Source organism: Phymastichus coffea, unplaced genomic scaffold (assembly GCF_024137745.1).
Source record: "Phymastichus coffea isolate CEN01 unplaced genomic scaffold, Cenicafe_Pcof_1.1 PCOF00006, whole genome shotgun sequence".
Taxonomy (NCBI): Eukaryota; Metazoa; Arthropoda; class Insecta; order Hymenoptera; family Eulophidae; genus Phymastichus; species Phymastichus coffea.
In genome coordinates this window covers 4,029,119-5,152,810 of record NW_026706817.1, presented here as the reverse complement: position 1 = coordinate 5,152,810, position 1,123,692 = coordinate 4,029,119, and the positions used below count along the sequence as shown (strand labels likewise).

The following is a 1,123,692-nucleotide window of genomic DNA, read 5'->3' as shown; positions in this document are numbered from 1 at the left end:
GAGTGGTATGTGAACTAACATTACAAACTAATTTCTAAATACTTACATACTAATAATTATAAAAATAAAAAATTAAAATACTGAGCGTTTTTTTTTTTACATCTATAGTTATTTATCTTTAGTAAATTTGTGTAATTAATTAATAAATTGTGATCTTTATGCAGTTATAGGTTTTTTTTTTTAAGTTTTGTGTTTTTATTTCATATGTATATATAATCACGTGCTAACATTTAGTTTTCATTTACTTCCTGTTTGCGCTATAATTCTATAAGACAATAAAATTTCTCAATCTCTATCACTAACTGACCAATCAGACTCAATAGAGGCTTTACCCTGAAACCATTCTCTTTCTTAACAAGACAACGATAATATTTACTATTTATTTTGATTGAATATAATTGAGACAAACGTTAATACAAATCAACAATTTTAAAAGAGAGAGATAGCTGCCAATGAATTAGCAGCATTTTTTTTACATCATTTCGGCATTAAAGCTGATTAACTTATTTGTAGGTTATGCGTGAAGGTGCGCGAGTGTTCCCCACCGCCTTCATCGTCTAGGTTATTATTTCCAATACATATTAGGAAGTGATGAAATATAAATGGCATTATTAGTATTCATATAAACACACAATTTCTGAATATTTTTAGTTTCTGTTATATTAAGATGTAAATATGTTCCAGTAACTTTCTTGAAACAATGTAATTCATCACCTATTAAATTATCATTATCGACTTGAAGCATCCTGTATATTGTATACTCTTTTTCATCTTGAAAATTGATGATAAAATGCTCGATTTCTATGTAATTTCCATTTTTCAAAACTGCATGTGAATTGTCTGATCTAAATAACTTTTTTTTAGAAGACATAAATAAGCACCTATCTTTCACCATTTTTCTAAAAGCTCTTACTTGCTCTTTGGGAAGTTGGAACAGCTCAATAATTTTGTCGTCAACTGCTGTTCTTCCAAAATATCTGTATGCAAATTTAACAGTATTTTCAACAAATCCATTATCTAAGTATTTGACATACTGTATACATGGGGAATCGTCTTTAGCTTCCACGTGTTTTTGCAATATCCTAATGCTTTCTTTAAAATACAGATGACGGCACACTTGACTCAAAACACCTTTAGCAGCATAAATTGTCTGTTTAATTTTTCCATTACCTGATTCGAATACGTAACCGCTATGTACATATAATGGACCCCAGTCAGCAACACTCTGTGCTAAGTGTAACAGTTGGTGAACGTTATATGTCATCGCATTGCGTCCATAAAGAAGTTCCGTTTGGAAAACAAATTGTTTTAAAAGGGAATCTGCTCTTTTTAACTCTGTTACGGTTATTTCGGTTTGTAACAATATATAATATGCCTCTACAAAAATAAACCAATGGTTCATATATCGTTCAAACTCTGGAAAATCTTCTGATATTAATTTTAATATTGGCGCACTATAAAATAGAATCCAGTTTAACCATTCAGCTGCTTTCCAAAACGCTCGATCACTTAAACTACGTGATAACCGTATTAGTTGTGTAGGCACTTTGAAGTTGGATATAAGTTGATTGATTCTCTTTATTTCACTCTTGGGTACAGTATAGGGCTCATTAGATGAAGCAAACCAATAATTGCAAAATTGATTACCTACACCCCGATCAACGCAGTGCATTGGGCATGGAACGAAACCATAAATTATATTAAAGCTATTCAAAAGCAACAAAGGAGTTGCATTTTTTACACCATAAATTGGAGCGTTTGCTTCAACGGATCTCCGTATGAGCTGTAATGTGTCATCTGCGGTTCGTCTTTCAGGATGTTCGTCAAGTATAATATATTTCATTGAATATCCAGTATTATGACGAACAGACGCACCTGGATGCAAACACCAACTACATCCAAAGTAACCATTAAATTGAACAAAACCTTGCATGGGTGCACGAGCAACAGTATCGACGCAGCAGCATAATACATACGAATGAATATTTTTCGTTTCATTTCTCAATTTGCATGGTATTCCATTTTCTGAAAGTTCATTCATTTTTTCCACAAAAGGTCGTAAGAAATAAGTCATGTTTGGTTTATCACGTCCAAACCACAATGCACAAACAATGGTTTTTTCAGATCGAACATGTAATGGAAGTTCATTAATAAGAATTTGTATTGGCCAAATAGAACATTTCGAACTTTTAAAAGTTGACGACCCATCACTATTTAACGTAAGAGTAATATAATTTTCTTTACGGTCATCAGGCAACGATACCAGGAACTGTTTATATCTTTGACCATCGAAAAAATCCTTAAAATTAACACTCACTTCTTTATTTCGTCGAGATACGACATCAATGTAGAAGTCTTCATTGGATTCGATAAGATCTTGGATTTCGCTTACTACATCAAGTATTACAAAATAATCCCTAAAGAGAGGATCTTTCAAGTTTACATTCATATCACAAACTTCGCAAAACATTAAACGTTGTCCTTTTTTAAATATTCCTAGATAAACCTTGCACACTGGGCATACAGCGTGATACTCCCTACCTTTTTCAGGATTAAATAACATATCGAGTTGATAACGATTATCTGGGAACACCTTTTTATCCACAAACATATTTAGCATTTTAAATAAATCTACCATTCCTGTCGTTGGAATATGATATTTGTTGCAATATTTCATAACAGCTAATATCATTTCTATTCGACTAACACCTATCGGTAAGTGCAAAGGCTCGTTGTAGTCTTCATCATTAATAATTTCATCTAATCTCTCAAATCTATTTTCAACCGTTTCATTATCATTGATTGCTAAGTTATTGAAATTATTAAAATCTTCATCGTCGCTACTATCCGTCAAACAATCCCCCATATCTTGTACAATGTCAAAAAAGTCCTAAAAGAAGCAAAAAGTAATCATTAATAATTTATCACAAAAAATATTTTTAGAATTAGTAGAAAAATATAGATAATGTTCATTAATATTGTCAAAAAAAGTCAGAAGTTGCTTATCCAAGGCTTTTTCAACTGGTAATTTTAGACTTAGTTAAAATATTATTTTTATGCATTTTTATTACCAACGTATAATAATAATATGTTAAATTTCATATATAAAGGGATATAATTAAATAGCAAGTTCTGAAACTGCCATTTTCGTTGTATGTCCATTTCCTACATTATCAATCTATTTAGTAAATTCATCCAATGAGAGTTGAATTTGCTGAAATAAAATACATTTTTTGGTTCTACATAGCAAAAAAAGACTTTCTACATTGGTCCTAAGATTTCAAATTCCTCCTAACAAAACTCCATTTCATTTTCATGAAAATCGGTGAGATCGACCTCTTAAGCCCCATATCTATAGTCCAATCTCTCGGAAACATCGATTATATCGTAAAAAAAAAACAATTTTTCAGAAAGAATATGGGTGAAAAATTGTTTTTTTACACTGCATTTTGCAATAGTAAAAAAGTTTTTTTTTATGGGCACCATCGGAAAGAGCAGATTTTAACATTTCAGAATATGACCATCTCAATTTTTTTTTATGTTTTTAACGTCAATTACAAGCTCTCAAAGACAGGTGTACCGCGAGTGGAGTTCTAGGCCGAAACGGGGTTAAATTAAATTTAGCAATATTACCTCCCTCAGTGTAGAATATTCAATTTATAGTTTTTATCATAAAGATTAAGTAACGTAATTTTCATGATTCTAATCTCATTTGTGAGAATGAACTATCGATTCATCTGTCGAAAATTTATTTGGTTAAATACAACTTAAAGACAGTAAAATATTATTTTTCGTTATTATGAAAAAAAATAGTTAGACTGAATAAAAAAAAGTGACATAAATTTTGAGTCGAACTCCAAATATTAAGTTTGAATCTATCAGTGATTTATTTGCGTCTCTGTTTTCGATTATTAAATACAGTGTATAATTATTTTCGGGCTTTTCCCTACGAGATTTTTATGCCTTAGTTGATAAAAAAAATACAAATACAATTGATTGTTGTAATTGGTGCTCTACCAACCGCTGCTGTATGGATATATATATATATATATATATATATATATATATATATATATGTGTGTGTGTGTGTGTGTGTGTGTGTGTGTGTGTGGAAAAATTATTTCTGTTCACCACGTCCCTTACAAGTATATTGAATAACATCTACATTTGCTATAGTTTAAGAATCTATCATTAGTTGGTAAAAGTACTTAACTTTAAACTAATACATATTTACCAAAAACTTGAAGTACGACAAGGTTTAGATTGAAATATTTTCCATTAATCAATGCCTTTTTTTAAGGTGGCTTATTTTCATGCCCGTCTTTGACAACACAGCTGTATCAGCACAAATACAATTGATTGCTGTGATTGGCGCTCGACCAACCACTGCTGTATGGCTATATATATGAATTTTTTACATGAGAATAATATCTTTAAAGGATGGCCTTGCACTCAAGGAATGCCCATGATCAAGTTATGAAAAGCATTATATATATATATATATATATATATCCTCAAAATGAGTCCTTCATGGCCAAAATTAAGCTGCTAAAAAATTGGACATTTTCTAAAATTTTAAACATTTTAACAATTTTAAATAAATTTTGAACCGTTGAACTGATATGAAATTGTCCATGTAAATGAATAAATAAATAAATAAGTGTCAAGAAAATTCCAATGTGAAAAAAAAAAATCAAGTGATATTCTTTTATAGAGCCATCATGGTGCATCTAATAAGTGACTGTTCACTCTAAGAAAATATTATCATCAATTGCAAACTTACATTATTTTGTACATTGATTCCATCTCTATTTATATGACAGTGATGGTTTATATCTGAATACGCACAGGATTGATCGTTGACATCTGAATGGGTTTGAGATTGATTAACATCTAAATGTATGTGAGATTGATTGAAACCTAAAAAAAATAATTAATTTTAATATTTTTCAATTATTTTGAATATGATTTCAAGGAATTATCTAATCATTATTTATCCAATATTATTTACAAAGTTTTAATACTTTTTTATGGCATGTCTAACTGAATAATTTTGAATTAAATTGATTCAAACGTAGTTCAATAGTTTTCAAAAAATTAAAAAGTCAATGTGTCAATGAAGTCAATGTGATTTTATTATACGTATACTTTTCAATATTTTCAATTATCCAAGTAAAAAGTATATGTAGCTATGAAAAAAATAGAAATCAGTGATAACTTGATTTTATTACCTTCTGAATTGGATAAGACGTCCACATTGAAACCTGATTGTTCATTATTATCTGTAAATGATAGTTGATCAGACTGCCTCAATCTTAAAAATAAACTATCAGTATCATTATCTGAACTGCATGAATGAGCTGTTATATCTGAATGAGAATTGGAGTGAAGCATATTAATTAAAAAAGTTTCTTGACTTCCTGTCATAGATATAGTATCCATATTACTAGAAGAACTATCTATATCCATCTTTGACACTATGTCTAAGAAATTGTTCACAATAAATTCTATAAATTTATTGAATAAAGTAAATGTAGAATCATACAGCCATTATAACCCACCTTTCTGAATTGTTATTGCTATAGTATTCCAATAAAACAATGCAACTGCACAAGAGTGCACAGCTGTTTATAAATGTATTATTATAAATATACCTATATTCACATTCACACTTAATTAAAAAAGGAAATGCTTCTACAATAACTCAACGGATTTTTATTGTTATCAGATTGCTCCCTCGAATCAAGACAGCCTCATGGCAAGCATTTTGTGCACGTTGCACATGCGCACTTAAGTATTAGCTAAGCAACAGTAGGTACAAATGTAGATCAGCGCCACCCGGCTTTATATCCGTTGAATCTGCGACCAGTGTCCAGTTGGCAGTTAACCAGTCCTTTGTCTTTGTTAATTCAATCAAACATGGCTGTTCTTACTTTGTTCTTCTGCCATTTATAATATTACTATTTCAGTATTATTAATCAGGATTACGTATTGATCTTAAAACTTTTTGTATTAATTTTTATCAGCAGTATTCGAGTGTGTCGTTCATTAATTTCAAATTTATTTGGGAGAAATTAGTTGTTTACTTTAGATATAATAAGCATTGCAACCTTTTTCAAGCAACCATGAAGCCTGGTTATTATGCCAAAATTAAATATATAGACGACCACATTCAAGGAGTACTCCCAGTAACACAAATATTGGAAATGCAATCAAACCCCGAAAATGTTCAGTTTGACAAAGATGGCATATATACAGTTATGTGGCAAGATGATAAAATTCCAAAAGCCATTGAAGTGGGAATCCAAATTGCTGACATAAAATGTAAGTAGCTTTTGTATCAATAATTTTATAGTAAAATAAAAATAAATAAAAAAATATACCATGAAAAAATTTGACAATTAAGGGGCCAATTAATCAGCCAGTGTTAAAAATAAAAATTGTAAATATTGCACTAAAATTAAATGAAAGGCAGTATACTATGTACAGCTAAGCAAAATCAAATGACAGCTGTATGAAATTGAGCAAAATTCAGCTGTATGAAAAATCAAATGACACTAAATTAAATTTGATGAATGCTTCCTATTCTTTTTTGCATATTAGTCCACCTGAGCGTAATACTTTGAACAAGAAAACAATTCTATTCTATTAAAAAAAATCATCTACAGCTTATTTTTCACTATTCAAACATATATTTATTTGTAATAAATTTTTCCTTCAACTTATGACACATTTCTTAATTTTGCTGCACTTTGATAGATCCATTAAACATATTCTGGAGTTTGTGATCAAATTTCAGCTCAATCATTTATATGTATTATAATAAGTCACTTTAATATTTAGTTTTCTTGAAAAATATACCATTTCTGAACATTCAGATGACTTGGGATTTCAGAAATTTTAATTCTTCTAAAAGATATGTTTGGTATTTTCAGTCATTATAATTACTAAAAATGATGCTTTAATTCTCTGTTGAACTATTTGCTTCAACTGTATTTGCGACCATCTTTATAATTTTTTATTAGGAGCATCAACCTGTAAACGAAACAAAATATCCACAAAGTAACTAGTTAGTTTTTGTTTTCTTGATAATATATACATACATCTGTGTACAATAAAATCTCAACTGCTTGCATTGCTACTGCCTAGCAGAAGAATGTATATGTAAGAAGCATATATGTAAGTCACCGGTCTGCAGTGCAGTGGCCATTTTATTATTTGAAAACATTAGACTACATACAGCCTGGGAAAAATCTAATGACTAAGTTAATTTTGATAAATGCTTCCTACTCCTTTTTGATATAATCAGTCCACTTAAGCGTAATACTTTAATAAAAAAAGAAATTTATTCTATTCAAAAAATTCATCTGCAGCCTACTTAAATCAATTTTTTTCTTCCAATAAATTGTATTGAATTAATTTTTTTCAAAACTAATTCAATAAAATAATCCAACTAATGTAATTCATGAAAACTGTCAATGTCCACTCTCGTAGTAATAAATATTTATTTATATTGTTATTATGAAAATATAATATAAATTTGTTGGTATCATACTTCATTTTCAGGGTTGAAAACTTAAGACGATTTAAAGGAGTTTGAAAAAAAGAGGTGTTTTTAGTGTCCTTAACCAGTCTATTATAGACAGATATTATGACTCTGAAGATAAAGATTCATGTGACAGTAACAATGATAATGAAAATGGTATAAACCAAAATAATACTCCACCAAAATTAAATGTAAAAAAAAAAGTGAAGAAAGATACGAAAGAGCAAGAATTGAATGTACGAAAAAAGGTGAACTTTCATATCTAATAATTTAATGTATTCGTTAGAAATTTATTATTATTATTGATATGATTATAATGATCATGATTATTATTATTTATTATTATTAAATTATTTAAATAGTCTACAATATTTTTCTGCTATCTATTTCTTGGCCAGCCTAGAGGCCTCATACTAGTTAGTTTTCCCCAGTAACCTTAACCTTAAGGGTGTCCAATCTCAAAGGACTTCAATCTCAGTAACCGTACTTCTATCCGCAACCTGAGGATGCACTACGTAGTGGTGATAGGAATCCACCGAGTAGTTCATAAATCTATTAATGTTTTTATTTTTCATTATTATTAATATCTATCAATTATGAACACTATTGTTATTTAGTTTATAAAATTATTATGAACTATTAATTATAATAAAATAAAATAACAAAAATAAAAATAATGTTGCTTTTGTAAAATAGTATAATGAACTAAATTCAATTTGTAGATATACGACAAAGAGCTTCAAGATAACCTTTTAAAAATTAAAGAACAACAATTTACCAATGCACCAACTTTGTTAATAAGCAATGAAAAAATAGATCATACAGTTAAAAAGAAACACAGTGCTGTACAAGGGAATTCATATGATTTCAACGTAGGAACTAAAGATTCAAAAAAAAATAGCTTCGAAAATACAATTCGAAACTTGAGAAAAGAAAATGTAGATTTACAAATACAGCAAATAAAATTACAAAATACAATTGATCTACTTAACCAGCGCTTAGAAACCTACAGAATCATTAATGAAAGGTTGCAGATAAAAAATTTGCATTTAGAAGAAACATTGAAATTAATTGATGAAACAAAAACAAAAAACTATGAACAAAAACCATATGAGGTAATAGTATTTCTGATTCGTAATAAATTTTACTAATATTATTTTGAATAATTCTTTCATTTAAAAATCACAGACTTTTAAATGAAAATAACAATTTACTTAAACAATTGTTTTTTATATTTCCAAATAGTCCCCTCCCAATTCGATACATTTATTCCAGCGGTATTCAATCTTTTTTAACCCTTCCAAAAAGTAACTTTTGTCGAACTCCTCAAAATACTCATTTGTGGCAGCCATAATTTCTTCATTCGATGAAAATCTGTTACCACCATGCTAAGTTTTCATGTTTGGAAACAGAAAATAATCAAACGGTGCTAAATCTGGAGGCGGGTGAGGAAAAAATTCATACCGTAATTCTAATAATTTGGCTATTGCAATAGCGCTCATGGGAGCTGGTGGAAGAGCCCTTGTATTCATACCACTATACAACGAAATTCAGTAAACCACTTGTGAACCATTTCATGTGATGGAGCAGAGTTCTTATAATATTTTTTAAGCTTTTCTTCAATTTCCTTAATTATTTTTCCACGCAGAAAATAATGTTTAATAAGCACTCAAAATTCGCTTTTTCCCATGCTTGTGTAAAAACAATGAAACACTAAATTCAAAAGACTATTAAACAATGAAATTTCAATTATAAGTATGTATAATTGAATCTCTCTATAAAATACTCAAATATAAGTATTTTATATATATATATATATATATATATATATATATATATGAAATACTAACTGGGTTTCCCCCGTGTTCGCTTCGCTCGGCAGCCTACCTATTTTTGTTTTTGTATCATACTTATAATTGAAATTTCATTTACCAGTTTGTGCACTCAGTTTCTCTTCCAGGATAACTAATTACCCACCCACCCCCACTTCCCCTATAATGCTTACATTATTTGTTCAATTGATAATGATCTTTTTTAATAATTTTTCAAGATTGACATGACGGCAATAAGCAACACGTCGACTCCGACAAAAATGTTGCATATTGACATTACAAAGAAAAATAAAGATCCTGAATATGCTAAGTCGAATGTAGATGATTATTGTGCAGCTTCACACGACAATAATATAAAAATATCCTCAAATGATGAATCTGAAGTTGTCGATGAATTTAATGATTCACAATTAGATGACTCAATTGATCTTGCATCGATGAAAAAGCCACATCTGGAAGTGAAACGTAATAACAATATATTATGTATTAATTCATAGATAAATTGTCATTAATCGTTTTTAAAAAGTTGTAAACATGTTCTCCAACCTATAAATTTCTAGCAACTATTATACTCGATTTACTTCAAGTTGTCATTAAATAGCATAAATTTTTATTGTTCTTCATATTACTATCCAGGCTAGAACTGCTTGAAATATTATATACTTGTGCTGACGTTTTTTTCAATTCTTAAAGCACTTAAAAAAATTTTTTTTTGTAATTTTCTTGTATAATATTTTGAAATAAACTTTTTTAGGAAAATTAGATTTCAAAGATGAAAAGTCTCTGATACCAGAAAAAAGATCAAAAGATAGGAGTATATCAACATCCATAGAGAATGAAGAAACTCGCGATTCGGGTATTTCAGATTATACAAATTTTGATTTTCACCAAGCAGACGTAAGTAACTCTTCTGAATGTAAGACTGAGCTGTCCAACCGAGAAATTGCTATGTTCACACGAAATTTATTGAAAAAAAAAACAGAAACCAAAAAAGATCTCTCATCAACATACTAGCGAAAAATCTAATGATGATGATGAGAATAGTCAGATCAGTATTCCCGATGAAATGTCAACATGTTTTTCCAACTTTGGCCACAAAGAAAACATTACCAATAATGATGGAGTTACGGTTAGTATACACTATATAACTTGTCGTTGATTGCATTCTAAAAAGTATTTTTGAAGTCTCTGCAGCCTAGTTGCATGCAAGTTTTATCTTTCTTGATCATAATATTGCAAAAAGAAATGCTAAAAGTATTACTTTTATTTTCAGACAACGTACATATTTTTGAATGAAAGTTTCAAAATATTATACGACGATTGGAAAAATTTCCTTAGTGTAAAAGATGCCAGTAAATTTACGAAGCACATTCTTAGAGCAATGAACACAAAAGATAATGGATCTTACGTAGAGGAGCTGAGCAGAAGATGCATAGCTGCAGACAAACCTTCATTCACGCCAAGAGGAGTGAATCGAAGGATTCCAATCACGCCGTTAGAACACATGACAATAGATAGTAAGAGCATCAGATTATTATTAAGGTATGGAATTGAGTTGTCTTTTCTGTTTTAACTGTTAATTTTTTGTGTTACAGAATGTTTATCTTATTTTTGTCAAAAGAAACTGAAACTTAATAAAGAAGCGACAAAGAAGGTAACAGCGAAGAAAAATAGCTTCATAACTGAAGACATCAACACATGTATAAAAAAAATGAAAAAGTTAAATGAATCATAATTATTCTAAGTAATACTTTCTTATGTACTGATCTTACTAAACTTCTTCATTTCCTTCGTTACTTCCTCCCTTTACTAAACTTAACACTCTTCCGGTCATGGATTTTGTTCGAACTTCTCCTACGGCCTTCATTTGTATAGAAATATAATAACTTCGAAGGATTCTGTTCATGGGCTATTAAATAATTAAAAAAAATTGTTTCGAAACGAAAAAAGGCTACAGACCACGCCTGAGCAAAATCCATGCCCAGAAGATCTGGTTACCGCTTGTTAGTTTACACGTACAAAGAATCATTATGTAAGTAAATTATAACTGTATTTATAAATGTAAATTATAAATGTAAGTAAATTATAACTGGTTTTCATTCAATCCATTTCCCTTATATTAACTAATTCTAAACTACCGGAGTTTTCTAGAAGAAACAATTGGATTTAGCAAAAAAACCACTTGAATTTTCCATAAAAACCACCTGGATTTGCCGATAAAAATCCACGTGGATTTACCGAAAAACTCAATTGGATCTGTGAACATTCCGCTTGGATTTGCCTAGAAATCCACCTGGAATTGTTAACAAAATCCACCTACATTTACCAAGAAATCCACCTGGATTTTCCGAGAAATCCACCTGGATTTGCCGAGAAATCCACCTGGATTTGCGGAGAATCCACCTGGATTTGCCGAGAAATCCACCTGGATTTGCGGAAAATCCACCTGCATTTTGCGGAGAAATCCACCTGCATTTGAGGAGAAATCCACCTTGATTTGCGGAGAATCCACCTGGATTTGCCGAGAAATCCACCTGGATTTGCGGAGAATCCACCTGGATTTGCCGAGAAATCCACCTGGATTTGCGGAAAATCCACCTGCATTTTGCGGAGAAATCCACCTGCATTTGAGGAGAAATCCACCTTGATTTGCGGAGAATCCACCTGGATTTACCGTGAAATCCACCTGGGTTTGCCGTGAAATCCACCTGGATTTGCCGAGAAACCCACCTGGATTTGCGGAGAATCCACCTGGATTTGCCGTGAAATCCACCTGGATTTGTCGAGAAATCCATCTGGATTTGCCGAGAAATCCATCTGGATTTGTCGAGAAATCCACCTGGATTTGTCGAGAAATCCACCTGGATTTGCCGAGAAATCCACCTGGATTTGCGGAGAATCCACCTGGGTTTGCCGTGAAATCCACCTGGATTTGTCGAGAAATCCATCTGGATTTGCCGAGAAATCCACCTGGATTTGTCGAGAAATCCATCTGGATTCCAGCTGGATATCCATCCTGGAAATCCAGGTCAAATCCATATGGAATCCATATCAATCCAGCTGGAAATCCAGCTGGATTTCCATATGGAAATCCAGCATGGATTTCCAGCTGGATTTTTTCAATAGGGTTCCTACTACGTCTATTTTGATTGATTTTAAAAGTGATGTATTGCCCAAAGAAATAGTGATATTTCATGTCATTGCCAAAGTATTTCCATATGTTAGGAAAACTCTACAGTGCCTCAATTGTTTTAAGTTTGGCCATATGGCTAAAAACTGCCGTGGTAAAACTAAATGCTCTATATGTGGTGAATTTCAGCCCATTGGTTCTCCCTGCATAGGCAAGATGCTGTAATTGCAAAGAGTCGCATAAATCCATTGACAAAAGTTATAGAATTTACAAAATGAATACTATAGTTAATGAAAAAATGGCATTCGAAAATGTATCATCTTTTGAAGCAAAATAGTTAGTATTTGGTTCAGGTAAAGCACCGTTGAATACTATTGAATCATTTCCCAATAGGAAAAGTAATACTCAACACAAGTTAAATAAGACAACTGGCGTGTCTTATACGCAGAAGACCAATTCTACTCCTCCTATTCTCAACCATCAGTATTTGCCTAGTCAGGGTATATCTACAAATTCTAAGACCAATATGGAAAAGAACAATCAAGAAAATGAGAAGAAAGAAAAAGAGAAGAAAGAAAAAGAGAAGAAAGAAAAAGAGAAGAAAGAAAAAGAGAAGAAAGAAAAAGAGAAGAAAGAAAATAAGGCTCCCTCCTGTTAGTCTACATAACCAACTGGGAAGCCCAAGAACTACACCAGGATCCCGTTGAGTCAGCAAGAAAGTGTCACTCAGAAACTGTTGGAGAGATTTGCGAATGAAAATAGTGGTAAAGTTAGAATAAATACTAAAGGTTCAGGCAACGCTACTGCAAATAAGCATAAGGCTAATGCTAAATAGATCCTATTTAAATTTTATTGTATTTATTGCTTTTAGTAATTGGTTTTAATTCTATTAATTGGTTTTAATTCAGTATGTATAATTTTTACCAAAATTTAAATATTTTACAATGGAATTGCCGTACCGTTACGAAAAAGCTATGTTTACATAATGCAGCTTTTAAATATGATATTATCATTTTGGTCGAAACTTGGTTGAATAAAAAAAATCTTAAAGGATTTAACGTGATAAGATTCGATAGATTATCAGAAGGTGGTGGCCTAGCTATCTGCCTAAAAAAGAACTTAATCTTTGAGGTGTGCAATGTTGGTTATTCAGGAAATATTCTTGAGACAGGCTCAGCAGCTGTCAAACTAGAATCAGGTAACTTGCTAATTACATCTTGCTATAGACCTCATAGGGTTAACGACTCTAATGAAAATTTGAATCAAGATGAGTGGATTAACTTCTTAGATTCAAACTTAAACTTTGATGCAAAATATTCTCTAATTGCTGGAGATTTGAATGCTCATCATCTCCTTTCTGGGGCATCAATACTGATTATCTTAATGGAAATATTATTGTTGATAATCTAGATTTTGATAAGGTTATGATATTAAATGACAAAAGTCACACTCATTTCACTTTGAATTATTCTGGCTATTCAGAGTCTTGTATTGATTTAACTTTTTGCTCCCCAGAATTGTTCGCTAAGTGCAATTGTCAAGTTCTTGATGATAGTTGGAGTAGTGATCATTATCCAATTTCGATTGAATTTAACATGAAACCTCTTTACATACACAGGGTTAATTACACAGGCCAACAAAATTTGACAAAGGTTCAGAACCAGAGACCAGACATAATATATTCGAAGGATTTTGATGCGCTGAATCCAAATCCGAGCTCAGAATTGCGCCAGCACGTCAGGATTTTGAGATATCCTAAACTAAAAGTGCGAAAATCACGTATTTTGGCTATATTCGGTACTTTATAACATTGCGAATAAATTTTTTCATGCAAAACTGACAAAGGCATCTGAAAGAGCAACTCTTGACTTGCAAAATGCACTACCGATTTTTGTTTTTATGTCTTTTGGTAATGTAGATATCGTCGTTTGAAATTTAACACCTATGAATTTGTTTATACTGCGACACACCAGAACAAGTGACCAGACATAGTACACCCGAAGGATTTTGGTGCGCTGAATCCAAATCCGAGCTCAGAATTGCGCTAGAACGTCAGGATTTTGAGATATCCAAACCTAAAAGTGCGAAAATCAAGTTTTTTTGGCTATATACGGTACCTTATAACATTGCGAATAATTTTTTTCGTGCAAAATTGACAACGGCATCTAAAAAGCAATTCTTATCGTACAAAAGCACTAACAATCTTTAGTTTATGTCTTATTTTATCGTCAATTGAAATGTACTACTTATCAATTGGTTTATACGGCAACGCAATGAATTTCGACTATTATAACTCAAATCCCTGATCTTGGAGCATTGTAACCTGCGGGGCAATAAACCTTGCCCACTTAACCCTAAATCCCTTAACCCCCGATCCCTGTGACCTTCGATGCAATAATCCCCGTCCCCTTAACCCCAAATATTTTAACCCAAGAAGGTTATAACAATCGCGGCAATAAAACCTGCCAACTTAACCTCGAATTTCTTCACCTCCGAATCCTGTAACCTGCGATACTATAGCCCTAGATTCCTTGTGACGCAAATTACTGGGCTCAGGCATTAAGGGATTTACGTAACGGCATCGAGGGTTGTAATATCACAGGTTTCAAGCCTACAGGGTTAACGGATTTAAGGTTAAGGGGCAGTTAAAGGTTAAGGGGTCGAGGGTTTTTGGGTTAACGGATTTAGGGTTATGGCCACGTAGATTATAGTCTTCTAGAATATCTCGGAATACTGACGTGCTGGCGCAATTCTAAGCTGGGATTTGGATTTAGCGCATCGAAATTCTTCGGGTGCGTTATGTATAGTTTTTGGTTCTGAAGTTTGTCGGCCTGTGACAGACAGACAAATATTAGAATTAAAAATTTAAATAATTTGTTTAAATAAATTTAAATGTACAAATCTGACATCAAACTCGTGACTAGTAACCCCCAAAACCATGGAAATGTGGTGCAGCTTGCAAAAATATTCTATTATACAGGAATTTGTTTAAAGAAATTTTTTAAATAAAATACATTTTGCAAATCTGATATCAGATTCATAACTAGAGACCTCAAAAATCAGCAAAAGTACGTGCAACTTGCAAAAACATTGAGTCTTGCAACATTTATTTAAATAAATTGTTTAAATAAATTTAAATTCACAAATCTGACATCAAACTCGTAATCAGTGAGCCCTAAAACCATGGAAATGAGGTGCAACTTGCAAAAATATTCAATTTTCAGAAATTTGTTCAAACAAGTGGCTTAAATAAAACACATTTTGTAAATCTGATATCAGATTCATAACCAGCGATCTCAAAATTCAGCAAAAGTATGTGCTGTGACGGTAAACGTCAAATTAGCGCTGATTATTTAACTTAATTGCTGCCTGCGAGGGCAGCACCTGCCGGGGGGGACGAAATTCGTAACTAAGGAATTCGGCACGCGAGCAGACGGAACGCGCGCGATTGAATTCGAACCAGTGAAGCATTGACCATTGTTGTGTCCGCCCACTTTTCGTTATCGCCACCGCCGATTCACGTGTCCTTGACATCTACACGCATCAAAACAGCTGCAGCCATTTATCCAGGATTGTAGCCGCCAGGGTGCCATCCAGCTACGAGTTTGAGGCCAGGACGAGTGTGTGTGTGAGGTTTCGCCATCGAGGGCGAAACCATAACGTGCGCGAACTCGCGACTCGCGAAATAGACAATTGAAACTGTTCTGCGTCACACTATAGGATAAATCGGGAAATTTTGCTCAAAATAAAATATCTCGCGAACGAATAAAGATGCGCCGGGCGGCATTTGAAACATGAAAAGATGTTGAATAAGGGAAAAATAGTCCGAATTCCGGGAATTGTTTATAGGACCTTCAATTTCAAGGTCAAAGTTTCAATTTTTGAATTTTTGAGCACTTTTCTTCAAAATGCGTCTAGTTACGGAAATATTTTTTGACAAGTAATATTTTTTTGCAAAAGTAGACCAAAAAACAAAAAAAATGAGAGGTCGCGCGTCAATAAAGATTAAAAATTCGCGGAGATATAGGCTTTTGAAAACATGATGTTTTATTGAACTTTCAGGCAAAAAATTTATAGATATATATAAAGTTTGCAGAGCTGAATTTGCACAGCTTTTTACTATGTTTTTTAGATCAGTACCCATATAAAACACTACGTTACCATTTGCGGGTACTGTTTATATTGAGGATGGTTAGGAAGGTTACTGTAATGAGGCTCATTTATAGAATATTATGCCTGCTTTCTAGACTAATGAACAGGCCTTTCCTGAGGGTACTTCTCTTAGTGCGGATCGGTTCATGTGTACATTTTCGTACATTTATATATATATATTTACGATCCAACTGTAATATCGTTGCAAACATATTTTCATTTATTACTAATAGAATTTGAAAAATCAAAACACCAATCCGTATACGAAGGTTACACTGTTTATAAATAATTATATACAATTACTGCTGAAACAAATCATTAATGAATCTAAAGAAAATATTTACCTAAATTTCGTTTTGATCAGTTCGTAGGATCCTGGCATTTAGTTTTAATGTTAGATATACAGACAAAAATTGATACATGCAAATTAGATTTTGATAATCAGATTATTGGCACGATATTCAATTTAAGAATCGCAAATCTAATTTCTATAATAATTTATCACTCATCACTTAGCTCGTTTTCTTCTATATCACTTGGCCCATCGATTTCCATTTCATCAGATACTGACTGAAGAAGACTGAAAAGTCACATTTTATTATTTTTTATGATGGAAGTCACGGGCATAAAATATTTAGTTATGATACCTACTTTTCTTGTATATATTTTTCAACTTCGACTGCAGTGGATTGTTTACGCAAAAGTGCTATTCTTTTCTTTATGCCTATTAATGATATTAAATTATCACTCATCTCAATAGCCCTATTATATAGATCTTTTATACGATTCAGTCGCGAACTTTGACGACAATGATCATTTTTATTCGATCTATAATATTTATGCGATGATTCTAAGCCATCTTCAGCAAAGTATGCGATAGGAAGAGGAAAATTTTCAGCAATTTGGCAACCATGTATCAGAAGCTTATGTGTAGTTGGGTTCATCTTAGCCCATTTGTATAAGGTATAATATAGTTTATAAGTATCCCAACAAAATGCTCTCATTTTTCGTAAATTTAATAGTTTTTTGCACCTGAATGCTGCAAGAATGATGGCAATATTTGTAACTAATTCTTTATCAAGCTCTAACGCTTCTGCAAAAGCTGATGGATTTCTAAAACAAGTTCTAGCTAAATTTCCGGTGTTAGTTGTCCCTGTACCTTGCAATAATATGAATTGACACGAAACAGAAATTATTTGTATTCTGTATATACACGCAATTTGAAAAAAAAAACTATATATCCTTTCAGGGTAATATTTGATACCCAAAGATTTTTTTACCATTCATGTAATCTTAGGTACTTCCTTATTTTACTGTTACAAATTAATTTTTCATGTTTACATATGTAAATACAAATAATCGTATAATAAAATCTAGTTTTTAAAATACAATGATATTGCGTAAGAAATATTTAAATAAAATACCTGGTTTGTCTTCCTTTGTTCATGTCAAAATTGATGTTTCCTAATGTGAGGTTCAAATTCAAACAGTGATCATTGCTTTCTAAGAAATAATCGTTAGATCTTTTCATTTCAGAGCCGAAAACAATAAAACAATAACAAAAATAAATCATAAGCAGTTGAAAAAGATAGGATATATATATATGTGTGTGTGTGTACGCAAATGTACATGTGTACCGATCCGTACTAAGGGAAGTACCCTCAGGAAAGGCCTGCTCATTAGTTGACTCTAGAAAGCAGGCGTAATATTCTATAAATGAGCCTCATTACAGTAACCTTCCTAGCCATCCTCAATATAAACAGTACCCGCAAATGGTAACGTAGTGTTTTATATGGGTACTGATTTAAAAAACATAGTAAAAAGCTGTGCAAATTCAGCTCTGCAAACTTTATATATATCTATAAATTTTTTGCCTGAAAGTTCAATAAAACATCATGTTTTCAAAAGCCTATATCTCCGCGAATTTTTAATCTTTATTGACGCGCGACCTCTCATTTTTTTTGTTTTTTGGTCTACTTTTGCAAAAAAATATTATTTGTCAAAAAATATTTCCGTAACTAGACGCATTTTGAAGAAAAGTGCTCAAACATTCAAAAATTGAAACTTTGACCTTGAAATTGAAGGTCCTATAAACAATTCCCGGAATTCGGACTATTTTTCCCTTATTCAACATCTTTTCATGTTTCAAATGCCGCCCGGCGCATCTTTTTATCTTTATTCATTCGCGAAATATTTTATTTTGAGCAAAATTTCCCGATTTATCCTATAGTGCGTCGTGCGAGTTACTTGAGTTTTCTCCGATCGCCTGCAAATATAAGGTAAGCTGGCCAGCTTAATTTCGCGATCGCGATTGCATGATTGATAACTAATTTCCGATATCCGAAGCGTGCGTGTAACGGCTCTAACCACAAAGAGCAGCGAGCGTCCCGGCAATACGTGTTGCCGACGAGCGAGCGTCATTGTAAACAAACGCGCGGGCCGACCTTCTGTAGATTATGAGGGATAATAAAAGATCTAATTCGTATTACTAACAAGTGCTTTTCGATTCACTTATACCTCATAGCTTCCACTCACTTTCTTTAGATAAGAGAACTTACTGGTTGACTGACGCACGTTTCCACATGCTCCCCGATTTACGTACTAAGCATAATTAACTCCGCGCGACCTTTCAGTGTAATTACGCGAATAAAATAATTAAACGGTTTTACCCCGTTACAGTGCAACTTGCAAAAACATTGAGTCTTGCAACATTTGTTTAAATAAATTGTTTAAATAAATCTAAATTCACAAATCTGACATCAAACTCGTAATCAATGACCCCTAAAACCATGGAAATGAGGTGCGATTTGCAAAAATATTCAATTGTGCAAAAATTTGTTTAAACAAATTGCTTGAATAAAATAAGTTTTGAAAATCTCATATCCGATACGATCAGTGGAATTAAAAAGCGTGAAATCTTTCATTCGTTTTTGAAATTCTGTAGATAGATGATGTAGAATATTACGTAACTTGAAATGTATGATTGTATGCTGAAGCTGAGATAGGTGAAAGCTGAGATAACTGATTTTGTGACATGCTAATCCTTCCGTGTTAGAGATTACGTTTGAGTGGCGGACTAACGGTTGAATTTCCTGTAAATGCTATTATCTTATTTTCTTCTACTTTATTTATTATAAGAATATTTATCATAAGAACATTTTTTATCCTCTTTGTTAATTATTATAAGAAAAATGAGTTCCAGAAGCCCTTATGCAAGAAAAATTGATATATTTTGTTATGTTTGTGGGAAGTTTGATACAACTTCTTATCGACGATCGATTAATGATTCGATCAAAACTCTATATATGAAATGTTATAAGGTTCCGATCGACAATTTAGATAAGACATGAGTACCATCTTCAATTTGTAATTCTTGCAGACTTGCTATGTTGAAGTGGGATGATAATAGCAGCAATATGACTGTTATTGAACCGACCATCTGGCGTGAGCCCAAGGACCATGAAACTGATTGTTACTTCTGCTTATGTAATACAACGGGTTTCAATAAACAAAATTCAAATAAAATCATCTACCCTGCGGTAGCGAGTGTAACACCAGCCAAAGTAGGAAAAGTAAGTAAACCCGGAAAAGAAGTTGGTTCAGCAAAAGTTGAACCGATGGATATTGATACAACTGAAGATGTCTCTTTTGAAGATAGTTCTGATGACGAGAGTCCTAAGCTTTTTGACCAAAGTTCGTTAGATGATTTTATTCGAGACCTCAATCTTCCAAAGGATAAAGCTGAACTCTGTGCTTCAAGACCCCAAAAAGGAAGCTATTATTACCTGGAACAAAAGTGTCAATTTACAGAAACCGAGAAGAGGTGTTCATAAAGTACTTTACAATGGAGGATGTGATGGTGTACTGTTGTTACGTCTCGTGCATCAACTACGAATAGCTAATGAATGAGACGTTCCAATATGTTGACTAGTGGTCGGATATGTCTCACTTATAATAAATATATGTGGAAATGTAAGTCTGATAATTGTACTACCTTGATAATCGTAGCCTTTAATTGTTGATAAAATGTAGCAGGCTCTAACTGCATGTTGGATTGTATGAATGTAGCAGGCTCTACCTGCTTGTTGAATTGAATAGAATAGGTTGTTGAATAATACTTGCACGATATTACTTTGTAACAATCGCGAGTTTATTAAGTAAAATGATCACCAATTGTCGGACCGGTGTGTACGGAGTTGAGTCTTACAGGTACTTATTGACTGACTGACTGACTACTGATCAACTGCTGAGAGTAATTTGTTCATTGCTTTTTATATCTTTTATAGTTCTTTTCAGGTCAGTATTTCGATATTGTGTGACATTTTGTTTTCGCTGATTATAAATTCTTTCGTTTTGGTGACTTAGTTTCGGAGTGTGTTTCGACAGCTTTTTGCTGTCGTGTGAATAGCTTAGCAGTTTTGAATGTGCATATGTTACAAAAAGGATGCGTCGTAAGGCTTAATTTCGGAGAGTCATTTACCTCGCGTTTAATTAGCTTTTTGCTGACGTGCGAATAGTTTAGTAGCTTTGAATTTCGCAAATGTTCATTTTATAAAAAGGATGCGTCGTAAGACGTAACACCCCAGGGCCTAAGATATTGCAATGTTTGCATAAAAATACTTCTGAAATTCAAAGCTACTAGCGGTTTATACAGAAATTTTTGCGGTGTGTGCATTTATTTAGTATATGAGGAGCGCGGTTGCTCGACATTGTACAGTTCAATTTTTACAATGTTTGGATTTCCAAGGAAGCGTCATTCGATGGTCTGCGTAAGTATTTTACAAATTGATTTCTTATTCATTGTTATTATTATCATTATATTTCTTTATTCTAGTTTGCGGATTGGCAGTATTCCCGTGCGGCAAAGAAAGCCAGACGGGAGTGCTTGCCTTTACCAGTCGCGCCTAAGCCCGGGACCCGAAAATATGTGAGAATAGATGTAAGTGTTTTACAATGTATGTTTGTATATTGGTATATTGATATGTCTGATTAATTTGTTTCCTATTTGCTTGTTAGTTTCAGAGATGGAAGTTAGTGCGTACTCTGAGGCATTGCGATCGAGTGACGCAGACGGCCTTCTTCTTGGGGGAGTACGGTCCAGATGAAGATACTTGGAATCTTCGCGAATTATTTTTTTATGATTTGTTAGTGTATTGTAATGGTTTTCGTCGAGTATGTGTGGAGGTTTTTAGTGAGTTTTACAATGTAATCATAGGTCCAAGTGTAGACCATCGATATAATTGTAATTGTATATGAGTGTAATTATATTTGTAAACATAATTGTAATTTTGTAAAAATATATTTTTCTTTTGTTTTTTAGATAAGGAATTTGTTTTTAATTTAGATTCCTAAAGCGAATATCTCGCTTCCCTCCCCGCTTAAAATGTGGTCACATTTGAGGAGTGTCATGTTTGTATTAGTTTAATTCTAGTGAAAACAAATGTTTATTTGTAGTTGAAAGAGTGGTTTGATTGTTGAAGGTAAAAGGTGGTCTGTTTGGTAGAGGAGGTGGCGTTATGCATCTAGGTGTTGAGATAGGTATTGTGGGGATAATCTTGATTTTTTGCAGTTCTATGTGTTTTTCTTTGTCGTTGTCTGTTCTGTTTTTGCTTGGTTTCTCGAGTTTGATGAGGAGGTGTGTAATAGAGCTGAAGATGGCTCCGAGTAGGTGGAGCGACCAGCCGTAGATTGCGTGTAGTGCGTATCCTCTAATTATTGTATCTATTATTAATTTTATTGTGTTTATTAAGATCAATGTCATAATTATAACTGAAGAGATTGATCCGCAAGTGATCATTTTGTTTATGATCATATTCCAGGTGCTGACTGCAATGTTTTTTATGGTATTTTCTGAGAAGATGCTTCCACTCGTTGTCACGTCTTCCGTTATTTCTCTTGCTATGTCATTGAGTATTGATGTTCTCTTCATAGGGAACATTATTTGTTGTTGTAGTTCGTCTAGTTCGTCTTGAGAGTATACTCCACTTGTTGCTAATGAATTTATTGATTTGAAGTTCCATCCTATTTTTGTATTAGGTCTGAGTGTGTTTGGTGCTGCGCATGGTTGAGGTTTGGGTGTGAGTCTTATCCATTCTTCTTCGAGTTTGTAGTACGTTGGGACGAGTGCGTTACAGTTTATCTGTTCCCCTTTCTTTTTGAGGATGTGTGTTTTTGGTGTCAGGAACCATGTTTCGTTTCCAGAGGTTACTGGGAGTTCGTTGTAACATTCTTCTAATTTAATTATTTTTACTGTCTTTGGTACACATTTTATTAAGTGTACTGCTTCTCCTGCAACTCTTGCGATGTATTCTGGTTTTTTCATGATGACGTATGCAAATTCGTCAGGGGAGAGGGTGGCAATGGATAGGGCATTTTGTATTACCTTTCTTTCAACTTCGCATCTTTCTGTTATTAAATTCAAGTATAGTTAGTTCAATTGACTCCTTAAATGTTTTTCTACGTATACAAATTTTGAATTGACATATGTAAATAGGTCTAGGTTTACGGTGCTTCTTGTGCTTACTAAGTCATTTTCTAGTTGGTATGCGTTTATGTTATTGTCTTTTTCTACGATGAATAGTTTCGGGTGTTCCGTTCTTACAAGTTCTCTGTTGCAGCGTTGTATTTTGTTTCTGGCGCTTAGAGCAAATGTTATTTCACTAGAATTTAATGCGTAAATTATTTCGTGATCGTAGTCACTAGAATATTTCGTTGCTATGCCTTTAAATAGTACATCGAATTCGTTTTTGAAGAATTCTTCTCCTGGTAAAATATCCCAGAAGGTATAGCCTGCTTCCATGTCTAACATGTTTTGTCAGAGAACTTGCATACGGTCCCTGTGTTTAGTCTTAATTTATCGTTATCTAAGTTTACTTTAGCTCTACTTTGTATTAGTGTTATTTTGGTAAAGCCATGAACAAATACCTTATTCCATGATCCGAAGCTATCAGCGTAGGCTGCTCCATAGCAGGAGTTTCCTTCTGCGCTACCCGCGAAATCGATACTTTTTGAAGTAGTTGCGTTTATTTTTAGATTAACAATTTTATGAATATTGTCATATACGAAAGTTCCCGTTTCATGGATAAATTTACATTGTTCATGACTTATTTCGTAAATGTATTCCTGTTCTCCAGTTGGTGTGGGTATTAAGTGCCCGAATATTCCACATGTGGAGACAGTTCTATGTATTTCTATTTTACATTGTAGTACGGAAATTTCGCGGAATTGCGCGGTTTGTATTAATTCTATATATACATTTGATTTATTTACGGGAGTGTTGTGAAAGTCGCATTCTCCCGTGTCTACTAAGGAGTACGTCGTGATGTTTGGCGTTGTTGTCCCGCAGTCGTATCCAATGATGGCTGATGTTGTTTTGATAATTGTAATTATTATTAAGAATTGTTGATACATATTGAAATGGTCCTAGAACATAAATTATTGTTAGATTTTTTCCTTGTGCATAATTAATTTATTTGCATGGACTGTATTTGCTTTTCCACCTTTATTTATGATAACATTATTTTTGTCTGTAACCTTTAAGATTTCAAATGGTCCCAGGTTTTGATTCTTTTCTCATTTTCCTGGTTTAGGTTCTTTAATGAGCCACACTTGATCTCCTATTTTGAAATTGCAAGGGTTTATGTGGCGATCATAATATTTTTTTGATTTTTCTTTTGCTATTATGAGGTTTTCCCGCGCTAAGCATGCAATATCCTGCATGTTTTGTATAAGTGTGGATAGATAATTATTAAATGTTGGCAATTTTTCTGAAGTTTTTAACGGTTCACTAGATGGTAATCGTGGTGGATAAGCAAAGACCAGTTCATGCGGAGTAAATCTATGTGCGCTGTGAACGCTTGTATTGTAATGAAATTGGGCTAATTCTAATAAATTGTCCCATTCGATTTTTTTACTAGAAAAATTTTTTAAATATTCACAAAGAGGGTGATGTGCTCTTTCTAGGGAGCCGTTTGATTGTGGTGAAAATGCGGTGGTTTCTATTTTTGCAAATTTAAATCTACGAGCAATGGCTTTTAAAATTTTACTTGTAAAGTTTGCTCCTCTGTCGGTGAGGACTACTTTTGGTGAACTGAAAATACATATAAATCTTTTAATTAGGGCATCTGCAATTGTTTCTGCAGTTTGATCACTGAGTGGAACAACTATTATGAATTTTGAGAGTAGGTCTTGTATAGAAAGAATGTATTTGTTTTGATTATTAGTAACGTTTAGAGGTCCTACTATGTCCATTGCGATTTTGTAGAAAGTTTTTATGGGAGTATCCGTTATTATCATTGGTTGTCTAGTTTTTATTCTTTTTAGTTTGTTTCTTTGACAAATTTCATAATTTTTAATACGGTTCTCTATATCAGTTTTCAGATTTTCCCAATAGTATTTGTTCTTTATTCGATTCCATGTTCTGTTGATTCCCGAATGTCCTCCTAGTGCGCTTGAGTGATAATGTTCGAATATATTGTCTCGGTCTGTGAGTTTTACGTAGTCGATGTAATTTAGGCAAATGATAATTTTAGTTTTAGAAGATTCGAATGTTGTTGCTAGAATGTTTTCTATTTCGGTCCAGTGTATGTTTTTTAATTGTAGGTCTTTTGAGATGCTGAATGTTTTTATTTTCTTGCGAATTATTAATGTTCTTAATAATTTGAAGAGACTTTTGAGATTCTCCTTTATCCTCATAGCGGACTGTCTTATGTCAAGACAGGCTATGAAGATGTTTTTTGTTCTTGACTGTATTATTTCAATTTCCTGGGGTTGTAGATTTCTGTCTGGTTGTATCTGTTTGATTTTTATTAGTCTTTCTGTTGCGTTATCTAATGATTGATGTTTGTTGTCGATAAAATGTATAATGTTGTCTTTTCTTGATTCGATGGGTTTTTTCATAAATCGAATGTTATGTTGTTTCTGTGTTGTATTTTCGTCATTTTCCATATGTACTTGTGTTTGTGTCGTATTTTTATTTCTATTTCCTTTTTCTTTGTCTTGTTTTCTTATTATTTTGATTTGTTCCTCTTGTTTTTCTTGTTCATTTGTTACTATTTCTTTTGATTCTTGTTTTGCTTTTTGTGCTCTGGTAACTGCGTTTATTTTTATATCTTCTATCGGATTTCGTGATAGTGCATCGGCATTTGTATTTATTTTACCAGGTTTGTAGATAATGTCATAATCATAATCTGCCAGTTTTAGTCTCCATCTTTGTACTCTTGAATTGTTGTCTGATGATTTGAAGGATAACAATGGTTTGTGATCACTAACAACAGTAAATTTGTTTCCATATATATAATTCTTAAATGTTTTTATTGCGAATACTATGCCAAGTGCTTCTTTTTCGTATGTATGGTATTTTTTTTCTGCTGATTTTAAGATTCTTGATGCGAATGCTATTGGTCTGTCCTCGCCGATCTCTCCTTGAGAGAGTACACAACCCAGCGCGTAGTTTGAAGCGTCTGTTGTAATGATGAATGGTTTTTCCATATCTGGGTATTGAAGAACCGGAGTTGTGCATAGGGCGTTTTTTAATTTTTCAAAAGCTTCTTGTCTTTCTTCAGTCCAAATAAATGGTTGTTCTTTTTGCAGTAAATCTATGATAGGTTTTGCTATTTGTGAGAAGTGTCCAATAAAGCGTCTGTAATAGCTTGTTAGGCCTAAAAATTCTCTGATATTTTTGATAGTTTTCGGGATAGGAAATTTCTTTATTGCTTCTATTTTCTTTGGGTCTGTTTTGATAGCTTCTTCACTTATAATGTGGCCTAAGAATTCTACTTCCTTTTGGACAAATTTGCATTTACTCGTTTCAATTTTTAATCCTGCTGTTCTTAATTTTTCTGCTATGAGTTTGAATCTTTCATTATGTTCTTCAACCGTATTTGCAACGATAATTATATCATCGATGTACAGGTAGCAGAACCCTTTTTCCAATAGGTCTCCGAATACTTTTGTTAGTGCTCTTTGGAAGACTCTAGGTGAGTTTCTTAGTCCGAAAGGTAATACTTTGAATTCAAAACGTCCCAAGCCAGGGATACTAAATGCCGTTTTATGTATATCTGACTCTTTCATTTTTAGTTGATGAAATCCGGAAACCATATCGATGGTGGTAAAAACTTTGTTTTTTTCTATGCAGTCGAAAATTTCCAATATATTGGGTATAAGATATGGATCTGGAATAGTTTTTGCATTCAATTTTCGATAATCTATCACCATTCTCCATTTTTTCTTTCCGTCTTTTGTTAATCCCTTTTTGGCACAATCCATACTGGCGCGTTAAATGCACTTGTTGAGGGTCTAATTAAGTTATTTGTAATTAGCTTCTTTGTCTCATTACATGCGATTTGCTTGAGTGTATATGGCAGAGGAAATTGTTTAACATATACTGGTTTATCATCAGTTAAATTAATTTCGTGTTCTTCTATGTTGCATTGGCCAAGTTTATCTCCTTCTAACCAGCATATGTCTTCAAATGACAGTATTAAATTTTTTGTATTCTTTTTTTTCGTTGAGTCAGGTGTTCTAAATTTATTGTATCTATCAGTTGCTTTCGTTGTATTGTTATTTCATGTTCTTGTGTCTCTTTTTGTGTAATTTCGTTGTGCGTAGTTGTAAATATATGTGTCGGTTTTAAATTAGTTTCTTTAGGTGTGAATTTTTCATTGATGTTTTTGAAGTTATTTTCTATATCATTTATAATGTGAAGGTTCGTCATTTTGTCATATTTTCTGTCGATCTCTCCTGCAACGTTATCTCTCAATGTGTCGCAAAAATTTGAATAATCATTAATAGTATAGTTCTCCTTGGTTTCATTGGATTCGTCTTCCAGGGCTTTATTAATATTTCCAATAAATTGTGTCAAGCTTGAGTTATAGTTAGGTTGAGATATTTTTGTTTCTGGATTCCCATATATTTGATCATTCGTACTATTTTTCGTTTCTTTTTGTATGTCGCTTATTATATTTAAGATTTGAATTACATCTTTATGTATTGATACTTCTTTGCTGTGTGTAATCGTATTTGTTTCGATATCATTGTTGCTTACTATGTATCTTTTATCAAATGCTATGGGTTTCCATGTGTCATGATGTTCATTAATTTCTTTTGAGGATTGTACTGTAAATGTGTTTGTTTGATTTCTGCTAGTGATTTCTTTTAATGGCACTTTTTGATTATTTATTTCCAAGTATCCTCTGTCTAATCTTAATTTGTGTTTGGATAAGGCATTTATTCCTATTATTCCATCGTAAGGAATAGAGAAGTTATCTGGTGCTACATGGAAATCAAATGGTTCATCTGCAATATACATTTGTGTTGAACCTATTGTTCTTATTGCGTCTTCTGTGATTCCTGATATAGATACTTGTTCATTTCTATTTAACTACTTTTGTGGAATGCTGCTATTTTTGATAATATTTAGTTGTGCTCCACTGTCTACTAGTAGTTGCAGTTTATTATTCGAATTTGGTTCGACTATTTCTATGTACTTGAGCAGGTTTTTTAGTTTGATAATGTATATTTTGGTACAGTCATTTGTAATTTGTTGGTTAATATCAGTACTATTTTTAGCTATATCTGTCTGTAGCATGGTACTTTCTATTTCCTTTATATTTTCTTTGAATTTGCTGTATGTATCTATGTGATGTTTTGTTTGTGTTGGGAGAGTGAGTGTTTTGTCGTGGAACGTTTTTATTGTCTGCTCATTCTTTAGGCGTTCCTTCCCAAAGGAGCTCCAGAGTTTTCCGAGTTTGTCCCATGTTTGCGACATTGTTCTGTTGTATGACCGACACCTTTACAGATTCTGCAAAATATTCTTTCTTCTTGTAATCTTTTAATTTTTTCACAGTTATCTATGTTATGTCCAGTTTCGTTGCAACCTTCGCATGTGATTGAAATATTTTGAGGTGGATAATTTTTTAGTGCTTGTAGTTTCCTACATTCACTTGCTATGTGACCTATATTTTTGCAATAAGCGCAGAATTTTTTTCTTTGATCATTGTTAAAATTGTTTCTGTAGCCGTTGTTGTGGTTTCTATTGTAGGTGTTATAGTTTTGCTGATTTTGCTGAGGGTTTGCAGATTGTTGTGTATTCGCGATTTTTCTGCAGAACTTTGCTGTGTGACCTAATTGATCACATAATCGGCATTTGTAACTTGATTTATTTCTTTGTTCTGTGAAATATATTCGCGCTTCTTCACAATCTTGTTCTTCGTGTCCCTGTTCTTGGCATAGGGTGCATATTCTATAAGGTGATCTATTTTTACCTGTTGTGCAAAATTTGATAGAGTGAATTTTTTTATTGCATTTTTTACAAAAGACCTCAGGGCATTCTTGCGTTGAATGACTTCCTTCGTCACAAATATCGCATTTGTTTACCTTTTGTGTGATCTTATTTTTACACTTAATGGCTTCATGTCCTGTTTCTCCACATTTCCAGCATTTTATGTAGTCGGCAATGTAGGGGCATTGACCTACCTCATGTCCTAATTCTTGACAGTATTGGCAATGGATATTTCTTCGTTTATTCAGTGGGCAAGCGCTTATTGAGTGTCCTTTTTGGCTGCAGTATTTGCATATCAAATTGATTTTGTCTAATGAATTTTTACAATTATTAGAAAAGTGATCTGATCCTTTACAATAGACGCATGCTCCAGAATGGCAAAATAGCGCTTCATGTTGGGGGTGATGGCAAATTTGACATATCATGATTTTTTTTGGTAATTCAGTTCTATAATAATCATTGTATTCGGCATATGTGTTATTAATTGTTACATTGTCTGTTGCTTTTCTAATATTTATGTCATTTTCAATTTCTATGGCTTTTTTGGACATTTCTTGTAATGTTGTCTCGTTGCCCAGTTCGTATTTTATTTCCGTTCGCATTCCTTTTTTAAAATATTTTGCTGCGTTCGCATCTAATTTTTCGTAGAAATTCTTCCTGGCTATTTCATTTGTTTCTTGTATTCTATATATATCTTATACTTCTAATACTAATTGACATAATCTATTTGTGTATTGGATAACTGATTCTGTAGTTCCTTGTGTTATTTTGCGTATCCTAGCACGCAGTTCGTGTATGTCTTCTTGAATTGGGTATAGACTTCGTATTGCTGTAATTAATTCGTCTATTGTTTCTACACAGCTGTTTCCTAAAGCTTCTTCTGCCTCTCCCTTCATTCTCACTTTCAATAATTCTACTACATTGTGTTCATCTTGGTCATCTACTAAATTTTTTATTCGTCGTAGTCTTCTGATGTACTTTGCGGGTGGCATATTTTTGCCATCGAAGTCCGGAACATAATTTACCAATTCTTTGAGTGATAATTTGATTGGGTGTGAAGTTGCCATGTTTATTGGGTTTGTTGCTGGACTTGTGATACGTTGGTTTCCTTGAATTTGTCTTTGAATTTGCTGAGTGTTTCTTTCACTCTCCTTTTCGTTTATGTATTGTGTTTTGTTTATTTTTCTAATGTCTTTTTTTGAATCTTCGATGTTCTGTTGTTGGTTAATAGGTTCGTCAGAGTTTTTTGGTAATGCGTATTTTTTGTAGACAGATTCTTCGTTTGTGTTTATGCTGAATAATATACGAGGTGTGTTGAAAAAATAACGAGAATTTTTGTTTTATGAAAAAAATATTTATTTATTCATCTACATTAATGTTGTCGCCTTCAAAGTAGTCCCCTTCGGATACAATACACTTATGCCAACGCTTTTTCCAATCCTCGAAACACTTTTGAAACTCGATCTTTGTAATAGCTTTTAGCTCTTTCAGCGATTCGCTTTTAATGTCATCTATGCTTGTAAAACGACGGCCTTTTAATGTTCTCTTTATTTTTGGAAATAGAAAAAAGTCACATGGAGCCATATCTAGCGAATATGGAGGCTGAGGCATCGTTACAGTTTCGTTTTTGGCCAAAAATTCACGAACAAGCAATGAAGTGTGAGCAGGCGCATTATCGTGGTGCAAAAGCCATGAATTGTTTTGCCACAAATCCGGGCGTTTTTTTCGGATTGCTTCACGCAAACGACGTTGAACTTGTAGGTAGTACTGCTTATTGATTGTTTGACCTTGTGGCAAGAATTCATAATGCACTATGCCATTAAAATCGAAGAACACAGTGAGCATAACCTTCACATTCGACCGCACTTGTCGAGCCTTTTTCGGTCTTGGCGATCCAGAATGCCTCCACTGGGACGATTGAGCCTTAGTTTCGACATCATATCCGTAAACCCATGTTTCGTCACCTATTATAACACGTTTTAGTAGTTCTGCATCGTTTCTGACTTCATTTAGCGACTCCTGAGCAACTTCCATTCGCCGCTGTTTTTGTTCGAAATTCAACAATTTTGGAACGAATTCTGCTGCCACACGTTTCATACCCAAAACATTCGAAAAAATTTGATGGCATGAGCCAACTGATATGCCAACATCATCAGCGACTTCTCTGATTGTGATTCGGCGATCGTTCATAACCATTTCTTTCACTTTTTTCACGTTTTCATCGGTTGTTGATGTGCTTGGGCGTCCGGGTCGTTCGTCATCTTCAACGTTTTCGTGGCCATCTTGGAAACGCTTATACCACTCATAAATCCTTGCTTTACTCATAGCAGACTCACTATATGCCTTTGTTAACATTTGACAAACTTTACTACACTTTATTTCATTTTTTACACAAAATTTAATACAAATTCTTTGATCCATTTTTTTTCACAAACGAAAATCGCCGAGCTCGAAAAACACGTCTAACGTTAGCGGCTGCCACTTAAAAAGTAAGCAATGAATATTGCTGAAAATTTTATCGTACTTCAGGAGCATGTGTACCAACATAATAAAAAAAAATTTTATACAAGCGGACTCTCCAAACCCGCGAAATTTAAAAATTCTCGTTACTTTTTGAACACACCTCGTATCTTTTGGTGTCCCTAATATTAGGCTTTGTTCACCTAAAAATCCTCCAATGTCTGAATATCTATCGCGTTTTTCTGAGTCAAATGTGTCAAACGTCTGGTCTAATAGTGAATATTTGTCTGAATCAGTGTAGTCGGTTTTATTTGTTTGTTTTTCTGTTAAATCAACTAATTGGTCAACTGTTGGTATGATTTTCTTTATTGCTCCTGTGTTTTTCTCTTTTCTTACGATTTCTTCTTGGGTCTTGGTCTTAATCGGCGATCTTTGTAGCTTGTTACTCTTTTTGAAAGCTATCTCATCCAGTCCTTTTTCTAAAAGGTCTTCTAATTTTGGATTCTTGTCGATTTGTGATCGCGTAAGTTTCCTAATTATGGATGATGTGTCCTTCGTTGTGCTGGACTTCTTGCTCATTTATCGCACTTTCGTAATAAACGGAATGAACAAAGGTAATTCGACAAAATCAAAATAGAGTGAAGCAGGGAAAATATATAAAATAAGAAAAATTATTGTTAACAAAAAATTATGATAGAAGTATATGGAAACACAATTGCTTATTGAGATGGCAAAAATAAAAGGGGAAAAAGAAAAGAAAAAAGGAAATTCTATCTACGTATGGTATTTGACCTACTAGCTGAAAATTATTTCTCGGTCACTTATTTCTGCTGTTGTCTTAGTTTCACAATTTTACAAAATTGCAATTTTTGAAATTCCGTCGCTATGAAAGAAAGTGACGTGTGCTGTTTACTTCTGTAATACAACACCTACTCGTATATCCGCGGTTTTTGAACTCTCTCTTTTCCGTTTGATGCGTTAATTCATTAATAAGAACTAAGTTTTAATATGTATCAAAATAATTTTCTTTATCTCAATCGAATGTATTTTTCGTACCGGAACCAATTGTTACGTCAGGATACCTGGCTCTCACCCAGGAGGCTCGGGTTCGATTCCCGGTACCGGAACCAATTGTTACGTCTCGTGCATCAACTACGAATAGCTAATGAATGAGTCGTTCCAATATGTTGACTAGTGATCGGATATGTCTCACTTATAATAAATATATGTGGAAATGTATGTCTGATAATTGTACTACCTTGATAATCGTAGCCTTTAATTGTTGATAAAATGTAGCAGGCTCTAACTGCTTGTTGGATTGTATGAATGTAGCAGGCTCTAACTGCTTGTTGAATTGAATAGGATAGGTTGTTGAATAATACTTGCACGATATTACTTTGTAACAATTGCGAGTTTATTAAGTAAAATGATCACCAATTGTCGGACCGGTGTGTACGGAGTTGAGTCTTATAGGTACTTATTGACTGACTGACGGACTACTGATCAACTGCTGAGAGTAATTTGTTCATTGCTTTTTATATCTTTTATAGTTCTTTTCAGGTCAGTATTTCGATATTGTGTGACATTTTGTTTCCGCTTATTATAAATTCTAGCGTTTTGGTGACTTAGTTTCGGAGTGTGTTTCGACAGCTTTTTGCTGTCGTGTGAATAGCTTAGCAGTTTTGAATGTGCATATGTTACAAAAAGGATGCGTCGTAAGGCTTAATTTCGGAGAGTCATTTACCTCGCGTTTAATTAGCTTTTTGCTGACGTGCGAATAGTTTAGTAGCTTTGAATTTCGCAAATGTTCATTTTATAAAAAGGATGCGTCGTAAGACGTAACACTGTAATAACATCGAAGAATTGGTTAACTTGTATATGCAAGATTTGTACAAGCCAGAAATCTGGCGTCTCTTCATTGATTCTACCACACAAAGTCTCAAAGCTGTGTTACTACACAACGGAAATAAGTATGCGGCACTTCCTGTAGGTCACTCAACTGCACTGAAAGAATCATACAATAGTTTTCAATTTCTACTGGAAAAAATAAATTACAAGACTCACAATTGGCTTGTTTGTGGTGACTTTAAGATGATAATTCTTATAGTTGGCTTGCAAATTTCCGTGTTTCCTCTGCCTTTGGGACAGCCGTGCAAGAGATAAGCATTGGGTAACAAAAAAATGGCCCACAATGGAATGGAAAATAGGTTCTCATAATGTCGCCTACGTAGGTCTTGTTGATAGAGAGAGAGTATTACTGCCACCACTTCACATCAAATTAGGTTTAATGAAACAGTTTGTGAAAGCCTTGAATAAAGAAGGTAAATGTTTCAATCATTTGAAAGCCACATTTCCGAAATTGAGTGATGCAAAAATTAAGGAAGGCATTTTAGTTGGGCCTGATATACGAAAACTCATGAAAGATGATACATTTATCGAAACCATGACTCTCGTTGAAAAGAATGCTTGGTTGAGCTTCAAAGATGTTACAGAAAAATTTTTAGGCAATAATCGAGACCCGCAGTTTGAAACTATTGTGTCCAACATGTTACAGGATTTCCGAAAATGGGTTGTCTAATGAGCCTTAAAATACACTTCCTTCATTCTCATTTGGACTATTTCCCAGAAAATCTTGAAGCATATAGTGAGGAGATGGGTGAACGATTTCACCAAGACTTTAAACAAAAGGAAAAACACTACCAAGGAAGGTGGAATGAAAAAATGATGGCCGACTACTGCTGGTGATTGAAAAGGGATGATAATAACCCTACTAGTCACAAACGTAAATCTCTTCAACGATCGTTTGAAATGAAGCCCCAACGTTTTCACAAAAAGAAAGCATAACATCACAGAATTGGCGGTTATAGGTTGAAGAATATACATTCTAAAGATTGTCAGCTTCTTAGTGTAACCTCTCTAACTACATTGGAGCTTAGGTTGAAATGCTATGGATTACAGTCCACTTAAATTAATTTGTACTGTGCTTGACCCTCACTGTTCACTGCATTTAGTTTAACCTGTTGTGAGTTTAGCGCTCGCAGATCATAGCGAACGTAAGTTCACTTGTAGTGGTCTAGAGCTCGAAGGTTACTGCACATATAGGTTATACTGTCGTGGATTCTAGTTTGCAAGTTATATCGTACTCAATATACCTGTTGCGAATTATAGCGCGCTTAAATTAACCTGTAGCAGGTTATAGCGAATTTAGGTTAACTTGCCGTGATTTTGAGCTTGCAGGTTATAGCGCACTTGAGTCAACTAGCCGCGTATTATAACGCACTTAGCTTAACCTCTCGCGGATCATAGAGCGCTTAGGTTAACTTGTCGTAGTTTTGAGCTTGCAGGTTATAGTTATGAACTTAAGTTAATCTGTCGCTGGTTTTAGAGTTATAGGATTTTCAGTGCATTTAGATCATAACCATCTGCCTTAGCCTGCCCTAAATTTATAGCTGCCATTTTAGAGTGCATCTAATAAATTCAGCTAGATTCGCCGTAAATTAGTACAATGGTAGACCTTTATATGCCAGTGTAAGTTTTTCCTACTACTGAAGATTGCAAAAAAAAATCAAGATTTTTCATATTCCAGTATAAATCAATTGATGAATGGTACATTTCAATTGACGGTATCTCTGTTGGAAAAAGACATAAAAAAATCGATAATGCATTTTATCGGCTAAGAGTTGCTCTTTCAGATGCCGTTGTCAGTTTTGCATGAAAAAATTTATTCACAATGTTATAAGGTACCGAATATAGCCAAAAAAACGTGATTTTCGCACTTTTAGGTTAGGATATCTCAAAATCCTGACGTTCTGGCGCAATTCTGAGCTCGGATTTGGATTCAGCGCACTAAAATCCTTCGGGTGTACCATGTCTGGTCTCTGGTTCTGAAACCTTGTTGGCCTGTGTTATAGATGTAATTTGAAAAAACTGAACTGGGATATCTTTAAATAAACTTACATATAATCAATCGTATTTTAATAGTATAGCATTTAACAACCAAGATGTAATCTCTAGATACAAAGTTTTTATTGAATTTTTGAACGAGGCATTTCTTGATGCCCTTCCACAAAAACAGAAACGTGATAACGATTCAAAAGTGTTTCTTAATGTTAACAATAGTAAAAATAAATCCAAATGTATTTGGTGGAATGATTCTTGCAATAAGATAGTCAGATGTAGAAAAGCAGCTCTTAAATCTATCAAATGTTGTTTTACTATGCAAAGGTTCATTGAAGTTAAAAGGTTAGGTGCTTCTAGTACCAAAACTTTAAGAAATGAAAAGCAAAAATCATTCATTTCATTTTGTAAAAGTGTTAATCCTAAAACAAAATTCCAAGACTTCTGGAGAAAACGACAATTTATAATAATAGTTTTAAAGAGCCTTGTGATACTTCTGGTAACTCGAAAACTGAACGAAATATGTGTAGTTCTATCGATGAATTAAGTTCGCCAAAGAAAATTAGTACTAATGCTTTAAATAATCTAGAAAATCTTAATGATCCAGATAATAAATGTGAGGAATTTGACCTTTTAAACAGCCCGTTCTCATTTGATGAACTACGATGTGTTCTGAATAATGTCAAGGCTAAATCTACTCCAGGCTTAGTCAAAATTAGCTATGAGATCATTATTAATCTTCCAGAATTTTATCAAAGAGTCTTATTGGATATATATAATGATATTTATGAGTGTCAAAATTTTCCACAAGACTGGAGTGACTATTTAGTTATTTTTATTCCTAAAGGAAACTCTTACAAAGTTAGACCCATATCGTTGGCCTCGAATATTTTGAAAATTATGGAAAAACTTGTTAAAAAAAGACTCCAATGGTGGACAGAAAAATTTGATATTTTGTCCCCGCCTCAATTTAGTTTTAGGAAGAACGAATCATGCATTGATAATTTAAGCATTTTAACGAGCGATATTCAAAGGAATTTTTTCACCAAAAATTCAGTTTCTGCCCTTTTCTTAGATATCAAAGGTGCTGCTTACAATGCTTACAATGATGTTATTCCTGAAATTTTGATTGACGATCTTATTGAATTGAAGTTACCTAAAAAAATGATTAGCGTTATTAAAAATGTTATTTTTGAACGCTAAGTAACGTTTTATATATTCACAAAAATTATTGAAAAAATTGTCAATAAGGGTCTTCCACAAGGGAGTGTGCTTAGCCCACTTCTGTATGCGATTTATACGAGAATGATCTACCGAATTGTATGCGACATTTTGTCTATTCTAGAATTTGCGGACGATATAGTCATTTATAATAATAACAAAATTAGCCCTATTGAGCAGTTATCTACACTAGAAGTTGGGTATAACAAAATTTCAACTTTGCTAAAATCCAGAGGATTAGAATTTGACTTTCGACAACTCAATGAAGCATATTGATAAGTCTACCTTTATCATTATAGATAATCACAGAATTATTCTCTCTGAAGAAGTTAAGTTCTTAGGATTAACGTTAGATCATCGCCTTAATTGGAATTTACACACCAAGAAATTAGCTAATAGCTGTTTATTCAAATTGAAAGTTCTCAGCTTTTTACGATCTACCTGGTGGGGCGCTAATCTGAGGTCTTTATTGTTGTTGTACATAGCGTTAATTACATCTAAGATTGAATATGGAGGTTTTATTATATCACCATGCAATGACAAATATATTTTAAGATTACAAAAAATCCAGAATTCGGCCATAAGAATTGCGATGGGCTACAGAACCAGTACTCCAATCAATGTTTTGATTGCTGAATCCAAAATTCCGTATTTACAATGCATATTTAAGCTGAACTGTCTTAAATATATTCTTAAATGTATGGCCTATAATCAGTATCAAATTATAAATAATCTAGAGGAGATTATTCAGTTAAATGATTATTTTATTTCTGCGAATATGTTTTCTAGCTCCCTTATGGCTGAATGCTATGAAAAAGTTTGGTTCCTCAAAGATTCTTTGATCAGTTCAAATAAGCATATCAAATATCTCAAAGATTTTAACTATCTCTTGTACACGCCTTCAATTTTGTTAGATGAGGGTAAGAAAATTAATAGCTGTAAATCTCCTAATGATCAGTTTAACACTTTATTTCCTGAAAACTCTGATTGTACATTTGTGTTTACTGACGGATCCAAAATTACAGAAAACAGTAAGACATGTGTTGGCTGTGTTGCTTGGAGCAAATGTCAAGATCTATGCTTTGAATATGGAATTTGGATTCAGCATCAATTTTTACAGCTGAATGTACATCTCTCTTATTGGTTGTAGAAAAAATTATTAATAAAGACTCCGGCAACTATATCATTTTTTCAGACTCAGAAAGTGTTCTTAGAGCTTTAATGTCGTATTCATGTGATTCAGTTTTAATCGTTAATCTTAGATGTAAATTAGCACAAGTGAGCGATAAAAATATTCTAATAAAATTGGCATGGGTTCCTGCTCACGTGGGTATCCATGGCAATGAAGTTGTTGAACTTAAAGCTAAAGCTGCAGCCAAAAGTGGCCACCTAATCAATGAACCGGTTCCAATGTCTGATTTTTTAAACATTCCTAAAAATATATGCAAAGAAGAGAATGAAAATATAATAATGAGCTTAAGTTCCTCAAAAGGTTCTTTTTTCTTTGAAAACTTTTATACAGCTGACAGTAAACCTTGGTTCTTTGATCTAGGTCTGCCAAGCAAAGCATTAGTTTCCATTAACAGGATTAGATCTAACCACATTTCCCTAAACTTGAGTCTATTTAGAAAGAACATTGTATTAAGTAGCTTGTGTCAATGTGGTCAGTCTGATGATTCCATTGAACACATTTTTTGGGAATGTGCCTTATATAATAAACAAAGAACTGTTCTTCTTAAAGAGATTAGACGTATACATAAATACGGACCCTTCTCCATAATATCTTTTTTATCAGAAAAAATCTTGATTTGATTCAATGTATTGCGCAATTCATTGTTAGTATTAAATGTAAAATATAAGATAAGTTAAGATATATCCTTTGTACAATATAGTATAAGTTGAACTTCGCGCCTTCTTTAAGGCTTACTTTCATGTATATTTCATATAAGCCAATAAAATCACCATTCTAATCTAGGGTATGCGATGGACAACATTCCGAGATGGGCGAGACGATATCGACGGAGTACAAAAGTTTGTCTGACTGAGTTTTTCCTTACAAGTTCAAGTGAATTTAATTTAATCTTTTGATCGATCGTTCGTTTTAACCTCGCTGTCTATTAAAATTGTGATTTAAGAAAAAGCAAAGCAAGTTATTAGCGCCAATTTCTCGCATACCCCCGGCTCTGCCAGGCAGATGGCATTTCAAGATGGACGGCAACGAGACTGTTGAAAATGCCATTCAAGAAGAGGTCAATGCCTCTATGGATTGGGAAAAGTCCCTCTCGTTGAAAAGATCGCGCCAACCAGATGATGGTGACGACTTAAATAAATCTTCCGCTAATAGTACCAAAAAAATACCTGGTGGAAATGGAAACATTTTTCTTGACGCCTTGCGAAATAAGTCAAACGGCAACAGTGTGCCTGCGCATCCGCTTTCGCCTTTGCCTTTGTCTGCGACTCCAACGACAGGTTACTCTGATTCGTTTAAAGGCCCATTTCATGTTTGGGTTAAGTACAATGCACCTTCAGATAAACCTTTTGACATTTATAAATTTGGCAAAGTTGTTGATCATGATGAATATAAATCCATCATTGTAGTAAAAAGAGATGGCAGATCTAAAGGCCTAATTATTTTTCGTAACAGAGATGAAGCCAATAAATCGTTAACATATAGTAATTTTAGTAACCACAGTCTTACTGCTTCTATCCCCAGTTTAAAAAAAATACGCAAAGGTGTCCTCAAAGATGTTTCGATTGACCATGACGTTGAAGATCTCAAGAGCGCAATGAAATGTGGAAACAAAGTAATTGAAGTTACTCGTTTGAACGCAAGGAACAGACAACCTAGGTCTGAAAGCGATCAGTGGATTCCTACTACATCGGTTCTGGTCAGCTTCGAGGCTGACATGTTGCTTGCTGAAATTACCATCCACCACGTTGTTACAAAAGTAACTCCCTACGTAAGGAAAGTCATGCAATGTCTGAATTGCTTCAAGTTTGGCCATATAGCCAAAACCTGCCGTGGCAAGAAACGTTGCTCCATATGCGGTGAACTTAATCACCCAGATGAATACTGCCAGGGTATTTATCCTAGATGTGCCAATTGCAAAGAATCACATAAGACTATCAGCAGAGAATGCAGGATTTCCAAGTTGCATACCATTGTCAACGAAAAAATGGTTTACGAAAACTTGAGGCTAAACAATTAGCTTTTGGCAGACCTGAAGCTCCTATAAACACAAAGAAATCTTTTCCGATACTCTCCAAAAATTTAAGAATAATTTCTAACAAGTCTTTTGCTCATACTTTGAAAAACTCTAGCACCCAAGTTTCTACTGTAAAGGATCCAAGGGAACTGCATGGAATGACGCCAATGATAACAACTCAAAGCAAAAACAAAGAATTCTTGTCAGCCAAAAACACCAACCCTCAACATCAGGAGTTTGACCTTCCAAACAGCGAAAAAGAGGCACAGCATTATCAACAACTACAGCAGCAACAGCAACCTTACCAACAACAGCTTCAGCAACAACAACAACTACAATGCCAACAATTTTATCAGCATCAACAACCGTAACCACAAGAACAAGTACAAATACAATTGTAGCAGCAACTGCAGCAGCAGCAGCAACGTCAACAACACCAGCTTAAACAACGACAACCGTCACCGGCCAAAGTGACGGATGAACTGTTCAACAGGTTTAAGATTGGTAACAACAAAAACGGCAAAAATAGTAATAAGAATGTTGCCGATTCTAAAGCAACTAAATCTCTTGTAACAGCCAAATCTAGGTCTTCTAGGAAAACTAATTAGGATAATTTTTAATTTATCATTATATTTATTTATTAACATTATGGATCGTACACACTCTCAATTAAAAATTCTACAGTTGGATTGCCGTAGTGTCAGCAATAAACTTAATTTTCATAACGAAGCACATAATTATGACATAATTATCTTAATCGAAACATAGTTAAACGAAAACAAATCTTTTAACATAAAAAATTTTAATATAGTTAGGTTTGATAGACAATCGGGTGAAGGTGGCGGTATAGCCATATGTTTAAGAGGTAACCTATTTTATGATGTTTATAACGGGGTTTTGACCCAGCTCGGGTCGCTCGTTATATAAATTACGAGGGGATTAAAACAGCTCGGTGTGGGCCTCGTAATAGGCTGCGCAAAGCCTAGCCCAGCAGCAACAGGAACGTTGTGGTGAAGCGTCTGTTACCTTGGCCCGCGGAGATCGTCGTGTAGTCCTATGGGCGCTTTGGAACAATCACGAAATTCAGGTGCGAAAGCCGGACGGAACGAGATTGTTTACGATAGGTAAAAGGAAGCGCAAAAGAAGAAAACAGATATACGAGTAACATCGAGTTTACTACGGAGAGTAATACAAAATTAATACGCAGCGTAAGCGGGAGAGAGAGTGGCGAAAAGCTAGCGAGAGAGACACGTATTCGAAAAGGTACTTACATTAATGTCTCGGCGTTAGCCCTGCAGGCGATATCCTCAGCCTCGCACGTGGCTCGCGATGACGCGCAGTGTACAGCTCGGGTGCAATCAAAAGGCGGGTGGCCTTAAAGGCTCGCACGCGTGGTCGCAGGAACTAGCCCGCCAAAGGCACTAGGGGCAATCTCGGCACCGGTATCTTACACCGAGCAGACACTCGCGTATTCGCAGACAACCGAAAAGTCAGTCACAAAAGGTTAGTCACGGAAAGTCGGACAACAAAAGATCGCGAGCACGTGTATAGCCGCTTGTCACACGTCCACGTGCTTCGAAGTCGCCGGTACAAGAGCGAGTCCTTATCGCGGGGCTTTGTCCTGCCCCACTCTCTTACTCGCGCGCGTCGCGCCGGCCTCCCGAATTCTCTCTCCCTAGCTCGCCCTCTATTAGCGCTCTCTATGACTTACCTTTAGCTGCCATACAAGTGAGATAATTATAAGATAATTATATATATAGGAATAATTATAATTATGTATGGGGAGAGAGAGACATAACGAGGGTCTGGCCGCTCGTTATATGCTCCTTCCCCAGAGCTGGGTAGCAGGGCATACCAGGTCGAAAAACCTGTCTCTCTCCACCAAGCAAGGAAAATTAATTGATAAAGAAAAATCAAGACATCGTAGTGGTAAAAAAATATGTTTTATTTACTTATTTATACACTAGAAGCTCTAGGTGGAATGTAGCTTACCGCGACTCTCTCTACTCGCGCGGATCGCAAATCTAATAATAACGCGTGATAAAAGAAAACGAGAAGAGAAAACAAAAAAAAACATGGGCGTCAATGCCTGATTCTTCGGGGGAAAACCTCGAGGGTGAGGTCGCGAGGATAGTCGTAGCGCTTAGGTTTAGACCTAGTGCCCGGATACACCTCGTCTGTCGCCGTCGTCCGCGTGGGTGACCGACGACTCTTCTCGATCTCGAAGGAAGGCTTCCCTGCGTTGACGCGTTTCGACCGTGCTATACAAGTACGGCTGCTGTCCGCCGCTCCTCCAAAGCTCGTGCCTCGACCAATTCGGGCAGTCGGAGGTTCGAGGTACTCCCGTGAGGCCGTAAGTGGAGCAAGCCCGCTTGCCGAAGAGGTCGGGACGGGGACCGGCCCAGCGGTTGCACGGCTCGTCTCCTGCAGCTCCTTGCAGGGCAAAGTAGCCTGGCGTGCGGCGCGTCCGGTCGTTCGGGATGGCCTGGTTGAATGCTCGACGGGAGTGGGACGTCGGTGGGTCGCCCAAGGCTGCGAGCTGCCGTTTCACCGTCTCGAGGTGCTCTTGGGCTCGACGTTGCTCCTCTCGTAAGCGTTGTCGCGTCTCCTCGCACTGTTTGCGAGCCTCGCGTTCCTTCCGCCATTCGGAGATCGTCTCCTGGAGGTAGGCCTTGAGTTCTATGGCCTCCTGCAGCCTGGTCGCGTAGGTTCCCGCGATAGCGAGACCGCGGGACCCATGACGGTCGATGAAGGCGAGTCCGTCTCGGTAGGCCTTCTCCTCCTCCTTTTCCACGGCTAGCCGCGCATTTCTGCAGGCGGTGAAATAAGCCTGGAGGATCTTCCACTCCTCTTCGAGGGAGATGGCGCTTTCGTCGTCGGGGCCGGGTCTACCTTGGTCTTGAGGCTCGTAGCGACGTCGCATTCCTCGGGGCCGTAGCCGCGCTGCCGCAGGATGGCCTCCAAGCGCTCGGCGGCCGCCAGGGCAGAGCAAGGAGACTCGTTGGCGTGCTTCAGGCTGCGGTCCGGTGAATCCTCGCCTTTACGGCCTGCATTGCCCTCTGGCCGTCTCGGGCTGCGTAGCATCCTCTGGGGGAAGTCTAGGGTAGTTTCCGCGGAACTTGCGCCGCTGTCATCATCTGACGAGGCCCGCGACTCGTTAGCGGGGTCGTCCCCTACTGCATTGGAGTAGGCCAGGGCTGGAGCTGGAGAAGCGTCCCTTCGCGTCGACGGCGCAGCGTTTCGGCGCGATGCTATAGCTACGGCCGCCGTGAGTGCTTCATGCAGCACTTCTTCCATCCACTTGGCGAGGGGAGCTATTTCGGCGTTGGTCAGCATCCTCTATAGGGCGAAGCATACGTAATGTTAGGCAAGAAAACGAACTCAATTAGCTGCATCAAGCGATAGCGCCTACTAGGGAAGCGGGAAGCTTTGAAGCAATAACAGAGTTTTATTAGCATAGAAGGTGAGATAAGCAGAAAGAAAATGAGGAAACAAGCAAAGTCATAGGGTGTTAGTTCCTGGAACGCAAGCGCCGAGGGGATACGTCGACGGGAGCATGCATTTTCTGCTTGCGAGGACGACCTCTTCTCCTTGGGGCGGTCGATATTTCGCCTTGCGTAAGGTCCTGTCGTGGGCTTGCTGAGGCCTCTGGCCCTATAACTTTTGTGACCGAAACGTCGTCGTTCGAGGTATCGCGCTCGTCGCTTTCTTGCGTGCGATCGGGCGAGAAAATTCCTTTCAACGACATCGTCTCGTCGTTTTCGTTTCCTTCAAGGAGAGGACTGTCTGCTGCATCATCCCAGTGCCCCGGGCTCCGTCGAAACACGGGCGCAAGTCGCAAACGGCGACTTTACCAACGTCACAACCTTCTTCGTTCTGGAGTTGGTATGAGTTGGGAACGATGAACGGGCCCGCGTACTTCGGGCTGAGTTTCGCGGTCGTCTGGTTGGCGGCGGAGGACAGCACACGATTCTTCGCCCAGACTCTATCACCGACGTTATACTTGACGTCGCGATGCTTAGCGTTATAGTACATCTCCTGTCTATCTTGGGCTCCTCGCGAGTGTTGCAGTGCAACGGCTCGGAAGTCGTCAAGCTTGTTAATTCGAGCGTGCCAGTCGGTGACCGCGGCCGTCTCGAGGTTCCGAGCCACGGCGCGTTCTTCCTCTTGTTTCTTCGAGTTTGGCAGCTCGGGATGACTTCCGTAATTTAGAAAAGCGGGGCTCGTGCGCACCGCTTCGTGTATTGCCGTGTTGTAGGCAAACGCGAACTCTGCTATGTGCGCATCCCACGTCGAGTGCTTTTCCTCGATAAACGCTCGAATCATGGTTTTGATTGTGCGATTTACGCGTTCGGTCGGGTTGTTCTTAGGCGAGTACGGAGCGCATGTCGGGTGTATCACGCCGAACGAGTCCAAAAAGTCGTCGACAACTTTATTCTTGAACGGAGTGCCGTTGTCAGACAAGAACTTTTTAGGGATCCCGAAACGCAGAAACACACGTTCTTTCAGTTGGCATCGGATGATTTTCCCAGTAATCTTACGGAGAGGGACACATTCGATCCAGCGAGTGAAGAGATCGAGAAAGACGAGCAAGTGCTCGTAGCCCTGCGTGGATCGCGGGAAAGGGCCAATGGTATCGCCGGACACAATTTTCCACGGTCGCGTGACGAGGTGTCGTCCCATCAATCCTGCTGGTGTGACTTGTAAGGCTTTGACCTGCTGGCAGATTTGGCAATTCTTAACATAGTATCCTACGTCGTGATGCATTTTCGGCCAATAATAGCGGAGGCTCGCGCGCTTGTGGGTTTTGTAGCGGCCAAGATGCCCTGCCGTCGGCTCCTCGTGGCATTCGGATAAGACTCGTGCCCGGTCTTCCTTTGGGATAACGAGCTTCCAAGCGTCGTCATCGGTCCCGAAGAGGTCGTCGACGACGGAGTCAGGCTTATAAATATATAACCGGCCGCCTAAAACCTTCCAATAGGGGTTATCCGTGGGCCGCTCGAGGACCTCCTGCATCCTCTTGCGGTACCACGGGTCGTTTATGCTTTCGTCGAGTGTCAACGAAGCGGTAGCCGCGAGCTCGTCTTCGTCGGCCTCAAACATGCGTGAAAGCGCGTCAGGCACGACGTTGTCCTTACCCCTGCGATGTATAATATCGAAATCGTACGATTGCAACGCGAGGGACCAGCGACCAAGCTTACCGTTTGGGTGTTTCAGATTACTGAGCCATTTAAGGCTCTGGTGGTCGGTTACAACTGTAAAGTGATACCCCTCCACGTAGGGTCGGAACTTTTCGGTCGACCATACGACAGCGAGGCACTCACGCTGGGTAACCGACAAGCGGCGTTCGCAAGCCGTCAGGGCGCGGCTCGCGAAGCACAGAACTCGATCTTCGCCGTCGATACGCTGCAGCAGAACGCTTCCAAGGCCGGTATCGCTCGCGTCACATTCGATGATGAACGGCGCAGTGAAATTGGGCCTGGCTAGGACAGGGGCCGTTGCCAAAAGGGCTTTGACTTTCTCGAAAGCTTGCCGTTGCACCTCCTGCCATTCAAATTTGGCGTCCTTGCGGGTGAGCGCGTTAAGTGGCTCACAAATCGTGGCGTAATCGTTTAGGAATTTTCGATACCACGAGGCAATGCCCAAGAATCTGCGCAAAGCACGGAGATTTTTCGGGGCTGGGTACTCGAGTATCGGTGCGACTCGTTCTGGATCGGGGCGTGTACCATTGCGATTTACCAGCACGCCGAGATAACGCACCTCGGTCATGCAAATCCTGGACTTCGTGCGATTGATCGTAAGGCCAGCATCACGTATTCTTTTTAGAATATGCGTGAGCCACCGGACATGCTCTGAGAACGTTTCAGTAGCGATGATCACGTCATCAAGATACGCGAAGGCATAAGGCTCCATCTCGGGCGAGATGAGCCTGTCGGCCAACATCTGAAATGTTGCCGGGGCACCAGCCAATCCGAAGGGCATCCGAACAAATTCGAATAGCCCGAGTCCTGGGACGGTGAAAGCAGTTATCGGGATGGCCGTCTCCGAAAGAGGGACCTGCCAAAATCCGCTCGCGAGGTTAATTGCGCTCACGAATCTGGCGTGCTGGAGCTTTCACAGTATCGCGTCCATAAAGGGCAGCGGATATGCGCTCACGCGAGTAACGCTATTCACCTTCCGGTAGTCCACACAAAATCGGTATTCGCCGTCGGGTTTCCGAATCATCACCACCGGGCTAAACCACTCGCTGCAGGACTTACGAATAATTCCCATCTGCAGCATTTTATGCACTTACACGTGCATTTCCTCTTCGATCTTATGCGACACCGGATAGTATTTCTGTTTAATTGGGCGCGCGCTGCCGATGTCGATGTCGTGCTCGATCCATCCGGTACAGCCGAGCTGCTTGCAGGAAGGTTCGGGCAGGAGGTCATCCATCACTCGATCGATTTCTTGTCGCTGCTCCTTCGAGATCTCTTCGATACCCAAGGCCGCCAGCGACATCGCCTCCTCCGCACGAAGTGAGGAGACAGTGGTCGGGACTTCCTGATCGCAACCTTTAATCCTTATCGTGTTGGTCTCGGGATCCAAACACGCGGAAAAGGCTCGAACGAAGTCACTTCCGAGGGTGCAATCAGCATCAGCCTTGGTCAAAACGAGTACGTCGATCGAGTGGGTAACACCACCTATCGTAAAGGGTAACTGTACATTACCGATGATAGGGACATAATGACCATCGACTGCTTTCGCGCCGGGCCCGACATACATGTTGACGCGCTTGTTCATCGCGGCACCAATCTGAAGGGCGATGGGACTCAGAACGGTGCGCGAGGCTCCAGTGTCGTACAGAGCCCTGCAGGTAAATGGACCGATACTAAGCGTCAGCCACCATCTGGGGTACTTCTCTACCAACGCGCTCGTCGCAAAACTATCGGAACGCGTTGGCGCTTCTCCCGCGGGGGCATCTGTAGCGAAGGTCCGGGTCGCCATCGGAACGGTAGGGACCTCATCTACGCGTTCCTCTTCACGTTTTTTGGTGCCTCGATTTTTGAGCACTCGGGACAGGTGGCTTTGGTGTACCCAAGCCAGCTGCAGTCCCAACAGAGTAATCTCTCAGCATCGGGGCCGGGAGGCTTGCTCTTGTTTTTGTCCGACTTGGGAGTGATGACTTGGGCCCGACCGTTTCTTGCCGGGCGGCCACGGCCGCTTGCCCCGCTCCGTCTTCCCTAGCGTTGACGCGGGTAGGCCGGAGATTTGCCATCTTTCGGGAAGCCGACGGTGGTCGACTCCTGTACTGCGTCCTTAAGGGGGACGGGAAGCCCTTTCTTAGCCGCCGCAAGTTGCTGCCACTTTTTATCGAAAAACTTTTGAAAAGATTTTTCGAAGTCAGCCTCAGAGAAAGAAGACTTTTCTACCACAGACGCGATGCTCGCTTTGGCCCTCGCTGGCGCTTTGGCCCTAGGCTGGTATACCGCGTCGGGCAGCATGCTCTGTTCCGCGGAGGGGGGGGGGCTTTCCAGTGTTCGTCGGACTCCGCGATCTCTACTTCCATTGTTTTGGCTAACAACTGCGGTAACGACGCGAAGTAGTTCTGAGTCTTTTTCAACTCTTTCTTCAGTTTAGGCAACATATTATCGATTGCCAAGTTGACCTGGTCTGCGACGCTCCACGGTCTCTCGAAGCGGCTAAAAATAGTATTCAGCGTTGCAAGGTAATCGTAGACCGGTTCATTGGGGCCCTGTGTCCGCAGATGTGCTTCAACCGATAGGTTACGGTTGTACTTCCTGGATTTACTATAGGCGGATAGCGCGGCGTTTCTGAACTGTTCATACGACGACCATGTGGGCCGTAGCAAGCGGTACCATCGAAGCGCAGATCCGCGAAACAGGGTGGACAACGAGTCTAAAAGCTCGTCTTCCGCTATTCGATCTAGGCAGCAGTTTTCTTCAACATGCTCTAAAAATTCCTCGATGCTGATGGTGCCGTCTCCCGCAAAGGAAATCTTCCATTCCCTGATGGTTTTCCCTAAATTCCTGGTTGAATTCGTCGAGCGGAAGGTTGCGAGAAGTGGGCTCGATCGCCAATTGGGGACACCGAAGCTCGAAGGGATTTGGGCTTGCGCGGCAGCCGTTTGTTGCGCGCCCGTCGCTTGCGAGAGCGGACGACTTGAAGATGTGACCCCCCTTCCCTAACTCGAGCTTGCGGGGGTGTGAGGGATCGCGTTGGAAAACGCTGCTTCCGTTAGTCGCGTGGCCGCTTGCATCCTGTTGGCCGGTCTCACTGATGCGGTTGAATAAATTGTTGGCCCTGTCGCGTATTGTATTGTCTGCTGCTTCGTTGTCGAGCAGAAGATTCGTGCATGGGGATTTACGTTCGGGCTGGTTATAGTTAGATCGAAGTCCGGATCGATGAGGCTGTATGTATCGCGAAAGTTGACAGCTTTATCTGCGCGCGTCGCGTTAAACCGTGTGCGCTCGTTTTGTTGTTGAACTCTTGCTTCTGTTGCTTGTAGTCTGGCGAGGAGGTTATTGTTCGTGGTCTTCAGATCTTCATTTTGTCTTATAAGCTTGTCGTGTTCGTTTGACATAGCTTCTAAACAGTTTTGAAGATCGAGAATTTGTTGAGCCTGTGAACGTTCCGCTATCACTGCTCGTTTTAGCTCCTCGGCTCCTAAACGTGGCATTTGTTTAGGTTCACCGCAAGGCAGATTAACCCATATGAGGTCTTCCCGATAATTTATCGTACTTGGGGTGCCTATTGTAGGTATCGATGCCTCGTGCGCGCATGTTGTGTTCGTGTTGGCATGACGTTGTTCACTTGAGCCTACGTTTGCTGCTGATACTGTGCACGGCGGTGTTGACTGCGATGTCGGCGCGTGGGCGCTCGTAATTACTGCGAACGTCGGTGTGTATGTGCGTACCGCGTCTCGCATGAGTGTCTCGTGTGTATTAGCTGTTGTTGTGAGTGACATGTCGCCGTTATTCGTTTCTTCTATTTCTTGGCTATTTATCATGTCTTCTTCTATGTCTTGATTAACGGTGTTAACGAGATCTTCACGCAATTCTCGCGGTAGCGCGTCTGATTTTATAAAAGTGAGACAAAGGTTATTGCGCCGCGTTATCGTTTCGTGGTCCCACGCGTCTATGGTTTATATGAAGTCTTTTTCTTCATAGTCACCTTGCAGTCGTCTATATAAGCGGTTCGCGCGTTCGTACATTGTGCCGTCTACCACGAGTTCAAAATTTTCCAAAACGTTATCTATTCTATCACTTGGCAAACTCTTAATCCATTCTTTAATGTGATTGTCGATTTTTTCTTTTATAATTGTTAAGTCAGTTATATCTTTTTCGGCCATTTTTAATTTTTATAAAACTGATGACGAGAAGCAATAGTTTTAGAATATCCTGAAATAGTGGTTTTTAATCGTAGGTCACGTTTTTAAGCGAACAATTTTTAAGCGAATACGCCCGATTGTTGCCAGCACGCACAGCGGAAAATAAATGTTGTTACGCTTGTACGCATACGTTTCTACATACGAAGAATTACAACTCTCGCTCGCACGCTATGATAAAATTTTAAGGTGCTGAAAACCGAGCGCCTTGTTTTGGTTGTGCGCTACGGCTAGCTTCTAAACGTAAACAATTCTTCTCTCGTCGCGCGCGTCGCATTCCTCGGTGGATTCTACGAACACGCGCTTTCGCTATACAATTATAATTCGAATTTCGGAATTTTCACAAAGCTATTAAACCCATGTGTTGTTGGACGCCATAATATAACGGGGTTTTGACCCAGCTCGGGTCGCTCGTTATATAAATTACGAGGGGATTAAAACAGCTCGGTGTGGGCCTCGTAATAGGCTGCGCAAAGCCTAGCCTAGCAGCTACAGGAACGTTGTGGTGCAGCGTCTGTTACCTTGGCCCGCGGAGAGCGTCGTGTAGTCCTATGGGCGCTTTGGAACAATCACGAAATTCAGGTGCGAAAGCCGGACGGAACGGGATTGTTTACGATAGGTAAAAGGAAGCGCAAAAGAAGAAAACAGATATACGAGTAACATCGAGTTTACTACGGAGAGTAATACAAAATTAATACGCAGCGTAAGCGGGAGAGAGAGTGGCGAAAAGCTAGCGAGAGAGACACGTATTCGAAAAGGTACTTACATTAATGTCACGGCGTTAGCCCTGCAGGCGATATCCTCAGCCTCGCACGTGGCTCGCGATGACGCGCAGTGTACAGCTCGGGTGCAGTCAAAAGGCGGGCGGCCTTAAAGGCTCGCACGCGTGGTCGCAGGAACTAGCCCGCCAAAGGCACTAGGGGCAATCTCGGCACCGGTATCTTACACCGAGCAGACACTCGCGTATTCGCAGACAACCGAAAAGTCAGTCACAAAAGGTTAGTCACGGAAAGTCGGACAACAAAAGATCGCGAGCACGTGTATAGCCGCTCGTCACACGTCCACGTGCTTCGAAGTCGCCGGTACAAGAGCGAGTCCTTATCGCGGGGCTTTGTCCTGCCCCACTCTCTTACTCGCGCGCGTCGCGCCAACCTCCCGAATTCTCTCTCCCTAGCTCGCCCTCTATTAGCGCTCTCTCTGACTTACCTTTAGCTGCCATACAAGTGAGATAATTATAAGATAATTATATATATAGGAATAATTATAATTATGTACGGGGAGAGAGAGACATAACGAGGGTCTGGCCGCTCGTTATATGTTACAGATATTAATTACTCTCGTAAGGTTCTTGAAACTGGCTCTGTGATAGTTAAAGTTAACTCTGACAGTTTATTGATAACGGCATGCTATAGACCGCAACAAATAATGAACATATCAGACAATTTATCTATAAGTAAATGGAATGAATTTATGAATTCGGTAATTAATCACGATTCAAAATTTTTTATCATAGGAGGTGATTTAAATGCACACCACCCGCTATGGGGGAGCAATAAGTGTTGTACTAATGGCAACGTTATTGCCGATAGTTTAAATTTTGATAATATTATCCTACTTAATGATAACAGTCCTACTCACTATACCTTGTCGTACTCAGGCTATTCAACCTCATGCATCGACCTAACCTTTTGTTCACCTGATCTTTTTCCTAAAAGTTGTAATAGCATCGGCCGTCTTTGGCCGATAATCCTTTCCCGCTATCACCAAATTCTTTAAGGGGGAGGTAAGGGAGGCGGTATATCCCTCCCAGCAAGGCAGAAGAGGAAAGGCGATCGCAATAAATATTGTCACCTTTTGCCAACCAAATACATTTATTATAAAATCGTTACCTTGAGCGATGACGAATAGAACAATCTATCAAACCTTAACCTAATACACAAAAACTTCTTATCAACTAAATGAGATGACCGGCACGTGAGCGCCTTGCCATCTCATCGCCAACTTGATACACAATAAAGAAAGAAAACTTAACTACTAGTTCAGCTCTGCCGGCCCGCGAGTGCCTGGCATAGCGCATAAGTCGCGAAAAGCCAAAAAGGGTAAAAACCGATTAAGGAAGAGAAACAAGAGGAGAGAGTATGACCTGTTAATTGGCGAAGTCCACTGGGCTGGCACGTTTATCTTCTTTCTGCCGGCTGGTGACTTTCTCTGATATGGCATGACTGGTGGACAAAAGGCCGCTCTCGGGAATACTCTGCTGGTGCGTTAGCTGGTATCCTCTCTCTCGCGGGGTCACTTCCTCAATGCTCGCGAGAAACGACACAATAGTGCGTGAGAAACTGCTTCTCACACCCTCCCCACTCACTTACCTAATCGGCGGCATGCGGCACCGCCAAGAGTGGCCAGTGTCGCGCGCCTAGCCACACTATAGCTGCACTCTCTCTCTCTCTCTCACTTTCGGTGATTGACGAGAGCGCATATTGTTGCGCGCTCTTGCCCACTAATACTGCTGCTGCTCTCTCTTTCTTTCTTGATGAAGAGAGAAACCGATGCTGAAACAAAAGTCTGGCATCAGGCACGAAACATACGTGCGCCAGATGCCCGCCATGAGCCTTTGCCGATGTCGGAGAGAGAGAAGGAACGCACGATGTAGGCCATGACCAACCTACACCGTTACAAAGTAATTGGTATGTCACAGATGACGATTGGAATAGTGATCACTGTTAAAAATGACTGGGATAAAAACGATTGAGTTTGTTTTAAATAAAATGTATTATCATGCAAATATATATAAAGTGGGTCTCATAGTTAGAGACACGATCTGCCTCAAGCAACCGCTCTCTTTCGACTGGACTCATAGATACGTATAGATATATCTCGCCGTGTACTCATGCGCTTTTGCGCATGCGCTACTACATACATCTTTTACTCTTGAAATATTAATTCATATATTTTAACACTTCCTTGAATTTATATTTCTTAACAGTAAACATTTTCAAAAAAAAATAATATTCACAGGTTTCAAAAAAAAATCTTACATTCTTTCTCTTACAATTCGTTATACAATATTTAAATCTTTCCTGAACATTTCGAACTTACTTTTACCTAGTGCTTTTGTAAATATATCCGCAATATTCTTTTCGCTCTCAACTTTTACAATATCAATTTCATTTCTTACGTAGCTTTCGTTAATAAAATGAAAATGTGTTTCTATGTATTTAGATTTCTTTGTGAGATTACCATATTTGGCAATAGCAATTGCACCAGAGTTATCTTCATAGGTCTTTATAGGCTTAACAATATTTACGTCTAAGTCTTTTAATAAATTTTTAATTACTTTTACCTCACTAACAGCATCAGATAAAGCTACATATTCTGCTGCTGTAGAAGATTTAGCTACACTACTTTGTTTCTTTACTTTCCAAAAAATCGTATTCCCATAATAACGTATAACAAAACCTGTCGTTGACTGTCTACTATTTTTGTCACCTGCCCAATCAGCATCAACATAACAATCTATAATATTATTATTCGATTTTCTTATAAAATTCAATTTTTTTTCTTTGGTTAAATACAAATATTTCAGTACTCTTAAAGCATATTTATAATGAGTTTTATCATAACAATTTTGAAATCTACTCAAATAATTTACACTATAGCTTATATCTGGTCGAGTACATGTACTGATATACAAAAGTGCTCCAATTAAATTTCTATATCTGATTTCATTAGATGCTGATTGTGCTGGAGGTATATGTAACCTTTCCTCCATAGGTGTTGAGTACAGTTTAGTATTTTCTAAATTATAAACATTTCCTAATGAGTTTATATAATCAGTTTGATCAAGGCTCAATTTTCCTTTTTCAAGATCATATTCAACATTAATTCCTAAATACGTTTTTATTTTACCTAGATCTTTCATAGCAAATCTTTTCATTAATTTCTTTTTAATTTTATCAATGACAGTTTGATTTTTTGAACAAACTAGCAAATCATCAACAAATAATAATATATAAATTTTTTCTCCATTCTCAGTTTTATAATATAAACAATAGTCGCTTTCGCTTCTTTTGAAATTCATACTATTAATAAAATTATCAAAACATTCGTACCAAGCTCTAGGACTTTCTCTTAAGCCATACAAAGCTTTTTCTAACTTTAAAACTTTATCAGAATTCTCATTAACATTTTCATAACCTTGTGGTATTTTCACATAAATTTCAGATTTAACTTTTTCATTCAGAAACGCTGTTTCAACATCCATTTGTTCAATATAAAATTCATTTTGGTTACAGTAAGCTAAAAGTAATTTCAAAGTTTGCAGTCTAGCTACTGGTGAATATATGTCTTCAATTATTTGATCTTGTTGGTATCCACGTACCATAAGTCTCGCCTTTTTTCTACCATCAGATTTATTTGTGTAAACCCATCTTAAATCTAAAATTTTCTTATCTATTGGTTTGTCAACTTTTGTCCAAGTTTTATTTTTTTCTATACTTTGAATTTCTTTTGCCATAGCATCATTCCACAAAGCAGAATCATTACAATTTACTGCGTCATTATAAGTCTTAGGTGAATCAGCACTAACAGTGTTTACATAAATAAAACTTGTCACTGGTTGACCGTACCAACTAGGTTTTCTTTTCTCTCGCGTTGACTCTCTCCTTTCAAACTTTAAGTTTACTTTTTCATTATCATTGCCACTTGAATTTGGGCTAGATTTTTTTCTTTTTTTAAATTTGTTTTCTTTCTTAATTTTCTCATTATCATAAAATACTTCATTATCACTCATACTTTCATAACTCGTTTCAGATTCACTTTCCCTCTCATTATCAGTATCTATTCCTATCCATTTCACATCATCTTCAACTACTTCTACGTGTCTAGCAATTATAATTCTACCATTCATTAAAACTCTATAACCTACGTTATCATATCCAACTAAAATTCCCATATCAGCTTTTCTGTCCTATTTTGAATGTCTTTTTTCTTCCGGAGTTTTTACAAAGATTTTACTCCCAAAAATTCTTAAATACTTCATACTCGGTCTTTTTCCAAAAAATATCTCGTAAGGTGTCTTATTAAGAAGTGTATTCGCAATTGAACGATTTTTCAAATACGCTGCAGTTTTTACTGCTTCAGGCCAATATCTAATATTTAACTTTGCTTCCGATAATAAACATCTAGCGGTATCCATGACCGTTCTATTGTATCTCTCTGCTGTTCCATTTAGTGGATGAACGTACGGTGGGCAAGGTTCAAGATATATACCCTTATCTCTGATCAAGTTAAAAACATTGTTATTTATGTATTCTTTACCATTATCGCACCTCAATTTTTTAATCTTTTTACCTGTTAAATTTTCTACTAAATTTATGTATTCAAGAAAACATTGATATACTTCAGTTTTACTTTGAATTGGAAAAATCAATGTGCATTTGCTAAAGTCGTCAATAAATGTGAGAAAATATTTTGAACCTTCGTACCCCGTATTTCTGTGTGGGCCATTTAAGTCAGTATGAACTAATTGAAGGATTTCTGTTGCTTTTGTTCTATTGTTTTCCATCGTAAATTATGCATTTTGTTTTTGATACAAATTCCACATTTCATATATTCTTTTTCTAAGGTTTTTGGAAGTCCTTCGATTAATTCATATTTGCAAAGTTTTTCTAAATAATTAAAATTTACATGGCCAAGAATCCTATGCAATTTTTCTTTTTGACTTATTATTCCAGAATTATTTACGCTAATATTTCTTTTCTCAACATATGACGAAATTTTATATAGACCATTATCGTTATACGTAGTACAAATTATATTATTGTTTCTATCGTAAATTTGAGATCGATTTCCTTGAGATAAGATTTTAAAATTTTTATTATTTGTAATTCTTGCTTGACTTATTAAATTTCTATCCAATTCTTTTACATAAAAAACATTTGTCATAATTATTTCTGTTCTAAAACTTTTTTGATAAAATGATGTTATAATATTTCCAACTTTTTCACACTTTATTTTTCTACCGTCTGCAATAGTTACATAAATTGGTCTTTCTAATCTTTTAAAATCTGAGAAATAAGAATCATCGTTTATACTACTGTGGGCAAAAAGTAAGGTGAATTTTCAATTTAAACTTCGCGGGCTTAACATTTCGGGCTAGTTCTTTTTTTCTTGAGTCGGTAGGACTGCGAATGACATCTGGGACAAATTTCATGTCAATGTCATCATCAGTAATATATTTACGCTTGTGTTTACCAAACGACCAAGAGTGCATGTTTCGATTTTTACAATGTCTGATTTAATTGAGCAAAGAAGTGCCATCAAATTTTGTTTGCGGAATGAAATTTCGGCTGCGGAAACGTTGAGGATGTTGCGGAAGGCCTTTGGTGATTCTACCATGTCGCAGAAAAATGTTTATAAGTGGTACAAAGACTTCAAAGAGGGTCGAGAACGTGTTGATGACTTGGAGCGCTCCGGACGACCATCGACGTCAACAGATGACCAACACGTCAATAAAGTGAAGGAATTAGTGCTCGAAAATCGTCGGTTGACTGTTAGAGACCTTACTGATATGATCGGAATATCAGAAGGATCTGTGAAAACAATTTTGAAAGACCATTTGGGCCTACGAAAAGTCAAATCTCGTTTGGTACCGAAAACGTTCAATTTCTTGCAAAAAAGTCGCCGCGTTGATGTGTGTGAAACAGTGCTTTCTGACTATCAGGACAAGCTCAAATGCATGATTACGGGAGATGAGACTTGGATTTATGCTTACGACCCTGAAACAACCGACCAATCAAGCGAATATCGTGCTAAAGGCGAGGCCAGACCGAAAAGAGCACGTCAAAGTCGTTAAAAAATCAAGGTCATGATGACAGTTTTCTTCGATTTTCGTAGTGTGGTGCACTATGAATTCCTTCCACCCGGCCAAACTGTTAATAAGGAATATTATTTGAGCGTTATGCGTCGTTTGCGTGAAGCAATTCGTCTAAAAAGACCAGAATTATGGGCCAACAACTCTTGGTTTTTGCATCACGATAATGCACCATCTCACACTGCACTCGTTCTTCGTGACCATTTCGCCAAAAATTCGACGCATATCGTTCCGCAACCACCGTATTCGCCTGATTTGGCTCCGTGTGACTTCTGGCTATTCCCAAAACTTAAGAAACCACTCCGGGGAACGCGTTTCGAGTCGATTGAGGAGATAAGAGCTGAATCGAAGAAGACGCTGATGGCTATACCGGAAAGGGACTATTTGGCATGTTTCGAGGATTGGAAAAAACGTTGGCATAAGTGTATTTTATCGGGAGGGGATTACTTCGAAGGGGATGACATTGATGTAGAAGAATAAATAAAGATTTTTCATTTTACAAACAAATTCACCTTACTTTTTGCCCACAGTAGTAATGTGGTCTGTACAACCACTATCTAAGATCCAATTAATTTGAGTGCTTTGACTCTGATTTATGGAATTTACTCTACTATTAAAATTTTTAACATCAATATTTGCATGCAAATAAAACGTCTGTGGTGTATTATCGTAATACCTATCATTATAACTATAGCTTGCGTCGTTTTGACCTTCTTGTTGAAAACTTCGTTGATTGTTGAACTCTCGGTGACCTCCTCGTTGACCGTAACCTCGATTGTTGTTGTTATTGTATCCTCTGTTATTGCTGTAGCCTCTGTAGTTACCGTAGCCTCTATTGTTGTTGTTTGTATAACCTCTGTTGTTGTTGTTTTGGTAATTTTCTTCTTGATTGTAGCTGACCCTTTGCCCGCTTCCACGAGAGTTGTTGCCTCGCCAACTGCCTCGGGTTATAGCACCTCCTCGCCAATTTGCTCGGAAATTCGGAAAAGCATTAGTTTTACAATCCTTTTTTGTGGCAAATGAAGCATTCAATGTCCTTCTTTTCGACTTTAAATAAATTTGACTTTTTACTATTATCTTGGCTATGTTGAATTTCATACATTTTAATTTTGTTTTTTATATAACTGCAATTTTTATCTTTATCTTGCAAAGTATCGACTAAATCTATCCAATGTATGCAAGTGAATCAGGTAGAGTTTTTAATATATAATCTAATTTTTCTTGTTCTTTTATATCTGCTCCAGCACTTTTCAATTCATTAATTAATTTCTCAAATTCACTAAAGAAACTATCGGCATTTTCAAAATCTTTCAGTTTTAATTTATCCAGTCTATTTCTTAAAACTATTTGTAAAGAAGTTGATTTTTTAAGTATATTTCATCAAACTTATTCAATATATCAATTGCTGTTTTTTCATCACATACAAATTCCAATTGTTCATTTGAAATACTAGAATATATTAAGTTCATAGCTTTACAATTCTGCTTTTCCCAATCAGTATCTTTCAATTGTTTTTCGTGTGTGACCACCTCATCACACGTTCTAAATTTCAGTAAAAGTAATAATCTTTTTTTCCAAAGGTTGTAATCTTTGCCATCAAAAATAGGAATTTTCATATCCGTATCAGAAGCCATTCTATACTCTACAACTTTCAAACACAATTTTTCACAACTTTACTCAACGTTCTCGTTCATGCACGTGTATCTATCTGTATATATCTATCTTTATATATCTTTATATATATATCTATCTTTATATATCTTTATATATCTATCTTTGTATATCTAATAAAATATTTATTTCTCCTTGTTGATATGTTATTAAGCTTCAATGCTTCAATTTTATTTTTGTTTCTAATTGTTTATTATTGTTTCAAACGACTTCATTCTTCGATAAAAAAAATTTATTACCTTGATATTTACAGTATACTTATTAATATCCTCGGTGTTTTATTACATTAAGTACTATATTATCTTGTTTCTACTCATTTAGTTGTATAGCCTCAAATTGCCATGTGTTCCTGCCAAGCACCGCATGACGGCAAAATTCAAAATCGTATCCACTTGCATCTTCTTGATCATTCAATAATTTTTTTACTTTCGCATTTTGTACACTTATTTTTCAACTTTATAAGCAAATTTCAGACAACATTCATTCCTATCTTCTACATTCACTTTGTCAACCATACACTCACTTTTAATCGATCACACTATTAACGAACCAGGCTCTGCTACCATGTTAAAAATAACTGGGATAAAAACGATTGAGTTTGTTTTAAATAAAATGTATTATCATGCAAATATATACAAAGTGGGTCTCATAGTTAGAGACACGGTCTGCCTCAAGCAACCGCTCTCTTTCGACTGGACTCATAGATACGTATAGATATATCTCGCCGTGTACTCATGCGCTTTTGTGCATGCGCTACTACATACATCTTTTACTCTTGAAATATTAATTCATATATTTTAACAATCACTTTCCTATCAGAATTGGGTTATTACAGATACAACCTTAAAAAATTGAACTGGGAAAATTTCTACAAAAGACTAGATCAGAATAGAAACTACTTCAATAGCATAGAATATACCAATTTAAGTGTTACGTCTAGATATAAATCATTCATAGAATTTCTTGAGGGAATAATTGTTGACTCCCTACCTCCTAAACTCAATACAATCAAATCAAAAATTTCATTAAATACTAATAACTCCAAGAGGCATTCTAAATGCATTTGGTGGAGTGACCTATGCGACAAGGTAATGATACAGAAGAAAACTGTATTTAAATCCATTAAATATAGATATACTATGCAAAGATTCATTGAAGTCAAAAGGCTTAATGCCACTGTAACTAAAACTTTACGAGAAGAAAAGAAAAAATCGTTTAACTCTTGTGCAGAAAGAGTTAATCCAGGAACTAAGCCTAGCTATTTCTGGAGAACAGTTAAAATATTTAATAATAGTTTTAAGGAAATAGATACAAATAAATACTCTGGCAACATCAATACTGAATTAAATATGATCAATTCAATTAACGAATTGAGCTCTCTAAAAAGTATAAACTTTAATGCCTTGAACAACCTGAATGGCCTGACTGAGGATAGCAGCGAATACATTGACTCATAAATCTTAGACAGTCCATTCTCTTATAATGAGCTCCAATATGTCATGAATAACATTAATATACAATCTGTCCCTGGCTTAGATAAAATTACATATGAAATTATAGTTAATTTACCCAAATTCTACCAAAGAATCTTATTACATTTATGTAACGACATTTATCAATGTCAATCCTTTCCTGAGGATTGGAACAATTACCTAGTCATCTTTATCTCCAAGGGGAAATCGAATAAAGTTAGACCTATTTCCTTAGCCTCATGGATGTTAAAGGTAATGAAAAAATTAGTCAAAGAAAGACTCCAATGATGGCTAGAACAACATGACATTCTTGCACCTACACAATTCGGGTTTCGTAAAAATAAATCAGGTATTGACAATTTAAGTATTCTTACGATTGATATTCAAAAAAACTTTTTCACCAAAAATACAACCTCAGCCTTATTTCTTTATGTCAAAGGCGCATATAATGATGTTGTTTCAGACATATTGATAGATAATTTGATCGAAGTCGGACTTACGAAAAAAATTATTGTGTTCATTAAAAACTTGATATTTGAAAGAAAAGTTACCTTATGCATTTTTACAAAGATCATAGAAAGTATAAAATAATGATCTCAATAAAGGCCTTCCTCAAGGCAGTGTACTTAGCTGTGTGTTATATGCAATTTATATTAAGAAAATAAGTCAGATTGTAGACATTCCCTTAAGTACCTTAGAATTTGCAGATGACATAGTTATCTACAATAATACCAAAACAAATCATTCAGAACAAGTTCGTGTACTTGCAGAAGCTAACTCTAAGCTAATCATATTTTTAAAAAAGAGAGGACTTAAAGTTGCTCACGACAAATGCGTGTTAATAATTTTTGATAACTCCGCGAAACATATAGATAAGAACATTAAATTAAAAATCAACAATTCAGTCATTGAGCCTTCCGAAGATGTAAAGTTTTTAGGGATGGCCTTAGATCGCCGCCTAAATTGGCACAAACATATTATAAACTTAACTAATAGATGCAAATCTAGTCTGAAGGTTCTTAGCTATTTGAGATCCACCTGGTGGGGCGCCGACCCTAGATCTTTAATTTTGTTGCATATTGCTCTAATAAGATCGAAAATTGAATATGGAGGTTTGTCATGTCTCCAAGCGATAACAAATATGCACAAAATTTGCAAGATTCAAAATTCAGCTATTAGGATTGCTATGGGATATAGAAATAGTACACCCATAAATGTAATGTTTGCTGAGTCTAAGGTTCCCGTACCTGCAATTTAGGATAAAATTTAATTGTTTCAAATATATACTAAAATGTTTGGCCCTTAATCAGGCCAAAATTCTAAATAATCTAGAGGATATCCTCCAACTTGCGGATTATTTTTCTGCCTGTAACAATTTTAAAACTTCTCTTATGGCTGAATGCTATAGGAAAATATGGTTTTTGAAAGACTCTATCATTAGCTCAGCTAAACATGTAAAATATTCCAATGATTTTAATAATTTCTTACACAAGCCGAATATTTTACTTAACGTCGGCAAAGAAATTCTTAAAGCAAAGAATGCGAATGATTTTTTTAATGAAACTTACCCTGATGACAACAATATTATTCATATATTTACAGATGGTTCAAAATTTGACGGGAGCGGCGAATCGCGTATCGGTTTTGCTTCTTGAAGCAAATCCCATAATTTTTGCGTTGCAGGTAGAATTTTTGACTCAGCTTCCATCTTTACTGCTGAATGTACAGCCCTGCTAGTTGTGCTCCAGAAAATAATTGATAAAGGCCAAGGAGCCTATATTATTTTTCCTGAATCAGAAAGTGCGCTCAAAGCTATAAACTCAAATCAATGTAAGTCTCCTCTTATAGTTGACCTTAGATGTAAGCTCGCGTTAGCCTATAAAAAAAATATTTCCAGAATTCATGAGGATCCCTGCCACATTGGATTACAGGGAAACGAACGAGCTGACTCCATTACTAAAGACTCTACCAAAAATGGGTCACTGTTTAATGAACCAATCCCAGTCACAGACTTCTTTGCCAAGTACAAAATAGAATGTAAAAAAGAAAACGAATACATGGCTATCTGCTTAGGCCGTACGAAAGGCTCCTTTTATTTTGAAAACTTTTATAGCGACAAAACCAAACCTTCGTTCTTTGATCTCAATTTATCTAGAAAGGCTATAGTGTCCATTAATAGAATAAGAAGCGACCATTCATCTTTATGAATTACCTTAATAAAATTATCTTAATAATAGCCTATTCCGTAAAGGCATTGTCTTAAACAAAAATTGTGAATATAACTCCTCTGAAGACTCAGTGGAACACATCTTTTGGGAATGTAAACTTTCTCATATTCCAAGACAAAGTCTACTTAGAGAAATTAGAAAAATATACAAGTACGGTCCATATTCTGCTATATGTTTGTTAGCATCTGATAATCATAATGTTATTTTTATAATTGCAAAATTTTTAGAGAACATAGATATTAAGATATAAAATTTGTATTACGCGCCTTCCTCAAGGCATATTCCTATGTAACATGGCAATGTAACTTTGTTGAGCCAATAAAATCACTATTCATCACTACTCAGGGTATGCGATGTTTTACCTCTCTCTTTAGAGGAGAAGGGGTAGCGAGCGCTGCAGCGGCGAGCGAGAGAACGTTTCTGTATTCCTTCACCAATTTTCTTGGTGTTAAGACCTGTATCATAGATAATAAACATAGTTATTCTCACACGGACATCCATTCATTCCCTGGAACACACACATATATATATACATATATAGGAAGTGGCCTGCCATCGAGCCCATCTCTACATCACTAACCCCGTCTCCGAGGATTTTCGAGTGGATTTTCCCGTACATGTGAAGAAGACTCCTGCACTTTCGCTGAAGTTTCGCCCTCGTGATTTTGCCGCTTATTGGAAGCGCACGGGCTTCTACTTGGTTAGCCGCCCGTCTCACATCGACACTTGCGCTTTAATTTTAAGGTAAAATTGCGTTTTCTTTAATTTTAAGTGTTCGAAAAGTCGACGCCATTTGAAAAGATACAAACTGTTTTCAATGCATATTGGCGTGCAACATTCGAAACATTGGCGCCATATTTAATAAAACAGCGCTTCTTAGAATTGTGCTCATTGGCGTATATTTGAAAAGTAGAATTTTTCGCACTAACTCTCGTGAACCCTGTCTGTGAAAATTTTCACATTTACATGTGTTTAATTTTATTCTAATCATTTAATTGCAATCTGAGTGAATTTGCGCATTTAGATAATCTTTCGCGCGTGTTATTCCACATCATACCTTTATTTCGTAGAGTTTTGTGTTTCTTTTTTTCAACCGCGGATACAGGCGATTTCTTACAAGAATTCGACCTTGTAAACACGAGTTGATTTTCAGTGCTTTGTTTCTGGGAAATATTTAATACGTACATGCCTAGCATAAATACATTCAGTATATATACATATAAATACAAACTTGCGTTTTGTGTTTTCGTCACATAGCAACACAGGTTTATGTACATATTCATATAACCTTACATAGTTATATATGTGCGGTATACTAAAATTGCTTTTGTTTTCAACATTTACTCAGTCGAAGTTTATGCTTTTATATACTTGATTACATTTTGACATTTAGACATGTACATAACCTTGCGTTGTTCGAAATATAATTTTGCATATCTAATGCTAATGCGTACATAGGAAACATATGCTAATATTTAAATATTAAAATATAATATGATTTTCAATTATTTTTGGGCTCAATTCAGTTTAATTAAGTTTTGCCCACTTAGTCAAAATTAAGTTGCGTAAGTGTTTGTAATACGCCTGCGTGCGTAATATAGGTCATACTGTACATACTTCAGGTTTAGTTTTCGTATGTGTTTATAACACGTCTGCGTACGTGGAATAGTGTACATTGTAATACGTCTGTGGCGTAAGGTTATTAGATACTCATTCTCGCTAGTCAGTATGGCAGAAGCCCTTGCTGCAGCTGAAGCTGCGTTTCGTGAAAAAACGCAACAAATCGAAGAACTCAGAACTGAAATGCAAACAATGCAAACGCACTTTCAACAGCTTACTGAAGCTCGCAATCAAATAAGTAATAATAATAATTTAGGTCACGAAGTTCGTATAAAAGGGGCCCGTCCCCAAAATTCCCCCAATGTTACATGCGGATCCGCTTTTATGGTTCCGTCAAGTTGAAGCCACGTTTCGTCATGCTAGCGTTACGGCTGATACCACTAAAATCGATTATTTATGCTTGTCGCTGGATGGTGAGGCCATGGCTTATATTAGAGACATACTTTTTACTGAGCCCCAGCCCCCTGACGCTTATCAGAGAGCTAAAGATAGGATCATATACACTTTTTCGTCTTCCGCAGAATGTACTTTGCGCAATTTATTAAAAGGCCAGGTTTTAACCGATGGAAAACCTTCTAGAATTTTATGCAGACTTAGGAACCTTAATAATGGGATGTGTGATGACAACATCATCAAATCAATTTTTCTCAATCAATTAACCGTTCTTCATTGCGATATTCTAATTGCCTCGGGTGGCACCGATTTAAATCAGTTAGCCGAAGCAGCAGATCGCTTAGCTGAATCGGCTACCTATTCAGATACGCATATCAACGCGTCTTCCATCAAAATTCATCCCGTTTCGGATACAGATACCGCGATCAATCGTCTCGAGCAAAAATTTGATGCTCTCCTTAAAACTTTCAATAAAAATTCGCAGATTCCTTCCGAGCCTAATCCTGCAATTCAGCCTTCTTGTGCAAAAGACGCAACTTGGCGTGTCTGTGGTGATTACCGCCGTTTAAATGCAGTAACCATTCCAGAAAATATCCCACTGCGCATTTGCATAACAGTTTTAGCAACTTGTACGGTAAAAAATTCTTTTCCGCACTGGATCTCCGTAAAGCTTTTAACCAGATTCCAGTTGTGCCTGAAGACATTCCTAAGACGGCCATAATCACGCCATTTGGGTTGTTTGAATTCATGTACATGCCTTTTAGTCTTAGGAACGCCAGTCAATCGTTCCAACAGTTCATCAATTCCGTTCTCGGTGACCTTGACTTTGCATACATCTATATTGATGATATACTTATAGCCTCTTCCTCTCGTGAAGAACATCATAAACATCTTCGCATAATTTTTGAGAGACTTAAAAAATTTCACCTTCAACTCAACGTCAAAAAAAGCGTTTTTGCAGTCGAAGAACTAGAATTTCTCGGATATATCATTAATTAAAAGGGCAGTCGCCCAACCCCCAAAAAAGTCGAAGCCATTAGTCGTTTCCAAAAGCCTAAAACTATTTTAGAACTACGCCGTTTTCTCGGCATGGTGAAATTTTACCACCGCAATTTACCTCACGCTGCTGCTACTCAGGCACCTATTAATTCGTATTTTGTTGATTCCCGCAAAAATGACAAGCGTGAAATTGCTTGGACTCTTGAGGCTGTAGAAGCATTTGAAAAAATTAAAAATGATTTCATTAATGCGACTCTGTTGGTTCATCCACACTTTGACGCTGAACTTCGAATCGTTTCTGATGTATGCGATTTTGCTATGGGTGCAGCTCTAGAACAGTTATCGACCGAAAATGTTTGGGAACCTTTAAGTTTCTTTTCACAGAAATTTTCCCCTGCTCAGTGCAAATATAGCGCTTACGATCGTGAGCTTACTGCTATTTACGAAGCGATCAAATATGTTGCATATCTAGTTGAGGGTCGCAATTTTGAAATCCTTACAGACCATAAACCTTTAATTTATGCATTTTTGCAAAAATCAGAGAAAGCGTCCCCTCGACAGGTTCGCCAACTTTCCTATATTGCTCAATTTACTACTCGTATTGAATACATACAAGGATCAGCAAATCTAGTCGCGAATTCACTTTCATGCATTGAGTCGATTCGTTTTCCTTCGGAACTTGACCTGCTTGATCTTGCGCAAGAACAAAAAACTGATAAGCAACTCACGTTACTTCTCGAATATTCCGATACTTCTCTTAATCTAAAACAAATTCAATGGGGTTCTGCCCATACCACTTTATATTGTGAATTGTCAGGTGAAGCCCTCCGTCCTTACATTCCGGCAACGCTGCGCAAAAATGTTTTCGAACTTGCATAATGGTTCCCAAAGTTCTCATCCTGGACCCAAAGTTTCTGATCGTCTTATTAGACAACGCTATGTATGGCTTGACATGCATCGCGACATTACTGCTTGATGCAAAGGTTGCTTGGATTGTCAACAATCCAAAGTTTTGCGACATGTCACACTCATACCAGAACACTTTGTTGAACCTGGTAGTCGCTTTGACCATGTACATATTGACATTGTATGGCCACTCCTTAATCACAATGGCTTTGAATATATCCTCATGATGATAGAAATTTCTCAAGGTGGGTGGAGGCGGTTTCCCTGAAGGAAACATCAGTCAACACTATTTGTAGAGCATTTTTCGACTCGTGGGTATCTCGATATGGTGCACTTAAAACTTTAACTTCTGATCAAGGTTAACAATTTGAATCGCGTTTATTTGCGGCTTTACTATCTTTAATTGGTTGTCAACGAATTCGCACGACCGCTTTCCATCCAGCGGCAAACGTTCTAATCGAGATGTGGCACCGTGTTTTAAAAGCCGCTATTATGTGTCATCAGGACACTGATTGGACGCGCACGTTATCTACTCAGTCTTCATGTCATGTTCGAGCTGATACGAATGCTTCCCCTGCAGAATTTATGTTTGGCACAACGTTTCGTTTGCCTGGCGAGTTTTTCCTCCCAGAAGATTTTACTCCTGATCCGAACATTTTCATCGAAGAATTTCACGAGAATTTCTCACTTCTCCATTGTAAAAAAACAACTCAATTTGTATTCAATGTTATCATTTATTTTACGATAACGTCTCTCGGGGGAGGGGGGGGTGTAGGGTATGTGATGTTTTACCTTTCTCTTTAGAGGAGAAGGGGTAGCGAGCGCTGCAGCGGCGAGCGAAAGAACGTTTCTGTATTCCTTCACCAATTTTCTTGGTGTTAAGACCTGTATCATAGATCGTCTTAGTGTTAAAACCTGTATCATAGATAATAAACATAGTTATTCTCACACGGACATCCATTCATTCCCTGGAACACACACACACATATATATATATATATATACATATATAGGAAGTGGCCTGCCATCGAGCCCATCTCCACACGACGGTAAGGCGAGTGCGCAAGCAAACCAGCGATGAGCATTCGGTCACCCATCCTTAACTTCTTTTTGTCCTATTCGTAATGCATCTAGGTATGTTGTACACTTGTGGCTGTTCTATCATCACACCGTGTCCGAATTCCGCGTTTCAAGTTCGTTTTATTTAAAAGATGGAAAATAAGAAAATTCTCAATTGTACAATATGTAGCTATTGTTTGATACAAAATGATGTCAGCCTTAGGAAGTACTGATTATTTATTTTTAAGTTCAATTCGATATGTAGCCTAATAGTAAGAGCAAAAGTCCAAAGAAAGAGGTATTTTAACAAATATAGTTTTTATTCTCATACTATTTTTCAAAGAATTAAGAAAAATGTAAACATGTCATAAAGTGTCAAATCTTAATTAGTTTATTCTTATTTGAGCTCTGTAAGTCCATAGGTTATATGGTAAATTTAGTAAATTATAATTCTTGTTTGAAACATTTTAAATTCTTTATTATAGCTAGACAATGTCTAAAGCGTAATGCTGAATTAAAATTTCTAGAGCAAATTGAATAGAATTGACTTTGTTACTGTTATCGTCAGCAGTATGTTTTGACACTTCAGCATTTGGTTCAGACCGGTTCATTTTGCTCTGGAAATTTCAATTCGGTATTACGCTCTAGATATAATTATCTTATATTTATTGACTTATTTACTGTCAGCTGTTCTAGCTATAATAAAGAAAATGTTTTAAACAAGAATTATAATTTACTAAATTTACCATATGACCTATATGAATTTACAGAGCTCAAATAAGAATACACTAATTAGGATTTGACAATTTATGATATGTTTACATTTTTCTTAAATCTTCAAAAAATAGTATGAGAATATAAATTATATTTGTTACAATACCTCTTTCTTTGGACTTTTACTGTTACCACTAGACTACATATCGAATTGTACTTCAAAATTGTAACGGAGAATCTCGGCTAGGCCGATTTCGTCCGTCTGACTCTCGCAAATATCCATGCACCGCGCCAAGCTGAGAGTGTGTGCGTGTGGTACACACACTCATGCTTGGATTTTTGTTTACGAGGTGCTGTACACGGGCTGAGCTGATGGCTGGAGCGATAGAGATGGCGCAGAAGAAGAAGAAGAGAGAGAGAGAGAGCGCGCTCGAATCACGGATGATCGCGGAAAATTAGAGAGTTTCTGCTAGGCTTTGGGCAGAGAAAGTCGCGCGCGGATTAAGCCGAAAGTCAACGGTTTTCTGAAGTTGGCCCCGCGACCTTATCAACGTTTGTTCGTTTTCGGAGACACGCTCGGTGCGTGAACGAGTATTAGAGTGTGAGGCTAGGTCACGCCCAGCCGTGTCCCGAAGGATACCCTGCACCGATACGTATGGGTAACCGTCGAGGTGCGCGGGTGCGCGCACGAACAGTTTGGACGTGCTGCGGTATCGAACAACAGAGAGGCGGCGGAGACAACAACAACAGCAAGCATCGAGCGAAATAATGGATTGAGGCAGCAGTATTGTGGAGCGAGTGAGAGGACGAGCAAGAAGATAAACAGCTACGACAACAAACACCAGCGAGACGGTCAGCGAGGAGGAGCGCACCAGTGACGTCACACTCCAGAGCATTCCAGCCGTCGGAGAGGCTGAAGGCCGAGGTCGATGCCGTGTTTTTCTCTTGTTTCTCTCTCTTGCATGTTTGGGAGCCAGCTTATTGGTGGTAACACGGCAGACCCGCTGGCTACGCCGTTGATAGAATAACGACGAAAAGTATTTTGTCGGGCATTTATTGTAACATTTAGTTCTAACAAGGGAATCGGCAAGCTGACCAGCCACCGATTTACCTTCGCGTTCGTGTTTATTATTGTGCCGCTCGCTGTGTATAAACGTAAGCTCGCCGTATTGTAATCGATTGTTGACAAGTAAAAGATTAGTGTGTTAATCCGCTGTTGTGTTTATTCGCCGCTGTATCACTCTTCATCCCGACTTCGAATCTGTGCGTTTAACGTGTTTATGCTCGACGCGTTATTCAGTCGTCGGAACGTCTTTTGCTTCCCGAATCCCCGAATAAATAATTTGTGCGGACGGCTGCGAGCTACCCAGACGGGAACGGTCGCTAATTCTCCGTTACAAAATATACAATCAGTGCTTCCCGAGGCTAACGACAATTTAATATGCTGATGACCAAACAATAACTATATATTGTACAATTGAGAATTTTCTTATTTTCCCTCTTTTAAACAAAACTAAATTAAAACGCGGAATTCGGACAAGGTATAATGATAGAACAGCCACAAGTGTACAACAGACTTAGATGCGTTATGAATAGGAGATAAAGAAGTTTGGAATGGGTGACCGAATGCTCATCGCTGAAGTAAACGCAGCGAGTTCGCATAGCAGCAGTCAGTCTCTCATTGGCGCTCGAGGCAGCTGGTGCTCTCTTGCCAGCTCCTCGTGGCAATATTTAGTTGCTCTAGCGTCAACGAAAATAGCTAGTCAGCCTACGCTTACATTCCCACCCAATAACCCAATAACCCACAGCTCTAGGGGATCAAGCACAAGTGTAAATACGGTTACAGACAGTCAATTGTAATCAAGTTAAATAAACTCATTTAAAACTCTATAGTCTCATTAATTTCCCTAGTGCGCATAGCAACATTACCATAATATGTACCTGACAGATCAGTCGGTAACATAGATCTGTACACTTTTATTATTGTAAGGCACGCTCTCAAATTATAAGAGCTGTATTAATAGGAATGGCTTATTTTCTGAAATAATATAATATTAATAAATACAATAATAAATACAATAATAAATGTGTACAGATCTATGTTACCAACTAATCTGTCAGATGCATATGTATATGACTGTAGTGAGAAATAATATTTTATAATAATATAATTATACATAATAATAATAAATAATAATAAATAATAATATATAAGACAAAAAAATTGAACACTTACTCATTTTGATTGAACCCCTCTTACTTTTTTAAAATTATTAATATATACGTCAAAAACAACAATCCAATTTTGTATAAACAACAATCTAATATTGAAAGTTCTTACTAAAACGCATGCACGTTAACTGATCTGTTTAGTAAGAAAATACAATTAAATTAAACGTGGTTTTAGCGGCCAATTGATTTTTACCTTGTTTTCATGAAAAACGTTGTATAATTCAAATTCTACTATGATACATATTATTTTTTTAATTTTGTAGATGAAACAAATTAAGAAGTAGATATTTATAATTTTTTACAGTAAAATTCCTTGATTTTTCCGCCGAAAAGAGAGAGGTGCAGCAAACAAGTAGTTGGAATTATCGAACTAGACTATAAAAATCATTTTTATTTCATTATTTCAGAGGAGAGGGAAAGAAAATTAAATTAAATTAAAAAATCGCTGTTTTGCGATGGTACTGTTTAATATGAAGTTGGTGCTATATGTTTTTTTGAGTAAATAAGTATTTTCACCGTAAAATAAATTTATACCGTGTTTTCTTGAAAAATGCTGTATAATTCAAATTCTGCTATGGTACAAATTATTGTTTTTTTAATTTTGCAGATGGTGCAAATTAAGAAATAGACATTCATAATTTTTTACAATAATGCTAGTAGATAAGCAATGTATGTTCTGGGACACAAAGGAGCCGACAAAGGATGCCGCCAATGTATAAGGATACGTGCATGTTCTGGGACACAAAGGAGCCGCCCGATGAAGGTGTGAAGGTAGTGACACCTTTTAATTTATGGTCAGATCCCATGGTGAGTGTCTAAAAGGCATTTGATGTACCTTTGACACCTTCCGCGTGCTAGTGGGCCCCATGCTGAGTGTTAAGGGGCATTTGATGTTGGTTTGACACCTCGCGCGTGCCGCCAATGTATAAGGTATATGTGTATTTTCTGGGACACAAAGAGGACGCCCGATGAAGGTGTCGCGATAGTGACACCTTTTAATCGCGATAAGGTGAGACCCCATGCTGAGTGTTGCATTTGATGTTCGTGCGACACCTCCCGCGTGCCAGTGGGCCCCTTCGAGGGGGCCAGTGCCCCCCCCTCTCCTTCGATAGTAGGACGCTTCACCCACCCACCCACCCACCCACAGAGGTTGTTAAGGTAGGATGCTGTAGAAGTCGGTAGGTTGTTTGGCAAACTATATGCTTATGCTGGCTGAGTGTGGACCCTCGGAGAGGGGGTAGCGTCTCTAGCTTGCTAGGCGCGTACGCCGTATAGTGCGAATGCTGTTTTCACTCTCTCTCTCTCTCTCTCTCTCTCTCTCTCTATCCCTCTCTCTCTTGCTCTCCTTCGATAGTAGGACGCTTATGCTGGCTGAGTGTGGACCCTCGGAGAGGGGGTAGCGTCTCTAGCTTGCTAGACGCGTACGTCGTATAGTGTGGATGCCGTTCTCTCTCTCTCTCGCTCTCCTTCTATAGTAGGGCGCTTAGTAAGCTTATGCTAGCTGAGTGTGGGCCCTCGGAGAGGGGGTAGCGTCTCTAGCTTGCTAGGCGCAGCCACCACCTACCCACCCGCCCACCCACCTCTTACCTTTCGTCTGACTACTCCCTCTTCAACCTACAGTGCCGAAACCGCTGCTTTCAGCGCCACCATAGTGCTTAAAAGCCGTGCTCGATTGGAAAAGAGCGCAGTCTTTCGAGACAGCCCGCTTCACTAGCTTTCTTAGCAGTGACAAGCAGAAGTAGTAGTAGTAGTAGTAGTAGTAGTAGTAGTAGTAGTAGTAGTAGTAGTAGTAGTACTAGTAGTAGTAGTAGTATTACTAGTTATCCCACGTGCATTTTCATTACAATGGTTTCTATTTCTTATTTTGAAAATACAGTACGCGATTTATGGAAGCGATTTATGACAACTCAGACGCTAATAAGGATGATTTTATTAGATGGAAAAATATAATAATTACCGCTTTGCATTGAAAAAAATTATTAACGCTGCCTCGAGAAGTGTTGTACCTAGTAATAAATCACTCTTTGTCATTCGTTCGGCTATAAAAGGCGCTAAAGAAGCTGTGAAGAAGGCTGGAGGAAGAAGAAAAATAAATATTCCTCGTATTCTACCAATTCCTAGTTAAGTGGGTGGAGCTCTTCCTTTTTTAATTCCATTATTTGCCGCTTTGAGCGCCACTGGAGCTTTAGCTGGAGGAGCTGCTTCAATAGCAAAAGCCGTTAACAGTGCTAAGGCCGCTCAAAATGAATTGAAAGAAGCTCATAGACAAAATAAAACTATGGAAGCTATTGTTATTGGTAAAGGACTTTATTTGAAACCACATCGTAAAGGTTATGGTCTTCATCTGAAACCATATTCAAGTGGAAAAGGTTTAAAAAAAAAGCTCGAAATAACTTTACCTAATCGAGCACTGACAGATCATGATATAAGAAAATATGCTAAAATACTAAAAATTGCAAATTTTCGAGGTGTTTTTATGCGTGATGCTCTACCGACCGATGGACCTCGATATCAAGAGACAGCTATTGTAAATTTGGATAATAAACGGGGCCAGGTACTCATTGGGTAGCATATAAAAAGAAAGGCGATGAGGTTATGTATTTTGATTGTTTTGGTAATCTACAGCCGCCTATAGATCTATTGCTTTATCTCAGAGTTAATAGAATCATGTATAATTATATTAGATATCAAGATTTTAATACATATAATTGCGGCCATCTTTGTCTCAAATTTCTTTTAAACAAACTATAGAAAAGACGACTAGTATATAAAATACTCATTCAAAGAATGACTGTCATTTGATATGAATCTGTCATGGAGAATACACTAACATTGAGTCTCTCGGAAACATCATCCGTACTCGAATCATATTATTTTCCACCGATCGAATTGATAGCAAACAAAAAATACGTTCTTGGTCTAGTTGAGCTATTGACATTTAATTCAATACCAAACATTGACGTTGGTTGTAATAAATTTTATATTGAAGGTCAAGAAGCTATCACTTTACCGACTGGTAGCTACGAAATAGAAGATATTGAAAGTTTTCTCATAGACGAATTAGCACCTAAAGGTATATCGTTTAGCCTAAAACCAAATAATAATACTTTACGTAGTGTCATTCAGTGCAGTCAAAAAATACATTTTGAACCAGAAGATTCTATTGGATCAATTTTAGGCTTCACTAAACGCACGCTCGTTGAAAACGAAACACATAGTTCTGACTTACCCGTCACTATTCTCAAAGTCAATGCTTTACGTGTTGAGTGTAATATTACTACAGGCTCTTACATAAACGATCGCAAAGTACATACTATACATGAATTTTTCCCAGCAGTCCCACCTGGATATAAGATTATAGAAGTTCCCTCTCACATCATTTACCTTCCAGTCACTGTGAGGAGCATTGATCATTTTCAAATTCGTATAGTTGATCAAGACGGAAACCTAGTTAACTTTCGAGGAGAAATCATCACAGTGCGAGTACATATAAAGACCATATCTTAGTAATGGGTATCATTTACAATATAAAGAGCGGCCGAGGCTATATTAAAAGACAAAAATGTCGAACATCAACCAGTCAACAGCGAGCTATCAGACCGCTCACACCTCAGAACATTCAATTCCTGAAAAGCTTGAGACTAGAAGTCGTCGAAAATCGTGGAAGAAAATATTGTGCATATTAGTGTGTTGTATAAAACAACAACAACAATATGGAGGGAATTCTAGACATTCATTCAGCTGTCGCTTTCGATGAGTCTATAGCTCATTATGAAGTTCATGCGCATCAGCCTTATTCATTATCATATTTCAATAATAGCGATGAAATTATATAGCAATTCAACATCAAGATTTATCTCTGCTTCCATCGCGCAGTATGATTCATATTTGTGGTAGGTTCACCAAGCCGGACGGTACTACGCCAGTGGAGAACACTTTATTAGTCAACAACGCCCTCTGTCATTTGTTCGAGAAAATACGACATGAAATAAATGCTATTGAAATTGATAAAGTAAAAAATGTAGGCTTAACAACTCTCATGAAAAATTGGCTTTCACTCAATCCATGTCAGAGTTCTATCACTGAAAATGCCGGTTGGAATGGTGATAACAATGAAGTTTTAACATGTAATGCTCTAGGTTTTTTTGATGTTACTATACCTCTCAGTATGTTAATGGGCTTTGCTGAAGATTATCGAAAAATTGTAGTCAATGTCAAGCATGAACTTATTCTCACAAGATCAAGAGATGATTTGAATGCTATTTTGTGTGCTCCAATAGGGAATCCTGCTGCTTCAGAAAAAACAAAAATTACTTTAACTAAGGTTGAATGGTTGATGCCATATGTGATGGTTGCAAAAACCAAATTACTCAATCAGATCGAACGAGATCGTGCAATTACAATGAGTTATCGTACTTGGGAAATGTATGAGTATCCAAAATTACCACGTACATCAAAGCATGTTTGGAGTGTTAAGACTTCCAATCAATTGGAAAAGCCTCGCTTTGTTATTTTAGCTTTTCAAACTAAACGTAAAAGTTCGGCGAGTGTTAATTCTAGTAATTTTGATCATTGTAATATTAGTAATGTGAAGCTATTCCTCAATTCACAATGCTATCCGTATGGAAATATCAATTTGAATATCAATCAAAATCAGTATGCTGTTCTCTACGATATGTATACTAATTTTCAAAACGCTTATTATGGTAAAGAAAACGAGCCGTTACTCAATAAAAAAGATTTCATTAATAAAGTGCCGCTAATAGTTATAGACTGCTCCAAACAAAATGAAACATTAAAAAGCGCGCCAGTCGATGTTCGCCTAGAATTTGAAACTCGGACTGATTTTCCTGAAGATACTGCAGCCTACTGCTTAATATTACACGATCGTATTGTACAATATAACCCGATTAGTGGTGATGTTAAAAAATTAGTTTGAAATTAACAAGACATTATGTAATCAATGTATACAATGCTTTTCAATAAAAAAGAAAATAAATTATATATATTGTTGGAATTTAATAAAAACTACCTATAACCATACTATATAGTGTCTATGACGCCCTATACTTTCGATTGGTGAGGTATAGGCTTTATATAGAACAAACACGTGCCTCTACTCTCATAACGGTTTTGGGAACTAGTAGAGTTCACATTAACTTCAGCATCTTTTCAAATGGATTTCGTAATAGATTTTCAGGGCTTTCAAAGTTTAAACGAGACTTTTGTTTGTAAAGAACTCGTATATCTATCATTAGATATAGATACTGTTCCAACTGTGTTTTTCTTCGAACCACCATATCATTGGTTTCAACTTCCTTTCAAGTATCGAAAAGTGAATCATTTCTTAGAAACGTGTCATCATGGTTTATTATGGAGATCCGGTCTTATTCCATATAAAAATTTAGCACGTGTACTAAACAATCATTTAAATAATTCTAGAAATATTTATGTAAAAGGATTAACAAAGAAACAATGGTTACAAAAAATTTTACCTGAAAAGTAAGTATTTTTATTTATTTATTTTTTTGTTAGAAATTAAAATCATTATTAATTAAAAATTTTTTTCCTTTTTTAGAAAAATTTTAGAACTTGAAAGCGAGATGAGATGTCCACCAATGAGCGCATTACCTTACCCATTATAAACAATATGTACATATCATTATAATAAACCAGCTAACTTTGTATGTGCCGTTACGAATGCACAAAGATTGTTTTCATGGATAAAAGCTAGACTGAAGCAATCTGAAATGGAAGGTATTGATGAATTTGACAATATTACATATAAAAATTCAACTCAATATTTCAATATAGCGATGTCAACTACTGAAAATAAAGATTATAGACAGACTGTATTATATTCAATGTATAGTTAAATGAACAATAAATTAATAATTAAACGAAAATTCTATAAGTTTTATTAATTAATATTCGAATAAAATCAACTGTGAGGTTGAAAGGTTCCCGAAATCTAATGAAAATACTATAGCGCTTGCTTAGAGAAAGAGAGAGAGCAGCATATAGTTTACCAAGCTATATGCTACCCTCTCTCCAAGGGCCCAAATACCCTACTATTAAAGGAGAGCGCGAGAAAGAGAGAGAGAGAGGGAGAGAGAATAGCATCCGCACTATACGGAGTACGCGCCTAGCAAGCTAGAGACGCTACCCCCTCTCCGAGGGTCCACACTCAGCCAGCATTAAGCATATAGTTTACCAAACACCCTACCGACTTCTACAGCATCCTACCTTAACAATCTCTGTGGGTGGGTGGGTGGGTGGGTGAAGCGTCCTACTATCGAAGAAGAGGGGGGGGGCACTGGCCCCCTCGAAGGGGCCCACTGGCACGTGGGAGGTGTCGCACGAACATCAAATGCAACACTCAGCATGGGGTCTCACCTTATCGCGATTAAAAGGTGTCACTATCGCGACACCTTCATCGGGCGGCCTCTTTGTATCCCAGAACATACACATATCCCTTATACATTGGCGGCACGCGCGAGGTGTCAAACCAACATTAAATGCCCCTTAACACTCAGCATGGGGCCCACTAGCACGCGGAAGGTATCAAAGGTACATCAAATGCTTTTTAGACACTCACCATGGGGTCTGACCATAAATTAAAAGGTTTCACTACCTTCACACCTTCATCGGGCGGCTCCTTTGTGTCCCAGAACATACACGTATCCTTATACATTGGCGGCATCCTTTGTCGGCTCCTTTGTGTCCCAGAACATACATTGCTTATCTACTAATGTTTTTAGGATTCGTGTGAAGAGAGATTTTCCGCGGCGCGGCAGACTCGTAATTGGAAATGTCGAAGTAGACTTTGAAAATCGAATACTTAGGGAGGTACAAATTCTAAAATAACTGTTTTCTTATCACCGCTTCTCATCCTAATCTATTCTAACAATTGATCGGACTAGTAGCTAAGATCTTCTAAATTAACTCAGTCAAGGCGACATCAAGGCTCCCTTACTTTGTAACTACACACCGATACGCAGACACCGAGACGACAGTACGAGATATCATCCAGTGTATCTTACAGGCAGCAGCAACTGGAGTGAAAATTTTAACCTGCCTACAATCGATTTCTCTGCTACGCTAGCTATCCAATTTTTCTTTTACACAGCATCTTAACCCCTTGAATTATTAACCCTATCAAAAGAATCTGGAATTTCCAACTGGAATGCCAGGTAGATTTCCATATGAATTATTATAGATTAATATGGATTTTTATTAATTTCCATGATGAATTTCCAGATAAATAATCCAGATAGATTTCTTGAAAAATCCTGGTGATTTTTTTAGAGAAAATCTAACTTAGTGTTTTTAAAATTCCTGATGGATTTTTTATAAAATCCAGATGGATTTTCCATGAGACTCCAGATGGATTTCTTACAAAACCTAGTTGTATTTTTCCAAATTCCAGATACATTTTTCATGAAATTCCAGTTGGATTGTTTCAAATTTCCAGATGAATTTTCATGAAATTCCAAATAGATTTTTCATAAAATTGCAAGAGGGGTCAGCCACCGCGCGCCTTGGGCTGAGCTTTGCTAATTTTACTGGGTTCTTTCTCGGTAAAGATAACCGGCGCTGACTTTCACGGGCCGACATTCGCTCTGGTTGGGGAGGATGAATCAAATATTCGGACATTTTAATTAACTTATGTTACAGATGGCGATCTCATTTATTGACACCTTTTCACAAACAGTCGCTACAAGATTTGATTCGCCGCGGCGAGCGCGCTCGCTCAGCCATTCCGCGATAAAATAGGCTAGAATTTGCAATCGAGCGAGAGCTGGCGCGAGAGAGAGTAAATTGGTGTTAGACCCACCGGATGCCGTTGGTAGAGAGGCGACGCAGACGAAAGCGGAGACCCGCTGGAAACGGCGCCCTGGCGACGATGGAGGTTACCGCAGGAAGGGCTGCAGCACGGCCTTTACTCCTTGGTCGACGAATGGTCGCTGCGGGAACTGGCTCCGCTTCCAAAAAGCTTTTCCTCACTGGCAGGTATAACTGTCGCACTAGTGGCAATGGTTCCTCTGCAGCAAGAACCTTGTCCAGGACGGTCCTCTCTAGGCGGCACTAATTACTTAAGAGCTCGCGCCTAACTGCCCTTGTTCTCTCTTAATTTTCTAAGCCTCGCGCCGCCGCGCTCCCACTTCTCTCGCCGTCAAATATCGGCGAAATCGTTCTCTTTCTCGTTCTCTCTCTCGCTCTTCTCGCTCTCACTCGAACTCACGGCGTCACTTCGCCGATCGTCCCGCTTTTCTCTCCCGATCCTGCAACGACACAAGTATGTAGTCGCTATATAGCGTACACTTGGTCGTTGCGTTCATGCGAGGAGAGTGCCGCACACAGGGCTAACGAACATCGCTATAGCCCTGTCACAAAAGTCCAGGTGGATTTTCCATGAAACTTCAAATGAATTTTTCAAATGAAACTTTCTTACAAAATCTAGTTGTATTTTTCCAAATTCCAGATGGATTTTTTTACAAAATCTAGTTATATTTTTCAAAATTCCAGATGAATTTTTCATGAAATTCCAGTTGGATTTTATTACAAAATTCAGTTGCATTTTTTTGTAATTCCAGATGGATTTTCCATGAAATTCTACATAGATTTTTTATGAAATCCAGTTGCATTTTTTTTCGAATCTTCAGATACATTTTTTTATGAAATTCGGTTGCATTTTTTCGAAATTACAAAAGAATTTTTCATGAAATTTTCAAATGCATTTTTTTTTAGAAATGTAGTTGTATTTTTTTTTTAATTTCAATGGGATGTCGTATATCCTGGTGCAAATTTTTTCAAATTCCGTGTGGATTTTTCCATAAAATTGATATGTCTTGTTTCTGATTTTCAGGTGGCTTTTTTGGGATTAAAAATGGATTTTTAAGAAATTTAAATGCATTTTTATTTGAACAATTGATACATATATTTGAATTTAAAATGGAAAATTATCTAACATATGTTTTCAAAAGCATACTACATGAGTAGTATGCTTTTGAAAATGCTAAGTCAATTTATTTCCAATACATGTTAGGAACCTTTGAAAGATATTAATTAAAACCTATGCTCAAATAAACACATGCTTTATCAATATGTTTTGTGTATGCGATTTCAATGTTCTGGTTTACTTCTATAACTTGCCTTATACAGTGTATTTCTTTGCTGATTAAATGATCATCACCTGTTACTGTGACCTTTTTGTATGTAACATACTCTTTTCTATCCTCCATATTTATTAGAATTTGTTGAATTTCTATATAATCTCCACTTTTTAAAGTTGCAAATGAATTATCTGATCTGTACAACAATTTTTCACATGACTTAAATGAACATTCGTCCTTGACAATTTTTTTATAGGCTCTTTTTTTCAGTAGGGAGTTCGAATTATCTTAAAACATCTTCATTAGTCACAGTTCTTTCAAAATATCTGAATGTAAATTTAACACTTTTATCAATTTCATTGTTTTCTAAATATCTTATATATTCTATGCATGGTGATTCTTCTTCTACTTCCATGCGCTTTTGTAATTTTTTTACGCTTTCTTCGTAAGAATGGTAACGGCATACTTGACTCAAAACACCAATGGCTACATAAATAGTTTTTTTTATTCTTCTATTACCTGATTCAAATACATAGCCGCTATTTGCATACGATGAACCCCAATTTGTGCTATGTACAATAATTGATGAACATTGTATGTCATTGCATCAACTCCATACAAAAGTTCGACACAACAAACAAATTTTTGTATAAGAAAATTTGCTCTTTGTAATCCCATTATAATTATTTCAGTTTGCAATAGTATATGATAGGCTTCTACGTGTAACGACCAGTGATTCAAATATTTAAAAAACTCTGGAATATCTTCGAATATCATCTTTAATACTGGTATACTATAACAAAGAATCCCATTAGACCATTTAACTGCTTTCCAATATGCACGATCACTGCAAGAACGTGACAATCTTGTTAAGTGAGTAGGCATTTTTCGGGTTAAAAAAATCTATTTCTTAAAAATAAACCTATCTTTTAGGAAACGTTCCGTAGAATAAAATACCGTCGAGTGAGTTTGAAAATTCGCATCAGGTCAAAAGTTATTAGCGATAAGGCAGAACCATTTATCACGCTATTTTTAGAAAAATATCAAACAGTGAATTGTTAAATAATGAGCTACTTTTTGTATCTATGCTAATTATAGTATTACGATAACTTGTAAGGTATATTCCATTGTTTTAGTGCAGCTATCCGATATTTTTTAACATTTCAAACTCAATTTCACATTATATATGGCTATTTTTGATGTTTTGTATTAAAAATATAAAATATACCAGAATAATATTGTACGTCGGTTACACTGACCTAACTGGAATTCAAAAGCTATAGAAAATCCGTTTGTGGTTGATTACTAATCTAATTTTTATAATAACATTGAAATAAATATTATAACCTTAAATTTTTAACGAAATTCGAATAATAAATGCCTTGACGATTGCACGCATCGTGAGTTGTGGGTGATAAACAAATGTCTTTAGTTAGGTGTAGAATGGATAATTTCATCAAATTTTTTACATTTTCATTAAATTGATTGAAACAATTCGAAAATTTTTATTTAGATAGCACATTAAATAGTCGAACAATCATCGCACGCAGCGCGATAGCCATAGCTAGTAATAATAAATAACTAAAAGAGTATCAGCCGCAGATTACAGATAAAACATGATGAGATGGTCAACAGAAGAAAATCATTAAAATGCAAACTTTTTTAGACAAGTACTGCTAGTACTTGTTACAATTTTTTTCAATGCCATAAATGAGTATATAATTCTTTGTGAGTATCTTGTATTTGTTCACAGATTCATGCGGCTGTAGACGGATTTCAGAGGAAAAAAAATGAAGTGCTAAATTTTTTTTTGAACTTGAAAATTTTTAACGATGTGAAATTATCAATTTTAATTATATTGATTATCATAGATGTCTGATACAATTTTTATAGATTTATCATTAATATATGCGCATTTAGATTCACTATTCCAAAGCATATTGAGAACAAAAGAGGTATATATTTATATGAATTTGAATTAGTAATGAAAACTTGAAATGAACGTATGCAAACTGTCAAGTACGTTCTTACCAGGATTATTTTGCCACAAGTATTAAGCTGAAAATTGATACACACGTTCCACAACATATTTGGGTCTATTTAAGTGGACAAGAATTTTAAAAAAGTAAGTAGAAATTGCATATATATTTACGCTAAATTATATAAAAAAAACAATGTAATAGAATTATCCTTAATATTACGGGGAAGCATATGGATACACTCAAGCGCGTTTATAGTAATTTATAATATTTATTTCAATAAGTTTAAGTACATGAATAAATTAAGTAAAAATAGAAAGAGATATATATGGACACGTAATCTTTGCCTCGCGTCGTCTATTATTTTAAAATAAATGGTGCTCACTTAGTATCGATAAAATTAATGGTATTCGGTCCTTGGTGTAATATTATTAGTTTACGAATGTGGTACAAATTCAATGGTCCGTTAAATGTATATATATATTTGTTCAATTGGTAGTGGCGATTTCTATATTTTTTGCTCGTAGCGCCGGAGACAAATTATATGTACGGTTGCGCCCAACGCCCTTACTTTATTTTTCTATTAAACATTCAAGCTTTGACGAACCGAACTTTAATAAACTCGAATTTTAATTAATAAGATACTGGATAAACTCTAACGAACCAAACTTTAATTAACTCAAATTTTAATTAATAAGATGCAGAATAAACTCTGATGATTTTAAATTTTAGTAAACTCAGATAAACTCTAAAAAAAATCACAGCTCGCTACCTCTCCCCTCCCGGTCATTGCCCCTAACGCGCCCTCTCTCTCTCTTTTTAACCTAAGCCGATCACGGCTATTACACTTAGCCACGCTCGACAGTCTACGCGAGGCCTAACGATTTTCGGCAATCGTTGCAAAGTTTAATGGATATTTCAGTGTAATTACTGATCCATCAAGTTCTTTAAATCCTACAGAAACATCATATTCAAATATTATATTATTTTGGATCCATGGACGTGTTTGATACAGACGTTAAAATTCTTTAGTCTACTAACATTACAAAATTATTAAAAAATTAGTCGATAACATTTGTAATAATGGAAAGAAGGGAATAGTGAGAAATGAGAATTCACTTAATTTTATTATATTCAGCAACGTTTCGTTAGCAAATTTGCTGACCTCTTCAGACTGATTTCTCTCGAAGTTAAATTATTATAGGCTAAAACGAATAGCTCGTAGCCAGTCACGTTACAATACAATGCTGTATTGTATTGTACTATTCTATGTGTTCATCGCCAAATTTGCTGACAAAACGTTGCTGAATATAATTAAAATTAAGTGAATTTCCAGCTCTCACTATTTCCCTTCTTTCCATTATTACAAATTTTATCATTTAAGAAAACTACAAGGGAATCAAGACAGTATGTTATGTATTAAAAAATTAGCCATAGTTCTTATTAGAAAGTAAAAGCGATGAACTATATCAGTTAAAGTAGAAAATTAGCTGTTTTAGATAATATTTTAATGATAGTAGTTTTTACAGTAATGAGGAAGAGAATATGTTAAAATTATTAAACACATGGATACACAATTCTACGAAAAAAAAATAATTATTTAATATTAAGTTGAACCTAATATTACCAATATTGCCAAAGTGGAAAGATTACTATAGAAGTGTAAATAATTAATTTATCATCGCTCTCCATTTTAGTAAAAAATAGAAGTTGATTAAATAATAATAATTCAATACATAGTAAAATGATATGAATGGAAATAGAAGTAAGGGCCCATAATCACTCACAAATTTAATTTTTACTACCAAAACTAAATGTGAATATCTCTAAGAGCGAATGATGATTTTACTGATAATTGTATCAATTGGTATACGTTGGAACATCCAACATGTGTAACTCCAACATACACTGACATTTTTTCAAGCAAAGTTACTATTGAGATATTATTGTTATTGAGAATTTTTAAAATAAAATTAAAAATAATGCCATTAAATAATATGGTCTTCCTAGCTGCTATTGATTGAGGCATTCATTTATTAAATTCATTAGAATAAATTTGAATCTACTAGAATTAAATGTTCCTGAACTGACCGTTTATTAAAAAATATTATTGGAATGTATTTCGATGTATTGAATTAAATATCATTGAATAACCTAATTTAATTATTCAATTAAAAAAGGCTTCTTGTCTCGCACATAAAGAAGTAACCGCAATTGTTCATCGTGTTTTATCAAAAAATATTAAAATTTATTTAGAATTATTCGATAGAATGTGATTGAAAATTCCAGTACCTAGAGTTTATTAGAATGAATTTAAAATTATTAGATTGAATGTGATTGATTTCCTTCTCTTTTAAAGTGTATTGAAATATATTGAAAGCTGTGAAATAAAACGTGATTAAATATCGTGTTCTATTGAATAATATTAAAATTGATTTAGAAATATTCGATAGAATATGATTGAAAATTCCAGTCCCGAGAGTTTATTATAATGTATTTAAAATTATTAAATTGAATGTGATTGATTAGTTGTCTTTTCAAATGTATTGGAATATATTGAAATCTATAAAATAAAATGCGATTGAAAATACCGTTTAAAAAAGATTATTAAAATGTTTTCAAATTTATTCAATTAAATATGATAAAATAGCATGTACCATAAAAAGATATTGAAATGTATTTGTTACGTGACAGTTTTGATGTTTTTTTCAAAACGACCACGTGTTAGACCGTTTCAGCTCCGAGTGGTCCTGACTCGGGCGAATTGAACCTTCGATACGGTACCCCGACCGTCTCAACGAATGGATCGCGTTTTTGCCGACAATGTCCGAAATTCGTTCACGCGAGGGATAAGTGAGAGTAATGGGGGAGGGAGGGGGGCGGCTCGCTGGATTATTAAAATGAAAATACACGGGTAACATAAGATAGATTTATATATATTTAGATACATAAGATAACATGTCTAGTATTGATACCTCTATCGCGTTGCTATCTAATTTACGATTTATTAAATAAATATTCTAAAATACGCGGTCGGTCGTCGTTACACACCCGGTCCCGGTACGCAAACAAATGGATTAACCGAAAGAGGAATACTGAATATAGTAAGTAGTTATCGAAATAAAGAGAGAGAAAACAAGGAAGAGATTTCACTTTATCGAGAATAGAGCGTGGAAGTACTCACGCTGTTGTTTTGGTCCTTTTTTTGGAACTTATGCCAACGGTTTTTCCAATCCTCAAAGCACTTCTCATAAGCACTTTTCGGTATAGCCTTGAGCTCTTCCAGCGATGCAGTCTTTATTTCTTCAATCGTTGCAAATCTCCGTCCTTTCATAGGTCTCTTTAGTTTTGGGAACAAGAAAAAGTCACATGGGGCCAAATCCGGTGAATATGGTGGCTGAGGCATGATTGTGGTGTTGTTTTTGGCCAAAAAATCTCTCACAAGCAAAGATGAGTGAGCAGGGGCATTGTCGTGATGCAAAAGCCATGAATTGTTTTTCCACAATTCTGAGCGTTTTCTTCGTATTGCTTCTCGCAAACGGTGTATAACTTCAAGATAATACTGTTTATTGACCGTACGTCCATATGGTAAGAACTCCTGATGCACCACGCCATGGTAATCGAAGAAAACAGTTAGCAAAACTTTGACATTTGATCGAACTTGGCGTGCTTTTTTCGATCTTGGCTCATCTGGGCTCTTCCATTGGGACGATTGGACTTTGGTTTCGATATCATAACCATATACCCATGATTCGTCACCAGTTATGACCCTTTTGAGTAAATCTGGGTCGTCGTTGACGTCATTCAACAGTTCTTGAGCGATGCTGATGCGACGGTTCTTTTGGTCAAAATTTAGCAATTTCGGAACAAACTTCGCTGACACACGTCTCATGCCCAAAACGTTAGAAAAAATTTCATGGCACGAGCCAAGCGATATACCAACATTCTCAGCAACTTCTCTGATAGTGATTCGACGATTTTCCAGAACAATTTTCTTCACTGCTTGAACGTTTTCATCAGTTGTTGACGTGCTTGTGCGTCCAGAGCGAGCCTCGTCATTGGCATCTTCCCGGCCATCTTGGAAGAGTTACTACCACTTGTAAACATTTTTTTTACTTAGAACAGTTTCACCGTATGCCATCGTCAACATTTCAAGTGTTTCGGAGCACTTTATTTTATTTTTTACATAAAATTTGATGCAAATCCTTTGATCCATATTTTTCGATAGCAAGAAATCGCCGAGCACGCAAAACACTTATAACCTTTACGCCTCTCACAACCAAATTAAAAATGCTATACACTTGAAAGTTGGTACAGATGTTCGGCAAGAATGTACCAACATAACAAAACAAAAAAATCGATAATCGAAAGTACGTTGCCCGTGAAATATGAAAAATCACCTTACTTTTTGAACACACCTCGTATAAGTCTGATTTGTGGTGTTAGCTTTATTATTTAAATTCAAAACACGATAATTAATGGCAAACTCTTTTCTCTTTTGTGCTCGGAGACTTAACTCAAGTCGATTTAATTAATACTCTGGCGAAAATAGCGTCCGTACTTTAGAACCGGCTAATCGCAACTACTCGCGCGTCTGCCTCGCTACAGCAGCCTACTCTCCCTCTCTCCTTCCTATTTTTCGTCTCCTTCTCATTGCTTTGTCTCTGCTGCAAAGGCTCAACAAGCGCGCACACGTGCGCTTCTGACTTCAGCAGCTTATCGCTAAAGTCCTAGCCTTGACGCTTTTACAATGTGCCGAGACTTTGTTTTAAACACTGCTCAATTTTTGTCACATAACACCCTTCCCCCGTTAGGAACGTTGCCGCCCTCGGCAATGTATCAAGAGCCACAGGGTCTACAATTAATTATGAAAAATGGATCGGTAAAGAATAAATTAGTGATTAAATTAGTAAATATATAGGTCCTTTATTTCTAGTCCATTATTATAATTGATGTTAGCGTATAAAGAAAGAGGTGTGTACATATATTTAATAAGGAAATAACCCGGTCCTAGATTGTTATCCGCGCTAAATCATCCGAGATGGCCTGCGCCGTGTTGTTGGTCTCTGCCGGTGGTTCTGTAGGTCCAGCGAGGTCGATTAGTGTTTATTCTGGTTCCACGTTACTAACATAATCAAAGTTTCTAATACTACAGTCGTCCAGGTGCTGGTCCCATTCCCATAATTGTATAGATCTGCCACAGAAATAGTGTTTTTTCAAATTACCTCCGATCTGCATATCACAGAGTAACACGTGCTTGCTACGTTCGTTAGAGGTAATAAACCCGCCAAGAACGCTTCGCTCCCACCCTTGCCTTCCCTGACATGAAGCTCCCTTTTTGCCTACAAACGGACGCATCGAATGTCGGCCTAGGAGCAGTCCTAACCCAAACTCGAGAAGGGGTAGAACAAGTCTTGGCTTATGCATCACGTGCCCTTACTCCAGCGGAACGCAACTACACAGTGACTGAACGAGAATGCCTAGCGATACTATGGGGAGTAGAAAAGTATCGCCATTACCTTGAAGGCACTCACTTTACTGTAATCACAGACCACAGTTCACTGCGTTGGTTACAGTCGCTTAAGGACCCAAAAGGTAGATTGGCACGTTGGGCAATACAGTTAGCGCAATACGATATGGAAATAACCCACCGTAAAGGCGCTCGACACCACGTCCCCGATGCCTTATCAAGAATGTTCCCGGATGAAGGGGAAATAGCTTCCATAGAGTGGAAAAAGCGTATGGAAGGCCTCGCGGCGGTACGGGATTCAATTACGCGAAATTTGCAGGCAGCAGCAGAGCGTCAGAGGCCGTATTATGACGCCAGACGGAGGCACGCTTCGTATAGCGTCGGCGACAGGGTGTGGCGGAAACTACATACCGTATCTGCCGCTAGTGCAGGGGTTAGTGCCGCCCTGGCGCCTAAGTTTGCCTCCGACTGGTACGTCTCCGCGGTACTTTCACCAACGGTCGTACTTCTAACTAATGCAGCGGGTCGTAAGACTACCAAAGTCCACATCAAGGATCTCAAACCTTATGTTCGTCCACAGGTGGATACCTAGGGAATCACCCCGTTTGCCTCAACCTCAGCAACCTCCTCAAGTGCCCCAGCAACTACAATCCCATCAACAACAAGGCGAACCAGCCCCGAGAGCGGTAATAAACCCGCCAAGAGCGTCTGTCGCTTTAAGGGATATCAAATTGGTAAAAACAACAAAATGCTGGAATTGCCATGCATTGGGGCATGGGTATCCTGAGTGTACCCAAGACAGAAGAATGTTCTGCTTCGGCTGTGGCAAACCTTATGCCACCCTTAAGACCTGCAATAATTGCCAAGAGAAGTATAGGAATGGTACAGGGGTGAGAGGTCCTTCCAACCCGTTGAAAGAGAAGGACCAATGGCGCATCACGCAACAGATTAGGAGACGCTAAGCGTGGAAAACGGCTAACGAATTTTTTGTTTCTTTTGTTTTTATAAAGTGCCTTTATGTTCGCCACAAATCTCATAATAAGAATAAACCAATCTTAAAACATACATTTGCACGTCCGTTTAATTAAATAAAAGCATTATCGCGGCACGAGTCGTTAATTTCCCCCCTCGCCGCCACATATATATTTTTGCCTTTTCCTTATTTAAAACGTGGCATGGCTTGCGTCCTCGCCAAATGACTGCTACCGTTTACCCATCCTATGCACTCTCTTCCTAATCCGGAAACTGGTTGCATACAGTCTGATGGGAATCTTGTTTTTTTTTAATTTTCTTTTTTTTTGCCTTTCTATAACATCATGATGTGATTCCGTTATATACTCATTTTTTTTCTCTTTCATTATTATTATCTTTTTATGATTTTTTTTTAAATGCCTGCCTACTTTGTCAAACGTCCGCATGAGTTACAAAGCACACTAACGGACCGAAATAAGGGTCATGTAGCTTTTTTTTTTTTTTTTTCTTCACGTCTGCCTTTGGCTGTGCTTCCTTTTTGCTTATACGAGCCCTGGTGATTCGCTTCCACCCCCAGGTCTCCGTCTGGCGGGGGGGAGTGTAACATGGGACAAGATCAGGCAGCGGTAGGCTAATTGACCGCTGCTGACTCTCTCATGCGCAATGAGTAATATTAGCTCTCGCGACGTATTTGACAAAGTACAGGTCACACGATATTTTCATATTTTGTATTTATTTCATGTTTCCCTGAGTCAAGGCCATATGACGTCACACCACACTTACAACACACTTACCAAGTACACACAAACAATTACCAAGCCCACTCTCGGAAGCTAAGTACAACGAGATGAGGGGCAATGCTAGCAAAGACGGAGAAGAAAAGGAGAGCAGAGAGTTCTAGGCTGCGGTCAACGCCGGACGTTCTAAACCCGCGTTCATCATACTGCGCCGAGATAACGCTTTCTCCGGCATTCGAAATTGTACTGCAAAGTCATTCTTTGATTGGCTAAAGTGTGCCTCATTCAATCATAGTGATTACAATTCATTGTTTGCCGTTATTTTGCCTAAATAATCACCTACCGTCAAAGGTCTTGTTCTGTGTTAATCAGCGAGCATGTATCAGTAAGTGAATTATCATAGCTTTGTAAGCAATTAAGGTAACAGTCATTTCATGCTTATTAAATTGCTTCAATCATTCATGTGTGTGACTCAAATCTTACTCTAAATGGAAATTTGACTATCGGCGAATCAATTATATCAGTAGCGATTGTAAGTGACCTCGCGTTATTAGAATCTTTTTGTTTTCCTCTATGCCTGGCTTGACTACCGTACGGTCAAGCCGAAGAGAGCCAAAGTTCTAAAATTACAATTTTGAAATCTTTTGTTTAATTAGCTGTCGAATTAAATGAGTAAGTCGAAGCTCATTATCATGTTATTATTTGTTCGAATACCATCACGATTAATTGCCTAATTTAATTAACGAGTATTTGTTTGTTCAATCTATAATAAATCTCACTTTTATCATTTACTTTAATTTTTATGATAGACATTTAATCGTATGCAATCCCCAGTTCCTTATCCCATCTTCTCTAGGTAAATTCACAGGAACCTGCTCCCGCTCTTCAATATTAGAGCTAGCCATATCTAAAGGAGAGGTACTGCTCCCTCACTTCCCCTCAGTGCCTGGCGCCCTTGCGCTAATCGCGTGAATCGTCGTACATTTCTTGCCTTACCGTAACTACGCTGTTACAAGGTAATCTAGTCGCCGCAGAGATCGTGTTTTTCGTACAGGTCCAATACGTTTTCGCTGTACCTTACGATCCTGGGGCGAATAAGTCTGGTTTTTAAACACTGGCCAAGCTTCTTCGCGACCACCCCTTCTGCGTCGGAGGTATAAATAAATGCGGCGAACCCCATTAAACCGTTCCCATTCCGCATTGTTACGTAATTTATATAATCTATAGGGCCAAATTTTAATAAGGCCTTATTTGTCATTCCTTCGGTCCAATTATAGGGTAGTAGAAAGTGAAGCCTATTTAAACGATCGTGCTTAGGGCCAAGGTTTCTTGTTTGGAGGACCAGTGCGGCACTACTCAGGCCGGTATTTTGCTCGTCCTCTTCGTCAGATGAGTCTGGTTCATTGGCGGCTTCCGAGAGATTGTTGCCGTCAAATATTGCCTTCTCAAACTGATAATAAGTCGGCAATTCCTTTTCCAATCCCAGAACTTCCTTGGAAAACGGTTTTCGATCGTTGAACAACTGCTCGATTGCCTCCTGGGCATGACTGGGGTCCACAAAGTAAAAAACCGTGCATCCTAGGCTTTCCCTGAATTTCTCGGGAATCGCCACGTCGATTATCTTCTCTAAAGGTCCATATTGGCAAGCGAGCCACATTGCTTCCGCTTTCCTGTTTGGGTCCATGTACACTATTGTAAGCCGTGGGTCCATGTTAAAGATCCTGTAAATATTAAGTATGGTCCTTTAGAAAGATGAATGATAAGATAGAGATAAATCGGAAGTGAAATGTACAACGAGAAGCGTTAGACGGTGTATTACAATTAGTCCACGGGTAGTATCTACAAACATGCGGTTATTCAAGGTATTATCTAATCGTCGGTGCGTGTCTAACTAAGATTAACAAAAGTGACAAAGATGATTATACTTAATTTGAAAGAACTTCTTTTAAGTTATAAAATATTTACTTTTAGATAACGTTTCAGTATAATCAACATTCTCCCTTTTTGCCTCATTTTATACATAAGTTTCTAAATATTCTTGCTCTTGGTCGATGTTTGTGCTTATTTCGTCTTCAGGTAGAGTATCAGCTTGATCCATGGACTTCGCGTTTTTCGCGGGCTGCTGAATCAAGGCGGTCAGTTGTTTGGTCCTGGTCAAAGAGATCGATTGCGTATTTACCTTGGGTTCAGGATCAATTGTAGTATTGCTTGTGCTTACGACTATAAGGTGTGGCGGTGGTCTTCTAACTTCTGATTTTGGATAACGTTCGTTAGCCTTTTTCTCCCTTATCCTTTTCTGATGCTGCCACATGCAAGTCCTGTCATGGTCTTCGTAAATCGTAAGCTCTATTTGTTCATCACATAACCAGTGGTGTTTGGTTTCATAGTCCTGATTCTAACGTCGTTTCCGTACTTGCGCGAATTCTGCGCCATATATTGGGTCACACTTTTCTACTGCCCTGTTGGCGTCAGTTGCATCATAGTATTGGACGTATCCCAAGGCCAATGATCCCCTCGAGTCTTTCAATACTTTGTGATATAGTAAGGGTCCGAATTCTACGAAATGCTCGAAAAAGGCCACTTCTCTTCGATTTTCTTCGATAATCCACGGTAGTCTGCAGAATAAGCGTGTGTTATCAGTTGATCTTGGTGAAGATTTCTTAAAGACTCTGGTCCTTTCTATATGCGATGAATGTTTAGTTATTGGGTCAGGGGTCCATGATTTAGTCCTCCTAGCTATTTTAGCATGTTCGATTTGAACGAATTTACATAATACAACTTTTACGCTGCTATTGGACACTTTTTCCAGTGCATGAAACTCCTGAACTGGTCTGATCTGTTCCAGTCTGCGTAGAAGTTCATTTAATAGCAGGTGGTCAGGGTAAAGAATTTTTATACTTTTAGGATCCTGTACCGTATTACTGATTATTTCACTCATGTCGTGTTTTCTTCTCTTTCTTTTTTTTTCTGAAACAGATCGTGAGTTGGTCATATACTATAAGTATGTTAGTAGTCATTAAGTTAATTCTGCGATTTGGGTTTGCAGTGCAAGGGTATTGTCGGGTCGCTTTTAGGGGTTAGGTTTCGGTGTAGATGATGCTTTTGATTTTGTTTCATTTTGGTTCAATGAAGCGCCGCTTAACGTATGACCAACAGGTTTTCTTGGTTCATCCGTGCGTTTAGAATCCTTCCTAGTCTTAGTCATTTTTAGACTTTGTAAAATCGATGTGGTTCTCGCGATAGGGTCTCGTTTAGGTGTACGAATGTCGGGTGATTTGTGAGTTGTAGTGCTATGTGAGGTCCATGTGCAGTTAGTGCACCATTTATACGCAAGTGCGATTAGTAACTTTATCATAATAATATTGATACTTAATCCTCCATAGATCAGTCCGGATTAATAGGTAGTAATTTTATTGTATTGACTTATAGTTTCTGTCTTCTCCATAATATCATTTAAGGCTTTTTCTTGGCTAGTCCACATTCCAGATTGCGGGACCCATTTTTCTAATTTTATATCTGAATCGAATAAGAGATGTACGGTAGGATATAGATTTGTTAAGTTGAGGTTCAAATTTGGTTTATATAGATAAATGTTTGTGTCATTTTTTTAGCTTCTGTTAACAGAGTCGCATCGCTCATGTATCCAATACAGCATGGGGCGATTTTGAGTATCCCTAGCCCTTGTATGTGGATCATCTGGTCCATTCGATCCGAACAAGCGATTCGTATAGTGTCCAGTTGATGAGCAGAGAAAATCCACGACCCGTCCATCGAAATATAATTCCAGTGCGTCGTTTCCTGACTTTTCAGTACTATATCACAATGGTACAACTCATGGTTGGATGGTTGTATTAGCATTCTTAATTCACAATTTTTTTTCAGATTAACATCTAGAAGGGGTCCTTTTACTGAGCATACAAATGTGTAGTGAGTTCGAATGCAATCTGATAGAGATTGATGGTCCATTTGCATATACTGTTTTTGATCCGAGCTCAAGGCTAAGTAAGGGTAATTATATTTTATATATGCCGACTTTTTTTTAGAGATCGATAATTGTGGTACTAATATAGAATGCAATCTATATAAATTGTAGTAATTTCTGTCCACAAGGGGCAAGTGCACCACTATATATGTCCTTCCTTCGCTATGCGATGTGTCAATTTTTGAAATTCTAACAACTTCTTCCGCTCTAAGATGCTCCGTTGGAATGGAAAATCAAGGTCCATTACAGTATGTTTGATATCATTAGCTTTTTGATGCAGCACATCAGTGTCTATTAAATCTGGGTGTACTTTTCCTTCTTTCAATGCACGGAGAATTTCTAGAAATCTCTCTGAACCTTTAATGAAATAATCTAATCTAGATTCCAACATTGTACAGAAATCATATAATCTAAGCGTGCGTTTTCACTTTCTAATTTTTCGAATTTCTGCTGCATCTGGGTCCCAAGCTGAAAGATTTTGTCACAATGTATATCTATCATTTTGAATAATTCATTTATTCCCATGGTAATAATGTGTGTCCTTTTATTAAAGAGATTGATTAACGATTTCTGGTCTTGGTATAATTGATCGATGTTTGCGTCTATTTTATTCGTTTCGTCCGCAGTTACCAATCCAAACAAACTGTGGCTTAAGCTTCCTATCCCTCCAAACGGTATTAGTCTTTTGGTCCTGATGCTTCCGGGCCCCTGAACCTTAGGTGGTTGGGTATTTCCCATGTTTCCGATTGATTCAGTAATTTCCGCTTGTAGTCGTTGAAGCGTGAGCTCTTTCACATCCAAAATATCTTTGTTTAGCATGTTGTTACATGTCATTCCATCTAGGTGTTTGGTGCAATTCCCAAGTAATATATGAAAGTCATGTATAATAATTGTCCTGGCCAAGAAGTACTTCGTATGAACTGTAATATATACTTTCCAATCCGCTCTTTTTATTCTCATGGGGTCCAATCTTTCATAATATAATCCTGGGTTTTGGCTCAAATTCTCTATTGTGTAAGCTTGGGGGTCCGTAACAGATAATGCGAGTAAAGAGCATAGGAGAAGAAAGAGAAAGTTTCGCATGTTGGAAAGAAAGAACCTAGAAGGTACGAGACAGTAAGTGTAGATTTATAGCCTTAAGAGATCAAGTTTAAATAGCATATAGTCAATGTCTCAATTTCAGTTTATCCACGTGTTTGCGTACTTTCTTTCCATTCGGGAATATTTTTTCGATTTAAAATTTCGATAATTTTCAAAGGTTGTTTGTAGTAACTATCGGCCTTCCCTATTCGCGGTTCGTTTAGGACCCATGCGTAGTCTCCTACCTTTCCATTGAACGTGTTAGAATGTCTGTCATACGCTCTTTTGATTTTATCTTCTCACGTATTTGATTTTCGTCGGCCGCTATCTTTAATTCGGTAAGACGTAAAACAAGGTCTTTCAAATATTGATTGTATGTTCGTAATTTTTCTTTTCGCGGTATTTTCATCGGGAGCCAAGCAATTCGTCCATATACTAATTCGAACGGGGTATAGCCGGTCGCCTTATGAATACTAGTATTATATGTGAAACCCGCGAACGGCGTCAAACGGTCCCAATCGCTCTGAATATATACGTATAAAGTCTATCAAGGGTGCATGGCTCCTTTCGAGTGACCCATTGGTCTAGGGCCTATAACCGGAAGTGGTTAAATGATGGATTTTGAATAGGTGTAGAAGCGATTCTACAATTTCCGACAGGAAACTGGTACCTCGATCCGAGAGTATCGCTCTCGGAGCACCAAATTGGCAGACTAAATGCCTGGCTAATGCATCGGCTGTAGTCGTGGCTTTCAAGTCTTTTATTGGTATTACTACTAGATATTTAGTTAAATTACATTGCATCGTCAATACGTGGCAATTTCCACTAGGGGTGGTCCGGAGTTTTCCTACAGTTCAATTGATACTTTATCAAACGCCTCTATCGGCGTATCTGTGATCAACGTTGGCTCTTTTGTTTTATGCCGGTCAATTTTTTTTTTCGAGGCACCTCGGACATCTTCTGACGTAATCCAGCATATCAATGCGTAGTCCAGTCCAATGATACCGAGCCCTTATCTTTTGTTAAGTTTGATTGACTCCCTTATATCCTCCCACAAGACTATCATGTAAAGTTCGGATAATCTCTTTTCTTTCGTCCTCTGGGGATATAATGGATTTACCATAGCCAATTGTAACCTTTACAGGACTATTTTTGAATATTCTTATCAAGATTTCGGTTAATAGTCCGGGCCCTAAGTCATCAGAATAATCTCCTCTCCAAGCTATACGAAAACTGCTCAGTTTTTTCTGCAGGAGCAATTTTTTTAAGTTTATTAACCCTATTTTAATGGCTTCCATGCTAGTGGAGCCGTGGTACTTGTCCTTAACAACAATTGAGAAGACATACTATATTTGTTTTTGTACTTGGTTGTTAAAATCTATCCAATTTTAGTCTTTTGATTCTTCATGTTCCGTAAATCTATCGCTCCGATTTCCTCTAATAGCTTGGAGATGGAGGTCTTATTGTCGCAATTCCTTGAAATAAAATGAACAATGTTATCCCTCTTATAAGTCAAACACTGCTGGCTCGTGCTGACATTATTTTGAAGGATATAATTCGCAGGTCCCAACGTTTGATCACCGCTAGTACCCTCGCTACTAGAAGTCGGATTTCGATAATTTTCGGGTCTTTTATATTGATTTAATGGTCCCAAGGGTGGGGGTACCATGAGAAACAATTCATCCTCTACAGGTGCTTGTGAAAAATGTAATTCTACCGGCGTTTCGTCTTTCATAGATGATTCCTCAGTAATAGCGTTTAGTCCCTTGAATTTCACTACAGGGCGTCGCCCCTGAACCATGGGCGTACTTTTGGTAGTTGATGCTCCTACCTTTATGCTCGGAGTCACTGAAATTTCTCTATGACGCGGCACTTCCGTCTCGTCGTCACGGTTCTCTTTATTGATTTCGCTTGAATGCTCCGTGTGTTGGCTCTGGTTTTCACGTGACGCGTCGTTTTCATTGCTATCACTACTCTGTTCAATTTGAGAGGCAACGACCTTTTGAGATTCTTCCACCAACTTTCTAATTCGTCCAGCCATTTCTTCATTAGTATTATTTTCGTCGTCATATGGGTCGAGTTCCCATAGTGTTTCCTGTTTTTCTGGAGGCGGTTCGTCACAGTCTGAAAAATGAAAAGGCATTTCTATGGTTTTGTTATCTTGAGCTAGACCCAAATCGTCCCAAAAGTACGATACGTTGTCCAAGCTCCTATGTCGACGTAGACTGGCTTCGAGTTTCTCTGCCGACGTCCAGACTTCGTCTGGTGTCAGACTGGTCTTTGGTCCCTTCTCTAAATTATCGTCGTCACCTCGACCTGCGCTGTCTGCGTTTTCCTTAGAGATTTCGTCCTCAGGTTCCTCAGAACTTGCACTAGTTTGGAGTCCAGTGATCGGTATTTCAATTAACTCTTCGGTTGTTTCAGATAGGACTTCCTCAGTCGTCGTACCACTTGACTTATTTATCTTCGGGCTCTTCGTTTGGGATTCTTGATCCTCACTCCCTTCTATTTCCGTATCTTTACCTCTCCTTAGTCCGCTATATCGCGGGTCCTCTATGGGAGCCCGGTTGTCTGTACTCTCATGAGCTTCTTTCGCATCTCTGTCCTCTACACCAGTGGAGGACATCACAGAACGTCTCGAGGAACTGGGCCGTAGTTCGCTCACATCCGGCTCAGAGTCTGACATAATCGAGCTTTGACTCTCTCGATCCAATCGGTTTAAAATTTCTTGCACGCGCCAATGTAATTTCGGAGAGGTAGCTTTTGGACGAGCCGACTTTCGTATCTCGTCCTCATTTGCATCTTTATTTACAACTATATCTATTCCGGAAGTACTTGCCACGGACTCATAGTATTGTTTGGTCAGTCGTTTTCTCTGTTGGGTCTCCTCAATGGGTTCTGTACTTGAGTCGTCTGTGGAAAGTTCCGCTTCGTAATTCTTTAGTTTTTGAACTCTTTTCGACAGCATCTTTTCTTTATCGGCTGGCGCCCAGGTTTTCTCATGTATTTCAGTATTAGTAGCATTTGGGCGAACATTCTTAATGTATTTCGACGTCGTAGTCACAGGCCTTTTACTTCTCGTTCTTTCCGCTACAGTGCTATGATCCAGCTGCGGTTTTCCTTTATTCGTTTTGGCTCCTACTGGCCTGCCTTTCGGTCTAGGCTCGTTAGATATGGTATGCGCTCTTCTTCGTATCGCTACCGATTGTTCTGGATCTTCTTCGGTCTGTTTTTTAGTGACTTTCCTTTTTGTTACTTTGTTTTTCAGCATCATTACTTGAATTTTCGGTATGTTTTCATTCAATTCTTTCTCTTTTTGTTCCTTTTCATCCAAGTATTCTTGTAAATTTACCGGGTTCCTTGACAGTGCATCGGCGTTACAATTCAATTTCCCCGCCTTGTACTTGAAGGTGTATTGGTAGTCTGTAAACTTGAACATCCATCTCATAAGGCGTTGTCCAGGGTCCTTACGCATATGCATATAGTTCAGAGGTTCATGGTCACAAACCAGCGTGAATTTGTTGCACAAAAGATATGGCCTGAACTGATTCATCGCGTATAAAACCGAGATACACTCTTTCTCAGTGGTCGTATAATTTCTTTCGGGTTTACTTAACAGTCTTGACAAATAAGTTACAGGCCTATCGACTCCATCTTCTTCTTGCGAAAGTACCGCTCCAATCGCGTAATCTGAGGCGTATGTAATTAGTGTAAATGGTTTATTGAAGTCCGTGAATGTTAGAATCGGAGCTACACATAGGAGCTTTTTAAGCTTTTCAAAGGCTTCTTTCTGTTCAGGTCCCTAATCGTATTCTTGTCCTTTTTTGGTAAGATCACTGAGGGGTTTGGCAATTTTCGAATAATCTTGAATAAATCGCCTATAGTATCCGGACAGTCCTAGAAAAGACCTAACACTCCTCACTCCTTTTGGCCTTGGGAACTTCATTACAGCTTCGACTAGTTTAAGGTCTGGCTCGACTCCTCGACCACTTACAATATATCCAAGGAATTTTACTTCCCTACAAAGGAAATTTACCTTGTCGGGCTGTAGGACTAGTCCCGCATCCGATAGTCTCTCAAAAAGTTTTCCAACTTTCACTTCATGTTCATGAAGGTTCTTAGCATAAACTATTACGTCGTCTAAGTACACTTGCATCTCTACATTTAGTAGTCCGCGCAGCAATACATTCATCATTCTCAGCGCGTTCATCAATCCTTCCGGCATCCTTTTATATTGGAAATGCCCATTAAACGACGAAAAAGCTGTCTTGGACCTGTCTTCTTCTTCTAAAGGTATTTGTTGAAAGCCATTCGCAAGGTCAAACGTTGAAAAATAAAGGGATCCCCCTAGTTGATCTAATATATCCCTTATATTCGGTAAAGGGTAAGCGTCACCGACAGTTTTTTTATTTAATTCTCGGAAATCGATGACCATTCTTCACTTGGGTTCCATCACTTGCTGGGCTTTTAGGTACTATTCAAAGTGGCGAATTATATGGTGAATTCGATTCTTCTATTATTCCATCTTCCAATCGTTTTCTTAACGTTTGAGAAATAAATTGTCTATGAACGGGAGGGTGCTTATACTGTTTGGTATTTACAGGAATTCTATTTTCAAGATGAATTTCATGTTCTATTAAGTCCGTGCAGGGCAATGGTTCTCCAGGAAGTAGAAATACGTGTGGGTACCCTTTTAATAATCGCTTAACGCTTTGGAGCTCGCTTGGACTAAGATGTCCGGTCCTAATCAATTGTAAGAGGTTCTTTCCCCTCTTCTTATATTGATTATTGGCCTGCACGGCTACTTTGGACTCCGACACACTTTCGCCTTCAGAGCTGGAAAACTGCGATTTAAACTGCTCGAATGGTAAAATTTCTCTCGGGTCCACTTCAATGGTGACTTCCTCGTCATCATGTGTATTAATCGGCATGATTTTACAGGTATTCAGAGTACAGGTATTCATCCTCTCCAAGAAATACCTTTTCGTCCTTCACGTCAGTCCTGGGCAAGTAGCCTTCTGTCAACTCGGTTTTGATCAAGTTAATTTGAATAACTTGACGGGACCTTGGTCCTATGGTGTACCTGACTTTACCGTGACTGACGTCGTCCTTTGCTCGACTGGGCTTAGTGTTACTAATCCCTTCGTTAGCAAGTTGCTCTATCGCATAATCCAGGTCCGAATCAGCTCCAAGTTCTGATATTTCATCGTCTCTTGGTACTATGCGCACAGCTTTGATAAGATTGTCTTGTAAGCGCTCCACAGGTACATTAACAGGTAGAAATGGTATCGGATTCATCAAGTCACTGTTTACCATTATGTTTACCATCGTGTCTATTAAATAGTCCCTTCCTAGCATGCCATCTTCTTCAATGGGGAAATTATTCCACACTATATGAAATTTAGCAAACTTGCCATTTATTGTTAGCAATACAGTGCCTAGAGTCGGAACCGTGTGTGCAGTTATGCCACTCAGCGTAGTCGACTCTCTTGGGTCGAACCTCGTAGTCCAATGTAAAGCATTAAATTTTATAAGATTTACGGCCGATCCATTATCGACCATAAATACGGTCCACCGTTTATCGGTCTCGGGTATTCGAAATCTTATTCTTGTAGGCACATAGATTTTATTATCTCTTGCGCTAGGTCCCCGATCTGCGGCAACTGCGACGACTGACTCGGAAGAAACGTCTCCGAATTTTTTAGTATTGTCATCACTTTTGCTGGCGGTACTCCCAGCTTCTCCACTTCCGGTATCTGTCGAACTTCCGTCATCAGTGTTTTCGCCTGTTATTACCGATGATTCTGAGCCGGGGATGTCTGAGATGGGCCCGCCGCATTCACTCCAGGGCGAGCCCCGTTGGAGTTTAAATTATCAGCATTCCCTCCGAACTGCTGATACGGCGGGTTCGGTCTTAACTCGTTGGTTTTCTGTTGTTGGTCATAGGTAATTGCCCCGTATCTTCGTCCCGTAGGATTTTGATACATGTCCGTATCAGGATTGTACAATCGTCCTGGGTGACCGCCATTATCTTAAAAATTTTTATTCTGCTGGCGTCCCCTCCAATTTCTAAACATAAACTGCCTTTGCCCCTGGGACTGATTTTGCTGTTGTTGAGGCTGGCTCTCCTGGTTCTGATTCTGGTATTGCTGTCGTTGATTATTCTGGTAAAATCGTCCATTCTGGCGTTGGATAAAAAATTGTTGGATTTCTGCGGGTAACTCTTCCCATTCTTCGTAATATGGTTCCTCAGCTTCAACTTGCTGATCCTGAATATAGCCAACGTTAAATCCACGGTTAATCGACAGCCACTTACTCATATTAAGGTCCGCATTTTTCGGCTTATTCTTATTCCTAGTTTCTATGCGAAGGGCTTCCTTGTAAGCCTGCTCAAGAGACTTCGGCTGCTTAATATCGACTAAGTCCCCGATTTCTTTTGGGAGCCCATCAATAAAGGTTTTAATTGTGGAATTCTTTACCGGGGTCATCATAACATCGCTATATTCAACTCCAAGTTCTTCTTTCAGCGCATTCTCTTGCGCAGTTTAGTAAGATATTGATACGGTCGTGAAAATCTCCGACCGTGTCCCCATTTTTCATTCGCAAACTATGAATCTTCGAATCATAATAAGAAAAGTCCTTGCACGGGGCAAAACGCTCCTTGAGTACTTTAATTAGTCCCTCGGCAGTATTTACGGTTTTACCGTAAATGCAATCTCTCGCTGGTCCCCTTAATTTCGTTATGAAATTCGCTTCTTGGGTATCAGCTATAAGTGCCTTTCCGTTACGGATGTCCTGAATAAAGTCTTTTAGGGGAACATTTTTCCCATCAAATTCCGTGATTCCTTACACAATATTTTGCAAAGTAAAACTTGCTGACATACTAGTTAGAAGATTTAAAGTCGCTTGTTCAGTCGCCATAGTTGAAAGACTTTATTGTTTCTTGGAGTCAGGTGGTAAGAGACAAAAATGCACGAAAAAAAAAAAATAAATAAGACGTGATCACTAAATCACAAGCAAAATGATTATATAATATAAAAGTAAATAATAATTATTATTGCGAAGGGAGAAAAACAAAATTCGATTAAGGATGATAATAATACTCAAATAAAATTTACACAAAGTAAAAAAAAGGAGTAAACTCAAATCCACAAGTCAAAAATTACCGTAATTTGAATCGTTATTTTAATCTGACCTCCCCTACAGGAGTGAATAATATAAATTTCTAGCGAAGTATAAGACAATAAAACTGACTAAAGTTGCAAATAAAAATTCTATCGGTCGCTCCCCATTAGATAAAAGTGTCGGATTCCTACTGATCCCATTTAAACCTTTCACTAATCCTTATCATTTAAAAGAAATAAGAGAAGAGTGAAATTAGTTAGTCCAAACCACTTATCAAACAAAAAGAGGAAAATAGAAAAAAACTTCACCTCCATAAAGGATTGAAGCAAAAGTACTTAGCGAAAGTAATTAATTCAATTAAAACTAAATAATAGATAGGTGACCACAAAACCTCTAAGTTAATTTTGTTAATATTTGCAAGATAATTAAGAAGCACGAGGAACACACTCGAAGAGGATAAAAGAAAAGAAAAAAAAACACAGTCAGCAAAAGAAATTCGAGGGTGTTCAAATTTCCCGGTGACTTCAGCGAAATCAAACGCGTGAGAAAGAGCGAAAATTTCTTCCTCGCCAAAGCTCAAGTTATACGGCGGAGGAAACGCTTCGGGTTTCAACTCCACGTGCCATTCCAAAAAAAATTCCAGAGCCAACACGTTTATATATATATATATATATATATATATATATATATATATATATATATATATATATATATATATTGTGACGGTAAACGTCAAATTAGCGCTGATTATTTAACTTAATTGCTGTCTGTGAGGGCAGCACCTCCCGGGGGGACGAAATAGGTAACGAAGGAATTCGGCACGCGAGCAGACGGAACGCGCGCGACAAGATTTGAAGAGTGAAGCCTAGACCATCCTAGTGTCCGTCCGCTTTCGCTACCGCAATCGCCAATTCACGTGCCCTTGACGTCTACACGCATCAAAAAAGCAATAGCCAGTGATCCAGGATTGCAGCCGCCAAGGTGCAGTCCAGCTACGAGCTTGAGGCTAGAACGAGAGAGAGTGTGTGAGGTTTCGCCATCGAGGGCGAAACCAGTGTGTGCGCGCATTCGCGACCCGCGAACAATAAGAACGATAAACAACTGTTCCGTGCTGGGCGAGGTATTCGTGTTGTTCTCCGATCGCCTGCATTTATAAGGTAAGCTGGCCAGCTTAATTTCGCGATCGCGATTATACGAATAATAATTTGGTTCTAACATTCGATGCGTGCATGTAACGGCTCTAATAACAAAGAGCAGCGAGCGTACCGGCAAAGCGTGTTGTCGACGAGCGAGCGTGCATGTAAACAAACGCGCGGGCCGACCTTTTGTAAATTTTGAGGGATAATAAAAGATCCGATTTACATTACTAACAAGTGTTTTCATTGATTCTCTCATCTCACATAGCTTCCACTCAATTTAGTATAGGTTATTAACGATTATCGGTTGACTGGCGCATACTTTCTCGTGCTCTCCCGGAATAGTAGTGAGCATTGACACTTACGCGCGTCCTTTTAATATAATCGCGCGAATATAATGATTAAACGGTCTTATCCCGTTACAATATATATATATAATACGTATCAATAAAATTAAGAAAGGACACAATGATTTATCGGCAACTAAAAGAAGGCACAAAACCACGCTCTGCTACCATTTGTTACGTGACAGTTTTGATGTTTTTTTCAAAACGACCACGTGTTAGACCGTTTTACCTCCGAGTGGTCCTGAATCGGGCGAATTGAACCTTCGATACGGTACCCCGACCGTCTCAGCGAATGGATCGCGTTTTTGCCGACAATGTCCAAAATTCGTCCACGTGAGGGATAAGTGAGAGTAATGGGGGAGGGGGGGGGGGCGGCTCGCTGGATTATTAAAATGAAAATATAGGGGTGTCATAAGATAGATTTTTATATATTTAGATACATGAGATAACATGTCTAGTATTGATACCTCTATCGCGTTGCTATCTAATTTACGATTTATTAAATAAATATTCCAAAATACGCGGTCGGTCGTCGTTACACACCCGGTCCCGGTACGCAAACAAATGGATTCACCGAAAGGGGAACACTGAATATAGTAAGTAGTTATCGAAATAAAGAGAGAGAAAACAAGGAAGAGATTTCCCTTTATCGAGAATAGATAAAGTAATTAATTCAATTAAAAGAATAAAAAATATGAATAATAAGAGAAGTCTTTGTAGTATAGAAGTACTCACTCTGTTGTTTTGGTCCTTTTTTTGATTTATATAAGTCTGATTTGTGGTATTAGCTTTATTATTTAAATTCAAAACACGATAATTAATGGCAAACTCTTTTCTCTCTTGTGCTCGGAGACTTAACTCAAGTCGATTTAATTAATACTCTGGCGAAAATAGCGTCCGTACTTTAGAACCGGCTAATCGCAACTACTCGCGCGCCTGCCTCGCTACCGCAGCCTACTCTCCCTCTCTCCTTCCTATTTTTCGTCTCCTTCTCATTGCTTTGTCTCTGCTGCAAAGGCTTAACAAGCGCGCACACGTGCGCTGCTGACTTCAGCAGCTTATCGCTGAAGTCTTGGCCTTGACGCTTTTACTATGTGCCGAGACTTTGTTTTAAAAACTGCTCAATTTCTGTCACATAACAGTATTAAAAAATATTAGATAGAAAATTATTAGGTAATTATTATTAAAATTGCTATTAAAATTAATTCAAAAGGATTGACATTAATCCTACATTTTAATATTGGTTGTGATTTCAATTAAATTTGATTAAAAATTATTCAATTTTAATCGCCGAGTTCATTGAAAATAATCGACTTCATTAAAAATAATTGGATTTTACTAAAATTTAATCACAATTAATGATTTCTAAAGGAACATTTTTAGCAGGACTCATCACTTGCATTAGTTGAATTTTGTAATTTTGAAAAATTAGGTGACGTCTATAATCCAAAAGGAATAATCCAATAGAATGAATGAGATGATAATTTGTAAAAACTTATCCTTGAATTCTGTTTTCCCCATCATTGGAATACAAATTAGCTTTTGATCTTTTTGAAAGCAGTAGAGATATCCTTAGATGACGTGTTTTATTGCAATTGATATTACATTTAAAGTCTGTAACGGGGTGGATTACCTGATGCAATTTCGGTTTATTAAAGAACAAACCCCCACGATGCAGAGCTAATCGCCGCTTCGTTAATCACGTATGAGTATACGTGTATTCGCCTTTACGTTCGATACTTTCGCTCCAATGTCTCCTTTTCCAACAGAGTTAAACTTACCTTAAGTCACCTGACTTGTGAGACTTGCTTAATTTTAAGGGTGAGTGACCTAATGTTTACTTCAACTATTCCCTAGATGAAATTAGTTTAAAAAAATGACTGGTGACGGATCCGTTAAACTAAAGGTAACGAAATAACGTAATGCGGCGAATAAAATCAGGATGTTTATAACAGGAAAAACTACAGTCTTCGTTGGGCCGAAAGACTTGCACACGTGTATAGGATTTACAATTTTACAATTATTCGGGGAGAGAGAGAGAATTCGAAATTCTGCCGCGAAATCTAACGCCCGGCGCGAATTCGAAAAGGGTAACGGTCGCTTACAAATAAACACGCGGAATCATTAACGTCGCACGAAAGTTAATTTGGTGCACGTACCCTGCGGTGCGGTTACGGTGATCAACCGTAACTGTTAATCATCAAAATTACTGTTGGCTCTTGGAGAACTTGCTGCGATGCCTCGGTCACAGAGATCGGTTGCTGCTGCATTTAATGCAGCTGTTTCGCTGCTGCTTATCTAGCATCTCGCTATCACTCGCGCACGAATTCAAAATCAATAATTCTTCTGATCGGTAAACAGCAAAATCCAGTAGAAAATATTTGACGGTACTCTAACGTACAGCTGAAGCTATACTGAAAATTGAACTCTCGCGCTCCCCCTCTCTCTCTCTTAGACGATCGCTCTAGCATCGTGAGTGCTACCGAATCGCGAACGTATCGATTGGTCGAATCAACTACCATTGCAAGTCAAATAATATTCAAATAAAACCGTGTTACAAACATAAATAGAATTTCAGCGATTTACTAGTGTCAATGAAGTGCAGACTCTCTTACTAGGTTGTGCATCAATTTAACCAGATTAGTGGTAGCTGTTCTTTTTAATGTATTTGATGCTTCATTTTATATAACATTCTTGGATGGTTTATTTTGTATGATATTGAATAAAAGAGAATGCAAGTTAGTCCGCTGTTTCATTATGTTAGACGTATTGCTACAGTCTAAATTTTTTAGAATAGTATGTATATCTGTGATATACTACGGCTTCGTCCTTGACTTTTTATTTTTTTTTAGTTAACGTCACTCTATTTATGCTCACCCTGACATACCTATTTCATTCACTCAGCATAAATCTACTCATTTTTCAACAGTCTAATGCCAATTAAGTATGTCTTAACATACAATATACAACATAAACACGTACTTTCATGAATACTCCATAAATAAATTTTCACCGGCTCCAGAGACTGGCAGAGTGGCAAAGGCAGATTAAATAGCGATATTATTGCACAATGTTACCGTGAGTAAGAAAGTCTTTATCAATTAATTAATTAGTATAGCATATTTTATTAATTAAGATCATAAATCGTCGTGTTATTGTTCTACTTTCTTTGTTTTATTGCATATTAGTTACTGTGTTTTTACTTGTTTAATTAAGCGTGATCGTATATATAACTAAATTTTTCTTTGTTTTGGTTTCTTACTTATTTTTCAATGCGTTTTATTTATTTTAACTTTCCGAAAACGTTTTAATTCACTGTTTGAAGTTTAGTTATCACATGTCATTACCATGTTTAATTCATTATGTCTATTATTATTTTTTGTATATTTATATTCCGTACTTAGTCTCACCATCTTAGGTCAGTATTTCCATTCCCGCGCTAAGTTTCCCCTCCAAATTAGTCTGCTACCTTAACTCGCCAAATTCGAAATTTTAATTTTCTACATCGATCTTTTATCGATCGTGGATCCTCAAATCTGCACCTCCTTCTCAGAAGACAACTCATCTACGTAAACGCAATTACCTTGTGCCCTACTTTACCGACCTATGGTAATTCTTGGCGTGAAATTGAATATTTTGAAGTGGTGATTTTGAGATTGACCTCCCTATTTCAGTCTTAATTTTGCCATTTCTTTACAGATACCCCGCCGTAACTGTGCGGCCTGCAATATCTTACTACAAAAATCGGATATCCTTCTCTGTATTCACTACAATTCGCTTTATCACCACAGTTGCACTGACTCTGGCTTGCAGCGGCACGAGTCGAGATTGTTTTTTTGTTGCGCGCACATACCAGACACTTCAGTTTACATCAGACCTATCTGGCCCAAGACTATGTTCTATCTTCTCCAGCAGACAAGGACGGTCTGTAAGGAATTGAGATATGCAAGATCTTTGGTTAAAAACCTTACAGTCTTTGTTCGTCACACCATCAACATTGAGACTTATTCCAATCCTTACTGTTGTTGACTTTTTACATCGGTCATCCTTAAATTCCTCTGCTGGACGGAAGGAGAATACCTCATCCAATATAGATGTTACGTTTGTGAAATGTCCTTCCACAGAAGCTACTTTTCAGGCAATCTCCATAAAGGCCAAACAGGTCCAATAATTGGACGACAGTATTAGCTCTACGTCTACTTTTGAGTCTACAATAGACCAAGCTGCCAAGTTTGTATCTGCCTGACAATCCACTAGTCAATCGATGCTGAACCATGCCATTTTTACCATAGCTAACTCAAACGTAAATCGCTTAAATTACACTGCTTACTTTACCTTATTGGAAACGGGCTGTTAAGAAAAGTATTATCATATCCTAGCTGTTACAGAAACTTTACTGGTAAAGGGTCAACCAGATATCTTATGCTACTAGGTTTCATTTTTCATCGACTTGACCGTGAGGGCAAAAAAGGTGGTGGAGTCGGCTTCTACATCAGAGATCATTATGATGTCAGAATATTGGCGTCATGTAATTCTATTTTTGACAATACACCAAAATTCCTCATAGCTAAGATTATAAAAAGCCCGTTGAAGATGTTATTTTCAGTGGTATATCATCGTCCACCGGGAACTTCACCAATGTTCTTTTTCAATACACTTGCTAATCTCCTACCATTTTATAATAGCGTAATAATCACAGGCGATTTTAACGCTGATTTAGCATCCGCCTCCCTTTACGAAACACGAAACCTTCGTGAGTTGATTGCCTTGAAGGTTGTATATCGAATCCAGTAATCACAATATTGACAAGTACTCACCATCTCACATCATTTTGGACCTCTTTATTATAAAGCATACCATGGATCTGCTACGTTTCAGCAAGACTGAATCTCCTTTTATTGCCCACCATGACCTCATCGAGCTGACCCTCAATTTCAATATCCTAAGACCAACAAGAAAGACCTTTCAATCTCGACAAATTGATGCAATAAATACAACAGCATTAGAAATATGCCTGGATGAGTCTATGCAGTCGTATCACACTATTGACTTGTCGATAAACATGTTTGAGCCTACTACAGGTGAACAAACTAATAATCTAAACTAGGCTGAACAAGCTCTCACAAATGCCATTACTACAGCGTTTGATACTCTGGCACCAATCAGAACAATTAATGCCTTTACAAGTTGCAAACCATGGCTTTCAACACATTTTCGTGCACTGATTAACAAAAAAATGCCTTTTATTCTTCTGATGTAGCTATTACTTCTAATCTTTAGACTTCTTGCTGTAACTATACGAACCTACAAAACTGTCTCCTCCAGGACACCGATCTACCTAGCCGAGAATTTTGTCATACTGGATCAGAATGTAGCAGAGCACAAGTCGTCACGAAACCTGCCGGTCATCCTAATAATTTCTAACGCTAGAATGGACCTGGAAGATGTCATTCGCAATATCTGAGGCTGAGCTGATAAACACGTTTAGTGTGACCGAGTTTGACATAAATAGAATCGTTGAATTTATGAAGTGGTGCTTAGATCTCTTACACATACTAGAATTAGATACCTTCATACATAAAGGGAGATATATAGGCCTGACAAATCTCTAGGCACTTGGCAGACTCCTGAAAATCTCACGACCGTTTAATGTTTCCCAATTTATTTCATAAATGACTATCTACATGTGCCAAACCGCTATCTAGTCTATACATCCTTGACTTTTTTATTTTTTTTTATTTATTTATTTATTTATTTGCCATTAGAAAATACATATAATGTATTATCTCTTACAGAGGTACAGTAGATACCTATACGTAAGTAGACATAAAACAAAAGAAAACAAAAATAAAAGATAACAATACAACAATAACATAATTTATGTACAAAATTAACTATGTGTAAATTAAAATAAGAGGACAATAAAATTAAAGCTTCTCATTTCTTATTTAATAATTCTACATTTTTCAGTAGATTATTGTTCACGAGCAGATTTGAGTTTGTCTTGATCCATTCCTTTATCATCTGTATATTACTTTTCTTGTTGATGTTTAGGCTTTTTAATCGAACTTCCAATATTCTGAACAATTTAACCGCAACGAAACGGTGGCTGCGGAGTGTCAAGGATTTATTTGCTTCAGGCATTATAATTTTATTCCTGGTTTTACTTGTTGACGAATTGAATTCCATAGATAGCTGCATGTAGTTTTCTTTTATTGTTTCAAATAGATAAGCTTCTTTTATAGAGAGTGGTAAAACAATGCTATTGTCTTTAGTTTTTAAGATCCTTACTAATTTTAATTGAACCTTTTGCAATGAATAAAGTGCGTTACCATAAGCACCACCCCAAGCAATGATTCCATACGTAGCTATGCTATGAAATAATGCATTGTATATTGTTTCGAGAATCTCCAAATCCATGGAATAACAAAATTTTGACATAACATAGACCAAATACTTAGTCCTTTTTGTGATGTAAGAGATATGATGGTTCCACTTAAGGCATGAATCCATCACTATTCCCAGATACTTGTGTAGAAAAACTCTTTTAATTGGGTTATTATTAATATATATATGGAGATCCGTCGGATTACTGGTGTAATAGCATCCAAAGGTCATATATACCGTCTTTAATACGTTTAGTGATAGTCGATTAGAAGTCAGCCAAGTATTAGCTTCTTTAAGACGCCTGTTTGTTTTTTCTTCTGCTTTTTCCCAAGTATCATCAATACTAACTATTACGGTATCATCAGCATAGGCTGCAATTGAAGAATCTGCAAAACTAGTCAGAAAGTCATTCAGATATATTATAAACAATAGCGGCCCAAGTATGGTTCTTTATGGAACACCAAGTTTCACAGTAGCTAAGCCACTGTGATGCTCTTTAATCTTGACATATTGCCTCCTATCCGTTAAGTAACTTTTAAGTAGATCATTGGGAAGTCCACGTATTCCATATCTTTCTAATTTTTGTAATAACATTTCATGGTTTACGGTATCGAATGCTTTAGCTAAATCAAGGAAAACTGCAATAACCTTTTTATTGTCATCGAGTCCTTCTGTTATTATGTTAGATACATAAGCCAGTGCGTCTTTGGTGCCCATATTTTTCCTAAATCCATACTGTTTGACATCAATTATTTGATGTTTCTCTAAAAAATTACAAAGTCTATTATGCAATAGTTTTTCAAAAATCTTTGCTATGTTTGATATTAAAGAAATTGGCCTGTAATTATTTGGCAGCGATTTCATTCCAGATTTGTATATTGGGATTACTTCAGCTGTTTTAAGTGCAATTGGCCAGCGGGCTTGGAATATACATCCATTGAAAAGATTAACCAATGGTGTGCAAATGTAAGGTTGTAGGACCTTTAGTATTTTGGTATTTATACCGTCAACTCCACCAGCTTTTCGTTTAAAAGATTGTATAATCTTAGATATCTCTGTAGTGTTTGTATATTGTATAAAAAAACAGCTTTCCATTCTATTCGGTAATTGCATACAGTGTCTATCATTTCCCTTGATTTTCTCAGCCAGTTTAATGGCCATATCTCCAAAGAAGTTATTAAAAATACCAGCAACTGTTTCCGGTTCCGTATAAATAGTACCATCATTCTCTATCGAAAATTGCGAATCATTCGCTTTTCTATTTCTATTCAGTTTGTTGTTGATGTATTTCCATATACTCTTACTGTCTTGACCGATCTTTTTGAATTGTTTTGCATCATGTATATTTTTAGCAACTTGTATAACTCTATGAAGTATTTTGGTATAATGTGTATACTTCTGCTTTAATTCTATCGAATTCGGTGCTCTTTTCCAGATTGAATATAAATGTTCTTTTGTTTTGCATGAGTTAATAATTCCCTTGGTAATCCAAGATTTGTGACGCCTAACTTTGTTTGACGTTTTCTTATTATGAATTGTGGCTTTGTTTACAATAATTTTAATTGAATCAATTAACCAATCACAAGCAATATCCGGGTTGTCAAAACTGTCTATGTTCCAGTTGAAGTTTTCAGCAATAGCTTTAAGGCGTTTGTAGTCAATGTAACTGCTATTGTAAATATTATTCTGTTGTTCATTCTTGCCATTTTCTATCTCTAGCATTAAAGGGTAGTGATCTGTGAAAGGAGTATTCACAATAATTGGAAAAATTCTTTTTTCCGTTTTTGCAAAAATATCAACACAGGTTCCAATGTTGACATTGTCATGTCCAGGCCTAGTTATAACATTATATAGTGGAATATATTTTTGCTCAAGAGCATTCAACATAAAATCCGTCGCATCACAGTCTTGCTTTAATAGGTCAATATTGAAGTCTCCGACAACAAAGTGATTATTAATTTTACTATTATGTGTGAGATACTCGTTCAAGTTTTTAATGAAAACTTTTTTATTATAATCATGACATCTGTATATACCTGTTATTTTAATTTTTCTGTAATCATGAATAAATATCTCACAGCTTATTGCGTTTAATAGGTGATATTGCTCCTGAAAAACATGGTGATTTAAATTTTCTTTAACATATAGTACGACGCCATCTGCTTTATTTAGATTGCCGCCATTGTAATATATCTTATAATTAATAATCTTAAAAATATTATGGTATTCAATATTCCACGATTCCGTGCAGACTATGACGTGAGGCTTCTGTATTAATCTATCAACAAATATTGCTAAACTATTATGATTAGCATTCAAGCTTCTTACATTCAAGTGTAGAACACATATATTGTCACTCCTTGTTAGTCGATTAAGTTCATCAATATCACTTGCTTCGTAAACTTTAATAGTATCAAATTTAGATTTACTTACAGACATTGGTAGTTTTCTTAACTTGTAATTCCTTCTTGCCTAATCTTAGTGACTTACTCTTCGCTGCTATGTTAGTCTCATCAATGTTATTTGTAATCTGCTTAGTACTTAAATTATTTTTATCTAAGATCAATTCCTTGTTGTTTTCAATTGTTTGTTTATTGTATGTGTAGCTAGGTTCTTTTCCATTATAGCCAAGGAATTTGGGAATAATTGGTTTAATGACATAATTGGTTTTATTAATTTTCCTGGTGATAATGTATTTTAGGTAATCACATTTGTCTGTGTCCGTTGCCAAGTGGTCAGTTGGTAGATTTTTTCTATATTTTTTGTTGTTAAATATACAATTAGCACATTGGAAAGTCACAGTCTCCTTACATTCTTTTATGCAGTGTGGCCCTGCACATTTAATACATATCTTTTCATTTCTACATTTGGCATCGCTATGTCCAGCTCTGCAACAATTGTAGCACGGTGTAACATTTAGATCATCAACCACCTTACAGCATTGATATCCAACATATAGTTTATTATTATTTTGTCTGATATAACTGTAGGCCTCTCGTGATACACTAATGATCGCAGTTTGTGTGCCTAATTTGCCATTAGTAAAAGTATGTATTACCTCACATGCATAGCGTGTATCAACGAAATTTCTATCATTAATATCTTTTTCGATTTCGTCTTTTGATAGGCTATTATTTATATTTAAAATTTTTAGTCTTGGTTCCTGTAACTCCTCTGTTAGTATCTCATACTCACTACCAATTTCACTATTTAACTGTTTGTGTACAATGTTTATATCCTCTTTATTTAAGCAATTAACAACCACCGAACCATTTTTTGTTTCAACTAGTTTATCTATTGGTACTATTATATCTTTTAGTAATTTATTCGCTACCGTTTTTAGTGTTAGTTCCTTGTGTTGTTCTTTTTTGGGTTTTATAACTATTGAGGGCTTATGGTGAACTTTAATTATTTTTGACTTGGTAACATCTGCAAACGTTGGAAAACTACTTTTAATAGGTTCCGTCTTGTTAACCATCTCCTGTTCTTGTTTAAGTTTATCTAGAATAACCTTATTTGACTCAAGCAATTCACGCAATAGCACATTTTTCTCTTGGATTTCATTGTTTAGTTTTCTAAGTAATAGAATTTCCGCTTTAAAAACGGTATTTTCATCTTCTTCTATACCTGTAATCGTTAAATTATTTCTGTCAACAGTTTCGTTAGCTACCTCCTTAGCAATGTTATTTAATATTTCTTGTTGGGCTTTATCCTTTTCTGTTAATTTAATTTGCGCTATTATTATTTTTGCATCTTTGCTAAGTTTTGTAATTTTTTCCTTATTAAATTCAATATCCTCGTGTTGTGGGCAAATCACTAAGGTTTCACTTAAATGTGCTATTCCTTTGGCTTTTTTCAAATCCGATTTGTAGTAAACACATTCACAAATTAAGCACACTTTAACCTTTACTTTTGTCGTTGGATAAAGTTTATAAAAGGTAGAACAATCCTCAACCGATTCCTCATTTGAGGATTCACCCATATTTCACTTTTATTATCACACATAAATTAAATTTTACAAATTTACTTTTAGAAATCAGTAAATAATAAGTCAAGTCTGCGAGTGCAATTTCTCGTGCGATTCTCGAATTATCGTATCGGAACAATTATTGACGGTTTGATACGAAAAAATCTGAAGGTACTTCTAAGAATGTTGAGTTTTTTGCGGTTCTTACGAAAAGCCGATAAGTAAGTAATTACGAAAGGAACGGAAGGCGACGGCACAACTGCTCATTCATTGTTGATCGACCTCTGACTTCAAATGCTGATGAAGATTTTCTTTATGTTGCTGTTCTCTACTACATCCTCCTATAGCTGAGAGTGCTATTATTATAATTATTAGCGTATAATCAATTGTTAATCAGCCATAATCCTCGTTTTTAGCGTTATAATTATAATTGTTTTCTATTTTTATACCATTTTCCTGTTATTAAATTTCAAAGTTTTTTTCTTTTATGTTCTAATTGATCTATTGCGGGTCATGGTTTGCCATGCCCTAAATGTTATTCATGTCTAATGCGATTTCCTTCAGTTTATTATTTATACTACATTAGTGGAAAAAAATAAAGGATAAAAAAAAAATTCCAATTTTTTGACGCTTTTTAACTCGTTGTATTTCCCTTGAAAATGGTCGTACTGGAATTTAAAAAAAAGAGTTTTAAAGTTTGATGTTTCTAGTTTTGAGATTTCGGAATCAAAAAATTTTTCAAGCAACATGTTCTGCTCAATCCTCATGAATACCAAAAAAAATTTTTTATGAAATTTTTTGTTTTTTTTTAGTCTACGAACTTGGAAAAAATTTTTCTAACTCAGTCACTATATGGATCGGATAACTTGTTTACTCAGTTTTTATTTGCATTTTTGAAAAGTTCAATACCAATACAATCGTCGCCTTGGACAAGGTCGCCATCGTGTCACGACTGTTCGCGATGATCGGGCAATTGTCCGACAAATTCGACGTGAACCTTTCATCAATGCGAATATCGTGGCAAGAAATTTCCCAAATCGGGTACAACAGCGACAAAGACAACGACAGCAGCATCAAGTGCGAAACATTTCTTCCCGAACAGTAATCAACCGTCTTCGCGAAATTGGGTTAAATGCACGACATGCTAATCGTGTACCCCTTTTGACAGCGAGACATCGCCGAGTACACTTAGCATATGCTAATGCACATCGGGCTTGGACATTAAGACAATGGGAAAATGTTTTATTCACTGACGAATCCCGGTTCGTCCTTCATTGGAGCGACCGACGTCCCTTTGTTTGGCGTCGTCGTGGAGAACGTTTTCGCCAGAATTTTGTTCGTCCGATTGTTGCCTACGGCGGTGGATCAATCATGGTTTGGGGCGGCGTTTCACGAAATTGGAGAACACCTCTGCTGATTGTATGCGAAAATTTAACAGCTCAGCGCTACATTGACCCCGCGTTTTAAAGCGAGATCTCTTTGAACGGCAGACCTCGCAAGTGCCAACTGCTCCGCCTCAACGGGGTGATGCGGTGAACACCCAGAAGGGTGACCAAAAGGCGGCTCTGGCTAAACTTGAACGCGATGAACCCTGTTTTGACCCAACGACAGAGTTTTGAAAGATCTGACTTTGGGACGGAACGGGGTAAAAACAACCTTTCGAATGACGGATACCCACCAGCGTGAGCGGGTTGGACCGAAACGCAATGGGGAGACATGCCCCGGCATGTCGAAGCGATGGACCTGTGAGTCGTGGGAGAAATCCCTTAATACAGGAACGCAGGGTGGGATGTATTTCGAACGCGAGCCCAGGAGGGAGGCTTAGTTGGTTGATCGTCTAAGGAATCTTCCTCTGGCTGTCCTGGCTGAGTCTCTCCTCTGACATCCCAATTTGGGTTGGCCTCTGCGGGGTAGTGGTACCAGGTCAAGCAAATCTCGTAAGATTTGTATGCTGTGTGCTTCCGACGCAGTAGACGTTGGGGCAACTAGAGTCCCGTCGCGCCCAAACCGAGGGTCAAGCCTTTAGTTCCGCTCTCCTTGAGCGTCGAACCGTGAAAAGATCGGTACTCCTTCCGAGGAGGTCGCCGCCTTAGATTAAAAGGTTCCGACTCGCTGAGTCGCGCCAGGGATGTCGTAGCAAACTTGACTTCCGGATCTCCAATAATGTTTGAAAGCGAAGGAGTGAAAGACAGTGGGCTATGCCAACCTAATGGCGCCCAGAGAGAAAGGGTGGTAATGTTTGAATACGCCACACCATCCTCAAAGTGGAAAAAATGTTGAACGCCAACGCATAGACTAGCTACATTGACCAAATTTTAAGACCGATTGTACTGCGCAGACGACAACATCAGAGGGCGTTTATTCTAATGCAAGATAACGCACGTCCACACATAGCCAACGTCACCAGATGCTTTTTAGAACATGACGTGTCATTGCTGCGGCACCCACCAATGAGTCCAGACCTCAACCCCATCGAGCATGTTTGGGACATAATGGGTCATCGTTTGCGCAGAGAGTATCCAAATTTGTACAACTTGGCCGCATTAGAGTGTGCACTTCTGCAAATTTGGAACACCATTCCGCAACCCCAGATTGCCCGCTGCATTAATATGACTGAACGCTTGGCAGCCGTTATTGAGAACAGGGGTGGCAATACCCGTTATTAACAGAATTGAAATGCTTTTTTTGAAAAATTTTTTTTCCTCATCACACACACATACACACACACACATACATTCTTAGGAGAATGAGTTTGGAGTCATTAACTACGGAGAATCTGACGAGCCTCCGGGTCTCATTTCTCCTAAAAAAACACACACATAAAGCGTAAATCCGACCGGGCAACCTCCATGTGGTATGTTTCGGGTAATGCTGATGCCGGCGGTAGTTTTTATTCAAAATTTTTTGGAGTCATTAAAAAAAAATGTTTCAAAATTAAAAAAAAAATTTTTTTTGCCTTTTTTTCAAGATTATGATCATTTAAAGTCAAAATTATAATCCTTCAATTTTTTTCACAAATTCGATTGAATAAAACAAAAAAACGGCTTGAACGATTGAATTGAAACTTTGTGGGGTTTTTGTGGGCATATTGAACTGTAAAAGACATGCTTAACATTTCTGGTTTTCGCGATAGTTCCAACTTAGAGCTTGATTATCCCAAAAGCTACCAAATACCCTTTTTTTCTTGATTTTTCAAATTAATGTAAAGAATAAAAAAAAAATTTTTTTTCAAAAACAGTAGTACAGTTTTTTGGGATATTTATTCAAGATTTTAAAACCTACCTTCATTTTTTTGTGCAATCAGCGGTTGCTGAGATATTGATGGTTAAAGAGAAAAAGATCCTTTTCCATTCAAAATGCGATATCTCAGTGAGATGTGGGGATATTGAACTTTTCAAATGCAAATTAAAGCTGATATCCGATCCATATAGTGCCTGAGTTAGAAAATTTTTTTCCAAGTTCGTAGATTAAAAAAAAAACTGAAAAAATTGAATAAAAAAATTTTTTTTGGTATTGATGAGGATTGAGCAGAACATGTTGCTTGAAAAATTTTTTGATTATGAGATCTCAAAACTAGAAACTTTAAAATTGAAAACGTTTTGTTTTAAATTCCAGTACGACCATTTTCAAGAGAAATACAGCCAGTTAAACAGCGTCAAAAAATTTTTTTTTGATCCTTTAATTTTTTCCACTAGTGTATATATTGTTTTATAAAATTTAAATGCATTCATTGACTCTTGCTTATCTTTTTCCAAATAATGTGTTTTGTGTGTGTATGTGTGTGTGTGTTTTACGTATATGTATACGTATATAGGTGCGTCTGCAATTCTTGCGTCCCTGTCTTCTGCTTCTGTCTGTTCAGCTTTTCTTCCCATTTTTCTGTTGATTAATCTTCTCTTCCTCTCTCTCTCCGAGAACTGCCTTTTCCGCTCTTGTTTTTTTCTTTCTTCGTTATTTTCTTCGACTTCTTCCTTTGTTACTTTCTTTTGCCTTTTCACCTTTGCCTTGACTTTGCTTTTGTTCTCTTTCTTGCTAATCATTTCATCTGCCTTTCTCCTTATTAAGGATTTATACCTTTTTCCCATTTCCAATTGCTCCCTCTGCCTTTCTTTTCCTCAACCTCACTTATTTTCTTTAGTATCTTATAATTTGTTTTCTTGTTTTCCTTTTTCTTTCTCTTCTTCGATTGTTCTTCTTTTCCATTTTTGCTCCTGCATCCAATACCTGCTTCCTCTCACTTGTATAGTTGCTAGTACTTGTTTTGTGTGTGTGTGTGTGTGTGTATGTATGTGTATGTTCGCATGTGTGTTTTTTGTGTTTATGTTTGCGTATGTAGATGTGTCTGCGAGTCTTGCGTCTCTGTCTTCTGTTTCCTTCTGTCCTTAGAGTCTTCAAATTTCGTCTTCTTGTTTTTCTTTTTCTTTCTCTTCTTCGTTTCTTCTTCTTTTTCATTTTAGTTCCATCATCCACGCTATCTTTTCTTTGCTTCCTATTATTATTTTTTCCCATTCTTCCCCATCCCTTTTGCTTTTTTCACATTTTTCTACTATGTGCTTTCAATTTTCTTCTTCTTTCATAGACATTCTGCATCTCTTATTTTCTTCTTTTTCCCAATACCTGCTTCCTGTTGTTTCATTACCTAACCTAAACCTTTCCCTTATTTGTAGGCCTTTTATTCTTCCCTCTCCTTGAATTTTCATTAATCTGTACTTTTTCATTTCTTCTTTCAGTTCTTTCCACTCGTTTATGTATGTTATCTTGACTTTTCTAGCTTTTCTTCTAGTTCTTTTTCTTCTTTTTTCTTTAGCTCTTCTCTTATTTCTTCCCAAAATACTTCTCTCATTTCGTCTCCTTCCTCCCTCTCTGTATATTTTACTTTTTTCTAGCCTTTCTTCTCTCTCCTCCTTTTTACCCTTTTTATCTTTTTCATTTTTTTCCCTTTTCTTTAATTCGCTCCATGCTTCTTTTTTTATTGAGCCATCTCTTTCTTCTCTTATTTTGTTTTCATACGTCATTGCTCTTTCTAATGCTGTTTCTTTCATTTCTTATGTTCCTGTTTCCTATCGTATTAAGTAACTTGGCGTGTTTCTATCTAATCCCAATACCCACTTTATGTATTTTAGTTGTAATCTCTCTATTTATTCATATCTCTTCCATCTCCAGATTTCTGCTCCATACATAATCACGCTTTTCGCCAGTGCATCGTACAGGTTCATCCTTAGCTCTCAATTTTCTTTAAATAGTTTTTCTCCTAGCTCCCATAGTCTATGGAATCCCATATTTATTTTCTCTGCTACCTTCTTTATCTGCTTTTTATTTCCGTTATATCTGCTTATCACATATCCCAAGTAGTTGTACTCTTTAACCATCTCTGTCTTCTCACCTTCCCATTCGAATTCTTCTTGTTTCCCCTTCCTTCTTCTCTCCTACATTGCATCATCTTTGATTTTCCTACATTTAGCTCTAATCCCCTTTCTTCCAGGTACCTTTTTATTTTTTTCAGCATTGCTTTCATTCCACTTTCACCCTTTGCCATCATCACTACATCATCTGCATATCCTAATATCCATATTTTCTTCCTTCCTATCAGAACCTCTCCTTCTTGCACCGGGTTGATCTTCACTTCCAGGTCGGCGAAGGCAAGATTAAATAGCGTGGTGCTCAAAGGGCACCCTTGCCTTACGCCTTTGTAATCCTCGAACTCCCCAATTATTTCTTCTCCAACTTTTACCTTACTCCCTGTTTTCTTATATATTTCTTCTATTCTTTTCCTAATTTTTCTATTTATCCCTTTCTCTTTCATTGTTTCCCATATTTTCTTCCTCTTTAACTTGTCAAAAACGGCCATCATGTCGGCAAAAAATACAAACAGTTTTCCTCCTTTTTCCCTTATTTCCTTCACTATTATTGTTTTTAATACATATATTGCGATGATTGTTCCTCTTTTCTTCCTGAATCCCACCTGCGTATCGCTCAGTGTTTCTTTAGCTTCTAGTTCTCTTTCCAGCTTTTTCCTCAGTATTTCCGCAATATTTTATATCCCGTGTCCATCAGCGTTATTCCTCTATAGTTTTCTACTTCTTCTTTCCTCCCTTTCTTATATATTGGTAATATTATTCCCTTCCTCCATTCTTCCGGATATCCTTCTCCGTTCCATATTCCGTTTAAGCATTTTCTCATATTTTTAACAAGCCTTCCGTGCCTTCCATCCACTTTTCATTCGCTATACCATCTTCTCTTGTCGCCTTTTTCTTTTTCATTTTTCTTTTACTTCTCTTACTTTGATCTCTTCACCTTCCTCTCCTTTGCTGTCTTCGGTTTCTTCCCCTTTGCTTTCTTCCTTTTCTTTCTCTCCCAGTTGTCCCTTGAAGTACTTTGACCATTCTTCTTTTTCTATATTTTCATCTAATCCAATTCTTTTCTTTCTATTGCTATTCACTTTATCCCAGAAATTTCTTCTCGTCTTATTTTTTCTTATTTCTTCTGCCACTCTTTTCCCCTCAGCTTCTTTCGCTTTTCTTATTCCCGCTCTGTATTCTCTGTATTCTAGGTATTTATTTGTTAAGTATTGTATTATCTTTCTAGGTATTTACCTCTGTTTCCTTCCCCTTTTCTTACCTTATTTAACTCTGCCATCACCCTAGCCCTTTTTATCCTACATTCTTCTCTCCACCAATTTTTTTTCAATCCTTTTTTTTCCTTATCTTCTTTTTTACGACTGCGTTCCTCACTCTATTTTTTATCTCTTTCCATTTTTCTGTTCCCTCTATTGCGTCTATCGATCTCTGATACTCTTTTATACCTTCTTCGCTCCAGTCGTCTATCTTTCTTTCTTCCTCTTTTTTTCTTTCTTATGCTATTTTGTCTCCCAATTCCACTTCTACAGGTAAGTGGTTCGACGTTACCCTCTCTTTTCTTTGAACCCTTTTTATTGCTTCATCACCTTCCTCGTTACCTACTACATAATCTATTGTTGACATTCCTCTCGCTCCTATAAATGTTATTTCTCCCTCTTTATCTCCTTTTCTCCCATTCGTTATCACTAAGCTCATTTCTCCTAGCCATTTTATCATTTCTTCTCCCTCTGCGTTTAACACTTTATCCTTGGCCTTTAATTCTTCGAGGTTTTCTTCTGTCTCCCATTCTCTCCCTTCATTTCTTGTTCTTGCGTTCAAGTCTTCTCCTATAATTATTATTTTTCCTCTGTTCTCCTCTATCTCTTCGCTTAGATATTCATAGTTTTCCTTTTTCTCATGTTGCATATACGCCGTTACTATCATGTATTTTCTCCCTCCGATATTTATTTCTCCTGCTATTACCTCACTTGTCATTTCTTTCTTCCATTCAACCTTACTCATCCCTTTCCTCTCTTTTACCGCCATTATTCCTCCCCCTATTTTTCTCCCTCTTCTTGAGTCTCTCCACTCTATGTTATACCCTTTCAGTTGCTTCACCACCCTAGTTTTTGCCCGTAGCCTCTTCACCCAGGTTTCGGTTAGCCCTATTATATTAAATTCCCTAATATATTCCCAGTCGTCTTCCTCCATGCTCCTAATCCCCGCCACGTTCGAGAATAGTATCTTTACTGCCTCTCTTCCCTCTCTCTCTCTCTTTTCCCTATTGTTTTCGAAATCCGTCTGCCCTTTATGCTACCATTTTTCCCTCTTTCTCGCTCCATCTTCATTCTTCTTCTTCTGACTTCAACCCGTTATGCCACATCTTTACCTCTTTACATTTACTTTTTATTTCTCTCGCTTTCCTTCTTACTTTCTCTATTATCTTCATCTGCTTCCACGTCCAATCCTGATCTATAAAGATCTTTTTCTGCCCCAGCTTCTTTTTCCTCTTCATGATTCCTTCTTTTTGTTCCCATGAAGCGCATCTAATTTTCCACATCTTTTTTCCTCTTTCTCTCCGATCATTCCTCCTCGCTGTCCCTTCTATTCTTCTCAGATTCACTATCTTCCCTTTCATTTCTAGCTCCTCTCTTAACCAGTCCTCTGCCTCACATCTTACCTCACTTTCTTTTCCCATCTTAACCCACCCTATAAGTCTGTCACTATTATATTGTTTATCCTACTTTCTCTATCCATTTTTACTCTCATATACTCTATTTCTTCCTTATTACCTACATCTGTTCCTCTTTGCTTCTCGTTTCCTCCTTCTATACTTTCTTTTAATTTCACGCACGCTTCTTCCAACTGATTCATCCTCTCTCCCCATTTTTCCTGCAGTTTCTTTTCTCTAAGTTCTGTTTTTTCCCTTTCTTCTTTCTTCTCTCTCTCTCTCTTTCTCTTGTTCTCTCCTAATTTTTCCTATTTCTTTCTCCCATCTTTCTTCTCTTCTTTTCCCCTCTGTCTCCATTCTTTCCATTTTTTCCATCATTTCTTTAAACATTTCTGCCCATTCTCTCCTTTCTTCCTCCCATACCTCTCTGAAATCCCTTATATCTTCCCGTATCTTTTCCATTATATCTTCTGCACCACTACTTTTTCCCACTTCTCTTTTCGTGTTATCCAATCCTACTCCCCCCTCCCCTTCCATCTCGCTCCCCTCACTTTCACTCTTGTATCTTTTTGCCTCTCTCATTTCTCCTCTGATATTCTCCCTCAACCCCTCTCCGCTCTCTCTTCCCCTCAACTCCTTTACTCTTTTCTTCTTTTCCTCCTCTGGACCTTTCTTATTCATCCTTCCACCTTTATCTCTTAATTTTTCTGTTGTCACAAATCTTTCCATCACTATCCCGTATGCCTTAATTCGTCTCTCTACTTCTACTCGTGATCTCACCTTTATTCCCTGTCTTATCTTTTCTGTCTCCGCCTCTACTTCTTACCACCCCTCCTCTCTACTTGCCTTTCCCGCTTCTTAATTTTCTCTCTTAACTTCAACTTTTTTTTTTCTTTATTCCTCTCTTTCTGCTCTTTCCTGCTCTTCTCCTAGCCCTTCTCTCTCTCTACTCCACTTCTCTTCCGCCTCCACGCTCTTTTCACCTCTATCTCTCTCTTCAAACACTTTTCTTCTCAAACTTTCTCACCAAAACTCGCACTCACAGTCAAGACACGTCTACTCTCTTCCACGAGTCAAAACCCACTGGGTTTTGTAATAATATTTTATGAAATAATTTCTTCAATTTTCAAAAAACTGTATAACAGATTTCACTTGACCAATCTTGCGAAACTTTTCATAAAATATTTCATCATTCTTTTATTTTCTTATTTCTTTACCAAACAAATATTTTCAAATATTATCACAATATTGTAGATATTTCTTAAATACTTCAGCGAAATATTGCTTGAAAGTTTCTGGATAAATATTACATGCCATGTAGGATATATATCTAGTACTTATCATACTCCTAATAATATATAATATCATAAAATACTTGAACTATTTTACAGACTTTGTTAGTGCTCGACAATTGCAAAAATCAAGTTACAAAAGTAACAATATAAAAATATTCAGCGACGAAAAATTGACTTCCAAAATTAATGTTAAAAGCTTTGACAAAGTAAAAGGAAGACGCCATAATCTTGACAAATAAAGTAAGTAGTAGAAATTCGGTATCTCTCTACGTAATATTAAAAAACCAATTGCTATTACATTCAATTACTTTCTAAAGGGAAGCTATGTTTTCGCGAAAAATGAAAATATTCCCATTTTAACCCTATTTTAGTCTTTTTATCAACATTAAAAGTTCACATAAATGTATTTTAAAAGGTCTAAACGTGTTCCACTTACTATGTGAATTATTTTCACACATTTTATCATTAGTGGTGACAAGAGGTCTTCAAAACCAATTTTTGAAGCCGTCTGTTTGTGCGTGCGTGCGTGCGTGCGTGCGTATGTGTGTGTGTGTGTGTGTGTGTGTGTGTGTGTGTGTGTATGTATTTCTTTTTCCGAAGTCAAGTGAAAAACTCTATTGTTAATCCTACCAGTCGGTGCCGGCGAGAGAATGCAGCTCACATGCTCTAAAACCATCTCTAATTGTCGATTGTTTGTTCCCCCGCAAAAACCGATATCAAGTATTACTTCGCAGGGGCAGTCATGCCTTCTGAGGCCCGTCTTGAACATTACCTCGTCTTTAATATTAGTCAATTCTGTAGGTTTTAATGGCAATGGTGCCGGTATGTCCGTGCTCCAAATATCATTTCTATCTTCTATCCTCCGGATATTATTCAACCATTCTATGGTAGATCTCGATAGATGTATCACCACATCCCATCCTTCTTGTAATTAAATTAGATATCTTCTAATTCCTTCAGCAGTTTCAGAGCCTCCCCATTTCATTCTAAATTGATGTTGTTCTTCTTGAAACCGAAAATATTGAAAAAATACATGCTCCACATCTTTCTCGAGCCTTGGTACTCGGGGAATTCCGTGCTTTGAAAAACTCCTATGCGATGTAACAAGTTGCAGAAGCAGCCATGACAAGTTAATGCTTACATCAATTTTAAACAGGTATCTTAGATCATTCATCTTTAACAGTACCTTCATGATACTGTCCCAAATTGCAAAGGTAAAGGCATTTTTTATATTCAGTAATATTTCTTTTTTCTCCATTTATCACTGGAGGTAGCTTTTTTAGCCATGCTAGTAATCAGGTCAATGGTATCAAGCGTTGATCAGCCCTTTTGGAAGCCATATTGATTTTTTAATAAATGAATCTCAGATATACGAGTACTTCTTACATTCCTTCGTGGATTATACACTCAAGAATTTTACCTGCTGTTAGCATCCAAAGTGTCCGATAAACAAAGGTTCATCCAGTGGTTTTTTCCATTAGGAAGTAGGACTAGCCTCTGCCAACCCAAATATTACCATTTTCGAGAGATGACCCTTCTTGAAGGTATGTGTTATATATGCTCATAAATATTTCCGGCGCTACACCTATAGGTTCTTTGAGCACTACATTAGGGATGCCATTTGTCCCTGTACGTGTGTGTAGTGACAGCTTATCGGCGTAACTCGGTTTCATAACGGATTTCTTCGAATTTTTTTGTTATCTTATAAATGATGGTAGGTAGGAGTGAACAGCCATTTTAAAGAAATTTTTAAGAAATTTAAAGAATCCAATTTTTTCAATAAAACTTATTTATTTTGTGTGTGTGATTATATTTTCTTTATTAATTACTTAATATCATTCAAATTAGTATTAATTTGTGATTGTGATTAAAATTCAGTTAGTATGCACTATTATAATTCAGAGAATAATAAATTAAATATTATATTTATCTACAGAAAGAACTAGAGCAACGCTGCCCTTCAGAAAGCATTACCTCAATCAGTTGAAACCTTTTTTGTTATTCATAAACAAATGTTATGATTCTTTAAAAGTCACACCGATGGCGAGTTTGTCTCTTTAACGTTTGTTTTTTTTTCATGTTGAATAATTATTTTTCAAAAGTTTTAGAATTATGTACATTAAATTATGAAAATCGTTGTCAATAAAATTCACATTTCAAATAATGTTAATAATTGCTTTTCAAATATTTCAAGGAAACATTCTTCCTAAATATTTAGTAGTGTTTTTACTAAATATTTAACTTTGTTGTTTTTTAGTTTTTATAATAAGTCTGTTTATACATAACCGTTTTTATTTACAGAAGAAAATATTCCGGTAACTAAATGTTTTGAACTATCATGTTCATCGTCACAAAATATGATGCCATCTGAAAGCAGTATGATCAATAGACCATAATTAGAATTAGGTAAGTTTTATTCAATGTATCCAGTACCAAGAAATTTGGTGTATGTCAATGAGGGAAATTTTCTCGTTTGGTGGAGCTAGCTGTGCTTGTACGAGGTCTGTCCGGAAAGTATTTGGCCTACGTTTATATCTTCGCGCCATAGTGTTCGAGCGACCTCTACCGGACAGAAACGTCAACAGTAAAGCCTCACGAATCTATTGGTTACTTACTGACACCTACCGGACATATAGTTCATGCCCAGCGTGTCTTTGTTTACAGTGCCTTTTTCGCGTTCGTCGGATTTTCATATTGTCAAAAATGACTGAAAAACAAGATCACGAATTTGCATCAAATTTTGCTTTCAACTCGGAAAAATGAGTTCGGAAACTATTGAAATGATGCAAAAGACCTTCGGAAGCGAGTGTATGAGCAAAATATGAATAAAAAAGTGGTATAAACGGTTCAAGGATGGTCGGACTTCTGACGATAGTGATTCTCGTTTCGGCCGACCTTCGACGACAAAAACCGCAGATAATATTGAGCAGGTGCGACTTGCAATCGAACAAGATCATCGTATGACTGCGAGAACTAGAAGAAGACCTTGGGATACCAAAAACTATCATTTCAGAAATTTTAAACGAAAATTTAGGAATGAAACGCGTGTGTGCGAAATCCATCCCAAAATTGCTCCCAGCAGAGCTGAAAAACATTCGCTTAGAAATCGCTCTGGACAATCTGGAAATGGTCAATAATGATGATAAAGTGCTTAGAAAAGTTATTACAGGTGATGAATCATGGGTTTATGGTTATGATCCTGAAACAAAACAACAATCTTCACAGTGGAAGCATTCTGAATCGCCAAGACCAAAAAAAGCACGTCAAAGTCGAACCAATGTTAAGTCAATGTTTATTGTTTTTTTCGATTGTGAAGGTGTTGTACATCACGAATATGCACCAACAGGATAGACAATCAATAAAGAATACTACGTTCAAATTTTAAAACGTTTGCGTGATACAGTAAGAAGAAAACGGCCGCACTTTTGGGAAAGTGGTGACTGACTTCTCCACCACGATAATGCGCCAGCGCATTCATCCAATCTTGTGGAGCAGTTTTTGAGCAAACACAATATCGCATTGCTTCAACAACCTCCATACAGTCCCGACATAGCCCCTTGTGACTATTGGCTGTTTCCAAAACTAAAAAAACCACTCAAAGGACACCGATTCGATGACAAAATAACGGTTGAAAACAATGCGACGAGTGTACTTAAGGCTATCCCTAAAAGTGAGTTCCAGGACTGTTTTGAAATGTGGAAACATTGATGAAACCGTGTTATTCAATCAAACGGGGATTACTTTGAAGGATGCCACCCACCAGATGATAAAGAATAACGCTAGCACGAAAATATAAAAGTAGGCCCGATACTTTCCGGACAGACCCCGTATAGGGAGCAACGTGGATTCATTCAAATTGGAATTAAAACCCTTAAAATAATACTGTGATCATTATAATATATGCTGGAAAATATAAGAAACAATATTTTTTAACTTAACACAACGTAACGATAATTATATAATTTATTCATTATAATATCGCGGTTGTCGTATTAGAATAAGGCGATTCCCCAGATAACATTAAATTGTAACGAAATATATTTTCTTTTTCTTTTTGTTGATTCTTCTTCTATTTGAATTAATGTCTATTTAATATGACTGTTTTTATTCTCTTTCATTTTTTATAATATGTTTTATGATGTGATTTGGAGAAAAGAATAACGAAAGCTTAGATTTTAACGTATTCATATTTCACGAAATAGGCCTTTCACTTTTTCCAACTGTTTCGTTAAAATCACAGTGAAATGTGAGGGTTATCATATTTTTAATATAGCATTTTTTGTACGTTAACGTATTTAATATTTGATGTAAATATATTTAGATCGAATCATAATTTTTCTCTTATATTTATATTGCAGCATTTTTAATTATATGACTTCGTTCCTTTTGGCGCTAATGCACCATGAAACGATGGGATTCTCTTATTTACTTTCCAAAAATTAGCTTCTGCGCTACTAGAAGTCATAATTTTAGTTATTGATATTATTTCCCCCGTTAAGAACATTAAGAAAATGATTTAATATGGGTGTTCGGAAGTAGCAGTGCTTTACGAATCAATATAAATTAGGTTTCTTACATAGAAACATTAATGGATTAATAAAGAGTACATGGACTGTCAAAAAGAAGTTAAAATTCAAATAAAAAAATAGCTCATTTACAAACTATGTGCAAATTATAACATTACATATTTACACAAAGAGAGCAAGATGTCTATAACATGCAGTAAGACAAGCAATTAAACGCGGTGAATCTCGCTTTGCACTGATAATAAATTTGTGTGGGACGATACATCGTCTTGATATGTATATATTACATATTCGGACCGCTTCGAAATCACGATGCGAGAGAGAAAGAAAGAGAGAGAGAGAGAGAGAGAGAGAGAGAGAGAGAGAGAGCGGGAAGAGTTTCTCACCGTTGATATTAGCAACAGTAACGATGAAGAGATGAAGTAGTAACGGCAGATTTGATGCCTGGACAACATATCAGTTAAAATGAGGATGACAAAGTGTAACACTTAGAATGTCCTTATAAATGTAATCAATAATCCATTCAAAATCTAAATATTTGTAACAAAGTTACAAAGTTTAATACGATTGCATACAAAATTAATAAATAATTTTCGTGAGCGAAACATTCGTAAACAAAATGCAATTTATATGGGGAAGCAGCTTTCATTATTATCTTATGACTTGTGATTGTACCTTAATAAGCACATGAAGCTAACTTTTCAGATTCTAATAATTTAAATTTTATATAATACTATCTCTTTGACATTTTTTCTAAATACCAATGACGAAAATAATAGCTGCATTATGAAAATAGCAAATTCAGTAGCTAACTTGAATGGGAAAATAAATGAAATGTTAAGTACTTTGTTCTTCAGATTAAAAGCTGATTAATGTAGTCAAAAGTGCCTATAAAAAAAAGTAGTTAGACTATTACATTAAAGTTAAAGTTTTTTTTAATAACTTTCCAGATAATTTTTTATTTAAAAAATTAAATTTTCATTGATTAGTAATTCATCATCATTCATCGTAATTAGAATATTAATCATCTTGAAAGTCGATTTTTTACTTACCTAATTCGCTTTCCTAGATTAGACTGATTCTTCGGTAAACCATGCCGCTTGAGTATCACGATACCAAAATAATGGCAACAGCAACTTACCATATACTTCGATTAGTCGTCTCTTCATTTATGGAGGAAACTGTCTAAATTTCTTTTGTAGTACAAATTGACGTCACCATTTTATGTTCTTTCATAATCGCGCTAACATTATTACTAGACAATACCGTCTGCGAGGTAGCGCAATTGTGGGATAGCCATTGATTTATGGCTATCCGGTTTCTTATAACAATTTTCTATGGTCAAAAATGACAGATGAGCTGAAAGAAACTCGGACTCAACGAGCGAAAGTTTGACATCGTATATTTTCGTTGCATCATTTAGAGTTGGACTGCAGTCCTCAGAAATGCACATTTTGTAGTTTTTCTTGCCCTAAAATATCGTTCATAAATCATTCATGATTATTTTTTTACATTGATTTTTTAATTCATTAGTTAACTTAACAAATTCATGGACATCACGGAAACTGTTTGATTTTGTTAAAAATGACAATAATCTTCATATAATGTACTGCCTGACATGTGCGCTTTACTTAAGTCCGACCTTTTCCGGATTTAATCGCGTTAGCACTGACCACTAGATTGAAATACCACTGATTTGTCCTAAGCGATTTCTCGTCTACTTTTTTTTTAAACATGGTCTTGCGTAAATCCACTGTAAACTGTTGTTGAATCGGACCAAAAACGTTTCTAGTTTATATTGTGATGTCAAGTACGACGTATATAGTCATAACTAATTACAATCCGAGAATAGTAGTTTGATTGCTAAGATAGCAAAGGCAAGATCTCTCATTTGTGCGTTGGGAATTACGATAACGGCCTTATTTTCTATTGACACGCACGATAGCTCACTTACATTCTGTCTCTAATTCAACTTCTGGTTGCACGATGGCTCGTTCTATAACTATGTCAATCGTGTCAACGGCCACCAACCAGTGTATCGCTTAAGCCCTACCATCTAATACTTTGAATCCAATTTTTTGTTGAGAAAGTCTTTACATTTATAAACCTGTTTTTTTAGAAATCGCCGGAAGGAAAATTGGTCTACTTCAAAGCAGTCATGAAGCCATTTTAATATTCTCTGTAACGATAATTTTGATTTCTAGAAAATCAAGAGGTTATAATAGTAAATCAATGTAAGATGAGCGTCAGCGGTATACCGGCACCAAATACTAACCAGATTATGTATGACGAAAAATGGGGTGAAAAGAAGATGCTACTGTATTCATATTTTAAAAAATTAGAAAATGACAAATTATTTCAAACTTTCGACCAAATGATAACACAGTCGAAAAAATTTCAAGCAACAGTGGTAAGTTTATATAGGGTCTGTCATGAAAAATCATAAAAATCTATACGAGGGTTATATATAAAGTGTCCAAGTAACCAACAAACAAGACATTTTTTCTCTAAAATCATTTTAATTTTTTAACATAGTTATCTTCAAAGTCGATACAGTTATTCCAACGATATTCTTCGTTGTCTCTTTCAAATAATAGTTAACGACTTTCTTCTCAAAATAAGCGTTTAGGTATATGAAATAATACACTCGTTCGATCAAAATCTCTCTCTCCTACAAGTGAAACTTTACAGTTAGGAAACGGGAAAAAGTTATTGAGGGCCAGATCTGGTGAATACAGTGGATGGTCTATCAATTTGAAATACAGTTTTTCAATTTTAACTAGGGGGATCACTCTAGTGTGAGCAGGTGCGTTGACCTGATGAAAAAGCACTTTCTTTCATTCTTACAAATTCTGCCTTTAGATTGTCAAGCAGAGGATGTGAAATACGCAACTGGTGTTGTTTTACTTCCTTGAAATAATCGATCAATGCAATTCCGTGACTTTTTCAAACGCAATCGGAATCATTTTTCTAGCAGATTAAACCTTCATTACTTTTTCGCAGCAAGTTCGCTTCTTGCAATACACTATCTTAACTGTTCCTTCTTTTCAGGAGTATGGTGATGGATACAACTTTCATCTACAGTTATAAATCTACGCTAAAAGTTCTATTTTTCTTCCTCCCGACTTGAAAGTACGACCAAAATTATTAATAACTGTAAAAGATAGCGTGATCGGCTGCTCGCTTCCGTGCCGTCATCTTTTTCTTTTGAGGTAGCTGCGTAGCGCATGCTCTTTCGGTCATCTCTCGTTACGGTATGCCAGACGGTATATTGAGATGGAGTCGGAATAACCCCCTCGGGGTTTATTTTTTTTCATTCTATATCATATTTGGAGTCATTTAACCTTTTCTTCATAATATTTTATGAAACTCTTTTGAAGAAAGATATTTTTCTAGTGAAAAAAATGCTTTTTATGAAAATTTATGATAGTAGCAAAAAATAAAAAAAATTGGATTTTAACCCTGATTCACAATATTTCTTTACAAAATATATCCATTTCAGTTATATTTTTTAATGCTAAGCTTATATTGATTCGCATTTGCCTATCATACCAACAATACACGCTGTACGAGGTGTGTTCAACAAGTAAGATAAATTTTTATTTTTATGAAAAAATATTTATTTATTCATCAATATTTATGTTTTCTCCTTTAAAGTAATCCCCCTCAGATATAATACACTTGTACCGACGTTTTTTCTAATCCTCGAAACACTTTTGGTAAACACTTTCTGGTATAGCCTTGACTTCTTCCAGTGATTTTTTCTTTATCTCTTCAATCGTTTCAAACCTCCGACTTTTCATGGGTTTCTTGAGTTTTCGGAACAGGAAAAAGTCATGGGAGGCCATATCCGGTGAATATGGTGCCTGAGGCATGATTGTGGTTTTGTTTTTGGCCAAAAAGTTCGACACAAGCAACGATAAGTGAGCAGGTGAATTATCGTAATGCAAAATCCATGAACTATTTTCCCACAATTTCGGACGTTTTTTTTCGTATTGCTTCTTGCAAGTGATGCATAACTTAAAGGTAATACTCTTTATTGACCGTATTACCTTGTGGTAAGAACTCTTGATGTACTACGCCACGATAATCAAAGAAAACAGTGAGCAAAACCTTGACATTTGATCGAACTTGACGTGCTTTTTTCGGTCTTGGCACTTTGGGATTTCCCATTGGGACGATTGGGTCATAACCATAAACCCATGGTTTGTCACCAGTTATGACTCTTTTGAGTATATCAAGGTCATCATTGACGTCGTTTAACAGCTCTTGAGCGATATTCCTTTGACTAATGCTATTATCACATACTTGTAACTATCAGAATAAATATTAATGGAAACTTTTTCACCATTATCACATAATTGTATCGTAGGAAGACGACAAAATATCAAGTTACTTAGATGCAAAATAAAATTTTACGGTGAAGCAATAAAGCTTTTGCATTGGAATTAAAGAAATAGAATTTGATCGTTAATAAAAAAATCTTTGATTTAAAAAAAATTTTTATTATTTTTTATTCAAATGAAATTACAAATGATTATAACAGTTTTTAATAGATAACTTACCTTATAATGCCTTTCAGTGAAAAATTATTTCACATGGCAAATCATCCACTTATTATATAAGTTGAATTTTTTTCAAATTTTTTAAAACATAGATATAAGTTTAAGCAATTTCTTAAAATATTGCGAGTGATGCGTATTTTTCCAAATCAAATGATTAATAAAACAACAAACAATATTTTTTCAGATAAATATTTAATGGAAAAGGTTGGCTACGACGGAAATTGGCAATTGTCAACAAGATTGCTGTTGAACGCAGTTACGAACATTCATTTCAGAAACGGTATAGTGCGAAGGCTCAAAAAGGGAAGAAGGCGTTGAAAAACACAAATTTTTATAGAATATTAGAAGGTAACTAACAATTGTTATTTAAAACTGTACTCATAACAGTCTAGTTCTTTTGTCAAAAATAAATATGATATTTTTAAAAAATCTCTCAATCGTGATTTTTTTCGCTAATTCGTTCGAAAATGACATGCAGTTAAAAGTAAAAATAGTTTTGGTCTGTAGAAAGTGTTACTGATGCTTTTAGCAACATTTATCTGCAAAATTTATATTTATATAATTATTTAGAAACATCACATTGCAAATATCTCAAAATTGAAAATATTTCAAAATATTATAACGATTCAGTTTTCGTATTTCTTATTCCGTTTCGGCTAAATACAATTTTATTACGTCTATTGAATCATATTTCAACCTTAATTAGCAGAGCAAACCTCACCATTAACGTGTTGATATGCAACCGACGTCACTTTCTGATTAACCTAAAAATATAGAAATTTAAAAATGAGTTTGATTGGGAGTCTCCCCCCTTGTAAATGGCAAGTTCGTACTCGCTGATCGTCTAGCTTCCTAGACTTTCATACCGTTACTGCCGCTGCCCCTTCACTGGAAGGGTGGAGATTTAGCAACGACCAGCGAATACGAGTCCTTAGGGACAGTCGATGACGATATGCTGACCCTCGGTCTACGATCGTAGATAGGCACGCAACTCCGATATCCGATCGAAATAATGACAGACGGGTTTTTATTTCCTTTGTTACAAAGGTGCATTCGAAAATCCAGACATGTTGCAATTCAGTATTTGAGATTATCTTTTTTTATATTCAATAAATCTATTTATGTTTCGTTCTAATTATGCTTTACATTTATTCCAAGCCCGAATCATCCTACGGAAAGGTTAATTGACAGTTCGAATAATTTACGACTATGGGGGGTACTCCACGCGTGCAGGTAAGCTGCATTAACTGCCACCTACTGCATGCTTACCTTTAACGTTACAAACTCTTATTTGAAAACTCTAAATAATTCTTTAACAACAATATCGTTTCATATAATTTTTATAAGTGAATGACCTAAGCTCCTCCCAGCTAGCCGGTCACAAATAAGTTACCTGTGAAAATAGCGAAATTATTGGGAGTATAATCATTCATAATCGATTGATCAATACAGATACTGAAGTTTACAATCTAATCCCGTCCGTAAACGGGATTGCTGTGATTTATTAAAGGAGATTTTTTGCTCGACCGTAAATTACTCATCCATTACAAGCGTCAGCTTAATTGGGACTTCTCCTGACGGCTTGAGTGATTTCGTCTTGAGTAGATGACAGTTAGCTAGAATTTACTCTTTTCATCAGATTATCAAGAAAAAAAGGTTCAGCCCTCTCTAAGTTACAAGTTGACTGGCGACTTTAGAAACTGGCGCATAAAGAAATAAAACGATTGAGCAGATGTAACGTTCAATTGCCTATCCAGGCAAAATGGCCTGGAAAATCGCTTTTCATGTTGGTGAAGTACCGATCTTCTTTTTTCTCAAAACCGATATCACTCCCCGTTGAGATACTTTTTCAAAAGAATCAGGCGCAATTTAACCATTCTCAATTCGTTTGGTTTATCTCTCCTACAGTTACAATTTTTGTCCATTTAGGGGCCATTGCGTCAATTAAGTAAAAGTATAATTGATCAATCCGTTGGTTTAATCCTAGGCGCGAAATATATACACTCTTAAATTTACCTTTTCGATCTGTAGGGTCGTCAGTAACAATTAGAGCAGATTACTTATTTTCTTAGAATAGTCAAAGTAGAGCGTGCATTTACATTGACTTATTTGCTATTCATGCGTAAATATTTTCGCTGATCAATTTTAGTCACCGCCAGTCAGATTTATCTATTATTTGCACTAAGTAATCTGCAAAAAAAAATTTTAATTAGAAGTCATTCAAAAAGTTTGTTATTTTTTAGAGGTAAGCTCGACATTTGCGCTTCTTGGTACAGTCGATTTATTCGGTGCCTCGTGTGTGTATATGTGTAATGGTAAAAGTCGAATGTCCAACGTCTAGGTAAAATGTCGTGATGCGCATCGGACCTTCACTCACAAATCTTAAGGCCGGTTGAACACTCGCGTTGCTCGTTTATTTAAATTTTTAATATTATTGGTATATACAAAAGTATTTACAGACATTACACGACGTGGCGACGTCGGCACTATGTGTATATTTGCGCATGTGCATGAAAAAGTTTAGCAACACTTTTTCGAAAGAGAGTAAAACTATTTTTCCTATCAACTTCATATAAAATTCCGATGTTTTAATAGAAACATTTTTTTGTAGTAATTTAAAAATTTAGTTTAATATATATTCGAAAATGCAAAGGTATATTAGGAGTGATTTATGATTGAGATTTATTTATAGTAATTGTACAATCATCGGCTAAAAAAGGGGGTATTAAAGCAAGTGATGCGCAGATACAAAAGTATGTAAGCGAGTACTTGAAAATAGCTCCAGCTAGAGCAAGTAAGAAGTATTTTATGATATACGAGGTCTGTCCGGAAAGTATCGGGTCTACTTTTATATTTTCGTGCTAGCGTTATTCTTTATCATCTGGTGGGTGGCATCCTTCAAAGTAATCCCCGTTTGATTGAATAACACGGTTCCATCAATGTTTCCACATTTCAAAACAGTCCTGGAACTCACTTTTAGGGATAGCCTTAAGTACACTCGTCGCATTGTTTTCAACCGTTATTTTGTCATCGAATCGGTGTCCTTTGAGTGGTTTTTTTAGTTTTGGAAACAGCCAATAGTCACAAGGGGCTATGTCGGGACTGTATGGAGGTTGTTGAAGCAATGCGATATTGTGTTTGCTCAAAAACTGCTCCACAAGATTGGATGAATGCGCTGGCGCATTATCGTGGTGGAGAAGTCAGTCACCACTTTCCCAAAAGTGCGGCCGTTTTCTTCTTACTGTATCACGCAAACGTTTTAAAATTTGAACGTAGTATTCTTTATTGATTGTCTGACCTGTTGGTGCATATTCGTGATGTACAACACCTTCACAGTCGAAAAAAACAATCAATATTGACTTAACATTGGTTCGACTTTGATGTGCTTTTTTTGGTCTTGGCGATTCAGAATGCTTCTAGTGTGAAGATTGTTGTTTTGTTTCAGGATCATAACCATAAAGCCATGATTCATCACCTGTAATAACTAAGCACATTATCATCATTATTGACCATTTCCAGATTGTCTAGAGCGATTTCTAAGCGAATGTTTTTCAGTTCTGCTGGGAGCAATTTTGAGATGAATTTCGCACACACGCGTTTCATTCCTAAATTTTCGATTAAAATTTCTGAAATGATAGTTTTTGGTATCCCAAGGTCTTCTTCTAGTTCTCGCACAGTCATACGACGATCTTGTTCGATTGCAAGTCGCACCCGCTTAATATTATCTGCGGTTTTTGTCGTCGAAGGTCCGCCGGAACGAGAATCACTATCGACAGAAGTGCGACCATCCTTGGACCATTTATACCACTCTTTTATTCGTGTTTTGCTCATACACTCGCTTCCAAAGGCCCTTCGCATCATTTCAATAGTTTCCGAATTCGTTTTTCCGAATTGAAAGCAAAATTTGATGCAAATTCGTTGATCTTGTTTTTCAGTCATTTTTGACAATATCAAAATCCGACGAACACGAAAAAGGCACTGTAAACAAAGACACGCTGTGCATGAACTGTACGTCCGGCAGGTGTCAGTAAGTAACCAATAGATTTGTGAGGCTTTACTGTTGACGTTTCTGTCCGGTAGAGGTCGCTCAAACACTATGGCGCGAAGATATAAACGTAGGCCAAATACTTTCCGGACAGACCTCGTATGTTGTAAAAAAATTCTCTTTTTGTTCAGTACGAAATTTGATTTCATAATTCACAGTAGCGTTTATATATTAATAACTCTCTTTATCACCTCCCATTGCATAAAAATTATAAAAAATGAATCCGGCTGCAATGCCATAGCTAAGATCAAAGATCCTATTATCACTTCTCGTCGTTAATGATAAGCTTAACAGCTTTCCATTTACTGATTTTTCTAGTTTAAAATTTGGGTTTGTCGGTATTCTCACAAGCTGTATCTTCTAAATTAAATCTTATTATATTTTTCTTAATTTAGTATCTTATTTCTGTTAGGCAATCAGACTACTAAAAACAAATTGAATTGAATTATTTACAGATCCTCAGAAACCGAAGATAAAGAGGGCAAAACAATTAATAACCCAACAATTCGGCGAGACGGCTACTAATTCTTCATCGGATAAGGATGAAGAGGAAGATAATAATCCATCAGGTAAATTTGATTTATATGTATATAGATTATCTACATATGAATTCTAGATTGCATGTTGTATATCATTATTCTTATTATGAATGTCACTTTTTTTATAAGCAATATAACTAATTATTTGAATTCTTTTTTCAAATTCATTCAAGTTTATTAAAAATACCGAAAATATATATTCTTCGGTGTGCCGTGCGATCTTTCAGGACGTCCGCATATGACGACGCGGCCGAGTGATAATTAAGGCAGCAGTAAAAATGGAACTAGTCCCGTAGTTTTTAATATTTCGGACTGGTAATTTTTTTTTCGGATTTTTTGAGTGATTCTAAATAAGATTACCCTTATGTAGCTGGTATAGGTCAAATATTAAAAAATCCACTTCATCTATTGTCCCTTCCTCATCGATCTTAATAAAGGCTTATAGGTGTGACTAAGATATTGTATATCCTCTTTTCTATTTAACGTATTTTTATGTAAGCCAATGTGTAACATTTCGGATATCCCTCGTTTCTTATAATTCTTTTCATAATCCAATATCTTAGCTTTTTTCCAGACGAATTCGTGTGAGAACGTTCTTCTACGTGTAGCTACTACTGTATCTGAATCAATGATTTTTTTGTGTTCGTTTAATCTAATTTTTAATGAACGTTTACCTTCACCTATATAGACTGATGAACATTGTTTGCAGTTAAAACTGTAGATAATACCAGTGTTGTCTAATAAATCAGATTTGTCTTTTCCTAAACGGATAATCTCCTGTTATTCATATGGATGTTGATTCCATATGGATTTTTGAGAAAATCCAGATGGATTTCTACGTTGACTCCATAAGGATTTTTGAGAAAATCCAGATGGATTTCTACGTTGATTCCATATGGATTTTTGAGAGAATCCAGATAGATTTCTACGTTGACTTCATATGGATTTTTGAGAAAATCCAGATGGATTTCCACGTTGATTACATATGGATTTTTGAGAAAATCCAGATGGATTTCCATGGTGACTACATATAGATTTTTGAGACAATCCAGATGGAATATCTGATCATGTCGCATGGAATTTGGGGAAAATCTAGAATGATTTACTGATTATTCCGCATGGATTTTCCCGAAAATCCGGATGTTTCCTGGTAATTCTACATAAATTGAAAAGTGATATATAAAAATGAGGTTGATTTTTCGTGACTTTTAGAAGTTTTCATGATTAACAACAATAAAATTTTCATTAACATTTTTTTATACAAGACTTTATTCTTTATGAAGTGTGCGAGATACTCGACATTAACGCAACTTAGGATAGAATAATATAGCCTGTAAGGAAGAAAGTAAGTTATATGGAGCTCAATGTACGGTGATCAAAGTAATATGTATAGAATCCTTCTGATACAAATTGAAATGCTACCAATTAATTTTTTATTTCCAATACATATTAGGAACAGATAAAATGTAATCATCGCAATCAATACTTAAATAAACACATAGTTTATCAATATTCTGAGTTTCTGTTATATTAAGACTCAAGTTAATTCCAATGACTTATTTACAATTTTGTCTTATCAATGGCTCGAAGAAGATAAGTTATATCAAATCTACACCCCTTACTATAATAAGATATCCGATACATATTTCATTATTCATAGTAGTTGAAGAAAAGTCAAGTATTTAAAAAGTTAAAGTTTTTTTATAGTGCTGGATTTATAAATAAACTTATTTCTATATTTACATACAAATTTCCCGAACACGAAAATATAGTACATAACAAGAAGAAAAGTTTTTTCTACTACGTAAGTATTTATGTCACTTATCATATATAATTTTATTCAAATATTTTGATTTGTAAACATGTGAAATATAACTGTTAAAAACGTATGATCGAATTCTATCTATAGACTAGGTTTTCTTTTGTCTTTTGTAAAATTATTCAACTGCAAAAAAGAGTACTTTTATATCTTAATTTTGTTTTAGATTAAAACATGAAGATAAATCCTTTGACCGTAGTCAATTTATTATTAGCATATTTTCAAAGCTTACAAATACCAGATAGCGAGATTAATTTCAAAGAAATTAAATTGTCAGAAAAGTTGAAAGAAATATGAATAGATGCCGTGTATGAGTTTAATGATATTGATATGATTGTTGCAGAGACGTTAGATTTTCATGATGATTATAAAGATAGTGATGCTAAAATAATCGAAGATGAAGTTCAACATCACTTTCCTGATCCTGATTTTGCACCAACAAATCAGTGCACAAATGATGATGAAGAAATCACATTTGATTATAAACAACGAGCCGTAGAATTTTGGAGGAGCGGAAAAAACAAAAACTTAAAACTGGATACTGTACAACATAGATTCAAAAAAGTTTCATCTATAAGTCAACTTAAACGTTGGGCGAAAACAATTAAGAAAAATGGAACTTATCGAGAAAAAATTGCGCAAATTTGCCAATCCACGTTTGATAATTTAAAAGCCGCTATTGTAGCTGGTACGATAGTGCATGATCGAGATATACGGAAATGGGCATTGCAAGTTCAAAAAATTGTTAGCCATGAAGATATAAGATTTAAGGCTTCTCAAAATTGGTTACTAAAATTTAAAAAAGCTCATAGAATAGTATCTAAAAAATAAATAAATTTATCACCAAAAAAACATTAAAAAGTAAAGAACTACAAACTAATGCTGATGCTTTTGTAGCTGATGTTAAATCATGTATACCAGAAATCGGCATTGCAAACTTTTATAATTCAGATCAGAGTGGTTTCCAATTAGAAATGCACTCGGGAAGAACATTAGCAGTTGAAGGAGAAAAGCAGATGCAATGTCTGGTACAGTCGGTTTAATCGACAATGCACAGTTATACAATTCAGCCAACTATATCAGCAACGGGAAATTTTATCACCACTTTTTATAGTATTAAAAGAAAAAAGTGGTCAATTCGGTCCCATAGTGGAATCTTCATTATGTAGACCAGAAAATGTGCATGTGGTAGCATCTAAATCTGGAAAATTAACGAAAAGTTAGTATATTTTTGTTTATTATAATGCAATGACAAAAAAAAATTTTGACATTTTTTGATTTTAAATCATTTTTAAATTTGGTTGAAAGAAGTTTTTTACCCAAATGTTGGACCTCAATTGTACTATTACTCGACTCTTGGAGTGGACATTACGATAAAGCTGTAAGAGAAACGATGCCGACAAACAAAATTGGTAATATAAAAAAAATTCCCACAGGAACGACAGGGAACATCCAACCACTCGATGTTTATGGATTTCGTATATGGAAAAACTTCGTTCGACGTTTATGAGATCAAGTAATTTTGATAGATTATGAAATGAATCTACATTTAAGAAATAACATCATAAAAATGCAGTCTCTTGTCCATAACTAGCTTTCTTCACCAAGATATACAAATATTTTTAAATACGCTTGGTATAAAAGCGGCTACATTGCTGAAAAACCAGCTAAAACAGATAACCCTGTTGATTTTAGTTTTGGAGATTCTTGCAATATACATTGCGAAGTAGAAGCATGTAAAAATGTTGCTATAATACGGTGTGTTTGGTGTAAAAGATCATTATGTTTCAAACGCTTTTTTGATGATTATCATTTCTGTAAGGAATTCGTTGAATGATACATTTTAATTTACCGATAAATAAAAAAAATAAAAAGATGAAAATTATTATGAATAATCAAAATATATGTAGTATCGCGTACGATGGCTCTTACGTAAATATATTTATGTATCTACATACGTATATAAATATATATGTATAGGTCTATAAATGATAATTAGACCTCGTGTTCTTCTCGTGTTTATTTTTAAGAGATATTTCTCGCCATTTTGGTACTATTAAGATAAAATGTATTAAACATATTTTTATTTGTTTGAGCTACAGATATATTTTATCAAAAAAAATGGGATACCCCACGTACGGTGTAGACATCAATTATTTTAAGAAAAAGCAACTGATAAACTCAATTCTCCCAAAGTTAGGTCTATTAGCCTACATTTGGTTGGATAAGGGTGGTTTATGGGAGTTTGGTGGGTTAGAGGAAGGTTGGTTAGTTTAGGTAGCTCGCTCAGGCGTAGGATTAAATTATTTCAGGAAATAACAAACGACTTAACTCGTGTTTCCCAGGATTAGGAGGCTGAGCCTGCTTGTCTTTCAGTAAGGGTGGTTTATAAGGGTGGGGGTTAGATAGCTTAGGGGTAGGTGGATAAGAGGTATGTTATACAGCTGGAATAACTCGCTTATGGTGTAAAATTCAATAATTTCAATAAATAACAAACGACTAAAGTTGCTTTTCACAGGATTAGGTGGGTTAGCCTGCATGTGGTTTGGTAAGGGTGGTTTATGGGGGTTTGGTGGGTTAGAGGCAGGTTGGTTATTTGAGGTAGCTCGCTCATGCATAGGATTAAATTATTTCAAGAAATAACAAACGACTAAATTTGCTCATCCCAGGGTTAGGTGGATTAACCTGCTGATGGTTTGACGGGGGTGGTTTCTAGGGGGTAAAACGCCCCTTAAGTATATTTTTTTTTATATTCGGAAACACGTCAATTTAATTTTCGTATTTTCTCATTATCAGTGCGATTTTTAAATTATTAACAATAGAGTTTTCACAAGTAATTTTAAAAGTACATAGTTATAAATATATGAGTATACCTGATTTATCTCGTAGTCAAATTATTATAGGCTAACACGAATAAATCGTAGCACAGTCAAAATTAAAGTGAGAAATCAAGTATTTCAACACATATATATACACTTCATCTATTGTCCCTTCCTCATCGATCTTAATAAAGGCTTATAGGTGTGACTAAGATATTGTATATCCTCTTTTCTATTTAACGTATTTTTATGTAAGCCAATGTGTAACATTTCGGATATCCCTCGTTTCTTATAATGCTTTTCATAATCCAATATCTTAGCTTTTTTCCAGACGAATTCGTGTGAGAACGTTCTTCTATGTGTAGCTACTACTGTATCTGAATCAATGATTTTTTTGTGTTCGTTTAATCTAATTTTTAATGAACGTTTACCTTCACCTATATAGACTGATGAACATTGTTTGCAGTTAAAACTGTAGATAATACCAGTGTTGTCTAATAAATCAGATTTGTCTTTTCCTAAACGGATAATCTCCTGTTATGGTTTTTGTAATACCGGGATAGGCATAATGCTATGTTTTTTTTAACACAGATACTTGATTTTTTTAACACAGATACTTGATTTCTCATTTTAATTTTGACTGTGCTACGATTTATTCGTGTTAGCCTATAATAATTTGACTACGAGATAAATCAGGTATTGCCATATATTTATAACTATGTACCTTTTAAATTTCTTGTGAAAACTCTATTGTTAATAATTTGTTATGTTTTTTTATTAGTAAAGCCTGAAGAGGTCAGCAAATGTGCTGACGAAACGTTGCTGAATATAATTAAAACTAAGTGATTTTCCATCTATCACTATTTCCCTTCGATCCATCAGTACAAAATTTATCATTTAATCAAATCATAAGGGAATCAAGACAGTATGTTACGTTTACTCAGGAGGTTTTTGAATCTGATAATGAATATGTCATTTGAATTTTGATTGTCAGATTCAGAATTACGATTCAAAACTTAAGAAAATGTTATCTATTTTAGCCTAATAATTTTTTTGCAGTATAGCCAAGAAAAAAATATGTAATTAGATTTTATCAATTCCATACATTTTTACGCAAAAATGTCTGAAGATGTAAGCGTTTTTGAGTAATATAAATACCAAATGACTTTTAATTTTTTAAAATATGATATAACAATATGTTGATCAAAATTTTTTAATTTATGCATTATTAGTTCAAATTTTAATTTCGTGATTTTGGTGGTCAACGAGGATAAATATAAAAAATTATATTCATTACAAAGCTCCATCCTCAAAATATTTTTTGTATCTCTATTTCTAAATTTGCTATAAGATTTATTTTACAACTAAATGATTGAGTTTTTGCTCAATTTGTAATTTCTAAATGTTCAATCTGACTTCTCTTACAAGGGAACCACCCCAACCCGACCTCACCGATTTAAATGATTTTAGGATATGTTGTAGTACTTAGAAAAAAATAAGATACGTGTTTTTTTATATCGGCCCATAAGGGCTTTTAAGAGATGAAATCCACCCTGAAAATCAACCCCTAAAATCAGTTTTTTAAATATTTCTCAGCATCAAATGAATATTTTTCAGTAAACTCAACGTTAACAAATTTCTTATAAAAAGGCGCTTTTAAGGACATAACATTTATACCGAAGGGTTGCAACTCCCTTTTTAATAGGGGTAAATACATTATTTTTTGTACTGTTTTATGACATGTAATATAGTTTTTTTTTTTTTTTTCATTTATTTAGCCTTTTGAGCCTTGTTGGCCATTTCAGCTACACAAAAAGTAACATACATTGCCATTAGTAATATACAGTATAATTTTTACATTGTGAGTTGTATTAAATTTTCAAGCCGCATGATTTTAAATAGGAGAGAATATACGTACAAACAAGCATTAATGTCAGGAAGAGATACAATGGATTCTACGCTAAGAGGAAGCGCGTACCCTATTTTTCGTAAGTTTTTTATCAGCACGCTTCTTTGTTTATCATATAAAACGCATTGCCAAAGAACATGATTAATGTCTTCATCTGCTTCGTTGCAAATGCAGATAGAATTCGAAATAATGTTTATTCTGGCTAGTGACGCGGCTAGGTTATAGTGATTTGCTCTTATGCGAGATATTGTCGTAATAACTGTGCGATCTAACTTATGCTTTTCAAACCATGTAACCTTTTTATTTAGGAAATAAGATTCAAAATAAATCTTGCCCTTATGACTACTTTGATTAATGAGGATTTCATTCGTTTGAGTCTTGCAGTCAGCTGAAAAGATTTCATACAGGTCAGTGAAGGGGCAGAGATTGCAATCTGTCTGATCAAAACTAGTCGCACTCTTAGCGAGCAGATCGGCTGATTCGTTGCCTTGAATTCCCACATGGGAAGGAATCCAGAAGAGTTTTAGAGAGGTTTTGAAGGGATTTTTCGTACGAAAAGAGTGAAATTTTTTTTTGTTTTGAAGAATAAAAGGGTTCACTTTAATATCAAGTTTAATGTTTTGGAGAGAGAGCAAGGCGCTGAGCGAATCAGAAAAAATGAGAATGTTGTGGTTTTTGTGTACAAGAGCAACGGAGAGGGCATCATTTAAAGCACAGCACTCCGCTGTGAAAACAGAGGCTGAAGAGTGAATTCTTTTGCTAATTGCGATGTTCAACTGAAGAGATATACAGGCGGAGCCTACTCCAGACGAGGATTTGCTACCATTAGTGTAAAGAGCGAGAGCCTTATTTTCCGCGACGAGATCATCTATCAAAAGATCTGGTTTCTGAGTGTTCAGTAGTGTCTTGCCAAATGACACATCTATAGGAAGGTTTGTAAATAAGATTTCATAATCGAATTGATATAAATTGTAAGTTTCGTGAATGATAGCCCTTTTAAATACGTCGTGGCAATCGACTAGGATGCAGCCGATAATTCTGTTAGTTTTCCGTTTAGATTTTTTATTTATGTTATAGTATATTATACAGGTACGCATGGTCTGAGACCCACTATTAGAAAGCGTTTTGGCAAGAAATTTCTTATACAAGTGGGCGGCTCGCATTTTTAAAAGCGGAAGTTTAGCTTCAGCTAAGAGGATATTTTTCAGGGTGCTAATGCGAAGACCAAGCGCGCTTCTTATAGCGATGTTTTGAATTTTTTCGAGTCTGTTGATTTGCATTTTTTTATTAGAAAAGTGAATGAAGCTAGCATAGTCAAAAATCGAACGAACGTAGCTTTTATAAAGTATAAGAAGAGTGGTTGGGTCAGCCCCCCCACCAAGTACCACACAGAAACTTGACAATATTGAGGGCTCGAGAGCATCTTTTATGAATTTCCGCAACTTGATGGCAAAAAGTAAGGTTGTAATCGAAAAAAACTCCTAAAAAACGCACAGGATTGCTAGATTTTACAGATATATTGCCTACTCGAACTTCAACATTACCTGGAGCTATGTTCTTGTTGTTAAAATGGAAATAACAGTTTTTTCTGGAGCGAGTTCCAGCCTCAGTTGTCCGAGGTTAAATTGAATATTTTTTATGGCGTTTTGCAATATGCTTTTAGCTCTTTTGATAGACCTGAATTTAATGTATAAGGCAATATCGTCCTCGAATTGAGAGACGCTGATATTCTTTTGGAGATCTTTAACTATACCAGCCACGTACAATATATAGAGGAGAGGGCTTAGAACTCCTCTTTGAGGCAAGCCTTTATACATTACAATCGGCTGATCACCGGAAGGTTTTGTAAAAACTTGTCTTTTAAAGGTAATGAATTTGATAAATCGTAAGAGGCATGCTGGATAGCCCATTGAAGCAAGAATGTTGAGAAGCGGTCCAATTTGAACATTATTAAATGCCCCCTTAACGTCAAGAAATGCCGCAAGTACCTCTTTTTTTCTAGGAAGGCTTCGTCAATTTTTAAAGTCAGGCAAGTTAAATGATTGGAGCACGAATGACCTTTGCGAAAACCGTGTTGGCTGTCGGGGATTAGATTGTTTTTTCAGCCCAATATTGCATCCTATTTTTTACCATAGTCTCGAAGAGCTTGCAGGTGCAAGACGTTAGAGAGATAGGCCGGAAACTTTTACCGTCACCTTTGGGAATAAAGTGTATGAAAGCGTTTCTCCACTCCTCCGGAAAGGAATTCGAATCATACATTAAATTCATGATATCTAGTAAGAGAAATTTAAATTTGATAGGAAGATACGCCAAAATTTAAAAATCAACCCCGTCCATACCAGGGGAGGAATTAACATTTTTAGAATCGAGGGCTGTATTAAATTCAACAAAAGAAAAGTGTTTTATAAGTAGGTCATTGTTTTCGCAGTTGGGAATAAGTGGAGAGTCAACTGTTTCTGATAGTAGACCATTGTTTTGGTTCGATTGTAAATTTTGAGGTACATGAGAGGGGTTTATTTCGACTCATTTATTTTTAAAAATTTTGCATTTGCCCCAAACGTAGCTAAAATTTGTGTGAAAATTAATAGTCTCGGTAAATTTGCGAATGCACTCCTTTTTCTTTAGTTTAAAGGTTCTTTTTGCAAGAGCAGCATGTTTTTTATAAATAATCAAGTCATCTAGATTTTTGCTGAATCTCCACTTTTTCCACGACGCTCTCCTGAGTCTTTTAACACGATCACATTCCGCATCCCACCAAGGGACTAGGTTATTGTTTCTGTAGACTTTGTTTGTTATAACTTTTTTCGGCGAAGAGTCATGGATAGCTTTCGTCACAGTAGACATAAAAAGACTATATTTTTCAGGTGGGCTTAGCAATTCATAATCATTAACGAGAAAGTTTGAATATTGATCATTTAGTTTTTGGTTGAAAGTGAGCCAGTTAGTTCGAATACAATTGATTTTAAAAGATTTTTTTAAGTACAAGGATTTGATAACATTAACGACAATGGCAATAGGATAGTGGTCAGAGCCTAGGGTTTCGTCTGAGACACTGAAGTTAACTTTGTCCGAAAAGTTAGTAGACGAAAATATAAGGTCAATATTTGACCTTAAATTTTTGTTCAAATTAATACGAGAAAGGGAATCACTATTATGAAGGAATATATTTTTATGCGATTGGATAGAGTTTTCAAGTCTACAGCCGTTGATATCTGTTTTACGACAGTTCCAATTTTTATTGTGTGCATTAAAGTCACCCACAAATAGACAAAGTCTATCATTTTTAATGTTATTAATAATAATGTCCCATTCAGCCTGACTCAGATCGAAACCAGGAGATCTATAACACGCAAAAAGGTCGAAGCACGGAGAGGTGCTATTTATATGGATGCCGCACAGCTCTACATGGTCGCAAGGGGTCTTTAGATCTACTATTTCTATAAACGCCAATGATTTACGAACTAAAAAGATGATACCTCCTCCTTTTTTATGTATTCGGTCTTTTCTCATCGGAACAAAGCCCGGAAACTGTACAGGGAGCATACACGAGGCGCAAGGTGTGAGATGTAAACACTCGCGAGCACAGGCAACTCGTAAACACGTCTGATCGCGACGGTGTCTCAAACCGGACTCATGTAATATAGTAAATCAGCTCGAGTGATTTAAAAATCGCACTGATAATGAGAAAATACGAAAATTAAATTGACGTGTTTCCGGATATAAAAAAAAATATATTTAAGGGGTATTTCACCCCCTAGAAACCACCCTCGTCAAACCATCAGCAGGTTAATCCACCTAACCCTGGGATGAGCAAGTTTAGTCGTTTGTTATTTCTTGAAATAATTTAATCCTATGCATGAGCGAGCTACCTCAATTAACCAACCTGCCTCTAACCCACCAAACCCCCATCAACCACCCTTACCGAACCACATGCAGGCTAACCCACCTAATCCTGTGAAAAGCAACTTTAGTCGTTTGTTATTTCTTGAAATAATTGAATTTTACACCATAAGCGAGTTATCCTAACTGTATAACATACTTCTTATCCACCTACCCCTAACCTATCTAACCCCTACCCTTATAAACCACCCTTACCGAACCACATGCGGGCTAACCTTATATAAATAGCGAAAAATAAAGGTATTTCTTGAATAACATTCATGTTGCATAACAATATGCCCCAAGTATTACAACATTTTATGTAATAATTATTATTTTCTTTTCATTATAAATACGAAAAACATAAAAATAATTAATAACGGCTTATAAATATAAGATTTGAGACTAAAATAAATTATAAATAATTATTAACTATTTTGTTTTTTTGAAATTAATAATAACAGTTATAGCATCAGTTTTTTTTAAATATTATTTGCATTGTATTACATATAGCTGTGTATAAAAGAGTAATTATAATAGTTATTATTTTTTAAACGTAAAGTTAATTCGTAATAAAGAAAAATAACAAGTAATAACAGTTAAAAATTATTAATTTCAAAAGTGGAAGTTTAATATAGTTATTATTTCTTTTTTAATCATTTACAATTTGTCAATGAAAAAAGAAATTATAACAAATAATTGATTATATTAATAGTTATAAATAGTTATTATAGTCTGAATTCCTATACTTATAAACTGTTTACTTTTTTCAATTTGCACTTGTGGTTTAGTTTACTTTTTGTTGGTACTTTACTTTGCTGTACACTTTATCTTATTTACAATTTTGTCTTATCAATGGCTCGAAGAAGATAAGTTATATCAAATCTACACCCCTTACTATAATAAGATATCCGATACATATTTCATTATTCATAGTAGTTGAAGAAAAGTCAAGTATTTAAAAAGTTAAAGTTTTTTTATAGTGCTGGATTTATAAATAAACTTATTTCTATATTTACATACAAATTTCCCGAACACGAAAATATAGTACATAACAAGAAGAAAAGTTTTTTCTACTACGTAAGTATTTATGTCACTTATCATATATAATTTTATTCAAATATTTTGATTTGTAAACATGTGAAATATAACTGTTAAAAACGTATGATCGAATTCTATCTATAGACTAGGTTTTCTTTTGTCTTTTGTAAAATTATTCAACTGCAAAAAAGAGTACTTTTATATCTTAATTTTGTTTTAGATTAAAACATGAAGATAAATCCTTTGACCGTAGTCAATTTATTATTAGCATATTTTCAAAGCTTACAAATACCAGATAGCGAGATTAATTTCAAAGAAATTAAATTGTCAGAAAAGTTGAAAGAAATATGAATAGATGCCGTGTATGAGTTTAATGATATTGATATGATTGTTGCAGAGACGTTAGATTTTCATGATGATTATAAAGATAGTGATGCTAAAATAATCGAAGATGAAGTTCAACATCACTTTCCTGATCCTGATTTTGCACCAACAAATCAGTGCACAAATGATGATGAAGAAATCACATTTGATTATAAACAACGAGCCGTAGAATTTTGGAGGAGCGGAAAAAACAAAAACTTAAAACTGGATACTGTACAACATAGATTCAAAAAAGTTTCATCTATAAGTCAACTTAAACGTTGGGCGAAAACAATTAAGAAAAATGGAACTTATCGAGAAAAAATTGCGCAAATTTGCCAATCCACGTTTGATAATTTAAAAGCCGCTATTGTAGCTGGTACGATAGTGCATGATCGAGATATACGGAAATGGGCATTGCAAGTTCAAAAAATTGTTAGCCATGAAGATATAAGATTTAAGGCTTCTCAAAATTGGTTACTAAAATTTAAAAAAGCTCATAGAATAGTATCTAAAAAATAAATAAATTTATCACCAAAAAAACATTAAAAAGTAAAGAACTACAAACTAATGCTGATGCTTTTGTAGCTGATGTTAAATCATGTATACCAGAAATCGGCATTGCAAACTTTTATAATTCAGATCAGAGTGGTTTCCAATTAGAAATGCACTCGGGAAGAACATTAGCAGTTGAAGGAGAAAAGCAGATGCAATGTCTGGTACAGTCGGTTTAATCGACAATGCACAGTTATACAATTCAGCCAACTATATCAGCAACGGGAAATTTTATCACCACTTTTTATAGTATTAAAAGAAAAAAGTGGTCAATTCGGTCCCATAGTGGAATCTTCATTATGTAGACCAGAAAATGTGCATGTGGTAGCATCTAAATCTGGAAAATTAACGAAAAGTTAGTATATTTTTGTTTATTATAATGCAATGACAAAAAAAAATTTTGACATTTTTTGATTTTAAATCATTTTTAAATTTGGTTGAAAGAAGTTTTTTACCCAAATGTTGGACCTCAATTGTACTATTACTCGACTCTTGGAGTGGACATTACGATAAAGCTGTAAGAGAAACGATGCCGACAAACAAAATTGGTAATATAAAAAAAATTCCCACAGGAACGACAGGGAACATCCAACCACTCGATGTTTATGGATTTCGTATATGGAAAAACTTCGTTCGACGTTTATGAGATCAAGTAATTTTGATAGATTATGAAATGAATCTACATTTAAGAAATAACATCATAAAAATGCAGTCTCTTGTCCATAACTAGCTTTCTTCACCAAGATATACAAATATTTTTAAATACGCTTGGTATAAAAGCGGCTACATTGCTGAAAAACCAGCTAAAACAGATAACCCTGTTGATTTTAGTTTTGGAGATTCTTGCAATATACATTGCGAAGTAGAAGCATGTAAAAATGTTGCTATAATACGGTGTGTTTGGTGTAAAAGATCATTATGTTTCAAACGCTTTTTTGATGATTATCATTTCTGTAAGGAATTCGTTGAATGATACATTTTAATTTACCGATAAATAAAAAAAATAAAAAGATGAAAATTATTATGAATAATCAAAATATATGTAGTATCGCGTACGATGGCTCTTACGTAAATATATTTATGTATCTACATACGTATATAAATATATATGTATAGGTCTATAAATGATAATTAGACCTCGTGTTCTTCTCGTGTTTATTTTTAAGAGATATTTCTCGCCATTTTGGTACTATTAAGATAAAATGTATTAAACATATTTTTATTTGTTTGAGCTACAGATATATATTTTATCAAAAAAAATGGGATACCCCACGTACGGTGTAGACATCAATTATTTTAAGAAAAAGCAACTGATAAACTCAATTCTCCCAAAGTTAGGTCTATTAGCCTACATTTGGTTGGATAAGGGTGGTTTATGGGAGTTTGGTGGGTTAGAGGAAGGTTGGTTAGTTTAGGTAGCTCGCTCAGGCGTAGGATTAAATTATTTCAGGAAATAACAAACGACTTAACTCGTGTTTCCCAGGATTAGGAGGCTGAGCCTGCTTGTCTTTCAGTAAGGGTGGTTTATAAGGGTGGGGGTTAGATAGCTTAGGGGTAGGTGGATAAGAGGTATGTTATACAGCTGGAATAACTCGCTTATGGTGTAAAATTCAATAATTTCAATAAATAACAAACGACTAAAGTTGCTTTTCACAGGATTAGGTGGGTTAGCCTGCATGTGGTTTGGTAAGGGTGGTTTATGGGGGTTTGGTGGGTTAGAGGCAGGTTGGTTATTTGAGGTAGCTCGCTCATGCATAGGATTAAATTATTTCAAGAAATAACAAACGACTAAATTTGCTCATCCCAGGGTTAGGTGGATTAACCTGCTGATGGTTTGACGGGGGTGGTTTCTAGGGGGTAAAACGCCCCTTAAGTATATTTTTTTTTATATTCGGAAACACGTCAATTTAATTTTCGTATTTTCTCATTATCAGTGCGATTTTTAAATTATTAACAATAGAGTTTTCACAAGTAATTTTAAAAGTACATAGTTATAAATATATGAGTATACCTGATTTATCTCGTAGTCAAATTATTATAGGCTAACACGAATAAATCGTAGCACAGTCAAAATTAAAGTGAGAAATCAAGTATTTCAACACATATATATACACTTCATCTATTGTCCCTTCCTCATCGATCTTAATAAAGGCTTATAGGTGTGACTAAGATATTGTATATCCTCTTTTCTATTTAACGTATTTTTATGTAAGCCAATGTGTAACATTTCGGATATCCCTCGTTTCTTATAATGCTTTTCATAATCCAATATCTTAGCTTTTTTCCAGACGAATTCGTGTGAGAACGTTCTTCTATGTGTAGCTACTACTGTATCTGAATCAATGATTTTTTTGTGTTCGTTTAATCTAATTTTTAATGAACGTTTACCTTCACCTATATAGACTGATGAACATTGTTTGCAGTTAAAACTGTAGATAATACCAGTGTTGTCTAATAAATCAGATTTGTCTTTTCCTAAACGGATAATCTCCTGTTATTCATATGGATGTTGATTCCATATGGATTTTTGAGAAAATCCAGATGGATTTCTACGTTGACTCCATAAGGATTTTTGAGAAAATCCAGATGGATTTCTACGTTGATTCCATATGGATTTTTGAGAGAATCCAGATAGATTTCTACGTTGACTTCATATGGATTTTTGAGAAAATCCAGATGGATTTCCACGTTGATTACATATGGATTTTTGAGAAAATCCAGATGGATTTCCATGGTGACTACATATAGATTTTTGAGACAATCCAGATGGAATATCTGATCATGTCGCATGGAATTTGGGGAAAATCTAGAATGATTTACTGATTATTCCGCATGGATTTTCCCGAAAATCCGGATGTTTCCTGGTAATTCTACATAAATTGAAAAGTGATATATAAAAATGAGGTTGATTTTTCGTGACTTTTAGAAGTTTTCATGATTAACAACAATAAAATTTTCATTAACATTTTTTTATACAAGACTTTATTCTTTATGAAGTGTGCGAGATACTCGACATTAACGCAACTTAGGATAGAATAATATAGCCTGTAAGGAAGAAAGTAAGTTATATGGAGCTCAATGTACGGTGATCAAAGTAATATGTATAGAATCCTTCTGATACAAATTGAAATGCTACCAATTAATTTTTTATTTCCAATACATATTAGGAACAGATAAAATGTAATCATCGCAATCAATACTTAAATAAACACATAGTTTATCAATATTCTGAGTTTCTGTTATATTAAGACTCAAGTTAATTCCAATGACTTTTTTTATGCAGTTCAACTTATCACTTATTGGATCATTATTGATTTCTATTTTTCTATATGTTGTATACTCTTTGCCGTCCTCAATATTTATGAGAAACTGCTTAATCTGTATAAAACTGCCATCTTTTAGTATTGCAAAGGCATTATCTGATCTGTATAACAATTTTTCACTTGACTTAAATAAACATCCATCTTTAACCATTTTCCTGTATGCCCTTATTCTATTCGATGGTAATTGAAACTGTTCAATACCATCTTTATTCACAAGTGTCCTACCAAAATATCTGTAATTGAATTTTAAAGTTTTTTGGACAAACCCGTTTTCTAAATAATTTACATACTCTAAACACGCTGAATCTTCAATACTTTCAACATGTTTTTGTAATATCATTATACTCTCTTCAAAATTTACATGCCGACACACCTGGCTCAATACACCTTTGGCAGCATATATAGTTCGTTTTAATTTGCCATTACCTGATTCAAATACATAACTACTATGCGCATACAACGGGCCCCAGTCGGCAACACTTTGAGTTAAATGTAGCAGTTGATGAACGTTGAATGACATTGCGTCTTTTCCATACAGAAGCTGCACATTGAAAACAAATTTTTTCAGCAATAAATCTGCTCTCCTTAACTCTGTGATATTTGATCCATTTCTTAGTAATATATAATATGCTTCTACTAAGAGAGACCAGTGATTCATATAAACTTCAAATTCAGGAATGTCACGTGATAAATACTTCAATATTGGTAGACTATAAAAAAGGGTCCAATTCGACCATTCTGACGCTTTCCAATAAGCTCGTTCATTTATCGAACGTGATAATCGTACAAGTTGCGTAGGCACTTTAAAGTTTTCGATGTATCGATCAATTATTTTAATTCTATTTTTCGGAATCGAGTATGGTTTACCAGATGAAGCCACCCAATAGTTACAAAATTGGCAACTTATACCTTTATCAACGCAGTGCAGCGGGTCTGGAACAAACCCATCAATGATGTCGAAACTGTTCGCAAGTAACGAACAACTTACATTTTTGATACCAGGAACCGGAGCATTGAATTCAACTGATCTTTGCATGAGTTCAATTGTGGCATTTGCTGTTCTTCTTTCAGGATATTCATCCAGTATAGGATACTTCATAGCGTACCCAGTATCATGCCGAATACGAACACCTGGGTGCAAACACCAATTGCAGCCATAATAGCCATTGAATTGAACTGTACCTTGCATAGGTGCTCGCGCAACAGAATCTACACAACAACATAATACGTAAAGATATAGATTTTTCGATTGACCCTGCAGTTGACATCGTATACCATCTTCTGTAAGTTTGTTGATGTAATCAACGAAGGGACGTAAAAAATATGTCATGTTAGGCTTATCACGTCCAAACCACAACGCACAAGTTATGCTTTTTGAAGAACGAACATTTTCTGGTACTTCATTCACAACAAGTTGTATTGGCCATATTGAGAATTTTGAACTTTTAAAAGTTGGAGATCCATCGCTATTAAATGTAATACTGATATAAGCCTCTGTACGATCGACTGGCAACGATGCTACAAATTTTTTGTATTTTTGACCATCGGAAATATCTCTAAAATTAACTGTAGGCTCTTTGTTACGTCGGGATACAACTTGAATATCGTAATCAGAATTGGCTTCGATCAGATTTCTTATGTTATTTACGACATCGATAATAACAAAATAATTAGTATACGATGGATCTTTCAAGTTTACGTCTTCATCGCAAACTTCACAAAATATTGTCCGCAGTTTCTTACCAAATTTCCCAATGTATACATTACATATTGGACATACAGCGTGATAATCAATACCACCTTCTGGATTGAATAGACTATCGACTTGATATCGATTCTCAGGAAAAATTACCTTGTTAAGAAATATATTTTGCATTTTAAACAAATCTACTATTCCCGTAGTCGGGATATGATATTTTTTAGCATACTTCATTACAGACAAAATCATTTCTAGTCTACTAACGCCTATTTGTAAAGGTTCGACTATATTGTATTCTTCATTTCGTATAATGTCATCTAATATTGCAAATCTTCGTTTTTCGATCTCATCGTCATTGATGGACAGATTATTGAAATCGTCTTCTTCATCACTACTATTTGTAAAGTCATCTATATCTTCTGATATCGGATAACTGTCCTAAAAAGAATAAAAAAAATACCATTAATTATTATAGATGACGCAATATGTATTCTTATATTTTAACAAGCCTAACCCATATCGTCTTAATACGCTACACGTAATAAAATGGTGTTTGTCGTGTCGTTCGAGAACGCGACAGTATTTTACTCTTTCTCCAAGCATAACTCATGTGAATGAATACGAAAAAATTGAGAGATACGCGTTTTTGAAGTTTAAGATCTTTCATTTTCAATAGTAGTCACAGAAAAGTAATAAAAAATACATGTCAACTACTTCTGATGTATTCTATGCATGATTCTAATATAATAATAATTTGAAGTGTTTTTTGTAGTATTAAGTTTTTTTGTAAAGTTGATTCTTTTTGAGTAAAATAATTATACACATTCGTAAAACACTATCTTGAAAAACCACCATTTTATAAAAATGCTGGCAGAAAAAAAATTTTCCCCGGATGGTTTCTAAAAGCTCAAACATCGGGACCGTGATTCCTGTTGATAAAATATTCGCTTGAACAGGCCGCACCAGGAAAACAATCGAGAAAAGAATTTTTTCTAATCATCAAAAGATGGGTATTTTTTTATTAAAACGACAAATTAATAAAATTGTTGATAATTTATCATACTGATTCCGGATTCTGAAAGAGCACCTTCGAAAACCCCCTAAATAGGTTTTTAGGAAGAAGTCACTTTTTATTTTTCTGTATGAATTGTGAGCTTGAAATTGGGTGCGCAAAAATGCGGTTTTGCGCATTAATGGGTTAAGAGAATCTATTTATAATTATGCTTTATGATATGAATTTAAATCTGCAATGACAACTACATGGCACATTCGGATTAATATAGTAATCTAACGAGTGCGGGAAAAGAACACGAGAGGAGAATCTCTCTCCCGAACATGTTGGATACGGTATTTCATGATACGACGTGCAGAAGGTTCGATTTTCAACGGACGATTTTTGCGGAGCGTACGGGAAAGTCGTATTTGCCGGAGGGAGTGTCGAAAAATATTTTTTTTATATTAATATTTTTGACGCAGCAGTAAAATATTGAAAATAATAATTTTGAATAAGAGCCGTTTTTAAAAAATATCTTTAGTACAAAAAAACCTATGAGATTCATCTGGAATTAATTGAAATAATTTACTTAGAATCCACCTGGAAATCAAGGTGGAATCCATGTATATCAAAGTGAAAATCCAACTGGAAATCCATTTGGAATCCATACATCTAATCAACTAGAAATCCAGACCGGATAATTTTAATAGGATATTTCAAATTTTTCAATATTTTTTCAATTTTTTCAATAAACCTATATATCTAATTTATTAATGTTTAATATTAATTTTTAACAGATTATTATTTGATATATTTTTTTCAATAAATTTTATTTTTTCTAATTTTTTCTATTTGAAAGTTAATTTAGCGCTCTTTGAATTTAAGAAAAAGCATTAGAAATAAGGACGTTTTCACGTACTGCAATTGCGAAAAAATTTCGTTCCAAAAACAATTAAAAAGTCCATAAAAAAATGTTCAGTGAAATTTTATGCCATATTCACGAGTATTTTTCGACGCTATATGACCTACATAAAGAAAGGAAAAATTAAGAATTTGCACATGTCATGCATCCCTTTTTAAGTAAACAGTATATAAGATTTTTCAAACAGCATATAAAATATTATTTATTTCTATTTGTAGTGAATATATATATTTTTTAGCTTTAAGTAAAGATCCTGCTCCACTGATTATAATACAGATATTCTTTAAAGATTGATATAAATAATCATCAAACGTTCAAAGATTATAAGTTGATATAGCGAAGATTTATGAGATTGGCCAATATTTTTATTTAAAAAAAAATGACAAATGAAACAAATTTCATATTTATAAAAATTTTTAAAGAATATCTCTATTCAATTATTATAGAATCAGTAAAATCCTTCTCACTTGATCAGCTAGAGAAAATATTTACTCTGAAAAATATATCATTTTTATACTCATAAAACAAATCAGTACTTTTCATAAGTAATAAAAAAGAAAATAAAATATTGCACTATAAAAAATTAGTTTCTCCTCAATCAATTTACTGGATCTATCTTTAGTTACTAAAATCATCATATATTTTCATTTATTGAATAAATACGAAAAATGTATAGTACATAATATGTATGCAATACTAAAATATAATTTATGAATTAATTTGCTTTACTTAATTATATCACAATTTTTATGAAACTTATAGATAATAGCTACATATAAGGCATCAGTACACAATATTTTTAATTATATACATACATAGCTGGGAGTCATGAAGTTTTGATCAGCAACAATTGTATCAGATTCATTATAGGCATCGATATTCATATGTGTTACGGTACTGACATCTGAAAAATTGAACACACAAATTGAGAATCCATTAATAAATATAAAGATAATAACTTTACATGCAAGACTAAAAAGTGTTTCTATTATTATACTGTAACGGTCCTGTCTGATTTGTCTCCTATTTTCCTCTGCAAAACGGCAACCCGTCACACATGAGACAATTAGAGAAAATCGGTAATTGAGCGTAGGCGCTTTTCACACGTATATGCAAATGTGTTAGGGCAACTCTGCAAAAACATTACCATATAAGGAGCGTGACGTCACGACCGTGGGAAGATTTATTGTTTACAACCGAAAATCGTTAATTATAAAGTTTTTTAAACGAACAAAAGTATTTCTTAGTTAAATTTGATGCGCTAATCCTGAATTTCATGTTAATTTAACTCTCAAATCGATATTTATTAGTCAAATCTAATTTACAAGTTAACATTGTTAGTTATTTTGCAATAAACAACGATATTGTTATTTCAAGTATGCGATTACAATCTCGACATATTAAAACAGAAAAGCAAGAATTTGACACTTTGATAACCCATTATTAACTGAGTTATCAATAAATAAACAATTTATAATTTTTTTAAACAATTAAAATGACACGGTTAGATAGAAAATCGATCATAAGTATCTGTAAAATTGATGATTATGATTGTTACTAATTTGCTGATTTTTAAACCGCTAAACAAGAAAATTGCAAATCTGTTTTTTAATTATCATTCAAAATTAGAGAGCAACATTAATCATCTTTTATATAGATAACAATCTTCTAACCACAAGCGATTTTTCCATGTAAAAATTTTCCATAATTTTATTGTAAAAATGGCGTAATTTGATTATTAAATTGTATAGCTTATAACTTTAAGAGGCGATTTTTCCCAGAGATGCAATTTATATCAAAAAATTCATCTTTTCCAGTTTAATTTTTTAAATCGCATAATTGTAAATTCGATCGAGCCATTTTGCGATAAAACATATACAAAATTTGCGTCAAAGACAAAAATAGCGTTGTAGGGGCTACCAAGCGTAGAAAGGAGCCCATTTCGCATGTATAAATTCGCTCGTCGCTGCGGCAAAAGGACTCACTTTCCTACCTTGCTTAGCAGCACGAGCACTGTTGTTGAAATAAAGCCTCAGCTATCTCCTGAGACGAATTTCTTGATTAGTGGTTAGCCTGTTAAACTCCCATCCTACAGATCTCTAAGCGCTCAACTCATGAGACCATCTCTCTCATGAGAAAAAAGCAGCCTTAGAGATCTTCCCTTCTGAAATATACTTGCTGTTGAGAGATCAGATTGAGCAGTAATTGCGGCGCTGTCGGGCCTTTCCCCGATAGATGCAATTGCTCTCAATCGCATCTCGAAAACAACTCATCGAGTTGGGAAGCCTCGTGGTTTGCCACTCGAAAGACTTTCTTTTGATCATTTAGATTGCGCGCGTGTTAAATTCTTGCTTTTTTCGGAAACGTTATTGCGAATTTACTGTAAAGAGTCCGAACTTTTATTTCCATAACGCGAGAAACACTCAAACGTTACAATACTTTGTATATCATCTTGAATATTGTCATGAATATAATTTGACTGTTCACTTGTACAACTATTATTTCTTAAGGAAGGGATATCAGAGTTTGCTGAGAAGACTTCTGTGAAAATCCACCTGCAATATAAGTAATTGAGTATTGTATAAAAATACATATTAAGTTTGTTACTATTTAAAATATGCTGCATAATTTAAAGATAATTTAAAAATAATGACAAGAGAAGTATCTATTAATTGTTCATACCATTTGGAAGATCATTCAAGGATTGATTTTCATCAGAAAAAGGTTGCCGCAAACTTCTAAATATACTATCAGTATCAAGTGATGAATAATCATTCAAATCTGTTGAAATTGAATTGAGCATCTCATTATTCTCGATGGTCTCACGAGTCACACTAGAACTTTCAGAATCCATGATTTGATGTGAAAAATTTAATAGAAATAAAAAAAATGCCAACACTAATTCATTAGTGGTACGAGGATTTGTTATTGCTTGATAATTGTTAGATGTTAGGTATCAGCCGGTAGAGTCGAGGTATCAGATGTTAGTACTCATAAATAAAAAATTTGAGAAAATTACTAAAATAGTTTACGGCAAAATATTGTTCCTACATTGCTTTGCTAAATTAGGTGGACAATCTTTATTGTTCATCTCTATATTGGTAAGCTATATGTGATTTACAAAAAATTGTTGCATACTTACTACTCCCTTGACGGTGACTGACGAATTTTACCGTCAATTTATCGGTCATTGTACTTACAGCTCATGCTTTTGACATTTATAGTTTTTTCATACTAATTCAAAATAATCAAGGCATTCAAAATCCATTGTTCTTCAAAATTTGTCAAGTAGATTTGTAAAAATGCAGTGATGGCAAACAAATTTCAAGAGGATTATTACGCAAAAATAAAATATCATGAAGATAATGTGCGGAGCACGGTTTTAGTTTCAGATATTTTAGAATTTAAAGATAATCCGAAGGAAGCAATACAAAATTTTAATAAATTAGCAGTTTACTCCATCTTATGGAGAGATACAAATGATAAACCTGTCAAACTGGCAATACAAGTTTCGGCAATTAAAAGTAAGTTCCATTATTGTATGGTATAGTATAATATTATAATTATATTATATACGTTTTGTAACAGGCTGCCGTTTAACCGTTAACCTAATAAGCCTATTTGTTATTTCGGTGAAACAACGCCTTGTTATCTACGTGCTGAAAGCACGTCAACCTACCTTGTCCGGGAATGCGCCTGCGCAGAGTTTCCTCGCCAATCCGAGTTGGGTTCCCCAACTCGCCACTTGGCGGCGCTGTCGCTCTCGCTTAGCAGCGCTCCTACGGCCGCTGCTGGAAACTTGGTTGGCGATTCGCTTCTACCGATCTCCGCGTGATCCGTGCTACGTTACCGGCTTATTCGAATCGAATGTCAACAAACCCGAACTCCGGACAAAGGAAAGACAAAATAATGATTCGATTTAGCAATAACTACCGTTCGCTTTATTAGACTAAATCTGATACACGGGGGATTTGCCGAGAGACTTGCGCACGCAAATACAAGTGACAATGTAAACGAATGGAGAGAGAGAGAAAACCTCGCAACCGCCGCGAACTTATCGCTCGCACGCTATAAATAATTTCCTCGCGCACGCTGCGCGGGATCGCACGCTAGCAACAATATAGGGGATTGTGCACCTACCGCGAGACCGATGAGGATAACGGTGGCCAACCGTATCCGTAGCACTAACTGCGGGACGACCGCTCCTGCGCTCGCCAGGCTGCTGCTGTCGCGCTCCGCTGCTTGTGAGCCAGTTTTCCCGCTGTCACCGTTGAGAGACTCGCTGCTGTCGTTGTTGATGCTGGGGCGATTCCAACTGCGGTTACGGCCGCGCACGTTCACCAGTGCACGCACCACTCGCTCACTTATCGCCAATTGTTTGCTGCACCCTTGGCTCTCGCTCGCAAAACCACAAGAACGACGTCTACACCACGCTCACGCACTTGGATGCTACCGGACTGAGTGACACAGTCGTACTGACTGCCGAACTCTCCCCTCCCGGTCATTGCCCCTACGCGCCCTCTCTCTCTCTCGAACCGATCGCGGCTATTCCGCTCAGCCGCTTATTGACCTACGCGAGTCGAACGATTTTCGGTAATCGTTGCAGCCCCCTCCTAGCTTCGGACTACCGGACCGAACTACTTCGCCGACTCGCGACCTTATGGACAGGATTGGGAAGGGGAGAAATCAACACAATCCATCCTTATAAACGTTACTCTTTATTCGCCCATCCCGGGCCACCACTCCCCTACATCATTTGCCGGAGCCTCCTGGCGCCTTATGCCTCGGATAGCGCCAGTGCTCCGCCTTGTTGGGACACTTCGATGTCGTGGTGATCCCGGGATGGCCGCAGATGTAGCAGCCCTTCCGCGGCCGTCCGCTGGGGCCAGGCGCCGACCCTTGCCCTGGTTGCCCGCTGGCGGAAGGGGCTGCTGGGCTGGAGTTACCGGGGCGGCGGTAAAAGTCACGCCGCCCACCGTGGCGGATGTGCGTCCCGCATGGGTGCGCACCACCACGGTAGGGTTGGTAACCGACCCGTCCACGCGGACCGTAAACTCCTGCCCGGCACCGGGGGCCCCCGAGACTCTCTTGACCTGAGTCTCTGTCGGGGGCTTGGCCGGAGTCTTGGCCGCGGCCCTACTCGCTGATGCCGTCGGTGGTAACACCGCCGGCGGGCCCGCGGCCTCTGGGGACTCCGACCCCCGGTCAACGCGCAGCAGGGCCTCACCATAGGCCCTCTGCCGCCGGACTACCGGAGCCCACTTCCCCAGCATTTCTTGGGCTCCGCGGAAGTCGAGGAACTCCCCCAGGTGTGCGTGTACCTGGCGCTGGAGTTCCCCAACAAACTCCCACGCGTTTTCCAATTCCTGGAGGCCCAACCTCACGTGCCTCCAGGAATTCTCGAGCCCGACTTGCTGGGGGATCCGGGGGTGGTTGCAGACCCACTGCCCCTGGCCACAGACCTCCTTTGGCCTGGGGCACTGGGTTGAGCCGTCAGCCATCGCTGGCTTGATCGGCTCCGGGGTCTGCACCCCCTGGTCCGTCGTGGACGTAGACCGATGGCCCTCTTCGGACGGACCGTCGGTCTGGGTGGACGCTTCCCGGGTTTCCGCTTTCCTGGCTTGCGGCCTCATTCCTTCCCGGAGGAAGTCGTCCACCCGCTGGCGAGAGCGGCCTTCTCTGGCGGCCACCTCGACCTGGGCCCGGACAAATCTGCGTACGTCGCCGATCAGCCGATCGGCGTCCGGACCCAGCCTCAGGTCGAGCAGCATTTGGGTGGCCGTCTCGAAGGCCTCTTCGCTGATCACCAGCTTCCTCTCCATCTGTAAAAGAGAAGAGAGGGGTTAAGGGATATCTCAGGTTCAGCCCTTAACCTAACCGTCGCTGTGTCACGCTCGACGCTATTGTTTACGAGGACGTCGCGGTCCCCTGCGCTTTCCTCGCGAACATGGCCCATTTTCGGGGGTAGCTGGCAGGACCACCTTCCGCACATGCTGAGTGGTTCTACGGAGCCTGCCTCTTCCCCTTGCCGTATTGCCATTCAGGTCCTCTCCGCCTGGTGCCTGGGGTTCGCTCGCAGGGTTCTTGCGCGGCCTACCATGGCCTCGCTTAGCCGGCGCCTCGATCGGCGTCTTTGGAGCCGCCACGGACTCCTTACACTCGTTCGCGGGGGCTGCAATCGCGACGCGCTCGCATATTGGATCCCCGTTGGGATCCTCAACCTTCGCTGGCGGGTCGCCTGCGCCCTCCTCTTCCTCCAACGATGTTGAGTCCCCTGCTTCCGGTACCTCGCCGTCCTGGTCCGAGAATGGGCCGAAATAGGGCTTGAGATCCTTAGCGTGGACCAGCTCGGGCAACTCTTCCTGCTGGTTACCGAGGCGGTAGGTATTAGTCCCACATACCTCCTCTATAACATATGGACCAGCATACTTCGGCGCCAACTTCGCCGAAACGCCCTGAGCTGCGGAAGACAAGATACGGTTCCGCTTCCACACCCAGTCCCCAACCCTAAAGTCGGCTTGGCGTCTCCTCCTGTTATAGTAGACCGCCTGACGGTCCGCCTCCTCCCTGGACTTAGAGCCAGCGCGTTCCCATAAGTTGGATAACTAGCGCATGTGTTCACCCCATTCGGTCAGTTCTTGGCCCTCAGAAGCTTCCCGGGCCAACTAATCCTGGGCTCTCCTAAAGGTCGAGGGGGGAGTTGGCTGTCGACCGAAGACTAGCATAGCCGGGCTATAGCCGGTCGCGCTATGAGTTGCCGAGTTCAACGCGAAGTTGAACTCTGGCAGGTGCTCATCCCAGCTCTTATGGTCCCGCTCCACGTAAGACATGAACATGGCCTTGAGGGTTTTGTTCACTTGCTCTGTAGGGTTTGCTTGTGGGTGGTAAACTGGAGTAAGGGCGCGCCGGATGCCATTCCTCAGCAAGTTCCTCCTGATTTTTATATTCGGTCCCGTTGTCCGAAAGAAATATCTCGGGCGCGCCGAACCTGGTTACCACAATTCCCGCACGATGGTCCTTCCATTGGCCTTGCGTACGGGTACACACTCCACCCACCGAGTGAACAGGTCTAGGAAGACCAAAATATATTCAAACCCTCTCGAGCTCTTTGGGAAAGGGCCAGTAATATCACTGGCCACCACCTGCCAGGGTCGCGAGACCTCTCGACGACCCATCAGTCCGCAAGGCGGCCTCTGTTCCGCCTTGCACTGCTGGCATACCGGGCAACTCCTAACGTACTCTCTGACCTGCTCGTACATCTTTGGCCAGAAATACAGGTGCCTAGCCCGGGAGAACGTCCGTTCTCTCCCCTGATGTCCCGCTGCTGGCGCATCGTGTACCTCTTCGAGCACTTGAGGTCTTTTCTCGGCAGGAACCACTAGCTTCCAGGCTTCCTCATTGTCGATGGACCCCTCGCTCTCCTCAGTCGGATTGTAGTGGTACAATCTCCCTCGAACTACCTTCCAGGTAGGCTGAGAGGGTGGATCCTGGCATACTTCTCGGTATTTCTGTAGATACCAGGCATCGGCAGTCTCCGGCTGATGAGTCATGGCACCCACTTCTACCACCCCCTCCTCATAGGCCCTAGACAAAGCGTCTGGCACCACGTTGAGGTCTCCCTTTCGATACTCTATATCGAAGACATGTCCTTGCAGTGCTAACGCCCAACGCGCTAGCCTTCCTGTAGGATTCCTCATACTGTGGAGCCACCTAAGGCAACTATGATCGGTGATGACTTTGAAGTGGTGCCCCTCAACATAAGGCCGGAACTTCCCGATAGCCCATACTACTGCCAGGCACTCTCGTTCGTAGACTGTATAGTTCCTTTCCGCACTGTTTAGGGAGCGACTAGCGTACTCAATTACGCGCTCCTGTCCATCGATTTCTTGCGTCAATACCGCGCCTATCCCACTATCGCTCGCGTCCGTTTGTAATACGAACTGTGCGCTGGGATCTGGCGACTGCAAGATTGGTGCCGAGACCATTGCGTCTCGTAACCTTTCGAAAGCCTGCTCCTGTTCCTGCTGCCAAGCAAACGGAATGCTCTTCTTCGTCAGGCGGTTTATCGGCTCAGCGATTGTCGCGAAGTCGGGTATAAAGCGACGATACCACGACATCATCACCATAAATCGCTTCACCTGCTTGATGGTCCGTGGTGCTGGGTACTCCATAATAGGCTTGACCTTCTCCGGCTCCGGCCTTACCCCTTCACGGTTCACAAGGACCCCCACGTACTTGACTTCCGACTTACAGAAGTGGCTTTTGGTCTTATTCACTGTGAAGCCCGCACCTAGAATTCGTTGTAAAACCAATCCCAGGTGTCGCTTATGCTCCTCAAAGGACGGCGAGATAATAATCACGTCGTCGAGGTAAGCAAAAGCGAAAGGATCTAAATCCGGGCCATTCACTTTGTCCATCAACCTCTGGAAGGTCGCGCCTGCGTAGGACAATCCGAAGGGCATTCTCTTGAACTGAAAATGCCCCAGGCCGGGGACTGTGAACGCCGTAATGGGGCGCGACTCCTTTTTAAGAGGAATCTGGTGGTACGCGCTACTCCAGTCCAGTGTTGAGATGAACTTAGCATCCCTGATCCTTCGCAGGATGTCGCTCATGAAGGGCAATGGATAGGCGTCCGGCTTGGTTACCGCGTTTACCTTCTGGTAATTTACGCAGAACCGATATTTGCCATCTGCCTTCTTCACCATTACCACTGGACTTGACCACCCGCTGGTTGCTGGCTCAATAACGTCGTTGTCCAGCATGGCCTTGACCAGCGCGTGCATTTCATCTCGCACCCTGTCGGAGACCGGGTAGTATTTTTATTTACAGGGTCGAGCGTCTCCGATGTCTATCTCATGCTCGACCCCCACAGCACAGCCTAAACTCTCACCTGCGTCGGGAATTAATCCGTCGACGAGGCTAGCCACTTCTTGACGCTGTGCTTCCGTGGCTTCTACCATGCCTACGGGTGCGAGGCACGACGTACCAGTGACGCTTGCGACTTCCAACGGTACCGCCACTTTGGCTTTCGCCAAGTACAGCTGGTCCGTGTCAGGGTTCAGGTTGGCGCTGAATTCCCTCACGAAATTCGCGCCCACATAGCAGTCATCAGACAGCAGTGGCGTTATAGCGACCCTTACATCCTTTGTGATTCCCCCTACCATGAAGGGGAAAATCACATGACCCAAGATGGGACATGGGCGACCGTCGGCGAGCTTTGCTTCTCCCGCACGCGTCACATCTAGGCCCAGCCCCATGTCCGATGCCAATCTAAGCCCGAGTTGACCCATTACCGTCGATGAGGCCCCGGTATCGTAGAGTGCCCTCAACTTGTAGGCACCTATGTCCACCTGCAGCCGCCATCTGGTCTCATCCTCGGGATTATACCTGCGGGGAGCTTTCTCCGTCCCTTTTTCCTCCGTGGTCCGGAGGCTTTCACGGCTCCTCTTACCTTGGGTCGCCGCTACTCGCGTCGACGTGCTCTCACCCGCTGGTTTCTGTGTCGCCGGCGTATCCTCTGGAGCGTCGGGTGGTCTCCTGGAGCTCTTGGGTCTGACGGTCTCCTCTCTGACCCACTCATACCCCTGCTCCACCACCTGAATTCGACCTCCATACCCTTCGAGGATACAAAATGCGCGGTTACCCAGATTAGGCATCTGCTCGGTCGCTGTCGCTTCCAACGCCACCGCACTGCCAGGTCTCGTGGGGTCCGATCTCCCTGGCGAGACCTTCCTGAACCCTGGGGTCGCTGACGGGCCCCTGCCACGTTCAAGCGACCCGCGACGAGAGGTCATCTTTACTGGGGACGCGGAGGGGACCTCCGTCCTCCGTTTCCCTGCCCGTTTCCCTTGTTGCAATCCGGGCAGTACCTCCTGGTGAAGCCCAGCTTGCCGCAAGACGAGCACTTGATTGGTTGGGAGAAATCTATTTTTCTCCGCTGACCCTCTCGTCGCTAACCAGAAGACCCAGGGGGGTTTTATTCCTCCACTTTTCTTGCGGCCGACCCCTCGGCCGCTTGGGAGAGTTAGCCTTCCTCTCCTTAAAGTACCGGTCCATTTCGCGTCGCAGTGTCGCAATCTGCGACGACAGATCTTCAATGCGGTCTGTCGCCTGCGTTGCGGCGATTGTGGACCGATCCTCGGGTTTCCTGGCCTGGGTTTTGACCGGTGACTCGGGTTGCAGCTGTTCCCTACCCCGAGGTTTGTTGGACATGGCCGCCGTTCGGGGTCCTGCCCGAGGTGGTGGTGCCTTTGCTGACACCCCCATGTACTCGGGGTATAACGTGGACGTAGGCTCCAGCCTGGTCCTCGGGCGCTCGTCGTCCCGCAAAGCGGTCTCGATTTCAGTCGCCCGGGCGTGGAATTCGTCCACGTTGGAAAACGCATTCCTCCGCAGCTGCATACGGATGGCGGGCAGGAGATTTGCGTATAACAAATCTAATTGTCGCTGCTCCGGTAACGGCGGGCGTAGCTGGGCCAGCATGAAGAGGAGGTGGCAGGCGTACTCTCGTACCAACTCTCCTTTCTCCTGGTACCGTGCTTGAGCCTCTTGCAGCAATCTTTGTTGCTGCAGCTCACTCGACCCAAACCAACGTCGAGCGCCAGCTACGAAGTCGGCGTAACTCCTCCACTTAAACTTGTTAAGCTCGTACCAGGTCCTCACAACACCTTCGAGGAGCTCTGATACCGAGCACAAGATTTCGCCGTCCGTTAGCCCGGAGCCCGCGCGTAGACCCTCCAGTCTTGACAAGAAGGTGTCCACGCACTCTGAAGCCGTACCTGAGTATCGCAGCTTCCATCCTCGGACTATCCTACCCGCATCCCGAGTCACGTAGTACCCTGACGCCTTATTGGTGTCATACCAGGCGGATCCTTCCTGGATCGCCTGCTCCTCACCCATGTCGGCGTCTCTTGGTCCTCTTCGCAGCGGCTGCTCCGTCCGTGAAGGCACCTGCCTTTGGGGAGCCTCTCGAGGTTCGCCAGGGGTCGGTCGCTGGGGTTCCGGGGTACTTCCTGGTACCCTCGGGTCGTAATGACACGTATACGTGGACTGGAAATCCACGGTTCTTCTGGGCCGCTCCGGTATCGTAGTTTGTCGATTGGTGGGGTCCCTGTTCCTCAACTGCTGGACCTCCACCTGCAGGGCGGTCACCTGGTCGCTCCACCGCGCGCATACCTGGTCGTGCCTTTCCAGCATCTCTAATATGCGGTTGATCCCGAGACGGTTGCGCTCGATTTCTTCCTTTAATCGCTCGGTCACGCACCGCTCCTCCTCTTCTTCTTGAGGTTGTAGCTCCGAGTTCTCAAAACGACGAGCTCTTCGCCTATCTGGCGATCTGGTGGAACCCTTGTGTTCACTACTGACCCCCTCCGAGGGTCCCTTGACCTCGCCGGTTCCCCCTTCCTCTACGGGCTCTCGCTCCCCCATCTCGCTCCGACTATCCTCCTCTAGGTTGTCTAAGACCGCGAGAGTCCGCGTCAGGTTCGCCTCTACTACCTTATCTCTATACAGCAGCATGAGCGGGTGGGCGACGAGATCCTCTGCATCAGCTGCTTCTAACTCCTGTTGCCTGGACTCCAGCCACCTTTCTCGGCTCCTTCGCCTGCGTTGTGTCGCCTCCCTATCCAACGCCGCTCCTTGGAAGTCCAGGTCGATATATTCGCCTAACAACCAATACGCTAGCCGAACTGCCTGCATCAGATTGGGACCGTCTGTACGCAACTCCAGTTGCGTCAGGTATCTATCCAGCTGTGTCGAAGGCAGCTCCGATGCCCACCGGGTTATCGCGTCGGCGGTATCCTCCATATCGCCTATGCTGGGGCGTAGGTGACGGTTGAGGTTAATTTACCTAGTCGACCACTACCGCCTCCTATCGCCCAAGGCGCGAGCGGGGTGTTGCGATTTTTATCGGCAACTGTTCCTCTACGCCTTAACTTACAAGGCAACAACCCACGGGGCTCGTGGGTGTGTGCAGGTTCCGCGTACCCTAGGGAAGTACGAACTTCCACTCGCAACTACTTGCCTACAGGTGGAGACTAACTGTTTGCTAGCTCCACCGGGTTAGTAAATTTAACCCTACACACACCCCAATTGCGCGCTCTGCAGGTATTGTCGCTCGGTGACTGACCCCCACCTAAATGTTCTGCGGTGTGAATAACCGCTTGGAAGAAAACGAAAAAAAAACAAAAATTTGTCACCCCTTTTATTTCGTTTCAGCGACTCAGGGCGTCTCTTCGACCCTTAGTGTGCTCTTAGTTAGTGTGCTCTCGGCTCACAAAAGCAGGTGTTATTGGGTCGGAGAGGTGTCTTTTCCCTACTGCAGAGCACGTGCCGAACGAGCCACGTGTTATTTTACCCGCTCGCACCTTAATACGCACGCGCGCAAACGTCTCTCTCTCCCGTGTGTCGCTCTCTCTTTTTGTGCAAATTGACTCCCTTTGTGTGTGAGTCCTAATATTTGTTGGGCGCCATGTAACAGACTGCCATTTAACCGTTAACCTAATAAACCTATTTGTTATTTCGGTCAAACGGCGCCTTGTTATCTACGTGCCGAAAGCACGTCAACCTACCTTGTCCGGGAATGCGCATGCGCAGAGTTTCCTCGCCAATCCGAGTTGGGTTCCCCAACTCGCCACTTGGCGGCGCTGTCGCTCTCGCTTAGCAGCGCTCCTACGGCCGCTGCTGGAAACTTGGTTGGCGATTCGCTTCTACCGATCTCCGCGTGATCCGTGCTACGTTACCGGCTTATTCGAATCGAATGTCAACAAACCCGAACTCCGGACAAAGGAAAGACAAAATAATGATTCGATTTAGCAATAACTACCGTTCGCTTTATTAGACTAAATCTGATACACGGGGGATTTGCCGAGAGACTTGCGCACGCAAATACAAGTGACAATGTAAACGAATGGAGAGAGAGAGAAAACCTCGCAACCGCCGCGAACTTATCGCTCGCACGCTATAAATAATTTCCTCGCGCACGCTGCGCGGGATCGCACGCTAGCAACAATATAGGGGATTGTGCACCTACCGCGAGACCGATGAGGATAACGGTGGCCAACCGTATCCGTAGCACTAACTGCGGGACGACCGCTCCTGCGCTCGCCAGGCTGCTGCTGTCGCGCTCCGCTGCTTGTGAGCCAGTTTTCCCGCTGTCACCGTTGAGAGACTCGCTGCTGTCGTTGTTGATGCTGGGGCGATTCCAACTGCGGTTACGGCCGCGCACGTTCACCAGTGCACGCACCACTCGCTCACTTATCGCCAATTGTTTGCTGCACCCTTGGCTCTCGCTCGCAAAACCACAAGAACGACGTCTACACCACGCTCACGCACTTGGATGCTACCGGACTGAGTGACACAGTCGTACTGACTGCCGAACTCTCCCCTCCCGGTCATTGCCCCTACGCGCCCTCTCTCTCTCTCGAACCGATCGCGGCTATTCCGCTCAGCCGCTTATTGACCTACGCGAGTCGAACGATTTTCGGTAATCATTGCAGTTTATATAACATTCATTATATATTAACATAATTAATTAGTATTAATTCAAAAAGTTTGATTATAACATACAGTCACAATTATAATATACAAGTAATATATATAATTTTTTTTTAACGTACAATAAAGGATCATCCTTTCCATTTTCATACCCATAATATAAAAATAAAATACATAATTCAAAAAGTTTGAAGCGAACAAAATTATCTAAAATATTAAGTGATGGTTTGTCATGTTATCAAAATAGAAATATAATTATGGAACATATAAAAAGCTGATTTTCACGATTTTGATAATGAACAGTAAAAAAATTATCCTTTACGCAGCAGCTTGTTCTCATCTTAACATTTTAAAAGTTGTAAGAATCAAAGATTACATATCTCTACAAGCGATAATCATTATGAACCATGGACCACATAATTAAACACAAGTAAAATAAATAAGTTATTTATAATATACAATAAAGGATCCTTTCCATTTTCATATACATAATATACATATGAACCATCATTTTATATTTTTGTAAATTTTGTTCGCTTCAAACTTTTTGAATTATAATAATGTGATGTTTTATTTGTATATTGTGTATATGAAAATGGAAAGGATCCTTTATTGTACGAATCACTTACACATAAGCAGTCAAATATCAAATATCAGCTTTAAAACCAAGTTGTTATATAAAAAGTTATTTACTTTTAAATATATTAAACAAATAATTTATTATTAATTCAAAATAATTTTTATAGAATGAGCAATTTATTCTAACTACTTAAAAGTATAATAAAGCATTTGAATAAATTTACAGTAAAGTATTAATTAAATTGCTTTCAATTAAATCAAAATTGTGTATTGTTATTGTTATTAAATGGTTACTTCAAGGACTAAGTTCAGTTTTGAACTCTGCAGAGTTACACAAGGTACCTGTACGCATATATCCTTGGTTCCCTATAGTTATGAGAGGTATGCATATATATATATATATATGTGTGTGTGTGTGTGTGTGTGTAGCATTCGGCATTTTTTTAAATAGTAAACTTTTTCTATGTAGGCATTGTAACAGGGTGCAACTTAATTAAATCCCGGCGAGTTATGGCTATTCTTATCCGACGTTACAGCATTTAATTGAAAATTATTAGATAAATTTGTTTCAAACATCAAACTAATTAACAAAACAAATAATGTGTTGAGCGCGCGACGCGTAGTCGATAGTATGCGTAGTCGTTTTAATTTGGACTAGTGACGTCACTAGTCCAAATTAAAAATTGTAAACGTCGGATTACAAAAACTATTCTTTAGAGAGATAGCATCAAAATCCATATCAAAATCCTAGCTATGAGGTCAAAATCCACTTGGAAATCCAGATGGATGGATTCGATATATCCACTTGGAAATCCAAGTTAATCGTAAGTGTATTTCCAGGTGGATATCCATGAACAATTTCCAACTATGACGGTATACCCAGATCATATTTTCTGAATAAACTTAAAATTGATTTGTTTGTTCATTTTTATGAACGTTTTAATAACAATCCTTACTTTCTAGTGATAAGAAATGCTTTAGAATTAGAACAATTCCAAGAAAAAAGAGGGAATTTCAACGTGCTTCATGACTCGGTAATCGACCGTTATTATAAAAAATATGAGACAGACGAAGATTCTGACAATGATTGTCAAAATAAGTCACCTACAGTATTGAAGCCAAATCCCAAAGTAAACATAAACGATAAGCAACTCAGGAAACAGCAGTTGGTAAGTTGGATGACCAATATAGTCAGATTTATAGTTTCAAAACATTGATTATACCTACAATGTTTCATCTAATTTTGCTATAAATAGTATAGTCAGGATATAGGGTTTAAAAGTCTTGGCTCCAAAAGCGGTCCAAAACATTGTTTGATTTGCAATAAACTGCCAGGAAAAAAATCCTTTTTTTAGTTTTTTGCCCGTAACTTTTATCTATAGGTCATGCATTTCATAAGATTACAAGCAAGTTTGCCTAATTGTTACATTGAAGGGCTCGAAAAATGCTATGAAACACAATTATTTGTTTGGAAATATTCCCATCTTGATCGGAAAACTCCAGCTGGAAATCCTGACGTATATCTTCTCACTCTTACTTACTAATCAAATTCGCTAATACCTGAGCTGTTTTCTCGACTTGGAAATCTATTGGTTGGATCTTACATCAAAATAGCTTATTGATCTGAGCACTGGTAACTCTAGAGCATGTTGTCGTCTTAGATTTGAATGCAAGTGAATGGATAAATAATTATAAACATTTCTTCTTGAGATCATTAAATATACTAACATATCATTAAGTATATTAAAAACCAAATTCAACATATTTTTTTGTTTAAATAAATTCAAAATATGAATAGACTAGGTGATAGAGTATGCTTGAGACATTGACAACATTCTTAAGAGTAACATGTGCTCGGATAATCTATGCAGTTGCAAGATCCTATTAAAACCAAGATGAGAAAACAGCTCAAGCTGATTAGCGAGCAAGAGTTTAAACCACGTTCGGATTATTTTATTCATGTATTTATTTATATTTTTGTATTAACTTTGTACGGTTTTATAAATATTTTTAGTACAAAAGAACATATGAAATTCACCTGGTATTTTAGCAAATTTCTACGTGGAAACCCCTTTGAAATCCACCTGGAAAATACCTAGATTTCAGTTAAATCTATATGAACCTATCTGGAAATCCACCAAGAATTCACCTGAAATCCATCTGGATTTCAGTAGGAAATCCATCATGGATATCCATAAAAACTATGTAATCCATTTGAATGCAGCCGGATTTTTTCGCGAATCGTTTTATTCCAGACCAATAAAAAAAGTTATAGGCTGAAGTAGAAAAAAGTTTTTTTCCGGCAGTTTAGTGCAAACTAAAGAATGTTCCGGATCACTTTTAAAGACAAATTCCTCCTATATTCTTAGCACTATTCGAAGCAGAACTATCGAAACATTGCATTGACTAATATTGTATTGTTTCTTTGTAAGATTCCTTTTCAGTTTTCTCAAAAATATAAATAAGCTCCATAAGGTGAAGGGTCATTAAAATTGACTTTAAAATCAATTCAGAATTCGAACTCAATTTAGAATTCGAACTCGATTTTTACTTTTAAAAAGACGTCTTTTTTTGTCTAGTATTATATAAAGATGATAATTTCAGAATTGTCACAAAGATGCGCAGAAAGCAGTATTAGCTCAAATGGATAAATTTACAACTGCAAAAACTCTGTTTTATGACAGCGATGAAACACAGTTTGAGCCACTCAGCACTAATGCAACAGCTGCTATTTAAAATTTGAGCGCAACTCGATCAATTGAACATAAGCCGAACGCCAGAATAAAAGAGTTAGAAAAAGAAGTTAACTTTCTCCAGGAAAATAATAGAAAACTGAAAAACTCATTGGAGGTCATAAATGAAAGATTCGAGACACTTCGAATCATTAATGAGCGGTTGCAAACAAAAATTCTGACTCTTGAGAGCAAAATTGAAGAAATGACAAATAGTAAATATGTTACAGTGGAGGTAATTATAATAATATTATCTTCATTATGTATTATAACTATATATTTTCCACGTGTGAATAGCACAGTTGAGCACCTGCCCTCGTGGATTATCGCACATAACTTTTGACCTTAACGTCGAAAGCCGAGAGAATCGACGCGTACTCGGGTGCTAGCTCCTCTTCGAGCCCCGTTAAATGTAGGGATGCGTTTGCGTCTGCTGCGTTCTTGAGTCGGAGCGTTTCAGCTAGCTAGAATGGATCGCGAAAGCGCGATCGCGTTACTCAGGGGAAATGTTCGTGCGCAGGAAATGAGGTGATAGCAGGTTGCATTTGCAGGTTAATTGATCCACTCGCGGATAGAGCTTTTCATGAGCCGTAGGACTCCTTTATTAATAAAAGAGAAGAGCGGAAAAGAAATGACACGTTAGTTTGCCGCGCTCGCTTACAAAGATGGCATGCGCGCCGCCATCTTGATGTTCGCGTGGCAGAGAGTCGTGCACTCGCTATAAAAATACTTCATTTTATTCTGTCGATCACCCGCGGACAGGTGATCAACGGCGCACGCAACAACAATCTAGATTACAATAATAACGCACGATAATGATACAGTGATGTTGCTGGCCAGCTTACTTTTCAAAGGATATCGTAGCAAGATCTAGTCGACGTGGCTTCCTTCTGGACTTGTCGTTTGTAGACGCGTCGCTCCCTTCTACACGCGATAGCTCGTGCGAGCTCGAGAGATCTTCTCGAAGGACCCATGTTGTAGTCGTAGCTCACAAAACGCTCAGGTAAAGCCCTGGAGATCTCAAGGAATTTGTCTTGATCACAAAACTTGCCACAAACGCGGGAACTATGAATCTAGCAAGAGGGCGATCGTGGATTCTCGTCTCTGCTTTGAGCGTGGGCACGGAAACGTCTTGCTGATCTTGGCTGGCACGATACTGATTCTTAGTTGCCGATTTCCGCTGCGCGCGCATATTTTATGCGCGAGATGGTGTCCGATACGTACTGCCCTCGTGGGCAGCTGTCGATGCCGATAATACGCACGCGGATTTAACGAATACTTTTTATAGCTTACAGAATATAATAACAACTCGTGAGATCTTATGCAACGCTAATCCTTTACAGACCATAAAGCGAGAAAGAAATACAATATGATTATAGATTTCTTAGAATTATTATGTTTCTCTAATAAAAAATTTTGTACTAATTAATGTTGATACATAACTATATTTTAAAGCATGTGATAGAGAAAAAATCATATGAAGGAACATTAACACCAAGAAATGAACGGAATAATAAGTTTGAAGACGAAATCATTTTCAGTCCAGTGGATAGGTTTTCACCGTTATTATTCAATGATGAGGATGTTGATGGTGCAGCAGGGAAAGTACAAACGCCAAAGTCATCGGCAAAAAGTAATAAGATTACTATTGATATTTTTATAACGAACCCTTTAATACCACATCTAAAAATACTAAATAACAAGCATGCATAAACATGCCTCTGTTCGATTTGGTTTCTCTGGTTCATTGTTTGTTAACTTTTTTAATTTCAAGAGTTACCTTATATTCACTACATCGAGCCGGAGGCAATGGGACTTAGGAATGTGTTATTTGTTAATTATTGAAAGAGAATTTTGTAATTTACGAATGTGTGAATTTGCTGTAGCATCGTCTTTTACAATTTTTTTCAGGAAAACTTGAGTACCCTCCGTCAGAACCAAGAAAAAAATGCCGAACATGGAATGAAAAAAACTGTAGCGAATCTGGAATCGGAGACACAGACGATAGTAGCAGTCAAAGCTTCTCTCAGAATAGCAATGTAGAACTATTTACGAGAGAAATACAACTCTTCACTAGAAACTTGGTCAAAACCAAAGTGATAAATGAAAATGAGGATGAAGAGCAAATGTTGAGAGATAGAAAAATAGAAGAACACTTTGCCAACTTTGGCAAAAAGGAAAGCATCACTCGTGATGATGGAGTAACCGTAAGTGAGATAAATTATAATAATTCTAATCTTATCATAGTTAATCATAGTTACCACGTGAGTATCAATTGCCGTGAATCTTCGTGTGTAAAAAATGGAAAGAATTGGATAATTATCCTTTAATTTTTACGATTTCAAATTCTAACCATTCTCCAATTGTAAGCGCTTCCCTATCGAAATTATTTTTGATACACCCGGTCATAGCGATTTCTTTTCTTAAGGAGGTTCTGGACGGGCAGTTACGGAAGAGGTGCGGCAAAACTCTTCTCTAATCGTATGGCTCCGCCTCCTGCGGTTCGCCCCGCATTACCTACAACGTCGAGTTTTCATGCTCGTTTCGATTTAGATCCCGCAATACTTATTCTACACGTGGATAGGTATTTTTTGTATCAATTCCTATACATTTTCTAAAGTTTGTACTCTGAGTGTATCACGTGTAAAGGAATCTCTCCCATAAGTAAATAATATATATATATATATATAATAGCTTCCAAGAGGCTGTGTATAAGAGGTACATCGTAATCTTATTTCTTCTCAGATTTTCGACCGTAATACATTTTGAAAAAAATGTATGAACTTTCCGACTGTTGTAATCCATCATAGGATTTTATCGCGATCTGGGTAATTAGCCATGACTCCAGAACCTCTTAGAATGAAACCATACTTGCGGATATTTTACTGCAGTGCACAGTGTACAAGCGAAAGTCGTGCTGTCAAATGACAAATATGTTTGGAGACTAAATTTTCCTTGTTCAAAACAACTTTAATAAGACAATTTTTATTGTTTCAGACAACATTCATTTACTTAAACAAAACCTTCAAAATGCTGTATGAAGATTGGAAGGCTCTACTAAAAGTGAAAGACAGCAGGAAATTCATCAAACGTGTTTTGAGGGCTCTGCATTCTGACGCAAATGGGTCGTATGAAAAATTATTATGTACACGATGCGTTTCTATCAAACCATGTTGGACACCACGAGGAAAGAACAGGAGAACATCATTAAATTACTTAGAACTATTGACTATAGAGAGTAAGTCAGCCAAAATTACATTAAGGCCTTACAGTCACTTAAAAACTACATATATGCATAGAATTTTGATTTGTTTTTGGGTGACTCTAAGACCTTGAATATAGTAGACTGGTGTTCTAAGAATCCATTATCATATTTATTTACAGAATGTTTGAGATATTATTGCAAAAAGATAGCCAAAATGGATGACGGTGTAACGAAAAGTATGATCGCCAAAATGAATCATGTTATTACAGAAGATATTAATACATGCATCAAAAATCAAAAGAAACTGTATGATGATAAAAAGAAAAAAAATAGTAGCTCCAGCGAGGATATTGACATAATGAGTTAATTGATATCGAAAATATTGAGTTATTCATATACTTTAGTCTTAACGTTAATTTGAGTCAAAATGATTATCTATAAATTAGTTTAAAATATTATATTATATTATAAATAAATATTTATTTAAATATATTATCAGAGTAAAAATAAGTTGAGAAATAATAAATGTTAAATTAACGAACCTTATTTAAAAAATATTTTTATCCATACAATTACAAATTCTCCAAAAATACATCTACGATAATAATAATGAGCCTATCTAATCATATTAGTGCAGTTGAAACAAATATCTTTTGATTTTGAAAAGTTCCCGCGTATGATGAGCAATAGATCTATCTAGATTTTCTTCAAAATCCAGATCGGGAAGACCAGGAAATCCACCGGCATTTTCCCTAAAATACATGCGATGACCATCAAATCCATATGAAATCAACTTGGAAATCCATCTGGATTCTCTCAAAAATCCATATGGAATCAACGTAGAAATCCATCTGGATTTTCTCAAAAATCCAGATGGATTTCCAAGTTGATTTCATATGGATTCTCTCAAAAATCCATATGTAATCAACGTGGAAATCCATCTGGATTCTTTCAAAAATCCATATGTAACCAACGTGGAAATCCATCTGGATTTTCTCAAAAATCCATATGGAGTCAACGTAGAAATCCATCTGGATTCTCTCAAAAATCCATATGGAATCAACGTAGAAATCCACGCAAAATCCATGTGGAATCCACACGTATTCACATGGAAATCCAGCTGATATCCATGTGGAAATCCAACCGGGATTTCCAGATGGATTTTTTCAATAGGGCATAATCTCTGTGACATCGGGGTCACTCTCAGGTACGCTTGGAGTAAGCGTAAACTCAGGGTTGCTCTGATTTGGCTATCGTGTAACACATAAACCGGGACGAGCAATATTGTTGCGTGGAGAAAACTGTATGCTAGCGCGGTATGTAATAACCAAATGTTATTACGAACACACCAGACTCACGCTTAATGTGTTCTTAAGGGACTTTAATGAAAATTCACCAGACTCACGCTTAATGAATTTCCAAAAAAAACGGATTGCTTGAAGAAAAAAAAGGATAGCCAGATATAAGGTTTTACTTACTATTATTTTATTTAATTATTTGTTATTAAGGCTGCGCTCTCTCTCTGCTCTTTGACCTCTTTCTCTCTCTTCCTCTCTATTCTGGATGTAGTTGGGTGACTTCTTGATTGAATTTTGGCTGACTTCTTCGAAATTTTCTTCTCTTATGCTTCCTCCAACACTCTCTCACTGGTAGTCACTTCTTGTTAGGCACTTCCTGGTACTCACTCCACTCTTCCAGTCTTGTACAGAGCTTTTTATAAGCAGTGGTTGGGTGGAAATCCCTTTCCTCAGGCCCATGAAGCGATAACGGCCAAATTTTGTATTGGTGGGAAATTTTTTAATCGTATCTAGGATTCCTTTATGGGTCTGTGGGCGTGAATTTTCAGAGAGAGAAAGGGCAGTCCCTTTTTAACTTGGGCCCTTTTCTCCAGAGATGGCACTCGGAGTGCCACTTTTAAGAGCAAGAGTGACGCTATAGTTTATAATTACTTATACAAAATCGTACCAAACTTAGTTAGTTTTAACGATACATAGTGATTATTACAATAATTCAATTATTTTAAATATTTAGAAAAATCCAAAATTTCTACGATTTATTATAAAATGCATTATTGTTCTAATATAAAATTATTTATTAATTATTTGGTGACTAAAAAATGCGCATTATGGTACAATAATAACTTACAAAATTGATTAAAATCGATTAAATATTACAGATATTTTCTTAAAATTCGGTGGGAAAAAAAAGATAAATTGCATTTTTATGGCCCCCTTCTATTATCAGCGCGATAACGCTTCACGATGTACACGCGATGATCGTAGGCTTCTGTCAACACATCCGCGTGGGACAAAGCAGGATAGAGCGTCGCAGGCTCGGGCCACTATAAAGTTTTATATAAACTCTTTATCTCGAATGCGTTTTCATCGGGGGAAATCAGGAAGATTCCAGCTCCGTTCTTCATATTTATTTCTATTAATTAATATTGAAAAAAAAACTAAGTTACGGCTGGCCGTCACACCCTTACACTTAAACAATTCCTAGAGGAGTGCAACGAGGAAGAGCAATCGAATTTTTGATCTTAGTTATAAGGATCTTGTCGTATCATGCTGTAATCAAGGTTTTCTTTTTATCATTATATTTTATATTTTATAATCTCGAAGATCTTGCCTTAACATGGAAGAAATCCAAACGATGGTTTAACTGATTGAGATTGTGATGCTGGAATCGAATTACTCTGGTTGTGTTGTGTTATTTCATTTTCTGTTGTATGTAGAGTCGGATATAACTCCTGTCCAAGAGCGGTGGCAATATTTGCTGGTGATTCTACATCTCTTTTCGCTTCTGTGGGTTTTGGTGCTAAATGTATCAAAAAGGTAGTTAAACTATTCTATATGGCCCCAATTAGATGAAAAGGCCATCCATAAATTCTATGTAGAGTTATTCCATTGATGAGGACTTCTATTAATTTTTTAATAGTTTTGACAATTAGTATAGTTGCAAGTATACCGGCACTGAAAGTACCAAAGGTCATAAATTTCATCCACATTTTGTTCCAGGTATTGACTACTAACTGCTCCATTACATTCTCGTTTATTAACTTTCCAATTATTCCGTTACTGTCTTTTATGGTGTGTCCACGAATTTCTCGGGTTACATAATTTATTACTGCAGGTTGTTCCAAGGGGAACAGGATTCTGTTTATTAAATTTTGTAGATCCTTTTCTCTATATATTCCGCTAGTGGCTTGTGAGGGAATATTCTGGTATTTCCAGGTTAATCCAGAAAAAGGCTTAAGAGTGGTGGGAGTTTTTGCATCTACTGCTCTTGGTAAAAACTTATACCAGTCATCATTCAAATAAAAGAATGTGGGTAGTAGAGCATTACAATTAACTACTGTCCCATAAGCTTTCAAAATATGTGTTTTAGGAGATAAGAATTTGGTATGGTTGTTATGGATTACTTTTAGTTCAGCATAACATTCGTTTCCTTGCGATACTTTCACATCAACGGGTATACACTTAACAACGTGCACTACCTCTCCTGTTGTCACAGCCATATATCCGGGTCCTTTCATGAGATTATAGGCAAACTGAGAACGGGAGATTGACTAGCACTTGCAAGTGCATTTATCAAAATTTCTCTTTCTTGATTACAGCGATATACGACAACATCCTTGTACATACGACTTAATTGTACTTTTATGTAACGTTCTACATATACAAATTTAGAATTTACATACGCAAATATATCTAGGTTATTCATCGATATTTTCTTACTTAGGAAAAATGCATTATTTTCGACAACATAAACAAATAATTTTGGGTGTTCGGTAACTATAATTTCGTAACCGCATAGATTACGTTTGGACTTGGATATTAACGCGAAAGCAATGTCTTGTGTTACTAACGAGTATAAAGTTTGTTCTATTTCACCTTCAATTTGATTAACTGCTCCTTCATACAATATTTGATACCGATTAAATTTGCATACATCTTTAGGTATACTTTCATAAAAAGTGTATCCTCCTTCAGAATCTATACAATGTTCACTACCTAAAATACATCTAACGCCACTACGTAATATTATTTGGTTATTATCTAAGTCGACAGAAGCGGTATATTCTTGTAAAGTTACTTTTATTTTAGCTTGGACAACTACGGAACTCCAGCTTCCATAAGCATCGGAATAACTACCATAGGTACATTCCATTATGATCTACGCTTCCTGCAAGTATAGGGGGTCTAACTGTGGTTTGATTAACTTTAATATTTCGAAATAGATGTGAATTGTCAAAGTACAATGTACCGCTTTTGTGCAAATCATAACACGTTTCTTGGCTTACATCCATTAAATATTCTATTACGCCATTCTCTATTATGAAATTGTGTGAATGCATTCCACAATAATAAACAGTTCGGTCTACTTGGACTTTACATTGAATCACTTGTGCAGTTTCATAGTTATTTAACTATGAAACAGTCGTATCCTATGATAGCTGTAACTGGATTAATTATTGTTAAGAATATCAGTGACAACAGAGAAGAATGCATCATGTTTTCGGTTCTGTAATCAGAAAATATTTCATTATATGTTCCTTTCGTTCAATTATCTATGTTTGTTTCATAATATATATATTTTATTTTATGATTTATCTCATTTTATTTTATATTATATTATATTTTTCCTCTCTCCCCTTTTTTTTTTATTATGGCTTGATTTCTTTGGTTGATTTGATTATATGTGAAATTTGGAATCTATTTGAATGAACTATTTTTGTGCCCTTTTTAGTCTCTATTTTTACATTATGTTTTGAAAGAATACCAACTATTTTATAAGGTCCTGAGTAATGATCCCTGAATTTCCCTGGCTTAGGTCCTGATTTTAAGAAAACGTAATCACCTAAACTAAAGTCTTTTGGATTTATATGTCTATCATAATATTTTTTTGATTTTTCTTTAGAGCTAACTAAATTTTCGTAAGCTAATTTTCGTATACTACATAAACGCGCAACTAAATCTTATATATCCCTTATATGTAGGTAATATATCGCTTTCACGAAGGGGATTATTTGAGGGCATTCGAGCTAAGCGGCCAAATACAACTTCATACGGCTTATGTTTGATACTTTCTTGTACACAGGTATTGTAGTTTAGGATAGTTAGGTCGATCCAATCATTCCAATCGTTGTCAACATCGGTGTATTGCTTTAAGTACTCAATTAATACGTAATAAGATCTCTCCAGGGAACCGTTCGACTGAGACATGAATGCTGTGGTTTTTAATTTCTTTATTTTGAATCGCATGGAAATACACGTCATTAATGAACTCAAAAAATGTCTGCCTTGATCAGTAAGCACAGCTTTCGGACATCCAAAGACACAAATGAATTTCTTAAGAAATGCGTCAGCTATTGTTGATGATAAGGTGTCTGCTAATGGACAGCTAGACAAAATTTACTTAATTGATGCTGTAAGGTTAAAATGTATTCATTTCCTTTTATTGTTCTTTTTAGAGGGCCTACAATATCCATAGCAATTTTATCAAACACTGTAGCACATGTATCAGTTATTATCATGGGTTGTCTGGTCTGTAAACGAGTTAATTTCTTCAATTGACATTCTAGACACTGTTGAATTCGTCTTTGTATATCGTCTTTTAGATTTTCCCAATAATATTCTTGTCTGATCCGGTGAAATGTTTTTGAAACGCCACGATGTCCTCCAATTGGAGATTTATGGAATTCATAAAAGATTCCGTCGCGTTGTTCTAAGGGTACATACTCTAACTTATCCGTACAAATTATTATTTTTATTCCACTATTTCTAAAGACACTATGTAATAAATACTCTATTTCTGACCAACTTCAATTCTCTATATGTTTACTCTGAGCAATACAGACTTCAGTTTGATTAGTATTAATTAGCAAATCTCTTAATATTTTTAAAGTAATATGTATATAGTCCTTAATATGAGTTAACGATTCTGGGCGGTCTCCTCGTATGCAGAGTCCAAATTGATGATAGTTCTTCTTCTTCTTTTCTTTTAAGACTTCATCCACTTGTAAGATTAGTTTAGTATTAATTTTCTTATTTTCTATCAATTTTCGAGCGCTTTCGTCACAAGGTTGTCCATTGCTGCTTATAAAATAAGCAACATTGTCGTTGCGCACATGTATGGCTTCTTTAACCTTAACTATATTAGCGGTGTAGTTGTCGTTATTTACGGACTCATGCGAACTATTATTCATTGAGTCCTCTTCGGAATCAGTATCTTGTATATTGTGAGGTAGATTCTGATTGGGTTGCACAGGTATTTCGGGTATAACTCGTGCCTCACCTTCAAGTTCACTGTCGTCTAGATCACTTTCTACGTAATCAGGTATCTCATTTCGAGTTTTTTCGGGGTAACGTTTTGAAACAACTTCAATAGATTCAGATATGGGCAACTTCTCGATAGGAGGTATTCTTGGGTGTGGAATAATATTTTTATTATCATTATTAACAGGAATTTTCCAGGGTCGTCCACGTAGACATTTTATTGGTTTGATTTCTTCAGTTTCTTTTTGAACTACCACAGGGTCAGATGACTGTTCCATTTGTTGTCTTTGCCTTCTAGAGACTACATTTACTTCAGGAATTTGATGAGTTTTGCCTGCTTCGGTGATTACTGATATGTAACTATCATTCTCTTGTGTTGGTATTTTCCGTCTTCTAAAAGAAATGTAACTGTCTCCTATTTTTATTGTCAAAATTAACACTTGCTTTACTAGAAAAAAGGAAATCAGATCCTATTATGCCTTCGCAATTTATAGGAAAGTCATTTTGTACAATATGGAATTTCATTGGTATCTCAAATAATTACAGTTTTATCGATCCTAAAGTTCTATGCAATTTCAAGTTAAACCATTAATATCTATTAGGTCAATTTGATCGGTCTCATCACGAATTCCTAAAGCATACTTTTCCTTTATTAGATTCTGTTCAGATAAACTATTAATCATATACTGTGTCCATCCGTATTTTGGATTATATATATTCAATAAAGGAGGTTCTTCGTCAACGAGAGGCGTATATAAATTATAAATTTTCTTATATTTTTGCATGTTACTTTCACTAATAACAGGTTTTACTGTCTTACTTTCGTTTATGCTATTGTTATTATAGTTTATTCTCGTACTGGTGTCGTACAAAAAATTTTTACCTATGATTCCGTGATATGGCATTTGACAATTTGCAACAACATAAAATACTATTTCATTTCCGTATTATTAACTTGACAAATCCACACTATTGATAATTATCTTCAGCAAAAATACTCTGCATGGGTAAGATATTGGACATTTGGATAGGTATATCGTCCGGTACACAGCAGGATTTAATGATATTGATAGTGGAAGTAGAGTCAATTAAGAATTGAAACTCTTCACCTGTCTGTTTGCTATTGTAAGAGTAAACTAGATTTTTAATTTCTCTATCATTCTGATGTATATTCATTTCGTGATAATGCATCGGCTGTCGCATTGGCTTTGCCTGGGCGATAAATTATCTCATAGTCATATTCAGAAATTTGAAAACGCTATTTCAAAACCCTGGTATTGAGGTCGGCTGACTTAAACCAAACTAAAGGTTGGTGATCAATAATAATAGTGATTTTCCTTCCAAAGACATATAATTTGAATGTTTTGATACTGTGAATAATCGCAAGCGCTTCTTTTTCGTAAACCTCGTAATTCAACTCCGGACCACATAGTACTCGAGAGATGTATGCAATAGGTTGGTCCGATCCAATAGTGCCTTGTGAGAGTATTCGTGCTATTGCAATTCCAGAGACATCAGTACGAATTATGTAATCTTTATTAAGTTTTGAGAATTGTAATAATGGAGCGCTACACAGCAACTCTTTAAGTTCACAAAATGAACTTTCTATTTTATCTGTCCATTCAAACACCGTATCTTTTTGCAAAAGCCTGGTCAAAGGTTTAGCAATTTTCGCAAAATATTTAATGAATCTACGATAATAACCACGTAATCCTAAAAATTGACGTACAGCTTTAACCGACTTTGGTTTTGGGAATTCCTTAACTGCTTCAATTTTTTTCGGATTTGGCTCTAGACAATTTTTACTTATTATACGACCTAAGTAATTAACTCGTCGCATTAAAAATGTGCATTTTCCAATCTGCAATTTCAATCCTGCCTTTCGTAATCTTTCAACCAACATTCGGAATTTGCGAGCATGTTTTTCAAGTGTATTGGCATATATAATTATATTGTCTAAATACATGAACAGATCTAGCCCTTGAAGTCCGCGGAGCAACGTATCCATTAAACGTTGAAAAGTTGCAGGTGCATTCTTCAAACCGAATGGCATACGCACAAACTCATAGTGGCCGAAAGGAGTACTGAAAGCCATTTTATGCGCATCTTTTGGATGCATCTTAATTTGGTAAAATCCCATGGCAAGATCGAGCACGAAATAAAATCTAGTACCTCCTACTTGGTCAAAAATTTGTGTAATGTTAGGTATTGGATACGAATCAGTAATTGTTTTTTCGTTCAATCCTGTCATGTCCAACACCATTCTTCCATTACTGTCTGTTGCCTTAGGTACGATCCATATGGGGATGTTGTATGGTGAAGTAGATTCTTGTATTATACCAGCTTTTAGTAATTTTTCGACATGATAGTTAATTTTATCTTTTATCGCGTGAGGAAATTGATACTGTCTACTATTTACTGGTACGTCATCGATTGTTCTTATCTAATGCAAGACAAGATCGGTTCCCGGTAACTTGTCGCTAGGAAGATAGAAGACATCTCGTACTTCCTTAATGAGATTAACAATGTAACTCTTTTTAGTATCGTTCAGGTGACTTAAATCTAAATAATCTTCTATGTTTTTATTACTATCTTCGTTGGTTTCATCTAAGATTACGTCGGCTATCCGTAAATCATTATCTGTATCTTCTATATCTAATTCCTTATTAACGCCGTCTTATGCAATACTATAAACGTGTCTGACGGCTGAATTAAACGGTACTCCAAAATCTAAGGGTATCAATTCGTTTAATATTCTGTCAAACTCGTCGGGACTAAGCTGCACTTTATTGACTTGTGGTCTTGACATGATTTTTCCGAGGTCTCGTTCTAATAATAGAGGTACAACAAAGTTTTCTCCTCTAAAATTATTGAATCCAAAGTCTATAATGGCTTTGGCTTCTTCAAGAAATAAAGCGCCTAATATTCCTTCATAAGTCATTCCAAAAGCATCGACTACATAAAAGATGGTGTAAGTGTCAAATATCCTTATTTCGGTTGTACCAAGGGTTGATATTATTTCTTTTCTGATTCCTCGGACTTGCGTTTTTTGTGTGGTATCAATTTCATTTCCAGGTGACAGAAGACGTTTCTTTATTAGATTGACTTCGGACCCGGTGTCTATTAGGAAATATTCTTTGGTCCTAGCTGATGGATTAACAACTATGACCTTCGGAGAAACCTTTTGTATTGCATTAATACTAACTTCTTCTATTCCTTCTGTGCTATGTAAATAACAAAAATTACTACATTGTACATTATTTTCTTGAAATCGTATAACATGATCTCCTACAATAAATTGTCGCGTTGCGAAATTTATTACAGAATTGCTTTCTGAACAAAATGTAGCCCCTAAAACTACTTCACAAGGTATTGGAAAATCATCTGGTATTAATTGAAATTCCGTGGGTAAACCAAATATCGATAGTGTAATTGTTCCTAATGTGATAAAGACCTCTGTGCCTATTCCTTTTAACTGTTTCCATCTAGTACTATTTATATGTTCTGTGTAACTTTGAATCATTTCTATTTTCATTATGTTAGCTTCTGAGCCTGTATCAGAATTTGAAATTTGATATCACCTGAAATTTTTGGTTCATTTGTTACGGTATAAGACTGAGCGATACCTCTGCCGCTTGTAATTGATGCGCTTGTTTCGAATTGGTCCTCTGCATCGCGCTCTGATGAGAGGACTGCTGCCCGTTTCCCTGAAACTGATGGCGATAGGGTTGTCTTTTTGGACAATTAGCGATATAATGGCCTGGTTGCTTGCAATAAAAACAATTAGTGTTTGGAGTAACATTATTACTATTATAACATTCTTTTGCAGAATGGCTTGACTTACGACAAATTTGGCAAATAACTTCTATATCATGGTTGTTGCTTAAATTTTTGCGACACTCTTTCGTTGAGTGGCCAGGTTTATCACAAATTTGACAAATAACTTGATTTATCATTCTTATTTGTGTTCGAGTTCGACAGTCTGCAGCTATATGACCATTTCTATTACATATTTGACATTTGAGATGTGTTCGATAATCACTAGCAACGTAACCTTTCCTATTGCAAATCTGACATGTTGTAGTATTATTCCTTAACTTGGAGAAGCATGAATTTTCTTCGTGACCGAATTTTTTGCAGACATTACATTGTTTATTATTACTTTCTCTAGATATACTGTTGCAATTTAGGGCATTGTGGCCTTCTTTATTGCAATTTTGACAGAGGGTTATCGATCTTAAAGAACGAGAATTATTAGAGGCTCGTGCTCGCAACGTTGATTGTAATTCTGTCTTTTTCGACTTTTATGGCATTATTTAGCGCATTTAGGATGGTGGTATCATTAGGTAAATTTAGCCGGATTTCAGGCTTTAGTCCTCTTCTAAAGCATTCAAATATGTTTTGTTCAATTATTTGTTTTTGTGTAGACGTTAAAGACTCTAGATTCTCTTCTTTCTTTTTGGCTTCAATAATTTTACTACTTAACAGTCGTAATCTATTTCCAAAAGTTAATACCTCTTCCTCATGCCTTAGGAACTCATTGCTTAATCCACCTAATAATTGATTTAGTGTTTGAATAGGACCCAATATGTCAGCTAAATGATTTAATAATTCATCTACACTAGAAAATGTTAGTCCTACTACTGTAGCACGTGCTTTTCCTTCTAATTTCGATCTCAAACGTTTGGTTAAATTTTCTTCTATGTTTGGCGGTATTATGCTTAATGCCTCTTTGCATCCTTCTACAAATTGCGTCCACTGGCTTGGTCTTCCGTCAAATGTAGGCACTACACTTAGTGCATCATTTAACGATACTACATGTCTCGGTAATGCTTTGGTTTCGGCGTTTATCTCTGCCTCGCTTTTATTATCAATCTTTGGCGGCATTTTGTTGTAATTAATAGAAGGGATCGGTAAATCAGTAATTGAAATAGGGTCGCTTAAGATATGTGAAGTGGACACAGTTTCGAATTGACGCAAAGCTCTGTTGGAATTAAAATCTGGATCTAAAGCAGGACTGTCTTGAATATTATTTAGATCAGAGAGTGACTCGGTTGATCGCCTTAGACCTCCACCAACTTTACTAATTGTCCAGCTAACACTCGAGGTTTCCGACTGGCTGCGTGTAAATCGCTTATCCTTGTTTTCGCTCATTAATAAATATACATATATGCATTTATGTATATCAGACAGAGGGAGAAGTTAAGAAAATGAAATTTGTACTAGAAGGTGTAAATTTATTTGATGTTTTATTTTGCTAAATATTACAAGTATTTATATATTTTTACATAATTTTATTAACACTTATGTTGATAAATCGTTAAGTAATTACAACTTAATTAAGAAATTTTTATAATCTTTTATTAATGCGAAAAATTTGTCTACTCTAGGTATCGGCTTACTAGCAGAGGATAAATTGGGAGAAGCCTTACAATTTAGATTTTTTTTTGTTATCAGTGGTAAAGTTGGACTTAAAAGAGCTTTGGGGATAGAAGGAAACTCTGAAGATTTCTTTTGTATCTTAATTTTTTTAATCGCGCGCAAGGATCTTTGTGAAACTTCGTAAACTTCCGGGTTTACTTGCGTACCGTCACTCAAGGTTTTTGTTAAGTTTTGCTTCGTTCAACTTTAATTGAGATATCCTTAATATTATATTTCTTTTTCAAGCTTTGATTTTTACAAATTGGAATTTTATATCTCTTCTGAAATTTTTGCTGACATCTAACGCAATGTTCTAAATTTAACAAATGAGGGCATAGAGATTCTCGAAATTTAGCGACCTTTTTATTGAATCTTAAATTAAATTGATTATTAACTAAGGGCGCAATATGTTGTGGAAATTCAGATAATTCTTGACTTTTTGGTAGTTCCAAGCTTGGTGTAGAAACAATATCCACATGACGGGTTAATTCCTTTTTATCCTGGGCGAATTTTGCTTTCAACCCGCTCTCATATGCTTCCTTGGTCAATCCAAACTCATGCTTGTTGATTTCTCTACGGAGAGCTTTACGTTGCGTTTTGGATAATCGTTTTTTAGCGGTACTGTACCCGAATTCCACTATAACCCACCATTTATTAAACACAAATTTTATGCAAAAACTAGAACTTATTTATTATTCTACTTATAATCTCAAATTCTCAAATGTCTTTGCTAATTTATCTATTTTATTTACTAAAACCCTTTTCGTAATTGTATTTCTATTGATTAATTTGTTGTTAATTTTTACTTGTTTCCTAAGATTTCTAACCTACTTCTTTAGGGCAGTATTTGTTTTGATTAAGTCTACACAAATATTTCCCAAACTAGCTATTTGACCAATTCTATTCTTATTTTCTAATTCTAATTGTGTAACGCGTGCACTAAGTTTACGACCGTTAATATTTATTTTGGCAACCGCAGCGTCGTGTCTATTAACTACTTCTATTACTGTATCTTGGCTATTTCTTAATGAAATAATATCTTCAACTACTTGGTCAACTGTATCAATGACGTTGTTTGAAAAATTGTTAAAACTTACAAAAGGCGGCATAACAACTAAGAAAACTAGAAGAAAAGCAAAGAGCAAAAAAAAGATTTTATCTAACCAATAACAAAATTTTATAACAGGGTTAAAAAAAGATAAAGCTTATTAGTTAATCTTCCCCCATTTCTGAATAAAACATAAATGTATGTAGTCAATAATTTTCATCGGTAATTTTTAGTTAGCCGCTATTTTATAATCTTTCAATAACTTCAAACTTACTTTGATCAATAATTTCAAATATATCTTTCATTAATTGACTCTTTAATGTTTTTATATTTGCTTTCAAACTATTTTTCTATATTAAATTCAAGACGAATTTTATTCCAACTATATTAATTTTTTTATTCGTTTAATCAACTCTCTAAATATTCCTCAAGAATTAATTTTCGTTGCTAATATATTTCTTTCCGACTCAAACAAGATTTGTAATACTATCTCAAAAATTTTTTCTGTATGTTATTTTCTATCTCTTAAATTCACCTTTTTATTTCAAAATACAATTTTTAGAACAAAACATAAATTCAAAACCCCCATTTTTTTTAAAAATATTTTCCTGTAATAAGCATTTATTCTTATTTCTCTCTTCAAGGCACAAAAGAAGACTTTTCTTTTGACAAATTTTCTATTTTGATTTATAATTTTATTTTCAACAAAAGTTCACTGGAAATCGATTTTATTTTGCTTATAATTTTTTTCTGATACAAAAATAATTCCTCTCAAATACTGTATTTTTAGAACAGAAAACTTTCTTGAAACTTTGAACAATTCACATAACTTTTCCTTAGGCAACTTAATTTTCTTTATTTTTCTCAAACTTGTCTATTAATTTACTCGTTAAAATTTCAATAATTTTCTAAATTATTTCACTATTCTTTATTGCAAAATAAATTCCCATTACTTTTCCAATAACAAAAAAAAATTTCCTAAGTTCAATCCAAATAAACTCCAATTAATTTTTACTTTCAATTTAAGCTATCTTCTTGTTTAACACAAAACTTATTTTCTATTTTCTCAATTAAATCAGTGATTTTCTGAATAAATTTGTATTCTTATTCAAAAAAAAAATTTATTTCTTTGCTTTATTTTATTTTTCACAGATTTCAAATTCAACAAAATACTTTAAGTAGTATCTATTTTTAATTTTCTTTTACTCTAACTGATCACTCATATAATTTAAGAAAGGAAAACCCTAACAGTTTTCTTGCAACAATTTAATCCCTCCGGGGCCTCCAAAATTTATATGTGACGTCGGGGTCACTCTCAGGTACGCTTGGAGTCAGCGTAAACTCAGGGTTGCTCTGATTTGGCTATCGTGTAACATATAAGCCGGGACGAGCAATATTGTTGCGTGAAGAAAACTGTATGCTGGCGCGGTATGTAATAACCAAATGTTATTACGAACACACCAGACTCACGCTTAGTGTGTTCTTAAGGGACTTTAATGAAAATTCACCAGACTCACGCTTAATGAATTTCCAAAAAAAAAAACGGATTGCTTGAAGAAAAAAAAGGATAGCCAGATATAAGGTTTTACTTACTATTATTTTATTTAATTATTTGTTATTAAGGCTGCGCTCTCTCTGCTCTTTGACCTCTTTCTCTCTCTTTCTCTCTATTCTGGATGTAGTTGGGTGACTTCTTGATTGAATTTTGGCTGACTTCTTCAAAATTTTCTTCGCTTATGCTTCCTCCAGCACTCACTCACTAGTAGTCACTTCTTGTTAGGCACTTCCTGGTACTCACTTTACTCCTCCAGTCTTGTACAGAGCTTTTTATAAGCAGTGGGTGGTTGGGTGGAAATCCCTTTCCTCAGGCCCATGAAGCGATAACGGCCAAATTTTGGTGGGAAATTTTCTAATCGTATCTAGGATTTCTTTATTAGTCTGTGGGCGTGAATTTTCAAAGAGAGAAAGGGCGGTCCATTTTTAACTTAGGCCCTTTTCACCAGAGATGGCTCTCGGAGTGCCACTTTTAAGAGCAAGAGTGACGCTATAGTTTATAATTATTTATACAAAATCGTACTAAACTTAGTTAATTTTAACGATACATATTGATTATTACAATAATTCATTTATTATAAATATTTAGAAAAATCCAAAACTTCTACGATTTATTATAAAATGCATTATTGTTCTAATATAAAATTATTTATTAATTATTTGGTGACTAAAAAATGCGCATTATGGTACAATAATAACTTACAAAATTGATTAAAATCCAATAAATATTACGGATATTTTCTTAAAATTCGGTGGGAAAAAAAAATTGCATTTTTATGGCCCCCTTCCATTATCAGCGCGATAACGCTTCACGATGTACACGCGATGATCGTAGCCTTCTGTCAACACATCCGCGTGGGACAAAGCAGGATAGAGCGTCGCAGGCTCGGGCCACTATAAGTTTTTGTAACAGGCTGCCGTTTAACCTATTAAACCTATTTATTATCTCGGTCAACGACGCCTTGTTATCTACGTGCCGAAAGCACGTCAACCTACCTTGCCCGGGAGTGCGCCTACGCAGCGTCTCCTCGCCAATCCGAGTTGGGTTCCCCAACTCGCCACTTGGCGGCGCTGTCGCTCTTGCCTAGCAGCGCTCCTACGGCCGCTGCTGGAAACTTGGTTGGCGATTCCTTTCTACCGATCTCCGCATGATCCGTGCTACGCTACCGGCTTATTCGAATCGAAAGTAAATAGACGCGACCTCCGGACAAAGGAAAGACAAAATAACGATGACTTGATTTAGTAATAACTATCGTTCACTTTATTTAGATGAATCAATTACACGGGGGTTTTGCCGAGAGACTTGCGCACGTAAATACAATTGACAATGCGCCTGGGTGGGAGAGAGAGAGAAAATCGCGACCGACGCGAACTAACCGCTCGAACGCAACAAATTATCTCTTCGCGCACGCTGCGCGGGATCGCACGCTAACAACAATAAAGGGAAGGTGCACCTACCGCGAGATAGTTGAGGATACGGTAGCCAACCGTATCCGATATATAAATCGCAGATTCGCTGCTCCCCTTCTCGCTATCCTGTTGCCTCTGTTGATGTTGTTGCTGCTGCTGTTATTGCTGTTGCTACTGGTGCTGCTGCTGTAGTTGTTGCTGCTAAGGGCGCGTACGCTTGTCCGCACGTCCGCTCTGCACTCAACTCACTTCCACAAACCCTTGCTCCCTGGATCTCACTTGGCGATAAAAAATGTTCAGTTCTCTGGCGCACACAACGTAGAGACGATCTCACCGGACTGAGTAACACAGTCATACTGGCTACCGAACTCTCCCCTCCCGGTCATTGCCCCTACGCGCCCTCTCTCTCTCTCTCGAACCGATCGCGGCTTTTCTCGTTCAGCCGCTTATTAACCTCACGCGAGTCGAACGATTTTCGGTAATCGTTGCATTTTATATAAACTCTTTATCTCGAATGCGTTTTCATCGTGGGAAATCAGGAAGACTCCCGCTCCGTTCTTCATATTTATTTCAATTAATTAATATTGAAAAAAAAACTAAGTTACGGCTGGCCGTCACATCTCCTTGAAGGTTGATAAATTTTATTAAACGGCCTTCCAGTTTTTTTAAGCCATCAGAAAAATATGATTTCTGAAAACCCTAAAAATATGCATTTGTTTCGGCGATGACTTCTTCATTCGACGTGAATCGTCCGGCAAAGCAATTTTTGAGGTTAGGAAATAAAAAAAAGTCATTGGGAGCCAAATCAGGCGAATATGGTGGATGGTCATTTAATTCGAACTTTAAATCGTTAATTTTTGCCATCGAAACTGCACACGTGTGAACTCGAGCATTGTCTTGAAAACAGAGGCATTATTTTTTGTTCCAGTGAGGACGTTTTTCTCTGATTTTTTCTTTCAGCTAACCTAATAATGACGCATAATATTGTCCAGTGATCGTCTAGCCCTTGTCCAAGTAGTCGATGTAGATGATTCCATACGCATCCCAGAAAACCGTGGCCATAATCTTGCCAACTGACTTTACTGTCTTTGCCTTCTTTGGGGCTGGTTCTCCTGCGGTAATCCATTATTTGGACTGTTTTTTGGTTTCAGGAGTGTAGTGGTGTACCCATGTTTTGTCTACAGTTATGAGTCGACGCCAAAAATCTTCCGAATTACGACGTATGCGTGCCGAAAGAGCCTCAGAGTTGACCACGCGGGTTCGTTTGTTTTCAACAGTGAGCAAACGCGGCACCCATCTTTCTGATATTTTTTTCATCCTCAATTTTTCATGCAGAATTTAAATGATTGTACCCTTTTGATACCTCTGTGGCCTCAACTAATTCTCGCAATTTTAAGCTTCAATCACTCAACACCATATCGTGGATTTTTTTACCATTTCGGGCGTACTCACTTCTACGATGCGTCCTGAACGAGGTTCATCTATTGTTGTAGTACGGCCGCGTTTAAATTCATTTACCCAGTTATAAACAGTCTCAAACACAGGGGCAGACTTGCCATGAACGGCATTTAACTCAACTGTGATTTCTTTTGGTGTAAGGCCTTTCAAATGAAAATGTTTTATCACCGCTCGAAACTCTGTTTTTTTCATTTTTCAAATAAACCAATAACTCTTTGTTCAAGCAACACTCACAAAAAAACGATTCGATGAATCGGGCTGAAACTGTACGATATACAGTTAGTAGTATTGCTTGCCAAAAACATTATAATTTAAGCGTGACGAGCGCCATTTCTTGGATTTTGTAAAGACTTATTGACCCCCCTCATTTCCTCAACAAGGAATCATGCGACTTGGAAAGCATAAAGAAAAAAGAAAGTCGTAAGTTGAACAATAACAGATTTGTCCTCGTCTTGTTAAAGAAAATTTGAGAAAAAATAATATTTCAAATTTTGCGTTAATTCTAAATTATTTTTATTTTTAGCAGAGTTACTCGATAAAGTTCCATTGTTTGGTGCTAGCGGCAAATTGGAAAAGTTTAGTGAAACTGAAAATGAAAAGCAGAAGCAAGAAGACGCAATAGCTCAAGATACTTTGCAAAAAGTTATTGCAAATACTTCTGGCTCAGAAAATTGCGAGTGGGTAATCGATGAATGTCTAGGATATGCTGAAGAAAGTATGTTTATATTTGATAGATTTTAAATGAAAAACTAAAATATTTCTTTACATTAATCGTAAGATTACAATTCATAGCCATAGCAATTTATTTGAGCAAATAAGCTACTTTGCCATAACATGTTTTCTAATCAATGAATTATTAAAAAAATTAACGTCAACAAATTTAATTACATAATATTTAACCTAACAAATATAATTTTTTTTCAAAAGCTTAAAGTTTTTAATTTTTTTTCAGATCAAAATGTCTATGTTGTTGTCGATTTGGAATCAATCGGAAAAGTCGTGATACCTTACATCTGGTCAGATTTGGAGTTGGAGTATGTTTACTGGTCTCCAGTTGAATCAAATGTGCGCGTAAAGTATATGATTAATAGAGTAAAACCGAGGAACGCTTGGAAGAAAATGAAAATTTTGGAAAAGATTGATTACACAGGTAATTAATTTAACAACGTAAAATATCGTAAGATAAGTGTCCCAATTACCGACACCTTAAGGAGTCAATGTGACAATTACCGGCATTTTGTGCTGTATATAATTTGTGTAGTTACAATAAGACATAAATATAATACCAAGTTGTTCAATATGTACTGCAGCACAATATAAAAAGGTTACATAAGTGAAAGAAACAAGGAAAACTTCCCATATTCATGTTCGTTTTTGTGTCAGTAATTAGTATTAAGAAAAAATCAAGTATTCCACTATCCGACACCTTTTTCAGTCTTGTCAAATAAATATATTTGATATTTTTATGTGATAAAATAAGTTATAATCCATCAAATAGGTTATATAGATTAATGTCAAACTAATTATTTTGTTTATACTTTGTCCTAATCTCTTATATTAACTTATATAAAAGGTGTCGGTTATTGGGGGGAGGGGGGGGGGGGTGTCGGGCATTGGTACATTCACCCTAGTAAATTACGCGTAATAATAAAAACAAAAATTTAGTCATTTTTAGCTGCATGCGTCATTAATCTTGAGTGATGTCTCCAGTGGATATATGATATTATGCGATATGATGAAGGTTATTCATAGTAAGTATTGAAAAAATAATATTGGGTTGAATGTTATTTGATATTTTGAATTTTATTGATTATCTTCAAATTATTTTAGATAACATTCAACACATGGAAACAAAATAAAACAAAATCCTGGCTGCTATACAGAATCAACCAGTCGGTCAATTTATCGGAGAGACAGCCGAAGATAGGAAATTTGAAGAAGTCCACAGGGACATACCGTGCGAAACAGCAGCCGATTTAGATAGAGTGGAAAAAAAATTAGTAGAAGATGAAGACTACAAAAAAGCCTTCGTAAATACTTAAGTTTTTTATGTATTATTATGCAATAATTCAACACGTGCTGTGTTATTACTTTAAATATTTTATTTATTCTTTATTCATGATATTTAGAAAGCACACAGGAAGACCTTTTACAACGTAAGTGGGTATGACCTCATGCAGAAAATGATATCTGCGTCAATAACTGATCCACTAGAGAATAAGTTCAGTTTGGAAGGTACAAGGAAAAGCGTTTGCTACATTGCACTTATGGCCTGTATTGAGAGGTTAATATGATTATAAATGTTTTAATTAAATCAATATCATTCTGATTCAATCAATATATATTTTTAATTCTTACAGATGCTGCTGTAGATAAATTTAGGAGTACATACGCGATGACTGATGCTAAAAAAACGGCTGCAGAATGGATCAAAACAGCACATCGAAGGATTCTCAGAGCAGAAGCTAAAACTACGTTTGAACCATTTTTTTTCTATGTGATTTTTGAAGTCTCGATATATTTCAAGCCCAGGTCGGCTACTTCGAGAGTTTGTCGCAGCGAGCTGCTCATGTTCGTGGTATATTAACACGCTGACTGCTAGAGCGATACAAGCGATTCCTTCCCAAGGTGCTAAGCGTATAATTTTTTATTTCTCACGTAAATATAACTAAAGGTTGATGTTATATGTTCGGGAAGACATACTGTAACTTACTGTAACCATAAGTATGTATGACTCATATTGAGTCACGTAGCACCTGGGGGAGGTTGACTTCTTCCAGTGCTACATGACTCAATACGGGTCCATGCATTTTTGTAAATTTTTTCCAAATACCTTGTACCATTATAGTATGGTGTTTTAGGGCTTTTGCAACTGTGATTTTAGATTTGATCAATAGAGAATACCACTAATAGCACATAAAAATCAAAATAAGTACTATAAAAGGTCGTAAAATTTTCAAACTAAAAATTTTCAAAAACGATGAAAACTATCTCAGCAAGTTATCATGTAGCACGAAAATCAATTGTGTTAAACAAAAAAATCAAAACAGGGATCGGGATACCAAATAAAAAATGAAACTTGGTATGACTCATAAAAATTTGTATATGATTGCCGGCACCCCGCTGGGCAACCCTGCTGCGACTAGCTAAACATGGCTGCAGACTCGGACTTTTTGTGACTTTGAAAATCTTGGAAAAAGTCGCGACTTTCGCGATTCATTTTTATTTATTTCTTGGATACAGACATAAAAAAACTCTGACGAATTTATTGGCGATGGGAGATGGTGAAAATTAGCTCAAAGACGGACAAAAAAATCATACACTCAAGAATTTACGGAGAAAGTTCACTTGTTCTCATTGCTCCGTATAATTTTAAAAATATTAATAGTCTTATAATTCGGTCAATTTATCAGTTGTTATGCCAATTAACCCTTTAACGCCTGAATTGCAGTTCTTCAGTAGTCCATGTTTGAGGTAGTGCCAATCAACGTAAAAATGATAAAAATGTCTGAAAATTCATACTCGACTATTTTCGGGTATGCTCTTTCGATTGGCGTGGTTAAAAATTTAAAAAAATTTAAAAAAACCATTAAATTTTGCAATTTAAATAAAAAAAGCACGATTTTTACAATACATTTTTTTTCAAACTCGATTTTCACCTGGAACCACCTGTTCATTTCACGCAGAACCTTTCAAAATCGTGCAATAATACCTCGAACTTAAAAGTTATGGACTTATGATAATAAATTTTGGCATAAAAAATTCAAAATGGCGCCCAAAATGGGTCAATGTCAGGGTACATTTTCATTATTTTTTTTTTCACGAACGGTCAATTTTAGAAAAAAATTGTATAGAATAAAAAGTGTTTAGAATCACTCAAAAAATACACGCCTGAATTTTTTCAAAATAGTTTAAAGACTTTTTAATTTTTTTTAAAAATTGTTAAATTCAAAAATCCAAAAACTTCTCAAAAAATTCTGAAAAAATTCACACTTACTCTTTGAACGATTTTAAGCAACTTTTCTTCTATAAAATTTTTTCCTAAAACTGATCATTGTTGACTAAAATGGGTTAAATAGAAAAAATTATTTACTTGTTGAACGAAATTACATTTCTGTCCACAAAGCAAATTTTTTTAACATTCTTTATTTAGTTTACTTTCCTTACTTTTTCTTTTCTTTTTATTTTAAATCTGTTTTATATATTTTTTATAAAATGTAGCAAGTATATCAAAGTTAGTTATTTTTATTCGATTACTTATCATAATAATCAGTATAATTATGTGTGATTACCATATTCTTGATTCTCACATATTATAGGGATTAATTTTACTTTATTTATTTTGAAGATTTAAAATATTGCTAATGATTTTTTTCTGAACCGAAAATGTCGCAATTATTTCAAAGATAGTTTCTTTTATTATTTTTCATGTGCTCTATAATTATACGTGATAATTCTAACATATCATAGTAATTATTTTTACTTTATTTGTTTTCAATATTTTAAATATTTCTACTGCTTTGTTTCTGAAACATATTGTAAAAATGCCAAAGAGAAAAAATGAAACATCGGCTTCTGCTACTGTTTCAAAAAATCGTCATAAAAAGAAATACAAGGTATCGTCTAGTTCGATAGAATTAGATGAAGAAGAAAATTATGATGAAGCTGTTTTTATTCCAAATCCAGATAGTTCTGGCGAATCTGATGGTGATGATTCACGTTACGAAAATGAAGATTTTGATGATTCTGAAAATGAAGTCGAAGAGTTTTTTCCAAGTTCATCTTATAGAAAAGTTCTCCAAGGATATGAACCTTCCCAGAAAAAACTTGAAGATGACCATCAATTTGTTTGGGTTGACGGAGAAAAGAAATATCATTCTAATCTGAAAATGAAATATTACTGTCAGAAAAAGATAAAAACTTCATTTCCCAATGCTCTGACTCCAAACTATTCGAATTGTTCTTTTCTACAGATATCAAACAATATATAATCGAAGCTACTAAAATAAATGGATATGATCTGACTCCGGAAAAATTGAATGCATTTTTAGGTATATTAATATTTACCATGTTCAACAAACGTTTATCCCAAAGAGATTATTGGTCAAAAGATCCTTTTCTTGGATGTGCTTTAGTACCTAATGTTATGAGTCGCGATGAATTTGAGGAGATAAAGTCAAAGCTCAAGTTGTCCAAACCAGAAGACGAAGATTCTAACGATAGAGTCTGGCGTGTTCGATCTGTTTTCAACATTTTTAGGAAAAATCTTCTTATTTTTGGAGTTTTTGCAACGGCTCTTTCGATCGACGAAATGATGCTAAAATTTTTTGGAAAAACTGTGTTGAAGCAATTCATCAAATCAAAGCCCATTAGATTTGGTATCAAACTATGGGCTTTATGTAGTGCAAACGGGTATGTGTTTGACTGTGACATATACTGCGGAAAAAACTCTGAAAATAATGATTTTTTACCAAAATGTGCATTAGGCAGCCGTGTTGTCATGCAAATGTTGCAAAATGTTTTGGAAAATATATCAATTAAAAAGCTGAGTAAGTACCACGTTTATTTCGATAATTTATTTTGCTGCCCTGATTTATTAGTACATCTACACAAAATTGGAATACAAGCAACAGGCACGGTTCGAGAAAATCGTATCAATGTAAAAAACAACGTTGACAAAAAAGATAATAGAGGTACATATGCAGTCAAACATGATACAGAAAGTGGTATCAACTTTATAACTGTTGTAGATTCTAAGCCAGTTTCTATTTTGTCAACTGCCGCAGGTGTTACTCCTCTTTCTATAGTAAAACGTTTTGACAAGGAACAAAAGCAGAAATCTGACATATCATTCCCCCATGCATTTTCGGTGTATAACAAATTTATGGGCGGAGTTGATATTCATGACCAGCGATGTAATAAGGTTGTGCCTATTGTGCGTTCGAAAAAATGGACTTGGATTATACTCATGAGAATGATTCAATCAAGCATCACCAATTCTGTAGTTTTGAGAGACTTGACCGATTCAGAAGATAAAAAACACTCTACAAAAAGCTTTGCACTTTCATTAGCTAAACATTACATGGCGAAGAAGGATTTCAAAGGACATAAGTCAGAGATTGTACAAAAGTTTAGATATTGTTCGGGAGAAAAATGTGAAAAGCGAACTAACAGGATTTGTGAAAATTGTGAATTGTATTTTTGCAAAATATGTTTTGATACAATCCACTGATAGTCATTTAAAATAACTTTTTAAAGTTTAAAAAACGTAAACCTTTTAAAAAAATTATAAAAAAACGTAAAAAAAATTAAAAAAAAATAAATAAAAAAAAAAAAAAAAGAAGAAGATTCTCGGAAATCGTCCACCTCCAAGTGGTGAGAATCGGGCAACATTGTTGATAAAGACAATGGCAAAGGGCGATCTTGATCTCTGGATTATATACTTACAAATATTACACCCAGACTTGTATATATATGCCTGTGTGTATATGCAGATTTTCGGCCATGTAGTGCACGAATAATTTTTTCTATTTAACCCATTTTAGTCAACAATGATCAGTTTTAGGAAAAAATTTTATAGAAAAAAAGTTGTTTAAAATCATTCAAAGAGTAAGTGTGAATTTTTTCAGAATTTTTTGAGAAGTTTTTGCATTTTTGAATTTAACAACTTTTTAAAAAAATTAAAAAAGTCTTTAAACTATTTTGAAAAAATTCAGGCGTATTTTTTGAGTGATTCTAAACACTTTTTATTCCATACAATTTTTTTCTAAAATTGACCGTTCGTGAAAAAAAAAATAATGAAAATGTACCCTGACATTGACCCATTTTGGGCGCCATTTTGAATTTTTTATGCCAAAATTTATTATCATATATAATCTAACTTTTAAGTTCGAGGTATTATTGCACGATTTTGAAAGGTTCTGCGTGAAATGAACAGGTGGTTCCAGGTGAAAATCGAGTTTGAAAAAAAAATGTATTGTAAAAATCGTGCTTTTTTTTATTTAAATTGCAAAATTTAATGGTTTTTTAAATTTTTTTAAATTTTTAACCACGCCAATCGAAAGAGCATACCCGAAAATAGTCGAGTATGAATTTTCAGACAATTTTATCATTTTTACGTTGATTGGCACTACCTCAAACATGGACTACTGAAGAACTGCAATTCAGGCGTTAATGGGTTAAGCCAAAGATAAAACGACAAAAGCGTTACTTTGACTGATGTAATTTGCACCATTAGTTATTGCTTAATCTCGTGCGTAATATCTCTTTTCTGTCTGTATAGTAAAATGACTAAATACGGTTTAGTTTATCTCAGTCGTTTCACATTTTTTCCAACTAGTTTTTATTCTAAGGTTTTAATTTTATTTGAGTAGAACTCTTCAATGAATAGTTATCTAGTTTAACTGGAAACGAATTTTAACGCCATAACGCCTGTTCGAGGCGTTATGGCGTTATGGCGAATTACTAGATGATCAGATAATGATAAAAAAAGTTTGTGTACATGATGGGCAAGATATTTTCTTATACATTGTTATTTTGTTTGAATTTTAAATTATTCAAGAAAAATTTTAAATAAAAAATGTAATTTGTTAAATTGTAACATGAAATATATTTTGAATTGTGACAATAATATTTGTTCACGTTGTAACGCGTTTGGAGGCGATAAGTACTATTAAGAGATGTTAAAAGTGAGACCGATACTCCGAAAAGTGCTGTACTTTTGTATCTTTGCGCGTCACCCTCGAACATCAGACCGTTGGAAAATTATTGGGTATTTTCGTATCATATCGCAATGAACTATAATGCGCGTATCGTACTTTTTCGTAGTTTTTGTTCTCAGATCATTATTTTATTCGAATATAACATCGCTTTATCGATCGTACAATTTTTGGAAAGGAAAAAATGGCGTTAAAAATTTGATTTTTAATAAGTGCAAAAAGAGAGAGAAAAAAGAAAGTGCTTTTTCACTTGAATTGAGTTGCTTTCAGTAGCGATATTATTGAGTACCTTTGATCTTTGAAGCGATAAGTAACCCTAAAAAAATTGTTATTTTGTTGAATAGTACGAGTAGCAATGTATTTTCGAGTTTGTAAGCGTTACTCCTAAATGGAGATCTGCTCTGAATGTGAATGACTAAATGGATGAATAATTTTGCCATTATCTCGCAATACCGTAATTTGATTGTTTCATTATAATATAAAAATTTATTTGATTGACATGTTGCTTTGCTGTCTTTGCGATTATTTGCGATAATAGAATTGAGAGTTGTGAAATGCGAGTTTGTCTTTGTCATTGCGAAGATTTGACTGTTCATCAAAGTTTGTTTTGGAAAATTAACATATGTATTCTCCGTATGTCATTTATTATTATATTAATAAAGTTGACTCACAATTTCCAACCAAATGTACTCATTACACGGATTGATCAGTTAAATAAATGTACGAACTTGTTGATTTTTCAATAATTAGGTGGGTACGTAGCCGCGACGTACCAGCTACGTACCAGAATCGTCTCACATACATCGCGGGAACGTTCCTGCTAAGGATTGCTACCACGGTATGTGCCGGGTACGTACCGAAAATCGTGATGGGATTCGGGGGCCCAAAATGTGTTCAAACCTGTAACGTACCGTACACGTTGCCGCGACGTTTATAATTTATTTTCTCGGTACGTGCCGGCAACGTTCCTAGTCGGTGAACCTGAGCAGCTGTAAATATTTTGCTTTCTCTTCAGAAACATATCAGCCACGTTTCTGGTACGTACCCAAAGTCTCGATCCGGCCACGTGACCGCCACCTCCTGGGCCATCTTCTCGGTACGTACCAAGAACGACACTTTTGCCACGAAAGTGGACATTGGCATCCAAGCAGGTACGTACCGACCACGTTGCCGGCTGGTTCCACCATTAGTACCTACGTACCCAAAAACGCGTACCGGGTACATACCGGCCTCGGTCAATGTTAACTGGTTAATGTTTTAACTAATAGTTTTTTAGATCGAATCTTTGACGCTACGACTGAAGTTAAAATCACCTACTTTTGTAGATACTGACTAACGTTTGTACCCTAACAATAAAAAAACGAATTTCGAGAAAAAGTTGTTTGATTTATATTTTATCCTTTATTTTTTTATCTTTTTAGTAAAAAGAATGAACGATTGTATTACCCATAGCAGAATATATCTTACAGAGTATATACTTACAATTAACTCAAAAGTTTAAAATTCCACAGAAAATCTAAAAAAGAAACAAAAAATAATTCTACAAATTTATGATTCTTCTACCGATTTTAATAGAAAATATTAATGAGATCTAATATTTGAAACAATGTATTATAAAAATTAATAATTTAATTAGGATCTGACATATGGAGGGATAGAACACAACATCAAGAAATATACTAATCTCATATACAACAATGGTTAAGGAAAATCCCTCAATCCTTATCCTCCCTCAATTCCTCAATCCTTTGAGGGATTTTCCTTAACCATTGTTGTATATGAGATTAGTAATATTTCGAAGGAAAATAAAATAGATTATAATCAAAAAATATAAAAATACATTTTACTCTTATGTAACGGTCCTATTTGTGAGCTGTTCTCTTATTTTCACTGTATTACTGTAATCCCCTAAGCTCGTGAATCTTCTTATATCAATTAGTATATTAAATGGCGCTACCTCATATATTATATGATTGTATTAGTACTAGAGTCAAATTTCGCATCATTACCATATAAAGAGCGTGACGTCACTCTACACAGATATAGATATAATAGTTTTTGTTAATCAATAAAACGCGTTAATTAAAAGTAATTTAAATGTAACAAAGTATTTTTTATATAGATTCTAGGGCATAGATTAAGATTATAATATTTTTAATTACTTTTAACTACTGAATCATATTGAATTTTAATGTACAAATTTAATTTGTTTATTACGTTGTAAATGTTAATTATTATAATAAAACGGATACCACGGGTACGAGACTAAACTAGAGCAGGCTGGCAATTTAACTAAAGCAACGATCAGAAAAGTAACAGTTAAATAATATTACGTCCTGCAACTCGTACGGTAAAAGAGGGATGTATCGTAGCTATATAGAGTAGGTGTAAGACTTTTCTAATTTATAATAAACGATTCGTAGAAATTTAATTTAAGTATTTATTACTCAAAATAAGTGATACAGAATTTCCAGAGTCTTTCAAAGTACAATACAGAGTTGCCGTGACGATCGCTTTGCAATCTCTTTTATAAGACAAAACACATAAAAAGTAGGCTATAAAGGGTTAAACCCAGAAGGACAAAGCACATCACCGAGAACAAGGTCAGATATTAATTAAGCATTACTCTAATTAAGGGAATTCCCCTTCCATAAAAATTCAAATTTTGCCGCTATTATATGGTCTGACCTGTTCTCGACGTTACAGCATTTTCGGGTGATGTCTTTCTTTTTAATTTTTTATTCTATAGTTTCATCAATTTTATTATATAATTATTTATTTATTCATTTATTTATTTAGTACAATTACATTTTAGTAATTAACTAAAGAATCGCAAAAAATACAAATAAAAAACAAAAAGAAATTTAAATTCATTTTCTTCTTTTGCATTGTAGAGTTTAGGTTTCTTCCATTAATGTCTTTATTTTCAGCAATTATTTTTAGAGTTCTATTCAATATTTTAATTTATTTATAATTTAAGACTTCAAGAAAAATTTGGAGGGTCAATTAAAGTGGTTATGCCTCACACATCAAGGCAAGGTCGGGGCCTTCGACAACAATAATAAAAATGAATATTAAAAGTTGTAAAACAAATATTGTGGTATTATTTTGTTTACAGGTTACCAAAAAACTCCTATCTAATTGTGTCAAACCTTAAGGCCCATGTGAGACAAAGAATGTTTTAAGGAAGAGAATTGGGAAGACCCATCCTCTTCCTTGAAACATAATACGGCAGTTATCAAAGGTATTTTTTTATTTATTCATTTTAGTATATATTGCTGTCATTCCTAATAAATTAATAAGTTTCTAAATTATATTTCAGGATTGGCATCAAAATTTTCTAATTCTGCGAAGAAAATGGATCGAAGAAGACACGCATGTAATTATTTAATTAATATGAATGTCATTTTTATTAGTAATTTCATGTATTGTAACGGGGTAGTTAATCCGTTTTTATTTCGTTATTTCTCTCGACACGCAATCGTACCGGAATGTGCGCGATGAAATTGTAATATTCGCGTTTATTAGCCGGAGAGCAGGAGGGGACAGGAGTAAGTCAACCAACTTACTACTAATAACAATGACAACAGTAAAATTATCGTTTCGATCCAACATGAGTTGGTTTATTTTCCGTTAACTCTACAAGACGCTTGGCCCGCGTGTTTATGTTTATTCGGCGCGCGCGACAATAACATGCATCGCTAGATCGTCCGCAGTTCTTTGTTCGCAAAGTTAGTTTACGTGCACGCTACCGATTTTTTTTTACACAATCGCCGGTACGAAGGAATAGCAATTAAGCGCAGTCGTACATTAGAAATCGCGGTGTTAAACTGGCCAGATTAACTTAATACACGGTCGCACTATTAGGGGGGGGGGCAGGTCCGTATTACCGCTTTCAATATCTCAGGTTATTCGTAAGAGGGAATCCGCGCCCTCGGGATCGCCTACGATGGCGAAACTTCACACCCACACACACTTTCCAAACAGGAGCGACAAAGGTATAAGTTTCGATAAAAAACTGTCAGCTGAATCACTTCCGCACTCTTTGAAAGCTCGTGTTCGACTCTTGCTCTGGTATGCAGCTGGATGCTTGGATTGCTAATCTTCGACTGATTCTTTAAACTTCGCGCGCGTTCCGTCCCGTCTTGTACCGAGTTCACATTTTTCGTTTTTCCGGCCGGTAGGTGCTGCCCTCGTAGGCAGTTACGGGATTGAGACGATAGCGCAAACAAGTCGTTTACCGTCACAGTATAATTTATGTATATAATATAGATTGTTTATTAATAAATTTTCCTTAAAACAATAATTTTATTATTCATTGAACCTATAACCTCTAAAATAAAAAATAAAAATGAAGTCATTCTGACTGCATAATGGGAGCACAGCGTGCGATTTGATCGGAAGATACAATGCTGGTATAGTTCCCGTACACTGTGGAAAACAATCGTTTCTTTCGTATCGGCACAATGCAGGCACAATGTCGACCCGCCGTGGAAAAACATGGCGTGCTTCCATTCTGACATCAAAATGCGGATGCACCGTGATGTCACATGCCCGAGCATTCTGACGGCAGATTACCGCCACTGTGTTATATGGGATGGGTACTGCAAGATCGACTTTATCGGCTGAGAAGGAATTATGTAAAAGTTTTAAACAAGTAATTGAAACAATAATTAATAATCGTAATTACCCAAATATTCCAAAAATCTCTTTAACAAAAACTTTTATAATATAAGACTCAATTTTCATGGAGTAAAGTAGAAAGGAAGTAAAAATGTTAAGTGTTATAATAATATTTTATGAGAAAGCTGATCATGAAATATAGACTTTGTTATACAGGGTGTTCCAGACCACCCGTACACCCCCTCTAGAATCCAAAATAATGGATTAATCAAAAACTGCTTCAGACAAAAGTTGCTGGGCTTCGAAGGGGACATATCCGTACGACCTTGGCTTTGACCTTGGAGGTCATGTTCAAGGTCATTTCAAGGTCAACTTTGTTTTTTTAAATAGGAACCCCTATTTTTGACCCCGGATTCGGAAAGAGCGGGAAATTTTACGTCCAAAACGGTATTTTTAAATTTTTTTTTCATGGCCTTGAGAAGGTCGATTTAAGGTCAAATGCTTGAAAAACTGCCTAAAAGCGTTTTTTTAATTTTTAAAATATCGAAAAATAACCTCTACAAAATTTGTTCAGAACAGAGTGGGCCACCCAATGCACCAAAAACCTTTGACCTTTAACCTCATTTTGAAGGTCATTTCAAGGTCGAAGTGTTTTTTGTAATGGAAATCCCTCTTTTTAACCCCGGATTCGCACATAGCGCGAAATCCGACGTTTGGATAAGGTATTGTGTTGAGTTTCGCGCTATGTGCGAATCCGGGGTCAAAAAGAGGGGTTTCCATTACAAAAAACACTTCGACCTTGAAATGACCTTCAAAATGAGGTTAAAGGTCAAAGGTTTTTGGTGCATTGGGTGGCCCATTCTATTCTGAACAAATTTTGTAGAGGTCATTTTTCGATATCTTAAAAATTAAAAAAACGCTTTTAGGCAGTTTTTCAAGCATTTGACCTTAAATCGACCTTCTCAAGGCCATGAAAAAAAATTTAAAAATACCGTTTTGGACGTAAAATTTCCCGCTCTTTCCGAATCCGGGGTCAAAAATGGGGGTTCCTATTTAAAAAAACAAAGTTGACCTTGAAATGACCTTGAACATGACCTCCAAGGTCAAAGCCAAGGTCGTACGGATATGTCCCCTTCGAAGCCCAGCAACTTTTGTCTGAAGCAGTTTTTGATTAATCCATTATTTTGGATTCTAGAGGGGGTGTACGGGTGGTCTGGAACACCCTGTATAAATTTGCAAAATCAATATCCATGACAAATGTATACAAGATATAGAAGATATTCTTGAGCATTAAAATAATTTAAATTCTACAACCTAAATCTGACTTTTAAAAATTAAATATTTAAATTATATTTAAATATTTTTATTATTTCATTTAATGAGATCCAAATCATGCTTAAACACAATTTCATGAAAATTTAAGTCATAATATGTTAATAAAAATTAGAAATGACAATACAATATTATGTGAAATCAACACCATTATATGTTGAATGCATTTTGGTGAAATTAAAATTACACATTAATTAACCTTTTAAATCTCATTTTCAAATAACATTTCGATTACATATCTGGCAAAAATTATAATCACTTGCTTCAAATTAATAATTTAAACTTCCAGCAAAACCATTACATAAATGAAATAAAAAGTCATTGATTTCAAGATAATTGATCTCCTATTTTAAATTACTAATGAAGATTCAGATAAAGTGATACTTAAAAAAAGTTGCTGAACAAAGTTTTTTTCTGGTCTTGATGAATTGATTTCATAAAAATAGAATCAATATCTTCAAAAACCTGTTTGCTAGCTTTAGCAGCATTGATAAAGTTATGTATACCACGAAGAGCATAGTAATCAACAAGTGGTTGAGTTTGTGTATGATACGCTGCAAGGCGTTTTTTCAATGCTTCTGCATTGTCATCAGATCTTTTAATTAATGGTTCCCCAGTGACCTATAAAAATTAAATTTAATATTATAATATTATATAATATTAAAAATGAAAGATATTTTAATCATTACATCACTGCTTACATCATCTTTCATTGGGAATTTCGGAGGAGCAAATTCTTCGTGGTAAGATCTTCCACTTGCTGGATGAATTAAACGGCCAGTAATTCTTTTAACTAAAATATCATCATCTATTCCAAATTCAATAACAGCATCTAACTTTGTTTTTCTCTTTTCAAGCATTTCATCTAACTATAAATAAACAGTATTATGTGTTATCTATTATTACAAATTTGTATGAGGTATATATTACAATATAAAATTACTCTAGTACTTTCTCTGCCTGTGGAACTGTTCTTGGAAAACCATCCAAAAGAAATCCACGCTTACATTCTGGTTTGTCAAGATTTTTATCTATCATATCAACTACAAGGTTATCACTTACTAATAAACCATTATCCATTACTTTTTTAACTTGTTTTCCAAGATCAGAGCCAGAATGAATTTCTTCTCTCAACATATCACCAGTTGAAAGGTGACAAACACAATACCTCTCCTTTAACATAGGTGCCTGAAATATATACAATTACTTTATATGATAATGAACACCCAAATATTAATATAAAACAATAGTATAACAGACAAACACAAAAAATATTTTAATTATGAGATTTATTAATTTTTCTTTAATTAGTAAAATTTCGCTAAAGAATTCTATAAATAAAACTATTAGCAGTTGTTACAAAAATTAAATAATGATATGAAAATTACTTGAGTTCCTTTGCCGCTCCCAGGTGGTCCTAATAAAATTGCATTAATTCCACGAGATGGAAATTCTATTTTTTTTTTGGAATTATCTCTAGCAAAAAGTGCCATTTTTTATAGAAAAGAAAATGAGAATAAAAATATTTCGACGAAATTAACGGATTTTTTACCACGTTGCCAATCAAATACGTTCGTACCCCTACAAGCATGTAGTCTCCATGCCTACGAGTTTTGAGAACTCTATGAACTGAATATCAGTTTAATAATATTATTTATTAGTATGAACTGCTACCCGTTAATTTGTTTTAGAGCTGCGCGTTACTAATTGGTAAAAAAATAGTTTGTGCATAGCTCATTTACCTTTAAAATAAGTAATCAAAAGCAAGGAAATATCGATTACGATTTTCTAGGAAATTTATTGGAATTCTCTAATTAAGGCGTATTTCGCGTAATTTGTGCATTAAGAATATATAATCACACTTCTTTAATCACGGCTTCATTAATTATTATTAATAAAAATAATATTGCTTCGTTTACGAGAATAAGGCTTTCGTGAGATCATAAGATCCGAGGTTAAAAAAACCATCGAAACGACCCTGGCAAAAAAATGATTGATATCTTAAAGCTTTACTTTTTTTTATGCTCGCTGTGAATGACATTGTGCCGTTTGCACGCCATCTTTGCCCGCCTTTCTAAATAATAAATAATAAACTTAAAGGTTCAATCTTTTGCGTGTGATTCGCAGCCTACAAGAATTAACAAGTTTACTGCCTGTATATTCTGCACAATCAGAGACATTACATTTTTATGCATCCTATTGTTTTGAATGAGTATAAAAGTAATAGCGTTTTCCAGCATTTTTATCAATTCAAATACATTGTCGCTTGCCCGAACCAAACCGCCAAAAATTTCTCGAGCGTTAGTGAGTTGATGACGTGGCGATGTACTCGAAAATGCCTCTAATTACAAATTGCAGCTCTCACAAGGATTTTTTTTAATAATTTCACGGGTAACCCGCCCCGGCACATCGGAAATTACCCTTTCGTCGGTATCAACAACCCCGTAAATATGGTCTAAATCCTTGGTTATTGACCTACCTGATGAGTCGTAGTCGTAAACCCACACTGAGATTGAGTTAAGCAACTGCATTTTATTGCTTAATTGAAAAGCTGTGGATGTTTTGGTCTTGACTAACACTTTTAAGACGTCTCCTTTGACGACGTTGCTACCTTTCGGAGATTTGATTAACCCATAGGTGCAAAATATCTTGAACAGGCAAGTGAATAAAACAGGATCTGAATTATCGTTAGAATCAGCTGCTATTCTTAGATGCCAAAAAATCTCTGTAAAAATGATATAGTTGTTGTTAGCCTTGATTCCATGTTTTCTCAAAAATTATCATTTTTGGCCGTAAGTTTTTTAGAACGTTTAGAAAAAAATATTAATTTAATTTGCTTTGTATTGTTTTGGTAATTATAAGCACTTTTACTCGTTTTTTCATGCTGGCCGGTTTTTACTATTCTGGCACCAGGTTTATTCTTTTTTTTAGTATTATATATAAAAAAAACTGACCCAATTATAGGACCCTATTATATACTATAGGAGAAATCTTCAAGGAAGCATTCGGCTAATCTCGTTGGCTACGTATTTTCTTAGTAATTTTCCTTACCTCGATTGGATCAGAGCATAAACAATTGGTCATCAAATACTCATATCCTTCTTCTTGGTTCAAGTAGTCAAGTAATTCCAAGGTTGCATTGAGAGTGACAATGAATCCTGTATATGTGTTGTTAGTTAAAGGAAATTTGAAATTATCTCGTGAGCTTTTGACTTCCACTCCTGTAGATATGTAATAAAGCTCACAATTGCCTACAAATAAACATAAATAAGTGTCGAATTAATGTAAAACAAATAAAAAGTGAATATTAAATTTTTTTTATTATATTTGTATTATATATATTTTTACCTGCCGTCTGGGGCAATTTTCATTTATGCGCAAAGCATCACCTGATGTACGGGATCTCATTGCATCTATGACAGCTTTTACTTTTTTAATAAAAGCAATGGTCGGTCCTGCATCTTTCAATTTCTCATCATCTTTGTACATTTCCATAGCCACAGAAACTCTTTCGGAAAAGATCTGTCACATTTATCGTTTATTATTATTTTTATTTAAAAAAGAACTATAACAAAATTAATTTAGCGTAAATAATTATAATCAGTTTTTACCTGCATAGCCTCATGGCTGAACGTCGTTCTCATGAACGTTCATCGTCATATAACCTTGAGGATTAAGATGATCTGGCGTCGAAAAGTAGGCAATTTTCAAGTTATAATGAAGATATAATGATTCATGGTCTAAAACAGTTTGCCAATGAGCTTTTTTTACCCAGCCATAAGGAGTCTCAAAAAATACATACGCTTTCATTATAATTAGTTCAGATATTAAAAGAAAAACAAATATAACGTTGTTATAAATATTATGATAAAAATAAAATAAATTTTAAAATATTTACTCAAAACTCAAGCAGCTTCATAATAAGATTGCGTAAGTTTTTCCATAGATGCGATGGATCTGAAATAAACCATAGTCTTCGTATGTGATTTATGGGATGTCTGCAGCTTACAATATTTTCGTCAATACCCTTACTGGTCCATATTTTTCGATTAACGTTTGCAGCATCCATTCCAATCGCATTTACTTTCAAACCTGTTTTCTCGACATGTGCTATAGCCTCTACTAGTAAATTATCTAATATGTCACTAGTAGTGTTGCTTGCGGCAAAAGCTCCTATTGGCTGTAACATAATATTTCATTTATTTGAATTGCAGACGAAACAGATAAAACGTTTATGAAAATTCCAATTTCTCTTATCTGCATCCACGATCCAATAAAGGGTTTGAACACTAAACAAAGGGCTTTGTTAGCTTGCGTGTTATGTAAGCTATGAGGTGTCCAGAGTCCGTAGTCGGTATATCCTTGTACTAGCCAATTTTTATCAAGGGCAATAATCTCACTAAGAGCAATTTCGTCTGCCAATATAATCCCTAAAAACAAAATGAATATGTTAATATAATATAAAAAAGTATATATAAAAAGGTATATAGGATATATATAGGTATATATAAAAAGGTATATAGGATATATATAGGTATATATAAAAAGGTACATAGGATATATATAGGTATATATAAAAAGGTATATAGGATATATACATTGATATGACACATCAAACACGTTTCACAAACATTATACATTACCTCTTTTTCCATGGCTTTGTAAAACATCTGCCTGCACTTTTAAACTCTCAAAAACTGCATCGTGAAAACCATAGTTTGTATTAATGGCACCTGTTTGAGTTTTGAGAGTATTTGGACTAGGCAGAGGGAGAATGCCTCGTTCTCTCATAAATTCGTACAAAGCACTACTTTTCGTATGCATGATAAAACAATCACACATCCATTCGCGAGAATAACGGATTCGATTTTTGTCCAAGCCGGCAAATTTTATAAACATGCCAACAATTTCTTGTTGGATATCGGGCAATTGGTACAAAATGTTGTACTCCCAGTTTTTTTGCAAGTTGATAATTTCTTCTTCCAGCTGGGTGATTCAATTTCTCGCCTCGTCAAGCTAAAAACCAAAATAAAATATGTAAATTAAAATAGACATATTTAAATACTTGCAAAAATTAATTAAGTGAAGCATTACCTATTCACTGCAATAATCGTACTTTTTCTGCAAGGATCTGTTGCTTTTTAATAAATCACTATATTTCTTCTCAATAGATAATTTACTGTTTTCTAATTTAATTTTTTCTCTCAAACAAAATATACACCTTCCACCGATGTTCTCACTAATGGAACAAGTGTCAGCTCGGCTGGGAAAAAGAAAAAGAAATATTCTTTATTGTCCAATGTTTTTACATTTACCGAGAGTTGATAGTTTATTTTTTCATAACAATACCTTTTTTGCGAAATACCAGTGCCCAGACATAAATATTGATCTTCTAAATATTGTAAAATCTGAATTATATCTTCGAATGATGTAATTACGGTTACTCCTGAAAAATTAGCCACCTTTTGTTTGTCAGACAGCAAAATCTGGAAAAGTAAGATAACAAATTAATAATTTTATATAATATAATATTTTAAAATTTTGAAAATGTTAAAAAAACTCAATTGTTACATTCATATTTGAATGTACTTGTAAACAACACCTTACTACGAGTAGGCTGAAATCAGTAAGTTTAAAAAAAATGTTGTTATCTATTTCCCCCCAAGCCCAATTTTGTCTCAGATGAGTCTTTTTCAGAATTCGCACTATATCCAGTATGCTAAAATTGACGTCAGAATTATTCAACTTCGTGCCAGTTGTAAAATGGGTGCTGGTGATACCCTACAAATTTTTCATCGATAAATGAATGTATTGTTTTGTAAATATGTAAAATATAAAATAACAATTATAAATTCATGTACTTACTTTATCGACAGCGTATTCAACATCCATCTGACAATCCTCTTGATTAATAGTGCTGGTTCGAAAAGCCGTGGCTTCTTCCATTTGTACATCTTGCGACAGAATATTAGCACTGCTGACATGAGGTACTTTCAATTTTTCATTTGTTACCTGCTGGTAAGGCGCTTGGAATGTTTTTATCCTGTTTACGCGATACTCAAGTTCTTGTGCCTTTCTTGCTTCATACTAAAAGAAATATTTATTGGAATAAACTTATTAATTTTCTTCAATTACAGCTTAAATAAAATCATAACGTAAAAAAAGGAGAGCAGTTATCACATAAGCGATACTTCTTTCAGTTAATATTGTAGTTACAAATAAAATATAAAGAACTAAGCAGTATAGTGATAACTAATGATTATTTATAGCTTTAAAATAAAGTTATAAATTTTTTATTATATTGATTCTTTAAACAAACATTTAAAATGAGTAAAATTTATGATTATAGATTTCTTCAAAACTGCATACTAGATCTTCATTTAAGCTATCATAAAATTTTAGAATTTATAGTTGTCTTAACATCGTTTTCATTTTAAGTAAGATTTTAATATTCAAAAGAGACAGCGGAACTATAACAGGTAGGCAGGGCGGATTTGGTACCTGTTTGACTCCGCACTGCAATACAATAACTCAGATCAATTTAACTACTTAACTTCAGGTCAATCTTTTCATTGTACAATCTTTCCATTGTGGTAAGTGAAATTTAAATTTAGTTTCTAAATAGAATACCATAAATATAAACTTGTATCAAATGTTTGATCATAGGATCGAATTGGAAAATAATATCTCAAATGTTTATGTAATGAAAAATAGCTTTACAATTTTCACGAAATTTCTATTTGTACATTTATCTTTCCAATTTTTTCGACCCATGTTTGAATCTAAAACCCTGTGGGCCTCTAAACTCTGCATATCGTGTAACACGTACGTTAGTAATTTAAGCCCGAACAACGTTGCGTCACAAATTATTTAAGGGGAAAGGCTCGGAAGGCGCATTCGCTTCGTCGCGGAAATTTAACTAGGGCTATGTCGTCCGGTAATATCGATAGTCGCAATTTAATCAATTACAAGAGAGACAGGTTTAAACAGAATAAACTCATCAATTCAACTATTTTACTCTTTATTGCTACAATAATATACATTCGGCGTTGACGTGCGCGTCGGCCGAGTCCGGGCTAAGTTCGTTCCGTGCGAATTAACGCACAGGAAACAGAACGTCACCTTACAACGTATCTCGCGAATTCCGCGAGGGTGATGCGAGTTCACGCATGCAACCGCTCGTCCGCGTCCGGCCTATACGATGCTAGGAGAGAGAGAAATCGAGGTGCGCACCGAGAAACCAAAAAGGGTACCTGAACTTGAGAGGGAGCGCTGCTGCTGAAGTCCACGTCCTCTGAGCAAACGATGATGTCTTTCAAAGGCGGAATTCTCGATGCAGCCGGTCTTCCTTCTTGCTGATGGTCGCTATATGGCAATTAACCGCACAAACACTCGTTCTGGTCGCGAAGCTTGACTAGCTGGCAATTAATTGCCGGTCAAAACTCTACTGACTGCGATCTCGCGCCTTCCGCGATTTCTTACGCGCCCCTCCCTATAGGCACTCAAAAACGGCCGAGCGCCGCCGGCTACGCACACATGTGCGGCTCATGCCGGCGACACTATTTCTCTCTCTCCTCCTCTGCTCCCCGCTCACGCCTATCCCCCTAACGCCAGGCATCTCCGCCGATCAGGAATCAGACCTGCAACAAAGCCACATCGTGCGTCGATACTCGGTTTTACTCAACCAAGACCGATGTGGCAGCGGCCCAGGGGAAGGCACGCGGAAGAGAGAGAGAGAGGCGAACAGGGCGATCGAATTCTACGATCGATTCGCCCGTCACACCCCCTCCCAAGTCCAACGATACCCCCAGATCATCGGTGGACGACCACCTCGACCTCCCCAGCACCGCCGCCATCGGCCTCGGGAACTCAGAGGGACACAAACGGAAATATAACATAAGGGCAACATTCGCACACGCCAACAATCAGACTCAACATTCACTCCAATTAAATATAACCTTCACCACTACTCACCCATTTGCCTTAGTTGGTACTCCGGGCATCAGGTGTGCTGGCTTGCAATGCAAAGTGTCGCAGCTGTACCATCCTGATGTATTAGGCCGTGGTGGGGTGGCTAGGATTAACCGCCCCAGCCAATCTACCCAGCTCTTCGGCCTGTTCGTCCGTCCACGGCTCCTCATGCGTCGACCCTACCACCCCCGCTCGGGGCCGAAGAGGCTCCTCAGAGGGACCAGGGGCAGGATCAGCCCTCTCCGAATCGTCGCTGGATCCCGGCGGAGTGCGTCGCAGGGCAACCTCGGCGTCTCGCTGAAGAGAACTCGCAGCCTGGTGTTCTAGCCTCGCATCCTCTCGCAGCCTCAAGACTGCATCGTCCGGACCGGCCCGCTCAGCTTCGAGAGCTCGTTTCCTCTCGATCCTTTCTCTTCGGAGACGGCCACAACGCCGCTGCTTTTTCTTGCGCGGCTCGGTTGTAGTCTCTTCTCCGGCCTCCTCGCCACGGGCCCCTCCACTCTTTTCACTCGGCGGTTGAGGTCCATCCGCCTCCTTGGGCTGCTGCTCCCCAGACGCCCTCGCCGCACCATCGGCCCCCGCTCGAGTCCGCAAATACTTTGCGTAAGCGGCCGCGCATCGCACGCAATCGGCAACCGTCGCGTCCAGGCGCCCACAATTCCTGCAACACTCTCGCGGGTTCGGCGGCTCCGGGCATCTCGAGCGGCGATGTTCCCCAGTCCTGCAATTGAAGCAGGTGAACGGCCGCACGTCCAATTCCCGGTCGAACGGCACCGAGTTCAGGCCGGCCAGAAAGGTGCCCGTCAATCGGCCCATCACCGCGTCCTCTTCCCTGACTCCTACAGCTGGAGTCCCGACGGGAAAGGCGTCCCGCAACGGAGGCCGCGAGCCCTCACTCGACGCAATCGGCCCGTCCTCCTCGCCTCGCCGCGGCTCGGGTCGGACAGCAGCAGGCAAGCACGGAGTCCCCGGCGGAGACGACCTCCCTTCAGGAATCTCCCACATCAGTTGGCGGTGATGGGGGAAGAAACCCAAAACCGGCTGGGCCCCGTCCGTCTCCCGGATCCACCGCCCAGCCCGGAACACCAGACGCGGTGGCTCGGCCACCGACACCCGACCGGCCGATTCGCGAGGCTCCAGGGCAGGCCTCGCGGAGATCCCTTCATCACGGTCACCGCGGCCACCCGCCATCGGCGTCCCAACGGAACGCGGAGGTGAAACACGCGCCTCCCTGGAGCGACGGGGGCAGTGCAGCCCACGGGCTCGTCCTATCTCCAGTCTGCGTGGACGCCTCCCCAATGCTATCGCCTTCGCGGACGCCTCGCCATGGAAACGGTGCGAATTTACGCACTCATTTCCCGGTCCAGCGTCCTCGGTGCGACGGTGGCCGATTCGAGCCTCCAGGCTGCTGGTTAACGGCCGCTCCGGTTCCTCCGCGCTGGCCTCAGTCAGAGGCGAGACCCAATTGCTCGCCGAGAAATCCGGGCCCTTGTTCTTCTTCTTTTTCTTCTTGCCGCCGCCCCGCTGCTCCTCCGCGGTCCTCCTCCACTCGTCTTCCAGGTATCCGGCAGGCGGGATGCTCGACGGCGGTCCCTGCCGGCGGAAACTGAATCTCGGGTCCAGCTGCTACTGGTGCATAGGCACCCACTCCATAGGCTCGTGGATGTGCCTCTCCGGCCGCACCACCGCCGTCGCCGCTGCCGAACTCGCCGCAATTCCCGGAACCGGCTCCCCCGCCAACTGCAGCCGCCCGTTGGTAAAGCCCAAGTCATGGGGCCGGTCCGCTGCTGCTGCCGATGGTAGGCCGGGCAGGTCCGCAGAGCCCCCGGGGTTCGAAGGACGTGCGAATTCACGCACAGGCGTCTCGCCCCCCCAGCTCCTGCGGCTGCGCCGGAGGACTCCTTAGCAGGAGCTCCTCCAGCTCCATTTCTGCTGCGTTGCTGTCCACAATCAGGCCAGCCGCTTCTCCTTCCTCGGTGCCCGGTTTCTCTTCAGGAAACCCCGGGCCGACGCTCAGGACGCGATAGGCCGAAAGCTCAGCGACCATGGCCACGGCTCGCCTCAGCACTCGCGTACCCCGGGTTTCCGGAGTCCCGGGAGCCGCCTCTCCGGTCGTGCACTTCAAGCCGCACGGATCCGGGAGCACTTCTTCTCCATCACCCTCCGTGGAGCCGGCAAGCGACTGCTCGGGCCGAGCCAAAGGTGACGAGGGCTCGGCCACGCTTGCCTCCGTTTTCTCGGGTTCTGGGTCCGCCGTTCTGTTTCGTCCTGGAGAAGGCTCGCTCCTGACGCCTATTTCGGCTGTCAGAGCGGCCAACGTCGTAATTTCATCCTCCATCTGTAAATTTAAGGCTTATTAGTTATTTGGTCCTTCCGTCAAAATCAGTAATAAAAAAAAAACAATTAAGAGAAGAAAACGAAAATACAATCTAGCCCGTCCGCTTCATTACCCGACGGCGGTCGGCCGCCGTTCGTTGCCCACACCGCGCGGCGGAACGTAACGCTTCAAGTCCTTCACGTGGACCGTCGGGATCCGATAGTTATTGTCAGTCTCCAACTCGTATATCACGTTCGAGACTTTCTTTACTATTTTATACGGTCCGGTGTATTCGGGGTCCAGTTTCGCGTTCCTGCCCGTCGCAGCACACGACAACGAGTAATTCCTCCGCCAAACTAAATCGCCTACGCTAAATACTACGTCCCTTCGCCTCTTGTCATACTCTCTCTTCTGTCTTTCCTCCGCTTTCTCGATATGACGTCTCGCAAAGATTTGAGTCTTTCTAATCGGTCCTGCCAAATTTCGGGTTTGATCCTGATCACGGGAGAACGCCGCTCTATTTCCCTCCTTAAACTTTTCACCGGCCGAGGATTCCGTCTGAAGTTCAGGAACGCCGGCGTAACCCTCGTAGAAGACTGAGTCGCGGTGTTAATCGCGTGTCTGAATTCGTGCAGGTAGCGGTCCCAAGTCCGGTGATCGTTGTTCACGAACATAGCTATCATCGTCTTCAGCGTCCGGTTAACTCTCTCTACTGGGTTACTCTGCTGATGGTAAGGGGGACAGAACACATGCTCAACGCCGTATTCTCGGAGCGTATCCTGAAATGCCCTGCTCTGATAAGCTTTCGCGGTATCACTAACCAAATACTCGGGCGTTTCCCATCGGAACAGGATCATTTCCTCAAACGCGTGCGAGAGCGACTTTCCGTCCGCGGAGCTCAACGGTTTGAGCTCGACCCATTTAGTAAAGAGGTCCTGGAATACTATCATGTACCGAAATCGATTTTTACTTCGTGGCAATTCTATCACGTCCGTCTCAACCACCACCCACGGGCGCTCAATCATCCGCCTTCCCATCAACCCCTTCGGTACTTTCTGCTCGACCTTATATTTTTGGCAAACCTGACACTGATTTACGAACGTCCGCACGTCATATCGCACCCCTGGCCAATAATATTCCCTTATGACCCGATCGCACGTCTTGTCCTGTCCAAAATGTCCGGCCGAAGGCGCACAATGGGCGTCCTGCAAAACTCTTTCCCGATACTCGAGTGGAACAACCATTCGCCAGCACTTCTCACGATTGGTAACTGTATCAAGCAGATAGTCCGTCATATAGCGATACAACAGGCCGTCCTCTACCTTCCAATTTTTATATTTCTCCGGCCGCTCCTGGACTTCTTGGCATCTTCGCTGGTACCAAGAGTCCTTGATTGTCATAAATTCGCCGACCTCTGCTTCGTCCTCAAACTCGCGCGAGAGTGCATCCGGGACATGGTGCAAAGCACCCTTCCTATGCACTATCTCGCAATCGAGCTGTTGAAAGTCCAGCACCCAACGCTCGAGTCGGCCGGTCAAATCTCGCTTACTTAAAAGCCTCGTCAACGCGCTATGATCCGTCACTACTACGAAGTGAAATCCCTCGATATACGGCCTAAACTTCTGAACTGCGAATCGAACCGCCAAAAATTCAATCTCGCTCACCGTATATCGTTTCTCATGCGCGTTTAACATACGACTCGCATAGCAAATCGGGTGTTCCCCATCCTCAAAAATCTGCACTAAACACGCTCCCACCGCGTATGACGAACTATCGCAATGCAGATAAAACGTCCGCTCAAAGTCCGGTCTCGCCAGCACAGGAGCCTCAGTGAGCGCTCTTTTCAGTCGCTCAAAGGCTTCCTGTTGCTCCTCGGCCCAAACCCACGACTAGTCTTTCCTCAATAACTTCGTGAGCGGTACCTTTATATCGCTCTCGTTTTCGATAAATCGCGCGTACCAACCCACCATATCCAGGAATCTACGAAGCTGCTCTATCGAACGAGGCGCCGGGTAGTCCATAATCGGCTGAATCCGATCCGGGTCCGGGCGCAGGCCCTCACCGTCCAACCTATAGCCAAGATAGGTCACCTGCGTACAAAAGAAGTACGACTTCTCGAGGTTGATCTCCAACCCTACCTCAACTAAACGCCGCAGTACTCTTTCTAACCACTGCATGTGGTCCTCGAAATTCGCGCTCACCACCAATAAGTCATCCATATACCAGAACACGTTATGCGCGAACTCCGGTCCGAATAGAGCGTCCATGAAGCGCATGAACGTCGCGGGCGCGTTTACCAGGCCGAAGGGCATTCTTTCGAACTCCCACAGCCCCAACCCGGGAACCGCAAATGCCGTAAATTGTTTACTGTTTTCGTCCAAAGGGATCTGCCAAAACGCCGACCTAAGATCAACCTTCGACAAAAATACGGCGCCACGCAACCGATCCAGAATCGAGTCGAGACTGGGCATCGGGTACGCATCGATCTTTGTCACTTTATTCACCGGACGGAAGTCCAGACAAAATCGATACGTCCCGTCTGCCTTTTTTACCACGACCGGTGCGCTACTCCACTGACTATCTGACGGCCGGATTATCCCTGCATGCCACATTCTTGTCGTCTCTTCCTGGGTAAACTTTAAGATCGGCGGCGACATCCGGCGTATAGGCGTTTTGATCGGTCTCGCATCCCCCACATCTATTACGTGTTTAATCAAATTCGTCACAGCCGGAGCAATTCCGGGTTCCGGTACGATGCGGTGCACCAACGCCAACATCCGCTCACGTTGCGCGCTCACGTAGCTCACTAGTCCCGCACACTCAGCGAACACGTGCGCCGTCCCGTCCTCATTATTCGCGAAGGGAATCCATTCTCGCGAGCCTCTCGGTCGCCATTCCCGTCTCTCGATGCTGATATCCTGCATCCACGCATTCCGAAAATCCGCGCCTAAGATCAGGTCATGCGCACACTGCGCCACGGCACACGCGATTAGCGTCCCGCTCTTTCCCCCTATCTCGAGGTACAATTTCAGATCGCCCAACGGGTCCGGTTCCTCACCCGACACTCCTCTTACAAATATCGTTGGCGGCCTCAACCGTGACCTAAACCTATTCGCCAATCCTGGGCCCACCACCGTAACCTGCGCACCTGAATCCAACAACGCAAGATAATTTTTCCCATTTATTTTGATAGATAGAAAAAATCTATTCTCTACTACGGCCACCTGGGCCACGTCATCATCTTCACGCGGGCTCGCTAACCGATCATCCGAGCCTGGCTCGGCTCTTCCCTCCGCTACCACGGAAGACGTCTCCGCCACCCTCGCACGGCTCGCCGGATCCTCGCCCACCGATCCCTGTCGCATCACTCCACTGTACCGCTCACCGGTGTCCGAGAGCCTTGGCGAGGCTCGCGGTGGTTCCATTTCCCCGCGCCCAACTCGTGCTCCATCGGACCCCTCTCTCACCTGAGGCGCACCCGAGGGCCCCAGGGAGCGTCGCGGCGACTCGTAGACCACGCGCTCAACCCGCGCTCGCTCGGATCGCTCACTCATCTTTAGCGCATCCGAGAGCAGCGGGGGGCGTCGTGGTGACTCCTCGGCCACGGGCTCAACCTGCGCTCGATCGGATCGCTCTCCCACTACTCCGAACTTCCCTTTTTCGGCAGTGCGATCTTCCCTTCTTTCGCTTCCTATCGCCTTCCCGAACTGGACATCCCCGAGATCCGACACGTTCAACCGCTCATAACGGCGCGACAGACTATTCCAAAATTCCTCTGACCTACTCTTAGCTATTTCCGGGTATGCGCCTCCAACTCCGCGCGCCGTTCCCTCAATCGCGCCATTCTTATTCTGGTCCGGCGCCTCGGCTGCGAATAACAACGCAGCCTCCCCGGGCTCGACCTCCTCAGTCCCATTGATTTTCCCGTTACCGGTTCTCGTTGCGCGAGCCACCCTGTTCCGGTGCAACTCAAGCGCCAACCGCGCTCGCCCGAGCAGACTCAAGCAGGGGTCGACGAGCGAGTTTCGGCCCCCGCCTGCGAGTTTCCCTGTTGCGCCAGACCATCCGCACACGTGGGGCAGTTCTGGAAGACCACCCCCGCGGTACCGCAAACCTGGCAGCTAACCGCGGCCCCCGGACACGCATTAGCAAAGTGTCCGGCCTGCCTACACCGATATCAGGTGGGGGGCGGCCTACTTCCCTCGCGATTAACGCGATTCGGACACTGCGAGCTCCTATGTCCCCTGCCTCCACACGTGAAACAATTACCTCCGAACGCGCGCGAACTCACGCCAGCGCCATCACCGCCTCGCTGCGCGCCCCTCTGCTGGGGAACTAAACTTGGCGGAACCGAGGTCTGTGTCCGCGCCGCACCTGGGTCCGCCGGAACGGCCGAGGGTGCGGACTTATTCGCACTGATTCCCCCGCCGGCTCCGGAACCCGAGGTCGGCCCGCCACCCTCGCCGGGCTGCGCTGCAGCCGTGAGTACCTCGCTCTTGGAAGCGTCACTACTCTTTCCTTTTGACCGCCTCTTAGAACGTCGCGCACCCGATCCGTCCTCCGGCGTCACCTCGGCGCCCTTTTCCGCCTCTGACACCGCGGTCCTTGCCACCTTTCTTGCTGGTCCCGCTGAGCTTCGATACGCCGCGTCCTGAACCAGCATGCTGTCGGCCGCCGGAGGTGGCCGCCACCTCTTCTCCCTTGCCCGCTGACGCTCAAATTCGCAGCCCACCCTCTTCAGCTCCTTGAGCGTAGCAAACGACTTCCCGTACAGGTACCTCGCGAAGGTGGGATGCAAGCCTTCTTTGCAAATCGCCACCTGCCTTCTCTCCGACGGAGGCCTATGAAACCGGCTCACGCGAGCTACTTTCTCTCCACCGGCGCGACGCAGAGCGAGATCGTCGCCCCTCTCGCGTCCGTCTACGTGGCGTCCGAGTCGTCATCACGTCCCCGGCGCGCGGCGCATCCCGCCTACCCGCCTGCATCCCCAACGCGGCCTCTTCTACGCGATATAAATTATTCGCGCTTTCCGATAATGCTGCACGTACTTCCCTCCGCATAACTAAGCCAGGCAGGCTTGCGACGATGTTCCACGCCTGTCCGAAAACGCTCGGCCCCCCCGCGGCACCCCGGAACGCCACCTCTCCGTGAGATGCCAACTCTCTCCTCGCATCGGTGGGAGCCGTCGCCCCATCCTGTGACGCAATTCGGGCGCTATCATGCCCGTCCTCGCTCCTATGCTCCGGCCCACTTCTCTGCACCGCTACCGGCGGCGGCCGCTCGTCCGAGGATGCCAAGCTCTCTCGCCTGCGAATTAACGCAGGCTCGATCCGGCCTTCCAGACGTCCATTACTCCCCTCGCCTCTATCGGGCTGCAGGTCCATGTTGACCTCACGCGATTCCTCCCGCAGAATGGCCTCCGGCGGGCCCGGCATAACGCCCGACTCAAAGTCACCCGGACTCAGGGGCGGATTAAGCTCCGGCCGTTCACGCGAGATCTTGTAGCGCAGCATGCGCTCCTGAAGTTCCCCGAAGCTACCCATCACGCTAAGGCCATAGCTCTTAAGGAGACCCAGCAACTCCGCGGGCGGCGTTTCGTTGATTCGCCGCTTAAGAGCCCGCACCGACCTATCCTTTAATATTTCGCGCATAATCGCGCCCGCCGTCCCGCTTGGCGGCATCCTGACAAGCCCCCTGCTTCTCACACCGCCCGAACGCTCGATCTACTATCACGCTCGCGATGTGGGCACAACCGCCGACCGCGTCGCGCAACCGTCCAATTATAAAACGAAATTAAACAAACTAAAAAAAAACTCTAACGACCAACACTAACTTGCCCTAAATTATTGTCCGGCCAATTCTCATCAACGGCGGATGCGACTTCTACGCATTCGCTTTCTTTTGTTTGTCCGTTACTTAATCAATAATATAAAATAAACTTTCAGGCAGTGCGAATTATACGCACTGCTCTGCGTCCTTAATCTCAAAATAAAACACAAATACTAACTACTCTCTCTCTCGTCGCGGCTCCCAGGCAAGGGCGCTCCTTTATAATCCGCTGATCGAAACAGATTAGTTCCCAATGGCCATACCGTTTAAGTATTTAACTAACTACACTGACAACACCCGCTTCTTAAATGGACTCGTCTAGCCGTCCTTTTACTGGCCGTATACCATGGGTATAGTGAATAGTGGCCTTCAACACGTTAGGTCGATGACTCACTCGCCCGTGCCTGAGTATAGCGACGGCAACACAACCATGCTACAATTTCGGCCTCGTATCTCTCTCTCGATCGGCGCTCTCTGTGAACCCGAGATGAGGAATGTAAACAAACACCGGTCAAGCCGCGACTCTACGCAGCTCGGCCGATCGTTCGATCACCTCCCATCTCGGCCTCAACCGACTTTTTCAAATTCTTTTGTCTACGCGAATTACTTTTCTATTTTATAATTTCGCGTCCTGTCTCACTTTCTCGCGATCATCTCAATCCCGATTTCCGCGAGTTCCCCACAAGGGATGCCATGTAACACATACGTTAGTAATTTAAGCCCGAACAACGTTGCGTCACAAATTATTTAAGGGGAAAGGCTCGGAAGGCGCATTCGCTTCGTCGCGGAAATTTAACTAGGGCTATGTCGTCCGGTAATATCGATAGTCGCAATTTAATCAATTACAAGAGAGACAGGTTTAAACAGAATAAACTCATCAATTCAACTATTTTACTCTTTATTGCTACAATAATATACATTCGGCGTTGACGTGCGCGTCGGCCGAGTCCGGGCTAAGTTCGTTCCGTGCGAATTAACGCACAGGAAACAGAACGTCACCTTACAACGTATCTCACGAATTCCGCGAGGGTGATGCGAGTTCACGCATGCAACCGCTCGTCCGCGTCCGGCCTATACGATGCTAGGAGAGAGAGAAATCGAGGTGCGCACCGAGAAACCAAAAAGGGTACCTGACCTTGAGAGGGAGCGCTGCTGCTGAAGTCCACGTCCTCTGAGCAAACGATGTTGTCTTTCAAAGGCGGAATTCTCGATGCAGCCGGTCTTCCTTCTTGCTGATGGTCGCTATATGGCAATTAACCGCACAAACACTCGTTCTGGTCGCGAAGCTTGACTAGCTGGCAATTAATTGCCGGTCAAAACTCTACTGACTGCGATCTCGCGCCTTCCGCGATTTCTTACGCGCCCCTCCCTATAGGCACTCAAAAACGGCCGAGCGCCGCCGGCTACGCACACATGTGCGGCTCATGCCGGCGACACTATTTCTCTCTCTCCTCCTCTGCTCCCCGCTCACGCCTATCCCCCTAACGCCAGGCATCTCCGCCGATCAGGAATCAGACCTGCAACAAAGCCACATCGTGCGTCGATACTCGGTTTTACTCAACCAAGACCGATGTGGCAGCGGCCCAGGGGAAGGCACGCGGAAGAGAGAGAGAGGCGAACAGGGCGATCGAATTCTACGATCGATTCGCCCGTCACAATCGTATCGGTTATTTTCTCATATTATTTGAATACTGTAATGATATAGTTTTTCCGAATTAATTTTCAACCTCAAAAATCCAAAAGTTCCATAAAAAGCGTAGCTTCAAAAACAAACCCTTTATATCAGTAATAATTATTTACTCACCACTGAGCTTACATCTCTTAGAGGTACGGCATTATCCTACAGAGTTATCTTTCCTCGAGGAATAACAACGTCCTCACCATTAATAGTTATTAAGTTATCGGCTATATTTAAATCATCATATAAGAAATGTAACTCGCACACTTTATCATTATCTTTTAATTCTAGCCCTAATTCTTCGGACCATTTTTGGCGCATCTCCATATTCTATAAAAAAAGTAAAAGACTTAAAAATCTAGTCTAAGCTTGATAAAACTTTGACAAATGTCAATTTTTCCTAAAACTTAAATTTGACATATTATATTTTTACCTTTGGCAATCTGAACAAACTGCACTTACGAACTTCATCAGCTTTTTTTTGTTGAAGGTCTGATGCAGAACCGCTATTGCAGCCTGGTACAACACAAACTCTACCTATTTTATTGCACTTTAATATATTATTGGATTATTATTAATTATTAATAGTGCAACGATTGCCGAAAATCGTAAGACTCGCGCGAGGTTAACGAGCGGCTAAGCGAGAGGAGCCGCGTTCGGTTCGCGGGAGAGAGAGAGCGCGTAAGGGGCAATGACCGGGAGGGGAGGCTCCGACCGGCAGTATGACTGTGTTACTCAGTCCGTCAGCGTCGCGCTAACCTCCAATCTTCCCGAGTTCCCCGTGTTTTGCCAGAGACATTGAGAAATTGAGTGCGTGGGTGGGTGTGCTAGCAGCAGCAGCAGCAGTAGCAGTAGCAGCGACTGCAGTAGCAGCAACAGCAGCAGCAGCAATAGCAGCAACATCAGTGGCAACAACAACAACAGCAGCAATAGCAATTGAAGCGGTGCAGCAAGCAGCGGATCAGTCTATTAACAGCGTGTTAGTCGGATACGGTTGGCCACCGTATCCTCATCGATATCGCGGTAGGTGCACCTTCTTCCCCTTTTTAATTGTTGTTACAATTTGCGTGCGAATCCGCGCAGCGAGCGCGAAGAATTTATTTGTTGCGTGCGAGCAGGTAGTTTGCGGTAATCGCGGTTTTCTCTCTCTCTCAATCTGCGTGTCTTGTCATTCACGCGAGCGTGCGAAAGTCTCTCGGCAAAACTCTCGTGTAAATAAGTTGCGTTAATAAAGTGCATTCTAATCGTTACTTTCGAGTCAAAATAGTCGTTATTAAGTCTTTCCTTTGTCCGGAGGTCGCGCCAGTGTTTATTTTCAGTGGATTCGAATTCGCCGGTTGCGTAGCACGAATCGTGCGAATTCCGATAGACGCGAGTCGACAACTTAGGTTCCAGCGGCGGCCGCACGAGCGCTACTAGCAAGGGGCGACAGCGCCGCCAAGCGGTGAGTTGGGGGAACCCAACTCGGAACAGTGAAGAGACTCTGCGCAGGCGCACTCCGAGGCAAGGTAGGTTACTGTGCTTTGAGCACATAGATAACAAGGCTTCGTCTAGTTATAATAAGGGCACTTTTTAGAGATTATCGACTAAACGACAGCCTGTTACAATAGTTTGAACAATTTAAGTTACTATTCACACACAATAAATAGAAAACGTAATTTTTTTATATGCCGTAAATAGCTAAAATCAAGAGAAAATATTTAACAGCAAGAGTACCAGTAAGAAGTAACGCGTTAGCCGGTCGAAACGAAAAAGATATTCCTGATGAGAGAAGCTACATAGCCGACATTCGAAATGCCAAACACTACAAAGTCATCCCTCTTATTCTTGACCTTTCTAAAATGTATACCTGCCGTGCTTCTTCCCTGTTGCTGAAATGTTATAAAAGTGACGGCCCAGCAGATCGTAGAGTACCTTTGTATATGGGTAATTCTTGGCTATTTCGATTGACTTGTAACCCTTAGGTTACGGATTTTTTTTTCATTTGGCACAATTGTTGTACACATAAAACTGAGATTTTTCCCAAATTTTGGAGACGATACATTAATTATATCAAAAGTTATTAACAATTAAAGAAAAATGATAAAAAATTTTCAAACGGCTATATTTTAAAAACTAATAAAGATATCGAAGTCGGATTTTTTTCAAAATACTTATAATGCCTTAAAATTTCGAAATAATTACAACAATAAACAATAAAAATTTTTTTTCGAAAGTTATTAACTTTTTGTTTAAACAATTACTAATATATCAAAAAGTATATTTTTTTTTTGAAAAATTCTTGCTCCTACGTATTCCTGAGGATTTTTGCTATCGAAATCAATCATAAAATTCAAGGGCCCGACATATCAGAAAGCGTAGCCATAATCAAAAGAAGACGCCTCGGCGTAAGGCTGCGGTAGCGCTCCAGCGGACTCACGGTCGAAAGCGACCGGACACCGAGGCATCTTCTTTTGATTAGGGCTACGCTTTCCGATATGTCGGGCCCTTGAATTTTATGATTGATTTCGATAGCAAAAATCCTCAGGAATACGTAGGAGCAAGAATTTTTCAAAAAAAAAATATACTTTTTGATATATTAGTAATTGTTTAAACAAAAAGTTAATAACTTTCGAAAAAAAATTTTTATTGTTTATTGTTGTAATTATTTCGAAATTTTAAGGCATTATAAGTATTTTGAAAAAAATCCGACTTCGATATCTTTATTAGTTTTTAAAATATAGCCGTTTGAAAATTTTTTATCATTTTTCTTTAATTGTTAATAACTTTTGATATAATTAATGTATCGTCTCCAAAATTTGGGAAAAATCTCAGTTTTATGTGTACAACAATTGTGCCAAATGAAAAAAAAATCCGTAACCTAAGGGTTACAAGTCAATCGAAATAGCCAAGAATTACCCATATATGTTGTGTGAGGTTTCGCCATCGAAGGCGAAACCACGTGCGCGCGAATTCGCGATCCGCGACAAAAAGAACAATCAGACTTTCCCGCAGTGCGAATTGTTCCCTTCGTCTTCGTGCGTCTGCAAAATAAAGGTAAGCTGGCCAGCTTGATCTCGCGACCGCGATTGCATGCGTGATAACTGATTTTCTGCATTCGATGCGAAGCGTGCGTGTAATAGCTCTACAGACAAAGAGCAGCGAGCGTCCCGACACTGCATGTTGTTGTCAAGCGAGCGCCGATGTAAACATACACATGCGGGCCAATTCTAGTGTAGCATTTGAAGGATAATAAAGAGTTTTCGTTCGTGATATTAGTAAGTGCTCTCAGCGTGTTTATTCCGTAGTAACTCCACTCCTTGTAGACTCGTAGATTTGTTGGTTGACTGACACCCGTTCCCTCTTGCTCTCCGACTTTCTTATTTGATCTAGGTGATTGCGAGCGTATTTACGCGATCGTCTTAATAAAATTAATTAAACGGTAAGCAACCCCGTTACAATGTATATATGCTATACCTTATAAATATATGTATAACATATATGTATATATGTTATACCTTTGTATATATATATATATATATATATATATATATATATATGGCAGCATAAATACCGTTCAGTACATTTATATGCATGTGTAATTATTAGCATTGCCCATGTGAGCTTATTATACAGGGTGTCCAAAAAGTAACGATACACCTGAGAAATTTTCTAAGCCGGTTATTTTTTTAACCGGGTGAAGGTTGTTCTTGAAGTAACTTTTTATGAGGAATCCGATGGTAACCTTGGATTTGACCTTGAACCTCATTTTCAAGGTTATTTTGAGGTCAACCTCATTTTTTTAAATGGAAACCCCTATTTTTTATGGCGGAATCGGAAAGAGCGGAAAATTTTACGTCCAAATATGTATTGAGGTATGAGGTTCAGGTAACCTCTAGAGGTCAACTGGAGGTCAAAGTATGAATTCTTAAAAATCTCACGAATTCAGTGGTTAAACAAAACAAACAAAAGGATAACCCCAGGTAACTTTCAACGGTGCTCTTTAATTTGTCCTTGAACCTTATTTTCAAGGTTATTTTGAGGTCAACCTCATTTTTTTAAATGGAAACCCCTATTTTTTATGGCGGAATCGGAAAGAGCGGAAAATTTTACGTCCAAATATGTATTGAGGTATGAGGTTGAGGTAACCCCTAGAGGTCAACTGGAGGTCAAAGTATGAATTCTTAAAAATCTCGCGATTCAGTGGTTAAACAAAACAAACAAAAGGATAACCCCAGGTAACTTTCAACGGTGCTCTTTAATTTGTCCTTGAACCTTATTTTCAAGGTTATTTTGAGGTCAACCTCATTTTTTTAAATGGAAACCCCTATTTTTTATGGCGGAATCGGAAAGAGCGGAAAATTTTACGTCCAAATATGTATTGAGGTATGAGGTTCAGGTAACCCCTAGAGGTCAACTGGAGGTCAAAGTATGAATTCTTAAAAATCTCACGAATTCAGTGGTTAAACAAAACAAACAAAAGGATAACCCCAGGTAACTTTCAACGGTGCTCTTTAATTTGTCCTTGAACCTTATTTTCAAGGTTATTTTGAGGTCAACCTCATTTTTTTAAATGGAAACCCCTATTTTTTATGGCGGAATCGGAAAGAGCGGAAAATTTTACGTCCAAATATGTATTGAGGTATGAGGTTGAGGTAACCCCTAGAGGTCAACTGGAGGTCAAAGTATGAATTCTTAAAAATCTCGCGATTCAGTGGTTAAACAAAACAAACAAAAGGATAACCCCAGGTAACTTTCAACGTGCTCTTTAATTTGTCCTTGAACCTCATTTTCAAGGTTATTTTGAGGTCAACCTCATTTTTTTAATGGGTACCCCTATTTTTTATGGCGGAATCAAAAAAAGTGAAGACTCTCACGTATGGATGAGTTGAGGTTTGAGGTTAATGTGACCTCTAAGGGTCAGATGAAGGTCGAACTTTGGCTTTGTAATAGTACCGGGATTTTAGTGGTACAAGGAAGCAAATAAAGGTCATGGAAACCCCCATTTTCGACAGCGGCAATCGAAAGAGCGGAAAATTTCACATCCAAATATCTACTTAGATCATAAGTCAAGGGCGAACTTAAAGCTTAAGGTCAGTCGAAGGTCATCTAAACTTAAAGACGCCCTAAAATTTTTTAAAGTTTTTTCAATAATGGAGAAGGGTATTTATTTAGTAATTGCCCATCGGAGATCCGTGACCTTGAATTTAACCTTCAACCTCATTATCAAGGTTTTTTCAAGATCAATTTTTTTTACTTTTAGCGTTACCCAGGAACAACGACGTGGACGTAGTAAAATCTGTCCCCTTGGGGTGCTTTATTTTCGTAAGTTGCCCTCGCCTCTCACGATCGGGGTGCTTGATTTTTGTGAGTTCCCCTCGCCTATCAACAATGATTTTTTACGCTTATTTTCTTAATAACTTGATTAGCCGGTTAAACTTTTCAAGGTTACTATCCCATACCTATTCATTGAAAATCCACCAACAATTTCACTTGGTTCTATCCTTAGGAAATGTACTATGCCTAACTTTATCGTTTTGAGCTTATTCTTCGGGACAATTGCATTTTCAAAAATTAATATTTAAAAAAGCAACATATTTGAAAAGATTTTACCATTCGAAAATCTCCATAAAGCATTAGTGCATTAGTCGGACTGTAGTAGAACTTTTTTGTAAAAGTACTCAAATTATAATTTTCATTTTTTGAAAACATTTATTTGGGTTGCAAACTTTTTGTTTTTAATTCTGATTGATTTTTGAGTAAATTTCAATTCGCTGACTTAAAATGGAACGCCTCACTGAACGAGAAAAAATATCACTTCTTATGATGAGAGGCTGGGGTGGAGTAGAAAGATCTTACAGGGCAGTGAGAAATCTTTTTAATGAGACATTTCAGGTTAATAGAACTCCAATTGCTGTGTCTACTGTTCAGAATACTATTTCAAGGTTTGTAAATTTTGGCCATGTCAGAAATCTACCTAAGTCAGGCAGACCACGCTCAGCAACAAATGAAGAGAATTTATTAAATGTTCTATTATCATTCACTGAAAATCCACATAATTCCATCTGCAGAGTTGCTCAAGAGCATGACATAAGTACATCGTCCGTACATATCATTTTAAAAACAGCAAAATTCCATCCGTTTAAAGTACACCTGGTTCACAAGTTGAATGAAGACGATTTCGATCGTCGTGTTGAGTTTTGTGAAGATATGATGGCACGCATAATTGAAAATCCAAAACTTCCATCAAACATAGTTTTCTCTGATGAAGCAACTTTTCAACTTGACGGAACATTAAATCGACATAATAGCAGATACTGGGCTGCGGAAAATCCACACTGGATGCGAGAAGATAAATCGCAATATCCGCAGAAGTTGAATGTTTGGGCTGGAATAGTGAATAATCGAATCATAGGGCCATTCTTTATTGATGGTAACTTAAACGCTCAAAATTATGAAGAGATGCTTCGTAATCAAATAGTTCCAGCAATTAGAGAAATAGTCGGAGACAACTTCGAAAATACATGGTATCAGCAGGATGGTGTTGCAGCTCACTATGGACGAGACGTTCGAATTTACTTAGATGAGGTGTTTGATAATCGGTGGATAGGAAGGAGTTTAACCGGCTAATCAAGTTATTAAGAAAATAAGCGTAAAAAATCATTGTTGATAGGCGAGGGGAACTCACAAAAATCAAGCACCCCGATCGTGAGAGGCGAGGGGAACTCACGAAAATAAAGGCACCCCAAGGGGACAGATTTTACTACGTCCACGTCGTTGTTCCTGGGTAACGCTAAAAGTAAAAAAAATTGATCTTGAAAAAACCTTGATAATGAGGTTGAAGGTTAAATTCAAGGTCACGGATCTCCGATGGGCAATTACTAAATAAATACCCTTCTCCATTATGAAAAAAACTTTAAAAAATTTTAGGGCGTCTTTAAGTTTGGATGACCTTCGACTAACCTTAAACTTTAAGTTCGCTCTTGACTTATGATCTAAGTAGATATTTGGATGTGAAATTTTCTGCTCTTTCGATTGCCGCTGTCGAAAAAGGGGGTTTCCATGACCTTTATTTGCTTCCTTGTACCACTAAAATCCCGGTACTCTTACAAAGCCACAGTTCGACCTTCATCTGACCCCTAGAGGTCACATTAACCTCAAACCTCAACTCATCCATACGTGAGAGTCTTCATTTTTTTCGATTCCGCCATAAAAAATAGGGATACCCATTAAAAAAAATGAGGTTGACCTCAAAATAACCTTGAAAATGAGGTTCAAGGACAAATTAAAGAGCACCGTTGAAAGTTACCTGGGGTTATCCTTTTGTTTGTTTTGTTTAACCACTGAATTCGCGAGATTTTTAAGAATTCATACTTTAACCTCTAGTTGACCTCTAGGGGTTACCTCAACCTCATACCTCAATACATATCTGGACGTAAAATTTTCCGCTCTTTCCGATTCCGCCATAAAAAAATAGGGGTTTCCATTTAAAAAAATGAGGTTGACCTCAAAATAACCTTGAAAATGAGGTTCAAGGTCAAATCCAAGGTTACCATCGGATTCCTCATAAAAAGTTACTTCAAGAACAACCTTCACCCAGTTAAAAAAATAACCTGCTTAGAAAATTTCTCAGGTGTATCGTTACTTTTTGGACACCCTGTATACTTATTATATGTATTCTTAATCTATTTATTACTTCAATCATATTAATATGAAATTATTTTTTCTATAATATAAAATGCAATTATATAAATATTAAAAAACCGAACTTTTCCTTAGCCCATGACGCTAAAATAACAATCATGAATTCATTTCATAACTTAAATAAAAATCACATTTTCATAGATCTATCCAGAGCTCATCTTTAAGTTAATTTTAAAGTACGATATTCGATGTAACACTCGTTACATCGTAAACATAAAAATAAGTCATACTATGTTATGTAGGTATATATGTATTCTGATCGATAATATCGATCGTGCATATCGACTACCGTCGGTAACATTATTTGCGGCTCCATTGTGCTTACCATGGTGCTTCCACTCCTGTATATAGTCTCCATGATAGTAGTAAATGCGTGCTCTCTCTCTCCCTCTCTCTTGCTCTGACTCAGTGTGGACCACAGCGCGCGGAGCAGTAGGGGAGCGTATGAGCAGCTATGCTTACTACCTACCCTCTTATCTTAAGTTGACTATATCTATCACAAATGTAGATCACAGTTGGTTTGAGGGTGAACAAGCTTCTCCACTACTTTCTGGAAGAGAGAAAGAGAGAGCAGCTTTGTTTTGGTACCAACCCTCTTTATAATATAGGAACGTATGCAACTTATCTTATACTCATATTGTAGAAAAATATTACCTGTTAATATCACAAGCGTTCGGTAGGATTTTCGAGTCAGTATCAAGGGAAACTTCGAGCTGGTCATAGCTCATTGGGAAATTAGTTTTTCTTTTATTCGTGTAAAAAAAAAATTGTTCTTAGTGAAAAAATGGAAAGTATAATTAACAGTTGTCAACTTCTCGAAACGGTAAGTAATCATTTTTTTAAATTAAAAATAATTATATATATATAATAATTTTAATACTTTTTATAATTTATAGAATTCTAACACAATCCCGCATGAGCTGTTGTACCGGCTGCTTATCGCGCTGTGAAACGCAGTAAGTTCTTTTTTTTTATATTATTTAATATTTAATATTTTAATAACAATCTATTTTCAGTTATTCGGGTGTGCAGGCAACACACAGCACGTTGCCCAACTCAAACAAATGATTGCATTTGCTCGTGAAGTAAGTTTATTATTATAATTTAATTCTGTACATATACTTATACAGATTTTTTTATTTTTCAGTGGATGAAAGAGTCATTGACCGAAAGGCTGGTTGCGCAGCAATTGGCTTATCAAATAGAAAAAACGTTAGAAGATCGAGTGAGGGCGCAGCTCTGTCGCCAGAAGCGCGCTCAAATCATGAGGAAGAAACAGGAGTCCTCACGATTAGAGCGAAAGCGAAAAGCAGAGCTGGTTAAGATGGAACAGGACGAATTGGTGGATAAAATCAAGAGAAGAGTGGTTCCAACAAAATCGTCCTCCTCAGTGTCGCCCTTATCAACATCATCTTCAGGATCGGTGACGTTGTCATCGTCGGCTACGTCGTCTGCGTCTGCGACGTCTGCGACATCAGCGATGCCTACACTTGAAATTTTACAGGATGAGGCAATGGATTTGTTAACAGCAACGTCATCGTCATCATCAACAGCAACATCCACATGCTGTCAAGGAGAAGAAGCGCAAGTCGATGTGCCACTCGACTTTGACTACTACTGTAAGTACTTAAATTATAGAAATAAGTAAATGATTAATAAATATAAATTAAAAATAATAATTTAAAATTTTTTTTGTACAGAGAAATATTCCGTTGGTGAAGAATGTCGAGTATGTTCGACGAAAAGTTATGTTGATTCCAGCCCAACCAACAGTGAGGAAACCTACTCGCCCCTCGAAGGTTGTCGGATCAAAAAAATTAAAACAATAATATTAAAAAAAAAGAAAAAAATCTTTTTACAATTTATAAAATTTATAAAAAAAAACTACTAAAGTAAGCTAAATAAAAAAATAAACCATGCGTTAATTTATTTTTGCGAGAACACGTGCAATGTTTATAGTACGTAGCATACAGTGTGGAACCGTATAGAGCTTGCGTGTAGCTATAGTTAGCTTGGAGAGGAAATGGAGAACAGTAGTTTACTACTATACTAGAGAAGTTAACTCAAGCGAAGAAGAGAGGGAGAGAGAGCATGCGTTTACTGCTATAGTAGCGCATCCGCAAGCTAGAACTATAAACAGTATGTATACTATGTTTAACGCTGAGCCAGAGCTAAAGAGAAAATTACATATACTGTTATGATTAGTTATTGAGTAAAGACATATATTTAAAATTAAATGCTTTTATTCATAAGATTTATCATGATGTATAGTATGTTATACATTTTAATTTCTTTAGCTTATTTACATTTTATTTAGAGAATATATTAACTATATTAAACTAATTTCTTTACATCGCCGCTGATAAGATTATACTGTACAATTCGATTGTGTAGAATTAAACGATAGGCTGCAGTATTATCAGGAAAATCTTCTCTCATGTCAAACTCTAGGCGGACGTCTACAGGAGCACTGTTGATAGATTCATTTTGTTCCGAACAATATATCAAGATTAACGGTAAGTTTTCAATGAAATTTATTTTATTAAGCAATGGTTCATTTTCTTTTCCATAATGTGCGCTTTGAAAGTTAAGGTACATATCATAAAGTACTGCATACTGGTTTTGTTTAATGTTTAAATTAAGATTTCTATATGGATAGCACTGAGAGTTTAGAAATAATTTAACATAACAAATGTTATAATGGTCAAAGTGACTAGCAGAAGCAGCTACTTCATTTTTTCGTTGTGTTTGAAAGGCTAAAATAACGAAACGAGGTTTTTCCAATTGATTAGATGTCTGTACACTCCAAACATGTTTAGATGTGTGAGGTAATTTTGAATACTTGTACAACTCCCATGTGCGATAACTCATAGTAATCGTTCTATCACGACTAATTCGAATAAGTAATTTGATTTTTTCTCTATCAGCTGCTACTACATATGGCATTAACCATTCAATTTTATTCAGAGTAATTTTAATTTTTTCATAAGTAATTACTCCATTAGTATTGGTAGGTGTAGTTATGATAGCATTCAAATCATTTCTCGATATTGTAATAATAAGCTCATGTTTAACATTTACTACAATTTTTCGATAATCTTCAGCAAATTCAAGCAGCATACTAAGAGGTATAGTAACATCGAAATAACCTTCGTCATTTGTAAGTGATACTTCTTTGTCACTAGTCCAATCAGCATTTTCAGCTATTAAACTTTGACTCGGATTGAGTGATAGCCAGTTCTTCATAAGACTTGTCAATCCAACATTTTTTACTTTATCTATTTCAATAGCATTTATCTCGTATCGTATCTCTTCGAACAAATGACATATAACATTATGAACTAATAGTTTTAACTGCTACATTTTCAATTTCCTGAGTTAATCTACCGCAAACATGAATCATACTACGAGATAGAAGTATAGATAAATCTTGATGCTGAACTGAGATACGAATTTCATCATTGTTATTGAAATGTGATAATGAATAAGGTTGATGCGCATGAACTTCGTAATGAGCTATCGACTCATCGAAAGCGACACCTGAATAAATATTTAGAATTTCGTCCATTTTGTTGTAAGCAGCACACTAGTATACACGATATTATGCGCCAGCTGATATATTTTTTTTTACTTTTAGTCCTAGACTTTTCAGGAAATGAATGTTCTGACGTGTGAGCGCTGCGGTAGCTTTCGGTCGACTGATCGCTGACTGACATTGCAGTCTATTCATATATCCTCGTCCAATTTTATTGTTGTTAAATATGATTCCCATCACGATATTGCTTTCATGTGAATACGTACAGTGATGACTTCTCCTCGAAAATTAACTAGGTTTCCGTCTTGATCAAAGATACGTATTTCTAAATGATCAATTCTTCTCACGACGACTGGTAAATAAATTATATGTGAAGGTACTTCAATGATTTTATATCCTGATGGTACTGTTGAAAAAATTCATGTATAGTATGCACTTTACGTTCGTTTATATAAGAACCTGTAGCAATATTACACTCTATGCGTAAAGCGTTCACTTTGAGTATACTTACAGGTAAATCGGAGCTATGAGTTTCATTTGCAGATAGCTCTTAAAATAGAATCTTTTGGTTTGAAATTTATGTTACGACTACACTGAATAACAATACGTAGAGTATTATTGTTTGGTTTTAAACTAATTAATATTTGATTAAGCGTTAACGTTTCTTGTAAAAAATTCTCAATATCCTCTATCTCCATAAATCATGGACGATATAGAAAGGGATTTGATTCTTTTGCTATAAATATAGAGAAGTAAGTGGATGAAGATTATTTAACTTTAGAAAATACAAGCGTAAATATGGCTGACTTTGAAAGAGAAAAGAAGGTGCTCGAGGAATTATCTATGGATCGTTATACCATAAGACGCAAGTATCAACTAATAAAACGCGGTAAAGCTGATTTAGAAAAGACATTGCGTGAAACTTTTAAACCTATGGTTCATTCATTGAAGAAACTTATAGAGGTAACTACTGAGAAAAGTAACGCTACTACTACTACTACTGCTGAACAGCCAACGAAAATGAAAAAGAAAATCGCGTTCGATAATGTTTTTAAGTCAGAAATAGCAGCTGATACTCCCTACAAATCTAGATATTTCAATAGCTAGATATAGTATACTATATCTATATATACTAATATTTCAACTGCTAATGAATTAAATTCTACATTGCAACCGCTTGATACTACATTTGAGTCTGCTATTTCTATTGATGATGATAATGATGAATCATCACTTGATACAAGTGCTATCAATTTGAACAAAAGTAGTTCAAATGTAACTACAGAACAGAGACAACAGCTATTGGATGATTCGATTGTAGGAAACTATGTTCGACTATTGCATAAACCTCAGCAGAAAAGTAATTTAGACAAGACATTTGGTGTTCGCTTGCATGAAAATACATATGTCATAGACAATTCTCCAATTTCCTTCCAAAACTATAACGTGACTGTAAATGATAAAGCATACAGCAAGACGCCTGGTTTGATGGAACTTCTCTTTCGTAAAGAACCTAATTCTAAATTAATCCGTTCATCGGATATTGAAAATTATATAAAAATTCTTGAAATCACTAACGCTCATCGAAAGAGATACGAAACAAATGGTAATATCGCAATAAGCATGTAAATAAATTCAAAAAGTATATTGGTCCAAATTTATTTTAGAGCAGTAGCGCTAAGAAGTGTGACGTCGAGGCAACGACACAGCTCAGGTGCGCCTGAGGCTTAGCGCAGTCTCAGGGTTTCGATGTCGCCAGAACTGCGATTTCTCGCCTAAACTAACGTGGATCATTTGTCAAGAAATATGCTTAACCGAGGAGGATAGGGTCACAGAGCCTATACTTCTGCCTTTAGATTCCGATCGAAAGTCGTAATCCTTGGGCGAGAAGCACCACGAGTCCTATCAATAGTAGTGCCCGGGTTTTCCTAACAAAATTAATACCTGGAGCCTATTAAAAGTAGTCTCCAGATAATAAAAAAAAGAGAGAAAGGGAAGCACAAGCTATTTCTTAACTAGAAGAAAGAAAGATTAAAAAAACAGGAAATAAAAATTGTTTCGTTTGCTTACTTTTTTTTATTGAGTAATACGCCTTTTTCGGCCTGCGCGTCCTTATTTTAAATTGGTTGATTTCCCTTGTTTTCTCGTTCCGCTTAGCTGTTTGACTTCCTGCTCCTTACTGATAGTACTGCGTGATTTTTCTTCAACTCTTTTTCCTTGACACTGCCTGGTATTTCCTCAACTGCTTGATTTTTTTTCTTTTACACTTGATTTTTTTCTCCACTCTACTTCTCGAGGCTCGTACAGCTCTTTTTATACACTGGGGGTGGCTGGGTAGTAAGTCCCCCTCTCAGCATCTTGGTTTCGGGAAGAGTGGAGCAAGCGATGATACGTTCATTGGCTCGTTTGTCTCTTCTCATTTTCCTCGCTGGGTTTTCGGGCCCTAAATGAAGCGGTGGTGTGGAGAAAATCAGGGGAGCGGACGCAAAGGTACTTGGCTCGCGAGATGGCTCCTCGAGTACCGTTCTCAACTAAGATTGATCCAATAAGCGGGTTTACAATAACTTAAAAATTATTTTTTTATATAAACTCGATAACTTACAAGTTACTTTGTACTAGGGACAATATTGTAGGTTTTTTTCGCAATTACAGTTGATTATAATTTGTATTGAAAATAAGTATTATAAATAATTATAAGTATATATTTTGTATTGAAAATAAGTAATAAAGTATAATCTTATTATTTCGCACGCTGTATTGTACAGATTTATGAGTGGTTTATTAAATTATTCACTAATCATGCAATTCTATTTAAGTTTAAATCGGAGTATTAATACAAAAAAAAACTTATGTAACTTAACAAGGCGATTATTTCCTAATAAAAATTCGTTTAACAACATAGTACGCATATATAATTTTTTTTTTGGGATTTTCGCTGTTTTTCTTATTTTCTAGCTAATCAGTACTTCGGAGTGAAAACTCGATGAGAGGATTGAGAAGTCATAATTATTCGGGATGTATTGCGAAAGTTAAATAATTACGTTTGGATAATTTTAAATTTTATTTCATCTCAATGGTAAATTTTCGAGCATCTTAAAAGGACGAAAAATCCGTTGGGAAAAATAGCATACAGGATGCAGTCGCGGTTTTACGACTCTCTCCTCTCATCGACATGTTGACGCCTGTTAAACACGTGCAAGGGGGCTACGCGTTCTTCGCATGCGTGAGAGAACACTGGCTAGGATGCAGTACGGATTTTATTGCTTTTCGAGGAAAATTCTTATCGCGACACTCATCTCGGTCCCCCTCGCTATTGAGCAACTGTTCTCGTTTCACGCTTGTCTTAGATGCTATACAAAAAAAAATATTCTTATAAAAATTAAAATTTAAAAATGGCCCGCCGTCATAGAAGCGAAAATCGACTATTGATGGAAGAGGACTTTTTCCTAACTATAAAATAGCTAGAAAAGGAGCATTATTTGATTATGTATATTGGGATGATCCAAAGGAGCTCGTTAATCGATTGAGATTGCTTATTGCCGAACAAACCACCGGTAATTCTAATCAGTTATGTTAATGAAATTCATTCAGTTATTGAAGAATTATGTGAAGCTGGTTATATATATTAAGAGAATCTTAAATATTGCTCAGTAATAAAATGAGTGTTGATGTGTTTGGACGTATATTGAATAAAAAGGAGGGTAATCGAGGTCCTCTTGGTGTATGGTATAAGATCACTGAAGACGGACAATACGACGCGAATGATAAAAGAATTTGTAATATAGCCAATCCTTAGGAGAGTAACGATGCTGTAAACTTACGAACATTGCGAAAAACTAGTGAAGCTAACGTTACTACGCTTACAAGTACGATAAGTGATCTTATAAAATCGTTGAATACAAAAAGATCAGAATTAGTAATGCATCGAGAAGTTATTAAATAGTTAGAGCAAGATAATAATAATAATAATAATAATAATAATAATAATAATAATAATGCCGGGCTGGTCCAGTGAGTGGTAACACCTCACTGGGCAAATGCTAGCTTCCAACGTCCACGACGTGCCCGGTGGAAACGTTGTCCGTCGCGTCAATGCTCTGAGCAGCAACGCTATAACGGACACGGCCAAGAGGAAGATATGGCTCACAAATGACGCAAAAGATAATGGTATTCTGCCGATGTGTCCAACCATTAATCACTCATACACATACACACACACACACTACGCAAACACTCACACACACACGCCTTCTGGCAAACCGGAGAAGTGAATGCTCGGTGACCCTATAAACGGGTCTTACCGAAAAGCGAATGGTCGGGGACTCCTATAAACGAAGTCGCCCGAAAGCGAGAGAAGGGGATATCTCTAAACGGACTCTCCCCGTGAATGAAGCCCGGTTTCGCCTATGGGCACTCACGTACACGCACACACCACAGGGGGGAACACTGAACACACAGGGTAAACATACAGGGGGGGGGGGACCTCAGGGGCCGTGCGCTGTCCCAGCGCGGTTCGTGGAGTCGCGACCACGAGGGACCTTCAGCACAACGGGACAAAACCAACAATATGAATATGCACAATGAAAACATTGATGTACCTCAAGTGGTAACTCCTTCTCAGGAGGAATCCACCCCGGGTTCCGATCGGGTGAAAGCCCCGGTGGCCACGGGCAGCGGCACGGATTTTGAGGGCCGCACTTTGTGCACGGGAATGGGGGGAAAGACAGGAAAAAACGACAAGAAACTACTGAACATACCGAGACGACAGAGGACGGACAGTGGGTCAAGCGGCGGCAGCGGGGTGAGCTACGTCTCTGCCGCTGAGAGCCAAGAACCGACGACAGGACGAACACCGACAAGAACTAGTGATACACGAGACGTGACGGTACCGCTGCGGCGCATACAAGTGCCACCTGCGCGGAAAAACGAGGGCTCCGAAAAGCAGACCTCCAACACTGACGCCGACATGAAAGACGTGGACAATGACAACGGACATATGACAGAAAACCTCCAGCTGTTTCGCACGCAGCTCAGGCGCATTGATGCCGCGCTCGAAAAGATGGAGGCACGGACTAAGATACAGAGAAATATTAGTACGGACATAACGACTAGTATGGCTGTAATAAAGGAGGCGGTGGAGATTGCATGGAGTGAATGCGACCGCCTAAATCCCCTCCTGGAGTCCGTAAACGACAGGAGGACAGAAAGACAGAAAAGAAAGAGGGAGGACACGGGGGCCAGCCCTGAGCAAGCCGTGGCCTATCAAAGGGTTGCGGACGAGTCAGGCTGGACCACGGTGAACTCCGCGAACAGAAAAAAGAGGAAGTCTAAACAGAAGACTAATGACCAAACGACGGAGACGACTTCCCTCAAACAGAAGACGCAACAGACTACCCCTGTGGTGGCGCTGGGCGCGCGGAGGGAGAGGCCACTAGCTTCGAGATCCGCAGCGGCGACGCCTATCCACGGGAACAAACGGCCCGAGCTGGACAAGAACCGGCCCAGTGCGGGTGGTTCCCGCCGGAAGGGGGGGACCAACGTTATACTGGTACGGCCAAACGACGGACGAACGTACGCGGATACCCTGCGCCGACTAAAGACGGAGATTAATCCCGAGGGCTCTAAAGTGAGTATCTCGGGATATCGGAAGACTAAGGACGGAGGACTCCTCATGCGCTTTCGCTGTAACGCAGACGCAAGACGGAAGTTCCAGGAGAAACTCCAGGTTACTCTTGGAAATGAGGGTAATGTACGAGACATGACACACGGACAGACACTAGAGATACTAGACCTCGACTGTGTTACAGACACGAATGATGTACAGAACGCACTGAAACGAGAAACAGGACAAGATGCGGACTTTAAGATCCACATTTTCGGACCGAATAAACACGACGTTTGTATGGCAGTGTTCGAAGCAGACAGAGACACGGCCCACAAACTGCTCAAGAAGGGCAGAATCAAGATCGGCTGGGTCAACTGTCGGCTGAGAGAAAGATTGACGGTCCCGAGGTGCTACCGGTGCCTCGGATACGGACATAGACGAACGGACTGCACAGGACCTGACAGAGGACAGTGCTGTTGGAGGTGCGGGGGGACCGGCCATGTCGGGAGAGCCTGCCCCACCAAACAGCCGACGTGCTTCCTATGTTCCGAGGCGCGTGCAACGGAGAGGGCGCACGTCCCGGGAACGGGAGCGTGCGCGGCCTACCGGGCAGCGCTGGAGGAGTGCCGGAAGCAGACACGACAATGACAGGAATCTTACAAGGAAACCTGCGTAGGTGCGAGGCAGCCCAGCTGCTTATATCACAGACAGCGAAGGAACGAAACGTAGACATACTGATACTGAGCGAGCAACTGTGGGACTTACGAGAACAGGACGGCTGGTTCTCGAATACCCTCGGTACGTCGGCCATATGGGTCAAAGGCAAACCGGCTAGGAGAATACAAGCGTTTGGCAGGGGGGAAGATTACGCGTGGGTGAGGGTAGATTCCGTCACCTACGTTAGCGTATTTTTGACCCCAAACTGCACGATGGCAGTGTACGAGGAAAAAGTCGGTAAGCTGGAAGACGCCCTCACAGGTCTCCCGGGTGACTTTGTCGTCGCGGGAGACATGAACGCGAGAGCGGTCGAGTGGGGTATGACAACGACGGACAAACGAGGAAGACTGCTTCTGGAAATGGCCGCAAGGCTTGATCTGGTAGTGGTCAACCAAGGGACGACAACGACCTATAGACGACCGGGCTTCGGATACTCAATACCCGATGTGACCATGACGTCAGACAGGATCTCGTCGCGGATAAGAGGATGGCGGGTGACCGAGGACTATACAGCCAGCGATCATCAGCACATCGTCTTTGAGGTGACAAATCAATCGACGAACATACGAAACGGACAAACTAGAGACAGGACTTCAACGTATTGGAACTTACGACGACAAGATAGAGAGCTGTTTGACAAACTGCTAAGAGAGGCACCGTTACCCGCCGAGTCTGTCCCGGCAGAGCTTGGTCTGCGGGAGCGTGCCGAATGGATAACGGACAAGACAACGGAACTGATAACGGAACTGTGCGACGCCACGATGACTCGACGCAAGGGCCGAACACACAAACGAGCAATGTACTGGTGGACGGACGAGATTGGCCTCCTCCGTGGGGAATGCATTGCCTGCCGCCGGAGGATGAACCGCGCACGGAAAAAGAGCAGACCAGACGCGGACGAACTATCGACAGCGTACAAGATGGCACGTAAGAGACTGACTACTAAAATAAAGGACAGTAAAAACCGATGCGCTAGACAGTTGTGTGAAGAAGTGGAGCGGGACCCCTGGGGACTTGGCTACAAGATCGTGACCAAGAAATTGGGGGCCCTTGGCCCTTCTGAACCAAAAGACAAAGACACCATGAAAGCAATAGTAGATGGACTTTTCCCAAACCAACCAGAGACGGAAGAAATGACGAACGAACAAGAGACGACAGTGCCAGAGTTTGTCGGGGCAGAGCTTATTAAGGCTGTGTCCACGATCAAGCCTGGTAAGGCACCCGGACCAGACGGTATACCGGGAGAGATCCTCCAGCAGATCGTGAGCGTACGTCCAGGACTCCTCCTGGATAAGTATAACGCGGTCTTACGTGCGGGCATCTTTCCCAGACGATGGAAGACTGCTAGACTGGTTCTCCTGCATAAAGGAAAAGGAGAGCCGAATAGTCCGTCTTCCTATAGGCCCCTGAGTCTTCTAGACACAGCGGGTAAACTTTACGAAGCGTTATTGAAACCAAGACTGACGAACGCGGTAACTGCAAACGGAGGACTTGCAGGAAACCAGTACGGATTCAGACGGGGCTGCTCAACTATAGGGGCGATTCGACAAGTGACCGACGCCTTTCGGCGGACGAGGCTCGTGTGCTACGGAGCGAGGCCAATAGTACTTCTCGCGACTCTTGATGTCAGGAATGCCTTCAACTCCGCTCGGTGGGGGGATATTCTGGAGGCCCTACAAACTTTCAGGGTTCCCGAATACCTGATGCGGGTGATGAGGGAGTACCTACACGACAGATGGATTCGATACGAGACGACCGACAGAACAGTGACCAGACGAATCACAGCAGGAGTCGCCCAAGGCTCAATCCTTGGACCCGACTTCTGGAACATACTGTACGACGCACTACTAAGACTACCGATGCCACCGGGGGTGGAGCTGGTTGCCTACGCCGATGATGTGGCTGTGGTGATAATAGCCCGTACCCCGGAGCTGGCGCAAATGCTTCTGAACCGCGCGATGTTACGAATCAATAGATGGATGACTGAACGCGGACTTAGCCTTGCCCTGGCCAAGACAGAACTCATCCTTCTGACGGGAAGCAGGATTAATACCCTGATTCCCATGACAGTCGGAGAGGTATCGCTGCGGACCAGTGGGGCGGTCGAGTATCTGGGGGTGACCCTAGATACGAAGATGACCTTCTGGCCGCACTTACAACAGACAGCGAGGAAGGCGGCAGAGAGGACTTCCGCTCTCAGTCGTCTTATGGCAAATACATTTGGACCGAGACAATGGAAGAGACGACTACTGATGACAACGACCCACTCGATCATGCTCTACGGGGCGGAGGTGTGGGCCGACGCGTTGGGGGTCAAGAAATACTGCAAACGACTGACAAACGTACAAAGACAGGGAGCACTGAGGATAGCCTGCGCCTACAGGACAGTCTCGGCTGAGGCTGTCCTGGTGGTGGCGGGGGTTATCCCGATAAACATGCTCGCCAGAGAGCGGAAACGCGTGTACGAACGAAACAGCGACATGACCAGAACGGAAGCTGCCCAGGACGAAAGAACTAGGACGATGACGGACTGGAACAAACAATGGAGGATGAGCACGAACGGAGCATGGACTAGACGACTCATCGACGACCTGAGACCGTGGACGGAGAGGCAATTTGGGGAAGTGAATTTTTACCTGACCCAGTTTCTTACCGGCCACGGGTACTTCAGGAAATATCTGTTTGACAGAAACAAAGTTAACAGCGCCGACTGTAAATACTGTGGATACAAATGTGATGACGCAGAGCATACATTTTTCAAATGCTCACACTGGAACGACGAAAGGCAAAGACTGGAGACGACACTTGGAAACATCACGCCCAACAACATTGTGGCAAAGATGCTACAAGACAAAGACTACTGGACGGTAACGGCAACGTACGTTGAGACTATCCTACGAGGGAAAAAGGCGGACGGTTGCCTGGAAGTCGAGTGTTAGACGAGAAGAATGCGGGAGTAAATGGTATGAACAAATGGATGAATGTGAATAAACGGACGTAACGAAACGATACAGGACCCGTGGACAACGAGAGGACTTGACGCGGTTCTCCAGCGGGAAGTAATGCTTACGCGGTTCCCCGCTGGAGAATGGTGTAGGTGGACTTTACTACTCTTCCCCGGATGGTTTACCCTCCGGTTGTAGAGAAGCGGGATTTGGGCGGTCAGCTGGTTTCGACGACCCGGAGGCTCCTTGCGTTCGATTGATAGATCGCTTGAAACAGCCCAGTCTGAGAGGATCAGCGAGTCACGTCACACGGCGGGTGGGAGAGTGTAGGTAGGTAGCTTCGGTGAACTGCCGTCACACTCCAACCGTTATGGTCCATGAGGATTTATCCTGTTTTTTTACCACTATAAAAAAAAATAATAATAATAATAATAATAAGCAGAAGAAAGAAATAAAGATTGTACCCTTTGACTTTTTACATGAATTGTAACAAATAGATTGAAAATGAAACATCAAAGAGTGGTGGATGAGTTACATAAACCAACACGTCGAAACAATCTCCGTAGAAGAGTTGATGTACGTGGAATAGATGAGACATGGCAAGCTGATCTTGTAGAGATTCAAGGCTACTCCAGAGAGAACAAAGGCTTTCGATATCTGTTAACTGTCATTGACATATTTTCAAAGTACACTTGGGCAGTTCCTGTGGAAAAAAAAACGGGTGTAGATGTTGCTTATGCGATGGAGTCTATATTAAAAAAAAGGACGCACTCCTAGAAATCTACATGTGGACCGTGGCAAAGAATTCTACAATTCAAATTTTCAAAGACTAATGACAAAGTATAAAATAAATCTATATTCAACCTATAGCAATCTTAAGGCATCTATTTGTGAGCGTTTCAATCGCACGCTAAAAAATGTCATGTGGAAAAAATTTAGTCTACACGGAAATTACAAATGGATCGACATTCTAGCTGATTTACTGAAATCTTACAATAATCGAAAACATCGTACGATAGATATGAAGCCTAAAGACGTAACTAAAGAAAATGAAATGCAGGTGTTGAGACGATTCTCTTACGACCGACGTCTTTTCGTTAAGAGCTTAAATTCCAAGTTGGCGATAAAGTACGTGTGAGCAAGTCTAAACACGTTTTCGAAAAAGGATACACTCCTAACTGGTCTACTGAGATTGTTACTATTCAACGAGTTGAGAAGACAAATTCTATCACTTATCATTTAAGAGATTACGAGCAAGAACTACAGAAAACTAGGTATCCTGATGTTTATCTCATTGAACAAGTTTTAAGGAAACGTGGTAATCAAGTATACGTTAAATGGTTGGGATTCGACAACTCGCACATTCATGGATAGATGAGACTTTATACGTATGAAAGAATAAAGACGTTTATGTAAAGTAACTTTTATTCAAATAAATATCATAATAATAATAAATAATTTTTCTTTTATTTTTAAGAGCTCCAACCTTGGCTCTCACCTGTGAGGTACTTCCATTTGAGCATCATCACTTGTGAGTCCATTAGAACAAGTCATAACCTGCTTTAGTAGAAACACCTGTGACTCATTTACCTCTCCACAATATTTTTGTACATGATCTGAAAGTAATATATAAAGATCATAATGTTTAATGATGGCTCTTGAAATTCGTTCTGGTAAAATAATTTGGGATTCAGCATCGAGCTCGAGAATGATTCGATTGTTATCTTTTTCCTTAAAGTTTGTCACTAAATAACAATGATTTTCTTTCATAATGATTTTTCTCCGGTAGTGAATCAAAGGACTTCATAGCTATTTCATTTAACATTTCCAAGTCCATCTAGATATCGAAGACTTGAGAATAGTGGAGAAGGAAGTGGATACTCCTGGTGATGATTCTTCTAACAGAATGACGTTTTCCGAGCTCTTCTCTCTCTCTTAAGACCCTTACCCCACTACTACACTTTTTTTTCTAGCCGCCACGACTGCCTCCCTCTACTTGCTGCTTCTTCCACCTCCACTTAGATTTTTAGTTTGTTAAGTGTATATACTATACAATGATTATTTAATATAAGTTCAAGAATATGATTCATTATTATTATACGTTTTTTAAATAGTGCTCGCGATATTATACTACTTAGTTGCATAATACGACGTTGGAAGTTTCTCGATCTGTGCAAGCTGCTCCCACACTCCTTTCCTCGAGTCTTTGTCTTCAATAGGAAGATGATGAATTTTTATATTATCCGAGAATCATACATGCTTCGAAGCATGAATGCTTTTCTTGTTTCTTCTAATAGGCACCATGATGAATCATAAGAGGATAGTTTTGCATCAGCTATTTCTTCTAACTGAATGATGGTAATGCAAGCTATGCATCCTTCTTATAAATATACAACGTCAGTCCGGAAAGTATCGGGCCTACCTTTATATTTTCGTGCTAGCGTTATTCTTTATCATCTGGTGGATGGCATCTTTCAAAGTAATCCTCACTTGATTGAATAACACCGTTCCATCGATGTTTCCACTTTTCAAAACAGTTCTGGAACTCACTTTTAGAGATAGCCTTAAGTACACTCGTCGCATTGTTTTCAACCGTTGTTTTGTCATCGAATTGGTGTCCTTTGAGTGGTTTTTTTAGTTTTGGAAACAGCCAAAACTCACAAGAGGCTATGTCGGAACTGTATGAAGGTTGTCGAAGCAATGCGATATTGTGTTTGCTCAAAAACTGCTACACAAGATTGGATGAATGCGCTGGCGCATTATCGTGATGGAGAAGCCAGTCACCACTTTCCCAAAATTGCGGCCGTTTTCTTCTTACTGCATCACGCAAACATTTTAAAATTTGAACGTAGTATTTTTATTGATTGTCTGACCTGTTGGTGCATATTCGTGATGTACAACACCTTCACAATCGAAAAAAACAATCAACATTGACTTAACATTGCTCCGACTTTGACGTGCTTTTTTTGGTCTTTGCGATTCAGAATTTCTTTGCTTCCACTGTAAAGATTGTTGTTTTGTTTCAGGATCATAACCATAAACTCATGATTCATCACCTGTAATAACTTGTCTAAGCATATTATCATTATTATTGACCATTTTCAGATTGTCCAGAGCGATTTCTAAGCGAATGTTCTTCTGCTCTACTGTGAGCAATTTTGGGATGAATTTCGCACACACGCGTTTCATTCCTAAATTTTCGTTTAAAATTTCTGAAATGATAGAGTTTGGTATCCCAAGGTCTTCTTCTAGTTCTCGCAGTCATACGACGATCTTGTTCGATTGCAAGTCGCACCCGCTCAATATTATCTGCGGTTTTTGTCGTCGAAGGTCGGCCGAAACGAGAATCACTATCGACAGAAGTGCGACCATCCTTGAACCGTTTATACCACTTTTTTATTCATATTTTGCTCATACACTCGCTTCCGAAGGTCTTTTGCATCATTTCAATAGTTTCAGAAGTCGTTTTTTCCGAGTTGAAAGCAAAATTTGATGCAAATTCGTTGATCTTGTTTTTCAGTCATTTTTGACAATATCAAAATCAGAGGAACGCGTAAAAGGCAATGTAAACAAAGACACGCTGTGCATGAACTATACGTCCGGCAGGTGTCAGTAAGTAACCAATAGATTCGTGAGGCTTTACTATTGACGTTTCTGTCCGGTAGAGGTCGCTCGAACACTATGGCGCGAAGATATAAATGTAGGCCCGATACTTTCCGGACAGACCTCGTATTAGAACTCGAATAACTGCCCTTTATCGGAACTTAAGATTAATTATAGGAATAGTGAGAGCCCCAACCTTCGCTCTCACTTGTGAGGTACTTCCTTTCGAATCGTCACTCATGAGTCACCTTTACAATGAGATAAAATTCATTGGAAAGGGCTACATTATGGACTACTTTTACCTCTCCACAAAAGGAAATAAGAGGATAGTTAAATAAAGGAAAAAAGACTATTCTATTAGATATTAATTTTTTTTTAATTATAGAGCAGCTATTTACAATAGTGTTACAGTACATTAATTATTCGCTAAAGATACATGTATGTTTAAATTCAAAGTTTGAACCAACAATATGAAAGATTCCCGGTCATTTTCCCGAATCCCAATTCCCGAATGAACATGCTCCCGAATAATTTTTTTTATTAACATATGTTATAGGCAACGTAACAAATTTGTTTATACAAAATATACGAAATTAGCCGAAAACAACGGTATGAGCAATAGCTTCATGGTATTCCAGTGGTTCGTCATACTCTTCATATTTTTCAACAATATTTCTGATTCGTTGCTGTACTTCTTGCCACTTTCTTTTTGGAGCAGTCTTTACTACTCTACCAAGGCTCAACTCAACGATACGAGGTGTTTTCAAAAAGTAAGGTGACTTTGTATTTTTAAGAAAAAATATTTATTTATTTATCAATATTTATGTTGTCCCCTTCAAAGAGCACTTTTCGGTATAGCCTTGAGCTCTTCCAGCGATGCAATCTTTATCTCTTCAATCGTTGCAAATCTCCGTCCTTTCATAGGTCTTTTTAGTTTTGGGAACAAGAAAAAGTCACATGGGGCCAAATCCGGTGAATATGCTGGCTGAGGCATGATTGTGGTGTTGTTTTTGGCCAAAAAATCTCTCACAAGCAAAGATGTATGAGCAGGGGCATTATCGTGATGCAAAAGCCATGAATTGTTTTTCCACAATTCTGGGCGTTTTCTTCGTATTGCTTCTCGCAAACGGCGCATAACTTCAAGATAATACTGTTTATTGACCGTACGTCCATATGGTAAAAACTTCTGATGCACCACGCTATGGTAATTGAACAAAACAGTGAGCAAAACTTTGACATTTGATCGAACTTGGCGTGCTTCTTTCGGTTTTGGCTCATCTGGGCTCTTCCATTGGGACGATTGGACTTTGGTTTTGATATCATAACCATATACCCATGATTCGTCACCAGTTATGACCATTTTGAGTAAATCTGGATCGTCGTTGACGTCATTCAACAGTTCTTGAGCGATGCTCATGCGACGGTTCTTTTGGTCAAAATTTAGCAATTTCGGAACAAACTTCGCTGACACACGTCTCATGCCCAAAACGTTAGAACGTCATTGGCATCTTCCCGGCCATCTTGGAAGAGTTTGTACCACTTGTAAACATTTTTTTTACTCAGAACAGTTTCACTATGCCATCGTCAACATTTCAAGTGTTTCGGAGCACTTTATTTTATTTTTTATACAAAATTTGATGCAAATCCTTTGATCCATATTTTTCGATAGCAAGAAATCGCCGAGCACGCAAAACACTTATAACCTTTACGCCTCTCACAAGCAAACGAGAAATGCTATACACTTGAAACTTGGTACAGACGTTCGAGAAGAATGTACCAACATAACAAAACAAAAAAATCGATAATCGAAAGTACGTTGCCCGTGAAATTCGAAAAGTCACCTTACTTTTTGAACACACCTCGTACATATCTCCGTGTCTCCTTGCTCTTTTTGGAATTCCTTCAATGCAGAGTACAATTGTTCGTGCGCTGCATTCCTGCGAGGGTAACCTCATACTGGTTCCATACGTTGATGGGATAGCGAGGTGGTACAGCCCTGGCTCGCCCTCTTCTTGTTTTACCAATAACGTAAAACTCCGCAAAGTAGTCAATTACGGGTTTGAATTCGTGAGGTGCTTCCCGTTTTATAAGGTTAAATACGGTCGACACAGCATCTTCTGGTACAAAAGCAAGAGCGACTAACATATGCGAATATAATTTTATATCCCTATTGTCAGCATCATTATTCTGCTCTTGTAAACCCGCGGACTGAATATGACGATAAAGGGACTGGCTCAAATGAAAAAAACATCCAGACAGAGGTACGTCTGGAAAAACTTCAGTACAAGCATTCATAATAGCTTTCTCAAAGTCAGTCATGATTCTTCTTGGCCTACAGTTTCGAATACCATAGCAGCCATCAGCAACGGAAATTACAGACGATAATACTGCTTTGTACTGCACGGTTTCCTTGGACGACAACAGGGTGTAAACGAAGGGCAAAGATACAGTTTCTCGGGACGTATCGGGATTTCTACGATTCCCTTCTATTGAGCCTAGTATTGTAAAAACTTGCCTAAAAATAGTCGATGATACCTAAAATGTAAGTAAAATGTAAGTGTTGTAAGTATTTTTTATTGCATTTTATTGGTTAATAATTAACTAACTTTGAATGTTTCGTCTAGATACCACACGTCACTTTTCGCAAGTAGCTCAAGATTGCGCCTCGTAGCAAATACAAGAACTCGTCCCTGCTCTATGTCCTCTGCTTCGTTAGAGTCGTATATTAGAAATTTATCGCCCGTCGCGGTTTTTGTGTATCGTTCCGGAATATCACGCAACTCCGTCGATGATTTGGGATTTGGTGGTAAATCACGTCGCCTTGCTCGTCGCATTGCCTTCTTTAAGTTACTTCGTTCGGGAAGTTGATTAAGAACTCCTGTTGACACTCCCTCTAATGCCGAGCGCAATATTTGCGCAGGTGGCTCGCCAAGATGCTCTTATGCGCGCCTTTTCATCGTTTGTTTGCGAATTTCTGCTTCTGCCTTTTCACGATTTGGCGCGTGTTTATGTGGCGAGATGGAATGACCTTTGATTATCACTAACTCCTGTCCGTTCATCGTAGTGATTGCCCGAGCTTTGCATTCCCTGGCTCTCACTCTTCAAAAATGAATTAAAAATGATTATAATTATTTACTTACCTCTACATATATTTATATATTTACTTACCTAGTACATGTTGGGGTTATCTGCAGTCGGTTTTTTAGAGCGAAGGTAAATGAATCCATCCATTATTAATTTCGTTTCAGTGACAATTTGTGGGCGGCCCATAGTTAATATATGACGTAGAATTTAAATTTGAATAATACACGAAATTTTGAAAAAAAATATTATTACGCAGAATACATGTAGTACGCGCTGAGACACAGCAGCAACAACAACAAATCGATTTTTCGTTGCTACGGTAACATTCAATATTCGACATTCAAATAATAGTAAAACATTCGGGTTCGGGAAAAAAGTGTTTCGAGAAAATAGTAGTTCGGGAAAATAGTACTTCATGAAAATTGATTCGGGATAAGTGAATTCGGGAAAAAATATATTTGGGAAAATGTCCATTTGGGAATTGGTATTCGGGAAAATCACCGGAATTGATATGAAAAATGAAAAGCTTCTCCCTGTCACCGGTTCGATACAAGTTTTTCAGCATTTCTTTATCCTTTTCAAGAACTATATTCACTCAGTTGGGCAGGAACACCTCAAATTCATCATCTATTGTAATAACAACGCTAAATCCATATTTCGTTGTTAATGATCTAACTTTAGTAACTTGATATAATGTATTCGATGTAAGTTGTGACATCGCCTTCCGAAGAAGGAAATTCGTCTTGGAAATCTTATTTATTGCTGAGAAATCCATTCTGTAAAATAAAATATTAAAGAATTAATTATTTATTTATTTATTACTAAGTTATTAATAAACTAAAATTATTCAAATATCTTACTTGTTTCAATGGTTAGTAGAAGATCTATTGGAGGTTGAGGGTAAGACTGTTGCTTGACTGAGAGCTGAGCAACTGTTTCGAACAAGAGTGAGCTCTCAGTTTTATAAGTGTCAACCCTACTCTTAAAGCTCAAGCCGCCGTCGCCGCTTCCCTCTCTCACGATTCTTCATCTAAAGCCATTCTCCCACTCTGTACACTGTGGTATCCATTGTTTCTCCCTCTCCATTACTAGTCATCAGCGCCATCTAGTAACTGTCGAAGGAGTAGAATTCTTTCGCTAGTGCTGCCCTCTAGAATTATTTTCTTCGATTCTAGATCTTTTCATATTACTATTTTATTCTATCACTTCGTCTTCTTCTCTATACCTCTTTCTTCGTAGCTGTCTATAAAGCCCCCATGGAAGGGTGTCCGGATTATTATCAAAAATACAGCGTTTATTATCATGAGGGCTTAGTGCTGTCTTTTCCTCTCTCTCTGTAATTACTTGATGTAATTTAGAATATTACATTGGGCACGTTTAATAATTTCCATGTCGTTTAAACACTTTCGATAATCTGAATGAGTGATTGTATTTTTTACTGTATGTTTTTTCACTCCTTTTGCCTTTTTCAAGGGCTCCTTATTTATTATTTCGATACGGTATAGTTTACTTCGTAACCCAATGTACTCTCTCATATTAGCAACATTGCACTCATCCTTCATAACACCGAGAACTATTATCAGCAGGATAGTCTGATGTGTCAAATTTATCAATGTCTACTTTCATGATCTCATACATATTGACATCTTGAATTTCATAAATGAGGCTGTCAGTAAGACTATAAAGTAATTTACATTTTTCACCAATTCGTTGCTTCATGTATCCATAATGAAAGTCATAGACTAATGTTTTTGAAAGATCTAATACACATAGACCAATGTATATAGGTTTTCTAATACTGATAGTTGTCCAGGATAATTGTACTGCAGCTAAACTTTCATAAAAGACGGAACTGCTATGAAAATTACGCTGTGCAATTCGTGCTTTAACGCCATATTAACCATCCTACTGATTTGTTTGTTTGTTTGACATCTTTTTTTCCTTTCATCATCCATCATTTTGCCATATACTGCATCAATCATAAGCTTGTAAAATAATTTTTTAAACTCATTTTTAGCTTGCTTTTTGTTCAGTATTTAAATCAATATATGGTTTCAGCTATAGCTTTTGTTTGAATTCTAGCGATTTATATGTCTTTTTGAGTTTTAGTCCATATTTGAGAGATTGTTTTAACGCTCTATAATGTATAACGTATCGTTCTTTATCATAAAGCGTTGTCAAAAGTTTTTTCTGTTTTGATCCAGGTGGTTTAGAATGTTCGGGACAAAGAGGTAGGTCTTTATGATCATCATGTAGCTCTTGTGGATACTCTAGATATACTTTTAAAATATAGCCTACGTCGCTATTATCGGAGACATTGAAAAAATTTGACATATCTACATTTGAAATCCATTTGAAGCCCTGAAATGGTAGTGATTGAGTCATAGCCCAACCATAAAGGTTGTTTATGTCGTAATACATTAAAATTTTGTTTGGCTGATCCTTATTGAATTCTTCACTCATATATTTATTGTTAGCTTTTGAAAATCTACTGCAGCATTGACTAATACCTCCGCGAATACCTTTTTGAATGAATAATACCATATCTATTGTAACGGGGTGGATATCCGTCTATTTACTTATGCGCGCGATCGCATCAAAGAGCACGCGGAATTATCTAAACATTTAAATTCGTAAACCGGGGAACAGGAGGGAACGGGCGTCAGTCAACCAACTTTCTACTAGCGCGAAATAAAAACATCAAAATTACAGTCAATATCACAGGCGAAATCGTTTATTTCCTCTTATCTCTTCAATGTATTCGGCCCGCGTGTTTATTTTTACAAAGCGCGCACGCGACAAGAACATGCAGTGTCGGATTGCTCGCCGCTCTTTGTTCGCTGAGTTAATACATGCACGCTTCTTATGGAGTACGAGAGATTAGTTATTAGCAATAGTAGCAATCGCGGTATTAAGCTGGCCAGCTTACCTTATTATCAAGCGCACTACTTGCAATGGAAAAAGGAGACAAGTCCACTAGCATTAGTCTTTCACAGGAACAGTCTGCTCTTGGTTTAGCCCTCGATAGCGAAACCTCCGCTTACGCTCACTCACACACACACTTACTACCACAGCGACGAAAAAAGTACGGCTATCAGTTAAGGTGGTTTGATTCAGTTGGCTCTCTTCAGCACTCGGAAACTGTCGTCCTTGATAATTACAGCTGGATGTTTAGATTTTTAATCCTCGACTGGTTCATTTTCATACGCTAATGGGACGTTGACCGTCACAGCCCCCTTCCAGTCTGGACCTATGGGGTCCTCGACGATAGAATCATTAGTACCACTCCTTTCGAGGTTAAGAGGATAAAGGTCAATAAAAGGTCATGTTCTACGTGATATTTCTTGTTTTTATTTGCTAAAAATGGGGTGCGGCCCTGCCCATGGGGGCAGGTATCTTTCACCTGGCTGGTCACCGAGATACCTCCCGGCCTTCTGCGTCCAACGGGGGGCGCCCGCGTGCCTCCCATCCCAGCCTCTCTTGGACCAGGTCGACGTGTTGCCGGACACGGGGCAACGGTCCGTGCGGGTCACCCCGGGGTAGTGGCACACGTTCACCCTTCCCACTGTGCGCGGGATAGGGTGCCACGAGGGAGGCCTCGCTCCCTGGGGGTCAGCGGCAACCCGTCTCGCCGGTTCGGGGCGGACCACAGCGGCCTTTCGACCGTGGGGTCCTCACCCGTAGACCCTACAACAAAGTTTATATGTATGGGTCCCGTTGCTTGACCCCCGTTGCTACCGTCCACGTTCACCACGAGGCTTACTCCGCACGTCCGGTGCTCACAGTGAGTGGTGGCCTCCGACCTGGCCTCCAGAGTCGCTGGTCTGACTCCGGCAGCTGGAAGCTGGATGGGGCAAGCAGATGCGACACCAACCAGGCCCTCGAGGGCCTGGTGGTGACAGCGCTGTTCCTCCTTCAGCGCCTGTGCGAACTGACGCCGACGGGACACCACCTTCCTCCAGTACTCCATATCGCTGGGGCGGTGTCCCACAGCCGTGTACGCGGAATACGATGCGAGAATCTCGTTGGAGAGCATTGAGGGTGGTCCATCCTTGTTCGACCTTCCTCAAGCCCTCCACTATTTCCTCCCAGGTTCGTTTGCCAGGCGAGGATGCCCAGCTAGTGAACCTGGGGCTCCAGGTCGCATCGGTGAAGGTTCCCTCCGTCTGCGTGCCTACGGAGGTTGGTGGGGCCCTCATGGGGATTGCTCCCGCTGGTGCTCCGGGTAGTAGCGCCGACTTCTCGCGCACGACGCCCTGTACTGTTGAGGGGCGCAGGGATTCCTCGTTCGCGACCTCCTCGATAACCACGGATAACAAACTCACGTGAGCTCGCATCCGTGATTGCTCCTCTTCCTCTTTCTTCTCTCCGAGGAGGTGCAGGGCGGCATGCACGACTCCCTCGACGGCGGGACCTAGGTCCAACCTAATGAGGGCGGCTGCCTCTTCCTCGAACTACTCGAAGGTGATCTGCATCCTGTAACAGTCCTACGCATCAGTATCGATAACCCTTTCCTCGGGTATCGAAGGTGGGTACCTGTTCGGCTGCCCAGTATCTTCGTCGCCGGGATTGAAGGTGGAGTCCTTTGCGTCGGTCTCCCAGGTCCTTCGTTCGCAGGGCCTCATGCATCCACGGTCGGTGTTCTCGGCAGTCTACCCCTCTTCCTTTTCCCGACGATGGGAGGGGAGATACGTGGATTCTGTCGATACGGTGTAGTTTGGGTGGTTAGCGCGTTCTTGCGAGGTCTCCCTCGTGGGCGCTTTGCTGCATTAGTTGAAGAGGCGGTTATCAGGATCTTATCGGAGGGATCGGAAGGGGCGTGACGAGGTTGGCTCGAAGTTGTCGCGTTATCATTCCGGATTGCGTTATCCGTAGTAACGGCGCGCCCGGTTCCGCGTGTTGTCGCATCGCACGCAGTAGACGGGATGTTCGTCACTTCGGTACCCTCGGTGGTAGGTGTATCGTCGTCATCTCGCCGTCGGGTTTCATTTTCCGGCAAGATATCCTCCTGTCCATAGTAGGGTTTGAGCTTTTTGGCGTGGACCAATCCTGTGACCTCTTCCTGCTGGTTGTCAAGGCGATACGAGTTGACTCCGAGTACTTTCGTGACAATAAAGGGTCCTACGAATTTTGGCGCTAACTTTACGGAAATACCCTGCGTCGCGCTAAACAATATGCGATTTTTCTTCCATACCCAGTCCCCTTCTTTAAATCCGATGGTCCTGTACTTGGCGTTATAATATTTCGCCTGCCTCAGAGACTCGTCCGAAGCTATTTCACGAGCTTGTTGAATAACGAATCGGTTATTCTTCATATGCTCGTTCCATTGTCCGATTCGGAGCAAACTTGCCTCTCGGGCTGCAAGCTCGTCCACTTATCTCCGAAGGGTCTTCGGGGCTTCCGGTTGCCTACCGTAGTTGAGTTTGGCAGGGCTGGATCCCGTGGAACTGTAGACAGCAGTGTTCAACGCAAGTTAAGGTAACACTCGATCTCATTCTTTGTGATTCCCGCGCAGGTACGAGGTTATCATCGTCTTCAGAGTTCTGTTAACTCTTTCGGTAGGGTTAGCCTGTGGGGTATAGGTCGGAGTAAAGGTCCGGTTTATTCCTTGGTCTCTCAGGTACCCGTCTACCAGCTGGTTACGGAATTCGGTGCCATTATCGGACAGGAAGACCTTAGGCACACCGAAGCGCAGGATCACTCGTTCCCGGAGTTCCTTCTCAATCGTCTTACCATCAGCACTATGTATAGGAATGCACTCGACCCATCGCGTGAATAAGTCGATGAACACTAATACGTATTCGTGCCCTCGAGGGCTTCTTGGAAAGGGTCCGGCGATGTCACCCACTACCACTTGCCAAGGTGTGAACAACATCCGATCCCTCATGATTCCGCGCGGCAATTGCTGTTCGACCTTACACTGCTGGCAAATCTGACACATTTGGAGGTAACCTTTAACGTCCGCGTACATCCCTGGCCAATAGTAGGATTGGGCGTCACGGGCGAAGGTCTTCTCGCGTCCCAAATGTCCCGCGGTCTCAAGGTCGTGGTTCTCGAACAGGACCGCTTTTCGGTCTTCCGGCGGTACGACAAGCTTCCAAGTGTGCTCGTACCCATCTTCGCCTTGGTAGTCACAGCTCGGTTTTTGGTGATACATCACTTTGCCAACTATTTTCCAGTCCGGGTAGTCTTCTGGTTTGTCCTCGACGCACCGGAACTGTTCCGCGTACCAGGCTTTGTCCCCTAGCTTCGACTGGTCCATCGCACTAACCTCAGCCTTCGTGGGCTCAAAAGCGCGTGATAACGCGTCGGGCAATACGTTCTCGGCCCCCTTTCGATACTTGATCTCGAAGGCATGGTCTTGGAGTTGCAAGGCCCATCGGGCTAGACGTCCTATCGGGTTCTTCAGATTGTATAACCATTTCAGGCTGTTATGGTCCGTTACCATCTTGAATTGGTACGCCTCTATGTATGGGCAAAACTTCTGTATAGCCCATACGACCGCCAAATACTCGCGCTCCGTGGTGGAATAATTTTGCTCCGCCGGGTTAAGGACTCTGCTAGCGTACTCGATGATTCGGTCTTCGTCCCTTACTCTTTGAATCAGGACGGCGCCGATTCCCGTAGCGCTAGCGTCTGTTTCCACCACGTCGGGCTCTGGTAACCCGAGGCACAGTGCGGATATCGGATGAGTGCCTTAAGTTTAGCGAAGACTTGTTCTTGGTCTGTTCTCCACACGTATTCGCATTTCTTCTCCATTAATTTCGTTAACGGTTGAGCGTATGTCGCGAAGTCACTCAAGAATCGTCGGTACCATGAAGCAACCCCCAGGAAAGTACGCAGCTGTCGCACGTTTCCTGGTCGAAGGTACTCCACGATAGAGCGCACCTTTTCAGGGTCTGGCCTGATACCCTCGCGGTTAATTAACAAACCTAGATATTTAGCCTCAAGCTTGCAGAAGACGCTCTTATCTCGATTAATCGAGAATCCGGCTCGATATAACGTATCCAATACGACCTTAAGATGTTGTAGGTGATCTTCGAATTTGGACGATACTACGATGATATCATCCAAATAGCCGAAGACGCAATCGCCGAGCTCAGGTCCGATCACGCTATCTATTAACGGTTGGAAGGTGGTGCCGGCGTACGAGAGACCGAATGGCATTCGTACGAACTGGAAATGCCCCAATCCTGGCACGGTAAAGGCAGTAATAGGTCGAGATTCGGGTTGAAGTGGTATTTGGTGATACGCGCTACTGAGGTCGAGTGTAGCGATATAGCGTGAATTTCGTAAGTGCCTCAATATATCTTGCATAAACGGTAGGGGATACGCGTTTGGCTTGGTGACCTTGTTGATCTTTCTGAAGTCCATACAAAATCGATACGAGCCATCCTTCTTGCGTATCATAACCACTGGGCTCGACCAGCCACTATCTGCTGGCTCTATCACCCCTTGGTCTAGCATCTCCCTTACCAATCTATGCATTTCTTGCTCGACCTTGTGTGATACTAGATAGTAGCGCTGATTGATCAGTTTCGTATAACCGACCCGAATCTCGTGTTCAATGCCTGCCGCACATCCCAGTCCCGCGGTGGCCTGCGATAAGGCCTCGCCGATGGTCCTCTGCAATATCGCCTGTTGAGAGGCTGTTACCTCGGTTAGTCCGATCGTAGCTAATATCGGACCAGCCTCTAAACTAGCTACCTCTAGCTTCACCTTGGTTTGTGATTTCTTGAGTAGTAACGTATCATGGTCAGGGTCAAGTACTGCTCTAAACAATTTAAGGAAATTCACTCCTAAGATACATTCATCGACTAGGGTTGGGAGTATAGCTACCCTCGTCGGCATCGTCACGTCCCCTACGGTAAATGGCAATACGACGTGACCAACAATTTTCAACTTACGGCCATCTGGTAGTCCTGCCGTACCCGCGTGGGTGGTATCCAACCTGATGCCTAGCACAGACGCTATTTGCAGAGCATTACTACCCATTGCTGTGGTAGAAGCTCCCGGATCATAGAGAGCCCGTATCTGGAAGTCTCCTATTTTCACCGGTAGTAACCAGCGCGTTTCCTGTTCCGGGGAATATTGCGAAACAGATTTGGCGGCTCCATAGCCTTGCTCTTTGCATACCATAGCGCTAGCCACTGTGCTCTCGCGTGGTAAAGTGACGCCACTTGTCGTTCGAACCACCTCGGTTCGGACAATCGGAGTTTCCGTGGGGTTACCCTTTGACGGTTTATCTGCCGTTACTCGCGCCCTCCGAGGGCGTGTGCGATCCATTCGCCACCATCTCGGCCGGTCCAGGGTCTAGGGCTTTACCAACGTCAATACCCTCTCTCTCCGCGTTGACTTTACCGCCACGTTCATCGTTTGCACCACCAGAGGAGTTCTCGCTCTCGCCGCTCAATACGCTCGCTATTATCGGTGCTGACTGTGTTGGCGGAGACTGCGAGATCACGTTAACGGGGTTTATTGAAGGGGATGAAGGAGTGGGGTCAACCCCATCTAACCACTCCTTTCCTCGTTTCCCTTGTTGCATTGGGGACAGTACTTTTTGCTGTACCCCAGTAACCCGCACTCGATGCATTTAAGTGGCTTGGAGAAGTCTCTCTCCCGTCTTCGAGGAGCTTCCAGCTTCCTAGTGCGGTCTACCGTGGTCAAGTTTTTCCCAACGAGGTTGTGCTTCATTCCTTCAGATATCTCCTTGAGAGATAATAGCACTTGGCTCAGTAGATCGGCGGGTGGAGCCTTCTTTTCGCCATCAACTGCCTCTAGGCTCGGACTAGGTGCGCCCCCGAGGGCGTCGGTGTATAGATGACCTGGTACGTCACCTTCTCAAGCACTTTCTCCATACGGTACAACCTGTCGCTGACCTCCGGCTTATCGCTGGATATTGATGCCACTTTGCCTTTGCGGCCCTTGCTTCCATCGGTGCGAGGGTGGTACGCTAACTCCGGGTACAGAGTTGATTGTGGATCAGGTACCACCCGTTCTGCCTTTCTCTGGTGCAAGCTGTTCTGTGCCGCCATGGCCAGCGCATTCACGGTTCGTATCGAGCTCACTTCGGATCCCCGCACCTGTCCCTGAATGTCCGGGAGAAGGTTGGCGTGCAGCAGGTCCAATTGGCAATCAGGCGTCATTTGGGGGTTTAGCCGATTCACACACATCAGGCCCATCATGTTGGTGATGTAAGCATTCACGGGTTCGTCGGGGCCCTGATATCGGCTCTGAATTTCCCTCATCAGACGCTGTTGCTGCTGCACACTGGTCCCAAACCATTCCCTTGCTCCATCTCGAATTCGGCGTAGAAGAACCATTCCTCCTTCATCGCCTCGTACCAGGTGAGGGCGGGACCGACGAGTAGCTCCGATACCGTTAGGAGCATTTCGTCTTCTGTGAGTCCCGCGCCATTCCTCAAGTTATCCAGCCTAGACAGGAAGGTGTCAATACTCACATTGCCTTCTCCTGAAAACTTCAGTTTCCATCCTCGGACAATGCGACCAACATCCCTTGTAGTCGACCAAGGGTTTGTTGCCTGCTGAGACGACCACGTGCTCGGCGGGTGGTTATTCACTTCAGCATTAACTCCACTGAATTGATGCTGTTCATCCTCTCCGAAAGGGAGCGTCCGGCGGGAGGTCCTGCCGGTGGACCCCGTGGGCCTCTGTCCGAGTCCAACTGGAGTACTGTGAGGTAACCTGATGTCGTAATGATAGGTGAAGGTATCTTGGAATGCGACGCTCCTACGCGTGTTTTCTTGTTGTCGCATTTCACTAGAATTATTCGCATTATCTTGCCGTACATTCCTGTTTTCGGCATTTTCCAATGCGCTCATTCTGGCAGATAGGTCGTCCACTTGGCTCTTAACATTGCTGCAGTTGTTGTATATCTGGTCTAATATTTTCGTTAAACTCGACACGTTTACTCTTAACGAGTCTAGCAGCTCGAGCTTCTTCTCATTTTCTCTGGACCGGAAAATGAGGTCTTGGATCATTACCGCAAATGCCGGCGGGAGTTGAAATTGGCTACCATCATTAGCCGTTATCGTAATATTCTTATTACTGCTAGTACTCTCGCCGTCGTCCAGTACGTTTGTGATGTTTATCGCTGTTTCCTGAATCCGCGATATCACCTCTGCACTTTGCATTAGCTGGGCTAGCGGGTGTTCATCTTCTTGTTCGGATACTGTGTGTTCCGCGCATATGGATACTATGAGCTCCGAGCGTAGGGCTACTCTTCTTGCTGGATTGCTGTGTTGGTTATCGACTTCCACGAAATCCGCCGCAGAGTAGTCGCCTAACAACCAATTCTGCAGTTTCCCAGCTCTCGAGAGCTTATTTCCGCTTTTTTTGAGCTCCAAGTGTTCGAGGCATTCGTTTATTTCTTCGTCTTGGAGCGTCAACACCCAGTCTTCGACTTCTTTTTGGATGCAGTTCATTTTCATCTGCTAGTTATGTCGCGACTAGATTTTATACAGATTTACACGCATGTTTGACGGATGATGTGAGTGCGAGTGCTATATTTAATGTTTACAAGCAAACACGCAAAAATTTAGACTTTACTGGCCGACAATAGGCTCAACAAAGTGCATTTAATGTTGTGTTTATCGAAAGACTCTTTGCTCGCTATTGCGCAATATAATGATCCTGCCTATCAGGCGCACTAACTGTTTGTTAGCGCGGCTGTGTTGGTTAGTATCTAAAATATTATAACGAGCGTCTATATGCGTAGTCACCAATAACCGTAGCTAGCAATATTTAAAAAAATACATTTACGTTAAGACAACACTATATCAAATAAAACAATCAATTTGCGTTTCTTTTGTTTGAATGTTGCCGGTGTTAGTTTTCCTCGAGCCAACGGGTACAATATTGTTGATCTGTGGCAACTTTCAAAACCTATTGGTGTTTACGCTATGGCTAAGAGTCGTTCGGTCGCACTCGCACGCGCTTACAACGACTGTTTACAATTTATCGTCGCGGCGGGCCTTCGCAAGTTAATTAATAGAGAGGCGATGTTTATTATGTAGCTTTTAACTGAAAGTGTGCACAACAACACTTTGATTGCCACCTAAGTCGCTGGTTGACTGAGCGCAAGGTCAATGTTTAGCACCGGCGTTTTGAACAATCATAAACTCTGTAGGTTCTTTTACGTTGGGCGCCATGTAACGGGGTGGACAACCGTCTATTTATTTATGCGCGCGGGATTATCTAAACATTTAAATTCGTAAACCGGGGAGCAGGAGGGATCGGGCGTCAGTCAACCAACTTTCTACTAGCGCGAAATAATATCATTAAAATTACAGTCAATATCACATGCGAAATCGTTTATTTCCTCTTATCTCTACAATGTATTCGGCCTACGTGTTTATTTTTACAAAGCGCGCACGCGACAAGAACATGCAGTGTCGGATTGCTCGCCGCTCTTTGTTCGCTGAGTTAATACATGCACACTTCTTATGGAGTACGAGAGATTAGTTATTAGCAATAGTAGCAATCGCGGTATTAAGCTGGCCAGGTTACCTTATTATCAAGCGCACTACTTGCAATGGAAAAAGGAGACAAGTCCGCTAGCGTTAGTCTTTCACAGGAACAGTCTGCTCTTGGTTTCGCCCTCGATGGCGAAACCTCCACTCATGCTCACTCACACACACACTCGCTACCACAGCGACGAAAAAAGTACGGCTTTCGGTTAAGGTGGTTTGTTTCAGCTGGCTCTCTTCAGCACTCGGAAACTCTCGTCCTTGATAATTACAGCTGGATAGTTAGATAGCTAATCCTCGACTGGTTCATTTTCATACGCGCGCGTTCCGTCCCGTCTCGTGCCGGATTCCCTCGTTACATTTTTCCCCAACCAGCAGGTGCTGCCCTCGCAGGCAGCCGCGTGGTTGGGCTGCTGGGGCTAGCGCTAATGGGACGTTTACCGTCACGCTATATTTAATAGTTTAAACTTCATATTTGTATATTTTAACATGGTGTCCCATGTTAATCCAGGGGTGGCGTAATAATGAGCAGGATCAAGATCATATGCATTCCTACAGGTTGATCGAAAATTTTCAAAATTATTTACTTTTTGAGCATGCTTGAATTCTTCAGTAGGAATATCACTATCTGTCAATTAACTATGAAATTTTTCAATAGATGGTAACTCTATCTTAGTTAGTCTATTTAAATTTTGGATGAATTCATATGTGAAAACTCCTTTTCTTTGGAGTAAATTAATCTGTTCTAAAGGGTAATTATCTCTGTATAATATCTAGCTAAGGTAAATAATATGCTAATTTCTCTAGAGATGTAGGCATAAATCGAAAGGAATCAATGAAATGAAAGCTAATTCGACTGTTTGCAACTTTTTTTGTGAAGGATCTCTCCTTATCGCTCTTTGTTTTCAGCGAGAACAGAGATTTTTCCTTCAAATTCTGAGTTAGTAGCAATTTCTGATATGATAAAATGTGAGTCCAAGTCTGTACAGTTATGAATAACGACTAATATGATAGCAACATTTTTATAATTCAAATTGCAATGATTGTGAGCTGCACCTCTAAATTTTCCTGTTAAATGACAATGATTTCGAACTCATTTTTGGTTCTCTTGGAAATATCGGTTGCAAATATGACATCTTCTTGCCGTTATGAATGCCTGTTTATTAATAAATGATAAATCCATTTCTATTGCATATCTGTTCTGATTTAATCACTAGAGACTTCAATTGTTTCATAAACCATTATGCTGGTGATTCGTCTTCATTTAATTTTTTTCTATATTACTTATATATCGATACTATCATCATAACAGCATTTTTCATATAATCCAATACTATAGGCTTCATGTTCTTGGAAACTATATCTCTTAACATTGACATTTCTATTCGAATCTTCTATAGGTTTTAACAGACATTTAAAATCGGCGTATATAATAAATGGAGCTTCCTCTTTATGCTTAAAATTTTTAAATTGTAAAGTAGTATCATCAGGTAAATTAACCCGACACTTATTTATTTTGGAACAGTCAACTTCATGAGATTTCAAATTTTCCTCGTTAGTAAAATAATGAAGGCAACGTTCACAAAGATTAATTTTTTCAGTATTTGAGTAATTTGACTACGAAGAAGAGTAGATAAATTTTCATTGCATACGTAGTGAGTTTTTAATTTGAATTTTTCACCATCTATTGATATTCGAGGTCTATTAATATCATTTTCATCAATTTATTCGTTTTGTATTAAGAGTAAGTTCACATATTTAGTTTGTTTTAATTTTGCTATATATCACGGTGAGACTTCATATTTCGATCCATATTTTTCAAGTATATATAAATTTACACTTATATTATTCAACCTTTCAAGTTTAGGTATACTTTTTGTTTTTACGGGAAGCTTATACCGTCGAAATTCAGTTCATTCTCATAGGACTTGTAGTTACTCTGAATTTTTTCCAACTGGATGACGGATGAAGGAAAGTATAGCCCACTTAAAACATTTATTGTCTTCATTTTTAACATTAACACAGGCTCTTTTATTATTTAAGCTTGACGGTAATGGTATATAAGAGCATGGTTTAAATGGATTATACTTATTTATATTAACCCATTAACGCCAAATGTGCACGTTTGTTCATGCCCACATTCAACGCTGTATAGAAGAATCAAATCAAGCAAAAATGATCATGCAGACCAAGATTTCTGATAGATTTTTCAATGAGCTTTCAGAATATGGGGTGAAAATTCTGCAAAAAGCTTTTTTGAACCTCATTTTTGCAATTGTAGCAAAAAAAATGTGAAAATTTTCAGATTTTTTTTTGAAAAACCAAAATTTTGACAAAGAATCCTTTGAGCTAGATGTCTAAAATATCCAGAAATCGTGGCACAAACTATATTTCCTTTAAAATCATATCTCTAAGAACATCAAAAATCAACTTCGCACATCCAAAATGGCGTCCGAAAGTCAGAAAATATAATAAATTATTAACTAATTTTTTACTCAAAAAGAAATTGCTTTATGAAAAAGTTTCATTGAATAAAAAGTATTTAGAATCATTTAGAAAATACGTGTAAATTTTTCCAGGATGTTCTGGAAAATTTTCTAATTTTTCCGGAAAATGGCCAGAATAAAAAAATCGAAATTGTCCCAAAACCGAAAGATTCTAAGCACTTTTTGTTGTATGAAACTTTTTCGTCAAGCCAATCATTTTCGAATAAAAAAATAGCAAAATTATACTCTTGTTGAAACAACTAAAAATGTAGGCTATAAGCAAGATACCTATGTTATCAGTCTTTTTAGACAAATATATTTTTGCATACCTACAAAGGCCACATAAAAAGTGACATAGCATGCCTATTACATAAAAATGGTGAAATATAAATCTGCTTCTATCATAAACCAACGGGTGCGAACCCAAGAGCTCGTCACTTCTCCTATAGTTTATGACTCCAAACCACCCGATAGTTTATCCTTACTCCTGCACCAACTCATATTCCGGATATAACGAATTCTCTCACTTTTTCTTTCTTTTACACGGGATTCATGAACAGTTTTTGCACACGTGTAAATTGCATTTTTTACATAATCGTCGTGTTCTCGTTGCGTAATTTTCGATTTGACAAGAATGTTGAGTATCTGCGGATTGAATTTCATGTTTTCCAATAACTGTGTAAGAACCTTTACTAAAATAATTTTCACTGATGCTCAAAACAAATTCTTTCATTCCTTTTTTTTCTGTGTTTGGAAGAGCTTCATTATATAACACAGTGGCATTTGTAACCACAGCTTGAACCAATCTTATCATCATTATCCATGTCCATTTCTTGGAATGTATGCTTGGTCGCACTTGATTTGCATGTTGATCATGCAAATCAACACCTCCCATGAACTTGTTGTAAATGCAAAAAGCATTTGGAAATGGTATTGCTATTTTACTTCTCGATTCTTTATCATAACGGCTCACATTAGACATTGGAGTGACTCCTGGAACCGTCGAAAGGATAGATACAGGCTTGAAATCCATTACAGTAATGAAATTTATTCCACTCAAGTTATCGTGTTTTGCTAACCAGGTGCCCCGTTTTGCTTTCTTATTGATATCATTTGTTGCTTTTATTCTATTACTTCTTACTGTACCAGTGGCTCGAAGACCAATTTTTTTCAAATGAAGATAGATCTGAACAGCAAAATAAATTGTTAAAATAACAATGGTATTCATTTAGTTTCCTTGAATTAGGTCCATGTAATAGGTGCTGTAACATTTGTAAAACGACACGTGAACCAAGAGCAATATTTAGTAGTAGATTATCCTTTGCATTCTTTCCACAATAAATCTCGAAGTGAAATAAAAAACCACTGTAGGAACATAAAGCCCATAATTTGATACCAAATCGTATCGGTTTCCGTTTGATGAACTGTTTGAGAACGCATCTACTGTAGTATTAAGCCATCATTTCATCTATGGACAGTGCAGTCGAGAAAAAATTGAATCTCTTGATGTTTTTATTGAAAATATCAACTATTTTCCGAATTCTCCAAATCCTATCCTCCTTATCTTCCTCTTCTGGCTTAGAATACTTCAAGTTAGATTTTATTTCCTCAAACTCAGTTCTTCCCATTGCAAATACAACCGGATCTGCGCGTAAGAGAGGATTAGTAGACCTATAGTCTCTTTGAGAATGCCTTGTATTATAAGAAGAAAATAACAAAATACCTAGAAACACATCAAATCGATCGCGAGTAAGTTGATAACCATTAGATTCGGTACATTTTATGATGACTTTCTTCAAATCATCAGAAAAGAAATACTCAAATAGTTCAGTTGGCGTGCTAGATAAAATAATTTTTTTATTCTTCTCAAATAATAAGTTTTTATTAGTTACATCGTCTGAATACTGCTTTTCTCCATCAACCCAATTGTAATGGTGATTGTCTTCCAATTGTTTTTGGGACGAATCGTATTGATCAAAAATTTTTGCATATGATATTTTGAGAGACGAAAAATTGCAATCGATGTCGCCATTGTTAGAACTCTCATCATTCGATGATGCTACATCACTATCACCATCCTCATCATCATCATCATAGGTATCGAACTCGTCCGAATCTTCGGGATTAGGAAGATAAATAGCTTCATTGAACTGATTATATTCAGTAGTTTCAACGAGTCCACCGTAACCCTCCTTAGACTTTCTAGAACGATTACTTATTCTAGGCATATTTATTCTATATCAAGACTGGAATAAAAACATTGAAGTGACAGAGAGAAACTACCACCCTGAATTTGTCATTCGAAAAAAAAAATATTGACAAGTGAAAATAACGAGAATGAAATGTGAGGAATTTCAATTATGGATTTATCAATAAGTATGGAATAATTGTAGTGCAATTACAAATATATAATTTTTGATGGAAAGATATTATGTATTTATGCGTGTTATGCAAACATTTGCCAATGCATAACAGGGCACGGTGTTAGTTAGATATTTTTTTATTAAAAAATGATTGGCTTGACGAAAAAATTTCATACAATAAAAAGTACTTAAAATCATTCGAAGAATACGTGTGAATTTTCCCAAGATATTTTTGACCACTTTCGATTTTTTGATTCTCGCCATTTTCCGGAAAAATGAGAAAATTTTCCAGAACGTCCTGGAAAAATTTACACGTATTCTTTAAATGATTCTAAATACTTTTTGTTCAGTGAAACTTTTTCATAAAACAATTTCTTTTTGAGTAAAAAAGTAGTTAATAATTTATTATATTTTCTGACTTTTGAACGCCATTTTGGATTTGCGAAGTTGATTTTTTATGTTCTTAGAGATACGATTTTAAAAGAAAAATAATTTTTGCACGATTTCTGGAGATTTTAGACATCTAGCTCAAAGGATTCTCTGTCAAAATTTTGGTTTTTCAAAAAAAAATCTGAAAATTTTCACATTTTTTTTGCTACAATTGCAAAAATGAGGCTCAAAAAAGCTTTTAGCAAAATTTTCACCCCATATTCTGAAAGCTCATTGAAAAATCTATCAGAAATCTTGGTCTGCATGATCATTGTTGCTCGATTTGATTCTTATATACAGCGTTGAAAGTGGGCATGAGCAAACGTGCACATTTGACGTTAATGGGTTAATAAATTCCCCCTCATGTCAATGTGGATCTCCAATACAAAACATTGACCATATTGTTTGGTTTTGCTCTATGTATTTACCTCAAAGAGAAACACTAGTAAACAAACTAAACAAATATTCGCACAAAACTAAAACTTCCTCAACAACTACAATCATCAATATACTAAAACTCCCTACTCATCCCCCATGTCTCTTCTTAACTGAATTTCTCAACAATGCAAACTTTCAATTTAAAATAAACCCCAAATCATTAAACAAATATCTCTTTCCATTCCTCACTCTTTTCTTTATACAATCCTACACTGTTAACAAATCTATCTAACCAATAGAATTAAATTTATCAACCTTAACTATAAACTACTCTTAGTACTTGAATATCAAACTACGAATTCTCCGAAAAATATATGAATGCCTTCTTCTTAATTTGTACTGTAATGGTCCAGTCTGATTTGTTCGTTTAACGCATCTGTATTAAGATAGCATGCTCATCGTTTAATGTTAAAAAAGTATTAAGGCTCAGAGCATCTTTGACTTTACATAACAAAAACAGATGGTCAACTCATATCGAAATAAAGAGCGTAACGTCATAGGTAGCCAGACTTTTAAACTGCCGTCATAGTTTTCAAAACAAAGACCTTTAAATGAATGAAAATATTATCGTAAGCCTTTAAAGGCACTTATAATTATCTTACTCCCAATACGGATATAATTTGAAAACTTGAATTTTATTAAACGGTGATATTTTAACGTAAAAGCATAATGACTAATAATTTAGCGCAACTTATCAAAATAACTATAGCAAAGAAAATTTATTTCTGTTTGACGAACTAAAAGATAGATTGAATTTCATACAATAATAAATAAACATAGTAAAATGTGCTCAATGGAACAAAACTATTTTAGACCTACACTTAGATATGAATAATTCATAATATCTATGATAATTCATATTGACAATTTTACTAAAATAAAAATTTGTACGAAATAGGATTTTCTCTATGCTAAAAATCCTATTTCACCTAAGCAGCTAATATAAGTTAATCAATGTTATGCGTACTGGCGAGGTAGCGGGGATAATCTAAAGGAAATAGCTCCAACTCGCATCTATAAATACACTCGTCGTATCTATCTCGAGGAAGTCTGAGCCCGAGGCTTCACCAAGTAGTGGTACGAACTCTGTTCGAATAAAAATCTAGCTAACACCTATGTCAAGTAATTCTTTAATAGTAGCAGTCCTTACTCGTCACCTGATCCTATCCTTTATGATTTTGTGCTCAACTTAAGAGAGGAATAAATATCTTAAGCAAAAGTAGCCGAATCATATGTTTCACGCTCTTTAATTACAATTTATACCATACACGTCTATAAGAATTGATAACGACGCTATTGAGCTCAGCTCAGTAGACGCATCAGTTTCTTTGGCACTTTGCTAAACATGTGGTAATAGATGGAAAAGAAAGCCTATTTGGAAGGCCATATAGTTTCATTAAGCACATTTCACTATTAGAAGAAATAAGAGAAAAGCGTAACCCCACACAGCATGAATTAATTCTAAAATAATTCAAAATTAATTCATGAAATAATATAATTATTTTAGAATTAATTCAATGAATTAATTCTGTATTAATTTTATGTCCGTTTTTTTTCCTTCAGAAATATAACGAATATTATTACTACATTAATTGACTAAAATAATTTTCAAATATTACATGCATTTTAGAAGAATTATTTTATGAAATATTAACGTAATAGTTTTGAAATTATTACAGTTAGAATATTTTGAATTGTTTCAAAATTAATTTTCAAAATGATATTGAAGAAATAAAAAGCGGACATAAAATTAATACAGAATTGATTCACTGAAATAATTTTCAAATATTACATGCATTTTAGAAGAATTATTTTATGAAATATTATCATAATAATTTTGAAATCATTACAGTAAGAATGTTTTGAATTGTTTCAAAATTAATTTTCAAAATGATACTTAAGTAATAAAAAGCTGACGTAAAATTAATACAGAATTGATTCACTGAAATAATTTTAAAAGATTATATCCATTTCACAAGAATTATTTTATAAAATACTATCTAATTACTTTTAGAATTATTATAGAAAATATTTAAAATTATATAACACAACTAGATATACTATAAATAAATTATTTACTGAATATATAAATAAAATTTTAAAAATTATTAAAAGTGCTATATTTTATATAATTATAGAAGAACACGAAATAAAATAATTGATAAACGTACAGTATTTTATTTAATGTTTACTTTAATATTATCTAGTATATGGTGTAACGGGGTTTCTTACCGTTTAATTATTTTTATTCGCGCGAGTTTATTGAAGGGCGAATGTAATCATCTATGCTCAATACATAATCCGGAGAGCATGGGGAAACAGGTGTCAGTCAACCAATAGATCTACTAATCTACGAAAATGAGTGGAAGCAATGTGGAATAAGCGAGTCGAAAGCACTTGTTAATAACACGAACAGAATCTTTTATTGTCTATCAAATATTACACTGGATCGGCCCGCGTGTTTATGTTGACATCAGCGTTCGCTCATCGAGGACACACAGTGTCGGGACGCTCGCTGCTCTTTGTTAACAGAGCTATTGCATGCACGCTTCGAACACGAGAAATTAATTGTTATACATGCAACCACGATCGCGAGATTAAGCTGGCCAGCTTACCTTTGTTTTGCGGACGCTCGAAGATGACACCAATAAGTCGCACTCGGAAAAGGTCTATTGTTTGTTTGTGTCGCGAGTCGCGAATTTAAAAGCACGTGGCTTTGCCCTCGATGGCGAAATCTCACGCACGCACTAGCGTTATCACCGCGCACGGCGCCTTTGTCTGCTGGCTCAAGCCTTCGCCCTTGTGAGCTGCACGGCACCTCGGCTGCGACGATCTCTGGAACTCAGGTCTTGGTGCTCTGCGAACGGAATTCTGCTCCGGTAACTCGGGTAGTGACAGCTGGTCTCGTACACACCGGCGAACTCGTTGATGGTCAAAGCTTCACTGGTTCAATTTCAATCGCGCGCGATCCGTCTGCTCGCGTGCCGAATTCTTTCGTTACGTTTTTCGTCTCCCCGGTAGGTGCTGCCCCCGCAGGCAGCAATTAAGTTATATTATTAGCGCTAATTTGACGTTTACCGTCACAATGGATATATATTAGATATACATTATAAATATTACATAAAGCAGATTTCTTATCGAATTTTCACATTGAATTTCTTTCAATTTTAACGAAAAATAATAAAAAATGGAAGTGCTTAACGCAATGCTAGGGGTTTAAATAATCCTGAATTCAAATTCCCTTAAGGAGATATGAAACGCCTCTGATAACACCTCGAAGAAATTAAGATTTGGTGCTGCTTGACCAAATTTTGAAAGAACCACTCGATAGAATTGTGTGAAATTTGAACTGAGTAATTCTTGGACATATATCTACACCCTAAAAAAGCGTTTTTATTTTTAATCTAACTTTGATTCTACAATATTTCAAGTTCTGTAAATGCCGGTAAGGTAGGTGCTTTCATGAACGTTTCATATGCTCAGTAATGCGTACAAAAGCTTTTTTACGAGATTAAAACCTATAATATTTCTTGGATTATTGGTACGTTAATTTGTAAATTAATTAGTGCATTTTTACAAAAATCATATCAAGAATTAATTCAGAAATAATTTTGAATTATTTTCTGAAATAATTCGGGTGAATCGAAATTTTGCATTTTCATTTAATTCAAAAATTAATTCAGAATTAATTCAGAATCATTCCTTCCGTTAATTTCGAAATTAAAACCTATAATATTTCTTTGATTATCGGTACGTTAATTTGTAAATTAATTAGTGCATTTTTACAAAAATCATATCACGAATTAATTCAGAAATAATTTTATATTAATTTCTGAAATAATTCAGGTAAATCAAAATTTTCCATTTTAATATAATGCAAGAATTAATGTATTGTTACGTTTAAACTTAAAGACTTAGACTTTACTTTATTAATTTTAAAAAGTGTTTACAAACAGATAACCAAGTGTTAACTAACTATTCTGTGTTTTCTATCACAAACATAAACAAACAACATATACAAATTAATGTTGCAGCGGATACATATTCGAATAAGAACTATTCGAAAGATGCACTCGTAACAAAATAATTAATTTATAATTATATCTTACGTTAATTTGTAACTTTAAACCTATAATTTTTCTTGGACTAATTCAACATTAATCCGTGAATTAATGTGTATATTTGTACAAAAATCATATCACGAATTAATTCAGAAATAATTTTGAATTATTTTCTGAAATAATTCGGGTGAATCGAAATTTTGCATTTTTATATAATTTAAGAATTAATTTTAAATGAATTCAGAATCATTTGTTGCGTTAGTTTTGAGCTTAAAACCTATAATATTTCTTGGATTAATTCAACATTAATGAATGATTTAATTTATGTATTTTTACAAAAATCATATCACGAAATAATTTTGAAATAGTTTTAAATTATTTTAAGATATAATTTTAGTTTTATGTTGTAAATTAATTCATGGTTTCTTTCAGAATCCTTTCTAAATTAATTCATGTATTAATTTGTTTATTTTTACAGGAATCATTACCTGAATTATTTTTAATAGAATTTTAGAATATTTCTTTGTAATATTTCATGTATTAATTAAGAAATAATTTTCTTTTCTTAGAAAATTATTTTTATATTAATTCTTTGCGTTAATTCAAGAATTAATTCAGTGAATTAATTCATGCTCTGTGGGACGTCAAATAGCTGAATAACAGAGAGTCTGATCACTCTTTTAATAAGGTTTTTGTTCTAATGTACGATTCTGGATGACATAAGAAAGTGACGTTACAGTACCATCTAAAAAAGACATAAAACTAATTAGTACCTCAGTAGAATTTGAATAATACAATGTTTTTGTGCAATTCTAATGTTGATAAATTTTACAGGAAAATCTTTTATTTCTTAAGAAAAAAATATATTTCTAGCTTTTCCTTAACTTTTACCAACTGAAAATAGTTTTATTGTAACCACTATATTCTAAAATTTAATTAATATGTTAATATACAAAGTCTTAAGTTAACGTGTGCTCTTAAACTCCTATATCCACAAAAACAGCTGATTACTCGGATGATAAAGTAGATAATTCTGATAGGAAAAATATTTATTTCCTAAAACAAAATTCACCACCAGCCTTGCCTTAATCAGTACCAGTCGAAAAATAGTTATTTTGGAATTTGAACCCCTCGAAAATTTCAAGAAAAAAATAATATTTGTAATCTAATTCGACGATTCTAATTTCGTGTCTTCCACGCGGAAGACACGAAATTCTCGGCGGAAAAATCGTGGTATTTTAATGTAAAAAATTATGAATGTCTTCTTCTTAATTTGTACCATCTACGAAAATTCAAAAAAATAATTTGTACCCCTGTAGAATTTGAATTATACTAAATATTAGTATAATTACATATTAGTACAGCGTTTTTCATAGAAACACAGTAAAATGCCAAAAATTAATAAAATCTATGATCCTGGTAGATAAATGGTGAATTTTCTTAAACAAATTTAAGTAAATAGCTTTATTTCTACTTATACTATTCAAAATTGTCTTAATTTTCTGTTTGTACCCCTCCTATTTATCAAGAAAAATAACATTATCGTACAACAGTCTTACACATGTAAGTGCTATCAGCACAGAGTGGAAGAAAATTATGATTTTGAAGTAAATATATAAAAATGATACTATAGGTGTTGCAGAATTAGATAAGAATATTCATATACATTACTTCTAATCAATCGCTTTAACAAAATAAAGGGTTTATTTATTTATTAATTATTTCAGGACAAAAACTTAAAGGAAAATCTGAAGATGTTTATAATAGAATGTGGGAGTTCTGAAAACATGATATAACAGTGAAACAGTGGCGGATTAAAACCTTCCGGGGCCTGGTGCTAAAATTCCGGCGGGGCCCATTTAAGGCGGCTGATTTAAGCTAAAAAAGCTTTCAGGCAGGAAAAAATAAACTAATCGCATAATACGTAAAAACAATGCATCCATTTTATTAGTATTACATAACAAAATATAATCATTTTTATGTACATTACACAAAAAAAAAATTAATTAAAAGGCCTTTCTTCTACTTCTTGATTTTGCAAACTCTTCAATTAATTTATCGAAATTAAGTGATCTAAGTAGTTCCTTTTCAATGGTGAGAACAGCCAGTGCCGATAGTCTGTCATGAAGCATAGTGGATCTGTGCAAATCTTTTATTCGCTTTAACACAGAAAACGATCGCTCAGTTTCGCAGTTGGCTATAGGAATAGTCACGAGTAGTCTATACGCAACGTACACATTTGGGAAAATTGGTACCATACCATTTTCAGCTATCCAATTCAGGACTAATATAGGACAGATCGTTTTATCATTTGTTCTGATATTTTCGCACGTGCGATTCGAGAAAAATCCGGCAGTTTGTGTTCTGACACGCGGTACAAATTGCCTTAATTCTATTAGTAAGTCTTCATCTAGATCATCTGGATACACTTCTATAAGTTCTCTCGCTTTTCTCTCTAATTCTGCGCCATCAATACTCATCAACTGAGTTAAAAATCCAAACAAATTTGTGATAAAACTATATGCTTCACTTCGCTTTTTCAATTCTGTGACTAATCTATCAAAAATAACATAAAATGTTTCAATTCTAAATTTTTCAGAGCCGTTCGAAGTTTCGGATTGCGTATCCTTGTCAGCCAACTTGCGTGTTATTCGCCTTTTGCTTGCGTCTGTGTAATCTTGGTTTACTGATTCACTCAGAGCTTTTGCTTCAGCCTCAATTGTTGGAAATTCATCACGCAAATCTGAAACAAAAACGATCAGAGATAACAGCATTGCATTTGCAGATACAAGATCTACATTGATTTTTTGCAAGTACTGACTCGTAGCATTAAATCTGTTCAATATCTTGTTCCATAACACTGCCATTATAGCGTTTTCAAGCTTTTTCATACTTTTCAATAGTCCAGCAGCCTCTTGTCTTGCTACTGGTTTTTGTTCGCAATCTTCAGATATTTTTTCTAGAGCAACCAAGATCTTATCAAAATTATTGACGTAGTCTTTTGTAGCATCTCCTCTACATGACCATCTAGTTTCCGATAAATCGGAAACTTTTGAATCTAGAATTTCCCATCTGTATGTAGAGGCTGTAAAAAAGTTGTACAAACCTTGCAAGAGATGAAAAAATAAAGCAGCTATGGTACAATCGAGAACGCAGCATTCCCCAACTAAATTTAAAGAATGCCCACAGCATGGTACATAAAAAGCTAGTTTATTCAGCTCTTTTAAGCAAGCTTGCAGTCCTTTAATATGACCGGACATGTTTCTCGCGTTATCATATGTTTGAGCACGACAACCTGCTATATTGATTTCATGTTCTTCTAGCAGTTTTAAAATGGCATTTTTCATATCTATACCTTTGTGGCTGCCTACTTGCAAAAAGCAAAAAAATCGCTCATACACATGCTCGTTCAAATAGTAACGAAAAACAACGGAGAATTGGTCAACCTGCGCAATGTCAGGCGTTGAATCAATAACGAGACCCCAGTACTTGGCTTGACTAATTTCATTTTTGATGTGTTGTACTACCTGCTCAGCCATCAAGTTTATAAATTCTTCACATATTGTTTTTGATAAGTAAGACACCGTACCTCGACCTTTGTGCGCGTATGTGTCAATATGTGCTTTCAATGTCGAATCAAACTCAGCTATTAGCTCCAAAATTCCGAGGTAGTTTCCATTGTTTGGAGAACCAAAGACTTCATTCTTACCACGAAATGGCAATCCTCGTTCAGCTAAGAAACGGATTACTGCTACAATGCGCTTTAATATTTGAGTCCAATATTTTGTGTCAGCTTCTATAAGGGCAATGGTTTTTTTATCGATGCGAGCGTTAGCCAAATTGTAATCCAAGTATAATAACATACAGTTATTATGTTCCTTGCTATTTTCATGCGAATGAATGCCTTCTTCAGTTTTGTTCCATTTGGAAAATCCATTCGTTACAAAAGTATTTCCTTGTTGATTGGAAAATAATTTGCAGAAAAAACAAAAAACCGTGCCCAAAGATGGAGAGTATAAAAGCCATTTTCTATCACATGTTTCGCCATTTGTTAATTGACGTTGAAAATATTTAGCCGAAAAATATCTTTTCTGATTAGCGAAAATTCTCACCGATTTGATGAAACTATCGTTTTTGTTTTGAAAAAACTTGCATCCTTTATCCAAGTACTTTTCGCGTTCAAAATTGTTTTGATTCAATTTAAGTGTCCATAAAGCTGGATCTTGATGGATAGCAATTGTATCTAAAATAAAATAACTTTTGTCAACAAATAATACAAATCACAATATCGGACTAATTTTTTGAAATGAAAATAGAAACACTCGGTGAATATTTCATACAGTATAAATCTAGTGAAAAAAATGCCGCCATTTAAAAGCACAAACACCGTACGAAATTTGCAAAACAAAAACTAATCAAACTCAATTTTACCTGCTACATTAATCTGTAGCGTTGAATTATTGTCTTCGTGCACTGAGTGATCATTTTGAGTAGGTTCAGCTTTAATTTCTTTATCCTGAATTTCATCATTAGGATCACCTTGGTCAATCTTATCAACTGCCTCATATTTGTCACAAATAGTATCATCGTTCTCGTTCTCATTATTTTTCTGTGAAGTGTCATTTTCTTCTAATGTCGACGCACGTGGAGAAAAAAATGTTGTCAATTTGGGAAGTTTGCGTATTTTTTCATCTCTTTCTTTCGCAAGTTGTCTTTTCTTATTGCCACTTAAATACTGTCTGCTCGGCATTTTGTTCGAAAAACAAACACCACACGTTCAACGAAAAACTCAAACTCACTCCCCTTACTTATTAATAAACGTAAACGAGGTGTACTCGCGGAATGAAATATAATAGATTTGTCGCTCTGACTTGCTATCAAAAAACGCGAATTAAAAGAAACACTTTAAAATTAGAAAAAGCAAGATAACCACAGTTAGGTGCAGCGTGCTGCTGTGTATGCAGTGTGTATAGCTTTTTTCAGCTTTTAGCCCGTTGAAGCGTGCTCGGGTTTTCCGCGAATCGACACATCTCCAAAGGCAAGCAAAACAACGGAGTGTAAGAATCTCGCCGCGATGCTTGATTGTTTTGACCCGCGAAACATTTAATACTTTAAATTCATATTACTCAAATAAGTAAATTCAAGTAAAAGTTAAAGTTGTCTCAAATCGGTTCAATTTGTTTTTACCTTTGCAAATTAATCTAGTAATGAAAAAGTGTGTTCAATAGAAAAAGTCTATACGTTTATCCGAGAGTTATGATTTAGTTCAAAACAGAATAATAGACGAATAAAATAAATAGTATTGATTTGAAAACAATGTATTTTGCACGAAACTTTTTTATTTTAAAGTTCATCGAAATCAATTTTTACTGGAAATCATCAAAAAACGGATTTTTTCGTGGAATTTTTTAATCGAATTTAAAATTTGATTTGGCTGATTTTTTTTTTCAATTCAAGTGGAGCTCGGGGCCCCCCAATCCCTGGGGCTCGGTGCTACAGCACCACCAAGCCCTCCCCATGATCCGCCACTGCAGTGAAAGAATATTAGACATCAAAAGAAACCAAGCTGATGGTCATTAGAATGATCATACAAGCTGTGTTGTCAATGGATAGAGAAAATCTCTTAATTAATAATCTTCTGTCAGTTATGTCGTCGATTTTCAGGTTCGTACAGTTTGCTCCTATCAGTTGTTAGAAAGATGAAATTTGTTTGAAAATAACTCGAAATTTTATTTGCAGTAAAGATCAAATATATGATGATTGGTTATTAATTATATGGTTGTTATGATCATTTTGTGAAAAAGATTTCATAGTATTATTTTATATAGTAATACAACCTGTAATAAAAAATAATTTAGTTGAAAATTATATTTAAAACTTTAGATTAAAATATACATTTTCTAGAACAGTAACTAGAATAGCAATTGAAAGCTACTTATATTACAAGAGCCTTTTTTTATAACTGTAGACCCTCTGTCTTTCGTTCATACTTGTAATTATTTATATGTTCTTAGATTTTTCTATGGATAAAAATGAGATTCGGGGAAGTAAACTGTAAGTTGCTGGTCAATGTGAAAAAATGTTAGCTGGATAAAATAGAAGAATTATATTTTGTAACGATTTAGACGATCGTATGAATTACTTGAAAACGAGGTAAGAATATTCATACCCACACAGCATGAAATATTTCACTGAAAGATTCAATGAAATATTTCAGGGAAAGTTTGCAGAAATATTTCTACAATATTCCGGAAATATTTTAAAAACCATTCAGTAAAATGTTTCTTGCAATATTTCTCAAACATTGCCACAACATTTCATGAAATATTTCTGGGAATCATTCACGAAAACCTTGCAGAAAACTTGCTGAAACATTGCACAAAATATTTCATTGATACATTGCAGCAGCATTGCCTGTAATGCTACATGAAACATTGCCACAATAATTCATGAAATATTTCTGGCAATGCTTCATGGAAACCTTTCAGAAAACTTGCTGTAACATTGCTGGAAATATTTTCTGTTTGGGAGAGACATGTTCAATTACGTGATTTTATATTAATAACTAAACAACTTACAATTTAAATTAACAAATTTATTTATAATTTAAGTTCTTTTTTTTATTTTTTATAGTTCTATTATTTAAAATCTGAAACTTTGGATTACAGACCAAATGCGATTTTTTTTATATAAAACATAAATATTATTCCAGTCTTGCATCACATAATTAATAAATAAACTCCATTTGTAAATATTTGGTCATGGACATTTTTCTCAAGTTCCGTATTTATTATACCTTAATGATGTACAAAATCCAATTCTATTTTTAAAGTTGAAACATTACAGGATTGTTTCGAAAGGTTTCATGAAACATTTCAATGCTTCACGGAAACCTTGCAGAAACCTTGCTGAAACATTGCAGAAAATATTTCATCAAAACATTGCAGCAACATTGCCTGTATTGCTACATGAAACATTGCCACAATATTTTAAAAAATATTTCTGGCAATGATTCACGGAAACCTTGCAGAAAATATTTCATTGATACATTGCAGCAGCATTGCCTGTAATGCTACATGAAACATTGCCACAATATTTAAAAAAATATTTCTGGCAATGATTCACGGAAACCTTGCAGAAACCTTGCTGAAAAATTGCAGAAAATATTTCATTGATACATTGCAGCAGCATTGCCTGTAATGCTACATGAAACATTGCCACAATATTTTAAAAAATATTTCTGGCAATGATTCACGGAAACCTTGCAGAAAATATTTCATTGATACATTGCAGCAGCATTGCCTGTAATGCTACATGAAACATTGCCACAATATTTTAAAAAATATTTCTGGCAATGATTCACGGAAACCTTGCAGAAACCTTGCTGAAACATTGCAGAAAATATTTCATTGATACATTGCAGCAGCATTGCCTGTAATGCTACATGAAACATTGCCACAATATTTCATGAAATATTTCTGGCAATGCTTCACGGAAACCTTGCAGAAACTTTGCTGTAACATTGCTGGAAATATTTTCTGTTTGGGAAAGACATGTTCATTTACGTGATTTTATATTAATAACTAAACAACTTACAATTTAAATTAACAAATTTATTTATAATTTAAGTTCTTTTTTTTATTTTTTATAGTTCTATTATTTAAAATTTAAAACTTTGGATTACAGACCAAATGCGATTTTTTTTTTATAAAACATAAATATTATTCCAGTCTTGCATCACATAATTAATAAATAAACTCCATTTGTAAATATTTGGTCATGGAAATTTTTCTCAAGTTCCGTATTTATTATACCTTAATGATGTACAAAATCCAATTTTATTTTTAAAGTTGAAACATTGCAGGATTGTTTCGAAAGGTTTCATGAAACATTTCAATGCTTCACGGAAACCTTGCAGAAACCTTGCTGAAACATTGCAGAAAATATTTCATCAAAACATTGCAGCAGCATTGCCTGTAATGCTACATGAAACATTGCCACAATATTTTATAAGTTATTTCTGGCAATGATTCACGGAAACCTTGCAGAAACCTTGCTGAAACATTGCAGAAAATATTTCATTGATACATTGCAGCAGCATTGCCTGTAATGCTACATGAAACATTGCCACAATATTTTATAAAATATTTCTGGCAATGATTCACGGAAACCTTGCAGAAACCTTGCTGAAACATTGCAGAAAATATTTCATTGATACATTGCAGCAGCATTGCCTGTAATGCTACATGAAACATTGCCACAATATTTTATAAAATATTTCTGGCAATGATTCACGGAAACCTTGCAGAAACCTTGCTGAAACATTGCAGAAAATATTTCATTGATACATTGCAGCAGCATTGCCTGCAATGTTTCACGAAATATTGCCACAACATTTTATAAATTATTTCTGGCAAAGATTCACGGAAACCTTGCAGAAACCTTGCTGAAACATTGCACAAAATATTTCATTGATACATTGCAGCAGCATTGCCTGTAATGCTACATGAAACATTGCCACAATATTTTATAAGTTATTTCTGGCAATGATTCACGGAAACCTTGCAGAAACCTTGCTGAAACATTGCACAAAATATTTCATTGATACATTGCAGCAGCATTGCCTGTAATGCTACATGAAACATTGCCACAATATTTCATGAAATATTTCTGGCAATGCTTCACGGAAACCTTTCAGAAAACTTGCTGTAACATTGCTGGAAATATTTTCTGTTTGGGAGAGACATGTTCAATTACGTGATTTTATATTAATAACTAAACAACTTACGATTTAAATTAACAAATTTATTTATAATTTAAGTACTTTTTTTTATTTTTTATAGTTCTATTATTTAAAATCTGAAACTTTGGATTACAGACCAAATGCGATTTTTTTTATATAAAACATAAATATTATTCCAGTCTTGCATCACATAATTAATAAATAAACTCCATTTGTAAATATTTGGTCATGGACATTTTTCTCAAGTTCCGTATTTATTATACCTTAATGATGTACAAAATCCAATTCTATTTTTAAAGTTGAAACATTACAGGATTGTTTCGAAAGGTTTCATGAAACATTTCAATGCTTCACGGAAACCTTGCAGAAACCTTGCTGAAACATTGCAGAAAATATTTCATTGATACATTGCAGCAGCATTGCCTGCAATGTTTCACGAAATATTGCCACAACATTTTATAAATTATTTCTGGCAAAGATTCACGGAAACCTTGCAGAAACCTTGCTGAAACATTGCACAAAATATTTCATTGATACATTGCAGCAGCATTGCCTGTAATGCTACATGAAACATTGCCACAATATTTTATAAGTTATTTCTGGCAATGATTCACGGAAACCTTGCAGAAACCTTGCTGAAACATTGCAGAAAATATTTCATTGATACATTGCAGCAGCATTGCCTGCAATGTTTCACGAAATATTGCCACAACATTTTATAAATTATTTCTGGCAAAGATTCACGGAAACCTTGCAGAAACCTTGCTGAAACATTGCACAAAATATTTCATTGATACATTGCAGCAGCATTGCCTGTAATGCTACATGAAACATTGCCACAATATTTTATAAGTTATTTCTGGCAATGATTCACGGAAACCTTGCAGAAACCTTGCTGAAACATTGCACAAAATATTTCATTGATACATTGCAGCAGCATTGCCTGTAATGCTACATGAAACATTGCCACAATATTTCATGAAATATTTCTGGCAATGCTTCACGGAAACCTTTCAGAAAACTTGCTGTAACATTGCTGGAAATATTTTCTGTTTGGGAGAGACATGTTCAATTACGTGATTTTATATTAATAACTAAACAACTTACGATTTAAATTAACAAATTTATTTATAATTTAAGTACTTTTTTTTATTTTTTATAGTTCTATTATTTAAAATCTGAAACTTTGGATTACAGACCAAATGCGATTTTTTTTATATAAAACATAAATATTATTCCAGTCTTGCATCACATAATTAATAAATAAACTCCATTTGTAAATATTTGGTCATGGACATTTTTCTCAAGTTCCGTATTTATTATACCTTAATGATGTACAAAATCCAATTCTATTTTTAAAGTTGAAACATTACAGGATTGTTTCGAAAGGTTTCATGAAACATTTCAATGCTTCACGGAAACCTTGCAGAAACCTTGCTGAAACATTGCAGAAAATATTTCATTGATACATTGCAGCAGCATTGCCTGCAATGTTTCACGAAATATTGCCACAACATTTTATAAATTATTTCTGGCAAAGATTCACGGAAACCTTGCAGAAACCTTGCTGAAACATTGCACAAAATATTTCATTGATACATTGCAGCAGCATTGCCTGTAATGCTACATGAAACATTGCCACAATATTTTATAAGTTATTTCTGGCAATGATTCACGGAAACCTTGCAGAAACCTTGCTGAAACATTGCAGAAAATATTTCATTGATACATTGCAGCAGCATTGCCTGTAATGCTACATGAAACATTGCCACAATATTTTATAAAATATTTCTGGTAATGATTCACGGAAACCTTGCAGAAACCTTGCTGAAACATTGCAGAAAATATTTCATTGATACATTGCAGCAGCATTGCCTGCAATGTTTCACGAAATATTGCCACAACATTTTATAAATTATTTCTGGCAAAGATTCACGGAAACCTTGCAGAAACCTTGCTGAAACATTGCACAAAATATTTCATTGATACATTGCAGCAGCATTGCCTGTAATGCTACATGAAACATTGCCACAATATTTCATGAAATATTTCTGGCAATGCTTCACGGAAACCTTTCAGAAAACTTGCTGTAACATTGCTGGAAATATTTTCTGTTTGGGAGAGACATGTTCAATTACGTGATTTTATATTAATAACTAAACAACTTACAATTTAAATTAACAAATTTATTTATAATTTAAGTACTTTTTTTTATTTTTTATAGTTCTATTATTTAAAATCTGAAACTTTGGATTACAGACCAAATGCGATTTTTTTTATATAAAACATAAATATTATTCCAGTCTTGCATCACATAATTAATAAATAAACTCCATTTGTAAATATTTGGTCATGGACATTTTTCTCAAGTTCCGTATTTATTATACCTTAATGATGTACAAAATCCAATTCTATTTTTAAAGTTGAAACATTGCAGGATTGTTTCGAAAGATTCCATGAAACATTTCAAAGAAACCTTGCGAAAATATTGCAGGAAGGTTTCGAAAAGTCACTTGAAATATTTCAGTGCGATTTTTCGACAAATATTTCAGAAAACTTGCAGAAACCTTTCACGGGAATGTTATTTGTTAACTTTCGGAGTATCTCGGTGAAACCTTGCAGGAAACTTGCAAGTGCATTGCAAGTAATATTTCAGATAAGATTTAATTCAAGGAAGTTTCAAGGAATATTTATGAAACCTTGCAGAAACCTTTCTCTGGAATATTATTTTTCACGATCCAAAATATCTAGTTGAAACCTTGCGGGAAACTTGCAGGTACATTGCAAGTAATATTTCAGGGAAGATTTCAAGTAAGTTTCAAGGAATATTTATGTAACCTTGCAGAAACCTTTCACTGGAATATTATTTTTCACGATCCAAAATATCTAGTTGAAACCTTGCGGGAAACTCGCAGGTTCATTGCAAGTAATATTTCAGGGAAGATTTCAAGTAAGTTTCAAGGAATATTTATGAAACCTTGCAGAATCGTTGCAAGGAATATTTTTGGAAAGATTGCAAGGATGTTGCTAGAAATATTTCAGATACCTTGCAGGAACTTTTCACGAAAATGTTGTCTGTTGAGTTTTGGAATATCTCGGTGAGACCTTACAGGAAACTTGCAGATAATTTGCGAGTAATATTTCAGGAAAGATTACAGGGATGTTTGTGGGAATATTTGTAGAATTATTGTTAAAATATTTCGGTAATAGTGGCTGAAACACTTCCTGGAAATGTTACCCCAATCGTTCCACAATTTTTCATATTACTTTTCGTGCGGCGAGTATAATCTCCTCGTTCGCTATAACTGAAACTCATCCCGATTTATGTAATGTCTGTACAGCTCATTATCATATCACAAGCTTCCTATTACAGGACCATAACCTAACATAAGCCCTTCCGCCAATGAGTTAATCAGATACCTCCGATGCTTTATAGCTCCCAATAACGAAGCTCGGTGTCTGAAGTGGCAGCGTGTCAGCCTCCTAATTTTGCATCCTGGGTTCGAGATTCGCTCGGGTTGAAAAATTTTTTTTTTTTCATTTGCCATTTGTTTTTGCTATTTTTTTTATGCAGTACATAATTTTTTTCTGAACACGAACGCTCGATAGTGGCTTCCGATGGCTATATTGAATTGCGCTAAAGCTCATTTAAATTATTGGATGCAAAATTTGAACTGTAATTTTTCATTGTGGTAATCATCATAATACTTGATTGTTCATTTGTAATTTCAACATCATGAACAATAAGTTACGGTTTTGAAGTCACCTATTTTTTCAAATTGAAGATATTTAGATTTTCAGTTAGATCTGTCACGTAACGTCGGTGCGATGATAATTTTTTTTTTATAAAGAGAAATAAAGTGAAACAATACAGAGCGTAATATTCGCAGGGTACGGGGTACATGTGGTTCAACATTTCGTAAATGTAGGGATGTTTGTTTGTTATTTTACTTCAAGAACTATGCTCATTTCTGAGTTCTGCAGAGTTCTAGAAAACTTTCAATGTAATATTTTCGAAGCATAAAAGAAGTATTGCAATATGGAACATTGTCAGAACATTTCATAAATATTGTTTCAAATTTTCCATGAGAACGTTCCCGAATGATACTGGAAATATTCCCACAATATTTCAAGCAAAGTTAACAGAACTCTCCAACAACATTTCATGAAATGAATCTAGCAACGTTTCTGCAAGATTTCAGAAAAGTTTCAATGGAATGTTTCCAAAGCCCACAAGTAATATTGCAATGAAACATTGCCGAAACATTCCAAAAATATTGCTCGAAATATTTCATTGAAACATTCTAAAATTGTTTCAGAAACTTACCTGCAATATTCTTACAATGTTTTTGTAAAATATTCCATTGAATATTCCCATGCAATGTTTCAGTGCTGTGTAGGTGCATGTCCGAGCCAAGCTAGAAATGTTATTAGTCCTCCCAAGCCCGCAATTTTAGGTAATTATATGCATTTTATATTATTATAAAATATAATTACAAGTCGTACGTTATTCCATTTGTTTTGTAACGTGATATTGAATGATGATTATAGTATATGTGATAATTTATTTGATTCACAGGTTACAAGTTATTAAAGTTATTAAATTTAAGTAAGTTAACTTACTTAAAAGTTAAGTTTCGAAATATCTGGCAGCGTATTCAAAGCTTAAAGGGTTACACGGGTGCGAAGCCATAGATTCCAAGTCGTCGATAAACGTTGCTTCATGCAACATGCACCAAATATCCGATTCCAAACACCAGGTATAAAATAAAAATTTTTTTAATGGTGGACTAATGGTTGTATATAATATCTATACACACTCACACACACACACACATATACACATATTTAATATATATATATATATATATATATATATATATATATATATATATATATATATATATATATATATATAATATAAACGAGTTATATATCTATATATTATATATATAACTCGCTTTGGGGCATACATCGAGTCAGTAACTTGGGCTCTTGCTTGATCACCGAGAGAGGCGCTACTGGTAGAGGATTCATGCTTGACTGATGCTCGAGACTATAATTCTTATACATGACGCTAACTCTCCTATTTATACAGTCTCCATGGTCATAACTCTGACGCCGGCGACGCCGACTTTTACTATATCTAATCTTTCAAAGAAAAAAATTTCATAATCCATGTAATTATCATGCTATAAGAGGCATCTGGACCAGATTTAAGTTTCAATCTTTTAACAGGTATGAATAGGTATAATTTATCTAATAATATCCATGTATCATTGTGAAATATTTTTTTTTTTCGCTCTCAATTCGGTCTCTTTCAACCACGTGCACATGCAATTAATTTTACTTTTGCTACTTTATTTCATATAATTTTTTATGTCGTCTAATAGAAAATGTAGATAAAACTAAACCAAGATTTCATTCTCTACAATTTTGCAGGTTGTGATTCCACTCTGGATATTTTCACGTGCATGGAATTAATTATGGATACCTAAAATTTCTATTATACGTAAAGCTGCTTCGTAAACTCTACTTGGATTTCAAGATTCCAACCGGTAAGTAATTTAAATTATGTAAATATGGCTTTGATTAGCCTTTATTTTTCTCTCTCTCTCTATCTCTCTGTACCTCTATTTCTCTCGCTCTCTCTATCTCTATTTCTCTCTCTATCTCTCTGTATCTCTATTTCTCTCCTCTCTCTCTCTCTATCTCTCTGTACCTCTATTTCTCTCTCTATCTCTATTTCTCTCTCTCTATCTCTATTTCTCTCTCTCTCTTTTTTATGCTAGACGTTGAAATTCAAAGTTTTGTATGATTTCTCTATGCGGCTTTTAACGTCAAAAATCAACTCTCTCAATTTTGAAGTTGAGACAAAATAAAGTACATAGACTTGTTAAGTACACCAATATCAGTATTTTTGATCTCTACACTTAATTCAGAAGAATATTTTAATAAAATCACTGTTGATCTATTGCTATTCACGGGGTCGTAATTAATGCAAAGAAAATCTCAACAATACAAACAATTGAACAATCGTAGTTCAATGTTTATGTGAAAAAAATGATTATCAGTAATCCAAAATTGTTCAGGCCTAAGCTGACAGTTGACTATTTGTTTTTCTTGTATACGGTTTCAATTAAGGGGGCTCCAGCGACTACCACCGAAATCAAAGGCACAACCGAACAATAAACTTTTTTATCAACTGCTACAATAATGTTACAACGGTTTTCAAAGCAACGTATTATCGAATAATGCAATTTCCAAACATATAAAATATTGTATTATGACGTATAGAGTAATAACTGCGAGTTTGTTTAACGTACATAACCTAGAAAGTGGTCATTTTCAGTGGTTTTCTGAAATTATCTCAAAGTTTTCCACGGCTACCCATATTTTTCAACGTAACATCTGAAAGTTCGAGCTTTTATCTTTTGCACAAGCATTTGAAAGATTTTCATGTTACAATGAGCAGCAAAATGAAGACCTGTATAACCAGGCCACACTGGAGAGTCAAACAGAACACAACGATTGATGTCTGTCACTTGCTCTATAAGATCTTCAGCTACTGTAGATTCTCGCATTGTGCATGCACTATGGAACTGAGAAAAACCCACGTTATCTATACCATTGTCTGGTAGCAACAGATTGTTTGCGTTATCCATCAAATCAATTTTGTCCAAAACCACTGTGGTGGCATCTATTTCGCTGTATCTCAAAGAATCACATAAATTAATTTTTTGTTGTACAAAAATATGCAAAGCTGTTCTGCCTTGAGCATTTTTTACATTTATATCTATATCATTCTTTAAAAGCAGTTTTATTGTCTCAATGCTACAACCCTCAGAAGCGAAGTGTAAAGAGCTGTAGCCTGGAAATCTAGGCGAGTCCAATTTCACAATTAGACGCACAGATGCTGCATTTTCCAGAAAGAACTGCACTGCTTGGGTATTGTTGACCATGCACGCAATGTGAAAGTGGGTAATACCATTGTTGTTACAAGGATTACTTGAATTTGCTAATTTTAAATGGGCTGATAATGCATAATTTATCAGTTCAATTCTGCTATTATCAGCTGTGCACTCAAAAAGGTAGTGAAGCACTGTACATTCATGCGCATTTTGCATCGTGAAATCAGCTCTATTGTCTATTAAGATTTTGAATGCCTCAACATCTCTCTTTGATTGCTGCAATGTGTAGAATTGTGTAGTCTGTTATGTTAGGCTGAGAGAAGTCTTGGAAAACATTGGTTAGAATTACTTGATTTATAGTATCCTCCTTATCCAATATATTTTTCATCATATTTGCCTTGTAAGGATAATTCTTAGTTGTACGTTGAAGAAACAATTACAACATTGATTTATCTTTGAAATATCCGGAAAACTGATGTTTTTACATATTTTTATGGGAATGAAAAGAAATCTTCGACGAAATAAAAAAATGTGCTACAGTCATTGCATTACGATAGATTTTAGCTTCCTTTGCACAATATATCAAATGTATCAATTGAATTAAGTAGTTTTAATGAATACTTAAAAGATATGAATACAAGGGCTTACAACTATTCGGCACTCAGCCGTCGAGTCCTACACGCATCCGACCTTTGTCGCGTCTCAGACCTCTCTGACCCACGCCAACGGCCCAACTCGCTTGAGTCTCGAGGGAGGGGGGATAACTCGCGCTTCTCGGCCAAATGCCTTCGCATCCCGACTACCCTCTCTTGGCTTGATTCGCTCGCACGCTCTATCAGCGCAATTCGGAATCATCCCTGGAACTGTATCGTTCTCTCTCGCCCGCCGGTCGTACACACACGCACGCACACTTGTTCTATACGTGTAAATCGCTAACATTTGTTTATTGCCGTGTAGAAATCATTCTACTGAAGATATCGATGTAGGACTTTTTTCAGCTGAAAGTATTCTATATAAGCTTTCATTTTCTTTGTTATAAGTTCCAGAATAATCATTGTACACCTAATATGGACACAACAAAGACCAAGCTCTATTTTTCAAAAAATGGGGCTTTGCCACGCCTTTCTGAACGCCAGAGTGGACAAAAATCGTTTTGTGAGAGCTCATTTTTTTTGTTATGAACCGGACTAGAGAATGAGCAGAGCACTTTTATAAAAAAGATAATTCTTCCTATTTTTTTGAGCCAATATATGAAATTTTAATTTTTCAAAAAAATTTTTTTTGCAAATTATCCTCAAAAAATAGGAAGAATTATCTTTTTTAGAAAAGTGCTCCGCTCATTCTGTAGTCCGGTTCATAACAAAAAAATGAGCTCTCACAAAACGATTTTTGTCCACTATGGCGTTCAGAAAGGCGTGGCAAAGCCCCATTTTTTGTAAAATAGAGCTTGGTCTTTGTTGTGTCCATATTAGGTGTACAATGATTATTATGGAACTTGTAGCAAAAAAATCAAAGCTTATATAGAATTCTTTCAGCTGAAAAAAGTCTTACATCGATATCTTTAGTAGAACGATTTCTACGCGGCAATAAACAAAGTGTCAATTTTTCACTACGAGACACCCTCTGGTCCCCTTAAAGTAACTTACGTTTCTTGAATGTTTATATCCAACGTTGAAGCATAAAAGCGTTATTGATTTTTTTTTATTTAGTTGAATTGAACCAAATGCCAAGGAAGAGAAAAGGAGTCCCTCCAGAAAGCAACCGTCATATTAGAAGGTTATCTAAAAAAACAACTGAGTACGACCTTCAAAATATTGAATACCTTCGTTCTACATCTTCTATTCCAAATGCTAAGGCGGGTTGTAGTACCTCATGTAATGATCAAACATTTGAACCAGATATTTTAACAAGTGAATGTCCTGAAACCAGAGAAAATGATAGCGATGAATCTCACGAAAATTTGTTTAGTAAATTTTTCGCGCACAACAACTTCTCAATAAGCGCACTTGAAGTTCAGCCTGAATATGTTCTTTCAAGTGATGAGAATGACGATAACTATGACGATGGTGATGCAACCGACAGTGATACTAACTCATACTCTTCTTCTGATGCATATCGGTTTAGCGATAGTGATGCGGAATCCATTTCAGACGTACATTCGGATGATGGTTTTGATGTAACAATGCCAAATCCTACAACTAATGACGATGAAAATTTTCGGAAGGAAATAATTAAGTGGGCCAAGGATTGTCTAATTGAACATGATCATTTGAAATTATTATTAGCGATATTAAATAAGAATACTAGTACTCGGTTCCCTAAAGATCCGCGTACACTGTTAAAAACTCCAAAATCCACTAATATTATCGATATGGATAGTGGCGAGTATTGTCATCTAGGTGTTGAAAATGGAATTAAAAAATTTATCGAAGCTCGTCTTTTGCGTAAGGATGTTTTCGATACTGTAAAAGTGTCAATGAATATAGATGGGGCTCCACTTGTTGGCAGTTCATCTGAGAGAGGTCTATGGATCATATCGATGAAAGATATTGAACTAGATACTGTATATGGAGTTGGCATCTATTGTGGTACTAAAAAGCCGAAAGATCACAATATATTTTTAAAAAATACTGTAGATGAATTAGAAAATTTAATAAGCAATGGATTTTCATATAATAATAAGCTATACAAAATAAGATTAGATAGACTTATTTTGGACGCTCCAGCTAAATCTTTCGTTTTATGTACTAAAGGTCACTCGGGTTACTATAGTTGTAGTAAATGTACTATTGAAGGTGTATATATTTCATCAGTTTGCTTTCCCACAGATAACATAGAAGAATTAAACAGATATTGCAACGATTTCTTGAGAAATGATGATGAATTCAATAGCATGCATTATATTGACAATTATCAACGTGGGAAAACGATTTTTCGACGGTTACGTTACTTTGGTCTTGTTTCAAATGTAGTTTTAGATGTCATGCACTTAGTGTATTTAGGTATAATGAAGCAGTTAATTAGACACTGGATTGGTGACAAAGAAAGAATAAGAAAAATATGTAGACTCAATATTAATAAGATTAACAAAATTTCAAAGAGACTGGAATATTTAAAGAACATGTTACCATTTGAATTTAATAGACGTTCAAGATCTTTGGACTACTGGAAAAAGTGGAAGGCAACTGAATTTAGACATTTTTTGCTGTATTTTGGTCCGTTTATACTCAAAGATGTACTTCATCCATCAGTATATGAAAATTTTTTAACACTTCATATAATTATGATAATACTCAGCAATCAAATATTGGTTCGTGATAAAAATAATATAAAATTATGTCAAACCTTAGCAATGAAATTTATTTTTGGATTTCAAACATTGTATCGGAAAAACAATGTTACTTACAATGTCCACAATATAGGACATTTATGCAAAGACGTCGAAAAATTTGGTACAGTTGAAAGCTTTAGCGCATTTCCATTCGAGAATTATATTTGTTCTATAAAGAAATATAAAAGAAAAGGTGAGAAACCGTTGCAACAAATTTCTAGAAGGTTGTCTGAATATGAGTCAACAAGTAATTTAAAAAGTCAATATGCTTCTAAGAATAGTAAGTTTGATGTTGAAAAACTGACATCCAACGCTGTAATTGTCAATGACCACCCAAATGCATATTATTATAAAATTTTAAAATCAGACACGTTTCGAATTGATATCACAGATAGCAGAAATAGTTGGGTTATGTTAAATGATGGTATCATCATTAATGTTGTTAGTGTTTTCAAAACTAATAAGAATATATATATCACTGGAAAAAGATGTCAAATGAAGAAAGATTTATTTGTTGCGTCAGGAATTAAGAGCAGTTCACTAGGCATTAAAATTGTAAAGGAAACCAATAATTTAGGAGAATGGCCTTGTGATAAAATACGTGCTAAAGTATTTAAAGTTCAATGTACTGAAGGATTGATCGTTTATCCAATACTTCATACGTTTCAATAACTAGTTGTAACAAAGATTGAAGTTTACCGAAGGGGTTGTCCTTGTTTTCACTTCATTCTCTGATACTGCTAGTCAATGCTTCATTTACAACGAGACAGAAATAGTTGCGTTATGTTTAATTATGGTATCGTCATTAATGTTGTTAGTATTTTCAAACCTAATAAGAATATATATATATGTATATCACTGGAAAAACATGTGAAATGAAGAAAGATTCATTTGTTGCGTCAGGAATTAAGAGCAGTTCACTAGGCATTAAAATTGTAAAGGAAACCAATAATTTAGGAGAATGGCCTTGTGATAAAATACATGCTAAAGTATTTAAAGTTCAATGTACTGAAGGATTGATCGTTTATCCAATACTTCATACGTTTCAATAACTAGTTGTAACAAAGATTGAAGTTTACCGAAGGGGTTGTCCTTGTTTTCACTTCATTCTCTGATACTGCTAGTCAATGCTTCATTTACAACGAGATAGAAATAGTTGCGTTATGTTTAATTATGGTATCGTCATTAATGTTGTTAGTATTTTCAAACCTAATAAGAATATATATATATATGTATATCACAGGAAAAACATGTGAAATGAAGAAAGATTCATTTGTTGCGTCAGGAATTCAGAGCAGTTCACTAGGCATTAACATTGTAGAGGAAACCAATAATTTAGAAGAATGGCGTTGCGATAAAATACATGCTACAGTATTTACAGTTCAATGTCCTGAAGAATTGATCGTTTATCCACTACTTCATACGTTTCAATAACTAGTTGTAACAAAGATTGAAGTTTACCGAAGGGGTTGTCCTTGTTTTCACTTCATTCTCTGATACTGCTAGTCAATGCTTCATTTACAACGAGATAGAAATAGTTGCGTTATGTTTAATTATGGTATCGTCATTAATGTTGTTAGTATTTTCAAACCTAATAAGAATATATATATATGTATATCACAGGAAAAACATGTGAAATGAAGAAAGATTCATTTGTTGCGTCAGGAATTCAGAGCAGTTCACTAGGCATTAACATTGTAGAGGAAACCAATAATTTAGAAGAATGGCGTTGCGATAAAATACATGCTACAGTATTTACAGTTCAATGTCCTGAAGAATTGATCGTTTATCCACTACTTCATACGTTTCAATAACTAGTTGTAACAAAGATTGAAGTTTACCGAAGGGGTTGTCCTTGTTTTCACTTCATTCTCTGATACTGCTAGTCAATCTAGTCAATGCTTCATTTACAAGTCTTAGGTAAATATTTTCATTCTCGACCGACACTACACTGATAATCTAAGAGCTACCCCCCCAATGTGGTGTCATAAGATACCGTTTTTTTATGTGGTAGATCTTTCTCTGCCGATACTAATGCACCGCGTTCTGGTCGGCAGGTAGTTGGGGCATACAAAAGTTATGAATTTTCAAAGAATTTTTTTTTTTTTTTTTTTCATAATGATGCGATAACATATAAGTATGCCCTTTCGCATATCGATTTTAAATCGCAAGAATAGCTTAAATTCAAAAGGGCATACGTTTTCATCAGTGCATATCCTCGTGGAATAGCCACAAATATCTGGATTCTCGAGTCGACGCAAGCAGCTGACAGCTGTAGCCAGGATGGATTATAATACAAAGCCGTGTGGGTCGTGCGACTTGCGGTTCCTTGTTAATTCTCTAATTCTAAGATGTAATTTGTTTCTTGATATAGGTGTCATAAATTAATTGGAAGTGTATATTTCATCAAATTTCATTTCTCGTGAGATAATATTTTGATTATAGTTCGTTACTTTTGCATGCGTCACGGTTAAAAATATGGGTCCAATAATGTATTGAATTAATAGTTTGATTGATTATTTGATAAATAAATATAGAATGTCGAATTCCTTTTGAATTTCAAAATATATCCAAAATTTTTACTTGAATAGCACGTGAATGAGTCAAAAAATAATCGCGCGAAGCGCGGCTTTCGTCGCTAGTAATTGTTTGGAAAATCCATAACTTTTATATGCCCCACGTACCTGCCGATAGCAAGGATAATTTAGCATCGGCAGAAAAAGATCTACCGCATATAAAAAAATGGTGTGTATATCTTGACATCACATTTTGTTGGGTAGCTCTTGGACTATTTGTATTATCTCGGTAATTAATCTCTATGGGAGGTTAGTGAACAAAAAAAATGGAAGCGAAGCAACTTTTCCAATACCAATACCGGCTTAGAGCTTTCTTTCCCTTCGAATTAAATAAAAAAAATATTTTTATATTTCATAAAAACATTCAAAAATACTTACAATATATTTTACATTTCTGTTAACAATTCAGGAACAATAACATGGAAGAATTTGAACGCTTATACCAGTCACTAAGAAATTACAGGAATAACTTACCAAAAACTCACTGCAAGGAACATAGTCAATGTATTATGGTAGAACTGTTATTGGATGAATATAAAGAATATTTTACAAAAAGATATGAAACTCATTGTAGAAGTATGAACAGACGAATTATACGTTATGTAAATAGGGGTAATACCTTCAGAGAGCCAACATCAACTCCATTCCCAGTACTTTTTGTTGAAGATCACGTAGCACAACATTTTTTCATTTACAATATACACAAACGAATGAATAAGTGTGATTTGATAAAAATGTTATCGGATCATTCAATTAACGATGTTTCAATATCTATGTTTCGCTACTCCTTCACAAAAGGATGTATGGCACGTATCTATTGCCACAATATGGAGACGGCTTGCCGTTTATAGGTAAAAGCCTTGATGAACAAGTTAGAGTGGAGTTTTTATAGCCAAAAAAAGTCAGTTGAAGTGGTTGGTTACGCTCGTGTTCGATTAGAACCTCAACAGCCTCATGAAAATATAAATATGCAAGATTTATGCAATAACGATGAAATTATAACAGAAGAAACAAATAATTCTATATTATATGAAGGATTGATGAAAAATTTCGATGTACTGTTCATTTTATCAAAGATCTTGTCATCTGTGGATTTCATACACTTTTACGAAGCTTCAAATCAGCCAGAAAAATTAATATTTGAGCGTATAAATGTGTCGTTGCACTTTGATTCTACATGGTTTGTGTACAAGTTCCAAGATGGTTTGAAAAAAATGCTTCAACATTCTAAAACGTTTAGATTTTCTAGTATATCAATTAGCCTATTATCAAATGTTGGTTCTCACATCGTAACAGCACTTTTGAAAAATCAGATTATGCTCGCTAAATCTAGAGGTAAACACGGAAAACTTTATTTGGATATCATTGATCTGTCCGGAGTTGATGCAACTAAAGAAATATTTACAATTTTAAGTGAATATTTTGAGATAAATACTCTGCGCATTTTAAAAGTTCGTGACAATTTGGAAAATGACTACAATATGTGTAATTTGAAACATTTGTATTTGAATAGTCAAAAAACAAGACTCCGGTTCTTGGAAAAACCATGTACTAAAAGTCTCCAAACCTTGTCAATAGTTAACTGCAATTCAGTTCTTATTAAATATTTGGTAAATTTTCTGTCTTACGAAAAAAACAATGAGAATCTCTTGAAAGCTCTTTATGTGCAAGATTCGCATTGTATGGATGATGAGCACAGCATAAATGATTTGGTGCCACTAATATTTTCGGCCAAAAACAATGTAGAAATATTTAACTTGAAATATAGCGTAGAAACTAATGAAAAGATTCCACTTATGAGAATACAAGTTACAAACCACTTAACTGAGCTTGATGTCTCTAACAACATATGTCTTAAAGAATTCGTGCAAGTAATGATTGATAATGCGCCATCATTGAGAAAACTTAATATCATTGGACTAGATTCAGACCGTCGTCTAAACTTTTCAGCGCTAACAAAATTAATATCCTTGGATATTAGTTACGATTCCGAATTAGAGAATTCCCTATTGACTTTGAATAGTCAATTACTGGAAAAAATATTGATTGTAAATAAACGTGGAAAGAAGAAAACGAAGGTAATGAGGCTACCATATTTAAAAAGCATTATTGTTCATGGTACAAGGTTCCGGTTGATAGCAGTTAAATGTCGAATCTCAGATTACTTTATGAAAGAAGTTCGTACATTATTGCTAGGGCGACGCTCGAAGGTAGATATTACAGATGATACATACACCCTTACAATCGAAGAAATTGAGGACACATCAAATCATTAATAAAAATGGATAATCGGATCTAAAACGTTAGTAGTGGTATGAGTATGAAGTTTGTGAAGGGGTCATCCTTGTTTTTACTTCATTCTCTGCTCTACTACTAATTAATCAACTAAATTGATCCAAACCAGTCCACACCGACTCTCTTGATTTGCCAAGTGGTAAATACTTTTATTTTTTATGACACATTCATCCGGAACATAAGACGACCTAATTGTTGTAATAATAAAATGTTAGGTTCTTCATTTAATTAATTTCATTTCTAACTAACGTTCTTTTCCATAGATTCTATTAAATTGATATTGTCTAAGAAAAGTGTCATTTTTCAACATGAGAATTATTATTGACGTATAAAAATCGTCCTAATAAAGGGATCGACCTGAAACATTTACTATCTAAGTTACTCGATAAAAGCCTTTGTTTGCTTTATTATAGGTCAGAAAATCCTAATTCTCCGTCCAATACAGCCACGATTTACGTATCACCTTATTTAGACAAAAAAATCTCTTTTACCACTTTGGGTGTTAAAGTAATAAGGGGAAATCGTTTTTGTAGATTTTGCTCTTATTTGTTAAGATCTCTAATCTACAATGAGCGGAACAGTTATTTGAAAAAGTTGATTCTTAGATTATTTTGAGTCAGTTTGAAAGAAAATAATTTAGAAAAAAAAATTTTTTTTTCATATGTACTTAAAAATAAAACATCAACTTTTAAAAATCGGCTCTGCTTATTCACAGAAACGATGTTAAGAAAAACAGTGAGCTCTCCAAAAATGATTATCGTTCACACTAACGCACAAAAAGCGTGAGAAAGTTAATATTTTCAAAAAATAAGTGGCTGTACGTACATAATGCCTGTATTAGGCGCATAAATAAAACTTTTCGACATAAAATAAAGTAAACGAAAGCTACTACCGAGTACTACAAGATAAAAAAAGGGAGGCCAATAACTTAATATGGCGACTTTTATACTTCAATAAGGAGCATGTCCCTGTTAGCCCTGTCAACAATAAAAAAATATTTCAATTCATTATTAATGCTTTTTTTCATACAAGTTGTAATGTTTATTAAAGTATACTGATATTGTTGTATAACTAAATTACCAGATTTTATCGGGATTTATTAGACAAAGTGATGAAATATCTTCTTTAAATTATTCAAAGTTTAATGAATGTTTGTCAATAATGCAATATAAAATATGAACCAACTGAAAATGAAAATTGTAAAATTTTCTATTCATCCATTACGTGTCATAAGTTGTACATCATTATTGATAATTATAATCGTTATAATCTTTATTCATTTAATTTTTGAACTTACAGAGTGCAAAGATGACTCGTAAATACGTAATAATCGTTGACGAAAAAAGTAACAAAATTATCATACCTAGTCGCTGGCTTTCTTATGATAGACAATCCTACAGTTTTCCTCCAAATGACGTATCAACAGCCGATATTAAACAAGCTATAGTAGATGATACTGATCCCGATGAAAATTACGTTGAGAAACCTCTCCAAAAAGTAGTGAAATTATGTTGTAAGGATTAATATATCTATACATACACACACACACACACACACACACACACACACACACACACACACACACACACACACACACACACACACACACGCGCGCGCGCGCGCGCGCGCGCACGGATTATTTCACTTCAACTCGCGGAGTCAAAAACTTTTTTTTTTTTTTTAAACGCCAATGTGTGCTACAGGTATTCTGATGTGTATGTACTAAAAATCCTATTTTTATTTTAAAAATATGAAAAAATATAGAAAATATATAGAAAATATATAAAATAAACATACTTAAAAGACCTATAGCATGAATTAACATTATACAATAAAATTTTGGACTCCAGGAGTTGAAGTGAAATCACTTTTGTGTGTGTGTATATATATATACACACACACATATATATATATTGAAATATTTCAGTGGACTACCCAACTGCGGTGGAAGAGAAAAATTTACATGGAATTGAAAATGTAACGGACCCAAGTGATGCTGAAAATTTGAAAAGAACTAGAAAACGACGGAACAAGAAATGTTTGTCAAATGATTATGTAATCCCGAAGAAACGCAATCCTCTTGAAGAAGTAAATTACAATAGTGAATCAAATGATACTGATGGAAAGGATGATTCTTTGCAACAAGATCCTTTAGCTATAGAGAAGTCTCCTTCGTATGCTACGTTGAACTTGGAAGGAATATCAGCGCAGGTCAACGTATTACAACCGAACAAATCGTCAGTATCTAATGTTGCAACCAAACAAATATCTTGTAATCAGTTTCAAGATTCAGATGTAGATGAAATTGAGGAGATGGGGAGGGAAACCGCACCAAGCTTACAAAAAATTTATGGTAATTAAATTTTCCTTAATATCAATCGTTAAAAAGTCTGTAGATTTCATATCAGCACTTGAATTTAACAGCTTATCGTGCTATCATCTTGGATTTTGTAATGGATAACACGAGTATATTTATGTATGGGTAGTTTTATGTCAAGTTAACGGATAAAATAGTATATTACGATACGTGGCCAGAAAGTTGGAGGCATCGCCTCAGGCGTCAAACCATACCGGCCAGGGTATCCAGCAATCTGGTCGAGTGTCGTATACTATTTTTCTTGTCGGCTGCTACTAGCCTATTCATCTATAGCGGCCGGTATCGAGTAGAAAAAGTTTTTGATCCGTTAAGTTAACGTAAAATTATCTACATATATGTGCAAATCTCAGAAGTTGTTAATTTTTGGTCCCTCGCTTGTGTAGGAAAAACTAACATTTTTCCCATGCGCCAATAATTTTTTATTTCAAGTATAAAGCTCAAAGAAGTAGGTCGAACCTTGAACATATTTTATACATGATATTTTATTACTAAAACTTGTTTTTCTCTTCAAGACAAGTCGTTCTAGCTTTTACAGAAGAGTGTGCTCACGATAATGAAAAAAATATACGACTATGTATCAAGCATACCATTTGTTTTCTGGAAAAAAAATTTATGATTTTTGAAGGGCACATCAACCTATTGAATTAAAAAAGGTTGATAATCTGTTCTGTATAAAAATGTTCCATAATAATTTCTACATTTTCCTTTTTTTTTCATCATTTTCATTAAAATCAAAAAGTTGTATATTTCATCCGATTCAGTTTTTACGTTCAAAATTGATTAAGATTTAAAAATTATGTTGATTATCATATCCACAAGGTTGAATGCACGTAAAAATGGGTATACGTTAATATTATTTCATTTTCCGTAAAATAAATAATTCAATAATTATATGCTACTTAATGAAAAAATCGCAGTCATTCATTTTTCAACAACTAGTTCTATTTATTACTTCCTGTATTACTTCCTGTTAGTAGGTTTTCTTTTTTTAACTATTAAAAAACAAAGTCATTTTTACGATTTTTTTAGGGTTTTTTATATGCTTATAAAGGAAACCAACATGATAGGGGCAAAAGTGTAACACATTTACATAAGGCTATCCCACAACCATGAAAATTCTTGAATAACTTCTTAATTTTGATTATCTACGTAATAAAGAATGAAATAATCTACTATAATTTTTTTTTGCGTGTAACTTTTTGAACATTTTTTAAAAACGAGGTACACCTACGAATTCTCGTTCCTGAAGCTTATCTTATAGCGAATAACCATAAAAAAAAATGTGCCATCATTTTGGAAAAAAAAAATTTTTTTCATCAAATTGCAACAACTTGTGAGATTTTCCCATATGTATTCAAACTTTTAGGTTTAGTTTCGTAAATATTTTTAGGAATATTTTTTTTTTTTTTCGAAATCGCACGTTTTTAAAACATATAACTCATTTGATATTGGAGTTTCGTATTCATTATCCATCCTGTGTATAATGTATTCGTTAAATACTGATATGATAAATAGACGAAGTGTTTAATAAAACTTTTATTAATTTTACGTAGATATGCAGAAACTCATTCTTAGAAAAGTCAATTATCTTACCAAGAAGCAAGAAAGTAATGAAAAATTATTAAAAAATCAAAGAAGACAGTTTCAGGTTTCATCGAAACCTAATGTGCTTTCGCAAGATCATTTAAAAATGTTGAATGAATATTTTCCAATTGATGCAGATGTGAATAATGAAAAGAAAAAAATTGATATAGTAGAAGCCCAATTACTACATAAAAAATTTGCAAAGGCTGTGGTGAGTATATGTGTGTGTGTGTGTGTGTGTGTGTGTGTGTGTGTGTGTGTGTGTGTGTGTGTGTGTGTGTGTGTGTGTGTGTGTGTGTGTGTATGTGAAATAGAAATTTCCGGATTCTAATTGCCTAATCATTATGTGTTATCGTCGGGATTAATTTTTCGTTATAAATATTGATTGGAAGAAAAATAATTCACAAGTATACAAATAATAGGTAATTTTCAGTTACAGAAGCGAGCTATAGTATTCCCGAAGGATTTTGGTGCGCTGAATCCAAATCTGGCCTCAGAATTATTCCATCACGTCCGGTTTTTAAGATATCCTAACCTAAGAGTGCAAAAAACACTGTTTTTTGACATATTTATGGTTATGTAGTTTCGTAAATAAATTTTATCACAGAAAACTGTTAAAAGCATCTTGAAATATAAATCTTCCCTTTTAAAATGCCGTTGAGTTTGCCTAAATATTTTTTTTTTTCACCAAGATATCTCATATTGAAATTTTCATATTTATGAATTTCTCAAAATTCGAAAATCCACTAACCCATGAAGACCCAAGTGGATGATTTTCATTTACTCTTTTCAATTGATCTTTTGTCAGGAATAAAAGGATATTTTGTTAGGAATTGATATTTCTGACGTACAATTGTCTGATCTTTCGTTCAAACTCATGAATATCTTTTTTCAAAATTTTGGGAACCGCTATCTTGAACACCCAATCTTGAATTGAAAATTTTGAAATTCTAACTTCAGATTCATGATCAGCAACCCCAGAGACTCCCGAATAATAATTTTCAAGTAAATTCACTGAACAGAAAAATTCCAGGAACAAACAGTTAATGGATTTTCGAATTTTGAGAAATTCATAAATATGAAAATTTCAAAATGAGATATCTTGGTGAAAAAACAAGATATTTGAGCAAATTCAACAGCATTTTAAAGGGGAAGATTTATATTTTAAGATGCTCTTAATAGTTTTCTGTGATAAAATTTATTTACGAAACTACATAACCATAAATATGTCAAAAAACAGTGTTTTTTGCACTCTTAGGTTAGGATATCTTAAAAACCGGACGTGATGAAATAATTCTGAGGCCAGATTTGGATTAAGCGCACCAAAATCCTTCGGGAATACTAGAGCTCGCTTCTGTAATAAAATCTTGTATACCTGGTAATTGGTGAGTATAACGACGCCGTAAGGCAAGTGCAATGGTCCTCAAGGTCAAACTTAGTGCACGGTAATACAGGACGCCGATGAAGGCAACTATGCCTCATGGCCCGCATAGAGCGTAGGCAGATAACAACGCGAATAAATTGACTAGAGTCAATGGGTTGCAAGGGGAAAAAGGTAGAGGCAGGCGCGAATTATATTCATCGATATTTATGTTGTAACCTTAAAAGTGACCCCCTCATTCCCCTTCCCAAGTACAATACACCTGTGTCCACGCTATTCTAATCGGCTTGTGTAGAATTTTTTCGTGCAGAATCTACAGGGCTCCTTCTAATCTTCAAAGCACTTTTCGATCTAGCCTTGAGTTCTTGCAACTATATGTACTCTTTATCGAACTTGGCGTGCTTTTTTTGGTCTTGGTGATTCAGTGTGCCTCCACTGGTACGATTGAGTCTTTGTTTCGACGCTATAACCATATACCCATGCTTCGTCACCTGTTATGACCCTTTTAAGGAAATCTGGATCGTCATTGACGTCATTCAACAGCACTTTAACGATGTTCATGCGACACTCTTTTTTGTCAAAATTTAGCAATTTCGGAACAAATTTCGCTGCCACACGTTTCATGCTCAAGTTATTGGTTATAATCGAATGGCACGAGCCAATCGATATGCTTAGGTCTTCAGCATTTTCTCTAACGGTTATTCGGCTATTGGCCAATACTATTTTCTTCACCCCATTATTATTTTCGATGTTGTTGACGTACTCGGGCGTCGGCACGCTCTTTGTCGTTTACATCTTCTCGGCCCTCTGAGAACATTTTGTACCAACGATATATATTACTTTGGTCTAAGGGAGCTTCGCCATATGGCGCAGTCAACATTCGACATGCTTCTGCGCACTTAATTTGGTATTTCACACAAAACTGAATACAGATTTTTTGATCCATTTTTTGGGATAGGTAAACTTCGCCAACGAGCCAAAACACATCAAAACAAAACAGATGTCAAAAAACTAATTGAGCGCTCAAAATAGCCGACCTTGCCAGCATAAGTTAGGGACATGTGTACCAACATAACACCACAAAAAAAATCGAATATACGTAGTCCGCGGAAATTCTAAATTCGCGACACTTTGAAAAGACCAGCTCGTATGGTCCTGGCGCGTGTACCAACATAAGTAAATGGAAAAATCGATGATCGAATGTACGATAACCACAAAATTTAAAGTCACCTTATTGGTTGAACATACATAGTAGATGCCGTGTAGCAGTGCAGCAACAGGAAGAGAGAAAACTTTATCGTTGAACGGTTCGATCTGTTTTGCATATTCCTACAGGATATCTCGAGATATGTAATAATAATAATAATAATTAAAGACTCAATCATTGCATATGTCATAGGAATTTTGGATAAATGCTGCAATCAAGGAAATCAAATATTGCTCGACGTAAGTAGTTAAATATAGATTGCAGTGGTAGAAATTGTATTCATTAGTGTAACATTGGATATTTTCACTATCAGGTTTTCATAATACTTTGGCTACGACGATATAGTAACATACCTATCACTAATACAGATATAAGTACATCTCTTATATGAAAGACGTACATTTTTATTGACTAAAACCATAACTACGCAACTCAAAGATAATCTATAACTACCTAAACAATATACTCGATAAACATTCTTCTTGACAAATACCTTCTTACTGTGTCCCGTAATTTATTTATTATAACTATTTTATTTGTAGATTAATTAAATTAGGTAAAATACTATATTTGTAATCGATGGTTCTGTTAAATGGTATTCTATTTTCTGTTGATTTCCGTTTATAGGGAAATGGTACCTTTTATTCGATTTGGAAAGGGAACATGAAAGTTTGCACGATGGGAAAATAAGTTAGCAAAGTAAAAAAAACTTTATCTTCTTTAGACTGTATTTATTTTGTGTGTTGAGATATGCAACAGATTTTTAACACATACTATTATAAATGATGATTAATTTATTTATGGGCATCATAACTAGAGTTCTATTTGTATTGACAAAATGTTTACACATTATTATATTTGTATTGGTGTGATCATACCTGCATGTTTATTTTTTTGACTTTTTGGTAATGGTTATTTCTAAGATTGTAACAATTTTTGTTCGGCAATGAAACGTCACCACATTCCATAGCATGATTCATCATTATTATATATTTGTCCGCATACATTTTATTCAATTGAATGCTACGATTTGATACTATGATTTAAATTTGCTTAACCATGTAAAGATAAAAATATACTAAATTAATCATATGTTTGTTGTCTTTTGTTGAACGAAATTTCAGGTAGAACATCTTCAAGAAGCTGGAGGTGTCAATGTACATGACTTGATATACAACATGGTACCAAAGCTGATCAACGATGAGGTTTTACAAAACTATAGTTTCTACGGGAGAAAATCCAAGGGTGAAGAAAAGAATAAATGTTTCTCGGAACTTTACATCTGCAAATGCATTTACAGTAAGTTTTTTTGTATATATAAATGTAACGTAATTTAAAATCTATAATTTATTATAATTTTTAGCGGCCTCAAAGTTATCATTCCCTAAGGCTACGGACGACGATATAAAGAAATCGCTATGTAGTTTCTTGGATCAAGCCTCCACTAGATTCAAACGTAGACAGTAAGTATTAAAAAACAAAATTATAGGTGTGTATGAGTTGTGAATATAATTTATATAATTGTTGTAGAAAATCTAACCGGAAGTCTGACTCATTTATATTGCCACTACAATTGGATGGAACAGATGATGAATCTGATCATGCGTAGAGAAGAAAAATGATATACTTTTTCACTAAATTATTTTTGTCTTATTATATAAACTACAAACTGTAAAAATCTATAACTATTACTTATAATAAAAGCAAAGGTCATTTTGGTGGACCTCATAATTTTCACTTAATTGTTGTGTATGTGTACATATAAATAATTATTCCTAAACGTTACCCACTCCTACCAATTTTTCTTTTAACATAAATATTCTAAAAATCACTATTTTAGTATCATATATTTTAATTATCCTAGGTTTTTTTATCGTAAATTTCTTAATTATTTCTAAATAATATTTATATGACTTTTCAACTAAAGCTTTAGAAATAATACGGAAAAAATGCTGCGATTTTCATTGCGAAATTGATTCAATATTTGTAAAAACATTTTTAAATTATACCATAAAATTATTAATTTGTCATTACAAAAAACATCGTATTATGTGTAACGTAAATAAATATTTTAAAATAATATAATGAAAAAATAAATATTTTCTTAATAAAGTTGACGTAACCACTAATTTAGAATTATTGAATGTTTCCTATAACATTTCTTTTGTTTATACACATATATAACTAAAAGTCACGAAGACATTGCAAGGTATAGTATAAATATTTTTGATAGTCAATTCTATACTGCGTCTTGAAAATGTCTATAATATTGGAAACTTTTCATCAATGTGATTTTTCTGCAATATTTCTGTGATTTTGCTTGCACGAATAGTAAAATATTTCAACTGAAATATTTCTAGAAAAATTTATAAACATTTATAGAAAAATTGTAGCAATTTTATTTGCAATATTTCTGAAAGACGTTGACGCAATTTCACTGAAAAATTTCTAACAAAATTGCGAATACTTTACTTGCAATATTTCTGTGATTTTGCTTGCACGAATATTGAAATATTTCAGTTGAAATATTTCAGTTGAAATATTTTAATATTCGTGCAAGCAAAATCACAGAAATATTGCAAGTAAAGTATTCGCAATTTTGTTAGAAATTTTTCAGTGAAATTGCGTCAACGTCTTTCAGAAATATTGCAAATAAAATTGCTGCAATTTTTCTATAAATGTTTCAGAAAGATTACATGTAAACCTTGCAGAAATATTGCAAGTACGGTTGCTGCAATGTTTCTAGAAATATTTTAGAAAGATTGCATGAAAACCTTGCAGAAATATTGTCAGAAAAATTGCAGGAATTTTTCTAAAAATATTTTAGAAACATTCCATGGGAACCAGCAGAAATATTTGAAGAAAACTTGCTGCAATGTTTCTAGAAATATTTTATAAAGGTTGCATGGAAATCCACAGAAATATTGCAAGAAAAGTTGCTGCAATGTTTCTAGAAATATTTTAGAAAGATTGCATTAAAACCTTGCAGAAATATTGCGAAAAAAGTTGCTACAACCTTTCCTGCAACATTGCTGCAGCCACAATTTCGCGGACATAGCAATATTTTAGAAATATTTCAGTGAAGGCTTGCAGAAATATTGCAAGAACCGTTGCTGCAATGTTTCTAGAAATATTTTAGGAAGATTGCATGATAACCTTGCAGAAATATTGCAAGAACGGTTGCTGCAATGTTTCTAGAAATATTTTAGGAAGATTGCATGAAAACCTTGCAGAAATATTGCGAAAAAAGTTGCTACAACCTTTCCTGCAACATTGCTGCAGCCACAATTTCGCGGACATAGCAATATTTTAGAAATATTTCAATGCAAGCTTGCAGAAATGTTTCAAACCTTTCATGAAACATTGCAGCAATATTGCAGCAATATTGCATGCTGTGTGGGTATATACTACTTCTGATCAATCGCTTTAACAAAAGAAATGATCTATTTATTTTTTAACGTTTTCAGCAGAAAAATAAAGGAGAATCTGAATATATTCCTAATATAGTACATAAAGAAAAACAAACGTAAAGATACTCCAGAAGAACCAAATATTATATTTAGCAATCCAGATAAAAAGATTTTTGCTGTGAAAGCTATTTTCAGTTTTGAATTTTCCGTTGAGAAAGATTCGGATAACGATCTTTCTGGTACATGGAAGGAAGATGATTAGAAAATAATAACCCCATACAGGCAAGTGTTATTATTTGAGTCTTCAAAGTTACAGCAGATAATTGTCAAGATAAAGACGCAGCTTGCGTCATAATAATTTTTACGAACGAACTTCATACTCTAAATAATTGTGATTGAAATGTATATATTTTAATGCAAGTGAATTTTTGTAATATTCTTATTATTCTATTTGACACGACGTGGTAGATTATAAAAATGTTCATATTGTATCTTACTTCATATTGTCTACTACAAAGTTCACGTTATAATGGCTATGATATAATTAAACATATTAAGCAAATGAAATTTTGAATCAATGTTGTTTCTTCAATGAAAATTGTCTATTTATATATTTGTATAATAAAGAATTCAACATTAAATAAAATTCGGCAATTCTCATAATCATTTATGTAAACATTATATTTATAATATGTACTATAAAAAATATGTTCAAATTTGAACAAGATATGTGAATGTATATCGGTTAATTCTACTCAAATTTCTTCTTTACTTCAACCAGCAATAAAGTGATACGGATAGATGGAGAAAATAGCCGATGGAATAGGAACGGCTTATAAGCAATTTTTTATGTAGTTTCTATCATAAAATTTCGTACTAATGAACTGTAACGAAGATAAAATTTAATGGTTTGTTACTGCTATATACTTTTGATTTTTCATACGTTCACAGTTTTGAATGTAGGCAGTAACTTCGAAAAAATTACGACCCTTGCTTTACTCACCAAAGTGCCTGCACAATAACTTGATTCTTATAGCATAATTTCTCACCGACTCAACAACCATAGTGATAATTAGATATATATATTCGTACCTGTTATTTCCAGGACGTTTTTTACAAATAACCGTTATTTTTAGGACGCGCAGTGATGAGAATCCGATGAGGCTACAAAAAATTTCATTTTCATGAAGTTGTATCTCATCTATATCGTTTACACAACTATGCCCAAGATTCTCAGTCGGCAGTCAGCCATTGTATTTCTCGTTCCGGTTCCAATGTTTGTTTATATTTTCAAAATTCGTTCGGCTTTCTGAGTCACGCTTGGCATTTCAAATAGTAATAGGTACGTAATTTTTATAGTGTGACTGAAAAATCGTTATTAGAGGAACTAGCAAGTTTGAAGAAAAAATGTAAGACAAATAACATTAAAAAATAAATCAGTACTTATTGTAGGTGCTGGAGGTTCGGGTTGTCCATCGTCTTTATATTTAGCTAGTGTAAGTATTGCTCACATAAGTATTTTTAATTACGATGACATAAAACTGAAAATATTTATCAAAAATTGTGAAAATTAAGCATTTAGAATTAATAAATAGTGTTGTTATTTTCAGTAAATACTCTTTATGCCTCAACACATCCTGAGTATTCAGCATATTTATATTTAGTAACATCAATATCACTAGTTGCCTTGAACCCCATTGGTTTTGTTTTTCTGGAAGTGGCTAAGAACAGTGAAGGAATAGACAATCGTACTGAAAGAAGTAATTGGGACCTGCTTAAAGCAATGGCCAAAGGGATTGCTTTAAATCCTATACTAGTTATCTAAATCATTAGAATAACTGTTCTCGAAATCATTAGAAATCTCATATTCAGTCATAAGTTGCCAACTTTGCTCGAAGTAGTTCTAGAAGTCCTTGGAAATGCATTTTCAGCAAGTGCTCTCTTTTAGCTTGAACTCGTGATGGTTGGCAAAATTCATAAGCTCAAGGGTGTAGCATTAGTAATACCAGGAATTCTCATTTTTGTTAAACTTCTAGTCCTTTCATTAGTTATTAGAGAATCTGTGATACTACTGAATGCTGGAGAAAATTCCACCGACACATCTGATTTGAGCACTTTTGGTTTTCTCTATGGAACCATTCCTACTGCTTCAGCTTTATTTATTTTCACACTGCATTATAATAATGATATTGATCTGATTGTTTCGCCTATGGTTGTGTGTACTATCCTGTCTGCCCCTTTGATGTTTATATCAGCAAAATTAATAAGTGCTATTAAAGGAGAAGTATCACCTGCTGATGAAGGTAAGCGAACTTAAAAATTTCAAACATATTGTTAGTGAATATCTTATTTCACACTCATTATGTGAATGCTTTGTAGTTGAAAAGGTTGGTGGAAAAGCTCTACCATGTATAGTTGATGTAAGAAATGAAACTCAAGTTACCAATGCTATTAAAAATGCAGTGGATGAATTTGGAGGAATTGATATTCTAGTCAATAATGTCAGTGCAATTTCTCTGACTGATACTTTGAATACTGAAATGAAGAGATATGACCTCATGAATCAATCCAATGCAAGAGGAACTTTTCTAGTGTAGGTTGAAGAGTCTTGTTTCTTATATATTTTATAAAAAATGTAATTTTATAGGTGAAAGCTTTGTCTACCTCATCTGTTGAAAAGTAAAAATCCATAATTAATCAATTAAAGTCCACCTCTGAGTATGCATCCAATCTGGTTCAAGAATCATATTGCCTATACAATAGCAAAATATGGTATGTCTATGTGCGTTCTTGGTATGGCAGAGGAATTCAAAGATTAAGGAGTTACTGTTAATGCTCTATGGCCTAAAAGACTGGTAATAATTATTATATATAAATTTTTTTTATAATTAGTTTAGTTAAAACTCATTTATTTTGTTTTTTTCAGCTATTTTTACTGCAGCCATGGAAATATTGGGAGATTCAGAATCAGCGAGAATTAGTCGGAAACCAGAAATTGTAGCTAATGCTGTTTATGCTATTATGTGTAAGGACAGTAAAGATGTGACTGGCAATTTCTTTATGAATGAAGATCTATTGAAGAATGAAGGTGTTAGTGATTTTGTTCAGTATGCTTGTGATCCATGTACGTAATCCCATTCTGCAATATCTTATAAATTCCTAATTTTGTGGAATTATATTGTTTTTAATAATGCTGGATTTCTTCCTAGATGTCGATAAAATAGACCCAAGAATGGTTGAAAAAGAAGTGCAACGGCATCAGAAATTAAGTCAAGCAAGTGGAGGAAGTGGTGGAAAAATTGAAATGATATTTGCTGCAATTGACAAAAATTTGAGCAATGAACTTGTGACCAAGACTGGAGCTATCTTCCAGTTTAATGTTAAAGATACGATATTTTTTAACCATAACAGCACCAGAAGTCGGTGATAGATTTATATAACATAAAATTTTAACTTTTGCTTAAATTGACAGACTAAATTTTTTTTTTCAAACGATTTTCGGGTGATGAAGCTGGAATTAATAATCCCAATGTCATCCATGCACTTATGCAACAATTTCCCCGTTGCTTTCCTGAAGGGATTGAAGAAATGATAGCAATGGAGTGTGTTTTATTAGTTCATAACGAGCAAGATTTTGTTAACGCTTTACCGGAAAACGTAAGGACTGATTATTTTTGGTTCGCCGTACGAGACATTCAGGAAGAATTTGGGTTTCGCCCATATACAGAACTAGCTGATTTTGCGCTCAGTGTACTCTGTACTCCTCACAGTAACGCATAACCCGAACGTATTTGGTCCAAAGACAAGTACATAAGAAACAAATGGAGAAATAAATTAAGTTTGGCTTCAATGCGTTCAATTTTAATGATTAAAGAAATGCTCGCGTTAAGAAATTGTAATAAAAAAGTATAAACATTTATACCTGACGCCCACATGATCGCGAGAGTCAGGAATAGGATTCATAATATACGACAAAACGTTCTCAACAATAATAATAATGAAGGTGGGGAAGAAGTCGAAAATATAGAAGAGGACGGCTCAGATGGATTCAATAGTGATTATTCATTTGAAGATGGTTTATTGGATTGGTATTTGGATCTGAAGAATGGCAAAGGCTCTCTTGGCAAAGGTGAACTGCCAATCTCTCCTGCAGATGCTACATTGACAATGGATTCTGCAAACTTTTTTTATTGTTTTCAGGTAAATCAAAATCATATTTATTTGTAAGATAAAAAATTGAAACAAATGTAAACTTGTATTTTTTTGTTAGGAAAATTGAAACCAGCAACAACTGCATTTATGATGGGAAAATTGAAAGTGACTGGAAATATTCAAACGGCCATGAAATTAGAAAAACTGATGGACAGTTTGAAATCCAAATTGTAATCTGCAAAAAGTTACAAACAATGTTGATTCTTTTTATAAGCAAAGTTTTGTAAAAATGGTTAAATTAGGGTAAAGTAACAATGCAGAATATTTATCTATAAAATTCTATTATATTTTATACGTAAAACTTTATATTGAAATAATAAACTATTTTATATAATCTTTTAAAATATTCAACATATTTTTCTAACGAAATTGTAATTAAAAATATTAATTGTAATTATCCAAAACAATTAATCTAATGAACATTGAACGAAGGTACAAACAATTTATAAAATGATTTTCCAGTTAGAAACCCAAAATAGCTTTGGACTTTTCGTATATACCAAAAAAAATCCACCTATTGACATCCAGGTCACTCTAGGAACTATACCAGCAAATAAACTAAAAAATATAGAATATATATCATTTAATTTCACTCATTCTTCAAAATAGAAATAAATAATATAAAAAACATACCCAGATGGTCCATTAATTTTATAAACTGACAAAAGTATGTTTACATTTATAATACGATTATTGTTCATCTTCAACTGAATAATCACTATTGAATCCATCTGAGCCGTCCTCTTCTATATTTTCGCCTTCTTCCCCACCTTCATTATTATTATTGTTGAGAATGTTTTTTATTACAATTTCTTAACGCGAGCATTTCTTTAATCATTAAAATTGAACGCGTCGAAGCCAAACTTAATTTATTTCTCCATTTGTTTCTTATGTACTTGTCTTTGGACCAAATACGTTCTGGTTGTGCGTTACTGTGAGGAGTACAGAGTACACTGAGCGCAAAATCAGCTAGTTCTGTATATGGGCGAAACCCAGATTCTTCCTGAATGTCTCGTACAGCGAACCAAAAATAATCAGTCCTTACGTTTTCCGGTAAAGCGTTAACAAAATCTTGCTCGTTATAAACTAATAAATCACACTCCATTGCTATCATTTCTTCAATCCCTTCAGGAAAGCAACGCGGAAATTGTTGCATAAGTGCATGGATGACATTGGGATTATTAATTCCAGCTTCATCACCCGAAAATCGTTTGAAAAAAAAAATTTAGTCTGTCAATTTAAGCAAAAGTTAAAATTCTATGTTATATAAATCTATCACCGACTTCTGGTGCTGTTATGGTTAAAAAATATCGTATCTTTAACATTAAACTGGAAGATAGCTCCAGTCTTGGTTACAAGTTCATTGCTCAAATTTTTGTCAATTGCAGCAAATATCATTTCAATTTTTCCACCACTTCCTCCACTTGCTTGACTTAATTTCTGATGCCGTTGCACTTCTTTTTCAACCATTCTTGGGTCTATTTTATCGACATCTAGGAAGAAATCCAGCATTATTAAAAACAATATAATTCCACAAAATTAGGAATTTATAAGATATTGCAGAATGGGATTACGTACATGGATCACAAGCATACTGAACAAAATCACTAACACCTTCATTCTTCAATAGATCTTCATTCATAAAGAAATTGCCAGTCACATCTTTACTGTCCTTGCACATAATAGCATAAACAGCATTAGCTACAATTTCTGGTTTCCGACTAATTCTCGCTGATTCTGAATCTCCCAATATTTCCATGGCTGCAGTAAAAATAGCTGAAAAAAACAAAATAAATGAGTTTTAACTAAACTAATTATAAAAAAAATTTATATATAATAATTATTACCAGTCTTTTAGGCCACAGAGCATTAACAGTAACTTTGAATTCCTCTGCCATACCAAGAACGCACATAAACATACCATATTTTGCTATTGTATAGGCAATATGATTCTTGAACCAGATTGGATGCATACTCAGAGGTGGACTTAAATTGATTATGTATGGATTTTTACTTTTCAACAGATGAGGTAGACAAAGCTTTCACCTATAAAATTACATTTTTTATAAAATATATAAGAAACAAGACTCTTCAACCTACACTAGAAAAGTTCCTCTTGCATTGGATTGATTCATGAGGTCATATCTCTTCATTTCAGTATTCAAAGTATCAGTCAGAGAAATTGCACTGACATTATTGACTAGAATATCAATTCCTCCAAATTCATCCACTGCATTTTTAATAGCATTGGCAACTTGAGTTTCATTTCTTACATCAACTATACATGGTAGAGCTTTTCCACCAACCTTTTCAACTACAAAGCATTCACATAATGAGTGTGAAATAAGATATTCACTAACAATATGTTTGAAATTTTTAAGTTCGCTTACCTTCATCAGCAGGTGATACTTCTCCTTTAATAGCACTTATTAATTTTGCTGATATAAACATCAAAGGGGCAGACAGGATAGTACACACAACCATAGGCGAAACAATCAGATCAATATCATTATTATAATGCAGTGTGAAAATAAATAAAGCTGAAGCAGTAGGAATGGTTCCATAGAGAAAACCAAAAGTGCTCAAATCAGATGTGTCGGTGGAATTTTCTCCAGCATTCAGTAGTATCACAGATTCTCTAATAACTAATGAAAGGACTAGAAGTTTAACAAAAATGAGAATTCCTGGTATTACTAATGCTACACCCTTGAGCTTATGAATTTTGCCAACCATCACGAGTTCAAGCTAAAAGAGAGCACTTGCTGAGAATGCATTTCCAAGGACTTCTAGAACTACTTCGAGCAAAGTTGGCAACTTATGACTGAATATGAGATTTCTAATGATTTCGAGAACAGTTATTCTAATGATTTAGATAACTAGTATAGGATTTAAAGCAATCCCTTTGGCCATTGCTTTAAGCAGGTCCCAATTACTTCTTTCAGTACGATTGTCTATTCCTTCACTGTTCTTAGCCACTTCCAGAAAAACAAAACCAATGGGGTTCAAGGCAACTAGTGATATTGATGTTACTAAATATAAATATGCTGAATACTCAGGATGTGTTGAGGCATAAAGAGTATTTACTGAAAATAACAACACTATTTATTAATTCCAAATGCTTAATTTTCACAATTTTTGATAAATATTTTCAGTTTTATGTCATCGTAATTAAAAATACTTATGTGAGCAATACTTACACTAGCTAAATATAAAGACGATGGACAGCCCGAACCTCCAGCACCTACAATAAGTACTGATTTATTTTTTAATTTTATTTGTCTTACATTTTTTCTTCAAACTTGCTAGTTCCTCTAATAACGATTTTTCAGTCGCACTATAAAAATTACGTACCTATTACTATTTGAAATGCCAAACGTGACTCAGAAAGCCGAACGAATTTTGAAAATATAAACAAACATTGGAACTGGAACGAGAAATACAATGGCTGACTGCCGACTGAGAATCTTGGGCATAGTTGTATAAACGATATAGATGAGATACAACTTCATGAAAATGAAATTTTTTGTAGCCTCATCGGATTCTCATCACTAAGGACGCGTTAGTTATTTCTAGGACGTCCTGGAATTTCTTTATGAATAATAGTTACTTCTAGGACGTCCCGAAAATTTCATTTATATGCATAATATGCAAACATAATATTATCATGTTATAAATACTTTATAAAAATAAATTTCCTCTATTTAGTCATTTACTTCTTCTTAGAGTCTTAGTTCTTAGATTGTCTATCTGTAATTCAGGAATTAGTGGCTAGGGAGCACTACAATCAAAAAGAACCCTTTACAATTTCGGTTACACTATCTACTATCCAATTATCCCTCAAACCACTATAGAAGAATACGATCACAGCGCACTAGTTTATAGTGGAGAATAATGTAATATATATTTTAGGAAGAATTTGCTAAAAATCTTTTCATCTTAAAATAAGCCATATTAGCTAAAAAAAACTGGCAGCTACCTGCTGTGATTCGTTCATCCCTCGCCTGAGCCAAGGCCGTACTTCTCTTTCCACCTCTTATTAGGCTTTCTTACTCTCCGCTAGGATCGCCCCAACAAAATCCGGTGCACAAAGAAGCAAACCTTTAGCGATCTCCCAACTAATCTCTGATTTTAGACTTTATTTTATATAAGATTATGGGAACGTGGTAATACCAAAAGCTAGCCAACATTATTCTCGTGATAAGTGTAGATTAATTAATAAGATTAAAACTGAAGTAAATGCAATGATGCATCAGTATTCACCAATAAACCAAAAAAATTTGAAAGAACTACAAACTCGCTTGATAAATATTATAAAAAACCATAAGTTATACATAGATTTCAACATTTAATATCTAGAATGGATAGAAATAATTTTACCTGCATATTTAAAAGCTATTTCTGAAGAATCTTTAGTTGATATATGTGAATGCAATCGTTATATAGATGATGGATATAAAGGTCTCACAGTTAAAGCCAGAAAAACTATTCCTAGGAAAACCAAGCTCAATTTATTATTTATACATGCCTAACCATGATAATAACCATGACAAATATTTTCATTCAAGCCCGATATTTGAACGATATTTAATCGAATTCATAGCCCTTAATTGAATCTCATCTGAATTCATAGCATCACATCCGCTTTACACGACATTATGCGCAATATCATCACATGTATTGTATCCGAATAACATTTCTGACCGAATTGCGATTTCGATCTTAAGCTATTAGTGGCAGGACCAGATTTCCAGGATACTACGCCGCTCATGTCTAGCGTAGGCCTACGTATCGTCTGTGTACTTTCTTATAATAACGAAATGATAATTTCTTTGTGAGAACGACATGTAAGATCACCTAAAGCTAATGGTGACCTAACGGAATTTCCACGACACGACATTTACTATGACTAAGAGAGGCTATTCGATGCTAGAAAGACTTTACTCTAGGACAATGTTCATATTTTGAACTCAGGGAAACGAAAACTAATCCAAATAATAGTTTTCGTTACCGTACGGGATTAGGGGACACGAGGTTTCCGGACACTCAGCGAGGCCCGTGCATCGTCTAGTTGGTGTGCTGTGATAAAATAATGATATTACCTTTGTCAAGGATATATGCGATAACATCTTAAGCTATTGGTGGCAGGACCGGATTTCTAGGACACGACGTCGCCCAAGACGAGCGGGGGCGAATGTCAAGTTACTTACTTATAACAAAAAAATGATATTTTCTTTGTGAGGAAGACACGTATGATCATCTAAAGTTAATGGTGACCAAACCGAATTTCCACGACACGACATTTACAATGATTAAGAGAGGTTATTTGATATCAGAAATACTTTACTGTAGATCAAAGGTCACATTTTGACATCAAGGAATCGGAAAATAATTGGAATAATAGTTTTCGATACCGTACCGGTTTACGAGGCCACGAGGTATCAGTCGACTAGGCGAGGCCCACGTATCGTCTGGTTGGTCTGCTATGATAAAATAATGACATTATCTTTGTCAGGGATATTCGCGATAACATATTCGTGGCCGGATTTCCAGAACACGACATCACCCACGTCTAGGGAGGGAGGGGTATGTGTCGTTAGGTTACAGTCTTATAATAAGGAAAAGATATTTTCTTTGTGAGGACTACATGTAAGCTTATCTAAAGCTAATGGTGACCATACCGAATTTCCACGACACGACGTTGACTATCTTCTCGTTAGTGAATCCATGCGAGAAAATCTGAAGCTATTCGTCACTGAACCAGATTTTCAGGACACTAGGCCGTTCATGTCTAGCGGAGGCATACGTATCGTCTGTGTACTTTCTTAGAATAACGAAATGATATTTTCTTTGTGAGGAATACATGTAAGATCATTTAAAACTAATGGTGAACAAACCGGATTTCCTAGACACATGCATCTTTCGTCGAATTCTAGGTTATAGTAGATAATTGGCATACATGAGAGTATAGACCTTCTAAGGAAGATTTCGGATTCATTTCAAGTATATCAGATCGATCTACCATTTTGTGTTAGCTCAACTCGTTGGCCAAGTAATTGTAGACCGGATTTACGCAACCCTTGCACCTTATTAAAAAAATCCATCAAGAAATCGAGGCTGGATTTCTATATAGATATCTAGCTAGATTTCCATGTAGATTTGTATAGATTCTATATGGATTCTACATAGATTTCCAGAATAGGATTCTTGCATGGATTTCCATGATAGAATCCTCCCAAATTCCAGCACGATTTCTCCGCAGATCCTGGTGGATTTCTCGGCCAATCTAGATGGATTTCTCGACATGCCTAGATGGATTTCTCGACATGCCTAGATGGATTTCTAGGCAAATCTAGATGAATTTCTTGGCAGATCCAGATGGATTTCTCGAAATGCCTAGATGGATTTCTCGACAAATCTAGGTGAATTTCTCGGCATGCCTACATGGATTTCTCGGCCAATCTAGATGGATTTCTCGACATGCCTAGATGGATTTCTCGACATGCCTAGATGGATTTCTAGGCAAATCTAGATGAATTTCTTGGCAGATCCAGATGGATTTCTCGAAATGCCTAGATGGATTTCTCGACAAATCTAGGTGAATTTCTCGGCATGCCTACATGGATTTCTCGGCAAATCTAGATGAATTTCTCGACATGCCTAGATGGATTTCTCGACAAATCTAGGTGGATTTCTCGGCATGCCTACATGGATTTCTCGACAAATCTAGGTGGATTTCTTGGCATGCCTACATGGATTTCTCGACAAATCTAGGTGGATTTCTTGGCATGCCTACATGGATTTTTCGACAAATCTAGATGGATTTCTCGACATGCCTAGATGGATTTCTCGACAAATCTAGGTGGATTTCTCGGCATACCTAGATGGATTTTTCGGCAAATCTAGATGGATTTCTCGACATGCCTAGATGGATTTCTCGGCAAATCTAGGTGGATTTCTCGGCAGATCCAGCTGGATTTTCCGACATAATTTTTTGATTTTTTAGTTACTTTCTAGTAAGATTCTGTCGGGTAGATTTCCTACAGTATATATGTATATTTTATGATTTTCATTAGCAGAGGTTATGAGTCTTAATAATTACATTTAATAATGAAAAAAACATTAACTTTTTTAATAATATTATATTTGTTATATCACATAAGTAGAACAAGGTTTTTTAGCGCGATAGTATCGGCCGTAGATAACATAGATCGACAAATTTCTCACCTACAAATGGGATCTTGTGACCTTAGAATTTACCCTATACGACAGATTTTCAAGACATTCTAACATAAAGGGCGAAAAAAATAATTTTATGTGACCGCATTCAACCGAAAAAATGTACACAAGTTCTTGGGTTGCTGATCACGAATACAATAAAATACAATACTATAAAATTATACGTATCTCAATTTTTTCTAGTTGCAAATTAGTATTAGTTATTATTACATAATACGTTTTACGTATTTATGTAAATAAATAAATACTTTAATTGAGTTACATTAGGTTAAATAAATACTTATTATACTGACTCGTATGAATTATTAAGGAATATTACTTTAGCATATCAACGTCATTAAAAATAAAAATCAATATACTCAATATATAATAAAATAACGGCATTATCTATGTTAAACCACTTTTGACCTTTTTGATGCAGTCGTTAATTTCGCCAGTTAAGAAAGCATTTTTCTTATTAACGATTAGTTTCATTTGTTCTCCAGATTTTCCGGACTTATGCAAGTAATATTTCAGACACCCTAAAATGAAATGAAGACATGTAATAATGCAAAAAAAATTAGCAAGAAGTTAAAAATTTCCTAAAAGAAAGGCCAATAAAAAAATCGAATTTTTCATATTATTGCATTTCCAATGTAGATTATCTGTCTCTTTTTTCAGACTTTAAAATATTATTCCATGGTTTTATTAATTAATACAAAAATGCTTTATGAATAAATTATATGTTTTGGATATTTGGTTTGTCGCAAATTCATAAATCTCAATCAAAAGAACCCCTAAAATTTCCTTTAAACCAATAACGACCAAAGACGTCATTTTTTGGACATGTTTTTGATCGCAAAACATATATATATTTATTTATTATTTATTTATTTAAGTCCAGAGTAAATATACATTAATAATGATTAATAATATACAATTACATTACATTACATGTAATCCAGCAGAGGAATTTCTTCCTGTGCGCTGGTCTGGCATGTTTAATAAACTAATACTAATACTTAAAACTAATTAATAATTTGTATAAAGATATTTATGATTTGTTATTTTAATCCCATGTTCTATTTAGCATTTGTCTGGCTGTAGTGAAATATCCTGTTGTTGCATTCATGGTTCTTTTGTAGATGACACGTTCTATGTTTGTTAATCTTGCTGGAGATAAATTGCAATTGTTATTTGCACAAATAAATGTTCTAATATCTAGTATTAATTTGTTGTGGTCTACTGCATCCTCATGGACTTCCGATGTCGGATACAGAGTACCATAGATATCAATTAATTGTTTTATATTTTTGCAGTTTAATCTATTTGCCATATTGGGTTTCCTTTGATCCATTTTTTAAGTTTGTTTTTCCTAGTTGTCGTGTTGTTAATTGTTTTCAAGTCATTTGGTAGTTTATTGTATAATATAATTGCTCTTACATAACTGTTTTTTATGCTGATAGTTAGTGTTCTTTTTGGGTGTTGGATTGAGGCGAATCTTGTTTTTCTTTCTTTTCCAATATATTTGTCCTTAAAAGTATCGTAGTGGAATAATAGAGATTCCAATGAAAAGCATTGATCTAAGTTAAGTGGGTATTCATGTGTCACAAATTGGTTTTTATAGATTATTTTTAGTAGTCTGTTTTGCAAGTTTTGTATTACTTTAATTCGACCTGTGTACGCTCCTCCCCAAGCTATAATTCCATAGGTCATTATGCTGTGAAAGAGTGCGTAGTAGATCATTTTTAATGTACTGGTATTCATTATTTTTGATAGCTTATATAGGACAAATGTTAGATATTTTGTTTTTTGGTATAGGATTTGTAGATGTAAATCCCATTTCATATTACTGTCAAAAGTAACTCCAAGATATTTTGTGTTTTCAACTCGGTGTATTGGATGTCCTAAGATTTCAATTTTCAGGTTTTTTGGCGTACTGTCATGATAATTTCCAAATTCCATGTACGTTGTCTTGTCTATATTCAAAGATAGTTTATTAAGAGCAAGCCAAATTCCCACTATTTTTAGATAACTGTTCATATTAGTTTCAGCTTCTTTCCAATTCTTACCTTTCGCTATGATTGCTGTATCGTCTGCAAAAGATAGTATGGATTTTTCTGGTAGTATCGTTAGTAGATCATTTATGTATAGTAGGAAAAGTAGCGGACCCAGTATAGTTCCTTGTGGAACATCCATTTTTACTATTTGTTTATCGCTACTTGCATTATTTACCTTCACACATTGTTTTCTATTTGTTAGATAGCTTTTGATAAGGTTATAGGCACTACCCCTAATACCATAGTTGTATAATTTTTGTAACAGTATCTTGTGGTCAACTGTGTCGAAAGCTTTGGCAAGATCCAGAAAAGTTATTGCTATAGGTTTACTTGCATCTAATTGTTCATAAATGTTGTTTGAAATATAATTTAGTGCATGTTTTGTGCTTCTGTTTTTTCGAAAGCCAAATTAATTTGTGGAAAGTAAATTACAGTTGTCAATGAAAGATTGAATTCTTCTATGTATTATTTTTTCAAAGATTTTAGCTATGTTGGAGATTAGAGAAATAGGTCTGTAGTTATTTGCTAAATGTTTTTCTTTTGATTTGTGGATTGGTATAATATCCGCTTCTTTTCAAGCATCAGGCCAAGTTTCATTAATAATGCACTTATTTATAGCAAGTGCAAGTGGTTCAGATACGTAGTGGATTAATGATTTTAATAATAATGAATTAATTCCATCAACTCCTCCTTTTTTGTTTTTTAGTATGCCAATTATTTTCTTTACTTCTTGTTCATTTGTAAAATTTAAAAATATTGTTTTCGGGTTTATTTTTGGGAGGTTGAGCGTTGCATTTTGCGGTTGTATTATATTATTGCTAAGTTCCGTTCCGATTTCACAAAAAAATGTGTTCATTTTGTTTGCAATTTCTTCTGGATTGGTGATTCTATTATTTTTGTCCGTGATGTAATCAATAGTTTTGTTATTTTGAGTATTTCTCCCTAGTTTGTTGTTGACAACTGACCATAATTTCTTAGGATCATGTTGCACCATATCTATGATTTTTTTATCGTAATTTTCTTTTGCTATTGTAATTATCTTATCTAAAATTTTGATAAAATTTTTATAGTTATTTTTTTTGTTGTATCGTGAGGATTATATTTCCATTCAATATATAGGTTTTCTTTAGTTTTACATGAGTTTATTATGCCTTTGGTGATCCATTTTTTTCTTGGCTTCAAGCTATTAATAGTTTTGTTTGTAACATTTTTCTTTTCTGCCTGTTTAAGGCAATATTGTATTTTCATGATTAAGTTATTGATAGATTGATTTGTATCATTAGTTTCACTATTTTCATTCCAATTTATAGTTTGAGCTATATGTTGAAGTTTTCGGTAATTAATTTGTTTTTTATTATGTGAGTGATTTATGCTTTTTGTTTGGTTCTGCAACGCCATTATTAGTGGATAATGATCATTGAACGGGGTGTTGACGTTGAAAGTTTTGTGTGCGTTATTTTCCATTTTTATAAAAAAATTATCAATGCATGTTCCACTGTTGTTGTTGTCCAGCGAAGGTCTGGTAATCGTATTAAATCCTGGATGGTGTCCTTTTTCCATTAACATTTGCAAGAATTCTTGATCCCAAGGATCTTGGTTTAAAATGTCGCAGTTGAAATCGCCTATTAATATTGAATTTTTTTTCTTTATGTGTTGAGTTATGTATGTTTTGATCGATTGTATGAATTGTGGTTTGTGTAGGTCATGTGACCTGTATATAGCTGCTAACAGTATAGTTTTTTCATTTTCTAACTGTATTGTAGTTTGTAAAATTTTTAAGTTTTGTATTTGAATTATTTCTGTTGATTCAATTATGTCGTCTCTGATATAGGTCACCACGCCATCAGCCTTATTAATACTACTATTATTATAGTACATACTGTATCCTTCAATATTGAAGACTAGGACATGTTGTAAATTCCATGTTTCAGTACATATTATAACACTTGGTTTTTTTTGTAGGTTGTTTATAAATGTTAGAAGTTTGGTGTAATTGGCATTCAAACTTCTGATATTAACACAGATAATAATTTCCTTTTCTGTTATTATGTGCTCATTCAATTCATCAGTGTTATTAATAATAATTTCGTTGCTAATATTTTCATCGATGGGATGCATTTTTATTTGTATTTCGTATTATTGTTACCATGTAAGTTGAGCGAGGATATGGAGGCTAATAACGCTAATGATGCGCCGCTTGATAGAGCAGGACGCGCGTTAATTGTTGGTTTTTCTGCAGCCGGGTGTTCTACTTTTCCGAAGTAGCGTTGGTGTGTTGGCATTATGGGGTAGTCCGTCATTTCAATGTATTTGTTTATTTTTGCTTTTAAAATTTCACAAGATTGGCTGTCAATTGCACTGTGTTTAGTATCATATTTAGTTTTGTATTTAGTATTGTGGTATGTGCAATTAGGACATGTTTGAGTTTTATTGTTGCATTGACTACCAGTGTGATTACCGCCGCATTTGTAACACGTGGCTTCATTTTTACATTTGCTACCACTATGTCCAAACCTAGCACAGTTATAACAAGGGCTTGTATTTATAATGTCATAGACTTTGCAGTTTTGGCAACCAACAAAAAGTCTGCTTTTATTCTCTCTAATGCGTTTGTACAAATTAGCTGATACCTCCATTATAACTGTCATAGTTTGCAATTTCTCATTAGTGTATGTGTGTATTACTTTACCTTTGTCATCATAATTGTAGAAATTTCTTTGGTTTATATCTGACTCAATGTCTCGCATATTTTGTGTGAAAGATTTGCTGATGCCAGTAACTTTAACTGTTGGTTTCCTAATTTGCTCTTTTTCAATTTTAGCAAACGTGTGTATTTTTTTGTGTAATGTTTTTTCTATAGTGTTAATACTCTCTTCATTCATGCAGTTAATTATGACAGTATCGTTATTTACTGTTTTAATTTTTTTTGTTTGTATTGTTTTATCTTTGATAAGATAATGAGCTACGGTATTTTCTAAATTAGTGGTATCATTTTTATTAGTTCGTTTGATAATAAGTCTTGGTACCTTTTTTGGCTTAGGCTTTGGTAAACTCAATGTTTCTGCATATGAATTTTTAAATATGTTATTTGGTATATTTTTCTTTTCTTTTGCTAATAACTCATTCCTATTTTGCTTTTCTTTGATGAGTAATGCATTTAGTAATTCATTTTTTTCCTTTGTTTCTTTGTAGAGTTCTTTCAATAAGTTATTTTCAGCTTTTAGTTGTTGTATTTCATCTAATTCACTTACATGTGTTAAATCCATATGTTCATCGTTTTCATTCATTATTTGTTTCTCATGCACGAGCTCATTTAGTATTTCTTGTTTTATTTCCTCTCTGCTTACAAGTTTGAATTGTGTTATAAAAGCACTAGCTTGTTCACTTAAGTCCCCATATGGCAAGTTTGATGTTAGTGCAAAATTTGGATGCTCCTGGCATATTGTGAATGAGCTGTTTATTAGTTTGATTGCATTTCCTGCATTGATTTTTGCTACTATTTCACTCGTATGATAGAAATTTCCACATACTAAACACACAACTGCTCCTACTTTTGTATTTGGATGACACTTGAAATGCTTATGTAGCGATGATGCGTCAGGCGGTTGCACTTCCGCACCGCTTGACGGCGACATCGCGACTGAGATATATATAAAATAAGATATATAAAACGAAATAATAAATTAATCCAAGATATTGTCCCTTATGTCTTCGGATGTGCTGAATCCGAGTCCGAGCTCAGAATTCAAAAATTTGGCTTAGAAAATTAATTATAACAGGGTTTTTATAAAAAAGAATAGGGAAAGATTCAACAATTCTTTTTTTCACCAATTTTTTTCTAGCATAAATCGCGTCAACATCAAAATCGCTCTTCAACCATAGGTGCACAAAATTGTTGAACAAAATTGTTGAACAAAATTGGTGAAAAAAAGAATTGTTGAATCTTTCCCTATTTTTTTTTAAAAAAACCCTGTTATAATTAATTTTGTTAGCAAAATTTTTGAATTCTGAGCTCGGATTCAGATTCAGCACATCCGAAGACATACGGGACAATATCTTGGATCAATTTATTGTTTCGTTTTATACATATGTTTTGCGATCAAAAACATGTCCAAAAAATGACGTCTTTGGTCGTTAATGAGTTAACTAAAGGACTTTATTTTTTTGAAAAAAGAAAATGAAGTCAATATAAAACATTTTTTAAGTGCTCATTTTCTTCGTTTGAATTGTTATTTAAAAGTGAGAAAAGCCCTTTTTGAAAAAGTCAATTTTTCAAATTATTTATCCATTTACATTAACAAAAATTCTTTAAATAATTATTTCCTAATTTGTCAAAGTCAAAGGAAATGTGCTATCCCAAAATGATTTTTGTTCATTCTATCGTTCGTAATCGTACGACGCTCAAAGATTTTTCAAAAAATAAGATTTCACAGTTAGAAGGGCTTTCTAGGTCCCTTAAGGGGACCAGAGCGGGTCTCACAGTAAAAATTTAAGACTTTGTTTATTGCCGTATAGATATCATTCTACTAAAGATATGGATGTGGGAATTTTTTCATTTTAAGTACTCTTAATAACCTTTAATATTCTTTAAAAATATCGATTGTACACCTAATATGGACACAGTAAACACCAAGCTCTATTTTTCAAAAAATTTGGCTTTGACACGCTTTTCTGAATACCAGAGTGGACAAAAATCGTTTTGTGAGAGCTCTTTTTTTGTCATGAATCGGACTACAGAATGAGTGGAGCACTTTTCTAAAAAAGCCGATTCTTCCTATTCTTTTAGACCAATATATGAAATTTTTTTTTTTTTTAAATTTGTTTTTTTGAAATTTATCTCAAAAAAATAGGAATTATCAACTTTTTATCGAAATGCGCTCCGCTTATTCTGTAGTCCGATTGATGACAAAAAAAAATGAGCTCTCAAAAACGATTTTTGTCCACTCTGGCATTCAGAAAAGCGTGGTAAAGCCCAATTTTTTGAAAAATAGAGCTTGGTGTTTGTTGTGTCTATATTAGGTGTAAAATGGATATATCGGAACTTATAACAAAGAAAATCAAAGCTTATTAAGAGTAATTTAAGATGAAATAATTCCCACATCCATATCTTTAATAGAATGATTTCTATGCGGCAATAAACAAAGTCTTAAATTTTTACTGCGAGACCCCCTCTGGTCCCCTTAAGGAGACCAGACGGGGTTTAACGGGCAAAATTGAGTGTGATCTTTACTTGTGTATTAAAATAGTCCTAATAAAGATACTGGAATGAATCTTTTTTATCTTGAACTACTCTCTAGAATCTTTAGTTTTCTGCCTTGTAGACTCCAAAATCCTAATTAGAAGACTATCTAAACTAAATAATCCTAATTTTTTATTGAAAAATGATTTACGGTTGAGAGGACTTGCCGGGTCTACTAATTAGGATTTTGGAGTTTATAAGGCAGAAAACTAAAGCTTGTAGAGAGTACTTCAAGATAAAAAAAGATTCATTCCGACATCTTTATTAGGGCTATTTTAATGTGCAAGTAAAGATCACACCCAATTTTGCATGTTAAATCCTATCTGGTCTCCTTAATTGATATTTTTGGGTTTGCGACAAAGAAAACTCGAGTTCAATTCAAGTAATGATACGATATATTAACAATTCTATTAAACACCCTTAATAACATAGATTTCCACCTATAAGTCCACATTGATTTCCAGGTGGGTTTCTATTGATTTGCATTAATTTCCATGTGGGATTCCAGGTATCGAAAAATCCAGGCGGAAATCCATGTGAGTTTAAAGAATTCTTCGATCTAAGTTTTCTCGAAATCCATGTCTTAGAATCGGCTGAATTTTCTATAATCCACCTGACTTTATGAAAATCTTCATGGATTTAAGAAAATCAAAGTGGAATCAGAAAAAAGAAGGCATGGGTCCTGCGCAATTTCATTATCACCTATGTCTTTTCTAATTATAGATTTCATATATTTATTTTGATTATTAAAAGAGAAAGAATAATTAATAACTTTAAAAAATTACAAGTTGTTGAGCAGCATGAATATTTGTGTGGAATGTAATTATTTCTTGAAAACTCACGTATAATCTGGCATTGGATTTATTTACAAAAGTTATCCGCCTTGTAAAATTTTGGGTCATTCTTTATTTTTCAACATTGTAGATCAAACATTTTTAAAGCCCGATAACTTTTGTAACTGCATCCAATGTAGAACTGTATGTGAGTTTTCAAGAAATATTAACATTCCACAAAAATATCCGTGCTACTCAACAACTTTTAACTCCTTGAAGTTTTTGATAATGCTCTCTCGGATAACAATTAAAATGATTATATGAAATCTGTAATTTAAAAACATCCATGCCTCCTTTTTTTCTAAATCCACCTGGATTTTCTAAAATCCATATTATCAAATTATATGAGTCAGTTAGGTTAGTAAATGAAATGTTCCTTCGCGTCATTCACAAATACACACACATACACACAAACACACGCACGCGCGCGCGCGCATACACACAAATATCTGTGTCTGAGCTCATCTTAACACATATCAATTTTTGTTAACTCAGGTGGATTATAGGAAATCGATGTTAAGATTCAGAATTACTATTGTTGAAAATAAATATTTAATAAATTTTTATATTTATTTGTATTTTCATAGATTAAGTTTGATTTCTGTATTTGTAATATAATTAATAAATTTCAGGCCTGATGATGCCAACAAAATAATTAGCGAAACATCGTCTTTAAATGTTTAATAGCATTTTGTTGATTAGTTATAACTGAAATTCTTTAAAAATATTGATAGATAATTCAGCCTATTTTACGACATGGATTTCGAGAAAACCTAGATCGAGGATTTTTTGGAACCTATATGGATTTCCATGTGGATTTTTCGATGTCTGAAATTCCACCTGGATTCCATGCAGATCTATAGGAACTCACCTGGAAAACCATGTGGATTTATAGGTGGAAAGCAATGTGCATTTCCATATAGATTTTTTCGATAGATTTGTTAAGACAACAGGCAACTCTGTAAACGCTGCGAAAAATTCACATCTGAGTTGAAAAGTTAGAAAAGAAGTCACAGGTAGTGTGTAGTTGCAGTAATAAAATGGAACTATTAAAAAAAATAAACAATAATTTTGATCCGCTGTCTTCACCTCTTATTGCTAATATATATGCATTTTCCAAAAAAAAAAACTTCTTCAATTAATTACCATTTTGTCGAAATTTTTAAATAGGTACACACTCCTAAATCTTGCATTTTTTCATTCTACATTTTTTTATTCTTCCATGCTATCAGAAATAAGGAAATAAATTTGCCTACATCAAGAAAAGCTTGTAAAACACTTTTTTCGTTCGCAAAGTGCTAAAATCATAGAAAAATAGTGTTATTTTGTGTCTTTCTTATGTTTTACAAAAAAATGAGAGACGATAGCGAGAATGTGATTTTAGATTCGGATTCCTTAGATAAATTTCGTGCAAAATTAATGAAGTTTTTTTGTGAAAAAACACGCGGACACACACACACATACACACACGCACATACACACTCACATACATATATTTTTTATTCTCAATTATTCATACAAATATTGTTTACATAGAAAACTAATGTTGATTAATTTATTTAATCTAGGATATAGATCCGCTTCCACTCGACAATGGAGACTATATTGACGATAGCAGTGACGAAGAAGAAGATTTTAATGATTTGTCAACCGATGACAATGAAATTGTTAATAATAGGCTACATGATTTAGAAGAAATGATAAATGATGAAGAATGTAATGAGTGTCTAAATTCGCAGATAACTGTTAGCAAAATAGAGATGATACTAGCTATGATGAAATTTTGCAACAAATATCATATTCCTACGACGGGAGTTGTAGATATGTTCAAGATGCAAAATATGTTTCTCAATCAAAAAATTTTTCCTGAGAATTCTTATCAAGTAAATAAGCTGTTCAATCCAGCAGGAGGTAGAGAGTATCACGCTGTGTGCCCTGTGTGTAAAGGCTACCTAGGTACGTTTGGTAAGGGGCAGCAAATAATATTTTGTGAGACGTGCGATGATAATATAAACTTGAAAGATCCTACATATAGTGATTATTTTGTCACTTTCGATGTGGTGAGGGATGTAAGAAGTCTGATAGAAGCGAATGAAGACTACTATATTAATGTTGTTTCCCGGCGAAACAAAGAATATAATACTATATTTCGAGATTTTTATGATGGGCAAAAATATAAGCAATTTGTGGCATCATTGCCGGTCGATCGTAAGGAGAATTATTGCACTGTGACATTTAATAGCGATGGAAGTCCTACTTTCAAAAGTTCCAAATATTCGATATGGCCTATACAAATTGTAGTGAATGAAATTCCGCAAAATGTTCGTTCAATGAAAACTATTATTTGCGCGCTTTGGTTTGGGCGTGACAAACCAAAAATGACCTATTTTCTACGTCCTTTTGTCGACCATATGATTGAACTTTCCGAAAATGGAATAACGTGTCAGTTAAAAAATTCACCAAGAAAATTATATTTGTATGCATTATGTTGTTGCGTAGATGCTGTTGCACGAGCGCCTATGCAAGGTACCGTTCAGTTTAACGGCTATTATGGGTGCAACTGGTGTTTGCATCCAGGTTTGCGAGTTCGCCACAACACTGGGTATACTATCAAGTATCCTATACTGGATGAAGTTCCCGAAAGACGAACGGCAGAAATTACATTTAATTTAATGCAAAGATTAGTTGAATCAAATATTCCGATGTTTGGTATAAAAGCGGTTACTCCCCTGCTCCTTTTAAATTATTACGATATCATTGATGGATTCGTTCCATGTTCACTTCACTGCGTTGATCGAGGTGTAGGCAGTCAATTTACCAACTATTGGTCAACTCCAAATAAGCCCTATTCTATTTCTCCGAATAAAAAAAAGCCATTAATCAATTGTTGAAAAATATCAAAGTGCCAACTCAATTAACACGATTGTCACGTTCTTTGAGTGATCGAGCGTACTGGAAAGCAGTAGAGTGGTGTAATTGGATTCTTTTTTATAGTATACCGATATTAAAATTTATATCTCAAGAAATCCCAGCGTTTGAAGTGTATATGAATCACTGGTCGTTGTTAGTTGAAGCCTATTATATACTATTACAAACTGAAATAACTGTAACAGAATTACATAGAGCAGATTTACTTCTAAAACGATTTGTATTTGATGTTGAAATTTTGTATACAGTTGATGCAATGACTTACAACGTACATCAGTTACTACACTTAGTACAGAGTGTTGCTGACTGGGGCCCATTGTATACACATAGCGGATACGTATTTGAATCAGGTAATGGAAAAATTAAGAAAACTATTTATGCAGCTAACGGTGTCTTAAGCCAAGTGTGTCGTTATCTTTCATTTGAAGAATGTGTAAAAAAACTAGAAAAACGCGTAGAAATGAAAGACGATTCATTATGTATGGACTTTATAAGATATTTAGATGATAATTATACTGAAAAAAGTGTTAAGTTTGCTTATAGATATTTCGGAAGGACGGAAACAAATGAAAACGTTCTAAGGCAGCACGGACTTCCAATAGAAACAGTCAGAGCTTATAAAAAAATTGTTACAAACGGGTGTCCATTTAAGTCATGTGAAAAAATATTGTACAGATCAGACAATTCATTTGCTAGTTTACAAAATGGAGATTATATAGAAATTCAACAATTTCTTGTAAATATGACGGATGGAAAAGAGTACGTTACATTTAAAAAGGTCGAAGTGATAGGTGATGATAATCTAGTCAGTGATGAGTTACGCAACATAAAGCAAGTTACAGAAATACAGCAAAATATTGATATAACATTGACAAAAAATATTGATAAAACGTGTGTTTACATGGAAATTGAATGCGGTAAATTTATATCAAGTGTTCCGAATATGTATTGGAAATAAAGTGACTTACCAATGTCATGTATATATTTTTCTACTTCTAATTTATATTATTTAAATAAATATACCTTTAGTTTTTGCATAATTAACTTTGATTTTATATTTTGCGTTACTAAATTAACAATTTATTGTAGTTAGATATGATTACTTGATTTTATGTACTTTTTTATAATACTATTAACTTATCGTTGAAAGTATTAAGTTTAGCCAAAACTAAATATGTATTTGAAAATTTTTCATAAATTGTCCATATTAATATTCATGTTCATTATGTAATGGACATAAAAGAAAAAGACCATCTAGTGTTAAATTCTCCATCAATTTTTTGAACATCTCCATTTTCATTGATAAATGCCGATGGATTTCTGTAAAATCTGTATGCGTTCGTGAAAATCTATACCTAAAATTAAAATTAAGAATCTGAATTTGACATCAAATTTACTTGGAACCCTTAGTAGTCTCAAAGTATTTATCAAAGTATTTATAAGGTTCAGTACCTACAATTTTGTAAAAGATTATAAGTTATTATTGATATAACAGTCAGTATTTCACGTACAATTTACCGGAAGTGATAAAATCTATCTAAATATATTAAATACCTACCTAGATTTGTTACGAAATTCAAAAGTTTGTTCAAAGAATTCACCTACAGTTATCAGCGAATCCACCCGAGTTAAAAAAAAAAGTTCTCCTTAATCCACGTATATTTCTCTAGAAATTCATCTTAATATGCCAATAAATGAACCTGAATTTTCGAAAAAATATACCTAGAACTATTGAGGAATCTACCCGGATTTAAAGGGAAATCTGTCTAGATTTGCCGAGAAATTCATCTAGGCACGTCGAGAAATCCATCTAGATTTGCCGAAAAATCCATCTAGGCATGTCGAGAAATCCATCTAAATTTGCCGAGAAATCCACCTGGATCTGCCGAGAAATCCACCTAGATTTGCCGAAAAATCCATGTAGGCATGCCGAGAAATCCACCTAGATTTGTCGAGAAATCCATCTAGGCATGTCGAGAAATCCATCTGGATCTGCCGAGAAGTCCATCTAGATTTGCCTAGAAATCCATCTAGATTGGCCGAGAAATCCACTTGGATCTGTGGAGAAATCGAGCTGGAATTTAGGAGGATTCTATCATGGAAATCCATGCAAGAATCCTATTCTGGAAATCTATGTAGAATCCATATAGAATCTATACAAATCTACATGGAAATCTAGCTAGATATCTATATAGAAATCCAGCCTCGATTTCTTGATGGATTTTTTTAATAGGGCAACTATGGTTTGGATATGGGTTATAATGGATAATTGGCATAAATCAGAGTGTTTCTGACAAAAGATTTCAGCTTTATTTTAAGTATATCAGATCAATCTACCCCTTCATTTTAACTCAAGTCGTAGGAAAAGTAATCATAGACCGGATTTTCACGAAACATGCGTCTTTCGTCCAATTCTGGGTTATAATGGATAATTGGCATACGCGTGAGTGTAGACCTTCTAAGGAAGATATCCGCTTCATTTGAAGTATATCAGATCAATCTACCTCTTCGTTTTAGCTCAACTCTTGGGCCAAGTAATCGTAGACCAGATTACCAGGACACATGCGGCTTTCGTCTAATTCTGGGTTATATGGATATTCGGCATACCTGAGAGCGTAGACCTTCTAAGGATGATTTTGGCTTTATTTGAAGTATATAAGATCAATCTAGTCCTTCGTTTTAGCTCTACTCGTGGGCCAAGTAATCGTAGACCGGATTTTCACGACTCTTGCAACTATGGTCTGGATTTGGGTTATAATGGATAACACAGGTCAACATGATTTATATCGCACAAACATGAGCAAGATATTCCGAAGGTTTTTGATGCGCTGAACACGAAGCAGGCATCAGAAATGCTCTATCACGTCACGTTTTCAAGATATTCTAACTTAAAAGTGCGAAAAACACGTATTTTCGCTGTTTTAGAAGCTATGTTACACCGCAAAACATTTTTTTTGCTAAAAACGAATCTAATCATCTGAAAGTATTGCTTCTGCCCTTTCCAATGCATTTTTCAAATTTAACAAATCTTTTTTTTTCGCGGAGATATTATCGAATAAAGTTCACCACTTTAGCGATTTCATAACAACAGTACCAACAATACAAATATGACAGCCCCACGAAAAAGTCATATGTGAACAAAAGTGCAAAAGGTAATACCATTACATTTATGTTTTTGGGGTCGCTGAATCCGAATCCACGATTCATTTGACTCGATTAGCTCAGGGGTCAAATTCAGATCAAGGTCAAATCAAGATTATCCCATTAATCTTGGACCAGGTACTGTTTCTATAGGTTTTTGAGGTCACTGAATTCGAATCTGGGGTGCGTTTGACCTGGTCGGCTCAAAGTCAAGGTTAGGTCAAGGTAAAATCCAAAAAATGCATTCAATGAACCCGAATTTAAGGTTTATCTGATCAATAACCTCCTAACATTTCTATGGCAATGTTAGCAACCCCCTAATAACCCTCTAATAACCCCCCTAATATGAACTATGCTATGAACCCCCTAATAACACAATTACGATGCTATAAACCCCCAATAACGTAATGACAGTGCTATCAACCCCCTCATGAACGTCTAATAACCTCCCTAATATGAACGGTTCTATGAACTCCTTAATAGCGTAATGGCAATGCTAAAATGCCCCTAAAGACTCAATGGAAATCCTATCAACCCCCTAATAGCCCCCCCACCTATATACTTCCCCCCTAATAACTCTCGAATATGAACTAAGCTAATAAGCCCCTAATAACGCAATGAGAATGCTAGCAACCCCCTAATTACCCAATAGCATTGCTATTAACCACATTATGTCAAATGCTTTAATGTTATCAATTTTCTGATTTGTGGAATCGTTTCCTTTTTTCGTCTAGGCTTCTGGTTCCTGACTTTCTCTTATGCTGTAGACCATCATCTTCACGTTTAAGAGTCCAGCAGTAGTCAGCTAACATATTAATTATTCCATCTACCTTGATACCTTCTTTCCATCTCTTGGATGTCTTGGTGGAATCTTTCTCCTTGCTCCTCACTTAGGGCTCTAAGATTCTCAGGAAAAGAATCTAAATGAGAATTCAGGAAGTGTACTTTTAAACTCATGTTACAACCCAACTCTTTGAAACTGGTAAGCATATTTTGAACGACTACGTGATAATTTTCTATTTCTCAAAAATCCTTCTACAACCGCTGCAAAATTCACCCATGCAGCCTTCTCTTTTCTTGTCATCGTTTGTTGAAAATCAGCCGATTTCATCATCTTTCTTATATCCGGACCTGTGAAAAACCTTCCTTAATTTTGCATTAGATAATCCTGGGAATTTATCCAATAAGTAGTGGAAGCATTTTCCATTCTGATCAAGGGCTTTGACGAATCGCTTAATCAATCCTAATTTTATGTGGAGGGGAGGTAAAAGTATTTTTTTTGGATCACACAAGGGTTTTTTGAGAACATTGTGTGATCCTGGCTTCAGAGACGTGCGAAGTGGCCACTTAGATTCTTCCCAATGACGTATCTACTCTACTATCCCATAAACAAATGTAACATGGGTATTTGGTATACCCCGACTCCTGTCCAAGAAGTATAGTTATTACTTTCAAATCACCACATATGAGCCATTTATAATCTTCATATTTAACTTTCTCAAGAACTATCTGCATATTCTCGTAAGATTCTTTTAGATACACTGAATGGGCGAGTGGAATCGAAGCATATTTATTTCCATTGTGAAGGAGGACAGCCTTCAAACTTCTTTTAGAAGAATCGATGAAGAGACGCCATTCAGTAGCGACGTATATCAAGCCTAATTTTGTCATTAAGCCAGTCACGTCATGACAGTAAGTCAATCTATCTGTTCTGCGAAATATCTGATATATTCTTGCTCTCTGTTTCTGTACCAAGAAAAAGTTGTTTTTGGAGCTAACAGATTCATTTCTTTCAACCTAGAACCTAACAATTCTGATTTATTTTTTGGCAGGTCCAAATCTTTAACCAAATTATTTAGAAGAGCTTGTGTAAACAATTGGGGACTTCCGGTTGTGATCGAAATGTGCACTATCTGCTGACTGCGGATCTTCGTCGTCCACTTTGATATCATTTATTTCGTCTGGGCTCCTGTAAGTAGTAGGTAAATATTCTGCTTTCTTTAGGGATGATGATTTCTCACAGACAAGAGTCCCCCGTAAAACTGGTTTAGTAACAGAAGAGACATTAGGATACAAAATTGCAGATTTATTCTTACTGTTGAAACCTTTCAGGTCAATAGAATAAAAGTAACAGTCATTATGATCACGTGGCTCACGCCAGATCATCGGAGAACTGAAAGGCAATTTTTGCGAAGAGTCGTCTTTATTCCAACGACTTAATATTGTATGGCAACTTACACAAATTGTGTTTGGCACCCAAGATTTGTCTACATTCACGATAAAATAGCCGAAATAGTTTTTGTAAGCAGTTTCGATTGAAGGCGTAATGTTTCTCCTATGGTTTTTAGTAGCATAAAGTCCACATACGTTACAGAGTTTGATAGGATCGTTCACGCAACTCCGGGGAGACATTATAAAATAGATCTCAGGAACACGAGGACGAAGAAGATTACTAGAAACTTCAACTAGGATTCTCAGCTATCCTGAAAAGGACTGTCGAGAAAATGCCGCTCGATCGCAAGAAGTACGTCGAATCTTTCAACTATCCTGAAAAGGACTGTTGAAAAGATGCCGCTCGATCGCAAGAAATACGCCGAACCTTTCAACTATTCTGAAAAGGACTGTTGAAAAGATGCGCGTAAGGTGGACCAAAGCAGAATTCTCAACTATCCTGAAAAGAACTGTCGATAAAATGCCGCTCGATGGCAAGAAATATGCCGAACCTTTCAACTATTCTGAAAAGGACTGTTGAAAAGATGCGCGTAAGGTGGACCAAAGCAGAATTCTCAATTATCCTGAAAAGAACTGTCGAGAAAATGCCGCTCGATCGCAAGAAGTACGCCGAATCTTTCAACTATCCTGAAAAGGACTGTTGAAAAGATGCCGCTCGATCGCAAGAAATACGCCGAACTTTTCAACTATTCTGAAAAGGACTGTTGAAAAGATGCGCGTAAGGTGGACCAAAGCAGAATTCTCAACTATCCTGAAAAGAACTGTCGATAAAATGCCGCTCGATGGCAAGAAATATGCCGAACCTTTCAACTATTCTGAAAAGGACTGTTGAAAAGATGCCGCTCGATCGCAAGAAATATGCCGAACCTTTCAACTATTCTGAAAAGGACTGTTGAAAAGATGCGCATAAGGTGGACCAAAGCAGAATTCTCAACTATCCTGAAAAGGACTGTTGAAAAGAAGTGCGTATGATCAACGGAATCCGGACTCACAACTATCCTGTTGTGAAAATCCCGCTTGATCGAAAGGCGCAACGTTTGCCTTTGCACTATTAAGGGGTTGATAGGATTGCTATCGCACTATTAGGGGATTCATAGCATAGTTCTTATTAATGCAGTTATTAAGGGGTTCATAGCATAGTTCTTATTAATGCGGCTATTAGGAGGTTATTAGGGGTTGATGGCACTGCCACTGCATTATTGGAGGTTTATAGGACTGCCATTGGGTTATTAGGATGTTTATAGAATAGTTTATATTAGGGGGGATTATTAGAGGGTTATTAGGGGGTTGCTAACATTGCCATAGAAATATTAGGAGGTTATTGGTCAGATAAACGTTAAATTCGGGTTCATTCAATGCAATTTTTTGGATTTTACCTTGATCTAACCTTGACTCTGAGCCGACCAGGTCAAACGCACCCCAGATTCGAATTCAGCGACCTCAAAAACCTATAGAAACAGTACCTGAACCAAGATTAATGGGATAATCTTGATTTGACCTTGATCTAACTTTGACCCCTGAGCTAATCGGGTCAAATGAATCGTGGATTCGGATTCAGCGACCCCAAAAACATAAATGTAATGGTATTACCTTTTGCACTTTTATTCACATATGACTTTTTTTCGTGGGGCTGTCATATTTGTATTGTTGGTACTGTTGTTATGAAATCGTTAAAGTGGTGAACTTCATTCGATGATATCTCCGCGAAAAAAAAGATTTGTTAAATTTGAAAAATGCATTGGAAAGGGCAGAAGCAATACTTTCAGATGGTTAGATTCGTTTTTAGCAAAAAAAAAAATGTTTTGCGGTGTAACATAGCTTCTAAAAGCGAAAATACTTGTTTTTCGCACTTTTAGATTAGAATATCTTAAAAACGTGACGTGATAGAGCATTTCTGATGCCTGATTCGTGTTCAGAGCATCAAAAACCTTCGGATTACATGCATAGCGTTCTTGCGATAACTCAAAACTTTTTTTTTGCACACCTGTGTAATTGGCATGCATAAGAGTATAGACCTTCTAAGGAAGATTTCGGATTCATTTCAAGTATATGAGATCAATCTACCATTTTGTGTTAGCTCAACTCGTTGGCCAAGTAATCGTGGACCGGATTTACGCAACCCTTGCAACTATGGTTTGGATATGGGTTATAATGGATAATTGGCATAAATGAGAGTGTAGACCTTCTGACAAAAAATTTCGGCTTCATTTTAAGTATATCAGATCAATCAAGTATATCATTTTAAGTATATAATCAATTGTTATACCTCTTCGTTTGAGCTATAACAATAATAATAATATAACAACAATAATATAATTTTACAATAATTCAATAACCCAATAACCCAATAACGCAATTTTACATTTATAATGAAAACAATGGAATTTCTGTTTATAAAATGAGCAGGAGCATCATTTAAGATTCATAGAAATATAGAAAATAATAAATCAGTATTTTAACTGAGTGAATTAACAAAAAATAGACATTTGTATTAATAATTGCATATTTTTAATTAAAAAAAACGTACTGAATTTTTTAAGAGATAATGTTTTGTTATTTCACATTGTATGAAAAAAGCAACTGTTAAAAATCATTAATTAATATATAATTAGCTGGATAGCAATAATTCTCCCCTAGATTAATAACGAAAAATATTTTTAATAAATAATGAAAACTTATTTTCCATCAAAATGGATTTGCGATTAAAAGACTGTTTTATGTGCATAAACCAATATAGACTTTCCAAAAAATTACAAATTACAAAATACTAAATAAAATAATAATAAAAACTTGCCGTGATTTATGAAATTGCACTCAGAACTTAATTTCGTCATGATCAATCATAAAAATACCGTTGCTGAAGTCCTAACATTCCTATTTTTGTAACTATTTAAAATTAGGACATGGCACAATAATATGGTCCACTGAATCAAATATTTCAACAACTAGCTTTTTTTATTCAAAATATAATTAAAACTGTTAATACTTTATTCGTTCAGATTTGACATTATTAGTCGATATGCTATCTCCAGCAAATGGTTCGATAAGAAGCGACAGCGGTTTTCTGAAAGTAATGTATATTCCTATTGATTCCTGAAATGTTATTAACAAAAGGGTATTGTTGGTATAAGTGAATAATGTCCGCATAAGTATGGTTTAGAAGGTACAATTTTTAAAGTACGTACTTATGAGGACGTCTGCATAAGTTGATGTCATGTCTGCATAATTCGGTATCATGTCTGCATAAGTCGGTATCATGTCTGCATAAGTCGGTATCATGTCTGCATAAGTTGGTGTCATGTCTGCATAAGTTTTTTCCGACTTATGAAGACAATCATACATTATATATTCGACTTATGCAGACATGTCTCAGAGACATGTCTTCATGCAGAAATTCATCCCAAAATTGCTCACAGCAGAGCAGAAGAACATTCGCTTAGAAATCGCTCTGGACAATCTGGAAATGGTCAATAATGATGATAATGTGCTTAAAAAAATTATTACACGTGATGAATCATGGGTTTATGGTTATGATCCTGAAACAAAACAACAATCTTCACAGTGGAAGCATTCTGAATCGCCAAGACCAAAAAAAGCACGTCAAAGTCGGAGCAATGTTAAGTCAATGTTAATTGTTTTTTTTCGATTGTGAAGGTGTTGTACATCATGAATATGCGCCAACAGGTCAGACAATCAATAAAGAATACTACGTTCAAATTTTGAAACGTTTGCGTGATGCAGTAAGAAGAAAACGGGCGCACTTTTGGGAAAGTGGTGACTGACTTCTCCATTACGATAATGCGCCAGCGCATTCATCCAATCATGTGCAGCAGTTTTTGAGCAACCACAATGTCGCATTGCTTCGACAACCTCTATACTGTCTCCACATAGCCCCTTGTGACTTTTGGCTGTTTCTAAAACTAAATAAACCACTCAAAGGACACCGATTCGATGACAAAACAACGGTTGAAAACAATGCGACGAGTGTACTTAAGGCTATCCCTAAAAGTGAGTTCCAGGACTGTTTTGTAAAGTGGAAACATCGATGGAACCGTGTTATTCAATCAAGTGGGGATTACTTTGAAGGATGCCACCCACCAGATGATAAAGAATAACGCTATCACGAAAATATAAAGATAGGCCCGATACTTTCCAGACAGACCTCGTACGAAGCGGCCTATCCCTGCCTGTGTTAGAGTTTAGGAGCTCCAAGTCCCCCAAGGTGCCTTAGAGGATTCCCGCCATCTAGTGGTAACAGCCGGCACGTCGAGTTATCGACGCTCGCTAACGCATGGTAACTGGTCGGCGTTATCGCCGGTATAGTAGTACCCACAAGAAATTGAAACATATCCCATAGCTTGTGTTTCAATATCTTGCGGGTACTACTATACCGGCGATAACACCGACCAGTTACCATGCGTTAGCGCATGTCGATAACTCGAGTCACCACTAGATGGCGGTAGCCCTCTAAGGCACTTTGAATGACTTAGGCTGGAGAATTCTTATACATTGCGCTTCGTTTCCTGTATGTAGTCTCCATGGCCAGAGATTAGTAGGGGGATCGCTAAAGATATGCTTCTTCGTGTGCCGGATTTTGTCGGAGCGATCCTAGCGGCCACGCGTAGAACTAAGGCAATCTACCAAAACGAGGTGCGGAAGATGTTTCAATTTTTTTAAGGACTATTTTGAAAAAAATATTTTTTTCTTAAAATTGTTCTAAAAATTGAAAAAGTGAAATTTTTTGAAAACGTTCTCTCCTTAAGTGGAAATACAGATCATAACGAAGGAAATGAGCTTTCCCAAAATGATTTTCGTTCACTCCAACGTTGAAAAAAGCGTGGCAAAGCCAATTTTTTTAAAAAATAAGGCGTGATGGTTAATCAAGCTTTCTGATGCTACTAATCATAATTTTGGAGTTTGCAACAAAGAAAATAAAAACTCACAGATAGCACTTTGAGATGAAAAAAGTTTTATATCGATATCTTCATTAAAGCGGTTTTTACAAGGCTATGAATTTTATCAATTTAACACAGGCTGTCTTCTTAATTTTTAATTATATGAACCTGTGGACAAAGACATTGAATAAGCGGGTTTTTTCCACTTTTAGAAATATTGATTTGATCAGAAGTTATCAACGCTCAAAGTTAACGAAAAATGTTAAATATTCGACCTTGAAAAATTTATAACTTTTGAAATATCCATTTTATGAAAAAGTTAAAGATCTTTTCGTCTTAAAATAAGCCATATTTAAAAAAAAAAAATTGATTCATTGCGGAGAAACCATTGTTTGATGGTTTGTTTAAACAAATACATTTTAAACAAATTTACCCACAATTTTAACAACATCTAATTGTAGATTCGGATTCAGCGATTCAAAATACATGTGAATAGTAGGAGTCAATCCAGGCGTTGAACTAAAATATCCATTTGGGCTTCGAGAAAAGAAAACACAAACATTTCAAAATATGCAAATGCAGCTACCTGCTGTGTCATTCATCCTTCGCCTGAGCCAAGCCTGAACTTCTCTCTTCACCTCTTACTAGGCTCTCTTCTACTTCCCACTCGGCGAACTCGGCTGTCCATCTTTCGCTCCTCGTTTTGCTAGATTGCCCTAGTTCCACCCGTGGCCGCTAGGATCGTCCCAACAAAATCCGACGCAGGAAGAAGCATACCTTTAGCGATCTCCCTACTAATCTCTGGTTGGGCGATTCTGTCAAAAAGCTTCCAGCAGTTGACTTCAGACCTCACGATTTTCTTAAAGCGGGAGTGAAAATTGTGAGGTCTGAAGTCAACTGCTGGAAACTTTTTGACAGAATTGCTCAATCGCCTAACCCTGTATAAAAAGCTCTGCACGAGAGCTTCTCCATGTATACATTGTTATTAACTACCGGGTAATACACAAAATGGGACGAAAAGGGAATAGATGCTTTAAAAAAAACAAATCCAATATCAAAAGTATTGAAAATTTAAAAACAAACTTACATAATACTAAAATCGAAAAATTGTTACAAAGTAAGTTATAGCTTGAACCTATTTCGATTTAAAGTGTAAGAATTGTTGCATAATGAGAATAGAGATATACTTTACTCTATCAAATGATTTGAATGCTAAATAAACTTCCAACAAATCTTAATTAAATATTTCACAGATTTATTTGAATAAATTTAAGGTTGCATGGTAGAGGTAGAACTTTTATTTTCATTTCTTTTGTGTAATTTAGAGCTGTTTGAGTATAAGTTAAAATTTAATATCTATTTTTATAATTTTTTCATGGTTTCATTTATTATTTCATAGTATGAGAACCTGTCAATAAATTATTAACACTCAGATAAAATTATTTTACTTTGGTTTATAAATTACATTTCTGTATTTACAGCAAGTTTTACAGCAAAACAGGATATTCTTCAAACTGCTATTACTATTAAATATTCTTTAATTGTAAGAACTTTATATTATGTTTATGAATTCTGATTAATTTTAAAGAATATATTATTTTCCGAACAATTACAATAAAAATCTTTATGATGATGAGACTGATTGATCATATAATAATGGATAAATATGAAAGTATATATACAAGGAGTAAGGAGTAAGTGGTTTAGATAATTAATTAGTTCATGTACTATATTGTTAACATTCAACTAAACTATATATTGGATTTTTATTAAAATTTTTTATTTTAATTGTCAGAACCAACTAATATTTCAGTGTCATAGTTTAATATTCATATGCTTAGTTTTTCAGTGCTTTTGATATTTATTTCAATGCTCAAATATTTAAAAATTATAAGTGAAAATAAAACTTCTATACCAATTATTTCCATTTAATAATTTTATAATTTCGATATCCTATACCTATATTATTTATTTATTTGGCCAAAAGTACTATATTATCATAGTTGCATATAATCAAAAATCAAAGTCACCAAAAGAACATGATGTCTTATTTAAAAAGTTGGTTTAAAAATATTGTATCATAAAATGTGAATTAAATAATTACTAGTTTAAATTATTTACAGTACTATAATATTTTCTCGTTTAACAACTTTATTTATTCTTAATCTTAACTCTTTGTTATTTACCAGTCCTATAGTATTTTATTAATGAATAAGAAATTACTCTTACACGATATCTACAGAGATTTTGTAATAGAATTTTGTAGTCTATTCTATAAAATGCTTTTATCAACCAAATCTAAAAGAGTAACAATCATAAGTATACCTTTATCTAAGGAACTGTTTAATATATTAGTTAATTTCATTCAATTGTCTTTGGTTTCATTACTTTGGAAGAAACCATTTTGCTTTTTTGATATTATTGTGGTGAATGAATGGTGATGAAACTTATTTACAAAGTTGTACAATTTATTATAAACCATTTTTTCATATACATTCAGAATATTAGAATTTTTAATCTTTGATTTCTCTTTAGCTATATCATTTCAAATAATTTCACTTTTTTTTTTAACCATTAGACCAAATTTATTAACGTATACAGTTATTCAAAATATTTGTCAATAGTTCAGCTACTATCATAGTATTTATTGAGTTAATATGTCTGTATTTGATCACATATTCAGTAGTTCCATATTTATTTTCTATTTTTAAATTATTACTTATTATTCTATTAATTATTATTCTATCAGATAATCATTGCATGATTCGGTCTTTTTGCCTATTTATCTGTTGATTAATTTCTATAAATATTTACATTATTACTATTGCACTCTATTTTTTAATCACGTTTACAGCTAGCCTTTATGATTATTTTATTTAGAAGTTTATCGTAATTTTTATAATTGGTTTTCAGAAACTCATTATTTGGTTGTAACTTTCATAACTTATATAATTGTTATTCATGTTATTCAAGAAATTACGACAGTTTCGGTTATCCATTTTTTTAATTTATTGACATTGTATTCTTATTTAACGGACTCTTTTTCGATAATCTAACATGATTTTTTATTTTATTAATATCTTATGTCTACTCGAGGAAATGGTTAAGTGTCTACATGAGAAATAAATATACAAATTTGATCCAACACATGTAAGAAATTTGTACAAGAACATATACAAAATCTGTATAAATATTCTGCATTATTTATACAAATTTGTATAAGTTTAGTATAAGTCTTGTACAAATTTATATACATTTTATATAAAGTTTGAACGAAAATTGAACGAGTTTTGTATTTATTTAATTATCGACTTATTCCTCAAAATGGCATACATGAATACACGCATGTTATGGATAAAATAATATGAGCAGCTTCCATAGAAGTTGAACCATACGAAAAATAAAAAAATAAAATAATAGAACCGACCTTAGCAAGACTTGAACCAGGGTGTCTAGTCGTCAGGAAATTTGGAAAAAGCGTCAAAAAATCGTGATTTTTTTTCACAATCGGGAATTTTGGTACACTTTGCAGAAATAATTAAAAATAATTAAACGTCATAGTTTCAAGTCATATATTGACAATCAGTAGAAATACAAAACATGATTCCAAAAATATATTCTTCAAAAGCTGACCGCTCTTATACCTCATAACATGCACGGCGCGGCCGTTGCAACTTTCGATCAGTAAATAAGATTCCACCCTGCTAAAACAAGGACATTCAACCGGATTGAAAATCCAATCCGCTTTGAGTCTATTTCTGAATCCTGCAAATGACAATTAAAATTCATCAAAGTAGAATGAATCTTAATTCACTTTAATGTTTCTTTATTCCGAAATGAATTTTACATATTATAATAATTAGTTTCAGGACAGAAAAATATTAAAGGGGATTCAGATCGATTCTAGTTTGATAAATTTAAATTGTCATTTATAGGATTCAGAAATAGACTCGAAGCGGATTGGATTTTCAATCCGGTTGAATGTCCTTGTTTCAGCAGGGCAACCCTACAGAAAAAAGTCACATGATTTTTTCTATTTCAGTATCTAAGCGTAAGAAGTATATTATTTACTTGATGCGTATAAAAGCGGGCTAAGTATTATCTGAAGTTTGATCTGTTTTGCCGAGTTTAATGCGACCAGACACATAGCGCGCATTGATTGCGATTGTTGTTATTCAAGTTGAAGAAATAAAATTATTACATTAATTTATCAATAATAATTTTATCATCATTTATTCGAGCCTATTTAACAAAACATTAAAAGGAACGATACTCTTTCCATCTACCGGAACAAAGCAAATAATCATGTGATATCACATAAAATCACGTAGCCTTTCCATTTACTGGGACTTCGTAGAATATTAATTATGTGATATCATTAATCACATCTTCCTGGACTCAGCTAATAATCATGTGATATCACGTAACAAATCACATGATTTATCATGTAAAAAAGACACGTAACAATTCATGTAACACGTACGTTAATAATTTTGAATTCCGCATGGGAAATAAGCCCGAATAACGTCGCGTCACAAATTATTTTAAGGGGGAAGGCTCGGAAGGCGTATTCCATCCGTGCCATGCGAATTAACGCACAGGAAACAGAACATCGGCTTACAACTGTCCCGCGAATCCCCGCGAGTCGCGAGTGCGGTCCTCCTCTTCGATACTGTTCACTCGGTGGCAATTAACTATTCACGCACTTCTTAGTCGCGAGGCTTAATTAGCTCGAAATTAGTTGCTGGTCAAAGCCATACTAACGCCGCGACCTCGCGTTTTTCGCGACGTCTTACGCGCCCTTCCCTATCGGTATCCAATCGGCCGAGCGCCGCCGGCTACACACACATGTGCGACTCATGCCGGTGACACTATTTCTCTCTCTCCTCCTCTGCTCCCCGCTCTCGCTCCATCCCTCCAACGCCAGGCATCTCCGCCGATCAGGAATCAAACCTGTAACAATAGCTCACGTCGCTCGTTTTGCGATGCAAACATCTTTTTGCTTTTTAGTATACAGACAACTTAGTCGCAAATCGATAGTGACTTTCAACGGGAAAGCATTTCCCTGATACTTCGGAAGATATATGAAATCGGTTTCGTGTTCGATTCTTGATTTGCCATAAGATACGATTATTGATTTATTGTGATGCTTAAATGCAAAAAGATTAATATGTGAAACAGTGTCTGTCATTTTAAACACAGTTTAAGGAAAACTGGAAAAGCAGTTTTATTTTTGTACATCAAGTTTGCTAATGTCAATGTCATTGTCGCTCTTCTGGTAAGGAGTATTTGAGGTAAGGAATATTTTCGTAATCTGTTTAACAAATATATGTGTCTTAAATTGTCGAAATATTATTTCTTTTATAATTTTGTTATCGTAACGTACTAATATTGAAAAATGGCACATGTACATCACGTTGATTTGTAGTGGTTGACAATTAAAATCTTAGTTACAATTCAAACGCAAGTTCAATTATTTTATCTTAATGCAGCGAGCACATTTATAACTTTATTTCTTAACATTGAAAATTTGTTATGTGTGACAAATTTTAATATCAAACTTGAAGCCACTGAATTTTACGATTTTTTATAGACTGTTACGTCGATTTGAAGCGATAATCTGTTAGTCGCTACTATTTATATAGCATTTGTTTTTCGCAATAACGAACAAGAATAAACATTTTGTTTTGATCATTAATTTTTCATATTTTTCGAATAATGAACATATCTTATTTAGATAGGAAAATTTCTGTTAATATTGCATATTTTCAATTAATTATTATTCAAACTATATTAGAGCATATAATGGCATACAGCAATAGAAATACCTCATACCCGAGAGACTATGAAGATGCATTTCCTTGGGTTCAAGATAGCAAGAAAGGTAAAAATTTGGCATTTTGTAAATGGTGTAATAAAGACATATATTCATTCAATGGGCAGATAAGCCCTTGTTATTCACAATGACGGAAAGAAATATCAGAATCAAGAAGGTTTTCATACTAAAACAGTTAAATAGAGAACTCTTATACTTTTGTTATTTATTCTTTAGGTTATAGGTTCTTCAATAAGTAAACAGTAGAATTAACAAAATAGTAATAAAATATGTTTATTGTAGCAACAATCTAGAACCCTCAGAATAGGTTACATCGTTAAGTGTAAGAGACGAGCGGTTGTGAGGCTAGCTGCGGACTTAGCGCCGAGCGCGCTGCTCACCGGGAAAAAAGCGAAGAGGGTATAGCTCCCACCCATCAAACCAACAACACACGTACATTTCATCGCTTCCACACAAGTACACATGTTTGATCATACTTCCAATACTCCGACAGATTAAACATATCACGTTCGCCCGTACATGTTTACCCTTGATCGCAATTTACAATAATTTTAATTTGGTAATACCTTTGTCAAAATATCAGTACGCTGACAGTTGCTTTCAATATAAAAAATCTCAATTTGACCACTTTTTGCTTTCTCTCTGATGAAGTAGGAATACAGCACAATGTGCTTTGTGTTCCTGTTTTCAGATGGATATTTTGCTGATTGAATAGCACTCTTATTATCAATAAATAAGGCTGTAGCCTTATCACGTTGAACTGCAAATTCACTTATCAATCTGTGCACCCACATAGTTTCACGCGTTATCGAGCGCGCTAATATATACTCGACCTCAGAATATATCTTCATAGTCTCTCTTATATCTTAAGTTTATATCTTCATAGTCTCTCGGTTGTACTTAAGGAAATAACGGATTGTTCCCGTGCAAATCATGATATTGATCCGAATGCCAAAAACATAACTCCACCGCTGATGGCCTTACGATCATTTCGGTCTCTTACGTGATCCGCGTCAGAGTGCATACCTAAGTCACGTCAATTATCCCAATTTACATGTGCCGAATCTCGCAGTTGCATTCATGTATCTCACACGCTTCACTGCTTTCCAATGGTTCTTTCCATAATTATATACATGCCGACTCAACATATACACAATAAAAGTCATAATAGGTATCGATACATTTGATAAAAACATTAGATTTCCTATCGCCTCACGATAAGGTCATTCATGCATACTTTCCTTGTTCTCACTCATAAAATTTGTATCTGATGCTGCAGGCATACTCATGGAATTTGAATTTTCCATGTTGAAATTTGTAACAACTTTCTTGGCATAAGCATGTTAGGTTGCAAAAGATAATTGATTTTCTCGATCTCTATAAATTTGTAGTCCGATGAACACATCAGTATCATCTGATTTTATCTTGAATTCGCTTTTTAATGCATCCAACATTTCACCGACCTCTCATACTTTTGCCAATGATCAATCCGTCATCGATGGACAATGCCAGATACATAAGATACTTCGATTTTTCACATATATACACCGAATAATCTGCACTGAGCATCTTCAGATCTGCGATCCTTGATAATGAACATCTACTCGGTTCCTCCAAACTACGAGGGGGATCAATAAGTCTTTACAAAATCCAAAAGATGGCGCTCGTCACGCTTAAATTATGATGTTTTTGTCAAGCAATACTACTAACTAGATATCGTACAAAGTTACAGCTCGATTCATTAAGTTGTTTTTTTGTGAGCGTTGGTTGAACAAAAAGTTATTGGTTTATTTGAAAAATGGAAAAAGTAAAAACCGTAAAGTTAGCTGGAAAGATTATGGCCACGGTTTTCTGGGATGCGTATGGAATCATCTACATCGACTACTTGGAAAAGTACCAGACGATCACTGGACAGTATTATGCGTCATTATTCGGTTAGCTGAAAGAAAAAATCAAAGAAAAAGGTCCTCACTTGAACAAAAAAAAATGCCTTTTTGTTCAAGACAATGCTTGAGTTATAACCTAACCTCAAAAAATGGCTTGCCGGACAACGATTCACATTGAATGAAGAAGTCATCGCCGAAACAAATGCCTATTTTGAGAGTTTTCAGAAATTATATTTTTCTGATGGCTTAAAAAAACTGGAAGGCCGTTTAATAAAATGTATCGACCTTCAAGGAGATTATGTTGAAAAATTACATACACAAAACTTTTTGTTCCTTCTTTTTGTAAAGACTTATTGATCCCCCCTCTCGTACCTAAATATCGGGCCGCAAATATGCATGTAGATGCACTCCCACTTTGAAATCATCTTGTTTCGTTGCACTGACCCTTGCTGGCTTCCGTTGTACTTTCTCGTAAATGCATCCTTGGTAGAATTTCCCGGAGTCTTCAATGCTGTTCACGTTGCCCAGAGACTTGTGCAAAATTTACAGGTTATATGTACCAACATTCGCTTTGTTCAAGCCAACCTTAACCCTTTCGTGCAAATAAGAGTTACAGCTATGATGCGGGGAAACTGTTTATATTTCATAGGGTCCTGAGCCGCACTAAATCCGAATCCGAGGTACGATTTTGAAAATTCAAGATGGCGGATCCAATATGGCGGACGGGAATGTCAAAAAATCGAGATTTTGAAAAACCAAATTTTTTTCGTATTCTACGTAAAAACTCAAATAGAAAATGTTCTTGGTATTTTTTCGATATCTCTCTTAGTTCTTGAGTAAAAAATTCATAAATTTTGAAAATAACGCAGGAGCTCTTTGCCGTCTGTTCCGTTCGTATACATAAGCGTTGCAGCCATATAAGTAGGAAACTGATTGAATAGTTACGCTTCTCGTCAACTCGACTGAATAACTAAAGTACGCATTTTTCTCGGACTATTGTACAACATTTTTCTTCCTTTTTGTCCAATTCGTCTTACGGTTATTGGATAAAAAATTTACTAATTTTATTTAGCAATAATCACTCGCTCGTTATCCGTATACTGCATTGTCACTAGTAAATGTGACGATACTCTTGGTGCCTAATATATCTCTCAAAAGAAAATTATTATCTCTCGCATTTTCAATATTCAGTGTCAAGTGGAATCCTTAGAAATTTCATAACGTTTTATTATTTTTGTAACGAATGACGAGTGTCAGTGTTGCAATTAAAATTTTCAATTCATCAAATTGAGTTCTTATCGAAAAAAAAACTTCGAATATATTTTCATAAACATGGCTAAGGAGACCGTAACAAAAGACAATCTTCCAGTTAATCCAGAAGAATCGGATTTTAGTTCAGATGAATCTGTGGCGAACGCGACGAACAGCCGAATTCCGCGTTCTCGTGTGAAGTTGTCGTTGCAGCACATTTTTGTTATTTGTACATCATTTTGTTTTCTCTACATTTTTTTCTGCAGTCGCAATTCTGACAGCTAACTGAATAGCAACGAAAAAATAAATATTTATTTATCCAAGTTTCGCGTACTCGATCATTCTCCTCATTGGTGACCCCGACTACAAAAAATATATACTAAAAAGAAGAAAAATGGTATTGCCACGTGATGACGAGGTTGAAGAAGCCAACATTCGTGCGCAACTCGATCAACTTCGTGCCGACAACGAGCGACTCGTTCAGCAACTCGCCCAACAGCAGCAGCAACAACAGCAGCAGCAGCAGCAGAATGGAGCGCTTGCAGCAGGCCTCACAGCAGGCGGTGCGCTCGCCCAGGCTAACAACATCCACAACGAAGTAACAAAATTTCATTATGTTGTTCCGCAATTGGAAACGCGCGTTGCTGTGGAAGTCGAAGATATCATAAGCAATCCTCCTAACGAGACTCCATATACATATTTACGCAGTAAACTAATTGAGCGTCTGTCTGCTTCAGAAGAGCAGCGTGTGAAGCGTCTGATCAGTGAGGAGGAACTTGGCGACCGTAAACCTTCGCAGTTCCTTCGCTATCTTCGCACGCTCATTGGCACGACGATCATTCCGGACAACCTTTTGCGTCAATTTTGGCTCCAGCGCCTTCCGTCTTACGTCCAGGCGATCATCACTGCGCAAATAACTGCCCAACCTGCTTTGACCCTCGATAATCAATCTGATATCGCTGACAAAATTATCGAGGTATCACCGGCAACTCCTCTATCCATCAGAGCTGCATCGTCGTCAACTTCCGTCGAGCAAGAGTCGTCGCATAGCGCGCTGATTTGCGCCATCGAGTCTCTGACCAAACAAGTCACAGAGCTTTCGACGCGTGATTCTCGCAGAAATAAGAATCGCAGCAACAGTCGTGGACGACGTCAACGCAGCCAGTCTAGGCAAGACTCGGGCTCGGATTCTTCACGCCTCTGCTGGTATCATCACAAGTTCCAGGAAAGGGCGAAGAAATGCATTACTCCATGCAGTTGGAAGCCGGAAAACGCCAACGGCAGTTCGTAAGGACGGCGTCGAACTGTTTATCTCCTGGGAGCCGTCTCTTCGTCACAGATCGGACTTCCAAACGCAACTTCTTGGTCGACACCGGTTCCGACATTTGCTGCTATCCTCGTCGTCTTGTCCCCGCACGTCTTTCCGTTAACAATTTCGATTTGATCGCAGCGAATGGCAGTAAGATTAAGACTTACGGTTTTTATCCAGTTAACCTCGATTTTTGTTTACGCAGGGAATTCAAATGGAAGTTTGTTATCGCTGACGTGGATGTCCCAATCATCGGGTCTGATTTCCTGTCGCACTTCCATTTGCTTCCTGATTGTCGAGCAAAGCTGCTTATCGATGGTACCACCGGCTTACGAGCGGACGCACACATTCAGCAGATTTCTCAGCTTAGTGTGAAAACTGTCGACATATTTGTTTCACCCGAATTTTCAGCTATCCTTGCTGAATTTCCCGAACTAACTCGTCCTTGTGGTAGGCATCGCGAAATTAAGCACAACACTGTCCATTACATTCGGACTACTCCGGGCCCGCCTGTCGCTAACGCCCCTCGACGTCTGGCTCCGGACAAACTCAAGATTGCAAAAAAACAATTCGACGACATGATCGATTCTGGCATTGCTCGTCCTTCCGAAAGCTCTTGGTCATCAGCCTTACATTTAGCTCCAAAAGGCAAGTCTGACTGGAGACCTTGTGGCGATTATCGACAACTCAATAGTCGAACGATTCCGGATCGTTATCCTGTCCGTCACATCCACGACTTTACCTGCAATTTAGACGGTTGTATTATCTTCTCAAAAATCGATCTTGTTAAGGCTTATAATCAAATCCCTATTTTTAAAGATGACGTCTGCAAGACAGCCATTATTATGCCGTTCGGTCTTTTCGAATTTCTTTACATGATGTTCGGTCTTCGAAATGCTGGTCAAACCTTTCAGCGCTTTATGGATGAAGTTCTCCGTGGTTTAGACTTTTGCTACGACTACATCGACGATATCTTGGTTTTCTCGTTCTCTCGAAGAACACAAACGTCATCTACGTATTCTCTTCGAGCGTCTTTCTCGTTACGGGCTCGTCATGAACATTTCCAAGTGTACATTTGGTGTGCCGGAACTCGATTTTCTTGGTTATTCCGTAACTGGCGCCGGTATCAAAGCTCCTCAAGAACGCATCGCTGCCATCCAAGAGTTTATTCTACCGCAGACAGCAGAAGGCTTACGTCGTTTCCTTGGTATGATGGATTTTTATCGTAGATTTATTCCTCACGCATCTCAATTTGAAGCTCCCCTTCATGACGCCATCAGCAAACCGTTACTCAAAGGTTCGCAAAAAGTTTCGTGGACTACCGAGCTCGAAAATGCGTTTCAAGCTTGCAAAGACTGCCTCTCCTCGGCAACTCTTTTGGTCCATCCTCGACTTGGTGTACCTTTAGGCCTCTTTACCGATGTTTCAAACTTTGCTCTTGGTGGATGTCTTCAGCAATTTGTTGATGATTCTTGGCAGCCTCTCGCATTTTTCTCCAAGAAATTGACCGCTAAGCAGGCAGAATTACCGGCGTACTACCGGGAACTTCTTGCTATTTACGAGTCTACACAACATTTTCGACATTTTCTTGAAGGTCATCATTTTACTATTTTTACCGACCACAAACCATTGATCTACGTTTTCCAGCAAAAACGCGATAAGTTACCTCCTGTTCAGAGAAATCAGATCGCTTTTATTTCTGAATTCACTACGGATATCCAGCATATCAGTGGGATGAAGAACATTGTAGCAGACACTCTCTCTCGCGTCGAGGCAATCTCTAAACCATTGAATTACGAAGCACTGGCGAAAGTTCAAGAAAACGATGAAGAGCTCAAGACTTTTCTCAACCAACCTACTTCTCTTCAACTCAAGAAGATTGAAATTCTTGGATCCCGTACATCTGTATACTGTGACGTGTCTACCGGTAGGTCAAGACCTTTTATATCGGCTCCGTTTCGTCGTCAGGTTTTCGAGCAGCTCCACAACTTAAGCCATCCTGGTGCCAATACGACCGTTAAACTGATTAGCGATCGCTTTGTTTGGCCTTCCTTGCGAAAGGATTGTCGCAACTGGGCTCGAGCCTGTTTGGATTGTCAGCGCTCTAAGATTTCACGCCACGTGAAATCGCCTATTGGCACTTTCGATCTTCCATCTCATCGCTTTTCGCACGTACACGTCGATCTCATTGGTCCTTTACCTCTCGTTCGCTCTTTTAGGTATTGCTTAACAATCGTCGATCGTTTCACTCGATGGCCCGAAGTGTACCCTCTCCAGAGCATCACTGCTGAATCCGTCGCTGAGGCTTTCCTCAATTGTTGGATTTCTCGTTTTGGCTGTCCTCAAATCGTAACATCCGACAGGGGCTCACAGTTCACATCATTTTTGTTTCGTGTTTTCAAGGATTATTTCGGAATCAAGCACAAGCACACCACCAGTTGGCATCCTTCAGCCAACGGGCAGGTCGAGTGTCTTCATCGACCTCTCAAGGCTGCAATTATGGCTCATGCTGACGTCGACTGGATTGAAGCTCTTCCGCTTGTCCTCCTTGGTATTCGTTCCGCATTCAAGGTCGATATAGGGTCTTCTTCTGCTGAACTTGTCTACGGTGAACCTCTGCGTCTCCCAGGAGAGATGTTGACAGCCCAAGCTCCAAGTGCTGAAGATATGCCAGTTTTCCTTGCCGCTCTTCGAGAGCACATGGCTCGCCTCAGACCGACGTCAGCATCAAGGCATTCTAAACCAGGAACTTTCATCTTCAAGGAACTCGAGCGCTGTACGCATGTATTTTTGCGCGAAGGGCCTGAACGACGATCTCTTCAGCAACCATATCGAGGACCATACGAAATAATCGACAGAGACGACAAAAACATGACTCTCAAAATTAACAATATACCCAACACAGTTACTATTGACAGAGTTGTCCCAGCTTTTATTTTGAACGACGATGAACCACCTCCACCACCTGCATCTACGCTTACACCTGTTGCGATGCCACCTCCAACTCATCCGCCTCCATTAACGCCACCGCCCGTACCACCATCATCAAAGCATGAAGTCATAACCCGTTCTGGAAGACGAGTTCGACTTCCCGTCCGTTTCCAAACCTGATCATCATCACTTCGCAAGGGGGTAGTGTGGCGAACGCGACGAACAGCCGAATTCCGCGTTCTCGTGTGAAATTGTCGTTGCAGCACATTTTTGTTATTTGTACATCATTTTGTTTTCTCTACATTTTTTTCTGCAGTCGCAATTCTGACAGCTAACTGAATAGCAACGAAAAAATAAATATTTATTTATCCAAGTTTCGCGTACTCGATCATTCTCCTCAAATCCATTGACGATGTAGATGAATGTGATTCATCAGAATTAAATGACTCAGAAAATAATGACAGTGATTCTTTGAGTTCAGAATGGACTCAAAATGTAGCCAATTCTGGTGTAGATTGGGACTTTTTTGATTCACCTTCAACTATCATCATACTTTCAATACCGAAGAAAAATGTTGAATCATTTTTGTTTTCTGAAATTTTCACGACTTCGCTTCTATACAGTCTAGTAACTGAGACTAATAAATATGCATTTCAAAAAAAGAGTAAGAATTGGCATGATACGAATAATGAAGAAGTTTCAGCTCTCTTAGGATGTGGATTCTGATGGGTATTCATAAATTGTAAAGAGTAAGAAATTATTGGAGTTTAGATCCATTTCTCAAAGTTGATTGTGTTGCCTTATACTCCATTTTTTAAGCTGACGGAAATGATACATTGTAATGATAATGATTCTATGCTCCCAAGAACTGATCCAAACTACGACAAGCTCCACATAATCAGACCGTTGATAGACCATATCAACCAAACAAGTAATAAGAGTTATAATACCTTAAGGACCGTTTCTGTAGATGAGTCAATGATCCCCTTGACGGGACAGTCCTCTTTTAATTAGTACGCGCGCGCGCGTGCGTGTGTGTGTGTGTGTGTGTGTGTGTGTGTGTGTGTGTGTGTGTGTGTGTGTGTGTGTGTGTGTGTGTGTGTGCCAATGAAGCCAATAAAACGTGGGTTCAAAGTCTGGTGTTTGGCTGACTCATCTACAGGTTACGTGGTCAAATCTGAGGTCTATACTGGAAAAGCAAGAGATGAAAGAAAATATGAATGAAAAGCAATAATATGGATATATCCATGTTTTTTTTTTTTTTTTTTTTTTTTTTTATTTTAACGTCGCTCTATTTATGCTCCATCAGTGCTAATTAGCGACGGAGGCTTGCAATGTGTTTGAGAACAAAGCACATGAAACTTTTTTCACAGGTGCTTGTATCAGCAGGAACTGGGAATCGAACCCGGGCCTACCGGGTGCGAGTCCGTCGCCCTACCGACCGAGCCATTGCAGGCCTCTCATATATCCATGTTATTTTGAGTATACTCAAACTGACGACAATCTCTGAATCTTTTTCTAACGATAATTTCAAAAACGAAGGGGAAAAAATATACAAATTTCAAAAAGTAAAAAAAAATAAAGAACTCATCAAAGTCCGAACTCCAACCGTCACGTGGTGTTGAGTGGAAGTAAGTCAAATCATCATTGAAACTAATAGAGTTAAGGCTATACAGCTGATAATTCAATTGATCCTCAGCCTGACCGGTGATATGAGAATTCCTATTTTATATAATTTTCGAAAAATCTCACATAGAACTGTATTCCTGTTTTCGTTTTATCGACACAGAGTACAGTATAATTATTCGTTCCAGAAAATCTCGATTTTTTGACTTTCTTGTCCGCCATATTAGATCCGCCATCTTAAATTTTCAAAATCAGACCGTGGATTCGAATTTAGCGCGGCTCGGGACCCTATGAAATAAAACAGTTTCCTCGCACCATAGCTGTAACACTTATATGCACGAAAGGGTTAAGAAACAAACACTTATGTAACGGTAATATGAGGGGGGAGGGTCAATAAGTCTTTACAAGAAGAAGGAAAAAAAAGTTTTGCGTATGTAATTTTTTTTTATTTTTCAACATAATCTCTTTGAAGGTCGATACATATTATTAAACGGCCTTCCAGTTTTTTTAAGCCATCAGAAAAATATGATTTCTAAAAACCCTCAAAATAGGCATTTATTTCGGCGATGACTTCTTCATTCGACGTGAATCGTTGTCCGGTAAGCCATTTTTTGAGGTTAGGAAATAAGAAAATGTCACTGCGAGCCAAATCAGGCGAATATAGTGGATGGTCAATTAATTCAAACTTTAAATCGTTAATTTTTGCCATCGAAACTGCACACGTGTGAACTCGAGCATTGTCTTGAAGAAAGAGGCATTTTTTTTGTTCAAGTGAGGACGTTTTTCTCTGATTTTTTCTTTCAGCTAACCTAATAATGACGCATAATATTGTCTATTGATCGTCTGGCCCTTTTCCAAGTAGTCCATGTAGATGATTCCATACGCATCCCAGAAAACCTTGGCCATTATCTTGCCAGCTGACTTTACTGTCTTTGCCTTCTTTAGGGCTGGTTCTCCTGTGGTAATCCTTTGTTTGGACTGTTCTTTGGTTTCAGGAGTGTAGTGGTGTACCCATGTTTCGTCTACAGTTACGAGTCGACGCCAAAAGTCTTCCGGATTACGACGTGATCGTGCCAAAAGAGCCTCCGAGGTGACAATGCGGGTTCATTTGTTTTCAACAGTGAGAAAACGCAGCACCCATCTTGCTGATATTTTTTTCATCCCCAATTTTTCATGCAAAATTGAAATGATTATACACATTGATACCCGTGTAGCATAAACTAATTCTTGTAATTTTAATCTTCTATCATTCAACACCATATCATGGATTTTGTTACCATTTCGGGCGTACTCACTTCTACGGGGCGTCCTGAACGAGGCTCATCTTTTGTTGTTGTACGGCCGCGTTTAAATTCATTTACCCAGTTATAAACACTCTTAAACACAGAAGCAGACTTGCCATGAACGGCGTTCAACTCAACTGTGATTTCTTTTGGTGTACGAGTATGCCTTTCAAATGAAAATGTTTTATCACCGCTCAAAATTCTATTTTTTCCATTTTTCAAATAAAGCAATAACTTTTTGTTCAACCAACGCTCACAAAAAAACGACTTAATGAATCGAGCTCCACCTTTGTACGGTATTTAGTTAGTAGTATTACTTGCCAAAAACATCATAATTTAAGCGTGACGAGCGCCATCTCTTGGATTTTGTAAAGACTTATTAATCCTCCCTCTACTTGGCGCCTTCAGCAATCCTCTCTCCATATTGCGTTTGTACTTCAACGGTATCTTTGTTGAAGATCACTTTCAATCCTTGACGTGTAGCTTCACTGACTGAAAATAGATTCTTCTTAATTGTCGGCACGTAAAGCATATTCTTGATTGTGCCGTCGACCCATATCCTTTTATAAGTCGCTTGATTGTGAAGTCTCTGATGGTTTTCACTTTTCGCTCCTCGTTATTTCCCATGACCACCTCGACGCCTCCTCTATCCACTGCATCGGTAAGCCAGTCTTGACGAAAAGTAACGTAGCGCGTGGCGCCATTGTCCGTTAGCCAGAGATCCCTCTATTCGATCGTTCTGCAGCTTCTCGGATCTGACTGGTAGCGTTGGTCTCGGCTCTTTCAGTTGGGACAGAGTCCACTGTTGTTATGACAAAAACACCTGAAAATTGAGTGTCTGCGCGTGCGTAGCAGTGTTGCATCACCGTGGTCGCATTTCCGGTGGAAGAGTCTTTCATGCCGTGTTGATGATTCCCGCTTTGTCGTCCATATTGGCATCTTCATCGATTTTTTTTAAGCTGTTTGCAATCACGTGCAATATGACTTACCTTATTGCAGTTAAAACAGTCCTTCCCCAAGTTGTCTTTTCTCGTGCCTCGCTATCTGCTGATCGATGCGATGAGCGCGCCGATTCCCATCTTCGCTTTGACTTTGTCATCAACTCTCCTTTCCTATTTCAACAATCTGTCGTGCAGCTGGTCAAGTGTCTATTTTTCTTTAGTCACACTCTCCCATGCTGTTACAAAGGAGTCGAAATTTCGCGGTTGTCTTCTGAGGATACTGGCCATGACGGATACATCGCAGATCTTATCTTTCAGATTGCCGAGCTGCTTAGCAATATGCTGTTTATGTCTGACGTACGTTGTTACTGATTCTTTCTTCTCTATCTTTGACGCATGAAATTTCTGGAGTAGTCTTATTTTGTTCGAGACTGAATTTTCTTTGTGAAGTCTGCTTAGTTTTATCCAAATTTCATGAGCAGAGTTTTTTTATGAATTCGTCGCTTTATATATCTATAGTAAAAGTCATAGACTAATATTTTTTGAAGATCTAGTATACACAGTCGAACGTATATGGATTTTCTAATATTGATAGTTGTCCACAATAATTGTACTGCAGCTAAACTTTCATAAAAGACGGAAGTACCATGAAAATTAGGCTGTGCAATTTGTGCTTTAGCGCCATATTAACTATCCTACCGATTTATTTGTTTGTTTGACATCTTTTTTTTCCTTTCCACCTCCATCATTTTGCCATATACTGCATCAATCATAAGCTTGTAAAATAATTTTTTAAACTCATTTTTAGCCTGTTTCCTTTTTTCTGCATTTAAATCTACATAAGGTTTGAGCCATAGTTATTATTTGAATTCTAGCATTCTAAGCTTGTTTTAATGCTGTATAATGAATAACGTATGGTTCTTTATCATAAAGCGTTGTCAAAAGTTTTTCCTCTTTGATCCAGGCGGTTTAGCATGTTCAGGACAAAGAGGAAGGTCTTTATGATCATCATGTAGCTCTTGCAGATACTGTAGATCTATTTCTAAAATATAGCCAACGTTACCGTCATTGGTGAAATTGAAAAAAATTTGGCTTGTCTTTATTTCAGACCTATTTGAATTCCTCATCGCTATGGTAGCGGTTGAGCCGTCACCCAACCGTAAAGGTTATTCATGTCATAATACATTAAAATTTTAATTAACTCATTCTCGTTGAATTCTTTTCCCAAAATCATTTGCCTTTGAAAATCTATGATAGCATTAACTAATACCTCTATGAATACGTTTTTGAATGCATAAAAACATAACTATATCTGTTAACAGTTCAAGCGTAACATTTGTGCATTGTGTTCCTCGTCAATCCAGGAGTAGTGTAATAATGTGCTGGATCGAGCTGGTATGTATTCAGAATACAATCCTAAATCTTTTTTCACATGGTGCCAAAAATATTCCAAACGTTTTGTACATGCTCAGTCTTTAGCAGAAATATGACTATATATCAATTAACTATGAAATTTTTCCATGGAAGGAAACTCTGCTGTCTCAGTTTGACGAATTCAATTTTGAATATATTCGTTTGGAAAAAGTCCTTTTCTCTTGAATAAATTGATTTTGACGACAGTATAATTATCTTTCTCAAATTCTTGCTGTACAATATCCATGTAAAGTAAGTAAGATGCCAACATATCTAGAGATGAGGGCATAAATTGGAAGGATTTGATGAATCGAAAGCTGATCCGACTATTTGCAACTTCTTTTGGGAAAGATATGTAACACTCATTGTTTTCCGGGAGAATAGAGATTTTTTCCTTAAATCTGGAATTAGATAAACTAGAGAGGCCACAGATCAGGGGGGCCTCAGATCAAGGGCACCTCAGATCAGTGATCCGAAGTGCACGATCTATGACATCAGCACTCTTAGATCAAGCGCCCTGTCGCTGCCTCCTCTCCTCCTGAGATCTACGAGATCAGCACTCTTAGATCAGGCGCCCCCACCGCCGCCCCCTCCTCCTTCAGTGATCTGAAGCGTATGAGCTATCAGATCAGCACTGTTAGATCATGCGCAAGAGTCCCTTCCCCCCGCCCGCCCAATGTGAAATGCGTTTTAAATATTAAATAAATTTATATTTAATTGAATTTAATTAATTCGACGCAATTGATTTACGTATAATGCACAGATTTAGCTCAGTGAAAAAAATAAGCCGACACCACGGCGAATCGACCTCGCGTTCTATGGATCGATAGACCGTAGCCTCTAGCAAATGAGCCACGGCTGTTTTTAGCTCTTGGTAGCTCTTATTACGTATATTAAGTACACATAACCAAAAAACGACTGGACTACCCCCCGCCGCGAGTTCAGCCGTATGCGTGCACGTATTTTAAGATCACGCGTTATCGTGAGTGTATGTGTGTGTGTGTGTATTTGAATGCATATATTCATATACATTGTTTTTGATATATGCATATGTACTGATTATTAATTCATGAAATAGTGGAGTAGAGGGGGGAGGGGGTAATAGTAAATATACACATTGTTTTTTCTTAAATAAAATTTGTTTTATTTAAAAATTAAATCTTATTCTACAAGTCATTTACATTAAAGAATATTTATAGAAATCTTTCACTAATTTTATCGCTCTCTTCCCAATCCATGCAGCAACCATTTAAGTAAAACTTTTTCATAAATTTGACATTTTGATGTGCGCTCGTCGTTACGTATTTACCGTTATGATTGGGACACACAGTAACTGATTTCATATTTTCAAAAGGGGAATATCATTCAAGTCGAAAACTTTGAGGTCATATCGTTCTAACCACTGAAAACAAAAATTTTCGTAGCACCTTTGAGCGTATCTGTGATGATGAATTTTTGCTTTTTGTACTACTGTGGGCAAAAAGTAAGGTGAATTTGTTTGTAAAATGAAAAATCTTTATTTATTCTTCTACATCAATGTCATCCCCTTCGAAGTAATCCCCTCCCGATAAAATACACTTATGCCAACGTTTTTTCCAATCCTCGAAACATGCCAAATAGTCCCTTTCCGGTATAGCCATCAGCGCCTTCTTCGATTCAGCTCTTATCTCCTCAATCGACTCGAAACGCGTTCCCCGGAGTGGTCTCTTGAGTTTTGGGAATAGCCAGAAGTCACACGGAGCCAAATCAGGCGAATACGGTGGTTGCGGAACGATATGCGTCGAATTTTTGGCGAATTTTTTGCAAGAAATTGAGCGTTTTCGGTACCAAACGAGATTTGACTTTTCGTAGGCCCAAATGGTCTTTCAAAATTGTTTTCACAGATCCTTCTGATATTCCGATCATATCAGTAAGGTCTCTAACAGTCAACCGACGATTTTCGAGCACTAATTCCTTCACTTTATTGACGTGTTGGTCATCTGTTGACGTCGATGGTCGTCCGGAGCGCTCCAAGTCATCAACACGTTCTCGACCCTCTTTGAAGTCTTTGTACCACTTATAAACATTTTTCTGCGACATGGTAGAATCACCAAAGGCCTTCCACAACATCCTCAACGTTTCCGCAGCCGAAATTTCATTCCGCAAACAAAATTTGATGGCACTTCTTTGCTCAATTAAATCAGACATTGTAAAAATCGAAACATGCACTCTTGGTCGTTTGGTAAACACAAGCGTAAATATATTACTGATGATGACATTGACATGAAATTTGTCCCAGATGTCATTCGCAGTCCTACCAACTCAAGAAAAAAAGAACTAGCCCGAAATGTTAAGCCCGCGAAGTTTAAATTGAAAATTCACCTTACTTTTTGCCCACAGTAGTACTTGAAATCACCAAATTTTCATTCTAATCCATGGTAGTAGATTTCCATCCAAAGATTATAACGCTTACATTTTTCAGTTAGTTTTCGCCATGGAAACGGAGGTTTGAATAATCGTACGAGTGATTATTCGTCGCAGTTAAGTGGAAGTATCTCTAGCTTCTTTAAGGCATACGTATTGCCAGGCATCATGAAACCTTGCATTATCCACTACGTACTCCATTCTGGCTCCTACTGAGCTGCTTGAGGGAAGAGTCATCTCTTTACTACATCGATCTCCACTCCCTAAATAAGTTTCTTCACATTCCCACTTATTGGATTGTATTGAACGATGCGATCATGTAAAATGAGACAATACGCTGAAGTTCCTTCAGAAATATTTTCCCTTGTTTCAAACTCCAAGCGTACATCTACTGCAGAGTTCTTCAATGTCTCATTTTGTTTAAAGCAATCAATGACAATGAGTGGTACTTGTTTTATGAAGGTAGATTATTTTAGCATCGGTTCAGCGTCTTTACCGTAATATGCCTTCTGGAAATTGGCTTACATGTCATATAACATTGCAAACTGATGCTTATTTATGACAATATTAAGATTACCATACGGATAACACTGAGAGTTGAGGAAAAGTTTCACGTTACTAATGTTGCAATGATCGAATACGCTTGCAATAACTGTTGAAATATTTTTTCGTTTAGTTTGTAAAGCTAAGATGACATATCGTGGTTTTTCCAGTTGAGTTGCAGTTTTGACTGTCCATGCATGACTTGTGTTCGTAGGTAGCATTGGATACTCATATAATTCCCAACTACGAAAACTCATTGAAATGCTTCTTTCTCTTTTCAGAAAATCAAGTAGACGAATTTTTTGTGTATTCGATGCAGTAACGTATGGCATAAGCCATTCGATGCGTGTTATATCGATCTTGAACTTTTCGATGATTGTTTCTAGTTCCACTAATTTTATTGTTTGGATAACTGCATTTAAATCACTGCTCGATCGTGTGAAAATTAGTTCATATTTCATGTTTACCAGTATACTCTGTGATAATCTTTAGCAAATCCGAGAATGAACTTAAAGGAATAGTGACATCGAAATATCCTTCGTCGTTGATTATTTTTTGATCATTTTCTGTTATCCGGCATTTTCAGCAATCCAATTTTGACTTGGATTAAGTGATAGCCAATTTTTCATAATAGTTGTTAGACCTACGTTTTTACGTTTATCAATTTCTATCGCATTTAGCTCATACCTAATTTCCTCAAACAAGTGACAGATGGCGTATATAGAGTATTCGTTAAGACAGCATTCTTATTATCGCACAATCTACCATAAATACGCAATGAGCTACGAGATGGTAAAAGACACAGGTCTTGATGTTGGATTGATATGCGAATTTCATCGCTATTTTTGAAAGATGTACGGTTGATGAGTATGAATCTCATAATGAGCCAAAGATTCATCAAAGGTGACAGGTGGCTGTATTTCTAGAACGTTCTCCATTATTTTGTTGAAAGCAGCAAAAAATAATGCAAGTTACTTTCCACCAGAAATTACTTTTAAGCCGAGACTTTTTAGGAACTTTATGCTTTGATGTGTCAATCCTTTCGCTTTTCGATGACGATTGACACTCAGAATTTGCCGTGTAATCGCTTTTATTTTCAATCGACGACTGATGGTCGGTTTGTATATTTTACTGCTTATATAGCCACCACTATTGTTTAAATTGTAAACGATTCCCATCATGTACTTTTCAGATGTAATCTAATTGTTATCACTTCACCTCGAAAGTTTATTAAATTTCCGTCTTGGTCAACGATGCGTAATTGTAAATTATCTATACACTTTACGGTAACTGGAAGATAAATCACATTTGAAGGAACTTCGATAATTTTATATCCAGGTGGTACTGCAGGAAAAAATTCATGAATATCGTGATCCTTACTCCCATTCATATATGCACCTGGAGACTTGGTCAGGTGACGCGAGTGTGAATAGTCGCATGTAAGGAAGCTCCGTGGTATTTGTTTCTGTAATTGGATATTTCAGTGTTTGGTATAACAATTATACTGTTTTATTGTAAAGCTGCGTGCGTTGATTATAAAACGTGACCGCATGTGCCGTCGCGCAGGGCGTGGATGTGATCTGTAGTGAAAAGTTGTGCGTGCGTAGAGGTTAGGGTAGTTAGTTAGGTAGGTGGAACTGAAAATTGCATAAATTGGCAAAAATGTATGCAAAAGTTAAGGAAAAGGAAGATAGAAAAGTGATAGGCACTAAGAGAAGTAGCAATAGAGGTGAGAAAAGCGAGATGAGTGCGTATGAAAAAAACATTAACGGCATTGCGGAATCGGGGGGAGGGGGGGGGGGGGGGACTAAAAGGCTCTAGACAGTCAAAGCGTGAAAAACCGGCGCGCCCAGAAATAAACAGGTGCCGATTACAGAGAGTTTTGGGAATGTAGTGAAATTTGATAATAAAGAAAAAGTATTAGAATGCCGAGGATGCGAAGGTTTAATGTTAAAGATAGGAAAATTGAAAGAAGCTATGAATAATGAGAGGGAGGCGCTTATTGTAGAAAGGGCAAATATAGAAGAAAGGATGGAGACGGAACTTAAAAAGATTTAGGTAAGAAAACGTTACGGAAGAAAAAAATAAAGTAGAGATTAAAGCATTGGAAATATTTTTTTTTTTTATTTAACTTCGCTCTATTTATGCTCCATCAGTGCTAATCAGCGACGGAGGCTTGCAATGTATTTGAGAACAAAGCATATGAAACTTTTTTCAGTGGTACTTGTATCAATCAGCAGGGACTGGAAATCGAACCCGGGCCTACCGGGTGCGAGTCCGTCGCCCTACCGACCGAGCCATTGCAGGCCTCAGCATTGGAAATAGATTTAAATAAAAAAAAATGGAGAGACTGGAAAACGAATGGCTGGAATTTAGGTTAAAAATGTGTATTAGATTTGATGGATTCGAAAAGTTAATCGGTAATACAGTTTCCTCGCGCAGAACAAATAATTTAAGAAACGAAGGCAATATAGCTAGTAGTATAGGGACGATAGCAATGAGAAGGTTAGTTAAATGGCAAAATGAGATGGATAGGCAAGATAACGTGGTTTTTAGAAGCCTGTATCTAATCGGCGAATGGCATATTGGTTTAAATAGGTTTATTAAAGAAATGCTAGGCGTTGAGGTGAAGATATTACAAGTAAGCAAAAGCGGTAGTGTATATATACCTAGATGTGGAAATAAGGAAGACAAAGATTTGATTTGGAAGAACAAGTACAAACTAAAGGGTTCGAAGATTTTGATCGAAAATGACCTCAGCTACGAAGATAGGAAAAGGAAAGAAAGTGTAGCAAGATGGGTAAAAAGTAAGAAAGTGACTGGTGCGCAAATAAGGTGCGGTCTTGGAGGTTTTTGGATTAACAATAGATGGTATAAGTGGCTTGGTGAGATGGCGGCTGAGGGAATATACGATAAGATCTTCGGCAGCGTTGCACTTCCAAAGGATGGCAGTTTTCAGACGAATGGACTGAGGACAAGGTATGTAAATGAAGAGTAGGGCGAAGAAACCGAGCATAGGAAGAAGGTGAATATGTAGCAAGGAGTCAGCAGGAATATAGAAAAATCTTTTCAATAGGGCCTAGAAGAAGGTTACAGACTTCAGATGAATAGAGTGTAGGTAATAGAAGCGTTTATAATGATAATGATGTAAATAGAAAGCTAATTTTTTGGAATTGAGCAGACGTTTTAAATAAAGACAAAGACTTCTGGAACTATATATATAGGTATGATTTTATTAGCTTGTGCGAAATATGGTTAGAAGAAAAGAATTGGGAAAGCTTTCACCGTAAGCTGTCAAACAAATTTATATGGAAATGTATAGCCGTAGTCAGAGAGAATTAGAAAGGCAGAGCAAAAGGCGGTTTTCTTCTAGGTGTAAGTAAGAATTGGCTGGATGAGGAAGGTCTATGGAATGTATTGGTTGAAAATAATATTGTAATTAGTAGTTTCAAGATAAAATACGGCAGCTATAATAATTATAATGATAATATTGTAAATGTATGGTCGGTGTATACAATTCCGGTGATTTAAAGGAGGCTTGAGAATTTATAGAGAAGTATGAGTTCGTTGAAAGAGTGAAGGTTCTAATAGGTGGTGATTTTAATATCAAAACGGGTAATCTAGGCAGTTTTGTAGGGAGGGACCAGGGTGAGTTGATTTAAAGAAAAAGTAAGGATACGGTAATTGGAAACGAAGGAAGACAATTCCTGAAGGTAATAGAAAATAACGGTCTATATATGCTTAATGGGTGTTTTGAGGGGGATGAGGGTGGGGAATTTACATATATAGGGGGGAGGGGGAGTACGGTAATTGATTATGGGTTAGTTAATATTTATGCTTTAGATTGGGTTAAAATTTTTGAAGTAGGGGGTAGAGCGGACTCGGACCACATGCCCCTTAGCCTGGAGCTGAACGAAGTTTGTACAGCTTTGGAGTTGGCGAGTGAGACAATAACAACTTGGGCGGAAGAAGATATTGTGTGTTTTTGACAGGCGGCTGAGGATTTATGCGTAAAATTTAAGACTGCGGACTCGGACTCGGTTTAGAAAATCTGATACGGTATTAGACATATTGTAAAAAAACGCTGTAGTTAAAAAGGAAATCAAGTGCAAAAAATATAGGTTAGGAGAAAAAATGTGGTGGGACAAGGAATGTAAAAAGAAGAAAAGAAGAGTTAAAAAAACATATTTTAAAATGAGAAAGAACCTGGTGGGTAGAAATACTTATTTAAAAGAAAGATAATATACTTATACTTATACTTTGCACATAACGAAGTTACAATAAATACTACGTACTAAACACAAGGTAATTTTACACATATATATGTTTGAAAGAGAAACACTTCGAAGCACTACTTAACATAAAGTCTCTAATTTTCAAAAGGCAAGAAATCACCACTCCACACTACATTTAATCTTCTTAAAAATATTTCTTCTCCTATGGTGCCAGATTTACATATACGGCACTTTTCTCCAGGTTGAAGGGCATTCTGATGGGCAGTTGACCAGCATTCCCAACAGATGAGAAAAATATTTTTTGGTCCGTGGCTTAAGTATTTCAAAATGCACAGCTTACAAAAACGCCACACAGGTAGAGGCCGGGAGCACTACACACAGTTGTCAAACGTTAATAGGTCCGCAAAACCTGTACCTCCATAAGGCGAATGTAAAAATTCGGCGTATGTTCTTCCGCGTTCTATTCTTTCTCCATGAAAATATGCTACAAGATAGCCTATCCATACTTGCATATCTTCTCTCTTACATTCATCCGGTGATCGAGGAACATACTCTACATATTGTAACTGATTATTTTCGTATCTTAACTGCCACCTTTTCATGATAATTCGAAGCTGCTTATTCGTTATATCTGGTCTGGGTACTAGCGGTAGGATTAGGTCGTATCCTATCATACGAGCGCAATCCTCCGATACCTTTCGGTAGTCTTCGCAGCTCTTAGCAAATCTGCCCTAAGACTTGGGCTTGATTTGTAGGGTTACCCGCTCTGGATGGTCGCCCCATTTTCACTGCTTCGCTGTTTAACCACAAGGTGATTCCTTGTCGATACATTTCTGGTAAAACCACGTTGTCGTATGGTTCCGGACTGTTGAAGAAGTTTAAGGGATCACAAATCCGTGATTTTCCCTATAAACTTCTTCCAACTTTTGCAAGACCCTACTCACGAACATATTATACAATTACTTATAGAGACACAGACACAAAACTAGTTGACACGATGCTGTCTTACTGGCAACTAAGTCCCCTTTATTTTATTCTACCTTTCAAACCGGGAGCTTAATCACTAGTCTAGCTATAAAACTCTAATTTTTATTTCTTTCCTACTGCTAGATACTACTTAACCCATTAACGCTCACAGGACGGTTTTTCGAGACCTGAGCTTGAACTATTCTCATGTCATGAATTCTCGTGGAAAAAATTCAGGAACCATTGTTTCTTATGTTTTCGAGTGTCCTCTTTCCAATGATGCTGGTTAAAATTGTCGCTGAAAAACTTTTACGGTCCAAAAATCAAAAATAAATAAAAAAAACATGATTTTCTGATTTAATTTTTTTTTTAAATCGACTTTTCGTTCCCTAAGCATTTTTTTTAATGCCTAAAACCCTTATAGATCGCGGCCTCGAGGTTTTAACTACAAGTTACTATGGTTCTCCGGATATGAAAATTTTTCGTATAAACAAAATGGCGGCCGAAGTGAAAATATTTATCTAAAACTTTACAAATTTTTTTCTCGAATACTATAGATTTTCATGAAAATTTTTAAAGAACAAAAATGTCTTAGAATTAGTTATAAAATACTCTCAAATTTTTTCAGAATCATCCGAGAAAATTTTGGGATTTCGGCAAAGTCTCTGAATTGAAAATTTTAAAATTATGTCGGAAAATTTTGAAATAATTTGAGAGCGTTCTTTGTTTGTTTTTAAGATATTTCTATTCTCAGAAAAACTTTCGTAAAGTGCATGGTTTTTGGTAAACAAAATATTTGTTTAGCAAACTTTAACATTTTTTTTCTCTTTAAAGAGAAAAAGTTAAAGAGAAAACCGTGGTAAAATCCTCTTTCACTTATGAGTTTGATGGAAACACTGAGCGTACATTTTTTACTGGATTATATTAATTGCTTGCTCAGTTGTTTTCTATAGACTAACTAATTTCCTCTTACTCCATTCGTTTTAATAGTGATTTTTTCTAATTCTCTACTTCTTTCTTTCTACTTTTATGTTCCTGGATGATTACCATTTTACAATCCATGACCTACTCTAGTTACACTAGGAAAGCTTTATTACCCACACCTGGCCTAATACTACGGATAACGTTCCCCCGCAAAGCTAAATATTTCATATGAATGCTAAAACTGCAACTAGCCAGCTGACTCCCTTGATAACAGGTATACTTATTTATTCTTTGATATTTGTTGATTCTGAGCTTTCGATTCCTATTTGTTCAGACGAGTCTTCCTTTAGTTCTTCATCCTGGGTTGATTCTAATAGAGTTGGTAACATATTTTTACAGTCATGAACCTTTTTAGGAGGTATGCGGGGTATATCGTAAAACGGTGGTAAAATCGTATCTAAATCCGGTATCTAATTTCGACATTGGTATATATGTTTCGCTTACTGTAATGCCTCTTCTACTTTGTTTTCTGTTGACATAGCGATATACTATTAACATAATTAGAGAGCTTATAATTAAACATAAAATTGCAATGCTGATACAAATAAGGTTCTAAGTTGCCAAGTTCATTGTTTTTGATTCTACTTTTGTTGTTAGGGTACTGATCGGTTTTATGTTAATTTTAGTTGTACTGTCTAACCGCTGGTCTATATTCAAAAGGATTAGTCGAAAAGGTAGAATAATTAGATTTTTTTTTACTTTATTGCTGGTTGCACCTCTATATGAGACCGTCGGCCCATAAGTCATAAGACCTTGGGAGTTCAATTATGCCAGAAGAAAGCTTCGGAATAGATATCAATTTGTTAGTGCATTTAATTTTTAATGAATCATATTCTCTTGTGGAGAATAACCACAGATGACTGCTAGCAGTTTTGATTAGGAAATAATTTTCATCTTGACTTAATTTAACATTACATTCATATAAAGTTTTGATTTTTGGCTTTATTAGCATGATGAACTTACAAGATGCTTTGGTATTTTCTATTAATTCGACACTACATATTCTATAATATTTTACAATGTTACATAATTCAGAGGCCGTTTCACTCATAAGGAAATATGAATTAGTAGTTTATTATTAGTTTCTGATACAACAATGTAATCATTCCGCGGTTCAATGTATGCAGTGATTGACGTGTTTGTCTCAGATTGTTGAAAAACTGGAAAAGACATCATTTTTTACACGACAAACTGTTCGGCATCTATAAACGGTAGTACTATTTCTACAATTAGTATTTTTTTATACATCATAAAATGTAACTGTGCTATGTCAGCAATATTTGCTGTATTAATACTATTAGGTTTAACAATGGATTTTAAAAGTGATGTCTTTTCAATTTCATGTATCACTGTTTGTAAAGTGTGCATACCTAATAAATATCTGTTATATTTAAATATTTCAACCATTAATAACATAATTTCTTTACTTTCATGTTGTAGTTCTTTAATGAGTGAAATTCTTTTGTGGAAATTAGCGGCCTGATTTTTGTCTGTTATGTTCGGGTTCTGTTTTAACAGTTGCACTTATCTTTTAATGTACTCGTAGTCAGTTTTCGAGTTTACTGATCTGATTTGTTCATGCAGGCATAAGTGTTCGGTTCATCGCCCACAATATAAGATAGATCGTTTATACGCATGTTAGTTGCTCTTTCTATAACTTTGTGTTACTCAATGCGTAACTGTTTTGAAAAGATAAAGCTTTTCCTCCCTCCTTAATTTTGTCAACATGCAAAGTGTTGATAAGACGATTCAAGGTATCGTTGACATGATTAATATCCCTCAAATGATCCATAACATGCCGTATAATCGAACATGCTTCTATGTTGGATACATTATCTTGTATGAAGATATTATTTAAAGTAGTTACTTGATTAGTAAGTTCCTTGTTCCAAATGAAAATGTGTTGCATGTCAATGGTTGTTAGTAAACTCCAATTTTCAAGCGAAAAAGCTATACGTTCAATTTTATGAAACACAATCCCTGGATTGTCTTCAATCAGATGTACGACGGGGTTTTCTTCTCGTCCCCTAACTGCCATAAATCCGAAAAGTTAATACAGGTAGATTGCTGCTTTTTTCATCTTGTTTTTTTCGTGTGTTCTGCAAACTGGAGTTCGATATAGATTACAATTATTATTGAATAAATTATATTATTATATTATTAAAAATATTATAATATTATTAATTATAGTATTAATACAAGATTATACGACCATTAGCGTCAAATACGCTATTGTTAATCCATGCTTGGGTTAGGTCGTGTTATTATCGTTATTACAATTTTTCTTAAATAATACTCTTTTACAATTTTTATCTAATGAATCAAATACATTATGTAATTAAAAAAAAGATCCTTAAATGTTTTGATATTGATTAGCTGCTAAATCTGTTGCGTTTGCAATATTTTCTAATTCATTTAGATTGTTGCTAGTTTGTTCAGCGTGTGCAACTGCCTGCTGTAATGAACTATAAAATTTGTATTGACACATATATCTTTTTATACCTTTGTTTAGGTATTTAATAAAACACATCGTTGCTGATTGTCCTCTTTCTTCCATAGTATCTGTTACTTCATCTAACTGTAATTGAGCTAAATGGCCTACAATCTTGTATGATTTTAATAAGTTTATGGTTCTTTTTCCAAATTTATAAGTTAATTCTTTTATAAGTTGAAAAATTTCAATATGTGCGTGCGAGGTGTCATAAACATATGTCTACTGTAGCGCTCTATAGGTAGTTCTTGATAGCACTCTGAAAGGTTTCTTGTCTGTACGTCTACTGGTAAGCACTTAATTATGTGAATTACCTCGTCTGTGACTAGGGTCATGTAGCCTGATCCGTTTATCAAATAATAGGCCAATAAATCCGGACTAATTGTTGCGATATTTAGTGCATTCATTATGACTTTCTTTTCTAACTAGCACTGTTAAAATAAAACGTCATAATATAACTTTTGTAAGCTTTTTCTTACGTGTTTTTCAAAGAAAAGTATCTTTGCATTAAAATATGTAAATAAATCAATGTTTTTAATGTTTTTATCTTTTATTGCCGGGAAGGTATGTTTATTTTCATCGTCTAGGATATATATTCTAGGATGTTCTGTTCTGGTTAAGGCAAACCCGTATTTAGGTAATGCTCCTAGATATTAAAATGCGAAGGACACTCCTTGCGTATCTAACACATATAGTGGTAGCCTTTCGCTACCCTGTTCTATGACTTTATCTACGTATCCGGTGTAAAGTTCTGCGAACTTATTTTCTTGGCACTCGTGCATGGGAATCGGGTCCCAGAAAGCGTAACCGAGAACGTTATCTATGCATTTATCGTCACCGAATTTACAAACCGTACCCGTTGATAATGTGATTTTATTATTATCTAGTGACACTGTTTCCCAGTGTTCTTGCAACGAAATTTTAACATATCTTGTTACAAAAACGTCTTGATATTCACCATATGGGTCATTATAGTAGCCTGCATTACTGCATCCATCCGTACTACCAGCTGATCCTGCGAAAGTTGTAGCGTGTACTACTGAATTGTTCACTAGGAGGGACCGAAAGAGACGATCTCCAATAGATATTGATCTGTGTACGTGCATTCTTTCGCATTCGTCTTTTGATGTTTCGTGTGGGTATTTTATTCTTCCTAATCCAACTTCCATATTATGATTATTATAGCCGTATCTCTTAGCGTACCTATTTCTATTTTGCAATAGCGCACTCGGACCGACGAATATTCATTGAGTTGCAATAGTGATACTTCAATCCGCGTAGAATTGACGATTGGTGGTGGCTATTCGCAGTCTGCAATATCTACTAAAGAAAAAGATGTAATATTTGCGAACGTCTGCGCACAATCGTAAGCAATGAAGGCAGTCGCCTTGGTGACAAGTTCCAAGAACAGTAGGCAAATTAGAAGATTCATCATCTGCAAACAATAAATTTAAGTTATTCCTTAATAGATCTTAATCAGAACATGCAATCTGTGCGATTGTCTATTAAATTTTGCGAAACGATTATTCGGTTGGCCTTATATGCGATATTCGTAAACGGTTCGTATGTACAATTTTGCTGCGGTTTTTGCCGATCTCAATTCGTACATTTCCGTTGGGCCATACTTCCGATACCAGATATGGACTAGAGTATTGGTCATCGAATTTTTTTGGTTCGGGGCCACTTAAAAGCCAAACATAATCGTTTACCTTAATTTCTCTCGAGTTGATTTTTTTGTCATAATAATGTTTTGACTTAATTTTTGCAAGTGTAATTTTATCACGAGCAATTTGGTGCAAAGCATTCAAACAGTTAATTAGTTGTGACATATAATCGGCATAAGTAGGCACAAGATTTTCCGGTTCTGGCGGAGTTGCTGATGATAATCTTGCAGCTCTTGCAAACATGAGTTCATATGGAGTATAATGCGTAGCTTCATGTCTGCTAGTGTTATAATTGAACATTGCCATTTCTACAAATTCATCCCAATCTTCAAACTTATTTGTAAAGACTTTTAAGTATTTGTTTAATGAGGAGTGTTGTCTTTCTTTTACTTCATTTGATTCAGGATGAAAAACGCTTGTGCGAAATTGTTTTATACGAAATCTTTTTGCAACTCTTTTCATTAATTTTGACAAAAAATTTTGCCCGCAATCGGTAAGCAAGCCGTTGGGTGCTCCAAATACACAGACTACACGTTTAATAAAAGCATCTGCTATAGTAATAGCCGTTTGATCAGGTATTGGAATATCTATAGCGAAACGTGTAAACATGCACTCAAATGTTATACAATAACGATTATTTAGTTTGGTCGTTGGCATCGGTCCCATAATGTCCATTGTAATTTTAAAAAATGGTACTGGCGGAGAACCTGTGACGACCATCTTCTGTTTAGTTTTTTCACGTACTAATTTTTTTGTTTGGCAATGAACACATTGTTGTTGAAACTAAGTACGTCTTCTTTAAGATGTTCCCAGTTCGATTTGTGTCGAATACGATTAAATGTTTTATTAACTCCCGTGTGACCTCCGACTGCTGAACAATGTGCTTCTTGTATAATCTCCGCTCTCTCGTTAGGTAGGTAATGTTTTACCTGTGCATACTATGACCTTGACATCTAGTTTTCCAAGCTTATCTCGTATACAGTTAATAATTTTACTGAATAACACGTTCTCTATGTTTTCACTTCTGGCTAAGCTAAAGGTGACTATCTTGTTTTCATCAATGATGTTTCTTAAATTCATGAGTAATGCTTTTAGCATAATAATTATATCCTCGGTGCATTATCGTTGTTCGCACCTTAGCGGCATTACTAAATGATATCTTTTTCCAACTTTAATTATTTTAGGGTATCCTACTTTTAAATTTTCTAATCTTAGGAATTTATTTAGTTCTTTTAAAAGACGAGCTCCTTCATCGAGAGGTTCTCCTTTATTATTGCCAAAGACAAATAATTATCTTTTCTCATAAACAATTTTTCCCGACAATAAATAATGTTGCTTTGAGTTAATTTATTTTCTATTTCGTTCTCATTATGTACGATCTCTTCTGTTGCGTCTATCTTAGTTTCGTTTGATTCGTATTCATTCTCTTCTTTGATAGTTTCTAAAATGGTTTTTAATGGTACACCTGTCCCCTTGCTTTGTACGTCTGTTGCTTGGTTCTCGACTTGTTGCGTACATGGTGGGTTGTAATTGGTGTTTTCAGGGGTTTCTGACCTCTTGTCTTCCCCTTTTTATTGTGTTGTTACCTCAGTGGCACTTTGGTCTCGTCTCTTCTTCTGTTTACTAGGTTTCAGTGCTCTTATATCTTCTTCGTATTTAGCACTAGGATTTCGTCCATTGCGCGATCGTGTGATCATCCCTTGGGTTTCCCGTACTTTATCATAATTTGCTTCTAATCCTTTTACTATGTTGATTGGTTCTTGAATTAATTGCGGATCGAATGTATGTAATTCTATTGTGTTACGTGACAAAACATCTGCGTTTATATTTGTAGCTCCGGCTTTATATTTAATTTCATATTGGCAATCTGCTACCTTCAGTCTCATTCTAGTTACTCGTGAGTTGGAATCTTTGTGCGATCTTAATCCAACTAGAGGTTTATGATCAGTAATGACGGTAAATTTTTTTGCATATAAGTACCGTCGAAATTTAAGAATTCCGAAAACAATTGCTAACATTTCTTTCTCGAAAGTGCTGTAACGTCTTTCTCCGTCATTTAACGCTCGTAATGCATAAGCTACTGGCTTATCAAAGTCGTCCTCATCTTGTTTTTGAGATAAAACGCACCCTACACAGTATTCACTAGCATCTGTTGTTAAAATAAATGGTTTTTCAAAGTTTAGGTGAACCAATATAGGTGGCTCACATAATTTGCGTTTTAACATTTCGAAGGCTTTCTGCTGCTCTTCTTCCCATATAAAATGCTGATCTTTTCTTAACAGTTTGTTTAAGGTTTGCGCGATGTCGGAAAATTTGTCAATAAATCGTGTAGTAACCACACAGGCCGATAAATTGTTTAATATTCCTTGGGTTTCTCGGCGTGGGAAATTGTTGGACGGCTAAAATTTTATCGTTGTAAGCTAGTAAACCGTTTTTTGAGATTACATAACCTAGGTATACTATCTCTGATTGAAAATACTCGCATTTTTCCGGATTTAATACTAAATTCGATTTTCTTAGACGTTCTATTAATTCAATGATGCTCTCACAATGTTCCTGGATAGTTTTACTATGTACGAAAATATTGTAACGGCGGTTCAAAAAAAAAAAAGAGAGAATAAGGAAAAAAAAAATACCGACCACACATTTAGCTCGTAAATTAAGATGAAAAACTGCGTGCGGATGAATAAAAACGATTTTTCCTGTGAACGGCACATGTGCATCCAGCCAACAGTACTATTATTTTATTTTAAATAATTTATTTTCATTTTTGCTAATTTATTTTAAATTAAAGGAAACAGATTTGCTTGCAGGTCTCTCGAAAAATTGCGAAATTTGTCTTCCCGTATTTATTGGTTCATTTTCTTTACGAGTTTCGTATATATAATTGTTGGGTGCGCTCAACTTTGCGTTAGACAATTTAAGAATGGCTTGAATGAAAGTTATTAATTATGTTTGTTGCAATTAACTCTATTTTTTTTAGCATTTCTCAAAACTTTTTAATAATCAATTAATAGTTAAAACTATTAATATCCTAATTATTCTTAGATAAATGTAATTCTTAACTTTTGTTCTATCATTTAGTTTTATTATAGATTAAGAAACATTTTTGTAAAATTAGAGTACCACACACACAATTAATTTTAAATAAAATTAGTTTAAATAGATAAAGGCCAGAATAGTACATAGAGGGCCATCTATGCGAAGAGGGCCCAAAACACTAAAATGAAGCCACACCCGCACACTCCGCCCCCGGCCAATTAAGATTCGAACCTTGCTTACGCTGAGATACTCCCCAAATTTTCCAACCAATTAAGTTGAGAAAATTTTAGTTCTTCCTGCCCAAAAATGACAAAGATTTTCGAGTGGGAGTCTCTTTTAAAAAAGTATAAAAGAGATCTTTTCACGAAAATTCAGGCATTACATTATTATTTTTTTTCGAAATTCAGTTCGTTCAAAGTTAGTAGCTCAGATTTAGTTCATTCAGTTCGTACAACTATTTTTGAATTCGTTAGCTATTCTTCAAGTTCGTCCAGACCCAGTTAATCTTTTAGTGTGTGTGTGGGAAAACCATTATAAAAGTGAGTAAGAAAAATTAAATAAAAATTTTTACATTCTAACTACTCTCCTTTAACTTCTCTCTCCTTACTCTTCCTAGTTTCGCGTACGGCATTTTCTTTCTTAGATAGTTACACTCGATTGCCAAGCGTGTGGTCGAGTGCATATTAGATAGGCTCCCTTTACGTTATTTTATTGCCAAGAGTGTGGTAAAATAACGCGAAGTATTGCTATATTGCCTAGCGTGTGGTACAGCAAAGCTTCGATCCTCCGTCGCCGAAAAAAGGAATTTCCCGCAATAGTGGTAACGCACGTCCCGGTTATTGTCCGCAAGGATAGACCAAAAAGTGCGCCTGAGAACTGTTTCGTCAACCGACGTCACAATATCATCGAAGTAGGTTACTACTTTTTTCATTCTTGCCGTTAAAAGGTGAATTAATGATAGAATGACCGACGCGCTTGTTTTCAATCCGTAAGGCGACCTTGTAAACTGGAAAAGGCCTTGGTCGCATTGAAATGCTGTCACTTGCCTGTCCTCCTTTTTAACTAGGCATTGATGATATCCTGAATAAAGGTCAAAGACCCAGTATATTGTGGATCCTCCTAACGCATCTAACTGATCGTCTACATTCGGCACTGGAAAATTGTAATCCGGAATCAGTGTATTTACTGCGCGGAAGTCTACGGAATTACTGGTCTTTTCTTGATTACGCCTTCAGCATTCCTTTTCTTATTTACGCAAAATATTGGCGACAAGTAAGGACTAAAAGACCTTTCAATTATACCTTGGTCGAGTATATTCAAAACTTGAGTATCAATTTCTTTTCATAACTTCGGGGGTTGTCTAAAAGGTTTTATGGGAATAGGTACCTTCGACGTTAATGGAATTTCGTGTTGGAGTAGACTAGTATATCCTAATTTGTCTCCAGGTAAATGATATCTGTCGTTGAATTTATTTATTATATCAACAATATGTTCCTTTTCATTTAAATTCAAATGATCTAGTCGTGACATGCCGATTATTCTTGATGCCCTATCTTCCGTATTATGATTCATACTTATTTTGGCTATCCGCACGTGTTCGTTGATAGTAGGAGGTATTCGTGTCTTCCCCTTCAATAAAAACTTTACGGCGATCAAAAGTTGTAAAACTATTCGTTGTTTATTAGACCTTTGAAGGTGGCTTATAGTTTTATATTTTTTTGCTATTTGTGCCACTACCTCTAATAATCACAGTCCTACAAAAATACCTTAATTTTTTGCACTAGCAAACCTGTAACAGGCTGCCGCTTAGTCGATAATCTCTTGAAAGTGCCCTTTATTACGACTAGACGAAGCCTTGTTATCTATGTGCTCAAAGCACAGTAACCTACCTTGCCCCGGAGTGCGCCTGCGCAGAGTCTCCTTACTACTCCGAGTTGGGTTCCCCCAACTCACCGCTTGGCGGCGCTGTCGCCCCTTGCTAGTAGTGCTTGTGCGGCCGCCGCTGGAACCTAGGTTGTCGATTCGCGTCTATCGGTATTCGCACGATTCGTGCTACGCAACCGGCGAATTCGAATCCACTGAAAATAAACACTGACGCGACCTCCGGACAAAGGAAAGACTCAATAACGACTATTTGATTCAAAAATAACGATTAAAATGCACTTTATTCATGCGACTAATTTACACGAGGGTCTGGCCGAGAGACTTACGCACGCTCGCGTGAATGACAAGGCACGCAGATTGAGAGAGAGAGAAAACCGCGATTACCGCGAACTACCTGCTCGCACGCAACAAATAAATTCTTCGCGCTTGCTGCGCGGATTCGCACGCAAATTAACAACAAATGAAAAGGGGAAAAAGGTGCACCTACCGCAAGAACGACGAGGATACGGTGGCCAACCGTATCCGATTAACACGCTGTTAATAAACTGCTCCGCTGCTTGCTGCACCGCCTCGATTGCTGTTGCTGCTGTTGTTGTTGCTGCTGTCGCTGCTACTTCTGCTGTTTCTCCTGCTGCTGTTACTGCTACTTCTGCTGCTATTGCTGCTGCTACTGCACCCACGCACTCAAGATCGCAAAGTCACCAGGAAAATTGGAGGTTAGCGCGACGCTGACAGACTGAGTAACACAGTCATACTGCCGGTCGGAGCCTCCCCTCCCGGTCATTGCCCCTACGCGCTCTCTCTCTCTCGCGAACCGAACGCGGCTCCTCTCGCTTAGCCGCTCGTTAACCTCGCGCGAGTCTAACGATTTTCGGTAATCGTTGCAAACCATATATGTTTTCCCAAAGAATTTTTGGCTCTGAAACCAAATCCGGCCTCAGAATTGCTCCAGCACGTCAGGATTTTGAAATATCTTGAGAACTACGTTCTCTAATTTTCAACTTATAATATGGCTGTATACTCAATTTATTTTCTGTCATTGAGAATTTCGTGGAGTGAATTTTATCATCTACAAAATTTTTATGGAGAGTGATTTCATTATGGCTTTGCTCAGCCCTACTTGTTATATTGTTCTGAATAAATAACGAATTAGCTTTTATGGAACTTGGGCGTGCACCCCGGTATTCTTTGTTGGCTAATGCTAAATTACAAACTGAGTACGTACTTTGGTTTTTTCTAATTTCTGATTTTTTACAATTTTCAATATTCGAATTTCTAATTTCGGAAGTACAGATTTCAGGTTCACTAATTTTAACTTCGCTAGCTTTTCTAGTCCAATTTCGGAATTACAAATCTCAGATTTTTTGTGTGGCAATTTGCAAATTCCGAATTTTCGCAATTTTACTCCAATTTTATTTGAACGATTGTCTTCGTAACCGCTCTGTCTAATTTTCTTGACATATATTTGTCTGGCTAAAATTTATCTTTGATTCTTCATCGCTTTCCTTATTATTGGGAACTCTTCTCGCAAATCTGACTAAATTGTTACAAATTTTCATTTGATTTTTGACTATTCCAGCATAAGTTTTGCAATTTGCTATTGATTTTAAATATGTAACGGTCCTATTTATGAGCTATTTATTAAATCACTGAATTACTGCAACTAGTCTAACGTATCTATCTGTTTATTTAAATCAATAGATTAAGCGGCGCTACCTCACTGTTTACTCGTTTGTATACATATAAGAGTCAAATCAAAATAAATAGCGTGACGTCACAAAATAATAGATATAGATATAATGATTTTGGATATTAAGAAAAATATGTTAATTAGAGATAATTTTAATATAACAAAATATTTATTATATAAATTTAAGTACGTAGAGTCAGAATATAATAACACAAATTGCATTTAATTATGAAGTAATAATGAATTTTAATATGCAAAATTGATTTATTTATTACGCGAACATTATGAAATATAAAAAAAATGTAAATAATCCATATGCAAAATGAATAAGTATAGAACATGAGTAAGAATTGGTTTCATTAATAACAGCTGAATAATAACTGTTATTAGTAAATAAACAATTAATAATTTATTTAAACAATAAGCTGTATATAAAATGAAAGTATTAATTTTATACTTGATAACGATAGCTTTTTAACTTAGGAATCTTAAATCTAATAATTGCATTATAAGATTAGGAAAAACTGTTACAAATCTGAAAAATTAGTTATAATTCAAATGTTATTAACTAATTTAAATATTCATTTTTAGAAAATACTTCTAAATTGAATCAACTATAAAGTTATATAAAAATTTATTAATTTTCTATTGTAAATATTATAATATCACGTTAATTAACTTTTTTAGTTAATAACTTTTGACGAAACTATTTGCGATAATTGTATATTGTATAAAATGAACAAATAACAAATTTTGTAAAGTTTACATGTGTTAAAAGCTTAATATTAATGATTATTTACTTGTAAATTAAGAAAACTCATTACTGAAAATTCGCGAATGTCTCTCGAATGTTCGATGACATCTCTCCTGCAAAAATAAGCGGGAAAATCTGTGTATAAATAGGCCCACCTTTGCACAGGCTAGCATTCACTTCTAGCCTTGCAAGGTGAGCGCATGAGTCTGAATAAACTTGGCTAATACCTAAGTTCTTTCTCTCATTGTGATTAACTGAGCAAGACTGTTCCTTCCTTATAATTCGAGCTCGACTTATAGAACATCTTGCGCTATAAGAAACTTGGGCCGAATTATATCCTATCCAAGAAAGACTTTAGCTATGCTTATGGGACAATTCGCATCATAAGAAACTAGGGCATTGTCTGACTTTCCTTGAAACATTGTACTTATTTATATTTGATAATATATTTAATTTATTTATTATTGTTAGAATACATTTGATTTATCTATTTATTTTATTGACAAGTAGAGTAAAATTATTGGAAACAAATTCTTACTCATTAGCTAGATACGAGAGTTCGAATTATTATTATTTATAAGTGATACGAACATCACAAATAACTACTATAATCTTGCGATGTTATATACTGATTGTTAGCAGTTGTATTGTTTGTGGATAAAGAAAATACTTTATCGGCAATTTTTAAAATATTGTTTTTATAATCTATTTTAGCGTTGAACTTACGCAAACATTCACTGCCGATTAGTCCGTCTTCTTTAATAGGAAAATCATCGGGTACCATATGAAATTCGAATTCTAAATCTTTTATTGTAATATTTATTTTTTCTAATGTTACTACACTGTTATGTATAATACCTCGCAACTCTAAAATATTCAATTTATCCAGATATGATTCGTTTGGTTTCTTAGACTATTTCAGTAGAGATGGTCCATTATTGTTCGTTAAAAATTCTTTTGTTACATCTTATTTTCCAGTGACCTTTAATACTGCAATAATTACAAATAGTCGGATCTCTATTTGGATTACCAGGTTCGCGATCATTAGAATTAAAATTTCCCTAGTATTAATTTTTTGATGTAGAGTTCTGATTTGCTTGGGGCGGAGCTACTTGCTGGTTCATTCTTTCTCTATTGGCTGAATTTTGACTATTCATTAGCTTTTGGCCTTCGTTACTATTGAATCTTTCATTTCTAAATTTTGTACTAGCATTGTTTAGGTAAAAACACGTATCCGCCAAATGATTTGACAACTTACAAATTTGACATACTTGCGTGTTATCTGTTTTTACTACTTTTACACTTTTAATGTTTGCTAATTCTTTTTTTACTTCTGCAAGTACTTTTACTGTCTGGTTGAGATCGTTGGGTTCCTGTGTTGCGAAATCGCGTTCAATCTCTACCGCTTTTGCTGTTGCTTCTTCGAGATTTTTTGCCTGTCCCATTCGTGCTTTAATCACCCAGTGTAAGCCGCGGATGAAAAACTTGACTTTATCCTTTTCTAATTGATTTAAGAATCCGACATTATATCTTTTTTTGCGCACTGCTGCGCTTACTAATTCTCGCGCTACTGTTTTAACTCTGTTTGAGAATTTTACTACATTTTCTGAGGCTTTTTGCTTGAGAATAGCCAGCTCACCTGATAATTGGTTGAAAGTTTTGTCTGATCCGAAAAGGTGATCTAAATACGTTTCAATCTCGCTAATTGTTTCAAAATGCTTTCCACGAATACTTTTTAATGCATCCCCGTATAATCTCATTTTAACTAATCTTGCTAGATCGGCTTCATTTCCTGGTGGAATAACATTATAAGCTTCCCAACAACCGTCTAGAAAATCATGTAGCGGAATGCAGTATCCATCGTATTTAGGAATGAAATCTACGATATCTTTCAAACCTACATTTTTCAAAGGGCTAATTCTGGAATTTGGTACTGTACGGATTACTTCTTGTGAAGTTGAATGATAAATCGGTCTTGCGCTGGCAAATGATCTGCATGTTGACTTTGGCGTAAAGTACTAGTAAAAAAATTCAAATTGTACTAGTTTGTCAGTACGATTTACTGCTACTAAAATTTCTTTTGGACTTATATTACGTTTTGTTAATTCTCCTACAATGCGTAGTAAAAGTGGATCTTGACATGAATTCCTTATTAATTGTTCATTTATATAATGTTCTAAAATTTTTATTAATTTTTCTAGTTGTTGTTTTTTGCCTCTAATTCGAAATCTAAATTCTGACGAGCGTGCAGAAATTTTTTACATTCTAGTAATGTTGGTTCTCTACTAGTTATAAAATTCGGATCTACTTTTCCTATGCAGTTTCTTAAAATTAATAGTGCTTCCTCATTTCGTTTCTCTCTCGAATCCGGCTCCCGTAGCCATGTTTGTAAAAAAATTTACTTTTGCTTAATTCTGCTTTTCGTTAAAAAAATTTTACTCGGAGGGGTCCCAATTGTTACGTCTCACGTAACGGCCGCGAATTGACAAGAATTACTCAATCGCGACTGTCTCTTTTCGGTCAACGCGTAAGCGCTTTACCATGGGTGCGAGACTCAAACGAAAGCAGGGCGGCAACGTATCTAAAGTACCGAGTGAATAAGTAATAATTAAATAATTTACCTGCAGTTTAACTGGTCCAGAAACTCATACCTCAGAAGCCAGAGATATAATGTAGATCAGGTATATCTCTCAAATAAGTTCTTATAGAAATAGTTTTATAATATTTATTGACCAAATTACAGAAGGTGCATAGGGTCACAGAGTAGAATACAGAGTGTGTGTTACAATTGTTTTGCGTTGTCTTTTATAGCACAAAATAATAAAAACTAATCAATAAAGGGTTAAACCCAGAAGGGGTAAGTGCGTCACCGAGATTAAAGTCAGCTATTAAATGACTATTGCTTTTAATTACGGAAACTCCCCTTCCATAAAAAATTCAAATTTACTACTATAAAATAGTCTGACTCGTCCTCGACGTAACACTCTCATTCTGATTAACTGAGCGAATCCTTTCCTTTCCTATAATTCATGTTCAACTTATAGAACACTTCGCGCTATATGAAACTTAGGCTGAATTATATCCTTTATAATAAAGACTTTAGCTCTGCTTATGGGACAATTTGCACCATAAGAAACTAGGGCAAAGCCCGAATTTCCTTGAAATTTACTTACTTTTGTATATACTTGATTTATTGATTTATTTCATATTAATTATTAGAGTAAATTTGAAAAGAAACGAATTCTTCCTCATTAACGCTACGAGACCACGAGAGTACGAACGAGAGTATAATATATTATAAATGATACGTACATCACATTTGGCGACCGTGACAGGACTCTTGTTACATTAGTTTGCGTTAATTTATTTGTTATTAGTTTGTAATTAATATATACTATTGTACTATACGTTTGTTATTAAGTATGCCGAAAAGAACTAAACAAATGCGAGCAATGACATAAAAATGCATCACTGGAAAAGGAATTAAGTGCATTGCGTACTTTATATATGGAACTTGCTAATTCGTTTGTTAATTTAGGTAATAATTATAATGCAATTGTTTGATACTCGTTTGAGAAATATTAGTTCAGATTTGAATCATTTAGTTGACACTGTAGAACATATAATGGCATCTAGGCCAGCTCCCGGTGCTTAATTTACATGGTTATTTATTGGATTAGTTATTAAATAAATTTACAATATGGAATATACAATTATTTTTTATTTATTTTATTAATAATAAGTTTGAATTTGTTTAATTATTAGTCAAAAATTTTTTCTATTATTACAATTAATTGATTTAAAATTTATATCATTCATATATCATTCATTAGTAGTTTTTGAATTGTTTATATCTTTTGCATTTCTTTGAGTTGATATTAAAATGTCGAACGAGAAACGTCCAATTTATAACTCTACTGAGTGTACTCCTGAAATAATTCTAAACGAACTTAGTGAATCACTAATTGGTGAGGAATTGACTGTGCAACAAAAAAGAAAGCACGAATGGGAAAGAGCTGTAGTGGATGAATTAAAGACATTTCATACTGATCAGTTTAAGTTGCAAAAAGATTTTAAAACAATTTGTGAAACTATTCACAATTTAAGTAATAAAGTTGATAGATTGACGAATAAAATAGTTGAACGAGATCAAATAATTAAGAATTTAGAATCAAATTTAGAAAAGTCAAATGAGATTATTTCTATTTTAAAAGATAGATGTGAAAATAATTTCAATGATATTATTCGAGCGAAAAATAATGTTACCATGGAAATGAATGAAACATTTTCAGTATTTCGTGAGAATATTGATTAAATTAAGAATAATGATTAAAATAGATCTATTGTTAAGGGTACAACCCACTTTGAACGCTCAAAAAAAAGCCTCTTTTTGCTAATTTTTTCAAAGAATAATATAAAATATATTGGTGATAAAGTTGATAGGTTTGATAAATAAAGTCTAAAAATGTAAGAAAAAAAAATATTTTAATGATTTTTGTTCAGTTTTTATATACAAAAACTGTAGCTGAATGTAAGGCCTTGATTTGGAGGTAGGTCAACGGGCGGCATAGTATCTCAGCAACGGCTCATCTGAAACAAAAAAATCAAAGTGTTTTAGTTTCAGTATGACAGTAGCTATAAAATGAGCTATGAATATTGATTTTTATCGATAAATAAGAAAATGGCGGTCGAAATTGGAAAAAAAGAAAAAAAACGAGTTAATTTGCACTGATTTTATTGAAAAAAAATAGGTTAAACTTAGAATTATAATTCGTTCGTAGGTTATTTTACGTCTTTTTGTATGTAGAATATATGGTTAAATTTTTATAAGAATCGGTATATTCGTTTTACAAAAATCGTGCCGCCCGTTCTGAAAAACGTTGTTTTGAGAAAAACGCGTTTAAAGTTTTTTTAAATGAAATATCATGAAAAAATCTTACCTAAATTTAATCAGCAGTGCCTGGACCGTACATACCGCCTTCTGCTTGTTCTTGAGCCTCAGTTTCTGCTAATCTTTCTTGTTGCCGTTTCGTTCTGGCCTCTTTAGAAGATTGTGAGCTGCGGCGGTTTGCATCTTTAATGCGCAACTTATCGCGCTTCTTAGCATATTCGATGACGGTCGGGCCGAGTTTTATGCCTAATACCTCCATTATCTTCATAACTGGCATGTAACCTTCATTGTAGATGCAAGCCGAAATTTTGCATGCGATCTCGACAATTTGTTTGCCATTAAATTTGTACTTGGGAGCCATATCCCATACACACTTGTTAAAACTTTCGTTGTTATTTTGTGTATGGCCTCCCAAGCACCGTTCGAGCAGCTCAGTTTTGGTTAGATCTTCATAAATTGGTTTTAGTACCTCTTGAATATCAGCAGAAAGAGCAGGTGGATGTTTATACGCTTTCTTAGCAGCCTGAGACTTGCGATACCTACACCAATCAAGCGAGCAATGCGAGTGTTGAGGTTTGGCGTCCGTGGATATTTTATGGTAATATCCTGCCCAAATCTCTTTACGCATACCTTCAACAGAATCGATGTTCCTTCGAACTGCTAATCCATAATTTTCTGACAATTCTTTCATTAATTTAATAGTTAGATTTTGAGTTTTTTCAGCAGGAACCTTTTTGACGGTAGCGGTTTTTCCTTTTACAACCTTTTTTGTTGCAGTTTTTTTCGGTGCGGCTTTTTTCTTTTCGGCTTGCTTTAGGGCCTTTTTCTTTTGTATTAAAGATTTTCTGGCATCATTAGCACGCTTAAAAATATCTTACAACAAATGGGCCGGGCGAACGCGCTAATCCCTTAGGTAAGCCCGCTCAGGTAATAATATTCAGATTGTAGAAAAATATAGTTACACTGCTCGGATCTTCACAAAATTGTAGTATAATATTCTTAGATATATATACTTTCAAAAAATGTAAAAAAATAAAAATCGACTTTTCAAAAGTGTCAAAGTGGGTTGTACCCTTAATGAAACTATTATTGAAACAATTAAGCAACCAGCTTTAACGTGTCCAGTTTTTGACGATAGTTATAAATATCGACCAGTAAAGTATTTAAATGATCTCAAAAGTTATTTGCAAGCAAGTAATTATAACACTGCTCAATTGTTATGTTTGTTATCTCAATCTATGACGGGAGTAAATTCTTCTTGGTCTGACTTAGTACAGCGTGAAATTAGAAATTTTGAAGATTTTGAAATATTATTTAAAGAGAAATTTTGGAACGCTGAAATACGTAGAAATATTACTCGCGAAATAGAATTTGGTAAATATTTTAGTGGAAAATTGTCACGTTATAATTATGCAATACGTAAAATTAATTTAGCATTTGACATAAATGAACATTTATTAGTTTAAGCTAGACATATAAAAAAGATATCAGAATTTATTAAGATTTTATCTTCTTTGAATAATGATGATTATATTATAGTTCACGTCATACTCAAAAAGATAGCGGCGGAGAACAACAAATTAATAGTATAACAATTGAAAGTAATAAATCAATTAATAAAAATAGCAAAGTAAATAAAAATAGAAATAGTACAAAACCGATTTTACAAGATATACTAACTACTTCTTCGGGAAACGAGTAAATGTTGCTTCTCGGAAATCGGATAAACGCAAAAGCTTGCAACGAGTTGCAACATTAAAATTAAATAATACTTTAATATCAAAAGAATTATTAACTATTTTTGAAGATCGTAGACGTGAAATTAACGGTGAATTATCAAATAATGATAATAACAATGGGGCCAGAATTTGTCCTGAAATACTTCTTTTATTAGAAACTATTCCAGTAAAAGCTCTACTTGATTCGGGCAGTGAAATTTCTGCTCTCTCAGAGGAATTTTACAACCAAAACTTAAATAATTTTAAAGATAAACTTACTCTTCCGATTAGTGGACATGTTATTAAACTAACTACAGGCCAAAAATTAGTGAGATTAAAAAACAAATTTATTTAAATGTAAAATAGGGTAATCAATATATTGATATTATTTTCATAATCATTCCTAAATTAATAAAAGATTGTATTATCGGTTATGATACAATTAAAAATATAAAGTTCAAACTTGATACATATAATGAACAAATTTATTTTTAAATTAATAATACTTTAGAAAACTTAAAATATAACAATACATTTATAGATGAAAATACATATCAAAGCTTAACTATTTAGTATGATACTGTCTCGGAATTTGGTAATGACATACCATCACTCATTGATCTAACTCATAATGAAATAGACGCAGGCATCACAAATGATGATTCTATGAATCTAATTGGAGGGGAAATTAATGAGAAAGTAGATGAAAGCTCTGACCTTACCGATGCTCAAAAAAATGAGATAGCTTCGCTTGTGTACGAACTCAGAGATGTATTTCGTAAAAAACTAGGTTTATTAAAAGTATATTGATTCTAAAAGATAAAGAGCCATATTTTTCAAAACCGTATTCTATGCCGTTAAATTATCGAGAAAACGTTCGAATTGCAATCAAAGAAACGTTAAAGGATGGCGTTATTCGTTGATCAATCAGTAATTACATTAATCCAATTGTTATAAGCATTAAAAAAGACGGATCAGTACGATTTTGTTTAGATGCTCGAAAACTAAACAAAAAATTAGTATCAGTGTATCAGTGTAGTAGTATCAGTATCAAAATAGTGTCATAGTTAAATAATGACGGCGACGAAGAAGTTATAACATTTATATCTAGAACTTTAAAAGGTGCAGAATTAAACTATTTCACAACTGAAAAATAACTTTTAGCTGTAGCTTGGTCATGTCTAAATTTAGAAACATAGGTAAGAGGTGCGAAAGAAATAATTATACGTACAGATCATGAAGCGTTGAAATTTTTAACTACTTGTAAATTTACGAATGCGAGATTAGTGAGGTGGTGCTTGTTTCTTCAAGACTTACAACATTACGTACGAGTATTTACCAGGTAATCAGAATAAAGCCGCTGATATTCTATCTAGACATATAACGGACTGCAGCAACGACTACACCGATGAAATTCAAATTGCTATGTTGATGAAACATCCTTCTCGAGACTTGATTAAACATTTCAAGTATTTGGATTTATTACAACAAAAACATGACTATATACAAAATTTAAGAAAAAAGAAAATTTTGATCATAGATATATACGAGGTCTGTCCGGAAAGTATCGGGCCTAAGTTGATATCTTCGCGCCATAGTGTTCGATCGACCTCTACCGGACAGAAACGTCAACAGTAAAGCCTCACGAATCTATTGGTTACTTACTGACACCTGCCGGATGTATAGTTCATGCCCAGCGTGTCTTTGTTTACAGTGTCTTTTTCGCGTTCGTCGGATTTTGATATTGTCAAAAATGATTGAAAAACAAGATCAACGAATTTGCATCAAATTTTGCTTTCAACTCAGAAAAACGAGTTCGGAAACTATTGAAATGATCCAAAAGGCCTTCGGAAGCGAGTGTATAAGCAAAACACGAATAAAAGAGTGGTATAAACGGTTCAAGGATGGTCGCACTTCTGTCGATAGTGATTCTCATTCCGACCGACCTTCGACGACAAAAACCGCAGATAATATTTAGCGGGTGCGACTTGCAATCGAACAAGCTCGTCATATGACTGTGCGAGAACTAGAAGAAGACCTTGGGATACCAAAAACTATCATTTCAGAAATTTTAACCGAAAATTTAGGAATGAAACGCGTGTGTGCGAAATTCATCCCAAAATTGCTCACAGCAGAGCAGAAGAACATACGCTTAGAAATCGCTCTGGACAATTTGGAAATGGTCAATAATGATGATAATGTGCTTAGAAAAGTTATTACAGGTGATGAATCATGGGTTTATGGTTATGATCCTGAAACAATACAACAATCTTCACAGTGGAAGCATTTTGAATCGCCAAGACCAAAAAAAGCACGTCAAAGTCGGAGCAATGTTAAGTCAATGTTGATTGTTTTTTTCGATTGTGAAGGTGTTGTACATCATGAATATGCACCAACAGGTCAGAGAATCAATAAAGAATACTACGTTCAAATTTTGAAAAGTTTGCGTGATGCAGTAAGAAGAAAACAGCCGTACTTTTGGGAAAGTGGTGACTGGCCTCTCCATCGCGATAATGCGCCAGTGCATTCATCCAATCTTGTGCAGCAGTTTTTGAGCAAACGCAGTATCGCATTGCTTCGACAACCTCCATACAGTCCCGACATAGCCCCTTGTGACATTTGGTTGTTTCCAAAACTAAAAAAACCACTAAACAAACACCGATTCAATGACAAAACAACGGTTGAAAACAATGTGACGAGTGTACTTAAGGCTATTCCTAAAAGTGAGTTCCAGGACTGTTTGGAAAAGTGGAAACATCGATGGAACCGTGTTATTCAATCAAGTGGTGATCACTTTGAAGGACGCCACTCACCAGATGATAAAGAATAACGCTAGCACGAAAATATAAAGGTAGGCCCGGACAGACCTCGTACGTTACTACAAATTTACTAAAACAATCTATGGTTGTTAAAATGTATTTAACTCCGACTCGTGAAGTAGATAAAGGACAATAGAAATCAATTGATAATAGATCATTTGGTTTTTAAACGAGTATTGGCTGCATTATTGATGATATCTTTTTTGTATAATATTTTGTGCGTTGACAGGATCGAAGAATTACAGAAAAATATAGCTGCCACACAATGAGAGCGACCTTCTACCCCAGGAAAATTTTTATTAGATTATGTAAATAAATAAATTTAAAAAAAAACCAAAAAACAAAAACAAAATAAATAATAAAAGCTCATAGAGTACTGGATGATGAGACTTCTTTCTCGTGGATCATTCAGTCTCAAGAGGAGGATCTGTAACAGTCCTATCTATGAGCTAGTCCATTATTTCACTGAATTACTGCAACCCGTTAAACTCATCTATCTATTTACATCAATTAGCATATTAAACGGCGCCACCTCACCTATTATTTGATTGTCTTAGTACAAGAGTTTAATTTCATGACTATATAAGGAGCGTGACGTCACAGACTTATAGATATAGATATAATAGTTTTTGTTATTTGAATAAAATATGTTAATTAGTCATAATTTTGACTTAACAAAGCATTTCTTATATAGATTTTAGTACATAGATTGAGATTATAATAATTCCAATTGCGTTTAATTATTAAATAATAATGAATTTTAATATGCAAAGTTAATTTGCTTATTACACTATAAATATTAATTATTAGAAAAATGTGAATACTCCATATTCATAATGAATATCTGAAAAACACGAGTAAGAATTGATTTCATTAATAACAGTTTTATAATAACTGTTATTAATGGAGTGGGCTTCGACTCGTGGAAGGGAGTGGACGTGTCTTGGCTGTGAGTGCGAGTTTTGGTGAGAAAGTTAGAGAGGAAAAGTATTTGAGGAGAGAGATAGAGGTGAAAAGAGGGTGGAAGCGGAAGAGAAATGGAGTAGAGAGAGAGAGAGAGCGGTTTGAAGAAGAGCAGGAAAAAGCAGAGAGAGAGAGAGAGAGAGAGAGAGAGAGAGAGAGAGAGAGAGAGAAAGAGAGAGGAATAAAAAAAAAAGAAAAGTTGAGGTCAAGAGAGAAAATCAGGAAGCGAGAAAGGCAGGTAGAGAGAAGGGGCGGTAAGAAGTAAAGGCGGAGACAGAAAAGGTAAGCCAGGGAAATAGGTGGGAACACGAGCAGAATTAGAGAGATGGATTAAGACATACGGGTTAGTGATGGAAAGATTTGTGACAACAGAAAAATTGAGAGATAAGGGTGAAAGGATGGATAAGAAAGGCCCAGAGGAGGAAAAGAAGAAAAGAGTAAAGGTGGTGAGGGGGAGAGTGAGCGGAGAGGTGCTGAGGGATAATATTAGAGGACAAACGAGAGAGGCAAAAAGATGCAAGAGTGAAAGTGAGGGGAGCGAGATGGAAGGAGAGGGGGGAAAGGGATTGGACAACACGTTAAGAGAAGTGGGAAGAAGTAGAGGTGCAGAAGATATAATGGAAAAGATACGGGCAGATATAAGGGATTTAAGAGAGGCATGAGAAGAATAAAGGAGAGAATGGACAGAAATGATTAAAGAAATAATGAAAAAAATTGGAAGAATGGAGGCAGAGGGGAAAAGAAGAGAAGAAGGATAGAAGAAAGAAATAGGAAAAGTTAGGAGAGAACAAGAGAGAGAGAGAGAGAGACAGAGAGAGAAAAGAAAAAAAGAGACGTAAGAAGAAAGGGAAAAATCAGAACTTAGAGAAAAGAAACTGCAGGAAAAATGAGGAGAGAGGATGAACTAGTTGGAAAAAGAGTGCGTGAAACTAAAAGTAAGTATAGAAGGAGCAAACGAGAAGCAAAGAGGAACAGAAGTAGGCAATAAGGAAGAAATAGAGTATATGAGAGACTAAATGGATAGAGAAAGTGGGATAAACAATATAATAGTGACAGACTTAGAGGATGGGTTAAGATGGGAAAAGAAGAGAGACAGAGGACTGGTTAAGGGAGGAACTAGAAATGAAAGGGGAGATAGTGAATCTAAGAAGAATAGGACGGACAGCGGAGAGGGATGATCGGAGAGAAACAGGAAAAAAGATGTGGCAAATTAGATGCTCTTCATGGAAACAAAAGGAAGAAATCATGAGGAGGAAAAAGAATCTGGGGCAGAAAAAGATCTTTATAGATCAGGACTGGACGTGGAATCAGAGGAAGATAGGATAAGAGAGTAAGTAAGAAAGAAAGCGAGAGAAATAAAAGGTAAAGATAAAGAGGTAAAGATGTGGCATAACGGGTTGAAGTCAGACGAAGAAGAATGGTGGTGAAGCGAGAAAGAGGGAAAAATGGTAGGAAAAAGGGCGGAAGGGTTTCGTAAACAATAGGGAAAAGAGAGAGTGAGAAGGGGTGGGAGAGAGAGAAGAGAGGCAGTAAAGATACTATTCTGGAACGTGGCGGGGATTAGAAGCATGGAGGAAGACGACTGGGAATATGTTAGAGGATTCGATAAAATAGGGTTAACGGAAACTTGGGTGAAGAGGCAACGGGCAAAAACTGGGATAGAGAAGCAATTGAAAAGGTATAACATAGAGTGGAGAGACTCAAGAAGGGAAGAAAGAAGAGGGAGAGAAATAAGGGGGGGGAATAATGGCGGTAAGAGAGAGGAAAGGGATGAGTAAGGTTGAATGGAAGAAAGAAAGGACAAGTGAGGAAATAGCAGGAGAAATAAAGATCGGAGGAAGGAAATACATGATAGCAACAGTGTACATGCAGCATGAGAAAAAGGAAAACTATGAATACCTAAGCGAAGAGATAGAGGAGAACAGAGGAAAATAATAATTATAGGAGGAGATTTCAACGCAAGAACAGGAAATGAAGAGTGAGAATGGGAGACAGAAGAAAAACCTAGAAAAAATAAAGGCCAAAGATAAAGTGTTAAACGCTGAGGGAAAAGAAATGATAAAATGTCTAGGAGAAATGGGTTTAGTGATAACGAATGGGAGAAAAGAAGGAGATAAAGAGGGAGAAATAACATATACAGGAGCGAGAGGAATGTCAACGTTAGATTATGTAGTAGGTAACGCGGAAGGTGATGAGGCAATAAAAAGAGTTCAAATAAAAGAGAGAGTAAAGTCGGACCACTTACCAGTAGAAGTGGAATTGGGAGACAAAATAGCAGAAGAAAGAAAAGAAGAGGAAGAAAGAATGATAGACGACTGGAGCGCAGAAGGTATAAGAGAGTATCACAGATGGATATACGCAATAGAGGGAACAGAAAAATGGAAAGAGATAAAAAATAGAGTGAGAAAAACAGTAGTAAAAAAGAAGACAAAGAAAAAAAAGGATTGAAAAAAAGCTGGTGGAGAGAAGAATGTAGGAAAAAATGGGCTAGGGTGATGGCAGAGTTAAATAAGGTAAGAAAAGAGGAAGGCGACAGAGGCAAATACCTAGAAGCAAAGAGAGAATACAGAGAGGAAATAAGAAAAGCTAAAGAAGGTGAGGGGAAAAGAGTGGCAGAAGAAATAAGAAAAGATAAGACGAGAAGAAAAATCTGGGATAAAGTGAATTGCAATAGGAAGAAAAGATTTGAATTAGCTGAAAATATAGGAAAAGAAGAATGGTTAAAACACTTCAAGGGACAACTACGAGAGAAAGAAAAAGAAGAAAGCAAAGGAGAAGAAACCGAAGACAGCGAAGGAGAGGAAGGTGAAGAAATCAAAGCCAAAGAAGTAAAAGAGGTAATAAGAAAAATAAAAAAGAAAAAGGCGACAGGAGAAGATGGTATAGCAAATGAAGCGTGGATAAAAGGCACGGAAGGCTTGTTGAAAGATATGACAAAATGCTTAAACGGAATATGGAACGGAGAATGATCTCCGGAAGAATGGAGGAAGGGAATAACAGTACCAATATACCGGGTGTTCCAGACCATCCGTACAGCCATTTTAAAATCGAAAATTCGTGTTTTTGTGAAAAATGTTTCAGATGAAAGTTGTTTACGACAAAGGGGGACATCTATCTGTATAATTAGTTTTGACCTTGAACATCGTTTTCAAGGTCATTTGAAGGTCGAATTGTTTTTTTTAAATGGGAACCCCTATTTTTGACATCGGATTCGAAAAGAGCAGGAATTTTACGTCCGCAAAGATATTTTTAAATTTCTTTTCGTGGCCTTGAGAAGGTCATTTTTAAGGTCAAATGCTTGAAAAACTGCCTAAAAGCGTTTTTTTAATTTTTAAGATATCGAAAAATGACCTCTACAAAATTTGTTCAGAACATAGTGGGCCACCCAATGCACCAAAAACCTTTGACCTTTACCTCATTTCGAAGGTCATTTCAAGGTCGAAGTGTTTTTTGTAATGGAAACCCCTCTTATTGACCCCGGATTCGCACATAGCGTGAAATCCGACGTTTGGATAAGGTATTATGTTGAGTTTCGATTGATCCACGACGTTCATCGCTAAGGTTATGTGAAATTTAGATCCAATATTATTCACGAAACATTTACAAAATGTTTCGGGCTAAATTTATTAAATTCTACTGGGAGCACGTCGTGGATAATAACTTTTGACGATACTATTTGTGATAATTGTAAATTACACTAATACGATCAATAAATAATTTTGTAAAGTTTACATGTGTTAAAACTTTAGTATTAACGTTTATTTACTTGTAAATTAAGAAAATTCATTTCTCAAAATTTGCAAATATTTCTCGAAGATTCGAAAACTTTTCGAAGAGAACTCTTCTGGGAAAATATGCGTCAAAATCTGTGTATAAATACTCTGATTATTGCTCAGGCTGGCATCCACTCCAAGCCTTGCAAAGTGAGCGCATGAGATTGAATAAGCTTTGCTAATACCTAAGTTCTTTCTCTCATTCTGATTAACTGAACAAATCCTTTCCTTTCCTATAATTCATGTTCAACTTATAGAATACTTCGCGCTATATGAAACTTAGGCTGAATTATATCCTTTATAATAAAGACTTTAGCTCTGCTTATGGGACAATTTGCACCATAAGAAACTAGGGCAAAGTCCGAATTTCCTTGAAATTTACTTACGTTCGTATATACTAGATTTATTGATTTATTTCATCAATTATGAGAATATATTATGAGACTAAATTGGAAAAGAAACGAATTCTTACTCATTAACGCGACAAGACCACGAGAGTACGAATTATCAATATATTATACAGGGTGTCCAAAAAGTAGCGATACACCTGAGAAATTTTCTAAGCCGGTTATTTTTTCAACCGGGTGAAGGTTGTTCTTGAAGTAACTTTTTACGAGGAATCCGATGGTAACCTTAGATTTGACCTTGAACCTCATTTTCAAGGTTATTTTGAGGTCAACCTCATTTTTTTAAATGGAAACCCCCATTTTTTATGGCGGAATCGGAAAGAGCGGAAAATTTTACGTCCAGATATGTATTGAGGTATGAGGTTGAGGTGACCCCTAGAGGTCAACTGGAGCTCCCTTCTCCATTATGAAAAAAACTTTAAAAAATTTTAGGGCGTCTTTAAGTTTGGATGACCTTCGACTGACCTTAAACTTTAAGTTCACCCTTGACTTATGATCTAAGTAGATATTTGGATGTGAAATTTTCCGCTCTTTCGATTGCCGCTGTCGAAAATGGGGGTTTCCATGACCTTTATTTGCTTCCTTGTACCACTAAAATCCCGGTACTATTACAAAGCCACAGTTCGACCTTCATCTGACCCCTAGAGGTCACATTAACCTCAAACCTCAACTCATCCATACGTGAGAGTCTTCACTTTTTTCGATTCCGCCATAAAAAATAGGGGTACCCATTAAAAAAATGAGGTTGACCTCAAAATAACCTTGAAAATGAGGTTCAAGGACAAATTAAAGAGCACCGTTGAAAGTTACCTGGGGTTATCCTTTTGTTTGTTTTGTTTAACCACTGAATTCGTGAGATTTTTAAGAATTCATACTTTGACCTCCAGTTGACCTCTAGGGGTTACCTCAACCTCATACCTCAATACATATCTGGACGTAAAATTTTCCGCTCTTTCCGATTCCGCCATAAAAAATGGGGGTTTCCATTTAAAAAAATGAGGTTGACCTCAAAATAACCTTGAAAATGAGGTTCAAGGTCAAATCCAAAGTTACCATCGGATTCCTCGTAAAAAGTTACTTCAAGAACAACCTTCACCCGGTTAAAAAAATAACCGACTTAAAAAATTTCTCAGGTGTATCGTTACTTTTTGGACACCCTGTATACGAACATCACATGGTTTGGGCTGTAATTTCACGGGATTCTCGTATTCTTTCATGATTGTTCGCGACACTCTCAATGCTAGGCGTTACATCGACCGAATCTTGCAAACTCACGTGTTACCGTTAGCACGAAACAGGAGAGGATTTATTTTTATGCAATATAATGCTAGGCCTCACACAGCGAATATCACACATCAATTCTTTCAGAGAAACAACATCAGATTGTTGAGGCATCCTGCAAAGAGTCCTGATCTGAATCCCATAGAGCACGTCTGGGACATATTGGGTCGCCGATTGCGTCAAAATTATCCCTAACTAAATAATTTAGAAGAATTAAAGAACGCTCTGATAAGAGTTTGGCGTCCGATCCCTCAACGGATGATCCGAAATTGCATTTCGAATATGCGACAAAGGTTGCAAGCTGTAATTAGGAGTAGAGCCGGGAACACTTGATACTGAACACATACACATTACACACTTTAGAAAATGAGTTTGGAGTCGTAAAATACTGTGAAACTGATAAACCACAAGGTCTCATTTTTTCTGAAGAATCTAATACACGCGCGTAAGCACAAAAGAAGCGTAAATCCGACCGTGCAACTTCCACATGGTATGCTTTGGGTAACGCTATGCTGGCGGTAAATCAGTAACACAGGCCAACAAGGTATCAGAACCAGAGACCAGACATAGTACACCCGAAGGATATTGGTGCGCTGAATCCAAATCCGAGCTCAGAATTGCGCCAGTACGTCAGGATTTTGAGATATCCTAACCTAAATGTGCGAAAATCACGTTTTTTGGCTATATTCGGTACCTTATAACATTGTGAATAGATTTTTTCATGCAAAACTGACAACGGCATCTGAAAGAGCAACTCTTGGCCGACAAAATTCATTACCGATTTTTTTATGTCTTTTTCCATCAGAGATACCGTCAATTGAAATGTGCCATTTAATAATTGATTTATACTTGAGTATGAAAAATCTTGATTTTTTTTGCAATCTTCAGTAGTAGGAAAAACTTACACTGGCATATAAAGGTCTACCATTGTACTAATTTACGGCGAATCTAGCTGAATTTATTAGATGCACTCTAAAATGACATCTATAAATTTAGGGCAGGCTAAGGCAGATAGTTATGACCTAAATGCACTGAAAATCCTATAACTCTAGAACCAGCGACAGATTAACTTGAGTGCGCCATAACCTGCAAGCTCAAAACCATGACAGGATTGCCTAAGTGCGCTATAACCTACACTCAGGTTAAAACCACGATAAGTTAACCTAACCTTGTTACTTTAATTTATGCGAGATGTGTATGAATTATAAGATAAAATGTAACGAAAATGGTACTTGGAGAGCCATCTAACGAGATACGGCCTATACCCTTGGACGTACGCCCTCGATTTCCATCATGCTCTCGAACCAATCAGGGCCTGAAAGCCGAGATGAAAAAGTGGAAAGATCTCAGTCAGCCAATTAAAAATTGCTGCCATTTCCACTCTTCCCAAATTTTGAGGGGCTGAGTGAGGGATTTTCCTCCTAACCACCCACAGGCTTTAAAAGGGTGTGCACAAGCGAAAAAAGGCTAATTTAGTTCCAGCCCCAGTTCCAATTCGACGTAGGTGCGAGAAGCTCCAAAAGGCGAAAGTCGGTTCCTCTTAGTATCAGAAAGCCACACAGAATAAAAGTAAGTCTAAATCAATCTTTGCTATCTTATTTCTTCTTCTTCTCACTCCTAGATTAGCAATTTGAAACACGAAAAATTTATGTCTTTTCAGCAAGATCTGGGATACTCCTCAATAAGACAATCATACCGCTTAAAAGTTACATAGATAAATTTTTGTGACTATTTCAGTGAGGTCTGGAATACTCGTATACAAGTTCCGATTCCGTTGAATTATGGTGTTCGATAGGAGTCTTGTAGTAACAAAATTTTTTACATAACTTGAGTCGCGCAGTAGAAGCTCTATTTCTCCAATTGCTCATTCTGGTTTAAGCGTGGAGACCTTCCGAAATCGAGCACCTGAAAACGTCTGCCTCAGACGTTCCTGAGAAAGTGACCCGGATGTCACACAGGTAATATGGTAAAAATAATTTTATCATCTAGATCATTAATAAAAATTGAAATTCATAAATAACAAAATATACATATACAACAAAATTTTTTTGTAATCATTCATATAAACAAATATAAAACAACAATAATATTTGAATATATTATTTTAACATAATCATAAATCGTTTTGAATATTATCTAGAAAATCACTTAGTTTACGAATCACTTTTTTATTTTTAGTAACGTTTTCCCTTAAAAACAGCTGATATACGAGGTCTGTCCGGAAAGTATCGGGCCTACTTTTATATTTTCGTGCTAGTGTTATTCTTTATCATCTGGTGGGTGGCATCCTTCAAAGTAATCCCCACTTGATTGAATAACGGTTCCATCGATGTTTCCACTTTTCAAAACAGTTCTGGAACTCACTTTTAGGGATAGCCTTAAGTACACTTGTCGCATTGTTTTCAACCGTTGTTTTGTCATCGAATCGGTGTCCTTTGATTGGTTTTTTTAGTTTTGGAAACAGCCAAAAGTCACAAGAGGCTATGTCGGGACTGTATGGAGGTTGTCGAAGCAATGCGATATTTCGTTTGCTCAAAAACTGTTGCACAAGATTGGATGAATGCGCTGGCGCATTATCGTGATGGAGAAGCCAGTCACCACTTTCTCAAAAGTGCGGCCGTTTTCTTCTTACTGCATCACGCAAACGTTTTAAAATTTGAACGTAGTATTCTTTATTGATTGTCTGACCTGTTGGTGCATATTCGTGATGTACAACACCTTCACAACCGAAAAAAACAATCAACATTGACTTAACATTGCTCCGACTTTGACGTGCTTTTTTTGGTCTTGGCGATTCAGAATGCTTCCACTGTGAAGATTGTTGTTTTGTTTCAGGATCATAACCATAAACCCATGATTCATCACCTGTAATAACTTTTCTAAGCACATTATCATCATTATTGACCATTTTCAAATTGTCCAGAGCGATTTCTAAGCGTATGTTCTTCTGCTCTGCTGTGAGCAATTTTGGGTTATTGGGTTATTGCCCACCCTGTATATAACATAATTGAAAAACACTATAATATAAATTTAATAATGCATAGATTCGCAGTAAATATAATAAATCCGCTGACACCAGGAAGTATATACGATTGAGAAATTTTTTGATATGCATAATCATTGTGAACGTTTGACAAAATCGATAAGTAAGAAATCAAAACCATTTAAAATTGATTATATTAAGCTCAATTCATTCAAGCAGATTTGTTTTATATGAATGCCGATATTCAATTATTAATCTACAGCATTTTTTCAATAATATCTGCATTTTCAATCGTTAACTGTCTTTCCAAACTCATTGCCTGGATACAACTCTAACGAGCCATTTCTTCAGCACCTAATCTTTTTTTATTTTCATGATTTTTATAGGTTTTCTAGTTATATTGTGGCATATCCATTCCTCTGAGCAATTTATTGATGTCTGAGTGACCCATTTCAACATTCAAGTAATCTTTTACAATATAATATTTTTATTTTTAAATTGTTGTCAAATTATTCTCAACGTTTTTATAAAATAAATGTACTCGTACATGTATGCGCACTATACGAACCTACGACGGCTTTGTATTTATATCGTGATGCTTTTTTTTACCAAATACTTCATAGGTTTTGTCAGAATTCACTGCAGTGAATGCTTTGTATGATCGACATTGAACTTAAAAAAAGATGCTAAGCCAAGATTTTGTTCCTGAACACAGTCTACCAAAGATAAAATTAAATCACATTTTTGGCAGAACAATCCACGTGCCATAGTTCTTGGATGAATGATTCGACGACCTTCGATTTTGCATCGTTTTATTGGTGTAGTCGATGCTATGTACTCGTCAACGTTTTCCTTTACTTTATGCACTTTTTGGATATTTTCACCCGCTTCCCATTGCTTGCATCTGAGGGCGTAAACTTTTTTGTCACTCTCTTCCTTCCTCAAAACAATTTCAACTTGTTTCTCTTCGTTATTGTCACTCATAAACGATGGTCATCGAGCTATAATTCAGGTTAGAGTATACAACGTAAACAAGACGCGGTAAGACGGTAGCGGAGAGCGGAACAACTTATGATCGCTTCTACGCAAATCAAACGTAAGTCGGATAGTTCTCTCGACTAACTACTCACGTACGAGTACGTACCATACTCCCTTAACAGCAACTTGCGAACTTTACCTTTATTCTAGTGTTTAGTTTGCGTAGGCTAGAAATATTATTAAGTTTAATTGTAATGCTCCAGCTTTATATTATTTTTAGTTGTAAGCTTATTTATATATTTTATGCGATCCTAAGCGAAGCATTTTATAGATTGTAAGATGTGCAACCTATTTTTGTTCTACTGTATGGCTATCATACCCGACAGGGTTCTACACCATGGTGTAATAGATCAAAATCAATCAATCAATCTTTCTCTCTCTCTCTCTCACTCGTTGCTTTAAACAAGTGCGACTGCTTGATGATACTTCTAATCTTGTATGTGCTTAAATATCTCTTCCAAAGTCGTTGTGTATTATTATCGTCGAAAGACGAAATAAGCTAACAGTATTAATTCTATTTCGTATCACATTTACGTTCGTCTACTAACTGATTGAAGCTTTGCGGTAAAGAACTTGATTTAAATTTATTTATCTCTCAATTTGATCCATGATTTCGCGCTTGTTTTTAGCTGCGAAACATGTACGTAGGTATACCAGGCATATTAGAAGCGGATCGAGGCGGCAATTAGCCTCGCAGCGAGAGATAAAATTTCTTTAATGGCATTAAATAGTTTATTTGTTTATCCAAACGTTAGATACAATAGATAATTTCTTTGTCAGGCTAAAATGCTGTGCATATCTTTTGGATAAGATATTCAGTATTGTATGTTTATATATATGATATATTTTTTAGAATATTTATAATAATAAAATATTATCATTACTTATACATGAAATTTTCCTAAATAAATTTAATATTTATTTATGGATAAGTTTGTAGCGAGCCAATTTCAGATCTTCATCTATGGGATAATTACATAGATATCATGGAAATTTTAGATCAAATAAATTCGCTTGAGAACATAAACTCTGATGTAGCAGAAAGAGATGAATACATTGAAGAATTCATTAACTGGATGAAAAAAAATGGTGCTAAAATTGATGGAGTACGAATAGATTATTTTCCTTCTTATGAACTTGGCTTACGAGCTAATATCGATCTCAATGAAGGTGAAGTTATTTTAGAAATACCAAGAGCGTTAATTTTCAATGTCTATTCAGCAGCTTCAGAATTAAACAATTTAAAGTCAGATACCATACTGCAGAATATGCCTCAAATAGCATTAGCTATTGCATTGTTGATAGAAAAAAGAAAAGATTTCTCGATATGGAAATCATATTTGAACATATTGCCAAGAAAATATAACACAATACTTTATATGAATAAAGAGGAGATGTTCTTATTAAAAGGAAGCCCAAGTTTTGGTAAGAAATTATAAATCAAATTATAAAATCAATTTTAAATCTTTTTTAATATATATGTTATTGTATAACGAGCCGAGGCTCGTTATGTCTCTCTCTCCCCTTCAGTTAATCATAATCCGTTGATAACCCATGTATTCTTTTCTTTATGTATTTTTGCCTGGCCGTAGCTGTGGACGCGGCACGAGGTAAGTCAGGGAGCACCGAGTAGAGAGAGAGAGAGAGAGAGAGAGAGAGACCCGCGTGTACGCGTGTAAGCGTGGACGCCCGAGTGTCGCGCACGTTGCCTAATTGGCTGAGACGCGCCGCTGCCGAATAGCTAGCGCGAGAGAGGGGGACCACGTCCGCGTGCGAGTCAGAATCGGCTGCCCGCCTTCGCGAGAGGAAGCAAGTTCGGCGATCGACGCAAGGAAGAAGCGCTTTATGCTACGCAGCTCGGGTTTTTCTTACCGATAAAGACGAAGGGTGCAGCGTGCGTGCGTGCGTGCGTGGGTGTGTGTTTGCCGATCTTAGCCGGTCAGCCCGAGAGAGCTGCCTCGTGGCCGAACACCTGCGCGTGTCAAGTCTAAAGCCGAGGCCACTGCGAACTTGTCATGTAAGTGCCCGTTCGATCTTAAGACTCTCTCTCTCGCTTGCTCCTCGCTTGCCTCTCTCACTGCGAATGCTATTTATATGCTTCCTTTGCTATCTTAGTCTTAATAAATATTCATTCTGCTAACCACTGCGTCTTTCCTCTCGGCACTTCCTCCCTCCCGTGTTACGCGCACGCCGGCTTGCACCGTCCGCTGCTACCTGACCGACGACGCTCTCCGCGGGCCGAAGGCAAGAGTGCCTTCGAGGGGCATATCTGAGCCGCTGGGCTGAATCCCGCGTGTTCCCCATACGAGTTACCCGCAGGCCGAGTAGCCACCTAGCATCACCCTTAACGGGGTAGCAGAATCCCCGTTACAATTGTAATAATGTATTACATTATTATAGTGATTAAATAATTTCATTATGTCTCTATCTTTTTCGTAGCGTTAAACATACCTATTTCGAATATATTTTATTGATATCTTTATTTTTGCGTGTATTTTTCCGCAGTATGCAATAATAAGGTAAGTGAGGGGAAAAAGGAGAGAGAGAGAAAGAGGGAGAGAGAGAGACAGACAGACAGACAGAAAGTTTGTCGCAACATGTCGCAAATGTCCAATTGTAACCCGTTTGTTGTGTAGAGATAAAAAATTGTGATCTAATAATCTATGTAACAATTACTTATTATAAATAAAACCCTTCATTATTTATAATTATTTATATCGTTATGAATTTGCTTCAACCTCTGCTTATTTCTTCACGAGTCCATTATCTCAGTTACATTACAATAGATATTATAAATATCAAAATATTTATATGCAAGAAGCGCGAATTTTCTACGCTTTCAGCAATAAGCGATTTGGACTGCACGCTGCTTTCCGTAAAATCAGGAGTAAGAACACGATATAGCTGATTTAACTGTGCTACTGGGCTAAGTGTTGAGTGAAGTGCGGTAAGGCCTGCGTTTGTATTTTTCTCATTTCTTCTCTTCCCTTTCTATATATTACGTAAAACTGACTTGTTTCCTCTTTATAACATGGACATAAATAAGCATTATTTTTATGATCTTGGAATCAGTTTTCAAGGTAATTTCTATATAAAATTTGTTTAAAAAAAATCTTTATTTTTTACTGTGAAAAAAGTGAAAACAAGTATGTAACAATAAGGTTTCAGTGTTACATATAGTAAATAAATAGGGTTCGGTAATTCTACGACAAAATTTATCAATAAACAATCGTATTTGAATAACTTAATAATGAATCATAACATTAAAAATAAATCGGTGAAAATGGTATACAGATAGTAAATAGTATACAGATTAAATAAAATCTCTAATAAAAAAAACGTTTCAATCAGATTTTTTCATCTTTATAGTTTTTCTAATTTTTTTCAAGACAAGCAAGGCCACTGATTAAGAAAGCAATGGAAGTACTGCTACGTGCTTTCTTGGACAGCATCTGCTTGGCGGATCTGACTAAATGTGCGTTGAGAATTATACAGGTCGACAAAATTAAAAAAATCCGTATCCAGAGATCAAACAAGGTATTTCCGAAGAGATTTGGTGCGCTGAATTCGAATCCGACCTCAGAATTGCTCTATCACTCTCAGTTTTTGATATATTATAACCTAAAAGCGTCAAAAACACGTTTAATTCTTGTTTTCCAATCCCTACAACTTCATGAAATAAATTGTTTTTTGCATCTTAAAGAGCAACTTTTGCTCTTCAAAACGCACTGCTCATTTTTTTCGACAGGTTTATGACACATTGAAATATGATAAATTTGCATTTTCGCAAATCTTTTTCATTTAAAGGAAAGTTTTGCTAAAAGATAACAGTGGTACACCTAGCAGGATACAGGATTAATAAGTTAAGGAACTTGGGATCTAGTGGTCGGAAGATATTGCAGGGTACAGAAATCTTTGGTTGAGGTACTTGGAACGTAGCGGACTGAGGATATTAGTGGTCAAGGGTTATTATCTAGTAGGATATAGGGTTTTTTGGTTAAGGTTTTAATTTTAGCGAAGATTATCTTTAAGCAAAACTTTCCTCTGCTAAACGACAATTGCTAATGTCAAGTTATTATAGGTCATTGCGTTATATCTCTGTTGAAAAAAATAATATTGAAATAATAAGGAGTGTATTTTGAAGGGTAAGAGTTGTTCTTCAAAGTACCGTCGTCAAATTTGTAGAAAAACATTTTTCAGGAAGTTACAGGGGTTAAAAAACAAAAAAACGTGTTTTTGATAATTTTAGGATAGAATATCTCGAAAACTAAAGACGATGAATCAATTCTGAGCTCGGATTCGGTTTGAGTACATCAAATTCCTTCGGCTACACCAGGTCCGGTCTGACGGTGTGAAAATGCGTTGGCCTGTGTTATTGACTTTCAGCCTCTCTCACTTTCTCCCTTCCTCTCTCTCTCTCTCTATTTAACTCTCTCTCTCTCTCTCTCTCTCTCTATCTATCTATCTATCTATCACTTAACTGTATCTGCTTACCTGTCGTTTTATCGTTTGAGCTTTCATCGACGTCCGCGCGGTGTGTCAGGCTGAGAATGTACTACATGCGTATTCACACTCTCATGTCTTTCTTTTTTTATTTGAGGAGCGGTGCAAGACGATTAGTGGAGCCAAACGGTACGACGGAGCTAGGACGAGTGGCAAAGGAAGACGATCGACGTAGACAGAAGAATGAAGAGAGATAGATAGAGAGAGCGAGAAAGAGAGAGAGAGAGAGAGAGACGCGAGTTGTGTGTGCAGCCGTTTCGTGGAGGAATCGGCTTCCATACAGGAGTAGCGAGCTAGAAGCCGTTTGGACTGCGTCATACATCGGTTCTTGTTTTGATCACTCGAAAAGTTTTTGTTTGATACGCGCCCTCACCGAGGATTTTGCTTTAATTTTTACGGATAAATGTTCGATTTGCGGGATGTACGCGTGTTTTTGATTTTTGTGTCAATTGTGAGTGATGAATGGGTCACGCCTAACCAACTGTTTCTTTCCGACACCGGTGCGTATATGAAACTCGGCGAGGTGCGCGCCAACGGAACGCGCAGTTTTCTTATTACGAACTGGTGAACATCAGCGAGTCTAAAAAATGAGTATATAAAAGCAAACACGACAATGCCAATGATACTAGAGCTACATGGAGACATCTTCATACTATTGAAGTCAGCAAAACAATTCTTCACACTTCATTGTATTTTTCGATAGCAACAAACTAACCAGGCATTATACTTTTATTTTAAATCGATATCCACATCTAACCTACTTTAAATTAAAATCAATTTTAACAAAGCAGATCATACAAACTAACTAATCTAAGTTTACTTACACTACAATTAGTGTCCTCGAGGTTAAAAAAGCCCTTACTATGAACACATAAACTGGCCAAAATCTCGACGGAGTTTCATAAAAAATGTTAAAACTAGTCTTCCATGAAGTTGCTTCTTATGTGACTTATCTCGTCAATGTCTCTATTCGTTCAAGTACTATTACTTTTTTGCAAAAAAGAAAAAATAAATAAATAAATGAAAATTCACTTACTGTCCATGGTGACCATGCAATACTCGCTCGATAGCTAATTTCCGCACTGCTTCAAAAACATTAGAACGCCAGGTGAAAGCTTAGCTTATAACTTTTTTCGAATCTAATAATATTTTCAACCCTTGTTAGACTGTTTTTTGCCGTGATTACAGCACTCAAACGACTTTAGTAGCTCTGACCGACTTAAAGCCACTCTCAAAACCCTGTTACAGCAATATCTTCGGTATTTATGACTATTTTTCGACAAAAAAAATTTGAAAAATCTATATAAAAGAGAAACGTAACCACACAGGTGATTGACGTCACTAGGGATTGCCAGCCCTACATTGTACAGGGGTGAAACTATATTTAGAATATATATTTTCACAATCCGAATTAAAAATGGATCATAAAAAAATTAAAAAAACGATCTATCTTGTGAAATATAATATGAATAAACCTAAAACGTTCCGGTATATCTTCTAAACACCCAGTGATTAACTCCATATGCATACCCCCTGATCAACTTCCTGATTAACTCCCTGATTAGCCCCACTCGCATACCACCTGATCAACCTCACCCTCTGATCAATCCTACTCGTATACCCTCTGATCAACCTCATCCCTTGATTAACCCTATCCATATACACCCCGATTGACCCCACTTGCATACCCCTGAATACCCTTGATCACCTCCACTCGCGTAGCCTTTGATTAACCCCACGGGGAATCTCCAATCATCTCGATGAAAAAAATTTTTTCCTAATCTGTAAAGTGGATTTTGAAGGGTAGGAGTACTACTTTATGGTGTATGGCCCGATTATAGAAATAAAATTTATTCACGATGTCACATAACTTTGAATATAGGTAAAAATCTAGCCTAAAGGCTTTAGCACGTTTACGTTAAGATATCTCAAAAGCGTGATGTGATGGCTCAATTCTGAGGATGAATTGAAATTTTACGCAAAAAATTGCTTCTGAAATTACTTCCAGTCTCACTAGAATATCCACAATTCCGTTTTTTACTGTTCATGTAATTCCAACTGCAAAACTTGTTTTGTTCACTCAAGTTAAGTATGTTATCGTATTCTATCGGCCTATTTTACTTAATAGGAAGAAACTGTTATGATAGAATTTCAATCTTAGTTTGCCTCGTTAACCGCAATCAAATCGAATTTGAATCGTAGTTTGCGACGTTAACCGCAATCAAACCGAATTTTAATGTTTGTTCACCACGTTAACCGCAATGATATGCGGCACGTTTATATATATATATATACAGAAACTCAAGATTAATCATTTGCTTTTTATGTGGTTCAAATTTCGAAACATGTTTTGCTAACTCAAAACACACATATATATATATATATATATATATATATATATATATACACTTCCGCTCAATAATCTTTGCTCATCCGAAAACAAAACGACTCTAACTTTGAAACTCTAACTTTGAAATAAAAAATAACTGTTCTTGTAACCTTTGTTTATTATTTTTTACCATAGTAATATATTGTTGATATATTATTGAAGCATGGTACACAGAAATTAGGGTAAAATATATTACGTGAGAATAAAATATGCAAATTTTTTTATTGTCAAGAAAATTTAAACATGTACATCAAAACTCGTTAGTCGAAATATTCATAATTATTCGACACTACATTACATGAACAATTTTGTATATTTAATTTTAATAAACTTGAATTTGAAAGGAAGACAAAATAATATTCAGATGAAGCTTTTTGCAGATGCATTAAACCTTCTTTTCGTCGAAATGACGGCGTTTGCTTTTTATAATAACTTTACAATGTCAGCATTCTCTTCATCAGTTTCTCCAAGGTCGTTGATAAAATCTGCTGCCATTCTGCTTGTATTCTTTTCCATAGATCTTTTGCAGAAGTTGGAAGTTTTTTTCTTACGGTTCTATCTAGTTTTTCCCACAATAACTCAATTGGATTGAGATCCGGCGACTGAGGTGGCCACTCCATCATTTTTAAATTCTTTTGTCTTTCTAAATTCTTAATATAATTTTTGCATATATTGGAAGAATGTTTGGGATCATTATCTTGCTGGAAAAGAAATCCAAGACCAAATAATCTGTTTGTATTTTTCTTTGTTCAAAATTCCATCAATTTTTATAATATCTCCTACGTTTGATTCGCTAAAACAGCCCAAACCATAATATATCCTCCACCGGGCTTTACCGTTGGCACAATACAACTTTTTGAATATTTTTCTCCAACACGTCTTGGAATAGTAATTGATGTTTTAGTATCAAAAATCTGAAATTTAGACTCGTCGGTCCACAATACGTTATTCCAATCTGCTATAGTCCAATTTTTGTGTTCTTTAGCCCATTCTAATCTTTTAGTGATATTGTTCTTCCACAGAAATGGTTTTTTTATAGCAATTCTTCCAAACAATCCGTTCTTATTTAGTCTACGCTTTACGGTTATGCAACTCACTGATTTTCTTAGATGCCGATTTAAATCAGCAGTGATTTGTCTAGCTGTAAGACGTATGTAATGCAAACATATATTTTTTATAAATGCGCTACTTTTGAATTTATTTACATCATAGTCTACGGTTCGACGAGGAATATTGAGAATATTAGCAATCTGACAATTACTTTTACCATTTATGTGTAATCCAATAACTTGATAACGTTTACCCGAATCTCTTGGTGCCATACTTCAATAATACTTCAACAATATATTACTATGGTAAAAGATAATAAACGAAGGTTACAAGAACATTAATTTTTATTTGTTTTTCTAATCATTAGTTATGATTAATTTTAATAAATTAGATTAATTTTTCTACTTACATTGAGACAATAAAGAGGAACAAAAATGTTCTTATTTCAAATCAAATATTATTTTCATGACTGTTGATTTTCAACAAACCTACATCGCATTACGACTGTTTCTTAATTGTTATTACACTGCCTCAGATTTTTCGTTGATCGAGATATGCATACAGTAAAAATTTTTCTATAGTAAATGGAATAGCTTCACGTATAAATGATCTTCTTTATTCTTCCAAAATGAAGAAAACTGAAATATTGAAAAAATCAGGCTACTTGATATTATGACTGAAAAAAAAAATGTTTTCATATGATTATGAAGAGTTACGAAATATATTTTTTAGATTTTTTCTACGATTTTTTTTCTCGAAATGGTGAGCGTTTAAAGAAACAACAAAAATTTCCTAATTTTTGTTTTAACATTCACTTCCCTGTACACAAGGGAAATATGTTAGCATAAATTTAATATATACCATTCAAAAGTGCGTGAAGAGACATTTCAAATGAGCTCCTGCAGAGCTCTGTAGGTTTATTTCTAGCCGAGATATGGAGTTTCAAAGTTAGAGTTGTTTTGTTCGCGGGTGGGCAAAGATTATTGGGCGGGAATGTATGTGTATGTGTGTGTGTGTGTATATATATACTCGTACGATATATATATATATATATCATATTATTTCAACATATTACAGTCGGATAGTAATGCAATTTTGTTAACATCGTATAATTTTTTTGAATATCAATATTGTGTGATAATGGCAATCGAAATTCACAATGTCATGCAAAGTTTATTACAAACATTCCATGTAACTCAAATAGTGGAAAATATATCAAAATTGAACGACGCAGAGAAACAGCTACATGATTATATTGAAGATGTATTGAAAAAAGTATTGAAGGTATTCAGGCATTGAGTTCGAAACAAGTGACAATTTATGTTTCCTAGATGATGATTTTGATATAAATCCAGAAGTAGTTGACGATGGTTTTCAGAAAATACATGCTGAAAATTATGCTGAGGTGCCTAATTGTATTATAACTAATACAACAGTCGATGATGGATACAAAAGAAAAGCTGTTAAATATTAGGAAAGTGGAAGTGATAGTGAAAGTGAAGTGTTGTATTTAAGTTCCGTTCAAAGTAAGTATAAATTAATCACATCAGAACGTCAATTGAGAATATGGAAACAGCAAATTTTTGCAGGCTGAACTATAAGAAATAATTTGTTTAAAATTTCACAGTATACTCTACAAAAAATTATAGGTGCATTAAACCGGAAGTTAACAGTTCGTGATTTAGATCTTAAAAGATGAGCTTTAGAAAATAAGCATGAATTGAATGTGCCTTGGCTTAAAGCATCACCAAAGTAGATATTGTTATTTAAAAGAAAACATAAAATTGTATCACGTAAAATAACGAAACATGTAACAAAGCTATTGATAATTAGCCTAGTTTATAGCTGAACTGTCTAAATTTTTTTAATGAAGTGAAATCTGAACTATCTTAAAAGAGAGCAAGTAATATGTATAATTCTGATCAAAGAGGGTTTAATTTAAAAATTCATAGTGGCAGGATATTAAATGAAAAAGGGATAAATACAGTTGAAATGCTTGTACAATCAATATCATCTACTACGTATAATTATACGATACAATCGACAATATCTACAGAAGGTATGTTGCCTTCGCCTCTTTTTATGGTTTTAAAAGAACAAAAAGGCAAATTCAGGCATACGTTGTAAAAAAATTATTCCAAACACCTAATATATATTTGCAAACAATTGTATCAAGAAAACTGTCTAGTGAATTACTTCAAACATAGTTAGGAGATGTCGTTTTTCCTAATTGTAGAAAAACTGCAGTTTTGTTACTAGACTCATGGAGTGGGCAATATGAACGGACTGGATACAAGCTTGGTACAAGAGTGGATATTTGGATGAAAAACCTCCTAAATTCGATATTCCTACAGAATATTGCTTAGCATTTGAAGAAGATCCTATCTGCAAGATTTGTGAAAATATAGCAATTATGAAATGTGCATGGTGCAAGACACTACTATGCCTGCGGCATTTGTTTATAGAGTATCATGATTGTTTATAATATCAACCGTGATAAGAAGACGGATCTTATATACAATACAAACATTAACTTTAAAAATTTGATTGAATTTCAAGAAGAATATAATACCATCAAACGTATTAATATTGTATTAATAAAATAAATAAACATACATCACTTGTCCTGAATCAACTTGTTTAGGAGTGTGAATTTTTCTGCGGATTACTCTGTCTACGGAAATATTTGTCAAGCGGTTGACCGACCTGGGGGTAAACCCGTTCGATAACCATCCATATTGGGTTAAGCCTTCTGGAGGTGAAACTGTCTTGGGGATGAACTAGGGGCTTACGTTTACGAGGGTTAACTTGACGAGTGGAGTTATTCAGAGGGTATGCGAGTGGGGCTGATAAAGGTGTATGCGAGTGTGGTCACTGAGGATTAATCAACGAATATACGAGTGAGGTTAATCAAGGGGTGAGGTTGATCAGAGAGTATGCGAGAGGGATTAATCAGGCGATATGCGAGTGGGGTAATTAGGAGGTTAATTAGGAAGTTGATTAGGGGTTATACATACGGAGTTAATCACTAGGTGTTTAGGAGATATACCGAAACGCTTTAGTTTTATTCGTATTATATTTCACAAGATAGGTCGTTGTTTTAATTTTTTTATGATCCGTTTTTGAATTCGGATGGTAAAAATATATACTCTAAATATAGTTTCACCCCCGTACAACGTAGGACTGGCAGTGACAAAACCTGTGTGGTTACGTTTCTCTTTTATATAGATTTTTTCAAATCGTTTTTGTCGAAAAATAGTCATAAATATCGAAGATTTTGCTGTAACAGGGTTTTGGGGGTGGCTTTTGAGGGTAGTTTCTAGACCCCAAATTCCTTTCCTAGCACAACAGTATAATTCTCTCATCAATTTTTAAGCGTCATAGCAAATGAAAAATCAGCGAAATTGGTGATTGGCAACTATTCATATAGCAATAATAGAGTTTAGCGATGGTTCACCCTCGAAATATTGAATAACGGAAAAACTCCGATGCTGGTCAATATTGTTTTGTCATATACGATGAAAATTTATTTTGTAATTTTTATCATAAATCTCACCGTGCTATATAACAAACACATTCGCATTTCAACTGATATAATTTCCATTAATTCAAGGTCACACTACACTTAAATTACGCAATTACCACACATTAACAAACCGCGTAATGATACACCGCATTACACATACTCTTAACCTAATAAACACGACGACGTTCTTAAAACCTATTACAAAAAGAACAAATTAACTAACTTGTCGCGCTTACAAATCTATACAAAACACAACGCGAGTCGCCCGGCAGATGACCGCCTTGACGATGAACCGACTTAAGCTATTTAGCTAAAAGAGAAAGTCGCCCGGCGAGGGATCACCTGGACGATTTCTCTTGGCGCGATTTATTGTCCGACCGTCATTAGGGCAGGTAGCCGGCGTGTGCACGCCTTGCTACTCTCCTGATATTAAAATTACGCGCAGTGCCGTCGATGAAGAGAGAGAGAAAGAAAGAGAGATTAAATTGTAAGCTAGACCTTGGATGCTGGAGCGGGAATCCTGGCTGCGCCCTGCGCAAGGTGTTGCACGTCCTCGCTGGGCAACTCCTGCCGGCTTTCCAGTAGCGCCTCGAGTAGAACTTGCTGGAGTAAGTCGTCCTCTGTCCCCTCGATCCTCCTCTACCTTGGCGGTGTGTACGTTCGACTGGCCCCTTTTATCCTCAGCTGCACTTTGCACCGCTGACCGTCTGCTCGACTTGGAACCTTCTTACTAACTCTGCCCTCGACTTACTACTCTCTGTGTCGCTCAGCATCGAACTTCGGAATTAAACTCCGAAGTTCGATGCTTTGAACGCAAATTAGAATACACGATTTAGCCTAATGTCGGAAATTGATTCGAATGAGTGGCATGACTGGCACGAATATTGAAAACTTCCTGGGGAGTCGCCTTGTCGGCTAAGCGAGACCCCGTCCCTGACCCAAGTCTGAAAATATCAATCGAAAGAGCAGACATCAATATCAGCGAGTCATAAAAGCCTTCCATAGAAAGCGAAATCCAAGACTCAGGCGAAAATCAGGATACAACTTTCCTTTCGAATAACGGATACCCACCAGCGTGAGCGGGGATGACCGAAACGCAATGGGGAGACGCGCCACGGCACGTCGAAACGATGGACCTGTGAGTCGTGGGAGCAATCCCTTAATACAGGTACGCAGGGTGGGATGTTTTGAACGAGAGCCCAGGAGGGGAGACTTAGCTGGTTGATCGTCTTAGGATTTTCCTCTGGCTGTCCTAGTTGAGTCTCTCTTCTGACATCCCAATTTGGGTTGGCCTCTGCGGGGTAGTGGTACCAGATCAAGCAAATCTTGTAAGATTTGTATGCCGCGTGCTTCCGACGCGGTAGACGTTCGGGCAACTAGAGTCCCGTCGCGCCCAAACCGAGGGTCAAGCCTTTAGTTCCGTTCTCCTTGAGCGTCGAACCGTGAAAAGATCGGTACTCCTTTCGATGGAGGTCGCCGCCTTAGATCAAAAAGGCTCCGACTTGCTGTGTGCGTCAGGGATGTCGTAGCAAACTTGACTTCCGGATCTCCAAAATGTTTGAAAGCGAAGGAGTGAAAGACAGTGGGCTATGCCAACCTATTGGCGCCCAAAGAGAGGGGTGGTAATGTTTGATTACGCTATGCCTCCCTTAAAACGGAAAAGTGTGAACCAACACATACACTAGCTGTCTGTGTGGCTCGTATTTCCTCGCGATCTACAGCTTCTTCCGTCGTTCTTTTCTCTGGCCAATTCCATCTCAGATCATGCAGAGCTCCCCACACACCTGTCACCAAACTACTCCAAAGTATTTTTTTATTGTTCTAGGTCAAAAATAAGAGGACCCGTATTTTTCTTTTTTCTCTCAGATGCATAGTTCCGTCAATAATGCAATCGGAAAATGCACTGCCGAAAAGGGAAAATTGAGAAAATTTTTCCAATTCAATTTGGTTTCCTCAATATTTTTTTTATTTTTCGATACAATTAAATAATTTTTATGTCATCTATAGTAGAAACGAAGTTCTTCAAGTCTACTTTATCAAAAATATGAATGTATGCATTTTTCGGGAGAAAATGCATGTTTTCGAAAAAGTGCATCTTGGAGAAAAAATTGTGTATCTCAAAAAGGCCATAATTTTTTGCGCTCAAATTTTTTTTATATATTCTTAGTACCAATACCTTCAAATCCATTCGATCAAAATTTGCTGTTTTTTCGTTATATCGCTTAAAAAAATTAAAAAAAAAAGTTTTACATTTTCAAGTCAAACGCGATAAATACATTCAGGAATTCATGTTAGCGACTATTTAAGTGAATTGAGAAGCAAATATTTCTGTATAAGTATGTACTTTATCAATAAAACATTGTTTCATTCGGTCATCTGTGTTTACGTACGTAGTTCATAAACACAGACGATCGAATATATAACCGAATAGAGACCGTGAAATATGTAAAATTTCATCGCTTTTATTTAGAATTTAGCGTTAGTGTATGCTTGACTGTCTCGTTGTCAGCATGTCAGCTATTTATTCTGTAAAGAGAGTGAAGTGCCCAGATTATTTCAATGTTCACAAAAAGAGTGTATATCAGTGTCGAAATGTGATTTTTCAAAAAATTGGTGATTATGCTGACTATTTGCAAATAAAGTTCAAAAATACTAATATTGATGCAACTGATGGTGTGTGTAGCAATTGTTATAAACTTATAATCAATGACTACAAAATAACAGAATTGGATAACTACAATAAACAAGAAATAGATGAACCCGAAGAAATGCAAGTTGAAAGCCCAGATAATGATTTTGTACCAGATACCTCAGTCTGTGTTGACGAATTCAACAATGAAATAATCTGTCAGTTAGAATATCCAGTATCACCTTTACGTAGCAAACGTAATCTCAAAAATACAAATGTTGCAAGATATGTTTTAAAAAAAAAGAGGGAACTTGTCTCATCTTTTTCTGAAGCCACATGTCAAAAATTACAAAAAATATACGATGTGCAAGTTGAAGAGTCAACAAATGAATCAAATAATTTTTCTGCTGAATTACAAGATAATTTTTCAAAAGCTTTTGATCACTGTTCGTCTATCTCTGAAAAGATAAGACTTCTAACAATTATAGTACCTGTATTATCAAAGTTTCAAATTATAACGATGTTTCCACAAGTAACTGTCTACATGATAGATAAAGCAAGAAAGCTTGCTTCGAACGGAGGTAACAATTAATAAATCGCTATACAGTGCATAACTTTTTAGTCATTTAATAATTAATTCTGTTTAATTCACGTGAGAGCTTTATTTTATAATATATTTCTAGGAATTTATTGTGAGCCAGACAAATACAACGGGCATCCAATAGATAGAAAAACGAAAGACATAGTTATGGAATATTTTTTAAATGACGACTTTAATTGTTCAAGACAAAGTCCAAATAAATCAGATGTTATCACGGTGATGGAAAATGGTGAAAAATAAAAAAAGTAAAGCGCTTCTTGACACGAAGCATGAAAGAAGTTTATGTTCTATTGAAAAAAGAGAATCCTGGAATAAAAATCAGTAAATCGAAATTTTATTCCATGCGTCCGAAGTATGTTTTGATAAATCCATTGAATGATGTGTGCTTATGTATATATTGTGCTAATTTTGAACTTCTCCTAATCGCTTTGAAAAATTTCATCGGTCAAAGTAGTGTCGAGCTTTCAACTTTGCGCTCTAAAGTCCTATCTTCTGTTATATGTTCATCAACCACAGAGTTTTGTTATTTTAAAGAATGTGATTCATGTCCTGGTGTTAAGGGTGTGAATTTTGAATTACTGGGGCTTGATGAATTAAACATTGAAAAAAATATAACTTTCGCTGTGTGGAATAACGGCAATTTAGAAACTCGTTCAGTATCTATGACCACATTCATGGAAGAGTTAGCCAATCATACAATCACAATAACTTTTCATTTACGTATCAAAGAGGTACAGCGAATGGAAATCAAAGCTGAGAAAGAAAGGGTGACGTTAAATTATCAACATTTGCTGATGCATATAGATTTTGCTGAGAATTGGTCTGTAATTTTGAAAAATCCAGTTCAAGGGAATCATTGGGTGAATAAACAGATTTCAATTTTCACTGCTGTTTGCTACATAGGCGGAATTACAAAGAGTTATACTGTAATTAGTGAAGACTTAAAACATAATTATTCTCATGCATTGGCAGCAATACAAATAATTCTTGAACATATAACTAGATACACACAAGAAACGTATGGAAATTCGATGGATTCTATAACTTTAGTATCTGATGGCGCTGCAAGTCATTTCAAAAATAGGTTCCAGTTAAATGAATTTTTAAATGCAAGTATGAGTAAAAAATGGATATTCTCTGCTACTGGTCATGGAAAGGGTGCTGTAGATGGTATGGGTGGTTTGGTAAAGCATTATGCAACAGTGCATAATTTACGCAGTACTGAATCTGATGCTATTCAAACTGCTAAAAGTTTTGTTGAAAATGTATCAAAATACACAACTTCTATAGAGCTGATTTTGATGGAAACTGCAGAGATAAACAATTTTCGTAGTAGTCAAATGGAGCAAAGACACAAATGCCAGAAATATCAGGGTATTCAACGTTGCCACATGTGGAAATCTGTTGTCTCAGAAGGGAGGAGCGAATGTTTTATAGCTCGAACGGCTGCGCATCCATGGATTGAAGTGAAAAAAGATGAAAAAAAAAAGAAAAGTACTCATAAGAAGAAAAACGAAAATGTAAACAAGGGCAAGGAAGTGAAAGTTGTATCTAAAAAAGTTAAGAGAGTTGTAAAAGTAATCAACTCAAACAGAAAAAAATGATCGTGTAATTTTACATTTCTTGCAGACATGATTGAATAAAAGTGAGCTTTTTCTTTGAGTTACATGTTATTGTAGTTCAGTTATTAACCTACATAGTCGCTAACATGAATTCTTGAATGTATTTATCGCGTTTGACTTGAAAATGTAAAACTTTTTTTTTTAATTTTTTTAAGCGATATAACGAAAAAACAGCAAATTTTGATCGAATGGATTTGAAGGTATTGGTACTAAGAATATATAAAAAAAATTTGAGCGCAAAAAATTATGGCCTTTTTGAGATACACAATTTTTTCTCCAAGATGCACTTTTTCGAAAACATGCATTTTCTCCCGAAAAATGCATACATTCATATTTTTGATAAATTAGACTTGAAGAACTTCTTTTCTACTATAGATGACATAAAAATTATTTAATTGTATCGAAAAATAAAAAAAATATTGAGGAAACCAAATTGAATTGGAAAAATTTTCTCAATTTTCCCTTTTCAGCAGTGCATTTTCCGATTGCATTATTGACGGAACTATGCATCTGAGAGAAAAAAGAAAAATACGGGTCCTCTTATTTTTGACCTAGAACAATAAAAAAATACTTTGAAGTAGCTTGGTGACAGGTGTGTGGGGAGCTCTGCATGATCTGAGATGGAATTGGCCCTCTCTCCATTTGATCTATTTATTAGGCGGCGCGCGACCAACGCGCTAATTGGTTCTAAACGCGCGCCTGCTTAATCTTGCGTAGAGCACGCACGCCCCCGACTATTTCTCTCTCTCTCTCTCTAACATCTCTATACTCTCTCTGTCACCAGCGTAGCCTCTTCGGGCCTGCTCGGCCTCGCTCGGCAATCTCCGTCAGCTGAAACAGAGACCATACATTAGATGCATTCTTAAATGCGCCCAACGCTGGTCACCGTACCTTGCCGAGAGAGAGGGGAATTTGGGAAAATTCCGACGAGAACAAGCGCAACGCTTGCTTTCATCACACTAAAAAAATTCTGATTCCGTTATTTTGAAGCTCTCTCCAAAGTCTTTCTTTCTGGCTTTCTTAATTTTCTTAGGGTTTTTTTACGAATATTAAAACGAGTAAGAAACTTTAAAAATTGTTACATTTTTTCATTTTTGTTCAATTGATTGTAGTTTTTTCAATATTAGAGATAAAATAATTCTGAAAAAAAAATTCTTAAAAGGCTTAAAAATGCTATTTGAAACTATGTTTTTAATATATTGTTTCGTCCATTTATAGCAAAGTTTTGAGTTAATAAAGTTACCGATTTTATATTTGCGTTGTTCAGAAAATTTAGAAAGTAAATAAAAAATAACTATCGGTTTATTATTGATTTTAATATCGTTCTAACTATTATGAAAAAAGAAAAAAGTTATATTCATAACTTTGATATATAATAATAAAACTTGCGCTTGCTCAAAGTCGGAGCAAAACATATTAATTACCCGTTCAGAATTATTAGCTAGCACTGTATATCACGAAAGTTACTCAAATAATGCGAATTAGAAAGGAAAATAATTATGAATGCACAATATTGCTACGATTAGTTCAGATTTATTAGAGTACTATTTCATGACTAGATCGGGGTATATGAGTTTATTGGCAGGCGAATGGGTTACATAATAAAATGCCTACTGATTGAGTTAAGCACTAAGAATTTGTCATAGTGTTATAATGAATCATCCATGGAGAGGAATGACTGGGCTATGTTTATGACACCTCATACCCACATCTTAATGATACTGAAACAGATTGCGACGAAACAAATAGTATAGCAATGTATGTTTCAGCACACCTGCGGGGGGTCAGTAACCCTTTGGTCCCCTGGCTTTACCCTTTCATGTTAATAATAATTATTATTATTGTTAACAATTATTATTAACAATGTTCGTGGGGGTCCCTGGTTTAACCCTTTGGTTCCCTGGCCTAACCCTTCCATGTTAATTATTATTAATGTTAATAATTGTTTATAATTTTTTGAGGAAGATTTCTAGGGCTCCTAGTCCCTAGGGACCCTATAACTAGTGCTTTCTGTCTAATTTAATTAAATGTATTTTAAAAAAGATGTAAATATATTATTGACAATTTACTTGCTACATTGAAAATGAATGAAGTGAAAATGAAACGAATAGAAAATACTGACGATTGAAAAAAGTGAAGAGACAGACCGCAGAATCGAACCAGAGTTCTTTGGGTTGGCAGGCTAGCGCTCTACCACTAGAGCCAATGCCACATGTACCTTAGAGGATGCATAATCTGTACGAGGTGTGTTGAAAAAGTAAGGTGACTTTGTATTTTTAAGAAAAAATATTTATTTATTTATCAATATTTATGTTGTCCCCTTCAAAGTAATCCCTCTCAGATACAATACACTTATGCCAACGGTTTTTCCAATCCTCAAAGCACTTCTCATAAGCACTTTTCGGTATAGCCTTGAGCTCTTCCAGCGATGCAGTCTTTATCTCTTCAATCGTTGCAAATCTCCGTCCTTTCATAGGTCTCTTTAGTTTTAGGAACAAGAAAAAGTCACATGGGGCAAAATCCGGTGAATATGGTGACTGAGGCATGATTGTGGTGTTGTTTTTGGCCAAAAAATCTCTCACAAGCAAAGATGAGTGAGCAGGGGCATTATCGTCATGCAAAAACCATGAATTGTTTTTCCACAATTCTGGGCGTTTTCTTCGTATTGCTTCTCGCAAACGGCGCATAACTTCAAAATAATACTGTTTATTGACCGTACGTCTATATGGTAAGAACTCCTGATACACCACGCCATGGTAATCGAAGAAAACAGTGAGCAAAACTTTGACATTTGATCGAACTTGGCGTGCTTTTTTCGGTCTTGGCTCATCTGGGCTCTTCCATTGGGACGATTGGACTTTGGTTTCGATATCATAACCATATACCCATGATTCGTCACCAGTTATGACCCTTTTGAGTAAATTTGGGTCGTCGTTGACGTCATTCAACAGTTCTTGAGCGATGCTCATGCGACGGTTCTTTTGGTCAAAATTTAGCAATTTCGGAACAAACTTCGCTGACACACGTCTCATGCCCAAAACGTTAGAAAAAATTTCATGGCACGAGCCAAGCGATATACCAACATCCTCAGCAACTCTCTGATAGTGATTCGACGATTTTCCAGAACAATTTTCTTCACTGCTTGAACGTTTTCATCAGTTATTGACGTGCTTGGGCGTCCAGAGCGAGGCTCGTCATTGGCATCTTTCCGGCCATCTTGGAAGAATTTGTACCACTTGTAAACATTTTTTTTACTCAGAACAGTTTCACCGTATGCCACCGTCAACATTTCAAGTGTTTCGGAGCACTTTATTTTATTTTTTACACAAAATTTGATGCAAATCCTTTATTTAACGTCGCTCTATTTATGCTCCATCAGTGCTAATCAGCAAATCCTTTGATCCATATTTTTCGATAGCAAGAAATCGCCGAGCACACAAAACACTTATAACCTTTACGCCTCTCACAACCAAACAAAAAACGCTATACACTTGAAACTTGGTACAGATGTTCGGGAAGAGTGTACCAAAATCGATAATCAAAAGTACGTTGCCCGTGAAATTTGAAAAGTCACCTTACTTTTTGAACACACCTCGTATATTAGCTACACGCGTATACATTTGGTATAGGCCCCGAGCGTGCGGAGGAGGGGAGCGCATGCTGTCTATAGTTCTAACCTGATGGGGATGCACTACTATAGTAGTAGTAAACGTGTGCTCTCTCTCTCTCTCTTCTACGCTCTAGCTAAGCGTGTACCACGTTGCGCGGAGGGGAGCGTATGCTGTCTATAGTCAATGCGTGCTTTCTCCACAAAGGGAGAATACTACAAACTACGAGTGCAGTCGCTCGACTAACACCCCCTTGAGATGTTCCTCCTAAACAAATAAGTATAATCCGTTTAAACTATGCTCATATATACCATTACTGTCAAGCTTAAATAATAAAAGAGCCTGTGTTAATGTTAAAAATGAAGACAATGAATGTTTTAAATGGGCTATACTTTCATGCCTTCATCCAGTTGAAAAAAATCCAAACAGAGTAATTAAGTACAAGCTCTATGAGAATGAACTGAATTTTGACGGTATAAGCTTCCCTGTAAAAACAAAAAGTATACCTAAATTTGAAAAGTTGAATAATATAAGTGTAAATTTATATATACTTGAAAAATATGGATCGAAATATGAAATCTCACCGTGCTATATAACAAAATTAAAATAAACTAATCATGTGAACTTACTCTTGATACAAAACGAATATATTAATGAAAATGATACTAATAGACCTCGAATATGAATAGATGATGGAAAATTCAAATTAGAAACTCACTACGTATGGATTAAAAATTTATCTGCTCTTCTTCGTAGTCAAATTACTCAACATACTGAAAAAATTTATCTTTGTGAACGTTGCCTTTATTATTTTACTAACGAGGAAAATTTGAAATCTCATGAAGTTGACTGTTCCAAAATAAATAAGTGTCGGATTAATTTACCTGAAGAAGCTACTTTAGAATTTAAAAATTTTATGTCTGTTAAAACCTCGTAACGGTGAATCTCAGTCGTCCTTCTCGGATGGCTCACGACTGCCCGTACAGATTATTTATTCGGGGATTCGGGAATCAAAATCGTTCCCACGGCTAAATAACGCGTCGAGCGCAGGCGCTAATCGTACGCGGATTGCTACTCGGGATCAGGAGTGACTGTGAGGGTAATAAATAAGGCCGATTTTGAACACAATAATCTTTAATAATAACGGTGATGAAACGATAAACGATGGAACTTAATCGCGGAAAAATTGATTGAAACAAAAGGAACTTAAATAGAATATAAGATCATCGGAGGATACAAACCAACGAAAATTATAAGATAAAATGAATTACAAAATAATAGAAAATATACAAACAGCAGAAAATACATAATAAAGAGCAAATACAAAATAAAGAAAAGTACAAAATAAAGAAAAATACAAAATAAAGTAAAATACCGTTCGCATACAAAACGGCAACTATCCGAACAAAATCAGCGACCTTTGTCCTTGTCGAAGACGGAATGCTCTGGAAAAGTCAAAGACGAATAGCTAGATAACAGGTCTTCTTCTGCTTCTCGAATCTTCTCCCGATCGAAGTTTGGCGATGCTGTTAGTGTTATTATTACTATCGTTGTTATTCCGGTTATCGTTGTTATTAATGTTATTGTCGTTATTCCTGTTATCGTTGTTACTAATATTATTGTTGTTAATAGTGTTATCGTTGTTATTGCTGTTGAACGCTGACGTGTTGATGTGTTGAAAACCCCCGAACGTGACTGTGTGTGTGTGTCTGCGTTGGCTCGTATTTCGCCTCGTGCCCAGGATCGGCAAGCAGTTTTCGCTCACCACAATTCTCCAAGATGGCCGCACGCGTGCATACTCCCGAGTCACCTCGCCGGTCACCCACGTGCACCGGTGCCGGCTCCGCTACCTCCGCGGACTGATATTCAGGCAGACAACACTCCGCGCACCGGCCACGTATTCCAAAAATCACAAGTCGTCGGCAAGGGCGCGGGGACTCACAAAACACAAACAAGGCCAGAAAAAACCAGGAGAAAATCCGTGTGCGCGCGGCGGACCGTGCGGCTGCTCAACCGATACTGCCTCACTCCTCTTCACGCCAGCGAAATACGCGCGCAGATCTGCCGACGCCTCGCTGGCTTTCATCTATCTTCTGTCTGTCTCTCTCTCTCTCTCTCTCTCGTTGTGCTCTCCACGTCGGCTCCCTCTGATCGCTGCCGTCGCCGTCGCACCTCAAAAGAAAGAACAAGAAAAAAAGAGACGGAGCGATTAGAGTGTGCTCAACTAGCGCACACTCTCAGCTCGGCAAGGCGTACGGGGGATTAGTGAGAGCCCGGCGGAGAGCAACGATAGAGCCGTGATTCTCCGTCACAACCTATAGAAGATCCGAATAGAAATCTCAATGTTAAGAGATATAGTTTCCAAGAACATGAAGCCTATTGTATTGGATTATATGTAAAATGCCATTATGATGATAGTAAGTCAATATATAAGTCATATGGAAAAAAATTAATTGAAGACGAATCTCCAGCATTATGGTTTATAAAGCAACTGAACTCCCTATTGATTGCGTTAGAACAGATATATAATAATGGAATAAAAATGGATTTATCATTTATTAATAAATGGCACATTCCAGACTATGACGATGAACTTTTCAGGGGTAGGTTTCGGATTTCCTTGAAACTTGGTCTACATATTGCTTATATGGTACTGTATTTAAGTATTGATTATTAGAGAATTATAATAATTATATCCAAAGTTATAAACATTTGAAAATTTTCGACGAAAAATTGTCAAAAATTTATATCTTCGCAACCATTTAAGTTATAGAAGCAAATTTTTTTTATATTACGCATAAAAGGGTGTACTTTAAAGATATTATGTGAACAATATTTTAATATCACTTTTTCCTAAAGTTATTAACATTTTTTTTAAACAATTGCCCATATCTCAAAAAGTGTTATTTTTATTTTAAAAATTCTTTTTTTATTGCATTTCTTGGCATTTTATCTTTAAGAAACCGTTTTAAGATTCATCGAGCGATCATTAGATGCGACACAGTGAGCGATAATAGTGGACGCTCACAGGCTCTACGACGCTCGTTCGGCCGCGCGTCGGCGCTGCTATCAAACTTACCGACTTATCAACGTCGTAAGGCCTGTCAGCGTCCACTATTATCGCTCACTGTGTCGCATCTAATGATATGAATACATCCAAAATTTAAATAGACTAACTGAGACAGAGTTACCATCTATTGAAAAATTTCATAGGCGATTGACAGATAGTGATATTCCTACTGAAGAATATAAGCATGCTCAAAACGTATGGAATATTTTCGGTAGTATTTGGGAAAAAATTGATTTAGGAATGTATTCTGATCTCTATCTCAAAACTGATGTACTTTTACTAGCTGATATTTTTGAACATTTTCAATCAACCTGTAAGAATGCATATGATCTTGATCCTGCTCATTATTACACCACCCCTGGATTAACATGGGACGTGATGTGAAAATATACAAATATGAAGCTTGAACTATTAACAGATTTAGATATGGTTCTATTCATTTAAAAAGGTATTTGTGGAGGTATTAGTCAATGTTGCAATAGCTTTTCAAAAGCAAACAATAAATATATGAGTGAAGAATTCAATAAGGATGAGCCAAACAAAATGTTAATGTATTATGGCGTAACAACCTTTATGGTTGGGCTATGACTCAGTCACTACCATTTGAGGGCTTCAAATGGGTTTCAAATGTAGATATGTCAAATTTTTTTAATTTTCTGAAGATAGCGACGTAGGCTATATTTTAGAAGTAGATCTAAAGTATCCACAAGAGCTACATAATGATTATAAAGACCTACCTCTTTGTCCCGAACATACTAAACCATGTACATCCGTTTATCTTTCAAAAAAATTAGTATATGACTTTCCTTATCGATACATGAAGCAACGAATTGGTGAAAAATGTAAATTACTTTATACTGATACTGACAGCCTCATTTATGAAATTCAAGATGTCGATATGTATGAGATCATGAAAGTAGACATTGATAAATTTGACACATCGGACTATCCTGCTGATAATCAATTTGGTATGCCTCTAGCTAACAAAAAAGTTCTTGGTGTTATGAAGGATGAGTACAATGCTGCTATTATGAGAGAGTACGTTGGGTTACGAAGTAAACTATACAGTATCGAAATAATAAATAAGGAGCCCTTGAAAAAGGCAAAAGGAGTGAAAAAACATACAGTAAAAAATACTCACTCAGATTATCGAAAGTGTTTAAACGAAATGGAAATTATTAAACGTACCCAATGTAATATTCGATCTAAATTACATCAAGTAATAACAGAGAGAGAGGAAAAGACAGCACTAAGTCCTCATGATGATAAACGCTGTATTTTTTATAATAATCCAGATACACTTCCATGGGGGCATTATAAAACTCTCGAAATTGCCGAAATGAAAGAAAGAGTTGAATAGTTACGAAGAAAGAGGTATAGAGAAGAAGACGAAGAGATAGATAAAAATAGTAATATGAAAAGATCCAGAATTAAAGAAAATAATTCTAGAAAACAGCACTAGCGAAAGAATTCTACTCTTTTGACAGTTACTAGATGGCGCTGATGACTAGTAATGGAGAGGGAGAAACAATGGATACCGGAGTCTACAGAGTGGGAGAATGGTTTTAGATGAAGAATCATGAGAGAGGAGACTGAAAAAGAGGGAAGCGGCGACGGCGGCTTGAGCTTTAAGAGTGGGGTTGACACTTATAAAACTGAGAGCTCACTCTTGTTCAAAACAGTTGCTTAGCTCTCACTTAAGCAACAGTCTTACCTCAACCTCTAATACATCTTCTACTAACCATTGAAACAGGTACGATATTTAAATAATTTTAGTTTATTAATACCTTAGTAATAAATACATAAATAGTTAATTCTTTGATTTTTTATTTTACAGAATGAATTTTTCAGCAATAAATAAGATTTCCAAGACGACTTTCCTTCCTCGGAAGGCGATGTCCCAACTTACATCGAATACATTATATCAAGTTACTAAAGCTAGATCATTAACAACGAAATATGGATTTAGCGTTGTTATTACAATAGATGATGAATTTGAGGTGTTTCTGCTCAAAAGAGTTAATGTACTTCTAGAAAAAGATGAAGAAATATTAAAAAACCTACATCAAACTAGCGAGAAGGAGGAGCTCTTTATTTACCATATTGTCGGTTCAAACTTCGAATTTCAACATAATTGTATCTCCAACGAATAATAATTAATGTATTATAATACTAATGTAAATAGCTGCACTATGAATAATAAAAGAAAATATAGATATATGGGTGATTCCAATACTTTTTTAACTTTAGCTGAAGTTGGGGGTCAGCCGATCGTGGCGGCGATTTTTTCTAGGATAGGGTATGATAAATGAGGCCTTTTGCTGCCCGCAGAATTTTTTTTAAGGCCTTATATATATTTTTTTTCAAAGGGTCAAAAAAAGGCCTTTTTTGGCCTTTATTTGAAAAATCATAGCTCCGCGAGTTTTTAATTTTTTTGACGTGCGACATCTTGCTGGGTCCGTCTACTCTTGTTCTTTAAAAGAAAATAGTCCAATATCAAATATACATATATACACTTTGTTCCCATGAGGTGTCGAAGTGGATATGAGGCCGATTTCATGGTCATCTTTGAAGACATATAACTTTGTCAATTTTCAATATTTTTGAACAAAGTTTTCGGGGTTCTCTTTGGCTTTTCAAGAGCTTTAATTTGAGATCCCGGCCGTCTCATTCAATGCATTAGAACCGGAGTTATATTGATTCAAAAATGGCGGTATTTTCAAAAGTGGAAACTTTCAAAGTGATTTTAAAAAAAACTCTTTTCTTTTTTTTTCTACTTGTATACATTTTTAGATAGCTTACACCGAGTACAAAACTCCCTGAAATTTTTGGGATATTGTTTTTTGTTCCTTTTTAATAATTGAAGTTTGAAAATTTCGTAATTTCGAAATTTCGAAAATTTCAAAAAAAACCACCATCTTTGAAGCAATATAAATCCGGTTCTAATGCATTGAATGAGACGGGCGAGATCTCAAATTAAAGCTCTTAAAAAGAAGAGAACCCCGAAAACTCCGTTCAAAAATATTGAAAATTAACAAAGTTATATGGCTTCAAAGATGACCATGAAATCGGCCTCATATCCACTTTGATACCTCATGGGAACAAAGTGTATATATGTATATTTGGTATTGGACTATTTTTCTTTAAAGAACAAGAGTAGACGAATCCAGCGAGACATCGCACGTCAAAAAAAATTAAAAACTAGCGGAGCGGTAAATTTTTAAGAATATGTGAAATAAGGCATCTATTTTTCACATAAGTGAATATTTTATAACAAAATTTTTGAACTATTCTGAAATGAGTTTTTAAAAAATAAATAGAGATTTTATTGTGATTAAAGTATGGAAGTCAAAAGGAAATAAAGATCGTATTTTGAAAGATTAACAATGTTTATTTTCACAGCCTCGCGAGTTTAAAATAACTACTATATTCTGGAAAACAGTAAAAAACACCAATTTAAATTACTATCTTTTCATGAACATCTGTACTTCTGACTCTTCACTGAATAAAGTCAATTTGAACTCCGCACTCTTTTCATCGATTGGCTTTAAGTAATGATATCCTTGGGTATTTTTAACGGTTTGTGCATTCAAAATCGCATTTTTAATTTTTTTTCTCGTTGGTTACATTCAGCACTACTGACCCATATAAATCTGTGAAGAAAGAATATAATATAAGATGTGACGGTAAACGTCATATTAGCGCTAACGGCCCATGCATGCGGCTGCCCGCGAGGGCAGCACCTACCGGTAACCGAAAAATGTAACGAGGGAATTCGGCACGCGAGGAGACGGAACGCGCGCGATTGAAAACGAACCAGTGGAGAATCAGCTACCGATACGGAGGCCACAAAAACTGAGGTTCGCGACCTAATTGCCCGAACGTGTCCCAGAGATCAACTGATTGTTGTTACCGAGCTATACGGAGTGACGACCTGAGCCAGCTGAAGCAGCATCGTTCCCTGCGGAATCAAGTGTGTATGTGTGTGGTTTCGCCATCGAGGGCGAAAACCGGGTGCGCGCGAATTCGTGATCCGCGACAAAGAACAGACAAACTTAACCGCTACGAAAGTGCGAGTTGCCCATCCGTTCACCGCAAGACTGCTAAAAAGGTAAGCTGGCCAGCTTAATCTCGCGACCGCGATTGCATGCCTGATAATCAATTTCCCATACTCGAAGCGAAGCGTGCATGTAATAGCTCTGCTAACAAAGAGCGGCGAGCGATCGGACTCTGTATGTCGTCGTCGTCCGAGCGCCACTGTAAACATAAACACGCGGGCCTATTCTAGTGTAACATTTAAGAGATAATAAAAGATTCCGTCAGCGATATTAACCTTATTCACGCCGTATTGATTTCACTCCTGTAGATAGTTGGTTGACTGACACCCAGTCCCTCTTGCTCTCCGACTTTCGTATTTGATATAGGTGATTACGCGTGCCCATCTACACGATCGTCCGAATAAATTAATGAAACGGTAGCAACCCCGTTACATGGCGCCCAACGCAAAAGAACCTATGGTGTTTATGAATGTTCAAAACACCAGTTCTTAACATTGACCTTGCGCTCAGTCAACCAGCGACTTAGGTGGCAATCAAGTGTTGTTGTGCACACTTGGTATTGAAGGCCACAAGAGTAAACATATCCTGGTAAATTAGCTTGCGAAGGCTCGCCGCGGCGTAAAATTGTAAACACTAGCTGTAAGCGCGTGCAAGTGCGACCGAACGACTCTTAGTTAAGCGCAAACACCAATAAATTTTGAAAGTTGCCGCAAGTCAATAAAATTGTACCCGTTGGCCCGGGGAAAACTAACACCGGCAACATTCAAATAAAAGAAATTAATATTGGTAATTTTAATTGATATTGTGTTGTCTTAACATAAACGAAATTTTTAAATAGTACTAGCTGTGGTTATTGGTGATTACGCGCAACGCTCGTTATAATATTTTAGATACTAACCAACACAGCCGCGCTAACAAACAGTTAGCGCGCCTGATAGGTAGGATCATTATATTGAGATCATTATATCATTATATAATAACGAGCGAAGAGTCTTTTGGCAGATACATTATTAAACGCCCTTGATCGAGCCTAGTAACGGCTAATAAAATTTTTTTTTACTTGCGTACGGATTTCTAGTAAAGCACTCGCACTCGCACCACGCGTAACAACCGTGTAAATTTCGCGTGAAATTAGCCGCAAACAACTAGCAGAAGAAAATGGACCGCACTCAAACAGAGGTAGAAAACTGGGTGTTGACGCTCCAGGAAGAGGAAATAGACGAGTACCTCGAACACCTGGAGCTTAAAACAAGCGGGAACAAGCTCTCGAGAGCTGGACGACTACAAAGCTGGTTGCTTGGAGACTACTCCACGACGGATTTCGCGGAAGTCGACAACCGGCCCAGCAATCCGGCAAAAAGGGCAGCCTCACGCTCGGAACTGATAGTATCCCTATGCGCGGAACACACAGCATCCGAGCAAGAGGGAGAACACCCGCTAGCCCAGCTGATGCAGAGTGCGGAAGTAATATCGCGAGTACAAGAAACTGCGATAAACATCGCGAATGTCCTGGACGGCGGCGAGAACACGAATAGTAATAAATGTATTACGATAACGGCTGATGATGACAGCCAGTTCCAACTCCCGCTGGCATTCGCGGTGATGATACAAGACCCCATTTTCCGGTCCAGAGAAAATGAGAAGAAACTGGAGCTGCTAGACTCACTAAGAGTGAATGTGTCGAGTCTAACGAAAGTGTTAGACTAGATTTACAGCCACTGCCGCAATGTAAAGGGGCAACTGGACGACCTGTCTGCCAGGATGAGCGCATTGGAAAATACCGAAAACAAAAATGTACGGCAAGACAATGCGAATAATTCCTGTTAAATGCGTCAATAAGAGAACACGCGTAGGAGCGTAGCATTCCAGGATACATTCAAGTACCATTACGACACCAGGCTACCCCAAAATATTCCAGCTAGACCCGGACAGAGGCCCACGGGGGCCACCGGCAGGGCCCCTCGCCGGACGATCCCTTTCGGAGAGGGTGGACAGCATCAACTCAGTGGAGTTAATGCTGAAGTGGATAACCACCCGCCGAGCACGTGGTGATCCCAGCAGACATCAAACCCGTGGTCGACAACAAGGGACGTTGGTCGCATTGTCCGAGGATGGAAACTCAGGTTTTCGGGAGAGGGCAATGCAAGCATCGATACCTTCCTGTCAAGACTGGACAACTCGAGGAGTAGCGCAGGACTCACGGAAGACGAGATGCTCCTAGCCGTATCCGAGCTACTCGTCAGTCCTGCCCTCACCTGGTACGAGGCGATGAGGGAGAAATGGCTCTCCTACGCAGATTTCGAGATGGACGCGAGAGAGTGGTTCGGGACCAGCGTGCAGCAGCAACAGCGTTTAATGAAGGAGTTTCAGAGCCGATATCAGGGCCCAGACGAACCAGTGAACGTCTACGTCGCTAACATGATGGGCCTGATGAATCGGCTGAACCCTAAGATGACGCCTGATAGTCAATTGGCCTGCTACACGCCAACCTTCTCCCGGACATTCAAGGTCAAATACGGAGGTCCAAAGTGAACTCCATATGGACCCTGAACGCCCTGGCCACGGCGGCCCAGAATAGCTTGCATCAGCGAAGGGTAGAACGGGTGGTACCAGACCCTCAGTCAACTCAGTACCCGGAGTTAGCGTACCACCCTCGCGCCGATGCAAGCAAGGACCGTAAGGGCAAGGTGGCAGCCATGTCCAGCGACAAACCGGAGGTCAGTGACAGGTTGGACCGCATGGAGAAGGTGCTCGAGAAAGTGACGCACCAGGTTGTCTACACGCCGACGCCCTCGGGGGCTACACCTAATCCGAGTCTGGAGGCGGTCGATGGCGAGAAGAAGGTCTCACCCACCGATATATTGAGCCAAGTGCTGCTGTCTCTCAAGGAGATATCGGAGGGGATAAAGAATAACCACGCCGGCAAAAACCTGACCTCCGAGGACCGCTAAGAAGCCCGAGACTCCTCGTAGAAGAGAGAGGGGTTTCACTAAGCCACTCAAATGCGTCGAGTGTGGTTTACTGGGGTACAGCAGGAAGTACCGTCCCCAATGTAATAAGGGAAACGAGGAAAGGAGTGGTTAGGTGGGGTTGACCCCACTCCTTCGTCCCCCAACCCATACCCCGTTAACGAGATCTCGCAGCCTTCGTCAGCACAGTCCGCACCGTTAGAAGCGAGCGTGTTGAGCGACGAGAGCGAGAACTCCCCTGATGACGCCGATGACGAACGTGGTGGTAGAGTGAACGCGGAGAGAAAGGGTAATGACGTTAGTAAAACCCAAGACCCTAGACCGGCCGAGGTGGTGACGAATGGTTCGCACACGCCCTCGGGGGCGCGGGTAACGGCAGATAAACCGTCAAAGGGTAATCCTATGGAAACTCCGATCGTTTGAACCGAGATGGTAAAGTGACGTCACTTTACCACGCGAGAGCACAGTGGCTAGCGCTATGGTATGCAAGGAGCAGAGCCGTGGAGCCGCCGAAACTGTTTCCCAATATTCCCCGGAATAGGAAACGCGCTGGTGGCTATCGGTGAAAATAGGAGATTTCCACTTACGGGCTCTCGATGATCCGGGAGCTTCCACCACTGCGATGGGTAGCAATGCTCTGCAGATAGCGTCTGTGCTAGGCGTCAGATTAGATACTACCCACGCGGGTACGGCAGGGCTACCCGATGGTCGTAACTTGACGATCGTTGGTCACGCCTGGTTACCGTTCACCGTAGGTATCACGTATCCTTCACGTATCCTCCCAACTCTCGTCGAGGAATGCATTTTAAGAGTGAATTTCGTCAGATTGTTCAGAGCGGTACTTGACCCCGATGATAATACGTTGCTGTTCAAGGAATCATAAGTCAAGATGAAGCTAGAGGTAGCTAGCTTAGAGGCTGGTCCGAGATTAGCTTCAATCGGACTAGCCGAGGTGACGGCCGCTCAACAGGTGGCATTGCAGAGGACCATCGACAAGGCCTTATCGCAGGCCCCCGTGGGACTGGGATGTGCGGCAGGCATTGATCATGAGATTCGGGTCGGTTATACGAAACTGATCAATCAGCGCTACTATCCAGTATCACACAAGGTCGAGCAAGAAATGCATGGATTGGTATGGGAGATGCTAGACCAAGGGGTGATAGAGCCAGCAGATAGTGGCTGGTCGAGCCCAGTGGTTATGATACGCAAGAAGGATGGCTCGTATCGATTTTGTATGGACTTCAGAAAGGTCAAGATCACCGAGCCGAATGCGTATCCCCTACCGTTTATGCAAGATATACTGAGGCGTTTGCGAAACGCACGCTATATCTCAACGCTCTACCTCAGTAGCGCGTATCATCAAATTCCACTCAAGACCGAATCTCGACCGATCACTGCCTTTACCGTACCCGGACTGGGGCATTACCAATCCGTGCGAATGCCGTTCGGTCTCTCGTACGCCGGTGTCACCTTCCAACGGTTGATAGATAGCGTGATCGCCCCCGAGCTTGGCGATTTCGCCTTCGCCTATTTAGACGATATCATAGTAGTATCGTCCAAATTCGAGGATCACCTGCAACATCTCAAAACCGTATTGGATAGGTTCTGCAGAGCTGGCCTCTCGATTAATCGAGAGAAGAGCGTCTTCTGCAGGCCTGAGGACAAATACCTGGGCTTGTCGATCAACCACGAGGGTATCAGGCCAGACCCTGAAAAGGTACGCTCTATCGTGGAGTATCCACGACCAGGAAACGTGCGACAGCTGCGCACCTTCCTGGGGGTTGCTTCATGGTACCGCCGATTCTTGAGTGACTTCGCCACACACGCTCAACCACTAACGAAGTTGACGGGGAAGAAGAGCGAATATGTGTGGGGATCGGACCAAGAACAAGCCTTCGCTAAACTTAAGGCACTCATGATATCCGCACCATGCCTCGGGTTACCGGAACCCGACGGGCAGTACATGCTGGAGACGGATGCTAGCGCTACGGGAATCGGTGCCGTCCTGATACAAAGAGTAGGAGACGGAGACCTGATCATCGAGTACGCTAGCAGAGTCCTTAACCCGGCGGAGCAAAATTACTCAGCCACGGAGCGTGAGTGCTTGGCGGTCGTGTGGGCCATCCAAAAATTCCGCCCATACATAGAGGTGTACCGGTTTAGGGTGGTAACGGATCATAACACTCTGAAATGGCTATATAAATTGAAAAATCCGATTGGACGTCTACCCCGATGGGCCTTGTAACTCCAAGGCCATACTTTCGAGATCGAATATCGAAAGGGGGCAGACAATGTGTTGCCCGACGCATTATCACGCGCTTTTGAGCTCATGAAGGCTGAGGTTGGCGCAATGGACCAACCGAAGTCAGGGGACGGCGCCTGGTACGCAGAACAATTCCGGCGCGTCGAGAGCCACCCAGAAGATTACCCGGATTGGAAGGTAGTTGGCCGGGTGATGTATCACCTAAAGCCAAACTGCGACTACCAGGGACAAGATGGGTACGAGGATGTATGGAAACTCTTCGTGCCTCCGGAGGAACGCAAGGCGGTATTGTTCGAGAGCCACGACCTTGAGACTGCAGGACATTTGGGACGCGAGAAGACCTTCGCCCGCGTCGCCTAGTCCTATTATTGGCCAGGGATGTACGCGGACGTTAAGGGGTACGCTCAAAAGTGTTAGGTCTGTCAACAGTGTAAGGTTTAACAGCGACTGCCGCACGGGCTCATGCAGAATCGAACATTGTCCACGCCTTGGCATATGGTCGCGGGCGACATCGCTGGACCCTTTCCGAAGAGCTCTCGAGGGCACGAATACGTGTTGGTATTCATCGATTTGTTCACACGATGGGTCGAATGTATACCCATGCGTAGTGCTAACGGCAAGACGATCGCGAAGGAACTCCGGGACCGGGTAATCCTGCGCTTCGGTACGCCGAAGATCTTCCTGTCCGACAATGGCACCGAGTTCCGCAACCAGCTGGTAGACGGGTACTTGAGAGACCAGGGGATAAAACGGACCTTTACCCCAACCTATACCCCGCAGGCTAACCCTACGGAAAGGGTTAACCGTACGTTGAAAACGATGATAACCTCGTACCTGCGAGGGAATCACAAGGAATGGGACTGCGCGCTGTCCGAACTCATGTTCGCGTTGAACACGGCCGTCCATAGTTCCACGGGGACCAGCCCTACCATGCTTAACTACGGCAGGCAACCGGAAGCCCCAAATACTCTTCGGAGACGAATGGACGAGCTTGTCGCTCGAGAGGAGAGTTTGCTCCGAATCGGGCGATGGAACGAGCATATGCAGAATAACCGCTCCGCTATTCAGTAACCTCACGAGAGCGCTTCGGACGAGTCCCTGAGACAGGCGAGGTATTATAACGCCAAGCGCAGGGCCTACAGGTTTAAGGAAGGGGACTGGGTGTGGAAGAAGAATCGCGTGTTGTTCTGCGCGGCGCAGGACATTTCCGCGAAGTTAGCGCCCAAGTTCATAGGTCCTTTTATCGTCACGAAGTATTCGGTGCCAACTCGTATCGCCTTGCCAACCAACAGGAAGAGGTCACGGAATTAATACACGCCAAGGACCTCAAGCCCTACTATGGGCAAGATGACGACTTACCGGAAGATGGGATCCGACGACGAGATGACGACGAGACCTCTACCACCGAGGGAACCGAGGCGACGAACGTCCCACCTAATGTGAACGACGCGACGGTACGCGGAAACGGGCTCGCCAACATTGCGAATAACACACTCCGGAATAATGACGCGACAACTCCGAGCTCACCTCGTCACACCCGTCCCAATCCCCCCGACCAAGTCCCAACGAACACCTCTTCTACTAACGCGGTGAAGCGCCCACGAAGGAGACCTCGCAAGTACGCGCTAACCACACACACTACACCGCATCGACAGATTCAACGTGCTCCCCATTCCATCGTCGGGAAGAGGAAGAGGGCTAGACCGCCGAGAACGCCAACCGCGGGTGCATGAGGCCCAGCGAACGAAGGACCTGGGAGACCGACGCCAAGGAGCCCACCTTCGACCCCGACGACGAAAGCCCTGGGCAGCCGAACAGGCGCCCACCTTCGATACCCGAGGAAAATGTTCTGGATCCTGATGTGTGGGATTGTTGCAGGATGCAAATCACGTTCAAGCAGTTTGAACTGGCGTCGGCCGCCCTCATCGGGCTAGATTTGGACCCCGCCGTCGAGGGTGTTCTACACGCCGCCCTGCACCTCCTGAGGGAGAAGAAAGAAGAAGAGGAACGAGCACGGATGCGAGCTTACGCGAGCTCGTCATCCGTGATTATCGAAGAGCTCCAAGACGAAGGACCACTGCCCCCTCGACGGTGCAGGGCGTCACACTTGACGAGGCACCCCACTTGTCGGGAGTAACGGCAGCTGCGATCCCGATGAGAGCCCCACCCATCTCCATCGGGACGCAGACCGAGGAGATAGCCTTCGGCGACGCGACCTGGCGCCCCAGGTTCACTAGCCAGGCATCCTTGAAGTCGAACAAGGCTGGACCACCCTCTACACCCTCCAGCGAGGCGTATACGCGGAATACGATGCGTATACGGCCGCGGGACATCGCCCTAGTTACTTAGAATACTGGAGCCAGGTGGTGTCCCGCCGGCGCAAGTTCGCACTCGCGCTGAAGGAGGTACAGCGCCGTCACCGCCAGGCCCTCGAGGGCCCGGTGAGTGACGCACCTACTGGCTTCTCCCAGCCTCCAACCGTCGGAGCCAGACCAGCGGTGCAACGTGTGCCACTACCCCGGGGTGACCCGCACCAACCGGTGTCCCCGCGTAAGGCAGCATGCCGACCTGTCCAGGAGAGGCTGGGATGGGAGGAACGCAGGCGCCCCGCATTAGACGAAGATGGCCGAGATGAACGGACAGGACCAGCCAGGTGAATGATCCCTGCCCCCGTGGGCAGGGCCACACACACGCCTTCAATAAACGAAAATTCTTCGAAATATCACATGGACCATGATCTTTTATTATCCTTCCCCCTCCTCACCTCAAAAGGAACAGCGCAAATGGTATTATCGTCAAGGACCCCATAGGTCCAGACTGGAAGGGAGCTGTGACGGTAAACGTCATATTAGCGCTAACGGCCCATGCATGCGGCTGCCCACGAGGGCAGCACCTACCGGTAGCCGAAAAATGTAACGAGAGAATTCGGCATGCGAGGAGACGGAACGCGCGCGATTGAAAACGAACCAGTGGAGAATCAGCTACCGATACGGAGGCCACAAAAACTGAGGTTCGCGACCTAGTTGCCCGAACGTGTCCCAGAGATCAACTGATTGTTGTTACCGAGCTATACGGAGTGTCGACCTGAGCCAGCTGAAGCAGCATCGTTCCCTGCGGAATCAACCCCGTTACAAAGAGATACTAATTAATAAATTGATATAAATAATAGTGTGCATTTACCTCGTTGTATCGATTTTTTCGTTCACAAATGTGTACATGCAGTAAGCATTTAGAATTTGCTTCTCAGGAGGTAACATTAGCGATGCATCTCTTACAACACGTTTTGCTACAGCTCCAATACCATCGCACGGCCCTTTTCCATGACTTGTTGGAAAAAAATTGTATGATTCAATTTTTACGCCGAAATCTGTTTCATGTGCACAAATATTGCTGAAATTGTTTCTGTAAATTAAAAAAAATATTACTACAGATCATAATGTTTTAATGGATTATTATAAATGAAAAACTATCAAAGAATCACATACTTGTTCTTATATTGTGATGGAGCGCCATCTGAAAAGTATATCATCTTTTTTATCCACGGAAAGCGTTGTTTTATAATTTCTATGACCTTTTCTTGAAAAATATTAACAACATATGCATTGTGCTTGAAGTAATCACTTACTACACAGAAGCTTTGATGTTTTAGATCACCATTGTTGTCTCTGTAATATAATACGAAAGGCTGTAATGTTGCTTTGAATTATTGTAGTAAAAGGCCTGAGTAGAATTTTGAGTTATAAAAGAATAATTTTCAGCGAAATCCATCATTAGTAATCCTGTGCATATGCTAGGCTGTTTTTCGCATATTTGCAATAATTCTTCTGACTTTCACTTACATAATGGTGTTTTCTCAAATTCCAAATATCTTCGATAAACTGATCGTAAAAGCTATCAACGTATTCTGTAAATTCACGAAGCGTCACTCTACTATTAGCTTCTGTTTCATCGATATTTTTAGATTCAATATTAGCTGATGTCCAGTTGAAGTATGTGATAGTACCACTTGATTTAATTAAATCCTTACTTTTCAAAAAATTCCAAATAGCTTCTGGACCTGGACATTTAGAACAATCATGGAGCAAGCAACCGTCATTTTCCACTGAACATACGCACAAATCCAATAATTTTCTATATTCTAAAGTAAGACAACATGCTCTACATTTCAATTTTGCATTCTGATGCTCGCTACAAACGCAAACAGTATGAGTACCTGGACCTCCAGCAAATTTGCAGTCCTTGGGTTTTATACTAGCAAAAAACGAAAATCCAGGAATTTTTTCATACTGTTGCAAGTGATCTTCAATCCATTTATTGTACAATTCTTTCAAGGTGTAGAGCAGGAGTTTACTTGAAACCATTTCTTTTTGTTTGGTTTTTCTATTATATACAGATATACATTCCTTTACACCAGGAATTACAGTGGAATTTTTTCTATAAAACTCTTCAACTGATTCAATAAATTCTTCCGAATAATGAAGGTATTTTTTACGTTTAGGCTTTTCCAGAACATCTAAAAGTTGTTAAATCAGTATTTATTAAAATTAAGAAAAAATATTAATGTTCTTGCCATCAATACATTTAAAAGCTACTTAGAATATTATAATCAATTAATTGTTCATAATTGAAATAAAATGATTTGATTCATGAAGAATAAAAAAACTGTTATACATTATAATTATAGGGAAAATTTACCATGACTTTGTCGAAGTAAGTTAGCTTTTCTGACCATATAACTACTGCATTCTACATGTTGCTTGATATCTGTGTACCTCCAATGAGTTGGAAATAAAGTTAGAAGTTTCATTTTTTCAGAAGGTATTGTTTGATTGTTATAAACACTTGTTATATTTGTTAGTATTGAATCAAGCGACTTTTTATCTTCTCTTAAATTTTTTACTTCCAGCATATTAACATTTGTCTGGAATGTTTCATTAATTTGATCTACTACTTGCTCACAAACTTCGTGAGCAAAATCTTCAGTTCATTTTTCTAAGCGCTCTCCATACAGCTTTGGTCGCTTTGGCAATGGTAAATCAATACTAGCTAGAAGCCTTTTTAATTTTTCATCCTTCAATTTTTGTTCTTCACTTTCAAGTAGAAACCCTGAACTACTATCGGATACTGATTGTTCTGTAGATGTCAAATTTATATCGTTCATTATTCCACTATTTGTTGTACTAGTCGAATTTTGTGAATCATGTTCGGTTTAAGTATAAACGTTAGTTTCTTCTTATAAATTAGGCATATTCAGTTTTGCATGCCATTTAATATCTTCATTAACTAGTATGGTACAATTAACACACAATTTATTTCCAGGAGGTATTAGGATCTTCTTAGCTTCAAGAAACTTTTCACATACTTCTAATGAAACATCTCGCAATGATGTTGTAATAGCCTTTTTGTGTTTACTAAGCGGATCACAACATCTTTTCTGGTCAATAGAATAATTAACTAATGTTTTACTGTAATGTTTGGGGCATATCACACCAGTTGGACACTCTGGAAAAGGACCCCGCACTATCCTTATAGGAAATGGCTTTCTGTCAAACATTTTGAAACTCAGCTATTTGGTAGATCTTGGCATATAGATCGAAAGTATCCATGGGCTCAAAGCTCAGAAGTTAATGGTTCAGGATGTACAGGTCCCCGAAGTTGAACTTTCCAGGATATTTTATACACAGTAAGAAATAGGTGACTCGGGTTTTTAAAACTATGTAAATATTTACGTACGCACATATACTTATACGTGCGTCAGTGTGTTCTCCCTCATTCTCTATTATACATATGAGTGATTCCAGCAGCTTTTTAAAATTGGTTGCGCAGGGGGGTCAGCCGATCTTCTCGGCGATTTTTTCTATGATAGAGTATGTCAAAAGAAGCCTTTTGGCTATCTCAGATTTTCGTTAAAATATATATATGTCCATATATATTTTTTCAAAGTCTGAAAATCTGCCTGTTTTTGGCTATTTTTGAAAAATCGTAGCTCCGCGAGTTTTCAATATTTTTAAACGTGCGACGTCTCATTTGATTCGTCTACCTTTATACTTTCAAGAAAAAAATTGTTCATTTATAAAAAGTGACAGCTACCGGGTGTACTCTGACGATATTGGTACGCTTTTAGGGTCAATTTGATGCTCATATTCCGAGTACTGTAATTTGGTCAATTTTTGATATTTTTGAACCATCCGCGTGTCATTTTTTTTGTCTTTTTAAGACCTTTCATTTAAGATTCAGGGTATCTCAATGGACGCATTAGAACCAGAGATATAGCCGTTTGAAAATGACCATTTTTTGAAAAAATCGAAATCGCCAATTTTTGAAATCGTTTTATTTGAAAATGAAAAAGGGTTATATCGTAAAAATTTCAGAGCATGTTCTACTCGATTTGAGCTAACTAAAACCGCCTCAAAGTAGAAATAAATTGAATGCGTTTTTTTTTTTCGCCTTTGAAAATGTCTATTTTTGAAAAAAACGGCCAACTTTTATTGGCTATATCTCTGGTACTAATGCGTCCATTGAGATACCCTGGATCTTAAATAAAAGGTCTTAAAAAGACAAAAAAAATGACACGCGGTTGGTTCAAAAATATCAAAAATTGACCAAATTACAGTACTCGGAATATGAGCATCAAATTGACCCTAAAAGCGTACCAATATCGTCAGAGTACACCCGGTAGCTGTCACTTTTTATAAATGAACAATTTTTTTCTTGAAAGTATAAAGGTAGACGAATCAAATGAGACGTCGCACGTTTAAAAATATTGAAAACTCGCGGAGCTACGATTTTTCAAAAATAGCCAAAAACAGGCAGATTTTCAGACTTTGAAAAAATATATATGGACATATATATATTTTAACGAAAATCTAAGATAGCCAAAAGGCTTCTTTTGACATACTCTATCATAGAAAAAATCGCCGAGAAGATCGGCTGACCCCCCTGCGCAACCAATTTTAAAAAACTGCTGGAATCACCCATATATATTGTAACAGGCTGCCGTTTAGTCTAAAATATCTCTTAAACGTACCTATATAACGACTAAACGACGCCTAGTTATCTATGTGCTCGAAGCACATCAACCTACCTTGTCTTGGAGTGCGCCTGCGCAGAGTCCGTTCGCTACTCCGAGTTGGGTTCCCCCAACTCGCCGCTTGGCGGCGCTGTTGCCCTTGTGTTTAGTAGCGCTCGCGCGGCCGCTGCTGGAAACTCTGTTGGCGATTCCCGCCTACCGGTATTCGCGTGATCCGTGCTACGCTACCGGCTAATTCGAATCGAATGTAAATAAATATAGACGCGACCTCCGGACAAAGGAAAGACTAAATAACGATGACTCGGTTAAGTACAGACTATCGTTCACTTTATTAAGGAGATTTAATTACACGAGGATTTTGCCGAGAGACTTGCGCACGCTAACGTGAATGACAAGTTACGCAGTATGAGAGAGAGAGAGAAAACCCGTTCGCCGCGAACTAACCGCTCGCACGCAACAATTGATCTCTTCGCGCACGCTGCGCGGGATCCCACGCTGTTAACAATAATAGAGGAAGGTGCACCTACCGCGAGAACGATGAGGATACGGTGGCCAACCGTATCCGAACAACAAACTGCTGAAAAGCTGCTTCGCTGCTCGCCGCACCGCCGCGATTACTGTTGTTGCTGTTGTTGTTGCTGCTGTCGCTGCTATTGCTGCTGCTGCTATTGCTGCTGCTTTTGCTGCTGCGGCTATTGCTGCGGCCACCCACGCACTCAAGTCACGCTGTTCGCTTAAGCACCACCAAACGAAAACTTAAAACGGCTCGGGAACAGGTTAGCTGCACGATACAGGCGGACTGAGTGACACAGTCATACTGCCTGTTGAACGCTCCCCTCCCGGTCATTGCCCCTACGCGCCCTCTCTCTCTCGCGAACCGATCGCGGCTTCTCTCGTTCAGCCGCTCATTAACCTCGCGCGAGTCGAACGATTTTCAGTAATCGTTGCAATATATATATATATATATATATACTGTTCATCCGAAAAACACGGTACCTTGCAAGCATTCGATAAAAAAAGCTTTCCATCCTCGGAGACCATTCGTTTTGTATGTGTGTGTGTGTGTGTGTGTGTGTGTGTGTGTGTGTGTGTGTGTGTGTGTGTGTGTGTGTGTGTGTGTGTGTGTGTGTGTGTGTGTGTGTTTAATGTTTATTGACCAGACAATATATATATATATAAATATATATATATATAACGAATGGTTTCTTCAGGATAGTTGGTCAGAGTATCTCTCAAGAATTAACAAAAATGCAATGTTATGTGTACAATAGACGGCTAGATGCTAGGCAACAGGCGTTTATGAATGGCGATCAAAATATTATTAAGCGACAAAAAGCTATCACAAGACGTGACGAGCACCACCATCCTCCTCTAGAACTCGATGAGAATTCAAGAATATGTATTAATTGCAATCGGTCAATCATTGATGAGATAGCTTTAGACGAACGAGATCCAACATGCCTACGGCTAAATGTCCTGACTCAAACCGCCTCTCAAACGTGTCTCATTTGTCAAGCACAAAATGACGTTCGTAGACTTACGTTGCAATGTAGAGTTCAGGTATTCATGAAAAGAAATATATTCATTCCAGAAAATGTGCGATGCTGAATACATCATCTTGATCAGAATGGTTTTTTCTTCAACATACTTTTGCTTGGTTTACAGTACATCAACCAACCGTATGTTATCAGAGGACAGCAATTACAAGTATTTTTTGAAGAAATGAGAAATGTCGCGTTAAATAGAGGTTCGGGTATTGATTATAACAACCTATCTGATGACGATTTTGAGTGCATAGCTCCAATTAATAAAAATCAATTCGAAGACCTCCTGACCTATTGCGATCCAGTAGTATTGCATGGAGTGCTGAGGCATATTACTAGGAAAGATTTATTGATTTTTTTGTGTAAGATGAGACAGGGACTAAGCGATGAGTTTTTAAAAGTGATTTTCAATGAATCTAGTAGACAAAATGTCAGTTTGATTGTTGATTATGTTAGATTGTCACTATTACAAAGATTTGCTCCAGAAAATATTGGACCTGAATCTATAACTAGAGATCAGTTCATTGACCAACATGTAACCGAGTTTGTCAATGAGCTCTACAATCCTGTACCTGGAGAGAGAAGAGCAATTGCAATAATTGATAGTACATATGTCTACATACACCAGAGTACCAACTTTCGAGTGTTGCGGCAATCTTACTCTCTTCATAAACATCGACATTTGTTGAAGCCAACTCTCATTGTAGCTCCAGATGGTTATTTTCTAGGAATTTTAGGCCCATATTTTTCGGATGCTCGAAATAATGATGCTGAAATTCTACGAGAAGACTTCGAGAGGGATGCTGGTATACTTGGAAACTGGTTCCAGAATGGTGATATTGTTTTGGTAGATAGAGGTTATCGCGATGCAATACCATTACTGCAACGTTTTGGGATTGATCATAGAATGCCTGCTCTTCTTCAACATGGTCAAAGACAACTCATTACGCAGGATGCTAATGACACTAGGATATTGACTAAACATCGCTGGGTAGTTGAAGCACGCAATGGACACTTTAGATCTGTTTTCAAATTCTTTTCACACACAATAAACTTGCAACATGCTAAAAATCTACACAGTCTATATCTTATAGCTGGAGCTATTTTGAGTCGCTATCGCCCGGTAATCCGAATGCAAGACACGAATGCAGAACTCGCAAGAGAAATGATTCAAAGATCAAGGATGCCCAATATCGTGCAAGTGAGAGTCGAAGTCGATAACTTGACAAGAAGGAATGGACAGTGGGCACCGTTAGACGGTGAGGAAATAGCGGATTTTCCCGTACTGGAATTGAACTACTTGCAAGATTTAACTATTGGAACGTATCAAATCAAGCTTTCTCCGTCTTATATTCAAGATAAACTGGTTAGAGACAATGATGAGCACTTCGAAGTTGATCAAAACATCAATGAACCAGGTTTTCTTAGAGTACGACTATTTTCAAGGTTTCGCAATGCAGTCAGGCATCAGATATTTATCTCATATCAAGTCCAGAATGACGACGACCAGCAGAATGAAAATGATGATGAACCGATTTTGGGTTACTATTGTACCTGCCAAAGTGGTGCACGTACTCTAGGTTCATGTGCGCATGTTGCTAGTGTTTTATGGTATCTTGGATTTGCACGACATCAGCATAATATCAGATACCCTGATGAATCACTTCTTAAAACCACTCTGGATGCTGCACATCGAGCAATTCCGAATCCTGCAGTTCAGATTATAACTGATTAATCCATTCCATTGGCAAATCAAAAAAAAATATATATATATATACACTGACACTGAGTACACTGAAGCATGTATAAGTATATGCACGTACGTAAATATATACATAGTTTAAAAAACCCGAGTCACCTATTGCTTACTGTGTATAAAATATCCTGCAAAGTTCAACTTCGGGGACCTGTACATCCTGAACCATCAACTTTTGAGCTTTGAGCCCATGTACACTTTTGATCTATGTGTCAAGATCTGCTAAATAGCTGAGTTTCAAAATTTTTGACCGAAAGCCATTTCCCATAAGGATAGTGCGGGGTCCTTTGGTATTCTATATTTGAGAGCTTTCAAGTCATTCTGTGATAAGGTTTCTACATCAACACCATTTTTGAAAAATTGATGTTGACCACATTAAGTGTTTACTAATTGTCCTACTACACATTTCTGAATATTCATTTTGTATGGAAAATTTTTCATTCAATCTAGAATGTAATTTGAAACTGAAATATCTGAAAATTCTCATTAAATGAATAATTTTTTAAAAACATAAAAAGGAAATTAATTAAAGGCATCCAATAAAGATTTTTGGGATCTGTAGAAATTGTGTAGTATTTAAAAATGCTTGGCAATGCCTTTTTCTACGTAAATTATTTTCAAAATAAAAATATCAGATAAATCACATTGCAAAAAGAACTAAATATTTCAGCCTTCAACTTAACGTATCTGTTTAATTCATAACTGCCACAATATTTGTCTATTTGTATTTACTATTTTCAAGGTTTAATCAATTGCAGAATAATAATTCAAGTGGGTGTTTTTCATTTACATATTGTACAAAAATTGCTCGAAATGAATATATTATAAAGAAATTGTTAAAAATCCAGTAAAAACTTTTATGTACACTAATTATTTGACAAATTTCGTAGCTACCTGCAGATCTGCATATATATAAAGCTTATGTATTTAGTTCAATTATACATAAAAGCAATGAACTCTAACTAAAGCATCTGAAACATCTTGGGGCAGATGCTGCAAATGCTAGTGTAACGTTGGGCCGTTTATTATCAATAAATTATTTTTTCCTCATGTACTTTTGCGTAGCTTAAATTTTAACTCCGTAAATGAGCAGAGGGAGAGCATTCAGCTGAAGCAGCTAGAGGACACGTGAAAATAGCCGTCCCTTTGTCGCGCGCTTTCCAAATTTTACCTCGAAAGATCGTAAAGTTTTTTTTGAGTAGGTTTAGATATAGAGTAAAGGAGCCGCGGAATTCCGCCTGCATCCTGTTATTCGATTTCACCCAAAAGTTTTCCACTTTTAGAAGCTAAAACTTTTGCTATATAAAAAAAAACTTAATAATTAATTTTACACAAATGAATCGGGAAAATAACAGCATGATAGGAAAATTTCGCAGCTTCTTGAAACCTCCCACACACTTTTTGATTAGAAACATTGTTACCGCGCAATCATCGAAAATATCTCAAAGTTTTTAAATTATAAATTAGAAAATGAGATAAATAGTCGAAAAACAGTTACTTGAATGAATTTTAGCAAATCAGTTATATAGTTCACAATTAAATAATGCCCCTTTTTCATTCCATATTATTTAAACAACGAATTGAGTTAATTATTTAAGTTACTAATTGTAAACATGTAGGATCAAAGATTTTCGCGTAAAATATGTTAAATATTAAGAAACTTGCGTAATTATTAAGAATTAATTGTAACAATTTTACGTAATAAATAAATTAATAGTTATAAGAAAATCTGTAATGAAAATGGTACTTGGAGAGTCATCTAGCGAGATAGGGCCCAAACTCTTGAACGCGCGCCCCCAATTCTCACCACGCCCCTGAACCAATTAGGGCCCAAAATCCGAAAGAGAAAAGGAGGGAAAATCTCGGTCATCCAATTAGAATTTACTGGCATTTACACTCTTCCCAAATTTTGAGGGACTGAAAGAGGGATTTTCCTCCCAACCACCCCCAGGGTTTAAAAGGGCGTGCGCAAGCGAAAATCGTGCACTCTCTCGCTCCTCGCAAGCCTCTTAAGCTTTACTACATTCGACCAAGTGTCAGATTCGGATTCTCCAAGTACCAGCCAAGTCCATTGAATAAAACAAAAGTAAGTTTAAACAAAATTTTTATTTCTATCTTTCCTCTTCCTTTCTAGTAAAATAGTTAGACCGGAATTCGAAAAAATAAGTCTTTGAAGAGTATTTCAACAAGGATTGGGATACTTTTCTATAAGACAGTCGCGCCGTTAAAGAAAACTTAAATTCTTTTATGTGATAATTCCGGCAAGGTTTGGGATTTTCACATCCAAGTCCTGATTCCATTGGACCCTGGTGTTTGATGGAAGGCTTGCAGTCAAGTTTTATTTTTCACTCTTTTTACGCGAAACGCGAAATAGGAAAGCTCTGATTCTCCAATTGCTCGTCCCGGTTTAAGCGTACGCACGCAAACCAAATAGAGCACCTGAGATTACGTCCGCCTCAGACGTACCTGAGATAGTGACCCGGACGTCACATAAAATTTTTGGAGGCCCCGGAGGGATAAGTTGGAGAAAAAGAGCTTTATAGGGTACTAACAACCTCATACTTTCCTGTCTTCTTTTTCTTATATAGAAAAATTACGGATTTGAAAAAAAAAGTAACGGATTTAATATAAAATAAAGAAATTGGAAAAAAATAACGAATTTAATATAAAATTACGAATTTTAGAGAAAAATTACGAATTTTGAAAAAATAACGAATTTAATATAAAATTACGAATTTTGGAGAAAAATTAACGAAATTGAAAAAAATTAACAAGTTTGAAATAAAAATAACGTATTCGAAATAAAATTGGAAAAATTAACAAAATTGAAAATTAACGAAATTGAAAAAAATTAACAAGTTTGAAATAAAAATAACGTATTCAAAATAAAATAATAAAATTGAAAAATATAACGAATTTGAAAAAGAAAAACGGTGTAGTAAAATTGAGAAGTTGCAAAGACTTAATAAAATAAATCAAAAGCGAAAAACTAGAGAAAATTATTACATATCAAATAAAAGAAAAAATTTAGTGAAATCTAACCTTTTTTTTTCTCTTCTGCCTCCTGTTATGCCTCCCTTTGTAGAATTTAGCAGTGTTTCGTACGATTTAATAGAGACGGTAGACTAAGTTGTAGAAAATATTACAATAATAAGAGAAAGTCAGGACTCGGTAATAAGTCGGGTAAATAATCATAGTAACGATATTGCGAAAATAAATCAGAACGGTCGTAGTCTAAGTGCACGTGTTACGGAATTAGAGTTAGAAAATAAGAACATAATTAACCAGATAGCTAGTTTAGGACATCTATGCGTTAACCTCATTGAAACTAATACAGCCTTAAAAAAAGAAATAAAAAGACTTAGGAAGCGATCAGGAATTAAAGAAAAATTAATCTCCAAAAACGCAGTTTCGAACAAAGTTTTAACCGCAAAAATCGCGAAATTAACCTTGAAATTAGAGAATTTAAAGTTATAAAATAATATTACTAATTAATTGATTTAAAATATTTTTAGCATAGTAATTTTATTAGTTAAAGCTGGAAAAAAAACTTAAGATAGTGTTAGTTTTTCATTTGTATTTTGATTAAGCGTGATAATTAACAATTTTTTTTTTCCTTTTTGCCTGTTCAATTTTAGTGAACGCAGAAAATCGACCCATTAGGAAGAAGTTGACTAAGTGTCAACGTAGGAGGTTAGCGAGGGAGATCCAAAAGCATCCCGACGCTCTACCTAAACATATTTATGAGGCCGAAAGAAAAAAACAATTTCAAATAAATAGGGAACGAAGAGATCTAGATTTGCGGATAAAAACTTTATTAGCCGATAACAAACCCTTCAACTGCAAACACGGGAACGACCCGTATTACTGCAGGCTTTGTGTGTAGACATTTGAAAAATTAGGGCCTATCCCTAAGAAAACAGCAACCCCACCGAGTCTGCGAGAGCCTGCAAAAGAGCCGCAACAAATCAACAAACAAAATTGTAGCAAAAATGACCTAAACAGGCTATATAAAAAATTATTTGCTCCAGATGAAAAAATACTGAAGAAAATAAAACAAAGCAGAGAAGAAAACAGAAAAAAGGAAGAAGATAGACTAAGAACGAAGGAAATAGAAGATCTAGATAAGAAAATAAAATTAAAAGAAAAGGAAATCAAAGCAATCTTAAAAAATTTATAATCTATTTTGTTTTTTTCAATAAATTTTAGTTAAAATAATAAATTGGTGTTATTTTTTTTTCTCTCTCTGAATTATACATAAAAAAAAGGAGGGAAGAATAAAGTAATAATCCATCAATAAAACGCCTCTATTCCCCTATAAAAATATAAAAATATTTTTTCCTCTTTTTCCCACTCTTAATGAATAACAAAGAACCGGGTGATAAACTATTAATGCGTAGCCAAGCCCGAAATCCGTCTACATCTTGGACGGTAGGTATTGGTTCTGGGCGGCTTAGGCATTCCGACGAATTTCAACAGGAGAAATCTGACGAGAAAAGAACCATAAACCCAAAATCTAACATAGACGATAATTTATACCCTGACCTAGATGAATTAAAAAAATTTAACGAAGAATTAGATAGTCTAAAAATAAATAACGGATTGGAAGGGCTAATAGGGAGGTCAGCTCCAAACAGTTAATTAGGATCTAGAGAAGATTTAGACAACGTCACTATAGAGATCAGCGACGAGGTTTTAAATAAGTCCATACGCGAAAATCACGGTATAAAATCAAGCTTGGCTAAAATGGATCAAGAAATTCAAAGGACCGTAAATCAAACCATCCAATTGAAAAAAATTGTACCCAACTTCAATGGAAACCCTAACCAATGGGTACCATTTACAGAAGGTTGTACGGAAGCTTTAAATATGCTGCCTTCAAAATGCGAAGAAGATCTCGTAAAACTAATAAAAGGAAAACTAGAAGGAGAGGCAAGATCAACAATGGTTGGCATCAATTTTAAAACCATTAACGGACTTATATCTCATTTAGTTGATATTTTTGCGCCACCTCAAACCATGAATCAATTATTAGGAGAACTAGGAAATGAATACCAGAAAGATAATGAAAAGGTCTTAACATACGCTAATAGAATTCGCCTATTAACCACTAGGATAATAGATGCAAAAAAGAGACAAGACAATACCGATTCCATAGACATCGATGAGAAAAATGCTTTAGAAGAAAATGCATTTATATGCTTTAAACGAGGATTAAAGCCAGAAATAAAAATAAATCTCCCACCAGGAATCACTGCTACTAATGCTTTAAAGGAAGCTATCAAAGTAGAAAAAAATTAGAATTATAAAGAAATCTAAGAGGAAAAATTAACTATACTTCAGATTATCTACAACCCAAGAAAAATGTAAGAATATGCCAAATTTGTGAAGAACACGGACATGAAGCTTTAAACTGCAACACGTTCGTGAACAAACAAAAATTATGTAATTTTTGTAATAAAACAGGTCACGATACAAATAGTTGCTTTGCTAAAATTAGGTTAGATAACCTAACTTGTCAAATATGCGGAAAAAAGGGACATAATGCACGCGAATGTAAATCGAGATTACAATGCCAAATTTGTAATAAGATGGGACACGCTGCTAAAGAGTGTAGGAATAGAATTAGGACACAGGCTATACATGAAATAAAATGCCAATTATGCAATAATTTGGGGCACAGTGCTCAAAGTTGTCGAGATATAGAAAGGACACAAGTAAATAGCGAAATCGTATGTCAACTTTGCAATAACAGAGGACATACTGCAAAAGACTGTAAAACTAAAACTCCTAATTTTAACAATAATCAATTTCTAGCTAGTCAACCTCCTTTTAATAGATTTGATAAATCTAAAATAGAATACCTTTTCTGTAAAAAACGTGGGCACATAATGGCTGATTGCTATAAGAAGAAATGGGTAGATGGTCAGAACCAGGGAAACGACAAGCCGTGGACACATAATGGCTGATTGCTATAAGAAGAAATGGGTAGATGGTCAGAACCAGGGAAACGACAAGCCGTTCTCTGTAATTCCGACACAGAGGACGAATATGACTCGGATAGACAACAGCGAAGAATCAGAGGATGTTCGACTATTCCTATAAAAAATCAACCTCGATTTGCCGCCAAAGTACCCATAATAAGTGTCAGTTTTTTTGGAACTATATATGATACAATGTTAGACAGCGGATCAGAAGTTAATATTATGAAGATTGAAGTATTACAATAATATTTAGAATACGTGGACATGACTAAGCGACACACATTGAAAGGTATTGGTCTAGAAAGTTTTCAAACCGTAGGAATAATTACTCTCTATGTGTACGGAAGGGAAACTGAATTTTTAATAGTTGAGAATGATTTCCCAATTCCCTGTGATATAGTAATAGGAGCAATTTATCTTTCATCCAACAAAATAATTCTTGATTTCGAAACCAGACAGTTCATCCTACCAGATAGAACAATAAATTTCAAAGAAGTCAAAGATTTAGTTTATACTGGTATCTGATGCATGTATAATGTCAAGGATGAATCAAAAATAGACCGAGTTATTTCAAGAATCGAGGTAAAGAATCCACCCACTGGCTCGAAGGAATATTTCCTAATAGACACAGGATCAGAATGTAATTTGATTAAAAAGGGATTATTACCACCTGGTAATAGTATTGACGATTCACTCATCATTAACCTAAAAGGAATAGGTAGAAATATGTAACTAACTCTGGGAATAACAGAAATTAAACTTTTCGATACGGATACAATTTTCCATGTAGTCGAAGATAATTTTGAAATGATTCTTGCTGGAATATTAGGTGCCGTATTTTTTGAAGACAGTAAAGCAAGAATAAATTTCAAAGATAATACTTTTGAAGTTAAAAATTTCCTAGTACTATTAATCATAGAAACATTGGACAAGAAACTTACACAGGTAGAATTCGATAAACTATTACAGGAATTAATCCCTATGGAAGTACCTAGTTTCGCAGTACGCCATGTGTATAATATATCTCAGAGTGAAATCTTTCAAGACTTTAACATTGAGGAATTTGACGATGTCGATTTCAACATAGCCGAGTTATACATCGAAGAAGAAACAAACGATGTTGAGAAAAAAATAGAAGATCATCTAGAATTGGGTCATTTAGATAACACAGAAAAAGAATATGTAATAGACTTGGTCAATAAAGTCGCCGATGTTTTTTACTTGCCTGGAGACAAACTACCAGGTACTGAATTAGTAATGCATGAAATACATACTGTTGATGACATACCCGTGAATTGTAAACAATACCAGTTCCCACATGCAATGAAAGATAAGCTTAATTATCATATTGATAAATTATTGAAAGCTGGTATCATTAAAGAATCTAATTCACCGTATAATATACCTGTGTGGATAGTTCCAAAAGCTACAGATCCGAACGGCAGAATGGTGCTCGACATGAGAGGGCTTAACGAAAAAACCGTAGCAGATTCTTATCCTATTCCAAATATCACATAGATATTTGACCAAGTAGGAGGAGCTAAGTTTTATTCCGTGCTCGATCTCGCAATGGAATTCTATCAAATTAAGATGCACCCAAAAGACGCTCATAAAACAGCGTCATTCGGTCATTTCGAATTTGTCCGCATGCCATTTGGTTTAAAGAATGCACCTGCAACCTTCCAACGGCTTATGGATACTTTATTACGCGGACTGCAAGGCCTCGATTTGTTTGTTTACCTAGATGACATAGTCATTTATGCTAACAATATTGAAGAACACGATCGGAAATTTAAGTTACTAGTCGAACGGTTAAAAGAAGCAAGACTGAAATTACAAATTAATAAATGTACATTCCTCATGCGAAAAGTCAGCTACTTAGGGCACCTTATAAGTGAGGATGGTCTAGAAGTAGATCCCAAAAAGGTTGAAGCCGTACAAAAATTCCCAAGACCAAAAACCGTTAAAAACGTCCGCCAATTCTTAGGACTAGCTGGGTACTATAGACGCTTCATCAAAGAATATGCCAAGATAGCTAAACCATTAACTAAATTATTACAAAAAGATATAAAGTTCGAATGGAATGAGAAAGCCAAAACGGCATTTATTGAATTGAAAGAGATGTTATGTAATGCACCTCTTTTACAATTCCCTGATTTGTCCAAAGGGTATAACATACGTACCGATATATATCGGTATATATCGCCTCTGGCACTGCTATCGCTGGAATATTATCCCAAGGCCCGATCGGATCCGACCGTCCTATTGCATATTTTTCTAGAGTTCTGCGTGGATCAGAGCTAAACTATGAAGTATATGCAAAGGAAGCCTTAGCGATCATACAGAGTGTCAAAGCTTTCAAATCCTATGTATATGACCGGCCTATCCAAATTATTACCGACCATCAGCCATTAGTTTGGTTTGAAACAGCAGATTTAAACACGCGAGTACAAAAATGGCGATTTTGGTTATCACAATTTAAGTACAAAATAATTTACACCAAAGGAAAATCTAATGCCGCAGCAGATGCACTCTCAAGAAATCCAGCAGATGTAAATATTATTGAAAAAGCGCCCCCCTTTTCAAGAGTTTTTACCCGAAATCGAATTAGGAAATCTAGTAGTGAACATCACCAATAGTTTGATCGATAAAGAATTCGAATTTCATATCGATACAATCTTCAGTGTAAATATAATCAAAATCTGTTCTATACCCAATGGATTATTAATTAAGCTGAATAAAGAAATATTACTACAAGGACTTTTTTCAGATAATATCGTAGTAACACACTATACAGAATTGGCTATATTAGGACGCACTTTTGAATTTTATGCAGTAGAAGATAAATATGATTTGCCGTATCATGGAATCCTTGGCTCCAAATTTTTATATGAAATACGAAGTAGAATAGATTTTGATAAATTACAGTTAACACACTCAGGAATAGTCACACCGCTTAAGTCAGTATATAGCAAAAACAATGAAACAGAATTCAGGGCAATGCGTAATATCGATTTACACATTGTCAAAGATGATTTGTTGTTAGTGGATTCATACATTCGTAATCTCGAATGTCGGATACAACTCTCAATTAATACAATATGTGAACAAAGTATAATTAAGAAACAATATGTAACTGAAACAGAGAAGATAGATGAAAGCGACCCAATTATCTTACAAGATATTAGGGAAAACCTATCAAACACTTGGCACCATACAAATAGAAATCTTTTCCATAATAAATAAATTTTGCATAGTACCCAATGACTTTCCTATAAATTCCGAAGGATTACTAGGAATTGATTATCTCATCAGGAGTAAAGCGGCACTAAATTTCAACACCAGAACAATGCGCCTTGGAAGTATGATTATCCCATTTCGTATACGGAATATTAGAATTGACAATCAAAACTCTTGTAAAAACTTACTCCCACAAACAAGCCGTGAAATCACGGAAATAAATATAATGACACGAGAACAAAAACAAAGATTAGAAAATTTACCATCTGCTATACCTACCCCACCGACTGTTAACGAAATGATGAGTGAGAAACGACCCCGAGGAAGGCCTCGCAAAAATCCACTCCAAATTCCCGAAAACACAGAACCAGCGCCAATCGAATCATCTCAGCCACCGGAAAGCCATTCTAAAAAACCTCGAGGCAGACCAAAGAAGATACAATCATCTTCGACAAGTGACGAAGAACCGGATCATGCCAATGCTTCTAATAATCTGACAATGAATCGATTCTAAGTGACTTCGATGAATCCTCAACTGGGCACACTAAACTGGTTAAGATCAAGGATTCAATCCATATGCGTACCGACAACGTAGTTTATTTTATTGATAGTAATGGCGCACCATGCGACGAAGGCGCCAAAATGATGATCGAAAACAATCAGATAGAAGGTAAACAGATTATCAATGTAAGAGAAGTTGTGAAAGAAAGAAAAAGAAAAAAATACTATCGTTTCGGACTCTGTATATGCGGAGAACGCCCGGAGTTGTTGAGTCATTTAAGAGACAATATGCTTACAACTTTGAATATATTAAGAGATATGTTGATTAGCCTAAAGCTAACGGAAATTTGTATCGCCAAAAGTAAAGAGATAAGAAATCTAGAATGGGGAGAAGTAGTAAATTTATTGGATACTGTCTTCAGAAATACAGGAATAACGATCTTAATATGTATGAATTGCCTTGAGTATGTGCCTTTAGAGAGACGTAATATAGTATTTTACGAATGTCATCAATCTCCGATCGGAGGACATCGTGGTGTTTCTAAAACATTTTATCGAATACGACAGAATTTTTATTGGGAGAATTTGAAGGAAGATATTCAAAGACGAATACAACAATGCCTTGAGTGTCAGTTAAAGAAATTAACTCGCCTACAGACCAAACCTGTGCCGCTACTTTTGATAAAATAGCAATGGATATTGTAGGACCCTTGAAGAAACCGCCGAAGAACAATGAATACATTTTAACTATGCAAGACCAATTAAGTAAGTTTTGCCTTGCCGTACCTCTAGTCGACACTTCATCCACAACGATCGCCGATGCATTCATAAAGAAATTCATTTGTATATTTGGTTGTTCAAAATCCGTTTTAACTGATCAAGGAAGAAATTTCTTGAGTAACTTGATGAGCCGTATAGCTAAACGTTTCAAGATTAAAAAATTAAAAACCACAGCTTTTCATCCACAATCTAATGGTTCGCTTGAACGCTCCCATCATGTTTTGGCAGAATTTCAGAAACAATATACCAACAGCGATAACAATTGGGACGAATGGTTAGACTTAGCCATACTGAATTATAATACTTGTGTTCAAGAGAGTACCAAACACACTCCTTATGAAGTCGTTTTTGGCAGATTAGCTAGACTGCCCTCAAGTTATCCGTTACAAGAAGGAGATTTATTGCCCACTTATAAAGGGTACATTACAGAGTTAGTCACCCGAATAACAGGAATTCAAAAGTTGGCATACGACAATTTAATTGAATCAAAAGAAAAATCAAAGAAATATTATGACAGACACCTTAATCCAAAAAATTTTAAGCTTGGGGATTTTGTATTTTTGAAAAAAATTCGCGTACAATTTGATGAAAGGACCTGGATATATGGCGGTAACGGCTGGCGAAGTAGTTCACGTCGTCAAATGTATCCCGGTAGACGTAAAGATTTCGCCGGGGACCGAATGTTATGAAGAATTAAAAGTAGTCCATAACAATATCACCAAATTTATGACACCTAAAACACATATTCTCAAGACTCAAGGAACAATAGTGGATTGTAACGCTTCACTGTCCACTCACTTTTATGTCAGCGAAAATTGGTATAAGTTCATGCCACGTCCTGTAGACGCCAGAACACCAGAGATTTTGAAGCCTTTTGCCCAAATCACATGGAAATATCAAGATATTCCAACACTCGCTACAAGTGGTATTTATACTGAACAAGATCTGCAGGATCTTCTAAATCGAATCATGTACCCTCTCGAATAATCAGCTGTCATCAATGATGTTGCTCGAGAAATCAAAGGGCATGCGATGAAAGATCAAGAAGGAGTAATTAATAAATTGCTCAATGAGAACACTTTAGAACGCTTAGTTCATACCACTTGGAATCGAATGTGGGGTAAATTCATGACGTTTGGAACGTTCAGTGCAGGAGTGATAGCTATCCTTTTTATTATACAAATAATTAAAAAGGTGATAGAAATCTTTATCAACGGCATGGCTCTGCATAGTATTTATGGGTGGTCGTACCAACTTTTTGGAGCCATATGGAATAGTCTCACAACTTTCCTTATCCACTTAGGCCATTCAATGCAGAAGGAAAATGAAAAATCCCAGGAAGAAGCAAATAGAGTTTCCATGCCAATACAGATACCCCATTACATACCAGTTAAGGCTCAAGAAACAGATGCCAACGTACCAAAAGAACATCCAGTGTCCTCAATCCAAACTAACAATAGTTTCTTTTCTCGACAAAAAATGTTAATAAATCTTGGTTGCCATGCTCTGCATCTTAATTAGCGATTACTTTGCCTCGCTGCGCTCCTTAAGTAACCGTTTAAGTGGGGGGGTGTAACGTCGAGCCGTTTATTATCAATAAATAATTTTTCCCTCATGTACTTTTGCGTAGCTTAAATTTTAACTCCGCAAATGAGCAATGGGAGAGCATTCAGCTGAAGCAGCTGGAGGACACGTGAAAATAGCCGTCCCTTTGTCACGCGCTTTCCAAATTTTACCTCGAAAGATCGTAAAGTTTTTTTTGAGTAGGTTTAGATATAGAGTAAAGGAGCCGCGGGATTCCGCCTGCATCCTGTTATTCGATTTCACCCAAAAGTTTTTCACTTTTAGAAGCTAAAACTTTTGCTATATAAAAAAAAACTTAATAATTAATTTTACACAAATGAATCGGGAAAATAACAGCATGATAGGAAAATTTCGCAGCTTCTTGAAACCTCCCACACACTTTTTGATTAGAAACATTGTTACCGCGCAATCATCGAAAATATCTCAAAGTTTTTAAATTATAAATTAGAAAATGAGATAAATAGTCGAAAAACAGTTACTTGAATGAATTTTAGCAAATCAGTTATATAGTTCACAATTAAATAATGCCCCTTTTGTCATTCCATATTATTTAAACAACGAATTGAGTTAATTATTTAAGTTACTAATTGTAAACATGTAGGATCAAAGATTTTCGCGTAAAATATGTTAAATATTAAGAAACTTGCGTAATTATTAAGAATTAATTGTAACAATTTTACGTAATAAATAAATTAATAGTTATAAGAAAATCTGTAATGAAAATGGTACTTGGAGAGTCATCTAGCGAGATAGGGCCCAAACTCTTGAACGCGCGCCCCCAATTCTCACCACGCCCCTGAACCAATTAGGGCCCAAAATCCGAAAGAGAAAAGGAGGGAAAATCTCGGTCATCCAATTAGAATTTACTGGCATTTCCACTCTTCCCAAATTTTGAGGGACTGAAAGAGGGATTTTCCTCCCAACCATCCCCAGAGTTTAAAAGGGCGTGCGCAAGCGAAAATCGTGAACTCTCTCGCTCCTCGCAAGCCTCTTAAGCTTTACTACATTCGACCAAGTGTCAGATTCGGATTCTCCAAGTACCAGCCAAGTCCATTGAATAAAACAAAAGTAAGTTTAAACAAAATTTTTATTTCTATCTTTCCTCTTCCTTTCTAGTAAAATAGTTAGACCGGAATTCGAAAAAATAAGTCTTTGAAGAGTATTTCAACAAGGATTGGGATACTTTTCTATAAGACAGTCGCGCCGTTAAAGAAAACTTAAATTCTTTTATGTGATAATTCCGGCAAGGTTTGGGATTTTCACATCCAAGTCCCGATTCCATTGGACCCTGGTGTTTGATGGAAGGCTTGCAGTCAAGTTTTATTTTTCACTCTTTTTACGCGAAACGCGAAATAGGAAAGCTCTGATTCTCCAATTGCTCGTCCCGGTTTAAGCGTACGCACGCAAACCAAATAGAGCACCTGAGATTACGTCCGCCTCAGACGTACCTGAGATAGTGACCCGGACGTCACATAAAATTTTTGGAGGCCCCGGAGGGATAAGTTGGAGAAAAAGAGCTTTATAGGGTACTAACAACCTCATACTTTCCTGTCTTCTTTTTTTTATATAGAAAAATTACGGATTTGAAAAAAAAGTAACGGATTTAATATAAAATAAAGAAATTGGAAAAAAATAACGAATTTAATATAAAATTACGAATTTTAGAGAAAAATTACGATTTTTAAAAAAATAACGAATTTAATATAAAATTACGAATTTTGGAGAAAAATTAACGAAATTGAAAAAAATTAACAAGTTTGAAATAAAAATAACGTATTCGAAATAAAATTGGAAAAATTAACAAAATTGAAAAATAACGAAATTGAAAAAAATTAACAAGTTTGAAATAAAATAATAAAATTGAAAAATATTGAAAATTGACAAAGTTATATGTCTTCAAAGATGACCATGAAATCGGCCTCATATCCACTTCGACACCTCATGGGAACAAAGTGTATATATGTATATTTGATACTGGACTATTTTCTTTTAAAGAACAAGAGTAGACGGATCCAGCAAGATGTCGCACGTCAACAAAAATTAAAAACTCGCGGAGCTATGATTTTTCAAATAAAGGCCAAAAAAGGCCTTTTTTTGACCCTTTGAAAAAATATATATACATATATAAGGCCTTAAAAAAAATTCTGCGGGCAGCAAAAGGCCTCATTTATCATACCCTACCCTAGAAAAAATCTCCGCCACGATCGGTTGACCCCCAACTTCAGCTAAAGTTGAAAAAGTATTGGAATCACCCATATATATATATATATATATATATATATATATATATATATATATATATATAATCGAATAGTCTTTTTTTTCCTTGATTTAACTATCCTCTTATTTTCTTTTGGGGAGAGGTGAAACAAAAGTTCATAATGTAGCTCTTTCCAATGAATTTTATCTCATTGTAAAGGTGACTAATGAGTGGCAATTCGAAAGGCAGCACCTCACAGATGAGAGCGAAGGTCGGGGCTCTCACTATTCCTATAACTAACCTTAAGTTCCCGATAGAGGGCAGTCGTTCGAGTTCTAATATATTTATAAGAAGGATGCATAGCTTGTGCTACCATCATTCAGTGAGAAGAAATAGATATAGCAAGACTATCCTCTTGTGATTCATCATGGCGCCTATTAAAAGAAACAAGAAGAGCGTTCGTGCTTCGAAGTATGTATGGTTCTCGGATAATATTCAAATTCATCATCTTCCTATTGAAGACAAAGACTCGAGGAAAGGACTGTGGGAACAGCTTGCACGAGATCGAGAACGCTTCCCACGTCGTATTATGCAACTAAGTAGTATAATATCGCGAGCACTATTTAAAAAACGTATAACAATGATAAATCATATTCTTGAACCTATACTAAAAAATCATTGTATAGTATATACACTCAACAAACTAAAAATCTAAGTAGAGGTGGAAGAAGCAGCAAGTGGAGGCAGGCGGTCGTGGCGGCTAGAAAAAAAGTGTAGTAGTGGGGTAAAGGTCTTAAGAGAGAGAGAGAGAAGAGCTCGGAAAACGTCATTCTGTTAGAAGAATCATCATCAGTAGTATCCACTTCCTTCTCCACTATTCTCAAGTTTTCAATAGCAAGATGGACTTGGAAATGTTAAATAAAATAGCTATGAAGACCTTTGACCCACTACCGGAGAAAAATCAATATGAACTTGAAGAAAATCATTTTTTATTAGTGACAAACTTCAAGGAAGAAGATAATAATCGAATCATTCTCGAGTCGATGCTGAATTCCAACTTATTTTACTAGATCGAATTTTAAGAGCCATCATGAAACATTATGATCTTTATATATTACTTTCAGATCATGTACAAAAATATTGTTTACAGATTGAATATCATAGCGCTGGTAGATTTCAATTTATTATTTAATGTAACAAAAATGTATCTTTATTTCAATAAAGTACGTACAATAAATTTATTATAAAATATATTGTGGAGAGGTAAATCCGTCACAGGTGTTTCTACTAAAGCAGGTTTCGACTTGTTCTAATGGACTCACAAGTGATGATGTTCAAATGGAAGTACCTCACAGTTGAGAGCGAAGGTTGGGGCTCTTACCATTAAAAATAAAACAAAAATTATTTATTATTATTATGATATTTATTTGAATAAAAGTTACTTTACATAAACGTCTTTATTCTTTCATACGTATAAAGTCTTATCTATCCATGAATTGTGCGAGTTGTCGAATCCCAACCATTTAACGTGTACTTGATTACCACGTTTCCTTAAAACTTTTTCAATGAGATAAACATCAGGATACATACCTTTCTGTAGTTTTTGTTCGAAAAAACCTCCAATAATTGGATTACCTTTGTAATCTCTCAAATGATAAGTGATAGGCTTTGTCTTTACAACTCGTTGAATAGTAAAAATCTTAGTAGACCAGTTAGGAGTGTATCCTTTTTCGAAAACGTGTTTAAACTTGCTCACACGTACTTTATCACCTACTTGGAATTTAGGGCTCTTAACGAAAAGACGTCGGTCGTAAAAGAATCGTCTCAACACCTGCATTTCATTCTCTTTAGTTACGTCTTTAGGCTTCATATCTATCGTACGATGTTTTCGATTATTGTAAGATTTCAATAAATCAGCTAGAATGTCGATCCATTTGTAATTTCCTTGTAAAGTGGATTTTTTCCACATGACATTTTTTAGCGTGCGATTGAAACGTTCACAAATAGATGCCTTAAGATTGCTATAGGTTGAATATAGATTTATTTTATACTTTGTCATTAGTCTTTGAAAATTTGAATTGTAGAATTCTTTGCCACGGTCCACATATAGATTTCTAGGAGTGCGTCCTTTTTTTAATATAGACTCCATTACATAAGCAACATCTACACCAGTTTTTTGTATCACAGGAACTGCCCAAGCGTACTTTGAAAATATATCATTGATAGTTAATAGATATCGAAAGCCTTTGTTCTCTCTCGAGTAGCCTTGCATCTCTACAAGATCAGCTTGCCGTGTATCATCTATTCCACGTACATCAACTTTTCTACGGAGATAGTTTCGACGTGCTGGTTTATGTAACTCATCCACCACTTTTTGTGTAACGGTCCTGTCTGATTTGTCTCCTATTTTCCTCTGCAAAACGGCAACCCGTCACACACGAGACAATTGGAGAAAATCGGTAATTGAGTGTAGGCGCTTTTCACACGTATATGCAAATGTGTTAGGGCAACTCTACAAAAACATTACCATATAAGGAGCGTGACGTCACGACCGTGGGAACATTTATTGTTTACAACAGAAAATCGTTAATTATAAAGTTTTTTAAACGAACAAAAGTATTTCTTAGTTAAATTTGATGCGCTGATTCTGAATTTCATGTTGATATAACTCTCAAATCGATATTTGTTAGTCAAATCTAATCTACAAGTTAACATTGTTACTTATTTTGCAATAAACAATGATATGGTTATTTCGAGCATACGATTACAATCTCGACGTATTGAAACAGAAAAGCAAGAATTTGACACTTTGATAACTAATTACCCATTAAGTTATCAATAAATAAACAATTTATAATGTTTTTAAACAATTAAAATGACACGGTTAGATAGAAAGTCGATCATAAGTATCTGTAAAATTGATGATTATGATTGTTACTAATTTGCTGATTTTTAAACCGCTAAAAAAGAAAATTGCAAATCTGTTTTTTAATTATTATTCAAAATTAGAGAGCAACATTAATCGTCTTTTATATGGATAACAATCTTCTAACCACAAGCAATTTTTCCATGTAAAAATTTTCCATAATTTTATTGTAAAAATAGCGTAATTTGATTATTAAATTGTATAGCTTATAACTTTAAGAGGCGATTTTTCCTAGAGATGCAATTTATGTTAAAAAATTCATCTTTTCCAGTTTAATTTTTTAAATCGCATAATTGTAATTTCGATCGAGTCATTTTGCGATAAAACGTGTACAAAATTTGCGTCAAAGACAAAAATAGCGTTGTAGGGGCTACCAAGCGTAGAAAGGAGCCCATTTCGCATGTATAAATTCGCTCGTCGCTGCGGCAAAAGGACTCACTTTCCTACCTTGCTTAGCAGCCCGACCACTGTGTAGAAATAAAGCCTCAGCTATTTCCTGAGACGAATTTCTTTTCAGTGGTTAGCCTGTTGAACTCCTTTCCTAACGATCTCTAAGAGCTCAACTCATGAGACTATTTCTCTTATGAGAAAAAAGCAGCCTTAGAGATCTTCCCTCCTGAAACATATCGATTGTTGAGAAGTCAAATTGAGTAGTAATCGCGGCGCTGTCGGGCCTATCCCCGATAGATGCGATTGCTATCAATTGCACTTCGAAGCAGCTCATCGAGTTGGCAAGCCTCGTGGTTTGCCACTCGAAAGATTTTCTTTTGATTATTTAGATTGCGCGCGTGTCAACTTCTTGCTTTTCTCGGAGACGTTATTGCGAATTTAGTGTAAAGAGTCCGAACTAGTATTTTAATAACGCGAGATATATTCAAACGTTACATTCGATGTTTCATTTTCAATCTATCTGTTAAAATTGATGTATAAAGTCAAACGGTACAATCTTTATTTCTTTCTCTTAATTATTATTATTATTATTATTATTATTATTATTATTATTTTTTACAAGGAGTTGTGGAATCCTTTTTGCGGATTCTCCTTAGTCTTTCTGACTAAGGGGTTATGTGGGACTCCCCGAAAAAAATAAATCGGCCTACCCACTAAACTGCCATCTCCTTGGTGTCCTTCCCCTAGCCAGGAACTATATTGATATTACTTCTGACTGGAGGTCCTGTCTCTGTTCGTCCGTTCGTGTTGTTCTTCCGTATCTCGTTACGTCGCGTCACTTCGTCTGCTCAGTCATCTGTCAGGCAGCCGTCCGCGTTCGTACGTCTCAGTATAGTTTCCGTGTAGGTAGCGACTAAGCGCCACCATTCGGGTTCACGCAGCATGAGAGCCACGATGTTATCGGGGGTGATGCTGCCGACCGTTTCTCCCAGTTCCTGTCTGAGTCTTGTCCAGCGGTCACACGCGAAAAACATGTGTTCCGCGTCGTCTCGTTCGTGTCCAAAGTACTTACAATCGGGTGTTCGTAGTCTGTTCATATTGTAGAGGTACCGTCGGAAGTACCCGTGGCCCGTCAAGAGCTGGGTGACGTAGAAATTTACATCACCAAATTTCCATCCGAGCCACAGCCTCAAGTACCGTATCAATCGTCTCGTCCAGTTACCACCTCGTTCCTCTGTCCATCGGCCTTACCAAATGTCAATTGTCTTGTCGCGCTCAGCGATTGCCGCGTTCTTTCGTTCTATGTCCGCGCTGCTCCCGTAGATCCTTTTGCGTTCAAAGGCCAGAAGATCCACGGGTATTACGCCAGCCACCACCAAAACAGCCTGTGCAGAGATTGATCGGTAGGAGCAAGCGATTCGCAGTGCGCCCTGTCTCTGTACCATCATCATCGTCTAACAGTATTATTTTGTCTTCAGGGAGTCTGCCCATATTTCCGCGCCGTATAGAAGGATCGAGTGAGCTGTCGCCATTAACAGTCGTCGTTTTCCCGATCTCGGTCCCGTCGTATTTGCCATCAGGCGACTCAAGGATGCTATCCTCTCTGCCGCTTTGCGGATGGTTTTCTGTATATGAGGCCAGAAGGTCATCTTCCTATCGAGGGTTACCCCAAGGTACTTGACTTCCCTCTTGGTCTCTATCTGTTCTGTCCCCACCCTCATGTGCAGTATCGTCTGTATGCGTCCTCTCGTGAGAAACATCAGTTCCGTTTTTTCCATTGTGAGTTGTAGTCTATGGTTTGTCATCCATCGTCCGACTCGTCTCATGGTCTGGTTCAACGCCAGCTGCGCCAGCTCGGGGGATCTCTCCGTAACCACCGCCGCCACGTCACCAGCGTAGGCGACGAGGGTCACTCCAAACGACACCCCAAGCTGAAGCAAGCTATCGTATAAGCCATTCCTAAAGTCAGGTCCCAGTATCGACCCCTGTGCCACCCCAGCGGTGACCTGTCTCGTTACTTGTCCCTCGATCGTCTCGTACGTTATCCGTCTGTTTGTTAGGTAATCCTCCACAACCCGAAGCAGGTATGGCTGGATCCCGAAGTTGCTTATTCAGCGCCTCCAAGATATCCTTCCAACTAGCCGAATTGAAAGCATTCCTAATTTCGAGCATCGCCAGCAACACTATAGGTCGCGCTGCGTCGCAGTGTCTGTCTAGTTCCAGGAAAGAGTCGACCACCTTTTGGATCGCTCCAATCGTCGATCGACCCCTCCTGAAACCTAACTGCAAATCTAATAAACCTCCTCCGGTCTATATCCAATCCATTAGTCTCGGTCTCAGTAGTTGTTCAAAGAGTTTACCAGTCGTGTCAAGTAAACTCAACGGTCGGTAAGCCGAAGGCGTGCCAGGATCGCTCCTACCTTTTGGGATAAGAACGAGCCTTGCCACCTTTCACCGGCTGCTGAACGTTCCTGTCGTCAAACACGTGTTGTACAGGTCGAGGAGTATCTCCGGCTTGTGTCCGTAGACGAGCCACAAGCCGGAGGATATCGGATGGTACTCCGTCCGATCCCGGTGCCTTACCCGTCTTCATCGCATTCGTTGCTCTGATGAGCTCCTCAGCGGCAAAAGCGGGGGGCATTTGTGCATCCACGTCATCCATCACGTTTGTCCTAATCGGGTGCGTCGGAAACAATCCGTCAACAATCCGTCCTGCTATTTCGGCATCTTCAAGTTCCGGTGAGACTCGGGCCCCTAGTTTCCCGGTCACAATCTTGTAGCCGGTTCCCCAGGGATCCTCGTTCACCTCCTCGCAGAGCTTCCTCCAGCATCACGTCTTGCTGTCCCGTATTGCTTTCGTCAGCGTCTTCCGTGCTGTTTTGTATATGTGTAATAGAGTCGGCTTGCATCGCCGATGCACCTATCGCTATTACCAATTATTTAGAAGGGGGAGGGCAAGGGAGGCGGTATATCGCTCCTGACAAGGTAAAGAGAAAGGTGGACGCAATAATCATTCCTCATATCTTAATAAACCCTTTATTACATCATGCTACCCTGAGCATACAGTTCGGACATTCAAACGCGCGTCTTATTATCTACACTACAATCTACGATCGCTAAAAGAGATGGCCGGCACGTTAGCGCCTTGCCATCTCGATACCGACTCGATATAATTTAACTTAGGCTAATAACCGAACCAGCCGCGCCGGCCCGTGAGAGCCTGGCGTAGCGCACAAGCCGTGAGTAGCCTTAGAGTGAGAATTAGAGAGAGAGATTAGAAATTGACCTGACGATTGAAGATCTTCGATGCAGGGCCTCGCCGAAGATGGTGATGGCGTCTGATTACAGGCAAATCTGTCCGTGGTCGGAAGAACTCGGCGGAAGATTGGCTAGATCCGTAGCCGATACTTGTGTCGTCTCGGTTTCCTCTAATCTTTTCTTTGCGGTTGACTGCAGGGGGTCAGCACACCTCTCTCTGCTAATGGCCACTTTCTACTACTCGTCGCGAGTACGCTTCCGAGTGCGTGAGAGACTGCTTCTCACGCTCTCCTCACTCTCTTGCCTAATCGGCGGCACGCGGCACCGTCAAGTGCGGCTAGTGTCACGCGCCTGCCTACTCTAATCGCGTTCTTTCTTTCTCTCTTATCTCTCTGTTTCTCTCACTCTCTCTCTTTCTCTCCTACAAGAGCGCATAGTAACAGGCGCTCTTGCCGACCAATGCCATTGCCTCTCTCTATCCTTCTTCCTCTTGCTCGTTGCGGTGGCGATGCTGAAAACATACAGGCATGCATCAGGCACGTGAATTATGTGCTATAGGTCTGCCATGAGTCCTCGCCGATGGTAGGGAGAGATGGGGAACACACGGTGCAGGTCAAATCCACCGGCACCGTTACATATGGCTTGAAGGTTTTCCCTTTCAGGTCCGCCTCCTACCCTTGTCATTCGTCGCCGATTTGTCAGGCATATCCTGCGTAACTCGGCTATTTCGTTCGTCCACCAATATTATGGTTGTCTTTGTTGTATCTGTCGACATTTCGGCATTGTGCCTCTGCGCAAACTTTCTATTAATTTGGCTGTCTCGTCTGTCAGTTTTTCCGCTCTTTGCCGGCCAGTTAGTTCTGAGGGAATTCTCTCCCCTGGAGCCGGTGCAGCCATTAGCTCTTTCGAAAATTTTCATCCGTCGAGTTTACGTAGGTTCCATCGCGGTGGTTGATGGGTTCTCGTTCGTCTCGTTCCCGTCCGATCCACCACTTCAAAGACGATGTATTGGTGATCGCTGGCTGTGTAGTCTTCGATCACCTGCCATCCTCTCAGCCGTGGCAGAATTCTGTCCGTGTCATCGTGACGTCGGGGATAGAGTCACCAACACCTGGCCGTCTGTACGTCGGCGTATGTCCCGTATTTACCACTGCTAGATCGAGCCTTGCGGCCATTTCCAGCAGTAGTCGTCCGCGTCGATTCGTTTCGTTCATTCCCCACTCGGTCGCCCTCGCGTTAAAATCCCCCGCAACGATGACATCCCCGGCAGGTCCCTGATCCCGTCTTCTAGGAGTGCCACCTTCTTTTCTAAGTCCATCGCGGTGTAATTGGGTGTCAGGTTGACGCTGAGATAAGTGACAGCGCCAACTGTGACCTAGACGTAGTCGTACCCAGATAGCAGTGGTCTCTGTCACGTTTGTAATGTATGTCTTGGTCGTCCTTCTCCTGTATGGTTCACTCAGAATCAGGATGTCCGCGTCATATTCGTCGGCCATCTAAGGTAGGAGCATGTCTGCAGTCCTACTTCGATTCAGGTTTCCCTGAATTATTTTGTCCGTCCTCTGATCCGCCCCCTGCACTCTTCCAGCGCGGCCCGGAACACGGCACACCTGCCGCCTCCGGCGAGGTGGGCGACGTCCCCGTGCCTGGTCTCGGAGCACAGTGGGCAGACCGGCTTGTTTTGGCATTCCGTCGCGTAGTGTCCAGATGTGCCACACTTGCGGCAGCATTTCGTCCTGTCTTTGCCTGTGCATTCAGCTTTTACATGGCCGAAGCCCAGGCATCTGTAACATTTTGCCACCGTCAGTCGTTTCCGAACGCGGCAATGCACCCAGCCAATTCCGATCCGACCACGCCGAAACCATGCATCGGCTTCCCGCGATTCTAATTCGCAGACCGCCATATACTATATATATATATATATATATATATATATATATAGTACTGCTCAGCGCGGTTTGGACCGAAAATGTGGACTCGAAAGTCCGTGTCTCGTCCCGTCTCTCGTCTGAGCGCGTCCGTCACGTCTTTCGGAGTCGCAACGCAGTCCAGATCCATGATCTCCAATTGGACCTTGAAGGTCACGGCCCTGACACTGCACGCTTCCCCAATCGTGTCTTGGATCTGTCGTCCAAACATCTCACGTCCGTCCGGCTTGTCTGCGTCTACCTGTAGCTTCAGAAGACATAAGCCGTTCTTCGTCTTTCTCAGGGTTGTCACCTGCACGTGGCTCTCCTTCGGGTCGATCGTCGTCCGTATTTTCCGTACTATGTCAGAGTATGTCACGTCCGTGCTCGGCCTGATCCGGACAACCAGACCCCTTTTCCGGTGGGCCGGTTCCCCTCTGTCAGGCTGATTCTTTACGTCCGTTTTCTTTTTTGTCTTGTCTGATCGTTTTCGTGTTACCGTCTGCCAGCCCTTGGTCGGTTCCATCGTCGGTGGCCTCTTTTGTGAGGGCTCCGGCGTGGTTCCGGTCGACGAACGTTTTCGTTTCGTCCGTGGCGTTTCTTCGTTATTTGCCGCTGTTCTGTCTGTATTGTTGTTGTCTTGGGAACGTCTTTCCGAAACTGTGTCCGATCGCTTGTGCAGCGCGATGTCCACAGTCTCGAGAATTGTCTTAATTCCCGTTTTCATTGTCATGTTCATGTTCTTTTGTATGTTTGCTGCCTTGGTCATCTTCGTCGCCGTCTCTTGTATGAGCCACAGCAGTTCCGTCACGTCTCGTGTAGTGTTTGTTATTGTCGGTGTTCGTCCTGTCGTCGGTTCTTTGCTGTCATTGGCAGAGACGTAGCTCACCCCGCTGCCGCCACTTGACACACTGTCCGTCCTCTGTCGTCTCGGTAAGTTCAGTAGGTTCGTGTCGTCTTTTCGTGTCGTTCTCCCCATTCCCATGCACAAAGTACGGCCCTCAAAATCCGTGCCGCTGCCCGTGGTCACCGGGGCTTTCACCCGATCGGAACCCGGGGTGGATTCCTCCTGAGAAGGAGTTACCACTTGAGGTACATCAGTGTTTTCATTGTGCAATTTCATAATTTTGTGTTCCGTTATGCTAAAGGTCCCTCGTAGTCGCAACTCCACGAATCGCGCTTGAACGAGACGCGGTCCCTGAGGTCCCCTCCCCTGTGTGTTTACTTTGTGTGTTCAGTGTTCCTCCCTGTGGTGTGTGCGTGTACGAGTATAAGTGCCCATAGGCGAAACCGAGCTTCGTTCACGGGGAGAGCCCGTTTAGAGTGATCCCCTTCACTCGCTTTCGGGCGGCTCCGTTTATAGGAGTCCCCGACCATTTGCTTTTCGGTAAGACCCGTTTATAGGGTCGCCGAGCATTCACTTCCCCGGTTTGCCAGAAGGCGTGTGTGTGTGAGTGTTTGCGTAGTATGTGTGTGGGTATGTGTATAAGTGATTAATGGTTGGACACATCGGCAGAATACCATTATCTTTTGCGTCATTTGTGAGTCATATCTTCCTCTTGGCCGTGTCCGTTATAGCGTTGCTGTTCAGAGCATTGGCGCGACGGACAACGTTTCCACCGGACACGTCGTGGACGTTGAAAGCTAGCATTTGCCCAGTGAGGTGTTACCACTCACTGGACCAGCCCGGCATTATTATTATTTTTTTTTTTTTTTTTTTTACATGGAGTTGTGGAATCCTTTTTGCGGATTCCCTTTAGTCTTGATATCTAAGGAGGTATGTGGGACTCCCCAAAAAAGACAGGCCTACCCACTAAACCGCCATCTCCTTGTTGTCCTTCCCCCAGCCAGGGACTATGTTGATATTACTTCTGACTGGGGGGTTCTGTCTGTGTTCGTTCGTTCGTATCGTTTCACCGTGCGTCGTTACGTCGCGTCAATCCGTCTGCTCAGTCGTCCTTCAGACAGTCGTCCCCGTTCTTACGTCTTAGTATGGTTTCCGTATTAGGCCAAGCAACAGGTATTTTTTCGTGACATTAATCCTAGTTGCAAGCCGACTGTACCATTATGAGCAGGCCATACCAGACTTCATTAGGTATATGTTTTGGACAACCAAAGCTCATCAGCTTTTTTTTTATTAACATTTTTAACAACAAAATGGCACTTTTTTCGGTTTTTTACTCATAACTGAAAAAGTAATTAGGCTAGCTTAATACTGTCAATAGACAAATTGTAGCTAATAATATAACGAATAAAATGCTTTTTCGAACGAATCAATCGGATAATTAGAAGCTGAGAAAACTTTGGAAAACCCGGAAAATAGAGCACATTTTAAAAAATTCATAAAACCACTATTTTTTAAGTTGGAGAGCTCAGCTTTTGCAGAAATGTAGTATTTGATGTCTAGTTTATGCATGCGAAAGATTGACGGTATAGGATGATTAGGTACCGAGTTATTGCAATTATAATTTTTTTTATGCCCTTAATTGTAAATCGCTGCTTGCTCCTGAGGTGGTCCAATTTCAATTTTAAAAACGGATTTGGAAAGTACGTAATCCACGCAACAAAATGTATATTTTCATTTTCCACGCAGAAGATGTTAAAGTAGAGAAAAACGCGCTCAAACACAACTCTGAACCGACGCTCGCGCGTTTGTGGTCGTGTAGTGGGGGGAAGCGCAGGAGAGGAGACGCAGCAGTATATAGTAATACAAGCGTTCGGATACAAGCGTGCGGCTGGGGACTCAGTTTTGCGCAGTTATTTCGTTTTATTTTATATATTACAAACGTGCGTTACTTTACTTTTTTTGTTATTTATAATATATATATATATATATATATATATATATATATATATATATATATATTATATGTGTATATGTGTGTATATTCATAATTATTTAACGATAAACAGGAATCATCTACAGTTACATTTATATTTGAAATATTTCGGAGTTTGGAGCAGCTGTTCTGTAATCCCGTGGCGTCTCTCTCTCGCTTTCTCTCATTCTTGCTACAGGCCCAGCTGCTGTATAGGTATAGCGGTATATAGTATAGTATTTTAAATTGAAGCAAAAAGAAAGCGACGCCAACGGTTGTTTGCTTGGCGCTGCTTGCTCAGTCGTAACCACGTGTTGAAAGCAGTTGGATGTAATACGTGCCGCCAACAAGACTATTACCTATTTTTTTTTGTTCTGATTGTTGAAGTTGCATAAAAATTGTCAACGTGTTTATGAGAGAGCCTTTTGGCCTTTCAAGTTAATGTTTTGTATTAGTGAATCATACTACAATTGAAACGAAGAACTCTGCAACTAAAATGGATGAAGAGTCAGCCAGAAACGATAGGTATGCATAGTTTTCGATAGCTCTAGTCAAAAAATACTTTCAGATTGATTTTTTTTTCTTATATTTAGCGGTGACAACGAAATTAACGAGGAGGAAAGAAATGAAGGAGTTGATGAAGATTCCGTTTCTGGAAAAGCCAGGTTAATATCATTTTAATTAAAGTATTATTTATCGAATGTATTCAAGACGCTCTTTGTGATTTATGTACACGTGATGTGTAATTATAAATATATATTTATGGTTTTTTTCTAGCAACGATGATAATGGAGCACACCAGCAAACAATTGAAACGTGTCCGATGTGCGACAAGCCATTGCATCTTTCTGAAGCAGATGTATTAACGGAGGATGACATCAATGCATTAGTAGCAGCAAGTAAGAAGCGAAAAAATGATTTACATTTAAAAATCGAAAACTTGAAACAAATAACAGTCCACAAAACATGTCGAACAGAGTATTTAGAAATATGTATGTTGTGCGATTGGCCGATGGAACCATCAAAGTCTTGTATAGTAAAAGAGCGTGCGATTGCGAAACTAGTTAATGCAAGCATTAAAAGAAAAGATAAAAAATACCTAGGTTTTCAACATTTAGCGACAATGCGCGTACATCAGTCGTGTCAAAGAACGTACAGCCGGGAATGTAACATAAAAATTGCTTTACAAAACATAACGAAAACAAGGTCGGACGATCGGCAAAGACAAGTTCTCGGGCGCAATTTCAATTTTTCTACGCATTGCTTTTTTTGTTCTAATCAATTAAGTCTGGGCCAAAAATGTGTGAGAGTATCCACTCAAAGTACTATTGACAATGTTATTGAACAACTAAAAGTTTACCCGAAAACCGAAATTAATAAAGTTATAGCATCGCGTTTGAAGATTTTGGAAAACTGCACTAATGATTATTACGTTGTTAATGATGTTTCTTACCATCGTAAGTGTTTACCTACTTTTTATGCGTTCAATCCGAGTAATATTAGAGGTAAACCAATTAGCGACAGTATGTCTATGGTAGTTTCATTTATGATCAACTTTATAGTTGAAAATAGTGAAGAGTGTCAATTTTCTATGAAAAAACTGTTACAACTTTATACTGAACAAAGTGGGGTTTGCGATTTACCGCGATTTGATAGAATTGAGGATCAGCTAATAGAACATTTCGACGATGAAATTGTTATTTATAAAAGCAGAAACGATCGGTTCATATGTTTTAAGCGCACATTGGGCCAATCCATTCACGAAAGCTGGTATAATAATCGTAGTAAGAACGAAGAGAACGAAAAGAAACGGATCGTTGAAATGGCAGCGCACATTATTCTCCAAGATATTCGAGCAAAGGAATTCGATCTAGATAATTACAATTCGCCATCTGATTTTTTGAAAAACGCTAAAAACGACGTTCCAGAATCGCTACAGCTATTTCTTGATATACTAATTAAAACACATAAACGCAAGCCTAAAAATGGCTCTTGGGATAAGTGGGAGAAAAAAATCGTCACTGCTGCTCACGTCTTAATGTCATCCGTTAGACCGAAATCATTTAGATCTTCAATATTACTTGGGCTTGCAAGCACAATACATACCAAATATTCTGCGCGAGGATTGATTGACGGGTTGCATTCCATAGGTCTTTGCGAATCATACTTTGAAACGGTACGGTTGGAGAGTTCAATTATCAATGCTCCAGATCAATATGATATACAAGACGACACGTATATTCAATTCATCTATGACAACGCAGATCACAATACTGCAACAATAGACGGTAAAAATACATTTCATTGTATGGGCGGTATAATGTGTGCGACGCCAGAGTCTTCCGTAACATGCAAGAATTCAATTCCTCGCTTGAAAGGAGTTTTACCGAAAATAAATACAGCAACGTCTCGGGCTTTGTGCCGCTCAGCGATTTCAAAACTAATAAACCTTTCAAGTTAGATAGCGTAACTGTTCGCGATTGGGAAGGAGTTTCTAGTAATGACTTTTCGATGACATTGAAACCGATTGATGTGCTTTATTTTTTCGAAAAATATAGAGCACCGAATAGCACAGCAAATTGGCATGGTTTCATGAATACCTACCATCATTTCAACACCGACTACTGTACAACGAAAGTTATACCTTTGCCATCCATCAAAGCACCGCCGAGTGAACATAAAACTATTTTGACCGCGTCGATCGACGCTAGACATAGAGCCGACGAAAAGAAAATGAAGCATTGCTTCGTAACTTTTGATTTACCCTTGTTCATGAAAGCCAGCCAAATAATAGCTTCGATAGATCCATCTAACGATCCCTTCAATCTGCGCTCCATTATATTGCGGTTAGGGGGTTTTCACCTCCTGATGTCATTCATTGGAAGCATAAATGTTATAATGAAAGGTAGTGGCCTTTACGAGGCATTTTGCACGATGTACGCAGAGCTATCCGCTGAGAAAGCTTTGACAGGCCATGCGTTTTCAAGGGCGGTAAGAGGCCACCTCATAGTGCAAGCTGCTCTTGCAAGTATTATTTTGAAAAATATGGACCTGGATGATACTGAAAGAGCTTACTTAGAAACAGGCTTGACAAAAAATGGAGAAACAGATTTCGATGATTATTTAGCTGATCCAATTATGGAAAATGTAAAACAAAAATTCATTGCTACTGTCGATGCGCTTGAAAAAAAAGGTCCTACTTGTCAATTGTGGATTCGCTACTTTAAACTTATTTGTTTATTACAACGATTCGTCGATGCTGAATGGTCAGGAAATTTCGAACAACACCTCGAAACAATTTTGTTGATGATTCCTTTCTTTTTCGCTTCTGGCCACCATTTGTACGCTAAAGCTTGTCTTTTGTATGTTCAACAAATGCTACAATTGCCAGAAATCATGGACTTGAACGAATACGATCAATTTTGTAAACAAGGGTTTTTTACTATAAGGCGTTCTAATCGGTTTTGGTCTAGAATCTGGTCAGACATGACGATTGAGCAGGTGTTAATGCGAGCAATGAAGTGTTCTGGTGGTTTGACGCATGGCCGTGGATTAACTGAAGGAGTTATAGCAAAATGGATTTTGTCTAGAATGGCCGTGTTAGAAATCGGAAACTCGATGGAATTATTTTGCAACGTCGTTTTTTCAACATCTGAGCAGCATGTTGACAACCGTGTGTCACGCATGTCCAGAGATTCGGAAGATTTAGCGAAGGTGCTACAATTTTTCGAAACTTACGATCCTCTCCCTGATTTGGACAAACTCATCGGAATATTTTCCGGCGTTGTTGCAGATTCTTCTGTGAATTGCCATAAAGCTTTCGAGATCGGCACGGCTTTATTCAAAAATACGTCTGAGAAGAAATTCACAGACGTTAAATTCAAAAGGCAAGATAAAATTGTACATTTATCGGCAGCAAATTCAACGATAAAAAATTCATCCAATGAAGAAGTGTATATCCAACCACTAATTATTTTTCAAAAAATTTCATTGAATATTGAAACGAAGGAGGATATAAAGGAGTACGCTAGCTTTTACGAGCTTGCACCTATTCCTTTATCTTTATTTGATGAAAATGGCATGAGAAAAACAAAAAAGTCATAATTTGTTTCCAACTTCGAATTTACGCATCAATTATCTGGCACACTCGGGACTATAACGTACGTAGTTGACGGTGGATTTTTATTGCACAAAGTTGTTTGGCAAAGTAATACGATGATAAGAGATATAATAGACAAATATATAACTTACGTAAAAAACAATTACGATCTCGATAGTTACGTAATATTCGATGGATACCCAGACGATGATACTCTGTCAACGAAATCAGTTGAACGTTCGCGCAGGACATTAAAAAATATAGGCCGTGAAATCGCCTTCGATGAGAACACGATAATAGCAACTAGTCAAAAACTGTTTCTCAATAACGAAAATAATAAATCGAGGTTAATTCAATTAATTTGTAATTCATTGAACGTAGCAGGTTATCGAACGAAAGTCGCCGTCGAAGACGCAGACAGATTGATAGTTACAACAGCAGTGGACAATGCGCGTATGGATTCGGATAATACAGTAATTATTGTAGGACAAGATAGAGACTTATTGGTGATTTTTTCGCAATTGTCTGAGGATATGAACAATATATTTTTTAAGAGAGTAATGAAAGGTAATTCACCCGACGAGTACTATAGCAGCAATAGTTTTAAGTTTCCTTCATTAAAAAAATTTGTAGCGTTTCTACACTGTTTTTGTGGTTGTGATACGACGTCTTGTTTCTACAATCTTGGTAAAAACAAAATTATTGAGGCCATGGAACAAGAAAAATTATTTGAATATGCAGCTATATTTTACGACGCCCAGGCCACTCGAAAAAAAATAGCTTGGGCTTCATTTCAAATAATCATCAGCTTATACAGTACGAAAATGGAGAAGGCATTAATAGATAAAGCTAAGGTTTTCAGCTTGAGCGACTTGCGTTACTTACACTACAGTAACATTAAAAAAAAATTTTCATTGGAAAGATTGCCACCTACAGAAGGGGCTGCCAAAGAGCATGCGTATCGCGTTTATTATCAGCTGCAGCTATGGCTGGGTAACGAAAACCTACGACCAACAGACTATGGTTGGGAAGTTAGAAATAATAACTTATTTCCTGTCGGTACTCGCGATCCTCCGGTCCCCGATAAAATACTTAATCAAATATCGTGTTCGTGTAGCAAAAAAGGGTGCGTAGACAATTCGTGCAGTTGCAAAAAACACGGTTTAAAATGTTCTAACTTATGTGCACATTGCCACGATGATACTACATGTTCTAACTTAGATGCGAATAACCAATCGATTGCGCCCGACGATGACAATGTGTCGGAAGAAGAGTTAATGCATGACGATAACGAATTTGACGAACTACAGGTGGATAATGTCCATTTAAATATTGAGGCAGAAATCGTGCCGTCTGCTAAGAAAAGAAGATTTACTTAATACTTAGAAGATTGACAAATTGTAACTTCTACTCGTAACACTCACGAAATAGTTTATTGTATGCGCTCAACTATAGAAAAAAATGTATCCATTTTCTATAAATATTTTTTAGCAAACTGTAAAATAATAAAGAAAAATTCTATATGTACTGCTGTAAAAAAAATGTTTATACGTTTTACTGTTTTTTTCTTTTTGAATAAAAGCTATGTTTTTAATTATAAATGTACTCACACAATAATGTTTTGTATTTCCCAAACATTACAATAATAGAGAAACCTATTTGTATATTATACGAACATCACGAATTTAATACTTCCTAGTAAAACAACATTACTTCTCATACTGCACGCTATGCATATTTAATTGTATCGATTACCCACACATGAAATAACGTAAAAAAAGCATAAGTAATACAAAAACAAATATTGATTGAAAAGAAAACGACGCGACGCGTGTAGTGCCGGGCCGCGCGCTTGTATTACTATATACTGCTGCCTCTCCTATCCTCCGCTTCCCCCCACTACACGACCACAAACGCGCGAGCGTCGGTTCAGAGTTGTGTTTGAGCACGTTTTTCTCTACTTTAACATCTTCTGCATGGAAAATGAAAATATACATTTTGTTGCGTGGATTACGTACTTTCCAAATCCGTTTTTAAAATTGAAATTGGACCACCTCAGGAGCAAGCAGCGATTTACAATTTAGGGCATAAAAAAAATTATAATTGCACTAACTCGATACCTAATCATCCTATACCGCCAATCTTTCGCATGCATAAACTAGACATCAAATACTACATTTCTGCAAAAGCTGAGCTCTCCAACTTAAAAAATGGCGGTTTTATGAATTTTTTAAAATGTGCTCTATTTTCCGGATTTTCCGAAGTTTTCTCAGCTTCTAATTATCCGATTGATTCGTTCGAAAAAGCATTTTATTCGTTATATTATTAGCTACAATTTGTCTATTGACAGTATTAAGCTAGCCTAATTACTTTTTCAGTTATGAGTAAAAAACCGAAAAAAGTGCCATTTTGTTGTTAAAAATGTTAATAAAAAAAAAGCTGATGAGCTTTGGTTGTCCAAAACATATACCTAATGAAGTCTGATATGGCCTGCTCATGATGGTACAGTCGGCTTGCAACTAGGATTAATGTCACGAAATCGTTCTTTTGATGCTCTGTTGCTTGGCCTATATAGGTAGCGACTAAACGCCACCATTCGGGTTTATGCAGCATCACCTCTACAATGTTATCGGGAGTGATGTTGCCAACTGTTGTTTCTAGTTCTCGTCTGAGTCTTGTCCAGCGGTCGCACCCGAAAAACGTTATTATTATTATTATTATTATTATTATTATTATTATTATTATTATTATTATTATTATTATTATTATTATTATTATTTTTTTTTTTTTTTTTTTTTTTTTTTTTTTTTTTTTTATGGTGGTAAAAAAACAGGATAAATCCTCATGGACCATAACGGTTGGAGTGTGACGGCAGTTCACCGAAGCTACCCACCTACACTCTCCCACCCGCCGTGTGACGTGACTCGCTGATCCTCTCAGACCGGGCTGTTTCAAGCCATCTATCAATCGAACGCAAGGAGCCTCCGGGTCGTCGAAGACCAGCTGACCGCCCAAATCCCGCTTCTCTTCAACCGGAGGGTAAACCATCCGGGGAAGAGTAGTAAAGTCCACCTACACCATTCTCCAGCGGGGAACCGCGTAAGCATTACTTCCCGCTGGAGAACCGCGTCAAGTCCTCTCGTTGTCCACGGGTCCTGTATCGTTTCGTTACGTCCGTTTATTCACATTCATCCATTTGTTCATACCATTTACTCCCGCATTCTTCTCGTCTAACACTCGACTTCCAGGCAACCGTCCGCCTTTTTCCCTCGTAGGATAGTCTCAACGTACGTTGCCGTTACCGTCCAGTAGTCTTTGTCTTGTAGCATCTTTGCCACAATGTTGTTGGGCGTGATGTTTCCAAGCGTCGTCTCCAGTCTTTGCCTTTCGTCGTTCCAGTGTGAGCATTTGAAAAATGTATGCTCTGCGTCATCACATTTGTATCCACAGTATTTACAGTCGGCGCTGTTAACTTTGTTTCTGTCAAACAGATATTTCCTGAAGTACCCGTGGCCGGTAAGAAACTGGGTCAGGTAAAAATTCACTTCCCCAAATTGCCTCTCCGTCCACGGTCTCAGGTCGTCAATGAGTCGTCTAGTCCATGCTCCGTTCGTGCTCATCCTCCATTGTTTGTTCCAGTCCGTCATCGTCCTAGTTCTTTCGTCCTGGGCAGCTTCCGTTCTGGTCATGTCGCTGTTTCGTTCGTACACGCGTTTCCGCTCTCTGGCGAGCATGTTTATCGGGATAACCCCCGCCACCACCAGGACAGCCTCAGCCGAGACTGTCCTGTAGGCGCAGGCTATCCTCAGTGCTCCCTGTCTTTGTACGTTTGTCAGTCGTTTGCAGTATTTCTTGACCCCCAACGCGTCGGCCCACACCTCCGCCCCGTAGAGCATGATCGAGTGGGTCGTTGTCATCAGTAGTCGTCTCTTCCATTGTCTCGGTCCAAATGTATTTGCCATAAGACGACTGAGAGCGGAAGTCCTCTCTGCCGCCTTCCTCGCTGTCTGTTGTATGTGCGGCCAGAAGGTCATCTTCGTATCTAGGGTCACCCCCAGATACTCGACCGCCCCACTGGTCCGCAGCGATACCTCTCCGACTGTCATGGGAATCAGGGTATTAATCCTGCTTCCCGTCAGAAGGATGAGTTCTGTCTTGGCCAGGGCAAGGCTAAGTCCGCGTTCAGTCATCCATCTATTGATTCGTAACATCGCGCGGTTCAGAAGCATTTGCGCCAGCTCCGGGGTACGGGCTATTATCACCACAGCCACATCATCGGCTTAGGCAACCAGCTCCACCCCCGGTGGCATCGGTAGTCTTAGTAGTGCGTCGTACAGTATGTTCCAGAAGTCGGGTCCAAGGATTGAGCCTTGGGCGACTCCTGCTGTGATTCGTCTGGTCACTGTTCTGTCGGTCGTCTCGTATCGAATCCATCTGTCGTGTAGGTACTCCCTCATCACCCGAATCAGGTATTCGGGAACCCTGAAAGTTTGTAGGGCCTCCAGAATATCCCCCCACCGAGCGGAGTTGAAGGCATTCCTGACATCAAGAGTCGCGAGAAGTACTATTGGCCTCGCTCCGTAGCACACGAGCCTCGTCCGCCGAAAGGCGTCGGTCACTTGTCGAATCGCCCCTATAGTTGAGCAGCCCCGTCTGAATCCGTACTGGTTTCCTGCAAGTCCTCCGTTTGCAGTTACCGCGTTCGTCAGTCTTGGTTTCAATAACGCTTCGTAAAGTTTACCCGCTGTGTCTAGAAGACTCAGGGGTCTATAGGAAGACGGACTATTCGGCTCTCCTTTTCCTTTATGCAGGAGAACCAGTCTAGCAGTCTTCCATCGTCTGGGAAAGATGCCCGCACGTAAGACCGCGTTATACTTATCCAGGAGGAGTCCTGGACGTACGCTCACGATCTGCTGGAGGATCTCTCCCGGTATACCGTCTGGTCCGGGTGCCTTACCAGGCTTGATCGTGGACACAGCCTTAATAAGCTCTGCCCCGACAAACTCTGGCACTGTCGTCTCTTGTTCGTTCGTCATTTCTTCCGTCTCTGGTTGGTTTGGGAAAAGTCCATCTACTATTGCTTTCATGGTGTCTTTGTCTTTTGGTTCAGAAGGGCCAAGGGCCCCCAATTTCTTGGTCACAATCTTGTAGCCAAGTCCCCAGGGGTCCCGCTCCACTTCTTCACACAACTGTCTAGCGCATCGGTTTTTACTGTCCTTTATTTTAGTGGTCAGTCTCTTACGTGCCATCTTATACGCTGTCGATAGTTCGTCCGCGTCTGGTCTGCTCTTTTTCCGTGCGCGGTTCATCCTCCGGCGGCAGGCAATGCATTCCCCACGGAGGAGGCCAATCTCGTCCGTCCACCAGTACATTGCTCGTTTGTGTGTTCGGCCCTTGCGTCGAGTCATCGTGGCGTCGCACAGTTCCGTTATCAGTTCCGTTGTCTTGTCCGTTATCCATTCGGCACGCTCCCGCAGACCAAGCTCTGCCGGGACAGACTCGGCGGGTAACGGTGCCTCCCTTAGCAGTTTGTCAAACAGCTCTCTATCTTGTCGTCGTAAGTTCCAATACGTTGAAGTCCTGTCTCTAGTTTGTCCGTTTCGTATGTTCGTCGATTGATTTGTCACCTCAAAGACGATGTGCTGATGATCGCTGGCTGTATAGTCCTCGGTCACCCGCCATCCTCTTATCCGCGACGAGATCCTGTCTGACGTCATCGTCACATCGGGTATTGAGTATCCGAAGCCCGGTCGTCTATAGGTCGTTGTCGTCCCTTGGTTGACCACTACCAGATCAAGCCTTGCGGCCATTTCCAGAAGCAGTCTTCCTCGTTTGTCCGTCGTTGTCATACCCCACTCGACCGCTCTCGCGTTCATGTCTCCCGCGACGACAAAGTCACCCGGGAGACCTGTGAGGGCGTCTTCCAGCTTACCGACTTTTTCCTCGTACACTGCCATCGTGCAGTTTGGGGTCAAATATACGCTAACGTAGGTGACGGAATCTACCCTCACCCACGCGTAATCTTCCCCCCTGCCAGACGCTTGTATTCTCCTAGCCGGTTTGCCTTTGACCCATATGGCCGACGTACCGAGGGTATTCGAGAACCAGCCGTCCTGTTCTCGTAAGTCCCACAGTTGCTCGCTCAGTATCAGTATGTCTACGTTTCGTTCCTTCGCTGTCTGTGATATAAGCAGCTGGGCTGCCTCGCACCTACGCAGGTTTCCTTGTAAGATTCCTGTCATTGTCGTGTCTGCTTCCGGCACTCCTCCAGCGCTGCCCGGTAGGCCGCGCACGCTCCCGTTCCCGGGACGTGCGCCCTCTCCGTTGCACGCGCCTCGGAACATAGGAAGCACGTCGGCTGTTTGGTGGGGCAGGCTCTCCCGACATGGCCGGTCCCCCCGCACCTCCAACAGCACTGTCCTCTGTCAGGTCCTGTGCAGTCCGTTCGTCTATGTCCGTATCCGAGGCACCGGTAGCACCTCGGGACCGTCAATCTTTCTCTCAGCCGACAGTTGACCCAGCCGATCTTAATTCTGCCCTTCTTGAGCAGTTTGTGGGCCGTGTCTCTGTCTGCTTCGAACACTGCCATACAAACGTCGTGTTTATTCGGTCCGAAAATGTGGATCTTAAAGTCCGCATCTTGTCCTGTTTCTCGTTTCAATGCGTTCTGTACATCATTCGTGTCTGTAACACAGTCGAGGTCTAGTATCTCTAGTGTCTGTCCGTGTGTCATGTCTCGTACATTACCCTCATTTCCAAGAGTAACCTGGAGTTTCTCCTGGAACTTCCGTCTTGCGTCTGCGTTACAGCGAAAGCGCATGAGGAGTCCTCCGTCCTTAGTCTTCCGATATCCCGAGATACTCACTTTAGAGCCCTCGGGATTAATCTCCGTCTTTAGTCTGCGCAGGGTATCCGCGTACGTTCGTCCGTCGTTTGGCCGTACCAGTATAACGTTGGTCCCCCCCTTCCGGCGGGAACCACCCGCACTGGGCCGGTTCTTGTCCAGCTCGGGCCGTTTGTTCCCGTGGATAGGCGTCGCCGCTGCGGATGTCGAAGCTAGTGGCCTCTCCCTCCGCGCGCCCAGCGCCACCACAGGGGTAGTCTGTTGCGTCTTCTGTTTGAGGGAAGTCGTCTCCGTCGTTTGGTCATTAGTCTTCTGTTTAGACTTCCTCTTTTTTCTGTTCGCGGAGTTCACCGTGGTCCAGCCTGACTCGTCCGCAACCCTTTGATAGGCCACGGCTTGCTCAGGGCTGGCCCCCGTGTCCTCCCTCTTTCTTTTCTGTCTTTCTGTCCTCCTGTCGTTTACGGACTCCAGGAGGGGATTTAGGCGGTCGCATTCACTCCATGCAATCTCCACCGCCTCCTTTATTACAGCCATACTAGTCGTTATGTCCGTACTAATATTTCTCTGTATCTTAGTCCGTGCCTCCATCTTTTCGAGCGCGGCATCAATGCGCCTGAGCTGCGTGCGAAACAGCTGGAGGTTTTCTGTCATATGTCCGTTGTCATTGTCCACGTCTTTCATGTCGGCGTCAGTGTTGGAGGTCTGCTTTTCGGAGCCCTCGTTTTTCCGCGCAGGTGGCACTTGTATGCGCCGCAGCGGTACCGTCACGTCTCGTGTATCACTAGTTCTTGTCGGTGTTCGTCCTGTCGTCGGTTCTTGGCCCTCAGCGGCAGAGACGTAGCTCACCCCGCTGCCGCCGCTTGACCCACTGTCCGTCCTCTGTCGTCTCGGTATGTTCAGTAGTTTCTTGTCGTTTTTTCCTGTCTTTCCCCCCATTCCCGTGCACAAAGTGCGGCCCTCAAAATCCGTGCCGCTGCCCGTGGCCACCGGGGCTTTCACCCGATCGGAACCCGGGGTGGATTCCTCCTGAGAAGGAGTTACCACTTGAGGTACATCAATGTTTTCATTGTGCATATTCATATTGTTGGTTTTGTCCCGTTGTGCTGAAGGTCCCTCGTGGTCGCGACTCCACGAACCGCGCTGGGACAGCGCACGGCCCCTGAGGTCCCCCCCCCTGTATGTTTACCCTGTGTGTTCAGTGTTCCCCCCTGTGGTGTGTGCGTGTACGTGAGTGCCCATAGGCGAAACCGGGCTTCATTCACGGGGAGAGTCCGTTTAGAGATATCCCCTTCTCTCGCTTTCCGGCGACTTCGTTTATAGGAGTCCCCGACCATTCGCTTTTCGGTAAGACCCGTTTATAGGGTCACCGAGCATTCACTTCTCCGGTTTGCCAGAAGGCGTGTGTGTGTGAGTGTTTGCGTAGTGTGTGTGTGTATGTGTATGAGTGATTAATGGTTGGACACATCGGCAGAATACCATTATCTTTTGCGTCATTTGTGAGCCATATCTTCCTCTTGGCCGTATCCGTTATAGCGTTGCTGCTCAGAGCATTGACGCGACGGACAACGTTTCCACCGGGCACGTCGTGGACGTTGGAAGCTAGCATTTGCCCAGTGAGGTGTTACCACTCACTGGACCAGCCCGGCATTATTATTATTATTATTATTATTATTATTATTATTATTATTATTATTATTATTATTAATATTATTATCTTCTTTCAACTATTTAATAACTTGTCGATGCATTACTAATTCTGATCTTATTGTATTCAATGATTTTACAAGATCATTTATCGTACTCGTAAGCGCAGTAACATTAGCTTCACTAGTTTTTTGCAACGTACTTAAACTTACAGCATCGTTACTCTCCTGAGGATCAGCTATATGGCACATTCCAGACTATGACGATCAGCTTTTCAGGGGTAGATTTCGAATTTTCTTGAAACTTGGTCTACATATTGTTTATATGGTACTGCATTTAAGTATGAATTATTAGATAATTATAATAATTATATCCAAAGTTATAAACATTTGAAAATTTTCAAAAATTTATATCTCCGCAACCATTTCAGTTATCGAAGCGAATTTTTTTTTATGTTACGCATAAAAGGGTGTACTTTAAAGATATTATGTGAACAACACTTTAATATGAATTTTTCAAAAAGTTATTAACATTTTTTTTTAACAATTGTCCATATCTCAAAAAGTGTTATTTTTATTTTAAAAATTCTTTTTTTATTGCATTCCTTGACATTTTATCTTTAAGAATTCGTTTTAAAATTCATCGAGCGATCATTAGATGCGACACAGTGAGCGATAATAGTGGTCGCTCACAGGCCCTACGACGTCGATAAGTCGGTAAGTTTGATAGCAGCGCCGACGCGCGGCCGAGCGATAACCCTTTTATGCGTAACATAAAAAAAAATTCGCTTCGATAACTGAAATGGTTGCGGAGATATAAATTTTTGAAAATTTTCAATTGTTTATAACTTTTGATATAATTATTATAATTATCTAATAATTCATACTTAAATGCAGTACCATATAAGCAATATGTAAACTACTAAGTTTCAAGAATATTCGAAATCTACCCCTGAAAAGCTGATCGTCATAGTCTGGAATGTGCCATATTATAAATTCTTTTGTCATTCGCGTCGTATTGTCCGTCTTTAGTGATTTTATACCCTACACCAGGAGGACCTTGATTACCCTGCTTTTTATTCAATATACGTCCAAACACATCATTTTATTTCTGAGCAATATTTAGGATTCTCTTAATATATATAGCCAGCTTCACGTAATTCTTCAATAATTGAATGAATTTCATTAACATGATAGAATTACCGGCGGTTTGTTCGGCAATAAGCAATCTCAACCAATCAACGAGCTCATTTGGATCATCCCAATATACGTAGTCAAATAATGTTCCTTTTCTAGCTATTTTATAGTTAGAAAAAAGACCTGTTCCATTAATAGTCGATTTTTGTTTCTTAGCGCTACTGCTTAAAAATAAATTTGGACCAATATAATTTTTGAATTTATTTACATGTTTATTGCGATATTCTCCATTTATTTCATATCTCTTTCGATGAGCGTTAGTGATTTCAAGAATTTTTATACATCAATTAATTTTCAACATCCGATGAACTGATTAAATTAGAATCAAGTTCTTTACGAAAGAGAAGTTCCATTAAACCAGGCATCTTGCTGTACGCTTTATCATTCACAGTCACGCTATCGTTTTGGAAGGAAATTGGGAAATTGCCTATGACATATGTATTTTCATGCAAGCGAACACCAAATATCAATGTAGAATTTAATTCATTAGCAGTACTATTGAAATATCTAGATTTGTAGGCTACTTCTGACTTGAAAACATTATCGAACGCGATTTTCTTTTTCTTTTTCGTTGGCTGTTCAGCAGTAGTAGTAGTTACTTTTATCAGTAGTTACCTCTACGAGATTCTTCAATGGATCAACCATAGGTTCAAAAGTTTCATGCAATGTCTTTTCTAAATCAGCTTTATCGCGTTTTATTAGTTGATACTTGCGTCTTATGGCATCACGAGCCATGGATAATTGCTCGAGCACCTTCTTTCTCTTTCAAAGTCAGCCATGTTTACGCTTGTAATTTCTAAAGTTAAATAATCTTCATCCACTCACTCCTTTATATTTATAGCAAAAGAATTAATTCCCTTTCTATATCGTCCATAATTTATTGGTCTGTCTCTGTCGATAACCAAAAACCCATGATTATCGTCTCTCCAACATTTTGAACAAATTGCTTTAAACTTCTCAAAAAAAATATTTGAGTTAACATGATCATTGTAAATGTGCTTAATATTCACGTCATCTTGTCGAAACAAAACAAGTAAATTCACATTATCTCGAATGAGATGCTTCGGAATGCGAGCGTACGATGGACAGAGATAGAAACTATCTACTTTTTTATGTCTGCCCATACAGAAGAATGCTTTTACGTTATCTTGCTTCTCAGTGGCTATATCGTCAAAAATCATGATAGAATTTTGTCGTGTTCTATCTGGTGAAACAACTGTCTCATGCTCGCTGAAAGCATGATACTCTATAACATTAATAGGCTCTAAAAAATCTTTCAAAAATGTATATTTAGGCTGATTAGGGGAGTTTGAGTAGACATATACGTTTTCAAATCTAAGACCATTAGGATGAGTGATTAATGTTAATAAACAATTAGTTTTTTCACAATTACTAGGTCCACAGAAAACGGCACGGATACTATTAGGCAAAGTTTGCCATGTCTTTTTTCTTGTTTTTCCGTCTCTACCACTCTATCGAAATTAAAAACGTGAAGCTTAAGAGTCTGTTCTTTGAAATCCATGTTGTTTATTCGTCATCGACACCTCACTAAATGAGTTTGTTAGGTGTAAAAAGATTGCTTATATATCTTTTATTTCATTAACATGCTGTCTTTCGAAGAAGTATGATCACGTACTATAAAAGAAAGACTGGTGGTGATCTAGTGAACAATATTGTAAATAACTTGCCTATTGAAGCTCACTTACCTGGATATCTGTATTGTGGTCCTGGTACAAAATTGAACAAACGATTGGCACGCAGAGATCCTGGTAAAAATCCACTAGGCGTTGCTTGTAAAGAACACGATATTGCTTATACACAAAATCTGGAGGATATTGCGACAAGAAATTAAGCTGATGAAATTCTAGCTAAAGCAGCTTAGGAAAGAGTGCAAGCTAAAGATAGCAGTTTTGGTGAGAAAGCAGCTGCCTTCACTGTAGCCAACATTATGAAAGTTAAATGTAAGCTTGGTATGGGTGTTGATATGAAGAAAGGTAGTAAGAAATGAGGTAGAGGATTCAAAAAACGCTAAGCACGAAAGAAATGTAGAAAAATCAAAAAGCCGTCAGTTACATTGAATAAAATTATTAAGACGGTCTCGAAAAGTAGTGTGGCTAACAATCGAGCTCTTGTAGTTATTCGTTCGGCTATAAAAGGAGCCAAAGAAGCTGTGACAAAGGCTGGCAGTAGAAGTAAAATAAATATACCACGTATTTTACCTATTCCCAGTAAAGTTGCTGGAGCGCTTCCTTTTTTAATTCCATTATTTGCTGCTTTAAGCGTCACTGGAGCTCTAGCTGGAGGAGCTGCTTCAATAGCAAAAGCCGTCAACAGTGCTAAGGCCGCTCAAAATTAATTGAAAGAAGCTCACAGACACAATAAAACTATGGAAGCTATTGCTATTGTTAAAGGACTTTGAAGCCATATCGTAAAGGTTATGGTCTTCATCTGAAATCATATTCAAGTGGAAAAGGTTTAAAAAAAGAAGCTCGAAGTAACTTTACCTAATCGAGCACTAACAGATCATGATATAAGATAATATGCTAAAATACTAAAAATTGCAAATTTTCTAGGTGTTTTCATGCGTAATACTCTGCCAGCCGATGGACCACGATATAAAGAGACAGCTATTGTAAATTTAGATGATAAACGTGGACCAGGTACTCATTGGGTCGCATACAAAAAGAAAGGTGATGAGTATTTTGATAGTTTTGGTAATCTACAACCGCTTATAGATCTATTGCTTTATCTCAAAGTTAATAGAATCATATATATATCATATAATTATATTAGATATCAAGATTTTAATACATATAATTGAGGCCATCTTTGTCTCAAATTTCTTTTAAATAAACTATAGAAAAGACGACTATTATAAAAAATACTCATTCAAAGAATGACTATCATTTGATATGAATCTGTCATTGAGAATACACTGATATTGAGTCCCTCGGGAACATCATCCGTACTCGAAACATATTATTTTTCACCGATCGAATTGATACCAAACAAAAAATACGTTCTTGGTCTAGTTAAGCTATTAACATTTAATTCAATACTAAACATTGACGTTAGTTATAATAAGTTTTACATTGAAGGTCAAGAAACTATCACTTTACCGACTGGTAGCTACGAAATAGAAGATATTGAAAGCTTTCTAAAAGAAGTATTAGCACCTAAACGTATATCGTTTAGCCTGAAACCAAATAATAATACTTTACGTAGTGTCATTCAGTGCAGTCAAAAAATACATTTTGAAACGGAAGATTCTATTGGATCAATTTTAGGCTTCACTAGACGCACGCTCGTTGAAAACGAAACACATAGTTCTGACTTACCCGTCACTATTCTCAAAGTCAACGCTTAACGTGTAAAGTGTAATATTACTACAAGCTCTTACATAAACGATCACAAAGTACATACTATATATGAATTTTTCCCAGCAGTCCCACCTGGATATAAGATTATAGAAGTTCCCTCTCAAGTCATTTACCTTTCAATCGCTGTGAGGAGCATTGATCATTTTCAAATTGTTATAGTTGATCAAGACGGAACCTAGTTAACTTTCGAGGAGAAGTCATCACAGTGCGAGTACATATAAAGGCCATATCTTATTAATGGGTATCATTTACAATATAAATTCCGGTCGAGGCTATATTAAAAGACAAAAATGTCAATCAGCAACCAGTCAACAGCGAACTATCAGACCACTCACACCTCAGAACATTCAATTCCTGAAAAGCTTGAGACTAAAAGTCACCGAAAATCGTGGAAGGAAATATTGTGCATATTAGTGTGCTGTATAAAACAACAATAATATGGAGAGAATGTTAGACATTCATTCAGGTGTCGCTTTCGATGAGTCTATAGCTCATTATGAAGTTCATTCGCATCAGCCTTATTCATTATCATATTTCAATAATAGTGATGAAATCCATATAGCAATTCAACATCAAGATTTATCTCTGCTTCCATCACGTAGTATGATTCATATTTGTGGTCGGTTGACCAAGCCGGACGGTACTACGCTAGTGGAAAACACTTTATTAGTCAACAAGGCCCTCTGTCATTTGTTTGAGGAAATACGATATGAAATAAATGCTATTGAAATTGATAAAGTGAAAAATGTAGGCTTATCGAGCCTCATGAAAAATTGGCTTTCACTCAATCCATGTCAGAGCTCTATCGCTAAAAATGCCGGATGGAATGGTGATAACAATGAAGTTTTGATATGTAATGCTCTAGGTTATTTTGATGTGACTATCCTTCTTAGTATGTTGATGAGCTCTGCTGAAGATTATCGGAAAATTGTAGTCAATGTCAAGCATGAACTTATTTTCACAAGATCAAGAGATGATTCGAATGCTATTTTAAGTATTCCAGTAGGGAATCCTGCTGCTTCAGAAAATTCAAAAATTACTTTAACTAAGGTTGAGTGGTTGATGCCATATGTGATGGTTGCCATATGCCATATATAAAATATATATATTGTTACGCTCACACGTACACTCAACAAAATAATAATAATAACTTTGTTATAAAAAGAACGAGAATGTATTTATTTAAAATAACCACAAATATATGTGCTTCTAGTTTCTCCAATAATGATTTCAAATCCAAAACTTCCATATCGGTAAAGCTACTCAATACACCTTTTGCCTTATCACGTAACGAAGCTGCTAATGCTATCATTTTCTTTTCATCATTCCACCCGTTAGCTCTTGCAATTAAATTAAATTTATTTAAGTATTCACATAGAGGAGTTGTGCCATCATAAGTGTCAGGTCAGTTTACCGCTAGAAGTTGAGCAGAACAGACGTGTTTACGTGTGTGTTCCTCGTCCAGTGTTTACGAATTTACGAGTAGCTGGGCCCTCGGTCCAATGCTCCCCGGAGCAGTATTATTTCACGTGTATTTTTAGTGTAATGTAAAAATACAATTGGTGGTGAAGGAAAAAGAAAAGTGTAGTACAAAGCCGCCAGCTCGTTTAGGAGTCATGGCTGGAATGGATAGTGGGGGAAGCCCCTCGCAAAACAACTCACAGTCATCCTCATTCTCAAGTATTATTCAGCAAGAAAGAGTGCTATCCCGAGATCAAGCTATAGTCATCGACTCCGTCGAAGGTAAAACACTGCAACAATATGCTCTAGCTTTAGCCACAGTAATACCAGAAAACGACATTCTATACGTATCAAGAATTAGTCAGAACCGTGTATGCTTCTATCTAAGCAAAACGGAACTCATTGAACTTCTAATAGAAAATAAAACTGAATTGAAAATAGACGATCTTACACTGCAAATCAGACCGCTCACCTCCAAAGCAAAAAGAGTTCTCATCTCAAATGTACAGCCATGCATACCAAACAGTCTGATCATTCAAGAACTAATAAAAAAAGGAATTACTCCTGTCTCACAGATCACTACGGTCAAAGCGGGCATACATACACCACAGTTAGCACATCTGCTTAGTTTTCGTAAACAAATATACATTAAGCAAGAAGATATTCCAAACATTCCTGACAGTATTAAAATTGTTCACGAGAACGTTAATTATTGGTTATACCTATCCGCAGACAAGATGATGTGCTTCCTGTGCAAAGAGGAAGGACATCTTGCTAAATTTTGCAGGAATTCTTCAGCTCCGACAGTTACTCCAACGCAAGTAGAAAACATGATAGTGGAAGAGAAAGACGGCCACGAAAACAAAGAAGAGCAAGACAGACATGAAAACAACATAGACTCTCAGAAAGAAACTCAAAAAAAAAGAGGAAGTCATAGCTGAGAAAAAAATCAACAGGGAAAAGCGCCCACTGTTCAACTCAACTTCTAGCTCCATTTTTGGTGATCACCTCAATCTTTCTCCACCCCTGGGAAACAGCGGACAAAAGACCAAAACCAATAAAAAAAAGAAAGCTAAAGTTAGTAGTAAGATTGATTTTCATCTTCACCTTGAACCAGCCCGCAAACTCATAGAGCGCAGAGAAAGTAATTTCCCTATTGACTTCAACCAACTAATCGCTTTCTTAGAAGAATCCAACGGCAGCCCAAACATTCGTGACACAGCAAACATATATACAAACAAGAAAGAAGATCTTGCGAAAATGCTCTCACAGGTATACTCGGCGATTGAAAATAGACACGCGAAAAGTAGACTTACTCGTATCCGTAATATACTTAACGCTGAACATATTGCTAACCCTGCTTCACCACTCGAGGAACTCAGCAGCGTATACGAAATAGATGATGCAAGTGATAGCCATGAGGCTCCAGCCAATCCTTCACTTATTTCGTAAGACTAAAAATGAAACCTCAAACCAAAAATATTAAGTTAAATATATTATACTGGAACTCTCGTAGCATCATGCAGCGTCAATCTGAATTACCAAGGTTATTACAGAGCACAGATATTTTTGTTTGTGTCGAAACTTGGCTAAAACCATAAATACATTGTCAAATTACGAGTTTCAATGTATTTAGAAATGATCGCCTAAACGGAAAAGCGGGAGGAATAATGTTTCTTGTTAAAAAAAATCTATCGTTCAAAGAAATAAAAACATGCTCCGCTCAAAACGAAAAAGTTGAGACAGCCGGTATAAGAATCTTAAATGTTACACCCACAATAGATCTAGTTTGTACATATAGAATACCAGGCTACACACTATCGCAAAATGAATGGGACGAAATTGCCAACGCTATATACTCAAATCAACCTCACGCTATTCTTTTAGGAGATTTCAATGCACATAGCACAAAATGGAACAATGACAAAACTGACAAAAATGGTGAAAGATTCGAGCCCAGCATTGATTCAAAAAATTTATTTTTACATAATGAAAACTCTTTTTCTCACATTGATATAAGATTCGGAAAAAAATCAAATTTAGACTTAATACTATCAACAATACCTCTAGCTGACAAAATTAACGTTAAAGTATGCGATGAAACATTTGGCTCAGACCATTATCCAATCATCATAAAAATAGATAGCTCAAAGCACATATATGCTAAAAAAACATTTAAGCTCAAGTCCGCTAGAACCAACTGGTCAATGTTTCATAAAGATTTAAGTGATAACTCGGCTACAATTTTTTTCTCGTATGAATATAACTCACTCACACCGGCCAAAAAATATGAATTCTTAATAGACCACATTACTAATGCAATAAAAAAAGCTTCGCCGAGGAACGACAAGTACCACAAACGATCCCCCACCAACCCCACTTCCTGGTGGGATTCTGACTGTGAGAGAATTAAACGACTCAGACGAGCCTCTTTTAAAAAATGGTGTTTCTCGCATAACCTCCACGATCTTATAGCTTATCACAAAAATTGTGCACTTGCCAAAAAGCTGTTTAAACAAAAAAAAAAGATTATATTTCAGAGCCTTTGCTGAGTCTCTCAATTTTTACACCAATCGATCGTATGTATGGAAAAAGTGTAAGATACTAAAAAACAGCTGGTGTAGGGTTAACAGTAACAATGAAAACGACCTTGAAAAGTTTAAACTTAAAAGCATAGCTTGTCTTGAAAAATTAAGCCCCCCATGTGCCCCCTGTGACCCTAATTATCTACCTGCTAGTCAAGCTAATGAAATCTTTGATAGTCCATTTACGTTTGCAGAACTGAACCGAGCTCTTGAGGCTCGAGGTAACACAGCTTCACCAGGCCTAGATGGCATTGACTACGAAGTTCTAAAAGCTCTTCCAAATAAACTCAAACTAGAATTACTAGATATTTATAATGCTATGTTTCAAGAGAGCGATTTTCCGGACGCTTGGAGACATTCCTTCACACACTTAATTGATAAAAGTGATCACAGTGGCGTCAGGCCAATTGCTCTTACCTCATGTACAAGTAAAATCTTTGAGGCACTAGTTAAATACAGACTAGAGTGGTGGATTGAGAACAACAATCTTATTCCCCCTTCCCAAGCTAGCTTTCGGAAAGGTCGATCATGCAATGACAACTTAGCACAACTAACTTATTTAATTGATGAAGCAATGGAAGAAAAACAAGAGGTAATGGCCACTTTTCTTGATGTTTCCGTCGCGTTTAACAACGTCCTTCCAAACATTTTGCTCAACAAACTTGCTAAATGTCGCTGCTCTGAGAAAATGTTAAAATTTGCAAAACTCCTCACTTATGAAAGAGTACTCCACACTAATATCGAAAGACATAAGAAATTAACAACTTACAAGGGAGTTCCTCAAGGTGGCGTTCTCAGTACTTTATTCTATATTATTTATACATCCAGTATTGCAACAAATCAAGAAAAGGATGGAATTTCTATCTTAAAGTTTGCAGACGATATTGCCGTTCTTTCTGTCTCTCCTAATAACATAACTTGCCTTAGACAACTGGAAAGAACCAACGAAGCAATAAGAATTAATCTGCTAAGACTTGGACTTGAGCTCTCTCCCAAAAAAACGGTGTTTATTCATTTTAACAAAAAAAAAATCTACCAGGATCCACAACAATCAATATTGCAGGACACTCTATAGCATCTAGTGGAACAGCTCGCTTCTTAGGCTTGATTTTTGACTATAGACTGAATTTTATATCTCATATGGATATGATCTTAGCCAAATGTAACTCGCTTCTCAAAATAGTTAAATTTCTATGTGGTACATGGTGGGGTGCCGACCCAGAGACGCTTATTACATTATTTAAAAGTTATGTCCGCTCTTCAATCGAATACGGCTGCTTTGTGTATTTTCCAAGCAATAAAAAATACAGCAAGAAATTAGAACAAATACAATATCAAGCTGTTAGAACAGCGCTCGGCTATAGGTGAAGCACCCCCACAAATATTTTGCTAGCCGAATCCAAACTTCCATTAATTCGCGAACGTGCTCTTCTCTTAGGTAATAGATATATTCTTAAGACTTTATCTGTTAAACGAAACCCTATGTACAAACATATTATTTATCACGCACCTTTCAAAAAGGTATCGAAGCGAATGCTATTACAATGTATAAATAAAATTAATCTACTCACAGAATCAGTTAAAATCCAAGAATCTCTCATGTACAAAACTAATTATACCACAAATGTCATTAAAATTCCAGTCGATTTTCAATTAGGCAAAAAAATTAAACACTGCAAAGACCCTAATAAAGAGATAGATCTCTTTCTGAACAATACTCTAAATTTCCCTATATTTACAGATAGAAGTAAAAATTTGAAGGGATTCGTCGGAGCAGCCTGTCGTGCACCTAAAATTAACTTGGAAATAAGTAAAAGCATTGACAACAAAGCTTCTTTTTTTACAGCGGAAGCAATCGCTATAAATCTTGCAATGGACATTGCATTGGAGTCGAACGAATCTAACATTTTCATTTTTTCAGACTCACATAGCGTACTCCAAACTTTAACAAGTTTAAAATTTAACTTCAAAACAAATGGATATATTTACTAAATTAAACAAAAGTTCGAAGAATTTAGAAAACTTCATCCCTACTCAAAGCTTCAGTTTTACTGGATACCTGCTCATGTGGGAATTAGAGAAAATGAAAATGTCGATGTATTAGCAAAGGGGGTCACACAAAAAATATTTAGGCAAATTGACACTATACCTTTCTCAGATTTATACTGCGAAATGAATAAAAAGGCCATTGACGCAACAGTAGAAACTATTAAAACTCTAGGCAAAATTAAGGGAATTAACTATTTTAAATGGTACTATAATGATAAAAACCAACCATGGTTTTCAGGAAAAAATTTGACTAGAAAGGAGATAGTTTCTATTAATCGCGCTCGATCAAATCACTATCACATGGCAGAGTCACTTGCTAAAATAAAAGTGGTTGACAGCCCCCTCTGCAAATGCAGGCAAGAAGATGAAAATCTCAACCACATTATTTGGCAATGTAAGGAATTCAACTCACGTCGAACCATTCTTATAAAAAAGTTACTTAAACTTAAATTACAGCTTCCTCTTAACATCGAATCTCTCATAGCTAAACCAAATATTGAAGCGAGCAAATGTATTATAGAATTTATAAGCGATTGCAAACTAAGAATATAATAATGTAAATACTACAAACAATGTAAAAAGTAATTCTCTACTGTACGGCGAAATAAACTTATGTAAGTTTAAAAGCTCAATAAAAAAAAAAAAAAATAAAAAAATAAGTGTCAGGTTTGAAGTTATAGCCTAACCCTTCTTTAATTGATCTGGTTGAGTTTACAATAGGTGTATTTACCTCCCTATTTGTTCTATTATCTAACCCTATCTGTTGTGTACACGTGTTACTTGTATTCGCTGTATTTGTTGTTGGTGTCAGTTGTTGTTCAAGAAGACATTGTTGTGACTGTAGATTTTCAATGGTTCGATGATGATCGACAATACTAGCATCGCGTAGACGAAGCTCCGTCGTAGCGTTCTGTTCTTCGACGCTGCGATGTTGTAATCTTTCTTCCAATTGTCTACTATATGTTCGCTCGGCCTCTCATTCGGTTTGTATAACCTCCAGTTGTCTTCGGTACTTATCGAGTTCAACCCTTGCATCATTAAGTGGTAACAGCGCTTCCTGGAGAGTAGCTTGTGGCAACGGGATATCGATCACTGTAGGCGCAAGGACGGGTTCAGTCACCGCCCGCAACTCATCGGTCAGTGCACCCGAGGCATCTGCGACCATCGGCGGCGTTGGCAAAACGTCCGCAATCACTACCCGGACATTGCTCCCTGAGCACGAGCCGTCAGCCGTCGAGTCGTCCCCTGAATCGACATGAGCAGTTTTAGTATTAGTGCGAGCAACAGTACCTGTATTTTTAGTAGGTCTTGTTTGTTTTTCCGGTGGATGTTCAATAGGAGCAGCGGTGTCATTGTTAACAAGCACAACGTCGGCCATAGCAACAATCTAGGCACTGGTAATAACAACTGCAGCGGCTTGTTCGTCCGCGGCAATCTGTGCTCTTGTCTTTGTCTGGAATGGTACATGTGTTGGTGTGCGCGGCGTTTTTCCTGACATCTCGAAATATCCCGGACGAGCCCCCAAAAATGTTACGCTCACACGTACACTCAATAAAATAATAATAATAACTTTGTTATAAAAAGAACGAGAATGTATTTATTTAAAATAACCACAAATATATGTTTATCGTCTCAATGCAAAACATACTCTGAGAAAACAAAGCGAACAAAACAAACTAACAAAATCGCTTAGCAACGTATTTCGTTCGAAATCAAAGGAGAATATATAATAATATATATATATATTGTTAGAATCTAATACACACTACCTATAATCATAGAGAGAGAGAGAAGAAGAGAGAGAGAGAACTGCATCCACACTATACGGCGTACGCGCCTAGAAAGCTAGAGACGCTACTCCCTCTCTGAGGGCCCAAACTTAGCCAGCATAAGCTTACTAAGCGCCCTACTATCGAAGGAGAGTGAGAGAGGCCATCATACAGCTTACCAAACACCCTACCAACTTCTACAACATCCTACTTTAACAACCTCTGTAGATGTGTGTGGGTGGGTGGGCGGGTGGGTGAGGGTAGGTAGGTGGGTGAGTGTGGGTGGGTGGAGGAAGTGGATGGGTGGTTGAGGGAGGCACTCTGTCGGAGGACCCACTGGCAGATCCTATCAGCGGCGATGTAAAGAAATTAGTTTAATATAGTTAATATACTCTCTAAATAAAATGTAATTAATACAATTAAATATAAGCTTAACAAATTGAAAAGTATAACATACTATACATCATGTTAAATTTTATGAATAAAAGCATTTAATTTTAAATATATGTCTTTACTCAATACCTAATCATAACAGTATATGTATTTCTCTCTCTAGCTCTGGCTCAGCGTGAACCATAGTATGCATGCTGTCTATAGTTCTAGCTTGGGGATGCGCTACTATAGTAGTAAACGCATGCTCTCTCTCCCTCTCTTCTTCGCTTTAGTTGATATTTCTAGTATAAAAGAAAACTACTGTTCTCCAAGCTAACTATAGCTACACGTAAGCTCTATAGGGCTCTACACTGTATGCTACTTACTATATACATCGCACGGGTTCTCGCAAAAGTAAATTAACGCATTATTTATTTTTTTATTTAGTTTATTTTATTAGTTTTTTTTTATAAATTTTACAAATTTTACAAGTTTTTTTTTTCTTTTTTAATATTATTATTGTAATTTTTTTGATCCTACAACCTTCTAGGGGCGAGTAGGTCTCCTCAATGTTGTTTGGGCCGGAATCAAAATAACTTTTCGTCGAACACATTCGACATTCTTCACTGTCGGAATATTTCTCTGAAAAAAAAAATTTTTTTAATTATTATTTTTAATTTATATTTATTACTTATTTACTTATTTCTATAATTTAAGTACTTACAGTAGCAGTCAAATCGAGTGGTAAATCGATGATGACAACGATGACGATAATGTTACCGACGCTGATGATTATATTGACATCATCGAAGATGGTTCATTATCCTGATTCACCATGATGGAGGTTGTTGATGGTTCAGCTCTCTAATTTATGCTGGAAAACCTTTGCTTACCTTTTGGAGCAAGTTCGTCTTGCTCTGCTTTAGCTAAGTCCGCTTTCCGTTTCCGCTCCAATGGAGCAGATTCTTGATGCTTCCTCATAGCGTCCGCATGTTTACGCTGCTTTAACTTCGCTTTCACGCGATCATTGACAATCTTGTCAATTTCATATGCGACTTGTTCCACCATCATTCCGGCTGCAATGGATTCCTTGATCTACTGAAAAAAAAGAAAAGATAATTAAATATTAATAAAAATATAAATTTATATAATTTTATAATAATATTTACTTGTTGAACGATCGCCTTTATTTGTTGAATTTGTAGAGCTAAAGGACTGCTCTCGCCTACAAATCTTTGTAACTAAAAAATAAATGATAATAAATAAATAAATAAACACACACACACACACACACACACACACACACACATATATGAGACAAAATACTTACAGTTATTGATATTACAATTAATAGCCGATATAACGGTTCTCTTGCTACGGTCTGAACGGTAGGATTAGTAAGCTGAAATTGAGTAATAACGTTATTATCAAAAAAAAATTCTAAAATTTATTTAAATTATTTTTAAATTATTTAAAAATTGTATTTACATTTTCTAAAAATGTACACGCTCTAATGATGTTGTCCATGTTATTTTTTATTAAATAAATTTATAAAAAATATATAAAAACTTACTAAAATCTTTAAATAATAAAAGATCACCACTTCACTGTGAACAGCTTGAAGTTTCCCTTAAGACTGATCAACGAAAATCCTACTGAACGCTCGCACTATTATCAGGTACGATTTTTTTCTACAATATACGTAACGCTACAGACAAACGCAAACATTCTTTGAGTGAGATAGGACATTTGACGTGCCCTTTCCCTCCACGTGTGGGCTAAAAAGTTTGCCACTTTCTAAAAAACTTCATAAATCTCGAGTGGCATGCCGGAGACTTTATGGTCATCCGCAATAAACCCATTAAACGCTGATGGTCACGCGTCCGCGCTAATGAGTTTGTTTGATCATCCTTAAACTGTCTATGATCTGCTTATGTGATAGTCATAAGCAACATAAGATAAGAGGGTAGGTAGTAAACATAGATGCTCTTTCTTTCTCTGATTCTGAAAGTAGTGGAGAAGCTTGATCACCAGCTGTGATCTACATTTATGATAGACATAGTCAACTTAAGATAAGAGGGTAGGTAGTAAGCATAGCTGCTCATGCGCTCCCCTGCTCCGCGCTCTGTGGTCCACGCTGAGTCAGAGCTAGAGAGAAGGAGAGAGAGAGAGAAAGAGTATGCATTTACTACTATAGCATCGCATCCTAAAGTTAGAACTATATACAGCATGCGCTCCCTTCCTCGGCACGCTCGGGGTGTATACCAAATGTATACGCGTGTAGCTAATATACACAATATGCATCCTCTAAGGTACATGTGACATTGGCTCTAGTGGTAGAGCGCTAGCTTGCCAACCCAGAGGACTCCGATTCGATTCTCCGATCTGTCTCTTCATTTTTTTCAATCGTCGCTATTTTCTATTCTTTTCATTTTCACTTCATTCATTTTCAATATAGCAAGTAAATTGTCAATAATATATTTATAACTTTTTAAAAATACATTTAATTAAATTAGACAGTAAGCACTACGTATAGGGTCCCTAGGGACTAGGGGCCGGAGAAACCTTCCTCAAAAAATTATAAAAAATTATTAACATTAATAATAATTAACATGGAAGGGTTAGGCCAGGGAACCAAAGGGTTAAACTAGGGACCCCCACGAATATTGTTAATAATAACTATTAACAATAATAATAATTATTATTAACATGAAAGGGTTAAGCCAGGGGACCAAAGGGTTACGGACCCCCTGCAGGTGTGCTGAAACATACATTGCTATACTACTGAAACATTACCTGTTATGTACAAAGTGGCTAGTAGATGGTGTTACCGAAGATCGATATATTTTGGGTCCAGACCAGGTGTTCTTAAACTATAAACAAAATAAACATGAAACTATTTAGCACCGACCGATATCACCAATAATGGCATATATCGTTTGTTCGACATTCAGAAATTAAAAAACTTTATTATGTTTCCCAATAAATAAATAAGCATATCAAACAAAGTGATAAAAAGTGTGTCACTAAACGGACGATTAGAAACTGATATCTTGTAATGGACTGTTTTATTTATAAATGAACAGTATAGCCGGGCTTATAGATACATTAGGGCCCCAGCCCTGTTTTAAAAACTAGCTATGGCATCATCTTTGGGACAGAAAGAGAAGCCTTTTCCAAATTTTTAGGTCATAAAATAAACCTTAGGCAAGTGTCAAAAAACCGTTTTTGCGACTTTTTTCACTCTTTTGTCTCTAGCTTAGCCGTATTTCATTATTTTTTAACGATTTTTTTCAGTTTCACTGAAACAAATTTATATCGTATTTTTTGCACAGATTTATATCGTGAGAAAATTTTCAAACTGATATATATATTCCCAAAAATTTTCAACATCATAGGAGCGCGCTATAATGTGTTTTCAGCCGAAAATATGCGATTTAACAAATTTTTTTTCGCTCTTTTTCTTTATTTTTCAACATGAAGACTTTCTTCGGCACACTTTTAACATATACCATTCCATTCCTCAGAAAAAATTGCGAAAGAATATGCCTTTAGAAATATAAAAAATTTTGTAAATCCTTCTTAGATTTCCCAAAATATTTTCGTAATAAAAATTGAAAAATCAACCAAAAAAAATTATTTTTACAATCTTCTAAAGTTTTTTTAATACAGGTCACGAGTTCATCATCGAAATTTTAAAAATTTAAGTCGATAAATTCAATACGCTGGATGAAACTTTAAAAAATTTTTGATTTCGATAAACAGTGGCTTTTTGATGCCGCTGAATATCAATGTATAACCATATTTCCAAAATTTATAATATTGAATCTAATATGGTGGAATAAATTAACAATGCGAGTCAAATGCGTAGTTTTTGCAGAAAATTTTTACAGAAAATTTTTAAAGATAATCTTATGTGAAAAAAAATTAATTTTTATTTATTTTCATTTATAGTTATTTAATTTATATCAAGTCTATTGAATTAACATTTTAATTAAATAAAATGTGTCGATTTTCTATTGGATTAATCTGTATAGTTAATAGTGTAACGATTTTATTTATATATTTATATTTATTTATTTATTTTTATCTATTTACTTATATTTATTTATTTATTTTTATCTATTTACTTATATTGATTTATTTATTATTATAAAATTATTTATATCTTTTTATATTTATTTTTATGTTATTTCTAATTGTAAACAGGGAAACCGCAATTGATCGTATCTTTTTCCTTCACCAATGGTTGGATGTGAAACCGCCATGGCAAACCACTGTTATGTATTTTTCACTCGGTAATCTGTGGTAATTTATGATGTTTAAAAAATTTTATTTTATTCAAAATCAAAATAACTTATTTTTAAATATGTGTCATGAAACATATAAATAAGAGTCCTATAAAAAGGCCCAATTCAGTTTGAAATTTCAATTGTGTTATATAGGTATAAGTATGTCAACTTACTGTTAATACTATAACGAGTGCGACTGCTACTCGTTATGTCTCTCTCTCTCTCCCATGTCCTAATATACCTGTATAAATTAAATGTATATAATATGTATCATGTAAGTTTCAGCGGGCTGAAGTAAGGTAGGTGTGTGTGTGAGAGAGAGAGTCGGGCAGAGAGAGAGAGAGAGAGAGAGAGAGAGAGAGAGAGAGACGGTTCGATTATCGACCGCGAGGAAGGCGCTCGGTTTCTTGGCGCGACAGATTCGGCTGGTAGTTTTCGACGCGAGTGCACGTGCCCGGCTAGCAACTCGATACCCTTGTCTTAACTCACATAAGCCTTCGTCGACGAGAATCAAGGGACAAGAGTTCGGAGAGACAACGAATTGAGAAAGCGAGTGAGAGTGTTGAGTGTGTGGTGTGACGGCCTTCTGCCACCGGCGCCTGCCTATTTGGGACCTTTAACCTTGTGAATTGAGCGCCTGTTGCGAACCGACTTCCACGGAGCAGCAATTTGTAAGTACCGTCGCTCACCTCGTCTCTCTCTCAATTTAGCTTCTTGCTTTCTCTCTCTCTCTCTCTCTCCTTTTGTTTCGCCGCTCTTGTATGTATTTCCTATTATTATTTATCCGAGTATCACTAATAAATATTACGTTTGTTATTTACGCGCGCTTATCTTAATTCGATCTTCCGCCTATCTTGTCGATCCCTCAATTTCACGTCTAGGCGTGCGGGTCTAACGCCCCGACCTGGCATTGGAGCCACGACGCTCTGACAACACCTGGTGAACGGGAGTCCTCAGCTAGAGACAAGCCGAGCCGTTCAAGCCTAACCGAGCCGGGATACTTTCATTTCCGTCTTCTAATATTAATTCTTTATGTCAACGGGACAGTCCCCCATTACAATACATTGCTCTTATATACATGATTTGTATTTTTGACTTTTAAATTCATGTAATAAATTTTTTTATGTCAAGAAAACTATAAATTAAATATATATTTTTTGTAGTTATTGTTAGTGTAACTTGTTTGCACAGATTTAAGTAATAAGTAATAAATAAAATAATATAATGCTTGTCATGCACCGTTATAATAGCATTATCAAGAACCTTTGAGCCGAAACATGATGGAAAAATTAAATTTACAGTTAATGAAGAAGAAAGATCGTTACACGATATACTGGTTGAAATAATAACGCAATGTGTAATAAATTCTGATGTTGAAGTAGAAAAAGAAAGAACGTTATATTTTTACGATGACAATGAAGTTATTGCAGGTGTTAAATACGAATAAAATGAAATATCTAAAGATATTGCAATAGTATTGAATTATTCTTTGTAAGAGGGGGAGAATCAGTCATGAAAAAAGGAAAAATAATAGTACGGAATCTCACGGTATAGAGCTAACCGCCACTCTGTTAGCTACGTATAGGTAGAAGTGTCTTCACCTTTGGATCTGTCACTTCGCTCCAACTTTAAGTAACACTCAATGGTGAACTTATCTTAAGTTACTTAATTATTAAGTCTTGTTACTCGTACCGTGTAAATAAGCTTATGTTTACTTTTCCCAATCCCCAGACTAAATCAATTCAAATACTGGGATTGGATTAAGTGTTATCAGGAAGATAAAGATTATAAAATGATAATTTAACCTTAATTCTTTTAATTAGCTTGACTATACAATTTTAATACAGGCCGAAAATCTTTCGCGTGCATATAGGTTTACATTAAGTGCCTGGAAGAGGGAGAAAGACAGAGAGAGAGAGAGAAAATACAAATACAACGCGAACTAACGCTCAGCGCGGCGTACTTAAAGAGTTATTCGGCGTGTCTATTAACTTCGAGGTATTATTTTGTACGAAAGTCACGGTTAGTGTAGGTGTACCCACCGTGAGTTGCGGTTACGGTAATCAGCCGTAACCGTTAATGTCAATGCGTCTACCCTGATACTTCTCTCCGGTGCAGGTGTTGATGCTGCAGCTGTTGCCATGCGCTGGATGCTGCTGGAAAGTATTGCTACTCGCTGCTACTGGTGAAGTGGTGGCACAAGGCTAGTCACTTCGATTCTGCTGCTTGTTTTTCGCTCACTAATCCCAAATGATGTCTCACGCAAGTATCACTCGGAATTTTGCAGGAATCAACAACGTCTCGATATTTCCTGTGCACGCCTCCTCTCTTTGCAAATCCCTAGCACGCGCGCCTCGAGTACTACCGAATCGCCAACGAATCGATACTTTTCATCGATTAGCATTGCATCATATAAGCAGATAAATGTATACTTTAAATATAAAGAAGCAGTTAAGTACTGGTTAACCCATTTCTTCCCAAAAGACCATGAGACTACCGATTGGTTTATTGTCTTGTAAGATGGGTAGAATCGCTTGAAATCGACATGCAAAATACTATTTCCGAAGCAAAAAGACTTGCTCTTTCCGAATCTGCCAACAGATTTTCAAAATTTTGCGATCCAAAAACAATATGGCTGCCCAAACTTAGTGAAAATTTCATTTTTTATTTTAACTGAATTTCCTTTTTTTTTCGAGTAAAGTATGTAACGTATACCTACTAAACAATTTTATTTCACTATTAGTATGGTTGTAGGACTTCTATTATCGATTATGGATATTTTTGAAAATCCAAAATTTAAAATGGCGGACGAAAAATTGAAAAATTCTGAAAAATGTGTTTTTGAGGGTGCTGATTTGATATCTGGTGTTGATTTTTGAAAATTCTTGCATCGAAAATCAATATCGAGCATTCGAAATGGCTGATAAACTTAATTTATTTTATAAATATATTTTTTCTAGCGAAAATCCACAGTTTTAGCATTCATTAATTTTCTAAATAATAAAAGTTACAATAAAATTATTTCAAATTATATTTCACTTACAAAACGGCCGCTAGGTGGCGAACAGTCATTTTTTGGTACTTGCAGTAAAATCTGCAATCCTAAATCCATATAGGTATCCAATATTTTCCGCAAATTTGTATACTTAAAAAAAATAAACTACAAAATTTATATTACTATTGTATTACAATAATAATAATTTATATAAAAACTTCCACTACTACTGCAATTGATTTATTATAATATTTTTGAACCTCATAATATTATAATTTTGATTAACTTTACAAAATAACATCTGGTGTAAAGTATGCCAAAGAGAAACGCAAAGCAATCCGACAGTAGCATTACTGTTGAAACTACTGAGCTTATGGATTTAGATTCCGTTCATGTTGACGGAACAGCTAAAACGTTTTCTAATTTACCCGAAAGTTTATTTAGAAACGTTGCTGTGATTCCTGATGATATTGGAAGTGGAGATGAATCAAACAATGAAAACGATTCAGCTGACAGTGTTCAGATTATTGAAGGACGCAATTGTCCAGAAGGGTATCATATAGTTGACGAATCCCTCATTTCTTCAAATAAAAAGCTAGAACCTTCACATGAGTATGTATGGAAAGATGGAGAAAAATTTTATGATTCGATACCAAAATCAGAAATATTTTTGGATGAGGAGATAAAAAATAATTTGCGTGAAAAAACATGCGATGAGTTGTTTGAGTTATTTTTTTCAGATGAAATAAAAGATTATATAATTGAAGCAAGTGCTGAAAATGATCTAGATATTGATACTGATGATTTGAATAAATTCATTGGAATAGTTATGTTTTCTATTATCAACAGTCGTAAATGTTATAGGGAGTATTGGTCTAAGGATTCTTTGTACCATTCCGATACAGTTTCTGAAACCATGTCGCGTAATAAATTTGAAAATATAAAAAATAAATTTAAAATCAATAAAAAAGAAGATAGAAATGATGCAGATAGAGTATGGAGAGTCAGAAAAATAATAAACATTTTTCGAAAAAATATTCAGCAATTTGATTTTTTTTGTTTTGCCCTTTCGATCGATGAGATGATGGTTAAATTTTTTGGTCGTACCATACTCAAACAACTTATAAGAAATAAACCTGTACGATTTGGAATAAAGCTTTGGGCGCTTTGTACAATTCAGGGATATTTATTAGATTTTGATGTTTACTGTGGTCACGTTTAAAGTAGCGAAGAAAAATGTGCTTTGGGTTCTAGAGTAGTGATAAAAATGTTAAAAGCATTTTTTCAGAGAAAGTCGGCGGATGAAATTTTGAAATACCACGTCAGTTTTGACAATTATTTTAGTTCACCTGATTTACTCGTACGATTGAAAAAACATGATCTCAGAGCAACTGGGACAGTAAGAGACGAGCGAGTTTTTACTAAAGATATGTTCAAAGAACTATTAGCTTCTAATCAAGAGAAAAATAAAAGAAAAACAAAGTCTCTAATTTCAAATAAAGTTAAAACTGTTAAAAGATTGAATAACAAACAAACAGCTAAAAAACAACCAGCTAAAAAACAAACAGCTAAATAACAACCAGCTAAAAAACAAACAGCTAAAAAACAAGCAGCTAAAAAACAAACAGCTAAAAAACAAGCAGCTAAAAAAGTAAAAGAAAAATATACGAAAGCAACGAAAAAAAATAATGCAAAAAATGTATAAAAAACAAAATAAATAATCTAACAAAGAAAAAATCAACTTTGAAAGCAGGCAAACAAACAAAACAGAAAGCTAACAGACAAGAAGTAGTTTCCGAACTTGATACTTTAAAAAAAAACATATCATCGATAAAAAATCTGAGCGTGGTACTTATGTAGTAACTCACGAAGTAAATAGTGGCATAAACTATGTTACAGTAAAGGATTCTAAAAATGTTTCTATCATTTCAACTGCAAGCTGTGTTACACCACGATTTGAAGTGGAAAGAACTGATAAAAGTATAAAAAAAATTCCACTAGAGTTTCCTTTGGTTTTTATAATTTATAATATGTTTATGGGAGGTGTTGATCTTCATGATCAACATTGCAGTGATTTTCGACCAACTATTTATGGTAAAAAGTGGACATGGCCTATGTTTTGTAGGTTTATACAATAATCACTAACTAATGGTATGGTCTTATATAATTTAGTGCATAGTAAGAAAATATCAGCTAAAGAGTTTGTCTCAAATGTCATAAGAGTATACTTGAAACGAAGCGAAGAATCACTATCTCAACATTCACTCGTCATGATTCCTAAGGCACGCAAAGTATGTAAGGTATGTAAAGATCGAACTACTTATTATTGTTATGATTGTAAAGAACATTATTGCGTTCAGTGTTTCAGATCCTACCATGGTTTGCATCAAAGTTCTCAAAGATATACACAACAAACATGTAAATCAGGAGAAAAGTGTGATAACCAACGTACTAACAACTTTTGCGAAAAATGCGATAAATACATATGTTGTAAATGTTTTGATAGTTATGATCATACTTTTTCAACATCTCAGTAATTCAATTATTTACTACTACTATTCACTAAACATAATTTTTACACTGAAAATGATTTATAACTATATATAATGAAATATCAATTTATTAGCTTCAAAAGCATATAAAAATGTGTACTTTATAAAAAAAAAACTCAAGTAAAAAAAAATTAAGTTTATCAGTCATTTCGAATGCTGGATATGGATTTTCGCGTTTAAAATGAAAAGTTGCAGAACAAAGTGTATACTTCAATGAAGAAAGTTATAGATAATTGAATAACCTTTTAAACGAGACGTCGATCATGTCAATCGGTCCATATCGAGATGAGAAAAATAAAAAAAAGTGAGAAATAGACGAAAAAAGGGTGGTTTTCAAAAAATCATTACGGTGTAAGTTATAGAGTTGAAGAGCTATAATTTTCATTTCTTGTAGAATGTATCGTATATTTGATCTGTGCGCAATTCCAACGATAAAGGATGATAACTTTATGAGTTATTAAATTTTGCAAATAGTCTTGTTTTTTTTCAAGCTATATTGTAAAATCCACTCTTGCTCAGGAGATCCACTTATTTGAAATTTAAAAACAGCTTTGAATAGATAATTTCCTGAAATAAAAATTTTTCATTTACACCTATGACCTATTTTGTATTTAAATAGGTGTAAATTTGAAAAATGTGTAACTAAAATGCTGCGAAAAAGCAGTCCGCGCGCGAGAGTAAGCGTTGAGTGGGATAACTGGTAAGTAAAGAGGAGAACGTGTATATAGTAATACTGAAGCGCAGCCCACTCGGTATTAATCTTTAGTAATTCTTTTCTCAGCACCTATTAACGCTATTTATATATATATTTTTTTTTATTTAGGGTATTTTTTTCTTGGTTACCTGAATTACTTATCAAATTATTATAAAATTCATATATTCGTTGTGAATACATCAATTTACATGCATATGTTTTTTGTTTATTAAAATTAATGTATAAGTTTATATATATTGATAATAAAGTATAAATAAAAAATTTTGAAAAATGTTTGTTTGTAAATTGATGTATTGCCAACGAAAATATCAATTTTATAATAATTTGATAAGTAATTCAGGTAACCAAGAAAAAAATACATTAAATAAAAATATATATTGTAACGGGGTCAATGCTCCGTCTTTTTATTTATGCGCGCGATCGCATCGAAGAACGCGCGGGATTGTCTAAACGTTCAATCTCGTCAACCGGGGAGCAGGAGGGAACGGGCGTCAGTCAACCAATCTTCTACCAGCGAGAAATAATAACTTCAAAATTACAGTCAATATCACATGCGAGATCGTTTATTTTCTCTTATCTCTACAATACATTCGGCCCGCGTGTTTATGTTTACAAAGCGCGCGCGCAACAATAACATGCAGTGTCGGATCGCTCGCCGTTCTTTGTTCGCCGAGTTAATACATGCACGCTTCTTACTGAGTACGGGGGATTAGTTATTAGCAATCATACAGCGATATTAAGCTGGCCAGCTTACCTTATTAACGGTCGCACAGGCAAAAAGCGAGGTAGAAAACACCTGCACAGCGCACGCTAGTTTCTCCAATTGATTATCTGCGAGTAAGGTGTCTCACGCTTTTTGGTTTCGCCCTCGATGGCGAAACCCTCCACTCACGCACGTTCACACGCTCACACTCGCTCTTGTTAAACCAAGGCGCAGCTCCTCTCGATGGATCAGCTAACTCGTCTCGGTACTCTCCAAAAACGCCGGAAAACTTCTCTATTGTTGCTCACTGCAGCTAGGCACTCGGATTGCTGATCCGCTACTAGTTCATTTATATTCGCGCGCGTTCCGTCCCGTCTCGTGACGAATTCCTTCGTTACATTTTTCCTCGACCGGTAGGTGCTGCCCTCGCAGGCAGCTGCGTGGTTGGGCTGCTAGCGCTAATGGGACGTTTACCGTCACAATATATATAAATAGCGTTAATAGGTCCTGAGAAAATAATTACTAAAGATTAATACCGAGCGGGCTGCGCTTCAGTATTACTATATACACGTTCTCCTCTTTACTTACCAGTTATCCCACTCAACGCTTACTCTCGCGCGCGGACTGCTTTTTCGCAGCATTTTAGTTACACATTTTTCAAATTTACACCTATTTAAATACAAAATAGGTCATAGGTGTAAATGAAAAATTTTTATTTCAGGAAATTATCTATTCAAAGCTGTTTTTAAATTTCAAATAAGTGGATATTCTGAGCAAGAGTGGATTTTACAATATAGCTTGAAAAAAAAACAAGACTATTTACAAAATTTAATAACTCATCAGTTCGTCATCAAAATTTGAAAATTTAAGTTGGTGAATACAATACGCTCGTTGAAACTTTTTTAGAAACTTTAAAGGGTTTAGCCGGATAATGGTCAAATTTCCCCCCGGCAATGGAATAGTATCTTCTTGTAGGGCTTGATAAAAGATTCTTCTAGTCAAAATTTCAGACTCCTAGGTGCTCAGGGGTGCCCTATAGACCCAAAACCCTAACAAATCGTTTTTTGTCATATCTCGATCAATTTTTGAGCTAGAAAAAAAATAAAAACAGCAAATTATATGATTTTTTTATGTTCTACAAATCTATCAGGATGAAAACATCTTTTGACGCGAAATTCACATTTTTAAATCAGTTTAAAATATTTAAAATTTATTTAAAAGAAAACAAAAAAAACAATGAACTGGAAAAAATATATTTTGTTTATTTTACGTTATTCTATATGCCTGAATTTTCTCAGATTTTTAAAAGAGGTGAAACATCGAAAAAAAAATTAAAAAACCATTTTCCATGTATTTTTCCGGTTATAAGGACGACGAACAACAGACGCTCCTCGTGCACGACTGATTCTTTTGCATTTTCTAGAAGTGCCGTTCCAGAAACTACTCTCGGGCTACTTTGCCTTTACACATAAACAGCCTGGCCTATATCAAGCGCTGGTCGAATCAATCATTTAGGTACCTATACACAATATGATCACAAAATCAATGGAAACTCTGTTTTTATTTTCTTTGTCCCAATAGATTTGGCATATAGTTGAAGAAAATCTTCATCAGGAAGTATCAAAAAATCATTTCGAAATAATTTCTTTATGATTCAATAGTTTTCACAACGAATAACAGGTACTGTATGTATACATTTATGGCATAATATTCAAAAAGGCAAGCCTCATCTTTGATGGTACTTTTAAACAGTAAAAAAGATATATCGCTGTTTCAAAGTGAAATATAAAATGTTTGACATCGTCTATTTTAAACCCAGAAAGATGGAGATCATTAAAACATTATTTTCAAGAGCAATCATTTATTAACAATACAATTATTAAATTACAATGTATCAAAATTTAGTCTTCACCAGTGTCATCATTGATGACTGGAACCATCTCTTTTCTTTCATCAATTTTTGTTAATTTCTCAGCTGGCCTTATAAATTTTGAGAAGTACCTTGCATGAGATAGAAAATAAATTATTACAGCTACATGTGAGCAGGAGCCAATAATTCTCAACCCATTCGCACATTCACAACTATATCGTTTGATTCCGGCAGTTCCTATTGACTCTGGTGTATACTCGATATATCAGTTATATTTTTTTGCAGATATATGACAAGAACGAACTTGAATCTTAATTATAGTCTTTGTTTCCTTTAGATTATCTACGTGTAATTTTCCGTCGTCATCCATCAATTCGGCTAAATAGGAAATTGCTTGGCCTAACTAAGAAGTCCCAGTGAAAATAATCTTCAAATCTTGGTCAGTCATCTCTGGAAAATTTAAAAGATTATTTGAAGTAAGTTCTTCGTATTTAATTTTTCGTCCACCCCACCGTTCAGATTCTTCTTCTTCTGCCAAGCTATTGCGTAATTCTTTACGACTTCTTATGGAAGCTATTACTTCTTCACTACTAGACATGCTAGTGATGAATCTCTTTCCAAATGTGTTAATAAGAAAGCAAGTAATTCGACAGTAGTTTCTTGCGTGCGTTTTGTTATCAAATTGATTGTGTAGCAGTTTGAATTTTTGACTAATTACGCCATGCACTGCTTCAACGACCCAACGTACTATTGTCACCAAGCGTGACTCATTCGCTTTCACGGCTGTTAGTTGCTTTCGTTTACCTTTCAACGCAAACATGAGTGCCTCATATTGTAGTTAATTCAAATTATCAATAACATCTCTGAAACCCCTATCAACAAAAAACTTATCACCTGGTCGCAAAAGTGTAACTAAACCTTCAGGATCTTCAAGAATTTCTTCAAGAATTTTTGCATCATTATCGTTTGCATAATAGGACCCCAACATGTCTACTATGTACCCATTTGTTGTGCAAATTGTGAATGGTTTGCATAGTGGTGCCTTTTTTTGTCCTGAATAAAACTTGTGTTGATATTCATTGTTCTTACTTTTCTCATGCTTGAGATATGTACCATCACATACTAAAGCTAACTATTCATCGCTTACACCATGTAATAATTTGACGACTGGAGCTGTGTGATTTTTAAACAAGTATTCACGATTCGCTGCTATTATTCCAAAACAAGTTGGTAGCACATCTCTCTCAAATGATTCCAATATACTCGTAGAAATCGAAAAATCTGATACTTGTTGAGGACGTTCTAATCTGAGTATAGAACAAATCAAGTTATTAGAGTTTACTGTCCGCATTATAAATAAAAATACAACAATGGCTTGAGTAACATTTCGAGAATCTGAATTTCGAAGCGATGTCATCATTTCGCGTAGCATGAAAGATTTTCCCACGTCAAACCCGTCAAATTGATAAGACGACCTTCAGGTAAGGAGAAATCTCCGATTTTATCAGTCAGTTCCTCGTCAACATCTATTCTGAGTTTCGGTAAAATATTTGAAACGTCGGAAACTTCCATCCTGCTGAAATTAGATGCCATTGTAATACTATGCATATCTTCCTCGTAGAAACACTTTTTGATAAGTTGCTCTTTACAATATAGATTACCAGCGGGAACTAAGATATTTCTCACAGTGAAGACTTGCAACCGGGCTTGAAATGGTACTGTAATAAGTTTTTGACTTTTTCCGCATAGACAACAATATTTATGTGTGGCAACACACCTTTGTATAGGTAACTCCACTGTTTCTTCCTCTTCTATATTTTTTATAGGATATGAAACAAGTGGGTCTGTTGGGTCAGTATTTTGAGAGGAACTTGCAGAGGAAGAGTAAGATGGTTGACTGAGACATAACGATGGCATTGCATCAAATACACTTTCTAATGTTGGATGCAAAGCTTTTTTTCTGAACTCAAAAACTGTATGGCAGGTTTTGCATAAATAATCTCCTACTTTAGCATCTAAGTTTAAACATTCCTTCAAGTCATCAACCATGGTTTCTGTTTTAACGTATCTTTTATATCCAGATACTTTTTTCTTGTTCAAGTTACATTTAATACAATTTTTATACTGTTTTGTAGTTTCCGACGACGTACTGAATCTGGAAATGGATACAAATAGAAATTATTCATAATGAAAATTTTGAGTCGATAGCTAGAAGCAAATAAAAATATGGCACTATCAGGAAGAACTTGATTCTCAAAAAAGACTAGGAAATGAAATAAAAAATTAGGTTTTTTCAATTAGATTTTGATACATTGTACATCGCGGATCATTATAATAACGAAAGCGGAGTGTCGGTATCAAAACTTTGTATTACATGGAAACATCGATGATATGTGTTAGAATACAACAATAATATGCACATAGCATAAGCAAACTATACACAGAAGCAGTTCATCCCGTCGGATCTCTTTTCTGACCTGGTTTTTATTGCCCCGAAGGAAAGGACGCTCAACCCATGCAAACGGTCATCAGCTCGAGAGCGATAACCGGTGAGTGCAGCTCACGCCTCAACGGTGTCTCATTTTATTATTTTCTTTTTCATATACAATATATTGTATGTGAACAATAACGCTACGTGTTTTATATTAAAAAAAAGGAATTCATTCTTATAAAACACTATACTTATTTCGCCTACAATATATATTTTCATGAAAATAACTTATTTCAATATTTGGTATTATCAACGAAGATAGACGCTTATAGAAGAGCAGGCTAATGTATAAGGCCAAGAAGTTTCGAACTAGCGAACAAGCTCTCAACTCGGATTTTGAGTTTTGTGGCTCTTCCGAGTAGCTAGACTGGCATGCAATGAACTTAACATGGTCAGATTTTTAACTAATAAAAAACGTGTCGGTGGTGGGTGCGAGCGGGCATGTTTCCCCCACCCACACTTCAGGCTCGCGCTCGCATAACTCTCGTTCGTACACTACACCGGACATGCCCATGCAATCAAGTTAAAATCGTCGGATTTTTACGATTACAGTTTTGTTGGATTTCTTTTGCAATACGCTGTTTAATAAAATAATAAACATTACAGTTTCAAAAATATTAACAAAATTGGTAAATGGATAAAAGAGCAAGTACGGTCACAAAAAGACCAGTCGCTTGGCTATCTGAGCACTCGGCATAGAAGGGTCAGCAGTATAACTCGGCGCTTGTATATCTGCTCGTCAAGCAAGCTGTTAGTCAGGCGTATTAGTCAGGATGAACCGAGGTGTACAGTTTCGCACGCCGAGTCCAGCGTTTCCTTATAACCAACTGTAACATGGTGTAAGAAAAGAAGGTGGTCCTTCGGACCACCTTTCAGCATTGTGCAGTTTTTGATCATCTGTGAAAAAAATCCGCCAGGGAGATACGTCTCGAAAAGGCACATTTGAATTCCCGCGGTTCTATGGACGTGCAAACAAACCTCACTCAACATTACAAAAAAAAGTTCTATCAACAAGTTGTCGCACATAAATATTATTTGAAAAGTTATTGTATAAAAAAATCTATATCTTTAATTGAAAAAAATAATGTATTCGGTCGACTTACCTATTGATCAAATAAGTTATTGTCTTTAATATAAAATGTGTGCCTTTTCGACACGTATCCCTCTGGCGGATTTTCTCTGTACTACCACATAACTGTCAAAATATAGAGGTGGTCCTTCAAACCACCTTCCTTTTTTAGACCAAGCACTATAGCTTTATTAGTTGTTAGTCAGCCCCTCAACTGACCCCCCATAAGACCTGCGCTGCGCTTCTACAGGGTGATTCAGAAGGATTATAGTTCCCGAAAATGGGCTATAGAAAAAAAGTTTCTGAATCGATTGCCGTTTTCAAAAAAATTTTTATCATCAATACTTTCCAAGAAAATTAATTTCAAAAATTAATAATTTCGACCAATCAGAGCGCCGTTTCGGTCAACTACCAAATATCTCCTCTTTTGCTGTTTTCCCCTCCACTTGGCCATAGCAACCGAAGCGGTGATTGAGACGCCGTAACTAATATTGCAAAATATCATTGGTTGCTTAGCATTGCATCGAAGAAAGAACCACCTTGTAAAAACGCCATTTTCTTAGAATAAACCATCTAACAATGTCTTATAATTTATTTTTTTTATAACTTTATAACAAACATATAAATTTAAAGTAATTTTTCTAATTAATAGAAAAGCGACTCTTTTAGTCATTATTAGAAATACAAATTATGTGCATTTAAGTAAAAATTTAATACTGAGACTTTTTATTTTCAATTATTGCTTATTGAGTGAGATTAATTGTCTATCGCTCACCATTCGGTATTACTGACGGTGACATTACTATCCGTGAAACTTTTGTCCACACTTTTGCCGACACTCGGAACAGCCTCTCATGTTAGCTACAGAGCAGAGGGGAAATACGCGCGGACAAGCGTACGAAAGTACGCGACTTCGATGTCGATCTTGGCAATATTTTGCCATTTTTATTCGAATGAAACCTTTTTCATTCGAAAGGTCATGATAAGATGTGTCCGTCAATCTTTTTCCGACGCTCGGAAAAGCCTTCGACATTAGCTACAGAGGAGAGGGTGAATGGCGTGCGGACAAGCGTACGAAAGAACGCGACTTCGATGTCGATGTAGGCAATGCTTTGCCACTTCTATTGGAATAAAACTTTTTTCATTCGAATGATCATTAAATTGAAAATTTATGCTACATAGCGTTAAATATACTATGCTATTTAATTTAATCATATTGAAAAATATCCTTATTCTTTCTTTTGTTGTTGAGAATATTCGAACAAATCGATGTCTTAGTAACTGTTCAATGTTTATAACCAAATTGCTAATAGCAAAGCGGTTAGTTGGCAATTGTATTTTCTTTGGCTATGGCGGAAAATAAGTATATTTTGGTTCTGTGGAAAGGTGACCCGAAAGAGTATAGTGTTGTGCAAAGCAAAAACGTGAGACAGAATGGGAATAGAATCGAAGTAAAATTTGGGAAGAAATGGTTTGAAGCGGAAATAATAAAAAGTAGTAGTGAGTAATTAAAGTTATTATTTTATTAAATAAAATTATGCTGAAACTGGAGCTTCATGCTTTTTGCGGCGCAGTATGTAGAAGTTACTTGATTTAATATGGTATCTTCTGCATCGTATAAAAAAATAACAATTATATTATTATTTCGTGACATTATCCACATAAAAATATTCACCCTGCTCTACGAACTAGCAGATGTCCCAACAATTGCTTCGCTATCGCGATTCACTCGAGAATACTGAATCGCAGCGCGCTCTATTGTACCGCTGCGACAGCTGCCCCGAGGAAAGCCTGTGACGAAAACCTCAAATACTGCGCGTGGCCGCAAGAACTGCACACCATGTCGCAACAATGGCGCGATCCGGCGACTGCTATTGTTCGCGAGAGATAGAGAGAGAGAGAAAACAACCGAAGGGGCTCACCGTAGTTGAGGCTATTAATACTGTTGTTGCTAAGCTATTGCTAAGTTTTTGTTGCTGAGCTGCGGCACTCAGATCTAGTTGCCCTCTCAGATGTATCGCCCACGATACTTCGTCTTCGTCGTACACAAATCTTGTGTTACTCGCTTGTTGCTGCGGGATGCGTCTGCTTGCCGCCACTGCCGGATGGAGAAGAACATCTCCGCTCGCGGCGCGAGCATGCGTAAAGTCACCCCCAACGCGCATACTCGCTGTGTGCGCGTGCACCATACATGCTTTTCTTTTTTTCTCTCACGTCTTAGCTCTTCCCTCCTCGTCGCCGTTATCGTTGCCGTTAGTCCGTCGCCACGTTGCCACGTCGCATCTCCAAAATGAAAACACAACGCATCAGCAAGAATTCTCCTTGCTCATGACCTTGTGGCGATGGACAGGCACGGTGAAGCGAGAAACTGGGCAAGCTCGTGAGCGAGCAATCCCCGTCACATACTTTATAACTTAGATGTGTATGAGATCAAACCCGATGAGCGCTTGGATGATTTAACGTTTTTGCAATCTGTAAATTTTATTTGCTATTAGACTCGATGATCACAAAGCAAGTCGACGCCAGAGGATGTGCGGTGACGGGATTTAAAGTCAATTATAAAAGATAATCAGCGAGCACTTTTCTTTTCCAACTTGAATTTTATTTCCAACTGGAAAGCTATAATTATGTAGCGATGAAATAACGATTGTTTCATTGGTGTGTTCATGTAGTTTTACATCGGGGTTTCTACTAAAAAAATCAACTATTCTATTGTCCTTTCCCCGAGAATATACAATTGTGTATGTAAATTGTTGAAGACAAAGCGACTACCTGATCAAACGAGAATTGTTAAAAATCGTAGAATTCAAAAATTCCAATGATTTGTGATCTGTCACGATTTCAAAGTTCTGTCCGATCAGATACATACTAAATTTTGATATACTGTAAATGATTGCTAAAAGTTCCAGCTCTGTGGTCGTACACCTTGTTTTAGTATCTGTTAAACATCTGCACGCGAGGGAAGCTATGCATCTATCCCCGTTTTCGTCAATTTGAAAAAAAACTTCCTACTACACATTCAGCATAACATGACTCAAACAAACGGCGTTATAAAGTTTTGCTTGAAAACGTCAAATGCGTTGGTATGCTATAGATCACGAAAAGGGGTAATATAGTCGTTATATCTTATCGCAAAACGTCTGTAGTAGTTGCATACGCCAAAAATATGTTGCAGCCGTTGTTTGTTTCTTGGAATTAAAAAATTTACTATTACCTGAATACGATCTGGGTTAGCTTTCATCCCGTGAAATCATAAAACGAAACTAAGAAAAAGGATTTTGCTTAATAAGAATTGAAATTTTTTAAAATTAATAGTAAATCCGCTTACCATTAGTTTCGAGAAAATCACTTGCAGGACTAATATTTGATATTTGAAAGTTTGCGTTCTGATTGCACAGTCATCAACGTATGTGGCTGATTCTTTGTGAATATTTATATCCTTGGGGCTAGCATTGTCTTTTTGGTCTTTATTAACATAACTCTTTAACTCCAGATGTATTTGAAAGATATCGATTATTTTTACTTCTTTAAGTAGCGGCAAGGAAAAAGCGCGAAAACAGCGCTGCCCGCAGTACTAATTCCAAAAAGGATGCGAATTAATTAGTACATTCTACCTTTGAAAACGAACGCTGTAAGGGAACGTGATTGTCCGTCAAGCAGAATCTGCCTATAGCCCATTGTCACATCTACCTTCAAGAAAAATTTACATCTGTAAAAAAATTGCATTTTGTCATCTATGATAGGTTGGGACTCATGATCAGCTTCTGAGTATTTGTTCAGATTTCAAGTGTCAAGACGGATTCGCACTGTGCCATCGTCCTTGCGAACGATCCGGAGCGGATTGCAGTACGGACTTACTGCTGGTTCGATAACTTTAGCTTCCATCATTTTGTTTAGGCACGCTTCGACTTTGTCACGCAGAGCATGCAACACAGGATACTTTTGCTTTATTGTAGGATTTTAATTTTTTAAACTCAGTTTGTGTGTAATTATTTACGCATCCAGGTTTGTCGGAAAACAGATACTCAAACTGTCTTAACATGGTGAAAAAAATCTGTTTTTGTCTTTCGTTAATATTTGAGATATTTTTCGCGACTGAATCAAGTTGTTTAGAAAGGCTGGTTCGCTCTTCACTTTTTCGCGTGCATGCATTTATTCCAACTTTATTTGTGTTCATTATCCTGTCTATTCCATTTATATATTCATCAAGTTCAATTGCTTTATTTCCTTGGATAATGTACCATTATGTTCTTCATTATTTATATCATTTAGATGCAAAGTTTCATCCTTTTTACTTCTTTCGTTTTCTAATATTTTTTCATTTTCGATGATTTCTCTATCGCAAATAATTATGTATATGCGTGTTTTATCTTTTTCGTTTATTATGCATAGTCTCTCTGACACGTCCAGTTCAAACCAAATCGACGCATTTGGTAATGTTTTATTTTTTATGTGTATTGACATATGCCAGCAATTTATGAGCAAGCCTATCGACGTGTGAATATTATTTCCTAATATGATTTAACTTGCTAAGAATGAAACAACCAAAAAGATAAATTCACAAATGGATGAATTGGATTTTCAGTTGTTTTTGCTTTTTTATTGTAGTTTATTTCTTTCCTAAAGCCACTGAAATTTGTATGCCTGTTACTGAAAGCTCTAAACATTTTCTTATTTTACTAATTTCCTTATAAAATTCTTCAGAAATAACGCTGATTTGACTCCCCGTATCGATAAGCGACCATACCGATATTTCATTTACTTTGCACAATAAGTGTGGTGAAGGTAGTATTATTTTTTTTCGGTGTTCCATCACATGGGTCCTTATCGTTTATTCCCTTATGTATTTCGGAAACAACATCATTATGAAACTGACGTGCTGACGAACCGCACTTCAACGCGCCTATTTTGCGTTTAAATTATTTTGTTGTGTTTGGACATTACTAGCTGTGTGATGATTTGTATTGTTATGTATTGGAGGCGGAAAACGAGTGCTGGGTATTAGTGAAGATAATGGCTGTGCGTTAATTGAACTGATGGATCTTGCTGGTTTGTGTACGTTTGAGTCGGATGGTTATAGCTTAGGGGGATCTGATTAAAAGGGTTTTGATTCGACAAATTTTGATGAGAAAAGTTTCGATTGTATGAACCACGTGGCCTACCACGTGTCCAAAGCCTGTTATAATTTTGTCTACCTCTATATTTTGAATTATAATACTTTTTTAATGATAAACTAGCTTATTGGAATATTTTCTTGCATATTATATCCACGTCTATCTTGCCCGAATTCATAGTTTCTTATTCTTTCTGTAAACAAATTGTCTAAATTTATCATTGACTTTATTAGATCATTTGAATTATTGCAGTCGATAAGAACTAAGCTTCTACTCACTAATATAGGGAGTTGCCTGATTATAGTTATATTCTTTTCTTATAACGTCCATACCGGCCTTAGGAAATTAGCTTGTTTCAATTATCCTTAGTAAAATGTTTGTAAATGTGTATCCTCTCTACTATTAAATCTTGTGCTCGGTAATTAATTTTTGAAATCGATTTGAATGTTTGTATTATAAAATTAGTCTTAAAAAGCTATTTGAAAAATGTTCGTACGAGTTGAAAGGAAAATATAAATCGTACCAATGTCTAGCCTTCCCGTGCAAAGCAATGGTGAAACGATAGAAAGTGCTCTAAAGCGATTTTCCCCGTTATAAAGTGAATATTATTTCTTGTACACTAATAACTGAACGTGTTAGTTTGGGGGCGGAGTAAATATTTTTATGTATTAATGGCGCCGAAGAAAATGCAGTTGTTATTTCGAAAGTACCACTTCAGTACATTAATATTATTTGATTAAATCAATGTTAACATTATAATTTTTACATAGATAATAAGAAATATCCGGAGAGTATCGAGGTATTTACAGATGGGACTACACAATCAAGTTACCAAGGTTCGTAAACATGTAGTTAAATTTATATAACTGAATAATTCGATTTTTGGTGTAAAGTAGGAAAAAGAAAAGTAAAGAAAGAAGAGATAAACTAGAAGAGCGAAGGAGAAGAACTGAAAGAAGAGATGAAAGTAGAAGAAGTAGACAGAGAAGGAATCGAAGAACAAAGAGAAGACATGAAAGGAGGAGAAAGCAAAAGAAATGGAGGGGAAGAAGGAGTAATGGGAGATAACATCGAGAAAGGAGAATCTATGGAAAAGAGAAAAAAAGGAAATAGACGCAGAAGAGGATAGTGAAGAAAAAAGAGAAGGATAGGTAGGAATGAAAGGGAAAAAAGGAGATAAAGATAGAAATTAAGACGTAAAAGAAAGAAAGAATATGAAAGGATCAGAATATTATGATGAAAATGAAGGTTTGAATTGTATTTTGAGACGAGAGTTTGCAAGTTGCGAACCAAAGGCTCGCAATGCATGTATGAACATACATATATGCATACACTAAAACAAAAATTTAAACACATACGCATACAATTAAACAAAAACTCACCCAATCATGCATACGATTATAGTCCTATTACACTGAAAATTACTATCTTTCTATTACAATATTCAGATACAATTAACGTAAAGCCTAGAAATTTACGTTTCGAAGGAGGAAATTGAAGAAATTTAGGCAAAGTTTATGAAAAATAGCCACCGTATGGTCAGCAAACTGATGAATTCCTTGATAAAATGAGAATATTTAATCAACATGACACCAACTGGCAAAGGAGATAGTGAACCAATCCCAAAGTCGATATTCCAAGGAGTTCTTGGTAAGCACTCATACCACTTATAATAATTTATTGTATTCAATTAAATGAAATCCGAAATGAAAAGTGAAAATGTTATATTCTTCTAGAGTTTGTAAATGACGTAGTCGAAGAGGACCAGAGAATTTCAAGAAATAGATACAGAATCCTGCTTACTAAATTTTGCAATATCTTGCGATATCGTTAAAATTAAAATGATGTCATAATTAAATTAGTAAATTTATTTACCCTTTGCGTTTGAATTGTTAGCATTAGCAATTGTTAGCGTTAGCATTTTAACTTAGAATTATATTGGATAGGAATAGTAATTTCAGTTTTACCTATCTATTTCTTAAATCTAATTGTATTAACCCTGACTCCCACTTTAAATCCCACAGTACTTGTCACACTTTTTCGATGAAAACAAGCCATTGTCCCTTTTTTTGCTTCCTCATAGAGGAAGCTTTGTTTTCGTGAAAAAAAAAATTTTCTTAAAATCATTATAGAAGTATATTTTGAGGTCTCAGGAATCATAATACACCATTTTTGGAAAATGTCTGCCTGTATTTGTGTGTGTGTGTATGCGCGCGCGCGTGTGTGTGTGTGTGTAGTCAGTCATTAATATTTTAAGTTCTAATTGATAGAATTTTACGATCGTGGGCTTATTCGATTTGTTTTTACCGAATGAAGGGTGCAAGAAAAGATTTGTTCGATTCTAATGAGGTAGTCCTTAATAAGGTGAAAAATACGGTTTTTTAATTTTTTTATTTTTTGATTTTCCTGTTGTTTTTGATTTTATATATCAATTTTGAAGTATATTATCACAGCATTTTGTAGCGCATTACATTAACTTTAATTTGAAACCAAAATCATTTCCTTAGTGACATTTAATGAAAAGTTATGACGAAAACCCTTAGTTAAAGACAAATTATATTCTAGGGCCCTGACTGCGCTAAAAGTTATTAAAATGGAAAGGTAAATACATTTACGATTTTTAAAAATTGGAAAGTTATTATAAAGTTGTCTAGTTTTTTAATACTTGAATTGCCAAGCGACGAGTCTTACAGAAGCAAGGGTTAATTTTTTTAATCGGGGTGATTAATGAGGGTAAGAAATTTCACCCAAGTACATTTCTCATATATTTAAACCTGCTGAATGCAAATCTTCAAAGTAAATTACGAATAAATGAACCAGTAAATAGTTATTAACAATATAATTATTTAAACAAATACAAAAAGTTTATTTATCGCATTAATAATGTTTTGATCACATAATCGCAATCCTTAGCTTTTGACGAATCCAACTAAGTTTTAAAATTCGGATCAATTTGATACCGAAACGCTTAGTGATGACTTCCTATGCCCACAAATCACGATCCGGTTATTTGTTGAAAAAAGTAGTTTTATTAAAATTGCTATAACTTTGGATATACGAGGTGTGATCAAAAAGTAAGGTGAATTTTTATTTTTCTCAAAAAATATTTATTTATTCATCAATTTTTATTTTATCTCCTTCAAAGTAATCCCCCTCGGATATAATGCACTTGTGCCAACGCTTTTTCCAATCCTCAAAGCATTTCAAAAAATTATTTTTTGTGATCTTGTTTAGTTCATCCTTCGATGCCGTCTTTATCTCCTCAATCGTGGCAAAACGCCGTATTTTCATGGGCCTCTTCAGTTTTGGGCACAAGAAGAAGTCACAGGGGGCCAGATCTGGGGAATACGGTGCCTGTGGCATCGTTACTGTGTTGATTTTAGCCAAAAATTCACGCACAAACAACGATGTGTGAGCAGGGGCGTTATCATGGTGCAAAAGCCAATTTTTATTTTTCCACAAATTCGGACGTTTCTGGCGGATTGCTTCGCGCAAATTGCGCATAACTTGCAGGTAATATTCCTTATTTACTGTTCTACCCTGTGGTAAGAACTCATGATGCACCACGCCCCCGCAGTCAAAGAAAACTGTAAGCAAAACCTTTACATTTGATCGAACTTGGCGTTCTTTTTTTGGTCTTGGTGATCCAGAATGCCTCCACTGGGATGATTGAGTCTTAGTCTCGACGTCATAACCGTATACCCATTTTTCCTCACCTGTTATAACCCTGTTGAGTAAATCTGGATCATCGTTGACGTCATTCAGTAGCTCTTGGGCGATACTCATGCGACGTTTCTTTTGGTCGAAATTGAGCAATTTCGGAACAAACTTCGCTGACACACGTCTCATGTCTAAAACACTCGTCAAAATTGATTGGCACGAACCAAATGAGATGCCAATATCATCAGCAATTTCTCTAATGGTAATTCGACAATTTCCCAACACTATTTTCTTCGCTTCTTCAACATTCTCATCAGTTGTTGATGTGCTGGGGCGTCCAGAACGAGGTTCGTCGTCGGTGTCTTCTCGGCCTTCTTGGAAGAGTTTATACCACTTGTAAACATTTTTTTCACTTAAAGTAGACTCACCGTATGCCACTTTCAGCATTTCAAGTGTTTTGGAACATTTGATTCCATTTTTCACACAAAATTTAATGCAAACTCTTTGATCCATGTTTTTAGACAGCAGCAAATCGTGGAGCACGCAAAACACTTCTAACCTTGATGCCTCTCACAAACAAACCAAACATACTACAAAGCTGAAATTTGGAACGTATGTTCTAGACGAGTGTACCGACATAACCAAATAAAAAAGTCGAAGATCGAACGGACGTAGCCCGCTAAATTTCAAAATTCACCTTACTTTTTGATCACACCTCGTATAGTAGCAAATTGATCGTGTAATGGCTCATTTTAAAGCTGCTACTCTATGCTTTAAAATGAGACCTAGCACAACGATCCAGTCAAAAGATATACATGTTTTTGTCGAGGTATCCTAAAATAGGTATATTCACATTATTTGTAATATCTCGTAAACTAATTGACGGAATGATCTGTAAAACCTGCATCACAGTGAGTAAAAAGCAACATCTGTACCAAGTTTCAGATCAATATGATCAAAATTACTCAAGATTTCGAATAAAGTAAAATGACCTATTTTACGACAAAACTACTAATTTTTTCTATATCTAAACAACGTAATGACATGAAATTTTCTGGACGTTGTACTAATCATATTAGACGACTACAGTGTTACGTCTCGTGCATCAACTACTAATAGCTAATGAATGAGACGTTCCAATATGTTGACTAGTGGTCGGATATGTTTTACTTATAAATATATGTGGAAATGTATGTCTGATGATTGTACTACCTCTAATTGTCGATAAAATGTAGCAGGCTCTAACTGTTTGTTGAATTGAATAAATGTAGCAGGCTCTAACTGCTTGTTGAATTGAATAAATGTAGCAGGCTCTAACTGCTTGTTGAATTGAATAAATGTAGCAGGCTCTAACTGCTTGTTGAATTGAATAGGATAGGTTTGAATAATACTTGCACGATATTACTTGTAACAGTCGCGAGTTTATTAAGAAAAATGATCACCAATTGTCGGACCGGTGTGTACGGAGTAAAGATAATTTCTGCTCACCTTTCGGGTGGTTCGTCTTATATACATAAATTTGTGCTTAATAAATCGCTGATGTTTCTTGTGTAGTTGAGTAATTTTCTTTTTGAGTTCATTGTGTGTTGTGTAATGCTGAGTATGGTCTTTGTGTTTTGCTGCTGTATCGTTTTCTGGTGGACGTGTATATAGTTTTGATTTTACGAAATTCGGGATTGCACTTTTAAAGAATGTAAATGAGTAAAGATACGTCTTGAGACGTAACAACAGTTCAAATTTCGAAAAATCTTATCGTAAATTTTCCGAGATATAAAAATTTGTCCTTAAATAAGGGTTTTCGTCATAACTTTTAATTAAATGCCGCTAGGAAGGTGGTTCTGCATTATAATTAAAGTTCATGTAATACCCTACAAGGTAATGTAATAAAATACGTGACAATTGATATAGAAAACTAAAAATAATAGGAAAATCCAAAATTGAAAAACTAAAAAATTTACTCAAATTTGGGAAAAATGTTTCACTAGAATCACATGAATAATTTCTTACACCCTTTACTATGTAATAACAAATCGAAAGAGCCCTCGCTCATCAAATTCTATCGTACAGAACTTGAGTTATTGACAACGACATACATACTACACACACACACACACACACACACACACACACACACACACACACACACACACACACACACACACACACACACACACACACACACACACACACACACACACACACATACAGACATTTGTCAAAAATGGTGTATTCTAATTCCTGAGACCTCAAAACATACGTCTATAATGTTTTTAAGAAAACTTTTTTTTCATTAAACCAAAGCTTCCTCTATGAGGAAGCAAAATATTTGACCATATGAGTATATGAATATAGAAAAAAATAACGAAGAACTCATATAATTGTCAAGATGAACGATAAAAATTTAATAAAAATAATAGATGAACAAAGTGTTTAAATATTTTAATTTAAATATTTCTAAAAATTCGTAAATATTTAATTATAGATTCCGTGCATACCTTCGGCATTCATGCCGCAGGTCGCTGCCGCGACCCTTGATGGACATAGAAAGATATAGCTAGATACAGTATGATTCTTTCTGACTAATAATTTCTAGATGCGCACAGCTAGGCTATAGGAGCGTGAGAGAAAGACTGCAATATTAAAAGGATAAACAAATCTTTATAATAATATTTTTTTTACGTATACATACAGAGTTTAAACCTATAAATTTTAATGTTGACCTACGACTCTTTCTCTCTCTCTCTCTCAACTTAAAATTTTCTAATGCTGTGGTGCTTATTCATTTTAAGAGAAGAGAAAAGTTTCTCATTTATATCTCAAATGGGGACATCTCGGAGGTAGTTATAATAAGTTTTTGTTGTTTTGTTTAGTTTTTTTTTTGTTAAAATTAATAATAAAATTAATGATAATAATCGTCTCGACGTTACACTAATAACGAATTAAATTTTCGTTACATTCTTTTTACATAAAACACGGTGGTCCTATCGGTGTTATCATAACAATTATAGTGCGAAAATCCGAGGGGCCAAAGTTAAAGCTTATTTTTATTTAAAAAAAAATAAGTACAATAAAGTAGATATGCTGGAAAAAAGTAGATCCTGCAGAGGGGGATTTTCTATCACTATATAAAAGACCGGAATATACAACAAGGTTAAAAATTTTTTCTATTCTATACCCCCAGAAAGTACATTATTTTATTTATGGAATTATATAATAATACATCTAACAAATGTTTGAAAATCAATAAGAAAAAATATATTCTCGCGGTAATTCGCTGTAATCCTCTCAAATTTATATTCTAACTAATTTGCAATGAATTCAGTTAAAATTATGCACATATATTTTTAGTTAAAATAAAATACAACATTGTGTAAGCATCTTAGAATTGCTAAAGTTAACTGTCTGTTCTCGTCAATTAATTATGTAAATTCAAATAATTAAAGTTCAAATCAAGTTGCGCTCACATTTTTGATTAATTGATATTTCTTAGTATTACCCTTTCTAGACTGGAGGATGATCCTCGACTCGGATTAATTTTCAGATTGAAATAACAACAAACTAATTAACAATAGCGAATTGTGAAATACATCAATGGATAGACCTTATTCTTCTCTATACTTTCAGGTTTATCGCATTTTGTTTACGTTATCGAGATAAGCGTCATTTGCGTGCGAAATTTAATCCGGTACGAGGATAATATGACGAAAGGAAAAAGGATAATCATATAGATTTTTATATACAAAATATAATCTCGAAAGCGAAACCAATGTAACTTAAATCAGTCGAAAAAAAAAGTTGGAAATACATGCCTGGAATATGATACAACAATGCGCGAGTAACTGCAGGATATAGATTAAACATGATACTTAAACAAAGATATGCGTTTATGGCATATAAAAAGAATTCCATCCGACTCTTCGCTAGCAACCAACACTACGATCAGCAGCCGAACGATCGAAGATCTATCACCGATCTGAGCCTTCAACCGAGTAGCCTCTTATTTTCGGTTTCTGTTATGGACATGTACCAATTGCAATTATTCAGTTTGCCATCGATATAAATTGGGTTTATTGATACCATTGCGGCTTTTTCCCATATATATGTGCTATTTATTCACGCTACCTTTACCAACTCGCAGTTTTGGTCACCTTGTGAGATTGACACTGGAAATTTATAAAGTGATTTCCCAAATCGATTATGATTTATCGAGAAAAACATGTCGCCAACAAGTAATAGTAAATAAATAGTACAATAATTTCGATTAGAGAGAGAGAGAGTACAAGGCTAGCAAATAACAATCCACTCATTTCATGTTATTGCACGAGAAAGCAACTCGCAGGTTTATTTGAGATTCATCATAGAGAAAATATACGGCGACTTCGCGGAAGCCCACTCTCTCTGCATGTAAAACTTGTGGCAGCCTCCGATGAGTACAAGCCCGTCGCGTAGTACTTCTATACTTTAAGTACTGCTATACTTTTATAATCAAACTAAATCGATTGATCCTTAGAGTCCTCTGAAGGATTCACATCGATTTAATATTTGATATTTTGGTAAATACAATTTTCCCACAAAGTTATCCCTCTACTAAAAACAAGCTCTACGTCCAATAAGATAGGGTATCAGACTATTGCTATATAAGGGGGATAATTTTTTTAAACAAACTAAATCGATGAGAACTGTTCTTTAGAGTCCTCTGAACAATTCTCATCGATTTAGTATTTAATATTTTGGAAAATAAGGTTGTCGAAAAAAATAATAACAGAACTTGTAGAAACTTGAGAGTATAATAATTTCGATGAACGCCGGGCTTGTACTCATCGGAGGCTGTCGCAAGTTTTACATGCAGAGAGAGTGGGCTTCCGCGAAGTCGCCGCATATTTTCTCTATGATGAATCTCAAACAAGCCTGCGAGTTGGTTTCTCATGCAAGAACATGAAATGAGCGGATTATTATTTGCTAGCCTTGCACTCTCTCTAATCGAAATTTTGATGATTTCAGCAAGGGGATGGCAAATCTTTATGGATGGTAACGTATATAAATGTAAACAAATTTATATAAATGTATATAAGTATATATCAATGTATATAAATGAAAATAAATGTATATACTCACACATATATATGTATAAATTATAATGATTTTGTGAGATAAACTTAATTTCATCTCGATATTATCGGATACTTATTTAAAAAAATATTTTGTTTGTCGTGAATAACGAAATTGTTATACCAATCGCAGCTCATTAACTAATAAACATAGGTAAAAAATAATATGATTTTTGAGTTCCTGAAGATTTGCTACATCGAATTAAAAAAAAAACGTTGAAATCGATCAATTAAAAGCGAAGATAAGAAGAGGTAAAGAGTGCGCGTCGAATTTTAAGCCGCTGATTCAGATTTTTTCCTTCACGTTCACTCATCCCCTCCATTCCATAAGAATAAATAAAACAAATTGTCAAGTGATTTCAGCTTCAAATGTCCTGACGTAAGAACTACCTTAATTTTATTTTTTGTAGCTTCCTACAGTTATATACAGCTTAATTGCATTCTATTATTACTTTTAGAAACAGGGAAACGTCCTTAAGGTGTCAGATACGAGTGCTTTTACCCTATCTCACTTGAAATAATATGAACTATAGCGTCATGTTGATAATGTATAAGATCAATTAATACTGCCTTTTCATATTGCAAGATGTCACCTGTGATTTCAAAAACTGTAACGTCTGGCAGTGGTTTGATTTGTTTGAATCGCATTATAGTCACTGTTTGAAGAAACAGATAAAACTATATAGTACAGCATGATATTTATTGACAAAAATATAATCCTTCTACTTACAGAAATATTTCAGATCCAGAATAAAAATGATTATCATTTCAATAATCATAAAAGCTAAAGTGATTTGTAAAGTTATTAATTCTTCTAGAGACTCTGCTTTGTGGGAAATATGATGTACAATACTCAAACACAATACATACATGATTCTGAAAATCAATATAATATATAATTTCATTTCGATAACCTTGAAACATTTGAGAATTTTTAAATAACCAAGTTTTTTCAAATTCTTGTGTTCTTTTCTGATTAGTTGATGTACTATTATACAAAATATATTGTAAATTAAATAGATTCCATTATAAGTTCCAACTTGGAGCACAAATCCAATCACTATCACGACAATCTACAAATCAAATTATTAATTTTAGCATTACAAAGATAAACAAAGGCATAACATGATACACTAAGTTTATCATCAAAGTAAATCAATTGAAAGTGTATTTTCTACGCCATAAATCGCAAATATTCAATAAATTCAAAGAGTTTGAAGATTTCGTGTCGACACAGCTAGGAGCCAAAATCAAAGTGCTGCGATCTGATAATGGTACCGAGTATACCTGCGAGAAAATGTAAAATTTTCTCAAGGAGAAAGGAATCATAAACGAATTTTCGGCTCCCTATATACAGTGCCGGTCAGCCACTTTTACCCCCCCCACGGGCAAAATCAGTCTAACTTCAAAGTTTTATATCTCTGGTAGAAATTAACGTACAGAGACGCGCGTGGGTGCGTTTGAAAGGTCTTTCGGAGAGCTTTCAAATGATATGACTCACGGTTACCATCGATTGTTTTTTTAAATTTTGCAACAATTATGCAAAATTGAAAATTCTGAAATTTTTTTATTATTTTTGACAATTAGCCAATTTTGGAAAAAAAATCGTACGAAAATTTGAAGTACACCATTTTTTAGCTATTACCAAGCCCTATCTGAATCACTCATCAAAAATTTATTTTCGTCAAATATGACGCGCGCACGGGCATTTTTTCCTGGAAGTGACAGTTTTTTTCAACATTTTTTATCTCCGTCAAATTGTAACAATCGAAAAAAATTTTATAGGGGAAAAAATGTTTGTTTTTTCACGTAGAATACTGCAATATTTTTTTTTTCGGTTTTTCGAAACATTTTTTTTTTCGGTTTAAATTATTTTTCAAGGTCGAAAAAAAAAAAGATTTTTTTTTTATGTAATTTACGATATTTGTTATGTAGTATTATTGAATGGGTGGAAAAAAATTTTTTTTTGTGGTTTCTCATCTTTTTAGCGTACCGACTGTGAGAAAAAAAAATTGAAAAAAACCGAAAAGAAAAATGTTTCGAAAAACCGAAAAAAAAATTATTGCAGTATTCTACGTGAAAAAACAAACATTTTTTCCCCTATAAAATTTTTTTCGATTGTTACAATTTGACGGAGATAAAAAATGTTGAAAAAAACTGTCACTTCCAGGAAAAAATTCCCGTGCGCGCGTCATATTTGACGAAAATAAATTTTTGATGAGTGATTCAGATAGGGCTTGGTAATAGCTAAAAAATGGTGTACTTCAAATTTTCGTACGATTTTTTTTCCAAAATTGGCTAATTGTCAAAAATAATAAAAAAATTTCAGAATTTTCAATTTTGCATAATTGTTGCAAAATTTAAAAAAACAATCGATGGCAACCGTGCGTCATATCATTTGAAAGCTCTCCGAAAGACCTTTCAAACGCACCCATGCGCGTCTCTGTACGTTAATTTCTACCAGAGATATAAAACTTTGAAGTTAGACTGATTTCGCCCGTGGGGGGGTAAAAGTGGCTGACCGGCACTGTACATGAGCAGAATGGACGCGCCGAGCGCGAAATTCGTACTCTTGTTGAATGTGCACATTCGATGCTACATGTAAAAAACGTGAAGACTAGTCTATGGCCCGAAGCAATAAACACCGCGTGTTATTTGCTGAATAGAGCCATCTTTATGCCAGGAGAGACGCTCACTCCGTTCGAGAAATGGTTCGAGCGCGCGCCTGCAATAAAACACTTAAGAGTGTTTGAGTCGCTTGCCTACCTGAACGTGTCCGAAGAGAAGAGACAAAAGTTCTACCCTAAAAGCAAGCTAGTCGTTTTTGTCGGGTATGATGGTGAATCGTCAAACTACCGTCTTTGGGACAAATAATCGCAAAGGATTAATATTAGCAGCAACGTGACATTCAACGAAAGCGATTTGCCGAGCGTCGATGCCGACGCTGAACCAAGCACTTACCAAATCGACTTTGGATTGGAGGATAGTGAAGAACCCGTGATTCAAGCTGAAGAACAAGCTCTTAGCCGACGTCAAAGCTATGACATTTGATGAAGCCATGTCAAGCGCAAATGGTGGCAAGTGGAGGCGTGCTACAGATGAAGAAATGCAAGCTCTCCGAGAAAATAATACCTGATTATTCCCGCTGCCCACTGGTAAACAAGCTATAGGCTGTAAATGGATATATACTCTGAAAAGCGACGCAGCCGGAAAGGAAACGAGATACAAAGCAAGACTTGTGGCGAAAGGCTTTCGCCAGCGCGAAGGTATCGACTACTTCGACACCTTCGCTCCAGTGGTTCGCTATGAATCCATCCGGATTCTACTTGCGTTGGCAACAAAACGCAACTACGAAATAATGAAGTTCGATGTCAAGACTGCATTCTTGAACGGCGATCTTCAGGAGAAAATTTACTCGAGCAGCCGCAGGGATATCAAGACGAGGATCAACCAGAGGCAGTTCTCAAGCTGCAACGAAGCCTCTACGGACTAAAGCAGGCACCAAAATGCTGTAACGAGAAGTTCACGAGATTCCTGAAGGAATTCAATCTCATGAACATCACAAGTGATAAGTGCGTGTTTGTGGGAAAAGTTCAATGTTCTGTAGTGTATCTCGCGGTATATGTCGATGACGGCTCGATCATGTGTGAGGACGAAAATGCAATTTTGAGTGTGCTTCGTTATCTAGAGAGTAACTTTAAAATTACATTTGATTGCGCGGACGAATTTCTCGGGTTCGAGGTAAAACGCGATCGCGAACGCGGTCTTTTGAAAATGTCGCAGGAAGCCTACATCAATAAAATTCTTGAAAAATTTAATATGCAAAATGCGAATTTTATTGGTGTACCTGCTGATCCAGCTATGGTTTACAAAAGCATACTGCTATAGTCAATATAAATATACCTTATCGGGAAGCAATAGGCTCATTATTATTCGCCGCACGAGTATGTCGTCCTGATATTGAGTATGCTGTAAATTACGTGAGTCAGTTCCTTAGCTGCTACAGTGAGTCTCACTGGCAAGCGGTGAAAAGAATCATGCGTTATCTAGCTGGTACGCGCGATTATGGCTTTATTTTTGGAGACAGTGGGAGCTCAATCGATGTAAAGGGTTTCACTGATGCCGATTCTGCCGGATGCACTGAAACGCGTCGGTCGCGAAGCGGTTTTGTGTTTATGTTAAATGGCGCGCCGGTTTCGTGGTGTAGCCAACTACAAAAGCTTGTAATGTTGTCGACCGCTGAATCTGAGTATGTTGCGTTAGAAATGGCGTGAAAGAAGCGATTTGGCTGCGCCGTATATTGATCGAGTTGAATGTCAGTTGTGATTCTGTTCCAATTTTTGTTGATAATCAAGCAGCTATTAAAATTGCTAGCAACTCCGAGAGTAATAATCACAAGCGATCAAAGCACATCGACGTGAAGTTCCATTTTGCCCGTGATATTGTAAACCGTGGTGAAGTAGACATAAAATATGTACAATCTAAAGAGCAACTCGCTGATATTTTTACTAAGTCTGTACCAAAACAGCAGTTTTATTACTTGCGCGGAAAGATAAGTGTAATCGGATCTCCAAAATAAGTGGGAGTGTTAAAAATGTATATGCGAGCACAAGGCACAAATAGTATTTTCGAGATCTGTCCTTAGGATCGTTTGCTTAAGAAAAAGCCTATACAGAGCCATAAAACCTTTTGCTCTCTGTGCGCCCGCGACCCGTCGCCACGTCGATAACCGATGGTCTCCAGATGAAGCAATAAATGTTCTTGGCGATTTTCCTGTGCGAGAGGATACGTTAGCTGCATCTGCGAACGTAGTTTAGTTCAGCCGAAGCACTCAGAGGAGTAACAGCCTTTACTCTTGAGCTCCGCTATTTTGTATTCAAATTATATGTAACTTTTATTTCATGTTTATTCAATAAATATTGAGTTTATACTTTGCTATTCGATTGAGTTTATTATGCTGAATAAATTCAATAAATCTAACGACAAATAAAACATGTTTTGGGATTTACATTTACTGCTACTACTAATGTATTACAACTGGAACCATTAAACGATGATGCTGTAAATGTGATACACAAAGGCTCTACACAATAAAATTATTTGAGCAGCCGGCTACTTTCTCTTAATTGTTTTATTATTATGTTTCTCGTTGGACATTGGAAAAACTACTAAACGGAATAGCAAAAGAAAACTATATTTTGAAAATATTGGGACAAAACAAGATAAATATTCAACCAACAGCATCTGAAAAATATCTCCCAATAATATATGGATTAAAAGAAAAAATATATAACAGCGTAAAGAATAGAAAGGATTTAAAGTGATATTGAGAAGTCTATGCATCCGTCGGTCATCATTGACGATTTGAAATCTGCCATACGGAACGTGGATGTAAAGTCTTAAGCAATCGGAATATTCGGCATCACATAACAATACCACTACCATTATTCACTGAGTAAATTGAAGATGAATACGTTTTCTCGCTCTCCTCTCTGGTTACAGTCAGAGGTTTTTCCGAGCATCGGTAAAAGTTTCACGAATACTTTATGTCCGAATGGGAAAGGTTTCATTCCGGTAAATGTGGCAAAACATTGCCAAAACTGACATCGAAGTCGCGTAACTACGTATTTTTACGGCCGCGCGCTATTTCTTCTATGTTGCAAGGGACAGAGGCTTTTCCGAGCACCAGCAAAAGTTTTACAGCCTCTTTCCACTATGATCTTTGGAACGAAAAAGATTTCATTGAAATAAAAATGGCAAATCATTGCCAAAATCGACATGGAAGTTGCGTACTCACTTGTGCGCGACCGCGCGGCTTTTTCCCTCTCCTCTCTGGTTAATGTCAGAGGCTTTTCCAAGCATCGGCAAAAGTTTCACGAATACTTCATGTCATTATCTTCCGAATGAAGAAGATTTCATTCCGATAGAAGTCACATAACTCCGCCAAAAATGCCATCGAATTAGCGTAATTAGGTATTCTCGTCTGTGCGCTTTCCCTTCTATATTGCAAGGGACAGAGGCTTTTCCGAACGTAAGCAAAAGTTTTACAGCCTCTTACGTCTATGATCATTCGAAGGAAAACAGTTTCATTACGATAAAAGTGGTAAAACATTGCCAAAAATGCCATCGCAGTCGCGTACTCCGATATCGTCATAGACCGAACTAGGCTCTTAGGGGTAGTTATTTCAGGGCTGTTATTAAGGGTTATTATTGATTAATATGTAGTTTTATATCACTACTAGGGTCATACGAGTCGACTAAAATAGTTAAAAATTAATTAAAAATGTTTTTCGTGCAAATTAATGTTACGAATTTCACATACATAATTTGTTCCGGACGTTCCAAATACCGAGCAAGGGATTACGCAGACAAGAAAGAGTTTTTGAGTTATACACGTGGTGTGCAGGACGGACCTTTGAAAATGAAAGCGTAGCACATTGGGAAATAGGGAAATGAACGCGCCCGAGCGGGTTAGGCACACGTGTAAGGGTTGTGTTCACTTTCGCCTGTTTTTTTTTACAAGAGAAAGCACAAGGGTTGCGTTCATTTGTTCGCTTGTTTCCTCAAATGAGAGAAATTGCTTTAAGGCCACTGAAAAACAATTTAGGAAATTAATAAAGCTACTGCGATCTTTGAAATGTAAATCGAGCGGATACTCTCAATTCTATGCGAGAATTAGTGACGTTTTCTGATGCACCCTTCGCGGAGATACACGCGGCCGCAAACAGTCGACAATAATCCTCCTTGCGGGTCTCATAAAGAAAAGGATTAAGCGCAGGAAAGCGCATTGCATGGTCGCCGTCACTGCCCTCAGATCTACGTGTGACTTCTTACTTGATTAAGGGAGCCACGTAATTGCAACTTGGGAGATAAAAATCCCGCAGTTGGAAAACAAATAAAAAGCGAGGAAAAGTAAAAAAAAAGATTCCTATACCTCGATTAGACAGGCAGACAGTAAGCCACCACGTGTGTCGAGTCCTAAGACTCGGAAGAGGAGCAGGGCGGCAGGCCGCGCAAAAAATGATTTAGGGCCCAAAGAGCTTTCTCCTGCTTTTTTTGGCTATAAACGGGAGATGGCTGCAATTAGGGAAAGTCTGATGAGCGGCCGGATTTTTAGTATATATTCGGGGGCACTCGGAAAGCAGACCTAATGTTCGGCCGGACACCTTCCAGACGTTTTCTGGATCTTTTCTCGATTCCGCGATTTTTGAGTAATTCAAAGTTTGCGTATTTTGTTGTATAAGCGTTCTTTTTCTTTTTATATCTGTAATATTCTCGTAGTTTTAAGGTGCTTGTTTTTTGTAATATTCATCGTCAAACGGTTCCTTGTATTTGTGAAATAAAATAAATCTAAAGTGTTATAAAAAGTGAATCATGATTCGATTATTTCCACCCACCTCACCTGAACATAATTTATGTTACTTACCGTGGAGTAGGTTAGATTCAGCATGCCTGCCACATTTCTAATGCTCCTAGTCGGATCCTCTTCTAAGCACTCTAACAAATTTTCTTCATTTTCCACGTTGCGTACATCACGTGGAGCACCGATTACTCCTTGTTCGACACCTCGATGAGCAAGAGGAATGAGGATACCGTCCTCTCCACCACGGTATACCGCTCCCAAAATGACATTTGCATCCGGACGCCTTCCTAAATCAGGCGGGTTCCTGCGGTCCAAACAGCCGGCGGTACAAACGCGCGGCTTCGTTGGCATTGCGCCTGACCTCGCCGTAAAAAATGATCATCTCCGTATACTCGACTGCCATATACGGTGCACCTCGACCGACAGGCTTTTTCCGGCCACCCGCACGACCTCCAGCTCAACCTCCATCTCTACCGCCACGACCCCCGCGATCACCTAATTAATGCCGGAATGTAGTTTAGAAATTGCCACTTTCATTCACACCGAACGCAACTTAAACAAAATTGGTTGCACACTATGATGAAACTTATTGTAAAAGATAGCGTCACCACATGTTTCTAAAAAAAACTTTGACAACAAAAACGCATCAAATTTATCAATAAACATGTTCTGATATTTAATATATTAAATACAAAAGTTTCCGTCAAATTCAAGATTTTTATTTATGAAGTTTATGTTTTTTTTTGTACTTTGAATTTTTAAAACTAAAAAATTGTTGAATAATTAATTCAAAATATTTTTTATAAACAACAGCGAATGATAAAAAAAGTTTTATTCCGATAGAAATGGCAAAAAATTTCCAAAATCGACATCGAAGTCGCGTACTTTCGTACGCTTGTCCGCGCGTATTTCCCCTCTTCTCTGTAGCTAATGTGAAAGGCTTTTCCAAGTGCCATCAAAAGTTAAGCGGATAGTAATGTCACCGTCAGTAATATCAAATGGTGAGCGAGATACAATTAATCTCACTCAATAAGCCATAATTGAACATAAGAAGTCTCAGTATTAAATTATTACTTAAATGCTCTTTATTTGTATTTCTAGTAATAACTAAAAGAATCACTTTTGATTTAATTAGAAAAGTTACTTCAAATTTATATATTTGTTAGAAAGTTATTAACAAAAATACATTATAAAACTTTTCCTCTCTCCTCTCTAGTTCATATCAGAGGTTTTTCCGAACGCCGGCAAAATTTTACAGCCTCTCTCCTCTATGATCATTCAAGTGAAATAGATTTCATTCGAATACAAGTGGCAAATCGTTACCAAAATAGCCATCGAAGTCGCGTACTCACGAGTGTGCGGCTGCTCGGATTTCTCCCTCTCTTCTCCTTAATGTCAGAGGGTTTTCCGAGCGTCGGAAAAAAATTCGCTATGTTTATTCTAAGAAAATGGCGTCTTTACAAGGTGGTTCTTTCTTCGATGCGCTGCTAAGCAACCAATGATATTTTGCAATGTTAGTTACCGCGTCGTCTCAATCACCGCTTTAGTTGCTACGGCCAAGTGGAGAGGAAAACAGCAAAAGAGGAGAACTTTGGTAGTCGACCGAAACGGCGCTCTGATTGGACGAAATTATTAATTTTTGATATTAATTTTCTCGGAAAGTATTGATGATAAAAATTTGTTGAAAACGGCAATCGATTCAGAAAATTTTTTTCTATAGCCCATTTTCGGGAACTATAATCCTTCTGAATCACCCTGTATAAGCGTCTATCTTTGTTGGTATTAACAAAACTATGAATTTTTGGTACAACTTGTTCGTGATTATCATAACTACTGCTTTGAAATGAGGTTGAAAATTAATGAATTGAGAAAAAAATGTTATGTAAAAGTAGAAAACCAGTGAGAAGATTATAGTTTTTGTGATGTTTATAGTATAAATTTTGTCATTGAAAGCAAAAAAAACTATTGATGATTGACGATTAAATTAAATTATTTACTGTAAATTATTTATAAGACATTTAACAGCTTCTTCAATTTCAATTAATCAATGTTGGAAAATAGTTAAACTTATTCGATATAATACTTTATAATTTCCAATTTTAATTACATCATTCTTAATAACCATGAAATAATTTCATCATTTATGAATTTCTTCTGTCAAACCGTTCAACTTGAATAAATATTTATTTAAACAGATGTTAATACTAATATAAATCAAATGTAAACATGTTTTCTTAGATGACAAGTTACTGTTTGTTATTAAATATTGTGGTATCATAAGTCCGTACCAATTCATTTCTAAAAAAAAGTATTTCATTCACTGATATGTTTGAAGTTCAAATCCCAATGTAACCAAATCATTGCTGAGGCTAAATGTTTAATACAATTGTATATAAATATAGACGAGTTCAATAATACATTGGAATAATTAATATAGTAAAGTTGATTTCATTAAAAAATTTTAGATATTTTATAATCATGAATGCTGTAATAGAAAAATAAGTTTTTCATGCAAATAAATACGTATGTATTGAAGTAAAATTGACTTTTGAATTCAAATGCATGATTTATTATATCAAACTCAAATGAATCAAATTGATTAAAGATTAGTATCAGATTGAATAATATTTTTTTAAATGTAATAATGAACTCATTGTAATGAAAAAATATTTATTTATTTTCAAATTTATGGAATTAATTTTCTTATTTAAAGAAAATATTTGAGCAGTATTTGTGAAACAAGTGATTAGAGTTATAGAAAATTATATTAATTGTAACAAACTTTTTTTTAATTGTAATGTTCATATATCAGAACTCAATGTTGATCATGTTGGTAGTATATTTATGCTAGCATAATAGCTGCCAATGGCTTAGACATGAAATAATCTTAACATTTACATTCAATACAATATTCAACACAACTTACATTCAATGTTAGGATTCTGGCTTATTAAGGGACTATTGAAAATAGTATGAATTATGAATGTAGATTTAATGAAACTAAAGTCAAAGGTGCTGAACTTTTAGGGAAAAGATCAATTCATGAATGGAATATGCACATATAAAAATGTTTCTTTTTTGTTATTGGTGATGTGAACTAATAAATCTCAATGGTACTTTGAATTTAGAAAATTTAAATTAAGTTTAGAGTAATAGAATCACTTGGTTAACTTTTTTTATTTGAATGATTGTTTTGCTGACGATATTTCAAAGTGAAAAAATCTTGTTTGTATTTTTCAATTAATTAAAGCGTTACAACTATCTACTACCGACATGAAATTGATATCTGAAAAGCCGTCTATTATCCAAGTAACTCAAGATGAAAAGCGTAGCAAACACTCACCAATTTTTACAACAGCAATGCAAAAATGTTAAAATATTAAAGCAGATATTCATCAAGTCGCAGACAAAAGATTCTACGGAACTCAAAAAATATTTTTCATGTTGTCATCACAATTTTTGTTCAATAAACCATTCATTCCAAAAGAATAATTTTCTTAAAAAACTTGTCGCCAGATAACTTTTTAAATACAGTATATTTCCCACAAATCTATGATTTTAATATACGAGGTGTGTTCAAAAAGTAAGGTGACTTTGTATTTTTAAGAAAAAATATTAATTTATTTATCAATATTTATGTTGTCCCCTTCAAAGTAATCCCCTTCAGATACAATACACTTATGCCAACGGTTTTTCCAATCCTCAAAGCACTTCTCATAAGCACTTTTCGGTATAGCCTTGAGCTCTTCCAGCGATGCAATCTTTATCTCTTCAATCGTTGCAAATCTCCGTCTTTTCATAGGTCTCTTTATTTTTGGGAACAAGAAAAAGTTACATGGAGCCAAATCCGGTGAATATGGTGGCTGAGGCATGATTGTGGTGTTGTTTTTGGTCAAAAATTCTCTCACAAGCAAAGATGAATGAGCAGGGGCATTATCGTGATGCAAAAGCCATGAATTGTTTTTCCACAATTCTGGGCGTTTTCTTCGTATTGCTTCTCGCAAACGGCGCATAACTTCAAGATAATAATGTTTATTGACCGTACGTCCCTATGGTAAGAACTTCTGATGCACCACGCCATGGTAATCGAAGAAAACAGTGAGCAAAACTTTGACATTTGATCGAACTTGGCGTGCTTTTTTCGGTCTTGGCTCATCTGGGCTCTTCCATTGGGACGATTGGACTTTGGTTTCGATATCATAACCATATACCCATGATTCGTCACCAGTTATGACCCTTTTGAGTAAATTTGGGTCGTCGTTGACGTCATTCAACAGTTCTTGAGCGATGCTCATGCGACGGTTCTTTTGATCAAAATTTAGCAATTTCGAAACAAACTTCGCTGACACACGTCTCATGCCCAAAACGTTAGAAAAAATTTCATGGCACGAGCCAAGCGATATACCAACATCCTCAGCAACTTCTCTGATAGTGATTCGACGATTTTCCAGAACAATTTTTTTTACTGCTTGAACGTTTTCATCAGTTGTTGACGTGCTTGGGCGTCCAGAGCGAGGCTCGTCATTGACATCTTCCCGGCCATCTTGGAAGAGTTTGTACCACTTGTAAACATTTTTTTTACTCAGAACAGTTTCACCGTATGCCACCGTCAACATTTCAAGTGTTTCGGAACACTTTATTTTATTTTTTACACAAAATTTGATGCAAATCCTTTGATCTATATTTTTCGATAGCAAGAAATCGCCGAGCACGCAAAACACTTATAACCTTTATGCCTCTCACAACCAAACAAAAAATGCTATACGCTTGAAACTTGGTACAGATATTCGGGAAGAGTGTACCAACATAACCAAACAAAAAAATCGATAATCGAAAGTACGTTGCCCGTGAAATTTGAAAAGTCACCTTACTTTTTGAACACACCTCGTACATTTGATATCTAGACCTTTTCTGTAATCTGTAAAGATAATAAAAGATTAAGTTAAGAGATTTTTTCTTGTGAAAATCATAATTCACATTAGTTGAAGTACAATTCTGGAACATGAATTTTTATGATTATATTATATAGGTGTAGACTACTACTCGTAATACTCTGTGACGGTAAACGTCAAATTAGCTCTAATAATATATCCTAGTTGCTGCCTGCGAGGGGAGACGAAAAACGTAACGATGGAATTCGGAGCGCGAGCAGACGGAACGCGCGCGATTGAAATTGAACCAGTGAAGCTATGATCGCCATCACAATCGCCCGCTTGTCTTCTACGCTAATACCGATCCCCGTGCCGTTACGCTAAAAGAGATAGGAGAGGAACGCCCAGAGCAGTGCCATCAGCAATCGCTGTTGCCAAGGTGTCAGATAGCTGCCAAAAGGAGGAGTCTTAGGCGAGGGAGAAGCGTCGCCCTCCACGAGGCCAACAGAGTGTGTGTGAGGTTTCGCCATCGAGGGCGAAACCGCGTGTACGCGACTTCGTGATCCGCGACATAAACACAAACAGTTTTCGCGCAGTGCGATTCTCCATCGTCCGCTTCATACGCCTGTGATAATAAGGTAAGCTGGCCAGCTTATATTCGCGGTCGCGATACAATAGCCCGAATAACAATTAATTTTCCGACATCTCAAGCGTGCATGTACTAGCTCTTCTAACAAAGAGCACCGAGCGATCCGACACTGCATGTTGTCGTCGTGCGAGCGTCGAAGTAAACAAACACGCTGGCCGATCTGATGTAGCATATAATAGATAATAAAAGGTTCTGTTCGAGTCATTAACGAGTACTCTCGACTGTATTATTTCATATTGCTTCCACTCACTTTCTTGTAGGTTAGTAGATTTACTGGTTGACTGACGCCTGTTTCCTCATGCTCTCCGGATTGCGTATTGAGCATAGATGATTACATTTGCCCTCTAATGAATCCGCGCGAATAAAAATAATTAAACGGTACGTTACAACTCACATTAACCTCAAAAATAAGCTTTTGAAAAAAATTACATTTTCAATGTGAATTTTTTTGTTGAACATCATGAAAAAATTGAATGAGTTTTTTAAAAGTCAAAATAATTACATAACCAGGGCTCAAAAAAGAAACGTTACATAAAAACATGTAAACACATACACAATTCACGTGGTGCAGATTGTATGTCAGTATAAATAATATAAGTAGATTATGGTCTTTAAAGTTAGAACTCAAATCAATTGTTTTTACGTAATGTTAAGAATAATTATGCTATTTGATAGTTCGTCAAATAAACAAAAGATTTTGTCGTCATCGTTCATTAGTAAAATTACTGTTACTGCCTTACAAAAATAAAATAAATTATAGTCGTTAAGCTTACGATATAGGCTTACTGTGCCCACATGTCGTACGGAAAACTCCTTAAAAAATATATACAAACACGTAAATTGTTTGTTCAACACACAAATTAAAGACACCCACAATAAATGGTCAATAATAATAATAATAACAATAATAATAATAATAATAATAATAATAATAATAATAATAATAATAATAATAATAGGACGATCGACCGATGGACAGAAGAACGAGGTAGCAAATGGACGAGACGACTTATACGGGACGTGAGACCGTGGCTTGGAAGGAATTTTGGTGATGTGAATTTTCACGTCACCCAGCTCTTGACGGGCCACGGGTACTTTCGACGGTACCTCCACAATATGAACAGAGTACGAACACCCGACTGCAAGTATTGTGGACACGAACGAGACGACGCGGAACACACGTTTTTCGGGTGCGACCGCTGGACAAGCCTCAGACGAGAACTAGAGACAACAGTTGGCAACATCACCCCCGATAACATTGTAGAGGTGATGCTGCATAAACCCGAATGGTGGCGTTTAGTCGCTACCTATACGGAAACCATACTAAGACGTAAGAACGCGGACGACTGTCTGAAGGACGACTGAGCAGATGGATTAACGCGACGTAACGACGCACGGTGAAACGATACGAACGAACGAACACAGACAGAACCCCCAGTCAGAAGTAATATCAACATAGTCCCTGGCTGGGGGAAGGACAACAAGGAGATGACGGTTTAGTGGGTAGGCCTGTCTTTTTTTTTTGGGGAGTCCCACATACCTCCTTAGATATCAAGACTAAGGAGAATCCGCAAAAAGGATTCCGCAACTCCTTGTAAAAAAAAAAAAAAAAAATAATAATAATAATAATAATAATAATTGTAACGGGGTGCTTATCCTACAAAATCGCACAAACTCCCACGATACAGAGCTAACCGCTGCTCCGTTAAACACGTATGTTTATACGTGTATTCGCCTTTACGTTTAATAGCTTATCTTCCTCGCTGCACTCGCATGTATTAAACAATATCCAGAAACTTTATAAAAAATACACGGCGAAACTCTGTGCAGAATATTTGGCGGTACTCTCACGAAAGCAGCTGAGGCTTCACTGAATATTCAAACCCTCGTGCGCCTCCTTTCTCTCTTAGTCGTTTGAACTAACATCGCGAGTGTACCAAATTGCGAACGGATCGATTAATCGAATCGACTACCGTTGCATAATAGGTACAAAATTTTTTTATGAAAAAATTCTATAAGTAGTATTAATGATCGTGTATATAATTTCTTGCTACTGCGCATGTTCAAAAAAATAAAGATGGCGTCGCTTCGGGAGCGTTGCTGTTCCTATTTTCATATTTATAAATTACAAATGATTGCCAAATACCAAAAACCTGTTAGGTATAGTGCTTGAAGAAACTACCATCAAAGATGAGGCTTGCCTTTTTGAATATTATGTCATAAATGTATACATACAGTGCCTGTTATTCGTTGTGATAACTATTGAATCATAAAGAAATTATTTCGAAATGATTTTTCGATACTTCCTGATGAAGATTTTCTTCAACTATATGCCAAATCTATTGGGACAAAGAAAATAAAAACAGAGTTTCCATTGATTTTGTGATCATATTGAGTATAGGTACCTAAATGATTGATTCGACCACCGCTTGATATAGGCCAGGCTGTTTATGTGTAATCGCAAAGTAGCCCGAGAGTAGTTTCTGGAAGGGCACTTCTAGAAAATGCAAAAGAATCAGTCATGCACGAGGAGCCTCTGTTGTTCATCGTCCTTATAACCGGAGAAATACATGGAAAATGGTTTTTTAATTTTTTTTTCGATGTTCCACCTCTTTTAAAAATCTGAAAAAATTCAGACATATAGATTAACGTAAAATGAACAAAATATATTTTTTCCAGCTCATTGTTTTTTTTTGTTTTCTTTTAAATAAATTTTAAATATTTCAAACTGATTTAAAAATTTGAATTTCGCGTCAAAAGATGTTTTCGTCCTGATAGATTTGTAGAACATAAAAAAATCTTATAATTTGCTTTTTTTATTTTTTTTTCTAGCTCAAAAATTGACCGAGATATGACAAAAACCGATTTGTGAGGTTTTTGGGTCTATATGGCACCCCTGAGCACCTAGGAGTCTGAAATTTTGACTAGAAGAGTCTTTTATCAAGCCCTACAAGAAGATACTATTCCATTGCCGGGAGGAAATTTGACCAACTTATCCGGCTAGGCCCTTTAAAGTTTTTAAAAAAGTTTCGACGAGCGTATTGGATTCACCAACTTAATTTTTAAAATTTTAATAACGAACTCGTGACCTGTAATGAAAAAAACTCTAAATGATTATAAAGATAATTTTTTTATTTATTTAGATGTGACACTGGTGAATTAATGATTTGGAGAATTATCGTTTTTATAACTCAATAGGCCCGTTTCCGAGCAACTTATCACAAATTATTTTAAAGAGGAAGGTACGAGAAGTTCTTTCGCTCTACTGTAGTCGTGACAATGTTGAGGTGTTCTGTGCTAAATCGAGAGGAAGGGATAGACGGGCGCACACAGTAATCACTCTCCATAACCTTTAACCATATTTATTACTCAATACGTTTCACAATCATAAAGAGAGACGACGTGAATTTACGCGTCATCCTCTGCGGCCGCGAGCCTTCGCTCGTGCGGAAAAACGCACAGGGTCACAATATAATGAATTGCGAGGAACTAAAAGGAGGGTCTCGCCGTTCTCGTCGTTTTCGCTGTGTTTGCGGAGAATCGCGAGCACCTCGCCGACGCGTCGCGCACTCGCAAAGAACGAGAGAGACAGAGAGAGAGACGACCTGATCTGACGAAGGCTGCTGACAGGAACTACTGCTGGTACTGCAGGCAGGTTGACGGCAGGCTGAGATTAAGTCCTTAAGTCCTTGGGTGTCACTAGAAATTCTCTCCTAGCTGCAATCTGTTCAGCGTCGTATCGATTCTTTGTCTCTGTGCTAGACTATTCGGTTTCTTATGGCGCGCGCGCTCTTGGCAATCACGGCCGATCTTTTTCTCTCATGATCTCAGCTCGAACTCTCTCCCCAACCACACGTGTGCCCGCTCGAGCAACGCCGGCGTTTTCGCTCTCGCGAGCGAATCACCGCAGGCCACTCGCGCTCGCTCACTCATTACACGCGACGTATCTATCTCTCTCTCTTCTTCTTGCCGCAGCCGCTCTCGCTTCCAATTGGCTCCCAATGACGATGCCCGGCACAGGTATTGGCCCTGAAATAAAGCGGTGCGAGCATCAGTATCGGTTCTTGATTTCCACCACGCTCGTCAGGGCAATAGCGAAGGAGCGAGATGCGAGAGAGAGAGAGAGAGAGAGAAGAAGCGAGCCAGACAGGGCTGACTATTCCGGTAAGGGCCCTGTCACAGCTCCCCCCCCCCCTTCACAAGTCATCGATGTCTCCCTGACGATCGACTGACGATCATCTCGCCCCTCTCTGCGAGTGCCCAAAGCGAGCGTTCGCATGTGGAAAGGATATAATAAAAAGGAACGAAAGAATTTCCCCATCTCGCCATCACGTATTGAAGCCACGCGTACTTTGGTCCATATTCAACCCTCACATGCATACGAACACGCAAATAATCAAAACAATAAAATAAAACAAAAAGTTCAGCAAACAATACTCTATTTACAAACTCCACACTACAGTCGGTCCCTGGCGGGCCCTGCTTTCGGGTCGCCAGAGCTCAAGGCCAACTCGACGAAGGGCGGATCGACCACCATCTTTTGCGACTCCAACACGGAGGGTTACGATGGCGAGCCACCTCCTTATCCCTATTGCTAGAGCTAGAGGCCCGATGCTTTTCCTGAGCATTACTCCGCAACTGCTCAATGAAAGGGTCGCCTTCAGCCTCATTTTCACGTTGAGCGGCTAACGCTCAAGCGGTCTCTATCCATGTACGTTTCGTCTTTCCTCCCCGAGGCACCTTATTTCGCCTTTCAGGCATTACGTCGGATCCCGCATCCTCTCAGCCCAGGGCGCCGGTTCTGCGTTCGCCATGGATCCCAATATTGCCCGCGGTTGGAGAGCGTCGGGCAGACTAGGTAAATGTACAGGCGGAATGCCCGAGTTAAAAGCCGAGCACCTCCGACCTGGGGCTGCAACTAGTACCAGCTTTATCCACGGCTCCAGATGAGACGGCCACGGGGTTTGACCAACTGTTCGCCCCTTTCACTCCTCTGGCCGAGCTAGGGAGCGACTGAACGCCGCACTCCTGCTTTAAGTCAGGAGTCGAGAAAGCACTTGTCATCAGTCTCTCTCTTGCTGCTGCTCTTCGTTTTTCAGCCGTTTCCCCCTCGTTCACTGGGGAGAATAAATTCTTCAAGGAAAAGTCCGGACCTTTGCGGCGTCGTCTTCTTTGGCCCGATCCTCTCTGGGCTTCTGCTAATCGTCGTTGCTCATCCTCCAAGAATCCGGCTAGTGGGACATTTGACACCGCGGGTGGACGCCTGAAGGAAAACCGCGAGTCCAGAGCATGGAGGGGCTTCCACTCCAATGGGTCGGAAACGTGTTCCACAAGTTTCACCAGAGCTAAAAGCTTAGCCACCTCCGCGGGCCTCTGCGGGTTCTCTTCCTCCTCAATCACTCCCAGGAGCCCATTAGTAAATCCTTCCTCCGAGATCTTTGCCGTTTTTCGGTCAGTTGCTTTTTACAAGGGAGTATACTTAAGGTTTTCCGCTTGGGGGACAGCCCCAGGGGAAGAAGTCACCGGGCTCCGTAATAGAGCTCCTCCAACTCGATCTCCGCTGCTACGTTGTCCACTTCCATAGCGATACATTCTTCGGTATTCTGAACTCCACCGGGGGTCAAGAGCTCCGGCTCAACGCGAACAACGTGGAGCGTAGAAAACTCACTCACCACGGTGGTCAATACCGGCAAAAATGGGGGTTCTAAAACTTCATTGTTCCCCTCCCGGGGCTCTCCTCGAGGAGCACCTTCTATGGCGCTACACCCGGAAGATGCCTCACTAGGATAGTCCCCTACGATCGGAGGGAGCGAATTCGTGGGTTCAGCCCCGCTCACCTCCACTCCAAGCTTGAACGTGTCCGTCCCACCGTCCGAGGCCAAACCGGTTGGACTTGCGTCCTCGGTCGCGACCCTGGGTGTCGGGGACATCGACTCTCACGATCACTGTTTCATCTGTAAAGGAAAACGAACACCATTACTAACAATCACATCAAATATACATTAAAGATAGAGAAGAGGCCCAACAAATAATAAAACATCTATTAATAAGTAACATAACTCGACGTTTCACTCTAAACGACACCAATTCACTAGATCTGGCCGGCGACTCGCGGCAGAACGTATCTTTTTAAGTCCTTAACGTGCACCATCAGGACCTGTCGCTTATCTTTTACCTCTAACTCGTATACGATGTCCGAAATCTTTTTGACTATCTTATACGGACCTTCGAACTCAAGCTCCAGGCTGGCGTTTTGGCCCACTGCTGCACTCGACAACGGATGAAGCCTGTGCTAAATCAGATCTCCCTAGCCAAACGTAGCATACCGGCACTTCCTATATACCGATATACCGATAATGATTCTTAGTCCTCGGCAACTCCACCACGTTCGTCGCGACCATCGCCCAAGGACGTTCAATCACGCGCCTTCCAATCAACCCTTGAAGCATTCGTTGCTCGACCTTGTACCGCTGACACTCTTGGCACTGGTCGATAAAGCTCTTCACATCGTACCAGCCACCTCACCAGTAGTACTCACGAGTCACGCGATTGTAAGTTTTCTCCTGTCCGAAATGTCCTGAGGACGGTGCAGAACCTCCTGGCGCCTTTGCAGGTACCAAGAATCCTCGATAGCCAAAAATTCGCAGACCTCTCTCGAACTCGCGCGAGAGTGTATTCGAGACATGGTGCAAAGCACCTTTCCTGTGCACGATCTCGCAATCGAGCTGTTGGAACTCAAGCACCCATCGCTCGAGTCGCCCCACGAGGTCTCGCTTACCCAACAACCGGGTCAAAGCACTATGGTCCCACCACCATAAAATGAAACCTCTCGATATACAGCCTAAACTTTTTGACTGCAAAGTGAACTGCTAAAAACTCGATCTCGCTAACTGTATACCGAGGCTTATGCGGGTTCAGCATGCGACTCGCATAACAAATCGGGTGCTGACCGTCCTCAAATATCTACGTCAAGCACGCCTCCACCGCGTACGAGGAACCATCGCAATGCAGATAAAACGGTCGTTCAAAGTCCGGCTGTGCGAGCACAGGAGCCTCCGTGAGCGCTCGTTTTAACCGCTTGAACGCCTCCTGCTGCTCGTCATCCCACATCCACGGTTGATTTTTTTTGACCAATTTCGTGAACGGTACCTTGGTATCTCTCTCGTTCTCAATGAATTGCGCATACCACCCGACCATACCCAGAAATCGTCGCAACTACTCTATGTTTCTTGGGCTCGAGTAATCCAGGATCGGATGAATACTTTCCGTGTCGGGCCACTGGCCCTCGCAGTCTAATCGGTAGCCGAGATATGTAACTTCGGTGCAAAAGAAATCTGATTTTTCTAAGTTTATCTCCAGGCCTACCTTTATTAACCTACGCTACATTTGACCCAACCAAGCCATATGATCATCGAAACTCGCACTCACTACCAATAAATCGTCTATATACCAAAATATGTTCGGCGAGTTCTCCGGGCCAAACAAGGCATTCACCAAATCGTTTAAACTTTACGGGGGCATTCACCAAACCGAACGGCATTCTTCCGAATTTCCAAAGTCCTGATCCCGGTACCGCGAACGCAGTATACTATTTGCTGCTTTCTTCTAACGGGATCTGCCAAAATGCTGACTGTAAATCAATCTTTGAGAGAAAAACGGCACCGCGCAGCCCGTCTAAAATCGAATCGAGGTTAAGCATCGGATACGCATCGTTTTTATTTTTTATTCACTGGACGGAATTCCAGGCAAAATCGATACGTTCCGTCTGCCTTCTTGTCGATCACCGGTGCGCTACTCCACTGACTGTCCAACAGTCTTATGATTCCCTCACGCCACATCCGTATCGTTCCTCCTGCGCAAAGCTCAAGGTCGGAGGCGACATTCGCCTCAGAGGTGTTTTGATAGGTCGCGCGTCACCGACGTCTATGATATGCTTAATCAAGTTTGTTACGGCCGACGCGGCTCCGAGCTCTGACACAATACTGTGCACGAGTGCCAACACCTGTTCGTTGCGTTTTACGATATATCGTCAATCCCGCGCACTCCGCAAAAATGTGCGCCGATCTATTCTCGTTACTCGCAAACGTGATCCACGTTCTTGAGCCTTTCGGTCTGCATTCGCGTCTCTCGATACTAAATTCTTCCATCTACTTGTTCCAAAAGTCAACACGAAGTATAAGATCGTGCGCACGCCTCACCATCGCGCATGCACTCAAGGCTCCGCAGTTTCCGTCGATCTCGAGGTGCAACTGCAGATCTCCAAGCGCACCTGGTTCTTCGCTCGAGAATTCCTTCATTACTATTGTCGGAGTTTTCTGTCGCGATTTGAATATATTCGCCAACCGCGGACTCACGACGGTCACTTACGCAACCGAGTCAAGCAGAGCCGAGTAATTCATGCCGTTAATATTAATCGTGACGAAAAACCTGTTCTCGACTACCGCTATATCCGCTACATCCCTATGACTCATTTTCTCTATGGAGAAGCTTCCCAAGCTTGCCTCGGCCTTCCCTTCCACTAAAACAAAAGGTGCTTCCGCCACCTTCTCCGGTACACCTACGTCTTCAGCGATGACCCTACTTTCCTTCGACGACCTATTAGTTGCTAATTCGACCAGCGCGGGCGGTCTCAAGCTGTAGTTGATTCCAACAGGTTACTAGCGGATGCAAACGCCGCCTCGCCTATCTCGAGTCACTCTCTCCTGCCTACGCTCGCCAAAGCATGCGCTCTGCGCGCCATCCGTTCCCGATGTGCCTTTAACGCCAGCCATGCTCGTTCGAGTCAATTTACGCAGGGGTTGGTGATCGAATACCGATCCCTGCCTACGAGTTTCCCTGGGATTTCAAATTACCTGCACACGTGGGGCAATCTTTGAATACGAAACCCGGCGTATCACAAACCTGACACTATACCGAGACTCTTAAACACGCGTTAGCATAATGCCTCAGCTGCTTACACCTAAAACATCGCGGCGTGTTCACGCCGCCACCGCGACTTCTACCGGTGCTCCGGCCCGGACACTACGTGGTCATCACCCCACACATATAGCAAGCTCCGCTAAACAGGCAACTACTTGCAAGCCCGCTACTATATCGATGCCGCTCCCCTCTCTGCTGCGGAATCAGACTCGGCGGCGTTGCGCCCTGTTGTCTTATCTGTCCTAAATCGTTCGCCTGGGTAACCTAGGGTGTGGCGTCTTTCACACTTAAATCTCCGATGTCGTTGCCTCACCGTTCAACCGCGTTTCCCAGCCACGACTTTGACACGTTCGCCGCGATTTCTCCGTCCGTGGAGGCACATTTCATCCTCTTATTTTGTGCATGTGACCGAGCATTCTCCAACCACTCAACCGGGGCGACTTCGACCTTCTTCTCCATCTCCACCGCCGCCACATTAGCAGATCTTTTCCCGGATCTCGAGGCGCCCTTATATGCCGCGTCAGCCACAAGCATATTATCGGGGGCCGGCAGTGGCTGCCAGCGCTACTCATACTCGCAGCCCACTCGCTTCAATTCCCTCATAGACTTGAACGCCTTCTGATATAACACTTTAGCGAATGTCGGGTGCAGGCCTTACTTGCAGACGCTCACTTGCCTCTTCTCCGACGGGGGACGGTCAAACGCCTGATTATACATTAGAATGCAGTGATGTAGTCGCTCAAGGACTCGCCCTCGGCTTGCGTACGTAAGCGTAGCTTCTGGTATAAATCCGATCACCTTCAATGCTTACCGAATTCCTCGTTGAAGTCCTCTAAAAACTTGGCGAGGTTAGACCAATTCAGCTCATTATTTCGGTACCACAACGCCGCCTTCCCCAAGAGTACCATGTCTACTGCCTCCAATATCTCATCATCATCCAAGCCATAAAAACTTTGGCACTGCGTTCATTCCGTTAGGAACCCTTCCGCGTTCGCATTACCGTTACCGTTAAATTTGAATGATCAGGCACGGAAAACGCTCACCGCGTCCGCCGGCCTACCTTCAATATACCGACCCGGCGGTACTTTCCTCTATCCCGTCTTCGGCTAGTAACCTCCGCCGCGCGTGCCTTTTACGGCGGTCATCTATTCTGCACACGATTCCTTCGTCTTTAATTCATACCCTTCGCCCTTCCTCGCCTAATTCGCACAAAATTTCCCGAAAAACTTCCTTTAAACTTCTAGCCGGGTCCATCGGTTCTCCCGCTGTAATCGGCGGACTCGACTCTTGTCCGGCGTTAATCGGTACTTTTATCGCGGCCTCGCTCACTTCTTCATCCGAGAAGAATTCCTGCTCATCTTCTCCTTCCGTCTTTACCGAGTTAACAGTAGGGGGGATGGCGTTTTACCCGGCGGTCGCGTCTCCGGGGCTCGAGCAGTTATCGGTTCAGCGGATGCCTGTCGCGATCGATCATCGGCCTGAACCCCTGTCGCGGCCTGCTCTACGCGATAAAGATTATTTGCGCTACCGGACAGGGCCTTTCGTATTTCTCTACGCATTACCAAACGTTTTATCTGCGCAAATGCGTCCCAGATCTGACCCAAAGTGCCAGGCTCATCCTCTTGTCCATAATACCGGAAACTAGGATTTTGAGCCAGCTCCTCGTCAGTGCTCATCGCCAACGCTCCATCGCGGGCTCAGCCGGGTCTTCCGTTCGCCTATCTCCAAGCCCCCTCGTGGCTCACCATTCCGGTCATCGCAATTTCCCGCGATTCTTCATGGAAAATGTTATCGGGCGGTCTTGAGACGAAGCCTAACGCGAAATCCCCAGGAGCCAACGGCGGATTCAGCTCCGGTCTCTCGCGCGCGATCATGTACCGCAGCATGCGATCCAGCAGATCTTCATACGTGCCAGTCATGCTCAACTAGCTCCTCTGTCATAGAGCCATAAGTTCAACCGGTGAGGTCGCGGTGATACGCCGTTTCAGCGCTTATACTCCTCCATCCTTCAAGATCTCGCGCATAATATAATTATAATTACATATAATTACAAGAATTCGCGACCTTCGAAACACTAGTCCGAAAGCACCGTCCAGGCCCAAGTGAAGCGACTCTGGATTTCGACTGTCGGCCGTCGAAACTCTGGATTTCGACGGCCCGCGCGACTTTTAGCTTGCTTCGTTTCGAAGGTACAGCTAGCCAGCGCAAAAGTAAACAAACCGCTCGGGTTACCAACCGGCGCAATTCGACCGCTCGCCACGCACAACAATGAGCGCTAGTTTACGCTGCTCGACCTTCGCGCGGCTTCGAACGCGCTCTTTCCTGCCCAACCTTTGTCCTCTCCAATTCAAAATGAATAATTGCGTTTCAATCCGCACACCATTCCTCTCGACCCAAAATCTGCCAACTTTACAGCTTTCCCACAAGATATGCCATGTGACATTGGTGAATTAACGCGTTTGGAGAATTACCGTTTTGATAACTCCCACGAGCCACGCAATAAGCCCGTGTCCGATCGCCTTATCACTAATTATTTCAAAGGGGAAGGTACGAGAGGCTCTTTCACTCTACTATAGCGGTGATGATAGGCCTCGTCACGAAGTTGGCGTGTTGGGTGCTAAAACGAGAGGAAGATAATGACGAGCGCACACAATAATCCCTCTCCATATCCTTTAACCATATTTATTACTCAATACATTTCACAATCATAAAGAGAGGCGACGTAGATTTACGCGTCGTCCTCTGCTGCCGCGTGCCTTTGCTCGTGAGGAAAAACGCACGGAAGCACGGTATAATGAATTGAAAGAAACTCAAAGGAGGGTTTCACCGTTCCCGTCGTTTTCACTGTGCTCGCGGATAATCTGCTGCTGGTACTGCAGTCAGTTTGACGGCAGGGTCAGATGAAATCTTTAAGGGCTCGGGCGTCACTGGAAATCCTCTCCTGGCCGCAATCTGCTCAGCGTCATATCGATCCTTTGTCTCTTTGCTAGATTATTCGGCTTCTTATGACGTGTGCACTCTCGGCCGTCACGGTTGATTTTTTCCTCTCAAGATCTTGGCTCGAACTCTCTTTCCAATCGCGCGTGTGCCTGCTCGAGCAACGCCGGCGTCTTCGCTCTCACGAGCGGATCGCTGCGGGTCACTCGCGCTCGCTCACTCATTACACGCGACGCATCTATCTCTTTCTCTTCTTATTACCACAGCCGCTCTCCCAATTGGCTCCTGATGACCATGCCCGGCACAGGTAAAGGCCCTAAATTAAAGCGGTGCGAGCATCGGTATCGGTTCTTGATGTCCACCACGCTAGCCAGGTCAACAGCGGAGGAGCGAGCTGCAAGAGAGAAAGTGGGCGAGCCAGACTGGGCCGGCCATTCTGGCCAGGACCCTGTCACATAGAGCTGATTTTTTAATTTGTATTACGAAAATATACTTGATAAAATATGATTCTACCCCCTTCAAAATAAGGGAAGTAAACTCTTAAGTCGATTTTACTATTGGATTATTGGTTTAAGTTAATAAAAATAATTTTTTTTGTTCAAAAACATTGATTGGAATAATTACTCATATCTATAAAATATACAACACCAGATATTTAGACGGATATTATAAAGATATAATAAAACTATAGTTATAGATATTGATGAACTATTTTTTTTTCAATAGTACATTTTAACAGATTAAAAGTTTTTACTTTCTTAGGCCAAAGGACGACTCACATTCAATTCAGTAACAAATACTACATAATATACGAGGTCTGTCCGGAAAGTATCGGGCCTACCTTTATATTTTCGTGCTAGCGTTATTCTTTATCATCTGGTGGGTGGCATCCTTCAAAGTAATCCCCACTTGATTGAATAACACGGTTCCATCGATGTTTCCATTTTTCAAAACAGTCCTGGAACTCACTTTTAGGGATAGCCTTAAGTACACTCGGCGCATTGTTTTCAACCATTGTTTTGTCATCCAATCGGTGTCCTTTGAGTGGTCTTTTTAGTTTTGGACACAGCCAAAAATCACAAGGGACTATGTCGGGACTATATGGAGGTTGTCGAAGCAATGCGATGTTGTGTTTGCTCAAAAACTGCTGCACAAGATTGGAAGAATGCGCTGGCGCTTTATTGTGATGGAGAAGCCAGTCACCACTTTCTCAAATGTGCGGCCGTTTTCTTCTTACTGCATCACCCAAACGTTTTAAAATTTGAACGAAGTATTCTTTATTGATTGTCTGACCTATTGGTGCATAATCATGATGTACAACACCTTCACAACCGAAAAAAACAATCAACATTGACTTAACATTGCTCCGACTTTGACGTGCTTTTTTTGGTCTTGGCGATTCAGAATGCTTCCACTGTGAAGATTGTTGTTTTGTTTCAGGATCATAACCATAAACCCATGATTCATCACCTGTAATAACTTTTCTAAGCACATTATCATCATTATTGACCATTTCCAGATTGTCCAAAGCGATTTCTAAGCGAATGTTCTTCTGTTCTGCTGTGAGCAATTTTGGGATGAATTTCGCACACACGCGTTTCATTCCTAAATTTTCGGTTAAAATTTTCTGAAATGATATCCCAAGGTCTTCTTCTTGTTCTCGCACAATCATACGACGATCTTCTTCGATTGCAAGTCGCACCCGCTCAATATTATCTGTGGTTTTTGTCGTCGAAGGTCGGCCGGAACGAGAATCACTATCGACAGAAGTGCGACCATCCTTGAACCGTTTATACCACTCTTTTATTCGTGTTTTGCTCATACACTTGCTTCCGAAGGCCTTTTGCATCATTTCAATAGTTTCCGAACTCGTTTTTCCGAGTTGAAAGCAAAATTTGATGCAAATTCGTTGATCTTGTTTCTCAGTCATTTTTGGCAATATCAAAATCCGACGAACGCGAAAAAGGCACTGTAAACAAAGACACGCTGCGCATGAACTATACGTCCGGTAGGTGTCAGTAAGTAACCAATAGATTCGTGAGGCTTTACTGTTGACGTTTCTGTCCAGTAGAGGTCGCTCGAACATTATGGCGCGAAGATATAAACGTAGGGCCGATACTTTCCAGACAGACCTCGTACAGTGAGCATACGGAGACGGTTCGTTCCTTTGGTTTTGAGCTTGTCTTAATGTTTGAAATATTCATGCTAGTATAGATATAGTTATGTTGAACAATTCATGTATGTGAATTGGACTGTCAAATGTACGTGTCAAAATATTTTTCTAGTCGTATTTAAGCAGCTTTTAGCATTCTTATTTATATCTTGCGAGGATATAGCTTGAATTAGCATTGAAGAGAAATACTTTGCCGTCATTTTTAGTTGATAATGAGCGGGACTAGTAATAAATCCAGTAAAGCAATACTTCTTATAATAGGGCAACGTGGTGTGAAAAAACTGAAAATAGCATATTTCTTTTGTAGTTTTTATGGAATCTAAGAAGGACGCATAAAATTTTTTATATTTCTGAAGGCATATTTTTTTCTAATTTTTTCCGAAGAATGGAATGGTGTATATTAAAAGTGTGCCGAAGAAAGTCTTCATACTAAAAAATAAGGAAAAATAATTTTTTTAAATCGCATGTTTTTGGTTGAAAACCCATAATAGCGCGCTCCTATGAGTTTGAAAAATTTTTTAAATATGTTTATCAGTTTGAAAATTTTCTCACAAGTGAAATTGATAAAAGATTACAAAATAATGAAATACGTCTGAGCCAGATGCAAAAGAGTGAAAAAAGTCGCAAAAAACGGTTTTTTGAGACTTGCCCCAGTTTTATCTTATAAGCTAAAAATTTGGAAAATGGTTTCTTTTTTTATCTCAAACATGATGCCATAGCTAGTTCTTAAAAATGGCCTGGGCCTAAATCCACCTATAATCCCGGTTATACTCTTTAAATAAAAATTTAAATAATAAATTCGCAAGGTAATTCTAAAATGCCCGGTGGCAATGGTGGCTTTCCATACTTCGAATTGCATTAGCACTGTAGTAAAATTATTACTAATCAATTTTTATTTTTAGTTTTTCTGATATCCTCTGAACGATAAGCACAAACCTCACTAATATGTAATTTTAATTAACGTTGTTGACTATTTCTGTGAATATTCTGACCTATGAACCAACAAGAAAAATCTCCGACAATGTCACGATGGGCTGAAGAAGCAAGAACGCATAAACATATAAAATATCTATTGGATTAAATCCACATATCCAAATATATTCATATATGGGGCATCTTTGCCAAATCGATTGACCCCCAAAATTTGACATTATGTATAAAGTTGTCTGAAATCTCATTTTTAAGTTATTCATATGTAGTTGTTATTGAACCGTGGCCTTTTTGAAAATCTACGATAGCGGCTCCAATCTGGTAGCTGAAACCTCGGAATGTCATCTAAAATTTTCCAAAAATGATGATAGTTCGCTCAATTTTTATATTAAATTATTTTTTAGGCCCAAAATGGATCCATCGTTAAATTTTTCGTAGAAATGCAGTATCGTATCGAAATTTAAATTATACTTTCAAAGTTATTAGAAGGTTATGAAAAGCTAAATATCTTACAACATCGTTACTCTTATTATGATTTAAGAGTAACTAGAAATCGATCGATAAGATGATTTTTAGATTAGTTAATATTATTGATTCTAAATAAGCATTCGAAATATGATGTACAGTGAAAATTAAAAATCATATGTAATTAGTTATTATTATTGATTTCATTGATAAATACCGTTTTTTACATGAAATAATTTAACGACGTTCTGTTACATAATATACTTTATTAACAATCATAAATAAGTAAAAGTAATATATAATATGTTATAACTATTACAATAATAATATATTATATTGCAATGTATGATATGATGTACAAATAGTTATGAATATATCCTAAAGGAATTTGAAATATTGATTTTACAGAGACGCTACTGCACTCCACCTAAATAGACGATGATAATTGAGCTCTAGAATATGTTTTGCACTTCTCGCAGTCAATAGTATCCCTTTCGCAGCATTTGCATATCTTTTGATTATTAAAGTGTTTGGTTGCTTCATGGTGAATGAATGATTCTTCATAATTTTCGGTATAGATGGAGCTGTGATTAGAAAATAGGCTAGACCACATCAAAAAAGCTTTTAATACCAGAACATTTTTGTATCACCTTCAAATAACCTAGAAAGTATAATGTGATTTCGGATGCGATACCGTATTTCTATGTAAAATTTAACAATGAATTCATTTCCGGCCTTAAAAAATATTTTTCAGATAAGGTATTGTTCAGATAAGGTATTATGTGTGGGGTACGGTTAACCCCCCCCCCCCGGCGTAAGGTCATGTAAGGGTCAAATTTATTATTTTCTTCAATTATGCACAGGGATGATTGGGCAAGGGTAAGATTAATTGTAATAACTCAATAACTTGCTGGTAATATCTTGCTCTCCCAACCCAATAACTGGACGGTAATATCTTGCTGCAGCACAATATCGACTTTGACCGTCAAAATTACCCAGGGAGGCGTCGGTATCCAAACCACGTGAGAATCCGAATCATTGAATGAAGAGAGAGATGTCGACCACGAATACACTCCGAGAGATAACAGACTGTCAACAATCAGGAAGTTTACTCCCTCTTTGCATACATTGGTTAGATTGGCTCACGTTACTAAATGTGGCACGAACACACGTAATGATTAAATCAAAAACGATCTTGATAATCGAACTTTTATTTATCTTGGGTGTTGGGTTATTATTATTTGTTTTTTTTTTTTACAAGGAGTTGCGGAATCCTATTTGCGGATTCCCCTTAGTCTTTCTGACTAAGGGGTTATGTGGGACTCCCCGAAAAAAAAAATAGGCCTATCCACTAAACCGCCATCTCCTTGGTGTCCTTCCCCACCGCCAGGGACTATATTGATATTACTTCTGACTGGAGGTTCTGTCTGTGTTCGTCCGTTCGTGTCGTTCCTCCGTATCTCGTTACGTCGCGTCACTTCGTCTGCTCAGTCATCTGTCAGGCAGCCGTCCGCGTTTTTACGTCTTAGTATAGTTTCCGTATAGGTAGCGACTAAGCGCCACCATTCGGGTTCATGCAGCATGAGAGCCACGATATTATCGGGGGTGATGCTGCTGACCGTTTCTTCCAGTTCCTGTCTGAGTCTTGTCCAGCGGTCACAAGCGAAAAACGTGTGTTCCGCGTCATCTCCTTCGTGTCCACAGTACTTACAATTGGGTGTTCGTAGTCTGTTCATATTGTAGAGGTACCGTCGGAAGTACTCGTGGCTCGTCAAGAGCTGGGGGACGTAGAAATTTACATCACCAAATTTCCATCCGAACCACAGCCTTAAGTCCCGTCCAGTTACCACCTCGTTCCTCTGTCCATCGGCCTTGCCAAATGTCAATTGTCCTGTCGCGCTTAGCGATTACCGCGCTCTTTCTTCCTATATCCGCGCTGCTCCCGTAGATCCTTTTGCGTTCAAAAGCCAGAAGATCCACGGGTATTAGGCCAGCCACCACCAAGACAGCCTGCGCAGAGACTATTCGGTAGGAGCAAGCGATTTGCAGTGCGCCCTGTTTCTGTACCATCATCATCGTCTTACAGTATTTTTTTGTCTTCAGGGAGTCTGCCCATATTTCCGCACCGTATAGAAGGATCGAGTGAGCTGTCGCCATCAACAGTCGTCGTTTTCTTGATCTCGGTCCTGTCGTATTTGCCATCAAGCGACTCAAGGATGCTATCCTCTCTGCCGCTTTCCGGATGGTTTTCTGTATATGATGCCAGAAGGTCATCTTCGTATATATCGAGGGTTACCCTAAGGTACTTGACTTCCCTCTTGGTCTCTATCTCGCATGTCCCCACCCTCATGTGCAGTATCGTCTGTATGCCTCTTATCGTGAGAAACATCAGTTCCGTTTTTTCTGTTGCGAGTTGTAGTCCTTGGTCTGTCATCCATCGTCCGACTCTTCTCATCGTCTGGTTCAACGCCAGCTGCGCCAGATCGGGGGACCTCTCCGTAACCACCGCCGTCACGTCATCAGCGTAAGCGTCGAGGGTCACTCCGAGCGGCATCCCAAGCCGAAGCAAGCTATCGTATAAGCCATTCTAGAAGTCAGGTCCCAGTATCGACCCCTGTGCCACCCCAGCGGTGACCTGTCTCGTTACTTGTCCTTCAATCGTCTCGTACGTTATCCGTCTGTTTGTTAGGTAATCCTCCACAACCCGAAGCAGGTATGGCTGGATCCCGAAGTTGCTTTTCAGCGCCTCCAAGATATCCTTCCACCTGGCCGAATTAAAAGCATTCCTAATGTCGAGCGTCGCCAGCAACACTATAGGTCGCGCAGCGTGGGAGTGTCTGTCTAGTTCCCGGAAAGAATCGACCACCTTTTGGATCGCTCCAATCGTCGATCGACCCCTTCTGAAACCGAACTGCAAATCTGATAAACCTCCTCCGGTCTGTATCGCATCCATCAGTCTCGGTCTCAGTAGTTGTTCAAAGAGTTTACCAGTCGTGTCAAGTAAACTCAACGGTCGGTAAGCCGAAGGCGTGCCAGGATCGCCTTTACCTTTTGGGATAAGAACGAGCCTTGCCACCTTCCTCCGGCTGCTGAACGTTCCTGTCGTCAAACACGTGTTGTACAGGTCGAGGAGTATCTCCGGCTTGTGGCCGTAGACGAGCCACAAGCCGGAGGATATCGGATGGTACTCCGTCCGGTCCAGGTGCCTTACCCGTCTTCATCGCATTCGTTGCTCTGATGAGCTCCTCAGCGGCAAAAGCGGGGAGCATTTGTGCGTCCACGTCATCCATCACGTTTGTCCTAAACGGGTGCGTCGGAAACAATCCGTCAACAATCCGTCCTGCTATTTCGGCATCTTCAAGTTCCGGTGAGACTCGGGCCCCTAGTTTCTCGGTCACAATCTTGTAGCCGGTTCCCCAGGGATCCTCGTTCACCTCCTCGCAGAGCTTCCTCCAGCATCGCGTCTTGCTGTCCCGTATTGCTTTCGTCAGCGTCTTCCGTGCTGTTTTGTATATGGCTCGGAGGTTTTCCCTTTCGGGTCCGTCCCCTACCCTTGTCATTCGTCGCCGATTTGTCAGGTATATCCTGCGTAACTCGGCTATTTCGTTCGTCCACCAATATTATGGTTGTCTTTGTTGTATCTGTCGACGTTTCGGCATTGTGCCTCTGCACAAACTTTCTATTAATTTAGCTGTCTCGTCTGTCAATCTTTCCGCTCTTTGCCGGCCCGTCAGTTCTGAGGGAATTCTCTCCCCTGGAGCCGGTGCAGCCATTAGCTTTTTCGAAAATTTTCGTCCGTCGAGTTTACGTAGGTTCCACCGCGGTGGTTGATGGGTTCTCGTTCGTCTCGTTCCCGTCCGATCCACCACTTCAAAGACGATGTATTGGTGATCGCTGGCTGTGTAATCTTCGATCACCCGCCATCCTCTCAGTCGTGGCAGAATTCTGTCCGATGTCATCGTGACGTCGGGGATAGAGTCACCAACACCTGGCCGTCTGTACGTCGGCGTATGTCCCGTATTTACCACTGCTAGATCGAGCCTTGCGGCCATTTCCAGCAGTTGTCGTCCGCGTCGATTCGTTTCGTTCATTCCCCACTCGGTCGCCCTCGCGTTAAAATCCCCCGCAACGATGACATCCCCGGGCAGGTCCCTGATCCCGTCTTCTAGGAGTGCCACCTTCCTTTCGAACTCCATCGCGGTGCAGTTGGATGTCAGATAGACGCTGAGATAAGTGACAGCGCCAACTGTGACCCAGACGTAGTCGTACCCAGATAGCAGTGGTCTCTGTCTCGTTTGTAATGTATGTCTGGGTTGTCCTTCTCCTGTATGGTTCACTCAGAATCAGGATGTCCGCGTCATATTCGTCGGCCATCTGACGTAGGAGCATGTCTGCAGTCCTACTTCGATTCAGGTTTCCCTGAATTATTTTGTCCGTCCTCTGATCCGCCCCCTGCACTCCTCCAGCGCGGCCCGGAACACGGCACACCTGCCGCCTCCGGCAAGGTGGGCGACGTCCCCGTGCCCGGTCTCGGAGCACAGTGGACAGACCGGCTTGTTTTGGCATTCCGTCGCGTAGTGTCCAGATGTGCCACACTTGCGGCAGCATTTCGTCCTGTCTTTGCCTGTGCATTCAGCTTTTACATGGCCGAAGCCCAGGCATCTATAACATTTTGCCACCGTCAGTCGTTTCCGAACACGGCAATGCACCCAGCCAATTCCGATCCGAACACGCCGAAGCAATGCCTCGGCTTCCCGCGATTCTAATTCGCAGGCCGCCACATACTGCTCAGCGCGGTTTGGACTGAAAATGTGGACTCGAAAGTCCGTGTCTCGTCCCGTCTCTCGTCTGAGCGCGTCCGTCACGTCTTTCGGAGTCGCAACGCAGTCCAGATCCATGATCTCCAATTGTACCGTGGAGGTCACGGCCCTGACACTGCCCGCTTCCCCGATCGTGTCTTGGAAATGTCGTCCAAACATCTCACGTCCGTCCGGCTTGTCTGCGTCTACCTGTAGCTTCAGAAGACATAAGCCGTTCTTCGTCTTCCTCAGGGTTGTCACCTGCATGTGGCTCTCCTTCGGATCGATCGTCGTCCGTATTTTCCGTACTATGTCAGAGTACGTCGCGTCCGTGCCCGGCCTGATCAGGACAACCAGACCCCTTTTCCGGTGGGCCGGTTCCCCTCTGTCAGGCTGATTCTTTACGTCCGTTTTCTTTTTTGTCTTGTCTGATCGTTTTCGTGTTACCGTCTGCCAGCCCTTGGTCGGTTCCATCGTCGGTGGCCTCTTTTGTGAGGGCTCCGGCGTGGTTCCAACCGGCGAACGTTTTCGTTTCGTCCGTGGCGTTTCTTCGTTATTCGCCGCTGTCCTGTCTGTATTGTTGTTGTCTTGGAAACGTCTTTCCGAAACTGTGTCCATCCGCTTGTGCAGCGCAATGTCCACAGTCTCGAGAATTGTCTTAATTCCCGTCTTCACTGTCATGTTCATGTTCTTTTGTATGTTTGCTGCCTTGGTCATTTTCGTCGCCGTCTCTTGTATGAGCCGCAGCAGTTCCGTTACGTCTCGTGTATCGTTTGTTATTGTCAGTGTTCGTCCTGTCGTTGGTTCTTGGCTGTCAGCGGCAGAGGCGTAGCTCACCCCACTGCCGCCGCATTATTATTATTATTATTATTATTATTATTATTATTAATCTCACCCTTGTTCCGGTGGGATAGGAGGCGGGGTTATCTGAATACCTTATCTGAATACCTTATCTGGTTACCTTATCTGAACGTAGAAGTTCTCGCTCTTTCCGAATCCGGGATCAAAAATATGGGTTCCTATTCAAAAAATGACTTTGACCATCAAATGACCTTGAAAATAAATCTCAAGGTCAAATCCGATTTCACAGAAAGGTTGCCCCATTGTCCCAAACAACTGTTGTCTGAACAATTTTTTTTGTACAATACCAACCGTCGAAAATTTCGGGGTGGTTCCTTTAAAATGAGACACCCTGTATATCTCCATTTTTTACATGGAGACATGGCATTTATAATTTCCTGTTGAAAGGCGTATTTTACAGTGGTTTCTGTGACACTTGAAAAAAAATTGAGAAATTTTAGCTTACGTGTTATACGATCACATTTATTATTAAACAAAATACTTGGGATTGAATAGAAATGTAGTAATGCCATCGACTCGCATCAAATGGGATTCACTGTTTTCTTAAAATAAACATAAATATCTCTAAAATAAAAAAAAATGGCTTCAATACGATGAAAATTCATGGAGTTAAACATATTTAAATAATGGCAAAATTTCGATCAAAATTTTTGTTACGATAATTTTGTTATGTAGTATATATACCTATATCGCTAGGAAGCAACAGAGACATTTGTTAGCAGTATAAACTTAACTACAAGTTTAAAACATCAACGCGGAAACAGCAAGTTTGTGCGTACATCAGAAACAATACTTCAACCTACAGGGAGTTCAAATATAGTCGTAAGAACTAAATCGCCATGAGAAAGTTCGAGTGCAGCTCAGTGTATGTTACTATTGGCAACTATTTTCGTATCAATGCTTTCCACTAATCTGCGAGTCTGTGGAAAGATACTTGTGGCTTCATGTCATTGGTAAAACTGAACGAGATGTAGCCTTGTGCATCGTTTGTAAGACAGCAAGCCTCGTTTTGTCTAAATGAGAATATGCAATTCAGGCATACATAATGTGTGGGAGAACGAGTATTTCAACCGTATATTTCTTTGCTGCAATAGACAGAGATTTTTTGTGGAACTTGAGAGTATTGAAGACCCGACAGATGCTCCTAATAACCGCAGAAGTGTGCAGTTCCCATTGTAATGTGGATGATATTGTAAGGCCTAAACTCTTTATTGTTTAAGAAAAAGGAATTTCAATATCATATCATTTGATCTTTGGTAGCGTGTCGATACTTAAGAACAATATATAAAGCTCACTGCCAAGCAAGATTACTTTGGTTTTAACCGCATTCAGTTGCAGTCCATTGACTCGAACCGACTCTGCAAATGCTTGGGCATCAAGTTGAGCTTTTTCGAAACCATCAAGTACATTGCTAGGGTAGCAGTGAATATAAATCTGCCTATCATCGGCATATGCGAGTATATAATATTTCAAGAAGAAAAGTAGTCTAAGAAAATAATTTATGAATATTGAAAACAGCCGAGGTCCGAGCACACTGCCCTGGGTCTGGACTTGTAACGATTGTGCTATGATACCATCCTGATCAATGACTGCCTGAAGCTTGTTTTATAAGTAGTTAAAAAACCACTACAAAGATGTAAATCCAAGGTTGAAAGCTCCTAGTTTCCAGATTAGCAGATCATGAGGTATAGAATTAAATGCTCTGGAAAGATCAAATAGAATGAGAATAGTGATTTTCCTTTTTTCAATTTCGAATCTGACATCATCAAGAAGACTCACCAGGACTATCTCTACGGAGTGGAGCTTGAGAGCTTGTGGAACCTGCCTGTCTGAGGTCAAGAAGACTTTTATTTTCTAGATAACTTAATAGCTGCTTGTGTACAATACGTATAAGTATTTTTGAAAGTTTCGAGAGTTGAACAATTGGTCTAGTATCAGACGATGATTGAGGGGCCTTTTTTTTAGAAAGAGGGTGAATAACAGTCTTTTTTCACGTGCTTGGTAAGATGGAGGTGTTGATAATAGATTTGTTAATAATTGCTGCGAGTTGAGGAACAAGAAATTGGGAACCGAGAGCTAATATTGTTACAGTTAAATGATCAAGGCCTTTGCCTTTAAAGGTCAAGGTACCAATCTCATCCTCAATCTCTTTTTATGTTAGTTTTCGTAAGTAAAAAGGTGGAAAGAACAAGATATTCGTTGAAGGAAGCTTGCAGATATCATTAAATTTGTGTTATGGCTGGAAATTAATTCACTACTTGTGCGTAGTACTCATTGAGTATATCGCTGAAAAAATAAAATTGGTGAGGATAGTAATCATCTAGCGATTCTAATATCATGAAGTGTGCGCTATATTGCTTTTGGTTGTTTAGCTTGCAGAAGCCTGGACGATATATAGTCATTTTTTGCGATGACAAGTTGATTAGCTATAGAAGTTCTTAGTACTTTAGAATGGAAAACGATTTTTGGATTTCTTGTCGCGCTTGAAAGCAGCATCGTGTGCGCTCATGTTTGAATGAATTTCCTCTGAAATTCATGATTTTTTCTTCGATGAGCCATTTATTGCATCGGAGCAAACTCGTCAAAAGATGATAGTGAAGCTAAGGATCTACTGGGGATAAAGTCGCGATATAAGAAGAAGACAAGTCATGATATTGAGGGAGCTTAGCCTATAAAGGATCGGCATTTGAGATTTGTGATCACTCTAAGAAAGTAGTCCAAAAAGATATCTGACATTAATTGACTATGGGGTCGCACCATTATAATGGTTCTCCGGCCCGGTACGGTGATGCATGTGTTAATTTTTTCAAATTCCAAAAAATTAGATTTTATGACCTAGATTAGCCTAAAAATATTTTGTTTAAGTACCTGTAACGTACTTTTATATAAATCCGTATAGTACAATTATCTGCTTTTCGAAATTCAAAATCGCAGATAGAAATTTTTAGCAGAAAAACTTATAATAGTACAGTCACACTAAAAAAAGTAGTCGATAATAGTATACATGAATTTCGCAGTATTTTTCCCTGCTGATCACGAATTCGATGTCAGAATTTTGCTATTACGTTAGAGATTTCCTAACCTCAAAACACAGGGGAAAATGAAAAATTCATTATAAAGGGCCAAGAGACGTACGGAATTTTATTTAGGCGTTTGCGTCATTATTTTTTTCTACAAAAACTTCTAGATTGACCACTAGGTGGCGTAAGTCTGTGGTGCAGGTATTCGCAAGCGGTCCCTCATTTTTGAAACGTTATATACAACCAAGAAGGTTCTCAGGAGAGAACTTTTATTTAACGTAGTTTTGGGAGTACTAGTCGTCCCTAGCGCGTTAGAGCTAGTTTTTCGCTCAGTTTGTACATTGTACTATTAAAAAATTAACATTATTTGATCTTACTAAAAAAATTTAATTTCTTGCTTTAATGACAAGTTTTCAAGAAGAAGCTTGGACCTGTTGCGAGTCTGAGCCTGATGAAGAAGTTGAAACAGATATAAGTGGTGCTTCTTTTAATGATGAAGACACGAAAGATTATATATACAAACAAAAAGATGATATATTTTTCCTCTATAAAAGATTTTACTAGGCTAGCTAATAGTCGCGGAAATATTTCTCTAAATAGCTCGAGTCCGTATTACTATTTTGAGTATTTCTTTGTTTCTTCTTTGATGAATACTGTAATTGATCAAACTAATCTTTATAGAAAACAAAATCCATTCCTAGAATATCAATATGAGAGCATGCACATCTCTAACGCAAAATAAACTTCGTAAAATGATTGGACTTTCAATAAATATAGGACATATTCAAAAAAGTGATATAAAAATTTATTAGAGCACGGACTTTACATTGTTAACTCTAGTATTTAGATATGTTATGAGCAGAACTAGATATATCAATATTATGAGATCTCTCAATTTTTTTAATAATGAAGACATTAGTCATCGTCCACAGGATTCATACTCGGTTTTATTATTTACACTGGTTCTGATACGGATTATGAAGTACATTCTCTTGGAGTCTCAGGAGATGTTGTTCCGACTTTGATGAGACATTATTTTTTCAAAGGTCATGAGTTATTTATAGATAACTGGTATTCATCACCAATTCTTACTGAGTTTTTACATGATCGAGATATAAAAGTGTGTGGAACGGTTAAAAAAATCGAAAAGAAATGCCACAGCTCAAATTGAAATGAAACAGGGGAGAAATTAAGGTAGCACACAACTGTACTTGATTAGTAATTAGATGGATGGACAAGAAGATAGTTTTTATGATTACTACTGCTTATGAGGTTGGACATTATTCTACAGAAAAACAAAACGAGAGAACATAAAATCAAACCAACTTGCGTGTATGAATTAAATAAAAATATGAAGGTATTGAAAATATCGATAGACAAATATCCTTGACTGAGTCAGTGAGGAAAACAATGATATGGTATAGAAAATTATTCTTCAACCTACTTGAATTGATGTTGTCAAATACTTATATTTTATTCAAAATAAAGACGACAAAAAACATTTCGCTCTCAGATTTTTGATTGCAAATAGTCAAGGCATTATTGAGTATTGATCAACAATCTGATACTTTTGATTCTACTATAAATTTAAGGTTACGAAAACGTCATTTTTCCAAAAAAAATTAATGAACAAAAAAAGCTGTCATTTCGTATTATGCTCGATGTTTACTATTCGTCGAAGATCAGCTTATGAATGTAAAACATGTTCAACTACTTTATGTATAACTTCTTGTTTTAAAACTTACCATACTAATAATAAAATACTATATAATAATAATAAAATAATAATAAAATTACCATAGAAATAATAAAACATATCAGAAAATATTCGAACGTAGTTTACAGAATATCAAAGTAAAAAAATAATTATAAAATATTCTAAGACATAATAAAAAAAAACTAAAAAGAAAATAAAAAAATTTGAAAAAAGTAAAAAATAAAAAAAAAATCGAAAAAACAAAAAACAAAAAAAAAATTCGAAAAAACAAAAAAAAAATAAACAAAAAAGGAACTACATACTCTCTACGTCCACGCCATTAGTTCTAGGTAAATCTATAGGAGAGCCCATTGGATCTGCCATCTTGGATCCATCCATTCCTAAAACCTGATTTCTGTTTCGTCATTTGCGATCAACAAAACCTCCGTTATTAATTTTGCTTTAATCTGTTGATTTTTTCAACAATTCGCCCTCCATTTTGGATCCGTCATCTTTTATTTAAGAATATTCAAAAACTGACTTTAGATTCGTTATCGGCGACTTCCAAAACCCCGGTATTCCAAAATTTTATCCGCCATCTTGGATCCGCCAACTTGAATTTACAAAAACCGATTTTAGATTCGTAATCAGTGACCCCCAGAACCCCCCAAATTTATTGCATTTGAATAAAGTTGAAAAATTTTAATTTTGATCCATTATACTGGATTTCCGGTATTATACAGGATTTCTAAAGGTTAAGTATTATGTTTTTGTTGAGGGCAATCGTGTCAAGTCTATGAAGCGATCGTAAGAAAAGGTCTTTTGGGTTTCATAAGGAGAAAAAAAAAGAATTAAAATCTCTATTAAATCATGTAATGGGACCAAAAGGGGGAGAGATTGCGAAGAATTCTTGAGCAACTGTTGTATGGTTTATTATAAAGAAATCGAGGGTCGTGTGTGTAATGGAACCGTTACCTGCAATTGGGCGATGAGTTGGTTTAAGTGATACTACTTTAAAGGCATTTATGTCGATGAGATCAGGAAGTTGAGAGATATTATAAGAATTAAAGTTACTAGTGATGACTACGTACATCATTACATAAAGAAAGAAAAGAAGCTTATTGCTATATCACGATATGAGATTAGTTTGATCAATTATAAGTATAATATCAAAGAAACATGTAGCAATGCGCAATAGGGTATCGATAGAGATCGACAAATAAAAGTACATAATTATTGTTTATTATTTCAGTTATCAGAAATTCCGATGTATTATCAAAGATTAATTGCAAAGTAATTGAAATTTTTACATTGAGTTGAGCACGAATATAAAAACCAATGCTTCCAACCTCCTTTCCTACGCGATTAAGTTGAAAAAATTTATAGCTTTCAAGAGCAAGGTGAGAATAGTGTATATTTTCGTTGAGCTTTGTTTCAGATATGGCTATGACGTCGTTAATTTTACTATGTACTTGAGATTACAGTAGGGTAAAAAAGTACGAAGAACTGTTGACGCCATTTGTGTTAATGTGAGTTATTATGAAAGTTAAAATTGGTGCTGATATAGCTTGTTACACGTGTGGTGGTCTCAGTCAAAGTGGGTAAGCAGCGTGTTAGTGACGAAGCTGGTGGTTTCATACTGACTGATTTTACGAGATGTTGGTTGTAAACTCTTTTTGTTTTTGTTTTTGATTGGCGTATGATCGTTGAACTACAGATTGAGGAACTTGCAGAGCTTATGAAACTTGCAGTATGTGTTTAAAAAAATTTTAATCAAAGGGAAAAAACCTATGGATTTTATTTCTGAATATGATTGGAGGACTCTTTATAAAATTATTCCATTTCAAGTTTTTATTTTTTTTTATTGGCATTTTTATTTACAATCTGTCGACAAGACAATCAGTAAATTTTTTTTAAGCTATAATAGGTACATTTAATTTGCATGCATGGTACTTCGCCAAGTGCTCCAACCCTTAGCAATATTCAAATGTTCTTATTACATTAAATCAGTTTACTAATTATGTGTAACTAGTGTAAATGGTGATTTGTATTTTTTCAGTCTTAATGTATTCGGTGTTGTTTTTCAGTAGGTTTCTTGCTAAAGAATTTGGGTGCTCAGATATTCTGTTTTTGTATTTTTTGCAAGAAACTTTTATTTCTTCTTGTACAGTCGGCATGGTAACATCTTTCCTAATTACTTCATTTGTTACAAGCCACGGTGCATTAGTAATTATTCTTAGGGCTTTATTTTGGAATCTTTCAATAATATGAGTATTTGACTTTGTAGCAGTGCTCCATAGTTGTATTTCCTAAGTATAAATTGGTTTCATAAGAGATTTATATACTAGAAGTTTGTTGTTTATAGAGAGTTTTGATTTTCTTCCAAGTAGCCAATAGAATTTCTTAAGGTGTAAGTTGAGTTGCTTGTGTTTTGTCCAAATGTGCTCTCGCCAGGTTGATCGACGATCTAGGTGCATACCAAGATACTTGACCTTGTTTTCTAATGGTATCGGTTTGTGACGTCCGGGTCACTATCTCAGGAACGTCTGAGACGGACGTTATCTCGGGTGCTCTTTTTGGTTTGCGTGCGAACGCCTAAACCGGGATGAGTAATTGGAGAATCAGAGCTTTCTACTTCGCGTTTCGCGTTCAAAAGAAACAGTTTTTGACTACAAGTCTTCCATCGAACACCATGATCCAATGGAATCGGGACGTGTATGTGAATATCCCTGACCTTGTTGGAATTGTCACAAAAAAAATTGTTGGGTTATAGAGCAGGTGAAATGAGCAGAGTAAATGAATATCTTTTAACAAAGGATTTAGTATCAGCTCTTAACACACGTCCGGCTCTTATGAGGCGTCAGCTCGTACAGACAGCGCGCTCCGTGCTCTCGCGTAAAGGCGGCGCTGCACACACACATACATACAGTCAAGAAGAGACGCATACATACACTCATACCTTAACACTCCCTCACGTCGAATCTTGAGTGTTTCAATACAAAATCTTATATTATACATATGGCGTGTACAAACAAACGTTAGGAACTGTGAAATTCGACTAGTGTCAAGCTAATACATTTAGTAAGAGAGAACAATAAACTTATCGAGCTAAATGTCAATACGAACACATTCGTTGCAATTTGAACAGGAACTAGTTAAATTTTAACTATGAGTTAAACAATAGAATCACAAACGTTGTAATTAAGAATTAAATGCAAGAAACAAGTGAAATAAATGAAATTGTATCATAGGATCAAGTCAGTGATTGATTATTTCTCAGTCCCAGCTCTCGTCCTCATCTTGGGCAGTTTGATTACGATTGTACCACTCGGTGGCGTATCCTTCTGTTCGAGTCGGTCGATGTGCATGCGGCACTGGAGCAGTCTCTGGATAGCGATATTCAGTTGCCAGTCTGTTCTCAGTCTGAGCATTCAGATTGAACCGTTCAGCTCTGTCGTTAAGTACTCGTTGATATTCTTCATCTGTCATCATATATCGCGCGTTTTGTCTCGAGTATTCACCTGCAACGAATTTTAGTTAGTTTTGCATAATTATGTTAGTTAAATTTCCGTGAATGAGATAGGACAGCGGTTTCGTAAAAATATCCGCCAACTGATCTTTAGACCCCACCCAGTTTACTTTAACTAAGCCATTCTTTGAACACTCTTTCACATAATGGGCCTTTATTTCTATAACATGTCTTAAAACTTTGCCTCCGTCAAATTCGGTATTTGCAATTGCAGCTTTGTTATCGCAATAAAGGTTCATAGGGTAAACGGTCATAGTAGAGAATTCTTTTAACGTCAAGCTGAGTGCAACTAGCTCTTTACAAGCCTCACTCATAGCTATGTATTCGGCTTCACAGGTCGACAAAGCTGTGTGAGTTTGTTTTTAGTTCTTCATGTAATAGTGTCACCGAATAATCTAACTAAATATCCGCAAGTCGTTATAGAGTCTCTACAGTCAGCTAAGCTAGCGTCCGAATATGCATCTAGTCCTTCATCTTTTCCACGATAAATTAGTGATAGATTTTTTGTTAGAACAAGGTATTTTAACAGTCTGTCTATCATTTTCCAGTCGTTTTTATTAGGATTTAACTGATGTCTACTGATTACATTTGTCGCATATCAGATGTCCGGTCTAGTCGCGTTTGTTAAATATAACAGCGAGCCAACTATCTCTCTGTATTTACTAAGTTCAATTACGCTATAGGTCATTTCCTCGTTTTCTCTTTCTCTTCTCTCTCTATTATTTACCTGTGAAGTTACCATTGGCGAGTTTTGCGGGTGAGCGTCTTTATACCCGAATTTTTCGAGCATCCTGACGATAAACTTTGATTGATTAAGTTCTATAGTTTTAGTCTGTCTGTCACGTGTAATAGTTATTCCTAAGTACTCTTTTGGTTCCCCTAAATCTTTCATCTCGAATTTCTCAGCTAATTTAATTTTAAGTTCATCTAACGCTTTTTGATTATTTCTTATCCTAATTATGTCATCTACATAAAGTAAAAGAACTATCAATACACTATCAACTATATAAACGAATAGACACGGCTCGTTCCTAGTTGTTTTAAAGTTAAAATCTTTCATTGTGTTGGCGAACAATTCATACCAACTCTTAGGGCTAGTTTTGAGTCCATACAACGATTTCTTTAATTTGTATATGTATTCTTTTCTTTCTTTATCCGCATTAGGAAAACCGTCAGGTATTTCTATATAAACTTCTCCTAGTACGTCACTGTTCAAGAATGCAGTCTTCACGTCCATCTGATACATTATTAAGTCATGTTTATTGGCATATGAAAACATCATTCTAATTAAAGGTAATCGTGTTACGGGTGCATAAGTTTCGCGCAAGTCATAAAAGTTTTTATCTCTGAATCCACGCGCAACTAGTCGTGTTCGTTTTAGTTTAGTACCGTCTACATTTATTTTAGTTTTACAAACCCAGCGAGTATCTATTATATTAGGTCTAGCTGTCGTTGTCGTAATGTCGGCTCTTTTATATAATTCTAAAACATTGTTTTTGATCATTGCATCAATCTCGGTGTCAAATGCAATTTTCCATTCAGCTCGGTCTGGCCTAGCCATCGCTTCTCGGTAAGATTTAGGATCTTGCATAATACCGGCTAAAAGAGCGTGATATTTGATGTCACAGTCTCTGTCATTTTCAGTTTCACCAGACGAGTTATTTAGCGCATACAATACTACCGGTTCTACTGTCTGTGTTTTCCTATGCCTACCTACTTTTCTTCTTTTAGGAGTGGATTCAGTTACTCCCTCAGTTTCTGAGATTTCCTCAGTTTCCTTTTCTTTTTCTTTAATTGGATCGTTTCTTTCTATTATTAAATTTTCAATGTTTTCTTTATCATTTTTATGTTTATCACCATACGTGTACCTTTCCACGAATCTAACTTCACGCGTTTCGATTAATTTTTTAGTGTCGGAATCAAATACTATGTAACCAGTCGGTAGATAGCCTATCAAATATGTTTGTATCGCTCTATCGTCAAGTTTCTTTCCATCAGGGACTAACGCGTAAGTTAAACACCCAAAACGTTTAAGCTGATTAGCATTAATTTTGTGATTTGGCGCGAATAAACTCAAAGGAGACTTCATGTTAATGGTTGAATGCGGACTTTGATTATAAACGTAGGTCGCTACTCCTAACGCTAAGTCCCACATACTCAGTGGAAAACCTGAATCTCGTAATAACGCTCGCAACCTTTTAGTTATTGTTTGATTAAAACGTTCTACGACCCCATTGTGTTCTGGAGTACCAGGACATACCGCTTGAAGTTCCGCGCCAAATTCCTTAAGCACCTTAAGAGTTTCAGTTCCTGTGAACTCTGTACCCTGATCGCAGCTCAGATAACAAAATTTCGCATCTGTTCGTAAGAGATTTCTCGCTGAAATTATAAACTCTTTAAGTTTACCTGGCACATCGCTTTTGTGCCGTAAGGCATAAGTCATAGCAAACCTAGAGTAACTATCAACGAATGCAACTATAAACCTATACTGTTTAGGGTAAGTTACTGGAGTTATATAACCCATCACGTCAGCGTGAATTCTCAACAGGGGTGCATTTTCCCTATCTCTTATTTTTCTAAACGGAAGTTTGTTCATTTTCGCTCGGAAACATACATCGCATTCTTTTAATCCTTCATCAAAATCACACTTACTAAAGTCCTTGATCTCGGGGTGTGCTTTAGTATATTCTTTTAAATATTTCGCTGACATGTTTGCCAGTCGGGTATGCCAAAGCATGACCGTGTTTAATTTCTCAAGTCTTTCAATTTCGGTCGCTTTGGTGCCTTTCAACTTGTCGTAAGTTGAGTTGCTCGCTTTTACTACCTGTCTATCAAGTAACGTACACAAAAGCCTATTATTTACATTAGAGTGTTCTTTTTCTATTCGTTCGGGCATGGGTTTTCCTTGAGTGACTGTACCGCGACGTGTCGTAATGTTAGCTACTACTGTTTCCTTTTTAGATTGAAAACTTTCTGAATTTAATTTACAAATATTTACAAACACGCTATTAGATTTAGAATTAGTTTCCGAGTTATTATTTACACCTGACATGTCAAGACTTATTTCCCAAAACGGTCGTTTATATAAACCGGAAATTACAGTCTGCCTACTCTTTGGATCATAAATATTTATCCTTTTATTATCAAGATAAATTTTTAAGCCTTTGTCAGCGAATCGTCTAAGCGAGATTAGATTTTTAGCCAAGTCTTTAGCATAAATTACTTTATCTAGTATTACTCTTTCCCGTCTTTTAAAACTAATTCTACATTGCCATGTCCTGGAAAATTAAACTTCGCATTGTCATTTTTATTCGCGCAGTTAATTACGCCCGTGTCAGTCACATCAAGTTCTTTAAACTTAAGTCAAGAGTTAATCATATGGTGACTCGCGCCCGAGTCCGCAAGAACTACGTTATCTGATTCCTTATCTGATTCTACCTCAGATTCACTCACATCACATTCGCAACAGTGTGCCGAGTGTCGCTTACTACTTTTCTTTTTAGTTTGTTTACCCTGATTACTTTTACGCTGCTGAGTAGAGAAAGATGAGTTCTGACGACCTCCACGAGCAGAGCCGCTGCTTCCTCCTCTCCCACGTCCACTCTGTCCTGAGTATAAATTTCCAGGTGCAGAACTGGAGTGCTTTGATCGGTCGTTGTCGTACCGAGGTCTTTTATCCAGTCGGTCGTTCGACGTCTCATTCTCCCTCTGTCGTTTCGTATTTACGAAGGACAGACCCGGCTCCCCTGAAGTACATTCTCTCTGGATATGCCCTGGCTGCTGACACTTGTAGCAGAACAAGGTTCCAGCTGGAGTTTTGCAGTCCTTTTTGTGATGCCCGTTGCTTCCGCAGTTGAAGCACAAGTTGTGCGCAGGCGGTTCTCGATCAGGTCGTGTGTTGATGGCGTTCGGCAAGTCTTTGTGGTGGCCAGTCTTTCTCGGAGCATGCTGCAAAAACAAGCATCTTAGTTTTGCTAGATCAAAAGTATTTTTGCCTTCTGTCTCTCCCATACAGTCGGTCGTTATTACATTTCTCACTGTTCGTCTGACAGCATTAATAAACAGACTACGTTGCTCATCTTCAGATACTTTCTTTCCCTGCATATTAGCTTCATAGATTCTAACGGTATTGTCAAATCTCGCGCAAAAATCACAACCTGTCTCTTTATTACAGTCGTATTTGATATTAATTAAGTTTTTATAAGCAACGTGTTTAGTTAATCCTATCTCTTGCAATTTAATCTTTTTAATTTCCTTGATTAAGTCAATTGGATTAGATATATGAGAAAAACGGTCATTATATTCTTCATGAATATGATTGATGATTATATCCTTTACCTTTACATCATCAGACTCTAGTTTTAATTCATCTACCTCTTTCCTATCTGAGTCGTTTAACACATAGAATAATCTTTTTGCTTTCAACTCGGTAAACAAGTAATTTTCGAAAGTCTCGTACCTAGTCTTTTTAGTTAACGTATACCTACGGAGTACGTTCGATTCGTTATGATTAAAGTCAATACTTATTGAATTGTCACCCGACCGCGTTACATTATTTACTGTACTATTCAATTTCAACGATTTTTCTATTGTTTTTGTAATCAAATCAGTCAGAATTGTGTTACTCACTTGACTGTCACACTGTGAGCTGCTCACACCAATAGTAACGTTAGAGTTTACCTGGTTTATTGGTTTTGGAGTAGACGTGGTCGGTCCAAAGCCTCTAGTCATGGTGATAGCTGGGTCAGTCCTCTGTTCAGAGTTCTTCTCTTGGTCCGAATCCTCAATCTGTACCTCATCTATCACTTTCCCTTCTTCGAGCTCCTGCTGTTCGCTAGAGATGAGACCGGCAAATATAGTGCCGTCAGCCTGGTCAGCACGATCAGCACTCTTTTGGTTATCGGGCGGTTTGATGACTACCACCCTCTTGATGGTTGGGCCTGTAGTACGAGTCAAGTCGGTTGTCTGAACCTGGGCAGTTTCAGTCTCTAGGTCAGCAGTAGGCTGGTTCTCCTTTGGCGCACTGACACCTTCAGCTCGAGAGAGGTTAGAGTTGACTAATGCAGTCAGCTTTTCCATAGCTTCTGTCAGGCTGTCTTGTTTAGTTGTTATCCTGTCTAGGATGTCCTGGGTCTTATCCTTCCATTCATTCAAGTTCTGCTGAGACTGTACGATCTTTTCCAGCATATTGTTGATTTTCTCAATTCTTGGCGAAGGCGGTCGCTCGACTTGTGGCTTAGCCACTCTGAGCCAGAATTTTCCATCCTTCTGAGCCAGTTGTGGAAACATGGCCTCAAGCCAGCCTGATGATCGGTCATCTAGTCTTGCAGCATCTGTAAACAGGAAGATATTCAAGTTGCTGCAACAACTACAGTCGAGACAAAAGGATTTCATGCTGCTAGACAGAGCCTCTGAACACTAGTGGATGCCTGCAACGAGCATTTTACCCCAACCAACCTGAACACGATTTTGGTTGCGGTAAGACGCCCTAGTCTTCATCCCACTTGGTGCACAGACCATTTCAGTACAACCAGAGGTGGTTAGGACCCTTTCGTCGTGTCAGTCTGTTGTGATCGGCTGCTGCCTTTCACCTGTCCAGTATTTCAGTTGCAGCTGAAATACCCAGTGCACTGTTCCGTCGTCAAATGTTTTAATTTGACTTAACCTTTACACAGTCATCAATTTTGATCCGTCTATTTTACTTTCTTACTCTAGTCGTTGCATTCAGTCATTGTACTTTAAATTACATGCATATATTACAAAGAAATCTTACCAATCTCAATTCTCTCTTGATTTGTGAAATGCAGGATGAAGGGTTTATCACCCTGTGGAGCAGTCAATTGAATTCCTTCATTAGGAAGCCTGGTCTTTAGGGAGTAGAAATCCCATAGTTTTCTCCTTATCTCTAGGATCTTTGTCTTTTGATCAGTCGCTATAGGTGGAGACAGATAATTAATTTCAAATTAGTTGATTATCTTTTAACTAGTCATACTTTACTATTCATTTCATAAAAGTTGATCTGTTCAATTTTTTTATTTTCAGTCGTATTTCATCTAAAAACATTCAGTTCACCGCTCGCGCGCTTACATATAGATGTCTATACCTATAGTTATATATATATGCAACGCCTTTGCTATACAGTCTAGTCTATACCGTTCGTGGCTGTTCGTGTACGTTCGGCTGGATGCGCGCGCAGTTCTTTCTCCTTTTGGCGGGTCAGCGTTGGCATGCTACCTCGTGCATGGCTCACGAGCTGCCGGCACTGGCTTTCCGCCATCTTGGCCAACGACCGTTGATTCCAAAAATCAACAGGTCGTTGCCTGTTTGACAGAAAGCCTTTGTCACATGTCGCGATTTCCCTCGTTCTAGCAATTCGCGAATCTACGATTATAAATTCTTTTATTTTCGCGCACTTTTACGATTCTAAACCACTTTTCATTCTTTCATGCATTCTCTCAATTTATTAATTAAACAAATTACATTCTATTACTTACTCAAATCTTTGATCGACTTTTGAACCTCCTTTTGAACCTCAGCCATCTTGGTCGTTTTCTTTTCAAAACAAAGGGCCAATGCAGTTCGTCGTGCAAATCGCACTCGTGTTCGTTTTCACTCACTTTTCACTTTTCACACACCTTTCACAGTTCTTATCGCGCGGTGGAGGCGTGCTCTGGGCCCATAACCTGTTGGGTTATAGGGCAGGTGAAATGAGCAGAGTAAATGAATATCTTTTAACAAAGGATTTATTATCAGCTCTTAACACACGTCCGGCTCTTATAAGGCGTCAGCTCGTACAGACAGCGCGCTCCGTGCTCTCGCGTAAAGGCGACGCTGCACACACACATACATACAGTCAAGGAGAGACGCATACATACACTCATACCTTAACAAAAATTAATTTAATTGATTCTTAAATGGCGCGGTTGTCTTATAGAGAAATATCCCAGATCCTGCTGAAATGTTTCTCGAAGACTTAAATCTTTTGAGTTTTCATTTAGCTAAGTTAGCAGTAAGAGGAAGAGGAAGGATAGCAAAAATTTTGTTTTAACTGACTCTTTTTTTTTATTTGAAGTAGCTTTCGGCACTTGGAGAGTTGGATTCCTAACTAGTTACATTACTTGAATTGGAACTGGAGCTGGCACCAGATTGAACTAGATTGGCCTTTTTCGCTTGTGCTCGCCCTTTTAAAGCCTAGGGGTGGTTGGGAGGAAAATTCCTCTCTCAGCCTCTCATAAGTGGGAAGAGTGGAAATGGCAGTAGTTTTTAATTGGCTGACATATTTTTCCACTTTTCCCTTTTGGCTTTCGGGTCCTAATTGGTTTGGGAGCGTGGTAGAAATTGGGGGCGTGCGCTCAAGGGTATGAGCCCTATCTCGTTAGATGGCTCTCCAAGTACCATTTTCGTTACAATTTTATCGTATAATTATTAATTATATTATTACATAAATTTTCGTGGATCATTCTTAACAATAGCGCGGCTTACATACTATCTGAACATATTTTATTCGAAAATCTTTGATTCTACGTGTTTATAATTTGTAACTTAAATAATTAACTAAATTTGTTGTTTAAATAATCTGGAATGAGGAGGAAGAAATTGCGCATTATTTATGGGTTGTACTAAAGTCGTTTACATGAAACTTAATATATTATCGATTGTGAATTATGTAATTAATTTATTGTTCGGACATTGTTTTTTCGAGTTTTGTTGGCCCTTTGATTTATTTAATTTCTGCACAATTAATTTTTAAAACTTGAATACAAAAGGAAATTTAAAAGGTTAAAATATTATTTTTATTATTTTATTTATTGAAATCAATTTTGTTTTCTACAAATATGATTTTAATTTGTGTCGTATAATGGAATAATATAATATTATTCATTTATGTAATTGTCTTTTGAATATTTATTAAATTTTCTAACTTATTTAGGAAAAATAGTTTAAAAACTTTTGGATATTTTCGTTAATTGTGCTGAAATTACGTCTTTGATCAAAAAATGTGCGGGAGGTTTCAGAGAGCTGCGAATTTTTCCTATCATTCTGTTATTTTCTTAATTCATTTATTTAAAATTTTTTGTCGAATTTTCTTTCATATGATAAATTTGTAGCTTCTAAAAGTGGAATCTTTTGGGAGAAATCGTGTAACAGGATGTAGTTAGAATTCCGCGGCTCCTTTACTCTATATCTAAACCTACTCAAAAAAAACTTTACGATTTTTTGAAGTAAAATTCGGAAAGCGTGCGACAAAGGACCATCTCTTTTCCCTTTTTTTTATCTCAGCTGAATGCTCTCCTTATTCTCATTCCCAGAATTAAAATCTAAATCACATTAAATGCACACAAAAAAACATTTTCGCTGATATTAAAGGGGCCGACGTTACAGGTTAATTGTTCATACTGATTGCAGAGCATGAACCTTACTTTAAGGTATAAGTTACTTAAATACATTTATCTTTATTTATCATTATTCTCTATTCATTGTACCATCTTTCTGCTATTTTCATGTATCTCTGGTATACGGTATCTAGGTATACGGTAGCCTGGACTGGCGATGAGAGGTAAAGATGGCTGTGTCATCCAGATATGTGGTTATTGTAATTCTTTTCATTTTGCGGAGGTCATGTGTGTATATCAAGTATAATAAAGGGCATAGGACAGTACCTTGCGGAACCCCGGCTGTAATTGTATAAAGTTTTGTTAATACACTGTTTATTTTAACTTTGAATATTTTATATTTGTGGTAAGAGGCTAAATGTTGATGTAATTTTTCTGGAAAGATATTTTAGAGTTTGTAAAGTAGCCCTTTGTGCCATACTTTATTGAAGGTTTGAGTTATATCTAGGAAGACGTTTCTCGATATTCATTTCTTTCAAAGGTTTTCCTATTTTCAGCAGATTCTATTTATTTTTTGAATAGTGGCATATTTATTATGAAATCCAAATTGATGTTTAGGTGTAGTATTTTGTTTCAACAGTTCTTTATTTAATTTAACTGCAAGTATTTTTTCACACACTTTCAAAAGAGTAGGAAGTAAGCTTATCGGTTTATAGAATGAAGTAAATTCAGGCAATTTACCAAGTTTTGCAATAAGAATGATTGTCGCGATTTTCCATTTAGTAGGAAGGTAGGACAGTCTGAAGATCGCATTTATTATTATAGTGATGTATCTTTTTGCTTGTAAGGGTAACTCTTTTAGTAACTTAGTATTTATACCGTCATGCCCTGGGCTTTTTTGGTTTTTTAGATTTGCTATTATATCAGATATTTTTTTAACTTTAGTACAATATGGTTTGAAGCTGTTGTTGATGACAGTTTGTACACTATTTAACGTAGAAAGTTCATCAATTTTGGAAATAATTCATTCGTAAGATGTGAAAGTATTTTCTAAGTGTTCTGCGAAAATAGTTGCTTTAATTGATTTTTTAATATCGGAGGAGTAAATTGTTGGGATCGTTTTTTTCTTTTAGTGGTCTTTCAAAGCAAATAGACTGTTGCCTCTTTAGCTGATAAATTTTCTAAATAGTTTTGTATTCACTCATTTTTTTCCGTGTATAAAATTTCTTTTGATTCTTTCATTGATCTATTGTAATTTGTTTATCTTGTTTCAGTCTGCTCTCTTGCCATATTCTTCTAAGTCTTCTTTTTTCTTTGAGTTTTTCTAAAGCTTATTTTGAGATCAGTAAGTTGAGATTAGATGTTATTTTTAATTCAGGAGTTGCCTTCGATTTTCCATTCAATTGTTTCATCTCTGGGTGATTCTTTGTTGTTATTAATGTTGTGTTGAGGGAGGTATTGTTATTGTGTTACAGCCATGATGGCTGTTTTTATATCTTGTCTGTTAATTAATTCGTTGTTGTTTATTGTTCTTGTGATACTCAGTTTAAATGAACATTATTTATATTTACAATATTAAAATTAAATTTTTATTTTCTGTATAGGTTTTAGTTATTTTGCTCTCTCTGTGCGATCGTACGTCTTTAAAGGGTGAGCGCTACAAACAGACTGAATTATTCCAAGTGAAATAAAAATCTAGGATTCAGCCGTTTTTTTTACTAATTTAAAGTTTTTTATGGATATTTCATATGTCGAATTTACCCATATTATGATGTTTTAATGTTCGTGTAACAAATGGTTATGGCTTTATAAATGAATGATATGATTAATTATAAACTAAAGATAATTTATTTATACTTTTCAACTATATATATATATATACATATATATATAGTTGAAAATTATATATAGGGTGTAACAAAAGTACCGAGACGGTCCTCTATTTTTCCAGGTAAGGTATTTTTGAAAAAGGTTAGGGTCAGGTCTTTCGTAAATTTTTGCAAAGAATTTAATGGTGACCTTGGATTTAACCTTGAACCTGACCTTCAAGGTTATTTCAAGGTCAACTTTTTTGATATGGAAACCCCTCTTTTTCATAGCGGTAATTGAAAGAGCGGAAAATTTTACGTTTAAATGAGTATTGAGGTCCAAGGTCAAGGACAACCCTAGAGGTCAAATAAATGTCAAACATTTGTTGTTAGGGAAACATCTGGAAATTTCGCAGGTTTAGTAAAAGACATAAATGACTAATTTTTTTCAAACGAAAACATCTATTTTTGATATCGGCAATGAAAAATTTTACGATGTGGTAATTTGTAGATTATAAAGATTACATCCCCATCTTAGATTATACCTGCCAAAAGCTGCACTACTCCTCGTACCCGAGTCTGTCAATTAGTACCTTAAACAAACAATCCGGGCATAAGCAGTACGCTCACGCACACATATACGTCCAGTCTGATGAGGGCACGCACGCAGGTACTGATAGACAACGGACGAAGGAAAAATCGCTAGAAAAGCAATTTTTCCCATCAAAAAGCTAAGAAAATAATATCACATGTTATTGATTTCTAACTGAGCTAGACACCAAAATGTAAAAATAGTGCCGAAAAGTAAGTTTTTGATGATCGAGTCTCTCCTTATGCATCTTTTGAGATGAAAATTTCTACAGAGGCTTCGCTTTTCATACTAAATTTAACTCCATAGTTAATTAAATGAAATGGCCTATGGTCCAAATGAATATGAAAATACGGTTATACTCTTTCTCTAATATTTTATATTCATATACAATTAATTTTATATTTTATTATCTTACATAAAAATATTGTACTTTTTTCAGAAAAATCGTTGAAACATTGCAGAAGTATAGTTCGACAGTACGCGTATTTTTATAGACTTTTTCAGAATGATAACGGTCTAGTCGGAAGTCTATTGAAGAACTATTTCACTTATGAACAATATCGGTAAGTAAACAAATGTACCAAACCGCTCAATTTGCCTACGTTTTTGCAAGCTTAATTTTGTGATTGATCGACGATTTTATACAACTGATTGTGGTAATGCTGATGCTTTCAGCAATATTTCAGCTTTTGATGTATAACAATTATTTCTTTATTGATGGTACTATGTTTCTATAACATTACCTTGATGTAGACCTTTTCCAAGTTGATGAGTATCTTACTTGTTGTATTGCTATTACAGAACTAAATAACAGCGAATGAAATGTTAGCCCAATACAATCGGAAGTGCAACCTAATAAATAAATCTTTGATAATAGGTTGATTTTTATTATGTCTAAGTAATTCTTCATCTCATTAAGATTTCAATTTCTCTAGAAATACTGGAACCATGGACACTGAACTGAATAGAAAGAAAGATACAAAATTCTTGTAGAATCTTCAATAAATTTCCATTGTGGCAACTCAAAAAAAAAATGATCGAAACATTTTGAAAGCAATTCGCATCTAATTAAAGTGATTAAAATCATCATAAAATAAAATTAGGTTATGTCGAAAATTTATAGAAAATACCGTTTATAATGACATTTTCCAAATAAGCTTTCCGGCAAGGTGACACGTTGAATAGCAACACTTACTTTGCTCGCTTCTTTATATTCTGTTTGTGACTTTATATATTATTTGTAAATGTAAACTTCGTTTAGAATTTAAGATAGTAAAATAGATATTTAATAAAAGGTTCAAATTTTTAATTATTTATTCAGCGATGGATGCTATATAAAATATATCGAGAGATGGTATTCCATATAACGTAAATTTTTCAAAATCTGAGTTATAAAATAAAATGGTATATCTCGAACTATGCTCTTGTGATTCGAAAAATATCTATCGTTTCTAAAAAAATTTTCTACCTGGTGGTCTATATCCATTGTTCATCTATCGTAAATACAGTTAAGAGAGAAACAATTTCAAGTAATTATACTTTCAAAGAAATAAATCATCGCTTATCAACGCCTCGAATTTCATACGAGCAAAATGACTCCTGTCCGTCGAAAGGAAAGGATTTAGAATCTGTGACGAACTGTGTTCAGGTTAACTATACTTTTATGAAAGATATTTTACATTTTGATAATGAAACAAGGATGGGCTTTTAATAGCAAATAATTCAGTAAAATTCTCTTCGCTTTATGACGCTACGATAGTCATCCATCGTATTTGTCCGATTAATTTTATTATTTAATGCACTATGCGATATCGGATCAAGCAATCGGTTACTGATGCGCTTAAGTATCTCAAAATTAATGAAGACAGTTCTAAGTTTCGAGAATACTTTAAAAACCCTAATCTCAGCCGTTTAATATAACATCTGTATCGTTAAAACCGGAAACATAGTTATCTCCGTATTTTCATAACAAAAACGTTTATCTAATTGTGCCAATGAGTATGGAAAACGATATAGCGGTTTTATAATGAATTTTCGAAATTTAAAAGTCAGAATGACACTTTTGGAGTCGTCACTAAAGCGATGCGCATCTTGAGTAGTTTTTATTGTGAGAGATAAGAAATATTTGACCTTCTGAGCAACGCGCAATATTAATAATAGCGGCGCCGGTACTCATCAAAACACGATGAATAGCAGAATAATGTGTAACGTTAATTATCACCTATTATTTTATATAGTTCGTACTCTCGTCGTTGTCGCGTTAACGACTAAAATAAGTAAGAATTCGTTTGAGTTTTAAAGTATTGACTTTGAAAATTATACATAAATGAAAATATTATATATATATATATATATATATTCGGTTAATCGACCCATTTGTGATTCGCTACCCTCGCGATGTTAGTTCGAACGACTAAGAGAGAGAGAGGGGGCGCGCGAGGGTTTAAATATTCAGTTAAGCCTCAGCTGCTTTCGTGAGAGTACCGCCAATTTAGTTTTTGTACTGTGTTCCGCCGTTAATTGTAAAAAGTTTTCCTGGGATTTATTAATCCGTGCGAGTGCAACGAGGAAGCTAAACAGCAGCAGCATTACAGCACCAGCAAGCAACAGCATTACAACAGCAGCAAGCAGCAACAGATACGTATTTGTAATCGAGGCATCGCAGCTGATGGATCCAAGGACCACTGTTGGTTTTTTTCAACAATTACGACTGATCACCGTAATTGCACCGCAAGGTAGGTGCACCTCCCTATTATTGCACGACAAAATACTTTCGAAAGTATTTTGTCTATCGCGAGCGTAATTATTTGTATTCGCGGCGAGCGTTAGATTTCGCGGCAATTTTCGAATTCCCTCTCTCTCTCTCTCTCAATGGATAATTATCAATAATTGTAAATCCTATTCGTGTGCGTTAGTCTTTCGGCCCATAAAAGACTGTAGTTTTTATTAATTAAACATCGTTAATTTTATTCGCCATTTACGTCATTTCGTTTCCTAATAGTTAATAGCTTAATCCTAATACTTAAAGGCTTAAGTTTTAATCTGATTTCGTCTAGGTGATTAGGCGGATTAAGCATTGAGTCATTTATCCTGAAGATAGATCGAGTGTCACAAGTCAAGTGACTCAAGGTGAGTTCAACTCGGTTGAAAAGAAGATACTGAAACGAAAGTATCTAACGTAAAAGCGAATACACGTATAACTATACGTGTTTAACGGAGGCGTGCATCGTGGGAGTTTCGGCGTTGATAAATTTCTCATTTTGTAGGATAACCACCCCGTTACAATATATATATGTAATGATTTGAAATATAATCATTAGAGAGAAACAACTTAGGTATAAGACAAGTTTATTCAATCTCGAGCGTTCACTTTGCAAGGCTAGAAGAGAATACCAGCATATGCAAAATTCAGCGTATTTATACACAAATTTTCTCGCCCATTTTCGCAAGATAGTTCTCTTCATGCTATTTACGCAAGTGTCCAAAATCATTTTCTATTGTTTACAATAAAATAGACACGCTAAAGAAAATTTGGATCGTGTTAAAGTATCGAAGGTGATATAAATAATTTAAACATAACTTACACTTATCGCAAAAATCGTAGTTAAAAGTTATTAACTAATGAAGTTAGTTAATAGAATAGTACAAAATTTACAATAAAATAATAAGAATTTTTTACATATAAAAATAGTTTATCGCTTATAGATATAATTCCAAAAAAGAACTACTTATATTGGTTAATAATATTTGAATAATAATTAATTTTCGTTTTTTGCAAAATCTTATAATGTAAATATAAAATTGGTTAATTAAAATCAATAAATTATAACAATGTTGTTATTCTGTAGAGAATTAACGCTTTAGATCAGAGATAATATGAGAGATTGCTGACGGCAATGTATAAGAGCGTGTCCGGCCGAAGCCACTGGTTCGAGCGCCCCGTCGCGGTCAAACGGTTGAACCTGATGCACAGTTTGAGTTGAGCCATGGAGGGGGCAAGAGACCGTGCGTCGGCGAGAAGGAGAAGAGGGGAAAGTAATGCGTGTGCGTCTGGCAAGCTTCGGGTCGAGAGAGAGAGAGAGAGAGAGAGAGAGAGGAGTACAACGGTAGCGAGTGTGTCCCTGCTTGCTTGAAAGCTATTTTGACTTTGGCTAGCTTGGCGGTCTGCCGCGCGTATCGTACTATACTATCAATACAATGCTTATCTTTGTGCGTTTTACAGGTTTGTCGCGGAAAAATGTTGCAGATAATTATATCCTAAGCCCAATTACTCCAGTTCCAAGCTCAAATCCTGATTCCCAAGCTCCCGTGCTTTTCTATGAACTGTGACGGTAAACGTCAAATTAGCGCTAATAATATATCCTAATTGCTGCCTGCGAGGGCAGCACCTACCGGGGAGACGAAAAACGTAACGATGGAATTCGGAGCGCGAGCAGACGGAACGCGCGCGATTGAAATCGAACCAGTGAAGCTATGATCGCCATCACGATCGCCCGCTTATCTTCCACGCTAATACCGATCCCCGTGCCGTTACGCTAAAAGAGATAGGAGAGGAACGCCCAGAGAGTGCCATCAATAATCACTGTTGCCAAGGTGCCAGATAGCTGCCAAAAGGAGGAGTTTGAGGCGAGGAAGAAGCGTCGTCCTCCACGGGGCCAACAGAGGTGTGTGAGGTTTCGCCATCGAGGGCGAAACCGCGTGCGCGTGAATTCGCGACCCGCGGCACAGACTAAAAAAAAAAGAGAGAAACAGTTTCCGCGCAGTTCGATTCTCCATCGTCCGCTTCATACGCCTGTGATATAAAGGTAAGCTGGCCAGCTTATATTCGCGGTCGCGATACAATAGCCCGAATAACAATTAATTTTCCGACATCTCAAGCGTGCATGTATTAGCTCTTCTAACGAAGAGCAGCGAGCGATCCGACAATGCATGTTGTCGTCGTGTGAGCGTCGAAGTAAACAAACACGCGGGCCGATCTGATATAGCATATAATAGATAATAAAAGGTTCTGTTCGAGTCATTAACGAATACTCTCGACTGTATTATTTCATATTGTTTCCACTCACTTTCTTGTAGGTTAGTAGATTTACTGGTTGACTGACGCTTGTTTCCCCATGCTCTCCGGATTGCGTATTGAGCATTGATGATTACATTCGCCTTCTAATGAATCCGCGCGAATAAAAATAATTAAACGGTATCAACCCCGTTACAGAACATATGTAACTTCCATACTATATATTTTCAGTGTGCTGGTAGCCGAGGTGGTTAAGGCGCGCACTCGCCTACTTTGTTTTTGCTTTCGCGGGTTCGAGCCTCGCTTGATCTACTTTTTTTTTCGACTGAACAGTTTAATTTATATTTTAAATATGATGCAGTATTATTTTAAGTGATTATTATGTATCTATTGTAACTGCAAGATATATTAAGAAAAAATCGATTGAACATTATAAATAGCGTGTTTTCTGATTATTGAAAGAGCGTGAGTTACTATAGCAATTATAACGTTTGCCAAGCGTATACATATATATATTTTTCAATTTAATTTTGCTACAATAAATTGAATATGTACCTATAGGAGAATGTCACTTCGGTGGTCGTAGACCAGTACCATGGCTTCGGTACATAAAAAAAATCGTAAGCTTATATAGTATAGAAATAACTTGAATACGGCTTAGTCGATCGATCGTACATCCATTCTAAGACGCGTTTTTTTTATTCACTTCGTAATAAATGAAAAGTAATAGAAGTAAACTGACCATTATTTTCACTTATGTTTCGATAGACTTTTTTCTTAAACCATCTTTCGCCCCTTCAAATCATAACATTATATTATTGCTATGAACTTGTGGTATGTTGAAAATATTTTTTTTATTAATTATTTAATTATATAGTTGCATTCGCGTTTTTATTACGTTTTACTGTTGTTTACTGGTCCTTTATTTATCATCGTATTCGAGTGGTGCTCTTAAACATGCGCTTTAACCTAAATTTTTTTTTTCTATATGTATCAATTTCAAAATTTAATTACTGGAAAAATGAAAATTAATAAGGGTTGGAGATAATAGTGAGAACAAATCATTCATGTTCAATTAATTCTGTTCGATTATCGTGAAAATTTGAATCCACACGTTCATCATGACATCAAACGTATACACGTTATATAATACATATGCAAGATGATATGTATATACATATGAATAATTATTACAACAATAAGAATTTTTGTCGTCATTAGCAGTCGCCAAATAATCACGAGGTAAATTATTTATCTCATTGCATTTCAAATAGTTTATGGGATACTGATATTTTTCAGGTCGACAGATTTCCACACCACCCAGGAGGTACTGTTCGTGAGTGTGTTTGTGAGAAAAACGAATTAGTTTTCCTTTATTATTTGATCAGACAAAAGTAGATGTATTATGTATTTTATTTTAAATAACGCTGTGTAGCTATAGTTTTATATATATTTGTTTTGCTGTTTTTTTCTTTCTATTGCTTTTCTTCGAAACACACTCGGCGCGTTGTGTTGTTTTTTTGTTTAACTTCAAAACTCACAATGGAAAATAAAAATTAATAATTTTATCAAATATTGGGCATAGTGATTTGTTAAAGAATTATTAAATAATTTTCCATTATCAAGTTTGAAATCGAACCGTGGTACACTCGCCTGTAGCCGTACTTTAACAACGATGTAGTCTCTTACCCAGCCACAACTCCGGCCTTCCAATTACAACACGTTTCAGAAAAAAGTGGCCATTGAAGAATGCGGTATGTCGATTATTTTTGCACGGATTTTTTATAAAATTTGTATAAAAAATACCAATTTTTTATAAAAATACCAATTGAATATTTATATCGGATTTGAAAGGTAACACATTACAATAAACTTATAATAAATTACAATAAATGTACAGCAAATTACAATAAATGTACAATAAATTACAATAAATTACAATAAATTACAATAAATTACAATAAATTACAATAAATTACAATAAATTACAATAAATGTACAATAAATTACAATAAATTATAAAACAATTAAATTCAATCATAGAAATTATAAAATACGAATTTCAAGTGAAAATGGAGAGGTAATTCAAAAACTGGACGAGTTCCTAGCAGTACGGTCGGGCGCAGAGTTAGAATATTACTGGAAAAAATACTTAAATCTAGATACTGTAGCGAGTACCGACTGTGGAAAACAGAAGTAGAAAGAGATAAATTCTGGGAAAATACAAGGTACCCGAGCTGGGTTAAAGAGCAGTGGACAAGAATCAGATGTGAGAACGTAGGGAGAACGGCAGGGAAAGGTTTCAAAAACACACAATGCCGATTATGCCAGGGAGCCGAGGAAAACCTAGAGCACATACTATCTTGTACAGAAGCAAGAAAAGAAATAGGCAATAATTGGGGAGAAAAGGTTGATGAGAAATTAGCTACCGGCAGGGATCTGAGTGCACAAGAAAGAATTATCGAGATAATGAAGGGGGAACCAAGGAAAACAATTTTATCATATAGCCAGGTCAAGGAATGCGGAGCCAGAGCGTTAATTTGAATTGAAGTAAAAAAAAACTTGTATTTGTAGCATTAAGAATTCCTCTTGTTTTTTTTGCATATTAACCTAGTTTGTAAGTATTTTTATATATTTGTATCTAAATGTTAAAGGCCGGGAAGGCTGTACACGAGCAACAATAAACATTCTATTCTATAAAATACGAATTTATAAAAACGCAAAACTGTGTTAATCTAAAAGAACGTAAAATTTGACGATTTTTAAACGAATTCCTCGATTTATTTATTATATATTTATAAAAATGTAATATTGTGCCAATCTAAACTAACGTAAAATTAACGATTTTTAAAAGAATTTATCGATTTAGTATATTATTCATTTTTTGGTTGTCTGATTTTACTTTATTATCATTTTTATTTTCGTTGTTCGATTGTATTTTCTTTTTTGATTCTTCGTTATGCTTTTCATTGTTATCCCAACAGATTTTTATTACTTTAAGTCTTAACAAAAATTTTAAAGCCTGTATTCTATGATTATAACAAGGATTATTTTTATCAAATCATTCGCGAAACTCTATATTCGTTGATTGTTCTACTACTTTAGTTAAGTTCTTAATTAATTATCTGTGGTGCCAAAGACTAAGATAATGTTGCTGAAATCCATATAACTACAGTTATCAATTTTATTACACTTTATACTAGGTCTTTTCAAGTAAGATGTTTGAGGAAGATTTTCATCAGAATGTTGATATTCTCTACGGTAAGTATAATACTCGTCATCAGTAATTGGAGTGTCAATATTTTCTAGACATTCTTTCTCGCATTCCTTGCATTTAATTTTCTTCAAGAGCTCATTTACAACAACGCCCGCCAAATAATCAATAGCATTTCTTTTGTACAAATCTTTCTTTCCAAAAATAACAAATTCAGTCAAATCTATCGCTACAAAAGTATTCATTATTTCGTAATGTTTTAATATTTCTGCGAATTCTTCTACTTCTGCTAATTCTTCCGGTGTTTATAAACACCCAGGTAAATCTAGTAACGCATCTAATAACGTATTTACATTATCATTTTTCGTAGCTTTTAAACTAGGATCTATCAAGGAAGGAGCTTCATCTATCTTCACATTACCTCGCTTACGAACGTATATCAACATAGTCTGGACAAGGTGCCTCATAGTTAAATGATACATTCTAGCTGTTGGATTCAGACACTCTCCATTTCTCGCGCGAACTTTTGGAATTGGTGTGCTCAACGCTATCTTGGTTGCAAAGACCGGTAGCTAATTCGAAATCGGGAAATGATTTTTTGAAATCGTTATATAACTCTAACAATGCCGTTACGGTCAGAGGCATACCCTTGAAACACGGAGGCCTTGAAATTTCGACACTTTTTCCGTTTTTACTATTAACTACTTTGTGTGTTTTCCATTTTTTAGACCATGAGACAAATTCTTGAATAAGCTTTTGCATTTCTGGATTGCGATCTGATAATGGACGCTTCTGCTGTTCACGATTGAAAAGTTTATAAACATTGCAAGAATCAATTACTTTATCTAATCTTCTAATGAACTCCACAGAATCTTGCCATGTATCAGATTTCCGTCTATTTACCTCATTTCGTTGGCCAGCTTTACCTGCAAGTTCCATTGCAGATGCCATTCTGCTACTTAAAAGTGAAAAAGCCAACGCTACTTTCATGCAATCAAAATTATTCAGGCTGAAGTGCTTCATTTTCAAAAAAGCTAATATGTTTGAAGAATCGATCGACTTGTCTATTTGAAAAGTCTCTAATAAGTCATGGAAAGACATAATTTTTTTGTCACCTACAAATATATATTTATGTGTTCTCAAGTGATACAATAAACGATTGATGAGATGAGGCCAGTCAAAGGCTGCAAAAATTTTTTGACCTTCATGAAAGAAGTAAGGTTTCTCTATCGTTACTTTCAATTGTGTGTAAAATAAAGTTTGATTATTTGAACCTTGATCACAAACTATCATTTTAACAAGGGCTCCAATTTGAAATAAAGCAGTTAAAATTTGCTGTAGAATTAGAAATAATTGCTCACCACTAGTTCCTTTATTGTTAAATCCGTAAGAAAGTATTTGACGCCAAGGATTTTTTGCATTGATACTATCTAAACACCATAACAGGGCATGTTTCGCTATTCCACGATTTCTAAGAGTCCCGCCCATATCCTCAAGACCTTTAATTTCGTCATATTTTTTTGGATATTCCTCCATACTCTTAATACTCATTTCATCGAACTTTAGCGCGCATACACGATCCGATTCAGATAATTCACTCAAGTTTATTTTTATTTTATCTAACAGTTGCTTACTCAAACCCGGCCTAAGATCTAATTCCGCAACCCAGCTTCTAACCGTAGATTCACCAGCTAATCTAATTCCTAATTTACGCAATTGTTCATAACCTTATAACGAGTGGCTAGACCCTCGTTATGTCTCTCTCTCTCTCTATACATAATTATAATAACCTCATATGTATATGTATACTTATCATGTATTTATTTCACATGTATGGCAGCCAAAGGTAAGTCAGAGAGAGCGCTAATAGAGGGCGAGCTAGAGAGAGAGAATTCGGGAAGCCGGCGCGACGCGCGCGAGAAGGAGAGTGGGGCAGGAGAAAGCCCCGCGATAAGAACTCTCTCTTGTACCGGCGACTTCGAAGCACGTGGACGTGTGACGAGCGGCTATACACGTGCTTGCGATCTTTTACTATCCGACTTTTCGTGACTACCTTTTTGTGACTGACATTTCGGTTGCCTGCGAATACGCGAGTGTCCACTCGGTGTGAGGTTTCGGTGCCGAGATTGCCCCTAGTGCCTTTGGTGGACTAGTTCCTGTAACCACGCGTGCGAGCCTTTAAGGCCGCCCGCCTCTTGACTGCACCCGAGCTGCACACTGCGCATCCTCGCGAGCCCCGTGCGAGGCCGAGGATACCGTCTGCAGGGCTAACGCCAAGACATCATTGTAAGTACCATCTCGAATACGTGTCTCTCTCGCTAGCTTTTCGCTGCTCTCTCTCCCGCTTACGCTGCGTCCTAGCTCTGTACCTTTCTCTGTAGTAAACTCAATGCTTTTGTATATCTGCTCTCTTTCTCTGTGCTTTCTTTACCTATCGTGATCAATCCCGTTCCGTCCGGCTCTCGCCCCTGAATTTCGTGATCGCTCAAAAGCGCCCATCGGACCACACGACGCTCTCTGTGGGCTAAGGCAACAGACGCTGTACCACGCCGTTCCTGTTGCAGCTGGGTTAGGCTTCGCGCAGCCTATTACGAGGCCCACTCCGAGGTGTTTCTAACTCCCTCGTAAATTATATAACGAGCGACCCGCGCTGGGTCAAAACTCCGTTATAACCTGCTGCAGAATAATAATAAATTATTTTACACAAATTCTGTTCTTCGAGTGTATACTTTTCATTATCGGAGTTTGATTTAAATTGCATTGCTACTAAAGTTTTGCACGATTCACTGAATTGTTTGTCTTTCATCAAATCATAAATGTCTTCAATTTTATTTTTAATTTGAACATTAACGCGGACTTTTAATCTAATACTTTGCATTCCTAAATTTTTCTTTAACCTAATAAGCTCTTTCTTTTCATCTTTCAATTTTTTTACTAACGATTCTAAGTTTTGTATTCTATGATGCAAAAAACGAGTGTTCTGTGCACACTCTGAAGAACATAATTCTTTACAAGAAAATTTCTTATTTCTTAATCCTGTAGTATTTTCATACCTAGATGCACAATTTTCCGTGTGTATTAGTTTTAGCAGTGGTTTCATTATTAGTATTGTTAGTTTTTACTAGTTCAAAATTCAAATAAGCTTTGTTAGATTCTTCTTCATTAATATTAAAAAATATATCTTTACCAGAAGGGTATTTTGCATCATTTGGATGTCTAAGAAAAGTGATATTATCAGACATTTCAGGAAAATTGTCATCTGCAGCATCTCGTTTTTCACTTACGTTTTTGCCAAAGATTCTGTCATGTACCTCACTGTCGATCGTCATCGGTCCTGGCTGTTGAATATATGTTTGTTGGTCCTCAGTAATGTCCATTGGAACTAATTCCACTTGTACTACCGCAACTTCCATTTGCTGCAACGGCGGTAGCATCGGCTGCACAATTTCAGCTTGAGCTCGAGGTAATTCCCAGTGAATTGACGCAGCATCGCTCTTCAACTCGAACGTCTGAGTTTTTTCGCTCCATTTGTAATCTTCTGGATCACGAAAGTGTCTTGCACAGATGTTAGCAGTACGCACAGACGATAGAGCAAAGTGTCGAATTGTATTTCCTGAAATTAAAAAGATTTTGCAACATTTACAATGATTGCCAAGAATAAGAAGTTCTATGTATACTGAACAATTTATGAAGCCTGTAATTATATATATATATATATATATATATATATATATATATACAGGGTGTTCCAGACCACCCGTACACCCTTGAACATGACTTCCAAGGTCAAAGCCAAGGTCGTACGGATATGTCCCCCTCGAAGCCCAGCAACTTTTGTCTGAAGCTGTTTTTGATTAATCCATTATTTTGGATTCTAGAGGGGGTATACGGGTGGTCTGGAACACCCTGTATATATATATATATATATATATATATAAATTACAGGCTTCATAAATTGTTCAGTATACATAGAACTTCTTATTCTTGGCAATCATTGTAAATGTTGCAAAATCTTTTTAATTTCAGGAAATACAATTCGACACTTTGCTCCATCGTCTGTGCGTACTGCTAACATCTATGGAAGACACTTTCGTGATCCAGAAGATTACAAATGGAGCGAAAAAACTCAGACGTTCGAGTTGAAGAGCGATGCTGCGTCAATTCACTGGGAATTACCTCGAGCTCAAGCTGAAATTGTGCAGCCGATGCTACCGCCGTTGCAGCAAATGGAAGTTGCGGTAGTACAAGTGGAATTAGTTCCAATGGACATTACTGAGGACCAACAAACATATATTCAACAGCCAGGACCGATGACGATCGACAGTGAGGTACATGACAGAATCTTTGGCAAAAACGTAAGTGAAAAACGAGATGCTGCAGATGACAATTTTCCTGAAATGTCTGATAATATCACTTTTCGTAGACATCCAAATGATGCAAAATACCCTTCTGGTAAAGATATATTTTTTAATATTAATGAAGAAGAATCTAACAAAGCTTATTTGAATTTTGAACTAGTAAAAACTAACAATACTAATAATGAAACCACTGCTAAAACTAATACACACGGAAAATTGTGCATCTAGGTATGAAAATACTACAGGATTAAGAAATAAGAAATTTTCTTGTAAAGAATTATGTTCTTCAGAGTGTGCACAGAACACTCGTTTTTTGCATCATAGAATACAAAACTTAGAATCGTTAGTAAAAAAATTGAAAGATGAAAAGAAAGAGCTTATTAGGTTAAAGAAAAATTTAGGAATGCAAAGTATTAGATTAAAAGTCCGCGTTAATGTTCAAATTAAAAATAAAATTGAAGACATTTATGATTTGATGAAAGACAAACAATTCAGTGAATCGCGCAAAACTTTAGTAGCAATGCAATTTAAATCAAACTCCGATAATGAAAAGTATACACTCGAAGAACAGAATTTGTGTAAAATAATTTATTATTATTCTGCAGCAGGTTATAACGGAGTTTTGACCCAGCGCGGGTCGCTCGTTATATAATTTACGAGGGAGTTAGAAACACCTCGGAGTGGGCCTCGTAATAGGCTGCGCAAAGCCTAACCCAGCTGCAACAGGAACGGCGTGGTACAGCGTCTGTTGCCTTAGCCCACAGAGAGCGTCGTGTGGTCCGATGGGCGCTTTTGAGCGATCACGAAATTCAGGGGCGAGAGCTGGACGGAACGGGATTGATCATGATAGGTAAAGAAAGCACAGAGAAAGAGAGCAGATATACAAAAGCATTGAGTTTACTACAGAGAAAGGTACAGAGCTAGGACGCAGCGTAAGCGGGAGAGAGAGCAGCGAAAAGCTAGCGAGAGAGACACGTATTCGAGATGGTACTTACAATGATGTCTTGGCGTTAGTCCTGCAGACGGTATCCTCGGCCTCGCACGGGGCTCGCGAGGATGCGCAGTGTGCAGCTCGGGTGCAGTCAAGAGGCGGGCGGCCTTAAAGGCTCGCACGCGTGGTTACAGGAACTAGTCCACCAAAGGCACTAGGGGCAATCTCGGCACCGAAACCTCACACCGAGTGGACACTCGCGTATTCGCAGGCAACCGAAATGTCAGTCACAAAAAGGTAGTCACGAAAAGTCGGATAGTAAAAGATCGCAAGCACGTGTATAGCCGCTCGTCACACGTCCACGTGCTTCGAAGTCGCCGGTACAAGAGAGAGTTCTTATCGCGGGGCTTTCTCCTGCCCCACTCTCCTTCTCGCGCGCGTCGCGCCGGCTTCCCGAATTCTCTCTCTCTAGCTCGCCCTCTATTAGCGCTCTCTCTGACTTACCTTTGGCTGCCATACATGTGAAATAAATACATGATAAGTATACATATACATATGAGGTTATTATAATTATGTATAGAGAGAGAGAGAGACATAACGAGGGTCTAGCCACTCGTTATAAGGTTATGAACAATTGCGTAAATTAGGAATTAGATTAGCTGGTGAATCTACGGTTAGAAGCTGGGTTGCGGAATTAGATCTTAGGCCGGGTTTGAGTAAGCAACTGTTAGATAAAATAAAAATAAACTTGAGTGAATTATCTGAATCGGATCGTGTATGCGCGCTAAAGTTCGATGAAATGAGTATTAAGAGTATGGAGGAATATCCAAAAAAATATGACGAAATTAAAGGTCTTGAGGATATGGGCGGGACTCTTAGAAATCGTGGAATAGCGAAACATGCCCTGTTATGGTGTTTAGATAGTATCAATGCAAAAAATCCTTGGCGTCAAATACTTTCTTACGGATTTAACAATAAAGGAACTAGTGGTGAGCAATTATTTCTAATTCTACAGCAAATTTTAACTGCTTTATTTCAAATTGGAGCCCTTGTTAAAATGATAGTTTGTGATCAAGGTTCAAATAATCAAACTTTATTTTACACACAATTGAAAGTAACGATAGAGAAACCTTACTTCTTTCATGAAGGTCAAAAAATTTTTGCAGCCTTTGACTGGCCTCATCTCATCAATCGTTTATTGTATCACTTGAGAACACATAAATATATATTTGTAGGTGACAAAAAAATTATGTCTTTCCATGACTTATTAGAGACTTTTCAAATAGACAAGTCGATCGATTCTTCAAACATATTAGCTTTTTTGAAAATGAAGCACTTCAGCCTGAATAATTTTGATTGCATGAAAGTAGCGTTGGCTTTTTCACTTTTAAGTAGCAGAATGGCATCTGCAATGGAACTTGCAGGTAAAGCTGGCCAACGAAATGAGGTAAATAGACGGAAATCTGATACATGGCAAGATTCTGTGGAGTTCATTAGAAGATTAGATAAAGTAATTGATTCTTGCAATGTTTATAAACTTTTCAATCGTGAACAGCAGAAGCGTCCATTATCAGATCGCAATCCAGAAATGCAAAAGCTTATTCAAGAATTTGTCTCATGGTCTAAAAAATGGAAAACACACAAAGTAGTTAATAGTAAAAACGGAAAAAGTGTCGAAATTTCAAGGCCTCCGTGTTTCAAGGGTATGCCTCTGACCGTAACGGCATTGTTAGAGTTATATAACGATTTCAAAAAATCATTTCCCGATTTCGAATTAGCTACCGGTCTTTGCAACCAAGATAGCGTTGAAACTCAACACAATACCTTATCCAAACGTCGGATTTCGCGCTATGTGCGTATCCGGGGTTAAAAAGAGGGATTTCCATTACAAAAAACACTTCGACCTTGAAATGACCTTCAAAATGAGGTTAAAGGTCAAAGGTTTTTGGTGCATTGGGTGGCCCACTCTGTTCTGAACAAATTTTGTAGAGGTCATTTTTCGATATCTTAAAAATTAAAAAAACGCTTTTAGGCAGTTTTTCAAGCATTTGACCTTAAATCGACCTTCTCAAGGCCATGAAAAAAAATTTTAAAATACCGTTTTGGACGTAAAATTTCCCGCTCTTTCCGAATCCGGGGTAAAAAATGGGGGTTCCTATTTAAAAAAACAAAGTTGACCCTGAAATGACCTTGAACATGACCTCCAAGGTCAAAGCCAAAGTCGTACAAATATGTCCCCCTCGAAGCCCAGCAACTTTTGTCTGAAGCAGTTTTTGATTAATCTATTATTTTGGATTCTAGAGGGGGTGTACGGGTGGTCTGGAACACCCTGTATATACAGGGTGGACCATTTTAAGTGAGCCAGTACGTTTTCTCGGAAACTAGTGGGGATAGCGAAAAATGTTTGAAACTAAAGTTGTCCAACTTGGAGGGGGACATACCCTCATGACCTTGCCTGTGTCCTTGGATGTAAGGTTCAAGGTCATTTCAAGGTCAACTTTGTTTTCTTAAACGGGACCTCCTATTTTTGACCCTGAATTTGGAAAGAACGGGAAATTCTACGTTCAGATGACCTATTATACGTGGGGTCTGGGGGTGACCCTCAAGGTTATTTGAAGGTCATTTTTATTTTTTTACGAGTGTAAGATTTACGAAAAATAGTTTCATACAAAAGTTGCTCAACTTGAGGACATACCCTTATGACCTTGCCTGTGACCTTGGAGGTCAGGTTCAAGATTATTTCAAGGTCAACTTTGTTTTTTTAAACGGGGCCCCTCATTTTGACCTCGGATTCGGAAAGACCGGAAATTCTACTCAACGTCTTGTTTAGCCCTCACGTGTGCGGTCTATGTTGCCCTGTTTATTCATGGTCGTAATGTGATGAAGAAGATAAGTGATTAAAGTATTTCAGATTTACTATTTATTTACCAAATTAATCAATTGTTAATTACATGTGAAATATTTTACAGTAAGTGTTCAAAGACATTTCCTTCTCCTTGAATACATAATTCAATTCTCCGATGAAAATTATCTACTGTCCTTAGTAGTACATCCTGCGGTATGTTTTGACATGCGATCCTGATCCTATCCATCATGTCTTCTCGGGTAGTTGGTTGCTCTTGATAAACGACATTCTTCAAGTATCCCCATAAGTAAAAGTCAGGAGATGTCAAGTCGGGAGATCGTGGTGGCCATGCAACTGGTCCACCGCGGCCGATCCATCTACCATTGAATCTGATGTCCAGGTAAGCTCTAACATTTCTGTGGAAATGCGCAGAAGCTCCATCTAACTGCATCCACATTCTCAGTCTTGTTTGGAGGTTAACTTCTTCCAGTAGTGCATCTACTTCATTTTGTAAAAATCGAGAAAAGTTTTCCCCATTGACATTTCCCTCAAAAAAGTAAGGTCCAATCACATGTCCATTGATAATGCCACACCACACATTGACGTTCCAACGATGCTGATGATCTATGTGTCGATGCCAATGAGGATTTTCAGCTGACCAATAATGACAGTTGTGCCTGTTGAGCTCCCCATTATTTTTGAATGTAGCTTCGTTAGAGAACATGACATTACGGAAAAAAGTTCTGTCGTTTTGAATCATTTCTCTTGCCCAACGACAAAACTCCAGTCGTCTTTCCATGTCATCTGGTGTGATGGCTTGAGTGAGAGTGATGTGATATGGTCGGAATTTTTGGCTTCTCAAAATTCTCAAGACAGTTTGTTTTGGTATGCCAGTTTCTCTTTGAATTTGTAATGTACTAATATGAGGATTGTCATGAATAATTGCCAATATCACAAGAACGCGAACATCATTCTCATCGTAAGTATGATGTCTTCGCGTACGAAATAAATGTCCTTGTTGAGCTTTCACATGAACCCTTCGAATGGTGTTACGATTAGGGTGTCTTCGGTACGGGAAACGTTCTTGATAAAGTCTTGCAGCTCTACGATAATTCCCTCCGGCTAGACCAAGAATAATAATTATGTCAACACGTTCACGCGCAGTATAATCCGGCATACTCCGAAACAAAAGGCTTTTGATTTAATTTTTAATAAAAATTTGTAACAAAAAAATTCTCTTCAATGAACACAAAATCTTTATTCAGTAAAATAAACGAATAAACAAAGCTGCTGTATTAAAAAATAATTTTTGTTTTGGGAGAATGAAGAGATTCGATAAGCCAAACCATACAATGACAGATATTCCTATCTTCACGGTAAATGTTACTTTTATGGGGTAAAATGGATGGTTAAGCTAGAAAAGCATACGGCCTTGCGCTAGCATATGATAAAAGGGGCGAATCAACGCTTTCCGAATCCGGGGTCAAAATGAGGGGCCCCGTTTAATAAAACAAAGTTGACCTTGAAATAACCTTGAACCTAACCTCCAAGGTCACAGGCAAGGTCATAAGGGTATGTCCTCAAGTTGAGCAACTTTTGTATGAAACTATTTTTCGTAAATCTTACACTCGTAAAAAAATAAAAATGACCTTCAAATAACCTTGAGGGTCACCCCAGACCCCACGTATAATAGGTCATCTGAACGTAGAATTTCCCGTTCTTTCCAAATTCAGGGTCAAAAATAGGAGGTCCCGTTTAAGAAAACAAAGTTGACCTTGAAATGACCTTGAACCTTACATCCAAGGACACAGGCAAGGTCATGAGGGTATGTCCCCCTCCAAGTTGGACAACATTAGTTTGAAACATTTTTCGCTATCCCCACTAGTTTCCGAGAAAACGTACTGGCTCACTTAAAATGGTCCACCCTGTATATATATATATATATATATATACACATACACGGTCTTCTCCTTCCTCTTGTTGTGTTTGATATCTGTTCGTAAAACACGTGAGTGAGTAAGTTGGATGTGAGAGGTGGAAGAATTATTATTGCTGAAATTGCTCGAAAATGTTATAGTAAACAATGTGGTATACGAAATGGCTTTTTTTCGACACATTTTCCCATTTTACTCATAAAATATGATAGATACGACAAATATACATGAAGTTGTAGAGCGTGAAATTTCCTATAAAATGATATAGTTCAAAGTTGTCAAATTCAATTTGCACCAGCCGCAATGGCGAAATAATTAAAAAAAATTTTACAAAAAAGGCTTTTTTTTGCACTCGAAATTTAACTGGACAATATTAGTGCACCTCATCGACAATTTACTCTTTGAAAACGTCCATTGTTACGAATCAAACGAAAAAAGAATCATTTCGATACCTTTTTCAGTTATTGAGTTATCGCAAACGTTTATAAGGCAGATGTTTAATGAGATAAGCCTTTTTGCTATAACATAGATTTATTCAGAGGTCATTGAAAATGGTCTTGATTTATTTCCATGTACTTCAAGACTCGAACTATCATATCCCGTGATTTAATAGACCTTTTTTTTCATTTATCAACCCGTATGAATTTTTGAAAAAACCGACCGATTTTGATGTTAATAACAAATGCAATATCTACGCGATTTTTTCATGAAATAGAAATTTGAAAAATTCACTGTAAAGTGTTTAAAAAAAGAAATTTTTTAACGTCTCACATGCTCAATTTAAATAATTTTATTCAGAGTTATGAAGTACCAAAGTCAAGTAGCTATTCGAGGCTATTGAACGATAATTTTGCAAAAAAAAAATAATACCGTTGTATTTGTTGAAGCAATTACTTTATACATCTTTAAACAAAAAATACTTAACTCGTATATATATTCCACAATTAAATGGAAAAGAAGAGAAAAATCTTCTCTCCGACGCTAAAGTGATAGTGGTGGGGGGAACTCGGCGCGCCGACCAAAAACTAAATCGGCGAGTTTAAAATCATTGCGCGCTATTTACATCCATTTATCTTGGCTTCTAATCAACCGATTTTGACGTTTTTTTTTAATTTCATATAGCGAATCGTGAGAAATACGGATATCAAACTACTTGAATTCCTTTATCATAGTTTTACTAGTTCTGGTTGTTGTTATAATTTTTGTTGATTTTTATTACATAAAAAAACATGGTTTATTTAAATAAAGGTGCGGTGCATATATGTTAAAAAACGCACCGCGAAATTTGAGGTGCAAAGTATACCACGTAGTTCATTATAACATTTTCGAGCAATTTGAGCAATAATATTTCGTCCACCTCGCACATCCATGTTTCAAACTTTTTTGTGCTAATTCGACTGGACTATTGATTTTTCATGCCGTATAAGAGAGAGAATAAACTTATGTCTATAAAGGACACAGCCACGACCAGACAATTCTTTTATCTTTGCGCATTTGTTATTTTCTCATAACGAACGATGTTACAAGGGCAGATATATAGGCACAACGCGCTCGCTCGCTAGCTCGCTTCATCTCTATGTATGTGTATGTATATGAAATAAACTGCGATGAGAGAGAGAGAGAGAGAATTATCAGAATATAAGTTTGACAATAAATAAAATAATTAAAACACATTAAAACAACAGTTTTTGAATTGGCGCATGAACAAATGATATAAAAAAAAACATATGTTTTAACCCAAGCTAACTTTTTTTAGATTCTTAAACTTTTTTATAAGCTTATGTATTTATCTTCACCTAAACACTAACCTTGCATATAATCATGTTGCCGGAGAACTTGTTTGAGGATTAATTTTTCTCGATGGAGCAAGGGATTGAAATCTTACTTGAAATTTGTTTACCGAAACCTATATATGTAACTTAATTAAGTCGTAAACTGTAAAATGATCTAAAATATCAATGAGAAATTAATGTTTTTTTACAACAATTTATGACGTATTTATAAAAATTTTCATTATGTTTTGTAAGGGTTACTTCATTTGTTTCATCGCATGGAGCTTTTACCGTTGATTAACGATAACTACATGAACTATCATTCGCTTGAGTGTAAAATTATGCAACGGACGTATCGAGATAATTGGATAATTTTTGTGAGTACATTTGAAAACGTTTTATTGAAATATCATTGAAAACTTCGTAAAAACTTTTTACAGCAAACGAATTTGAGTAACTGATAGTTCACATTATGTAAAAAGAATTATATTTGAAATTAGCAAATATATATATATATATATATGCCAGTGGATCGGTCGGCGAGACCCGTGCGCGCTTATCTGACCGTCGAGGTGACCCGCAGTACACCCGCGCGCTCAACCCACATCAATCCCAATTTGATTTCACCATCAAAATAAGATAGGGCTCGACAAGAGCTTTCCATTGATACCCTACACGACGTGGTTTCGTCGTCCCTAAATGCGAAAAAAATAACCTAAGCGGTGTGAGTTTTAAAAAAAAAGAATCGTCAAAATCGAGTAAAAATAAGTGCTTTTTTTTAGTTGTGTAAACAAGCGAAAAAAGTTACTAATATCTTCTAATGCGAACAGCAACGGACTGTCACTCGTAAACGAATAAAAGAAATCGTGAATTCAAAATAATATAAAAACCGCCGAATTCGCAACAATGCTTCGTCAGTGACCACGTGTTTGCACATTGTGTCGGGCGAACAGCCAATTTATTGTCAAAATAAGACAACGAGATGAAATTTTGATTAAAAACAACTTACCTGAGTTTGTACGAGGTGTGATCAAAAAGTAAGGTGAATTTTTATTTTTCTCAAAAAATATTTATTTATTCATCAATTTTTATTTTATCTCCTTCAAAGTAATCCCCCTCGGATATAATGCACTTGTGCCAACGCTTTTTCCAATCCTCAAAGCATTTCAAAAAATTATTTTTTGTGATCTTGTTTAGTTCATCCTTCGATGCCGTATTTATCTCCTCAATCGTGGCAAAACGCCGTCCTTTCATGGGCCTCTTCAGTTTTGGGAACAAGAAGAAGTCAGAGGGGGCCAGATCTGGGGAATACGGTGCCTGTGGCATCGTTACTTTGTTGGTTTTAGCCGAAAATTCGCGCACAAACAACGATGTGTGAGCAGGGGCGTTATCATGGTGCAAAAGCCAATTTTTATTTTTCCACAAATTTGGACGTTTCTGGCGGATTGCTTCGCGCAAATTGCGCATAACTTACAGGTAATATTCCTTATTTACTGTTCTACCCTGTGGCAAGAACTCATGATGCACCACGCCCCTGCAGTCAAAGAAAACTGTAAGCAAAACCTTTACATTTGATCGAACTTGGCGTTCTTTTTTTGGTCTTGGTGATCCAGAATGCCTCCACTGGGATGATTGAGTCTTAGTCTCGACGTCATAACCGTATACCCATGTTTCGTCACCTGTTATAACCCTGTTGAGTAAATCTGGATCATCGTTGACGTCATTCAGTAGCTCTTGGGCGATACTCATGCGACGTTTCTTTTGGTCGAAATTGAGCAATTTCGGAACAAACTTCGCTGACACACGTCTCATGTCTAAAACACTCGTCAAAATTGATTGGCACGAACCAAATGAGATGCCAATATCATCAGCAATTTCTCTAATGGTAATTCGACGATTTCCCAACACTATTTTCTTCGCTTCTTCAACATTCTCATCAGTTGTTGATGTGCTGGGGCGTCCAGAACGAGGTTCGTCGTCGGTGTCTTCTCGGCCTTCTTGGAAGAGTTTATACCACTTGTAAATATTTTTTTCGCTTAAAGTAGACTCACCGTATGCCACTTTCAGCATTTCAAGTGTTTTGGAACATTTGATTCCATTTTTCACACAAAATTTAATGCAAACTCTTTGATCCATGTTTTTAGACAGCAGCAAATCGTGGAGCACGCAAAACACTTCTAACCTTGATGCCTCTCACAAACAAACCAAACATACTACAAAGCTGAAATTTGGAACGTATGTTCTAGACGAGTGTACCGACATAACCAAATAAAAAAGTCGAAGATCGAACGGACACAGCCCGCTAAATTTCAAAATTCACCTTACTTTTTGATCACACCTCGTATGCCACATGTCAGCACATTCTGGTTGCTTTGCTGGGTTCGGGAATCGATGCATCCTAGTATTTGTTTTTGATGCTGTACACCCACGATACCGACAGTAGTCGTACGATCTTAGCGTTACTGAAGCCATCGTTATTAACAATTTCAAAATATACAGAAGTAGAAACGAAGGAGAAAATTATCAATTGAATCTAATAACGATAGTGACAGATATCCGCAAGAAAACGCGACCGATGTCGTCAAGTTTATAACCCCCTACAAAAGAGACGTTCCGCGGCACTGTTTTTTTTAAGTGCACTTTCGGAAAATGTCTCTAGCAACAACTTTCACACACTGATTATCACTTCCTACATACTTGAATTCACAAACGTGGAAGAAAATCTAATCAATTCAAAAAACAAATCAAAGATTGCCGAACTACGATGAGTCAATAGACAATAGCATAGCAGTATCTTTGCTCTGCATGCAGATGCATGTCATTCGCGCGCGAACTCATTAGTCATGCGCGGTCACACCGATAAGAATCAAAACAAAAGATTATTTTTTTTAGAACGGGAATCTTTCAGAGTTTGAAAAGCTTCTGGTAATTGATAATTAGATTAGCGATTACGAGCAATTTAACATATTCTAACTAATTGATATTGAAGTGCGAATCTTCATTATCAATAATGCGAATTGTAAATTTATTTACCGGCTAAATGAAAGTTCAGCTGCTTATAGCACGTACCAATCTATTCTCTTATTTTATGATGAAGTAAATTAAAAAAAAATAGAAATTAAACATTCATTTGTGAAATTATTTATTACTATACTTACGCAAAAGCATGATATTTAATATACACACACGCGCGCGCGTTTTTGTAATTATTAAGATTTCTTTACAATGCTTTGTGATTCCTGATTAATTATTAATAAAAAAGATAATAAATATGATAATTTTTTCATGATAAATAAGATCAATTTGTGTACTGTACACTTTGGTGTGATTTATTTACCCTATCCAAGACACTCCCAAAACAAGTATTGTAGAAATTACTACTACTGTTACTACTAATAGAAAAGTAGAAACAAATTTGACCTTCAAATGACCTTGAAAATGACCCTCAAGGTCGAAGTTAAGGTCACCACAAGATGCCCCTCTCAAAATGCAATAACTTTTGTCTGCATAATTTTTCTCTCAACCATACCTATCTTAGGTTAGTTAGGTGGAAAGATTAAGAAAAAAATAACATTGAACTTTACGTGATGTTGGGGGCTACCTTGATGATCACCCAGACCCCACGTATAATAGGTCATCTGAACGTAGAATTTCCCGCTCTTTCTGAATCCGAGGTCAAAAATGGGGGTTTCTATTTAAAAAAACAAAGTTGACCTTCGAATAACCTTGAAATGACCCTCAAGGTCAGAGTCAAGGTCACCCGATTATGTCCCCCACGGGGGACATAAATAAAGTTGTCCAGCAACTTTTGTCTGAAACATGTTTCACGCATCCTTTCCTGGAGGTAAGATTTCTGGGTGCTTCGATTAAAATGGTCCGTTTATATATATATATATATTATATATATATACGTTAATATATACGTATATATATATATATTTTATATATTATATATATATATATAAACGTAAGTGAATAAGAGATGAAAACGAGATTTCTAAATAGATTATCAAAATAATATTATAATGAATATAATAATTTTGAGTGAAATTACGGTTTTTGTGATATTTCCACAAATACATTTTTATAAATTACCTTTGAATGCAATATATATTGAATCGACACGAAGGAAATAAAAATGATGGGTGAGTCAAGTGTCTACATATATATATACAATCGCCACTTGGCGGTATATTATACGTATAGATATAAGAGACCGCATTACGCAAACGTATACTTTGATAAGGTACTGTATCAATTACATGAGGCGGGTGCAACTTGAAATCGAAATGTGAATTGAATGTAAAAAAGTGAGTGACTGATGAAATGAATCTCTTGACTTGTTGTATTTAAGATATCAAATCCAATAAATTGATCAATCGAAACATTCTTATTTATGAAAAAAGTAACTGTCGTTTAACCAGATCTGATATTTATGGACGGAAAAACACTTGTAAAAATTAGAAATTTCAATGTTTATTTAATAAATTAATATCCCCCTTAATTTTCAACTTGCATAGCTTGGTCTTCAAGTGGAAGAGTAATGATATTTTTTGTTTAAGTGTCAAGAAAATTGATGCTGTTAGATCATTAATTTTTGCGTAATCGCAATTTCAATAATTTAATGCGACTAATTGCATAATGCCTTTTATAAATGCGAATTTGAATTCTAATTATTAAAACTGATGTTAGAAGTACGGACAAAGTAAAACAAATAGTGTATCATGATTTTTCATTCAAAATTATTGAATGTACATATATTTAAAAAAGGATCAAGTACAACTCTAGCGGACCAAATGGTATCAAATTAAACGGCGTAGTGTAGTAGTGGGGGGAATAGAATATAGGAGCTACACGCTTATTAGTCTAGGAGCCAGGGGAGTGTCGTGGCCGATAGGGGTAACGCGATCCACCCAAGTGGTCTTTATGTATTTTGATCCGCTGAACACGAATTTTGAGGGTGGCTTGTCTAAAAATGAATGGCTAATTAGTTATTTTCGAGTGCAAAAAACAGTCATTTTGGTAACATTTTTTTTATTTATTTCGCCACTGCGGCTGGTGTAAATTGAATTTGACAACTTTGAACTGTATCATTTTATAGGAAATTCCACGCTCTACAACTTCACTGTCATGTATAACATTTTCAAACAATTTGAGCAATAATATTTCTTCCACCTCTCGCATCCATGATTCAAAACTTTTTGTGCTAATTCGACTGGACTATATCTATTTGATTGGCGATTGGATTGGTGACATGTTTGGACATTCCAAAATATAATTGCTATAATAACTCACGCCCTTTCAATAATCAGGAAACACGCTATTTATAATGTTCAATCAATTTTTTATTAATATATCTTGCAGTTACAATAGATACATAATAATCACTTAAAATAATACTGTATCACATTTAAAATATAAATTAAACTGTTCAATCGAAAAAAAAAAGTGGTTCAAGCGAAGCTCGAACCTGCGAAAACAAAAACAAAGTAGGCGAGTGCGCGCCTTAGCCACCTCAGCTACCAGCACACTGAAAATATATAGTATGGAAGTTACATATGTTCATAGAAGAGCACGGGAGCTTGGGAATCAGCATTTGAGCTTGGAATTGGAGTAATTGGGCTTAGGATATAATTATCGGCAACATTTTTTCGCGATAAACCTGTAAAACGCATAAAGATAATCATCGTATTAATAGTATAGTACGATGCGCGCGGCAGACCGCCAAGCTCGCCAAAGTCAAAATAGCTTTCAAGCAAGCAGGGACACACTCGCTACCGTTGCTCCGCCTCTCCTTCTCTCTCTCTCTCTCTCTCTCTCTCTCTCTCTCTCTCTCTCTCTCTCTCTCTCTCTCTCTCTCTCTAGCCGAAGCTAGCCAGACGCACACGCATTACTTTCCACTCTTCTCCTTCTCGCCGGCGCACGGTCTCTTGCCCCTCCATGGCTCAACTCAAACTGTGCGTCAGGTTCGATCGTTTGGCCGCGACGGGGCGCTCGAACCAGTGGCTTCGGCCGGGCACGCTTTTATACATTGCCGTCAGCAATCTCTCATATTATCTCTGCTTTAGATTCATATACCCTTATTTCTTTAAATAATTTATTAATTGTTTATTTATTGATAACAATTATAATTAAGTTGTTATCAATGAAACGAATTCTTACTCATGTTTCTAAGATAGTCATCTTGAGTTCCGAGTATCTGCTTTATTCCAATAATTAACATTTACAAAGTTATATACAAATTAACTTTGCATACTAAAATTTAATCCTGTTCAAGTTAAAAGTACTTCAAAATATGATAATCTTAATCTATGCCCTAAAATCTATATAAAAAATAGTTTGTTCCATTAAAATTACTCTTAATAAGGCATTTTAATTGAACAATAAAACTTATAATATCTATATCTATAAGTAGAGTGACGTCACGCTCCTTATATGGTAATGAAATTTAACTCTAGCTTTAATACAATCATATAATATGTGAGGTGGCGCCGTTTAATATACTAATTGATAGATATAGATTCGTGAGTTTAAATTGATAGATGTAGATTCATGAGCTTAACGGATTGCAGTAATACAGTGAAATGGAGAGAATAGTCTAAAAGTTCATAGATAGGACCGTTACAAGTGCGATACAGATTTTGAATAGGATAATGAAGATATTTCATGATCGTTGACCATAATGAATTATCATTTAACAATTTATCACTACCGCGTTATTAGGGTAAACTCATGCGCAATAGTCGGCGGAACAAAGATAAAAAGGTAGGTCTTCCAATCAGTAATACAATGATAACTTCAATCCATGAAAAAATTTAGAACTACTAAAGCCCCTGTATAATATTTTAATTACCGCAAAAAATTAAAGCGAGTTTTTAAAGAATTGTTTCCTGAATAGAAGTGCATCTTAGGTCTTCCATATTTAATCCATCATGTATAATTACAGAGTACAAATAAAATACTATTATTTTTAATGGGTCAAAATAATTAATTTAAATTCTTTCATAAAAAAAGTTTAAACAATCTTATGTTAATCCAGCAACATTGTAAAAGTGTTAGTAAATTTATGAAATATAATATCATTTCCAATATATTATTTTGATACATAGTGATTCAAGTTAATAATTAGTTTTCGAAACTATTACGAAAGTAACAATATTGTAGTAGATTTTTATAATTACCGTAAAGTCTCATTATATATTCGATTAATGGTAATGAAGTTGATTATAGTCATAATTGACTCATATTTATAGCTGCTAACTGTCGAAATAAAAATCTGATGGCAATACATATATAGCAACCTCGAAAAACCCTAGACCTTATGTAATATAATTATTAAAAGTTAGAGAAACAAATAATATGCGGTTCAAAAAGTTGTTCCTAACAGGCATCAAGATACCTGTTTACATCAAGATTTCGATTTTTTGCAGGGTAGCAGACCTTGGAACAGAAATGATTTCTGAAGCTGCATCATTTAAGCTGTTCAACCAAAAAACCACATCATTCTAACACTATTATTTGCGAAAAACATTCATTTTGACATTTTTAAAAATTCTAGATTCCTGTGAGACATTAGCATCCAGTAAACTTAGTGGTGAAGGGCTTGAACACTTAGGTCTTAAATTACACAGGCCAACAGTTTTTTGACTCAAAGACCAGATATAGTGTACCCGAAGGAATTTGATGCGCGGAATCTAAATCTGGCCTTAGAATAAACCCATCACGCTTAGTTTCTGAGATATCCTAACCAAAAAGTGCAAAAGAGACTGTTTTCCGCTGATTTTGAACTCTTTTCACGTTGCTGATTTCCAGTTTAGTCAAAAACTGGAAAAGGCATTCAAAAAGGCAAGTTATTTACTTTAAAAAACACTACCTAATTTTTTCAATAGAAATTTAAGAGCGGAAATATTGTTCTTTAAAATAAAGAAAATTTGAGTTTTCAATGGTACTGTAAAATACGTGAAAAATGATATGAAGTGTGGAAAAATAGATCAATAATTCATATATAATAATAATAATAATAATTCATATAATAATAATAATAATAATTCAATAATAATAATAATTCATATATAATCAGTTAATAATGCAATCTACTCAGACAAGATTTAAAATCTTAAATAATTAATAAATTTAAAATGTCTTTGACGTTAAATCACGAACTCCAATTGTTGAGTTATTCAATAACGTAAGACGTTATTGAATAACTCAGAAGACGCAATATGCATGAAAGTCACAAGTAATATGAACTCTTTACGCTCTGATAGGTTAACGTCCAACCAAAACCTCAAGAACCGTAGATTCCTTACACCCATGGCAAGTAAACCCCCAAGTCAAACTCCAAGAACTTCTACACCTTTTTTTCTATTTCAAAGAACGGTATGTCCGCTTTAATAATTTTAATTAAAAAAATTAGTTAGTGCTTTTTAAAAAGAAAAATTGCCCTTTCGAATGTTTTTTCCTGTTTTTGAGTAAAATGGAAATTAGTGATGTGAGATGAGTTCAAAAACAGCAAAAAACAGACTTTTTTCATTTTTAGGTTAGGATACGTATCTCAGAAACTGGGGGTAATTGATCAATTGTTAAGCCAGATGCGGATTCAGTCCGTAAAATTCCTTCGGGTATACTAGGTCTGGTCTTTGGGTCTGAACTTTCATCAAATTTTGTCAGTCTGTGTTATCTAATACTACGAGGTCTGTTCAAAAGGTATCGCGAATTTTGAATTTTCGCGGGCTACGTAAATTTGATTTTTGATATTTAGTAGTGTTATGTTGGTACTCATGTCCCTTACTTATGCTGACAAGGTTGGTCATTTTGAATATTTAGTTAATTTTTGACATCTGTTTTGCTTGGATGTGTTTTGGTTCGTCTTCGATTTTTGCCTATTCTAAAAAATTGATCAAAGAATCTGTATCATATTTTGTGTGGAAACAAAATAAAGTGCGCAAACGCATTCCAAATGTTGACTGTAGCAGATGGTAAAGCTACCTTGGACCAAAGCAACGTTTATCGATGGTACAAAATGTTCTCAGAGGGCCGAGAAGATGTGAACGACGAACAACGTCCCGGACGCCCGAGCACGTCAACAACAGACGAAAACATTGATAAAGTGAAGAAAATAGTATTAGCAAATCTTCGAATCACCGTTAGAGAAGTTTCTGAGGATCTAAACATATCGATTGGCTCATGTCATTCGATTTTGACCAATGATTTGGGTATGAGTCACGTCGCCACGAAATTCGTGCCAAAACTGCTCAATTTCGACCAAAAACAGCATCGCCTTAATATTGCTCAGGAGATATTGGACTCGGTTCGTGACGACCTAAATGTGCTCCAGAGGATTATAACTGGTGATGAATCATGGGTTTATGGTTATGATATGATAACCAAAGCTCAATCATTCCAATGGAAGCTGCCGCATGAGACAAAACCGAAGAAAGCGCGCCAAGTTTGGTCGAACGTGAAGGTTTTGCTCACATTTTCTTTTTCTTCGATTACACGGGCGTGGTGTATCATGAGTTCTTGCCACAAGGTAGTACGGTCAATAAGGAATATTACCTGCAAGTTATGCGCAATTTGCTTGAAGCAATTCGCCAGAAATGTCCGGATTTGTGGAAGAACAAAAACTGGCTTTTGCACTATGATAACGCCCCTGCTTATACATCGTTGCTTGTGCACGAATATTTTGCCAAAAACAACACAGTAATGATGCCGCAACCATCGTATTCCCCAGACCTGGCTCTCTGTGACTTTTTCCTATTCCCTAAGCTGAAGAGGCCCATGAAAGAACGGCGCTACGCTACGATTGAGGAGAAACGTTGGTACAAGTGCATTATATCCGAGGGGGATTATTTTGAAGATTAAATAGATATTCATGAATAAATCAATAATTTTTGAAAACATATAAAATTCGCGATACTTTTTAATCCATCAGAGGAAGAGAAACATGAAACGTAAAAGATCTAATATTTATATGATCGGCAGCGATGTGGGAAGTACTTAAAGAGAAGTCGGATAGCAATCACTGATACGTGTCGGAAACGACCGTCCCTTGCAAAAATGGATCCACAATCTTCTTTCAAAAGACTAGTACCATAGTTAACTAGGATGAGCATTGGACAGCAGTAGAGAATACCGGGTAACTCATAGCAGAAGCATGTAATACTTCCAGCCACGTAGCTTGCCAACTTACCACAAAAAGACAGCTGATTATTATATATATACAATTTTTATGATTATTATAAAAATGATTATTATTATTGTATTATTATTGTGTGCTGATTATTATATATATATAATTATTATATATATATATAACTTGTAACTAATATATATATATATATATATATATATATATATATATATATAAACAAGTTAGATGAACTGTAAGGATAACAATATACCTGAAAAAAATGTTAATAGGGTTTCTGTTACGTGACGGCCTATTATATTACAATTATATACTATCGAATAATATTTTGCTTTTGGGATTTCCGTTCGGACACAGTATAGCTAGCAGTATTCGTATGCGCGACTCGGCGGGAATGAGCGGCAGAGGCTGATTCACGCTGCGTCAGCATGCTGGGACAGCATGCTGCAGTCGGCGTGCTTAGCTAGGTAAGACGAGCCGCTACGAGAAGCGTAAACGTCTAAAGCATATGCGCGAGAGAGAGACGGTATGCTCGGGACAAAGGCTATATATTAAACCAGCGAAAGCAGAGCGAGGGAATTTAATCAGTCAGGAGTGAACGCTCGACTAAGAAGCCTGCAATTTTCCTACTAAAGTTAAATCTATAAGAGTTTGAGAATATAAGAGTTAGAGTTATAATTAAATATTCGAAATACCGAGTACCATTATTTCTAACAATTTTGTGTAAACGAAAATCATAGCAATATTCACTTTATTGCCTATTAGAATATTATGGGATAAAAGAAATATATATTGGACCAGTTAATCTGACCGAATTCAAAAGGAGTGATTACCCACATAACGAACCAAACAATATTTCGGACCAAAACAACAGAGTGAGTACTTCTGGCCTCTATTCTCGATAAACCGAAATCTCTTCCTTGTATTTTTTTTTCTCTCTCTCTACTACTTACTATAATCAAGGTTCCCCTTTCGGTGAATCCACGTGTTTGCGTACCGGGACCAGGTGTGTAAGGACGACCGACCGCGCATTTTAGAACATTTATTTAATAAATCGTGAACTAGATAGTAGCGCGATATCATTACTAGACGTGTTATCTTATGTAACAAAATATATATAAATCTATCTTACGTACCCGTGTAAGTTCATTTTAATAAACCAGTGAGCCCCTCCTTTTTCCCATTACTCTCGCTTACCGCTCGTGTGGACGAATTTCGGATATTATCGGCAAAAACGCGATCCATTCGCTGACACGGTCGGGGTACCGTACTGAAGGTTCAATTCGCCCGAGTCAGGACCACTCGGAGCTGAAAACGGTCTAACACGTGGCCGTTTTGAAAAGACATCAAAACTGTCACGTAACAGTTTCAAACATGAATTTTATTCTCAAAAACTATAATCTTTACTAAAATTTTCTTGAAAATCAAAATGTCTTAAAATCAAATAAAAAATATTCTCAAATTTTTTTTAGAACTTTCTAATACGGTTTTTGAATTTACAATCTTGTGACTTTTCAATAATTTCGTCTAACGATTCTGAAAAAATTCTCAAGTATGTCTTGATTGATTCTAAGATGTTATTATTCTTAAAGAATTTTGATAAGGATTCATAGTTTTCCAGATAAACAATATATTGATGAGGAGAATGAAAAGTTGGAGAGGAAGAGTCGCGTTAGCAAAAAGTAAAGAGAATTTAGAAGAGGTTTTACAGGCCTCATTAAAACTTTATAAAACAAAGACATTAAGAGAGGGAATATCTCTAAATATGTACACTATACAGGAAAAAATGGAAATTTTCAGGATCAAAAATAAGTTAAGGCGGAAGACAATATAGCTGAATAACGACTTGATAGCTGGAGAGAAAGAGATTTAAGAATGACCAGTTAAGGTGGAGAGAGGAGAGGGAGAGAGGAAGGACAACGAGGGAGAAGAACACGGATACCCAAGAAGATTGAGAGAGTTCTTCAAGAATTGAACAGAAGAATGGCTTCAAGAATTAACGAAAGTGCTAAATGAGGTGTGGGAGAAGGAAGAGCTACCTGACGGACGGAAGAAAGCTCGAATTTATCTGATCTAAAGATCTTAAGACAGGAGAGAAGAAAAAACGAAAAATTATAGAGGAGTATCATTGCTAGTCATATGATATAAGATATTGGCAGGGATACCGGACAGCAGGTTGAGAACATGGGCTGACGAGGAAGGTGTACTAAAGGAGAGCCATGCGGACTTCAGAGCGGGAACCTTAAATAAATAAAAATAAAAATATCAGGGACCTTGTATGAGATTATTTATTAACATTTGTTGATTTGAAAGTCTAGGATTTATTGCTTATAAAAAGGTACACTTTCTATTTCATTATTTATAAAATGTTGAATTATAATTCTACTTATTTATAGAACATTAGTTTTATACTTCAATGACTGAATAAATTAATTTATACGTTTATCAAAATCAATTATTGAAAATTATTTAAATAAAAATTTTTTTTTATAAAGAAAAAATGGCCAGTACATTTTTTATTTTTTATCTTAAAATAACATCGTAGCTGTATATAAATGACCTATCAAAGTATTTTGTAATGGCAAGCAACTTCGGCTAAAACTGGCTCAGACGTACTGTACCCAGTTTGCACTAACTGAAGTATGAGAACTCAGTATGTACGCATTTTCACTCGTGGCCTAATTAGGATCATGGAAAATCTTCTTTTCCTACTGAAGCATCCGGAGGCATGTTCACAGAAACTAAAACAGTGTAGGATACTCTATCCATTTCGGAGGCAGGCGTCTGAGGTGTTGTCGAATGGAACTAAGGCGTATTCGAATCAAGATTTAGCATACTTCTGCGTGCCATGAATTGAATTTGTCTTAAATGAGATTGTATGTTTCCTGACATGGACTCTTGTGGCTTATAAGTAGTAGGGGCTAAGGGAATCCTAAGCCACTTATCATGTGAGAATTAATTCTTTCCTCACCAGCAGTCAGTAACGTTATCCATTTCCATGTTACCAACCTGTGGGCCCGACGATCCCATGCTGCTTTATCGGCAGATGTTGATGGACGATTGACCTGTTATATCGACATCGCTTGTGTTATCGATTCTATTATATGTACCCCCAACCCCAGGCCCCATGCCCCATTCCCCGTTATTAAAAAAATAAGGATTGTACAATGAAGGAATAAGTAAAATGATTGAAAATATAATATGGCGTCTTACAATGAATAGCCTATAAGTAGAGTTTTTATAAATATAAATAAAGAACATAAGCTGATATATAATTTACAGAAAAAAGTTTTTTTATTTTATCAAACGATCAATAGATTTCTTAAGCAAATTGTAAGAGACAGCCACCAAGATATTGTAATTTGAGATTTGATTTTTCTGATTTATCTGATCTATCTATTTTTCATACGAGGTTGGATGGGCATATCATTTCAAATTCCCTATCCATCTCAATGACAATTGTAGTACCGTACTATATTTTGACATGTTTGATTTTAGTGAACTTGTACAAACGTTGAAAGTCTAAGTCCTTAACTTTCTTAGTTGAAAGATACCTAGAAGTTTGTGCTGCAAGGTTTGTAGTATTCATGATAGAACTGTGATAGAACAAATAGAAAAGTATTGAGTAATATGATTATAGCAAGTCAACGTTATCTACATGTTTTTTTTTGTTTTACTATTGACAGTATATATTTATGCTCGATGAAAGGTATTGAAAGGCTGTAAAAAAGTGACTGAATTTTAATTGATGCTATGTATATAGGGCAGTATCTCCTTCTTTGTCTGCCATTCTCTAAATGCAGTCTGTCTATAATGTCTAAATATAAAGTTAACGAAGTACCTCCTGACGTATAATAAGTATGATCATTGAAAGACTCATCGTTAGAAATTTTATCAGAATCAATTCTTCATAACCATTATTTGACTGCATAAATGAGAGACGCACAGACTTTATTATCAGTAAATACGGCTGGTTATATGATGAATATGTCTAAGTAATTTGCTAATCGTATGTACGAGGTGTGTTCAAAAAGTACCCGGAATTATCGTTTTTCCAAAAAAATATTTATTTATTCGTTTACATCAATGTGGTTCCCTTCAAAGTAATCCCCCCCAGAAATACACTTATACCAGCGTTTTTTCCAATCTTCGAAGCACTCTTGATATTCACTTTTTGGTATGTCCTTGAGCACTTTCAGCGATTCGGCCTTTATTTCTTCAATCGAGGAAAAACGCCGTCCTTTCATGGGTCTCTTCAACTTTGGGAACAGGAAAAAGTCACACGGAGTCATATCTGGTGAATATGGAGGTTGGGGCACGACTACGGTATTGTTTTTGGCCAAAAAATTACGAACACGCAACGACGAGTGAGCAGGTGCGTTATCGTGATGCAAAAGCCATGAATTGTTTTTCCATAAATCGGGTCGTTTTTTTCGATGCAAACGTCGCATAACTTCAAGGTAATACTTCTTATTAACCGTACGACCTCGTGATAAGAACTCATGATACACCACGGCCCTGTAGTCAAAGAAAACTATAAGCAAAACCTTCACATTTGATCGAACTTGACGTGCTTTTTTCGCTCTTGGTGACGTTGAATGCTTCCAGGTGGACGATTGTGCTTTGGTTTCGACATCATAACCGTACACCCATGTTTCATCATCAGTTATAACCCTTTCAAGCAAACTTGGATCGTCGTTGACGTCGTTTAACAGCTCCTGAGCGATGTTCATGCGATTGTTTTTTTGGTCAAAGTTCAGCAGTTTTGGAATGAATTTTTGATCCTTTGATCCATTTTTTTTAAAAAACGAAAATCGCCGAGCTCATAAAAACACGTCAAACCTTAGCGACTACCGCAAACAAAGTAAACAGTGAATATAGCTGAAAATTTTATTATATTTCAGGGGCATGTATACCAACACAATAAAAAAAAATGTTGACAATCGGACTCTCCAGACCCGCGAAATTTAAAAATTCCGGGTATTTTTTAAATACACATCGTATATTCTAAGTACAGACCCTCTACACTTGTTAGTGTGATAGCACGATTTTAAAAAATGTTCACGCGATTATTGATACTTACTATTGATAGCCAAAACTGACAGAAAAGTAGAAAAAAAAGTTAGAGGTACACGCTTCAAGGGGACTTAGTTATGTACTTTCTGTAACGAATGCTGCATAACGTGATATTTAGAATACACCCAGGCGACTATTTCCAACTAACAAGGAATCCTTGCGAGTTCGCCTCCTATTTTTATGTAACTGTAATAGTACATAAAACAATAAGAGAAACGTATTTTTTTTATCGGCGGAGAAGCGTTTTTGTTAGATGAAAACAACCCTTCAAAATCACCTATGAAAATAAACTTTTATTAATATTTCTAAAAAAATTGAATATATCAATATCTAATTCCAATGCCAAATTGCCCAAAGTAGTACGCTTGCTCTCAGTCCGTATCTCTCCCTCCTTCCCTCTTTCGGCAAGGCGCGGTGGTCAACATTGGGCGCATTTAAGAATACGCCTAACACTTGGCATTTTTGTTTTCAGTGCCGGGGACTGACCAACGGAGCCGAACGTCCCGGAGGTTAATAATCGCGGAGAAAGAGAGAGAGAGAGAGAGAGCGATTGGTCTATGCAGATTTAGGCAGGCGTGCGACGCGTGATCGATAACCGGCGCGTCGCGTCCCGCCTAAGAAATAGGTCAGCTGGGAGGAAAATCGAGCGCAAGCGGGCTGCCGCGAGAAGGTCAGCGCTAAAAAAAGTGCGTGAGTGAACAGTAGAGTTTCGGCAGTCAGTCTGCAAGCAAGGGAGTAGGAAGAAGAAAGGGAGGCACGAAGTTGACGCCAGTAATCGACATCACCGGCAACATCCAGCTTGACATCGCTTTCGACAACCAGCCCAGCTTCGTGTGGCGCCGTCCTGCTGGACGTCAAGAGGCAGGATAGCAGCCTCGCCAGCAGCAGCTGTCCCAAGACAACAGCCTCGCCAACAGCAGCTCTTCCCTAAGAGATGAGCGGTTTATCATGCAGCCAAGTCAAGTTTCTTTGCTTCTGAATCGCTCTCTCAGTATACTCTCTATCTGGTAATACGTTGATAAGTGTGTGTTTAAGTAGGTAGCAAGGCGCTAACGTGCCAGCTATCTTGAGGTTTAAGATAGTCTTACGTTATTTTTAATGAGTATTAAATCTGTAAATTGTCAGGTATTCACTTGCCGGGCAATTCCTCAGTTTCTTCGCGCGTCATAAAGAAATGTTATCACGGTTATTTATGAATTGGTTAAGAATCTCGTTTTGATTATTATAGAGCTTGTAGAATATTTTCGTGATTAGGCTAAGTTATTTTGTTGTTCGTTATGAATAAGAGTAGAAATTAGTTTAAGCTCTAGCGCGAGTTTCGTTCTGTTGCTAAGAATAAGATTGCGAGTTTATTAAGATATACGAATAGATTGTAACGGGGGAGATAAATCTGAAAATGGGAAATTTATTTAAGAACAAATTCCCACGATGCAGAGTTAACCGCCGCTCCGTTAAACACGTATGATAGTACGTGTATTCGCCCTAACATCAGATGATTTATCCTAGTTGTCTTCTATTAAACGGAGTTGAACTCACCTTAAGTCACGTGTCTTGTGACACTCGTTGAGTTTTAAGTGTGAGCGACTTTACTCCTAATCTTCTTAATCCCCTAGATGTCATTAGATTAAAACCTAAGGCTTTTTCAATTACTTAAGCTACTAGGAAAATTAAATGACGAAAACGGCGAATAAATTTCACAGACTTTAATTAATAAAAATTACTACAGTCTTTGTAGGGCCGAAAGACTAACGCTCGCGAATAGGATTTTACAATTAACTATTTTTAGTGAGAAAGAGAGAGAGAGAGAAGATTCGAATTATACCGCGAACTAACGCTCGACGCGAATACAAAAAGTAACCCTATCACGAATATACAAAATATCGAATGTATTTTGTATCGCTTAATATGACGGGAGGTGCACCTACCATGCCGTGCAATTACGGTGATCAGCCGTAATTGTTGTTGCAAAAAATCTCAACTGCCGCTGCCCCTTGATTATCAGCTGCGCTGCCTCAATTCGTTTTTATCTGCTGCAATCTGCTGCTTCTGCACCGCTGCTTGCTGTTGCAATACTGTCGTTGCACACACGCACGTAATTGTTCCAAGGAAACTTTATTCGGCGAAAACAAAGTGCGAAAAACAAATCAGTGGTAACTCGCGTTCACAGCTGAGGCGTAACTGCTTATTCAAAAGATCGTGCGCCCCCTCTTTCTCTTAACTATTAGAACTAACGCGCGAGAAGCAGAATCGCGAACGGTTCGATTAATTAAATCGACTACCGTTGCAAGATATTGAGTTATTTATTTAATGACCTTACTTATCTTTCTCTCGTCGATTGCCATGAGCGAGAACGCCTCACTTACCTAGGTAATAAAAAATTAGTAGCAACGTGTGATTTTGTCACAGTTATAAAATGGCAGTTCTAAGATAATCGTTTATACCTTATAAGGTTGCAACTCCTAATTTTTTTAAGTAAAGATATTGCTTATTTTTATAATTTTCCGAGTAACAACATTTCGAAATTACTTGAATTAAATTATAATATACATTTTTATAAAAAAAACGGAAAATTTTAGTGGAGATGTTTTGAGAATTTGATCAAAACATTGATTTATAGCGGGTACCCACTCTATATTTACAAAATTTAAAAGTTAATAAATAAAATTTCCTTCGTGGAGTAGCTATAAATTTTAAAGATAAACGATGTTTATATATATCTTAAAGTGTGGAAACAATAAAATGGCAGTTCTATGACGATTATTTGTATCATAAAGTGTTAAAATTTTTACACTTAAAAAGTTTCTATTTTCGTGTATTAAATTACTATAACTCTTACTGATAAGAAAAGTGTAGAGATATTCTGAAAAAGAAAAACAAAGTCGGTGGAAAGCATCTGGTATTTTTATATTTTGATAAGCTGCTGTTTCTGTTTATTTAATTTCTGTGATAACTCCCACTCTTATCAGTACAAAATTAGTCAAATGAGATATTTCGACAATGAAAAATAACATCTATCAGAAGCATCTGGCAGTAAGTATTTATGTTTCAATTGCGTTAATTGTAAGTATTTTAATATTTGACAACAATGAGAATCAATCCAATGAATATAATTAATTTTTGCTAACAATATTTTAAGTGATATATATACTAGAAACTTCTGTTAACCGTAAAGAATTATAATTGAAAGAAAATACTGAAAAAATTCTTTTGAATGCTATGGAATACCTTTAACAAAATTGTGACGAAACTTTTAGTTGTTACCAATTTTAAACAAGACAAGAGAGATTTTTCTTTCTTAATAATTGAAGGAGGACGGTTCAACAAATAATCATTCACACAACCATTTAACTTGAACATAAATCTTATTTTTAATTGATCAAAACAAACTCACAAAACTTATTCTACTCAACAACGAATCAAACGCGCGAATTATTTTGACCGCTTGAACACACGAACTTCCTGGTAATAGAATTGTCTCAACAATTCGCGCGCTTACTTAGAGCCGCTGTTCGTACAAACTAATATATTACTAAAGAAAATATAGCTGGCAAGTAATCGCTTCGCTACTCATATCGATTATGTACTCTGCGAATCCTTGGGAAATATATATATATATATATATACATATATATATATATATATATATATATTATAACGGGGTTTTGACCCAGCGCGGGTCGCTCGTTATATAATTTACGAGGGAGTTAGGAACAGCTCGCAGTGGGCCTCGTAATAGGCTGTGCGAAGCTTAACCCAGCAGCAACAGAAACGACGTGGTACAGCGTCTGTTACCTTAGCCAGCAGAGATCGTCGTGTGGTCCTATGAGCGCTTTTGAGCGATCACGAAATTCAGGTGCGAGGGCAGGACGGAACGGGATTGACTACGATAGGTAAGGTGCTCAGAGAAAGAAATCAGATATACAAACAGCATTGAGTTTACTACTGAGAAAAGTATAGAGTTAGGACGCAGCGTAAGCGAGAGAGAGAGCGGCGAAAGGTTAGCGAGAGAGACACGTATTCGAAGTGGTACTTACAATGACGTCTCAGCGTCAGCCCTGGAAACGGTGCCCTCAGCCTCGTACGTGGCTCGCGAGGACGCGCAGTGTACAGCTCGGGTGCAGTCAGGAGGCGGGCGGCCTTAAAAGCTCGCACGCGTAATCGCAGAAACTAGCCCACCAAGGGCGCTAGGGGCAATCTCGGCACCGAAGTCTCGCACAGAGTGGACGCTCGCGTACTCGCCGGAAAATCGGTCACGGAGAACAAAGGTCGCGAGCACGTGTATAGCTACTCGTGATACGTCCGCGTGCGTCAAAGTCGCCGATACAATCATGAATCCTCCCGATGGGCTTTCTCCTCCCCCACTTTCGTTCTCGCGCGCGTCGCGTCGGCTTCCCGAATTCTCTCTCTCTCTCTAACTCGCCCTTTATTAGCGCTCTCTCTGACTTACCTTTGGCTGCCTTACATGTGAAATAGATATATGACATATATATATATATATATATATATATATATATATACAGGGTGTCCCATTTTAACTTACGCACCAAGATAACCCAAAAACTATGAGAGCTAGCGAAAAATGTTTCGAATAAAAGTTACTCGTCTCCGAGGGGGACATATTATGGTGACCTTGACTTTGACCTCGAGGGTCATTTTCAAGGTCATTTGAAGGTCAACTTTGTTTTTTCAAATAGGAACCCCTATTTTCGACCCCGGATTCGGAAAGAGCGGAAAATTCTACGTTTAGATGACCTATCATGCATGGGGTCCGGGAGACCCGCCAAGGTCATTTGAAGGTCAACTTTGTTTTTTCAAATAGGAACCCCTATTTTCGACCCCGGATTCGGAAAGAGCGGAAAATTCTACGTTTAGATAACCTATCATGCGTGGGGTCCGGGATACCCGCCAAGGTCATTTGAAGGTCAACTTTGTTTTTTCCTGGAGTACCCTACTTTTTTTATCACGGATTCGGAAACAACAAAAAATTCTACGTTCAGGCAAGGTGTAACTTGTAACTCTTCATCACTCAAGAACATGTGAAGGTTAACTATTTTTCATAGGAATCGCTATTCTCGACCCCGGATTCGGGAAGTATGGAAGGTTGTCCGTTCTGTCAACGTCGAGATGTAACGTGTATTCAATTCTTTATGCTCATTTAGAGGTAAAAGTAAGTTTTTGAATAAAAACGTCGATTTTTGTTTTGAACGGAGTGACGAATTTAGTGTTGAGATGAGTGATTATTAATAGTAAGCATTTTTTTAACAACTGTTGAAAAAGTCGTTGAGCGTTTTTCATGTAAGTATTAACAAATTATTACCACTCTTGTGGTTAGTGTTATCTTTCAAATATGCATTACGTCTTTGATATTTCTTCACAGAATGACCAATTATTCAGGAAATGAAGTCGTTGAAGTATTGTTAGTACTTGGTGAATGTCGCCGGAACTACCGAGCTGCTGCTCGGCTCTATGCTGAACGTTTTCCGAACCAGCGCCATCCTAATGACAGGCAAATCAGAAATATTGAAAGACGTTGCCGTATGAATGATCTTCATCGACAGAGAGGTGGAAACAGAAATGTGAACAACAATGATCCAAGACTTCTTGCTGTGTTAGCAATGGTTCATGTGAATCCTCACATCAGTACAAGAGAAATCGAACGTCGGTTGGGCGTACCTCGTACTACTGCTCATCGGATGTTAAGATCCGTGGGTTACCATCCATACCACATCATCCTGCACCAAGAACTCAATGAAAATGATTATTTACTCAGAATGAATTACTGTAGGTGGGCTCTTAATCAACTGGACGAGGATCCCAATTTCTTTTGGAATGTTTGTTTTAGCGATGAAGCTACCTTCAAAAGTGACGGTAAACTCAATAGACATAATTGTCATTATTGGTCACCTGTCAATCGTCATTGGCATCGTCAAGTGATAAATCAACACCGTTGGAGTCTTAATGTTTGGGTGGGAATATTCAACGGGCATATTATTGGTCCCCATTTTTTTGATGGCAATGTCAACGGCCAAGCGTATCTTGATTTTCTGGAGAATCATCTACCTGAATACTTGGAGGACATCCCACTGAATGTTCGGCAGCTCATGTGGCTACAACAAGATGGTGCTCCAGCTCACTTTGCTGTAAACGTTAGAGAATTTTTGAATGCTCAATTACGTGACCATTGGATAGGTCGAGGTGGTCCAGTTCCCTGGCCACCTAGGTCTCCTGACCTGAATCCACTAGACAGCTATTTCTGGGGATATTGCAAGGACGTTGTTTACAAGGATGCACCTACCACTAGATTAGATATGATGGATAGAGTGAGAAGAGCTTGTGCAGCTGTTACGCCTGAAATACTTACAAACGTTCTCAATAATTATCATCGGCGTTTGGAAACATGCTTAGCAAACAATGGGGGACCTATTGAACATCTCATGTAATTGTGCGTGCGCATCATTCATCACCAACTTATTGCCAGATCATTATTATTGTTATTATTGAGTTATTCCTCATCAGATTGACTAATACTGTTGATTATTACTACTAATGACTAATATTTTTTTGTTAAACTCTGTACATAAAAAGTTGAATAAATTTAGTGTGTTCTAAAATTTACGCATACTTTATTTCTCATATGAAAACATGAAACTGTTCTGAGTAAAGTAATTTGCCATTAATTTGACGTTTAAATGGCCATGGAAAGTTGAATTAATTCATTACATAAAATATTTAGGATTTTTTGTACTTTTCGAATCCGGGGTTAAAATTAGGGATTCCTATTTGAAAAAACAAAGTTGATCTTCAAATGACCTTGGCGGGTCTCCCGGACCCCACGCATGATAGGTCATCTAAACGTAGAATTTTCCGCTCTTTCCGAATCCGGGTCGAAAATAGGGGTTCCTATTTGAAAAAACAAAGTTGACCTTCAAATGACCTTGGCGGGTCTCCCGGACCCCACGCATGATAGGTCATCTAAACGTAGAATTTTCCGCTCTTTCCGAATCCGGGGTCGAAAATAGGGGTTCCTATTTGAAAAAACACAGTTGACCTTCAAATGACCTTGAAAATGACCCTCGAGGTCAAAGTCAAGGTCACCATAATATGTCCCCCTCGGAGATGAGTAACTTTTATTCGAAACATTTTTCGCTAGCTCTCATAGTTTTTGGGTTATCTTGGTGCGTAAGTTAAAATGGGACACCCTGTATATATATATATATATATATATATATATATATATATATATGAGGATAATTATAACTATGTATGGAGAGAGAGAGAGACATAACGAGGGTCTGGCCGCTCGTTGTAATATATATATATATATATATATATATAAAATCTTTTTTTCTTTAATGGCAGAATGCAAGACACCAGTAACTGTGTCGTTCGTTTTCTCCCCTTTTTGAGTGAAGATGATTTACTCGTTGGACGCTCACTGCTAGACAGGACCCAAAGGCAATCGTCGCCGTCCACATGATAGCTGGGCCTATGTGCACGGTCAAAGAAGACACCTGTGACATCCTTGTTGGCTCTTTCCTCTTTCGGCAAAGAGTGGGTGAGAGAACTCTTTCTCTCCCGTCAAAGTGTGCGACTTACTTTCTCAATTCCCAGCCGCGGTCTAACTGGTAGTCGATCTGCGCTCTCTCTCATCCTATCTTGATCTACTTTTTAGGCGGCATGAGACGCAACACTTATCGGTCGTGTGCCGCACGCATGCATATACCTGCATAATGCATGCGTGCCCTCTTTCTCTCTCTCTCTCTTCCCCTCATTAGACCAGTCTATACTTTCGGCTTTCCCTTAGCCACTCCTTCGATGATCTCCGGTTGTTGAAAGAAAGGAAACTAGTTAGGCGCATTCTCACTATACGCCCAACGATGGCCACCATGCCTTGCCGAAAGTAGAGGGAACTGGGGGAAAACAAACAAAAGGCAAGCATATTACTCATCATGTATTATCCTGGTCACAAAATAGAAGCTCTAGAAAATAATACAATTAAGTTTTAAAAAGAATTTGAAAATTGTGAAGTAATGGCCGTTGAATATAATATGTGGTACAAACTGAAGATTTGCAAAGACGGAAAATTTAAGCAGTGACAGCATTAGACAGAAGTGTAAAAAATTATCGTCTGAACGACAATTACGTGATTGGACAAATCAGATTAATAAAGGTGGAAGGTATATAGAAAAACTAAATGCAATTTCTGTATTTGTCCTGAAAATTTTTAAAGATTCTATAAAAGTGAACAATAATATTCATGATACTGTTCTTCGCAAATGGGCATTGCAAGCCAAGAATAATATAGGTTTTCACGGCGCATGATTTAAAGCCTCAGATATTCTTGGATATATAAATTTAAGAAATGCATAGAATAATGGACAAAAAAACTTTACGTTATGAGACAAAGTTAAAAAATGAATCAAACAAATTTATAGATAAAACACGAAATTATATCCGTTAGTATAGAGAAGATTACTTCTATAACTCTGATTAAAGTGGATTTGATTTAAAAATTCATTCTAAACGAACACTAACGGAGGAAGGAACGAAAAAAGTTGAGTGTGTTGTTCAATCAATTTCTGCAACAATTCACAGCTATACGACACTACCGATAATAAATGCTGCAAGAAAATAACTTTCGCCCCTTTTTTTAGTTATGAAGGAAACAAAGGATGAGTTTGGACCAATAATACTGAAAAATTTATTTGAACCACCTAATGTTTACGTAATGGCTTAAAAATCTGGTAAATTGATTAAAGGTATGTGTAGTCTAAAAATACTGATTTTATACGATTTTTAAACGGATTCATAATATTTACAGAACATTTCTAAATGCAGTTAAAAAAAGTGATTATCCCAATGTAGGTGTTAAAAGAGTACTTCTACTAGATTCATGGGGTGGTCATTGTGCAGAAACTACTATTAGAGATAAACAGATCCATATATTAAATGTATCCAAAGGTACAACATCAAAGATACGACCGTTAGATGTATTTGGTTTTAGATCTTGGAAAAAACTTTGTTAGGTATTTCTCCTATTTTGTGGAGTGATTTTAAGAGTAGTTTTCATTCCCTAAAAACGCTTGCCCGCCGATAAAAAAAATATGTGTCTATTACTTTTTTATATTCTATAACATATTACAGATACAATTACAATACAGATGAAAATTGGAGCCGGATACCTCGCAAGGTTTCCTTGTCAGTTAATCTACATAAATCCAGGAATAAAAAATTATTATTATTATTCACTATTGTTTTTCTATTTAAATATCTTATTAAATAATATAAAATTTTAGCAGTGCAAGTATACACTGGAATTAAGTATAATAAAAAAAATTGTGTTAAATAAATAAAATAACAAAAAAAATAAGTTAGTGGACAAAAAAAACACTCACACAGAGGAGAATGCGAGGCATTTTGTTTTTCACCTAACCGAGATTTGATTTACAGGGATTCGAAAGCGTAACTGACATGGCGATAACGCCATAAAATTTGGTGCAACATATACTCGCAATCGAAATTGCATGGAATGTGACAGCGAACTTTTCCAGGGAAGTCATTGAAAAGCTGAGAAGAAAAGAAAAAAAAGAGAAGAGAATTACGAATGATAAATGCGGAACGCCAGGTTATGAAATAGATAGCTCCCTAAACTGATGCAGAGGAACGTAGAGGGTTGAGTTGAGCCCAATCTTCCTCACCCGATGTAGAAGAACGTAGAATCAGGGGTCGAGACTATCCATAAGATAACAAGACATAAGCCTCACAAAATGCTCCTGTGCCCTGGCAAACTAGCATGGGATATTGAGATGAGCTCAGACTCCCTCACCCTAAGTAAAAGAACGTGGGTGCTGCGGTCGAGGTCCAGTCTGTCGAAAAGATGACCAGATGATATCGAAAGAAAAAGATGACTGAACACTGCAGTAAGAAAAAGACGACGACATAGACAAAAAAAAACAAAAAAATTAGACAGTAACCTATACTGAATTTCCAATGAACATAAGAACGATTGGAGGAAGGAAGGGAAGGAATCGATTAGGAAATGCTGAACAGCTAGTACCTTCCCCATGAAGGAATGGCGGTTCCATGGGTAAATCAAGGCTAGATAACAGAGGTTGCTTTTAATCCGTAGGGCTTTTGGCATACGAATGAGTATAAAAATATAAAGATAGCGATTCAGACATAGCGTGTGATTATAACTTCTGATACCTTTAAACATATTTCCATTATGTTTCTCAGAAAAATTTTTTTCCCATTAAACAAAGCTTTCCCTACGAGAAAGCAAAATGATTTTAGTATCGAAGCTGAATGAAACAGTTAGGAAACTACTGACGGAAAAGAATCACCTAATGGGGTTGATGCCTATGTTTAAATGGGAAGCAACTCGTGAAAGTCTTTCAGCTAAACCAAATGAGGCAATATTGGATTCAATGGCCCTATTTCACAGGGCAAACAAACACAATTTACAAACATAAATATTCATTATTATAATAAGAAAAATCAAAATAAAGTTCAACGACATCTAAAGAACAGAGTATACTTGTGGTGTACGAAAAAGTACACCACAAGTATACCTTATTCAAAGTGCGCACTCATTTACAGTATTAGGTATAATATTGATAATTTACTGATATTCAAGGGATTGTGAGAGTGATCAGCCTCCGTGTGCCTTGGGCTGAACTCTGCGAAATTATTTATGGGTTCTGTCTCGGTAAAAAAGCCGTCGCGGACTTTCCCAGATCGAGTGATCGCTCTGGTTGTGATAAGGCGATAACAAGAAATTTATCTTTTATTTACGCCTTCGTATAAACAATACTTAAAATTATTTACAATGACGTATGGGCGAGCACGCTCGCTCAGCCCGAACCGCGACAAAACTTGCCGAATCACGCGAGCCTTCGCTCAGCGTGCACGTTATCTTTAACTTATCCTATTCGCAGTCGCGTAGAAGAGCGAGAGCTGGTGCGAGAGAGAAAAAGAATAAATGCTCATGAGAGCGACCCAGCAGATGTCGTTGACTCGTTGGCGGAGAGGCGACGTTGGCGAAAGCGAAGTCCCGCTGGCAAGGGCATCCGTGTGATTACTTGTGCCGGCACGGGGCTAGCTGCACCACGACTCGTGCTTCTTGGACGCGGAATGACTGCATCCTCCGTCGGCCTCAGTCAGATCAGGCAGTCCGAGGTGCTGGTGTTGATGCTCTAGCTGTGCGTTGGAGTTGCTTCTTCCTTGTAGATCTTTCTATGAGGCGGTCGTTCTCGACTTCAGCTCATGCCTCATTAATTAGGCGGCCTTCCTTAGACTCAGCACGTGCCTAACTGCCCTCCTTTTCTTCGTACCTTTTCTTTCTTGTCGCCACGAGCCGCTCCTCTCCCCACTGTTTCCTTCATAAATTCTCGTCTCTATCACTATTACTACCTCTCTCTCGCTTTCGTCCATAGCGCCACTTCGCCGGCAGCAACGCTCCCCTCTCCTGGCCCTGCAATGATACGGGCATGTACTCTTTGTCATCGCACATGCTCGATCACTGCGTTCTCGCGAGGAGAGTGCCGCGCACAGGACGAACGAACACGCTGTAGCCTTGTCACATGATCAAAACCCAATTAATACAATAGAATATTAATCCATTTCTTCCCAATCGACCATGAGACTACCGATTGGTTTATCGTCTTGTAAAATGGGTAGGATCGCTTGAAATCGACATGCAAAATACCATTTCCAAAGCAAAAAGACCTGCTCTTTCCGAATTTGCAAACAGATTTTCAAAATTTTGCGATCCAAAAACAATATGGCGGCTCAAACTTAGTGAAAATTTCATTTTTTATTTTAACTGAATTTCCTTTTTTTTTCGAGTAAAGTATGTAACGTATACCTAGTAAACAATTTTATTTCACTATTAGTATGGTTGTAGGACTTCTGTTATAGATTATTGATATTTTTGAAAATCCAAAATTTAAAATGGGGGACGAAAAATTGAAAAATTCTAAAAAATGAAGGAAAATGAGAAAATATATATTTCTTGTGTTTTTGAGGGTGCTGATTTGATATTTTATGTTACTTTTTGAAACTTCTTGCATCGAAAATCAATATCGAGCATTCGAAATGGCTGATAAACTTAATTTTTTTTTACTTGAGTTTTTTTTTTTATAAAGTACACATTTTTATATGCTTTTGAAGCTAATAAATTGATATTTCATTATATATAGTTATAAATCATTTTCAGTGTAAAAATTATGTTCAGTGTATAGTAGTAGTAAATAATTGAGTTACTGAGATGTTGAAAAAGTATGATCATAACTGTCAAAACATTTACAACATATGTATTTATCGCATTTTTCGCAAAAGTTGTTAGTACGTTGGTTATCACACTTTTCTCCTGATTTACATGTTTGTTGTGTATATCTTTTGAGAACTTTGATGCAAACCATGGTAGGATCTGAAACATTGAACACAATAATGTTCTTTACAATCATAACAATAATAAGTAGTTCGATCTTTACATACCTTATATACTTTGCGTGCCTTAGGAATCATGACGAGTGAATGTTGAGATAGTGATTCTTCGCTTCGTTTCAAGTATACTCTTATGACATTCTTTAGCTGATATTTTCTTACTATGCACTAAATTATATAAGACCATACCATTAGTTAGTGGTGATTGTATAAACCTACAAAACATAGGCCATGTCCACTTTTTACCATGAATAGTTGGTCGAAAATCACTGCAATGTTGATCATGAAGATCAACACCTCCTATAAACATATTATAAATTATAAACACCAAATGAAACTCTAGTGGAATTTTTTTTTTATACTTTTATCAGTTCTTTCCACTTCAGATCGTGGTGCAACACAGCTTGCAGTTGAAATGATAGAAACATTTTTAGAATCCTTTACTATAACATAGTTTATGCCACTATTTACTTCGTGAGTTACTACATAATTACCACGCTCAGATTTTTTATCGATGGTATGTTTTTTTTTTAAAGTATCATGTTCGGAAACTACTTCTTGTTTGTTAGCTTTCTGTTTTGTTTGCTTGCCTGCTTTCAAAGTTGATTTTTTCTTTGTTAGATTATTTATTTTGTTTTTTACATTTTTTGCATTATTTTTTTTCGTTGCTTTCGTATATTTTTCTTTTACTTTTTTAGCTGCTTGTTTTTTAGCTGTTTGTTTTTTAGCTGGTTGTTTTTTAGCTGTTTGTTTTTTAACTGGTTGTTTTTTAGCTGTTTGTTTGTTAGTCAATCTTTTAACAGTTTTAACTTTATTTGAAATTAGAGACTTTGTTTTTCTGTTATTTTTCTCTTGATTAGAAGCTAATAATTCTTTGAACATATCTTTAGTAAAAACTCGCTCGTCTCTTACTGTCCCAGTTGCTCTGAGATCATGTTTTTTCAATCGTACGAGTAAATCAGGTGAACTAAAATAATTGTCAAAACTGACGTGGTATTTCAAAATTTCATCCGCCGACTTTCTCTGAAAAAATTCTTTTAACATTTTTATCACTACTCTAGAACCCAAAGCACATTTTTCTTCGCTACTTTAATCGTGACCACAGTAAACATCAAAATCTAATAAATATCCCTGAATTGTACAAAGCGCCCAAAGCTTTATTCCAAATCGTACAGGTTTATTTCTTATAAATTGTTTGAGTATGGTACGACCAAAAAATTTAACCATCATCTCATCGATCGAAAGGGCAGAACAAAAAAAATCAAATTGCTGAATATTTTTTCGAAAAATGTTTATTATTTTTCTGACTCTCCAATACTCTATCTGCATCATTTCTATCTTCTTTTTTATTGATTTAAAATTTATTTTTTATATTTTCAAATTTATTACGCGACATGGTTTCAGAAACTGTATCGGAATGGTACAAAGAATCCTTAGACCAATAATCCCTATAACATTTACGACTGTTGATAATAGAAAACATAACTATTTCAATGAATTTATTCCAATCATCAGTATCAATATCTAAATCATTTTCAGCACTTGCTTCAATTATATAATCTTTTATTTCATCTGAAAAAAATAACTCAAACAACTCATCGCATGTTTTTTCACGCAAATTATTTTTTATCTCCTCATCCAAAAATATTTCTGATTTTGGTATCGAATCATAAAATTTTTCCATACATATTCCATACATACTCATGTGAAGGTTTTAGTTTTTTATTTGAAGAAATGAGGGATTCATCAACTATTTGATACCCTTCTGGACAATTGCGTCCTTCAATAATCTGAACACTGTCAGCTGAATCGTTTTCATTGTTTGTTTCATCTCCACTTCCAATATCATCAGGAATCACAGCAACGTTTCTAAATAAACTTTCGGGTAAATTAGAAAACGTTTTATCTGTTCCGTCAATATGATCGGAATCTAAATCCATAAGCTCAGTAGTTTCAACAGTAATGCTACTGTCGGATTGCTTTGCGTTTTTCTTTGGCATACTTTACACCAGATGTTATTTTGTAAAGTTATTCAAAATTATAATATTATGAGGTTCAAAAATATTATAATAAATCAATCGCAGTAGTAGTCGAAGTTTTTATATAAATTATTATTATTGTAATACAATAGTAATATAAATTTTGTAGTTTATTTTTTTTAAGTATACAAATTTGCGGAAAATATCGGGTACCTATATGGATTTAGGATTGCAGATTTTACTGCAAGTACAAAAAAATGACTGTTCGCCACCTAGCGGCCGTTTGATAAGTGAAATATAATTTGAAATAATTTTATTGTAACTTTTATTATTTAGAAAATTAATGAATGCTAAACCTGTGGATTTTCGCTAGAAAAAATACATTTATAAAATAAATTAAGTTTATCAGCCATTTCGAATGCTCGATATTGATTTTCGATGCAAGAATTTTCAAAAATCAACACCAGATATTAAATCAGCACCCTCAAAAACACAAGAAATATATATTTTCTTATTTTCCTTCATTTTTCAGAATTTTTCAATTTTTCGTCCGCTATTTTAAATTTTGGATTTTCAAAAATATCAATAATCGATAACAGAAGTCCTACAACCATACTAATAGTGAAATAAAATTGTTTAGTAGGTATACGTTACATACTTTACTCGAAAAGAAAAAGGAAATTCAGTTAAAATGAAAAATGAAATTTTCACTAAGTGAGCCGCCATATTGTTTTTGGATCGCAAAATTTTGAAAATCTGTTTGCAGATTCGGAAAGAGCAAGTCCTTTTGCTTCGGAAATGGTATTTTGCATGTCTATTTCAAGCGATTCTACCCATTTTACAAGACGATAAACCAATCGGTAGTCTTATGGTTGAGTGGGAAGAAATGAGTTAAGCAAAACACTACTTAGTAAAAAACGTAAAATAAAAAAATCAATAAAAAAAACATAAAACAAACAATAAAAGAAACAAAAAAAAGAAACAATACAAAACATGAAAAAAGCAAATAAAAAAAAAGAAATGTAAGCATTATATGTTTAACAAGATGACAATCTCAACTGTGTAAAGCGTAGAGAGGTGCAAGATAAGGTATTGAAAACATAAACGTAAAATTATTTGATTCTAATGCCACATTCAGATTCAGTGACCCCGAGAACAAAGATAACGTGATTTGATCGTGTTAATCATCGCAAAATAACGTTTCTCGTCAAGTTTAGGTAGTTTTTAGCTTAGAACCAAACAGTGACTAGATGGGATTAATTTAATATTTGATTTGAATTCAATAACCTCGAAAACATATAGTTTAAGTATTTTTAGTGTAAACATTTTTTTTTTCCATATTAGTTTTATATCAATTAAATCTCTTCAATACGATTTTTCATGCTTTTAGGCGACATATTGGTGCCGCCATCTTGATTTTTTTTAAATCACCACACGGTATTCAATTGAATTTAAAATTACAAAAATGTTGAGCTGTAGATCTTTTAAGTCGGTGAATATAAATTTCAGGCAGCTCGGTGGCACGTTTTACGCGAACCATCATATATAGTGCCCGTCAATCACTTTTGCCATGCTTACCTCAAATTAGGCAAACTTGAAAGTTTTGTATCTCGGTCGGCAGTCCTCGTATCATAAAAAACCGCAGGGCATTTTAAAGGTAATTGCAAAAGCTTCCATTTAAGACGTGCAGAGACTTAAAATTGAAAATATGTGTTTTTTACAGTAAAAAAACTAATTAAAAAAATTTCAATTTTTTTAACCTTGACTTAAAGAATTTAGAACCAGGCGGTGGAGGGCAAATTGACCTGAGGGGTTCGGAGGGTAATGTCTTTCCCTTTAAAATGAGCTCCCGCGGGGTTCTATCTGATGTTTTTTAACCGAGTTACGGCGTTTTTTGCAAAAAGCAACCTTCTTTTTCCAATCCTCAATTACTTCGACTTGCGTACGTTTTGGAAAAAAATGCCAAAGAGAAAAAAGTTTCAATTTGTGCCCAAGAATACGAAAATAAAGTCAAAATAAAGAAATAGAGAAAAAAATTTTTTTAGCGCATTAAAAAAATAAAAGAATTTAACTTTTTTTTTACGCTTAGTTTTAGTTTTTTTGTGATTTACTACGTCCCTAGACATTTAAAAACTAAGCGTAAAAAAAAAGTTAAATTCTTTTATTTTTTTAATGCGCTAAAAAAATATTTTGACTTTATTTTCGTATTCTTGGGCACAAATTGAAACTTTTTTCTCTTTGGCATTTTTTTCCAAACCGTACGCAAGTCGAAGTAATTGAGGATTGGAAAAAGAAGGTTGCTTTTTGCAAAAAACGCCGTAACTCGGTTAAAAAACATCGGATAGAACCCCGCGGGAGCTCATTTTAAAGGTAAAGACATTACCCTCCGAACCCCTCAGGTCAATTTGCCCTCCACCGCCTGGTTCTAAATTGGCATTTATTTAAGTCGAGGTTAAAAAAATTGAAATTTTTCTAATCAGTTTTTTTACTGTAAAAAACACATATTTTCATTTTTAATTCTCTGCACGTCTTAAATGGAAGCTTTTACAATTACCTTTAAAATTCCCTGCGGTTTTTTGTGATACGATGATTTCCGACCGAGATAAAAAACTTTCAAGTTTGCCTAATTTGAGGTAAGCATGGCAAAAGTGATTGACGGGCAGTGTATATATATATATATATATATATATAATTTTTTTGTGGAATGGGGTGAAATGAAAAAAAAATAACACAGGTAGTTGGCCTATAAACTGACTGTTATTGAGGAAGGGAAGAAAAGGATACACCGCTTCGTCTCTCTTTTCTCACGCTCTATGCGTAGAAATGCGATATCGCATCCGGAATCACATTATACTTTCAAGGCTATTTGAGTCAAATAACTTTGCCGCTTAAGATGATTTTTAACGAATACACGATTTAGATGACTTGTACAACGAACGTAGGACCACGTTTGACGATTTATCTAGGGGATAGCTGAAATCTAGAATTAGAAATATACGATGAATATTTCTTTTGAAATGGGATTCGTAATGATGTGGTATATGAATTATTATCATTTTTCGAAAATTTTCAATAGCATTCCAAGGTTTGAGCCGCCACGTTAGGGCCGTCATCTTGGATTTTCAAAAAGACCATGGTTCAATAAAAACTACATACGGATAGCTTTAAAATGAGACCTCAGATGACTTTATACGTAGTGTTAAATTTTGGACAGCGAGTTGATCGATTTGGCAAAGAATGCCCTATATATATATACAATGGTGAGGCTACGTCCCCCCTTCTCCCTACGATCACCAACCTCCCATACTTGTAAAAGTTTATTTACAGGATATAAAATACAGAATAAAATAATATAATACAGAGTGCAATATTTTTTTAAAGTAAATTCTATTATATCATTTTAAAACATCATATATAGGATCTCTCATTTACAGTCATGGATGGTCTTTGATAATTATGTGACATTGATTGTGACCTTAAAAATGACAATTATGTTTTTCTCTTTTTCTCTTATAGTTTCAGAGACATCTTGGTACGTAAGTTAAAATGGAATACCCTGTATATATAATTTATATATGATTTATATTGTGACGGTAAACGTCGAATTAGCGCTAATAATATAATCTAATTGTGCTGCTCGCGGGGGCAGCACCGACCGGGGAGACGAAAAATGAAACGAAGGAATTGGGCGCGTGAGGAGACGGAACGCGCGCGATTGAAAACGAACCAGTGAGGGTTCATCCATCATCGCGCTCGTCCGCTTATTCGCTAACAACTACCGATCCGCGAGCCGCAAAGACCGAAAACCAAGAGAAGAACGTCCGCGCCAGTGATAACCTGGAGTGATCGCTGTTGTCGAGGTGCCGTACAGCTACCAAAGGGACAGACCTGAGCCGACGGAAAGGCGTCGTCCTCTACGAGATTAACGGAGTGTGTGTGAGATCTCGCCATCGAGGGCGAAACCACTTGTGCGCGAATTCGCGATCCGCGACACGAAACAATAAACAGTTCTCTCGTAGCACGAATTGTTGTCACCGTCTCCGTACGCCTACAGAATAAAGGTAAGCTGGCCAGCTTAATTTCGCGGTCGCGATACGATTGCATGTGTGACTACTAATTTCCAGCGTCCGAAGCGTGCATGTAATAGCTCTTCGAACAAAGAGCAGCGAGCGTCCCGACACTGCATGTTGTTGTCGAGCGAGCGCCGATGTAAACGTAAACACGCGGGCCGATCTAATGTAGCATTTGATAGATAATAAAAGGTTCTCTCCGTGATATTAACAAATGCTCTCAGCGTGTTTATTCCGTAATGACTCTACTCCCCGTAGATTCGTAGATTTATTGGTTGACTGACATCCATTTCCTCTTGCTCTCCGACTTTCTTATTTGACACAGGTGATAGCGAGCGCATTTACGCGATCACCGTAATTAAGATAATTAAACGGTAAGCAAACTCGTTACAATATATAATTATAATTTATAATGATATAATTATTGAATAACAACTTAGACTCAAAGGAATTAGTATTATCTAATATTATATTCAATATCATTTATTCTAATATTATATTAAGTTGTAACGGAGATATACAGCCGTTCTCGTCCGGGTAGCTCGCGACTGTCCGTACAAAATCATTTAGTTGAAAAGAAGGGGATTCGGGAAGCAAAAGACGTTCCCAAGACCTAATAATGTGTTGAGCAAACGCATTAAATGCACACGAGAAAGTTAATCGGGGATCAGAAGCGATTTAGGTGACGATACAACAACGATAAATTTTAATATTCTACATCAAAAAACTAAATCTAACAATAACAACGCTGTATGGCAAAATTACGTGCAACGCGCAACGGATCGGCTGCAGATCTGCTCACCGATCCGCTGTTTACTCGTTCCTATAATAAGCTTGAAAAGAAAATACAAAAAAAGAAAACAATACTCATCCACGACAAATTGAATCGTTTGGTTCCGTAGCCGGCAAGGCTGCCGAGCTACGGATAGCTCAACCAGCACCTCGAACAGAGAGAAAAAGAAAGAGAGAGGTATCACCTGCTCCGTGCTGTTTACTCTTGTTTCGCTGTCCTTTAGTTTTCTTTTCCTAATCTTCCTCTGTGTCTCCTCGATTCTGTTGTTGTTCCTGTTGTTAAGATTAGTGCTGTTATTCTTTTTAGTCGTTATTAATGTGGTTACTGTTATTTCTATTGATTGTTGTTGTTTATATGGCTGTTAATGTCGTTAATTCATTTTAAATGTATCTATTGTTCCCAGTGTTCATTATTGCGTGTGTGTGTTATGACGTCTGTTGTTGTTATTAAGGGAGTGATTGTGTATTTATGCTGTGATCGTTATTTCCCCTTTGTCTCTCATCACATCAAAAATGGCCGCACGCGCGCACAATCCGCGTCATCTCGTCGACTATCTCACGTGCACCGGTGGCAGCCTCGCTGCATTGCTGATTTTTCCTTCCTTTCCCTAATACCGAGTACGCGCGCAGTTCTGCCATCGTTTGTCTCGTCTCTCTCTCTCTTCTTCTCTCTTCTATCTTCCGTCTCTCTTTGTCTCTCTCTCTCTCTCTCTCTCTCTCTCTCGCTGCCCAATTCTTCGGCTCTTCCTTCAGCACGTCGTCGCCGCCGTCATACCTCGAAAACAGAAAATTAAAATGATGAGAGTATGCTAGACCGGCGTACACTCTCAGCTTGGCAAGGCACGCGGGCATTGGCGAGATCTCGACGGAGAGCAAGGGCCGGGCCGTGATTCTCCGTTACAAAGTAAGCATAAATTTGCATCAAGTAATGCTCGTTACTGAATTCATAATTATGGTTATCTTAATTTATTAAATAATGTTGATAATCAATATTAAAATTAACGTGAGTTTCTACCTATTCATCTATGTATTCTAACTGTTCAAAGTCATTAAAATTGTCTATACGATCCATTCGACCTTCATATGACTTCATGCCATGTTCGTATCATAATTATCTCCTCCTCCATAAGCTATTTTTCTAAAATAAATCATATTATAAAATCGGAAACAAAATCAATAAAGGTTTCTTGTGATTTAATATTTAACATAATTTGAATCTTAAAAATATTATCAAACATGAATATTTTTCTTCACACAACATTTTTTATATAATTATTATTATGCGATATATTTGGAATATATATATATATTATTCTGATTTCGACATATACTTAATGCATATGTAATTGGTCACGTGAAAACAAAGGTTTATCAATATATAATCCAACAAAATAAAAAGTTTGACCTTGTGCTTTACAAGCAGCTAGTATAATGAGAAATTGTTGTTTATATAAAATGAAAGGTAAAAAAAATTTTGCTCCAGTACTGCGAGTTGTTCTTCGTATAAAAATTTGCACCAGTAATTATTTCATTTTCTATATCGTCTTGATATAAATTTAATATTCTCAATCTAGTGCCATTACATAACCTTTCATGTATATTTAAGTTTCTAATTAAGATAACTATAGCCTTTTTTTTAAATCTGTTTATACGGTAAAAGATCTTCTCTCGCATTATTTAATGTTTCTTTAGGATAATGTATATTTACATTAGTATCTATATAATCAACTCCTTTATATGCAGCGTAATCAATGCTATAATAACTTTTTAATTCATTATCAATATATTTTAAAATAAATCTATCATACCAACTTATATTTGAAAAATTGTTACACAAGTATATTTTATATATTTATATAAAATATACTAGTATATTTGTGATCATATAATAATATTTTTCATTTAATCAAAAATTTAAATATCTTCTATTCTACCTTCTGCAACATTTTATAAAAATTTAGAAAACGTTTTATCCATACATATTAATGCATATTTTTTTGAAATTTTAGTATTTTAAGTAAAGACCATAAAATTTAATGTTTTATTGTATTATTAATTATCTCACTGCCGACTCGGCTCTCAATCACTTTCTTTCTGCCGACTTCCTTTTTACCGCTTGTTATCGCTCTACTGCATCTTTACTTGACCTGCTTATTAGGTAGCGTGCGACAAAGAACGCTAATTTTTCGTACGTCGCACGTCTGCCTAAACCTGCGTAGTTCGTGCGTGCGTGCGCTCTCTCTCTCTCTCTCTCTCTCTCTCTTACTCTCTTTTTTTAACTTTCTCCTTCGCGGATTCTTCGAGGTGCTCTTCTTCGGATTTGCTCGACCTCGTTCGGCGATCATCGGTGGCTGAAACAAAGGCCAGTAGTTAAGAGCATTTTCTCTATGCGCTCAACGCTGGCCACCATGCCTTGCTGAAAACAGAGAAAATTGAGGGACAGCAGAGGAAGGCAAGTATATTGCTTACCCGCATCACAAATTTATAAATGACATGCGTGGGTGCGAAGTTCATTCCGAAATTACTCAGTGCAGAGCAAAAAAAGCCTCGCTTATAAATCGCTCAGGATAACATAGTAATGGTCAATAATGATAATACTGTGCTTAAAAAGGTTATTATTGGTGATAAATCATGGGTTTATGGTTATGATCCAGAAATAAAACAACAGTCTTCATAGCGAAAGCACTCTGGATTGCCAAGACCAAAAAAAGTAAAAAGTTGAAGTCAGAGCAATGTTAAGTCAATGTTGATTGCTCTTTTTAGTTGTGAAGGTGTTTTGCACCATAAATATGCACCAATAGGTCAGACGATTACTAAAAAATATTATATTTATGCGAAGCAATGAGAAGAAAACTCCAGCACTTTTGGTCAAGTAGTGATTGGCTTCTCCATCGCGGTAATACATCAGCACATTCATTGTATCCTGTGCAACAGTTTCTGAGTAAACACAGTATCCCATTGTTTCCTTTGTATAGTACCGGAATAGTCTTCTGTAACTTTAGGTTGTTTTCAAAACTCAAAACACCACTCAAAGGAAAGCGATTCGTTGACAAACCGAAATGAAAATAAGGCGACGAGTGTACTTAAGGCTATTCCTAAAACGGAGTTCCATGACTGTTTGGAGAAGTGGAAATATCGATGGAACCATGTTATTCAATCAACTGGGAATTACTTTGAAGGATGTCACCCGCACGATGGTGAAGAACAACGTCAGCGTAAAGATACAAATGTGGACACGATAATTTCTGGAGAGACCATATAAGAACTCGAAAAAAATCCAAATAACGGAACTTTATCAAGACTTAGATCGCGTTTATTTAGCAATTAGCTAATTTCCACATTCGATTTCCTATGACTAGGTCGTCAGTCGAAGAATTTTCAAATGACTACAATGAGTTACTGAACATCGAAGAATGTGATACTCAAGATCATAATTTGAATTGGACTGACACAAAAATTTTTGTCACAGAAAATTTAACGCCCAGCAATACATTTCTTTACATCATGCGTTGTTTTAAAGAAAATGGCATGATAAAAAAAAGCCTTGATATTTTTGATGACACTTTTGCACTCTATATTACCGATGCTTAATAATTTACCGAAAAGTTTATATAAATTTAAAAAATTATTGTTTTCGCTTTTATCTCACATAATAATTTGATAAGAAAACACCAAATTTTTATAGAATATAGTTTAATAGAAATTTTAAGATATACTTTTGAAACGGCAAATTTACGCGAACTTATTAATAAGCACAAAAATAATAAAAGTTTGGAAAAAGCGATGATAAGTGATCACCTGAAAACTATTTATAATTAAAAAACCAAGATATCGTTGTAAATCATGATGTTTATTTATTGTGGAACATCGATGGAGCAAAAGTTCTAAAAAGTTTTAACGGGCAAAGGGTCTAGCAGGGTAAAATGGTCAAAAATGCCTTTGAGTCATCCGGGAAAATAATTATACCCCCATGTTCAGCATGAAAAATGACTAGGATTCCCAGATTTTCAGACCCCTAAACCCATACAGGTCCCTATAAGGCCCAGTTTTGTCATTTTTGGTTTTTTGACAAAATCTCGGTCAGTTTTTGAGCTAGAAAAATCTTTCTTGTTTTAAATTGTAGGGTTTTTAAAGCCCTATAAAATGGCCGTGCTCAAAAAATTTTTGGCGCGAAATTCAAATTTTTAGAGCCGTTCAAAAATTTTAAAATTTAATATTTCGAAAATGAAGACCGACTCTTTGCTAGAAAAAAAATATGTTGTGTATTTTTGACTGAAAAATGTTCCTGATTTTTTTCAGATTTTTAAAAGTGGTGGAACGACCTTAAAAAAAATAAAAATCAACAAAAAACCTAGTTTTTCTCCCCTAGCGCTTTGTAGGTTAAATCTATGATGAAACAAATAGCACCATCAAATTCTGCGGAAAAAAATACATCGAAAACATGTATCACATGTATGGAAAAAATCAAAATCCTTCACAAATTCAGTACATGATAGCATCGGCCATGCCGATCGGCTCCACTGGCAGTGTAAATATTTATTCCTTTTCGATTCAAGGTCAACTCAAGATTGTTTTCGAACATGTGATACATGTTTTCGATGTATTTTTTTCCGTAGAATACGATGGTGCTATTGGTTTTTTCATAAAATTGACCTCATGAGCGCTAGAAGTTAAAAACTAGAAAAAAATCAAGTTTTTCGCGTCTTTGGTTGAGTTTTATGAAAAAACTCAGTAGCACTATCGTATTTTACGTGAAAAAATACATCGAAAAAGTGTATCACATTTTTTTTAATACTTCAGTAAGGATATTAATCATTAACAAGTTCAGGTAAGAAAATGATGTCTTATGCCGATCGATCCGGCTAATAGAGCAGACGTTTTTTTCATCATACACGTATACATGATTTCAATGTATTTTTTGGCACAAAATACGATAGTGGTATTGGTTTGATTCTAAGATTTACTTTGAGCGATTCATTCAAAAAATATCGAATAAGAAAAATTATCGTTACTATTATTTTTAACCTTACGAAAATTTTTTTTTAAAGATTCATTTTTAGCTGGAGCATGGTTCAAGGGTATACTTGATTAGTGTGCGACTAATAAATAAGAAGACAACAAACAATTTCTAGAGATATCAATTTTCTGTGATTATTTAATAATTTGTTTACATTTTACAAAAATAGAAAAAATATTCTTTTGAGATAATCTATAACCATGCCACATGTATCAATCGTCATCACTATCTGCTTCAATAACAGCCACCACATGATCTTGTTCATAAATCTTTGTTAGATGTTGGGCAGGTTTTACAATGGAAGATTGGAATCTGGCGTGCGCTAAATAATAAATAACGGCAGCCACGTGAGAACAGCATCCAATTGTTCTCATACCGTTAGCACACTCACAGCAAAAACGCAGTATGCCAGCACAGCCAATGGTATTTGGTTTGTAGTGAATATAGCAGTTGTATTGTTTACTTTCGATATGTCTAGATCTCACTTGTAACTTGATTAGATCAGCAGATTCACGGTAGTAACTTACATTTATTTCATACGTGTCGCCCATCATTTCAGCTAAATAGGATATTGCTTGTTTGAGTTGGTAAGTTCCAGTGAATAGTTTGACTAGATCCTGTTCCGTCATTTCAGGAAAATCTTCTAGCTCATCAGACCTTAACGTTTTGAATAAACTCTTTCTTCGACTATATTTTCCTGATATCACTTCCGTTGCTAAACTATTTTCATTGGAATTTCTTGAAAGAATGTAATTGAGTATCTCATTATCGGTCGAAGCCCTTGACACGATTCGTTTTCCGAATTGATTAATTAAAAAGCAAACAATTCTGCAGTAAAGACCAGCTTCAGTCAGGTAACGATTATCTAATTGCTGATGGAAAAACTTATACTTCTGAGCTACAGCTCCGTGTACCGCTTCCACCACCCAACGAAGTATGGTAACAAGTCGAGATTTGTTTGCATCTTCCGCTGACAATTGTTTCTGATTTTTATCTTTTAAGGCTGGCATGAGGACCCGATAACCATCATTTTCTAATTTTGATTTTATATCGCGAAACCCTCGATCAAGAATAAAAACATCACCCTCTTTGCACATCAAATTCTTTAAATTGTTATCGTGGGCCTTCAAAATTTTTTCCAAAATCATAGAATCGTTTTCTTTAGCATAAAACGGCCCCAGTACATCAACAATAAAACCAGTTGTAGTGCACAGAGTAATGGGCTTGCACAGAGGAACTTTCTTATGTCCAGAAAAAGATCTTCGTTGGTATTCGTTATTGGAACTTTTTTGGTGCTTCAAATAAGTGCCATCGCCAACTAACGAAAGATTGTTATCACTTATGCCATGAAGCTTCTGAAGGAGAATCGTTGAATTATAAGCAATCAAGTCCTCTCGATTGACGGCTTGTAAACCAAAGCGTGAAGGCAATACATCTTTTTCAAAGGCACTTAACACAGACTTTGAAAATTCAGAGACTTGCTGATGACGATCAAGGCCGAGAACAGAACAGATTATCTCATTTGAGTTTCCTGTTCGTAATCTGAACAAAAAAACAACAACAGCTTGCGTAACAGCCCGATTGTCGGTATTCCTCAACGAAACCATCATTTCTCGCAATTCTATTAGTTGTTCCCAATTCAATCCAGTAAACGTACGAATCCTCTCTTCAGAGATTGAAAAATCTCCGATTCTATCGTGTAATTCTCTGTCGGAAGTTAAACTCAAAGATTTAAATAGTTTTGTTATATCTGCAGCTGTTGTGGTAGTTGAATTAGAAACTACTTTTAAATTAATTAACTCATCTGAATAAAATCTTTTCTTTATTAAGTGTTTTCGGCAACATCTATTACCCTCTGGTATGAATATATCTCTTTCAACAAAAGCTTGTTTTCTTGCATCGAAAGGAACAATAACAATATTTGTTTTGCTTTTGCATAAACAATAGTAATCATGAGTAGAAACTACTCTTTTTAAAGGTAACTCAATAGTATCTTTTGCTTTTTCAATAACTTTTTTCTTTGGTGGAACATAAACTGTATCATTATGTGGTTGCGATAATGTCTCTGAAGAAGATGTTGACCCTTGACTGTCGATTTGCAAAGTATTTACATTTTGTGGTTGATCGATTTTTCAGCGTTTTGCTTTGGCGAAGCGGGCAGAACCACTGCATTTCTGACAAAGTATGTCTCCCATTACAAGTGTCACAGCCAAATAATCGGACAAAGTATAAGCTTCATCATCTGTGTCAACAGTTTGTTTGGGTCCCACTAATTTTTTCTCTGGTAAACCGCAGCAAGCGCATTTTTTACCAATACCTGAGGCTGACATAGTGACATTCTGGAAAAAATACATTGGAGTTCATCAATAATGTCATTATTTGGAAGAGAAAATTTTGAAATGTTAAATACATTTGGCAATGTTTGTAAAAAAGTAATTATAATTGATTTTTTTCGTTTTTTAGATATTTTTTATTTTTAAGGAACTTTTATTTTAATTTTATCAGTTGCAGTATTAGCTTGTGAGATAGAATAGTTTATTTAGAAAAAAACACAAAAAAATTCTAAAGAACAATTGATCTAATGTGATAATAAAGAGTAATAACGTGGGGATAAAGTGTTTACTTCATTGGCAATATATGTTAAGTAAAGATTTGATTTTATGCATATAGATATATTAGAAATCACTAAATGTTTGGTTCTAAAATGAACTCACTGTTTTATAATAAAATGTTATTATTATTTTCAATCCAGCAAAAATAATTCCAATTTTCGAGTATTCAAATCACACTCATTATTTAAAAATTTTTGTAATTATATGAACTCTTTCGTTGTGAAAAACAAAAATTATTACATAATTTGAAATAATGCAGAACATTATAATTAAAAATATTAATGAATAATTTATTTTATGAATGTAAGAAAATCATAATCTTTTTTAAATGTTCGTTGAATGATAGAAAAAATTCAGAGTGATTTCATTCTGTTGGAGTGAATAAAAATCGTTATTTTCTGTAACTCTACTTAATTAATACACTGTTTATTTTTAAATCAAACCATTAATCACTATTTTTTAATGCAATACTAATATTTTTGTTTTAGAAGCACTTCAACCGCATTAGATATTTGTATGCCACTAACCGACTTTGTAAATCCACTACGTTACAATGTTAATATGAACAATGTAGATTGATCTTTTCAGGAACCTCCGATAGAATATTTAACGATGAAAAAGACATGCTCAGCAAATCGTTAGCTTTGAATTTATTTTCATTGGCAAGTGATTCGACTATTGACATTGATTTACCTCTGATCACGCTAGATCAATGCATTTGCAAAAAAAATGTCGATGTCAATAATCGATTCATGTAATTTAGAATTAGGAAGTTTTTTCTGGTTTGTTTTAAATAAACTTTTTTCCATGTCGTAAGCAATACCGTAACTAATAAAATTAAAACGAAAGTTCCGTAAATATAAAAAATTACCAAAAATAAGAAAAAAATTAATTTTAATTATTATGTTTCCGAGACGGAAATATCACTTTCGGCATATAGGGCACGGATTGGTGTGATGGCAAAAGTGATAATAACTTGACCATTGCTTGAAAGATTTTGAGCAAAATAAGTTGGCGTATAAGAACTAAACCAGAAGTATCTAAAATTGTAAACATTATATTATATCACATATATTTGACACACATGCACACACTTACTCATATTTTGTAAAAATAATGATTTAATGCATATGAGATTGTAACCGTGAAGTTAATAAAACATACATACCTGTGGAAAAAACAATTTCTATTTCAGAAATAGTCAAATATCCTGTATTATAGCCCCACCTGCGCAATCTATTTTTACCCTACAGTATTCAAGTAAAAAAGCTTACTATAAATGCCAATCAAGTAAAATAATCGATAATACAACATTAAACGCCTTGTAACTATGATACGGTGTTATTGAGGTCTTATATATTATAAAAAAATGTGATACATTTTTTCGATGTATTTTTTCACGTAAAATACGATAGTGCTACTGAGTTTTTTCATAAAACTCAACCAAAGACGCGAAAAACTTGATTTTTTTCTAGTTTTTAACTTCTAGCGCTCATGAGGTCAATTTTATGAAAAAACCAATAGCACCATCGTATTCTACGGAAAAAAATACATCGAAAACATGTATCACATGTTCGAAAACAATCTTGAGTTGACCTTGAATCGAAAAGGAATAAATATTTACACTGCCAGTGGAGCCGATCGGCATGGCCGATGCTATCATGTACTGAATTTGTGAAGGATTTTGATTTTTTCCATACATGTGATACATGTTTTCGATGTATTTTTTTCCGCAGAATTTGATGGTGCTATTTGTTTCATCATAGATTTAACCTACAAAGCGCTAGGGGAGAAAAACTAGGTTTTTTGTTGATTTTTATTTTTTTTAAGGTCGTTCCACCACTTTTAAAAATCTGAAAAAAATCAGGAACATTTTTCAGTCAAAAATACACAACATATTTTTTTTCTAGCAGAGAGTCGGTCTTCATTTTCGAAATATTAAATTTTAAAATTTTTGAACGGCTCTAAAAATTTGAATTTCGCGCCAAAAATTTTTTGAGCACGGCCATTTTATAGGGCTTTAAAAACCCTACAATTTAAAACAAGAAAGATTTTTCTAGCTCAAAAACTGACCGAGATTTTGTCAAAAAACCAAAAATGACAAAACTGGGCCTTATAGGGACCTGTATGGGTTTAGGGGTCTGAAAATCTGGGAATCCTAGTCATTTTTCATGCTGAACATGGGGGTATAATTATTTTCCCGGATGACTCAAAGGCATTTTTGACCATTTTACCCTGCTAGACCCTTTCGCCAACACAAGTTCAAATTATAAGCATACCTTTAAAAAATGGAAGTAATTTCCACTTTTTAAGAGTTATACATTAATAATAAATTAATAAATAATTAATTAATAAATAAAAAATTAATAAATAATAAATTAATAAATAATAATTAATAATAAAAAACCGAACCAAAATTCTTTTTTAAAATCGTTGTCACAGGGCTATAGCGATGCTCGCTGGCCCTGTGTGCGGCACTCTCCTCGCGTGAACGCAGCGACCAAGTGTACGCTATATGGCGACTACATACTTGTGTCGTTGCAGGATCTGGAGAGAGGAGCGCGACGATCGGCGAGGTGTCGCCGTGAGTGCGAGTGAGAGCGAGAAGAGCGAGAGAGAGAGAGCGATTTTGACTGATTTTTGACGGCGAGAGAAGTGGGAGCGCAGCGGCGCGAGGCTTAGAAATTAAGAGAGAAGAAGGGCAGTTAGGAGCGAGCTCTCGAGTAATTAGGGCCGCCTAAGGAGAGACTAGACGAGACGATATTTCGGCCAGAGAGGAACTGCTGCCAGGAGTGCGACTGCCACTTGCCAGGAGAACCAGGTGTTCTAAGCTGAGCCCGGACAAGCAGCGACCATTTGCTGTCCACGGGGCAAAGGCCGTGTTGCGGCCTTTTCTGCAGCAGCCTCGGCCGTCGCCAGGCGCCGTTTCCAGCGGGTCTACGCTTTCGCCGGCGTCGCCTCTCTGTCGACGGACCGTCGGCGTCCGGTGGGTCCAAAGCCTGTTTATCTCTCTCGCGCCAGCTCTCGCTCGATTACGGACATTAGCGTATTTCGATTTTATCGCGCACGCTGAGCGATCTCGCTCGCGTGATCCCGCGAACTCTGGTCGCGAAAAGGCTGAGCGAGCGCGCTCGCCGCGGCGAAGTTAATCTTGTAGCGATATTTGTGAAAAGGCGTCAATAAATGAGATCGCCATATGTAATATAATTGAATTAAAGTGTCCGATTCTTTGTATCAACCTTCCCCAACCAGCGCGAACTTCGGCCTGTGAAAGTCAGCGCCGGCTTTCTTTACCGAGAAAGAACCCAGAAAAATTAGCAGAGACCAGCCCAAGGCGCACGGAGGCTGACCACTATTGCATAGCATCCCTTGTTTAATCTCGGCGGGTTTTCGTTGTTCGCATCGCTTTGTTCTGGTTGGAAAGTGGTGACCGCGATAATTCCCTTTGTGATAAGTTTTGAACAGTGCGGTGTCTCGGCCGATCAGCGCTTTTCGGCGAAGTCGCGGAGTAGCGAGCGAGAGCCGTGGAAATAAGTTGGAAAAGGGAAAATTTTAGTTGCATGGGACATTTTGAGTTTCGTCATTATTGTGTCGTCAACGCATTTGGCTCGAGTTACGCGGAAGCCCGGAGCTAGTGAAACGGGCTGAGGCGACTATCGCGGTGTTGTGATTAAGAGATTACGCTGTAAATTTGTGTGCTGTTATTACGCAGATTGCGATTGCTCGAGCCGGGTGTTTTGGCTAGTCAAATTTGTACGTTTGAATGTGTGTTTATGAATTTGAAAGTTGCGAGAATCGCAACGATCATTCTCGGCTGTTTGGATTGTTGCTGAGCGTGAGCTCAAGGTTAGACGTGTTTATAGGCTGAGTAAGGTCTTTGTGTTGCGTACTCGCACCATGGGCATGCTGGCTTGTGCACGTTGAGCTGTTCTCGAAAACAAAGAGGACAAACGCGCTTAGGCCTAGTGAAGGTGAAATAGGCCGAGGAAATTTTGGGTCTGTTTTGGTGCCTGTTTGTTTACCGCGCGGGGTCGCGTGAAATACGATGCCGGTGACGGCCCAAGCATCGGAGAGCTGCGGAATCGCGGCCGCGGCTAGAAGCGTTTAGAAGGCGGGTTATGAGAATTCCTGTAGTAAAGTCAATATGGGAGCACATTCAGGCAATGCAAATTCAGGAATTGCTGATATGGATGACGTCGAACGGATTAGTTACGGACGGTACGACCGCGATCGTGCAAGATAGGGCATTTCGCGTATTTTTATATAGCGTGCGTCATGAACCGGCACCGCCTGTGAGCGCCGACGATTTTCTATCAGGGGAAATACCGACTGTCGTTGATGCGAGAAGCGTATCATCGGCACGAGTCGGATCACTGCTGGAAACTTTAAAGGCGGAGGTGAACGCAGCGGTAAGCGGTCGACGAGAGCGGAGTGACGTCATGCGGGAGACACGTGCGTTGCCATCGGAGACGCGAGTTCGCGCCACAGATGATGCGATTGCGCGTGAGGAGGTGCGCGGAAGGAAACAAAGAGCGGGCTTGCATCGTTCGGTGCCGACGGACTTCGCGCCAGCTCTGGGCACTGCGAACACGCAAACAGAGATTGTGCGAGCGCGCGCGGAGCGGCGACCGGAGAGTTTCCATGGTCGGGAGCCATCGATGTGGCAGCGCACAGTAAAAACGTTTTGGCCGGCGTGGTTGACTTCGGCAGCATCTAGGGTAAATAATGCCGAGAGCCGGGGCGAACGCGAGGGCATATCGCAGGTAGCAACGCGTGGCCCGGGAAGTACGAGCACGCCGGTGCGTGATGGCGCGCAGCTGGGGGCGAGGTACCGACCTGGTGAGATAAATCACGATCAGAAGCGCGTGAATGATACCGCAGGTGCGCGGTTAGGCAAGCATGAGGCCGGTAGAGAGCCTGATGAAGCAGAGGACACGGACTACGATTCGGCGCTCGATGACGACGAAACGTGGACAGAGAGCGCGTCAGAGGAAGAGCGCGCGAGCAAACCGAGGGTCCGATTTCTTAATGGGCAACAAGCAGACGCGGTCACGGCGGTAAGAAGTTGGTCTTTAGCATTCTCGAAGAAGTCAGCGGAGCAATTTTTGAGGCGATTGCATGAAATGCAATCATTTTACAGATTCAAGGACGCGGAGATATTGTCGGCGTTAATGTTGTCGTTCACTAGCGCGGAAATGGCTTTATGGTGGGAAACGAATCGCCCGGGCTGGGATACATTGCAGGATTTTAAAGATGAATTCCAGCGCCAGTTTTGTCCGCGGCGATCGCGCGAAGATATTTACGACGCGCTACGCCGCCGAACTCAAGGCGAAGATGAGCCATTAGGTGAATTCCTCACGGCCTTCCTGTATATTGTGAGTAGGTTAGAACCGAAGCTTTCGGAACGTAGACAGCTTGAGTTGATTAAAAATAACTTATACCCGAAACTTCACAATTATATCAGGGCGAAGAAGGTTCAAACGCTCAGAGACCTTCGCGTTTACGGGGAGAGATTTGAACGCAGACGGGACATCGAGAATCGCTACCGCCCGCCGCCAGCGCCGCAGGAGTCGCTGATGCCAGAAGTCGCTTACCGCGGAGATTCGTCAAAAAGAACCGCGAAGACTAGCAGCGGTGCGAACTTTGCGATGAGCGAATGAGTTTATGCGGTCGGGAATGAGAATAGTAAGGACCGTCAAGGAAAGAAAAATAAGTTGGCAACAAAACCCGTAGGCAGAAGCCACAATCCGGATAGTGAAGGTGTAGCTCAACGTAAGGATGTTAATTCGTCAAAAGAGTTGCCGAGAGATGTAGTGGCCGTGTTATCCCAGCTAGCTCATTCGCAGAGGGGCCCGCCCAGGGGAAATGCGAGCCCTGCTGCGAGGAACGCTGCAGGGCGCGTGACCTTTCGGGGCGTATGCCACAAATGCGGGGGGCTGGGACATCGGAAGGTCGAGTGCCCAAGCCTAGAGAACTTGAAGTCGACGCGAACAAGTTCGGAGCCGTTGGGGGCTGGAGGCACGAGTGGCAGAGGGGTTCCTGACCGAAGTGCGAGTCGCAATCGGGGAAAGAACCCAGTGCGCTGCTACAAATGCCAACAGCTAGGACATTACGCGAATCGGTGTTCACAAGGAAGTAGAGCGGGGCTAACGTGCCAAGGCTGCGGTAAAGAAAATAAGACGTTGGAAACATGTCCGCAATGCCAGGTGTGGCTCAAAGCTCTGGAAAACTTAAAAGCGGGACCCAGTTGCCCGACGGATTCCGCGTAGTTGTGCGTAATAGGGCACCCAACGGGGCAAAAGTCGCGTTCATGAGGCTGTTTTATAGTAAGTTCGCAGAGTTTCAACAGCAGGTTGAGCGAAATGAAGCTAGATTGGGCGCGAATAACGCGAAAACAGAGGCCTCTATGCAACGCGAGGGCGCGAAAGATAGAATCAAGGAGAGTTCGAGGAAAGAGTTCGACTGGATCGAATTCAACGAACGATGGACAAGAACGCGTGAAGCAGGGCCCGTGCGCGAGCGAGGAAAGCGAGCGTTGGAGTCGGGAGAAATGCTGGATGCACGCGAATCAGAGCGAAATCGAGGAGATGGCCAAGGGAGTCCAACGCTCGGGCGTGGGTCGAGAGGTAAATCGACGAGAACGCCCGGGGTGGATCAGCCGGGCATGAACTTGATGGAAACTGCAGAGACCGCGCGGTCTTCGAGAAGTCCAGAGGGGAAAGCGGCGCGTGCGCGCTCGGTTTCGGAACAAACTCGGGCTGAGAGATCGCCTCAGCAGGCTGGAAACTCAAAAATTGACGACCTTGACGGTGTAGACGAGACGTCGTCGCGATCCGTCACCTCGTTCAGGGAGTTTATGGTGCTGAGCGGAGAGGTAGCAGTTAGGGCGACACCGATCGCATCGGGTTTGGAAGCGTCGGATGGCGCAGGATGCGAGTCGACACGCAAAGATTTGACGGATAGTCGGGGGAACGAGAAGCGAGGCGAGTCATCGAGAACCGGTGTAGGTTTCTCGCGCCTCTGTGTTCATGTTTGCGTGGGCGAACCAAAAGTGGATGCGGTGGAAAATTGCGAGTTGCTGGTAGTCCATATCGCGGGGAAGCCATACAGTGCGCTGTACGATTCAGGAGTGATGGTGACTCGTGGGCCCGCGTGTACGCGGCGACTTTGTAGACAAGATTGAGCCGTGCGACTTCGCGTTGTTCGGGTTTTCGGGAGCGAAAACCGGGATCGTGGGAAAACTTCGGCTCAGGGTTGAGATCGACGGAGTGTCACGAATAATCGAAGCGCGAGTCGTGGATGTGCCAGTGCAATACGACATGATAATCGGGATGGACTTCATTCAGGAGTTCGGCATTGGCACGGATCATGCGAATGGGAAATGGCATACAGAGGATGGCCCTTGGCACTGGTTCGCGGAGCTGAAGCGCGAAAGAGTGGAGTTCCCGAGTGAGCCTGGCCTCGCGCGTGTTCGCGTTAGAGTCGAGGTCGCGGGGCTCTCCGAGTTGCGATCTTCGCAGCGCGAATTAGTGGAACGTCTGGTGCGGCGGGTGGTACCCGAGAAGTCACCTGCGCGTATGCATTTAATCAAGCATGAGATCGACGTGCAGGGCGCACGACCAGTAAAAACTCCCTTAAGGCGATATTCGCCACAGGTGATGGAGTTTATGCGAAGCGAGATAAGGAAATGGCTGGAATCGGGGCTAATCAGAAAATCGACAAGCGATTGGAGTAGCGCGCCGGTTATAGTCAGAAAACAAGATGGCATAAATCGAATTTGTATAGATTTAAGGTCAGTGAATAAGGCGACGAAAACAGATGCATATCCGATGCCGAGCATTGACTCAGTTCTCGATCGACTGCGTGGGGCGCGTTATATTTCTAAAATCGACTTGAAGAATGCGTACTTGCAAGTACCGCTGAGCGAGGAGAGCAAGAGATATAGGGCATTCGCGGTCCCGGGGTTAGGGTTATTCGAATGTAATTACATGATCTTCAGATTAGTAAATGCTCCGGCGACGTTCATGCGACTGATGGATACGCTTTTCGGTCCGGAATTTGAGCCATATGTTTTCAAATATTTAGACGACGTAATTGTAGTAACCGGAACTTTTGATGAGCATTTGACTTGGCTTGAGTGAACTCTACAGAAGCTGGTAAATGCGGGACTTGAAGTAAACGTAATGAAGTGTAAATTCGGGTGCTCCGAGGTGACGTTCTTGGGATACCGATTGGATTGTCAAGGATTGCGACCTGATCCGGACCGGATTAAGCCGGTGATTGACTTTCCGCAGCCCCGAAACGTTAAGCAGTTGCGACGTTTTCTTGGTATGTGCGGATGGTATGCGCGATTTATTGAGCATGAGTGCGAGATGAAAGTACCGCTCACGAAGCTTACGCGCAAGAGCGAACGTTGGCACTGGGGGCAGGAGCAAGCCGAAGCTTTCGAAAAGCTAAAGAAAGCGCTGACGGAGGCGCCGGTTTTGGCGAGACCCGATTTTGCGAGAACTTTCTTTATTCATTGCGACGAATCGTCATATGCGCTAGGTGCGTGTCTAATTCAGAAGGACGAGGATGGGTTTGAATATCCTATATGCTACGCGAGTAGAATGTTGAATGTGCACGAGCGCAATTATACTGTGTCGGAGTTGGAATGCGCGGCTGTGATAATGGGGATCAAAAAGTTCCGTCCTTATATTGAGGGAGTGCATTTCGTGGTAGTCACGGATCATACGGCACTTACTTGGCTACGCAATAAGAAGGAACCTACGGGTCGGTTGGCGCGGTGGGTTCTAGAACTCCAACAGTACGATTTTGAAATCGTGTACAGGAAAGGTCGCCTGCATCATACGCCGGACGCGTTATCGCGCGCGTATTTGGACGGCGAAGAAGTAGCAGCTTTCGCGACGATCAAAGACCCTGAATACTTGCAGCGCATGAAGGACGTACTTGCGAGACCGGATAAATTTCGGAATTGGCGAGTGGAGGACGGAATGCTGTATAGATTCTCGTCTGATAGGTTACTTGATCCGGTTACAAACCGTGAGCAGTGTTGGCGCTTGGTGGTACCGATAGAACACCGAGCTCGAGTGATGCGAGACGCACACTGCGAGCCCTCGGCAGGACATTTCGGAAGGGATAAGACCTACGATAGAGTCGCGAGGGAGTATTCATGGCCTGGAATGTATTATGACATACGGAATTCGTGCAATCGTGCGAGAAATGCCAACGGTATAAAATAGAACAACAATTTCCGATGGGCCCTATGAGCAAGCGAGTAGTTGAGCAACCGTGGTTGGTGATAGCGGCAGACGTGATTGAACTCCCGAGGAGTAAGAATACGTTCAGATACTTAGTCGTGTTTCAGGACTTGTTCACGAAATACGTGGAGTTTAAACCTCTTGTGTCAGCTACGGAGAAGGCTCTCGCGCAGGCTCTTGAAGAGCTTATTTTGTATCGATGGGAGATACCGGGGTATATTGTCACGGACAATGGTAAGAATTTCTGTGGGAATGAGTTTCAAGCGACGCTCGACGAATACAAGATTGAGCACGTACTTTGTCCGCCGTACCATCAGCAGGCGAATTTCGCCGAGCGAGCGATTAAGACGCTGAAGCTGATGGTGGCGATGTTCGTCGATCAGGATCACAGGAATTGGGATAAGTATTTGCATGAATTCAGGCAGGCGCTGAATACGACGATAGAGGCGAGCACAAAAGTCTCGCCGGTGTTCTTGAATTTTGGCCGCGAACCGCAGCAGGCTAAAAGCCTGCGTCGTGAGGTAGAAACGCGAACGCCGATCATCCGCTCGTCGATCGAGGATTGGAGCGAGCGTATGGCGAGACTTGATGCGTTACGCGATCTTGTGATTAGACATATCGAAGAAGCACAGAACCGTCAGAAGAAACATTATGATAGAAAACGTCGAGACGTAGAGTTTTCGATCGGTGATCTAGTCTTGAGGCGAGCACACACTCTGTCAAGCGCGAGTGCGGGGAAAAACGCAAAACTGGATCCGCGATATACCGGTCCGTATAAGATTTTGCGAGTGGTTTCTCCGGGAATTTATATGCTGACCACGAATAACAACAAGCAGGTACCAATGGCTCATGTATCTGAGCTTAAAAGATACGTGCTCGAGGTACGAGGAAAGGTAACAGCCGAGAGTGATTTGTTTGTTGTGTGATGTTTGTGTGAGTGTAATGTTTGTATTGTTTATTTTATTTCTTTTATTTTACGGACGAGTTAAGAGGTGACCAGAATCCAACGCCAGGCATGTGAGCTCGCTGTCAGGGCGATTGGCAAGGGCGCAGCCCCAGATAAAGCATGAGGCTGAGGTACCAAATCTGTTCACTTTAGAAGGGTTTTACGTTGTTTTGATTTATTTTATTTTATTTTCTATTTTGTCTGTATTTGGTATGTTTATTTCTGTTTGTTTATTTATTTTTATTTTTATTGATTTTGAAGGTTTTGGCGAGCTGAATTATTGAAGTTTTTATGATTTTGATTTTGTAATATAGTTTTAAGTCGTTTTCTCGCTGGTCCTGTGTTCAAGCGAGGAGGGTTGCGTTGGGTAACCCACGGGTGCCTGCGGCTTCCGCGGCTTAGCGGGGGGCTGTGACAGGGCTATAGCGATGCTCGCTGGCCCTGTGTGCGGCACTCTCCTCGCGTGAACGCAGCGACCAAGTGTACGCTATATAGCGACTACATACTTGTGTCGTTGCAGGATCTGGAGAGAGGAGCACGACGATCGGCGAGGTGTCGCCGTGAGTGCGAGTGAGAGCGAGAAGAGCGAGAGAGAGAGAGCGATTTTGTCTGATTTTTGACGGCGAGAGAAGTGGGAGCGCAGCGGCGCGAGGCTTAGAAATTAAGAGAGAAGAAGGGCAGTTAGGCGCGAGCTCTCGAGTAATTAGGGCCGCCTAAGGAGAGACTAGACGAGACGATATTTCGGCCAGAGAGGAACTGCTGCCAGGAGTGCGACTGCCACTTGCCAGGAGAACCAGGTGTTCTAAGCTGAGCCCGGACAAGCAGCGACCATTTGCTGTCCACGGGGCAAAGGCCGTGTTGCGGCCTTTTCTGCAGCAGCCTCGGCCGTCGCCAGGCGCCGTTTCCAGCGGGTCTACGCTTTCGCCGGCGTCGCCTCTCTGTCGACGGACCACAAGGACGTGTTCCCGGGTATTTGTGTGGTCGCTGTTGTGCTTGTGTGTGGCGCTCAGGATGTCGCCGATGGTGTTCGGCAGCCCGACACAGCTGATTGCCGGCTGCCACTTCATCGGCGATTTTCTGCTCGCCCCAGGAGTGTCAGTGCTTTGTGAGTGTTGGTGTTGGTGTCTGGGAGTGTAACGGATCTGCATGTGTCATCAACATGCATTTCCGTTGCATTTCCCAGTCAAGTTTTTCCGTTTTCTTTTGCCGGTCGGCCACGTGGTCGGGAGTGAGTGTGTGCGCGCGCTATTTTATTTCGTGGTGAGCTCCTTTTTTTTTCTCTTCTCTTTTCAGTGTCCGTCGGATCGCGTTTATCGAGTTTGTTTCGCCGATATCTCCGGTGTGGTTGTTCGGGCATGAAAAAAAGTAATCGTTTTATATAGGGCGCGTTTGTTTTTATTTTATTCAACCGGTTACGGGACGGCAAGGAAAGGGAATGGCTTTTCTGAGATGTTGCAAATAATGCAGCGCTCAAGAAAGGCCTTGTAATGTACCGCATTACAAAATAAATATACGAAAAAATCTACTAATTGACATTTTCCAAGAAATTTAAATAAATTCTTCAAAGTACAACACTACAGTATTTATACTAAAAATTTATGATATACTTAAAACGTTTTATTAAATGATAAATTTTGTAATGATGGAACAAAGGGATTTAGTGATAGATGGAAAATCACTTAATTTTAATTATATTCAGCAACGTTTTGTCAGCACATTTGCTGACCTCTCCAGGCTTTATTAATAAAAAAACACAACAATTTATTAACAATAGAGTTTGCACAAGTAATTTTAAAAGTATATAATTATAAGTACGAGGTGTGATCAAAAAGTAAGGTGAATTTTGAAATTTAGCGGGCTACGTCCGTTCGATCTTCGACTTTTTTATTTGGTTATGTCGGTACACTCGTCTAGAACATACGTTCCAAATTTCAGCTTTGTAGTATGTTTGGTTTGTTTGTAAGAGGCATCAAGGTTAGAAGTGTTTTGCGTGCTCCACGATTTGCTGCTGTCTAAAAACATGGATCAAAGAGATTGCATTAAATTTTGTGTGAAAAATGGAATCAAATGTTCCAAAACACTTGAAATGCTGAAAGTGGCATACGGTGAGTCTACTTTAAGCGAAAAAAATGTTTACAAGTGGTATAAACTCTTCCAAGAAGGCCGAGAAGACACCGACGACGAACCTCGTTCTGGACACCCCAGCACATCAACAACTGATGAGAATGTTGAAGAAGTGAAGAAAATAGTGTTGGGAAATCGTCGAATTACCATTAGAGAAATTGCTGATGATATTGGCATCTCATTTGGTTCGTGCCAATCAATTTTGACGAGTGTTTTAGACATGAGACGTGTGTCAGCGAAGTTTGTTCCGAAATTGCTCAATTTCGACCAAAAGAAACGTCGCATGAGCATCGCGCAAGAGCTACTGAATGACGTCAACGATGATCCAGATTTACTCAACAGGGTTATAACAGGTGACGAAACATGTGTATACGGTTATGACGTCGAGACTAAGACTCAATTGTCCCAGTGGAGGCATTCTGGATCACCAAGACCAAAAAAAGCACGCCAAGTTCGATCTAATGTAAAGGTTTTGCTTACAGTTTTCTTTGACTGCAGGGGCGTGGTGCATCATGAGTTCTTGCCACAGGGTAGAACAGTAAATAAGGAATATTACCTGCAAGTTATGCGCAATTTGCGCGAAGCATTCCGCCAGAAACGTCCGAATTTGTGGAAAAATAAAAATTGGCTTTTGCACCATAATAACGCCCCTGCTCACACATCGTTGCTTGTGCGCGAATTTTTGGCTAAAACCAACACAGTAACGATGCCACAGGCACCGTATTCCCCAGATCTGGCCTCCTGTGACTTCTTCTTGTTCCCAAAACTGAAGAGGCCCATGAAAGGACGGCGTTTTGCCACGATTGAGGAGATAAAGACGGCATCGAAGGATGAACTAAACAATTTTTTGAAATGCTTTGAGGATTGGAAAAAGCGTTGGCACAAGTGCATTATATCCGAGGGGGATTACTTTGAAGGAGATAAAATAAAAATTGATGAATAAATAAATATTTTTTGAGAAAAATAAAAATTCACCTTACTTTTTGATCACACCTCGTATGTGTATACCTGATTTCTCTCGTAGTCAAATTATTATAGGCTAAAACGAATAGATCGTAGCACAGTCAAGTTACAATAAAATGAGAAATCAAGTCCGTATTTCAACCCATATATATACTCTTCATCTATTATCCCTTCCTCATCGATCTTAATAAAGGCTTATAGATGTGAGTAAAATATTGTATATCCTCTTTTCTATTTAACGTGTTTTTATGTAAGCCAATGTTTAACATTTCGGATATTCTTCGTTTCTTATAATTACTTTCATAATCCAATATCTTAGCTTTTTTCCAGTCAAATTCGTGTGAGAACGTTCTTCTATATGTAGCTACTACTGTATCTGAATCAATGTTTCTTTTGTGTTCGTTTAATATAATTTTTAAGAAACGTTTACTTTCACTATATAGACCGCTGAACATGGTTTGCAGTTAAAACTGTAAACAATACCAGTGTTGTCTAATATATCAGATTTGTCTTTTCCTAAACGGATAAACTCTTGTAATGGTTTTTGTAATAAAGGGATAGGTATAATGTTATGTTTTTTTAACACAGATGAACATTTTTTGAAGATGTTGCAATTATTATTAGGAATAGCGACTGTAGGTAATTTTTGATTTTCTAATTTTTTAGAATTATTATTCCCTTTTTTGTATTTATTGATACGTTTTTGTATATGTTTTTTGATAAATAACGATGGATAATTATTCTTTTTCAGGATATTCGTAATTATTTTTAAATTGTTGGAATGAAATTTTTTGTCAGCAAGTAGAAACACTCGGTCAACTAAATTTGAAACTATATTAACTTTTTGATGAATTGTATGTTCTGAGTTAAAATTCAAAATTCTGTCAGTTTGTGTTGTTTTCCTAAACTAGTCAAATTCTAATTTATTGTTATTTCTGATTAATTTTAAATCAAGAAATGGAATAAAATTATTCTTTTCAATTTCAAACGTAAATTGTAGTCTATTATGATAAGAATTGAACGTCTCGATAACTAAATCAATTTTATCTTTCGGAACGCACATCAAAGTATCATCAACATATTGTAGTAGAAAACAGGATTAATTTGATATTCATTCCGTAACACGCTCAGGCAATGTTTCTCTAAGTCTTCCATAACAATATCAGCCAGTAAAGGAGAGATAGGTGAGCCCATCGGGCTTCCAAATATTTGTTTATAATAAATTTTGTTGAACACAAAATATGTGTTATTATATAAAAATTGTATACCTTTCCGAATCTCTTCTATTGGAAACTCACTATTTTTAATTTGTTCATAACGTTTGTCCAATACCTCTAAGACTAAATCACACGATATGTTTCTGAATAAGGAACTTACATCCAATGATATTGAAACATGATCGTTTGAAATAAAAATATCTTTCAATTTTTGTTTTAATTGTCCACTGTTTAAAATGTGAGAGTTAGATTTCTTTATAACTGTTTTAAGTGCACTATATAAGAATTTTGCTAATTTGTGAGTAGGGCTATTAATTGATGAAATTATTGGACGTAGTGGCACGTTTGCTTTATGAATTTTTGATCATCCATAGCATTTTGCTATAGTTGTGTCAGTTTAAGTCAAGTCATTATTATGCCAATATTTTTTCAGAGGGTTTGATTTAACTTTGATAAAACTGATATTGTCTTTTAATAAAGTATTCATTTTTTATAATATTCTTTTTTTTTTTTTGACATGACTACTGTGACATTATCTTTGTCTGCGTTTTTAAACATAAAAAATAAAGTCAACAAAACAATTTTTGAAATTGTATCCAGACATTATGTTTACAAACGCAAAGGTAATGTCACAGTAGTCATGTCAAAAAAAGTGATGTATTAGACAACACTGGTATTGTTTACAGTTTTAACTGCAAACAATGTTCAGCGGTCTATATAGGTGAAAGTAAACGTTCCTTAAAAATTAGATTAAACGAACCCAAAAAAAACATTGATTCAGATACAGTGGTAGCTACATATAGAAGAACGTTCTCACACGAATTTGACTGGAAAAAAGCTAAATTATTGGATTATGAAAAGAATTATAAGAAACGAAGAATATTCGAAATGTTACACATTGGCCTACATAAAAACACGTTAAATAGAAAAGAGGATATACAATATCTTAGCCACATCTATAAGCCTTTATTAAGATCGATGAGGAAGGGATAATAGATGAAGAGTATATATATGGGTTGAAATACGGACTTGATTTCTCATTTTATTGTAACTTGACTGTGCTACGATCTATTCGTTTTAGCCTATAATAATTTGACTACGAGAGAAATCAGGTATACACATACTTATAATTATATACTTTTAAAATTACTTGTGAAAACTCTATTGTTAATAAATTATTATGTTTTTTTATTAATAAAGCCTGGAGAGGTCAGCAAATGTGCTGACAAAACGTTGCTGAATATAATTAAAATTAAGTGATTTTCCATCTATCACTAAATCCCTTTGTTCCATCATTACAAAATTTATCATTTAAACAAATCATAAGGGAATCAAGACAGTATTTTACATTTATAAAACGTTTTATTACCTGAAATTAAACATTTTTCTTTAAAAATAATAATAATAATAAAAATAATATTTTACTTGATTCAGTAAAAAATAAAAATGTTGGCTGTTTCATGAACATGTTAAACAAATCTAAATTTTTCATAGTAAGAATATTTTTCTAGCCCAAAATGTCAATTATTTCAATATTACGTAACATATCTGGGCGTAATATTTTATGTAGAATTCAAATCTATAATAAAAAGTAGCAGTCTATGTAAGAAATTTTAAAATTGAAACCATATTTGGAACCATACTTAACATTTGGCACAAAAACTGAGAAAAAAAATATTATCGAAGTTTACAAAACTCCACTTTTCACAAAATGTTTTCAAGTGTTTCCATCGTATTTCTCCACCTTGTATGTGTATAAGCAATGAATATATGCGTTATTCATACAATAAACGTATACGCGGTGTGTTCAAAAAGTAAGGTGAATTTTTAAATTGGGCGGGCAACGTAGATTCGATCATCGATATTTTTTTTATTATATTGGTATACATGTCCCTGATATATGCTCACAGCTTCAGACAGTTTGTAAGTTTACGTTTTTTTGTAAGACAGAAAAGGTTAGACGTGTTTTTTGTGCTCGGCGATCTTCTGCTGTCAAAAACAATAGATCAAAGAGTTTGCATAACATTTTGTGTAAAAATGGAATTTAACAAAACAAATTGAAATGGAATTCCAAAACACTTGAAATGTTGACAGTGGCATACGGTGAGTCTACCTTAAGTAAAAAAAATGTTTACAAGTCGTATAAGCTCTTTCAAGATGGCTGAGAAGACACCAACGACGAACCTAGCTCTGGACGCCCTAGCACTTCAATAACTGATAAAAGTGTTGAAGAAGTGAAACAAATGGTTTTAAAAAATCGTCGTATCACTATTAGAGTAGTGGCTGAAGACGTCGGCATTTCTGTTGGTTCGAGCCATGCAATTTTTTCCGATGTTTTGGGCATGAAACGTGTAGCAACAAAATTTGTTCTGAAACTGCTTAATTTTGAACAAAAAGACCGTCTAAGGAGCATCGCTCAAGAGTTGTTAAACGACGTCAATGATGATTCTGATATGCTAAAAAGAGTCATAACTGATGACGCATCATCGGTTTATGGTTATGACGTTGAAACTTAAGCCCAATCGTTCCAATGGAAGACTCCAGAAGAGCCAAGACCGAAAAAAGCACGTCAAGTTCGATCAAATGTCTAGGTTTTGCTCACTATTTTCTTTGATTATCGTGGCGTAGTACATCAAGAGTTCTTACCACAAGGTCGTACGGTCAATAAAGAGTATTATGTTGAAGTTATGCGCCGTTTGCGAGAAGCAATACGAAGAAAACGCCCAGAATTGTGGAAAAACAATTCATGGCTTTTGTATCATGATAATGCCCCTGCTCACTCATCTTTGCTTGTGAGAGATTTTTTGGCCAAAAACAACACTACAATCATGCCTCAGTCCCGATATTCACCGGATTTGGCCCTATGTGACTTTTTCTTGTTCCCAAAACTAAAGAGACCTATGAAAGGACGGAGATTTGCAACGATTGAAGAGATAAAGACTGCATCGCTGGAAGAGCTCAAGGCTATACCGAAAAGTGCTTATGAGAAGTGCTTTGAGGATTGGAAAAACCGTTGGCATAAGTGTATTGTATCTGAGGGAGATTACTTTGAAGGGGACAATATAAATATTGATAAATAAATAAATTTTTTTTCATAAAAATAAAAATTATAACGGGGTTTTGACCCAGCGCGGGTCACTTGATATATAATTTACGAGGGAATTAGAAACAGCTCGAGGTTGGCCTCGTAATAGGCTGCGCAAAGCCTAACCCGGCAGCAACAGAAACGGCGTGGTACAGCGTCTGTCACCTTAGCCCGCAGAGAGCGTCGTGTGGTCCTATGGGCGCTTTTGAGCGATCACGAAATTCAGGGGCGAGAGCCGGACGGAGCGGGATTGATTACGATAGGTAAAGAAGGCACAGAGAAAGAGAGCAGATATACAAAAGCATAGAGTTTACTACAGAGAAAGGTACAGAATTAGGACGCAGCGTAAGCGGGAGAGAGAGCGGCGAAAAGCTAGTGAGAGAGACACACATTCAAGATGGTACTTACAATAATGTCTCGGCGTTAGCCCTGCAGGCGATATCCTCAGCCTCGCACGTGGCTCGCGAGGACGCGCAGTGTGCAGCTCGGATGCAGTCAAGAGGCGGGCGGCCTTAAAGGCTCGCACGCGTGGTCGCAGGAACTAGCCCACCAAAGGCACTAGGGGCAATCTCGGCACCGAAACCTCACACCGAGTGGACACTCGCGTATTCGCAGGCAACCGAAATGTCAGTCACAAAAAGTTAGTCACGAAAAGTCGGATAGCAAAAGATCGCAAGCACGTGTATAGCCGCTCGCCGCACGTCCACGTGCTTCGAAGTCGCCGGTACAAGAGAGAGTTCTTATCGCGGGGCTTTCTCCTGCCCCACTCTCCTTCTCGCGCGCGTCGCGCCGGCTTCCCGAATTCTCTCTCTCTAGCTCGCCCTCTATTAGCGCTCTCTCTGACTTACTTTGGCTGCCATACATGTGAAATAAATACATGATAAGTATACATATACATATGAGGATAATTATAATTATGTATAGAGAGAGAGACATAACGATGGTCTAGCCACTCGTTATAAAATTCACCTTACTTTTGAAAACACCTCGTACACATCTGTATTTAGTACTGTAACTTCTGTGTTGTCAACCACTTATCTAATTATTGGCTACTGCTGTTTTCACACCTTTGTATTGCGTATCATCTTTAAAATATCTGTGACTAGCATCCATCTTATTTTGGGTAGTGCTTATTTTTATTATATTTCATACAAATCGAATGAAAGATGAGTGTCGGAAAACTACGTTATAGAAATGTTCAACCCTTTTATCACGAACTATCCAAACAATGCTCATTTACACTGCTATACCTACGTGCACGAGGAGAGAGTTTTTACCATGGTTGAATGCGGGAATATTTATTTTCATCACATACTTGTGTTTCAAATTGATAAAATTCCATTTTTCCGTTTAAATCTTATACACTTTTTAATATTTAAAGTATCGTATTGTGGAAGTGTTGAATTACCTGTTTCTGTAAAAATCATGAAGAACGAATGTGTTTTTCATTGTCCAAAAATTATGCCATGTTTGCATTGTTATAATCTCGTTACTCTTGCTTTTGCTCTAGATTTTTTTAATTATTGTGTCTAATTGATAGTAAATAAATATCATATTTTCAGTAGCGCATCCGATTCTGTAGAGTATCAAATTTTATAATATAACTCATATATAATATCATAATTCACGAGTTATAGACGTAATTTGAGATTAGCAATAGTAATACCGGTATTATAGGTATATAGAATTCGTAGAATTTGAGTTCTAGCAGACAGAAGTCCGATAATTTCTGCTTTGATCTACAATAATTCTTAGTGTGTATTGAGGTGTAAAACAGCGACTATTCACGACTAGGGTTTTTTACGCCCTTGACGAGCGTCAGTGCGGTCTATTTAGCATACGTTGATTAAATTTCTAAATATAATAGAATTTCAAGTACCCTTGTCAATTTATTGCACTAATCCTACTTCCTTCTCTAAACTAATCTTTCGCGAACTCTCAGCGGATTTAACTAAGTAAAATTTAAAAACAAGTAGACTCCTTTATAGATCACTCACTTATAGATATATATAGAAATTGATACAATAAAATACTAATTTTAGATGGGCAGTATCTACTGTCATGACTAGACAGAATTTAATCCCTGATAAAAATGGCTCGGAAATGGTCTATAGTCTAATACCTATGTGGGACATGTGCAATCATCAAGAAGGACGAGTGAGTAACCTATTTGCTCAATTTAATTTTTATTAACATGTTCTTTAATTCTCTAACTATTTAAATTTTTTATCAGTACTCGACATATACTTTATTTTATTAAGAACCTTGGTGACTCAAAAGAAGGGTGAAATTAATACTAACATCCGAAAATCGAAGATGTACGAGGTCTGTCCGGAAAGTATCGGACCTACCTTTATATTTTCGTGCTAGCGTTATTCTTTATCATCTTGTGGGTGGCATCCTTTCAAAGTAATCCTCACTTGATTGAATAACACGGTTCCATCGATGTTTCCACTTTTCAAAACAGTCCTGGAACTCACTTTTAGGGATAGCCTTAAGTACACTCGTCGCATTGTTTTCAACCGTTGTTTTGTCATCGAATCAGTGTCCTTTGAGTGGTTTTTTTAGTTTTGGAAACAGCCAAAAGTTACAAGAGGCTATGTCGGAACTGTATGGAGGTTGTCGAAAGTAGGTAAACGAGAGGGGCCTCAACTCAGAGGGGTATCAGCTCACTGAGTTGAAGCGTGTGCATGTTCACCTCACCCCCCCCCCCCCCCCGATCGGTCCGTGCGCTGGCGACTCCCCCCCCTCCTACTGAGTTATACCGGTGCGTTCTACGCACTCCCCCCTCCCCTACTAAGTTGATCTGATGTGGCGTGCGTTCTTCCCCCTCTCCTACTGATTTGATTCCTATGCGCGCGTCACCTCTCCCTCCTCCTACTGAGTTATACCGGTGCGTTCTACGCACTCCCCCTCCCCTACTGAGTTGATCTGATGTGGCGTGCGTTCTCTGCAGCACTTCCCCCTCTCCCACTAATTTGATTCCTATGCACTACGCGCGCGTTCTGTGTTACGCGTTTTGATTTTTTTATTGTGTGTGTGTGTGTGTGTGTGCGCGCATGTGTGTGCGTGTGTTAAAAATTTTTAGATTTATCTGAAAAAAAACGGACGGATCGGGGGATCGAACGTGCGTCCTCCGGATCCGCAGGCCGATGCTCTACCGCTAGAGCTACAGCCACTGTTACCGCGGGCAATACCGTATTGTGTATACTAGCTACACACACGATTGATATGTGGGGGGCGGCGGCGGCGGCGGCGGCGCTGACGGCTGCTGCTGCTGCTGCTGGGAGGGTCCAAGCGTTAATACATACAAATGATAATAAATTTTAATAAATATACTAATTATAATTAGTATATAACGAATAATAATTTTTTTATGTTCGATGTGTGCGCGCGGGCGCGCGTTTGTATGCGTGCATGCGTGTCTCATCTACCGAAGATGGTTTAATAGAAAAAACGTGCAAGTACCTGCTTACTTTCTTTTATTTGTAGACTTCGTGGTTGTAAGCTACTATAAATAGCACAGTGTAAGAATTATCGAATCTTTCATCAACCAGCATTCACATAAAATGGATCGCTACTCTAAAGTAAAGTACTCTCGTCTTCCACAGAAAGACCTGGACGAAAAGAAGAACAAAGAATCATCTTCATGGAAACAAAGTATGTCCAAATTTTCGAGCAATACTAAAAATTTTCCTGAACAAAAAGGCTATCAGCAGTTCAATAACGAAAAGAAGAAATAATCATATTTATACATGTCATCATTGTACACCACCTCAACTAATAAATAAACATTTTTTTTGTCTAAATTCTATGTTGTATAAATTTTTTTGTTGATAAAAAAATACAACATTTATTATAAAAAGATGAACTGCTGCTGCTGCTGCTATCATCGTCAGAGTCAGCGAAGAATTTCGCTTTTTTTGGATGGTTTAATAAAAAATAAAAGAATATTTTTTTGTATCAATTGAAACAAAAATTTTTTTATTGATAAAAAATATATCTTATTCTACATGTTCTTAAAAAAATACATATTATTCTACAAAGTATTTACTTAAAAACGAAATCACTATAGAAATCCTTCAACGACTTCATCGCTCTCTTCCCAATCCATACAACAGCCATCAATATAAAACTTTTTCATTATTTTAACGTTTTGATGTGCACATGTCGTTACGTATTTGCCGTTATGATTAGGGCACACGGTAACTAATTTTAATTTTTCGAAAGGCGAATAGCCCCAATCATTCAAATCGAAAACTTTGAGGCCATATCGTTCTAACTACTCTTTTTTCAAATCTCCGGAAACAAAAATTTTTGTGGCATCTTTGAGTGTATCTGTGATGATGAATTTATGCTCTTCGTATTTATAATCGCCACAGTTCCATGTTAATCCATGATAGTAGAGTTCTAACCAGAGATTTTCTCGCTTATATTTCTCCGTTAGCCTTCGCCATGGAAAGGGAGGTTTGAACAAGCGTACGAGCGGTTCTTCGTTGTAGTTAAGTGGGAGTATCGCTAACTCTTTCACGGCATAAGTTTTGCCAGGCATCATGAAGCCTTGCATATCCACTACGTACTCCATTGTGATAGAAAGCTACTACTGAGCTGCTTAAGGAAAGAGTCAATTCTTTAATACCCTTCCCCTCTCCTAAATAAGTTTCTTCACATCTCCATTTATCGGATTATACTGAACGATGCGATCGTGTAGAATAAGACAATACGCTGTAGTTCCTTCGGGAATATTTTCTCTGGTTTCGAACTGCAAGCGCACATCTACTGGAGCAGTCTTTAATGATTCGTTTTGTTTCGAACAGTCAATCACTACGAGTGGCATGTAATTTTTATATTCGAGTTTTTTGAGCATCGGTTCGGCATCCTTACCGTAGTATACGTTTTGAAAATTGGCATACATATCGTACAACATTCCGTACTGGTTTTTACTGAAATCAATGATGAGATTACCGTATGGATAGCACTGAGAGTTGAGGTACAGTTTTACATTTCTGATGTTACAATAATCAAATATACTAGCGTTAGAGTTTGGTTCATTTTTTCGATTGGTTTGGAAGGCTAAGATAACGTAGCGTGGTTTCTCCAACTGATTTGTCGTTTTAACTGTCCAGACGTGATTTGTGTTTGCAGGCAGCGCTGGATATTCATACAGTTCCCAACTACGAAAACTCATTGAAATACTTCGTTCGCTTTTTAGAAAGTCGAGTAGACGTATTTTCTTTGCATTCGATGCAGTCACATAGGGCATAAGCCATTCGAGACGTGTTACATTAATCTTGAATTCTTCGTAAGCTTCAACGTTGGCCACGGTCTTCTTCGTTTGATAAACTGCATTTAAATCAGTACTCGATCTTACGAGAATGAATTCATGTTTCATATTCACTAGCACTTTGCGATAATCCTCAGCGAATCCAAGTATGAAGCTCAGAGGAATCAAAATGTCAAAATCGCCATTCGCATTAGTTATATTACGGTCCTCTTGTTCTAAGGTATTTATCCATCCGGCATTTTCGGCAATCAAGGTTTGACTTGGAGTGAGAGATAACCAGTTCTTTATAACAGTTGTGAGACCAACGTTCTTACATTTATCTATTTCTATAGCATTCAGCTCATACCTAATTTTTTCAAACATTTGACAAATGGCATTATTAACAAAATCAGTATTCGTTAACAAAGTGTTATTGTTGCTGCGTAATCGTCCACAAATGTGTAACGAGCTGCGAGATGGTAAAAGGCACAAGTCTTGATGTTGAATTAATATACGAATCTCGTCACTATTTTTGAACGATGAATTGGTGTAAGGTTGATGAGCGTGGATCTCGTAATGAGCCAAAGATTCATTGAGGACGACAGGTGACTGTATTTCTAGAATGTTCTCCATTGTTTCGTTGAAAGCAGCAGCAAAAAGAAAAAATTAGGCAATTTATTTTCCACCTGGAACTACTCTTAACCCAAGACTTTTTAGGAACTTTATGCTTTGACGTGTTAAAGCTTTCGCTTTCCGATGACGATTGATGACTGGAGTTCGTCGTGTTGACGTTTTCAATTTCTGTCGACGACTGATGATGGGTTTGCATTTTTCAATGCTTATATAGTCCCTATCACTCTTTGAATCGTAAACAATTCCCATTATACGCTTTTGAGGTGTAATCTGATGGTTATAACTTCACCGCGAAAATTAATTAAATTTCCGTCTTGATCGACGATGCGTAATTGTAAATAATCTATAGACTTTTTCGTAACTGGAAGATAAATTACGCGAGAGGGAATTTCAATAATTTTATATCCAGGTGGTACTGCTGGAAAAAATTCGTGAATATCGTGAACGGTGTTTCCGTTCAAGTAAGCTCCAGCGGTTATATTACACTCGACTCTCACAGCGTTCACTCTGAGAATACTGACGGGAAGATCAGAGTTGTGAGAAACGTTTGCCTCTAATGATCGTTGTGAAAAACCCAACAATCGTCCGATAGAATTCTGCGGACGAAAATCGATAGGTTCGGAACACTTGATTGTACAATGCAAGGTGTTGTTGTTTGGTTTCGAACTAAATATTATATTATTATTATTATCAGTACGGAGAGGCTGCACAGCTTTGCGAAGAAATTTATCAATGTCGTCGATCTCGTAGGTCCCGACAGGTATGTCGATAATTTGATTTGCGACGTGAAATTTATTATTATCTACGTCGATATTAGGTATCGAGTTGAACGTTAGAAACTCGACTAAGCCCAACTTGTAATGTTTATGCTGTGATAGTTCGATTGGTGGGAAATAGTGCGCTTCCAACAGTGAAGAATTACCCGAGAGCGTCAGAGTTAACGAATCCTCCATGACTGTGTGAACATGACTACCGATATTTTCACGTTGCCTTTACTTTTATACCCTCGCACAAAAACTGTAAGCAAAGATGACCACATACGTGAGAATTGAAATCTTGATATCTTTTCGTATTATATTTGATCTCGATATCGCCAAGATACATCATTAAATCAATAGGTGGTCTAAGATCTCCAAAGCTATCGAAATATGTGACGTTTTTTCCGATTTTGCGATAAGCCACCCAGTGCGTTCCTGTTCCTTCGACGCCATCAAGATTGGCTATAGCTGATTCGTGATAATATGGTCCAGAACTCGGTAAGTTATTTCTCATGAACACTCAGCGAAAATTTGGTATCCTCAAAACTTTTGCATACTTCATCAAATCGGCATTTGTGAGGGCTCTATCCGGTAAATTTATTTCGAACTTTTTTTTCAAACCTGATCCCAGATAAGGTTTGAGATAAAGTCCATAGCCTTCTTTATAAGGTTTGAGATACAGGCCTTTTCCCAGAGTAATGGTCTCCATCGTTTTGTTGTGTCTCTTGTTCTCTTCCAATTGCTGTTTTGCAGACTTTGCATCGTTCACGGCTTTTGCGATTCCCGCGGCGCCACCAGCTAGAGCGCCAGTTGCACTCAAGCCTGCAAAAAGTGGTATGAGGATGGGCAAAGCTCCACCCATCTTAGTTGATATTGGCAGAATCCGTGGAACATTGAAGTTTGCTTTTCCACCAGCTTTTTTAACGGTTGTACGAGCTTTTTTCAAAGCAGAACCGATGACTTTGCGCGCACATTTACCCTTGGACCATTTGAATGTGGCCGCTTTGATCACGCTTTTCAAATTAACTAACTTTTTCGTTTTCTTGCGTCCTTTCGTCTTGGTTTTCTTTCTTCTCTTCGCGAGACCCATACCAAACTTTGATTTTAATTTCATGGCGTTAGATATAGCGTGAGCAGCTGCTTTCTCATCAAAACTAGAATCCTTAGCGAAGACTCTTTTGATCGCTTTTTCAGCTAAAATTTTGTCTGCGATATTTCTAGCCTGGATATTTTCTTGATTTTTCGAGTACGCTATATCGTGTTTCTTGCAAGCTGCGTCGAGAGGATTGATTCCTGGATCGCTGCGAGCTAAACGTGTCTATAACTTAGTTCCTGGTCCACAATATTGATAGTCTGGAATATGGAGTTCAAATGGAAGTTTATTAATGATATTATTGACGAATTCTCGTCCTTTCTTTGCTCTTTGACGTTTGCATATGATCATCCCTCGACCAAGTCCAACACACGACTAACGTTTTAAACTATAAAAACAGGTATATATGTATATAGCCATGTGGTCAGTTATCGTTCGAACTCTGTCTCGTGAGTATGAATTTCAAGAAACAAACTGTGAAACTTCCCGTAGAAAATTTTGACGTCATCGTGCGGGAGGATAAGAAACCAAAGCGTCACGGAGATTTACTGCCGAATAGCATCAGAGCTATTTTTTGCGGTCCGTCCAACTGTGGCAAGACCAACAGTCTTTTGGCGCTTATCACTCACCCCAATGGCGTTAGATTCGAAAATGTTTACGTGTACTCGAAATCGCTCGATCAGTCAAAGTATAAATTATTGGAAGAGATGTTAAAGCCGATAGACGGAGTGAAGTATTTTCCGTTCAAGGAGCACGAATCCGTGATTTATCCCGAGCATGCATTGCCTAATTCAATTATGATATTCGACGACATCGCCTGTGAGAAATAGGACAATGTACGCGCTTTCTTTTGTATGGGCAGACATAGGAGCGTCGACTGTTTCTATCTCTCGCAAACGTACGCGCGTATTCCTAAGCATCTCGTGAGAGATAACGTCAATTTATTGGCAATTTTTCGACAAGACGAAGCAAATATGAAACATATATACGACGATCATGTGAATTCAGATATGACTTACAATCAATTTAAAGAACTTTGTGCAAAATGCTGGTTGGATGATAAATATGGGTTTTTAGTGATCGACAAAGACAGAGCTATAAACTGTGGAAGATATCGAAAGGGCTTTGATTGTTTTGTTATAAATATATCACGATAGTAATGCGGTACACAGTCTCTCGATGATCGTCGAAGCGTTAACATGGCTGATCATCAAAGGGAAAAACATGTGCTTTCTCAACTCGTAAAAGCGCAAGACGCGATAAGACGAAAATATAGTTTATTGAAGCATAACCGAGAGTATACCGACGAAGTCTTGAATAAGACATTCAAACCAATAGTCGATCCTCTTAAAGTCATAATAAGTGAGAAGGAGTTTTTTAATAACTGTAACTCCCGTTACAGTTATTAAAAAGCCGAAATTTCTAAACAAAAAAAAATTAAAATACGAAATTAATTCGGCTGATAATGTCGACAAGTACGAAACCGCTCAGTCTAGTGGCGGAGATAGCGATGCTACTGTCACGCACAATACTACACAGTTTTATAACAGTTTATCCGACGAACCGAGCGAGGATGAGCATTTAGCTGGCGACAAGTACACGAATGCATTGGATAAAAGTGATTCGAATTTTGTGGACTTGATTTATGGAGTACGTAAAGAACGAAATGGATCATACACGCTTGGTAAATCTACGGTGATTTTTGACAAAGATAACGTAGACGTCGATGATTTCAAGTATCCAAAAACACAGGGTTTGATGGAGTTACTGGTTGCAAAGCAACCTGATCAAAGTTTAATCACTTCCAATGATCTCAAGAGCTACAAAGAAATCTTGGAGATTTCTAATATTCATAGGAAGAAAAATAATCCAAACGAGGCTATACGAGCGCACAATAGTAATAAATTCAATAACATAATTGGTCCGTTATTTGGTTTGACTAAAAAAAATACAAAAGGAGGCGAGGGGCTGCTACAGACGACTGATACGTCTTTGCCTACCTATAAGATTGCTCGAAACAATACTTCTATGGATTACGTATACTGGGATGATCCGAATGAGCTCGTTGATCGTCTTCGATTGTTATTGGCTGAGCAATCAGCTGGTAACAATAATCACATCAACGAAATTCATTCGATAATCGAAGAATTACGCGAGGGTGGATATATATATACTAAGAGCACACCTATCGTTCGAGCATTATCAAAATGAACGTCGACGTATTCGGACGTAAATATAAAGAACAAGGAGTTCACGGTCTTCGCGGTCCGCCCGGTATTGGGTTCAAGCTCACGAGCGAGTACCATTACGATCTAGAGAATAAAAGATTGGAAAATCTTGCTCCTCCGCGGAAGGCTAAAGATGCTATAAATTGGGAAACTGCGGAAAACATCGTTCAGATGGCAATCAAATCTACGAGAGACGTGATCGCACGATTAAGGAGTGATCTTGAGGATTTGGATGCAATTATCAAAGAGGAATTAACACGTATAAAGTCAAGTGTTGAGAATTTAGAAAACAGTCGATTAGATGGAAGCGGTGATGGAGGAGTTGCACAAACCAACGAGACGTAATTATCCAAAACGAAAGTACGACGTTCGAGGTATCGATGAGACGTGGCAAGCCGATCTCGTCGATATGCAGGCCTATTCTAGACAAAATCGCGGCTATAATTGGCTTCTCACGATAATTGATAATTTTTCCAAGCACGCGTGAACTGTGCCAGTGAAAAGAAAAACCGGTCGCGATGTGACAGCGGCCATGAAATCTATTTTAGCGAAAGGTAGACGGCCAAAGAATCTTCATACGGATAGAGGCAAGGAATTCTACTATACAGATTTTCAAGCTCTCGTGAAAAAATATAATATCAATCTGTATTCTACCAATAGTTCGCTCAAAGCTTCGATATGCGAACGATTTAATCGCACGTTGAAGAACGCTATGTAGAAAAAGTTTAGTCTCCGTGGCAACTACAAATGGTTCGACGTACTACCGGAGCTCACAGCTGCTTACAATAATCGCAAACACAAAACTATTGGTATGAAACCTATCCAAGTTACAGCGGCGAATCAAGCTCAATTTTTAAAAAAATTTATACAATACGTGGAAGAAGAAGAGAAAGAAGAAAGCCAAAGTTCAAAGTTGGCGACAAAGTCAGAGTGAGCAAAGCGAAGCAAATATTTGAAAAGGGATATACACCAAATTGGTCAACGGAAATATTTACAATTGTGCGCGTGGCACCAACAAATTCAACTACTTATCATTTGAAAGATTATCAAAATAAGCCTATCCTAGGTGGCTTCTACGAACAGGAACTTTAGAAAACCAAATATCCCGACATCTATCTAGTGGAAAAGGTTATTAAGAGGCGTGGTAATCGAGTTTTCGTAAAGTGGTTAGGATTTGATGATTCGCACAATAGTTGGATAAATAGAACCGTATTGTAGAGAAAAAAAAAGAAAAACTATGTAAATTGAAGAATTAATATATAAACACAAACACATATTTTGATTTGAAAAAAATATAAAGGAAGTTCATTCTCTTCTTTTTTTGCTTGTTATGCGTACATTGATATACATATATTTTTGCAGTTGTAAATTCTATACAACCATTACCCTTATGGCTGAGAAATAATTTAAGTTTATTAGCGTAATCCGACATATCGTTGAACAGCTTTTCATTCACGATCAGTGCACTCGATACTTTGTTTGGTAGAAACAGCTGAAACTCCTCGTTCACTTCGGCTACGATTTTTGCACCGTATCGTGTTTCAACTTGTTCGAGTCTGGTGATCATATACTTGGATTCTGTGTCCAATTCACGAATCTTCATAGTGGGTTTGAATTGATTACAAGCTAAATTATTCAGCTGCGCGAGATCCATCTGTAGAAAAAAACAATGATATTTAAACTCAGTTGACTTGAAACAAAACACACACACACAAAATCACAATTACCTCGTGTAATTTGTTTATTTTTTTCTAATTTTATCGACAAACCGAGCTTCCAGTAACTTTCTTTTCCTCGGTGCAAGTTGACTAAGAATGAAATTCGAAGACTGCTGCTGTTGCTGCTGCTGCTGCTGCTGCTCGCTACTCGTCGTCAACGTTGCTGGTAACTTTGTCTCGATGAGAATAAGCTGCGAAGCCTCGGGTGTCGATTGATATAACCCGTCCCCCACTCCGCTCTTTTTCGGCGACGGCGACTCGGCAGCGGCGGCGGCGGCAGCGTCGGCCGGCGGCTCGACGGCGTCGGCTGGCTGCTCGACGGCGGTGGTTGGCAGCTCGACGGTGTCGGCCGGCAGCTCGACGGCGTCGGCTGGCGTCTCGATGGTAGTGGTGGTGGTGGTGGCGGCGGCGGCGGCGATGGCGACCGCGGCGTCGGCGGCGGCAGCAGCGACCGTTGGCTCGACTGCGATCATTCCCAACGCCTCTATCCGCCCCTCCCTCTCCACCAATGGAATGCCGTAATGGCCCCAAGGAAGCGTATCGGTGGTTCCGGGCAGCAAGAAGCGTTTATCGTCGTGCGCGCTGAGCGTGATCTTTGTTTGTCTCTTGCTGTACAACTGATGATGACGCGATCTGATGGATTTTTGCTGTCGGCTCAAAATCACATTTTCTCGGAGACATTTGACGTAGTCAGCGAACGTAATCGTGGTATTGAGCACCCAATTCTTGATCGCCTTTGCCTTCTTTATCGCATCTCTATTCCGAACTCTCACGCTGTACATTTTGCTTCTGAGTCCCACGAACTCGAGCATGATCATTCCGGCGTTCTCGTCCTTCATCTTCCCGACCACCCTCTTATTGACTCTGGGAATCGCGAAGCGATTCGGCTCTGGAAAATCCGACGTATCGAATTCGCGAATATCACGACGCATGACCTCGTACATGTCTACATTGGTGATCTCGTACACGAGACTGTCCGTGTCGGTGTACAGAAGCTTGCAAAGCTCCTCGCCAACGGCGGCACCGCGCATGTAGTCGTAGTGGAATCGATACACGAGCGTCTTGGACAAGTCGAGAACAGCGAGACCTATGTAAATGGGTTTTCTCACGGTGATTACCGTACGCAACAGTTGAATCGCCACCAGTTCGTCGTCGAAAATGTCGCTACAGTGGAAATTTGGTCGAGCTATCAGAGCCTCGGCACCGTATCGCCCCTCCCACTTGTTCACCAACTTCACGTCGATGCGTTTCTTCTAGTTTTCCATAGCTTTGCCGTACACCGCATTGTTGAACAGTTTGTACAGCATTTTTTCGAATTCGTTTGTCGCTCGCTTACGCAACTCGCTATTCAAATCGATGTACGTCTTGAGCCATGGACTCTGTTTAAACTTTAAAACCCGATGTATTTTCGCGAGGGCAAGCCATGCCCTATTGCTTGTTTTAGAGCTCTGTAGTGGATTACGTAACGCTCCTTATTATGGAGAGTCGTCATGAGCTTTTTCTGTTTGGATCCCGGAGCGGCTTTGTGTTCCGGACAAAATGGCATATCTCTGTGCGCATCGTGAATTTCTTCTGGATACTCCAAATCCACCTCGAGTATGTAACCGAAGGCTGAGTCATCGGGAATATCGAAGGAAAAGTTGGCGGCGGCGTCAATGTCGCACCATTCGAAATCGCCGAGTGGAAGTGGCTCGGTCATACTCCAACCGTAAAGTTTATTGACGTCAAAATACATCAAATATTTGTCATCTTTCTGTGGATCGTAGTTGTCGTCGTCGTCGTCGTCGTCCATGTATGGATTGTTCGCGACAGCGTACCTATTACAACACTGGCTAACTCCACCGCGAATGCCGCGCTCGACAAACATGAGCATGTCGATATCCGTCAAGAGCTCCAACCTTACACCCGTATACTTCAACATGGCGTCCCAACTCAATCCGGGCGTCGTATAGTAGTGGGCCGGATCCAAACGATACTCCGTTCGACACTTGGCTCTGAAATTTTCAAAAACTTCGGCCAACAAGAGAACGTCCGTCTTGAGATACAAATCCGAATAGTTGCCGAGATCGGCGATGTCGAACGTTCTCCAAACGTTCTCCGCGTGACTGTACTCCTCGTCACTGATATCCCAATCGTACAGACTGCTGTAAAAATCTTGCTTTCGTGGAAGCGTCGTCGTCTCCTCGAGTTTTGTAAACGACGACACATAGTCATACGGAAATACACCTTTTCTCTTGAGTAGGGCAATCTGCGGCAGTGTGTATCCGTCATCTTGCTGAAAATGTCGCTCTAGAATATCGTGTTTTTCCAAGTACGATGATAGTTTGTCGAGCAAAGACGTCATAAATCGAAACGAATCGACGAAACGCAGCTTTATATCGGTACCTTCCACGTACTTCGTAAAAGATATGTATTTTTCCTTGGTTTGAGGAATGAGGCTCACTCGACCGGGAAATTCGTTCGCGATTTCCCGGATAAATAGATGCGCATCGTATCCGCTGAGATTGTGAAAAAAAACGGGTATAGTTCGCGATTCTTGATAAGCAATGTTACACGTGCTGTGAGCAGCTCCACGATACTTTCCCGTAAAGTGACAATGATCGCGAACTTTTCTGTCTTTTTTTTTTCATTCTCGACAAAAGGCCTATTACATATATGACATAGCGTAGCACGAAGAAAGCTAAATGTCTCTTGGAACGTTAAATTTTCCATAGGCTGCGGGCTTCTGTACAACTCTTGCAGATACTTGGCCAAATCGTGAAGATTGTGAACGAACCACTTGGCCGGACCAACGTCATCGACGGTTTTCTGTCTGTAGCTTCGATAACGCGAAAGAGAGTCATCGTAGCTACACTTGACGAAAAAGCCAACGCTGTACGGTTTGTGACGTTGATAGATCCGCTCGTCGTTGGACATCGCTTCCAAGAGACTCTCAAAATCGGCGTACACGATGAACGGTACCACGCACTCATTTTTAAAGTTTTCAAATTGTAAATATTTATACTTGACACTGGGAAGCACAATTTTACAAATATTCACATTTTTACAGTCGATCTCGTGCGTTTTCAACCTCTCTTCAGTTAGAAAATAGTGCAAGCAACGATCGCATATGTACGACTTACATTTGCGAAATGACAACTGTCGATACATCAATCGAGATAAGTCTTTTATCCAAACGTAGTGCACTTTGTATGGTATACCGGAACGTTCCATTTGCTGCTGCTGTCGCTGCTGCTGCTGCTTTTCGTTCACATCGATATAATAATTTTCCACTAGAAGAAGATTCACGTGTCTGTCTTTTTTCTCATCGGTCAAATGTTGCGATAACACATCGTAGGACCCATTATTCAAATTTAAAAAGTACACGTTCACTGAAACGTTGTTTTGCTTTTCAAATTTCACGACTTCTTTCGGGTATACTGGAAATGATAGATCTTTAAAATTATATTTATCTTGATGAGCAGTATAGGCAGTGACACGGCATGCATTCCTTGCGACTGGATTTAACGCCGAAAGGATGGCCCATTTGAAGCATTCGTTGTCATTGTTCCGCACGTTCACACAGGCTCTCTTTCTTTTAATAGGCTTGGGCAATTCAACGTAAGAACCAGCTCTCATAGGATTGTACTTACTGATATTTACGGTTAAGTTTAATATAACGCGAAGAGACCACTCCGAGTCTTGCTCTTGAAATTCTTCCGTGCTCTTACTGATTGGTTGTAAAACGTTTTCGACGAACCACTCGTTTATGTCTGTGGTTAGGTATATCGGCGCCATCTTCGTATTGAAATGCTTCACATCGAGCTTTTCATCGCAATTATTCTTTTCGACTGCATACTCGACATCCAGTACGGCATTAACTTTTAAAGAACTATGTTTCTTCAAGGTCTCCTTAATTTGAGCATGGAATAATGGTTTGGCATGCCTCAAAAACTCATTCAAATCCAGATGTTTCAGATTGGTTATCATACCAGTCTTTATTCTGCCTTTGAACGCACTATTGATATCGTTCCAGTGAACTGTTGAGTCTTGAGCTGGATTAACAACAGCCGGGGTAGTGGTAGTAGTAGTAGAAGTAGTAGTAGTAGTACTAGCCGGTTCGAGACCTTCACCAACTACATCCAAAATAACGAGAGGTTCGTATATGGATTGTTCGCTATGCTTGCTCACCACAGGTTCGGCAATCGATGAGGTGGCAATGGGGGACTGTGCCAACAGCCTACTCTTGTATTCGTTTAGCAGATGTAAAACGCTTCTAATCATGCACATAGCTGCCTGCAGCTTCTGTCTGCCAGACACGATCAAGCTAGGCGAACGAGAAAGCTCATCGGCTTTGCGCAAAGCCAATGAACCCAGTGTCAACCATCTTTCGAAGTCTTCGTCACTAGCATAACCTGCATTCGCCAGACGATGTGCGCGCAAGAGCAACAAAGCTGTGTTCTTGAAATACTCAGCCATGATGCTAGTTACTCAACTGAGCAGATTTGATAAATCCATCGCGTTATATTCATTACTCGTCAATGCTGATTGGTTGGAAAAAGTATAGAGGGGGGGGTGAACGATTGTGATTGATCGAAAAATTATAGTGGGACATCAACAAGTGCAAGCTCAGTATAAAAAGACATTCATTCGTCTGTATTGACGCAGTCGTCGACGTCGATTCCTCAGTTACTACGATGGATTTTGTTGTACACGTACAGGGCTTCAAAACTACCTTAAACGAATTCGTATTCAAGGAGATTGCTGTTTGTCCTCTCGAAGAAGATCCAACTCCATCAGTGCTTCTGTTTAAACCACCTTACCCATGGGAGTGGTTATTAAAGAAAAATCAGTGTGAAAACCGGTGGTTAGCGAGAAATTTTCACGGTATTCCGTGGGAATCTGGCGATTTACCGTACGACGATCTTGGAAAAATAATGAAAAAAACACTTTTTGGAGCAACTATTTTTGTCAAAGGTCTTGAAAAAACAAAATGGTTGAGAAATTTGTTGACCAATGCACAGTAAGTGTCTTTTCGTCGCGTATCATCTTAAAGAGAAAAAAATGATATCTAATGATTTTTTACAGAACGACTGTGGTTAACGTTGAAGATTTGGGTTGTCCATCACTCAAGAATCTTTCAAACGATAGCATTTCCGTATGCAGTACCACAACGCGTATCTATCAAATCCACCGTGTGCCTTTAAAAACGCGCTGGCTATCAGTAGACGGATGCTCGCTCGCAAAAGTCATGATATGTAATTTGATTTTTTTTATATCTAAGTTTGAAAATAAATTTAAAAAATTAACGTATTGATCATTCCTTGTTTTTTACTCACTTATAATATATAAATTTTAGAAATGTGTATTATTAGATATAAGAAACAAAAAAATTTAACATTAAAATACAAAAAAAATATTAGATTAAAAGAGAAAAAAAGTACACAAACATTTTTTAAAAAATAATAGGAACTTTATTAAAACCAAACAAGAACAAATTTACGCAAAATAAGCACGAACGCGTTTGGTAATAGTTTGACGACATATTGGACAATCGTCAATTCTTGATGCACATTCCATGCATACAGTGATATGTCCACAAGGTAAAAAAAGTACAGCGACCCTAGCATCCAAACATATCTTACATCTGGTAATTTCAAGTTGACGCAAAATATTGCCTATATCTCGCTGCGACTTTTCAACCCTTTCGCGAATTTTATTCATTTTTGCATTTTGTTTATCGATACTCTTCTTATAACCGCGTACAAATTCTTCGCAAACAGATATCATACCAACAGTTGCATTTGCTATGGTTTTCGAATCACATTTCTCCGTCAAATGTAAATCGGAAAAAAGCTTTGTAATAAGACTCTCAATCGATAACGAAAACGCAGGCTCGTCTATACTCGAAGATGGGCTAGTTGTTGCGCACGCTGTTGCTGCCCGATACTCGAGCTTATACGGTCCATAAACATCTTTACTTTTTCTTCGAGGAGGAGGAAGTACCGGTACGGGGCTCGATCCGATCGGCACATTGCCGCAACTTCTGTTACGAATGAAAAGGCAGCCACCATCCCAGCGCTTATGTTCCGTCATAGGGTCGTCACCTTCTTTCCAACGACAGACTTCCATACCACATTCAAAACAACGCACTTGATCGATCTGCCCCGTATAATAAAAGCCCGCCGCAGCAAGATCTGCTGGTCGTACGTGTGCGCATTTCCATTGAGACGTGAAGCTATCCAGCCTCGCTTGCTCAAATCTGCACAAATAAAAAAAATATTAAAAAAATATATAAAGTATATTCTATAAACAATAAAACAAATAATTACCTATAGTCAATCTCGTTGGAGCTCATTGTAGAATGTTCGTATAACCTTTTCTCTTTCACAGTTTACACTAGTTCACTCTGGATGCGAATGCGACTGCTGATGAGATGCAGCTCATTTTTATAACGGACGATTAAGATTTCCCCCCCTCCATCCTCCATTAAAAAAATTCCATACATGCCATACATTCCATTCATTCCATACATACCATACATTCCATAAAAAAAAAATTCATTTAATTTTTATGAGTTATACATACACGTGCGCGCGCGCGTGTGCGCGTATGCGTATGTAAAGCATACAACTTGTTGGGAATTGACTCAACGGCCTATGCGAGTGACGTCATTTAAAACTGTCGCATATACGCACTGATTTTTTAGAGACATTTGTTGTTGTTGTTTTTAATGACGATATTTCAATTATTTTTAATTAAGAAGAAATTACCTGTTCTTTCTATTAAATTTAATTGTTGACAATTTACATATAAATAATTAATTGTCTACATCTAATACTCTATAAGAAAAAATTAGTAACATTATTTATCGAATTTTTTTCTCGTAATAATCTTTCCGTAATAGACATACAGGAGAATCGAACCTAGCCTCCTTTGCATCTATATGACAGTGCTCTACCGTCTGAGTCATTGTCGCTCTTTCTAAAGATAGTGCATACTAACTGTATATTACTTTATGCACGGTGGTCCGGAACGACCCAGATACTCGATGAAAAAGCACCTCTGATTTTATTGCAGGAATCTGTTGAAGAACACTTCAGAAGGGTGTATATCAAATTTGAGCTCAATCGGTTAGGCTGTTTTTGAAAAAAGTCATTTTGAAAATTAAAAGTACAAAAATCCATTTTTTTTCATTTTTTTTCTATTATTTTATTTGAAATAAAAAATTTACTACAATATAACAAATAATAAACGATGCAATAAATAATAAATAACATTAAGGTAAAACAAAATATAATTAATATCACAGATTAGATATGTTTGGAATTGTACTCTTGTACAGCTCGCAGTAGCTTAGTTGCATAATCTGGATGCGTACTCACAACTTCCAAACATATCTACTGGCTACTCAACTTGTTGTTCGAGCGGCGGCTAGTGTAAAGGTAAAGCTTGCCAAGGCGATTTCATCACCGGGCAAGTTTGCTGTTTAGTAATAAGTTAAAGCTCGCGTTTTGAGTAATATTAATTGAGAAAATATTAATTGTATGTTCGGTTATTCCTCTTCGGTTTTGCTTATTATAGTTGTTTTCAGTAAGCTAAAGTTGCTGTTATGTTCAGTTCTTTTTATAGTTGCGTTCATTAATTTCAGAATGCTATTTATATGTTGTTCGTTCTTGTGAAATACAGAGTGGTAATTAGAAATAGCGAAACATAATCATTTCTTGACGGTTTTTTTTCTCTTTCGATCGTTGAGAGCGATAATGTCTCTGATCTCCCTTTTTAAAGAATTAAGGACAAAGTGTGTAGGTGACGCGGCAACTTTCTTACAAATTTAAGGGTTATTTTAGACCGTAGCTCTATCAACTGAGCCAAGGCTGCTTTTACTTCTTGAGAGTTCTTACTATCTATATTAGTTACACAGCCAAAGCAACTAGAACGGCGCCCTTCTCCCCGCCCGACGCCTTGGTGATCCGAAATGCGTTTCAAGATCACGCATTATCATTTATATATGCTTGTATGCATAGAGGCATGTATGTATATATGTATGTATGTATTAATCATGAATTCATAAAGTAGAGGAGTTGGAGGGTCAATAGTAAATATATATATTCTTTTTTCTTGCATAAAATTTTTTGTAATCATAAAAATACATCTTATTCTACGAGTTATTAATTAAAAGAATATTCATAGAAATCCTTCAATAATTTCATGTCTCTTATCCCATTCCATGCAGCAACCATTTATGTCAAACTTTTTCAAAAATTTAAAGATTTTATGTGCGTACATAGTTACGTATTTACCGTTATGATTAACACAGTAACTAATTTCATATTTTCGAAAGGGGAATAGTTCTTATCATTTAAGTCGAAAACTTTGAGGCCATTGTGACGTCAGGCCGTAATTTAGTTTTTTTTATCTTAATTAATTAATAGGATATTAAGATAACACTACAATATTAAGAGCACAATGAGAACCTTTAAGATATATAGAAAGAATAGGATTGAGAGTCGTTACTAATAAAATTTCCCATGAAAAAAGAATCTAGAATAAGGTGTTGATATAAAACTTGATAGTGGCCTAAATCTGTGTACTCGGCCTTACAATCGCTGCCTTATCCTGCTTTGTCCCACTCGCATGTATTGACAGGAGCTTACGATCCTCGCGTATATATTTTGAAGCAATATCCCATCGATAAGAAGAGGGACCATAAAAATACTATCTATTTTTTTTTGCCGAATTTTCTCTTTGTAAGAAACTTTTCAATTTACCAATTAATCGATTAAAATAAAATTGTTCAGATCCGGAAATTTTTCTTATTAATAGATAATTATGGTTTCTTGAAACCTAAAATCGAGTTCTCATTCTGAAAATAATTTTAGTTAGAAAGCACTAAGAGAATATCCATAATATTAAATGGGTTTTAATCAATTTTGTAAGTTACTATAAAATGATGATTGTTCTAATGCGCTTCTTTTAAAGATATATTATTTATCCACTTCAACTCTTGCAAGAACAAAATAACTAATAAATAATTTCATGTTTTAACCCTTTATTGCACGAATTTTTCTGTTCAGTGAATTTATTCGAACATTGTTACTCGGGGGTTTATGGTATCGCTGATCACGAATCTGAAGTCAACACACACGCACGCATATACGTACACACGCCCACCTACACATTTTTTCAAAATTTTAGCAGCATAGATCGAAAGTTCAGACAATTTTACGTTAGAAATGTCTATTCCTGATTTCTATTCCTGATAAAAGATCAATTGAAAAGAATAAAAGAAAATCTTTCACTTAAGACTTAATGGGTTAATGGATTTTCGAATTTTGAGAAATTCATAAATATTCAAATTTCAAAATGCGATATCGCCGTCGAGCGGTGCGGAAGTGCAACCGCCTGACGCATCATCGCTACATAAGCATTTCAAGTGTCATCCAAATACAAAAGTAGGAGCAGTTGTGTGTTTAGTATGTAGAAATTTCTATCATACGAGTGAAATAGTAGCAAAAATCAATGCAGGAAATGCAATCAAACTAATAAACAGCTCATTCATAATATGCCAGGAGCATCCAAATTTTGCACTAACATCAAACTTGCCATATAGGGACTTAAGTGAACAAGCTAGTGCTTTCATAACACAATTCAAACTTATAAGTAGAGAACAAATAAAACAGGAAATATTAAATGAGCTTGTGTATGAAAAGCAAATTTTAAATGAAAAAGATGATCATATGGATGTAACACAGATCAATGATTTGGATGAATTACAACAATTAAAAGCCGAAAATAACCTATTGAAAGAACTGTACAAAGAAACAAAAGAAAAAAATGAATTGCTCAATGAACTACTAATTAAAGAAAAACAAAATAAAAATGCAAATACTAACATTATGAGAAAAACATATGCTGAAACAATTGCACTACCAAAACCTAAACCCAAAAGAATACCAAGATTAATAATAAAGAAAAAGAGTAATGATAACATAAACTTAGAAAATCAAGTAACACATTACTTAATTAAAGACAAAAACATACAAACAAAAAGTGTACAAGTTAAAAATACTGACACAATAATTATCAACTGCATGACCGAAGAAAATGTCACAGTGTTAGAAAAAACTTTACAAAAAAAACTACCGGCACTTACTGTTCTAAAAGAAGAAATACGTAAACCGATAGTTAAAGTAGTAGGAATTTCTAAAGCTTTCACAACAAATTGTAAAAGATATAGAAACTGATATTAATGCAAGAAATTTTAGTCAATACGAAGAAAAATGCAAAGTAAATCATGTATTTACAAATGAAAAAAATAAAACAGTAACTGCAATAATAGATGTTCCATCTATTCTATATAAACATATAAAAAACAATAGTAACAAATTATTTATTGGATGTCAATACTGCAGAGTCTTTGACGTCATCAACACATATCCGTGTTACAACTGCTCAGGTTTTGGCCACGGCGGCGGAAAGTGTGAAAAAGCAAAAAAAGAGCCAACGTGTTATAAATGTGCTGGCAAGCACCAAGCAATGTTGTGTAGTAACAGCATACTCCAATGTCCAAACTGCATTTTCCACAATGAAACATATAGTAAAAACTACAACGTAAACCATAGTACAATCGACAGCGAAATATGTGAAGTTTTAAAAATGAAAATAAAAAGGTATATTGAAATGACAGATTATCCAATTCAACCAACTCATCAAAGATATTTTGGTAGAATAAACTTTGAAACAAACACCCGCAAGATATATAACCGTCCGAGAATAAATAACAGTTTATCGTTATCATCATTATCTACTCCAAGTCCAACAGGTAATAAAACCAGGAATACTAAATAGTTTTCTGCAATATTACAATATGGATAACAGCTCATATGATATTATATTTGAAAATGAATATAAAACAGATAATATTGATGATCTAAACAAATATATATGTAAAGAAAATAATATCATTCTATGTATAAACATCAAAAGCCTAAAAAAAAAATTACAATAAATTACTAGTATTTCTGAAGAACCTCGAAAAAAAAACCATGTATAATAGTATGCACATAAACATGGAATTTAGACAATCATGAAATGTTCAATATTCCAGACTATAAAATATATTACAATGAAAGTAAAATAAACAAATCAGATGGAGTTGTTTTGTATATGAAAGAAGAAATCACCGAAATTACAGAAATTCTTGAAATAGATAAATTAAAAATAATTAACTCTAATATTACACTAGAAAACAACAAAAATTTGGTGCTGTCTGCAATTTACAGATTTCATGATTTATCTAAATCTGAATTCCTATTGAATCTCAAAGAATTATTGAAAATAAACAAAAAATATAAAAACAATATTTTAATAGAAGACTTTAATTTTGATATATTGAGAGAAGAAATACTAGATCAAGAATTTTTATAAGTACTGCTAGAAAATGGATATTGCCCTGGACTACATACCATAACAAGACCATCCAATATTGATATTAACAAAGGTACGTGTATAGATAATTTCTATGTTAGGCTAGAAAAAGTCAAATATAAAACTTACGTCCTCAACGTACCCTTCAATGATCACTATCCAATAATGATGAGTTTAAGGAATAATTATAAATGTACACAAAAAACCAATTTCAAAATAATAAACTATTTTAAACTAAAAAATAAAGCCAAAAGAACTGTTTGGACTGACATACAAATTATAAAAGACCCTAATCTAGCTACGAACAAATTAATAGAAAAAATTCAAACATGTATTACGGCATCATCTAATAACAATAAACACAATAAGAATAAAATGAACCCAAGGAGTAATTGGATAACTAAAGCAATAATGATATCATGTGCACACAAAGAAAAACTTTATAATAATTGGAAAAAAGATCCCAATAATGCAACAAAAAGAGAAAAATATAAAAACTATGTGAAAACTTTAAAAAAGACCATAGATCTAGCTAAAGAAAAATATGAAAAAAATCAAATCAAAACAAATCAACACAATCCACGAAAACTATGGAAAATAATCAACAACAAAATTGGGAAGAAAACCAAAAAAAACAATAACATAAATCATCTATTAATAGGTAATAATAAAATTACAAACTCAAACGACATTGCAGAACAAATGAATACATTTTTCAGTACAGTAGGCAAACAGATATGTGATAATATTAGACAACCAATAAATAGTAACATTACTCTACCATCTATGAACAACAACAGTATTTTTCTACATTTAACAAATAGAATAGAAGTTCAACAAACAATAAGAAAAATGGGCAACAAAAATGGAGGATCTGACGGCATCAACACTCAGGTACTAAAGATGATAATAAACCACATAAGTGATCCGTTGACCTATATCTTTAATTTATGCTTACAAAAAGAAATATGGCCTGACGAATTAAAAAGTGCTGAAATTATTCCTATCCACAAAACTGAAGAGAAGTATCTACCAACAAACTATAGACCTATATCTTTAATATCAAATATCGCCAAAATTTTTGAAAAATTAATACAAATCCGGATTACAAGTTTTTTCAACAAACATAATTTATTTTCTAATAAACAATTTGGTTTTAGAAAAGGTCTTAGCACCAAAAATGCCCTATACTACCTAACTAACTCAATATACAATCAACTAGACAAAAGTAAATCAATAGCAGCAACTTTCTTGGATCTAGCGAAAGCTTTTGACACTGTGGATCACAAAATTCTACTCAAAAAACTATAGATATGGAATTACAGGAAGTGCGTATGAACTTATCAAAAGCTATCTAAGTAATAGGAAACAAATAGTTAAAATTAATGGTGAATATAGTCAATATCAACAAGTCAACATTGGCGTAGCTCAAGGTACAATATTGGGACCTTTATTTTTCATAATCTATATAAATGATATGTTACAATTGCTACCAAATGATAATTTGTTGGCTTTTGCTGATGACACGGTAATTATCGTGAAAGGCGAAACATGGCATGAAGTCGAAAGAAATATGAACTTATACTTAAACAAAATATCCATTTGGCTAGCATTGAATAAACTGTCACTAAACATTGACAAAACAGTATACATGGCATTTGGAAATAACTGCAATAGCAACTCAACATATCTACATATAAATATAAAGGGTGCACCCTTTCGAAAGCTTCGAAAACTTCGAAAAGTTGATAACACTAAGTACCTTGGAGTGCATTTCGATAGCCATATGAGATGGGACATGCATACAAACATGCTATACAATAGACTAAAATATCTAACTTATATTTTCTACAAATTATCTAGGATAATGAGCACAGATAATCTACGTATGATTTACTATGCACTTTTCCATAGCATAACAACATACGGTATTTTAGCATGGGGTGGAGCAAACATTGGAAGACTCAAATATATACAAACTCTACAAACACGACTATTAAAAAAAATAAATAAAAACAAGTTTATAAATGAAAAAAATCCACTAAACATAGATCAAACATTCACCATGGAATCTCTAGTGTATCACTATGTCAACCTGCAAGATATGTTCCTGAAGAAAAATTCCGTAACAAGGAAAAAAACTATACAGCCCCTTAAAAGAAAATTAACTATCAGCATTAAAGATAGCTATACAAGAGCTTTAGCCACCTTCAATCAACTACCTTCTCACCTCAAAACTTTAAATAGCAATACAAAAACAATAAAGGACAAAATAAAAAAATGGATAAAAGGCCATCCATTCTAGATACAGGAATACAATGAACCACAAAATACATTGCAACAATTTACAACAAATATATTACAAACTAAAGCAACAAGGGAACTTTGATAATAGTCTAAATTCAGCATTGGAAGTCCATGTGGATGTGGATAAGGATAAGTTTCTTTTGGATGTAAGGACATATTTGTGTTCACAAGGCACTTGTACACTTCATCTCAATCGTTCTCATCGTCGAATGTCTGAATATAACATGAAAAAAATTAAAGTATCAGATAACTACAGAAAAATAATAGAAACAATTGCAAATGTGATTAACATAGCATGGAACTCACAACGGATAACTATTATTACCAAAACAAAAAACGGACTCAAAGAGGGAAAAAGAAACGAAACTTACATTCTAACAAAAACAGATACAACCAACATAAATTTCATTAATAAATGTGAATACTGCACATACAAACAATTAATTGTTAAAAAAACATATACATTTCATAAAAGAAGAAAACAAAGAAGATCACAAAGAACCAAATACAGATAAAGTAAGATATAAACCCATAGAAACAGTATTTAAACAAATAGATGACATTGCAGACAACAATAGTATGCAAATAGAAACAAGTAAACCAAAAAATACACCAGGAAAACCTATTCTACAAACAAATAATATTCGAATGACCTATGGAGACATCAATTATCTTGGAAACAATAAAGCATTATTATACTTTTATAGAGGTATCAGAGGATATCAAACTTTCACTAATTCATTGTACTCACTGGAACAACAACCTAAATATAAAGATTTGATAGTCTTAGATGACATAGTATTCACAGCAACATGTAAATGTGATTCACATAGACAGCATACTGAAATGTTCCCTCACTATAGAGTCGCGTGTGCTACAGGACTTACTTGTCCTGTTCGACTAAATACATAAGAAAGAATATCATACGCAAGAAAAATGAAAGCATCAATGACGACAATCGTAACGGCCAGACAAATGTTAATCAGATATTGGAGATAGAAGAACAAAATCGAAGATATTGGTGAAGTAAGCTTTTATAGGAAGCATTCTTGCTACCAATATTAAGCCATACCTCATCTGTGAAATAGTATAATCAATCTATTATACAAACCGACTCTTAGTTTTAAGTTTTTTGTTTTTTTCTTAATTTTCTTTAAGTGTTTAGTAGTTTTAAAATACCAGACCAGCGAACAGGTTTATCCTCTGCCGGGTTACAAATTTGTAATGTAAAATTGTATAATTATTACTACTTGTTGTAATATTTTGTACTATACTCTGGTTAATAATAATAATAATAATAATAATAATAATAATAATAATAATAATAATAATAATAATAATAATAATATCTTGGCGATCAAAAAATATATTTAGGCAAACTCAACGAAATTTTCAAGGGGAAGAATTGTACTTCAAGATGCTTTAAATATTTTTCTGTGATAAAATTTATTTACGATGCTAAATAACCTCAAATATGTCAAAAAATAGTGCTTTTTGCACTTTTATGTTAGGATATCCAAAAATTTTACGTGATGGAACAATTCTGAGGCCAAATTTGGATTCAACGCACTGAAATCCTTCGGAAATACCATAGCTGGCTTAAGATGTAGAAAATGACCTATTATTTGTATACGAGGAGGGTCACTAAGTCTTTACAAAATCCAAGAGATGGCGCTCGTGACGCTTAAATTATGTTTTTGGCAAGCAATACTACTAAATAGATATCGTACAAAGTTTCAGCTTGATTCATTAAGTCGTTTTTTTTTGTGAGCGTTGGTTGAACAAAAAGTTATTGGTTTATTTGAAAAATATGGTGTTGAGTGATAGAAGATGTGAAGAAGGGTACAATCATTTCAATATTGCATGAAAAATTAGGGATAAAAAAAATATCAGCAAGATGGGCGCCGCGATTGCTCACTGTTGAAAACAAACGAACCCGCGTGGTCACCTCTGAGGCTCTTTTGGAACGCATACGTCGTAGTCCGGAAGACTTTTGGCATCGACTCGTAACTATAGACGAAACATGGGTACACCACTACACTTCTGAAACCAAAGAATAGTCCAAATAATGGATTACCGCAGGAGAACCAGCCGCAAAAAAGGTAAAGACAGTAAAGTCATCTGGCAAGATTATGGCCACGGTTTTCTGGGATGCGTATGGAATCATCTACATCGACTACTTGGAAAAGGGCCAGACGATCACTGGATAATATTATGTGTCATTATTAGGTTAGCTGAAAGAAAAAATCAGAGAAAAACGTCCTCACTTGAACAAAAAAGTACCTCTTTCTTCAAGACAATGCTCGAGTTCACACGTGTGCAGTTTCGATGGCAAAAATTAACGATTTAAAGTTCGAATTAATTGACCATCCACCATATTCGCCTGATTTGGCTCCTAGTGACTTTTTCTTATTTTCTAACCTCAATAAATGGTTTGCCGGACAACGATTCACGTCGAATGAAGAAGTCATCGCCGAAACAAATACCTATTTTGAGGGTTTTCAGAAATCATATTTTTCTGATGGCTTAAAAAAACTGGAAGGTCGTTTAATAAAATCTATCGACCTTCAAAGAGATTATGTTCAAAAATAAAAAAAATTACATACGCAAATCTTTTTTTTCCTCCTTTTTGTAAAGACTTATTGACCCCCCTCGTACTTGATTCTTCATTCCCTTCTTCAAACTACACACTTTGTTGATTTTCTTCGTGTACAGTTAAACGATGTATTACATATGAAATATCATGTATTGGATACTCTAGTAGTCTGTACATAGCTTCTGGTGAATATAAATATCTCGTGTTTATATATTGCCTAATTTCATCATCGATATCACCTTGCTTTTTTTCAAGCGTATCTTCATCATTTTTTTTCAAAATTGACATTTGCGTCTTGTATTTTAACAAATGTACAGTCATGGCCTTTATAACAATATTTGAATAACTATTTGATATATTGTACAGTTGAGCATATTTTAACATTAATGTGTGTAATAAATATCAGTAATTAATATAGGTTATAGGGAACAATAAATCAATTATCATCTATTCAATTAGAGAATTTTTTCTTAAAATTGATACTAATACCATCATGATTTCTTTTATATAGTAGATACCCATTCAATTTAAATATTGTTCGTGAATTGAAATTTTTTGGAAAATTTTTAGTACAATTTTTGGTATCATCCATATTTAGAGAATTCAAATTTTGTTTACCACATGGACCATGTCTCAAGAATTGCTTTATTAAGTTATATAATTTTGGCTAAATATCTTTATTTGGTATCTCTGTACTAATTATTTCATTAACTTTTTCTGAAGTTAGAAATTTATCTTTTTTATATAAAAATAATAACATGTGCATATGCGGAATTCCAAGTTTTTGGAATTTTTGGAATACAATAACGTATGAGAATGAACGATACATTTCGCTAAAACCTCTTTTTTTATTACTTTATTTTTAATTTCTTCCATTTCTTGATGAAATTCTTGGTAACAATATCAGGTCTATCTATAGAACTTTCATGGTCCTCTATATTCTCAGTAATTTCTTTTCAATTTGGGTTGCATATCATCGTTATAAATAAATCTGGTTTCCCATAGTGATTTACTTTTTTAGTATACATAGTGATTTACAAATTTTTTAAATAGTATAACCTGAATATTTAAAGAAATTCGTCGTTCTAATTATGATAATATTTAATAATATATTAAACATAGATTTTTTTTCTAAGAACGATATATTCGTATATGTTATATTAACGATTCATCTTACTCAATAAATCGCAACTTGAACGAAAATGTATACAACATTTAATGAAATAAATTGACAATGATTCAATAATTCAGCATTAATGTGCATTAACGATAATTGGCTATATAATTCATGTTGTTATATGAAAATATAGTTTTACAAATATTCATTTGCATCATATTCGCAATGGAAGTTAGTGTATTTAATATAATCTCCTTCGATGAGTTCATCAATTTCAATAAGTTTGATATGCTAAATGAATTCACTTCATTGGTGATCTATTTGTCTGAGAATATTTTATGTATTGTGACGGTAAACGTCAAATTAGCGCTAATAATATAACGTAATTGCTGCCTGCGGGGGCAGCACCTACCGGGGAGACGAAAAACGTAACGAAGGAATTCGGCACGCGAGCAGACGGAACGCGCGCGATTGAAATTGAACCAGTGGAGCACTAACCATCAAGGTATTCGCCGGTAGTCACGTCGTCAGCTGCCGATACAGGAACCGCGAAGATCGCGATCCAGGATTGAAGTGCCTGAACGAGTGCGGACCTGAGCCAGAGGAGAGCGTCATTCCCCGCGACAGCGAGAGTGTGTGTGAGGTTCGCCATCGAGGGCGGAACCACGTGCGCATGAATTCGCGAGCCACGACGAAAGAACAGATAAACTTTTCCGCAGTGCAAATCGTGCATTCTTGTCTTCGAACGTCTGCTAAATAAAGGTAAGCTGGCCAGCTCAATCTCGCGATCGCGATTGCACGCGTAATAATTAATTCCTCGTGCTCAAAGCGTGCATGTAATAGCTCTGTTAACAAAGAGCAGCGAGTGTCCCGACACTGCATGTTGTTGTCGAGCGAGCGCCGATGTAAACGTAAACACGCGGGCCGATTCTGATGTAGTATTTGAGAAGACAATAAAGGCTTTTGTTCGTGACATTTAACAAGTGCTTTCGGCTCGTTTATTCCGTATTGCTTCCACTCACATTTGTAGTTAGTTGGTTGACTGACATCTGTTTCCCTCTTGCTTTCCGACTAACGTATCGAGCATAGGTAATTACGCGCACCCTTCGGTGGAATTGCGCGAATAAAATAATTAAACGGTACCCACCCCGTTACAGTATATTAAAAATATATATATATATATATATATATATAAATAGGTTGAATAACTTAATCCAATCTAATCAATGTCTATAATTATTATAATTTTCATGTAAAAATATATATTTTCAATTAAATATCACAGTATATATCTGCTTTGCCTTGTATATCATAATTTCATTACGTAAATCATATTATGTTATTTTCACTAACATCAAGTCAAATCCATTCTCGTGCATATTCTACAACTCAGTTTCTAAAGGGACGCATTGAAAATGCTACCGAGCGAGCACGAGCGAGCGAGGTGTTTTCAACTGGTGGTCAAATTAAAAATATATGTCGGTGATCGTAGAAATCTAGGCGTCATTAAGCCTATATATTTATATCATTTGATAGTCATGTTTCTCCACGACTTTCAAAAGTAGCTATGACCTAGGAACGCGCATAGCTTATTTTATTTGCAATGGATAAGACGACTATTTTATTCTACGTTATATGTTTTTATTCTATATGTCCAGTTTTTTAGAAGAATAAAGAAACTGTCATTTTAGGTTACTATCTTACTCAAAGAATGTTTACGTATACATGATTATAGCGTTACTGATATTGTAGAAAAATCATACCTGACAATATTGCGAGTATTTGGCAAAATTTTCGATGGCCAATCTCGAGCAAAACTTCGGGCGACAATATGCTACAAACTTCAAATCGTGGTAGACAGAGAAAACCGCAGCTAACACGAACTAATAATGCGGTACGCTTTCACGGCGGAAGTATAGTCATGTACTCTTCCAATTATATGTTGGCCAGTTTACTTCATATTTCCGACGCTGGTGGCTTTTCTCTCGATGTTCTTTTTCTCGACCGCCTTTCTTGTCTCGTCTTTCACCTTGTTTTATCGCAATTAGTAGCTTCTCGCATCAGATGTCTCCCGAGTCGTGTGGTTCGGTCACCAGTGCTCGAACGAGCCGCTACCGACCTTCTCGCTCTCTTTCATTCTCTGGTAAGTCTCAAACAAATTTCTCAACAGCTTCTGGTTATTCTGCAATATCATTAATATTTTGCTTCAAATTCTCGAGCAAATTGTTTCAGGTGATGCGATTTTCATCGGGCAACCAGGTTTGTGCTGATTATTTGCAATCATTTTGCATTTTGCCCTGGAATTTCTCATTACCTTCTTCGACACTTTTATATAACCTGGTTTTTACCTACAAATCAAGACTGTACTTCACTGAGTAAACGGAATCTCACCTTCTGCTGACTACATCGCATCCTTATAGCTCACCTGTCGCCGCTTCTCTTGTCACTGTAACTATTGCCACATGAATTAGTTGTTTATTATTGAGTAAAAGGGTTCTCTTTTTTCTTATTTTGTGCACGTTACTGTTTTTTGATAGCTTGCTCTTGGTGTGCTATTAAATCGAGCTTGCAAGCTTTACCGTCGCGCATGACTATCGTATCTTCCATATCGTCTTGTTTTGTCATTGTATACCATTACGTTATTTATTTATTATTTGTACTGTTTCATTCTGTCCAAGCGAGGTTATATTCATATGTCGTGATTTTTTGTGCGAATTATTTGCGAATTTTCCCGCTTCCCACATCAACCGATAGGGAGATACCTCTTCCCGCGTTGATTTCCCCGCCAAATTTCGAACTCAGCGCACCTTAATCACCATCAACCCAACTCTCTGTTACAATTCGTTTTTCCACAGTAGCCGTTCCTCTGTCTGTGTTTGTTGTAGTCGACTTCCTAGTACTCTGCTTTGCCAACCAAACCTTGCATAACTTCTCCTTAATTTAATGTCAAATCGCAATTGTAATAAGTGAAATTTTTCCTTGAGACATCTTGATCAATCATTCTTGTATCAATCCTGCAACTCCACGGTGGGTTTTAAAATATTTTAATTTTTTTGAATACCACCCCGGAAATTTTTATGAATATCTATTGCAGGAGGTTTATAGAACTAGGAAAAACCAACCCCGAAATCGTAGAACCTCAACTTTTCGTTTTATTCACATTGGAAATTTTTTTTTACTCTTTTGGCATTATAATCATTTTGGAAATGTTAAACTAGAAAAAAATTAAATTAAAATTGCTCATCTTTTAAACTATATTATATTTATTACAAATATATACATATATGGATCAAAATAATTTTTTTTTCAATAATGACATAATTTATCAATTCATTTTTTAATTTAAATATGGCTGCTGTTATATTCACAAACTGCTCTTAATAGATTTTGTGAATATTCAGGATGTGATTTATTAAGTTTATATTTACACCATGTCTTCTTGAAATCTGCATGGACTGATTCCATAGCTTGTTCACTATAAAAGCCAAGTCCTCTTTTATACTTAGAACAAAAATATGGTACATGTTCAATAACTGCATGCACTTTAGGAGTGATACTAATCTCCAAAACTGCGTAGCTCTTCTTAAAATTATTTATGTACACTTTGAATTGAGGGTCCAGTTTATTTGAGAAGCAAGAATCAACTACATGACAGAAGTCTTGAAAACATTGAACATATTTCATACATCTTCCTACATATTTTTCAGAGATTCTTCGTAAAATGTCAACACTTTTTAGTAATTTTCTGCAAGAGTTGCCATTGAAAGAAGGTTTTCCATAGTATACTTCTCGATCTACATGACATTCTGTAACCCATGCTTGACTTTCATTTTCGAATTCTGATGCCATGCTTTCATACAACTTATTGACAACACCGAGTAACAAGTGCAGTTCTGGAGGTGTAATAAGGTCTATAATTTCTTTATCTTTTGTGTAGTTAAAGAGAGGTTTATTCACGCAGTTTTTGAAGCGTTGGGCATTTTCTTTTTTACTTCCATCTTTTTCCCAAGCTTCCATGTTTTTCAGGCAATTAGAGAGTGTTCGGAGTACACCGCATGTATGTAATTCATCACTTGAAGCTGTGCACCAAGTACAAGGGTATTTGCTGGCATGTGTCATAATACCTATTAAAATATTTGCTAATTTCAAATCAGTGGCCACTGTACAATTAAATGTATCGAGCTTCAATAATGTCCATAGCAGAGAAATATTTTCAAAATTTTCCTGAGTTGATTCCACTAAACCAATGATGAATAATTTCATTACACTAGAACTCAAAAATTTTACATTTATACCATCCTTATATGACTGTCGCAATTTTTTTGATTTATTTTCAGTTCTGGCATCAATTTCACTACTATCTATCAAAGAAATACAAACTTTTAGAAAACCGCCACCCCCATCAATACCAACTTTGTAAGAACAGTTAGTTACATATCTTTCTTGTTCTATAAGTTGACATAGTTCAACAACATTATTACAAAAAATAAACGGCTTATCTTCTGTTGTTTTAAGTTTGCCCTTTGTTTTAGAGAATTTGGCTTCTGCGATTGAAAAATAGTCATCAAGCCGGTGATTAAGAGAGTTCAATTTTCTTTTTAAATCATTTTCGATACATTTCCTATCTTTCAGCGCTATGCGAATCAAATTTCCTATTCCACAAATTTTATTAGTACTCAATCCATATTTTGTTTGTAACTGTAACATATCTTCCGCAGATATTATTTTACGATTGTTTTTGGGAAACAGTTCTATTCTAAGAGGCTTTCCGTGCTTTTGGGATAAGGAAATAACATTACCTGCTGATTCAATACTTCCTTGATTATGTTTTTCAGCAACATTTCCTTTTATAAGCTCACACGTTAAATGCTCTTTTGTTTTCTCAGGTAAATAACTTTGTACTATATCTTCAACATTTTTATATTTTGTTGATGACGTGCAATTGTGTTGTACTCCTTTATGTAATGTAGATATGCACTTGGCACATTTTTTCGATAGATTTTGACCTTTCTTTTTCAATTCAGATTTACGTTTCACAACAAATCCCAAATCAGTTCGCGCAAAGTCACATAGAGTACAATTACAAATCATATCACTATTTGTTCTTGTAACTTTTTTAGGAAATGTAAAGTTAGAATAATCAGGCAAGTTAAATTTGTTATCACTTTTGGCTAATTCATAAACCTTCACACGACACGATGTACAAATTGATGTAGGTAGACGAACGTCTGTATCACTGTAATTTGAAACTTTATCTAGTTTTTTCTTCATTTCAGATCCAATATTTTTCATGCCTTTCTTTTTTTCTTTACAACCTACACAAACTTTTTTTCTATTCTCTTCGTGAGAAGCTGCATGATTAAGTTGCGACATTATCACTGAGAATTTTCAAAACTTGTAGCAACACGAAAGAAAGGTGTAGACTGATAACAGCTAACTGACGCGAAAACGGTCGAATCTATAGTCAACTTCCCCCACTTTCTACATACTTCAACATATTTTCCGCGGCATACGTTATATTTGAAAACTCGCGCGACCTTTGATATTGTTTACATCATAATAGCATGAGTACCAGCAACCAATTGACTATTGAACGAGGTTGATTCTTCCTATTTCATAATACACACACGTACACATATATGATATTGCATAAATACGTATATGTTTACACGATTATGCTTATAACTGTGTTTGAATTAAAAAATGCATTGAAAAATTATGTCATAATTGAAAAAAAAAATAATTTTCAGTATATATGTATATATTTGTAATAAATATAATATAGTTTAAAACAAGAGCAATTTTAATTTGATTTTTTTCTAAGTTTAACATTTTTAAAATGATTATAATGCCAAAAGCGTAAAAAAAAATTTCCAATGTGAATAAAACGAAAAGTTGAGGTTCTACGATTTCGGGGTTGGTTTTTCCTAGTTCTATAAACCTCCTGCAATAGATATTCATAAAAATTTCCGGGGTGGTATTCAAAAAAATTAAAATATTTTAAAACCCACCGTGACTCCTTTATCATTACAACTGTACTTCCCCAAACTCTCGACCAGGCATCTCTAAATTTGCCGATTTTGTTTGCTGTTCCAGTTCCTCATCCGAAAAAGTTACACCAATCGCCAATATCTCAGCGGTTCTATTTGTCACGCCTACTGACCCTTTCCATTTTCTCATTATCGAGAAAGCGCCTGGTCTCATTTTCGTGGTTATCAATCTCACTCGTCGCCAAACAACTTTGCACGCTGCCCCTGATTTGTCGCCTGTTTTGTCAATTGTTGCTGTTGCCGTTTCGCCTGTAGACCGGAATCGGTCTTTGATTCCTGCAGACTCTCCTCTTACTACGGGAATACCAACGGGGCGACAGAATGGATACACCTGAGTGGTTCCAAAGAAAGACTCAACTGAATGCTAGACGTCATGAATAGGTTCGCCAAATCTGGACACAACTACGCACTAAAAACTATTCCAGGGATGCTCTTTTTGCTATTATTGATGAGTCTAAGCTTTTTGTGCACAATTTCTCCCTCAAATTCAAGGGCCTGTTATTCCAGGCGACTAGTGCCACCGTTCAAGCCCTTGGATTCGGTGGGGCTCATAGCCTCCCGTCTGTGATCCACACGCGTGAGTAGACACCATCGATAGCCTCCAGCCAGGACTCCACTGCAGCCTCGCTTCACCAGCAGTCCAATGGGCCGAGTCATTGATCTTCTCCTCGCAGGTCCTTTGCATTTCTTGTTGAGTCAACTATTGTTCATGACAGCATACTCCGCCTCTCACCGAGACTAAGGGAACACATTTCTCAATCGATGTTTGGATGTGGTGGCACAATGAAGATTTATGTGCGTCTAATATGGTCGAAATCTTTGACTGCCTCATTAAGGCAAGACAGATCAGTGCCGATTTTAGCTACGCTTAACCCATCGTTCGAAACCTGAGTCTTTTGCAGGGCCACTCAGCATTCCGACCCAATCCCTATCATATCAGAAACCGATCTCTACAAGTTGACCCATTGTATGCACACAGAAAATCCGCCCCCACCCTCACTTTTTTCCCAGTTTACTCACAGAACCATTTGACGATATCCTAAAAACCGATAATCAACAACACATACCATAGATACGCCAGCCCTCTCCATTGCGCACATAAATATCAACGGTCTCAATGTACCATCTTACTTTTGGCTTCTAGAAGCTAAAGCGCACTTAAACAAATATGAACTGATTGCGTTCTCTGTGACAAAGCTGAATAACTTGGTCTTAGATGACCACCTCTCCTTAACAAAGTACAATTTTTATAGGCTTGATAGCTCTGCTAGGGAGAGTGATGGTGTCGATTTTTATGCTCATTCGGGTTTGAAAATTAAAATACTTCTGGCTTCTGATCCGATTTTTGACAACATGCCGGAATTTATTATAGCAGAAATGCAATCCAAGAATCATGCTAAATTATTATTTGCAGTAGTTTACCGTCGCCCATTTGCCTCGATACCTTCATTTTTCTTCAATCCCCTTTCTCCTTTTCTCCCGCTTTTCATTGATATAGCGATTTCAATTCCGATCTCCGGTCCGATCTCCCTTATATCTTTGCTCTCCGAGATTTACTCGATTCTCTTGCTCTTATAGTAGTTTCTTTTAAGCTAATATATCATCTTATACCAAAAAGTAAGGAAATCGCCGATACCGCCTTTGACCTTTTCATTACCAATCAGTTCACGTGTGTACTTAACTTCACACAGTCTCCCACCCCCTTCGTTCCATGTCGTGACTTAACCTGCCTCTCAATCTCATCTTCATCGCCGAATAATTAAAACCTTCATCTTTTGGTCTCTTTATCACCTCGATTTCACCGCCCTTAATGCCCTAATTGGTAATTACCTCTCTGATCGCTTATGTAATCCTTCACAACATTCACGACATTCGCCCCTCTTTTAGTTGATCAGCTGGAGAGTGCATTTACTGGAGCCGTTGTCGCAGCGTACGATGGGCTTCCTTCCTTGCGCGTAATCACTATTCCGGCAAAAAAGAAACCTTGGATCTCTCTTGAATTGCGAGGTAAAATGCGTACTCGTGATGCATTTAAAAAATATTTGTAATAGCGTCGGCGTGCTATGCCGATAAACCCACCACTATTACCAATTATTTATAAGGGGGAAGGTAAGGGAGGCGGTGTGTCGCTCCGAACAAAGCAGGAAGGAGAACAACAGGCAAATAACTTCACACACACACTCAATCTCATTAACAAACCCGTTTATTACAAAACACTTCCTTGAGTGCCGACGAGAGTACAAATACAAATCACTTATCTCTACTAACACGTGCACTTATGCTAAACGAGATGACCGGCACGTTAGCGCCATATCACCTCGTTAACCGGCTCGAATAACAATTATATTGAACTAAAGAATGCGCCGGCTCAAGGGGGAGCCTGGCACAGCAGCACGAACCATGACCAATCGCCGAGGAAAAAGAGAGAACTAGAGAGAGAGAACAAAAACCTGACCGTTGCTGATGAGTATCGCTGGTGCTGGCGGTTCTGCAGATGGCTTCGCAGAAATCTTCGTTGGCTGCGTTGCTGGTGGTTCGTCGAGGGAGTTGCAGCTATATGCCGACAACGAAATCGGCCCAACTCTTGCCTGGCTGCTGGCTGCTTAGCTGCACGAGGAGAGACGGCTGTGCGACTACGGTCACTAAACTCTCTCTTTTGTCAATGCGGCCGATTGCTAATGCGTGCGTCGCATCACTGTCGCGAGTGCGTGAGAGCCGGCTTCTCACGCCTTCTCCCACCACTCATTTACTAATCGGCGGCACGCGGCAACGCCGGTCACGACTAGTGCCGCGCGCCAAGCCCAACCACCGAACTGCATACTACTTCTCTCTTTCTCTCTCTCTCTCTCTCTCTCACACTCTCAATACTCGAGCGTTGATGCCTCTGGCCTCGCCTTCTGCTCTCGGGTGTTGCTGGAATAAAGAAGGAGGCATCAGGCACGTGAAATTTAACATGCGTTTGATGCCAGCCGTGTGGCTTCGCCTGGGAGAGATGACGTAGGCATACACGGTGTAGGCTATGACCAGCCTACACCGTCACAGCCCCTCCGAAGGCCGAAGCTCTTCCTTGGAGACGAGGCCTTACCTCTCTTTAAGCCTTTCTCTCTTTTCCGGCAAGTGGCTCACGGCTTGATCAAACGCTACCAACTAGAATACACTTATACATAAACTTATAATACTTAAACTGGCTTAATCTAAGTTTCATAATTTAAACGAAGATTTGAATTAATGACCGAACTATACAAACTAAGTCTTACAACATCAAACACAAGAGCAATGCGCGATCTAAACAATTACTCTAGAAAATGAATCCAGTAAAAGAACTTTAATTACGCGAAACCCGATCGAATCAACGGCGCATCAAGACGCCGCATGCATGTGTTCACCTCTTAAAGAATACTATACCTTTCATTTGGAGACTATCTTTCTTTCTCCAAATATTTGAGGCGCAGAGCTCTCAATTCCTCTGCCACGGGAGTAGGGGTGCTAGCACCACTGAGCCGATGACCGCCCGCGTCAGCTGCTACCGACGGAGTCGCCTCCGATGTTTCCATCGGGGCAACTTCCGCCGAGAGCGAACCCGATCCGTTGGGCGACCGAGTTTCAGCGCCGCTCGCCTGCTGCCGAGCACTTTTACGCGCCATCCTTTCGCGGTACGCCTTTCCCGAGCGATGGCGCTTCTTACGAGCTACCTCCGGGGTAGCTGTCGCGGCTATCGGTGAAACCGAAACTTGAGGCTCCGGTTCTCGAGGAGCCTGCTGCGGCGTGGGCCTGTCCTGTGGGACACAGACCACGTTCGCCTGCGGCTCACTTGAGATTGGAGCCAGAGCGTCCCGACTCGCTCGAAGCTGCGCTTGCTCCAGCGAGTACGCCTGGCTACAACGCGGGCAGTTGTCTACTATTGTGTCCAGCCGGCCACAATTTCGATAAAAGTCGCGTCTGAGCGGCGGCCTCGTACAGTCAGACCTACGGTGGGAGCCCGTCCGACAATTGAAACACCTGTACGGTGGGAGATCTCGCTGATCGTCCCACGGCACAGATGCCAATCCGCGGAGGAAGACTCCCCTCGCAAGCCTGACCTCTGGATTCGAGGCACTCGCTCTAGCCGGCATACTCGCTGGCACCGACATACGTACGCGCGCTTCCTCGCGCCTTACTGGTGGGCACACCTCGGCTGACGTTGAGGCGCGCTCAACAGTCGGCACGGGAAGGACTGGTAACGGCGAGGGTACCGACGTGTCTACGCGCGCCTCCTCGCGCCTTACTGGTGGGCGCACCCCGGCTGGTGTTGAGGCGCGCTCCACAGTCGGCACGGGGAGGACTGGTGACGACGAGGGTACCGACGGCTCATCCACCTCCATAGCGTCGACGCCGCCCTCACAGAGCCCAGGCCTCCGAGCCAAAACTTGACTCGCCGCTCGACTCGCTGAAACCCCGGCACGTTGGTCGAGGTCAATCGACGCAACATCCATGATCAAACGAGCCGAGGGCGGCGGCACTGAGCTCCGAGAGTGCAACGGCGACTCTATGTTGCTCGAGGTTAGGTTGAGCCGACCTCGATTTCGCCTCCGACCAGCATTCATCTGTTCTTCGTGTTCGCGCCTTCTCTCGTCGGCCGAGTAGCCCGCCGGTGCAAAGCCTCCCGGGCGACCAGTCCTTACGAACTGGTATGCCGGGTCAAGCCTCTGAAGCCAGAGAGGCTTCCACGGCAAAGGCTCGTGCACGTGCCTCTGAGGCGCCACCTTAGGCACATCAGCGGCCCGCACACTCTTCTCGGCCGAACTACCGTCATCGTCCAAGATCTCGAGCAGCCCGTTAGTGCCCGTGGAGCGCGTTGGCGAGGGTGGCAACGAGATACGGCCGACTCGTCCTCGCGAATTCGCACGCGTCCTGGTAACTCTCCCGAGAGTCGGCCTTGGGCCGCGACCGATCGAAGCTCGTCGTTGACCCGGTGGCGAACCACCTCGGGAGTCCACCTCAGCCGACGGCTGAAACAAACCGCTCCGGGCCGAAATGACGCGAGACCTCTCGGCGGCCTCGCGTATCGCGAGAGTCGCAAGACGGAACGAAGCGCACTTCTTAACTGCTTCCGACCAAGTTCTCACCGGAGCAGCGAGACGAATCGTCGTGAGTGCAGCCTTGCTTTTTCCGACAAGGCGCACCAGACTAACCGTCTCGGCTGGGACCGGTCCCATCGGCAACGGGGGAGGAGTCGGCACGACACGACCCGGAACGGCACCAAAATGCGGTGCAGCCGAGGCACTTGGAGACAATGGTTGAGCCTCGACTTGAGAGGTCGCCTGCTCTTCCCGCAAAGGAGGAGCGGCAAGTCTCTCAGCCGGGCTCGATTCCACGAGCTCCAACACCATCGGCTGTTCGACGCAAAGCGTAGCTCTAGGCTCGATCGCGGCAACGGGTTGCGCAAGGCGATCAGGCTCTGTGGGTGCGGCTGCTCCCAACTCCATCGGGGTACCCTCCATCAAAGACTTATGACAAAAACCTATAAACAAAGTAAAACATAGCGCGTTCGTTAGACAACTAAAATCAAATTAGATGCACTTTTAAATCAAACCTTTAGCTTTACGAGGTGGAATGTATCGTTTTAATTCCGATACATGAACTCTCGTACTGCGGTGTTTGCTATCTGTTTGCACTTCGTAAATTTCAGGTGAGACGACGCTAATTATCTTAAACGGACCATCAAATTTCGGATCTAATTTCGCGTTCTTACCCGCGGCAGCGTTAGAAAGCGTATGGACTTTTCGCCAGACTAGATCGCCTACTTGGAAAAGTACTTGCTTTCTACTCTTATCATATTGACGCTTTTGCTTTTCTTGAGCTTCTTCAATATGTTTCGCCACTAGGTCTCGAAGCGCATTCAATCGCGTTAACCGATCCGTCCACGCTTGCGTATCAATTTTTGTAATCGGCAATTTCTTCTCTAACTCTCTCCTAAGACTCTTAACCGGCCGAGGATCCCTACCAAAATTTAGGAATGCCGGCGATACCTTGGTTGTCGATTGTGTCGCGGTATTTAATGCGTGCCTAAACTCGTGCAAATAACGATCCCAGCTTCTGTGGTCTTTATCAACAAACATAGCAATCATAGTTTTCAGCGTCTTATTGACGCGTTCAACCGGATCGCTCTGCTGATGATAGGCAGGGCACAACACATGCTCGATGCCATGCTCTCGCAACATACCTTGGAAGACCACACTCTTGTATGCTTTCGCATTATCACTTATCAAGTACTCTGGCGTTTCCCATCTAAATAAAATTAATTCCTCCAAGGCAGCGGCCAGAGCGGGCCCGTCTGCCGACCTAAGCGGTTTCAGTTCTACCCACTTGGTGAATAGATCTTGAAACACAACCATGTACCGGAACCTATTCTTGCTGCGTGGTAGCTCGACTACGTCCGTGGCTACTACGGCCCATGGGCGTTCTACTGCACGCTTTCCCATCAGACCGAGCGGCGCCTGTTGTACAGTTTTGTACTCCTGGCACTTTTTGCACTCGGAAATGAAGGTACTAACGTCGTACCAAACGCCCGGCCAGTAGTACTCACGTGCTAACCTATCATAAGTCTTTTCTCGGCCTAAATGTCCAGAGGAGGGCTCGCAATGAGCGTCGCGCAACACGCGTTCCCTATACTCTACCGGCACTACCATGCGCCAACACTCTTCTCTATTAGTGATCGGATCGAGCAAATGGTTCTGCATGAACTTATAGAGCATGTTACCTTCTACCCTCCACGTCCTATACTTTTTTGGCCTATACAACACATCCTGAATTCGTTGCAGATACCATTTATCGCTCGTGTCCTCAAACGCGCATACCTCAAACTCATCTTCGAATTCCCTAGATAGCGCGTCTGGCACATGGTGTAATGCCCCTTTTCTATGTACTATCTCACAGTCGTGTTGCTGAAACTCGAGTACCCACCTCTCTAACCGACCTGTAAGTTCTCTTTTATTCAGAATTTTCGTAAGCGCGCTATGGTCAGTAACTACGATGAAGCGTGATCCTTCTATGTACGGTCTAAACTTCTTCACTGCGAATAGAACGGCTAAGAACTCGATCTCACTAACTGTATAGTTACGCTCATGAGTGTTAAGCATTCGACTGGCATAGCATATCGGATGCTCGCCATCGTCGAATATTTGAACTAAACACGCGCCTACCGCAAAAGAAGAACCGTCGCAGTGCAAGTAGAAAGGGCGCGCGAAGTCCGGGCGCGCAAGAACCGGCGCCTCAGTCAACGCGCGCTTCAACCTTTCAAATGCGACTTGCTGAGCTTCACCCCAGTCCCACGGTTGATCTTTACGAATTAATTTTGTTAAAGGAACTTTGATATCACTTTCGTGTTCGATAAACCTAGCGTACCAGCCTACCATCCCGAGAAAGCGACGCAACTGAGCTACATTGCTCGGAGCCGGATAGTCTACTATCGGTTGCACCTTATTGTCGTCCGGACGCAAACCCTCACTGTCTAAGCGATAGCCCAAGTACGTCACTTCTGTACAGAAGAAATCCGATTTCTCGAGATTGATTTCCAAACCTACACTTACTAATCTTTTCAGCACCTTTTCTAACCAGAAGACATGACTGAAAATCCGCGCTAACTACCAATAAATCGTCGAGGTACCAGAAAACATGCGGTTCGTATTCAGGTCCGAAGAGTGCGTCCATTACTCTCATGAACGTTGCTGGCGCGTTCACCAAACCGAAGGGCATCCTTTCAAACTCCCAGAGACCTAATCCCGGTACTGCAAAAGCCGTATACTGCTTGCTCGATTCCGAGAGTGGAATTTGCCAGAATGCTGACTTTAGATCGATTTTCGAAAGGTGAACCGCGCCACGCAACCTATCCAAAATCGAGTCCATGCTCGGCATCGGATACGCATCAATCTTCGTTACTTTATTTACCGGCCTAAAGTCTAAACAAAACCTGTAACCTCCGTCTTGTTTCCGTACAACTACCGGCGCGCTACACAATTGACTGTTCGAAGGCCTGATTATCTTTGCCTTCCACAGGCGCATCGTTTCTTCCTGCAGGAAGGCCAAGATTTTCGGCGACATTCGACGCATTGGCGTTTTAATCGGGCGCTCGTCACCGACATCGATAATGTGTTCGATAACGTTAGTGACTGCCGGTGAATCACCAGACTCGGGGACGATCCGGCGAACAAGCGCCATGATCGTCTCGCGCTGAGTCTCTTCGTACCTATTCAAACCTGCACATTCGGCAAACACGTCAACTACCTCGCTATCTCCGTCGGCAAATTGACACCAATCGTTCTGATCACCTGACCGCCAGGCACGATTCCCGAAATCAATGTTGATTTGCCAGTTCTTACAGAAATCCGCGCCTAATATCAGGTCGTGTTTTCAAGTTGACACGGCCGTCACGGTTAGCCAGGCGAATCTACCACCGATTTCGAAACACAGTCTAAGGTCGCCTAATATTCGCGGCTTTTCACCTGAAATACCTTGAATAAATATCGTAGGCGGCCTTAAACGTTCCTCAAACCTTTGTGCAAGCTTCGGTCCTATAACTGATACTTGAGCACCTGAGTCCAGCAGCGCGTTATAGACTTCATTGCCTATCTTCACCTTCAAGAAAAACCTATTTTCTGTCACGGCTACTAACGCTTGATCCGACTCTTCCGTTTTAAGCAAAGGTACTGAGCTATCCTCAGTCTCCCCCCTCACCGAAACGGACGGTGCGTCTGTACAGACAACCGGACGCTTGCCCAAAACTGTAGTGTTAGCGGGTTCGTTAAATACTTGTGTATTTTCTATACGCGAATTTATTGAGCCCGCTACGTCATTAGATGTGGAAGAGTCCACGTTCAGCTGAGTTTTGTTCTTTCCGACCGCATCCCACGCATCGTACTTAAACAAAGTTTTGCTTGTCGCCTCGTCCCGTTGTTTATAACCGGCCCTAGCACTAACACGTTGAACCGAGGTTTTTCCGCCTTGCGAAACGCTCGATTTCTGGTTCTCTGGCTGAAAGGGCCCGTCCAACGTTGAGGAAATAAACTCTCCATTAGCTACAAGATCTGGATTCTTCAGCTTCTCATCAGCTACATCGTGAACGACTTCACTACCCGGCCTACAAACGACTTGCTTTCTTTCGATTGTATCCGATTTTAACCTCTCACCTACATCCAATACTACCGGCCTGCAAACGACATGCTTTCTTTCGTTTGTATCCGACTCTACTACTAACCTTTCATTAACAACGCGATCGGAATTCCTCATTTCCGACGCAACAGCCGAGTTACTCTTCCTTTTTAGTAGCTCGCTTATCCATACCGCCCGTTCGATTTGCTTTAAGCAGGAGTCGCTGAGCGGTCGGCGGCTCCCGCACCCGAGTTTCCCTGTCTTACTTGACTACAAGTTGGGCAATTTCGGAAGACAAAACCAACGGTTCCACAGACCTGACATTCCGGTTTGGCCTCCGTCGGTCTCAGTGGACAATTGTTTGCATAGTGCCCAGGTTGTCGGCACTTATAACAAACAATCGGCTGCGCATTCTGCACGGCCGGGCACTGAGACCTCTGATGGCCAACCAAACCACACGCGAAACACGCGCCAGCAAAGGGACGTTGTCCTCTCGTGTTACCTGCGAGAGCGCCGTTCGCTTGCCCACGTCGCTGTGGTATCAAGCTCGGCGCGGAGAACATCGGCACCTGGGCGGCCAGCGGCTGCGCTGCAACGTTCGGTTGAGCTGCAACATTTGGTTGCGCTGCAACGTTCGGTTGCGCGGCCTGCTGCGAAGAGCGATTCGTCGCCTGCGGCTTCGTGCCTTGGGCATTAGCCGCGGCAACTTCGCTCTTCGGCCCTTTGCCCTTGACCTTCGTTTTTTATCTACTAGCGCGCGTATCTTTAGCCGGTTCTACTGCTAAAACCTCATCTGATTCGTCCGCGACCTGTTCTACCGCCGCGACTGCCTTTTTTCCAGCTAGCTTCTTAGGCTCGGTATAAGCAGATTCCGGCACGAGCGTAACGTCTGCACTAGGTGGTCGCTGCCACCTTTTCCAACCCGCCATGCGGTCTTCTAGAGCTAACCCTGCTTCCTTGAATTGACTTAAATTTTTAAAGCTTTTAGTCTCTAGAAAACGCTTGTACTGCGGGTGTAGCCCTTCCACAATGATAGCTACTTGTCTCCTATCGGTTACCGGAGGGTCGAAGCGTCTTAAAATTGATTGGAAAGCAGCTACATAATCCGAAATGCGTTTGCGCTCTCCTTGCGACCTCTGTCTCAGCTCTCGGTACAGTTGTTCGCGAGTAAGCCGACGACAAAAGTTAGCCGAAAAACTCTTTCTAAATTCTATGAAGTTTGCCCACTGTTTACGATTAAGTTCGTACCATGAGCGCGCCTTGCCCCGAAAGGTAGTGCCAATAGCATTTAGCATTTCTTCGTCCGAAATACCATAGTAGCGCTGACAGTCTTCTAACCCTGATAAATAGCTCATCGCGCTCATGTCATCGTCGCCAGAGAAACGGAGCGACCATGCGGTCAGCGCACTAACACCATCGGCCGGCACGCCATTGATATACTTAACGCGTTTCGGGCTCTTTCCTCTTCCTTCAACCTTAACCGACCTGTCGCCATGACGCGACATGCTATTCTTACGATCCTCAACCTCTGACTCGGAGGAGCTCGAGAGGTCAACCGTGCTGCCATGGTCCGGCAAAATTTTTGTTTTTGCCTTGACCGGCCTGCTCTTTGACACTCTCGTCGAAGCTCTAGACTCCGAGCCCGAGCCTACTTTCTCTAACTTTGACGCGCGCGCGCGTTCACTACAAGGTGCGCGTACAGCCCTTTCCCATTCACGAATCCACGTCTCAGTGTCAGGTTGCGGGGGCGATTTATAAATAGTTTCGCGAGAGCTGTTTGGAAAGAATATCTGATTCACCGGCATTTCTCCACCCGGAGGAACGCCTGGGTGAATCTGATAGACGGGGCCGGCGGCCGCTGGCACATTAAGCGCCGCGCGGCCGGCCGACGGATCGGCCTGCAACGGCCGTTGAGCCTGTTGCGCAGCCTGATCCGTTCCACCCTGCACTGCTTCTCCCTCTACCCTGTACAATGCATTGGTACCTTCGGTGATACCTTGCTGCACTTCCCGTCGGTAAATCCATCGCGGGACTGCTGTTATCGCGTCCCAAACCTGACTAAAGGTACCGTTGCTACGTCTTTCCAACTCAGGCGCGGTCGATGTGCGTACGCCCGCCTCCGGTGTCTAACCCGCGGTAACGCATTAATTCGAGTAGGGATACTGGCTCCGTCGAATCGATGCGGCGCTTGACTTCCTTAACGCGGACATCGCGAAGCAACCTACGCATCGCAAGCCGATCCCTGCACGCGAGCGGCATGTTGTCTAAAAAAAAAAAAATTCTTTTTCTTTCGACGGCGCAGATGCAATAGCAACGAACAGTCAAGCAAACGCGCGGAACGCGGTAACTAGCACGCTAGAAATTCAATAACACACCAAAACAAAACAAAAATTTATGAGAGTAAACTAAGCAACCCGAACTAGCCGCGCCTTCCTTGAGTCATATGCTGGCAAGTTATCGCCTCGCACGAGACCACAAAGGAATGCGTCACGCGGGTGTAAATGAACACCTCAACTAGCCGAATTTCACAACAAGAACATGCCACAGCACGAAAGAGAAAAAAAAAACTAATTGAGAAAAAAAAGGAAAACCAAAATCGAAAGAGAATTTTGTTCCTTCACTGAACTAGGCTGGCAAGTTATCGCCTAGCCTAGCACCACAAAGGAATGCAGCGCTCGAGTGTAAACAAACTCGGGCGCTCGAATTCTCTATGGCGAACACGTGTTAGCGCGAGCGACCTTTCCGTGCCGCGACCCGATACACTAATGCTTTCAATTTTTATGCGTTTTCTATTTTCTATTATTTTTTTTTCTCTCGACAAAGACGCGACGTTTCGATGCGCTTTGCCCTTGCTAACAAAGAACGCGACGAATCACTTTCACAACTTCACTCGCTGCCGAATTTAATAAATACAAATTTCACTTCTAATCACTCACGTACACACACAATCACTCCTCTCACTTCTGCTTTGCCCTTCCCCACAAGGGATGCCATGTAATAGCGTCGGCGTGCTATGCCGATAAACCCACCACTATTACCAATTATTTATAAGGGGGAAGGTAAGGGAGGCGGTGTGTCGCTCCGAACAAAGCAGGAAGGAGAACAACAGGCAAATAACTTCACACACATACTCAATCTCATTAACAAACCCGTTTATTACAAAACACTTCCTTGAGTGCCGACGAGAGTACAAATACAAATCACTTATCTCTACTAACACGTGCACTTATGCTAAACGAGATGACCGGCACGTTAGCGCCATATCACCTCGTTAACCGGCTCGAATAACAATTATATTGAACTAAAGAATGCGCCGGCTCAAGGGGGAGCCTGGCACAGCAGCACAAACCATGACCAATCGCCGAGGAAAAAGAGAGAACTAGAGAGAGAGAACAAAAACCTGACCGTTGCTGATGAGTATCGCTGGTGCTGGCGGTTCTGCAGATGGCTTCGCAGAAATCCTCGTTGGCTGCGTTGCTGGTGGTTCGTCGAGGGAGTTGCAGCTATATGCCGACAACGAAATCGGCCCAACTCTTGCCTGGCTGCTGGCTGCTTAGCTGCACGAGGAGAGACGGCTGTGCGACTACGGTCACTAAACTCTCTCTTTTGTCAATGCGGCCGATTGCTAATGCGTGCGTCGCATCACTGTCGCGAGTGCGTGAGAGCCGGCTTCTCACGCCTTCTCCCACCACTCATTTACTAATCGGCGGCACGCGGCAACGCCGGTCACGACTAGTGCCGCGCGCCAAGCCCAACCACCGAACTGCATACTACTTCTCTCTTTCTCTCTCTCTCTCTCTCTCTCACACTCTCAATACTCGAGCGTTGTTGCCTCTGGCCTCGCCTTCTGCTCTCGGGTGTTGCTGGAATAAAGAAGGAGGCATTAGGCACGTGAAATTTAACATGCGTTTGATGCCAGCCGTGTGGCTTCGCCTGGGAGAGATGACGTAGGCATACACGGTGTAGGCTATGACCAGCCTACACCGTCACATATTAAATACTCTTCAAGTATTTAAAAAAAACTGACACCATCCAAATTTTAAGGTAATATCGCACCCTACGCAACACCATCTCTAACACCCTCGATACGGCAAAAAAAATCGTACATCCATGGCAATATCGAGCATGCTAAATCGCTCAAACTTAAATGGCGAACACTTCGTGACATTAGGATTTCTAGCCGAACTCTGCCTTCTCCCTTATTGTGCTTCTCTTGTGATGCCCTTAATATTTATTACGCTTCCATAACAAACCGTCTCCCTGCTTTGACTCAGCAACGATTCGACTCCATCCTCAGTCTCCCTTAATATAACCTCATGACCTCTAAACCCTTCTACCCTTTTTCTTTCTTTAATGTTTCCCAGCGTGATGTTGAGACTGAGGTGAGAGCCCTTTCCTCTAGATGCAAGGGTTATGACGGTCTGACTGCTAAGATGCTCCGACTTGGTCTAAGCTCTCTTGTTTCTCAACTCACCCGCATTATAAATCATTCCTTCGACACATCTATTTTTCCCTCTTCCTTGAAGCACACTTTCATTGGTCCTCTGGCAAAAACCCCTAATAAAAGCTATTAAACCCCTCGGTCTCTGTCTGACACGGGACCGATTGCTCAACTTTCTGCGCCCTCCAAGTTTATAGAACGTTTGCTTCATAGACAGTTTTCGGTTTACTTTGAGAGCAATAGTTGTTTAGATGCGCGACAAACTGGTTTCTGCCGGGATCACTCGACTGAGACCGCCATAATTAGTCTCTTGGAAGACGTCAGGCGTACTGTCGAGTTGCGTATGGTAACCATCCTTGTTCTTTCTGATTTCTTGAAGGCCTTCGACAGTATCCCTCACGACTTGCTCATTTCACTCACAACCTGCAATATAGCTGAATCCTCTGTACGTTGGTTTTTCAGTTATTTAACTGAGAGCGCGGGTTGTAGTCGACCGGGATGGTTTGGTATCGCGTTACGGCACCCCGTACAGATGCTAGTCAAGTGTTCTTAGTCCCCTTTTGTTTGCGATTTTCATCCGTGATCTTCCCAAAGTACTGCACTTTTGTCGACACATGATTTATGTTGATGATACGGAAATCTATCATCATTGCTTTCCTTCGGAGATCCTTGAAGACTTCTTCATGATCCAGCTTGATGCTCAGGCGGTTGTAGACTGGGCCAGAGAAAATTGCTTGCAGCTCAATCTGGCCAAAAATACATTTTTCTACATTCATACGTTTCTCTCCTAAATCCTGACCTACTCCCTTATCATACAAATCATCATAGATAACACTAACATCTCTTTTTCCTTCTTATTTAAAAGTCTTGGCCTTACTATTTCATCTACACTGAACTGTTAAATTTACATTTCAAACACCCTAAGAAAAGGTTTATATAAACTTAAATTCTCTTAAATTTTATAGAAAATCCCTAGCTATCTACACTAGAAAATATCTTGTCCAAATTTTCATTGTCCCTCATTTTACCTATGCTTCCCTGACATTCCACAAACTGGATAAAATCAGATCAGCTGCCTTTCAAGTTGCCCATAACACTTGTGTTCCATTCATAATCTGTTACATTCCAATTATTCCTTCTCGCAATATTGAGTCTCATATATCCTTCCACAGATTACAACTAATTTGGTTCTCCCTCGAATCACTAAGATACTTATCCTTGGCACAGACAAAACTGTCTGTACATCGCATCGACCATATCTCACAACGCATCTTCACCCCCCCCCCAAACGAACTCTACTTAAAGCGTTCAACCCGCAATCCTTCTATGGCTTTCTCTAATTCAGTGCCACGAACAGAGGCTTGGCTTCACTCTGTGTCAATCTATGATATGTTTCTACTTAATCAGCTCTCTGTCACTGATTTTGATATCCTCAGATACAGCGAACTCAAGACATGGTTGTTTTCGCTTCTTATGATTCTTGAACAACTTTTTGGTTGTTCAAGAATCATGAGAGCAGAGTTGAATCCGAGTCCCTAACCAATATCCCTGCACTAGTGAAGCTACCAACAGTCTCGCTTCCATTCAATGTGTCTGCCCTCACCTCCTTCTATAACGACCTTCAAGCCCCTAGCAACTATCGTTCCTTCAATTTCCCTCCATTTAATATATCCACCTAATTTTTATCTCTCTTCTTTTTAATTTCTTATTACACCTGATCCTCTCTCCACCCTCTAGATCATTTTCTTCTTACCTATCCCTCTGTCGTCTATTATCTGCTTCATTTTTCCCTCGGTAAACTTTTTACTATATTTATTTTTGTCATATTTAATTACTCATCCTTCCGTACACGATAGATATTCAGACATTGGAGGATTTTTAGGTGAACAAAGTCTAATATTAGGGACACCAAAGGACATATTATTCACCATAAACAAAAACGAAGAATCAGTCTACATACAATACGCATTATCAAAAATCTCTGACGAATCTCTTAACCAACACCAGAACAGTGAAGACTCAAAAAAAGACATTAGGCAAATAAACAAAACACAATATACAAAAGAAAAAGAGAGTGAAAGAAACACTCAGCAAATTCAAGGAAAACAAATTCAAGAAAACCAACGTATCACAAGCCCAGCAACAAACCCAATAAATATGGCAAATTCACATCCAATCAAATTATCTCTCAAAGAATTGGTAAATTATGTCCCGGACTTCGATGGTAAAAATATGCCGCCCGCAAAGTACATCAAGATACTACGACGAGTAAAAAATCTAGTAGATGACCAATATGAACACAATGTAGTAGAACTATTGAAAGTGAGAATGAAGGGAGAAGCAGAAGAAGCTTTAGGAAACAGCTGTGTGGAAACAATAGAGGAATTAATTACAGCAATACGAAGTCTATATCCAATTTAAGAAGATATACACGAACTGCGTGCTAGGATACGCAAAATAACACAAGGAAATACAGAATCAATTATTAAATATAGAAATAGGTTATGTCAACTAGTATTAGAAATAAAAGAAATATACAGAATACAAGTAACAAATGAAACAGCCAGAAAAAATTTCAACGAAGAATTAGATGCAGACGCAGCAAAATGCTTTAAAAAAGGAATGCGAGCGGAAATAAAATACGAATTGGGCAACGAGACAACATTACAAGAAATGTACAAAAAAGCTATAGAAATTGAAAATGACATAAATATTAGAAAAGCAACAGACAATGTGACAATTAATAACACATATGCCGACTACAATGATTATTATAATAGACCTGAACTACCAAAAAAAATTATGATATGTCAAATTTGTCATGACCCCCAACACGAAGCGCTATTTTGCCATTCTGCAGCATGCATCTATTGCAAAGGATCAGATCACTTTTCCAATAACTGTAAAAATTCAGTAGACAAAATCAATTTGATATGCAAATATTGCAGCCAAAAAGGACACTCAATAAGCGCTTGCCCGCTAAACAAACGAAGAAATATCCATTTCCAATACTGTCAAGAATTAGGACATGAGGTAGGTCAATGCTCCTACATTGCTGACTACATAAATAGTTGGAAATGCGGAGAAACGGGACATGAAGCCATCAAGTGTAAAAATAAAATCACACAAAAAGTAAACAAATGCGATATTTGCGAAGAGGGAAGTCATTCAACGCAAGAGTGTCCTGAAGTCTTTTGTAAAAAATGCAACAAAAAAGGTCACTCTATCAAATTTTGCACAACAGGTAAAAATAGATCACCTTATAGAATATGCACCCTATGCCAAGAACAGGGACATGAAGAACAAGATTGTGAAGAAGCGCGAATATATTTCACAGAACAAAGAAGCAAATCAAGTTACAAGTGCCAATTATGTGATCAATTAGGTCACACAGCAAAGTTCTGCAGAAAAATTGCGAATACACAACAATCTGCAAACCCTCAGCAAAGTCCACAAAACTACAACACCTACAATAAAAACTACAATAACGGCTACAGAAACAATTTTAACAACGATCAAAGAAAAAAATTCTGCGCCTATTGCAAAAATATGGGTCACACAGCGAGTGAATGTAGGAAACTACAAGCACCAAAAAATTACCCACTTCAAAATATTTCAATCACATGCGAAGGTTGCAACGAAACAGGACATAACATACATAACTGTGAAAAAATTAAAAGAGTACAAGAAGAAAGAGTATTTTGCAGAACCTGTAAAGGTGTCGGTCATACAATAGAACAATGCCGCAAATATGGGGTAAACTTGGAAAACTCTGGAGCTCCTTTGGGAAGGAACGCCTAAGGAATGAGCAGACAGTAAAAACGTTCCACGACGAAACATCCACTCTCCCAACACAAACAAAATAACACATAGATATATACAGCAAATTCGAAGGAAATGTAAAGAAAATAGAGAGTACCATGCTACAGACAGATATAGCTAAAAACAGTACTGATATTAATCAACAAATTACAAACGACTGTACCAAAATATACATTGTCAAACTTAAAAACCTTCTCAAGTACATAGAAATATTTGAACCAAATTCGAATAACAAACTGCAACTACTAGTAGACAGTGGAGCACAACTAAACATTATCAAGAATAGCAGCATTCCACAAAAGCATTTAAACAGAAACGAACAAATATCTATATCAGGAATCACAGAAGACGCCATAAGAACGATAGGCTCAACACAAATGCATATTGGAGATGAACCATTTGATTTCCATATAGCACCAGATAACTTTTCTATTCCTTACGATGGAATAATAGGAATAAATGCTTTATCCAAACACAAATTAAGATTAGATAGAGGTTACTTGGAAATAAACAATCAAAAAGTGCCATTATAGAAACTACTAGCAGAAATCAAACAAACACATTTACAGTACAAACATCAAAAGAAATTAATAAACATCATGACACATGAGAACCCATAGTATTTGACAAAAATTACGTAGTAGACAAAAATGATATCGAAACAAATACGACAACACACAGCAAAAAAGTATCAATACATAAAGATGTAACACAAATCTTAAATATAATAAGTGACATACAGAAACGAAAAATAGTACGAATGATCAAATACGAGGTGTGTTCAAAAAATAACGAGAATTTTCGTTTTATGAAAAAAATATTTATTTATTCATCTACATTAATGTTGTCGCCTTCAAAGTAGTCCCCTTCGGATACAATACACTTATGCCAACGCTTTTTCCAATCCTCGAAACACTTTTGAAACTCGATCTTTGTAATAGCTTTTAGCTCATTGCTTTTAATGTCATCTATGCTTGTAAAACGACGGCCTTTTAATTTTCTCTTTATTTTTGGAAATAGAAAAAAGTCACATGGAGCCATATCTGGCGAATATGGAGGCTGAGGCATCGTTACAGTTTCGTTTTTGGCCAAAAATTCACGAACAAGCAATGAAGTGTGAGCAGGCGCATTATCGTGGTGCAAAAGCCATGAATTGTTTTGCCACAAATCCGGGCGTTTTTTTCGGATTGCTTCACGCAAATGACGTTGAACTTGTAGGTAGTACTGCTTATTGATTGTTTGACCTTGTGGCAAGAATTCATAATGCACTATCCCATTAAAATCGAAGAACACAGTGAGCATAACCTTCACATTCGACCGCACTTATCGAGCCTTTTTCGGTCTTGGCGATCCAGAATGCCTCCACTGGGACGATTGAGCCTTAGTTTCGACATCATATCCGTAAACCCATGTTTCGTCACCTGTTATAACACGTTTTAGTAGTTCTGCATCGTTATTGACTTCATTTAGCGACTCCTGAGCAATCCTTCCATTCGCCGCTGTTTTTGTTCGAAATTCAACAATTTTGGAACGAATTTTGCTGTCATGCGTTTCATACCCAAAACATTCGAAAAAATTTGATGGCATGAGCCAACTGATATGCCAACATCATCAGCGACTTCTCTGATTGTGTTTCGGCGATCGTTCATAACCATTTCTTTCACTTTTTTCACGTTTTCATCGGTTGTTGATGTGCTTGGGCGTCCGGGTCGTTCGTCATCTTCAACGTTTTCGTGGTCATCTTGGAAACGCTTATACCACTCATAAATCCTTGCTTTACTCATAGCAGACTCACTATATGCCTTTGTTAACATTTGACAAACTTTACTACACTTTATTTCATTTTTTATGCAAAATTTAATACAAATTCTTTGATACATTTATTTTCACAAACGAAAATCGCCGAGCTCGAAAAACACGTCTAACGTTAGCGGCTGCCACTTAAAAAGTAAGCAATGAATATTGCTGAAAATTTTATCGTACTTCAGGGGCATGTGTACCAACATAATAAAAAAAAATTTTATACAAGCGGACTCTCAAAACCCGCGAAATTTAAAAATTCTCGTTACTTTTTGAACACACCTCGTATATGGGAATCCAAAAACAAAAATATTATCTCAACCTAACTATCACTCCAGCTTGGCACAATTTATTGGAAATATTAGTAAAGCCCTGGAAGACGAATCTAATGAAACCGAAGAGAATTATACTATTAATGATTATTCAAATTTTTGCGACACGTTAAAAGATAACGTTGCAGGAGAGATTGACAGAAAATATGACGAAATAACGAACCAGCAAATTCACATTATAAATGATATAGAAAATAACTTCAAAAACATTAATGAAAAATTCATAGCTAAAGAAACTAATTTAAAATCGACACATATACGAGTATTTACAACTACACACAACAAAATCGCACAAAAACTGACACAAGAACACGAAATAAAAATACGACGAAAGCAATTGATAAATACAATAAACTTAGAACACCTGACTCAACGTAAAAAAGAAAACATAGAAAATTTAATACTGTCATTCGAAGACATATGCTGGTGAGAAGGAGATAAACTTGGCAAATGCAACATAGAAGAACACGAAATTAATTTAACTGATGATAAACCAGTATATGTTAAACAATTTCCTCTGCCACACACACTCAAACAAACCGCATGTGATGAAACAAAGAAGCTAATTGCAAATAACTTAATTAGACCCTCAACAAGTGCATTTAACGCGCCAGTATGGATCGTGCCAAAAAAGGGAATAACAAAAGACGGAAAGAAAAAATGGAGAATGGTAATAGATTATCGAAAATTGAATGCAAAAACTATTCCAGACCCATATCTTATACCCAACATATTAGAAATTTTCGACTACATAGGAAAAAACAATGTTTTCACCACCATCGATATGGTTTCTGGATTACATGAATTAAAAATGAAAGAATCAGATATACATAAAACGGCGTTTAGTATCCCTGGCTTGGGACGTTTTGAATTCAAAGTATTACCTTTCGGACTAATAAACTCACCTAGGGTCTTCCAAAGAGCACTAACAAAAGTACTCGGAGACCTATTGGAAAAAGGGTTCTGCTACCTGTACATCGATGATATAATTATCGTTGCAAATACGGTTGAAGAACATAATAAAAGATTCAAACTCATAGCAGAAAAGTTAAGAATGGCAGGATTAAAAATTAAAACGAGTAAATACAAATTTCTCCAAAAGGAAGTAGAATTCTTAGGCCACATTATAAGTGAAAAAGGCATCAAAACAGACCCAAAGAAAATAGAAGCAATAAAGAAATTTCCTATCCCGAAAACTATCAAAAATATCAGAGAATTTTTAGGCCTAACAAGCTACTACAGACGCTTTATTGGGCACTTCTCACAAATAGCAAAACCTATCATAGATTTACTGCAAAAAGAACAACCATTTATTTGGACTGAAGAAAGACAAAAAGCATTTGAAAAATTAAATAATGCCCTATGCACAACTCCAGTTCTTCAATACCTAGATATGAAAAAACCATTCATTATTACAACAGATGCTTCAAACTACGCGCTGGGTTGTGTACTCTCTCAAGGAGAGATTGGTGATGACAGACCAATAGCATTTGCATCAAGAATCTTAAAATCAGCAGAGAAAAAATACCATACATACGAAAAAGAAGCACTTGGCATAGTATTCGCAATAAAGACATTTAAGAATTACATATACGGAAACAAATTTACCATCGTTAGTGATCACAAACCATTGTTATCCTTCAAATCAGCAGATAACAATTCAAGAGTACAAAAATGGAGACTAAAACTAGCAGATTATGATTATGATATTATCTACAAACCTGGCAAAATAAATACAAATGCCGATGCACTATCAGGAAATTCGATGGAAGATATAAAAATAAATGCAGTTACCAGAGCACAAAAAGCAAAACAAGAATCAATAGAAATAATAACAAATGAACGACAAGTACAAGAAAAACAAGAGAAACAAATCAAAATAACAAGAAAACAAGACAAAGAAAAAGAAAAATCAAACAGATACAACCAGACAAAAATCTACAGCCCCAGGAAATTGAAATAATACAGTCAGGAACAAAAAATATCTTCATAGCCTGTCTTGACACAAGACAGTCCGCTATGAGGATAAAGGAGAATCTCAAAGGTCTCTTCAAATTATTAAGAACATTAATAATTTGCAAGAAAATAACAACATTCAGCATCTCAAGAGACCTACAATTAAAAAACATACATTGGGCCGAAATAAAAAACATTCTAGCAACAACATTCGAAACTTCTGAAACTAAAATTATCATTTGCCTAAACTACATAGACTACGTAAAATTCGCAGACCGAGACAATATATTCGACCAATATCACTCAAGTGCACTAGGAGGACATTCGGGAATCAACAGAACATGGAATAGAATAAAGAACAAATACTATTGGGAAAACCTGAAAACTGATATAGAGAACCGTATCAAAAATTGTGAAACTTGTCAAAGAAATAAACTAAAAAGAATAAAAACTAGACAACCAATGATAATAACGGACACTCCCATGAAAACATTCGACAAAATCGCAATGGACATAGTAGGACCTCTAAACGTTACTAATAATCAAAACAAATACATTCTTTCTATACAAGACCTAATCTCAAAATTCATAATAGTTGTTCCACTCATTAATCAAACCGCAGAAACAATTGCAGACGCCCTAATCAAAAGATTTATATGTATTTTCAGTTCACCAAAAGTAGTCCTCACCGACAGAGGAGCAAACTTTACAAGTAAAATCTTAAAAGCCATTGCTCGTAGATTTAAGTTTGCAAAAATAGAAACAACCGCATTTTCACCACAATCAAACGGCTCTCTAGAAAGAGCACATCACCCCCTTTGTGAATATTTGAAAATTTTTTCTAGTAAAAAAATTGAATGGGACAATTTATTAGAATTAGCCCAATTTCATTACAACACAAGCGTTCACAACGCACATAGATTTACTCCGCATGAACTGGTCTTCGCTTACCCACCACGATTACCGTCTAGTGAACCGTCTAGTGAACCGTCAAAAATCTTAGAACAATTGTCAACATTCAATAATTATCTATCAACACTTATACGAAACATGCAGGATATTGCATGCTTAGCGCGAGAAAACCTCGTAACAGCAAAAGAAAAATCAAAAAAATACTATGATCGCCACATAAACCCTTGCAATTTCAAAATAGGAGATCAAGTGTGGCTCATTAAAAAACCTAAACCAGGAAAATTAGAAAAGAATCACAACCTGGGTCCCTTTGAAATATTAAACATCACAGATAAATATAACGTAACAATAAATAAGGGTGGAAAACCGTATACAGTTCATGCAAATAAATTAATATTACACAAGAGTCTATAAACTGATAAACATTTCTCTGTTTTAGGACAAAGAAATCATGTTTTCAAAAATAACGTTATTCATTACATTCTTTCAAATTACTTATGCATACATTGGATATCACTGCGGCACCACAAACACTAACATCACAACATTCTCCCTACTGGACGCAGACGAATGCGACTTTAACACCGAAACCATAAACTCAACAATAGTAAATATAGAACTTATCCAAGCAGCCGAATTTAGAAATGTTCCAGTACATCAATGCAAAATTGAAATCCATCGGACAGTATACCAATGCAGATTATTCGGACATCTCGAACCTGAACAAAACGGAGAACAAGAATACTTGTATGAATTGAGCCATGAACAATGCCAAACAATCCACGAAACGAGAATTTTTAAATATGACAATTTTCATACGATTGCTGATTTAAAAATAAACGCCACAACAACCAAGGGCATCGACTTCGCTGGCGATGCAGGAAGCTGCAGCGGCGTAGCCTACGCAGACAGGTTCGGAACGTGGAATAAGGTACTTGTTCAAGGCACAATTAAAATCACATTAATACAAGCCTATGCGAAAATTTGTCTGAGTAATGACAAATTACATTTAAGCTCAGGAACGACGTGTAGATTTTCAGACACAACTTGCGTAGACTCTGACGGGGGTTATACATTTTGGGACATTTTACCTCAGGAAGAATGTTTTACTAACACTTATGATATTTTATATATAGGTCCAGTAACAAAATATTTTAACACACACAATGACGACATAATATACATGGTAAACCCTAGCGACACGACCTTTGCTTTAACAGCCAAAGATAAAATATTGAAATGCTACAGAGAGTTCATAAGAACAGAACACCCAAAACTCTTTATCGCGGAAGAAAACAATAACTTCAACAAATACAAATTCGATAAAGATACTGTTACTAGCAAAAGCAAGGTCAACATAGATTTATTCACATACGTAAATTCTAAATTTGTATATGTCGAAAAGCATTTGGGCAGACAGCTGAACGACCTTTACAGAAAAGTCATTACAGATAGATGCGAAGTAGAGAGGAAAACAATACAAAACTCCCTATCCCTTGCAACCCTCTCCCCTGACGAATTCGCATACAACATCATGAAGAAACCTGGATGCATTGCCAGGATCGCAGGAGAAGCAGTTCATGTCATAAATGCACCCCTACTGTAGTGAAGGCACAGCACCTCAGCGAATGCTACAACGAATTACCAGTAATTTCAGGCAATAAAACCTGGTTTCTTACTCCAAAAACACATATTCTCAAAAGAAGAGGTACTCCAATGAACTGCAACTCCATAATACCTACATACTACAAAGTAAACAACAAATGGATAAAACTAACGCCCAAACCAATGGAAACAATACCGCCACAAGCACTCAAACCTAACACAAAAATAGAATGGAAATTTGAATCCATAGATTCATTAGCAACTAACGGCATATACTCACAACAAGAATTGGACCAACTACAACAACAAATAATGTTCCCCATGGAAAAAGCATCTCTGTTAAATATTATAGCTAAAGAGATATCAGGAGAAGGAACAACAAAGAACATTTTTACAGAAAATACACTTGCGAAATTGGCTGAAAGCACTTGGAATCACATGTTCAACAAACTAATCACGTGCGGATCAATCTCATCAGTAATCATAATGATATTAATATTACTGCAAATAATAAAATTGACGATTGATACCATCATCAGAGGATATACGCTGCACATGGTTTATGGCTGGTCTATGAATCTACTATGGGCCTTCTTCAGCTCAATAACCTACCTGCTAGTGATACTAGGACGACAAAACCATGACAGTATGACAAAAAATAACAAACAAAACGCAGAAATTCAACTGGACACAGTGCACTCAAACCTGAACGACACAGACGTCAAGATACAAATTTACCCTGATACCCACTGTCTTATTCCTCAACAAAGCTTACCTCTCGAATCAACACTAATCAAATACAAACATGACCTATTTTCAACAAAAGTCTAATTAATTGTCGTATCATTCAGTACCCCAAATGCTTTACGTCATGGCTACATTTTAAGCGGGGAGGGAAGCGAGATATTCGCTTTAGGATATTAGGCTAAGACTGTAAAGGAATTTAAATTAAAAAACAAATTTTTTATCTAAAAACAAAAGAAAAAGAGATATTTATTTTTACAAAATTATAATTATGTTTACAAATATAATTGCACTTATATACAATTGCAATTATATCGATGGTCCGCACTTGGACCTATGATTGCATTGTGGAAATCATTAGGAGCCTCCACGCGTGCTCGACGATGGCCGTTGCAATGTGCTGGCAAATCATAAAAGAGTAATCCGCAAACTAGAAAAAGAAAAATATATAATGATAATAATAACAACGAATAAGAAAAAAACTAAGTAACAAGAACTACAATCAATTTGTAAAATACTTACGCACATCATCACATGACGCTTCCTTGGAGGTCCAAGCATTGTAAATTACAAGTCAAAATCGAACTGTACAAAGTCGAGCAACCACGCTCCTTATATGGGTAATTCTTGGCTATTTCGATTGACTTGTAACCCTTAGGTTACGGATTTTTTTTTAATTTGGCACAATTGTTGTACACATAAAACTGAGATTTTTCCCAAATTTTGGAGACGATATATTAATTATATCAAAAGTTATTAACAATTAAAGAAAAATGATAAAAAATTTTCAAACGGCTATATTTTAAAAACTAATAAAGATATCGAAGTCGGATTTTTTTCAAAATACTTATGATGCCTTAAAATTTCGAAATAATTACAACAATAAACAATAAAAATTTTTTTTCGAAAGTTATTAACTTTTTGTTTAAACAATTGCTAATATCTCAAAAAGTATTTTTTTTTTTTGAAAAATTCTTGCTCCTACGTATTCCTGAGGATTTTTGCTATCGAAATCAACCATAAAATTCCAGGGCCCGACATATCGGAAAGCGTAGCCCTAATCAAAAGAAGACGCTTCGGCGTAAGGCTGCGGTAGCGCTCCAGCGGACTCACGGTCGTAAGGTACTTTAGCTTGAATCTAAAAAACTAATAAAGATACCGAATCGGATTTTTCCCAAATTACTTATAATACCTTGAACTTTCGAATTAATTACAACAATAAACAATAAAAAATTTTTTTCGAAAGTTATTAACTTTTTGTTTAAACAATTGCTAATATCTCAAAAAGTATATTTTTTTTTTGAAAAATTCTTGCTCCTACGTATTTCTGAGGATTTTTGCTATAGAAATCAATCATAAAATTCAAGGGCCCGACATATCGGAAAGCGTAGCCCTAATCAAAAGAAGATGCCTCGGTGTCCGGTCGCAACGGCACCCGAGGTCCCCTCACAGTAAATAACCTCTTGAATGTCTTTTGGGCCTTTATTTGGTTTTCTTAGAAAAAACTCGATCAAGCAGTTACTCTTCTGTGTATTTGAAAGTTATTTAAGCATTATCTAATTACTCAATTATTCATGAAAATAAAATATTTTTAGAAATAGAATATGTTAAATGAATGATAATGATATTTTCTCTCTGCGTTTATACGGGCTTGAGACTGACGTTTATTAGTTAACGGCCGCATTAAAAATAATGTATCTCTTTATACATATTCACTATTTATACTTATATATATATATTCACTAATATAAAATTATTTGCAGATTGTTCTTAGTTCATACTCAGAAGATCCTGATAATCTTTTACAGATGAGTCTCGCGGTAACTTCATCACTTTCCGGAATAAATGCGTGAAACATTAGCGTATTTGATAGAGTTTCAGCTCGCTTAAATCTATCTCTTAAATCTATTTCAATTGCCGCGTGATTTTCATTACTACAATATATAAAACTAGTTTTAGGCATTGCCTGCACTGCCCATTGATATAATTCTAATGCATTACTAATAATTTTACCCTTCATGCTAGCATTTCGAGCAAGCCTTTTCAACCCTCCCCCGATTCCGTCACAAGCATTGTTGCCATGGCAACTCTCGTAAAAATGCCACTGGGCCCTTATACCGAAATCATTAAAGTGGCTGGTTAAATTAAGAAAATTAAACTTATTTTTATACTGGCTTGCTGCTCCATCCGACACGTATATTATCTTTTCGACCGAATTATCGTATTTTGTATTTAAATATTCTACAGCTTTTCTCTGAAATAAGGCAACGGCATACTTATCATGCTTTAGACATTCTGAAATAATTACTAAACTATTCTGTATGATTTCACCATTAATTTTTTTATAAAACGAAAATGGATGAATTGTAATTTGATCGTTATAATAATAGATTGCTTGGATTGCGTCTTGAAATTTTGTAACATAATTTTCTGAAAAGTCGAGATTTGCCATTACTTCATTATCTTTTAAACTAGCTTTGCGACTTTTTACAAATTCATTCTGACTGGTTGCAATATAATCATGTATTCCGAATGGACCCATGAAAAGAGCTCTTAATTCTTTCACAAAATCATCTATTGGTAATACATTATCAATAAACTGAAATCTTGATTTTTTCTATACTTCATCAACGACTACTTTTTCCCATTTCTTAAAAGTAATATGGGTTATTGAATTATCAGTAAAATAACTAAGTAGATTATAAAAAAATTTGTTGAAACCAGGGCATTCCCAACATGCATTAAGTCTACACGCTTCGGTCACATCTTCACATAATGATTGCTCGAAAATATGGCGTGTTTTTAACGGAACCGTTAGATTGTTTTTCATTTTTAATTTTGCTGCATTTAACATTAATTTGACATTTTGATGCTGAATACATACGCAGGTATTATGAAACCCGCTTGAATCATTAACCAAACGGCAATCTTTTGGTCGTAAACTACAAAACGAAGAAAAGCCTATTTTCACGTTCGGATATTGATTTTTAAAAAGCGCGAAAGCTTCGTATAGCGTGTGAAGCAATAAACGACTTTGAACTTGCGTACGTTCACCGTTTTGTTTTACAATGGTAAAATCTTTTAAGCCAGGACAGATTCTACTGATATCATCTTCGTGATAAAATGCTTCAGCGGTTGTTATTATTTCAGATGTTATTAAATGAACTCTATTACGGGCAGAAGGATATGATAAGATACCTTCCTTTTGACGCAATTTTCTAGATTTTAAAGCACTGTGAAAAGTGCAACCAATGACCGATTGAATTGTATTTATACTCATTGAAAAAGGTAAAACTGTTAAAATATGAATTTTTTCCGCCTGATCTTTCGTATTTTCAAATTTTGTTTTAATTTCTTTAATTAAACTGTCATGATCTATCTCGTTACGCTGTTTACTTTTGTAGACTTTTAATAACGTAGATTTTAAATAAAAAGATAAAACATCGAGTTTTTCTTCTATTACACGAGATTTTTTTAAATCCGCTAATGTTAACGACGGTAACTGCAATTTCATGCTAAAATCGTTTAAAGCTGTCACTACAAACTTTTTAAGATCATTACCTTCTAGCTGAAAGTCTTCACTATTTGGTGATTCACAACGTTCGTTTGGATTGTATACAGAGGAACTGCTGCACGATCCTGAAAACTCACTATCAATATCCATTTCCTCCGAATCTATTTCCATAGATTCTACCTCTTGAAAATTGTCGTTATGGCAGATATGATCGATACATTGATCAATTTCTGCTTTGTCACTACTGTTCACATAATCACTAATATCTTTTGCTACCTCACCAAGTCTCTTTCTTTCCGCGTTAATTTTATTACACTTTCTTTTACAAGATTCACAAAGCCGGTCTTCTTTGTTAAGATACGAACTAAACTCTGATAAAATACTTTTCGGGAGTACGGCAAAACGTCCTGCGCGAAACTTATGAATATTAAAAATATTTTTGCAAACTTGAAAGCCACTATTTATATCTTCCATGATGGACTATATTTAACAACTTTTAATTAAGAGATTAAAATATAAGTACTGTTTATTATAATTATCGAAAAAAGCAACTTATCCACTTTGTATAAACTTTCAAAATGTAAACTTACACTTCAATTAAATAATTGCTTTAGTTGAAATTCCGAAACCGAAAATCTGCGACGTGCACACACTTCAAAGGTTCAAAATAAACTGTCCTCAATTTTCGTATACAGTTGATTTTGAACTTTTCAGATAGAGATTTTTCTTTCTTTTCTTTTACTACCATCGAAATAAATCATAAATAAGTCATAAATCGCCCTATTAACCTTCAAACTATCGGCAGTTTATATACATAAACATCTAATACATCTAATTGTAATCTAATACATCTAAATCTATTAAGACCAAATAAAGGCCCAAGAAATAGCCGAGAGGTATCGTGCTGTAAAGCGTCTTCGGAGTCAGCGGGACGTCTTCGTGGTCTTAAGCTGAGGCATCTTCTTTTGATTAGGGCTACGCTTTCCGATATATCGGGCCCTTGAATTTTATGATTGATTTCTATAGCAAAAATCCTCAGGAATACGTAGGAGCAAGAATTTTTCAAAAAAAAAATATACTTTTTGAGATATTAGCAATTGTTTAAACAAAAAGTTAATAACTTTCGAAAAAAAACTTTTATTGTTTATTGTTGTAATTATTTCGAAATTTTAAGGCATTATAAGTATTTTGAAAAAAATCCGACTTCGATATCTTTATTAGTTTTTAAAATATAGCCGTTTGAAAATTTTTTATCATTTTTCTTTAATTGTTAATAACTTTTGATATAATTAATGTATCGTCTCCAAAATTTGGGAAAAATCTCAGTTTTATGTGTACAACAATTGTGCCAAATTAAAAAAAAATCCGTAACCTAAGGGTTACAAGTCAATCAAAATAGCCAAGAATTACCCATATACTAAATAAAGTGCGCAGACCGCAAAATTTCTGTATAAACCGCTAGTAGCTTTGAATTTCAGAAGTATTTTCATGCAAACATTGCAATGTCTTAGGCCCTGGAGTGTTACGTCTTACGACGCATCCTTTTTATAACAAATGCACATTCAAGAAATTCAAAGCTGCTAAACTACTCGCACGTTAGCAAAAAGCTGACGAATGCGAGGTAAATGACACTCCGAAATAAAGTCACCGAACGCAAGAATTTATATTCAGCAAAAACAAAATGTCACAGCATATCGCAATACTGAGCTGAAAAGAGCTGTAAAAGATATAAAAAGGAATGAAAAATTACTCGCGGGGGCAGTTGATCAGTAGTCCGTCAGTCAGTCAATAATTACCTATGAGACTCAACTCCGTACACACCGGTCCGACAATTGGTGATTACTTTACTTAATAAACTCGCGACTGTTACAAAGTAATATCCTGCAAGTATTATTCAACGACCTATCCAATACAATTCAACAAGCAGTTAGAGCCTGCTGCATTTCTATCAACAATTAAAAACTAGGATTATCAAAGTAGTGCAATTATCATACATATATATTTACATTTCCTCATACATTTATTATAAGTGAGACATATCTAACCACTAGTCAACATATTGGAACGTCTCATTCATTAGCTATTCGTAGTTGATGCACGAGACGTAACATATGATTGGCATAGTTAGTTTGGCACTATCTTGCCCATGTTTGTCTAGGGCCTTAATGGATTAAGACAACGTGAGAGTGATCACTTTATTCAAGGACAACTTTGTTTTTTAAATGGAAATCTCTATTTTAGACAACCTATTCAGAAAAATCGGGAAATTCTACGTTAAAATTAGGTATTATGTGTGGGGTCTGTTTGTTCCCCAAAGGTCACGCGAAGATCAATCACCAAATTAATCCATGCAAGGAAAAATTTTACGATCAACTTTGCAATTAGGAATATGTTGTGATAACGAAATGAAACCGCCTATGTAAAGATGAAAAAAGTTTTTTTTTCAAATTATATAATAATTCTACGAGGTGTGTTCAAAAAATACCCGGAATTTTTAAATTTCACGGGTCTGGAGAGTCCGATTGTCAAAATTTTTTTTATTGTGTTGGTATACATGCCCCTGAAGTATTATAAAACTTTCAGCTATATTCACTGTTTACTTTATCTGCGTTAATCGCTAAGGTTTGACGTGTTTTCATGAGCTCGGCGATTTTCGTATTTTAAAAGAAATGGATCAAAGAATTTGTATAGAATTTTGCGTAAAAAATGAAATAAAGTATAACAAAGTGTGTGAAATGTTACAAAAAGCCTATGGTGAGTCTGCTATGAAAAAAACAAGTGTTTACGAGTGGTATAAGCGTTTCCAAGATGGCTGCGAAGACGTTGAAGATGACGAACGCTCTGGTCGACCCAGCACGTCAACAATCGATGAAAATGTGAAAAAAGTGGAAAAAATGGTTCTGAATGATCGCCGAATCACAATTAGAGAAGTTGCTGATAAAGTTGGCATATCAATTGGCTCATGTTATAACTTTTTTTCAAATGTTTTGGGCATGAAACAGGTGGCAGCAAAATTTATTCCAAAACTGCTGAACTTTGACCAAAAAAACAATCGCTTGAACATCGCTCAGGAGCTGTTAAACGACGTCAGCGACGATCCAAGTTTGCTTGAAAGGGTCATAACTGATGGTGAAACATGGATGTACGGTTATGATGTCGAAACCAAAACATAATCGTCCACCTGGAAGCATTCAACGTCACCAAGAGCGAAAAAAGCACGTCAAGTTCGATCAAATGTGAAGGTTTTGCTTACAGTTTTCTTTGACTACAGGGCCGTGGTGTATCATGAGTTCTTATCACGAGGTCGTACGGTTAATAAGAAGTATTACCTTGAAGTTATGCGACGTTTGCGTCGAAAAAAACGCCCCGATTTATGGAAAAACAATTCATGGCTTTTACATCACGATAATGCACGTGCTCACTCGTCGTTGCTTGTTCGTAATTTTTTGGCCAAAAGCAATCGTGCACAAGTAGTCATGCCCCAACCTCCATATTCACCAGATATGGCTCCGTGTGACTTTTTCCTGTTCCCAAAGTTGAAGAGACCCATGAAAGGACGGCGTTTTTCCTCGATTGAAGAAATAAAGGCCGAATCGCTGAGAGTGCTCAAGGACATACCAAAAAGTGAATATCAAGAGTGCGTCGAAGATTGAAAAAAACGCTGGCATAATTGTATTATATCGGGGGGGATTACTTTGGAGGGGACTACATTGATGTAAACGAATAAATAAATATTTTTTTGGAAAAAGGATAATTCCGGGTACTTTTTGAACACACCTCGTATATATTATAATATTATACAATTTTAACCTTATTTGAAGGTACTTTTTTGAGGTCAAAACAAACGTCGTATGGCTGATTCGTGTAGAATTTTTTCGATTACTTTCCTGCTTATCTTTTTACAACAAATGATATGACATAGTATCTACTTCAAACTGTATTATTACACGTGTTATTGTCAAATCTATTGTCTACGCATGATATTTGCTTAATTAAACTTTTCCAAAAAATACCATTTTATTGGTTCTCGGCGAATGTCATCGTAACTAACGTGCAGCAGCGAGATCGTATCGAGAAGGTGTCCCAATAAACGTCAACATTCATCAGATACCACAATTGAAAGGATAGAAAAATATGAAAGACATCGACGTGGAGCACGGCGACAACGACGTCGTGTTAATGTACCTAAAAAAGATCATACAACAGTTTTAACTGTGTTAGCATTGATGCACTTAAACCTGCATTGGTCTACACGTCAAATTACAATGCAATTAAACATTCCACGTAGCACAGTACGAAGAATTTTGGCTATTCATTGTTTCCGTCCTCATGACATAACATGAATTTAGAACTTGACGCCTGGAGATTTACAGAAAATTTAATTTTTGTTATTGCACCCACGAAATGTCAAATCACTATTTTTTCAATTACATCATGTTTTCTGATGTTGAAACGTTTCACAGTTACGGTCAGTTGAATCGACATGACAGTTATTATTGGTCATTAGAGAATCCAAACTGGTATCGTAAAATTGATCGATAACATCGTTAGGGTCTGGTAGTTTGGTGTAGAATTATTAATGACTACCTAATTAGGCCTTACTTTTTTTATAGAAACGTAGATTCACAAAGATATTTATATTTCTTACGATAATATGTTTTATTTTTCAGAAGATATTGACTTGTTAACTAGATAGTGAATACGTTACCAGCAAAATGGTACTTCAGCTCACAGAAGATTAAGAGTAAGAAGATTCTTAAACCGCAGATTTCCCCATAGATGGATAAAAATTGGAGCGGATATTGAATGGTGCCTTAAATGATCGGATATGACTATTCCGATTTTTTCTTAAGGAGACTTTTGAAAATCTATGTTATATGGAAGCACTAACAAGAAGAAAAAATATGATGTAACGTATAACTGACGCATGCAGATCAATTCTGAGATAGGTTCTATTATCAATTGTCGAAAGCTTCCATATACAAATTCCATTATGTATCAACAATGATCGAGGGATATTCGAACACTTGATTAGATACACATAATCTTCTGTTTTATAATAAAAGTAGTATCACTGAGTTTAATTATGGAAAATTAATGTATAAATGCTTTGTATTTATATTTTTTTATATTTATGATTCTCGAGTTTATACCTACAAAATATGGATTCATGGATGATAAAAAAATAAAAAAATAATTTCTTAACTTCATATTTCTTCATTAACCTCCGAATGACCTAAAATTACATAAGATAAACTTAAATTTCCCGCTCCTTCTAAATCTGTAGTCGAAAATAGAAGTTCCTATTTAAAAAAAATCAAATTTAACCTTGAATATGACCTTTAAGACAGATGCAAGGTCCTGAGGATGTATTTCCTGTTGTTGATCCGCTTTTGTCTCAAACCTTTTTTATTAATTGGTTGGTAACAGGAACAAATTAAGGAAAAAATCCAACTACTATCTACATAACCTAGAGAGTCAATTCGATCCCAACTATGTTACCTTATTTAAACGTAAAATTTCTCGGACTTTCCGAATCCGAAGTAAAACACAGGAGTTCCCATTAACAAAAATAAAGTTGACCTTGAAAAGGACGATTCAACAACAGGGCCAACGATAACACTACGCACACCAACAGTAGTTTAGGTAACGGTACAGCAAGTGAGCTATTGAATATGAAGGCGATCACAGTTGAGAATACGCTTGTGATACTATCGAATAAGTTATTTAATACACTGAATGTACTTCGTGCAACGCCACCGGACATTCTCTTAGTAACTGTCGCATTATCGATTTATTAGAGAACCTCAAAAAATTGCCAAAATTTAGTGGTAATCCGTTAGAGTGAGTACACTTTAGCCAAATGTACGATGAGTCCGCAGACAATTTCTCTGGCCGTTGTAATATTAGGCGTCTAAAATAGCCTACCTTTAAATCGTATAATATCTATAAATTATACCTATAAATTTTGAAAGGGGATACATTGATGTTTGTCATTATACTGTTGAGTACAACGAATTTAGAGTTGATCATGGAAATATTAGATAAATATTTTGGAAATTGTCGGCTGGTCGCTAAATACGAGGTATGTTCAAAAAGTAAGGTGACTTTGTATTTTTAAGAAAAAATATTTATTTATTTATCAATATTTATGTTGTCCCCTTCAAAGTAATCCCCCTCAGATACAATACACTTATGCCAACGGTTTTTCCAATCCTCAAAGCACTTCTCATAAGCACTTTTCGGTATAGCCTTGAGCTCTTCCAGCGATGCAGTCTTTATCTCTTCAATCGTTGCAAATCTCCGTCCTTTTATAAGTCTCTTTAGTTTTGGGAACAAGAAAAAGTTACATGGGGCCAAATCCGGTGAATATGGTGGCTGAGGCATGATTGTGGTGTTGTTTTTGGCCAAAAAATCTCTCACAAGCAAAGATGAGTGAGCAGGGGCATTATCGTGATGCAAAAGCCATGAATTGTTTTTCCATAATTCCGCGCGTTTTCTTCGTATTGCTTCTCGCAAACGGCACATAACTTCAAGATAACACTGTTTATTGACCGTACGTCCATATGATAAGAACTCCTGATGCACCACGCCATGGTAATCTAAGAAAACAGTTAGCAAAACTTTGACATTTGATCGAACTTGGCGTGCTTTTTTCGGTCTTGGCTCATCTGGGTTCTTCCATTGGAACGATTGGACTTTGGTTTCGATATCATAACCATATACCCATGATTTGTCACCAGTTATGACCCTTTTGAGTAAATTTGGGTCGTCGTTGACGTCATTCAACAGTTCTTGAGCGATGCTCATGCGACGGTTCTTTTGGTCAAAATTTAGCAATTTCGGAACAAACTTCGCTGACATACGTCTCATGCCCAAAACGTTAGAAAAAATTTCATGGCACGAGCCAAGCGATATACCAACATCCTCAGCAACTTCTCTGATAGTGATTCGACGATTTTCCAGAACAATTTTCTTCACTGCTTGAACGTTTTCATCAGTTGTTGACGTGCTTGGGCGTTCAGAGCGAGGCTCGTCATTGGCATCTTCGCGGCCATCTTGGAAGAGTTTGTACCACTTGTAAACATTTACCACAGTTTACCGTCTTTAAAACCAAAAAAATACCCTTAGCTATTTTCACTACAAAATTATTCAATGGCATTATCGCATTAAAATCGTTGACCCTGCCAGAATATTTTGTTACCATGAATTTGTTGGAAAGTGTAACTATACTTATAGTAAGATTCCAAGCGAAATAAAAACAGCATACTGTCGTCATTCTGATCTGTTAGAATTTATAATTTCATTGAAAAATTTTTCCAAGAAAATTTTTCAGCAGAAAAGCCAATTTTTCTCGGTGTTCAAATGTCTTCAATATCGATAAATAGTCGTCAGCAGAAATCGAAAGACAAGGTAGCGCGTCGAAAAAACACGGTAGATATCCAACAGCAGCTGTAGTTTGTACGCTGGCAAATCAGGGCTCGAGCGATTAACTAGGAGAAGATGCTCATATACGTGTAGCATATTTACACTGCAGGCGAGGTAATCATGTACTAATGGATTGCCGTGACTTTGATAAGCAACACACTAAACATAAATAGACTTTAGTAAAACAGATAGGCATTTGTTTTAAATATCTAGGGATAGACCACGTACAAGATCAATGTATGAAGCAAATTGTTTTTAAGGAATGGCGTAAGTATTATCATTCTTTTCTTCATTTTAGTAGACATGAAAGAAAAAGAAACTTTTTGGTACGAAACGGCATTAGCGATGATGCCAAGCGTGACAAAAATCGAGACCATTTGAAGGGCGCTGCGGATCAGTTAAGAAGTTCTTTCTTATGAGTCAAAATAATTGGCCACTTATTGTTTTATAGTCTCGCGTTCAGCATTTGTGGTAACGTAAATGTCTGCAGTAGATATTAATAGCATCAAGCAGCAATCTCTCGCAAATTTTGACAAATGAGTACGATACTTTGATATCGAGACTCTCGGAATTGTGATAATTGAAAATAAAAATGAGGCGAATGATAGAGCATGATGATTTTGAAAATAACTACTAGAAAAAGAGATAAAGATTAGGCAATGGCCTTGCCCTGAAGACCTGATTTGATGCCGAAAATTAATAGTAGAGTAACCGCATACAATCGCTTACGTTCATTTGAGAAAAAGATAGACAAAAGTCCTAGTTTATCTATCCTTTATTATAAGGAGATGGAAATATTGTTTCAAAAGATCAATACAATAAAAGTGTCACGAGAAAATTCGATACCTCGACTATGGTATATTCTTTATTTCGGTATCGAAAACATAAACAAGCCTGATGAAACTAGACTAATTTTTTGTGTCCACTGAAACCAGTGTTTCATTAAATAATTTACTAAAAAATGGTTGAGATATATTGAAATCACTGTTTGGCATTCTATTACTTTTTCGTTAGTATTCCGTGGCTACGAAAGCAGATATAAACGATATGTATCTAGGCGTGAAAATATTGGAGCGGAGAAGACTGTAATTACGTACCATAGGAATATGAGAATACCACTATGATTTTTAGGTGAAAATCTTTCCCATGTAGCTTGATTTATGTTAAACATAAATGCTGAGAAATTTGCTAAGAAGTCCGAGTTCGTGCAGAGTGTGATGTAAAGTCTCGACTCCCCAATTAAGGCTTACAGTTATTTTGTTAAATATAAATATCTCCTTTTTCTCTAATATAATTTCTTTAATAACAGGACTTACCTAATTGATTCATTACTGCTTTGTTACCTTGCTTATTACTCTTTGCGGACTTATGAGGTTTTTAAATAACTCTTTAACTCTTTTAATACTTATAATGTATAATAGTCAATAACATTTTATTCAATCTCACTATCACTTCGTAAACAATTCGAATAGATAAATATTTATGTTATAAAATTGAATTTAACTTTATTTCAATAATAATTCAATAATAAATATTTTTGGAATCTCAAGACTAACAGTAATAAAAAATATTTACATAGTTAATAACTATCTTGCGTCGGGTATCTTAGTGACGAGAATGCGAAAGCGAGGTATATCACTTGAATGGTATTTCAACAGTGAAACGAACATTAATTTGCATAGATAGATTTCGCAGGATCCATGTGTACTGAAGACGTGCATAAGTGAGAAAATATTGAATAAGTAAGACATAGGGAGTATTTGCGACGAAAAAGAGTACGTGCTTAGAATATATTAAGATAGAAATGAGGATATATTCAGTTTTAACCTAGGATTCGACAAACTTAGATCGAATTTAGTACGCGAGAAAGTAAGGCCGACTAAACGAAAATTATTCTTTGTAGTGATTTCCGTTGATGACACGATGCCCACGTCGGAAATTCCAATAAATTCAAACGTTCGGTGATTAACAGACTCGAGAAACGCGAGTTGTGGCCGAAGCAAAAATTGTTAAATGAGATAGAAAAACACGCAAGAAATCAATTGAACGCTCAAAGATTTTATCGGAGCCAGTTATGTATATAATTGATTTACGTGGCTAATTTCATTAAAAGTTAGGTTACTTGGTTGGAACAGAATGTTGAAAATCACAATACGAGTACGATAAATTTAAACAATATAAGTTAGTTTTATGTATCCGAAAAAAGAAATTGTCAGACGTACAAGCAAGTCCTCATCATCCATACAAGTTAAAACTTTAGAGTTGCTATAAGATCAAATCATCGACGCGGGAAAGTTATAGTATTTTGAAATTCAAATGACATATTTCAGAGACATGAGGTCGAGACACTGAAAAAGGGAAAACTAGCACAAAGCAATAACTTATTTACTTTAAAGTTGTGCATTAATGACGAAGATTTGCGTCGTGCAAAAAAACGAATGACAAAACTAGAGAAAAATATGCGCTAAATATTACAGTTTAAGTAAAAAGATTTCGATAATTAGCTCGTAATTTTTTAAGTGAATCACTACGCGGTAAAATTATTGATACTCAATCTCATCATCGATATAGACATACTAATAACGAAACTGTAATGAATAAACTACGATACCAGTTCTATATTGTAGGGCTTGTAATAAAGTCGGCCGCTGATAGCCGACAATTTTAATATTATTACCAATGATTTAGAAAGGGAAGGCAAGGGAGGCAGTGTATTACTCCCAGCAAAGCATAAAAGGAAAGGTGAACAAAATAACTTTACAAAGTTCTAAATAACACACTTTATTACAAAGGCACTACCACGAGTGCCGGGGAAAATTACATATATATATATATCTTAATTTAATTAACACTACTATTAAATAGGATGACCGGCACGTGAGCGCCTTGCCATCCTATTTACCGACTCATTAACAAAGACAATAAAATAAACTACCTGTGTAGGCCCGTGAGAGCCTGATACAGCACGCAAGTCGCGGATGCCAGAAAGAAAGGAAAAATGATTAAGAGAGAGAGAAAAAAGAATCGGTGACCTGATTAATGGTGTTGAAGTAGTTTGCAGGCAAACAGTTGATGCTCCCCGTTGACTAGTTGGAAAACTCAGAAGGACCGGCAGCAATAAATTACTAAATGGGCACAGCTCTCACAACAACAACAAAATTTCACACTCTAATAGGCTGGCAAACAAAGGAAGGCTTTCGACTCTGCTGGTGGCAATGCGTGCCGTTGGTGGCGAGCTCTCTCTTCTAATGAGTGGCGTTGACGATTGACTAATGCGTGAGAGCCGCTCTTTCTCACAGCTTTTCCCACCACTCACTTTCCTAATTCGAGGCACGCAACACTGCTGAACTCGGCTAATACCGCGCGCCTATAGTCTAGCATTCTTAAGACGTACTCTCTCTCTCTCTCTCTCTCTCTCTCTCTCTCTCTAGCCGGCTCGCACTGTAGTAGAGCGCTCTCTCTCCCCTTCTTGCTCAGGTACTAACACTGAAAAACAAAGGCAGGCATCAGGCAATGAAGAATAAGAATGTGTCTGATGCCGGCCGTGAGCCCTCGCCAAGGTTAGAGAGAGGGAAGGGACACACGATGTAGGCTATGACCAGTCTACACCGTTATAGGGTTTGAACGCGTCTATGATAGCTTTCGAAACACTGCATAATTTGTTGATTGTGTTGAGCAAAACCAGGAAATCCTCTGATGGCTGATTTATCTACGTATTGCGTAGCTTAAAGATAACATGCATTCATACACTGCGATGTGAATTAATTTGGCTCAATGATAATTAAAATGGAGCATCGACAGAAGAAATAATGGGACGGGCTTTTTACCTTTGATCTACATGACGACGCAAACAGTATCTTTAAAATAAGCAACTACATTGGCTATGGAAAGATTAACTAGCAGACAAGATTTTTCTAGACAGATTTACAACGATTTGAAAGACGCAATCGGGCAGATAGATGAAGTAGGAAAAAGACGGTTTGCCACATTGACCCGTTTCAATAGAAGAAATACTGAATTGAAAACAAGCATAGATCGACCAAATGACGAGGCACTCACTCCAAACAGTAGGTATGTAACACGTACGTTAATAATTTAAGCCCGAACAACGTTGCGTCACAAATTATTTAAGGGGAAAGGCTCGGAAGGCGCAATCGCTTCGTCGCGGAAAATTAACGAGGGCTATGTCGAACAGTAATATCGATAATCGCAATTTAACTAATTACGAGAGAGACAGGTTAAACAGAATAAACTCATCAGTTCAGCTATTTTACACTTTATTACAACAATAACGTACATACAGCGTTTGACGTGTGCGTCGGCCGAGTCCGGGCTAAGTTCGTTCCGTGCGAATTAACGCACAGGAGACAGAACATCACCTTACAACTTGTCCCGCGAATTCCGCGAGGGCGATGCGAGTTCACGCATGCAACCGCTCGTCCGCGTCCGGCCTATACGATGCTCGGAGAGAGAGAAATTGAGGCGCGTACCGAGAAACAAAAAGGGTACCTGACCTTGGGAGGAAGCGCTGCTGCAGAAGTCCGCGTCTTCTGGGCCAACGATGTCGTCCTCGAAAGGCGGGATTCTGGATGGATGCAGATGGTCCTGTCCTCCTTTTCTATTCCGTTCACTAGATATACTTTCGCTTATCGCACACACTTCTCGGTCGCGAGGCTCAACTCTCCAAATTAATTGCTGGTCAAAGCCACACTGACTGCGATCTCGCGCCTTCCGCGAAGTCTTACTCGCCCCTCCCTATAGGTACTCAAAAACGGCCGAGCGCCGCCGGCTACGCACACATGTGCGACTCATGACGGCGACACTACTTCTATCTCTCCTCCTCTGCTCTCCGCTCTTGCCCTATCCCTCCAACGCCAGGTATCTCCGCCGATCAGGAATCAAACCTGCAACAAAGCCACATCGTGCGTCGATACTCGGTTTTAATCAACCAAGACCGATGTGGCTGCGGCTCAGGGGAAGGCACGCGGAAGAGAGAGAGAGAGAGAGAGGCGAACAGGGCGATCGAACTCAACGATCGATTCGCCCGTGACAGGTAAACTAGAGGGGCCTCAACTCAGAGGGGTATCAGCTCACTGAGTTGAAGCGTGTGAGTTGAAGTGTGTGCATGTTCCCCCCCCCCCCCCGCTGATCGGCCCGTGCGCTGTCGACTCACCTCCCCCCCCTCCTACTAAGTTATACAGGTGCGTTCTACGCACTCCCTCCTCCCCTACTGAGTTGATCTGATGTGGCGTATACCGGTGCGTTCTACGCACTCCCCCCCCATCATCCCTACTGAGTTGATCTGATGTGGCGAGCGTTCTCTGCACGTCCCCCTCTCTCACTGATTTGATTCCTATGGACTACGCGCGCGGTCTGTGTTACGCGTTTTGATTTTTTTATTTTGTGTGTTTGTGCGTGCGCGCATATGTGCGCGTGTGTTAAAAATTCTTAGATTTATCTGAAAAAAAACGGACGGATCAGGGGATCGAACGCGCGTCCTCCGGATCCGCAGGCCGATGCTCTACCGCTAGAGCTACAGCCACTGTTACTACGGGCAATACCGTATTGTGTATACTAGCTACACGATTGATATGTGGGGGGGGGGGGGCGGCGGCTGCGGCGGCTGCTGCTGGGGAAGACCCAAGCGCTAATACAATAAATTTTAATAAATATACTAATTATAATAAATATTATACATAGATATTTATTATAATTGGTATATAACGAATAATAATAATTTTTTTTTGATGTTCAATGTGTGCGCGCGGGCGCGTGTGTGTGTGTGTGTCTGATCGCTGAAATAAAAAAAGACATATTATTATTAATAATTATTTATTATATAAAAAATAAAACAAAATATAAAATCTACAAAAAATACAAATAAATGTATAAAAATTTATAAAAAACTGACGCTTAGTCGTCCTCGTCGTCGTCGTCGTCGTCGTGATCAGCGGTGAAAAATTTTGCAATTTTATAGCGCGGGGCGCCGTCGACCGTTTCGTCCATGACGCACAGGCGCTTTTTCCCCGTGATGTGGAGATCCTGCATGAGCGCCGTTACACTTTGCGGGCGGCATATTTTTTCTATCGAAATCCGGGACATAATTTACCAATTCTTTGAGAGATAATTTAATTGGATGTGAATTTGCCATATTTATTGGGTTTGTTGCTGGGCTTGTGATACGTTGGTTTTCTTGAATTGGTTTTCCTTGAATTTGCTGAGTGTTTCTTTCACTCTCTTTTTCTTTTGTGTATTGTGTTTTGTTTATTTGCCTAATGTCTTTTTTTGAGTCTTCACTGTTCTGGCGTTGGTTAATAGATTCGTCAGAGATTTTTGATAATGCGTATTGTGTGTAGACTGATTCTTCGTTTTTGTTTATGGTGAATAATATATCCTTTGGTGTCCCTAATATTAGACTTTGTTCACCTAAAAATCCTCCAATGTCTGAATATCTATCGTGTTTTTCTGAGTCAAATGTGTCAAACGTCTGGTCTAATAGTGAGTATTTGTCTGACTTAGTGTAGTCTGTTATGTTTGTTTGCTTTTCTGTTAAATCAACTAATTTATCAGCTGTTGGTATGATTTTCTTTATTGCTCCTGTGATTTTCTCTTTTTTTGCTATTTTTTCTTTGGTCTTAGTCGGCGATCTTCGTAGTTTGTTAATTTTTTTGAAAGCTAATTTGTCCAGTCCTTTTTCTAAAAGGTCTTCTAATTTTGGATTCTTATCAATTTGTGATCCCTAAGTTTCCTAATTACGGATGATGTGTCCTTCGTTGTGCTGGACATCTTGCTCATTTGGGCATTTTTTTTTAAAAACAAAGGGAATTCGACAAAATCAAAATAGAGTGAAGCAGGGAAAATATAAGAAAAATTATTGTTAGCAAAAAAAAGTTATGGTAGAAATATATAAAAGCACAATTACCTATTGAGATGGCAAAAAAAAATTGTAACAATGAAATTGTTAGATAAATAATAATATATATATTGTTTGATTTTCGTACCGGAACCAATTGTTACGTCTCGTGCATCAACTACGAATAGCTAATGAATGAGACGTTCCAATATGTTGACTAGTGGTTGGATATGTCTCACTTATAATAAATGTATTGTAACAGGCTGCCGTTTAACCTGTAATTTCCCTAGAATGCACCTATATGATGGCTAAACGACGCCTAGTTATCTATGTGCTCGAAGCACGTCAACCTACCTTGCCCGTGAGTGCGCCTGCGCAGCGTCTCCTCGCCAATCCGAGTTGGGTTCCCCAACTCGCCACTTGGCGGCGCTGTCGCTCCTGCTTAGCAGCGCTCCTGCGACTGCTGCTTGAAACTTGACTTGCAATGCGCCTCTAGCTATCTCCACGCGGTCCGTGCCAGACTGCCGGCTAATTCGAACCGAATGTAAACAAACGCGACCTCCGGACAAAGGATATACGAAACAATGACTCGATTAAGAATCTTAGTTAAACACTTTATTCGATGAAATAGATACACGGGGGATTCGCCGAGAGTCTTGCGCACGCAAACGCAACTGACAATACGCTGGGTGGGAGAGAGAGAGAAAATCGCGATCGACGCGAACTAACCGCCCGCACGCTATAAATTACTTCTTCGCGCTCGCTGCGCGGAATCGCACGACAACAACAAAATCGGAAATGGTGCACCTACCGCGAGACAGTTGAGGATACGGTGGCCAACCGTATCCGATACGCGAGTCGCTGATTTGCCGCTCCCCTGCTCGCTGCCCTTCCGCTGTTATTACTGTTGCTGTGGGTGTTGCTGCTGAGGTTGTTGTTGCTGGTTGTAGCTGCTGTGGTTGTTGCTGCTGTGGTTGTTGCTGCTGTGGTTGTTGCAGCTGTGGCTGCGCACGCACACTCCACACTCCACCCGCTTCCACTAAGTTCTCCACTCCTTGGATCTCACTCGCGGAATACTTGCCAAGAGTTCGCACGATATTTCGCGGGATGCTGACAGACTGAGTGTCACAGTCGTACTGCCTACCGAACTCTCCCCTCCCGGTCATTGCCCCTACGCGCCCTCTCTCTCTCTCGAACCGATCGCGGCTATTCCGCTCAGCCGCTTGTTAACCTTACGCGAGTCGAACGATTTTCGGTAATCGTTGCAGTATGTGGAAATGTAAATATATATGTATGATAATTGCACTACTTTGATAATCGTAGTTTTTAATTGTTGATAGAAATGCAGCAGGCTCTAACTGCTTATTGAATTGTATTGGATAGGTCGTTGAATAATACCATAAACCCAGTGACAGTTCAACTTCTGCTTGCATGTTATGACTGCACTTTTAAAATTTCTATTAGAATTGTGAGGAATTTTTTTAGAAAAAAATCAAAAAATAATTTAGCCAGTCTTTGAAGTTTGAATTGGTGGTCGGTCAATTCAAATTGACCGACTATTTGGACACCAAATTTTCGAATATTCCGATGATTCAACCTATAAAATTTCGAACGAGAATTCGAATTACACAGCTCCACAAAAAAAAATGAAAGTATTTTCCCCGATATCTAACTGTATGTTCTTTATGTTTTTGAGGTCGCTGAATCCGAATCCGGGGTCCGTTTGACTCCATCACGTCAGGGTTAAGGGCATTTGAAGGTCAAATTGTGAATCGACCCGTTAAAAAATTTTAAAAAAATTCATAATATATTTTTGGGATTCCTGATTCCAAATCCAATCTTTTTTGAACCTCAACATGTCAGAATCAAGGTCAAACGGAGGTCAAATCATTCAAATCGGATGATACAATATTTTTGACTCCAGATTCTGAAAGAGCGGAAAATTTTACGTCCGAATACGTAGTAACTTTTTTTTTAAACCGACTTCTGTAGGTCGCGTTGCGGTTATCCAAAATAAGACTTGGATATCTAGTTTTGGCCGGAACATTGAACGCAGATTAGAATTCTGGTTCTTTAGACAGTTGATCTTCATGTTTTTTGAGTCACTGATCACGAAGCTAGTCCTTTTTATTACATCGTAATGTCCGTTTAATTTAATGTCCGTTTGTGATAACGGACTTGCTTTTGTTCAAACGATCTACGTAATGGTTTTCTTTTAGGTGTTACTGGACCTGTTTCTATATCTCGTTTTAAATTCCAGCAGTAGTCTGCCATCATATTTATACCCCATGTTCCTTGATAGCGCTTTTCCATATCTTTCATGTCTTGATGACATCTCTCTCCATGCTCTTCACTGAAATCACCTAGTTTTTCTGGAAAGAAATCGATATGAGAGTCTACAAAATGTAATTTGATGCTCATATTACATCCTAAATTCTTATAGTTTTCAATCATAACACCTACTAGTTTTTTATAATTCGGACTTTTATTGTTCCCTAAAAAATACTTAGAAACTGCATGGAAGCTAGTCCATGCCGCTTTCTCTAAATTTGTCATTTGAGATGTAAAATTGGGATCATTGAAGAGCGTTCGGATCTGTGGACCATCAAAAATGCCTGCCTTTAGCTTGGCTTCACTGAGTTTGGGCATTTTTTTCACTATATATCTAAAGCAATCTCCATCTTTATCTAGAGCTCTGACAAATTGCTTCATGAAACCAAGTTTGAGATGCAGTGGAGGAATTAAAATTTTTAATGTATCTACAAGAGGCGGCTGAATGACGTTGGACGATCCAGGCTGCAGAGAATTTCTCGTTGGCCATTCCTTTTTGATGTAGTGATTTTGACGATCCCTGCTGTCAAAAAGGCACAAGAAGCAAGGGTATTTAATATTCCCGTTCTGCATCCCAAGAAGAATTCCAATGATTTTGAGGTCACCACAGATTCTCCATTGATGTTCTTTGTAATTGATTTTTTTTAAAACAATTTTCATATTTTGGTAAGATTCTTTGAGAAGTGTAGAGTGAGCTATGGGTATTGGAGCCAGTACATTCGTATTGTGGAGCAATATCACTTTCAAACTGCGAATAGAAGAATCTATAAACAGTCTCCACTCATTCGGCTTGTAGACATTAACTTTGAAACTATTTATAAGTCCGTTGATATCATTGCAATACACCAATCCCACTGTATCATCTTTAGTAAAGAAACGTCGAAACTCTTGGTCTCTGTTCCTATAAATTGAAATCTTTACACCTTCTTCCAAAAGATTCTTTTGTTTCAGCCTTGAAGCCAAAAGTTCATGAGCTTCCTTTGAAAGTCCTAACTCTCTTCCTAAGTTACTCAATTCATTCTGCGTAAATTTTGCAGGCTCCTTATTCCTTTCATCCTGGTTGTCGTCACTTTCACTTCCTTTGTCTGTCTCTATCTCGCTGTCACTTTCCTCTGTTTGTACTTCTTCGGTACCTATTTCTTCATTGGCCAGGACGTCTACAACAGGATTCTTGGCATTACCACTATTTTTTGAAATCAAAATAGCTGGAATTACTATATCGGTAAAAATATATTTGATTTTTGATTTATTTTTCCTATTGTATCCGTGAGTAATGGTATTGCAGAAGAAACAGTCTTGTTTTGCTTGTGGCATATTCCATGTCACTGATACAGAGTATTCCAACTTTGAAAGGTCCTTTTTCATATAACATGTCAGCAACATTTTATGACAGCGCAGACAAACGACATGAGGAACCCAATTCTCATCTTGATTTAATATTTCTGATGAAAAACAATAACTGTATGCAGTACGCACAGCACGAGTGATATTTTTCCGGCTATATGGTGGTGCGTATGCAGCACAAACGTAACAAAAATAATTTGGTTTTTCCGGGTTGTCATGCTCATGTCTAGAGGTTCTGGCTATACTTGTAGCTTTATACTTTGGTAAGGCCAAGTTAGCCAACTTAACAAAGCTACGGTCGCATGATGACGACGCCTGCGGGCCCACTTTCTCACCCTGACCAGCCGCCGATACTGGGGTTCTGACCCCCTGCATCGTAAGTTTTTCCGGTGTGTTTGCCATGACGGCATGAGCATCATGACCCAGGAACTTTGCCGGATAGCGAGACAACTCCGTTGCCCGCCGTCACCACGGGGAGGTGTCCTGGATGCAAACACATGGAAAAAACCGCTGCCAACAGATTCCAAAAATAGATATCTAAGTCTTATTTTGGATAACCGCAACGCGACCTACAGAAGTCGGTTTAAAAAAAAAGTTACTACGTATTCGGACGTAAAATTTTCCGCTCTTTCAGAATCTGGAGTCAAAAATATTGTATCATCCGATTTGAATGATTTGACCTCCGTTTGACCTTGATTCTGACATGTTGAGGTTCAAAAAAGATTGGATTTGGAATCAGGAATCCCAAAAATATATTATGAATTTTTTTTATATTTTTTAACGGGTCGATTCGCAATTTGACCTTCAAATGCCCTTAACCCTGACGTGATGGAGTCAAACGGACCCCGGATTCGGATTCAGCGACCTCAAAAACATAAAGAACATACAGTCAGATATCGGGGAAAATACTTTCATTTTTTTTGTGGAGCTGTGTTATCGAGGTTTCTTTATACGCATAAGTGTAGGAATGTCACGGGAGCGACGCATGAATTCGAATTACCGAGGCATTCGAATTATCGGTGTTCGACTGTATAGATAATTTAAACATAAATCGCACTTATCGCAAAAATCGTAGTTAAAATTAATTAACTAACAAAATCAGTTAATTCAATAGCGCAAATTTTTTCAATAAAATAATTTCAATTTTTTACATAGAAAATTAACTTATCGCTTATAGATATCATTACAAATAAGAAATACTTAAACTGTTTAATAATATTTGAATAATAACTCATTTATGTTTATGGCCAAATCTTATAATGTAAATATAAAATCGGTTGATTAAAAATTATCTATTCTAAGAATTTTGTCAGTAAGTACAAAATCAATGCTTTCTATTAATATACTTTTATTTGTTTAAAAAAATTATTAATTTTTTATTTATTGATAATAATAAAACTATCTATCAATAAAACGAATTCTTACTCATCTTCCTAGGATTGCATCTCGAGCTCAGAGTATTCGCTTTTGTTACAATAATTAATATTTGTAAAGCTATAAGTAAATTAAATTCGTGCATTAAATTTCAATGATATCGAATAGTAAAAGTATTTAAAAATATGATAATCATAATCTCTGCCCTAAAATCTATATTTAAACTACTTTGGTTCATTGAAATTACTTTAAATAATGCATTTTAATTGAACAATAAAAATTGTCATATCTATATCTATGAGTAGATTGACGTCACACTCCTTATATGAACATAAGATTTGACTCTTGCTCTAATATAATCATATAGTAAGTGAGGTGGCGCCGTATAATATACTAATTGATAGGTGTAGAGTTGCGAGTTAAGCGGGTTGCCGTAATACAGTGAAAATGAGAAAAATAGTCTAGGAGCTCATAGTTAGGATCGTTACATAGCTTGGCCAAATTTCCAAAATAGAGATATTTTTGACGATAAACTAGCGTCGATTCAACTTTTGCGAACAAGGAAATAACAGTGAGAAAACCCATATATACCGGCCTTCCTGTTTTAGAATTATCGAAAACTTTCATGTATCGATTCCACTATGACTTATATGACGTCATGCGTCGAAATATTCACGAATTTGATACCTCAGATTTTGATGAACAAAATCAATTTAATATTCCAAGAGCCAATAAAAAAGTGGTTGAACTGATGAAAGATGAGAACAAGGTGAAATCATGTTGGAGTTTGCCGGACTCAGTAGTAAAATGTATTACGTTAGAATTCACAATGGAAATCCAATAAAAAAGGCGAAAGGTCTAAATAGTTCCGTATTGAAAGCTACGATCGTATTTGACGACTATGTCAAGTGTCTTTGTGAGAATGCGATTTTAAGCCAAGAGCAAAAGACCATCAGATCTCGCCATCATGAGTTATACGGCGAGAGGCAGATAAAGGTCGTACTCAGTGCGCATGATGACAAACGGTTCTTGCTTCCTGGTACCACCGATACGCTTCCTTGGGGTCACGACGGTATTTCATTAATAGAAAAGGAGGGGATAGAAGTATTGGGAATGGTCTCAGTCGAGCTTTCAATCACCGGCTCAGCCGCCGCTGCCGTCGCTCCAGAATTAGTCACCGCTAATATGCCGCCGATGAATTCGGAGAAGGAAGCAAAGAAGGGGATAGGACAAATGCTACATCAATCGCAACCATAAACTGTGGAGCTCATTCTCGTCAAAAAAAAGTCGTCAACAATAGCAGGAGCAATAGCAGCAGTAGCAACCAGTGAGCACTAACAGTCTTCTGATTATATTCTAAGTCAAATTACATCAAGGAAAAGAAAATCATTAAAAGCTAGATTTGTCGCTAAAATTTCAAAGTAGTGATAGAAAGAAAAAAAAATTTGACGTGCTGGGTCGATCGGAGCATTCGTCATCTTCAACGTCTTCGCGGCCATGTTGGAAACGCTTATACCACTCGTAAGCACTTGTTTTTTTCATAGCAGACTCACCCTAGGCTTTTTGTAACATTTCACACACTTTGTTATGCTTTATTTCATTTTTTACGCAAAATTCTATACAAATTCTTTGATCCATTTCTTTTAAAATACGAAAATTGCTGAGCTCATAAAAACACGTCAAACCTTAGCGACTACCGCAGACAAAGTAAACAGTGAATATAGCTGAAGATTTTATCATACTTCAGGGGCATGTATACCAAAACAATAAAAAAAAAATTTTGACAATCGGACTTTCCAGACCCGCGAAATTTAAAAATTCCGGGTATTTTTTGAACACACTTCGTATATATATATATTTATAATTATGATTTTTATACAGGGTGAGTCATTTTAATTTCCCCAGTCTATTAACTTTTGAAACAAGCAAATTACGCAAAAATGTTTCAGACCAAAGTTGTAGGGGTTCAAGGGGGACATCTAGGGGTGACTTTGAAATTGACCTTGAGCTTGACCTTGACGGCTTTCTCAAGGTCAAGTCTATTTTTTTATTGGGAACCCCTATTTCTGACCTCGGAATCGGAAAGAGCGGGAAATTTTACATCCAGATAACATCTTTTAACATGGGTCAAAATAAACCCTTAAGGTCATGCTAAGGTCAAAACTATCCTGGAACAAGAATCGAACAATGTAAGCAAAATACGAAAAAATGACTCAGAAAAAAGTTGTAGGAGTTCAAGGGGGACGTCTAGGGGTGACTTTGAAATTGACCTTGAGCTTGACTTTGACGGCTTTCTCAAGGTCAAGTCTATTTTTTTATTGGGAACCCTTATTTCTGACCTCGGAATCGGAAAGAGCAGGAAATTTTACAGGATTTAAATTTTTTAAATTTTAAAATTTTTTAAATTTAATTTTTTTAAATTTTACGGGACTATTCTTGTTTCCGTTCCCTATCCTTTTTTATTTTTCACCGGACTGTATGATTATTATTAATAAATTTCAAATATTGGAAGTTGTTGCTAATAATTTGCTATTACAAGTCTATTAAATTAATGAAACTATTTCAGTATCAATCTGATGTTCTGCAAAGAAATAAGAGTAAAAGTTAAATACATAAGGATAAATTTCATGTTCAATGAAGAATCTATTACATTTGGAAGTCGTTTAGAAAGTAATCGCAATACGTTCAGTCGTGATTTCAATTTTGAAAAAGCTTTAAATATTACTTTTGTTTTAACCATGCTTGTGTTCATTGTATCACTATCATTATTTCTTCATATTTGAATAAGAGACCTTTCTTATTGCCATCGATCATATGAAATCTAATTTGGACAATATTGCCTCTGTTTTCAGTAATATTTAATTTGTATCATCTTTCTATGATCTTTGCCTTTGTTGATTTGTATTGAGGTTTTTTGAAAAAATCTTTTAAATATGGCTGATTTTACCCCAACAGAGATAGTTGATATGATTTGGATTTTAGGAGAATGTAGAGGTAATTACCGTGAAGCGTCAAGGTTGTATCGAATTCGATACCCACAAAGGCGCCATCCTGATCACCGTACCATTCATCGTCTTGAAGAAAGAGCTCGACAAGGGCATCTACGAAGAAGTCAACCAAGACATGAGTATGATGATAGAGATGCTAGGGTTTTGGTTGTCTTAGGATTGGTTCACCTAAATCCTCATATCAGCAGCCGACAAATAGAGAGAGAAACAGGAATACCTCAGAGAACCGTTATTAGAATTTTAAGAAGTAATAGATATCATCCGTATCATATTACCTTAACGCAAGCATTAAACGCTAATGATATGAGAAACAGAGTAAATTTCTGTCGGTGGGCTCTACAGATGATTTTGCAGGATCCGAATTTTTTTAATTATGTCCTTTTTTCTGATGAAGCTACGTTTCATAGTACTGGCCAATTGAATCGTCACAACAGTCATTATTGGTCTGATCAGAATCCTCACTGGTACAGACCAGTCGATAATCAACATCGTTGGAGTGTAAATGTATGGTGTGGAATAGTTAATGGTCATCTCATCGGGCCATTCTTTTTTGAAGAAAACGTCAACGGCAATGCTATTTTAGAACTTTTAAGGGATCATCTCCCACTTTTACTTGAAGACGTAGATTTTGAGACTAGACGTCGAATGTGGATACAACTGGATGGTGCAGGACCGCATTTCGCTTTAATTGTACGAGAGTTTTTAAATAGAAATTTCCAACAAAGGTGAATTGGAAGAGGTGGTCCAGTTGCTTGGCCTGCACGATCACCGGACTTAACTTCCCCAGATTTCTTCCTTTGGGGATACTTAAAAAATACTGTGTTCGCCGAAGCGCCCACAACAAGGGAGAATATGATAGAAAGGATTAGAGTTGCATGTAGACAAATCTCTAGAGATATCTTACTGCGCACTATTGAAAGCTTCGAACAGAGGCTCAGGCAATGCATCGACGTAAATGGTAATAATTTCGAGCAAAACCGATAGGAAATAAGTTTATTCTAGTTTCATCACGAATTGTGAGAGGCAAGGGGACTCACATTAATAAAGCACCCCAAATCGTGAGAGGCAAGGGGATTCACGTTAATAAAGCACCCCGAATCGTGAGAGGCAAGGGGACTCACATTAATAAAGCACCCCAGAGGGAACATAATCCTATTACGTCCACGTCGTTGTTCCTGGGTAGTGCTAAAGATAGGAAGTTTATGATCTTAAACATCAGCATCGTTAGTACATGGCCAGTCCCTTATTCTTTGGAAGTTTATTTAACAACGGTCATATGCGATAAAAGCTTCGCCTCGAAATGTAACAAAAATAAGAGAATTTTCAAGAATTTGACCTTTGCTTCACATTGAGAATAGAAGTACGACAAAGGTCTTCGATGCTCGTTAAACCTTTTGATGTTTGAAAGCGGCTTCAATTTCTTAAGTAAAAACTGAAATATTGTTTATGTTCTTATGAAAAAAAACTAAATAGATACTTGAACGTAAAATTTCCCACTCTTTCTGATCCTGAGATCACAAATAGGGGTTTCCATTAAAAAAATAGAAATGACCTTGAGAAAACCGTCAAGGTCAAGCTCAAGGTCAATTTCAAAGTCACCCCTAGATGTCCCCCTTGAACCCCTACAACTTTGGTCTGAAACATTTTTGCGTAATTTGCTTGTTTCAAAAGTTATTAGACTGGGGAAATTAAAATGACTCACCCTGTATTGTAATCATTACTTACAAAGTTTTATGATGTTTTAAAAATAAAATTATTATAATAATAGCACTTTTATCCAGGTTATGTAATATTATATTATTTCATAAGCTATTGATCCATGTAATATTTTTGTATCCTTGTTTTATTAAAAATAGACTTTGCTAATAATTCTATATATTAATAGAACTATTAGCAAATATATCAATTATGCAATGTATCAATAATTCTATATATTAATAATAGTAATAATTTTGTTTTGTACGCGTGTTTTTCTCATTGTTTCTCAGTTTGACTTGTGACGTTTAACTTTTTGCTTACATTCTGTATTGCTTTTTTTGATTGCTGTCTATTATATCATGAGTAGTAACTTAACTATATTGTTTATTTTATTTAACAAAATTTAAAATACATTTTTGCTGACTTATAGCAATGGATGAGTAATCTTGAAAAATTCTTCAGTTGCGTTGGTGTGTGTTTTTTTTATTCGATTTGTTACCATTTTATTGTAAAATTGAATAAAGGACCTGATGAGTCTGGAAGACAAACCAGCGAAACGTTGTCAATAATAAATTAAGTGGAAATAATTTTTATGTATAATATTTGAATGTCTCTCTTACATCTTTGATCTAGTACGAGTATTTTACATAATCATTAAAATTATGGCATGATGAACACGAGCAAGCGATGGCGCATCTACACACATTTTATAAGCTTAAAGATCGTATATTGCTATACTATTAAGTATTAAACTTTATAGTAACCGCGGGGAAATTTGCGAAGCAGTTTTAAAGGCAGTCGAAATAATATGTCCCGACTTACCAATGCTATGACAATTTTGGCTTTTCCTTTTCCATTCCTTCTTTCGTTTAATTCATTTGTTTCCAATCTTTCGTCATTCAAGCAGTATGAATTTAGATTCGATTGAGCTATTGTTTACTAACAGGCGTGTAACTAGGCACGAATAGGCGTGTCTGCCATGATATATGTACACGTATAAACGACAACGTTAGAAATGCTATATACTTACAATTATCGAGAAAATATATTACATATACGTATATGCATTTTGTAATAAATTTTGTAACAAATGTCGGCATTTCGTAGCATCGTCGGAGTCTTTTCATGCGTCATGATTTCTCTGCATAGAATTTCTCTGTTGACATACAGGTCATGAACATTGGAGGAATAACCGGTAAAAATGTATGAATTATGAATGTTTCTAGTATTCATCACGTAATATAGCAGCATAAAAAAAGAAAAAAAAATGTCTTAATATTAATTTTATAAGCTACTGTGACGGCTAGCCGTAACGTAGTTTTTTTTTTGATTAATTCAATTATTAAATATGACGAACGGAGTGGGAACCTTCCTGATTTCCCACGATGAAAACGCGTTCGAAATAAAATGTTTAAACTTTGATAGTGGCCCGAGCCTGCGTACTCGGCCTTACAATCGACGCTCTATCCTGCTTTGTCTCACGCGCATGTGTTGACAGGAGCCTACGATCTTCGCGTATACATCGTGAAACGTTATCACGCTGATAATGGAAGGGGCTCATAAAAAGCAATTTATCTTTTTTTTCCCACCGAATTTAAAGAAAATATCCGTAATATTAAATAGATTTTCATGAATTTTGTAAGTTATTATAATGCGCATCTTTTTAGTCACCAAATAACCAATAAATACTTTTATATTAGAACAATAATGTATTTTATAATAAATCATAGAAGGTTTGGATTTTTCTAAATTAAGTTATTGTAATAATCAGTATGTATCGTTAAAATTAACTAAGTTTAGTACGATTTAGTCGAAGTAATTATAAACTATAGCGTTACTCTTGCTCTTAAAAGTGGCACTCCGAGAGCCATCTCTGGAGAAAATTGCCCAAGTTAAAAAGGGACCGCCCTTTCTCTCTCTGAAAATTCACGCCCACAGACCAATAAAGAAATTCTAGATATGATTAGAAAATTTCCCACCAATACAAAATTTGGCTGTTATCGCTTCATGGGCCTGAGGGAAGGGAGTTCCACCCAATCCCCCGCTGCTTATAAAAAGCTCTGTACAAGACTGGAGCAGGGTAGTGGAGTGAGTACCAGGAAGTGCCTAATAAGAAGTGACTACCAGTGAGTGAGTGCTGGAGGAAGCATCAGAGAAGAAAATTTTGAAGAAGTCAGACAAAATTCAATCAAGAAGTCACCCAACTACATCCAGAATAGAGAGAAAGAGAGAGAAAGAGGTCAAAGAGCAGAGAGAGCGCAGCCATAATAATAAATAATTAAATAAAATAAAAGTAAGTAAAACCTTATATCTGGCTATCCTTTTCTTTCTTTAAGCAATCCGTTTTTTTGGAAATTCATTAAGCGTGAGTCTGGTGAATTTTCATTAATGTCCCTTAAGAACACATTAAGCGTGAGTTTGGTGTGTTCGTAATAACATTTGGTTATTACATTCCGCGCTAGCATACAGTTTTCTCAACGCAACAATATTGCTCGTCCCAGCTTCTGTGTTACACGATAGCCAAATCAGAGCAACCCTGAGTTTACGCTTACTCCAAGCGTACCTGAGAGTGACCCCGACGTCACACTACTTTCCTAGTGAGCTGATGTTGGCTTTTTGAACTACTATGTAAAAAATATTTAGATTAATTCCCATAATAAAACAGCTATTATAGAAGTTATTATTTTCTTTTGACCTTCAGAAAATGACTATTATTCATGATCATAGAGAGGAGAGAGAGAGAGAGGGATGTAACCCGGACTTCAGGTATGTCATCTCGATTAAATGCAGAATTTTCGCATTTTCCCAATTCGAGATAAAAAATATCAGTTGTATTCATATATTTACAGTTAATCTTTAAATGACCTCAAACATGAGAACCAATATCAAATATAATGTCATGAAAATGGATCCCTATCTAACTTGAGCAACTTTGACATGAAACATTATTTGTCAAGTCATGCGACTGGAAGATAAAAATATAAGAAATGACTTTTACACGATTTTGGGAGTTTGATAGAACTCACATATAGTACCTTAATTAATTTATTTGGAATTTTGAAGTTAACCCTCAAAGCACCTAGAAAATCAAGTTCCAGGTCAACTTCAAGGTCACCATTAAATGATCCCTTCGTCTCCTACAACTTTTATGCAGGTTATTTTTCGATGTCATGCATTCTTAGTTCGCTATTCGACTCCTTTGATTAAAATGGACCACCCTGTATACAGGGTGTCCCATTTTAAAGGAACCACCCCGAAATTTTCGACGGTTGGCGTTGTACAAAAAAATTGTTCAGACATCAGTCGTTTGGGACAATGGGGGCAACCTTTCTGTGAAATCCGATTTGACCTTGAGATCATTTTCAAGTTCATTTGAAGGTCAAAGTCATTTTTTGAATAGGAACCCATATTTTTGATCCCGGATTCGGAAAGAGCGGAAAATTCTACGTTCAGATAACGTATTATGTGTGGGGTGCGGTTAACCCCCCCCCCTCGCCTAAGGTCATGTACGGGTCAAATTTATGATTTTCTTCATCTATGCACAGGGATGATCGGACGAGAGTAAGGTTAATTGTAATAACCCAATAACTCCAATACCCAATAACTCGATAACCCCAATAACCCCAATAACCTAATAACCAAGAGATATTTTGAATAAGGACCACCATTTTTTATCCCGGATTCGAAAGGAGCGGGAAATTCTACGTTTAGATAAAGTATTATGTTGGGCGAGCGGTTCACCCCCCCCCCCCCCCATCCCACCGAGGCAAGGGTGAGGTTAGTACAGGCTTAATATTAGGCTTTGAATACATGAAGTCGACTTTGAAAATCAACCTGAAGTTTAAACTCAAGGTCACTGTTGTTTGACCCTACAATTTTTTTGGGATATTGGGGTTATTGAATTATTAGGGTTATCGGGTTATTGGATTATTGGGTCATTTGGGTTATCGAGTTATTGGGTTATTACAATTAACCTTACTCTTGCCCGATCATCCCTGTGCATAGATGAAGAAAATCATAAATTTGACCCGTACATGACCTTAGGCGAGGGGGGTGGTTAATTGCACCCCACACATAATACGTTATCTGAACGTAGAATTTTCCGCTCTTTCCGAATCCGGGATCAAAAATATAGGTTCCTATTCAAAAAATGACTTTGACCTTCAAATGACCTTGAAAATCTCAAGGTCAAATAGGATTTCACAGAAAGGTTGCCCCCATTGTCCCAAACGACTGATGTCTGAACAATTTTTTTGTACAACGCCAACCGTCGAAAATTTCGGGATGGTTCCTTTAAAATGGGACACCCTGTATACATCAAATATCTAATTAGGTTTAATAATTCACTTTTAGAAGTAATCTTTTATACTACTATTTAAAAAAATTTATAATGTTCTTTTAGTATAAATTAGATTGGGATCCCAATAAATCTTAAGAAAAATTTAACGCTCGATTGCCAATTATAGTATACCATTTTATATTTAATTTATTAGCCAAAATTAAAGTCAATAAGTAAAGCATTTTAATCGGACTATTTCAATGGTAACGAACTGTTCTACTATTTCACTAGAAAATAGAATGAATATATTGTGTAATTTACCGACCAAACTTCCCTCTTCGTTGTTGGTTTGGTTTTATAATTATTCATTAACATTTTTTTGTAATACTAATATAGGAAGACTATACTCTTGTTAGTTATGGATTTTAATTCAAGTTTGTAAATGGTTTTCTTTTATATTTAAATAATGGGATAATGATTCATATGTTTTTTTTCAGATTACAACTGATTTTGATTTAGAATCTAATCATTGTAAATGTTATGCAATGAAAAAATTTAGAAAAGATGATCAGATCTTCATTTACTATGGATCGCGGAGTAATTTAGAATTCTTTTTATATTCAGGATTTATTTATTTCGAAAACAAAAACGTAAGTATGTTGAGATATTTGTTTGTTTTATGATTTATTTAGTTTCATCAAAAAATATCAAACCATTTTATTTCATTCAAAACTATTTTTAATAGATCTTTTTATAATAAAACAGTTTACTGTTTTATAGCTTAGAATATCTATAAAATTTAAAATGATGAACTAATTCTGAGTATAAATTCGTAATCAGCGCATCAAAATTTTTGGAATACATTAAGCTTAGACTCTTGTTCTAGATTATTCTTAAGTTTTGTTATTGAAATGTTTTAATTCATTCCTAACAATATTTTCATTCTTCTCCTTAGAATTTATATAAAATCATATATAAATATAAATATATATATAAATCATATATAAATATAAATATATGATTTTATATAAATTCTAAGGAGAAGAATGAAAATATTGTTAGGAATGAATTAAAACATTTCAATAACAAAACTTAAGAATAATCTAGAACAAGAGTCTAAGCTTAATGTATTCCAAAAATTTTGATGCGCTGATTACGAATTTATACTCAGAATTAGTTCATCATTTTAAATTTTATAGATATTCTAAGCTAAAAGTATAAACATCGCGATTATTAAAAAACTTCTAGAATAAGAAAGTTGTAGCGTTCATAGTTACAAAGATCGAGTATTGAATGAATTAGGTTTAAGAGGTCGTATTTTGTTACAAATTATAATTGACAAATAGACTGTTCTAGCATAGTATGTAACGTGGCTTAAGGATCAAGGTAATTAATGAATCGGGAGTTACAAAATCGCGGATGGTAGCGTAGATAGTAGATCTCATGGGTTGAGATAATAGCATCATAAGGTACAACACTCTACGATTATGGAAATTTCGATGTAAAATTCAAGCTTATAGCATCTTAACACTCGAAGTAGATAGAAATCTAGAAGCTTGTAACAGCGTCGGCCGTGAAAGACCGACGATTTTTTCGATTACCAATTATTTAAAGGGGGAGGTAAAGGAAGCAGTGTATCGCTCTCAGCAAGGCAGGGAAAGGCGGTTACAATGATTCCAAACAATTCACTATAATCTCTTTTTCTAAGTGCTATAAAAGCCTTTTCGTAAGTGCTAACTGAGACATATTTACAACTTAATCTAACTTAATAAATACTTATTCTAGGAAGAGATAGCCGGCACGTGAAAGCCTTGCCATCTCGTCCATTGACCTAAACAATTAACCGAATTATTAAACTAATAATAGTGCCGGATCGTAAGAGCCTGGCGCAGCACACAAGCCACGAGTTGCTGAAACAAAAGAGAGAAAATGAGAGGAAAGAAAGTGACTTATAGGCTAGATGATGACTTAGCAGGATGGCTCTAACGATTTGTAAAAAGACTCGTAGATATATCGACAGGATAGCAGAAAGGCTTGCCCCAAAGGATGAACCCTTCTGTTGATAAACCCACAGCGACAAAGATATTCTTCTCTCTCTCTAGTGCGGCCGGTTATTAGTAGGTCCTCACGACAATTGACGAGTGTATGAGATCTAACTGCTCACACCTTCTACCTTTACTCTCTATCCATATCGGCGGCACGTGGCACCGCCGAGCGCGGTTAGTATCGCGCGTCTAGCCTACCGTTCTTGTTGATATACTCTCGCTCTCTCTTGCTGATGTTACAGCTAGCTTTATCGCTGAAAAAGAAAGGCAAATATCAAGCACGTGATCAAATATGCGCCTGATTCCAGCTGTAAGCTTTTGCCTGAGGTTAAAGATAGAGAAAGATACCCGATGCAGGCAATGACCAGTCTACATCGTTACAAGTTATTGCATCGGAGGCTGCAGCATTTAAATATAAACGAAATCGAAGTGTAAAGGTCAGTTGATACATCTTAGATTGAGGATAATGTCATGTAACGATCAAGATTATAAAATATAGGTTGAATGATAAGACGGTTACGAACGTGATAGTGTAAAATTCAAAGTTATAGTATAAAAGTCATAAGGCTCGAAGTTAATAAAAATTGAATCTTCACATTTAGAACCTATCTAGACAGTGGATATAGGGAAGCTCATAAATACTTAAATTTTTCAATCTACAATATTAAAATATTCAATATTCAATCTCTTAAAATATTCAATTAACATAACATTAAACACTGTCAATCATATACTCTCTTCACTCTCCAGGAAAATTAGCTGATCTTGGTAGCTGACTTCGTAAGAAAAAGTACCACACGCAAACTAACAGCGCTTGCCACCCAGTCTATACCCGTAGGACACCCTGACGCACAAACATACACGCACACACTTACCTACCTTCCAGGCATTGAGAGGTAGTTACGAAGAGCTGCAACAGGACGCGACTTTGACGCGGGAACCGAGCGATGGCCATGTTGCGGCGGGATCGACAACGAGCTTGAGCTAGATTGAGAGCAGAGGCAGTGAGAGCATGAGTGCGAGTGAATCGACCGAGGAGGTTTGTGATGACATACCACCACTCATTGATCTAACTCGTAATGAAATAGACGCAGGCTTCATAAATGATGATTCTGTGAATCTAACTCGAGGGAAAATTAATGAGAAAGTAGATGCAAGTTCTAACCTTACCAATACTCAAAAAAATGAGATAGCTTCGCTTGTGTACAAATTCAGAGATGTATTTCGTAAAAAATTAGGTTTATTAAAAGTATATACTAATAAATTGATTCTAAAAGATAAAGAGCCATATTTTTCAAAGCAGTATCCTATACCGTTAAATTATCGAAAAAATATTCGAATTGCAATCAAAGAAATGCTAAAGAATGGCGTCATTCGTCAATCAATTAGTAATTATATTAATCCAATTGTTATAAGTATTAAAAAAGACGGATCAGCACGATTTTGTTTAGATGCTCGAAAACGAACCAAAAAATTAGTAAAAGATTATGAAGCCCCACTGCATATGAATGATATTTTTCAACATTTTTTCGGAGTAAAATTTATTTCTAGTTTTGATTTGACAAGTAGTTTTTGGCAAATTCCTCTCGATGAAGAAAGTAAAAAATACACGGTATTTATTATCGAAGGTAATATCTACAAGTTTAATGAAGTACCTTTCGGTACATGTACTAGTACAGCAGCATTAGTAAGAGCTTTAAATTTGTTAATTGGTGATTTAAAACAATTTATAATACCGTTTGTGGATGATATACTATGCGTTTCTAAAACATTCAATGAACATACTTGTATGCATCATTAACGAACATTATTTACATGTTGTCGTAGAGATAATTATACATTGAAATTCTCAAAATCTAAATGAGTTCAAGAAGAAATTGAATTTTTAGGACATATTATTACTCCATACGGTATAAAAGCTCAAAAAAGTAAATTAGAAATAATTCAAAATCATAAAACTTCAAAAATTTGAAAAGCTTACAAAGCTTTCTTGGATTTGTTAATTTTTAAACAAAATTTGCAAAAAATTATGCTGAAATATGTAAAACTTTAATGAATTTATTGCAATAAAGCAAAGGCTATCAATGGTTACCTGAGCATGAAACAGCTTTTAATAATGTGAAAAAAATATTTATTGATATTATTACTTTAAAATTTCCTGATCCCAGTAAGCCTTACATATTAACAATTGATGCTAGTTATCATACTATAGCCGCTGCCTTGTCACAATTAAATAATGAAGGCGATGAAGAACTTATAACATTTATATCTAGAACTTTAAAAGGAGCAGAGTTAAATTATTTTACAACTGAAAAAGAACTTTTAAGCTGTAGCTTGATCATGTTTAAAATTAAAAATGTATTTAACCTTTAGAGGGCCGGGGTTTTGAAAAATTTGAAAATCGCATTTTTCTATAGGAATGTAGTCTAAGGTCCCTGAGTTAGAGCCAAACTAAGTTGCGATGTTGGTGAGTCAGACCCCTTAAGCCTAGAGGCGTATTCCGGTCCGGTACGGTAAGGCCAAATGTTGAAATTTTCAAAATTTCAGAAAAACGTTAAAATGCACAATTTTTTTTATTTTTAGCTGTATTTAGGTTTTATCTGGTCATTCTATATCAATATTACTTCAAAAATATTACAAAGGGCGCTATCAACCGGCGATATCTGAGTTTCTTTATTCTTTACATTTGAAAACTACACAAATACATTATTACACACAAAAAAAAATAAAAGTCAAAACCCACGGACCAGAGCATATGCGCTTTATGTTTTTTGGGTCACTGAATCTGAATCTGGTGTCGGTTTGACCCCATGACCTCAGAGCCAAGGTCATTTGAAGGTCAAATCTACAAAATATGGTAACCTTCTTGAAAACATATATGTATATGTTTTTTGGTTTGCTGAATCTGTAACCGTAGATATTTTGACCCCACAAGGGCAGGGTCTAAGTCATTCTCAAGGTCAAATTTATAAAACTTACTGCAATCAATTTAGAACCACTACCACCTGTATACATTTTTTACGGTCGATGAATCCAAATCCAATATTTTTTATCTTTATCAAGCATAAATAAAGATAATATCGAGTTTTTCATCACGTTGACCTTGCTATGTCCTTGTTATCGATTTGTTACAAATAAAAAAATATTTGATTCCAATTTAGTCCAAAAATATATACATGTACAAAGTATTTTACAATATTCATCTAATAGTACCAAAAATCACCGCTAGGTGCCGCGAACCCGAAAATCGTTATCCACATCTAAAGTGGCTGATTGATTTACATAAGTAGAAGCGGTATAGTAACAATTTGAATCTAAAATAGCTGTGTTATTGTGGTACTGTCCGGACAGGATCAATTATTACAATTTATTGCTACTATACGAATACTTTTATATCATAGCTTTTTGTCAGGATCATTATCTGATTATCTCTCCAAATATATCAATTAACAGTGAAGAATCTAAACTAGAAATTGAACCTGATTCTAATTCTGATTCTGATACAGAAATTGTAGAAATTGATACGGATGAATTAGAGTATATTCCTGGTCTTGAAATATTTTATGAAAATTCTTTCTCTCCCTCTATCAAATCATTTTCATCACGATCTGGTATCAGAGAAAATATCGAATTGAATGGGAATGATTCCATTCATTATTTTGAATTTTTCTTTGATGAAGTTCTTCTAAAACTTATATGCGAAGAAACAAATCGATTTCAAGGTCAAAATCCTGAACCGGAACGGGTGAACATGGCTAAATGGGTAGATTTGAAAAAAGAAGAACTTTTGAAATTTTTAGCTCTATCCATTCTCATGGGACATATCAGAAAAGGAAATCTGAAAGACTATTGGAGTACTTCTCCAATGTTATCAACTCCCATATTTCCAAAAACAATGACTCGCAATCGTTATCGTCAAATTTTACGGTTTTTACATTTTACAGATAATAATATTCTATTTGATCATCCATTGAAAAAATTGAAATCGGTTGTAGATCATCTGAAAATCAAGTTTGCGACCATTATAGATCCAGCAACAAAATTATGCATCGATGAAAGTCTTGTTTTGTGGAAAGGTCGACTGTCTTTCAAACAATATCTACCTTTGAAACGCCACCGATTTGGTATAAAATTATTCGTTCTTGTAGATTGTGAGACCGGAGTAATCTTGGACTTTATTATTTACACAGGGGCGAATACTGATTTCGAGAAGTTCGATTTGGGTGTTACAGGAGATGTTGTTGCTCATATGGTGAAACCTTATTTCAACAAAGATCATATTCTTTACGTTGATAATTGGTATTCTTCTCCGAAATTGACTGAATTTTTGCACAAGAAAGACACAGGATTATGCGGTACGATAAAAAAAAAACAGAAATGGATTACCATGCTTGAATATGAAACTTCAAAAGGGAGAAGTTCAATTGACCCATAACATGGTCTGGATGGCTATAAAATGGCAAGAAAAAAAAAGAAGTGTACATGATAACTTCAGTACACGAATTTGAATATTCAGAAACAGGGAAAAGAGACTGGAAAACTGGCGAAAAAAAAATGAAACCAACGTGCATAATTGATTATAATAAAAATATGGGAGGAATAGACCTTATTGACAAACAACAATTGTTGACCGAGACCGTAAGAAAGTCAATGAAGTGCTACAAAAAATTGTTTTTTCACTTAGTTGATATGATCCTTGTAAATGCACATGCAATGTACAACATGAATAATAATAGATTATCTTTTCCTGAATTTAGAATGAAAATAGTTGAAGATATACTCCAATTGAATGATGAGCTGAATAAAAGCAATGAGGCCACTTCTGCACGTCTCGTGGGAAAACATTTACCTGTTTTGACAGAGAAGAAAAAAAGGTGTGCGCTGTGCTTCATGACAAAAAAAAGAGCAGAATCAAAATTCCAATACAGTAAATGCTCCATTCCATTATGTATTACTCCTTGCTTTTATACCTATCACACTAAAAATAATTTGCCATAAATAATTGAGTAGTTACCAATTGTAAAATAAAAATAGTTTTCTAAAAAGTAAAAAAATGTGAAAACATAAAATAAATAAATATAAGAATACCCTAGTTCACATACAACCATACACGCACTCATACTCTAGTACACTTACTACAACTCTACACACACACACACATGCTTTAGAGCACTTACAACTATACGCACACAGACACACACATACACACACATGGAATCAGGAGTTCGCCACGTCCACGTCGTTAATTTTGGGTAAAGTCAAGAGCGAGCATGTTTACTAATTTTTTCTCTCAAACATTCTTTCGGGTTATTGCTAAACATAATTTTCAAACGAAATGGACATTTTGCAAATTTGACCTTAAAATTACCTTGACCCTGAGATCATGGGGTCAAGCCAACCCCAGATTTGGATTCAGTGACCTCAAACACATAAGTATGTACTGTTCAAATTCGATTGCCATTTTTTGCAAATTTGACCTTCAAATGACCTTGACCCTCAGGTCATGAGGTCAATCCGACTTCAGATTCGGATTCAGCGACCCCAAAAACATGAGTATTCTGAATGAAAAATTGTAACTAGTGACTTCTGAAACTTATACAAATAATTTTCAAGTAGGATTGACATCGAAACTAGAAATGTCTTGGAAACTTAGCCATATTGCATCCCCCATTTTAAATTTAATTTTTGGATGCAGAATCATGTTTGGAGACTTCGTTAATCCTCACACCTGAATTGAGTTATTTAAATGAAAAAAATTGAGTACTTATGAAACAAAATGTTTACGCCTCTAGGCGTTTTCCGGCCCTCTAAAGGTTAAAAGATGCGAAAGAAATAATTATACGTATAGATCATGAAGCGTTGAAATTCTTAACTACTTGTAAATTTACGAATGCGAGATTAGTGAGGTGGTGCTTGTTTCTTTAAGACTACAACATTACGTACGAGTATTTACCAGGTAATAAGAATAAAGCCGCTGACTTTCTATCAAGACATATGTAACGGTCCAGTCTGATTTGTCTCCTATTTTCCTCTGCAAAACGGCAACCCGTCACACACGAGACTATTAAAGAAAAGCGGTAATTGAGCGTAGGCGTTTTTCACACGTATATGCAAATGTGTTAGGGCAACTCTGCGAAAACATTACCATATAAGGAGCGTGACGTCACGACCGTGGGAAAATTTATTGTTTACAACAGAAAATCGTCAATTATGAAGTTTTTTAAACGAACAAAAGTATTTCTTAGTTAAATTTGATGCGCTGATCCTGAATTTCGTGTTGTTATAACTCTCAAGTCGATATTTGTTAGTCAAATTTAATCTACAAGTTAATATTGTTAGTTATTTTGCAATAAACAACGATATTGTTATTTCGAGCATGCGATTACAACCTCGACGTATTGAAACAGAAAAGCAAGAATTTGACACTTTGATAACTAATTATTCACTAAGTTATCAATAAATAAACAATTTATAATTTTTTTAAACAATTAAAATAACACTGTTAGATAACAAATCGATCATACGTATCTGTAAAATTGATGATTATGATTGTCACTAATTTGCTGATTTTTAAACCGCTAAAAAAGAAATTTGCGAATCTGTTTTTTAATTATTATTCAAAATTAGAGAGCAACATTAATCATTTTTTATTTGAGTAACATTCTTCTAACCACAAGCGATTGTTTCATATAAAAATTTTCCATAATTTTATTGTAAAAGTGGCGTAATTTGATTATTAAATTGTATAGCTTATAACTTTGAAAGGCGATTTTTCCTCGAGATGGAATTTATGTTAAAAATTCATCATTTCAAATTTAATTTTTTAAATCGTAGAATTGCAATTTCGATCGAGCCATTTTGCGATAAAACATGTACAAAATTTGCGTAAATGACAAAAATAGCGTTGTAGGGGCTACCAAGCGTAGAAAGGAGCCCATTTCGCATGTATAAATTCGCTCGTCGCTGCGGTAAGAGGACTCACTTTCCTACCTTGCTTGGCAGCGCGAGCACTATTATAGAAATAAAGCCTCAGCTATTTCCTGAGACGAATTTCTTGTTCAGTGGTTAGCATGTTAAACTCCCATCCTACAGATCTCTAAGCGCTCAACTCATGAGACTATCTCTCTCATGAGAAAAAAGCAGCCTTAGATATCTTCCCACCTGAAATATATTTGCTGTTGAGAGATTAAATTGAGCAGTGATTGCGGCGCTGTCGGGCCTCTCCCCGATAGATGCGATTGCTCTCAATTGCATTTCGAAACAACTCATCGAGTTGGTAAGCCTCGTGGTTTACTACTCGAAAGATTTTTTTTTATTACTTAGATTACGCGCGTGTCAACTTCTTGCTTTTCTCGGAGACGTAATTGCGAATTCAATATAAAGAGTCCGAACTATTGTTTTCATAACGCGAGATAGATTCAAACGTTACACATATAACGGACTGCAGCAACCACTACACCGATGAAATTCAGATTGCTATGTTGATGAAAGATCCTTCTCAAGATTTGATTAAACATTTCAAGAATTTGATATTAATTACAACAAAAAGATGACTATATACAAAATTTAAAAAATAAAGAAAATGTTGATCATAGATATATAGTTAATAACAATTTAATATATAAAAAAGATAAAGTCAGCAATAAATTATTATTACCAGAAATAATAATTGCAGAATAAATCCAAGAAATACATGAAGTTTATGGTCATATTGGATCTAGAAAAATTATGAGGATGTTACAAGAAAACTTTTATATTTACAAGCTTCGCAAAAAAGTCGCTAAAACAATAAATCGTTGCGACTTATGTCAACGTACAAAATATTACACAAAAAAGATATCATCAATTATGCAGCCTATACTTGTTGAAAAACCAAATGATCTATTATCGATAGATTTCTATGGTTCATTACCTACTTCACGAGGTGGAGTCAAATACATTCTAACAACCATAGATTGTTTTAGTAAATTTGTAGTAACGTATCCTATAAGAAGATCAACTACATACGAGGTGTGTTCAAAAAGTAACGAGAATTTTTAAATTTCGCGGGTTTGGAGAGTCCGCTTGTATAAAATTTTTTTTTATTATGTTGGTACACATGCTCCTGAAGTACGATAAAATTTTCAGCAATATTCATTGCTTACTTTTTAAGTGGCAGCCGCTAACGTTAGACGTGTTTTTCGAGCTCGGCGATTTTCGTTTGTGAAAAAAAATGGATCAAAGAATTTGTATTAAATTTTGCGTAAAAAATGAAATAAAGTGTAGTAAAGTTTGTCAAATGTTAACAAAGGCATATAGTGAGTCTGCTATGAGTAAAGCAAGGATTTATGAGTGGTATAAGCGTTTCCAAGATGGCCACGAAAACGTTGAAGATGACGAACGACCCGGACGCCCAAGCACATCAACAACCGATGAAAACGTGAAAAAAGTGAAAGAAATGGTTATGAACGATCGCCGAAACACAATCAGAGAAGTCGCTGATGATGTTGGCATATCAGTTGGCTCATGCCATCAAATTTTTTCGAATGTTTTGGGTATGAAACGCATGACAGCAAAATTCGTTCCAAAATTGTTGAATTTCGAACAAAAACAGCGGCGAATGGAAGGATTGCTCAGGAGTCGCTAAATGAAGTCAATAACGATGCAGAACTACTAAAACGTGTTATAACAGGTGACGAAACATGGGTTTACGGATATGATGTCGAAACTAAGGCTCAATCGTCCCAGTGGAGGCATTCTGGATCGCCAAGACCGAAAAAGGCTCGACAAGTGCGGTCGAATGTGAAGGTTATGCTCACTGTGTTCTTCGATTTTAATGGCATAGTGCATTATGAATTCTTGCCACAAGGTCAAACAATCAATAAGCAGTACTACCTACAAGTTCAACGTCGTTTGCGTGAAGCAATCCGAAAAAAACGCCCGGATTTGTGGCAAAACAATTCATGGCTTTTGCACCACGATAATGCGTCTGCTCACACTTCATTGCTTGTTCGTGAATTTTTGGCCAAAAACGAAACTGTAACGATGCCTCAGCCTCCATATTCGCCAGATATGGCTCCATGTGACTTTTTTCTATTTCCAAAAATAAAGAGAACATTAAAAGGCCGTCGTTTTACAAGCATAGATGACATTAAAAGCGAATCGCTGAAAGAGCTAAAAGCTATTACAAAGATCGAGTTTCGAAAGTGTTTCGAGGATTGGAAAAAGCGTTGGCATAAGTGTATTGTATCCGAAGGGGACTACTTTGAAGGCGACAACATTAATGTAGATGAATAAATAAATATTTTTTTCATAAAACGAAAATTCTCGTTATTTTTTGAACACACCTCGTATACAACTATAAAAAGAATCTTTGAACATTATATACCAAACTATGGAAAACCTTTAGCAATAGTATGTGATCATGGAACACAGTTCACAGCAAAAGCATGGAAAGAGAAACTTTTATCTAACATTATAAAATTAATATTTTATAGTATTCGTCATCCACAAAGTAATATCGTGGAAAGAATTCACTGAGAACTGGGAAGATTTTTAAGAGCGTATGCCAACAATAACCATAAAGGTTGGGCTCCATTAATTCCCAAAATACAACAAATAATGAACTGTGTATATCACGAAACAATTGAAATAACTCCTACGGAAGCATACCTCCATATTATACCGGAGAGGTTTTGGCATCAATGGATACCAGGTATCAAAACGAAGGTGCCAACGGATTATAATTAAATAGAAGGAATAGAGGAGAAAATTCACTCAAAACTTATAAAACGTGCAAATAATATCAATAAAAATACCCGTCATTATCAATATAAAATTAATGAGAATGTTTTATTACGGAGTCAAAATATAAGTAATAAAGAAGAAGAAATAATCAAAAAATTTTTAAACTTATATGAAAGCCCGTATATAATCAAAGCTATAATTGGCTTAGATACATACTTACTAAGATACAAGAACGGTAAAGATAGAGGCGTATTTCATGCATCTCTATTAAAGCCGTACCAAACTTAGCCACTAGGGGATACATTCTCTCTCCAAGCAAATTTGCATATTCATCTGATATATGTGAATGCTGGAGAAAGTGATTTAACAATTTTCGAAGATGATGGAGAAGAGTCAAGGAACTCAGACTAATACGTCTGACGTGAGACACTATATTCCATTTCCATCATCTAAAACTTTTGTGCCATCGCAAAACATGGTGCCTTGGTCCTTGTGCAAAAGCACTCAGACACCATCCAAGCCTTCTTGGATGGCAAAGGTAGAAACAAAAAAGAAATCCACGATTCCCTTCGTACAGTCTAGTGTGCCCTGTCCAGTTGCTCCTATGCCTTCCACACATCCTTATCTACCACCTTAAGGAAGCGGAAGCGCAGGATGCAGAAGAAAATTAAGAAACTGGCCACGGTGAGCTTAAGAAAGGTTGAAATAAAAAGTACCCCGACCACAGATTTTATTTCAGGAATGTTTTCTATAAGGCTCAAGGATACTAGAAAGAATGGCAGTAAATTAATCGGCGGAGGGCTTTTCAAAAAATCACAATTTTCTATTTTTTATTTATTTTTTTTCAATTTTACATTAATAATTTTTACATAATTAAATTTAAACTTTTTTAATGTTTTAAATATGTGAGCTATTGTATTGACATACTGTTCGTAATAGTCTTTGTCCGTAATTAGCATGCACCGATGAAATTCTATTTACGTTCCAAACTGATTTGAAATCATGGTGAACAGATTCCATCGCTTGTTCACTAAAAACTCCCAAAGCCATATTGTATTTTTCACAAAATTGCTGAACTTGATAAAACACTGCGTGTACTTTAGGCGTAATACTGCTTTCCAAATCTATATAGCTGGTTTTAAAACATTGTATGTATTTCTTATAATCTTTATCGAGATTATTCCCAAAACATGAAGAAACTACTTTTTCGAAATCATCGAAAGCTTGTGCATACTTCAATAATCCTACATTTTTCATGCTTCGTAGTTTATCTACATTCTTCAGCAGCTTTTTGCAAGAGTTTCCTTTGAATGCTGGGGTACCATGGGTAATTTCTCGCTCAGCGTAACAGGCTTTTGCCCAAGACATAGAATCTTTTTCAAACTTCTTCAACATGTCTGAAAAAATCGTGTTAACGACTCCAAGCATTAAATGAAGTTCAGGTGGTGGTATGACGTCTAGAAACGATTCACCTTGATTAGTTTTCAATAATGGCGGATGAATGCAATTGTAAAAACTTTTAGCAAATGACTTCGACGATTTTTTTGAATTCCTTCTAGATGATTCAAATGCAAGTCATTTTTTATAATTCTCTAAAGTATTTTCATACGTTCTCAACGTACCACATTTTTCGAGTTCATTTTTGTTAGCGTAGCACCAAGTGCATGGATAAAGGCTACTGTGGGTCATGATCCCAACTAAAATATTAGCCAATTTCAAATCTGTTGCAATCTTGTACTCGTAAGAAGAATCGGCTATGTTTAGTTTTGAAAAAAGTTTATGAACATTTTCGTAATTTTCTTGGGAATTTGGAGCTATCGCTAGTATAAATAACTTTTTTACACCGAAATCCCTAAATTTTTTAGAAGTAATACCTGCATTGTATTTTAACCGTTTCGGTTCACTTACTACAGATGTTGATTGCACTGATAGGCAAATTTTGAGGAAACCGCCACCTCCATCGATGCCCAATTTCAAATAACAATCAGTAACTTTCCGTTCTTCTTTAATGTGTTCAATGAAAGCAGAAAGATCAGTACAGTATACGACAATTTTCTCATCATCAGAAGCTGTGTCAGCTTTTACGTTCACAAATGAAAATGTTTTGTAAGAAAAAAAATGGTCTAATGAGTGAGCGCTATTTGAAAGCTTCGATTTCAAGTCTGTTTCAATTGATTTTCGATTCTTCGTGGCTGTGCGAATAGAAGAAGCCATCGACAAGGTTTGACGATCACTAAGATTGAGATTGGTTTTAATTTTCAACATATCATCAGCAGATAATATTTGTTGTTTTCTAATTGCATTTTTATCAGTTTGTTCTATTTGAATAGACAAAGATGGGCCGTGTAATCGAGTAAATACTAAACCCGTGGCTTGAGAATCATCCTCCTCTTCTGACTTTTCCTTTATCAATGATGAAAGTATTTGACTTTGCGACTTTGGTGATTTTTGAAGAACATAAGATGATACATTATTGACCAAAGAAGTTTTGTTACATTCATGAGCTTTTCCTTGTCTAACAATACTAAAACAGAATGAGCACCGTTTTTCTGCATTTGCTTTTTTAGGTTTTGATTTTTTTGCTGAAATAAATGATGTAAATAGACAAATAAAATATATCAAGCTTTACGTATCACTTTCAGGACTCACTTGCAGATTGTATATCCAAATCGCCTCTATTACTCATAAAATTCGCAGGTTGACCTCATGCAATGTTACAAACTAAGCAATCACATTTCATGCTGCTTTTTGATCTTGTTTTTATTGCTAACTGTTGTGTAAACATACTTAAATCTGGTGCACTCATAATTTTCTTATTTTTACTTGCATCAAAAACTTTCAATCGACAACTATTGCACAAACTTGCCGGTATTCTGTTATCATCTAAATTTATGACTTCATTGAAAACAGTTTTTGTGTGTTCTTTCAACTGATTTTTAACGACAAACATACTTTTCTTTTTTTGGAAACAATATAAACACACTTTGCATCGATTTTCATCATGAGTGAGAACTGTATGCGGCATTTTTTACACACACACACACAAGAATGATGATATTTCAGTTATAACTGTACTGTAATATTCAACAAAACTGAAACGATTGATGTACGTATTACGAGTGTAACCATCGGCGAGAAATGAAACTCTGCGTGAAGCACGCGTTGATTGTACTAAAGAGGGAATGTGAATGTCATTCAAAGTTTTTCCGTCTTTATTTACCTCACATACCAAAGGTTTAGGACTGTCATCTACTATATATCTCATTACTTTCATACATTAAATCGATAGGGAACGTTATAATTCTTTTAACCCGCGCATAATTATAATTTAACTATGATTATAATTATAATTATAACTATAATTATAATTATAATATAATTATAACTCTATTGCTCATAGTATGCTAATAGAAACAAATCACATTTAAAAAATTTACAAGTTCTAAATTTAGTATTAATTAGAAAAAATTTTTTTAAATATCAAATTTTAATTTTTTAAAAAGCCCTCCGCCGGTTAATTTACTACCATGCTTTCTAGTATCCTTGAGCCTTATAGAAAACATTCCTGAAATAAAAGCCATGGTCGGGGTACTTTTTATTTCAACCTTTCTTAAGCTCACCGTGTGGCTGCAAGGATTGCTAGGACGGAGGAAAAGATCGAGGAATTAAAAAAGAAAATAGCCTCAACGCGACTAGAGCGACCTCCAACTCCAGGAAAATTTTTAATGTAAATAAATAAATAAATAAAAAATAAGCCAAAAACAAAAAAAAAAAACAAAAAAAAAACAAAAAGAATAATAATAAAAGCTCATAGAGAGCTGAATCATGAGACTTCTTTCTCATAGATCATTCAGTCTCAAGAGGGGGCTATGTAACGGTCCTATCTATGAGCTAGTTTATTATTTCTCTGTATCACTGCAACCCGTTAAACTCATCTATCTATTTACATCAATTAGCATCTTAAACGGCGCCACTTCACTAATTCTAGTCTAATTTCATGACCATATAAGGAGCGTGACGTCACAGATTGATAGATATAGATATAATAATTTTTGTTATTTGAATAAAATATGTTAATTAGACGTAATTTTGATATAACAAAGCATTTATTATATAGATTTTAGTACATATATTTAGAATATAATAATACAAATTGCGTTTAATTATTAAATAATAAGGAATTTTAATATGTAAAGTTAATTTGTTTATTACACTATGAATATTAATTATTAGAAAAATGTAAATATTCTATATTCAAAATGAATATCTAAGAAACATGAGTAAGAATTGGTTTCATTAATAACAGTTAAATAGTAACTGTTATTAATAAATAATTAATTAATAATTAATTTAAACAATGAGTTGTATATAGAACGAAAGCGTTAATTTTATACGTAATAATGATAGCTTTGTAATTTATAAATCTTAGATAATTAATCTAGTAATTGCGTTATAAGATTAAGATAAAACCGTTACAAATATGAAAATTTGTTATAATTCAAATGTTATTAACTAATTTGAATATTTCTTTTTAGAAATTACTTCTAAAATTAATAAGCTATAAAGTTATGTAATAATTTAATATTGTTCTATTGTAAATATTGTAATATTGTAAAGTAAGCGCATGAGATTGAATAAATACCTAAGTTCTTTCTCTCATAGTGATTAACTAAGCAAGACCTTTCCTATCCTCTAATTCGTGCTCAACTTATAGAACATTTCGCGCTATAAGAAACTTGGGCTAAATTATATCCTTTATAAGGAAGACTTTAGCTCTGGGGAATAGTCTGACTTTCCTTGGAACTTTATTCATATTTACATATACTTGATTTATCTATTTATTTCATATTAACAATTAGAGTAAATTTGAATAGAAACGAATTCTTACTCATTAACGTAACAAGACCATGAGAATACGAACTATTAATTATATTTAAGAGATACGAACATCACAAGAATCTGCACGAAAATAGGAGAGGTAATCAAAGAAAGAGAGAGAGAGACAAAGGACGATAGCCGTGCGGACCGACAGCTTCACAGCACGAGTGAGTATGTTTTTCAAAATCGCGGACGCATGTGAGGGAATTAGAGTAGGCCTCGCGTACCCACGAAAATCCTCGACAGATCTTTGGCTAACCCTCAGTGCGTAAGTAGTGTCGTCTTCCTTCTCTAGCGTTCCATGACCGATCAACGGACCTGATCCGTATCCATCGCAAGTGCGGGCTGTAATCGCGTTGCGGTACGCCTTATGAATAACTCGCGTGCTGGAAAAGGGGGAATTGCGTCGGCGTGGATAGACAAATTAAATCGCGTCGTCAAATAAATAATAAATCAGGAATATTTATTTGTGAGAGCAAATTGGCATTGCCGGGAACAAAAGGAATAGATAGGAATTTAGCATAGTTTGATCTTGGTGTATATCTTAGCATGGAGTATAGTAACAAGTTGGAATTTAGCATAGCTTGACCTTGAGCCGACAATGAACAAAGAGCATAGCAATAGTTAGACGAAAATAATAGCTTGATTTTGCGCAGACAGTTTAGTAAAATTTTGAGTTTGGGGCAAACCGTATAACCAGATTTTGACTTATTTAATAAATAGACTTTCCTTGATAATCAGTGTTTTCTTCTTTGTGTAACCTATAATTCACTTCTCCCTCGTAGCTTTCGCGATCGGATTGCCGTGTAGGAGGGGCAGGTTAGCGCGCGTCAGTACCTCGACATCGCAATCGTGCGCCACTTCCGTTCAATACTTCCGAGTACGCATAAGACTACCTACTAGCAAGACGACCTTGAAGGAGCCCTTCGACTATCCGCTTCTCAGTAGAAGCCCATTCACCGACGCACACCCGTTTTCTGGACCAGCTACCCGAGCCGCCCCTCCCAAAGTTATTTCTGCGTTAACCTTATCGCCGCTCGTTCAATGGTTCTTTGGCGTCTCCTACCCTCGCGTGATAATTACAGGTGGCCGACGCGGGTCAAGGACTACTTCAATTAAAACTTGAATAAAAAATATCATGTTTAATGAGAAAAACTAGCTAAGCATGATAAATTTAGTTTAAATATCCTAATTACAAATATTGTTTTTGAACACATATTGCATTTGATTAACGTCTACATCATACATTATGTAGACTATCTTTTTCATTAATACGAGGTCTGTCCGAAAAGTATCGGGCCTACGTTTATATCTTCGCGCCATAGTGTTCGAGCGACCTCTACCGGACAGAAACGTCAACAGTAAAGCCTCACGAATCTATTGGTTACTTACTGACACCTGTAGGACGTATAGTTCATGCGCAGCGTGTCTTTGTTTACAGTGCCTTTTTCGCGTTCGTTGGATTTCGATATTGTCAAAAATGACTAAAAAACAAGATCAACGAATTTGCATCAAATTTTGCTTTCAACTCGGAAAAACGAGTTCGGAAAGTATTGAAACGATGCAGAAGGCCTTCGGAAGCGAGTGTATGAGCAAAACACGAATAAAAGAGTGGTATAAACGGTTCAAGGATGGTAGCACTTCCGTCGATAGTGATTCTCGTTCCGGCCGACCTTTGACGACAAAAACCGTAGATAATATTGAGCGGGTGCGACTTGCAATCGAACAAGATCGTCGTATGACTGTGCGAGAACTAGAAGAAGACCTTGGTATACCAAAAACTATCATTTCAGAAATTTTAACCGAAAATTTAGGAATGAAACGCGTGTGTGCGAAATTCATCCCAAAATTGCTCACAGCAGAGGAGAAGAACATTCGCTTAGAAATCGCTCTGGAAATCTGGAAATGGTCAATAATAATGATAATCTGCTTATAAAAGTTATTACAGGTGATGAATCATGGGTTTATGGTTATGATCCTGAAATAAAACAACAATCTTCACAGTGGAAGCATTCTGAATCGCCAAGACCAAAAAAAGCCCGTCAAAGTCGGGGCAATGTTAGGTCAATGTTAATTGTTTTTGTTGATTGTGAAGGTGTTGTACATCACAAATATGCACCAACAGGTCAGACAATCAATAAAGAATACTACGTTCAAATTTTGAAACGTTTGCGTGATGCGGTAAGAAGAAAACGGCCGTACTTTTGGGAAAGTGGTGACTGGCTTCTCCATCACGATAATGTACCAGCGCATTCATCCAATCTTGTGCAGCAGTTTTTGAGCAAACACAATATCGTATTGCTTCGACAACCTCCATACAGTCCCGACATAGCCCCTTGTGACTTTTGGCTGTTTCCAAAACTAAAAAAACCACTCAAAGGACACCGATTCGATGACAAAACAACGGTTGAAAACAATACGACGAGTGTACTTAAGGCTATCCCTAAAAGTGAGTTCCAGGACTGTTTTGAAAGGTGAAAACATCGATGGAACCGTGTTATTCAATCAAGTGGGGATAACTTTGAAGGATGCCACCCAACAGATGATAAAGAATAACGCTAGCACGAAAATATAAAGGTAGGGCCGATACTTTCCGGACAGACCTCGTATAACAACAAGAGCAGAAAATGTAATAAACCCCAATAAAATGATCAGATAAATTTTTTGCTAATTTATTTACAAAATAAATGGTCAAATTACATAAATACATTAAGTATTGTACTAATAACAAGTGATAATAGTAAATTTTGGACACCAGGCGGTAACACCAGCAGCAGAACCAATAAAAGTAGTCTCTTCAACCGTGCGTTTGGCTCTCTTCAGTCCCTTCTCCAGGTAAGAAATAATGCCTGCTACCTTTATGCGCCTAGCAGAACTCTCAAGTAGGTTTGAATTTGTGTAGTAATTATCAAACCAAAAATGGAATTCTTTAATTTTCTTTCTATAACTTGATAAAAATAAAGCTTTGCTCATAGATAAAACAACTTCGCTTCCTAAAGCAATACTTGATAATTCATCATTATGAGTGCCTTTTCCATAGTATCTGTCACAGTCAAAGAAATATCCATCAGCACCGCACATTCCAAACTATTTTATATCCCATCGAATTGGTTTATTTTTTATCACGTAACATACTGTCTTGATACGCTTTAGTTTTCTTAAAGGATAAAATTTGTAATAATGGAAAGAAGGGAAATAGTGAAAGCTGGAAATTTATTTAATTTAAATTATATTCAGCAACGTTTCGTCAGCACATTTGCTGATCTCTTCAGGCTTTATTAACAGAAAAACAAAAAATTATTAACAATAAATTTGCAAATGTAATTTTAATGGCATATAATTATACGAGTATGTATATGTGCGTACTTGATTTCTCTCCTAGTCAAATTATTATCAGCTAAAACGAATAGCTCGTAGCCAGTCACGTTACAATACAGTAAGAAATCAAGTATTTCAACACACAGTATTTTGCACACGCACACACACATACTCGTACATACATGCATACACACATACATATATATATATTGTAACGGGGGAGGTGTTATCTACAAAAATGGAAAATTTATTTAAGGACAAACTCTCACGATGCAGAGCTAACCGCTGCTCCGTTAAACACGTATAGTTGTACGTGTTCCGCCTCTACGTCAGATGATTTCGTTTTGGTGTCTTCTTTCCAACTGAGTTGAACTCTCCTTAAGTCACTTAACTTGTGACACTCGATGTATCTTAGGTGTGAGTGGCTTTATGCCTAATCCGCTTAACCCATTAACGTCCAAAATGTCAAAATTTCTTGCACGTTTTCAAAGTGATTTTTTCCTATGTAATTGGCGTTGAAAAAATTCTTGAATCACATATTCTGATGTAAAATTGCATGCTCTTTCAGAATCTGTTGCCAGAATCATGATAAAACTCACAGAAAAAGAGATATGCTCGATTGAAAAATAAAAAATACCTAAATTTTCGAAAAAAAAAATTTTTAGGATTTTTTTTCGAAGTGTTACGGTGAAGATATCACCTTGCGACCGTGATCAAAGGTGATCATGGGATTTGAAGTTTAACAGGGAATTTTTTTGTTTACCTTGAACCATCGCTTCTTTACAAAATGGCGGAAAAAACGAATTTTTTTTTTTTCAATCTTCATCAACTTTTTTCTCAAAATCTATGGTCTTTAGAAAAAAATTCATAAAAACAAAAATGCCTTAGAATCGCTCGAGGAATATTCTCAAATTTTTTCAGAATTTTTTGAGACAATTTTTGATTTTCCGGGAAACTTAGGAAATGGAATTTTCAAAAATGTCTCCAAAAATTCTGAAAAAATTTTAGAATGTTTCTCGAGTGATTCTAAGACATTTTTGTTCTTATGAATTTTTTTCTAAAGTCCATAGATCTCGAGAAAAAAATTGATAAAGTTGAAAAAATAAAAATTCGTTTCGGCCGCTATGTTCTAAAAACCTATTGGTAAAAAACGAGTTCTGTGCAAATTTTAGGAACATTTTTTTACTCTTAGTGTTACCCAGAGACTACGGCGTGGACGTGGTAAAATTCTGTCTCCTTTGGGGTACTTTTTTCCCGTGAGTCCCCTTGTCTCTCACGTCTCGGGGTGCTTGTTTTCCGTGAGTCCCCTTGCCTCTCACGTCTCGGGGTGCTTGTTTTTCGTGAGTCCCCTTGCCTCTCACGTCTCGGGGTGCTTGTTTTTCGTGAGTCCCCTTGCCTCTCACGTCTCGGCGTGCTTGTTTTTCGTGAGTCCCCTTGCCTCTCATGTCTCGGGGTGTTTGTTTTCCGTGAGTCCCCTTGCCTCTCACTTATTCATACTTTTAGCTGTGCTTTTTTAGCCAACATTTATTCAAAATATTTAAATTACATGTTTTGCAGAAAATTTTTGTTCTTATTGGACAGTTTCCATTCGAACAAATCCTCAATTTGTCACTATTAGATCGTTCATGTGCTTTACTTTTGCGACTACTTTTTTGTAAGTAGTATTTGGCAATCGAAATAGTGAACTCTTTTATTCCAACTTTTTTCTTTCCATCGTTAGCAGCATTGAAAATTACAAGAGAATTAGTAATAGACGCCTGTATAAGTCTCATAAAAACTACCCATGTCCATTTTTTTGATCGTATACTTGGGAGTATGTCATTGCAATGTCCGTCATGCAGGTCAACACCTCCCATGAATTTGTTATATAGGTGAAAAGCTTGCGGAAAAGGTATTTCAATTTTAGATTTAGCCTCTGCGCTGTATCTTTTTGAAATAGATAGAGGATTGACACCTGCTGCAGTTGAAGCTATTGAGACGGGCTTCGAATCCATGATAGTAATGAAATTTATGCCACTGTTTACGTCGTGCTTCACCACATATGTCCCTCTTGGAGCTTTCTTATCAAGCACATTTTTTTCTTTGACTCGATTATCTCTGATAGTACCAGTGCATTTCAAACGCAATTTCTTCAAATGTAATACCAAATCCATATTCGTGAAGAAGTTGTCAAAGTACAGATGAAATTGAGAAATTTTGTTATAACTTATTATTTGAAAAAATGGTTGTAATAAATATAATACTACTCGTGAACCTAAAGCACATTTAGATAACTTATCTCTAATTTGAGAATTCTTGCCGCAATAAAGATCCAAATTCAGTAGATAGCCGTCCGAAGTACACAAGCTCCAAAATTTCAAACCAAATCTTATCGGTTTTCCTCGAATAAATTGTTTCAAAACAGTTTTTGAATAGGATTTGGTCATCATCTCATCAACGGATAGAGCAGTTCTCCATATTCCGAATTTCATGATGTTATTTTTAAAAAGTTTCAGTAGAGAACGAACGCGCCATCCTCGATCATTTGAATCTTTGTCTTTGTTTTTTGAAAACTTCAATTTAGATTTTGTGATTTCAAATTGTTGGCGAGACATTACAGAAGAAACTACTTCATTAGATAAATACGGATCAGATGACCAGTATTCTCTCTGTGATTTTCTGGGATTGAATGTAGAAAAAATAACTATTCCAATAAAAGTATCAAGATCTTTCAATTTCAGATCATAACCATTGTCTTTACACGCATCAATAATATATTTTTTCATTTCAATAGAAAAAAAGGTTTCAAACAATTGAAAAGGTTCGCTCCTACGTATTTTCTTTTTTTGCGATTCGGACAATAATACTTTATCTTCACAAGAATCAGGGTGTAACTTTTCACCCTCAATCCAAGTGAATTCATGACCTTTTTCAAGTTTATCTTGTTTTTCAGAATAATTTGCACGAGCTTTATTGTAAGTGATATTGGGTATTTCATGTTCGCAATCTGAATCAAAATCGGAACCAGAATCATCGGAACCTGAATAGTCAGGATCCGGAATCAATACGATGCGTTCTGAATCACTATCTGAAGAATCTGATTCATATTCAGAAGATCTTACACGTTTCCGCGACATAATGTATGAAATTAATGATTTCGTTTATTTATCACTCATCCGTATGTACAAAAACACGAAAGAAGAGAACAAAAAAAGACGAATATTCATGAATACATAAGACCAAAAATTACGCTTATCTGCCGAAATGAAATGGAAATAAAGGATGAAATTTTTGTCGGAATCTATAAGTCTTTGAAAAAAGAATGAAAATAAGTTAGAATCATTCGAGCAATATTAAAATTTTTTCCGAGTTTTCGTAGACAGAACGTTTTTTTACCAATAGGTTTTCAACACATCGGCCGAAACGAATTTTTATTTTTTCGACTTTATCAATTTTTTTCTCGAAATCTATGGACTTTAGAGAAAAATTCATAAAAACAAAAATGTCTCAGAATCACTCAAGGAACATTCTCAAATTTTTTCAGAATTTTTTGAGACAATTTTTGATTTTCCGGGAAACTTGAGAAATGGGATTTTCAAAAATGTCTCAAAAAATTCTGAAAAAATTTGACAATATTCCTCAAGCGATTCTAAGGCATTTTTGTTTTTATGAATTTTTTTCTAAAGACCATAGATTTTGAGAAAAAAGTTGATGAAGATTGAAAAAAAAAAAATTCGTTTTTTCCGCCATTTTGTAAAGAAGCGATGGTTCAAGGTAAACAAAAAAATTCCCTGTTAAACTTCAAATCCCATGATCACCTTTGATCACGGTCGCAAGGTGATATCTTCACCGTAACACTTCGAAAAAAAATCCTAAAAATTTTTTTTTCGAAAATTTAGGTATTTTTTATTTTTCAACCGAGCATATCTCTTTTTCTGTGAGTTTTATCATGATTCTGGCAACAGATTCTGAAAGAGCATGCAATTTTACATTAGAATATGTGGTTCAAGAATTTTTTCAACGCCAATTACATAGGAAAAAATCACTTTGAAAACGTGCAAGAAATTTTGACATTTTGGACGTTAATGGGTTAATCCGCTAGATGAAATCGGATTAAAACCTAAGCCTTTATAAATCACTTAAGCTAATAGGAAATGAAATGATGTAATCGGCGAATAAAATTAACTAACTTTAATCTATAAAAACTATAGTCTTTTATGGGCCGACAGACTAACGCACGCGAATAGGATTTACAATGAATTATTAATATTCAGTGAGAGAGAGAGAGAGAGAGAGCATTCAAAAGCTACCGCGAAATCTAACGCTTGGAGCAAATACAAAAAGATTCAATATCGAGGTTGACAAAATATTTCCGAACGTATTTTGTCACGCAATAATAAAGGGAGGTGCACCTACCCTGCGGTGCAATTAGGTGATCAGCCGTAATTGTTGATGAAAAGAAATCAACTGCCGATGCTCCTCCAATCAATCAGCTACGTTGCCTCGCTCTCCAATCGGCTGCAATTTGCTGCTGCTAAACTGCTGCTGCTTGCTGCTTTTGTTGTTCCATTCCCGCACGTAAAAATCGTCCCAGAAAACTTTATGAAAACGGCGAACAGAGTGCAAAATAATTTAGCGGTATTATCGCGAAAGCAGCTGAGGCTTAACTGCCTATTTCAAACGCTCGCGCGCCCTCTCTCTCTCTTAATCGTTCGAACTAACACGCGAGTAACAGAATCGCAAACGGATCGATTAATAGAATCGATTACCGTTGCGTTATATATATATATGGGTGATTCCAGCAGTTTTTTAAAATTGGCTGCGCAGGGGAGTCAGCCGATCTTCTCGGCGATTTTTTCTATGATAGAGTATGTCAAAAGAAGCCTTTTGGCTATCTCAGATTTTCGTTAAAATATATATATGTCCATATATATTTTTTCAAAGTCTGAAAATCTACCTGTTTTTGGCTATTTTTGAAAAATCGTAGCTCCGCGAGTTTTCAATATTTTTCAACGTGCGACGTCTCATTTGATTCGTCTATTTTTATACTTTCAAGAAAAAAATTGTTCATTTATAAAAAGTGACAGCTACCGGGTGTACTCTGACGATATTTGTACGCTTTTAGGGTCACTGTAACTTGGCCAATTTTCAATATTTTTGAACCAACCGCGTGTCATTTTTTTTTGTCTTTTTAAGACCTGTAATTTGAGATCCGGCGCATCTCAATGGACGCATTAAAACTAGAGATATAGCCGTTTGAAAATGACCATTTTTGAAAAAATCGTAATCGCCAATTTTTGTAATCGTTTTATTTGAAAATGAAAAAGGGTCATATCGTGAAAATTTCAGAGCATGTTCTACTCGATTTGAGCTAACTAAAACCGCCTCAAAGTAGAAAAAAAATTGAATGCGTTTTTTTTTTCGCCTTTGATAATGTCTATTTTTGAAAAAACGGCCAACTTTTATCGGCTATATCTCTGGTTCTAATGCATCGATTGAGATGCGTTGGATCTTAAATGAAAGGTCTTAAAAAGACAAAAAAAATGACATACGGTTGGTTCAAAAATATTAAAAATTGATCAAGTTACAGTACTCGGAATATGAGCATCAAATTGACCCTAAAAAGCGTACGAATATTGTCAGAGTACACCCGGTAACTGTCACTTTTTATAAATGAACAATATTTTTCTTGAAAGTATAAAAGTAGACGAATCAAATGAGATGTCGCACGTTGAAAAATATTGAAAACTCGCGGAGCTACGATTTTTCAAAAATAGATAAAAACAGGTGGATTTTCAGACTTTGAAAAAATATATATGGACATATATATATTTTAACGAAAATCTGAGATAGCCAAAAGGCTTCTTTTGACATACTCTATCGTAGAAAAAATCGCCGAGAAGATCGGCTGACCCCCCTGCGCAGCCAATTTTAAAAAACTGCTGGAATCACCCATATATATATATATATATACTCGTATATTCTTCCTCTATCATCCCTTCTTCATCGATCTTAATAAAGGTTTATAAATATGACTAAGATATTGTATAACCTCTTTTCTATTGAAAGTGTTTTTGAGTAAGCCGATGTGCAGCATTTCAAATATTCTGCGTTTTCTATAATTCTTTTCATAATCCAATATCTTAGCTTTGTCCCAGTCAAATTCGTGTTGAAGAGTTCTTCTATGTGTAGCTACTATTGTATGAGTCAATGTTTTTTTGTGTTCATTTGATCTAATTTTTAAGAATAGTTTACTTTCACCTATGTTAGCAAATATAAAAAAAGAAAGAATAATTCTAAATTCTAATAAATCAAAAACTAGCCATAGTCGCTATTCCAAATAATAATACAATATCTTTCAAAAATATTCTTCTGTGTTAAAGAAAACATGACATTACTCCAATCCTTTTATTACAAAAACCATTACAAGAACTCATTCGTTTAGGAAAAGACACATCTGATTTATTAGACAACACTGGTATTGTCTACAGTTTTAACTGCAAACAATGTTCAGCGATCTACATAGGTGAAATTAAACGATCCTTCAAAATTAGATTAAATGAACACAAAAAAAACATTGACTCAGATACAGTAGTAGCTACACATAGAAGAACTCTCTTACACGAATTTGACTGGGACAAAGCTAAGATATGAAAAGAATTATAAGAAACGCAGAATATCCGAAATGTTGCACATCGGCTTACTTAAAAACACTTTCAATAAAAGAGGTTCTACGATATCTTACAGTTAGTCATATTTATAAGTCTTTATTAAGATCGATGGGGAAGGGATAATAGATGAAGAATATATATATGTATGTTGAAATACTTGATATCTTACTGTATTTTAAAATGACTGACTACGAGCTATTCCTTTTCAGCCTATAATAATTTGACTACGAGAGAAATCAGGCACACAGATATACATATAATTATATGCTATTAAAATTACATTTGCAACTTTATTGTTAATAATTTGTTGTTTTTCTGTTAATGAAGCCTCAAGAGGTCAGCAAATGTACTGACGAAACGTTGCAGAATATAATTAAAATTAAGTGATTTTCCGGCTCTCACTATTTCCCTCCTTTTCATTATTACAAATTTTATTATTTGTTTTTTATCAATTGTTTGATTAACAATTTACCAAAAGTTTAATCACCATCTTGTCTATCGATATTTCTGTCTGAGAAAATCAAACTGTTTTATATTTTTCCTAAAAATTTCTAATATAACTCTAACTCTCCAAGCACGATATTTTTCATTTTATCTGTAGGTTTGGAACGTTTGATTTTTGATTTGATTTTCTAAAACTTTTTTAATGACATCAATGATGTAACCACTGGGCACTCGAGCAATTCATTGTTGGACCAATAATCTTTTTTAGATGTTCTTTTGTTGAACGCAGAAAAAATAATAATGACAACAAATTTATCTAGTTCTTCTATTGTTATATCTAAACCGTTAAATCTTGAAACTTCAATGTTATACTGTTTTATATTTTTACAAAAGAACATTTCAAATAATTTAAGAGAAGTACTAGCAGCAATCATTTTACGATCTTTATCTTTTAACAAATATTTATTGGTTGGAATCTAATCATACTTTTTCTTTCCATCTGTCCAATCATATACATGTTCTTCTTGCAAACGTTTCTGAGTGTTTTTTATTTTTTAGCTTCATGGTACGATAACAATTTTTCAACAATTTCTTGAACATCATTTTCATCATCATCACCGTCATTTTCATCATCATTATCATTATCACTAACATCTTTAGAATTGTGAGATTCGTTTTCAGATTCTGAATTTGGACTCTCAGGATAAGGTAGTATAACAATATCTACCGTGTCATCATTTCCAGACACTTCGTCACATTCACTTGAAAACGCAATTTTTCTATTTTTACATCTTCTTTGAAGTAAAATGCGTTTTTTTTCCAGACGTAATACCAGCAATTATTTGAGAAAGCCTAAATAAAAAAAACTTAATTAGAAGTAATTACCTTTTATTGGATAAATAAAATACACATTATTTGGTTAAACACAATTATTTGCTATTGTATATTTCATGTTTACAAAAATTTGATGGAAATGGATGGATATCACACCGATTCAAACAAAAAATGTTAAGTTGATAAACTATATGGCACACAACTATAATATAACCATAAATTTTTTGAAACTATACTTTAGGACAAAAAGAAATTTTGTTTGAAATAAATTCCTTCTGAAAGGCTTTCAAAAAATCGCTATAGTAAAATTATAGTGATAACTCCAATTATATTTTTTCAAAATAGCAAATGCTACAGCAAATATCCACAATAGATACAAGTTGATGATATTTATGTAAGTGATTTTAATAAATTAAAACTTGTGACAATACTCTCTCCTTGTCACCAATTCTTTTGCGGGGTAAGTGAGGCACTTTCGCTCAAGGCAATTGAGGGAGAAAAGAGAGAGGGAGGTCAATAAATAAATTATGTAAAGACAAAAATTAAATTAAACTTACAACCTATTATTATTAATAATTATTCACGCTAAACATACGCGCGCATAACATAATCTAAATTATTGACCAACTAACTACAAAATGGAACAGTAAACTACTTAAGATAATCACAAATGAATATTTCGCATTTCCTTCTAACTAATACGTTATCGCGCACTTAACCTATTACAAATTTACTTAAAAATTACGCAAACCTATACCGGATGAATTGCCCGGCACGTGGGTGCCTGGACAATTCTTCGGTCGCGATTTACTCTACTACGAATTAAACTTAAGCGCGAACCTTTAGATAGCCGACATGTGAATGCCTGGCTATCTTATTCAACGTATCACCAGAGAGAGAGAGAGTGTAGAGAGAAAGAAGAAAAGAAGGTTTGACCTTTCCTGTTAATGTTCCTCGCAACGTAGAGAACCTCTAACGAAGCACTGCTGCAGGGAGTATCGGTCGTCGCTGCTGGTCAGACTGCTGCCGAACGATGCTGGCTGTAGTTGCTGGCCAAGATCTGCAGGACACGTCAGTCGAGGTCGTAGACTCAAAATCTGCAGGCGACGTCGGTTCTCCTTGCAAGCGGGACTGGCCGTAATCGAGGATAAAGCTGTTGCTGGTAGAGCTGGCCTTCCTTTCAACTATCCCAAAACCTGCACTCTTTGCACTCTCACTCGACTAGATTCGCGCACGCACTTTTTTCTCGAGCTCGTCTCGCGGTCGCTCAGCGGCGCTCGCTCCTCTCTCTTCCTGACCTATTAGTTAGGCGGCACGTGACGCGCCGCTTATCGGTCACGCGTCGCGCTCCTGCCTATCCCTGCATAGGCCTAATGCTCGCTCTCTCTTTCCCTCTCTCTTTCTCACTCTCTCCGCACTCTTCAATTTTTCTGCGCTCAATTGCGCTGGCCCGTCCTTGGCGCTGAAACAAAAAGGCCAAGTGTTAGGCGCATACTTTAATGCGCCCAACGTTGGCCACCACGCCTTGCCGAGTGGAGGAGTGAGAAACGCAGACTAGAAACCGGCACACGGCCTGCTCTCGTCACAAACTGAAATTTATTATAAGTTTTTAAAACTTGCTTAGTAACATTTTACAGTCGAAGCCTTCAACCAAAACAAATGTTAAATTGGTAATTTGAAGTAAACAAATCATTCTCAAAATCAACTATTACGAAACTCTTTTACTCAAAATAATGAAAATACTTATTAAAAAAAAGTTATAGCACATAAATTTACTTAGAATTGTCAAAAAAACATTTTCAGAAAGAAACTTAATTATTTTTTAATTTTTCGGGAAATTCAAATTTATATTTTTCTAAAAATTTTCCAAATCATTTCGAAAAAATTCGCACGTAGTCCTTAATCAATTCTAAGCAATTTTTATTCTATAACAGTTTTTCCAAAAGTTGATATTTTTCGAGCAAAAAGTTCATGAAGTTCTAAATTACATAATGGTACAAAAACCGCCGTATTTTTTTTCTAATGAACATTTTTGAATAAAATCAAATGTGTTTGAAAGATAATTAATCGTCCCAAGTCGCAAAAAAAATTATTTGGGGTTTATATTTTAGGATCCATTTCTTTTCGGCAGAGCGAAATATGGACAAAATTGAAAATAATTTTGATTTTTTCGGAAAAAATCGGATATATTTTTTCTCTATCATGTTTTTGAAAAAAAAATTTGTCGATTTTTAGAAATAAAATACTCAAAAACATAAGGAAACTAAATTTTATCCAAATCCATTCAGAATTGTACGAATGGTATAAAATCGAAGATGATATAAAAAGCTTTTCATATGTTCTTGCAGATAGTTCAGAAATGCAAGTAGTACACTCATCCTCCCAACAATTCGGTGATTTAGATATTACTTTCACTTATCTTGTCAACTTGTGCTGTAAACGTGTTCAAATCTTTCGTTATTTTCTAATAAATATTACTTATTGGTTATAAAGCGAGACTTGTTTATTTCAACGTCACCCGTCAAGATTGGCAGACGTATTCAATAAATGATTTCTAATATATAGTAATAAACAATTATCTATTACATTTGTTTAATCTACCTGTATTTTAATCAATCAGAATACATTCGCCATTACGTACAGAAATAAAGTCAGGTTTATCCTATTAGATATTTACTGGTATGTGTTGATTACACAGTTCAACAAAATTTTTGAACCTGAGTAAGAGATATCGCTTCCTGTAAATTTTTTTGGCACTGAATCCAAATCTGGCCACAGTATTACTCTAGCACGTCTAGCATATTCTTTATTCAGAAAAAACTACAAACGGCATCTTAAAGTAGAAGTCTTGCCTTTTCAAATGCCGTTGAATTTGCTCAAATAGCTTATTTTCTCTTTGAGATATTTAATTTTCAAATGTTCCATTTCCATGAATTCTCTTCTTCTTAAAATCTATAAGATTCTTTATATTTCGTTGTCGATCTTTGATACTTATGTTGTTTTTTTTTTAATTTCAACTCATTTCTCAAGTGTTTTTTACAACAATACGATTGTTGCAGCTGAAAACTAATAAATATCAAGTTTCGTCATCCAAAAAAATCCACCTCTGTGTATCTTGAAAAGGGTGAAAAAGAGGTAAAAAACGCAAAAACGGTCTAAGAGTATTTCCATTTGTAACTTTCCTCGTATTTTGGTACAGTTTTTTAAAAATAAGTTCATGAGCATACGAAAATAATGTAAGCAAAGTTTTGGTAACCGAAGTCACCCCTAAATATCTCATAGGGGGTGAAAAGGGGGTAAAAATGCAAAAAAAACAGTCTCAAAGTATTTTAACTTAGCACCTTCAAGGTATTTCGGTACAGTTTTTTTAAATAAGTTTAGTTTATTAGAGTAAGAAAATAATGTAAGCTAAGTTACGACACTATGAGCCACCCCTAATTTGCGTTTTCATCCCGTATAAGATACTTAGGGGTGTTTTCGGCTGCAACAATCGTATTGTTGTAAAAGACACTTGAAAAATGAGTTGAAACGTGGTCCATAGTGGGCATTCGTAAAAAGTGTGCTCTACATCGTCTTTGTTACGTCCGCAATATTTGCAGTTTGCCGTCCGTACTTGGTTTCGCCTAAGTAAGTAGTGTATGAAGTATCCGTGTCCAGTGAGGAATTGGGTCAAGTTTACACAATTACTTTCGTAGCGTCCATGATTTCAGGCCACTTATCAAGCGTCTTGTCCATGTTGCCGTCTCATTTCTTGTCCGTCGTTCGTTACAGTCGTATGTGTTCTGGTCTCGTTCCACAACTGTCACGTTCGTTTTTCCTACTTCAGCGCTTGTCTCGTATGTCTGTTTACGTTCTTTGACAAGCAGGTTTGTGGGAATAACGCCCGCCACGACCAGGACTGCCTCGGCCGAAATAGTATTGTAGGCGTGCTCTATCCGCAACGTCCCCTATCTCTGTGTATTCGTTAATCGTTCGTTAATATTTCGTAACATCGAGTGCGTCGGCCCAGATTTCTGCACCGTACAACATGATCAAGTGGACCGTCGTCATTAGTAGGCATCTCTTTCCCTGTCTCGGTCTGTACGTGTTTGCCATTAGACAGAAGTGCGAAGAGACCTATGCCGTCTTTTCGGTCGTTTTCTGTACATAAAGCCATAAAGTGAGCTTCTTATTTACGAGGGTGGTCCGATAAGTACTTAGCCTACAAAAGAAAAACGAAAATTTTGGAAAAGTGGCGTTTTATTTTTCAACATAGTCTCCTTTTAGTTCGATTCACTTGGCCCAGCGTTGCTCCAACTTCGTTAACCCGTCTGAAAAATACGTTTCCTCGAGGCCTGAAAAGTAGGCTTCCGTGGCAGCGATTACCTCCTCATTCGACTCAAATTTCTGTCCGGCGAGTGACTTTTTCAAGTTTGGAAACAAAAAGAAGTCGCACGGGGCAAAATCTGGAGAATACGGTGGATGGGGCAGCAGTTCGTAGCCTAATTCGACCAATTTGGCTATGGCGACGGCGGAGGTATGAGCCGGTGCGTTGTCATGGTGGAAGAGCACTTTTTTCTTCGCCAAATGGGGCCGTTTTTTCTGCAATTTGACGTCGAATCGGCCCAATAATTCAGCATAGTACAGCCCTGTGACCGTTTTGCCCCTCTCAGGGTAGTCGATGTAGATCACACTTGTGAATCCCAGAAAACGGTGGCCATCACCTTTCCGGCCGATGGGGCAGTCTTCGCCTTCTTCAGAGCACTTTCGCCGGGTAAAGTCCACTGTTTCGACTGTTCCTTGGTCTCTGGTGTATACCAGTGGATTCATGTTTCGTCGACTGTCACGAAATGACGCAGAAACTCCTTCGGATTGCGCTTAAACAGAGTCAGACATTGCTCTGAAGTTGTCTCACGGTTACGCTTGTTGTCCGGAGTAAGCAAACGCGGCATCCATCTCGCCGACAGCTTTCTCATGCCCAAAATTTCATGCAGGACATGATCCACGCAGTCTTTTGAGATGCCTACGATCTTAGCTATCTCGCGCACCTTCAATCGTCGATCTGCCAATACGAGATCGTGAATTTTTGTCACGTTATCCTCCGTGGTAACCGTTTTCGGAGCACCTGGACGTGGCTCTTCAAAAATCGACGTGCGACCACGTTGAAACTCGTTAAACCAATTTTTGACGGTCGCCATCGAAGGAGAAGAGTCACCGTACACAGCATCCCAGCGCTTTTTAATTTTGCTGCACGATTTTCCTTCCAAAAACAAGAATTGAATCACCGACCGATACTGCTCTTTTTCCATTTTTCAAAAATCAACGGACACACTTGCTTTCACACGCTCTCAAAAATAAACTACAATTCCGATTCGGCTGAAATCTTGACAGTAACCATCGAGAAGGTTGTACTACGTGATAGAATATTTCTTTTGCGAGAGGGGCGCCATCAGGCGGTGAGGCTAAGTACTTATCTGACCACCCTCGTAGGGTCACCCCTAAATATTACGCTTTCGCCTTGGTTTTCATCCGTTCCGTCCCTAGTGACATTGAGATAAGGGTTGGAATAGTCTTTCCGATCACAGGATTAACTTTGTCTTCCCCAAAGCTAACAGCAGTCTATGCTCTCTCATCCACGGCTCAGCGTCAGCTGTGCCAACTCCGGGTCTCGCTGGACGATCATTACCGCTACGTCGTCGGCGTCAGCGACCAACGAGGTGTTCTCAATATATCCAACTTTAGCAGGCAGTCGTTAACCGTGTTCTAGAAAATTTGGTCCTAGAATTGACCCTTGCGCGACTCCCGCAGTGGTCCCTGTCCTGCAGTCATCTAATACGTAATCCGTCTCTCTCGTAGGTAATCCCTGGACACCTGCATGAGGTAAGGGGAAACTCCGAAAGCTCATAGAGCAGCCAGAATGTCCTCCAATCTAGTGGAGTTAAAGGCATTTCTAACATCTATTATCGCACGCAAAACCAGTGGTCTCGCGTCGTAATATACACTTTTTATCCATTTGAAGGTCTTAGTGACCTCCTTTCTAGCGTCTATCGTCAAGTGCCCTTTACAGAAGCGGTGTTGATTGTCAGTCAATCTTCCGGCTTCCGTGATCGCATCCATTAAGGGGTAATATCCACCAAATGCTAAAAAAAACAAGGCTTTTTTCATGATATTTTTTAAAGGACATTTGAGATGTAAGGTATATAAATAATATATCATTGGATTAAGTAACTCTTGGAGAATAGGAAAAAATTTTTTATTGTTATTTTTTTACAAAATGGCGGCTCTGCAGCGATTGCCGTGAACCGCTTTTTTAAAAAGTTCTTCCACGGCGAGCAGTAGAAGTCGTGCCCAACTCCACCTATAACAAAAAAAAAATTTTTTTCATTATCTACATGAGTGTCGCTAGTGAAGTACACATGATTATATTTTTAGAATTTTTTTTCGCAAAATGGCGACGGTTTGAAAATAAATATTTTTTTTTCGACAAAAAAATCGACTTTAATTGTTTATAACTTTTTTTGTTGTTAATCAATCGCTAAAATCGTGTGTACTTTACTAGATAATCTAATTAAGAAGCTACAGTTGAAATTTCAAGTCAATTGGATGTAAACTTTTTCAGTTCTACTGCTCGCCGATTTTGAAAAAATGGTTTTGAGAAAAACGCGTTTAAAGTTTCAAAATGCTATAAATCTTAAGAATCGCAATAATATAGTCCTTAATAATTTTTTTACCTTCAGTCAGCTATCCATGCGCCGTAAAGTTGTCCCTCCCGGACCTTATTTTCCTCTTCTTCCTTTTTTTTGTCTGATGTAAGGCTACGCCTAGCCTCTTTCGCGATATCGGACATACGATGCTCAGCGACTTTGACGCGATCAGCGTCCGATCTCACGCAAAACTCGTACATGTTCGGTCCAACGGTTAACCCAAGAGCATCATAAACGGCAAACAGACCCGACAAGCCATCGTTGAAGGCAATAACGGCTACATCAGTCGCAATATCAACTATATTCTTACCGCTAGATATCGTTTTTGGAGCAATTGACCACACTACAGCATTAAAGGACTCGTTACTATTTTGTGAATACGCACCCAAGCAGCGTGACAGAAGGTCGTCAGAGCTGAGCTCTTTATAAATGGGTTGTATCGCCTTGAAAACATCCTCATGCACTGGACTCTTGTGCTTGTATGTTGCAAGAGTACCAAGCGCTTTACTGCGCTGCCAAGAACACCAAGTGTCTACTCCGACGGGACACTTCTCGTGCTGTGGATTCTCGTCCGTCGACATTTTATGATATAACGTCGACCAAATTTCAATCCGCATTTTTTCGACTGAATCGGAGTTTCTCCTAATTGAAAGTCCGTAGTAAATTGTAAGTTCATCTATTAATTTTCCGGTCAAATTCCCTCGTCCGCCAAGACCTTTCGTTTTTTTTTTCAAATTGTGCAGCCGCGTTGCCATGCGCTTTTGCACATGGCCGACGCATTCTTTTTTCTCAACGATGACATCTTCATATGGTTTTGAATCGATTATAGCTTTGTACGTTTTTGAATCTCCATCGCCGATGTATTTCAAGTATTTAATATTATGTATTTCTTCGGACCGCTTGAACATTTCTATGACGCCGTCGACTTCCATTTTCCCGGCACTACCTTCATGATTGGCATCACAACTCTCTTTGTGCGAAAGGTACACCTCCTCGTACTCAGCAGTACCTTCTTTTGTTTGCCAATATTCACACACTTTACAGTACTTTGATTTTACACACACATCTAATATCTTGCGAGTGTGCCAACCAATCAAAGTAACTAATTCAAACAATGATGAAAACCTCCTCTTCCGCCAAGATCCATCGCCTGACACCGTAAGACCGCCTTCTTCACCTCGTTCAATAGAACGTTCTTTCTCTTCAATAGCTGATTTTTTCATAGAAATAATTTTAACAGATGAAGTAGCAGTGGCGATATTGGAAATGATCATACTGTAAGTTGTTTGAAAAACAGGCTTTGCGAGATCCATCATCACACAAAACTTTTTTATACCGTTGATGCCTATGCCAATGACGCGCATAGCAAAAATAATACGGCAATTGATCTCATAAGCACGATCATGTATTAGAGGACAGTTAAAAATATCGGCATCACCACAGTTCGAATAAGACACAACAATCTTGAAGCCTAGTCCACGCATGCTCGACTGTGAAAACCGCACATCACTATTACATTTTTTACACACTAATAATTCAGAAAGAGCAGTAAATACAGCGAAAAAATGTATGAAACAGTAGCCGAAATCCCTATCAACATCGCGATCACGATTTAAATCAGAAGTTTTTAATTTTTTCGCCGAGGTACTAACGTACTCCGAATCGTCTTCGAACGCATGGCGGTTAGGCGGGTGTCGGTTACTAATTTTACTCCGGGTTGTTCTGGTACTTCTTGTTTTACTGCCTTTTTGGCCACTGTACACCTTGTCACTCATAATTAAGAACTTTTGAATATAATTCACAGTTAAAAAGTATAGCAAAACTCAAACTAAGAACGTACACAACGAGAACGGCTGATCTACTAAACAAAGGTAAATTATGAGTAAACACGTGCTGTACAGACGTTGTAACGGTCGAAATTTGATGCAGCGACCTCTATACTTCAAATTCAAAACACGCTAAAATAAGCGAAAAATGTGATTTTGGAGCATAAAAGTTGTTCGGTAGAAATTGATTTAAACGAATTTTGAGTTTAGATCAGTACTTAGGCGTTGTAGATTTTGATTCTAGGTTAGTTTTAGCATGATTTAAGCCAATAAAATAAAATGGAAAAAAAAAAAAATTTGCTGGATATTACCCCTTAATTGTGATCTTAGTAGTACTTCGTATAGTTTTTTTGTAGCATCTAACAGATTCGAAGGTCTGTAGAAATAAAGAGCGTTTGATTCTCCTTTTCCCTTATACAGCAAGACTAAACTTGCTATTTTCCACCGCGTCGCGAAAGAGCCGGAACGTAAGTTCGCGTTGTACATGTCCACGAGTAAACCTGGACACACGTGGGAGATTTCTCGGAGAATCTCTCCTGGTATACAATCCGGTCCTGGCTCTTTCCCGGATCTCAGCGATGACGTAGCTTCAAGAAGCTCTGCTTGAATATAATTTGAGTATCATATCATGGATTTTATTGATCATATCTTGAGTAGTCACCTCTTTTGGACAGACAGAATGCTCAGCATCACTTGTATTCATACGACCACAACGAAATTCAGTAAGCCACTTGGGAGGCATTCCATGTGATGGAACAAAGCCCTTATAATATTTTATTATAAGCTTTATAAGCTTTACAAGTTTTATGAGCTTTTCTTTGGGTTTCTTAAGTGTTTTTCCACGCAGAAAATAATGTTTAATAAACACTCGAAATTTATTTTTTTCTATGCTTTTATTGTGACAGGGCCCTGGCTAGAATAGCCGGCCCTGTCTGGCTCACTTTCTCTCGCAGCTAGCTCCTTCGCTATTGCCTTGGCAAGCGTGGTGGAAATTATGAACCGATACCGATGCAAGCACCGCTTTATTTCAGGACCAATACCTGATCAGGGCATCGTCATTGGGAGCCAATTAGGAGCGAGAGCGGCAGCGGCAAGAAGAAGACAGAGAGATTTGGTAATCTGCTCGCGAGAGCGATGCCGCCGGTGTTGCTCGAGCCGAAGCACGAACGGTTGGGGAGAGAGTTCGAGCCGAGATCTTGAGAGAGAAAGATAAATTGTGACGGCTGAGCGTGCGCACGCTATAAACCCGAATAGCTAAGCAGAGACAAAAAAGTGAAACGACGCTGAGCAGATTGCCGCCAGGAGAGAAATCCCAGCTACGCCCAAGGCATAGTGGACTTCACCTGGACCTGCCGCCAACCTGCCTGCAGCATCAGTAGTATTTTCTACCTGCAGAACCAGCAGCATTTCATGCCTGCAGCACCAGCAGCATTTTCTACCAGCAGCACCAGCAGCTTTCGCCAGGTCAAGTCGTCTCTCTCTCTCTCTCTATTCGCGAGTGCGCGACGCATCGGCGAAGTGCTCGCGATTATCCGCGAGCACAGCGAAATCGGCGAAAAAGACGAGTCCCTCCTTTGAACTTCTCTCAATTATTGTAACGGCCGCAGAGGATGACGCGTAAACCCGCGTCGCCGTTCTTTTTGATTTTTAAACGTTTGAGAATAAATATGGTTAAAGAATATCGGGAGTGATCATTATGTACGCCCGCCATTCCCTTCCTTTCGATTCAACGGCCAAACCGCCAACTTCGTAACGAGGCCCATTGTCACCGAGCAAAAGAGCCTCCCTTACCTTACCCTTTAAATAATTTGTGACACGGCACTTGGGTACGGGCCCATTGCATGGTTCGTGGGAGTTATTAAAAAGGATAATTCCTCAAAACGCGCTATTTAATTTAATCAATAGTGTCACATTGTGAAGACAATAACACACTAAATTCAAAGGACTATCAAAAATTTTCTAACCAACGTATTGACTTGAAACTTTGTGTACGCACTCATACTAAATGAGACTCTCTTAAAGTATCAAACACGTTACGACAACAGCCTCACCTTTCAAGAAGTTACGGATTCATCAAACCACTTTCGTATACCATAGTTATATAAAACAATTCTCAAAAATAATAAACATGTGTATAAAATAAATAAAAACTTGTATCTTATGCATGTTTATATGTATATGAATGTAACTATGAAAAGAAATGAATAATTAAATTTATGATTTAATGGGATATTTTACGTTCTACTTTTAAAAGAAAGTTTTTAAAAATGCAAATATTTCATTGGAATTGGATATTACTTTCGGATAAGCGATTGATTTTGTCGAGAATTCGAATCTGCTACAAATAACAAAGATTAACACTTAAAATTTATAAATTCGGCCAGATTTGGGCCTATTTTAGAAATCGGCCCCAAAAACCGTCTTTTCTATTTAAAAGAATATAAAAAATGACAATAAAAACACTATAAAGCATATGAAAATTTGATATCCATTACATGCTAAATTACAAGTAAAAAAACACCATTTTTACTCACATTTGAGGTTATGTAATATCACAAGATACTTGTTTTTTTTTTGTAAAACTAATAAATGAATTTTAAAGTCTTTTCCTTAAAAATAAATTTCAAACCGTTCAAATATTTTTTTTTTTTACCGAGATTTGATAATTTGAATTCAACGTCTTGACAACTTACGTACTTAAATGCAGGGTAAGTATACATGGTTGATTCCATCTTAAATTATGCGAAGTCAATTGGGTACCCATGGGTGAACCACTCTATACAATTTTTCTACGATTCTATATAAACAATAAAGAGACACATATATTTTCCTTTCTTTATCAGATTGTCATCCAATTTTGATGATTGTCACGGCAAGTTTTACACGCTGCGGTAGCGATGGTCGAGTTATAAGGCGCGTGTGGGTACTTGCAGGAATCTAGGCATCGAAGTCGGCAGTTATATAATAATAATTATTATTATAAAGTGACAGAGCTCCAGAGAGATGTCTTTACAAGGCGAGATCGTGTACAGGACTGAATGCGCTTGTCCCTCTCCGGGGCTCACAAACTTAAGATAAGTCCTTACCACTTTCTTCAGGAACAAGTATATCCTGGGAACCGAAAGATTCATATAGCTTAATTGTTTATTTAGGTTTGCAGCTATCTATGTTCTATTTTATTTCTGGTCTAGCATCTATTTACCGCGTACAGTTTGTTTGTTTCGGCCTATCTTATATCTTCTACTTCGGTCGGCCCACGTGTGCAACGAATACACGTATATGACATATGTTCTTATAGCTACAGGAGATAACTATATTATTTTATTATTAGTTCGCATGATAATCCCTTCCTTAAGCTGATTCTTGTCCTCAAGAATCTTACAATATATTCACAACCTGTGGTGGAGGAATTTTGTGCATCATAAAAGAGTTACAGACAATATCATTATTAATCGGATCGACAACAGCTTTAACGTTAGAGCAACGAGTGTAGATAACTATATCTGAAATGGATGCACGATTATGACAACAACAATGTCCTGTAAGACGTCTAAAAATATATCGTAAAAATACAGCTATGGCACTAAACAACCCTACCTTATAACTGATATAAATTGCTATAAGTGCGAGCGCAATGTATCTAGCGTAGTGCAGGTAATCTACGGCGGTAGCGATATAAGAGTGATGACGTTGTTCCCTTGATAATAATTCAAGCTCCTCCTCTATTTGTTTTAAATTTGACGCTTTTGTGTGTAAATTCTCTAAGTGATACGTTTGTAAGGTTAATGTAGGAATCACGGATGAGGTATTCTGTGGATGTGATGGAATGTCTATTTTTGGGTAGCTTTCAGTATGAATACGTTCGTCATGTGTGATTTCGAGTCTGTAATTAACATTAGTAAGAAAACATCCGTCAGATAGTTGTACAACAGTTGGTTGCTCTATTTGCAAATCCTTTATATAAGAACGACAGAAGAGACTAAACTGCATCACAGTGGTAGGTAGTATGTAGAAGCTGGTGTTGTTTAATCTTTGTATGAAGGGTTGCGATAATGCAAAGTACTTTGGCGGGCATTTCATTACATCGTCGAAGAAATGTCTTTCACAATTATCTAATGACTGCAGGCGTTTTGGAAAGAACTGAATTGGGCATAGTCTTCCTTGATCATTGCGTGAGCATGTGTTAACGTCATCAACAGTCGTGTATTTAGTGTTATCCTTTGATACGAGTATGTATTGTTGTGTTATATCGAACAATCCAAGTACGTTTAAGCGACTTTCAAAAGGTAGTGCTCGTAACTTTAAAATTTCATAAAGATCTGCATGTGCAATGGGGTATTTAGTAACTATTGTAAGTCCTGCTTTGGATATGTATGATGAAAATGTCATGGACTGTATAATAGAGAAATAATTATTTATGTGAGGTGGTAAAAGTATGTCGATATATACATTTTGTTCATATGCTTCACGTAGACCTTGTATGAGTGTTTCTGGCTTCATAAGTGCTGGTGATAATAAGCCGTTTCGAGCAATGTTTATAGCCGTAAATAACTCTGTAATATAATTATCGTATTCTTCAATCGCTACGTCGATTTCTTCAAGTCATAGATGCATCATAGTGTTTGCCTGATAGTCTGTAAATACAGATTTCATTTTCCTACTCCAATTTAACAATTCCTGCTCATTATTTTTGAATGTATGAAATTCTTTTGAAAATTCGTTAAAAGTATCCTGCATAAATATTGTTTGATTTCTTACTGCTATCAGGGCTTTCCCTGTATGGTTATATAGTTTGTCGATTTCTTGACTATAGTACTCTGCGTCATTTGCGTCCATTGTACCAAAAAGAAATTTGTTGAATGATCCGACAAAGTTAAATAAGCCTATTTTTTTCCTGTTTTTAGCTTCTGCAGGGTGTGGCTGAAAAAGCGATAACTTCTGCGTTAGACTGCGTAATCGGCGTTTCTGGTGTGCAATGAAATCTTTAGCTTGACACTTATAGTCACTACACGTGGTAGTTTTGAGATCTAAATGCTGTTCAATTTCTCTTCCGTTAAGTAGGAGTACAGTCAAATTAATATAATTGACTATGGTCCAAGTATCTTCGTAAACAAAAGCAGTGCCGAAATTCTGTCTCAGCAATGGTACAGATTGATGTGTTATACTGATTTTTCCCTGTACATTAATGAATATGTTGAGTAGCACTAAGAGTTCCCTCATCTGAAATAAAAACGTCAGGCAATGGCTTTAATTGATTAAAATGTCGTCTGAATAAAGCATTATTATATAATATCTGTGTGGTATTAGCATTTCGATTTATTGTAAGTATTGTTTCCGGCCCTTGATATTCGTTCCTTAACTTGAACATCACTTGTTGCTGTGATTATAGTTTGAATTTTAATGCTTGTCGTGAGTCCACTAAATTTTTATTTTTCTGTTTATTTTTATCGATCTTTACTTTTGCGGTGATTTTATTTCGATTAGCTTTGTAGAATCTTCCTTCGATAATATCTCGTAGCAGAGGACCGGTTATCATTTCACGTGGTGCACGGGCATAAAAGAGTTCGTAAGGTAAAAATCCTGTGCTTGGGTGTATTGTATTGTTGTAGCTCATTACTGTAGGTATGTGTGATCGGTTGTTTTCTAGTGTTCGAGTAACTTTATTTTTGAGTGTGCCAATAACTCTCTCGCAAATTCCATTCAATTGAGGGTGTAGAGGCGTAACTGGATAGTGGCTTACTTCATATTGTTCTAATAACTTTTGAAATGCCTTTGAATGAAATGTTGAGCCATTATCAAATATTATCTTTTTAGGCGTCCCCCATTTGCAAAATAGGTTTTTAAGGGCATCTGTAGTTTCATCGAAACTATTTAGAATTATTACCTTTACATATCTCGATAGTGCTTCGATTACAAATAAATATAAATATTTCTTTGGTTGTGCATGGTCTATGTACCAGATGTCGTTGATATCTGAGGGTGCTTCAATAAGTGTGCCTGACGCTCGGAATCGTTTCTTTATCTCCTCGTTACGACAATATTCACAAGAATCGATCCAATTTCTTATATCCTCTGTTTTTGTTTCCCAACAGTATTTTCTAAGTTCAATTATCATTTTATCTTGCTTCCAGTGTATTTCACCGTGTGCCCTACCTAGTAGTGTTTTTTGTCTAGCTTCATTATTTACGTGTTGCTGCTCTGTGCTTTTAATGTAGAGAGTTGGCCGCCTCATGTTCCTGGCCATTTCAACAAATTTCTGAATTAATTTTTGAGATGTACTGTGATCGATTTTTCTGAATTCTAGAGTTTCATCAGCTTTGAGTTTATTAAGAATGTCTATTACTACGGGCAGTAGGTTAGTTATAAGCTCTTCAGAAGATTCCAAAATTAAGTCTGCTTTACATTTATTATTCATAATAACTTGCGACTTTATTTTTGGCCTTCCTCGTTGGCTAGGCAGTCGTTGTTTTAAAGGCAGATCTGAATCTTCAACATCGTTTGTTATTGGCGATAATGGTCTTGCCGTAGTTTTAGGTTGCTCACTAGCTATATCCGGGTCAGCTAGGGGAGCAGACTTAATAGTTTTGTTTGCATCAACTGGTTTTTCATAACGATGTTTTCTTTTTATGTAGAGCCGATTAATGCCGTTTGATGTTGCTACCATTCTTAGGAGGCTGATCAAATTTTCAACTTCTTGTAGTGTAAAATCTTAACTAAATTCTAACGCTTTAGTTCCCTTTTCGGTCGACTCCTTCAATAATTTTGTTGCTGGCGTCGATTGCCATTTGTCCTTTGTGATAGCGAGAGCAGGGTAACTGTCTCGCGTCCATATAATGCTGTAAAGAGTTTCAGTGCAAAATGCTCGGCTAAGTGCGTCGCCGTTCGTATTTAATCTATCCTTTTTATATTCAACCATTGGCTGAAAGTCAGCTATTTTAAGGAATAGTTTAAATATTCTCGATCCGATTTCGGGTGACTTTGTCTTGATTAGTCCGGCCAACGGTGCATGGTCGGTTATGAGAATAAATGGCTTTCCATATAGAAAGTATCTAAAATGCCTTATAGCCCAGACGGCTCCGAGAAATTCTTTCTCAGTGGTCGAGTAGTTTTTCTCTGCGCTATTGAGTGCTCGTGATGCGTATGCACAAGGTAAATCTTTTCTCTTTTTGTAATCTCCATGACTTAATATTGCTCCGAGTCCCTGTTACTTGCATCGGTTGTGAGTATAAATAATTCTTCGAAGTTTGGATAACGTAATATAGGCGCTGAGGTTAATTTTTCTTTCAATGTTTTGAAGGCTTCTTGGCATTTATGAGTAAATTCAAACTTTTAGTCCTTACACATGAGCTTATTTAAAGGTACGATTATTTTACCGTAGTTTTTGATGAATTTTCTATAATATCCGCATAGACCTAATAGCTGGCGTACTTCCTTTTGATTAACGGGTTGTTTGTAGTTCCTTATGCAGTCTATCTTACTTGGGTTCGGTAAAACTCCTTCTTTTGTAATTAAGTGTCCAAGGTATTCTAATTCTGCCTTTACGTATTCGCATTTATCTGGTTGTAGTTTTAATTTTGTCTTCCTCAGTGGTTGAAATAAAGTTTGTAAATCAAATGTTTTTGAATATACTATGATATCGTCTAGATATACAAAGCATATTGTGCCAATCAATCCTTGCAATTTTAAATTCATTATGCGCTGAAAGGTCGCGGGTGCATTTTTGAGTCCCATTGGCATCTGATTAAATTCCCAATGTCCTTTGTGGGTGCTGAATGCTGTTCGTTCACGGTGCTCTGGTAATACAGGGACCTGATAAAAATCGCTAAAAAGGTCAAACGCGCTAAAGTACCTTGTTTCTCCTAATTGATCTAAAATTTCATCTATTGAGGGTAGCGGATAGTTGTCGTGGAGTGTATATTCATTTAATTTCCGAAAGTCAATTACTACTCTATACTTCTGTACCCCTGAGGCATCCATTTTCTTAGGTACACATCATACGGGCGAAAGGAAGGACGAATTTGACTTCACTATTACTCCTCTTTCTTCAAGGTCCGTTATTTGTTTATAAATTTTTTTATACAGTGCCATCGGGTGTCGATATAGTTTTGAACTGATAGGCTGAGCTGTAGTTAAATCTATTCGGTGATATACGTCATCGAGTGACGGGGCGGCATCTCCTTCAAGTTGAAATATATCCGAGAAGGCTCTAACAAGTGTTAAGATAGCATTGGCTTGTTCTTGCGGCAGGTGTGAAACCCGTGTATTTTCAGTAATAAGTTTGTCCCTATCCTGCGTTGCATAGATATTACTTTCTTGAGAATAGAACTGTTGTAGAGGCGCTTTTCTCTGGTCGTTAGGAATGCTATTGTTTAATATTGAAATGTTTTCTTTGAATTGTTCTATGTGTAAGTCAGTGTATATATTGACTTGTTTCTTTGAATTATTTATGCAACTTAATTTCGCTTTTCCATCCCTTACGTTATAAATTGCAGGCGTCACTATGTTTTTTTGATCTGTAATGATATAATTTCCGTCCGGCTCATTAATTTTGACAGTAAGAATATTTATTCCAGGCTGAAGCGGTGTGAGTTCTCTATTAAACTTGAAACTTAATATATTTTTGTGTTCGTCTTTGATTTCTATTATTTCATCTGTAGTATTTATTATAGCCTGATAGTTTTTTAGCCAATCTCTGCCTAAAAGTCCGTCAGCGTCAAGCGGAAATGAGTCTGGAGCTACATTGTAAATAAAGTCCTTTCCGAAAGTTTTGAGTTTGCATTGGCCGTACATTGTATGTGGTCCATTCACTATTTGAATTATTTTTCTCTCGTGCATCGGCTGTTTAATGGGATTACATGTTTTTTTTTATCCAGTACTGAGTCTTTGATTATTGAGAGGCCTGCTCCGGTGTCTACTAAAAATTTTAATATTCGTCTTCTTGTGCCTGTTGGCTTAAGCCATAGGTACCAGTGTCGTCCATTTGAGGGATATATTGCGTCTGCATGTCGTTCCAAAAGCATTGTGGCGGGTTGTCCTCGATCCATGAGGCGTCCTCTTCTTTTATCAAATGTTGACTTGAGGCTGGTCTGAGAAAATTTTTGCCTTGTACATTTTTTAATCTATAGCAATTAGATTTATAATGGCCATATACTCCACAATGTGAGCACGTGGGCTTCGGAGGCCTATCTTGTTTCTCGAACGTAACCTTTGGTAACCTTTGGAGGCGTTCTATCGCGAGATTGGTAGCGGTATGTTGACTGTTCTCGTGAGCTGCTATGATGATTATCTTCTCTTTTGTCACTATAATATCTTTCCCTTGGTGCTGAGTCGTATCTATCCTTGGAGTAGTGTTTATTTGGGCGCGCATACCTGTCTTCAGGCCGACTTTCTCTTTTCTCCCGCTCTTTTCTTTAATCGGCGTATTCGTACGTAGCATCGATACGATTTTTAGCGCGTAGCCTATCATCTTCATTTCTCCGTTATTCTTCATACATGGCTTGTTGATATGCTATAGGAAGAGTGTGCGGATTTTATTTCTGGTCTAGCATGTATTTACCGCGTACAGTTTGTTTGTTTCGGCCTATCTTATATCTTCTACTTCGGTCGGCCCACGTGTGCAACGAATACTCGTATATGACATTTTTTATTATTAGTTCGCATGACACAAATGTATAGTTACACTAAATATGCATTTTGAAAATGCACTTGTAAATGGGAAATGACAACTGAATTTTGAAAAACTGATCTTGAATCTTTGCTATTTGCTTATTATTAGTCACAACTAGATAAAATCTTTTTCATGTTACAGTACAATGTAAACGCTTCAAATTTGTGTAATTAAAAATGTGCATAAGTGCATTTCTTGGAAGACTATGCACTTCTTCGAAAAAGTGCATCTTGTAAAAAAGTTGATATATCTCGAAAAGGACATCTTTTTTCTGGTTTTTATTGTTTTTACACATCTTGGTTTCCATATCTTCAAATGTATACAAGTCCGGTTTCGATTTTTGTTTTTTTATTGAGGTAAAAAAAACCTAAGTCGATACAGTTTATACAGACTTAAGCAATGCTATTGATTGTGCTAACCATTCTCTTCTCTCTACTAAACTATCCTCATATGATATTCATAATTCTCTACTCTCATGACACCTATCTTATTTATTAAATCGTAAATATTCTGTTGTATTGTACTAATTTATCTCATACTCATATACCGCACTTTATGGTGTTTCTCAAGGTTTACATCAGAGTCCATTATTTTGCAATAATGATTTATACACGATAAAGCCTATCAAGTTAGTTAATAAAAGCAGGAGTACCGCAGGGCAGTGTTCTAGGTCCAAGACTATATCTATTATATACCTCAGACCTACAAAAGTCTATTAATATCTTGACAGCAACATATTCAGATGACACAGCAATTTTAACTGTATACCTAGAGGCAATAATAGCATCCAAAATATTACAAATCTACATAAAAAATCACCTTCAAAATTGGTTTAATTCCGGAGAATAATAGTAAATGAAAGAAAATCAATGCCTACGTAATTCATGCTTCAAAAAGCTACCTGTCCTATTAGATTAAGCGATAAATATAGTTTGCAAAGCAATCAAGTAAAATACCTAGGTATTCACCTAAATCGAAGATTTACACGGAAAAAAATATTTACTAAATATCCTAGGTCTACTAAATATACTAAAAATAAACAGTTAGGTTTAAAATTGAGAAACAAAAAATTTTAATCGATCTGGTTGATTATTTCCTTTCGGAAGCATTATAGCCAAAAATAGTTCAGACAAAATTTTACGGGAACAGTTGTGTAAAGTAAGGCAACGAATGGAAATTTTCAACTTAACATTGAACTTATTTTTTAAAGTTATTTGAAGGACAAATATGTTTTTCTAAATAGAAACTTCTATTTTTTTATTTCGGATTCAGATAGAGCGAAGTGTCACAGCGGTTAGAAATATATTTTAAGATTTCTAGCTATTACTTAATTTATTATACCAACTACGTGTATTTTTACTTCTCATGAAAATCGAAGGCCGCATGTGGCTAAAAAGAAATATACGTTTGTGACTGTTTCCTTAGGTCTGACAGTTCTCATGCAAGTACAGCCTTTTAACCTACATATGCATAGGGCAGTTTTACGACTCTACCTCTTAAGATCACTAGCCCTTGCCAGCCTACTAAATACGAAGATCATTTTGATCTCGGAAAAGTAATAAGAAGAGAACCATGTGATGTACGTGCATCCTATTTCGTTGAGATTTTTTTAATTTTTATTAACTTTTTCTATTTTTTATAATCCGCTTTATACAAAAAGGTGCGCGTCATTTCACATAGTCACTCAAAAATTCGCGGAAATCAATTATTTTAAGTAGTTCCCGAGTAATCAGCAAAAAACTGTTTTATCGCTTTAAAATGAATATCAGTTTCTTGTTTATTGCTCGAATAATTATTACAACGGTAGCCAATTCAATTAATCGATCCATTCATGATTCGGTAATACTTGCGACGCTAGAGCGCACGACTGAGAGAGAGAGAGAGAGAGGGCGCGCGAGTGTTAAAAAGTTCAGTTAAGCCTCAGCTGTTACGAGTACTTGGATAGTACCGCCAAATAGTTTTGCACAGTGTTTCATCGTTTTCCATAAAAATAGTTTACCTGGATTTTTGATACGTGCGAGTGTTAGCGAAGAAGCATCTCAGCAGCAGCATTACAGCAGCAACAACTAAAGTAGCAGCAACTCAACAGCAGATTCGTGAGCGAGGCAGCGCAGCTGATTACTAAGGACCTTTGATTTTGCTGAATAAACAATTACGGTTGATCACCGTAATTGCACCGCAGGGTAAGTGTATCTCCCTTTTTATGCGCAATAAATACTATCAAGAGCATTTTGTCTATCCCGACTGTTATTGTGTATTCACGCCGAGTGTTAGTTTTCGCGGTAAAGTTTCGAATTCTCTCTATCTCCCCGTATTATTGTTAATAATTGTAAATCCTATTTGCATGCGTTAGTCTTTCGGCCCGTCAAAGACTGTAATTTATTGGAGATAAACGTTATTAATTATTCGCTGCATTACGTCATTTCGTTGCCTATTAGTTTAACGGATTTATTGCGGATTAAATTTTAAATCGATTTCATCTAGGGGATTAGGTGGAATAAGCATTACGTCACTCACTCCTAAGATAGATCAAGTGTCATAAGTCAGGTGACTTAAGGCGAATTCAATTCTGTTAGAAAGAAGACACTGAAATGAAAGTATCAAACGTAAAGGCGAACACACGTATACTCATACGTGTTTAACGGAGCGACGGTTATCTCTGCATTATGGGAGTTTGTACTTTAATAAATTCTCATTGCACTAGCTAATCCACCCCGTTATATTTTATTTTTCAATATATTACGGTTTCTTTATACTAATTAGTAATAATAAGTTCAGACATTTTTTTATTCAATTACGCCTCTTATTAAGCAAGTTTTCCGATGAACAATTGAATTTAATTTTGCGATCCGAAACAAAAGTTGATCGTTACATTTATATTTATTGACTTTAATTTTCACGTAATTTTTAATAGTCTTCAATAATTAATTAATGAATAAAACTTATTTTGATAAAAGATGAATGTGACTTTTTTTCTTCATTATTTTAGTTTGTTATTGATTACTTAACATGATTGTTGAGCTTTTGTTCATTATTTTCGTTTATTATTGATTACTTGACATTTATGTATAAATAAACTTTGGTTGCCAAATAGTTTAAGCAAATAAAGTGTGGATAAGATTAAAATAGTACGTGGACTGCCATCTCTGGTGAGGCGGCCCAAACCTTTAGATAAGGCCGCTCCAGCACATCTCGGGAAACCCCGCCTCGACCAATTAGGGCCCAAATCTTAGCTACGCCTAAAAGACTCTCGGTATTTTCCAGCTAATTAGGTTAAAATAAGAAAAATTGGTTAATCCCAGGATGCTCAAAATTTTAGAGTAAGAAACTCTCTTGCCAAGAGTTTAGAAAGAGAGGCCGAGCTCGTTGGCAAGCAGTCTTACAGATAATTTCGAATTCGATTTAATTTTTCATCTTCGTCCTTCGTCACTTCGTACCATTCAAATAATTAGTGTGTGTATGTGGGAACCAGAAATTGGCTGTAGCACATCGAGATATACAAACAAAAGTGAGTAAAATAAAGCGTAATTCATCTTAATTTCTCTCTTTTTTCCTATCTTAGCTTTCGTGTTCAGAAAGGGTCTAGCCGTATAAGATGGTCAAAACTGCCCCGGCTGCATAAAAAAAACTGATTATACCGTCATGTTCCTCCTCGAAAATTATCCTTCAAAACCGATTTTCAGATTTTAAATCTCATTTTTCAAATTGTAGAGTTTTTTAAACCCCACCAAGTAATGTGATACAAAAATGTTTGGCGCGAAATTCAAATCTTTACAGGCGTTCGAAATTTTTAAAACTCGATATTTTAAAAACAAAAAATTACTCATTTCTGGAAATAATATATATTATGTATTTTCAGCTCAGAAATTTCTGTGAATTTTTCCAGATTTTTAAAAGTGGTGGAACGACCTCAAAAAAAAAATAAATAAAAAATACAGTTTTTTGACTCTAGAGCCTTGTAGGTTGAACCTACGGTAAAATAAATATCACCACTGTATTTTACGGGAAAAAATACATTGAAAACATATATAATATGTATTACAGTATTTCAATAATGATAGTGGCCTATAACAAACTTATTACGCGCGTTAGACACCCTGTGCACTAAGGTAGAGTTTAATAATTTTTATTCATATTTATCATTTGGGTCGAGTGAAGCTACCTTTTAGGGGCCCTAAAATATTTTGGAAGGTTTAGAAGCCTTAGAATCAATTTAACACGTAGCTCAATAACGCACCTGAAGTTTCCCTGATCCTCCATTATTGAGGATTTTGATCCGTTATTGGGTTGCTGCATACTGTCGATCAGTTTTCTTGTTCTTAAAATCTATCGCTTGTATCTGATATTTAAAATAAAAAATTATTTACTAATAATTATAATTTATCAAAAATATCTACGATTCTTCGCAAAATATTGATGAGAAGTTGTAGAATTTCAGTGGGAAAAACTTATACACCGTTTTGTTTGTAATAATAATATATCATGATAATAATATATAATAGCTCGATATCATAGAACTAGTCTTATTTTGGCTTCCTGGAGTAATGCAATCTTGAACAAACCTTTCTGCCGACTTCCAAACTTTATTTCCTGATAAACTAGTCCCCTGTTCCGGACTCGTTCTTCACTTCTTTTTGTCGTACTCTTTTTTCTTTCAAACATGTCATCTTCAAATTCTTCAGAACTCCCACCAGTTTGAGTCCATTAACTAGTAGTTTTATAGATTCCGCAGTCGATTTACTCGTTACTCGTTCCGCCTTATGATCTTTTGATACATTATCAAAGTTCGAAAAGTTCGAAACATTAGTCTGGATTTCTTCGCCTTATTTCTCTTCTGATTCTGTTTCCTTTTCTTTCCTTAGATCACTACGCCGCGGGTTCGCTATCGAAAGTCTACCATCCATGGTTTCTCGAACATTTTTCCGATCTCTATGTGCTACAGTAGTTAAAGATAACAACGATCGTTGAGAGAAAGTTGGCCGTTTCGTACTAACTTCGTTGTCCGAGTCTAAAACATTAGAACTTATATTTCCCAGTCCAGTCGATCTAAGATGTCTTGCACTTTCTTATATCATCCACTAGGCATATAATACCCGAAAGATGAGTCCTTGACAGATTTACTGTTTCTAGTATCTTTCACGATATTTTTTATGACAGGTTCATTCGCCACAGTGCTTTTCTCCGGGTTTGAAGTTATAGATCGGTCTTTCTTCTTTAGTTGGGTAGATTCCAATCCGGAACTATCCATTGCAGTCGTTTTTAATGCCTCCAATCGCTCTGGCAAAGGCTTATTCGCTATCTCCTTAGCAGCAACTCTCTGTCTAAGTCCAGAAGTCCCTGATTTAGGTTCATTTAGTAGTTTTAAGGTTTTATCCGTCGTTTCTTACTTCTCGTCCTTTCTGCGATAGTGCTATGGTCTAATTTCGGTTTCTCTTTGTTAGTCTAGGAATCGGTGGGACTTCCTTTTGACCTTGGCTCATTCGAAATGGTATAAGCACTCTAACGTCTACCCCTCGTGTCTTCTTGATCCTCTGCTGTTGATTTTCTATTTGTTTTCCTTCCAGCAGTTTTGTATTTTAACATCATTACTTTAATCTTTAGAATATTTTTATTCAGCTCTTTCTCTTTCTAAGCCTTCTCCTGTAGATTAATTGGGTTCCTGGACAAGGTATCTGCATTGCAGTTCAATTTTTTGGTTTTATACTTAAATGTATATTGATAGTCCATAAACTTAAACATCCATCTCATGAGCCTTTGCCCTGGGTCTTTGCGATTATGCGTGAAATTTAGAGGCTCATGGTCAGCTATCAGGGTAAATTTCTTATACAATAAGTAGGTGGAAACTAGTTCATTGCACATAAAACTGCAATACATTCTTTTTCTATCATCGTGTAGTTTCTTTCCGTTTTGTTAAATAACCTCGAAAGATAAGCTATCTCTTAACTCTATCTACTTTCTGAGAAAGAACTCCTCCAGTTGCGAAGTCGGACATATCCGTCGTCACTGCGAAAGATATTCAAAATCCTAAAACGCTAAGATAGATGCCCTTTTGGTTCTGTCATCATACTCTTGGCCCTTCTTAGTTGAATCACTAAGGGATTTAACAATCTTTTCTGTAATCTTGAATATAGCGTTGGTAGTATCCAAACAATCCAAGGAAAGACCTGACGCTTTTCACTCCATTGGACGTCGGAAAGCTTAACAGAGCTCCAACCAATTTAGAATCCTGTTCAGCTCCTCGGTCACTAATAATGTATCCTACAAATTTTACTTCTCTTCGAAGGAAATTCACTTTGTCTGACTGTACGACCAATCCCGCATTCGTAAGTCACTTAAACAATTTTCCGACTTTAACCTCATGGTTATGTAAACTTTTAACGTAAACTATTACATCATCGAGATAAACTATCATTTCTACGTTCAGTAGCCCTTGCAACAGCACATTCATCATTCGTTGGAAGGTCGCCGGTGCGTACAGTAAGCTTTCTAGCATTCTGATGTAATAAAAATATCCATCAAATGTCGAGAAAGTTGTTTTCTATCTGTCTCCAGCCTTTAAGAGAATTTATTGAAAGCCGCTAATTAAATCGAAAATCGAGAAGTACTTTGATCCTATCTGTTGAAATAAAGTATGTGTTTGTGCCGTTTGCGCGTCTACCGAGTTTGAGCATGCTTTCGAACACCTTTGCTTAAAATATGAAAATTTGTCAGCTGCACAGGTCATGTCGAAGGTATGCTCAGCTTGTGCTCACCAGAGGAGAAAGCGACACTTAAAGGAATTGTTCAGCAGGCCTTCAACACATGAACGGGGCAAAAAATGTCTTGCATGTGTTGCGCGTCTGTTGGAAATCCTACGGACTCCCCGCTCGTTAAATCATAAAAGAAAAGGATCGGATGACCCGAGAGAGAGAGAGAGAGAGGCGCGTGGACGATACGTAGGTCCAGCAAAACTACGCCCTCCTGACTCATTAATTCGGCCTTATTGAATTGCCAGAAAAATAGGGAAAAAGGGAGGAGAGACAATTTTGCTTTCCACGTTGCTGAAGGGCATGAGACGCAGTCATTTCTTTTCGGACGTACATCGAGATAGATTCTCTCTCAATAAGTGACGCCTTGTGTTGATATTTGTGCTTTCGAAACTATTGCGTGCGTGTGTGTGCAGACGTGCACCTTTGTTGTTCGCTCGAGACCATCAGCGACGCCTTATCAGGGGCTAAGGACAGGAGTGCCTGTTGCCTTAGCAGAGGAACTTCCTCTGGAGCGTCTTCACCCTTGCGGCAGTTTGCACGTTGGATCCATCACCAGTAGAAACGTTAGCGAGGGCTCCACCCGTTGAGCTACGTTTAAGCTAGCAGTGAAGACGTTTCCCTACATCGATTCCTTGTTGTGTAGGCATTAAGCTGGTAAGCGAGCGAACGAATATTCATTGAATGGCCATTCAATTTATTACTGCGACATCGCAACTATGTAACCATGTTTAGACGATTACTTCACACTGTTTATCATTTCTACTCTAATTTAAATAATCTTCGTGACATTTATTATATTTATTTTAAGTAATATCGTTGTTTTATTGTAAGTTTTGTTTCGTATTTGTTTTATTCAAATGGCTTTTTCCTCATCTACGACTAGGGTTTTTTATGCCGGCTGAATCTTAGAGTAATTCATATTAATAAATTAAAGTGCATATTGATTGTTTAAATTCTGACCTATTATTCCTTGTCATCACGAATTCAATTTCGAGTTGAGACTTATAGTATTGAGGACATTTACATTCTGCGTAATAATCTAACTAAAACTAAACAGTATAAGTAAAAGTGATAATTATTCTTTATATGTATTTATTATATTTAATGAGTGACATTACAGACATATGATCTTACGATATTCATAAATCTACAGACACTAAAACTACACACTTAACTTCGGATTCTTGATACCCCATAACTATTGAGTTGTGATACTACGCAACTTAACACTCACCAAAATTTCAAAGAGTGCATCTTACTGCTAAGCATTGCTTTCTATGTAGTGCATTGTACTACTGCTGAGCCTAACATAAATTTATTTCACACTTTAACACACCTTAAATTTATGTTATATGCTCATCACACAATTCATAATACTTTTCTAGATTTTTCAAATTTGCTTTATCTGAAAGGTTCTAATAAAGCTACACATTCTGTAGCTGTTGACGATTTAGTAACGCCAGTCGTTGATTTTCTGTCGTTACTATCTCCAGCCCAGTCAGCATCCACAAAGCAATACATTACTCTTGTACTTAAGTTTCTTGTATAAGTTAATTTAAGGTTTTTTGTTAAATAAAGATACTTTAGAATTTTTAATGCATTTTTATAGTGTCATCATAATAGTTTTGAAACTTACTCAAATAATTTACACTGTAACTCACGTTCAATCTTGTTCCCGTATTTATGTATAATAATACCCTAATAATATTTCTATATTTCAGATTATTTGATGCTGCCTGTACAGACTCAAAATTTAAGTTTCCTTCCATGGGTGTATGATACAATTTTGTTTCTAAGATATTATATTTATTTGCCAATGAATCTATTTAATCGCTCTGATCAAGGGTCATTTCACATTTTTCAATATTATATTTGATATTGATGCCTGAATAAGTATTTACTTGACCTAAATCTTTCATGGCGAATTGATTTGACAGTTCAGTTTTGATCCTTTTTAGTCATTTTTTATTCATTCCGCACATCTACAAATCGTCTATGAACAATATCAAATAAATTTCATTATCTTTTTCATTTTTTATATACAAACAATAATCACATTTACTTCTTTCGAAATTCATTTTTTTAATATGATTGTCAAAACATTCGTACCAAATTCTTGGACTTTTTCGCAAATCATACAGGGCTTTTTCAAGCTTATATACTTTATCTGTTCCATCATCATAACCTAATAGTTATTTGACAAATACTTCTAATTTAACGTAACCGTTTAAAAAAGCTGTTTCTACATTCATTTGCATAATCATTCATCTATTTTGACAACAGTAAGACAATAATAATTTTAAGGTTTGTACTTTAGCTACTGGTGATTATACTCGTATATCTTCAAATACTTCAGTTTGTTAAAAACCTCTTGCAACAAGTCTTGCTTTCTTTCGATTATCAGATTTATTTATGATGACCTACTTTAAATCTATTATTTTTCTATTATTAGATTTTTCAACTAATTTCTAAGTTTTGTTTTTAATTAAGCAATCCATTTCTCTATTTCTAGCATCTTTCCACATATTATTTTCGTGGCTATTAATCGCTTCTTCGTACGTTAAAGGGCTATCAGCACTTACAACATTTATATAAATGTAATTTGAATTAACAATAATTGCAGTATCGGTATACTTTTCTTATCCCTTTCTAACCTTCTTAAAATTAATATATTTTCATCATTTAGGTTTGAAATAGAGTTTTCGTTATTTATATTTACATTGTTATTAAAATATTCATAATCATTCTCATTATCATTTTCGTTACCTTCAAATTCAATTAGGTTTTCATTGTTTTCAATTATGTCAACATGCCTCGCTATAGTGATTTTATTATCAATCACAACTCTATATCCCACATGGTCGTATCCTAATAAAATTACTACATCAGCTTTTCTATCGCATTTTGTATTTCGTTTAATTTCTGGCACTCTAACAAATACTTTACATCCTTATATTCGCAAATTCCTGATATCAGGTTTTCTTTTAAATAAAATTTCTAAAGATGTCTTACTCTTGATTGTGTTTGTAATTGATCTATTTTTCACGTATACGGTGGTTTATACTACCTCTGGTCAATATTTTCGACTTACTTCGACTTACTTTGGCTTCAAATAATAAACTTCCAGCCGAATCCATTATTGTTAGATTTTATCTTTCAGCTGTTCCATTTAATTCATATAAGTAGCAGGGGCTAAGGGAATCCTGAGCTACTTACCATGCGATTTTTCGATGCCTACTCTACCGACGATCGGTAACGTTATAAATCCTCATATTGGCGATCTGTGAGCTGCTTTATCAATAGATGTTTATCGACCTGCTTGACTGAAATCATTTGCGACCAACTGTGTACCGACGTGCAGACCCCATTAGCCCCACCGGCAATTACCGATTCTTGTATCGACGTGCACATCCCATGCTCCCAGTCGGCAGTTACCGACTCTTGTATTATCGACATTCATGCCTCCAGTCCCATGCCCCATGACCCATGGCCCTTGTTCCATACCAAAATTAAAAAAAAATGTTTGCTTTATGTTGATTGATTGTGATTGAGTAGAAAGTATAGGTGGGCGTTTCATGATCTCAGTTAAAATGAATGAAAAAAATATGTAGGTCTGTGTAAGTATAAAAGACTTTTTATTATCAAATTTCAATTCTCTATATAAATTCAATCAAACATCCACCGAGAGATTTTAATTTTATATCCCGCTCTGTCACTTCTTTCTTAAAATTCTCATATGAAGATTCGTTCTGGACGAAAAGTTCATTGACTTTATTGGGAAGAAAAATATCAAATGATGCATCCAATTCTAGAACGATCTTCACACCATATTTAGTGTTTACTTTTTTCATGCCGGTGATAGCGTAGAGAATATTTTTCTCCAAATCTTTAAGTTTTTTTGTGGGTAAATAGCTTGGAGTTTTTGCAACTAGGTTGATAGCGTCCATGATGTTGGATCTGTGAACCGATCAAAGGAAGAGAAAACGTAAGTTATATGTATTACAAAAATAACGTATTGAATATTTAAGTATTGTAGTTATAAAAACAAAGTTTTTACATACATATTCTTTTCAATATTGAATGAATATAATTATGCTTGATACTACACACGATGTAGAAAACTGAATGAATGCTCACCTTATCGATGCTGCGTATATAACTTTGTCCCCACTCCTAGTTCACGGTGTTATACCCCTCCTCTTCATTCTGTAAAGATAATCTATCCATCACATCAAAATACATTTCATCGTCGCTATTGGATGCTAAAGTCACTGAAGTACTTTCTGATGTATAATATTCTTCATCAATATAAGCATCGTCGTCGTCGTCGTCAGAAATGTTACTCTGCGATGACAAGATTTGTTCTTCCTCATCATCAGTGTCTGACGGCATATGTTGTAAATAAAAAGAAGGTTTTAGCCAACTTTTAAGTGCCATCACATTTTCAAGTGCACAATTTTCTGACCAACCAGGTTGATGGTAAGAACAGACAACGGGTCTTCGAAATCCTGGTTCTTGTATAGAAGGACAACCCATTTCCTCTAAATCAAATACGTGAGCCACGTATCACGAAAGCCATTCTACCTTCTGCCGTCCCTTAACATAGATTCTGACTGAATCATCGTCAGAAGCTGAACGACCTAAGTTCTCTATAATTTAATGATGTTGATCGTACGGTATATTGCTTGCATTCTAATCGATTCCATGGAAGTTTTGCTTGAGCCAGGAGTTCTCTCTTTTCAAATGACTGAGAAGATCTTCCCAAGGACATGGTGGTGAAAAAATAAAATGAGATGGTGTGAAATGGTCATTGTTGAGATTGATGATTGAAAGCTCTTTGAACACAGGTTCATCATTTAACTTGAAAGCTTGTACGTCAACGACAATTTCCATAGCGAATCTACAATGAAATAGCGGAAAAAATTAGTCTTTTTTTATGAAATGAAGAGTTAGAGTATGTATTGAATTTTTTTCTTACTGTATAAAAGGTAGACAACGTGCCATGATTAATATGCTCAATCGAATGAATTAATGATTAATAAGTCAATGAAATTTATATATTTTTCCCCCACTCAATCTATAACCCCTACTACAGTACTTGGTTATATCCTTTTTTACGCATGAAAACATAAGAAAAAAATCCAAGTTCTTATTATAGTGCTCGTTGTGATAAGTAGTAGAGCGCTAGTCACTCTGCGCGCGCATAATACAAAATCCTCTGGTTATGCGCGAATCAATCAACTTATGCGCGTAAGACAGCGTCTACAGCTATGTCCCTTTAACTATGAAAAAAATTCTAAGTTCTCATTGTAGTGCTCGCTGTGATGACTCACAAGTACTGCAAGTCTTGCTGAGGCATATGTCAGAGTTCATTTCAGCGACTAAGACTTCTTACGCTTAATGCGTATGCTGCTAAGTCCAGAGTTAGTCTACAGCGCTAATTCGGTATAGCGTAGCGGTTAATAAGTCAATGAAATTTATATTTTGTTACCCCCACTCAGTCCATAACCCTACTACAGAGCTTGGCTACATCAAGAAAACACATGAAAAAATCCAAGTTCTTATTATAGTGTTCATTATGATAAGTAGTACAGCGCTAATCACCTTGCGCGCGTATAATACAAAGTTACTTTCAGTGCGCGCTCTTCGTCGAAGCGACTAAGATCTTATTATATTTAGGGCGTACGCGGTCAACTGTCTTTACACGTAGGAGAGTCGATCTCGTATTCTGATGACTAAGTCCTCGCTCTACACCGCTCCCTGTGTTAACGAAGTACTACAACGTCAATCAGCTTGCGTGCGCGCTGAGTTCATATTTCATCTTAGCGACTAAGACCATATCTAATGCATCCGCAGCTAAGTCTTTTTTACATATGAGAGTCTATCGCATGCTCTGATGACTAAGTATTGACGAGTGTGAGGAAGCAGTTGTATCACAGCTTTATATTAACCCCTCCCCCCACTTTCACATTTTTACACTTTTTCAAGGTAGTTTCTCCTGCAAGAAAAAAAATTTTTCGAAAATGTACCGAGGTACATTTTCGAATGAACGAAATATGGCTAGTATGGAGTCTGTCTCAAGATTGCAATTTGATGCTCTGAACAGTATAGCTGATCATGCTACTTATAGCCAAGTGAGTATCGTATTTTGTGAGAAGGTCACATCTTATTCTTTTTCAAAAATATTCACACATTGATATGCTATTTACAGAATGAATTCAACCAAATGTACTTGGAGGTACAGAACATAGCGTAGTCTGCAGATAGTCAATATACCCCCCTCTCATATATAATTATTTTTATATTTTCAATCATATCATGTAATATTTCAATATCTTGTATTAATTTTTTGTATTAATAGCGTGAGCAACAGAGGGAATTTCTCAAATTGAAAAAAAATTATAAACAGGTAATAGACTGATAATAAATTTTAAGTGTATGTGTATACATATATATAATAATTTCTCAATTATTTATCAAAAAATTTTTTTTTCAGAGCTGTGATATAAAAACAGAGGAGTTGGAACCATACATTCTAAATAATCGTATGACCCTTGTATCTCACATCCATAAAAAGTTTGGATCACAAAATAAAATAGTAAAAAAATGTACAAACACATCAAACACAGATTCACATTTACTCATACAAAAAAATATTCATAATCAAAAGAAAAACTTAACAAGTAAGAAAACAGATAAAACAAAAAATAGATCAAACAAAAATTCAACAAATGACAAGACTGATAAAAAACGTACAGAACTCTATAGACAAACAAATAAAACTAGCAAGGGACATTCAAAAATAATTAATGACATTAAAATAACACGAGACGTGAAAAATAACAAACTAGACAAAAAATCAGACGCTAAAAGTACACGTAAAACGAGACCAAGAACTAGAAAGCAAAAACCTTCTCCACGTTCAAAATCAATCATTAGTACGACTTCTTACAGTTCCAATGATGACACAAGAAAACATAGACAACCAAACACTACTCCTCAGTTAAATCTAAATCAAAAACGCTCGACTTCATGCTCATCTGTCAGCACAAAACGATCGCGACTTCATGAATTTGAGGGTTGCAAGATTCTCGAATTAACTGAGTTTTTAACTTTTGAACCAAAAAATGCAATAGTAAATAAGTTGTTATAATTTTGTATGTTTTTATACTGATTATATAATAAAATGAAATAGTAAAGATTCGTTTTGTGATTCGAATAAATATATATTGTTAGTCCTTTTTTAAATACATTTTTTTTAATTATGAAAGATAAGCTTCAAATATAGCTATTATTTTCAGACGACAAATCGGATGTGATAATTTTGTATGTTTTTATACTGTGTAACGGGGTCAATACTCCATATTTTTATTTATGCGCGCGATCGCATAGAAGAACGCGCGGGATTGTCTAAACGTTCAAACTCGTCAACCGGGGAGCAGGAGGGAACGGGCGTCAGTCAACCAATCTTCTACCAGCGAGAAATAATGACTTCAAAATTACAGTCAATATCACATGCGAGATCGTTTATTTTCTCTTATCTCTACAATACATTCGGCCCGCGTGTTTATGTTTACAAAGCGCGCGCGCGACAATAACATGCAGTGTCGGATCTCTCGCCGCTCTTTGTTCGCCGAGTTAATACATGCACGCTTCTTACTGAGTACGGGGGATTAGTTATTAGCAATCATACAGCAATCGCGATATTAAGCTGGCTAGCTTACCTTATTAACGGTCACACAAGCAACAAGCGAGGTAGAAAACACCTGCACAGCGCACGCTAGTTTCTCTAATTGTTTATCTGCGAGTAAGGTGTCTCACGCTTTTTGGTTTCGCCCTCGATGGCGAAACCCCCCCCCCCCACTCACGCACGTTCACACGCTCACACTCGCTCTTGTTAAACCGAGGCGCAGATCCTCTCGATGGATCAGCTAACTCGTCTCGGTACTCTCCAAAAACTCAGGAAAACTTTTCTATTATTGCTTACCGCAGCTAGGCACTCGGATTGCTGATCCGCGACTCGTTCATTTATATTTGTGCGCGTTCCGTCCCGTCTCGTGACGAATTCACTCGTTACATTTTTCCCCAACCGGTAGGTGCTGCCCTCGCTGGCAGTCGCGTGGTTGGGCTGCTAGCGCTAATGGAACGTTTACCGTCAAAACTGATTATATAATAAAATGAAATAGTAAAGATTCGTTTTGTGATTCGAATAAATATATATTGTCAGTCCTTTTTTAAATACATTTTTTTTAATTATGAAAGATAAGTTTCAAATATAGCTATTATTTTCATACGGCAAATCGGACAATTCTCAAATTTGATAAAACATCGCGATATCTCCCCACCCTTCTAAAATATGTGTATATAGAAGAAACTGCTAGTGATAATGAAATCATTCTTTCACAATGTGCTACCCAAAACATGTGATATCCCCCCACCCTTTTGAAATATGTGTATTTAAAAGAATCTGCTAGTGATAATGAAATCATTCTTTCACAATGTGCTACCCGAAACATGCTCAAGACATTAGTGAAAAGGAAATTCCACATAATCGACCATTAGCAGAGTTGCTTTTGGAGTTTGCGATAGAATCAAACGAAGAAATGTTTAGTGAAGATGATCAATAGAGCTTATGATAATTATATTCAGCAGCTGTGAAGAGGACTGATACACATATATATATATATATATATATATATATATATATACGACAGTATATGACAGTCCACATTGGTGGTGGCTCATTCGTGATTGATCTCTGCTACATTCATGTGCATACCATAAGAATGGAAATCTTAAATGATTGTTTGGAACATTTTCATACGATTGAAGAAGCTACAAACCTTATTATTTCAAAAAATATACGTGATGAGAATCTTATAGAGAGATGGAAAAAACAATGTATTTTTCCATTACGAACTTTGAATAAAATTTTAAAGCAATTATCACTTAGAGTGCAGCAAAAGCAATCACTGCTTAGTATTATTGGCAAACTTGAATGCATTAACTTGCTGTTCGAAAATTGTAAAGTTCGTGGAGCAGGTTTGGGTAGTAGCATAAAAAATCGTGTGCAATGAGTTAATTTGGATAGTGCTTTCGAAAATCGTTTGAAAACTAGCATTATAGCTAACATTCAGCACATTGATATAGAATCATTTTTGAAAGATGCATGCAGTTTGTTTGTAAGTAATGTTAAAATTTTTTTAAAAAAACATAATGTTTGTAAAGTTAATGCTGTGCTTTCTTGTAAATTTTTGAAATATTCGAGCAACCAAGATGAATTGGAAAAGACTTATGACACAAAGCACTTCACTAAGCAAAACATTGAAATGTATGTTTCAACCCCTCTCAAGCAATGGTTCAATGATAATATCAAAAGTCCATTGCTAATAGAAGTAGAGACATTTGAAAAAAACAAGTCCGGATGTTCTTTGGATTCTATTATCAATCTTCAGATTAATATGAATAAATTCAATCCAATGCGTAGTGGAAGCTCTTATATATCTTTACCAAAATTTTTGAGAAATAAGCATGCATGCATAAATGTGAAAAATAGTGATAACAAATGTTTTGTATGGTCAATCTTAGCAGCCATATGTAAAATTTCACATACAGATCACCCTCAAAGAATAAGTCACTATATATCACATGAGAATAAAATGATTTTGGATGGAATATCATTTTCAGTCTCCATGAATCAAATAAACAAATTTGAAAAATTAAACAGCATGATATCAGTCAATGTGTTTGGTTTAGAGGGCAAAAGAATTGTTCCCCTTTACCATACAGAAAATAAATCAAACCATGTGAACCTTTTACTAATTGATCAAAGTTTTTGTAATGATGATGAAATAATTTCAAATAATTATCACTATGTGCACATAAAAGACCTTGAAAAATTAGTAGGAAGTAGTTTGTCACGTAGTAAAAATAAAAAAAATATTTGTGATCGATGTTTGCATTATTTTAATACTGCAGAAAAACTTGTTGCACATGATACGAAATGTCAAGAAATAAATAAGTGTAGAGTACAGATGCCAAAAAGAGGTCAAGGTGTGATTGAATTCAAAAACTTTGGATTCAAATTAAAACCACCATTTATTATCTATGGAGATTGTGAATGTTTATTGAAGAAAATAAATGTTGACCAGCAAGACATTGATAAAAATACTGTCACAACTCAACATCATGAAATGTTTAGTGTAGTCTATTACTTAAAATGTAGCTATGATGACAGTTTATCAAGATATAAATCTTACCGCGGACCAAAGCCATCAAAATGGTTTGCACTACAGTTAAAAAATATAGCTTATTACATCAAAAACACATACAATCATCCGAAACCTATGGATGAACTAACACCGCAGGAACATGATGAATTCCAAACGTCAAATATATGTCATATCTGTGATAAACCAATAAATTTTTCAACGAAAGTTCGCGATCATTGTCACTTGACAAAAAAATATCGAGGTGCAGCTCATCAAAGTTGTAATCTGAACTATCGAAATTCTCACGTAGTGCCTGTAGTTTTTCACAATCTCAATGGTTATGACGTTCATTTTATCATACGTGATATATCTAATCACTTTTCTGAACACATTGAAATTTTACCGTTAACAAAAGAGAAGTATATCGCATTCACAAAGACTGTCACAGATACTGGAAACAAACTACGATTTATTGATTCATTTAAGTTTATGGCTTCATCGCTTGATAAACTAGCTTCTTATTTGAATGATTATAAAATTGTGAACTCTGAATTTCACGATCATGAAGAAAAAATCAATTTGTTGACACGTAAAGGAGTACTTCCGTATGAGTATATCGATAGCTAGGAAAAACTCGAAGAAGATCGACTACCGGAAAAAAATGAATTTTTCAGTAGTCTTAATGATTCTGAAATATCAGATGCTGACTATGATCACTCAAAGTTTGGAATGCATTTAATATAAAAACTTTGGGTTAATATTGTGATTTGTACATGAAAATTGACATTCTATTACTCACAGAAGTTTTTGAACAATTTCGCGAGCTGTGTCTATCGGCGTATGATCTTGATCCAGCCCATTATTACACAACTCCAGGCTTTTCCTGGGATGCAATGCTCAAGTTTACAAAGATATCATATTTTGACAGATATAGATATGTATTTGTTCCTAGAATCAGGTATTCGAGGTGGTTTGAGTCAGTGCTCAGGTCGATATGGCGCAGCTAACAACAGATATATAAAAGAAAAATTTAATAGTAGCAGGAAAGAGGAATATCTTTCTTACTTAGATGCTAATAATTCATATGGTTATGCAATGACGCAATATTTGCCACGAGACTATATTGAATGGGAAGAAAATTTTGTCAACATCGACTTTTTACAAGTTGCTGATGACGTTCAAACCGGTTATATTTTGGAAGTTGATTTAGATTATCCGCAATCAATTCATGATGAGCATAATTACTTGCCATTCTGCCCAGAGCATATAAAACCACCTGGTTCCAAGCATGAAAAATTATGTGCTACTCTCATGAATAAGAAAAATTATGTGATACATTATCGAGCTCTCAAGCAAGCTGTTAAACATGGACTCGAGCTTGTAAAAATGCATAGAGTATTGAAATTTGAGCAATCGGCGTGGCTAAAATCATACATCAACTTGAACAGTTCAATGAGAGCGAAAGCTCAAAATGAGTTTCAAAAAAATCTTTTTAAACTCATGAATAATAGTATATACGAGGTGTGTTCAAAAAATAACGAGAATTTTCGTTTTATGAAAAAAATATTTATTTATTCATCTACATTAATGTTGTCGCCTTCAAAGTAGTCCCCTTCGGATACAATACACTTATGCCAACGCTTTTTCCAATCCTCGAAACACTTTCGAAACTCGATCTTTGTAATAGCTTTTAGCTCTTTCAGCGATTCGCTTTTAATGTCATCTATGCTTGTAAAACGACGGCCTTTTAATGTTCTCTTTATTTTTGGAAATAGAAAAAAGTCACATGGAGCCATATCTGGCGAATATGGAGGCTGAGGCATCGTTACAGTTTCGTTTTTGGCCAAAAATTCACGAACAAGCAATGAAGTGTGAGCAGACGCATTATCGTGGTGCAAAAGCCATGAATTGTTTTGCCACAAATCCGGGCGTTTTTTTCGGATTGCTTCACGCAAACGACGTTGAACTTGTAGGTAGTACTGCTTATTGATTGTTTGACCTTGTGGCAAGAATTCATAATGCACTATGCCATTAAAATCGAAGAACACAGTGAGCGTAACCTTCACATTCGACCGCACTTGTCGAGCCTTTTTCGGTCTTGGCGATCCAGAATGCCTCCACTGGGACGATTGAGCCTTAGTTTCGACATCATATCCGTAAACCCATGTTTCGTCACCTGTTATAACACGTTTTAGTAGTTCTGCATCGTTATTGACTTCATTTAGCGACTCCTGAGCAACTTCCATTCGCCGCTGTTTTTGTTCGAAATTCAACAATTTTGGAACGAATTTTGCTGCCACACGTTTCATACCCAAAACATTCAAAAAAATTTGATGGCATGAGCCAACTGATATGCCAACATCATCAGCGACTTCTCTGATTGTGATTCGGCGATCGTTCATAACCATTTCTTTCACTTTTTTCACGTTTTCATCGGTTGTTGATGTGCTTGGGCGTCCGGGTCGTTCGTCATCTTCAACGTTTTCGTGGCCATCTTGGAAACGCTTATACCACTCATAAATCCTTGCTTTACTCATAGCAGACTCACTATATGCCTTTGTTAACATTTGACAAACTTTACTACACTTTATTTCATTTTTTACGCAAAATTTAATACAAATTCTTTGATCCATTTTTTTTCACAAACGAAAATCGCCGAGCTCGAAAAACACGTCTAACGTTAGCGGCTGCCACTTAAAAAGTAAGCAATGAATATTGCTGAAAATTTTATCGTACTTCAGGAGCATGTGTACCAACATAATAAAAAAAAATTTTATACAAGCGGACTCTCCAAACCCGCGAAATTTAAAAATTCTCGTTACTTTTTGAACACACCTCGTATGGTAAAACTATGGAAAACGTTCGCAAACATGTTAATGTCAAACTTTTAACAAAGTGGGATGAACGGTACGGTGTGGAAGCTTTTGTTTCAAAACCTAACTTTCACAGTAGATCAATTTTTGATGAAAACTTGACAGCGGTTCAGTTGCGTAAAACTCAAGTATACTTGAATAAGCCCATTTATATTGGTCCTACAGTATTAGACGTATCCAAAACATTAATGTACAGCTTTCACTATGATTATATGAAAAAGACGTATGTAAAAAATTGTAAACTCCTCTATATGGATACTGATAGTTTTATACACTTGGTAAAGTATCTGAATTTTTATGCTGATATGAAAGCTAACATCAATTATTTTGACACTTCTGACTATACTACTGAAAACGTATTTAATATGCCAAGAGTCAATAAGAAGGTTGTTGGATTAATGAAGGATGAGTGTAATGGAAATATACTAACAGAATTTATTGGCTTGAGGAGTAAAATGTACTGTACTCGTGTAAATGGTGTTGATGCTTCAAAAAAAATTAAAGGTGTGAAGGCTTCTGTTGTCAAGAAAACTATTGACTTTGATCGTTATTTGGACTGTTTTTAAAATTTAAGTATTCATAAAAGAAAGCAATGTATGATCAGATCTAAATTGCACAATGTTGAAACTATTCGACAGAGAAAGATTGCATTGAGTCCTTGTGATGACAAGAGACATCTAATTCCTAACCAAAGATTTTTACAATCCTTCTTTAAATGTCCGGATTTTCTGCAACTATAACAATTTTTCCTTAATTTTGTTCTACAAGGAATAGGCTACTCTTTTTCTTTCCGTTTTCATTCGTGTTGCGGCTTTCCTACATACGAGGTCTGTCCGGAAAGTATCGGGCCTACGTTTATATCTTCGCGCCATAGTGTTCCAGCGACCTCTACCGGACAGAAACGTCAACAGTAAAGCCTCACGAATTTATTGGTTACTTACTGACACTTGCCAGACGTACAGTTCATGCGCAGTGTGTCTTTGTTTACAGTGCCTTTTTCGCGTTCGTCGGATTTTGATATTGTCAAAAATGACTGAAGAACAAGATCAACGAATTTGCATCAAATTTTGCTTTTAACTCGGAGAAATGAGTTCGGAAACTATTGAAATTATGCAAAAGGCCTTCGGAAGCGAGTGAAAACACGAATAAAAGAGTGGTATAAACGGTTCAAGGATGGTCGCACGTCTGTCGATAGTGATTCTCGTTCCGGCCGACCTTCGACGACAAAAACCGCAGATAATATTAAGTGGGTGCGACTTGCAATCGAACAGGATCGTCGCATGACTGTGCGAGAACTAGAAGAAGACCTTGGGATACCAAAAACTATCATTTCAGAAATTTCAACCGATAATTTAGGAATGAAACGCGTGTGTGCGAAATTCATCCCAAAATTGCTCACAGCAGAGCAGAAGAACATTCGCTTAGAAATCGCTCTGGACAATCTGGAAATGGTCAATAATGATGATAATGTGCTTAGAAAAGTTATTACAGGTGATGAATCATGGGTTTATGGTTATGATCCTGAAACAAAACAACAATCTTCACGGTGGAAGCATTCTGAATCGCCAAGACCAAAAAAAGCTCTTCAAAGTCGGAGCAATGTTAAGTCAATGTTGATTGTTTTTTTTGATTGTGAAGGTATTGTATATCACGAATATGCACCAACAGGTCAGACAATCAATAAAGAATACTACGTTCAAATTTTAAAACGTTTGCGTGATGCAGTAAGAAGAAAACGGCCGCACTTTTAGGAAAGTGGTGAGTTACTTCTCCATCACGATAATGCACCAGCGCATTCATCCAATCTTGTGCAACAGTTTCTGAGCAAACACAATATCGCATTGCTTCGACAACCTCCATGCAGTCCCGACATTGCCCCTTGTGACTTTTGGCTGTTTCCAAAACTAAAAAAACCACTCAAAGGACACCGATTCGATGACAAAACAACGGTTGAAAACAATGCGACGAGTGTACTTAAGGCTATCCCTAAAAGTGACTTCCAGAACTGTTTTGAAAAGTGGAAACATCGATGGAACCGTGTTATTCAATCAGGTGGGAATTACTTTGAAGGATGCCAGCCACCAGATGATAAAGAATAACGCTAGCAGGAAAATATAAAGGTAGGCCCAATACTTTCCGGACAGACCTCGTAATAGTTCTGTCCACCAAATCCGTTATTAAGTAGATATTTGACAATAAGCGAAATTTAGTTGTGCTATTAGCACGTGTTGTCTATCAAGAAAATTAACTGCTGTATAGCCATGGAATTCCGTATAATTATGGTACAAATATTTCGGCGCCAGTTTCAAACACGATATAATATTTGTGTCCTCCAAATCCAGTATTAAGTAAATCTTTGATACAGAGCGGTATGTAGTTGGGCAATTCCTACCTGTACTCTATCAAGACAAAGAACTGTTGTATACCCATTGACTTCAGTATAATTACGGCCTAAATACTTCCTCCACAGTTCCGCAGACGACATAATATTTCTGTTCCCCAAATCCGGTATTAAGTAGATATTTGATAAAGGACGATATATAGTTGGGCGATTCGCACAGGTAGTCTATCAAGACAAAAAACTACTGTATACCCATTGACTTCAGTATAATTATGGTCCAAATACTTCCGACACAGTGCCGTAGACGACAATATCTTTGTATCCCCCAAATCCGGTATTAAGTAGATATTTTTAAAGCGCGATATGTAGTTGGGCGATTCATACGTGTAGTCTATAAAAACCATAAACCGATATGGAGTCATTATATTTAGTATCGAAGATGCGAAAATCCTTCCGCCGCAGTTCCATAAACGAAATAATAATTGTGTCCTCCTAATCCGGTATTAAGTAAATATTTGATAAGGGACGAGATGTAGTTGGGCGATTCGTACGTGTAGTCTATCAACACAATAAAATGAAATAGAGTCATTGTACTTAGTGTCATAGATGCGAAAATCCTTCCACCACAGTTCCTTAGACAACATAATCTTTGAGTACTCCAAATCAGGTATTATGTAGTTATTTGATTAAGAACGATATGTAGTTGGGCAATTCGTACGTGTAGTATATCAAGACAATAATCTACTATATAAACTTAGACTTCAGTATTATAAATACCCAAATACCTCCGCCAAATTTCCGTAGACGACATAATCTGTGTGTCTTCCAAATCCGGTATTAAGGAGATCTCTGATACAGAGCGATATGTAGTTGGATGATTCGGACCCGTCGTCTATCGAGACAAATACCGTTATGGAGTTTTAGTAATTAGTATCTAGATGCGAAAATCCTTCCGCCACCGTTTCGTAAACGACATAATCGTTGTGTCCTCCAAATCCGCTATTAAGACCATAATTGTTAAAGGGCGATATGTTGGTTGGGCAATTCTTTCTAGTAGTCTATTAAGACAATAATCTGCTGTATAGCCATTGATTTCATTGTAATTACGACTCAAAAATTTGCGCCACATATCCATAGACTACGTAATCTTTGTGTGCTCCAAAGTCGGCTTAAGCACTGAGTTGAATTGTAGTGATATATAACTGAGTGATTCGTACATTTAGTCTAGTCAAACTATAATCAGATTTTCATGAGGTATTTAGTGTAATACTTCATTTCCACCCTTTGCTTTATGAATTCTTTGTTTTCTCCTAATCCGGTATTATGCGTATTTTTATTTATAGCGATATATAATTAGGCGGTACGGTTGCTTACTCTAGCCATTCGATGCACTGGATTTTAGTTATTATATTTAGTGTAATTTAGTCCAAATCCTACGGTCACAGTTCCGCAGACAAGGTAATGATTGTGTCCCCCATATTTTTAAATAGTCCCTAATAATGTCACAAAACTTGGCAATTACGAGATACAGTCTGGAGATTCCAAGATGGTAATCAAACCCAACCCCATCAACTAGATTACGAACCCTATCCCAGATACTAGGCATATTATGAAGAAGCAATGCTTGAAGTATGTTTGATTCCATAATAATTTATTTAAATTTGCCTTAGCTTCGAAATAAAATGTAGTCGAAATCTTGTGTGCTCAACGTAATACATTTGGAGTATTGCGAAATCGAATAAATTAGGCAATAAGAAGAGAAAACTCGATAATGACTGAAATGAAGTGCCAGTTCAATGCTGTTCTCTAAATATTGCATTATACTTATATTTCAATGGGATCGATATATAATTGGTCTATTCGGATATTGCGTCTAGTCATATAATGAAATGATGTACAGCCATCCATTGAGCCTAATTTTATCCATAATTATTCGGCCACACTTCTATATAAGATGCAATTTTAGGATTCTCCTAATACTGTTAAAACACGCCCTGTGTCGCCAAAACTACACTTTGATAATTTCCGTCAGTGCTAGTTTAATCCTGTTATTCAAATCCGATATTGTTCACATAATTGTATTGGAGCGATAAGTAATTTGGCGATTCGGACATGTAATAAAATAAATGAATCTGTTTACAGTTATTTATTTTTCATTATTTTTCATTCATGAAAGATGTTTTTAGTGTAATCTAGTTTTTATGATTACGCATATGCAGTGTATACATATTGATTCGATTAATTCAGTAATTACTAATAAATGTTTTTAAATTTTCGATTCAACCTTGTTTGTTTTGTTCAATTATGTAACTTTGATGCAATTTTTTGAAAGATAATTTTATTTAAAAATATCCATTACTTGAAGAGGTTGAGATATTTGAATTCTTCATTGGTCGTTATTACTGTTACTATTTATTTAAGGAGAAACTTTTAATTGAAATATCAGTCTATTTGGACATTAGAATTGAGCAAATGGATATTTGTTCATTGTCATTTTAATTTTTTATTTTGCATATATTTTACAGAATATATTTCAAATTATTTCGGACGGCATTGGTCCGTAATTTGCAGAAATTACAAAAATATAGCGAAACGATATCTGTCCTGTTCCAGCTTCCATAATTTATCCAAGATTAAAAATAAAAATTATATTTGATAGATTTAGATTTACGCAATTCATCACGTTAAGTTTATTTGCCCATTTATAGCTTTTATAGAATTAGTTAATAACAATGACTGATATTGCTGAAGACTTCAACCACCTCTACCTTATTTTTATTAATATCTTCATTATTAATAACATTTAAAAAATTGACATCTCAATGTTCAATATGATACTCCTGCGCAGTTCCTGGGTGGGTTCGGGTAATCATAAAATGTAATTGATCTGCTCGCCATTAGTAAATAAATATTTCAAGTAAAAAATAATATAATTTGTAACGGGGGGATAAATCTGCAAAATGAGAAATTTATTTTAGAACAAACTCCCACGATGCAGAGCAAACCGCCGCTCCGTTAACACGTATGTTAATACGTGTATTCGCCTTAACGTCAGCTAATTTAACTTTGTTGTCTTCGATCAAGCAGAGTTGAACTTACCTTAAGTCACGTGCCTTGTGATACTCGATGAGTTTTAAGTGTAATCGACTTTGCTCCTAATCCACTTAATCCCCTAGCTATAATCGGATTAAAACCTAAGCCTTTTTCAATTGTTTAAACTATTAGGAAAAATTATATGACGAAATCGGCGAATAAGTTTAATAGATTTTATTAATAAAAAATCTCTACAGTCTTTGTCGGGCCGAAAGACTGATGCACGCGAATAGGATTTACAATTAAATAACTTTCGGTGAGAAAGAGAGAGAGAGAAGATACGAATATTGGCGCGATCTAACGCTCGGCGCGAATACAAAAAATTAACGCTAATACGGTTGGGCAAAATACCAAATGTATTTTGTCACGCGATAATTAAGGGAGGTGCACCTACCCTGCGGTGCAATTACGGTGATCAGCCGTAATTGTTGAAGCAAATTAAAGGTGCTCCTCCGATCAGAATCAGCTGTGCTGCCTCGATCGCAAATCTGCTGTATAATAGCTGTTGCTTTTGCTGCTGCTTCCGTGATGCTGCTACTGTCGCTGCTTCCTCGCTCACCCTTGCACACGTATCCAAAATCCAAGTAAACTTTTTTATTGGCAAATCGGTGAAACACTGTGCTAAACTATTTTGGCGGTACTACACAAGTAACAGCTGAGGCTTAACTGCTAATTCAAAAGATCGCGCGCCCCCTCTCTCTCTCAATACTTAGAACTAACGCGCGAAAATCAGAATCGCGAACGGTTCGATTAATTGAATCGACTACCGTTGCAAATTTCTTTAAAATTATTTTATCGTGAAAATTAGATCAGTTCGGAGGACATTTTTAAAACTTTACTTTAATTCAAAATACATATTGATCAATAAAAACGGCAAGACGTTTGAATTCTTTAGTGACAATCACTGTTATGAATTTCTTAAGAAAAAATTACAATGGGTAATTACAGTTAATCGGATATTTGAATTGGGCTAATGAAAATCTTCAATTACTATTTTTATTTTTAACTTTACTTTTCATTATTGAAATAATGAATTTAATACTGAATTTTCATTATTGAACTAATCTAACGAAATTAAATGGTATTATGCGAATTTGGTACTGTTTGAATCAAAAGCTAACGAAAGTTTCATCAGAAAATAAAATCTTTTTTACCTATGTATTAATCTATTTCTATGTATTATTCTACTGAATCATATTTTGAATCTTGAATAAATGTCACCTTATTAAAGTGTGTTTAGTATATCTCAGTTGTAAATTCAAACATTTTTTAAACGTTAGAAGCCAAAAATAAAAAAAATATGAGAATAGATAAAGTTCACTACAATATGCATAATACGTGCTGCATCCAACAGCCTGCCGGGTGCTGGATTATTATTCGGCTTATAACTAATTAATCAATTTACTTAGCTATGAATTTTTCATGAAAGTATTAGTTCGTGGAATCCTCAAACGATTCATCGATTTAAAAAATTAAATTGAACGTTTTAAACTTTTTTTCTACCGAGGAGAAATTTAAGTGCTATGCACTGGCATCTAAAATTATTTTTTTATTATTTATAGAATAAATTGTTAACGCACAAATGAAAAGTATCTTACATCCGTTATTAAACGTTTAACCTAACAGAGTAATTAGTTTATTGATTTTCATAATTTTTTCAATTTTGGGTGCTAACGTTTAAGAGATCATTCATGGATTGCTTACCTGTCAAGTGCCTAATCGTACATAATCAATTGATTGATATCTTAATATAATATATCATATAATAACAAAAAATTATATAAACTATTATATTCAAATGCTGAACTTTCATTTTTTTATTTATAGAATTTTATAATAGCAATTCATATTCATAGTGTATTTTTTTATATTTACAACTATCAATTATCATTTTTATTATTTGGATAATGATAACATTGATTTGTACTTATAGAATATAATTCCCAATTTATGTGTATTCTTCAATGAGAGTGTATAGTGCATTTTAAAAGTTTTATTAGTGAAAAAAATTGAAGCAGTTGTATTTGAGTAAAACTTTATTGACTCATAAATGAATAAATAGTTCTACATTCTAGTCATTAGTTCTAATAATGTATAAAGTGCATATTTGTCAACAATATTCAGTATTTATTATGACAACTTATTACAATACATTTTAAATAAAATATGTTGTATAATCTAATATTATATATGTGATAAATTTTTTTATTGATATATATTTTATATCTTTTTGAATTGTTTAACTTTGTTTCATTTCTTTAAATCATATTATTTGATTAATCATATATAAAGTAAAATAAATAAAATTTTTATAGCTAATGAAGAAACTCAATAAATAATAATGTATTAATAAGTAAGCTTGCTATTTTCAAAAACTTACTTAGTTAATTCAATAAACAATATGTATTGTGAAAGTAACTTAACTTGCTTTTCTTAAATTATAATTTAATGCTATCATAGGTAAATTACTTAATAAATAATAATATGGTAATAAGTAAGTATTGTTTGTGTCGTATATAACTTACTTAATTTTAATGTCATTAACTGTTATGTATCTAGAAATTAACTTAAATCTGTTTTTTAAATTAGAAATTCTATACTGTCATATATAGTTTTTTAATTATAATGAAAAACTAAATAAATTTTAGATTTATTGATTTAAAAAAACTTAAATAAATAATATTTTTAGTAATTCTTCAAGCGGCTGGAACTAAATGAAGATAGGCGTGAACTGAGCAGAATTACAATTTTATTTATTTATTAGAGATTTCCAACAAGACGGAGCACAAAAATCAAAGTCGACAAGGAAGCGGAATTACAAACTGAATTGCCACGTGGCAATTGTAATAATCGATTTGATTGCGTGCGCGAGAGAGTGTTCGCTAGTCAGCGTCCGGAAGGAGAAGAAGGATGGATTGCCCCGATCAGCATCATTAGCTGCTATCTTCTCCTCCAGCACCTGAGCGCCACCACAGCCATTTCCCCACTGCGTGGATGTCAGCGCTGCTGATGGCACAGGCGTCCGAGTGGTGTCAGTAGCGACCTCGTGCGAGACACCACATCCACTCCCCCCTCTGAACCAGCCACGGAGAGCGGGCGGAATCTGACCCTGCGTAAGATGTTGGGCTGGTGTCGTTGCCTGGGAACGTTGTCGTTGCTATTTTTAAGGCAAGATTGACAGGTCGTAGCCGCTGGAGGTGGTGGAGGGTCGACGCTTGGGTCCATGACTGGCGAGCTTGAGCTCGTCGATGGTGTCGCAAATGGTTGCGCCTTAGGTGTCGTGGGTGACGAAGCTTCTGCTGGCTTCTGTAGTGAGCTCGGTGAAGGCATATCAGTTGTAGGTGCTGGCGGAGACTGCGGAGAAACTGGGCGTGCATCGGAGGTTGAGCGTGATGCTGGCGCATCGGCAGTGGCCTTGCTGAGGTGCGCCGGTTTGAGAGCGTCGGTGGAGATTGCCCTTTCGGTGCCGTTGACGTCAATGATATACACTTTATCATTGACGTTTCGAACAACCTTGTGCGGCCCAGTGTAAGGCGGCTCGAGTGGCTTCCGCACAGCCTCAACTCGCTGGAACACGTGCGAGCAGGTGGTTAGGTTCTTGAAGACGAACGGTCGATGGAGCGAGTGGTCCTTGGCAGGCGCAGGAGTTAGGGCTCTCATAGTCGTGCGTAGTCGACCAACGAAGGAACAAGGATCTACAGGCGGGTTGTTGCAAATGATAAAGTCGCCAGGAAGACGAAGCGTGGTGCCGAAGGTCATCTTCGCTGGTGACGCTTGTAGGTCCTCCTTGAGAGAGTTACGCAGCCTAAGAACCACTAATGACAAGGCTTCAGGCCAAAGAGTTGGTGCGCACCTTAATGACGCTTTAAGAGTGCGATGGAACCTTTCCACCATGCCATTCGCCTGGGGGTGAATGGCGTGGTGTGTATTCTGGCTGTGCCCGAGATCTGAGTGAGCGCTGTGAAGAGAGCGGACTTGAACTGTGTCCCCTGATCCGAGATGATCGTAGCAGGGCAGCCCTTGCTGGCGATCCAGGAAGATAAGAAGGCCTTGGCGACGGTTTGCGCGGTCATGTCTTCGAGTGGGACTGCTTCAGGCCATCTGGTGAACCGGTCTATCATCGTGACGCCGTACCGGTAATTCCCCACCAATGGCAGCGTAATCAGGTCCACGTGGACGTGCTCGAATCTGTTGCTGGGCTCCTGAAAAGTGGCAAGCTGCGCGCGATTGTGCCGGGAGACCTTGGCACGCTGGCATTGCAGGCAGCTGCGCGCCCAATGAGTGACTTCGCGTCGTATGCCAGGCCACAAGAAGCGTTCCGCTGCGGAGCGGACTGTTGCGCGAACTCCCGGGTGGCTCAGACCATGCACCGCGTTGAAGGCAACGGTGCGAAGCGAGCGTGGCAGAAACGGTCGGACCCGTTGCACAGCAGCTCCACGTCATTGATGTGCAGGCGTTGGAGAATCAGAGAGCTGTTCTCGGCAATGCCCGGCAGCTCGTCGTCGCAAGCTTGTGCCTTGGCTATAGCCTCTGGGCTGAGAGTGGTCGGCATGTCGACCGTGGCACATACGGCGTCTTGCGCTGAGGGCGATAGAGAGAGGCAAGGTTCGACAGGAGCGTCGAACGGCGTGGTGTTTTCGAGCGTCCTGGAAAGTGCATCTGCTACGACATTGTCCAAGCCGTTTTGAGGACGTCAAATTGCAGCAGGAAGTCTAGTTGTCGTTGCTGGCGCGGAGACACCTTTGCAGACGGTTGACGGGCGGCGAAGGTCAGCGGACGATGGTCCGTGAGTACCGTGAAGGGACGACCTTCCAGGATGCGTCGAAAATGCTGTACCGTACGGAAGACGGCGAGTAGTTCCCGGTTATAGGTACTATACCGGGTCTCGGCAGGCGTGAGCTTCTGGGAAAAGAAGCCAATCGGCTGCCACTCCCCGCGCCCATGGGGGCATTGTTCAAGTACGGCACCGATGTCAGAGTTTGATGCATCCGTGGCGAGACGGAGAGGCGCAGTCGGCGAAAGGAAGGTGGTTTCGACAGCCTTGGTTAGACTGCGTCGGGCGTCTTGGAAGGCTTGCTCCGTTCCTGGATTCCAGGCCAAGGATCGTCGGCTTCCCTTGGGTAAACCTCGAAGGAGCTCGTTCAGTGGAGCCTGGATATGAGCAGCATGCGGTAGACTTTTGTGGTAGAAATTGATGATGCCCAGGAACCGTCGCAAGGCTCTGGGCGACCTGGGCTTGGCTTAGTCGTGGATGGCCGCGACTTTCCTCTTTGGTGGCTTGATACCGCCAGCAGAGACCTCATATCCGAGGACATTAACACGTGGAAGTTCCAGCTGGTATTTTTCCAGTTTGAAGGACAGGCCGGCTTCCCTTAATCGGTCGAATAGAAGGCGTAAGTGCCGCTGGTGCTCCTTGTGGGACGAGGATCGCACGAACAAGTCATCGAGGTAGCTCCGCACGAACGACATGTCCCTCAGTAGCGAGTCCATGAACCGCTGGAAGGTTTATGATGCATTCCTTAGGCCGGGAGGCATGCGCAGGAATTCGTACGGGCCGAAAGGAGTCGTGATTGTAGTCTTTGCAATATCCTCGGCAGCCATCGGTACCTGAAAATAAGCCTCCTGCAGGTCGATAACGGAGAACACGGAGCATCCGTCGCATTCCTCCAGGAGGTCCTCAATGTCCGGGATTATGGCCGTGGATTATGGCCTTCCGCAACTGTGCAGTGAACTCCTGGGCGGTGCTCGGGTCGAACATGCGACGCCGGCGCACATCCACCAACAGTCCAGAGTGGTTTAGGAAATCCGCTCCCAGGATAGGTACCGGTACGTCGGCGACGGTAAACGGCCACTGAAAGTCACGCTGAAAGCCCAGCGTGATGGTAAGTAATTGCCTACCGTAGGTGGCGATAGGGGTCCCATTCGCCGAGATCAGCTGCAAACCGCTGCGTGTCAACGGACCAGCAGCGAGACGTCGTGGCAGCAAGGTCATTACTGATCCGGAGTCGACGAGCATGGCACAGCCGAGCGAGCTTTCATAGATGTGCAGACGGACGTCGGAAGGCGGTAGAGAAGCGCTACCGTGTACCGCCAAAACGTGCGTCAGCGCCTCTAGTTTGTCGACTTGTTGGCTGGATAGCCGCATGGCGGTCGGCAACGCTCCGCGTTCGCCTGGAACCGCTAGTGGTAGTAGCACCAAGACGGATTTGCCGACGAAGCTGCAGCTGCTCTAGAAGCTCTCGAGCCTGTTGAGCGGGCACGTGTGCGGGATCTTGCTCGGCCACTGACAAATGGCAGGCGATCCAGGATGCGACCACTCGTAATTACAAGATGCGAAACAATGGCTCGCAAAGCAGCTAGACATTAAGTTGTCTTGTTCCAGATAGACATTAAGTTTAACATTGTCTTCATTTTTTGGTAATTCAATGATTTTCTGCCTTTTTGTTCGTGCTTGCGTTTCTGCAATTGTATTACCTATAATAATATGCCATAATCTGCATAATTTTTTTTCAACATTTTTTATTTCAGATCTCTTTTGCTTATCATTAGAACATTTTGTAAAATTATAAATACTGGATACTTGTTTTATTCAATTGAACATTGCCTTAGCTGTAGCCGAGATTCCATAAACTTTGTGTCTGGATTCGGTTTTCCCATAATCTTAACAGATTTTATGAAATCTTCATAATAATCTTCGTGCAATATATCTTTTACTTCATTTATGTTTCTATTAAGTTTCTTCATCTCGTTCAACAATGTTCCTAATCTACTTAGATCTGCTCTGACTCCCTTATGATTATGTGGGGTTGTTTCGTATTTTGAAGCTTCTCCGTTTAACCAGATGAAAACAGCTTCATCATACTTTATCTACTGGACTGCATCAGATTCGCGCATTTTTGAAATTATACTTATAGCTACTTCACTGGCTATTGAGTGGTATTCGCCATTAGTTACTCTGCCTCTTGCTTGAACTACATGTTTTTTCTTAAATGATAATTTAGTGCACTTTGCCACATGCTTACGTAGAGATGAAATTGAAAATGACTGAGAACAGTTATAGCAAGGCAAATATGATGAAATTGTTTTGCCTGACTTTGTAGGTCTTTGTCTCAAGACATATTGATTTCCATGGATGACAGTTAAATTGTTTATATGGTTAGCTTTGATTCTTAACTGGTCAAGAATATGTTTTCTTTTTAATGCATTATCACAGTTTTTTTTATTCGGTATAATCTTTTTTTTTAAATCTCTGAGTTTTTTTACCAATCTTTCATTTGCATGAACTTTTTCATAATGAATAGGCAGTTTTGTATAAAGAACTTTTATCTTAGGATCTTTGTTTTTAATTTTCTTTTTTATACACCAATAGCAACTATTTTTTTTACAACCATGAGTACTTCAGAAAAAAGTTTCAGTTTTATTGCGTAATGCAGGTCCAACTGAATTCAAATTCACATTTAATAAAGAATTATATAAACTTACAAGTCCACTTACATCTGAAGAATTATTGAGAGTAGCATTATTTATATCATTAATATTTTTATTTTGTTTATCCTGTTTTGATGTTTTTTTATTAGAACATAAATTTGATTTATTATTAGAAATTTGTTTTTCCACTAAAGTATCAAGTCTATTTACTTTATAAATTCTAACAGACTTATTTGAATTATTATTTATAGTATTTAGAATTTCATCGTTATCTAACAAATCTTCATTGGATACAACACTGAATCCACTAATTTCATCTTCTTTATCGCATGAGCTTTCTTCAATAAAAAATATAATTCTTTCTATTTTATTATCTAATTTATTTGAACGACCATCATCATCAAATGAGATATCAAGCACTTCATTTACATCTGATTCGTACGAATTTTCGTAACTTCCATGAGTATTTTTTTTAGAATTTTTTTCTGAAGAAATACTATCCTTCAAACTTTCATCTGTTAATTCTACAGATTCAGATGGTAAATACTCTGAACCAGATGTCACAGACTCAGAATCGCTTTCAGAATCACGTTTTGTAAAATTAATTTTTTTCACAATGTTCTATAGAACATTTTTTTCACTAATCTTATTAAACTGTGATTGATATTTTAAATCATTTAATTTCAAATTATCATGGCAAGAGTGATTATCTAAACTAGAATGATCCGGTTTTTCACGTTTACTAATTTGGCAATTTCATTATTCTTGTATGATTCATTTAAAATAATTTCTGTATCAATTTTATTAACTTCTTCATCAGTTAAAGGTTCTAACCCTTTAAGTAGTGAGTTATCGTCATTGTCAGTTATTTCACCTAAAATGTAAAGATCAAAATTTCAAAATACTAAAATACAAGAATCGACATGGACAATACGATAAATTTACCATCCATCACGATGTTAGAGTTTAACTCCATAATCTCAGGTAATTATAACTCAAGTAATATATCACAATTAATAAATCAGGTATGTCGGCAATTCTTTAGAAAATGTCAGAGAGATTGTTGTATTAACTAAATGTAGACAATATTTTTCAGATTAGAATGATAATTTAGAATATTTTTGAAATTGCGCTTCAAGTATGAGTCAAGTTGATATTGATGGAAACTATACTGCAAAATGACAACTCTCAGAGTGCGAATTAAAGACATTAACTATAGCTTCACTATACACGTGCTGTCAATTTGGCTATTGTAAATTTAACAGCAACGCCATTTTCATGACTATGAGAGATCCTGTGGTGAAATTCTTAAGTTGCGTAAAATCAAGTAATGAAAGTGTGAGATCTTGGTCAGCTAATATTTTTACTTACCAGCTGAGCATTGATGACTAATATCCTCTGAAAATACTATGTATATTTTCTCTTGACACATTTCGTTAATTGCGCACTACTTCACCTTTTTAAAATGAAATCAGATAATCAATATTAAATGTTTTTTTTCTTTCAAAATGTTAAATTGTTAAAAAATTTTTTTTTCCTTAATATTCCGCTTGTAAATAATTATTTTAATAAAACTTGATATACAAAATTTTAATCAATTTCTTCAAAATTATGATTATATCAATAGCTTAATTTATCATCCAATAATAATAATAGTTTTTAATAATAATATTAGTTGAAATTTTTTTTTAAATCAGTTGTACTTTAGAAATCGTAAATTTTTGACAGTACTTTCGGTGACTCCACAATGTTTTTTTTGAAACGTAAGCGTAGCAATTCACACACTGAATTTTTTTAACTTTATGTATAGCATCTTTCCTCACTTTCATTCTTGGAATTAATGTTCCTGTTAAGTGATTATACCGTGCATAACCCTGGTTGCGTATGAAATCTATCGCAACATTTCTGAGATTGCTGGTTTTGTTATTTACAAATTTTTCTACAATAATTTTATCATTATGAACGAGTCTCAAATGTCTAGATAATTTTGTTTTGAATGTTTCACAATATATACAAAATGCATATCCTTCTTTTTTCTTTGCTGTATGCCATTGAACAATCATTGGATTAATTTTTTCAATTTTAACATATGCTTTGTCCATTTTTTAATCAAGTTTGAAATAATTAGAGAAGCCATGAAAGTCTTCAAAGAGATCTAAAACATTGAATTATTGTATAATTCATATAGCAGTTTTGAAATAAAAAACAAATATATCACAGATACTAAAATAATATTTCATGAAGGTAGCCATTTATTGGTATTGTTATAGAATAATTTTCAGCAATTTAAAAAGGATTGAAAAACATGAAAAATGTTTTTATCTAAAATATACCAGAGAATTCATCTACTGCACATGAGACTTTTATTTTTCCAAAATTCTTCTGTTCTGCAGAAACTTCGAGTAAAGAGAAACTCATACATGGTCTTTCAGTAGATAAGTTGCTGTTATCAATCATGGTACAGTCGCTAAACACATTATTGCTACCATTCAAACTACTATCAGCTGTAATATTGAAAAACACATTTCTCGTTTAAGTCAAAAAAGTAACAAACAAAAAATATATTTACAATCGTTTAATAATGTTATTTTAGTTGCGGATTCTTGAACAGCAATTTTGTTATTGTTGAAATTAGATATAATTTGGGTAGATAAAGATCCATTTGAAGAATTAATATTCCAATTGTAATCATTATGATTGGTGCCTTCAAACTTTGCCTTACCTGAAAAAAATATACAATAATATTTCAAAGTATATCGTATACTCGTTAAAAAAAAGATGTATACATGTTTATTTGTTATTATAAATAAATACAATTATACAGTACTTACATTTTGAAAAGAAACTAAGTCCTTTTCTTTCGCAAGTCAAGCATTCAGTCTTCATTATTAAATCCAAAGTAGTTATTACCATAAAATCAGAAAAGTTCTTCTCCTTTTTTTATATCTTTTATTGTAACGATTATAACTGAATATTTTGTTACTATTGAGTACATGCAGTTAGGATTGCAGTCATGGTTTAATAAAGCTACAGTTCCTAAGATCAAAGCAGGATATTTCATTCTTGTACTTTCAATAATAGAAAAATTTAAATTCCTCTCTTTTAGTAACTGTTCTCGTTCAGGATCCATAGGTTTGTATATACCTTTCAGATAGCTTAGTTTTGTATATTTTTTAATATTAGTTCTAGCAATAATTCTAACACCATTATTTTCAGTCTTATATCTACTACATGTATTGATAGTCACTGGTGATTCAGAAGATATGGTTTCAATATAAAATTTCATTGGTTCATTAACCTAATTTGTTATTTTTATATTAAGATTATAGTAGAGATTCTGCGGTTTCAAAAGTATGTTTAGTTCTTTCTCGACATCTTTCAATCTTGTTTTATCTAAAGGTTTTTTTGTTGAAATAATTTTTTCTACTGCTGTTTTATTTTCAGAAGTGAAATTATTGTATGGATTTACTTTTCTAGTTGGAAAACCTATGTGCGGATCAACAATAGTTAATTTCATTAGGTCATCGATTTGCATCAATGCCCAACTGTTCATGCCAAATTGTTTATGTTTTTCACTTTCTAACTGAATAACTGACATTGCGAATAAGAGATTCTAATGAAATGTACGTATCATTATTTATACCAAAAACTAATTTATATTATTAAATTAAAATTGAATTAAAGATTGATTGACTAGAGAAAAATATTTTCTAAACGATTAATAAGTCACAATAAAAAAATGTAACTCGTGTTGTGGATTATTAAGGATAACTTGGTAGAGCATGAACTTGAATGCTTTTCAGTTTCATAAAATAAATGTTGGAATGGAATGTTCCTAGGAATTCAAAATTATTATTTATCTATTTATACTTGACAACCAGAAACGATCGACTTATTTAACATATTATTAATAGATAATTACTATTTTTGATGTCGTATACTATACAGTATCAGTCATATACGAGGTGTGTTCAAAAAATAACGAGAATTTTCGTTTTATGAAAAAAATATTTATTTATTCATCTACATTAATGTTGTCGCCTTCAAAATAATCCCCTTCGGATACAATACACTTATGCCAACGCTTTTTCCAATCCTCGAAACACTTTCGAAACTCGATCTTTGTAATAGCTTTTAGCTCTTTCAGCGATTCGCTTTTAATGTCATCTATGCTTGTAAAACGACGGCCTTTTAATGTTCTCTTTATTTTTGGAAATAGAAAAAAGTCACATGGAGCCATATCTGGCGAATATGGAGGCTGAGGCATCGTTACAGTTTCGTTTTTGGCCAAAAATTCACGAACAAGCAATGAAGTGTGAGCAGACGCATTATCGTGGTGCAAAAGCCATGAATTGTTTTGCCACAAATCCGGGCGTTTTTTTCGGATTGCTTCACGCAAACGACGTTGAACTTGTAGGTAGTACTGCTTATTGATTGTTTGACCTTGTGGCAAGAATTCATAATGCACTATGCCATTAAAATCGAAGAACACAGTGAGCGTAACCTTCACATTCGACCGCACTTGTCGAGCCTTTTTCGGTCTTGGCGATCCAGAATGCCTCCACTGGGACGATTGAGCCTTAGTTTCGACATCATATCCGTAAACCCATGTTTCGTCACCTGTTATAACACGTTTTAGTAGTTCTGCATCGTTATTGACTTCATTTAGCGACTCCTGAGCAACTTCCATTCGCCGCTGTTTTTGTTCGAAATTCAACAATTTTGGAACGAATTTTGCTGCCACGCGTTTCATACCCAAAACATTCGAAAAAATTTGATGGCATGAGCCAACTGATATGCCAACATCATCAGCGACTTCTCTGATTGTGATTCGGCGATCGTTCATAACCATTTCTTTCACTTTTTTCACGTTTTCATCGGTTGTTGATGTGCTTGGGCGTCCGGGTCGTTCGTCATCTTCAACGTTTTCGTGGCCATCTTGGAAACGCTTATACCACTCATAAATTCTTGCTTTACTCATAGCAGACTCACTATATGCCTTTGTTAACATTTGACAAACTTTACTACACTTTATTTCATTTTTTACGCAAAATTTAATACAAATTCTTTGATCCATTTTTTTTCACAAACGAAAATCGCCGAGCTCGAAAAACACGTCTAACGTTAGCGGCTGCCACTTAAAAAGTAAGCAATGAATATTGCTGAAAATTTTATCGTACTTCAGGAGCATGTGTACCAACATAATAAAAAAAAATTTTATACAAGCGGACTCTCCAAACCCGCGAAATTTAAAAATTCTCGTTACTTTTTGAACACACCTCGTATTTTAAAGTTTGATAAGTCAGTTGTCAAAAATAAAACATTTTACATAATCGTGAAAGAAATATTTTTATTAAATTAGCAATTTTATAAATAATGGAAAAATTTCATGCAATTTGTTTGTGCGATATCATTTTACTGATTAATGAACAAAAATTTAATTTAAACGCCTGGCAAAAAAACTTGTTATCACTGCACCTTACATGCCGGAGAACTGCATAGACGAAGGCGCAATATTCTGATCGAAACGATTTAAAGTATTTCAAAAATAATTTTGATAAATTATAACAGATCATGTTAATGGAATCAGTTTGAACCCTGAGTCTTCATATTGTGATTACATTTTTATAAAATAATAAAATTATGACATACAAACAGATTACGCACATCCTTTATTATTATTTAAAAGTATTGATTTTTGGGTGATCACTAATAAGACCTGCAATTTATTAGAGAATACTAATTTCTCAAATTGCCTAATTCTGATACAACTAATATTTCATGTATGATCATAACCATGATCCTATTACAGATCAATTAACGGTACCAATTTGAATTCTAAGTTTCAATAATATCGTTAAATTCTTTTTTAAGTGATAAACTAGTGATGCACAAACAGTGTGCATAATATCTTTGTCATTATTACTTTTCACTAATATTTTTGAACGCTAACTAATAAGACCTTAAATTTACTTAGACAATAGTAATTCCTCAAACTGCCTCTTTGTGATATAATTACTATTTATATAGATGACCATAAAAAGAGTAAAACGCCATAGACGGCAAAATCGATAAACTTAAATTAAACTCTTTTTTAATTGATAAACTAGTGATTGTTATGTCTCACGTAACGGCCTCGAATTGACAAGAATTACTCAAACGCGACTGTCGCTTTTCGGTCAACGCGTAATCGCTTTACCACGGGTGCGAGACTCAAACGAAAGCAGGGCGGTAACGTATCTAAAGTACCGAGTGATTAAGTAATAATTAAATAATTTACCTGCAGTTTAACTGGTCCATAAACTCGTACCTCAGAACTCAGAGATGAACGTGAATTAGGTATAACTCTGAAATAAGTTATTATAGAAATAGATTTATAATATTTATTGATCGAATTACAGAAGGTGCGTAGTGTCACAGAGTAGAATACAGAGTCTCCGTTACAATTGTTTTGCGTTCTCTTTTATAGCACAAAATACATAAAAACTAATCGATAAAGTGTTAATCCCAGAAGGGGTAAGTGCGTCACTGAGATTGAAGTCAGCTATTAAATGACTATTGCTTGTAATTACGGGAACTCCCCTTCCATAAAAAAATTAAATTTTACCGCCATAAAATAGTCTGACTTGTCCTCGATGTAACACGCCCACCCCTGAAAATTAGCGATGCAGGGCGCTCGCAAGTTGCACCTGCCTATTTGAAATTGCGTACATCAAGATAATATACTTATACTTTGCACATAATGAGTTACAATAAGCATTACGTAATAAACACACAGTAATTTTACACATATATATGTTTGAATGAGAAAAACTTCGAAGCACTATAAAGTCTCTAATTTTTAAAAGGCAAGAAATCACCACTCCATACTACATTTAATCTTCTTAGAAATATTTCTTCTCCTATGGTGCCAGGTTTACATATACGGCATTTTTCTCCGGGTTGAAGGGCATTCTGATGCGCGGTTGACCAGCACTCCTAATAGATGAGAAGATATTCTTCGGTCCATGGGTTAAATATTTTAAAATACACAGTTTACAAAAACGCCACACAGGTAGAGGTCGAGAGAACTGTACACAGTTCTCAAAAGTTAATAAGTCCGCAAAACCCACACTTCCATAAGGCAGATGTACAAACTCGGCGTATGTTCTTCCGCGTTCGATCCTTTCTCCATGAAAATATGCTACAAGATAATCTATCCATACCTGCATATCTTCTCTCGTACACTCATCCGGTGGTTGAGGAACATACTCTACATACTGCAACTGGTCGTTTTCGTATCTTAACTCCCACCTTTTCATGATGATTTGAAGTTGCTTATTCATGATATCCGGTCCGGGTACTAGCGGTAGGCTTAGGTCGTATCCTATCATACGAGCGCAATCCTCCGATGCCTTTCGGTAGTCTTCGCAGCTGTCATAGCAAATCTGCCCTAAGACTTGGGACCCATTCTGGATGGTCGTCCCATTTTCATTGCTTCGCCGTTTAACCACAAGATGATTCCTCGTATTATTTCCGGTAACATTTCCGGTAAAACCACGTTGTCGTATGGTTCCAGACTGTTGAACAAGTTTAAGGGATCACTTATCACTCCTTCTTCTGTGATCACAAATCCGTGGTTTTCTCCATAAACTTCTTCCAACTTTTCCAAGACCCTACTCACGAACATGTTATACAATTACTTATAGAGACACAGACACAAAACTAGTTGACACTATATACTAGTTGACACAATACTAGTTGACACTATGCTGTCTTACTGGCAACTAAGTCCCTTTTATTTTACTCTACCTTTCAGACCGGGAATGTAATCATTAATCTAGCTATAAAATTCTAATTTTGTTTCTTTCCTACTGCTAGATACCACTTAATTTATTCGAATACCAGGTGTCGAATTTAGTGTATTCTATGTCAACTGTATTTGGAGGAGTCTTGCCAGGAAATTGCAGTATAAATTCACTCTAATAATAATTTATTTATTTATTTCTATTTTTATATAAAAATAGCCCCCAAAAAAAATTTATTCACTAAAATTTAGTCAATAGTTACTGTTTTCTGAAAATAACTGATCTACTTGCCTACTCCACGCCCTAATTAATTCACTACCTCCTTGATGGAATCGGCACCGTTCGTCATCATTTTCTAATGACTTCCGATGTTCGGCAAAGGGGTACTCCAAAATTTGCATCAACACGTCCTCACACTGTTTATTTAAATATAACGCCGTGCAGTAACGACAATTACGTACTGCTAATAATGGTACTTGACACACTGCACAATATCCAAACGTAAGGCGGATATCTGTATTAAGACTACCATAATTTATCTTAAATAGATGCTGAATGAAGATATTAGTACTTTCACTCACGGTTTGAAATGGTAAATTTTGGCTCCTGAATAAACTATCCTTGGGTACTGTAAGATATTCCAGATATAGAAATATCTCATTATTTTTTCTTAATGTAAAACGTTTGCCTCTGGCTTGCAGTTGTGCCATTGTGAGTCCTGGTATTACTGGACCTAGCATTGAGTATCCCATCTTCGTTACACTTTCCTTACATATTTCTTGAAATTCTGATGAGTTATTATATATATTATTTCTCCGATTAATTCATACGTGTTGGTTGGCTGGAAGATCCGCACGTTGTATTCGTATTCACTTGCTGTTTTATTCAACCAGCGGCAAGCTCCCCAGCGATAAATATGGAACGGTTCGAGTGTCCGACAGTAGTTTTCACTCGTTTCGAACAGTCTTAGGGGGTCTCGTTGCATAACACCTTTCTCGTTAAAGAGAAAACCGTGGCAAAATCCTTTTTCACTTATGAGTTTGATGGAAACACACTGAGCGTACATTTTTAACTGGAGTATATTAATTGCTTGCTCTGTTGTTTTCTATAGACTAACTAATTTCCTCTTACTCCATTCGTTTTAATAGTGATTTTTTCTAATCCCCTACTTCTTTCTTTATACTTTTATGTTCCTGGATGATTACCATTTTACAATCCGTGACCTACTCTAGTCACACTAGGAAAGCTTTATTACCCACACCTGGCCTAATACTACGGATAACGTTCTCCCGCAAAGCTAAATATTTCATTTGAATGCTAAAACTGCAACTGGTTGACTGACTCCCTCAATAACAGGTATACTTATTTATTCTTTGATATTTATTGATTCTGAGTTTTCGATTCCTATTTGTTCAGATGATTCTTCCTTTAGTTCTTTATTCTGGGTTGATTCTAATAGAGTTGGTAACATATTTTCATAGTCATGAACCTATTTAGGAGGTATGCGGGGTATCTCGTAAAACGGTGAGCCCGTAAAATCATATCTAAACCCGGTATCTAATTTCGACATTGGTATATACAGGGTGGCCCATTTTAAGTGATCCACTCAGATATCTAGATTGGAGTAAGTTTTATCGAAAAAAGTTTCAGACAAAAGTTACTCAACTTTGAGGGGGCCATGTTTCTATGACCTTGGATTTGACCTTGAACATGACATGTCAAGGTCATTTCAAGGTCAACGAATTTATTAAATAGGAACCTCTATTTTTTATTCCAGAATCGAATTCCTCGTCAAATTCTACGTTTAGAGGATGTAACATGTGTGGGGTCAAAACCAACCCCTCCCCCTAATAACCTCCCCTATAACCCCCCCCCCCCCCCCCCCCAAGCCATTTCGAGGTCAACGTTTTTTAAATTAGAAACCCCTATTTTTTATTCCGAAAACGCATTCCTTGTCAAATTCTAACTTCAGATAACATAACATGTGTGGGGTCAAAACCACCACCTCCCCCCAATAACCCTCCAAGGCCATTCCGAGGTCAACGTTTTTTTTTAATTGTAACCTGCGTGTAATTCTACGTCCACGAAATGTAACATGTCTCGGGGCCCCTTGCCTCTCACTGAGGTGCTTTTTTATCGTGAGTGCCCTTGCCTCTCACTGAGGTGCTTTTTTATCATGAGTCCCCTTGCCTCTCACTGGGGTGCTTTTTTATCGTGAGTCCCCTTGCCTCTCACTGGGGTGCTTTTTTATCGTGAGTCCCCTTGCCTCTCACTGGGGTGCTTTTTTATCGTGAATCCCCTTGCCTCTCACTATTCTTATCCACGTAGCCGGTGTTCAAAGTTTCCGCCATTTTCTTCAAGGCATAGATTCAAACGCCTCTAAAAATGCTCAACCGTTCGCAGCAACGTTGCCCTGGAAATAGCTCTGCAAGCTTGGCGAATGCGAACGATCATATTCTCCCTCGTTGTTGGCTGTTGTGCGTAAACAACATTCTTTAGATATCCCCACAAGAAAAAATCTGGCGAGGTGAGATCTGGTGAACAAGATGGCCAGATAACTGGACCTCCTCTTCCAATCCATTGATTTCCATAAGTGATGTTCAAAAAGTTACGAACCAGTTGCGCAAAGTGTGGTGGTGCGCCATCCTGCTGGAACCACATTCTTCTTCTTGTTTCCAAATCAACATCTTCTAACATTTCTGGTAACCGATCTCTTATTAACTCTAGGTAGGTGTTTGCATTAACGTTTTTTTCGAAAAAATAAGGTCCGATCAAGTGACCGTTCACTATACCACACCATACTATCAGACTCCACCGGTGTTGTCGATCGACCGTTCTGTGCCAAAGGGGATTTGTATCTGACCAATAATGACAGTTATGTCGGTTTAGTTGGCCATCATTGGAAAACTTGGCCTCATCAGAGAACAGTACAAATCTGAAAAAATCAGGGTCTTCTTGTATCATTCTCAAAGCCCACTGGCAGAAGTTGATACGCATAGCAATATGATGTTGCCTTAATTCTTGTTCTAAGGTTATATGGTAAGCATGATATTGAAGTCTACGAAGAATACGCAAAGCTGTGGTTCTAGGAATGCCGATTTCCCTCTCTATTTGCCTGCTGCTGATGTGAGGATTGAGATGAACAGCTGCTAGAACAGTTATCGTGCGAGGATCCATTTCATCAAAGGCAAGGCGTCTGTGTCGATTTGCAAATTGCCCATTTCGAGCTCGTTGAGTCAATCTCCGTAATGTTGGGTGGAGAGGATGTCTTCTATTTGGGAAACGTTCTGCATAAAGTCTTGCCGCTGCTCTGTAACTGTTCCGGCTTTCTCCCAGAATTAGAATCATATCATAAATTTCTTCTGGAGAGTAGTCCCCCATGTGATCTAAACGTAGAATTTGACGAGGAATTCGATTCTGGAATAAAAAATAGAGGTTCCTATTTAATAAATTCGTTGACCTCGAAATGGCTTGGGGGGAGGGGGGTTATAGGGGGGGTTATTAGGGGGAGGGGTTGGTTTTGACCCCACACATGCTATATCCTCTAAACGTAGAATTTGACGAGGAATTCGATTCTGGAATAAAAAATAGAGGTTCCTATTTAATAAATTCGTTGACCTTGAAATGACCTTGACATGTCATGTTCAAGGTCAAATCCAAGGTCATAGAAACATGGTCCCCTCAAAGTTGAGTAACTTTTGTCTGAAACTTTTTTCGATAAAACTTACTCCAATCTAGATATCTGAGTGGATCACTTAAAATGGGCCACCCTGTATGTTTCGCTTACTGTAGTGCCTATTCTACTTTGTTTTTTGTTGACATAGTGATATACTATAAACATAATTAGAGAGCTTATATTAAACATAAAATTGCAATGCTGATACAAATAAGGTTCCAAGTTGACGAGTTAGATGTTTTTGATTCTACTTTTGTTCTTAGGGTATTGATCGGTTTTATCTCAATTTTAGTTGCACTGTCTAACCACTGGTCTATATTTAATAGGGTTAGTCGAAAAGGTGGTATAATTAGATTTTTTATTACTTTATTCCCGGTCGCACCTCTATATATTTTTCCGTCGGCCCATACGAGGGTGGTCCGATAAGTACTTAGCCTCAACGCCTGATGGCGCCACTCTCGCAAAAGAAATATTCTATCACGTAGTATAACCTTCTCGATGATTACTGTCAAGATTTCAGCCAGATCGGAGTTGTAGTTTATGTTTGAGAGCGTGTGAAAGCAAGTGTGTCCATTGATTTTTGAAAAATGGAAAAAGAGCAGTATCGGTCGGTGATTTGATTCTTGTTTTTGGAAGGGAAATCGCGCAGCGAAATCCCTTGGAAAAGCGCTTGGACGCTGTGTACGGTGACTCTTCTCCTTCGATGGCGACCGTCAATAATTGGTTTAACGAGTTTCAACGTGGTCGCACGTCGATTTTTGAAGAGCCACGTCCAGGTGCTCCTAAAACGGCTACCACGGAGGATAACGTGACAAAAATTCACGATCTCGTATTGGCAGATCGACGATTGAAGGTGCACGAGATAGCTAAGACCGTAGGCATCTCAACAGACCGCGTGGGTCATGTTCTGCATGAAATTTTGGGCATGAGAAAGTTGTCGGCGCGATGGGTGCCGTGTTTGCTCACTCCGGACAACAAGCGCAACCGTGAGACAACTTCAGAGTAATGTCTGACGCTGTTTAAGCGCAATCCGAAGGAGTTTTTGCGTCATTTCGTGACAGTCGACGAAACATGGATTCACTGGTATACACCAGATACCAAGGAACAGTTGAAAAAGTGGACTTTACCCGGAGAAAGTGCTCCGAAGAAGGCGAAGACTGCCCCATCGGCCGGAAAGGTGATGGCCACCGTTTTCTGGGATTCACAAGGTGTGATCTACATCGACTACCCTGAGAGGGGCAAAACGGTCACAGGGCTGTACTATGCTGAATTATTGGGCCGATTCGACGTCAAATTGCAGAAAAAACGGCCCCATTTGGCGAAGAAAAAAGTTCTCTTCCACCATGACAACGCACCGGCTCATACCTCCGCCGTCGCCATAGCCAAATTGGTCGAATTAGGCTACGAACTGCTGCCCCATCCACCGTATTCTCCAGATTTAGCCCCGTACGACTTCTTTTTGTTTCCAAACTTGTAAAAGTCCTTCGCCGGGCAGAAATTTGAGTCGAATGAGGAGGTAATCGCTGCTACGGAAGCCTACTTTTCAGACCTCGAGGAAACGTATTTTTCAGACGGGTTAAAGAAGTTGGAGCATCGCTGGTCCATGTGTATCGAACTAAAAGGAGACTATGTTGAAAAATAAAACGCCACTTTTCCAAAATTTTCGTTTTTTTTTCGTCGGCTAAGTACTTATCGGACCATCCTCATATGTCACAAGACCTTGGGAGTTCAATTATGCCAGAAGAAAGTTTCTAAAAGATATCAATTTGATAGTGCATTTAATTTTTAATGAATCACATTATCTCGTCAAGAATAATCAGAGATGACTGCTAGCAGTTTTGATTAGGAAATAATCTTCATCTTGACTTAATTTAACATTACATTCATATAAAGTTTTGATTTTTAGCTTTATTAGCATGTTGAACTCACAAGATGCTTTGGTATTTTCTATAGATTCAACACTACATATTCTATAATATTTTACCATGTTACATAACTCCAAGGCCGTTTCACTCATAAAGAAATATGAATTATTAGTTTCTGATACAACAATGTAATCATTCCGCTGTTCAATGTATGCAGCGATTGACTTGTTTGTCTCAGATTGTTGAAAAACTGGAAAAAAAATCATTTTGTACACTACAAACTGTTCGGCATCTATGAACGGTAGTACTATTTCTACAATTAGTATTTTTTTATACATCGTAAAATGTAACTGTGCTATGTCAGCAATATTTGCTGTATTAATACTATTAGGTTTAACAATGGATTTTAAAAGTGATGTCTTTTCTATTTCATGTATTACAGTTTGTAAGGTGTGCATAGCTAATAAATATTTATCATATTTAAAGATTTCAACGATTAATAACATAATTTCTTTACTTTCATGTTGTAGTTCTTTAATGAGTGAAATTGTTTTATGGAAATTAGCGGCCTGATTTTTGTCTGTTATGTTCGGGTTCTGTTTTAATAGTTGCACGCATCTTTTAATATACGAGCAGTTTTCGAGTTTACTGATTTAATTTGTTCATGCAGGCCATTGTCAAAGTAATAAGTGTTCGGTTCATCGCCCATAATAAAAGATAGATCGTTTATACGCGTGTTAGTTGTTCTTTCTATAACTTTTTTTGTGTTACTTAATGCGTAACTGTTTTGAAAAGATAAAGCTTTTCCTCCTCCCTTAATTTTGTCAACATGCGAAGTGTTGACAAGATGGTTCAGGGAATCGTCAACATGATTAATATCCCTCAAATCATCCATAATATGCTGTATAATCGAACTTGCTTCTATGTTGGATACATTATTTTCTATGAAGATGTTATTTAAAGTAGTTACTTGATTAGTAAGTACCTCGTTCCAAATGAAAATGGGTTACATGTCAATGGTTGTTAGTAAACTCCAATTTTCACGCGTAAAGGCTATATGTTCAATTTTATGAAACGGAATCCCTGGATTGTCTTCAATCAGATGTACGACCGGGTTTTCTTCTCCTCCCCTAACTGCCATAAATCCGAAAAGGAAATACAGGTAGATTGCTGCTTTTTTCATCTTGTTTGTTTTTTTTTGTGTGTTCTGCAAACTGCAATTCGATATAGGTTACAATTATTATTCGATAAATTATATTTTTTTTTCAAACTTATAGGACCATTAACGTCAAATAAAAAATTTTTTTACAAGTTGTACATACTCTTCCAATATAGCCGGGAAGATGCCAATTACGAGCCTCGCTCTGGACGCCCAAGCACGTCAACAACTGATGAAAACGTTCAAGCAGTGAAGAAAATTGTTCTGGAAAATCGTCGAATCACTATCAGAGAAGTTGCTGAGGAGATTGGTATATCGCTTGGCTCGTGCCATGAAATTTTTTCTAACGTTTTGGGCATGAGACGTGTGCCAACGAAGTTTGTTCCGAAATTGCTAAATTTTGACCAAAAGAACCGTCGCATGAGCATCGCTCAAGAACTGTTGAATGACGTCAACGACGACCCAGATTTACTCAAAAGGGTCATAACTGGTGACGAATCATGGGTGTATGGTTATGATATCGAACCCAAAGTCCAATCGTCCCAATGGAAAAGCCCAGATGAGCCAAGACCGAAAAAAGCACGCCATGTTCGACCAAATGTCAAAGTTTTGCTCACTGTTTTCTTCGATTATCATGGCGTGGTTTATCAGGAGTTCTTACCATACGGACTTACGGTCAATAAACAGTATTATCTTGAAGTTATGCGCCGTTTGCGAGAAACAATACGAAGAAAACGCCCAGAATTGTGGAAAAACAATTCATGGTTTTTGCATGACGATAATGCCCCTGCTTACTCATCTTTGCTTGTGAGAGATTTTTTGGCCAAAAACAACAGCACAATCATGCCTCAGCCACCATATTCACCGGATTTGGCCCCATGTGACTTTTTCTTGTTCCCAAAACTAAAGAGACCTATGAAAGGACGGAGATTGGCAACGATTGAAGAGATAAAGACTGCATCGCTGGAAGAGCTCAAGGCTATACCGAAAAGTGCTCATGAGAAGTGCTTTGAGGATTGGAAAAACCGTTGGCATAAGTGTATTGTATCGGAGGGGGATTACTTTGAAGGGAACAACATAAATATTGATAAATAAATAAATATTTTTTCTTAAAAATACAAAGTCACCTTACTTTTTGAACACACCTCGTACACTATTGTTAATCCATGCTTGGGTTAAATCGTGTATTATCGTTATTAGAATTTTTTTTTTTATAATACCCTTTTACAAATTTTATCTAATGAATCAAATACATTATGTATTTAAAAAAAAGATCTTTGAATGTTTTGATATTGATTAGCTGCTAAATATGTTGCGTTTGCAATATTTTCTAATTCATTTATATTGTTGCTAATTTGTTCAGCGTGTGCAACTGCCTGCTATAATGAACTATAAAATTTGTATTGACACATATATCTTTTTATGCCTTTGTTTAGGTATTCAACAAAATACATCGTTGCTAATTGTTCTCTTTCTTCCATACTGTCTGTTACTTCATCTAACTGTAATTGAGCTAACTGGCCTGCAATCTTGTATGATTTTAATAAGTTTATGGCTCTTTTTCCAAATTTATGAGTTGATTAGTTATTTCTTTGAGCCATACATATTAATTTTGTCTTTATACAAATTAGATTTTCTAGTACTTCGATTTTTTCTGTATCATTCATGATGACAAATCTAATTTTAATACCAATTTTTTTTATTCGTCCCTATCTCAAGGAGCTCGTTTATTCCTTGGAGGAATTGACCTAATGCAAGGTTCTTGTAATACAGGATACAGTCTAGTATCTATTAATCTATTTTCTACCTGTCGTGTGTTAGGTTTAAAGGTACATTCGATTACTTTCGCTTTCAATGCTGGTGCGTCCGAGGAACTTGCAGCAGAATTTGGAGGGGCGTTTTTATAACTGGCGTTGACCACTGTTCCTCGCTCGATTTTATTTTGATTCTTATCTTGTTCCCGTTCTTCAGTAGGAGTCCTAGCTAAATGGACAAGTAAATTTGTAAGTGAATTCCACACTGCATCTATTATTTTGATAGACCATCCGAAAAGCGAATAGAGTGCGTATCTATGAATGATTGTATCGAGTATAAATTTAATCACGCGGAATAGCATAATTACGGAAATAATGTCCGCGCTTACCGAACCAAAACTCATGAATCTTCCCCATAATTTCGACCATATGGATTCGGCTAATTTTTCTAGCGCTTTTTCATCGAGCATATGATAGAATGATAATTCTGCTCCGGGACGTCTGTTCAAAGATACACTTTTTGCTACTTTATTCAAAATCGCGGCTTGTTCGTTTGGAAACGTGATGCAGCTTTTTAATTTTTCAATATCTGATAAACTATAAATTCCGTTGTTAGTTATGTCAATGGGTGCTAGATATTTACATGTTTATTTTGTCTGAGGCTTTAAAACTCCTGGTCCGTCACCAAAATAGGTCGGTCGTGGTAACATCTTAAACCATCCACTGCCCACCTTAAACATTACTGGTACTGTCTCATCACAGGCTGTTTCTGTATCGAAAAATTTCAATATGTGCGTGCGAGGTGTCATAAACATAGGTCTACCGTCGCACTCTACAGGTAGTTCTTGATAACACTCTGAAGAGTTTCTTGTCCGTACATCTACTGGTAAGCACTTAATTATGTAAATGACCTCACCTGCGAGTAGGCTCATGTAGCCTGGTCCGTTCATCAAATAATAGGCCAATAAATCCGGACTAATTGTTGCGATATTTAGTGCATTCATTATGACTTTCTTTTCTAACTGGCACTGTTGAAATAACACGTCATAATATAACTTTTGTAAACTTTTCCTTACGTGTTTTTCAAAGAAAAGTATCTTTGCATTAAAATATGCAAATAAATCAATGTTTTTAATGTTTTTATCTTTTCTTGCCGGGAAGGTATGTTTATTTTCATCGTCCAGGATAAAAATTCTCGGATGTTCTGCTCTGGTTAAGACAATTCCGCATTTAGGCAATGCTTTAAATGCGAGAGAATTATTAGAAATTATTAGAAATTAAGATCTTTAAATGAGAACGAAACTCCTTGTGTATCTAATACATATAGTGATAGCCTTTCGCTACCCTGTTCCATGACTTTATCTACGTATCCGGTGTAAAGTTCTGTGAACTTATTTTCTTGGCACTCGTGCATGGAAATTGGGTCCTAGAAAGTGTAAACGAGAACGTTATCTATGCATTTATCGTCACTGAAATTACAATCCGTACCTGTTGATAATGCGATTTTATTATTATCTAGCGATACTGTTTCCCAGTGTTCTTGCAATGAAATTTTAACATATCCTGTCACAAAAACCTCTTGAAATTCGCCATATGGGTCATTATAGCAGCCTGCATTACTGCATCCACCTATGCTACCAGCTGATCCTGCGAAAGTTGTATCGTGTACTACTGAATTATTCACTAGTAAGAACTGAAAGAGGAGATCTCCTATAGATATTGATCTGTGTACGTGCATTCTTTCGCATTCATCTCTTGATGTTTCGCGTAGGTATTTTATTCTTCCTAATTCAACTTCCATATTATGATTATTATAGCCGCATCTCTTAGCGTCCCTATCTATTTCTATTTTGCAATAGCGCACTCGGACCGACGAATATTCATTGAGTTGCAATAGTAATACTTCGATCCGCGTAGAATTGACGATTGGTTGTGGCAATTCACAGTCTGCAATATCTACTACAGAAAAAGATGTAATATTTGCGAACTTCTGCGCACAATCATAAGCAATAAAGACCGTCGCCTTGGTGACAAGTTCCAAGAGCAGTACTACAAGCAGTACCCTACAAGATGCCATATTCCGCTTGGCTTAACCGTTGGGGGCAGTTTCGACCATCTTATCCGGCTAGGCCCTTTTGTTGCTACGCGTTTCATGCCCAAAACTTCGGAAAAAATTGCATGACACGAGCCAACAGAGATGCCGACGTCTTCAGCCACTTCTCTGATAGTGATTCGACGATTTTATAACGCCATTTGTTTCACTTTTTCAACACTTTCATCAGTTATTGAAATGCTGAGGCGTCTAGAGCAAGGTTCGTCATCAGTGTCTTCTCGGCCATCTTGAAAGAGCATATACAATTTGTAAACATTTTTTTGACTTAAAGTAGACTCACCGTATACAACTGTCAATATTTCAAGTGTTTTGGAGCACTTAATTCCATTTTTTACATAAAATTTGATGCAAACTCTCTGATCCATTGTTTTCGACAGCGGAAAATCGCTGAGCACAAAAAACACGTCTAACATTTCTGTCTCTCAAAAAAAAAGTAAACATACAAACTGGCTGAAACTGTGAGCATATGTGAGGGGCATGTATACCAACATAATAAAAAATATCCTTGATCGAATCTACGTAACCTTCCCAGTTGAAAAATTCACCTTACTTTTTGAACACACCTCGTATATAGAAAGTATAAAAATGAGAATGAACACTGAAAAAGCGAAAATAATAATCTTTTAAAAAAAATCAAGGATGTAAAAAAAGAAGATAGGATTGGAAAATAGAGAAAATATAGAAGTAAGCGAAATAAAATACCTAAGATACATATAACAGAAAAACGGAGAAGCCGAAAAACACATGAATGAAAGGAGAAGAAAGGTAGTAATAGCAATGAAAAATACATGGATTATTAGTGAAAGAATTTTCAAGCATAATTTTAATCAGAGAATAAGAATGTTCACAACACTGGTAGAAAGTATAGCATTATTTGGAATAGAGGTATGGGGGTGGAAAAAAGATGAAAGATTTGATGGCATAGCAAGAAAATATATTAAGTGGATACTAAGATTAGACAGAACAACACCAAATTATACAGGGTATACTATTTTAACTTTCACAGCTGGATATCTCGGAAACAAGCCCGGAAAGATAAAAAATGATTCATATGAAAGTTATTCAGAATCGAGGTGGCCATGTGTTGATAAACTTGGATTTGACCTTGAACGCGACCCGTCGAGGTCATTTCAAGGTAAATGTTGTTTTTGAATAATAAACCCTATTTTTGACCACGGATTCGAATTCCTTGAGAAATTTTACATTCAGAACCGTGTTTGATGCTGTTATCGGTAGGTGGTATTTACAGCGAAACCGGGACATATTAGCACGCTCGGAAAAATTGAGAAATTGGAAAGTAGAAGATGAGATACTGTATCGGTAGGCGCGAATTCCTCTTCCAGATCTGTTGATAATTTGCCAAGAATTTCATCGATTTGATAGTCCCAGACAAAATAAGAGAACGCGTGTTGGGCGGTGCGGACCGTGAACTTTCGTCGGAACACCTCGGCACTGAGAAGATGCATGGGAGAATGACGCGTGAGTATTATTGGTCGGGAATGTGATATGATATGAGGAAGTCTTGTCGAATTATCACATAGAAAGGATGGATTTAAATATCTGGTCATATTTCAAAACTGCTCTACAAATTGGGTAGGATTGAAGCCTGTCGCCAGGTTCAAGGGTAAGCTCTAGAAGAGCTCACTTTATTCTGGTGGAAAATTCCAGAGTTTACAATAATAGATAGTGGGATAAATTATATGGAAAAAATTTTCAAATGGACACTGGATGTCTATAATAATAAACATGATTTCACGTCACTATTAACAACCGCCTACTTTTTTCAACTTTTCGATTTGCACGCCATAAACAGTTATTACAGTATTCGTCGATAACATTATATATTTTATAAAATAAAGATTTCTTATTAATAATGTAAATACTTAAGTTATTCAATTGTTGGAACCAAGAGCTAAATTAAATAAACAACAATTAAATACTGTGAAACATATACGAATATCACGATTATAAACTATATAACTTATCAAAACATACGCATTTTCTAGCATATTTCTTCGGAAAGCCTCAGTTGACTTCGACCTGTCAGTCGCGCGACAGATTATATGTGTCTATACGTCATGCGCTCGTGAAAAAATTGCCATGGCTCATAAATAATAACAGATAATAAATTGAAATTGTCAACAATTTTGGTATAATTATAAACTATAAATTTAAATTTTCCATTCAAGAGTCTAAACCCGTATGTTCTGATAGGTACAATATTCATGAATTCGAAAAACTTTAAAATGCAATATCTCAAAAGAAAAATAAGCTATTCGAATAACTCAACGGCATTTGAAAGGGCTGGGCTACTTGTTTAAGATGTCGTTTGTTGTTTTTTTGTGTATAGATAATATCGTGATGCTACATAACCTTAAATATAGGCAAAAATCATCATTTTCATACTTTTAGGTTAGGATTCTCAAAATCCTGACGTGTTGGAGCAAATCTGAGACCGGATTCGGTTTCAGCGCCAAAAATTCTTTGAGAAACCATATACGATTTGCTTGTGCAAAAAATTAAGGTATTTTTGTAGGACTGTGTAATGTATACCGAGTTAGTTTTGAAACGAATATATTAGATTTTACTGACAATTTGATTTTAGTAACTCTATGCAGCACAATTATTTTTGAGTGGATGTTTTTTTATATATTTTCCAATTAAAATACGTTTTTAAACCACAGATTTTAATAAATCTTTCATATTATTAATCTCGTTTACACAAATTACTTTGCTATTTACATTTAACAATTTAAAAGTTTTCCCAAAACAATCACACATTTTAATTCGTTAGAACTTGAATTTGCCATTGAACTTTTCTATTTGTAACACTTATAAAATGTTGAAATTTAATTATAATATAGTTCGAATGTACAAAATTAATGTAAATATTTGTTTCATAATTTACATTTGATAACCATAAATTTGATAAAATATTTAGATAAATTTGTTCGTTTCTTTGAAATTCTGAATTAATGATTGTATTAATAATTCAATTATATACTAACAAACAAATAAATTTCATAGTTATAAATTATTGAACTTAAATAATTAGAACTTTTTCATGATTTATTGTTATTTCCACTTAAGTTCAAGGCTTATTTACTTCACAATCAATAGTAAACTATTTGAGTAAAGTTCTTTTACTGAGTTGTTGATAATTTTTATGTGAAAAAAAATTATCAATAATTCAAATTCTCATTTTCTATAGGGCATTTCGTTATATGATTTTATTTTAATCGGAATTTCATATCAATAGTAATTTATTATTGCAATTGCTAATAATATTAGCCACAAATACATTTTAAAGTACGCATTTGAATCATTTGTAAATTTTAAAAGAGAGTTTTGAAAGACGCTAGGAAATTTACATAGATTTATTTCTGCTCGTGTTTATTATCTAACCACTATTGTTTGCGATCTAGTCACTCTTGCATATAACGTCATGTTTTGTATATTTACATATTAGTGAATTATTTCTTGACCGTTACTGGATGCAAATCGAAGCCGCAAAAAATAATAATAGAGTATGACTTGTGTCGTATAACTTCTGGGTCGTATTTTGTATTATGTTTTTCTGATTGCTGTGTACTTTATTATGACTAATAACTTGATTATATTGTTTATTTTATCTAAAAATATTTACAGTGAATTTTTTGTTGACTTAAGCAATCGATAATGTAATCTTGAAAAATTCTTTTTTTCTATTAGACCCAATGTGGCTGGAAGACAAACCAGCAAAACGTTTTCAAAATCAAATTGAGTTGAGATTTATTTTGAGACGGAGAATCGTGGCATGGTCGTCATTTTTGCGGTCGGGCTCTCACCTGCGTCCGCGCGCCGCGCCAGGATGCGAGTATGTGCGTTGAGAGCACACATTCATACCAGCCTTTTTCTTTGTCAAGATGCGGTGATAGGGTGAGCGGCGAAGGAGGGTGCAGATGGCAGATAGAGAAGAGCGAGGAGAGAGGGAGAAGAGTGAGGAGAGAGAGAGAGACAGAAGAGAAAAGAGAGAGGAGAGTGAAGAACAAGAGAGAAGTTGCACGCGTACCTTCACGCCGATTTTAGCCAGTACGGGCCGTTATGCGTGACATATTTTCAACCGATTTTTGTTCGTTAAAAGTTTTCCCGTGCTCTCATCGACGTTTTGTGTTTTCGTGGATATGCGCCTGGTGAGCGGGAGTTATTTAGTGAATATTAGCTGGGTCGCGCCCAGCCATGTACTTTGGAAAAACCAACACCAGTGCATGTATGGTTCCGTCAAGGTGAAAGGGTATGTGCGCGTGAGCGGCCGTTGCCAAGCGGAGACTTTGTGTAGTGCGAACCGAGCATCTGACTAAAAGTGCGATAGGAAGCAAGGGAGGATAAAGGCCGTTGACCATTTTTCTTTGTTACGGACGTATATCTAGATTGTATTGCAGAGCGCGGAAGGAGTAGGAAAGGAAGATCGGATGGCAGTCCTATCACCGATTCATTCTTCATTGCGAGCTCGGAATACTTGTCTAGCGTAGTCGAACCGGCGATATTGTTATTGTTATATTTTGTTGTTTATTTATTTGATTGATGTGTTTTCTTTGTTAAGTTATTATTATTGATGAAATTTGTTAATTCTTCACTCGGGTTTCGTTATTTCGTATAATCACTCCTCATTCCGAGAATTTACCAACGCGCCTTTCGATCCGTTTTAGCTCAGTGGATTATTTAATCATGAGAACGTTCACAATTTCCAAATCTGCTCCATAAAATAATTTATACCCGCGAGCTACCCGACAAGGGGACAGTCACTTGATTATTCGGTCATAGTTTATAGTAATGGGAGTCACTCTCGTATCTCTTTGTTTTATAATTTCGTAAAATATAATATACGACCGTTACAGATAATTAGGTAAAAAGCATTAATTCTTTCCAAGTACATGTTATTTCAATTACATTTTATAGATATTTCATAGTTTATATTCATTTGGAATTGTTGGTTCTACAATTTTTATTTTTTTAACATCAAATAAACAATATATTATTTTTATTGCAGGACAATTTTCCAATTAGACTGGGACTAAGTAAATCGGATGCATTATATACAAAAAAAGCTACTCTCTTATCTAAAATGGGAATACCAGTGAATGGCGAATATATTTTACATCCGGGTTCGAATCCATTATCTGACTTATTAATAAAATATCTAAAAATTTTTTGCATGGATCAGAATGAGATTGACCATTACCTCAGTGATGAATCATTATCTGGTTTAACAGATATTGAATTTATTTCTGAGAAAAAAATCGACAAAAGAATACTTGACTTTTTAATCACTAGGTTAAAACTACTAGCAATGAAATATGTAATAAAAACGGTAAGTTATTGTTATATCATTATAACTAGATAATATGATAATAAATCCTTTAAATTATGATATAAGACATTAAATATAGTATGTTGCAATTATAATATTATTTCGTAAAAATGAGTTAATAATTGTACGTAAATCTTTACTGAATTTGCCCTTACTTTTTGAATACAAGATTTTTCGTACTAGGCTTTTGACTCCAATACCAGTCTAATATCTTATAAATAAATTACAAAGTAATATCCAAAGAAGATTTGGAAGTTTGACGAAGATTTGGAAACAATTTTTCGTAAAAAAGAAACATGTACATATTGTTAAGATTTTTCTAAAAGATTGCTTTTATGAGCGATTATCCAATTGTAACGGTGAGTTAAATAAATAAATTTTTTAATCTAGTTAGAGATTGTTTGACCTTCAGTGCAAAGCTAACCGTAGCTTTGATTTGCTTTTACTATTGTGGTTACTAGTCAGCATACGTTTTGTGGACCTGAAGATAACCGCGAAAGTACAAATCAAAGTGAATTGGTTCTATACTTTAAGCGGGGATAAGTAGGCAAACAATTAGGTAAATACAAAGCGTAACTTGATGTGAGATAAATAAAAAGGTAGATTTTATTATACGCTTCGGCCATAATAATATACGATGTATCCAGGCTAAGAGATTTAAATGCACACAAACTCAAATCAAGTGTTAACAAGCCGGTACGCTTATGGAATATGACTAGTGAAAGAGAGAAAGAGAGAGATTCAGACAGACAGAGAGAGAGAGAGAGACAGTGAGAGAGAAATGAACGCGAGCTAATGTAAGATACAACGCATGCAAATATAAAGAGAACGCTCGCGAAAACAATAAATTTCTTAGGCATCATTGCTACAGATAACGATGCGTGCATTCTGCATTAGCCACTAAAGTAACCTTGACTAAAAGTTTATTGTTTCATTCTTAATACTTAGTTTTAATTTTTATGTAATTTTAATTTTTATAATAATGGTCAAAATTAATGAAACTTTATTTTATAAAAAATAGATATAACTTAGCTTTTGTTCATTTATAACTTTAATATAGGTTGAGTAATATTTTTTATAGGTAAGACTAGAGTACCACACACATAGGTAGTTTGAATAATTCAAGATAAACAAAGAGAAAGATTTCTCAACCCCTTTGAGCAACGTGATTAGCATTCCACTTTTCCATCTTCTGGGGAACACTCCGCATTTTAAGCAGGCGTTGAAAAGTCGCGTCAGTTCTTGGTGTAATGGTTTTGCATTAACAAGCATTTCTGACTCTATTCTATCTTTGCCTTGTGATTTCCCTGCCTTGTTCTTTTTAAGGGTCATTTCAACTTCCCTTGTTAGGAAAGGCATTGTATCGCCGGTTATTGGAACCTCCCGCATATATCTGCGAATCTCCGCGTGTGCTTCATTTTCGCAGTTTGGGTCGTCATCAGGCATTAGTCCTTCTAGTAGAGCTATGCTTGTTTCTTTCCAGTCTTTTGTTACTAAACCATTACGGTTAACCGTGCAGATCCCTTTGAGATTTTGACTTTATTGGATGCTCGTTTGTACGAATACGCCCAAGTATTCTTTTTGCTTTCAATAGTGCAGAAATCTCGCAAGCTTTTGCTTTTGGCTCTTTTAATAGCCGTTGCATATTCAGAATTCATCTGACATAATTCTTCAAGTGATCTCTGGAGGGCTTTCCTTTGCTTTCTATTCGGTCCTTCCTTGTCCTTCAGAGCGACGATTTTGCGTTGTCTTTGTATCGCTCGCTTCTTACTTCGCAAGTCAGGATTCCACCGAGGTTCAGAGCGCGTTCTTCTCATTTTTGATGGGATAGAGTCCTTTGATGCTCTTATTAAAACCTCTTCAAGTTTTGAAACGTATGTTTCGATGTCTTCGGAGGTTTCTAAAGGGAGCTCACATAGGTTCTCTTTCTCGAATTTGCAAAGTCTTCCAAATTTCTCCCAATCAGCTTTTCTCATATTGAACCTTGGTTCTATTGTTTGTTCTACACTTCGTATGAGTCTAACTGATTGTGAGGCAAAATCCAGTTCGATCACTATGGGCCTGTGGTCACTGGTGATCCATTCTTTCACCACCCAGCTAGTCAAGAGGTTTGATAGATTTTATGTATGCAAAGTTACATCGATATCCGTCTCTCCCCTCGTACTGCGGCACGTTGGAAGCTGACCCTTCCTGTTGGCCACTATTAGCCCATATAGGTCTATGAATTCTTTAATGACTTCTCCATTCTTATCCTGTGTATTAGACCAGATCTTTGACTTGGCGTTTGCATCCATTGCAACTAAGACTCTTTTGCCTTTCAATTGCTTCAGAATCTCAGCTAGTTTGTCAAGATAGGTCTTCCTACTGTGGCTGAACTGGCAATAGATGCTTATGAAATAAATTTCACCAAATGCTCTGACTACCTGTGCACAGACACAGTGGGAGTCACATAAATTAGAAATCTTGGCAGCTGTGACCTTGTGCGGGTTATAGAGTATCACGGCTTGAATCATTTCGCCTTTTTCGGCTCCGTGAATGACCGTGATACTGCCCATACCTGAAATCGCGTTATTCCAGTGGTACGGTTCCTGCACTAGTACTAACTGTATGTCAAGATTTCTGTCTGTCATGATCTCTCCGAGCTCATCGTTGGCTACTTGCCTTTTGTTGAGGTTCAATTGTATGATCCTCAGTTTCTGGCCCAGTTCGGGGTTTTGTTGTGCGTTCGAATTAAACCTCTTAACTGGTGGGCAATCGTCATTGATTTCGTCTGCATTGGTTGGTTGCGATGGAAACTGAGTTGACACCGGAGTGTTAGAGCAATGCTCTGATTTCTCAACGGTCGCCTCCTGCTTACGTTTCCTCGCCTTTCTATACCTAGAGTGGTTGACCATTTCGCTTTCGAGGTACAACGTAATGTCTAGTTATATTTGATCTCCTTGGAATCGCTCGTAGCGTTTCTGGAGTAGGGCGTTCGACTATTATTTTTAGCGTGTTGACGTATGCGTTCAAAATAAGCGAATAGTGTGCGAGCGTGCGAGCAGTGGTTGAGTGAGTTTGTGCGAGTTGACTTGAGCTTAGTTACCTTTTCGTGTTTCTCCATGGTTTTCCATGGCTCTATTAATTACATTGATTTAGCTAGCTATTTTCCTAGCTTTTACTAACTTTTTGTTAGTTGAATTAATTGATTTCATTTTATTTGATTTTTGATTTTGATTTGATTTTGATATTGATTTATGATTTTTATTTTTATTTTTAATTTGATTAATTTGATTATTTATTCCTACTTATTTCTAAATTTCTATCTTAATTTTAATTAGTAACTATTATTACTACTGCTCATATTACTATTAATTATTTAAAACTAATTTGAATTGTAACATACGAGGTGTGTTGAAAAAGTAAGGTGACTTTGTATTTTTAAGAAAGAATATTTATTTATTTATTAATATTTATGTTGTTCCCTTCAAAGTAATCCCCCTCAGATACAATACACTTATGCCAACGGTTTTCCAATCCTCAAAGCACTTCTCATAAGCACTTTTCGGTATAGCCTTGAGCTCTTCCAGCGATGCAGTCTTTATCTCTTCAATCGTTGAAAATCCTTTCATAGGTCTCTTTAGTTTTGGGAATAAGAAAAAGTCACATGGGGCCAAATCCGGTGAATATGGTGGCTGAGGCATGATTGTGGTGTTGTTTTTGGCCAAAAAATCTCTCACAAGCAAAGATAAGTGAGCAGGGGCATTATCGTGATGCAAAAGCCATGAATTGTTTTTCCACAATTCTGTGCGTTTTCTTCGTATTGCTTCTCGCAAACGGCGCATAACTTCAAGATAATACTATTTATTGACCGTACGTCCATATGGTAAGAACTCCTGATGCACCACGCCATGGTAATCGAAGAAAACAGTGAGCAAAACTTTGACATTTGATCGAACTTGGCGTGCTTTTTTCGGTCTTGGCTCATCTGGGCTCTTCCATTGGGACGATTGGACTTTGGTTTCGATATCATAACCATATACCCACGATTCGTCACCAGTTATGACCCTTTTGAGTAAATCTGGGTCGTCGTTGACGTCATTCAACAGTTCTTGAGCGATGCTCATGCGACGGTCCTTTTGTTCAAAATTAAGCAGTTTCAGAACAAATTTTGTTGCTACGCGTTTCATGCCCAAAACTTCGGAAAAAATTGCATGGCACGAGCCAAGCGATATACCAACATCCTCAGCCACTTCTCTGATAGTAATTCGACGATATTCCAGAACAATTTTCTTCACTGCTTGAACGTTTTCATTAGTTGTTGGCGTGCTTCGGCGTCCAGAGCGAGGCTCATCATTGGCATCTTCCCGGCCATCTTGGAAGAGTTTATACCACTTGTAAACATTTTTTTTACTTATAACAGTTTCACCGTATGCCACCGTCAACATTTCAAGTGTTTCGGAGCACTTTATTTTATTTTTTACACAAAATTTGATGCAAATCCTTTGATCCATATTTTTCGATAGCAAGAAATCGCCGAGCACGCAAAACACTTATAACCTTTACGCCTCTCACAACCAAACAAAAAATGCTATACACTTGAAACTTGGTACAGATGTTCGGGAAGAGTGTACCAACATAACAAAATGAAAAAATCGATAATCGAAAGTACGTTGCCCGTGAAATTTGAAAAGTCACCTTACTTTTTGAACACACCTCGTATATAGAAAGTATAAAAATGAGAATGAACACTGAAAAAGCGAAAATAATAATCTTTTAAAAAAAATCGAGGATATAAAAAAAGAAGATAGGATTGGAAAATAAAGAAAATATAGAAGTAAGGGAAATAAAATACCTAAGATACATATAACAGAAAAACGGAGAAGCCGAAAAACACATGAATGAAAGGAGAAGAAAGGTAGTAATTACGATGAAAAATACATGGAATATTGGTGAAAGAATTTTCAAGCATAATTTTAATCAGAGAATAAGAATGTTCACAGCACTGGTAGAAAGTATAGCATTATTTGGAACAGAGGTATGGGGGTGGAAAAAAGATGAAAGAGTTGATGGCATAGCAAGAAAATATATTAAGTGGATACTAGGATTAGACAGAACAACACTTCGTATAACTTAAAACTATACGAATGTACCGGCGTGTTTATTTTCACGCTAGGTTTGAGATTAATCAAACCTGGTCTTGGTCAGGAGTTAGGTGTTTCAACGGATTGCAACCAAAGTAGCGCTTGAGTGAGCTTATCCGGTTTCTGCCTTTTCTTTCATCTTAGCCTGTGTTCACGTTTAGCAGCACTGGATTTGATGGGCATTTAGTGCATGGTTTTCGCTTTCAAAGAGAACTGACCATCACTAATTTCACTTTGACCACGGCCACGACTCTTTACCCACAGTAGTGGCACCTACCGATAGCCAGTCGATAGGGAGTAATTTGTTATCTATCCGAATTAAATTCGGATTGCCGGGACCATTGGTCCTCTGCAACTAGCTCCCGGAGCGGTCTCCCGTCCTCTAAGGGGGCGCGCGGTACCACAATCCCGAGAGATTTCCCCTCAAGTGACTTCCGGATTTTGGCTTGTCTGGGCTTGAGTTGAGTTCTTGGGGTGTGGTAGACTCCGCGTTATATTTTTGGGCGTTTACAGGCCGCACCTCACCGCGTGTTGTCATGATCCGTGTCGGTAATGATTTGTTTGGCCAGTCGGCCTATTGCCTTAGGAGCAAGTGTTGTGTGTTTTGCCTACTGTCTCTTTACAGGGACAGCGTTTTCAGCCGCACCACGTGAAGGTACACACATCCGCACTTGTGATTGCAAGTCTTCTTTCAAATACACATTGCATTCACTTCGGGTCGACTTGCATTTGCTGCTTATCGAGGGCAATCGGTGACGCATTTTGTACATCAGCATTTGCATTTGCATATGTTCGTACAGAAAAGAGAATTTATGATATTCTCTCCCAAAACAACGAATTGTTTGTTTGAGAAGTCTCTATTCTCTGTTGAGGAAGACAATCATAATCCGCCGCTTTGACAAAAAAATTTTTGCACAAAGTGACCTGGCCAGCCTCGCAGCTGGCCATATGGTGCACTATGTGCATCATCTATGTTTTTGCTAAGCGGATCGTAATCCAGCTTCCTGAAAGCGTCGTGATTGCAACCGCCATAATGCAGAGAATATCAAACCGATAGAAAATCTACTAAACACCATAGTAAAAGATTAATTATCTTAAAAGTAATAGGATAAAACAAAATTAAATTTCAGCCGACAACTTCAGAAAAATATTTGTCAATTATTACCGTACTGAAAGAAAAAAAAAACGCAATTTTACACTCACCAGCACAAAGAAGAAAAATGTTTCAAAGTTATATTAACCCATTAACCCCCAAGCAGACATTTAACAGATGGTTGGTTTTTCATCTCTAAAAACATAAGACAACCTAAATATTATTAGGGAAAAACATTTTCCTAAGTAAAAAGATCTGCTCTCTTCGAATCTAAGGTCAAATTTGAAAAATTTTCCCTTAAAAATTCAATAAGGCCGCCTGAAAATGGCTGAACTCAAAGCACTTTCTGTCCGATTTAAACAATTTACGTGTTATTTTATTCGAAAAAATAAGGTTTGGAATAGCCAATTGCATATTGCATCCTTTGAATGTAGAATAAATAGGAAAGTTGTGAAAATGTTAATATTAGACATTTTCAAAATGGCAAAACTAATATGACCGCCATTACAAACAATTTCTATTATCCCTACTATTCTTGAACAAAAAACGGCGAAATTAATCATATCATTATGATAACGACTTCGGCTCGACGTTCTACGAGCCAAAACCTCGTTACAGTATGTCATTAAAAAAGGAACATACCGGAGAAGCATGTATTGCAAAAGGTTGTGAACCATCTGTTATGGATCGGTTTGGTATCAATAATCGGTCGAGAGAAAGAATCCTCATGGCTCATGAAATTAAAATTTATTCTCAAAAACTATCATGATGATGTTTTCGAAGGTAATTATTGCAGAAAGTTGCTAAAATAAGCCGACAAAATTCTTGATAACGAAATTTATGAAAATATTGGTTAATAGAGGAAAGACCCTTGAGGTTGAATGCAAATATAAGAATAATCAGTTGCGGATAACCGATAGGAACCAGTTGAGGACCGAATATATTACCATATTCTGCTGTTGGCTCCAAAATGAAATTAAAGAATTATTTATACTATAACATATCGGAGTCGTCAAACTTGTTCATTTTTTCGAGAGTATTTAGAAAAAATGAGTTCTAACGATTTATGAAGTAGTATTATCATATATTTTGATTAAAATTAAAGCATATTGTTGAACCAAACCAACTTTCTTTGGCTTAAGGACTACCGTGCGGTATAAGATAACTATAAACGATGCCCAGCTACTTTCAAGGCAGAAAACTGGGTTTGAAACGCAATAGGGTACTGTCGAAAGCTGCATAAGGGACAACCGTGCGAGTAGCACCCGACGTCGTCGGACCATACATCGTAAAGGAAGTAGTTGGACACAGTACATATCAACTTGAAAATCCTCAAGATGAACTCTCAAAGTTCATCTACATCAAGGAGCTCAAAATTTTTCGTCGTGTAGGAATAGATTAGAATAGAGAAGAAATGGAGACTCAAAAACCACACAATTGCCACGGAAATATAGGGCGATGAGCGATCCACCCTCCGAGCAAGTGAGTGATTCAAGCGGTAAAAAATTCGAGAACGCGAATGTGAACATGAAATCTCACGAAGCTAGTACAAGAAATACAGCATCAACCGGCAGGCACGACCAATCCTCGAAGCGCTACTTAAACAAGGCCGTGGCCGGCCGATAATGCCATATACCTTGCACGAATGAAGCCCGCGTGTGAACTACAGTCACTTGCGCCCTAGACTCGGTCTGAGAGAGATCTGGAGCGTCCATGAAAGAACTAACAAGCATGCCGGGACCACAGAGGACTTGGGCCAGATCGAAGAGATACCTTACAGATTGGACTTGATTTGAAGATTGTGAACAGACAATAGCTGTCCTAATGCGCCTCAACTCGGTTACTGACAGCATAACACAGGCATCCAAGGAACTGGAGCTAGAAACGGCTCGTGGGCACTAGCTCGTTATAGAAGAGATTTGGAATGATCAAGCACCAAGCCCTACGTCCCATAAGGTTATCATCTAAAAGTACCCAATACCTTCGGATCCGTCGAAGAAGATGCCCATTACTCACAATTAACACTATTCAAGTGACACTCATCAAGTTGGATAAAACTTGCCACACGGATTAAACAATCAAAAATATTAGACACGTCTTTTTTTCATATCGGCCTCAATGCATTTAAAGGAATGAAAATCATCCGTACCAACACAGCATAAACTAATACATATAAGCTTTGAGACAGCGAGTTTAATCGCCCTTTTTCTATAAAATAATAGAATGTAATACAAGTAGACAGCGAAACCACTGTTGAGTCGTAACAATAAGTCTTTAAAATCTGGCATTCTAACTCATCATCCGTACCTACGCGCGCACAGGCGCTAGGGTCCGACAGAAAAAAAACCTAACGTGGCAGCAGCACTTGATGGTACTATCCTCACTATTAGGGAGCCAACGTCCTCTTTCCGACGGAGCCGGCAGTCGTTGACGACTTCGTCCTGTATGCGGAGCTCCCTCGCGAACCTTCCGTTCTCAACGAACGGTGTACATACTCTACACTCAACGATCGTCATCTCAACTATAATTATCAGTTTAATCAGAACATCACCATCATCGTCATTAATTTGTTCGTGTATACGTATGTGCATCGGATTTACCTAACGGGTTTGTGCGGTGTCGAAACCACATATGTGTGCCTGAGTGGCACGTGGCCACTGTCTTTGCGGCTTCACTTTGCGTTCTTTTACGTTCTTGTAAATTTTCTCTGGTGTAAAAAATATAAACTAATAAAAAGGGTTTTTATGCCGTAACAAACTTTTTCCCTTTAAATTGGTATACTTTATTTGTAACTTATAAAACGTTAAAAAAAGAATTAAACTTAATAAATAATAAAGCTCTTTGGTGTCGTCCAGTAAGAATCACGTTATTTCAACCATCTACCATATAACCATTTAAGTCCAACTAAACAGCTACCTCTAACACTACACTCTCCCCATCTCCCCAGACTATCCGTATCAAATCCAGCAGCCCAACCTACATAACACTGGAAAAAGCGAATTTAGTTATTTGATTTAATGTAATTAAAATTTAAATTTTATTAGATGTTGTAAATGTTTCAGTATGCTGGTTTAACTCAAGCATCCTAGCCTCTTATAAGCCAGGGTGTTCGATTATCGTGCGTACCCTTGCCTCTCACGTTTAGATGCTGGATTATCATGTTAAATTAGATAAGCACTTCACGTTTCTTTGTCTAAGATTCTGTTTTCAACGTGTTTTTGTTGAAACTTGAGATTAGTAGTTGTGTATTCAAATATTTATTTAACATACTTTTTACATGTGGAAGATTATTATCATGGATGACATAAAAGTGTTGTATAAGCAAAATCACAGTATACCAAGAGCAATTTATTATTGCCATAATGTGACAGTTTTTTGCAGTAAACATCAACATTTAAACATAAAACAGTACTCTACAGATATTTGAACTTTATCAGGTTTTTCTGTATTGTTATCACTCTTCCACCATGCATATTTAAACATATTTATTAATCACGGTGATGAGAATTGGTTATGAATGAGTGATTGAGTTTTTACAATATTGTTCCTTAAGTATAAATTTATTTCATAATTATGTAACATAATAAGTTCAGAAAAATGTTGTAAAAAGTTTTCTTAAAGTCTAAATCTATACATATCTAGTGATTGGAAAAATCCAGTGGCTCCAGCAGGAATAATGTACACTTTTACTTTTTTAGTTCTTTTATTGGTATTAATAAATATCTTTTTATTTTTTCCAGTCTAAAAGTCCAGGTAGTCGATGTAGATCACACCTTGTGAATCCCAGAAAACGGTGGCCATCACCTTTCCGGTCGATGGGGCAGTCTTCGCCTTCTTCGGAGCACTTTCACCGGGTAAAGTCCACTGTTTTGACTGTTCCTTGGTCTCTGGTGTATACCAGTGGATCTATGTTTCGTCGACTGTCATGAAACGACGCAAAAACTCCTTCGGATTGCGCTTAAACAGCGTCAGACATTGCTCTGAAGTTGTCTCACGGTTACGCTTGTTGTCCGGAGTGAGCAAACACGGCACCCATCGCGCCGACAACTTTCTCATGCCCAAAATTTCATGCAGAAAATGACCCACGCGGTCTGTTGAGATGCCTACGGTCTTAGCTATCTCGTGCACCTTCAATCGTCGATCTGCCAATACGAGATCGTGAATTTTTGTCACGTTATCCTCCGTGGTAGCCGTTTTCGGAGCACCTGGACGTGGCTTTTCAAAAATTGACGTGCGATCACGTTGAAACTCGTTAAACCAATTTTTGACGGTCGCCATCAAAGGAGAAGAGTCACCGTACACAGCATCCAAGCGCTTTTTGATTTCGCTGTGCGATTTCCCTTCCAAAAACAAGAATCGAATCACCGACCGATACTGCTCTTTTTCCATTTTTCAAAAATCAACGGACACACTTGCTTTTACACGCTCTCAAAAATAAACTTCAACTCCGATCCGGCTGAAATCTTGACAGTAACCATCGAGAGAAGGTTGTACTACGTGATAGAATATTTCTTTTGCGAGAGTGGCGCCGTCGGGCGGTGAGGCTAAGTATTTATCGGACCACCCTCGTAGACATTACTTGGTCCTATTCGAGAAATCTCTAGCTTAACTTGTTCCACAAAATTCATTTTTTTTTCTTAAAGTTATGGATCTATTTTAATGAACCTGAAAATAATTTAGCTGACAACTTCACTTTTTCTCCAGCAATCAGTGACCACCTTTTCAGATCAATATCATCGATAGGTAAATGTTTATATGTTGCATTTTGAAATTTTTGTAGAACGTAGTTACAAATATATTGCAACTTTTTTTTTCTAGTTCCTTGATTTCTTACTTGATTTTTCCACCTGTACAACTATCTTAAACTATTTACTTTTTTATATTTGTGCTGCACAGTAGATAAACTTCTCCAACTGATTATTTTATGACGAACGCCAAAACTCTACCATATCATTTTTTTATAAGCTACATCTATATTCTTATCTGCAAAATTTTTTAAACGTATTTTTATCAAATTTATTGATTCCATCATCCTCTTCTACTATAACAGCTTTATCAGTGGGCACACTACCTTCAGTAAAGCATAAAGTATCACAAGTATCGATAAATATTTCATTATTAATCGCTTCTTTCATTATATCGATGAAATATTGTGCAAAAAATGTTTCTTAATCAGTTTCTGAATCAACAAAATTTAACAATTTCAGAATATTTTTCGAATTTAAAGTCTTTTTAGAATAGTTAATTGACAAACAAGATTAAACAATACATAATTTTTAAATAACTTAAATACTTAACTACAGGGTGTCCCATTTTAAAGGAACCACCCCGAAATTTTCGACGGTTGGTGTTGTACAATAAAATTGTTCAGACAACAGTTGTTTGAGACAATGGGGGCAACCTTTCTGTGAAATCCGATTTGACCTTCAGATTCATTTTCAAGGTCATTTGAAGGTCAAAGTCATTTTTTGAATAGGAACCCATATTTTTGATCCCGAATTCGGAAAGAGCGGAAAATTCTACGTTCAGATAACGTATTATGTGTGGGGTGCGGTTAACCCCCCCCCCCCCCTCGCCTAAGGTCATGTAGGGGTCAAATTTATGATTTTCTTCATCTATGCCCAGGGATGATCGGGCAAGAGTAAGGTTAATTGTAATAACCCAATTACTCGATATCCCAAATAACCCAATAATCCAATAACCCGATAACCCCAATAATTCAAGAACCCCAATATCCCAAAAAAATTGTAGGGTCAATAGTCAACAGTGACCTTGAGCTTCAACTTCAGGTTGATTTGCAAAGTCGACTTCATGTATTCCAAGCCTAATATTAAGCCTGTATATACCTTACCCTTGCCCCGGTGGGATGGGGGGTGAACCGCTCCCCCAACATAATACTTTATCTAAACGTAGAATTTCCCGCTTTTTTCGAATCCGGGATAAAAAATGGGGGTCCCTATTCAAAATATCTCTTGGTTATTGGGTTATTGGGGTTATCGAGTTATTGGGTATTGGAGTTATTGGGTTATTACTATTAACCTTACTCTTGCCTGATCATCCTTGTGCATAGATGAAGAAAATCATAAATTTAACCCCTACACGACCTTCGGCGAGGGGGGGGGGGGGGGGGGTTAACCGCACCCCACACATAATACGTTACCTGAACGTAGAATTTTACGCTCTTTCTGAATCCGGGATCAAAAATATAGATTCCTATTCAAAAAATGACTTTGACCTTCAAATGACCTTGAAAATAAATCTCAAGGTCATATCGGATTTCACAGAAAGGTTGCCCCCATTGTCCCAAACAACTGTTGTCTGAACAATTTTTTTGTACAACGCCAACTGTCGAAAATTTTGGGGTGGTTCCTTTAAAATGGGACACCCTGTATATGAAAAACTAGAATTAAATTGACAATAAAAAATGTTATTAAATATTCATCAATAGAAAGTAATTTATTAAGTCAACATTTCATAGCTATGGTAATATGAAAAAATGTAAAATTATAATATTCTTGTTATGAGAATTACATATTTATAATTATTATTTTAAATTTAGGTTTAGATAATTTTCAATTTGAGAAAATAATAATGGGCAATGCGTAATTTCAGTTTTAATTTTTAGTTAAATTTTATTGTTAGTTCTAATTCTGTCTCTACTCATTGCCAATATTTGCTTCGTACTTAAAATCGTGTCAATAGTGCCTATACTGCATTAATTCTGTGCAGTACTTATTAATAATTAATTGTGTGAAATAATTCTTGAACTAAATATAAAGAATTAATTAAAAAATGATTTTTAAATAAAACATATTACTTTACGAATTAAGGCAAAAAATAATTATGAATTAATTCATAAATAGTTACCTGCGTAAGAATAAAAAAATTAATTCATTAATTAATTTAGAAAGGATCCAAAAGACTTAAAATATTTTAATTTCAAAATTGATGCAAGGAATAATTCTAAATTATTTCTAAATTAATTCATGAAATAAATATACAATAGTGGGATAATGATGCACCTTTTGATCAGATCGGGCGCATGAGCATGAGAGGCAAGAGGACTCACGTTAATGAGGCATCACGGTTTCTAAGAGGCTAGGAGACTTAAGATAAGCTAGTATACTGAAACATTTATAACATAAAAGAAAATCTCAATTATAATCACATAAAATCAAATAATTAAACTCACTGTTTCCAGGGTATTGTAGGTTGGCTGCTTCGGGTTTAATACGCGTGGTTTTAGGCGTTCAAGGGTTAGAGGTAGCTGTTTAGGTAGAGTTGAATGGACCTCCCTCGATTCAGCCTGCAAAATAATGCAAAAAAAATATTTAGATGTGTAAACCAATAGTTTTTTAATTGCCCAATTCAACTGCGTTATTTATTTTATTTGCCCACTTTCACTTTACTTACAAAAATTAATAATTATATCCGGTATCACTGCAAACTTCAAGCGTCCATATCTCGATAATTAAGTAATACTTCTTAATTCCTGAAAAAGCAAAAAACTGCCCTTGCAATGATTTAATTTGCCCAGTCGATTGCAATGACAATTCATTAATTTTTCATATGAAAAATATAAAAAACTAAAGTATGTGTACGATTGCGTATGCGCAATCAAATTAGGGGTATCTCATCGGCTTTGATAATGCCACGATCATTACCTATAATAAAAAGTAACTAATCATAAAATATTTTTCTTTATTATATGTAAACGATTTTTAACTATTTCTTCCACTACAATAAAGGTCATTTTATTTGATTTGAAAATTATTACAGAAGTTTCATTGGACAGTGAAATATGAGGTTAATTAATGTTCTAATATTATAGAATTAGAATAATCATAATTTAATAGCTACATATTTAGGCATTGGTTTCTCTAATAAAAAATACCATCCAATATGATATGAGAAATAGCGGCGTTGTCAAATATTTCCGGTACAATACAGACTTGATTTGATTGCGCCTGCGCAATACCAGAATCGTATAAATGTTATTGCTATTTAATAATTGTCACATGAAAAATTGATGAATTGTCATAGCAATCGACTGGACAAATTAAATTATCTCAAGAGAAATTTTTTTCATTTTCAGGAATTAAGAAGTATTACTTAATTATCGAGATATTGACGCTTGAAGTTTGCAGTGATATCGGATATAATTATTAATTTTTGTAAGTAAAGTGAAAGAGGGCAAAGAAAATAAATATCGCAGTTGAATTGGGCAATTAAAAAACTATAGGTTTACATGTCTAAATATTTTTTTTGCATTAATTTGCAGGCTGGACCGGGGAGGTGTTGAATGGTTATATGGTAGGTGGTTCAGCTGTCCATTTATATTAAATTCTATTATTTTATTGAAAACGGGTGATTAAACTTGCTGTTTCAAAGCTTATATGTATTAACCTATGCTTTGGGCCGATATAAACAAAACACGTGTCTAATATTTTCGAATATTTTATCCGAGTGTTAAGTTTTATCCGATTTGGTGAGTGACACTTTGGTAGTGTTACTCGTCAAACGCTAATACACAACGTTGAAAGTCAAACCAATTAGGCGCCCACCCATAACGCCTACATATAAACCACTCAAGTTTCCATCCATGACGCCACCACATAAGCTGCTTGGGTCCTTGCCCTAGATGCCGGCAAGTAAACGAAGGTGGGAGAAAATCTTTGAACGCCAGCATTTTACTGATCTTCTCCGTAAGCTGACCCGAGCAAGAATGGACACGATTGAAGACTGGCCCAACCGAACTTAAGCTTGGCTAGGGGCCTTCTCAGACAAACTTTTCATTTTCTAGGTTACCATGATACTTGTATAAGATATACGTATTTTAACTCAAAAATTCATGATGAATAAACAAAATTTTTTCACAATGTTGTAATATTTCGTTATGCATTAATGAAAATGAAAATTGCTTTGAAAAGTGTCATAAAGCCGAATAGATTATGCAATCTAACAATTTTTTAACCTCTTCTGATTGGCACCATAAACGCATAAATAAAATTTTCATTCATGATTATATTGTTTCTTTGTGCTAAAAACTTAAAATATTAAGGAATATATCGTTCAGTTGATATATTTTCTTGTACAAAAGTGTGTCCGCATGTGTGGATACAAGTAAGAAGAGTTTCAACATCATATTTAAATTTAAACTAAAAATAAATTTACAAAATGTTTTAAATAAAAACTACAACAAATTCAAAAATATATAAAAATAAAAATTATCGAACTAGCTCCTCCTCATATTCATGACATTAGTTCATAACACAAACACACGAAAAAAAGTGGGCTGTTCTAAAGATGGCACCTATGCATCCTTATGTTTTTGGGTGCGCAGAATCCGAATCCACCATCAGAATTGACCCTACGTTCTTTAGTTACTCGTAATCGGGGTAAACTACCCCTAAAATTCGGAAAATCCCTTCTAAGCTTGGATTTTTCCGTTTATAATACATTTTCATAGATAAGTTAGACCCCGGTGTAATATTTACAATTGCAGTTCTATATTTTATTGGGCTGAAGTTGGATTTTGGGGTGCCAGAGCCATGCAACCCCCTAAGTCTGCATAAAACCACCCCTACTCGTAGCCGTAAACTTATTTCAGAAATTCGTATTTTTTTCGTTTGTACCGAACTCTCGTCTCTTCAAATCATCCGTGTAGTGGATTTCTTTTTCTCTTCTTTCCTTTGGTTTCAATATCCCTCTTTAACATGCAACAGAAATCTGCCATCATGTTTATGTCCCATCTTCCTTGGTATCTACGTTCCATTTCCTGTATATCCTAATGAAATCTTTCACCTTGTTCTTCACTGTAATTCCCGAGATTTGCGGGTAAATAGTCGAGATGAGAATGCAGAAAATATAATTTCAAATTCCTCAAATAACTCGATTTCTGGTCATTCTCCAGCAGTTCACTAACCAGAATCTGATACTGATCACATTTTTGATTTTCCAGAATGTTTTATGCTACTGCTTCGAAGCTGATCCATGCTTTCTTGGCGATATCATTCATTCTCGTAACAAAGTACTAATCTGCAAATAAGGTTCGAATTTGCAGTCCGCCGAAGATTCCTTCTTTTAACTTCGCTCATTCTTACAAATTTCGTTCCCAAGTATGCGAAAGAATCACCAACTTTATTTAGAGCTGTGACAAACTGTTTCATAAGACCAAGTGAAGTGGAGGCAAGAAAATATTTGTGGGTTCAACCAGAGATTTGCGAATAATATTTTTAGAGCCTGGTTCCATTTCTCTTCTCCTGGTCCATTCCTTTTTTTGATAGTGGTTAATGCGATCTCTACAATCCCACAAACAGATGAAGCAGGGATATTTAGTGAATCCTGACTGTTGACCAAGAATAAGTGTTACGATCTTCATATCACTGCATATTTTTCATTTGTGCTCTACATATTTGATCTCCTCCAGAACTATTTCCAAATTCTCATACGTCTCTTTAAGTATGGTAGAATGTGCTATTGAAAAAGGTGCGAAGGTATTTCCATTGTGAAGAAGAACAGCTTTGAGGTTTTGCTTCGAGGAATCGATAAACAGTCTCCATTCCTCGTCTCTATAAACATTTGGTTTAATTTCATATACCAAACCTTTCACATCCGAACAATATACCAATGACTTTTCATCATCTTTCGTGATAAATTTTCTGATATTTTGTTCTCTGTTTCGGTAAGTATAAACGCTTGTTCCTTTCGATAGTAAGTTTTTCTTCTTCAGTGCTGCTGTCAAATGTTCGGTTCCATCCTTAGGCAGTCCTACGAATGAAATCTAGTATACGAATGAAATCGTTCAATTCCTAAAAGTCTGAGGGGTTGCCGTTTTCGATATGATATATTTCTCATTTCCATCGTCTTCTTCACTATCCTCCTCGAAGCTTGTCTCATTCCGATCATCATCTTCCTCTTCTAAATTGTCTATATGCATACGTTCATATACCGTTTCTTTCTGTGTTTCTGTTTTAATCGGCATTTGCACTGAGGAAACCGTAGCGTACTTGATCTTCGATTTGTTGTTGACACTGAAGCCTGCAATGTTTGTCATACAGAAGTAGCAATAATCTTTACAAATCGATTTTGACCATATCATGGGCTTTGTGAATTTAAGCTCATAAGTATATATAGTTATATGAGAAACTGAAGGGTGTATGACCAATTCTGATGGTGGATTAGAATTCAGCGCACCAAACAACATAAGGGTACATAGTTGCCATCTTTGAAACAGCCTACTTTTTTTTGTGTGCCTGTGTAATTATGCTGGGTGGGAAAATGAAATATTTTTTTTTATTTACTCCAAGTTTATTTGCAATCTATCTATGAAAATGAGACAATAAGTAAATGTATTTTATTAATAAATAAATTAAATAAATAAATAAAATTATATTTTAATATTTTATTAGTTTTCGTTTTATTGTACAACCTGATTCAAAAACGTTGAATCAAAATTATATCACAGGAGTTGTCTCGAAAAGTTATATAAGATGCAATTGAATAAAAAATTTTAAGTTGAATAGGTAATAAGACAATTCGCATTAAAAATCAGCCAATGAGCGAGTGCTGTTACTAGGTGGAGCGCATCGCGACGAGGGGAAGCTGCCACGCTCGCTCTGACTGACTGCAAGCGGTTTTCAATCACATTGATGAAAGCCATGGATATTCTTTTATGTTGTACGACTGGACTATTAATTTCTTATTCAGATTAAGATACGAGAATATCGATCGATAAAATAAAGATCTTTTAAAAGAAATGTTATTTTTTGGATATCAGTGAATATTAGTTCTGACATTGAAATGTAGTTTTCCAATACATATAAACGGTTTTAGATTTTTGTTGAATAATCTAATACTTGATTTCGACATTCCGAAAAAATGTTATATGAAGAAAGACTTACTGTGCTTGGCAACGTCTATTCATAACCAAGTTATAATTAGTCAGTTTGAAGTTTCCCTACAGTTCACTTTCCTACCGCATCAATATGTTTTCCTTCGTATTATGGAAACTCAATTTGACTAACAAGGGAACCACCCCAACCCGACCTCACCGATTTGAATGATTTTGGGACATGTTGTTTTTTGAATGTTGTGAATATTTGAAAAAAATTAGATAAGTGTTTTTTTTTATCGGCCCATAAGGGCTTGTAACGGGTGAAATTCACCCTGAAAATCAACTCCTAAAATCAGTTTTTTTAATATTTCTCAGCATCAAATGAATATTTTTCAGTAAATTCAACGTTAAAAAAGGCGCTTTTAAAGACAACATTTATACCGAAGGGTTGCAACTCCCTTTTTAATAGGGGTAAATACACTATTTTTTGTATTGTTTTACGACATGTAATATAGTAAATCAGCTCGAGTGATTTAAAAATCGCACTGATCGTGAGAAAATACCAAAATTAATTTAACGTGTTTCTGGATTTAAAAAAAAATATGTTTAAGGGGTGTTTCCCCCCCTAGAAACCATCCCTGTCAAACTATCAGCAGGTTAATCCACCTAACCTTGGGATAAACAAGATTAGTCGTTTGTTATTTCTTAAAATAATTTAATCCTATGCATGAGCGAGCTATCTCAACTAACAAACCTGCCTCTAACCCACCAAACCACCATAAACCACCCTTACCCAACCAAATGTAGGCTAATAGACCTAACTTTGGGAGAATTGAGTTTATCAGCTGCTTTTTATTAAAATAATTGATTTCTACACCGTACGTAGGGTATCCTATTTTTTTTGATAAAATACGAGGTCTGTCCGGAAAGTATCGGGCCTACCTTTATATTTTCGGGCTAGCGTTATTCTTTATCATCTCGTGGGTGGCATCCTTCAAAGTAATCCCCACTTGATTGAATAACACGATTCCATCGATGTTTCCACTTTTCAAAACAGTCATGGAACTCACTTTTAGGGATAGCCTTAAGTACACTCGTCGTATTGTTTTCAACCGTTGTTTTGTCATCGAATCGGTGTCCTTTGAGTGGTTTTTTTAGTTTTGGAAATAGCCAAAAGACACAAGGGGCTATGTCGGGACTGTATGGAGGTTGTCGAAACAATGCGATATTGTGTTTGCTCAAAAACTGCTGCACAAGACTGAATGAATGCGCTGGCGCATTATCGTGGTGGAGAAGCCAGTCACCACTTTCCCAAAAGTGCGGCCGTTTTCTTCTTACTGCATCACGCAAACATTTCAAAATTTGAACGTAGTATTCTTTATTGATTGTCTGACCTATTGGTGCATATTCGTGATATACAACATCTTCACAATCGAAAAAAACAATCAACATTGACTTAACATTGCTCCGACTTTGACGTGCTTTTTTTGGTCTTGGCTGCTTTGAACTTGGTCTTGGAACATTGGAATGCTTCCACTGTGAAGTTTGTTGTTTTGTTTCAGGATCATAACCATAAACCCATGATTCATCACCTGTAATAACTTTTCTAAGCACATTATCATCATTATTAACCATTTCCAGATTATCCAGAGCGATTTCTAAGCGAATGTTCTTCTGCTCTGCTGTGAGCAATTTTGGGATGAATTTCGCACACACGCGTTTCATTCCTAAATTTTCGGTTGAAATTTCTGAAATGATAGTTTTTCGTATCCCAAGGTCTTCATCTAATTCTTGCACAGCCATACAACGATCTTGTTCGATGACAAGTCGCACCCGCTCAATATTATCTGCGGTTTTTGTCGTTGAAGGTCGGCCGGAAAGAGAATCACTATCGACAGAAGTGCGACCATCCTTGAACCGTTTATACCACTCTTTTATTCGTATTTTGCTCATATACTCGCTTAATTAAAAGTAACTAATAGAATCGTGAGGCTAAAAATACGTTTAATACATTTAATTTTAATAGTACCAAAATGGCGAGAAATATCTCTTAAAAATAAACACGAGAATAACACGAGGTTTAATTATCATTTATAGATCTATACATATATATTTATATTCGTATGTAGATATATAAATATATTTACAAAGAGCCATCGTACGCGATACTACATATATTTTGATTTTTCATAATAATTTTCATCTTTTTCTTTTTTTTATTTATTGGTAAATTAAAATGTATCATTCAACGAATTCCTTACAGAAATGATAATCATCGAAAAAGTGTTTGAAATATAATGATCTTTTACACCAACCACACCGTATTATAGCAACATTTTTACATGCTTCTACTTCGCAATGTATATTGCAAGAATCTCCAAAACTAAAATCAACAGGGTTATCTGTTTTAGCTAGTTTTTCAGCAATGTAGCCGCTTTTATACCAAGTGTATTTAAAAATATTTGTATATCTTGGTGAAGAAAGCTGGTCATGGACAAGAGACTGCATTTTTATGATGTTATTTCTTAAATGTATATTCATTTCATAGTCCATCAGAATTACTTGATCTGATAAACGTCGAACGAAGTTTTTCCAGATACGAAATCCATAAACATCGAGTGGTTGGATGTTTCCTGTCGTTCCTGTAGAAATTTTTTTTATATTAAAAATTTTATTTGTCGGCATCGTTTCCCTTACAGCTTTATCGCAATATCCACTTCAAAAGCTGAGTAAAAGTACAGATTGAGGTCCTACATTTGGGTAAAAAACTTCTTTCAACCAAATTTAAAATGATTTAAAATAAAAAAATGTCAAAATTTTTTTATGTCATTGCATTATAATAAACAAAAATATACTAACTTGTCGTTAATTTTCCAGATTTAGATGCTTCCACATGCACATTTTCTGGTCTAAATAATGAAGATTCCACTATGGGACCGAATTGACCGTTTTTTTCTTTTAATACATGATTAAAATTAAAATTTATTATTTATAATCATTTATTAAAATTTCTTTAATAAATGATTAAAAAAGAAGTAATAACTATATTAAACTTCCACTTTTGAAATTAATAATTTTTAACTGTTATTACTTGTTATTTGTCTTTATTACGAATTAACTTTACGTTTAAAAAATAATAACTATTATTATTACTCTTTTATACACAGCTATATGTAATACAATGCAAATAATATTTTGAAAAAACTGATACTATAACTGTTATTATTAATTTCGAAAGAACAAAATAATTAATAATTATTTATAATTTATTTTAGTCTCAAATCTTATATTTATAAGCCGTTATTAATTATTTTTTTTTTGTATTTATAATGAAAAGAAAATAATAATTATTACATAAAATTTGTAATACTTGGGACATCTTGTTATGCAAGAAATACATTTATTTTTCGCTATTTATATAAGGTTAGCCCGCATGTGGTTCGTTAAGGGTGGTTTATAAGGGAGGGGATTAGATAGGTTAGGGGTAGGTGGATAAGAGGTATGTGATTCAGCTGGGATAACTCGCTTATGGTATAAAATTCAATTATTTCAAGAAATAACAAACGACTAAAGTTGCTTTTCACAGGATTAGGTGGGTTAGCCTGCATGTGGTTCGGTAAGGGTGGTTTATGGGGATTTGGTGGGTTAGAGGCAGGTTGGTTAGTTGAGGTAGCTCACTCATGCATAGGATTAAATTATTTCAAGAAATAACAAACGATTAAACTTGTTTATCCCAGGGTCAGGTGGATTAACCTGCTGATAGTTTGACAGGGATGGTTTCTAGGGGGGAAACACCCCTTAAACATATTTTTTTTTAAATCCGGAAACACGTTAAATTAATTTTGGTATTTTCTCACGATCAGTGCGATTTTTAAATCACTCGAGCTGATTTACTATATTACATGTCATAAAACAATACAAAAAATAGTGTATTTACCCCTATGAAAAAGGGAGTTGCAACCCTTCGGTATAAATGTTGTCTTTAAAAGCGCCTTTTTATAAGAAATTTTTTAACGTTGAATTTACTGAAAAATATTCATTTGATGCTGAGAAATATTAAAAAAACTGATTTTAGGGCTTGATTTTCAGAGTGAATTTCACCCCTTAAAAGCCCTTATGGGCCGATAAAAAATAATACTTATCTAATTTTTTTTCAAGTACTACAACATATCCCAAAATCATTTAAATCGGTGAGGTCGGATTGGGGTGGTTCTCTTGTAAGTACATTCTTCCGGAGAAAGACTTGCAGCTTTGGAAAAATTAATGATGTGGAACGTATGGAAAGAAATGGTTTGATGTTGATATTATTTAGTATAGCGGTTAGTGCCTTTTCTTTTTGCACTAATTTTTTTTGTCGCGGTATTTTTGCATTGCATATGCGTACGAAAAATAACGCATCACGGTTCACGTATGATTTATTTCGGTTTCGCAGGAATTTTTTAGGATTTTTGTTTTTACAGGGATTTGCAAAACTTTTGAAGGACTTTTGAAGGACTTCTGCTGGTCTTGTAGAAATCCTACAAAAGTCCTTCAAAAATCCTGATAAAGTTCTGAAAAGTTCTACAAATGTCCTGCAAAAGTCCTACAAAGACTTTTGACTTTACAGGACTTTTGTAGTACTTTTGCAGTATGATTGAAGGACTTTTGCAAGTCTTGTAAAAGTTCTACTGAAGTCGTTCAAAAGTCCTTCGAAAGTTTTTCAAAAGTCCTTTCAAAGTTCTGTAAAAGTCCTATAAAAGCTGTCGGACATATCAATACCTTTTAAAGTCTTTTCTAGGACTTATATTTTTGATTGGATTTGAATTTTCTGAAGAAGGGTATTACAAAAATGTGAATTAAATGCACTCTATGTGACTTCAATATTTTTTAATAAACTCTAAACAAATTTAAAACATAAGAACAAAACATATATAATAATATTTACACCTTTTGTCTTTTACATATTTTCATTTTTGAATATTTACATATTTACATTCATATTCGTGTATACACATACACACATTCAAGCATCCATATCCTAGTTGGGATTATCCTCATAATCATCTTCACCGATATCCTGGTTATTTCACCTTCGTCCTCATCCACTGAACTATCTATTCACTGTTCAAAATGTACACCCTGCTGTCTTATGCACATTACAGCTCTTCGCCTGAATCATGAGTTGCACGTTGGATAATTTCTTCGTCAAGGTGGTTGGCGAAATCTCCAATCATTTTATACAACTCATCAGTGTCTGTAGATGCTTCGCCATGGTAGATGCACTCGTTTGTTCTCCCCTCTCCACAGAAAGATGTCACATGGATAACAATCTGGCGATCTTGCTGACCATTCTGTAGGACTATTTTGCCCAATCCAACGCCTAAGATAAATCCGTCATAAATAATAGAAGGCAATAGATTATAATAGTATAGTCGCGAGCGTGTTTGTGTTTGTGTGTTGATGTAGGAAAGTGTAAATGTTCATTTTTATCCGTTTTTTATCATTTATGTGCCTGTTTTTGTTTGTGCGTGTATGTAAGTATATACGTATGTGTGTATGCGCCTAAGTGTAAATGTGTGTGAGTGTGTATGTGTGTAGATGCTAATTTTCAAACTAGCCCTATCATTTGTGCGCCCGTTTTTGTTGGTGCACGTGTATAAGTGTATGTAAATGTATGTGAATGGAAGGGTAAATAGAACAAATATAAAATGTACCTGATCTAAATGGTTTCGGATATTAACAGCAAAATGTGCTGGTGTCCTGTCATGCATAAATATCATATTATATTGCTGTGCAATCGTCAAATGATCATCCAGTAGGCTGGGAAGATCATTCTGTAGAAATTCAAGATAATTATCATCATTCAGTGGCTATGGCAGTTCAAACGGTTCAATAATACGATTTCCTATTATTCCTGCCTAAACGTTTACATTAAAACGGTGTTAGAATCCATCTGAAATAATTCAAAGCAGAACGATCGAATTTATAAAAATATTATATATTTATATATTTATATATTTTATATTTATCGTTGAAGTTCTAAATTATCCCTCAGCAGCACCGAACGTTTCGGTAGTGGCGGCCTCCAACAATTGATGTACCAAATATAAAAAAAATTAAAAACTTTACTCCAAAAGTTCCTACAAACTTATTTGTTATATACCTATTACCTTCCTGAATTATTATGAATACTATCTAATATAAAAATTAAATCAAATTAAGAAATCTACAATTATTTATAAATATTTATATATTTTCATTTATGCAAAGAGTATGTGTGCGTGCAGGTGTCTGTTTTGTATGCGAGAGTGACTGCAATCGTGTACGAGTGTGTTTTCATATCTGTGCGTGTGTGTACGTGAGGATGTATACGTGAGTAGGTGCAATCACTTACGAGTGTGTTTACGTACGTGTGTGTGTAAGTGATTTGGTGCGTGTAAGTGCAATTGTGTAGGCGCATGTGTGTATGTTTATTTACTTGAATACGCATTAAGTCTAAGTGTGTCTGTTTCGAACCTAATTTGAAACCTACTTGCAAATCCTTTATGGATATGTGAGTACCTGTATGTATGTGCGAGAGTATATGTGCGTGTCTGAGTTAACACGTAGGTGTAATATCGTGTATTTATGTGTATGATTAAATGATAAATTATTAATATCTAAGTTATTCTCCTTTCACTAATTTGGGATTTTCATAGTCCTACCATTATTCATTGTGCTGATTGAATAGTCCTATTCTTCCAAAAGTAGACTTATCAGTCCATAAAATTCTATCTATAATACCCTCATCGGCGTTAATTTAGCCCAATAGCCACTCCGAATAATAATATTTCGTAAAGGTAATAGGCATATAACGAATAAATTTGTAGGTACTTTTGGAATAAAGTTTTTCAATTTTTTTATATTTAACACATCAATTGTTGGGGGCGGCCACTACCGAAACGTTCGGTGCTGCTGAAGGATATTTTAGGACCTAAACGATCCACCAAGACGAAATTCGTACGCTACGTTATGTTTGATCGCTAATAACTTGAGATCTAATTAAAATTAATATGTTTTAATTTTACATTCTTGTGCAAATTTGTCAACGGAATCGATTAGTGATACAATTTTTGAAAAGAAATTGCCCTTTTCAAAGATAAATGCAGTATTTTATTTTATTTACTTATAACTTTTTTATTATTCAGTAAATAATTATGATGTATTTTTTAATTACAATACTATTTTGTCCACTTATTTTGAAAAATTCCGTTTCGATGCAATTGATAGTTTCCGAGATATAGCATTAAAACAAAAAGAAATATTTTTTTTATTGTCCTTAACTTGTTAATTAAATGATATGTTGATGTTTTATTTGGAAAAAGATATTGTTTTAACAGAAACAATTAATGTTCAAAATTAAAAAAAAAATCGAAACTTTACTCTAAAGCATCGATGAACTAATTTGTTTCGTGCTACACTTACCGAGCTCATGGACACGCCGGTAGTGATATAGATGTTGGCTATCATCCTTCATAATCCTTTACGCAGTGGTGTACGAGTATTTTATATTGAGATTGACTCATATATTACACACGACGTTGCGCAAACTGTTGTTTGAATGTTCGACAAACGCTTGCACAACAGGGTCATCAAGGGCGTCGCGCAGATCTCTTGCGCGTCCATCGTCCAGATTTCGCACAGTCTTATTGTCAGTCTCTCGTAGCCTGCGCTCCGTCACTGTGATGGTATTGGCAGTAGGCATATTCTCGCGCAGATCCTTGAAATGTCAACGGTTGCCTTTCGCCCACCCAAAGCGTAATACCATATAGGTATATTTGGCTAACGTATATGTTATACGCACCATAATAACATTCAATGAATGAAAAACGACTAACGCAAGCTACACTACTAACATCGACTAAAGTTATAAGTAATTAAATAACGAGAGCGCTGAACTTCACATGCTTTTGAATTTGGACAAATATTATGCAATTGTTTTTTTTAACCTTTACAAAATAAAATTTAGTAGACAATATATTACTTACCTCTAATAAGTATTTAAATATCTGTACTGCAATACTTCAAATATTTTATGATAATTCATAGCAATAAAAAGATGATCAGCTTTTCACTCAAAAACAAAGAGTAGTTCAATTCATTCCGTCTTTTTATCAATTTATCGGTCCTTCTTTCTTCACGCGCGTTCCGCCCCATTTCGGACCGAGTTCCCGTTTTTACTTCCCCCGGCTGTTAGATGCTGTTCTCGCAAGCAGCCACGCGATCGAGACGGTAGCGCAAACCGGACGTTGACCGTCACAGTAGCTAAAACATACCCACAGAGATCCCTTCATAATGACTCTCAGAACTAGAAAATAACCCTCCCAAAATAAGATCTAATCCTTTTTTCAAGATATTACTAAATAATGATATTTTATTGAAATTTTTTTTCATAACAAAATAGATTCCAATAAAATAGAATAAATTAGGTTCAAATTTTGTATATAAGGCATGATTTATCTTTTTCAACATTAAACATCATGATAAATATAAATAAACATATAAAAAAAATAATAAAAATTTATTACACATGTTACATAATTTATTATACATATATGACTTTTACCTTTATGGATTTCAGCCCTGCATATTTTAGAAATTTTTTTAGTATTTGATTGAACACACATTGTAGCTTTAGGAAGTAAAGTTTTTTTTGAATTTTGTTGCGAGCTGTACAATCCATTGGAAGCTGTAATTCTCGTACTTACTTTCTTTTCATTCCAATCGACGTATTACGAGGATGGGTTTTTGATCTGCCAGTCAAGCATATGTAACAATTACAAAAATATCTTCCGCTGATTCATCATGTGTTCTTGTGTTCTTAGGTAAAAGTATGCTCTCATAGTTGGACATCTTGGGTAATGATCTCTTGCAGTCACTTTTTTCATGCTGAAGCAATACTAAATGACATGTAGCACACATGCTCAGAGGAAACCTTTCATCTTTTGAGTTATAATTAACATTCATGTACTTTTCAATCGATCTTTTATGATTTTCTGTTAACTGATAGTTATTGTGATACTTTTGTCCGAAAACTAATTTTTTCCCGCATAGTCCACAAACTTTTAACCAATTCCCTTCTTGAACACTTGCACTTTTCTCAAACACATTGCAAGCTTCCGTAGCTGATTAGCACTGATGGAGCATAAATAGAGCGACGTTAAATAAAAAAAAAAAAAAAAACTTGCACTTTTTGAATGTGCTGTCGTTATAGTAACACTTTCTAGTACCTTTGATATAAACAAAGAAACTTTTATTATTCATGTTTCACTCGTGATACCAAACACGACACTGATTATAGAGGTGAAAAATATCTGACTTAAAGATCGATTGTTCTGATATAAAAACAACTTACAGCACGAAAATTTTCGATGTAAACAAACCTTCGGAAGTAAATAAAGATGTGCCTACCTTCTTGACCGCCGACCTCACGCTTTACAACAGCAAAATATTATGTTAAAATTATTATTATTTTTGTTTCATAATATGTTTATTTATATTTATTATAATGTTTAATGTTGATAAAACAAATCTACCTTATATATACAATTTGTACTGTGACTTATCACTGACAAGTCGGGTTTTTCTGCGACCCGAAGCGTTCGTGAATCTAAGTTGAAGGGTTGGGAAAGCCAAGTGAATTTCCGTCTAGCCAACGAACAGCCTTGTCGTTGGCATCGGGAATTTTCAAAAGGCCGGAGTAAAGGAACTTGTTATTTTTTATTGTTACGCTCGTACGTATCACCGGTCAAAGGATACATCGGAGCACAACACCCTATCTGCCTCTCCTCTGGCCCGATGGGATAAGGTATTTCGGGATATATAATGAAGTGTTCCTCGTTTAACAACGTGATCAGATCGCGTGTTAGCAGAGGTAGACACGTCTGCTCGCTAGGAAGGCCAGAGCAAGAGTGTCCCACCAAGCTCGTGCGCTCTTCCCTCTACTCTCCCCTCGTATGCTTCTTATTTACATTTATCTCTAAGCCTATTGAGAGTCTGCGAACTTCGTCAGTTCGTTGGGCTCTCATTTCTATGTTTATATTATTGGGTTCGGTTATGTGTGTGTTACAACTGCCCCCCCCCCCCCCCCCACCCAAAGAAAATCGCAAATGAACATGAGGATTTTCTTTGCGTGAAAAGAAAGTGGAAATAAGCGGACTCAAATAATATTTCTTAATATAAATAACTTTTACGTGAATTAACTAATATATGTATAAGCTACTCTATCGCGTGTTTGTTGCTTTACGTTTATGAAGTAGCTTACAAGGATTATAAGATTGAAAATAAATTTGAATGTAAGCTCCAAATTTCTCCTCGATCAAGTGTTTGTTCTATCCACGCCGTCGCTGCTCAATATAAATAGGAGATGCTTTCTGGTCGGTTCAGTTGGTTGTTGGTTATTGAGCTATCGGAATGCCAAAAGTTGAGCAAGGTACACAAACTATACCGCTCGTCTCAACTCGAGATGTTAGTACGCAGGTTTCGCCTGGTGTGGACGCTGTCGTGGAAGCTGCACCAGAAATTATCCGGGATTGTTTGTATGCCGGTGGTGTTCTGAAGGTAGCCTTCGATGTTCCCTTCCAACCAGACGAGCTGGGTTTTTACGAGAAGGGTACGTATACCCAGACCAGCGTAGTATCGAGGAGCACACAAACGCCTCTCCGAAAAAATTGGGCATCCAAATGTCGTCCGATTCGCAGAAACTTTGCAACTGTGTCATCTCGATTGTCAGGCCGACATCATCCATACTTTAGAGCCAGCGTAGGCGTGGCATCAAACCGTGACGATCTTGACGATCCCAGTAATTTGGCCTTATGGATACGACATGTTAATCAACGTAATAGCTCGTAAAATAAATTCGAACTGTTAATTTGCCTCAATTGGTTGTGTTTTCTTTTAATCCTTGTATACTATTTCTTTCATGTCAGCCCTATAACAATGTAATTATACCTACGAGCCTGGTGCTATCTGCTATATCAAGTTTACGTTTCATTTTTTTCTTTTTTTTTTTTTTTTTATATAATTTTGTACAATTGTTCACTTTTTTTCGGTGTGATAAGGTTTGAGGTTTTTTGCGTGAAATTGTCCTTTTTCTCGTCCTTGATCGTCAGCCAAAATATATGTATCTTCTGAGATGATTTTTTTTATTACAAATGGACCTGCATAAACTTCAAAGAATTTGTGTACTTGATTTTCTTGCGCGCTTGATACATTTTCCATTTTTAACATTACTTTTTCGCTTATGTTGTATACTTTATGTATTTTATTACTATTTTTTCGATTTGCTCGTTTAGTTAACATATTATGCATTTTTGTTTTTGCTAGAAACAATTTTCTTTCATATGGTATTTGATCGACATTCTCTATTTTAATGTATTTTTCCCATACTCTAGTCGGTTTTTTATTAAAATGTAATTCTATTGGTGTATATCCAGTCGTGTCATGATATGTTTCATTTATAATTTGACTGATTATATCTATGTATCTTGCCCAACTTTTATGTGCGTCCTTCGCGTAATATCGTAAAAATCTACTAATCTCTCTGTGAATTCTTTCTACAATATTTGACTGAGGATGACGTATTGATGAGAAAATTGATTTGATTCCTGAATTAGCTAATGTCTCTCTCCATTTCTTTGATGTGAATTGTGTACCATGATCCGACATAATTGCTAATGGTTTACCGAATTTCACGATATAATCTTTGAAAATTTTATTGATTACTGCAATTGTATTTGCTTTTTTAATTTTGTACAGTACTACATATTTTGAAAAAACATCAATTGTTGATAGGATATATTTTACTCCGCCTGTTGATGTCGGTAGTGGACCGTAAAAGTCTATAGATAAGATTTCGTTTGGATTACTACATAATATCGGTTGCATTAAGTTATCATATCGAATTGTTAAATATTTTGTCCGTTGGCAAACTATACATGATCTTAACAATTGTTTAATTCGTTTGTGCAATTTTGGTAAGAAGAACGTTTCTTGAATTATTTTGTACGTTTTAAATGAGCCGATATGTCCGTATGCCGTGTGTACATCTGTAATAAAATTTTTGAATATAATTTCTGGAATTACTATCTTATTTCTCGAATTAACTACTTTATATAAAATATCGTTTTTCAATTTGTAAGACTTAACGATTGTTTCTTCGTTGTTTTCAATTCTATTCTTAATTTTACTACAATAAATATCTCTATTTTGATGATTTATTATTTCTTTTAAAAGTTTTACTGTATCTTTCTTTAATTCTATCTTTGCTACCGTGTTTATTATGATGTCGGTTTCATTGTTTTCATCCGCTTTCGGATGTATCTGCCTGCTGAGATAATCCGCGCTCGTGTTTTGTTTACCTTTTATATGCTCAAGAGAGATATTATAATCTTGAATTGATAAACTCCAACGTGTCATTCTCGCGTTATTGAATCTACTGCAATTTAAAAATGTGACCGCTTGATGATCGGTACGAACAATAATTTTCTTCGCCCCCCTTAAGTATGATTGCAATTTGTGCAATGACCATACTACTGCGATCAATTCTTTTTCTGTTGTGAAATAATTTATTTCGCTGCCCTTCAATGTGCGACTAACAAAACAAACAATTTGCTCTTCGTTCTTGTCATTTAATTGAGATAATACTGCTGCGATCGCGTAATCGCTCGCGTCTGTAGTCAAGATAAACGGTTTGTTTTGATCAATATATGTCAACACGATATCTTTATCAAATGCTGTAATGATCTTTTGGAATGCTATTCTATGTTCCTGCGACCATTTGAATTTAACTCCTTTTCTCAAAAGATTTAATAATGGGATTGTTAGTTCTGCGAAATTATTTACAAATCGCGTATAAAAATTTATAAATCCTAAAAATGATTGTAATTCTTTAATTTTTGTTGGTTCTTTGAATTTTTTAATCGATGTTATTTTATCCGGATCCGGAATTATGCCGTTCGGGGTTAAAATATATCCTAAAAATTCAATTGTTTTGTGACAGAATTTCGATTTTTCGAAATTAAATGTAATGTTATGTTTTTCTGCTTTTTTAAATAATAACTCTAAATGATATAAATGTTCCTCAAATGAATTCGATCTAATATGCACATCATCTACAAATGTTAATAAAAATTCTCGTAAATCGGAAGTTATCTCATTAAATGCTCTAATTAATGCTGCTGAACTTGTTTTAATGCCAAACGCAGAAACATTAAATTCGAATACTCGATTTAGAATCATGAAAGCTGTATATTTTTTGCTTTCTTCTGATAACCCGATTTGCCAATAACTGCTTGTTAAGTCTAAACTTGACATAAAAGGTTTTTTTGTGCATCTTAATAATACATCGTCAATTGAAGGTGGGCACTCATAATCATCCTCAAGTTTATCATTTAGTTTACGCGCGTCTAAACATAAACGGACGTCACCGTTCTTTTTCGGTACGACTATCATCGGGCTTATGTAATTGCTTCTCGACGGTCGGATAATACCTAATTTTAGCATTTTATTTATTTCAATTTCTACTTTATTTCTATAGTGTATGGGAACTGCATAAGGTTTTGTAAAAAATGGTTTATCGTCTTTTAGACGTAATTCATGAATATATGTATTAATTAAACCCGGTTTTTTTGCAAACACATTTCTATACTTCAATATCAGGTTTTTCAACTTTTCGACTTGATCAAAGCTTAGCTTATTATGTGATTCAAGTTTAAATTTAATTTCTTCGTTTGAGATTTTAAATTCGTTATCTATATAATTTGTGCAATCGAATAAAGATTTTGATTGCAATGTATTTTGGTCATTCTCGTCTATACTGCCATCTGAATATAATAATTTATGGTCATTTTCGCCATTATTAAATTCTATTATGTTTAAAGGAGAATAATTTTTCATCTCTATACAATCATTATATGATAATTTTTCGAATTGATTATTTACTGATATTGTTAACATTTTTTGTTGGGTATTAATAATCATATTCAATTTTTCTTGTGCGTCTATTCCGATGATACATTTTTTTATTAGTTTTGGAACTATTATAAATATTAAATTTGTATTTATTTTGCCTAATTGTATTGACATCATGACTTGTAACTTTAATCTAACTGACTTGTTGCCCGTCGCTGATTTTATGAATTTCCCGCATAATGGCAAAGTTGCGCAGTTTTTAAAATGTTCTAAATTTTCATAATAGAATTTTTCAGATATAGCAGTTACTTCGCTGCCTGTGTCTATCAATGCCTTCACATTCGCGCTGTTGTTTAGACATATATTAATCTCCGGACATTGCGTTTGTTGGCAATAGCTCATCTCTGGGTCAATGTCTTGGCATAAATCTGTCCGCGATTCTATCAATGCGGCCGTTAGTATTTCTATTTTATTTGGAAATAATTGTTTAGTTGTATCCCGCATCCATTTATTTTGTATTCTATCCGAGTCCCGGGATACAACTATACTTAGTTTTCCGACTCGGAGTCATTTGCCTTTGATGCCGGTTCAATATCGATGCTTAAAATATCAATTGCATCGTGAGCTTGTTCCGCTATGATTTTGCTGGCCGGAGGTGTTAATTGGTCCGTCAACTTTTTCGGATTTTTACTTTTATTTATTTTCACCGTGTTTACCGATTTTTGCCACGGTCTTTTATTTTGATCTATATCTTTACTATTAGTTTTATCTTGTTTTACTGCGTTTTGTTCTGTTCTGTTTTTTTCAAACATTTCTTTTTTTTGTTTTCTATCTAACAATTTTTTATCGTCATTATCATAGTCTAATAATATTTGAAATAGAGTGCTTTTATTTTTTACTCTCTGGCTCGAAAAAGCATGACGGATTCCCTTTTCAAAATGTTCGCATAATTTATCTGTTAATTCTTCCTCAGATAAAAATAATTCCAGCTCTTTTGCATATCCTAGAATTGTAGTCGCGTAACTAATTCTACTTAATTTTCCTCCCAGAAAGTATTGGCCGAATTCGAATTTCCTGCGCGTTTGCCGCTGGATATTTGTGTTCCAAAAACGTTCTTTAAATTCCTTTTTAAAATGGTTATAATCGATAATATCGTCCATGATAATGTACCACCAATCTTTGGCCTCCCCATCTAGTGTTTGGCTGATAAATGCGATACACTCATGTTCCTGAACATTCTTGACGGATATATATTTGTCTAAATCATTTAAAAATTTTACTGGCCTTTCTATCTCTGAACCTTTAAATGATGGGATAGGTATATTTATTTTTGATACTACATCCATGTTGGTGTTAGTATTAAAAATACTATTTGAATTTTGCATCATGTTTCTCAATTCATGTAACTTTTCTTCTAATTCGTTATATGATTCATCAATACGTGTTTGCAAGTTCGATTTGACTTGATGGATCAATCGATCGGTTTCATCAGAAATGACAAAATTATGAACGTTTTGTTTAAGCTTTTCGAAATTGTTCGTCTTAAATTTTTCAAAATCGTCCACTAGTGCTTTGAATTTAGTATTCCATGATTTCATGGTATCCGATAACGCGTCTATTTCATCTTTCCGAATATTCGAGTCTAATTTTTGCGTTAACGTTTCCTTTTTCTCAGGATCATCCGTAAGCATATTTAAAATTCTATCAACTTTGTTTTCCAGTCCATTTTGTGCTTGATATAATTCCGTCAATTCGTGCGCGATTGCGTCAATTGTTTCGGCTTGCTTGATATTATATCTCTCCGCGTCATCATCAAAGGACATAGAACATAGCTCTTTTGATAAACAAAGCGATTTTCGTCGGTCAGCCATACTTTGCTATTTGAACGAGTGACTTTATAATATGAACGACTTCACGGATTAAGGTAAGCTTAAAGTAAACACTGAATTTTCTGCCTCAAGACTACTTAGTTTTGCTTAATTCGGAAACGATACACGCCTCGCACCGAATCTAAATAATGAATACTCTATTTGTTCTTCGATATCTTCGAATTTTTGTTCGATACGTTTAAATAAATATACTATGTCCTTTTGTAATTTCGCATTGTCGCGTTTCCAGTTGTCTATTTCCTGGTTGCAATCATTTGTCTGATTTTGTGCTATAGTTAATTCTAATTCTAACTCTCGAATTTTACTACTCTGTTCGTTTACAATATAAATTAAACTATTTATTCTCGAGTTTTCATCTATGTTTGCACGACGATTTAGACGTGATACACTTTGCTTGATAAACTCAGCTGTTGTTTGCTTAGTCATGTATGTGCCTTTCTTTTTGTTCTCGTCTAGTCTCAGTAATTGATATATCAATACGTTGCGTTAATGTGCAAATTAGTTATTATACCGCGCTAGAGTTTGGGTTCTTATTTTGATTCTCGTTTGTTTTCATTAAATTATATCATACTCTTTTAAATGAAAGAAAATGTTTTAAACAATTTTGAGTGCGTTTTATCGCAAGATTGAATTTACGAGCAGTAATATTTCACACAGCGTGTTCGAAAAAATAATATTCACAATGACTTTTATAATTCTAATTCACTATAATAGTATATTCGCGATCAAACTATGCTTCGGGTCCCTGTTCGGGCGCCATTTTGTGACTTATCACTGACAAGTCGGGTTTTTCTGTCGCTCTTCCCTCTACTCTCCCCTCGTATGCTTCTTATTTACATTTATCTCTAAGCCTATTGAGAGTCTGCGAACTTCGTCAGTTCGTTGGGCTCTCATTTCTATGTTTATATTATTGGGTTCGGTTATGTGTGTGTTACAGTACCTAATTTATTCTATTATATTAGAATCTATTTTGTTATGGAAAAAATTTCAATTAATTATCATTATTTAGCAATATCTTGAAAAAAAGAATCAGATCTGATTTTAGGAAGGTTATTTTCCATTTACAGAGTCATTACAAAGAGATCTCCGTGGGAATTTTTTAGTTACATATCAGGCAAATTTGTTCTCCGTATACAGATACCGTACCAAGGAAGCAAACGTCATATAAAACAAAGCACCTTCGATATTTGTTTATTACACCGAGAACATACGCCCACTAGTCTAGGGGCCATAGGCCTTCCCGTGGCCGATGGAGGTCGCGTTAAACACCAAAGTTTTCTAGACGTATTTTGACCTCCTGAATTCGATTTTCGAGGGTGTTTAGCTGGACGAGGCGATTTTCTATTGTTTATTAACAATTTAATTGTTTAAACCGCTATAACATTTTTGTTAATTAAGTTACATGTTTCATGAACAAGTAAAACGATGGCAAATTTCATAACGAATCAATAGCATTTTGAAGTTTGAAAAAATATTGATTAGAAGTCGAGATATAACAATTTAACCAACAGTAACCCGTGACGCTGGCTTACTTTATTGTTTATACTGTTGTAACTTTTTTTCTAATTAAGTTACAGAATCCATTTAACAACCAAACCATTCGTTATTTTACAACGAGTCTGCAGCTTTTTTCAGATTTAAAAAATATTGATTAAGGCCGAAGATATTGCAATCAAACAACCAACAAAATGTTGTTTTTCTGAGAATTTATTTGTTTATAATGTTGTCACCCATTGTCTAATCAAGTCACGGATATGGTTAAGTAACCAAACGATTTGCAATTTTATAAGGAATCCATTGCTTCTTAGCTGATGTGAAAATATTAATTAGAACCCAAGATATGGCAAAATTACTGCGAGAGTGGAATAAGGCTATATCGACGGCGGCAAGCGCGACTCGCGTTCGCGCGTAGCGGCGCGCGGCCTCCGAATTGCTCAAGTTAATTAATCATACTTTTGGCTTAGAATAATATTTTTATAATTAAATGACATTCACATATTCCTGATAAAACTCAGAATTATTGTTTTAAAGGCTTGGGTATTTTCAATGGGAATTTGTACAGCATTGACAAAAAATATAATAGACTACGCATTTACTATTTATATTATTTTTCCCATATAACTAATTGCAATTATATTTATTTTTACAAGTTTTCGATTTTTGACATTCACAAAATGAACAGCAAGGAATACCATTTGCAACACAAATGCATGGATTTCTGGCACAAGTTTCGCCGGTGCAATTGAAAACTAATTCGTCAAGTGGCGGCAACAAAATTTGTATAGTTTCAGGAACGAGCAAGTCTTCTTGCTCTTTCCATCCAAAGTGTATTGGATCTAGTAAATCAGCCCTCTTATTTAATATATGTTTCTGTGAAATGACTACATAAAAAGCTCTTCGAATGTGCAAGTGCATTGTTTGACTTGTAGCCGGCAAATCTTCAATTAAAGAACTTTTTTGCGACCAATTAAAAGACCAGATCCTTTCTTCATCAAAGGTTTTACATTTTGACGTGCTTTTCCATACTTTAACCAAATACTCTTCTGCCCGTTTTATATCCTTCTCGATAGAACTTTCAGTACAATCTAAAATAAAATAAAAATCCAAGTTATTTGATATGAGAATTTTAAAATTTGTATAAAATTAATAAATTTAATGTTACTGTTAGCAAATCCTAACAAATAGTCTTGAGACTGAGAATGAAGCGCAGCATACTTCGTGCCGACCTTGCTAGTGTAATCTGAACCTGTTAAATGGTGAAGGGCTAATACAGTAGAGCAAAAATCTTCTCCATAGTGATCAGCTAGCATGTGTATAGGAAAATGATTCGAGCTTTTCGAAATTCCAACACTAACCCATAAAGTCTGAATATAAAAAAAAAATGTGAACATATCATAATTTATATTATAACAATATTAACCATCATTTATTACCTCTAAGCCGTTATCTTTATATGTTGAAAAAAAATAGTGCCAGCACTATAACGTCAGTATCAGACGAAATTAAATAAATATTTTTGAAATTGTGTTCAATGGCATGTTTAATGTGAATAACTATCTTCAAATCTGCTTCTTCGATATCGTGTCGTTGCAACGTTGTGACGAGAGCAGGCCGCGTGCCGGTCTCTCGTCCGCGTTTCTCCCTCCCCCACTCGGTTAGGCGTGGTGGCCAACGTTGGGCGCATTTAAGTATGCGTCTAACACTTGGCCTTTTGTTTCAGCGCCAAGGACGAGCCAGCGCAGTTGAGCGCAAGAAAAGTTGAAGAGCGCGGAGAGAGAGTGAGAAAGAGAGAGAGAGAGAGAGAGAGTATTAGGCCTATGCCGGGATTGGCAGGCGCGCAACGCGTGACCGATAAGCGACGCGTCGCGTGCCGCCTAACTAATAGGTCAAGATAGGGAGAGGAGCGAGCGCCGCTGGGCGGCTGCAAGACGAGCGCAAGAATTAGTGCGTGAGAGAGTCGAAGCCTAGTCCTACTAGAGTGAGGGAGTCGAAGCCCAGTCCTGCTAGAGTGCAGTAGTCCTACAGAGAGTGCAGTTTGGGATAGCTGGAAGATCAACCCTACCGGCAACGGCTTTGTCCGCGACTGCAGCCAGTCCACCTGCTAGGAGAGTCAACGTCGCCTGCGGATACCTGGTCAGCGATAGCAGCCGGCAGCTACCAGCGATCTGACCAGCGACGACGCCCGGTACTTCTTGCGGCAGCGCATCGCTCAGGATTCTCGACGTTGTGAGGAACAGGAGATAAAAGGTCAAGCCTTCCTTTTCTTCTTTCTCTCTACACTCTCTCTCTCTGTTGATGCGACGACCGGTGCGCGTTGAAAGAGATAACCTGGCACTCACGTGCCGGCTATCTGAAGGTTCGCGCTAAGTTTAATTTATAGTGATGTAAGTTGCGATCGGTGAATTGTCCAGGCGCCCACGTGCCGGGCAATTTACCCGGTATTAGTTCGCGTAGTTTTAAGTAAGTTTGTAATAGGTTAAGTACGCGATTTGGCATTAGGATGAAATGCGAAATGTTCATTTGTGACTATCTTAAGTAGTTTATTGTTCTATTTGTAGTTTGTTGGTCGGTAATTTAGATTATGTTATGCGCGCGTGTGTTCAGTGTGAATAATTATTAATAATAATAAGTTGTAAGTGAGATTTGAGTTCTGTCTTTCTATAATTCATTTATCAGCCTCTCCTCATTCTTCTCCCTCAATTGCCTTGAGCGAAAGTGCCTCACTTACCCCGCAAAGAAATGGTAACAAAGGATCGAGTTTTGTTACAACGTCGTAATTGAGTTTTCTGTATTACTAACACATGGACGATCATTGATAGTGCTGAATACTAATTCATAGTCATGAAACAATACATTCTGCGATTCAATATATTCTTGTAAAAACTGCTGTAATAAAATCTTGTTTTGTGATAAACCCCAGAATTCATTAGGATTTTTTAGTAACAGTCTGTTTCCATTTATACTGTGAATATAAACACCAGGAGTTTTTTCTCTTCTCAAGTGCTCCGATGATTTGATTGAATGTTCAAAATAAGAATCAAATACGAAATCTATTCTTTTCGTATTTTGTAAGTCAGCTTTGCCATTTATTAATTTACAAAATCTATCAGCAAGACCCTCTAAGTTTGTCAAATTTTTTCACGGAGTCTGTCGCAAAACTAACATTAAATCTACGACTAAACAGGTATCGGTTTCCATTTTCGAAAATTTCGGTTTATCAGCTAAGATACTTTTTTCCATTTCCTTCACAAGTGAACTTTTTTTATTATTCTTTATAAACAGACCATTATCATCGAAGAGCATATTTTTATAAGTTAAATCGTAGGTTAAAAGTTTTTCTACAGGATAGTTTTTTTTGTTAGCTAAAGCAAGAATTTTTTGAGTTTGACTTGTTGTAATTTTTTGCTTCTTAGCAGATTTGGAAAGTTCCGCTTTAGGAATATCTCTAAATCCTGACATATTATTTCTTTGGATTGTTGCTGAAATTGGTTTCGTTCGATCAATAAATCGCTCTTTCCTAAAGATATCGTTTAATTCTAAACTTTTTTCAAAAATGTTTAAAAGCTTCTTAGTGTACAAGCTCTCCCGTAACAAGATTTCGTAGTTTTTGTAAGCCAGGCATAAACGGATTACATTTTTTATCTGCTATGTAGTCTAAAATTTTTTGTACTGCAATTTCTGAGTTTATTGTGTGTGTAGGTGAAAATTCGTGATGATTGAATACTTCATCATTATTTGAGAAATGGATAACTTTTTTAAAATAATTTGATATAGCTGCATATTCGTGGAAAGTGAGATTCCAAACTGCAACTGCCTCTTTCTTTCTCGTTATGCCTATTACTCCTTTATGAGGACTCTTTGAAGTACGATTTATGGATTGTTCAAGAGCTTGATCTATTGCCACAGAAGTAAACGGAACGGATGACTGTTTTACTGTAAAACGTCCTTTTAAAAATTGCTCGTATAATTCTGGTGCAGTCTTAGATAAATTCATCATATCTTCCAAGTACACTGAGCACCAACGAACATAGTTTGTTCTATCTAAAGCGAGGAAAACTGGAATTAATTTTCTTACTGTTGATATATGCAGATTCCAATCTCCCGTGCGATCTGCACGAATAAGATCAAACATTAAACTTATTAATATAAGAATGTTGTTGTGGTACTTCAATAGTTCAGATTCTTCGCATCTTTTTGTAACAAACTTTTCGAAATCCGTCATTATACCCGAGCAACCTTGTTGGAAATCATCAAATATTTGTTTGGACTCTTCAAAATTGTCTTCTGCAAAAGTTTCTTGTAAAGAAATTATATAATTAATCTCATTTTCATATTTGTCTAGGTCATTTTCTGCAAAAAATGCTTCGAATTGCAATCTTTTATATGCTTCAAATAAATATGAAAGTCCTTTTGTAGTTCTATTGTAATGTGTGGCATAAAAAATCTGATCAACTACATTCAAACCAAATAATTCAGTTTCATAAAACATGTTTTCCAAGCCGCTTCCCTTCATAAGTATACCCGGGCACGCTTGTACAACTTTTATTAAATGGAAACTACCAATACAAATAATTAGTTTTTCAAATTCTTTTGGATTTGCTAATTTCATAGCTCGAGCAATTCTATATACTCTTTCATCGCAAGTTACAACTAAAAACTCTTGGTCTAATTGACGTAAAATATCTAAACAATTACATAAACACGTGTACACTGTTGCCTCTTGAGTGATAGGCGCAGGCATTATAGGCGCATATGCAATTATTTGAAGACTTCTTTCATCATTGACAAGTGCTGAATTAAATGGACTCCAAGGTGGTATAATTTGATTATCATTTTTTAAACTAATTTTTTCAGTATTGGAAAAATGTATTCTTGAAAGAACCCAACCATGCTGATCTACACGTAAATTACTTGTATAATATCTTATTGTTAAAGGACTTAATTCATTATTTATTTCATAGTCAGGTGGCAATTCAACTGACTTATTTTTTTTTATGTAATGCTTGATTTCCTGACACTGTAATAACGAATTAAATGTTTTTGTACGTTTATTGAGGCCACATTCAGACAGTTTCGATTTGCTTGTAACACTGTTCAAATTTTCATCTTGGATAAATATAATTGCGGCATCGTGACTTGAGTTCAAACCAGAAATCGTAGCTTCGTTATGGTCGAAATTATCCATGGCTGCAACGACATAACCCGTCTTAGTGAAATAACTCGGAAATGGAACAGAATTTTCAACCGAACATGTTTTTGCATATTCTGCTAGTCTTGCTCGTGTTCTCATCACTTGCTCATATGAAATTGACAGTCCGCATCGGTTCAAAGCACCCACAATATTTTTACTCTTTGAATTGTAGTAAACATACGATCCAAGAAGGCAATGAAATGGAGTCTTTTTTTTTGTATTGTGTTTAATAAAATACATTATTTGGAAGAGAGTTTTGATTCTTAATATTTTTAAAGCTTTCGGAAGTGAAACATCGTCAGTGAGTTGACTGTCGTCGCTAATTATATCTTGTTTTTTGCAATCAAATAATGTAGAAAACAATGAAAGAAAAATGTCAGGAATTTTCATAGTTTTTAATGATTTTTCCAAATCATATGCGTCACAAAATCTATCATCCAAATCAAAATTTGTTTCATGCAAACAGTTTTTTAAATTTTTAATATAATTATCTATCACAGTTTCATCATGAGATTTCGGAGATGGTAGCTCTTCTTTCGTGAAAGAAAAAATCTGAGATTTATTTTTCTCATTTTGATACACAAAACATATACTTTCTCCAAAATGATTAATCAAGAACGATTTGATTTGTGACGAGAGCAGGCCGCGTGTCGGTCTCTCGTCCGCGTTTCTCCCTCCCCCACTCGGTTAGGCGTGGTGGCCAACGTTGGGCGCATTTAAGTATGCGTCTAACATTGGCCTTTTGTTTCAGCGCCAAGGACGAGCCAGCGCAGTTGAGCGCAAGAAAAGTTGAAGAGCGCGGAAAGAGAGTGAGAAAGAGAGAGAGAGTATTAGGCCTATGCCGGGATTGGCAGGCGCGCAACGCGTGACCGATAAGCGACGCGTCGCGTGCCGCCTAACTAATAGGTCAAGGTAGGGAGAGGAGCGAGCGCCGCTGAGCGACTGCAAGATGCGCGCAAGAATTAGTGCGTGAGAGAGTCGCAGCCGAGTCCTACTAGAGTGAGGGAGTCTAAGCCTAGTCCTACGAGAGTGCGGAAGTCCGAGCCCAGCAGAGAGAGCAGTTTGGGGTAGCCGGGAGGAAGGAAGATCAACCCTTCCGGCAACGGCTTTGCCAGCAACTACAGCCAGCCCACCTGCCAAGAGAGTCAACGTCGCCTACGGATACCTGGTCAGCGACAGCGGTTAGCGACGATCTGACCAGCGACGACACCCGGTACTTCCTGCGGCAGCGCATCGCTCAGGATTCCCGACGTTGCGAGGAACAGGAGAATAAAGGTCAAGCCTTCCTTTTCTTATTTCTCTCTACACTCTCTCTCTCTCTGTTGTTGCGACAGCCGGTGCGCGTGGAAAGAGATAGCCTGGCACTCACGTGCCGGCTATCTGAAGGTTCGCGCTAAGATTAATTCATAGTGAAGTAAGTTGCGACCGGTGAATTGTCCAGGCGCCCACGTGCCGGGTAATTTACCCGGTATTAGTTCGCGTAGTTTAAGTAAGTTTGTAATAGATTAAGTATGCGATTTGGTATTAGGATAAAATGCGAAATGTTCATTTATGATTATCTTAAGTAGTTTATTGTTCGATTTGTAGTTTGTTGGTCGGTAATTTAGATAATGTTATGCGCGCGTATGTTCAGTGTGAATAATTATTAATAATAATAGGTTGTAAGTGAGATTTGATTCCTGTCTGTGTATAATTTATTTATCAACCTCCCCTCGTTCTTCTCTCTCAATTGTCATGAGCGAAAGTGCCTCACTTACCCCGCAAAAGAATTGGTAACAAAGGAATGAGTTTTGTTACATGGCATCCCTTGTGAGTCTGGCAATTGGGAAATAAATGAGAGAAATGGTTTGATAAAAAATTTTAGAAATAGCGGTTAAATGATTTTCTTTGTGAACTAAGGGCAAAAGAGTGCGCGTAAAAGAATTTCGAGTTCTCGGTATTTTGAATTCGTTGTTAGTGCTTGCCAGTGACCTTTCTTAATAGCGGTGTCGGATGACAACGGTGCGTCATTGAGTCGCTTTGACGCTAGACGACTGCGTTCTTTCCTCGCTTTAGTTTTTCTTTGTTTTAAGAATTTTACTAAACTGCCTATTCAAAATTACGGTAAGTAAATTTTGATAAATTATAATTTCTTTCCGTAGGCGTAAGCAAGGCGATTTCTTGCCGGCTTATAGCTTGGAAAGAAATTACTTAGTAGGTATCAGGTTACACGGACCGGTCGAGACTTGCTTAGCCCCATAAGCTCGCGTCGTAGTCAAGTTACGGATTTTCACTTTTAGAAATAACAATGTCGCTAGCGTGTAGAGATAAAATAGTCTTGCGCAGAATATTACGCGATGCGCATGCGAAAAAATTAAAACGCAAAATTGATTCCACAGAACCGGCCGTTCTGTTGGAATTAATGCGCTATCGCGAACTTAGTCTACACGGTGATCTCGAAGAATTACAAACCCGGTATTTTCGATATTTGCTGTTAAGAGAGCGGTCAGATTTGCAGCCACCGTTGCGCTCGAGCGATTTTGCGTCAGGCCGAATCCCGGAAAAGCTGTATGACGAACAGCAAGAAACAACGGTAAGCAGTGCGCGGAACGCGAACCTGGGCGATGAATTCGCGGCAGCTGCAGCACCTTTGGCGGCCGAATTATCATGTGAACAAGAGCAGGCGACACAGGCTAAAGCAAGTGTTGCCGCTTCTTGTGAACAAATTCGACCGCCGGGCGAAAATGCAGTCGCGCTCGGTAATAACGACGTGTTACCGATGACGGCTCGCTCGCCGTCGGACAGCAGGACCGAACGCGCACGCGAACAAATCGCGGAAAACCAAGGCGAGCGTAGCACTAGCGCAATAAGCCAAATCTGGGGAGCTTTAACTGCAGTACCGCGTTGGATTTATAGGCGCGAGGTTAGACAGGGCATCACGGATGGTGCGAATGCAGTTTTTAGAGTTGAAAGAGAGGCGATGCACAGTAGAGCGGCTCAGGCCGAACAGCAGGCTTCATTGCCGCCTCAGGCCAAGCCGCTCGGCGACCGCGAGACGCTAAACGCGCCAGCGGTTGCGACTGAGCCATCGGCCCACGCGAACGCACCAAACAATAGAGCAGATTGGCAACAGAGGCATTCCTCTATGCCGATTCAAATAGATCGGCGAGCACGAAATATCACGCGCCTAGAGTAAGTTCATGGGTTGAAGACTGGGAGCGCGAGGTACGAGTAGCTACTAGAGAGGAAATGGAAATACCAGCTCCATTAGGTGAAGGTTCGATTATAAGTGAGAAAAGCGTAATGAGCATAAGGCGACCTAAACAAAAGCAGGTGAGACAGGTAGAAAATATCAGTGGAAGCGACACTAGCTCGAGTCTATCGGATACTGATAGCTGCAACACCTATAAAGTTAAATCGCCGCGGAAAACTGAGCAAGTAAGAGCGGAAAGACCGAGCAAAAAGAGTGCTCCTCCAAGAATCAAGTATATTAATGGTATACCTGCGGATGGAGTAAGCGCGCTCAATGCCTGGTCTCTCCGTTTTTCCGGTAAGGATAGTACAAACGCACTAAGTTTTCTATCAGGTTTGAGTGATTGCCAGCGCTATTATGGCATCTCGGACGAAGAGATGCTGATAGCAATAGGCACCGCATTCCGCGATAAAGCGCGTCCGTAGTACGAGGTTAATCGCGGTATGTGGAGGACGCTGAAAGACTTTAAAAAGAGTTTTTCTAGCGAATTCTGTCGACGATTGAACAGAGAACAACTTTACGGTGAATTGCGTCAAAGAACACAGAGCGAGAATGAGAACATTACGGACTATGTCGCGGCTTTTCAGACGATTTTACGCCGTTTTGATCCGCCCGTTTCGGTGAGACGCCAGTTAGCTATGATTATAGAGGGTCTACATCCAAGATATAAGCGATATCTTGAAACTAAGACCTTCTCAGATCTAAATAGTTTTAAAGAAGCGGGTATGGCACTCGAAGATCGTATGGCCGGTTGGAAAAGGTGGCAAAAGCCGCCCACGGCTGACGTAACGCTAATTCCGGAATCCGCGTATACAGAGACGAAGAAGTCACCCGGTAAGCAAAAATCGGTCGAAACTATTGACGGTTTAAACGACGCGATTGACGAGGTCTTAATAGTCGAATCTCCTAAAAAGAAAGCGCAGGCAGCAGAACAAAAAACTAGGTAAAAAGGGCAAGAAGCAGAACGGTGAAATTGCCGTGGCTATTGCCGATAGGCAACAGCCACAGGCAAGAAACCAGCCTGCGAACGAAGCCGCGCCTGCTCGTCAGAGCGCGCAGGCTTCGTTGGCCCCGGCTGCAGGTGTAGCCCCTAGTCTGGTCCCGCAGCAGCGCAATCAGGGAGGTAGCAACTTAAATAGACCATTCACGGGGGCTTGCTTTAATTGTAACGCGGTGGGACATAGGAGGGCGCAATGCCCGATAGCTCAGGTCAATCCGCGGGTAGTTTGTTATAAATGCCAATAACCTGGGCATTACGCTAATAACTGTCCAACGCGAACTTCAGAGTCGACATTATATTGTCAGGTTTGTGGGACAATCGGTTACGTGTTTAGAGAATGCCCTACTTGTAATCAGGTGAAGCAGGGAAACCTCAGCGCGGGAGCCGTCGACCGCTCGACGACTCCTGCCTAAGATGGATTGAGCGGGCCATTGAGGTAGAGAAAGTGCTTCGCGCAAGGAGCGAAAGCACCGTAGAAGAAGGGAATAGAGTTGAGGTAAAAAAGGAAGGCGAGAACAAGGCAGAAACCGCCAGTTCTGAGCCTCCTTTTATGAATTTAGTAAAAAGGGAAGGCGAGAACAAGGCGGGAACTGCCAGTTCTGCGCCACCTCTCTTAGACGAGGTAATAGGAGAATATCTGAAAGTCAAGGCTAAGGTCAGGCGTGCAGTATTTGTAGAATATGAGGATCCGGAAAAAGGGAGTAAGGAAATTGTTGAGTTTAAAAACGTGTTTAAAAGCGAGTTTAGTCGTTCGACATTGAAAGAAGTTCAGGCGCAGAGTGACGAGGGCGTAAGTTTCCCTAGTAGGATCAGCAATGAACCCGGAGAGGCAAATAAACGTGACTCGTTACAGCAGGACGCGGAAAGTCTTCAAAAAGATCGACACACTATCGCGCGAAAAACTTTGCCCGATAAGGATATGCGTGATCCGATAGGGTTTAATAAATTTTGCGCGATAGCTAGCTCGCCTGAGAAGTGCCCAGCGAGGCAAAATGAGTTGCCATCGTCGCGCACGAACACGAATGAGGCAGGTTCAAGTATTTCGCCCACGGTTGGGCAGGCTTCGGAAAAGGCCGTTGCTTTAGGAAATCAGGGTGAACCTGTGAATGAATCTGTTGGTAAGGAAGCGAGCTCAGGCGCTGCGTTCCCGTCGGAGCGGGCTGCGACAAAGGTCATGGTCACGCGCGATAGAAGTGAGCTTGTTGATACTAGGGTTTTGTTGTTTGGACGTTCGGTCGTCGATGCCGACGCACCTTCCGTTTTAGTGAGGGGAGGGTCTGAGTGGAACTCAGAAATCCCGAAGAAAACGGCAGATGAATCAGATGCAGCGTTAGTCGCAGTAGTAGAGAATAGGTTCTTTATTAAGGTCGACATAGGCGGGCAAGTCTATACAGCGCTACTAGATTCAGGTGCTCAGGTATCGGTAGTAGGGCCGAATCTTAGTTTACGGTTTAAGGACCGGTTAAAGCCGCCTACGATTTTTGTACAGGGCATCTCAGGCGAGAAGCCGCAAACGTGGGGCGACTTGAGGTTAAGTATTGAAATTGGCGGTAGGACGAACTGGTTAATTGCGACGGTAGTATCTACGCTGAAGCACGACTTGATTTTAGGAGCCGACTTTTGGATAGCGTGGAATATAAATATTAGCTACGGTAATCGCGCTTGGCGGGCAGGTGACCAAGGCGATTGGTATCCGTTAGCAGAGCAGAATAGTAACGAGATAGTTGTTTTTGCGGAATGCGCAGGTTTAAGCAGCTACGAGGAGGCTCAACGAGAGACAATCTTGGCGCTTGTTCGCCGGATTGTCCCGGAGCCTGGTGAATCTCCGGCGGTTACAAAAGTTATCGAGCACATTATCGACGTAGGCGATGCGCGCCCGATAAAGACGCCGATACGCCGAATGTCGCCTCCTATATTAACATTCACGCAGGAAGAAACCATGCGGCTATGGAAGGTGAAAATAATTAGGCCATCGAACAGTCAGTGGAGTAGTGCGCCGGTAATCGTACGTAAACAGGACGGCAGCTATAGGTTCTGTCTCGATTTTAGACCAGTAAATAAGGTGACGAAAGTAGACGCGTATCCGATGCCTAGTATTGACGCTATTTTAGATAGGTTGCGTGGAGCAGTCTACCTGTCGAAAATAGATCTGCGAGCGGCGTTTTGGCAAATTCCGCTTTCAGAGAATAGCAAACAATATACGGCGTTCGCGGTCCCAGGTCTTGGTTTATGGGAGTTTGAGCGAATGCCGTTTGGTTTGGTAAATGCGCCGGCTACTTTCACGCGCCTCATGGACGCACTTTTCGGTCCAGAGTATGAGCCGCACGTTTTCTGGTATCTTGACGATTTGCTAGTAGTTAGCGCAGATTTTAACAGCCACGTGATCTGGCTAGAGAAAGTTTTGAAGCGTTTAGTAAGCGTTGGCTTAGAAATCAACTTAGAAAAGTCCGATTTCTTCTGTACCGAGGTAACTTACTTGGGGTACAGGTTAGATAGTGAGGGTCTACGTCCGGACGACGACAAGGTGAAGCCGATAGTAGATTACCCTGCGCCGAATAACGTAGCTCAATTACGCCGATTCCTAGGTATGGTAGGATGGTATGCGCGTTTTATCGAACACGAGAGTGAGATAAAGGTCCCGTTGACCAAGCTCATCCGAAAGGACCAGCCATGGGAATGGAAGGAAGAACAGCAAGTTGCATTTGAGAGGCTGAAGCGCGCATTAACGGAGGCGCCGGTACTCGTGCGCCCTGATTTTACGCGCCCTTTTACTTACACTGCGATGGCTCTTCCTTCGCGGTCGGCGCGTGTTTGGTCCAGGTATTCGACGACGGCGAGCATCCCATATGCTACGCCAGTCGAATGCTGAACGCGCACGAGCGAAATTACACGGTGAGCGAAATCGAGTTTTTGGCAGTACTTTTTGCGGTAAAAAAGTTTAGGCCTTATATAGAAGGCTCACACTTTGTCATCGTTACGGATCATAGTGCGCTCACTAGGATTCTTAATAAACGCGAACTTACAGGTCGATTGGAAAGATGGGTACTAGAATTTCAGCAGTTGGATTGCGAAATAATACATAGAAAGGGAGCGCTACACCATGTGCCGGACGCACTTTCGCGAGAATTTGAGGACGAACTAGAGATTTGCGCATTTGATAAGATACAGGATGCTTGGTATTTACAACGCGTGAAAGATGTTCTTCAAAGACCGAAGAAATTCGAGAATTGGAGAGTAGAGAATAACGTGCTGTATCGGTTCATGCGCGATCACCTGCTCGATCCGATAACTAATCGCTCAATGTCAGAAGTACAAGGTAGTCCAGCAGGCACCCCAAGGTCTAATGGGTAAGCGCGTGGTAGAAAGACCATGTGCCGTAGTAGCGACTGACGTCGTAGAGCTGCCCCGTAGCAAAAATAGGTTTAAATACCTGGTGGTTTTTAAAGACTTATTTACTAAGTGGGTCGAGCTGAAACCACTGCGATCGGCGGACGGCCCTGCTCTTGTTGCCGCGCTTGAGGAGTTAATCCTGTTCAGGTGGGAAACTCCGGAATATATCGTTAGTGATAATGCGAAGGCATATAGGAGCAAAGTATTTCAAGACAGGTTGCGAGAATATGGTATCGAACATATATTTTGTCCTGCGTATCATCAGCAAAGTGACCTGGTCGAGCGCGTAAATCGAACGCTAAAGACGATGATAGCGATGTTTGTAGATGCCGATCACAGGAGCTGGGATAGGTATTTGCATGAATTTCGTCATGCTATCAATACGGCGACTCAGGCGTCTACAAAGGTATCACCGGCGTTTCTAAACTTTGGTAGGGATCCGCGGCCGGTAAAGAGTTTAAGGCGCGAGATCGAGGCAAAGGCCCCTATTGTTAAGATAGATACGACGGCGTGGGAAGATAGGCTATCACGTTTAAATGCATTACGCGACTTGGTAGCTAGGCACATAGATGAAGCTCAGGAAAAGCAAAAGAAACACTACGATAAGGGTAGGCGTCAGGTACTTTTTCAGGTAGGTGACTTGGTTTTGCGCAAAGTGCATACGCTTTCGAGCACAGCGGATGGTAAAAACGCGAAACTGGATCCGAAATTTGACGGACTGTTTGAAATTATTTCAGTGATTTCGCCCGAGATCTACAAGCTAACGACGAACAGTAAGCATCGTACAGCTAGGGTACACGTCTCGGAAATTAAGCGATATATACCACCGCGTAAGGTAAAGAAATAGTTTGCGAAATAGGATAGGTGTAATAACTGAATTGTTTTGTTTTAAGGTACAAGAGGTTCATCGACGTCAGGTGATGATGGCTGAAACCAAGGAGTCGGGCCGCATCGCTCAAGTCGCCGAGGCTCAAACACCTACAGGCGACGTGACCGCATCGGTGAACTCGGCGGGAATTGTTGAGGCGATGGAGGTAGACCGAGCGTCGGAGTCTGCCGCCCGGTTTTCAGGCCTTAGGCAGGCGGCCTCCTTTGACGTCGAGGTTGCCTCCTGTGTTTCATAGTTGGCACAGGCGTCGGTTGGCGGAGACAGTGACGGGCAGGCGAAGGGGTTCCCTTTGCCGCCGCCTTTGCCTTCGCCCCCGACGCCGTTCGTGAGCGACCGGCGAGGGGTCCGTTTGCTAACGGGAAATCGCTGTGCGGGTTCGATAATTCGTCTGGCTGCGCCCACGCGTACGTGGTACGAGGCGGTACGTCGCAGCGCAGCGTTTCGGCTCACGACGCTTTGCATACGCGAAGCATCCGAGAAGTCGAGAGTTATCGCCGCAAAAGAAGGAATTGTCTTCTCGCAGGCGGGCACGAGTAGCCAAGGCGAGAAATCGCCGGGCTCTCGAGCTGCCGCGGGAGGATATTTCGCGGGTAGGGCGGCAAATCGGAGCCGTACCGCGAGGGCTTGTATTGGAAGGGGAAACTGGAGTCCCACAAAGCGAGGCGCCACCAACGGTATACTGGAGGTGGTGCTAAGCTCGAGCGACTCCGAGGATGAGGCGATGCCGGTGCAGGAGCTGCCTCGGGTGGCTCCACAACCACACATCCATCCTAATCTCCCTTTCAAACCGCTCGCGTTACAGAGGCTAGAACCCGCGTACCAATTCGTCCGCAGGGGTGGGCCCGCGCAATTCTACCCAGCGGGGTATTTGGAGGACGAGAGAAGGAAGGAGGCTGAGGCTCGCCAGAATTCGGGTAGGAGGAAGCGCACGATGCGTTTTAATCTATCCGCGTGTAATTTTGAGAGGCCATCCTCCAATTCAACACCAACTCTACCCAAGATGGCGGAGGGAGCCGTTGCTGAGGCAACAGGCGCCCTCCAGCCATCGGTTTCGTTGGCTGTCAATAAAGGGAGAGCCTCGGGAGTTGGTGCGAGCACGGTCACCGAGAAGACGGGAGAGGCAGGCACTAGGATGGAAGTGGTGGTGCCGCCGACTCCACGAAACGTGGAACCGGTTGTGCCGGAGCGACCAACCCTTAGGCCGGTACGACCTGCCCCGACTCCTCAGGAGGCGAGCCCGGCCTCGTCCTCTGCGTCGCCGTGTTGGGTCGATGAAACAGGGTTTCGGTTGGTAAGAGGTAGCTGCCTGCAAAACCTGGCTACGGTCCTCTGGGATGAGGAATTAGACGTGCCCTCGTTCCGCTGTTTTAATTGCAGAACGGGGTCACATCCCAGGTCGGCCTGCAGGAATCCGCCTCTCTCGCGTCCGGTTTGTAGAAACTGTGGGCGACTCGATGTCCGCGTGCAAGATTGTCCGCGTTGCCGCGACGCCTTTATGGCAGACCAGGCGCGCGCACGATCGGTGGAGGAGGTAAGGGTTCGGGCTCGCCCGGGCGAACCAGTAGAGCTCCCGGCGACGCAGCCAAAGACTGTGGAGCCGGAGCTCGAAGCTTCTAGGTCAATGCCCGAGGTAGCCAGCCCTGAATCCTCCGTCGGGGAGCCCAAGGCGAAAAAGCCCAGGCACCGATGTGGCAGGCGTTTTCGCGCTAAGCTCGCGCGTAGGTCACAGGCGCTTGCTGCAGAGGGAGCCGGGACTGAAGCCAGTTCGACTGAAATTACGGGGATGGGAGACGCGCCGCGGACGGAGCAGGCGTCGGTCCCCGCGGGTGAGCCGAGCGATCGGAGCGCCGAGGTGATTGGGTTCGAGGCGACTGATGATGCCGGCCAAAGACTCTCCGGGGCAAGTGCCTCGTTTCCTTCGGCGGAGGAACTTCGAACGCTCAGGCTCCAGTATTTGTAGTCGTTGGAGCGGCAGTAAATGGTAAGATTCTTGGTTTAATTGAGTACTGAGATAGTTGCGATCTTGGCGCAGTGGATTAGTCGGCTTGCTATGACGAAAGGTTAGGCATATCACTCGGATTAAACTATTGGGTTTGTTAGATTTTGCTCTTAGTTGATCTGGTTGTTACCAACTTAGAATTAATTATAATTTAAGCTAAATCTAAGGTATTCTTATATAATTTAGCGTCTATCGTTGGTTGCCACTGCCGGTCGACAGGGAGAGAGAGAGGGAGAAACGGAGTCAGGCCGTTAGCGGGTGCGAACTTTGGCCTTGGAAGGGGGTGTGACGAGAGCAGGCCGCGTACCGGTCTCTCGTCCGCGTTTCTCCCTCCCCCACTCGGTTAGGCGTGGTGGCCAACGTTGGGCGCATTTAAGTATGCGTCTAACACTTGGCCTTTTGTTTCAGCGCCAAGGACGAGCCAGCGCAGTTGAGCGCAAGAAAAGTTGAAGAGCGCGGAGAGAGAGTGAGAAAGAGAGAGAGAGAGAGAGAGAGAGTTAGGCCTATACCGGGATTGGCAGGCGCGCAACGCGTGACCGATAAGCGACGCGTCGCGTGCCGCCTAACTAATAGGTCAAGGTAGGGAGAGGAGCGAGCGCCGCTGAGCGACTGCAAGATGCGCGCAAGAATTAGTGCGTGAGAGAGTCGCAGCCGAGTCCTACTAGAGTGAGGGAGTCTAAGCCTAGTCCTACGAGAGTGCGGAAGTCCGAGCCCAGCAGAGAGAGCAGTTTGGGGTAGCCGGGAGGAAGGAAGATCAACCCTTCCGGCAACGGCTTTGCCAGCAACTACAGCCAGCCCACCTGCCAAGAGAGTCAACGTCGCCTACGGATACCTGGTCAGCGACAGCGGTTAGCGACGATCTGACCAGCGACGACACCCGGTACTTCCTGCGGCAGCGCATCGCTCAGGATTCCCGACGTTGCGAGGAACAGGAGAATAAAGGTCAAGCCTTCCTTTTCTTCTTTCTCTCTACACTCTCTCTCTCTCTGTTGTTGCGACAGCCGGTGCGCGTGGAAAGAGATAGCCTGGCACTCACGTGCCGGCTATCTGAAGGTTCGCGCTAAGATTAATTCATAGTGAAGTAAGTTGCGACCGGTGAATTGTCCAGGCGCCCACGTGCCGGGCAATTTATCCGGTATTAGTTCGCGTAGTTTAAGTAAGTTTGTAATAGGTTAAGTATGCGATTTGGTATTAGGATAAAATGCGAAATGTTCATTTATGATTATCTTAAGTAGTTTATTGTTCGATTTGTAGTTTGTTGGTCGGTAATTTAGATAATGTTATGCGCGCGTATGTTCAGTATGAATAATTATTAATAATAATAGGTTGTAAGTGAGATTTGATTCCTGTCTGTGTATAATTTATTTATCAACCTCCCCTCGTTCTTCTCTCTCAATTGTCATGAGCGAAAGTGCCTCACTTACCCCGCAAAAGAATTGGTAACAAAGGAATGAGTTTTGTTACAGATTTTCGAATTTTTCACGGTGAAACCATATTCTTGTAAAATTAAATTCGATACGTCTTTTAAAGAAAATACTTCACCTAATTTAATTTTTGGTTCAATCGCTTTTATAATTTGATTAATAGCATCATCTATATGTGAATAACTGACATTTTCTTTGCAGTCACTAGATTTAGTGGAGTTTTTTTGATGTTTGCGTTTATACGCTTCAAAACATGCTTTATGGCATTTTAATTTAGATGCAACAATTTGATTAGCAGTTTCATAACTAGCAAGTTTAAAATAAACATCATCTTTTAAGAATTGTGCAGCCTTTAAAATAATATTAGCTCTATCATCCGTGATTTGCAATTTTTTTTAACGTTATTATGGGCATTTTTCCCACATATAGCGCATTTATCGGAAATTTGTGTGGGATCGATAGATAATCTTTTTGTCCGTTTCTGTTCATCAGCTATTTCCGAGCTTTTACGTTTTCTATCAACATCATTGGATTCATTATTGACTGATAATTTTTCTAAAGCGCCCTTATGGACATATGCTTTATAGCATTCATTTCTTATATGATAATAAAAAGTAGCTGAAAAATAATTATAAAAGCCGTATTAAAAATGTATTATTATTCTATAATATTATTATTCTATAACCGTATTAAAAATGTATTTTTATTCTATAGTTTACAGATTTAGATAGAATCATTTTCTTTGAAAATTAATTTATGTTAGTTGCTATTACAAGCAATTTTGCTAAAAAAAGTTATACCTTTCTCGTAATTTAATTATTACAATCAAACATTTAAATTATTAGCTACGTGAAAAAACAAAAGTTATCGTGTCCATAGTAAAATTAACTGCTGATGAATTATACAATAAAATCGACAAAATGTTACCATCTTTTGCAAGTAATTGCAGACGCTCAAAGATTTTATCTCGACGGAGGCTCGCAGCTTTTATGATCTGTTGCCGTCCATTCGGAGTACTAGTAACTTTAATACCTTTTATGATTGTTTGACACATCACACTCATTATAATTATTGAAATATAAAAAAATCGAAACGCAGTTACCTCTTCTTTGTACTAACTTTCGCTGCACACTCAGAATGAACTGAGTAAACCAAGCATGGATTATACAAGTTCGTGCGAGTATTTATTAAACAAGTTTAAACTTGAGATTTTCTTGTTTAAAAGGATTCACGGGCGGGAAATTCAAAATTACCAAAGCAATTTTTTAAGCGATACACACCTTAACAGTAGTATCTATGTGGGTCATAATTTTTCACCAAATATGGCATTTTTTTTATTTACATCTTTGTCAAAGTGGTTATTATATTTATGCTAAGAAACGCATTTACGAGGTGTGATCAAAAAGTAAGGTGAATTTTGAAATTTAGCGGGCTACGTCCGTTCGATCTTCGACTTTTTTATTTGGTTATGTCGGTACACTCGTCTAGAACATACGTTCCAAATTTCAGCTTTGTAGTATGTTTGGTTTGTTTGTGAGAGGCATCAAGGTTAGAAGTGTTTTGCGTGCTCCACGATTTGCTGCTGTCTAAAAACATGGATCAAAGAGTTTGCATTAAATTTTGTGTGAAAAATGGAATCAAATGTTCCAAAACACTTGAAATGCTGAAAGTGACATACGGTGAGTCTACTTTAAGACAAAAAAATGTTTACAAGTGGTATAAACTCTTCCAAGAAGGCCGAGAAGACACCGACGACGAACCTCGTTCTGGATGCCCCAGCACATCAACAACTGATGAGAATGTTGAAGAAGTGAAGAAAATAGTGTTGGGAAATCGTCGAATTACCATTAGAGAAATTGCTGATGATATTGGCATCTCATTTGGTTCGTGCCAATCAATTTTGACAGGTGTTTTAGACATGAGACGTGTGTCAGCGAAGTTTGTTCCGAAATTGCTCAATTTCGACCAAAAGAAACGTCGCATGAGCATCGCCCAAGAGCTACTGAATGACGTCAACGATGATCCAGATTTACTCAACAGGGTTATAACAGGTGACGAAACATGGGTATACGGTAATGACGTCGAGACTAAGACTCAATCGTCCCAGTGGAGGCATTCTGGATCACCAAGACCAGAAAAAGCACGCCAAGTTCGATCAAACGTAAAGATTTTGCTTACAGTTTTCTTTGACTGCAGGGGCGTGGTGCATCATGAGTTCTTGCCACAGGGTAGAACAGTGAATAAGGAATATTACCTGCAAGTTATGCGCAATTTGCGCGAAGCAATCCGCCAGAAACGTCCGAATTTGTGGAAAAATAAAAATTGGCTTTTGCACCATGATAACGCCCCTGCTCACACATTGTTACTTGTGCGCGAATTTTTGGCTAAAACCAACACAGTAACGATGCCACAGGCACCGTATTCCCCAGATCTGGCCCCCTGTGACTTCTTCTTGTTCCCAAAACTGAAGAGGCCCATGAAAGGACGGCGTTTTGCCACGATTGAGGAGATAAAGACGGCATCGAAGGATGAACTAAACAAGATCACAAAAAATGATTTTTTGTAATGCTTTGAGGATTGGAAAAAGCGTTGGCACAAGTGCATTATATCCGAGGGGGATTACTTTGAAGGAGATAAAATAAAAATTAATGAATAAATAAATATTTTTTGAGAAAAATAAAAATTCACCTTAATTTTTGATCACACCTCGTATGTATGTCACAACTCATCTTTTCCCATTGAAAATACCCAAGCCTTTAAAACAATAATTCTGGGTTTTATCAGGAATATGTGAATGTCATTTAATTATAAAAATATTATTCTAAGCAAAAAGTATGATTAATTAACTTGAGCAATTCGGAGGCCGCGCGCCGCTACGCGCGAACGCGAGTCGCGCTTGCCGCCGTCGATATAGCCTTATTCCTCTCTCGCAGTAATTTTGCCATATCTTGGGTTCTAATTAATATTTTCACATCAGCTAAGAAGCAATGGATTCCTTATAAAATTGCAAATCGTTTGGTTACTTAACCATATCCGTGACTTGATTAGACAATGGGTGACAACGTTATAAACAAATAAATTCTCAGAAAAACAACATTTTGTTGGTTGTTTGATTGCAATATCTTCGGCCTTAATCAATATTTTTTAAATCTGAAAAAAGCTGCAGACTCGTTGTAAAATAACGAATGGTTTGGTTGTTAAATGGATTCTGTAACTTAATTAGAAAAAAAGTTACAACAGTATAAACAATAAAGTAAGCCAGCGTCACGGGTTACTGTTGGTTAAATTGTTATATCTCGACTTCTAATCAATATTTTTTCAAACTTCAAAATGCTATTGATTCGTTATAAAATTTACCATCGCTTTACTTGTTCATGAAACATGTAACTTAATTAACAAAAATGTTATAGCGGTTTAAACAATTAAATTGTTAATAAACAATAGAAAATCGCCTCGTCCAGCTAAACACCCTCGAAAATCGAATTCAGGAGGTCAAAATACGTCTAGAAAACTTTGGTGTTTAACGCGACCTCCATCGGCCACGGGAAGGCCTATGGCCCCTAGACTACACTGGAAAATGTTCTAAACTCAGTAGCAAAAACAGTTATACTTTGAAAGTACTAGCTTACAACAAAGTGAAAATCCAGCCGACAATGCTTGAAAAATACCTGCCGATTGTAAGCTCAATAAAAGAGAAAAACACTCAATTTTATACTTATCAGCGTAAAGAGGAAAAAGGTTTTAAAGTCATCTTCTAAAGTATGTACCCACCAGTCAACATTGAGCATATAAAAAAAGTTATAGAAGAATACGGACATAAAATTTCCGATTTCATTATTTACAGTTGAAATTGAACATGACCACGAGAACTGAGATATTTATAAAATTAACATACTGCTAAACAAAGTAATTAAATTTAAACCGACAAATGTAATAAGAGTTATTCCTCTACGTCAAAAATACCAAGAATTCTGATATACTAAAAACTACTGCTATAAAAGAGTAGCCTGTGCACAAAATCATAAAACTCATTTTCTACAGCGTGTGTGTAAAAGTCAAGTAGGTGGCAAGGCGTTATCCTGCCGGCTACCTGCTGGTAAATACCCGGCCAGCGTATTAATGTAAATAGTGATCCGGCAAGGTGATCTTTTGCCGAGCGGTTTCACTTAGCGTAATTAGGCTAAGTTGGTTTGTTGCCAAGGCGGTTATCTGCCGGGCGACAAATTCGATATAATTGTTAATATTTTGTAAGTGCGGGTAATTTTAGTTTATGTGTCTTTCCGTTTCTTTTGTGTGTTGTATAAGATAATAATTCCGTTATGTTCATTAGTATTTAAGGTTTATATAGTTTGTGCCAATATAATTCGATATAATGATTTAATGGTTTTCTGAAGCGCGATATAATTTCATTTCCCGACCTTTTATTTCCTCCTCCCGACTGCTTTGAGCGAGAGCGCCTCACTTGCCCACCCAAAAATTGGTAATGATGGAAAAGTCGTTACATATAAACTCAAGAGAATGTTTCCTGAATGCCACTATGAATTACTAAAATCTTATTTTCAAAACAGATCATCTTAAGTGTTAAAGAATTATAGTAAACGAAAGCAAATCAATACACACTATATTTACTCTTCGGAAAGATATCTGTCCACACCTATTAAACTAAACGATAAATACATTCCTCAAAAAGACCACATTAAATATTTAGGTATGCACTTGAATCAAAGGTTAACATGAAAAGAGCACATATATAAAAAAATAACAACTAGGAATTAAATGGAGGAAAATGTACTGGCTTATAGAAGCAAAAACTTTTGCTTTACAAAGCTATACTCAAACCAGTTTGGACCTACGGCATTCAATTGTGGGGTGCTGCATCAAGTTCGAATGTCGAAATAATGGAAAGATCCCATTCGAAAGTACCACGTAACATCGTACGTGCGCCCTGGTTTGTCCCAAATGAAATTATTCAAAATGATCTAAAGATTTTATTAGTGAAAGAAGAAATTAAGAATTTTTAGGCAAAATACAGTACTAGATTGCAAAGCTACTCTAACAAGCTTATTAGCAAACTTCTTAAAAAACCAATCACTATCACTAGACTCAAGAAATATAAAATAATGAATGTCTAAATAAAACATAATCTAATTTCTCTTGCGAATATTAAAAACTAGATAGAATACTCACTGGAGTACTCTTCTGTATTCATGTAAACATTCATATAGTTATAAAAATTTACTTAATGTCTTGCATGATAATAGCTGGTAAATTAACTTGGAGTAAATAAAAAAAAATTCCATTGTAATTTGCACATTTTACATCTTTAGCTTGGTGATTTTCAGCACATTTCACAAACATAGTACTTTTGTAACAACATTTTTTTATATGCCTATATTCTTAACAGTTTTGACATTCAGGAATTTCTCTTTTAATTTTTAACGTTTGGTGGCTCGAATTTGATTACCGTGTTTAATCTTCGATTTACTTTATAAATTTCCTGGCTTTTATAATTATGTTCAATTTCAACTATGAATAGCGGCAATGGTAGTTTCGTGATAGGATGCCTTATATTCTGAATACTTATTAATTTATGCTCGTATTCTTCTATAGCTATTTTTAATTCATTTATATCAACTGACGGGTGAATGCTACTTCATTTGCTAATACTATAGTTTTTTACGGGTAGACATAGTTTCAATACGTTTGTTCATCTCAAGGATCAAGTGCAAACTGGAGAAACAAATGTAGTGGTATAATTTAAAAAACTCCATCCGCTATATTAGATCCACTATTTTTATTTAAAAAATATGACTTACAATGAATAAAATAGGCTAAAAAAATTTCAGTATCGAACAAATCTAAAAACGAGATAGTATGATACCGAAAGTTTTCGAAGGGCTCAATCGGAATCTGGTTTCAAAATTGATCTATCATTTAAGGTTGTAACGGTGAAATCCAGTCGTCCCTCAACGGATGGCTCGTGACTGTCCGTACAAATTATTTATTCGGGGATTCGGGAAGCAAAGATCGTTCCCGCGGTTAAATAACGCGCCGAGCACGCGCGTTAATCGTACGCGAACCGTTATATTCAGGATGGGAGTGACGACATAGGTAAGGGAGAAAAAAGAAAGGGGCGGAAGTAAGTGTGACAACGAGCTTTAATAGTAATTGTATTAATGACAAAATAAAAGAGTAACTAAAGCCAACATAAAATTAAATAATCGAATCAAATCAAATAATCGGTTAACAAAATGAAATAAAGAAAATACAAAGAAAAAGAAATTACAAAATCATTAAGGCGAATAAGCAAAGAAATACAAAGAAATACAAATAAAGAGAAAATCATAAAATAAAGCGAAACTACAAATTAAAGAAAACCGAAGTACAAAAGAGAAAATTACAATAAAATAAAATAAAATAGACGGCCCGGGACACAATTATGAACGACCTCGCAATCGGCAGGGCTGCCGAACTGCGAGGTGTTTATTCGACGCCTCGGACAGAGAGAGAGAGAGAAAGAGAAAACACTACACCGACCTTGCCTCGCGTTAGCTGCGTTGTCCGCCTCGGTACTCCTATGCTCGTCTCCCAAAATGCTCTGCAAATACAATTAAGATATCTAGGCAATCGCTCTCCTTTGTATCCTCGTTTCTCCCTCGTCACTTGCTACGGTGTTGTTGTCGATTGTGAATGTTGGTGTCGTTGTTAATGTTGGTAAATTACTGTTGTTGTTATCGTTGTTGTTACTGCTACGTTTATTGCTATTGTTGTGGCTGTTGTTAGTATGTTCCAAATGTGTTCGTCTGCTGTGGTTGCGAGGAGTGTGCGTGTGCGTGTATATGTGTGTCGCGTTGTGCTTCGTTTCGCCCAGCTAAACAAATCGGCGCGAGACTCGCACTCACCAGCTCACCAAGATGGCCGCACGCGCGCACACGCCCGCGTCACCTCGCCGGTCGCCCACGTGCACCGGTGCCGGCTTCGTAATTTATAAGAAACTTCAAACGAAACACTCCGCGCACCGGGCACGTATCACATATATCTCGAATCTTCGGCGAGGGCGCGGGAACTCACAGGCAAAAAACAGGTAATTCGGAAAATTTGTGTGCGCGCGGCGGATCGTACGACTTTTCAGCAGACACTGCCGATCTCCTCTCCTCAAGCCGGCGAGATGCGCGCGCAGGCCTGCCCGCGACTCGCCGGCTTTCCCCTATCTTCTGTCTCTCTCTCTCTCGTTACGCTCTCCTCGTTGGCTCCCTCCAATCGCCGCCGTTGCCGTCGCACCTCAAAAGAAAAGAGCGAGACGGAGTAATTAGAGTGTGCTCAACTGGCGCACTCTCCCCGCTCGGCGAGGCACACGGGGAATCGGTGAGAGCCCGGCGGAGAGCAACGGTCGAGCCGTGATTCTCCGTCACAAGGTTCGTAAGATATTCCAACCTAAAAGTGTGAAAATCACGATATTTTGCTATGTTTGAGATTATGTGACACCGTGAATAAATGTTGTTTTCAAAAATAATAGTCATGACAAAGCTGCAGTTTTGTCCATTAAAGCCCATTTTTCAGTTTAGAGTTATCTTTTTTTCATCAAGATATCATTGATTGAAGTTAAGAACTTTAATCTTTGAACCTTAATTGCCTTAATCCTTGTAACTTGTGACCGTGTAATCTCAAATTCTCGAACTGCAATTACCTTAACTTCCGACCCTTGTCATCTTTTACCACATTGTGACAAGAGCAAGCGTTGCGCTTGTTCGATCAGCGAGACAGAAGGTTTTAAGTCGATTAGCGGTCAAGATGGTTTAGTCAGTCAGCGGTGCAGAGTTGAGAGTGCAGTCGAGAGTACAAAGGTCAGCCGAACGCACACGCCGCCAAGAAGCTGTAAAGAAGCCGAGAACAAAACCGAGGACTTTTCCAGCATCTTCTTGGGACGCTACCCGGAGGAGCTGGCAAGAGTTGCCCAGCGACGGCCAACAACACCATCCGCAGGGCGCAGCCAGGCCTCCCGTTCCTACATCGATAAGTCAAGGCTCGTAATATTTCTCTCTCTCTCTCTCTCTTCAACGGTATGGCACAGCGTGTAATCGTAAGAATCAGGTAGGTAGCAAGGAGCGCACGCGCCGGCTACCTGCCTTAATTACAGTCGGCGTCATAAATTTGTTCAGGTAGAGTACCGTCAAAGCGATCCCTCGTCGGGCGGCTTTCTCTTTTAGTTTAAGTAGGCTAAGTCGGTTCGTCGTCATGGCGGTCACCTGCCGGGCGACACGTGCTGTATGTCTGTTAGATTTGTAAGCGCGTTAGATTAGGTAATTTGTTCTTTGTTCTACTATTGTAATAAGTGTTAAGAACACCGTTGTGTTCTGTAGTGTTAAGACGTATTTGTAACACCATTGTGTTCATTAGGTTAAGAGTTTGTATAGCTGGTTATAAGTATAATTATACGTTTTGTTCATTTGCGATATTTGAAGTTTAAGTGTGATTTTGTGTGTAATTTTTAATTACTTTCATTTCTTTGCCTTTCCTCCCCCCTGTTCCCCTGCCTTAATTGCTATGAGTGAGTGCGCCTCACTTGTCCACCTTTAACATTGCTAACGAACGTGCTTTCGTTAAAACATAAACACAAATTATTCTGAAACTCACTTTTAAAGATGACCTTGGCTTATTAGATTATTTTGAACCATCGGTTTTTCATTGAATCTTTATCCTTTGAGTAGTTTTTTGAGTTTTGGAAACAGTAAAAATAATAGAGGCTATGTCGGGACTGTACAGAGGTTGTCGAAGCAATACGATATCGTGTTTACTCTGAAACTGCTGCATAAGATTTGATGGATGTGTCGGCGTATTATCGTGATGGAGAAGTCAATCACCACTTCACCAAAAGAGCGGGCGTTTTCTTCTAATTTTCTAACTACTTCACGCAAGCATTTCAAAATTTAAATATAAAATTCTTCATTGATTGTCTGACCTATTGATGCACATTCATCGTGTATAACACTTTACAATAAAAAAAAAAGAATTAACATTGACGAAACATTGCTCCGACATTGACGTATTTTTTTTTTGCTCTTGGCGATCTAGAATATTTCCAGTGTGAATACTATTGTTTTCGTTCATGATTATAACGATAAACTCATGATTCAGCACCAATAATAACTTTTTAAGTACAGTGATGCTTTCTTTGCTCTGAACTGAGTACTTTAGGAATGAACTTGACACCTATACGTTTTATTTGTAAATGTGAGGTTGACATTTCTTAAATTATAGTTTCTGGCACTTCAAAGTCTTCTTCTGGTTCTTGTACAGTCATACAACGATCTTTTTCAATCGAAAGTAACACCTGCTTGATATTATCGAATGCTATTATTGTCAAAGGTTGGTCAGAACAAGAATTACTATCAACAGAAGTGCAGTCTCCTTTGAAACGATTATACCACTTTTTTATTTGTCTTTTCATACACTCGGTTCCTTCTGCATCATCTGAATAGTTTCCGTATATGTTTTTCCAAGTTGAAAAAAAAATTTGATGCCAATTTGTTGATTATATTTTTTAGACATTTTCAACAATTACAAAATCCGCCAAACTCAAAAATATCTTTGTAAACAAAGACACGCTGCGCATGAACTATACGACTGAAAAATATCAGCAAGTAATCATTTGTTTCATAAGGCTTTACTGTTGACGTTTATGCCCCACAGAGATCGCTCGAACACTATGGCACGAAAATATAAAGGTTAGCTTGATGCTTTCCGGACAAACCTCGTATAACCCCAGACTCCTGAATTCCAATTGCCTTAATCCCCTATTTCTGTAACCTGTAATTTGAATATTTTTTCGAAATTGCTGAAATACTTAAGATCTATCATTGAATTTCAAGGATAATAAGGATATCTTTAAGCCAAATAAATGGGTTTTAAAAAGCAAAATTACTGCTATGTGGTTGTTTTACTGGTATTTGCAAAAGAAATTATAGTAATCAGTATTATATAACCTCGAACATAGAAAATAATCGTAATTTTCATACTTTTAGTTTAGAATATCTCGAGAACCTCAGGTGGGGTGGATCAACTATAACGCCGAATTCGGAATCAGCGCATCAAATACGTTCAGAAATTTACTATCGCATTTCTACATTTTTTGAACATTGGCCTGTAAAGTTAATTACCTTAAAAATTCTTCTAGAGGCTTATATACTCGTATGGGGTAGATGTTGCAGAAAAATATATCCCTAAAAGAATTAAGTTGTATATCAAAACATGAAGTCTCACCGTTGTCATCTTAGGCAGGTTATTAAAAATTAATAATAGACTGGTTATTTAAAACTCTTTAAATAACCTGTCTATCACACCTCGTATCTTGACGATTAATAGATAATTTGTTGAAATTTTTAGCTACTTACACATTTTTTTAATGAATGGAAATATCAAAAACCAATCCATTATGCTCCACATCTTGATCAATTAATCAAGTAATCGGAATTCTCGCATGTTATTTTTACGGGCTAGATGTTGATAATATTGTACACCGAATCTTCAAACTGAAAGTTTATTTTTATATTTGAGCTTAATAAATACTTTTGAGAAATATCAAAAGATTAATAGATTCTTTTAATTTTACTATCTGATTTAATTAATTTATGCATTTCTGTTTCAGGAAAATACTCAAAAAATAGAAGCAGATACGCGACCTTGTAAGACAGTTGCTGTGCAACTAAGAATGTCAGAGGAAAAAATTATACAGAGATTAATTTTAGACTTACAAAACTTAAATGATGCATCGATTTATCATTAAACAATAAACAACTTAATCTATCCCGAAGTCATCAATTGCAATAAATAGTTGTATACTAATTAAAGTCAGTAACAGAAAAATTAAATCGCTCTTCTAAAAGTTTTTGTATCTTTGTTCATTAAAATTTGAAAAATGGCTAAATTACTATATTATCTCTAAATTTTGTTGAAAATTAGAAATATATAAATTTTTATAACAAGTAACTCCAAATAAAACACTATATATGTAACTATATATGTGACGGTCCGCTCTAATCTGTTCTTTTTTTGTTTTCTCACTGCGTGACGGTGACCCGCCATATGCCCGACAATGAGAAAAAGTGATATTAAAGCTAAAGTACTATCTGAAACATACGTTTAGATGTGTTAAGTCACTTAATCAAAGTCATTACCATATAAGGAGCATGACGTTACATCTATGGAAAATCTATTTTTTTCTGTGTAAAATTTGTAACTTCAAAGTTTTTTAATGAATAAAAGACCTTTCTCAGTCAATTGCGATACGCTGATATCGAATTTACATTCGATTATTATACTTATTATACTTATTAATTAATGTATACTTAGCGAAATTTAACTTACTATTATAAATCACGAATAGTTTTGCAATAAACAAATACAAAGCGTATTCAAATGTCACACAGCAAAAATAGTGTGACGTCGCGTCGTGGCAACGACACAGCTCAGGTGCGCCTGAGGCTTAGCGCAATCTCAGGTTTCGTTGTCGCCAGAACTGTGATTTCTCGCCTAAACTGGCGTGGATCACTCGTCAAGAAATTGTCTAAATCGAAGGGGATAGTGCCACAGAGCCTACACTTCTGCTCTCAGATTCCGATCGAAAGTCGTAATCTTTGAGCGAGAAGCACCACGGATCCTATCAATAGTAGTACCCGGGTTTTCCCAACAATTTTAATACCTGGAGCCTATCAAAAATAGTCTCCAGATATGAATTAAAGGGAAAGGGAAGTACGAGCTATTTCTTCACTAGAGGAAAGAGAGATAAAAGATAAGAAATAAATGATTTTTCTTTTTTGCTTACTGTCTTTTTTTTTTATTATGAAGTATTGGCGAGTTTGGTGCTGGACGATTTCTCCTTGTCCTATTCCTGGTTTTTTTTCTGTTGTTTGTCTGCTTGGTTCTCTGCTCCTTCACTGGTAGCACAATGTTGGACTTTCTTCTCCGTGATCCTTTTTTTTCACTCTCTGATTTTTTTCTCCACAACTGTCGCTCGAGGCTCGTACATCTCTTTTTATACACTGGGGGTGGCTGGGTGGTAAATCCCTCTCCTAGCGTCTTGGTTTTGGGAGAAGTGGAGCAAGCGATGATGCGTTCATTGGCTCGTTTGTCTCTTCCCATTTTCCTCACTGGGTTTTCGGGCCCTAATTGGAGCGGGGGCGTGGAGAAAATCGGGGGAGCGGACGCAAAGGTACAGGCCTTGGCTCGCGAGATGGCTCCTCGAGTACCGTTCTCAACCAAGATTTATCCAGTAAGCGGGTTTACAATAACTTAAAAATTATTTTTTGTATAACCTTGATAACTTACAAGTTATTTAGTGCTAGAGATATGGTAGGTTTTTTTCGCAATTACAGTTGATTATAATTTGTATTGAAAATAAGTATTACAAATAATTATAAGTATATAATTTATATTGAAAATAAGTAATAAAGTATAATCTTATTAATTAATCAATAGATGCGGTTTTGGTGTTCGTCTACTATTTTGTTGGCTATGCCTTCATATAATATCCCGTAATGATTGAATTTACATATGTCTCGTGGTATCGTTTTCCAGAAGGTATTACCTCCTTCCGGGTCTATACATGTTTCTTCGGTTAATGTACATTTGATACCTGAGCGTAGTCTTAATTGATCGTTATTTAAGTCAACTGGTGCAGTATAATCTTGCACAGTTATTTTTACCAAACTTTGGACAACAACATTCTCCCAGGTACCATATGCATCAGAATATACACCACCGTTGCAACTACCATCGGTTTTTAAACTATCAGCTAGTATTAATGGTCGGATTATGTTCTGGTTAACTTTAATATCGCGTAATACACGTATTTCATCGAAATGTAATGTACCGCTATTATACAAGTCTGAACAGCGTTTTTAGCTGACCTCGACCATATATTCGTGTATTCCATCTTTAACAGCCGAGCTATGGGAATGCATTCCACAATGATAAATATGACGTTGTAGTTGTATCTTGCATTGTATCACGTGTACTTCCTCGAATTGATTTAACTGTAATAACTGTACATGGATCTGAGTGCTATTAATTTGTGACAGGGTATAGCGATGTTCGCTAGCCCTGTGTGCGGCACTCTCCTCGCACGAGTGTAGCGATCAAGTGTACGTTATATGGCGACTACATACTTGTGTCGTTGCAGGATCTGGAGAGAGGAGCGCGACGATCGGCGAGGTGTCGCCGTGAGTGCGAGTGAGAGCGAGAAGGGCGAGAGAGAGAGAGAAAGAGCGATTTTGACTGATTTTTGACGGCGAGAGAAGTGGGAGCGCGGCGACGCGAGGCTTTGAAAATTAAGAGAGAGGAAGGGCAGTTAGGCGCGAGCTCTCGAGTAATTAGGGCCGCCTAAGGAGAGACTGATGGAGACAAGATTCCGGCAGGAGAGGAACTACTGCCAGGAGTGCGACTGCCACTTGCCAGGGGAACCAGGTGTTCAAAGCTGAGCCCGGACAAGCAGCGACCATTCGCCGTCCACGGGCAAAGGCCGTACTGCGGCCCTTCCTGCAGCAACCTCAACCGTCGCCAGGGCACCGTTTCCGGCGGTTCTACGCTTTCGCCGGCGTCGCCTCTCTACCGACGGACCGTCGGCATCCGGTGGGTCTAAGACCAGTTTATCTCTCTCGCGCCAGCTCTCGCTCGATTACAGACATTAGCGTATTGTGAGAAATTTATCGCGCACGCTGAGCGATCTCGCTCGCGTGATCCCGCGAACTCTGGTCGCGGAAAGGTTGAGCGAGCGCGCTCACTGCGGTTAAGTAGATCTTGTAGCGATATTTATGAAAAGGCGTCAATAAATGGGATCGCCATATGTAATATAAGAGAATTAAAGTGTTCGATTATTTGTATCAACCTCCCGAATCGGAGCGAACTTCGGCCTGTGAAAGTCAGCGCCGGTTTTCTTTTCCGAGAAAGAACCCAGAAAAATTAGCAGAGACCAGACCAAGGCGCACGGTGTCCCCTCTCGCAAATTTTTCCGGGAGGTATATCGCATTCTTCTACACCAAGCAAAGAAACAGTGGTGATGTTTAACGATCGCGCTCCGCAATCGTATCCCATGAGGGCTTGGCCTTGATATGGAATGGTAGATAAAATTAGTATGTAGAATCCAAATTTATTCATATCCATTTTCTGAAAAATAAATAATGTTAATTCTTGTGTTAACTATTAATTACTGAAAGGGAAAACAAATGATTAATTTGGTATGTTTGTTTCTATTTATTATTATTAATTATTTTATTACTATTATTTTACTGGAAAAGATATTGTTCATTAGATTTATATTTATTTATTTGTGTTCTCTAGTTTTCTACCCTTTTTATATATTATTTTTTTTTCTATGAATTATTATTATTATTAATATACGATATTCTGAGCCTGTTCGCGTGAACTACTTTGGTTCCTTTTTTTTTATTTGTATTTTGACATTGTTTTTCGGTAAGATTCCTATTATTATTTTTTTTTATAGGGGTAGATTGATTAATGTGTGATATTCTTAATTGATTCGCGTGGACAATTTTTGTCGTATTTTTGACTTCGATTTTTATATTGTGGTTAGGTAACATTCCAACAATTTTAAATGGTCCGGAATAATGATTGCCAAACTTGCCAGGCTTAAGTCCCGATTTTAAGAATACAAAATCACCTATTTTAAAATTCTTTGGATTAGTGTGTTGGTCATAATACCTTTTAGATTTTTCTTTGGATGTAATTAAATTATCGTAAGCTAGTTTTTGTATCCCGTTCAATCGGGTGACCAGATCAGTAATGTAACCTTTATAGCTTGGTAGAATATCTCCTTCCCGTAACAGGTTACTTGAAGGTAGGCGCGCTAGGCAACCAAATACTACTTCGTAGGGAGTGTGCTTGGTGCTTTCTTGCACACAAGTATTATAATTGAGCATGGCTAGGTCAAGCCAGTCGTCCCAATTGTTGTCAGCTTCCATATATTGTTTTAGGAATTCTGCAAGCACATGATGGGAACGTTCTAACGAGCCATTTGATTAAGTTCGGAAAGCTGTAGTTCTTAATGTTTTTATCTTAAATCTTTTAGCAACCCGTGTCATTAATTGACTTAGAAAGTTTTTTCCTTGGTCAGTCAGAACCGATTTAGGGCATCCAAAAACACAAATAAATTTTTTAATAAAGGCATCGGCAATAGAGCTAGAGGTAGTGTCATACAAACTACAGCTAGACAGAATTTACTTAGGTGATCTTATAGTGTTAAAATATATTCACATCCTTTAGGGATTCTTTTTAGCGGTCCTCTATATCCATTGCTATTTTATCGAAAACCGAGGCACACGTATCTGTTATTATCATAGGTTGTTTCGTTTGCAAGCGGGTGAGCTTTTTAAGCTGGCATTCGAGACATTGTTGGATACGTCGTTGGATATCATCTTTTAAGTTTTCCCAATAGTATTGTTGTCTTATACGATAAAACGTTTTCGAGACACCGCGGTGGCCACCTACAGGAGATTTATGCAATTCGTAAAAGATTTCGTCTCGTTTTTCTTTGGGCACGTACTTTACGGTTCCTAAACAAATTATGATTATAATCCCGGTTCTATGACATATTTCATCGATTAGATTTATACACTCTATCCATTGTAAATTCGCTATAGATTCCGATTTAACAATACAAATCTCTGTTTGGCCCAAACTAATTAACAAGACTTTCAGAATATTTAAAGTATACAGGATATTTTCCCTAATTTGAGTTAAGGATTCAGGGTTTTCGTCCCATATACATAAACCAAAATAGTAATATTTTTTATTCTTTTTATTTTTTAAGACTTCGCCGACTTTCAAGGTTTCATTTAACACTAGTTTGTGATATTTAATCAACTCGCGCGCTCCTTCGTCGCAAGGTTGCCCATTTGAGCTTATAAAATAAAGTACATTATTGTGACAATTATGTAAAGGATCGCGGATTTTTACAATATTTCTATTCATATTATAAAATAGTTCATCTGAGTCACAGGATTCATCGGAACTATTATCTTCGTCGTTCGCAATTTCTGTATCATCTGTTGTATCTGTGTTTTCTTGATTCAAGTTTTTATCTTCTAAGTTCTGATTCGATTAAGTGACTCTGGTAAGATCACGTCTTTCTTTTTCGGAATCCAACGAGGATTCGTCTTTTCCGGAGTAGACTACTGAATTAGAAGCGGGAACAGTTATCTTTTTAGGTCTTCCCCTAAGTCTTTTGGTTGGCAAAACTGGTTTTATAGCGTCTTGCGTATTTTTTCACGGTCGACCTGGGGGTCTTTTGGAAGTTGTAATTTCGGGTGCCGTATTACGGATCGGTAAAGGTGGGCTTTCGAGAGTTTGCTTCTGTCGTTTCGTAATCACATTATTACTAATATATGTATCTGATTTATCTACTACCAAACTTTTTACCTCAAATAACTTACTTTTTACAATGGTATCAATTAATTTATTACGTTTACTTAAGGGAACAATTATGTCGCCTGTGCGCAGTGTTTTTGTGCTTAAATTAAGCAAAGCTTTACTTTTATATAAAAGATCATTTCCTCTTATTTCCTCTGGGGAAATAGGAAAGTCATTTTGGACAACTTTGAACCTTGCTGGTAAAGAAAATATTTCGATAATGGCATAACCGCTGGTTTCATAGGGTTTTCCACTAATATCTTTAATTATCTATTTATCAGCGGTTTTGACAAGTGTTTCTTCTGCAACAAATCGTCTCTTAATAAAGCTAATTTCAGAGATTGTACTTATCGAAATTTGTATAGTGCATTCAAATTCTGGATTATACATGTTTATACAGGGGAGGTCATCGTTAATTATATTTAGATCTATGCTTCTAATCTTTCTATTCTCCATGAAATTACATTAAAGTTCATTTTTTAAAAATCTCAAAGGGCTAACAGTTCTGGATGAAATTAAATGTAATTTGTCAAAATCTATTTTTGCGTTGATTTCGTCCAGGAATTTATAACTTATGACACCGTGGCAACGTAAATCGTATTTATCTTCGATGATGTAAAATTCTATTACATGTCCCAATAAAGGCATTTCTACACTGTATTTCACTTCTACTCGTATATCTTCTGTAAATAGTCCAGATAACATAATGCTTTTATTCAAATGATTTAGTAATCCTTGCGGGACCACAGCATGTTTCAAGACATTTATTGAGGTAGTTGTGTCAATCAAAAATTCTAGTTCATTGTTCGTTAAATGGTTATTTACGGTTAGGATCAGATTTCTTGGTTCTAATTCTTCGCAGCAGTTTCTTATCGCGTTTATCTCTGACATGTCCACGGAATTGCGCGATAATGCATCAGCAGCTGAATTAGAAGACCCAGGCTTGTAAATTATTTTATAATCATATTGCGATATCCAAAAACGCCATTTGTGTACTCTCGTATTCAGATCGGCTGTCTTGAACCAGACTAAGGGTTGATGATCGGTTATTATGGTAATTGGCCTGTCATACACATAGGACTTAAAAGTTTTTATGCTTTGCACAATGGCTAAGGCTTCCTTTTCGTATACTTCGTAATTAAGTTCAGGTCCTCGCAGAACTCGAGAAAAGTAAGCGATAGGACGATCAGAACCTATGGGGCCCTGTGATAAAATTCCAGCTATTGCTATACCTGAGGCGTCAGTTCTAATATTGTATCCTTTTGATAAATCTGGAAATTGCAATAAAGGAGCATTACGTCCTTTTGTAGTAGTTCAGTAAGAGGTTTTGCTATCTTTGCAAAATCTCTTATATATCGTCGATAGTAACCCGAGAGGCCGAGGAATTCACGAACTCCTTTAACATTTTTAGGTCTCGGAAAATCTCTTACCGTTTCGACCTTTTTTGGATCAACTTCTAACCCATGTTCACTAATGACATGGCAAGATACGTAACTTTGAGCTTCAAAAATTTGCATTTAGATATATGTAATCTTAGACCAGCTTTCTTTAGCCTATCTATAAGTAATTTGAATTTTTTATCGCGTTCTTCAATGGTGTCCGCGTAAATTACTATATAGTTCAGATATACGAATAATTCTATTCCTTGTAACCCTCAAAGAAGTGTATCCATTAAACGTTGAAAGGTAGCCAGTGCATTTTTCAATCCGAAAGGCATTCTATCAAATTCATAATGACCAAACGGAGTACTGATGGCAGTTTTATGGGCATGGTCGGGATACATCTGAATTTAGAAAAATCCCATGGCTAAATCTAAAACGATTTAGAATTTAGCTCCTCCTACTTGATCGAAAATGTCATTTATATTCGGTATAGGGTAAGAATCTGCGATAGTTTTCTCATTCAATTCTCTCATATCAAGAACCATCCTGCCATTTTTATCATTAGCTTTCGGAACTATCCAAATAGGTGAATTGTATTCGGATTTTGATTCTCTAATGATTCCAGCCTTTAAAAGTTTGTTTATATGATATTTTAATTTGTCCTTCATCGCATGCGGAAACTGGTATTGCTTACAATTGATCGCTTGATTGTCCGTGGTCTTAATCTCATGAGTAACTAAATCGGTACCCGGCAAATCGTCACCAGGCAGATAAAAAATGTGATTGGTTTCATTCACTAGATTGATTACATGACACTTCTCTTCTTCCTCCAAATGAGTAAGGTCTAAGTAATCTTCTATCGTTGTATTTGGATTTTGAGTGTCATTTTCCATTACTAGGTCTGCAAAATTGTGTTCATTGAGATCTTCAAATTCATTGATATCGAGTTCCCGAAACATTCCGCATTCTTCCATAGAGAATGTATATTGCATAGTTAGGTTAATATTTCCTTGTGATTCCGAATTTATCGATGTGTGCGAATTTCGGTTGATTCCAACGATATTTATTCCAGAGATAGTATCTTCATTCTCTAATATCATGGGCAGACGATGGCAATTCGCAGTGATTGTATCATTTCGAAAGTCAAGTATTGCTTTTGAGTCTTCAAAAAACAAGGATCTTAGTATTCCTCCATACCTTATGTCGAAGTCATCTTCCACAACGTGAAATATAGTATACATCCCACATAAATGGATTTCGGTAGTTCCTAAAGTTTTATGTACTTCATTACTAATGCTTTTTACGCGAGTTATTTTCGTGTGATCTATCTCATTGTCTCGTGGAACTAAATATTTCCTTATTATATTAATTTCTGATCCTGTATCTAGCAATAAAAATTCTTTACTGTCCAACGAATTTAAAATTCTAATCTTTCGACAAAATTTCTCGGAGGAATTTGTTGCAGAGTTGAAAATTGTGAAGTCGTGATTAGGTAATACATCATCGATCACTTGTAAATCTAGTACAAGCTCTGGTAATATAAATAGTCTATTGCAGCCCGGTTACAAGAAAAATAGTTTGCACCAAATAAACCATCACTTGACATAGGAAAATTCTCAGGTACTAAGTGAAAGTCCGTAGGTATTCCTAATATAACTATCGATTTGATTCAAATGTTTTTGAGCTAATCGAGTAGGTTAGTCTCAGACCCAGTATCCAACATGATTTTAATTATTTCTCCATTTTCATGTTTAACAGAAATTAAAGGTACCTTTGCGAACACTCTTTTAATTGAGGAGTCGGGCAGTTGCTTTTTACTTTGTTCAACAGTAGAAACAGCTAATTCATCTTCAGATTCGTAGTTTATTGGAACATAAATGTTTTCGTTGAATGTTATGAGTTCTTGTAATATATTATCGTTATATTGTTCAATTTCCCCTTTTTTTATCTCGGGCTTCGCTTCAGGATCAATTTTTAAGATTATCGGAACAAAGTGATTCTGAACCTTGAGTGTGTAATGTTCAAAATCTATAGTAGCTTCGGCGTCCTCAAAGAATAGTGATCCTAAAATACCTTCATAAAGTATCTCAAAGTTATCATCTACTATATAAAATATTGTGTTCATATCAAAGAGCTTTATTTCTGTTGTTCCCAGAGTTTTCTTTGAGTTGTTTCAAACCCCTTTTATAGTTATAGCCTTTGAACTATCAATTATATTACTACTTGGTATCAATCGTTTTTTTATTAAATTCACTTCGGATCCAGTGTCTAATAAAAAGTGTTCTTCGGATCTGGTTGGTGGGTTTATTATTTTAATTTTTGGGGTGGCTTTTGAATCCGATTTTGAAGTTGCATTATATATGGAGCAAACCTTGGCGTTTACATAATTTTCATTTATTTTAAAACTAATTTAATATTGTCCAATTTTAAGTTTATGGTTCTGATAATCTATTATGGCTTGATTATTTGAGAAATAACTCGCTCCGAGTATAGCATCTACCGGTATAGGGAAATCATTAGATAATAAGTGAAATTCGGTTTTATGTACAAACACGGGAAACCAAGCCACTCCTAAGGTAGGAAAAGCTTTTAGGCCTATCCCTTTCAACCAACGACGGTTTGTATCATCAAGATGATGCAAGTGATCTTTTATTAGGTTAGCTTTCATTATGTTTGCTTCTGAAGCGGTGTCTAGCATGATTTTAAATTTAAACAAGTCGTTCAAATTGGCATTCACTATTGGTACTCTTGTAAGGATTTTAATTTCCTTTAAACTATTGGACCGAAAAGCACCTCGTTCTTGTTGGCGCAGTTGTGTTAAATTCATCCTCCGAGCTGCGCTTGCCTGGGAAGACACTTGTTCGTTTTCCGATCGTTGCATATTTCCTATTCTTCTGAACCATTCTGAAATCAAATGTCCTCTTCTTTGACAATATTGACACTGCATACCGGATCTATTAGGTGGTTAATTACGAGGGGTCCTATCTCTGCAATCTTTAGCAGTGTGTCCGGTTTTGTCGCAAATTTGACAAATTACATTATTTATGGTGTTCATTCGTGCTTGTAATCGACAATCTTTAGCGATATGTCCAGTCCTACCACAAACTTGGCATTTTAGGTGTGATCTACATTCAGTTGCTATATGTCTCTTTCGATTACAAATTTGGCACATGGAATTAAATTTATTTCGAGAAAAACAATCTTTCTCTTCATGTCCCTTCTTATTATAAAGAGAGCATTGTTTCTGGTTTCGCATAAATAAACCGCATTTCAGGGCGTTATGCCCTTTTTGTTGACCAATTTGACATTGATCAAATTTCATTTTTGTCGTTAGCTCGAGTTCACGTTCGTTCCTTAAAAGTTTGTGAAGCTCTAATTCATTATCTATTTTGATAGCTTCCTTTAAAATGGTAAGCATAGTAACGTTAGGAGGTAAGTGTACTCGTATTTCTCTTTTTAATCCTCGTTTAAAGTATTCAAATCCGTTTTCATCAATGGCTTGCTTTTCTGCAATTGATAATTCCTCGATGTTTCCTTGTCTTTTGTTTTGCTTCTTTAATTTTTACGGTTAAAACGCGTATCCTATTTGCGAATGTCAGCACTTTTTCATGCTCCCTTTGGTATTCGTTACCTAGTTCTCCTAACAATTGATTTACCGTTTGGGGAGGAGCAAATATGTCTGTCAAATGGTGTATTAGTTCTGAAACTGTGTTAAAATCAATACCGATAATCGTATTACGGGTTTCCCTTAATAATTTTCCTTTGATTAATTGCACTAGGTCGGGTTCGCAAGCTTTAGGGAGCATAGATCGGGCTTCTCTGCAACCTTCCGTGAATGGTATCCATTGTTTCGGATTTCCGTCAAATGCAGGAACGACTTGTAGCGCGTCTTTTAGGTTTATGACTCTACCGGCACCTTTAATTAGTTCAACGGGATACGAATTTGCGTTTGAGGGCGATTTACCATCGAATGTCGCCATTGTAGGTTTATTTACTTTAAATTCTCTTAACTCTTCAGGCTGTTTATTATTTCTTAAGGAGTTGTCAGTGTATTGGTTTTTCTTATCCGAATTTGTAGAACCGTTTGTTCTATCTAGTTCTAAGTTTTCTAAATTTTGATAAAGACTTTCACTTTTCGCGATATCAGTCGGGGTGTTTTGAGATTCCCTATATTCGCTTAATCCTGGAAATTCACCAGAATGCCTTAGTCTTCCAGTATTACTGCCTATTGTCCAAGCTTGCGCTCTTTTCGCCGCTTGACTACGTGTCAATGGTTTTTTTTATCGTCACCGTTATTCATGAAGAATCATAGCAAAGATTCTATTATTCAATGGTTGTGTTTTCGGATCCTTTTCGCATGAAAATACTAATAATTTATTTACCCGTGTAGAGAGAGTAATTTATTCCCTTTTATTTCTCTCGTTTCTAGAGGAAAAAAAAAATTCATATAAAAAAATTTTTTTATTTTTAGTACTTGTAATCGAGCTATCAAGCTGATTATTCCAGCATCTAATATTTTCATTTATTTTTTTATGCTTTACTATAAAAAAAAAGTTTGTTGTTGCAGTAAAAATCCCTTTTTCCGTTTTAATTTATTATATCATTATTATAGCTTAGGTTTCGTTTGAGGATAGGGTTAGGTTGGGTTGATAATTTATCTTTATTCAGTTTATTTTAAATTTCTATTTTCTGATATTTTATAAACATTCATTAAGTTAAATATTTCTTCTTGTTTCTCTACTATCTTTTTATCTAATTCTGCGATTTCCTTATCTGTCGTATTTTCGTAGTCTTTTTTCTCAATAACTTTGTCTTCTGTTGTTTCTTTTTTGCTAATGCGTATATTCTTTCTTGCCAATTCTATATCTTTTAATATTCGTTTTTTTGGTTTAAATAGTTCTTGGTATAATTTTTTGAGATTTTTTTTCCTAGTTTCTTCGTTTTTCTTGGCTTCGTATTTTCTGGCTTACTTCCCGGCGTAGTTAATACGTTCTATTTTTACCTGTACTTCCTTTAGGATGTGTTTCTGTTCCACACAATTTTTTTTTTTAGGGATGGACCCGAGTTCCCGAAAGATCCTCATGCAATGCTAGCATTGATTGGAGTCCTTCCCGTCTTTACATGCTAAGTTAATATCATTTGCTAATAATGAGTTTATCTTATTATCCAAGCTTATTCTCGTCTCGGATTCTGATTCACTTACTGATGTTGCTGCGCGTTTTCTCTGGGCTTCTAGCAGTTTATATTTATGCTGCTCCTCAGGAGTGCGCGCTCCTGGCCGCACTAGCGTAGACTCGGGCAATTTGTCTCCTTCGTTTTTTGGAGAAGTTACACTTCTTGCCTTGGATTTTCACTTCTTTTTTTTTTTTTAAAAGAAGAAAAACAGGGACATATATTATTTATGTGTAACGATTTTTCTAATCTAATCTATTTTTTACTTATTTTCTACGCCAAACTTAATTTTTCTTGGTTAAATTTTCTATTTTTATTTTTAAAACGTTGTTGGAAATTTTTTGTTACATAACTAATTTTTTTATTAATTTTTGTCTAAACTAGCTATTTGTTCGATCCTATTTTTATTTTCTAATTCTAGTTTCGCGACGCGTGCACTCAAACTGCGACCGTTATTATTAATTTTTTAAATGTCGGTGCTATGGTTATTTACCCTATCTATTACGGTTATTTGGTTATCTCTTAACGATTGAATATCCTCGATTATTTCCTCTAACGTATCGACCATTTCGTGGGAAAAACTATTAAAATTTACGAACGGGGGCATAATGGAAAACAATTTTTTAAAGTCATTCGCAACGCTGGGAGTGCAAATATTCTATTCATTTGGTCCTACTGATTTTGTCCTACGGCTTTTATTTATCGATGTAAACCTTATTATCTATTCCTGAATTGAGTCAGTGATTTTTTTCTTTTTAGGACTTATAATTTTTTTATTATATCTCTCCCTTATATTTTTATCATTTTTATATATATTTTTTCACTGACGCAAGTCACGAGAAAGGAAATCCCTACTAATATCCTTTCCTTAAAAATTATTTTTATTTAAGGAAAGAATATTCCTATAATTTTCTTGACAGTGATCCCTCCGAGGCCTCCAAAATTTTATGTGACGTCGTGGCAACGACACAGCTCAGGTGCGCCTGAGGCTTAGCGCAATCTCAGGTTTCGTTGTCGCCAGAACTGCGATTTCTCGCCTAAACTAGCGTGGATCACTTGTCAAGAAATTGTCTAAATCGAGGGGGATAGTGCCACAGAGCCTACACTTCTGCTCTCAGATTCCGATCGAAAGTCGTAATCTTTGAGCGAGAAGCACCACGGGTCCTATCAATAGTAGTACCCAGGTTTTCCCAACAATTTTAATACCTGGAGCCTATCAAAAATAGTCTCCAGATATGAATTAAAGGGAAAGGGAAGTACGAGCTATTTCTTCACTAGAGGAAAGAGAGATAAAAGATAAGAAATAAATGATTTTTCTTTTTTGCTTACTGTCTTTTTTTTTTATTATGAAGTATTGGCGAGTTTGGTGCTGGACGATTTCTCCTTGTCCTATTCCTGGTTTTTTTTCTGTTGTTTGTCTGCTTGGTTCTCTGTTCCTTCACTGGTAGCACAATGTTGGATTTTCTTCTCCGTGATCCTTTTTTTTCACTCTCTGATTTTTTTCTCCACAACTGTCGCTCGAGGCTCGTACATCTCTTTTTATACACTGGGGGTGGCTGGGTGGTACATCCCTCTCCTAGCGTCTTGGTTTTGGGAGAAGTGGAGCAAGGGATGATGCGTTCATTGGCTCGTTTGTCTCTTCCCATTTTCCTCACTGGGTTTTCGGGCCCTAATTGGAGCGGGAGCGTGGAGAAAATCGGGGGAGCGGACGCAAAGGTACAGGCCTTGGCTCGCGAGATGGCTCCTCGAGTACCGTTCTCAACCAAGATTTATCCAGTAAGCGGGTTTACAATAACTTAAAGATTATTTTTTGTATAACCCTGATAACTTACAAGTTATTTAGTGCTAGAGACAATATGGTAGGTTTTTTTCGCAATTACAGTTGATTATAATTTGTATTGAAAATAAGTATTACAAATAATTATAAGTATATAATTTATATTGAAAATAAGTAATAAAGTATAATCTTATTATTTCGTACGCTGTATTTTACAGATTTATGGATAGCTTATTAAATTATTCACTAATCATGCAATTCTATTTAAGTTTTAATCGGAGTATTAATACAAGAAAAAAAACTTATTTAACTTAACAAGGCGATTATTTCCTAATTTTTTACAATAAAAATTTGTTTAATAACATAGTACGCATATATAATTTTTTTGGATTTTCTGTTTTTCTTATTTTCTAGCTATTCCGTACTTCGGAGTGAGAACTCGATGAGAGGTTTGAGAAGTCATAATTATCCGGGATGTATCGCAATAGTTAAATAATTACGTTTGGATAATTTTAAATTTTATTTGATTTCAATGGTAAATTTTTGAGCATCTGAAAAGGAGGAAAAATCCGTTGGGAAAAGTAGCATACAGGATGTAGTCGCGGTTTTACGACTCTCTCCTCTCATCGACATGTTGACGCTTGTTAAACACGTGCAAGAGGGCTACACGGTCTTTGCATGCGTTAGAGAACGCTGGCTCGGATACAGTCGCTGTTTTATTGCTTTTCGAGGAAAATTCTTATCGGTATCCCTCGCTTTTGAGCAGCTGTTCTCGTTCTACGCTTGTTTTAGATGCTATACAAAAAAATATTCTTACGAAAAATTAAAATTTTAAAATGGTCCGCCGTCACAATAGCATTTTAAGAAAGAAAAGCAAGAATTTGACACATTGAGAACTGATTTTTGAACAAAGTGATCAATAAATAAAAAAATTAATAATTTATTTAAACATTTAAAATTGCGTTGCAAGATAGTGATCCAACTATACATATTTCTAGAATTAGTTAAAATGATTGTTATCTGATCGTAGATATTTATTTGCAAAAAAATAATTTGCGAATAGGTTATTTAATTATTATTCTAATTCTATTTGTTAAATTGACAAATTTGAATAGAGTTTTGCGATTTTTTGGTGTAAAAATTCATATGATTTTATTGGAAATTTTGTACTATTTATTTTTCAACTTTTTTATATCACAAACATTTCGCTTTGCGTGCATGATTTCGTGTTAAAGTTTGTTCAAAGTTTGTATAGATTTGCGCAAATAACATTCTAAGAGCAACCCAACGTAAAAAGGGGGCCTCTACGTGAGTACCTTGTCTAACAGCGCGAAAACTGTAACTTATGAAATAAAGTCTCAGCCATTTCTTGAGATACATGTCATTATTGAGTGGTTAGCCTTGCTATTTTACTTTGCTACATGACTGTCTAAGACTTCAACTCATAGGATCCTCTTTCTTATGAGAAAAAAGCAGTCTTAGATAATCTCTTCTCCTAATTCTATTATTGTAGCCTAGAAACTCTGCTAAGTCTTTGTTGCGACGCTATCTGGCCTTTCCTAGATACAGTGTATCTCATAATTATAGAAACACCTTCGTCTTATGTGGTATAAGTAGATTATGTTCTGTAAAATTTTTTTTTAAATTTCATTACATTTTAGCATCAGATGCTTCAATACACCATTAACTATTGCAAACTGTTACGTCCCAAGCAAGCCAGACATCAGACACTGATATATTGTCGAAGTAGCAGTTTGCGAGTGACCTTTAGTCTTTTTCGCGCAAACAGCTAACTGCGCGGTTCCTCGCGATCAGCAACTTCGGTACGAATCGACCTCCAAACCGAATGTGCATGTAAGCCGATGCCGTTTCCCGTAGAGAATGGAAGTCGCGTATAGCTTTCCATCTAATATGCGCTTTTGACAAAAGTACGTCGCAAAGGCGGGAGAGATAGTTCTCTTCTTTCACGCTTTTGCGAGAATTGCTGAATAAAATATGCAACGATTCACGAAGCTGATTAAGCAATTAGCCCATTGGCTGGTGACATTGGTTAATACGCCAATGAGCGGGTCATCGCGAGGCTTTTTTCTCGATTGCAGGAGGACTCGCGACACTCGGCAACCAACAGTAAAACAGTAACAAGGTTCGCGAAACGTCAAAATAAAAAGGGTGTCGAATCTCTTAAATTAGTAAAGTCCATTTTAAACCAAAACAATTCTCTTCCTGTAAACGTCGAAGTAAAAGTGTAAATCCAATAAAGGTGTCGATATTTCTAAAAAATCAAGTTCAACTTAAACCGAAACTCCCGATAATCCCTCTCGTCTTGTGAAGTGTGACTGGCTGTGAGCGGTGCTCTAGACACATTCCATTTCTTGGTAAACGACGGACTGCAGATCGATAAATCACAAAGGAAACAACAATACAAAAGGTAGCAAAGGGTACCCGCTACGACAGGTTCTCCTTTTATTTCTTTTTCTTTCGATAATTTCGTTTACTCTAGACTGATTTTTCAAGTAAATTTAATTAAATATTTGTAAATTCTGGACGTAACAAAACTCCTCAAATTTCTGTTGTACTTAAGTAATTCCTTAATATTTTCACCCTCAGCATCAATTAATTAAAACAATTAATTAATTAATTAAAAATCTAAATTCACTGCGTTTTCAACTTGCGGAGGGTAAATAATATTATAGATCCTTTTTTCCTCTGCATCCAAGTAATCATCTACAGTCATTTCATACTCTATACCAGAAGGACTACGAGAGCCATTTTCTTTATTAAATTTACAACCAAATACGTCGACACTTGTTCTAATACTGACAAATAGTTGTTAAAGCTCTCTCTCTCTCTATTTATATATATATATATATATATACAGGGTGATTCAAAAACATATGTAACTAATAATTCCATTCGATTCGTCTCGAAAAATTAATTTCGAATTGTGTTCTTAGTTTTTCGATTAAATAATTAGGTAATTAGATAATTAGCTTCAAAGATCGGCCAATCAGCGCACAGCTTTAGAAGAACGGGCGCTTGGTGGCGAGCACGGAGCAGTGAGGGGGGCTAGCAGCGCGCGCCGCCGCTGATTGCAAGCGGTGCTCAACCCAATCGTGCAACACGGAGCTCCCATGTCTACATATGATATACGTATTCATTGATTGAACGCGTATTAATAAAAAGAATGGTTCAATACCGATTGACTAATAACAATGATGTACGTGAAAGCTTTTGTGTTTATTTTGCGAAATAGGTTATTTAGTATTCGTGGTCGTCGAATTCAAACTCGCTGTCTTACTTAAGAATTATGTTCTTCCATGTATTCATTTAATGCTGAAAATCGCTGTGATCGGCTACTACATCATTGCTTTTTTTTGCGTTTGAGAAAATTGAGATCAATATAGGTAGAGGCGTACAGTGTGTTTCCAATTAGCTTGGTTATACGTTTTTTTAAGATTAAGAAATAAAATAATAATAAATAAATACTGACAACCCTCCGCTGAAAATTTCCATGTGGGAAATTCACTCCTGATGTGTCATCACACTTGGAACAAAGTCTCAATTCGCGTGTGCGAGACGATTTACACTAGTCACATACAGGAAATCCATCCTAAAATTTCTCACGCGTGCGAATCGTATCACATTTGAATTTGAGACTATGGGTGAGACTCTAATAGAGCCTATAATAGAAGGAGCTTTAAATCTCCGAGAAAAAACGCGTTTTGGCAAGTAGGCGGCTCGTAAACAAAAATGCTATCGCTACAATGGCTTACAGCAACTCGGCGCCTCGAATCAGGTAAGTGAAATTTGAATTTCAGTAATGATCATTAGTCATGAAATTATTTCCAGCACATAATAATTATAAAGAAAATATCGCAATGCTGAAGACTAGATCTACAATACATTGCGCAATTCTGAAATATTATTATCAATCTAACGAGCAAGCTACAATTATCAAAATTGTTAGGATTATTGTAGAACCCATTAGAACTTTAAGTCGTAGTCTGGGAAACGAAACGCTTTTCATAAAGTGCGTAAATGTGTGTACATCAATTTTTCTAAGTTGAATTAAGAATTATAAGTAATAAAAAACTGAAAATTACAAAAGTTGTCGCCACTTTTCGGTGAAAAGAAATTCCAAAAACAAATTTCCATAATTTTTTAAAAATCAATATCTCGTTGCCCTGTTCCGCATGGTAACTTCATCGTTTAAAAAACCGACATACGAAAGAAGATCCGTAATGAGTCAAAGGTGCCAGGCTGCTCGGAGAGAGTAGTGGATGTGGCGAAGGTGCGGATTTTGAGAAGAATAAACGAAACGGAGGATGAGGCTGGGGGCATGAGGACAGACGAACGCAGTGCGACCTAAGAAATTAGACGGACGGTGGGAGGGATTCGTCGAAATAAGACGGACAAGCGGAAGGCAAGGTGTAAAAAGACGGACGAGTGGAGGGCAAGGTGTAATAAGATGGAGGAGTGGAGGGCAGAGTATAAAAAGAGGGACGAGCGGAGGGCTGGGTGGAATAAGACGGACGAGCGGAGGGCTGCGTCTAAAAAGGTAGACGAGCAGAGGGCTACGTCGAAAAGGGCAGACGAGCTGGGGGCTGGGCGGAATAGGACGGACGAGCGGAAGTCAAGGCGAAATGACACGGACGAGCTGGGGGCTACGTCGAAATGTGACAGACAAGCTGAGGGTGGGTCGTAATAGAACGGACGAGCGTAGGGTTATGTCGGAAAGGGCAAACGAGCTGAGGGCTTGATGAAATAGGGCAGACGAGCGGAGGGCAGAGTAAAATGAGACGGACGGGTGGGGGGCCGTGTGAAACAAGGCGAACGCGCGAAGGGCTGCGTCTAAAAGGGCTTGCGAGCCGAGGGCTACGTCGAAATGAGACGGACGAGCAGACAGCTGCATCCTCAAGGGCAGACGAGCAGAGCGCTATGTCAAAAAGGGCAGACGAGCAGAGACCTAGGTCACAATATGACGAACAAGTGGAGGGCTACGTCCAAAAGGACAGACGATCGGAGGGCTATGTTAAAACAGGACGAACGAGCGGAGGGCTGGATGAAATAAGACGGACGAGCGGAGGGCTGCGTCTAATAGGGCAGTCGAACAGAGGGCTGCGTCGAAATTAGACGGACGGTTGGAGGGATTCGTCGAAATAAGACGGACCAGCGGAGGGCTACGTCGAAATTAGACGGACGGGCAGAGAGCAGCGTCATGAATGGCAGATGAGCAGAGGGCTACGACGAAAAAAGCATGCGAGCGTAGGACGGTGTGAAATAGGGCTGATGAGCGGACGACAACGTTAAACAGGTCGGACGAGGAGAGGGCTGTGTGCAATAGGACGGATGAGCGGAGGGCTGTGTGAAATAGGGCAGAGGAGCGGTGGTCTGCATCCTGAAGCCTAGTGTGGCCTCAGAGGAAATGCAGGCGAAGTCGGAGTTTTGTAACAAGCTTAATACTAGCGCAGACTGCCCTTGCAATAGATTTGGACGGAATTCAGGCTCGGGAAAAAGGGCTATGCATAGTGAGTAATAAGTAAAAACAAATGAGTACCTCTCCGGGGTACATGCGATTTTTGTGTTAATTGTTTGTGGAAAAAATTACAAATAAAAATAATTGCGAAAGAAGAAAGTTTTTATATTAATGTCACGTACACTGCGTACCCATCCATACTAGCCACCATAAAAATTCGTCGGAAAATGATCGGCGCGTATTTATTTATTTGTAAGCAGAAGATTTAAACCCATGTAAACAAAGATGTTTAAAGACGTAACTTAATTTTAGAAAATTAGTACCCAGCATAACAGCGTAAACTCGGCAAGCTTTTCAATTTGAATGAAGGATACGGGCGAAGTCATGAAACTAAATTCGCCATCGTATTCTTCGTAAGAAAACTACGTTAAAGTCATGTACGTATATAAGCTGAAAAAAACCTTTCATGGATTGTCGAGGAATTCGGAGGAAAACTTTCGCCTGTGGATCGATTGACGTATGGAATTTGCTTTGTTGATATTCTTAGGCTTTCATATAATTTTTTTAACAATGTGATACGTGTTTTTCAAGTATTATTTATCGCAGAACACTATGGTATAATTTGTTGCAAAACTGAACTGCAAATTGCTAGAAACGATAATTCGAATTTGTCAGAAAATTTTTTTGATTTATTAAAGGTTTTTTAGTTCTAGTTCTATTTTTTCAAACTATACAACAAATATAATTATACCATCGTATTCTATCTCTGTAAAAATTACATCGAAAACAGGTATCGAATTGTTAGAAATAATTTTAGGAACCCTCGAATATTCTACAAATAAAAGTACTATATGCTGATTAACTGAAATAGCAGCACAACTCACCCATCATATCAACACAAACGAGCTTTTACAAATTGGTGGATCTACCATTCGAAAAGTTCTGTACAATTGATATTTTTTGCAAAATATCAAGTTTTAAACATAATTTCCCAATTTTTGCAATTTTTTGAACTTTAAACTCGAATATCTCAAAAACACAAATGACGGTTATGGCTGGATGCCACAGAAATAACTGTAGATATGTACAGATACATGTCAAAAGTTTATTAAGAATAAATGGAGAAAAGTCAATTACATCAGTCATCGCTTTGATTTTCATGTGTGCATCATTTTCTTTGTGAAATGTTCTCATGTACTCTTTAAAAAGCTCTTTATCTGCAGCTTTTTCATAGAGCTGCAAGTGATCTTTCAGTTCAAACGGATAGCAATTTCTTTTGTAACATTTGTACGAGGTATTCGTGCCATCGTAAAATATTATTTTCAGAGACCCCGCATCAACTCGATCAATTTTGCCGGGCAAAATATCATACGTGCCGTAATTTGCCCATACGATTTGCCCCGATACAAAATCCTTCGTCGATTGACGACCCTTTTTTTTCTTTGAATTTCGATCAGTAGCTGAGGGTGGAGAATCTCTTTTCAGTGGCAATGATGGATCCGCCATGCTTGATGTCTAAAACATTTTTTTTAAATTATTTTAAGGACTAACCAATGTTTCAAACTAAAAAATTCAAGAAAAGCGTGGCAAAGCTGAATTTAAAAAAAATATATAGCTTTGTGTTTGTATGTCCTTATTAGGTGTACAATTGATATTTTGAAACTTGTGACAAAAAAAAAACAAAACTTATTTTGAATATTTTTAGCTGAAAAAAGTCCTGAGTCGATATTTTTGGTAGAATAGTTTCTTCGCAGCAATAAACAAACGTCTCAATTTTCACTTCGAGACCGACTGAAACTCTATTGGCATTACTTTGGCTGGTTCCGTATCAATGATTCCATTTTCATGAGAATTTGTAGAGAGACTCTTGATTGGTGCATTAGTCCTCAAAGGATTGGAGTTGATCGAAGCTGGCAATTGCATTCCTTCAGGTGGCAAGAATTCGTTGTCCAAAGTGTTGATACGTGAAAGCGACTGTCTTCCATAAAACAACATAAAAAACGATCATTGCCTAATAAGTATTATCCTCACCATAATCACTGAAACAACGTTCGAGATGTAGTCCATGATCGTCAATGAGATGGTTACACGTTAGTGTTTATGCGAGGAAATAAATGCATTTTCTGCGGTCTTTCGTGTTCAACTTCCTTGTAAAAAAAAATCGCTATTAGGCTGAACCAAAAAAAGGGAGATATATGTCGTAAATTCTACTTTTTCATAGTCTTCTATGAAATTTTTTTATCAATTTTTTTTCTCAACAAAATTGTAATCTCAAAGTATTGATATAAAAACTACAAATAAATGCAACAGAAGTAAATTAAAATTTTTAGAAAAGCAGATTTTTTCATTAGTAAATAGTTTATTAACACTTACAAATATGCACATTAATTTAGGAATTTTAATTTTCACAAGATAAAATTATTGAAACGCTTTTATGAATAATTCGGCGACGTCGGCTGAGGGCACAACGCGTTTATTCAAAAAGGCATTTTTAAGTTTTCTCTTATGAAAATTAAAGTTCAAAATTGATATCCTTATTCTTATAGCGTCAACAATCAATATGTAATGAAAAAATGAAAAAAATTATCTTTTCTGGAAATTTAGAATACCTATTTGTAGTCTTACGTTTGTTCATTAGTACTTTTGAAGTTATATTTTTTTATGAAGAAACAAAACTACGAAATAAAGATTGTAAAAACTAAAATTTACGAAGAATATTTCCTACTTTTTTTTGTTCAAGCCATCAGTATTTCATCTTTCACGACCGAATCGAAAACGAGAAACCGTGCGTAGAGACTATTGAGTAATCTTTACTCGACGTCCGGCGTATGTAACTCGAATATCGTTTAGTATTTCACTGATGCCTTAGAAAGATCGACCATCATAATCAAAATCAGCGTTGATGCGCTGCTCTGTTGCCAAAGAACACAACTGGGATACATTGCTCAATGAAGATATAATTTTTCTATGTCTTCTTCTCCCCATACTTAGTATAGGAGATTGCTAAAGACCCGATGTGCTGATATCACTTCTAACCGCGGTAGCAGATGGTAGAGAAGATGGTATATTAATAGAGCTTCTTGACTTTTTTTTTATAATTCTATTTAATATTTATAGGGTTGAAAAATACTCGTGAGCTTACGAATTTATATTGTTTTTAGAAAAATTTTTTGGAAGTGACCGGATTCTCTTCCTACTGACTTTTATGAGTGTGGGAGGTGATGGAGAATCCAGAAAATTATTTTCTTTTTGAGCCATATCAACACTAGACGCACTTGATGTTTCACTGATTGTAAAAAGAGAAATCTTGTATAGACACGTGAGAACTTGTGACAGCCTTTCTCAATAGCACTAACTGGCTTGCACTCATCAAGTCCAAATTTACATACTTGTCAAGATTGTTTGTCAGAGCAATTTTAAGTTTTAAAAGTTGGTCGAGATGTCTGTGAAAATATAAACCACTAAACCTTCCTTCGTTCTTTAACATGACGTTGATGAAAGTTGACTATACCACTTTTAGCCTACTAAAATTATTTCAACTACCGGTTTTACTGCGAAAGTTGTTATGACAGATGTTGAAAATATTTACCCGTTGCCACTGTTGATACCTGTTGCATTAGTTACGAATACATAGTTTTAAGTAACATCGTAGCAACGTTAGTAGTTCTGCTAATTATGGAACCTGTTTACGGTATCTGCGCCTGGGTGTCCGCAGCGTCTGTGGTTCTCGTGTAGCGCGGCTGCATCGCACATGCATCACAGCTGATCTCGCGATAAGCTGGCATATTTTCCCGGCTACCTGTGCCGCGTCTGGGACAGGATCAGCTGTGATGCATGTGCGATGCATCAGCACGTCATTATCAACATGTGTTCGACAACCGACCGCGGTGCGGTATGTGCGGGGTCCGACCGTGCGACGCGCTCGCATTTCAAGTAGCGCTCTTTGTCTCTCTATCGCACCACGGACCATTAATGCGGAGGGAAGTGGGAATGCTTCGCGCTTATAAGACGAGCATCGCTTTCCCGAATTTCAGTTTCAGTTTCAAGTTCGTACGTCTTCCTTGACGGATCCGAACTTTATCTTTGTTCTGTGCGCTGCGGTGATAGTTTTTGTCAACCAGAAAAGTGTTCGTCGTGGTACCGGCGAGAATACCGACCGTCACCGCGACCAGCGACTCGTGGCTACTGGACCACGGACAGGGAGACCTGCTGCCGTAGGTGAGGGTGCGACCAGCCCTCAGAAGTGCCTCCAACTACGCGGCTGTCCCCGTTCCCGAGACGTCGGGGCTACATCGTGCCTTATATCTCGGAGGCACTTTCTCTATCTCTCTCCCTCTCTCCCTCTCTCACGAGTCCTGAGGCAAGCGGTAAGTGGACCAGATGATCCACCGGATTACGCGCGCGCATACGCGGAAAGTTGTAAGGGCGAGAGCCCAAAGGCGAGCGACACCTCTGCGCCGGACTTATTTCGACGTTTGCGTTCTATTTGGTTGTAATTTTTATCAATAAAGTTGCCGCATTTAAAAGGCTTTTCCCCACTTGTGACTGGGGTTTGTATGCCGGCTAGGTGTGGTCTCTTCCCTAATCCGGGGGATAAAAAACTGCGACTCTTCTCTGTATATAGAACCTCTAAACAACATACACTTCCTTGATCCTACCTAGTACTCACTCACTCCCTCTCTCTTCTGCATATACTATTGAAGTTGTTCAGAACCAATATTGCAAGCTGGAAATAGTGTTAAAAATTTTTATTTCAAACGATATACAACTCGATATACAAAAAACAAAGGAAGCTTGAGAATAAAGAAGAAGACCCTTATAAAACGATTTTTTTCTGAAAAAAGCCTAGAAAAGCTATTCATATTTTAATAACTAATACATATATTATGTGCCTAGTTGTTTTGCGAGTTGTAGCTACAAAACTGCAGAACATGTGGCACAGAGAAAGAAAAGCGTCCAAATTAGCGCGTGGAGTGATGTGCGTTTGCAATTAATCAATAATTATAATTGTTTTTTTTAAGTTATTACCTTTTTTCAAATGCATTTTTCTCGTAGCTTGAACGTATGGGTTTAAACAATTTTTATACCATCTTGTTCCCTGTACTTTTCTACAAAGAAATATGATTGACGTCTCTTGACACTTAATAAACAACAAGCCTGAAATAAATAATAAACCGAAGCGCCCCATTCGCACCGACTCGCTGCGAGCGATGTGGCTGTGACACGCTGAGGTCAAGTTACTGATTACCTAATTATTGAATCGAAACTAACACAATTCTACAAGCAATTCTGAATTTATTTATCGAGATGAAACTAATGGAAAGCTTCGTTACATATGGTTTCAAATTATCATGTATCAATGAACAAAATTTGAACGACACACGACAATGACATGCCTGTCGAAATAAAAGTTTAAAACCATCATCGTCGTTCGCCGACGGACGCTGAGGCGTTACTCCCGCAACCTCCAAGTTTACTTATGCGAGTTATTGTCAATGCTTTAATAATTTTCACGTTATACTATAACATTTTGGTACACAGTTAGGACTTTCCATACATGTCTATAGATGCATAAATCGATGGGTAATTTTTTATTCATGTTTTATTTTCACGAGACTATAACTTTACCGCGTTATGTCATATTATTTTTTCGTTAATTAATTGGAAACGTGTGTAAAACCTTGACCCGTGAGTCAAATAATTTATAATTAATTTTCTTGCAAGAAATAAATTAATCATTACGGTCCTGTGAGTTATTCGCTGTCATGTTGATTTTTCCATCAAAATATTTTCATAAGCCAGTGAAATATCCTGATGTACGTCAACGGAAAAATAAATTGTGATTGTTATAAGTGATGCGGGCATATCACTGTACAATTGATATGAAGTAATTCAACTCTACATTTTTGGCCACACCCACTTTAGCCAACTTATTGTATTATAGTGTCCGTTGCGGCCAGGCTTCATAGACATTTCATTACTACTCGCCTGCGTGCCGCTAACGCGACACTTGATATGTGTAATGTTGACACGGTAAGGAACTTACAAACCAAAAAATTTCAAAATTAAAGAAAGAATTCGAAAATGACCATTGAGAGACGCATTTGTTTTTGTCTTCATTTTTTTCTAACGAAAATCAAGTTATATGTCGACGATTACGGCGCGAGCGCGACTTCCATCGTGGGCAACAGAATGGCTGGTCATTTCACGATTGACGAATACGTCGACATGGTGATTTATTTTGGTGAGGCTGGGCCTGGGCTTGGAAGATCTCGACGAGCTGCTGAACTATGGTCGGCACAACACGGAAGGCCAGTTAACCCCCGAACCATCAACACCACAGTTCGGAGGTTAAGAAATACTGGTTGTGTGGCGGTGACGAATGCAGATGGAGGTCGTCCACGCGAGCTGCGAAATCAACTGCATGAGCCGATCGTTGAAGTTTTCGAAGAGGACCCGACGAAGAGTTTGCGTGTAGCTGCCCGTGAAGTCTCCGAAAATCTAAGAGTCATATGTACGTACAGTATGGCACAAAGAGTCATGCGGGATGATGGACAACACGCATATCACTACAGAGCCGTTCAGGAACTTCGTAAGTTATACATGAAAATATAGATTTCTTTTATTATTTTATGGCTATTACTGCAGTTTTTCTTCCTTGAAGAGGAAGCATTGTAAAGGGTTTTGTCGAAAAATTTTTTTTTTCGCTCTACCTTTTTTATTTCTGCAGTTTTCGGGTCGATTTTTTTTTGTATTCGATAGATGTAATTGTTCTACACCGAAGTAGAACGATCATTTAAGATTGTAGTTGAACTGGAATTCGTGAGAAGCTTTCAAAATCGTTTTATCAGGTTGTCCATTTTCATTTTTTTCCAAGTTCACTGCCTAAAAAAATTTTTATTTCCATAATTTGACGTCTAATTTTGTTATTTCATGTTGGGACTTTTTGTGTTGTAGTAAATTAAAACTTTTTTTTCGGTTTGCTGACTATCTGATAGTTATTATAAGCTTATAAAACATTTGAAATGAGGTATATTTTTCGCTATTATTGTTGTATGTCTGTTAACCATTGGCATTTTTAGAATTTACAAGATATCTTGATGAAACTCGGTATACATGTTCATTTTGCAACTATAATTTTTGTAATATCCTCTAACAATGCAAGATCAAATCGTGAAATTAAGGGGAAACGCAAACTCGGCCTCGTGATTTTCCTGAAGAAGGGCGTGTCACTCGAAATCGCTAGTTGCCAGCTTTGGTCATAGCGATCTCAATCAAATTTTTAAATATTCAAAATATGAAATCGCAAAGATTGTATATTTGACAATTTCATGCAGTTTTACTATATTTGATACGCCCATTAAATTTTGACACGATATAGCGGCTATATCCTAAATTAAAAAAAATCGTTGCTCTGCAGCGTTACAAACTTCAACATCATTTTAAGAACTAATTTTTTTAGAATGTGTAATTTGGAAATAAACGAATCGAAATTTCTTGGAAAATTTTCCTGCAATTTCTCGAATCAAACCTTAAACTATGAGATGAGTTTTTTGCATTAGTTAAAGCTTTTTTGACCAAATGGCAAATAGGCAAAGTAGCTATAGTCTCGAAATCAGCTCAGAAATCCGTGTTTTTTTCTTTCCCTTTGCTGTCATAAATTTGTCAATTATCCCAATAGATTGTTGGCAAATTGATCGACACGAAAGATCTCAAGCTTCATTGCATTTAATTACCATTCATTTTTCACAGAGATCACTTGACCAACCTTTTTCAAACCGATAGGAGTAACTTTGTCGTTTTGTTTTTCTAGTAATCTTTGATGACCATGAGTTAGAATAATTTTTATAAGAAATAAATGACAAAAAAAGTAGGGTTACTTATTTCGATTAAGTTATAAATAGAATAATTTGTTTGATAACTTATTTAGTTGTGGTCTGTATCTTAATAAATTTAAAACAATTCGGCCGAAAAAAATTTAAAAAAAATCCATTTTTAATTATTTGATAGAAAGTTTATTTAAGTTTTGAAGTAGTAGTTAGTTTAAAATAATCTACTATAGTCTAAAAACAGTTTTTCTCAAGTTTAATTTACAAAAAAATTAATTGATGTATGCATTGGATTTTATAGGAATCTGTTTGTTAAGCTTGGATTGCCTACTTGATTTTTCTTTCTTCAAAATGATCCATGACTATTAGAAGTTTATAAATTTTTTTAGAAATTTGGGGTATCAAAAGACGTATATTCAAATAAAATACCTCGGCTACTTTACTTTAAAAAGTACACATTTTTTAGCTTTCAAGCTAAACTTTTATGTAAAATTCTAATTAAAAAATTTTGTTAATTCGCATGCATAGAACCTCTCAATTTTTCTAAGTAGCATAGATAATTATACACGGTGGTTATTTTGAATATTACTTATACATTCTCAAAACAGATGAAAGAGATGCCCAGAACCGTATTGCGTTCTGTCAATTCTTGCTGAATGAAATGCTGATCCAGGCTTTATGGATCGAATTCTTTGGACTGATGAATCAACATACGTACGGAAGGGAATGTTTAATCAGCACAATGAGCATCAGTGGGCTCATGAAAATCCGCATGTGGCTCGGGAAGGTAACTGTTTTGAATAGTTAAAGACCCCATATTCTAAAAAATATCAATCCCATGAAAATTTTCCTATGCGTGTGCGTCTTCTATTGAAAGAAAATTTATTTTTAGGATACGCTTAATAATAAACATTTTTTAAGCATTTTTCAAACAATTTTTCTATACCCCCTGCACGAAGACGTGACTCTGCGCACACTTCAAAAAGCAATGGTACTCCAAGTCGCATCTTTGCGTTCGGAAAACCGAAAATGTTAAAAAGATATATCTAAAAATGTATATTATTACGAGTATCATAAAAATAAACTTTCTTCCAATAATACACGCACACACATAGGGAAATTTTAATCGGATCAGCAGTTTATTTTGGAATACGGGGTCTCCGTACCGGGATCCTCCGTGAATTTGTCATTAGGTGCGTTAGTTATGATTTATAAAAAAAACAGTCTACGATCTCTAGCGATTGAAAAAAAAATTTTTCTCTATCGAAATAAAATTTGTATTTATAGGTCTATAAACAATTATTAATGAAAACGTTATTTAGTTCGTTCGAATTGCTTTTTCAGTTTATCCACATGGAGGTCCGTTTGGTGGGTGAATATATTAAATAAATATAACGATGATTTAGGTGTAAAGGAAAACTTGATGTTTTATTAAAAGTAGACTAACTACTACAAATACTTAATAGTAGAGACTTAGTCTACGCAAAGACCGCGCATCTCGCAGAGAGTAGAGATGTAAGGGTGTTGGCAGTTCTAACGTGAGTGACGATTCACTCGTCATACCTCAGCGAAGACGCTTCCCTTGGGCATCGGGGGGAGGTAAGTCCCACCCACGAAGTCCGTGAGAAGGATAGCTGAGGACCAACGGGAAAGCAGGGTGATGAGACGTATTTTGTCGCTAACAACAAGGGATTAGCGAGAGCGCAAAGCAATTTTCATTTATTGCGGGCGCACCATAAAAATCGAAATTCGGCGCGGCAGTTAAGCGGCAGCCGCGTGACAGCTGAACTAAATTATTTTATTGATGCTGAGGAAAAACTGAAAGTTTTAACCAAGTAGATCAATAGATAAAGCACGTCCGCCACACACATTTAAACAATGGAACGATAAAGTCAAAACTGATTCACAGTTCATACATTATTGAGTATTAATCTAAATCACGAAGAAAATGTAGTTCGTATATGCATCTATAAGTGCGAAAGACTATTTAAGAGCAATAATTTTTTGTAAAGCGAGAAGTTCATTCGCCGTTTTTAAAAATTATCATGCACTGATACTTTATTTCGTAGTACGAATGTATACAATTCCTCACGTATTTTTCAGTCAAATTTTCCTTTAATAGCCTTAAGATTGTGGGCTCGTAGAAGAGAAAAAATGAAATAGAACAAATGCAATCATAAAAGATCAAAATACTAACATAAATATTACTTTTTGTAAATAATATGGTTAAATTATCAAACTGCAATTCTTTGTACGGTATGACTCGCTTCGCTCACGTTGTCTCAAAAAACACAATACGACATATGCGTAGATAGGAGACGTCTTGCATCGCCAAACATCTATCAAAATGTGCTATAAACTGAAAAATTTATAAATTTTGTTCATTATTTCCAGATCGATTTCAAAATCGGTTTTCAGTCAATATGTGGACAGGCTTGATTGGTAATCAAGTTATTGGTCCGGTACAATTTCCAAACCCACTAAACGCTGAAAATTACCTTGAGTTCCTGCAGAATATACTTCCAGGATTGCTTCATGGTGTGCCAGAAGAACTGCAAGAAAATCTTATTTACATGCATGACGGTGCACCAGCACATACTGCTGCGAATGTAAGGAATTATTATGATCAGGTAATTATTATAGTATACATTGTTGTTGGAAATATGTAAAAGCATCTCACCTATTTTGCTCTGCGCATGTGCGTGACTACACGTCTCGCTCTCTCTTGGCGGCTAGCGGCGTTGTCGCTCAATTCGTTCTAGTCTCTTCCGTGACGCGGACGCCAAAGGCTTTCTCTCGAATAAAGCATTTCTTTTCTACAACTGTTTATTCACTTATTCTGCCTGCTTTACCCTTCCTTACCAAAAATTGTATTACGCGATTTTTCCTAATGAAAGTCTTAACGCTCTGAAATTTCATGTAGGATAATTTTGTCGTGGTTTTATGCCAATTATTTGCTGAAGGGAATATTGCTCTGACTTGAAAGGAAATTTAATTACTTTTATATTATTCTTTATAAAAATATAAAAGTCGTTCTAGGACAGATAGCCTTATGAAAATTTTCTACTTTGTATCATACTTGACGAGTTTTATTTCCGTCGCTCAAAGATTCTCAAATCTCAATTAAAATCCGCTCACCTCCTCTTTCCCTTTTATTTCAACTCTACTTTGAATATAAAATTTTTTAATCTCTACGTATGCTGCCAGTATTTTGATTACTCGTACTACTTCAGTCTACAAAAGTTTTAAAACCAACACGGCTTCATTAGTATACTTCGGGGAACATGTGAGAGTGCATTCACAGTACAGCGCTAGAAACCAAATATGTATATGTCTGTACATGCACCTGCATGTACAACTGTCGGCTAGAAAAATTATTGGTTTCATAGCAAATTTTACGCAGGTATATTAAAATCGCTTATAAAATATTTTAATTCTTCAAGGTATAGGGCAGCCATTGGATAGGCAATAATGGTCCAGTACGCTGGCCAGCAAGATCTCCTGATTTGAACCCATTGGACAACTTTTACTGGGGGACATCCAAAGAAGCAGTTTATCACAATGGCGGCCTCAATGACCTAAATAACATGATACAAAGAATCCAACATCACGCCCAGCATCTAGAACCCGAAAAAATACACGCAGCTACACATCAGATAAGACGTAGAGCTATTTTGTGTATTCAGCAACAGGGGGGGCATTTCGAACAATGCTTGGATGGTGATGATGGTGGTAATGGTGATGATGATGTTGTTGAGGAGGAGGACGAGAATGGTAATGATGATGTTGATGGCAATGATGAAAATGGAGAAGATGATGATGATGATATGAACAACGATGGTGAAAATGATGGCAGCGAAGACGGTGAGGCTGATGATAGTACGGATGAAGATGATGACGACGTTGGCAACGATCCGGATTGGGAGATATGAATTGACATGTTTTTTATATTTTTTCTTTTCTACTAAGATTTTACTAAAAACTAGTCAGCCTAATAGTAGACGAAATTCGAATAATTCGATAAAACGTTATACTCTGTGTAAATAAAGATGATTTGTTATATAAATCTGTTTTTTCAATCATCTCCCTTAGCTGTTTTGGTTGTTCTCAATACGGGCCTCAATTATTTAAATTTTCATACACCACTGAGTTCATCACAAACAGTTATGGATAAGTGGACTTATGAAAAATTTTTTCTAGAATTGAGGTAATTAGATAAATAATTAAAAAGAAGAGTGATAATTTACTCGTTCAACTTCTAAAACTATAATAATTGTGGGTGAGGTGACAGAATGTCAACTGACGAAAGGTTAAATAAGCGTAGGGTGGTGAGACCGTTCTCGTTATTCTACCTTTTTTTCCGCTCTCGTCCTTCCTTTCCCATATTTCCCAAAACATCGACTACGTCTAACTCTTGATCATTGACACTTATACCACAGCTTATCTTTGGTCTGTTTACCTTGTCCGCCCGTTGCTTTTGTCTTTTCAATATTATCTTCACGTCTTCTACGGCTAAACCAGGCCACACTGTGCTCCTTTGCCTTTCTACCAAAGTCCATTTTTGACTTTGACTCTTCTATCAAGCAGCACTGAGCACATCTGCCCTTCACACAAATCTCTATATATCTGACACACTTCTGAGACCGCCCTGAGGTTGACCGCTTTTTCTTCCGAGTCGTTGCTCTACCTTCCCATCTTCTTAAACTATGCTCGCTCCGCCCTATTTTTTGAGACTCTGCTTCGACTAACTCTTTCTTCAAGTCAGAATGGCCTCGTCCGCTCTCTTTTCCGAATCCAACTTCGTCTAACTCTATTTCAAATCTGCATTAGACACATCCGTCCTCTTTTTCCGCGAACCCGCTCCGTTTGACATAATTTCTAGTTAGCAATGTGGTCGTCTGGGATCATTTCCGCGTCCTTGCTCCGCCGAACCCATTCCTAAGACCCTACTATAACCGCCTTATCTTGTCCCCAAGCCGCCTGCTGTTATTGCTCGTCGTTAACTGTCAATCCAAGTTAACACTATGCTCGATTGGCCATTTCCAGAGAAGAAATGGGCTCGACCATCTTCTCATTCGAGCCCGACTTAGCCTGACACTTTTCCAAGGCCACCCCTTGCTCGTCTAGCCTACAACTAGCGCCCTCGCTTTTATGTGCCGTTATTCCCAGTTAGCACTGCATTTGCCTAAGCGTTTTTCCGCACCCTCACTCCGACTAACCCCTTACTAAAGCAGCACTGGGCTCCTTCGCCAATTTTTTCGAGTCCGCACTGCTTGAATCTTTTGCTAGGCCTCCCCATGTTCGACTGGCTACAATCTATGCAACCGCTTCCTCTGCCGTTTTTTCCATTCAGCACAACGCATCTGCACTCTTTTCTACGGACTCGGACACGGACATAGCCCTGTGCTCGTCTACCCTTCTGAACGCAACCCCCCGCTCGTCCGTCCATTTTCACCCAGCCCTCAGCTTGTCTGCCCTTTTAGACATGGCGCTCTACGCGTCCGCCCTATTTCACCCAGCCCTTGGCTCGACCGTCCTGTTTCACACAGCCCTCTGCTCGTGTGCCCTATTTCACCCAGCCCTCTGCCCGTGAGTCTTATTTCGACGTCTCCCCCTCGCCGTCCGTCTAATTTCGACGTAGCCCTCGGCTCGCAAGCCCTTTTAGACGCAACCCTTCGCGCGTTCGCCTTGTTTCACACGGCCCCCCACTCGTCCGTCTCATTTTACTCTGCGCTCCACTCGTCTGCCCTATTTCATCAAGCCCACAGCTCGTTTGCCCTTTCCGACATAGCCCTCCGCTCGTCCGTTCTATTACGACCCGCCCTCAGCTCGTCCGTCACATTTCGACGTAGCCCTCCGCTCGTCAGTCTTATTTCGACAAATACCTCCCACCGTCTGTCTAAATTCGACGCACCCCTCTGCTCGTCTGCTCTTCATGACGCAGCCCTCCGCTCGTCCGTTCTATTACGACCCGCCCTCAGCTGGTCCGTCACATTTCGACATAGCCCCCAACTCGTCCGTTACATTTCGACGTAGCGCCCAGCTCGTACGTCTCATTTCACCTTGACTTCCGCTCGTCCGTCTTATTTCGACGAATCCCTCCCACCGTCCGTCTAATTTCTTAGGTCGCACTGCGTTCGTCTGTCCTCATGCCCCCCAGCCTCATCCCCCGTTTCGTTTATTCTTCTCAAAATCCGCACCTTCACCACATCCACTACTCTCTCCGAGCAGCCTGGCACCTTTGAATCATTACGGATCTTTTTTCGTATGTCGATTTTTCAAACGATGAAGTTACCATGTGGAATAGGGCAACGAGAGATTGATTTTTAAAAAAATTATGGAAATTTGTTTTTGGAATTTCTTTTCACCGAAAAGTGGCGACAACTTTTGTAATTTTCAGTTTTTTATTATTTATAATTCTTAATTCAACTTAGAAAAATTGATGTACACACATTTACGCACTTTATGAAAAGCGTTTCGTTTCCCAGACTACGACTTAAAGTTCTAATGGGTTCTACAATAATCCTAACAATTTTGATAATTGTAGCTTGCTCGTTAGATTGATAATAATATTTCAGAATTGCGCAATGTATTGTAGATCTAGTCTTCAGTATTGCGATATTTTCTTTATAATTATTATGTGCTGGAAATAATTTCATGACTAATGATCATTACTGAAATTCAAATTTCACTTACCTGATTCGAGACGCCGAGTTGCCGCAAGCCATCGTAGCGACAGCATTTTTGTTTACGAGCCGCCTACTTGCCAAAACGCATTTTTTCTCGGAGATTTAAAGCTCCTTCTATTATAGGCTCTATTAGAGTCTCACCTATAGTCTCAAATTCAGATGTGATACGATTCGCACGCGTGAGAAATTTTAGGATGGATTTCCTGTTTGTGACTAGTGTAAATCGTCTCGCACACGCGAATTGAGACTTTGTTCCAAGTGTGATGACACATCAGGAGTGAATTTCCCACATGGAAATTTTCAGCGGAGAGTTGTCAGTATTTATTTATTATTATTTTATTTCTTAATCTTAAAAAAACGTATAACCAAGCTAATTGGAAACACACTGTACGCCTCTACCTATATTGATCTCAATTTTCTCAAACGCAAAAAAAAGCAATGATGTAGTAGCCGATCACAGCGATTTTCAGCATTAAATGAATACATGGAAGAACATAATTCTTAAGTAAGACAGCGAGTTTGAATTCGACGACCACGAATACTAAATAACCTATTTCGCAAAATAAACACAAAAGCTTTCACGTACATCATTGTTATTAGTCAATCGGTATTGAACCGTTCTTTTTATTGATACGCGTTCAATCAATGAATACGTATATCAGTATGTAGACATGGGAGCTCCGTGTTGCACGATTGGGTTGAGCACCGCTTGCAATCAGCGGAGGCGCGCGCCGCTGGTCCCCCCTCACTGCTCCGCGCTCGCTACCAAGCGACCGTTCTTCTAAAGCTGTGCGCTGATTGGCCGATCTTTGAAGCTAATTATCTAATTACCTAATTATTTAATCGAAAAACTAAGAACACAATTCTAAATTAATTTTTCGAGACGAATCGAATGGAATTATTAGTTACATATGTTTTTGAATCACCCTGTATATATATCGAGAATCGAACCTCATTAATTCGAACAGCAAGGGACCGAGCCTAAAATTCGAACTAACTGGATGTTCGGATTAACGAGGTTTTGCCTATATACATTCAAATATACATATTATTTATACATATTTAGTAATAATTCACTTCATCATAATAATTAGAAATAAATACTTTATCTACATATTATTTAATTATAAAAACTTGTTTGATAATAAGTAATACATAAGAACATTTTAATTAGAGAGGTATTGTTTGAAATTTATATACATATATCCACGTGTACTAGGTAATGGGGTTTATTTATTTAATTATTTTTTCGAATATTATGTTCAACGTTCAAATAATTGGTGGTCCTGAAAAGGACCTATTTTTGGGGATAAAAATGATCCTACCTTAAAAAAATAATGTGTAGCCGATCATTCAGCATTGTGATTGATTGAACGTCAAAAAGCGCCGACATTCAAATATTTGAGAGAGTAGCGACGGTGGCGACAAAAGTTTGACAATGTCAATGTCACACGCACCAAACCAATACACAGATGTTAAGCATCTAAGCGTCATTTGTCTCTGTGGCGCATTGTGAAAACGGCGATTATTAATTTCTTTCGAGCGATTATTAATTGAGGTGTTATTTAATAGTGAGCAAGTAAGTTTTTATATATTTTTTAAACTAAGTGTGAATTAAATAATTATCATTGTTTTTTTACTTAAAAAATAAAAATAGTAATTCATGTAACTAACCTATTAAAACCACATGTATTATATTTTCAATAGCTCAACTATGAATATAAATAACAACCAACGAATGGCTATACCTTATTCTTCAGATGAAGATCTAGCAGAAATTATAAATAAAGATCAAAATGTGTAAGTATATATATCTACCTAATTATTAATAAAAAAAGTTATACTCAACCATCACTAATTCTACATTTTATTCTTGGTTTCAGTGAAGTTATAGGGTATATTGAATCTATAGATGCTCCAACTGAAGTGGGGCAAGGTAATATGAGATACAAACTGTTCAAATTAACTATGAGTAACGGGTCCAGCAGAATTACACTTCTGATTTGGGGTCAAGATTTAATTAACAAATATCAACATGAAACGACAATGAATAAGGTATAATGCTATTATTTATAAATATGATAAACATAATATTAATTATTTATAATTTTCATTTCAGATTGTTCATATAGAGAAAGTCACTGCTAAATTATCTAATCCTAACTATAAAAAAGATGATAAAATGATTGCGTATGAATTAATTATCACTAAAGCAACTGTTGTAGAATATCTGGAAATCCACCGAGAAAATATTAAGTCTCAAATACCTGTCAATCCAACACGCATAGAGTTTATAGATTCTACAGACATAACTGGAGCAATCAGTAAGAATAAATTAATATAATCATGTCAAATTATTGTGATTATAATATATCATAATCATATAAATTTTATAAATATATCTATTCTAATTATTCTAATAATATTTAACTTTTTAGGTAGTCAAGGCTACTTGAAAACAGTCTTTTCTGCAATAACACACAAAAATGGCACCTCCAGTTGGGGTAGTGGGGCAATAACAGATGGTACGTACAAAATAAATGTGCAGATAGCTCAATTCAGTCAATTGAACATACCAACAGGTGCAAAAGTGGAACTTAAAGGAGAAATAAGATCAGTTGGTAAATATAAAAACTTATTATAGTTGTTTAATATTATTTAAAATATTTTTTAATTCACATGATAAAATAATAATCTTCTATTTTGTAGAACCACCCATTACTGTCTACTGTTCTAATATAAATGACATTAAATTACTGGAAAATGAGAAACACATGTCTATACAGCAACTCATGCGTGGTGTACGTACGTACTCCAAAAAGACCATTAATGGATAAATCCAATATGGAAATAGTAAATCAATTGCCTAAAAAATTGGCAATCGATGAACTAACTGGTATGGAATTAACGGATAAATCCAATATGGAAATAGTAAATCAATTGCCTAAAAATTGGCAATCGATGAACTAACTGACATGGAATAAGAAATTTCTATTTCATACAATCTATTCTTTAAATTTCATTTAATTTTTCTCATACTCTTTTTAGTACAATTCCATACTATTGTTTTTATTAAAAAAAAGTAAAGAATTACATTTGATAATTAAAAGTTTATTAATACTATTTATTAAAGGAAACTAAAGAATTAGATTTGATACTAAAGCGATTAGTAATATTTATCATTATACTATTATTATTAACTGAAAAACAAATTATTATTTTCCGTACAATCAAAAAGAAACAAATTATTATTTTCCATACTATTCTGTTTATTTAAACAAAATGTAACGAATTATATTTGATACTTAAGCGTTTAGTAATATTTATCATTATTATCAATAATTATAACTTATCATTCTGTAAATTGACGCATTTGAAAGATTGGTCAATATTATTAGAAAAAATAATGTTATACAACCAAGACTGGAATGTAATGTTAAGTTCAATGATGACAGTATTAATATTTATACAGGGTGTCCAAAAAGTTCCGGGACACCCTAGTAAGTCCTGAGATATAACTATTTCCGAGGAGATTAAGGTCATTTCTGTAATAACTTTGAACGAGGAATCCAGTGGTGACCTCGGTTTTGACCTTGAGCTTGACCTTCAAGGTCATTTCAAGGTCAACTTTTTTTTTCAAATGGGAACCCCTATTTTTGACAACGGTAATCGAAAGAGCGGGAAATTTTACGTTCAAAACGGTATTTTTAAATTTTTTTTCATGGCCTTGAGAAGGTCGATTTAAGGTCAAATGCTTGAAAAACTGCCTAAAAGCGTTTTTTTAATTTTTAAGATATCGAAAAATGACCTCTACAAAATTTGTTCAGAACAGAGTGGGCCACCCAATGCACCAAAAACCTTTGACCTTTAACCTCATTTTGAAGGTCATTTTAAGGTCGAAGTTTTTTTTGTAATGGAAACCCCTCTTTTTGACCCCGGATTCGCACATAGCGCGAAATCCGACGTTTGGATAAGGTATTATGTTGAGTTTCGATGGATCCACGATGTTCATCGCTAAGGTCATGTGAAATTTAGATCCAATATTATTCGTTAAACATTTACAAAATATATCGGGCTAAATTTATTAAATTCTACTGGGAGCATGTTACAGTGACCTTATCTTTGACCTTCAAGATCATTTTAAGGTTATTTCAAGGTCACCTTTGATTGTTTGAATAATAAAGTAACGGGTTATCCAAACCGAAAGTCAAGTTGTTTTAAATGAGGAGCAAGCAGAGACATAGGTACAGTTTTTTGCCGGATAAGTTTTTTCCACTCACTGCGTTTTGAATGGTTCTTTCTGATTTCGCGCTATGTGCGAATCCGGGGTCAAAAATAGGGGTTTCCATTACAAAAAACACTTCGACCTTGAAATGACCTTTAAAATGAGGTTGAAGGTTAAAGGTTTTTGGTGCATTGGGTGGCCCACTCTGTTATGAACAAATTTTGTAGAGGTCATTTTTCGATATCTTAAAAATTGAAAAAACGCCTTTAGGCAGTTTTTCAAGCATTTGACCTTAAATCGACCTTCTCAAGGCCATGAAAAAAAATTTTAAAATACCGTTTTGAACGTAAAATTTCCCGCTCTTTCGATTACCGTTGTCAAAAATAGGGGTTCCCATTTGAAAAAAAAAGTTGACCTTGAAATGACCGTGAAGGTCAAGCTCAAGGTCAAAACCGAGGTGACCACTGGATTCCTCGTTCAAAGTTACTACAGGAATGACCTTAATCTCTTCGGAAATAGTTATATCTCAGGACTTAGTGGGGTGTCCCGGAACTTTTTTTTTAATTATACAGGGTGTCCCATTTTAATTTACCACCCCCTAAAACAGGTTAATAATTTGCTCTGAGAACAAAATGTTTCAAATAAAATTTTTTGGGTTCGAAGGGGGGCATCTTTTGGCTATTTCAGCTGCGATCTTGAACATGACCTTCAAGGTCATTTGAAAGTCAAGACCAAATTTTCATATGAAATGTGCATATTTTATGGCGGATTCGGATTTTACTAAAAAAGAAAAACACTTTTTGTATGAATCATTTTTTGAAAAAATCCCAAATTTTTGTTGTAAACGGCTTTAAGAAAGTATAAAAAATCACTAGATATCTCTACCTTAAACTGAGGTTAGAATTTTTCCCACAGTTAAGAATGATTTTGATGAATGTTACTAGATTCAATGAGGGACATACTGTAGTGACCTTCACCACGAACTTGCTTAAGAGCCATCAATGTCATTTGAAGGTCATCAAGATTTTTTGAAGGTCAAATGTTTATTTACAGGTAACCATTACATTTTATCCGAGGAATTAGAATATTAGAATTAGAATATTTTTCTCGTAAATGCTTTATTTCTCGCTAAAAGACATTTTTTTGCTTCGTTATCGTTCTATTGGTAAGGCTTGTAAATTCTTACAGCTCCTCAAAGCTTCTCATCATTAGGTTTTCATTGACTTTCTGAATTTCAGATTAAATAAAAATTAAATTATTAATTTAAGATTAAATATTCCCTAAAAAATCTACCTACAACAGATAATGGCTGACTACACGCCAGTAGAGATAGTTAACATGATCAAGATTCTGGGAGAATGTCACGACAATTACAAGGCTGCAGCGAGGCTGTACGCTGAAAGGTATCCGGACGCTCGTCATCCTACTAGGAGGAATATTAAACTTCTAACGATAACAGCTTAAGGAGGTAACTTAAGAAGGAAGAGGCGACGGACGGGCCCAAGAGAGCATATTGCGCTTGGGGTTCGTGCTGTAATTGCCGAGGATCCTCATATTTCGACGCGACAAATTCAGCGAATGCATGGAGTACCCAGATCAACAGTTTCCCGTGTATTGCGTCATTTTAGATTTCATCCATATCACTTGAACCTTACACATGCCATTGAGCCTGGTGATCCTGCCAGGTGACTTAGATTCTATCAATGGGCGGAAACACGAATGCGCATAGATCCATTTTTCTTTGATCGGACTCTCTTTACAGACGAGGCAAAGTTCGACAATATGGGAGGAGTTAATCTTCATAACGTGCATTATTATGCAGAAGAAAATAAACATTGGCAGCGAGATCACCGTACACAAAGACGGTGTTCAATTAATGTTTGAGCGGGCATAGTTGGGGAATACGTTGTGGGTCCAATTTTTTATGACCGTAATTTAAACGGCGAGCTTTATTTAGATATTCTCGAGAACCAAATTCCACCTCTTCTAGAAAACATTCCGCTAGAAATAAGGCGAGATATGTGGTTCCAGCAAGATGGTGCTCCCGCTCATCGTCGACTACTTGTCAGGAGATTTCTGAACGCGACATACCCAAATAGTTGGATTAGAATTGGTAGTCCAATCTGTGAATTCCCTGCGCGATCGCCAGATTTGACCCCATTGGACTTCTTTCTGTGGGGAGCCGTGAAGCAGAGAGTTTACGCGGAAGCCCCGACGACGGCACAAAATATGATGGAGAGAATTGTTGCAGCATTCCAGGCGTTAACCCCACAAACATTAATAGATGTCCAAAAAAGTTTTCGGCAGAGAATACAAATGTGCATTCAACAAAATGGGCAATTGATAGAGCACTTGAGACATTGAAATTTCCGTGACTAGCTGAACGAAGGGGTCTTGCCTTAAGTGGTTGGACGTGAAGGTCTTGCCTTAAGTGATCCAAAGGATACCTCTGTCTTTGTTTGAAGCTAGTAACATTCATCTAAAACATCTTATTTCTAGAACAAATTCTCTTTTCAGTTAAAGGGAGAGCTACCTACCTATTGATGATCAAAAAATGATTCATACAAAAAGTGTTTTTCTTTTTTAGTAGAATCCGAATCCGCCATAAAATATGCACATTTCATATGAAAATTTGGTCTTGACTTTCAAATGACCTTGAAGGTCATGTTCAAGGTCGCAGCTGAAATAGCCAAAAGATGCCCCCCTTCGAACCCAACAAATTTTATTTGAAACATTTTTTTCTCAGAGCAAATTATTAACCTGTTTTAGGGGGTGGTAAATTAAAATGGGACACCCTGTATAATTATAAACAATTATATTTAACTTTGCTAATGAAGTTAATTTTTTATTCATATTCAAAACTGCTTTTTTATATCTAAAAATTAAATTAATAATCACTTATGCATTGTTAAATTGAATATAATTTTTATTTTATGCAAATTATTTCATGAAATGTCATTCTCCAAAGCAGCAATATGAAAGAAATAACATCTCTAATGATTAACCAAATATATTATTATATATTTTTTTTCTAGGACTTTGCACATGTAAACAGTATATAGTTAAGATAAACCAAGAAAGCTATCAAATTAAGCATTTAAACATTACACTAAATAATAAGTTAACTATTACTGACAAGTCTCCAAATTCAATTTAGTTATTACTTTGAATGCATTTAAGAATTAACGAAGAGTAAGATTGGATGGCAAATTGCAAAGCTGTAGTCCCTGTACAGAATGGTAAGTTTTCATTGACAACATTACTAAAACTACTAATTGTATTCGTTATTAACTATGAACTATAATTGTATATTCATTGCAATTTCGACAGTTTATAAAAGTGACTATTTTTGTAAAAAAAAATTCAATAATATTCAATAGAATGTCTATAAACTTTTCATGCTTGAATATGAAAGCAAAATGTAAAGAACTGTTACCTAGGCAAGTCTCAACAGTTACCAAAGTATTCTTTTTCAAAAATTTTGCAAATAATTATTTATATCCTAACTGAATTGTACGATGTAAAATATATTTAGAAATTTGGTAAAGTTATTAAACATCTTATTTATCCTACAATTGTTATCAAAGAGAATGTTGACAATTTTTATCTTTCCCACGAAAGCTAACTTATTCAAAGCATCATAATTTAAATAAGTTTCATTGATCGGCATGTCCTTTTTCTCGATTAACTTTTTAATATCACTGAGTTTCATTCTCTTTATAGCATCTAAAAAGTTGGTAATTACGAGGGTGGTCCAATAAGTACTTAGCCTACAAAATAAAAACGAACATTTTGGAAAAGTGGCATTTTATTTTTCAACATAGTCTCTTTTTAGTTTGATACACTTGTCCCAGCGATGCTACAACTTCTTTAACCCGTCTGAAAAATACATTTCCTCGAGGTCTGAAAAGTAGGCTTCCGTGGCAGCGATTATCTCCTGATTCGACTCAAATTTCTGCGCGGCTAGTGACTTTTTCAAGTTTGGAAACAAAAAGAAGTCGCACGGGGCTAAATCTGGAGAATACAGTGGATGGAGCAGCAGTTCGTAGCCTAATTCGACCAATTTGGCTATGGCGACGGTGGAGGTGTGAACCGGTGCGTTGTCATGGTGGAAGAGCACTTTTTTCTTCGCCAAATGGGGCCGTTTTTTCTGCAATTCGACGTCGAATCGGCCCAATAATTCGGCATAGTACAGCCCTATGACCGTTTTGCCCCTCTCCAGGTAGTATTGTAGATCACACCTTGTGAATCTCAGAAAACGGTGGCCATCACCTTTCCGGCCGATGGGGCAGTCTCCGCCTTCTTCAGAGCACTTTCGCCGGGTAAAGTCCACTATATCGACTGTTCCTTGGTCTCTGGTGTATACCAGTGGATCCATGTTTCATCGACTGTCACGAAACGACGCAGAAACTCCTTCAGATTGCGCTTAAACAGCGTCAGACATTGCTCTGAAGTTGTCTCACGGTTGCGCTTGTTGTCTGGAGTGAGCAAACGCGGCACCCATCGGCACCCGACAGCTTTCTCATGCCCAAAATTTCATGCAGGACATGACCCATGCGGTCTTTTGATATGCCTACGGTCTTAGCTATCTCGTGCACCTTCAATCGTCGATCTGCCAATACGAGATCGTGAATTTTTGTCACGTTATCCTCGGTGGTAGCCGTTTTCGGAGCACCTGGACGTGACTCTTCAAAAATCGACATGCGACCACGTTGCAACTCGTTAAACCAATTTTTAACGGTCGCCATCGAAGGAGAAGAGTCACCGTACACAGCATCCAAGCGTTTTTTGATTTCGCTGCGCGATTTCCCTTCCAAAAATAAGAATCGAATCACCGACCGATACTGCTCCTTTTCCATTTTTCAAAAATCAACGGACACACATGCTTTCACACGCTCTCAAAACTAAACTACAACTCGAGAAGGTAAGGTACTACGTGATAGAATATTTCTTTTGCGAGAGTGGCGCCATCGGGCGGTGAGGCTAAGTACTTATCGGACCACCCTCGTAAAGTTACATAATTTGAAAATTTCGAAATAAAAAATTTGTTAAATATACAAAAATACTCATCAAATTTTTTCTACAAGATATAAGACAATTAATTATAAAAGAAAAACAATGGATAATTATCAAAGATACAACAAGTTAAACACAAATTAGATTTTTTATACGAAAAGAAATTGAAAAACTGTTGAAAATAACTATTCACGCATTTTTAATGTGTTCATTAATTATTTAATTTTCTTTTCCAGGATAATGTACAGTGCTACTTCAAAAGAAAGTTTATTTTCACATATCTTGAATAATATCCAACAAAACAAAATAATAACCAACAATATTAGCAAATAATAACTCAATAGTATTATTGAACGACTTAACTAACAATATTACCAAACAACTTCACTAACAATATATTACTAAAATAATTCAATAATCAACTTAACAATAACTAATTATTAACAGTTTTTAACTAAATTTGCAAAATAAATTTTTTTTAGTCATCATAATTGAAATATAATCTCTTTTGTGTATATTTAATTTATTGTAATTTATTGTATTTTTTATTGTTTTATTTTAAATTATACATGAAAATAGTTTATTAGAATAAAAAAATTTATAATTTAGATACTTTTGTTCACAATTCTTTGAATCCTATTTAATTATATTACAAAATAATTCAACAACTAACTTAATAATAACTGATCATCGACAGTTTTTAAAAGAATTTGGCAAATCATTTTTTAGTAAACACCACATCATGATTGAAATATAATCTCTTTTATGTATATTCAATTTATTGTAAATTATTATATTTTTTATTGTTTTATTTTAAATTATACATCAAAATAGTTTATTAGAATAAAAACAGTTATAATTTAAATATTTTTGTGCACAATTGTTTGAATCCTATTTAAATTTTATTTATATTTGTTTAAATTTGTTTAATAATCTCTCATGTATCATTTAAAATTATTAACTTCAAATGTGTAAGTATAAATTTGACATAATTATATGTAACTTTTATGGTTCAGTAACTATGCCTGCTAGGAAAATCAGACGTACACCAAAAGAACAACAAATTTTTCTTGAAGCTAAACGACTCCGAAAAAGAGAAAATATGCAACGTAGATGTCAAGCAGCTCGAGATGCATTGTATGAACGAAATGAAACAATAGATAAAGATTACTTAGGTACAATGGATATATTATGCTCACATTGTAATGCTAAACATTTTAAAGATGAAATGATTTCTAATAATGTAACGGTCCTGTCTGATTTGTCTCCTATTTTCCTCTGCAAAACGGCAACCCGTCACACACGAGACAATTAGAGAAAATCGGTAATTGAGCGTAGGCGCTTTTCACACGTATATGCAAATGTGTTAGGGCAACTCTGCGAAAACATTACCATATAAGGAGCGTGACGTCACGACCGTGGGAACATTTATTGTTTACAACAGAAAATCGTTAATTACAAAGTTTTTTAAACGAACAAAAGTATTTCTTAGTTAAATTTGATGCGCTGATTCTGAATTTCATGTTGATATAACTCTCAAATCGATATTTGTTAGTCAAATCTAATCTACAAGTTAACATTGTTACTTATTTTGCAATAAACAATGATATGGTTATTTCGAGCATACGATTACAATCTCGACGTATTGAAACAGAAAAGCAAGAATTTGACACTTTGATAACTAATTACCCATTAAGTTATCAATAAATAAACAATTTATTTATTGTTAAATAAATATTGTCTAACCGTGTCATTTTAAACAATTAAAATGACACGGTTAGATAGAAAATCGATCATAAGTATCTGTAAAATTGATGATTATGATTGTTACTAATTTGCTGATTTTTAAACCGCTAAAAAAGAAAATTGCAAATCTGTTTTTTAATTATTATTCAAAATTAGAGAGCAACATTAATCATCTTTTATATGGATAACAATCTTCTAACCACAAGCGATTTTTCCATGTAAAAATTTTCCATAATTTTATTGTAAAAATGGCGTAATTTGATTATTAAATTGTATAGCTTATAACTTTAAGAGGCGATTTTTCCTAGAGATGCAATTTATGTAAAAAAATTCATCTTTCCCAGTTTAATTTTTTAAATCGCATAATTGTAATTTCGATCGAGCCATTTTGCGATAAAACGTGTACAAAATTTGCGTCAAAGACAAAAATAGCGTTGTAGGGGCTACCAAACGTAGAAAGGAGCCCATTTCGCATGTATAAATTCGCTCGTCGCTGCGGCAAAAGGACTCACTTTCCTACCTTGCTTAGCAGCGCGAGCACTGTGTAGAAATAAAGCCTGAGCTATTTCCTGAGACGAATTTCTTTTCAGTGGTTAGCCTGTTGAACTCCTTTCCTAACGATCTCTAAGAGCTCAACTCATGAGACTATTTCTCTCATGAGAAAAAAGCAGCCTTAGAGATCTTCCCTCCTGAAACATATCGATTGTTGAGAAGTCAAATTGAGTAGTAATCGCGGCGCTGTCGGGCCTCTCCCCGATAGATGCGATTGCTATCAATTGCACTTCGAAGCAGCTCATCGAGTTGGCAAGCCTCGTGGTTTGCCACTCGAAAGATTTTCTTTTGATTATTTAGATTGCGCGCGTGTCAACTTCTTGCTTTTCTCGGAGACGTTATTGCGAATTTAATGTAAAGAGTCCGAACTAGTATTTTAATAACGCGAGATATATTCAAACGTTACAATAAAGGCTTTTCATTTAGTGATTGTTGTAGCCATGGTTCAGTGTTATTGAATCCGTTACCTGAACTTCCACCTGAACTTCATGAATTATTCATATGCCAATATTCTTAATCTAACTTATTTATGAAAGATATTCGGTCTTATAATAATTCATTAGCTTTTGCTTCCCTGAATGCAAATTTATTTGACTTTAGGAGTTATCACTCTGGACCATTTTGTTTTAAAATACAAGGTCAAATTTACTATCAAATCAATACAGCATTGTATCCAAATGAAGGAGACAATCCATCTTATGGACAACTCTTTATAGTTGATCAATTAGAAGCATTAGATTACCGATTATGTAACAATTCGGGATTAGATTCTGATCTCTTAAAAGTTTTAGATACAATGATACGTGAAAAAAATGTTTGTGCTCAATCATATGAAATGATGAGAATAGAAATAGAAAGACAACAACAATTGCTAGATAATCATTCCGAACCAGAATTGCAATTATTATTTACTTTGAATCCAGGCGTAGACAGAAATCGATATAACTTTCAGCCTGTAAATGAAGTTGCTGCTGTATTTTCAACTACTGCAGATGGAGAAATTCCAGAATCATATGTAACGATTAGAAATAAACATACAAAAAATTTACAATATGTTAGCTCAATGGATCCAAACGTTGCACCTTGGATATATTCTATTTTATCCTTACGGCACTTAAAGGTGGCACCAAAATTTAATGCGCGTAAACGATAATAAACGCATTTCACGAATGGCTTATTATAGTCATCGATTAGCCATAAGACCAAACGAATTTAATTGTTTTATTATGGGTGGTAGGTTATTTCAACAACGGGTTGTAGATAGTTACGTTAAAGTTGAAAAAGATAGAATTCAATATTGTAAAAATCATCAAAAATCATCAAATAAAAGCTGACACTTATAAAGGTCTTAGTGATTATATGCAAAATGCTGTTGATGAAATTGGTGGACAAGTAGGCAAAACAGTTATTTTACCATCATCATTTACCGAATCTCCACGTTATATGCAGCAATATTATCAAGATTCTATGGCAATAGTAAATGAAAAAGGTAAAGCGGATATTTTTCTTACAATGACATGGAATCCCAATTGGTCTGAAATCCAAGAAAATATTTTATCTGGCCAACAAGCTTGTAACAGACCCGATATTGTAGGCCGAGTATTTCATTTAAAAAAAGAACGATTACTTGATTTAATTGTAATAAAAAATTTTTCGGTGAAGTTGCTGCTCATGTTCATGTAGTCGAGTTTCAAAAACGAGGTTTACCACATATGTATTTATTGATAACATTAGCTAATAGTTATAAGTGGACTACTCCAGAAATTGTTGATAAATTTATATTTTCTGAATTTCCCATTAAAATAAATAATCCACGTTTGTATGCATGTGTAATGAAACATATGATACATGGTCCATGTAGTGATTGATGAAACAACATGGATGAAAATGGCTTTTTCAATTATGGTCGAAAAGACACTGACTGAACTCATGAGCGGTCTAATGGTCATCAAGTTAATGATAGATGAATAGTATCTCATTGTAGAGATTTATTAGAAATGTTTGATTGCCATATAAATGTCAAAGCTGTGTCAAGTCTTATGGCTGTAAAATATTTATATAAATATATATACAAAGGCCATGATGCTGCAATAGTTGTTATTCTAAATTCTGAAAATATTGTAACGATTAATCACGATGAAATTCAAAAATTCATTAATTCTCGACATGTCGGACCTGTTGAATCAATCTATCGTTTACTAAACAAAACTTTACAAGACAAAAACCATACCATTATTAGATTATCAGTACATTTACCTAATCATCAATCTATCATCATTTCCAATGATAAAGATAATCCCTTGACACTACAAAATATAAACAGCACAAGTAGTATGTTGCTAGATTACTTCAAACTGAATTTAGAAAACGAAAGTGCAAGACAATATTTTTATTCAAAAATTCCACAAAATTTTACATATCAGAAAAAAAATGGTAATTTATGTTTAAGTAAATGGAGTACTAGAAAAAAACACTTTAATGTTATTGGACGTATGTATTCTGTTAGTCCAACTCAATTTGAACTATTCCATCTAAGATTACTATTACTCCATGTAGAAGAAGCTGTAAGTTTTGAAATTTTAAGAACTGTTGATAGCATAATACATCCCACTTTTGTCACTAATTGTCTGGCTTTGGGTCTAATCGAAAATGATAAAAAATGGAAAATAGCATTAGAAGAAGGATCAAAGTGAATGATGCCTCAAAGACTTCGATATTTATTTGTACGAATTCTGATACATTGTCAACCACTAAATCCAGAAAAACTGTGGGATCTTTTCAAAAATCCAATGTCTGAAGATTTTTCTTGATATCGCGAAGAAGCCATAAGCCATAAAATAGCTTACTCTCATATTAATAGTTTATTGAACAAAGAAGGCCGTACTTTAGCAGACTTTCCTACAATGAATTAATCAGTAGAATTAAACGAATTTTTTTATTCAAATCAACCAGATACCAATAAAATCTTGAATTTTGTATCTTTTGGAACTCAAGAACCATTACAGTAAATAAGAGAACAAGGAGAACAACGTTGTAACAATCTAAATCTTCAACAAAAACAAATAGTTGACGTGATTTTTGAAGCAGTTCACAATTCAAACTATACTGGTCCGTACATATATCCATACATACTATACGTGCATTTATATGGATGGACCAGGAGGATCTGGAAAAACGTACGTTTATGAAAATAGTAAAATATGTTCAATGGTATTTACTGGAATTGCAGCTACATTGCTTCCAAATGGAAAAACTGTACATAAAACTTTTGGATTACCAATACCTATGTTTCAAGATTCATCTTCTAATATTAAAGCACAATCTCTTGAAGCTCAAATACTAAGCGAAAATAAATATTTCTATGGGATGAAATTTCAATGGCTTCAAGATATGCATTGGATATTATAAATAGAACCTTACAAAATTTTATCAACAATGATTTGCCTTTTGGAGGAAAAATTATCATAGTAGGAGATTTAAAGCAATTATTACCAATTAAAGTTCGACGAACACGAAGTGAAATATTAAGTCTTTGTGTTGAATATAGTGAAGTATGGAAATATTTTACTAAATTTACTTTAACTGCCAACATGAGAGTTTTATCAAATGAAATAGAATTTGCTAAATTTCTATTAGATATTGGAAATGGAACATTAAATGATAAAAATGACTGCATAACTATTCCTGAACATTGTATACTCCCCCCACATGCTAATATAATTAATATGTTAAGTAACTTAATTAGAAAAAATAAAATCCAAGAAATGAGTAAATGTGCTATATTATCAGCTAAAAATATTGACGTAGACGATATTACCAAATAAATTACTAATTTATTGAATAAAGGTTCTGAACGAATATATACTGCTATTGACACTGATGTTAACCCATTAAGGCCCATGCCAAACCTGGGAAAGATAGCGCCAAACTAACTATGCCAATCGTAGTTAAATCGAAAAAAAAAATACTCGTGTTTTTTCTTTTGCCATTTTCAATTGTTTGTAAAAAATTATTTAAACAAATTATCAAAAAGTTATTATTTTCAAAAAACTGATAGCGGCAATCGATTCTACGGGAAAAAACATGACAGAAATGTTTATAACGTTTTTTTGTCAGACGTCAATTTGTTAGTGTAAAACGGCTATAAACAATTGCAAGTCTGTCAGGTACATGTGTATACGCCAAATCCCAAGCAAAATCTATTGCCGATAGCGCCAAACTAACTATGCCAATCGTAGTTAAATCGAAAAAAAAAATACCCGTGTTTTTTCTTTTGCCATTTTCAATTGTTTGTAAAAAATTATTTAAACAAATTATCAAAAAGTTATTATTTTCAAAAAACTGATAGCGGCAATCGATTCTACGGGAAAAAACATGAAAGAAATGTTTATAACGTTTTTTTGTCAGACGTCAATTTGTTAGTGTAAAACGGCTATAAACAATTGCAAGTCTGTCAGGTACATGTGTATACGCCAAATCCCAAGCAAAATCTATTGCCGATAGCACCAAACTAACTATGCTAATCGTAGCTAAATCGTAAAAAAAAATACCCCTGTTTTTTCTTTTGCCGTTTGCAATTGTTTATAAAAAATTATTTAAACAAATTATCAAAAAGGTATTATTTTTAAAAAAACTGATAGCGGCAATCGATTCTACGGGAAAAAACATGAAAGAAATGTATATAACGTTTTTTTGTCAAATGTCAATTTGTTTTAAAAACAAATAACTGTAAAATAAATGTACTAGAAATGTCCAAATATACTAAAAACTTTTGTAATGAAAACTGAATCCATAATATTACATAAAACCGTTAGCCCGCCACTCAAACGTGTCTCTAACACGGTTTCAATAGAAAAAAAATTTTGCAAACTCTTTGCAACTTCGTAACCCAACAATTACTATGTTAGTCAAATTTCCAAATGTACAATTTGTGAAAATTCAAAGCTTTCTGTCCTATTTTCTTAAACAAATTGACGTCTGACAAAAAAACGTTATATACATTTCTTTCATGTTTTTTCCCGTAGAATCGATTGCCGCTATCAGTTTTTTGAAAATAATAACTTTTTGATAATTTGTTTAAATAATTTTTTACAAACAATTGAAAATGGCAAAAGAAAAAACACGGGTATTTTTTTTTTCGATTTAACTACGATTGGCATAGTTAGTTTGGCGCTATCTTTCCCAGGTTTGGCCTGGGCCTTAATGGGTTAATAACAAGGGTGAATTAGACGATCATATTTTACCAGAACATGTGCATAATTTAAATCCGCCAAATTTACTTCCGCATGAATTACGATTACAACAAAATTGTATTATAATGTTTATTAGAAATATTAGTATTAATGAAGACTTATGTAACGGAACACGTTTACAAATAATAGATTTATCGAACCACTTAATAAAATGTAAAATTTTAACAGGTGATAAAGTTAATGAAATTATCTTCTTAAATCGTATAACACTGTATTCTGAAAATGATTATCCATTCACATTTAAAAGAAGACAATTTCCAATCAAACTAGCTTTTGCAATAACCATTAATAAAGCTCAAGGACAAACATTTAAAAACACTATTATTAATCTTAGAAGAGACGTGTTCAATTATGGTCAACTTTACGTAGCGATGTCTAGGGTTAGATCTTGGGATTCTGTTAAAATATATTTAGGAAATTACACACAAATAAGAAAAATTAATAATCTTGTCTACAAAGAATTATATCAAGAATAAATTATAATGTATTCCAATAATGAAAAGCATATAATAGAATTATATTATTAAAAAAGATGCAAAACTTAATAATTTATATTTATGTAATCATAAAATAATATAAAAGAAATCTTTTTTATAATATTATATTAATATATTGACAACATATGCTAATAAAGATAGAAGCTCCATAGCTTCGGTAGGTGTCAGGACTGATTGCGGCGCAGATTGATCCTGGTCTTCCTCTTCATACTGATCATTTCTAATCCATCAGTTCTGATACTTCCCAAGTTATTTTTTCTTTCATCTTACTCACAATGTCCTCAACCGAAAATTCCCCAGAGATGGCCACATGCAGGTCAATGTTTAAAAAATCTGCGTTCATATTAACATCTTGCTAAAAACTTTCTTCTGCGATTACTTCTATCGCGTTGGCACCACCGAATCCTGCTTTTTTGGAGCCGTTTTCAATTGTTTTTGCACTTGTCGCCACGCATCAGTACACATTCTCATTGCTTGCAGAATATTTATTTTCACTTTATTGTTGTTGAAACTAATGTTTTCATCCAAAACGTCACGAACTAGGATTGATCGTGGGATTGATAAGAAAACTTGAATGAATTGATGATTCCCTGGTTCATGGGCTGGAGCACTGATGTCATGTTCAGTGGAAAAAAGACGACTTCTACGTTTTGTAATTCCGGTACTAATTCGTGAGCACTACAGTTATCAACAAAAAGTAGCATCTTTCTTTTCTCTTGTCTAAATTTTCTATCTAATTTCAGTAGACACTTTGCAAAAATATCGCGAGTCATCCAAGCTTTTCCATTGGCATTAAAATCACAAGGCTTTGTTTTGATGTTTTTGAAACAACGCGAATTTGCAGACTTTCCAATGATGAGTAGATGTAGTTTTTTAGTACAGTCCGAATTGGCTCCTACAAGAACAGTAACTCGAACTTTGCTCAACTTACCGTTGCTACAATCTTCTCCCTTGAAAGCTAATGTTTTATTCGGAGTACACTCGTAGAATAGAGCAGTCTCGTCAGCGTTGAAAATGTTTCTTGGCTCGAAGTCCATGATTTTTTCCTCTAAAGACTTTTCCACTCTTCCGCTTTCTACATATCAACAGCCGCTTTTTCACCGCACACAGTATTCATCACAACCTCGTTCCTATTCTTGAATCTATGCAGTCAACCTTTGCTAGCTTTAAACTTTTTACACTTCAGACTAGCTGCAAACTGTTGAGCTTTTGACTGGATAATCGGATAATTTTGACTGGATAACACAGGAATCTTTTTATTATGTGTGTGACGAGAGCAAGCAGTACGCTTGCTCTTCGTCTGCCCTTCTTCTCTCTCTCCCTCTTATCGCTCGGCATGGCGACGTGGTCAGCGTTCGGCGCATATATTTATTGCGCCTAACCACTGACCTTTATGTTTTTCCAGCCGCTGAAGATTGCCGAGCAAGATTGAGAGCGCCCGAAGAAACAAGAGCGCAGCGACTATGAGGTAGAGAGAGACAGAGAGAGAGAGAGAGACAGAGAGAGAGAGAGAGTGAGAAAGAGAGAGAGAGAGACAGAGAGAGAGAGAGTGAGAAAGAGAGAGAGAGAGAGAAAGAGAGTATTAGGCCTATGCAGGGATTGGCAGGCGCGCAATGCGTGACCGATAAGCGACGCGTCGCGTGCCGCCTAACTAATAGGTCAAGGTAGGGAGAGGAGCGAGCGCCGCTGAGCGACTGCAAGATGCGCGCAAGAATTAGTGCGTGACAGAGTCGCAGCCGAGCCTTACTAGAGTGAAGTAGTTCTCGAAAGAAAGTTGAGGAGAGAAGTTGGAAGTAGCAGCGCAATGAGAGAAGAAGTACACGAGCAGCAGTGACCAGACCAGGGCGAGCCGAGGCAACGTGTGGAGGCAACACCTGCAGCAGGGCATTCAGTGTCGCCCTCGCCGCCATGCACGGCATGACTTCCAGGGGATTCACCACGGGCTATGCCGAGGAAGACATCCAGCCAGCGGCCAGGTCAACTCCCCGTTGCCGGCTCATCGCCAAGGACAAAGGTCAGGTTATCTCTCTCCCCCGGTGTTTCTCTCTCTCATGGTGATGCGCGGCCGCGTAGGAACGATAGGTAGCCAGGCGATCACTTGCCGGCTACGCTCATCGTAATGCGGTAGAGAGGTTTCAACGTATTCTTTCCTTTGTAAGGAGGTAAATGGCCAAGGCGATTTAGTCGCCGGGCCATTCGTCCTCCCGCGTTAGTTTAAGTTGTTCTGTATATGTGCGCGTGATGTAAACGTTATTGTAACTGATTTTGTATTTGTTTGTCTGAATAGATTTAAGTTGAACGTTCCAAGCAAAGAAAATTATTTATTCGTTCGACCTATCCTCTCGTTCCCCGATTGTTAAAGAGCGAAAGTGCCTCTCTTACTCTCCCCTTAATAAATTAGTGACGTCAGTGCCGAATAAGGCGCTGCCTCCGTTACATGTGCTTGCTTGAAACTTTTTTTTATATAACCCTCCACTCCTTCATTCATTCATGGTCCTCTGCATTGTTTTCTGTTTTGGTTTGATAGAGAAAATTCAGCAATGATCTTTTCTTTATTCTTGAGAAACATAAAAAGAGTGTTACGAGGAATCTGAAACTTCTCAGCAATTACAGATTTAATTTTCACACGTCTCTCAACTTCTCTGTTGGTATCAACTTTCTCTTCGAGAGTGAGAGTTTTGTACGTTTTACGCGAACCAGACATGTTAAATAATTGAAGAAGCACACAAAAAATAACCTGAATTGCTGGGCAGAACTTGGAAACGCGATCTACGGAAAACCGATCAAGAATGTTGGCTCTGCACATTTCCAATTTTCTTTTAACGCTAACTCGTGGATACCAGTAAAGGGGATGTAGCAAAGAGTTGCTATTTTATTAATCCATATGCTTTGCTTCCTTGTAAGGCGCGCCGATACTTTATGACAGCCTCGTCTAAGTATGCGTCGTATTATGCGCGGCGACACGTACAGCAGTAAAATTTTGGCGTCTGTTTTTGGGAAAAACCCAGCGATAGTTCAACTTTCGCTTGCATTTTATGACTGCACTTTTAAAATTTCCATTAGAGTTGCAAGGGATTTCTTTAAAAAAAAAAACCTAAAATAATTTAGCCAATCTTTGAAGTTTGAATCGATAAGTCAAATAAGTTAGTGAAAGATGTTGAACAATTTGAAATGAAAAAATAATATTTGTTTTTTTTATAAGTGATATTCTAATACTATTCATTCAGATAGCTATATTTTCTCATTCGAACAACGCAAAATTCAAATTGGTCGACTATTTGGACACCAAAATTTCAAATTTTTCGATGATTCAAACTATAAAATTTCGAACGACAGTTCGAATTATCGAAGTTTTTTACACGCATAAGTATAGGAATATTATGGAACCGACGCATGAATTCGAATTACCGAAGAATTCGAATTATCGGTGTTCGAATTAGCGGGGCTCGACTGTATATGTGTTGTATATACGAGGTTTGATCAAAAAGTAAGGTGAATTTTGAAATTTAGCGGGCTACGTCCGTTCAATCTTCGACTTTTTTATTTGGTTATGTCGGTACACTCGTCTAGAACATACGTTCCAAATTTCAGCTTTGTAGAATGTTTGGTTTGTTTGTGAGAGGCATCAAGGTTAGAAGTGTTTTGCGTGCTCCACGATTTGCTGCTGTCTAAAAACATGGATCAAAGAGTTTGCATTAAATTTTTTGTGAAAAATGCAATCAAATGTTCCAAAACACTTGAAATGCTGAAAGTGGCATACGGTGAGTCTACTTTAAGCCAAAAAAATGTTTACAAGTGGTATAAACTCTTCCAAGAAGGCCGAGAAGACACCGACGACGAACCTCGTTCTGGACGCCCCAACATATCAACAACTGATGAGAATGTTGAAGAAGTGAAGAAAATAGTGTTGGGAAATCGTCGAATTACCATTAGAGAAATTGCTGATGATATTGGCATCTCATTTGGTTCGTGCCAATCAATTTTGACGAGTGTTTTAGACATGAGACATGTGTCAGCGAAGTTTGTTCCGAAATTGCTCAATTTCGACCAAAAGAAACGTCGCATGAGCATCGCCCAAGAGCTACTGAATGACGTCAACGATGATCCAGATTTACTCAACAGGGTTATAACAGGTGACGAAACATGGGTATACGATTATGACGTCGAGACTAAGACTCAATCGTCCTAGTGGAGGCATTCTGGATCACCAAGACCAAAAAAAGCACGCCAAGTTCGATCAAATGTAAAGGTTTTGCTTACAGTTTTCTTTGACTGCAGGGGCGTGGTGCATCATGAGTTCTTGCCACAGGGTAGAACAGTAAATAAGGAATATTACCTGCAAGTTATGCGCAACTTGCGCGAAGCAATCCGCCAGAAACGTCCGAATTTGTGGAAAAATAAAAATTGGCTGTTGCACCATGATAACCTAACGCCCCTGCTCACACATCGTTGCTTGTGCGCGAATTTTTGGCTAAAACCAACACAGTAACGATGCCACAGGCACCGTATTCCCCAGATCTGGCCCCCTGTGACTTCTTCTTGTTCCCAAAACTGAAGAGGCCCATGAAAGGACGGCGTTTTGCCACGATTGAGGAGATAAAGACGGCATCGAAGGATAAACTAAACAAGATCACAAAAAATGATTTTTTGAAATGCTTTGAAGATTGGAAAAAGCGTTGGCACAAGTGCATTATATCCGAGGGGGATTACTTTGAAGGAGATAAAATAAAAATTGATGAATAAATAAATATTTTTTGAGAAAAATAAAAAACTTTTTGATCACACCTCGTATATACAAGGGGTGATCAAAAAGTAATGTGACTTTATGGTTTTCTCAAAAAATATTTATTTATTGGTCAATATTTATGTTACCCCCTTCAAAGTAATCTCCGTTAGATATAATACACTTGTGCCAGCGCTTTTTCTAATCATTGAAGCACTTTTGATAATCATTTTGAGGTATAGCCTTGAGTTCTTTCAGCGATGCAGTTTTTATCTCCTCAATCGTTGAAAATCGACGTCCGTTCATGGGTTTCTTAAGTTTTAGAAAAAGAAAAAAGTCGCAGGGGGCTATATTTGGTGAATATGAAGCCTGTGGCATGATTGTGGTTTTGTTTTTGGCCAAAAAGTTCGACACAAGCAACGATGAATGAGCAGGACCACTATCGTGATGCAAAATCCATGAATTGTTTTCCCACAATTCCGGACGTTCTTTTCGTGTTGCTTCTCGCAAACGACGCATAACTTCAAGGTAATACTCTTTATTGACCGTACGATCTTGTGGTAAGAAACTCTTGATGTACTACACCACGATAATCAAAGAAAACAGTAAGCAATACCTTGATATTTGATCGAACTTGGCGTGCTTTTTTGGGTGTTAGCTCTTCTGGGGTCTTCCATTTGGACAACTGGACTTTAGTTTCGACGTCATAACCATATACTCACGATTCATCACCAGTTATTACCCTTTTGAGAAAATCAGTATTTTCATTAACTTCATTCAACATTCCTGAGCGATGTTCATGTGACGGTTCTTTTCATCAAAATTAAGCAATTTTGAAACGAATTTCAAAATGCGACAGCGATTGAGTGTGACACACTTTGTCCGTGCCGTCTTAGCAATTGATTTTGGCCTTTTGAAAGCGAGTGAGAATTATTCTGCAACGCGTGTGCAACGTAGTGCGACTGTTCGTCACGAGATTTGTGTTATGAGAAGAAGCGACCGAGCCACCATCAATCCGGGGACACCGAGCAGCTTTCCCTTAAGGTTGGTCAAGTTTTCTCTCTCTTTCGTAAGATCGCGTCACCGGCAACCTACGAGGATAGGGAGGCTCAGTAGTTATTTCGCTCGAGGGACTATGGAGAAACGCGGAGAATAGCTCGTAACCGTCGCGCCAGCCGGGTTTCATGCGATTTTCCGCAGGAACTCGCGGCTGCGGTAGTGCGAGAGCGTGATTGTTGTTACGTAGAATTACTGATTGTAACTGTTGAAGTGTGTAGTTAAATATATGTATTAAACGAGTTTTGAGTGATTATTGTGCTCACCATTCCTGCCTATTCCCTTTTGCGCGCGTCGAAACGTTGCCTTTCGCGTCCTCCGCGAAGCAGCTTGGCTTTCCGGGCCCCGATCTATAAGGAATTCGTCAGTTTCTCCGGCAACGGGAGAGAACTCATGACAACTTCATCAAATCGGCGTTTGTTAACCAGAGCAGTTCTCTCCCAATTAATTTGCTCGAGGAGCGGGTCCCCGAAGAAAAAAAAAATTAATTTCCACCCTAATATATAGCCATGCGGTAAGTTATCGTTCGAACTCTGTCTCGTGAGTATGAATTTCAAGGAACAAACTGTGAAACTTCCCGTAGAAAATTTTGACGTCATCGTGCGGGAAGATAAGCAACCAAAGCGTCACGGAGATTTACTGCCGAATAGCATCAGAACTAGTTTTTGTGGTCCGTCCAACTGTAGCAAAACCAACAGTCTTTTGGCGCTTATCACTCACCTCAATGGTGTTAGATTCGAAAATGTTAACGTTTATTCGAATTCGCTTGATCAGCCAAAGTATAAATTATTAGAAGAGATGTTAAAGCTGATAGACGTAGTCAAGTATTTTCCGTTCAAGTAGCACGTATCCGTGATCGATCCCGAACATGCATTGCCTAATTCAATTTTGATATTCGACGATATCGCCTCTGAGAAACAGGACAATGGACGCGCTTTCTTTTGTACGGACAGACATAGGAGCAGCGACTGTTTCTATCTCTCGCAAACGTACGCGCGTATTCCTTAGCATCTCGTGAGAGATAACGTCAATTTATTGGCAATTTTTCAACAAGACGAAGTAAATATGAAACATATATACGACGATCATGTGAATTCAGATATGACTTACAATCAATTTAAAGAACTTTGTGCAAAATGCTGGTTGGATGATAAATATGGGTTTTTAGTGATCGACAAAGACATCTATAAACTGTGGAAAATGTCGAAAGGGCTTTGATTGTTTTGTTATAAATATATCACGATAGTAATGCGGTATACAGTCTCTCGATGATCGTCGAAGCGTTAACATGGCGGATTATCAATGGGAAAAACATGTGCTTTCTCAACTTGTAAAAGCGCAAGACGCGATAAGACAAAAATAATATTTATTTATTTATTTATTTATTTATTTATTGAAGTTCAGACGAGCCAAGGCTCATATACAAATAAAGAATACAACTTAGTTGCATACAAAATTATTAAGGGCACTGGTACGTGCATAACAAATATATAGTATAAATTCAATGCTGTTATTACAATGTAAAGCAATTCATATAATTAGACAACAATATATTACAAGAGAGTACGGTCTCTAATATCGAAGTAGTAAAGAACAAAAAACCTTAGTCGGTATACTGTAATAATTGACGCTTAGCGGGATCTCAACTCATGCGATAATAGATTCCAAGATCTTAGCAATTTTGGGATGGATGAATAGAATAAGTAGTTATCACTAAAATTAGACTCGGAGACATCCCTATGATCACGGAGGTGATATCCCAGCACTCGAGAATTAAACTTAGCACAGATCTCTAGACAGTCTATATACTCATTCTTCAATTTGAATGCGAGTATACCATCATGATATAAACGACGTGACTCAAGAGTTGGTAACGAAAATTCCTTCATACAGTCGGTATAAATGTGTTTCGTAAAATCGAATGGAAATTTCGCACGAAAGCGAAGTACACGGAGCAGTTTGTGTTGAACTTTTTCAATGACATATGACATCTCACTAGTGTATGGTGACCAGATAACAGAGCCATATATTAAGGTCGGAACTACAATCGTTTGATATAGGTGCCTTAATGAATTGATATCTTTGAAGTCAACAGTTGCACGACAAATAAAACCAAGGGTTTTAAATGCACGATGTATCACACTATTAATGTGACTGGAGAAGGAAAACGAGGACGAAAACGTGATACCAAGATCAGAAACTTCGGAGACTCGCTTCAAATACATAGATTTAATGCGATAACAATAGACATCAATAACGTCGCATTCAAAAGTGGTTGTCTACATCTGTGGAAAGAGATGAGGCAACACTTATCTATATTTATGTCCAGACCGCTTTCCTTAGACCAAGCAGCAATCGACTCCAAATCATCTTGTAGCTTAATAGCATCTGATAAATCATTGATTATATAAAAAAGTTTGAGGTCATCCGCATAAATGAGAATCTGAACAAATTTTATCCTATCAACTATATCATTAATAAATATAATGAACAATATCGGACCCAGGTGAGAACCCTGTGGTACCCCGGACGAGACCGGGATAAAGCAGGATTCAGACCCGTTTAGCCTAACAGATTGACTCCGGTCCGTAAGATATGAAGCAAGCCATTTCAGTAAATTTCCGCGCAAACCGAAACTCCTGAGTTTCGACAACAGGACATAGTGATTGACGGTGTCGAAGGCCTTCTTGAAATCAATAAAAATAGAGTCAACTTGCTGGGATTCCTTCAACGCGCATGAAATATAGTCTATAAATAGAAGAAGATTCGAGATAGTGGATCTACCTCTATGGAAACTGTGCTGCTGGGAAGCAATACGAGAAGCAAGAGCAGTGTTGAGATGGTCCGCAACAACTGCATCAAACAACTTAGAGATTGTACTTAAAATAGAAATCGGACGGTAGTTGGAAACGTCATGTCTATCACCTTTCTTATAACCTGGAACTACATAGGCGCGCTTTAAATGACTAGGAAAAATACCACACGCTAGAGACTTATTAAATAAGGTCATCAGCGGTGACTCAAGACTACTCAAACACTTATCAAGAAAATACTGGGGAATACCATCAGGTCCACTGTTAACACAAGACTCAAACCTATTGAAAGTAAACTTAAGAGTGCTCGGTGTGACAATTAAATCGTTAACGTTAATGTCCGCAGGACAATCATCGTCGCATTCAAATGTAAATAGATTGAGGTCACGATTAGATTTAATGTAAACTGAGTTAAAATGTTCCAAAAATAAGCTAACACTTAGACTATCAGTCGCAAACGTAGTAGAATTATTACTAAATAGGAACATTTTATCAGGTATACAACTACTAGACTTCAAACCATTAACATACTTCCAAAAAGCCTTAGAATTAACCCTAAGATCAGACTCGATTTTTGCAATATAATCTTTGTAAAGTATCCTAGAAGTTCTAACACACTGCGCACGAAGTTTCTTAAAATAAATGTAGTCGACCAGAGAAGCGCTTCGCTTCCATACACAATGTGCACACTTCTTTCTGGATACTAACGCTACAATCTCAGAGTTAAACCAAGGAGGGTATTTATTGGAGATAAACGGGACATGATCCAAAATAGAATTATTAATGACGTCATAAAAAGATGACCAAGAAGATTCTACATCACTAATATTGAAAAGTGACTCCCAATCAATACCACTTAGGCTAGAGTTTATTACATCATAGTTACCAGCATAAAAATTTCTGCGATTTACGGGGGCGCACACTTGATCTTGTCGCGCTGACGCAAACTTGAAGTATGACGCAGCATGGTGATTATCTGATGCAACAATCTCTTCATCCAGATCCATGGTAGCAGCTATCGATAATGAGGCAAAGAATAAGTCCAATGGATAAGTCTTGTTAATAGCAGATGGACAGAGTTGTGATAGTCCCAGAAAATTACTGACGTGATGAAGCGCAGATGCATTCTCCGACAATGCTGTCCAAATATAATGATCTTTAAAAGACAGTTCATCTACCCATATTGCATGCGGTAGATTGAAATCACCACATATGATAACGTGCTAATTGTCGTAATAAAGAGAATTGGATTAGAAAATTTTGTTCAAAATTGGATTAGAAAATTTTGTTCAATAAAGAGAATACTTTTCAACCATAGAAATAAATTCATCAAAGATCAAGTGAGAGACTAGAGGTGGCATATAAGCAGCACATAACAGATATTTATCCTTTCCGATACAGACTTGAATTAGGATAGACTCAGATAGAATACCCTTTTCAACGACAGAAGAAGAGTATTTTGATTGAAGAGCAATGAGAACACCACCACCTCTACTGGCCTGGTTAAGAGTATTGTCAACATCAAGAAAAGAGAAAACTCTGTCCCTTCTATATATACAGTAGTTTACCATGCTCAGCTCTTCAGAAGAAAATTCATCTCTCAACCATGTTTCTGTAAGAATAATGAGATCTGGGCAGTAAGAAAGCTGATGAACTTTGGATCTAAAATGAAATAATTTATTATTTAATAAGTGAACATTCTGCATGTAAATAATAAGGTTGAATTGACTCGCTGAACAAAATTGCTAATCTGAACTAATTACTGGAACAGATGTGGGCTTGTTCCTGATGAATTTCAGCATACGCAGATTGTTGGGATTACGGGTGTTGTGTTGAGCAATTTCTTCACGAACCTTGGCAATCCTTTCACGCTGCAACTCAGTTTTGTTAGTTGAAGCCTTGATACCCTTGGGGAGCTTATCACGGTTCTTTAGGACACGATGGACTTCAGTCCTCGACTGCAACCTAGCAACAACAAGCTTAGAACCATCACCTTTTTGCAATTTAATATTTGCGGTTGAAAGCACTTTCACATTCTTTATTCTGGATAAAGCTTCCGAAACAGTCGAAAATGTTGAATTAGATTGCGATTCAGACACAGCTTTCATACCATGAAGAACTATATTACAACTGCGAGAAAGCCTATCATTTAGCTCATGCTCGACTTAATCAATATCAACACTGCCACTGCTGGAAATATTTTGAGAATTTTCAACCGATGCCTTCAAAGAAGAAACATCAGCAACAAGCTGTTTACTCGTATCCGATAACTTTTTTACAACCTTCACGTCCTCTTTCAGCTTGCTAACATTCTCCTTATTATGTTTTAACTCGGTATGCATAACTTTCACTGAACTTGTAACCCATGAAAAGTCATTGACTACTTTCTTGAGGGACTCAAGCGTCTCAACATATGTAGCACTAATACCACCTTGATTAGTGCATTCTTGATATCTGTATACTAGAACCGGCTTAATCTGTTTCAAAGTTAAAACCTTTATTTCGGTGGATGCAGCATCAGTGCAGTGCTCTGACGCATGGAACAGCCGAAGACAGCAAATGCACGGAACAATAACTTGCCCGTCATCAAATGCATCATCACATTTTGCACACGTTCTCGACATAACAGCTGGCAAATGTAAAATAAAGCGTGTTAAGTTAAGACCACAACAGTGTTCTATACCACTCGGCGTGCGCGAAAACTATGCGCACAAGCAACAAAACACGGTTTTAAGGTGAGCACACACAATGAACACGTGGAAGCGTAACCTCGAAATAACCACAAAATAAAACTCTTCACAGAACAGAAGAGAAATAATTTTGCAAATAAACTATTAGCAGGTTGTATTAAGGTACGAGCGAGGCGTGTAATAAACAACAATAAACTAAATTATCCGCACAATGACTTATGTAAACTACACCAAAATACGGAGCGAAAAACTTGCCAGCCGCACCAGTGCGACATATTAAATATTATATATTATATATTATATTATTATTATATTATATATATTATATTATAATATTATATTATATATATTATATTATAATATTATATTATATATTATATATATTATATTAATATTATATATTGAACCATAGCCGAGAGTATATCGACGAAGTCTTGAATAAGGCATTCAAACCAATAGTCGATCCTCTTAAAATCATAATAAGCGAAGTGGATCCAATCAAAAATTTAATAAGTGATAGGGAAAAAAATCTTCCCCCCCCGAAACTCCCATTACAGTAAAACGCCAAAATTTCTAAACAAAAAAAAAATTAAAATACGAAATCAATTATTCGGTTGATAATGTCGACAAGTACGAAACCGCTTAGTCTAGTGGCGGAGATAGCGATGCTACTGTCACGCACAATACTACACAGTTTTATAACAGTTTATCCGACGAGCCGAGCGAGGATAAGTATTTAGCAGGCGACAAGTACACGAATGCATTGGATAAAAGTGATTCGAATTATGTGGACTTGATTTATGGAATACGTAAAGAACGAAATGAATCATACACGCTTGGTAAATCTACGGTGATTTTTGACAAAAATAACGATGGTATCAAATGTTCAAAAGCACAGGCTTTAATGGAGTTACTGGTTGCAAAGCAACCTGATCAAAGTTTAATCACTTCCAATGATCTCAAGAGCTACAAAGAAATCTCGGAGATATCTAATATTCATAGAAAGAAAAATAATCCCAACGAGGGTATACGAGCGCACAATAGTAACAAATTCAATAACATAATTTGTCCGTTATTTGGTTTGATTAAAAAAAATACAAAAGGAGGCGAGGGGCTGCTACAGAGAACGGGAGCGTCTTTACCTATCTACGAGGTTGCGAGAAACAAAACTTCTATTGATTACGTATACTGGGATGATCCTAATGAGCTCGTTGATCATCTTCGATTGTTAGTGGCTGAGCAATCAGCTGGTAACAATAACCATATCAACAAAATTTATTCCATAATAGAAGAATTACGCGAGGGTGGATATATATACTGATAGTACACCTATCGTTCGAGCATTATCAAAATGAACGTCGACATATTCGGACGTAAATAAAAAGAGCAAGGAGTCCACGGTCTTCGCGGTTCGCCCGGTATTGGGTTCAAGCTCACGAGCGAGTATCATTACGATCTAGAGAATAAAAGATTGGAAAATCTTGCTCCTCCGCGTCAGGCTAAAGATGCTATAAATTGGGAAACTGCGGAAAACATCGTTCAGATGGTAATCAAATCTACGAGAGACGTGATCGCACGATTGAGGAGTGATCTTGAGAATTTGGATGCAATTATCAAAGAGGAATTACCACGAATAAAGTCAAATGTTTAAAATTTAGAAAACAGTCGATTAGATGGAAGCGCTGGTGGAGGAGTTGCACAAACCAACAATACGTAATTATCCAAGACGAATATATGATGTTCGAGGTATCGATGAGACATGGCAAGCCGATCTCGTCGATATGCAGGCCTATTCTAGACAAAATCGCGGCTACAATTGGCTTCTCATGATAATTGATAATGATTCGAAGCACGCGTGGACTATGCCAATGAAAAGGAAAACCGGGCGCGATGTGACAGCGGCCATAAAATCTATTTTTGCGAAAGGTAGATGGCCAAAGAATCTTCATACGGATTGAGGCTAGGAATTCTACAAGACAGATTTCCAAGATCTCGTGAAAAAATATAATATCAATCTGTACTCTACCAATAGTTCCGTCAAAGCTTCGATATGCGAGCGATTTAATCGTACGTTGAAGAACGCTTTGTAGATAAAGTTTAGTCTTCGTGGGAACTACAAATGGTTCGACGGACTACCGGAGCTCACAGCTGCTTACTATACTATAATCGCAAACACAAAACTATTGGTATGAAACCTATCCAAGTTACAGCGGCGAATCATGCTCAAGTATTACAAAAATTTATACAATACGTTGGAAGAAGAAGAGTAAGAAGAAATCCAGAGTTCAAAGTTGGCGACAAAGTCAGAGTGAACAAAGCGAAGCAAATATTTGAAAACGGATATACACCAAATTGGTCAACGGAAATATTTACAATTCTGCGCGTGGCACCAACAAATCCAACTACTTATTATTTGAAAGATTATCAAAATAAGCCTATCCTAGGTGGTTTCTACGAACAGGAACTTCAAAAAACTAAATATCCCGATATCTATCTAGTGGAAAAGGTTATTAAGAGGCGTGGTAATCAAGTTTTCGTAAAGTGGTTAGGATTTGATGATTCGCACAATAGTTGGATAAATAGAACCGAATTGTAGAAAAAAAAAGAAAACTATGTAGATTGAAGAATTAATAAATAAACACACACACACATATTTTGATTTGAAAAAAAATATAAAGAAAGTTTATTTTCTTCTTTTTTTTTGTTATGCATACATTGATATATATATATATATTTAAGCAGTTGTAAATTCTTTACAACCATCACCCTTATGGGTGAGAAATAATTTAAGTTTATTAGCGTAATCTACCATATCGTTGAACAGCTTTTCATTCACGATAAGTGCACTCGATGTGTTTGATAGAAACAGCTGAAATTCCTCGTTCACTTCGACTATCATATACTTGGATTCTGTCTCCAATTCACGAATCTTCTTAGTGGGTTTGAATTGATGACAAGCTATATTACTCAGCTGCGCGAGATTCATCTATAGAAAAAAACAATGATATTTAAACTCAGTTGACTTGAAACAAAACACCCACAATTTTTTAATCACGGATATTTTATTTTTTTCTAATTTTATCGACAAACCGAGTTTCCAATAACTTTCTTTTCCTTGGAGCAAGTTGACTAAGAATAAAATTAGAAGACTTCTGCTGTTGCTGCTGCTGCTCACTACTCGTCGTCGTCGTCGTCGTTGCAGCTAACTTTGTCTCGATGAAAATGAGCTTCGAACCCTCGGGTGCCGATTGATATAACCCGTCCCCCACTCCGGTCTTTTTCGGCCACTCGACGGCAGCGGCTGACAGATCAACGGCGGCGGTCGGTGGCTCGACTGCGACCATTCCTAACGCTTCTATCCCCTCCCTCTCCATCAATGGAATTCCGTAATGGCCTCAAGGAAGCGTATCGGTGGTTCCGGGCAGCAGGATGCATTTATTGTCGTGCGCGCTAAGCGCGATCTTTGTTTGTCTCTCGCTGTACAACTGATAATGACGCGATCTGATGAACTTTTGCTGTCGGCTCAAAATCATATTTTCTCGGAGATATTTGACGTAGTACGCGAACGTATTCGTGGTATTCAGCACCGAATTCTTGATCCCCTTTGCCTTCTTTATTGCATCTCTATTCTGAACTCTCACGCTGTAGATTTTGCTTCTTAGTCCCACGAACTCGAGCATGAGCATTCCGGCGTTCTCGTCCTTCATATTACCAACCACGCTCTTATTGGCTCTGGGATATCAAAGCGATTTGGTTCTGGAAAATCCGATGTATCGAATTTGCGAATATCATAACGCATGACCTCGTACATGTCTACATTGATGATCTCGTACACCAGAATGTCCGTGTCGGTGTACAGAAGCTTGCAACGCTCCTCGCTAACGGCACCGCGCATGTAGTCGTAGTGGAATCGATACACGAGCGTCTTGGACAAGTCGAGAACAGCGAGACCTATGTAAATGGGTTTTCTTACTGTGATTTCCGTCCGCAACAGTTGAATCGCCACCAGTTTGTCATCGAAAATGTCACTACTGTGGAAATTTGGTCGAGCTATCAGAGCCTCGGCACCGTATCGCCCCTCCTACTTGTTCACCAACTTCACGTCGGTGCGTTTCTTCTCGTTTTCCATAGCCTTGCCGTACACCGCATTGTTGAACAGTTTGTACAGCATTTTTCGAATTCGTTTGCCGCTTGTTTACGCAACTCGCTATTTAAATCGATGTACATCTTGAGCCATGTGCTCTGCTTAAACTTTAAAGCCCGATGTATCTTTGTGAGGTGCAAGCCATGCCTTATTGCTTGTTTCAGAGCTCTGTAGTGGATTACGTAACGCTCCTTATCATCGAGAGTCGTCATGAGCTTTTTCTGTTGGGAGCCCGGGGCGGCTTTGTGCTCCGGACAAAATGGCATATCTCTGTGCGCATCGTGAATTTCTTCGGGATACTCCAAATCCACTTCGAGTATGTAACCGAAGGCTGAATCATCGGAAATATCGATGGAAAAGTTGGCGGCGTCAATGACGCACCATTAGAAATCACCGAGTGAAAGAGGCTCGGTCATACTCCAGCCGTAAAGATTATTGACGTCGAATTACATCAAATATTTGTTATCTCTCTTTGGATCGTAGTCGTCGTCGCCCATATATGGATTGTTCGCGGCAGCGTACCCGTTGCAACACTGGCTGATTCCACTGCGAATGCCGCGCTCGACAAACATGAGCATGTCGATATCCGTCAAGAGCTCCAACCTTACACCCGTATACTTTAACATGGCGCCCCAACTCAATCCGGGCGTCGTATAGTAGTGGGCCGGATCCAAACGATCTGCCATTCGACACTTGGCTCTGAAGTTTTCAAAAACTTCAGCTAACAAGAGAACGTCCGTCTTGAGATACAAATCCGAATAGTTGCCGTGATGTCGAACGTTCTTCAAACGTTCTCCACGTGACTGTACTCCTCGTCGCTGATATCCGAATCGTACAGACTGCTGTAAAAATCTTGCTTTCGTGAAAGCGTCGTCCTCTTTTCGAGTTTTGTAAACGACGACACATAGTCATACAGAAATACACCTTTTCTCTTGAGTAGGGCAATCTGCGTCAGTGTGTATCCGTTATCTTGCTGAAAATTTCGCCTTAGAATATCGTGTTTTTCCAAGTACGACGATAGTTTGTCGAGCGAAGACGCCATAAATCGAAACAAATCGACGAAACGCAGCTTTATATAGGTACCTTCCACGTACTTCGTAAAAGATATGTATTTTTCCTTGGTTTGAGGAATGAGGCTCATTCGACCGGGAAATTCGTTCGCGATTTCCTGGATAAATAGATGCACATCGTATCCACTGAAATTGTGAAAAAAGAACGGGTATAGTTCTCAATTCTTGATAAGCAATGTTACACGTGCTGTGAGCAGCTCTACGATACTTTTCCGTAAAGTGTCAATGATCGCGAACTTTTGTGTCTTTTTTCTCAACAAAAGGCCTATTATATATATAACATAACGTAGCACGAAGAAAGCTAAATGCCTCTTGGAACGTTAAATTTTCCATAGACTGCGGGCTTCTGTATAACTCGTGCAGATACTTGGCCAAATCGTAAAGATTGCGAACGAACCACTTGGCCAGACGTCATCGACGGTTTTCTGTCTGTAGCTTCGATAACGCGAAAGAGAGTCATCGTAGCTACACTTGATGAAAAAGCCAACGCTGTACGGTTTGTGACATTGATAGATCCGCTCGTCGTTGGATACCGCTTCCAAGAGACTCTCAATCGGCGTACACGACGAACGGTACCGCGCACTTTTGTCTAAAGTTTTCAAATGGAAAAATTTATTTTTGCAACTGGGAAGCACAATTTTCACACATATTCACATTTTTACAGTCGATCTCGTGCATTTTCAATCTTTGTTCAGTTAGAAAATAGTGCAAGCAACGATCGCATATGTAGACTTACATCTACGAAATGATAACTGTCGATACATCAATCGAGATGTCTTTTTTCCAAACATAGTGCACTTCGTAAGATATACCGGGACGTTCCATTTGCTGCTGCTGCTCTTCGTTCACATCGGCATTAACGTCGATATAATAATTTTCTACTGGAAGAAGATTCACGTGCATGTCTTTTTTCTCATCGGTCAAATGTTGCGGCAACACATCATGGACCCATTATATTCAAATTTAAAAAGTACACGTTCACTGAAACTTTGTTTTGCTTTTTAAATTTCACGACTTCTTTCGGGTTTACCGGAAATGATAGTACTTTGAAATTATATTTATCTTGATGAGCAATATAGGCAGTGACACGACATGCATTCCTTGCGACTGTATGTAACGCCGAAAAGATGGCTCATTTGAAGTATTCGTTATCGTTGTTCCTCACGTTCACACAGACTCTCTTTCTTCTAATAAGCTTGGGCAATTCAACGTAAGAACCAGCCCTCATAGGATATACTTGCTGATATTTACGGTTAAGTTTAACCCATTAAGGCCCAGGGCAAAACTGGAAGAGATAGCGTCAAACTAACTATGCGATTCATAGGCAAATCGAAAAAAAAATACCCGTATTTTGTCATATGCCATTTGCAATTGTTTATAAAAAGTTATTTAAACAAATTACTAAAAAAGTTATTTTTTTACAAATCTAATTGCGGAAATCGATTCTACGGGAAAAAACATGACAAAATTGTATGTACGAGTAACATTTTTTTGTCGGACTTCAATTTGTCATGAAAAACAGCTATCAAGCATTGAATTGATACCGACAGTCACAAGTGATTCATCCTGATGGTTGAGTTCAGTTCAGTTGTAAAAAAATGTTTTTGATTGTAAAAATTTGTAAACCGTGCTAGAAATCACGTTTGAGTGGTGGACTAACGGTTTTACAGAAAATTTAGAGGTTATGTTTCTTAATACGGAAATTTGATTTCTATCTGACTTACAGCGAAAATCTATAATTTCTTGTAAATTGCTGTCTATTTTTGAACCAAGCAAAAGTGACAAGGCGGATGGTTAAAGATTTAACCGATTTTGTCGAGGATGATGATATTGATGATTCCCAAGCTCATGTCGATATATCGTTCATTCCCGGAGATCACGAAAGCTCAGATGGGGATTCTGATTGCAATGTTGACGAAAATATATCATTTGAATTGATTCCCGTTGGTTCGTATGAACATATAAAAAGCGCATACAGCAGTACTCAAAAACTATGAGAACCCAATCATGCTTACGATTGGCAAGTATAAGATTTGAATGATACCTCAACTGTGAATAACGATGATCCCTTCAACGTTCAATCCATTTCCTTTTTATATTCTAAAAACTCTTTGGAATTATTTGAAGTATATTTCTCAAATTCAATGAAAAATTATATCATAGAAGCTACAACTGAAAACAGTTTTGAATCAAGTATGAATGATCTAGAAAAATTTATTGTTATCATAATGATTACTATTTTCAATTCGAGAAAGAATCTCCGTGACTATTGGTCAGCTAAAAAAATCTTACAATGTCCAGTTATTTCTGAACTTATGACAAGAAATAAATTTATTGAAATCAAGAAGAAAATAAGATTTTATAAACTTCAAGATGAAAATAAAAATGATAAAGTTTGGAAAATTAGAAGTTTATATGATTATTTTCGTGAAAATAGTAGTAGTTCGGTTTTTTTGATTACAACTTATCAATAGATGAGATAATGGTAAAATATTTCGGGAAGTTTCTCATATAACAGTGTATTAGAAATAAGCCAATTAGATTTGGAATAAAATTATGGGCCTTTTGTTCCTCAGATGGATATTTATATGAACTGGATATTTATACAGGTAAAGTAGGACTCGATGAACGGAACCCTCTAGTTGCTGTTTGTTTGGGATCGAAAGTCGTTATCAAGTTGCTATTGCCTTTACTACAAGTAACTAATAAAGAAGATCTTACTATTGTAAGTATCATGTGTATTTTGATAATTTTTCCACCAATCCAGATCTTATGGTACATTTGGAAAAAATTGGATTATCAGCAACTGGGACGGTCACACAAAACCGCGTCAAAGAAAAAGTTAAAATGCCAAAAAAAGCTGAGAGGGAAACAACTATCGCTCTTCACGATCAAAATTCCAAACTGAATTATATAACTATGATGGATTCCAAACCCGTATCAGTGTTATCAACAAAATTTGGGGATGAACCGAAAATTGAAGTGCAGCGATGGCATGAAAAAGCTAAGAGATCCATTATTTTCCCTCAAGCGTTTTCTTCTTATAACCAAAACAAGGGTGGGGTTGATTTGCATGATCAACATTGCAATGGTTTGATGCCTTTAATTAGGAGTAAAAAATGGACATGGTGTCTGTTCTTACGACTTATTCATGCTTCATTGACTAATGCTACTGTGATTTATAAAAAGCTGAACCCAGACTTGCCTAAAGGTTCAAAAGATATTGTGCAAGAAGTTTGTAAATTTTATCTTGAGAAATTTGCGAATCAACAAGCGAAAGAGATCAAGTGACACATCATTGCATAAACACGTAATCAATCAAGGTATGTACAAAACATGTGGGGAATTATCGTGTGAGATGAAAACTGAATTTTATTGCCAAAAATGTGGTATACCCTTGTGCAAAAGACACCGAGAAGATCACGAAAATAAAACTGAATAAAAATTCAATCGAATTACATGATCAATGTTTGATAACTGTTTTTCATGACTAATTGAAGTCCGACAAAAAAGTGTTACATATATTTTTTTCATGTATTTTCCCGTATAATCGATTCCCGTAATCAGATTTCAAAAAAAATTACTTTTTTGGTAATTTGTTTAAATAACTTTTTATAAAGAATTGCAAATGGCAAAAGAAAAAACACGGGTATTTTTTTTTTCGATTTGCCTATGAATGGCATAGTTAGTTTTACGCTATCTAGCGTAGATTTTGCTTGGGATTTGGCGAAGAAACTTTGACTGTCGGAGACGCAATTATTTATTGCCGTTTTACATTAACAAATTGAAGTCCGGTAAAAAAATGTTACATACATTTTTTTCATGTTTTTTCCCGTAGAATCGATTTCCGCAATCAGATTCGTAAAACAATAACTTTTTTGATAATTTGTTTAAATAACTTTTTATAAATAATTGCAAATGGCAAAAGAAAAAACACGGGTATTTTTTTTTTCGATTTTCCTATGAATCGCATAGTTAGTTTCACGTTATCTCTTCCAGTTTTGGCCTGGGTTGCCTTGCTCTTGAAATTCTTTAGTGCTCTTACTAATTGGTTGTAAAACGTTTTCGACGAACCACTCGTCCATGTCTCTGGTTAGGTATATCGGCGCCATCTTCGTATTGAAATGCTTCACATCGAGCTTTTCATCGCAATTATTCTTTTCAACTGCATACTCGGCATCCAGTACGACATTCACTTTTAAAGAACTATGTTTCTTCAAGGTCTCCTTAATTTGAGCATGGAATAATGGTTTGGCATGCCTCAAAAACGCATTCAAATCCAGATGTTTCAGATTGGTTATTACACCAGTTTTTATTCTGCCTTTGAACGCACTATTGATATCGTTCCAGCGAACTGTTGAGTCTTGAGCTGGATTGACAACAGCTGATGTAGTGGTAGTGGTAGTGGTAGTGGTAGTAGTAGTAGTGGTAGTAGTAGTAGTGGTAGTAGTGGTAGTGGTAGTAGTGGTAGTGGTAGTAGTGGTAGTGGTAGTAGTGGTAGTGGTAGTAGTGGTAGTGGTAGTAGTGGTAGTGGTAGTAGTGGTATTGGTAGTAGTGGTAGTGGTAGTAGTGGTAGTAGTAGTAGTCCTAGTAGTAGTAGTCGTAGTAGTAGTAGTCGTAGTAGTACTAGCCGGTTCGAGACCTTTAACAACTACATCCAAAATAACGAGAGGTACGTATATCGATTGTTCGCTATGCTTGTTCGCCACAGGTTTGGCAATCGATGAGGTGGCAATGGGGGGCTGTGCCAACAGCCTACTCTTGTATTCGTTTAGCAGATGTAAAACGCTTCTACTCATGCACATAGCTGCCTGCAGCTTCTGTCTGCCAGACACAATCAAGCTAGGCGAACAAGAAAGCTCATCGGCTTTGCGCAAAGCCAATGAACCCAGTGTCAATCATCTTTCGATGTCTTCGACACTAGCACAACCTGCATTCGCCAGACGATGTCCACGCAAAAGCAATAAAGCTGTGTTCTTGAAATACTCAACTATGATGCTAATTACTCAACTGAGCAGATTTGACAAATCCATCGCGTTATATTCACTACTCGTCAATGCTGATTGATCGGAAAAAGTATGGAGGAAGTGAACGATTGTGATTGATCGAAAAATTATAGTGGGGCATGAACAAGTGCTAGCTCAGTATAAAAAGGCATTCATTCGACTGTATTGTCGTCGACGTCGATTCCTCAGTTACTACGATGGATTTCGTTGTAGACGTCCAGGGCTTCAAAACTACCTTGAACGAATTCGTATTCAAGGAGATTGCTGTTTGTCCTCTGGAAGAAGATCCAACTCTAACGGTGCTTCTGTTTCAACCACCTTACCTGTGGGAGTGATTATTAAAGAAAAATCAGTGCCAAAACCGGTGGTTAGAGAAAAATTTTCATGGTATTCCGTGGGAATCTGGCGATTTACCGTACGACGACCTTGGAAAAATAATGAAAAAAACACTTTTTGGAACAATTATTTTTGTCAAAGGTCTTGAAAAAACAAAATGGCTGAGAAAATTGTTGACCAATGCACTGTAAGTTTCTTCTTGTCGCGTATCATCGTAAAGAGAAAAAAAAAAGATATATAATGATTATTTTTTTTTACAGAACAACTGTAGTTAACGTTGAAGATTTGGATTGTCCATCACTCAAGAATCTTTCAAACGATAGCATTTCCATATGCAGTAACCGCAACGTGTATCTATCAAATCCACCGTGTGCCTTTAAAAACGCGCTGGCTATCAGTAGATGGATGCTCGCTCGCAAAAGTCGTGATATGTAAGTTGATTTTTTATATCTAAGTTTGAAAATAAATAAAAAAATTAACGTATCGATCATTCCTTGTTTTTTACTCACCTAATATATATATATAAATTTTAGAAATGTGTATTATATATATATATATATATATATATATATATATATATATATATATATATATATATATATATATATATATATATATATATATATATATATATATATATATATATATATTATAACGAGCGGCCAGACCCTCGTTATGTCTCTCTCTCCCTATACATAATTATAATTATTCTTATATATATAACTATCTTGTAATTATCCCACATGTATGGCAGCCAAAGGTAAGTCAGAGAGAGCACTAATAGAGGGCGAGCTAGAGAGAGAGAATTCGGGAGGCCGGCGCGACGCGCGCGAGCAGAAGAGTTCGGAGAGGCGCGCGATAAAGACTTCGCTCTTGTACCGGCGACTGCGAAGCACGTGGACGTGTGACGAGCGGCTAGACTTGTGCTCGCGACCTTTTGTTACTCGACTTTTCGCGACTAACTCTTGTGACTGACATTTCGGTTGCCTGCGAGTACGCGAGTGTCCACTCGGTGTGAGATAACGGTGCCGAGATTGCCCCTAGTGCCTTTGGCGGGCTAGTTCCTGCGACCGCGCGTGCGAGCCTTTAAGGCCGCCCGCTTCTTGACTGCACCCGAGCTGTACACTGCGCGTCATCGCGAGCCACGTGCGAGGCTGAGGATATCGCCTGCAGGGCTAACGCCGAGACGTTATTGTAAGTACCTTCTCGAATACATGTTTCTCTCGCTAGCTTTTCGCCGCTCTCTCTCCCGCTTACGCTGCGTATTAATTGTGTATTGCTCTCCGTAGTAAACTCGATGCTATTTGTATATCTGTTTTCTTCTTTTGCGCTTCCTTTTACCTATCGTAATCAATCCCGTTCCGTCCGGCTTTCGCACCTAAATTTCGCGATTATTCCAAAGCGCCCATAGGACTACACGACGCTCTCCGCGGGCCAAGGTAACAGACGCTGCACCACAACGTTCCTGTTGCCGCTGGGCTAGGCTTTGCGCAGCCTATTACGAGGCCCACACCCAGCTGTTTATTCCCCTCGTAATTTATATAACGAGTGACCCGCGCTGGGTCAAAACCCCGTTATAATATATATATATATATATATATATATATATATATATATATATATATATATATATATATATATATATCAGAAAAGATCAACAGATATTCGTATAGATCTGGCTCAATATAGGCACTGTAAATTGCTTCTCTTTACTATGTGACGCTGCCCCAGCATCTAGCAAGCAAAATTGCCAGTACTACTAGTTACTATATTACGTGAACCGGGTTATAAGGACATAAGGGAATTACATAGAACTCATGGTTTTCGGGTACATTACTTTCTCATAATAATATTAGCTTGTTAAAATAGGACAGACGTGTCCATAAGATGTGAGTGTAAGATAAACGTGGCTGTATTGTGATATTGAATCGGTCCGAAACGGCAGCATATCCCCTGGATACCAATGTATTAATTAATTGTACCTAGTGGCGTTCTCGCGTAATCGTGGTGCTTGCCTAGAAGTACAACTCTAATACTCAGCATGAACCGGATTATAAGGACACGCCAGAAATAGGATGCATCTGGGGTCCCAAGCCGTATTGCGAATCTCTACAAGAGTCGTGCCAGTGGGATACATTCCTCTGAAATGATATTGTGGGCCGTCGCGTGACCGTGGCACTGTAAATTGCTTCTCATTATCTTGCGACGCTGTCGCAGCATCTAGCTAGCAAGCTTGCCGGTACTACTAGTTACTATACTGCGTGAACCGGATTATAAGGATATAAGGGAATTACATGGTACTCATGGTTTTCAGATACATTACTTTCTCATAATAATTTTAGCTTGATTAAATAGGGCAGGTCTATCCGCACATCTCTGTGAAAGATGAACATGGCTATATTGTGATAATCAATTCGTCCGAGCTGATCGGTAAGATGGTCGTGGCTGTAATGTGATAATCAATGCGTCCGCGCCTGCAGAATAACCTCCGGCTACCATGGTATTAATTATTTATACCTTGCGGCAGTCTTACAAAGTCGGCGCGCATGCCTAGATGTACAACTCTAATACACAGCATGAACCGGATTATAAGGACACGTCAGAAATAGGAGGCATTTCGGGTCTCAAGCCGTATTGCGAATTTCTACAAAAGTCTTTCCAGAGGGATACATTGCTCTGAATTGATATTGAGGGCCGTCGCGTGACCGTGGCACTGTAAATTTCTTTTCTTGATCTTGCGACGCTGTCGCAGCAACCAGCAAAGCAAGCTTGTCAGTACTACTAGTTTCTATCCGGCGTGAACCGGATTATAAGGACATAAGGGACTAACATGGTACTCATGGTTTTCGGGTACATTACTATCTCATAATAATCTTAACTTGTTAAAATAGAAAAGTCGTGTCCATAAGATGTGTGTGTAAATTGATCTTGGCTGTAATATGATAATCAATTCGTCCGAGCCTTCAGAATAACCGCCGCCTACCATGGTAATAATTAATTATACCTTGCGCCAGTCTTACAATGTCGGGGCGTATGCCTAGGTGTACAACTCTAATACACAGCATGAACCGGATTATAAGGACACGCCAGAAATAGGAGGCATTTGTGGTCTCAAGCCGTATTGCGAATCTCTACAAGAGTCGTGCCAGTGGGATACATTCCTCTGAAATGATATTGAGGGCCGTCGCGTGAGCGTGGCAAGCAAGCTTGCCAGTTCTACTAGTTACTATACTGCGTGAACCGGATTATAAGGATATAAGGGAATTACATGGTACTCATGGTTTTCAGGTACATTACTTTCTCATAATAATTTTAGCTTGATTAAATAGGGCAGGCGTGTCCGCAACATCTGTTTGATAGATGATCGTGGCTCCATTATGATATTAAATCGGTCTGATCCTGTTACATGTACCTTGGCTACCAATGTAATAATTAGTTATACCTATTGAGGTCTCGCATAGTTGGCGCGCATGCCTACAAGTACAACTCGAACAGTCTACATTAACCGGATTATAAGGACACATCAGAAATTTTATTACCATATTCATTGTTTAGATACACTAAATAATTAATATTCAGTCAAGCCACCGTAAGACTGCATGTAATAACGTCCAAAAAAATGCCTCAGTTCGCCACTGCGCGCGCTTTGATAGTTTCGCCTATCCCCTCCATCCGGCCGCACATAGCGAATAAGATGTAAATTTTTATAGAATATTATATTTAAAGACTTGTATTTCAAGACGTCCTCAGCGGAGCCAATGTAATAGTGTTGTGGCTGTAAAAAGTTTATGCCAATAAAAATACTATTGAATTGAATCGAATCGTATTTGGGATCGGATTTAGGGAACGGTTTTTCATGGTCGATATAACGAGCTAAAATATGAAGCTATATTATCTGAGCTGAAATATAAAATAGATATTGTTTATTGAAACAAAAATAAATTAATAATGATTTACTAGTGAAAAATCTTACCAGTCTCTGGCATTTCTTGATATTTCTCCATCTCAGACAAGTTTGCCCACTTCTCAGGTTAATATTACAGTACATTCAATTAATATTTCAGTTTGTGATGCAATAAATTTAATATTAAGATTTTTAATATTAAGACCTTAAAAATAAAAAAATCAGAGGTATGCCTGATATCTGAGGTTATTCAACTATTTCAACAAAAAAGCGGTAGAATGATTGAGGCAGAGGGTATATGCCGGCATCAGGTGACTTAGCACCAAAAGTAACGTATGATCTGAAGTTAGGTCTGATTAGTGATACTATACAATAAAAGAGATGTGACATAAACCAAAGAACGCCTGTGATTGGCTATCACGTTTGACCTCACAATGGCGGCGATCTATTTACTTATAATAGGATTAGCATTCAATGTAGATTTTGGTATGTCGGTTCACAGAATCCAATGCATTGTTATGTGCTCTGATAAACTGATTTTTTAGAGATATTTAAGTAGGAGTAGATCTATGAAGAGATCAATGGCCATATATTCCGCATACAATTTGGATTTGAATTACCTACGCTGTCGTATATTTCTATCGAATTTACTATTCAAGATGTCTTAAAAATTAGTTGCAAAAAAATAAAAAATTAGTTGCCAGTGCCCAATCTGTTTTGGGAGCTACATTTCAAAACCTTATTTAAAGCATTTAATCAAATTGCTCAGCCTTCAAATAGTATACGCAGAGCTGAAGATGGTATCAAATTATAATTGTACGCAACCATAAAGATAGATTGTTAAAGGTATCTTAACTTGAGATGAATCGATTGATTCGTAGCCATATAAGGTTTTTTTTCGATTTTTTTTATAAATACTTCAAACTGCCTGATTACAATACTGGCACTTTGGGGAGATCCCCAAACTACCGAAAAAATCGGCAAACTGACCAATACTGTCAAAAAATCTCGTCAAACTGACCTTTTCCGATATATATATATATATATATATATATATATATATATATATATATATATATTATAATAATGCGTTAACGAACGTCGTTACTTTCGTGGCGCGTATGCGTTAATAGCTGATAGCAAGAATATGAATATACTGATTTGAGGAATTTAACAATAAATAAAAACTGATTGACAAAAAAACTGAGATCAAAACTATACGAAAGCAACTGAATAAAACTGTATGTAAATCTGAAGGGAATTACGACTGCTCGTGATTAGCTCTGGCACGAGACTGCCTTTGTCAGGCGTGGGCGATACAGTCATCCCGCGCGAGAGTGTTACTACGCCGTCACCGCATTACTACGCGGCCGCCGAACCGCCCACGCGTGCTTAACGTGTACAATTAATACGCGCGGCGCAATTATGCATAATACTAATACATATAAGTTTTACATTACATATATCAGGATTAAGTGAATTTTAAAAGTTGTCACTTAACATCCTCCCCCCCTTAGAATGATTACCGTCCTCGGGAATTATATGTCCAATGAGAATGAATAAACATGAATGATTAAGGATGATGAAAACGGGTAATATATGTACTATTAAAATGGTTACTATTCATGTTATATTATTATTTATTATTATTTTTTTTTTTTTTTTTTATAAAGATAGGAGAAAAGAAGAGAGAAAAAAGGTTTCTAAGGATTGATAAAGTTAAAGGTTGGTAGCGTTTATGGGCATCGCTGCCAACTTGTCCAAAATGTTTTCCAGGATGGTGGTGAATACCAAGTTTTGTCCCACAGATTCTTCGGACTGCTCTGGTTCCACCCAGTCCTGATATTGACATTGACGTAGATGGAGGTGGAAGCTTCGTTTTTCGAAGGACTTGTCACATAGCCAATGGTTCTTCCAATCTTTACCTATTTGCTTGTTACATAGGTTTTTATGGGCTTCGAAATCCCTCTTCATGACAATGCTTTTGCATTGTGCATGAAAGATGTACTGATTCTTGTTGTGTAGGGACAGGGGTACAATCCTTTCCAGTTCGTTCAATTTGGCTCCATATACCCTATGGTATAGTCGGACAGCCTCAGCAGCAGAACCTTTGGACACAAATCGCACACTGCAGGTCAAATGGAAGTGCGAACCATATGTCGTGATAGGCGTGAAATACATATAGTCCAGAGTCCCACAGAGTGCCAAGTCTTTGAATACTTGTTCCCGCGAGCAGTACATCGGGATTCGGAGGAATACCCGATGTCCAAATTCGTGTTCTCTGATCATAACTCTGGGAGAGTTGGGATTTAAGGACTGGATACTATCATTCAGGTAGTTGTTTAAGGCCGAATGATAGTCCGCGTGGGCTCAGTAGCGTATACGGAGGGACTTGTGTCCATCCAGTCGAGACTCTAATTGATGCAGTTGTTCGATAGGCCCATAAGTTAGGAGGTTGTGGACTACATCAGATTCCGCGGTAGTCCAAGGGAAAGTAATCACCAAGGTGTTTTCTTCTTGATGGTAGGGTGCTACTGTGACCCCTTTCGTTAAGGCGTTCATCCTATTGGGCGTTGACATGATTATGTCCTGTAAGATTATGTCCATTTATAAGAAAATAATAGTAGGATAAGGATATACAAGAGAGAGACATTAGTAAAAGTTTTAAAGAGAGTATATGAATGAATGAAGTTGTGAGTGATAAAGACAGTCTGTGAAGTCCGATTATATGATTATTGTCCTTTTACCCGTTTTACATACTAAAATTTAAGGCAAAATAATACAGGTTTTGATAAATAAAAATGTTCGTAACATTACGAAGCTATATAAAATTGTATATATAAAATAGTTCATGTAAGAGAGGAGTAAAAAAAAATAAAAAAAAATAATAAAAAAAAATATTTTCTTATGACGCAGCTGTATCTTCTAAGTATTTCTCATCTTCCGAGTTGACCTCAGTCTCGATTTCTCCATCAGTCATTTCCAAGTCTTGTTCGATGACCGTTCTTTCTGGACGATCATATTCTGAATTTGGTTTCTTCCTGTATATTTCAGCAACGTCCATTCCATGTCCTGTTCGTGATTCGGTCAATGTATTAGAGGAGCCGGCGGCATCGGTGTTTGTTATTTGTACCAATAGATTTGGCATGTATCTAGGCTTTTCCGACAGTCGTTCGAGTGAGTTCGATGTACGCCGTTTTTTGCTAACTTCACGTTGTTCGTTGTTAAATGCAGAATTATTTTTGTTCAACCACAATGTCCTCTGGTATTGCCACTTGCAAGTATAGAAATGTTCATCTTCTCGTTTTGCATCGACATAATCGTCACATAACCAGCATAATACGGTTCACTTCGCCTCTTGTTCACGGTCTTTAGCATATTGCGCACCATACTCAGGGTTACTGAGTTGTAAAGCTCTAGTTGCATCCTCCTCATCACAGTATTGTACATACCCCAATGAAAGTCGTCCTCTATTGTCTCTTACTACTCTATAATATAGTAGTCGTCCAAATTCGGCAAAATGTTCGAAAAATTCAATTTCCCTATTTTGTTCCGGGACTGCCCAAGGTAGTCTACAAAATAATCTTTTCTTATTAACGGGTGTCTTTGGTTTTATTATTATACTCTTGTATATTCGAGATCTCAAGTCAGATGAACATACGGCTTCCTTTCGGGAGGTTCCGGTAATGCCTTGCGCCAGCTTTCTAGCCTTTTCAGCCTGTTTGGTGTCTTGGTATCGGCACAGAGCCAATTTTGTATCCCGTCCTGATGTACTTTCTATGGAGTGGAATTCTATAATCGTCCCTACAGATTCCAATTTTATGAGTAAGTCGCTCAATTTTATGTCGGTCGAATACAAGAATCTAATGCCTCTTGGATCTTCAATACTCGAAGCAAGCTGATTATTCATTATGTCCAAGAAGAATGCTAGGGCTAAAAAAAAAATATACGGGTCCGTCCATACTGTTTCCATACACGAGATAAAGTCCGGTACTAATGGTCCCAATTGTGTTAGTCAGTAGTTTAGATTGTTACAGGGCTTTGTTTCGGAAGTCCCGATTTCGTCTCTTGGTTGGTTAAGGAGAAGGGAATTTCGGGGTCGGGTAACATATTAGTAAGATCATGTCGAGTGACATTAGTTGTTTCTGGTGTATTGGTGAAGGTAATCATAGTAGCAGGGTTCTGTTTTATGTCCAATTCATTAGTTTTCTTAGTATTGTTAGTACACGTTTCCCATTTCTTTGTTTTGCAACATTTATAAGCTAGCAAGAGTGTAGCAGTTAGGAATATAATTCCATTCACTCCCAACCCTCCGTAGATTAGATTCGAATGATAGGACGTAACACGTTTATGCTCGCCTACTATTTCCATTTTGTCCATTATTTCGGTTAATGTTCTTTCTTTATTTTTCCAGCCGACCAATTGAGGTGCCCATTTTATCGTTTCTTGTCGTTTAGATGATGTTATTTGGAGGTTATTAGGGGATTCGTTTAGTATAGGGTAAAGGAAGGATACATTGAGGGTAAGGTCCGGTTTGTAGATATATTGCTCTGTAGCACTTCTATCTATTTCGGTCATTAACGTTGCGTCAGTTGTGTGTCCTATACACCCTGGCGCTAATCTAATAATACCAATGCCCTCCAGACAGGTTCATCTTTATGACCCGGACAACTGATACGTAAGTTGTCGGGTTTTACCGCTGAAAACAACCAGGATCCGTCAGATTCGATGTAATTCCACTGCGTCGTTCGTTGTGTCCTAATTACCAAGTCACAATTATAGATTTCCTTTTGCGACGGTTGTAATAGCATTCGGACTTCACAATCCTGGTTGAGGTTAATGTCCAGTAGCGGCGCCTTGGTCGGGCAAATAAATGCATAATGTGTACTTATACATTTTTTTAGAGTGGCATAATCCAGACGCATATATTGTTTTAGGTCATTGTTCAGGGCCAGATATGGGTATTTGTATCTTATATAGGCTGAATTTCCTGTAGACGTGTATGGTTGCGGGACTAATATGGAATGCAACCTGTAAAGGTTATATGAGTTTCTGTCCACTAAGGGCAGATGCAAAACTATGAATGTCCGTCCTGATTTGTGAATTGCATCTACCTTAGAAATTTTTGTAGACTCTTCTATTCTTAAATATTCTGAAGGTATCGGAAAATCCAAGTCATGATATGCGTGTTTGATATCAGAGGTTATTTGATGTAGTACGTCGGCGGTAAGCAGGTCTGGATGTATCCTACCCTCTCTGACATTATGTAATATGTCCAATAGTCTCCTGGATTCATCAATACAATGATCTAAACGCACCTCTAGTGCTCTTCCGTAAGAATACAAGAGCATAATGTAGTCCCATTGTTTCCGGTCGTCCTCCATTTTATTTAGTACATCCGTAACTTGCGATTCTAGGCGTGTTATAATTTCGCTATGTTTGTCCATCATAGTATATAATTTGTCCATGCCGGTTAATATTACATGAGTTTTCTTTTCTACTAGATTTGCCATAGTTTTCTGGTCTGCAAATAGCCGATCTATATTTTTATTTATCTCATTAGTTTCGTCTTCTGTTACTAGTCCAAATAAGCTATAGCTAAGCGTCCCAATGCCTCCAAAAGGCGTTAGACGTTTAGTTCTTATACTATGTGGGCTCCTTATTTTGGGCGGAGCAATACTGTCCATTGTTTTAGAAACATAAATGACGTCCTTGTGCAAACTATTTAAAGTTTTCATTTTTAGGTCCAGTACTTGTTCTCCCAACATATTGGCACAGGTCGCCATGTGTAGATGAATAACACATTTGTCATAAAATGAGCGGAAATCTACCGATTGTCGCGACTGTGTTACTAAATAAGCGATATCGAGAGCTATATAAACTTTCCAATCAGCTCTTTTCATTTTAACCTGACTCAATTGTTCATAGTACAGTCCAGGATTATTATCTAATTTTTCTATTGTATATGTTTCCTGTCCTTTTGTCCATAAGAAAGGTAGAAATAGCAACGACAGTAGATAGAATTGAATACACATATCGGTTAGTGCAAAAGAGGAGAAAAAAAAATATAATAGGATAGTCCTGAAAATAGATGTAATCACATGTAAAGAACAAAAACAAAAATACAGATTCGTCATAGAAGGGGAAAAGTAAAAAAAATAAATAGGAGCAAAAAGAAGAGAAGAAAGGAGTTTCAACATGTATAATAGTGCAACTAATAGTGATTAATAAATACATAATAAAATTAAAACAAAATATATATACTATAGTTTTAACTTAAGCTTGTCTACATGCTTTCTAATTCTTTTACCATTTGGCAACTCCAAAATAACATTTTTGTGTCCTAGTATTTCAATAATTTTAAGAGGGTTCTTATAGTAACTATCTGCCTTGCCTACGCGGGGCTCGTTTAAGACCCAGGCATAATCGCCTTTCTTACCCTTAAACATGTTTATTTTACTGTCGTATCGTTTTTTAGATCGTACTTTCGCAGTTATTTGGTTCGTACCGGCAACTAATTTTAGTTCCGATAATCTATTAACGAGATCTATTAAGTACTGATTATAAGTACGCAGTTTTTCTTCCCGCGGTATCATCATTGGGAATCGGGCTATTCGTCCGTATACAAGTTCATGAGGCGTATAGCCCGTTGCAGCATGAACGGGCTATACGCCTCATGAACTTATATGCGGACGTAGTAAGGTGATTTACCTTAAAGAGGTGTAACAAAGATTCAACTATATCCGACAAGAAGCTCGTCCCTCGATCTGAAAGAATAGCCCTAGGAGCTCCGAATTGACATAGCAGATGTCTAGCGAGTGCGTCGGCTATAGTAGTCGCCTTTAAATCCTTTGTGGGTACAATGATTACGTATTTCGTTAGGTGGCATTGCATTGTTAATAAATGACAATTACCACGAGGTGTCGTCCTCAGCTTGCCTACCGTGTCTATTGAGACCTTGTCAAAAGCTTCTATAGGAGTATCGGTGACAATCATCGGTTCATGGGTTTTATGTCTATCTATTTTCTTTTCTAGACATTTTGGACATTTCCTAACATAATCCAGTACATCATTTCTCATGCCCTGCCAGTAATATCGGGCACTTATTTTCTAATAAGTTTGGTTTACTCTCTTATGACCTCCTATTAAACTATCATGCAACGTTTTAATGATATTTGTTCTCTCTTCTTTGGGAGGCAAAGTCGTTTTCCCGTAACATACGGTAACTGTTATCGGACTACCTTCAAAGGCTCCGATCAATAGTTCCATTAACAAACCTGGTCCCAAATCATCTGCGTAATCACCTTTCCTAGATATGCGGAAGCTATTAACCTTATCACGAATTAAGAGCTTCTTTAAATTAGCCAATCCGACCTTTATAGTTTCTACGCTCGTTGAGTTATAATATTTGTCCTTTACCACTACGGAATATATCTTATGTTTTTTATAATTTGTCGTTAAAATTTGTCCAATCTTAGGTTTTTTATTTTTCATATTACGTAGGTCAATAGCACCTATCTCGCTTAATAATCTGGCTATTGCCGTAGTATTATCACAATCCCGTGAAATCAAATGTACTATGTTGTCTCTCTGGTAAGTCAAGCATTGTTGAGAGTTTCTCACATTATTTTGCAAAGTGAAATACCCAGGACCCAAAAGGGTTTCGCTATCTTCTGTATTTGAGGAACTAGGATTATTATAATCACTAGATCTTTTATACTGACTTATGGGTCCCTTTGCGTGAGGCAGGATGAAAAAGAAGTCATCATCTATGGGAGCCTTCGAAAAATTCAATTCGACCGGGGATTGTGTAGTCTCGCTATTTACACTTTCCTTTTCTTCCGGTATTTCTTCGAGTCCCTTAAATTTAATACCCGTTTGTCCCTTATTTAATGGAGTACTTCGGCTTTTAGGTTCACCAATTTTTACATTAGGCGTCACCGATAGTTCTCGTCTCTGCAAAGGGATTAGCTCATCCCTTTCGTTAGATTTTTCATGTTCACTGATATGAACAGAGTCGTTGTCTGACGTTATTGTATCGCTCTGTGGTTCAGAATTTCTTTGTTCTATTTCGGATTCGACAGCATGTTGCGACAATTCCACTAATTTTTTTATTCATCTTTCCATTTCTTCGTCTGAGTTTTCGTCACTGTATGGATCCATTTCTCCTAGCACATTCTGTAATTCAGGATCTACTTCGTCCCCATCAGAGAAGTGGCTGATTTCGTACGGTTCTAAATCTCTATTGTCCCAATAAAACGTCACGTCTTCGGCACTACGATGTCGTCTCAAACTCTCCTCGAACCTAGCACACGATTCTGCAAGTTCATTTTGAGCTAGGTTGGTCACGAATTCCTTTTCGGTAGAATCGTGTTTATTCTCAAAGACGTCGTCGTCATTAGTACTGTCAGTGTTATTACTCGTTTGAGGGCAAGTCACTTCAATATCCAACGATCCATCACTTTCGTCAGATTGCGACGTTTGTTGTGTACTCGATTCAGTATTTTCAACTAATGTTTTGTCCTGTATATTTTGAGCTGAATCTTCTAACTTTTCGGTTTTCTCCTGTTCCCTTAATCCAGTACGAGTAAAATCCGGAATCGGCGGTTCGCTTTCAGAACTCCCTTGTTTGCGTGTGTTAACGTCCGTTTCCTCTATACCCGTCGACGACATCATAGACCTCTGAAAAAATGTCGGGCTTTTAGTAGTGATCCTATCGGTTTCTACACTAGATTCGTCCGTTAGAGCCTCATAAGATCCTGCGGTGTCAACCTGACTCTGGATTTCTTGGACTCTCGGATGTTTTTTTATTTCAGACGTCGTTAGAGGCGTATCTTTCCGCACCAGCGGCCTCCGGGAAATGTCAGTCCTAATTCCGCTTTCTCGGTTAGTCGAGACATTACTCGAGTTTTGACCTTGCGGTATCTTCGGTCTAGTTCCCGAAGCTCGTATCGTAGGATCCCTTTTATCCGTAGGCAATTTAGTCCCTGCCTTTGACCTTTGACCGGATGTACTAGCCTGTGGGTCGGCGGCAGTCGTCAATGGAGCAGGATTCTTACTCCTCGTTCTCCCAGCTATCACACTATGTTCCAACTCCGGCCTTTGTTTGTTGGTTTTAGAGCCTAAAGGTCTACCTATCGGTCTAGGTTCGCCAGCAATCGAGTTTGCTCGTCTGCGCATTCTTTTCTTTTCTTCCTCTAACTTTTCTTTAGCGGCTTCTTGTTCTTTTGATTTGTCTTTCCACTTCTTGAACATCATTACCTGTATATTAGGTATATTGTCATTGAGATCCTGTTCACACTTTTCTTTCTCTTTTAAATACTCGTTCAGGTCCACTGGATTGCGGGAAAGTGAATCGGCATTGCAGTTCAATTTACCGGGTTTAAATTTGAAGGTGTATTGAAAATCGGTGAACTTGAACATCCACCTCATCAATCTTTGTCCCGGGTCTTTACGGTTGTACATATAATTCAATGGCTCGTGGTCGGCTATTAGGGTGAATTTCTTGCACATCAGGTATTGGCGGAATTGATTCATGGCATATAGACACGAAATGCATTCCTTTTCTGTCGTCGTATAATTTCTTTCTGATTTGTTTAATAATCTCGATAAATATGCCACCGGGCGCTCCACACCATCTACTTCCTGCGATAGGATAGCCCCTACAGCATAGTCCGAAGCATCGGTAGTCAAAGTGAAAGGTTTCTCGAAATCGGGGAATGTCAGTATGGGAGCTTTACATAGGAGTTCTTTTAGTGTATTGAAAGCTTCTTCTTGTTCGGGTCCCCATTCGTATTTTCTGTCCTTTTTAGTTAGGTCACTCAGTGGTTTCGCTATTTTCGAGTAATCTTTAATAAAACGTCGATAGTAGCCTGATAGTCCCAAAAAGGATCGGATACTTTTTACACCGGTTGGGCGTGGAAAGTCCATGACCGCAGAGACCAGTTTTGGGTCCGGTTCCACGCCTCGTTTGCTAATTATATGTCCTAGGAATTTGACTTCTCTACGCAAGAATTCTACTTTATCCGGCTGTAGGACCAGTCCTGCATTAGACAATCTTTCGAATAGTTTTCTGACCTTTCTCTCGTGGTCGTCCAAGTCCTTTGCATAAACTATTATATCATCGAGGTAAACTAGCATCTCGACGTTTAGCAATCCTTTTAGTAAATGGTCCATCATTCGTTGAAACGTAGCCGGGGCGTTCACCAAACCCTCGGGCATACGTATATACTGAAAATGTCCACGTAAAGTAGAAAATGCAGTTTTAGCTCTGTCCTCGGCCTTCAAAGGAATTTGTTGAAAGCCATTTGCAAGATCGAAAGTTGAAAAATAGGTACAGCCTCCTAGCTGGTCTAAAATATCTGCGATGTTAGGGAGAGGGTAAGCGTCTCCAATAGTTCTACTGTTCAATTCACGGAAGTCTATCACAATTCGCCAACGCGGTTTGCCATCGCTTCCGGCTTTCTTCGGTACAATCCATAAAGGAGAATTATAAGGGGAATTTGACTCCTCTATAATTCCATCCTAAAGTCGTTTCGTAATTTGTTCTTCTATAAACTGCTTATGAGCCGGTGGGTGTCGATATTGTTTAGTGTTAATGGGCACATTGTTTTCCAGGTGAATTTCATGTTCAATAATACTTGTACTTGGTAGCAGCTCACCTGGCAGTAAAAATACATTTGGGTATTGTTTTATCAAACGTTTAATACTTCTGTATTCGTTTGGTGCCAAATGTCCTGTTCTCAATAGTTTAAGTAGCCTCTTATATTTTTGTTTGAGCTGTATTTCAGCATTCCGTGGACTAGTGCATTCGCTTTCACTTTCCGAAGGCGAACTACCCTCGGGATTTATATGCTCGAATGGCAGTATGATCCTCGGGTCCACTTCTATTGTCACGTCTTTATCAAAATGAGTATTAACAGTCATAATTTTACAAGTTCCATTTTGGTTTGTTACTACTCCTTGTCCCATGTATACTCGATCGTCTCCTACGTTGATTCGGGGGAGATAACCTTCCACTAGATTTGTCCGTACCAAGTTTATTTGGATAACTTGGCGCGACCTTGCAGGTATCTTATATTTTACCTTGCTATGGTTGATGTTCGCATCATTTACATTAATTTCAGAAGAATCGGTCTCCCCTTCATAAGGAGGTATTTTACCTTCTTTCAGCATTTCTTGGTACTTGATGGGGTACATAGCGATAAGATCGTTACGTAGATTGTTTATTGGAACATTCCCTGGCAGGAACGGCACTGGGTTCATCACATCGCTGTTTAACATTAAGGCATCGTTGTGATAAGATATCACAGCCCTTGTAGTTTTCAGAAATGCTCTTCCCAACATTCCGTCTTCTTGTATTGGAAAATTGTCCCAAACAATATGAAATTTAGTACTTCGTCCATTTATGCTTAGCATAACAGTCCCCAACGTCGGTACTGTATGAGCTGTAATGCCACTAAGCGAAGTAGCTTCCCTCGGATTAAAAGTCGTTGTCCACCTCAGAGTCTTAAATTTAATTATATTTACTGAAGCGCCATTGTCTACCATAAATACTGTCCATTTTTGATTAGTTTCAGGTATACAGAACCTTACTCTCGTCGGCTCATGGATCTCACAATCTCCATCGCCAGATCCCCGATTCGCGGCAATGCAGACGCCTGGTCCTCCATACTGGTAGCCAGGGGTTTCTGTAATACTGTCATTACAGGTGCCGGTGGCATTCCCTCTTTCTGACTCGGCTGGTCTGCCAGTCGTGCCAGAACTACCTTGGCTTCCTCGATCATTGCTTGTGTTGGTTTTGCGAGGCTCGTCACCTTGATGTCGGGACGAGCCGTTTGCGAGTTTAAAGGCTCAGCATTCGTCGGTTGGTTATATGGCGGATTCGGTCTTAATTCTCGTTGATATTGTCCAATTTGTTTTAACTGGCTCTTTTGTCCTTGGGGCGATCCAAGTCTCGGTTGATCATAACTAATCATGCCATACCGTCTTCCTGTAGGATACAGATAAGTGTCTGTATCCGGATTGTATAGTCTTCCGTTATTTTGTTCATACGAGCGGCCTTGCGAGCCTTGGAATCTCGGAATCCAATTCCCAGTCCTAGGCTGATATTGCCTCTGTCCTTGAAATCTATTATGCTGAGAGTTATTTCCAGAGTAGCCTCCGTTATTGAAGTACTGATTATTATTGTTTTGGTAGTTATTACCGTTCTCTGGATTTTGTTGAAATTGCCTCTGTTGGTACTGGTTCTTTTGGATGTAGAGTTGTTGAAATTCAGCGGGCAATTCTTCGAATTCAATGGGCAACTGTTCTTCTGATTCCAATCCCTGCTCTTGCACGTAAGCAACGTCCAAATTTTTGTTGGAACCAGTCCATTTGTTAGCATCAAATTTAGGTTTCATATTATTTCGAGCCTCAATTCTCAAGGCTTTTTTATAAGCATCACTCAAACAAGTAGGGCATTTGACATCCACTAAGTCCCCTATTTCTTTAGGTAAACCGTTTACAAATATTTTTACTACGGCTGACTTCAATGGTGTCAACATAATCTCGTTAAATTGTGCTCCCAGTTCGTCTTTTAATGCGTGTTCTGCACAATTCAACAATATATTTATTCGGTCATGGAAATCTCCGACAGTATCGCCCTGTTTCATTCTTAACGCATGTAATCTTGCATCATAATAAGCAAAATCCTTACACGGTGCAAATCTTTCCTTTAAAGCTTTCGTTAATTCTTCCGCAGTATTAACGGTTTTGCCATACAAACAGTCCCTAGCCGGTCCCCTTAATTTTGCTATAACGGCCTTTACATAATTCGGTCTTTGGGCGACAGGTACTGTGGCAGATCCATTTTTTATATCTTGAATAAAATCTTTTAACGGAAGATTCTTTCCGTCGAACTCCGGGATTCCTAACAAGGAGTTTTGTAAAGCAAAACTCGCTGATGCCGATTGCAGCATAACTAGAGTTGCTTGTTGCTGTTCTTGCACCTGCTGTTGCGCTGCTGCTACCGCTGCAGGGTCCATTTTGTTTTGTTAAGTAACGCGAATGCGTCAGTCTTATTCCTGATTTCTACGCTAATCGCATAATATTATCCTCTTATTTTAATGTATTCAAAACGTTATCATAGGGATCGCTTACCGATTTAAGATACATATATAGTTAAACACATATATGTATATATATAATATTAGGATATATATATGCTTAATTAGTTAAAACTTAATATTCCGAACGTGCGTCCTTATAGGTCGTTAACGTAACGTAAATTTATTACACGTTATTTAATATTACTACTTATTTCGGAGACGGTATAGTGAGTTTATTATAAAATTTTAAAATAATAAAATTAAATATTAAAAATTAAAGTATAATTAAGTTAATCAATTAAATTAGAATAATTAAATTTTAATTAATTAAATCAATTAATAACTATCTTAATTAATTAAAATTTATTTTAATTAATTAAATTATTAAATATTAAATATAGTATAAATATATTATAATTATAATCATACACCCTATTTGGTAAATAATATTTTTTATTATATATTTTTTTTGATATTAAATGTTAATAATTAATTAATTAGGAGCGCTAAAACAGCAAAGAAACCACGCTCTGCTACCATTTATTATGTGTGTTCTAATAGACACACACGTCGTTAGTGTCTTTCTAGCAAACGAGCGACACTATAACTCGATGTGGTGTATTGCTGCATACATGAGGCCCCGCTCACTTAACGCTCGCTAGTTAAGTATTAAATATATTTTACGTATAAGTATATTTATGGGAAAAATCAAATAACTGGAATATATATATATATATATAGGGGTTCTCTATAAAGTTCGAATTTAAAGCTTACTCAGGAATTTTAGCAGCTTGGAACCGAGCTTGTCGAAATATTGTAGACGTACTATTTATCCCGTACACGTGCATATCATGTTATCCGGGGACGTGCTTAATTTTTAAATACTTCGTAAGCGTAGGCTATAATGCTATGTAATTGAGAAGATCGCGTTACACTGGCACGACCGGTATTTATGATAATAAATGGAAAGAGTCGCGAGAGCAAAATACCAAAGCCAAAATAATTAAAAATTTAACGAACGCATACACGTCTACATATATATATATATGTATATATATATATGTAGTTATACACAAAATGAATATGCGGAAATTTGCCAAATGGTAATTAATCCAAATATTATTATTATTATAGAAAAATAGGTAAGAAGAAAATAAGTTTACACTAATGAACCTTGAGTTACTTACTTGTTAGAGGTTTATTTATTATTATTATTAGTAGGCTTGTCCTCGAAATTATATAGTTATAGAATTGTGTATATTGTCAAAATATTCGTCCAAGAAATATAATCCTTTTATTTTTGCTGGTCCTTATAATAACTGTTATCCTTGTACAAGTAATTATGCTGTAATCGATCTGAACGTACGACGTATACGTATATATATATATATATATATATATATATATTATAATAATGCGTTAACGAACGTCGTTACTTTCGTGGCGCGTATGCGTTAATAGCTGATAGCAAGAATATGAATATACTGATTTGAGGAATTTAACAATAAATAAAAACTGATTGACAAAAAAACTGAGATCAAAACTATACGAAAGCAACTGAATAAAACTGTATGTAAATCTGAAGGGAATTACGACTGCTCGTGATTAGCTCTGGCACGAGACTGCCTTTGTCAGGCGTGGGCGATACAGTCATCCCGCGCGAGAGTGTTACTACGCCGTCACCGCATTACTACGCGGCCGCCGAACCGCCCACGCGTGCTTAACGTGTACAATTAATACGCGCGGCGCAATTATACATAATACTAATACATATAAGTTTTACATTACATATATCAGGATTAAGTGAATTTTAAAAGTTGTCACTTAACAGTCTCTTAATTTCTATATCTAACTGACCATCATCGGTCAATTTGTATTTCAAGCCAGAGTGAGTGGTAACTGTGGAAAGTGATTTTAATTGACGTCCAAAGAGACCAATGCTCATGATGACAATAAACTTGAAAGATTATTAAATAGTGCTTTTGTAAGGTGACTTTAAAGAAAACCCTCTGCCACTTGGTGGATTATAAGGTGTAACTCTGATCAACTGAGATATAATATCTCGAAATTTTTCACTTGATTAATAGCTTGTTTCCTTGTCAGGCTTGTAATACTTTTTATATGTATTCCTTTTATTTATAATATGATCGTAGATACCTAAATGGTCTCGGGTTACAATGGAGCTATCAAGCTTTTTTTTGAATAACAGTTCAATCAATCTAGGGATTTTTTCATAAGTGTCTTTACCTATAATAATTTTATTATTTTCAAAATTCAATGATCTATCATCAATCTTAAAAGTACCATTTTTAATTTGACGTACTCCACGGATAGTATCTAATATTGTTACTTAATTTTTCCGCAACATTGACAATTACTTATTAAGTGAATCACTTTCAGAAATATGAAATACATCATCATTATTTTTCAGTTGTTTATTAGCATTCAATGCTTCTTCCAATCCACTATCATAATTTTTCAAATGGTTTTTCCTTTTTTTAGATAATTCTCGTATGTCATAGCTATCTTTTTCTTCTTTTTTAGGTTGCAATAATATTTTACGTTTGGTTTTTCTCTGCTGACTAACTGTTGTTTAATCAACCAACTTTTCAAGTGGTTCAGTCACAGGCTTGAAAGTCTCTAACAAATTTTTCAGTTGCTAATTTGTCAGACTTTAACAAATTATATTTGTGTTTTATTGCTTCGCGAGCTTTTTCCACTTGACGAAGAATACCAATCTGTTGACCTAACTCAGTCATGTTGTCAATGTGCAATCTTCTTGCCTACTGTCGGTTTTATGTTGAATGATTTTCATTTATAATGAACTTATCAAAACCTTTTCTGAATCTGCCATCATCTATTTTTCGATCCTTGTCAATTACAAGAAAGCTCTAATCTTCTTTCCAACACATAGAACAAATTTCTTTAAAACATTGGTATGACATATCAGTATTCACATGATCATTATAGATATGTTTTAAATTCATATCATTTTGGTGGAAAATTATTAAAAAATTCACATTATCCCTTACTAAGTATTTGGGTACTTGAGAATATGATTGACATAAGTAAAAGCAATCAACATTTCTATGTCTTCCCATACAATAAAAAGCTTTCACATTATCTTGCTTCTCACAAGCAATGTCATCAAAAATTATAATAGAGTTTGGACGTGCTTCGTCTGGTGATACAACGAGATCATGCTCGCTAAAAGGTAAGTAGTCAACACCTTTGATGGGTTCAAGAAGTTGCTCAAGAAATTTGTATTTTGGTTGATTAAGTGATTTAGAATATATGTAAATATTTTCAAACTTTAAACCATTAGGATGGGTTAAAAGAGCTAACAGCGCGTTCGTCTTACCATAATTAGATGCACTACAGCATACTGAACGTATGCTCTTTAGCAATAGATCTCCATGTCTTTTACTGTTCTTTTCACTTTTGTCTGTCAACGCATCAAAATTTATCACAGGAAGCTTGAGAGACTGTTCCTTTATATCCATTTCACTCTAAACTCCGAATCACAACTGATAATCGTTGCTGTAAAAGAGTGTATTTATAAGTTTTTACGTATCCACTACTAAACACTCAACCATGAACGCCCAAGAGAGAAAAAAGAAAAGGAAGACTGGTAAAGCTTTAGTAATCATTTGATAAATAATCTACCGTTTGAGGCTTACATACCAGGTTATCCATATTACGGACCTGGTACAAAACTATATAAGCGATTAGCTCGAGGAGACCCTGACATTAATCCTCTGAACGCCGCATGTAAAAATCACCACAGTTCTTACTCTAAAAATATGGATATTCAAGCACAAAACATTACAGACAAAGTATTGGCTGAAAAAGCTTGACAACGGTACATAGTTTTGACGCTAATGAAAGAGCTGCAGCATATGCCGTTACAAACATCATAAAAGCAAAATCAATGTTTGGAATGGGACTTAGAAAAAAGCGTGCTAAAAAAAGGAAGACTTCATAAAAGAAAATTCTAAAGAATGAAAGACTTTAACAATGACAAAACTTATCAGCATGACAAAATAATGTATAACTCCTTGCATTAATTTAAAAATTGTTATTAAGAGTGCTTCAAACGCAGCATGAAAAACCATAAAAAATGTTGGTGGAAAGAAAAATATTAATTTAACAAGAATACTTCCAATCCCTAAAGTTGGAGATTTCCTACAAGCACTTGTTCCTGTTTTCGCGGGACTTAGCGCACTTGGATCTTTGGCAGGTGATAAGCTGTATATCGAGCGAACGCTGCTTAAACAATTAGAAGAATAGTTGAGACACAATAAACGTGTTGAAGCTTTAGCTCTTGGTAAAGGTTTATATTTGAGACCATAGCAAAAAGGTTTTGGTTTAGCCTTCAATACAAATAGTAAAGTCAAGAAGTCTAAAAATAAAGTTTGCAACGATTGCCGAAAATCGTTTGGACTCGCGTAAACTACTAAGCGTGGCTGAGCGTAACAGCCGTGATCGGTTTGGGTTAAAGAGAGAGAGAGGGCGCGTCAAGGGCAATAACCGGGAGGGGAGAGCTAGCGAGCCAGTATGACCGTGTCCTTCGGTCCGCCTACATCGCAGCTTATTGTGTGGGAAGCAACGACGTGATTTTTCCTTCCGAGTGAGATCCAGGGAGTTGGCATAGATAATTAGTGAGTGGCGAGGCGTGCGTGCATACTGCGGAACGTGTGCATCAACAGTGGTGACGAAGTTCGGAGTGGAGTGTCGAGTGCGCACACTGCTCAACGTGTGCGGCCTCGACAGCAGCGAGCTCAACCTCAGCAGCACCCACAGCAACGCAACAACAGCAGCGGAGATGCAGTCGCAGAGGAAGTTCTTCTTCTTTTAGAATAGTCGGATACGGTTGGCCACCGTATCCCCGCCGATTTAGCGGTAGGTGCACAGCACTTTTCAATTGTGTTTAGCGTGCGATCCCGCGCAGCGTGCGCGGTGAATTTATATGCAGCGTGCGTGCGAATAGTCCGCGACGTCTGCGAGATCTACCCTCTCTCTCCCCATTCGAAGTATTGTGTCGAAGTAGCGTGCGTGAGACTCTCGGCAAATCGTCCCTTATACTGGTTTAGTGTTGACTAAATAAATTGGTTAGAGATCAATAAGTAACGATCTTATCATTTCGTCTTCTCTTTGTTCGGCATCGGTGTTATTGTTTACATTCGATTCGAACGCGCCGGTAATCTAGCACGGATCGCGCGAGCACAGTAGGAGCTGTTCGTCGACCGAGGTGCTGGCGGTGTCCAACGGAGCGCTAGTAAGCTAGCGCACCAGCGCCACTTTGCGGAGAGATCGCGCACCCAAGTTGGATCGCTGAGTGGACACGGCGCATGCGTACACTGGATCGAGGTAAGTAAGTGTGCTAGAAGCATACAGCTAGCAGTGCACCGTCTGGCCGTATTGAGGACTACAATTACCCGGAATTTGCGGCTAGGCGGCAGCCTGTTACAAGTTATTAAGAAAAAAAAATTACAAAGACATTAACAACAAAACCTTTGATTTAAAACTGCTACGTCGTCTTTTAACAGATTACGATATAAAAAAGTATGCTCAAGAATTACGAATTCCAAACTTTCGTGGTATTTTATGAGAAACTCACTACCCACGCGACTACGCGTCAACGAGTATACAGTTGTAAACCTTAATGATAATTCTGAACCATGTACACATTGGGTAGCATACAGAAAAAATGGTAAAAATGTCTTCTACTTTGATAGTTTTGGTGATTTACGATCACCTCTAGATCTCTTGAAATATTTCAAAGTTGATCAAATATTATGATTATAAGAGGTCTGTCCGAAAAGTATCGAGCCTACCTTTATATTTTTGTGCTAGCGTTATTCTTTATCATCTGGTGGGTGGCATCCTTCAAAGTAATCCCCACTTGATTGAATAACACGGTTCCATCGATGTTTCCACTTTTCAAAACAGTCCTGGAACTCACTTTTAGGGATAGCCTTAAGTACACTCGTCGCATTGTTTTCAACTGTTGTTTTGTCATCGAATCGGTGTCCTTTGAGTGGTTTTCTTAGTTTTGAAAACAGCCAAAAGTCACAAGGGGCTATGTCGGAACTGTATGGAGGTTGTCGAAGCAATGTGATATTGTATTTGCTCAAAAATTACTTTCCCAAAAGTGCGGCCGTTTTCTTCTTACTGCATCACGCAAACGTTTCAAAATTTGAACGTAGTGTTCTTTATATATTGTCTGACCTGTTGATGCATATTCGTGATGTACAACACCTTCACAATCGAAAAAAACAATCAACATTGACTTAACATTGCTCCGACTTTGACGTGCTTTTTTTGGTCTTGGCGATTCAGAATGCTTCCACTGTGAAGATTGTTGTTTTGTTTCAGGATCATAACCATAAACCCATGATTCATCACCTGTAATAACTTTTCTAAGCATATTATCAGTATTATTGACCATTTCCAGATTGTCCAGAGCGATTCCTAAGCGAATGTTCTTCTGCTCTGCTGTGAACAATTTTGGGATGAATTTCGCACACACGCGTTTCATTCCTAAATTTTCGGTTAAAATTTCTGAAATGATAGTTTTTAGTATTCCAAGGTCTTCTTCTAGTTCTCGCACAGTCATACAACGATCTAGTTCGGTTGCAAGTCGCACCCGCTCAATATTATCTGGGGTTTTTGTCGTCGAATATCGGCTGGAACGAGAATCACTATCGACAGAAGTGCGACCATCCTTGAATCGTTTATACCACTCTTTTATTCATGTTTTGCTCATACACTCGCTTCCGAAGGCCTTTTGCATCATTTCAATAGTTTCCGAACTCGTTTTTCCGAATTGAAAGCAAAATTTGATGCAAATTCGTTGATCTTGTTTTTCAGTCATTTTTGACAATATCAAAATCCGACGAACGCGAAAAAGGCACTGTAAACAAAGACACGTTGCGCATCAACTATACGTCTGGCAGGTGTCAGTAAGTAACTAATAGATTCGTGAGGCTTTACTGTTAACGTTTTTGTCCGGTAGAGGTCGCTCGAACACTATAGCGCGAAGATATAAACGTAGGCCCAATACTTTCCGGACAAACCTCGTAATACTTACACCTGTGGCCGTTTATGTTTAAAATTTTTATGTATTTGTTAAAACATCATAACAATTATCATTTATATAAATAGTAAGAATTGCGAATAAAGAATTCAGTTTTGTACAATCACTCAACATGGTTAAATTATTGACCCTTAGTTTGTCTGGTACATCATCTGTACTAGAAACATACTTTTCCACCTATAGATCTGGATAAGGATAAAACTTATACTCTTAGACACAATAAGTTCAAAGTTGGTGACATTGAAATTGAACCACTTACAGGTAGTTATGACATTGGGGACATAGATCGATATTTCAAAGAAAAGTTAAAGTCAACAGATAAAAAATTGAAATAAAGCTTAATAACATTATTTTATGCAGTGAACTAATTTGCAATGAACTTGTCGATTATTGACCAACTATTCGAAGATATCCGCTATGAAATTAATGCTATTGAGATAGACAGATGTAAAAATGTTGGATTGACGAGTACTATGAATGGTTTAATTTCATTGAATCAAAATCAAAGCGCATTCCTCAAAAATGCCGGATGGCTTGATATTGAAGAAACTAAGACTGTTACGTCTCAAGACGTATCTTTACTTATTCACATTCTTTAAAAAGTGCAATCCCGAATTTCGTAAAATCAAAACTATGTACACATCCACCAGAAAACTACACGGCAGCAAAATACAAAGATCATACTCAGCATTTCACAACACACATTGAACTCAAAAGGAAAAATTACCCAATTACACAGAAACATCAGCGATTCATTGAGCACAAATCTATGTATATAAGACAAACCACTTGTAAAGAGTCAGTCATCTTTTATTGTTACTCCGTACACGTTAGTTCGACAATTGACGAATAAACTCTACGTATCGACGCTACAGTCGCGTGCAAGCCTGTTCAACAATTTGGCTAACTATTCAATTATTACCTGTCAAACTATATGATTTGATCTCAATAAATACGCGATCCATTAAAAGTGAGAACGTGCAACTTCATTATTGAACCTATCCAAATACCGAGATCTACGATACTGAAAGTACTCTAGAAACTGTAAGTACAACAAAATAATAAAACACATTCATTCTTATTCATATATCGTATATTCCTCATTACTTGTGAGCCTCAATCAGCCACTAGTACTATATTGGTACGTTTCGCACATTCGCTATTCGTAGTTTATGCACGAGACGTAACAATTGGTTCCGGTACAAAATTAGAAAAATCATTCTATTCTATCAATTCAAAATGCAAAATTGGAATAAATTACTTTATCTTACCAATTCAAACTTTTCATTATAATCTTCAAGGCATTAATTAGCAACAAATTAATAATTTCTAATTTTGAAAGAATTTTTCTTACAAACAAATTACATTTCAATCGTCTTCTCTTGAACTGAAAACACATAATATCAAATTGTGTCATTTCATAAGCGAAAACAGTGTAGTAACTTGATCATCGCGAGTAAATGACCTGGTAGAATCTACAACTCAGCAAAAATTTTTTTTTGGAACTCGAATTGAAATAAGGAAAGAGTAGAGAAAAAGTAGGCCAAAACAACAATTCCTTACTTACTCATATACGAATTTGTTACTTATATATATATATATATATGCATGCTTATATAATTATATGAATGCCATAATATTATAAATCAAACAATATACGAATCATTTTTCGTGACTCCCTCCTAATAACAGAACAAATTTTAACTATTGATTTTTAGTTTTGTTTTTTAAGTCCACATTATTTTCTTTCGAACTTTCTTATAATGTTCAATACAATCTAAATTCAATACATTTACTTTTCCTTTTCTTTTCTCGAATAAAATGCCCAAATGAGTAAAAAAATTATCCCAACTAGCAGAATAATTTCAAACGACTCGAAGCTTACGCGATCCCAAACACGCAGCAATCCCCAACTGAAAAGCCTCCTACATAAAGAGTTAGAAAAAAACGCATTCAGAAGAAGCAGCAAGATACAATACTCACCTACAAAGAAAACCAAGGAAACACAAGCAGAAATTTCAAGAACCGAAGATTCATCAGCAACTCAAACAAAAAAACAAGATTCAGTTTTACAAGAAAACAACTTTTCAACAATACTTAAATACCACAATAGACCTTGATAGAAATCAACGATACTCAGACTTTGGAGGAATTTACAACGAACAAAGTCTGATCTTAGGAACTTCAAAAGATATATTTTTAAATCTCGAACTACAAAGTCAAGAGGAAGGAAAAACATTTGCCGAAAAAGATAATCAAGAAATCATAATTCAAAAAAATTTTGAAAATAATCTACAGAAGGAAAACCCACGGAAAAGCGATTTTTTAGCATTAGTAAACATCGACACACTCATCGAAGACCCGTCTACCACAAAGCAAAAAACAAAAATCATTAGAGAAAATTCTACGCCATCAATTAATAAAATACCTACAAATATGGATAACCAAGAAAAACCAATGAAATTACAATTGAAAGACGTAGCAGCCTTCGTCGAGGAGTTCGATGGCAAAAATATATCACCTATGGAATACATCTCCATGTTAAAAGAAGTAAAGGATATTATAGACGACATCGATGAGAGAAATCTTACAAAATTATTAAAAATAAAAGTTAAAGGTGAAGTAAAAGAGGCCATAAGAGGAAGCAAAGTGGAAAATATAACAGATCTAATCAATGCAATCAGAACTCTATACCCCATCAAAGAAGACATACACGCATTATATGCAAAAGTTCGTCAGATATCACAAGAAGAAGATGAATCAGTTGTACACTATACTAACAGAATACGACAATTAGTATTGAGAATAAAAGAACTAAATAAATGGGAAGACACTACAGCAATAGAACGAACACAATTCGAAGCTACACTAGACAAAGAAGCAGCTAAAAGCTATAGAAAAGGACTAAAAGCAGAAATTAGATATGAAATAGGCCCAGGAACCACAGTACAAGAAATGTCGACAAGGGCAATAGACATCGAAAGCGACATAGAAAAAAGGAAATACACAACAAAACCAAGTAGAAACTATACATATTCGAACAATAAAGAAGAATTTCAGGAAACAAAAATTCTCACATGTCAAATATGCAGAGAATTTTCACATGAAGCTCTATTTTGTCGCACGGCAGCCTGCGTGTATTGTAAAGGAACAGATCATTTCTCGAATAGTTGCAAGAAAGTGCCAAAGAAAATTAATCTAATATGCAAATTCTGTAGCCAACCAAGCCATTCAATAAGTGCCTGTCGTTTAAACAAAAGACAAAATATACACTGCCAATATTGTCAAGAAATGGGACATGAAGTAGATCAATGCCCACACATCAGTAACTACGAAGCATGCTGGAAATGCAACGAAACAGGACACAACCCAATAAATTGTAAGAATGACCAAACTTCAAAACAAAACAAATGTGAAAATTGTGAGAAGATTGGACATACAATGCAACAATGCCCGGAAGTAATATGCAGAAAGTGCAATAATATGGGCCACCTCGTAAAAGATTATAAAGCAGGAGAAATAAAAAAGTCCCTATACAAAATATGTGCTATCTGTGAAGAAGTAGGCCACGAACAAGACACCTGTGACCAAGTAAAAATCATGTTCACAGAATTCAAAGCTAAACAGAAATTTAAGTGCTAGTATTGCGAAGTGACAGGCCACACAGCTAAGTATTGCCCACTCCTAAAAACGCAATCGCAGCAAGTTCAACAAACCCAACACCTATCATATAATTCAAATCATAATGGATTCCAAAGGAAAGGCTGTGCCTACTGCAAAAGTCCAGGACATAATATAAACGAGTGTAGGAAACTAAGCGCATTAATGAACAACACACCAACAAATCAACAAAAGATATGCGAATTTTGCAAGAAACATGGCCACGTAATCGATGAATGCAAAATAATTTTGTCACGACAAAAACAAGTCGGCGAATTCTGCGAAAAATGTAAAATAGCCGGTCACACAACACAGAATTGCTTTAGAAATAAAGGAAGAGCGGGAAACTTCGAGGCCCTTTCTGGAGGGAACGCCTAGAAAGGGAACACAACGAAAAAGCGCTCCCACAACAAAAAAATACAAAAACACAGTCAACATAGAAGCAAAAACATACGTATTGAAAATGGAAAATTTACTGCAATATATTGAAGTCGATGATCCATATTCACACAAGAAACTCAAATTGTTGATCGATAGCGGAGCTCAACTAAACATCATACAAAATAACAGTATTTCAAAACGAGACATAAATAGCAATGAACAGATATTGATCTCCGGAATAACCGACAAGTCTATCAAAACCCTAGGATCTACGAAGATACCAATACAACACACATACTTTGATTTCCATGTAGCCCCGGACACTTTCTCTATTCCATACGATGGAATTCTAGGAATAAACATTTTCTTAGACTACAAGGTGAGACTAGATGAAGGATACCTAGAAATCAATGGAGAAAAAATACTCGTAAAATCTACAAAAGATAAACACACAACTATCACAATTACTACAATACAAGAAAAATCGATTGTTACTTCAAACCAAGAAGCCAACAATACAAAAGAAATTACAGGAAAATATGACACTACATCAAAAGATGAAGACATATCATTATATCAAGATCTAGAAAAAATATTAAAGACAGTAAACGAAATAAACACGCAAGAAAAAGAAAAAACAGAGCAAGCACAAGAGGAAGGCGACGAACAAACGTATCAAGAAAATTTAGCAAAATTCATGGAAAATATAAACGAAGCTCTCGAAAATAAAAAAGAGCAAACAGAAGAAGAATACATTATGGACAACTATTATACCTTTTGTTCGATATTAGAACAAAAAATAAAAATAGAGAACAATACAAAACAAAATATACATATACAAGAAGCAGAATTATCAGGTAATGAAACTATTGATACACAAAAAGAAATACAAAGGGAAATCACACAAGAAAAAGCCCCAGAAACTCAAGACACGAAAGAAAGACGAAACCGACTGATTGAGACAGTAAGGCTAGATCACTTAACCCACAATAAAAAACGAGCAATAGAGAACTTGATCATATCATTCGAAGACATATGCTGGCTAGAAGGAGATGAACTCGGCATGTGCAATATCGAAGAACACGAGATCAACTTAACAGATGAAAAGCCAGTATATATCAAACAATTTCCTTTGCCCTACACACTGAAACAAGTGGCATTGGACAAAACAAAAAAACTAATCGCAAACAAATTAGTTAGACCTTCAACAAGCGCATTTAATGCACCAGTATGGGTTGTTCCAAAAAAAGGACTCACCAAAGAAGGAAAAAAAAAAAGAGATTAGTCATAGATTACAGAAAATTGAACGCTAAAACAATACCAGACCCTTACCTGATACCTAACATATTAGAAATCTTTGATTGTATAGGAAAAAACAAATTTTTTACAACTATTGACATGGTTTCTGGATTCCATCAAATAAAAATGAAAGAATCAGACATTCACAAAACCGCCTTCAGCATACCTGGGTTAGGACGCTTCGAATTTAAAGTGCTACCTTTTGGACTAATCAATTCGCCAAGAATTTTTCAAAGACCACTAACAACAGTACTCGGAGATTTAAGAGAAGAAGGCTTCTGCTATGTATACATTGACGACGTAATCATTGTGGCAAATACAGTAGAAGAACACAACGCAAGATTCAAGCTCATAGCACAAAAGCTAACGGAAGCAGGACTCAAATTAGAAACCAGCAAATGCAAATTCTTTCAAAAAGAAGTAGAATTTCTAGGACATATCATAAATGAAGAAGGCGTAAAAACTGATCCAAAGAAAATCGAAGCAATACAGAAATTTCCTATCCCTAAAACAGTTAAAAATATTAGAGAACTCTTGGGACTTACTAGCTATTACAGACGCTTTATAGACAACTTTTCAGATATAGCCAAACCATTAATACAGCTATTACAAAAAGACATAGAATTTGTCTAGAATACAGAGAGACAAAAATCATTCGAAAACTTAAAGAAAGCTCTATACTCTGCACCAATACTGCAATATCCAGACATGACAAAACCCTTCATAATAACAACAGATGCATCAAATTTCGTATTAGGGTGTGTACTCTCACAAGGCAAAATAGGCGAGGACAAACCAATTGCATTTGCATCACGAGTGCTAAAATCAGCAGAAAAGAAGTACCACACATATGAACGCGAAGCATTAGGAATTGTATTCGCCGTGAAAACATTCAGAAATTACATAAATGGAAATAAATTCACAATAGTAAGTGACCACAAACCACTGCTATCTTTCAAATCTGCCGACAATAACTCAGAGTACAAAAATGGAGACTCAACTTACTGGATTACGATTATGATATCATCTACAAACCTGGGAAGATAAACACAAACGCAGACGCACTATCAAGAAATCCCGTAGAAAATACCATGGTAACAGTCGTAACCAGAGCACAAAAAGCTAAAGAAACAGGAAAAACACAAACAACAGACATACAAAATAACAATACAACAATAAAAAGAACAATTAAGAAAAAAAGAAAACAAAAAACAAGCCCAAAGGAAAAAACAATAGTAAACATTCAAGATTACCCACCAGAAATCACGACAAGCAAAGCAGATCTAGAAAAACAGAAACATGTAGTCTTCACAAAAAAATCCATAGAATCACGGAACGACAACGTTGCAATATTTGTAAACCAATCACGACAAATATTAGACAAAAAAATGGAACAATTTATAAAGTCAAAGAAAATCAATATCAATAAAGACCTTCGCACAAATGAAATCGAAATTATAAAAATAAATTCAAAAAAATTATTCATTCTATGCATAGACTCAGGCCAATCAGCAATAACAATAAAACAAAATATTACCCACATCCTAGGAACCCTGAAAGAAATTATGACACAACAAAAAGAAAATAGATTCAGCATTTCAAAAGACCTACAGATAAACAATATCCATTGGCAAGAAATAGAAGATATAATCAAAAAAACCTTTCAGAACTCAGGAATTAACATAAATATTTGCTTAAACTATATAGAATATATCGAAATCAAAGACCGAGATAGAATATTCAATCTGAACCACTCATCCGCCTTAGGAGGACACTCAGGAGTAAATAGAACATTAAATCGCATCAAACTCAAGTATTATTGGGAAAATTTAAAAACAGACATAGAACAAAGAATAAAAAATTGCGAAGACTGCCAGAGAAATAAATTAAACAGAGTAAAGACAAGACAACCAATGGTTATAACGGAAACACCGTTTAAAACTTTCGACAAAATTGCTATGGATATAGTAGGTCCACTAAATATTACCAAAAATCAAAATAAATACATCCTCTCCATTCAAGATTTATTATCAAAATTTCTAATAGTAATACCTGTACCCGATCAAACTGCCGAATCAATCACAGACGCGTCATAAAAAAATTTATATGCGTTTTCAGTTCACCAAAAATCGTGCTCACAGACAGAGGAACAAACTTTACAAGCAAACTCTTGAAATGCATAGCGCGCAGATTTAAATTCACGAAAATAGAAACAACAGCCTTTTCGCCACAATCAAACGGTTCATTAGAAAGAGCCCATCACCCATTGTGCGAATACTTAAAATATTTTTCAACCAAAAAAATTGAATGGGACGAATTACTAGAACTAGCACAATTCCATTATAACACAAGCGTACACAGCGCCCACAGATTCACACCACATGAACTAGTTTTTGCTTATCCACCACGATTACCTTCAAGTGAAACTTTAAAAGCTTCAGAACAATTACCCACTTTCAATAATTACCTGTCACATTTAATCACAAATATGAAAGATATTGCAAATTTTGCAAGAGAAAACCTAATAACTACTAAGGAAAGATCAAAAAAGTATTATGATCGCTTCATAAACCCAACAGATTTCAAAATTGGAGACCAGATCTGGCTCATGAAAGAACCTAAACCAGGCAAACTCGAAAAGAATCAAAACCTGGGACCATTTGAAATCTTAAAGGTTACAGACAAAAATAATGTCATCATAAATAAAGGTGGAAAAGCAAATACAGTCCATGCAAATAAATTAATTATGTATAAGAAAAAAATCTAACAATAATTTATGTTCTAGGACCATTTCAATATGTATCAACAATTATTAATAATAATTACAATTATCAAAACAACATCAGCCATCATTGGATACGACTGCGGGACAACAACGCCAAACATCACGACGTACTCCTTAGTAGACACGGGAGAATGCGACTTTCACAACACTCCCGTAAATGAATCAAATGTATATATAGAATTAATACAAACCGCGGAATTCCGCGAAATTTTCGTACTACAATGTAAAATAGAAATACATAGAACTGTCTCCACATGTGGAATATTCGGGCACTTAATACCCACACCAACTGGAGAACAGGAATACATTTACGAAATAAGTCATGAACAATGTAAATTTATCCATGAAACGGGAACTTTCGTATATGACAATATTCATAAAATTGTTAATCTAAAAATAAACGCAACTACTTCAAAAAGTATCGATTTCGCGGGTAGCGCAGAAGGAAACTCCTGCTATGGAGCAGCCTACGCTGATAGCTTCGGATCATGGAATAAGGTATTTGTTCATGGCTTTATCAAAATAACACTAATACAAAGTAGAGCTAAAGTAAACTTAGATAACGATAAATTAAGACTAAACACAGGGACCGTATGCAAGTTCTCTGACAAAACATGTATAGACATGGAAGCAGGCTATACCTTCTGGGATATTTTACCAGGAGAAGAATGCTTCAAAAACGAATTCGATGTACTATTTAAAGGCATAGCAACGAAATATTCTAGTGACTACGATCACGAAATAATTTACGCATTAAATTCTAGTGAAATAACATTTGCTCTAAGCGCCAGAAACAAAATACAACGCTGCAACAGAGAACTTGTAAGAACGGAACACCCGAAACTATTTATCGTAGAAAAAGACAATTACATAAACGCATACCAACTAGAAAATGACTTAGTAGGCACAAGAAGCAACGTAAACCTAGACCTATTTACATATGTCAATTCAAAATTCGTATACGTAGAAAAACATTTAAGGAGTCAATTGAACAAATTATATTTGAATTTAATAACAGAAAGATGCGAAGTTGAAAGAAAGGTAATACAAAATGCCCTATCCATTGCCACCCTCTCCCCTGACGAATTTGCATACGACATCATGAAAAAACCGGGAGATATCGCAAGAGTTGCAGAAGAAGCAGTATACTTAATAAAATGTGTACCAAAAACAGTAAAAATAATTAAATTAGAAGAATGTTACAACGAACTCCCAGTAACCTCTGGAAACGAAACATGGTTCCTGACACCAAAAACACACATCCTCAAAAAGAAAGGGGAACAGGTAAACTGCAACGCACTCGTCCCAACGTACTACAAACTCGAAGAAAAATGGGTAAGACTCACACCCAAACCCCAACCATGCGCAGCACCAAACACACTTAGACCTAACACAAAAATAGGATGGAACTTCAAATCAATAAATTCATTAGCAACAAGTGGAGTATATTCTCAAGACGAACTAGACGAACTACAACAACAAATAATGTTCCCTATGGAGAGAACATCAATACTCAATGACATAGCAAGAGAAATAACGGGAGACGTGACAACGAGTGGAAGCATCTTCTCAGAAAATACCATAAAAAACATTGCAGTCAACACCTGGAATATGATCATAAACAAAATGATCACTTGCGGATCAATCTCTTCAGTTATAATTATGATATTGATCTTAATAAACACAATAAAATTAATAATAGATACAATAATTAGAGGATACACACTACACGCAATCTACGGCTGGTCGCTCCACCTACTCGGAGCCATCTTCAGCTCTATTACACACCTCCTCATCAAACTCGAGAAACCAAGCAAAAACAGAACAGACAACGACAAAGAAAAACACATAGAACTGCAAGAAATCAAGATTATCCCTACAATGCCTATCTCAACACCTAGATGCATAACGCCACCTCCTCTATCAAACAGACCACCTTTTACCTTCAACAATCAAACCACTGTTTCAACTACAAATAAACATTTGTTTTCACTAGAATTAAACTAATACAAACATGACACTCCTCAAATGTAGCCTAATTTTAAGCAGGTAGGGAAGCGAAATATTCGCTATAGGTTTACGACAATGAAAAAAATTCTGCAAATTCAATTTCTGTATTTATAAAACACAAACAATCCTTTTTATACAAATCGTAAAAAGCCAGGAAAACGGGAATAATGACTCGCCATACATACTAGATACAGTTACAATCATACCGATGCGATATACTTGGCCCGATAAAAACCTCATAATCATCGTCAAACACTTCCATATAAACTCTACGAAATCCGTTACAATATACACGCAATTCATAAAAAAACATATCACGAAGACCCCAAGTGTCCTCGTCCTGTCCATACTCCCCAAGGTAGTATGAAGTACGTGTCAGCCGGTCACATTGCCTTAGGGCCCGGATAACAGTCCAATCCTGAAACTATTAACAAGAAAACAGAATAAAACCAACAATCAAGCAAGAATTGGAAAATAGAAAAACTTTCCTCTATCCTACGATAGTTCCTCGTTCCAGGCTTCGGCGCAACGGGCATGGACAAACCCTCCCTCCTGGCACGCCTGACAGCACGAGTATACTTCCAGTCTTCAAACTAAAGGAAAGAAAAACCAAAATTATATATATACACTATAGACACTGACACATACATACTGTAAATAAGCAAAATACTTACGCAAACCATCGAACGACGTTTTCTCGGAAAACCATACATGTTAAATTCTATATTCTTGTCACAAGCGCAGAGAACACTTTGTAAACTATTGAAGCGACGCAGCCTTTATATACCAAATAATTTGTACACCTTGCAGAAAAATGATTCCACCGACGCAATCAAATTCCAAAACTTCCGAAACTCGGAAATGCACATAATGAAATAATCCTTTCCACCGAAAACCAACCATAGAAATCAAAACAAATTAATTGCAATATCTTATGCCCCGAGGTGTTACGTCTCAAGACGTATCTTTACTCATTCACATTCTTTAAAAAGTGCAATCCCGAATTTCGTAAAATCAAAACTATGTACACATCCACCAGAAAACTACACGGCAGCAAAATACAAAGACAAAGAAATTTCAGCATTTCACAACACACATTGAACTCAAAAGGAAAAATTACCCAATTACACAGAAACATCAGCGATTAATTGAGCACAAATCTATGTATATAAGACAAACCACTTGTAAAGAGTCAGTCATCTTTTATTGTTACTCCGTACACGTCAGTTCGACAATTGACGAATAAACTCTACGTATCGACGCTACAGTCGCGTGCAAGCCTGTTCGACAATTTGACTAACTATTCAATTATTACCTGTCAAACTATATGATTTGATCTCAATAAATACGCGATCCATTAAAAGTGAGAACGTGCAACTTCATTGTTGAACCTATCCAAATACCGAGATCTACGATACTGAAAGTACTCTAGAAACTGTAAGTACAACAAAATAATAAAACACATTCATTCTTATTCATATATCGTATATTCCTCATTACTTGTGAGCCTCAATCAGCCACTAGTAGTATATTGGTACGTTTCGCACATTCGCTATTCGTAGTTTATGCACGAGACGTAACAAGACAATAATTGACAACAATGGTTACTTTGATGTGTCGATACCACTTTCCATGATTGTAGGATTCACTAAAGACTATTACAAAATTGTTATAAATGTAAAGCATGAACTTATTCTTACCCGATCAAGAGATAATTTAAACGCAGTCCTACAAAACTTGGTGAGAATTGATGATGCTGAGCAGTATAAACCTTTTAAAATAGAACTCATACGAATCGAATGGTTGATATCTTATCTAATTACGTCAGGTAAGTGTAAAATACAGTTATTCAATTTCATTCAAAAAGATGTTTCTATTTCTATGAGTTTTCGATCGTGGGAACTTTATGAGTATCCAGCATTACCAACGTCCGTAGGACAGTAAAAACATCCAATCAATTAGGAAAACCAAGATATATTATATTAGGTTTTCAAACAAAACGTAAGTCTGATCAAACTAAAAATCCCAGTAGATTTCATCATTGCAGAGTAACCAATGTTAAGCTTTTTCTTAATTCTCAGCAATATCCGTATGGAAATTCAAATCTTGATATAAGTAATAATCAATATTCTATTTTATATGACATGTATGCTAATTTTCAAGTGAACTATTACAACAAAGACTGTATGTACAATCTACTTTTGGATCGAAAACAATTTATTATGCATGCGCCTCTAATAGTAATAGATTGTTCTAAGAAAAATGAATCATTGAAACAAGCTGCTGTAGATGTACGTCTAGAGTTTGAAACAAAAAATGATATACCTCCGGAAACAGCTGCATATTGTTTAATTTTACACCATCGTATAGTTAAGTATAATCCAATAAGCGGTCACGTTACAAAACTTATATAAGTATTATAATATAATAGTCATGTATACTTTTTTTATTAAATAAATGTGTTTAAAATTTTAAACGTATTGAAAATTCGGTTTGATTAAAATTTGGTTTGGTGATTTTGTTGATTTTCCAGTAAACCGTATCCCACGAAGCATGCGCATGGGAATGCGCATGAGTATGCCGGTAACTCCGGAACTTTCCACGAGATATATCAACTAGGCATGCCAGTACGCCGTCGATAGCATTAATCATATATTTTTCAATCTGATTCATCGATCATCGGTGACATGAAGTCGGGGGCATACGTTCACGTCGATACAAGAGTCGGTAATTGCCGGCAAGGTCTGCATATCGACACACACACACACACACATGCACAACGGTCGGCTACAGTGCTAGTCAAACAAGTCCATCGTTAATAAAAAATCTGCCGCTAAAACGTCCCATAGGTCGGTAACATGGGATTGATAACGTTACCGATTGCTGGTAAGGAAGGAATTAATACTTAGATGATAGAAGTGGTTTAGAACCCTTATACCCCTTACTCATGTTGTATGAAATAGCCTACATTTATCAATATTCATTAATGAATAAAAATAGAATTTGCACTTATATTTCACCAAAAATCATATTCACTTCAAGATGTATCAAAAAAATTGATTATCAAAAAGATAACTAAACCTACGAATTATAAAATTTACTAAGCTATCATATAATATTAAACCTTACTTTTTATATAAAAAGGATAATATACGCATACATTTATTAATAAAAAGTGACCGCCATTCCTGTATTTAAAAATAGGTAGGATGTGAAATACGAATTTCAATATATGGGGGGGCCCCGAAATTGCGTCCGAAGTGAAAAATTTCTATCTAAAGTTCAAGACACTGTAGCTAAACAACTGTAAGCTTTTTTAAAAGAATACTAGAATTTTTTCGGTAATATTTTGAAAAATTTGCTGTTTAATTTTTTGAAAATTTTAAACAATTCAGAAAATTTTCTAAAAAAATTTTATCATATTCTTTGGTGAATTCTTTGGCGAAGAAAAAATGCTAAACGTTAAATTCTGAATGTATGTTGTAACGGAGCGGGTACCGTTTAATTTTATTCGGACGATCATGTAGATGGGTGCACGTAATCACCTATATCAAATATGAAAGTCGAAGAGCAAGAGGGAACGGGTGTCAGTCAACCAACAAATCTACAGGAGTAAAATCAATACGGAATAAACACGACAAAAGTACTGGTTAATATCACGGACGAAAACTCTTTATTGTCCTCTCTGAATGTTACACTAGAATTGGTCCGCGTGTTTATGTTTACAGTGGCGCTCGCACGACGACGACATACAGAGTCGGATAGCTCGCCGCTCTTTGTTAGCAGAGCTATTACATGCACGCTTCGCTTCGAGTACGGAAAATTAGTTATCATGCATGCAATCGCGGTCGCGAGATTAAGCTGGCCAGCTTACCTTTGTTTTGCAGACGTACGAAGACGAAAGGAACGATTCGCACTCTCACTGCGGGAAAGTCTGTTTGTTCTATGTCGCGGATCACGAATTCGCGCGCACATGGTTTTCACCCTCGATGGCGAAACCTTACACACACTCTTGATGCCGCAGGGAACAACGCTGCTTCGGCTGGCTCAGGTCTGCACTCCGTATAGCTCGGTAATAACTATTTATTGATCTTTGGGCAATTAGGTCGCGAACCTCAACTTTTGTGGCCTCCGTATCGGTAGCTGATTCTCCACTGGTTCGTGAAAACAGAAAAAAAGTTTGGACTGCAAGTCTTCCATCAAACACCAGGATCCAATGGAATCGGGACTTGGATGTGAATATCCCAGACCTTGCTGGAATTATCGCATATACGCATAGCACTAATCTAACGTTTACCGTCACAGCCCCCTTCCAGTCTGGACCTACGGGGTCGTCGACGATAGCCATATTACCGCTGTCCCTTCCGAGGTGGAGAGGAGAAAGGATAATAAAGGGCCGTAGTCCATGTGGTATTTTGAACAATTTTTATTTATTGGAGGCGTGTGTGCAGCCCTGCCCACGGGGGCAGGGATGGTTCACCTGGCTGGTCCTGTCCGTTCTCGGCCATCTTCGTCCAACGCGGGGCGCCCGCGTGCCTCCCATCCCAGCCTCTCCTGGACCAGGTCGGCATGCTGCCTTACGCGGGGACACCGATCAGTGCGGGTCACCCAGGGGTAGTGGCACACGTTGCAGCCCTCCCACTGAGCGCGGGAGAGGGTGCCCCGTGGGAGGCCTCGCTCTCTGGGGGTCAGTAGCAACTCGTCCCTCCGGTTCGGGGCGGACCAGAATGGCCTTTCAACCGTGGGGTCCTCGCCCGTGGACCCTACCACTAGATTTATATGGATGGGCCCTGTTGCTTGACCCCTATTGCTGCCGTCCACGTTGACCACCAGGTTTACCCCGCATGTCCGCGGGCCCCGGTGCGTCGCAGCCTCCGATCTGGATTCCTCTCGAGGGCCTGGCGGTGACGGTGCTGGACTCCTTTTAGCGCCAGCGCGAACTGGCGTCGGCGGGACACCACCTTACTCCAATGGTCCATATCATCGGGGCGGTGTCCCGCAGCCGTGTACGCGTCATACTCTGCGTACACGGCTCGTTGGAGGGCGTTGAGGGTCGTTCAGCCTTGTTCGACTTCCCTCAACCCCTCCACTATCTCTTCCCAGGTTCGACTGCCAGACGAGGGCGACTGGCTGGTGAACCTGGGGCGCCAGGTCGCGTCGGCGAAGCCTTCCTCCGTTTGGGTGCCAACGGAGGTTGGTGGGGCCTTCAGCGGGATGGCTTCCGCTGGGGGCCCAGGTAGCGGCACGGTATCGACACGCGTGATACCGGGCGTCATCGACGCACACGTGGTGGTCTCGTCCGTGGGGAGCTCCTCTATAAGCACGGATGACGAGCTCTCGTGAGCTCGCACCCGTGCTTGCTCCTCCTCCTCCTTCCTGATGCTGAGGAGGTGTAGAGCGGGAGGATCTCTCCTTCTACGGCGGGGCACAAATCTAGCCCGATGAGGGCGGCCGCCGCCTGCTCGAATTGCTCGAGTGTGAACTGCATCCTGTAACAATCCCACACATCAGTGTCCAGAATATTTTCCTCGGGTATCGAAGGTGGGCGCTAGTCCGGCTGCCCAGGGCCTTCGTCGCCGGGGATGAAGGTGGGGTCCTTGGCATCGGTCTCCCAGGTCCTTCGCTCGCTGGGCCTCATGCGTCCACGGTCGGCGTTCTCGGTGGTCTACCCCTTTTCCTTTTCCCGACGATGGGAGGGGGAGCCCGTGTATTCTGTCGATCTGGTGTAGTGTGTGTGGTTAATGCGTACTTGCGAGGTCTCCCTCGCGATTATTGGGACTTTGTCGGGGGGAGTGGGACGGATGTTAGGAGGTGAGCTCGGAGTTGTCGCTTCATTATTCCGGAGTGTGTTATCCGCAATGTCGGATCGCCCGTTTTCGCGTGTCGCCGCGTCGCTCGCATTAAGCGGGACGCTCGTCGCCTCGGTTCCCTCGGTGGTAGAGGCCTCGTCGTCATCTCGTCGTCGGGTCCCATCTTCCGGTAAGTCGTCATTTTGCCCATAGTAGGGCTTGAAATCCTTGGCGTGTATTAATTCTGTGACCTCTTCCTGTTGGTTGGCAAGGCGATACGAATTGGCACCGAGTACCTTCGTGACGATAAAGGGACCTATGAACTTGGGCGCTAACTTCGCGGAAATGCCCTGCACGCGATTCTTCTTCCACACCCAGTCCCCTTCCTTAAACCTGTGGGCCCTGTGTTTGGCGTTATAATAACTCGCCTGTCTCAGGGACTCATCCGAGGCGCTCTCGTGAGCTTGCTGAATAGTGCAACGGTTATTCTGCATATGTTCGTTCCATCGCCCGATTCGGAGCAAACTCTCCTCTCGAGCGACAAGCTCGTCCATTCATCTCCGAAGAGTATTTGGGGCTTCCGGTTGCCTGCCGTAGTTGAGTATAGCAGGGCTGGTCCCCGTGGAGCTATGGACGGCCGTGTTCAACGCGAACATGAGTTCGGGAAGCGCTCGGTCCCATTCCTTGTGATTCCCTCGCAGGTACGAGGTTATCATCGTTTTCGACGTACGGTTAACCCTTTCTGTAGGGTTAGCCTGCGGGGTATAGGTTGGGGTAAAGGTCCGTTCTATCCCTTGGTCTCTCAGGTACCCGTCTACCAGCTAGTTACGGAACTCGGTGCCATTGTCGGACAGGAATATCTTCAGCGTACCGAAGCGCAGGATTACCCGCTCCCGGAGTTCCTTCGCGATCGTCTTGCCGTTGGCACTACGTATGGGTATGCACTCGACCTATCGTGTGAACACATCGATGAATACCAACACGTATTCGTACCCTCGAGGGCTCTTCAGAAAGGGCCCGGCGATGTCGCCCGCGACCACTTGCCAAGGCGTGGACAGCGTTCGATTCTGCATGAGCCCGCGCGGCAGTCGCTGTTCAACCTTACACTGTTGACAGACCTGACACTTTTGGACGTACCCCTTAACGTCCGCGTACATCCCTGGCCAATAATAGGACTGGGCGACGCGGGCGAAGGTCTTCTCGCGTCCCAAATGTCCTGCAGTCTCAAGGTCGTGGCTCTCGAACAATACCGCCTTACGTTCCTCCGGAGGCACGACGAGTTTCCATACGTCCTCGTACCCACCTTCTCCCTGGTAGTCTAATCCGGGTAATCTTCTGGGTGGCTCTCGACGCGCCGGAATTGTTCCGCGTACCAGGGGCCGTCCCCTGACTTCGGTTGGTCCATTGCGCCAGCCTCAGCCTTCGTGGGCTCAAAAGCGCGTGATAATGCGTCGGGCAACACATTGTCTGCCCCCTTTCGATATTCGATCTCGAAAGTATGGCCTTGGAGTTGCAAGGCCCATCGGGCTAGACGTCCAATCGGGTTTTTCAGGTTATATAACCATTTCAGACTGTTATGGTCCGTTACCACCCTGAAAGGGTACGCCTCTATGTATGGACGGAATTTTTGGATGGCCCACACGACCGCCAAGCACTCGCGCTCCATGGCTGAGTAATTTTGCTCCGCCGGGTTAAGGACTCTACTAGCGTACTCGATGATCCGGTCTCCGTCTCCTACTCTTTGTATCAGGACTGCACCGATTCCCGTAGCGCTAGCATCCGTCTCCAGCACGTACTGCCCGTCGTACGAGAGACCGAACGGCATTCGCACGAACTGGTAATGCCCCAGTCCGGGTACGGTAAAGGCAGTGATCGGTCGAAATTCGGTCTTGAGTGGAATTTGATGATACGCGCTACTGAGGTCGAGCGTTGAGATATAGCGCGCGTTTCGCAAGCGCCTCAGTATATTTTGCATAAACGGTAGGGGATACGCATTCAGCTCGGTGACCTTATTGACCTTTCTGAAGTCTATATAAAATCGATACGAGCCGTCCTTCTTGCGTATCATAACCACTGGGCTCGACCAGCCACTGTCTGCTGGCTCTATCACCCCTTGGTCTAACATCTCCCTTACCATTCTATGCATTTCTCGCTCGACCTTATGTGATATCGAATAGTAGCGTTGTTTGATTGGTTTCGTATCACCAACCCGAATCTCGTGCTCAATGCCCGCCGCACATCCCAAGCCCACAGGGGCTTGCGATAAGGCCTCGTCGATGGTCCTCTGCAATGTCGCCTGTTGAACGGCCGTCACCTCGGCTAGTCCGATCGTAGCTAATCTCGGACCAGCCTCCAAGCTAGCTACCTCTAGCTTCATCTTGGCTTGCGATTCCTTGAACAGCAACGTATTATCGTCGGAGTAAAGTACCGCTCTGAACAATCTGACGAAGTTCACTTCTAAAATGCATTCCTCGACGAGGGTAGGGAGGATAACTGCCCTCGTCGGCATCGTCATCTCCCCTACGGTGAACGGTAACCTGGCGTGACCAACGATCGTCAACTTACGACCGTCGGGTAGCCCTGCCGTACCCGCGTGGGTGATATCTAATCTGACGCCTAGCTCAGACGCTATCTGCAGAGCATTGCTACACATCGCCGTGGTGGAAGCTCCCGGATCATAGAGAGCCCGTAAGCGGAAATCTCCTATTTTCACGGGTAGCCACCAGCGCGTTTCCTATTCCGGGGAATATTGGGAAACAGTTTCGACGACTCCACGGCTCTGCTCCTTGCATACCATAGCGCTAGCCACTGTGCTCTCATGGGATAAAGCGACGTCACTTGCCGTTCGAACCACCTCGGTTCGGACGACCGAAGTTTCCATAGTGTTACCCTTTGACGGTTTATCTGCCGCTACCCGCGCCCCCGAGGGCGTGTGCGAACCATTCGCCACCACCTCGGCCGGTCTAGGGTCTTGGGCTTTACTAACGTCATTACCCTTTCTCTCCGCGTTCACTCTACCACCATGTTCGTCATCGGCGTCACCAGGAGAGTTCTCGCTTTCGTCGCTCAACACGCCCGCTACTAACGGTGCGGACTGTGTTGACGAAGGCCGCGAGATCTCATCGACGGGGTTTGGGTTAGGGGATGAAGGAGTGGGGTCAACCCCACCTAACCACTCCTTTCCTCCTTTCCCTTATTACATTGGGGACAGTACTTCCTGCTGTACCCCAGTAAACCGCATTCGACGCATTTGAGTGGCTTAGTGAAATTCCTCTCTCTTTTGCGAGGAGTCTCCGGCTTCTTAGCTCGGTCCTCGGAGGTCAGGTTTTTGCAGGCGTGATTATTCTTTATCCCCTCCGATATCTGCTTGAGAGACAGCAGCACTTGGCTCAATATATCGGTGGGTGGGGCCTTTTTCTCGCCATCGACCGCCTCCTGGCTCGGATTAGGTGTCGCCCCCGAGGGCGTCGGCGTGTAGACAACCTGGTGCGTCACCTTCTCGACCACTTTCTCCATACGGCCCAACCTATCGCTGACCTCCGGTTTATCGCTGGACATGGCTGCTACCTTGCCCTTACGGCCCTTGCTTGTATCGGCGCGAGGGTGGTACGCTAACTCCGGGTACAGAGTTGACTGAGGGTCTGGTACCACACGTTCTACCCTTCGCTGATGCAAGCTATTCTGGTCCACCGTGGACAGAGGGTTCAGGGTCCGTATGGAGTTCACTTCGGACCTCCGTATTTGACGTTGAATGTCCGGCAGAAGGTTGGCGTGCAGCAGGTCAAGTTGACTATCAGGCGTCATCTTAGGGTTCAGCCGATTCATCAGGCCCATCATATTAGCGACGTAGACGTTCACTAGTTCGTCTGGGCCCTGATATCGGCTCTGAACCTCCTTCATTAAACGTTGTTGCTGCTGCACGCTGGTTCCGAACCACTCTCTCGCGTCCATCTCGAAATCCGCGTAGGAGAGCCATTCCTCCCTCATTGCCTCGTACCAGGTGAGGGCAGGACCGACGAGTAGCTCGGATACGGCTAGGAGCATCTCGTCCTCCGTGAGCCTGCGCTACTCCTCGAGTTGTCCAGCCTATACAGGATGGTGTCGATGCTTGCATTGCCCTCTTCCGAAAACCTGAGTTTCCATCCTCGGACAATGCGACCAACGTCCCTTGTTGTCAACCACGGGTTTGATGTGTGCTGGGATGACCACGTGCTCGGCGGGTGGTTATCCACTTCAGCATTAACTCCACTGAGTTAATGCTGTCCACCCTCTCCGAAAGGGGGCGTCCGGCGGGGGGTCCTGCCGGAGGCCCCGTGGGCCTCTGTCCGGGTCCAGCTGGAGTGCTCTGGGGTAGCCTGGTGTCGTAATGGTACGTGAAGGTGTTCTGGAATGCTACGCTCCTATGCGTGTTCTCCTGTTGTTGTGCTTCGCTGGAACTATTCGCATTGTCTTGCCGTATATTTCTGTTTTCTGCGTTTTCCAGTGCGTTCATCCTGGCAGACAGGTCGTCCAGTTGGTCCTTTACATTGCTGCTGTCACTGTAAATCTGGTCTAACACTTTTGTTAGACTTGACACATTCACTCTCAGTGAGTCTAGCAGCTCCAGTTTCTTCTCATTTTCTCTGGACCGGAAAATGAGGTCTGGTACCATCACCGCGAATGCCGGCGGGAGTTGGAACTGGCTGCCATTATCAGCCGTAATCGTAATACATTTATTACTGTTCGTGTTCTCGCCACCATCCAGGACATTCGCGATGTTTATCGCAGTTTTTCGTACTCGCGATATTACCTCCGCATTCTGCATCAGCTGGGCTAGCGGGTGTTCTCCCTCTTGCTCGGATGCTGTATGTTCCGCGCATAGGGATACTATCAGGTCCGAGCGTAAGGCTGCCCTTTTTGCCGGATTGCTGGGCTGGTTGTCGACTTCCGCGAAATCCGTCGCGGAGTAGTCTCCAAGCAACCAGCTTTACAGACGTCCAGCTCTCGAGAGCTTGTTCCCGCCTGTTTTAAGCTCCAGGTGTTCGAGGTATTCGTCGATTTCCTTCTCCTGGAGCGTCAACACCCAGTTTTCTACTTCTGATTGAGTGCGGTCCATTTTCTTCTGCTAGTTGTTTGCGGCTAATTTCGCGCGAAATTTACACATTCGTTACGCGTGATACGAGTGCGAGTGCTGTACTAGAAATCTGTACGCAAGTAAAAAAAATTTTATTGGCCGATACTAGGCTCGATCAAAGGTGTTTAATAATGTATATGCTGAAAGACTCTTCGTTCGATATTGCGCAATATAATGATCCTATCTATCAGGCGCACTAACTGTTTGTTAGCGCGGCTGTGTTGGTTGGTATCTACAATGTTATAACGAGTATTGCGCGTAATCACCAATAACCGCAGCTAATAATATTTAAAAAAAACACATTTACGTTGAAACAATACGATCTCAAATTAAATTATTAGTTTGAGTTTCTTTTGTTTTGAAAGTTGCCGGTGTTAGTTTTCCCCGGGCCAACGGGTACAATATTATTGATTTGCGGCTACTTTCAAAATTTATTGGTGTTTATGCTTCTCTAAGAGTCTTTCGGTAAAGTACTAGTTAATATCACGGACGAAAACTCTTTATTGTCCTCCCTGAATGTTACACTAGAATTGGTCCGTGTGTTTATGTTTACAGTGGCGCTCGCACGACGACGACATACAGAGTCGGATCACTCGCCGCTTTTTGTTAGCAGAGCTATTACATGCACGCTTCGCTTCGAGTACGGAAAATTAGTTATCATGCATGCAATCGCGGTCGCGAGATTAAGCTGGCCAGCTTACCTTTGTTTTGCAGACGTACGAAGACGAAAGGAACGATTCGCATTCTCACTGCGGGAAAGTCTGTTTGTTCTATGTCGCGGATCACGAATTCGCGCGCACATGGTTTTCACCCTCGATGGCGAAACCTTACACATACTCTTGATGCCGCAGGGAACGACGCTGCTTCGGCTGGCTCAGGTCTGCACTCCGTATAGCTCGGTAATAACTATTTGTTGATCTTTGGGCAATTAGGTCGCGAACCTCAACTTTTGTGGCCTCCGTATCGGTAGCTGATTCTCCACTGGTTCGTGAAAACAGAAAAAAAGTTTGGACTGCAAGTCTTCCATCAAACACCAGGATCCAATGGAATCGAGACTTGGATGTGAATATCCCAGGAATTATCACATAAAAAAAAGAATTTCATTTATTTTCTAACGGCGCGATTGTCTTATAGAAAAGTATCCCAATTCCTGCTGAAATACTTTTCGAAGACTTATTCTCTCGATTTTCGATTTGGCTACTCTAATCAGAAGAGGAAAAGGAGAGATAACAATAAAAAAAGTTTAGTTTCGATTTACTTTTTATTCAGCGTAATTGTCTGATACTTGGAGAGTGGTATCTTACTGGCACTTGGTCGAACAAGGTAAAAACTGAAAACTTGGCGAGGAGCGAAAGAGAATGAGTCTTTTTTCGCTCGCGCACGCCCTTTTAAATCCTGGGGGTAGTTGGGAGGAAAATCCTTCTTTCAGTCCCTCAAAATTTGGAAAGAATGGAAATGGCAGCAGGTTTTAATTGGCTGACTGAGATTTCCTCCCTTTTCTCTTTCGATTTTCGGGCCCTATAATTGGTTCAGGGGCGTGGTGAAAATCGGGGGCGTGCGTTCAAGGGTATGGGTCCTATCTCGTTAGATGGCTCTCCAAGTACCATTTTCGTTACAAGTTTTCTTATAATTATTAATTTATGCATATTTTACGCGAAAATCTCTAATCCTACGTGTTTACAATGAGTAACTTAAATAATTAACTAAACTTGTTGTTTAAATAATATAGATTGAGAAAGGAGAGATTATGCATTATTTAGGAATCGTATTCGTTTACATGAAGCTTAATAAATAGTTAATTGCGGACTATCTAATTGATTTATCATTTTATCTAATGGAATTCAATTTTATTTCTTACAAACATAATTTTAATTTATGTCGCATGTTGGACTAATATACTATAGTTCATTCATGTAATTGTTTTTTGAATATCTATTTAATTTTCCAACTTATAGCTTCAAAACTTTTGGGTATTTTCGTTGGTTGTGCGGAAACTACGCTTTTAATCAAAAAGTGTGCGGGAGGTTTTAAGAAGCTGCAAAATTCTCCTATCATGCTATTATTTTCTCAATTCATTTATACAAAAATAATTATTAAATTTTTTCTCTATGGTAAAAGTTTTGGATTCCAAAAGTGGAAACTTTTGGAAGCTATGGGGTAACAGAATGCAGGCAGAATTCCGCGGCTCCTTTAATTTACGAGGTGAGATCAAAAAATAAGGTGAATTTTGAAATTTAGCGGGCTACGTCCGTTCGATCTTCGACTTTTTTATTTGGTCATGTCGGTACACTCGTCTAGAACATACGTTCCAAATTTCAGCTTTGTAGTATGTTTGGTTTGTTTGTGAGAGGCATCAAGGTTAGAAGTGTTTTGCGTGCTCCACGATTTGCTGCTGTTTAAAAACATGGATCAAAGAGTTTGCATTAAATTTTGTATGAAAAATGGAATCAAATGTTCCAAAACACTTGAAATGCTGAAAGTGGCATGCGGTGAGTCTACTTTAAGCCAAAAAAATGGTTACAAGTGGTATACACTCTTCCAAGAAGGCCGAGAAGACACCGACGACGAACCTCGTTCTGGACGCCCCAGCACATCAACAACTGATGAGAATGTTGAAGAAGTGAAGAAAATAGTGTTGGGAAATCGTCGAATTACCATTAGAGAAATTGCTGATGATATTGGCATCTCATTTGGTTCGTGCCAATCAATTTTGACGAGTGTTTTAGACATGAGACGTGTGTCAGCGAAGTTTGTTCCGAAATTGCTCAATTTCGACCAAAAGAAACGTCGCATGAGCATCGCCCAAGAGCTACTGAATGACGTCAACGATGATCCAGATTTACTCAACAGGGTTATAACAGGTGACGAAACATGGGTATACGGTTATGACGTCGAGAGTAAGACTCAATCGTCCCAGTGGAGGCATTCTGGATCACCAAGACCAAAAAAAGCACGCCAAGTTCGATCAAATGTAAAGGTTTTGCTTACAGTTTTCTTTGACTGCAGGGGCGTGGTGCATCATGAGTTCTTGCCACAGGGTAGAATAGTAAATAAGGAATATTACCTGCAAGTTATGCGCAATTTACGCGAAGCAATCCGCCAGAAACGTCCGAATTTGTGGAAAAATAAAAATTGGCTTTTGCACCATGATAACGCCCCTGCTCATACATCGTTGCTTGTGCGCGAATTTTTGGCTAAAACCAACACAGTAACGATGCCATAGGCACCGTATTCCCCAGATCTGGCCCCCTGTGACTTCTTCTTGTTCCCAAAACTGAAGAGGCCCATGAAAGGACGGCGTTTTGCCACGATTGAGGAGATAAAGACGGCATCGAAGGATGAACTAAACAAGATCACAAAAAATGATTTTTTGAAATGCTTTGAGGATTGGAAAAAGCGTTGGCACAAGTGCATTATATCCGAGGGGAATTACTTTGAAGGAGATAAAATAAAAATTGATGAATAAATAAATATTTTTTGAGAAAAATAAAAATTCACCTTACTTTTTGATCACACCTCGTATATCTAAACCTACTCAAAAAAAACTTTACGATCTTTCGGAGTAAAATTCAGAAAGTGCGCGACAAAGGGACGAGTATTTTCATTTGTTTTTCTGCCGCTTCAGCTGAATGCTCTCCTTTTTCTCACTCACAGAGTTAAAATTTAAGTCACGTATTAAATGCATATCCACGCAAAAGCACACGAAAAAAAAAATTTTGTTGATAGTAAACGGCCCGACGTTACACAAGGTAGGCACTGATAACTATAACATTCAGTACACTTTTTCATCGTCTTATTACCGTAACTCTTACTGTTGATACAGTTTCTTTTATGTGATGCATCTTCGTATACTTAAAAACATTCAACTTTTGACAAAAATTGCAAAGAACAGAAAATGCTTAGAATTCACCAAAGAATGTGATAGAATTTTTTCAAAAAATTTTCTGAAGGTATAAAAATTAAAAAAAAAATGAAACAGCAATTTTTTCAAAATATCACCAAGAAAATTTTTAAAAATTCTAGTGTATATTTGACGATGAATTTTATGAACTTTATTTTTTGCATTTTTTAAAAATCTCACAGTTTTTTAGCTATAGTATCTTGAAGTTTAGATGAAAATTTTTCATTTCAGACTCTATTTCGGGGACGGACATTGAAATTCATATTTCGCATCCTATCTATCTTTAAGTACAGGATCGAGAACACTTTTTGTTATAAATAAACGTATGTGTATATTATCATTTCATAAAAAAATCTCGATCAAAAATTTTTTAAAGTCGAAAATATTGTAATTTTTTGTAAAAATTTGTTTAAAACTTTTTAATCATAAATGTTAGTCGAATTTTGATTACATCTTTTGAAAGTGCAAAAAAACTGTACATTGGATATCATTCACTTTTTTTTATAGTAATATAATGAGAAAAAGCTGGTTGAATATTCAGTGAAAACTGAGGACATTTAAGACTTAATGGGATAGTAGTGGTTACGGTTAATATTAGTATGAGTTTAAATAATACATTTTACATCATGTATTGTTTGTAACCTCGTCAACAACATCCGTAAACACTCTTTGAATTTAAGGGGTTTCATATTCTGAAAAATAATTTTCTTTTTATTTACAAGTATGACGTACAAATATATTATTTTCCATTTCATTCGATTTACTTTCTTACTCTTCCATTTTTTCCAATCAAATTTTAAAAGTACATGAATTTTGGTATGACAGATAGTTATATATTTTAATGGTTATAATTACAAATCATAACCTTCTATGTTCTTAAAACAAATTATTAACGGCCTATTTCTATTGTTGCAAATTATTATTAATGTCAATTATTCATAAATTGAATTTACTGTTGATATATAAATATCAGACTCCTAAATATATATATATTATAATTATTTCACAGTGTATGAAAATTAAAATTTTCCTGCTCTTTAATAGCAGTAATTAATCATAATGCTGGATGTCAAAGATTAATTATTTTTTAATATAAGATTCGTGAATTATTTAAACTTGCAGTTGAAAGCTGTTTTGTCGAGATTGTATGAGAGCAGGCATTCTGTGATCAATGCTGAGGCGCTATAAGAAAGGTACAACATATATAAAGGTATAACATTATGGTGTTCTGGTGAAAAAATAAAGTTTTAAGTAAAGAAAACAAATTTTACCTTTAGGGATGATCTTTAGGGTCTCTCGACCCCACATATGATACATTATCTGAACGTTCAATTTTCCACTTGTTTTGAACCTTGAGTATAAAATGGGGGTTTCTGTTTCAAAAACAAAAGTAGTCCTTAAAATGACCTGCAACGGTAGTCGATTCAATTAATCGAACCGTTCGCGATTCTGAATTTCGCGCGTTAGTTCTAAGAATTGAGAGAGAGAGGGGGCGCGCGATCTTTAAAATTGGCAGTTACGTCTCAGCTGTTGATACGTGTGGATACCGCCGAATTTTGTTTGCACTGTTTTCTCGCCGAGTGATATTTTTACCAGGAGTAATTACAAGCGCGAGTGCAACAACGTGATCGGCAGATTACAGCATCACGGGAGCAGTATTTGCAGCATTTGCAGCTGATAGGCGGCACGAGACAGCGCAGCTGAGATAACAGTTCCGGAGGCAGTTGATACATTTTATTGGCATCAACAATTACGGCTGATCACCGTAATTGCACCACAGGGTAGGTGCACCTCCCATTATTATCGCGTGTCAAAATATAGTTATTATTTTGTTTAGCCGCGTTAGCGTTAATAATTTTGTATTCGCGCCGAGCGTTAGATCGCGCCAAATTTCGTATCTTCTCTCTCTCTCTCTCTTTCCCACGGAAAATTATTTAATTGTAAATCCTATTCGCGTGCGTCAGTCTTTCGGCCCGACAAAGACTGTAGTAATTTTTATTAATAAAATCTACTAAAATTATTCGCCGATTTCGTCATATGATTTCTCCTGGTAGATTAAACAATTGAAATAGGTTTAAGTTTTAATCCGATCATAGCTAGGGGATTAAGTGTATTAGGAGCAAAGTCGATTACACTTGAAACTCATCGTGTGTCACAAGGCACGTGACTTAAGGTGAGTTCAACTCTGCTTGATCGAAGACAACCAAGTTAAGTCGGCTGACGTTAAGGCGAATACACGTATTAACATACGTGTTAACGGAGCGGCGGTTTGCTCTGCATCGTGGGAGTTTGCTCTTATATAAATTTCTCATTTTTTGCAAGATTCCCCCCCGTTACAGACCTTAAAAATGACCTTCAAGGCCAAAGTTAAGATCACTATAATATATTCCCCTTGAAATCCAGCAAATTTTCTCTGAAAGATTTTTAGCTAACTTAACCCCAACCTTTTTTGCAAAATCAATCTGCGTAAGTTAAGACGGAATATTATATAACGATTTGGAGCTAGTAGAAGAATTGGTTTTAAGAGATATCGATTTTTGTGCATAGTATTGTAGTAAATAATATAGTAAGTAATATAGTACTAATAGTAGTAAGACTGTCGCAGTACTTGAAAGTTAGCTGTACTTGATAACAATTATGACTATTGTTTTTCTTTCTGCAAGTTCAGGATTATAGAGCTCATTTTCATTCTCTGTAACATGTTTCTCGTGATTTCTCTCGTCTCACCAACGTTGTGTCTTTCATTCATATCTGACTAGAATTTATGCATGTTTAATCAGTTCAGCTGCATTCTACTCGTCGGTAAGCGCTGAAGTTGTCAGTTATTACTGGCTCACCATAATGATGAATAGAAACCATGCTTATAGCTTTAAATAATTTCGCACACTCTAAGCTATTGTAATCAATGTTAACTTCATTGCAAACTGGTTAGCATTTTTCATCGATTAAAATGATCTCATTATGCTAAAACTTTGTAAGGATTGACAACGGAACCACCCCAACCCGACCCCACCGATTTTAATGATTTTTGGATAGATATGTTGTAATACTCGAAAAACTATTCGATACGTGTTTTTTTTGAGTCACTTTTAAGGGGTGGAGTCCACCCCTGAAAACCACCCCGAAAATAGTTTTTTTTTAAATATATGGTGATATATTTAAAAAAAAACTATATAAATATATTGGGGTGATTGAACTTTAGTTTTGACGTCATAACCTTATGGTTCGTCACCAGTTATAACTCTTTGGAGCATATCAGAATTATCATTGATATCTTTTAACAGCTCTTGAGCGATGCTCCTTCAACGGTCCTTTTGTTCTAAATTAAGCAGTTTCAGGACAAATTTTGCTGCTACAAGTTTCATGCCCAAAAATTCGAAAAAAATTGCATGGCACGAGTGACAGAGATGCCGACGTCTTCACCCACTTCTCTAATAGTGATTTGACGATTTTTTAACACCATTTGTTTCGCTTCTCCAACACTTTCATCAGTTATTGAAGTGCTAGAGCGTCCAGAGCGAGGTTCGTCGACGATGTCTTCTCGGCCATCTTGAAAGAACTTACAAAGAATACCACTTACAAACATTTTTTTGACTTGAAGTAGACTTATCGGATGCCACTGTCAACATTTCAAGTGTTTTGGAGCACTTAATTCCATTTTATACACAAAATTTTATGCAAACTCTTTGATTCATTGATTTCGATAGCAGAAAATTGCCGAGCATAAAAAACACGTCTAATGTTTCTGTCTCGTTATGAAAATAATAAGAGTAATTTCAATTTTTAATTTGCACATTTCTTGGATTTGATGCTTTTCAGCGTGTTAAAATACAATAGTATTTTGTTTATTGTTATTGCAATATTTTTTTGTAATACATCAATTAATTGACTGGTTTTATAACTACAAAATATATACAAAATATATAACTACAAAACATTACTATTTATGCCGAACAAATAAAAACCTAGAAGCTGGTGCATTGTTTACTTACATTTATACAGTTCTAAATCTAATTCATTTTCCATTATTCCAGGATGTGCATACACATGCGTTCCAGGCCAACTTATTTACACATGCATTTTATTATGCGCCATTGATATTATATTAATATAAACAAGCGATAGAAATTGAAAATATGATTTATCTTTTACCTCATGTTGAAGTTCTACACTACGAGTCCTGTACGTTAATTTGTGAGTTGTATAATTCTATGCTGTAAATTACTTTTAGAGACTTTACATAACTTATTAAATAGTAAGTTTACTTTATAGCATAGCAATTATTACATTAAGATAAATAATCTACTGTTCACAATCATTATACAAAATTGAATATAGTTTCACATGTTATGACAATTACAATTTTGAGATACGTATAGAGTTTCGGAAGTAATGATAAACTTAAAATAATAGTACAATGTTATAAGTAATTTATACGTTAAATGCTAGTCATGAAAAATTTATATAAATTATAGATAACTTTCAGTAGGTAAACTAGAGGGGCCTCAACTCAGAGGGGTATCAGCTCACTGAGTTGAAGCGTGTGAGTTGAAGTGTGTGCATGTTCACCCCCCCCCCCCCTGCTGATCGTCCCGTGCGCTGTCGACTCACCTCCCCCCCTCCTACTGAGTTATACCGGTGCATTCTACGCACTCCCCCCTCCCCTACTAAGTTGATCTGATGTGGCGTATACCGGTGCGTTCTACGCACTCCCCCCCCCCCATCCCTACTAAGTTGATCTGATATGTGGGGGGCGGCGGCGGCGGCGGCGATTGCTGCTGGGGAGGGCCCACGCTAATACAATAAATTTTAATAAATATACTAATTATAATAAATATTATACATAGATATTTATTATAATTGGTATATAACGAATAATAATAATTTTTTTTGATGTTCAATATGTGCGCGAGGGCGTGTGTGTGTGTGTGTGTGTGTGTGTCGTCGTCGTCGTCGTGATCAGCGGTGAAAAATTTTGCAATTTTATAGCGCGAGGCGCCGTCGACCATTTCGTTCATGACGCACAGGCGCTTTTTCCCCGTGATGTGGAGATCCTGCATGAACGCCGTTACAGGTGATCTCGCGGGCCTACTCAAGGGAGCTGGCGACGGCGATCGAGAAGGCTGGCGCACAGCGGGGGAATCTTCGGGACTGCACGACCTCGATGAAAATAATCTGCGAACCACGTGTCTGACCGGCCCATTTCGATCGACGTGCCGCCTGCTGCCGACTGCAGCAACCAGCGGCGCAGTATACGCACTCCCAGCCCTCGCATACTGGCATGGTGTTGTTGTTGTTGTTGTTGATTTTGTTGTCGTCGACCTGCAACAAAAAAATGAAAAAAAAACTTAGAACATACTACCGCCGATTAGAAAAAAAGAAAAGAGAAAAAAATCATACCTGTTCTCGTCGGCGGCAGGACGTCTCTTGTATTTCTGGCGAAACTAAGTTCACCAAGATGTCGTCGACCTGCAACAAAAAAAAATGAAAAAAAACTTAGAACATACTATCGCCGATTAGAAAATAGAAAAGAGAAAAAAATCATACCTGTTCTCGTCGGCGGCAGGACGTCTCTTGTATCTCTGGCGAAACTAAGTTCACCAAGAGTGGCTGTTGTGGCGTTGTGATGTCTATGATCACGGGTGCTGCTCGAGGCGTCACCAGGTCGATGTATGTCACGTATTGTGATGGTGGTGGTGGTGGTCGATGCGAGACAATCACCTCGCAGACCATCTCCACGTCGTCGTCATCGTCATCAGACCTGCAAAAAAAAAAAAGATTCTTTATTTGAAAAAAAAAATCATTTCATATATCTATCTGTATAATAAAAATATTAAAAATTTAATAAATATTCAACTTACACTTCACCGTTGAAGACGATCAGGAGCATGGAGACGGTGGCGGTAATTCAAGTGGCGACCGATGCCTGCTGTAATAGGAAACACTTGTATTTATACTAAAATTCCCTGCATAATAAAACTGTGATAGTAACAGTATACTATGCCGATAACAACTACGACGACGAAAACCGGACATCGTAAAAAAAGAATGCCATACAAAAAAACAAAACAAGAAATTTTAAGTAGGTGAGAGAAAAGAATGTTAAATTTAAAATTGGAGTATATACTCTCTCTCTCTCTCATATACACACGTACATACATATCATATAACGAATAATACTTTTACATTAATAAATTGATAAATTATCTATATAAAATTTTATCAATTTATTAATACAATATTATTAGATATATAATTGTGTTTTAGTATAATGGTATTAATTATATATAAAATTTTATAATACTAAGAACATATCTATTTACATTTCAATGATTTTGTTCTTTATATTATAAAAAATAGAATGAGAGAGAGAGAGAGAGTAAAAGAGAATGAAAAAAATAGGTACTTACAATATTATTGTAGGTGGAGGTGTCAGCGGCATCTGAATTGTTGCCGCTTCGTGGATGTCGTCGTCGTCGTTTCTCCTCGGCGAAGGTGTTCGCGGCTGCTCGACGACTTCGTCCATCGCTGCTTCTTGTGCTGGTAAATATATCAATCCGAAGACTTCATCATCTTCGGAAAGATCGACGTCCTCGCCAAATGCTTCCATGGCTTGATTTAATGCGTCTTGCCACGACACATCGTCCGACGAAAACAATTGTTCCAACAGTTCATCACTCACTTCACTAAATCACAATGACGTATCGTTGCAAGGCGGTCGAATTTTATTCATTTTCGAAACACTAGCCGCGTTTCGGTCATTGGTCGAAGATTTGGGAGTAGGGACGCGAGACTACGCGACAGCACTGATTTTGTCGCACGCATAAGACGATCATAATTAGTGGTGGGAGTAGCTAATGAAAATGTGATTAGTGCGGAGAAGAGACGCCAATGTGTATTAATATAGGATCGCGATAGCGCGTACACTCTTTTTTCTCACGCAACGGACGAAGAGTAGGTGGTGGCAAGCCGTTGGTAGTGACAAGTTGCAGCGAACGAACGATCGGCCCTTTTCTGGGCCACTTTTTTTTTTCAAGTTGACGAAGCTGTACAATCCCGACAGTTAATCGATATCATGATCAGATCAGATAAATTGAAAACAGCATTTTTCAGTGCTAAATTTTCAATAAAAAACTTATATTATTTTTCTACAAATCAGCACTTTTCAGTGCTATTCAAACGTATGGCTAAATATAACATTGACTAACTATTTGTTTAATAAAAAACTTATATAATTTTTTTAATAAATCAGCACTTTTAAGTGCTATTCAAACGTATATGCAAATATATCGTAGCCGCAAAGGTAAGTACTAAAACAATAACAATTTGAAATTACGAATAAATTCAACCTTGTGTTTTTCTTTATTCTTACCCCCTCCATTTTCAGCGAAACGAGCAGGTAAGTATAAGGTAAGTATTTTTTTTAATTAGTTAAAAAATATACAAAATTAAAAATAGTTCCTTTAATTCAGTGTACAAAATAATACTAAAAAATGATAATTTTTTTCCTAAATCATAAAGTAATATACAGTTAGTATGTACTATATTTATAAAGAGCGACAATGACTCAGACGGTAGAGCACTATCGTATAGCTGCAAAGGAGGCTAGGTTCGATTCTCCTTTATGTCTATTACCGAAAGATTATTACGAGAAAAAAATTCGATAAATAATGTTACTAATTATTTATATGTAAATTGTCAACAATTAAATTCAACAGAAAGGACAGGTAATTTCTTCTTAATTAAAAATAATTGAAATATCGTTATTAAAAATAACAACAACAAAAATGTCTCTAAAAATCAGTGCGTATATGCGACAGTTTTAAATAACGTCACTCGCATAGGCCGTTGAGTCAATTCCCCACAACTTGTTTGCTTTACATACGGATACGCGCGCGTACGTGTATGTACAACTCATAAAAATTAAATGAATTTTTTTTATGCAATGTATGGCATGTATGGAATAAATGGAATGTATGGCACGTATGGCATGTATGGAATTTTTTTAATGAAGGATGGAGGGGGAAATCTCAATGGTCCGTTATAAAAATGAGCTGCATCTCATCAGCAGTCGCATTCGCATCCAGAGTGAACTAGTGTAAAGTGTGAAAGAAAAAAAGATTATACGAACATTCTACAATGAGCTCCAACAAGATTGACTATAGGTAATTATTTGTTTTCTTGTTTATAGAACATACTTTATATATTTTTTTTTAATATTTTTTTATTTGTGCAGATTTGAGCAAGCGAGGCTGGATAGCTTCACGTCTCAATGGACATGCGCACACGTACGACCAGCAGATCTTGCTGCGGCCGGCTTTTATTATACGGGGCAGATCAATCAAGTGCGCTGTTTTAAATGTGGTATGGAAGTCTGTCGTTGGGAAGAAGGTGACGACCCTATGACGGAACATAAGCGCTGGGATGGTGGCTGTTTTTTCATTCGTAACAGAAGTTGCGGCAATGTGCCGATTGGATCGAGCCCCGTACCGGTACCTCCTCCTCGAAGAAAAAGTAAAGATGTTTGTGGACCGCATAAGCTCGAGTATCGGGCAGCTACAGCGTGCGCAACAACTAGCCCACCTTCGAGTACAGACGAGCCTGCGTTATCGTTATCGATTGAGAGTCTTGTTACAAAGCTTTTTTCCGATTTACATTTTACGGAGAAATGTGCTTCGAAAACCATAGCAAATGCAACTGTTGGTATGGTATCTGTTTGCGAAGAATTTGTACGCGGTTATAAAAAGAGTATCGATAAACAAAATGAAAAAATGAATAAAATTCGCGAAAGGGTTGAAAAGTCGCAGCGAGATATAGGCAATATTTTGCGTCAACTTGAAATTACCAGATGTAAGATAGGTTTGGATGATATGGTCGCTGTACTTTTTTTACCTTGTGGACATATCACTGTACGCATGGAATGTGCATCAAGAATTGACGATTGTCCAATATGTCGTCAAACTATTACCAAACGCGTTCATGCTTATTTTGCGTAAATTTGTTCTTGTTTGATTTTAATAAAGTTCCTATTATTTTTAAAAAATGTTTGTGTATTTTTTTCTCTTTTAATCTAATATTTTTTTTGTATTTTAATGTTAAATTTTTTTTTGTTTCTAAAATTTATATATTATAAGTGAGTAAAAAACAAGGATTGATCGATACGTTAATTTTTTAAATTTATTTTCAAACTTAGATTTTAAAAAATCAAATTACATATCACGACTTTTGTGAGCGAGCATCCATCTACTGATAGCCAGCGCGTTTTTAAAGGCACACGGTGGATTTGATAGATACGCGTTGTGGTTACTGCATACGGAAATGCTATCGTTTAAAAGATTCTTGAGTGATGGACAACCCAAATCTTCAACGTTAACCACAGTCGTTCTGTAAAAAAAATATCACTGGATATCATTTTTTTCTCTTTAAAATGATACGCGACGAAAAGACACTTACTGTGCATTGGTCAACAAATTTCTCAGCCATTTTGTTTTTTCAAGACCTTTGACAAAAATAGTTGCTCCAAAAAGGGTTTTTTTCATTATTTTTCCAAGATCGTCGTACGGTAAATCGCCAGATTCCCACGGAATACCATGAAAATTTCTCGCTAACCACCGGGTTTCACACTGATTTTTCTTTAATAACCACTCCCATGGGTAAGGTGGTTTAAACAGAAGCACCGATGGAGTTGGATCTTCTTCCAGAGGACAAACAGCAATCTCCTTGAATACGAATTCGTTTAAGGTAGTTTTGAAGCCCTGTACGTCTACAACAAAATCCATCGTAGTAACTAAGGAATCGACGGCGACGACTGCGTCAATACAGACGAATGAATGTCTTATTATACTGAGCTTGCACTTGTTGATTATAATTTTTCGATCAATCACAATCGTCCATCCCCCCCCCATACTTTTTCCAACCAATCAGCATTGACGAGTAATGAATATAACGCGATGGATTTGTCAAATCTGCTCAGTTGAGTAACTAGCATCATGGCTGAGTATTTCAAGAACACAGCTTTGTTGCTCTTGCACGCACATCGTCTGGCGAATGCAGGTTATGCTAGTGTCGAAGGCATCGAAAGATGGTTAACACTGGGTTCATTGGTTTGCGCAAAGCCGATGAGCTTTCTCGTTCGCCTAGCTTGATCGTGTCTGGCAAACAGAAGCTGCAAGCAGCTATGTGCATGATTAGAAGCGTTTTACATCTGCTAAACGAATACAAAAGAAGGCTGTTGGCACAGCTCCCATTGCCACCTCATCGATTGCCGAACCTGTGGTGAGCAAGCATAGCGAACAATCCATATACGAACCTCTCGTTATTTTGGATGTAGTTGATGAAGGTCTCGAACCGGCTAGTACTACTACTACTACTACTACTACTTCTACTACTACTACTACTACCACTACACCGGCTTTTGTTAATCCAGCTAAAGACTCAACAGTTCACTGGAACGACAACAATAATGCGTTGAAAGGTAGAATAAAGACTGGTGTGATAACCAATCTGAAACATCTGGATTTAAATGCGTTTTTGAGGCATGCCAAACCATTATTCCATGCTCAAATTAAGGAGACCTTGAAGAAACATAGTTCTTTAAAAGTTAATGCCGTACTGGATGCCAAGTATGCAGTCGAAAAGAATAATTGCGATGAAAAGCTCGATGTGAAGCATTTCAATACAAAGATGGCGCCGATATACCTAACCACAGACATAGACGAGTGGTTCGTCGAAAACGTTTTACAACCAATCAGTAAGAGCACGGAAGAATTTCAAGAGCAAGACTCAGGCTGGTCTCTTCGCGTTATATTGAACTTAACCGTAAATATCAGCAAGTATAATCCTATGAGAGCTGGTTCTTACGTTGAATTGCCCAAGCCTATTAAAAGAAAGAGAGCCTGTGTGAACGTGCGGAACAACGACAACGAATGCTTCAAATGGGCCATCCTTTCGGCGTTACATCCAGTCGCAAGGAATGCATGCCGTGTCACTGCCTATACTGCTCATCAAGATAAATATAATTTCAAAAATCTATCATTTCCGGTACACCCGAAAGAAGTCGTGAAATTTGAAAAGCAAAACAACGTTTCAGTGAACGTGTACTTTTTAAATTTGAATAATGGATCCTACGATGTGTTGCCGCAACATTTGACCGATGAGAAAAAAGACAGGCACGTGAATCTTCTTCTAGTGGAAAATTATTATATCGATGTGAACGAAAAGCAGTAGCAGCAGCAGCAGCAGCAAATGGAACGTTCCGGTATACCATACAAAGTGCACTACGTTTGGATAAAAGACTTATCTCGATTGATGTATCGACAGTTGTCATTTCGCAAATGTAAGTCGTACATATGCGATCGTTGCTTGCACTATTTTCTAACTGAAGAGAGATTGAAAACGCACGAGATCGACTGTAAAAATGTGAATATGTGTAAAATTGTGCTTCCCACTGGCAAGGATAAATATTTACAATTTGAAAACTTTAAAAATGAGTGCGCGGTACCGTTCGTCGTGTACGCCGATTTTGAGAGTCTTGTGGAAGCGGTGTCCAACGACGAGCGGGTCTATCAAGTCACAAACCGTACAGCATTGGCTTTTTTGTCAAGTGTAGCTACGATGACTCTCTTTCGCGTTATCGAAGCTACAGACAGAAAACCGTCGATGACGTTGGTCCGGCCAAGTGGTTCGTTCGCAATCTTCACGATTTGGCCAAGTATCTGCAAGAGTTGTACAGAAGCCCGCAGCCTATGGAAAATTTAACATTCCAAGAGGCATTTAGCTTTCTTCGTGCTACGCTATGTGATATATGTAATAGGCCTTTTGTCGAGAAAAAAAAAAGACAGAAAAGTTCGCGATCATTGTCACTTTACGGGAAAGTATCGTGGAGCTGCTCACACCACGTGTAACATTGCTTATCAAGAATCGCGAACTATACCCGTTTTTTTCACAATCTCAGCGGATACGATGCGCATCTATTCATCCGGGAAATTGCGAACGAATTTCCCGGTCGAGTGAGCCTCATTCCTCAAACCAAGGAAAAATACATATCTTTTACGAAGTACGTGGAAGGTACCGATATAAAGCTGCGTTTCGTCGATTCGTTTCGATTTATGGCGTCTTCGCTCGACAAACTATCGTCGTGATTGGAAAAACACGATATTATAGAGCGACATTTTCAGCAAGATAACGGATACACACTGCCGCAGATTGCCCTACTCAAGAGAAAAGGTGTATTTCCGTATGACTATGTGTCGTCGTTTACAAAACTCGAGGAGATGACGACGCTTCCATGAAAGCAAGATTTTTACAGCAGTCTGTACGATTCGGATATCAGCGACGAGGAGTACAGTTACGCGGAGAACGTTTGGAGATGGTTCGACATCGCCGATCTCGGCAACTATTCGGATTTGTATCTCAAGACGGACGTTCTCTTGTTGGCCGAAGTTTTTGAAAATTTCAGAGCCAAGTGTCGAACGGCGTATCGTTTGGATTCGGCCCACTACTATACGACGCCCGGATTGAATTGGGACGCCATGTTGAAGTATACTGGTGTAAGGTTGGAGCTCTTGACGGATATCGACATGCTCATGTTTGTCGAACGCGGCATTCGCGGTGGAGTTAGCCAGTGTTGCAATAGGTACGCTGCCGCGAACAATCCATACATGGGCGACGACGACGACGACGACGACAACTACGATCCACAGAAAGATGACAAATATTTGATGTATTTTGACGTCAATAACCTTTACAGTTGGAGTATGACCGAGCCACTTCCACTCGGTGATTTCGAATGGTGCGACATTGACGCCGTCGCCGCCAACTTTTCCTTCGATATTCCCGATGATTCAGCCTTCGGTTACATACTCGAGGTGGATTTGGAGTATCCAGAAGAAATTCACGATGCGCACAGAGATATGCCATTTTGTCCAGAGCACAAAGCCGCTTCGGGATCCAAACAGAAAAAGCTCATGACGACTCTCCATAATAAGGAGCGTTACGCAATCCACTACAGAGCTCTGAAACAAGCAATAGGGCATGGCTTGCACCTCGCGAAGATCCATCGGGTTTTAAAGTTTAAGCAGAGCCCATGGCTCAAGACGTACATCTATTTGAATAGCGAGTTGCGTAAGCGAGCGGCAAACGAATTCGAAAAAATGCTGTACAAACTGTTCAACAATGCGGTGTACGGCAAGACCATGGAAAACGAGAAGAAACACATCGACGTGAAGTTGGTGAACAAGTGGGAGGGGTGATACGGTGCTGAGGCTCTGATAGCTCGACCAAATTTCCACAGTAGCGACATTTTCGACGGCGAACTGGTGGCGATTCAACTGTTGCGTACGGAAATCACCGTGAGAAAAACCATTTACATAGGTCTCGCTGTTCTCGACTTGTCCAAGACGCTCGTGTATCGATTCTACTACGACTACATGCGCGGTGCCGCCGTTGGCGAGGAGCGTTGCAAGCTTCTGTACACCGACACGGACAGTCTCGTATACGAGATCACCAATGTAGATATGTACGAGGTCATGCGTCGTGATATTCGCGAATTCGATACGTCGAATTTTCCAGAGTCGAATCGCTTCGCGATACCCAGAGCCAATAAGAAGGTGGTCGGCAAGATGAAGGACGAGAACGCCGGAATGCTCATGCTCGAGTTCGTGGAACTCAGAAGCAAAATGTACAGCGTGAGAGTTAGGAATAGAGATGCCATAAAGAAGGCAAAGGGGATCAAGAATTCGGTGCTGAATACCACGATTACGTTCGCTGACTACGTCAAATGTCTCCGAGAAAATGTGATTTTGAGCCGACAGCAAAAGTCCATCAGATCGCGTCATCATCAATTGTACAGCGAGAGACAAACAAAGATCGCGCTCAGCGCGCACGACGATAAACGCTTCTTGCTGCCCGGAACCACCGATACGCTTCCTTGAGGCCATTACGGCATTCCATTGGTGAAGAGGGAGGGGCGGATAGAGGCGTTGGGAATGATCGCAGTCGAGCCAATGGTCGCTGCTGCTGCCGCCGACGCCGTCAAGCCGCCAACCACCGCCGTCGAGCCGCCAGCTGACGCCGTCGAGCCGCCAACCACCGCCCTCGAGCCGCCAGCTGACGCCGTCGAGCCGCCAACCACCGCCGTCGAGCCGCCGGCCGCCGCCGCCGCTGTCGAGCCGCCGTCGCTGAAAAAGAGCGGAGTGGGGGACGGGTTATATCAATCGACACCCGAGGCTTCGCAACTTATGCTTATCGAGACAAAGTTACCAGCAACGTTGACGACGAGTAGCGAGCAGCAGCAGCAGTCTTCCAATTTCATTCTTAGTCAACTTGCACCGAGGAAAAGTAAGTTACTGGAAGCTCGGTTTGTCGATAAAATTAGAAAAAAATAAAATTTCCGTGATTAAAAAATAAAATTACACGAGATAATTGTGATTTTGTATGTGTGTGTGTTTTATTTCAAGTCAACCGAGTTTAAATATCATTGTTTTTTTCTACAGATGGATCTCGCGCAGCTGAATAATTTAGCTTGTAATCAATTCAAACCCACTATGAAGATTCGTGAATTGGACACAGAATCCAAGTATATGATCACCAGACTCAATCAAGTTGAAACGCGATACGGTAAAAATCGTAGTCGAAGTAAACGAGGAGTTTCAGCTGTTTCTACCAAACAAGATATCGAGTGCACTGATCGTGAATGAAAAGCTGTTCAACGATATGTCGGATTACGCTAATAAACTTATTTATTATTATTTTATTTCTCAGCCATAAGGGTAATGGTTGTATAGAATTTACAACTGCATAAATATATGTATATCAATGTACGCATAACAAGAAAAAAGAAGAGAATAAACTTCCTTTATATTTTTTTCAAATCAAAATATGTGTGTGTGTGTGTGTGTTTATTTATTAATTCTTCAATCTACATAGTTTTTCTTTTTTTTTCTCTACAATTCGGTTCTATTTATCCAACTATTGTGCGAATCATCAAATCCTAACCATTTTACGAAAACTCGATTACCACGCCTCTTCATAACCTTTTCCACTAGATAGATGTCGGGATATTTGGTTTTCTGAAGTTCCTGTTCGTAGAAGCCACCTAGGAAAGGCTTATTTTGATAATCTTTCAAATGATAAGTAGTTGGATTTGTTGGTGCCACGCGCACAATTGTAAATATTTCCGTTGACCAATTTGGTGTATATCCCTTTTCAAATATTTACTTCGCTTTGCTCACTCTGACTTTGTCGCCAACTTTGAACTTTGGCTTTCTTCTTTCTCTTTTTCTTTCCACGTATTGTATAAATTTTTTTAATACTTGAGCTTGATTCGCCGCTGTAACTTGGATAGGTTTTATACCAATAGTTTTGTGTTTGCGATTATTGTAAGCAGCTGTGAGCTCCGGTAGTACGTCGAACCATTTGTAATTCCCACGGAGACTAAACTTTTTCCACATAGCGTTCTTCAACGTGCGATTAAATCGTTTGCATATCGAAGCTTTGAGCGAACTATTGGTAGAATACAGATTGATATTATATTTTTTCACGAGAGCTTGAAAATCTGCATTGTAGAATTCCTTGCCTCTATCCGTATGAAGATTCTTTGGCCGTCTACCTTTCGCTAAAATAGATTTCATGGCCGCTGTCACATCGCGACCGGTTTTCCTTTTCACTGCCACAGTCCACGCGTGCTTGGAAAAATTATCAATTATCGTGAGAAGCCAATCGTATAGCCGCGATTTTGTCTAGAATAGGCCTGCATATCGACGAGATCGGCTTGCCACATCTCATCGATACCTCGAACGTCGTACTTTCGTCTTGGATAATTACGTCTCGTTGGTTTGTGCAACTCCTCCACCACCGCTTCCATCTAATCGACTGTTTTCTAAATTTTCAATACTTGACTTCATTCGTGGTAATTCCTCTTTGATAATTGCATCCAAATCCTCAACATCACTCCTTAATCGTGCGATCACGTCTCTCGTAGATTTGATTCCCATCTGAACGATGTTTTCCGCAGTTTCCCAAATTATAGCATCTTTAGCATTCCGCGGAGGAGCAAGATTTTCCAATCTTTCATTCTCTAGATCGTAATGGTACTCGCTCGTGAGCTTGAACCCAATACCGGACGGACCGCGGAGACCGTGGACTTCTTGCTCTTTATATTTACGTCCGAATACGTCGACGTTCATTTTGATAATGCTCGAACGATAGGTGTGCTCTTAGTATATACATATCCACCCTAGCGTAATTCTTCGATTATCGAATGAATTTCGTTGATGTGATTATTGTTACCAGCTGATTGCTCAGCCAATAACAATCGAAGACGATCAACGAGCTCATTCGGATCATCCCAGTATACGTAATCCATAGAAGTATTGTTTCGCGCAATCTTGTAGGTAGGCAAAGACGTACCAGTCGTCTGTAGCAGCCCCTCGCCTCCTTTTGTATTATTTTTAGTCAAACCAAATAACGGACCAATTACAGTGCCGCTCACGCACTTTTACCCCCCCACGGACAAAATCAGTCTAACTTCAAAGTTTTATATCTCTGGTAGAAATTAACGTACAGAGACGCGCGTGGGTGCGTTTGAAAGGTCTTTCGGAGAGATTTCAAATGATATGATTCACGGTTGCCATCGATTGTTTTTTTAAATTTTGCAACAATTATGCAAAATTGAAAATTCTGAAATTTTTTTATTATTTTTGACAATTAGCCAATTTTGGAAAAAAAATCGTACGAAAATTTGAAGTACACCATTTTTTAGCTATTACCAAGCCCTATCTGAATCACTCATCAAAAATTTATTTTCGTCAAATATGACGCGCGCACGGACATTGTTTCCTGGAAGTGACAGTTTTTTTCAACATTTTTTATCTCCGTCAAATTGTAACAATCGAAAAAAATTGATAGGAGAAAAAATGTTTGTTGTTTCACGTAGAATACTGCAATAATTTTTTTTTTGGTTTTTCGAAAAATTTCTTTTTTCGGTTTAAATTATTTTTCAAGGTCGAAAAAAAAAAGATTTTTTTTTTTATGTAATTTACGATACTTGTTATGTAGTATTATTGAATGGGTGGAAAAAAATTTTTTTTTGTGGTTTCTCATCTTTTTAGCGTACCGACTGTGAGAAAAAAAAATTGAAAAAAACCGAAAAAAAAAATTTTTCGAAAAACCAAAAAAATAATTATTGCAGTATTCTACGTGAAAAAACAAACATTTTTTCTCCTATAAATTTTTTTCGATTATTACAATTTGACGGAGATAAAAAATGTTGAAAAAAACTGTCACTTCCAGGAAAAAATGCCCGTGCGCGCGTCATATTTGACGAAAATAAATTTTTGATGAGTGATTCAGATAGGGCTTGGTAATAGCTAAAAAATGGTGTACTTCAAATTTTCGTACTATTTTTTTTCCAAAATTGGCTAATTGTCAAAAATAATAAAAAAATTTCAGAATTTTCAATTTTGCATAATTGTTGCAAAATTTAAAAAAACAATCGATGGCAACCGTGAATCATATCATTTGAAATCTCTCCGAAAGACCTTTCAAACGCACCCACGCGCGTCTCTGTACGTTAATTTCTACCAGGGATATAAAACTTTGAAGTTAGACTGATTTTGCCCGTGGGGGGGTAAAAGTGCGTAAGCGGCAGATCATTGGAAGTGATTAAACTTTGATCAGGTTGCTTTGCAATCAGTAACTCCATCAAACCCTGTGTTTTTGGATACTTGAAATCATCGACGTCTACGTTATCTTTGTCAAAAATCACCGTAGATTTACCAAGCGTGTATGATCCATTTCGTTCTTTACGTACTCCATAAATCAAGTCCACAAAATTCGAATCACTTTTATCCAATGCATTCGTGTGCTTGTCGCCAGCTAAATGCTTATCCTCGCTCGGCTCGTCGGATAAACTGTTATAAAACTGTGTAGTATTGTGCGTGACAGTAGCATCGCTATCTCCGCCACTAGACTAAGCGGTTTCGTACTTGTCGACATTATCAACCGAATAATTGATTTCGTATTTTAATTTTTTTTTTGTTTAGAAATTTTGGCGTTTTACTGTAATGGGAGTTTCGGGGGGGGAAGATTTTTTTCCCTATCACTTATTAAATTTTTGATTGGATCCACTTCGCTTATTATGATTTTAAGAGGATCGACTATTGGTTTGAATGTCTTATTCAAGACTTCGTCGGTATACTCTCGGTTATGCTTCAATAAACTATATTTTCGTCTTATCGCGTCTTGCGCTTTTACGAGTTGAGAAAGCACATGTTTTTCCCTTTGATGATCAGCCATGTTAACGCTTCGACGATCATCGAGAGACTGTGTACCGCATTACTATCGTGATATATTTATAACAAAACAATCAAAGCCCTTTTGATATCTTCCACAGTTTATAGCTCTGTCTTTGTCGATCACTAAAAACCCATATTTATCATCCAACTAGCATTTTGCACAAAGTTCTTTAAATCGATTGTAAGTCATATCTGAATTCACATGATCGTCGTATATATGTTTCATATTTGATTCGTCTTGTCGAAAAATTGCCAATAAATTGACGTTATCTCTCACGAGATGCTTAGAAATACGCGCGTACGTTTGCGAGAGATAGAAACAGTCGACGCTCCTATGTCTGCCCATACAAAAGAAAGCGCGTAAATTGTCCTGTTTCTCACAGGCGATGTCGTAGAATATCATAATTGAATTAGGCAATGCATGCTCGGGATCGATCACGCATTCGTGCTCCTTGAACGGAAAATACTTCACTCCGTCTATCGGCTTTAACATCTCTTCCAATAATTTATACTTTGGCTGATCGAGCGATTTCGAGTACACGTAAACATTTTCGAATCTAACACCATTGGGGTGAGTGATAAGCGCCAAAAGACTGTTGGTCTTGCCATAGTTGGACGGACCACAAAAAATAACTCTGATGCTATTCGGCAGTAAATCTCCGTGACGCTTTGGTTGCTTATCCTCCCGCACGATGACGTCAAAATTTTCTACGGGAAGTTTCACAGTTTGTTTCTTGAAATTCATACTCACGAGACAGAGTTCGAACGGTAACTGACCACATGGCTATATATATACCTGTTTTTATAGTTTGAAATGTCAGTCGTGTGTTGGACTTGGTCGAGGGATGATCATATGCAAACGTCAAAGAGCAAAGAAAGGACGAGGGTTCGTCAATGATATCATTAATAAACTTCCATTTGAACTCCATATTCCAGGCTATCAATATTGCAGACCAGGAACTAAGTTACAGACACGTTTAGCTCGCGGCGATCCAGGAATCAATCCTCTCTACGCAGCTTGTAAGCAACACGATATAGCGTACTCGAAAAATCGAAAAAATATCCTGGCTAGAAATATCGCAGTCAAAATTTTAGCTGTAAAAGTGATCAAAAGAGTCTTCGCTAAGGATTCTAGTTTTGATGAGAAAGCAGCTGCTTACGCTATATCTAACACCATGAAATTAAAATCAAAGTTTGGTATGGGTCTCGCGAAGAAAACCAAGACGAAAGGACGCAAGAAAACGAAAAAGTTAGTTAATTTGAAAAGCGTGATCAAAGCAGCCACATTCAAATGGTCCAAGGGTAAATGTGCGCGCAAAGTCATCGGTTCTGCTTTGAAAAAAGCTCGTACAACCGTTAAAAAAGCTGGTGGGAAAGCAAACATCAATGTTCCACGAATTCTGCCAATATCAACTAAGATGGGTGGAGCTTTGCCCTTCCTCATACCACTTTTTACAGGCTTGAGTGCAACTGGTGCTCTAGCTGGTGGCGCCGCGGGAATCGCAAAAGTCGTGAACGATGCAAAGTCTGCAAAATAGCAATTGGAAGAGAACAAGAGACACAACAAAACTATGGAGACCATTACTCTGGGAAAAGGCCTGTATCTCAAACTTTATAAAAAAGGCTATGGACTTTATCTCAAACCTTATCTGGGATCAGGTTTGAAAAAAAAAAAAGTTCGAAATAAATTTACCGGATAGAGCCCTTACAAATGCCGACTTGATGAAGTATGCAAAAGTTTTGAGTATACCAAATTTTCGCGGAGTCTTCATGAGAAATGACTTACCGAGTTCTGGACCATAATATCACGAATCAGCTATAGTCAATCTTGATGGCGTCGAAGGAACAGGAACGCATTGGGTGGCTTATCGCAAAATCGGAAAAAACGTCACATATTTCGATAGCTTTGGAGATCTAGACCACCTATTGATTTAATGATGTATCTTGGCGATATCGGGATCAAATATAATACGAAAAGATATCAAGATTTCAATTCTCACGTATGCGGTCATTTTTGCTTACAGTTTTTATGCGAGGGTATAAAAGTAAAGGCAACGTGAAAATATCGGTAGTCATGTTCACACAGTCATGGAGGATTCGTTAACTCTGACGCTCTCGGGTAATTCTTCACTGTTGGAAGCGCACTATTTCCCACCAATCGAACTATCACAGCATAAACATTACAAGCTGGGTTTAGTCGAGTTTCTAACGTTCAACTCGATACCTAATATCGACGTACATAATAATAAATTTTACGTCGCAAATCAAATTATCGACATACCTGTCGGGACCTACGAGATCGACGACATTGATAAATTTCTTCGCAAAGCTGTGCAGCCTCTCCGTACTGATAATAATAATAATATAATATTTAATTTGAAAGCAAACAACAACACCTTGCATTGTACAATCAAGTGTTCCGAACCTATCGATTTTCGTCCGCAGAATTCTATCAGCCGATTGTTGGGTTTTTCACAACGTACATTAGAGGCAAACGTTTCTCACAACTCTGATCTTCCCGTCAGTATTCTCAGAGTGAACGCTGTGAGAGTCGAGTGTAATATAACCGCTGGAGCTTACTTGAACGGAAACACCGTTCACGATATTCACGAATTTTTTCCAGCAGTACCGCCTGGATATAAAATTATTCAAATTCCCTCTCGCGTGATTTATCTTGCAGTTACGAAAAAGTCTATAGATTATTTACAATTACGCATCGTCGATCAAGACGGAAATTTAATTAATTTTCGCGGTGAAGTCATAACCATCAGATTACACCTCAAAAGCGTATAATGGGAATTGTTTACTATTCAAAGAGTGGTAGGGACTATATAAGCATTGAAAAATGCAAACCCATCATCAGTCGTCGACTGAAATTGAAAACGTCAACACGACGAACTCCAGTCATCAATCGTCATCGGAAAGCGAAAGCTTTAACACGTCAAAGTATAAAGTTCCTAAAATGTCATGGGTTAAGAGTAGTTCCAGGTGGAAAATAAATTGCCAAATTTTTTCTTTTTGCTGCTACTTTCAACGAAACGATGGAGAACATTCTAGAAATACAGTCACCTGTCGTCTTCGATGAATCTTTGGCTCATTACGAGGTCCACGCTCATCAACCTTACACCAATTCATCGTTCAAAAATAGAGACAAGATTCTTATATCAATTCAACATCAAGACTTGTGCCTTTTACCATCTCGCAGCTCGTTACACATTTGTGGACGATTACGCAGCAACAATAACACTTCGTTAACGAATACTGATTTTGTTAATAATGCCATTTGTCACATGTTTGAAGAAATTAGGTATGAGCTGAATGCTATAGAAATAGATAAATGTAAGAACGTTGGTCTCACAACCGTTATAAAGAACTGGTTATCTCTCACTCCAAGTCAAACCTTGACTGTCGAAAATGCGGGATGGATAAATACCTTAGAACAAGAGGACCGTAAGATAACTAATGCGAATGGTGACTTTGACATTTTGATTCCTCTGAGCTTCATACTTGGATTCGCTGAGGACTATCGCAAAGTGCTAGTGAATATCAAACATGAATTAATTCTCGTAAGATCGAGTACTGATTTAAATGCAGTTTATCAAACGAAGAAGACCGTGGCCGACGTTGAAGCTTACGAAGAATTCAAGATTAATGTAACACGTCTCGAATGGCTTATGCCCATGTGACTGCATCGAATGCAAAGAAAATACGTCTACTCGACTTTCTAAAAAGCGAACGAAGTATTTCAATGAGTTTTCGTAGTTGGGAACTGTACGAATATCCAGCGCTGCCTGCAAACACAAATCACGTCTGGACAGTTAAAACGACAAATCAGTTGGAGAAACCACGCTACGTCATCTTAGCCTTCCAAACCAATCGAAAAAATGAACCAAACTCTAACGCTAGTATATTTGATCATTGTAACATCAGAAATGTAAAACTGTACCTCAACTCTCAGTGCTATCCATACGGTAACCTCAACATTGATTTCAGTAAAAACCAGTACGCAATGTTGTACGATATGTATGCCAATTTTCAAAATGTATACTACGGTAAGGATGCCGAACCGATGCTCAAAAAATTCGAATATAAAAATTACATGCCACTCGTAGTGATTGACTGTTCGAAACAAAACGAATCATTAAAGACTGCTCAGTAGATGTGCGCTTGGAGTTCGAAACCAGAGAAAATATTCCCGAAGGAACTACAGCATATTGTCTTATTCTACATGATCGTATCGTTCAGTATAATCCGATAAATGGAGATGTGAAGAAACTTATTTAGGAGAGGGGGGGAAGGGTATTAAAGAATTGACTCTTTCCTTAAGCAGCTCAGTAGTAGCTTTCTATCGCAATGAAGTACGTAGTGGATATGCAAGGCTTCATGATGCCTGGCAAAACTGTGAAAGAGTTAGCGATATTTCCACTTAACTACAACGAAGAACCGCTCGTACGCTTGTTCAAACCTCCCTTTCCATGGCGAAGACTAACGGAGAAATATAAGAGAGAAAATCTCTGGTTAGAACTCTACTATCACGGATGAACATGGAACTCTGGCGATTATAAATACGAAGAGCATAAATTCATCATCACAGATACACTCAGAGATGCCACAAAAATTTTCGTTTCCGGAGATTTGAAAAAAGAGTGGTTGGAACGATATGTCCTCAAAGTTTTCGATTTGAATGATTGGGGCTATTCGCCTTTCGAAAAAATTAAAATCAGCTACCGTGTGCCCTAATTAAAACGGCAAATACGTAACGACATGTTCACATCAAAACGTTAAATTAATGAAAAAGTTTTATATCGATGGCTGTTGTAAGGATTGGGAAGAGAGCAATGAAGTCGTTGAAGGATTTCTATAGTGATTTTATTTTTTAAGTAATTACTTTGTAGAATAATATGTATTTTTTAAGAACATGTAGAATAAGATATATTTTTTATCAATAAAAAAAATTTTTGTTTCAATTGATACAAAAAAATATTCTTTTATTTCTGTATTAAACCATCCAAAAAAGCGAAATTCTTCGTTGACTCTGACGATGACAGCCGCAGTAGCAGTTTATCTTTTTATAATAAATTTTGTATTTTTTTATCAACACAAAAATTTATACAACATAGAATTTAGACGAAAAAAATGTTTATTTATTACTTGAGGTGGTGTACATTGATGACATGTATAAATATGATTATTATTTCTTCTTTTCGTTATTGAACTGCTGATAGCCTTTTTGTTCAGGAAAATTTTTAGTATTGACCGAAAATTTGGAAATACTTTGTTTCCATGTCGATGATTCTTTGTTCTTCTTTTCGTCCGGGTCTTCCTGTGGAAGACGAGAGTACTTTACTTTAGAGTAGCGATCCATTTTATTGGAATGCTGGTTGATGAAAGATTCGATAATTCTTACACTGTGCTATTTATAGTAGCTTACAACCACGAAGTCTACAAATAAAAGAAAGTAAGGTTCTTGCACGTTTTTTCTATTAAACCATCTTCGGTAGATGAGACACGCATGCACGCACACACGCGCGCACGCGCACATTGAATAGCAAAAAAAAATTATTCGTTATAGACCATTTATAATAAATATTTATGTATAATATTTATTATAATTAGTATATTTATTATAATTTATTATCATTTGTATGTATTAGCGCTTGGGCCCTCTCCAGCAGCAGCCGCCGGCGCCGACGCCGCCAACCCCCACATATCAATCGTGTAGCTAGTACACACAATACGGTATTTGCCCGTAGTAACAGTGGCTGTAGCTCTAGCGGTAGAGCATCGGCCTGCGGATCCGGAGGACGCGCGTTCGATCCCCCAATCCGTCCGTTTTTTTTTCAGATAAATCTAAAAATTTTTAACACACGCGCGCACACACGCGCGCGCGCACACACGCACGCACGCACACGCACGCACACACACACACACACACACAATAAAAAAATCAAAACTCGTAACACAGAACGCGCGCGTAGTGCATAGGAATCAAATCAGTGGGAGAGGGGGAAGTGCAGAGAACGCACGCCACATCAGATCAAGTCACATCAGATCAACTCAGTAGGGGAGGGGGAGTGCGTAGAAGGCACCGATATAACTCAGTAGGAGGAGGGGGAGGTGACGCGCGCAGTGCATAAGAATCAAATCAGTAGGCTGGGAGAGGGGGAAGAACGCACGCCACATCAGATCAACTCAGTAGGGATGGGAGGGGGAGTGCGTAGAATGCACCGGTATAACTTAGTAGGAGGGGGGGGAGGTGAGTCGACAGCGCACGGGACGATCAGCAGGGGGGGGTGAGGTGGACATGCACACACTTCAACTCATACGCTTCAACTCAGTGAGCTGATACCCCTCTGAGTTGAGGCCCCTCTAGTTAACCTACTGAAAGTTATCTATAATTTATATAAATTTTTCATGACTAGCATTTAACGTATAAATTACTTATAACATTGTACTATTATTTTAAGTCTATCATTACTTCCGAAACTCTATACGTATCTCAAAATTGTAATTGTCATAATTGTGATACTATATTCAATTTTGTATAATGATTGTGAAGAGTAGATTATTTATTTTAATGTAATAATTGCTATGCTATAAAGTAAACTTACTATTTAATAAGTTATGTAAAGCCTCTAAAAGTAATTTACAGCATTCGGGCCGTTTTTGGATAGATTTCACTACTTTCAAAATTTTAAAAACAATATTGAAACAAATTCTATACAACCAGTTATTAAAACATGAAGTCAAACTGAAAAAAATAATGTTAAAGTACAAAAAATTAATAGAGCTAAATCATTAAAGTAATTTATTACTTGGTAGACATTTTTATGGTATTTTAATAAGATTAATAATAAATGAAATAAAATAATAAAATAATGTATTTCAAAAGAAACCATTCATGCAACTTTTTACTTTGTTAAAAGTGTTTTGTTGTAGATTTCATTTATTTCAAAGTAAGCTATAGTTATTTTTTTTTTTTTTTTTTTTTTTTTTTTTTTTTTTTTTTTTTTTTTAACGTCGCTCTATTTATGCTCCATCAGTGCTAATTAGCGACGGAGGCTTGCAATGTGTTTGAGAACAAAGCACATGAAACTTTTTTCAGAGGTGCTTGTATCAGCAGGAACTGGGAATCGAACCCGGGCCTACCGGGTGCGAGTCCGTCGCCCTACCGACCGAGCCATTGCAGGCCTCCTATAGTTATTTTAATATTGCAAAAGTATTGATGCAACTTTTTACTTTCAACACTTCATTAGATAATAGTCACCTCTAATATATATTTCTAACTTAATAAATTCTAATTTCATTTTTTAATTGCATTTTGTACATACGACAAAGTAAGCTCCATAGTTATTTTAAAAAAGATAAAATTAGTTAATAAAAGCTAGTTTTCTGCTACAATAAGAAACTTTTAAATACGCTTAATTTAATTTAATGTTTGTAAATACGTCGAGATATTTCTGAAATTCAAATTAAATTATATTACTTTTTCAAATTTTATAGTTTAGAACAATCGTGATTGTGGATTGTTGGATCATATGGAAAGAAATATATTAATGAATAAATAATAACTATATTATAGGTCAATGTCTATTTTTAGACACTTTAACTTGTTCTAAAAATGTTATATAAATATCTTTTGAGCCTTTAGGCTATGGTTTTTTAACGATAGTAGAATTTGAAACATGAAATCAGTTAGTATGTTCGCGTAGTACATTGAAATACTCTCCATACTCAAAATTTCGTCCTGAATAAAAAATGGCATTTATTACTCTAAAACATTTTTTATCGATAAAAAGTTTCGTCTTTGGTACTTCATTAATCTTAAATCCAGTTAATTTATTTTTATCTGAAAACAGTGATAATTTAACTATTAAAATCTTTTCAGATTCAATACGTAGAGATACTTTTTCTTGTTTCTCATATTTACAATTATTATGACAATGTTCTTGAATATCTCGCCAAACATTAATATTTTCATCAAAAATTTGCTGCAATGTACATGTTACATTGCTTTCTAAATTTAAGGACAAAGTTAAAATATAATTACGTGTTGTAATAGGATCAGGTCTAAAATCACATCCCGGGCATCTTGTCCCAATTGTGATTTCATGTTCTGTAAGTTTTCCTATTATTTCAAACTTCGTACATATATCTGACAAATAATCTGCAGCATCTTTTTGAATAAATAATGTATATTTGTCAGTATCAAGAAAATTTTAAAGCGGTACTAAATCAATCGAAGTTTTGTTAACATATTTATTGAATATTTGTAAAAGTATATCTTGATGCTTACATTCAAGCAAACTTTTTCTGATTAAATGACAATGAAATAAACTATGTACGCACGATTTAGCGTAAGATAAGCTATTTTTGCAAAGTATCGGTTGAATGAAATCATTCAATGGACGTTAAAGAATATTATTATTATTATCAGCTTGAATCTGCAGTGTATAACGTGAAACAGACCATATATTGTCAAATATTTTGTTATTTTTATATGTATCGTTATGTGGTGTATTATTATAAATGTCAAGATCTGAGCGATATTGTTTCCTTAATCTATTATATTCTCTTATAGCTGATTCATCAGCTTTTATACTAGAAGGATCAAAATTAATTAAATGCAAACCTTCTAATTTAATAATTCTAGATAATGCTACATAAGTTTAACCACAAGTAAAAATGTTGTTTCCTGCTTCTACAACAGCATTGTCCAAACTTAAACTGTGACTTTTATGGATAGTGATAGCATAACTCAGGCAGATTGTTGTCTTGTAATATATATCTGTTCCATTATTTGGAATTGGTATTCTAATCGTTTGATACAATATTCTTGTTGATTTGACTGAAGTTTTATGGTAACGCTGTCTATACCGGTTTTTCCTTTGCTTACTGCAAGGACTGTTGCTATAGTGCCATTAACTAATCCAATAGACACATCGATATTCCTTCGTATCATAATTTTGCAGCCTATTTTGATTGTAATAACTCGAGAAATACCACATACATTGTCATCGTCATCATTTAAGATTTTCAAAACGCGTTTTTCTAATCTTTTCGGGCATTTATAACAATCATTAGCAAACAGCTTTATCTCTTCCGACTCAAGTTTATTCAGCATGGTATTATTAAGTATTGTACATATATCTTTAGTCGGCATGAGACAAACTGTATTGCTTGGTAAATTATTGAAATATTCACATAATTCCTGAAGAGAGACTGAAGGAGTATTAGTTGAAAAATGAATCTTTCTTTTTTGTAAAGCTTCTATATCAGAATTGGTTAAATAACCTAATCTTATTCTTGTCAGAATGTCTGAATAAATGTTATCGTTTTTTTGTCTCATATTTATAGTGAGTTCGTCGTAATTGAACAATGTCCATAAATTAAAAGACATTATGCCTTTAATATATTTATCAATTTGTGATCTAGTTATTGCAACGAATGGAAAATCTTCCCGTACAGGTGGTAGTTGAAGTAAATCACCAAATACTACAATATGTATCTTACCAAACCATCCGTCTTCTTTGTCTGATGTACAAAATATTTCTGCAAGTTGTAAATGAATATACATGAGCGTTATATTTGATATCATGGAAATTTCATCAATGATGATAAAATCAACATCTTTTAAACTTTGCCGTATTCTTTTCAGCGAATTATCTGACAAAGGTTTATATTTTGCCGTGCCTCCTTGCTCTACAGGTAATTGCAACAATCTATGGATTGTAAGTCCCTGAATATTATATGCTGCAATACCAGTCGGAGCAGCCACAGCAGTATTTTTATTTCTCTTTACTTTGTTCCATAAAACCAAATTTTCAATCACGTAACTTTTACCCGTACCTCCAAATCCGCTTACAAACATTCTTAATACTTTATTGCTAGATATTGTACAAGTAATTGTATTGAATATACGTAATTGATCAATATTGAAATTTGTAATAGATTGTTCTATGTCAACTTCGTTTTTGTTTTCCGTAACTTTTTCAATTAAATCTTGAACATCTTTAATAACTTGGATTGCATCAAGAGGATCAGCATTATTCAGATGTTCTGATTGTTGGGTTAAGGTCTTAGCCAATTCTTGTTGCTCGATTAATTTATTGGCCTCATCCATAGCATTTTGAGTCATTATTGAAGTGCTGCAGATAAATCATCTTTTATTTCAATAAAAGCATTATAATATGTATCTTGATTCGCTTTCAGTTCCTCAGTTTTTCTCTCGATTTAAATAATATAAGTATGGAAAAATAATACGCTTCAGGTTGCGTTTGAGGATTGTACTTTATATGAAGAATTAAATGAGCTCGTTTCCTTCTTTTGCAATATAAGTTTTCACCCATCTTGTAATATTCAGCTTTATGAATTGGCTTTTTTTTCCATATATCGAAAAACCTCGCAAAATCGTATAAACACATAGTTTCTAATTCTTTAGGGCGCTTTGGATAATATGTATCCACTAAATTATCACAAAAGATTTCAGTTGAATCTGCAGGTAATTGCTTCACTTCATTGTATGATTTTAATTTTCTCTTTTTCTGAAAACCAACATCGACCTATAGAAAAGTAATATTTGGATCAGTTTCATGAAGTGGGTGAGCCAATAAAGTATCGGCAGCTTCAATAGCTCCATATTCTCGGTGAGTAAGTCCGCGCATACCAATGGTCCAAAGTCTACTACAAAGAGACTTATTTAATGCTATTTCAGAAAGATCAAGATTACTTTTTTCACCTTTTGTTCCATAACATGTAACGTAATGCGTCAGAAGATATGTAGATTCAGCAATAAATTGAGCATCGGTGTTTCCTTCCTATAAAATTATTATGGCAGGAATGTAATCATTTGTATACAGTTCATTAAAATCTTGAGGTAAATCATAAAGCCTACTATTATTTTTCAACTTTCTGCGATTTGTTATAGCCGTAATAACAGTATGTAAAATAAAATCTTTTGTTACGTTTCAAGGAAATTCTAAACGACAAGCGCTTATAAAACCACTACATGTTTTTCTTTTACGCATACAATAGTCATTATGTTTATGTTGTTGATATTCCATAATTTTACGGTGTATATCAGGAGATGTATATTTATTCGGTATGCGACACGTAATATATTGCAATATAAATTTTTTTACATCTTCATTCGAAGATATACCATATACTGGAGCACCTTTTATTCAGGAAATACAATGAAAATGAGGCAATCCTCGATTTTGATATTCATGAACATAATAATAGTGATCAATTGTTCCTATAGGCTTTGCATCAGAATGAAAATAAGCCATCATAGCTTTACATTTTTTTTCAATGAAAATTGCAGCTGGAACAGGATAGTCAACGATAAGTTGACTATTAGATCTACTATCGTTATCTAATGATTGATAATCTCGTATAAATTCACCTAAATCTGGCCAGATCCATTCTGTCGGACTCAACGTTAAGAAAAATGTGACAGGGCCATATTCTTGCGCCATACAGTTCAGTTCTCATCTTGGTCTTCGCCAATATGCTTCAGTTCCTCTTACACGAGAAAATATTGAATAAAGATTTGATTCCAAACCATTGTCATTTAATTGTTGTATATAATTTCCGGCAGTAGAGGTTAGATTTCACTCGAGGGGAGTGTGGACGTGTCTTGGATGTGAGCGCGAGTTTTGGTGATAAAGTCAAAGAGGAAAAGTGTTTGAGGAGAGAAATAGAGGTGAAAAGAGCGTGGAGGTGGAGGAGGAGTGGAGAAGAGAGAGAGAGGCCTGGAGAAGAGCAGGAAAAAGCAGAGAGAAAGGAATAAAGAAAAAAATAAAAGTTAAGGTTAAGAGAAAAAATCAGAAAGCGGGAAAGGCAGGCAGAGAGGAGGGGCGGTAAGAAGTAAAGGCAGAGACAGAAAAGGTAAGACAGGGAATAAAGGTGGGATCACGGGTAGATTTAGAGAGTCGAATTAAGGCGTACGGGATAGTGATGGAAAGATTTGTGACAACAGAAAAATTAAGAGATAAAGGTGGAAGGTTGGATAAGAAAGGCCCAGAGGAGGAAAAGAAGAAAAGAGTAAAGGTGGTGAGGGGGAGAGAGAGCGGGGAGGGGCTGAGGGAGAATAATAGAGGAGAAATGAGAGAGGCAAAGAGATGCAAGAGTGAGAGCGAGGGAAGCGAGATGGATGGGGAGGGGAGAGAGGGATTGGACAACACGTTAAGAGAAGTGGGAAAAAGTAGTGGTGCAGGAGAAATAATGGAAAAGATACGGACAGACATAAGGGAATTAAGAGAGGTATGGGAGGAGGAAAGGAAAGAATGGACAGAAATGTTTAAAGAAATAATGGGAAAAATCGAAAGAATGGAGGCAGAGGGGAAAAGAAGAGAAGAAAGGTGGGAGAAGGAAATAGGAAAAGTTAGGAAAGAACAAGAGAGAGAGAGAGAAGAAAGAAAGAAAGAGACGAAAGAAGAAAGGGAAAAAGCAGAACGTAGAGAAAAGAAACTGCAGGAAAAATGAGGAGAGAGGATGGACCAGTTGGAAGAGGAGTGTGTAAAACTAAAAGAAAGCATAGAAGGAGGAAATAAGAAGCAAAGAGGAACAGACGTAGGCAATAAGGAAGAATTAGAGCATATGAGAGAAAAAATGGATAGAGAAAGTAGGATAAACAATATAATAGTAACAGACTTAGAGGGTGAGTTAAGATGGGAAAAGAAGGGAGAGGCAGAGGTTTGGTTAAGGGAGGTACTAGAAATGAAAGGAGAGATAGTGAATCTGAGAAGAATAGGAGGAACAGCGGAGAGAGATGATCGGAGAGAAAGAAGAAAAAACATGTGGCAAATTAGATGCGCGTCATGGGAACAAAAAGAAGGAATTATGAAGAAGAAAAAGAATCTGGCATAGAAAAAGATATACATAGATCAGGACTGGACGTGGAAGCAGAGAAAGATAAGAGAGGAAGTAAGAAGGAAAGCGAAAGAAATAAGAAATAAAGGTAAAGAGGTAAAGATGTGGCATAACAGGGTGAAATCAGAGGAAGAAGAATGGTGTTGGAGCGAGAGAGAGGGAAAAATGGTAGGAAAAGGGGTGGAAGGGTTTCGAAAACAATAGGGATAAAAGAAAGAGAGAGAAGAGAAGGGAGAGAGAGGGGAGAAAGGCAGTAAAAATACTATTCTGGAATGTGGCAGGGATGAGGAGCATGGAGGAAGACGACTGGGAATATGTTAGGGAATTCGACATAATAGGGCTAACGGAAACCTGGGTGAAGAGGCAAGGGGCAAGAACTGGTGTAGAGAAACAACTGAAAGGGTACAGCATAGAGTGGAGGGACTCAAGAAGAGAAGGAAGAAGGGGGAGAGAAATAGGGGGAGGAATAATGGCAGTAAGAGAGAGGGAAGGGATGAATAAGGTAGAATGGAAGAAAGAAAGGACAAGTGAGGTAATAGTAGGAGAAATAAAGATCGGAGGGAGGGAATACATGATAGCATTGGTGTATATGCAACACGAGAAGAAGGAAAACTATGAATACCTAATGAAGAGATAGAGGAAAATAGAGGAACAATAATTATAGGAGGAGACTTCAACGCAAGAACAGGAAACGAAGGAAGGGAATGGGAGACAGAAGAAAACCTAGAAAAAATTAAGGCCAAGGATAAAGTGTTAAACGCAGAGAGAGAAGAAATGATAAAATGGCTAGGAGAAATGGGCTTAGTGATAACGAATGGGAGAAAAGAAGGAGATGAAGAGGGAGAAATAACATACGAGGTGTGATCAAAAAGTAAGGTGAATTTTGAAATTTAGCGGGCTACGTCCGTTCGATCTTCGACTTTTTTATTTGGTTATGTCGGTACACTCGAATAGAACATACGTTCCAAATTTCAGCTTTGTAGTATGTTTGGTTTGTTTGTGAGAGGCATCAAGGTTAGAAGTGTTTTGCGTGTTCCACGATTTGCTGCAGTCTAAAAACATGGATCAAAGAGTTTGCATTAAATTTTGTGTGAAAAATGGAATGAAATGTTCCAAAACACTTGAAATACTGAAAGTGGCATACGGTGAGTCTACTTTCAGCGAAAAAATGTTTACAAGTGGTATAAACTCTTCCAAGAAGGCCGAGAAGACACCGACGACGAACCTCGTTCTGGACGCCCCAGCACATCAACAACTGATGAGAATGTTGAAGGAGTGAAGAAAATAGTGTTGGAAAATCGTCGAATTACCATTAGAGAAATTACTGATGATATTGGCATCTCATTTGGTTCGTGCCAATCAATTTTGACGAGTGTTTTAGACATGAGACGTGTGTCAGCGAAGTTTGTTCCGAAATTGCTCAATTTCGACCAAAAGAAACGTCGCATGAGCATCGCCCAAGAGCTACTGAATGACGTCAACGATGATCCAGATTTACTCAACAGGGTTATAACAGGTGACGAAACATGGGTATACGGTTATGACGTCGAGACTAAGACTCAATCGTCCCAGTGGAGGCATTCTGGATCACCAAGACCAAAAAAAGCACGCCAAGTTCGATCAAATGTAAAGGTTTTGCTTACAGTTTTCTTTATCTGCAGGGGCGTGGTGCATCATGAGTTCTTGCCACAGGGTAGAACAGTAAATAAGGAATATTACCTGCAAGTTATGCGCAATTTGCGCGAAGCAATCCGCCAGAAACGTCCGAATTTGTGGAAAAATAAAAATTGGCTTTTGCACCATGATAACGCCCCTGCTCACACATCGTTATTTGTGCGCGAATTTTTGGCTAAAACAAACACAGTAACGATGCCACAGGCACCGTATTCCTCAGATCTGGCCCCCTGTGACTTCTTCTTGTTCCCAAAACTGAAGAGGCCCATGAAAGGACGGCGTTTTGCCACGATTGAGGAGATAAAGACGGCATCGAAGGATGAACTAAACAAGATCACAAAAAATGATTTTTTGAAATGCTTTGAGGATTGGAAAAAGCGTTGGCACAAGTGCATTATATCCGAGGGGGATTACTTTGAAGCAGATAAAATAAAAATTGATGAATAAATAAATATTTTTTGAGAAAAATAAAAATTCACCTTACTTTTTGATCACACCTCGTATATAGGAGCGAGAAGAATGTCAACGATAGACTATGTAGTAGGTAACGAGGAAGGTGATGAGGCGATAAAAAAGGTTCAAATAAAGGAGAGGGTAAAGTCGGACCACTTACCAATAGAGGTGGAATTGGGAGACAAAATAGCGGAAGAAAGAAAAGAAGAGGAAGAAAGAATGATAGACGACTGGAGTGAAGAAGGTATAAGGGAGTATCAGAGATGGATAGACGTAATAGAGGGAACAGATAAATGGAAAGATATAAAAAATAGAGTGAAGAACGCAGTTGTAAAAAAGAAGATAAGGAAAAAAAAAGGATCAAAAAAAAGCTGGTGGAGAAAAGAATGTAAGGCAAAAAGGGATAGGGTGATGGCAGAGTTAAATAAGGTAAGAAAAGGGGAAGGAGACAGAGGCAAATACCTAGAAGCAAAGAGAGAATACAGAGAAGAAATAAGGAAAGCAAAAGAAGATGAAGGGAAAAGAGTGGCAGAAGAAATAAGAACAGATAAGACGAGAAGAAAATTCTGGGATAAAGTGAATGGCAATAGGAAGAAAAGAATTGGATTAGACGAAAATATAGGAAAAGAAGAATGGATAAAGCACTTCAAGGAACAATTGGGAGAGAAAGAACAGGAAGAAATTAAAGGGGAAGAAACCGAAGACAGCGAAGGAGAGGAAGGTGAAGAAATCAAAGAAAAAGAAGTAAAAGAGGTAATAAGAAAAATGAAAAAGAAAAAGGCGACAGGAGAAGATGGTATAGCAAATGAAGCGTGGGTGGAAGGCACGGAAGATTTGATAAAAGATATGACAAAATGCTTAAATGGAATATAGAACGGAGAAGGATATCCGGAAGAATGGAGGAAGGGAATAATAGTACCAATATATAAGAAAGGGAGGAAAGAAGAAGTAGGAAACTATAGAGAAATAACGCTGATGGATACGGGATATAATATATATGCGGAAATACTGAGAAAAAAGCTGGAAAGAGAACTAGAAGCTAAAGAAACGCTAAGTGATACGCAGATGGGATTTAGGAAGAAAAGAGGAACAATGGACGCGATATTTATATTAAAAACAATAATAGGAAAGGAAATAAGGGAAAAAGGAGGAAAACTGTTCGTATACTTTGCAGATATAAAGGCCGCTTTTGATAAAAGAAAGAGGAAGAAAATATGGGAAACAATGAGAGTGAAAGGGATAAACAGAAAAATTAGGAAAAGAATAGAAGAAATATACAAGAAAACCGGATGTAAGGTAAAAGTTGGAGGAGAAATAATTGGGGAGTTTGAGACTTACAAAGGCGTAAGGCAAGGGTGTCCTTTGAGCACTACGCTATTTAATCTTGCCTTCGCCGATCTGGAAGTGAAGATTAAGCAGGTTCAGGAAGGAGGGGTAATGAAAGGAAGGAAGAAAATATGGACATTAGGTTACGCAGATGATATAGTGATGATGGCAAAGAGTGAAAGTGGAATGAAAGCAATGCTGAAAAAATTAAAAAGATACCTGGAAGAAAGGGGGTTAGAGTTAAATGTAGGAAAATCAAAGATGATGAAATGCAGGAGAGGAGGAGGAAGGGGGAAGGAAGAAGAATTCGAATGGGAAGATGAGAAGATAGAGATGGTAAAAGAGTACAACTACTTAGGATATGTGATAAGCAGAAATAACGGAAATAAAAAGCAGATAAAGAAGGTAGAAGGGAAAATAAATATGGGACTCGGAAAGTTATGGGGGCTAGGAGAAAGGCTATTTAGAAAAAACTGGGAGCTAAGGATGAACCTGTTCGATGCTCTGGCGAAAAGCGTGATTATGTATAGAGCAGAAATCTGGGGATGGAAGAGATATGAGGAAATAAAGAGACTTCAACTAAAATACATAAAGTAGGTATTAGGATTAGATAGAAACACGCCAAGTTACCTAATATGATGGGAAACAGGAAGACAATAAATGAAAGAAACAGCATTAGAAAGAGCAATGAAGTATGAAAACAAAATAAGAGATGAAAGAGATGGCTCAATAAGAAAAGAAGTATGGAGAGAATTAAAGAAAAGGGAAAGAAATGAAAAAGATAAAAGGGGTAAGAAGGAGGAGAGAGAGGAAAGGCTGGAAAAAAGTAAAATATACAGAGAGAGAGAAGAGGGAGATGAAATGAGGGAAGAGTTTTGGGAAGAAATAAGAGATGAGCTGAAGAAAAAGGATGAAAAAGAACTAGAAGAAAAGCTAGAAAAATCAAGATACATAAACGAGTGGAAAGAGCTGAAAGAAGAAATGAAAAGGTATAGGTTAAAGAAAATTCAAGAAGAGGGAAGAATAAAAGGCCTGCAAATAAGGGAAAGGTTTAGGTTAGGTAATGAAACGAGAGGAAGCAGGTATTGGGAAAAAGAAGAAAATAAGAGATGCAGAATGTGTATGAAAGAGGGAGAAAATTGGAAGCACATGGTAGAAAAATGTGAAAAAAGCAGAAAGGAAGAGGAAGAATGGGAAAAATAATAATAGAAAGCAAAGAAAAGATAGCGTGGATGATGGAGATAAAATGGAAAAGAAGAAGAAATGAAGAGAAGAAAAAAAAGAAAAGCAAGAAGACGAAGCTACAAGACCCTAAGGAGAGACGGAAACAGAAGGCAGAGAAGCAAGACTCGCAGACACATCTACACACACATACATACACACACATACACACAAAACACAAACATACGCGCAAATATAAACATACACATGCACACACACACACAAGACACAAGTAAAAGCAACTACACAAGCGAGAGGAAGCAGGTATTGGAGGATGGAGCAAAATGGAAAAGAAGAAGAATTGAAGAAGAGAAAGAGTAAGGTAAACTAGAAGGCAAATCATAAGATACTAAGGAAAAATAAGTGAGGTTGAGGAAAGGAAAGGCAGAGGGAGCAATAGGAAACAAGAAAAAGGTGTCAAAGCCTTAACAAGAAGAAAGATAGATGAAATGATTAGCAAGAAGGAGAGCAAAAGCAAAGGAAAGGCAAAGGTGAAAAGGCAAAAGAAAGTAATAAAGGAAAAGCTGAAAAGAAAACAGAAGAGCGGAAAAGGCAGATCTTGGAGAGAGAAAGAGGAAGAGAAGATTAATCAGAAGAAAAATGAGAAGAAAAGAGGATCAGACAGGCGCAGATGACAGGGACACAAGAGTTGCAGACACACCTACAAATGCACATATTTACACAACACACACACACACACGCACGCGCGCACTCACACACACACACACACACACACACACACACACACACAAAACACATACATAATCAACTACACAAACTGGATACGAGACACAAATAGTAATATAAGAAATGAAAACCAAATGTAACATATAAGTTGTAAATAAATAAACTAATCTAATAAACTTATTAAAAATTTATAGTAGATCACAGAGTAAAATTCACAGAGTAAAAGTATTTAATGAAAACTTTGATTGAATGAATGAACCTTAAATTTATAGTAGATCACAGAGTAAAAGTCACAGAGTAAAAGTGTAGATCACAGGGTAAGTCATAGAATAAAACTTAAAAACTTTTTCTTTTTTTTTGTTGGTTGTTATTATACGCTGCAGCATTGGTCATCGCCACATTATAGGCTACCAGATTTTTTATAGAATTAAGACTGTTAGCCGAAAGGCCTTGGGCAAAGCGTTCTCTGAAAAATTTTCTTTTTTATAATTTCCACCTCGTACTCCTCTATCTGTAAAAATAAGATTATTATTAGAAATTTATTAATATATGTTTAATAAAATTCTTTTAAAATACTTTGTATACACAAGTACTTACTATTTTTTTGATTAATGGGCAGGTTATGTTTTCTTTGCCACTCGTCAAATGTTAGTATTTCTAAATTTTGTTGCCTGCTTTCGTTTGTTACTGTTGATATTTGATTGTTATTTTCTGTTTGTTGCTCGTTATTTTTTTCAAATTCCATTTGTTGATTTTTTCGTTTTAGTTTGTCAATTTCTAAATCTTTTTTTTAATTCATTTCAACTAGTTCATCCATCTTTTTCTTTATTCCCTCCCATACGCTTATCGGAACATTGAAAGTTGTACTCTCCTTCTCATTAAAGGCCTTATTTTCAAGAAGAGAATCTTCATCCATGTCTATGTTCTGTAAAAAATGCAAAATTAGTAATAAATAGATCATTAGTTAGTGAATATATATAAAAATATTTTTCTTATATTATCCATGCTCATTTCAATCAAATCAACAATCAAGTAATATATAACGAAAGCTGTCGATAGTAATCTGTTCTCTGTTTATATTATTAGTTAGAGATCGCTAATGCTATGCTAGATTGTGCGCTTCATTATTTTGGAGCGAACCTAGCGGCCACAGTTGGAAGCAGAGCAATTTAGCAAAAAAAAGGGTGAGAGATAGACAAGCAGAGTCGAGCCGAAGTTGATGTGAAAATGACTGAATGAAAATTATGGATTAAAAATTATGAATGAAAATTACAAATATACTTATTGATTCAACATGTGACTTTGGACTTAAATTACTCATCTTAATATTTTTGCTCTTATTCTTTTTCTCTTGTTAAAACTCTTTTATTACACTTTTTTTTTAATTTCACATGTCACATTTGCTTTCAGCTCCCGTTTCTTTAGCTTTCAGCTGTTTATTCAGTATCAGATAACACTTTGCCCAAGGCCTTTCTGGCAGCCTATAATATGACGATGGCCAATGCTACCGCACATAATAATAACCAACAAAGAAAAAGAAAAAGTTTTTAAGTTTAGTTATAACTAAATATACTTTTACTATGTGCCTTTTACTCTGTGATCTATACTTTAACACTGTGACTTTTACTCTTTGATCTACTATAAATTTTTAATAATAAAGTTCATTCATTCAATCAAAGTTTTCATTAAAGTGTATATTGTTTACCTCTTGAAAGTCAGCATGTAGAATAAAAACAATATTATAAAAGAAAATTTGTACATTAAACGTGTGGTAAGCTAAAAAATTACAATATGAATTATAATTATAAATTATTAAATCTTTTACATTTGTAGGACAAGCATTTGGTTAAGCTCATAATCTTAAAGTACACAACATCGTTCATAATGGATACAAACTAATTATTAAATCTTTTACATTGGTAGGACAAGCATTTAGTTAAGCTCATATTAATCTATACAAGTAAATATTAATGTACGCATTAATCTGGTTCAAATCAGTCTACTTTATATTAATCTATTTTCAACTTTCAGTCTACTTTAGATAAATTAAATTTGTTACAATTTCTGGTCCAAACATTCAGTCTACTTTATATTAACTATACAAGTAAATATCAATCATCGGTTATTAGCTAATCTTCCAGAAAACAACATGAACAGTGAATACTCTACATCAATTATCAATTATTATTAACTAATCTTTCTTGCAGATAGCAACATTAGTAATTTAACTTGAAATTATATTCTACATCGGTTAACTAATCTTCCAGAAAGCAACATGAGCTGTGAATACTCTACATCAATTACAAGCATTAATCTGATTCAAACATTCAGTCTACTTTATATTAACTATACAAGTAAATATCAATCATCGGTTAACTAATCTTCCAGAAAACAATATGAACAGTGAATATACAAGTAAAATATCAATCATTGGTTAACTAATCTTCCAGAAAACAACATGAACAGTGAATACTCTACATCAATTACAAGCATTAATCTGGTTCAAACATTCAGTCTACTTTATATTAACTATACAAGTAAATATCAATCATTGGTTAACTAATCTTCCAGAAAACAACAATAACAGTGAATATAAAAGTAAATATCAATCATCGGTTAACTAATCTTCCAGAAAACAACATGAACAGTGAATATACAAGTAAAATATCAATCATTGGTTAACTAATCTTCCAGAAAACCACATGAACAGTGAATACTCTACATCAATTACAAGCATTAATCTGGTTCAAACATTCAGTCTACTTTATATTAACTATACAAGTAAATATCAATCATCGGTTAACTAATCTTCCAGAAAACAACATGAACAGTGAATACTCTACATTAATTATCAATTATTAACTAATCTTTTTTGCAGATAGCAACATAAGTAATTTAACTTGATATATTCTAATCGGTTAACTAATCTATTTTAATATATCCATTCTGGATTTTAAATTTATAATAATAAAATATAAAATACAATTGGTGAGGAAACTTGGATTATTAATTAATTTGTAAATTACACCATACTATACCTGTGGTATAGCACTAGCACTATAAATGTATTTTGTTTATTTACTTGATATTATCAAGTACTTGATTAATAATCACTATTATCAAGTATTATTTAAATTGCACACTTCAAAACACTTCAATTTTTCACTGTATCAAGTCAATCACTATATAATCAATATAACTATATATATAAATAGAAAATGTCTTAAGCAGACATCGCTGCAGTCATCTTACAGATCATCTATACTATCATCTATACTATAAGATTTCCGTTATCTAGAAATCACTATATAACTATATATATAAATAGAAAATGTCTGCTTAACGCTGCAGTCATCTTACAGATAATCTATACTATTATCTATACTATAAGATATCCGTTATCTAGATATCATAGAAGAAGAAAAGTTGAAGAAAAAAAAAAATCGACCATGTCAAAATAATCAATATAAAAATATATATAATGAATGCACAAAAAAATTTTTTTAATGATTTAAATTCCTTAGGGGGTTAAATAAAGTCGGTTGAATAGTCTTTTGCATAAAATAAATGCCATTTATTTTATATAGACGCAAATAAAAAACGTTAGATACAAAACCTATCGTGTATATAGTGTCGCGTCCGCGCCTTCGGCCATTCATGCCGCAGGTCGCTACCGCGACCCTTGATAAACAAACGAAAATCGTCTTCCATTTCGCTTAATCATTCAATACTCTCATTAATCCGAGGACATTATGGAAGTACGACATAAGAAAATAATATGCCACCACTTTGTAAAGAGGGGGATGCGTAAGCAAGCGAGACCTCGGCGAGTAGATTGCACGTGAGTGGGAATGAGAAAGTTGAGTACGCAGAAGAACTGAGATAGTCTAGTAGGATCAGTAAGAAAGAACGCGCGTGAGACTTGGCGAGTGAAGTAATTACAACTCAGATCGCGGGTGTCTTGCCCGACTGACCAGATAGGAGCGAGTTAATTACGACCGACAAATAGGATATTATCTCATTGGTTCATCTAACCAATATGCTAATTGCACACGACCTCGTGAACCATGATAACAGCGGACTTCTATTTTCTGCCGACCCTGTTGCTGAACACATGTATCAACGACTAACGAAGGACGCCATTTTTCCTGCGTAAGCAACGTACAAGAGAACGAAGAAAGTGGGACATCAATTATTTTCATAGAAAAAAGGGTCCATTGAGAAGCATGTCTTCTTTTGTTGTGCAGCCTATAAAAAGCTGATGAGTATTCGCTCAGTTTGTAATAGCGATCGCAAGTGCGTGATCCAACAATTAGCATCAAAAGAGTGACAACTGACCGACCGATGAGAAAACAATCCACAAGAGTGCGGATTACCATCGCATTGCGATATTGCCGAACATGAAAAAGGCAGCTCGAGTAAGACACGGAGTATCATTAAGATGTTCAATTTAGGACAGACTATGAGGGAAAGTTCAGTTTATGCTACCTACGCTTGTGAGCATGGACTAAAGCTACAGCCATTTTTCACTGAAGTTATAGAGCAATGGTGACGTATTGCTCTTCCTGAGGTAGATCATAGTTTGTGTAGTTAGTGTTTATTGGAATATACGATGTAAAGGAGCGTATAAATTATGCAATCTATTAAGTTTAATAGAGAATAGACAATATCCGTTGGACCGTGACTTTAGCGACTACCAGCAATATAGTAATTGACCCTTTCTTAGCTGTCTGCAAGCTCGAGTATAAGTGCAAACTACTAATGACCGTTTTGAGAAAAGAAAGTGATTTCTTTATACATCTGCGATTAATTAACTTGCAACTCTGTACCTTCTCTCATAGTTATTGCGGCAGGGTTGTGAAGGATACACTATTGCGTTGATGCGCTGACACTATTTCTAGCCGAGTTAGTGGACATATTGGTACTCCATCTTGAATCGATCGCCCAACCGATGCTTCTCAGAGCTCTTAGTTGCGACTGTTTATTTTTGAACATAGCGTATTTTACCGATTGCACTAGTCAACAGCTAGGCAAATATTAGGATTTTCGTACTGCTTTGTCGTTCACAGATGTTCTGCGCAGTCGATCCACACTAAGTAAGTGCACTGTGAGTATCAATCCACACCATGATACAAATGACAACGAAGGTCACCTGCTCATTCTCGACACTAATCACCCTTCTCTACAAAGGGGTTAGGTAGCGGCCAACAACAAAATAAATTGGAAACTGGTTGGTTACGTTACTAGTAACCAGCGGTCGGGAAGAGCCCACTTTACACTTTTTCCCATTTTTTACTCCATCACAATATCTTTATAACTAATCACCTGTTTCTAAATGCTTAGATTTTCAAAGTTTTATAACAATTTAGAATTAAAAACTAGTATCGAGGAATATATCAATTACATGTTGCACTTTGATTTGCCTACGAGCTTGCGGTTTAATCTTTTTCTTTCATCTATGTACTAAATGTTTGCTCGCGAACATAAGTAAGCTATAAGCTTGTCATTGAAAGCGTACAGCTTTGAACATGTAAGTAATAATGAATTGAACGTATAATAGTAAAACAAGAGAGTAGTAAAAGACACAAAGGTTTTTACGAGCTTCATCATATGAATACGAAATCAATAAAATTAATGAAGACGATTGAGCACAGTGCAACGTTAAATGTGGGATTCTATCACTTCATACCCATAACTAGTGTCGTCAAACGTACTTCACACTCATCTTTTATTTCTATTAATATACAGTTTTATGTGGTTGAATTAAATCACAATTATTCATAGGCGAAAATAAAAAAATATTATAAAATACCCCACATACATAAAACAATTTTAGGCTTTCAAAATCCGTCAATATTGATTGGAAAATATAAACTTAATTAAAATTATACTTATAGATTTAACTGTTATTCCAATCTAATAACGTAGCAGATTCTTAGCTGTAGGTAACGTGAAGTGCACTAAGAACGATTCTCCTTTTCCGTTTTCTAAATAAATCGCGCGGTCAGCTGCGTCTAAGTACTGCATTTTCATGATTTCGTAATCATATTTATTTACGCTTCAAGACTTTTTGTACGATATTTTCATATCAATAGATATATTTTGTCGATAAAAATACTAGGAGTTTTTTATTTTATATTTACATTTATAATTTAATTTCAGGGAAAGTTTTTAATAAATTATGTACTCTTTTTTGTTGAATATATTTATTCAATGTTAAACTTGATAGCATCAATATTCAATAAATTTGGATGTCCTGAGAATAAAGGAAATTTCAGTATATTAAGATTTTCTCTTATTTTTTTATTCATTCAGTCAATCAGTACACAGCTACACATAAAAAAGTGGTCAGTCCGGAAGACTAGGACCCCCCCCCTCTGTTCTTATGTTTTCAGGGTCACTGAATGTGAATCCGGGATCAGTGTACTGAAATTGGCTCATTTTCAAGGTCGTTTCAAGGTCAAATGGTGATAGAGACGTTTGAGTGACATTATAGCCTTCAAACTTTATTTCAGTGACAGGTTCATTCCAAGTTATGTCATTTCAGTGCATTAATACGTGCGAAAGCTACCCCAAAGCCAGGTTTACCTTGAATTTTGTAAGACCAGAGCACTGTATGAGATCCATTAGTTGCGATAATGCACTTGCACCAATTTTGATCGATTTTACAGTGCAAGTAGTGCCGTTCTGTCTTAAAGCTGCCAATTTTTTGTAATCTTAACTGAAAGTAAATAGGATACAATGTCTGTATTTATTCTGATGGTACCTTCACGTAGTAACGACAGGGAACAGTTTTGTTTTCCTTTTTTTGTTTCCCGGCAGACTTCCTGGGTGAGGGCATTTATGCCATCATGGCGAATACAGATGAGTTATTTTTTAAGATGTAGAGTTTGGGATGTGAGAAAGCGAACCCACAATAATCGTTATTAAGTGACCGCAGATTGTGCTAGTGGACAGCTAATCTACAGGAATATAAATTTAAAGAGTGATTATTTGTTGATTCGTCAACGAGGAGTTTAAAAGCTGTGTTACTCCATAATACGAGTACTAATCTTTATACTTTTGTTCTTGTAGCTTATTCGGTAATAACGGAAGAAGAATACTCTGATATGACAATTCTTTAGGAGAAGATTAAATATCCAGAACACTAATGGCTAATTTGTGGCGATTTGAAAATCATCACAATCATATTAGGTCAACAATTTGGTTATACCAAATACCCCTACTTTTTATGTGAATAGGATAGTAAAGATTCAACCAATCATTATAAAAAAAAATTTGGCCAGTTAAGGAAACTTTCGAACCTGGATCTGAAAACGTAAAGAATAAACCATTAGTTGAGCCATCAAAGGCTCTGATTCCTTCTCTTCATATAAAATAAGGGCTCATAAACCAATGGGTCAAAGCTTTGAATAGAGAAGATGAATGCTTCCAATATTTGCAAGAAAAGTTTTCTAGAAAAAGCGATGCCAAATTGCGAGAAGGAGTTTTCAAAAGACCTGAAATTCGTAAAATTTCAGGATAAAGTTTTTGTCACTAAAATAAATCAAAAAGAGAGAGAACCTTCAATAAATTTTAAAGATATTGTTTCAATATTTTTAGGGAATCACAAAAGCGAAAATTACGATCGAATAGTAACGGACACGGTAGTAAGCTTTGGAAAGTTAAAATATTTAATGAACTTCAAACTATATTTTTTTTCATTCTCATTTAGAATATTTTGCAGAAAAATTCGATGATTACAGTGAAGAATAAGAAGAGTGATTTAATCAGGACATTAAATAAATGGATAGTCGATATCAAGGTGGATAGGATATTAACATGATGGCTGATTACTGCTGGACGTTTAAGAGATTTATCCCGAAAAGTTAAAAACGTAACACAGATCCACTGCACACATCTTTTAAAAATAAAAAAGTTCGATTACATAATAATAAATAATAAAAGTATGTGATTTAAGAATTTGAGGTTTGATGATCTGAGCAGCTATTATGTTTATTTAAAATTTCTGTGTAATGATTTACTGTCAATTCACTTATATATATATATATATCTACATGCCATTACAGAGAGTAACCCAGGTGATGATAATTCAACCAATCATATTATAAATAAATTGGCAACACTTTCAGATCCATCTCTTTTTTATAAAAAATTGTCAGATAAATGAATTCAATATTATTTCTCTCTACTTGTTACATTTAACTTTAAAAGAATGCTTTATTAACTTCTTAACAAGCAAAGATTTTTTAACTCTTCGTACTTAAACTTATAGCCTCAATTAACACATCTAGATGCGTAGAAATATGGTTTCTAGAGATTTTCGGATATGCTGATTCCATTTCCATCGTTCTTTATGACCCGAACCTCCTCCACAGAGAAAGTTGAAAAAAGGGTTAGAGGGGGTAAATTATTATTTAAATTTCTTTTTTTTAATTTTAGCTTTTATCGGTCTATTATTACAGAAAGACATATATTTTTCGTCATACACATATTAAGTGGGGTTTAAAATAGAGATTGAGAATAGAGATTGATAAAAAAAATTTTTCTTCTAAAATAAGTATCTTGTATTTCTATAAATAATGACGGTGTTATTCTAATAAAGTTTATTGACAAAATTAATTGCACCTAAATATTATATATATGTTCATTGTGTAAATTTTTCTAAATTCAATCAATCTGAAAATTATGACTCAATATGTGAAGACGAACGAAAAAAAGAGTCCAATATCTATCACCAGTATATTTTGAGGACGATTTGTTTGATACCGATTTTTTCGTATAAGAAAGTAATGATAAGATATTCATTTATTTAAAATTTGACAATGAAATTTCCGAACAAGAGTGTGATTTAAATGATACTCTATTATATGTAAGATATAATTTGAAAAAAAAAAGTTTGACATTTGTAGAAGAAAGTATATAACTTCGTCCCAAAAATACATGTGGTCCTTTATCAGGCTTGCAGGAAACGTTTGGATTAGATGAAATAAAATCATGATTGATTTTGTATTGGTCAAAAGACATTACTATTGAAACACTATTTTTCTCAAAAACCATGGTATTGGAAAGATTTCAAACTATATTGTCCATTTTACATTTCTCAGATGAGGTTGATGAAACTTAGTACGACCACTAGTCGATTATTTAGTAGACCGTTTTGAGAATATTTACGAGCTTAGTTTTACACAGTTCAATGGAAACTCGCTCACTTTAGAATAAAAATTTACGAAACATGTGATTCTAAAAACGAATATATTTATACTTGCAAAATTTATGTGAGCAAAAATGAAACTGATGCAATTAAAAAATCTGCTTTAGGAGTTTCAGGTGATGTTACACTTGAAATACTTGAAGATTTAAATGAACAAGAACGTTCCTTATACATTGATAACTAGTTGTAACGGTCCTATCTATGAGCTATTTTCTTATTTCACTGAATCACTGCAACCCGCTAAACTCATCAATCTGTTTACATCAATTAGCACATTAAACAGCGCCACCTCACATATTATTTGATTGTACTAGAACTTATTAGCGCGCTACTCGCGCCTTAGATTAATCATCACATTTAAATGTACGCATGGTAATTACACGTAGATAAAATCTTTTATGTATAAAGTTCCTTGTAGACATAGTTTTTAATTGTAAAACTATCACGTTGCTGATTCCCTAGGTAAATTTTGAGTGTTTCCCATGAACGTACTCTAGATATTGCTACATACAATTGTCCATGATTGAAAACATCTCTTCGAAGATCAATAGCAATCTTATCAAATGTTTGACCTTGAGCTTTATTAATTGTCATAGTAAATGCTAATTTTATTGGAAATTGACGTCTTCTGAATGTAAATGGGTATTCATTTTCGCAAATTAATGAAATATGATTTAAAAATACAATACTATTTGATTTGTCTCCTGTTAAAACTTGACATTTCAATAGATGATTCAAAAAATCTAATACTCGTAGACGTGTACCATTGCATAAACCTTCGTGTATACTTATATTTCTAATCAGCATATCAATACAATTTTTTCTCAATCGTAGCTCATATGAAGGTAAACTGGAAGGATGTAACCTATTCAAATATTCCGGTAAGATTATTTCTTGGAAATCACCATTATCACAATTATCGGTACTGTTAATTGCAGTATATATATGTTCTGTTGCTCTATCTAGTAAACCGGTAACTAATTTATTTAATTCATCAACATCCACATTTCGGGCTGATAATATAGCACATTTACTCATAACATCAAATTTCTTTTCTATAATTAACCTTTGAAACACTCTGCAGACAACATCATCATTTTGATTTAAGATACAATGCTCGGATAAATTTAAATTGTCACATTGATCGTTCAGAGTTCCATCACCAACTAATAATAAAAATTTTGCGAAATCAACTTCATTAGGTAATACTCTCATACTAATGGTATGATTGTATTTAGTGAAATGTTTCCATAATTCACAGTATTTAATAGAAAGGTTCAAGGTTTCAGTACGGGTTCCATTGATTTTAATTGGTAAAAGTTGCCTAAAATCGCCATAACTTTACCACCAAATGGTAAATTATTGTTCATAAATTGTTGTAACGTTCTATTCACTATTTCTCATGCATATCTTGAAGCCATAGGTGCTTCGTCCCAAATAAAAACTTTTGTTTCTTTTAGTAGAAGGCCATCCTTAGATTGCGCTGTTATACTTGACGATGAGTCACTGTACATAGGAACAGGAAGACCAAATGTTTTATGTACTGTTTTTCCTTGTGGAAGTAATATTGCTGCAATTCCAGTGAAGGCCATTGAAGATACTTTGATTTTTTTTGAGCACAGTAAATTATAAATAGATGTGTAAATGAAAGTTTTTCCTGATCCTACTGGACCATCGATGTATATACAATTATTGTCATGATTATTAGTCTCATTTGCTAAGTTCAAAACAACGTCGACAATTTCTTTTTGTTGTTCATTCAATAGCTGATATTGACGTTCTCCAATTTCTTTATAATTTGATTGTAATGATTCATTATTGTTTTCTAATAATAAATGACTAACTACTGTTTGATCCATAGTAGGGTAGTCAGCCAAACTCTTACCTTCATAATTCAATAAATTATTAATTTCAGCATATGCCATTTGATGACTTATAATAACGTCGTGCGTTCGCGAAAAATCTTCCGACAATGCATCTTTGAACTTATCCCATAATTCTTCAGGGTGTATAGGTTGATAATGTATTAAAATTCGAACAAACAATTGTCGAAGTCTACGTGGCATCATCCATATTCTTGCTTCCTCCATCGCTTTAGCCCATTCTTCGTCGTCTTCTATTAATCCTAATTCTAGGCAAGCTGCTGTAAAGGAAGGTTGAATTACACCATTTACTGTTTTTAAGGAATCAAAGCTTGTAGCTTCTCTTACATGCAATAATAATAATCATAAGTGAAATAGCTCTGGTTGTGTAGGACTCACAGAAAACATTCGTCCGATGCAATTATAATATTTTTTGCGTATTGCCCACTTCGTTACCATAGTACCATTAATTCTTTCTTTTTTATAAGTAAAAAATGACGGAATGTCACTATATAAATACTGACGTGCAGTGCTATTTTCAATATTTAATTTAAAATAATCAAGTAACTTACTACTCGCATGATGCAGATTGTCTACAATGTTTTCTGCGTTACTTGAAATTACTACGTATTGCTGATGTGGTAAATGAATTGGTAGTCGTTCTATAGCATGACTTTTATCTTGCAATGGCTTGCTAAAAATTCGATAACATGCTTCAACAGGTCCGACATATCGAGTTTCTATGAAACTGCTAACTTCATCGTGGTTAATAATATTTGTAGATACATTTTCATTCCCAATAGTTACTGTTGCTGCATCGTGTCCTTTATAAATATATTTATATAAATATTTTACAACTCGAACACTTGATACGATTTCTACATTTATGTGACAATCAAACATTTCTAATAATTCCCGACAATACGGTACTATCCATCGATTATTAACTACATGACCATTAAGTAATTCATGAGTAATACCATTATTCGACCTTTGATAATGAGGATAGCCAGTTTTATCCATAATATTTTCATTTTGGAATTCTTTCGGAAATTCTTTTGAGCATTTATTATTTACCATACACCAATCACCGCAAGGCCCGTGTATCATATTTTTCACAACTATGTCATATAAAATAGGATCAGTATCTTTATTTGGAAGCTCAGCTGATATAAATTTATTAACCATTGCAGGTGTGGTTATTTTATAACCGCTTCTTAAAGTTATCAATAAATGCATGTGTGGTAAACCACGTTTCTGAAATTTTATAACATAAACATAAGATGCTACTTCTCAAAAAAATTTTTTTTTTATAACTACGTCAAGTAGTCGATTTTTTTTCAAATGAAATACGCGAGCTACAATATCACAAGCCTGTTGGCCTGGTAAAAGATTTTCTTGAATCTCTTTCCATTTAGGATTACAAGTCATGGTGAGAAAAATGTCTGGTTTACCAGTTCTAGCAACTAAAGCCATTGCATCTTGGTAACTTTGTTGCATATGACGGGGCGAACCTAAAAAAGTTGATGGTAAAATAATAGTTTTTCCTACTTGTCCATCAATATCATTAGTAGAATTTTGTAAGTAATCGTGTAATCCTTGATACGTGTCTGCTTTTATTTCTTTTTGGTGATCTTTGCACCATTGAATTCTATCTTTTTCGACTTTAACATAAGAGTCTACTATCCATTGCTGAAATAATCGACGACCCATTATAATAGCATTAAATTCATCTGGCCTTATAGCAATTTTATATTTTGTATAAGCTAATCGTGTTATTCGTCGAGTTATGTCATTGTCATGTATCTTAATACGTTCTAAATTACGGTGCCAACCGCGTGATCCATAAGGATAGAATAGTGGATATATCCATGGTGCCACGTTTGGATCCATAGTACTAACACATTGCAAAAGTTTTGTATGTTTGTTCCTAATAGTAACGTAAGATTCTGGAATTTCACCATCGGCAGTGGTTGAAAAGATAGCAGCAACCTCATTTGTTCGCTGAAAATTGAATCTACGTCTGTCAGTTCCTGGCTTTAAAGAAAATAATAACTGTAATTCAGGTTCATTTTCATCATTCATTCGCAATCACTGATCATTTATTTCTTGTTTCAGCATTGCGTAAGATTGTGCAAAAACATTATTCTCTCGTATTATATTGTCCAAGATTGAAATTGTTTCAAAATCAAAATGTGGATTTCGAGCCAGTCTCATATCAAGAGCTTCATTTTGATCAACAAAAAACAGTTGTCCATATGCTGGGGTTTCATTTTCACAAGGATACAAAGCTGTGTTAATTTGATAATAAATTTGTCCATGAATTTTGAAACAATATGGTCCAGGACGGCGAGATTGAAAATTAACTAAATTAGCGTTGAAAGACGCGAATGATAGCGAATTATTATAATAACGAATGTTCTCAAAAAAGTCATTAGATTTTGGATGAGTTTCATTAAATAAAGATGAAAGGTCTTGGTGAAAATCTCGCGTTACATTTAAACCTACTGCTCCATGAGAACAGCAATCATTAAAAGATAGACCTTTATTAGCAACTTTTTCATCCTCGAAGTGTTTTGCATTGCAATGAGTACATAAAACATCCATTTTCCCTAAATAATCTTACTGTGCTGGATTATTTTGACCGTGATCATATGGAGACTCGCGTGCAATTTGACGGCGAATTCTCTGGTTTTGTGCATTTCTTAAGCGTCTTTGAATTTGAAACTCTTGCTCTTCCTCTGGGGTACGAACAATTTTTCTTCTACCCATTATAAGTCAAAATTCTAAAGTTTTAGTTGAAATTCCAACAAATTGTTTAAATAAATATATAAATTGTGTAAATAAATATAAATTGTGTAAAGATTTATGTCTATTTATTTGATTTTTGATATTAGATTTTTCTTTGTTGTTTCAGTATTTTGTAAAATTGTGTTTTTTTTGATATAATTTATAATATATTTTAATAATTTCGTAATGGTTGGTTTTTCAGTGTAATTAGTTTTTCAATTTGGTTTTTTTCTTTGTTGTTTCAGTGTTTCGTAAAATTGTATAATTTCGTAATGGTTGGTTTTTCAGTATAATTAGTTTTTCAATTTCGTTTTTCTTTCCTTGTATTGGTTCAATTATCATTAATGGTTCAATTCTTATGGTAATTGGGAGCTAATAATGCCATGAGTTCAATTCAAAATAATAAAAGATAAAATTCAAATAGTTAAATCTGAAGACATGGGAAAGGCAGGAACATCAAATAATAATTTGTTAAGAAACTGTTATCAGTTTGTTTTATTAAAGCACAATAACCTTTTACCTACTTTTAACTATATTAATATATATGTAAAATCGAAGCTCGTGCAATAAATAAAAGAAAATAAAATAAATTATGATAATTTTTAATGAAAAATAACTTGTAAGACCATAAAGTGATGCTCGTTGAACCACCTGCAAAAAAATTGATTATTTTATTAAATAATATTTATCGACACGACAATATTTATTGAAAACTTAAATATTATTGATAATTAAATATTTAAATACAATTGAAAATCTTCAAGTTTAGTATTAATAACTAAATAAAAGTGTGTAATATAACATAAAGCCGATATACATTAAATTATATGTACTATAAGATACGTTCAAGACTTGGTTATGAAAATTCCAAAATACGTTTATATTACAGCTTGAATGGAAAATAGATTTAAAAGATAATTTTTAAAAAAGTACCGTCACATTTGATGATGCAACAAAATGCCTTAACTCCTTTAAATATTCAATATTTAAATATTTATCTTTCCTCTTGTTAAGGCTTTGACACCTTTTTCTTGTTTCCTATTGCTCCCTCTGCCTTTCCTTTCCTCAACCTCACTTATTTTTCCTTAGTATCTTATGATTTGCCTTCTTCTTTACCTTTACCTTTTTCTTTCTCTTCTTCGATTCTTCTTCTTTTCCATTTTGTTCCATCCTCCAATACCTGCTTCCTCTCGCTTGTGTAGTTGCTGTTACTTGTGTCTTGTGTGTGTGTGTGTGTGCATGTGTATGTTTATATTTGCGCGTATGTTTGTGTTTTGTGTGTATGTGTGTGTATGTATGTGTGTGTAGATGTGTCTGCGAGTCCTGCTTCTCTGCCTTCTGTTTCCGTCTCTCCTTAGGGTCTTGTAGCTTCGTCTTCTTGCTTTTCTTTTTCTTTCTTCTCTTCATTTCTTCTTCTTTTCCATTTTATCTTCATCATCCACGCTATCTTTTCTTTGCTTCCTATTATTATTTTTTCCCATTCTTCCCCTTCCTTTCTGCTTTTTTCACATTTTTCTACCATGTGCTTCCAATTTTCTTCCTCTTTCATACACATTCTGCATGTCTTATTTTCTTCTTTTTCCCAATACCTGCTTCCTCTCGTTTCATTACCTAACCTAAACCTTTCCCTTATTTGTAGGCCTTTTATTCTTCCCTCTCCTTGAATTTCCTTTAACCTATACCTTTTCATTTCTTCTTTCAGCTCTTTCCACTCGTTTATGTATCTTGATTTTTCTAGCTTTTCTTCTAGTTCTTTTTCATCCTTTTTCTTCAGCTCATCTCTTATTTCTTCCCAAAACTCTTCCCTCATTTCATCTCCCTCTTCTCTCTCTCTGTATATTTTACTTTTTTCCAGCCTTTCCTCTCTCTCCTCCTTCTTACCCTTTTTATCTTTTTCATTTCTTTCCCTTTTCTTTAATTCTCTCCATGCTGCTTTTCTTATTGAGCAATCTCTTTCTTCTCTTATTTTGTTTTCATACTTCATTGCTCTTTCTAATGCTGATTCTTTCATTTCTTGTCTTCCTGTTTCCCATCGTATTAGGTAACTTGGCGTGTTTCTATCTAATCCTAATACCCACTTTATGTATTTTAGTTGTAGTCTCTCTATTTCCTCATATCTCTTCCATCCCCAGATTTCTGCTCCATACATAATCACGCTTTTCGCCAGAGCATCGAACAGGTTCATCCTTAGCTCCTAGTTTTCTCTAAATAGCTTTTCTCCTAGCCCCCATAACTTTCCGAGTCCCATATTTATTTTCCCTTCTACCTTCTTTATCTGCTTTTTATTTCCGTTATTTCTGCTCATCACATATCCTAAGTAGTTGTACTCTTTCACCATCTCTATCTTCTCATCTTCCTATTCAAATTCTTCTTCCTTCCCCCTTCCTCCTCCTCTCCTGTATTTCATCATCTTTGATTTTCCTACATTTAACTCTAACCCCCTTTCTTCCAGGTATCTTTTTAATTTTTTCAGCATTGCTTTCATTCCACTTTCACTCTTTGCCATCATCACTATATCATCTGCGTAACCTAATGTCCATATTTTCTTCCTTCCTATCACTACCCCTCCTTCCTGCACCTGCTTGATCTTCACTTATAGGTCGGCGAAGGCAAGATTAAATAGCGTGGTGCTCAAAGGACACCCTTGCCTTACGCCTTTGTAAGTCTCAAACTCCCCAATTATTTCTCCTCCAACTTTTACCTTACATCCGGTTTTCTTGTATATTTCTTCTATTCTTTTCCTAATTTTTCTCTTTATCCCTTTCTATTTCATTGTTTCCCATATCTTCTTCCTCTTTATTTTATCAAAAGCGACCTTCATGTCTGCAAAGAATACGAACAGTTTTCCTTCTTTTTCCCTTATTTCCTTCCCTATTATTGTTTTTAATATAAATATCGCGTCCATTGTTCCTCTTTTCTTCCTAAATCCCATCTGCGTATCACTTAGCGTTTCTTTAGCTTCTAGTTCTCTTTCCAGCTTTTTTCTCAGTATTTCCGCATATATTTTATATCCCGTATCCATCAGCGTAATTCCTCTATAGTTTCCTACTTCTTCTTTCCTCCCTTTCTTATATATTGGTACTATTATTCCCTTCCTCCATTCTTCCGGATATCCTTCTCCGTTCCATATTCCATTTAAGCATTTTGTCATATCTTTTATCAAGCCTTCCGTGCCTTCCACCCACGCTTCATTTGCTATACCATCTTCTCCTGTCGCCTTTTTCTTTTTCATTTTTTTTATTACCTCTTTTACTTCTCTTTCTTTCATTTCTTCACCTTCCTCTCCTTCGCTGCCTTCGGTTTCTTCCCCTTTACTTTCTTCCTGTTCTTTCTCTCCCAATTGTTCCTTGAAGTACTTTATCCATTCTTCTTTTCCTATATTTTCATCTAATCCAATTCTTTTCTTCCTATTGCCATTCACTTTATCCCAGAATTTTCTTCTCGTCGTATCTGTTCTTATTTCTTCTACCACTCTTTTCCCTTCATCTTCTTTTGCTTTTCTTATTTCCTCTCTGCATTCTCTCTTTGATTCTAAGTATTTGCCTCTGTCTCCTTCCCCTTTTCTTACCTTATTTAACTCTGCCATCACCCTATCCCTTTTTACCTTACATTCTTTTCTCCACCAGCTTTTTTTTGATCCTTTTTTTTCCTTATCTTCTTTTTTACAACTGCGTTCTTCACTCTATTTTTTATATCTTTCCATTTATCTGTTCCCTTTATTGCGTCTATCCATCTCTGATACTCCCTTATACCTTCTTCACTCCAGTCGTCTATCATTCTTTCTTCCTCTTCTTTTCTTTCTTCCGCTATTTTGTCTCCCAATTCCACCTCTATTGGTAAGTGGTCCGACTTTACCCTCTCCTTTATTTGAACCTTTTTTATCGCCTCATCACCTTCCTCGTTACCTACTACATAGTCTATCGTTGACATTCCTCTCGCTCCTAAATATGTTATTTCTCCCTCTTCATCTCCTTCTTTTCTCCCATTCGTTATCACTAAGCCCATTTCTTCTAGCCATTTTATCATTTCTTCTCCCTCTGCGTTTAACACTTTATCCTTGGCCTTAATTTCTTCTAGGTTTTCTTCTGTCTCCCATTCCCTTCCTTCGTTTCCTGTTCTTGCGTTGAAGTCTCCTCCTATAATTATTGTTTTTTCTCTGTTCTCCTCTATCTCTTCACTTAGGTATTCATATTTTTCCTTCTTCTCATGTTGGATATACACCGATGCTATCATGTATTCCCTCCCTCCGATCTTTATTTCTCCTACTATTACCTCACTTGTCCTTTCTTTCTTCCATTCAACCTTATTCATCCCTTTCCTCTCTCTTACCGCCATTATTCCTTCCCCTTCTTCCTTCTCTTCTTGAGTCCCTCCACTCTATGCTGTACCCTTTCAGTTGTTTCTCCACACCAGTTCTTACCCCTTGCCTCTTCACCCAGGTTTCCGTTAGCCCTATTATGTCGAATTCCCTAACATATTCCCAGTCGTCTTCCTCCATACTCCTCACCCCCGCCACGTTCCAGAATAGTATTTTTACTGCCTTCCTCCCCATTCTCTCCCTTCTCTTCTCTCAATCTCTCTCTTTTATCCCTATTATTTTCGAAACCCTTCCACCCCCTTTCCTACCATTTTTCCCTCTCTTTCGCTCCACCACTGTTCTTCTTCCTCTGATTTCACCTCGTTATGCCACATCTTTACCTCTTTACCTTTACTTCTTATTTCTTTCGCTTTCCTTCTTACTTCCTCTCTTATCCTTCTCTGCTTCCACGTCCAGTCCTGATCTATGTATGTCTTTTTCTGTGCCAGACTCTTTTTCTTCTTCATAATTCCTTCTTTTTGTTCCCATGACGCGTATCTAATTTGCCACATGTTTTTTCTTCTTTCTCTCCGATCATCTCTCTCCGTTGTTCCTCCTATTCTTCTCAGGTTCACTATCTCTCCTTTCATTTCTAGTACCTCCCTTAACCAGATCTCTGCCTCTCCCTTCTTTTCCCATCTTAACTCACCCTCTAAGTCTGTCACTATTATATTGTTTATCCTACTTTCTCTATTCATTTTTTCTCTCATATGCTCTAATTCTTCCTTATTGCCTACTTCTGTTCCTCTTTGCTTCTCGTTTCCTCCTTCTATGCTTTCTTTTAGTTTCACGCACTCCTCTTCCAACTAGTCCATCCTCTCTCCCCATTTTTCCTGCAGTTTCTTTTCTCTACGTTCTGCTTTTTCCCTTTCTTCTGTCGTCTCTTTCTTTCTTTCTTCTCTCTCTCTCTTGTTCTTTCCTAACTTTTCCTATTTCCTTCTCCCACCTTTCTTCTCTTCTTTTCCCCTCTGCCTCCATTCTTTCCATTTTTCCCATTATTTCTTTAAACATTTCTGTCCATTCTTTCCTTACCTCCTCCCATACCTCTCTTAATTACCTTATGTCTGTCCGTATCTTTTCCATTATTTCTTCTGCACCACTACTTTTTCCCACTTCTCTTATCGTGTTGTCCAATCCTTCTCCCCCCTCCCCATCCATCTCGCTTCCCTCGCTCTCACTCTTGCATCTCTTTGCCTCTCTCATTTCTCCTCTATTATTCTCCCTCAGCCCCTCCCCGCTCTCTCTCCCCCTCACCCCCTCTACTCTTTTCTTCTTTTCCTCCTCTGGGCCTTTCTTATCCAACCTTCCGCCTTTATCTCTTAATTTTTCTGTTGTCATAAATCTTTCCATCCTATCCCGTACGCGTTAATTCCTCTCTCTATAACTACCCGTGATCCCACCTTTATTCCCTGTCTTACCTTTTCTGTCTCTGCCTTTACTTCTTACCGCCCCTCCTCTCTGCCTGCCTTTCCCGCTTTCTGATTTTCTCTCTTAACCTCAACTTTTATTTTTTTTCTTTATTCCTTTCTCTCTGCTTTTTCCCGCTCTTCTCCAGGCCGCTCTCTCTCTCTCTTCTCCACTCCTCCTCCACCTCCACGCTCTTTTCACCTCTATTTCTCTCCTCAAACACTTTTCCTCTTTGACTTTCTCACCAAAACTCGATCTCACACCCAAGACACGTCCACACTCCCCTCGAGTGAAATCTCTATTTTTGTGAGATGGCAGTGGGTCTCTGACTGGGACGCCGATAAACCAATACGTATGCCTGAATATGAATGATCAATGTAAGAAACTCAAGCACATAATAAATCAAACCGTCATCTATTACTGCAACTTGTTCAAGTGTTAGTCATCAGTGTTTGAAAAGTTATAAATGAGTATACGTGTTCTTTATCTTTTGAAATGTACAATAGCCTTCGATTGTCCATACTTTTAATCATTGTAATGAAATAAATAATGGGCAGGGATATAGTATTTTTTATTAAAAAAATGTCTGCAAATACATTTTAGTAAGAATGAAGAGATACACAGTTTACACAGTTCCTATTGTTGAGTGTTACAATATTAATTAATAACTTGCAAAAATTAGACTATTGAAAATACATTAGAATTTTTTTGACAGACAATATTATGGTAATTTCATACACATCACAATCACTTATTATTATAAGAGAAACATTTTTAAATAACTTCATTTTTTAAGACTATCTCATAAAAATATATTATTCATTATTTTATGGAACACATTTCCGCAAGAAAATACTTGACAACATTTAGCTTATTTTTCATGATATGTAATGCATGAATTACTCAGTCATGGTAATTATAATCATATAAAGCTATTTCCTCAAAATTATACTAATATGATAATTAAATACTACCAAGTTATATTACTTCTATAACTAATATCACAAAGATATAACCCTCACTTGTCAAGTCTACTAAATACATTGTATTTACGTAATTATCAGCTTAAGATCTTTACAGTAAATTTATAATCATTCATAAAAAAGTTAGTTTACATTTACAAAGTTTTTTTAAATAGTGTATAACAAACTCTTGTTATTAGATTTATTTATTTGTAAATTATTTAAGGTTCTTATAAGATAGTCTCAAACACTTCCTAAAATCATATAACTTAAGTTCTAACATTTATGAACACACGTAATACTTTTTTTTTCTGAAAATAACAGTTTTTCAAACTAAATACGTACTTACTTTAGTTCTATTTATTTCTTAATATTTATCTCAAAGTTATGTGTTAATACTTTTTAAAGTTAAGTCGTTTGTACTTTTTTCTCACTGAATTAGGAGATATTAACAATTAACCAAAATTTACTTGAAAACCTTATTGAGATATGTTTTTTCTAATTAATAAGATAATCATGCAAGTTACCTATCTAATTAATAAAGTAGAAAAAATTTAAATCATGAATTACCAAATGTCAAGTTAAAATTATTGTACAATATTATAGTGAACGAACAAATTTCTTTAAGAAACACGGTGGGTCTGAGCGACATTTAAATAAAAGTGAAAGCAGGTTCCAATTTTTTTGCATATTTCGGTAAAAATACTAATAATTAGAAGATCCCAGAAAGAATTAAAAAAAATCCCTGAGCCCTTTTTGAAAAAATCGATTTTTAAAAATTTTTATCAAACAAAAAAAATAAAAAAATAATTTTGGTTGTGGTTGATGGTATTAATAAATAAATCAATATTTTTTCGATATTTCCACAGATGCACATTTAATAATAAAAAATTCAACACCAGCATTTTGAAAATTAATTTTTTTTTATTTATTGACTGTTTTTACTAATTTTTATCTCTCTATTCTCCCATACACAATCATATTAATGGAGAAACACATGTATATATAAATATCAGTGTTTATTAATAGTATACATACGATAAGGACATAGCAGTATTGTAAACATGTGTGTTTACAGCGCGCACCTGTATCTAAGGAAGTAGTAGCTAGAATAGCGTGCTCAAAAGTTTTCACAGTTGTCCCAGCTTTTTTGACCGATCAACGATGAAATCTGCCAGTAATAGTGTTCTCGTGATAAGAAATACAATAAGAATTTTGTTGTAGTTAACGTTCTGTGTTTCTTCAAAATAATTGAATTAGCAACATGAAGCGACGTGCACTAACGCACTCTGAGAATCGTTCGAAAATTTGTTTGGTTTGTCAGAAAAAGAAGGCTAAACTGAAAAAAATTTGTGGAAAGTTTCTTGAGAAATTGGAGAATTTAGTGAGTTACAACATGTTGTAACTCACTAAATTCTAACTAACTTTCCACAAATTTTTATTTGTACAACAAAATTCTTATTTAACAAAACACTGATATTTATATATACATGTGTTTCTCCATTAATATGATTGTGTATGGGAGAATAGAGAGATAAAAATTAGTAAAAACAGTCAATAAATAAAAAAAAATTAATTTTCAAAATGCTGGTGTTGAATTTTTTATTATTAAATGTGCATTTGTGGAAATATCGAAAAAATATTGATTTATTTATTAATACCATCAACCACAATCAAAGTTATTTTTTTTGTTTGATAAAAATTTATAAAAATCGATTTTTTCAAAAAGGGCTCAGGGATTTTTTTTAATTCTTTCCGGGATCTTCTAATTATTAGTATTTTTACCGAAATATGCAAAAAAATTGGAACCTGCTTTCACTTTTATTTAAATGTCGCTCAGACCCACCGTGGAAAATATTGAAAAATTTTAATAAATACTCATATGCCATTTTCGTGAAAAGTAATAAATTCAATAAAAAAATGTTGTAAAATGGAATATGCACGATCGTAACAATGCTACCTTTAATTAGCTGTACGCTTCGGAAATTGTATAACAGCTTCCAATTCTTCAACAGTCATTGGCTCAACGTCAGTATTCAGAACAATGTCCTCAATGTTACTGCACATGATGACTGTTAACGCACCTGTATAGTATCATAATATATTTATAATTTAATAAAATGTTAATTACATATTGAAAACATTTAGTGCTACATAAAAAAGTCATACCATCGACACGTAACTCCCTAGTAATCGTAACATTAGCCCCAAGAACGTAGGTTGGTGGAGCTTCAGTAAAATTTGTTATGTTTACATTTACTTTAGTCGTAGCATTACATATTGAGCCACTTCCATAGCTCATGTTATTCCAGCGACTTCGTATTACCCGGAAAGTTTGCTTGATAAAACCACTTAGAATAACTAAAAGAAATTTTAAAATTTAATGAGCTTACATAACATTGTTTGATTATGTATTCTAAGTTATATAATAGTAAAAAATTAAATGCTTACCAGTATCACCAGTCTCGTAATTTTTAATGTCATCGAACGTAACGTTCATTGATCTGTGTTCATTTTGTCCATTGGAGAGTCTACGCATGCCCAGAAATTCGACGTTAGTATTTTCCAAAATTGTGAGTTCATGAGGAACAAATCCATCGTTCTCCCTGAAATAATTGGGTTTAACTGATCTGGCTTGACATCCAGTTAGATGTAACACCTGTTCAAGTAAATAATATGTACATTATATATGTATAAATTACTAAGAAATTTTTAAAACATTCAAATAAAAAAAAACTAATCATATAATTTATACTTTCTCTATCAGCTTGGACCTTTGGATAATAAAGTGAAACCAGTGGTTCATTCCAAACACAGACTGCAACTTTTTTGCTGCCGTTGGTCAATACAAATTTAAACAGTTTCAAATTTTTCTTTAGTCCTAAAATCTTGGGAGCGTTTATCTGGTCAATGTAGGCTGTTATTTCACTATAAAAAAACCAAATCAAATAAATTAATAACTTATAATAAAAGAAACAGATGGGATAATATTCTTACACAGTATTATCTTTGTCTACAAAATGATCATAGATTGCATTGTCTGATAATCTGTAATCTTGTTCCATTCACTCATCATCTTCATTTGGCACACCTTGCACTTGCCCATCAGCGGCACCAGGTAGAACTTGATTTGGCGGACCTACCATTTGCCGATCTAGGTTTTGTGCTGCTTGTTGACCCTCTGCATTATTCATGAATTGATTTTGCGCTTCTGCCATCTAAAATTATTAGTTTGAATAAATGAACTCAAAAGGTATATTTTTACTCGTACATATTACTACAAATGTATAAATAAAAATTGTAGAGATTCCTTTGTAAAATCATTAAATTTCTCAAAAAAACATTTGGTTTTGATTAATATATTAAAGTTACCTTAACAATTTATTGAAATCACTAATGGTCAATTTAAACATAAAAATATAATATAACTCGTGTTACGTCAACATTCACTATTAACCTCAAAATTTTTACAATAAACAATTTTCAAAAATATATTTTGGAGAACTTCAATAAATAGAAATATATACCCTATAAGTAATTAGATTACATTACCTTTAAATATAAATACTGAAATATGCGTTTGTATTAAACGAATGAAGAGATGTCGATGGATCACGGTTTGCAGTCAGGAGAGCCTTGGGAGGTCTGGTCACGTCGAAGTCTAAAGCCGAAAAGAACGTGATTGATAGCGCGACAATAATTCCCTCTCGTCAGGCCCTCCCTATGCCCTATCTTTATTCTAAAAACACCCTATTCCTTATACTAAAAATAGAGCGACATCTGTAGAATCCGTTAGCCTCTTTTTAATTCTTATTTTCAACTCTAAAATAAATATTCATATAATTAACCACTTTACGATTTTTAAAATTTTAAATATAATTTTATAAAATAATAATATCATTATTATATTTTTATCACATAACGATTGAAAAATAAATTTTACTTACCAACACAAATAGTAACTCGACTTAGCAGTTAGCACACAGTCATAATACGCTACACATCCATGAATACCACGTGACTATCACTGAGCCAATCAGATCACGAATAGTTTGGCTTCACATCACTTTTTTATAAGGGGATTAGTAACAGAGTCAAATTTCATGACCATATACGGAGCGTGACGTCACATTGTTACGTGACGAACCATTTAAATTTTTTGTTATAATATTTCTAATTAAGATTTCGCTTTCGAGAGTTCCATTCGTGTCGCGCCAAGGCCAAGTATATAGAGATAAGACACTATGGTCAGCAGTACCCGTGTGTGTGCCACGGTGGGAATAAGTGGGAGAAGCCGAGCATACTGCTGCAGCATGCTGCGACAGCATGCTGTACTCAGCGTGCTAGGCAAGGAAACATAAAGCGATTATAAACGCGTAAATCAAAGAGAGACAGAGTTTAAGGAATGAGATAGGGAAACGAAAAGGCATAGACGAATTGTGAGAGCGAGACTCGGCAGTTAGATGTAAGCGCCCAACTAAGAAGGCTGCAATTTTTCCTACAATACTATAATTAAATTTATCAAAGTTTATTGAGTTTGAGAGTCTGAGATTATTGGAGTTTAAATTTATCAGAGTTTGAGTTATAATAGAATATTAAAAAAAAGGTGTTCAGTGCGATCATTCAGATAATTTCTTTCTTTTCTATAAACGAAGACTATAGAAATAATCCCTATGTTATCTGCTGCTGCAATATTGAATAAAAATATATACATATATTGGACCAGTAAATTTGATCAGAACGAAGGAAGACCATACTCACAAATTAACTAAATAATACCAAGGAACAAATAATACTAATCTTATTAATACAAAGTGAGTACCACTTATTTTTATGTAATAAAAATAATAGACAACGCGAAGCGAAACTTAGGCGTCTAAATACTTATCTCTCTCTCTCTCTCTCTCTCTCTCTCTCTCTCTCTCTCTCTCTCTCTCTCTTTATATGGTTAAGTTATCTTATGTTGTAAAAATAATTAGAATAAATATTATGGGGACTTGGCGTAGGAAATCATCAAATCTATGCGCCAACGAGAGTAAGGTTTCATACCAGAGACCAGCAAAAAATGGACCGGGTTTATGGTTGATAATGGATCAGCTGTGAACCTAATGAAGTATTGTGTATAAAATTATAAATATTATAAATATTATAGAAGGGACCCTGGGCCATTAATTAATTATCCGTGAAGTGCTGCGGGAGAAAGTTTAGTGAGGCCCTGTATTAAATAAAAAATAAAATACAAGTATACAGTAGCTTATAAGCGAAATGGTGACTGAAGCGGCTACCTTAAAGCTATTAACTAGCATATCAGCCAGCTTTATTCTACAAAATACTAGGTGTGTTCAAAAAGTAAGGTGACTTTTCAAATTTCACGGGCAACGTACTTTCGATTATCGATTTTTTGGTTTTGTTATGTTGGTACACTCTTCCCGAACATCTGTATCAAGTTTCAAGTGTATAGAATTTTTTGTTTGGTTGTGAGAGGCGTAAAGGTTATAAGTGTTTTGCGTGCTCGGCGATTTCTTGCTATCGAAAAATATGGATCAAAGGATTTACACCAAATTTTGTGTAAAAAATAAAATAAAGTGCTCCGAAACACTTGAAATGTTGACGGTGGCATACGGTGAAACTGTTCTGAGTAAAGAAAATGTTTACAAGTGGTACAAACTTTTCCAAGATGGCCGGGAAGATGCCAATGACGAACCTCGCTCTGGACGCCCAAGCACGTCAACAACTGATGAAAACGTTCAAGCAGTGAAGAAAATTATTCTGGAAAATTGTCGAATCACTATCAGAGAAGTTGCTGAGGATGTTGGTATATCGCTTGGCATGAGACGTGTGTCAGCGAAGTTTGTTCCGAAATTGCTAAATTTTGACCAAATGAACCGTCGCATGAGCATCGCTCAAGAACTGTTGAGTGACATCAACGACGACCCAGATTTACTCAAAAGGGTCATAACTGGTGACGAAACATGGGTATATGGTTATGATATTGTTGGGGACAGAAGAGCAAGAATAAACAACTACCCTATTGTTTTTAAACGGGTTTTTATTTTATTTCACAAAGTCAGCTACAAGGTTGTTAAATTAACCGCACGCGTGAACAAGACTAAACTAGTCGAGAGGTCAGGATAGAGTGTCGTCGCTTTTTTTCCACTTCCCGCTTCATTCACTCGGCTTACCCTTTCCTTGTCATTTTCCGCATGGGCGTAGCTAAATGAGGCCCGAAGGAGGCCAGTGTCGCACTTCCCTCCGCTTCGCTCGTGGTTCGCCGGGCGGCCCCGGGAATAACCCTTATGTTATTGCCGGGCCGTAAGACCGAAAAAATCATCTGCAGCAGGTCATGGCAGCCTCGGGAAGGGGCACGGCCCGTATCTCCCTCCCGAGCTGTAGCGTACGGCCCTGGATCTGCCCAATAGCAGCCATGCCCGTCAAACGAGCGAAGCCATGGAGGGTGGCCGTTTCAATCAATTTCCGACATATGTATTTACGGCGGAGGCGGATGGTCGCGACGACACACTTTCCTACCATCGCGTGCAAAGACTTGATTTTTTATTTGTCGCAATGCACGCTGTACATTTTTCGACGTATCGAGTCGCTAGCGCTTCGCATATACCTTACTCTCTACGGCCTCTGACCGAAGAGGAAAATTCGGGTTTTCTCCGGCACGCCGCGTCATAAATCACGGCTTATCGCACGTTGTTCAACGCGTAACCGAGATCGAAAGATTGCTGGTGTCTTCCGAGCAGACGTTCAACAGCTGTGGACGTCTACTTCTTTCGATCCGTAACAGATATCGAAACCAAAGTCCAATCGTCCCAATGGAAGAGCCCAGATGAGCCAAGACCGAAAAAAGCACGCCAAGTTCGATCAAATGTCAAAGTTTAGCTCACTGTTTTCTTCGATTACCATGGCGTGATGCATCAGGAGTTCTTACCATATGGACGTACGGTCAATAAACAGTATTATCTTGAAGTTATGCGCCGTTTGCGAGATGCAATACGAAGAAAACGCCCAGAATTGTGGAAAAACAATTCATGGCTTTTGCATCACGATAATGCCCCTGCTCACTTATCTTTGCTTGTGAGAGATTTTTTGGCCAAAAACAACACCACAATCATGCCTCAGCCACCATATTCACCGGATTTGGCCCCATGTGACTTTTTCTTGTTCCCAAAACTAAAGAGACCTATGAAAGGACGGAGATTTGCAACGATTGAAGAGATAAAGACTGCATCGCTGGAAGAACTCAAGGCTATACCGAAAAGTGCTTATGAGAAGTGCTTTGAAGATTGGAAAAATCGTTGGCATAAGTGTATTGTATCTGAGGGGTATTACTTTGAAGGGGACAACATAAATATTGATAAATAAATAAATATTTTTTCTTAAAAATACAAAGTCACCTTACTTTTTGAACACACCTCGTATAGTATAGGGAATTACCGAATTCGACGGGAAAAATATGCTGTTTAAGGATTTCATACAAGACATTCGTAATAGAAGGGCGCTGATATCGGACGGACAGGAACAGAATTATTTTCGTCTAATCATCGCTAAACTTCGAGGACCCGCACGAGATTGTATTTATGGAAAATCTATCAAAGCAGTCGATGATTTGATCAAGATTTTGAAGGAGCACTTCGCACCATGCAAGGACTTTGTGTACCATCATTCTAAAATTCATAGTTTACGCATGAAGCAACGGGACTCGGTTGGTGATTTCCATGACAGGATCAACATTCTGCTAAACTGCACGCAGAATGCGCTGAAGGAAGAATTCGGAGAAAACTTCACCGAGGCAATGATGACTACGATGCGGAATTCAACCATAAAGACCTTTATAGACGGACTGCCAAAGGAAATTGGAGATCTAGTAGATATTAAGCAGCCCAAAACGCAGGAGGATGCTTATAAAGAAGCAATACGCACAGAAACAAGAAATAAATCGAGATGATCCGGACTCATATCACCATCCCTTCGGAAAGCGCTATGGAACAATAGCGTATGACCAGCAACAAAAAGGCGAGCTTAGACCCAATCCAAGATACCAGCAACAGGGTAATACGGGTAATTTAAACTTAGATGGGGCTCGCCCAGCAATAAATGAAGCGGACCCTTGTCAGACGTGCCGCCAGAATCAGGACAAGACCCAACATCTGCAACAGAATGCGAAGACAATGTTGGCAGAAATTCAAGAAGTACCGACGACCGAGAAACCAGGAGTACCTCCGGCAAAAGTGATGACGATATTAAGGAACCCGCAAGCCCTATTGAACAGTCATAGCAGTTGCCTCGAATTGGGGACTTGGCGCAGGAAATCATCAAATCTATGCGCCAACGAGAGTAAGGTTTCGTATACCGGAGACCAGCAAAAAATGGACCGTGTTTATGGTTGATAATGGATCAGCTGTAAACCTAATGAAGTTTTGTGCATTAAATTGGACCACGAGGTTTGATCCTAAAGAAGGAGTGATTTTACGCATCTTGAGTGATATTACGGCACACACCGTTCCAACCATAGGTACGGTGATATTGACCATAAATGGAAAGATTGCGAAATTCCATCACATAGTATGGAATAATTTTCCTATCGAAGAGGACAGAATGTTAGGCAGAGATTACCTAATTGATACCAACGCTGAAATTTCATATTATCATAGCAGCCTAATGGTAAATAGCGATGTAATGAACCCGGTATCATTTTTACCGAATGATGTCCTTATTGACCAACTACAAGACGATCTGATACAGACTATGAGTATCAGAGGTCGTGAGGATGATGTATTGGATGCTGAAACTGCAACGGATCTAGATCGAGGAATAGAACAAATCGCTTGTGAAAGAAATGCGAGTAGTAAAACTACAGATAGCAAGAAAGATCTACCGGTCGGCATGGTAAGATACACCTTAGCGCCGAAGACTCGTCAAGTCATACAGATTTACCTGGTGAAGAGTATGCGCACGGAAGGGTATTTACCTAGAATAAACGTGGCCGATGATAAAGAGTTCCTTGGGGAAGGCATAGTCATTAACGATCATGAGACCTGTAAGAGTATGGTTATCAGCACCCATGATGAGAGGGAAGTAACGATAGAAGTGGACCCGAAGGAAATTATTCCATTTGAATATTATAAATCGAAATTCTCTAGCGACATAAATTCAGACCAGAACGGTAGCCTTCAGGGACCAGCACAGGCTCCAATCCAAGAAACGTCGTGAGCAGTTGTTGCAGTTGATAAGGACAGGACACCTTAGCTCAAATGAACTTAAGAGTATTAAATATTTATTGAAAAGATATCTGAATGTGTTTCTACTTCCTGGAGAACCCTTATCGTCTACTAATTTAATAAAACACGACATACACTTGGAGAATAGAGTACCAGTCAATACCAAGCAATATAGGCATCTACCCGTGCATCGAAAATTTATATCGGACCAAATCAAGAAACGTCTAAGGGAAGGAATAATCAAAGAGTCTAACACCCTATAATTCATGGCTCTGGATTGTTCCTAAAAAACCCTGCGAGTGATGGCACACCGAGATGGAGGATGGTTATTGACTTTAGGGAATTAAATAAAATGACCATTGGTGATACCTACCTTTTACCCAATATTGCTTATATTCTCTATCAGTTGGGAGGTTCGATGTACTTTTCAACGTTCAATTTAATTAGTGGATTTCAACAAATTCCCTTAAAGGTTAAGATAAGACGGCATTCTCGACCTTTGATGGACACTTTCATTATATCAGAATGCCGGAAGGACTAATGAATGCGCCAGTGACCATTCAATGAATGATGAATGCGTTGCTGCAAGGACTATGAAATGTAGAAATGTTAGTATACCTGGATGAAGTGATAGTTTATGCTAAGAATTTACACGATCATGAAGTTAAAGTAGGAAAATTATTCGAAAGACTTTCTAACGCAGGGTTAGTCTTACAACCGGACAAAGTAAATTTCCTACGTCGAGAAGTAAAAGTCTTGAGACATATTGTCAGTGCTCGAGGAGTCGAGCCAGACCCTCAATTGGTTCAGGCCGTAAAGAAATTTCCGACGCCCAAGGGAGTAAAAAGTGTCACGTCTTTTCTTGGACTCTCCAGATATTACCGACGCTTTATTTAAGATTACTCGAAGATAGCTAAGCCCCTTAGTGATTTAACAAAGAAGGACCAAGCATATAACTGGGGACCGCTGCAAGAAGAAGCTTTTGACAAGGTCAATCAGATGCTTTGTGAGGCCCTTATTCTCGCTTTCCCTGATTTCGAGAAGATATTTACCTTGACCACACAAACTTCGGACTATGCAATTTTTATCACAGCGGTTTTATCTCAGGAAGTGGATGACCTTCAAAGGTCTGTAGCGTATCTTTCGAGGTCACTGAACAAAGTAAAAAGAAATTATATTACGACGGAAAAGGAGTGTGTTGTAGTTTTATATGCGATGAATAAGTTTAGACCCTATCTATTATGCAAGAAGTTTACTCTGATTGCTGACCATGAGCCTTTAAATTTTATGCATAATCGCAAGGAACCAGGACAAAGGCTCATGAGGTGGATGTTTAAGTTCACAGATTACGAATATACATTTAAGTATAAACCCGGAAAATAAAACTACAATGCAGACGCACTATCAAGGAAATCGATTAATTTATAGGAATATTTAGATGAAAAGGTTCAGAAAGAGAAAGAGCTGAAAGAAAATATTCCGAAAATTCAGTTAATGATGTTAAGACATAAAACTAAAGGAAAAGAAACGGATAAAAAACAGATGGTAGGAGAACGGGAATCAACTAGTAAGCGTAAGAAGGCTCATATGATCTCGAATGAGCCAAGGCTGAAAGGAAGACCTACCGGGGCCAAGACAAATAAGGAAAAGCCGAATTTAAATCATAGTACTATCGCTGAAAGGACCCGAAGTAAGAAATCTGTGATAACGACAGACAAAACTTTCCGACCACTGAATGAACCCAGACCCGGCACTTCTAGACTTGGACTGGAAGTTGGAAAAAGGACCAAGATGAACAAGGATAAACCCTTACCCAAGCGATTGAAGGTGTTGCGAAAGACTTCGTCGGACGCTGCGATAGATGACTCCGGATTGAAACCTAGTGAACCGGACAAAGAAACCCTGCCTAAAGCTACAAGGTAGAAGGAAGTAACGCCGACTGATGAATCTGCCATCGAAGTTGCCGTGAAAGATGTTGATAACAACAAGTTTGCTTAAGACTCGTCTTTTGGGCAATATATACCGAGCGTTAGACACAAACGAGTGCAAGACATCTTAGATCGACTGGAGAGCTAAGCATGAGTGCTAGTGTTTCGGACTCCGATAGCGAGATTGGCATGAAACGGGCGAGTTCCTCTTGGCGATCCTTATTATCCTCAACTAGAATGGAGGATAAAGATCTGAAAAACGCTCAAGACATTATACATGACAGAGCTCCAATCGAGGACCAGCGACGTAGTGGGCTAAGAAAAAGAACCGAAACGGAACCAGGAGAGAACTCAAGCGATGAACTTCAGAGTGATAAATCGGAATCTACTGAACGAACGGAGTTAGAAGTTAGTGGACCTTAAACCAGCGGGAACTCTGGAGAAGACGATGAATTATCAGAAAACGAAAGTTCTACTAAAAGATGTGAAGAACGGGCCCCGGCACAGAGGACTAGTTTGTCGGCAAACGAAGTGTGGGAATCGGCAGAAAAATTCGAAGCCAGTTTACAAAGACATAAAAGCTTAGATAATGAATCGTATTATTGGGATGATATGGGCCTTGCGCGAGACAACCGAACTATAGAAATGCCTTCTCACTTCTTCGATGCGGACGAGCCCCCGCCAGAACTACAAGAGGCACTATGGAACCTTGATCCATATGATGAAATAAGCAATTCTGATGAAATAATGGCGAATAGAATAACGAAGTTAGTAGAAAATTCACAAAAATTAATGGAAACTCATGTAGAGCACGACGGTGATTCGGACACAGATCGCTTGGACGAATATGAAAACCAACGTCTCTCAGACACGACTAAAGGAGTAAGTTTTGAAAGAAGTAAGGAAGTCAAAGAAGCCTTAAGGCAGCCACGATATCGAGAGATATCAGTAACCCCGACCATTAAAACAGGAATACCGGAAGTCCTAAGTAACCCCTTCGTTAAAGGACCTCGACCTATGGTAAGATGCAAAGGGCTCGAGGATGTACCCAAAGAATTAGACTTTAGTAACAAGAACCCTGTGGAATTACACTTTTCAAAAACACCAGTAGATGACGAATTATTCTTCTTGTTACCACCGCCAGGACCAATCAACCAATATCGAAGACCAGAAAATTATAAGAACCCAAGTTCAAGCAGTGAAATCGCCAGCGGTAATTTTTCATTAGAACCTGCAAGATATATTCTACAAAATAATGTAAGCACGATCCAACAATGTTTAACCTATCGATGAGATAATATAGTACATTTTATATCTCGAGACTGCAATGATCAAACCGCTATTTCGAAGCTATTAAGTGAAATTAGGGCTACAGATCTACGCAACATGAAAACCTTGAAACCAAAAGTCGGGCAAATCCTAACGACTAAATATAAAAACTGTAATATTTTCTCTGTTGTTATAAAGGACTAACATAATGACTCTATTACTATAGAAGCTATGAAAGTCGGACTTACAAATTTTAAGAGAATAATGCTTAAGAGAAACATAATAAGTTTCCGGATTGCTAGACGAGGGGATTATACCGATGATCTTGGACCTGGACTATTAACATAAATACTAATAAGAAACTTTGAAAAGAGCCTTATAAAGGTGATTGTATGTTATGGGAAGACAATTTTTCCACCGCCAGACCAGCGGACGAAAAGAATTAAGACCCTACACGATAGCCTAGTGGGTGGTCATAAGGGTGTTAATCAGACGTATCAGAAAATCCGAGCGCGATATTATTGGCCAGGATTATGAAAAGATGTATTAAATCATGTACGGAAATGCCCGAGTTATCTTAAGAAGAATATTAATCTCCACAAGACTAAGGAACCAATGCTGATCACGAATACACCAATTGAGGCGTTCGACAAGGTATCAATAGACACTGTAGGGAAATTATGAACCACTCCTAGTGGAAATTGTCATCTGCTGACCATGCAAAGTAATCTAACCAAATACTTAATCGTAGTACCAATAAAGGATCTTAGAGCAACCACTATCGCTGATGCGTTGGCTAGACATTTAATATGCCAATTCGGTGCCCTGAGAGCAATATTGTCAGATCACGAGACGAGCTTTCTTTTAGAGATTGTAGAATCGTTATTACACTTGTTTAAAATTCACCATTTAACGAATACCGGATGAAGACCTCAGACTAATGGCTCTCTCGAGAGAAGCCATGCGCCCTTAATCGATTTCTTACGAATATATTCGGTACGATTCGACGACTTGGAATAATTAACTCCCTTTGTCGTTTTCACATATAATACGAGTATACATAATGGATCTGATTACACCCCGTTGAGCGAGTTTATGGACGAATCGCTCGTTTCCCTATAAGGATCCCTAGGGAGGAAAAATTAGGGACTTATAACCAATACCTACGCGATCTAGTCTTACGCTTGACAGAGCTAAAGATAGCGGAGGGTGAGAATTAAATCCGTGAAAAGAAAAAGTCTAAAGACCGATACGACAAACACGTTAGACCCTTTAAAGGAAAAGTTGGCGATTATGCCTGGGTATTGAATGAACCTCGGGTAGGAAAAGCCGATAGCTATTATAAAAAATCCTTAAAAATTGTCGAAATTTTAAATCATAGAAAGGTCTTGCTAGAATTACCCAATGGAAAAATAATACGCAAGCATATGGATAAACTTAAGCTTCAGGCGTAACTATATAAATTCAAATATACATATATTTTATCTATTCTACATTCTTCATCTATACTATTTACTTTGTTCTGTTCTTTCAGATACTATTCTTCTTTTTCATTTAATATGTACTTGATCCTACTTTCTTTTCTCTCCTTATTCGACCCGTCTATTATGGACCCCCGAGCTTATACTATAGAAAAGCTAGACAGCAATCCAGGAATATACTATAAAAGAATAGATTGAAAACTATACATACTATAATTGACCTTCGTTCGCTATTACGAAATTGTACTGGGCATCTCAATGAAGAAACTTGCAATAATATATTTGGCAAGGATCATATTAACCTGAAGACAATCGCTCTTGAACAAATACAAACAAACATTAAAGGAGATATCAAGAATATGGGACATATCCAACCCCCCGATGTTCAAGGATCTAAAAATATCAGGTCAAAGAGATTGTGGTACCTTTTGGAGGCATAAGAAGGCTAAGTCATAGTTTATTTGGGTTAGTAACTATTGACGAGACTGATAAAATAGAAGCCAATATAAATCAATTGTATGCAGACCAAAAGGATATCATTCAACTTTTCAATGATAGGACTCATATAATCACCACAGGGATGGATAAACTTTATAAAATGATGGACGTTCACGGGGACAAAATTTACAAATTAAGCATTATAATGTGAGAAAAATTCGAGAAATTAGAAAATGAAAATGTTCGATTGGAATACATGATTTCAGTACAATCGCTTGGAAGAATGCTAGAGGCAAAACTGGACCATTACATCAAAAGCTTGGAAAGACTACTTGAAATTATTCATGCGTTAAAAAAAAGCAAAGATCATCCGGACCTTATAGACTCTAACATGTTGCATCAAATAGCGAACAATATAAAATTTATTGTAACAGACCTTGATTTCCCGATTCCATCTGAACACCTTAGAATCGAGGAAATCATTAAAATTCCAAACATTGATGCAATCCAGCGAGAAGAGAAGACGTACATTGTCGTCCATTTACCTCTAGTCAACACAAACTACTATAATCTATACCGTCTGCACTCAGTATTGATACCACAATTGCCGAGCTAAACTGAAAAATCAGCATGTATTAGACATAGATACCTGTACTTGGCATTAAGTTCGGATCAAAAATAGTATAAACAGATGAATGACCATTCGTCACAAAGTTGTATGCGAACACTCTATACTTTCATATGTCCAGTAGAAGGACCTCTCTTCGATACTAATTTAAATAGAAACTGTGAATTAGGGATGTTATTGCAGCCATCTAGTCATGAACTATACCATTACATAGTACTAAAAATACAACGAATAACTGATTGGAATTATATATCAATGGATGGTTCATGGATATTCTCAGCTAACCGACAAGATATGATTCGAATCGTTTACCCGATTCGAATGGATCAAAAAATCTAAATACAAGGGGTAGGAATACTGAGAATTGCCCCGGGATGCATCGGATATACTAAGGATGCAACTTTGCTTATGGAAGCGAGCAAAGATAATATGGATGTTTACCTATACTAACCAAACTTGACCCTCAATTTGACAAACCTCTACCCGACTTATTTATCTGAAACAGATATAAAACTAGAAGAATGGACTCCATAAACTAAAACTTGGACCAGTCAAGAAAAGACATTAAACGATATTATGGAAAAGACAGTAATGATACGAATTCATAAGAAAATCACAACATCCTAATCAGGCCTAATTTATAGAGGATTTAGCATTAATATCATAATCATAATAATTATCAGTATAATTTATAAATGCTGCGTCGCACGCACGAGGACCTTGACTAATGCCACAACACACGAATTATCACACGTGCATGCATCAAAGTCGTCTGAACACAATTCACCGGACCTCCGACACAGATCAGTTTTCTCTAGCCTTGGACTGACCACAAATAAAAAAACACCTACCCGTATGTCCGAAGAACAATCTACTAAGCAAATTCAAACTGAAACTTTCCATATTCAAACTTCAAAAAAACCGAAACTCTCCGCGACTAAACCTAATCCGTTGATAAGATCTGAGAATTCTTCGGCTTTACAGACCCAGACAGCGGAGTCCGTATGAAAATTAACCAATAATTTATTAATCATTTGTTTCAGTACTTAATACCATCATGAGTAACGTACCGAGCATTTGATCATAGATCCAACATGCATCAAGATACGATACTTAAGACAAGTCGCTGAGCGAACTTTTATCACGTTTAGAAAATATCGGACCCATAGAGGAATTTCATTTTCTGCGAAATCTCATTAATAAAAGTACAAGAATTATTTTATGTAAATTTGCTAAGATCAAACATGCAATTGAAGCAAGGAAAATAAAAAGTTGAAACCTGAATACAATAGACCGGAACCACATCGAGAAACCAAGAACATCAAGAACAAACAATACAAAACCCACGGAGAAAACCAGATTATTTTGTCGACTTCCCTGGACGATTGAAGAAAACTATAGGGAAATATCTTTTTTCCAACATTTCGTACAATTTGGACCCTTATTGTATCATAAAGTGGTGCGAGACAACAAAGGAGCTCTTACTATTGGATATGCTCAATATTACAAAGCTGCTGACGCGGCAAAGACCTTAAGGAAATGTGATCCTGTCTACGGCGCTGGGTATGCTGAGATACGAAAAAGGAGGTGGGATCAAAGTAACGAAACGAGAAATCACTGGCTTTGCGACGACTGGATAGATGCATCAATCTACGAGGACCATGATACAACCTGTAGGTGGCACCACCAGAAGAAACTCAGAGAAGGAAAGATCAAAAGACAATACCCTGAGTAGGAAGTAAGGAAAGTAAATAATACAAATTCGATCTAAACCAACCGGCCTGGCACGAAAATAGACAAAGATGCTTCTACGGACCTTGTCACGCTCACGGAAATTAAACTACTGGACCCTATTCCTAATCCAAGGGCGACCTTACGAAAAACACAACGAGTTAACTCTACAGAAGAAGATGTAATAACAAGAATCGACCTTGAAGACAAAAGATATTTAGAATCAGCTGTATAGTTTATAAGTTATAGGATGGGGAAGAATTATTTATATTGGACCTTTTAATCGTATTTTTATAATTTTTTTTTATTTTGTTTATCGGTCCGAAAACTTATTAATCTTTGACTTATTTCTTCACTTTCGCCTATGTCTAGTCTTAAACCTACGTACCTTTCTTTCTCTCGACCATGCCACTAACTGGACCATATTTTACCTTAGGATGGAAGAAATTAAAGGTATTCGCCTCCGAGCTGTCAGACCAGTGGATGATTGTCCTACCACACAGCGAGTCAGGTACGATGATCCCCGGAAGAGGCTGCAGTGATCAAATTGTTTGGTACTATGGTGACCATTCAATTTACCACAACGATATTATCATTGTCTTCCTCGCAGCAAGGAAAAATCATAATAGAATATCTCTAAGAGAACGATAACCTTGCTGCGGTATTGAGATTTTTCCCATACACCATAGGAGACTGGTCTACTTATAGCGCGGACAATTCTTCTACGGAGGACGAAGATGAAGAGGAAAGAATAGATCCCGTGGAAGTGACACCGCGATAAAATATATCGGCTCATACAAAGGAGGATAACGCCACCCAACGCCTACACTTCCTTATAGCATACCACGACGAGCAACGACAACCGTGGCCAGCGTGGTGGGACCATGATAACTTTGCCCAATTTGATCCGATAGACTACATTAGGATTTGGCAAAGCTCTTGCGGACCTATAGGGGTGGTCAAATATATATATAGCTGGAGTGTCACCTCAGTATTGTCCAAGCTGAACAAACGATACAAGGCGAAACACTCGTCACCTCGCCATGTAACAGCAAAACTTCGCAATAGGTCCATATATGTTTACCATAGCATTTGCAATCATTACTTGACCAAAACAAAGTTGGAGTCACACAAGATCATTTGTAAATACCAAAACCAGAAAATATTAAGGACTCAATGGTTTTGCGGAAGAGGCGTTTATCTGTCCGATTGGGACCATCACTTACAAGGATTCACACCAAGTGTAAATAACCGATTTCGATGAAACTTTGATATGTGGTAGAGGACTGAAAAATAGTCGATATGTATTTTTTTGTGTTAATACGTGGTTTAAAGGGGTGAAAACTGCCCCTAAAGTTCATCCCCGAAAATCGTTTTTTTCCATATACGAGGTGTGTTCAAAAAATAACGAGAATTTTCGTTTTATGAAAAAAATATTTATTTATTCATCTACATTAATGTTGTCGCCTTCAAAGTAGTCCCTTTCGGATACAATACACTTATGCCAACGCTTTTTCCAATCCTCGAAACACTTTTGAAACTCGATCTTTCTAATAGCTTTTAGCTCTTTCAGCGATTCGCTTTTAATGTCATCTATGCTTGTAAAACGACGGCCTTTGAATGTTCTCTTTATTTTTGGAAATAGAAAAAAGTCACATGGAGCCATATCTGGCGAATATGGAGGCTGAGGCATCGTTACAGTTTCGTTTTTGGCCAAAAATTCACGAACAAGCAATGAAGTGTGAGCAGGCGCATTATCGTGGTGCAAAAGCCATGAATTGTTTTGCCACAAATCCGGGCGTTTTTTTCGGATTGCTTCACGCAAACGACGTTGAATTTGTAGGTAGTACTGCTTATTGATTGTTTGACCTTGTGGCAAGAATTCATAATGCACTATGCCATTAAAATCGAAGAACACAGTGAGCATAACCGTCACATTCGACCGCACTTGTCGAGCCTTTTTCGGTCTTGGCGATCCAGAATGCCTCCACTGGGACGATTGAGCCTTAGTTTCGACATCATATCCGTAAACCCATGTTTCGTCACCTGTTATAACACGTTTTAGTAGTTCTGCATCGTTATTGACTTCTTTAGCGACTCCTGAGCAACTTCCATTCGCCGCTGTTTTTGTTCGAAATTCAACAATTTTGGAACGAATTTTGCTGCCACGCGTTTCATACCCAAAACATTCGAAAAAATTTGATGGCATGAGCCAACTGATATGCCAACATCATCAGCGACTTCTCTGATTGTGATTCGGCGATCGTTCATAACCATTTCTTTCATTTTTTTCACGTTTTCATCGGTTGTTGATGTGCTTGGGCGTCCGGGTCGTTCGTCATCTTCAACGTTTTCGTGGCCATCTTGGAAACGCTTATACCACTCATAAATCCTTGCTTTACTCATAGCAGACTCACTATATGCCTTTGTTAACATTTGACAAACTTTACTACACTTTATTTCATTTTTTACGCAAAATTTAATACAAATTCTTTGATCCATTTTTTTTCACAAACGAAAATCGCTGAGCTCGAAAAACACGTCTAACGTTAGCGGCTGCCACTTAAAAAGTAAGCAATGAATATTGCTGAAAATTTTATCGTACTTCAGGGGCATGTGTACCAACATAATAAAAAAAAATTTTATACAAGCGGACTCTCCAAACCCGCGAAATTTAAAAATTCTCGTTACTTTTTGAACACACCTCGTATCTCTTCTTTTAAATGAGATATTCTCTTGGAACCAACTGGATATTCATTGTTACTCAATAACAGTGTCACGTAGCGTACCAAAGCTCCAGAGAGTTGCAACCCTTATATTTTATAAGGTTGGAAGTGATTTTCGTCTGCCAAAATTGTGAATTTAATTCAATTCTCTTCTAACTTTTTTTATTTAGAAGGGCATTAAGAATCAAAGTTGACGTGTTTTTTATTTTTTTCTAATTTAAGGTTGAACTACCCTTAAATTAATTTTTTTATTTGCATTGAAACTAAGCGCTTTGAGTTATCTGTATAAATGAAAATGATGTAACTAACATTGAATCGGTTCAATATACTACACGACTAACAAAAAGCCAGAAGTATTCATTCGTGAGGCGAAGAAACCATTTAAGGGGTCGAAACTATTCATCACCTCCAAGAACCGATCTTACAGTATATCTCTTTTTCTAAAAAACATTTTTTCTTGAAACCAATTGAAAAGTATTTGTTACCATGTCACAATGTTATAAGTTATACTACGGATCCAGAAGATTGCATCTCTTATGTTCCACAAGGGTGAAAGTATTTTTTTTTAATTTTATTCTTGCAAACTAAATGAAACTGCTTTTATTCGGAAGGACATTGAACACTACAGGTAATGTATTTTGAATTTTCTTTTTAAATTATATATAAGAGGGAAAGCCCTTCTTCAGTGAAATATATAGTTTTCTTTTAACAAATAGCTATGATAACCGCTTTGAATGAAATTTCAAACTAAAGAAGGCCTAAATTAATGAGAAATGTATTTCGTTAAAAACTTCCACCAAATTTCACTTATAAAATCAGATTTTCATAAGATTACTCTATTTCTATAGAATATTTTATAAACCTTTAAATACACAATACTTATACGATGATGCTTTTCTAAAAAATTTCTTCCATCAAAACGAAGCTTTCTTGAATTGGAACAATACATAAAAAGTAGTTATTCGTATAATTAAATATATTCCAAGATAATAAAAATATGTATTTGATCACTTAAATAGATATTAATTTCTTTAAATTAAATATTAAAAAGAAAGATATCACTTTGTAGCCAACAATATCCTACATTCTTTAAATATTATAATTGTAAAACACGGTGGGTCTGAGCGACATTTAAAGAAAAGTGAAAGCAGGTTCCAATTTTTTTGCATATTTCGGTAAAAATACTAATAATTAGAAGATCCCGGAAAGAATTAAAAAAAATCCCTGAGCCCTTTTTGAAAAAATCGATTTTTAAACATTTTTATCAAACAAAAAAAATAATTTTGGTTGTGGTTGATGGTATTAATAAATAAATCAATATTTTTTCGATATTTCCACAGATGCACATTTAATAATAAAAAATTCAACACCAGCATTTTGAAAATTAATTTTTTTTTATTTATTGACTGTTTTTACTAATTTTTATCTCTCTATTCTCCCATACACAATCATATTAATGGAGAAACACATGTATATATAAATATCAGTGTTTATTAATAGTATACATACGATAAGGTCATAGCAGTATTGTAAACATGTGTGTTTACAGCGCGCACCTGTATCTAAGGAAGTAGTAGCTAGAATAGCGTGCTCAAAAGTTTTCACAGTTGTCCCAGCTTGATTGACCGATCAACAATGAAATCTGCCAGTAATAGTGTTCTCGTGATAAGAAATACAATAAGAATTTTGTTGTAGTTAACGTTCTGTGTTTCTTCAAAATAATTGAATTAGCAACATGAAGCGACGTGCACTAACGCACTCTGAGAATCGTTCGAAAATTTGTTTGGTTTGTCAGAAAAAGAAGGCTAAACTGAAAAAAATTTGTGGAAAGTTAGTTAGAATTTAGTGAGTTACAACATGTTGTAACTCACTAAATTCTCCAATTTCTCGAGAAACTTTGAGAAACTTTGTGAAAAAATTTGTGGAAAGTTAGTTAGAATTTAGTGAGTTACAACATGTTGTAACTCACTAAATTCTCCAATTTCTCGAGAAACTTTCCACAAATTTTTTTCAGTTTAGCCTTCTTTTTCTGACAAACCAAACAAATTTTCGAACGATTCTCAGAGTGCGTTAGTGCACGTCGCTTCATGTTGCTAATTCAATTATTTTGAAGAAACACAGAACGTTAACTACAACAAAATTCTTATTGTATTTCTTATCACGAGAACACTATTACTGGCAGATTTCATTGTTGATCGGTCAATCAAGCTGGGACAACTGTGAAAACTTTTGAGCACGCTATTCTAGCTACTACTTCCTTAGATACAGGTGCGCGCTGTAAACACACATGTTTACAATACTGCTATGTCCTTATTGTATGTATACTATTAATAAACACTGATATTTATATATACATGTGTTTCTCCATTAATATGATTGTGTATGGGAGAATAGAGAGATAAAAATTAGTAAAAACAGTCAATAAATAAAAAAAAATTAATTTTCAAAATGCTGGTGTTGAATTTTTTATTATTAAATGTGCATCTGTGGAAATATCGAAAAAATATTGATTTATTTATTAATACCATCAACCACAACCAAAATTATTTTTTTTGTTTGATAAAAATTTTTAAAAATCGATTTTTTCAAAAAGGGCTCAGGGATTTTTTTTAATTCTTTCCGGAATCTTCTAATTATTAGTATTTTTACCGAAATATACAAAAAAATTGGAACCTGCTTTCACTTTTATTTAAATGTCGCTCAGACCCACCGTGAAAAAGCAGTAAAGTTAATAATAATTACGTTTGCAATTATTTACGCGATAAATTAATTATGAAAAATATACAACTGTCTCACAAAAAATATTTAAGCCTTCGAATGTGTATGTTGCCGCTTCAAAGTCTGGAAAAATGAATTCAGTTAAAATCATGTTTCACATATTTGTAAATATAGCAATTCAAAAAAGATAAATTTACAGATCTCTTAAAAACATGGTTGAGGGAAATATATTTTCCAAATGTTGGATCTACAAGAATGCTATTACTTGATTCGTGTAGCGGACACTGTCCAGAGGCTCTGCATCTTGCCACGCCACGTGATAAAACGGTCAATCTGAAACGAATACCTACAGGAACCACTGGAAATATACAGCCATCAGATGTTTTTGGGTTGCGTGTTTGAAAAAGTGTTATCAAGCAATTTTCAGATAGTATTATGTATATAGATCATAATTTAGCGTTGCACAAACGACATAACATTATCAAATTACAGTCACTATTTCATAACCAGTTTTAATCCCCACGTTATAAGAATCTATTCAGGTATGTGTGGTATAAAGTGGATATCTTGTAGAAAAACCAGAGGCATTTGAAAATTCCGTAGATTTCAGTTTCGGAGATTCATGTGAAACGCATTGTGAAATAGACGGTTGTAAAAACGTGGCTATTATTCGTTGCGGTTGGTGTAAGAAATTTGAATGTTTCAAGCATTTTTTTGAAGAATATCATAATTGTTCTGCTTATGATCCATAAATTTATATCGATATTCTCAATGCATTTTGAAAGAATTTTTTTTATTTAAAAAAATTAATAATGTTGATAGATAAGTTTCCCATCAATAAGAAGTAATATGGAATATCATCTAGTTTATTATTAAAATTTAATTTTGCTTGCTTATCGTAGCTATCTATTGTAATAAAAATGAATATTTAATTGAAGAAGATGGATAATAAATAAATATTCAAATAAATATTTAACTCTTTACCCTCTAATATATAATTTAAAAAGAAAATTCGAAATACATTACCTGTAGTGTTCAATGTCCTTCCGAATAAAAGAAGTTTCATTTAGTTTGCAAGAATAAAATTAAAAAAAAATACTTTCACCCTTGTGAAACATAAGAGATGCAACCCCCTGGATCCGTGGTATAACTTATAACATTGTGACATGGTAACAAATACTTTTCAATTGATTTCAAGAAAAAAATGTTTTTTAGAAAAAGAGATATACTGTAAGATCGGTTCTTGGAGGTGATGAATAGTTTCGACCCCTTAAATGGTTTCTTCGCCTCACGAATGAATACTTCTGGCTTTTTGTTAGTCGTGTAGTATATTGAACGGATTCAATGTTAGTTACATCATTTTCATTTATACAGTTAACTCAAAGCGCTTAGTTTCAATGCAAATAAAAAAATTAATTTAAGGGTAGTTCAACCTTAAATTAGAAAAAAATAAAAAACACGTCAACTTTGATTCTTAATGCCCTTCTAAATAAAAAAAGTTAGAAGAGAATTGAATTAAATTCACAATTTTGGCAGACAAAAATCACTTCCAACCTTATAAAATGTAAGGGTTGCAACTCTCTAGAGCTTTGGTACGCTACGTGACACTGTTATTGAGTAACAATGAATATCTAGTTGGTTCCAAGAGAATATCTCATTTAAAAGAAGAGATATATGGAAAAAAACCATTTTCGGGGGTGAACTTTAGGGGCAGTGTTCACCCCTTTAAGCCACGTATTAACACAAAAAAAATACATGTCGACGATTTTTCAGTCCTCTACCACATATCAAAGTTTCATCGAAATCGGTTACTTACACTTGTACCTTCCTTGTTAGAAAAATGCAATCTAGGGACCTATGACTACAACGGGTCCCCTTATGATGACATACGACGACTAACACTGTTTTTCCAAAACCCTTCGACCAATCCTCAGGACCATGATTTATTAGAAGACCAAACTTCCTGTTTGCAAGACCTAGAAGGACTCGACTTAACTACTGGACAAGGGATCCGTAGCTAGCGATACGCAGACCAAGGGCATCACCAGGACCATGAATTTTTTTTCTTTTTCTCTCCTTTTTATTTCTTCTCATATTTTCATATAGATAAATAAAGTGGCCCATAGCTATCATTTTCTATTCTCTTGCTATACTATCCTAATTGGACCCTTCCTAACCGTTACCGGGGACGGCAACGATTCTAAGGGGGGAGGGATGTTATGTGACGGACCATTTTATTTTTTTGTTATAATATATCTAATTAAGATTTCGCTTTCGAGAGTCCCATTCATGTTGCGCCAAGGCCAAGAACATAGCGATAAGACACTGTGGTCAGCAGTACCCGTGTGCGCGCCACGGCGGGAATAAGTCGGAGAAGCCGAGCATACTGCTGCAGCATGCTGCATTCAGCGTGTTTGGCTAGGAATTAACTAAATAATACCAAGGACCAAATTATACTAATCTTATTAATACAAAGTTTGTACCACTTATTTCTATGTAATAAAAATAATAGAAAACGCGAGACGAAACTTACGCGTCTAAATACTTATATCTATCTCTCTCTCTATTTGGTTAATTTATCTTATGTTGTAAAAATAATTAGAATAAATATTATAAATACGTATAAGTCTTTAAGTTTATCCATATATTTCCCCGTTATTATAAACATTAGATTGATTAGTTTACAATCGCGATATTGAGAGCCGGAATCCAAATAACAGGGATATCATTTGTGACGCGCGAACGAACCGGGTGCCTGAAAGCCTGAGTCCCGCCCGAGTCTAACGCCGCTCGACTATTAAAAAGGTCTAAATACGGGGCAAATTCGCCTTCCACGAATTGCCACCTATCATATTGTACCATCACATTAATTAACTTTATTAGTTGATAACTTTTGATGAAACTCTTTGCAATAATTGTATATTATTCTAATATGATCAATATCTATTTTTGTAAAGTTTACATGTTTTAAAATTTCAGTATTACTGTTTATTCTCTTGTAAATTTGGAAAAATGATTTTTCACAATTGCGTAAACAACTTGCAGAGAACTGTCCTACAAAAATAGGCGGGAAAATATGTGTATAAATACGATGATTTATGCATAGGCTATCATTCACTCCTAACCTTGCAAAGTGAGCGCATGAAATTGAATAAACTTGGCTAATACCTAAGTTCTTTCTCTCATAGTGATCAACTGAGCAAATCCTCTTTTTTCCTATTGTAATTCGTGCTCGACTCATAGAACATTTCGCGCTATAAGAAATTTGGGCTGAATTACACCGTTTATAAGAAAGACTTGAGCTCTGTTATGGGACAATTCACACCATAAGAAACTAGGGTAAAGTCTACCTTTCCCTTGAAATATCACTTATATAATCATATATATTATTTATTACTTTATTTCATAGTAATAATTAGAATCATATTGAAAAAAAACGAATTCTTACTCATTAACGTGACATATCACGCGAGTACGAAATATAATATAAATAATAAGTGATACGAACATCACATTTGGCGACCGTGAGAGAACTCTTGTAACATTAGCTTGCGTTAATTTGTTTGTTATTAGCTTGTAATTAAATATGCCGAAACGAAATAAACAAATGCGTGCGATGATTTATAAAAATACATCATTAGAAAAAGAATTGAGTGAATTGCGTAATTTATATACGGAACTTGCTAATGCATTTGTTAATCTAGGTAATAATTATAAACATAACATGAGATTATTTGATACTAGTTTAAGGAATATGAGTTCGGATTTAAATCATTTAGCCGACACTGTGGAACATATAATGGCATCTAGGCCAGCTCCCGGAGCTTAATTGTTATTTATTAGATTATTTGTGTAAATAAATTTATAATATGAATCATATGGTGATTTTTAATTTTTTAACAATAAGTTTGAATAATAGTTAATTTGTTTATATAATTATTTGTCAAATTTTTTCTATCATTAAAAATTAATTGATTTAAAGGAAATATCATTCATTATGTTTTGATAAGTAGTTTTTGGATTATTTTTATTTGTTACATTTCTTTGATTTCATTATTAAAATGTTGAACGACAAACGTCCAATTTATAACTCTACTGAGTGCACTCCCGAAACAATTCTAAATGAACTTAGTGAATCACTAATTGGCGAGGAATTGACTGCAACAAAAAAGAACGCACGAATGGGAAAGGGCCGTAGTAGATGAGTTAAAAACATTTCATACTGATCAATTTCAATTGCAAAATGATTTTCAAACAATTTCGGAAACAATATATAATTTAAGTAATAAAGTCGATAAATTGACAAGTAAAATTATTGAACAAGATGAATGATGAATAATTAGAAACTTAGAATCAAATTTAGAAAAATTAAATGAAATTATTGCTATTTTAAAAGAAAGATGCGATGATAATTTGCATATTATTCGTGCAAAAAATTATGTTACTATGGAAATGAATGGAACATTTTCAGTACTTCGCGAAAATATTGATAAAATTAAGAATAATGGTATATCTATTGTAAATGAAAATATTATTGAAACGATTAAGCAACCTGCTTTAACGTGTCCAGTTTTTAATGATAGTTATAAATATCGTCCAGTAAAATATTTAAATGATCTCAGACGTTATTTGCAAGCAAGTAATTATAATACTGCTCAGCTATTATATTTGCTATCTCAATCTATGACGGGAGTAAATTCTTTGTGGTATGATTTAGTACAACGTGAGATAAAAAACTTTGAAGATTTTGAAATATTATTCAAAGAGAAATTTTGGAACGCAGAAATACATAGAATTATTACTCGTGAAATAGAATTTGGTATATATTTTGGTGGTAAATGAATACGTTATAATTATCCAATACGCAAAATTAACTTAGCATTTGATATATAGTAAATGAAAATTTAGATGAGGAAGAATTAATAGATAAACTATCTCGACATTGTGATAGAGATATACTTTTATTAGTTCAAGCTAGACATATAAAAAAGGTTTCAGAGTTTATTAATATTTTGTCTTCTCTAGATAATCATGATTATATTAGTTCACATCATACTCAAAAAGATATCGCCGTAGAACAACAAATTAACAGTATAACTATTAAAAATAATAAGTCAATTAATCAAAATAGTAAAGTTAATAAAAATAAAAATAATAATAGTACAAAACCCATTTCACAAGATGTACCAAGTACTTCTTCGGGAAACGCTTAAAAGTTGTACTTTAATATCAAAAGAAATATTAACTATTTTTGAAGATCCCAGACGTGAAATTAACGGTGAATTATCAAATAATAACAATATCAATGGGGGCAGAATTTGTCCTGAAATATTTCTTTTATTAGAGAATGTTCTAGTAAAAGCTCTACTTGATTCGGGTAGTGAAAGTTCAGCCATCTCAGAGGAATTTTACAATCAAAACTTAAATGATTTTAAAGATAAACCTACTCTTCCGATTATTGGACATGTTATTAATGTAGCTACAGGCCAAAAATCGGTGAGATTGAAGAAACAAATTTATTTTAATGTAAAATGGGATAATTAATATATTAATATTATCTTCATAATCATTCCTAAATTAATAAAAGATTGTATTATCAGTTATAATACAATGAAAAATATAAAGCTCAAACTTGGTACATATAATGAACAAATTTATTTTAAAATTAATAATACTTTAGAAAACTTAAAATATAATGATACATTTATAAACGAAAGTTTTTTTCAAAGTTTAGCTATTTAGTATAATACTGTCTCGGAATTTGGTAATGATCTACCATCACTCATTGATCTAACTCGTAATGAAATAGACGCAGGGATCGTAAAAGATGATTCTATGAATCTAACTCGAGGGGAAATTAATGAGAAAATAGATGAAAGCTCTAGCCTAACCGATGCTCAAAAAAATGAGATAGCTTCGCTTGTGTATCAATTCAGAGATGTATTTCGTAAAAAAACAAGGGTTCTTAAAAGTATATATTCATAAATTAATTCTAAAAGATAAAGAGCCTTATTTTTCAAAACAGTACCCTATACCGTTAAATTATCGAGAAAATGTTCGAATTGCAATCAAAGAAATGCTAAAAGATGGTGTTATTCGTCAATAAATTAGTAATTATATTAATCCAATTGTTATAAGTATTAAAAAAGATGGATCCGTACGATTTTGTCTAGATGCTCGAAAATTAAACAAAAAATGAGTAAAAGATTATGAAGCCCCACTACATATGAATGATATTTTTCAACATTGTTTCGAAGTAAAATTTATAACTAGTTTTGATTTAACAAGTAGTTTTTGGCAAATTCCTTTCGAAGAAGAAAGTAAAAAATATACGGCATTTATTATCAAAGGTAAGACCTACGAATTTATTGTAGTACCTTTTGGTACATGCACTAGTATAGCAGCATTAGTAAGAGCTTTAAATTTATCAATTAGCGATTTAAAACATATAATACCGTTTGTGGATGATATATTATGCATTTCTAAAACATTCAATGAATATATACATCGTTTATGTATACTGTTTACATGCCGTCGTAGAGATAATTATACATTGAAATTTGCAAAATCTAAATTAGTTCAAGAAGAAATTAAATTTTTAGGACATGTTATTACTCCATACGGTATAAAAGCTCAAAAAAGTAAATTAGAAATAATTCAAAATTATAAAGCTCCAAAAAACTTAAAAAGCTTGCAAACCTTTCTTGGATTTGTAAATTTTCATATAAAATTTGCAAAAAATTATGCTGAAATATGAAGATCTTTAATGAATTTATTGCAACAAAGCAAAGGCTATCAATGGTTACCTAAGCATGAAACAGCTTTTAATAATGTAAAAAAGATTTTTATCGAGACTATTACTTTGAAATTTCTTGATCCTAGTAAGTCTTATATATTAACAACTGATGCTAGTTATTATACTATAGCCGCTGCTTTGTCATAATTAAATAGCGAAGGCGATGAAGAAGTTGTAACATTTATATCTAGAACTTTAAAAGGCGCAAAATTGAATTATTTCACAACCGAAAAAGAACTTTTAGCTGTAGCTTGGTCGTGTCTAAAATTGGAAACATATCTAAGAGGTGCGAGAGAAATAATTATATGTACAGATCATGAAGCGTTGAAATTTTTAACTACTTGTAAATTTACGAATGCGAGATTAGTGAGGTGGTGTTTGTTTCTTCAAGACTACAACATTACGTATGAGTATTTACCAGTCAATAAAAATAACGCCGCTGATTTCCTATCTAGACATATAACGGACTGCAGCAACGACTACACCGATGAAATTCAGGTTGCTACGTTGATGAAAGATCCTTTTTGTGATTTAATTATACATTTCAAAAATCTGGATTTATTACAACAAAAAGATGGCTACGTACAAAATTTAAGAAAGAAGGAAAATTTTGATCATAGATATATAACACAGGCCTGCAAAATAGAGAGTCGTCACTGTTCTTTTACAACTTACGGTCATTTCCGAAGTAATTTTTGGCGTAGAATTAGAATCCGTCGTCAGAATTGCTTCATCACGTCAGGTTTTTGAGTAATCGTCCCCTAAAGGTCGAAAAAACACGTTTTTTTGGCCATATTCAAGGCTTGATTACATCGTGAGTTTATATTCTTTTCAGAAACGGTTGACGGCATCTTAAAGAAGCACTCTTACCCTTCAAAACCCATTTTTCAAATTTAAGAATAAAAGAAATAAAAGAAATAAATTCTAGAATCATTATAAAAAATAACTAAGAAATATATCGTATTCTTCCAGGAAAATTGGCCGAACTTTTAAGCTCATGGTGAAACCTCAAAAATGGCAAACTTCAATTGATGATATCTTGATGAAAAAAAATGATATCTTAAATTTGAAAAATGGGTTTTGAAGGGTAAGAGTGCTTCTTTAAGATGCCGTCAACCGTTTCTGAAAAGAATATAAACTCACGATGTAATCAAGCCTTGAATATGGCCAAAAAACGTGTTTTTTCGACCTTTAGGGGACGATTACTCAAAAACCTGACGTGATGGAGAAATTCTGATGACGGATTCGAATTCTACGCCAAAAATTACTTCGGAAATGACCCTCAGTTGCAAAAGAACAAAACCTTGCAGGCCTGTGTAATTAATAACAATTTAATATATAAAAAAGATAAAATTAACAATAATTTATTGTTACCTGAAATAATTATTCCAAGATTAATCCAAGAAATACATAAAATCTATGGTCATATTGGATCAAGAAAAATTACAAAGATGTTACGGGAAAATTTCTACATCTACAAGCTTCGTAAAAAAGTCGCTGAAACCATAAATTGTTACGATTTATGCCAGCGCACAAAGTATAATACAAAAAAGATATCATCTATAATACAGCCAATACTCATTGAAAAACCAAATGATTTATTATCATTAGACTTCTATGGTCCTTTACCTACTTCACGTGGCGGAGTTAAATATATTTCAAAAACCATAGATTGTTTTAGTAAATTTGTTGTTATGTATCCTATAAAAAGATCAACAACATATACAACTATAAAAAAGATTTTTGAACATTATATTCCTAACTATGGAAAACCACTAGTAATTATATGTGATCACGGTACTCAGTTCACTGCAAAATCATGGAAAGAGAAACTTTCATCTGCTAATATAAGATTAATATTCTCTAGTATTCGTAATCCACAAAGTAATATCGTGGAAAGGATTCACAAAGAATTGGGAAGATTGTTAAGAGCGTATGCCAATGATAATCATAAATTTTGGGCTCCATTAACCCATTAAGTGGCAAACGTCCATGGCTGCAATGCTTCGATTTGACATTATGCCATTCGTACAATTCTCAATAGATTTGGATGAAACTTAGTTTTCTTATGTTTTAGTGTATGCTCTTTCGAAAAATCACCAAGTTTTTTTGAAAACCTTGACAGAAAACAAAATATGGCCGATTTTTTCGAAAAAATTCCAAATTTTTTTCAATTTTTCTCCACATTTCGCTGTGCTGAAAAGAAATGGACCCTAAAATAGGCTCCCTAAATAATATTTTTCGCAACATGGGACAATTATCTTTCAAGCGCATTCGACTTTATTAAAAAATGTTGATTAGAAAAAAAAATATGGCGGTTTTTATATCGTAGTGTAATTTAGAAATTCATGATTTTTTTACTCAAAAAATATCAACTTTTGGAAAAATTGTTGTAGAACAAAAAGTGCTTAGAATTGGTCGAGGAATACGTGTGAATTTTTACTAAATAATTTGGAAAATTTTTGGAAAATTGAAAATTTGAATTTCCCGAAATTCTAAAAATATTTATACTTTTTTTTGGAAGTGCTTATTTTTGCCAATTTTAAGTAAATGTATGTGTTATAACATTTTTTAATAAGTATTTTTCATTATTTTGAGCAGAAGAGTTCTATAATAGTTCATTTTTAGAAATATTGGTTTAGTTCAAATTACTAATTTTACATACTATATGTTATGAATAAAGGCCTTGGCCGTAACACATTACTAAGCAAGTTTTATAAAATAATAATAATAAACTTCAGTTTTAATTTATAAAAATCAATTACAAAAATATCATAATCTTATATCTATTGTCGATATTTTTTTGTAGCATTTGCTATTATGAAAAATGTCATTCGAGTTACCCCTGCAATTTTACTACAGCGATATTTTGAAAGCCTTTTAGAAGGGATTTATTTCAAACAAAATTTCTTTTTGTGTGAAAGTATATTTTTAAAAAATTTAGGATTTTATTATTGTCGTATGCCGTGTAGTTTATCAACTTAACATTTTTAGTTTGAGGTGGTGTGATATCCAACCATTTCATTCAAATATTTTGTAAACCTTAAAAGGCAGATACTTGTAAATAAGTTTTTTCTTTTTAATTTTGGTTTTCTCAAATAATTGCTGGTATTATGTCTGGAAAAAAACGCATTTTACCTCAAAGAAGGTGTAATAAAAATAAAAAACCAATTACATTTTTAAGTGAATCTTGTGAAGTGTCTGAAAATGATAACACGGTAGATGTTGTTATGCTACCACATCCTGAGAGTTCAGATTCAGAATCTGGAAACGAATCTAACAATTCTGAAGATGTTAGTGATGAAGATAATGATGACGAAAATGAAGATAATGCTGATGAAAATGACGACGCTGATGATGAAAATGATGTTCAAGAAATTGTTGAAAAATTGTTATCGTACCATGAAGTTAAAAAAAGTTACTCTAACACTCAGAAACGTTTGCAAGAAGATCATGTATACGATTGGACAGATGGAGAGAAAAAGTATGATGAAATTCCATCTAATAAATATTTTTTAAAAGATAAAGATCGTAAAATGATTGCTAATAGTACCCCTGTTGAATTATTTGAAATGTTCTTTTGTAAAAATATAAAAGAATATATCATTGAAGCTTCAAAATTTAACGGTTTAGATATAACAATAGAAGAACTAAATAAATTTGTTGCCATTATTATTCTTTCTGCGTTCAACAAAAGAACATCTGAAAAAGATTATTGGTCCAAAAATGAGTTACTCGAGTCCCCAGTAGTTAGATCATTGATGTCGTTGAAAAAGTTTTTGAAAATCAAATAAAAAATCAAATGTTCCAAACCTACAGATAAAAATGAAAAAGATCGTGCTTGGAGAGTTAGAGCTATATTAGAAATTTTTAGGAAAAATATAAAACAGTTTGGTTTTTTTCAGACAGGATTATCCATAGACGAAATGATGATTAAATTTTTTGGTAGACTGTTGATCAAACAATTTATAAAAAATAAACCAACTCGATGGGGAATAAAAGAGTTTGGAATTTGTGGTGCTCATGGATACCTCTTTGACTGTGACATATATAGTGGCAAAGGCACTCATAATGATGAATAGTCAAGTATTGCTCTAGGAAGCCAAGCTGTTTTATCTATGAGCGAAGCTTTACTTTCATCAATTTCTAGAAAGAAAATTGAAGAATACCATCTTTGGTTTGATAATTACTACACAAATCCAGACTTGTTCATTTAAAAAAGCTTGGCTTACGAGCTACTGGTGTAATTAGGAAAGGCCGTATACCAGTAAAAAATGAAATTGATAAAAAAGCTCCATGAGACAAGTGTCAGCGAAGTTTGTTCCGAAATTGCTCAATTTCGACCAAAAGAAACGTCGCATGAGCATCGCCCAAGAGCTACTGAATGACGTCAACGATGATCCAGATTTACTCAACAGGGTTATAACAGGTGACGAAACATGGGTATACGGTTATGACGTCGAGACTAAGACTCAATCGTCCAGTGGAGGCATTCTGGATCACCAAGACCAAAAAAAACACGCCAAGTTCGATCAAATGTAAAGGTTTTGCTTACA

General features: G+C 37.2%; 11 protein-coding genes and 2 pseudogenes across 12 annotated transcripts; 4 read left to right on the top strand and 9 right to left on the bottom strand.

The window, feature by feature from the left end:
* Window positions 1–5,890: 5,890 nt before the first annotated feature.
* Window positions 5,891–11,413, top strand: LOC131668550 (uncharacterized). Its single transcript, XM_058942838.1, has 8 exons — window positions 5,891–6,324; window positions 7,567–7,794; window positions 8,269–8,661; window positions 9,597–9,843; window positions 10,133–10,275; window positions 10,361–10,507; window positions 10,652–10,895; window positions 10,974–11,413. The coding sequence occupies exons 4-8, from the start codon at window positions 9,603–9,605 to the stop codon at window positions 11,111–11,113; spliced, it is 915 nt and encodes a 304-aa protein (XP_058798821.1). The 5' UTR covers window positions 5,891–6,324; window positions 7,567–7,794; window positions 8,269–8,661; window positions 9,597–9,602; the 3' UTR covers window positions 11,114–11,413.
* Window positions 11,414–195,604: 184,191 nt separating this feature from the next.
* Window positions 195,605–201,919, top strand: LOC131668854 (piggyBac transposable element-derived protein 3-like). Its single transcript, XM_058943324.1, has 6 exons — window positions 195,605–195,962; window positions 196,034–196,609; window positions 196,661–197,171; window positions 199,529–199,616; window positions 199,794–199,929; window positions 201,897–201,919. Exons 1-6 carry the CDS (start codon window positions 195,605–195,607, stop codon window positions 201,917–201,919), a joined length of 1,692 nt encoding a protein of 563 aa, XP_058799307.1.
* A 2,732-nt stretch (window positions 201,920–204,651) lies between these two features.
* Window positions 204,652–206,326, bottom strand: LOC131668496 (adenylate kinase). Its single transcript, XM_058942719.1, has 4 exons — window positions 206,122–206,326; window positions 205,685–205,921; window positions 205,435–205,602; window positions 204,652–205,354 (listed from the first exon to the last, which is right to left on the bottom strand). The coding sequence occupies exons 1-4, from the start codon at window positions 206,224–206,226 to the stop codon at window positions 205,118–205,120; spliced, it is 747 nt and encodes a 248-aa protein (XP_058798702.1). The 5' UTR covers window positions 206,227–206,326; the 3' UTR covers window positions 204,652–205,117.
* Window positions 206,327–272,971: 66,645 nt separating this feature from the next.
* On the bottom strand, window positions 272,972–275,715 carry LOC131668846 (zinc finger MYM-type protein 1-like). The gene is made up of 2 exons (XM_058943311.1): window positions 275,397–275,715; window positions 272,972–275,208 (listed from the first exon to the last, which is right to left on the bottom strand). Exons 1-2 carry the CDS (start codon window positions 275,713–275,715, stop codon window positions 272,972–272,974), a joined length of 2,556 nt encoding a protein of 851 aa, XP_058799294.1.
* Window positions 275,716–286,094: 10,379 nt separating this feature from the next.
* On the bottom strand, window positions 286,095–287,010 carry LOC131668838 (putative ankyrin repeat protein RF_0381). Its single transcript, XM_058943299.1, has 2 exons — window positions 286,969–287,010; window positions 286,095–286,895 (listed from the first exon to the last, which is right to left on the bottom strand). Exons 1-2 carry the CDS (start codon window positions 287,008–287,010, stop codon window positions 286,095–286,097), a joined length of 843 nt encoding a protein of 280 aa, XP_058799282.1.
* Window positions 287,011–306,740: 19,730 nt separating this feature from the next.
* LOC131668830 (hydroxysteroid dehydrogenase-like protein 2) lies at window positions 306,741–309,166 on the top strand (annotated as a pseudogene).
* A 516-nt stretch (window positions 309,167–309,682) lies between these two features.
* On the bottom strand, window positions 309,683–311,298 carry LOC131668822 (hydroxysteroid dehydrogenase-like protein 2; annotated as a pseudogene).
* A 27,175-nt stretch (window positions 311,299–338,473) lies between these two features.
* Window positions 338,474–911,433, top strand: LOC131668316 (actin-histidine N-methyltransferase). Of its 2 annotated transcripts, XM_058942395.1 has the most exons (8): window positions 338,560–338,652; window positions 355,921–355,993; window positions 397,474–397,965; window positions 574,100–574,223; window positions 655,509–655,623; window positions 745,703–745,855; window positions 847,355–847,675; window positions 910,816–911,433. In XM_058942395.1, exons 3-8 carry the CDS (start codon window positions 397,527–397,529, stop codon window positions 910,951–910,953), a joined length of 1,290 nt encoding a protein of 429 aa, XP_058798378.1. In that variant the 5' UTR covers window positions 338,560–338,652; window positions 355,921–355,993; window positions 397,474–397,526; the 3' UTR covers window positions 910,954–911,433. The 2 variants fall into 2 exon arrangements, with proteins under 2 accessions (XP_058798370.1, XP_058798378.1); XM_058942387.1 differs by lacking the exon at window positions 355,921–355,993 and having other exon boundaries at window positions 338,474–338,652.
* On the bottom strand, window positions 474,219–475,332 carry LOC131668329 (uncharacterized). Its single transcript, XM_058942408.1, has 2 exons — window positions 474,474–475,332; window positions 474,219–474,390 (listed from the first exon to the last, which is right to left on the bottom strand). The coding sequence occupies exons 1-2, from the start codon at window positions 475,188–475,190 to the stop codon at window positions 474,379–474,381; spliced, it is 729 nt and encodes a 242-aa protein (XP_058798391.1). The 5' UTR covers window positions 475,191–475,332; the 3' UTR covers window positions 474,219–474,378.
* LOC131668595 (uncharacterized) lies at window positions 825,796–827,664 on the bottom strand. The gene is made up of 4 exons (XM_058942900.1): window positions 826,803–827,664; window positions 826,541–826,693; window positions 826,305–826,475; window positions 825,796–826,126 (listed from the first exon to the last, which is right to left on the bottom strand). The coding sequence occupies exons 1-4, from the start codon at window positions 826,882–826,884 to the stop codon at window positions 826,077–826,079; spliced, it is 456 nt and encodes a 151-aa protein (XP_058798883.1). The 5' UTR covers window positions 826,885–827,664; the 3' UTR covers window positions 825,796–826,076.
* Window positions 911,434–1,060,123: 148,690 nt separating the features above from the next.
* Window positions 1,060,124–1,061,503, bottom strand: LOC131668800 (ATP-dependent DNA helicase PIF1-like). Its single transcript, XM_058943243.1, has one exon. The coding sequence runs from the start codon at window positions 1,061,501–1,061,503 to the stop codon at window positions 1,060,124–1,060,126; it is 1,380 nt and encodes a 459-aa protein (XP_058799226.1).
* A 17,709-nt stretch (window positions 1,061,504–1,079,212) lies between these two features.
* LOC131668792 (uncharacterized) lies at window positions 1,079,213–1,080,031 on the bottom strand. Its single transcript, XM_058943230.1, has one exon. It carries the CDS (start codon window positions 1,080,029–1,080,031, stop codon window positions 1,079,213–1,079,215), a length of 819 nt encoding a protein of 272 aa, XP_058799213.1.
* Window positions 1,080,032–1,080,216: 185 nt separating this feature from the next.
* On the bottom strand, window positions 1,080,217–1,082,763 carry LOC131668782 (uncharacterized). Its single transcript, XM_058943218.1, has 3 exons — window positions 1,082,032–1,082,763; window positions 1,081,251–1,081,935; window positions 1,080,217–1,080,959 (listed from the first exon to the last, which is right to left on the bottom strand). Exons 1-3 carry the CDS (start codon window positions 1,082,761–1,082,763, stop codon window positions 1,080,217–1,080,219), a joined length of 2,160 nt encoding a protein of 719 aa, XP_058799201.1.
* Between the last annotated feature and the right edge of the window lie 40,929 nt (window positions 1,082,764–1,123,692).

Excerpts from the sequence above, each read along its gene's own strand:
- LOC131668782 (XM_058943218.1), bottom strand. The coding sequence starts at position 1,082,763 with ATGAATGATGAAAATGAACCTGAATTACAGTTATTATTTTCTTTAAAG. Across the intron at positions 1,081,936-1,082,031 it reads CTTGTGATATTGTAGCTCGC|AAACGTGGTTTACCACACAT; the intron begins GTATTTCATTTG and ends ATAAAATTTCAG. Across the intron at positions 1,080,960-1,081,250 it reads CAATCTGCATCATGCGAGTA|CAGCTTGCCTAGAATTAGGA; the intron begins GTAAGTTACTTG and ends CTTCCTTTACAG.
- LOC131668792 (XM_058943230.1), bottom strand. The coding sequence starts at position 1,080,031 with ATGAGAGTATTACCTAATGAAGTTGATTTCGCAAAATTTTTATTATTA.
- LOC131668496 (XM_058942719.1), bottom strand. The coding sequence starts at position 206,226 with ATGGCACTTTTTGCTAGAGATAATTCCAAAAAAAAAATAGAATTTCCA. Across the intron at positions 205,922-206,121 it reads GGAGCGGCAAAGGAACTCAA|GCACCTATGTTAAAGGAGAG; the intron begins GTAATTTTCATA and ends TATATATTTCAG. Across the intron at positions 205,355-205,434 it reads AATTCCCAATGAAAGATGAT|GTCACTGGGGAACCATTAAT; the intron begins GTAAGCAGTGAT and ends TAATTTTTATAG.
- LOC131668838 (XM_058943299.1), bottom strand. The coding sequence starts at position 287,010 with ATGATGAAAAATATATTGGATAAGGAGGATACTATAAATCAA. Across the intron at positions 286,896-286,968 it reads AGGAGGATACTATAAATCAA|CAATCAAAGAGAGATGTTGA; the intron begins GTAATTCTAACC and ends TACACATTGCAG.
- LOC131668595 (XM_058942900.1), bottom strand. The coding sequence starts at position 826,884 with ATGGTAATAACTACTTTGGATTTAATAATGAAGACTGAATGCTTGACT. Across the intron at positions 826,694-826,802 it reads ACTTAGTTTCTTTTCAAAAT|GTAAGGCAAAGTTTGAAGGC; the intron begins GTAAGTACTGTA and ends TATTTTTTTCAG. Across the intron at positions 826,476-826,540 it reads AATAACATTATTAAACGATT|CTGATAGTAGTTTGAATGGT; the intron begins GTAAATATATTT and ends TCAATATTACAG.
- LOC131668854 (XM_058943324.1), top strand. The coding sequence starts at position 195,605 with ATGCCAAAGAGAAAAAATGAAACATCGGCTTCTGCTACTGTTTCAAAA. Across the intron at positions 195,963-196,033 it reads TCTGAAAATGAAATATTACT|ATATCAAACAATATATAATC; the intron begins GTCAGAAAAAGA and ends TCTTTTCTACAG. Across the intron at positions 196,610-196,660 it reads TATATCAATTAAAAAGCTGA|TACATCTACACAAAATTGGA; the intron begins GTAAGTACCACG and ends CTGATTTATTAG.
- LOC131668316 (XM_058942387.1), top strand. The coding sequence starts at position 338,544 with ATGGGACGAAAAGGGAATAGATGCTTTAAAAAAAACAAATCCAATATC. Across the intron at positions 397,966-574,099 it reads AAAAGGAAGCCCAAGTTTTG|AAAAATCGTTGAAACATTGC; the intron begins GTAAGAAATTAT and ends TACTTTTTTCAG. Across the intron at positions 574,224-655,508 it reads TTCACTTATGAACAATATCG|ATGGGCAGTATCTACTGTCA; the intron begins GTAAGTAAACAA and ends TACTAATTTTAG.
- LOC131668550 (XM_058942838.1), top strand. The coding sequence starts at position 9,603 with ATGACGGCAATAAGCAACACGTCGACTCCGACAAAAATGTTGCATATT. Across the intron at positions 10,276-10,360 it reads TTGATTTTCACCAAGCAGAC|AAACCAAAAAAGATCTCTCA; the intron begins GTAAGTAACTCT and ends AAAAAAAAACAG. Across the intron at positions 10,508-10,651 it reads CCAATAATGATGGAGTTACG|ACAACGTACATATTTTTGAA; the intron begins GTTAGTATACAC and ends TTTTATTTTCAG.
- LOC131668846 (XM_058943311.1), bottom strand. The coding sequence starts at position 275,715 with ATGCCGAGCAGACAGTATTTAAGTGGCAATAAGAAAAGACAACTTGCG. Across the intron at positions 275,209-275,396 it reads GCTACAGATTAATGTAGCAG|ATACAATTGCTATCCATCAA; the intron begins GTAAAATTGAGT and ends ATTTTATTTTAG.
- LOC131668800 (XM_058943243.1), bottom strand. The coding sequence starts at position 1,061,503 with ATGACTCAAAATGCTATGGATGAGGCCAATAAATTAATCGAGCAACAA.
- LOC131668329 (XM_058942408.1), bottom strand. The coding sequence starts at position 475,190 with ATGTTCCGAGGCGCGTGCAACGGAGAGGGCGCACGTCCCGGGAACGGG.